Below are 1,153,433 nucleotides of genomic sequence, written 5' to 3'. Positions count from 1 at the left end.
AGCCCACTCCAAAGGATCATCACCACCCCAAAACCACTTGCGACTCATAACCATCTATATCGAGGTGTAAACACCATCACAAACGAGTGTACCTGTGCATGCGTCTGTGAAAACAGAATCCATCAGATGGGAATGTTAACGTGCATGGACACAAGTGTCTGAAGGCGCGTCGAGACAGGGAGGGCTCAACAAGGCCAGATAGACGATGGTCCCACTATGGCAGCCCTGCATCACATAGCGCAGGGGAGGCGGACAGATTCCAAGAAGCCCTGTACATGGCAAACTCTGTATCAAATCATCTGCCCATGCATCCATTCATCATTCCCTCATCCCGGTATAAAAACGCCTGAATATTTACTCACATAACATTAGAAATATCCATTGAGTCTGTGCGTTATGCAGCCTGCAAAATCCACAGTGCCCCAGCCCGTAATTCCAGTGTTGTGAAGTAACATGTATTTGGGAACGTCCGGCCTCATCGCCCACGTCGCTATTGCGCATCCCAAACTATTCATATCAATCATTGCATCCTCGCCATGGCCCCTGTCTCAAGGACATTGAACAATAGAACGTTATATTTGCAGTCAGACCTGTGGGCATTTCCTCGCCGCTAGCTGAAAACCGAAAGCGCCGCCCTTCGAATTCCTCATTTGCAACATCACGCCGAAAAGGCATCTGTGGCCGTTTGAAATCACAAATTAATCCATCTAGTGCGGCTGTGTGTGAAAATGGCAACTGCCTTCACCCACAAATGGGACGCCCCGCCCGTCGGTGCAACTCGGTACAGTGATGCATGAGGGCCCACCGTTACTCGAGTACTACGTTCCACTGACCCTTCACAAGTCTGTTCGCGACTGCAAAGATTGTATGTGAAACAATGGGACCATAGCCGAATGTACATATCAACAAATGTTACACGGCCATCGGGTACAAATACATGATTGCAATAGCAAGATGCCATTACTCGAATTGCAGCGTTGTGTGCGGGACGTGCTCGGCCAAAGGGGAGAGCAGCTTGCACAGGTGGAATGAATCACCACCGGTGGAGGCCATACAGCCTGAAAACACATAAATTGCACACCCAGTCTCCTCCCACAACCACACCCACTCCGAAATGCTACCGGCAGGACTCGCGATGTTGGCCCTGGGGGACCTGATAGCACTGCAAGTACTCCAACTCCAAGAAGAAGACGAACACCAACTACAACCGGCCGCACGGAGGGGACGCAGGAGGAGGAGGAGGCCAAGGCAGGGCCAGCAAGGGCCGCCAGCACAGCCACTACCACCACGCAGGCAGCCCGCAATCCCACGCCTCCGAGCACATCCGTTCAACCTCACTGATGAGCAGATCCACACCCTCTACCGTTTGGACCGGGACACCATAGCCGCCATTGTGGACATGACACAGGCTGACCTTGTCAGCATGATAGATAGCCCAACCGCCATCCCACCCCTACTGAAGGTGGTGTCTGTACTCCACTTCCTGGCCACAGGCACCTACCAGCACACAGTCGGACAGTTGCATGGCATTTCTCAGCCACTGTTCTCACGGACACTATTGCAAGTGCTCGATGCCCTCCTGCAGCACGCAGACGACTACATCTCTCTACCACGCTCGGAGCAGGAAATTACCAACACAAAAGTGGGATTCCATGCACTTGCCGGCATACCGGGTTGCCTTGGTGCCATCGACTGCACCCATGTGGAATTGGTCGTCCCACATGCCATGGAGGCCCAGTACCACAACCGAAAACAATTTCATTCCCTGAATGTACAAATGGTGTGTGACTCCAACAGGATCATTACACATTGTTGTGCCCGATTCCCTGGATCAACCCATGATTCTATGGTCTTGAGGAACTCTACAATACCACGCTACATGGAGCGACACGCAGGGAACAGATCCTGGCTACTCGGTGAGTCTCATTACATGCATGATAATGTGGGGTATGTGAATCGGCAATGACCTGGCAGGAAGGGGGGGGGGTGTGCGTACGTAGCAATGGCATTCCACATCATACGTTTATCGTCCACATACAGGTGATGCTGGATATCCACTGAAGAGATGGCTCCTCACACCAGTCCGGAACCCACGGGACCAGCATGAGGAGGACTACAACCATGCCCACTCACGTACCCGTGTAGTCATTGAACAGGCATTCGGCCTACTGAAGACTCGTTTCCGCTGCCTCAGCAGGTCTGGCGGGGCACTCCTGTACCGCCATGAGAAGGTTGCAAAGATGGTCATGGCATGTGTCATGCTCCACAACATGTGCGTACGCAGAAATGTGCCCATGCCCCCTGACGCAGAACTGCAAGCACCTGAAGATGGTCATGATGAGGGTGGGGATGTGGCAGCACCTCAAGGAGTCTGCGAGGCACCGGAGGGCCGTGACATTCGTCAGCATCTCATTGATGCATGCTTCTAGCACTCACGCCTGGTGGCTGATACATGGACACGGTACTCGTGGCACTGTGTGTGTCTGGTACATGCACAATATGGACTGTACGCCTATGATGGCCTAGTACACAAAGATCATTGTCCACACATCTCATTGGTTGATCGTGCACTGTTTATGGCATATGTGATATCATGTTGAACACCCTATCGACCCGCCACCCAAGTGAGCCCAAAACACCCCCTCCACCCTCCTACCTCCCCCCCGAACACCAGTGTCCAAAGATGCTCATTGTCAGTGGGCAGTCGCTATTGCAAGCCCCCTCTGCGGGTATCAGGGGCACCCCTGCCTGTGGAGCGCAGGTTCCTCCCAGATCTACGTTGGGGGCTGCCCTGGACGGAACTTGCAACGGATGATGTCTCTGCCTGCTCACGTCCATGCATGTCCCTAAGGGTTTGTGAGAGCTCAGTGAGCACACGGCGCACTGCGGCAAGTTCGGCACATACGTCTTTGGACGTCGCATACAGTTCCCCCCTCAGGCTCTCGGTGCTTCTCTCCATTTGGACTCTCAGGCTCTCGGTGCTACTCTCCATTTGTGCCCTTAGTGTCTCTGTACTTCTCTCCATTTCTGCCCTAAGTGTCTCAGTTGATGTTTCTATGTCTGCCTTAGTGCCCCCACATTCATCGGCATGGTCCTTGAGGAGCGTGGCCAGTTGCTGCTGTTGCACGATTAACTGGTCGAGGGACTGTTGCCTCTGCTGGGCCATGGCCATTTGCGGGGGTGTCACAGAGGGGCTGGTGACCTCATGTTGCCTTGCCACAGGGCTTGTGGGGGATGGCCAGTCGTCGTCTTGTGGGTGCCCCTGCGTGGTATCCTCATGTTGTACGGGATGGGACAGACAGGGGGATTGGGACAGGTCATGGATGGATCTGACTTCGACATCCCCGTCTTCTGTGTCGGAGCATGCTGCCATCAATGGGGTGTCACCTATGGTGCTGCTGCCACCAGAGGCAGTGCCTTCTGTGGCATCCGTTGGGGGGACCTGTGGTGGTGGTGTTGTGGGCATGCTGGCTGCTGGGGTGCCTGTTGATGTTCCCTCCTCTGTGCTGCCACCTGATTTGTGCTGCTGCCGTGTCTTGATCCGTGCAGCTGAGGTGGAGGGTCTTTGGCCGTTGGTCTTGGCCCTCTTTGCAGGTGTGCTGGTAGGGGTGTCCTGATGCTCGTCGTTTGGATCGGACCCTGTGGTGGAGTAAAGGAGGGCGAGGGTTATTAATGGGTCTGTGGGAATTGGAATGGCATTGTATCACATGCATTGGGGTGGTACCTGAGGGTGATTTGGGTCGGGGCCTTGGAGGTGCTTTCATTTGTGTGTGGAGTGAGGGTGCAGTTGTTTGGCAGCCTGCAGTTAGGGTGTGCCTGCTGCACGTGTAGTGGGTGTTTTAGGGGTTTTTAATTATTTATGTATTTATTGTGAGTTTTAAAGTGCGCTATCAGGCCAATGTGTGTGGACGTTCTCCTGGACATGTGTTTCTGTTGCACTATGTGGACACATGGTACTTCACATGATTGGACATTGTGGATGTAGCATTGTTTTATTTGGCCCACCTACCTGATTCTTCGGATGTCTGCACTCCTTTCTCCATCCCTCCGACTCCCTCTATGCTCTCCATTCCAATGGTGGAGGCACAGATTTCTTCCCAGGGGGTCAACTTGATGGGTGATTCCGATCCTCCCCCGGTGGCTGTGGCAATGTTGCGGTTGGCAGAAAGTATGCTACGGACGCGTATCCGCAGGTCGTCCCATCGCTTTCTGCATTGCTGTGGGTTGCGGGGTGCGGTCCCCACCGCACTTACCCGCTGTGCCACCAGAGCCCATATGGCCTTCTTGTTCGCAAGTGCCGTCCTGGTCATTTGCGTGGAGAAGACGACGGCAGCATTCTCCTGGAGGGTCTCTGTTAGCACGGTGAGTTCCTCACGGGAGAAGTGGACCTGCCGCTTGCGGTCGCACGCTTTCTTCGCTACTTTTCCCATTTTTCTTGGTTTCGCTAGGGTGGATGACGGGTTGGGGTGTGTTTCAGGGTAGTGTTTTTAGTGGTTGTGTGGATTTTGTGGTTTTATAGGTGTACGGCGGGATGTTTCCCGTTCCGGGCCCATGTTTTTACTTCCGTTTCCGTATATTTCCGGTCACCGTACTTTCCGGTTGGCGCTCACTGCGGTGTCCGCTGTGATGGGTGGCGGTATTGCACCTAGGGCGCCGTACGGCGGCGGTGTGGGCCGTTTTGGGGTCATTTCCGCCATCGCGGACTTTGCACTTCCGCCATGGCGTGGTGCTCGTGCCCGATGGGTCGGAATGGGCCGCACTTTGCTCCATCGTGCAATGGCGGAAACGCTATTTACGCTGTGGCGGTCCGGTCAGTCACTTTCCGCCAGGGTCGTAATGAGGGCCTATATCTTTTAGTGACCGTGTTTTTGAATTGCTTACTATAAGTGCCTGTGTGTTTTTCTAGATGTGGTTTTAAATAAATAATTAAATCTCTTTTACACCAAGCCCTGGTCAGTGTTTACTTGTTCTACTATGTTCTTTTGACCTATTGTGAATACTCTGTATACTGCCAAACTCTTCTTGAGGGAAGTCTGACTGCTCAGCCACAGCTACCAAGTGAATCTGTGTGGTACAGACTGCTACCAAGTGGGTTTACTGCCTAACACCTGTAGTCTTAAATCTTTTGCAGTGGTCCCAGAGGGAACTGCACAGGTTTCTGCCTAACACTGGTGTACAGCGGTGGGATTTGCATTGAGTATACACTTTAGAGTGCTTTTTGAACACTTTAGGACAACTAAGCACAGAGCTTAGCACTAAAAAGCTGATTTTCTAACTATGGGCCTCATTACGACTCAGGCGGTAAGGGGTTTACGGCGCCGTAAACAGCGCCGACCCTTACCGCCTGAGTACGAGGTCCCTTAGCGCCATGGAGCTTTTAACACCTGCTTTTAGCAGGTGTTAAAATCCATGGCGCTAAGGGACCATGGAGTTAATTACGCCACCGTAATTTACGGTGGCGTAATTAACGCCTTCCCCACTCCCATTATGCCCTATGGGGCAAAAATGGGAATGGGGAAGGGTAAATGGGGATTGGGGACTTACCGCCCCGCCAAGGTTGGAATGGGGCGGTAAGTCCGCCAACCACCATGGCGTAAACGTAGTTTACGCCATGGTGGTAAAGTCACGGCCCAGGCGGTAACTTACCGCCTGGGTCGTAATGAGGCCCTATGTCTGCTATGAAGAGTTATACCCTAGAATCATTGTCTGCCAAAACTGCTGATTGCTTAAAAGTATTGTGTAGACATAAGAATCTCTCTGAGAAGGGCAAGAAAATGGAACTTATAGAAAGATTGTTAGAAAACCAAAGTCTGGGTTGGACAGAGGAATCTACCCCCCCAGCAAATGTAGAAAACAGTGATGGTATTGATCTGAATCAAAGTCTTGATAATGAGTCAGAAGAGGAAAGTGAACCTAAGGAAGTTAGCCACTCTGAGCCTCTGTCTGCCTTACCTACTGTACCTACTGGGCCTATACCAGGTCCTACATGTAACCCTGCTTATTTTGAACTTGAAAAAATGAAGCTTGAATTAGAGTACAAATGTTTTATTGCTCAATCTGAAAGAAACCAAGAGCTAGAGTTCAGAAGAATGAATGCCCAGGCTGAGCAGAAGCAAGCTGAGTTAAGACTCAGAGAAATAGAGCTTAATCATGAACTAGAAATGAAAAAGTTGTCTGTGGAAAATGCTTCTCTCTCCTCTGGTTCCTCTAGGAGTTCCAGTCCCAACAGACCCCAGATGCCTAAGGAATTAGTGGGTAGGTATGAACCTAAGTTGGATGTGTTGGATTGGTTAAAAATGTTTGAATATAATCATGGGCTCCAGGACATCACAGGGAATGCGTTACTTCCCTGGTTGTTCTCTAGGCTTACCCCTGTTGAAACTGATGTGGTAATGGAGTAGGGGGAGGTGGCTAAGAAGGATTATGAATGTGTGAAACTAGCTTTAATAGCTAGATTTGGGAAGACCCCTTCCCAGTACATTAAGAGGTTTAGGACCCTCAAAAAGCATGATGGTACCCCTTGGGCTACCTGGGTGAGTGAAAGTTTGAAAAACTTAGAGGGATGGATTAAGAGTTACAGAGTTAACACTCATGAAGGAATGAAGAATCTTGCAATGTTGGAGTCAATGTATGATGCCTGCTCTCCTGAGCTCAGACAGCACTTGGCTGATTCAAAGGAATTAGATTCCAGGAAGTTAGCCAAGGCTGCTGACTTGTGGGTTGCCAACAGGGCCACTCACAAGGATTCTGGGGCTACTCAGAAAAAGGATGAGGGAAAACAGCCAAAAAAGGACTCCAAAGAGAATTCTAATAATTCCAATTCCAGAGAGGGCCCCAAACCAAACCAAAAGGGTAAGCCACAAGGGAAACCAAATCAGGCTAGTGTACCTCCTGGTGCCAAACCAGAAAGAGGTCAGAACAAGCCACCATTCCAGAAAGCATTTGGAAAATGCTTTGTTTGTGGCTCTACTGACCATGTGAAAGGAGATCCCAGATGTAAGGGTAAACCTTCAGGGGTCCAGCTTGTCTCCTTAGCCTTCGCTCCAGAGGAGGAAGTACAAATGGCAAGTGGAAACTTTCTATTGCTGGCTGATGAACCCATTGGAGTCTCAGCCAGCGTTTCTTTAGTGTCTCTGGGTTTGTGGGAACAACAGAACTTAGATGTCTATAATTCTATCCCAGATAATACTAAAGAGTATTATAAGGACAGTGTCCAGGTGAATGGTCAGGAGTCTCCTGCCATTAGGGACACTGGGGCCAGCATAACTGTGGTGGACAAATCGTTTTTTCAGGTTGAGGATGTTGCTAAGGCACCCAAACGCCTCACCAAGTTAGCTGGAGGACCTGTGCAGATGCTTTCTCAATTACCAGTTCTCATCCAGTGTAATGACATGACTGTGAATATACCTGTCAGCATACAAAGTGAGGTGCCAGGAAGGGTTCTGCTGGGTAATGACTTGAAAACTCTTGGAGTAGTGTCACATACCCCCAGACCGCCTAGTAAAAGGTTACAGGAGCTCACCAGACCTGCAAGGGAGAGAACCATGACAGGTATTCCCAAGGAGATGATGAAGAAAGAGATCACTCCTGCTCCACTGGAGATGTCAGCTGCTGTCTCTAAGAAACTAGTAGAAAAAGGTAAACCTAAAACTTCTAAAAAGAACGCCACAGCCAGCACTCCAGTGCAGTCAACAAGGACTTCCCCTAGGTTGTCCAAAGTTACACCAGTAACACCCCCTCCAGCTGTGGCTGAGAGGGAGGTACAACCCTGTGTGGTTGAACTAGACTCTCAAGAAGAGCTAGTGGAAGGCCAGGAACTCATTGGAGATCTGGATCCTGTTGACCATCCTGAGCTGCAGTCTTTACTGGCAGAAGGTTGACCCAACAGGGCAGACTTCAGTAAGGGACAGAGAGAATGTCCAACTCTGGAAAGTCTTCGCCACCAGGCAGATGCTCAGGCTGAAGGGCAAGAGCCTGGGAAATATAGGTTACACTGGGAAGATGGCCTCTTCTACAGTGAACCAACAGAGTCTGCACCTGGGGACGACAAACAACTTGTAGTACCCCAAGAGAAGAGACCACAGTTCTTGCAGTTAGCTCATGAGATTCCTTTGGCTGGTCACTTGAGTTTCAAGAAGACTAAGGAAAGGCTCTCACTCTACTTTTATTGGCCAAAGATGGGGGCTGAAGTAGATAAATACTGCAGGAGCTGCCACACCTGCCAGACTTCTGGTAAGGTTGGTTCCAAGAATGTGGCACCTTTAGTGTCTCTCCCTATAGTGGGAGTCCCATTTGAGAGAGTAGGGATTGACATTGTTGGTCCCCTTGATCCTCCAACTTCCTCAGGCAACAGGTTTATACTTGTTGTAGTAGACCATGCTACTAGATACCCTGAGGCAATTCCTATGAGGACTGTTACAGCTCCGGCTGTGGCTAAGGCCCTCCTTGGTATTTTTACCAGGGTTGGGTTTCCTAAGGAAGTAATCTCTGACAGGGGGTCGAATTTTATGTCCCACTACATGAAAGCCATGTGGAAAACCTGCAGAGTTACTTACAAGTTCTCAACCGCATACCACCCTCAGACAAATGGGCTGGTTGAAAGGTTCAACAGAACCATGAAGAGCATGATAGGTGCTTTAGAGGACCCCCTTAAAAGAAAGTGGGACCTTCTACTGCCATGCCTTCTCTTTGCTTATAGAGAAGTCCCTCAGGAGGGAGTAGGTTATTCTCCCTTTGAACTTCTTTATGGTCATCCGGTCAGAGGGCCATTGGCCCTGATCAAGGAGGGGTTGGAGAGTGCTCCTTCCCCCAAGCCAGTCAGAGTGACTGACTATGTGATAGGTCTCAGACGGAGAATGTCACAAATGATGGCAGAAGCAAGTGATAACTTGAAAGCTGGACAAGCATTGGTCAAGCACTGGCATGACCAAAAGGCTAACATGGTCGAGTTTACTCAGGACCAGCTAATTCTCGTTATGATTCCAACAAGGCAGAGGGCCTTGCAAGACAAATGGATGGCAGCCTTCAAAGTTGTAGGTAAACTTGGAAAGGTCAACTATCTGGTGGACTTGGGCAATCCCAAGGAGGTTCCAACAGTCTTCCACACCAACAGACTAAAAGCGTATGTCTCCAGACCTGATGTAGGAGCTTTGCTTCTAGCATCATCAGAGGAAGAAGAAGAAAGTGAAGCTCTTCCTGATCTCCTCAGAGGCTTACCTTTAGACAAAAAGATTGAAGGAGTAAATCTCTCTTCAAATCTGACACCTGAGCAACAGGAAGAGTGCAAAGCTATGTTAAATCAGTTTGCCTCTCTGTTCTCACTTTCACCTGGCTTGACCCCTTGGGGACAGCATGACATACTCACTGGTGACTGTCTGCCAGTCAAAAGCAGAGGATATCGAATGTCAGAAAATGTAAGAACCCACATCAAAGATGAGGTCAACAAGATGCTTGATCTCCGGGTAATAGAGCCCTCTACTAGTCCATGGTCTAGCCCCGATGTGTTAGTACCAAAGGCAGGATCTAAAGAACTTAGATTCTGTGTGGATTACCAAGCTCTTAATGCAGTCACTAAGACTGATGCCCACCCTTTGCCAAGGACAGATGAGTTGGTGGATAGACTTGGTGCAGCCAAGTTCCTCAGCACATTTGACTCGACGTCAGGCTATTGGCAAATAGCCCTGAGAGACCATGCCAAGGAGAAAACTGCATTTTCTACCCCAGTTGGCTTATACCAGTTTAAGATTATGCCTTTTGGATTGAAAAATGCACCGGCTACTTTCCAAAGGATGGTAAACCAGGTTCTGAATGGGATGGAGGACTTCTGCATGGCATACTTGGATGACATAGCAGTGTTCAGCAATTCCTGGGAAGAACATGTGGACCACCTGAGATATGTTTTGCAGGCTCTTGGAAAGGCCAATCTGACCATAAAGGCAAGTAAATGCCAGATTGGACAGAGTAAAGTGGTCTACCTTGGACATGAGGTAGGAGGTGGAGAAATAAGGCCTTTGCCCAGTAAGATTGAAGCTGTGCAAAATTGGACATCACCTACTACTCAGACCCAGGTGAGAGCCTTCTTAGGTCTCACTGGGTATTACAGGAATTTCATTGAGAACTATGGGTCCATAGCTTCTCCACTGAATGTCATCTCCTCCCCAAAATTCCCTGAAAAGGTTAGGTGGAATGAGGAATGCAATCAGGCCTTTGAAACCCTGAAAAAGGCTCTTTGCCAAGCCCCAGTACTTCGAGCTCCTGACTATCACCAAACTTTCATTGTGCAAACAGATGCTTCAAATGTAGGAATAGGTGCAGTCCTCAGTCAACTGGATGGGAAAGGTAGGGAGCACCCCATTTGCTTCATCAGTAGAAAACTGAAGGATCCTGAAACAAGGTGGGCAACCATTGAACGAGAGTGCTTTGCTATTGTGTGGGCTCCGAAGAAGTTTAGGCCATACTTGTATGGTTCTACTTTTGTCATTCAGACTGACCACCAACCCTTGAGATGGTTGATGCCAATGAAAGGGGAAAACCCAAAACTATTGAGATGGTCAATCTGCCTGCAAGGGTTTGATTTCACCATTGAGCACAGGTCAGGGTGTCACCACCAAAATGCTGATGGTCTCTCTAGGATGTATGTCATCGACCAGAGGTATGAGATTCATCCAGGAGTGGATTAAATCCTCCTGTCCCTTAGTCTGGGGGGGGGGCGAGTGTTAGGGAGAATTCTCTCTTTAGGCTGAATTTCCTAACCTAGTGGGTCCCCCAGCAGCTTTGCTGGATTTCTGGAGTTTGTTTTTCTCCTGCCAAGAGTGAGACTCTTTTTTTCCCACTCTTGGACCTGATTTATGGTGTTCCTTTGACTGCTAATGTGTTTTATGGGCTATGGGTTCCTTTACTCCATAAGGTGTCATGTGTTTTTACTATGTGTGTTACACAGCACCCTCCGTGCAGTGACACAGGGGTGTCATAGTGACACCCCACCATAGACTGCATACCCTGGGACCGACTACTGTCTCCCAGGGCATGTAAAGTTACCATTGGCTTTACTAGTCCCAAATTTTGAACAGAAACCAGCACAAACCATCATATTGTGGACGTACTGGTCGGGGAAATTCGATTGCCCCGGGGTCTGTTAGTCGAGGGGGCACGTCTCCGTCCCCCCTGATCGAGTTTTGGCTGGTGGCAGTGGATACTACTTTTTATATTCGACCGCAAATATATTCCTATGGGATTTTCCCATTGTTCGAGGCTACCAACTTTAATTATTTAATTCTCATAGCCTCGAACATACCGCCGGTTTATTTATTTAATATTAATTCGCCGGTTGGTATTTTTTGCCAGGACTCGATTCTAAAATGGTGTTTGTGTTCTCTTCTGTGACTCCAACCCAAGTCGAGCCCTTTGTTCCACTTTTTGGCGGGCTTCTCCACAGAAGCCTCCAAAAGTGGTGCCACTCTGTCTGGGTACCACAGGGGGCATGGGAGGGGGTTTAGGCACCCTGGACTGAGTTACCTTGGTAACTCAAGTCACACTCTTGTGTGATTGGCCCAAGTGGTGAGCCGGCCGGCTCACCACTTAGGATGTTTGATTGACAGCTAGGCTGAGTGAATGGGGGTGTGCTGCATAAAAGCAGGGCTTTGGGGACTGTAACTTCAGAAGTCGCCACAGGACCTGAGAATCCGACAAGGGAGAAGCTGAGCCGACCTACCACGACGACACCACCGGTGGAGCCCTGCAGAACCGACTCACCACTTCTCGACGACAGAGAAGATCTCCCGGCTGGAGAGACTTCTTCCCCTGATTGGTGGGCACAACCAGTTTACCTCCTTCTCTTCGCACCCCAGACCGGCTTGTGGTTGAATTGCCGTGCCAAGCACCCCGGCAACTGGATACCACTTACCACTGGACCGCAAACTAAAGGACCGTTCCTTTTAACTGAGAACTCCGCGGCTGGTTTCTTCCCTGGCAGTGCAACAGACTCCTGTCTTCCTCCCCGGCGAGATCCTCTCTTTCCCCGGACGAAGCACCGACTTGCATCCGCTGCCAGGAACAACTGCCCCCGCTGGAGTATTCTCACCACTTTAAGGTACCGTGTCCGCCAGGCCTCCCTTTCTAAAGATTGCTACAAGGTAATAATAATCCCTTAACCTTCTGGACTGGGCTGGCCGCCTTGACCTTCTAACTGGTCCCTTTCTTTGATCCAACTCCTTTTTTTTAACCGTTACAAGACTTTTGTGCACTGCAACCGTGTGACCTTGGACACATTTCGTTTTGATCCTCTTAAAGTGGATCCGGCCTACTGACTCTAAACTCACGGTGTTACTTTGCCTCCTCTCTTGTTGTGTTTGTGAAAAAGTGTTGGGATCTGTTTCAATTTATTCTCTGCTTTTCTCTCCCTTTTAAAACGAATTATTAGAGTGCCATCTACGTTAAGCGCTCACCGCTGTCTGAAAATAGGTGGGGCTTTACTTAAGACTTGTCTAATATTCATCGAAGGGAGTGTATATCTTTTAGTGACCGTGTTTTTGAATTGCTTACTATTAGTGCCTGTGTGTTTTTGTAGATGTGGTTTTAAATAAATAATTATATCTCTTTTACACCAAGCCCTGGTCAGTGTTTACTTGTTCTACTATGTTCTTTTGACCTATTGTGAATACTCTGTATACTGCCAAACTCTTCTTGAGGGAAGTCTGACTGCTCAGCCACAGCTACCAAGTGAATCTGTGTGGTACAGACTGCTACCAAGTGGGTTTACTGCCAAACACCTGTAGTCTTAAATCTTTTGCAGTGGTCCCAGAGGGAACTGCACAGGTTTCTGCCTAACAGTGCGTAGGCTCGATGATGGTGTTGGAGAAACCTAGTGTCAGGAGAGCAGTGTTGAAGGACTTAGCTGCCTGAACTTTGGGGTCGTTGAGGCCTAGTTTCAAATCTACTAGGAGAATGGCTTGGAAAGATTTTTTCAAGTGTCAGGGAGGAGGTGGGTAAGGGCAGAAGGGACATCTCCTAAGGGGCCAGGGGGGCAGTAGACGAGGTGAATGTAGATAGTGCATTTGTGGGAGAGGTCAAGTTTGATGAGGAGGTAATCACTGTTATTGTCTATGGTTTTGTCTGATTTTCTAAACGGTAGACTGTCTCGAGCTATGATGGTGACTCCCCCTCCCTTGGTGGGTCTGCCCTGCCTCATGATGGTGTACCCTGTTGGAAGAGCGAGGGAGAGGGCAGGGCCCGAGGCTTCATGTAGCCAGGTTTCAGTTATTATGAGAACAGGTTTCAGTTATTATGAGGACATCCAGGTTTTGTGTGGTGATGAAGTTGTGGATGTCCCGGCGGGTGGCCATTGATGGACCGAGCATTGATGAGGCCGCAGCTAAATGGTGTATAATGTGTTGGGAGGGTGGAGTAGGGTCTGGATTTGGGTAGGAGTGGCTTGGGGGGCTGAAGGTTGGCACAGGGTGGCGCAGGTGGTAGGTGGGTGGGGTGGTGTGGGGTGTTGACGGCCAAAGTGATGGTCTCCTTCACTGGGGCAGTGGGCATGGGTACTTCAGAATCAGATTTAGATAATGTAATAGCATCACTGGCTATGGCAGTAGGCAGGGCATCACTGGTTATGGCAATAGGTAAGGTCACATCAGAAACAGGTTTACATAGTGTAGAATTGGCATCAGTAGCTATGGCAGTGGGCAAGGCATAACTGGCTATGGCAATAGGCACGATCATATCAGTGATAGGCTTACATAATATAGAATAGGCAACATTGGCTACAGCAGTAGGCAGGACATCATTGGTTATGGCAATAGGCAAGGTCACGTCACAAACAAGTTTACATAGTGTAGAATTGGCATCACTAGCTATGGCAGTGGGCAGGGCATCACTGGCTATGGTAATAGGGAGGGTCACATCAAGTTCAGGTTTACAACAGGTGGAATTGACATTGTTAGCTGTAATAGGCGATAGGTTCATATCTACAGCGTAATTGGATATAACGGTATTTGCATCACAGCATTTGGCAGATGTTGCAGAGTAGCTCACGGTAGCTTGTGAGGGGGACAGCGAGCAGTGCTCAACAATGCTAGTGGGGAAACGTGGTTGAGGCTTACCTGCAGTATGGCCAAGGCTAGTGGCCGGCATCAACGAGCAGCGGAGGTCGGGGAACACGCTGGTGTTCCTCGGATGACTGGATCAGCTGTTTCTTCGTCTAGCATGTTGTTTTCTTGCAGGGGAGCTTCTGAGAGCTTCAAAGGCCTTTCACTCAGGCCTTCACCACATGGCTTTGCCTGCTCCAGGCGCACTCCCTCTCCCTTTAAGGCGGGAGGGGAGGCGCTGGCAGGTAGCGGCAGCCAATCAGACCCCAGGCCTGTAGCGGTATGTATTCAGGGGCAATCTTGTTGTTTGCGGTTGACGAGGCAACCCCGGCGACCATCTTTAGGGCTGCAGATGTCACGCTCCATGCGGCAGGCTCCATGGAGGTCGGGAACACGCCGGTGTTCCTCGGATGACTGGATCAGCTGTTTCTTCGCCAAGCATGTTGTTTTCTCACAGCGGAACTGCTGAGAGGTTCGAATGCCTTTCCCTCAGGCCTTCACCACACAGCTTCATATTCTCTTTGGTGTTGTCTCAATTGGACCATGCCAATAGTCTATTGGGGTAATTCATAGATTTCAGTGCAGAGGCAGCATAGCGAGCAGCGCAGAGAGGGAGCGTGCGCCAGCCGTGTGCACTAAACAGCATTCTGGCGCACCGCGTATTCATGGAATTGCCAAGCCATTTTGAGCGCTGGCGCAGAGAACATCCCGCAGCACCAGTTACGCCCCCAAGAACCCCCCGGCACAAGGAAAAACCATTGAAATCCCCAATGCAGCGCAAAGGGCAGCGCTAACCCTGGACCAGCTAACGGAGCCGCTACACTGCAATTGCGCGAGCGGGGAATGAGTATTCCTGGGGGACGCGGGAAGTTTCACACGCGATAGGCCTTGTGCGAGCGGAGTACGTGTATTTCTGGGGTACGCGGGAAGTTTCACACGCGATTTCGCTGTCTGAGCGGGGTACGTGTATTCTGAGGGGTGCACGGGTACTTTCACACGCGATTCTGCTTGCAGAGCGGGGTACGTGTATCCAGTGGGGTGCGCGGGGAGTCTCACACGCGATAGGCCTTGGGCGAGCGGGGACGTGTATTTATGGGGTGCGCGGGGAGTATCACACACGATTTCGCTTGCAGAGCGGGGTACGTGTATCCAGTGGGGTGTGCAGGGAGTTTCACACGCTATAGGCCTTGGTCGAGTGGGGTACGTGTATTCCTGGGGTGCGTGGGGAGTTTCACACGCGATTTCGCATGCAGAGCGGGGTACGTGTATCCAGTGGGGTGCACAGGGAGTCTCACACGCGATAGGCCTTGGGCGAGCGGGGTACGTGTATTTCTGGGGTGCGCAGGGAGTTTCACATGCGAATCCGCTTGCAGAGCGGGGTACGTGTATTCTGAGGGGTGCACGGGTACTTTCACACGCGATTTCGCATGCAGAGCGGGGTACGTGTATCCAGTGGGGTGCGTGGGAAGTCTCACACGCGATAGGCCTTGTGGAAGTGGGGTACGTGTATTTCTGGGGTGCGCGGGAAGTTTCACATGCGATTTCGCTTGCAGAGCGGGGTACGTGAATTCAGTGGGGTGCGCGGGGTGTTTCACATGTGAATTGGCAGTGTGGGTCCTCCCAGGTGTGCCCTCTACCCCCTCCCCAGCCCCTGCAGGCAGCCCACACCACAGGGGACTACCCTGCACCCCTGGTCATGTCCCGCAGGCAGCCCATCCACCATGGGCATGCCCCCCAACCAGCCCACATGTCACCTTGCACTAGTGATCACCAACTCATGTCCCTCTGCACCCCCACCCATCCAGCATTGACGGGCACCTGCCAGCAGGCCCTGGCTCATGTCCCCCTGTACCCCCACCCACCCAGCATTGACGGGCACCTGCCAGCAGGCCCCGACTCATGTCCCCCTGCACCCCCACCCACCCAGCATTGATGGGCACCTGCCAGCAGGCCCCGACCCATGTCCCCCTGCACCCCCACCCACCCAGCATTGACGGGCACCTGCCAGCAGGCCCCGACTCATGTCCCCCTGCACCCCCACCCACCCAGCATTGACGGGCACCTGCCAGCAGGCCCCGACTCATGTCCCCCTGCACCCCCACCCACCCAGCATTGACCGGCACCTGCCAGCAGGCCCCGACTCATGTCCCCCTGCACCCCCACCCATCCAGCATTGACCGGCACCTGCCAGCAGGCCCCCACTCATGTCCCCCTGCACCCCCGACTCATGTCCCCCTGCACCCCCACCCACCCAGCATTGACGGGCACCTGCCAGCAGGCCCCCACTCATGTCCCCCTGCACCCCACCCACCCAGTATTGACGGTTATGGCTCGACTCATGTCCCCCTGCACCCCCACCCACCCAGCATTGACGGGCCCCTGCCAGCAGGCTCCGACTCATGTCCCCCTGCACCCCCACCCACCCAGCATTGATGGGCCCCGACTAATGTCCCCCTGCACCCCCACCCACCCAGCATTGATGGGCACCTGCCAGCAGGCCCCCACTCATGTCCCCCTGCATCCCCACCCACCCAGCATTGACGGGCACCTTCCAGCAGCCCCCTCTCATGTCCCCCTGCACCCCCACCCACCCAGCATTGACGGGCACCTGCCAGCAGGCCCCCACTCATGTCCCCCTGCACCCCCACCCACCCAGCATTGATGGGCACCTGCCAGCAGGCCCCGACTCATGTCCCCCTTCACCCCCACTCACCCAGCATTGACGGGCACCTGCCAGCAGGCCCCGAATCATGTCCCCCTGCACCTCCACCCACCCTGCATTGACGGGCACCTGCCAGCAGGCCCCCACTCATGTCCCCCTGCACCCCCACCCACCCAGCATTGACGGTTATGGCCCGACACATGTCCCCCTGCACCCCCACCCACCCAGCATTGACGGGCACCTGCCAGCAGGCCCCGACTCATGTCCCCCTGCACCCCCACCCACCCAGCATTGATGGGCACCTGCCAGCAGGCCCCCACTCATGTCCCCCTGCACCCCCACCCACCCTCCATTGACGGGCACCTGCCAGCAGGCCCCGACTCATGTCCCCCTGCACCCCCACCCACCCAGCATTGATGGGCACCTACCTGCAGGCCACGACTCATGTCCCCCAAAATGTCATAAAGATGCACAATCATGGGCCTCATGTCCACCAAAATCCCACATCACGCCACCCCAGTCTTGAGAGGCAATCAAGTCCTCAATCCACCCCACACTAAAATGCCTATTTCATGACACAAACCGAAAGTCAACTATGCACATCAATACATGTCCCTCACACACACACACTGGGTGCCAGTGATTGTGTAAATCCACTTTTTCACATGCAGTAACCCAATGAGCGAATACCACACATGGAAGTAAGAAATCAAAATGTATTATGAACAAAATGAATGAAATGAAATGAAAGCATGAAAAATATTTCAAACATGTAATGAAATGTATGTCCAAAACAGAATAAAAAAACATATGAAGAACCAATCCAAAGTGATCCAAAAGAAAATGTGTCCAAACTCTCGGTCCACCAAATCAAATCCAAAGGAAACGTAAATTGTAAAATCCATTGATCCATGGTGAGCAAAAAAATAAATTCAAAAACCACTGTTCAACTATGTAAACCGATTTCATCCAGGGTCCATGAGCCCAACGAAAGAAATTAAACCTACCTAAGAAAAGAACTATATACAAAAGTATGGGGCATAGTCCAATCACCCCAAAATAAAGGAAAATGAAAATTAAACCTAACACTACAAACTATATACAATGGGGGCAGGCTAGTACGACGGCTCACTTTCCGATTTCCCGGGCCAGGGCATCATCGAACTCCTGGTCTATGTCCTGGAGGCGGGCCTCTTCCATGTCCCCGAGGTTTCGCAGGGATGATGCCATGTTCAACCCCAACTCCCTGCGAATTGCCTCGAGGCACTCGGCCCGCCTCAGCGCCCTGCGCATGGAGTTCTCCGCCCTGACCATTGTGAGCCGTGCCTCCTCCGCCCACCCCGCTCCGCATCTATGGCCTAGCCCAACCGCTGCGACATGGAAGACACTTGCAATCCAGGGTCCTCCTGCCCTCTGGCCGATGCCTGCCCCTCTGATGTTGTTCCCCGAGACATCATCGCTCCCACCTTGAGCCTGCTGCTGCCGTGCATGTGCCCTGCCCGTTGTTGCCTGCATGTCATCCACCTGCTGGGGTCCAGTTGTTGGGGTGGACACTCCTGCTGGACCTCCGACTCCCGACTGTAGCAGGGATGTGTCCTCCACCAGTCTGGCCGCTGGGTCAGGGACAGCTCCACAGGGTGCCCGGGTGACACTTGAGCAGGAAGATGGCATAAAGGACAACCGGCACATAGGGAGTTCAGTTGAGGAGGGGGTCGGCAGAAGCTCCAACACACGGAGGAACCCAGCACTGGTGACCCCGCCCAGTAGGTTGACGCGGTCTTTGAGGCATTCGAAATGACATGCGCTGTCCTCGCGAGAACCCCGCACGTCATTCCGAATGTCACGAACACGCAACGCCACCCCACCAAGGACAGGCTCAAGCTGGTGCCGGATTGCCACGTCTGCAGGGAGAGGAAGGCCAGTTGTTGTGCGGCTATCCCCTCCCTGAAAACGGGTCTGGACGAAGGCATCCCTGCTGGTGCCGGATGATGCAGTAACAGGATCGGGAACAGGATTACACACAGGCACCTCCGCGGTGGCCTGTGCTGTCTCCTGTCCCTGCCCCTGGACTGCACCATTGGCACCAGTGGAATCCCCCCCTCCAGGCCCCGTGTGTGACTTCCACGGCCTCCTCCTAAACCAAACCCCTCGCCAACCTGGATGACTCCGCGCCATCTTCCTCCGTAGGCCCCTGTGGGGTCTCAGCTACCCCTTCTGCTGCCAAGGAGTCCACCTCCGCCTCTTGGACCTACCCCCGGCAGCTGCGGCCGCAGAGGCGGCACCAGCCTCCTCACTCCCCGACGAGATGGCAACCTGGGATGGGAGCTGGGCCTTGCCTCTCTGGCTGGCAGTGGGATCCCTGCCTGTGTGCTCCACAGCACCGTCTCCGCCCTCTTCATCAGTTGACGCTGCAGACAGGGAGAGACATAACACAGGCATCAGGGCACTGTACAATGGTCTGATACACACATGACAGTTGCAGATGAGTGGCAGTCTCAAACTTCACACATGGCATCACACTCCCCAACACACATATCATTTCTAGCGACACACACGCGCAAATGAACAGGAATGTTACAGCAGCCAGCACCGTCCATACACATACAACACCATGACCATCCGAAGGTTAGCCTGACGTCACATGCAACACAGGGATTGGCAAACACATGCACACACGCCACCAGACGTACATGCAACTGTACATCTACACCACCTGTTGCAGTGTAATCCTCGGCATCCGTGTCACATTTGCCAATCAGCCTCCTACATGTCAGTGTCACATGCATCCATGGTGTATCACAGTGGCACACATGTCAAATACCCTCACACACACATGTACACCATGCACGTACATGAAGGTGGAACCCGCATCCATGTGTCACACCCCAACCATGCCATGGTACATACACAGATATGTAAACATGTGTGCACCCCAACATGCATTTGGCCATAATGCTTTTGTACACATACACCGTTGATGTGCCTCACACATGACTGGACTCTCATGCGGCAGGCTCATGTCCTTGTACATACACATCCATACATGGGCCTTCCAAGACATATGTGCAACCTGCACACACCTTGCACACCTCAACATGCAAAGCATCCAATCAGTACGCATGCACACTTACTGCTCGACTCCGGACGGGTCTGCCTCCCAAGGACCTGGAGGTGGAGCGCTGGGTGTATGTGTTCCAGGACCCTCATCTGCATGTTGGTAAGGCGGACCCGGCGCCCCTTTGCATGCTTTGCCTTCAGGAGACGCCGGGCCTTACTGAGGGTCCTGGACCTGAAGTCCTCCCAGCGCTTCGGGACGTGTTGCAAGTCGCGGGCTGCCACCTCCTCCACGTTGATGGCAGCCACGATGTCCGTCCAGATCCTCTTCTGTCCTTCATTGTCGGCGCGTGAACCTCCAAAGAGGGCATCACAATGCCCCAGGACTTGCTCCACCAGGATACCAACTTCTGCAGCACTGAAGCTGGTAGCCCTCTGCCTCTCTGGCTGGGGGTTGCCAGTGGTGCCAGATGGTGTTGTGTCCGACATGGCAACCCCCAAGGCAGGTGTGGGTGGGCAACTGGGTCCTGGGGCTGGGCTGTGGAGCAAGATGGTACTCCAGTCGGGATTCTTCTGTTCCAGCAGGGGTGGTCACAGCAACTGGACCCTTGCAGATCGCTGACGTGCAGGCACAAAATAGCAGGGCACGTGGCCAGCAGGCAGGCAGGCAGCAGCAGATGGCAGGTGGGAGCGTGGCCGGGGCTCTGGGGGGCAGTAATTCGGCCTTCTGGGCAGGAGCGTGGTCTTCCGTGTGTTGTTGCATGGCCAGCTTGATACGGAGTGATTTGGCACGTGAAAAAACAGCACGTTAGCGTGTAATTCGAGGAAAGGCCCTTAGCGCGTAAGCACGCCTGTGACGTTTCATGCACGGGCATTTCCCACAACATAGGTGCATGTTTATTGTACACGTGAAAAAACTGCACGTCCGGGTGTCACTGCGTGTGATTGGAGGAAAGGCCCTTAGCGCATAGGCGCCTAAGTGACGTTGCACGTGTGGCCTGGCTTAAAAGGTACGTGTAGGACGCCATTTTCTTGTACGTGCTTTTTGTGGAGAGCGAGCGGGTGATTCTTGTACTTCTTGTCGGTTCACACGCGATTACTTCACAACGGTTCCAGTTCGTACTCCCTGTTTCCTCAGACTGCGTTCATTTCTTCTTTTGGCAGGGGTGTTGCCAACGCGCACACGCGCGTCTTTTTCATGTTCTTTTTCCAGGCAGACGGTGAGTCGCGCACGTATTTACCAACTGTGGTTGCCCCCGTGTGTCGTGTACCCCTTCAGAGGTCATTGTAGGCTGCGTGTAACACGCGGACGCTTATCTTTGTGTTTCTGGGTGCCACAGCGTAGTGCGGGTTCATTTTTCCACACACGTGGTCTACCAGGGGTTGCATGCATGTTTACTTTTGTTTTTGGGGTGCCTGTGCGTTGCGTGACCCGTCATCTTCCCCCAGGGGTTACAGACAGCCTTGCTAGAGCACTAGGGTACGAATTCCACCTAGTACGCTACCCCTTTCACCCCAATTGCCCAGAACAAGTGTTTACTGCAACTCCCATATGCACAACAACATCAGTGCCATGGTTGGGAGGCGACCAATCAGTAAGGGAGGGAAAGGTGGCCGACCTTCAAAAAGTGGGCGCGGTAGGGGAGGTAGCCAGGATGTGCAGGGTGCCCCAAGAGGCCAGTGTGTGGAGGACCAATCGGGGCCACCTATGCCTCCCAAGCCCCCCATGGTTGTGGGAAATTTAGCTGACACCATCCCAGCTCAGCCCTTCTTAAACCGGCCCATATTGTCAACTGAACCGACACAGGATGACTCCCAGGCTGACTTCCAGGTCACCAAGTCTAAGCCACGTGTGGCGGTGAAAGTTGCTGTCACCAGGTCACGTGGATCTGGGGCAGCAATGTCATCTGCTGCTCCAATTAGCCAGGGTGAGGAGGCTGCAGGGGCAGCTGCAGCTCAATCCACCCCAGCTCCGAGTCTACCAGCCGGGACAGTGTCGGTCCAAGTCCATCACACCGACGTTGGTCCTGCCAACATCACCCTGCAGCCAATGCCTGCACCAAGACCTTTGGTCATTGTGCCATCGCAAACCTTCAGTACCCAGTCCACCTGCGCTTCTGCCCCTACCAACCAGAGCGGCGTAAGCCACTCAGGATCCGCACCACCTTCCAAGAAGAAGAAGGGTGCTCTTGCACTACAGGCTGGGACCCCAGACACGGCTACACACTCCGGCACGTCATGGAAGCCTAGCTTCAATGAAGCCGAACTATATGCACTTGTGGCCTATGTGTTGGCACATAGCCGTAAAATGGTGGTGACTGCAGGGTGCAAGACTACGTCTGCTCAACGTAGGGCCCACTGACAGACCATCGCGGACCACATTAGTGCCCTTGGATTTGTGAGGCGCACAGCTGATGATTGCTACAAGCGGTGGAATGACCTAAAACACAGAGCCAAGAACAAGCTGGCATCCAATCATGCCTCTACTCTGGTGACTGGCAGTGGGTCTCCACCAGAGGACGACCAACTCACTGAACATGAGTCTGTCGCTGGAACCTTCATCACAGAGGAACAGATCTGAGACGTGGGAGACCTACCAGATCTTGAAGCATTGTCCGGTGAGTGCCCATGCATGTGTGTGTAATCCATGTGTATGTTGCTTGGGTGATGTGTTCTGATTGAGTGCCAGGTGAGGGTGTGTAGTCATGACTGGTACGGGTCACCCATGTGGTTCCTCCAAACCATTCCTCGGCCTTGGTTTTGGGTATGACAGTATAACTTCTGACCACAGTAGCCAATTTGCACCAGATTACTGCAGTTGCCTTTCAACTTTCACCTTGCAACAACATTGTTCAAAATGTTTTCCTGTTCATTCAGCCTGATTGTTTCAATCCTTGCCATTTTTACGACACATTTTTCTACCCTACTGCCACATATGTGACATGCTTCTGTCATATATTACACCTCACAATGGCCCACATTTATTACCTTGTTATGGGAATGATTTAACCATTCAGGCTGATTGAGTAATGGCCTGCACGCAATCATTTTTGGGCCCTGTTTGAAGGTAGAACATGACTGTTGTCTTCTGTCATGTTGAAGTGACCAACCATTGATGTATCCATCTGCCTGCCATCACTGTGTAATTGAACACTGGATGTGTTGCAGCGTGTGGCACATGTGTATTTTGTCACACTATTTTGCATGTTTCATCTCATCATCTCCATCTCACATGGATGGGTGACAGTACTCATTCACTACATATGGCTGTAGTTGTCAAATGTACCATGGCAATGCTACGTGACATCTGTGTGATGGCATGTATCATGTATGTGTATTGGACATGCCACTCACAGGCTAATGTGTGCTGCCAGTGTGATCCAGCATGCTGCACATGTGTTGCTTTTCCTCCCCTTCCAACTCATTGACAGTGCATGCATGCCAGAGTTATATTCATGTGGGACATGTGCAATTTATGTACTGGATCTCTGTCTCGTCAGGCCTATGTGTGTGCTATGGTGCTCATGCCTGTTTCCATTTGTTGTCTTTCATGTTTTTGCAGGTGATGAGACACTTGATGCTGTTGAGGAGGAGGGGATGGTGCACACCCAGGAGGGATCTCAGCCACAACCGGGCTCCAGGGAAGTACGTGGGGTGGTGGTGGGTGAAAACCCAATCCTCCTGCAGACCATACTGTCCACGGGTGTCTCTGGGTACACCTCCGGAGACCTCTATGAATCAGGTGCTGAATCGGACAGTGAGACATATGTGCCATCGCAGGTGAGTGTTTCTGGCAGGGATGCTGTTCTGTCCAACCCACCTGCACCGGGGGTAGACCCCTCTATGGGGATGTCAGTGTTGGAAAGTCCACCTGTGGCGGTTACGGATGCAGGGTCACACTCCACAATATTTTCTCGTGTTCCTAGGCCAGCAGATCAAAGGAGGAATGCAGTCCTGCAGCCTCAGGCAGTGCCAGCACAGCAAGGTGCAGATCGCCTTGCCCCAAACAGGTGTGGTGCCCGTCAACGCGGTGGCCGTGCGCCACCAGGTAATACTGTGTGGGAGAACTCCATCTACAGTATTGCAGCACAACAGGGAGCATCGTGTGAAATGATGGCTCAGGCAATGGATAGGGTGGCCACTTCCATTCTCCCCCTGAAAGGCAGATGGAGCTCCAGCAGCAGGCAACAGACTCCATTTGCCACTCACACAGGGAGGACATGTTGGCGTCCAACAGGGACTGACGGGCAAGACTGGAGGCTCTGTGCGAAGCCATATCTGTAGAGTCACAGGCCCACAGGGAAGCCCTGAGGTTAGAACACAGGTTCCTCAGAGATAGTCTGGGTGAACTTGAGGCTTCCTGGAATTTTAGGTTAGAACAGCAGCTGGAGCAGCTCACATGTTCACTCTCAGCTGAGCTCCAGGCAACCCGTGCGGAGATCCGGGCATCACGCGAGGCCATGCAGGCAGAAATGCAGGCAACCCGTGAGCTGCTGCATGGGGATCTCCGTACCATCATCCTGCAGAACCAAACCTTCCAGACCCGTATGCTTGCTGCCATGGAGGACCATACCAGGGCTTTGCGTGGGCTGCCTCCCATATCACGGCCACCTCCTGATGTAGCAGCAGAGGGTGAAGAGAGCGACGGCAGTTCTCCCACTGTAGCGTAGCCGTGCAGGCCATGAGCCCATGGAGGTATTTTTTTTTTTCCAACATCCACGCATGTGGGTGTTGGGATGCACCCTGCACCTCGTGCTTCCTGGGTGGCCTCCCCCCCTTGATCCACACATGGCCATTTTTGATTATTTATTTTTTTGTTCTTTTTTTACAGTGTGTTGCTTTGTGTGGCTCCCGTGGGAATCCACTGTGTATTCCAGATGGGCACATGCAGGCTTGTCCTGTCTTTGGGTTAAATGCTTGGTTTCCTGACACACACACCCATCCTGCTTCCCGTTTCCATGGGCTTGCAAAGGGAGTGACCAAGTGACAGTAACTTACACAGTGACATTGGGCTCCCATGAGTTGTGTGGGCAGTCTGAAGTCAAACTGTGTGTACATCCCTAGTGGGGATTGTTGTTGGATTCTACAATGCATGGTGTATTGATATGTGCTTGTGCATCCATGTCTTTCTCCTTATATACATGTAGGTTCTTCATGTCTTCAGAAGGCCGTCTCCTTTGCAGATGCAGTTCATGTTGTATGCAGTACACTGACACATTTGCCTGACAGCGACACTCTGCAGTTGGAAGGGGTCAATGTGCTGCCTTGGTCAGGTTGTGAGACTTGCACTAATTTTTTCTTGTCTTATATTGCCACGCTTTCTTCCTGTACTGATGTTTTGTGTTGCTGGTAAGTATTTGTTCATGTGTGGTGTTTCTTATTGATTGCTGAGAGCATATTGTCTGTGGACTGTTTACATTAGGAACATTGCACTTTGTGATACTTGTGTCATGTGTTGTGCATTCATTTAGTTGCTTTCACATTGCATGCCATGCCATGGTGTGTTGGGTAGCTGAGATGGGGAGGGGTTGGGTGACATGGCACTATTTTGATGTGGTATTTTGCAAGGGGGTAATCTTTCCTGCTGCATGAATGTGTGTCTTTTTGTGACACAGCATTGGGTGTCTTTGAGTAGGTAGGGATGCACACAATGTAACACTTCCAGGTGAACAATCTCAGGCTGGTATGGTTGTGACAGTTGACTGTCCCATTTGCCATTATCATTGATTGTCAGCTGGTATGTGCCAGGGTTGTGTGCACTCCGCAGGGGTGTGATTTTAGGTGAAGTAATTTGCCACAAGCTGGGTACGGGCTGCCTCACCACATGCAATTTCACCTCCCATGCGCAGCGGCTGTGCATGTGGTTGGGGATGTGGAGGCACCACCATGTCCACCAGCACGCGCCGGGGTGTTGCAACGTTGTGCAGGACACATGCTGCCACTATGATCCTGCACACTACTGGGGGCGCGTATATAGCAGCTGCCCACCAGAGCGGTCAAGGGAGCGAAAGCGTGACTTGAGCACTCCGAATGTGCGCTCCACTATGCCCTGGGTTGCAATATGGGCTGTGTTGTATCTTACCTCGGGTGGTGTGGTGGGGTTCCAAATTGGCGTCATCATGTAGGTACTCAGAGGGTAGGCACTGTCCCCTGGGGAGGTGATAATGGTTCTCGTTAGTGGGGTTTGCCCATTTCTCAGCTTCTGATATGCATGCATGTGCAGAGGCATTTATACTCACCAATTAGCCATGTGTCTCCATGCCGCCCAGCTTCCAGGTCCCGGTTTAGGGGTGACATTCTGAAAATGAAACCATCATGGCTTGATCCTGGATAGTTGGCATATACTGAAGTGATTATTCCCTTAGCATCACATACAACCTGCACGTTGATTGAATGCCAGTGCTTGTGGTTTCGCTATATGTGCTCAGTGGCCCTGGGAGGACGTAGAGCCACATGGGTGCAATCAATGGCACCTAGCACTTTGGGGAAGTGTGCCACCCCGTAAAAGTCCTGGACCACGGCCTGCATTTCTGCAGGTGTTCTGGGCATGTATTTGTGCCTGTGCACTGAGGGGCATGTAGTCATGATGGCCAACACCTGGTGTAGGCAGCGTGACTGCGTGGCCTGTGACACACCCCCTACTATGGCACTTGTCCGCTGAAATGACCCAGTAGCCAAGAAGTGCAGTACACTGAGCACCTTTTCCAAGGGGCTCAGTGCTTGGGAGCACAGGGTGGGTGATGTGAGGCCATCCTCCCACTCCCTGACCAGTTCTAGGATTATGTGTGGTGGAAACCTGTACCTCCCACACACCTGGTCATCAGGCATTCCAAAAAGGCTGGTCCTGGGTAATAAAATGCGGGGCCTGGCTATGCTCCTCCTCCTGCGGTGTCCCACGACCACTGTTGCGAGGAACGGTATATTCATCGTAGCGTCTGCGCTTGTTTGTTGTTTGCGCGCACTTTCATGCTGCGCGGGGCCGCTTACGCCTGCTTCCTGCTGGCGTACGTGTTTCCGGATTAGCGTGTCTTTTTTGGCGCACGCCTTTCCCCCGTTCGATTCCATGAATACGTGTTGTTGGCACGCGTGTGGGCGTTGCGAGCATTTACCTCCTGTACTTCCCCTGTAACGCCCACATTTTCGCGTGTTGTTCCCCATTCCGCGTGTTACGCCCCGTGTTCCGCCCACTTTTGTTGTGTGCGCTTGCGCTATGTGTGCTTTCCATGTGTGCGTAGCGCACGCCGTTTAATGACGTGTGCGCCCGCGTGCGCCAAGCACGATTTTAGCACACATCCCAGGATTTACACGCGCACTGAATTCCATGAATCAATGTGCGCGGCTTTGGCACGCGTGCGCTGTGATTTTCACGTTTGCGCTGCGATTTTTTCCGCTTGCGCTCCCCTTTTTGGCGCACATTTATTCCATGAATCAGCCCGTTTATCTTGATCTCCCTCAGACACTGATCAGATGTCTGCAGCTGTTTCATAATGCAGCAGCCAGAGGTTTGACACACAGCCCTCTTTGCGAACATTGCTGCTCCTCACTGAGTAAACCCCTCTGCTCCCAGTGAAACAGCTTTGCATGTTCAAGTCCCTCAGTTTGATTCATTATGCTTTATCTGGCCCAGGTCCTGTTTACTGAGAAATAAATGTAAACTTTAAATCCTCCGTAGGCCTGTCTGATTAGTCACACTCAGATCGTTAGTCAAGCCGGCTGAGAGGCTGCACATTTTCTGCCCAAGCAGTAAACTTATGGAACTCTCTTCCAATATTCTTAAATCATGTTGACAATTTCTTACTTTGCATACACAAATAAAAAAAAATGGTTTTCCATACAAATAGCTATTTTCCTCACATCATAGCTGTTTACATCGGTCCAGATAAGATTTTGAAGTGTGAGTATTTTACTCACTATTTTTTAAAGTTGGGAACAAAATGTTTTTTCAGGAGAAAAAATGTAAATCCAATTCCCAATGGGAGTATTTCATAAGCAAGTAAAAATATGTCTTCAAAGCGAAACGGAAATGTTTTTGTAATAATTATTTCTTTGCACCTTAGTTATTCATACACTTTAAAAGATACATGTTTATGTCTTCCGATCAGGAAGTAATAATAACAGTTTCTTCCTGTGCTACTACGTTGCGCTGCTGGTCCAAACATATCCATGGATTCATGTGTCTGTTTCCCATTTTTTGTTGGTAGTATTTTTACTGCCTATTTTTTTTTTTAGGGGCGTATTTGCCTATTTTTAGGGAGTGAAAGTGGCCAATATGGACCCTGCTGTGGATTGGATGGTCGGCTCGGGGGTAATGGATTAAACCACAGGGGAGGGAACACAAGGCGCTGGAGCAGCTCCTCCAAGACCACTTCTGGGAAGATGTGTGGAGATCAAGAAACCCCCAGGCGGGTGGTTACAGCTTTTTCTCACCTCACACCAAACCTACACGAGAATTGATTTTTTGCTGGTCCCCAAGGAACTGGGGGTATTGGTTGAGTCCCTGAAAGTGGAATCAGTGACCTGGTCGGACCATGGGACGTAGTAGTGGGGTGGGGGGTGGCGATGGGAGGACGGGGAATCCCGAGGTGGAGATGTAATGACGGTCTTCTCAGAGACACAGTTTTCAGGGAATATCTCCGGAAAGAGATTGAGCACTTCTTTGAGATGAACACCACGGGGGAGGTGCAGTGGAAAACGGTACGGGAGGTGGCCAATGCCACGTTTAGGGGCCTCATCATACAGGAGGGTGCCCGGAAGAAGGGTGAGAGAGAGTACTGCTAGCTGGGAAGTTGAGGAGAGATCTTGGAGGGATGAGGGCGCAGCTTATAGGACCGGGAGAGGACCCGCAGGGGTTGCTGGCAGAGATGCATGACAAATGACAGGAGCTGCATTCATTCCTGATTGGAGAAGTGTTAAAAAAACTGTGATGCTCCAGCGGTATTATGAAAAAGGTGATCGAGTAGGGACCCTCCTAGCCAACAGAATAACAGAACGAAGGGTGGAGAGAAGAGTGACATGAGTGCGGGTGCCAGAGGGGGAACCTTTGGTGGGCCAGGGCGGCGTCCCCAAATGCTTTGCCCAGTTTTACAAGGACCTATATGAGCAGTCCCCGGAGAAAAAGGGCGGGCTATACAGGAATACTTGAGGAGGCTCCCATTGCCGAGAATGACCGATGGGGAATGCAGGCCCTTAGAGGCAGAAATTACCGGGAAGGAAGTATCAGAAGCCATAACCCACTTAAAGTCGGGGAAGGCACCAGGGGAAGAAGGCTACACCTCAGCCTTTTATAAACAGTTCCAGGAATTGCTAGCGGGTCCCATGGCCTACCTCTTTAATTCAATCCAAGCTGCGGCGGATATCCCCATCTCTTTTCTAGAAGCACTCATTGCGGTCATACCCAAACAAGGTACGTATTGTGGTTCATACCACCCCATCTCCCTGTTGAATACTGATGCCAGGATATTCACTAGGAAATTGACATCACGGCTGGAGGTACTCATGCCACGGCTGGTACACGCTGACCAGTCAGGGTTCATTCAGAACAGGCAGGGCTCGGACAACATGTGCAAGACTCTGCACATACTCCAGGCCCCAGAGGTGAGGAGAGAGAGAGGGCAGTGCTCCTCTCCCTAGATGCCGAAAAAGCCTTCGACCGGGTCAACTGGTCATTCATGAGGGGGTTCTGGGGAAGATTGGTATGGATGGGGTGGATTGAGGCCCTGTACTCTGCGCCACAGGCAAGAGTGGTGGTCAACTGAGCGTTTTAAGGGCAATACACCTGAGCCGGGGCACCAGACAGGGATGCCCCCTCTTATACGCGTTAGTAATGGAACCCTGGGCAATAGAGGTACGGAACAATTCTGAGGTGAGGGGAGTCCGCCTAGTGGGAAAAGAATGTAAAATAAGTCTCTTTGCGGATGATGCGCTCCTCTTCGTTTACGGAACCAAGGACATTGATCCCTGCGCTCCTAAAAGGGTATCCAAACATATGGAGAACTATCGGGTACAAGGCCAACCTTGAGAAGTCAATGGTATTCCAGTTCGGGAACGAGACGGGGGAAGATGGGGACCTCCTGAGAGATATAGGGTTGAAGCTACAAAAATAGCGGTTCAGATACTTGGGAGTGGAGATCACTAGGGAAATGGCAGATCTCTTTGACAAGAACTACATCCCACTCTGGGATAAGATACATCTAGACATGCATCGTTGGGGCGGGTCTCACACTCTCTTGGGTGGCCCATCTTAACTGTATTAAGATGACAGTCCTTCCCAAGTTCCTATTTTTATTCCAAATGCTCCCAATAGTGCTCCCGTCCCCCTTCTTCACCAAGATTCAGAGGGCCCTGCTACGTTTTCTGTGGGCTGGTGCGAGACCAAGGGTGGCATACAGAACACTGGTTCAGTCAGGGGATGAGTGGGGAGTGGGTCTAACCGATCTGGCGGCATACTATGAAGCGGCTCAACTGCGGATCATGGTGGACCATATGGACACAATCATGGAGAAACAATATGTCCACATGGATAACCAGGTCCTGACACCGGTCACGCTGGAAGAATGGTTCTGGGTCTTGCAAAGAGATATCCCCCGAAGGGTGCTGACACACCTGATTCTGGTGGTATTTTGGTCAGTGTGGAGGGAGGGGGGAGGTGCTCACTGGCTCTCGTCGTGCCCATCAGCAATCAGCTGTATATGGGCCCCACCCCTGCGGGATGAGATTGCTGAACCGGGGTGCTACCGGGCCTGGTACGAGGCGGGACTATCAAGAGCAGGCCAGTTATGGGAGGGTGGCCATTTTCTACCCCTGGCCAGGTTAGAGGAGTGTCTGTGTATAGGGAAGCGTTCAGTCTTCAGCTATCTACAACTTAAAGGGGCAGTGACCAGTTCTAGATGGGGAGAGAATGTCCGCAGGGAATTAACCCCCTTTGAAGGGATCTTGTTGCAGGGTTGTGAGACCAAAGGGCTTATATCGGGGATATATATGGAATTAGAATGCAGGCCTGCAAGATAATCCATCGCTGGCAGTACCCGCCGGCACGGTTAGCAAAAATGTACACGGGGGCAGACTCGAGATGCTGGTGATGCAAGCAGGTGCAAGCCGACTACTTTCACATGTGGTGGGGATGTTCCTATATGCAGAGGTATTGTAAATAAGTGTTGTGGCTTAACGACCTGGATGGAATACAAAAGGAGGTATTGCTGAGATTGCTACTGTTTGGGGTGGAGGTGGTACACGAAGATGCGGGAGATGAGGGTCATATGGTGCGCACCTTGCTGGTGGCTGCATGCAGTTGTGTGGCCCATCACTGGAAAAGGGGGGACCCCCTCAGAGAGAGAGTGGATGCAGAAGCCACAAACAATCTATGGCATGGAGTACCTTACACACTTGCTGGATGAAACCCGCACGGACATAGAGGGCAAGTGGCTATCCTTTATCACTAGGTATGGCCGTTGAGTGGCGAGGAAACCAGTAGGGGCTTACAGAGGTGCAACGCAGTTGCGCCGGAACGAGGTTGTGTTTCATTTTATTTGTTCTATTTTGGTTATGGACTATGCATGGAGGAGGGTGAGGGAGATGGGAGGGGATATCTTGAACACTGAGATGAACCAAATGTTTTCTTATTGAAAGTGTAACAGAATAATGGTGATTTGATGTGTTACAAAAATGACAATACAAATTTGATTTTCAAAATAAACATGGCCGATATTCCCCACCCCTTATATGTAGGGCTGGTTATTTATGCAGCTCACTTTAATGCCTGTAAACCACTCGGGCTATCAGTGAGCTGTGCAAATGCTATCTACCATAACATAAACTTGGAACTTGTAAACCTCCTAGCAGTGTATTTATAAACAAGTGTAATTCATCCTGGCATGCAATTGTGTTTTTCCAAATCGGGTAGTGGCAAACTATCGGGCAATGCTTCAGTGATGTGGAAGGCCATTGTTCCTCTATCAGGAGCTCAATTTTCTGATGGGTGCATAGATGATTTATTGCTTCAGAGGAATGCTCTTGCATACATAACTTTTAAAGTTTTGGAATATTCATGCGCTCACCTTGTACACTGCCTGAATATTCAATGATAGTTTCTCCAGTTTCGTAAGAAAACTCCTTCAGAAAAGGCAACAGTGCCCTAATTTTCTCTTTAAAAATAGTTGCTGGGAGAGGCCTCACCACATCCGCTCCCCAAACCTCTGTTCAGAGGATCAGACGTGTTTGCTCAGTTTAACTCAGGGTCGGTATTTACACCCTACCTCTTTGACGGTTTACTGGCTACGACAGAACTGAGAACGACCTAGTATAGCTATTATAACTTTGAACAGCCCTTCCATTGAAGGCATGTCACCTTTATCTCTTGGACTTTAGTTTTGGAAACCACTACCCGACCTATTCAGGCAACAGTAAACTACCAGTACTGTGCATCCATAAACTCATTAACACTCAGCTCTTACCTAAATAGCCTACCTGCAGAGTCTGCATAGTCACACGTTTTAACCTTAGATATGGCCATTCTGTGTCATGTTTGCACTTTAAATACAATTGTTGGAAACTCTACAGTCAGTAATACTGTCTACCAGCAAGGGTATTGTGTCAGTAGCTATTTTCTTATCCCACATTAATGGTGTCAGATTCGGCACCAGTCACATAGGAAGCATGAAGTGTGAGCCACGAGGAGAACCACAGCCTGGAGTGGTGCCGCCACGCAGAGCGAGGGCGAAGGCATGGGAGGTGAGATCGCAGCGAGGAATACATTCGGTGAAAGCTGGTGCCTAGAACGCTTGACGAAGCCCAACAGGTCTAAAAAGTTCAGTACTGTGTCTGAATTAAAACTATCTTGACTGAATACAAATGGCTAGCACCACAAGGCAGTTTTACTTTGCACACAACCCCTGCACTAATACACATGAACACGTCACAGCACAAGTGTAATCCCAAGAAGATGGTGAAGATGGACTACTATGCAAAATCCGGGACCCACTCGGAAGCAAATCCCCAACAGGATTGTGGATATTCCAGCCTCGGACTTCCAAGTGTTAAACCAAACCATGGTGGCTCTAAAATAAGTATACACCCACTGCGGCATAACATCGTCATGGCCAAAGGTGGTGGCTAAAAATGAAGACCTAGAAGGCCACTTGTGATGCAGTAACATAAGAATTCTAGGTATGCCAGAATCCACAGTCATAGATACGATGGAACCTTTTATGGAAAATCTGCTTCTGGAGTTATTAGCTAAACCAGAAGTGTTCCAGTTGTTCATGGTAGAATGCACACACAGCTTGCTGGGGCCCAGTCCCATGCTTGGGGCAACAGAAAGGGCAATCATTGCATGTATACTCAGTTACAGAGAAGGGGATGTGCTCCTTAAGGCAGCTAGGGAGCGCTGAAGTATGGATCATCAACATTATGTCCCTTTGCCAGATTTTGTTGTCTAGGAGCACACCTTATTAAATACCCTGACACTAGGTTGCATAACTAATTAGAATGACAGCAGATGTCCACACACTTGTGGAACACTCCCTTCCCCTGCACACCTATTTGTATTGTAATCCAATCGATGTTTTGGTTTCTATTTTGTATACTTTCAGTAATATGAGGCGTTAGATTTTTTGTTAACAAAATATTTTTTATAAATATACATTTTTCACGCAAAAAGTCTGTTTTTGTGATCATACAGTCCAGCATATACTGTCATTTCATCAAGCACATCAATTATCAGCAATGTCCTTAATCTGTAACACACTTGTTTATATATACAAAGAAACTAGTTCTCTTTCACTGTTGCTCAACGCGTTTCGGGAAATCCTTTCCATTCTTCAGGAGCTATTCTTCAACTTGACTTATATCACTATTGTATCAGATAATTCCATCTACAAAAAAGTAATCAAGGGTATATCTATCAATTCCAATTTTATTACAAATTCACGTTCATGTCGGTCATGACTTGTTAGTTGATAATCACCTGGTATTATTTTGTCCCAGTGGTTAGGTGTTATTCCTCCAATTTCTGGATTTGATCTCTTCCTTCCAACAAAATATTCTTCCTAATGATATAAATCATACTTTGAATGGAGTATGTCCTCCCACGTATTCCTCATCTTAGATATATCCTTACCTTCAGCTTTGCTGCTTTGGAAATGTTCTCTCCCTCTCCACTAGAGGGCGCTCCACTCGAGGTTGCGGCGTCGATGTCCCTCTGCGGCATCCGTCGGGCACCGAAGTCATCCGCTGTATAAATGTCTCGAGCGCGCCCGTTGGCCTCAGTTCCGTTTTTCCGTTAGCTTCGCTTCAGATAGTTACAACAGCGCTTCAGTTTCTTGTGAATAATGTCTTTGTCAAACCCTTCCACACCGAAAACTGGATTCAAGAAATGCCAAGAAATGCCAGAAATGTGGGAAAAAGATGTCACTGACTGATCCCCATAAAAATTGCCTCTGGTGCCTCGGCTCCGATCATCGTATAGATGACTGCGGTTCTTGTCAGTCGATGACCCATAAGGCCTTAAAAGAAAGAAGAGGTAAACTGGCGGTGGGGGAGGGATCCTCGAAGTTTTCTTCGAAGGGGAGAAAAGACTCGGCTGAGTCTTTGATGAAACATCATAAAAAATCTAGATCGAGGAACAGATCAGGAAAGTCCTCTTCTTCGACCTCCAAAAAGGTGAAATAAAGACGACACCGGTCTCCCTCTTCTTCCTCGACGTCATCTGAGGAAGTTATAACATGTCCTTCAAGACATGACTCTCCAACAAAATGGGAAGCCTTTAGGGTTTCTATGTTAAAGATTTTTGAGAACGCGGCCCAGACCCTCTCAAAAAAGTCTGATGAAGACCATGTCCCTGCTCACAGGAAAAGTGACAGGGGAAGATCTAAAACAAGAAAATCCGACAAATTGTCGAGAGTGTCATCCAGGGACTCTTCCCAGACACCTCATGGAAAAAGCCTACTGGTGCATAAATCAGAGGTAGATGTAAAAAAGATGGTGTCATACGTCTTCAAAGGTTGCGTCGAAGATGTCCTCGAAGCCATCGAGGACGGTCGAGTAAAAGGCATTGATGACTCGACCTAAAAAGACGTTGAGTGTACAGTCGACAGTTTCGAAGGCTCCTTCGACGGCGTCAATGGTCTCGACAACTCCTTCGATGATTCCTTCGAAGGCGTCAAAGGCTACCTCGACAATATCGAAGGTTGTAGCTACAACATGAACGCCATCGACGTGTTTGTCAATGCCAATATCAAAACCTTTTCCACCTGAAAAGATCTTTCATCCTGAGAGTAGACATGATTTTTTTAGGACCATGTCATCCATATACGAGGGAGAGTCATCAGCAGATGAAGAGGTTTCTCCTGCTGGTGTTAAATTTGGCACAAGACCAGTCCCTGTAGAATTAATTGACCCTCAATCTTAAATACAAGACTTACATGAGTGCTTGCAATCAGCAAGTGGTCTGGATACTTCTCCAGAATACAAATTTGAAAAGCTTGACCCAGCAGAACATGCTGATGTGGGCTATAGAAAGTTAATGAGTAGAGTTATTGAATTCATGGATTGGGGTAGGAATTCACCTGTCTATCAAGATGATGACATGACTCATATCCTGTCAGGAGGACCTGAGCAAGACCCCATACGTCCCTTTCATGTATCCTTACAAAGAAGGGTTAATTCTGCATGGGAACATCCTGAAACAATTCCAGCAGTAAATAAGAAATTTGTTTCAAAATATAGACCCTGTAATTCAGACCCGGAATACCTGAGCAAGCATCCACCTCCAGAAAGTTTGGTAGTTCAAGCAGCTACCTCTACTAGAAATGCTGCATACCCTACAATTCCCCCTGATAGGGATGATAAAAAGGTTGATGCATGGTCCAGAAAGATTTTTAGATCAGGAAGCGTGGCTTTAAAATCCACCAATGTAACTTGCACCCTTGCAAGATTTAAATATACCCTGTGGGACTGCATGTCAGCGGCAGCTGAGCACATCCCAGAAGGTGAGGAACATGATGGATTCCTGGCCATAATAAGGGATGGAAAGGAGGCTATAGGGGAATGCCTTCAGTCAGGTTTGGACACAGCTGAAAGTATCAGTAGGTCCATGGCATCTAGCACAGTGCTACGTAGATTTGCGTGGCTAAGGAAATCAGGCTTTGCACCAGGACGTACAATCCAGGCTTCTTAATATGCCATTTGACGGCTCGAGGTTGTTTGGCAGCAAGGCAGATGAAAGTTTGGAGAAGCTGCAGCTGCAGCGGCAAAATCGCTCAGTGCCGCTATAAGACAACCTCAACAACGCCCCTGCACAGGCTCATCTTCCTGCAGGGGTCGTCCCTTTCGATATTTTTTCCTCTATTGGAAAAGGAAGGGGACAGGCCAGTCAAAGAGGTCAAAAAAAGAAATGTCCTCGGGGCGAGGAAAAGGTGCTTGATCTGCCCCAGCAATGGCATCTGTCCCTTCAGCCGCTCCTACAGCTGCCGCAAAACCACTCTGAGGTTTTGACCCACAAGACTCCAGTGGGAGGCAGGATCTCACGGCATCTGAAAGAATGGCGGGGCATTACTTCAGATGCTTGGGCACTGGAAACAGTATCCCAAGGTTACTGCCTTCCCTTTCTAAAGAAACCTCAGAATCACCCACGGGGATACAACTCTGTCAAACATCCAGATCCGCTCCTGTTGCAGGAAGTTTTAACCCTGCTACATAAAGGTGCAATAGAACATGTACCTGCAGCGGAGAGGAACAAGGGTTGGTATTCCCCATATTTCCTCATTCCAAAGAAAGACGGAGGACTGAGACCCATCTTGGACTTGAGAGACTTGAACAAGTTCCTCAGGAAGGATAAATTCAAGATGGTCACACTTTCTCAGATTCTTCAGGCTCTCCAGCTCCAGGATTGGTTGGTGTCATTGGATCTTCAGGATGCTTGCTTTCAAGTGCCAATCCATCTCAAGCACAGAAAGTACCTGAGATTCGCGATTGGCAATTCTTACTATCAATGTCAAGTTCTGCCATTCGGGTTGACCTCCGCCCGAGAGTTTTCACCAAGTTGATGGAGGTAGTGGCAGCGAGTCTCAGGAGCGGGGGGGATCCACGTCTACCCCTATCTGGACGATTGGATGATCAGGGCACGTTCTCCAGAACAAGCCCAGGATCATCTGTCCAAGACTTGCCACTTCCTTCACAGACTAGGGTTTTCTCTGAATTTCAAAAAGTCAAACATGATATCATCACAAAAACTCCAGTTTATCGGAGCAGTTCTGGATACTTGTTTTGGCAAAGCCTCGCCTCCCGAAGAGAGAGCTCACCACATTCTGCAGAAGGCAATACAATTCCAGAATGCCCAGTATGTACCAGTTTTCGATTTTCGGTTGCTCGGTCTAATGGCATCCTGCATTTTTCTGGTGCCAGAAGCCAGATTGAGGATGAGATCCCTTCAATGGGCTCTCAGGACTCAATGGTCTCAATTTTCAGGGGAAATATCAGATATATTGCAAGTTCCAACCAGAGTAGCACAGGATCTGCAATGGTGGGCTTGCAGGAAACATATCCTCGAGGGAAAAACTTTTTGGCAACCATGGCCGGAGATAACAGTAGTAACGGACGCCTCACTCATGGGGTGGGGAGCTCACACCAACGATCTACCAATCAGAGGTCGTTGGAGTCCAAACTACACATCAACCTATTGGAGCTGAGGGCAATCAGAATAGCGCTGAAGGCCTTCCTGCCCTCTGTACCGGGAAAGAATGTCCTAATAATGAGGGACAACATGGTGGCCATGTATTACCTCAACAAGAGAGGAGGAGTAGGGTCACTGCCACTGTGCAGAGAAGCAATGCAGCTCTGGCTTTGGGCAATAGAATAAGGGATCTCTCTTTCAGTAGTTCATCTAGCCAGAGAGCAAAACACGGCAGCAGACACTCTGAGCAGGCAGAGCACAGTGTCCCACGAATGGGAGCTAGCTCAGGAAGTCCTTCAAGAGATCTTCGCCCTTTGGGGAACCCTTCAAGTGGATCTGTTCGCGACAAGTGCCAACCGGAAGTGCGAACTGTACTGCTCAAGGGAATTTCCCCCGAGAGGAGCTCTAGGGGATGCGTTCGTGGTGGAATGGGAATTCCCACTTCTGTATGCGTTCCCTCCAGTCCCTGTGATCCCTCAAGTAATCAGGAGGTTGAGAAAGTTCGGGAAAACCATGATCCTAATTGCTCCGGATTGTGCCAGGAAAACATGGTAACCGGACCTTCTGGACATGTCCATCTGCCCTCCAATACGTCTTCCAAAAAGAGAGGATCTTCTCTCGCAAGACGGAGGTCACGTTCTCCATCCAGAGGGCAACACACTCAACCTTCACGCATGGCTTCTGAGAGGTTGAGATACAAGGATTGGGACCTTCAAGGATGTTGTAATGGAGTTCTTGCTTTCGGCCAGAAGGCCAGCAACTAAATCTCTGTATCGGTGTCGTTGGAACAAGTTCAGTAACTGGTGCAGAGAAAAGAATGTGGACCCATTTCAGTGTAATATTCCCACAGAATTTTCTTTTCTATTACATTTGGCTAATCTGGGGCTCCAGGTTGGTACGATAAAAGAATACTTAGCAGCGCTATCCATTTTTAAGCGCTCTTCAGAGGAAGAATCTTACTTTAAGATACCTTTAATAATTAAATTCTTAAAGGGCCTAAATAATGTGTTTCCCCCGATACCCTTTCAAGTTTCTGTGTGGGATTTAAACTTGGTTCTAAAGTTCCTCACATGTATTCATTTGAGCCTTTACATTCTTGTCCGTTGAGGCTCCTTACTTTAAAAACAATCCTTCTTGTGGCAATGACATCAGCCCGCAGGGTAAGTGAGTTACAGACGCTTTCTAGCTGTCCTCCTCACACCATCTTTTATAAAGATAAAGTAGTCCTTAGAGTAAAACCATCTTTTTTGCCGAAAATTGTTTCAGATTTTCACCTGTCACAAAAAATAACACTAGCTTCTTTCTATCCTCCCCTTCACACAAGTCAGGAAGAGGAACGGCTACATAGATTAGATCCTAGAAGAGCTCTTAGCTTCTATATTTCAAGATTGGCAAAAATACGTCCGTGTGATCAACTTTCTGTGGGATACACTGGCCGCAAACTAGGACTTGCGGTAACTAAACAAACACATTATCTAGATGGATAATTTTAGCTATAACAGAATGTTATAGATTGGCTGGGAAAGAACCGCCAGATAGGCTGAGGGCTCATTCAACTAGGGGCATGGCAACTTCGACAGCACTTCAAAGGGGTGACCCTGTGCAAGATATTTACGCAGCAGCCACATGGTCATCCACGCACACTTTTATAAAACATTATGCTCTAGATTCGACTTCTTCTCAAGGAGGTCTTTTCGCTAAATCAGTATTTCATTCTGTACATGATTAAAATTTCTGTACTTCACCTCCAATACAAAACTGCTTTGGGAGTCTATCAAAGATGAGAAATACGTGGGAGGACACAATCCATTCGGAGAACAAGTTACTTACCAAATGTAACGTTCTTTCGATTGGATGTTCCTCCCACCTATTCCCCATCGACCCTCCCAAGCTACCCCACAGTACAGTTTATGTGATTTACACTCTAAATTCTTTTAAGACCTGGGTCAAAAGAGGCACGCCCTTTAACTATAATCCATGGGCTACAATACACGAGAAAACAGAACTGAGGCCAACGGGTGCGCTCGAGGCATTTATACAGCGGATGACGTTGGTGCTCAACGGATGCCGCCGAGGGACATCGATGCCATGACCTCGAGTGCAGCGCCCTCTAGTGGAGAGAAAACAATTCCGAAGCAGCAAAGCTGAAGGTAAGGCTATATCTAAGATGAGGAATACGTGGGGGGAACATCCAATTGAAAGAACGTTACAGTTGTTAAGTAACTTGTTCATCTGTATTTCACAATATAGCTTGTCCTTTCAGCTATTGCTAGTTATTATGGTACACTATTCTCACCTTACCTGTGTGGTGAGAACCCCATCCAGATAATACTTCTTCAATGAGAGGTAGTCTTGCAGGCCACGCCAAAGTTCCGTCTATTTCAAGTTTCACCCTTTGTGAGGTGTGGGATGTTTAAGCTTGCTTTTTTTCTCCCAGTCTTAGTCTACCTGCTGTAAAGTTATATGTTAGAATCAATTGCCCTATCCTTATGGATTCAGTCTTATAATAAGATGCCTCACACATCAGTTCACAAACAAACTTACCCTCAGCTGCCGGGTAACTGTTCCTCACTTCTTCACTCCGCACAGTGCTATGGTTTAAAAAATGCCTGCTATTTACATTGTGACATCATCGCGCTGTAGCGCGATGATGTCACAATGACGCTATGATAACATTGCGTCCATGCGAATGTAAATATGCATCTATTTGTCATACCTATAACCTATTTCTATTATTTCCAATACTTCTATGTTTATGCTGTCTAAGTGTTCGTGTGTGTATGATATTCCTACTCATTCGGACATTTGTTAGATGTTTAATATATGCCATATGTGTTATTTCGGTGATTAACTAACATCTTGGGTTTGTTCTGGAAACTACTATATAGCTGGATACAAGTAGTCCTAAAGGGTCTGTCCTGGGGTGACTGTACTGGACTGTACTGTATTGTAAATGATTCCTCTTTTATGAAGGGGGTCTACAGTATCCATATTTATATGGGTCCAAATGTGTTACCAACCAACAAATTCACGCTCACATTCTGAGAACTACTCTAGATCCCCACTTTTCAATCACCCACATACACATATTCCACACAGTTACAGTTGTTGCATATTGAAATATTTGAGATTTTTTGGATTTTGACCATCTTTAGAGACAGATTTTTGAAAACAAGAACCCCACTTGTATATGACAGAGCTTACTACTCTATTACTTAGACATTGTCAGAATTATTTCTCCTTTCTTACGTTTGGTTTCAGTAGCATAAAAAGTCACATATCACATGATTTCCCGACATATAATTCAGCTTTTTATCTAATTGTAAAACACTGTCCTCCTGGCCGCCCATTTGTTTTGGTTAGATATGGCAAAAGTGTCAAATGTACCCCCTATTGTAGCTCTATAGCTTGTAGTCTTCTACCCTCCTTTACATATTTTATGGCTCCTTTGGGTTGATTCTCTAGGTTGATGTTTTATCCATAGACCAGTTCACAACCTTTCACTATTTGCATTCTTCTTAGAGAAAGGCTTCCAAACTGAAGTCCTCATTAATCCCATCTGGGGTGAAGCTGTCTAATTTCTAGATCCAAAATAATTCTCTGTGGTCCATTTTTTTACCAAAATGTCCTCCTCTTTGGGATTTTCTTACAACTTATAGTATTATGACTTTCAATTGGACTACTCTGTGTCTTTTTTCTGCAAAGTGTCTAGCCACTGGTGAATGAACATTATTTGTTCTGATATTGCTTTAGAGTTCATTCCAGCATTCTTTTTTCACCTTCCTTACTGTCTGTCCTACGTAGAAGATTTCACAGGGACAACTGAGTCCATAGATTACTGAGTTTGAATCACAGGTTGCAAAGTCCTTTAGTTTTATTTTTGCGCCATTGCATGGATGCCTTACATAACTGCCTTTCATGACATGATTGCAGCTCAAACATGTCTTTTTCTTCCTTGGAGTCTGCTGTTTGTCTACTCATGGTCTTTCAGCCCTCACTAATTGATCTCTAAAGTTACGTCCTCTTTTGTAGGCAATGATCGGAGGTTTTGGAAAGAGTGTCTGTAGCTGTGGATCCAGTTCAATCAATCTGCAATTTTTCTTGACCAGTCTTGTGATGTGGTGACTCTGGCTAGATTACCTAAGTGCGTACAAAAATGGTACTTCTTTTGACTTAGTATTCGGAGTTAGTAGATCTTTCCTATATAATGCGCTAACTTTGTCCGATGCCGATTCTATCACCTTCTCTGGCTAACCTCTGTTGCTTTATTTTTCAGCCATCTTTGTCTTTTCATCTGACTAAATTTCTTCTTCTGATACAATAAGTTTCAATTGCAGAAATTGACTGTATGGAAGGTTATTCTTTAGGTGTTGGGGGTGGTGCTGAGATAATGTAGTGAATTATTAATGTCTTTTGGTTTATGGAATATATTTGTTATTAAAGTATTCCCTGGTAATTCCAATTCCACATCCAAGAAGTGTAATTTTCGTGGCCCCACTTCCATTGTGAACTTAATATGGTCATGTGTTGAATTTAAGTATTCCAAAAATTCATCCAGTTCCGATCTGTCACCTCTCCAGATGACAAAAATGTCATCTATATATCTTTTCCAAGATCTGATTTTGGTATGCCAATGTTCATGCAAGAGTACCTGTGTGGATTTTAGGTTGTACATGAACAGGTTAGCGTATGCTGGGGCCATTGAGGACCCCATAGACGTGCCTAAAGCCTGTAGGTAAAACTGTGTTTTATAGCAAAAATAATTATTGATAAGTATCATCTACTATGTTCTAGTATGAAAATCTTATTTGCTCTACAATTGTCATCTCTAAGTTACGACAACTATAATGCCTCCAATCCGTCCTGGTGTGGAATGGACGTGTACAAACTTTGTACATCAAAGGAGATAATTATGTTGTTTTCTTGGAAACCCTTTAACTCACCCAAAATATTTTAAAAATGTGTGGTGTCTCTCAGGTAGGTTGAAATTCCTTGCACTATCGGTTATAGTGCTTTATCCACATAAATTGCCAGTGGGTCAAAGATATTTTCAGTATCAGCCACTATCAGTCTCAGTGAGGGTTTCCTTAATCACTTGTGTATTTTTGGCAAGCCGTAAAATACTGGTGTTATCGGATTGTTATTTGTTAAGAATCTCTTCATTTTTTTCTGAGATCCATTCATTCTAAAGTGCTTTGTCCAGTGTTTCCTCTATTAGTAAGGCAATTATATTTGTTGGATCCTGTTCATTCTTAATGTATGTGTTCTCATCATCCAATAAAAGATTAATCTGAGTGTCATACAAAATTGTATTCATAAAGACTATTGCTCCTCCTTTGTCCGCTGGTTTGAGTGCTATAGTGCGGTCATCTGCTAGGTCTTTTATAATTTTACTCTGATGTCACCTAATATTATACCTTATTGGTCTGTTGTAATCAACCATCTTCAGGTCCTTCAGCATCTGCTCCTCAAATGATCTGATGGCCATATTATTAATTTGTGGGTCAAAGTGACTCTTAGGTCTCATCTCCAAGTAGTCGTGTGTCTCTATAGGTTCATCTGTCGGTGGTTGTAAGTCAAAAAATACTTTCAGTCGTATTTTTTTAACTAATCTGTATAAATTGATCTTTCCACCCCAATAAATTCGAATTTTGTGTTGGAGTAAATGATAAGCCCAGGTTTAACACATCCAATTGGTTTTTAGAAACATTTCTGGAAGATATGTTGACAACTAGCTGTTCTGTTTGTTTCGTGATCTTAGATTTCTTGTTGACTCTTCTCGTCGTCTTTTTTCAAAAAAAGGGACTGGTTTGGCGCTTGATGTAGCTTCTTGTGATGTATGGGGGTTAGTTACTTTTACCAATACGTTGTTTGTAGTTCTGTTCTCTTCCCCACTTACAGGTGATTCACTACTTTGGTCACGCTCTTCCTGTCCTGATGCTTTCGGTTGTTGTGGTCTCTTATTGGGAGTAGGTTTCATCTGTTGGTAATGCTCCTGCCAGGTATATACGATATCCTGTGAATAATCCAACGTGTCTCTTCTGAACTTTTGCACCTTTCTTTGTTCACTGTCTCTTTTGTAACCTTCTAAGGTGGAGTTAACTTCTTCCAGGATAGTTTGCAGTTCCTCTTTGCTTTTGAAAGTCGCTAGCAATTCTCTTAGTGCCTTCATTTTAGTGTCCAAATGTGTTACTGATTTTGCTAGTTCTTCAATGGTTAGCAGGATTAAATCTAGTGAACCTTTGTTTAATATATGTTCCCATCTCTTCACAAATTCAGGATTATCCTTGCATAGCATCGGTTGTAGGTACACTCTTAACCCTCTGGGGGTTCTCTGTGCATGATAATATTGGGCAAGAGTAGTTGCATGTAGCTTCTGGGATATCTCCCTCCTAATTAGTCTCTCCAGTTGAATTATCAAATCTTCCAGATTGGTAGTTATAGGTGTGCTGGTCTCTATGTCTTTTATTAATCCCACAATACGATTTGCTTCATCTTCATCAAATGGAAGAGTAGTCGCGTATTTCTCTGTAATTGTATTTATTTTCGAAAAAAGACATAGCCCTTGTTCAATTGTGCTGGGTGCTGCCTAAACTGATGTGTCACACCCTCAATTGAGGGGAATTTTCACAATACCGGCTCTTGTTGTCTAGGCACACCTTATTAAATACCACCCACTTAATTCAAATCAAAGAATGTAGTAGGGTGCAGGGGAGAAAAACAACCCTGACACTAGGTTGTATAAATGCGAACAATAGCAGATGTCCACACACTTGTGGAATACTCCCGTCCCCTGCACACATATTTGTATTGTGATCCAATCAATGTTTTGGTTTCTATTTTGTATACATTCACTTATATGAGGCTTTAGATATTTTGTTAACAAAATATTTCTTATATATATTTTTTTTCATGCAAAAGGTATATTTATGTGATCATACAGTTCAACATATACTGTCATTTCATCAAGCACACCAGTTGTCAACATTGCCCTTAATCTGTAACACACTTGTTTATATATACAAAGAAACTAGTGTTCTTTCACTGTTGCTCTACGCTTTCTGGGAAATCCTTTCCCTTCATCAGGAGCTATTCTTCAACTTGACTCCTGTTTCAGATAATTCCATCTACAAAAAAGTAATCAAGGGTATATCTAACAATTCCAATGTCATTACAAATTCACGTTCATGACTGTCATGACTTATCAGTTGATAATCACCTGGTATCATTCTGTCCCAGTGGTTGTGTGTTATTCCTCAAATTTCTTGATTTGATCTCTTCTTTCCACTGAAATATTCTTCCTAATGATATGAATCATACATCTGTATTTCACAATATATCTTGTCCATTCAACATTCTGGTTCTTTCCCCACTTCAGACTACAAGTTGAGGAATCCAGAAAATACTTTCAAGACTTGCTACCTAAACATTAGATTCTAATGGATTGTGTCCTCCCACGGATTCCTCATCTGTGATATAAGCGTATCTTGCTTTTCAGTCTCTGAAAAATGTTTGACAGCAGTGGGCGCTGTGCGGCATCAGTGTCAATGTCCCATTCCTGCGTCTGGACGCGACGATGATAGTATAAATAGCACGCACTGCACCCATTGCATTAGTTCCATTTTTCCATATGCACAGCACGCTCTCTGAACAGTTTGGCTTGCCTCAGCAATTCTCTTCGATTAACGTTGTAATACTTTCTGCAATTTATCACAATGTCTATGCCGAAAACAGGCTTTAAGATATGTGTGAACTGTGACTCGAAGATGTTGATCAATGATCTACACAGAATTGGTCCCTGGTGCCTCGGCGGAGAACATGAAGTCGGCCAATGCAACTCATGCAAATCAATGGCTAGTAAGGCCTTGAAGGAGAGAATCTCGAAGCTCACCCTAGGTCGGTCTGTTTCTAAATCTCTGTCTTCCACAACGCTGAAAATAAAATCTTCCGAAGGTAGGTGTTCCACCGGAGACAAGTCTCCAGAAAGGCCTAAAAAAACGCTCAAAACATTCAAAGCGATCGAGATCCAGTAGTGATTCCTGTCACTCTTCTTTTTTGTAGTAATGGAAGAAGACTAAGGATAGACGGCATAATTTGTCGTCTTCAGATTCCTTGCCCGACAAACTTCAGGTACATTTTCCCAAAAAGGCCACCTTGTGGCCAAATGGGAACATTTCTGTGAGAAAATGATGGAAATGTTCTCATAGGCAGCCAATCCTGGCCCCTTGAAAGAGCTAAAAAAAGGCTATTGATCCCACTGTGTTGTCCAAGACCAGAAGGGAATCAAGTAACGCTTGGACCCGCATGCCCAAAAGCCAGAGTCTGAAGACCTCAGGTATTCTGTCTCGAGTTGCAATGACATCAACCGATAAGATAACATTCAAGCTAAAGGTTTCCGTGACTTCCTCCTCCAAGGATTCGAAGTCGAAGGGATGTTGATGTCGTCACCCCGGTTTTTGCTCAAAGATTCAATCCCCAACTAAAACAATGTTTTTCAAATCCTTTGGGTCTATCTTCAAGGAAGATGAGGAGGAAGACCACGTCATACCTGAACGTTTTGGAATGTTCCAGAAGAATTGATTTTGGATCATTCTCGTCTAGAAGACTTTGCTGCATGTTTAAAGCAAGCTAGTGGCCTGGATACCTCGCCCGAGGTTTGATTTTACACACCAGATGTCCATTCTCATTCAAATGAGGCCTATAGGACGGTCATGAACAGGGTGATTAAATATTTGCGATTGGGGCATCCTGGAAAAAACATTAGCCATGTAAGGAGACTTTGCTGCCCTTCAAATCCAGAGAGCTTGGTTGTACAAGCAGCAACCTCAACTTCAAAGGCTGCAGCTTTTCCGACTATCCCTTTGGATAAGGACGATAAGCAATATAACGCTCTAGCAAAAAGAGTAGTTTCTGCTGGAAGCACATCATTAAAAGCCATTAATACATCTTGTGCACTAGCAAAATTAACCTACACGTTGTGGAATGTAGTTACCCAAGCCACAGAAAATAGTCTTTATGGTGAGATGAGCGATGGGTACAATAACCTCATTAATGATGGTAAAGAAACCTTTGTCAATCCCTTCAGTCACGCTTCGATTCGTCAGACTGCATCTGCAGCTATAAGGGCTCTAGCGCAGTAATCAAGAGTTTTGCTTGGCTGTGCAAGTCTGGGTTTGCACCCACCCGATGTTCAGTCAAGGCTCCTAGATATTCCCTTTGATGGGTCCAATCAATATGGCCCAAAGGCAGATGATAGCCTATAGACATTACAGGCTTCAAAGGCTTCAGCAAAATCTTTGGGGGCAGCATTTGCAGGTCGTAGCAACACTCGCTTTTGCAGACCTGGAGAAGGTGGTCCTTTCACTATTACTCCTCCTTTAGCCAAAGGAGAAGAGGGCAGACTACTCAGAAACAAGGATAAATAGGGTTTACACATGCCTCTAGGGGTCGTGGAGGAGAAACTGCTCAGGCAGCAACCTCCTCATTGCCCTCTGCCACAGCCACAGCCCCAAAACATATCTGAGCACTTTGCTCACAGAACCCCAGTGGGAGGCAAGTTGACCCAGCGTCTGCAAGATTGGCATCCTATTACTTCAGATGCATGGGCACTATAGACAGTGGCCCAAGGGTACTTTCTCCCATTTCTGCAAAGACACTCAGATTGTCCCTCGAGTGAACAATCTCTCAGGATCCAGATCCACTCCTCCTGCAAGAGATTATTTCCGTGTTATCGGAAGGTGCTTTGGAGAAGGTACCTGTGGCGGAACAAAACCAGGGTTGGTACTCCACTTTTTCCTGGTTCCCAAGAAAGACAGAGGACTGCAACCCATCCTGGACCTGAAGTGCTTAAACAAGTTCTTCAGGAAGGACGCATTCAAGATGATCATTCTTTCGTAGATCCTCCATTCCCTTCAACTCCAGGAGTGGATGATGCCACTCGATCTTCAGGATGCTTATTTTAATGAGCCTATACATCCCAGCCGCAAGAAATAACTGAGGTTCAGCATTGGCAGTTCTCGCTATCAATTTCGAGTTCTGCCTTTCGGGCTCACCTCCTTCCCGAGGGTCTTCACAAAATTGATGGCTGTGGTGAAAGCAAATCTAAGGGGGGAGGAATTCACATCTTTCCCTGCCTAGACGATTGGCTGATCAGAGCTTGTTCCCCCGAACAGCACTTGCCACTCCCTCCACAAACTTGGCTTCTCCCTCAATTTCAAGATGTCCCAAATTTTTATTTATTTCTTTATTTTAATTTGTATAACGCACTAGCAGCCCAGAGGCATCGAGGCGCTGTTACAGGAAGTTGTACGTAAGCTTAATTCAGTGGTTACATATGACACAAATGGTCTCTTGGTTGCAGATACATTAGTAATAGACAGAAGTGAAAAGAAGGGTTTCATGGTTAATATACATTACAATAATGTGTGAAATCTTTCTCAGAAGGTGCTAGCATCTGGCCACAATACTGCCAGATGTACAGAGTAAACAGTCAAACAAAAAGCTTTGTTTTGATGGCTTTGCGAAAGGCTAAGTGAGAGTCGATCACCCGAAGGTGAGTGGGAAGAGCGTTCCACTGTGTGGCGGCCATAGAGGGGAAGCTAGTGCCGCCAGATGACACCTTCTCAGAAGCTTCAATTTATTGGAGTGGTTCTAGAGTGTTCCTTCTGGAAGGTTTTGTCTCCTACGTGTTGAGGGCTCAAAAATCTTTCAGATGTTAACGAGATTTCAGAACGCCCAATATCTACAGACATTCGACTTTCTGAGGTTGCTGGGCCTCATGGCATCCTGCATTTTCCTGGTGCCAGAAGTCCACCTAAGGATGCAGTCCCTCCAGTGGGCCCTCAGATGCCAATGAGCAAGGTCAGACAGGATAACCTTTTCGGCAACTCTAGCCGTAGATAACAGTAGTCACAGATGCTTCCCTCACAGGATGGGTGAGCTCACATGAGTGATCTGACATTGAGTGGACTTTGGTCCCCTGCAGAATCAATACTACAAATAAACCTTTTAGAGCTGAGGGCAATCAGACTGGCTCTGATGGCCTTTTTTCCCACCATTGCGGGAAAGAATGTCCTGCTAATGACCGACAACATGGTAGACATGCATTACCCCAACAAGAGAGGAGGTGTATGGTCACTAACACTAAGTAGCTTTGGCTTTGGTCTCTACAAAACGGGATCTGTTCACCTAGTCAGGGAACAGAATAGGATGGCAGGTGCTCTGAGCAGGCAGAGCAAGATCTCCAACTAGTGAGAGTTGGCTCAGGAAGTCCTTGTAGAGATCTTTGCCCTTTGGGGAACCCCTCAAGTGGATCTGTTTGCGTCCAGTATCAACAGGAAGTGTGACCTGTTCCTCCCCAGGGAATTTCCTCAGAGAGGCAGCTCTGGTGTGCGCGTTCATAGAGGACTCAAAATGTCCACTCCTGTACGTGTTCCCACCAGTTCCTGTCACCCCTCACATCATCAGGAGGACGACGAAGTTTAGGAAATCCATGATTCCCCATTGTTCCGGATTGAGCCAGGAGGGCATTGTACCCGGGGATTATAGACATGTCCATCTGCCCTCCATTCAGTCATCCTCAGAGAGTGGAGCTACTCTGGCAGGAGGGAGGCCGTCTTCTTCACTCAGGAAGCAGAACACTGAACCTTCACGCATAGTTTATGAGAGGCTAAGATATCAATATTGGAACCTCCCAGAAGACGTTATGGAGGTGTTGCTTTCAGTCAGAAGACCAGCAACTAAAGCATTATACCGCTGCCATTGGAACACGTTTTGCTCCTGGTATAGAGCCAAAGATATAGATGCTTTTTCTTGAATACACCAGTACTTTCTTTGTCTACTGCACCTAGCACATCAGAGGTTGCAGGTGGCTACTGTTAAGTGATCCTTGGCAGTGTTATTCATTTTTAAATGCACGCCAGAACAAGGCTCTTACTTTAAGATGCCTATTGTAATACAATTATTGAACAGACTGATGAATACTTTCCCACCAGTCCCTTTTCTGGTTCTGTCCTGGGATCTGAACTGATACATGTCTGATGGGAGCGCCTTTTGAGCTGCTTCATTCCTGTCCTCTCAGATTACTAACCTGGAAAAGCATCTTTTTATTAGCCATCGCATCTGCTTGTAGGGTGAGCGAGCTACTAGCTCTATCATGCAAACCACTTTTTACTATATTCTCTACGAAGAAGGTAATTTTGAGGGTTCGTCCCTCCTTCCTCCCCAAGGTAGTATCTCAATTTCATTTAAATGAAAAGATTGTATTGCCAGCTTTTTATCCACCTCCTGACACTTCTAAGGACACAGGCTTGGCCCGAAAAGGGCCCTTCGATTTTTCATTTCAAGAATGGCAAATGTCAGACAGGATGACCAACTATTTTTTGGCTACATTGTCCACAAGTTAGGCCAAACCCTGACCAGACAAACTATCACCTTGAATCATTCTGTGCATTTCAGCGTGCTACTCCATTGCTGCAAAAGATGTCCCTGAAAATCAAATCTAAGAGCCCATTCCGCCAAGGGAGCGGCAACCAATTAGGCTCGCCAAAGAGGTGTACCATTGCATGACATTTGCAATGCATCAACTTGGTCCTCAATCCATACTTTCTCAAAGCATTACTGCTGAGACACGCTGTCGAGCCAGGACGCTCAATCTGGAAGAGAGATTCTGTACAATATTATGTGCTAATCAGAATTCCACAAAAAATGCACTTCTCCCACCTCCATCTCCAAAACTGCTATGGGAGTCTATCAAAGCTGGGGAATCCGTGAGAAGATTCAATCCATTAGAAGAACAAATGATTTACCCATGGTAATGGTCTTTCTGATGGATGTTCCTCTCACGGATTCCTCATAATAACCCATACTAACCTCACAATAACCCCGGACATGGCCGACACCCTGCTCTCCACCCTCTACTCCCTCCCTACTAAAGGAGGACAACCGTCTATCGGCCACTTTGACTCATGGCTCTCCAATGCCCTACTACCTCTAATCACTTTAAGATATGACCCCTCACGACAATGTTTTTTACCCATTTGGTTTACCCCCTCATTAGATATCTTAAAACTCAAAACCACTCCATGGGACATAGATGGCGTACCGCCCCAAATAAAACAGCCTACACCCATCGACATATCCGCCAAGCTGAAACCGGTAAGACGAAAAAATACTTTTATAAGAATCTCCAACTCCAGTAACAATACGATGGTGCTTCATAAGATCATCACAGAATTCATGCCCCCATACCTCTCCCCCACACAGACGTCTCCCAATCTCTGTGGCACCCTCTCCGACCATTTCCACAATACAGCGCTAGAATGAACGCACACCATTAACACAAAACTGGCAGTACTCCCACCCCATCTACCTGCCCCTACAAATGTACCCACCAACCAGCCCACCACACCTCCTGTCTTCTATTTCTCTCCCATTTCTAGACCTGAATTCCTCAAACTACTGACTGAGAGCCATCCATCCAGATCCCCAAGTGACCCAGTACCCACCCTTAAAGAAATCTTCACATCGACCTGTGCAGGAAGCATCGCTAGATCTATCCTTAACTTCTCCCTCACCTCAGGCTTTTTCCCAGCAGCTTTAAAAACATCCCACGTCAAACCGCTCCTGGAAAAGCCATCTCTTGACCCCCTTCAGCCTGCAAACTACAGACCAATTTCTAAAACCCGTTTCCTAGCCAAACTCACAGACCGCACAGCCTACTCCCAACTCAGTAACTTCACTGACACCACCCACCTCCTCGACCTTGTCCAGTCTGGTTTGAGACCCCTTCATGGAACTGAATCATCCCTAATCTCCATTTGGGATGACCTCAGAAACACAGCAGACACAGAGGGCTGCACCACTCTCATGCTACTTGACCTCTCAGCAGCTTTTATTTAGCATTTATAAAGCGCACAGAGCCCTCATGCATTAAGGTGCTGGTTACAGAACCCAGTCAAGAGGGGGAGTAGGTGTAAAAAGGGGTGAAGGGGAGGAGGAGGAGATTGAATTGAAAAGTAATGTTTTAGTTGCGTCCTCAACAACCAGTAGGCAGCATTAACCACAGCATCCTCATTGACAGGCTCCACTTCCTTGGCATTACGGGCACAACACTAAAGTGGATCGCCTCATTCTTTGTGAATAGACACCAAATTACCTTCCTCCCTCCTTTCACTTCATCTGCCCAACCCGTCAGTAACTGAGTCCACCAGGATGCCTGCCTATCCCCTCTCCTCTTCAACTTCTACACTTATCCATGCACACAACCTCACCTGCTACAAGTATGCTGATGACACACAAATCATTTTTAGAATCCCTAAGTCTGTCTGCACTCCCTGCCCAGACCTCGCATCCTGCCTCACAGATATTGATCATTGGGTGATGGTCAACCAACTACTGCTGAATACCAGGAAAACAGAGTTCATGATATGTGGAAAGACAGGCCTGTTCCCACAACCCACCCCATGCCTCCCACCCTAGCCCCTGCCCCCGCTACATCCACCACAGTCAGAAACCTGGACTGCAGAATGGACACAGACTTAACTCTATCACAGCACATCAAAACTGTCACAATCACGCTACCTCTACCTCTGGATACTAAGGCACATTTCCCCTTACCTCTCATACCCCCACAGAGTTACAGCAATCATTTCCATTGTCCTCTCACGACTGGACTACGCTAACTCTCTCTACTGGGGTGCCCCTGCTAACCAACTCGAAAAGCTCCAAACAGTCCAGAACTCTGCAGCTAGGTTCTTCCTCGCCCTCAGCCAAAGAGAGCACATCACCCCTGCGCTCCATACCCTCCACTGGCTCCCAATGGGATGACGGATGACCTTCAAGGTCATGTGCATCACTCACCATGCCCTACACAAGACAGGCCCAAAATGCCTGCAACAGAAAATAACCCACTACCAACTCAATAGAAACCTGTGATCAGGTACTGCTCTGCTTCTGGTGATCCCTCTTTCAATTCAACCAGAATTGGAGGAACCTCTTTTTCCGTCCAAGCCCCCACTATCTGGAACTCTCTGCAACTTAGCATCCGGTGCATAGAGGACCACCTGGTCTTCCGTAGAGCCCTCAAGACATGTATATTCCCCTTAGCACCATGAATAACCCTGCCCTCACCCTTGAACTAGCTACCTAATCCCATGAGTACCCAGAAGGAACAAATCACCAAAGAACGGTGCTACATTTGGTTGAAGTGTGAGGATAGCTAATATTTCGCACTTGGATGAGCTGTGGGGGCAGTTAGTGAGCCAGATCCAGGTGAAATTTGAGGGTGGCTGTTGGACTGCACTTGGATGAATTTCGAGGTTGGCCCGCATATTGCATTTGGTTGAAATGTGAGGGTAGCCAACATATTGCTTTAAAAGCACCCAGGGCAATTTGAGAGTATCCAATGTATTAGATTAAGATTCATTTCGAGGATAGCCAATGTGATGCACCGTTGATGGATCTGTGGAGAGCCAATGTGTGGCACTGGAAGGATTTATAGGGTGGCCACTGTATGGCATCTGACTGAATCTCTGAGGATAAGCAATACAGTATCATACCAATGGAATCTATATAACCTATGGCCAGATTTGGGCAGCGCTCTGATCTCACTGCCCTAAATCCAGCTGCACTGACTCAACCAAGAACCAGCCAGGACACCTGGGTATGTATCACACTCCATGCTTATGGACACTAGCCGAAGGCACAGCTACTCACCCTTACCATGCACAATTCCAAGACACAAAGCACAATAACCCTGCCATTAGAATGCAGCTATCCCTCATGATATAAATTTGGTCTAGCTGTGTTCTCGCATTCTTTCCAGACCTCATCTCAGCACCGACCCACTACATTCACTACACTAGGATATATTGCACAACACTTCTGCCATTAGAATGCAGCTATCCCACACGTAAAAAAATCTGGTCTAACTGCACACATAATGTTCTCTCCTTCTCTCACTTTCTCCCCAGACTACATTCACATATAAGCCACACTGCGAAACACCAGGCTTATAATGCAGCTATCTCCATGATACACATTTGGTCTAGCTGCGCACATAATGGCTCTCCTGCTCTCACATTCTCTCTATACCTCATCCCAACACCCATCCACTACATGCACTACTCTAAGGCTGACTCAGACTCTGACACAGCCCTCTGTAACCTGCATCTTTCTATCTCCAACACTCTGGGCGTCCTTGCCCCTGTGATGAGAATCTGTCTTAAGCCTACCTCCAATGGCAACTCTTGGTATGACTCCAACCTCAACCTGAAATGCAAGTGTAGGGTGGCTGAGAGGAAGTGGCGGGCATCAGGCGCATCCTCTGACAAACTGGCCTGCTGCCTGCTCCAAAGGCAATACAGACTCTCTGTCCTGCCCAAGAAGAGAATCCACATCTAAGCCCACGTCTCTGCAGCCTGTAACAACGCGGCCAAACTCTTCAGAATCTGGAAGGAGCTGGCCAATTCTTCTGCAGTCGCCACCTCTCCTGTTCCCTCCCAGACCCTCTGTATGGCTCTGGCTTATTACTTCACCACTAAAGCGCAGGCCATCTTGCCCTCCCTCTCCTCTTCCTCTCCCTCTACCTCTCGTGGCCACCCTCTGGCCGCATCTCCCCCCTCTTACCTTCTCCTCCTTCTCTCCCACTACACATGACAAGGTTTCTTGACAATTCCGATCTATGAAAGTGTCATCCAAACAGGTGTTCCCATGATCCTCCAGAACCATCAAGGACCACATTGATACCCTTGCTCCAGCCTTGTCCGATTTCTGCAATCACTCTTTTGCCACTGGAACCTTCCCCGCTCTCCTCAAGTTCACCCGTCTGCACCCTTTCCTTAAAAAGCCTTCCGCGGATCCTACCTGCGTCAAACTATCGCCAGATCTCTATCACTCCTTTCCTGGGCAAACTCCTGGAAAAGCTGGCCATCTGCCAGCTTACTCTCCACACTGAATCTGTTGTTGTCTCCACGACCATCAGACTGGCATCAGAGCAGCCAGAGGCATGAAAACAGCTCTCCTGAACACCTGTGAAGATCTGCTCACTAATCTCAATTCAACCTTTCATTCTGCCCTCATCCTCCTTGACCTTTCCTCTGCTTTTGACATAATCAATCACGCCATCCTGATCAATCGACTATGTGAGAACCTGGGTATCATGGACAAGGCCCTGGTGTCATTGCCCTCCTTCCTCCTTGACTGGACCCTCCTAGGTCCAACTTGGGCACCTCTCTCTCCACTTCTGATGTTCCCCAGGGCCCTAACCTCTCACCCTGGCTCTTCAGTGTCTACTTGGCCTCTTTGACCCACCTGATCTCTACCTTCTCCTCTAACTTTCAGTGCGATGCGGATGACACTCAGCTCTCTTTCAGGCTCCCATAAGCCTCCTCTCCTCTCTCGCTCATTCCTGACCATCTATCCGCGATTCAGGATTGGTGCGCTTCCAAAGATCTCTTCCTTAATGCCAGTAAGACTGAGATCCTTCTCATTGGGACCCATGCTCCCACTTTCCCACTCTCACTCTGGCAGCCCTCCTTGGGCACTCTTCCTCCACCTTCCTGTGAGGCAAAAAACCTTACCCTGGTGTCCTCTTCATCTCCACTCTCTCCTTCTCTCCTCTCATCACGGACGTTGCCAAGAATGACCACTGTCAGCGGCACCTCCTCAGAGGTATTCTTCCTTTTGTCACTTTCCTCCAGAAGAAGCTCACTGTCTCCAGAGCCCTGGTTCTTTCTATGCTGGACTACTGCAACAGCCACTTTCTCAATCTGCCTTCTTCCACTCTTCGTCCTTTGCAACTAATCCAGAACAGGACTGCAAGATTTGTCCTTGGCATCAAGCCCAAAGACTGTATCTCTCCAGCCCTGAAATTTCTCCACTGGCTCCTGGTGGTTGCAAGGATCAAGTGCAAGACCCCCTGCATCATCCACAAGGCTATCTGGGGCCGGGGCCTGCACTACATCCAACCCTCTCTTCCAAAATACCTTCCTGCTTGAGTCCTTCGCTCAGCTATCTCAAATTCTGAGGGTCAGACGCTTCTCCAGGCAGAAAGTGGGGGGGTAGATCTCTCTCCTCTGCAGGTGCCTCCCTCTAGAATGGTCTTCCTGCCCGTCTCAACCTTAAGCCGGACCACCTGAAGTTCCGGAAGCAGCTCAAGACATTCCTTTTCTGCTCTGCTTTCTCTCTCCCTCTCCCCTGCTGACCTACCTGTCTGCTGTGCTGACTGGTTGCTTGGCTACCCGCAGAGTCTTATTGGGTACCAGAATCCTCCATGATCAGTCTCCCCTGAACTGTCTCTGGGCCAACCGTGCTCTTAGAGGATATAACTGTATCCCACAGTGCCCTCCCTCATTGCACTTACCCCGAGCCGCGCTGCCCTGGCTGCACTTCCCCTTTCCCTCTCCAGGGAATGCAGCCATCCCCCATGATAAATTTCGGTCTAGCTGCACACGTAATGCTTTGTCCTACTCTCGCCTTTGTCTCTAGACTACATCCTCATCTAAGTCACACTGTAAACACCTCAGCCATTATATTACAGCTATCCCCCACAATAGAATTTGGTCTAGCTGCTCACATAATGATATCCTGCCCAAAGCACATTCTCCAGACCACCTCTCAACACCACTGACTACATGCACTACTCTAAGACAGTTTTGCACAACAACGCTCCCGCTAGAATGCAACTATCCCCTACGATAAAACTTCGGTCCAGCTGCAAACAATGTTCCTCCAGCTCTCGCATATTCTCTAGACTACCCTCAGCATACATGCACCACTCTAAGACACAGTGCACAACCCCTCTGTCATTTCGGTCTAGCTGCACACATCATATCTCTCCTAACCTCACACTCTCTCCAAACTACCTCTCAGCATCCATACACATGCATGCTCGACATGAGTGACTAGTAGGGACCCGACATTGGCTAAAATGCACACACACATCCTACAACTCTGTGGCAAATTTCCCATACCTGGACTTCTGTCTCCCAAGGGCGTTCAACCTACAGCGTGTTGAGAGCATACCAATGGTGAAAGGCGCTATAAAAATTAATATTTTATAGCCCTCCCAGCCTACCCCTCTGACACCAATAAGTTCTGACAGATAGTATAGTAGCCGCAAAGACACGAGACAAATGTCTTGATAATACAAGAGAAAACACCTGGGTACAGAAGAGCGGCTAGCAATGGCACATGGATGGGGGCTATACTGCTATAGCTCAGTATGCACCACAAACTCTAGGAGGGTTGCTACTCATATCCACAAGTCATTGCAGTATAAGTTGCACAATATGATAACAGACATTGAGGGCAAATTCCTACACTTAGCGGGAGATATAGACGAAAAAAAGGCAGTCCTACCTATCATATATGCACCAAACGTGGACTACCGAGTTCTTTCAGAAATATGCATGCTACTTACATAAATTTGAGGGATATGAGACAACCTGGACGGGTGATTTTAACCTCGCTCTAAAATTGGAATTAGACCGAGCAAACTCCACATAAAAACCCTAGGCCTCATTACACGTTAGGCGGTAAGGGTTTACCGGTACCGGTAAGGGCACCAGTACCGGTAAACCCTTACCGCCTTACTACGAGTTCCCTTTGCGAGACCCGACTTTAATGGCTGGTTTTACCAGCCGTTAAAGTAGGGTGCCGCAAAGGGACCTCGGAGCTAATTACGGTACCGCAATTTGTGGTACCGTAATTAGCGCCTTCCCCATTCCCATTATGCCCTATGGAGGCAAAAATGGGAATGGGGAAGGGCCTTGGTGAATGGGGAATTACCGCCTCCGCTCACCTTGGAGTAGGGCGGTAATTCCGCCATCCACCAAGGCGGACACGGTAAAATACCAGCGGCAACCATGGCGCTAATAGCGCCATGGTTACCGCCTACCGTGTAATGAGGCCCCCTCCCTATATCAGTGCCTGAATGGAAAGCGATATTGTACTACAATAATTGAGTCGCTGTATGGCGTTGCGGTAACCCCTTATTAAGAGAATACACCTATCGCTCATGCATACACAAATGGTCCTCACAAATTGACTACATTATGGTGTTCCTGAATATCCTTAAGAAAACCGAGAAATGCAGAATACTTTGTAGAACCATATCCAACCATTATCCGGCATTGCTCTCTATTCAGTGGACCAGCCCATCCCCCAGTGCTCCCAGATTGAGATTTAAGAATGAGTCAGTTAGAGACACTGCATTTTGGGAAGATATAGCGCAGGAAATTGAACAGTGTTTCGAATGGAATGCACACTCATTGGATTATGATAATATTATATGGAAAACCATTGAAGTGTACAGTAGAGGCAAATGCATATCTAAGGGATGTGAGTTATTGAAATCAATCAGGTCACTCACACAGTAAGAATCAGAAATAAAAGCAATGGAAAAATGTACCAAAGGGAGGCTACAGTAACATTTCTCAAGATCTGGGAGGCCAGGAACAAATTTGCAAACTTGGCGAACAGAGAATCCAAGTTCCTGGAAGGCCCAAAAAGGGTGAGAGAAAATAGTGAAGGCGACCAGCTAGGTAGAACACTTGCCTGGGCAATAAGCAAATGAAGGGAGAGCACAGACATAGTTGAAGTGGAGAGCCAGAGGGGAGATCTGGTGAGGGACAACACCGATATAAATAAAGTATTGACTGGTTTGAGGAGATTGGGTCTGGGAACCCAATTTATTGAATGGATATGATTACTGTACAGTCTCCCGAAAGCCACAGTTTTAACAAATAAAATACAATCGGAAAAGATATATCCCACATGAGCAACCAGACAGGGAGGCCTGCTATCGCCCATGCTATTTGCCTTGGCGACTGAACCTTTGGCTTGCTTCATTAGAGAATATCATAAGCATTGAGGGATAAAGTTATACTCTTTGATTAATATAATATTGCTCTCCATTATATATACACATCTTACTATAATATGGATGTGTATATATAATGGATACATTTACCGGAGGTGCAGCGGATGGGTGCAGCGGGAGAGGGCCTTGAGCACCGAAGTCGCGCCTAAATCAAGGGCGCCTGTGCATAGTCCAGGCTATGGGGGCCATCTCTGGCTTCCATTACACCTCCTAGTTCGATTGGTTTTATTTCCCGGTCTGATCTTCTAAGTTTAGCTCCAGATGACATTATTCTGCCATCAAATTTTAGTCTCTTCACAATTTACTGTTTCCTTAGATAAAGGTGATTGCATCGCCTTCAATAGTTTTGCCATTATTGCACGTTCCTTGGTAGGCCATGCCCAAGATTGTAAAAACTTTATTGAGGATCTGATACCTGATTTAGTATTTATTTCAGAAACTTGCTTCCGGGAATACTCAGACCCTTTTTTAATTCAAACTCTGCCTCCTAATTATGAGATTCTACGCCTTGATCGTATTTCACTTCATCCAGAAGGGGGAATTGCTGTGATTCATAATAATACTTTTAACGTCGCCTCCATCTCAATTAACCATTCTCTGAAAATGGAAAGTCTTTTAACTCGCCTCCAAGTCTCCACAACGATTACCTTATTTGTCCTCTTGGTTTATCGCCCCCCAGGTTATGATTGTTTGTTTTGTAATGATTTCCCTGCATTTGTAGCTGATCTTCAGCTTAAATATTCAAATTTGATTATCGTCGGTGACTTCAATCTTCTGATGAATAAATCTAATGCGCATTTGGTTTCCCACTTTTTGTCGACGATGTTGGATCTTGGACTTTCTCAGCAGGTTACCCGACACATCAATTGGGCAATACCCTTGATTTTATTTTTGTCCTGAAAGCCCTCATTTCTGTTTTTACAGCACTTCCTGTTATTTGGTCAGACCACACTGTGGTACCTTTTTCCATACATCTGGATGTTTCTCGCTCACCTAGTTCTAGAAAGTTCATATGGAAACGTTGCTGGCATTCTATCTCCCATCAGGATCTTAGCTCTTAGATTGATATTCATTGTACTGCGACTAATGACTGTTATTTGATTATTTTGTGCCATGCATTTTAATTTTGTGGCTGATGCTCTTGTTCCTCTATGTTTATTAAAAAATCACCGGTCTGAACCCTGGTATACGGATGAACTTAAAGCTCTCAAGCTTTTGCGCAGACAGGCAGAGAGGAAATGGAGAACCGGCTATCAACTAGCCGATAAAGTCCTTCTTCGCCTTGACACAGTTAATTATCAGAAAGCCATATTGTCCGCTAAACAATTATTCTTCACTGAGAACGTTGAGCGTGCTATAAACCAACCCAAAGTTCTATTTGAGGTAGTTCAGTCTTTAGCCTCACCATCTAAGTCACCTTCCATCTTTACTCCCTCCCAGGAGCTCTGTGACTCCTTGTCTAAATTGTTGAAGATAAGATCATTGCTATTCAGAACAAAATCACTACTACCTGTCTTCATTCTATTTTATCTGATCTATCCCATAGTGCTACTACACCTAGTGCAGACTGGTCTATTTTCCCAACTTTCACTGCCCACGATATGCTATCTGCTATTAATGGGCTAAAATCTGCACCATCTCTTGACCAAATCCCGCTTTCTATTTTGAAAGACATGTCAGGTGAGATTGTTTGTTTGCTTGTTTGTTTGTTTGTTTATTTATTTGTATGGTGCACCCAACCCGGAGGTATCTGGGCGCCTTTCACACAGATGGTTACACATATACTTTAAGCTTAGTTACAGTAGTTACAAGGAATACAAAAGATGAAATAGATTATACAAAAATGGGTAAGGAAATATATACAAAAGTAAAGGTACAAAAGTATTACTTGGTAGTCCGATGAAGTTACTAGGCTACGTCAAGAGAAGTTGCTTTGTCAGAGATCTTCCTGTATGCTGGATGGATCTAACCATTTGTGTCATTCATAACAAGCCATTTTGTAGGGTCACGCCTGAACGTGAAGAAAGGTTGGTTAGCTCTCAGTGAAGGGGGTAAGGTGTTGCGAGCTTGCGCTGCCATGACAGGGAAGCTACTTCCCCATTTGTTTAGCTTGAATCTGGGCACAACCAGACAAGCTGAGTTACCTGTCCTTGTAGGGCGTGTAGAGGATTTTTTAGTGATTAACTCAGAAAGGTAAATAGGGGCTGCTTGATTAAGGCATTTATGCATCAATGATAAGGTTTTAAGCATAATTTTGTCCTTAGTAGACAGACATTTGATCTGTCTCCTTAGGTGCGAAATGTGTTCTCTTCTTGGTATGACATGAGCGGCTCTAAGAGCATTATTTTGCAAAATTTGGATTTTGTTGATAATGTATTTGCTTGCCCCCAGGTAGAAAGCATTACAATAATCCAGCCTGAAGAGTATGAGTGCTCTAGCTAAGATTGTACAACTGTCTTTAGACAAGAAAGGTTTGCAGGCCCTAATCAGTTCACAGGTGTAAACTGTAGAGGAAGCCATGGCACTTACTTGTTTGTTGAGTGTGAAGGCAGAGTTGAGGTAAAAACCCAAAGTTTTTACTTCTTTTACCACTTTAATGGTATTGCCATCGGTATTGAAGGAAGTATAGTTGGAACTCAGTTTGTTAAGGTCAGTTGCAGTGCCAAGTATTAGGAGCTCAGTCGGAGCTCAGTTTTATCATCATTTAGGCATAGGCCATGTGCGGCCATCCAAGCCTGGATGATGAGGTATATTTTATTCACCAAAGCCAGGTCCTTGTCATACTCTCCCGAGAGAGGTATGAGGATCTGGGTGTCATCTGCATAGTTGGTATAGGTGACACCCAGATGGTCTAGGTCATCGAACAATGGCTTTGTGAATATGTTATACAGTGTAGGAGAGACACAAGAGCCTTGTGGCACACCACAGGTTATTGGGATCAGGTCAGCAGTTGCAAGTGTCGAAAGGACTCCCATAGTCCTGTTTTTCAAGAAGGATTTCATCCAGGTAATTGTGTCTTGTGGAAAGTGCACCACTGAGGCCAAGTGTTTAAAAAGAACTTAATGGTCCCCCAAATCAAGAGCGGCTGAGAGATCAAGAAGTAGCAACAGGGGTGTTTTCCCTTTGTCCTTCAATTCATCTATCTGAGTTTTTAAAACTATGAGGGCTGTCTCAGTACCATGGCGTGGTCTAAAGCCAGATTGGCGAGCTCCAAGGAGGTGGTTGGACTCTAGGTAATCCTGAATTTGGATATATGCCACTTTGTCAAGGATCTTGAGTAAGAATGGTGCAGTGGTGATTGACCTATAGTTGGTCGGTATTGAGGGTTCCAGAGTTTGTTTTTTCAAAAGGAGTCAGACCCAGGACTCCTTTAGGTTACTGGGGACAGTACCAGAGGTGAATGAAGAGTTAATTAGTTTAGTTATAAAGGGTGCCTAGTCTCTAGCGGCGCCTTTAATTATCTGTGCTGGGCAGCTGCCTCCTTGACACCTGGAGGGTTTGAGGGAGGAGATGATTTTTTTCTACCCCCGGGTCGAGACTTGAGAGAATCTGAACTGGTGTAGAGGTTTGCTGTATGAAGCTGTGGCAGTGCTGTGCTTACCTGGGATAGGTAGATTAGCTTTTGTATTGACAATCTTGCTTTGGAGGAGGGAAATGTTATTCTTTAAGGTGTTCTGGATACTTGTGCACCAGAGTTTGTCCTTGATACAATCGTCTGCCTGGGGCATGGGAGCTTCCATTTCCCTTAGGATAGTAAACAGTTCCTTATAACTTGAGCTCGCTTTATTAATCCTTTCATTATAGGATTGCTGTTTGGTACGTATTATTTCCTATTGATCAAATTAGTTTTATTTTCCTCCGTAGGGAGGAGTTTCCACAGGGATTCAAGCTTTCTTTTTTCCATTCTCAGAGTTTTTAGGTGGGGTGTGAACCATGAGTTCAAATGCGCTTTAGGCTTGCTTTTCCGCATCCTAAATGGAGCAATAGTGTCTAAAGCTTTGGTCATGGTGATGTTATAGGCATCTACTAGGTTTTCTGGAATGGTTGAGTAAGGTAGAGAGTTATGAGTGGGCATGATAAGTGGAAAAAGCTTGTCCGCAGTAATGTTCCTTTTATTCTTAGTAGGGAGGGGTGGTGCAGTTAGATACGCCTTAGAATTGGTGGAATTAGCTCGCAAGGTAAATGAGATCAAGGAATGATTTTTCCAAGTTTTTGATGTGATCGATATAATGGATGTTACGCAGTTAAGATCCGCTACCCAATCAATGGTTCTCCCTTTGTTGTGGGTGGCCTGGGTCACTCTTTGGGTAAGCCCCAGTCTGTTATTACATTGGAGATAGCTAATGCGTGATGGTCGTTAGGATCATTGAATCCTAAATTGAAGTCTCCTAGGAGGAGAATTTGAGAGGTCAATTTAGTGTTCTCAGAGAGAATTACAGAGAGGTCTTCTTCGAATGACCCAATGGGGCCTGGTGGTCTGTATATTAAGTGTATTAAGGTGCCAGAATTGGAGACAGATAGTTTGGCTGTGAGTAATCCACAAGAGCTAACAGCTGGGGAAGGGGCTATTCTCATAGCTAGGTCAGATTCGGCAATGAGAGCAAGGCCTCCACCTCTTGAATCAGCTCTGTCAACTCTAATGATTTCGTAGTTATCAGGTATTGCTAAAAGGAGGGCTAGGCCAGCCGCAGCCTGAAGCCAAGACTCTGTTATGGCCAGGCAGTCAAGGTTCTCAGCTGTGGTCAGGTCCGCTATTTCTGTCGGGTGCACCACTAAGGATCTGGCATTAATTAAGGCGCCCTTGATATGAGGGAGGTAAGTGTCATTGGTTGTAACAGACGATATAGCCGGGCGTGTTTTAGAGAGTGAGCCTGGGGTAGAAGGTGGGTCCGGTTTTTTATTTCTGTCATAAGTTTTAGTTTTAATGTTCTTATCCCTGACCGTTAGTTTATTTTTGATGGGGGAATTGGTTGGTGATTCATGAAGTTTAGTTAATCTTGCTCTGAGTCTAACATTTCTGACTAGAAGAGAGCATGGTAGATTTGTTTGATTAGTAGGGTAATGAGATTTAAGGCTAGTCGGTGGCACATGGTTAAAACCCATACTGTTAGGGTGTCCTGGCTGGGTAGTGGGGTTCAGAAATGGTAGGTAACTAGGGCATTGGATAATTAAGATGAGATGGTCACTTTTAAACTGAAGGCAGAGTGTGGGAAGTGTAGTTCCAGTGAAGGGTTTAATGTCTGTGGCGTTGCCCCGTAAGGGCTGCGCACGCGGCGGCGTGACGTTGCACGTCGCCGCGTGCGGCTTAAATAAACGGGGCGTTCCCGGAAGCGACACAGCGATCGGGGAGCCCGAACCTGACGGACGTGTGCGTGTGAGCTCTGTTGGGTTGGGGGCTCACGGGCACGCCTGGGGGGCAGAGGACAGACCCCCAACAGTGGCGACGAGTGATGTCGGATGCCCGGGCCCGGCGGTGAAAGGCGTCCGGAATTTTTTCAAACGATCGGAACGTTCACGGACGTTTCGTTTCATGCCGTGGCTGCGGAACGCACACGCGGCTGGCGGCCATTTTGCATACGAGGCCGCGGAACTTCTCGGAGCTCCGGTTCGGACCGAGAAGGTGATCCGGGTCTAATTTTTGGATTTTGTGGTTGCTGAGTGCATGACCTGCACGCCCATGCCCAATTTGTGAGTTTTCATCAGATTTTGGGACTGTTACGTCGAGTGTAAGCCAGGATAAGGACTAATATGGTAGGGCCTGCTTAGTCCAGTCCATCCACGTGGCTCAATTTTTGGGACTTCTATACAGCAGTGCTTTGCTGCAAGGTGGCAACAAGGCACTTCCTCGCCCCCTTCATCATCAGGACACTCTTTTTGATCCTCTTCATCATCACGAGGTGGTGGCCGTTTTGGAAGTTCTTCGTGTGTGTGCACCAGGCTGTGTGTGGCACGGGGGTGCATCCTTCCGCATGGTGATGGTGGGAATCTGAGTTGCGGCCCCAGGTCTGGTAGTGGGGTGCCTGTGCGCTCAGTCCCATGTCCGACAGCGACCAGGACGGTGACACCGCGGATCCTGGGGAAGAATCTCAGGACGAAGGTCAGACGGCCCAGCCTGCAGCTCTGCAACCGCTGCCACCGGGGAATCAGGGGCCTGCACCACAGGCACCACTAGGGGCACAGCCTGTCGCTCCACAAGGGCCCCCCATTATGGCTCAAGCTAGAGCCCAGGCGGCCCTGCAACCGATACGAGAATTCGATCCTACGGGCCCCCCGTCCAGTCTGGGGCCCCGATGGAAGAGGTGGGTGGCCCGCCTGGACATGTACTTCAGGGCTGCTCGAGTGGATGATAATGACAGCATGGTAGCCACCATGCTGTACTCGGCGGGAGCCGCGGTTCAGGAGATCTTCGAGTCGCTGACTCCGGTGGACCAGACCTATGGTGAGGCGAAAGCGGCTCTCCTCGCACACTTCCTTCCACTTGCCAACGTGGACTTTGAGAGATTCGTGATGCTGTCGGCCAAGCAGAAGGATGATGAGACCCTGGACACGTTTTACGGCCGCCTACGTCGCCTTTCCCAAGGGTGCGCGTGGGGGGACGCGGAGGACATGATACGGACAATGCTGATCCAAGCATGCTCCTCCGGCAAACTGAGGAGACAGGTCCTCAGAGAGCCGGGAATCACTCTGGCCCGTATACTAGAACTGGGTCGATGTCACGAAGTGACTGAGGCACGGGCAAACAAGATGGAAGCGGGTTCACGCTCGATCAAGGCCGAAGAGGTGTGCGCTGTGTGGCGGGGCGGCAGAGGAACAAGAAGGCCTGGTGGAGCCCTCCGAGACAGGGCAGGAAGATCGGGGGAGTCATGTCAGAAATGTGGCTATGACCTCCCCCACCCCACAGAGTGCCCAGCCGCAGGAAGAACATGTGGCCGATGTGGACTGCCGGATAACTTCTCGAGAGTGTGTAAGTCGGCTCTACCTGTCATGGTACTCAGAGGTCCTGCCCGAATCTGGACTCCGCGCCAAACCCAGCCATCCAACGTGGCCCAGGTGGATCAAGCGGAAGAGGAGGCTCAGGCAGAGGAGGCTGAAGTAGAGGAGGAGGAAAACATCTTCTTCGTCTCAAGCATGGGGATCCTGAAAGGCAAAAGCAGGAGACAGCCAAGGTGCGTGGTGGAGGTGAACCGCTCGCCTGTTCCTGTGCTGGTGGACACAGGGGCATCGGTCAATGTTATGGCGAGGGGACATTATGACGCTCTTGACCCATTACCGAACCTGGCTGTGCCAAGAGCTCGCATCTTCGCCTTCGGTGGACTCGAGCCCATACCGCTGGACGGAGCGTTTGTGGCGAAGGTGGAGCATGAAGGCTCGAAGATCAGAGCCCGGTTCTATGTGACCCCCATAAGCAACAACACCCTGCTGAGCTGTACAGCTGCGGAGGCACTCGGGATAGTGAGATTTGCGTACTCAGTATACCTGGAAGATATCAACGATCTACTGGACAAGTACGCAGCCCTGTTCAATGGCATTGGGAGAATGACCGGTGATCCAGTCCGGCTACACATTGACGACTCAGTACAACCAATTGCCCTGAAACACCGGAGAGTTCCTTTTCATCTGAGGGAGCAAGTCGACAAAGAACTGGACAACCTGGTGGCCTTGGACATCATCGAGAAAGTGGAAGGCCCAACACCATGGGTGTCCCCCATTGTCGTGGCCAGGAAACCAAAACAGCCGGACTCCGTTCGCATCTGTGTGGATATGAGGCTACCCAACAAGGCCATAAAAAGGGAGCGACACCTGACCCCGACCATCGATGACATAATTGCTGAGGTACAGGGGGCCAGATTCTTCTCCAAACTCGACCTCAGAGCAGGGTACCATCAAGTTGTCCTCCATCCGGAGTCCCGGTACATTACTACATTCACCACCCACCGGGGACTCTACAGGTACAAGAGGTTGAGCTTTGGGGTATCGTCGGCTGCCGAGGTGTTTCAGAACATTATCCGGGGTACACTTGCTGATCTTGAAGGGGTACTCAACATCAGTGATGACATTTTGGTGTTTGCCAACACGGAGGTGATCCACCTGAAGCGCCTGGCCAAAACCTTCAAGAGACTACAGTCATTGGGCCTCACCCTCCATAGGGACAAGTGCGAATTCCTGCGCCCATCAATAGAATTCTTTGGGTTCGTGTTCAAGGAGGGAGGGGTGTCACCCGACCCGCGGAAGGTTCAGGACATAAAGAGTGCACAGCCCCCGGAATCCGTGTCGGAAGTGAGAAGTTTTCTGGGCATGGTGACCTACTGTGGTCGGTTCATCCAAAACCTGGTCTCGAGGTCTGAGCCGCTCAGAGCTCTTACCAAGAAAGAGACTGCCTGGCACTGGGGTCCACTGGAACAGTCGGCGTTCGAGGACATCAAGAGCGCCCTAACAACGGAAGACACCATGGCGTTCTTCGACCCGGCGCTACCCTCGGAGATCGTGGTCGACGCCAGTCCGTTTGGCCTGGGGGCGGTCCTGACCCAGGTGGTCCGCGATGGAAACCTCCGGCCCGTAGCATACGCCAGTAAGGCGCTCTCGGAAACGGAGCAGTGGTACTCCCAGATCGAGAGGGAGGCCCTGGCGGTCTTGTGGGGATGCCGACATTTTCGCCTCTATGTGCTGGGGCGCCCGGTGACTGTGGTGACTGATCATAAACCCCTGCTCCCGATTCTGGCGGGCTCGTCATCAAAGCCCCCGGCCAGAATTGAGAGATGGATGCTCGCATTGCTTAAGTACGGGGTCACGCTGGTATACCGGCCAGGTGCCAACAATGCAGCGGACTTCCTTTCCCGTCATCCCGGAGTGCGTGGGGGAGTGGTGGGAGACACCTGCGCAGAAGAAGCGGACGACCATGTCCGGATGGTGGTGGAGGGAGCAACACCAAATGCACTGCCCCTGTCGGAGCTGGAGGCTGCGGCGGCCGAGGATGGGTGCTTCCAGATACTGAAGCAGTCGATGCAGAGCGGTTCCTGGAAGCTCGTCTTGGAAGCTCTCGCAGGGCGGACCCATGAGGCGAAGACCGCCCTTGAACAGCTGTGGAAGGTGAAAGATGAGCTGTCTTTCTCTGAGTCGGGGCTCCTGCTCCGGGGGGATCGCATAGTGGTCCCCCACTCCAAAGTGGGTGAGGTGATCGCTTTGGCCCATCACGGACATCAGGGTGCTGCCAAGACGAAGGCGAGGCTGCGGATGAAGGTCTGGTTCCCGGAGCTGGAGAAAAGGGTCGATGACTTTGTGGCAGCCTGTGTATGGTGCCAGGCAGCCTCCCCGGTGCAGAGGGAACCGGCTATCAAAGCAATGCCTCGAGGGACCAGGCCCTGGGAGGTCGTACATGCGGACTTTGGGTCCACGTCCGTGGGCACCCATTTTCTGGCCATAGTCGATGAGTACTCCCGGTACCCCGAAGTGGAGTTTGTGGAATCGGTGGCATTCGAGCATGTGGTAGTCGGCGTGGAAAAGATCTTTGCAACCCACGGATTTCCCCTGACGCTGTGCTCTCACAATGGGTCGCCATTTCAAAGCGAACGCTTCTCAGAGTTCCTGGCCAGCTGTGGAGTTCAACATCGAAAGATATCCCCGCTGTGGCCTAGGGCCAACGGCGATGCAGAAAGACTGATGCGAACACTAAACAAGACATTTCGGATTGCGCAAGGACAAGGCCAGCCCCTCCAACGGGCATTGTATCAATTCCTGAGAGTGTATCGCACCACCCCACATGCCTCCACTGGTGTCGCCCCGGCGGAAGTGCTGTTCCGACGATGCCCCCGGGGTCTACTGCCGGAGGTACAGGAGAGAGAACCCGGGATTATCAACGACCAGCAGGTTGAGGCCGACCGACTGGCCAGGATCAGCCAAGAGAACGTGCGCCGGGGCCTGCGGCCCCAGCGGCTGGAACCCGGGGATGAGGTGCTCATCCGGAACCGCCATCCTCACGGGAAGTTGTCCCTACCTTATGAACCAGCGCCCCTGGATGTGGTCGCCGTGAAGGGGTCAATGGTGACGGCCTCCGATGGGCGAACGGCTGTCACCCGTAACGTCAGCTTCTTCAAGAAGCTGGGGGACTCGAGAACTGAACCCCCTCTGGACCCTGGTGTCGCCGAGATCCCTGAGGAAGATGGGCCCCCTCTCGGTGTCCCGGCCTCTCCGTGTCGGGAGGCTACTGTTGATGGACTGCCGATGCCGGAGGTGAGCGGGAGGTACCCCCAGAGGACTGGGCGAGGGAAACCCGCTTACCTCAGTGAGTATGTGTTGGGACAGTTGGAGAGTCGTCCGGGGTGAGGGTGGCTGACATTAAAGGGGCCTGGGTCCAGGATGGGCAAGTTGTTTGTTGTGTGATATGTTGTGTTTAACTAATAAAGTAATTGTGTGTCCTCCTGAAAAAGGAGGAGTGTGGCGTTGCCCCGTAAGGGCTGCGCACGCGGCGGCGTGACGTTGCACGTCGCCGCGTGCGGCTTAAATAAACGGGGCGTTCCCGGAAGCGACAGAGCGACCGGGGAGCCCGAACCTGACGGACGTGTGCGTGTGAGCTCTGTTGGGTTGGGGGCTCACGGGCACGCCTGGGGGGCAGAGGACAGACCCCCAACAATGTCCTTGAAAGACTGAGCTGTCCTGTGGTAGTCACAATAGTTTTGCTCATAGTCTTCCAGTCAAAGAGTCAAGCAGTCATTTTAACAGCTGGCAATGGCAGTCAATGATTCAGTTTCCTCAGGTTTCATTCCTAATGATATAAAACATGCTTTGGTAATTCCTCTTTTTGAAAAACCTTCCCTTGACCCCATGGTTCGCTCCAATTTCCGCCCAATTTCACTTCTTCTTTTTCTTATGAAAGTATTAGAATCTTTGATTTCTCCTCTTTTTAGTTTTTTTCTTTAATCTTCTTTTATCTTTGATTCCTTTCAGTTGGGTTTTCACCCAGGCTGAGGCACTGAATCTGTCCTGGTGTCAGTGGTTGATGATTTGACTTGTTAAGTAGATCAGGGTGGGGTGGAAGCTCGGATTTTATTTGATCTATCAGCTGCATTTTATACTGTGGACCACCTCACCTTGGTCTCTCGTCTCTCATCTGCTGGCTTATCTGGCCAGGTGCTTGCCTGGTTCACTTCTTTCCTGGTGGGACGCTCACAGTCTGTCTTCCTTCCACCTTTCCGCTCTAAACCAGTGCCTCTGTTATACAGAGTCCCACATTGCTCCGCTTTGTCACGTATCCTGTTTAACATTTACATCCAGCCTCTACTTGGCATCATTCACTCACATGGCTTTGTGTGCTAGTCCTATGCAGATGGCACGCAGATTATTCTGTAGCTTGATCTGTCACTGCCGGATATGGCTGCTCGGCTTAGGGGTTGCCTGGAGGCAGTTGGTGGATGGATGGCCAAGAACAGGCTGAAGTCAAACAGAGAAAAGACCGAGGTACTGGTTGTGGGCTCTGCTCATCCTTTATCTTTTTGGACTCCAGACCTTTGGCCGATAGTTTAGGACCCTTTCCTCTGCCAGTCTCTTCAGTCAAAGACTTAGGCATTAAGATCCCGGCCTGACTATGTCTGAGCAGGTGGCATCCACTTGTCAAAAGGGACATTTCAAGCTTAGGACCCTTTGAAAAGATCCTTCCCTATATTCCTATTAAATTCATGCTCCTTCTCTAGTGGTACGTGGAATTGACTGTTGTAATGCGCTGTATCTTGCTTTACCTGCTTACTTACTCTGCCGTCTTCAGCTTCTGCAGAACATGGCAGCTAGAGCAGTGTTGCATTCCCCTTTCGGCTCCCACATGACCCCCATTCTTCGCCAGCTTTACTGGCTTCCAGTAGAGAAGCGTGTGCTGTTTAAGTTTCTGTGCATTGTGCACAAAGCCTTCTACAAACAGGGGGCTTAATATCTTCAGACAAAATTCTCTCTGTATGTTCCCTCTAGAGCACTGTGCTCCCAATCTACCCTGACTATTCATATCCCACGGATAAAGTTCTATCATATCAGCAGTCAAGCTTTTTCTGTGGCTGCGGCAAAGGCATGGAACTCTCTTCCATTGTGCCTCTGTGCTACAGAGGATCGTTTTCCTTTCCGTCGTGTTCTGAAAAGCTTTTTACTCTAATTGTCCAGTTCTTTGTGTCTGACAGTGCACTACTTATGGTATAGCACCAAGATGCCTCCAGTTGACTGTTGCGCTTTATAAGTGCTGTATAACATAACATATGCAGATCATATGTTGTTTTATATAACATTTCTTTAGCTGAGTCTCAGTCCAGTAATGGAAGATATCCAAGCATACAGAGAACTGTCTGGGTTAAAAATTGAATCTGGAAAAATCGGAACTCCTTAACATAAAAGAAAAGCAAACCGTACAGACAACCGGCAATGCCTGGGACAAGATAGCAAAAATGGTTGGATTAAAGCAGCTATACTCCCCGACGTTCTCCAACTTCATTGTGGCAGGATTGAGTTAACACATGAAATTGCTATCCTACTATACCCAAGGTTAAACCTTTTCTTTTACGCTAACTGACCCTAATATGCCCCCCATAGCGCAACTTATCACAAATCCCCCCCAGGAACACAAAGATAGTATCGACCATTTATAAAAAATGAATACATCACAGAATGTGGGTGCACATCAGAATGAAAACACCCTTAAAACGACCCTCATGGATTAAGAATGGAAGCAAGAGTGCTTGCAAACTGGAAAAGTAGCATTGAATATCAGGTTTGGGTTCACTACAAATACTTACACCAGCCATACCACACTACAATCAAATTAGGTGCATAATACCCGGACAGGTCGTCAAACGGCAGTAGATGCTGCAGTTGGGATGCTGGTTTTCTGTGGAGTAGTTCTGGTGTCAGGTCATAAACGTCACAAATTAAATGATAACTGGAACCATCTCTGTGTCACCAAAGATATGGCTGCTTAGTATATTCAAAGAGCAGAACATACAAACACATAAGTTCTTATGATTGGCATCCATAGTAGGCCGAGACACATATGGTCCCCAGTAAGGGAATATGTTAGTAAAAAGGCAAGCCTGGAGGATACCAGTGGATCAGGATGATGCGGATGACACTCAGCTCTCTTTCAGGCTCCCATAAGCCTCCTCTCCTCTCTCGCTCATTCCTGACCATCTATCCGCAATTCAGGATTGGTGCGCTTCCAAAGATCTCTTCCTTAATGCCAGTAAGACTGAGATCCTTCTCATTGGGACCCCTGCTCCCACTTTCCCACTCTCACTCTGGCTGCCCTCCTTGGGCACTCTTCCTCCACCTTCCTGTGAGGCAAAAAACCTTACCCTGGTGTCCTCTTCGTCTCCACTCTCTCCTTCTCTCCTCTCATCACGGACGTTGCCAAGAATGACCACTGTCAGCGGCACCTCCTCCGAGGTATTCTTCCTTTTGTCACTTTCCTCCAGAAGAAGCTCACTGCCTCCAGAGCCCTGGTTCTTTCTATGCTGGACTACTGCAACAGCCACTTTCTCAATCTGCCTTCTTCCACTCTTCGCCCTTTGCAACTAATCCAGAACAGGACTGCAAGATTTGTCCTTGGCATCAAACCCAAAGACTGTATCTCTCCAGCCCTGAAATTTCTCCACTGGCTCCTGGTGGTTGCAAGGATCAAGTGCAAGACCCCCTGCATCATCCACAAGGCTATCTGGGGCCGGGGCCTGCCCTACATCCAACCCTCTCTTCCAAAATACCTTCCTGCTTGAGTCCTTCGCTCAGCTATCTCAAATTCTGAGGGTCAGACGCTTCTCCAGGCAGAAAGTGGGGGGTAGATCTCTCTCCTCTGCAGGTGCTTCCCTCTGGAATGGTCTTCCTGCCCGTCTCAAACTTAAGCCAGACCACCTGAAGTTCCGGAAGCAGCTCAAGACATTCCTTTTCTGCTCTGCTTTCTCTCTCCCTCTACCCTTCTGACCTACCTGTCTGCTGTGCTGACTGGTTGCTTGGCTACCCGCAGAGTCTTACTGGGTACCAGAATCCTCCATGATCAGTCTCCCCTGCACTGTCTCTGGGCCAACTGTGCTCTTAGAGGATATAACTGTATCCCACAGTGCCCTCCCTCATTGCACTTACTCCGGGCCGCGCTGCCCTGGCTGCACTTCCCCTTTCCCTCTCCAGGGAATGCAGCCATCCCCCATGATAAATTTCGGTATAGCTGCACACGTAATGCTTTGTCCTACTCTCGCCTTTGTCTCTAGACTACATCCTCATCTAAGTCACACTGTAAACACCTCAGCCATTATATTACAGCTATCCCCCACAATAGAATTTGGTCTAGCTGCTCACATAATGATATCCTGCCCAAAGCACATTCTCCAGACCACCTCTCAACACCACTGACTACATGCACTACTCTAAGACAGTTTTGCACAACAACGCTCCCGCTAGAATGCAACTATCCCCTACGATAAAACTTCGGTCCAGCTGCAAACAATGTTCCTCCAGCTCTCGCATATTCTCCAGACTACCCTCAGCATACATGCACCACTCTAAGACACAGTGCACAACACCTCTGTCATTTCGGTCTAGCTGCACACATCATATCTCTCCTAACCTCACACTCTCTCCAAACTACCTCTCAGCATCCATACAAATGCATGCTCGACATGAGTGACTAGTAGGGACCCGACATTGGCTAAAATGCACACACCCATCCTACAACTCTGTGGCAAATTTCCCATACCTGGACTTCTGTCTCCCAAGGGCGTTCAACCTACAGCGTGTTGAGACCATACCAATGGTGAAAGGCGCTATAAAAATTAATATTATATAGCCCTCCCAGCCTACCCCTCTGACACCAATAAGTTCTGACAGATAGTATAGTAGCCGCAAAGACACAAGACAAATGTCTTGATAATACAAGAGAAAACACCTGGGTACAGAAGAGCGGCTAGCAATGGCACAGGGATGGGGGCTATACTGCTATAGCTCAGTATGCACCACAAACTCTAGGAGGGTTTCTACTCATATCCACAAGTCATTGCAGTATAAGTTGCACAATATGATAACAGACATTGAGGGCAAATTCCTACACTTAACGGGAGATATAGACGAAAAAAGGCAGTCCTACCTATCATATATGCACCAAACGTGGACTACCGAGTTCTTTCAGAAATATGCATGCTACTTACATAAATTTGAGGGATATGAGAAAACCTGGACGGGTGATTTTAACCTTGCTCTAAAATTGGAATTAGACCGAGCAAACTCCACATCAAAACCCTGGGCCTCATTACACGTTAGGCGGTAAGGGTTTACCGGTACCTGTAAGGGCACCGGTACCGGTAAACCCTTACCGCCTTACTACGAGTTCCCTTTGCGGGACCCAACTTTAACGGCTGGTTTTACCAGCCGTTAAAGTAGGATGCCGCAAAGGGACCTCAGAGCTAATTACGGTACCGCAATTTGCGGTACCGTAATTAGCGCCTTCCCCATTCCCATTATGCCCTATGGAGGCAAAAATGGGAATGGGGAAGGGCCTTGGTGAATGGGGAATTACCGCCCCCGTTCTCCTTGGAGTAGGACGGTAATTCCGCCATCCACCAAGGCGGACACGGTAAAATACCGGCGGCAACCATGGCGCTAATAGCGCCATGGTTACTGCCTACCGTGTAATGAGGCCCCCTCCCTGTATCAGCGACTGAATGGAAAGCGATATTGTACTACAATAATTGAGTCGCTGTATGGCGTTGCGGTAACCCCTCATTAAGAGAATACACCTATCGCTCATGCATACCCAAATGGTCCTCACAAATTGACTACATTATGGTGTTCCTGAATATCCTTAAGAAAACCGAGAAATGCAGAATACTTTGTAGAACCATATCCAACCATTATCCGGCATTGCTCTCTATTCAGTGGACCAGCCCATCCCCCACTGCTCCCAGATTGAGATTTAAGGATGAGTCAGTTAGAGACACTGCATTTTGGGAAGATATAGCGCAAGAAATTGAACAGTTTTTCGAATGGAATGCACACTCATTGGATTATGATAATATTATATGGAAAACCATTGAAGTGTACAGTAGAGGCAAATGCATATCTAAGGGATGTGAGTTATTGAAATCAATCAGAAGGTCACTCACACAGTAAGAATCAGAAATAAAAGCAATGGAAAAATGGACCAAAGGGAGGCTACAGTAGCATTTCTCAAGATCTGGGAGGCCAGGAACAAATTTGCAAACTTGGCGAACAGAGAATCCAAGTTCCTGGAAGGCCCAAAAAGGGTGAGAGAAAATAGGCAAGGCGACCAGCTAGGTAGGACACTTGCCTGGGCAATAAGCAAATGAAGGGAGAGCACAGACATAGTTGAAGTGGAGAGCCAGAGGGGAGATCTGATGAGGGACAACACCGATATAAATAAAGTATTGACTGGTTTGAGGAGATTGGGTCTGGGAACCCAATTTATTGAATGGATATGATTACTGTACAGTCTCCCGAAAGCCACAGTTTTAACAAATAAAATACAATCGGAAAAGATATATCCCACATGAGCAACCAGACAGGGAGGCCTGCTATCGCCCATGCTATTTGCCTTGGCGACTGAACCTTTGGCTTGCTTCATTAGAGAATATCATAAGCATAGAGGGATAAAGTTATACTCTTTGATTAATATAATATCGCTCTCCATTATATATACACATCTTACTATAATATGGATGTGTATATATAATGGATACATTTACCGGAGGTGCAGCGGATGGGTGCAGCGGGCGAGGGCCTTGAGCACCGAAGTCGCGCCTAAGTCAAGTGCGCCTGTGCACAGTCCAGGCTATGGGGGCCATCTCTGGCTTCCATTACACCTCCTAGTTCAATTGGTTTTATTTCCCGGTCTGATCTTCTAAGTTTAGCTCCAGATGACATTATTCTGCCATCAAATTTTAGTCTCTTCACAACTTACTGTTTCCTTAGATAAAGGTGATTGCATCGCCTTCAATAGTTTTGCCCTTATTGCACGTTCCTTGGTAGCCCATGCCCAAGATTGTAAAAACTTTATTGAGGATCTGATACCTGATTTAGTATTTATTTCAGAAACTTGCTTCCGGGAATACTCAGACCCTTTGGTAATTCAAACTCTGCCTCCTAATTATGAGATTCTACGCCTTGATCGTATTTCACTTCATCCAGAAGGGGGAATTGCTGTGATTCATAATAATACTTTTAACGTCACCTCCTTCTCAATTAACCATTCTCTGAAAATGGAAAGTCTTTTAACTCGCATCCAAGTCTCCACAACGATTACCTTATTTGTCCTCTTGGTTTATCGTCCCCCAGGTAATGATTGTTTGTTTTGTAATGATTTCCCTGCATTTGTAGCTGATCTTCAGCTTAAATATTCAAATGTGATTATCGTCTGTGACTTCAATCTTCTGATGAATAAATCTAATACGCATTTGGTTTCCCACTTTTTGTCGACGATGTTGGATCTTGGACTTTCTCAGCAGGTTACCCGACACATCAATTGGGCAATACCCTTGATTTTATTTTTGTCCCGAAAGCCCTCATTTCTGTTTTTACAGCACTTCCTGTTATTTGGTCAGACCACACTGTGGTACCTTTTTCCATACATCTGGATGTTTCTCGCTCACCTAGTTCTAGAAAGTTCATATGGAAACGTTGCTGGCATTCTATCTGCCATCAGGATCTTAGCTCTTAGATTGCTATTCATTGTACTGCGACTAATGACTGTTATTTGATTTTTTTGTGCCATGCATTTTAATTTTGTGGCTGATGCTCTTGTTCCTCTATGTTGTTTATTAAAAAATCACTGGTCTGAACCCTGGTATACGGATGAACTTAAAGCTCTCAAGCTTTTGCGCAGACAGGCAGAGAGGAAATGGAGAACCGGCTATCAACTAGCCGATAAAGTCCTTCTTCGCCTTGACACAGTTAATAATCAGAAAGCCATATTGTCCGCTAAACAATTATTCTTCACTGAGAACGTTGAGCGTGCTATAAACCAACCCAAAGTTCTATTTGAGGTAGTTCAGTCTTTAGCCTCACCATCTAAGTCACCTTCCATCTTTACTCCCTCCCAGGAGCTCTGTGACTCCTTGTCTAAATTGTTTGAAGAGAAGATCATTGCTATTCAGAACAAAATCACTACTACCTGTCTTCATTCTATTTTATCTGATCTATCCCATAGTGCTACTACACCTAGTGCAGACTGGTCTATTTTCCCAACTTTCACTGCCCACGATATGCTATCTGCTATTAATGGGCTAAAATCTGCACCATCTCTTGACCAAATCCCGCTTTCTATTTTGAAAGACATGTCAGGTGAGATTGTTTGTTTGCTTGTTTGTTTGTTTGTTTATTTATTTGTATGGTGCACCCAACCCGGAGGTATCTGGGCGCCTTTCACACAGATGGTTACACATATACTTTAAGCTTAGTTACAGTAGTTACAAGGAATACAAAAGATGAAATAGATTATACAAAAATGGGTAAGGAAATATATACAAAAGTAAAGGTACAAAAGTATTACTTGGTAGTCCGATGTAGTTACTAGGCTACGTCAAGAGAAGTTGCTTTGTCAGAGATCTTCCTGTATGCTGGAATGGATCTAACCATTTGTGTCATTCATAACAAGCCATTTTGTAGGGTCACGCCTGAACGTGAAGAAAGGTTGGTTAGCTCTCAGTGAAGGGGGTAAGGTGTTGCAAGCTTGCGCTGCCATGACAGGGAAGCTACTTCCCCATTTTTTTAGCTTAAATCTGGGCACAACCAGACAAGCTGAGTTACCTGTCCTTGTAGGGCGTGTAGAGGATTTTTTAGTGATTAACTCAGAAAGGTAAATAGGGGCTGCTTGATTAAGGCATTTATGCATCAATGATAAGGTTTTAAGCATAATTTTGGCCTTAGTAGACAGCCATTTGATCTGTCTCCTTAGGTGCGAAATGTGTTCTCTTCTTCGTATGACATGAGCGGCTCTAAGAGCATTATTTTGCAAAATTTGGATTTTGTTGATAATGTATTTGCTTGCCCCCAGGTAGAAAGCATTACAATAATCCAGCCTGAAGAGTATGAGTGCTCTAGCTAAGATTGTACAAATGTCTTTAGACAAGAAAGGTTTGCAGGCCCTAATCAGTTTACAGGTGTAAACTGTAGAGGAAGCCATGGCACTTACTTGTTTGTTGAGTGCGAAGGCAGAGTTGAGGTACAAACCCAAAGTTGTTACTTCTTTTACCATTTTAATGGTATTGCCATCGGTATTGAAGGAAGTATAGTTGGAACTCAGTTTGTTAAGGTTAGTTGCAGTGCCAAGTATTAGGAGCTCAGTCGGAGCTCAGTTTTATCATCATTTAGGCATAGGCCATGTGCGGCCATCCAAGCCTGGATGATGAGGTATATTTTATTCACCAAAGCCAGGTCCTTGTCATACTCTCCCGAGAGAGGTATGAGGATCTGGGTGTCATCTGCATAGTTGGTATAGGTGACACCCAGATGGTCTAGGTCATCGAACAATGGCTTTGTGAATATGTTATACAGTGTAGGAGAGACACAAGAGCCTTGTGGCACACCACAGGTTATTGGGATCAGGTCAGCAGTTGCAAGTGTCGAAAAGACTCTCATAGTCCTGTTTTTCAAGAAGGATTCTATCCAGGTAATTGTGTCTTGTGAAAAGTGCACCACTGAGGCCAAGTCTTTAAAAAGAACTTAATGGTCCCCCAAATCAAGAGCGGCTGAGAGATCAAGAAGTAGCAACAGGGGTGTTTTCCCTTTGTCCTTCAATTCATCTATCTGAGTTTTTAAATCTATGAGGGCTGTCTCAGTACCATGGCGTGGTCTAAAGCCAGATTGGCGGGCTCCAAGGAGGTGGTTGGACTCTAGGTAATCCTGAATTTGGATATGTGCCACTTTGTCAAGGATCTTGAGTAAGAATGGTGCAGTGGTGATTGACCTATAGTTGGTCGGTATTGAGGGTTCCAGAGTTTGTTTTTTCAAAAGGAGTCAGACCCAGGACTCCTTTAGGTTACTGGGGACAGTACCAGAGGTGAATGATGAGTTAATTAGTTTAGTTATAAAGGGTGCCTAGTCTCTAGCCGCGTCTTTAATTATCTGTGCTGGGCAGCTGCCTCCTTGACACCTGGAGGGTTTGAGGGAGGAGATGATTTTTTTCTACCCCCGGGTCGAGACTTGAGAGAATCTGAACTGGTGTAGAGGTTTGCTGTATGAAGCTGTGGCAGTGCTGTGCTTACCTGGGATAGGTAGATTAGCTTTTGTATTGACAATCTTGCTTTGGAGGAGGGAAATGGTATTCTTTAAGGTGTTCTGGATACTTGTGCACCAGAGTTTGCCCTTGATACAATCGTCTGCCTGGGGCATGGGAGCTTCCATTTCCCTTAGGATAGTAAACAGTTCCTTATAACTTGAGCTCGCTTTATTAATCCTTTCATTATAGGATTGCTGTTTGGTACGTATTATTTCCTATTGATCAAATTAGTTTTATTTTCCTCCGTAGGGAGGAGTTTCCACAGGGATTCAAGCTTTCTTTTTTCCATTCTCAGAGTTTTTAGGTGGGGTGTGAACCATGAGTTCAAATGCGCTTTAGGCTTGCTTTTCCGCATCTTAAATGGAGCAATAGTGTCTAAAGCTTTGGTCATGGTGATGTTATAGGCATCTACTAGGTTTTCTGGAATGGTTGAGTAAGGTAGAGAGTTATGAGTGGGCATGATAAGTGGAAAAAGCTTGTCCGCAGTAATGTTCCTTTTATTCTTAGTAGGGAGGGGTGGTGCAGTTAGATATGCATTAGTATTGGTGGAATTAGCTCGCAAGGTAAATGAGATCAAGGAATGATTTTTCCAAGTTTGTGGTGTGATCGATATAATGGATGTTACGCAGTTAAGGTCCGCTACCCAATCAATGGTTCTCCCTTTGTTGTGGGTGGCCTGGGTCACTCTTTGGGTAAGCCCCAGTCTGTTATTACATTGGAGATAGCTAACACGTGATGGTCGTTAGGATCATTGAATCCTAAATTGAAGTCTCCTAGGAGGAGAATTTGAGAGGTCAATTTAGTGTTCTCAGAGAGAATTACAGAGAGGTCTTCTTCGAATGACCCAATGGGGCCTGGTGGTCTGTATATTAAGTGTATTAAGGTGCCAGAATTGGAGACAGATAGTTTGGCTGTGAGTAATCTACAAGAGCTAACAGCTGGGGAAGGGGCTATTCTCATAGCTAGGTCAGATTCGGCAATGAGAGCAATGCCTCCACCTCTTGAATCAGCTCTGTCAACTCTAATGATTTTGTAGTTATCAGGTATTGCTAGAAGGAGGGCTGGGCCAGCCGCAGCCTGAAGCCAAGACTCTGTTCTGGCCAGGCAGTCAAGGTTCTCAGCTGTGATCAGGTCCGCTATTTGTGTCGGGTGCGCCACTGAGGATCTGGCATTAATTAAGGCGCCCTTGATATGAGGGAGGTTAGTGTCATTGGTTGTAATAGACGATATAGCCGGGCGTGTTTTAGAGAGTGAGCCTGGGGTAGAAGGTGGGTCCGGTTTTTATTTCTGTCATAAATTTTAGTTTTAATGTTCTTATCCCTGACCGTTAGTTTATTTTTGATGGGGGAATTGGTCGGTGATTCATGAAGTTTAGTTAATCTTGCTCTGAGTCTAACATTTCTGACTAGAAGAGAGCATGGTAGATTTGTTTGATTAGTAGGGTAATGAGACTTAAGGTTAGTCGGTGGCACATGGTTAAAACCCATACTGTTAGGGTGTCCAGGCTGGGTAGTGGGGTTCAGAAATGGTAGGTAACTAGGACATTGGATAGTTAAGATGAGATGGTCACTTTTAAACTGAAGGCAGAGTGTGGGAAGTGTAGTTCCAGTGAAGGGTTTAATGTCCTTGAAAGACTGAGCTGTCCTGTGGTAGTCACAATAGTTTTGCTCGTAGCCTTCCAGTCAAAGAGTCAAGCAGTAATTTTAACAGCTGGCAATGGCAGTCAATGATTCGGTTTCCTCAGGTTTCATTCCTAATGATATAAAACATGCTTTGGTAATTCCTCTTTTTGAAAAACCTTCCCTTGACCCCATGGTTCGCTGCAATTTCCGCCCAATTTCACTTCTTCTGTTTCTTATGAAAGTATTAGATTCTTTGATTTCTCCTCTTTTTAGTTTTTTTCTTTAATCTTCTTTTATATTTGATTCCTTTCAGTTGGGTTTTCACCCAGGCTGAGGCACTGAATCTGTCCTGGTGTCAGTGGTTGATGATTTGACTTGTTAAGTAGATCAGGGTGGGGTGGAAGCTCGGATTTTATTTGATCTATCAGCTGCATTTTATACTGTGGACCACCTCACCTTAGTCTCTCATCTGCTGGCTTATCTGGCCAGGTGCTTGCCTGGTTCACTTCTTTCCTGGTGGGACGCTCACAGTCTGTCTTCCTTCCACCTTTCCGCTCTAAACCAGTGCCTCTGTCATACAGAGTCCCACATTGCTCCGCTTTGTCACGTATCCTGTTTAACATTTACATCCAGCCTCTACTTGGCATCATCCACTCACATGGCTTTGTGTGCTAGTCCTATGCAGATGGCACGCAGATTTTTCTGTAGCTTGATCTGTCACTGCCTTATATGGCTGCTCGTCTTAGGGGTTGCCTGGAGGCAGTTGGTGGATGGATGGCCAAGAACTGGCTGAAGTTAAACAGAGAAAAGACCGAGGTACTGGTTGTGGGCTCTGCTCATTCTTTATCTTTTTGGACTCCAGACCTTTGGCCGATAGTTTAGGACCCTTTCCTCTGCCAGTCTCTTCAGTCAAAGACTTAGGCATTAAGATCCCGGCCTGACTATGTCTGAGCAGGTGGCATCCACTTGTCAAAAGGGACATTTCAAGCTTAGGACCCTTTGAAAAGATCCTTCCCTATATTCCTATTAAATTCATGCTCCTTCTCTAGTGGTACGTGGAATTGACTGTTGTAATGCGCTGTATCTTGCTTTACCTGCTTACAAACTCTGCCGTCTTCAGCTTCTGCAGAACATGGCAGCTAGAGCAGTGTTGCATTCCCCTTTCGGCTCCCACATGACCCCCATTCTTCGCCAGCTTTACTGGCTTCCAGTAGAGAGGCGTGTGCTGTTTAAGTTTCTGTGCATTGCGCACAAAGCCTTCTACAAACAGGGGGCTTAATATCTTCAGACAAAATTCTCTCTGTATGTTCCCTCTAGAGCACTGTGCTCCCAATCTACCCTGACTATTCATATCCCACGGATAAAGTTCTATCATATCAGCAGTCAAGCTTTTTCTGTGGCTGCGGCAAAGGCATGGAACTCTCTTCCATTGTGCCTCTGTGCTACAGAGGATCGTTTTCCTTTCCGTCGTGTTCTGAAAAGCTTTTTACTCTAATTGTCCAGTTCTTTGTGTCTGACAGTGCACTACTTATGGTATAGCACCAAGATGCCTCCAGTTGACTGTTGCGCTTTATAAGTGCTGTATAACATAACATATGCAGATCATATGTTGTTTTATATAACATTTCTTTAGCTGAGTCTCAGTCCAGTAATGGAAGATATCCAAGCATACAGAGAACTGTCTGGGTTAAAAAATGAACCTGGAAAAATCGGAACTCCTTAACATAAAAGAAAAGCAAACCGTACAGACAACCGGCAATGCCTGGGACAAGATAGCAAAAATGGTTGGATTAAAGCAGCTATACTCCCCGACGTTCTCCAACTTCATTGTGGCAGGATTGAGTTAACACATGAAATTGCTATCCTCCTATACCCAAGGTTAAACCTTTTCTTTTACGCTAACTGACCCTAATATTCCCCCCATAGCGCAACTTATCACAAATCCCCCCCAGGAACACAAAGATAGTATCGACCATTTATAAAAATGAATACATCACAGAATGTGGGTGCACATCGGAATGAAAACACCCTTAAAACGACCCTCATGGATTAAGAATGGAAGCAAGAGTGCTTGCAAACTGGAAAAGTAGCATTGAATATCAGGTTCGGGTTCACTACAAATACTTACACCAGCCATACCACACTACAATCAAATTAGGTGCATAATACCCGGACAGGTCGTCAAACGGCAGTAGATGCTGCAGTTGGGATGCTGGTTTTCTGTGGAGTAGTTCTGGTGTCAGGTCATAAACGTCACAAATTAAATGATAACTGGAACCATCTCTGTGTCACCAGAGATATGGCTGCTTAGTATATTCAAAGAGCAGAACATACAAACACATAAGTTCTTATGATTGGCATCCATAGTAGGCCGAGTCACATATGGTCCCCAGTAAGGGAATATGTTAGTAAAAAGGCAAGCCTGGAGGATACCAGTGGATCTAAGGAAAGGGCAGACACAGACCACTGTAGAAGTAAAGGAGATGGGCGGTACATGATAGTAACACACATAAAGACTCGAATGCTGCATTTTCAGAAGGGTGGTGTATGGTATGTTTGATAATTGTTCGTCATATGTGTAAATGGGAATCTGAACCTGGGACTGATCAGTATGACTTGGCCAAGACATGTGTTATAAATAAAGGTTAACAAAAATGTGTATTCCGCTGCGCCAATCAACAAAAAAGGAGACAGGAAAATGTCCTCATTGCACCAATGGATTCTGCAAATGAAGCACAAAGGCTTCACCAAATTGATGGCTGTGGTGAAAGCAAATCTAATGGGGGAGGAATTCACATCTTTCCCTGGCTAGACGATTGGCTGATCAGAGCTTGTTCCCCCGAACAGCACTTGCCACTCCCTCCACAAACTTGGCTTCTCCCTCAATTTCAAGATGTCCCAGATTTTTATTTATTTCTTTTTTTTAATTTGTATAGCGCACTAGCAGCCCAGAGGCATCGAGGCGCTGTTACAGGAAGTTGTACGTAAGCTTAATTCAGTGGTTACATATGACACAAATGGTCTCTTGGTTGCAGATACATTAGTAATAGACAGAAGTGAAAAGAAGGGTTTCATGGTTAATATACATTACAATAATGTGTGAAATCTTTCTCAGAAGGTGCTAGCATCCGGCCACAATACTGCCAGATGTACAGAGTAAACAGTCAAACAAAAAGCTTTGTTTTGATGGCTTTGCGAAAGGCTAAGTGAGAGTCGATCATCCGAAGGTGAGTGGGAAGAGCGTTCCAGTGTGTGGCAGCCATAGAGGGGAAGCTAGTGCCGCCAGATGACACCTTCTCAGAAGCTTCAATTTATTGGAGTGGTTCTAGAGTCTTCCTTCTGGAAGGTTTTGTCTCCTACGTGTTGAGGGCTCAACATATCTTTCAGATGTTAACGAGATTTCAGAACGCCCAATATCTACAGACATTCGACTTTCTGAGGTTGCTGGGCCTCATGGCATCCTGCATTTTCCTGGTGCCAGAAGTGCACCTAAGGATGCAGTCCCTCCAGTGGGCCCTCAGATGCCAATGAGCAAGGTCAGACATGATAACCTTTTCGGCATCTCTAGCCGTAGATAACAGTAGTCACAGATGCTTCCCTCACAGGATGGGTGAGCTCACATGAGTGATCTGACATTGAGTGGACTTTGGTCCCCTGCAGAATCAATACTACAAATAAACCTTTTAGAGCTGAGGGCAATCAGACTGGCTCTGATGCCCTTTTTTCCCACTATTGCAGGAAAGAATGTCCTGCTAATGACCGACAACATGGTAGACATGCATTACCCCAACAAGAGAGGAGGTGTATCGTCACTAACACTAAGTAGCTTTGGCTTTGGTCTCTACAAAACGGGATCTGTTCACCTAGTCAGGGAACAGAATAGGATGGCAGGTGCTCTGAGCAGGCAGAGCAAGATCTCCCACTAGTGAGAGTTGGCTCAGGAAGTCCTTGTAGAGATCTTTGCCTTTTGGGGAACCCCTCAAGTGGATCTGTTTGCGTCCAGTATCAACAGGAAGTGTGACCTGTTCCTCCCCAGGGAATTTCCTCAGAGAGGCAGCTCTGGTGTGCGCGTTCATAGAGGACTCAAAATGTCCACTCCTGTACGTGTTCCCACCAGTTCCTGTCACCCCTCACGTCATCAGGAGGACGACGAAGTTTAGGAAATCCATGATTCCCCATTGCTCCGGATTGAGCCAGGAGGGCATTGTACCCAGGGATTATAGACGTGTCCATCTGCCCTCCATTCAGTCATCCTCAGAGAGTGGAGCTACTCTGGCAGGAGGGAGGCCGTCTTCTTCACTCAGGAAGCAGAACACTGAACCTTCACGCATAGTTTCTGAGAGGCTAAGATATCAATATTGGAACCTCCCAGAAGACGTTTTGGAGGTGTTGCTTTCAGTCAGAAGACCAGCAACTAAAGCATTATACCGCTGCCATTGGAACACGTTTTGCTCCTGGTATAGAGCCAAAGATATAGATCCTTTTTCTTGAATACACCAGTACTTTCTTTGTTTACTGCACCTAGCACATCAGAGGTTGCAGGTGGCTACTGTTAAGTGATCCTTGGCGGTGTTATTCATTTTTAAATGCACGCCAGAACAAGGCTCTTACTTTAAAATGCCTATTGTAATACAATTATTGAACAGACTGATGAATACTTTCCCACCAGTCCCTTTTCTGGTTCTGTCCTGGGATCTGAACTGATACATGTCGGATGGGAGCGCCTTTTGAGCTGCTTCATTCCTGTCCTCTCAGATTACTAACCTGGAAAAGCATCTTTTTATTAGCCATCACATCTGCTTGTAGGGTGAGCGAGCTACTAGCTCTATCATGCAAACCACTTTTTACTATATTCTCTACGAAGAAGGTAATTTTGAGGGTTCGTCCCTCCTTCCTCCCCAAGGTAGTATCTCAATTTCATTTAAATGAAAAGATTGTATTGCCAGCTTTTTATCCACCTCCTGACACTTCTAAGGACACAGGCTTGGCCCGAAAAGGGCCCTTAGATTTTTCATTTCAAGAATGGCAAATGTCAGACAGGATGACCAACTATTTTTTGGGTACATTGTCCACAAGTTAGGCCAAACCCTGACCAGACAAACTATCACCTTGAATCATTCTGTGCATTTCAGGGTGCTACTCCATTGCTGCAAAAGATATCCCTGAAAATCAAATCTAAGAGCCCATTCCGCCAAGGGAGCGGCAACCAATTAGGCTTGCCAAAGAGGTGTACCATTGCATGACATTTGCAATGCATCAACTTGGTCCTCAATCCATACTTTCTCAAAGCATTACTGCTGAGACACCCTGTCGAGCCAGGACGCTCAATCTGGAAGAGAGATTCTGTACAGTATTATGTGCTAATCAGAATTCCACAAAAAATGCACTTCTCCCACCTCCATCTCCAAAACTGCTATGGGAGTCTATCAAAGCTGGGGAATCCGTGAGAAGATTCAATCCATTAGAAGAACAAATGATTTACCCATGATAATGGTCTTTCTGATGGATGTTCCTCCCACGGATTCCTCATAATAACCCATACTAACCTCACAATAACCCCGGACATGGCCGACACCCTGCTCTCCACCCTCTACCCCCTCCCTACTAAAGGAGGACAACCGTCTATCGGCCACTTTGACTCATGGCTCTCCAATGCACTACTACCTCTAATCACTTTAAGATATGACCCCTCACGACAACGTTTTTTACCCATTTGGTTTACCCCCTCATCAAATATCTTAAAACTCAAAACCACTCCATGGGACCAACTATTTTTTGGCTACATTGTCCACAAGTTAGGCCAAACCCTGACCAGACAAACTATCACCTTGAATCATTCTGTGCATTTCAGGGTGCTACTCCATTGCTGCAAAAGATATCCCTGAAAATCAAATCTAAGAGCCCATTCCGCCAAGGGAGCGGCAACCAATTAGGCTCGCCAAAGAGGTGTACCATTGCATGACATTTGCAATGCATCAACTTGGTCCTCAATCCATACTTTCTCAAAGCATTACTGCTGAGACACCCTGTCGAGCCAGGACTCTCAATCTGGAAGAGTGATTCTGTACAATATTATGTGCTAATCAGAATTCCACAAAAAATGCACTTCTCCCACCTCCATCTCCAAAACTGCTATGGGAGTCTATCAAAGCTGGGGAATCCGTGAGAAGATTCAATCCATTAGAAGAACACATGATTTACCCATGGTAATGGTCTTTCTGATGGATGTTCCTCCCACGGATTCCTCATAATAACCCATACTAACCTCACAATAACCCCGGACATGGCCGACACCCTGCTCTCCACCCTCTACTCCCTCCCTACTAAAGGAGGACAACCGTCTATCGGCCACTTTGACTCATGGCTCTCCAATGCCCTACTACCTCTAATCACTTTAAGATATGACCCCTCACAACAACGTTTTTTACCCATTTGGTTTACCCCCTCATCAGATATCTTAAAACTCAAAACCACTCCATGGGACAGAGGTGGCGTACCGCCCCAAATAAAACAGCCTACACCCATCGACATATCCACAAAGCTGAAACCGGTAAGACCAAAAAATACTTTTATAAGAATCTCCAACTCCAGTAACAATACGATGGTGCTTCATAAGATCATCACAGAATTCATGCCCCCATACCTCTCCCCCACACAGACGTCTCCCAATCTCTGTGGCACCCTCTCCGACCATTTCCACAATACAGCGCTAGAATGAACACACACCATTAACACAAAACTGGCAGTACTCCCACCCCATCTACTTGCCCCTACAAATGTACCCACCAACCAGCCCACCACGCCTCCTGTCTTCTATTTCTCTCCCATTTCTTGACCTGAATTCCTCAAACTACTGACTGAGAGCCATCCATCCAGATCCCCAAGTGACCCAGTCCCCACCCTTAAAGAAATCTTCACATCGACCTGTGCAGGAAGCATCGCTAGATCTATCCTTAACTTCTCCCTCACCTCAGGAATTTTCCCAGCAGCTTTAAAAACATCCCACGTCAAACCGCTCCTGGAAAAGCCATCTATTGACCCCCTTCAGCCTGCAAACTACAGACCAATTTCTAAAACCCGTTTCCTAGCCAAACTCACAGACCGCACAGCCTACTCCCAACTCAGTAACTTCACTGACACCACCCACCTCCTCGACCTTGTCCAGTCTGGTTTGAGACCCCTTCATGGAACTGAATCATCCCTAATCTCCATTTGGGATGACCTCAGAAACACAGCAGACACACAGGGCTGCACCACTCTCATGCTACTTGACCTCTCAGCAGCTTTTATTTAGCATTTATAAAGCGCACAGACCCCTCGTGCATTAAGGCGCTGGTTACAGAACCCAGTCAAGAGGGGGAGTAGGTGTAAAAAGGGGTGAAGGGGAGGAGGAGGAGATTGAATTGAAAAGTAATGTTTTAGTTGCATCCTCAACAACCAGTAGGCAGCATTAACCACAGCATCCTCATTGACAGTCTCCACTTCCTTGGCATTACGGGCACAACACTAAAGTGGATCGCCTCATTCTTTGTGAATAGACACCAAATTACCTTCCTCCCTCCTTTCACTTCATCTGCCCAACCTGTCAGTAACTGAGTCCCCCAGGATGCCTGCCTATCCCCTCTCCTCTTCAACTTCTACACTTATCCATGCACACAACCTCACCTGCTACAAGTATGCTGATGACACACAAATCATTTTTAGAATCCCTAAATCTGTCTGCACTCCCTGCCCAGACCTTGCATCCTGCCTCACAGATATTGATCATTGGGTGATGGTCAACCAACTGCTGCTGAATACCACGAAAACAGAGTTCATGATATGTGGAAAGACAGCCCTGTTCCCACAACCCACCCCATGCCTCCCACCCTAGCCCCTGCCCCCGCTACATCCACCACAGTCAGAAACCTGGACTGCAGAATGGACACAGACTTAACTCTATCACAGCACATCAAAACTGTCAAATTCACGCTACCTCTACCTCTGGATACTAAGGCACATTTCCCCTTAGCTCTCATACCCCCGCAGAGTTACAGCAATCATGTCCATTTTCCTCTCACGACTGGACTACGCTAACTCCCTCTACCGGGGCGCCCCTGCTAACCAACTCGAAAAGCTCCAAACAGTCCAGAACTCTGCAGCTAGGTTCTTCCTCGCCCTCAGCCAAGGAGAGCACATAACCCCTGCGCTCCATACCATCCACTGGCTCCCAATGGGATGACGGATGACCTTCAAGGTCATGTGCATCACTCACCATGCCCTACACAAGACAGGCCCAAAATGCCTGCAACAGAAAATAACCCACTACCAACTCAATAGAAACCTGTGATCAGGTACTGCTCTGCATCTGGTGATCCCTCTTTCAATTCAACCAGAATTGGAGGAACCTCTTTTTCCGTCTAAGCCCCCACTATCTGGAACTCTCTGCAACTTAGCATCCGGTGCATAGAGGACCACCTGGTCTTCCGTAGAGCCCCCAAGACATGTATATTCCCCTTAGCACCATGAATAACCCTGCCCTCACCCTTGAACTAGCTACCTAATCCCATGAGTACCCAGAAGGAACAAATCACCAAAGAACGGTGCTACATTTGGTTGAAGTGTGAGGATAGCTAATATATCGCACTTGGATGAGCTGTGGAGGCAGTTAGTGAGCCAGATCCAGGTGAAATTTGAGGGTGGCTGTTGGACTACACTTGGATGAATTTCGAGGTTGGCCCGCATATTGCATTTGGTTGAAATGTGAGGGTAGCCAACATATTGCTTTATAAGCACCCAGGGCAATTTGAGAGTATCCAATGTATTGGATTAAGATTCATTTCGAGGATAGCCAATGTGATGCACCGTTGATGGATCTGTGGAGAGCCAATGTGTGGCACTGGAAGGATTTATAGGGTGGCCACTGTATGGCATCTGACTAAATCTCTGAGGATAAGCAATACAGTATCATACCAATGGAATCAATATAACCTATGGCCAGATTTGGGCCGCGCTCTGATCTCACTGCCCTAAATCCAGCTGCACTGACTCAACAAAGAACCAGCCAGGACACCTGGGTATGTATCACACTCCATGCTTATGGACACTAGCCGAAGGCACAGCTACTCACCCTTACCATGCACAATTCCAAGACACAAAGCACAATAACCCTGCCATTAGAATGCAGCTATCCCTCATGATATAAATTTGGTCTAGCTGTGTTCTCGCATTCTTTCCAGACCTCATCTCAGCACCGACCCACTACATTCACTACACTAGGATATATTGCACAACACTTCTGCCATTAGAATGCAGCTATCCCACACGTAAAAAAATCTGGTCTAACTGCACACATAATGTTCTCTCCTTCTCTCACTTTCTCCCCAGACTACATTCACATATAAGCCACACTGCGAAACACCTGGCTTATAATGCAGCTATCTCCATGATACACATTTGGTCTAGCTGCGCACATAATGGCTCTCCTGCTCTCACATTCTCTCTATACCTCATCCCAACACCCATCCACTACATGCACTACTCTAAGGCTGACTCAGACTCTGACACAGCCCTCTGTAACCTGCATCTTTCTATCTCCAACACTCTGGGCGTCCTTGCCCCTGTGATGAGAATATGTCTTAAGCCTACCTCCAAGGGCAACTCTTGGTATGACTCCAACCTCAACCTGAAATGCAAGTGTAGGGTGGCTGAGAGGAAGTGGCGGGCATCAGGCGCATCCTCTGACAAACTGGCCTGCTGCCTGCTCCATAGGCAATACAGACTCTCTGTCCTGCCCAAGAAGAGAATCCACATCTAAGCCCACGTCGCTGCAGCCTGTAACAACACGGCCAAACTCTTCAAAATCTGGAAGGAGCTGGCCAATTCTTCTGCAGTCGCCACCTCTCCTGTTCCCTCCCAGGCCCTCTGTATGGCTCTGGCTTATCACTTAACCACTAAAGCGCAGGCCATCTTGCCCTCCCTCTCCTCTTCCTCTCCCTCTACCTCTCGTGGCCACCCTCTGGCCGCATCTCCCCCCTCTTACCTTCTCCTCCTTCTCTCCCACTACACCTGACAAGGTTTCTTGACAATTCGGATCTATGAAAGTGTCATCCAAACAGGTGTTCCCATGATCCCCCAGGACCATCAAGGACCACATTGATACCCTTGCTCCAGCCTTGTCCGATTTCTGCAATCACTCTTTTGCCACTGGAACCTTCCCCGCTCTCCTAAAGTTCACCCGTCTGCACCCTTTCCTTAAAAAGCCTTCCGCGGATCCTACCTGCGTCAAACTATCGCCCGATCTCTATCACTCCTTTCCTGGGCAAACTCCTGGAAAAGCTGGCCATCTGCCAGCTTACTCTCCACACTGAATCTGTTGTTGTCTCCACGACCATCAGTCTGGCATCAGAGCAGCCAGAGGCATGGAAACAGCTCTCCTGAACACCTGTGAAGATCTGCTCACTAATCTCAATTCAACCTTTCCTTCTGCCCTCATCCTCCTTGACCTTTCCTCTGCTTTTGACATAATCAATCACACCATCCTGATCAATCGACTATGTGAGAACCTGGGTATCATGGACAAGGCCCTGGTGTCATTGTCCTCCTTCCTCCGTGACTGGACCCTCCTAGGTCCAACTTGGGCACCTCTCTCTCCACTTCTGGTGTTCCCCAGGGCCCTAACCTCTCACCCTGGCTCTTCAGTGTCTACTTGGCCTCTTTGACCCACCTGATCTCTACCTTCTCCTCTAACTTTCAGTGTGATGCGGATGACACTCAGCTCTCTTTCAGGCTCCCATAAGCCTCCTCTCCTCTCTCGCTCATTCCTGACCATCTATCCGCGATTCAGGATTGGTGCGCTTCCAAAGATCTCTTCCTTAATGCCAGTAAGACTGAGATCCTTCTCATTGGGACCCCTGCTCCCACTTTCCCACTCTCACTCTGGCTGCCCTCCTTGGGCACTCTTCCTCCACCTTCCTGTGAGGCAAAAAACCTTACCCTGGTGTCCTCTTCGTCTCCACTCTCTCCTTCTCTCCTCTCATCACGGACGTTGCCAAGAATGACCACTGTCAGCGGCACCTCCTCAGAGGTATTCTTCCTTTTGTCACTTTCCTCCAGAAGAAGCTCACTGTCTCCAGAGCCCTGGTTCTTTCTATGCTGGACTACTGCAACAGCCACTTTCTCAATCTGCCTTCTTCCACTCTTCGCCCTTTGCAACTAATCCAGAACAGGACTGCAAGATTTGTCCTTGGCATCAAGCCCAAAGACTGTATCTCTCCAGCCCTGAAATTTCTCCACTGGCTCCTGGTGGTTGCAAGGATCAAGTGCAAGACCCCCTGCATCATCCACAAGGCTATCTGGGGCCGGGACCTGCACTACATCCAACCCTCTCTTCCAAAATACCTTCCTGCTTGAGTCCTTCGCTCAGCTATCTCAAATTCTGAGGGTCAGACGCTTCTCCAGGCAGAAAGTGGGGGGTAGATCTCTCTCCTCTGCAGGTGCCTCCCTCTGGAATGGTCTTCCTGCCCGTCTCAAACTTAAGCCGGACCACCTGAAGTTCCGGAAGCAGCTCAAGACATTCCTTTTCTGCTCTGCTTTCTCTCTCCCTCTCCCCTGCTGACCTACCTGTCTGCTGTGCTGACTGGTTGCTTGCCTACCCGCACTGTCTTACTGGGTACCAGAATCCTCCATGATCAGTCTCCCCTGCACTGTCTCTGGGCCAACCGTGCTCTTAGAGGATATAACTGTATCCCACAGTGCCCTCCCTCATTGCACTTACCCCGAGCCGCGCTGCCCTGGCTGCACTTCCCCTTTCCCTCTGCAGGGAATGCAGCCATCCCCCATGATAAATTTTGGTCTAGCTGCACACGTAATGCTTTGTCCTACTTTCGCCTTTGTCTCTAGACTACATCCTCATCTAAGTCACACTGTAAACACCTCAGCCATTATATTACAGCTATCCCCCACAATAGAATTTGGTCTAGCTGCTCACATAATGATATCCTGCCCAAAGCACATTCTCCAGACCACCTCTCAACACCACTGACTACATGCACTACTCTAAGACAGTTTTGCACAACAACGCTCCCGCTAGAATGCAACTATCCCCTACGATAAAACTTCGGTCCAGCTGCAAACAATGTTCCTCCAGCTCTCGCATATTCTCCAGACTACCCTCAGCATACATACACCACTCTAAGACACAGTGCACAACACCTCTGTCATTTCGGTCTAGCTGCACACATCATATCTCTCCTAACCTCACACTCTCTCCAAACTACCTCTCAGCATCCATACACATGCATGCTCGACATGAGTGACTAGTAGGGACCCGACATTGGCTAAAATGCACACACTCATCCTACAACTCTGTGGCAAATTTCCCATACCTGGACTTCTGTCTCCCAAGGGCGTTCAACCTACAGCGTGTTGAGACCATACCAATGGTGAAAGGCGCTATAAAAACTAATATTATATAGCCCTCCCAGCCTACCCCTCTGACACCAATAAGTTCTGACAGATAGTATAGTAGCCGCAAAGACACAAGACAAACGTCTTGATAATACAAGAGAAAATACCTGGGTACAGAAGAGCGGCTAGCAATGGCACAGGGATGGGGGCTATACTGCTATAGCTCAGTATGCACCACAAACTCTAGGAGGGTTGCTACTCATATCCACAAGTCATTGCACAATATGATAACAAACATTGAGGGCAAATTCCTACACTTAGCGGGAGATATAGACGAAAAAAAGGCAGTCCTACCTATCATATATGCACCAAACGTGGACTACCGAGTTCTTTCAGAAATATGCATGCTACTTACATAAATTTGAGGGATATGAGACAACCTGGACGGGTGATTTTAACCTCGCTCTAAAATTGGAATTAGACCGAGCAAACTCCACATAAAAACCCTGGGCCTCATTACACGTTAGGCGGTAAGGGTTTACCGGTACCGGTAAAGGCACCGGTACCGGTAAACCCTTACCGCCTTACTACGAGTTCCCTTTGCGGGACCCGACTTTAACGGCTGGTTTTACCAGCCGTTAAAGTAGGGTGCCGCAAAGGGACCTCGGAGCTAATTACGGTACCGCAATTTGCGGTACCGTAATTAGTGCCTTCCCCATTCCCATTATGCCCTATGGAGGCAAAAATGGGAATGGGGAAGGGCCTTGGTGAATGGGGAATTACCGCCCCCGCTCACCTTGGAGTAGGGCGGTAATTCCGCCATCCACCAAGGCGGACACAGTAAAATACCGGCGGCAACCATGGCGCTAATAGCGCCATGGTTACCGCCTACCGTGTAATGAGGCCCCCTCCCTATATCAGCGACTGAATGGAAAGCGATATTGTACTACAATAATTGAGTCGCTGTATGGCATTGCGGTAACCCCTCATTAAGAGAATACACCTATCGCTCATGCATACCCAAATGGTCCTCACAAATTGACTACATTATGGTGTTCCTGAATATCCTTAAGAAAACCGAGAAATGCAGAATACTTTGTAGAACCATATCCAACCATTATCCGGCATTGCTCTCTATTCAGTGGACCAGCCCATCCCCCAGTGCTCCCAGATTGAGATTTAAGAATGAGTCAGTTAGAGACACTGCATTTTGGGAAGATATAGCTCAGAAAATTGAACAGTTTTTCGAATGGAATGCACACTCATTGGATTATGATAATACTATATGGAAAACCATTGAAGTGTACAGTAGAGGCAAATGCATATCTAAGGGATATGAGTTATTGAAATCAATCAGAAGGTCACTCACACAGTAAGAATCAGAAATAAAAGCAATGGAAAAATGGACCAAAGGGAGGCTACAGTAACATTTCTCAAGATCTGGGAGGCCAGGAACAAATTTGCAAACTTGGCGAACAGAGAATCCAAGTTCCTGGAAGGCCCAAAAAGGGTGAGAGAAAATAGGCAAGGCGACCAGCTAGGTAGGACACTTGCCTGGGCAATAAGCAAATGAAGGGAGAGCACAGACATAGTTGAAGTGGAGAGCCAGAGGGGAGATCTGGTGAGGGACAACACCGATATAAATAAAGTATTGACTGGTTTGAGGAGATTGGGTCTGGGAACCCAATTTATTGAATGGATATGATTACTGTACAGTCTCCCGAAAGCCACAGTTTTAACAAATAAAATACAATCGGAAAAGATATATCCCACATGAGCAACCAGACAGGGAGGCCTGCTATCGCCCATGCTATTTGCCTTGGCGACTGAACCTTTGGCTTGCTTCATTAGAGAATATCATAAGCATAGAGGGATAAAGTTATACTCTTTGATTAATATAATATCGCTCTCCATTATATATACACATCTTACTATAATATGGATGTGTATATATAATGGATACATTTACCGGAGGTGCAGCGGATGGGTGCAGCGGGCGAGGGCCTTGAGCACCGAAGTCGCGCCTAAGTCAAGTGCGCCTGTGCACAGTCCAGGCTATGGGGGCCATCTCTGGCTTCCATTACACCTCCTAGTTCAATTGGTTTTATTTCCCGGTCTGATCTTCTAAGTTTAGCTCCAGATGACATTATTCTGCCATCAAATTTTAGTCTCTTCACAACTTACTGTTTCCTTAGATAAAGGTGATTGCATCGCCTTCAATAGTTTTGCCCTTATTGCACGTTCCTTGGTAGCCCATGCCCAAGATTGTAAAAACTTTATTGAGGATCTGATACCTGATTTAGTATTTATTTCAGAAACTTGCTTCCGGGAATACTCAGACCCTTTGGTAATTCAAACTCTGCCTCCTAATTATGAGATTCTACGCCTTGATCGTATTTCACTTCATCCAGAAGGGGGAATTGCTGTGATTCATAATAATACTTTTAACGTCACCTCCTTCTCAATTAACCATTCTCTGAAAATGGAAAGTCTTTTAACTCGCATCCAAGTCTCCACAACGATTACCTTATTTGTCCTCTTGGTTTATCGTCCCCCAGGTAATGATTGTTTGTTTTGTAATGATTTCCCTGCATTTGTAGCTGATCTTCAGCTTAAATATTCAAATGTGATTATCGTCTGTGACTTCAATCTTCTGATGAATAAATCTAATACGCATTTGGTTTCCCACTTTTTGTCGACGATGTTGGATCTTGGACTTTCTCAGCAGGTTACCCGACACATCAATTGGGCAATGCCCTTGATTTTATTTTTGTCCCGAAAGCCCTCATTTCTGTTTTTACAGCACTTGCTGTTATTTGGTCAGACCACACTGTGGTACCTTTTTCCATACATCTGGATGTTCCTCGCTCACCTAGTTCTAGAAAGTTCATATGGAAACGTTGCTGGCATTCTATCTCCCATCAGTATCTTAGCTCTTAGATTGCTATTCATTGTACTGCGACTAATGACTGTTATTTGATTATTTTGTGCCATGCATTTTAATTTTGTGGCTGATGCTCTTGTTCCTTTATGTTTATTAAACAATCACTGGTCTGAACCCTGGTATACGGATGAACTTAAAGCTCTCAAGCTTTTGCGCAGACAGGCAGAGAGGAAATGGAGAACCGGCTATCAACTAGCCGATAAAGTCCTTCTTCGCCTTGACACAGTTAATGTCATGATCTCTGCTTCCAAAAGATCAGGACTTGCCCGACTCCCTTGGAAGCAGACCCATAACCCCGGTTCCGAGTGCCAGCCAGTCCCAATTGGGACCTTTTGGACCCTGTCCTGGCGCCAGTGGCACCAGGCTCATAAAGATGCCCAGTCCCAGCGCTGGAAGCGCCGAGCTCATAATGCTTGGGTGGACTTACCTGCAGCAGACCATGCTGCTTACTTACCTGCCAGTTGAGCCCCTGATCCTCTTCTGTTTGGGACTACTTTTCCTGTTGGGTGGGGCAGGAGCCACTCCCTAGGTTCAGAACACTGGAACTCTTCTGGAAAGCAGGAACTCTTTTCTTACCTAGGCGTGGCTGTGGAAGGAGACACCTAAGCACTACAGGAGGCTATTTAAACCACACCCGATGGATGAATCTTGCTTTGTGTAATTCTGCATTCTCTGCAGCAGAACGCTCATCGTGTCTTCTGCTTCTGATCCTGGGCCTAAGGGAACAAAGGCTTACCATCCTGGAATCCAGTCTTCAGCAGCACCTGTAAAGACAAAGAAAGAACAGGTTAGCACTACGGTCTTCAGTGGCAGCGCATCTCTTACCTGGTCCATCGGCTGTCACCAACGCCTCGCGCTGCATTCCGGCATCTGAAGACAAAGGCTTACCTACTCTTCGCATGCTCCGGAGGTCTTCGCACTGCATTCTGGCATCTGAAAGACAAAAGCTTACCAGCTCTTCGCACGCTCTGGAGGCCTTCGGCGCTGCATCCCGCATCTGAAAGACAAAAGAAGGTGCGTTTAAAGACATTGGGCAACTTTATTACTCACGTGCCATTACTCCTTCCCACGCCGAATCCAGTGGGTATTCCAGCACCCTTCAGCTTCTCTAAAGCTCCGAACTTGTACCTGCAAGATAAAAGGGACAGATAGTGCGCATCGTGAAGCAGGCTACAAGCGCTTACTTACGTGCTTCCAGGCGCTTCTATTCCTCACGCGGGTTCGATCCTCAACTCTCATCAGCCCGCCATCGCCGGAACCCTGCAAAACAAGAGATATCTTTACAAAAGACTTTTAAGACATTTGAAGTGCCCAGAACTTACCGTTCGTACAGTTAACGACGGACAGCAGTCCTCTGAGGTCAAGAGGCCTGCACCCTTATCCAGTGAAGAAACTGGTTACGGCACCCTGTCCCGAGGCAGATGGAGAGCTTGGCGTTCACTTACCTAAGACATCTTACTCTTCGAGTCAGACATGCAGTGCACAGAGGTCCAGCCCAAAGAGCCAACCGTGTGTTACACATCACCTTTGAAGATACGGCATTCACCCAGTCAAGACCGGCGCCTCTGCGGGAATCAGGTGAGCGTTACAGAACACAAAGCCTACCGCAAAACTCCCACCCAGGCGCTATGGAAACCTCGGATACCGACCAGCTAGCCCAGTTACTTGGGGAACTAAGAGCAGAAGTGCATGCAGCCCGTCAGGAAACGAATGCTCTAAGAAGGGAACTGATTATTTCCAAGGAGCGAACAGACGATCTCGCTAGACAATTGCTACAGTCACAAGCCGGACAAACTCCGTTACCCGCATCAGGGGCAAATCTTCCTTCAACATCCTCTACGAACCCAGTGCAGATCAACCTACCTGGGAATGTACCTCTGGCTCCGCCCGAACGATTTTCTGGTGACCCAAAGAGGTTTGCAGTATTTATTAATCAGTGCCGGTTGCACTTCTTATGCCGGCCAGCAGCCTTTCCAACTGATCAAGCTAAGGTAGCATTCGTGCTTTCGTACCTTAGTGGCAATGCGGCAGACTGGTCGATCCCTCTAGTTAATCAAGATGATCCGGTTCTCCATGATTTTCAAGCTTTTCAGCTCAGTATGGAAAAACTGTTTGCAAGACATTCACAGGGGCAGGCCTTGGACAATGAGCTCCTTTCATTGCGACAGGGTAATCAAGACCTTTTGGCTTATATTGCGTCTTTCAACAGACTGATAGTGGAAACTCGATGGCCTGAGGACAAAAGGATTACGCTGTTTTATAGAGGTCTACGTGGAGAGCTCAAAGATGTGTTAGCCCAAGTAGTGAATCCCCCGCAAGACTGTTCGGACTATATTGACTTAGTCGTTCAAATTGACCACAGACTGCAGAACAGGAAGGCCGATCGTCCTAAGTTTGATGCTCGAGTATTTTCCAAACCACCAACTCCTACCAAAGGAGTAGACTCCGGGGAACCCATGCAAATAGGGGGCCTGAAAGGACCACTAACACAAAAGGAGCGGGAAAGGAGAAAACAGCTGCAATTATGCCTCTATTGCGGAAACTCGGGGCACTTTCTTCGAGACTGTCCGGTGAAACCAGCCAAGAAGGCAGTAGGAGCTGCAGTTACCAGGGTCACAAACTCTGAGCAGGGAAACGACCTCGCCCGACAAGAATAGAGGTCCTCTTGCCGAGCGTTAAAACCAGTTCAGTGACCTCGCATTTCGTGATACCTATGGTCCTCATTAGCCCTGAACATCCGGATCGATTACATGCGATTGAAGCTTACGTCGACAGCGGTGCCATAGGCAATTATGTGGATCATGTAATGGTTTTGAGGATGAATCTGACTCTTTGTCCAAAGGCTGTAAAGGACGTCATTACTACGGTGGATGGTACGGAGATAGCCTCCGGACCAGTAACGCATACCACCCAAGAAGTGACGCTAGTAAGTCAAGATGGACACCATGAGAAGATCGTGTTCGATGTGATCAAGGCCCCTCAGTTCCAGATTATTCTAGGAATTCCTTGGTTAGAGAAGCACAATCCTCAGATCGATTGGCGAGCAAGAACGGTTCAGTTTCCAGAATGTGTCTCTACTTGTCACCCTCGACCTGGTGTTGCACTGGCAGCAATTTCCTCGGAGGCTCCCCAGTTACATCCTGAATACCTAGAATTCCAAGATGTTTTCCGGAAGGATCAGGCTAACTCTCTACCTCCTCATAGGTCTTATGACTGCCAGATAGACCTGATACCTGGATCTACTCCTCCTTGTAGTAGAATTTATGCCCTCACCGAGCCTGAGAATCTTCACCTCCGACAATACCTGGATCAATACCTAGCGAATGGGTTTATTCGTCCTACCATGTCCCCTGCTTCCTCAGCTTTGTTCTTCGTTCCAAAAAAAGAAGGGGACCTTAGAACTTGTATAGATTATCGCGCCCTGAACCAGATCACCGTTAAGAATAGATATCCGTTACCTTTGATCCCTGAACTCCTGGACCAAGTCAGAAAAGCATGCATATATACAAAGCTGGATCTTAGAGGAGCCTACCACTTGGTACGAGTGAAAGAGGGCATGAATGGAAGACGGCCTTCCGCACCAAGTATGGGCTATTTGAATATCAGGTCATGCCCTTCGGACTTTGCAATGCCCCGGCCGCCTTTCAATATTTTATGAACGATGTCCTCAGAGAGCTCATAGATGTGTGTGTTGTTGTTTACATTGACGACATCCTCGTTTATTCTTCATCGGAAACTGAACATCGGAAACACGTGAAAATGGTCCTCGAGAGATTGTGTCAACACAAACTTTTCGCTAAATTGGAAAAATGTGTTTTCAACGTGACTGAAGTTGAATTCTTGGGATTCATATTATCACCTAGCGGAGTGCGTATGGATTCAAAGAAGGTCGATGCAATTCTCAAATGGCCATCGCCATCCTCCGTAAAAGGTGTTCAAAGCATGTTAGGCTTCGCTAACTTTTACCGCAGGTTTATCCCCGAATTCTCTTGAATAGTCCAGCCCATCACCGCCTTGTTAAAGAAAAACAAACGTTTTGAATGGTCTACCGAGGCGGAACAAGCTTTCCAGAATTTGAAGACTAGATTTATCTCTGCACCGATCTTAAAACATCCTCGCCCAGAACTCCCCTACATCGTTGAAACTGATGCTTCGAGCTTTGCCATGGGGGCAGTTCTATCACAAAAGGACCCAGTAACCAATCAGTTGCATCCCGTGGCATTTTGGTCCCGCAAATTCTCGCCTCCTGAAATCAATTACACTATTACTGATAAGGAACTTCTAGCTATCAAGTCCGCCTTTAAGGCTTGGCGGCATTATCTTCTGGGGGCCCGACACACCGTTACTGTGATTACAGATCACCGAAACCTGCAATATTTGAAAACCGCAAAAGCTCAATCCTCTAGGCAACTCCGTTGGGCACTATTCTTTGCCGAGTTTGACTTCATAATTACCTATCGACCTGGTACAGAAAACGGTAAAGCTGATGCCCTTTCTCAGATGGGAGTGGAAGAACATTTGATCATTCCTAAACCTGTACCTATCATTCCCGAACAAAGAATTCTAGGTGTAATCGCCACACAATCCATAGAGGAAGTTAAGGATAAAGCCAGGCTACTGGTAACTCCAGCAGACATACAGAATTGGCATCTGCAGGGAAAGGACTTTACGGTGAAGGACAACCTATTATATTTCCAAGAACGGTTATACCTGCCCAGCAAAGATTTACAGAAAAAGGTAATCTCTTGTTATCACGATTCTTTAATGGAAGGACATCCCGGTATGACCAAGACCTCGGAAAAGATCAAGCGCTACTTCTGGTGGCCGTCTTGGAAAAAAGATATCAGAGACTTTATAATGTCCTGTGGAGTATGCGCCCAAAACAAGAGTCAAAAGGAAAAACCAGCCGGCCTCTTACGCCCTATTGACATCCCGCCTCGCCCTTGGCATACGCTTTCTATGGACTTCATCACCGATCTACCTCCATGCTCCGGATACAATACGATCCTAGTAATCGTGGACCTATTCTCCAAGATGGCGCATTTCATTCCACTCAAAGGCTTACCAACAGCAGCAACTCTGGCCCGAGAATTTCTCGAAAACATCGTCCGACTGCACGGTTTTCCTTCAGTTCTAATTTCGGATCGAGGTAGTCAATTTATTTCTCATTTTTGGCGAAGTTGCTGTCGGTCGGCTCAAATTGATGTGAGACTTTCGACCAGCCACCACCCTCAAACCGACGGACAAACCGAGAGGACCAATCAAACTCTGGAACAGTATTTGCGCTGCATGCTACAACAAACTGAAAAAACTTGGAAAGATATCCTTTGGATAGCCGAATATGCCTACAATAACTCTGTCCACTCGGGAACTGGGAAGACCCCGTTTTTTCTTTTATACGGTAGTCACCCTCGAACCTCGGAGTTGGATCCACTCCAAGATCTTGGAACACCAGCAGTAGACCACCTGCATTCTACAATCACCCAAGCCTTTAAGGAAGCCGTTTCTCACCTTCAAAGGGCTAAAGAACAATACAAGAAAGGAGCAGACCAACATCAAGTAGGAGATCAAGTCTGGTTATCCACCAAATATCTACCTCTAAAAGGACCACGCACATTCAACCCAAGATACCTTGGTCCCTATTCCATCACTACCATAGTAAATCCAGTAGCGGTCAAGTTGGACTTGCCCCCTCACATGAAGATACATCCGGTCTTCCACGTCTCTCTATTAAAACCCGTGCAACCTCAAACCCGACTAACTACATCTCCAAAACCTATTCTAGTTGATGGAGAACTCGAGTTTGAAGTCAAAAGCATCCTGGATTTCAAGATCTCCAAATCTAAACTATTTTACCTGATTGACTGGAAAGGCTACGGTCCCCAAGAAAGATCCTGGGAACCTGCAGTATATGTCCACGCGCCTCGTCTAATCAAAAGATTTCATCGAACATTTCCTAACAAGCCCAAACCCCCGGAGAAGCCCGGTTTGGGAGGGGCCTTGAGGGGGGGGGGGTGCTGTCATGATCTCTGCTTCCAAAAGATCAGGACTTGCCCGACTCCCTTGGAAGCAGACCCATAACCCCGGTTCCGAGTGCCAGCCAGTCCCAATTGGGACCTTTTGGACCCTGTCCTGGCGCCAGTGGCACCAGGCTCATAAAGATGCCCAGTCCCAGCGCTGGAAGCGCCGGGCTCATAATGCTTGGGTGGACTTACCTGCAGCAGACCATGCTGCTTACTTACCTGCCAGTTGAGCCCCTGATCCTCTTCTGTTTGGGACTACTTTTCCTGTTGGGTGGGGCAGGAGCCACTCCCTAGGTTCAGAACACTGGAACTCTTCTGGAAAGCAGGAACTCTTTTCTTACCTAGGCGTGGCTGTGGAAGGAGACATCTAAGCACTACAGGAGGCTATTTAAACCACACCCGATGGATGAATCTTGCTTTGTGTTATTCTGCATTCTCTGCAGCAGAACGCTCATCGTGTCTTCTGCTTCTGATCCTGGGCCTAAGGGAACAAAGGCTTACCATCCTGGAATCCAGTCTTCAGCAGCACCTGTAAAGACAAAGAAAGAACAGGTTAGCACTACGGTCTTCAGTGGCAGCGCATCTCTTACCTGGTCCATCGGCTGTCACCAACGCCTCGCGCCGCATTCCGGCATCTGAAGACAAAGGCTTACCTACTCTTCGCATGCTCCTGAGGTCTTCGCACTGCATTCCGGCATCTGAAAGACAAAAGCTTACCAGCTCTTCGCACGCTCTGGAGGCCTTCGGCGCTGCATCCCGCATCTGAAAGACAAAAGAAGGTGCGTTTAAAGACATTGGGCAACTTTATTACTCACGTGCCATTACTCCTTCCCACGCCGAATCCAGTGGGTATTCCAGCACCCTTCAGCTTCTCTAAAGCTCCGAACTTGTACCTGCAAGATAAAAGGGACAGTTAGTGCGCATCGTGAAGCAGGCTACAAGCGCTTACTTACGTGCTTCCAGGCGCTTCTGTTCCTCACGCGGGTTCGATCCTCAACTCTCATCAGCCCGCCATCCGCCATCGCCGGAACCCTGCAAAACAAGAGATATCATTACAAAAGACTTTTAAGACATTTGAAGTGCCCAGAACTTACCGTTTGTGCAGTTAACGACGGACAGCAGTCCTCTGAGGTCAAGAGGCCTGCACCCTTATCCAGTGAAGAAACTGGTTACGGCACCCTGCCCCGAGGCAGATGGAGAGCTCGGCGTTCACTTACCTAAGAAATCTTACTCTTCGAGTCAGACATACAGTGCACAGAGGTCCAGCCCAAAGAGCCAACCGTGTGTTGCACATCACCTTTGAAGATACGGCATTCACCCAGTCAAGACCGGCGCCTCTGCGGGAATCAGGTGAGCGTTACAGTTAATTATCAGAAAGCCATATTGTCCGCTAAACGATTATTCTTCACTGAGAACGTTGAGCATGCTATAAACCAACCCAAAGTTCTATTTAAGGTAGTTCAGTCTTTAGCCTCACCATCTAAGTCACCTTCCATCTTTACTCCCTCCCAGGAGCTCTGTGACTCCTTGTCTAAATTGTTTGAAGAGAAGATCATTGCTATTCAGAACAAAATCACTACTACCTGTCTTCATTCTATTTTATCTGATCTATCCCATAGTGCTACTACACCTAGTGCAGACTGGTCTATTTTCCCAACTTTCACTGCCCACGATATGCTATCTGCTATTAATGGGCTAAAATCTGCACCATCTCTTGACCAAATCCCGCTTTCTATTTTGAAAGACATGTCAAGTGAGATTGTTTGTTTGCTTGTTTGTTTGTTTATTTATTTGTATGGTGCACCCAACCCGGAGGTATCTGGGCGCCTTTCACACAGATGGTTACACATATACTTTAAGCTTAGTTACAGTCGTTACAAGGAATACAAAAGATGAAATAGATTATACAAAAATGGGTAAGGAAATATATACAAAAGTAAAGGTACAAAAGTATTACTTGGTAGTCCAATGAAGTTACTAGGCTACGTCAAGAGAAGTTGCTTTGTCAGAGATCTTCCTGTATGCAGGAATGGATCTAACCATTTGTGTCATTCATAACAAGCCATTTTGTAGGTTCATGCCTGAACGTGAAGAAAGGTTGGTTAGCTCTCAGTGAAGGGGGTAAGGTGTTGCAAGCTTGCGCTGCCATGACAGGGAAGCTACTTCCCCATTTTTTTAGCTTGAATCTGGGCACAACCAGACAAGCTGAGTTACCTGTCCTTGTAGGGCGTGTAGAGGATTTTGTAGTGATTAACTCAGAAAGGTAAATAGGGGCTGCTTGATTAAGGCATTTATGCATCAATGATAAGGTTTTAAGCATCATTTTGTCCTTAGTAGACAGCCATTTGATCTGTCTCCTTAGGTGCGGAATGTGTTCTCTTCTTGGTATGACATGAGCGGCTCTAAGAGCATTATTTTGCAAAATTTGGATTTTGTTAATAATGTATTTGCTTGCCCCCAGGTAGAAAGCATTACAATAATCCAGCCTGAAGAGTATGAGTGCTCTAGCTAAGATTATACAACTGTCTTTAGACAAGAAAGGTTTGCAGGCCCTAATCAGTTTACAGGTGTAAACTGTAGAGGAAGCCATGGCACTTACTTGCTTGTTGAGTGCGAAGGCAGAGTTGAGGTAAAAACCCAAAGTTTTTACTTATTTTACCACTTTAATGGTATTGCCATCGGTATTGAAGGAAGTATAGTTGGAACTCAAGTTTGTTAAGGTTAGTTGCAGAGCCAAGTATTAGGAGCTCAGTCGGAGCTCAGTTTTATCATCATTTAGGCATAGGCCATGTGCGGCCATCCAAGCCTGGATGATGAGGTATATTTTATTCACCAAAGCCAGGTCCTTGTCATACTCTCCCGAGAGAGGTATGAGGATCTGGGTGTCATCTGCATAGTTGGTATAGGTGACACCCAGATGGTCTAGGTCATCGAACAATGGCTTTGTGAATATGTTATACAGTGTAGGAGAGACACAAGAGCCTTGTGGCACACCACAGGTTATTGGGATCAGGTCAGCAGTTGCAAGTGTCGAAAATACTCTCATAGTCCTGTTTTTCAAGAAGGATTTTATCCAGGTAATTGTGTCTTGTGAAAAGTGCACCACTGAGGCCAAGTCTTTAAAAAGAACTTAATGGTCCCCCAAATCAAGAGCGGCTGAGAGATCAAGAAGTAGCAACAGGGGTGTTTTCCCTTTGTCCTTCAATTCATCTATCTGAGTTTTTAAATCTATGAGGGCTGTCTCAGTACCATGGCGTGGTCTAAAGCCAGATTGGCGGGCTCAAAGGAGGTGGTTGGACTCTAGGTAATCCTGAATTTGGATATATGCCACTTTGTCAAGGATCTTGAGTAAGAATGGTGCAGTGGTGATTGACCTATAGTTGGTCGGTATTGAGGGTTCCAGAGTTTGTTTTTTCAAAAGGAGTCAGACCCAGGACTCCTTTAGGTTACTGGGGACAGTACCAGAGGTGAATGAAGAGTTAATTAGTTTAGTTATAAAGGGTGCCTAGTCTCTAGCGGCGTCTTTAATTATCTGTGCTGGGCAGCTGCCTTCTTGACACCTGGAGGATTTGAGGGAGGAGATGATTTTTTTCTACCCCCGGGTCGAGACTTGAGAGAATCTGAACTGGTGTAGAGGTTTGCTGTATGAAGCTGTGGCAGTGCTGTGCTTACCTGGGATAGGTAGATTAGCTTTTGTCTTGACAATCTTGCTTTGGAGGAGGGAAATGTTATTCTTTAAGGTGTTCTGGATACTTGTGCACCAGAGTTTGTCCTTGATACAATCGTCTGCCTGGGGCATGGGAGCTTCCATTTCCCTTAGGATAGTAAACAGTTCCTTATAACTTGAGCTCGCTTTATTAATCCTTTCATTATAGGATTGCTGTTTGGTACGTATTATTTCCTATTGATCAAATTAGTTTTATTTTCCTCCGTAGGGAGGAGTTTCCACAGGGATTCAAGCTTTCTTTTTTCCATTCTCAGAGTTTTTAGGTGGGGTGTGAACCATGAGTTCAAATGCGCTTTAGGCTTGCTTTTCCGCATCTTAAATGGAGCAATAGTGTCTAAAGCTTTGGTCATGGTGATGTTATAGGCATCTACTAGGTTTTCTGGAAAGGTTGAGTAAGGTAGAGAGTTATGAGTGGGCATGATAAGTGGAAAAAGCTTGTCCGCAGTAATGTTCCTTTTATTCTTAGTAGGGAGGGGTTGTGCAGTTAGATACGCCTTAGAATTGGTGGAATTAGCTCGCAAGGTAAATGAGATCAAGGAATGATTTTTCCAAGTTTGTGGTGTGATCGATATAATGGATGTTACGCAGTTAAGGTCCGCTACCCAATCAATGGTTCTCCCTTTGTTGTGGGTGGCCTGGGTCACTCTTTGGGTAAGCCCCAGTCTGTTATTACATTGGAGATAGCTAACGCGTGATGGTCGTTAGGATCATTGAATCCTAAATTGAAGTCTCCTAGGAGGAGAATTTGAGAGGTCAATTTAGTGTTCTCAGAGAGAATTACAGAGAGGTCTTCTTCGAATGACCCGATGGGGCCTGGTGGTCTGTATATTAATTTTATTAAGGTGCCAGAATTGGAGACAGATAGTTTGGCTGTGAGTAATCCACAAGAGCTAACAGCTGGGGAAGGGGCTATTCTCATAGCTAGGTCAGATTCGGCAATGAGAGCAATGCCTCCACCTCTTGAATCAGCTCTGTCAACTCTAATGATTTCGTAGTTATCAGGTATTGCTAGAAGGAGGGCTGGGCCAGCCGCAGCCTGAAGCCAAGACTCTGTTATGGCCAGGCAGTCAAGGTTCTCAGCTGTGATCAGGTCCGCTATTTCTGTCCGGTGCGCCACTAAGGATCTGGCATTAATTAAGGCGCCCTTGATATGAGGGAGGTTAGTGTCATTGGTTGTAACAGACGATATAGCCGGGCGTGTTTTAGAGAGTGAGCCTGGGGTAGAAGGTGGGTCCGGTTTTTTATTTCTGTCATACGTTTTAGTTTTAATGTTCTTATCCCTGACCGTTAGTTTATTTTTGATGGGGGAATTGGTCGGTGATTCATGAAGTTTAGTTAATCTTGCTCTGAGTCTAACATTTCTGACTAGAAGAGAGCATGGTAGATTTGTTTGATTAGTAGGGTAATGAGACTTAAGGCTAGTCGGTGGCACATGGTTAAAACCCATACTGTTAGGGTGTCCTGGCTGGGTAGTGGGGTTCAGAAATGGTAGGTAACTAGGGCATTGGATAGTTAAGATGAGATGGTCACTTTTAAACTGAAGGCAGAGTGTGGGAAGTGTAGTTCCAGTGAAGGGTTTAATGTCCTTGAAAGACTGAGCTGTCCTGTGGTAGTCACAATAGTTTTGCTCGTAGTCTTCCAGTCAAAGAGTCAAGCAGTACTTTTAACAGCTGGCAATGGCAGTCAATGATTCGGTTTCCTCAGGTTTCATTCCTAATGATGTAAAACATGCTTTGGTAATTCCTCTTTTTGAAAAACCTTTCCTTGACCCCATGGTTCGCTCCAATTTCCGCCCAATTTCACTTCTTCTGTTTCTTATGAAAGTATTAGAATCTTTGATTTCTCCTCTTTTTAGTTTTTTTCTTTAATCTTCTTTTATCTTTGATTCCTTTCAGTTGGGTTTTCACCCAGGCTGAGGCACTGAATCTGTCCTGGTGTCAGTGGTTAATGATTTGACTTGTTAAGTAGATCAGGGTGGGGTGGAAGCTCGGATTTTATTTGATCTATCAGCTGCATTTTATACTGTGGACCACCTCACCTTGGTCTCTCGTCTCTTATCTGCTGGCTTATCTGGCCAGGTGCTTGCCTGGTTCACTTCTTTCCTGGTGGGACGCTCACAGTCTGTCTTCCTTCCACCTTTCCGCTCTAAACCAGTGCCTCTGTCATACAGAGTCCCACATTGCTCCGCTTTGTCACGTATCCTGTTTAACATTTACATCCAGCCTCTACTTGGCATCATCCACTCACATGGCTTTGTGTGCTAGTCCTATGCAGATGGCACGCAGATTATTCTGTAGCTTGATCTGTCACTGCCGGATATGGCTGCTCGGCTTAGGGGTTGCCTGGAGGCAGTTGGTGGATGGATGGCCAAGAACTGGCTGAAGTTAAACAGAGAAAAGACCGAGGTACTGGTTGTGGGCTCTGCTCATCCTTTATCTTTTTGGACTCCAGACCCTTGGCCGATAGTTTAGGACCCTTTCCTCTGCCAGACTCTTCAGTCAAAGACTTAGGCATTAAGATCCCGGCCTGACTATGTCTGAGCAGGTGGCATCCACTTGTCAAAAGGGACATTTCAAGCTTAGGACCCTTTGAAAAGATCCTTCCCTATATTCCTATTAAATTCATGCTCCTTCTCTAGTGGTACGTGGAATTGACTGTTGTAATGCGCTGTATCTTGCTTTACCTGCTTACTTACTCTGCCGTCTTCAGCTTCTGCAGAACATGGCAGCTAGAGCAGTGTTGCATTCCCCTTTCGGCTCCCACATGACCCCCATTCTTCGCCAGCTTTACTGGCTTCCAGTAGAGAAGCGTGTGCTGTTTAAGTTTCTGTGCATTGTGCACAAAGCCTTCTACAAACAGGGGGCTTAATATCTTCAGAAAAAATTCTCTCTGTATGTTCCCTCTAGAGCACTGTGCTCCCAATCTACCCTGACTATTCATATCCCACGGATAAAGTTCTATCATATCAGCAGTCAAGCTTTTTCTGTGGCTGCGGCAAAGGCATGGAACTCTCTTCCATTGTGCCTCTGTGCTACAGAGGATCGTTTTCCTTTCCATCGTGTTCTGAAAAGCTTTTTACTCTAATTGTCCAGTTCTTTGTGTCTGACGGTGCACTACTTATGGTATAGCACCAATATGCCTCCAGTTGACTGTTGAGCTTTGTAAGTGCTGTATAACATAACATATGCAGATCATATGTTGTTTTATATAACATTTCTTTAGCTGAGTCTCAGTCCAGTAATGGAAGATATCCAAGCATACAGAGAACTGTCTGGGTTAAAAAATGAATCTGGAAAAATCGGAACTCCTTAACATAAAAGAAAAGCAAACGGTACAGACAACCGGCAATGCCTGGGACAAGATAGCAAAAATGGTTGGATTAACGCAGCTATACTCCCCGACGTTCTCCAACTTCATTGTGGCAGGAATGAGTTAACACATGAAATTGCTATCCTACTATACCCAAGGTTAAACCTTTTCTTTTACGCTAACTGACCCTAATATGCCCCCCATAGCGCAACTTATCACAAATCCCCCCCAGGAACACAAAGATAGTATCGACCATTTATAAAAATCAATACATCACAGAATGTGGGTGCACATCAGAATGAAAACACCCTTAAAACGACCCTCATGGATTAAGAATGGAAGCAAGAGTGCTTGCAAACTGGAAAAGTAGCATTGAATATCAGGTTCGGGTTCACAACAAATACCACACTACAATCAAATTAAGTGCATAATACCCGGACAGGTCGTCAAACGGCAGTAGATGCTGCAGTTGGGATGCTGGTTTTCTGTGGAGTAGTTCTGGTGTCAGGTCATAAACGTCACAAATTAAATGATAACTGGAACCATCTCTGTGTCACCAAAGATATGGCTGCTTAGTATATTCAAAGAGCAGAACATACAAACACATAAGTTCTTATGATTGGCATCCATAGTAGGCCGAGACACATATGGTCCCCAGTAAGGGAATATGTTAGTAAAAAGGCAAGCCTGGAGGATACCAGTGGATCTAAGGAAAGGGCAGACACAGACCACTTTAGAAGTAAAGGAGATGGGCGGTACATGATAGTAACACACATAAAGACTCGAATGCTGCATTTTCAGAAGGGTGGTGTATGGTATGTTTGATAATTGTTCGTCATATGTGTAAATGGGAATCTGAACCTGGGACTGATCAGTATGACTTGGCCAAGACATGTGTTATAAATAAAGGTTAACAAAAATGCGTATTCCGCTGCGCCAATCAACCAAAAAGGAGACAGGAAAATGTCCTCATCGCACCAATGGATTCTGCAAATGAAGCACAAAGGCTGCATCTTGGTGTGAGAGCATCACTGCTGGTGCTGCTCCAACACCCCTCGGCGCCACTGGTGGCCTACCTCGGTTAGTGTCCTCCGGGGGCGCCAAAGACTGCTGCAGAATAAGGCACTCATGGAGCTGGAGGGGAGCTGAGCAAGTGTCGGGGGAGTATCCAGCATTGCAAGACAAGCAGGGGGTGGGGAGGACGAGCCATGAAAAAAGTCCTGCTACTTACTTTGCCCCCAAATGCAGTGCGCGCAATTCCATTCGTCTCATTCGCGCCCACAAACCGCCCACCCCTGCCCCAGTATACTTTTTTTGGTAACATTAGTGGTAGATGGCATTTTAACACATTTATATGACTGCAGAATAATTACAGATGCAGGAAACTCATCTATTAGAGCTCTGTCCAGGCGCTCTGGGGCAAAATACATGCAAACTTCCTAATTTGCATATGGATTGCACCAACAGAAATGACTTCACAGAAAAGGGCATTCCAAGGAGCATCATCAGTCTTTGATACTTAGAGGCCCCATGGAAGTGACTTTAAAATAAGTTGTCATAAGTAGGCCAAGTGGCAAATAACTTTGTGGTGCAAAATCCCTACATTGCACTATTGTTATTTATGCAGCAACTCTATAGTCAGGCTTTTTAAAAAAAAATAACAGCATGATATATTAACATGAGCTCTGAAGTGAATCACAGAGTTGCAGATAAGACACAGTGCGATTAAATGATCTGTCCATGATCTCACACTTTGGTTAAATGGTGAAATCAGGATGTGGACAATTTAAGCAATTAAGCACATCTTCCCAGGTTTAGTTGATATATTTATTAAGGGTTCCCCTTGCATTTCATGTGCTTAAATAATACTTTATTTAAAGCAATGCCTTAGAAGAAAAGCACATTACATAAGGAACGACCCTTTCATAATTTACTTTACACTGTACACATCATTTTAGAAATATATTGAGCAATAAGAGGAAGGCTTTAGTTTTATTCTCAGAGAAAAAAATCAGAGAAAAAAAGCAGAGAACAATCTCCGAACCCTTAATGCAAAGTCACAATCGCATCATGCAGATTAATGTTAGCCTAATAAATCCCCCTTGGGTAAAGCCATAGTCATTATTTCATAATGCCAGCAGCATTATGCACCCCTCTCACTGCTAAACACTCCCTCCCATGCACATTTCAAAAGGCCCAGCTAATAGCCCCCTCCCACCCATCAGTGCCTAATGGCTCACATTAGCTGGGACATTGTCCTGGCAGCTGGGCACCTCTCCTGTTAGGAGAGAGTAAGGGGTCCTGCTACCAGGACAATGGCCGTGCTGAGTAGGAATTGCTCAGCACACATTGTCCTCCCAGCGGGACTCTTTAGCACCGACACCCCAGAGACGTCTTTATGGGAGGGCAACAGGGGCACTTGCCCCGGGCCCCCACCTTGGAGGGCGCCCCAAGAAAGAGTCTTATTAAAAATAAAAAGTCAGTTTCCCTAAGTTGACAAAATTAAGAATGCCACATCAAGATTTTCTATGATGTGCTCCTAAGGCTAAACCTATTTTCTGTCTGTTATTGACAAGTACATTTTGTTCAGATCTTTTCATCCCGTAATGCTATGTTCACTGTGTTATACATAGTTTGTGTAGCATTCTCACCTTCCTTTGGGTATTATATTGATCATGTGCAATAGCCAAAGTTGAAATACATATTGATACAGTTGAGTGTCCCGATGGTTCAGAGGATATCTCAGTGTGTTAAGCACTCATTGCAGAGATATGTGTTCACATGCAAGATTACAATACCAAATTCCAGCAAGGCCGACTCAGCGTTTCCAAATGTATGAAGTTGTTAAGCCTGCATGTAAATGTACATTGTTCTATAGCACCCTAGGTGTTATCATCACCAATGTACCTGCACTAGATAGTGGTTGCTATAGAAACTAACATACCATCAATATGGTGATGGTCTAGAAATTGGTTTGTTTAGATGGGGAGTTGTAAAACCTAGGCAGGCATCTCCAATGATGACAATAAAGTGTCAGACCACACGTCCTTTACGGTTCCCGCTAAGAGACCTCAGAATTGGGTGGTAAGGGATTACCGGCACCGGTCTCCTTACCAGTGCCCGGTATCCCTTACCGCCCAACTCAGAATGACCCCCAATGAAACTAGAATCATTCCCATTTTGAATAATGTGTTTCTATAACGTTTTGTTTTTTAAATATTTATATTGGGCTATGTGATTTTCATATTTTCCAATTCAGTTCTGTAAATACTAGAAAATAAATTGGTAAGACCAAAAATTGTGGGTACGAAGAGTCAGCAGACGGTGGGGGGTCATATTAAATACATTACCATGATAAATCCTGTGTCAAGTGTGTCATTCAGAGTAATCTGTCAGAGTGGTGTCTCTTTGAGTACAAGAACTTTACAATTCCTGGCTAGTTATGTGTAACCATGTGGGTAGCACAGAAACCTAGGCGGGCCTGTCTTTTTTAGCACTGAGACACAGCCTAGGGTGAATGTCTGCATGAAACGACTCATGATCATGACTTCGATAGTACGCTGTACTATAATGTGAAATTAATCTACAGAGTTATTAACCCGAATGTAAATCTTGGTGTCATCCTCGTATGAATGATATCCAAGATTGTGTTTAATGAAATCAAAGTCTTCTGTTGTGCATTTTATATTGCATGGATATTGATGTGCTCCATACTGCTTTGTATATAACGGCCCATGCGTCTGGTCGATCTTGCAGCCCTAATTCTGCATCCCATTTGAGCTCAGTGGTGGGTCGGGCAAGGTGGCCCCTAGAGAGCAGTGCACTACATAATTGGGCAATCAACCCGTTTGAACCCCGGTGCTCACTCAGGATGCGTTCAGTGCTGTGAGGGGTCATCGGATGGAACCCCCCCAGCGTGACTACAGTTGTGTCGGAAAGCACTTCTCAACTGTAGGTAGAGTAAGGGAGCGATCGAAGTACTATGTCATGGTTGGTGTCATGAAGGACCAAAGTGAGGTGGAGGGACTACACAATAGAATGGCTCAAAGGCCGTAATGGACTATGTTCATGCATTTCTATGTGGCAATGAGTGTATATTAAAAAAAATATGTAATCATTATTTTTATCACCGAGGATTCCCAGTCTGATGACGGGGAATACTCAAGCATGTGAATCTATGAAAGATACCAATGCTGGAGAAATACAGTTACAGGTAAGTAACTAAGACATCCCATGCCCCCCATATCTTTCGAAAGTATCAAGGTCGCGTCTGAGACTCAGGGCTTTGAATCTGCCCATATGTATACTAAAAGAGATCGCTTTACTTCTGCTAGAAATGCCTCCAGGACCGCTACTGGGAGGGATTGAAAGAGAAATAAAAATCTTGGGAGAATGTTCATCTTGATTGAGGTGTACCTTGCTTCCCAGGAGAGCGTTAGCTTATACCATCTCTCAAGGTCTGCCTGGATGGTGTTCGAAAGGGGTCTATAATTTGCATTGAACAGATCGGTTACATTTCTCGTGATGTCAACACCCAGATATCTCAACGCCTCTGCTTGGACTTGGAAACCCCACTCAGAGACCAGTTGGGCTGGAAGGACAGCATTCGGTTGAAGTGTTAGCACTACCGTTTTGTTCAAATTTGCATGGAAGCCTGATAATGCACCATATTTCATTAGAGAGTGTCATGATGCCTACCCCCAAGGAGCCAGACCGGGCCCAGCAACCCCAGAGGCAGACATCATGTTCCCGAGGGAAGTCCCAGCGGCCCCAGGTAGGGGCCCTTTGGACTCAGTCCTGGCGCCTTTGGCGCCAGGCTCATGTTGGACAACAGTCCAGGCGCCATAGGCGCCAGGCTCATAAAGGATGACTTTGTGTTAAGAAGTGCTTGGTGTGAACTTACCTGATGCAGACCGTGCTGCAACATCCAGGCCACCTAGAGGCCTGAATGGGACTATTTTACCTATGGGACTACTTTACCACACGGGTGTGGCCGGAGGAAGAATACATACCTTAGAGGAAGAATACATACCTGGAACTACTTTGAAGGCTATTTAAGCCACGCCCAAGCAGCAACTCACGCTTCGCGTTGTTCTGCACCTAGCAGCTGGACGCTCACCGTGTCTGCTCCTGCATCCGGACTCCAGCCACGCCTGACAGCATCCTGGAACACCTGTAAAGGGAGAAGAGAGGAGAACAGGAGAAAGAAGAGACATTACCTGCTTAATCCGCATTCCAGAGTCATCTCGCCGACGATCCTAAAGGGAAGACATTCATTTTTAAAAGCACATCGCATAGCTCGCTGCAGCGCAGCATTCCACTCACCTTTACTAGGCGCCTTCTTGCCCATCAGCGACCATCTGGATCTTCCGCCGCATTTCAGCGCCTAAAGGAGAAAAAGACAAGAACAAAGGTGAGCTAGGGAAGAGAATAAGAAAGGCTTAATTTCCACCATAAGACTTACCTGTTGGGTCAATCCCTCTTCACTTCGGGTCGGCTCCGTTTCTTCAGCATTTCCGAACCCCGGCTCCTAAGGGGAAAAAGACATTAGCATTAGTGAGCGAATGCAAGGACATTAGCGGAACGCTCATCAAAGACTTACCTGATATTTATTGGGACATCTCTTCTCACTTCGGGTCGGCACCGTATCTTCGGCATTTCCGAACCCCGGCCCCTAAGGGGAAAAAGACACAAGCATTAGTGCATTAATGCCAGAACACAAGAGGAACCACTCATCAAAAACTCACCAGAATTTTCCTTCGACGGTTCCATTCCCTAACTCGGAATCTTCATTCAGCACCTGAAATAGAGAAAACAGACAATGGTTATTTAAAGCTTGAACTTGCAACAGAATTCTTACGATACCTTACCGGAAAAGTCAAGCGAACCTGAACTGTCACCAATCCGAGATCCAGTGAAGTAACTGGATAACAACGCGCCCCTGCATCAGAAGCAGGATGGAGAGCTCGTCCTTTCAGACCCTAAGGTGAGACTTCACGGGGAATCGCAGAAGGGTTTAGTGGAGGGTGAGAAGGGGAGTGGGAGGCCTACGCATTATCCCGCAGATTGTTAATACTCCCTTTTCACACACAGAAGGATATTTCTACGAGCCAGACAAGCCAGATTTGGGGGTCCGGTCCATTCCATCTTCCGAGTCCTGCACATCACCCTAGAAGAGGCCACAGCAATCCAAACCAGGCCAGCGCCTCCGTGGGAGTCAGGTGACCGTTATAGAACGCGAAGCCTACCTACAATTTCCTACCCGGGCGCTATGGATACTTCCGAGACAGACCAGCTGGCCCAACTTTTGGGGGAATTACGGGCAGAAGTACATTCCGCCCGCCAGGAGACTAACGCTCTCAGGAGAGAGCTGATCCTATCCAAGGAACAAACTGATGACCTGGCCAAACAGCTGTTGCAAGGTCAGGCAGGACAAACTCCGTTACCTGGTTCCGGGGGTAATCCCACTCCTGTGGTTTCGAATAACCCGGTACAAATCAATCTACCTGGAAATATGCCACTGGCCGCGCCTGAACGTTTTGCTGGGGACCCCAAGAAATATGTCGTTTTCATGAACCAATGTCGCTTACACTATCTATGCAGACCTGGGGCCTTCCCTAATGACCAAACCAAGGTAGCTTTTGTATTATCTTATCTCAGCGGCTGTGCTGCCGATTGGTCAGTTCCTTTGGTAAGTCAAGATGACCCAATTCTCCAGGATTTTCAAGGTTTCCAGGCAAGCATGGAAAGATTATTCGCTCGACACTCCCAGGGACAGGCCCTGGACAACGAACTGCTATCCTTACGACAAGGTAACCAGGATCTTTCATCCTACATCGCCACCTTTAAAAGGCTGATTGTGGAAACAGGGTGGCCAGAAAATAAAAGGATCACATTATTTCATCGAGGCCTGCGCAGAGAACTTAAAGACGTTCTAGCTCAAATTGTAAATCCGCCCCAAGCCTGCGCGGAATACATAGACTTAGTGGTCCAACTTGATCACAGACTTCAGAATAGAAAAGCAGATCGATCTAAGTTTGAAACCCGAGTGTTGATCAAAACTCACGCTAACCCCAAGGGTACCGACGTTTCAGAACCTATGCAAATCGGTGGAGTTAAAGGACCGTTAACTCAGAAGGAACGAGAAAGAAGGCGGCAGAAGCAATTATGTCTTTATTGCGGGGCTTCTGGCCACTTTTTACGAGATTGTCCGGTAAAACCACCCAAGAAGGTGGTTGGAGCCACTGACAACAATCTAACGGAACCTGATTCGGGAAACGACCAAGCCCGACAAGCGTAGAGGTCCGCTTGCCGAGCATGAAAACAAACTGTTTGACCTCGCATTTCATCATGCCAGTGGCCCTCGTGGATCCGAGACAGCCTCGGTGGCTGCATGCTATAAAGGCATACATCGACAGTGGAGCTATCGGAAACTATGTTGATCGTGAATTGGCCTCCAGGATTAATCTCCATCTCCGTCCGAAAACCAACAAGGATGTCATTACCACAGTTGATGGAACCAAAATTGCCTCAGGGCCGGTAACACATTCTACTACAGAAATGACACTAGTGGGTCAGGATGGACATCGGGAAGCTATTGTGTTTGACGTAATCAAGGCCCCACAGTTTCAAGTAATTCTAGGAATTCCTTGGTTACAAACACATAATCCTCGAATTGACTGGCGAGCAAAGAGAATAACCTTTCCTGATTGTACACAAACTTGCTATCCAAGAAATCCATACATTGGCCTGGCCACAGTAACCTCCGCCACAATACAACTGCCGCCTGAGTACCAAGAATTCCAAGACGTTTTCCAAAAAGAGCAGGCCAACACGTTACCTGCCCACCGGTCGTACGATTGTCAAATCGATCTGGTACCCAATGCTCAACTGCCTTGTAGTAGGATCTATGCCCTTACTGAACCTGAGAATCTTCATTTGCGACAGTGGGCCTCATTACGACCCAGGCGGTAAGGGGTTTACGGCAGCGTAAACAGCGCCGACCCTTACCGCCTGATTCCGAGGTCCCTTAGCGCCATGGAGGATTTAACACCTGCTTTTAGCAGGTGTTAAAATCCATGGCGCTAAGGGACCTTGTTGTTAATTACGCCACCGTAATTTACGGTGGCGTAATTAACGCCTTCCCCACTCCCATTATGCCCTATGGGGCAAAAATGGGAATGGGGAAGGGTAAATGGGGATTGGGGACTTACCGCCCCGCCTACCTCGGAATGGGGCGGTAAGTCCGCCAACCACCATGGCGTAAACGTAGTTTACGCCATGGTGGTAAAGGTACGACCCAGGCGGTAACTTACCGCCTGGGTCGTAATGAGGCCCAGTATTTAGATCAGTACCTTGCCAATGGTTTTATTCGCCCGTCAAAGTCTCCTGTTTCCTCAGCTCTGTTCTTCGTGCCAAAAAAAGAAGGCGACCTTAGAACTTGTATTGATTACCGTGCCCTAAATCAAATAACGATTAAGAATCGTTATCCTCTGCCCCTGATCCCTGAACTTCTCGACCAGGTAAAAGATGCTTGTATATACACCAAGTTAGATCTTCGGGGAGCTTATCACCTGGTGCGTGTAAAAGAAGGCGACGAATGGAAGACTGCTTTCCGCACCAAATATGGACTCTTCGAATACCAGGTGATGCCTTTCGGATTGTGCAACGCACCTAATGCCTTTCAATACTTTATGAATGATGTTCTTCGGGAACTTATCGATGTTTGTGTCATCGTATATATCGACGACATTCTGGTGTATTCCTCTTCGGAATCCGATCACAGAAAACATGTCAAGGCAGTTCTTGAGAAATTGCGCCAGCACAAACTGTTTGCAAAACTCGAAAAATGTGTTTTTCATGCCACAGAAGTCGAGTTTCTTGGATTCATCCTGACACCAATGGAAGTCCGAATGGACTCACGAAAAGTGGACGCCATCCTCAAATGGCCATCTCCTAGCTCTGTGAAGAGTGTTCAGAGCATGCTTGGTTTTGCCAATTTTTATCGAAGATTTATCCCAGAATTTTCTCGGGTGGTTCAACCCATCACTGCACTCTTACGGAAAAATAAACGCTTCGAATGGACTAATGAGGCAGAACAGGCCTTTCAAGAACTAAAAACTAAATTCACCTCTGCACCTGTACTGAAACATCCGCACCCAGATCTCCCTTACATTGTTGAAACCGACGCATCCAGCTTAGCCATGGGAGCTGTCCTGTCTCAAAGGGATCCTGTAACTAACCAATTGCACCCTGTAGCCTTTTGGTCCAGAAAATTCTCGGCTCCTGAAGTTAATTATGCAATCACCGACAAGGAGTTATTAGCTATTAAGTCCGCCTTCAAGGCTTGGCGTCATTACCTTCTCGGCGCAAGACACACCATCACAGTGATTACAGATCACAGAAATTTGCAATATTTAAAAACGGCCAAAGCTCAATCATCACGTCAACTCCGATGGGCTTTATTCTTTGCGGAGTTTGATTTTGTAATCACATACCGCCCTGGCTGCAAGAATGGCAAAGCGGACGCTTTATCCCGGATTGGGATGGGAGAAACAAATTCAAGCTTAGAACCAGTACCGATTATACCTGAACAGAGAATTTTGGGGTTGACCTCTTTACAAACTATTGAGGACATTCAAACTAGAGTTAGACAACTTTTAGACCCTACAGCCTTGCAAGAATGGAGTCAAAAGGGTTCACACTTTTCCGTCAATAATGATCTACCCTACTTCCAGGGGCGATTATTTCTGCCTCATAAGGAATTGCAAGAACTCGTTATTGCCCATTATCATGATACATTAATGGAAGGACATCCTGGTATTGCTAAAACTGAAGAAAAGATCAAAAGGCAATTCTAGTGGCCCTCCTGGCGAAAGGATATAAAATCCTTTGTGATGTCCTGCGGAGTTTGCGCCCAAAATAAAGGTCAAAAGAAAAGACCAGCCGGCCTTTTACAACCCTTGGACATCCCACCGGCACCTTGGGACACCTTGTCGCTGGACTTTATTACAGACCTGCCTCCTTGCTATGGATACAACACCATCCTGGTGATTGTGGACCTCTTCTCCAAAATGGCCCATTTTATCCCATTAAAGGGGTTACCATCAGCCTCCATCCTGGCCAAGGAATTTCTTGAGAATGTCGTTAGTTTACATGGTTTTCCATCCATACTGGTCTCTGATCGAGGAAGCCAATTTATTTCCCATTTTTGGAGAAAGTGTTGTCAACTCGCACAAATCGATGTACGACTATCCACTAGTCACAACCCCCAGACCGATGGTCAAACCGAGAGAACAAACCAGACCCTTGAACAGTATCTTCGGTGTATGTTGCACCAATATGAATGTAATTGGAAAGACATTCTTTGGATCGCAGAATATGCATATAACAATTCTGTACATTCTGGAACGGGACAAACCCCTTTTTATACCTTATATGGCCATCACCCCGAACCTCTGACCTTGACTCCCCTCAAAGTCTTGAAATGCCCGCTGTAGATCATTTGCATTCCACGATAACTCGAGCCTTCAAAGAAGCAACGGCTCATTTACAGCGAGCCAAGAAAAAGTACAAAGAAAATGCTGATTTACATCGTAGTGAAGCACCTCCGTACCAAATAGGGGACCAAGTGTGGCTAGCGACTAGACATTTACCACTCAAAGGACCGCAAACTTTCAATCCAAGATATGTAGGGCCCTACCCAATCAAAGCTATAATCAACCCGGTGGCCTTCAAACTCGATCTACCAGCTAACATGCAAATCCATCCCGTTTTTCACGTATCACTGTTGAAACCAGTACAACCTGGAACCAGACTAATTAAACCACCAGAACCAATTCAAGTAGATGGGGAGCTGGAATTCGAAGTTAAAGACATATTAGATTCCAAGGTGTCAAAGTCAAAACTCTTCTATTTAATTGATTGGAAAGGATATGGGCCTCAGGAAAGGTCTTAGGAACCAAGCGACCAGGTACATGCACCTCGGTTAATACAGAAATTCCACCGGAAATTCCCAAACAAACCGAAACCTCCGGAGAGAACAACCTTGAGAGGGGCCTTGGGAGGGGGTACTGTCATGATGCCTACCCCCAAGGAGCCAGACCGGGCCCAGCAACCCCAGAGGCAGACATCATGTTCCCGAGGGAAGTCCCAGCGGCCCCAGGTAGGGGCCCTTTGGACTCAGTCCTGGCGCCTTTGGCGCCAGGCTCATGTTGGACAACAGTCCAGGCGCCATAGGCGCCAGGCTCATAAAGGATGACTTTGTGTTAAGAAGTGCTTGGTGTGAACTTACCTGATGCAGACCATGCTGCAACATCCAGGCCACCTAGAGGCCTGAATGGGACTATTTTACCTATGGGACTACTTTACCACACGGGTGTGGCCGGAGGAAGAATACATACCTTAGAGGAAGAATACATACCTGGAACTACTTTGAAGGCTATTTAAGCCACGCCCAAGCAGCAACTCACGCTTCGCGTTGTTCTGCACCTAGCAGCTGGACGCTCACCGTGTCTGCTCCTGCATCCGGACTCCAGCCACGCCTGACAGCATCCTGGAACACCTGTAAAGGGAGAAGAGAGGAGAACAGGAGAAAGAAGAGACATTACCTGCTTAATCCGCATTCCAGAGTCATCTCGCCGACGATCCTAAGGGGAAGACATTCATTTTTAAAAGCACATCGCATAGCTCGCTGCAGCGCAGCATTCCACTCACCTTTACTAGGCGCCTTCTTGCCCATCAGCGACCATCTGGATCTTCCGCCGCATTTCAGCGCCTAAAGGAGAAAAAGACAAGAACAAAGGTAAGCTAGGGAAGAGAATAAGAAAGGCTTAATTTCCACCATAAGACTTACCTGTTGGGTCAATCCCTCTTCACTTCGGGTCGGCGCCGTTTCTTCGGCATTTCCGAACCCCGGCCCCTAAGGGGAAAAAGACATTAGCATTAGTGAGCGAATGCAAGGACATTAGCGGAACGCTCATCAAAGACTTACCTGATATTTATTGGGACATCTCTTCTCACTTCGGGTCGGTGCCGTATCTTCGGCATTTCCGAACCCCGGCCCCTAAGGGGAAAAAGACACAAGCATTAGTGCATTAATGCCAGAACACTAGAGGAATCACTCATCAAAAACTCACCAGAATTTTCCTTCGACGGTTCCATTCCCTAACTCGGAATCTTCATTCAGCACCTGAAATATAGAAAACAGACAATGGTTATTTAAAGCTTGAACTTGCAACAGAATTCTTACGATACCTTACCGGAAAAGTCAAGCGAACCTGAACTCTCACCAATCCGAGATCCAGTGAAGTAACTGGATAACAACGCGTCCCTGCATCAGAAGCAGGATGAAGAGCTCGTCCTTTCAGACCCTAAGGTGAGACTTCACAGGGAATCGCAGAAGGGTTTTGTGGAGGGTGAGAAGGGGAGTGGGAGGCCTACGCATTATCCCACAGATTGTTAATACTCCCTTTTCACACACAGAAGGATATTTCTACGAGCCAGACAAGCCAGATTTGGGGGTCCGGTCCATTCCATCTTCCGAGTCCTGCGCATCACCCTAGAAGAGGCCACAGCAATCCAAACCAGGCCAGCGCCTCCGTGGGAGTCAGGTGAGCGTTACAAGAGTCAAAAAGGGCCGGGATCGATTCCAACAGTTAAAATGTCATCCGCATACAATGCCAATTTATATTCCTTCCCCCCCGTATTATCCCATGGATTTGGGCATTTATTCAAAGAGCTTGCGCAAAGGGTTCCACTACTAGGGCATACAAAAGGGGGTCAGTGGGCAGCCCTGTCGAGTGCCTCGAGTCTGGCCAAAGGTCCCAGATGTCACTCCATTGACCAAGACTTTGGCAGAGGCGTTGCGGTATAGCGCCAGTGCGCCCGACGTCCATCGTCCACCCAGACCTGCCCATCTCATTACCGCATTCAGAAAAGGCCATTGGACACGGTTGAATGCCTTTTCTGCGCCAATGGACCTCAATATAGGGCAGTCTTCCTTCTCGTCAATGGTAGCAATGAGGTCGAGGGTTTTGCAGACATTGGGCCTCATTACACGGTAGGCGGTAAGGGTTTAACGTAACCGGTACCGTTAAACCCTTACCACCTTACTACGAGTTCCCTTTGCGGGACCCGACCTTAACGGCTGGTTTTACCAGCTGTTAAAGTAGGGTGCGGCAAAGGGACCTCGGAGCTAATTACGGTACCGCAATTTGCGGTACCGTAATTAGCGCCTTCCCCATTCCCATTATGCCCTATGGGGGCAAAAATGGGAATGGGGAAGGGCCTTGGTGAATGGGGAATTACCACCCCCGCTCACCTAGGAGTAGGGCGATAATTCCGCCATCCACCAAGGCAGACACGGTAAAATACCGGCGGAAACCATGGCGCTAATAGCGCCATGGTTACCGCCTACCATGTAATGAGGCCCATTGTCCGCACCTTGCCTACCTTTCACATAGCCGACCTGGTCGGTATGGACTAACTGTGGCAGGACTTGGGCTAAACGGCTGGCTAAAATGCTAGCTTAGATCTTTGTATCCACATTTATGAGTAATATTGGGCGGTATGACGCACACTCTGTGGTGTCTTTACCTTCCTTGGGTATGACTACGATTCTTTATTCGGTAAATGATGGCAGGGCTTGTCTTGTTTCCAAGATTGAATTCAAGAGTTTGGTCAAGAAGGGGATTAGGGAGTTGCAGTAGGCTTTATAAAAAGCAGCGGTGTACCCATCCTGTCGTGGAGCCGAGCCTGCTTTCAGCTTGTAAATGGCAGTCTGAACTTCTTCGGCCGATATTGGGCTATTCAGCATGTCCTGGTGGCCGTGTGATATTGGCGCCCGGGGAGGTTTTGACAAGTAACCCTCGATTTCGGCTTCCGATCACACCTCTTTTGCCGAATATAAGGAGGTATAAAATCTCAAAAAGCGCTCTGTGATTTCACGGGAGTCCGTCAGATCTATACCCATTTCGTTTTTAATTTTGAGTATCGTCCTATCAGCCCTTTGTTTTCGCAAGCGATTAGCCAACATGGTGTGGGCTTTAGCTCCCTGCTCATAACATATTTATCTCAAAAATATCTAAATCGTGCCAACCCTTTGCTCTGCCAAATATCCCTTAATTCCCTACAAAGCTCCCCGATCTGTGCTAAGGCTGCCTCTGCTTCTGCCGGCTTCGCATAAAGGTCTTGTTCCCTACGTGTGATCTCAGTCTTCAGTTCTCTCTCCCCTTTTTGAATTTTTTTTTAATTTAATTGGTTTTATAAATAACATCAGATACAACTTTCTTGGCATTAGGATGAAGTTACAACCACTTAACAAATGTAAAGGAAAGGGATCATTTTCACGTAACATAATAGTATTTCATGTACTTGAGTTGTCATCTCCTTTTCCCTCATTGGCATGTGTGGGAACACTCTCTTGGTGTCATTGACGTTCGTTACTGAACTGATTGTCTCTTTTATCTTGACAGGAATTTTTCCGGCTGTTTGGGGTGGTCACTGTTTTTATATTGTGGAGTGTTAGTGGTTTTGTGGTCCTCCTTTTTAGGTGTGATTCGTTCCTAGGTTGGGGGCGTACAGACTTGAGAAGGTACTCCAGAGTACTTCGTGTTGGGCTGATTTCCCGTGGAGGCCCGCAGTGATTTTTTCCATTGTCTATATGTTTGTGGTCACTCCGATCCATTCTTTTTTTGTGGGTGGATGTGGAGCCTTCCATCTGATTGCGAGGCACGCGCGCTGTCTAGTAGCAATGGAGCCACAATTCCGTGTGCCCTGTTTACTTCATCCGCATCTTCCTCCAGGCCAAATAGTATCAGGAGAGGTGCTGCCTCTCGAGAGATTCCATCAATCTGTTTAATCCGACCCAGGACTTCCTCCAAGTAGATGCGCACTTTGGGACATTCCCACCACATGTGCCAGTAGTTGGCATCCTTCCCGCATCCCCTCCAACACCTAGGCCTAGTGGCTTGGAACATTTTGGATAATCTGTGGGGATCGTACTGCCATCTATGTAGTTGCTTTGTAGCGTGTAACTCGTATTGTGCAGTGATTGATTTCCATGAGGGCGCTTTGCATATCATGTCCCATGTGTATTGATCAAATTCTCTATTGAAGTCTTGCTCCCATCTAGTTTTAAGTTTCGAGATTGGGTTTTGGCCTTTGGCTAATAGTGCTTGGTACATTTGAGTGATCAGCCCTTTAGTTGTGGTTACTGTGTCGAGGATTTTTTTAAACGGAGGGAGTTCTCTACATATTTTTGCATGCCAGTCTTGCTTTGATAGCACACCTTTGAGTGGCAGGTAAAGGAAGACCGGGATTGGGTTCAGCTGAAGGGCTTCCTCTAGTTCAGGAATTGTCCGAAATGTTCCATCTCTCCACAACTGTCCAACTCTCTCCAGTCCTGCTTCGAACCAGGATTGGTATCTTGCATGTTATGGGATCTCTTCTCTAATTCCCGGTGCCCATAGGTGGCTTAGTGGGGATGGCCAGGTTGTGACCCCTACCATTTACTTCCCCTCCCTCTATATTTCCCATATCGCTCCTAGTATGGGGTGCTCGCTGAGTTTTCGTGTGAGTTTGGGCCCTGGAATCATAACCATTCCAAGAGTGTGACCGGGGTTCGGTTATCATTGTCTAATTGGACCCATTGTAGATCTTTTCTATCTCTTAAGTGGGGGATTAATACTCTTAATTGGACCACTTGATAATATCATTTAAGATCCGGGAGGCCTACGCCACCCTTCTCTTTTGGGAGTATGAGGATATTGTACGATATTCTCATTTTTTTCGCATCCCATAGGAAGTGTAGCATGGCTCTTTTTACTTCTCTAAAAAATTCTTCTAGGATCCTCACAGGGAGGACTTGGACTGAGTATAAGAAGCGAGGGAAGCTAACCATTTTGATGGCATTCAACTGCCCCATCCAAGAGATCGTGAGAGGGCGCCATTTCACTAAATCTGCGTGAAATGCAGAAAGAAGCTGTGGTAAATTTGCTTCGTACATGTCTTCAATATTTCTAGTCAGATTAATCCCCAAATAGCGGAGAGTCGGGCCCCCCCATCACCAGACCCAGCTGGTAGAGTTCTACAAGTGATTCTGGCTTGGGTTCACGTAGGAGGAAGAGGATGGGCTTGGACCGGCTGATTTTGAAACCTGATAGTGAGCCATATGCCTCAATAAGTTGTACGGCCCGGGTTACAGAGGTCATGGGGTTCTGCACATGGAGTAGAATGTCATCGGCATATAGGGCCAATTTGTATTCTCTTCCGTGTACCTGTAAACCCTCAACCTGTCTGTCGGCTCTGAGCGTTTGGGCTACGGGCTCCAAGGATAGAGCGAATAGTATTGCAGAGAGGAGGTATCCTTGTCTAGTGTCCCACCCAGGGAAAACCAGCGTGAATATTCTGAGTTCACCATGACCGATGCCCAGGGTGAGGTGTATACTGCTTTAATCCCCTTCCGGAGTATTGGGCCTGTTAGGCTGAGCTGGCCTGCTGAAATAAAGGACTGCACACCAGCTTTTAGTTATACGTCTTTCTTTATTCTCATGCACAACGTAACTAACTTTTTCGCTCCCCCCAAACTCCTCCCCTCTTCGTCACGGGTCACGTGACTTCTTTCACAGGCCTTATCTCTGCCTTAAAGGAGCAGAAGGCCGTGACAACACTCCCGGAAAAATGTCCTTGCGTGCTGTCAACATTCTTCAAGTAGTCGAGGAGGCCTCCTGACATTTCTCTGCGATCTAAGGGCAGTCTCTGATATCATGTGTCTATCAGACGCGTCACACGATTCCTCCAGCTGCTGGCTTGGTGGCTCTGGAGGAATCCACATGTCGTCTCTCGACTCGGGATCCTCTGGCTGTGGTTCAAGGGTCGGTGATCTTCCTTCTTCTCCTCTGCTGACATGTTTAAACTGTGAACTATTCCTCATTATTTCTTTCTCATCGTTGGAAGCGGTCATCATTGTCCCTTTCACTGCTGTGACCTAAAAGGGTGCTGGTATGAACTTGGGATCGGTTTTCCTCTGCACGGGCTGCTGTGCCCATACTTTGTCCCTTATCTGAAACTCTCTTGGGCGAGCTCCTCTGCGCTCATCCGTTCCTATTCTTGTCTTCTCCTTTCTTATGGCGTCTCTCATTAGAACTTCTGGGTCTGCTACCGGCTGGTTTCCTGTGTTGCTGACTATCCTCGTTCGGACTTGGTATCTCATCATCAGCTCTGCTGGTGTTTTGTTAGTGGCCTTGTGAGGTGTATTGCGAAAGTCTTTTAGCATTTGACATAGCGCCTGCTGTGAGTCGATGCCTTCCACCTGTGCTCTTTGTAGGACCTTTTTGATGGAGCCCATGAACCTTTCTGCCATCCCATTGGCCTGAGGCCATCGGGTGTTATTTTTTGATGTTTGAATCCCATGTGTTTTGGGAACACGCCAAATTCATGGCCGCAGAAAGGAGGACCATTGTCTGATTCGATGACTTCGGGGATCCCCCATTCACTGATGACTTCATCAAATATGGTGGCTACTTGGGCAAACGCCGTAGATTTTGCCTTCTTGACGATGGGGAATCTGGAGTGCTCGTCTATGAAGAGGAATAAGTAGGGACCTGACTCCAGTGGTCCATAGAAGTCAACAGCGACTCTTTCCCAGGGATGGTCTGGCATTTGAGTCGGCTGAAGAGGGACTGGGGGTTCTGCTCTGGCTGTGCATTGGCACGGTGTACAGTTCTTTACCCGCCGGTCCCCCATAGTGTCCAGGAACGGGAACCCTACATGGCACCTCAATTGTCTCTTGGTGTTGTCTGCACCTCAATGCCCTTCATGGGCTGTCTTGATAACTTCAGAGCGCAATGTTGCTGGGATTACTAGTCGGCAGCCCCGCAGGAGGATGGATTTGTCTTGAACGGCCAGTTCCGTGTGGAACTTGGCCAGTCTTTCGAGTTCATCCCTGCATACCCCTGGATGACGGAGTATCGCGCAACGGAAGTCTTTCCATTTGTTGTTTTCGGTCAGACTGATGGCCAGGGCCATGGACGGGGTCTGCTGCCGATGCTAGCGCTACAGTTTCTAGGGATATTGCCGGTGGTAGTCCGCATCTTCCTCCAGGCCAAATAGTATCAGGAGAGGTGCTGCCTCTCGAAAGATTCCATCAATGACATAGTTGATGTATTCAGCATCCCCTTTTCTCTAAATGGGCTTGCCCACTGGGTGCCGCGACAGGTAGTCTGCTGGGTTGTTTTCGCCCCCTGGCCGATGAATGATTTGGAAGTCATATTCTTGAAGCTTGATGCCCCATCGCTCAAACCTCGGGGGCATTTTTGTCCTGGGATTTCCAAAGATCGACAGCAGGGCTTGGTGGTTCGTGATGAGAGTGAACCTCTTTCCAATGACGAAGTCGTAGAAGTGGTCACACGTCCATACTGCTACGAGGCTTTCTTTTTCTGCCTGTGAGTATGCGGATTCTGGAGGGGCCATTGCCCTGCTGGCGTAGGCCATGATGTGTCTCGGGTGGGCATCTGAGCCGCTGGTCTGGGCCAAGATGTATTCCAGTCCCACTGGGCTGGCATCCACCACAATCTCAGTATGCCATTCCGGGTCGAAGTAGGCGAGCCTCCTGGCTTCCGCTAGTGCTTGCTTGATGGAGTCGAAAGCAGCTTGGCATTCATCGGTCCATGTAAACGGAATGTCCTTCTGCAGTAAGCGTCGCAGTGGGTCGGTGATGGTGGCGAAATGAGGGATTTATCTGGCGCAGTAGCCTGCCATGCCCAGGAATGATCGAATGTCCGCCGCTTGGCAGGGTTCTTGTAGATTGAAAATGGTCCAGACTTTATCGGGGTCCGGGGTCATGCCGTCGGCTGAGAATATGTGGCCAAAGAATTTGAGTTTAGATTTGCTAAATCTGCACTTTTCTATGTTGAGCGTAAGACCTGCTTCTTGGACGGCCCGGCACGTTGCTCTTAGGGTGATGTCATGTTCATTCTTCGACCTTTCAAATACAAGGATGTCATCACTGCAGTTAAGTGATCCTTTTATTGGCCGGATGATTTGGCGTATTGCCTCATGAAAAATTTCTGCCGCCAATGATATGCCAAAGTTTGGGCGTTTGTAACGAAAGAGTCCATCGTGGGTGGCAAAAGTGGTGGTGACCCTAGAGTCAGGGGGACGCTACATCTGATGGTAGCCCTGATTTAGGTCACGCTTGGAAAAGAGGACAGCTTTGTTGAGCTGTACAATCATGTCCTCTATTTTTGGGCTGGGATGTCTCTCTCTCTCTGGATAGCAGTGTTGGCCATCCTCATGTCGACGCAAAGTCTTAGGCGACTATCCTCCTTTGGTACTATGACAAGGGGTGAGACCCATGGGGTTGGGCCCGTGGCTGGCTCAATTATGTCGTTCCTTAGTAGTTGTTTGAGTTCATCTGACACAGCAGACTGGAGATGAAAACCAACTCTGCGTGGGTGTTGGGGAACGGGGCGAACTGCCTTGTCAATGTGTAGTTTTACTGGTGGTCCTCTCATTTTCCCGAGGCCTGTGCATAGGAGTGGGAATTCAGCTAGGATTGTTTCCTTTGTGATGGCAGAAGGAGTAGATGCATATGTCTGCATGGAGCAGATGTGATTTCCTGGTTCAGGCGGGGGAGCTGTGGAGAGGATGGTGTCACTTTCATATACATGAATGTCTATCAGTCCTAGATCTGAGGCTGTTTTGTAGCTTAGCAGGCACCTCCATTTTGTCGGGCTTCTAATCACGTGGATGGTTGATGTCGTGACACGGCTCTGATGGATGAGGCGACACCTGAAAAACCCCACAGAGTGTAGTGGGATATTGGTACCCCATTGGAAGATCTTGGAGGTCACCTGCATTAGCTTTGGTTTGTCTTGGATCTGTAGGAACTCTCTCTCTCCCATTATGTTTACAGTGGCTCCTGAGTCAATGAGGAATCGTAGTAATTGACCGCAAATGTCTGCTGTTATCCATGGTGCTTCACCTGTTTTGGTGTCATCCATAATGAGGTTGACAAAGTCCTGTGTATCAAACAGGTCGTATTGGGCGTTCATCTAGTCATAGCTATGTGGCATGGTGGTGTAGTATTCTTGGCGTGGAGGCGGTCCATCATATTCATCACGGATGTGTTGGACGGGGTCCTGTTCTTCATGTTCTTGAGGTCCCTGACATATCTCCTGGGTCCTTGTTGGTATGGACGCATTTGGTAAGGCTGTGTTTGTGGTGGTCTCTGGTATGACCTGTATTGGGGCATCGTGGGTGTTCGTGATGTGGGGAAAGGCTTGCTTGTCCTTCCCTGCCGCAGTTGCCACATTTATGTGTGAGGGCAAGGCGCGTACCTGCGTGGGGGAAGGCCATCCCACATCGATAGCATTGACGTTGCATCCGCGGGGTCACTTGGTGACTGGAGCCACTGTTCCTGTCACCACTACGGGGAACATTAGTGTGGATTGCTGCTATGACTTCAGTCTTGTCCGATTTCGCGGACGTGGAGCCAGACATGTGTGTTGCCTGCCTAAATAGTCTTTCGAGGATTCGGGCCATTTCACTGACTTCCTCGATGGCTAGGGGTTTTTTCAGTAATTGTTTTTTGAGTGTCGGGGAGACACATCCTTCAATGACACGCAAGCGGATGGCTTCATCGAGTGAGTATGTGTGGAATTGACAGTGTGCCCCTTTGATCCGTAGCCTTGTGATGAATTTGTCCACTGTCTCATCAGCCCTCTGGGTACATTGGTTATGTTACTTTGCATTTATATAGCGCCTTATATACCATTGGTATGGTCTGAAGGCGCTGGTAGGTTGAACGCCCTTGGGAACCGAAGTTCAAGTCAGTAGAGAGAGTAGAGGGAGACAAAGGTGCGTGTGAGCACCGGATATGTGTGCAGCTGGAGTGGCATTCGTGTAATAGCTGCTTCTTAGCGGTAGGTGTGGTGGTTGAGAGGTCAATAGTATGTGTTCGTTCTGGCAGGAATTATCCAGACCGATCGTGGCTGCGTTAGGCCTGAGGAGAACGCCTGGCTGGGGGGTGAGTAACCAGCAGTGTTTAGTTAGAGTGATGGGGAGTATGAGGCAGATGTTGGTATGAGAACAGCTATACCGAATGGTGTCATAGTATCGCTGTGTTCTATTTGAGTGGTGGTGTAAAGAAGAGAGTAAGCGTGGAGATGTGAATATGGTGGTTTACTGTAGGTGCTTGAGATCGCGCCCACTCCAGTAGTTCCATGAACTTCATCCGTTCCATGTACTCCGACTGTTCCGTGCATTACGACCGTTTCAAGCACTCAGACCGTTCCTTTCAATGCTCATTCAGGCATTCCATGCGCTCCAAACCATTTCATGTACGTCCCGCCATTCTGTGCACTCCAATCCGCTCGGTGCACTCCAACCCGTTCCATGCACTCCCATCCGTTCCATGCACTCCCATCCGTTCCATGCACTCCCATCCGTTCCATGCACTCCCATCCGTTCCATGCACTTCAACCGTTTTATGAACTACTCCTTTCATTCGTTCTATCCACGTTATCATTTTTCCATGCATCATCCATACGGATAAGTCATCTTCACACTGCTCCTTTCATTCGTTCTACCCAAGTTATCCTTACTCCATGCATCAGCCATCCACATATGTCATCTTTGCACGTTCGATTCTTGCACCAACTTCACTCGTTACACCCACTTCACTAGTTCCCCCCACTTCGCCGGTTCCAAGTACATCACCCGTTCATTTGCCTACTTCATCCGTTCTACCGTTTCACCCTTTCCACGTCACTTCACTCGTCCCATCCACACACTTCACCCGTCCCATCCACGCCCTTCACCCGTCCCATCCACGCCCTTCACCCGTTCCATCCACGCCCTTCACCCGTCCCATCCACGCCCTTCACTTGTTCCATCCACATACTTCACCCGATATAGGGCATCCACTTCACCCGCTCAGCCTATATAGGGTAGATTTTCAAGACTTTGGCACAGTGACGTTATTAGGGACACTGTCAAATCCCGCTATGCCAGAGGGGTGGTGTTATATACACTTCTAGAATCAACTTTGTACCGAGAGGATATTAGGCACACATCAAAATTCAACCAAGGCACGCTCAAACGTGCCCTTTCAGACAATCTCTACACTTCTAAATTCAACTTCTAAATGTACTTCTAAATTCAACTTTCACAGGGAGGTTATTGAGCGTACTTCTTAATTCACAGAGAGGCTATTGGGCATACTTCTAAATTCACAGAGCGGCTACTGGGCACCCTTCTAGATTCAGCGAGGCTGTTGGGCATACTTCTATAATCACAGAGAGGCTATTGGGTACACTTTAAAATTCCACTTTTCACAAGGAGGCTTTTGGGGACATTTCAAAATGCAACTTTTCACAGAGAGGCTATTGGGCACACTTCTAGATTCACAGCGAGGCTATTGGGCACACTTCTAGAATCTCAGCGAGGCTATTGGGCACACTTCTAGATTCTCAGTGAGGCTATTGGGCACACTTCAAGATTCTCAGAAAAACTATTGGGTACCTTCTAGTATTCACATCGAGGCTATTGGGTACACTTTAAATTCAGCTTTTCACAAAGAGGCTAGGCTATTGGGCACATTTCTAAATTCAACTTCTAAATGTGCTTCTAAATTCCACTTTTCACAGAGAGGCTATTGGGGCCACTTCTAAATCCAACTTTTTACAAAGAGGCTATTGGGACACTTCTAAATTCAGCATTTCACAGAGAGGCTATTGGGGCCACTTCTAAATTCAACTTTTCACAAAGAGGCTATTTGGCACACTTCTAGATTCACAGCGGGCTATTGGGTACACTTTTAAATTCAGCTTTTCACAAAGAGGCTAGGCTATTGGGCACACTTCTAAATTCAACTTCTAAATGTGCTTCTAAATTCAACTTTTCACAGAGAGGCTATTGGGTAAACTTCTAAATTCATCTTCTAAATTCAACCTTTCACAGAGAGGCTATTGGGCACACTTCTAAATTCATCTTCTACATTCATTTCTAAATTCAACTTTCACAGAGAGGCTATTGGGCACACTTTTAAATTCAGCATTTCATAGAGAGGCTATTGGGCACACTTCTAGATTCATCTTCTAAATGCAGTTCTAAATTCAGCATTTCACAAAGAGGCTATTGGGGACACTTCTACATTCAGCATTTCACAGAGAGGGTATTGGGCATACTTCTAAATTCATCTTCTAAATGCACATCTAAATTCAACTTTCACTAAGAGGCTATTGGGGACACTTCTAAATTCAAATTTTCATAGAGAGGCTATTGGGGCCACTTCTAAATTCAACTTTTCACAAAGAGGCTATTGGGACACTTCTAAATTCAACTTTCACAGAGAGGCTATTGGGTACACTTCTAAATTCATCTTCTAAATGCACTTCTAAATTCAACTTTCACAAAGAGGCTATTGGGGACACTTCTAAATTCAAATTTTCATAGAGAGGCTATTGGGGCCACTTCTAAATTCAACTTTTCACAGAGAGGCTATTGGGCACACTTCTAAATTCATCTTCTAAATGCACTTCTAAATTCAACTTACACGAACAGGCTATTGGGTACATTTTTAAATTCAGCATTTCATAGAGAGGCTATTGGGCACACTTCAAGATTCAACTTTTCACAGAGAGGCTATTAGGCACACTTCTAAATTCATCTTCTAAATGCACTTCTAAATTCAACTTACACGAAGAGGCTATTGGGTACACTTTTAAATTCAGCATTTCACAGAGAGGGTAATGGGGCACTTCTAAATGCACTTCTAAAGTTCAGAACTCCATACTAGGGTGGCAAATGCTAACAGTCACATTTCTATCTAGATGTAACGCGAGCTAAACTTTGTGGTTCTCTCGGGGTATGGTACTAGTTAAATTATACTGCACGCAGTGTTTGCTGTCCAGCCATGAATAGGTCTAGGCTGAAGGTCACATATGTCTCTAATAATGCATGGTGTAGGTCTGTAGCCGTCTAGGCCATTGAAAGGTAAGTTAGAGTGGCAGGAGCTTTCTGGAGTAGAGTAATTGCTCTACCCGCCACCCATGCCAGCACTTACAGTATTGTCGGTGTCTGGTGGCTTCCCCTGCTGACACCTGCGGACACATCTTGGGGCCGTCCTTTGCCTCGGGGTCCTTCGCCGCAGGGCTGCCAGGCAGAGGGCTGCCCTGGGGTGTCCTTGATGTCGGATTTGGGAACCAATCCGGATGGAGGGGGCGTGTTGGGAGGCGGGCAGAGGGGAACCAGGAAGCAGGTGGGCTGGGGAGAGGGACCACGGTCTCCAGGGCTGTGTGGTGGAGGGGAAGGCTTGTCCAATCAGGGCCATTGGGAGGCGGGGATAAGGGAATTCAGGAACTGAGAAGCCCGGGGAGAGAACGCACTGCCGCCATGCACCGCGTGCTTTTTAAGGCACTGGCGCTGTTTTGGGGGGTTGTATGGGGCCATGGCGCAGAGAGGCAACTCACCTTGCCTGGGGTTTTCCAGCGAATGGCGCTGGTCCCGCGCTGTTCGCAGGTCTCCAGGCCTGTGTGGTGGAGGGGACGGCTTGTCCAATCAGGGCCATTGGGAGGCGGGGATAAGGGAATCCAGGAACTGAGAAGCCCGGGGAGAGAACGCACTGCCGCCATGCACCGCGTGCTTTTTAAGGCACTGGCGCTGTTTTGGGGGGTTGTATGGGGCCATGGGGCAGAGAGGCAACTCACCTTGCCTGGGGTTTTCCAGCGAATGGCGCTGGTGCCACGCTGTTCACAGGTCTCCAGGCCTGTGTGGTGGAGGGGAAGGCTTGCCCAATCAGGGCCATTGGGAGGCAGGGATAAGGGAATCCAGGAACTGTGAAGCCCGGGGAGAGAACGCACTGCCGCCATGCACCGCATGCTTTTTAAGGCACTGGCGCTGTTTTGGGGGGTTGTATGGGGCCATGGGACAGAGAGGCAACTCACCTTGCCTGGGGTTTTCCAGCGAATGGCGCTGGTGCCGCGCTGTTCGCAGGTCTCCAGGCCTGTGTGGTGGAGGGTAAGGCTTGTCCAATCAGGGCCATTGGGAGGCGGGGATAAGGGAATCCAGGAACTGAGAAGCCCGGGGAGAGAACGCACTGCCGCCATGCACCGCATGCTTTTTAAGGAACTGGCGCTGTTTTGGGGGGTTGTATGGGGCCATGGGGCAGAGAGGCAACTCACCTTGCCTGGGGTTTTCCAGGGAATGGCGCTGGTGCCGCGCTGTTCGCAGGTCTCCAGGCCTGTGTGGTGGAGGGGAAGGCTTGTCCAATCAGGGCCATTGGGAGGCGGGGATAAGGGAATCCAGGAACTGTGAAGCCCGGGGAGAGAACGCACTGCCGCCATGCACCGCGTGCTTTTTAAGGCACTGGCGCTGTTTTGGGGGGTTGTATGGGGCCATGGGGCAGAGAGGCAACTCACCTTGCCTGGGGTTTTCCAGCGAATGGCGCTGGTGCCGCGCTGTTCGCAAGTCTCCAGGCCTGTGTGGTGGAGGGGAAGGCTTGTCCAATCAGGGCCATTGGGAGGCGGGGATAAGGGAATCCAGGAACTGAGAAGCCCGGGGAGAGAACGCACTGCAGCCATGTACCGCGTGCTTTTTAAGGCACTGGCGCTGTTTTGGGGGGTTGTATGGGGCCATGGGGCAGAGAGGCAACTCACCTTGCCTGGGGTTTTCCAGCGAATGGCGCTGGTTGAAGATATAGCGTTCATAATCCCTATTGGGCTCTATGACTAGCCGCTTTTTGAGGGCCGTGATTAATGTAGCGAAATCGGGATGTTCAGCCGGTGGAATTGTTTTAATGAGGGTCTTGACTTCAGTCCCCACGTGTTGAGGAACATGCTGCGCAGTCTTGGTGAGTTTCCTTCCCCTGCTGCGGCAATACAATTATTGAAATCCTCAAGCCTCTCTGTCCAGCGTGGCCCTTTGTCAGCTTGTGGTGTGAGTGAAAAGGGTGGTGGCATCTGCTATGCTGTATTGTTTGACCTGACCACAGGTGCTGGGTGTGCTTGGGCTTGTCCACCTTGGTCGGGGGAACTCATGGTGTCTGCTGAATGGGTGAGTCCGTTCTTGCTGTCTGTTGTGTAGGGGCTCTGTTGGCGTGGATGATGGATGCAGGTGTGGACAGACCACTGGGCTGTGGTAGGTGTGGGGGGGCTCTGCCCACTTCTGTGCTGTGGGTGGTTGTCAAATGATGGTTGGGCGTATTGGTCCAAATGGAGCAGTGGGGGTTGGGGCACCACCCACCTGTGCTGGGCGTATTGGTCCAAATGGAGCAGTGGGGGTTGGGGCACCACCCACCTTTGCTGTGCTGGAGGATCCTGGCTGCTGGCGGACTGCCGCGCGGCTCTCAGGAGACTTATGTTCCTACTCACGCTCTTTCCAGTGTGCGCCTCAAGGGTGCTGCTGTTGCTGGAGGGAGGAGTGCAGGTCTGGGATCGGGTCAGCCTATGGGCGGCGTTCGCTGGAGGAGGAGGAATGCCGCAACCCGGGATCGGGTTAGGCAACAATGGGAGCAGGGCCCGGGATCGGGTGCCTGCGTAGCAAAACGGTTGTAGGAGGAGGCATCAGCGTGACTCGGGGCTCGAGTCCACTCAGGAGGACATAGGGATCACTTGCCGTGAAGGAGGACGCTGGTGCGCGAGGATGAATGACCTTGTCGCCAGTTGTTAGGCTGAGCTGGCCTGCTGAAATAAGTTATATAAATTAGTTATACGTCTTTCTTTATTCTCATGCACAATGTAATAAAGTTTTCCACTCCCCCCAAACTCCTCCCCTCTTCGTCACGGTTCACGTGACTTCTCTCACGGGCCTTGTCTCTGCCTTAAAGGAGCAGAGGGCTGTGACAGGGCCGAGTCCAATCTTACATAAAATTACCTTTAGAAAGCGCCATTCAACTCTATCGAACGCCTTCTCTGCATTGATCGATAATAGTGAGGGGGCGATGATCATTTTTTTGGCCTCGTGTATTAAGTGGAGGGTTTTACGGATGGAGTTGGCGCCTTGCCGACCGAGGATGAATCCGACCTGGTCGGGATGTATTATTGTAGGCATATGGGTTTCGAGTCTGGCTGCCAATACTCTTGTGTATATTTTGGCATCAATGTTTAGGAGAGAGATGGGGCGGTAGAATGCACAACGCTTAGGGTCCTTACCTTCTTTGGGAATTACTGTGATTAGTGCGTCCGAGAATGATTCAGGGGCTACACCTGTTTGGAGACTTTCATTTAATAATTCAACCATGAAAGGGAGGAGGGATTCCAGGAAGGTTTTGTAAAACCCTGCAGTATAACCATCATTTCCTGGTGCTTTCCCCGTCAGTAGTCTTTTAATAGCTTCTTCCACTTCATCAGGGGTTATGGGGGATTCTAATGTGTCTGCTTTGTCATGGGAGAGCTTTGGCATGGTGATCTCTTTCATGTATTGATTCAGTTCCCCCACCCCCTGTGTGGTTTCCGATGTGTATAGGGTTTCGTAAAAATCTGTGAAGGCATCGGGAATACTATTAGGGTCTGTTACCTGGGAATTGTTTACAGTTTCTATGGCCGTGACCCATCTTTCTGCACGTTGCCCTCTTAATCTTGCAGCTAGTAGAGTATCGGCTTTAACTCCTTTCTCATAATGTTTTTTTGTTTCAAAACTGGAGTTTGCGGACGACTAGCCCTTCCTCGAGCTGACAAAGTTCTTCCCTTTTTTGGACTGTTTCTGCTATTCTTTCTCTCCTTTCATGTTATTGGACTGTGCCAGGAGGTCCAACTGAGTAATCTCTTTTCTAAGTTTATTTTCTATTAGGGCCCTCTCTCTTTTCTTAGCGGCCCCTCCCTCATCAGTATGCTCCTCCATGTCACCTTCCCTGCCTCCAACATTGTGTTTTTGGACACTTCCTCCGTGTTGTTCTGTTCAAAGTATTCCTTGATTTCGTCAGCTAATTGTTTGCGAAATATGGGGTCTTTCCAGAGTGATTTGTTGCAGCGCCACTTCCAGATTTTGTGTGGAAGTGCTATATGATTAAGGGCGACGGTAACCATATTGTGGTCCGACCATGAGATCGGGGCAATCTCTGATGTGGACATTGCGTTGATTAAGCCAGGGGTGAGGTAGATGTCTATTCTTGTGCATGTGGAGTGTGGGGCCGAGTAAAATGTGTATCCCGTCTGATGGGGGTGTGAGAGACACCATGCATCATGTAGTCTGTATATGCTCATCATTTTGATCACTTCAGTACGCCCATCGTCGGGCGGTTCATTTGTTCGTGTATTGCCTTCTTGTCTATCGAGTGTAGGGTCCACATATTACAATCGCCTCCAAGAATAACTTCCCCTTTGGCCTCAAGCATCACCTTTGGAACCATGTGCTGGAGGAAGCGGGACTGTCCCGTGTTGGGTGCGTGACAGCAATCTGCCTACCAGTACGATTGCTCTACCTCCCACATCAACCAAGTCTTTCGAACTTCAAATTTGAGCCCCTTTCTGATCAGAATTCCCACTCCACTCCAGCTTTCCGGAGAGGACCTGAGCTCCAGTATTCAAATCCCAACTTGGAATAGAGAACTTTGCGCTCCTCCCCTCGTATGTATCTAATCTCTTGGAGGAAGAGGATGTCTAGGTTGGCCTTCTTAAATTCCCAGGAGACTAATGACCTTTTAGTGGGAGAATTAAGACCCTTTACATTTAGAGAGCCAGTATTGATGCTTCCAGATTTGTCGTTTCTAGTATCAGTGTTCTGCGCCATGTGTACTTCTTAAGTGTTTGTTCATTGGTCCCTTCATGTTATGGTTCAGTGTCAACTTTTTGAGATTACATGCCTCAATATATTCGCCTGCCGTGAACAGATTTTCTTTTCCCCTTCTTCCCCTCTCCTCCCCCATGTCCATTTGTGGCGTCCGATCCATCTGTTTTTTTTTTTACCCGGTCAGTTTCGGACCACCAATGAAGATCTCCCGATCCTCCCTCCTGCCCTCCAACCAAGTCCGCTATGCACCTGGCGATGTCCTTTTCAGTTTTCAGTTGCGTCTGGTTTCCCTCCCATTCAAAAGTAAGGGAGAAAGGGTATCCACAGCGATATCTTACTGCCTTGTCTTTTAAGAATTTGGTGAGTGGGAGGCATTTCCTCCCCATGGCCAGGGTGAGAGAAGATAGGTCTTGGTAGAAGGTTACCTTTGCGCCTTCCAGGGGGATCTGCATACCACACCTGACCTTGTTGAGAATTCGAGTCTTGTCTGCATATCTGGTGAGTATCGTTTTTGGGCCCCCAGCTGATCGGCCTGCGTGATGGATGCGGTCGGGTTTTGGGTCATCTATCAAGTCATCTTCAAAGAGTATTTTAATCAGTGCGTGTAATGTTCTCTTTAGTTCCAAGTCTGTTTCCCCTTCTCGTTCAGGAACACCAAAAACGCATATATTGTTGCGTTGTTCATGGTTCTCGAAATCCTCAACTTTCAGGAGAAACTCTTCCTCTCTCAATTCTATTTCTGTAATCCTGACGTCCATTTGTGTTTCGAGTGCGGTCTAGTGAGGTCTGGTTATGTTCTACTTCCTCCAACCTCTCTTCCATTTTGTCAATCCTGTGAGTTATTTTGTCAATTTTCCCACTGATGTCCGCTCTCGTGCACCTCATTTCGGATAAGTCGGCAACATCGGCTTTGGTGGCTACAGCTTCTGGTCTGGGTGTTGCCATTATGGTGTTGAGAGGGGGAGCCTTATGCGTTTGGTGTGGGAGGAATTGGAAGGATGCAAGCTTTTCTTTGACGTTAATGTGCTCAGGGCTTTGTGCGCGTGGTGGTGGGCTCCTGCGTACTTCATTTGATTCTTATTGGTTGTGGTTTGTGCAGGGGTGATGTCGGCACCTCCTCTACTGAGAAGCGTCCAGGTATGAGTTCTTGCTTCTAATTAATTGAGATAGGATTCTTTCAGATTGATTCCAGGATTAGGGCACAAGCCTTTGGTGAATTCGCAGTGACTTTGTCAAGACCAGGAGGTTGCAGCACTCTATGTGGTTTTCCCAATGAGAAGAGAGGGGCTAGGTTCTCCTCCTTTAGTTCGCTACAAGGCTGTCCAGGGCTGGGGTCCCTGTGTGATACCTGCGGCCTCTCAGGTGTAGGTCCTTGAACCGTGGTGGACAATTGGCCGGAGGGTTGATATGGTACTGGTGCGCCGCAATGTTATGAGGGCCCTCAGTCTATGCGGGGCCTTTTCTCCTCTCCGGTGTCATTGTGTGGGGGTCTGCGTGTCTCAGGGACCACGTGGTCTGTTGAGGTAGCAGGCATTCTGGGCAGCGATCATTTGTCTGTTTGTGTGTCACATCCCGTATTGTGGTCCCGTCTCTGTTCCCCTTACTCCTTATGCCCACGTAGTGCGTATCATAGCATGATCTGTGATAAATTGTTCGTAGATGTTTCCACTGCTTGGGTAACTCCCTTTTCTGTTCAGTGTGGTCTTATATTACTTTCAGGGTGTATAATGCCGCTTGGTCTGTGGCCCTTAGTATCTTAGATTCCCCAGAGCGGTTCTGGTAATATCATTTATTTGTGTGCGCAGGCCGCGGTCACTCACTGTGTTGTCACTTGCTGCGTTGCGGGTCTCTGCCACATAGTTGTTGGTGCTTAGGGTGTCCTGCATTCTTTCCGGATCTCCAGGGCGTTCCGAGGCGTGTGGTCCTGGACTGCCCTGGCCTTTGAGGTGGACCGGAGGTTGTTAGTGGTGCGGGCCATCACCCTGGTGTCTGTGGGTTCCAATCCTTTCTGGATTGGGGGTTTCTTTCCTCTTTGGTTCCACCCGGTCCTATACCAGCTCCGGGGTGACCGCTCGACACCAATGGAGTGAAGCGGGGTCTAGGTGCTCCGGGGAGCTCACTGTTGCTCTGCCGGGTTTGCACTCTCCCCCTGTTAATCTGTTCGAGGGGATCTCCTTCTCGATCCTCTTTCCGTTTGGAAAATGTGCAAGTTGGTTTGCGTGGCCAAGATCTATGCCATGCTGTTGGATAGTTCCTCGAGTTGGCTGTTCCCAGGAGTTCACGTGGGCCAACTCCAGTTGCGTTCTCGTTCGGCTGAGGCTCGGAGTGACGTGTCGCTTAGACAGTGATTTTATAGGGATTTCCTCACCGATTTTCGTCAAGTTTTCTTCTGCCGGGGGAGGAGGGGGACACACTTATGGCAGTGACCCACTTTCTGTGAGCGGGGGGGTCCAGGAGCTGGGGCTCAGTCCACTTCACAGACCATGAGGGCAGAGCTTACACGGAGAGAGCGTTCATCCGTGCGTCCCCTGGTGGCCAGTCCTCTCTCCATTTTTAACCTGATTTTAATCCTGTACGCCCCCTCCACAATCAAGACGCCCCGAATTGTGGCTTTCGCCACCTCCCACACCATGTTTAATGGCATTTCGCCTGTGTCATTTGTGGCAAAATAATCTTTTATAGCATCTGTGAGGGTGTTCTTAAATAATGGGCCCTTATAGAGGATATCGTTAAAGGGCCATCTACGCTCTGTGCTGTAGGAGATTTAATACCACCTTACAAAGTTCTGGGCCTGTTCAGGCCACTATCTATATAGTTGCACTGAAAGTTAGACCCTCGTTTTCCACTTCAACCAACAAATAATCTATCGGGAATAGATGAGATGAGGGAGGGAGGGAGTAAAAGGTGAAAGCTCTTTCCCTTGGGTGGACCACGCGGCAAGTATCTATTAAATGGTTTGCCCTCAGCTGGCTTAAGAATGTTTCCCCTAGGGAGCTATTTAGCGGGTGCGCACTCTGCCTCAGACTTGGGACTGCCACAATATTGAAATCACCTCTGCACACTAGTATACCTTCCCTACAGCTATCTAGGAAGTCGAAAAAGGACTCACTGAATTGCGCCTGATTCTGATTGGGGGCATAGACAGAACAGAGCGTGACTGTGCGTGATCTTAACTTCCCCTTCAGGTCCAGGAACCTACCGTCCTCCTCCCGGTGGTTTATGCTCTATCTGGAGGCCTATCGATTTTCTATATATTATTCCCACTCCCCCCTTCTTGCGCCCTCCCGAGACCCATACTTTGCCCCCTATTTCCTACTTACTATCCTGCATTCATTTCCTTGGGCGTATTTAATCTCCTGCACAAATAGTATGTCCAATTTCGAAAGTTTAAATTCACGCACTAGCATGGAATGCTTTTGTGGAGAATTAAGGCCCTTAACATTAAGGGACCCTATCGTTATTCCATCAGGTTGTGGCATTTTCAGGTGTTAGACACTGCCTAAGGACTCTGCTGCGGCAAGTCATCATCATGTTCACGGTTAATCCGTGCTTTGAGTGTGCTATTTAAGAGATTCATAATAATGTGTTGGTGAGTTTGTGAAGGTGTAATAGTGTATTTCTCCCTCAATCTGATGAGCATCCCTCTCACCCTCCTTCCTCCCTACCACCTTGAAAAATGCGATCCTTGCCATTTTCCGACAACGGAGATGCCCTTTAACAAGAAGGGCCACACTAGAGGGACCCCTCTCGAGGCGGTATGTGTAACTATATCAGAACTCAACATTCAATGGCGGCACTATCTCGCAGCGTAACTATACTTTTAAGAACATCCAAACGCTTATGGCATTTTCAAAGGCACCACACCAGCTTTCCATCATTACCGGCTGACGTGATTTTCGACACCCCCATATAGGGTGTGCTGTCCCTGTCAGTTTGAGCGCTTGCCAAGATGCTTTGATGGGCTTTTACTGGCATGGAGGATCACAACAGAGTGCCCTTTCAGGGCGTATTGTACCGCTTGTATTTTCTGGTTCCTGCGGCTCAGCCACTTCTTTGCGACAAAGGCAAGGTTTTGTGCAACAGTCCTCTGGGCTTTCTGGATTTGTCTCTATCTGATCCTAGTGTGCACGCTTGTAAGCTTTCCAACACTCCTCGGGCCTCCTCTTCTGAGGTTACCCGGTAACTCTCCCCTTCGTGCTCAAATCCTAGAGAAAAGAGAAACCCCCACCGGTACGAAATTCGTGTTGCTGAAGCCAGGCAGTCAGGGGGCGACAGCTTCTCCGTCTGTTCAGCGTGGCGGCCGAGAGATCCTGAAAATGCTTCATGGTCGGTCCCTCAAAGTCGATGGGCTCCCTCTCCCTTGCTCTTTGTAATATATCCTGCCTCTGCTTGTAATAGTGAAATTTTACAAGAACTGTTTTTGGGCTGTTCGGGGGACTCACAGCACTGTGAATCCTGACAAATTCCAAAACAGGGGTGGTGGTTCAGTCAAACAGGGATGCCACACGAGCCTTTACACTGCTTTCCAAGCTGACAGGGGATTCCCCCTGCTTCTCGCTGAGGCCCATAATACGTATATTCGACCTCCGTTCCCTGTTTTCTAGGTTGTCGAGCTTCAGTTCGATATCTCTCTCTTTTTATTTCAAATCTTGGAATCTGGATTTGCAGTTCATCACTACCAGGTCGCCTGACAACTGGTTGTTTTCTACAGCCTCGATCCGATCTTCAACCTTCACCATCCTTGCCTGCAGGTCCGCAACTGTTTCTGTGAGGCTGGACTTTATTGAGCAGATGTCCCCTAGCAGGAGGCGAATGTCTGACTTGATGGCACTGTCTCAGTCGTTCCCACGGATTTCGGGGGAGCTTTGCACTTCATCCTGCTCCATGTTTCTTGGGGTACGGCTAAATGACCTCAACCTCGACTAGGGTTTCTGGGTCCAGCTTTCCTAAGGGCAAGGGTTTCTGCAAGCGTCTCTGCCTCGGGCAGCCAGCGCACTTGTTTTTCAAGCCGACCCCTGTATTAGCCTCCTTCTCCGAGGCCAGGGACAAGGATGTCTTCTACCAGTGGAGACTTGAGCCTTTTCTTTATTATTTTTCCAAAAAGTGATTCTTGACTTCCCGGTGTATTCTTGTATTGCTATGTGTACAGGCAAATTTGGGGGCTTTTACTGCTCTAATTCACCGTTGGTATCCCCTATGCAAGACATTTTGTCAGTCTGGGAGTGCTATGTGCACAGGCACATTTTGGGGCTTTTCCGGCTTTATTTTGCTGTTGGTATCCCTTATGCAGGGCTTTTTGTCAGTCTGGGAGCAGTGCTTCCACTTTACTTTAGTCTCCTGTTCATTCTGGGCTCGGTCAGCTTGGATTCAGAAGTCGCCTCTCCCTAAAACAGAGGACTGTGCATTGGATTTCAGGGGTATGATACAAATGTTTCGCTGCAGGTGAGACAATAAAGCTGACACATTTCCTGTGTTCTATTGCGCTGCTTTAGTAGATGCAGTGTTTATCTATCATTCTTCTCGCTCTGTTAGATCCAGCGAGGGGCGGTGCAATTGATATGATATGATATGGCATTTATAACGCGCCTATACACAAGTGTTTCAGAATATGGAACTCTGGGCAGGCGGTACGGTTGAATAGGAAGTTCCGGGCTGTCAGTGAGAATATAAAAGACACGCTCTCCACTTACCGAGTGTCAAACTGGATCCACGTCCCACGCAGATTGCTTTGCCCACGGCACTGCTGCGGCCTGAGGGGTTCCTTCACTCTGCGGGAGTGCTGAGGGGTTCTTGCTCCTCTATGCATTGTGTGACACGATTCTATGGCAAGACAGGAGGCCCATATTATGCATTACAATCTTTACTCTGAAACCACAGCAGCAAAGAAAAAACTTTTACAAACAAAAATAGTTTGAAAACAGATCTAAACAGAGTTCAATGTCAATGCAAGGGGGACTCCCCAATCCATCATGGAGGACAGGTCATGCCCTGCAGGAGACCAAATAGCAGGGACCCTCCTCTATATAATTCCTTTACTCCAACCCCAACTCCTCTTTCTTTGCTGCTGACACCACAGCTAAGTCATGCCTTTTAGTTGTGTTAGTCAGTAGTAGGCCATAATAGTACATTAAGGCCTTAAATCGTTTTAATTATAAAATGTTTTAATTATAAGTGTATTGGTGAATTTATAGTAGGATACCTTTATTGTATAAGGGGAATGTCACTGCTTTGGTACATTGTATCTGAGGCTGCGTGCGGCCGCTACTCTTATTAATGTTGTCTTTTGCACTAGAATGTTAGCGCTTGTCCTTGTAAGCCGCTGGGTGTTATGCGTGTTCATTTAATTTGAAATCATTTCAAAAGTTGCGCGCCGGTCTAACGGAAGCTTCTGCTTCAGACCCGGCACATGCGGGTCTCTGATAAAACAAACTTCGTTCAGTCAGGACGAAGTTTGTCCTGTCAGGAAACAGATGTCTGATACCGTGTGTTCTGAAAATGCCCTCTGGGCATTGGGCAAGGTTGGGAGTGTTTTTTTCTCAGTTTCTTCGGCATCCTAGTGACCCTGGGACTTGACCCGCCCAAGGATGGCCCCTCAGCAGAGTGCCACAGACTGGTGTCTCTGACAGGGATTTATAGCGCTGTTGGTTTAGTTTAATTTATGGGACTTTTTTTTTCAGAGCGCCACTTGTGTCCTCACACCCGCCCTCTTACTGACTATTTGTCAGGCAGAGCTGCTTAGCCCCTCTCCATCAAACGATGGTTATTGTGTCACCTAGGAGGGAGGGGTGGGGCCTTGGTCGACTTATCAACATGAGTCTATGGAAGTTTCTGCTTCAGACCCAGCGCGCTCGGGGTGGAACGGAGTGACATTATTGTTATTGTTTAAGTTATTGACATGTGTCCAGGGGATAGTTAGCTTGAATACCTGCAATGTTCCCATATGTTTCTTTTCAGTGTATTTAGTGTTCAAATTTAGCAAAAGCTTCTGCTTCAGTCCACAAACAGGATAGCTCAGTGACAGAGCTGCAGGTTTACCATGCAGGAGGACCTGGGTTTGTTTCCTGCCATATCTAGTACATATTCAGTTATATATATTTTTAAGATTAATATTTTTTAATTTCATATTTTTAAATAATGATATTTTTAAAAATATATTTGGCAATGTCTCGCCTGCTTAAGAACATGATGCGCTGCCAATCTGCAGCTTTGTTTAAGCGCTGCATATCTCTTAAGATATTGCCTTCTCTGTAGACGTGCCATAACCTGCTTGGTGGCAGGCTTTGCCTGCATTTTAGTGCAAGGTTGCCCCTCGTGTACTGCTCGTTGCCGCACCCTGCTAGGGTGAGTAGTAGAGGTACACTTGCTCAGTGTATTCCTCTCTTGAACAATATTTTAAGCTATGTGTGCAGCACACATTAAAGTTTCCTGCTAGCAGTAGCCCGGATGGCTCAGTAAGCATCAGTTTTTATATAAGGGCCCAGGGTTTGAGCCCCTGTTTGGGCGTAACCCACTTCCTAGGCAAGGATTACTTTGTGTTTATTATTTTATTTATTAATTATTTATTTAATACTTCAAAGAAAAGAGTGTTGGAGGAGATCGTTAGCAGGCCTTAGGGGGGACCTACCTTCCTTTCTAGCCATCACTCAGGCGCTAACCTTAGTCTTTTGGCAATTCTGTTGGGCCCCATACATACATTAGTTAGTTACAGGACAACTCAGGCCTTTCGTTTCCTTAGGCAGTTCAGTCCCTTTTTCATATACAAATGTTTGTAGATCTATAATTCACTTGCTGAAGGGGGAAATAACCCATAATATCTCTATTGACGTGGAAGAGCTGCAGAGCTTGATGTGCAGATGGGTTTGCCTGCTCGGCAATACCAATTCCAATCCTTAAAGGGTGGCGTGATTTTCCTTACTATTGTCCCAATATTATATTGCTCATTAAAGTTTTATCTTCTGGCGGGGACAACGTCTGCTCAAAGGAAACTGTGTCATCTTGTAAGCAAGAAAACGTTGAGCTCCCAGGTTCTGACCCTGTTGCAGTGTTTAGGAAACGCTTGCTGGTATCAGAGGGAAAGGTTACCAAATAATAATATTTTGGGGCACGCCCCATACCTTTCCTCCCAAAGCTTTGCCTATTCCTGCTAATATGTCTAGCGGTGTATACAATTTCTCCTCTGCTCGAGGAGTACAAGCCCAGTTGTTTGCCCTCAAGGGAGTTGTTTCTCGTTGGCAGAGCCTGCTGATGCAAGTTTCAATCCTGAAAGGGTAAAAAATAAACATTTCATCCTTCCGAGGTCAATAAAGGAACACCACACACTGTGGGTAGTAATAATAGGCAGTGCTCAGATTACTGAGGGTTTGTAGCTCTGTATAAGTGCTATTTTATCATGTGCAATGTGCTTCTTTTTCCTTTCCCCTGATCTCTGGTGAGGCCAGTCAGCCATCCATGCATACAGAGGTCCAGGCCTCAATGTTGAAGGGACGGTGGTCTTAGTATTCCTTCACAACCTTTCCATTACTCCCTCCTCCTCCCGCTCCCCCTTCCCCTTTTTCCCTGACACCCTTTTGGGGGGTTGCATCATTCAGATAAACCTCTGGGAGGAACACTTGATGTTTCCAGTTTTTTCCTTTAACAAGAGTTCTTGCTTGACCCGTGTAGAGCTCGCACTGGGCTTTTCCTCCCCGCCTGTTTGTGTTTTCTCTTCACCATTTTCCTGGTATTTAACTAAGTTAAGCGGAGCTGCTGTGGGCTCACTTCAATCATAAGGGGTCTGGATGGTATACTTGTTCCTTTTTTGGTTAAGTTTTTGGTTTCCAGTCCAATGGAGTTAGCGGGGCCTCCTTCTACGGTCATGGGGATGGGTTATAAGTGCAAGTGGTGTAAGCGGATCAACTTCTGGGCTTCAGTGTGGACCTCAGGGTTTGCATCTTTCTTGTTCGGGGTTGTAGGATTTTTTCCTTAAGATAAGTGGAGGAGGTTTATCTCCTCCTATACTAAGGGACGTTATCCCTCAGTGGGATAGAGGGGTCTGGGAGTGGTGCTCATATTACATCCAAGTTATTACAGCCTCACTATCTCAGGGTGCTTCAGCGACTCAGAATTAGCCATCCCTGCAAGTGTCTGTCAGTGCGATGGCTCAAGTGCTGGGAGACATTTTGTTAGTGACTGGGTTCACTTAGCCGCCTGCATGGCAGGTAGACCTTTTGGTCCCTCTGGAGATTGTTCTGCAATAATTGCCGGCAAAGTGTGCTGGGGGGTGTCAAGATAGTTCACATTTAATAGGTTGAAGATTAGTACTCCTCCGGTAAGCAGCTTCATATTAACTGTTTGGTGATCAGTTTATTTGCAGTCTAGAGTCTTTCTCAAGTCTATGGATTTTAGTGGGTCCTCCTTCGGTTAGTTTATTTCCCCTAGGGATTTATCAACCATGGGGGAGGGTATAGGTCCACGCACCTGGCGCATCTAGCAGGGGAGTTCAGGCATCGCTATGATGGGAGCGATTGGATGGAAGATAAGTTTCTCTTTGCCAAGTTTTTTGTTTCTTAAGGGTCAGGTTCATGTAAGTATCTCCCCATTGTCAGGATAGCAGAGTCTTTCTTGAAGAGTTCAGGAGGTCTGAGTGTCTCCGTCTTTACGGCTTGACAAATTTAACTCTTCCGGGTGTTTTTCAAGGATTTTCGGGAATATTTCTTTGTCATCAGTGTCCCCTGGTTGGGCTCTTCTTAGTAAGGATGTTATTTAGCACCTATCTGCTGGGGTTCAGGTGTGACCCCACTCTTCCATCCCGTTTCTGCCTCCAGAAGACGTAATACTTTTCTGGGTTTAGAAAGGTGTTCTGGTATACAAGCGTTACGTATGACTGGAGATAATTGTGTAGTTAAGGACATGACTTGGGGTACACACTTCTGGGTCCACAAGGCCCTCAAGCCTATTGCATTTTAGCTCCACCTAAGCTAGGTTGTCATAAAACATGTTAATTAAGTTCCCTTTCACTCCCGCTTGGGCCTTCTAATTTAACTTTCATTTGTTGTTGGTTAAGATAACAACTACAATAAAATAGTGGCTCACTATATATCTGGGCAGAACAAAGACAGTACAACACACCTACTGTTGGGTTTTCATAATACACAGAATGTTATTGGTATTGTGTTTAATAAAGCCGACTGACTTTTTATTGCCACTACAATCTGTGTCTTGGTAATGATTATGGATGCAATGAGTTACAAGTTATGTACAAGTGCTTATGCTTTTCCTTGGCTAATGGCTAAGGCTTGCTGAGTGCTGCTTCTCCTCCAGTTTGGGAGAGCCCCTCTATCTCCATGAGAGGTCCTCACAACCCTTTGCTGTGCTGCACAGCATGGCTTTGTGGCTTTCTAACCCTTTGCTGTCCTGCGTACTGTGGCTTCGTGTAGTGTGGACTCGCAGATCTTTGCCAGGATGCACATGTCCCAAATGCATCGAACAAAGGCGTACGAAAAGTAACGCAAATTACGCAACGCACATCATTCACAGAAAAATGCATTAGTTGGGCCACATGCTCATAACATTTTCTCAGCTTGCCTCAGAAACTGGTACAAAGCTGGAAGAAGCTCCATAACACCAAATTGCAACAGGACTGTTGCAAACACCATCGAGTTCCCTTCGGGTGCCTGCCTTGACATTCACCTTCACTGGAAAAGGGCAAGATTGATATAATGAATGGCATACTTCCAATTTCACCCAAGAGGAGCTGGACCTCATGATTACGTACACGAGTGACCATGAGGCCACCCTACACATATGTGTTAGGCAGCATCCTATGCAGTTCCCTTAGGGAGTACTACAGAAGATTAGGACTACAGGTATATGCAATAAATCCCCTTTGGCATCAGTCTGTACCACACATATTTAGTTGGTAGCTGTGGCTGAGCAGTCAGACCTATCTGAAGAGGGAGATGTGCAGTATTCAGGGTTTACACAATAGGACTACAATACTATGGAACAAGGAAACACTGCCCAAAGCTTTGTATCAAAAAGAATATATATATTTATTTTACACACTCTTAAGTTCAACACACAAATCACTATTATCAAAGTAAGTTAAAACAGTCAAGAAAAGTATACACAACTCCCTATTTAAATTAAACATAATTTGAACAGGTACAAGTACCGCTTTGCTGCTGTGAAACGCTGCTATTCTTGCGAACCTGCGAACCTGGATTGAGGAACAAGGAACGAAGAACCAGGAACGAGAAACAAAAGTGATTCCCCAGTGATCCCCATTGATTGACAGCTGCTGTTGCTGCGTGCTTTTGTCCCGCTTTGGACTTGCTGGGATTGGCCCCGGCGTTAGCCAGTGACTTTCTACTTATTGCCCACGCACGCGCACAGCGCGCGCACACGGGCAAATACCGGCACAAGTACCGCTTTGCCGCTGTGAAACGCTGCTATTCTTGCAAACCTGCGAACCTGGATTGAGGAACGAGGAACGAAGAACCAGGAACGAGAAACAAAAGGTGACTGTTGGATGCAAGGCCCCATTTGCTGGCTCACATCCTATTGACTTTCATTGACGCCTACTTTCCTCTTTTTCTTCAGTGATTCCCCAGTGATTCCCCATTGATTGACAGCTGCTGTTGCTGCTTGCTTTTGTCCCGCCTTGGACTTGCTGGGAATGGCCCCGGCGTTAGCCAGTGACTTTCTACTAATTGCCCACGCACGCGCACAGCACACGCGCACACGGGCAAGTACCAGCACAAGTACCGCTTTGCCGCTTCGCTGCGGCGTTGCGGCTTGGGGTCGGTATATTAAAACAAACTCTTTTTATTTTTATTTTTTTGTTGTTTGTCTAGTACAATTTCAATTGTGGGGATCTGTGGAAATTTGCTACATTTCATATTGTGTTTTCTTCTAAATCTGTGTTTTCACTGTGTGAATTGAACTAGTCTCCTGTGTAAAAAGCTTTAACTAGCCTTTTTGTTATCAGTCGGTATACTCATGTATACCCTGAAAACAAACATGCCCCCGTGTAACAATATTCCTATTGAAAGGACTGAAGCAGTGTCGTCTCAGACACGCTGCTCGAGCCGCACCGCGATTGCATTAACTCCCTACAATAGATTGGTGAGAGGTGTTTACGGTGCAATAGCGATTTCTGCAGCGAGTGACTCTCCCATTGCCTCTGGTTCCCGAGTTGCTTCAGACCCTGACAATGGATGATCTCGGTCTGTTCCCCCTCTTGCTCATCCACAGGATAAGGGGCTCAGACCTAGTAGGATGCCCAAGTGTGACCAATTGTCTGACCAAACAATCCTTGACTCTGTAAAAGCAGATCGTGCCCTTTATGCTAATTTGCCCTTAACGGCTTTATCGCCCATTCCTTTTCCCATTGACATATGCGACAATTCGGCCATATCTATTTATTCCTCTCAATGTGAGTCTCCGATTTCCATTAGAGAAGGTATTGAGGCGTGCATGAGCTTGATAGAGACCATTTCGTCATCTATCTCACACTCCCGTTCCTACTCACCCTCTTTTGCACAACCCACTCCCAGGGTGTGTCGAAACTTATCTCTAACTGGCCTTCAACGACCTCCTACGCCAACTAATTCTGCTATGTTGGAATTGGCCCTCTCTGCAGTGAACACCTCCGTGCAGAGTCTTTTTAAACTCTTTGAGACACTAGATAACAGACTTGATAAACAAACCTCCCTTTTGGAAGAACTCACTCGTGGCTTGACCTCGAATCGTATACTTTTGGAGGAATTAAGCCATAAATGTCTGAGAGTGAGAGAATTTTACCCCCTATAAGTGAAATGGAGGCCGGCGTGGTGTACGAAGAATATAGAGCTGGCTTGGACCTGGCACCTGAAAACGGAGTCCCAACACCAGCGTTGCCACTGATAGTTGAAATCATACGACCCATAGGAGGATCTCCATTAGACGTCCAACCACAGGCGGCCAAAGACTCCTCGTACATTGATCTTTCAATAGATGAGAATAACTTGCCTTCCGAAAGATGTGAGGCAGTGACTAACGTCACACAATTTGAACCTATTCAACAAACTAAAAAGCCTCCCCAAAAAAGAAAACCCTCAAAGCCTCTAAGAATAAAAGGTCCAAAAGCATTGTCAAAAAAACAAAAAAATATGCCCTACATGAAAGGGCCAAAGAAAACACTGAATGCTTTCTTCCAGGCCATTGGTGGCTCTCTTCCACCTCTACACCCCCCCTATGGCCTCCATTCATCCTGATACAAATAGACTTAATCTAAACATGGCTTCAAATAAAGCATCCAGCACATCCATAGGGAGGGTTGCTTCCCCTGCTAGGACAAGTGCTCCATAGCGTGCCCACCTGCTCGCTCGCCTCTGAATCAACTTGTAGATTCATTGAGGGCGGCAACACTTGATAAATAGAATAAAGCAGATGCATCGCTAATGAACAAAACATCATCAAGGTTAGTTGACCCCAATGTAATTGTAAGTACAAAAGATGACCAAACACAAAACATGACTGCTTCCATCAAACAAATAATAGATAAGTATCTATCTGAGCATACAGTCTTGACTACCATTTCTCGGTCCGAAATGGAGCGTGACAATGTCACATCACAGAGAGAGAGAGAGAAGGAGCTAGTCGATCTAACCTTCCAATGTATGGTGATATATCTACATCTGAAAACATGCTTAATGGTAGGGGAGATTTGATACAACCCACTCAAATGCACAATGCTCCCTCTGGTGCTAGACAACCACCAACTCCTAAACCATCTAATCAGAAAAGGGGTTCCATATACTCTTTTATCATGAAATGCAGAGGAGACTTTCCATCATATGTGCTTAATCGGAAAAGTGTACTTAATATTTTCAATGATGTGAGAAATCTGCGAGATATATCCTCTAATGACATTGAACGAATTGAATTTATATCAGGCTTTACCAACTCAGTCATTAGATTGTGGATACACTCAGGTGTTGTTGCTAATTTGATTTGGAAAGAAAAAATGAACCTTTTTAATATGGGTTTTCTTTTGGCTGAAGAGCCTGAGCAGCTGCCTAGCAAAGAACAATCTGTGATTCCAAAACCCAATATCTATCAAAGCACCACTAACACCAAGCATCATGAAGAACAGTGTTCTAGTGAGGATGAATATTAACCATGAACACAGGCTATTTCCCCAGCTTTAAAACTTGCGAGTTGGAATTCGAGAGGTCACTCCCACTTGCACTTTTCTCTGAAAAAATTTGACATAAAATTTGATATCATTGCACTTAAAGAGACTTGGCTCACTGTGACCCCAATATGGGACGGCTTTGATGTTATTTTACTACCTGCACTATTAACAGGAGGGCGTCCTTCATCAGGGCTACTAGTAGCAGTGAATCTACGAAAGGGTTTGTGATTAATGAATGGGCAGCAGAAAGTGCTTATTTGCAGTTAGTAATATATATATGGAATATAGCACTTGTCAACCTTTATAGAAACCCGATGGCTATGCCAGATGAAGCCTTTTATAGCTCGTTAGACAGAATATTTCATGTAATCAGTGGCACTAACAGTATAACTCATACTGTCATTCTAGGGGATTTAAATCTAGACTGCTGGGCCTCACATCGCCAAACGAAAGACACACATAGATGGCTATCGTATATGGAAGAAAGACACATTTGTATGGTGAATGGTGCAGTTCACGGTGATATACCAGCTCATACTACTTGGTCTAGAAATCACAGTTCTAGCATGATTGATTGCATCTTTGTAGATTCCCTTCTGTTCCAACGAGTATCGAGCTTATTGGTGCTCGAATCCTCGAATAGTGACCACAAATTGCTATCATTAACCAGAACAGGAGGTGGTCACAGGGACAAAAGGATTTTGCTACAACAGCCAGTATTGATTAATGCAGCCAAATCTCGAGTGAAATGGTCTCATGACAAGGTAGCGGCATATAGTACCATTGTGATGAAAAATGCTAAAGCAATAGTGTTGGTACATTATACATTATGTTATATATTATTACAACCACTCACTAATACCTACTATGGCCTCCCTAAAGTGCATACGAAGCACTGGCATATATATGATCAGGATATTCAAACTACACGTGCAGCCTATCGGAAACAAAGAAAAAAAATCATAGCTGCAGGTTCGACAAGGTGCCAGCAAGATCTAAAACATGCCAAATGTGTCTACAAAAACTGGATCAAATCAAGAAAATATTTAATGTACCAACATGATAGCGAGCACATGGCTAGTGCTATGACTAATAAAAACTCGGCCCAGATGTGGATGCTTTTGAATAATGATGCTGGTCCCACACAAGCCGATATTCAATTGATAGCAGTTCAAGAAGAAAAATGGGTTGAATACTTTGACAAATTATATGCCGATCCCCATTTTGCATAAATACAATCTGTTACACCTAGTGCTACTGGTTGGTCTCTGGAGTTTTCACCATCTAGCATTGAATTGATAATTAAGCAAGCAAGCACTTTGAGAGCTGCAGGGCTTGATGGCATTACTAATATGACATTAAAATCAAACCTACATGAGTGAGCGATTATATTAGACCAGATATTCCGACTAATAGTAAAAACTGCCCAAGTCCCTGCATCATGGAAAACATCAATTATCATTCCCGTTTTTAAAAAAGGTGATCGCACCCTACCGGAAAACTATAGGCCAATTGCATTGTTGGATGCCCCGGGCAAGATTTTTACTAAACTTATACTGAGGGACTTTAACTCTTGGACAAAAAAAAATCATCTGCGTGATCCTTGCCAAACAGGCTTTGTCCCAGGTATGGGAACACATATTAATTTGCTCTCTTTAAATGCCATCAAAGCTAAGTGCCAAACCATGAAATGTCCAGCATATTTTGCATTTGTCGATTTGCACTCGACTTTTGATTCCATTTCAAGGGTACTGCTGTTTGAAAAACTAACTAGAGACAAATGCCCGTTTTCGTTGCATGAAATCATGAATGCATTGCACTCAGACACCTCCATCCGTGTTCGGCTTTCCTTAGATGGAGTATTGTCCGCTCCGATTAATACGGCTCGGGGCCTTAAACAGGGTTGCTTGTTAGCCTCATCCATTTTTAATTATTTCATTTATGATTTGAAAAATGTATTTGCCGATATCTTATCTGATTCTCCAAAACTAGGCTTGCAGACTATTAAGGCATTGATGTATGCAGACGATTTGGTGTTGATCTCGAAGACCCAAATTGGTCTCCAAAATCTTTTGTCAGCCTTTCAGACATATATCCATCTGAATCAACTGAGGGTAAACAACAAGAAAACTCAAATTGTTATTTACTTTCCAAAAAGGACAGGCCCAAGGTGCTTCTCATGGTCTATTAATCATGTGATTTTACAAACAGTACCTTGCTATATCTATCTGGGAATGGGCTTTGAGGGTAAAAATAATGTCAACACCCAATTGGAGTGGGTGGAGAGGAAACTCGACACAGCCATAGCTCAGACCAAGTTGATCATGACTAAATTTGGGAAATTCTCCATCAAACCGGCCTGGGTATACTGGACCCAAAAAGCAATACCGGTTATGTTATATGGTCTAGAAACTCTCCCGAGCAGTACTTTGCTCCCGTTCGATCATTGGGAGGCCACATTTTGGAAAAAAATTCTCTTCTTGCCAGGTTGTGTACCGCACGCCTGGATCAGATATTAACTGGGTCTTGTTTCCCTCCAAGCACTACATTACTGGAGACTCTGTTCTTTGTTCAGGAAATGCTTATTGTCTACTGATGATAAGATCACCCTACGACCACTATCTGTATATATGTTTTCATCCAAAGATAGATTTGTTTCAACATGGATAAATAAGATCTGTCATATTATGGGTAACGCCGACCTTTCTATCAATCTATTGGTATCAAATCCTGATAAAGCTAAAAGAAATCTATACCGGGCTGATTGGATCAATACATGTGATAAATGTTTGCATTATCAAGGAGGAGACCTTATTAGATTTCCACCAAAAAAAATTGCGGATATTGCCACCTTACCTATTAAGATCCCCTACGCCGGCTTATAGATCTGCCATCATACGATTACGTTTTAACCTTTGGCATACACGGGAGGTATTATCTAAACGGCGCCTTATGTTACCTAGTGACAATATTTGGCGCTTTTGCACTGCAAGTGGGGTGTCCGAAACATTACAACATTTGATAACACAATGCCCCCTTTTAATGCCCCGCAGACAAATGCATTTCGCACAATACTGTCAACAATTGGGAAATCTCGGTGAGAAAGCATGCTGGGCAACCATTCTGAGCTGCGCTCAACCGAGGATTCAATTAGCTACAGTGAATTTCCTAGCAAGTCTCCATCTAACTCCAGATCATGGCTCCTAGTGCATCAATATGTATTAGCATTGATTACTTGTGGTCATTTTGTCAAACGCTAACATTTTTGCCCGAAATGACGAAAATGTAAGGTGCTTTGATAGACTGGAAATGCCCTTAAACAGACCTCATCTACGTCCTCAGCAACTTATGAGAGGCCTGATGCTGACCTTTGGTGAACTCCCAGTGGCAGAATGTTGTTTTAATGAATATGAAGATCAGTGTCAATCAGTAGTGAATCATCATTAGATATTCATCTATTATGATACTCTTAATTAATATTCTAGCTTTGGAGGTTTATAACTAGCTGGTTTTGTATCGCGTCATTTGCACCTGACCTGAGGGGCTCACTTTTTGTCTTAGTTTTGTTGTTTTGTATTGTATTGTATTAAGATAATGAATTTGTGTATATATGAAATTGTTATACTTTAAATTATGAACTTGTATATTAATTTTGTTTTACATTTTGATATTGTAAGGTTGATTAAACTCAACTAATTCAATAAAAAATAAAATTAAAAAAAACAGTTTGAGCAAGAGTGAAAACTGAGCAAATCGGCAAAGTGTAAACCAAGCAGAAATGGCACTCTAACAATTTCTCAAAAGGGAGGGAAAGGGCAAGTTATAAAGCTTAGGCTCTGTAACCCACCAGCAACACTTCCCAAGTAGATTGTGAACAATTTAGGCAAGGCAGTACTTCAGCATAAGCAATACTTAGGTGAAAACCGAGCAAAATGGCACTTCACAATATTAAAAAGGGAGAAGAAAAAGGTGGTTATAAGTGGAAGAGGCTCCTGCAGTGGCGGTAGTTCCTCGCAGTTCCTCGCAGTTCCTGCGGTTCGGGAGATCCAGCAGAGGAAGAGAGGCTCTCATCGTGGAGGAAGGTTCGAGTTACTACACTGCCCAGGGATGAAGCCAGTCGCGGTGCTGCCAAAATGAATAATAGGTACGCTCCTTTAAATGCGGTCGTGGTGGACGGGTGCCTGGCTATCCGGTCTCCGAGTGCAGGGCACTGGCGATTCGACCAAGGCAGGTCCTGGAAGGCGATTGGTGAACTGGTTGGCCCCACCAGCTCAAGGGAAGAAGACTCTTGCAGGCGAAGATCTTCTCGAGTCGTTGGAGAAAAGTGGTGAGGATCTGCAGCAGGGCTTCACCGGCGGTTCAGTTGTTGCAGATGTCTTCAGCTTCTCTCCTCTTTGGGTTTCTAGTTCCAGTGGCGACGTCTTGTCCTCCAGTCCTCAGGACCCTGCTTTTATGCAGCAAGACCCCATTGACACAGCCTAGCTGTCACTCACACAGTGGGGTGGCTCTCCTGGCGGGAGAACCCCCCAGCCTATCAGGGCAGAGTGCGACTTGGGTTGCGTAGGCAACACTGTCCAGGTCCAGGGTGCCTATTCCCCCTCCCACACATCCTGTCTACCCCAGACTCAGTGGCGCCGAGAGGAGGGCTTCTGTGCAGAAGCCTGCCAAAAGGACGAACAAAGGATCCCCGACCTGGGTTAGGATTTCAGAGAAAGACACGAGAAAGAAATATTATTAAAGTTCTGGCAAAAAAAATACACTGGATTAAAGTTAATATTAAAATAAACCAGCGGTATGTTAGAGGCTGTCAGTAAAAGTGGTAGCCTCGAACAATGGGAAAATCAATATTCGCGGTCGAATATTTACGGTAGTAACCACTGCCACCAGCCAGAAACTTTGGAGAGAGGGACTGGACGGTACCCTCTCGACAATGAACACAAGGGAAAAACTATTAACCCTTTCCAGTACTTCCATAGTAAGATGGGTTGTACTGGTTTTGTTCATAAGTATTGACTAGTAAAGTCAATGGGGACTTACATGCCCTGGGAGACAGTAGGCAGTCCCAGGGTATGGAGTCTATGTTTGGGGGTCGCTACGACACCCCTGTGGTACTGCACGGAGGGTGCTGTGTACCACACATTTAAACAGATGATTCCTATGAGGGTGAGAAAAATCCCATAGACCATAAGCACAAAAAATAGCCTAAAACACACATCAGCAATATGTCTAAGAGTGGGAAAAAGAGTCCCACTCTTAGCAGGAGAAAAAAATAAACCCCTCAAATCCAGCAAAGCTGCTGGGGGACTCTATAGGTAAGGGAAATTAGCCTTTTAAGAGAATTCTCCCTAACAATATGTCAAGGTCAAGCATTCATTTTAAAATACCTTCTGGGCCGAAATGGCAAACCATGTGAATTTCCTGGAATTGGCACAGAGGGCCACCAAAGAAAAGAAGGGGAGGCCTCAAGCGGTGAACAAGGTAGAAGCTGGCAGACTGGCATGCTCATACAAGTGACACAGGAGTGGTACTGGAGAGGACAACACTATCACGCCAGCAGGCGAGGCACTGGTAGGCATACAATGGCAGGAAAGGCAGTTGGTGATCCATACACAGTTGCACCACAGCATGGTGACTACATCGATATTGAAAGTACATGGATGATCCAATGTAACATAAAGTTATGGGGCCTACTCACCCATGCCTGAAAAGCATGTCAAGACCCGAGTAACTCTGTGTATTTGCATGTCATGCAGCTGCATGCCCTACAGTGTACCTGTACATGAATAACCCACATCACACCACATACCCTCACATGTTAAGGCAATGGCACCCAGAATCACCTGCAGACATATGCATCATGTGGTGATAAAGCATGGCAGCCCCCAACCAGGTACAAAGCCGTTGAGTAATGTTACAGAGATGTGGGTGTCCAAAAAAAGAACAGGCAGTTCCAAATAACTGTGGAGCCAGCATCAGTTTTTACCTGTGAAGGGTAGTGCAGGAAGCCACCTTGTCAAATGATACTCTGCACATATACCTGTAATGACATGTCCCATAGTACAAGACAGGGCACTGTACATGACCATCAATTTGTTTACATCCCATTTCCTTCCAGAGCCAGATCAACCAGATAAGGACATGGGTGCAACAGACCCTAATATAATGCCATTGAGGGAGAAAGAGCAGAAACAGGCAATCAGAGGGATAGGAGACCAAGCTGTTGCCAAACATTGCCCCACATGGACCACACAATCTACAGGAGCAACATAAGCAGGACAACCAGCCTGCACAGCGAGACCTAAAAACCCTGGAACCAACCACACGCATGCCATAGTACATGAAGCAATGACCACAAGTGAAGATGCGACAGCATTAATAGAAAAGTTGAGCGGATTATGTTCAGCGATGCACTGGATTGTCAGAAGACATATGAGACTGTGAATGAGGCATCATGCAGAGAGACCATAGCTGCTGCTAACAAGGAGGTTATGTGGCCACAAAGGTGTAGCATTGGGAATTGTAGTCCGGTGTCAAGATGATATTCCAAATAGAACAAATGCTCCCAGTAAGACCGGCAGGTACAGGGGGGTATGGGACTATTCCCGCCGGCACGCAAACGCCTATGGGTAAGGAAGTCCAACAAGGGATACCTGAAACGAGGATGCTCCACCCTCACCCTGTGCTGGTACGCCGGCAGTCTCTAATCCGTACCAGGGTGAGGTGAGGAGGAAGGTACCGGCAGTCTTATGGAGCCCTTGCAGTCGTGTAGATCCCAAAGCATAGTAAACAATCCAAGGAAGTCCAGGTCGGTAACGAGCTGGCAATAGACGGTGATCAATCGTGAGACAAAAGCAGTCCTGAAAGCATTCCGGGTCAGCAACGGGGATATCTTCAACAATGACAAGACGTGAGGCAGTAGACAGTCCTGGGAGAGTTCTGGTTCGGCAACGGGAGATAACACAGAAAGAATGAAGCCTGTTGCAGTTTTGGGGGAATTCCGAAATGGTAGCAGGAAGGCTACAGGTAAGGGGGAGGAACACAATGGACGGGTAAGGCAGGATGGGTACACAAGGAATGGAAGACTTAACTTTGTGAAACCAAGATGCAGGAAACTCAAACAGGGGAATGGAAGGCAAGGCAGGAATAACAAAAAGGTCAATAGCAGAAACAGAGTCTTGATCAAAAGAAAGTAGCGCACTTCATGCAAAATCAGAATCAATTAACTCAATGCAAACTAGAGTTTATCAAGTGACGGTCACATGACCATAACGTGCGTCTGACGTAGAGGGAGTCAGTGTCCCTGGCCCAATTTCCATGGCAACCGCCACTGCGAGCAGAAGGAAGGATAACTTTTTATGAACTTGGAGCGGCAGTGAGTTGACCCTTTTTTCAGAGGGAAAGAACGAAACTTTACCAATGATCGATGGTGTAAATGGCGCATTTTGGAATGCCCCTGTTGTGTCTGACAAGACGAGGACAGCGCTTGCTCTGTTCGATTCTTGAAACGCCCACCTCGATTCCTGACATCCGGGAGGGTAGGGTCAGGACCAGGGGCGTGGGGAGGGAAGTGACGGGACTGGAAAGTAAACGGCAGTCAGGGTTTGTGAGGTAATGAATAAAATTGTGTTGAGGATACCTCCATCGCTGCCTCATTCTTTCTGTGCTGCGAGGTGCATGCGCAGGTTACTGCAGACCGGAGATCCCAGTCTACCTGCAGGCAACCCAACAACTGGCAACAAGCCCGATGGCCTGCACATGCAGCCGTCCCATTACTCTCCTGTACAAGCACGTTGGTCGAGACGGGAGCTCCCGACAGTGCTATGAGAGAAAGAAAGGCGGTGCCCAGCAGGAGGCATTTCTACAAGGCCAGAGGGCCGCAGTGGTGAGTGTGACGTGGTCACAGGGAGCACAGGATGCCAGGGTTCCCATCTACACCAGGCTACGGTGCTCTTGCCTCGAGCAGTTGGCCGTTGGCCACCAGGGGAAGCCCCAAAACATTCCAACAGCGGAAGGAGCTGTAAGATTCCAGTGAGGGACACGTGGAGGCCCAGGACACACACATAAGGGCCTGGAATCAAGCAGTGCTTGTGCCTACCCAGGCGGCTGTTGCCAGTGGACACCATCCACTGCATACAGGAAAATTAGGACATCAAGGAAGGAACCAAAGGGGGTTTGCCCCACCATGTCGGATCAGGACATTCCGGCTACTGTCCCAGTGACCCCACAACAACAAGGCAGTCATTGGGTGGCAGATTCCCTGGCCGTACATCTACCAGGTATTTTTGATGTCACCGCCACAAGCAATATGGGGCCAAGATGGGCCAGGTGGGTCAGGGACTACGACCTATATGTAGGGGCAATTGGCCCGGTGGAAAACGCACATCAATAGTGCCTACTAAAGCTAATGGCGGGCCCCGCCACCAGAGACATAATTGATGAGTTTCTGGCTGACTCTATTGACACAATCCAGGGCCTCAGGACAGCTCTCACCACATACTTTACACCTGACACCAATGCAGATTACGAGAGGCATCTCTTCCACACCACGAAACAAGCCAAAGGGGAGACGATGTGTGCTTTCGTGATGAGACTATGTAGCAAAATGAAGCACTGTGATTTCGCAAATTACTCGAATACTGAATCGCTTTGCTCGCAGATCATTGCCGGATGTGAATCGCAGTCACTACAAAGGGCAAGATATTTGGAGGAAATACTCATGCTAGCACGGGCAAAAATGGCCATCGACTCACAGATGGAATCTTTCGGAAATCAAAAAGGGCAGGCACTGCAGCCTGACAGCATATGCAAGCTTGCAGGAGCCTCCCAAGCGCCTGGCAAACCTTTCTGATATAGATGCGGCTACGAGTAGCCACATGATTACTCGTGCCCAGCAATTGGACAACGCTGCTCGGACTATGGAGAAGAAAATCACTTCAAATCGGTGTGCCGCCTTGTGAAAAATCTCGGTCGGGAGAACGATAGAGGCACATCCAGCAGACAGCCCAGAAGGCTCACTGGCACAGCCGCTGAAACTTCTCACCCGGCCACCCAGTCCGCAATACGAGGAAAGGAAAGTGAAAGGAGAGACCACGGATCAGGGGAGGAAATGCACCGAAGAGAAAGAAAAGTGGGACGACCTGGTAGAGAAAACAGAAGTTACTGGACCCCTTCGACAAGATCGGAATGCCGCTCAAGATGTCACGTCCGATACCTAGTGGAACAATCGCCGTCTGACACTGAACAGAACTCCTCTGAAAGGGAACAGAGGATAAAGGGATACCTCTATGCTCTGGGAAATCAGAACGTGACCAAGCACATCCCCACACGCCTAATGCAGAGGAATGAGAAACAGACGGAATTTTTCATCGACACAGGTGCAACGGTAAATGTCATCAGTGAGCAGGTATATCGAGCACTGCCACATACACCTACCCTCCGCCGAGTGCAGGTAGACATATACCCATATGGCTCAAAAACCCCACTAAAGTGCTTGGGACAATTTGAAGCTCACTTCCGCTACAAGACACAAACCAGAGACATACCAGTGTATGTGATATCCACTCCTACAGAATCAGGGTGCATCATGTGCTTCAAAACAGCAATTGAGATGAGCCTAATCCACATCCTCTACAAGCTCGTGATCCACAAATATATCGATACCATGGACAAAATAGACCAAATCTACGAGTCTACATTCAAAGGGATTGGAAAACTCAAGATTCGCCAAATTACGCTCCACATTGACCCTGAAATAAGCACTACGGGGGAATCCTGGTAAATCTCCAGCATCAGGTAGAAGAAGAGCTACATAAATTGTTGAGCCAAGACATCATTCAACCAGCGTCAGGGCCCACACCATGGGTGTCCCCGATCATGCTGGTTCCCAAGAAAGGGTCAGACTACATCTGGCTGTGCGTGGACATGAGGAGACCAAATGAGGCCATCAAGTGGGAGAGGCACCTAGACTCCCGCATCACGGACATGGTTCACCTACTAAATGGCGCAACAATATTTTCAAAATTGGACTTAAAAGGTACCATCAGCTGGTCCTGAGCCCGGAGAGAAGGTACATTACAACTTTCGTAACCCATCTAAGGTTGTACAGGTACAAAAGGCTAAGCTTTGGCGTCTTGTTGTCGGCCCAAATTTTCCATGCAGAAATCCACAATGTAATCAAATATATCCCGAACTGTATTATAGCAACAACATCCTCATCTTTGACACCACAACAGAAAAGCATGATGGTGCCCTGGCACGAGTATGCATGGCCTTGGAAACGGCCAACCTCACATTAAATCGTGAAAAATGTGAATTCAGGAAAGGCACCCTCTGATTTTTCGGTCACATTTTCTCGGCAAATGGGATGACGCCTGATCCAGAGAAAGTACATGCGCTCAATGAGACATCGCCGCTGACAAATGTATCTGAACTTCGATCATTCTTATGCCTAGCGAGTTACTGTGCTCGTTACTGTGCTAGTTACATCCAGGACTTTGCAATAAGTGAATCCCTGAGGGCACTGACAAAGCAACATGCCCCTTTTCACTGGTCAAAGGAATGTGAAGCGAGCTTCATAGCCATTAGCGACAGGATAACGAGGGCAGAAAACATAGCCTACTTTGATGCGGACAGACACCGAATTGACAGTCGACACAAGCCTGGTGGGTCTAGGGGTCATACTAGAACAGAAAAGCCATGAGGGCTCTGGACAGAGACACATCGTCTCATATGCAAGCAGAAGTCTGTCACAAACAGAACAAGCCTATTCCCAAGCAGAAAAAGAAAGTTTGGCTTTTGTATGGGCCTGCAAACATTTCAACTTGTTCTTATACAGAAAGCCCTTCACAATTATTACGGACCATCAAGCATTACTGTTCCTTTATGGCAACCCACAAGCGAGAATGCCACCTTGCATCGCACGATGGGGCCTGCAGTTACAAGACTATTCGTTTGATATCGTTCACAAACTGGGAAAGGAGGCCAGCCCGGCAGACTTCTTATCACGACACCCCAATATATCAGGTATCTCATACAACAGACCAATCCGAAAGGCATCAAACCCCTGGAAATGCAAACATGGCAGAGGAAGACACAGTGTTTGAAATAATAAGGAATAATAACGGAAGGGCTGAAGACAGGCAAATGGCGATAAGTCAAGGAAAGAAGCAACAGAGAGTCGGGCGAAATTAGAAAAGATGTGGACAATTTACTACTAGTCAAAGATGAGCTAGCACTGTCAGAGGAGCGCCTACTTCTAAAGGGGAACAAGATCATCATACCGAACCAACTCCCAAAACTAGTACTAGACCTCGCACATGAAGGACACTGGGGGATAGTATCAACGAAACAAATGCTTTGCCAGAAGGTATGGTTCCCACAACTCGACAGAATGGTAGAACACCTGCTAAGAGAGTGCCACATGTTCAGCCTCATCACCCCTACAAGACGTTCTAAACCACTTAACATGTACGCAACTCCTCCCACACACTAACATGTGTGGGAGGTGGTTGCCAATTACTTCTTTGGACCTTTGCAAGGTGGGAAATACATGGTGGCAGTAATGGATGAATACTCCAGATATCCTGAAGCACAAGTAATCTCATCCACAGTGGTGCACTATGTCATTCCGGTATTGGACAGGATCTTTAGTGCATATGGTGTCCCTCTGCAGGTAAAATCAGACAATGGACCACCGTTCATGAGCCAAGCTTTCTGTGACTTCGCAGAATACATGATGTTTAAGCACAGGAAGGTGACGCCACTGTGGCTCAGGCCAATGGCATGACTGAAAGATCAATGGTCAAACTAAGGCGAACATTACAAATATCCAACCTGACAAGACAGCCCAACGAGCAAGTGTTCCATCAACTATTGAGGGACTACACGAGCACCCCTCATAGCTCAATGGTAAAGTGCCCCACAGACGTAATGTTTGGATGGAGCGTGCAACCCGACTGCCTCAACCCAAAGGGGTTGGTGACCGTCAGGAGGAAGATTGAGAGATAAGAAATCAGGACCTCAGATCAAAAGAAAAGATGAAAGTCTATGCCGATCAAAGGCGACACGCCAAACTGTTCACTCTGGAGATAGGGGATGTGGTGATCGTGAGACAAACCAGAACCAACAACGGGGACACCTTCTTCCATGAGGATCCTCTCATCATCACTGAGAAAAAGGGCTCACTCATCAAGGCGGAGGGGAACCGACTGTAAAGACTGGAGGGGGGTGTCTGTAATTCTGCTCTCTATATGGTAGAGGAGAGGCACAGAGGACCCCAGCCAAGATTCTCTATTATTGGTGTGTGGTCGAGCAATCAAGGCCTAGCTTCTCAGGAAGGTGATGCAGGCTGATTCTTAAGTACAGTGTAGTCCCCAAGCCCCCACAAAGGAATGTCCACACACTGTATTGGTTAAAACACAGTTTGTATATAATTAATATTCAAGGTTATGTACACTATCACAATAACTCACTTTGTGCTCAGAAAATCAACAATGGTAAATATATACATTTCTACAGTGGTACCACAAATATTATCAGATCTCATTAAAGTGCATCAACTACACTGTCAAAATGTCACACAGATCAATAAAGAGGAAACCAGCTGTAGAGAGAGGAAGGAAAGCAAGATGGTTGAAACAATAGGCAGAATACTGGCCTCTACCGTTAAGCACAGTTCTGTGTGGTGATCCCCCCACCTGGGAAACCTGTAAAGCAAAGATGTATCACAAGCCCAGTCCATGTATTGTTCTATGAGTCTTATTTCCCTCTACAATAGTTCTACAGTCCCAATGTACCTGGAATTGTAGCGTTTGTCGACGGCCCTTCTTGAGTGCCCTCCCTTTAAGGCAGGAGTCACTGGTCGTCGAACGTCGACGGAGAACATGGTGAACTACGGCGGTGAAGTGGCAGCTTCGTTCCTAGCGGTGCTCGTCGACGACAGAGCGTTGGCGTCCTGCAAGGAAGAGGTGTGTGGGGCACCTGGGTGACGATAGTTCTGGTCCGCAAAGAGATGATGAGGAGCTGTGGCCCAGCAAGGGCGTTGAGTCGTCGGCATCTCTGTGGTCTTTAGGTGGTGGGAAAACCACCGGCGGATGATCCTCGGCACGTCGACGGTCGGGCCTTCTCCAGCGGGATAAAGTGGGCAGCGATGCAGACGAGAACGTCCTTGGATCAAATGAATTTCTTAGGCAAACGGGAGCACGGTGGCTCCAGTCATTGACAGTGGTCGTCGACAGAGGCGGACAACAGTCCGGGCGCTTCTCTTTGGGATTCTGCGGCAGTCCCCGTCACCGGTCGGCAGCCTGTCGTAGGTCTGTCTACCAGGGAGCTTCTGCAAAGATCAGCTGGTGCACGATGGTCCCTTGTAGCTCGGGAAGAGGGCGCCTTACCAGGTCCTCTCTGGGTCAGTTCTTGGAGACACAGCAGCTTTCAGATTGTGAAGGAGAGCAACAGCAATTCTTCTCGTCCAGCAGGGCTTCAAGGTCAAGCTTCAGTTACTCCAGTTACTCGTTGTAGTGGACTTCAGCTTCTGAACACAAATTCTAGCAGTGAGAGGCCCCCAGATATACTAGTTGATCTCCCATTCCTTCTGCTGGGTCACACTCAGGCAACCAATCGGTCAGAAGGGCATTCATGCAGGCAGGCATCCAATCAGGTGCATAGTGCATTCAGGCCATTCACTCCTCTCCGGACACTCACAACAAGTTATGTGTATTGCGACAAGTACCCAGCCATTCAACACTCCACACTGCATTCATGCCAGTTTCGGGCAGGGCTGGCTCAGTCATTGTGTCAACCACCAGATACTAGACACCCACAACACAGAATGCGTATTCGTCACACACTCCATTCACCCAGGTTATTCTCCGACCTTGTTGTTATTCCAGACGCATTTGTAAATGTTGCCTGGGGGCTCGGATCCTTCTTAGATTGCGGTGAATGGTTCGCCTCGGCGCGTCTGTATGCACGAAGTCCTGTGGAAATGACATGAGGCTGGTTTTAGTGTGCGTTTGTCAGGGTGACAGCGAACACCAAAAGCTAGGTAATCCAGCGGCTGTTTCTGATTGTCTCTCACCTTAATGGGGATTCGTGTGTGTGTGCATCTTCTTGAGTTTTGGATCTCTATCTTCGCTCGAGGCGTCCTGTTGGCAATGCGGGCACAGCTGCCGCAGCGTTTCGCTTGTCGTGTAAGCAGGCAGTTGGCATCGGTTGCTAGGAAACTGCTCGTAATTGAGGACGTGCAGTGTCCCTTTTCAATGTTGTCAGTGTGGATTCCAAAATCGGCGCCATCTTTGAATGTCCATCATGATGAGCGAGAACATGTGTGAACCCAGTCTGTACATCTTGTAAAATGCTGGTAGTGAGGTCTGATATATGTAGAAAGTCACCTTCCTTAATGCAAGATTTTGTAGCCCCTGTGTCACCCATATATGAGAACGTTCAGTCACCTACCTGCACACCTATCCAGGGTTCCTCTTCCGGATCAGTGGTAACGGTCTGGACTGATACACATCAGAGACCCCTGTGGTCTGTCCTACTCCTGGTAGATATTACCACTGGGGAGCAAAAAAGGACTCCCTCCAATAACACTTGCTCCAGTGTAAGGATTAACCGTACCTTGGTCTACAGGATTTTTCTCCCATGCCTGTACCGGTGCTTGTGCTGGCATGGTCAGTGAGATCCCATAGGTCTGTGCAGCCCCAGTCGCTGGGTTCCATTGAACCCGTGCCTGCTGGGATTGCACAGAGCCTGGGGCATATGGCAGGGTCGGGGATTGCATCTGCAGAGCTCCCATGTTAAAATACTGTGACATGTGTCCCAACCTCCTGCACAACCAACATTGAATCCCATAGAACCCTCCATAGTTGTTTCCCATTGGCCCATTAAACCCAGTCCCATTCCTCTGAACCTGCCAAATGATCCACTTCCTCGTGGAAATCCTCAGCTACCCCTCAGAAACCCTCTGATTTGTCTTGGACCGGGGGCGTACCCGTCCATCCAACCCTGTGTCATACCCGGTTCACTCTGTCCCTATTGTTCCAATTGCCCCTGCTGCCCCTCCATGGAGTTGGTCATTATTGCCCCTTCCGAACAAATATTTGCAAATTTCTTCTGAACAAGCTAGGCCTCTTTCTTTTGTGCCTGTCATATTCTCTCCTTTTCCTTTTCTTGCCTTCTTTTACAGAAATTCACAATATGTGCTTGAATTTCTGACCAACTCTCGGCCTCCACCCTTAACACTTTATCTAGATCATGTTGAACTTTCTTGGGAAGTCCCTTCTTTAGCATGTGGTAAAGAATTGCCACATTCTTTTTCCACGCTTCTCTGTGTCTGCCCTCCACATCTCCTGAATTAACTGGATGTTTCTGGTAGGATCATCATTCAATTTCATCGCTTTGGCTACAATTGAATTTATATCAGGCGTATCGGGATACATAATCTGCAAGGCCCCCCTTACCTGCAACCTGCAACTATTAAAAGCTACTCCATCATGGGCCTTTGTATCCAAATGAACTCCCGGATACCCTGATCTCCTCCAAAGTGCATTTGACCGCTCCCCCATTAGGGCCTTGAATAAGCTCTTCATGTCCGTATGGCCAACATGACAGCGGCAGTATGTTTCTCTAATGCATAAATCCACTTCCCTGCCCCTGCAGTGAATGAAGTGAGTGTCTTCATCAAGTTATTCTGGTCCATGTGTGGCCACAGGATATAATATGCCCTTCGCAGACTCTTCTGGAGCAACAGAAACTGAGTGATACCCGCTTTCACTGGGGCTTCCCCCATCTCTCCCCTGCTACTTACTACACCCATGCAAGTAACCCTGGTCCATCCTAAGACCCCATGGTGTACTCTCTGTCACTGCTGTTGGAGTGGGAGGCAGGGCTGTTACACCCTGACCGCCCTGCTCGACATCCGATTCCTATTCCTCTTCATCTTCTATCACCCTGATGCTTCTACAGGAACGGAAGCATACTCAGCACTACCATAGGGTGCCGTCTCCAGTCCTTCCTGCTCAAATCCTGTACCTGTGGCAATATCCCTGTTCTCCATGTCCACCTCGATCGCTTTGATAAACGATTTATCAAACCTAACAAGAACCTGCCCATGCCTCCACCTTCCTTCTTCTACATCCCTTACCTGTCTTCTCCCTTCTTCCTGCTCTTCATCTCTTTGCCGCGGTAAGGGCATTACCTCTCCCTCTGCTCGCCTCAGCGCTTCTTTCATTTTTTTCCTGCTCCTGTGTCTCTACCAGCCTATCCTCTATCCTAGTGGGTAAAGGCCTAATCTCCTCCTTCTCCCTCATTCGTAATCGTTCATCCACCTTTTTAGCTGCCGCCTCACTCTCTCTAGTTCTTCCACCCTTAATCTATCTGCCAATTTAGCAGTCGGGGGAGTTATTTCATTTCCATTCTCCATTCTCAGTCTTTCTGTAGCCCTAACCATTGAGGGAGTTACCCTTCCACTTTCCTCGCTTTTCCACTTGATAGGCATCGCAGCTGATAGAGGCATCTCCTCAGTTCACCTTGCAACCACTGGAGTGGCCACTGGGGAAAATGGAGGTTCGAATTCAGGCTCTGTGTACCCCTCTGTGGGTGATAAAGGATAGCACCCATATGGAGGCGGTGCAGAAGAAATTCTCACACCCTCCTTTTTCAGCCCCTCCTCTGAGACTTTAACACTATGGGCCTTCCTGTCTTTTTCATACATCCTCCAGTGCTCTAAGATGTTCAATCACTTCTCTAATTTTGAACTCCTGTGCCTCGTAGTTAAAAAAGTATGCGTCATGACGCACACCAGTATCTTACTGTGGAGGGTCCGGTGGTGGCTCCGGGACACTCAGCAGCCACGTCGGCATGCCAATGAACTATCACGGCTGGGGGACGCCATGTTGCGCATGCCACGCATGCCCCGGGGACCAGCACCCGGATTCTGCGCATGCGCAGTGGACACAGCATGGTTTGCTGCCATGGCAACCATTGTATCTGTTCCCAGCCTTCATTGGCCGCGCCGCCCCATTTAAACCCGGCAGCCATGACGCTCGGTGCATCGCACCCTTTTGTTGAGGTTATAAGCTCCATTCCTTTTTTCCTTGCTCCTTCTTGTTTGCTGTGTCTTGGCTTGCCCCTTTCCTCCTTGCTGGCTAGCCTGCTTTTTGGTCTTCCTTGTTCTCCTCCCTTGGCAACCTGGGCTCCTCTTTGGCTGCTTGCAGTCTCCTTGCCTTGTCTTGCCTTGGGTTCATTTCCTTCTTCCTCTTCCATACTCAGTATTGAGGCCTCCCACCTACAGTGCTTGTACTGACTGGTACGTTCTATTGAGAACCGCTCTCAGTTTCAGGCTGGTAGTTTATTTCCAGTCTGGTTCAAGGGGTGGGATTCCACACTGCTCTCCCAACAGGACCGGAGGGGTACTTAGACTGGATTGAACAAACATCACTGGATTGAACATCCTGGATTCTCCATGTCGTTCCACAGGTATTCGAGAATCACAGGGGGCACAGCTTGACAGATTGCGATGCCTGACGGATACTTCTGACCTCAAGATGGAAGAACTACAGGAAGTCCAAGATGAAATGAGGCAACTGAGGGATGAGATTGCCGCCTTGTGTGTTGAGAACACCACCCTACGAGGTCCCCTTTCCACCACCACGTCATACTCGCAAGTGTGGTTAGTATCAGATAGTCCAATGTAACAAAGTACGATGGTGACCCTTGGAAGCTGACAGAATTCTGCTACCATTGCACAATCCAGTTTATGCTCTGTCCAACCCACTTTGCTACGGATAAAGCCAAGATTGGATATATTATTAGTCACCTTGCTGGGAATGCCTTGACTTGGGCAATGCCATACACCTCTTTGCAGAATCCCTTGCTCAGTGACTTTGCTGGGTTTGAGAAAGCCTTCTTTGATGTGTTTAAGTCTCCGAACCAGGCTGCTACAGCACAGAATCTGCTGTTGGAACTCCGACAGGGTTCATGGGACATCATCTCCTACATCGGAAGATTCAAACAGCTGGCTATCGAATCCTTGTGGCCAGAACTCACTCAACTCACGCTATTCCGGAAAGGCCTACGAGATGAATACAAAGACGATCCAGTCAATATACCTATGGTCACCATGTTGCAGGGTCTGATCGACCAAGTACTACAAATAGACCATCGATTGACAGATACAAGACTGGAACGTAGACGTTCCGCCCTTTCATTCGCCCATCTGGGAACCGGATTACCCCCAGCACCAGTCTAAACGTCTCAGGGGGAAGCATCCAGAGAACTAATGCATATCGGTTCTGTACGGGGACATCAGAGAAACAATCACCTATTGAGGAAGATCGGCCCATTTCCTGGACTCTTGTCCGGTACGTCCAGCGAGGAACCCGGAAAACTAGCAGGTCTGTCTCCTGAAGGGAAGCCGAAGATAGGCCCAGCTGTTACCAATGAAACACTTCCTGGAACTCTTAAATCACTCATGTCACCAACTCCCTTGTTCGTTCTGCAAGTACTTCTCTCTTGAGGCTTGGACTGTGGAGCCACAGGAAACTACATTGATCAGGAACTAGTCCGGTTTCTCTCCATACCACACGTCAAGAAAAAACAGAACACCGAAGTACAGGTCATAGATGGAACACCTTTGTCCTCCGGACCTATTGATCATCAGACCTCATCACTTCACCTTGAAATTAATCAACATCATGAGCAGTTGGCATTCGACATCATCCGCTCGCCCGCTTATCCAGTGGTGTTGGACATTCCATGGCTCATGATACACAACCCAAGCATTAACTGGACTACTTGTGTGTTGATTTTTTCCATCGGACCATTGTACCTTACTTTGTTTTGCATCCTCTGACGGTTTTATTTGTATTTATTTGTATTTATTGTGTTTTTATAGCGCTTTAATCCAAAGCGTTTTACATTATAACAACAAGGTACATGAATTTTATAACAGTAGAAGCAATTTACAAACACGAATCAAACCAATACAAAAACAGTAAGTAGAGCAATTAATCTGTTAGGGTGAGACGGAAGAGAGGGTGAGGAGAGGTACGTAGGGTAAGATGCACAGCCATCTTAAGCACTTTTGGGGCCCTGGGCACGGACATCTTTGAGGCCCCCCTCCACCAAACCAAAGGAATTAATGGTTCAAGGATACTGGTCGTGCCCACTGCCCCCCACCTGTAGTACTCACAACCTATAGGTTGATATTATGTCTCGCAGCATAATAAGCACGTTTACTCCCTTTAAGTCCTCTTACCCACTTAGTTCTTGCTCTAATCAGAATGATAAACAAGTAGCATTTGAAGACCAACATTAGCAGTCTATGAAGAGGTTACTGTCCTAGTACATACAGGATACTTTTTATCAATAGCATCCAGGAAGGTATGCAACCTGTAGTAATAATGCATGACCGTATGTAAAAGGTACATGTAACCCATAATAGACAGAGAACTCACATTAGCTGTCTCACAGTATGCAAAAGTGCTAATGCGTGGACAGAGGAGACCAATTGGAAGGAAGGAGAAAGCTACACATACCATAGCATGGATAGTGGATGCAGATTAGAAACTACCAGGAAGGTGTCTTTATCTGGAAAGACTGAGATTAGAAGTGGGATATGTTTTTCAAATAGAGTTGCCAATGGATATCAAAAGGAAGAAATGCCTGTGGTGTATGATATAAATATGCTCACTATTAAAGTGGAAGCAACCCTATAGCCAGTGAAACCATGAATATGGCTTTTATGAAGATCACACTATGAGAAGGAAATCACTCCGAAGGGCTGACAATTTTGAAAGGTTTAGGGAATGGCAACATTGAGAGGTTAGGCAATACAAGATTAAATGGTGAAGGGGTGAAGCTGGGATTTGTGCCAACTCTGCAATTTCTGCATTTATACATCTTTTTATCCAGTTCTTACCATGAACTAAAACAATCTCATTTTATAAAAACCGACTTGGAAAGTACGCAAATCACATTACCAAAAGTGACCATTTTGAAACAAAATATTATAGAAGGGTGTTATGCAGAATGGGAATGATTCTAGCTTCATTGTCTCCATAATCAAGGGAAGTATACAAGTACCAATCGATGTAATTTAACAAACTTAATCTGGGTTTGTCTTTTGTATTTTAAAGCTTTAAATACTTCCAAAACAATGGCTTGTGACATTTTCATGTATAAACGTGCATACAAACATTTCACTTTTACCAAAAAGCAACGTTTTTTGAGTCAAACAAGCAGACCTTAAAATATGCTTGCCTGAGTCCTGCAACATCTGTGCCACTCTCTTCTGTCTACCAACCCTTCCACACAAATGACCTACATAAGAAGAAAGATCAAGTAATGAGCTAAACAATACCGGCAGCATGTAAGAAGGCAAACCTCACAGAAGACAGCACAGTAATGTAAGATATATTAGCTAATTTGACCAGGATCACTGTATCGCCTGCTGGCAAATCCAGGATACAAGTATGAACGTTTTCGTCCCATAGTCTTGAATTTGGAAACGTATTCACGTCTTGGACTAACAGTTTATGCCATCGTTGGAGGCGATTGCTTAGGTTTTACAACACCCCATCTGAACAAACCAATTTCTAGAACTTCACCATATGGATGATAAAACAACCCCTATCTTGTGCAGGCACATTGCTGATAACAGCAGATGTTGTTCTGCATAACCAGGTACATATGCAGGCAGGTTTATAACTTCAGACATAGAAAAAGCTCAGCCAGCCTTGCTGGAATGTGATATTCTAATTTTGCATATGAACACATATCTCTGCAATGGGTGCTTCACACACTGAGCTAACCTCTGAACCATTGTGGCACTCAATTGATCAATATGCATTTCACTGTTGCCTATTGCACATGATCAACATAATTCACACAGGAGGGTAAGAATGCTACATAGTTGTGTCGTAAGGAACACACAAACTATGTATACCACAGTGAACACAGAAAGCAATACATGATGAATTGATCAAGGCAGAATGTACTTGACAAAACAGAAAGGAAATGGCTTTAGAGCCCCAGCAGCACCCCATAAAATATCCTGACGTGTGCTATTTAAGACTGATGAACAATGGAACCTTACTTCTTCACATCAGGCAGCCCTGAGGGGCCCCACTCCAAGGTGGGGGCCATTGGCATGTGCCCCTTTTGCCCTCCCATAAAAACGTCTCTGTACCTGTATATTTTGTTGTTCCGGCGGGGTTCCAATTTGTACTACTATCTCCTTTAGTACATCTGTATCAAGTTTGGAGGTAAGAGCTATCTATTGGACCACTTTTTTTCTCGTTTCGCAAATTGATCTTGAGGGATGGTCCATCGTGTTTCTGGTTTTGTACAGACATTTGGAGCCTGTTGGGCTAGGCTGGTTTCTGTGCCCCTGTATTAACATGTCCTACCCAGCATTTGTCACTTGTTGTAGTCCAAGGGCCTCTTTGGCCACTTCAGCCAGTAGCTTTTTGTCTTCAATGGAATTGTGACCCAGGTCAACTAACGTTTTTAGTGCATTCTCAATATTTCTATTGTCATTTAATAACTTAATTCTGTTTACTTGAATTTCGTTTCCCATGTTAATTAGCTTTGAGTTTAAATGCGCCGTGAACGTCTTTATATCTTTGAAATTCCCATTAATGTGTTCATACATTTTCAAGTATGGAGCCAATGTGATGTTCATTGAAGACATAATTATAGGTTGTAACTCCGCTGTGACCTGCACAGAGATCTCTTGCAAGTCCACCTTTTTTTCTTGAGTGTGCATCCTTCTTTTCCAAGTTAATCGGCTTATTTTGGGAAAAGGGCGCTATATCAGTGAAGAATCATCTGTGGAGTCGTTTGAGGACGAAGATGAGCTTTTTTCCTTGTGTTAGATCTCATCTGTCTTTCACTACAATTACTTGTTTCCACAGCAATGTTGTTTGATGGAGGCGCTGTGACTACAGGTTTAGGTTTAATCACATCCTATCTATAATTCGTTCTGGCTTGGGAACAATCCAAGGACGATGAGGAGCTAAGAGCAATTCTTCTCCGCTTTCTCGAGTGTTCCTGTGATATTTTTATTTCAGATTCTTTGACTTCAGGGCTCCGCATGCACTTTTCAGCTCGTTGTGTGATCTTGGGCATATCAGTACATGCAATAGGTTTCTCATGAATTGTTAATTTTTTTTCTCAGCATTATATTTTTCATTACGGATATTAAAGTCATAGTTCATTTGCGTTATGTCCCGCAAAAGTTTGTTTGCCACCACGAGCGATTTGCTTCTTTCAAATCCGTCATTTGCTTTACTCAGGGTGATTTCACCTTCTTTCTCTTCCTCTCCACTTCCTATAGTTGGGATGATTGTTAACGGTGTTATGCTGTCATTTTTGTGACTCTCAGCTGTCAGGGCGTGAAATACCGTCTCTCCATTGACCTTGCATGTATTTGCGTCATAACTGGTGATTTCGTATGGGAAGCTGCTAGTTCCATTATCCTTTTCAAAGTTGACAGGGGGACCCTTCCCGAAATCCTCCTGTGTACGCTGAACATATGGGCAGCAAGAGCTACCACACGAGGTCACACAGTTGCATGCACTGCTCGGAGATCTCAGATGGGGCGCTGTTTGTGATGCCACTTGAGCTAACACGCGAAGTTGTGGCACGGAATTTACACTGGAGGGATTGTTCAAAGTTGGACTATTTGCTGACAGATATTCGGCGCATGAGAAGTGCTTGCATGGTTTTTCCTTGGAAGGGGAGCTACATGCAGATGCTGTGGTCAGTGTATTATGCCGCTGTTTATTATTCAATTGTGAGTTTGCTGTTTTCCACTGATTTAAGGCTGAACGGTCGCCCTGATTGGATGAACTATTGCACTCGCACATTTCTCTCTATTTTTTTATTTAAGTTTATTGAGATTTTCATAACAAGTCAAAATCATAACAGATAGTTATTAGGAACATAACGTAGACATGTGCATTCAACCAATACTTTCCCCCCAACAACTTATACCTAAGAGATTTACAACATTTTAACCCCCTCTATCCCACTCCCCCCTATGAAACTGTTTCCTCTTGCATTATATGTTTTCGATGGATCTGACGGTTGTGAATAGTGCTTAGCGATTATGTTTTACAAACAGCTGTAAGCGTGGTTGCCTCCTTGAATCCATTTTAAAGCTACCAATAGCAGTCTCCTCTGATGGTACACTTGTCACATTTCAAATAGTAGGGTGGGTCAAGATGTCTAATCCTCTTTCCTTTGAATATCATGAAGTCTTAGGCATGTATTTATTCACAAAATCTCCCCATGTGGGGCGGCAGTAATCTTTTCCATTACACAGGTGTTGGTGGCCACATTAACTTATTCTCCCTTGCTCAGTACACTACCAGATTTCCACTTCATCACCAGGGCAGCTCTTGCCGCTAACAAAAGAGGGGCTGCCAGACCCTTGACCCTTCTCCGTTCGTCCTCACCTCTTTCAAACCCGAATAGGATTAGGAGAGGGTTGACTGCCCGTTGGATCCCACCGAGGACCCTGATCCACCCCAAGACCTCGTCCCAAAAAATCCTAATACAGGGACATCCCCACCACATGTGCCAATAGTTTGTATTCTTTCCGCATTCACGTCAACACAGTGGGCTCAAAGTCTGGAACATTTGGGTGAGTCTGTACGGGTCATATTGCCTCCTATGTAATAATTTAATGGCATGGAGCTTATATTGGCTGGCTATCGAGACCTGAGAGGCGGCTCTGCACATTCTCTCCCATATGTCCAGATCAATGTCTTCACCACGGTCTCTCTCCCATCTATTCTTCAAGTGCAATGTAGATCCCTTCCCAGCCACAATCAATTCCCTATATATGGCGGATATGAAGCCTCTCATTTCAGATCTGGATTTTAGCAATTTCATGGAGTGAGGTCTCTACTAATGCCTTCTTTCCACTTGTCTCCTGACAGAATGCCTCTAAGGTGCAAATATTGGAAAACGGGGAGGGGGCCTAATCCCAGGGCTTCCTCCAGTTCCGAGATTGTAATGGAGGAGCCATCTTTCCAAAGCTGACGTACCCTCTCCAACCCTGCCTCATACCAGGATTGAAATCTTTCCAGGTTGGGGATGTCCTCTCTAATGCCCGGGGCCCACAACTGGCTCAGGGGGGACAGCCACATAGTGATCTTATGCATGCCACTCCTGTCCCTGCAATATTTCCCACATGGCCCCCAATATCGGATTATCCCTTCACCTCTGTAGCAATTTCTTCCTTGGTACCCAGAGCTATTCAGAGACCGTCGCTGGGACTAGATAGTGGTTGTCTAATGCGACGCATTGGGGTCCCTTGCAATTTCTCAAATGAGGAATCAGAACTCTTAATTGGGCAGCCTCATAGTACTTCCTCAGGTCTGGGAGACCTACCCAACCTTTATCTTTGGGTATTGTTTTTTTTTAAACTTTCTTTTTTCATTTTTTGCATATAAGGCGCAACATCTGCACCGAACGGTGCAAGCAAAAACAATAACAGATTACAAACTATCCCCTGACAGAGTCCCCCCACCCCAGATGGCCACGGAGAGAGACACACTGATTGTTACACTGCAACGTTTACAGGACGTTATCCAAACTCCATTACTGAGCCACTGAGTCCGATGTCTCGGCACTATTTAGCAGGTATAATATGTATGGCCCGAGATTTCAGGGGGACGTGCGTGGAGAGGTAGTGTTTTTATGAATTCGCTATCCACATCTGACAGTATAGAATGTCCCTTTTCCAGGCTTCAATCGTGGGCAGTGGACCTCGGCCCCAAGTCATGGCGACTCTCCTCCGCGCCAGTACCATGAGAAGGGCTGCCAGTTTGCGATTTGCAGGTTGCAGATATCTGGTTAGCCCGAGCAGAGCCCCCTGAGGGTGTGGCGTGATCGCTTCCCCTATAATGTCTGCCATTATTTGCAAGACCTCGGTCCAGAAGTGACGTACTCCGGGGCTTTCCCAAGCTAAGTGAAAGAAGTCGGTTTCTGCGGCGTTACATCGCTCGCATTGTGGCGACAATTCTGGGTGATGCCTGTGTTTTTTGACTGGGGTGTATTAGGTTTGATGTATGAAATTAAAATTGATTAATTTGTATCGTGTATTTATTGCCACCTTTTGAGTCTGGCGAAGTATGTAGGACCAGTCTGCCGCAGGTATCATTTCCTGAATATCCGCTTCCCGCTTTGATTTCACCCGAGGGTCGGTTTTCACTGTGTCAACCAAAAGAGTTTTACATAGCGTAGACACTAGTCTCCCCTCTCCCTGACTCTAAATTACTTTATGAAGTAAGTCCCAAGTTGGCGGTGGTTTGGGGAATGAGGGGAGCAGCGATTGTAGGGTGTGGCGTAATCTGAAGTATAGGAATACATCTAATGGGGAGTTTCCTCCCCGGTCCTTAGCCATCTGTGGGGTGAGAAAAGTGCACTCCGGGAACAGTTCTCCGAAGGAGTGAACGTTGATTTTGTCCACCCATATAAGGAATACTTTCTCGTTTGTGAGAGGGATGCCCGGAATAAATTTGATTGGTAATAGTGGGGAGAATCGTGTCTTTACTTTGTATGTACGGGCAGTCTTTTTCCAGATCATATACGTGGATAAGACTGTATTAAGCGTGTTTTGTGGTGCTGGAATGTGGCTAAGGATTACGGCTCTTAGCAGATTAGGGGAAGCGAGAGCGCGTTCCACCTGTACATGTGGACGAATATATTGTGTTGCATACCAATGACTTAGAAATTGGGCTTGGTATTTTTCCATGTCCGGAAGTGCCAAGCCCCCACTTGAGATCGGCAACGTCAGCGTACTATATGCCACATGTGCCGGCTTTCCCGCCCAGAGCAATTCTAGTATAAAACTCCTAACCTTTTGAAAGAATGATTTGGGGAGAAGCAGTGGAACATTCGTAAATAGGTAGAGGAATTTGGGGAGAATAACCATTTTAGTCAGGGAGGTTCTGCCCCATAGTGTTAGCGTCAGCGATTTCCATCTGTGGACATTTACTTGTATAGTGTTGAGGGTTGTTACGTAATTGTCTTGGTATATATCGTTATGATTGAGGGACATATAAATACCTAGATAACAGACCTTTGAGTGTTCCCATTTGAAACCGTGATCATCTGAGAACCTGGTAGTGCTTGGTGTCAGGGGGAATATCACCGATTTCGAGTGATTTGTTTTGAGACCTGACATTTGGCTAAATCTGATCACCTCGCACATTATTGGGTTAAGGTTATTTTGTGGATCATTTACGAATAACATTACATCATCAGCATATTGGAATACTATTAACCTATGGGGGCCAAGCTTAAGGCCTCTGTCTAGTTGGTTGGATCTCAGTCGCGAGGAAAGGGGTTCCATTACAAGGGCAAAGATGAGGGCCGAAAGGGGCATCCTTACCTAGTCCCACGCTCTAGCTTGATGCTGGCAGATCTGGTGTTTCCTAATGTGATGTAGGATCTTGGGTCATTGTATAATAAGGACACTAGTCTAATAAAGAATTTCCCCAGCCCAATTTGTGTGAGTGTTGCAAAAATGTAGGGCCACTCCACAGAGTCAAACGCTTTTTCAGCGTCGAGTAGTACTGCTATCGCTTGTTGTGCTGGATCAAGGGCTTCCATAACCCTGATCAGTAGTCTTCTAATGCCGTACGTGGTTCTGCGTCCTGGAATAAATCCAGCTTGGTCTCCAATTACCAGGGCCGGCATTAAGGGAAGAAGGCGTGAGGCCAGGATTTTTGCTAGAATCTTGTTGTCTAGATTAATTAAGGAGATCGCTCTATATGATGGGCAGTCTTCCGGGGGTTTGCCCGCTTTGTGGAGGACTATTACGTTGGCTTCAAGCAACGTGGGGGGGAGAATCCCACGTTCAATCGATTCCTCATATACGTGGAGAAGGAGTGGGGCTACAATGGCTGCGTGGGCTTTGTAGAATTCCCCAATCAGCCCATCAGGGCCTGGTGCTTTAGTATTCAGGAGGGATTTGATTGCTTCTAGAATTTCTTTTATCGATATGGGAGCATTCAGAGGCTCCCTCAGTTCATTTGTCACCCAGTAAAGTTCTGTATCTTTGGAGCTGTACAGGTCTTGATAGAAGTCTCTGAAAGTTTTCACAATTTCTTCTTCTGTGTAGACTAGAGTTCCATTTGCGACTTTGATACTGTCTACTTTGGGGAGGGCCTTATCGACTTTTAATAGCCGGGCAAGCAACGCTCCAGGTTTCTGACCTTCTCCGTATTGACGGATCTGATGTTTATGCCCTAAAAGGTTCAGTTCGCGTTCTTCCAATTCTTTAAACGTCAGTAGTTCCTCTTTTAGTGCTGCCGGGAAGTGTGGCTCTGGAGTGGAGGTGTACTTGAGCTCTGTTCGCTGGCGTTGAGCTCTCTACATATTAATTTTAACATGCCATTCTCTTTTGCCATGCATACCCCTCGTATATAGCATTTTAATGATTCCCATAAGGTGCCGGCTGAGGCCACAGAGTCTTGATTGATTTCCAAAAATGATGTTATTTCTTGGCGTAGTTCTTCCGCGAACACAGCGTCGGCAAGCGACCCGGGTTTGAACCTCCAACTGAGACCAGGTGTTGCGCTGCTAGGTAGAGAGACCTCGAGTGTCACCATCGAGTGGTCTGAGAGGGAGCGTGGGATAATCTGGCACGTGCCCCATTTGAATGGACTATGGGTGGATGCCAGGATGTAGTCTATCCGAGAGCTGGTGTTGTGAACGGCTGAGTAGAAAGTATATTCCCTTGCTGCACGATTGCAATGTCTCCAAGTGTCAGATAAGTCAAACGCTTGGCAAATTTCTTTCACCTGGAGGCTTGCCTTCGAAGGGATTGTCCCAGTGCGGTGAGATTTGTCAATGCTGGGGTCTAGTGTTGTATTGAGATCCACCCCCCCATATGATAGTTGCAGCGTTCATCTTCCCTAGTTGAGCCATCACCCAACTGAAGTTGCTTGGCCCGTCGGTGTTTGGTGCGTATGAGTTCACGATCACCACCTCCTTCCCAGCTAGGATCCCTCTCACCAGTAAAGCTCTCCCTTCTGAGTCTTTCCTTGATTCAATCAACCTGAAGTTTGCCTTTTTGTCAATTAGGATTGCAACTCCTCTAGCGTAGGATGAGTAGGACGAAAAGTATCTGTGACAACCCCAAGATTTTGCCCAATGATGCTCCGAGGATGGTAGGAGATGGGTCTCCTGTAGTATTGTGATCTGGATTTTGTGCCGGCGAAGGTATTGGAGAATTCTCCTGTTTTTGGACAGCTGGTTGCCACCACGAATGTTCCTGGAGGCTATTTTAAACAGTGACATTGGCTTCAGGGTTGCTGGATGGAGGTGCGTCTTACTTGCACAGGTGGCTGTGGCTGGAGGCTGGGCACATGTAGGTGACCTCCTAATATGGCATTCAGCTCAATAACTTTTAGGTGTGTGAACGTTACATGATAAAGAATAGCATTGGTGGTGTCTCCACGGGCAACTTTTTAGAACTAGCTTCCCCCCCTTGCATGGGCAACTCCCAACTGGCCCATTATGAACCCACCCTTGTGAACAAAACTAAAAACATAGCTGTGCTTGGGGCACTAGTAGCCTTCCAAGTGGGAGAGGGGCTCCCTGTTATACTAGAATTTTGTTGCTGTGGTGAATGCTAAGTGTGCATCCAAGGACGAGATAATACCGCTTACATATATATCTGCACTCGGGGATTACGGTGGATCTCATCTCATACGGTCTTCTCGTCGGGGTCTCTGGTTGTTCTGTGTAGGTCTGCAACCAGAACGGTCCAGGTAGTCATTAGCCTCTTCAGGTGTGATAAAGAATTGTACTTTCCCCTCGTGTTGAATACAGAGTTTCGCTGGAAAGAGCATGGAGTAGAGAATTTGGTTATCTTGAAGTCTCCGTTTGACAGCGGTGTAGGAGCGCCTCTGTGCCTGGACTTGTGGGGAGAAGTCAGGGAAGAATTGAATTGGGTCGCCATCATACTGTAGTTTCCCTTTTTCTGTGGCCACCTTAAGGATTACATCGCGGTCCCTATAGTTTAGTAACTTTGCGATGATGGGCCGAGGGTTCGCACCTGGAATTGGTCTGGTGTCGGGGATCCTGTGTGCTCTTTCGATAACGAAAAGCTGAGAGAAAGACTCCCTTCCAAACAGTTCTATGCACATCTGCTCTACATATTCCTCCATTTTGGTACGGAGTTGATGTTCTCTAACGCTGAGGATTCTAATATTATTTCTACATGAACGCCCTTCCAAATCCTCAATTTTGGCACAAACTGCTTTCAGCTGGGTTTCCAGTGATGAGCCTCTCGAGTTTAGGGCTGCCGTAATATCGTCAAGGTCGGAGACCCGCTGTTCTACTGCGTCTAGCCTGTCAGAGTGTTTATCGAGGCGATGTTGGATCAGATCTACCTTGGATGCTAGAGTATCCAGTTTACTCCCTAGTCCGCCAATTCCAGTCTTCAAGTCCATGAGGATCTCTCTTATGTCGTGAGCTGCGGCCTGCTGTTCTGTTGTCGCCGTGTCAGATGTTAGTGATGCTGGTCTACTGGTTGAGGAGGATTTGTTGAGGGAGCTGGCCTCAAAGTTCCGTTTTTTTTGGGACTTGTCAGTCTTTCCCATTGTGTACGGTCGATATAAGAGGGTTTTGCAGTACTGACTGTTGCTTTTAAAGATATCAGGGTTGTCATGTTGTGGAAGGAGTTTATGAGATACTGTTATGAGTTTTCGTATGTCTCGTTGCAGTGTATCCCTACTGGACTCTGGCGGGACGCGACCTGTGGGAATTGTGTTTCACCTTGCTTAGGGATGCGCTTTGTCTGCGCCAGCTGAACTGTGTGGGGTCGTGCGGCTCAGGGGTCATCGGAGACGACTCTTCTCCCAACTGGGTCGCTGTGATTCTGTACGCCAGTTACCACGAGGCGCAGGTGCGGCCGTTCCAGCAAGGCAACTGATTATCTTGTCATGGATGTTTACACGTGACTGCCGTGTACCTCGCCGCTGCTAACGTGACGGAGTCATAGGATTCGGAATATTGGAGGTCGATGGGACCTACGTACGGTGAATGCGCCTGAGATGGTTCTATCCAGTCATGGCCCGGGGGCCTGGAGGCCTGATAGCTTGTTGTACTGAGGGCCAGGAACAGGACGACTGTGTGGCTCTGTCACCCGCCTTGGGCTTCAGCCTCACTGCAAAGTGTGGTGCACAAGTGAGCGGGCACTGGAGGATGCACCGTCAGTGGTTCGGGAGATTAGCTCGATTTCCCGTTCAGGCTGGATGTTGTTGTAAAGGAGATCGGGGGGTTTAGAGGGGTTGAAGAATACTCTGCGCTGTGTGCTCGCTGCAGACCTCGGGATATGCTGATGGCCAGACCTGCGGAATTACTCGGTGTTCAGGTAGCAGCCGGTTCGTTCCTGTACTGGCTCCGAAGTGGTTGCTGTGTTTCACAGCACAGGCGAGGGCGACGGGCGGCCAAGACGGATGATCCGTTGACAAGATGGTAGCCGAGGAATGCAGCAGCGGAGTACGGCAGTTGATCCCTGAGGTAGGGAACAGTATTATGGCCCACTAGGGCTGCCGCTGATTTGAGGCCAACGTTGTTTGACGAGGGAGGACTTGCGGTGTTTGTGGTTCCCCAAATTTATCCACTCAAGAGTAGTGGTGGGACGTTGCATCAGGAGGCAGCCCGGCTCGCTTGGTGTGCTGCAGATATGTCTGGGCTCAGCGGGCCGACACTGACGACCCACAAACACTCGGGACGAGTTGCCAAGGTCCGCGCCGCGCAGCTCGAATGTTTCACCATGGGTCCAGGGCCGCTTGTGTGAGGTATGTGCACATTGAAGTCCCTCGAAGGTCAGATCACTCCGACGGTTGGGAACCCGGGTGATTCAGCGGCCCCCCGCGCTCACAGGGTGTTGAGGTTGCCTCGGTGAGGCGCGAGCCCGGGGGACGCGAACACGCAGATAACCGCTCCCGAGCTGGGGCTTCTTGATCGTGGGGTGTAGGGGCAGTCTGCCGCCCCACCCGCCGCGTCTTCCCAGGCCGCGCGGCCATCTTCAGCGTTGGTCACTTGGCTGCATGCGCCGCAATGCCCCTACCTGGCCACTGATCCTGATCGTATGGCAGGGCTGGATCAGATGTCACGGTCGTGATCGGGCTGCTGCTGGGACGGAGACCACGTTGTCTCTAGAGCGACACAGGCGCGTACATCCACCCGCTTCTTGAGGCGGTCTGACTGGGGTCCACTGCGCTAGTCAGACTTCAGCAGGACCGCCGACGTGGACGATGACCAGGGTTTTAGCGTACTATCTCCAATACCAGGCGACGAGGAACAGGCCCGCATGGTGAGGGCTGTAACTTAGCAATTCTTCAGCTGGTAAAGGCGAGAGTGGTCTCAAATTGTTCCGCCAAGTAGCGCGGGTCAGCACAGCAGGGGTTTTATGTGGATTTCCACCACAGCTGCAGCGATATCACAGGATTCATTAAGAAGCCGTACAGAGCTCACTAGAAAGCCGCCATCTTGGTTGGCTCTCTAGCGCCCTCCATCTTTGGGCATTGTTAAGGTTTCATATGCCACCCTTGCCTTTTTCCCCTGCCATAGGAACCTCAACATTGCTCTTTTAACCTCCTCAAAGAAGTGCTTAGGCATCTGGATAGGGAGCATCTGGAACAGGTAAAGGATTGGGGAAGACATACCATTTTGACTGCATTAAGCCCTCCTAACCATGATATCGTGAGTTTCTCCCATCTGATTAGGTCGGCATGGAATCTCGATAGAAGGGGGGAAGTTGTTTGTTAAGGTGTTTTGTGACTTTTATTCCTAAGTATTTCAACATAACTTTCTCCACCGTAAAACCCAGTAGGGGGAACTGTTCTATGTCCTCCTGTGTGAGTTCATGCAAGAGAAACAGAATGGACTTGGCTCTATTTATTTTGAAACCTGAGAGCTCACCATATTCTCTGATTAGATGGAGTGCTCTGGGTATGGATGATGTGTGGATTGTGAGTTCTAGAAGTAGGTCATCAGCATATAGGGCTACTTTATATTCTTTCCCACCCATCCGAGTCCTTCCACCTGATGGTCGTTCTTCAAATTCTGGGTTAGAGGCTCCAGGGAGAGTGCAAAGAGTATCATCAAGAGGGGACATCCCTGTCGTGTTCCCCTACTTAGTTCAAACCAGTGGGAGTATTCCCCATTTACGAACACCGAGGCTTTGGGGGATTTGTAAACCACTTGGATCCCCTTCCTAAACTTTGGGCCTATTCCTACCTACCTTTTGCAAGACCGCCATCAGGAAGCTCCATTCGACCCTGTCGAAGACCTTCTCTGCGTCTACCGATAGGAGGGGAGGGTCATTGGTCATTTTGCGCGACTTGTTAATCAGGTGTAGGGTCTTCCACATGGTGTCGGCTCCCTATCTACCCAATATGAGTCTGACCTAGTCGGCATTTATCAGGCGGGGCATGAACGTCTCTAACCTTGCGGCAAGGACTCTAGTGTAAATTTTAGCATTTATGTTTAACAAGGATATGGGACGGTAGGAACCGCACAGTTTGGGGTCTCGCCCTTCTTTGTGGATAACCATAATGAGGGCTCGAACAACGGAGTCGGCTCGCCCAATATCAAGAATCTCATTAAAGAGTTCCACTAGAAAGGGGAGGAGGGCGGAGAGAAAGGATTTGTAAAACCCAACAGTGTATCCATCTCCCCCGTGGCTTTCCCTATTGATAGCCGTTTAATCACGCTTTTGATTTCTTATGCCGTTATGGGGGCATCTAAATCAATAGATTCATCGTGTGAGAGTACCGGCATCTCAATTGGAACCATATAGGCATCCGTTCCTGATTGCCTCGGGTCTACCTCTGATCTGTTCAGCGTCTCATAAAAAGTAGCGAAAGCCTCCGGGCAATTTCCGTCTGTTGCACATTGAGGACTCCCTCCCTCCTCTATTGCCACCATCCTTCTCTCCGCCCATTGTTCCCTTAATCTGGATGCCAACAACGCGTCTGCCTTGTCCCCTTTTTCATAAAACCTTTGTCTCAGAAGTTGTAGTTTGCAGACTATTTGCCCCTCCTAGAGGAGTCGGAGCTCTTCTCTTTTCCGTTTTGCCTCTAAGATCTTGTCTGCCCTTCCTTCTTCAGTTTGCCTTACCAATTCATCCAATTGACATATCTCTTTCCTAAGCTTGCCTTCAACCAAGGTCCTTTCCCTCTTCTTATTGGCACCTTCTCTGATTAGAATACCCCACCATGTTGCTTTACCCCGCTTCCCACACTGTCATTTTGGAGAACTCTCCTGTATTATTTGTCTTAAAGTATTCTTTGATCTCATTTTCCATCTCCATCTTAAAGTCAGGATCCTTCCAGAGAGATTTGTTGCATCTCCATCGTTGCCCTTTGCTAGGTAGGCTGTTCCAGCGCATGTCAACCGTGACCAGGTTGTGGTCGGACGAGGCAACCCGGACAATCTCTGATCTCATCACTGCCTCATTTAGTTCCTCGGATAGGAATATGTAATTGATCCGAGTGAACGTATTGTGAGGGGCAGAGTAGAAGGTGTATCCTGTTTCTTCAGGGTGGAGCCCCCTCTGTGCATCTTAAAGTCTGTATATTTCCATCATGCCCATGGGATTACCTGCTCTCCTATCCAATCTGGGGTCGGCTCATACGTTAAAGTCTCCTCCAAGGAGGACATGTCCCACGGTTTCTAACATAATTTTGGGAATTGTCCTAGTAAAGAATCAGGACTGTCCTGAGTTGGAGGGAGCACACAGTGGCAAACGTGATGGTTCCCCTTTTTATGGATGGAGCCTGCTACAAGCAGCGCTCGCCCTTCTACATCAGCCCATATCTTAGTGACCTCGAAGTCTAGTCCCTTTCTAATAAGTATCCCAACTCCCCCCCCTCTTTAAGGGCCCTGACCCCCAATATTCTGTGCTCAGAATCTTTCGTTCCTCCCCACTGGCATGTTTGGTATCTTGTAGGAAGTGGACTTTGAGTCCCAATCTGCTAAATTCCCTAGATACCAGGGACCTCTTGGTCAGGGAGTTCCCACCCTGAGGAGACCTCTCCACTGTGAGTTCAAATTATCCGCTATTTCTCTTCATGTGTATCAAGTGACCCCTTGGTGGGGGTCGGCAACCTAGCGCACAGTGAAACATCTGCCCCTTCACAATTCTGTAGTCTAAAGAGGACCCTGTTCTCACCCCTCTATCCCCCCACCCTCCCTTCTTCCCCTCTCCCTATCTCCCTCCCCCTGGCCCCCTGTCAGCGTCCGATCAGACTCAGTTGGATTCACTGGGTCAGTGCCGGACCACCAGCGGAGACCGTTACCTCACGGCCCTCTGCATGAAACGATCACAATAACATTTGAGCCCCCTGTTCCTCCCCCCTCTCAGAGTCAAAAACATTAACCCCATAGAAAGAACTTGTATTTCCCAGATGAGTTCAGTCACTGTATCTGTACAGTCACTGTATACCACTCATTTTTTCAATTGAGGGATGTTCAAATTGGCACAATCATACTTGTGCCTGAGCCTGTTGGCATCAAGGCAGGCGATGTCCTGACCGGCAGCCTTCAGCAGCAATTCAGTCCCTTTCAGATATTTCAGGCTCCTGGAATCACAGGACAAGAGTCCCACATCCGAATATGTTCGGGATAATAGGGGAGAGTTTCTGCGGCTGACCCGTTGTGCCAATCTTTATCTTTACCCCCTGGAATTATATATCTATGGGCACTAAAGCACCTTCATAGTTAAATGATGTGTGGATCTTTGGAGACATTACATTATCAGATATGATTGCTGTTCTGGCGAGGCATTTCCTCTTTTATATTTCCTTGTGCCGGTGATACGCCTTCTCCTTGGGGCCTTGGATGCGCCACTGTCTTCCACCTTTTCGCTCCTCTCCCTGATCTCCTCCTTCTTCTCGATTGTCCAATAATTCTGATATGCAGTTCTTGATGTCTTTTACGGACCGCAGCCACTCTTTTTTGCCTTCAAGCGTGAACGAGAGGGAGAATGGGAAGCCCCATCTGTAGCGTATCCCGAGTTCTTTCAACCATTTGGTGACGGGGGTGCACAGTCGCCTCAGGGCAAGGGTCAGGGAGGCTAAGTCCTGAAAGATCGCCGCTCGTGCCTCGCCGAGGTTGACTGGCCCACTGCATTTAGCCTTTTCCAGGACTCTGGCCCTGTCTTGATAATTGTGGAAGCGGGCCAGGACAGATCTAGGTCCGCGCGCTGTTCCACCCGCTCTATGTATTCTCTCCATTTTGGGTTTGTCGATTGCTTCGTCCTCGAGTAACAGTTTAATTATATCATGGAGCGTCCTCTTGAGGTCTCCCTCTGACTCACCGTCTTTCTCCGGAATGCCAAAGAAGCGTAGATTGTTTCGTCTCCCACAATTTTCTAGGTCATCCACTTTAAGATGGAACACTTCCTCTCTTTGTTCTATTTCAGAAATCCTGTGATACATTTGCTTTTCAAGGGTGTTTAGGGAGGTTTAATTATTTTCGACTCCGTCGAGTCTCTCTTCCATCTTGTCCATTCGCTGCGTAATCTTGTCGATCTTCCCACCTATATTGGCCCCCATGTTCTTGATTTCGTTCAAAAAGGCTGCAACATCTCCTTTGGTGGCAGCCGCCTCGGTTCCTGGGATAGCCATGTTTGTATCCTGGGAGGCTTCAAGTGTCGAAGCAAATGGGGAGTACACAAATTTGGCTAAATTTGGGAGTGCATAAATTTCAACTTTATGTCCCCGGGCTTAGTGATAGGCCCTCTGATTGGAGCTTTAGTCGCGGTCTGTGTGTATAGGGTTGTTACCTCTCGGTATCCCTCCACTTCTAGTTTCAAAGTTCACTTGTGGGAGTAGTTGTGGGGATCTGTTCTATCAGGTTCACTGTACGCTGGCGTAGAACAGGTGTCTCCTCTCCTCCTGTTGGGCTGTCCGTAGAGGAAGGCACATTCCCCAATGATGGGGGCCCAACCCTCTCAGTGTCTAGTAAAGATCAGTGGTGGAGGGGGCAGATATACGCCGTGGGGTGTATCGTGGAAGGGGGAGCCTATCAAGGCACGCTCCCAGACTACCTTCCTTTAGGCCACACTGTCAGGCAGAGTGCGTGTTATATGAATGACCATCTCATGTAAGTTCATCAGTTTGCGTGAGGCTCTGAGCTTTCGATGGCCAAGGCAAGCATTCCTAGAGGAGGGCACACGCCCCAGTATCGGGGTCCCAACCCTCGTGCAACTTCTCTTGGTTTGTCCAAAATTGGTCACCCTCTCCGGTCCCCTCTACACCACCTGAATTGTGTTGACGAGGTCAGATTGTGTGGATTTCCGTTGTAGGTGTAATAATCCCGTTGAAGGTCTCCAGAATGGTTCCAGGAGTATGGTCTGATACAGTCCAAGTTCACACCTCTTTTGTAGGCTTTACAGGGCTAGTTCTTTTCATGAGAGACGAGCATCCACTGGGCTGTAAGAGTTTTATGCAGCCGGCCACTCGCTGCATGCTTTTCTACTCGCCTTCTAGGATTCTCAGAGCTTCTGTCCCACTCGGCTTTTCACCGGGGGCATATGTATCGTATTGACATCGTATCTTCACTATCAGTAGTTCCTCATGAGAGGAATGGCTTGTTCAACCACGTGAAGAGGGCGTAGCCGTCGTGTTGTCGTGCAGCTCGGGTGTCTCATGAGTAGCGCTTCGGCGTTGACTGTCAGGCCATGGGGGTACTGGCGTCTGTTATGTTCAGATTGTATACTATATAGTTGTCTAAGTCGCGTTGGTACCTTCAGAGTGCACACTTTGCACTGGATAGTGTGCGTCAGTGTCACTGGAAATACGTTGGCAGCCTTGCACCAGGCGGCTTCAGAATGATTCCAGGAATGTGCCTCAACTTAAACTAGGCTTTGGAGACCAGTGTCTTCCTGTTTGGGTCTTCACGTGTTTTACCAACTCGTCACAAGGCTCCTGACAATATCTGTGAAGAGCAGATGATTTTGGCCACTGAGACTCTTTGTGCCGTTTTGTATTCTTGTGGGAGAGCACCACATGTGCCCCACTTTCATACAGCAGGGCTTGATGGGTCTCTTGGACAGGTTCTGTTGTCTATGGCAGTGTATTGGGGCACCAGGGGGAGGGCAGCGCAAATTGCGCCTGAGATCCAGCTCATGGTACGGGGTGTTCGAGATTTCTTATTGTGCCTCTTCTCAGTGATAGTGTGCACAAACTGTGAGGGACACAGGACAGAGTGTTGTGAGACAGATTGTTAGTGGCTTCCTGCTCGAGTGTTTAAGATCATATGTTTATCGTGTTTCAATCGTCCCGTCTCCACAGCACCATCCGAGATGTTATAACGGTATTAGGAGCGAAGTCTGTAATAGACAGCCAGCCCCTGAAATGATGACGACAGAGTTTGTTCTAAGGAGCAGGCTTTGTTATGTGGGAAGTATCATGAGCCATGGGTGGGCACAGAGGTGTGCGGCGTGTCACAACCCTTTCGCCTAATGGGGGTCTGAGGGCGGCAATCACTGTAGGTAGAGGACCAGGAGGTCGGTCTGCAGAAGAAACACATAGGACCTCCCTGTGTCCGTTTCGGATTCAGATGTCGGGCCTGCTTTAAATTCCTTGGATCTCAACGGGAAAGTGAGCGGGCGGTAGCGGGAATCTGTGCGGGGTGCAAGGGACACCTGGCTCATCTTTAGAGTTCTGTGCTGGACTGGGTCTGCCCCCGTTCGTTCTTCCTTACGCGGGCTCTTGGAGGAACTATAATACTCAATTGGGTAGCCACATCCCCCGTGGCGGGCGTCTCATTCAGTGTCCTCTGTAGGTGGATTCGTGTATTCTCTTGGCAATCCTAAATTAATCACGGGTATGGGTGTGGCCTCCTACCGCAATCTCAGGCTCAATTATGCTTTTGCTTTCGGCTTCAGGTCGCGGGTCAGGCCGATGCTCACGCCACTCCATTGCATTTCCAATTTCTTGGGCGCTCCCTGCCACCTCTGTCTGAACTGGCGTCCTGTCCTGTGCAATTGCCATTGCGCTCTTTCTCCCTCAAGATCTTCCGTATCTTCAAACATTTTCCAGATATCTACTATCTCCTTCCTCTTTTGCAACTGTTTCCTCTTATATGCCACTCGCACTTCGAAGTTCTGAGAGATCCCAGCACCGATTTTCTCTGGATTTTCGATCATCAGTGGGCGGAGGGGGGTGTTCCTATAACATTCTCATCAGACTTTACCAGGGGGGGGGGGGTCCATAAGTGGGGGCTCAGACCACTTATTGGACCTAGAGATGAGGAGCTCACACAGAGGCTGGGCTCATCCGTGCACCCCCTGGTGGTCAATTCCTTTCTCTCTATTTTAAGTCAGCGAGCATAGAAGTGGGAATAGGTCAGAAATGTTTTGACATGTGTTTTTCACGTTATGAGTTTCAAATGGCTTTTCATTCAACCATGACATTGTTTACAGACATGTCATGATACTCTGTCGATTTAAAGCTAGTAAATGTTTGTGGAAGGTCACGGTGTATTAATTAGAGGTCTTGGCGATCTAAATAGGCTTGGCGAGTTGGATGATTGGAGTTCCCCCTTGTTTCTGTTACAGGTGTGATTTCGAAAATTGAGAGTAACGGGTAAGGAAATAAACGTTACTTGTGGAATGGGAAGCTATCTGGACATACCACGCATTGTTTGTTGATTTACGAAGTATAGCGCACGTGGCGCTTTGTTGCACAGTTCATCAGGTATATAATTGTAAATATACGTATTTTGATCAGTTTGGGTCAACTTGTTCATTAATCTGAGCGCCATTTTTGAATTTGGATTTGTGAAAATTCTGAGCGACGGGTGTGTTTTTCCCCCACCTTTGTTATTTTAATGTCTCTACAGAAATTTGAGAACACTGCTGCTATGTGTTAGCAGGTGTTATCAACGCACATGCCGCAGTGATTGGGCATGAAGCTGTCAGACACTCAACCTTGCGCGGAGGTAGCACGTACACCTACCTCCCCGTTGGGTCTTGGTGCCTGGCTTGGTAATAAACTCAGGCTTCTGTAACCCGCCGGGGAAAGAGGGTTAGGGTCCGCTGGATTGGATAGGTAGGGGGAAGTTAGGGTAACCGGGAAGAAGGGATAAGGGAATGGTGGGTAAGGGGGTTATAGGGAAAGGTCCGTCTTGCTGTCCCCTTGTGGGGTTCCTGAGATCGATGGCACTCCGCCCTTACACTCGCTCATACACTCAGCAAGAACCTCAGAGACCTGTTGGGTCTCACGCTATACACAATGGTGATTGATGCACATAATACGTTACTCTGGTAGAAGCGTTCCTTTCACGCTTCTTGAGCTTCACACTGACACCCATAGAACAAGTATTTACAATACACAGTAATAGAACAACTCAAGAGACTTAGCTTCGTGTGATGCAGCTGAGAGGTATGCGGCTTGCCCCAGTTCTTGCCGTAACACTACGGCGCGATACGAATTACAGCTGTACACTACAGCGGAGCGCCGCTACAAGAAAACCAAAAAACAGGTGTGAGCGTAATGTTAACAACCGTGTTTTCTCACACGGTGCAATCACACATTCATTCGTTCCGGCACGGGTGGAATGTTCCGCCAAGACAGAGTTTGGAATCTCTTCCAGTGCTAGGCTTCATTGCACCCAACGCTGAATCCCAACCAGCGTGTTCCAGACGCACGCTGGTAGTATCTGTTCCAGACGCACGCTGGCAGTATCTGTTATTCTTTATAAGCGTTCCGTTAGCGGTCGCTTGTTCGCATTAGTTTAGCTCAAGAAAGGAATGCACTTATCTGTCATGGTGCGCGGGGCCTGCAGTATTCACAGGCGGGTTTGGCCCCGCGGGTCGCTGCCTGCAGGAGCCCTCGATCTGCACGTCTTCTCGGGTCAGTCTCCTTTAGCACAAGCAGGGATCCTTGCGCGCGTCGCGCGCATGCGCTGGTCCTCGGGCGTTGTCCCGAAGTAGTTCTTTTGCTCGCGAAGGCGCGAGCATGCTGGGTATTGTAGTCTTTCTCGGTCCTGATGCCGAATGCTGCATTCTGCTGCCTCCAGGCTTGCTTCCTACAAATAGGGCACAACAAAGTCCTAAAATACAGATGCTTGGACCACTGCCTGTTCTTCCCTAGCCCAGGATGTTGCTCTTTGTGCGTGGTGTGCACCAAATGCCCCAAACCTGCATTAGGCACAGTCGGAATCCTGACAGAAGCGACTTATTCAAGAGGGAGCGCGCTATAGACAAAGCACCACATAGAGGTAAAGTCTGAATTTGAAGGATGGAGTTGGTCTATTAGGATCAACTTCTAGTCCCTGCCACAGAGATTTATTACTGTGTGAGATAGGCGTTTGCCAGTTGTAAGTTTGTTCTCAAAACAGTGTGCAAGGGTGTTCGTCTCTTTCCCTTTTTAGGTTTTTTACCTGCATTACATTTGAGATGCATCTCGACCCTTGTCACATGATGTTGAAGTAATCTATATTTTAAAGATATTCCCCTGAAGAATGTTCATCCATTTTTGGTGAAAAGAACAGAAACATGTTGGGATATGCAGTTCAGAGACACTTTTAGAGTGCTTAGTGTTATATTTTATGTCATCTGTATCTGACAATTGTTATGTGTTGCTTTTTGTGATTTGTAAGTGATCAGCATGCATGGTAAATACTCGCCTTGTGTACTAGAAGGGTCCCCCATTTTTATGAACTTTATTGGTATTAATAAATTGAATCAATTTGTATAATTTATACTAGATGAGTACTGAGTAAATTTTTTCAGGACAAACAGTGCCGGGAAAATCAATCACCTTACGCTGTTGATGAGAGAAATTCTATGTAGATGTGAGTGTATCTATCTCCTTGTTGTATTTACATCCTGCTGAGGAGGACAGCCTTACTCTGTAAGATGTAACGTGAGGAGGAGAGCTGGTTCAACTACGCTTATTCCTCTGAACACTGATTTTTCCTTTTGCATAGATTTACATTTTTTGTACAAGAGATAGGGCAGGCATTAGGTTTGACTGACTCCCCTAGGACTGTTTTGTTTATTATTTGATGGTCGAGACTACTCCCATCTTGGATATAGGGCAAAATAGGAGTTTCTCCAACCCCAACATTTTCAATAAAGGTCACTTCACTTTTACAGTGTGGGGGGTGGAAAACAGCACACCGTACAGACTGTGGAATCTGAGGCTGTTCCACTTACAGACAAAACTCCTTATATAAATAAGTTCTCCAGGTAGCAGCAGTTGGGAGGGCAGGGAGGTTGTTGCTGTTGTGTGTGTGTTGTCTGGTGTGTTCTCGGTTCGGGGAGTGCAATTTGTCGGGAAATGCACTTAATGGCACTTTTTAGTGTTGTCAGATACTCTTTAAATTCCTCACTTAAGACCGCTGCCTCCTTATGGGCATCTGATGCTCACCTGACAGGGGCCATGGGGTGTTTATGCGCAGACCAGTCACCAACTCATGGGTCGACAAATGGTGTTCCTTGCTGGGTTGTGTGCATAGACTGAAGAGGGCCAATGGCAAGCAGTGCTCCCAGTTCTTTTAGAATGTGGTGCAGAGTTTAATTTTCTCTTGAGCAGGCCATTTATCCTCTCCACAACGCCGTTGGCCTGGGGTGATAAATTGAACACATCTAGTGCTTGATGGCAAGTAGTGCTGTGATCTCTTTAAAGAGCTTGTTGAATAAATGTGTGCCATTATCGGACCTTAACACATCACACACACTCCACTGGGGGGAACATTTGTGGACAAGAAATTTGGCAGCACATTTGGCATCTTGGTGTGCAGAAGGACCTGCCTCGACCCACAATGAGAAGCGGCAGACCACGGAAATTAGGTACCGGGATTCATTATATCTTTCCCCCATGTCTGTGTAATCTATGTGTATATCACGAACAGCCCAATGGGGCAGGGCAAAGTGCCCCATAAAGTCCCAAGCATCATGACTTTGAACGGAGGATAGCACAGGGTCAATGTGCTGGTCTTGGAAGCAAGACCAAGCAGAGCAACAGTGATTCAAATCCTGGATCACCCACATTTATTTGTTCCAATCTTCCCGTATGTCTGCTGCAATGTGTTGCTTTGAGCTGTGGGCGGGGAGGTAGGCTGCCATTTTGGCTGCAGTGTCTGCAGTGGCGTACCTCAGTGAGATTTCATCTGTGCTGTTGGTATGGGCAGCGCATTTAACAATCGCCACTACAGAGGGTTGGGACAATGCAGAGATCAATATGTCTAGCAATACGGCATGTTATACTGGGGAACCGTCTGCTCTCCGGAAACCCCTCCTCTTCCGCTGTGACATACCGGCATGCACTGTTCTAGTGACATATGCCGAGTCGAAATAGATGGCCACGTGACACCCTTGTGACACCTGCAGCGCTTTGATGAGTGCTATGAGCTCTGCTGCTTGAGCCGAATAATTCATGGGCAATCTTTTCATAACTAATGTCTCATATTCACCCCCCTCGAGGTGCACTACTGCTGCGCCCGTATGTCTTTGTCCTGTCTCCTGATTAGTTGTCACTGACCTGTCAACAAAAGAGCCTCCCCCTCCTCCAATGGGCTATCTTTTGCCCTGGGGGTGTCACACCCCTCTCCTTCATATGTGGCCCAGTCATGTATTTCTAGGTCTTCGTCTGTACACATTTCTGTCAAAAAGGTAGCAGGGTTCACGGTTTTACATCACACAATATGAATGTTTGGGTTTCAGAGGATAATATCATACGCCGAGGTTCTCTCTGTGGCCAGTGTAGATTTTGATCCCTCCAAAATGGCGAACACTGAATGCTCCACATACAAAAAGACGGAACATCCCATCACGATTGAGGAATTTTTTTCAATCTCGAACGCAGCTGCAGCATGTGCTTGCTCGCACACGAATTGCACCTGCATAACTGAGTCAAGCGTACCACAGTAATAGGCCAATGGCTTGTGGCCCATTGTACTCTTCTGGGTCAGTATGGCGGTCGTGAGTTTGCCGTTAGAATGTGAGAATATATAGAACTCCTGTGTATAGTCTGGGGTGGTGAGCACTGAGGCTGTGGATATCACTTCCTTTAGATCATTGAAGTTTTTTATGATGTCTGCGGACCACTCAAGTTTGTGATTGATTGCCTTTTTGTGCTTCCTTGAGGGCCTGTAGGGGTGGCCTGGTACATGCTGCATAGTCTAAATTCCATGCCCTGCAATAGTTGCATAGCCCTGAGAATTTCTGCATGTCGTTCACTGGTATAGGTCTGGGCGTGGCGCACACAGACGCTGATGTCTGGTATAATTCTTTTGCCGTTTGTTGATATTAGCTGACCCAAAAACAGCATTTCCTGTTGCTAATACTGTATTTTGGCCTTGTCAACCTTGTACCCTTTCCAGGCCAGGTGTTGGAGGAGAGTGATAGAATCTCTTCAACAGTTCTGTTCACTGTCATTACAGACAAGCAAGTCGTCGACGTACTGGATGATTGTGCTGGGCTCTTGGATGTTTCCTAGGTCAGCATGCATTATTCTGTTAAAGATGCGTGGGCTCTTGCAGTACCCATGGCGCAAACAGGTATGTTTGTAGCGCTTTCGCCATAGGTAAATGCTGTGAGGTACTGTGAGTCGGGGTGCAACGGTATAGAAAAGAAGGCATTTTTTAGGTCAACCATTGTGAAGTGGGTCACTTCCTTGGGTATACTACACAAAATAGTGTCAGGGTTCGGAACCACTGGGAACTATTTCTGTACCACATCATTTAGGGGGCGTAAATCCTGGCTCATTCTCCAATTGCCCCTCCATCATCCTTTTTGACAGGGTAGATTGCTGTGTTGCACAATAATGTGGATGGCACTATTATCCCTTCACTGAGCAGGGCCTATATCGTGTCTTTGATCCCCTCCTCTGCTTCCCTTGATAGTGGGTACTTTTTCACCTGGGGTAGCACTGCTTTAGTGTACAGGGGTTACTTCCTTTAAAAGTCCAACGTCATGTGGGTTTGTGGTCCACAATTGCTCGGGTACATATTTTGAGTCTGCCTCAATGAATGGAGGCGAGGCCACAACGACCATTAGGTGCGCTCCACTCTTCTGTACTGCACCATGATCTCGTAAGGGATGGAAATCTCCAAAATTATTTCTCCATCACTATCATTGTTTTTGAACACTTCTGCACCTGTCGCCTCCTGCAAAGGTACAGTGGGGTCGAATCAAAGCACTGTATGCCACTCACAGCCGTGCCTGTCTGTTCCTAGCACAACCACTCTTCTTGCAGACACCAACAACCCTTGCAGGTCTAGGGACAAGATCACACCTGCCACCAATTCTGGGGACACCACAGGACACTCTCTAACAGCCCTTGGCAATTTGTGGCACCGCCTCCACAAGCACTGTTATTCCATAGATGAACATGTCTGGGTCTACGGGTTATCCCTCGGACCACCACCTGTGCTGCCATTGCATGTATTATTACCATTGCTCTTATTGCGTACATCCCTGTTGTGGTGCAAACAATGCCTTGATCAGTGAATGAGATTGCCATGTTCAACTTACTGAGCAGGTCCCTGAATACAATAAAGGAGCACGCACCACCTTCCCTCCCACCTTTACATCCATATCTTTTGTGTACGGAACCGTAGAAATAGCCCCTGAGAAGTCCAGCATGTCAAGGGTTTTGCCCGATAATGTGAAGTTCCCCTCGCTGATACATGATGTTGAAGCATTTGAATCCACCATAAAGATGAATTGCTTATTTCCTATCTCTGCCCCCACCAAGGGTTCCTCGTCTGGGTCATTGACAGGACCGGACATGAGAGAGTTCTCTGTGGGCTGCCCTAATGAGGATATGCCAGGAAAGGAATAGGGGTTCCGCCCACCACGGCTGCGCCTCGAAAGGGGGGACTGTACCATTTGGTGTTTTGTTGAATGGGGTTGGGCCACCTCCCTGTTGGAATGTGTGCTGGGTGTGTATTGCTGTACTGTTTGCTGCTGCTGCTGCGCAGGTGCGCTTGGGATCTTTGGGGGTAACTGTGTATGCTCCTGGGTGTATCTCATGTGGTGTGGAAGGCATTCTGTCCGTCAGCCCATTTGGGGGACCCTGGGGTGGTGGGCCATAGTTATACCCCATCCCGTCTGCTCCTGCACTCTCTTGAAAAGTGTCCCCATTTCCCACAGTTCCACCCCCTCTGGGTCCCATTCCCCCAACGCCCCTCCTCTTACACCTCAACACCCACCTCCTCCTCACGGCTGTCCTCCTTGTTGCCACTGTGGGCTAGGGTACTGCGTATTCCCACCCCACTGTTCTTGCCCTCCTTCCGACCAAACCGCAGCTATCCCTGCATTTCCAATTTCTTGGGCGCTCCCTGCCACCTCTGTCTGAAACGGCGTCCTCTTCCTGTACAATTGCCCTTACTATCACATTGCGCTCTTCCTCCCTCAAGATCTTCCGTATCTTCAAACATTTTCCAGATATCTACTATATCCTTCCTCTTTTGCAACTGTTTCCTCTTATATTTGGCTGTTAGAAATGTAGGCATATGTTCTAGAATTCACTTATTATGTGATCCCTGCTCTGGCCATGAGCGGGACATCCCCCACTCTTTTTTCCGTCACCCACTGTTTATGGTACTTCTTGATTCTGTCACGCTATAGTGACAGGACCTTATATACATATACTCTATGGGTGTTTCCCCTCCCATTATTATGGTCTGTGCGCCTCACTGTCTCTATGCCTCACTGTGTCTCTATGCCTCTGGTGACCTGCCACGCAAGCTGCTGCTGCCTTTCAAAAAAGTCAATCCCTCATCCCCTCTCTCCAATCAAAAAATCAAAAAGCAGTTTCCCCCACCCCCTCTTTCTACCCACAACCCCACTCTCACACTCCACACACTCAAAACACTCAAAACACACTACTACTTACACAATGCCTCTACACGGTCCTCCACCCTACGCAATAAAAGAACAAACAAAATAAACTAAAATATCAGGCTAAAATTGCTACTATTTCCGAGCTCATTAATTATGCAGAGCTCCGATTTGGTTCCTTTGTTCCTCTGTTACACAATATCTGTGGGACCTTCTCTCCCCTCACTTGGGAAGGCTGCCTGCCATTCCGTTTTCCTCTCCTTAATATTTTCCTTAAAAAAATGTATAATACCAAACAAAAAAACAAACCACACCCATGCCACTCAAACAATGTAACTATCAGTAGCGTAAACACACCCTTCACACTTTTCCCATCCCTTTCAAGTTTATAATCGTGTGCACGTGTTCACCCGAACTCCTCCGTCACGGGGTCCCCAATAACACCAGCCTGTACTCTCCTCTGAGCCATGCCCCGCTCCAAAGAGCAGGCAGGAATTCTGCAAAGACAGCCCCTGTAAAACCACTCTGGAATGCATTTTTCGGGACTGGTCGCTGTAGGTGGGTGTGGCCCCTCTGCAGAAGAGGCCTGGACACCTCTGCAGATACGAGGGACGCTGGGGTGACCAATTGAAGGCACGCCACTAAACGCTCACACCAGAAAAAATACAACCCGCTACTGAAAAAGGCCCAAGAATCTCCTGCAAGGATAACAAGTTGTATTTCTACAAAATAGATGTGCCAGCAAATAACTCTGTTGCCAAGGATCATTCTGAGCAAAAAGGATGCAAGCAGAAACTTAAAAGGTGACTCAGCTTCATTCATATACAGTACAAACCCGCATGGCTGGTTGGTGCGACCCTATACATGGTCGGCCTACTCCATAGCGGATGCCAGGCCATTGGTCCCAACCCCTTCCGTTCATCTTCTATCACATGGGGTCAGCTGGGCTCATTGCCTCCAGGGAACCAAAGTTGAGGAACCAATTAGATATAATTGCAAACTGTACTACTCTATCATTATACATGGCACCTCGCATGAGTCTAGGCTGGTACAGGGAGAGTCTGGAGGGCACTCTGACCCACACACATTTCACTCATCCTAACCGTGTCTTTCGGCTTCCAAGGCTTCCACCCTCGCTTTTGAACTATAATTTATCCCTCCCTGTACCTCGCATTACAAATCATGTCATTATGTAATAAAGGAAGGGTGACCATTTTCTTAGATCTTTTATGGCGGATTGGTGTATGGTCGTTGGTCTGGGGTCAGCTGGTATGTTCGGAATTCAGTGGTCTTGGGACTGAGACAGTTGTAGGACTATAACTCATATTTGGCTGGGTGGGGGTCAGAGGCCTGCTCTGGCCTGTTTGTGATGAGACATCCACCACAGCGGCTAAAACTGTCTTGTGGCCTTGCAGGGTACATTCTGTCTTGGGATAAACATATTGGCAACAATTGTAGGGCGAATGGGAGCTTCTGTGCAAGTTAGCAGCGTGGGCCTTTCTCATCAGTGATTGGGTCTGTTCAGATTTCCGCTTCAGACCGCGGCTTGTGTTCTAACACACCAAATAATACTGCATGGCTGTGCAGGCCCCATGCTTCGATTCTGACTACAAAATCGCGTCTGCTTACACAAGTCTAAGCATCTAAATTTCACATAATATTATGATCGTGTGGGGGCCCTGAAAACTCCCCCCAATTCTCCTTGGTGTATCACAGTTCTTAAAATGCGACTCACCTTACCCTAAAGCATCCAGGGGGTGGGATGTGGTTGTTCCCTTCCCAAAAGTAGCTTGGAGAGCAGTCAAGGCGAGGGACCTCATTAAGCGATTTGCGGTAATTGAGAAACGATGCCGATAAGGGAATACCGGCACCGCATACCGCTCCGGCCTATTACGAGTCAACAACCCAGTATCAGCACTAGCGCTGAGACCGTGCACCCCGTACCGGCATGCGCGCGTGGGCATGCGGCCTTTCGGGCCGGCAATACCAGGATGCCGCTAACCGGAGGACATCACAAGTCATGCGGAAATGCAACTACCTGCATCACAAAGGCGGTAATAAGGGATACCGGGATGGTGGCATCACCGGCATCGCGATCACCCGCTAACAGCAATGTGCAGTGTTCCCAACTGCCACAGGTGCACACAATCAGCACAGGTAGAGGCAATGGAGTCTGGCCGAGCACAAAAAGAAGGACACCCACACACCACACCCCTTTCCACACCAAAATGATCCCACTTGCAGTTGCGATATTGGGGCTGGAGGACATGCTTGCAATGCTACACCAGCAACAACAACAACAGGCCCCACAAAGGAGACACAGGAGGAGAATGAGGGTGAAAAAGGCCCAGCAAAGCCCACCAGTGCTGCCAGTGGTACCACGCAGGCAGCCTCCAATGCCTTGCATCAGAGCCAGTCCATTCAACCTAACCCCTGAGCAGATTCACACCCTGTACCGCCTGGACCGGGACGCCATCACCACCATTGTGGACATGATACACGATGACATTGTCAGCTTGATTGAAATACGCACCGCCATCCCCCCTCTAGTGAAGGTAGTGTCTGTGCTCCACTTCCTGGCCACAGGCACCTACCAGCACACAGTGGGGCAGATGCATGGCATATCACAACCTTTTTTTTCACGCATGCTGAACCAAGTGCTGGATGCCCTCCTGAAGCACTCAAGCGACTACATATCCCTACCACGGACTGCCCAGGAAATCTTTGACACTAAATTTGGCTTCCATAAACTGGCAGGCATGTCAAACTGCATTGGTGCCCTTGACTGCACCTATGTGGAATTGGTGGTCCCACATGCCATGGAGGTGGTGTACCGCAATCGTAAGCTATACCACTCCATCAATGTGCAGAAGGTATGTGACTTCAGCAAGTTCATCACACATTGCTGTGCCCGATATCCCGGATCAACTCATGACTCTATGATCCTGCGAAACTCCACGCTACATGGAGCGACATGCTGGTCGACGTGCCTGGCTGCTTGGTAAATTGCATGACAGGCACATGGCAGTGTAATGGGGGGGGATGCACACACCACACGGGTGTGATAGGGGTGGTGACTGGACAATGTCCATACTGCAAAACAATTTGCCCCAAAGCATCCCAAACTGACCATGACACCCAAACCCCATAGTAATGATGGAAGCTGCACACCAATGACAATATGCCTGACTTGCAACTAGCCCACATCCCACAACACATCCATTGCACATCATCAGACCTTACCCTCTGTAACAAAATCCAGCAATATGCTGTGAGTATGCACAATGTAAATGACCGCAGCAATGCACAACACAGGACATGCATCCATGAGTGCACACAAATCAATCCCACCAAGGGAATACACTGCTTGTCACTGGGCCAACACCACAGTAGCGCTACATGTCACCATGGGAATAATAAGCGCTGAATGAAAAATCATGAGTGATAAGTACAGGTGTCATTTTAGGAAATGACTTACCCATACCTTATTTTGCACCCATGCAGGTGATGGTGGCTATCGCTTGAAGCCGTGGCTCCTCACCCCTGTCCGGAACCCGCAGAACAGGCACGAAGAGGACTACAATCGTGCCCATACCCGTACCCGTGTGGTGATCGAGCAGACCTTTGGCCTGTTGAAGGCACAGTTTTGCTGCCTCAGCAGGTCAGGTGGGGCACTCCTGTACGGGCATGAGAAGGTGGCCAAGATCATCATGACATGTGAAATGCTGCACAACATGTGCATCCGACGGAACATGCCTCTGCCCCCTTACATTGAACAGCAACCACCAGGTGAGGATGAAGATAATGAAGAAGATGGGGTTGCACATCATCCAGGTGGCGATGCACAGGAGGGACGTGCTGTGCTCCAGTCTGTGATAGGCCAATATTTCTAAGACACATGGATGCAGAGGGTGCCATGAATGTGGGACTCTGGGCACTGGGTGTGGGGGTACATGGACACTTTGCACTGTAAACCAATAAAGCACACATACACAATAAGCAATGTCCAGTCATGTGATTTTTTGGTACACAACGGGTGTATTAAACATGAAATATGAAAAAAAGTGCTCTGACCCTCCACCTCACACACACCCCTTCCCCCTCCCCCAACAACTCCCCCACACACCTCCTCTCTCCTCCCCCTCCCCCCACAACTTCCCCACACACCCCCTCCCACCTCCCCCCACAACTCCCCCACACATGGTGTGCAATGGTATGCTACATGAGTCTGCACAAGTCTGCACATGCAGGCTGACCCAGCTACTTCAGTCCTCTGTCGGACTCTGGGGCGACATGTCAGGTCGCCGCATGGTGCGCGCAGACCTGTGCAGGGGGCGCGTCTGTGCGGAACTGGACGATGACCCCGTAGGCGCACGCTCCACTGTCGTGGAGGACGCAGAACCTCCAAGGCATCGGCAATCCTGGCAAAGACCTGCCTCACTGCCGACATCTCCTCACAGATGCGTAAGGTGCTAGACTCAATGGCCCCTTTTATGGGCCTGGTGTTCTCACCGGCCTCCTTCCTTGTCAGGTCACCATCTGAGATGTGTTGTTTTACAAGCCCTGTCAGCTCCTACTGCCGCCCCTCCATTCGTGCCATTCTCAACTCTCTGTCCCGGACCCCTATGGAGGTGGATGGGACATCAGGCAAGGGGCCCAATTCAGGTGGGTCCTCTGTGGGGCTCCAGGCCGCTGCTCCTGCCTCTCCTCCAGACTGCACGAGCGTGGTGCCATTGGGTGTGCTTATTTAGGTGTTCTGGGGTGTTTGGCCGGGGCTGCATGTGCCAACAACTTCCATTGAACGGTTGTCCTCCTCAGGGACACATACCTCGCCTTGGGACTGTTCTTCATCGCCACTCTGGGGCGCTGTGACAGCTGCTTACCCTACCAAGCTGTTTGCAGCAGACACGGTCCCATCTGCCACTGGCTCTACTGCAGTAGATTCCACCAGTGTTGGCACTGTTGGTTTAGCGGCTGTACTTTGACGCCTCTGTGCCTTTCCATCCTGTGTTGCCTTTGCCTTCGGTGGCTGATGTGTCTTGCCTGTGCCCTTAGACGTGGAAGGTCTGTTGCTGTCTTTCCTGGCCCTCTTAGATGGAGTCGTGGCCTGTGCAGCAGAGTCCTGTGCATCGCTGTCGGTATATGAGCCTGTGGAGGACCGAAAGAGGGACGGCATCAGTGATGGTTGTACATGCATCATGCATACAATGGTATTAGTGCAGTTGTACACATTTGTTGATTTGCTGTCTTACAGTTGTGGTATACAGGTTGCTCGCTATATGGTGGGGTTATTCAGGCATACGTCTGGTTCACACGTGTAAGGTGGTGTATGCTGTGTTACATGCCTTTGTGCTGTGGGCTGCATGCTGTGTGACACATGCTGTTTCTCTGTTTGTGGGGTGTGGCTCAGGTATTGCATTGGCATGCTGCATGCATGTGAATGTGACGGTGCTGGGGGCAGCATCTAGGCAGGAATGTGTCCATGTGTGTGTGATGGGCCATGCATTGGCTCATGTCACTGTCACATTGGTGGCCCATCATCATACTTTGCATTCCAGTGGTTTGTTCGGGCACTCACCTCCATCTGCCGATGACGGCGCTCCACGTTGCATATCTCCCACTCCCTCTATGGACTCCATTCCAATGGTGCTGGCACAGGTTTCTTCCCATCGGGTTCCGATTAGCTGATAAGATGTTGCGCACACGGAGGCGCAGGTCATCCTACTGTTTTTTAAAGGTCTGGCACAGCAGCCACAGTAGGCAGACTTGTCACAGAAGCACCGGCACTGTTAACAACAATGGTGCTGGTGCTTCCGTGTCCCCATTCCCATAGAGTCCTGGGGAACAACATCTTACCGGCACCTGACTTTCCGGGCCACTGGGATTGTAATCTCCCAGTGGCACCGGGAAGTCAGGCGCCGGTAAATATTTACGGGTCCGGCACAGTTACTGCCTGACCCATAATGAGGCCCACTGTGTCACTGTGTAAATGTTATCCAGTGCCACACCAGCGTGCAACACTCAAGTACTTGAGTTCTTATCCCACCGCTGTACACCAATTTGTTTGAATGTATTTCTGAATTCTGCTCTGGTGAACAGATGTTCAGGAGGACACCCTTCTTTAGTGAAACAGGGAACGCTTCTGTGAAGTTAGCCAGGACAATTCAAGGTAGCTTGGAGAGCAGTCAAGGCTAGGTCTCAGGAGTAGTGGGGGTCATCTGAGGTCTTGGATGAGCACACACAGCAGGACACAATAATTAGCCTTATACAGTGGTATATAAAAAATATACAATTTATTAGGCTCAGAACAAACACAGGTAAATATTGAAGAACACAGTAATACTACTACCTAAACACACACTAGGTAAATATATGTACAGTTACTTTTCGGTCAATGCGTTAAAGTGCTGATTCCCGGCAAAACCTGAGGAGGGAAACCACACAAACTTTAACGCAATGGCCATCTCCAGAAATGGGTATCTCTAACTTAAGAAGTCCAGCCCTACGAAGATTGAAGCCTTGTGCTCAATGTTCTGTTTGTGCGTAAAAGTGCTTGTCGATGCATAAAGTTCTCAAGGGACACATTTCAGTGGTAAGGAAAAGTTAGAAGAGGACACTGGAGTGTGAGGAATTTGGTTCCAAGAGTCAGAGATGGGTCTGCTACGGAGAACAAAGCTGTCCCCAACTTTCGGACAACTATAGAAAGCAACAGCCACCCAAGTCAAGGCAAGTAACACAAGGGATCCTTTGTGCATAAAAACGGTATGGATGAACTAGGGGCCACCGTAAGTGGTACAATTACTCACCACCCTTAGCTCACTCCAGGTTCAAACTTGCAGGTTTGAAGACGGTTGCTTGGACTACAAAATCCCCTCCTTGGTTACGCTTCAATGTACACAGGCGCTGCGGGTGCGGAAGCGGGTCCGATTTACATCAGGGGTTGGATCCCTCATCACGAATGCGGGACAAAGAAAGCACTGATGCAGATGGTCTCAGGACACTTGAAGAAAGGCAGGAAAGTCAACAGCAGCGAATGCCACTGTCGCACAGTCACACAGGAGCACCCAAGTCTCGCTGACTGATACACACTTCTCTCTCATATTCCAAAGCAGTAGGGATAATGAGATTTGGCAAGAAGGTGCTTTGCAGTGCAACCTAGGCTTCTGCTAAAGCTGATGCCGAACCTCAATGTAGTAAGGCTGCAGCACAGGTGCCAAGGTACAAGCTGGTCAGTCCTTGGATCTACCTCACTTCTCAAGATACTTGGCTTAGCGTAGAGGTCGATTCAGATCTCAGGGTGATCTGCGGGTCTCCACTCAAAGCCCCTCCTCGGATCCTAAATTCCAGTGAGTGCTCGCACCCAGCTGGCCATTGGGGAGATCTGCCCCACTCATGCACACCAGCATTGGACCAATCAGGGACCACTGCAGCACTCATGTTCTCGTGCACATCAGACATCCTGGCACCAGTAGTGTGGACTGGGACCAGAGAGTGCCAGCCCACTTCCTGGGTACCCACACATGTGACATGCATTAGCCTGAGCAAAAAGCGCCTGCTTTTGCAGGAGAATGCATGCCCAAATAAGGACTCCCAGGGTCACAACGAGCAAGGAGAAGGCCAAAGGAGAAGACAAAAGACATTGTGGTACGACCATGACGGACACTAGCCACAGTCATGAGCCAAACGCGGTAAGCGCGGTATGGCTCGGTAAAAGTTAATGAAAATACACGAGAAACCTGATGATGCCACCCATCTACTCCTAGGTACATTGTCCAATTAACACAAAATCCTTAAGGGATGTCTAGGACCCGAAAATGCAAGGACCCCAGTGCACGGTACTGTAATGTACTTTGCACACTGAAATACAGTTCACAAAAGTAGCAACAAAGTCATAAGACTAAGGGAAACAAAGTTTTCCAGTAATGACTGTCAGAAGGACAAGTCAGTTTCTGCAGAACTATGAGCGAAAGCCCAGTGGAGTGCAGCTGAAGGTTGTGCTCCACTGGCAGAAAGTCAGGACAGGAGGCTAAAACAAAAGCAAAAAGTTCGGGGTTCCACAAATATAGAGGTAAAACAGCAGTAAGTGAAATTTTACCTAACAATAGGGATGACAAAAAGAATATTTTCTGCTGGGAGTATGGCCTTAAAAGACATGAATGCACCTTCTTTCTTTAGCAAAATATGCTTATACCTTATAGATTTGCACAGGTGTCAGACAACATCCCTGAAGGTGCGGTGTGAGAAGGGTTCTAGAATCTCATCAACAATGGTAAATAAGCTTCTTGCCAGTCCCTTCAGTCAGGCCTGGATGCATCTGACAGTGCCCACCGGTGTATGGGCTCTTGTGCGGTGATAAGAAGGTTAATGCGGTTACACAAGTCTGGATGTGCCCCAGATATACAACCAAGCCTTGTGGACATTCCCGTTGATGGGCCCAACCTCTTGGGTTCAAAGGCAGACTACAGTTTAGCAAAGTTGCAAGCTTCTAAAGCTGCTGCAAAATCTTTGGGGGCAGCCATCTGTCACCCACAACAGCGTCACCTGCCTTTGCAGGCTTGGAGAGGGCATTCCTTTTGGTATTACTCCTCTTTTACCAAAGAAGAAGAGGTCAAGCTATCCAAAGAGGACAAAGATGATTCACACGTGCCCCTACGGGCTGTGGAAGAAAGACTGCCAAAGCAGCACCTCACTGTCCTAGGCCACAGCCACAACCCCAGCCGCAAAACCTCTGTAAGCACTTTTTGCACAATACTCCGATGGGAAGCTGATTGACCCAGCATATAAATGGCGTTACATTACTTCAGATTCATGCACCCTTCAGATAGTGGCTCAAGGGTACTGTCTCCCATTTCTAAAAAGACCTCCAATTGTCCCGTGAGTAAGCAGTCTCTTTGGGACCAGATCCACTGTGGAAAGGGCTTATAGCGGAACAATGCCAAGGTTGGTATTCCACCTATTTTCTGGTTGCCAAGAAAGACAGAGGACTTGTGACCCATCTTGGCCCTGAGACACTTGAACAGGTTCCTCAGGAAGGGCAGATTCAAGATGGTCCCCCTTTTGCAGATCCTCTAGGCCCTTCAACTCCAGGATTGGATGGTGTCACTCGAAGTTCAGGATGCTTACTTTCATGTGCCTATACATCCTAAGCACATAAAGTACCTAAGGTTCACCATTGGCTATTCTCACTATCAGTTTTGAGTGCTGCCTTTCGGGCTGACCCCCACCCGAAGGTCTTCACCAAGTTGATGCGGGGAGTGGAGGTAAATCTAAGATCTAAGGAGGGGAGGGATTCACGTCTTTACCTTCCTAGTGGATTGGCTAGTCAGAGCCCGTTCTCCTGAACAGGCTGTGGACTATCTCAACAACACTTGTTACTCTCTCCACAAGCTGGGCTTCTCCCTTAACTTCAAGAAGTCCAACGTGAGACCTGCCCAAAAGCTGTAATTCATTGGAGCAGTCCTGGACTCTTCCTTGGTGAAAGCTTCACCTCCCAAGTTGAGGGCTCAAAATATCTTGCAGATAGTAATGAGATTTCAAAACGCCCACATCTGCCGGCATTCCATTTTCTGAGGTTGGTGGGCCTCATGGCATCCTGCATTTTCCTGGTGCCAGAAGCACGCCTAAGGATAAGGTCCCTCCAGTGGGCCCTCAGATCCCATGATCACAATTCTCAGGCAGGACGACAGACCTTCTTCAGGTCCCAAGCAAGGTCACACAGGATCTCCTAGGATGGGCCTGCAAGGAGAATGTGATGATAGGGGAACCTTTTTGGCAACCCTGGTTGGAGGTTAAAGTAGGCACAGATTCTCCCCTCATGGGCTGGGGAGCTCACATGAATTACTTTGGTCCCCATCAGAATCTAGACTACACATAGACCTTTTAGAGCTCAGGGCAATCAGACTGACGCTGATGGCCTTTTTGCCATCCATACAGGGGATAATGAAGATAACACAGTGTCCATGCATTTTCTCAACAAGAGAGGAGGTGTAGGATCACCACCACTGTGCAGGGAGGGAATGCATGTCTTGTTTTAGGTGCTTCAAAGCAGGATTTCTCTGTCGGCAGCTCATATAGCCAGAGAAGGGAATAAAATGGCAGCTGCTCTTAGCAGGTAAGGCACAGTCTCCCACGAGTGGGAATTGGCTCAGGAAGTCCCTCTAGAGGAACCCCTCGTGTAGATCAGTTTGTGTTCAGCATCAACATGAAATGTGACCTGTTCCACTCCAGGGAATTTCCTTAGAAAGGAGCTGACACATTCGTAGTGGACTGGGAATTTCCACTCTTGTACGCCATCTCCTCCAGTCCCAGTCATTCCTCATTTCATCAGGAGGTTGAAGAAGTTCGGGAAGTCCATGATCCCCATTGCTCCGGATTGGGCCAAGAGGATGTGGTACCCGGACCTTCAAGACATGTCCAGCTGCCCTCCATTCTGTCTTCCCCAGAGAGTGGACCTACTCTCACAAGAGGAAAGCTGTCTTTGTCACCCAGAAATCAGAACTCTGAACATTCACGCCTGGTTTCTAAGAGGTTAAGATACAAAGATTGAGAGCTCCTGGAAGACGTGATGAGGTGTTGTTTTCTGCCAGAAGACTAGCAAAAAGGCACTATACCGCTGCCGTTGGAACAAGTTTTTCAGCCAGTGTAGAGCTAAAGATTTCGATCCTTTTACTTGCAATACACCTGCAGTGCTTTTTTTTCTGCACCTAGCCCACCAGGGGCTGCAGGTGGCTAGTGTTGAGGCATACCTGGCTGCGTTTTCAATCTTTAAAAACATGCTAGAACAAAGCTCTTACTTTAAAATGGAAATTTTCATTCACATCCTCTAGAGATTGACAAATACTTTCCCAATGGTAGCCTTTCTGGTCCCGTCCTGGAATATGAATCTGGTATTAACCTTCTTGGTGGGAGCTCCACATGAACCTCTCCATTCTTGTCCATCGTGATTATTGAGCTTCAAAACAATCTTTTTTGTCTTGAGGGTTTGTCACTCCTTCCTTCCCAAGGTTGTGTCCGAATTGCATCTGACCCAACAAATAACACTACCTGCTTTGTATCCACTTCCTCATCCATCTAAGGATGAAGAGAGGTTACACAGGTTAGCCCTAAAAAGGGCTCTTAGCGTCTACATTTCTAGGATGGAAAATGTCAGGCAAGTCTATCAAAGATGAGGAATCTGTGGGAGGGCACAATCTATTAGAATAACTAAATCACTTACCCGTGGTAATGTTCTTCCAACTGGATGTTCCTCCCATGGATTGCTCTTCGCCCTCCCATCCTACCCCTCTGACTGTGGGTAAAGTTATTATTTTTTTACAAACTTTGTTTAGCATGTTAAAAGTTTCTTCAATGTTTCAAAGACAAAAACAAAAATGCTAGTGCATATATTCGTAAAAATCCCCCACAAAATAGAACCCAAACGTAACAAACCAAAGAAACAACAGGAGAGAAGTGATGAGACTCCGTACCAACCCCACGATATCACAACTTAAAACTTTTAGCTGCTGACATTGTCTAACAGTAAAAGGCATATTACATCATATCCCCAAGTATATTTCCACGAAAAACCCAACCGCATAGACCCTTAAAGCAAAGATTTTTTTTTTCAATAAGAGCGTCCTGAAGTACAGTTGCTCTTGGTTTTCCAATCTCAATGAAAGTGACACATCTATGTATTGTTGAAATTTCTCCAACATTAGGGCCGACATTTTCTCTATGGCCAAGAGCTCCCACACTTTCACTGTGGGTGACATTTTTATTATACTTCTCTCTTTCAACTTTCAACACCCATGCAGGTTATATAATCCTCAATTCGGCTGTGCAGAAAGAAGGAAAAACTAAGAACTGAGGCATCTGGCACAGTTCATGCTATTTATACTAACATCAAAGTCATGCCCGGACGCAGGTATGGTAACTGTCCAGGGACATCGACTCAATGCCGCACAGCGCCCCCTGCGGTCGAAATAAACCTTCCAAGACTGCAAAGCAGGATATGGATATATCAAAGAGGAGAACGAACATCCAGTAGAAAGACCATTCTCAGGGTAAGTCAATTGTTCATCTTTCTACATCTGAAGGCTTGGCAGACCATCACAAAGGTTCCATGGGTTCTGTGGGTAACCTGTTTGGGTTTCTGCCTTCCTCTCCCACCAGTTCCTCCATTCCGTCCTCCTCTACAGCAGACAGGATCTCCCTCTCTCCTTTCAGAGGTTCAGAAACGTTTGGACTTAAGGGCTATAGAACGATTCCTTCTTGTGGAAGAGGGTGAGGCTTCCACTTCTGCATTTTTACAGTGCCAAAATCCAACCAGACTGGCCTGGGCACTATTCAGATCTGCCAGATTTCAATCGCCGTATTCCACAGGAATGATTCAAGATGATCACGCCTACAGAAATCTGCTTGTCTCTTGTAAAGAAGGATTAGCTCTGTGTAGTGGATCTTCAGGATGCGTGCCTTCATATACCAAAATGACCTCTGCACCGCAAATACCTTCGTTTTTCTATAGGGGTGAGCCTTTTCAGTACTGGGTCCTCCCTTTAGGACTGAGCTCAGCGGCAAGAGTTTTAACAAAGATGATGGCGGTGATAGCAGAGTTTCCCATGCTTCGGGGAGCTCATGTCTATTCATATTTGGACGACTGGCTCTTCAGATGTCACTGTCCCCAGAAAGCAGCTTTACAAATGCAACTGTTACTTCAGATTATTTTCAAACTGGGATAGTCAGTGAACTGGAGGTAGTCTTCAATGATGGTCTTGCAAGATCTGATACTCTTGGGTTTTCGATGGGACACAATCAGGGCCAAGGTCTTTCTAACAGACGATAGGCTGAGAGACTTAATCCATACATGTACCCTTTTCCTGAATACCACCCAAAAGTCAGCATGGTGGTTCCTGATGCTTCTGGGTTTAATAGCATCCTGCGTTTTAGGTCTTCTTCTGGCAAGATTAAAAATGAGACGTACACAGATGGCACTCAGACAGACTGTCAGTTGATTTGTGTGTCTTCGGATATGATTCCGGACCTTGAGTGGTGTTCGGATTACCCCAATCTCTCGGAGGGGATCCCTTTTTTGGAACCATCTCCTCAGGGGATGTTTACAATGTATTCCTCCCTGCTCGGCTCGAGGGGGAGGGGGGCTTGGGAGGGGGCGCACACTGGGTTATCTGGAGGTGTTTGATCTGTGATCTCCCTCGGACAGGAAATACAACATCAACTACCTTGAATTACTAGCAAATGTTTTGGCCTGCAGGGGTTCCAGTCCAGTATCACCAACAAAATAGGTTGCATTAGAACAGACAACTCAGTCTCAATGTTTTACCTGGACAAGCAAGGGGGGACCAAGTCCCTTCCCCTGCTGGACCTATCGCTACAGATATGGGAATGGGTGGTACAGAAGGGAATGTGGCTTTCTGAACATTCCTGGCCAGGAAGGCATAGCAGCAGATTCCCTCAGTCGCTGTCCAACAACAAACCACAAGTTGGAGTTAAATAATCAAGTTCTCTCCCATCTCTTCTCCGAGTGGGGGACATTGGGTGTACACCTGTTAGCAACACTCACCAAAAGAACACCTCTGCTAAATGCTTCCAAGGAGGGTCTGAGCACAGGCTCCCTGGGAGATACCCTAGAGATTTCCTGGGACAAAATGTCAGTGTTCACCTTTCCCCCCTCCCTTTAATTCATCGCGCCTTGCTGAAGCTGCAAGATTAGCAGAACTGCACGGGTCTTCAGAGCTAAAGACGCTGTCAGTCTCTCTATCGATCCAGTTGCTGGAGAGTCCCAATCTCCTGCAACAGAAAGACCAACAGGTGTGGCATCCCTCCCCACAATCTCTCAATTTAGCAACCTAGTTCCTGAAATCAGGTCGCTAGCACAGTTCAACCTATCTGTGGATAATATGGGCATTATCCAGGCGGCTTGTAAACCCTCTACGTGTGCACAGTACAAAAGCAAATGGCTTCTCTTCTGTCACTGGTGGATTGTGTCCTCTTCTTTATCTTGGACCCTGCATCCAAAGGCATTCATATGCACTTTTACTGTGCATACCTCTCGGCTATCGGGGCATACTTCTTCATTCACTCTCACAAACCCATGGATAAAACATCATCTTGCAGGTCTTCTACATCTCTTTCGTCTCATCAAGCCTCCTCAGGTGAAATGGGACCTCAATGTGGTGCTCAACGTGCTCTGCTATAAGCCGTTCGAGCCCTATGGCAACGGTGGACTTAAATTGCTCATCTGGAAAATGTAAATTGCCTTCCTGGTCGCCATCACTTCAGCAAGAAGGATTGGCGAGCTGCAGGCCATCTGCATTGAAGAACCCTCTATGTCCTTCCATAAGGATTAAGTGGTGCTGCACACGCACATTTTAACCAATCTATTACCTTGCTAGTGTTTTTTCTGGACCTCTCCTCAGACGCAGAATGGGTACTACAAAACGTATGACTTTCGGAGAGCTCTCAAGTTCTATCTTGATAGGACAAAGGACTTTAGAACCTCTTCTCACCTTTTCGTGACACTTCGAAATGGAAAAAATGAACACAGGCCTCAATTCCCCGTTGGATAATTCCCTGGATTACGGAAGCCCAAACAGTTCAATGCCTACATGCCGCCAAAGGCATCCGCGCACATCTAGTGCGGGGGTAAAGCATCCTCTATGGCTTTCCAGAAGTATGTTCCTTGGAAAACCATTGCAAAGGTGGCTACTTGGGCCTCCCACTGTGCGTTCTGCAAACACTATTGTCTCGACCTCAGCTCTAGAGTTGACGCTCAGTTTGGTAAAATGGTCCTCAGAAACCTCTTTAATTAAGCGAGTTTAATCCATCTATACATCAGTGCTTGTGAATCTTCCATAAGTATGGAGGAAAGGGGACAGGACATAGGAGTAAGAAAAAGTTACTAACCGTAGTGATTAATGTACTCCTAGTCCATACCTCCATACGCCCGGCCGCTGTGCCCTCTAAAAAGTTTGCTTTAATTGCAAATATATCTACCGACTTTGGTGATAGAAAAGGACTGAAGGGTGATATGCTGAGCAGGGCTCAGGAAGGCGAGGGTAGAGCCATATGCCTACTGGCCCCACAAAGATTTTAAAAGGACAATGTTTTTGGATGCTACCATAAAGTGCTCCGGAATATCCCACACATATGGAGAAAAGGTGACTATGGACTATGAGTACATAAGTTGCTATGTTGAGTAACTTTTCCTTTCTTATTGTTTTCCAAAGACAAAGGGGGTCATTCCGAGGTTGGAGGTAAGGGAAAAACAATGCCAGTAAAGGATTACCGGCATCGCTTTACGCTCCAGGCTATTCCGACCTAAGACCCCGCTATTAGCAACACCGTAAATAACGGTGCCTCTAATAGCGGCGTGGGCGCGAGCACGCGGCCCATCATACCGCAATACCGGCATGCCGCTAACGGGCAGAAATCACAAGTCAGGCGGTCAAGCAAATACCGGCATCATGAAGGCGCTAATAGGGCATACCGGCATGCCGGTAATACCGGCATCTCGAACCAACCGTAAAATGCAATGTGTAGTGTTCACAACTGCCACAGATGCACACAATCAGCACAGGTGGAGGCAATGTAGTCTGGGCCAGTACAAAAGGAGCACACCCACACACCACACTCCTTCCCACACCAAGATGATTCCAGTAGTAGTAGCAATACTGGAGCTGGAGGACATGCTTGCATTGCAACACCAGCAACAACAACAACAACAGCAGGCACCACAGAGGAGACTGTTAGCCAGAATCCAGGGCAGTTCCCTTAGGGAGCACTACTCCAGATTAGGACTACAGGTGAGAGCAATAAATCCCCTTTGGTATCAGTCTGCACCACAAAGATTTAGTTGGTAGCTGTGGCTGAGCAGTCAGACTTATCTCAAGAGGGAGATGAGCAGTATTCAGGGTTGATACAATAGGTAACACAGTACTATGGAGCAAGGAAACACTGACCAAAGTTTTGTATTAAAACGAGAATGTATATTTATTTTATACACTTCTAAGTCAACAAATAGATCAAAGTTAATAAAGTAAGGTAAGTTTAGTCAAAAGAAAAGCATATACAACTCCCTATTCAATTGTAGACAAGTTTGCGGTATAGTGAAAACTGAGCAAAATGGCACAGTGAAAACCAACTACAAATGGCACTCTAACAATTCAACGAAAGGGAGGGAAAGTACGAGTTAAGTCGAAATATCCTCAGACACCCCCTAGCAACACTTCCCTGAAGTTTGGTGGACAAGTAATGCACAGTAACACTTTAACCAAAAGATAAGTGAACGAAAACTGAGCAAAATGGCACTCCACAGGTTAAAACAGTAGGACGGAAGAGGGGTTTAGAAGATGTCAGTGCATCAACACATTTCTCATTGAAAACTAATCCATTGAGAGCAGATCTAACAAATCAGCCAAAGTCAATAGGCCTGAGCCAGAGTCAGTGGTACAGGACCAAGAGCTTAGGAGCAAAAATGTTCTTGTAGCTGCAGTCAAGTCTTTAGTAGAAAACATTTGAAGAGGTAGATGCAAGGCGAAAGACAATGTTAAAAGAGAGGGCGGCTGACCCCACAAGTAGTTAAAGGATTTGAAACACCTTTAGGGCTACCACAGAGAAAGGGCGGCCTGGCGGAACAATGTACCTTAAACGTGGAGAAGTGGCTCCTGCAGTGGCGGTTGTTCCTGGTAATTCCTGCAGGTCGAGGGTTCCAACAGAGGAAGAGAGGCTCTCGTCGTGGAGGAAGGTTTGAGTCGCTGCACTACTCAGGGATGAAACCAGCCGCGGTGCTGCCAAACGAAGTTTAAAAGGTACGCTCCTTTTAATCGCGGTCCGGGTCGATAGCTGCCTGGCTATCCGGTCTCCAAGTGTGGGGCACTGTCGATTCAACCAAGGCAAGTCCGAGGATGCGATAGGCGAACTGGTTGACCTCACCAGCTCAAGGGAAGGAGTCACTTCGCTGAAGATCTCCTCTCGTTGTGTGGAAGAAAAGTGGTGAGACGATCCGCAGGGCTTCACCGGTGGTGTAGATGCTGAAGATGTCTCTGGCTTCTCTCCCCTTCGGTTCCGTAGTTCCAGTGGCGACGTCTTGCTCTTCCAGTCCTCAGGACCCTGGTTTTATGCAGAAAGAGACCCATTCATACAGCCTAGCTGTCACTCACACAGTGGAGTGGTCATATTGGCGGGAGACCCTCCAGCCTATCAGGTTAGAGTGCGACCTGAATTGCTGTGGCAACTCTGTCCAGGGGTTCTACTCCCCCTCCCAAAGAACAGACATACCCCAGACTCAGTGGTGCCCGAAGGAGGGCTTCTCGGCAGAAGCCCGCCAAAAGGACGAACAAAGGATCCCGACCTGGGTTAGGAAAATGAGTAAGACTCGAGAAAGAAATTTTATCAAAGTTCTGGCAAATAAAACCTACCGGAGTAAAGTTAATAATAAAATAGACCAGCGGTATGTTAGAGGCTGTCAGTAAAAGTGGTAGCCTCGAACAATGGGAAAATCCCATAGAGAAATATTTGCGGTTGAATATAAAAGGTAGTAACCACTGCCACCAGCCAGAAACTTTGTAGAGGGGGACTTTAAGGTACCCTCTCGAAAATGAACATAGAGGAAAATTGATTAATCCCTTCCAGTACTTCCATATTAAGATGGGGTGTACTGGTTAAGTTAATAAAAATTGACTAGTAAAGTCAAAGGGGACTTTACATGCCCTGGGAGACAGTAGTCAGTCCCAGGGTATGGAGTCTATGTTTGGGGGTTGGTACGACACCCCTGTGTCACGGCACGGAGTGTGCTGTGTGACACAAGTGCATAAAATGGTTCCTATGGGTGAGAGAAAAGATCCCATAGGCATTAAACACAAAAATAGCCTAGAACTAAACATAGCAAAAATGCTTAAGAGTGGGAAAAAGAGTCTCACTCTTAGCAGGTAAAAAGAAATCAACCCTTCAAATCCAGCAAAGCAGATGGGGGACTCTATAGGTAAGGGAAATTAGCCATGAAATGAGAATTCTCCCTAACACTCGCCCTCCCAGACTAAAGGACAGGAGGATCTAATCGACTCCTGGATGAGTCTCATACCTCTAGTCGGTTAAAAATATCCTAGAGAGACCATCAGCATTTTGGTGGTGACATCCTGACCTGTGCTCAATGGTAAAATCAAACCCTTGGAGGCAGATTGACCATCTTATCAGTTTTGGGGTTTCCCCTTTCATTTGCATCAACCATCTCAAGGGTTGGTGGTCTGTTTGAATGGTGAAAGTATATCCATACAAGTATGGTCTAAACTTCTTCAAAGCCCACACAATGGCAAAACATTCTCTCTCAATAGTTTCCCACCTTGTTTCAGGTTCCTTCAGTTTCCTACTGATGAAGAAAATGGGGTGTTCCCTACCTTTCTCATCCAGTTGACTGAGTACTGCACATATACCTATTTTGGAAGCATCTGTCTGTACAATGAAGGGTTGGTGGTAGCCAGGATCTCTGAGAACTTAAGCTTGACAAAGGGCTTTCTTTAGGCTTTCAAAGGCCTGATTGCACTTTTCATTCCATTTGACCTTTTTTGGAAACTTAGGAGATGAGATTACATTCATTGGAGAAGCTATGGTTCCATAGTTCTCAATGAAATTCCTGTAATACCCAGTGAGGCCTAGGAAGGCTCTCACCTGAGTTTGAGTAGAAGGGGTTGTCCAGTTGTGCACAGCGTCAATCTTGCTGAGCAAAGGCCTTATTTCACCACCTCCTACCTCATGCCCAAGGTAGACCACTTTTCTCTGACCAATTTGACATTTGCTTGCCTTTATGGTCGGATGGGCCTGTTGCAGAGCCTGCAAAACATATCCTAGGTGGTCAGCATGTTCTTTCTAAGTAGGGCTGAACATGCAGAAGTCCTCCATCCCATTCAGAACCTGATTAACCATCCTTTGGAATGTAGCAGGTGCATTCTTTAATCCAAAAGGCATAACCTTAAACTGGTATAAGCCAACTGGGGTGGAGAATGCAGTTTTCTCCTTGGCATGGTCAGTCAGGGCTATTTGCCAATAGCCTGACGTGAGATCAAATGTGCTGAGGAACTTGGCTGAACCAAGTCTATCCACCAGCTCATCTGTCCTTGGCAAAGGGTGGGCATCAGTCTTAGTGACTGCATTTAGAGCTCTATAGTCCACACAGAATCTCAACTCTTTATATCCTGCCTTTGGTACTAACACAACCGGGCTAGACCATGGACTAGTAGAGGGCTCTATTACCCCGAGATCAAGCATCTTGTTTACCTCTCCTTTGATGTGGGTTCTTACATTTTCTGACATCCTGTAGCCCCTGCTTTTGACAGGTAGACAGTCACCAGTTTGGATATCATGTTGGCCCGAAGGGGTCAAACCTGGTGTCAGTGAGAACAGGGGGGCAAATTGATTTAACAAAGGTTTGCACTCCTCCTGTTGCTCAGGTGTCAGATTAGAAGAGAGGTTGACTCCTTCTATTTTCTCATCTAAAGGCTTGCCTCTGAGGAGGTCAGGCAGAGGTTCACTCTCCTCCTCCTCTTGAGCTGAAGCTAGAAGCAAAGCTCCCAGTTCTGGTCTCGAGACATAAGCTTTTAGACGGTTGATGTGAAAGACTCTAGGAGCCTCCTTGGGATTGCCTAAATCCACCAGATAGTTCACCTCTCCAAGATTTCCCACAACCTTGAAGGGTCCCATCCATTTGTCCTGCAAGGCCCTCTGCCTTGTGGGTACCATAACAAGAACTAGCTGGTCTTGAGCGAACTCAACCATGTTGGCCTTCTGGTCATGCCAATGCTTAACCAGAACCTGACCTGCTTTCAAGTTATCACTTGCTTCAGCCATCATGTGTGACATTCTCCTCCAGAGTCCTATCACATAGTCAGTGACTCTGACTGGTGTGGGGGAAGGAGCACTCTCCAACCCCTCCTTGATCAGGGCCAATGGACCTCTAACCGGATGGCCATAGAGAAGTTCGAAGGGACTGTAACCCACACCCTCCTGAGGGACTTCTCTATATGCAAAGAGAAGGCATGGCAGTAGAAGATCCCACTTTTTCTTAAGGGGGTCTTCTAAAGCTCCTATCATGCTCTTCATGGTTCTATTAAACCTTTCTACCAGCCCATTTGTCTGAGGGTGGTATGCTGTTGAGAACTTGTAGGTAACTCCACAGGTTTTCCACATGGCCTTCATGTAGTGGGACATAAAATTTGACCCCCTGTCGGATATTACCTCCTTAGGAAACCCAACCCTGGTAAAAATACCAAGGAGGGCCTTAGCCACAGCCGGAGCTGTAACAGTTCTCATAGGAATTGCTTCAGGAAATCTAGTAGCATGGTCTCCTACAACAAGTATAAACCTGTTGCCTGAAGAAGTTGGAGGATCAAGGGGATCAACAATGTCGATTCCTACCCTCTCAAATGGTACTCCCACCACAGGGAGAGGCACTAGATGTGCCACGTTCTTGGAGCCACTTTTACCAGAGGTTTGGCAAGTGTGGCAACTCTTGCAATACTTATCTACCTCAGCCCACATTTTAGGCCAATAAAAGTAGAGAGAGAGCCTTTCCTTGGTCTTTTTGAAGCTCAAGTGACCAGCCAAAGGTATCTCGTGGGCTAGTTGCAAGAATTGGAGTCTGTTTATTTGGGGTACTACAAGTCTTTTGTAGTCCCCTCTGTTGGTTCACTATAGAAGAGGCCATCTTCCCAGTATAACCTATACTTCCCAGGCTCTTGCCCTTCAAGCTGAGAAGCTGCCTGGTGGTGAAGACCTTCCAGAGTTGGACATTCTCTTTGTCCCTTGCTGAAGTCTGCCCTTTGGGGTCCACCTTCTGCCAGTAACGACTGCAGCTCAGGATGGTCCACAGGGTCAAGAACTTCAATGAGTTCCTGGCCTCCTACTAGATCTGAGTCCTCAGGCTCTAGTTCAACCACACAGGGTTGTACCTCACTCTCAGCCTCAGCTGGAGGAGGAATCACAGGTGTGATTTTTGCTAACCTAGGAGATCTCCTGGTTGGCAGCACTGGAGTGTTTTCTGCTGGTTTCTTTTTGGAAGTCTTGGGTTTCCCCTTTGCTCCTGGTTGCTTAGAGATAGCAAGAGATAGCAGTAAGTAACTCCAGTGGAGTAGGAGTGATTTACATCATCTCCTCCGGAGAGCCTCTTAAGGTCCTCTCCCTTGCAGGTCTGGTAAGCTCCTGTAATCTCTTACTAGGAGGTCTGGGAGTACTTGACACTACTCCCAGGTCTTTCAGATCATTGCCCAACAGCACCCTTCCTGGCACTTCAGATTGTACACTCACAGGTATCCTGACAGTCATTTCATTGCACTGGATGAGAGCTGGTAATTGGGGAAGCATCTGCACAGGCCCTCCAGCTAACTTGGTGAGGCGTTTGAGTGCCTTAGCAACATCCTCCACCTTGAAAAAAGATTCGTCCACCACAGTTATGCTGGCCCCAGTGTCTCTAATGGTAGGGGTCTCCTGACCATTGACTAGGACACTGTCTTTATAATACTCTTTAGTATTAGGAGGGATAGAATTATACATATCCAAATTCTGTTGTTCCCACAACCCAAGAGATACTAAAGATACACTAGCTGAGACTCCAATGGGATCATCAGCTAGTAGTTGAAAGTTTCCACTGGCCATCTGGACTTCCTCCTCTGGAGCGAGGAGACAGTTTGGATCCCTGAAGGTTTACCCTTGCATCTGGTATCCCCTCTCACATGGTCAGTCGAGCCACAAACATAACATTTTCCAAATGTCTTTATGAATGGTGGCTTGCTCTGACCTCCTTCTGGTCTGGGACCAGAAGGTACACTAGCCTGAGTAGGTTTCCCTGGTGGCTTACCCTTAGGATTTTGTTTGTGGCCCTCTTTGGAATTGGAATTATTTGAATTCTCTTTGTTGTCTTTCTTTGGCTGTTTTCCCTCATCCTTTTTCTAAGTTGCCCCTGAATCCTTGTGAGTGGCCCTGTTGGCAACCCACAAGTCAGCAGCCTTAGCCAGTTTCTTGGGATCTAACTCCTTAGAATCAGCCAAGTGCTGTCTGAGCTCAGGAGAGCAGGCATCATAGATAGACTGCATCATAACAAGATTTCTCATTCGTTCATAAGTGTTAACTCTATAACCCTTAATCCATCCCTCTAAGTTCTTCAAACAATCATTCACCCAAGTAGCCCAAGGGGTACTATCATGCTTTTTGAGGGTCCTAAACCTCTTAAGGTACTGGAAAGGAGTCTTCCCAAATCTAGCTATTAAAGCTAGCTTTACACATTCATAATCCTTTCTATCCTCCTCCCCCAACTCCATTACCACATCAGATGCAACGGGGGGGCTGTCATGATTCCTGCCCCTCATGTCCCCAGCCCTCCAATATGTCAGGATGGAGCCAGGCCACGATCACCTACATGGCCCTCAAGGGCCTCTCCATCCCTCCAAAGACCCACTTGGAGTCAGACTTGGCGCTTGTGGCACCAGACTCACTCACTCCCATAGGATAACATTGGGGATTGGACTTGTAGTGCATTGATGGGGACAAGATGGATGCCCCCACATATTTCGGTTCCCAGAACTGCATGTGCGGTCTAGTCTTTTGGGTGTGGTTCAGCCCAGAGACACCTGGGACATCCAGAGACTATTTAAGCCACACCCAGGCTGAGAAACATGCTTTGCGTTTTCTGCACCTGCAGCGTGACACTCACCGTGTTCGGATCGGTCTCCAGTAGGCCTGCATCTTTCTTCTACGCTCAGCGACTGCAAGAACAAGAACACTGTTAGGAACAGCCTTACCTTGCAGCGCTTCTGCCCATCATTCATCGCTCCTTCTGTTCGGCGGGCATCTTCGGCAGTGTCATTCCCATCCCGGCACGCCGCTTCCTAAGGAAAAGGGAAAAGAACAGAAAAAAGGCATTAGCAAGCATTCTGCAAATCTTCGCTTATTTTTAAATACTGTACGAGCTTCAAATGCTTACCTGAATCCCAGCCGCTCTGGGGGAACCATGTCTCCGGAACTTCTCATCCATCTGCAAGAGGGAAAAGACACTCCAGGTTAGCGTGGAAACATCTAGAGGAGCCGCATACCGCGCTTAGCCACCGCATTTATTCTTCATAACCGGCAACCACGCTGAAAACGTTGTGGCACCTAAAAGACACAGAAAAAGAAGTCAGTTCAATGCAAACACGAAAGGGGTGCATCGCACATTGCGCTCTCACTCACCTTCAGCGCTACTCATCTCAGCAGCACGCCGCCATCCCCGGACGCCGGCCATCATCTAAGGAAGGATAGGAACGAAGTTAGAGAACTGTTCAAAAGACTCATTATACTTACCTGTCAGACTCTTGCCAGTGATGTAACTAGGCAGCATAGAGCCCACATCAATCAACATGCCCCTGTGCTGGAAGCAGGACGGAGAGCACACTATCTAAGAAAACAAGGTGAGCTCTGGATCAAAGGGAAGGGTTGGACCATGGGGACGAAGGGGTTCAAGCACACAGAGACAATAGGGAGTTAAACTCTACCAATCCTGTGTTTCAGGCCCAGTCTCCAGTCGAATAGCCTCCAGGGAAGGGTTCGAGGTCGTAAGAGGTCAAAACAGGCTGAGTGACGTCCCCGTGGATACCAGGTGAGCGTTACAGGAGCCTAGAGAATATTGATCACCTGTGATATCCTGGAGCCCATGATTATATTCAAACATAGCAAGCCAATCTAATACATCCAACTTAGGTTCATACATACCCACAATCTCTTTAGGCATCCGGGGTCTTTTTGGGCTAGAAGATCTAGAGTATTCGGGGAGAGAAGCATTTTCCAAAGACAATTTCTTCATCTCAAGCTCATGGTTGAGCTCAGTTTCTTTGAGCCTTAGTTATTGGTGTCTCTGTTCAGCTTGGGCACTAATTCTTTTGAATTCAAGTTCAAGTCTCATTTTTTCTAGGGAGATAAATTCAGGACTTAATGTGGGACCAGTTGAAGGTCCAGTAGCAACAGGCTGAGGCCTTTGAGCAGACAGAGGACCAGAGGGGGTGACATAGTTATCCTCCTCTTCCTCATCTGTCTCAACAATAACATCTTCAACATTATCCTCAATACTGTTTGCTACATTTGCTGGAGTGGTGGGCACTACAGCACCACTATCCAGACTTTGTTTCTCTAACAGTCTATCAATGATTTCTTGTTTCTTGCCTTTGACAGGAAGACCTTTCTGTCTACATAGATCCCTTAAATAATTAGCAGTATTAGTAAGGAGGGTCTCCTGGCTATAACTTTTCATAATTTTAACTTTTGTTAAAATAACTTTTTGTGATTGTTAACCTTGTGGTTAGTTGCACCAAGGCACTAGTAACACACTAAAATGTCAATCCAATACTTTTATCCTCACCGCTGTACACCAGTGTTAGGCAGAATCCAGGGCAGTTCCCTTAGGGAGCACTACCCCAGTTTAGGACTACAGGTGAGAGCAATAAATCCCCTTTGGTATCAGTCTGCACCAGAGGCGTAGGCAGGGTAGGGCCTGAGGGGCAAGGCCCACCCAAAATCTGTAAATGCCCACTCAGCAGCGCTGTGTGGGAATTTACAGATATTTTTGTCAGTGCAGTGGGCCCAACTACATTAGCATCAGGCCCCATTTGCTAGACAATCCTGGCTACGCCTCTGGTCTGCACCACAAAGATTTAGTTGGTAGCTGTGGCTGAGCAGTCAGACTTATCTCAAGAGGGAGATGAGCAGTATTCAGGGTTGACACAATAGGTAACACAGTAGTATGGAGCAAGGAAGCACTGACCAAAGTTTTGTATTAAAACGAGAATATATATTTATTTTATACACTTCTAAGTCAACACATAGATCACAGTTAATAAAGTAAGCTAAGTTTAGTCAAAAGAAAAGCATATACAACTCCCTATTCAATTGTAGACAAGTTTGCGGCATAGTGAAAACTGAGCAAAACGGCACAGTGAAAACCAACTACAAATGGCGCTCTAACAATTCAACGAAAGGGAGGGAAAGTACAAGTTAAGTCGAAATATCCTCAGACACCCCCTAGCTACACTTCCCTAAAGTCTGGTGGACAAGTAATGCACAGTAACACTTTAATCAAAAGATAAGTGAATGAAAACTGAGCAAAATGGCACTCCACAGGTTAAAACAGTAGGAAGGAAGAGGGGTTTAGAAGATTTCAGTGCATCAACACATTTCTCATTGAAAACTAATCTAGTGAGAGCAGATCTAACAAATCAGCCAAAGTCAATAGGCCTGAGCCAGAGTCAGTGGTACAGGACCAAGAGTTTAGGAGCAAATATGTTCTTGTAGCTGCAGTCAAGTCTTTAGTAGAAAACCTTTGAAGAGTTAGATGCAAGGCGAAAGACAATGTTAAAAGAGAGGGCGGCTGACCCCACAAGTATTTAAAGGATTTCAAACACCTTTAGGGCTACCACGGAGAAAGGGCGGCCTGACGGAACAATGTACCTTAAACATGGAGAAGTGGCTCCTGCGGTGGCGGTTGTTCCTGGTAGTTCCTGTAGGTCGAGGGATCCAACAGAGGAAGAGAGACTCTCGTCGTGGAGGAAGGTTCGAGTCGCTGCACTACCCAGGGATGAAACCAGCCGCGGTGCTGCCAAACGAAGTTTAAAAGGTACGCTCCTTTTAATTGCGGTCCGGGTCGATAGTTACCTGGCTATCCGGTCTCCAAGTGCGGGGCACTGTCGATTCGACCAAGGCAAGTCCGAGGATGCGATAGGCGAACTGGTTGACCCCACCAGCTCCAGAGAAGGAGGCTCTTCGCTGAAGATCTCCTCTCGTCGTGTGGAAGAAAAGTGGTGAGACGATCCAGCAGGGCTTCACCGGTGGTGTAGATGCTGAAGATGTCTCTGGCTTCTCTCCCCTTCGGTTCCGTAGTTCCAGTGGCGACGTCTTGCTCTTCCAGTCCTCAGGACCCTGCTTTTATGCAGAAAGAGACCCATTCATACAGCCTAGCTGTCACTCACAGAGTGGAGTGGTCATCTTGGCGGGAGATCCTCCAGCCTATCAGGTTAGAGTGGCAACTCTGTCCAGGGGTTCTACTCCCCCTCCCAAACAACAGAACCACCCCAGACTCAGTGGCGCCGAAAGGAGGGCTTCTCGGAAGAAGCCTGCCAAAAGGACGAGCAAAGGATCCCCGACCTGAGTCAGGAAAATGGAGTAAGACTCGAGAAAGAAGTTTTATCAAAGTTCTGGCAAATAAAACCTACCGGAGTAAAGTTAATAATAAAATAGACCGGCGGTATGTTAGAGGCTGTCAGTAAAAGTGGTAGCCTCGAAAAATGGGAAAATCCCATAGAGAAATATATGCGGTCGAATATAAAAGGTAGTAACCACTGCCACCAGCCAGAAACTTTGTAGAGGGGGACTTTAAGGTACCCTCTCGAAAATGAACATAGGGGAAAAACGATTAACCCCTTCCAGTACTTCCATATTAAGATGGGGTGTACTGGTTAAGTTCATAAAAAATGACTAGTAAAGTCAATGGGGACTTTACATGCCCTGGGAGACAGTAGTCAGTCCCAGGGTATGGAGTCTATGTTTGGGAGTTGCTACGACACGGCACGGAGGGTGCTGTGTGACACATGTGCATATAGATGGTTCCTATGGGTGAGAGAAAAGATCCCATAGGCATTAAACACAAAAATAGCCTAGAACACACATAGCAAAAATGCCTAAGAGTGGGAAAAAGAGTCTCACTCTTAGCAGGTAAAAAAAAATAAACCCTTCAAATCCAGCAAAGCTGCTGGGGGACTCTATAGGTAAGGGAAATTAGCCATGAAATGAGAATTCTCCCTAACAGAGACGCAGGAGGAGAAGGAGGGTGAGACAGGCCCAGCATGCCCCACCAGTGCAGCCAGCAGTACCACGCAGGCAGCCCCCAATCCCTCGCATCAGAGCCAGTCCTTTCAACCTAACCCAGGAGCAGATCCACACCCTGTACCGACTGGACCGGGACACCATCACCACCATCGTGGACATGATACACAACGACATTGTCAGCCTCATTGAAATACGCAACGCCATCCCCCCTCTACTGAAGGTAGTGTCGGTGCTCCACTTTCTTGCCACAGGCACCTACCAGCACACAGTGGGGCACATGCATGGCATTTCACAACCCTTATTTTCTCGCATTCTGAACCAAGTGCTGGATGCCCTCCTCAAGCACACAAGGGAATACATATCCCTACCACGGACTCCCCAGGAGATTGTTGATACCAAAGTTGGATTCCATGCACTGGCAGGCATGCCAAATTGTATAGGTGCCCTCGACTGCACCCACGTGGAGTTGGTGGTCCCGCATGCCATGGAGGTGGTGTACCGCAACTGCAAGCAATACCACTCCATCAATGTGCAGATGGTATGTGACGCCAGCAAGATCATAACACATTGTTGTGCCCGATATCCCGGATCAACTCATGACTCTATGATCCTGCGAAACTCCACGCTACATGGAGCGACATGCTGGTCGACGTGCCTGGCTGCTTGGTAAGTTGCATGACAGGTATATGGCATTGAAATGGGGGGAGAGATGCACACACCACCATGGTGTCAATGTTGATGTGACTGCACGATGTGCACATCACCGAACACTGTGCCCCAAAGCATCCCAAACGGAACATGACACCCAAATCCCATAGGAATGAAGTAAGGTCGACACCTATCACAACATGACTTACACTAAACCACCCCACATCCCACAACACGTGCACCACTCATCAGCGGACCTCACCCTCTGTAACACCATCCAGCAACATGCAGGATATATGCACTATGTTGCTGTCTCCAGCAAATCACCACACAGGACAAGCGTCCTTGGGAGTACATTGAACTGAACCACCAAGGGAATCCACTGTCTGTCACAGGGCCGCCACAACCACAGGAATTCTTCATGTCACCATGTGAAGAATCAGCGCTGAATGCCCAATAACGTAGAGACTACTGCCAATGCTCCCAGTAAGAAAATCTTAAAGAACACAACACATCACTAATTTGACACCAACACAGTTGTATGCGTACACAATGCATGAGCAACAAGACGTCAGTGCACACCGTTTATCATCTTGAAGATGCAACCTACACCATTATTCCATGGCACAGGACACATTGAGGGCCTAAAAATGACGTGCATACAATCAGCGACATGTACATGGGACCAATGGTAATCTGCAGCCATGTGTGACTAGTACAGCTGTCTATCATGAATCGACAGACATATGCCTTTCCTTGCCTCCCTTGCAGGTGACAGTGGCTATCCCTTGAAGTCGTGGCTCCTCACCCCTGTCCGGAACCCACAGAACAGGCACGAAGAGGACTACAATCGATCCCACACCAGTACCCGTGTGGTAATTGAGCAGACCATTGGCCTGTTGAAGGCACGGTTCCACTGCCTTAGCCGGTCGGGTGGGACACTCCTCTACAGGCATGAGAAGGTGGCCAAGATCATCATGGCATGTGCAATACTGCACAACATGTGTATCCGACGGAACGTGCCCCTTCCCCCTGACATTGAACAGCTACCACCTGGCGATGATGAAGGGGATGAAGAAGATGTGGCTGCACATCATTGCGGTGCCGATGTACAGGAGCGACATGCTGTGCGTCAGTCAGTGATTGTACAATATTTCTGACACACATGGCTGCAGAGGGTGACATGATAGTTGGACAGAGGGCACTGGGTGTGGGGGTACATGTACACTATGCACTGTATATGAATAAATGATGCATGCGCAATGAAGAATGCCCATTCAAGATGTTTTTTTTTCACACAACGGATGTATTGAAATTTACAACGAAGAATGTGCACCAACCTCCATCACACCCTCACCCCCATCAACCACCCTCACAACTCCCCCCACATGTCCCAACAACTGTCTATTGCCTTCATCAGGCTGCCCAGTCTACTTCCTGCCACTCCCTGGACTTGGTGGTGGCATGTCCGGCCGGCGCAGGGTGCGCAACGACCTGCAGAGTGGGCTGGTCTGTGTTGAGCTGGAGGACCATGGGGTGGCCGCCTGCTCCATTTGGGGGGCCGGACGCTCAGCCTCCAATGCATCAGTGATGCGGCGAGGACTTGCCGCAGGGCGGATACCTCCTCACAAAGTCTACTTGTATTTTCTGCAAAGATCTTGCCCAGGGAGGCGGTGTTATTGGCAATTGTCTTGCCCAGAGAGGCAATGTTTTCTCGCCACTTCTGCCTTGATTGGGCATTGTCACTCACAAATTGACGCACAAGGGCAGTCAGCTCCTCATGCCGCTGCGGCCCCGCCGGTACACCTTTGGAGGTGGAGGGTTCTTGGGTGTCATGTTCGACTTCGATGGGCTCCAGTATAGGACTCATGGACCCTTGGTTATACTCCCCCCCAGACTGCTCCGGAGTGGTGGCGTGGTCAGACTCTAAAGATGTGATCTGGGGGGATGGTGCTGGACATGGTGTGCGGGGCAGTTCGGAGGAGTCGTCCTCCACGGGCACCCACACCTCTTCCTGCGCCTCCCCCTCAGCCAGGGGTGCTGTGGCTGCCGCCTCCCAGACTGAACTGGACTCTGCTGAGTGTGGAGCTTCAGCTGTGTCCTGTGGCAGTGTGACAGGAGTTGCGGGTTCCGTCTCGACGGCCCTTGGCGGCACCAGTGCCGTGGCATCTGGGGGTGGTTTCCTTGGAGGTGCATGGCAGGCCTTGTGTTGGGCCTTTGAGGTCGAAGGCCCGTCGCCCTCATCCCAGGCTCTCTTCCGGGGTGTGGTTTGCTGTGGGGGTGAGTCCCGCGCCTCGCTGTCATGGTCTGAGCCTGTAGGGGTCGAAGAGAGGGACGGCATGAGTGATCGTTTGATAAGCATCATGCATACATTTGTATAATTGCTCATCTACACTATTGAGGGTAATAGACAGTTGCGTTTGGATGATCACGTTGCTTGCTACATGGGTGAGGCAGAAATATTGTATGTGACATGCATATTTCTTGGGGCCTGCATGCAATGTGACTTATGCCATTTACATCTTAGTGTGGTTTGTGTCAGGTATGGCATTGCCTTGCTGCAGGCATCTGCATGTGTCTGTGCTGCTTTCGACAACTTTGCTGGGAATGTGTGTGTATTGGGCCATGGCTTGCCTCTTTAGACAGACAGATTGGTGGACTTTCATCAGACTCTGCATTACAGTGTTTTCTTAGGACACTCACCTCTGTCCACCGATGACGTGGCGCCACACTCGATGTCTCCCACGCCTTCTATGGCCTCCATGCCGATCAGGCTTGCACATATGTCCTCCCACCGGGACAGCTTTATGGGAGAACTTGCTCCTCTGCTAGTTGACATGGCCTGGCTCCTATTGGCCGAGAGGATACTGCGGACTTGCAGACGCAAGTCATCCCACCTCTTCCTGCAGTTCTTTATTGTGCGGGGGGTGTTACCGACTGTGCTTACTTTTTACGCCACTAGTGCCCCAATCTCCTTCTTTCGAATTATGGCCTCCCTCTTGAGGCTCTGGGCAAACACGACTACTGCATGCTCTTCCAGGGTCTCCGCGAGCATGGTCAACTCATCCTCATTGAAGCGCTCCTTGCGCTGGCGGGAGGCGCCCTTCTTCACAGCCTTGGGCATTGTGGTGTTGTAGTGATTTGGATTTCACACACAGCAGTATCCTACAGGTCCTGGCTGCTGAGGATGGCAATGGATTGTGTTTTTAAAGATGGCCGCCATGCTCTTTCCCGTTCCTCTGCGATGACGCTACTTCCAGTTCTGCTTATTTACGGCAACCGTTATTAGCGGTGACACCGCTAATGCCATCTTGATTCATGCCGGTAGTGCAATCAGCTCTTTACTTGATGGCAGTAAGGGCCGTTTTCGGGACTTTAGCGGCATGCCGGTAATGTTGTTACTGGCATGGCGCAAAGCTTGTCACCGCGAGGTCGTAATAGCCCTCTATTAGCGGTCTCTGACCTACACGGTATTTACTCCATGTCGATAAGGACAGTTACTTACCTCCAACCTCAGAATTACCCCCAAGGTCACACTTAGGGTCTCATCACGAGTTGGGGGGCGGCGGTATCCCCATCAGGATACCGCCCACACTAATAGCATTACCGCCAACCGGTTCGGCGCTATTATTGCCGGATCAAGGTTTTGGCGGTAACTGTAATTTCCTATTGGGTCGCGGCACTAATTGCGCCAGAAAATGGGAATTTTCCCATTGTGTTTACCCCCAGCTCTGAGCTGGGGGTAAATGCTGCCAGACTCGTGATTGGACGAACACTTAAATGCGGCGGTAATAGCGTTAACACCGCATTTACGGTTACAGCCCAACTCGTGATGAGGCCGCCAGAGTTAAGCCTTCTTTTCTACCAAAGCGTGTATCTGAATTTAATGTGCAACAGAAAATCCATTTTCCGGTGTACTTCCCTCCTCCTCAACCTTCGAAGGTGGAGAAACGATATCTCAAATTAGGCAGTAGAAGGGCATTGACATTTGTCGTGTCATGAACATGTGAATACAAGATTGAAGACCAACGTTTTATTGGAATTTGATGGCCCCAAGAAGGGCAAGGGAAGGGCAAGGCAATCACTAAGCAAACCAATGCCAGATTGCTTGTCCTTTTTTATAATTACCTGTTTTGTGCTAAGGCCTCTAGGCACATTCCACTAGGGGTCAAGCAGCTACATCCTCTATACATCCAGGTGTGCTGATAAGTAAAACCTGTCAAGCAGAGACATATGTTAACTAAGCATTACCTGCTGTATTAACATCGAAGATGCAAATATGGGTGGGTCATACTTGCCAACATTCTGTGGCCAAAAAGATGTAGGATTTTTCAAGTTTCAAAAATAATACTTTGCATAACAATTACATCACAGGAAAATACAAAACATACATGTTGGCACAACTGGAGCATTCTTTTTTTTAAAACATGTTTTTATTAGCATTTCTTAAACAAGATAACATACAGTTGACATCACTGTGCAGTCGAGTTGCGCGCTTATGAGAATCGTTCTTGTTATGTATATCCTGTATGACTTAAAATGCTGATAGTGCGCACTAAACAGTCTGCATTCTATTGTTTCCTGTGGGAATGTTAGATGTTGCTAGGGTTACATCTTCGTGTATGATTCCAGAATGTTGACGGAATCATACACGAAGATGTGGCTGTGTTGAAAAGGCCCACTCGGGGGCTCCTCCATTTATTTATACTAAAATAAAAGTAAACTATCAAATACCAAATAAATATTATTCATATTTTACTACAATTGGCGACGAGGATGGGATAGGTGGAGGGAGCCCCCGGACGCTACTAATAAGGATTGTAGTGTCGTGCAAGGTTGGATTCGTCGGAGAGGAGTCGCTGTATTAACGGAAGTGTGCAGTGAGCGGCATGACAGTGTGGAGCATGGTTGCACAAGAAAAAATAAGAAAAGGAAATATATTTTGAATACCCGACAACAGCTGCAGTGGGCTGCGCGCGAGGTACGTGATTGTACTTCAACCGTCGTTCTGCTTTAGAGGAAAGGACCTGCGTGCGTGTGAAACGTGCCGCCATTTTGGGAGGATCTGTAAACTCAGTTCGTACGACGATCAGCTGTTTTTGCACGCCAACGAAGCACATGAAAAGGATAAACAAAGGTGTACAAGTGCTACATGGAGGAACTGATGGTGTAATTTTAGAGTGGTTTTGCTGGATGCTTATAAAGTTGAGAGACATTGAGACATTATAAAAAAAAAAAAAAAAAAAACGGTTGAGAAGTGCAAATGATAATTATACAAGAAGTGTACAGTAATCCCACTGAAACATACCACAGATGAGCAGTGCAAATAATAATACAAGAAGTGTACAGTAATCCCACTGGAACATACCACATATGAGCAGAACATTGCATACAAATCATCATCAATCTTTAGCCATGCAGAACACGACTGCTCCAATAAAATTCTTGTCGGCTCCTGGGAATCCGACATGTCCGTGGGAACAGTGGCAAGACAATTTTCAAGTATATTTGAGAGCCATTGGAGGGGCAAAATTTAATGACGATCAGAAAGAAGCAACCCTGTTGCACTGCATTGGTACAGAAGCATTGAGGATTTTCAGATCATTGCCTGAATTGGAGCAGGATGAAGAAACATGGGGAGAAGCTTCTAGTGGGTCAAGGAAGTATGATATAGCGGTAGCTAAATTGAATAAACATTTTGGTAATAAATCCAACATTGTATTGGAAAGGTATAGGTTTTTCACAAGGAAACAGGGCAAAGAGGAAAGTATTGATTCATATTTGGCTGCTTTGAGAGGATTAATGGCCACATGTGCATTTACAGGAGTTACAGATGAATATCTGCGTGATCAGATAGTATTGCATGTGGCTGACCCGCGTATTCAGCAACGATTATGGCAGGCAAAGAACCCTATGTTGGAAAAAACTGTGGAGATAGCCAGGTCAATGGAATTGGGTGAAAAATGTATGAGAGAGATTCAAAGTAAACCAGAGTGCTCTGGAATTAAGTCAGTTCAAGAGACAGTTGGTGATCAGCAAAACAACCAAGAGGAGAAACTTATTGCCTTGGTCAAGAGAATGGTCAAGTCAGATGCGTCTAGTGTTTACAGACAAGATGGAGGAGGTGCGTTCAAGCAGAATAATAGATGCACATGTTGTGGATGGAATAAACATGAAAGCATGGAAAAAGAGTGTCCAGCATTCTCGGCAGAGTGTTTTAGGTGTGGACATACAGGACATTTTGGAAAGATGTGTCGTAGCAACAGAGGAAGAGGAAGATATAATGGCAGGTTTGGTAGGAATGCTGGACGATTTTATAGAACCAGAGGTGCCACTACTATGGGTGTGAGAGCTGTGGAGGAAATTGCTGGTCCAAGTAATTTGGTGGCGATAACAGATATGGGAGAAGATAGAGTCCAGATACTTACTGTCACACCAAGAAATGATGGAGTAGGATCTTGGGTTCCCATGGACATTGATGGTATAACCTTACAAGTGATGGTGGATACAGGTTCCCCATATACCATGGTTGATGTGCAGACATATGTCAATGTTTTAAAGAAGAAGATGGAAGATTTACAGGTGACAAACACCAGAGCAACAGGATATGGAAAGACACCTATCAATATCATAGGGTGTGTGTGGGTGAAACTGAAATTTGAAGGACGCAAGACTTACTGCAGGTTGTATGTGGCGGAGAATGGTTTTTCAATAGTAGGATGGTGGGAGCAAGCTTCATTGAAGATCAAGATTCATCCTGGGGAGAGTGTACCCATTCTTTGCATTGCTGAAAATGTGTGTGACAATGCAGAGAGTTTAGTAAAATCTTTTCCAAATGTCTTCAATGACAAGATTGGTTTGCTTAAAGGATTTGAGCATCGCATTATTCTCAAAAGAGGCGTAACACCAGTTGTACATAAAGTGAGAAATATACCCATTGGCACCAAGGACGCATTGAAAGCTGAATTAGAAAAACTTTGCAAGCAAGATCTGATTGAACCAATTGAGAGTTCGGAGTGGTTATCGCCTATTGTATTGGTTAAAAAAACTGATGGATCTATTAGGATGTGTGTCGATTTAAGAGATTTAAATGCCAACATATGGATAGATCGACATCCGTTACCGAACATTGGAGAAATGTTGTCCACCATGAGATCGGCGAAATATTTCACGACTTTAGATTTGTCGTCAGCCTACCATCAAGTGATTCTTGAGGAAGGATCGAGACATTTGACATCATTTGTGACGACGTTGGGAGCTTTTAGGTACAAGAGAATGCCGTTTGGATTAGCTTCGGCTGCGGCAGTGTTCCAGAGGTTAATGCATCATCTTTTTGAAGGTCTACAAGGAGTGTATTACTTCCAAGACGATATTTTGGTGTCAGGAATGTCTCAAGAGGAGCATGATGCAAAATTGTTAGCTGTTCTACAAGTGTTACAGCAGAAAGGAATGACACTCAAAATGGAAAAATGTAAGATAAAGAAAAATGAAGTCACATATTTAGGACATCGAATAAATGACAAAGGCATCATGCCTAAAGAATCATTGGTAGACACCATTCTCAAAATTCCAGAACCAAATAACAAAGACCAGTTGAGAAGTTTTTTGGGTCTCACAGAATACTATTCCAAATGTATAGATCATTACTCTGATAATACCGAAAATATGAGGAATTTGATGTGTAAAGGAATGAGATATGATTGGTCAAAGGAATGCAAAAAGGAATTTGAGCAGATAAAGACTATGATTAACAGAGCACCAGCTTTAAAAATGTTTGATTCAAAGTCCAAAACAAGGATAGCCGTTGATGCTAGCAATGTGGGCTTAGGGGGTGTGTTAGAACAAGTCCAAAATGGTGAAGTTGTTACCATAGCGTTTGCATCAAGGACATTAAGAGGTGCTGAGCGAAGTTATTCGACCATAGAGAAAGAAGCTCTGGGAGTGAAGTGGATTTTAGAACATTTCAAGAGTCTCATTTGGGGAATTCCTGTGGATGTCAGGACGGACCATAAGCCTCTTGTTCATGTGTTGAATTCGAAAAATTCGCACATGATGTCTCCACGCATAAGAAGGTGGATTCTGATTATTATGCAATTTAATGTTACCATAAAGTACACTCCGGGAAGAAACAATGTGGTTGCGGATTGTTTCTCCAGATTGCCCTGTGAAGAGGTTGTAAATGACTGTGGTGACGAACAAATGTTCAGAGAGGAACAGCATATGGATTGTATTATAGCTCAAGTGCATCCTAGTTTTTCACAAAAAGAATGGATAGAAGCGAAGGACAGTGACATCGAACAGGAGATGTTGAGGAAGGCTATTGAAACTGGTTGGAGAGATACCGATGACAAGTTAAGGCACTGGGAAAGATTTAAGGATGAAATGTCCAGTGATGAAGTATGTGTTTACAGAGGAGATCGGATAATACCACCAACAGCTTTAAGGAAGAGGATCATGGATATTGCACATGAAGGCCATGTGGGTAGAATGTTGACTAAAAGAAGAGTAAGAGAAAGTTACTGGTGGCCCAACATGTGGAGTGATATGGAGATTTTAGTAAGGGATTGTACAGCATGTGCAGTAAGTGATAAGAGCAAATCCATACGAGCGACTCCATTGCAACCGGTGGACATTCCTGGTACTGTGTGGACTAAATTGGCTATTGATATAGCTGGCCCATATGAATCTTTGGAGTGGTTTTGGTGGATTATACATCCAAATGGGTGGAATGTGGTATAGTAGAAGAGGCAGTGTCGGCTGTCAAAGTTGTGAAGTTCCTAGATGAAATATTTAGTAGAGAAGGAGACCCGCAAGAAATTGTGTCAGATAATGGAGCCCAGTTCATGTCATCAGAGATTCAAGGATTTTTAAAGGATAGATCTATTAAACACAGCACTACCGCATTGTACCATCCAATGGGTAACGGACTTGTAGAAAGAATGAATCGTTTCATTAAAGGGATTATACAGTTAGCTTGTGTTAATGGTTTACCATGGAAAGAAACACTTAAAGAAGCTCTAACTACTTATAAAGTGACGCCACATTCCATAACTGAAGAAGTACCATTTACGTTGATGAGAGGAAGACTTTGTAACAATAGGTTGAGACCTGCTTGGATGATGAGTAATGAGAGTAAAAAAATCAACATGGATGACATTGTGGACAGAGTAAAAAGGAAACAAGAGAAGTATAAAAGTTATTATGACCAGCAGAAGAATGTTCAAGAGAGTAAAATAAAAGTAGGTGATATGGTGAGAGTGAGAGAACCAAAACGTGTGATGAAAGGTGAACCTAAGTTTCGCTCGCCTCAGAGAGTAATGGAGTGTTCAAGGAAGTCTGTGATACTTGAAGATGGCAAGAAATGGTCATGTGATGATGTTGTTTTGGCAAAGGAGGAAGAAGTTGAAAATTTCAAGAATGGGTGTGATGAACTCAGAGTATTGATCAACGAAAGATCACAAGGAAGGAATGTACAAGAAAGTTCAATCGAAGGAAGAAGTGACAGTATCGAGTCAGGATCAAAATGCAGGAAAAGAGTATGGAATTACAAGCAAGACTATGTGTATTATTGAAGAGTTCAACACAGTTACACGTTCCAAGACTGGCTGTAGATTGCAAGACACATGAAGGAAGATGTATCCTTTATTGGTTGTAAAATACAGTGTTATGTCATTTCATAGATTAAGTGTTTTTAGTTAAATATAAAAAAACAAATTTTTGTTTCAGTATACAAATTGTATTTTATTGTTAAGGTGGGGAGATGTGGGAATGTTAGATGTTGCTAGGGTTACATCTTCGTGTATGATTCCAGAATGTTGACGGAATCATACACGAAGATGTGGCTGTGTTGAAAAGGCCCACTCGGGGGCTCCTCCATTTATTTATACTAAAATAAAAGTAAACTATCAAATACCAAATACGTATTATACATATTTTACTACACCCCCCTCGTCTATTTCCCTTAACCCTTACTCAACAACAACTTCATTACCCCCCCCCAACGCTGAGTTGCACCAGTGCGTTCCTATCTTTCATGTTAGGGTGTTGGTGTGCTGTGTGCCCCTATCACCTTCTCAGTATATCCCTGGTTGGGTTGCTCACCGTACTTGTATAGTTGATCGTCTCCGCCCCCTTTTCCACCTCTTACATTTATGGATCAGTCAATTCTCGAATTGTATTGCTCTCAAGGGGTTGTGTGTCTGCCGTCTCGCGAAAGCCTCTTATTCCATTCTGCAAGTTTTCGAAAGGAGCGCGGCTCACTGGGCCGAAGTGGGGGGGTCTTTGCCTTCCAGTGGGTGTTCAGGAATTTCCATGCTGTAAATAGCAACAATCCTATAAGTTTGTGGGTTAGCCCGTCATCATGCCAGTCATCAACCTTCGCCCCTAATAGCATCACCTTGGGTGTGAATGCGAAGCAGGCCCCATTGATGTCGCCTATCTGCTTGTGCACTTCTCTCCAGAATGTTGAGACTTTGAGGCATTGCCAAAGTATATGTCCCATCGTGCCAGTGGCACCGCACTCTCTCCAGCAGTTGTTTGTTTGGGATATCCCCATCTGGTGTCGTTTTGTAGGGGTGAAGTATAGTCAGTGCAATATTTTATATTGGATCTCTCCGTTTCTGAGATTGATGGAGATTAGTGGTATGGCGGTGTAGAATTGCAGGATGTCTGTTAGACCACTTTGGACCCCAAGATCATCCGATCAAGTGTGCACTAATGTGTGGTTCCATACCAGGTTATTCGGAACTGGGGTAGAATGTGCAGACGTGTGGGAATGATTTGAGATGTCGCTCCATCTCAATCTCGCAAGGGGCAGGGGACGGTGGGTGAAGGGTTGTGCCATATGGCAGCGTATCGTGGTGCATATTGTGTGGTATTTGAGCCAATCGCCTGTGCTCAGGCCGAGTTTCATGCGTGTGTCTTGGAATGTCTGCAGAACCCCCCCTCGCATATGTCCATTACTCTTATGCTGGCCCACTCTTGGTCCTGCTTATGGTGAGTTCTGTGCTCTAGCCCGTAGGTCAACACCACCCGGATGCTGGACCATAGTGGTGCGTGCTTGGTTTGAACCTCTTGCGCAGTCCTCAGTTTATACCATTGGGCAATTGTGGGCCCTATTATGGGGTGTTTCTTTATGGTCGGCGGGAGTCTGTTTGGAGGGATGGCCATGATCTCAATTGGGTTAAGTGGTTTCATCAGCTCGACCTCCATTGCCCTCCGGCTGGAGCCATCTGATGCGTCCAACCAGCGTTTTAACCAGCACTCTTGAGCCGCTTGATAGTATGCCGTAAGGGATGGAGCAGCCAGTCCACCGTTTGCCTTTGTAGCTCATAGGACCGAAAGGCAGATTCTCGCCTTATTCCCCTTCCAGATAAACTTAGTTATTGCTTTGTCTAGTTCTTTCATGGCCTTGGGTGGCGGGCTGACAGGAATCATCATTGCAATATTCGTTATCTTGGGGAACAAATTCATTTTCAGGGCGTTTATCCACCCGGTCAAGGAGCGGTTTAGGGTATTCCATCTTTTGAGATCCTGACATATGCCCATTATTTTCTGTGGATAGTTTAGGTCCCTGATGCAACCAAATGATGCACTAATTTTAATGCCCAGGCATTTAATATAGTGCATTTTCAGGGAGAATGGAGCTACGCCCCCAACCCCCGGGTCCCATGGGATATCTGGGCGTAGTGACATGACCTCGGATTTGCTCCAATTGATTTTATATCCCTCCATTGGGCCTATCTCAAGTAGGAGTGCTCGGATGTGCGGGAGGGATGTGGGGCCGTTGCTAAAGTAAAGCAGCATGTCTTCCACGTAGAGGGACACGTGGTGTTCCTCGCCACCCCTGTACTATTCCTGCCCATCGATTGTCTGCCCGGAGCTTGATCGCTATCGGCTCTATGGATAGAACGTAGAGCAGGGGCGATAGCGGGCACCCTTGGTGCGTGCCCGATTGTAGTTCAAATGCGGGGGAGGTAATCCCATTGGTAACCACAGCAGCGGTGGGGCCCGTATATAACAGTTTGATCATTTGGACCAGGTGGGGGGGGGGAGCCGTAACGTGGTAGGACTTTAAATATGAACTCCCACTGCACTTTATCAAAAGCCTTTCCACGTCTACTGCCAGTATAAAGTCTTTGGGGTTTCTATCCCCTGCTACCATGTGCAGCAGTCTTCTGACATTGTCGCTCGAATGTCCGCGTTTATAAGAGATATGGGCCTATAGGAGCTGCACTTTTCTGGATCCCTCGCCCTCTTGTGAAAGACTATTATGTTTGCAGCAAGCATAGATTGGGGAAGGCTGCCTTGCTCGACTGCCTCTTTGAATATCCCCTCTAACCGGGGTGCAATTTCATCCCCTAATTCTTTATAAAGGTCAATTGTTAGCCCGTCGGGTCCCGCTGCTTTTCCCGCAGACAGTGCGGTTATGGCGTTTGATATTTCGGCCACCGTGATTTGGGCCTCCATGGCACCCATATGGTCGGGGGGTGGTTTTGGGGATCTGTATGGAGTCTAGAAAGAGTTCTATATCTTAGGTTGAGGAAGCGTCTGAGGCTGTGTATAGCTCTTTGTAGAATTCTGCAAATCGTGTGTTAATCCGGGCATACCCCACCAGTCGCTCTCCCTTCCTAACCTGGATAGATACTATTGTTTGCGCGGCTTGTCTCTGTTTCAAGGCCAAGGTCATTGACCTTAGGGGGTTGTCACATTCGATATAGTATGTCTGGGACCAGCTGGTGTACGATTTTTGGGCCCTGTCTGTCGTTAGTTGACCTATTTTGGGCACAGAGTTTGTTTAGCAGTGGTTTTAGGTGCTTTTTTCTGGAGCTTTTGTGGTTCTTCTCTGCTTTGTCTAGTTCCACCGTTAGGCGAGCTACTTCTTTCCCCCACATTTTCCGCTTGTGCGCCAAGCGCGATATACACTGACCCCTCATATAGGCCTTGTAGGCATCCCAGCATTTATGGGCTGTGTATTCCTGTCCTATGTTATCCTCCCAGAACCTCTCTGTGTCCTCTGAGAGCTGCTCTATGATGTCAGGGTATTGGAGCATGCATAGGTTTAGTCTCGAAGGGGGTGGTTTGCGTATTGTGTCCGTCAGGGTGATGCGTAGGAGGACCGGGCGTGATCTGATAGGGTGGTTGGGAGGATAGTGCATTCTGTCACCAGATAACGTGTGTTAAATGGGTTAGCCAGTAGTCCAACCAGGAATAGCTATTGTGTGGGTGTGTGTAGAATGTGAAGCCTTGTCTTTGCTCATGTATATCTCTCCAGATGTCGATTAGGTGGTGATCGTGAATAATGGCCTAAAGAGCTGCCCATTTCTTTGGCGTGCTGGTGCCCGCTGTGGCCCTGCCTTGGTGATTTAGTAATGGGTCCAGGGTTAAGTTGAGGTCTCCCCCTATAAACATGAGATTACCCATGTACTGTGCACAGGTCGCGATCATCTTTGTGAAAAAGGATGGGGCTTCAGTGGTGGGTGCATACACATTAAGAAGTGTGATGGGGTGATGGTGAAGTAGGCCCTGGGCGAGTATATATCTTCCCTCGTTGTCAGCTATGGTATGTTTGACCTGGAGTGCGAGTCGCTTATTAACGAGTATGGATACTCCTCTTTTCCCATAGTCAGGGGAGTGAATCGTGGTACCCACCCATCCCCGCTGCAGCTTCCCCGATTCTACTATTCCTAGGTGTGTTTCTTGGAGAAATATTATGTCTCCTTGGAGGTCCCGCAAGCTATTTAGCATTCTTCTGCGTTTGATGGGGTGGCCCAAACCCTCGATGTTAAGTGACACTAAGTTGATAATGGGGGCCATTGCCGTGTGATATTTATGTCCCGGGGTGTTATTGTGTGTGATGGAAGCTTGGTAGAGCCGCCGTTGTCTTACCCTGGCAGCATGCAACTCATTCTGACTCCAACAGGAGCCTTCCCCGACTCTTAACAAAACAACAGAATTCAAACGTCGGGTAGGTCTAACTGGTCGCCTGAACCCAACAATTGCCAAGTGTGCCAGGGCAAGAGGTTTGGGGGGGCATTGTTCCCTGCATCCCCCCTCCCCTCGTGCCACACCTGGCTCCGGGTGCTATTCGCCACCATGTGTTCCTGTCGAGGCTGCAGCCTGCCTCAAGAAGCCAGGGACGGCTGTTACGTCGTGTAGATCGTGTGCGCTTGACTTTCTGATAGAGAAGCGTCCAATGCGCCAAACACAAGGATCCAGAGGTTTTTAGCAGGTCCAGCCCATCATGTGGCCTAGATAAGTATTTGTTTTTCGGATTTGTTGTGTGATCCGTTGGTGAGGCCTTATGCTTTCGGCGCTTTGGTCCCCAGCCTTTTGGGCGTCGACTATTTTTGTGCCACTTTCTGCTTGCCTACGGTCTGTCCGGGTTGGGGGGGGTGTCGCTCTGGTCGCTGGGTCTCCAGTGGAATTTGTTCATAGTCTGTGGTGACTATGTCACGCTGTTGGAGGAAGTGCCATGCTGTTTCTGGGTCTTCGAAGCTGTGCCATTGTTTGTCATATTGGACACACCATGTTGCTGGGAATTTCATGTAATGGCGAATGTCTATCTATCTATCTATATTTGTTTTTGTATAGCGCTGAATCGCCCAAGGGCCTCAGAGCGTTCACAAGGACGAACAGAACAGACAAGGAAAGACTGATGGAAAGATGGATTTCCAAGCAATAGACGGATAGAGTAGAGAACTACTCCTTTGTCAAACAGCCAGGTCTTGAGCTGCTTTTTGAATGTGATAATAGATCCACAGTTTTTTACAGAAAGAGGAAGTAGGTTCTAGACCTTAGGGGCCCAGAAATTAAAATTGGTACTGCCAATAAAAGTTGACGGGGTTGGAAAAGGTCCTGATTGTTGTTTGAGCGCAAGTCCCTCCTAAAAGGAGCTTTCTTTATTTTATCAGAGAGGTATTTTGGCGCGGTACCAGATATACATTTGAAGACTAACATTGCGCCTTTAAATTTAATTCTTTGTCCAATTCAGTGAAGTGACGATTCCTCCTCTCAGTAGAGATCTTAGAGTATCGGCTCATACCATTTACTGACCTAAGCGCAAAATTCTGGATGGTTTGAATTTTTTTCATATTAGATTTAGAGGTGCCCATTAATAGACTATTCAAATAGTCTAATTTTGAGTTTATAATGGCACCAACAATTATGGCAAGATTGGGCTTGGATAAATATTGGCGAATTTTCCAAAGAAAATTTGAGAAAAAAGCATACGTAGATTTGAGATTAGAGGTATGCCTTTTGAAAGATAGGTGAGAATCCATAAAGATACCCAACATTTTTGCACAGTCAAATAATAATGTTGCTATTGTTGAATTTAAAACTTTGATATTTATCCTCTAGTTATTTTAGTCTCTTGGAGTGCCAATTATCATTAACTCGGTTTTGGCCTCATTAAGGTCCAACGAATTTCCACTTTTGTATGGCGGAGAATACCTGTCTTACACGATGTGTGTCTTTTTCGTAGTCTCCTGACAGAGTGAACACCAACTGGGTGTCATCGGCATAGTTTGTGAACCTGACACCCAGGGTTCGTACCATTTCGCATAATAGTTTTGAAAAGATGTTAAAAAGTAAGGGCGACAGGCAAGATCCCTGTGGGACGCCACATAGTAGCAGGATTTTTAGGGAGGTAAAGTTCCCCTTCACGACTGCTGCCGATCTGGGACCCAGGAAGGATTTAAACCAGTCTGCTGCAGAACTGCTATGAGACTTTCAGCAAGAAGCTCATGATTAATGTAATCAAACACAGAGGAGAGATCCAGCAGTAGGAGCAGGGCAGAGTCTCCCTTTTCAACGATGGAGGCAATGTTAGTCTGGAGATCCTAGAGAGCTGTCTTGTGCCATGATTGGCACGAAAGCCAGATTGTTCCTCTGCAAGAATGTTATTGTTTTCTACACATTTTTGGTATTGTTCATATGCAATCTTATCTATTATCTTTAATAAGAATGGTACATTGGTGATGGGTCTGCAATTTCCGGGCACTGAGGGGTCAAGATTGTCTTTCTTTATGAGCGGTGTGATCCATGCTTCCTTAATATTATTTGGTACATAAGATTCATCAAAAGATTGATTCACAAAGTGAGCAACCCAAGGAGCCAGGGTTTTCGGCAAAGTCCTTAAAGAGCTTGGCCGGAAAAACATCTCCTTTGCAAGAGCAGAGCTTCAATTTATAGATGATTTCAAGGACTTCCACTTCCGATACCCTTTCGAAGGAAAAAACTTTGGGAGGAGTTTTTGCACAATGGACAGCCGGCTCTGGTGTCAAGGTATTGTTAGACAAGGTCTTTAGTTATTCTTTGATGGCCTGTTAATGTTTTTCTGTTTTACTAGTGAATCGATCATGGAAAGCTTGACACCAGGCATTGCTCTCTTGTGCCCGGTTATTAACTAGGGGCATTTTTTAATTCCTGTAGGATAGTGAAGATTTCTTTAGTGTGGAATTTTGTGTTACGCTCACCTGATCTCCACAGGGGCGCCGAACGGAGCTGGACGATCCAGTGATGAGTGGTGTCTTGTTCTCCCCTCTGACTTCGTCACAAAAGCTGGCTTGCCTAGAATATTAAATCACATGTTACCCAACCATATGGATGAGGGCAACTCCCACCTCCCGTGACGTCCTCTTGCACCCCCACTGCTATATCTCACCTTTGTGTTATGAATAGCGGGCTCTCCGTCCTGCCACTGTTTGCAGGGGTGCGTAGTAGTTCAAGGATCTAGTTACTTCACTGATCCTATTAAGTTCCGGACAACTGTGACTCATTGGTAAGTCGTATTCCAATGGTATGGATAGCTTAAGAGTTCAAGTTGTAAAAGTTCACTCCTGTATCCTTCTTTACAGTTTTCTTTCTTCGTGCTTAAGATGGAGCGAGATCCTTTGATAGCTGGCTTTCCAAGGTAAGATTTGCGCCAGTGCTATGCGAAAGTCTTTCCACACGGTATAGTTTTCTGCACAACTAACCTGCTGCTTTTATATTTTGCAGAGATGGAACCTCCTGGACAAAGGTTGCGTGATGAAGTATTGCGAGTCCGTGAGGACTTGCTGCCTTCAGGTGAGAGCGGCCTGTGCGCAAAATTATAAGTCTAAATGAAGCCTTCCCCACTGCACCGCTAGCCTGATGTCTTCTTTTGTGTTCTACAGATGCGGCAGCTCCGGAGCGGCGATCGGATGATGGAGCGGCGATCACGTGATGGTGCTCCGGTGAATCGCTGGTAAGTATTAGCGTTGCGCTGATCTGCACGGCTAATCTGGTGTCCTTTCCTTTTCAGCTCTGAAGAAGTGGAGACTCCTGAATGGCCGCGATGAAGAGTCAGGTAAGTATCTTGTTGTGCTCTCTTTTCTCACTCTTCCTTGCAGGTAGCTCGAGACAACTGGACGGGTGTGGCTGATGGCTGGCCTAGAGCTGCAGACACGGTGAGCGTTACGCTGCAGGAGTGCAGAATAACGCGAAGCGTGTTCTGTACCAAGGGTGTGGCTTATATAGTCTTCTGAAAGTAGTCCCCAGGTAAAGTAGTTCCAGCAACCACACCCAAGCAAATAGTTCCACGGCAAGTAATCCCTTCAACCTGCTTCAGATTGGTTTACACGTGCTTCATTGGGTTTGAAATGTGCCATGTTGGTGATGGCAGTATGAGCCAACATCCGAGTCCGGGAAGCCCCTGCAAGATCCTTTGGGGCCTTTAAGGCCCCCATAGGACCCAACGCCTTGGGCAGGTTGGTCTGTACCTGATGCTTGGGGGTATGGACCGTGACATTTTGCTTGGTGAATTCTTTCATACCATTTTTTGACTTTAGCACTAAAAATTATTCCTTTGTAGCATTTTACCGCCTGTTTATAGCTCCCCATGGTTTCTATAGATGAAGCTTTCCTCCAAAGTCTTTCTGCTCTTTGTTTAGTTCGTCTAGCAGCCAGGATATCCCCTGAGAACCACTTGTTTTGGTTCGTAGATTTATTATGTTTGGCAGGTTTAAGAGGGGCTAGAGTATCAAATGCAGAGTTATTGGCTGTCCTAAATGAGTGGGTAAAATCATCACGAGAAGAGTGTTTCTGTAGTGAGGGAGAAGTGGGACCACTAGTTCCTTAAAAGCAGTATGCGTCACATTTCTTTGATTGAACCAGGTTTTAAAAGATTTGTTCTTATTTGGCATAGATATTTGTGGTAATTGAGTCAGGCATTTGAAGTTAACGAGATGATGATCGGACCAAATGCATTCAACTATAGAGGAAATATTAATTTGCAAGTTTTTGTCACCATACAGTCTATTATGTTGCCACCGTTATGGGTAGTCCTATGGATCTGTTGTTTAAACCCGATGGATTCCAGAGACATTGTTAGATACTTGGATTCCTCATCCAGAGGATTGTTATACCAGTGATTGAGGTCTCCAAGGATAACAAATGAAGTGGTGTCCTTAGATAGGTTACCTATAGTGGCCAATAATTTTTCCTCAAACAATGGAGTAGTTCTTCGGGGCCGATATACTAGCAAAATGCTAATAGAGAATACAGGGTTTATATTCAATTTTACCATTAAGGCCTCGCAATTGCCTAAATTGGGAAAATTAGTTGTATGAAGCTTCAGGTTCTGCTTGAAAATAATAGCCAACCCCCCCACTCCTCTACCTACTTCTTGTATAGTTTGGAGGTCTAAGTATCCATCAAGGGTAGCCAAAAGCATAGCATGATGTGAGGTTTCTGACATCCATGTTTCAGATAAAATAGGATATCCAAGTCTAGCTCCTGAATCTTATCAGAGTCTTTCAGCGTGTCAAAGATCGTGTTAAATTCCTTGCGCCTCTTGGAGACTTCCATCGAGTATTCATTGTATATGCAAATGTCTGCTGTTCCTATTTTGATGGGGCATACTGCCCTGTAGGCTTTCAGGAACATCATCTTGTGCTGAAAGTTGAGAAGACGCATAGTTATGATCCTTGGCGTTGATCCGGTGCCGGTCACTATTGGTGCCCTGTGTAACCTCTCGATTATGAGTTCTCGTGGGTTCTCGATTTTGAGGGTGTCGCGTAGGAAGTTATGGATGTATGTCTCGAGGTTCACTCCCTCGACTTTCTCAGGAGGCCTACCACCCGTAAATTGTTCCGGCGGGAGCAGTTTTCTTGATCATTGATTTTCTCGGCAAGTCTTTGGACCTCTTTGAGTACCCCGTCTAAGTCCATTTCTGTTGTTGTCTGGTTGTCTTCTACTGCGCTAATCCGTTGTTCGCTGTCTGTGATGGGCTCTGCCTGAGCAGCTAGGCGGGTTTGAACGTCTTGCAGATCACGTTTAATGTCCAACAATGTATTGTTTGTTTCCTTGATCCGTTGTCCGATGATCCAGATTTCTGCCAGGATTGTCTGTAGCTGCGTCTGGACGTCCATTTCCCCCTTGTTCCTACTGGATCTCCTTCGCTGATTGGTTGTTGTGGGGGGCGCTGGTTCTTCTGATACTGGGATGCAGCATTTTTTTTGCATGCCCGTTTGACCTGTGCACCTGATCCTTTTCGGGGTGCCTGCCGGATTGGTGGGTTGTCGCACTTTGCGTCTGAGTCCTGTGTTGGCCTCCCGCATTGTTGATTATTCTGCCACATTTTAGTGAGTCCAATTTTGCATGTCTGTTGCGGGGGTCCCCTTTGTCCTTGTGTCTGTGCAGGTGCTTGTCGCCTCCTGTGGGGTCACCTCTGGTGTGTCTTCCTGTTCTTCCCTTGGTCTGTTGGCGTGTAGGCAGTGGTCCCGGGGGTGTGGTGAGGCCAGTGTGCTTTTGCAAGTCCGCGGAAAGGTCAGGTTGTAGCCTGTGTGCTCGTGCCTCATTTCTTCCAGGCGCGCTGCTGTCAGGGCAGTGGTCCTTCACCGGTTTGTGTGGAGGGGGGAGACTTGTCGTGGGGATGCAGCGACCCTCAGCAGGCTACGCAACCCCAGTGCTGTGTGGTGCAGACCATGGGCGGCTCGTTCTCTGTTTGCTGCACTCACTATTGTGTCTGAGGCGGCTGCATAGGTGTTCTGATGTGAGTCTGGATTGGTGCGCTTGTGTCTGTGCACCTGCCCATGCACTGGATTCTTGGATTTCCCCTTCCGCCTAGAGATGATTGAGCTTCTCCCCGGCTGAGCATGCGGGGTTCCGGCAGTGGGCTGGGGTGGTCCGACATGTTTCACTGTCGTAGGTTCTTCCTTCTGGGTGTGCGCAGAGCATTCTTTGTGCAGAGCCCTCATGCAAGGCTCTTTGTTAGTGGTCCCCCATTGCGGGTGATTTGGCTTGTCCTATCCCCAGCTTCGCTCTGCGTTATGCAAGGCCTGGCAAGTTGACTCCCAGTGAACTTTCGTGTACGTTGCTGGCACAAGCGTTATGGACTGTCTGTCTTGGGGGGTGCACAGTTTATATGTGGGCAGCATATCTGGGTCTTTCTGGAGGCTGCTCACGGCCCCGTGCAGGGGTAGAGAGAGGGACGCGGATCGCTATGTTGGGGCCCGCTGTGCGCTTTTCTGCGGTGCCCTCTGGTGGTCGGGGATCAGTGTGCTCCTCACTCGACAAGCTTGATCAGATCTCCCCCCTCCCTTTACCTGCTTACTTGCAGTTCCGACATGCTGGTTCATTGCATGCTCTTCCTTGTTTGTCCTGGCCTGGCGTCTTTGGGCAGGGGCCTTCAGCGCACTGGTGGGGGTTGCAAGTTGCAGGGAGGCGGTGGGACACTGTCTGCTCCAGGGTAATACCTCTGCTCAGCAACTTTGGGGGCCGGCTTCCCCGCCTCCACTGGCCGTCCACCGTAGGAATGATATGGCTCTCCCCCGCTCCGTCTGGCGGTTCCTTCTCTGATGAGTTGGGCTGTGTGGGGGTATGCCGTGTGGTCTGCCTGACCCTGGTCAACAAGGAAGTTTGGCCAGTAAACTGCCCCTCTGAGAGTCACAGCTGTTGCGGTTGTATGCTCGCTTGTGTCGGTACGCTGCCGCTGCCCCGGTCGCCCGTTAGCTGGGTGAGGTGATTTTGGCGGGCTTTTGGCTTGGGCCACGTACTTGGGGCGGCTACTGCTTGCTAGTCTCGGTATTCGTACACCGAATTGCACGCGCTTGGGTTCCTCCGGATCCAGCTGAGGTCCGCTTCAATACCCCTTTACCCCTTCATTACGTATCTGAAGTGCCATTTTGCTCCCACTTCATTTTGGAGCTAAACATGTTCATTTACTTACCGGTTGTATTTCTGTGGTTTATTAGTGTGTGATATTGAGCTGCTTATGCTAGTGTAATGTTTTATAACTGACTGAGTAAATAAATGTATATTCTTTTACCAAGAAACCTTGAGTAATTGTATATTTGAATCACTGTATTGATGGGTCTTTTGTGTAACTTGTTCTACTGCTCATTTAAACTCTTGAGATAAGTCTGGCTGCTCAGCCATTGCTACCACTTTACTGTGTAGTACAGGCTTGTACCAAAGGTGAAATAGTGCTTACACTTGTAGTCCTAATTGCCTGTAGTGTTCCCAAAGGGCACTGCAAGTGATTCTGAAGACTACAATTGTAAGTACAATTTCACCTTTGGTACAAGCCTGTACTACACAGTAAAGTGGTAGCGATGGCTGAGCAGCCAGACCTATCTCAAGAGTAGAATGAGCGGTAGAACAAGTTACACAAAGGACCAACACTTACAGTGATTCAAACAAACACTTACTCAAGGTGTCTTGGTAAAAGAATATACATTTATTTACACCGGCAGTTTGAAAACATTACACTAGCAAGAGCAGCTCAATATCACAAACTAATAAAGCACAAATACACAACCAATAAGTAAATGAACAAGTTTAACTCCCCTGAAGTGGGAGCAAAATGGCACTTCAGATACTTTAAAAAGGGGTAAAAAGACATGGTTATAAGAATAGACAGCACAAATACTTGCATAGGCAGGGCAAAGGGTTTCAGTAAACTACAACCAGCAATTCACTTCATAGGCCAGGGCCAAAGTCATTGGTTCAGAGTCTTTGTATAGGATAGCACAGTTCTGGTAGTAAACGGTTAAGTCTTTGCCACGGAGTTTAGAAGAATGTGGTTAGGTGAAAAGGTTGACAAATGTTTAGGGAAGGACAAGCCTTCGAAGTTGAGAAAGGTTCCACGAACTTTCGCAATGGCCGAAAAGATTTCCGGACCGTGTTTCCACAGTACCTTTGTATTGAAGACGAGCTGTAGCTGAGGCAGTTGTTCCTGGCAGTTCGAGCAGATCTCTCTGTTCCTGAGCTTCAGTCGTGGGGACAAGAAGGAGGACGTCGGGAGGTTCCTGCACTTCACAGGATGAGGCCAAAAGCTGTAGCAAGACGTTGGTTTAAGGTGTGAGTGCCTTAAAGTCCACAAGCTGGTTTCCTTCCATCTGGCTATCTGGTTTTCAACAGCACTCTGTAGATCATTCAAACAGATGGGGACGGTGGCCAGGTGGCTTGCGAGTTGGTTGTTCTCACCAAACTCAAGGGAAGAGGTTAACCTTGAAGGGCTTCTCTGTCGATGGAGTTTCAGGCAATTCAGACCTGCAGCAGGGCTTCATCGGTCGTCCAGGAGTTTCAGCAGTCCTCTTCCTTCAGCTCGTCTTCGGTTCATCCGTTCCAGTGGTCGACTCTGCTTTCCAAGTCCGAGAGACCTGCTTTTAAACAGTTTTCCCCCATTCATTCCAACCTGACTGTCACTCACACAGCAGGGTGGCTGTCCTTGCCGGACAGCCAGCCGGCCAATCACACCAGAGTGCATTCAGGTCTCCTAGGAGACTAAGCACCTCCCTCACATCCACTCCTCCCCAGACACCCTGGCGCCAGAGGAGGGCTTCAGCACTGAAGCCCGCTAGAGGCCAACGAACAAAGGGAACAAACCTGGTTTGGCGTGTAGAGACAAACACAAGACGGACCTTTCGTAAAAGAAATGGCGAAAAAAGTCGACCAGAGTCTGTTTTTACAGATAGGTCTTGGGCGCCATATTGAAAAACATGGCTGACCCGATTTTTAGCTACCGTTGTTCACGGTCGGGAAAAATAATGGTAGTTTGATCTAAACCAATGCCACCAGCCATTTAAAGAAGGAAAGGGTAACATTTGACTGGTACATGGATGTTTTGACTCAGGGGAAGCTAGGCTACCCATCCAGCACTCTATAGGAAGATAGTGTGTGCTGGGTCTGTAAATTTAAAGAGACTAGTAAAGTCAATTTAACTTTACATGCTCTGGAAGACAGTAGTCAGTCCCAGAGAAGGTATTTAAACCTTGGGAAGTCTGAAAGACATTCCTGTGCCACTCCACTGAAGGTGCTGTGTGACACACAGAAAAAGATGATGCTTATGAAGTTGTTTTAATACTCCATAACCAAAGAACACAAAAGGAAAACACACATCAAAATACATGGAAGAGTGGGGATAAAATAGGCTCACACTCTTCCCAGGTAAAAAAATGAAATCCTAGAAATCCAGCAAAGTTGCTGGGGGTCTCAAAAGGTAAGGGAAATTGGCACATTTTGAGAATTCTCCCTAACACTGCTAACGTATAAGTAGGTAGTCCTCGTATAGTGATACCCAGTGTTCTTCTGCACCTTGGCATATGCCCGACCATGCTGGGTCTATGCACATTTTGATCGCCATCAGTTAAATGGATAGAGCGTATAGTAGTGGCGACAGCGGGCATCCCTGGCGGGTGCCTGATTGCAGAGCAAATTCTGCAGAGGCCACCCCATTGGTGACCACTGAGGCTGTTGGGTGGTGTACAGGAGTTTGCTCAATTGAATTAGGCGTGGGGGAAACACTTATCTGGGTAGAACATGGAACAGGAATTCCCACTGTACCTTGTCGAACGCCTTTTTCTGCATCTACAGTCAGGATGGCGTCTTGGGATCCCTCTCTCCAGCTATGATATGTAGCAGCCTGCAGATGTTATCGCTGGAGTGTCTACCTTTTATGAAGCCTGTTTGGTCTTTATGCACTAGCTGTGGGAGGGGTCAGTCTTTTCTTTAGGTTGGGTGGGTTGACGGGTTTTGATCCCTGCCGGCCTAGTTACGGATTTAGGGCTATGCTCATGTTCCCGCCTATTACGGTGAGGTTACCCATGTATTTGGCGTATTTTGAGAATGTGCGAGTGAAGTATGCCGGTGTGTCTGTCGTGGGGGCATATATGTTTAGCAGGGTAATTGGGCGTTGTTGGATCTGGCCCTCTACTAGTATGAATCGACCCTCTTTGTCACTACAGGTGTGTTGTATCTGGAGAACACCCTCCTGAATCAGAATGGATACCCCCCGTTTCCCTTGACTTGGTGAGTGTACGGCTGCGCCCACCCAACCTTTTATTAGTTTTTCTGCTTCTGTTTTATTGAGGTGGGTCTACTGCAGAAATGTGACATCCCCCTGTAGGTCTCTCATGTAATTTAACATTTGTCTGCATTTTATAGGGTGACCCAATCCCTGTATATTTAAAGTCACCAAGGTGAGTTTAGCCATTGAGTAGGTATATGGGGTTTTCTGGCGTGGAGTCTCGTGGGGTCCTGTTCACTAGGGTCTGTCCGTGTGTCTGCCTGGCTTGATCGTGTCCCTTGTCTCTTTCCTATATTTTTCAACCTGCGGCCCAACTCCCACAGCATAACAAAACTGTGGTCTAACTGTTGAACTGTGCATAACCATGAACAGTAACATTGGGTGGTCCAACCAGCCGGCCCTGGCCCAATACATGCCTTAGGAGCCCATATGCGGGGTTTGTGGATGCAAACCGGTGGTTCACCTTCTATTCCCACATATATTGTCTTGATAATATCCGTGGGGTGGTAGATGGCGTGTGAGCGGCGAAGGTCACTCCATTATGCGTCCTTTTTGTTCTCTACCCCTTGGTTGTTTGGAGATCTGTCTCTTGGGTGTTTGTGCTCTTGATTGGGCATTGCGAGGTATTATGTCTTATTTCTTTTCTTTCTGTGGTTGGCATATGTTTTTACTCACAATATTTCTTTGCTGTGTGGTCCTCAGGGTCTGCCGGTGTGCTTCCACTGGTCAGGGGGCCCATCCTCAGGGACCTCTGCCTGCTTTTTGCCACTTTCCTTTTCACCATGCTCATTCTTGTTGGGGTGGAGAGGAGTGGGTTTGTCTCACTCCTTCCGCCGCTGTTTTTTCCAGATCCATCGTCACTCTGTTTGTTGCTGCAGAAACCGCCATGCCGATTCCGGGTCCTCAAATTAGTGCCATTGTCTGTCTATTTTGATGCACCATATGCCGGAAATTTTAGGTAATGTCTATATTGTCGACTGCATTGCCTCGAATATGGGATTGAAGCCTTTCCTTCGTCTTGAGACTTCCATCAAATAGTTGTTGAATATTTTAATTTCTGCCCCGTTGATGCGCCGATGTATAGGCTTTTAATATGGCCACTTTGTGTTGAAAGTTTAGCAGTCGCATAATTATGACCCTTGGGCGTTCGTTTGGCGCTGGCTTAGGAATCGGTGCTCGGTGTACTCTTTCTATGACATGGCCTCTGGCATTGGGAAGCGTAGGTTGCTTTGCATGAGGTCGTATATGTATTTTTCCAGGTCCGACCCTCGAGCTTTTTCAGGGTATACCAACAACCCTAAGGTTGTTTATGCGAGATCTATTTTCTTGATCTTCAGTCGTTTCACCAAGTCTTTGTACTTCTCGTATTACTCTGTCCAGGTCTGTTTCCATAGTTTTCTGATTGTCTTCCACTGCACTGATGCGCTGTTCGTATTCCGTTGTCCTCTCTACCTGGGCCGTTAGCCAGCTTTGGACGTCTTGTAGGTCTTTTTTTTTTTCAAAATGTATTTGATTGATTATTTTCAAGGCATATATCAGCATACAGTTATGTGATACAGCTCAAGTCATCAATTCGGAAAGAAAAACCGCATGACCTTCATTTAACTTTTTAACTTGATTGTAACTCCACCCCTGACCCTCTGTACCCCCTCTCCCTCCTGGAGACAAAATAGGTCATGGATGTTGCTTCTTGGGTCTCGGGTGATACGTTTGGCGAGAGTTCAAGGGGCTCAGATCATTTTTAGGTCGGGTTGTTTGTAGGCCTCAAGGAAGGGGGCCCATTCCAATTACCTGCTAGGTGATATTTCATGAACGGTCCCTGTAATGTTCTCCATTTCATACAGCTCTCTGGCTTTTCGAGCCCATGTTTTCTCCGTCAGAAGTTCTTTGGCATTCCAGCCTATCGTTATACAGACCCTGGCAGCAAGCAAAAGGAAGTGAGTCATGTGCGGGACTTTTATCCAGTGCCCCTCTTGTTCTTCCTGTCCGAACAATACCAGTCTAGGATCCTTGACCCTGGAAATCCCCTCCATGTTCCTTATCCAGGCCAGCACTTAGATACAATATATTTGGGATTTGGGACAAGCCCACCACATGTGCCAGTAGTCGGCGCGACGTCCACATTCCCTCTAGCACATGGGGCTAGCATCTTGGAACATTTTGGAAAGACTTTGGTGGTCGTATTGCCACCTGTGCAGTAGCTTTATACCATGTAACTTGTATTGCGCTGAGATGGATATTTTCCGCACTGTTCCGCACATCTTTGACCATAGCTAGCCCGACATTAGGGGGCCTAAGTCTTTCTCCCATCTCTTTTTAAGGCTCTACAGGTTGTTTTTCCTTTCCATTATTAGGGCTTCATATAGCCGGGAGGTGAGGCCTTTACTCGAGTGGGCTTCACTGAGTATCTGTTCGAAGTTGGTGAGGTCTCTTTGGAGCTCGTCCTTCCATACTGGTGTCCTAAGCGCCCTTTTCAGTTGCAAGTGCCTTTCAGTTCCGTGAAGTAGGGATAGTGATTGGTAGCATGTGGTATTGGTACAGAAGCTTGGGCAGGAAGACCATCTTTATGGCATTAAGGCGGCCTAGCCATGATATTGTGAGCTTGCCCCACCCTCCAAATCTTTTGTTAGCTCAAGCAAAAGAGGGGGCAGATTAGCCTTGTAAAGATCTTCCAGGTCTTTGGTGATTTTGATCCCCAGGTACTTCAAGGCTTATTATGTTGTGGGTATTCCACCTGTGAACGTGTTTGCATCTCCGGGATTCATCGCAGGCTTGTATGCAAAGAGGGATGACTTTTCGTCATTTACCTTTAGCCCTGCCCATTTACCAAATTCTTTCAATGTTCGCAGTACACTCAGTATCGAGGTGCCGGGATCTGCCAGGTAAATCATTATATCGTCCACAAACATTGCCAGTTTGTGTTCTGTGTCCCTCACCTTAATTCCTTTTATAGCGGATCGCTCCTTATTGCATTGCTGAGTGGCTCAATTGATAGGGCGTAAAGCAGTGGCGACAAAGGGCACCCCTGCCTTGTTCCCCTGGTCAGACAGAATTCTTGTGACAGCTTGTTGTTCTCCGCCACTCTGCCCCTTGGAGCTTTATATATTGCTTGCACCCCTGTTAGGAAACGTTCGCCAAATCCCATATTTCTTAAAATGGCCCAGAGGAACGCCCACTCCACCCTGTCGAAGGCTTTTTCTGAGTCGACATTAAAAAGCAACGTGTTCCCCAGCTATTCTCTTGGAGTGGTCCATGAGGTCAAGGGTTTTCCTCATAGCATCGGACCCTTGTCTCCCCTTGATGAAGCCCACCTGATCTTGGTGGATTAGACGGGGCATTAGGTCCTCCACGCGCGTGTCCAGGACTCTTGCATACACCTTGGCATCAGTATTTAGTAATGAGATTGGCCGGCAGGATTTACATGAGGTGGGGTCCCTTTCTGCTCTGGGAAGCACTACTATGTGTGCTACTGAAAATGAGGGTGGGGCTTGGCCTGACTCCTGTATATGATTGAATAATTTTGCAAGGTGTGGGGCCAAGGTTTTTATGAAGTGTTCATAAAAGCCCATCGTGTAGCCATCTTCACCTGGGGCTCCTCCCTGAGGGAGACGTTTTATTGCTGCTTCTACTTCTTCCAGGGTTCTTGGGGATTCCAGAAGTCTCGCTCTGCGTGTGTTAGGTGGGTAAGAATTGCTTTTTTATATATTCCCCCATCTCTGCTGCATCCCTGTCCCCCTCTGAGGTATACAATTTTGTGTAGTAACTGGCAGATTGCTTGGCTATTCCTTCTGGGGCATGTATCCAGTCCCCCTCTTCTGTTCTGATCCTGTCCACCCATCTCTCAGCTCTATGGGCTCTCAATCTATTGGCCAGCATCCTGTCCTCCCTGTCCCCTTTTTGATAGAACTTCTGCTTCAAGAGCATCAGCTTTCTCATACCATCGCTCTTCCCTAGTACCTTTAGCTCTTCCCTTTTCTGCTTTAGCATTTCCAGGTGGTCCCCTCTGTAAGAACCTATGGTGTGGAGTCTCTCTTCTAGGTGTGTGATGTCTTTCTCCAGCTTTTCCTTCTGTAGCTTCCTTTCTCTTTTTTGCAGGGCCCCTTGTTTCATTAGGTGCCCTCTCCAGACCACCTTTCCCGCTTCCCATACGGTTGTGATCTCGATCTCCCCATCATCATTGATCTGAAAATATTCCTGTATAGCCCGGTCTAGCTCTTGGGAGTACACCTTATCCTTTAGAAGGAATTTGTTGCACCTCCATTTGGTTTCCCGTCAATGTAGCCCTACCATCTCTATTGTTGCTGTGACCATGTCGTGGTCTGACCATCCTATTGGGTGGATTTCGCTACTTCTGATTGCTGGGCTCATTTCTCTGGTCACCATCAGATAATCAATTCTGGTGAACGTCCCGTGAACAGCAGATCTAAATGTATATACCTTTTTATTCGGGTTAACCGTCGTCTGGACATCCACCAAATCCGTTTTAAAATCTACTAAAATCCTCCCTCAGGTTATCACTTGTGTTGCTGGTCTATCTGTCCGGGTGTCTGCCCATGCGTTAAAATCACCCCCTATCAGTACCGGGCCCCTAGCTGTCCCCACAATAGTTGCAAGGGCTTCCTTGTTGAACTCCCCTTGGCCCTGATTTCAAGTGTAAATCCTGCAAGGGTTATAGGTGCGTTCCCCCATTCTCCCTGCACTATCAAGAGTCTCCTTGCCATCAGTGATTGTGCCGCCGGGTTGTCTACCTTGAACCTCTTATTCAGTATCAAGCCCACCCCCCTCTCTTGCGATCTGCTTTGGCCCAGTATGTTTGCCCCACTCATCTCCCTCTCAATGGCTTTTCTTCTCCTGCTTTGAGCCTGGTTTCCTGGATAAAAAGCAGGTCCAGGTCTGCTCTATCGAATTCTCTAATCATTAGTGACTTTTTGGTAGGTGAATTAAGCCCTTTAACGTTGGGTGTGGCTAGTTTCAGGGTCCCTATCTCTTGTCTAGGTTTGAGTAGATTAGCCATTTTTACCTCAGGTCCCTCCCTGATCTCCCACTTCTACCTCAGCAAGCGTTATGTTTGGGTTGTTGCCTCGCGCCCCTAGTCTAACGTGAACGCCTGCCTATCAATCTGTCTCCCCCCTTTTCCCTTCCCCTTGAACTCTTAATGCAATGAACCCCCTTAATTGAACTGGGAACAAGAAATTCCCCAGTAACTGAACCGCAGTCGTTGTGATTAACCAAGGTTCTGTGGGCTGAGACATCCTCTTGAAGTTGAGGGCATCTAGGTTTAGGGCTCAACCCTCACGGGCATTTTCTTTTGTTAATCCTTTTCCTTGCATTACGTGAGCGGGTTTTTGGCGTCCTTGACACACCGTTCCTTGTCTGCGTCTTCATGTAGGTTTTGTTGACGATTCCAGACTTAGTTTGGCATATTTTCTACCAGCTTTTGATTGTTTTCGCCATTGTTGGGGTCTGTCTGTTTCCTGGGTTTTTGGCACCTGGTCCAGACTTGGCCCAGCTGGGGTTCTGCCCTCCTGATCTATTAGGTGTTTCAACACCTGCTTTGCCTCCTCAAGGGGCACCACTCTGTATTCCTCTTCCTTAACTTCAAAGATGAGATCGAAGGGGTATCCCCACCTATACCTCACAGCTTTTTCCGTTGAGGTATAGGTGGGGATACCCCTTCGATCTCACCGCGTCAAACCACATCGTAAGAGGCTTGCATGCTCTCCTTCTGCTCAGGGTGAAGTTTGATAAGTCTTGTAATACTTTCAGTTTTGAGCCTTGAAACAGGATGTCCTGTGTCTGTTTTGCCTTTAGGAGGATTTCCGTTTTTTTCCTTGTAGCTGATGAACTTCACTGCTATCGATCGAGGGCCCCCTGCAAACGCCTGACCTTGTCAAAGGTTTCCCCCCGGCTCACCTGAGTTCTCTTCTTGCGGCGTTCCGCGGAGGACTCCTTCTCCCGGCCGGACCGGGACTTGTATAAGTGCGAGCGAGTCGAGTCTGACTCCAGCGCGAGCGTTCAAAGTTCCAGGAAGTCGCGTGTTCCAGGACGTCCAGGAAGAGGATCGAAGAAAGGTAAGAGATACTGGAAACAGGGGAAAAGGGAAGGAAGAATAAGGGAGTTGGCCAGGAACTTGGAAGGGTAACGCCGAGCAGCACACACACGTTGAGACACTACCTAGAGATAGCGTTGAGCCATGTTGGAAGTATCAAGGAGCACACTCTCCGTCTGGACCAGGACCAGGAAGACCAGAAGGGGCTATGTCCATGGTTCATGACAGCATGCCTCCTCCGAAACCCCGTCCCACCAGGCTTGCCAGGGTGTATGAGATGGAATCTTCTCAGCAATCGAGGGGTGTTTAGGTTGGATAGTGGTTCCCATGTTCTCTCGCTAGGAGGATAGCCTTTCCACTCGAACAGGTATTGAAGCCGACCCCGTTTGTACCTGGAGTCACATATTCTGGATACTTCATATTCCAGCTGATTGTCCACAATCACAGGACTGGGTCTGCTGGTTTTCCGGGTGGAGTGGATGTAGGGTTTGAGTAGAGAAGTGTGAAAAACTGGATGTATTCTCTTCCAGGAGTCTGGTAGCTTGAGCCGATAAGAAACAGGATTGATGATTTCTTTTATGGAAAATGGACCATAATATCGGGGTGCTAACTTGTTAGAGCGTAGATGTCGTGGTAATAGTTTCGAGGACAACCAGACCTGGTCACCATTAGAATAGGAGGGTGCTGGTCTTCTTTTGGAATCAGCATATCGCTTAGTGCGAATCTGGGCCTTTCCCAATTGTTCCTTGGCTTCCTTGTGGATGTTGAGGAGAGTTTCAATCCAGGAATCAAGTGAAGGTACTGGAGTTGGATGTGGTATAACTGAAGGTAACACAGAGGGATGAAAACCTTGACTGCAATAGAAGGGGCTAACGTTGATCGCTGAGTGATCTGAATTGTTATAAGCAAATTCGGCCAAGGGTATAAGGAGGGACCATTCATCCTGTACCTTGGTTGCGAAACAACGTAGATATTGCTCCAGGGTTTGATTAACACGTTCTGTGGCCCCGTTGGTCTGTGGGTGATATCCAGATGAAAGAGCGCGTTGAATCCCTAGAACACGACAGAGATGTTTCCAGAATTGTGAAATATATTGCGGTCCTCGGTCCGATATGATCTTGGAAGGGAGTCCATGAAGACGGAAAATGTGTTCTAGGAAAATTCCTGCGAGCTCTGAAGAGGAAGAAAGTTTATAGAGAGGCGTGAAATGTGCCATATGAGTAAACAAGTCTATGGTTACCATGATGGTCGTGTAACCCCGGGAAGGTGGTAATTCCACGATGAAGTCTGTAGCTGTACATTCCCATGGTCTTGTTGGCAGTGTAGGTTGCAATAGAAGGCCCGCCGGTCTCTTATTGTCGTGCTTATTCTGACTGCAGACAGTACAGGTCTTGATGTACTCTTGTACCTTGCATTTCATTTCAGGCCACCAAAACTGTCTTTGTATAAGACGGAGCGTGTTGGTTACACCACGATGTCCAGAATGAAAAGTATTATGGCAGAGAGTTATTATTTTATGTTGAAGTTTCGGTGTGGGAATGACCAAGGCATTGTCCATGAATAAGTATCCTTCCTTGATTCTTAAGTTCCAGGGATTCTTCCTAGAGACGTCCTTCCAGAGGTCAGAGGACTGGGTTTTGGCTCGAATCTCTTCCAAGAGGTTGATCGCTTGAGCTATAAAGATTGTGTTGGGAAACATTGTAGGATAGGTCCTATCTTCAGTGGTTAAATAGTCAGGATGTCGGGACAAGGCGTCCGCAATCAAGTTTTGTGATCCAGGAACATGAGTGATTTGGAATTGGTACTGGGCGAAGAAGTAGGCCCAACGCGCCTGACGACTGTTCCTGCACTCCATAGATTGGAGAATTTGTAGATTTCGATGGTCCGTACGGACCTGGACTGGATATCTAGCACCCAGGAGTAAATGTCGCCATTCTGTGAAGGCTTGGCGGATTGCCAACAGCTCCTTTTCCAGGACGGAGTAATGGGTTTCGCTGGTTGTTAGGGTTCTAGAGAGGTAAGCCACTGGGTGGTCCATCTTGTCCTCAAGCACCTGTTTCAAGACTGCTCCTATGGCATGGTTGGAGGCATCCGTTTCCACTATGAAGGGGCGTCTAAGTCAGGCTGAGCCAGGACGGGGGCTTGCGTGAATCTTGTCTTCAAGCGTTGAAAAGCCTTTTCTTGCGAGGAAGACCAGATGAAGGGAACATCCTTCTTCAGCAGAGCAACGATCGGTTGGACGAGCTCAGAAAAGTTAGGAATGAACTTTCGATAAAAGTTAGCAAGTCCCAAGAAAGACTGAACCTGTTTCACCGATGTAGGAGCAGGCCAGGCCAGTATGGCCTTTACCTTTGAAGGGTCCATTCCAACTCCTTCTGGGCTGAGGATGAATCCAAGGTAATGAACTGAAGTCACGTGAAAAAGACATTTCTCAGGTTTGACCAAGAGCTTGTTTTCACAGAGCCGTTGTAGTACTGCCATGACATGTTCTTCATGTTTCAAGGGATCCTTGGAATAAATCAAAATGTCGTCTAGATAGACAATGACAAAGAGAAAAAGCATGTCAGAAAACACCCTATCCATGAAACGTTGAAAAACTGCAGGGGCATTAGCTAATCCAAAGGGCATGACTAGATATTCAAAATGACCAAAGGGCATTCTAAAGGCGGTCTTCCATTCGTCCCCTTCCCGGATACGGATTAAGTGATAGGCACCCCGGAGGTCCAACTTCGTGAATATTACGGCGCCTCTGACAGCTTCCAGGATATCTGAAATCAGATGCAGAGGGTACCGATCTTTGAGGGTGCATTGATTTAGACCACGGTAGTCGAGGCAGGGTCTGAGGTCCTTGGAATCCTTCTTAGGAATGAAGAACAATGAGGCACCCGCTGGAGATTTTGAGGGTCTTATGGTGCCATTTTCCAAATTGATGTCCAGGTATTCTCGGAGGGCCTTTTTCTCAGGTTCTGAAAGGATAAACATTCTGCCAAAGGGAATTACTGCCGAGGGATCTGTCTCAATGGCACAATCTTCGGGTCTGTGAGGGGTTAAAGCCTGGACTATGGCAGTCGAAAAGACATCAGTATATCCTTGGTAGACCTCTGGGACTTGTACAATGTTGGAAACCATGAGTGAGGTTTTTTGCTCTCCTGAATGTTCAATAGCTGGTGTTAAGGAGAGATCCAGGGATAAACAGTGGGACATACAAAACTCAGAGCCCAGAAACAATGACCCTGCTGTCCAATTAATGTACGGATTATGTCTTTGAAGCCAGGGCATAACCAGAACCATTGGGTAATGGGCTGATTTGATGATGTCGAATGTAATCTGCTCTTGGTGGTGGTTTATGGAGAGACGGACCTCTTTTGTCTGTAGGGTTATGGGTCCTGAAGAGAGAGGTCTCCCATCAATTGCTTCTACCGGCTGTTTAATGTTCCGTGACTCATATGGTATTTTATTTCTGATAACCCAGTCTTGATCAATGAAAATTCCCATAGCTCCACAGTCCACCAGGGCCAGTATGGGATAGGTCTTGTGCTTGGAGGGCGATAGAAAGGCCTGTAGCACCACCAGGTTATTCTGTCCAGGAGAGTTCAAGGATTTGATTGATTGGAGCAGACATCTTTCTCCCGAAACCTCGCTCCATCTAGGGCCGGGAGCTGGCGTTTCCCGAACACCGTGGAGGGGCTAAAGGACATTCTCTAACGAGATGCTTGTCTGAGGCACAATACATACACAGGCCAGTGTGAATTCTTCTCATCCTTTCTTGTGGAGTAATTGGCCCACGAAAAGCGCCTATTTGCATTGGTTCGGAGTCATTATCAGGGGTCGAGACAGGATCGGATTTCACAGTCGACTGCGGAGGGGTTTGTTGAAAGGCAGTCTTAGCCTTTTTCCTTTCAGCCCTTCTTTCCTGGATACGAAAGTCTATTTGTAAGGCTAGATCTACCAAAGCCTGAAACGAACTGGGGCGAGCCACTCTGGCTAATTCATCCTTGATATCGTCATTTAGACCCCTGCGAAATAAGGTGAAACTCGCTTCAGGGCCCCAATCAGCCTCCTTTACCAGCTGTTTGAATCTGGTAACAAACGTTAGCATATCCTGGGATCCTTCCCGAAAATCAAGTAGGCGTTCCTGGGCACTGAACACTTGTTCGGGGCGGTCAAACATAGACTTAAGCGCCTGGATAAATGCATCATAATCGTCCAGGAGGACGTCTCCAGAGTTCACTAGGGGAGTGGCCCAAGATAACGCATTCCCTGTAAGATGGGAGATTATGAATCCCACCTTGGCCCTGGAAGTTGAAAAATAATAGGGCTTGAATGCAAAATGCACCAAGCAGGAATCCAGAAATCCACGTAAGGATTTTGGCGAGCCATCGTATTTGTCTACCACTCCACCCAGTATCACGCTTTCCTTATTGGCAGAGTCACGTGACAGCACTAATTGTTTCAAGGCTGCGTTCTCTGCCTTTAAATTCTGTACCTCGGTTGTTAGCTCCTGCATGCCGCGCATGAGGTCCTGGACCGCTTTCTCCATAGCGGTATCAGTGTTGATCGTTTGTCGTCTCAATCTGTCAAAGGTTTCCCCCCGGCTCACCTGAGTTCTCTTCTTGTGGCGTTCCGCGGAGGACTCCTTCCCCCGGCCGGACCGGGGGTTGTATAAGTGCGCGCGAGTCGAGTCTGACTCCAGCGCGAGCGTTCAAAGTTCCAGGAAGTCGCGTGTTCCAGGACGTCCAGGAAGAGGATCGAAGAAAGGTAAGAGATACTGGAAACAGGGGAAAAGGGAAGGAAGAATAAGGGAGTTGGCCAGGAACTTGGAAGGGTAACGCCGAGCAGCACACACACGTCGAGACACTACCTAGAGATAGCGTTGAGACGCGCGGAGGCGCGGGGGCGTGGCCCATTTATAGAACGTGCCGTGTCTGACGTACAGGCTAGTACGGAACACGGCACTGGGCACGGCCATGTTGGAAGTATCAAGGAGCACACTCTCCGTCTGGACCAGGACCAGGAAGACCAGAAGGGGCTATGTTCATGGTTCATGACAGACCTCCTCTGTGGGCCCTTTCGATGTGCACTGGTTTGCCCCCGTCTGTTGCAAATATCTGGTTTATTATTTCCTGAACTCTCTTCTCGACCATGGCTGGTGTTTCACCGTCTGTCTCGTGTAAGCCCACTATTTGTAAGTTAGATCTTCGCTCCCTATTTTCCATGTTGTCCATCTTGAGCGATATTTCTTCTTCCTTCATTTCTATTTCAGTCCTTCTGGCATTGAGTTCATTTCCATTAGGTCCGCATTAACTTGGTTGTGCTCTAAGTTGTCCACCTTACTCTTGATGGATTCCACTTTTACCCTAATTTCTGAGATGGTGGTTTGTATGTCCGACCTCAGTGCTCGAATTTCCGCCATAATTCCTGCAATGTCATCTTTAGCGGCAGCCATGCTCATTTTGATGGTAGTTGGGTCTAAAGGTTATCCTCTTCTATATTGTTGAAGCCTATCTAGGCTTCTCGCACCCATTGGCTTTGTTTCCCCCCTCCACCTTTTTAGAGTTCTTGGCTTGATTGCCTGGGGACCCTTTGGAATCTCTATTGTCGCTTCCAAGTTTCTTTTCGTGTGACTTGGGCTCTATTGGATTCTAGTACGGCCCACTTTGTTCCTGTATTCCTTTCTCTTCTAGGGTGGGCTTGGGCGACAGTGCCTTAGGTACTCTCAGGGTGCCCCCTTCCACCTGGGTTCCCTCGGTTCAGATGGGTCTCTGGGCTGGCTATGGTTTTGGCACTGAATTGCTTTATGAGTGTTTGGGAGGATTACTCTTTGGTGCTTCTTTAAAGCCTGCTGGACTTCTTTCTTGGGAATGGAGCCCAACCTCTGTACTTTTTAGTAGGTGTTCTCCCTTGCGGGGGCTGATGGAACCATCACATGGGGCAGCTTATTGGAGCCTATTTCTGTGCGCCCACCCCCGGGGCAGGCGCTGCACAAATACGGTGCTGTTCAGCTCCCTGTTCCCGCAAATGCTGGGCTTTCTCCCAGCAGCTCTGATAGAGCCTGGGGAGGTGTATGTGCTCCACTCCCTCTCCCTTCCAGTGCTGGCCCATTACTCTTGTGTTCAGGTACATGGATCTGGTGAGGGGAGCAGCATCTTACCTTCTCTTCTTATGCTGCTGTTATTCCGCTGGGATCTCTCCGCTCTCCGGATGCTTGCTGTGTCTTGGGGGCCATTCGCTCTGGCCACTCCTCTGCCCCGCAGGGGGCCCACTCGTGAGAAGGTCGGCCCGGCCATGCCGTGTCCCTGTCACGTGTCGTGGGTGAGCTTCACTCCCACGCTCTCCTTTTTGCGGCTGTGGTGCTCTCCTCACCTCCTCCTCTTCCTTGGAGGGAGGACTGGTGGTGGCATTCTGCCCTCGTTTCGCCCCAACAGTTCCACCGATCCTGGCAGGATGGGGCGCAGGACCCGGGCTTGAGGGTGTTGCTGGGGCTCTCCTGGTTATTTCTGTCCCCTCGTCGCTCCTCCTCTTATTCTGTGGTGGCAGGTTTTTCATCTGAGCCTGGTGCCCCTCCCACCCTCAATCGCCGGCGTCGGGTATGTCCACTATCGTCACGGGTTCCAACCTGGGGGCCCGGAGGGGCGGACCGTCTTCCAGGTCCGATCCGGGCCTCGACCACCGCCTCTGCTGCTGCTGGTTGGCTTGCCCTTCTTTGCCTCCCGCTGCACCCGAGGGGCTCACCGTTCTAGTTATCGCATCTGATACAGCAGCAGAGTTTGCGGATTCCCCACTGCAGACCTCGCTTCAGGCTCTGTGGTGGCTTCTTTCACTCCAGGAAGGCCAGTCACTGCTCTCACTACCGTCTTTTCATCAGAACTTGGTCGTTACTTCTGTTACTGGCCCACTTGGGCTGTGCAGCCCCAGACCTCTACTCTTCATGCCCGATGGGGGACAGGAGCACCTTCAACTCCGCTGTGCGTTCTTCCTCAAAGCTCCCCCCGGGTCACTTCTTTGTGTCATATCGTTTGCCTCTGCACTTTATCACGCCACTTCTGCTGTTTTCATGCTGGTGTGGAATCGGGAAATTATCTCAATCATCTCTTGGAATCCTGTCGGGTCGGGAGCCGTGGATCAGACGGCCATTGCATCCGCGCCCCCTAGTGGTCTCCTTGGAGGTCTTTTTTAATGTCTTGTACCATTGTGTTTGTTTCTTGTGTTGTTGTCCTATTAGTTTCATTTCGGCCTGTATGGCCTGCAGCTGTGACTGGACATCCATCTCGGTTCCATTCCTTGCTGATTGCCAAGGCAGGCCTCTTCATTGAGCACCGTCTGTATTGTCTTTCTTTTCTGAGGCGTGGGCAGCCTGTTACATGCCCTCCATGGTGTAGTCTTCCTGTGTGTGGTATTGCGAGGGGACACAAGTTTTGGCTTTGTTCTGTTCTTCCCCAAGCGCTGTGTGAGGCAGTTGGCCCCTATTGGATGGCTATTGTGCCACACCTTTTCTCCTGGGGTGTTGTGTGCTGGTTTTGCGCACTTGTCTTGGTGATTGGTGCTTTCTCTGTCTCTGATCGCTATCTGGGTCTGGCTGGTTGATAAGGTGGATGTGGGCTGGGGTGTTCCAGGGTGTTCCCAGCAGGATGAGGTCTGCGTGGAGCACATGAGCTGTGGTACGCTCCGTTTTAGTCCTGTGTGGTTCTTCTCCACTCCTTAATGCCCTCCTGGGTTTTCTGAGGGCATCTCTGTTTGCTTATCCCACATTGTGAGGGAATCGGTACTCCCTTTTATTGTTGTCTCCCCTACCGTCCTTTGGATGTGCTTATTGGGTCCCCGCCTCGCCCTGGTTCACCCTTGCCTTCCCGTGGAGCTGGCTTAGCTTGCTGGGCCCTGAGCCCCTCTTCGCGAACTGATCCTTTGGTGATTCCGGGGGTGAGGGTTCACGTTCCACAGGCTTGCGTTTGGTGGGTGTTTTATAAGGCGGCAGTGGCGTATTTCACTTTTACTGAGTCCCCCTCACCTCTGCTGGTATCGATGTGTGGGATCTTCTTGTGTCAATTTTTTCGTCTCTCTTGGGTCAGGGACCATGTGGTGGTTGCTGTTGCTTTATTGCATGCTGGCTGTGTAGGCCATGTTAGGATGACCACATTATATTGTCCTTTCCCTTGCTGGGTGTGGGCCGCATATCGGGGCTATGTCTTTCCACCCCTTGCTGTCATTCACTAAAGGTGCCCCAGACTGTGTTCCTGCGCCCCCAATAGCGTGGAGGCTGTTCTTATATCGACTCCCCGCCACGCGCCAGTCATACTTGTAGAAGCCCATGGTACTGGTCTCCTTACCAGGTCTGTGTCCAGGGGCCACGTCTGCCAGGAAGCAGTCCCCTCCTGCTTCGCTGGTCTTGTAATGCTAGTTTCACATCCCTTTGGGTTTGGGGTTTGTCTTGTCTTGTGGTGCTTGCATTTTGGGTCTGGGGTTTGTCTTGTCTTGTGGTGCTTGCATGAGGTTACACCATAAGCCTTGTGCAGTGGGGCTTATTGGTCCTGCCGCAGGGACTGCACAGTCGTTTTCATCAGCTTTACTGTCTGTTACAATGGTGGCACGCTGCTGGCTGGCATCTCGCTGTGTGTATATGTGCCATCTCGTCCACACTTGCCGTCTGTAGGTGCGTGTTGGGTCCCCCCACCATTTTATCACTTCTCGCCATGCCCCAGAACCAGCCCCGATTCCCGGGTCCTGGTCTCCTCTACTTGCTGAGCTCCTTCGAGGGGTCCGTGGGCGAGATGTGCAGTTCCCAAGGCCCATGCCTGGGGGTGTGTCTTATCTATGTAGGAGGTAGTGCTCTTATATGCTGGTTTCCCCCCAACTAGTCCGCTGTCACCGTGTGGGGCTCTCTTTGCTCTCTTCTGCCCGTATGACTATTCCCTTTGTTCTGGGCCTCATGGCATCGGCCGATAGGACATTGTGTGCCGGTGTAACGTCACTTTTTCCTATCTGTCAGAAAATCCTATCTTGCTGACTGAGCATGCGTGCGCATGCTCAGTCAGTACTTAGCTGATAGCATTTTCTGACACCAGGAATGTGGTGTGACTGTCTTGCTGGGGTCCCCAGGGTGTCATTTCTGTAACTTGATGAGAGCCAGGCTCACTCAATTAACAGAACAAAGTGAAGCCGCATTACGAGGGACTCGGAAAATGAATGCAAAAAGTACGAACCCCACGGACATGAACGCAGCGGACACTGTTTTTATAAACTCCCAGGATTCTAATAAGCACTAAATGTGCAAACATATGAAAGAATACATCCCAAATATATATGTACGTGTATGTGAACTGAGTGCATTTTTAATGTAATAATAATGCACTTAGTTCACATACACGTACATATTCGTGATAAGTGCGGCTGTCTGCGCATGCGTCGTGCAAAAAATGACTTTACACTCGGCACGATGTTCCACTGTGTACCCATGTCCAGCGCCCTACTTCTATCCCCTCCCCGTCTGCAGGTGTTATGGGGCCACTTGTTGTTTGGGATTAGTACAATTTAGAAAAGTTCCCTTGTTCGGCCAGTGGCATTGTGCAGGGATTGTCCTGTGGTATTCTTAGATATGAGAAGTTCATTGTTCAATGAAGGTAGATTTGTTTTCTTTATATTTAACAATTCTACTTTTACCATTACTATGTTTGCTTTACATCCCTAGAAAACGTTTCTGTCCCTCATTCTCCAACAATAATCATGGACTCCTATAACCCTTTTGGGACTCCTCTTTTTAATTAGACTTTTAGAAGGTGAAATGCTTATTCATATCTTTTAACTTGTGCTGGCAAGCTCTGGTACACTGAAAGCACGGGGCACATTCTACCTGCAAGCCATTAGCCAGCCCCAAACCTTCTTTCAGTCTTGGGAGGATGGCTCACTCCCTCATCCATCCGTTGATTGGCTCACTCCCTCACCCATCCTGGGTGCTAATGTTTTAATAATTTATCTTTTGGATGCCCGAGATTTATTCTAAAAGTGATCATCGGGTCACCCAAAAGAACAGATGAAGATACCTGCAGCAGGATGAATTAAATCACCAGAACGGGGACATTGAAAACTACAGAAGGGCAGGAGCAAAAACTATAGAAGGGCAGGAGCAAAAACTACAGAAGTGCAGGAGAAAAAACTACAGAATGGCACGAGCAAAACAATATAAGACTGCTCTCTGATCACATTTGTAAGAAACATTGTTATTCTCGAAATGATGCATACTCAAAATGGAGCATAATCATGAGAGTACTGTCAACAATGCTAGTACTGCTAATTCAAGTATTTATGCTACTAGTCGCACTACTATCAATAGCTCCTCTAAAAGTAGCAATAGTTACAGCATGAACAGTGCAGGCAGTAGGATGAATAACCTAACTAGTGGAAGCAATAGTAGGGGAGGTTACCCTACTACTAATGTGGGTAGCAGTAGTGCATGCTGTAGTGCGACGAATAATCCCCCTTCTACTTCCAGAAGTCTTTTGAAGGCCAGCTGGGGTATAATCCAATAGCAAAAGGTTGTCTGCATAGCCAAAAGTGTTGACTCTTAACTCGCCCCATTTGTGTGCGCAACAGGCCAATAATAAGGACTCCTTCCATAAATCTGTTAGAAAGATATTAAAAAGAATTGGTACCAGGATACAGCCCTGGCGGACCCCTCTTGTAACAGCAATAGGGCTAGACAGATCGCCCTGTGTGTTCAATCCAACAATTGGAGTTGTTGCTATATAGCAACTGGATCATTCCCAAGAGACCGAGAGGAATACCACACTTCTCCAATTGTGCCCAAATAATAGCTAAGTCCATATTATCAAAAGCAGCCGTTGGGTCTAACACTGCCATATTTAATGATTTCCCAAAGGCACGCCAATATCTGAAGTGCAGATGGACAGAGCCAAGGCACTTATGGCCCCTTTTTGCTAAATGCTGTTTGTAAGGGGCTTAACAAGTTATCAGCCTCCACCCACTTTGTGAGGTCCCTCAAAATAAATTTTGCAAATACCTTTTTTAGACGAATCAATTAAGGCAATCTGGCGGTAATTAGCGGGGTTAGTTCTATACCCTGATCTTAGAACTATTTGACCTAGACTGTACATTATTTTGTTTTTTCCTCTACTGAATATTGTTAGGCATGTCGTGGATTAATTGATTTGGGTGTGCCCCTATCATATTGTCTATATCAAATGTTATACACTGGGAAACTCCTCTGTGTGATTTTTATTTTTTTATTCCTCATTTGTTGTGTTTTTTTAAAAGTTTTTTTTAAGCTGGGGAATATTATATCATGTGGTGTCCACATTGTGACTTTTTGGGTTGTGTGTTCAGAGGTAGAACACTTCTCCTAGCATGCTAGGGGAGGGTGGTTGATGTATGAGTGCCATCATTAAGTGTGCTTAGAGGTTTACTACAATAAAGAGTTCAGCTGCCTACCTTGGTCTTTGCCATCCTTACTACATGTCTATTTCTTACGGAGCAGAAATCACGTTTTCATGAGCTACAGCTAAAAGGAGCTTTTGTGTATCGGGCATTAAGCAGGATGTAACTCTGGTAAAGAGCAGCTAGAGCCAGGGTCTCCAACCTTTGCGTTGGCAAGAACTACTTGTTCTTATGAATGCTGGCATGTCCCACACTTAGACAGATTTCTCGATATGAATGTTAGCATGAACCACACTTAGGTGGAATTCTTGACTTTAGTCTGCTTGGCATCAAGACAGGATTATTCATGTTAGCATGTACCACACTTAGATGGAATTCTCAATTTTAGCTTGCGTCACATCTAGACAGGATTATGAATGTTGGCATGTACCACACTTAGATGGAACTCTTGACTATAGCCTGCGTCGCATCTAGATAGAAATGTGAATGTTAGCATGCGCCACACTTAGATGAAATTGTGAATGATGACAAGTGCAATACCCGAATGCAATTGTGATCACTAGCCTTCCTCACATCTAGATAGAATTTTGAAATTGGCAAGCGCCACACCCTCAGATGGAATAGTGAATGATAGCAAGCATCGCACCTAGGCATAATTGCAAGGACAGGCCAACTAACCAATCCAGTAACAATTTAATCTCTCTGCATACACCTCTCAAACTCTAACCAAATACAACCACAAGCCTAAAACGCAGCAATCCGCACAAACTTCACTACACTGCAACAGCAAAACAAACCGCACATAGGCTTGCACAATAGCACACGACGACTACTGATCGTAAAACACCCCAAGCCCAGCCAACGGACCCACCGGGCTGAGGCTGCCAACAGCAAATCACTGCTCTCTTGCACTTTTCAGCTTATTCCCACTAACTTGCCCCCCCTCTCCCTCTTTCAGAGCCGCCAGAGTGCCAGGGGACCACTCCAGTGGTGATAGTGCGCGGTAAAAATATCCTTTAACATTAACATAACATTAACATGAAATGGAGTCCATCGTTACGTTATTACAACGCCCAATGTTCCAGTACCCCCATGCCTTTCACCAGCACATTTAAATAGAAATTCAACCTTTTAATCTTTTCACCTTGTCCGTGCTGCAAAATGCATGGCTGATAGCTGCTGCCTTTGTGGCACAGTAGTGGCAGCTACATGGATCTATGTCAGAATGCAGCAAGCACACACAGAGCAGCCCAGAACCATTTATTTTCGATTTTAGTGAACAGTAGGTGAATATCGTACACAAGAAATCCAAAAGCACCTGCAGTGTGCATTTTAAAAACACACCGACGTAGACTATTAACAAACACAGATCACAAGAACTGATAAGCAGATGCAGTGTACTCAGAGTTTTATCCAGAAAGAAACGGAGGTGAAGAATTGCAGTTCCACAAATGCAGATCCATCCTCACTCCGTCCTGGGGGAGGATTTAGCAGACGAAGAGCAGCATTGACACATTTCATCTTAATAGGATTTATATACACCCGGTAGGACCCCCACTAATTGGTGAACACAAATTGGAAAAAGGAGGGCAGTAAACTTGGCAAGGCGGTATAAGTCTTCACGGGAGTGCCCCATGCCAGAATTCAAAAGAAAATGGCAATGGAAGTGGCGGCGGCGGGAGGCGGTGCTGTGAAGTGATGACTCTGTGCGCAGGGGATACTGACTGTGCCAATCCGTGCTGCAGCCAAACTCCAATCCATCACAGCTCCAAGACCAGGCGGCGGTAATAGATGGAAGTGAAGAATACAGAGTGCGCTGGTGCTCTGGGTGGGCAGCGAGCCTGGCTGGCCTCCGGTTGCCATCCACCTGTACCTACATAGACCTGCCTCCTCTCCTGATAGTACCCGACAAAAAGCATCTGTGTGTGGGGTGGTGTTTTTTTTGGACTAGGACACACAATGGTCCAGGGAACAAATGAAAAAACCACCCACAATCGCAAATGGCGGTATATTACTTTTCGTAACAGACCGAGTACTACCCAAAGAGGAGTTGTTGGTAACATTTGTGGCAAATGGTGCATGATGTTTATCCATTGGTCATTAACAATGGCCGAACCTACCAAATGAACAGTTTATTAACTCAAAAGGGTCTGCTTTCACTCAAAAAAGCCCCATCTCAGATCATAAAAGTTGGCCCATGTTAACACGTTGATGCATAGCATTGCCCTATAGGGCAGGCTGAGCCTGATATGTGATAAGAAAATACCCCCTAATGTATGTTATAAAGATATTGCAAAGCATAGGAGTTCCATAACCAAATAGAGTATCAAGGCCAAGCTCCTTTAAAACGTCACAAATCTCAGATGTGACTTGCGTTGTTCACGAACGGTCGGGGGTATTTTACTCATAACATCAACACAGTATCATTCCTTTTGATACCTGGCGTCATACTTAATCTAATTTAGGACATTGGCCCTCATTAGGACCGTGGCGTTAAGGGGTTAACGGCGCTGTAAAAGGTGTTGGCGCCGTTAAACCCTTAACGACTGATTATGAGGTCCCTTTGCGGGACCCGACCTTTAAGGCTGGTCTAGACCAGCCGTTAAAGTAGGGGCCCGCAAAGGGACTCTCGAGGTAAGTACGGTACCACAATTTGCAGTACCGTACTTACCGCCTTCCCCATTACCGCCTTCCCCATTCCCTAATGAGCTAATAGCACCATGGATTTCCGCCGGAGTCCTAATGAGGGCCATTGAAATGTTATTCATACACACACACAATAAATGAATAATCTGTTTGGAAATATAAAAATAAGGTTGTAATGGGTTGCAGAAAAATAGTTTGAGCAGCTAAATGTGTAGGCGTTTTATGGTTTAAAATCAATTATAACATGCAGATAGAGTCTTGTTCTCACATGTTAAACTCCTGCAGCGCACATAAGAATCACTGGCCTTCATTAGGACCCCGGCGGAAAACCATGGTGCTATTAGCACCATGGTCGATGCCGGAGTCCGCCATGGCGGAATGGGGAATTACCACCCCATTGCAAGGTTGGCGGGGCGGAAATTCTCCTTGCCACCATGGCCCTTCCCCATTCCCATTTTTGCCCCATAGGGCATAATGGGAATGGGGAAGGTGGTAAGTACGGTACTGCAAATTGCGGTACCGTACTTACCTCGAGAGTCCCTTTGCGGGCCCCTACTTTAATGGCTGGTCTAGACCAGCCGTTAAGGTCGGGTCCCGCAAAGGGACCTCGTAGTAAGGCGTTAAGGGTTTAACGGCACCGACACCTTTTACGGTGCCGTTAACCCCTTAACGCCAGGGTCCTAATGAGGGCCACTGTCATAAGCAAGTTACTTATTTAAAGGGGTATGAAGTGTCAAACATATTTTAGAAGAAAGGAATTTGAAAAACTAGTCATGGCTTCAGTGGCATATTTTACTCAATAAAGCAGCTTCTGTTTTTAAATACCCTCCATTCAACTTCCCAAAAATTCTTCCTGGCATCAGAAAGCGATGGTGGCACTTACATAAAAGTCCACAAAAGGAATGAAGTATGAGTGCATGCCATAGCACCCCAACACACTCATGCGCTTCATTGTTTCATCACCACATAGGATGTGTGAGGAAGCTGGGATAGGCTGGACCGAGTACCGCAGTCAGGGACCCACAACCTTCTTTACTGCTACTTTACGCCACGCAGAACGCTGCACTGTCTCACCAGGGTTTTGGACTTAACAACCCCTTGTATGATTTGAGTATTTTGGAGTGTTTGAATATAAAACGTTAGATTTTATCCCACCTTAACAACAGCAAGTATGCGTGGAAATGTTTAGATTCAGCAACTAAGCCGTATATAGAGATATAGGAAGCCATCCTATCAGAGTGTAAGGTGTTTCTCCCCTTGATTTGGTATGAAAGAATAAATAACCAGCAACCTGTATGAGACCTGAGTCTAGATACACCTTACTGCACACGTGCAAATGAAACCCAGGGGGAATAAGTTGTGACTCATCTGGTACACGCCTCTTGCAAACCTCTAGTATTTGCAGGGTGTGCTGAGGGGGGTTCGGCCCTGACCTAGGGTCGTTCAGCCCTGACGACTGACTGTTGCATCAAAGAACCTGGTTAAATAAAACAGACACAGCCTTACATGGTTGACAATGCTAGGACAGCTTCTTTACGAGTGTGGAAATGTAGAACGGGTCATCTTTACAACATTGGTGACTTTACACTTCTATGCGCCGGGAGTGGTGCGCTTGTGGTTTATACATGGAACCAAATGATTAATTAAATAACATTGTGTTACCATAGTTCATACTTACTTCCAGAGCATCAGTTCAGTACCTTAGTAGGAGGGGTGGGGAGATGAATATGTTTCATACGGGAATAAATAAATGCTTATATAGCCTCACTTCATTAACCTGGGCAGAGGGGTGTTTGAAATACACTTTATACATCAAATAAATATACTGCTAGGAAGCATGAGTTGATTGACATCTGATAATAAATAATTAATTATCATTACCTCAGTAACCTGGGCAGAGGGGTGTTTGAAATACACTTCATACATCAAATAAATATACTGCTAGGAAGCATGACTTGATTGACATCTGATAATAAATAATGCATTCTCATTACCTCAGTAAACTGGGCAGAGGGGTGTTTGAAAGGGTACACTTCATACATCAAATACATATTTAGGTAACCTCAATTTTTTTTCATGTGAATGTGGAATAATTTAATTCTCACTAACCCCACCCTACTCTATTGATAGCTGCAGCCTACCACTCAGACCAATTACTTAACACAGAACAAACTTTACACACACAACTAGACACCCAATAACTGACAAACCCGACTCCAGAGCGACCCTTGTTCCGTACGGGTATAGCACCTAACTAACCTTCCCTCCTCGTTTCTTTCCTCTTCTACTCATCCTGGACCTTAAGTTGGACTGCTAGTAGTGTTAGGTAAGATACCCTGCCGACTCTGGGTATTCACAGTTAGTGGAAGGCTGGGGGGAGGTGAGGGCAGGTTAAGTCTACTGGAATCCCACCTAATTTTGACTGTGTCTCCTCAGAGTACATTACAAGCTCATTCCAGAAGAGGTGCTGATGAGGCGCTCCCGGTAGACCTGGTGACATCCGCAGTAACCTGGTGTTCCTGTGGTCTTTGACCCACGCCCTTTCAGGTGATTCGCTCCACTGGCTCCTTTGTATTTATTAGCCAGTGGGGTGTTTCATAGGGAAGGTCTTCCTTGTTCTCCCTGAGCACAAGTGTTACACTGACTTGAGTGCCGGATCACCATACCCCCTTGGTGAGTATCTGATGATCCATTCCTCTGGATGGTGACTAATCCTTGGTAAGTACTCTGTGTACCCAGTCTCCTGAATGGTGACACTCCGAATGGTCTTCAGACACTGATTCTTGGTTGTCCACTGATGCCAGAGGCCTGTCCATAGTTACCGGTTCTGAACTCTGTATGTGATCCTCTTGTAGTGGGAAGAAAAGTTTTCCCAAATGCCGGTATCTTTCTCCTGTTCTCAGATTGTCCTGAGGGAACAGGAGGTGTGTGTTTCACTTTTATGCCAGTATGATATGGTTATGCTCTCAGAATCTTCATCCCCTTCCTCTTCTTCTTGAACAGGCCTGGATTTCTGAGGGCCTCTTCGCCACTTCTGAGTTTGTAGGGGCTCCATCCTCCTCATTCCTTTGACCTGGGTCCTACAGATGGTACAGTATTTGGCTCAACAGGGTGGCAAACTTCCCCGTGGGAGGATTCCTGGTGTTGATTTCTGGTGATCCTCTTACTGGGCGAAAGAGTAACTTCGGCAACAGCTGGAGCTATGTCCACATCATCCCCTATGGGTAGGAGGTGATTCCGGTGGAGAGTCTTCACATCCGTCGTGGTGCCTTCCTTTCGTAGTCTAAACACAGGCAACCCTGTTAACTGTTGCTCAATAATCCCAACTGTCTCCTAACTTGTTGTGTCCTCTTTTCCTTAAACTCCTTATGAGCACCCGGTCACGAGGCTGTAGATTATGAAATTTAACTCATATCGTTTCTTGTTTTGCAGAGCATTCTGTTCCTCAGAAGCTTGCGCCAGTTGGAAGGCTTGAGACAATGGTTCTTGAAGATCTTTCACATATTTGCTGTAATTCTCCAGACCAGATCCATCAGAAGAGACCCCAAAACTCAAGTCTATGGGCAGCCTGGCATCTCTTCCAAACATAAGCTTATATGGGTGAACCCAGTGCTGTCATTCTTCATACAATTGTATGCATGAACTAACGTCGACACATGCAGACTCCATTTGAGTTTCTCTTTGGCACTCAGCATGGCCAGTATACCCAACAATGTGCGACAGAAACGTTCAGCTTGCACATCCCTTTGTGGCTGATAGGGGGATGTCCAGGTTTTCGTTACCCCAATCAAATGCATAGGTTCTTTGATGAGCTTGGATTGAAAGTCTCGCCCTTGATCAGAATGTAGGTGTGTGGGCCAGCCATAATGTACAAAGAAATTGTCCCAAAGTACCGTGGCTATTGTGGTAGCCTTCTGATCTTTAGTTGGATATGCTTAGGAATATCGGATAAAATGATTGTTCACCACCAACACGTTCTGAGTTCCGCTATTGTCTAGTTCAAGGCTCAGAAAGTTGACACAGACTAAATCCATGTGTCCAGAGCTCTGCAGGTGCTGGAGTGCTGTGGCTGGACGGCTGAGCCTTTTCCAGCGATGCATCTGGCGCGGTAGTGAGCCTTTTCCGGGTGATGCATCTGGCACAGTTGTGGCAATATTCGTCTACTTCCGGGCCCAATCGAGGTCAGTAGAATCGGCTTCGGACTAACTCCAGTGTTTTTTCGCTTACCAGATGCCCATGTTGATCATGAAGGGCGTGCAGTGCCAGGGGACGTAATGAGCGCAGGAGCGCAAGCCGGTGTATCAGTCGCCCTATAAGTTGACTCTCCTTGTACAGCACCCCACCTTTCAGCACTAGCGACTTCCATTCTTTGCAGTAGGCCTGCTGATTTGTCAGGTTTCTACTGTCTGGTGGCCCCTCAGTTTCATTTTCTTTTGCATGGAGCACCTGCCATAGTTCTGGGTCTCTCAACTGTGTTTTGTCTCAACTCAGCTCGGGTCATGTGGGGCAATTCGAGGCTTTAGACTGGTCGCATCACAATAGCTCACCAGAACCCCCTTAGCTGTTCCCCCAAGGCAGTCGATAAGATGCGCTGGCTCAGCATGCTGGAAGGTTTAATTCCTACAAATAGCTTTCATCATTGCCACAGAAGCCATATCGATGGGGGTAGATTCTGATATATATTTTCGGCGAGGGGGTTTTCTGGATAGGGCATCAGCGTCAATATGATTGATTCCAGGGCAATACTCCAATTGAAAGATGTAAATGGACAAGGCCGCTAACTAGTGATGTCCAGTAGCATCCAACTTGGCAGACAGTATGTAGGTCAGTGGATTGTTGTCTGTTCACACTGTGAAAGTGGCTCAGTAGAGATAGTCATGCAGTTTCTCAGCCACCCCCACTTCAAAGCCAGGAATTCTAACTTATGTATAGGATAGTGCATCTCGGAGGGGCTCAATTGACGACTGGTATAGCCCACAGGACTCACTGCGCCATGCTGTTCTTGTTAAAGCACTGCTATGTTGGCGAACCCTTGCACAAGCATTCGATAATAATTGCAGAACCCCAGGAAGCTTCTCATCTCCTGCAGATTCTGTGGGGGTGCCAGGTTTCGAGAGCTTCCAAATTGGCTGGATCCATCGGCTGACACCACATAGCAAATATACATTACACTGGTTCGACAAAACTGGCACTTATCCAAGGACACCTTCAGCCCTTGCTGCTGAATTCGATCCAAAACCTTCAGTAGCCTTTGGTGATGTTCTTCTAAGGTCCGTCCAAAAACATCATCCAGGTATACCAGAAACTTGAGTAGATTCATGTCATCCACAGTTCTTTCTATCAGGCGTTGAAACGTGGCAGGCACTCCCGATATCCCCTGTGTCATTCGATGATTGCAGTCTTTTCTTTGTCTTCGGGCAGCATAGGAATTTGATAATACCCACTCCGTAGATGTAGTACTGAGAACCATTTGCTCCCAACCAGACAGTGAAGAGCCTCGTCCGCTTGATGTGTGGTGGATTGATCGGGGACTGTTCTGCTGTTTAGGTGCCGGTAATCAATGCACAGTCGCACATCATTGTTTTTCTTCATGCCACCACTATGGGGGAAGCATAAGGGCTTCTGGATTCCTGGATGATACACATCAGCCGGTGATAGTCTCTGTGACCTCTCTTGGAACAGGGTGACATCACTTAAACTGATGTGATGCTTCACCCCATTGGCTTCACCTAAGTCCCAGTCACTGGTTGAAAAAACATCTGCCCACATGGACAGCTGGTCTTGTGGATGATCTTTCTTACGTTGGCCGTCATGTTGATCCTGCTTCTCCATGCCTTTCTTGAGGTAGGTCTGTTAACAAGCCGGGTGCATCTTCAAAGATTAAGCAAACTGTGGACCGGCCATTTCCATACGCATCTTGGCTAGCGTGCCGAACAGAGCTGAGGATGTGCCCATGACCAGGGGTACCTCCGGATTCGGGTTCCTTGTGGTGCACACTAATGCCAAGGTGGTGTTCACCCCAACCACTTCTCGATTTAAATGGATTTTCACACATGTATATCCCAGGTATTGACAGGCGGCATCTCCCACGCCTATCAGAGTTAGCCCCTCCAGCGGTTCTAATGGCAGATGCGACATATGTTAGCGATAGTAGGGCTCATTCACAATGGTGACCTGGGAGCCACTGTACAGTAATGTTGTGGTCCTCAGCCCCTCAAGATCAACTGGGATGGTCATGGTGGGCCCGATGAGACCTGCTGGATTGCCTCAATGGAGCAGAGCTTGAGTCCGTAGTCTGTTGCAGCTTGCTGGCAGCACATCTGTGGTGTTACTGACCTCATTAACTAGACGCAGATGGTCAGCTGTGGGACCCTCCTGAGCCTTACTTGGATACGGAATAGTCTGTAGCCTTGGATGTGATGTCCTTGTTGATTTGCTGGAGTTAGTTTCTGCGGAGCTCACTCCTGTAGTCTAGGTTCTAGCTGCCACTCCGCTACAACCTCCTCTGCGTTCCCGACAATGCCCGGGCCGGAGTGGATTTAAGAGCATTAAAGCGAGCAGCCAAGTAGTTGCTTCAACCAACATTCGTTCAATCGGGAAGTCTCTACTCCTCCTCTATGGTGGCCTAGGCGTAAAATATGCTCAATCCTCACCAGATGATCAGACAACTTCTCTCCCAATTTCAGAGAGGTGGCATGAAACCTCATCGTTAAGTCCTCTCCTGGCTCATTAGTGCCAAAAGCTCCCTCAAGGGTGCCCATCACTTGCTGGGAAGTTGGATCAGGATTCAATGCTCGAAGGGACTGTACCATCTGCAGTGCAGGCCCTCTCAAGGCCTCTATTACTCGACGTCTCTTCTCTTGGTCAGACACTTTCCAGTCATGTAGCATAAGCTGAGTGAGATCTGGCCATAGTTCATAGCCCTCCTCTCCTTTAGGTACAGGTTGCTCACCTGAAAAAAGGTTGTGATCTAGTGTAAGTTCCATGTTCTGTAACCAAATGGGACGGGGATTGCCACACCATAGTTACTTTAACAGCCTTAGCCACTGCAGCAGCAATGACTATGGCATCTTTGGTGGGTGTAGTAGCATCCGGGCACAGAGGTATTCGGGGCCAAGTGTCTAAGGTCCAGATGGGGCAGGTAATCACAGGCTACCCACCTCGGATCTTAGGGGGCAGGGCTTTACCTGTAAGAGAAATACCACCATAACATAGAATATAACATTGTGTATCTTTAACAGGTATTCGCCCCACATTTTTCACTTTCCCAGTGATGGGTTCCAAGGGACCGGTCATGGCTAGTACCTCATCAGTCGTGATGTAAGAGGACCTCGCCCACTATGAAGCAGGCCTCTGGACTGAGCCATTCGGCTTGTACCCAATGCAACATATAATTATGTGCCATGTTAGACTTTGGGCCTCATCACGAGTTGGGCTGTATTCCCGTCTGTAATACTGCCGACTGTAATAGCCCTAGCACTGACTGGTCCAGTGGTATTACCACCGGGTCACGGGTTGGGGCTTAACGGTAAATCCCCATTCCTGATTGGGTCCATTGGATCCAATGGGAATTTTCGGTGCTAATACTGCGGGCTAATACAACCGGCTGTAATACTGCCGAAAAACAGGGATTTTCACCTCCAGAAAAAAGTTGTTGGTAAAACAGCCGATTTAGCGCCTAACTCGCGATAGGGCCAGCCCTTAAATGCGGCGGTAATACTGTTACCACCGCATTTAAGGGCTACAGCCCAACTTGTGATGAGGCCCTAACGGCCTCATCATGAGTTCAGCTGTATTGCCGGCTGTAATACCGCCGACTGTAATAGCCCGAACACCGACCGGTCTGGTGGTATTACCACCGGATCACGAGTTGGGCCTTAACGGTAAATCCCCATTCCTGAATGGGTCCATTGGATCCAATGGGGAATTTTCGGTGCTAATACTGTGGGCTAATACAGCCGGCTGTAATACAGCCGAAAACAGGGATTTTCACCTCCGGAAAAAAGCTGGAGGTAAAACAGCTGATTTAGCGCCCAACTCGTGATAGGGCCAGCCCTTAAATGCAGCGGTGATACCGTTACCACCACATTTAAGAGCTACAGCCAAACTCGTGATGAGGCCATAAGTGTAAATAAACCACCAATGTATTATGCAGTGCCTAGTACCTAGCCATTGAAATGTACCCCCACTTTCCTTGTACACGTTCAAAAAGTGCCCTTGGTAGGATTTTCTGACGGGTAGCAAAAAATGACAGGTCAGGCTGTCAGATTTTCCTACCCCGTCACTTTTTCCTACCCCTGGGTGCGTTGCCCAATGCCTGCTGTCGGTAGAATTTTCTGACGGGTAGGAAAAAATGACAGGATAGGCTGTCAGATGTTCCTACCCCGTCACTTTTTCCTATCCCTGGGTGGGTTGCCCAATGCCTGCTCTCGGTAGGATTTTCTGACGGGTAGGAAAAAATGACAGGTTAGGCTGTCAGATGTTCCTACCCTGTCACTTCTTCCTACTCCTGGGTGGGTTGCTCAATGCCTGCCGTCGGTAGGATTTTCTGACGGGTAGGAAAAAATGACAGGTCAGGCTGTCAGATTTTCCTACCCCGTCACTTTTTCCTACCCCTGGGTGGTTTGCTCAATTCCTGCTGTCGGTAGGATTTTGTGACGGGTAGGAAAAAATGACAGGCCAGGCCAGGCTGTCAGATTTTCCTACCCCGTCACTTTTTCCTACCCCTGGGTGGATTGCCCAATGCCTGCTCTCTATAGGATTTTCTGACGGGTAGGAAAAAATGACAGGCCAGGCTGTCAGATTTTCCTACCCCGTCACTTTTTCCTACCCCTGGGTGGGTTGCCCAATGCCTGCTCTCGGTAGGATTTTCTGATGGGTAGGAAAAAATGACAGGCTAGGCTGTCAGATTTTCCTACCCCGTCACATTTACCTACCCCTGGGTGGGTTGCTCAATTCCTGCTGTCGGTAGGATTTTGTGACGGGTAGGAAAAAATGACAGGCCAGGCTGTCAGATTTTCCTACCCCGTCACTTTTTCCTACCCCTGGGTAGGTTGCCCAATGCCTGCTCTCGGTAGGATTTTCTGACGTGTAGGAAAAAATGACAGGCCAGGCTGTCAGATTTTCCTACCCCGTCACTTTTTCCTACCCCTGGGTGGGCTGCCCAATGCCTGCTCCCGGTAGGATTTTCTGATGGGTAGGAAAAAATGACAGGCTAGGCTGTCATATTTTCCTACCCCGTCACTTTTACCTACCCCTGGGTGGGTTGCCCAATGCCTGCCGTCGGTAGGATTTTCTGATGGGTAGGAAAAAATGACAGGCCAGGCTGTCAGATTTTCCTACCCTGTCACTTTTTCCTACTCCTGGGTGGGTTGCCCAATGCCTGCCGTCGGTAGGATTTTCTGACGGGTAGGAAAAAGTGACAGGCCAGGCTGTCAGATTTTCCTACCCCGTCACTTTTACCTACCCCTGGGTGGGTTGCCCAATGCCTGCCGTCGGTAGGATTTTCTGATGGGTAGGAAAAAATGACAGGCCAGGCTGTCAGATTTTCCTACCCCGTCACTTTTTCCTACCCCTGGGTTGGTTGCCCAATGCCTGCTCTCGGTAGGATTTTCTGACGGGTAGGAAAAAATGACAGGTCAGGCTGTCAGATTTTCCTATCCCGTCACTTTTTCCTACCCCTGGGTGGGTTGCCCAATGCCTGCTGTCGGTAGGATTTTCTGACGGGTAAGAAAAAATGACAGGCTAGGCTGTCAGAATTTCCTACCCTGTCACTTTTTCCTATCGGTAGGATTTTCTGACGGGTAGCAAAAAATGACATTACAATTCCTGTCAGATTTTCCTACCGATAGGATTTTCTGACAGATAGCAAAAAGTGACGTTACACCTGCTGCATGCTCCCCACCAGGGTGAGTGCGATTTGCGGTCTTCAGTGCCATTGCGTGCAGATCCTATTCAGAGGCTGTGTTACCTCGTCCCCCTTATTGGGGATATATATTTATGCCCTGGACTTTGCCTCGCCCGTGCTGCCGGTGCAATCGTGTGTCCGCTGTGCTAAAGCGAGCCCCCGTTGTGCGCCTGACTTACTTTCATGTTGGGGCTGCCCGTCTCCTCTCCAGATTCTCACCTAGTGGCGATTCAAATGGAGTGGCTGACTCTACCCAGCTCGCCCGCCTCTCCCTCTGTGGTTTCCCCCACTGCTGCTTCTGCTGGGCCTGCTGTGCTCACCCTGGGGATAGCGTGGCGGCCTTCGCCTTCCTTGATGCTTGTTTCCCAGAGTGACAGCGTGTTGTTGGCCTGTGCCTTGCTTTGTGTGGCTGTACCAGTGCTCTCAGGCGACCATGCAGCTCCAGCGCTTCTCACGCTGTGCGGGTCAGTTTTTGTTGGCTCCACAATGTCAGGCTATCAATCTCCCTCTCCCGAGTGGGCCGTGTCAGGCATTGGTGCCCCGTTGTGCCGCAGCAGAGGCTGACCGGCCCCCGCAGGGGGCGCTAGAGGGACAGCCTACGTAGCGGGCTGTCCCCACTGGCCGCCCCCTTCCGGTTGCTGGTCATGCCTCTCCTCTTCCTCCCCCCCTCAGCGAGGCGGAAGAGGCGTACACTTATAAGTGTACCCGGGAGACCTGGCTTTCGGCCTGGTCTCCCGGGTACACTTATAAGGGTGGGAGCTGCTGGCCATCAGTCTCTTGCCCAGCAGCTGCAGCGGCTCGGCATTGGGCGGGCTCGAGCCGATCCCTCGACGGGCACTGACTCCCTTCCTTAGGGCGATCGGCCAACAATCTCCTGGTCAGTGCCCGAGTGTCCCACTGGTGTACCAGTGTAGCTGGAAGTAACCAGCGGTTTGTCAGTTTGGCCAGTGGCTAAAGAGGTGACAGGGTTCACCCGTATCTGACTGTTTTGTAATGACTGTTTTGTAATGTGGCTGGGACCGTCCCAAGTTGGACTAATAAACCTGTGACCTTGTGTTTTCCAAACTTTAAAAGTTGTCTGTGTATTCATTTCATTGTGTTATTGTACGGACCAAAGGAGGTGGGGGTGTCCAATGGGGATCTCCCCGCTATGTTATGGAGCCGGACTGGGTGTTCGGTGCCAGCGTTTCCCTTTTTACGCCTCTTTGTGCTCCACTGCCAGTCGTGGTGCGAGACGCCTGCTTGCTCTGCAGCGTTTATCTCCGAATCTGTTCAGCAATTTTGTTCCAGATTTCACCCATCTTTGCCGCTTCAGCTCCTGTTTGTGAAATCTCCGTTTTTATTCTGTTTGTTGTGCTTTAAAGAGGTAGATGTCGGCTTTACATGCCGTCTACCGTCGGAGCTCCCTTAGCCCTCGGCCATCTTGCTCAGGCTCTCGAGCGCCACCAAATGTCAGAACATTTTACTATTTTTTCTCTGATAAGATTCAAACAGTTCGAGATAGCATTCCAGCCTCATTGTTAGATACTACTAGGATGTGGAAAAATTCTGCTTTGACTGGGTCTGAGTTTGAGATCATGGCTCTATCAGAGGTATTTTCGCTGATGCTTTCTATGAAGTCCAACTTTTATGGAGATGATCCATGTCCTGCAGTGAAGGTTAAGGATGTTTTGTGTTGTTTGCACCATATTGGTCTATTTTTCATGAATCAGGGAAATAGTCATACGAGAGAGATAAGTCGATCACCTGTAGCCATGTTTCTCCATTGAAGAATGCTCACTCTAACTTTCATCTTGTGACTTCTTTACCCATTTTGTGTTAATTTAAGGAGTAAGTGGTGTCTATGCATTTGAACCGCTGACCCCTTGTTAATTTGGCTTCCAACCTGACTGTTATGCAGGGAAAACCACTATGCAGGTATGGATGATGCATAAAACGTGCTCAATGCTGGGGGAGAGGGGGGTGCATTTCTGTGCTATTTCACACCTTTACGTCCTTTGATGCAGTTGGCCATGGGGTGTTCCTCCACATCCCTTACCAGTAGAAAAGCATTGATGGTTTGTTATGGATGGTTCTGTTACTTCCTGACCATTCGGCCTCAATTGTTCAAGATGGGTTTGGCTCAGTGGGTACTTCTTCCCTTGCGTGATGGGGTCCCGCAGGGGTCAATCCTTTCCCATATGTTGTTCAACCTATACGTGGAGAGGTTCGGAGATCTGTTTACAGGTTGGAGGTCGTCATACATCAGTACCTAGGTGACACCAAGTTGTGCCTTCAGGTGTCATCTATCCATTGTTGGTGGGACTGCATTGATTGGACAGAAAATTGGATGGCCTCACATTTCTTGAAATAAAACACTTCCGCGAACAAAAACACATTTCTTTTTCATCTTTTGTACATTCTAAACTTTTTTGGTGTTCTTAAGTATCTTTCTTGGTGCTCGCTAAGCCTTTTCCTTTTCTGCTAAATCTTTAGGTTTTGAAATTTGAAATGTTGGCCAGGATCAGCATAAGGTTTGGAAAATCCCCAAAATAGGGAGTTTTGTGCTTAAATGCAATTCACTAATATTTAGCCAAATGGAAACTTCAACATTAGTGTAGGACTTAAGAGTAAGTAGTAGGGGAACTGCTGAGGATACCCCAGACCCCTTACATTGCATAAGTGAGGGTCTAATGCATATCTACTAATGCCTTTGAAAAATTGGGCTAATTTGGATTTGTGTGTGTGACTAAGAGAGTTGAAAATGATTATGACCTGCACGTTTCAGTTTATTTGGGTTGTTTTACCGAAGTCAAAAGAATCGCGGCGGAATTGACCGTAGTCGAATTCGCTGCAATTCTGTTTGTGCAACAAAAAAAACTAAATGTACCCCTAAATAAATCAACCCCCCAAACCCTCCTACTTACCTTTTCACTGACCACTGCAGCCGCTTCTCCTACCCCTGCGGCGTCAGTTCCGTCCTTCTAATTCGAGTCGGATCAGACGCTGCAGGATCCCTTTCTTTTTTTGCTTGTTTTTCTTTTTTTGGGGCCCCCGCTTCCACTGTCAAGGAAGCGGGGAACACCACTGCAACCCCCGAGAATGCATAATACCGAACATGGGGAGCAGGGGACACACCCGCAACCCCCACTCCTCATATTCAGTATTTTGGGTTTTGGTTAAATGGTACTGTCCAAGTTAGGTCAAATGGTCTATACAACAATTTTTATTCGATCAATTTGGGTCATTTGGTTTATTTGTACAACAAGCATTAATTACGGGTGTTCCAGTTATCAGGATTTCCAGCAATCATCACCAAATGAAATATACATGTCTAGACTTAAACAGCAATGTTCCAGCTATTTACAGATCAAATGTACTAGTCTTACAAGATAGATTCACTCATAAGGATTTATTGAAAGGACAAATTATTACTAAACACAAAGAACTCATACTTAGAGCACGCCCTTTTGTTACTGATGCATTTAAGACAATGATAAAGCTTGTTTTGCTTAAAGGTATTTGGTTTGACAACGATTGTAGAGAGGCTAAACGTAAGATGCACAAAGCAATCAAATGGACTGAAGGGAAAGGTGATCAGCCTATTTGAGACATGTGGTCAGAGTATAACCTTGATTTTAACTAAGAATATTCTTCGAGATTACTGAATAAAAATCATATTCAGAGTTATTTTGACAAATAGTTTTAAAAAAAAACCCTAACTGATGTTGCAACTCATGGGGTACACATACCAGTGCAGAGATGGTTCAGACATTTTTAAACCATCTATTTTTCAGGGCATGAGGTAAAAGGAAATAAGGAGAGTTCAGATGTAAAAGATAACCCTCTTTCGATCATTGAAGGTTAGATTTTACAATATCAGAGGTTAAAATAGCCTTGGATAGTCCAAACTATGGCAATGCTTCCGACCCAGATCGGCAACCGTTATTAAACTATTTGTAGGTAAACGTGAGATGTGTGCCCTGTATGTAACTAAGTTAGATAACTCCATTAGTAAAAATGGGAGGGACCCACACAAAGGATGGGGCTAAAAAACAGGGTACAGACTTGACCCCTCAAACTCTAATCCTCTTTCTCTAATTGACTCTCTCCCCCCAAAGTATTTGGGAAAGTACTGTCTATTCATGTGAAGCAATGGACTGAGGCAAGCCACTTTGCTATGCCATACCAGTCTGGTTAAATGTATGTGACTTTAAAGAAAGACCCAAAAGACAACATTCGACTGTGTCCCCAGAAATAAATTAAGGAGTTCATTGTGGTCCTGAGATATGTCCATTGGTCTTGTTCAACCAGTTAAGAACTTGTCTTCATAGAATTATGCAAAAGTGAAATAGGGATCAAAAGGCAAGCAACTGAGCCTTGAAGTGTGAAAAAGGGATTGTAGCAAGGATGCTGTTTAGACCCTCTGCTATTCTTTTCATATATACATGTTTTGATGCTGATATTGAGGCCATAGATTCAGATGCCCCAAAATGTAATAGAGAACAATGTTATCTATAGCCCCCATTGAGCTTACAGCACCAACCGAACAGACCTGAACATTGTGCAGATGTGTTTGTGCAAATAGGGCACTGACAATTATTGTGAGAAAAATGAATGGCATGTCACCACCTTGTGTCTTTTAAATGTTCCATTTATTTGAGAAGGGCCAAAAAGAAAGGGTACCCCAGAATAATTTAGAAGTGTGCTTCACAGATAAAGCCGGACCGCTCAACTAAAGAAGATTGAACTGGTGATAAACCTGCAGAGATCTCTTTGTTGAATAACGTATTGTTTGTGAACTATAATTGACAGTTCTATAAAAAAAAGGAAGACTCTACAGGTTGGACAGTTACAGGAGCATTTTTAAAGTTTGTTGGCAATATCTAATTTTTTAAAATATTATATGAATGTAATTGTATTAAATTGTATGTATGATGTATGGTTTGTATGAGTGTCTGCCATACCTAAAACATGTTTCACTGATGCAGATATATTTCAGTTAAATTAAAGTAATTTATCATAAAATATATTTTTATTTTTCCCTTTCCTAGATATTGCTACTGTTTCCTCTTCTACATTTCCTCAACTGAAATCTTCAGTGTGTGGAAAATTATCCTCAGCTTTCAACCGAGTATTTACAAAAAAACTGTCTAAAAAGAAATAGAAATGAAACTCTGATATTTAAGCATTTCGTTTGTGAATGTAACTAACTAGATTGATTTTTTTCATTGTAATACTTTTATGTATTCAAAATAAATATTCTTTAAAGAAATTGTTCTGGCTTATATGTATGAAGACACTAGTGGTATGCAAAGCATATCGTAAAGACCCCTTTGTCCCTCCTTGAAATTATTAAAATGAAGTTTGTTACCTGTAGCATTAGGTCTTTGAATGCTGTTCAATATGAATTGTGCCACTATTGAAATCTCTCCCACCCAACAGACACTGCTATACCTACTGTTGTCTAAATTGTGCTAGCACAACCCAATATAGCACGTATTAACCCCAACCGTTATACATTTAGCTATTAAATGCTCTAGTGCCCAGAGCGTACTGGTGCTTATCCTATTATAGGCCTTTGTTTTGTCCAGGAACAAGGAAGGCCATGAATTTGTCCCAACCCCCATAATTGCAGTTGCAGCAGCGCAGAGTAAATGTCTGCCTTGTAGGTAAGTGATTAAAAAATAACAATTGTTTAAAAATAGGGTTCTAAGATTGTTTGCACTCCTGGAAAAAATTTACATATTGCCGCTTGCATGACACTTTCGATCTCAGTATACTGCGCACTCCTGACAAGTGCTTCCGAGTGTAGTCGCAGTTTTACAGCAGATTGCTGTTGCCTTTCATCATGAAGCCCATGTGTTTTCCCATTGGCAGCGTGTCCAGGCCGGCCCTCTGCACCTGTGGAAGATATAAAAACAAGAGTGTTGCGCTCCAGCTCAGACACTGCTGACAAGTGCTTTCGAGTGCACTCGCAGTTTTGCAGGTGAGCGGACAATACACCTAGTTGACTACAAGTAAATACCATTGAAGTACTATAGTAGTCTTATCTTTGTATTGGAGAGAAAACACTGTTAGCAGTACCAAATGCCAGCTTCTACTAATAAGAGAAGATAGAATTTAAGAGGTGGCAAAAAAGGACCAATGGGGAAAACTAAGAGCCAGCACGAAGGCGCCAATAGTGGCATAGCTGGTATTCTGAACGAAGTCATCACTTTAAACTTATATTCCAATCAATACATCAAAACAAAGAGTGAAGATCCCCTTCTCACCACCCCTTTAAAACACTGCACTCTAGAACACCAGGGAATTGTATTGTAAATGAAATTTCCAAGACATCGATCTTTTATAACTGGCCATGGCAGTTCTATTAAGTTCAAGTCCGAAGTATAACTGGGCAGGTGAGCCATTGTAGCCTCTTTTCATATATTCAGGAAAGGGGACCATACATTCATAAACGTCTGTGTGGTGTCTCAAATGTTCGATGTTAGTTTCCCCATCGCTTGAATGTGCCAGGATTTATCTAGACAGAGGTTGACAGATAGAGGTGTTGTATGTTTCCAGTGCATCAGAATGAGCAGTTTTGTCCTTAGTAGTAAATGAACAATGAGTTTCGTCCTCCCTGAATTTTCTATGCGAGTGTGTTTCTCTTGGCATCCTAGTATGCAAAACATAGGGTCGGCTGGTACCTCTACCTGCAACATGGTCTTAATTCTGAATCTGATTTTCAACCGAAACCTTTGAATGATTGGGCACCCCCACATGCAGCAATGTGCCTTTTTGTCCACAGTCTGGCCAACATCGGTCAGACAGGTTGGAATTGACAGTGGGTAGTTTGGCTGGTGTTTGATACCATCTCGTATTGCCATTAGAGTTTCGGCCAGATGTGAGCAAAGGTATGTGTTGGTTTTATTATATATCTCGTCCCATGTCCCCTGGCCCATCCCGCACAATAGGATATGCATTCCGGCGTACTGAGCGTGTTTAATGCTCTATATAGTTTAGGGAACAAGCCCCTTGTGTCCGTGGAGGGTTGAGATATTGACTCTGATGGTGTGGGTGTCCTAGCCTTGGCCTCATTATAGATTGGGTTAAGGACCCAATGTCATACTTCTAAGTATCAAAATCTATCCCCCTCCTCCGGTCCCAGAGTGATTTACCATTGCACAAAAATCGAATTTCCCCTTTCAAAAACATGTCCTCAGGCTTCCCTAGGTCTCTTGCAGCCCACTTAGTGTATCCCGTATCGACACTTCCTGGAGTGAAATTGCCATTGTGCGTGAGTGGAGAGGGAAAGGTGGTGAGACACTTGAGCCTAATAACTGTATGGGAGGATAGGTCCAAGAGACCCCCCCTCCCCTGCAGTCCCCCCCTTGTGGAGTCCATGGCTCGTTGGGGTCCCCCCTGCCACCAGGGCCCAGGTGGCGGGTGGACCACTGGCTGAAACATTGACCAACTGTATTAAGCTAGGCCCTGGAAACCATTTTGTGAAACCAGAATGACATGAGCCCCTGTGCGTCGCAGCGCGGCCCCCACCCTTGGAGAGTTCTCACTTGTCCCTGCGGCCGCAGCTCCCTGGCAGATCGGCTGAGAGCCCGTTCCCACGAACAGACGGACATGAGCTAGTGTTAGAAACAAACACTGTAACATTCACCTTCCGCAGTGTATCACTGTCCACAGTATGACTCGGCCAGCGGGGCCAGAGTGGAAAGGAACTGTAAAATGGTGCCCCGGCAAAAGCAGAGACCCTAAGTACCAGTATGCAAACTGCCTGTGATAAAACCCTTTTCTCAACAACCTTTTGATAAAATATGTAAACTCCATGAAGATGGCAGAATGTGTGTTCATATGGCATTCTGGTTTAAATACCTATATCCCCGTTGTTATGCGCAAATGGTAGAAGTGTCCCGGGTTTTATGTTATATGTTTCCTTGAGAAGAATGTACTCCAAGGCCCTATGCCATAACTGAACTAATGCTGCTAGAGCGCAACGGAAAACAAGTGCAACCGCATTGGGAGCTTATGTAAATTGTGTACGAAAATGCATAGAATGTATTCGAATGTTCAAGCTCACCATGTGTCACTACCATCAGTCTCATTGGCCAGTTGTTCTCGCGTGCTCCGCCAACCTTAATATTAACTCGCTTATCGTGCATGCATAGAATGTAATAAAATGGTGCGGTTGTTAAATGCTTAAACATATAGTTAACAATAGCAACATTGGTACAGGTAACACATTTGAAATGGCCATATAAAGGCACTAACAATGTAGACATGTAAGCTTTGAAGAAAAAGCTCAATGAGCATTGTACAGTATATGAATTATCATATATTTTTGTATAACCTGCAAACACACGAGGAAAATACCATTGTGGGCATATCCAAGGCCACTTCCCCTCCCTCCCCAGTGAAGCCTGCCAGATGAAAGGCAGAGGCCCGGGGTGCTCGGCCTCACCTCCCCCAATTCGGCTGGAGCCGCCAAAAGCATTCACGTTCCCCCGCAGCTGCCATGGCCACGGCCTGCCACCTGAATTATTTACAACCCAGCAGTAAACCTTGGCCATAAACGCAGGCCAAAAAGGTACCCTTTCTTAGGCTCCACGACCCACCAGCTCACCCCAGGTTAATGGCCCCTGTACAATTAGGACACCCAATATTATAGCAACACTGTAGGAACACATTCATAATGACTTCTAATGGGACATGATAACTTGGACAGCTTACCCCTTGCCCTGAGACCCAACCTTGTGACCTATGATACCCGGCCAACAGGATGACGGTAACCATGTATTGATGTATTACCAAAGGACCCCACTCTAGGTGCATTCCTCCTGTGTTGCATTAACCTGTAGAATAACCTATTGTAGGATTTACAGGGAAAGATAATATTGCAGTGTTGAATGAATGGGGGGTGCGTGGCCCTTAGGGCAGAAAGCCAAGGAAGACGTTCATCAATGACAGTGGCCACGCCTGGCACAACAGCACCGCCCGGATGAGTCCAGCTGACCTGCCCGGCCCACGTTGGCAACTAGTGACGTCCACCAACCACGGCGCACCACATCACAGCTGCACCTATAGTTAGTCGTCGTCACCCAATCCCCACGAACATGTGCCCCCTATAGTGTGTAGGTTCTTATGACGCATTTTGTAAATATATACGCCTGTCTTTGCAAACTCCGAGAGCGCTCTGTCTGACACTAGCAGAGTCCTTTGCATGCCCTATTTTTGACTTAGATAAACTCCCATTAAGCTCACCCGCACTTGTCTTAGCCTTATTCCCATCTTGGGAGAGTCCATTATTGTCTCTCATTACGGGGAGGATCGTGCTATTAGGGGACGCTCGCCTTCAGTGGTGACCCCGACAGCGTGATTATTTTTCCTTAAAGATATCCCTACCGTCCCCTTTGGCACGAAAATCTCCGGTTGAAAAGGGATACACACGGTGCGCCGGCTCCGGTAGGCTGCCCGCCAACACCGACCAGTACGCTTAGAAGTGCGCACTCAACAGAGAGAGAGTACGGGATCCCAGTTGAAAAATCCCCTTTGAGTACCGCTCGCCGGGGCTGACCGTTGAGCGTACGGCAACACTGCCTGGACGGACCCAGTTGGGAGAATCTCGGTTCAAGACGGGCACGTGAGTATTAAGTGCGAGTGACCATAAAGGGAGCAGGGGAGGAAAACAGGACAGGGAACGAGGTTATTTAAAAAGGGACACTTTGGGAATACTAAGAACCACTCTAGACTTTCTCTACTTTTTCTTTGCATATGGCCATTAAGATCAAGAGGTGAAAAGAGATAAAGAGATGGGAACCTAGCTCCGCAAGGGGGTAGAAGGCGGCGCCGCATAGTGCTATCTTGACTAGTACTGGGAATATATGAAGAAGTGGAAAATAAGATAAAGGTGTCTGGTAAAAGGGAGACACAGTGAATACATTAGTAACTGCTATTCTTTCTATTCTTCTCTCTGGGTTTATGGGGAAAAAACAGGGTTAGTACCAAAAAAAAAAAAAAAAAAAAGAGGATAACCTAAGTAAAAAGACGAGTTTATATCAAACTACAAAGAAGAATTTATATCAGATTAAGAAAAAAAGGGACAACTAGCAAGGGAGGAAAGGGATTACAAATTGAGCTGTGAATAGAGTGTTGCTTATTGGTGTGTATTCATCACATGTGTCAGAACATATTTTGTCAAGATGAATGTGTAAAAATGGTAAAAAGTGCATAATTATGGTGTGGTCATGGTAAGTGTGACCAGAAGAGGTTTTTACGGGGATGAGCCTGATGCAGTAAACTGACTATTATTTCCTTGAGTAAATGTACTGAAGATATCAGGAGCGTACAAAAGGCGGTTTGCTCTTGGATGTGCCCCCTAAATCATACGAAGTATAAGCGGTGCACACCCACTCCCATATTGCCCAGGTGGCGGAAACACACAGGTCCCTACGCGCAGAGATATACACTTATATAGATATATCTAGTGATATATATAGAGCAACTTCAAACCATGGGGGCAGAAACACCCCTGGCCCATATTTGTAAGAATCTACCTGGGTATGCTGAACGTATTAAGAAATATCACGATCAGTGGATTACAGAACTGAAGGGGGAAGGGTTACCCCAAATATGGCCAGAAGGAGGATTGTTTGACAAGAGTTTCCTGGATATGGTAGCCACATGCATTTGTTTAAAATACAAGGGGAAGCAGTTACATAATAGGAGAGAAATATTAGATCTATGGAGATTGTTTGAAGAAGTACCTCCTCCCAAAAAAAGAGAGCCAAGTACGGATTTGCCATCCACCACTGATAATCCATTGTTGATACCTGAAGACGACAAGGTGTCGCAAGAAGGGGGACCGCCAGTAGAGGTAACTAGATTGTACCCAATACTAAATAAGCCAGTGCCCGCAGAAGGATACAGTGGCCTAACATATGTGCCCGCAACAACAGTCACTACGACTCGAGGGCCAACGGCACCCCCACCGTATGAGAGCCATAGACAGCGCGACCAGGTGAGTACACCCACAGTAAATATAGAGAAACTAACAGAAGACTTAGAGACTAGGCTCTCCGTAGCAAAAGATGAGCTCTCAAGGATAAAAAGCATATGTGGACAGAGTGGGGCTAACACTGCTTGGTCAGAGCTGACAACAAGAACACAGGGTCATGATAAAACGATTGAGGAAGGGTGGAAGAAGGGAGAGATACTGTTCAGAATACAAGAGGAGCCAACTCGAATAATTGAAGTAGAGGAAAGGGAGGTACATACTGACAATGAGATTATGGCCACAGGAGGGAGAGAGGAATTATTGTGCGATATAGAAGAGGACTCAGAGGAAGGTGAAAGATTAAGTATGGCGATGAGAGGAGGAAATGAGGGGTTGGATGGTGCATGCTCGGGAAGAACAATGGAAGAAGAATGGGCAGGACGATTAAGGAATAGGCTGGGGAAAATGGCGCCACTAGGAAAGAAAGGAATGAAGGTGAGTACAGGTAAGGCAACAAAGGGGAAGTTACAACTCCCACTAATACACAGGGGAGGAGGGAGGCCAAATTACATACCCTGGGCTCAGATGGACAAGGCTAATTTGTTAAAGTTATTACCGCCGCTATCAGGAGGGGCAAGCAAGTGGATATATGCATTTGAGAAGCATACAGCCGGGGTACCGCTAGCAGTAGGTGATGTGAAAAGTTTGCTAGTATCGGCAGTTGGGGATCAAGCTGACAGAGTATGGGTAAAGGCTGGCTTCCCGGGAGTAACGTTAGATTGAGATCGCCATGATGGTGCCTCTTTTAACACAGTACGTGCAAGGGTGTGGGACGCGTTAAGAGAAACATTTCCAGACACCCCAGATTTGCAGTCAGTAACGCAATGTATGATGAATGATGGAGAAGATGCTATGGATTACATTTTTCGGGTCCAGGAGATGTGGAGAGCGGAAACGGGCACGCCCTGGTATCAGTCAACCTCATTATTTTACTTCATAATAAAGAGAGGGCTCCCTAAAGAGGTACAAAAAATTGCAGGTATTAAAGCGAAAGGGTGGCCCGAAATACAGAGCATAATAGTTCACCACTGTAAAAGGATAAAGGAGAGGGAAAAGGAAATAGCACAAAAAAGATTGGCAGACGAGGCAAAGTTAGTACAAACAAAACTGGTGAAGGTCGCTGCAGCAGTAGCCGTGCTCCCACACAGCAGGGAGGGAGAGGAGGAGGAGGAGGGGCTGGTAGCAATACAGGGGAGGATGGCAACGAATTGGGCAGGAGCAAGACAACCACAGTGGAACGAGCAGGAGCAGAACAGAGGTCTGCAGTGGCAAGATTGGGCCCCTCGAGGGGGACGAGGTGGGTACAGGGGTCGCAGAGGGGGTGGACAAGGATACGGGGGACACGGAGGGAATGGATGGCAAGATCCCAGAGGTGCGCAGGGAAGTTGTTGGAATTGCGGGAGGTGGGGACACTTTTCCCGAGAATGCAGGAAGAGGCCAAACAACGGATTTCAAGAGATGGAACAATATGGTAACCCCCACCCGGGAAGCCCATACGGTCTTCCAATGGGACGACAACAAAGGGAACAAGAACAGGGGTATGCAGAACAAAGACAAACACATCATTATAGGACACAGAATCACCCACAAAACAACGACAATATGCAATACACCCCAGGCAACCCTTTTGCAACGAGTGCCAACGGAGCACCAGCCCCGGCCCCCTATAGTGGTGTGTCAGTAGTTTCAGGGAATGTCTTCAGCCAGGGGGGGACAATGAGACAACCAGCATAGGACAGCCCACAGAGAACACTTGCGTGTCCAGTTCTGTCTACCACCTACGATGCAGCGGAGGAACCATTGGTAGGAGCGCAGATAGGAGACAAGCAGTTCATATTTATGGTGGATTCGGGAGCCGAGAAATCATGTATCCGTGAAGGCCGGTTTCCATTATCTAACCGGACGTTAGAGACGCAGGGGTTCTCTGGGGCTGTAATTGAAGTTCCTTACACAGAAGATTTGGATGTGACAGTGGGGGGTAAAATGGTAAAGACACCCTTACTTTATTATGAACAATCACCAATAAACCTGCTTGGAAGGGACCTTCTCAGCAAGCTCAATATGACAATATCGTTCACAGAGAGAGGGATAGTGTGCTCAACCCCAGGAATATGCCCATTACGCGTGATGCTAGTGGTACACGCCCGAGCAACAGCACCAGAAATACGCGGCATGCCAGTGGACAAGAGAATGTTTATTGAAGTATTAAAAACACTAGCCCAAGTAGCGCCCGAGCTAAAAAAGTTAGAGTGGAGGATACGAGCAGAATTCATCTTCCGCCCAATAGTACGCCCAGACATAGCACCAGGTTCAGTGGTATCCTTAGAACTGCATTCTGTGCAAATATCAGCCAAAAGGATTGCAGTAATTGGGATGGACATAGACGGGTGTGAATGGCGCACTGTGCTGTGCATCAAAGCTGATATCGCCCTACGTGACTTGTCTGATGAGGATCTCTTTTCTGATTCAGAGAGTGATGGCGAAATAATAATGGAAATAGCAATACCCTGTGACATTTTAATTCAAATAAGACAAGTGCCCGTCCAGTTGATGGCAGTGGTGGGAGCACCACCGTCATTCTTTGATGATGACATGCGACTTGTGCCAAACGATTTGTGGACAACAGGCCCCCATGATGTAGGTTTGTTGCATGGAGTGACACCATTAGTAATAAAACTAAAACCAGGGGCAATTGTGCCCCGAGTGACACAATACCCATTGTCCCGCGAAGCTGAGGAAGGGATAAAAGAGACAATAAGTGCATTGCTAGCACAGGGAATAATAGTGCCCTCAAACTCCCCATGCAACACTTGCATCTATCCGATCAAGAAAGCAAAGGGAGGGGCGTGGAGGATGATCCAAGATTTACGCCCCCTTAATGACGTCATACAAAAAGAGTTTCCTTTGGCCCCGAACCCTGCATCCATACTGTGCAGTATCCCGAAAATGGCATCACATTTCTCAGTGGTGGATTTGAAAAATGCCTTCTTCTCCATCCTCCTGGCAGAAGAAAGCAGATATTTGACAGCATTCACACTAGGGGGGAAGAGATACGAGCATTGCAGGCTACCTCAGGGATACTGTGAGAGTCCAAGCATATTCAACCGCATACTACACGAAGAGCTGGGTAATCTAACAGTTGAAAGCACGATCATTCAGTACGTAGACGATTTGCTCGTCTGCGCACAGAGTGAAGAGATGTGCAGAAGAGACTCGGTTACCCTCTTGACACTACTGGCCAATAAAGGGTACAAAGTGGACAAAGGGAAACTACAATACTGCCAATCAGAAGTGCTGTACCTGGGACAGCTGATATCAAAGGATGGGAAAAGAATAATACCTGACAGAGTGGAAGCAATAAGGTCAGTGAGAGAACCAGCCACAGTGAAGGAGATGCAAACATTCTTAGGAATGTGTAACTATTGCAGAGCATGGATACTAGATTATGCAGCCTACACCAGACCTTTGCTGCAAGCACTCAAAGAGGCCCAGCAAGAGAACAGGAAAATAGAGTGGTCAAAAGAAATGAGTGACTCGTTCGAGTCACTAAAAGAGCTAATTTCGAGTGCTCCAGTACTCGCCAATCCTGATTATGAGCGCAAATTTTACCTGTTCTCACATTGCAAGGGGACTCTTATGACGGCTGTGCTGACACAAAAGACTTCCCTAGGACACAAACCATTGGCCTACTATAGCGGCATGTTGGATGCAGTAATGCAAGGCCACTTTGCGTGCGAGCAGTCTCTCGCTGCCGCCGCGTTCGCCATTGAGAAAAGTGCCACAATAGTAATTGGGTGCCCTGTCACGTTGTTTGTGGAACACTCATTGTTCGCAATACTGTAAAGATCAAAAAGTACACTGACTACACAGCGAGCAACCGCCTATGAGATAATATTGTCCAGCGCCAATATTCATGTAGTGAGGTGCAGGACAGTAAACCCAGCAACATTCATTACAGAACCATGCACACTAGAGGACATGCAAGAACACAATTGTGCAACATACACAGGAGAAACGGGGGATGGCACGGTGGTGTGTGAAAATGCCCTGAGCGAGGGAGAGGTGTACTTTGTATGCGGGTCAGCATCAATTGACATGGACACAGGAGAAAAACATGTGGGACTAGCAGTAGTGAGGATAGAAGAAGGTGAATATGAAGTGTTAGTACAATACCGCCTACCATCCCATTTCTCAGGCCAGGCAGCAGAACTTATCGCCGTAAAAGAAGCATTACATGCAGCAAAGGGATGTGCAGTGACAATATACACAGATTCAGCTTACATGACGACCACCGTACACAGAGGTCTAGCCCGGTGGGGCGGAGAGGGTTTCGAAGGGTGGATGGGACCCCAGTGCAACATGCCGAACTGTTGAAGGAATTGATTGAGGCCCTAAAAGGCCCAACAATGGTCGCAATAGTGAAATGCCAAGCACATACGTCTAACACCGATGTTGTGTCTTTGGGAAACGCAGCAGCAGACGCTGCTGCCAAGGAGGCCTCGTATTTCGAAAGACATGGAGCAGGTGAGTACCTATTGCAGCACCAGACAAGCGAAGAACTTCCAGAAGGATACAATGCCACACCCATATCGCAAATAGTAGAGTTGCAGGAAAGTGCAAGTAAAGAAGAAAAAGTATTGTGGGAAAAGAGGGGTTGCAGTCAATCGGCAACAGATTTATTGTGGCGCCAGAATAACTCAGGAAAAGTAGTGATCAAACTGTTAGAAATAGCATTCCAGCAGTTATACTTTCCAGCGCACAATATTAAACAACACATTGAGGCAGAGATACAGGAAGATTGGCTCGAGCCATGTCTCCAGGAACACATATCCAGGTTGACAATGGAGTGCACGACCTGCCAAATATATAACTCCGGGATGACCCTACGGACACTCAGGGGGACAATTACAAAACCAACCTGCCCCTTCAGAGAACTACATATTGCTTATGCAGACATGGGGGAGAGGTGTAATGGGGCACTCTACATGATAGTGGTTGTATGTCCATTCTCCAGGTGGGTGGAGGCGGGTCCATGTGCGCGACACGATGCTAAGAGCGCTGCAAAGTTCCTAGTGAGAGAAGTGTTCCCACGCTGGGGAATATGTGACGTAATTCGCTCAGACAACGGCACTCATTTTGTAAACGAACTCTTCAAGGAAGTGACTACATTATTAGTAATAAAACATAAACTCTGCTCGATTTATCATCCTCAAAGTAACGGTGTAGTCGAGAAGATGAACGGCCTGTTAAAAGGAAGATTGTCTAAATTGTGTTTTTCGTTAAAGACAAACTGGATCTACTGCTTACCCCTTGCACTGTTTGAGCTGAGGAATCAGCCGAGCAAGGATCACCATCTGTCCCCGCACAAAATCGTGACAGGGAGGCGGATGCACACAGCACATTCCCCACTGCGCCAACACTCAGATGCACACAGAAGTGCCACAATATTAGGAGATGAATTCACAGATTACCCGAAGAAGCTAACCAGGGCAGCGCGTGCAATCTCAAGGCAGCTCTCACCACCATTTACCAGGGAGGAAGGGAACACAACGGTGTCCTTTATGAAACAGGACACACAAGGACAATTAATGCCAGGAGAGTAATTTATGTGCGGAGCTTTGTGCGCCGGTGGAATGCCCCAAGGTTCCATGGGCCATACGAAGTAGTGTTTTGTACACCCACAGCTGTAAAGGTGAAGGGACTCAGGTACTGGATACATTTGACAGACGTGCGGAAGGCATATAAGAGTGTACAGGAAGAAGTGGATGGGGAGGCACAGACAACAGCAAACCAAAATAATGGAAATGATGAGTAAACATGAACAGATGAATGGAGGAATGTAACTGGTAAATTAAGCTGTTAACGAAAAACAATTCTATTACAGGTTATTGATCGAGATAATTCAGAAAAATTAATGATGGAAAAAAAAAAGAAAAAAATGTTTAATTGAAAATAACGGTGTAAAATATATGTATTTTCTGTTCCCTTCTCTGTGCACCCCTTTCCCCCCCCCCTCGAACCATCTCCCTTTCTATAACTTCCTGGTACATACAGTGCCAACAAAAATGTTTACATGCACGTACTTAATGCACTTTTATATTTCAAACAGGAACTACCATGGCAACAAACGGCAGCCTGCAAAGAATAGATTGATTAAATGTAGAGATGCTTTAACTGAAAGGTGTAGATATTCGTAGGAGTGTGGATTGTCTGTATGCATTACATTATTTTTTACAATACTGTTTGGCTTGCCTACCTATTGGTTTATAGCGTTCATCTCTATCGAGATGAACGAGGGGGGAGGGAATAACGGGAATAATGTAACAAATCAAACTACAACTGCGAATACTAAAGAAGGTGATTTTTTGGTGTGGGACGGATCTAAACTTGTATGGGGATATAACACTAAACCGCCCAATGCAGCTACCTCGCCAAATGAAAGAATGCAGGATAAAATGCAGGATAGCACAACTTCCCCGCCAAATGTCTCCGATTACAATGCCCACAGTTTAAATGATCGCAACCCTTCTGTTATATCATGGCTGTACAACACCCCCACCAGCGTGCCCGCACATGTAACCACCCCCACAACAGAGAACACACTACCTGATAAAATAAAGAAAGAGAATGAAGAGATGGCAGTGAGATACACAGCATTATATGATGAATGGGAAAAGGGGGGCGGAGGGAAGAAAGGGGGGTCTAGACTGTTCCTCACCCGTGAAGCCGGGAGATATCTTAGAAATAATAGGAGGAAAAGGGAGGTGGGGAGGAGAAAAGACGATGAGTATTACGGGTTGGGACTGGACAAGATGGAAGACCCACGACACCCCCACCAGACAAATAAATGGTATCCAGACATGAGTGCAACTGCAAAACAAACAACAAATGAGAGTTGCTATGTCTGCTCCCTCATTCCCCATGCTTCGGGGACACCCAAAGTATTGCTACCAAAAGAGTTGCCTATTGTGGATGCCCAATGTCTCCTTCATCTCACGCTGTGCAGAATTAAAAACACCTTCCAGGCACACGAGGTAACTTTTAAAATGCTGCAGAATGAGAAGACCTGCTACCCGAAAGCGGAAGGAGTGATATGTTTGGAAGAACCATTTTTTATAATACAAGGGACATTATTTTCAGAAAATAAGTGGAAAGATGAAGAAATAATGTGCAAAGCTGAGGCGCTGCGAGGTGTGACACCAGAAAAACTGCAGTGGATAGACAAAACATGTACACCAGTATGGAAGGAGCACATCTCAAAATTGACCTGGGTGACTGCCTTTGAAAAGCCATTCAAACTACAGAAAGAAATAGACTATGAACTGTGTTTCAAGGGAGACGGGAAAACTATCATGGGGTTAAACAAAAAGTGCAACAAGACCCTCACAATCCCGGACATGAGAAAAGGGACAGCGGCCCTCATGGACACTTATTGGGTATGTAGCAACCAGGCATACCTGCACCTCCCACAATCATGGAGCGGCATCTGCTCATTGGCCACCCTACATTCTGCACTAATGGTGATACCAGAGAGCCACATTAGTGGGAGCAAGAAAATGCGAGAGATTCCTCAGAAGAATGAGGCCCAACCAACTGCAGAATCACAATTATATGTCCTGTCTTCCGGCAATAAGGGGGAGATGCTGTCTCGGAGCAGACGATTGTCAAACGAACTATCAAAAGCATCCTCAGAACTACTGGCACAGATCCCAGACAGATATCGATTATTCAGCTCTGCAGAGACTTCCCCCGCCTCACTCATCCCCAGCATCCAGGCACGGGCAAATGCAAAATGGCTCCAAATCACACGCTGGGATCTGATCCAGCTGGCAAACGACACTGAAGAAGGATTTAACGTAATAAAAGTGGAGCTGAGAGCACTGCGGCTAATGACCATGCAAAATAGGTATGTCTAAGACCTATTAACAGCGATGGACGGAGGTGTCTGCCGAAAAATTGGAAGTGCCTGCTGTACTTTCGTACCTTCTGAAGATGCAGATAATGGTACCTTATCCCACGTGATCGAAGCCGTACATAACCTGGGAGAGAGGATGAAAACGGAAGGTGGGGCCGAAGCAAGCACATGGTTCGACAACCTCTTCTCCTGGGTCCCATCATTGCTGGGAATGACTGTCAAAATGCTGATGCCCACGGTGGTGTTACTCCTTTTTATTTTTTGTATGTGCCAGGTGGGTCTTCGATGTTGTGCAAACGCAGTGCCAAATGATGCGATGATGATGGTGACAATGGGCAACACTCGCGGTGCAATACAAAATATGCAGGAGGTGGAGGTGCAAACAGGAGAAGAAAACACACCAAAATTCCAGATGGTGCCCATATACCACAGTGGGGATGTAGTAGACAGACTATGGCACACCACAATTAAAGAGCCCCATGAACTTGAGTGGTATAAGGAGGTGTGGGTGGATCTGGAAGGGGACGGGGATTGTATATATATGACCTGTACACCAGACGAGTATGCTAGAAGGGGGGAAAGCCTGCGAGGGGTATGTAGGGCATGGATGCCCATAAAAGGCACCCCCGCATGGGATGAGGCAGTAGCAGAAGAAGAGGAACGCAAGAGGTTGAGGCAATTACAGTATTCGTTACTTAAGTAACGAAAGGGGGGAAATGTATGGGAGGATAGGTCCAAGAGACCCCCCCCTCCCCTGCAGTCCCCCCCTTGTGGAGTCCATGGCTCGTCGGGGGTCCTCCCTGCCACCAGGGCCCAGGTGGCGGGTGGACCACTGGCTGAAAAATTGACCAAACGCGCTGTATTAAGCCAGGCCCTGGAAACCATTTTGTGAAACCAGAATGACATAAACCCCTGTGCGCCGTAGCGCGGCCCACACCCCTGGAGAGTTCTCACTTGTCCCTGCTGCCGCAGCTCCCTGACTGATCCGCTGAGAGCCCGTTCGCACGAACAGACGGACATGAGCTAGTGCTAGAAACAAACACTGTAACATTCACCTTCCGCAGTGTATCACTGTCCTCAGTATGACCCGGCCAGCAGGGCCGGGGTGGAAAAGAACTGTAAAATGGTCCCCCGACAAAAGTAGAGACCCCAAATACTAATATGCAAACTGCCTGTGATGAAACTCTTCTCTCCATTACCTTTTTGATAAAATATGTAAACTCCATGAAGATGGCAGAATGTGTGTGTTCATGTGGCATTCTGGTTGAAATACCCATATCCCCGTAGCTATGTGCAAATGGTAGAAGTGTCCCGGGGTTTTATATTATATGTTTCTCCCAGAAGAATGTACTCCAAGGTCCTATGCCATAACTGAACTAATGCTGCTAGAGTGCAACGGAAAACAAGTGCAACCGCATTGGGAGCTCATGTAAATTGTGTAAGAAAACGCATAGAATGTATTCGAATGTTCAAGCTCACCATGTGTCACTGCCATCAGTCTCATTGGCCAGTTGTTCCTGTGTGCTCCACCAACCTTAATACTACCTCGCTTATCGTGCATGCATAGAGTGTAACAAAATGTCGTGGTTGTTAAATGCTTAACTAATAGTTAACAATAGCAACATTGGTACAGGTAACACATTTGAAATGGCCATGTAAAGGCACTAACAATGTAGACATGTAAGCTTTGAAGAAAAAGCTCAATGAGCATTGTACAGTATATGAATTATTATGTTTTTTTGTATAACCTGCAAACACACGAGGAAAATATCATTGTGGGCATATCCAAGGCCACTTCCCCTTCCTCCCCAGTGAAGCCTGCCAGATGAAAGACAGAGGCCCGGGCTGCTCTGCCTCACCTCCCCCAATTCGGCTGGAGCCGCTTCAAGCATTCACGTTCCCCCGCAGCTCCCATGGCCGCGACCAGCCACCTGAATTATTTACAACCCAGCAGTAAACCCCGGCCATAAACGCAGGCCAAAAGGTGCCCTTTCTTAGACTCCACGACCCACCAGCTCACCCCAGGTTAATGGCCCCTGTAAAATTAGGACACCCAATATTATAGCAACACTGTAGGAACCCATTCATAATGACTTCTAACGAGACACAAAAACTTGGACAGCTCACCCCTTGCCCTGAGACCCAACCTCGTGACCTATGATACCTGGCCAACAGGATGATGGTAACCATGTATTGATGTATCACCAAAGGACCCCGCTCTAGGTGCATTCCTCCTGTGTTGCATTAACCAGTAGAATAACCTATTGTAGGATTTACAGGGAAAGATAATATTGCGGTATTTAAATGAATGGGGTGTGCGTGGCCCTTAGGGCAGAAAGCCAAGGAAGACGTTCATCACTGACACTGGCCACGCCTGGCACCGCAGCACCGCCCGGATGAGCCCAGCTGACCTGCCCGCCCCACGTTGGCACCTCGTGACGTCCACCAACCACGGCGTAACACATCACAGCTGCACCTATAGTTAGTCATCGCCACCCAATCCCCACGAACATGTGCCCTCTATAGTGTGTAGGTTCTTATGACGCATTTTGTAAATATATATGACTGTCTTTGCTAGTGTCAGACAGAGCGCTCTCAGAGTTTGCAGAGTCCTTTGCATGCCCTATTTTTGACTTATATAAAACTCCCATTACGCTCACCCGCACTTCGTTTTAGCCTTATTCCCATCTCGGGAGAGTCCATTATTGTCTCTCATTGTGGGGAGGATCGTGCTATCTGGGGACGCTCCCCTTCAGTGTGCAAAAATGTGTGATATTTGAAGTCATTTTGAAGTAGATTTTAATGATTATAGTGATCGTGCCATAGTGATGGCAAATTTGAAGAATGGACTGATAAAAGGACATCATTTTGAAATGGTGGGGGGTGTTAAGGGAGGGGAAATAGATTGGGGTTCTCAGACCGCAATTTGTTGGCCATAAATAGACATATGAGCCGGACTGGAAATGTATATATGTGGTTTGAGTCACCTAATGAGATAGCACAATGGATTACATCTATAACCTCTACATTTCTTCCCATGGGTAGTTGTAGATCTATGAAAGAGGGGGTCCACTAAATGCCCTTTTGATAAATTAGTTAGAAAAGAGAAAAGCTTTCTCCGTCAAGAATTGTGGCGCATTAATAATATAAATTGTCATCTGATGGAGAAATTGATTATGTGCAAAAAGTCAAAAAACGAATATTGGAAATGGCTAAAGTGATATCTTTCAGGAGATAATAAATAGTGTCAAGTGATATATAAAGTTTTCAATAAGGGCAATAGTAGAGAGTTATGGGCGCTGTTTAATAATAGAAACAGTACTGAGAACTGTTGTTTGGTTGGAAACATCAATGAGAGAGTTTGGTGTAAATTCATAAAAGAAACATTTTGGATGGATGATCTTTTATGTACGTTTAAGGGCAGTTTTTTCTGTAAGTTTCAAAGGCATGATATATATGCTATGATCGGTAAGCTTAAAAAGTCACACGCCCTTGTCCAGATGGGGTCTCTAATGCGGTTTTAAAACAGGAGTCAATGTTAAGGTCGAATATAATAGTTACCCTAATTGAAAAGATAGTGGAGGTAGGTGAGATTCCCGAATCTTAGCGTATGGCGCATCTGGTCCCTGTTTTTAAGAAGGGAAACATAAATCTGCCTGAGAATTATAGGCTGTTACAAAAAATAGGGTCGCCCCGTAGTGCATACATTGATTAGGGGCAGTATACTGTAATAAACAAATAGGTAGGAATCCACACTTGGAACAACACAATTTGTTGTCATTATTCATTTACATTCATCTGAATAAACATGTATGCTTAAAAAAGTCATAAGAAGAAAAACGTAAAAGTGTGTCTAAATATATGGAAGTTTTTTAATAAAACAAAGAAGTTTGTGATACATATTTCACAACAATACATAAAGCCTAGAACCAATTACCTATGTGCAAAAAGGAGAAGATACTTTAAATCAACACAAAGTTCACAGAAAACCATTTTTTGAGAGAAAAACGGAAATTAAGAACAGAAAAAACGCATGTGCTGAAGTCAAACAATCCTTTATGCTCCTGTACAGTCAGTATAATACTACTCTGACAAGGAACCAGGATACCTGTTATTGTATTCCTGAAGTGCTGTTGTTGTATTTTCTGTATTTTAAAGGCATGATCAATGTATTATAGCCTCTTGTCCCTAGTAGATGCTTCTAGTAAGATCTTTGCAAAGTGCCTATTGAGAAAACTGAATTGTTGGGTGGAGGAAAATAGTTTATAGGGCTGTTTCCAAACAGGCTTCAGGAAACAATTGTCAACCTTATACAATATTCTGATTGCTAATGTATTGATTCAACAAGCCAGAGTGAAAGGGTCCCCTCCCTTACATGCCCCATTCGTTGATTTCTCTGCCGCACTTGATATAATTGATAGAGATACATTAGGGTCAAAATTAGTGTCTTGGGAAATCTCTAAAGATGTGTTTTATCTTTGCAAGTTGTTGCATAGAGACAATATGATGATGAGTTAGGCTCAATGATTGGGGAGAGTTGTCCCCTGCTATTCCTATCAATAGAGGGGTCAAACAAGGTTGTGTTTTGTCTCCCCGTCTTTTCAATGTATTTTTGTTTGAGATTTCGGTATCTGTCTTGGTACAGTCAATAGTATACCTCCTAAATTGGGCCAATCCAAGATCGGGTGGCTAATGTTTGCAGACAATTGACCTCATTACGAGGTTGGTGGTATCGGGTGGTAAATCCACCCTGATACTGCCACTTGGTCTTGGTATTATTGCCGGATTACAACTAATGGTGTAAATCCCCTTTTTTTTGTTCCATAGGACTCAATGGGGCATTTTCAGCAGAGTTACCATGGCGGTAATTCTGCTGCAGTAATTCTGCCGAGATTTGGCAGAAAGCTGGCGCATTTACCTCCAGCTCATGGCTGGAGGGGAATCCTCCAAATATCAGTCTCCTTGGTAGGTACTTCGAGGGCAACCAAACTAGATCTCCTTTCTTGTACGTCACTGAAGCACTTCCCTTCTGATCAGCATATCTCTTGTATGTACGTTGGGAGTCGTGTAAGGCCAGAGAGGTTTGGTGTTGTATGTCCTGTATGATCTTCATGTGTTCTTCTACCGAAGTTACAAGGGTCTCTACAGAAGGCAATTGTAGAAACCACGTTGGATGAAAGCCGTAAGAGCAAAAAAAAGGACTTCTCCTAATGGCCGAATGGATAGCATTGTTGTATGAAAACTCCGCCAGAGGCAGAATGGGGACCCAGTTGTCCTGGGAGAAGTTGGTGAAACACTGTAAATGCTGTTCAAGTGTCTGGTTCAGTCATTCGGTCTGGCCGTTGGTCTCTGTGTGATTACCAGACAACATGTTCCTAGAGATAACCAAGTGCTTACATAAAGCCCCCCAGAACCTGGATGTATATTGCCCCCCACAATCAGAAATAATAGAATCAGGGAGTCCATGCAAACGAAACACATCCTTGACAAAAATCACGCTCATCTCATCTTCTGTTGGTATCTTTTCCAGAAAGGAAAAATGAGCCAACTTAGTGAAACAGTCCACGGTTACCATGATAACCGTACAGCCATGAGAAACAGGTAAGTCCACAATGAAATCCATAGTGATCTTTTGCCATGGCAGGGAGGGCAACAATGGTGATAGAAGTTGACCTTCGGAAGGTGACGAGGTGTCTTGCTTTGCGCACAAACAGAACACTTGTCACGACCCTTACCCCAGACCCCCACTGGCAAGTCTCCATTGGGGACTTAACACACTACCACTGCACAGGCCCTATCACTGCCAGATTGACCTCATTCCAGGCGCACAAATTCCTTGCGGCAGAATCTATACACTCACAGAACCAGAAAACCTACATTTGAAATCCTATCTAGACCAGTACCTGGCAAACGGATTTATCCGCCCGTCTAAGTCCCCGGCAGCCAGTCCTTTGTTCTTCGTACCAAAGAAGGAAGGGGACTTGAGGACCTGCATCGACTACCGCACATTAAACCAGATTTCTGTGAAGAATCGCTACCCCTTGCCACTTATTCCTGAAATGTTAGACCAAGTCAAAGATGCCCAGATTTATACCAAATTGGACCTTCGAGGAGCTTACCACCTGGTCTGAGTTAAAACAGGAGATGAATGGAAAACCGCCTTCCGTACCAAATATGGCTTGTATGAATACCAAGTAATACCCTTTGGGCTATGCAACGCCCCCGTGGCATTCCAATACTTCATGAACGATGTACTGAGGGAATTAATTGATGTTTGCGCCTTGGTTTACATAGATGACATCTTAGTGTACTCGGCCTCGAAGCAAGACCATGGCCCTCATTACGACCCTGGCGGAAAGGGGTTTACGCCGGCGTAAACCATGGCGCCCCTTTCTGCCTGAGTACGAGTTCCCGTAGCGCCATGGTGATTTTTACGCCTGCTTTTTGCAGGCGGAAAAATCCATGGCGCTACGGGACTTGTTGTTAATTACGCCACCGTAATTTACGGTGGCGTAATTAACGCCTTCCCCACTCCCATTATACCCTATGGGGCAAAAATGGGAATGGGGAAGGGTAAATGGGGATTGGGGACTTACCGCCCCGCCAAGGTCGGAATGGGGCGGTAAGTCCGCCAACCACCATGGCGGAGTTGGCAGCTTAGCGCCATGGACCATGGTGCAAATTGCACCATGGTTCTCCGCCAGGGTCGTAATGAGGGCCCATGTTAAGTACGTTCGCTCTGTTCTCACCAAGCTCCGCCAACATCGATTATATGCAAAACTCTAAAAATGCTTTTTTCACGTCACCGAAGTGGAATTCCTTGGTTTCATCCTCACTCCGAAAGGCATCAGAATGGAGGCACACAAAGTAGACGCCATTCTTAAGTGGCCATCACCAACTTCACTGAAAGGGATCCAAAGCATGCTGGGCTTTGCGAACTTCTACCGCCGATTTATCCCAGACTTCTCTCAAATTGTACACCCGATCACAGTACTATTACGAAAAAACAATAAGAAGTTCATTTGGACCGAAGAAGCAGAAAGGGCCTTTCAAGAACTCAAACAAAGATTCACTTCCGCTCCGATCCTACGACACCCTCATCCAGACTTCCCTCACATTGTGGAAACTGATGCTTCCAGCATGTCTATGGGGGCTGTCCTCTCACAGAAGGACCCTGAAACCGGCCAGTTACACCCCATGGCCTTCTGGTCGCAAAAGTTTTCACCCCCGGGAATCAATTATGCTATCACCGACAAGGAACTCTTGGCCAATAAATCCGCTTTTAAGGTATGGCGACACTATCTCTTAGGAGCCAGGCACACTGTTACGGTAATCACGGATCATCGAAACCTGCAATATCTGAAAACAGCAAAGGCCCAGTCCTCGCGTCAACTGCGGTGGGCCCTCTTCTTCACCGAGTACGATTATGTAATCACACTCCGACCAGGAGTTCGGAATGGGAAGGCTGACGCCTTGTCCCGCATGGGCATTGACGAAAAGGTGTATACAACTCCAGATCCAGTAGCCATCATTCCTGAGGACAAACTCTTAAGTCTCACCACAGCTTTGACACAAACCGATCTCCGAAATGAAATCCAACGTGTAATGAATCCCGACACCTTGCTTGCATGGCATACTCGGGGAGAACAGTATACCATCAAGGACCAATTGCCCAAAGGGGAACTACAACCACAAATCATTTCAGACTACCGCGATTCACTGATGGAAGGTCCCCTTGGAATTGCCAAAACCCTAGCCAAGGTGAAACAGAACTATTGGTGGCCTGCTTCGCGCAAAGACATCATCCAGTATGTTCAGTCCTGCGGTGTATGGGCAGAAACCAGCTGATCTCCTTCAACCATTGGACATTCCTCCTGCCCCATGGCACACTTTCCCTTGACTTCATTACAGACCTGCATCCCAGTCAAGGGTTCAACACCATTCTGGTAGTTGTTGATTTATTCTCAAAAATGGCACACTTTATTCCTCTCAAGGGCCTCCCAGATGCATCCAGTCTAGCAAAAGTGTTCCTGGAAAGTATTGTTAGACTACATGGATTCCCATCAGTTCTGGTCTCTGATCGAAGTAGCCAGTTCGTGTCCAACTTCTGGAAAAAATGTTGTTCAATGGCACAAATCGACATCCGATTATCCACCAGTCACCACCCACAAACGGATGGCCAAACAGAAAGAACCAATCAAACCCTTGAGCAATACTTACGGTGCATGCTGCATCAAGTGGAAAGAAATTGGACAGACTTACTATGGATAGCAGAATATGCTTATAACAATTCATTGCATTCTAGCACGGGACAGACGCCTTTTTACCTCCTCTTCGGTAGACACCCGCGTACTTCCGAATTAGACCTTGCAGCCAGCTTAGAAATGCCAGCAGTGAGGACTCTTCATGCAACCATCTCTCACGCCTTTAAAAAGGCGATAGAACATCTAACTCAAGCCAAGGACAAACAAAAGAAATTCGCCGACCAACATCGAAGAAAGGCTCCCGACTATCAGGTAGGGGACAAGGTTTGGTTAGCAGCAAGGTACGTACCCATTAAGGGAACCCGGACCTTTCGTCCTCGATATTTGGGACCCTATTCCATCAAAGCCATCATCAACGCAGTAGCTGTCAAACTAGCATTACCACCCAATATGCAAATCCACCCGGTGTTCCACGTATCACTCTTGAAACCGGTACAACCTGGTCCACGGGTTACAATACCACCAAAACCCATAATAGTTGACGGAGAACCAGAATTCGAAGTCAAGGAAATCTTGGACTCTAAATATAATAGATCCAAATTATATTATCTAGTCCATTGGAAAGGGTATGGACCTCAAGATAGATCCTGGGAACCCAACAAGAATATCCATGCACCACGTCTGATCAAGGAATTTCATCAGAACTTTCCAACCATGCCTGGACCGAACAGAAGAACCACCGTGATAGGGGCCTTGGGGAGGGGGGTGCTGTCATGACCCTTACCCCAGACCACCACTGGCAAGTCCACTTGCCAGGTAAGGTCAGGGTTCGGGGCTCCATTAAGGCCTTGGAGGCCTTGATCCACTCCCAAGACTCTCTTGGAGTCAGTCCTGGCGCCTCTGGCGCCAGGCTCATATTCAACGTGGAGAACATGTTTGAAGGGGGACTACTTTTCATTGGGCCTGCAGTTAACATGGAGGCATTCGCATAGCTTGGTTCCTAAGAACTAAGCTATGCGGTATAGTCTTTTGGCTGTGGTGGCCTGGGACAACTTTACCTGGACTACTTTTCTGGGAGGCTATTTAAACCACTCCCAAGCAACAGAGCACGCTTCGCGTTACTTTGCAGACTGCAACATAACGCTCACCGTTTCCTGTGATACCAGCGAGCCTCAGAGCAACGAGCCTGCAGAGGAGACAAAAGGAACATCATTAATAGAATCTTACCTGCAATCTCCATCCTGTCATCCGCTCTCCAGTGAACAGCTTCTTCTGGTTCTTCTGGGCACCGCATACCTACCGGAACGAAGCGACCTGAAAAGGAAAAGGAGAAAGACATTGTTAGAAAAGGCATACTCCGGCATTGCTTAAGCCACAAACATCAAAAGAAGCTTACCTGGCTTGTCACCTCCCGGCCGGAATCGTTCCGGAGTTCCACACATGCTGGACAAGGACAGCGCGACCTGTAATGAAGAGAGGAGACACAGGTTAGCAAAGGCAAGACAAAGCAACGCATAGGGCATTACTTACCGCATTGCAGTGCACATCTCGCGCCATCATTTGCCGGCGGTGCTCAAACCAACCAACACGCCACGCCGCATCTCCGGCATGCCCAGGGAGAAAGAAAGGGCATTATTAATCAGAAAAGAAAGGCAGGCAAGAACAAACAGCGCTATACAAGAACTGCTGCAATAAGACCTACCTTAAAGACACTTGAACGGGCACGCACCAGTGAAGTAACTCGGTCGCCCACGCCCACTGAAGACTACGCACCCCTGCTAAGAAAGCAGGACTGAGAGCATGCCTAATACCACAACAAGGTGAGGAGAGGGCCTAACGGCTGAAGCCATAGGGGTGGTGGGAGGATACTTACCCTGGGTAGGCCAGTCTTGAACCCAGCCCTCCTGTGTTTTCAGGCTAGACTTCCTCTGAAGACACCATCCGGAAATCGGGGAGAAGGTTACGGCAACCAACCAGGGCTGAGTGGCATCCCCGTGGATACCAGGTGAGCGTAACACACTTGGACAGATATGTCCTCACATCTCCCAATATGGTGGGCCACCAAAAGTATCTCTGTATGAGGTCTGTTGTGCCCTTCTGTCCTCAATGAGGCCTTGGAACTTATCTGCTCTTTGGGTGGCCCCTGTGCCCTCCTGGGTTTCGACAGTTTGGTTGCACAGTGGCTGCTTGGAGAAACAGGCATTAACTCTTCCCTCCGAAGGGCTCCAAGACCAGAAAGGTAAGGACTGTCTCTGACAATACGGTAATACCGCCACATTTAACCTGTAGCGGCGAACTTGTAATGAGGCTCAATGCATCTATATTTGATAATACTCATGTCGGTATCTGCAGGATAGCCCTCACGAAATAGGAGTATGCAAAAAGGAATGGATTGGTTATTAATATGGCCTGGACAAAATATATGGAATTTGACAAGGCCAATAGGGATAGAAAAGTAATTTATACTGACATTGCCACTATTGACAAGGTTGATAGCTATTCCTATTTGGGTTACGAGATGGGTACCCAGTCAAGAGATAAAGAAGTATTAAGGAAGAGACGCCAAAAATCTCTGGCTTCAATGGTGTCTATTAAACATTTTGTGCAACGTATGGCGGGCTATAGTTTGACTTGAATAATTCAAATTTATAGGCAGAAGCTGGTATCTGGTATTATTTATGCTCTTGAAACTATGTTTACTGCGTTGGATCATTGGACAATACATTTGAGGGTTTGCTCTGGCATAGGATTCTGGGACTAACTATGGCCACTCCTGTGGAAGCTATAAGGTTGAAATTAGGGTTGACTTACTTTGCGACTTTGGTTAAGATTAACAGTGGAAAATAATACATCAAAATGATGTGTTCTAAGGATCAATCATTGTTAAGCCTAATGCATAACGCTTTTCTAGAAGATTCTGCATATGCTATAACCCAATTTAAGATGATGAATGAGAGTTTTTTTGACGAAATTGCTTGGTGACTGACCTAGGATAATTGTGAGTCCCTTTTGATGAAATCATTCAAAATCTGTTGTGATAAATGGGATTGGGTAATAAACCACCAGCATGTAAACAAGTTAAAATCTCTAAGAACATTTTCAAGGATGTTTTTCACTTATAAAAAAGCTCAACAGTATCTTATGCAATTTTCGTCACATGCCTTGAGAAGGAGCTTCATGTTATTACATCTAAACAAACCTAAAGTGTTAGCCACAACGGTGGCTTGGCTTTGCATCCCTGAGGAGGAAAGAACCTGTAGACTGGGTGGGGATGTTACGAAATTAGAAACTATTAAACATGTGTTGATGTCATGTTTATCTATGTAGGATACACATGTCATTTATTATGAAAAACGTGTAGAGAATATGTTTATTACCCACACAGAACTATTTTGGTCACAATGGGCCTCATTACACGGACGGCGGTAACCATGGCGCTATTAGCGCCATGGTTGCTGCCGGTATTTTACCGATTCCGCCTTGGTGAATGTGGGAATTACTACCCCATTCCAAGGTTGGCAGGGCGGTAATTCCCCAATCACCAAGGCCCTTCCCCATTCCCATTTGAGCCCCCATAGGGCTCAATGGGAATGGGGAAGGAGCAAATAACTGTACCGCTATTAGCGGTACCGTTATTTGCCCTGAAGTCCCTCAGCGGGTCCCTTCCTTAACGTGTGGTCTGGCCACATGTTAAGAACGGGACCCGCTGAGGGAACTCGTAGTATGGCGCTAAGGGATTACCGGCACCGGTGCCCTTACAGGTGCCGGTAATCCCTTAGCGCCTTCCATGTAATGAGGCCCAATGTGTCTCAGGGTATAGCTGCTCATTAATCTTAGCCATTACTTGAGTATGGTGTATAATTTAGCATAAACTGTTCTCGATAACAATGGGAGATTAGGTTTGTGAACAATTTTATAATAACTATGAGTGGAATAGAAAAATAAGGCTTTCTTTGATGCAGGAACTTTGTAACATATCCACAGGAGGGGGGAAGATGGGAAACGTGAGATTTCCTAGACAATTCTTCATCCAAGTAGACTCCCAGTGTTTTAACCTGTCTTACTACAGATATCTCACAACTCATGATCGAGAAATGATTGTAAAATGTGTCTAGTTTCTTCAATCGAGGGCAAGAAGCAATAATTAGAAGCTCTGCCTTATCATTATAGTTTATAGCCATCCAAGATTGAATAGCAGAATAAACTCTATTCACAGACTCAGTATCTTGAGAATGATTACCTGACAACTCAAGGAGAATCTGGGTATCATCAGCATAGTTGGTGTATTGTACACTCAGACTATCCAAGAGGACCGGATAAGGGCCTGATGTAGATATTGAATAGGGTTGGCGACAAACATGAACATTGTGGCACTCAACAGTTGGTAATAATGGGAGATGCTTGGGTGTCTTCAATCGCTACTCTAGAGGCTCTAGGGCCCAGGAAAGATTGAATCCACTGGGCATCCAATGCAGATCAACATGCTCTGCCGTTGAGCCTGTTCACCAAGAGTGTGTGGTCCACAAGGTTGAATGCTGCTGAGAGGTCCAGTAACATGAACAGCGTAGAATGACTTCTCTCCACAATATTAGTGATAATAAGTCCAATAAAGCTGTCTCCATGCCAGGTTTAGATTTAAATCTTGATGGACGAGTGCCTAAAATGTTATTCGTTTTTATGAATTCCTGGAGCTGCAAATATGCAACCCGGTCCAGGATCTTCAGAAGGTATTGGAGATTCATGATGGGTCTGTCGTTTTTTGCCATAGAGGGGTCCAAGCTGCTTGTGGAGTACCCCAAGCTTCTTTAGGACATAAAGGAACCACGAAATCTCTTAAAGAAGCATTCACAATCTTCATGATCCAAGGCACCAGCAAGTCAAGAGTCCCTTTGAATATTTTAGCTGGACAACCATCTCTAATGCAAGAGGTTGGTTTCAGATTAGATAATATCTCGGCAATTTCTGTTTCTGTACATTGTCTGAGTTTAAACTCTGCAAGTATTGGCTTAATGGTAGGACTATCGGTAGTCTGCGAAGACCCTGTATCCAGGTAAGAGCCTTTCAGGCAGTTCTGTCGATATATAATTGACTGCCCATATACACTCATTCTGTATTTCCAGACACCAGACTGAATTCCTAGCTACTAAAAGGGGATGTTGGGGGTTTACCCTAAATCTCTTTCAAAATTTTAAAAATGTCACTAGAGCTAGACCTGGCATAATTGATTCTGGTGTTAAAAGCAATATATTTGGCCTCAATAATGATGATTAGTGATAACATTTATAATTTTTTCTTTTACCTTTATTTTCAAAAACAAAACAGACAGACTTCAAGACATTGACGTAGGAAGGTAATCCTAAGAAATTTGACATGAAGGGACCCAGCATAGACAACATTAATTGGCCCATTATACCATCCCCTGTATTAAGACATAGGTACAGCAACCGTGGAAGCATCTTGAAATTATATTTATTCTGATATATTCCTTTTTATTCATGTATATATATATATATATATATAATGTTGTTTTAATGTGTGTAAAGGTGATTCCCAACAGAATTGCGCGAAAATAAATTCAAAATAAAGTATTTGTAATGTATTACTGTTTTGAATCACTCCCTCTAAACCAACAACACCACAATAAATCTTGCATTGACATTGTCTCACACAAACTCCTTTATTACAAACAGTGAACCAACAGTCACAACCTTAAACCTTGACCCTTGGAGAGAACCAACAGATTGACCATCAATGTCATATGTAAGGTAGCAATCTGAATGTTATTGTTGCCTTCATAATAATTTTTTTAAACTGCTCTGCCATTTTGAGTGTGCACATCTCATTGTGTCTCTCATAGTATAGATCGTTAATAAATAAATAGTCGTTTCTAGAAAGAAAGCTTTCCCCAGAGAAGATATACTTAAGCAAAGGATTTTTGGAGGACAGTTGTATTGTGCAAAACTTGGCTTCAGAACATCTCCATGATGAATGCAATGGTCTAGCTTTATGCCTGTCACCCGTAGTCACGTATGAATATAGGTATTTCAAAAACTTTTATTTGTTGCAAAATCCGAATGCCGGTTGAAGGACGACCCATACAGACTAGTAATGTCGTGGTAAAAGTATTGTCATTTTCAACTTATTATTATTATGAATGATCACTGGAAGTGTAATTAGTATGAAGTTTCATCTTCTCTCAACGAATCCTGGCAAGCTACAATTAAAAGTCTGCCCGTACGGTGTAGGCATATTCAGAGACAGAAAAGTGAAGAACAATTTTAAAAAGGGAGAAGATTCTACAACTGAGAAAAAAAACACATAAGTATAAGGTGCTTCAGAGTTAAACCAGTGTTAATTAAAACGAGTTACCGTGTGCATATCAAAATTCATTGCTGAGACAACATGTTCTTGCGCTATGCACAATTCATCTGAGCTAAAATATTAAACACCTGATTCCAAGATCATACATGCCAACCCTCCCGATTTAGGCGGGAGACTTCCGATTTTTGTGTGAAAATAATTGCTATTTTTCAAGTTCTGCCACCTAAAATGAATGTTTGGCCAATACATTCCTATGGGAAAATCTCTGTTTCCCGATTTTTCGGACGTAATCTCCCGCAGAGGTGGGTTGAAATGGTGGCATTTATGCAAGATGGCTGCCGGGGTGTGAGGACACATTTTGCACCACCCCAAACCCCCCCTCCGCCACCTATTTTACCTTTTCCCTAACCCCCAAACCCTTATCTGCCCTTTCCCAACCCCCCCTAAAAAATTTGATGAACATTAGTGCACGTTGAAGTGGCAGGCTTTGAAAAATCCGGCGATGAAAGGACTTCGTAAGGACATCGGCTACCCACGAAAGTCAGAGAACGCGAAGCAGCGGAGGGAAACAAGAGATCGACGATAAGGCCCTCAGCAAGGATGACCTGAAGGAATGCCTTGGAGACCTTGAGGGAAGGATGATGGCGACCTGATCAATTTGCATCTCTGAAGGAAGAACGGCGTAGGAGATTGTTAGGAAAGATTTCGTTATTGTAGGGAATTTTCCTTCCATGTGGCAACCCCTAAACTTTTTGCTATTGTTTTTAACCTTGTTCTTGACTTTGCCAGAGAAGTACAGCCTTCGGCCGCACTTCTCTGGGCTTTCGCTCCTTTCTTACGGGGAAACTGACATGCCCTTAAGACAGTCAGTACCGGGGAACGTGGTTTCCCGTAGTTTCTTTTATCGTGTCGCAGCTTTAGTGCAACACGACACAAGAGGGCACTGTAAGCTAAGTTACAGCTCTCTTGGGTCTCTAGCCTTCTACAGGCCCTAGATACTCTTTTAGGAATGTATTTGATCGGTGCAAGTCATTCAGGGACTCGAATGGTGGCAGCGATCGTATTGTTTATTTTGAGCTCCTTTTGGCGTTCTGAGCACGTTTTTGCACTGAACCCAAAATGGTGGCCTGGCTCCCAAAATGGCCAGGCCGCGAGGCTCCTTTGTCTTGTCCACTGACCGTCTTGCTCCCTTCACCTTCCCCAGGTCCGGCGACCCGGGGCCTTCCTTATTTGGGCATGTACTTTCCTGCGAAACGTGGTTGCTTTCGCGGGCTTCTACATGTCGTTTGTGTGCCTCCAGGGTGTGGGCTGGGATGTCTGGTCCCAATACACATCCTGGGTGCCAGAGAGTCTAGGGTGGTGTGAATGCCTGGGACCACCGTGGTCCGTGATTGGTCCACGTATGGTATGTGTTTTGATGAGCGGATCTCCCATTGGCTCCCCTCCGTTTTGGCGCGAAGGGAACCGTGGATAAGAGGGGGCTGGCAACACCACTACCATGTCGATCTCCTGAGTTCTCACGAACGAAGGAATACAGGAGCCAAGTATCCTGCAACTACGAGGCTGGACCGAGGAATCGCTGGTGACCCGCTGAAGGAATCCTCCTTTGCACTGCTGTCGTCCGGAGAGCCCCTGTCCTCCTTTGATCGAACCAGAAGGCCTGTACTGGTGCTTCGACCTTTGGAATAGCAGGAACAGCTATTCCTGGCATCTTCAACCATCTCCTGCCAAGTAAGCCTTCGGAAGCGTCTCTGGGCCATCCAGTTGACTGACCAGCTTACAAAGGAGTTTGGCTCTGCAACCGCCGCCAGGTTGTGTTGTATTGCGAGTCCTTGTCCCTCTCCCACGCTTCGTACGCTTGGCGTTCCCAGGTCTGAAGGGAGGAGGGTTCATTTGGCTCGAATACACACGGCCGCTCCGTTGTCCTGTGCGGCAACAAAACTGTGCCGGTTTCGTCGATTGGGACGTCTTTTTGCTCTACACGACTACAAAGCGTTCCCTGCTCTTCTGAACCTGCCAGCTGCTGAAACTATCGTGGAGAAGCCTGGGTCTGCTTGCTTCGGGGACCGGTGAGTAGTATATCTAGGATCTGGTCGCCCTCCTGCAGTATCCCATTGCTTTTCCCTGCTGTGTAAAAACAGCACCCTTTTGCCGCGCTCGCGCTCTGCTTCTGCCCGCTGTGGAGGCTGCGCTTGAGTTGCGGAACCTGTTCTTCTTCTGCTGTGCACTAACCCGAACTGCCTGACTTCCTCCGAAGAGCTTCCCCTTTTGCCCGTTGGCACCGGCGTGGCAGGTACTTTGAGCACAAGGCTCCACTCTTCGCAGGGCTCGGACTTCCATCTAGTTAGGTGCCTATGAAGGCGAACTGAGTCAAAAGCATTATCGCACTGCCTGTTTTCCTTCCCTGGCAGGTGGACTACATATTTCGTGCTTTAAACGCTTGCGACTGTGTATTTGTATATATATTGTGTTGATATGGTATGTGTTGGTTTAATATTGTGATATTGTGATTTTCTCGCTACGGTCATTATTTTAAAGGCCTTAAAATAAATGTGTATCTATTTTAGATATAACAACTGTTTGGAGTAGTTTGTTAGCGCTCTTGCTTTGTGTGCTCATTGCGGGCTTTCAGTCACCCTCACCCCTCTTGAGACCTAGTCTTGACCGCCGCGATCGCTACCTTGATTGGTCTGGCTTGTCCAGAGGTTACCCTGTTCCAAGTAATTAGGTTGGCCTTCTGAACTTCTGCGCCACCAGGACAGAGTTCAGAAATCCGTCTTAACAGAGATCAGGGGAGAGGTGTAGCGCTTGGGAGATAGAGTGGACACCACTGAGTATGGACTATCGGAGGTCTCAATAGAGGGGAAGCAAAATAGCAAACTACTGAAACAAATGGCTAGGGTGGCCCAGAACTTGTAAATTCTGGCAGAAGACTTGGAAACCGCTCGCACCGATCTAATATCCAATAAAAGGGCTCAGTGAAACAGTACAGGGCACTGAGCTGAGAGGAACTATACAGCAGTGCTCTGGAGACTTATTGCTAGATATACTGCACTCGTGGCAGTGGGGATTGACTGGATACATAGAGTGGGGCGCAAGAGGGCAGATCCAGGAGCAAGACTGAGAGATGTGTTGGTGGTCCTGTCCTCGTATGGCCAAAAGGAGGGAATACTACGAGCAGCGAGGGGTCAAACGAGTGTCACCATAAATGGGTCACAAGTACAGCCATATGTATATTTGGCGCTGTCGACTCTCCTGAAACGCAGGGCTGTGGGCCCAGTGACTAGGGCACTGAAAACCAAGGACATTCCGTATAAGTGGAGCTTCCACTTTGGCCTACTCTTTACAGTAGATGGGATGCAATACCATATAAAGACGCGCATGGAAGGTCTGACTCTCCTGCACCTGGAAGAAGAAGAGGTGGGTAGAGACCAGCCAGTGGCTGAGGCGGCCGGCCCCAACCCTAGAGGAAGCAGACAATGAGAGTGGTCTAAAGCCTTGTGAAGGTCAGGGTAGAGGGGCAAGCCTGAACGGGCTGCAGGCACGAGCTGTGGAGGAGACTGGCTGAAAACACCGGGATAAGGGTAGACAAGTAGGTGAAGGGGGAGAAAGAGGAGAAGACGGAAGATGACTGGAATATAGAAGGGGGATGTAATTAAGGTATGGGGTGCAGGGAGTGGGAGAGGGAGTACTAAGATATTAACAATGGAGATTGGTCTGGGAGGGGATGGGGAAGGTGGGGGGAGATCTTGGAATACAATTAGAGGTGTAGATAACCTCTGTAGGGGTATGCCTGAGGTAGTTACTCAGATCAGGGCCATGGGGTCAGTCCCCAAGTGTATCCTAGGATCTCTGATCCTGACCTGGTAAGGGGTGAGGGGGATGGAGGGAGGGAGGGCATTGCATTTGGGGGAGTTACATAATGTTGAGGAGGAAAGGGAGTGATGATAGGAGAGTGGCAGTGGTGGAAAATATACGTGGCAGGAAAGGTAGGACATGGCTACAGAGAGGATATTGAGAAACATTTGTATCCGTTGAGTTCAGAGTCCTAGCACAACATTTGAGGGTTAAATACCCCGGTCAAACACACAAAGGTAGAAGCATAAATGAGAAGGGAAAAGGTGTATATTATAATTTTTCAGGAGACACACATAAGAAAGATGGATAAAATGAAAATCCGGATGAGACAGTTCTCGCGGATCTACCAGGCCAATGCCCAGGGGAAGACGGTGGGGGTGCTGATTGGGTTTAGGGGTTCGAGTATTGTACAAGTGGTACAAAACCAAGCTGACCCTTACTCTCACCACCAGCGTAGGAGCAGGAGCTCCCAGGACCTGGCCCCCGCCCCTCCAGGAGCAACGTGCACCCGGCGGGCACTTTCCACCATGGCCCTACATCCGTGCCTTGAATTAAGGTAAGCGCTAACTTTGAGCGCATTTCCTGAAAGTACCTTCCCAAAAAAGTGCATCCGCGATCCTGCACAACACGGAAGGAAGGATAGGCTTCCTTACAGCCCATTTCCACAGATCCGAATTTTGTCTACTGCTGCAGTGCTGAAAAGGCCATTGAAACACACGAGGCTCTCACCCTTTCAAAATGGCCGTCGGCATTTTCACTGCCTGCATCAACATCTACTGAGGCTCCAGCCTCCAACGCTGATAGGCTGCCGTGCCTATTTGCTCCCCTATTGGTCGCCGGCAGGCGAAGCCGGCCCACATTGTCCAAGGCCCACTGCAGCAAGGCCATCACTTGTTAGGTGCCTGTTTGTGCCTGTGTCTGCCGTCTGTCATACCCCCTGCCCGTCACACTCCAGGTAACTTTTGACCTACACTACGGCGCAAAGCCCAGCTACCTCATTGTCTTCTACTACCATGTTTGCCTGTGGTACTGCAGGAAATAGCATAGAAAGTGCAAAATCTTTGCGCACCGCTGGACCGTTTTGCTAAAACTGCCACTTGAATGCCTACCGACCAAACTGTATTCAGATTGTTTGCTAATGTCCTGATTAATTCACATTAGTGATTTGTACCTTTGACTTTGCCTGAATGCTCAAAATGCCAGTTGGCTTGATTTTGCCTGAATGCTCTCACTACTGCCAGTATCCCAGACTTAGCTCACAAAATCTAGGTGCTTTCTGCTGCATCCATTTCAGTCGCTGTCAATTTTGACAATCGGATAGTCAATGTAACCTAGCGCGAAAAATCCCTCAGCCATCTACCTGACTTTGAATCTAGGTGAATCTTTGCCCCCCTTAGTCAATGAAATCCAATGTGTTTTAGCTGCCTACGTGACGTTTGAATCTAGGTGAATCTTTGCCCCCTTAGTCAATGCAATCCAATGTGTTTTAGCTGCCTATGTGACTTTTGAATCTAGGTGAATCTTTGCCCCCCTTAGTCAATTCATTCCAATGTGTTTTAGCTGCCTACGTGACTTTGAATCTAGGTGAATCTTTGCCCCTGTTAGTCAATGCAATCCAATCTGTTTTAGCTGCCTACGCGACTTTTGAATCTAGGTGAATCTTTGCCCCCCTTAGTCAATGCATTCCAATGTGTTTTAGCTGTCTACGTGACTTTGAATCTAGGTGAATCTTTGCCCCCCTTAGTCAATGCAATCCAATGTGTTTTAGCTACCTACGTGTCTTTTGAATCTAGGCGAATCTTTGCCCCCTTAGTCAAGGCATTCCAATGTATTTTAGCTGTCTACGTGACTTTGAATCTAGGTGAATCTTTGCCACCCTTAGTCAATGCAATCCAATGTGTTTTAACTGTCTACGTGACTTTTGAATCTAGGTGAATCATTGCCCACCTTAGTCAATGCAATCCAATGTGTTTCAGTTGTCCACTTGACTTTGAATCTAGGTGAATCCCTGGCCCATTCAGTCATTGCAACTTAGTGTGTTTTAGCTGTCTACCTGATTCTGATCTTAGGTAAGGTAAACCCTAACAACTCAGGAATCAGCTGACATTAGACACATGCCCACTGTTCGCACCTCCTCCCACTAAAATGTACCTACCCGGGATTTATTCAGCACTGCTGAGAGTCATCATCCACCTTATCCAAGCAACTAGTCATCTCAGCCCCCCCTTACCAGGCCTGACCAGCATGGTTACCACCCCTCCACTCACCATATACCTCTCTACACCGTGCAACCTCTCTGCTAGAAACTCCAAACTACGCGCCAGACTCCCCAAAATATACGAGCCCAGAGCTAGGGATTCCACCCATACCAAACCATCTAACTGGCCCCAGCCTCACATCCTGACTATACCGTCCAACAAAGGCACATACCTACCTAAGCCTACCCAAACCAATACTACGACCAAACATAAGTCTCGATCATCTACCTCTACACCTACTACGGGTAAACATGCCACTACACCCATAAAAGGGGCTTTAATCAATGCGAGATCTGTAGTAGCCCACGCGACAGACATAGCAGACCTCATCCTAATGGAAGAACTAGACTTCTTAGCCATCTCTGAGACCTGGCTTCATGCAGCAGCTGGCCCAGCCCTTGCGCTAGCCATCCCTGAAAATTTCTCCATCCTCCGAGCAGACAGAATTGATTCTAGAGGCGGTGGCCTCGCTATAATCGCCAAAACCCACCTCAACCTTAAACCTGACACTACCGATCACTACTCATCCTGTGAATTGCTCACAGCCAAACTCCCCACCACCAACTCCCAAACCATCACCATCCACCTACTATACAGACCCCCAGGACCTCTAGGCTCCTTTGAGGAAGACCTTAACTCCATCCTCTCTAACAACTTAAAAAATACCCCTCAATGCCTCCTCTTAGGAGACTTTAACCTTGGCTACAATGACCCTAAAGACACCCAAGCGTCAGCCATTAATCACTCAGTATCAGAACTAGGCTTCACCCAAAGAGTGTCCACCCTCACTCATAACAAAGGGAGAACTCTTGACTGGATAGCAGACCACAACTGTGCGATCTCCATCACTGCCATCACCCCGCAACCTTGATCTGATCACCACCTCCTCTCCTTCATACTCGAAGCGGCCAGCCCTATCGCTAACATCTCCCTTGCCTCAGCCATCCCGACTAGAAGCAAGAAAAATATAACTGTGGAAAAACTCATCCCTCTCATTCTACCTACACTGAACCAACTCCCTGCCAACTCCAACCCCCACCATCTGGTTGAAAGTTACCACAATAGCATGCGCCTAGCCCTAGATGCCATCGCACCATTAAAGCTGAGAAAACCCAAGCCAATAAAACACCTGAATACTTGGTTCACTGCCCACCTAAAGGCCCTCAGACTAGAGAAACGAAAAAAGGAACAAATTTGGAGACAAACTCCCACTGACAGCAACAAGCTGATCGTCAACAAAATAGTCTCTACCTACAAAAAAGAAATCATCCTCGCCAAACAAGAATCTTACAATCTGAGAATACTGCATGACAAATCCAGCACTAAAGAATTGTTCACCATTTTAAAAGAGCTGGAGACACCCATCCCGGTCCCAGACACCTGTAAGAAAGACAAACAATGGTTTACCAGCATCCAAAATGCCCTTTCCAATAAAGTTGCAGGCCTCCAAATCAAGATTAACAACAAGAAAGAGACTTTATCCAACGCCAAACCTAACAACACCCCTACACGCACCATCCCTCAACACCCTCCCCCTAACCCCCCCACTCACTTCAGCTTTTCCAAAGTCTCCACGCTAGAAGTGGAAAAAATCATACTCGGCCTCAAGCCTTCTAATTGCCAAGGCGACCTATGCCCACCTCAAATCATCAAAGACGCGGCGAGAGACCTATCTCCATTCATCACCAAACCCATCAAATCCTCCTTCTCTTCTGGTACCATCCCCAACAACCTCAAAGAATCCTGGGTCCTCCCCCTACTAAAAAAACCCACACTCGACCGAGCCATACCCACTAACTACAGACCCATCACCACCGTCCCCTTCCTACAAAAAACCCTCGACAAGACAGCCTACCTACAAATTCAAAAATTCCTTGAACAAAACCATCTCCTAGGAGTCCGGCAATCAGGATTTAGACCCCAACACGGCACAGAAACCGCACTCATCGACCTCAAGGCCCAAATTGACACTCTCAGAGATAATGGGAAAACTGCCTTCTTGCTCCTCTTAGGCCTCTCGGCAGCCTTTGATCTTGTTGATCATAAAATCCTATGTAGCCACTTAGACTCGGCGGCCCACTTTTCCCAAGAAGCTATAGGCTGGATGACATCATTCCTAAGCAATAGATCCATGCGCGTCTTCTCCACCACGGTCTCTGCTGACCCCATTCCCATCACATGCGGGGTCCCTCAGGGGTCATGTGTCTCCCCCACACTGTACAATGTGTTCACTAAGCACCTGTTTGATGATCTCGACGGTTTTGGTATCACCTACACTAACTATGCTGATGATACCCAAATCCTCATCCCGTTGACAGGAGATTACACCACGGATTTGGCCTTGGTGAACAAGGTGTACCTCATCATCCAGGCATGGATGGCCTCCCATAGTCTATGCCTGAATGATGACAAGACTGAACTCATCATCCTGGGATCAGCCACGAACCTAAACAAACTGGACCTCAACTACTCCAGCTTCACCATAGACGGCAACTCTATAAAGGTAGCTAAGGAAGTGAAAACCCTTGGCATCTATCTCGATTCCACCCTCTCCTTCCATAAACAGGCCAGCTCCATGGCATCCACTACAGCCTACACATGCAAGCTTATACGCTCGGCCAAACCCTTCCTCTCCACCCAAAGCTGCATTACTCTAGCCAGGGCTCTCATACTATCTAAACTGGACTTGTAACTCCCTCTATGTAGGCGCCAACAAACAGATTACCAATAAAATCCAGATCCTACAGAACAATGCTCTTAGAGCAGTGCTTAGCTTCCCTAAAAGAGAACACATCTCGAATACTAGGAGAACTCACAACTGGCTCACTACCTCGGACAAAATCCTGCTTAAGGTAGCCTCCCTCACCCACAAATGCCTTAACAACGCAGCTCCCTGTTATCTCTCAGACAGAATAACCAAATACACGCCCAACAGACACACCAGAAATAGTAATGCTAACCTGCTCGCTGTTCCCAGATTCAAGCGTACGAAAATGGGCGGCAACAGCTTACAGGTGAAAGCAGCCCATCACTGGAACACACTAGCACCCTCCGTCAGAGCACCTCAAACCTACCACCAATTTAGGCGTAACTACATCCAGTGACTTAAGAACAAAGACCAATAATGACACGCTGCAACCACTACAAAATTGTTCAACCTGTAACTGTCGTAATTTTACTCTGTATCCTTGTAACTGCTTCTACTCACTGCACCCTTGTATAATAATGTAAATAATGTACAGTATTGTAACTAAGTTGAGAATATACCTGTAATGCTTGCGCCCTCATACCTTCTGGTCCGGTGCGCCATATAAATAAATAAACAAACAAACAGACCCAGACGGCAGATACCTCTTTGTGCGGGTACAGTGGGGACACAGAAAGTTTACACTGGCAATGGTGTACACACTGTAAGGAACTCATGGTGGCAACAGTAAAGACAGACACAGGCAATCACAGTTCAAGGGTGTTTATTTTATTAAACTGTATAGGGTGGTAAAACGCCTAACCTAAACCTAAATCTAAGATGGGAGCAAGCTTTGACCATCAAATGAAAAATAAGCCAGTTCTTGTGGAGTCTTGTCAAAGTAAAAGGTCTATACTATTGAAAAATGATTGCCGAATCATTACAACTAATTACATAAAGAGTGTGGGATAGGGTTTTCAATAAAGAAGGAAGTGTTCACAAATAATAAGTCAGGATGTGATTGCCAGGGGTATGCCTTCTGCACGTCTTGAGCACATGACAAGGTTGATCTCATGAGCACAGCATGCACTCGAGCTTTCCCAGCACAGTTCTGTACAAGCTATCAGGTTCTTTGATGGTTAAGTCTCTTTTCAATAAAACGTCTCTTGCCTTCGAGGGCCTGATGTATTCAACAAAACAAACCAACAAAACGTTCCTTTCCAAATGGACTTTGGGTGATGACTTTCCACCCTGGGATCTCCCTCAGTCGGGCTCGGACCCTTAGGCTTCTTTCAGGATCTCCCTCTGCTGGCCTCGGATCCAATTGCCAACCACTTCCCCTGGTCTTACTATACAGCTTGCATTCATCGATCTTAATGTCCTTTCAAACAGTTCACTGTGGACATCCCTCGGTAGGGTTCAATCCTGTCAACACACTGTTCATGGGACTTCAGGTTTTGCCACTTTTTGTTAGCATCCCTCTACCAGGTTCACTCTTGGCAACCTTTGCAACACACTTTTCAAGCGCTAACTTCACCAAGCGGGATTAATTTCCTCTAGCTTCATAATCATCTGTCGGTCAAAGCCTTTCGACTGTACAGAGGATATTACGAGACCCCTGTAGGACCCCTTTGATCTCTTTTCGCCTTTTCCCAATGCCTTCTGGTCATGGTAATTTCAAAAATCATATAATCGCCCAGAGTTCCCAGAGTGAGCACCCACGTGGTGTCGGACTATTCTGTTGCTGGTTTTCCCCTTTCTTGCATCAATAGCTCTATCAGCTGTTCACAGTTCAATTTAGCCATTTGCTACTTTTTGTACAAAACAGTTCGGTTTCTTATTGACTTTCCCCTCGACTCACCGGCTGTGATGAACTGCTTCGCTTTCTTTCTCTTTGGAGTCAAGGTTGGTACCACAGAGACAAGCGCCTCTCCCCGGCTTGGCTATCAGCAGAGGAGGTTCTTGTGTACCGTTGACATCTGCTGCAACACACGCTGGCTATTGTTCACAGTTTTACGATTCCTTCTGCAGAGAATTCACAGGCCTTGGTCGGAAAGGGCAAGGTTGCTTCTCTCCTTGTCATCCTCTCGGTATGCGCCGTCTTTCTCCTCCTCTTGAACTGCTGTGCTGAATTAGCTCTCACGTTCTACGGTCTGCCTTGCTCGTCCTGTGCTCTCGTGCTTCACCTTTTATCCCTGTGAGAAATGGAAAGGGCCATCAGATCTATGTGATTCTGGTCAATTGCCTGACCCTTGTATTGGGACATGTCAGGTAAATGGCTCTGATGTTAGTCGGTTGTCTTTCATGTTGTGCAAAGGTGTTTGTGTCGGAAAAGGGAGGGGACAGTGTTTTGGAATATCTTGCATGGTAGGATGGGGAAAAGGTGTTAAAAGAAGAGGGATACTGCATCTCACCCGTCGGTGTACCACTCCCACTTCCCAAGGACCCCCATCCAGGTGATCCTCCCTCACTGGTCCACCCCCAGGAACTGGATCCAATAGCAATCACCATGTCCTGGCCACCTGGATGATAGATCCCTGGTGCTAGCAAGGTAGACACCTTCAGGTTTCTCAGAGCACCCAACGTTGGGCAGGACAGGTTTTTGCGAGATGTTACATCTAGACTGGAGCGTTTTGCAGTGGAGAAGTGATCCTTACTGGAGATTTTAACTTGGCATGGGACCCGCAAACAGACAGGAGCTTGGGTGCACAGCAAGGGGTGGCAGGGCAATCTCGGTCCCTTACAGAAGAATTTGATCATTTAACCCTACGGGATGTCTGGCGAACGCTGAAGGGGGAGGAGAGGGGATACACTTGCTTCTCACATGTTCATCAATCCCTGTCCAGGATAGACTATATGTGGGTGACAACCAAGATGATGGGTGAGGTACGGGATACGGCAGTGGGGCCGATTGCATGGTCGCATCTCGCAACAATGACGATTCGGGAATATGGGGACCGGAGAGGACTGTGGGGATGGATGTTTACGGGGGAACTTTTAAATGACTAGCTGATAGTGAAGGCCATTGGGGACAAGATAAAAGGGTACTTTGCTATCAATGATACCCAGGATGCTATGCAGGAAGGGATTTGGGATGCCTTTAAGGCAGTAATGAAGGGCAAACTAATTCCACTAAAGTCACAGAAGGAAGATCAGTGGGGGAGCGGTGGCAGAAGAATTAAAGACCCAACTGCAGGAGGTCATGGGGGCCTAAGCCAAAAAGTGGATGAGGGCCTTGCAAAAGACACTGAAACATAGTCGAGGCCAACTGAACTTATTACACACCTGTAGGGCCGGATAGTTGCTGCTGAGGGCCAAGCGAAGATATTATGCGAGTGCCAATAAGCCCTTCTACTGCAGCCAGAACCATCTTAAAAATAGTGCAACCAGAGGTGGGGGCGGTGGGAGTGACAGAGTCGACAGATATAATAGAGGCATTTGTGAAATAGTCTGAGGCATTATATACCAAAGAGAACCAGAGTCAGGGTGTGGCAGAATACTATATCGACTCGCTACCACTGCCAAAGAGAACTATTAGAGGGAGAGATCAGAGCGGAAGAGGTAGGGACGCCAAATAAATCCCTACCCTTGAATAAGGCACCCAGACATGATGGTTACCCAGCAGTTTTTATAAGAAATTCAGTGGGAAACTAGTCCCAAAACATACTTAACTCTTTAACGCGATAGCAGCAGAAGGGAGAATGGTGTCATGATTCCTGCCCCTCATGTCCCCAGCCCTCCAAGATGTCAGGCTGGAGCCAGGCCACGATCACCTACATGGCCCTCAAGGGCCTCTCCATCCCTCCAAAGACCCACTTGGAGTCAGACTTGGCACTTGTGGCCCCAGACTCACTCACTCCCATAGGATAACATTGGGGATTGGGCTTGTGGTGCATTGATGGGGACAAGATGGATGCCCCCACATATTTCGGTTCCCAGAACTGCATGTGCAATCTAGTCTTTTGGGTGTGGTTCAGCGCAGAGACACCTGGGATACCCAGAGACTATTTAAGCCATGCCCAAGCTGAGAAACATGCTTTGTGTTTTCTGCACCTGCAGAGTGACACTCACCGTGTTCGGATCGGTCTCCAGTAGGCCTGCATCTTTCTTCTGCGCTCAGCTCCTGCAAGAACAAGAACACCGTTAGGAACAGCCTTACCTTGCGGCGCTTCTGCCCATCATTCATCGCTTCTTCTGTTCTGCGGGCATCTTCGGCGGTGTCATTCTCATCCCGGCACGCCGCTTCCTAAGGAAAGGGGAAAAGAACAGAAAAAAGGCATTAGTAAGCATTCAGCAAATCTTCGCTTATTTTTAAAGACTGTACGAGCTTCAAACGCTTACCTGAATCCCAGCCGCTCTGGGGGAACTCTGTCTCCGGAACCTCTCATCCATCTGCAAGAGGGAAAAGACACTCCAGGTTAGCAGGGAAACATCTAGAAGCGCCGCATACTGCGCTTATTCACTGCATTTCTTCTTCATAACCGGCATCCACGCTGAAAACGTCGCAGCACCAAAAAGACACAGAAAAAGAACTCAGTTCAATACAAATACGAAAGGGTTGCATCGCGCATCGCGCTCTCACTTACCTTCAGCGGTACTCATCTCAGCAGCACGTCGCCATCCCCGGACGCCGGCCATCATCTAAGGAAGGAAAGGAACAAAGTTAGAGAACTGTTCAAAAGACTCATTATACTTACCTGTCGGACTCTTGCCAGTGAAGTAACTAGGCAGCAACGAGCCTGCATCAATCAACGCGCCCCTGCGCTGAAAGCAGGACGGAGAGCACACTTTCCAAGAAAACAAGGTGAGCTGTGGATCAAAGGGAAGGGTTGGACCCCGGGGAAGAAGGGGTTCAAACACACAGAGACAATAGGGAGTTAAACTCTACCAATCCTGTGTTTCAGGCCCAGTCTCCAGTCGAGTAGACTCCAGGGAAGGATTTGAGGTCGTAAGAGGTCAAAACAGGCTGAGTGACATCCCCGGGGATACCAGGTGAGCGTTACAAATGGCCCAAACCATGGCGGAAGCCAAGGTGGTGGTGTTTAAGAAGCCGAATAAGGATGGGCCACAATGTGGGTCCTGTAGGCCCACTGCATTGATGAACATCGACGCAAAAATATATACGGGCATCCTAGCAGCAAGACTATCTCCGTTACTACCGACACTGATTGACCCGGACCAATCAGGGTTTATAAAAGGGAGGAAGACTTTTGACAGTATGAGGAGAATCGCCCATCTGATAGAGAAAACTACGAAACTCAAGGTTCCCTCGGTGCTAATATCACTAGACGCTGAAAAAGAGTTCGACCGGGTTGAGTGGCCATTCTTATTTACGGTATTAACACGCATGGGGCTAGGGGCCAGATTCGCACAAATGGTGAGAACGAACTATAGGACACCGATAATGCGACTGTCGATCAATGGTCACCTCTCTCGATCTATCCCCATCACACGCGGCACAAGGCAGGGATGCCCGCTATCTCCACTACTATATTCGGTATATATGGAGCCCCTGCTCACCAAGCTCAGGTTTACCCCGCGGTGAAGAGCGTACCATTTGGCATAGAGGAGCACAAGGTTGTTGCATTTGTCGATGACATGATGATGGCGTTAACAGAACCGGAAACATCTTAAGCACAGATATACGACAGAAACTACTCTGATGTACTACGACAGGTTAAGTAAGACCTTGAAAAATGGACCACATTGCGGATATCGCGGCTGGGACGTATTGCAACTATGAAAATGGTGACACTACTGAGGGTCCTATACCACTTTCAGGCTCTGCCGATCCCGGTTCTGTGCTCCTTCTTCGTAGCATTGAACAGGCTAGTCTCCGAATATATTTGGCAGAATAAACATCTGCGGCTAGCAGTGCGATCCCTGATGGGTCCCAAAGGGACTTGGGGCCTCTAAAATTTTATAAAATATTTGGAGGTGGCACAACTGAAGGTGGTGCAAGAGTGGTTCTCGGGAGATAACTCTAAGCCGTGGGTGTGGATGGACAGGGTGGTGGTAGGGAAGCCATTGGAGGAGATCTTATGGTTAAATAGACAAGATCGACCCCACAATGTGTGCTTGAGCAGATAATAGCAGTGGTTTGTTACAGGGACCGACTGTTGTAGTGGGGGTCTCTGTTGTTGTGCCCATCCCTCTTCACTCTGCTTTTTGGGAACCCACAATTTACTGTAATTCAGGCTGTGGCGCATGGTGGGGTGCAGGAAACTGGGAGATATGATGCACGGAATGACAATACGCATGTTTGAAGATTTGCAAGCAATGTATAGGGCTTACGGAGGGGGATAGAAGAACAAGTTACTTTCTTACCTGGTAACGTTCTTTCGATGGGATGGTCCGACGACGTATTCCATATCTATGACAGGTAATCACCACAGCTGTGCTGCTTCGGAAACTTTTCCGGCGTCTGCGTCCTGCGTCGATGACGTCGATGCGCCGCCGTCGAGGACCTCCTCCGACGTCCGACGTCATCCGATGTGATAAGTAGGACGCACGACGCCAGTAGCCTCAGTTGTAGTTTTTTCCCCCAGAACGTGTGACAATAGTCAACTGCCAGTCCGACACAAAGCCTTGCGGAACGTAAGCTGCAAACGCAACAGAAATTCTGCAGCGGGGAAGGCAGGGCGGGAGCGATATGGAATACGTCGTCGGACCATCCCATCGAAAGAACGTTACCAGGTAAGAAAGTAACTTGTTCTTCGAGGGGATTGGGTCCTCCGACGTATTCCATATCTATGACAGACTCCCAAAGCAGTACCAAATCAAGGAGGAGGGAAAGAATTTAGAAACAAAATTTAGAATAGCCAATCAAATAGCAGAGCAAAGGACCGCCTTGCCAAAGGCCAGATCCTGCCCTCTGATGGAATCGAGGGAATAATGCCGCACAAATGTATGCACTGAAGCCCAGGTGGCAGCATCACAGATGTTGCGAATAGGAACACCCCTCTGCAGGGCAGTAGATGCAGCCAAGCCCCTGGTAGAATGGGCCCGCAAGCCAGCCGGAGGGTCCTTGCCCGCCAAGCGGTAACACTCCGAGATGGCCAAAATAATCCAGCGGGACAAAGTCTGTTTCGTCACAGCTTGCCCCAAGCGCTTACCAGCGTAACCAATAAAGAGTTGATCGTCCACTCTGACCCGGGACATGCGAGAAACATAAAAGCTCAAAGCTCTCCTAGGGTCAAGCCTATGGAGCCTCTCCTCTTCCTTACCAGGATGCGGAGGAGGATAGAATGCCGGAAGAACAATCTTCTGGGCCAAATGAAATTCCGTCACTACCTTCGGAAGAAAAGAAGGACAAACTCGAAGGACAACCCTGTCCTTGTGAAATACAGTGAAGGGTGGCTTAACAGAAAGTGCCTGTAACTCACTCACTCTGCGAGCGGAAGTAACCGCAACTAAAAACACAGTTTTCAAAGTCAACAGCCTTAAAGGGCAAGAATGTAACGGCTCAAACGGAGCACCCATAAGAAACCTAAGAACAAGGTTCAAATCCCAACCGGGCACCAGGAAAGGCGACGGAGGGAACACATTAGTGAGCCCTTTCAGAAACTGTGAAATTAAAGGGATTTTAAAGTAAGAACATTCTTCAGATGAGCGCTTAAAGATGGACAGCGCCGCCAGGTAACCCTTAACGGTACCCACTTGCAAGCCCCTGTGGGCCAAAGAAAGCAAAAAGGACAGAACCATGGGGATGTCACATGCAAAAGGATCCACATTCTGAACTCTGCACCAGTCGCAGAACTTACGCCAACGGCAACGGTACAGAGACTTAGTTGCGGGCCTTCGGGCCGAAAGCAACACCTCCATCACGTCTTCAGGGAGGTCCCAATCCTTATACCTCAACCTTTCAGAAGCCAAGCGTGAAGGTTGAGGGATCCGACCTCTGGATGGAGAACCTGACCCCCCTCCCGTGAGAGCAGATCGTCTCGGTAGGGAAGACGACGTGGAGGGCAGATGGACAAGTCGAGAAGGTCCGGGTACCACGTCCTCCGAGCCCACGCCGGAGCAATGAGGATCATCCGGGAACCGAACTTCCGTAACCTCCGCAGCACTTGCGGGATGACGGGGACCGGAGGAAACGCGTACAGCAGCGGGAACGACCACTCCACCACGAACGCGTCTCCTAAGGCTCCTCTTGGAGGAAATTCCCGCGAGCAAAACCTTTCGCACTTCCGGTTGACACTGGAGGCAAAGAGATCCACTTGAGGGGTCCCCCAAAGGGCGAAGATCTCCAGGAGAATCTCCTGAGCCAACTCCCACTCGTGAGAGATCGTGCTCTGCCTGCTCAGAGCGTCCGCCGTCACGTTCTCGACTCCGGCCAGATGAACTGCCGAGATCGAAACTTCCTGCTGGATGGCCCAGAACTCGAGCTGCATCGCCTCCCTGCACAGAGGAAGTGACCCTGCCCCCCCCTTTTTGTTGAGGTAGTGCATGGCCACTGTGTTGTCCGTCAGGATCAAGACATTCTTCCCTCGCACAGTCGGCAGAAAAGCCCTCAGGGCTAGCCTGATGGCCCTCAGCTCCAACAGATTGATATGGAGTCTGGACTCCGACGGAGACCAACGACCGCTGACTGTCAGCCCGTTGGCATGAGCTCCCCATCCCGTGAGCAAACCCCGACTTCCGCAACCACGCAAACCTGCGTATCACGGTGCTCGCCGCCATGGACCTACTGACGCATTCAGCTAAGTCCAAACCCGACTGAACGGACTCACACATGGCATCCTTACCATCCTGGACCAAAGCAAGGAAACCAACCCGTTCGTCCCCTTCGGGAATATGTTCAGCCGCTAACGCAACACAGTTCCACAGAGTGTGCGTGAAACGTGACAAGGCACAAATGGAGTTGGCCGCCTGAAGCGCCATACCACCAGAAGAAAACACCTTCTTCGCCCAGCCATCAAAACGTTTGTCGTCCCTATCAGGAGGGATGGTAGGGTACGACGCCTGCTTTGCCGGGGCCGTGGCCGCCTGCACCACCAAACTTTCCGGAGTGGGGTGCCTGGTCAAGTAGCAGGGGTCGCCACTGGCTGGACGGTATTTCCGCGACAAGGATCTGCCCACTGCCGGGAGACTCTCCGGAGCAGTCCAAGCCGCCGCCACCCTACGCTGTAAAGCCATATGGAATGGCAAAACCGGGTCAGAAGGGGGACCAACATCAAGGATGTCCGTCAGATCATCCTGCACAAACTCCCCTGGGGGAGCAGACCATCCCAGATACTCAGACACCCTAGCCATAAGGCGCCGGTATGAGGAATCGGCATGGGAGCCAGGCTCAGGCCGACCAAATTCCACCTCCGGAGAGGTGTCCAGACCACTAGCATCATGCAAATCGTCAAATTGACTATGGCCCGAGACAATGTCATCCGGCACCTGATCAGGAACCAGGCCAACCGAATCCTCATCCGCCTCCGAAATATAATCCAAGTGGTGGAAAGGCACCTGAGAGTGCCTGCTCTTAGCCAGAGCCTACCTAGGGGGTACACCCGAGACACGGGGCACCTCCGACACGAAAGGCGTCGATGGCGTCGAGCGAATCGGCGCCGCCGTCGAGAAAACCGGCAACGGCGCCGAGAGGATCGGCGTCGACGTCGAGGAAATCGGCGTCGACGTCAGATGCAGCGCCTCCAATATCGGTGGCGTCGACACAGCCCTCGAAGCCGGAGCCCCGAGCGTGTCTCTCGACGACCTGAACGTCGACGGTTTCGACGACTTCCTCGGAGCCGGAGCTCCGAGAAAGCCTGTCGACGCCCTCGACGCCTCAGACGTCGATGTCTTCCTCGAAGACATCACAGGTGCACACGGTCTCGATCGCGTCGAGGACCGGGACCTGGAACGGGTACGGCGAGAACGAGCCTCCTTGTCCGAACGGGACCTCTCCCGTGACTCGTGCCGACCACTCTTGCGAGCGGCGTCTCTCGACCTCACACGGCCGACCCCACTCGGGGGCGCGGACGGTTGAGTACCCTGCGACTCAAGAATCGCCAACATTTTCTTCCCGAAGGAAGCCCATTCCTCCGGCGTCGCACGGCTGGTGGGAAAACCGACGTGCCGGGGAGAGTCCTCGGAAGAGGACCTGGAAGGCGACCGGTGACGGCGCTTCCGAGAACGCCTCGAAGAGGCAGAGGAGTGGCGAGACCGACTCCTAGAAGAAGACCGACGAGACCTCCGACGATGACGCGGAGAGTCACCCCTCGAATCATCCGTCGAAAGCCCCGCCGACTTCGACTTCCGGGGCTTGGACACCCGACCTACCGACAATTTCTTCTTACGTTCGCGTAAGGCCTTGGAAGTGAGCGACAGGCAGTCGACACAGTCATCCGTGTCGTGGGCCTCCCCGAGGCACCAGAGGCAGGCGTCGTGCGAGTCAGTCACCGACATCTTGGACCCACACACCCCGCACTTCTTGAAGCCCGGACGCGGGGTTGAAGACGAAGTGGAAGACATCGCTGCGAAGGAATATTCACAAACGAACAGGCTCGAAGAACCAGAAAGAACAGAACTCCAAAGAGTCGAGGCTAGAACCGAGAAACACGAAGCAACACGTTCGCGGAAAAAACGGAACTGAGGCTACTGGCGTCGTGCGTCCTACTTATCACATCGGATGACGTCGGACGTCGGAGGAGGTCCTCGACGGCGGCGCATCGACGTCATCGACGCAGGACGCAGACGCCGGAAAAGTTTCCGAAGCAGCACAGCTGTGGTGATTACCTGTCATAGATATGGAATACGTCGGAGGACCCAATCCCCTCGAATGGGGTACTATCAATTGAGACACTGGATGTCGAGCCCAGTGATCAAACAGGTGGCCGGGAGAGAACTGACTAAGATTGAAAAATTCATTGTTACTCACTCAGGTACCAAACACTTGATATCCATGCTGTATAGATTGCTGCTGGAGGTGGAGACGACAGTACACTGGGGGTATATGACACAATGGGAGGACACATTGGGAGGACATCCTTATTCGTCACTGGGAGAACTTGTGGAGGAACATCCCTAAGTTCACGCGATCAATACAGTTGAGAGAAACCTGGTATAAGGTTATGATGCAGAGGCACTATATCCCAGTAAGGCTACACAAAATGTACGTGAATAGCACTCAGGAATGCTGGAGAGGGTGCTCAGTAAGGGGGATTGGAAACACATATAGTGGGTTCATTTTGGACAGATGCTACCTCCCAGATAAAGTCAATGGTCATATTTGATACAGCCCCGACTCCCAGGGAACGGACGTGTGGGATATTTGAAAATTAACAAGGGGGGTCCTGGGAGTCCCTCTGCCAGACATTAGTCCTGGTTACGAGAGACTTACCCAGAGTCTTTAGCTCACTATCCTTTACAGAGAAGAAATATCCTGTGTGGGATATTTGACCCAGGTAGAAACCCGCCGGATAGAATCCAGAAGAAGGCTTTTATGATGATGCTATTAGCAGCATGGCAGGTCATAGCGAAGTGCTGAAAGCAGAAGCTACCTCCAGCGGGCATGGATTGGTTAGAAAAATAGTGGGGGCTGCTTGCAATGGAGTGGGTCACTTATCAGGAACAGGGGGAAAGGGTAACATTTTGACGAGTCTGGGAAGGGATTATGACATACCTACAGGGGGACTATATGAAGCAATGGTGCCCACACAATCTGCAGATATTGAACTTTGCGTGAAACCTCGAAGATCGCTGAGGAAGATCTGGGGGATACTAAAGAGGTTGGGAAAGTACCACTGCCCACGTGGGGGGGGGGGAGAAAACATGTTTATGTCATTGTTACTACTATTGCAAAAACCCAATTACAATATATAAAACAAAATAAATATTAAACACCCTTATGGTGACCATCTAAAGATGAAAACCTGAGACTAGACATACACAAGATACAATGAGGAACAAAGAATAACTTCGAATGGACATAGTGGCTATCGATAATCACTGCGTAGGTATGACAGAACCATACCCCAATCCTGTCTGAATTTCGAATACTCCCCCTGGATTTTATATGTCGCCCATTTCATAGCTAAAATGTGCCAGACCTTTGTCAACTTCTGACTCTCCCTCTGACTCTGTCCTCGCCAACATGCACCTCTCCATCTCCAACACCCTCCACATCCTTGCCTCTGTCATGAGGATCCGCCTGAAGCCTGCCTCCAAGTGCAACGGCTGGTATGACTCAGCTCTATTATCTCTGAAACTAAGTGCAGAGTAGCTGAATGGAAATGGCAGACCTCGGGGTCATCATCTGACAAACTGGCCTGTCGCCTGTTCCAAAGGCAATATGGCTTTTCTATCCGTTCCAAGAAGAGGACCCACATACAAGCCTGCATCTCTTGAGCCATTAACAACACGGCTGAACTTTTCTAAATCTGCAAGGAACTCGCCAATCCAACTTCAGTTTCCACCTCTCGCCTTCGTTCCCAGGCTCTCGTCACTGCTTTGGCCTCCCATTTTGCATCTAAAACTCAGGACATCCTGTCCGCCCTCTCCACCAACTCCACCTCCACTTCCGCTTCTGCTCTCCTGGCTCCCTTGGCTCCCCTCCCTCAACCCCCCGCACTCTCTTCCCTCCTGCCCATAGCACCTGAAGCGGTCTCTAAAGTTGTCCACTCTACGGGCCTCATCACGAGTTGGGTGGTAGCCCTTAAATGCAGCAGTAATGCTATTACCGCTGCATTTAAGTGCTGGCTCTATCATGGGTTGGACGGTAAGTTGAAGTTTTACTTCCAGCAAAAAGCTGGAAATAAAAATGTCCACTTACTGCTCGTTTTCAGCTGTTTTCGGTGCTATTACCGCCAGCGCAATTACCGCCAGCTGTAATAGTGCCCCCCAAACCCATTAGGTCCTATGGACCCAATGGGGAATGGGCAATAACTGCCCAACCGCTACTAATGATCCAGCACTAATCGCGCCCGACCGAGCAGCGGTAACGCTATTTGAGCTGGCGGTATCACAGCAGTATTACCGCTGGGATACCGCCAGACTCATGCTGAGGCCCTATGAAGGTCTCATCCAAACAGGTGCTCGCCTGCTCTTCTAGAACCATTAAGGACAACATCTCCTCTCTCACCCCGGCTCCTGCCGATTTCTGAAACCACTCCTTGGCCACCGGCTCTTTCCCTTCATCCCTCAAGAACTCCCTTGTGCACCCTCCCCAAAAAAAACATCTGCTGACCTTTCTTGCCCAACTAACTATCGCCCTAACTCCACCACCCCCTTCCTGGGTAAACTTCTGGAGAAGTTGCCCCCCCCACAACTGATCCTTCATACTGAACTCGTTGGTTGCCTCAATTACCATCAATCTGGATTCAGGGTATCCAGATGCACGGAAACTGCTCTCCTGAATACCTGTGAAGACATGCTTGCAAATCTTGACTCTAACTCTCCTACTGTTCTCATTCTCCTTAATCTCTCCTCTGCCTCTGACACGGTCACCATTCTATCCCTATAAAACGGCTCTGTGATACCCTCTACATCACGGACCGGGCACTTGATTGACTGGCCGCTTTGCTAACTAACCGCCCCTCCCAGTTGCAGCTAGTCCCTTTCACCTCCACCACTTCACTCTCCACCTGTGGCACCCCCCAGGGCTCTATCCTATTGCCACGGTTCTTCAATATCTATCTCGCCCCTCTTGCTCACCTGATCTCATTCTCCCCTCAATTTGAGTGTTACGTTGATGATACACAGCTTTCCTTCAAACTTCCCTCTACTACCTCCTCTTCATCCTCTCTCTTCCCTGATGGTACGTGGCTAACGACCTCTGTCTTAAAGCCAGTAAGATAGAGATCCTTCTTATTGGGACACTGAGGCCCTGTTTCCCTCCTACCCTCTGGCCGCCTTCTTTGGGTCCTCTACCTTCACCTACCCATGAGGCTGAAAACCTTGTGGTCATCTTCGACTCCTCTCTTTCCTTCACCCCTCACATCTTGGACCTTGCCAAGAAGGCCCACTTCCAGCTTTACCTCCTCAGAGGCATTCTCCCCTTCCTCACCTTTCCCCAGAACCTCAATGTCTCCAGAACTCTGGTCCTCTCTGAGCTGGACTACTGCAACAGTCTCTTCCTCAATCTCCCCCTTTCCTCCCTACGGCCGCTTCAGCTAATCCAGAATAGGGCTGCAAGACTTATCCTTGGCCTCAAGCCCAGGAACCATATCTCTCCAGCCCTAAAATCTCCCCACTGGCTCCCGGTGGCTGCCAGGAACAAATTCAAGACCCTCTGCATCTTCCACAAGGCTTTCTGGGGCTTGGGACCACACTATCTGCACATTTCTCTCCCTAGAGCCCTCCGATCCTCTAACTCCAACTTCCAGCTTGTAATATGTTTCTAAAAGCAGAGAGTGGGGGGCAGGTCTCTCTATTCAGATGGTGCCTCTCTCTGGAAAAGCCTCCCTGGCCCTCTCAGACTTGAGACAGACCTCCTTAAGTTCCAGAAACTTCTCAAAACTCTGCTTTTCTGGCATCTGGGAAAGCCCCCAGGGCTGATGGTCTGGGGATGGAGTCGGAATTGGTAACACAGTTTTTGCGGAATTGGGAGGAATCTATTGAGGGGGGAGAATTACCCTCGGGAGGATTACCCGCAGGAGGCGATAATATCTGTTCTACTGAAACCCTGCAGACCTCCGCAGGACATGGCCTCATACAGGCCTTTGTCACTAATCAGCACAGATGCTAAGGTCTTCGCTAAGGTGTTGGCCACACGCCTGCTACTGTATATGCCACAGTTGGTACATGCAGACAAGCCTGGTTTTATTCTCACAAGATTCATGGCCCTGAACTTGCGACGGCTCTTCTGTGTAATGTCCCAGATCAATCCCAAGGTAATTGCGATTGCAGCGTCATTAGACGCAGAAAAGGCCTTTGACTCCATTTCATGGCGATACCACTTTCAGGTTCTCCGTCGATTTGAGGTGGGCCCTTATTTTTTGCAGTGTGTCCAATTGCTCTATACTAATCCATTGGCCATGATTCGCATGAATAGTACTCTCTCTGCCCATTTTCCGTTGCGTTGTGATACTCAGCAGGGCTGCCCGCTCTCCTCCCTGTTGTTTGCACTCATGATCGACCCACTCGAGGTGAGGATACAGGAAGCTCATGGACATAGGGGGATAAGAATTGCGGGATCACCCCAAGTCATTTCACTCTATGTCGAAGACTCGCTCCTGTTTGTACATCACCCGTAAACCGGAATTTGGGCCCTATTATGCAGGACGTCCATAGATTCACGAGATACTTAGGGTATAATATAAATTATACTGAATCAGAATTGTTTCCATTGACACCGGCCACAGGGAAACCGGCTAACGTAGAAGGATTTGGTAGGAGCCCAAAGAAATTTAGATAGTTGGGAATTGTGGTCTCCAGAGACCATCAGACACTTTTTTCAGAAAATCATGGACTATATTTGCAACAGCTATCCGCAAAGCTGACGGTGTGGTCAGGTCTCGCGATCTTGCTATATGGGTGGATCTCGCTATTCAAGATGATTCTCCTCCCCAAGCTGCCTTATTATTTTACCAACATGCCTTTTTGTCCAGGTAGTAAATTGGTTTTACTAAGGTTAAGTCAATGGTCACAGAATTTTTCTGGAATGGGTGTGTTTTCCGGATAAGTTGGGACAGGGTGACTGAGCCTTATGACTGTGGGGGCTTGGCGGCTCTGGAGTTTGAGCTCTATATGGTGGCACAGGACCATTTCACCAAATACTGGTACAGTGTGGACACTGATGTGGTTTATTTAGCATTGGAACGATACAGAGCGTCCCCTACCAACCTGGGTTCAGTACTGTTTAGCAACAGATATATAGACTCCTGCACTTATGACCTCGTTAGGACCACAGTCAAGGGCTGGTCAAGGATCTTTCGTAAACTGCAGCTCCAAACTCCCTACCACAAGGCAATCCTGCTTTGGAACTTCCCGGGACTAGCACCTACGCTTCACAGGGTAATTCAACAGACCTGGGACCCTGGCAGGGAATTGACACTTGGAGACTTGTTTCCAGAAGGGAAATTTGTGACGTTAGAAGATTTTTCTTGGCACCTGGGAGGTGGCCCCCTTCGACTACTGCAGTACTACCGCATTCAGGCTGCATTCAGGCAGGGATGGCTTTCCTTCACTTTGGAGCCTGAGACCCACGTATTGACGTGATGATAGTAACCGAGACCCACTTATTGACTTGATGGTAGTAACCGAGGGGGCTAGACATGGTGTGTCTGCACTATATTACATGTTGAAATTGCATGTCCGTGTCCATAACGGGATGAGGGCGAGGTGGAAAACGGATTTAGGCATTAAACTGGGGGATGAGCAATGGCAAAGATGCTACCAACTGACTAGGGCTGTTTCCATGAATGCTGTTCTCCGGCTGATTCAATTCAAAGTTTTAAATCATCTGCATTATATGCCGGCTAAACATTATATGCCGGCTAAACTGGGTAAGCTTTCCCCAGATACCTGTGCTAGGTGTGTTAAGTGTGGGCATAGGCAAGAAAACTCATTTCATATGTACTGGGCCTGCCCCCCTATACAGGAGTTTTGGAGGGTTGTCACAGAAATGCTTTATACTATGGTACACATCCCTCCAACCCTTGCACTGATGAAGTACCTACTGGGGGATATTGTTAAAGTGCCTGAAGCTGATAGACGCCTGTTCAATTTGGCCTGTGCAATTGCTAAACGATGTATATTGAAGTACTGGAAATCAAAGCATCCCCCCAGTTGGTGCTGAATGGTTGAGGTCTTTGATTGGAGTCAATGAACTAGAGGAGAACTTTGTAACTAAAAGACATTTGGGGCCCGCTGAGAGGATTTTTGGCAAGGCCGGTGTCAGATACCGCGATGGAAAGTCACGTGGATGAAATGGAGGCCCTGCCTACTATGCCTACTATGTAAATGGTGACCTACAGTATGTTGTGAATGATTGTCTTTTGTTATTTACTAATGCTTCTGCCCTCTGGGTCCACAATACTGCCTTCAACGCACTCTACTTATGTACTGGGACTGGGCCCTGCCAACTGTACGACTATCTCATAAATAAAGGTTTTACATTTTTTTTTACTCTGCTTTTCTCTACTTCTTTCCCTTCCCTGCTAATCACACCACTGCCGCTGAGACTAGCGCCCAGTTAACACCAGCACCCTCGACCCCACCACCCCCTAGCACTGCCCTTGTGGGCCCCCTACCTGGCGACTGTGCATCCCACCCTTGGGATTCCTCTACCCTTGCACTTAGCCAGCAGCCTCCGCCCCTGGAACTCCTCTGCATTTCCCTCCCCGACTCTCACCACTCCCAGCACTTCTCTTCATTGCACTTGCACATCCGAATGTCACAAGGCCTCGTAGGACCACGATTGTATATTTACTGTCTTTTTTGCCATTACTGTTTACTCCCTTGTTCCCTACCCACTTTGTCTTGTGGTGCCTGGAAACACTATTTTGTTGTATAGGCGCCTAGTGGCCAACTTGGGAATAAGACCATCTCAGCTTGTCGAGGAGCTAGAAGAAGCTTCAGTGGTGGACAAGAGAGACAGATTTCCCAGTTAGGGAAAAAGACCAGAGGAGAGCACCTGGCTCTTAGTGGATACTTTTGGCCTTAGCCTGGCATCACCCTAGCGTTCTACAGTTTGATGTTAAAGCCTATCATGTTCACATAGAGAGCCAGGAGGAGGAGGTTTTCCGAGACTGCAACACACAGAACAAGAAGAAGCTGACAGCAAACAAAGAACCAAGAAAAACGTGCAGGGCCTCACAATGCCCTAGACTGTGAGTGACTGAATTATATCCAATGTGGGACTCTGGATGGAGATACTTTACTTCATCAAGAATCTTTTATTGTCCCAAAGGCTTTCACTACAATGGAGAAGCCTTCCTGTATTTTGTTGTCTCTTTTTTACTTTCCCTACTTTTTAACTTTCACTACATATTGTGTCCACCCACAATGAATGTACTTCTATTAAATCAAGATTTTTCTGTATCCCTTTTCGGTACATTCGTCTCTGCTATGTGGCAGATGGTGTTAGAACTGGGATCAATGGAGAATGGCCGATATGTCCAACCATGTCTGGCTTTGAAAGTTGTTAGAACAACAAAGACCAGTGGCAAAAATAACCAAGCGTGCTAAGCTCCTGTGCACCCACCCCCACCCCCTTCCCTCAGTTCAGATGGACTTGACCTATGCAACATTGATTAAGTGGGAATCCAAGCTGGGTCCAGGCCTTCATTTCTACTGATCTAAGAGTCCACCTCACCAATTAGGCCTAAGGGAAGAATTTCTGCAATGTCAACTCTACCTGTAACATAGCATTATAACTGTTTTCCTTTTCAGTCATTAGAAGGAAATGCATGTGGTGTAGGGAGGGGACCCAATTACACAAATGATATGGGCATTTATTAAGCCAGAAGTACAGAAGGTGTTTGAAGAGAGCGAAGGGAGAGAGAAAAGGTATGGGTTATCTCACTCTATCTCTGCACCCAGCCCTAAGGTTGAACCTATAGAGTTCCTTCCCCTTTTCCCCCAATATGCCTTGGCGCTATGTAATAACTCTTCCCTATGGTTCATCTTTGAACAAACTATCACCATATAGGAGAGGGGAAGACAGACAATGCTTTAATTTGTGTAGAAAAAGGGGCTACTGTACAGCTTGGAGAACAACGTGGAGTTGAAGGGACAAAACATTTATCAGTTGTTGGTTCCACCACACTCCGAGAGAGCAGTCCTTTACCTGACATGTTCAAATTTAACAGCTGGACCCTAGGGTGTTGCAAAGACCATGTTTTTGGAAGGAAGTTCTGGTTTGGTATTCACCACCAGGGAAATATATTTTGTGAGGAGTATGCAATCTGTCTGTAAACCTTTACATACAGTACCTGTTATTAGTTGTTGGTTCCACCACACATCAGGAAAGCAGTCCTTATCCATAAGGTATAGACATTTTGTGATGAGTAAACAATCTGTCTGAAAACCTCTCGTAGACATGAGGGGCATGCATCCTTTGCTTTCCTTCCTCACTGTAACTAGCGCCTAGCTGCCCACAGGCTTTGTGGGCTTGAATAAATTAATGCAAAACTAAAATGCCTCTTTATAACCACTCCCCATCATAAATGTCCCGTCCTATAGGTTAGGGTTGAACATTGCATACAGTACCTGAGAGCAAAGTTTATAGCAAGGGTTGACCTCCTTTCCCACTGACCGACCCTCCCTGGTCCAACTGGGGTCTTTCCTCTCTTCTATCTCATCCCTACATTCTGTTCTAACTTTCAGTGTTATGCAGATGACACCCAGCTCTCCTTCAGGCTCCCCTCAGCCATCTCTGCTCCTTCTCTCATATGAGACAGTCTGACAGCAATCCAGGAATGGTGTGCTGCCAATGATCTCTGCCTTAATGCCAGTACGACTGAGATCCTTCTTATCGGGACACCTGCTCCCTCCTTTCCTCTCTCTCTCTGGCCGCCCACCCTGGGCTCGCTTCTTGCTCCTTCCTGTGAGGCTAAGAAGCTTGGTGTCATCTTCGACTCCACCCTCTCCTTCTCACGTCACATCTCCGACGTCTCTATGAAGTCACACTTTCAGCTGCACCTCGTCAGAGGTATTCTGCTTTTTCTAACTTTCCCCCAGAAGCTCACTGTCTCTAAAGCCCTGGTCCTCTCCAGGCTGGACTATTGCAACAGCCTCTTTCAAAATCTGCCTGTCTCTACTCTTCGACCTTTACAACTCATCCAGAACAGGACTGCGAGACTTGTCCTTGGCCTCAAGCCAAGGGATCGTATCTTTACAGCTCTGAAATCTCTGCACTGGCTCCCTATGGCTCAAGGATCAAATTCAAGACCCTTTGCATCGCCCACAAGGCTTTCTGGGACCTGGGACCGCACTACCGCCAACTTTCTCTTGCTACACATCTTCCTTCTCAAGCTCTCTGCTCATCCACCTCCAATTCCATCAGGGTCAGATGCTTTTCCAAGGAAAGATTGGGGGTCAGATCTCTTTCCTCGGCTGGTGCCTCCCTCCGGAACAGCCTTGCCGCCTCTCTCAAACTTTAGCAGAACCACCTCCGGTTCCGGAAGCAACTCAAACCTTCCTTTTCGCTTCCGCTTTCTCTCTTCCTCTCCCCTCCTAATGTCTCTGATAGCTCTGCTTATTGGTCACATGGCCACCCCTGAACTCGGGCCCAGGCTCCTGCATGTCCAGTTGCCCTTGCGCTGCCTCTGGTCTCCCTCATCAAGATGGTCTGTATCTGTAATCCTACAGTCCATTATCTTTGCACTTAACAGCCACCCTCTGGCAACACTTATGGAGTCACCTGCACTTCTCCTCACCCCCCTAACCCAATGGCACTTCTCCCCTCCCCTCTTTCCCACACTTGGGCGATCTGAATGACACAAGGCCTAGTAAGATTGCTGTTTGTTCTCCCTCTGTTTCCCCCTCCTTTTCTGGTCACGCCTACAAACCCTTGTGTACAGCCGCGTTATAAATTACTTATATCATTTCATAAATATTTTTTTTTTACAAACTATTTTTTGTATTTTAAGAAGTGGAAGGAAGCAGCATATAATAACAATTGACAAGACAGGACATTAAACAGTGCAATCGACCAGCATGAATCAGATGTTTTCAAGACTATTGTCAAGTGCATGTTAGATTGAACACTGCAGATAGGCTAGGCATTCACCAGTCAAAATGTTAGCGGCTAATCACTATAACCAAGCAAAGTGTTTGTACAACTTTGGTTTGTGCCCACTGTGGTAGGAGTCCTGGGTGTAGTTAATAAAGCGAAGCCAAGTGGCGACATAGGTTGTTTCCCCGCAGCTAGTGCCGTAATTCTCTTGGCAGCCAGGATGTCCCACAGCTTACTCTACCACATTGCCATGATCAGGCCCTGGGGGGGATTTCCAGTTGTGGGCTAGTGAAATCTTAGCAGCCACCAGGAGATAGGTGATCAGTCGGGAAATATTCTCCATTAGCAGATAAATTCCCCCACCACTGTCCCCGAGCAAGATGATGAGACGGTCAAGGGGACCGGACACCTTGAGCATAGATTTAATGTGCGAGAGAACCTCCTTCCAGAACGCCTGGCTTAAGGGCAGAGCCACCACATGTGATAATAGGTACCTCTGCGAACATCCCCTCCAGCAAGTATTGGGTGGGAGGGAGTAAAGAGGTGCAACCTGTCAGGGGGAAATACCACCAGTAATATAGCTTAAGATGGCATTCCGTATCCCCAGTGCATTTGGCTCCCTTGTGGTTCTGTTCCCATATCCTGAGCCAAGACTCCTCCCCAATTTGGATGCCCAGGTCACAATCCCAACTCCTCATATAGGGCAAATGCTCAAGGGGGTTGTAACAATGTAATAAATTGTAGAGCCCTGAGATTCTGTTTCTTGAATGACCCACTAACATTGTGAGCTCCAGAGCATTAAGCTCCCTAGTACCTCTCTGTTTTGTCGGGGGCTGGCTAGTCCAGTGGCGTGTCTAAGAATACCTAAATTGTTCCCCTTACGTAAGCCTGAATGTGAGTTTGCATCCTTGGAAGGTAAGTGGGGACCCTTCACGATAAAGCTGCCCAAGCTACCACAGACCGCCTGCAGTCCAGGACAAAAACGCCATGTGCTGCACCCCAGGATAAAATGTGTGGTTACAAATTATAGGCCAGGGAGCCAAAGCCCACTGGAGTGCCCCATCTCCTAGTGGCCGTATTCCAACATTTGAGAGTGTGAGATGTTGAGGAGAGAAGGGCGTATCCTGGTAGCCCCAAGGTCAATATAAGGAATGGAAGTTGTTGCAGCTAGAGCTGCGACTTCTATTGTTCGATTTGTACCCAAATATGGGATTCCCCCCATCTGTACCCATAAGAGAATTTGTGAGTGTTGGGAAGCCAGGTAATAGCGATTGACATCCAAGACCCCCAGGCCTCCCAAATTTCACGCCTACGCAAGACCTTCTGTGCTATCCTGGGTTTATGGTGTCGCCAGATGAATGAAAGGACCTGTCTCTGAATCGTGTGAAGTTTGCGCAATGAGACCTGTATAGGGAGAGTGGCAAAGTGACATAAAAGCTATGGGATGATGTCATTTTAATTGCTATGACCCGTCCAATCCATGATAATGGGCCTCATTACATATTTGGCAGTCTGGAAATAAGGGTGCCCGTAACAACATACCAGCACCCTTTCCAGGCCGCCAAACTACAAGTCTGCCAATAGGGGCCACGGAACTACCGGCAGGCCTGACCTGCCGGGAGTTCAGGCCGCTACTGGCAGAGTTTTCACTGAAGTTCTGGCACCGTTAACAACAGTGCCAGTGCTTCAATGTCTTCATTTCTGTGGAGTCCTATGGGACTCCATGGGAATGGGGATTTACTGTTCCGCCGCCGTTCATGATATCCCGGTAGCACTGGGATATCAGGCGGCAGATAGAAAGTGACGATCCGAAGACCTGCAGTAGATGGCTGGATGGATGGATCCGTGAGGATGCTGGGCAAGAAGAAGGCTCCTGCGTAGCTAGATGCTCGGAACAGGTGAGGATGCGCTCCGACTCCAATGACAGGGGAATCAGGTAAGATGCGATGCGCTGCAGGCGATGGTATTGCAGAGACAGGTAAGACGCGCACCCGGCGATGGAGTTGCTGGAGGCAGGTAAGATGTGCGCTGAAGATGCAGTGTTGGAATCAGGTAAGCTGCGCTTCAAGCGATGGTGTGGCTGGAGTCAGGTAGGTGCACGCTGAAGAAGAAGTTCAGGAACTTGATGAATTGCGTGCTGAGATGATGAGCTGGAAACAGGTAAGGGCGCTTCAGGCGGCGGTGAGCATTACGCTGCAGAAAGCAGACTAATGCGAATCGCTTGCATGTGGGTGGGGCTGGCTTAAATAGCCTGCCCCCAGCCACTCCCCTTAGCCCCGCCTTGTGGCTCCACCTTGCCCCTCCCACAAACTTCTGCACGTGTCCTACAATGTTTCTTAATGGCCACGCCTGGCCTGGATGCACATGCCCTAGACACAAAGTGTGTAGCGCACACCTTTGTATGAGCCTGGCGCCAAAGACGCCAGGACTGGGTCCATTTGGACCCTTTGGGTGATAAAGGTAGTGGCCCTTGGCTAGTGGCCATGACAGCACTCCCCCTCAAGGCCCCTCTCACGGGGGTTCCTCTCCCGGGTCCTGGTTTGGCGGGGTTATCCCAATGGAATAGTCAGATTAGTCGCAGAGCATGGACAAATTCAATGGGTTCCTTGGCTCAGATCAAGTTCTCAGTAACTTCTTTAAGGGATTGAGTAATGGTCTTATGTAAAGAGGTGATTGCTGGCAATTCATCAAGTGGGTTAAAGGAGAAAGTCCGAGGATGCCGACAGTTTATTGTGTAGAATGGGGTCTGTCCTGTACTAGTGTGGATAGAGTTAATGTAAGCAAATTCAGTTAACCAGAGAATGCGTTTCCAGGACCCTTCCGTCTGCTGCAACATACACCTCAGGTATTGTTCCAGAGTCTGATTGGTCCTTTCCGTTTGACCATTGGTTTGGCGATGGTGACCCTTAGATAGGCAAAGGTCGATTTGAGCCATCTTACAACACCTCCTCCAGAGAGCTGAGAAGAATTGAGTTCCACGGTCCGAAATCAAATACAGACGGGAAACCGTGTAATTTGACAATTTGTTCCAAAAATATTGTGGCCAGAGCAGCAGCAGTGGGAAGACCCTTTAGCGGAATAAAATGCACCATCTTGGAGAATAGGTCAACCAAGTCCAGGATTCTATTAAACCCGTTGCAGGGTGGCAGATTGGTAATAAAGTCCATAGGCAGCGTATGCCATGGTGTTGGTGGTACCGTTAATGGATGTAACAACACTGCAGGACTTAACTTCTGGGATTTGTGTTGCGCACAAACACCGCAAGTTGCAATAAACTGGGCCACATCTTTTCTCCAGGTAGGCCACCAATAGTTCTTTGGAATTTTGGCTCGAGTCTTGGCAATTCCAGTATGCCCTTCCACTAACGACTTGTGGTACTTGGCTATTATTTTGTTTTGTGCTTCCTTGTCCTGGATATACTGTCTTACCTGAAAATAAGGAAAGTTTTATTTGTTGGAGTACTGGTCTCCATTACTCAACCAGTCTTGTTGGGCTGTCTGGTCCATTCGAGATTGGAGATCGGTCTTCAAGTCTTGCCAGCAGGCCGTTACAGCGATCTGGTTTCAAATCCATTCTTCGGGAATAATGGCCACTGGTTCAGATGGTGTGAAGGCATCTTTGTCCTCTCCCATGCATGATAGGGCGTCTGTTTTTCCGTTACGCACTCCTGGTCTGTAAGTAATAATGAAATCATATTCAGCAAAGCTGACGCGAAGATTGGGCTTTAGCAGATTTCAAATATTACAGATTACGGTGGTCTGTGATAACAGTGACTGTGTGTCTTGCTCCTAGAAGTTAGTGTCTCCAGGTTTTGAGGGCTCCCTTAATTGCTAGTAGTTCCTTGTCAGTGATTGCATAGTTAATTTCTGGTGCTGAAAATTTACGGGACCAAAATGGTATGGGATGTAGCTGCCCCGTCTCTGGGTCCTTTTGTAATAATACTGCCCCCATGGCCACCCTGGAGACGTCTGTTTCAACCACATAAGGCAGATCAGGTTGGAGATGCCGAAGAACAGGTGCTGAGGTAAAGGCCTGTTTTAATTCCTGGAAAGCGTTTTCTGCTTCGGAAGACCAGAAGTATGTTTTATTCTTTTTCAGTAGAGATGTGATTGGGTGGACGATTTGCGATAAACCGTCTGTAAAAATTGGCAAATCTGAGCACACTGCACTCCTTTGGTAGTCGTTGGAGATGGCTACTGAAGAATAGCATCCACCTTGCGGGTGTCCATATGAACTCCTCCTAGGGTAAGCATGAAGCTCAAAAATTCAACTTCCGTGATATGGAAGAAGCATTTTTACAATTTGGCAAACAGCCAATGCTGACAAAGCTTTTCCAGAACTGCCCTTTCATGGCCAACATGTTCTTCCTTGGACGTTGAGTAAATAAGAATGTCGTCGATGTAAACGTGGATGCAGACGTTCAGCAATTCGTGAAGCACATCGTTCATGAAGAAGTGGAATGCCGCCGGTGCGTTGCATAACCCAAAGGGCATAACCTGATATTCGAAAACGCCATATTTACTACAGAATGCTGTCTTCCACTCGTCGCCCCTTTCAACTCTCACAAGGTGATAGGCTCCTTGCAGGTCTAGTTTTGTGTAGATTTGAGCATTTTTCACCTGATCATGCAGCTCAGGGATGAGTGGCAGAGGATATCTGTTCTTAACTGTGATTTGATTCAGTGCCCTATAATCTATACATGTTCTGAGGTTGCCCTCCTTTTTGGGTACGAAGAAGAGAGCTGAGGAGGCAGGGGACTTAGATGGGCGGATGAATCCGTTACCTAGGTACTGATCTAGGAAAGTCCACAGATGTTGGTTTTCCTGCTCAGTGAAAGCGTAAATTCGACTGCGAGGAATTTCTGCTCCAGGGACCAGCTGGATTTGGCAGTCGTAAGGCCTATGTGGAGGCAGGGTGATTGCTTGCTCCTTTTGGAAAACATCCTTATAGTCCAGGTATTCAGGGGGTAGGGTACCTGATAGTCCCAGGATAGGTTTCGTCTTGACCTTCAGGCTCTTCATGCCTTTGTGGTAGCAACTCTTGGCGTATTCTTGAGGAAAGGTCAGCACTCGTGTTCGCCAGTTAATCCTGGTGTTATGGGTTTCTAGCCACGGCATTCCTAAGATCATCTGGAACTGGGGGGCCCCAATAAGATCAAAAGAAATGTCTTCCCGATGACCGTCCTGACACATCAGCAACACTTTGTCGGTATGTTGCGTCACTGGGCCGGATGACAACTGAGAGCCATCCACTGCGGTGACGTTTTCCGATTGTAGCTTCTGCTGGAGGGGAAGGCCTATTTGTGCAGCCAGATCCTGATTGATATAATTCCCCACCGCTCCACTATCAATATACGCTTCCAAAGCATGTACCTTTGATGGTTATTGGTGGTGGACCAAGAGTACTTGAATGACCAGGTGTAAGGTCTGTACAACTTTCTTCATTTTGCTCGACAAGTGGACCCCTATGCTTGTCGGGCGTTGAAGTTTTCTGGGGTTTGCTCTTTCTCATCATTGCCGTTTTCCGTTGCACCTACTATTTTCTTGGGAGGTTTTATTGGGCAATCCCGGAGGAAATGTCCTGCCTTGCTGCAGTATAAACAAAGTTGTTGTTGTCTCCTTTTTTCTCTCCCAGCCTTAGAGATAGGAGCCCGTAATCGCCCTAATCTGCATGGGTTCGGTGGGCTCATGAGCTTTGACCTGGTTGTCCCGGGGTTGCATATGCACTGATCTCCCTACTGTTCTTGTGTGGTCCATTTTTCAGTCCTGTAACCTATGATCCAATTGTACCGTCAGATTGATGTACTCCGCACAACACTCGGGGGCTTGACCACTTGGGCTAGCACATCCTTTAGTTCCCCACGCAATCCCTGATAAAACAATGTGGTCCTCTTTTCTTCGGGCCAATTGGTCTGTGCTACGAGACGATTAAAGGTGGCACTATAAGTCAGCAGATCATGTCTTGCCTGTCTGAGGGACAACAGTTCGTTATCTAGGGCTTGTCCTTGGGTGTGCCTAGGAAACAACTTTTCCAATTCCTGTTGAAATTGCCCAGAATTCCGAAGCAGTGGATCATCCTGATTTACTAATGGTATGGACCAATCCGCTGCGCTGCCTCCCAAATATGAAAGTACAAAGGCAACTCTTGCACTATCGTTAGGGAAGGCCCCTGGGCGGCACAAAAAGTGGAGACGACATTGGTTCATGAATATAGCATTTGTGTTAGGATCGCCGGTGAAACGTTCAGGTGGGGCCAATGGCACAGCCCCCTGGAGCACCACTTGGACTGTGGTGATGGCTGCGGCAAAGGAGTTGGTGCTATCCCTGGTAATGGAACCTGCCCTGCATGAGTCTGAAGCATCTGTCTCGCCAGATCGTCTGTTCGTTCTCGGACGACCATAAGGTCTCTTCTCAGGGCATTAGTCTCTTGTCTGGAGGCATGTACTTCGGCCCGTAATTCCCCCAGTAATTGAGCCAACTGGTCAGTTTCCAAGGTGTCCAGAATGCCCAGGCAGAGGTTCAGAGAGGCTTTGCGTTCTGTTACGCTCACCTGGTCTCTGCGGGGGTGTTGGGGCATGGTTGGAGCCCTCCCTGGACTTGACTCCCCAAGATCAGCCTCCTTCCCAAGCTGCTGTAGTGTGGGCTGCTCTGGTTGCTGGCACTGCCCCTGAGAGAAGACTAGAGGCAGTAAGAATGCTGCGAATGGCTGGTGATTCCCTCGGACCCTTCGTTCCAGAATGAGGTCAGCATCGGTTGACCCATATTGGGCCTCATTACGACCCAGGCGGTAACCACGGCGCTATTTGCGCCATGGTTGCCTCCAAAACCTTACCTATTCCGCCATGGTGAATGGAGCAATTACCGCCCCATTCCAAGGTTGGCTGGGGCGGTAATTCCTCATTCACCATGGCCCTTCCCCATTCCCATTTGATCCCCCATAGTTCTCAATGTGAATGGGGATGGTGCTAATAACGGTACCGCTAATTGCGGTACCGTTATTAGCTCCAAAGTCCCTTTGCGGGTCCTGTCCTTAACCCCTGGTAAAACCAGGCGTTAAGGGAGGACCCGCAAAGGGACCTCGGAATAGGGCAGTAAGGGATTACCGGCACCAGTGCCCTTACCGGTACCGGTATTCCCTTACCGCCTGGGTCGTAATGAGGCCCATAGTCTCACTTGTTTTCTTGTGAGGATGAGCTCTTCGTCCTGTTTCTTATCAGCCGGGGCGCCGTAGATGGACCTAGTTGCTTCATTGGTCCGTGTGCGTGGCGGCCAAGACCGGCTATGACTGAACCACCTTGAAGGTAAGTGTTCGTAACAATGATTATTGTCTGTATCCTTTTGCAATGTCTTTTTCTGATGATTATTGTCCGTAACCCTTATAATGTCTTTTCTCTCCCCAATGGGTGTGAAGATGGCCACGCGGAGTCGCGGTGTTGGAAGCAAGTCTGAATGGTGCCATAGGGGGTTGCGTTGTCCCCACTTAGAAAGTAAGTAGGGTTTCAAGGTTGTACGCAAGGTTTATATGTTGCGCGACCAAGCATGAGGTATTTATACAGTTTCTAACCTTGTGTGCTCCTTTTCTCTTGCAGGGATGGCCTGGCGGCGCCAGATGGGGAGTCACGATCCGAAGACCTGCCTGAGATTGCTGGATGGATGGATCCGTGAGGATGCTGGGCAAGAAGAAGGGTGAATCTGCATTCATCTCCCCTTAATAGGTGAGTCTCTTGCAGAAAGGTGAGTCTCTTGCAGAAAGGTGACTGCAGGGGCAAAATCCAGTAGTTTAGTAATCACTGATTTGCACTTGGCTGGTGAGTTCAAGCCCTGAATGTTCCAAGTAAGAATTGGCAGTGAACAATCTCAACATAGACTATCCGGTCCTGACATAAGAGTCCAAAAAAGAACTAAGCATGCAATGCAACCCACGGGCCTGTTCCACTGTCAAGAGAGAACCAGTAAAAGCTGCAAACCCTCCACCCTATATATTACCCCCCTTAAGTCCCCTCCCCTTCTACTCCAAGAGAACATAGCTATAAGACCCAACAAAGGACTGTGGACCGGGTCGTCTTGGGTCCCAACTGTAAAGATAGGGACAACCTGCAACGGGAAGAGACATAGAATTATGCAAATGGTAGAAGTAGTCTGTATCTCTTCTAATAGTCAGGATAATCAATATAACTGAGTTGGCGAGGTGCTGGCAGGTGTAGCACGGTTCTGGTGTGCATGCCCGTCAAGGGCAAGATCACAAAAAGGACAGGACAGGATAGAGCTCTGCTGCATAGTCTTGCAGGATCCGTCTGGCCATCCACAGGCTTTCTTCTTTTTACAGATCTTCCCCACCTTAGACCAAGGGCCCATCCTGGCCCAGGTTTCCCCGGCAGCGCAGCGACCGGATCCGAAATGGGAGGCATGGCGGCCTGATCAGGTGCAAGGAGCTGTTCAGCTTTTTTCATAGAGGTCATCGCGTCCATGACCATTTAGCATAGGTGAATTGCAATGCTGTGGGGAACCCCCATCTGTAAGGTACGGATCTTTCACAAAGCCAATCTGTGAGGGGCCGAAGAGCCTTCCATTTGGCCTGGGTGACACCGGCCAAATCCTGATCGGGAGCCAGAGCTGAGCGCCAGAAAAGGATTTCATCCAGGGTCCTAGCATGCATGAGGATTCTCTCCTTGATTTTATAGAAGTGAATCAGAGTAAGGTTATCAGGGACCACTCCATGCCGCAGTGGACCCGACAGGCGAACCCTATGGGTTCTGTGCAGCCCAATAGGCTCCTCTGCCGCTGAGCCAAGTATATGGCGAAAGAGGCCGACTACATAGTCCTCCAGGTCCTGGTACGCCACATCTGCTGGAACTCCTCTAATCCATAGGTTGTTGCAGCAGGACCGGTTCTCAGAGTCCTCAAGCTTAGTTTCTGTCAGGTGAACCCTCCCCTCCAAGGCTTCAATTCGTTGAGCCCACTCGTTAACCTCGTATGATAGTTCACACAGATTCGACTTGACCTCCTCAATCCGGGACTTTGTTTCCTCGAGCCGTTTATCAAGGGTGGATATCTTCTCCGCCAAGTCTGATAGGCTCGACTGAAGTTGTCCCTTGAGCTGTGTCATCCAATGCTGAAGGTCGTCTTTTGTAGCCAGCTGGGTGTAACCACTAGAGATTTAGCCTCATGTATGTGCACCACAGCTGTCATGATCTCTGCTTCCAAAAGATCAGGACTTGCCCGACTCCCTTGGAAGCAGACCCATAACCCCGGTTCCGAGTGCCAGCCAGTCCCAATTGGGACCTTTTGGACCCTGTCCTGGCGCCAGTGGCACCAGGCTCATAAAGATGCCCAGTCCCAGCGCTGGAAGCGCCGGGCTCATAATGCTTGGGTGGACTTACCTGCAGCAGACCATGCTGCTTACTTACCTGCCAGTTGAACCCCTGATCCTCTTCTGTTTGGGACTACTTTTCCTGTTGGGTGGGGCAGGAGCCACTCCCTAGGTTCAGAACACTGGAACTCTTCTGGAAAGCAGGAACTCTTTTCTTACCTAGGCGTGGCTGTGGAAGGAGACACCTAAGCACTACAGGAGGCTATTTAAACCACACCCGATGGATGAATCTTGCTTTGCGTTATTCTGCATTCTCTGCAGCAGAACGCTCATCGTGTTTTCTGCTTCTGATCCTGGGCCTAAGGGAACAAAGGCTTACCATCCTGGAATCCAGTCTTCAGCAGCACCTGTAAAGACAAAGAAAGAACAGGTTAGCACTACGGTCTTCAGTGGCAGCACATCTCTTACCTGGTCCATCGGCTGTCACCAACGCCTCGCGCTGCATTCCGGCATCTGAAAGACAAAGGCTTACCTACTCTTCGCATGCTCCGGAGGTCTTCGCACTGCATTCCGGCATCTGAAAGACAAAAGCTTACCAGCTCTTCGCACGCTCCGGAGGCCTTCGGCGCTGCATCCCGCATCTGAAAGACAAAAGTAGGTGCGTTTAAATTACTCACGTGCCATTACTCCTTCCCACGCCGAATCCAGTGGGTATTCCAGCACCCTTCAGCTTCTCTAAAGCTCCGAACTTGTACCTGCAAGATAAAAGGGACAGTTAGTGCGCATCGTGAAGCAGGCTACAAGCGCTTACTTACGTGCTTCCAGGCGCTTCTATTCCTCACGCGGGTTCGATCCTCAACTCTCATCAGCCCGCCATCCGCCATCTCCGGAACCCTGCAAAACAAGAGATATCATTACAAAAGACTTTTAAGACATTTGAAGTGCCCAGAATTTACCGTTCGTGCAGTTAACGACAGACAGCAGTCCTCTGAGGTCAAGAGGCCTGCACCCTTATCCAGTGAAGAAACTGGTTACGGCACCCTGCCCCGAGGCAAATGGAGAGCTCGGCGTTCACTTACCTAAGGTGAGGGCGTTAACCTTTGGGGTTCTACAGGAGAAGAGAAAGAGAAGAGGAGAGGAGAGAGGCACCCAATAACCCCAGTTCATTAATCCCATATTTTCTATCTGCAGACATCTTACTCTTCGAGTCAGACATACAGTGCACAGAGGTCCAGCCCAAAGAGCCAACCGTGTGTTACACATCACCTTTGAAGATACGGCATTCACCCAGTCAAGACCGGCGCCTCTGCGGGAATCAGGTGAGCGTTACAGAACGCAAAGCCTACCGCAAAACTCCCACCCAGGCGCTATGGAAACCTCGGATACCGACCAGCTAGCCCAGTTACTTGGGGAACTAAGAGCAGAAGTGCATGCAGCCCGTCAGGAAACGAATGCTCTAAGAAGGGAACTGATTATTTCCAAGGAGCGAACAGACGATCTCGCTAGACAATTGCTACAGTCACAAGCCGGACAAACTCCGTTACCCGCATCAGGGGCAAATCTTCCTTCAACATCCTCTACGAACCCAGTGCAGATCAACCTACCTGGGAATGTACCTCTGGCTCCGCCCGAACGATTTTCTGGTGACCCAAAGAGGTTTGCAGTATTTATTAATCAGTGCCGGTTGCACTTCTTATGCCGGCCAGCAGCCTTTCCAACTGATCAAGCTAAGGTAGCTTTCGTGCTTTCGTACCTTAGTGGCAATGCGGCAGACTGGTCGATCCCTCTAGTTAATCAAGATGATCCGGTTCTCCATGATTTTCAAGCTTTTCAGCTCAGTATGGAAAAACTGTTTGCAAGACATTCACAGGGGCAGGCCTTGGACAATGAGCTCCTTTCATTGCGACAGGGTAATCAAGACCTTTTGGCTTATATTGCGTCTTTCAACAGACTGATAGTGGAAACTCGATGGCCTGAGGACAAAAGGATTACGCTGTTTTATAGAGGTCTACGTGGAGAGCTCAAAGATGTGTTAGCCCAAGTAGTGAATCCCCCGCAAGACTGTTCGGACTATATTGACTTAGTCGTTCAAATTGACCACAGACTGCAGAACAGGAAGGCCGATCGTTCCAAGTTTGATGCTCGAGTATTTTCCAAACCACCAACTCCTACCAAAGGAGTAGACTCCGGGGAACCCATGCAAATAGGGGGCCTGAAAGGACCACTAACACAAAAGGAGTGGGAAAGGAGAAAACAGCTGCAATTATGCCTCTATTGCGGAAACTCGGGGCACTTTCTTCGAGACTGTCCGGTGAAACCAGCCAAGAAGGCAGTAGGAGCTGCAGTTACCAGGGTCACAAACTCTGAGCAGGGAAACGACCTCGCCCGACAAGAATAGAGGTCCTCTTGCCGAGCGTTAAAACCAGTTCCGTGACCTCGCATTTCGTGATACATATGGTCCTCATTAGCCCAGAACATCCGGATCGATTACATGCGATTGAAGCTTACGTCGACAGCGGTGCCATCGGCAATTATGTGGATCATGAAATGGTTTTGAGGATGAATCTGACTCTTTGTCCAAAGGCTGTAAAGGACGTCATTACTACGGTGGATGGTACGGAGATAGCCTCCCCACTCTTTTCCCTGGGGGTGAGAGGGCTGCTTTCTGCCTTTAGCACCCTCAATTTTGGGGTGGCTGGCTCCACCACTGAGAATCAGGGGCCTAAAACCGGAGGGAAATGGGCAGAGCTCTGCGCCCTGCGTCCTCCACGCGTCCCGAACGCTCCCAAACGCGACCACAGCCCTATGTCCGGTGCAGCCTCTATGGTGCAGCCACCGAGGTAGCTTAGGGTTAGGATATGTGCTCTTCAACATAAGCCTGGCCCACCAGGCCGCGGAGAGTGTCACAGCATGCTCTGTAATCCCCGAGTGATGGTAGCCTTGGTGACGATGATCTTGCTGGAATACTGATGCCTTTTTTCCTCCCAGAATCCCCAGTAGCCTAGTGAAATGAAGGGGTGTGCATCTCTCCCTGGCCTCTGTTTACCCTCTGGCTAACTGAAATTAGTTCTGGGCTGTCCAGGCAAATGTATCCATTCGGGAGAGAGCTGGGAATAGGAAGGCTCTTTCTGCAGGCACGGTGAGGAAGAGTCAGAGAGCTACATGCCTGAGGAATCTTTCCTGCTCCTTTGCTCATTGTGTTCCCTAATTTCTAACTCTATGCCAGGCCAGGCCCTGTTTCTTTTACTATGAAACCTCCTGCCCCCTCGTCTTCCACCTACTTCCCGCTCTATTATGCCTTCTCCTTTTTTGCTCACTTCTATGGCCCTTTGAAAAGGAATGCAGGCCTAGCTAAGCCTCATGAAGGAAATCTACCAACAAAAGATGCATTCCTCGTTTATGGAAGGCGCTGTGAGACAAGTAAGAATGGCTGAAGGGGTGATTGGGTTGTTGAGTTGGGAAGCACCAGAGGCATAGCCAGGATTGTCTAGCAAATGGGGCCTGATGCTAATGTAGTTGAGCCCACTGCACTGACACAAATATCTGTAAATGCCCACACAGCGCTGGTGAGTGGGCCTTTACAGATTTTGGGTGGGCCTTGCGCCTCAGGCCCTACCTGCCTACGCCTCTGCTCTCCCCCCCCAGGGAAAAGATTGGGGAAAGGCTCGCTACAGCAAGAGTCTTTCAAATCTTTCACTTTTGAGAGCAGAGTGTTTATATTTAAAAATCATGAACAAGCAGCAGTAAGAAAGCATACAGTAGCACAGGACAGAAGACTGCCCTGCGCATATCAATACACCCCAATGACAAAGGCAAAGATTTAACTGACCTGCTTAGCTATTAGTGGCTCACACCTCACATTGATTATCATCTCCCGTGAAGCAAAACATCCTCTGAATTGGGTTGAAAGATAGATCTAATGTGCCAAAGGAAGGCAACATGGAAATTCAGTTTCCTGATCACAGAGGAAGGAGGGTCGACAGCCCAATGGGTTAATGCACCTACTGCACTACTGCAGCCTCCTATGTGTAGCCTGCAGGCGACATATTGAGTTGCTGGTGAGATGCTGATACAGGTTTGCTTGCTATGCAGGGGCCGGTGGTCACCTCGCAGCGCCTCGAGAAGGTGTCCTGTTTGAGTCCCCGTGCAAATATCTTATCAACCATGACCCATAGATTACACGTTTTCCCCTCGTTTTTTCCAGTCTATCAGGGCCAGAGAGACAAGCTTTTGTATGGGCGTTACCAAGGTCGGAGTGCAGAAAACAAAGGCACAACTGTTAGTAGGAATGCAGGTATTGAAGGGGCATTAGCGGTGGCAGATCGCACAGGGCAATGAATACCCATTTAAAAAAATAAAAAAAAATAAAAACAGACCCAGGAAATGCCAGACATTGGATTAGAACTCCAGTCTCCAGCATTCCAAGACCAAGCCCTTACCACTTAAGCCACTGGTAGCTATGCGTTTGAGAAGAGCTTTTGGGCGAATATATCTTTCTTTGGCATGCCCCTGTGAGCATACCCATTTGCATTTTGAAACATGTTCACTGAAGAAAATGAGGACAGAACATCTGGCCACCCCGCTCCACCAAATACCAACTAACTGCAGTGGCCTAGAGGTTAAGTGCTTGCTGGGTTCGAGTCCTGCTTTCCTCACATAAACGGAATAGTTGGGTCATCTCCTTGTACAGTAGGGGTGGAAGAAAGCAGAGAGGCGGGACTGTGGAAGCGAGGACGTGCAGGTTAAAGGAGGAGATGGAGAAGACTAAAAGAGGAGGTGGGGGAGGTAGGGCAGGCTAAAGCGGGGGTAGGGCTGGATGCATGGGTCCCTGTCGAGAGGAGGTGGGGCTGGCTGAGTGGCAGTAGGTCTAGAAGTGCATGGGGTAGGTTCCCTGGTAAAGGAAGGGTGGAGGAAAGCAGAAAGGTGGGACTGTGGAGGCCAGGAAGTGCAGGGTAAATAAAGGAGGAGGTGGGGCAAGATGAGGAAAAGAAATTTAAGCTCATTGTGTGGGGTCCATTCCACCCTCCACTGGGCACCCTTTTTCCCCTCCTCAATGCCGATATTCAAACCCTCCTTTACACACCCTCCACATTTCAGGGCCCTCTTCCCCCATGACACCGTCCCCAGGGCCCATTCTATCCTACATTCCCATGCCCCTCTCGACACACCCCCACTCACGCAGCCCCTACTCTTCTCCACAGGGAGCCCTTCATCCAGCACTACCTCCCCATTTAGCCTGCTCTGCCTCCTCCTTTATGTACCCTGCACTTCATCTTCCCCGCTTCCACAGTTCCTCCTCTATGCCACCCTCCCTTTTCCAGGGAACTCATTACATAACCACTAAACCTTTTAGAAGGAGTGTGGGTCCTCGCAACTGTACAAGGAGATTACTGAACTATTCTGAAAGCAGGACTCGAACGCAGGCCCCCCGCTTAACCTCTAGGCCACTGCAGTTAGCTGGTATTTGGTGGAGCGGGGGCCAGATGTTCTATCCTCGTTGGCTTCAGTGAACATGTTTCACAATACAAATGGGTATGCTCACAGGGGCATGCAGGAGAAAGATATATGCACCCAAAAGCTAACTTCTGAAGAACAGCCACAGTGGCTCAAGTGGTAAATGCTTGGTCTTGAAATGCTGCAGACCTGAGATGTAATCCAGTGTCTGGGATCTCCTAGGCTTGTTTTTTTTTATTATTGAAAATGGGTATGGATTGACCTGCGCAATCAGCCAACACCTAATAACCCTTCAATACCTGCATTCCTACTAACAGTTTTGCCTTTGTTTTCTGCACTCTGGACTTGGTAACGCCCATACAAAAACGTGTCTCTCTGGCCCCAATTGACTGGAAAAAAACGTAGGGGAAAGGTGTAATCTACGGGTCATGGTTGATACAATAATTGCTCTGGGACTCAAACAGGACACCTTCTCGAGGTGCTGTGAGGTGACCAGTGGCCCCTGCACAGCAAGCAAACCTGTATCAGCATCTCACCAGCAACTGAATGTGTCGCCTGCAGGCTACACATAGGAGGCTGCAGTAGGTGCATTAACCCATTGGGCTGTCGACCCGCCTTCCTCTGAGAGCAGGAAACTGAATTTCCATGTTGCCTTCCTTTGGCACATTAGATCTATCTTTCAACCCAATTCAGAGGATGTTTTGCTTCACAGAGAGATGATAATCATTGTGAGGTGTGAGCCACTAATAGCTAAACAGGTCAGTTAAATCTTTGACTTTGTCATTGGGGTGTACTGATATGCACAGGGCAGTCTTCTGTCCTATGCTACTGTATACTTTGTTATTGCTGCTTGTTCATGATTCCTAAATGTAAACACTCTGCTCTCAAAAGTGAAAGATTTGATAGACTCTTGATGTAACAAGCCTTTCCCACTCTTTGCCCTGGGGGTGAGAGGGCTGCTTTCTGCCTTTAGCACCCTCAATTTTGGAGTGGCTGGCTCCACCACTGAGAATCAGGGGCCTAATACCGGAGGGAAACGGGCAGAGCTCTGCGCCCTGTGTCCTCCAAGCGACCCAAACGCTCCCAAACGCGACCACAGCCCTAACGGGCCCAGCCCTATTTCCGGTGCAGCCTCTATGGTGCAGCCACCCAGGTAGCTTAGGGTTAGGATATGTGCTCTTCAACATAAGCCTGGCCCACCAGGCCGCGGAGAGTGTCACAGCATGCTCTGTAATCCCCGAGTGATGGTAGCCTTGGTGACGATGATCTTGCTGGAATACTGATACCTTTTTTCCTCCCAGAATCCCCAGTAGCATAGTGAAATGAAGGGGTGTGCATCTCTCCCTGGCCTCTGTTTACCCTCTGGCTAATTGAAATTAGTTCTGGGCTGTCCAGGCAAATGTATCCATTCGGGAGAGAGCTGGGAATAGGAAGGCTCTTTCTGCAGGCACGGTGAGGAAGAGTCAGAGAGCTACATGCCTGAGGAATCTTTCCTGCTCCTTTGCTCATTGTGTTCCCTAATTTCTAACTCTATGCCAGGCCAGGCCCTGTTTCATTTACTATCAAACCTCCTGCCCCCTCGTCTTCCACCTACTTCCCGCTCTATTATGCCTTCTCCTTTTTTGCTCACTTCTATGGCCCTTTGAAAAGGAATGCAGGCCTAGCTAAGCCTCATGAAGGAAATCTACCAACAAAAGATGCATTCCTCATTTATGGAAGGCGCTGTGAGACGAGTAAGAATGGCTGAAGGGGTGATTGGGTTGTTGAGTTGGGAAGCACCAGAGGCATAGCCAGGATTGTCTAGCAAATGAGGCCTGATGCTAATGTAGTTGAGCCCACTGCACTGACACAAATATCTGTAAATGCCCACACAGCGCTGGTGAGTGGGCCTTTACAGATTTTGGGTGGGCCTTGCGCCTCAGGCCCTACCCTGCCTACGCCTCTGCTCTCCCCCCCAGGGAAAAGATTGGGGAAAGGCTCGCTACAGCAAGAGTCTTTCAAATCTTTCACTTTTGAGAGCAGAGTGTTTATATTTAAAAATCATGAACAAGCAGCAGTAAGAACGCATACAGTAGCACAGGACAGAAGACTGCCCTGCGCATATCAATACACCCCAATGACAAAGGCAAAGATTTAACTGACCTGCTTAGCTATTAGTGGCTCACACATCACATTGATTATCATCTCCCGTGAAGCAAAACATCCTCTGAATTGGGTTGAAAGATAGATCTAATGTGCCAAAGGAAGGCAACATGGAAATTCAGTTTCCTGATCACAGAGGAAGGAGGGTCGACAGCCCAATGGGTTAATGCACCTACTGCAGCCTCCTATGTGTAGCCTGCAGGCGACACATTGAGTTGCTGTTGAGATGCTGATACAGGTTTGCTTGCTATGCAGGGGCCGGTGGTCACCTCGCAGCGCCTCGAGAAGGTGTCCTGTTTGAGTCCCCGTGCAAATATCTTATCAACCATGACCCATAGATTACACGTTTTCCCCTTGTTTTTTCCAGTCTATCGGGGCCAGAGAGACAAGCTTTTGTATGGGCGTTACCAAGGTCGGAGTGCAGAAAACAAAGGCACAACTGTTAGTAGGAATGCAGGTATTGAAGGGGCATTAGCGGTTGGCAGATCGCACAGGGCAATGAATACCCATTTAAAAAATAAATAAAAACAGACCCAGGAAATGCCAGACATTGGATTAGAACTCCAGTCTCCAGCATTCCAAGAGCAAGCCCTTACCACTTGAGCCACTGGTAGCTATGCGTTTGAGAGGAGCTTTTGGGCGCATATATCTTTCTTTGGCATGCCCCTGTGAGCATACCCATTTGCATTTTGAAACATGTTCACTGAAGAAAATGAGGACAGAACATCTGGCCACCCCGCTCCACCAAATACCAACTAACTGCAGTGGCCTAGAGGTTAAGTGCTTGCTGGGTTGGAGTCCTGCTTTCCTCACATAAACGGAATAGTTGGGTCATCTCCTTGTACAGTAGGGGTGGAAGAAAGCAGAGAGGCGGGACTGTGGAAGCGAGGACGTGCAGGTTAAAGGAGGAGATGGAGAAGACTAAAAGAGGAGGTGGGGGAGGTAGGGCAGGCTAAAGCGGGGGTAGGGCTGGATGCATGGGTCCCTGTCGAGAGGAGGTGGGGCTGGCTGAGTGGCAGTAGGTCTAGAAGTGCATGGGGTAGGTTCCCTGGTAAAGGAAGGGTGGAGGAAAGCAGAAAGGTGGGACTGTGAAGGCCAGGAAGTGCAGGGTAAATAAAGGAGGAGGTGGGGCAAGATGAGGAAATAAAATGTAAGCTCATTGTGTGGGGTCCATTCCACCCTCCACTGGGCACCCTTTTTCCCCTCCTCAATGCCGATATTCAAACCCTCCTTTACACACCCTCCACATTTCAGGGCCCTCTTCCCCCATGACACCGTCCCCAGGGCCCATTCTATCCTACATTCCCATGCCCCTCTCGACACACCCCCACTCACGCAGCCCCTCCTCTTTTCCACAGGGACCCCTTCATCCAGCACTACCTCCCCATTTAGCCTGCTCTGCCTCCTCCTTTATGTACCCTGCACTTCATCTTCCCCGCTTCCACAGTTCCTCCTCTATGCCACCCTCCCTTTTCCAGGGAACTCATTACATAACCACTAAACCTTTTAGAAGGAGTGTGGGTCCTCGCAACTGTACAAGGAGATTACTGAACTATTCTGAAAGCAGGACTCGAACGCAGGCCCCCCGCTTAACCTCTAGGCCACTGCAGTTAGTTGGTATTTGGTGGAGCGGGGGGCCAGATGTTCTATCCTCGTTGGCTTCAGTGAACATGTTTCACAATACAAATGGGTATGCTCACAGGGGCATGCAGGAGAAAGATATATGCACCCAAAAGCTACATTCTAAAGCACAGCCGCAAGTGGCTCAAGTGGTAAATGCTTGGGCTTGAAATGCTGCAGACCTGAGTTCTAATCCAGTGTCTGGGATCTCCTAGGCATGTTTTTTTTTTATTTATTATTATTGAAAATGGGTATGGATTGACCTGCGCAATCAGCCAACAGCTAATACCCCTTCAATACCTGCATTCCTACTAACAGTTTTGCCTTTGTTTTCTGCACTCTGGACTTGGTAACGCCCATACAAAAACGTGCCTCTCTGGCGCCAATTGACTGGAAAAAAACGAGGGGGAAAGGTGTAATCTACGGGTCATGGTTGATACAATAATTGCCCTGGGAATCAAACAGGACACCTCCTCGAGGTGCTGTGAGGTGACCACCGGCCCCTGCACAGCAAGCAAACCTGTATCAGCATCTCACCAGCAACTGAATGTGTCGCCTGCAGGCTACACATAGGAGGCTGCAGTAGGTGCATTAATCCATTGGGCTGTCGACCCGCCTTCCTCTGAGAGCAGGAAACTGAATTTCCATGTTGCCTTCCTTTGGCACATTAGATCTATCTTTCAACCCAATTCAGAGGATGTTTTGCTTCACAGAGAGATGATAATCATTGTGAGGTGTGAGCCACTAATAGCTAAGCAGGTCAGTTAAATCTTTGACTTTGTCATTGGGGTGTACTGATATGCGCAGGGCAGTCTTCTGTCCTATGCTACTGTATGCTTTCTTATTGCTGCTTGTTCATGATTCCTAAATGTAAACACTCTGCTCTCAAAAGTGAAAGATTTGAAAGACTCTTGATGTAAAAAGCCTTTCCTACTCTTTGCCCTGGGGGTGAGAGGGCTGCTTTCTGCCTTTAGCACCCTAAATTTTGGAGTGGCTAGCTCCACCACTGAGAATCAGGGGCCAAATACCGGAGGGAAACGGGCAGAGCTCTGCGCCCTGCGTCCTCCACACGTCCCGAACGCTCCCAAACGCGACCACAGCCCTAACGGACACAGCCCTATGTCCGGTGCAGCCTCTATGGTGCAGCCACCAAGGTAGCTTAGGGTTAGGATTTGTGCTCTTCAAAATAAGCCTGGCCAACCAGGCCACGGAGAGTGTCACAGCATGCTCTGTAATTCCCGAGTGATGGTGGCCTTGGTGACGATGATCTTGCTGGAATACTGATGCCTTTTTTCCTCCCAGAATCCCCAGTAGCCTAGTGAAATGAAGGGGTGTGCATCTCTCCCTGGCCTCTGTTTACCCTCTGGCTAACTGAAATTAGTTCTGGGCTCTCCAGGCAAATGTATCCATTCGGGAGAGTGCTGGGAATAGGAAGGCTCTTTCTGCAGGCACGGTGAGGAAGAGTCAGAGAGCTACATGCCTGAGGAATCTTTCCTGCTCCATTGCTCATTGTGTTCCCTAACTTCTAACTCTCTGGCAGGCCAGGCCCTGTTTCTTTTACTGTCAAACCCCCTGCCCCCTCGTCTTCCACCTACTTCCCGCTCTATTAGGCCTTCTCCTTTTTTGCTCACTTCTATGGCCCTTTGAAAAAGAATGCAGGCCTAGCTAAGCCTCATGAAGGAAATCTACCAACAAAAGATGCATTCCTCGTTTATGGTAGGCGCTGTGAGACGAGTAAGAATGGCTGAAGGGGTGATTGGGTTGTTGAGTTGGGAAGCACCAGAGGCGTAGCCAGGATTGTCTAGCAAATGGGGCCTGATGCTAATGTAGTTGGGCCCACTGCACTGACACAAATATCTGTAAATGCCCACACAGCCTTGGTGAGTGGGCCTTTACAGATTTTGGGTCCGCCTTGCGCCTCAGGCCCTACCCTGCCTACGCCTCTGCATTCCCCCCCAGGGAAAAGATTGGGGAAAGGCTTGCTACAGCAAGAGTCTTTCAAATCTTTCACTTTTGAGAGCAGAGTGTTTATATTTAAAAATCATGAACAAGCAGCAGTAAGAAAGCATACAGTAGCACAGGACAGAAGACTGCCCTCCGCATATCAATACACCCCAATGACAAAGGCAAATATTTAACTGACCTGCTTAGCTATTAGTGGTTCACACCTAATATTGATTATCATCTTCCGTGAAGCAAAACATCCTCTGAATTGGGTTGAAAGATAGATCTAATGTGCCAAATGAGGGCAACATGGAAATTCAGTTTCCTGCTCTCAGCGGAAGGAGGGTCGACAACCCAATGGGTAAATGCACCTACTGCAGCCTCCTATGTGTAGCCTGCAGGCGACACATAGAGTTGCTGGTGAGATGCTGATACAGGTTTGCTTGCTATGCAGGGGCCGGTGGTCACCTCGCAGCGCCTCGAGAAGGTGTCCTGTGAGTCCCCGTGCAAATATCTTATCAACCATGACCCATAAATTTCACTTTTTCCCCTCGTTTTTTCCAGTCTATTGGGGCCAGAGAGACAAGCTTTTGTATGGGCGTCACCAAGGCCAGAGTGCAGAAAACAAAGGCACAACTGTTAGTAGGAATGCAGGTATTGAAGGGGCATTAGCGGTTGGCTGATCGCACAGAGCAATGAATACCCATTTAAAAAAAAAAAAACATCCCTGGAGATTCCGGACATTGGATTACAACTCCAGTCTCCAGCATTCCAAGACCAAGCCCTTACCACTCGAGCCACTGGTGGCTATGCGTTCAAGAGGAGCTTTTGGGCGTATATATCTTTCTTCGGTATGCCTCTGTGAGCATATCCATTTGCATTTTGAAACATGTTCACTGAAGAAAATGAGGATAGAACATCTGCCCACCCCGCTCCACCAAATACCAGCTAACTGCAGTGGCCTAGAGGTTAAGTGCTTGCGTTACAGGGCTGGGGGCCTGGTTTTGAGTCCTGCTTTCCTCACATAAATGGAATAGTTGGGTCATCTCCTTGTACAGTAGGGATGGAAGAAAGCAGAGAGGCGGGACTGTGGAAGCGAGGACGTGCAGTTTAAAGGAGAAGACTAAAAGACGAGGTGGGGGACGTAGGGCAGGCTAAAGGGGGGGGGGGTAGGGTTGGATGCATGGGTCCCTGTCGAGAGGAGGTGGGGCTGGCTAAGTGGCAGTACGTCTAGAAGTGCATCGGGTAGGTTCCCTGGTAAAGGCAGGGTGGAAGAAAGCAGAAAGGTGGGACTGTGGAGGCCAGGAAGTTCAGGGTAAATAAAGGAGGAGGTGGGGCAGGATGAGGAAAAAAAAAATGTAAGCTCATTGTGTGGGGTCCATTCCACCCTCCACTGGGCACCCTTTTTCCCCTCCTCAATGCCGATATTCAAACCCTCCTTTACACACCCTCCACATTTCAGGGCCCTCTTCCCCCATGACACCGTCCCCAGGGCCCATTCTATCCTACATTCCCATGCCCCTCTCGACACACCCCCACTCACGCAGCCCCTCCTCTTCTCCACAGGGACCCCTTCATCTAGCACTACCTCCCCATTTAGCCTGCTCTGCCTCCTCCTTTATGTACCCTGCACTTCATCTTCCCCGCTTCCACAGTTCCTCCTCTATGCCACCCTCCCTTTTCCAGAGAACTCATTACATAACCACTAAACTTTTTAGAAGGAGTGTGGGTCCTCGCAACTGTACAAGGAGATTACTGAACTATTCTGAAAGCAGGACTCGAACGCAGGCCCCCCGCTTAACCTCTAAGCGACTGCAGTTAGCTGGTATTTGGTGGAGCGGGGGGGGCAGATGTTCTATCCTCGTTGGCTTCAGTGAACATGTTTCACAATACAAATGGGTATGCTCACAGGGGCATGCAGGAGAAAGATATATGCACCCAAAAGCTGCCTTCTAAAGCACAGCCACAAGTGGCTCAAGTGGTAAATGCTTGGGCTTGAAATGCTGCAGACCTGAGTTCTAATCCAGTGTCTGGGATCTCCTAGGCATGTTTTTTTTTTTTTATTATTGAAAATGGGTATGGATTGACCTGCGCAATCAGCCAACAGCTAATACCCCTTCAATACCTGCATTCCTACTAACAGTTTTGCCTTTGTTTTCTGCACTCTGGACTTGGTAACGCCCATACAAAAACGTGCCTCTCTGGCGCCAATTGACTGGAAAAAAACGAGGGGGAAAGGTGTAATCTACGGGTCATGGTTGATACAATAATTGCCCTGAGACTCAAACAGGACACCTTCTCGAGGTGCTGTGAGGTGACCACCGGCCCCTGCACAGCAAGCAAACCTGTATCAGCATCTCACCAGCAACTGAATGTGTCGCCTGCAGGCTACACATAGGAGGCTGCAGTAGGTGCATTAACCCATTGGGCTGTCGACCCGCCTTCCTCTGAGAGCAGGAAACAGAATTTCCATGTTACCTTCCTTTGGCACATTAGATCTATCTTTCAACCCAATTCAGAGGATGTTTTGCTTCACAGAGAGATGATAATCATTGTGAGGTGTGAGCCACTAATAGCTAAGCAGGTCAGTTAAATCTTTGACTTTGTCATTGGGGTGTACTGATATGCACAGGGCAGTCTTCTGTCCTATGCTACTGTATGCTTTCTTATTGCTGCTTGTTCATGATTCCTAAATGTAAACACTCTGCTCTCAAAAGTGAAAGATTTGAAAGACTCTTGATGTAAAAAGCCTTTCCCACTCTTTGCCCTGGGGGTGAGAGGGCTGCTTTCTGCCTTTAGCACCCTAAATTTTGGAGTGGCTGGCTCCACCACTGAGAATCAGGGGCCTAATACCGGAGGGAAACGGGCAGAGCTCTGCGCCCTGCGTCCTCCACGCGTCCCGAACGCTCCCAAACGCGACCACAGCCCTATGTCCGGTGCAGCCTCTATGGTGCAGCCACCAAGGTAGCTTAGGGTTAGGATTTGTGCTCTTCAAAATAAGCCTGGCCAACCAGGCCACGGAGAGTGTCACAGCATGCTCTGTAATTCCCGAGTGATGGTGGCCTTGGTGACGATGATCTTGCTGGAATACTGATGCCTTTTTTCCTCCCAGAATCCCCAGTAGCCTAGTGAAATGAAGGGGTGTGCATCTCTCCCTGGCCTCTGTTTACCCTCTGGCTAACTGAAATTAGTTCTGGGCTCTCCAGGCAAATGTATCCATTCGGGAGAGTGCTGGGAATAGGAAGGCTCTTTCTGCAGGCACGGTGAGGAAGAGTCAGAGAGCTACATGCCTGAGGAATCTTTCCTGCTCCATTGCTCATTGTGTTCCCTAACTTCTAACTCTCTGGCAGGCCAGGCCCTGTTTCTTTTACTGTCAAACCCCCTGCCCCCTCGTCTTCCACCTACTTCCCGCTCTATTAGGCCATCTCCTTTTTTGCTCACTTCTATGGCCCTTTGAAAAAGAATGCAGGCCTAGCTAAGCCTCATGAAGGAAATCTACCAACAAAAGATGCATTCCTTGTTTATGGGAGGCGCTGTGAGACGAGTAAGAATGGCTGAAGGGGTGATTGGGTTGTTGAGTTGGGAAGCACCAGAGACGTAGCCAGGATTGTCTAGCAAATGGGGCCTGATGCTAATGTAGTTGGGCCCACTGCACTGACACAAATATCTGTAAATGCCCACACAGCCTTGGTGAGTGGGCCTTTACAGATTTTGGGTCGGCCTTGCGCCTCAGGCCCTACCCTGCCTACGCCTCTGCTCTCCCCCCCCCAGTGAAAAGATTGGGGAAAGGCTTGCTACAGCAAGAGTCTTTCAAATCTTTCACTTTTGAGAGCAGAGTGTTTATATTTAAAAATCATGAACAAGCAGCAGTAAGAAAGCATACAGTAGCACAGGACAGAAGACTGCCCTGCGCATATCAATACACCCCAATGACAAAGGCAAATATTTAACTGACCTGCTTAGCTATTAGTGGCTCACACCTAACATTGATTATCATCTCCCGTGAAGCAAAACATCCTCTGAATTGGGTTGAAAGATAGATCTAATGTGCCAAAGGAAGGCAACATGGAAATTCAGTTTCCTGCTCTCAGCGGAAGGAGGGTCGACAACCCAATGGGTTAATGCACCTACTGCAGCCTCCTATGTGTAGCCTGCAGGCGACACATAAAGTTGCTGGTGAGATGCTGATACAGGTTTGCTTGCTATGCAGGGGCCGGTGGTCACCTTGCAGCGCCTCGAGAAGGTGTCCTGTGAGTCCCCTTGCAAATATCTTATCAACCATGACCCATAGATTACACTTTTTGCCCTCGTTTTTTCCAGTCTATTGGGGCCAAAGCGACAACCTTTTGTATGGGCGTTACCAAGGCCAGAGTGCAGAAAACAAAGGCCCAACTGTTAGTAGGAATGCAGGTATTGAAGGAGCATTAGCGGTTGGCTGATCGCACAGGGCAATGAATACCCATTTAAAAAAAAGAAAAAAAACATCCCTGGAGATTCCGGACATTGGATTACAACTCCAGTCTCCAGCATTCCAAGACCAAGCTCTTACCACTTGAGCCACTGGTGGCTATGCTTTTGAGAGGAGCTTTTGGGCGTATATATCTTTCTTCAGCATGCCCCTGTGAGCATATCCATTTGCATTTTGAAACATGTTCACTGAAGAAAATGAGGATAGAACATCTGCCCACCCCGCTCCACCAAATACCAGCTAACTGCAGTGGCCTAGAGGTTAAGTGCTTGCGTTACAGGGCTGGGGGCCTGGTTTTGAATCCTGCTTTCCTCACATAAATGGAATAGTTGGGTCATCTCCTTGTACAGTAGGGGTGGAAGAAAGCAGAGAGGCGGGACTGTGGAAGCGAGGACGTGCAGTTTAAGGGAGAAGACTAAAAGACGAGGTGGGGGAGGTAGGGCAGGCTAAAGGGGGGGTAGGGCTGGATGCATGAGTCCCTGTCGAGAGGAGGTGGGGCTGGCTTAAGTGGCAGTACGTCTAGAAGTGCATCGGGTAGGTTCCCTGGTAAAGGCAGGGTGGAAGAAAGCAGAAAGGTGGGACTGTGGAGGCCAGGAAATGCAGGGTAAATAAAGGAGGAGGTGGGGCAAGATGAGGAAAAAAAAAATGTAAGCTCATTGTGTGGGGTCCATTCCACCCTCCACTGGGCACCCTTTTTCCCCTCCTCAATGCCGATATTCAAACCCTCCTTTACACACCCTCCACATTTCAGGGCCCTCTTCCCCCATGACACCGTCCCCAGGGCCCATTCTATCCTACATTCCCATGCCCCTCTCGACACACCCCCACTCACGCAGCCCCTCCTCTTCTCCACAGGGACCCCTTCATCCAGCACTACCTACCCATTCAGCCTGCTCTGCCTCCTCCTTTATGTACCCTGCACTTCATCTTCCCCGCTTCCACAGTTCCTCCTCTATGCCACCCTCCCTTTTCCAGGGAACTCATTACATAACCACTAAACCTTTTAGAAGGAGTGTGGGTCCTCGCAACTGTACAAGGAGATTACTGAACTATTCTGCAAGAAGGACTCGAACGCAGGCCCCCCGCTTAACCTCTAGGCCACTGCAGTTAGCTGGTATTTGGTGGAGCGGGGGGCCAGATGTTCTATCCTCGTTGGCTTCAGTGAACATGTTTCACAATACAAATGGGTATGCTCACAGGGGCATGCAGGAGAAAGATATATGCACCCAAAAGCTACCTTCTAAAGCACAGCCACGAGGGGCTCAAGTGGTAAATGCTTGGTCTTGAAATGCTGCAGACCTGAGTTCTAATCCAGTGTCTGGGATCTCCTAGGCATGTTTTTTTTTTTATTATTGAAAATGGGTATGGATTGACCTGCGCAATCAGCCAACAGCTAATACCCCTTCAATACCTGCATTCCTACTAACAGTTTTGCCTTTGTTTTCTGCACTCTGGACTTGGTAACGCCCATACAAAAACGTGCCTCTCTGGCGCCAATTGACTGGAAAAAAACGAGGGGGAAAGGTGTAATCTACGGGTCATGGTTGATACAATAATTGCCCTGGGACTCAAACAGGACACCATCTCGACGTGCTGTGAGGTGACCACCGGCCCCTGCACAGCAAGCAAACCTGTATCAGTGTTAGGAAGAATTCTCTGTTTAGGCTGAATTTCCTAACCTAGTGAGTCCCCCAGCAGCTTTGCTGGATTTTTGAGGTTTATTTTTTTCTCCTGCCAAGAGTGAGACTCTTTTACCCTCACTCTTGGACATGATTTGAGAGTGTTACTGTGACTTGCTATGTGCTTATGGGCTAGGGGGTATTTTTTCCCCATAGGCTATCATTGGTTTTTGAATGTGTGTTACACAGCACCCTCAGTGCAGTAACACAGGGGTGTCATAGAGACCCCCAAACATAGACTCCACACCCTGGGACTGACTACTGTCTCCCTGGGTCTGTAAAGTTACCATTGACTTTACTAGTCTTAACTTAGGAACTTAACCAGTACAGACCATCTTACTGTGGAAGTACTGGTAGGGGCAATTAGATTGCCCCTGGGTCTGTTGTCGAGGGGGTACTGTCCCGTCCCCCCTCGCCGAGTTCTGGCTGGTGGCAGTGGATACCACGGAAATATTCCACCGGAATATTTCCCAATGGGATTTTCCCATTGTTTTTGATGTACCACTTTTTGGTACAATGTTAAAGATACCGCCGGTTTATTTATTTAATATAAATTCACCGGTTGGGATTCTTTGCCGGAACTCGCCGCCAAAATGGCGTCTAGGTTCACTTCAGTAACCCTGAAACCGAGTCGAGCCTTTGTTCCACTTTTGGCGGGCTTCTGCACAGAAGCCCTCCAAAGTGGTGCCATTCTGTCTGGGTACCACAGGGGGTGTGGGAGGGGGTTTAGGCACCCTGGACTGAGTTGCCTTGCCAACTCATGTCGCACTCTAGTGTGATTGGCCCAAGTGGTGAGCCACCCCGCTCACCACTTAGCATGTTTTGAGTGACAGCTGTATGAATGGGGGTTTGCTGCATAAAAGCAGGGTTTTTGGGACTGGTTCTTCAGAAGTCGCCACAGGACCTAAGAAGCCGAAGAGGGAGAAGCCGAGCCGACCTGCCAAGACGACACCACCGGTGAAGCCCTGCAGAACCGTCTCACCACTTTTCCCGACGACAGAGGAGATCTCCCGCCGGAGAGTCTTCTTCCCTTAACTGGTGGGGACAACCAGTTGCTGCCTTCTTTTCACCGTCCCGAAGCATCTCGTGGCCGCCTTGCCTGTGCCAAGCACCCCGGCAACCGGGATACCACTTGTTACCTCAACCGCGAAAGAAGGGTAAAAATCCTTTGTGACCGGAAAACTCCACGGCTGGCCTCATCCCTGGTAGTGCAACGACCTGCAGCTTTCCCCTACGTCGAGATCACCTCTTCCTCGGGACGACGCCGCGACTTGCACCCACTACCAGGAACGACTACCACCGCTGGAGGAATCTTTCCACTTTTAAAGGTACTGTGTTCCGCCCGGCCTCCCTTGCCACCGATTGTACGAGGTAGATTTAGCCCTCGGCTCTCGAACCTGGGTAGGTCTGGGACACCCTAACTAAACTTTTCGGAAACGTAGTAAAACCTTTTCTCTCACCTGCAAAGACTTGTGACATTGTGTGATCTTGGGCACATTTTTCGCCTGGCTCCCTCTAAAGCGGGCCCCGAACTAATTCTCCTTGTTCCACCATTGACTGTCTTTGCTAACCTTATGTGGAAAGTGTTTTACCTTACTGCTCTCTTTATTTCTGCCTTTTCCCTCCCTTTTGGTAATACTTGTTGGAGTACCATCTAATGTTAAGCGCTCACCTCTGGTTGGAAATAAGTGGGGTTAACTTAGAATTGTCTAACAAACAATTAGGGATGTACATAAGAGTAATAGTAACTGTGTTTGACTTTCTTACCTTTTCTAATGTGCTAGTGTAATTTATGAGTGTGCCTTTAATAAATAAGTTTATACTTTTACACCTAGCTCTGGTCAGTGTTTGCTTGTGCTACTGTGCCTCTGTATCTATTGCGTATCCTCTGTATACTGCCTAACTCTTCTTGAGGGAAGTCTGACTGCTCAGCCACAGCTACCACAGTGAATCTGTGTGGTGAAGGCTGCTACCAAGTGGGTTTACTGCCAACACCTGTAGACTTAAATCTTTTGCAGTGGTCCCAGAGGGAACTGCACAGGTTTCTGCCTAACAATCAGCATCTCACCAGCAACTGAATGTGTCGCCTGCAGGCTGCACATAGGAGGCTGCAGTAGGTGCATTAACCCATTGGGCTGTCGACCCGCCTTCCTCTGAGAGCAGGAAACTGAATTTCCATGTTGCCTTCCTTTGGCACATTAGATCTATCTTTCAACCCAATTCAGAGGATGTTTTGCTTCACAGAGAGATGATAATCATTGTGAGGTGTGAGCCACTAATAGCTAAGCAGGTCAGTTAAATCTTTGACTTTGTCATTGGGGTGTACTGATATGCGCAGGGCAGTCTTCTGTCCTATGCTACTGTATGCTTTCTTATGACTTATAAAGACTCTTGCTGTAGCGAGCCTTTCCCACTCTTTGCCCTGGGGGAGAGAGCAGAGGCGTAGTCAGGGTAGGGCCTGAGGGGCAAGGCCCACCCAAAATCTGTAAATGCCCACTCAGCAGCGCTGTGTGGGAATTTACAGATATTTTTGTCAGTGCAGTGGGCCCAACTACACTAGCATCAGGCCCCATTTGCTAGACAATCCTGGCTACGCCTCTGGTGCTTCCCGACTCAACAACCCAATCACCCCCTTCAGCCCTTCTTACTCGTCTCACAGCACCTCCCATAAGCGAGGAATGCATCTTTTGTTGGTAGATTTCCTTCATGAGGCTTAGCTAGGCCTGTATTCCTTTTCAAAGGGCCATAGAAGAGAGCAAAAAAGGAGAAGGCATAATAGAGCGGGAAGTAGGTGGAAGACGAGGGGTCAGGGGGGTTGGCAGTAAAAGAAACAGGGCCTGGCCTGGCAGAGAGTTAGAAGTTAGGGAACACAATGAGCGAATGAGGAGGAAAGATGCCTCAGGCATGTAGCTCTCTGACTCTTCCCCACCGTGCCTGCAGAAAGAGCCTTCCTATTCCTAGCTCTCTCCCGAATGGATACATTTGCCTGGAGAGCCCAGAACTAATTTCAGTTAGCCAGAGGGTAAACAGAGGCCAGTGAGAGGTGCACACCCCTTCATTTCACTAGGTTTCTGGGGCTTCTGGGAGGAAAAAAGGCATCAGTATTCCAGCAAGATCATCGTCAACAAGGCCACCATCACTAGGGGATTAACAGGCATGCTGTGACACTCTCCGGGGCCTGGTTGGCCAGGCTTATGTTGAAGAGCACATTTCCTAACCCTAAGCTACCTGGGTGGCTGCACCATAGAGGCTGCACTGGACATAGTGCTGTGGTCGTGTTTGGGAGAGTTAGGGACGCGTGGAGGACGCAGGGCGCAGACCTCTGCCCATTTCCGACCAGGATTAGGCCCTCATTCTCAGTGGTGGAGCCAGCCACTCCAAAATTGAGGGTGTTAAAGGCAGAAAGCAGCCCTCTCACCCCCAGGGCAAAGAGTGGGAAATGCTCGTTGCATCAAGAGTCTTTCAAATCTTTCACTTTTGAGAGCAGAGTGTTTACATTTAGGAATCATGAACAAGCAGCAATATGAAAGCATAGAGTCGCAGAGGACAGAAGACTGCCCTGCGTATATCAGTACAACCCAATGACAAAGTCAAAGATTTAACTGACCTGCTTTGCTATTAGTGGCTGACACCTCACAATGATTATCATCTCTCATGTGAAGCAAAACATCCTCTTAATTGGGTTGAAAGATAGATCTAATGTGCCAAAGGAAGGCAACATGGAAATTCAGTTTCCTGCTCTCAGGGGAAGGAGGGTCAACAGCCCAATGGGTTAATGCACCTACTGCAGCCTCCTATGTGTAGCCTTCAGGCGACACATTCAGTTGCTGGTGAGATGCTGATACAGGTTTACTTGCTATGCAGGGGCCGGTGGTCACCTCACAGCACCCCGAGAAGGTGTCCTGTTTGAGTCCCCAGGCAATTATTGTATCAACCATGACCCATAGATTACACCTTTCGCCTCGTTTTTTTCCAGTCAATTGGGGTCAGAGAGACAACCTTTTGTATAGGTGTTACCTAGGCCAGAGTGCAGAAAACAAAGGCACAACTGTTAGTAGGAATGCAGGTATTGAAGGGGCATTAGCTGGTTGGCTGATCGCGCAGGCCAAAGCATACCCATTTTCAATTAAAAAATGATTTTTTTAATTAAAAACAACATGCCCAGGAGATTGCAGACTTTGGATTAGAACTCCTGTCTCCAGCATTCCAAGACCAAGCACTTACCACTTGAGCCACTGGTGGCGGTGCTTCTGAGAGTAGCTTTTGGGCATATATATATCTTTCTCCTGCATGCCCCTGTGAGCATACCCATTTCAGTTGTGAAACATGTTCACTGGAGCCAAGGAGGATAGAACATCTGGCCCCCGCTCCACCAAACACCAGCTAACTCCAGTGGCCTAGAGGTTAAGTGCTTGCGTTACAGCGCTCGGCACAGAAACGGAATAGTTGGGTAATCAGTTGTGGGGACCCACACTCCTTCTGAAAGATTCAGTGGTTATGTAATGAGTTCCCTGGTAAAGGGATGGTAGAAGAAAGCAGAGAGGCAGGACTGTGGAGGTGGGGAGAGGGGAGAGGAAGTACAGGATAAATAAAGGAGGAGGTGGCGCAGGCAAAAAGGGAAGGTAGGGCTGGGTGAAAGGGTCCCTGTGGAGAAGAGGAGGGGGCTGGGGGAGTGGGGGGTAGGACGAAAGAAGCATGGGGATGTAGGATAAAGTGGGCCCTGGGTACGGTGTGAGGGGGAGAATATGGCCCTGAATAGTGGAGGGGGGGTATGTGTAAAGGAGGGTCCTAATGAGGGGGACGGGGCCATTGAGGAGGGGAGAAAAAGGGTGCCCAGTGGAGCATGGAATGGACCCCACAAAGGGCTGACATTATTTTCTCATCCGGCACTACCCTTTAGCCTAACCTGCCTCCTCCTTGATACCCTGCACTGCCTGGCCTCCTCTATGCTTTCTTCCTCCCTTCCTTTAACAGGGAACCTACGCCATGCCCTTCTAGACCTACCCTGACTCAGCCAGCCCCACCTCCTCTCCACAGGGACCCCTGCATCTGCCCCTACCTCTCCCTTTAGCCTGCACTCCCTCACTTCCACAGTCCCACTTCTCTGCTATGTTCCACAGCAACTGTACAAGGAGATTACCCCCACTATTCCGTTTAAGTGCCAAAAGCAGGACTCGAACCCAGGCCCCCAGTGCTGTAACGCAAGCACTTAAACTCTAGGCCACTGCAGTTAGCTGGTATTTGGTGGAGCTTGGGGGGGGGCGGGAGGAGGTGGGGGGGCAGATGTTCTATCCTCATTTTCTTCAGTGAACATGTTTCACAATGCAAATGGGTATGCTCACAGGGGCATGCAGAAGAAAGATATATAGGCCCAAAAGCAGCACTTAGAAGCACAGCCACCAGTGGCTCAAGTGGTAAGTGTTTGGTCTTGGGATGCTGGAGACCTGAGTTCTAATCGAATGTCTGGAATCTGCTGGGCATGTTTTTTTTGTTTACATTTTTTTTTTTCTTTTCAAAATGGGTATGAATTGCCCTGTGCGATCAGCCAACAGCTAATGCCCCTTCAATACCTGCATTCCTACTTACAATTGTGCCTTTGTTTTCTGCACTCTGGCCTTGGTAACGCCCATAGAGAAGCGTGTCTCTCTGGCCCCCAACTGACTGGAAAAAACGAGGGGAAAAAGTGTAACCTACGGGTCATGGTTGATAAGATATTTGCACAGGGACTCAAACAGGACATCTGCTCGAGGCGCTGTGAGGTGACCCCCGGCCCCTGCATAGCAAGCAAACCTGTATCAGCATCTCACCAGCAACTGAATGTGTCGCCTACTGGCTACACATAGGAGGCTGCAGTAGGTGCATTAACCCATTGGGCTGTCAGCCCTCCTTCCTCTGAGGGCAGAAAACTGAATTTCCATGTTGCCTTCCTTTGGCACATTAGATCTATCTTTCACCCCAATTCAGAGGATGTTTTGCTTCACGGAGAGATGATATTCATTGTGAGGTGTCAGCCACTAATAGCTAAGCAGGTCAGTTAAATTTTTGCCTTTGTCATTGGGGTGTACTGATATGCGCAGGGCAGTCTTCTGTCCTCTACTACTATATGCTTTGGTATTGATGCTTGTTCAAGATTTTTAAATGTAAACACTCTGCTCTCAAAAGTGAAAGATTTGAAAGACTCTTGCTGTAGCAAGCCTTTCCCACTCTTTGCCCTGGGGGAGATAGAGCAGAGGCGTAGTCAGGGTAGGGCCTGAGGGGCAAGGCCCACCCAAAATCTGTAAATGCCCACTCAGCAGCGCTGTGTGGGAATTTACAGATATTTTTGTCAGTGCAGTGGGCACAACTACATTAGCATCAGGCCCCATTTGCTAGACAATCCTGGCTACGCCTCTGGTGCTTCCCGACTCAACAACCCAATCACCCCTTCACCCCTTCAGCCCTTCTTACTCGTCTCACAGCACCTCCCATAAGCGAGGAATGCATCTTTTGTCGGTAGATTTCCTTCATGAGGCTTAGCTAGGCCTGTATTCCTTTTCAAAGGGCCATGGAAGAGAGCAAAAAAGGAGAAGGCATAATAGAGCGGGAAGTAGGTGGAAGACGAGGGGTCAGTGGGGTTGGCAGTAAAAGAAACAGGGCCTGGCCTGGCAGAGAGTTAGAAGTTAGGGAACACAATGAGCGAAGGAGGCGGAAAGATGCCTCAGGCATGTAGCTCTCTGACTCTTCCCCACCGTGCCTGCAGAAAGAGCCTTCCTATTCCTAGCTCTCTCCCGAATGGATACATTTGCCTGGAGAGCCCAGAAATAATTTCAGTTAGCCAGAGGGTAAACAGAGGCCAGTGAGAGGTGCACACCCCTTCATTTCACTAGGTTTCTGGGGCTTCTGGGAGGAAAAAAGGCATCAGTATTCCAGCAAGATCATCGTCAACAAGGCCACCATCACTAGGGGATTAACAGGCATGCTGTGACACTCTCCGGGGCCTGGTTGGCCAGGCTTATGTTGAAGAGCACATTTCCTAACCCTAAGCTACCTGGGTGGCTGCACCATAGAGGCTGCACTGGACATAGGGCTGTGGTCGCGTTTGGGAGAGTTAGGGACGCGTGGAGGACGCAGGGCGCAGACCTCTGCCCGTTTCCGACCAGGATTAGGCCCTCATTCTCAGTGGTGGAGCCAGCCACTCCAAAATTGAGGGTGTTAAAGGCAGAAAGCAGCCCTCTCACCCCCAGGGCAAAGAGTGGGAAATGCTCGTTGCATCAAGAGTCTTTCAAATCTTTCACTTTTGAGAGCAGAGTGTTTACATTTAGGAATCATGAACAAGCAGCAATATGAAAGCATAGAGTCGCAGAGGACAGAAGACTGCCCTGCGTATATCAGTACAACCCAATGACAAAGTCAAAGATTTAACTGACCTGCTTAGCTATTAGTGGCTGACACCTCACAATGATTATCATCTCTCCGTGAAGCAAAACATCCTCTTAATTGGGTTGAAAGATAGATCTAATGTGCCAAAGGAAGGCAACATGGAAATTCAGTTTCCTGCTTCCAGAGGAAGGAGGGTCAACAGCCCAATGGGTTAATGCACCTACTGCAGCCTCCTATGTGTAGCCTGCAGGCGACACATTCAGTTGCTGGTGAGATGCTGATACAGGTTTACTTGCTATGCAGGGGCCGGTGGTCACCTCACAGCACCTCAAGAAGGTGTCCTGTTTGTGTCCCAGGGCAATTATTGTAAAAACCATGACCCATAGATTACACCTTTTGCCTCGTTTTTTTCCAGTCAATTGGGGTCAGAGAGACAACCTTTTGTATGGGTGTTACCTAGGCCAGAGTGCAGAAAACAAAGGCACAACTGTCAGTAGGAATGCAGGTATTGAAGGGGCATTAGCTGGTTGGCTGATCGCGCAGGCCAAAGCATACCCATTTTCAATTAAAAAATGATTTTTTTTAATTAAAAACAACATGCCCAGGAGATTGCAGACATTGGATTAGAACTCCGGTCTCCAGCATTCCAAGACCAAGCACTTACCACTTGAGCCACTGGTGGCTGTGCTTCTGAGAGTAGCTTTTGGGCATATATATATATCTTTCACCTGCATGCCCCTGTGAGCATACCCATTTCAGTTGTGAAACATGTTCACTGGAGCCAAGGAGGATAGAACATCTGGCCCCCCGCTCCAACAAACACCAGCTAACTCCAGTGGCCTAGAGGTTAAGTGCTTGCGTTACAGTGCTGGGGCCTGGGTTTGAGTCCTGCTTTCGGCACAGAAATGGAATAGTTGGGTAATCAGTTGTGGGGACCCACACTCCTTCTGAAAGATTCAGTGGTTATGTAATGAGTTCCCTGGTAAAGAGAGGATAGAAGAAAGCAGAGAGGCAGGACTGTGGAGGTGGGGAGAGGGGAGAGGAAGTACAGGGTAAATAAAGGAGGAGGTGGCGCAGGCAAAAAGGGGAGGTAGGGCTGGGTGAAGGGGTCCCTGTGGAGAAGAGGAGGGGGCTGGGTGAGTGGGGGGTAGGACGAGAGAAGCATGGGGATGTAGGATAAAGTGGGCCCTGGATAAAGTGGGCCCTGGATAAAGTGGGCCCTGGGTACGGTGTGAGGGGGAGAATACGGCCCTGAATAGTGGAGGTATAATTCCGAGGTATAGGGGGTTTGCGTAGTCCAGTCATGGTATAACGGTTGATTGGACTGCGGAGAGTCTATTGGGAAGATATGCCTAAGGGTTTTAAGGTGGTGGTGGCAGGACATTGTTGACTTGGCGCAAGAGTGTTAGGTCAGAGTCTAGGGTGCATCCAAGATTTTTCACTGTGTTGGAGGGTGTCAGTGAGTTGCGGGTGGCCAGGGAAGTGGGTGCGGAAGAAGATCGGAGTTGCTGCAAACCATGATTTCTGTTTTGGAGGGGTTTAACAAGAGGTGGCTTTGGGTCATCCAGAGTTCTATGTTAAGGAGGCAGGATGCCAGGTCCGGTCGGGAGTTGGGTTTCGTGTTCAGGAATTTTATAATTAGTTGTGTGTCATCGGCGTAGTTGTAGCACAGGATGTTGTGTGAACGAATTATTGGTGGGAGGGTGATCAGATAGAGATTGAACAGGACTTGTGGGACTCCCATGTCGACTGGTCGGGCTTGGGAGGTAAAGCTGGAGAGTGTTGTTATTTGGTGTCTGTCTTTGAGGAATGAAGCTATCCATTTAAGAGCGGTTCCACGAATTCCTAGGGAGTGGAGGCGGTCTAGGAGGATTGAGTGATTGATCGTGTCAAAGGCGGTCGATAGGTCGAGAAGGATTAGTGCAGCGCATCCCGCACAGTCTGCTGTCATTTTAAGGTCATCCCAGATCGCGGTTAGGGTGGTTTCGGTTCGGTGAAGTGATCTGAAACCTGATTGGGCGGGGTCTAGGAGATTGTTGGCTTCGACAAAGGCATTTAGTTGCGAGTAGGCAGTTCGGTCAATGAGTTTGGCAAGGAACCTGGTGTTTGAGATGGGGCGGTAATTTTTAGAGTCGAGTGAAGGTTTTTTAATTAGAGGTTTGATGTGCACCATTTTGAATGCGTCGGGAAAGATACCAGAAGAAAGGGAAGCATTTATGATAGATCTTGCGTGTTCTCCTGCGCAGGTGGAAGCAAACATTTCTTTAAGGGTTGTGGCTGGGCAAGGGTCCATTGGTGATCCAGAAGGTTTGCGGGCAGATAGAAGTTTGAGAAATTGTTCTGGTGATATTGGACTAAAGGATTTGAACGTTGGTTGCGTAGAGGTCGCAGCTGATGGGCTGGCCGGTACGGGCGGAGGATTGGCTGGTGGCTGTAAGAGAGCCAGTTTGGTGGTTAGAGTTTTTGTCCTTTCGATAGCTGTGGTGTAAAAGTGGAGGGAGAGTGAGTCGCACATTGATTGTGACGGGGTCAGGACGGTTGTGTTACAAGCCGGATTGGTGAATTCGGAAATGATTTTGTGGAGTTCTTTGCTTGGGTTTTTGCAGTTTAGGATTCGGGTGTTGCAGTGGGCTTTTTTTTCTTTCCGGATTTCGGCCTTGTACCGGTACAGGTGTCGGGCCAAGGTGGTCCTGCTCTCGTGGGTTTTCTCTTTCTGCCATTTGCGTTCTAGGTATTTGTATTGAGGTTTAGTGGTCTTCAACTCAGGAGTGAACTATTTGGGGAAAAGGCAACGGCGGGTTGATGGTTTGCAAGGGGGGGTGAGCCGCATCAGAGATGCGGTGAGCCATGAATCAAAGGCCTCAGGGGTTAGTTGGTTGTTGAGACGGCAGGTAGGTGGTGGAGACTGGAGGAGTGCCTCGGCTAGGTCCGGAATGATTATTAGTTTTTTCCAGAATGTGCATAGATTCGGAGGTTCAGATACGAGTACGGGAAGGGGGTCGGGTGAGTGGATGGTGAACGAGAGGATGAAGTGATCGGACCAGATGATAGGGGTGGGGCTTTAACTGAATCAGGGTGTTGGAGCTAAAGATGGCATCAAAAGTGCGTCCTTTATAGTGAGTTGGGCCGTCTATGTGGGGTTGGAGATTAATTGCATCTAAGCAGTCAACCAGGGCGTGTATCATAGGGTTGGTGGGGATGTCGAGCCATATGTTGAAGTCTCCAAGGAGGGTGAGGTTGGGATGGTTTAGTTGGAGGGTGGCGATAGAATCGCAAAGGTTGTTTGCGAATTGTCTATCGTAGCCAGGGGGCCTGTAGATTATTAGGAAGCTGTGTGAGAGCGACGGGGAGAGGGATAGTTTAACAAGGAGCGATTCGCAGGATGGAATGGAGGGTTGGTTGTCGATGATTGAGGCGCGGAGGAGAGATTTGAAGACGAATGCTACCCCCCCTCCTCTGGACGGACGGTTCAGTGGGATGAGGGAGTAGTCAGGGGGAAAGGCTTCATTGGCGATTGGGCCGAAGTCGTCTGAGAACCAGGTTTCAGTGATGAAAACTAGGTCTGGTTTGACAGAGGCGAGGAGGTCAAAGATGCAGTGTCTGTTTTTTGCTACAGATCGGGCGTTAAATAGGATACAGTTCACATCGGCAGGCAAGGTTGGTCTTGTGCTGGAGCGGGATGGGGTGGTGGCGGAGAGAGTGGAGGGAGAGGGGTAGGGTGGTTGATGCTAGATGGGAATAGTGGGTGAGCAGAAAATTTGGCAGGCTTCGGGCGGGGTTGGGTGGCTGCGTGTGGTAGGATGGTCGGGTTTGGGTTGGGGGATTTGATGGTGGGATGTGGGCGGTTAGGAGTTTCCATTGCAGTTGATGAGAAATCGAGGGAGATGGGTTTCAGGAAGGGGGAAGCTACGGGGGAAGGAGGAGATTGCAGGAGAGAGGTGGTGGGTTGAGACAGGGGAGGCGAGGAATGCTGAGAGATTGAGGGGGGCCAGGGACGCTTCCTCTTTAGTTTCTTTGCTGCGATTGGTGTGTGAGAGAGGGTAGGTGGGTCAGAGGGGGAGAGGGAAGCAGCTTCGGTTCTTGCTAGGGCTAGGCGTGCAGTTTTTAGGGAGGGGAAAGGGTGCAGTCGGTGGGGGAAGGTGGCAGGGGTATGAGGGCGAGGCGGGGGGTGGGTGAATGCAGGGTGGGGTGTGCCAGGTAAAGTGAGGGGAGTGGGTATGGTTAACGCTGGTGGGTCGGGGGTGGGGTTCAGGGGATGAGTGGTCTTAGGGTGAGTGGCTCGCCATCGTGCCCTCCTGGCTTGGTGTTTGGAGAGGGGAATGGCAGGGAGTGCGAAGGAGGGTGGGGAGTTTTGGGAGGGGGGGACGGGAGGGAAGGCAGATCGGAGAGTGGGGGTGGACCACAGGGGTCGTTTCTGACAGACTCTGGTGGAGTGGGTGCGCTCATGATTGGTGCGAGCTTTTAGGCTGATTTAGGAGGGCTTTCTGATTGTAGTTCTAAGATCGGAGGTGGCACGTTTTTAGGCAGACTTCCGGCTCAACTGCTCAAAGACGATACTAGACTATTTGGTGCTTTCTAGGTACAATTGTAGACAGAGATGATATTAGTTTATTAGGTACACTTCTAAGTTCACCTGTACACAGAGAAGATATTCGGTCAGTCTCTAGATTCAATTTGCTTAGAGGGGGTATTAGATTAATTAATCACCGTTATATATTCTACATTTACACAGCTATACTGTTAGTTATACTAATAGGATTGAATAGGGCACGCTAGTGGGTGGACTTTTTTCAGTTCACCTTTATACAGGGAGGGTATTAGGCATGAATCTAAATCAACTTTGTATTAGATTATTAGTCACCGTTTCAGATTCTACATTACACAGCTATACTGTTAGTTATATTAATATGATTATTTAGGGCACGCTAGTAGGTGCACTTCTTACAATTCTTCTAAATGCAATTGGGTAAACTTCTAAATACAATTGGGTACACTTCTAAATGCAACTTTCTCAGAGAGGCTATTGAGCAGAACTTCTAAATGCAATTGGGTACACTTTTAAATGCAACTTTTCTCAGAGGGACTATTGGGCACAACTTCGAATGCAATTGGGTACACTTCTAAATACAACTTTCTCAGAGAGGCTATTGGGTATAGCTTCTAAATGCAATTGGGTACACTTCTAAATGCAACTTTTCTCAGAGGGACTATTGGGCACCCTTCTAAATGCAACTTTCCTCAGAGAGGCTATTGGGCACAACTTCTAAATGCGATTGGGTACACTTCTAAATGTAATTGGGCACACTTCTAAATGCAATTGGGCACAACCTCAAGATGCAACTTTCTCAGGGAGGCTATTGGGCACAACTTCTAAATGCAACTTTTCTCAGAGAGACTATTGGGCACACTTCTAAATGCAACTTTCTCAGAGAGGCAATTGGGCGCAACTTCTAAATGCAATTTTCTCAGAGCGACTAATTGGGCACACTTCTAAATGCAACTTTTCTCGGAGAGGCTATTGGGCACAACTTCTAAATATGATTGGGTACACTTCTAAATGCAATTGGGCACACTTCTAAATGCAATTGGCACAACTTCTAAATGCAGCTTTTCTCAGAGAGGCTATTGGGCACAACATCTAAATGCAACTTTTCTCAGAGAGACTATTGGGCACACTTCTAAATGCAACTTTCTCCGAGAGGCAATTGGGCACCACTTCTAAATGCAATTTTTATCAGAGCGACTATTGGGCACACTTCTAAATGCAACTTTTCTCGGAGAGGTTATTGGGCACAACTTCTAAATGCAATTGGGTACACTTCTAAATGCAACTTTTCTCAGAGAGGCTAATGAGCACAACTTCTAAATGCAACTTTTCTCAGAGAGACTATTGGGCACAACTTCTAAATACAATTGGGTACACTTCTAAATGCAATTGGGTACACTTCTAAATGCAGCTTTTCTCAGAGAAACTATTGGGCACAACTTCTAAATGCAATTGGGTACACTTCTAAATGCAGCTTTTCTCAGAGAGGCTATTGAGCACAACTTCTAAATGCAGCTTTTCTCAGAGAGACTATTGGGCACAACCTCTAAATGCAATTGGGTACACTTCTAAATGCAATTGGGTACACTTCTAAATGCAACTTTTCTCAGAGAGGCTATTGAGCACAACTTCTAATGCAACTTTTCTCAGAGAGACTATTGGGCACAACTTCTAAATGCAATTGGGTACACTTCTAAATGCAACTTTTCTCAGAGAGGCTATTGGGCACACTTCTAAATGCAGCTTTCTCAGAGAGACTATTGGACACAACTTCTAAATGCAATTGGGTACACATCTAAATGCAAGGGGGTACACTTCTAAATGCAATTGGGTACACTTCTAAATGCAGCTTTTCTCAGAGAGGCTATTGGGCACACTTCTAAATGCAACTTTTCTCAGAGAGACTATTGGGTACAACTTCTAATTGCAATTGGGTACTTGGGTACACTTCTAAATGCAATTGGGTACACTTCTAGATGCAATTGGGCACACTTCTAAATGCAACTTTTCTCAGAGAGACTATTGGGCACAACTTCTAAATGCAATTGGGTACACTTCTAAATGCAATTGGGTACACTTCTAAATGCAGCTTTTCTCAGATAGGCTATTGAGCACAACTTCTAAATGCAGATTTTCTCAGAGAGACTATTGGGCACAACTTCTAAATTCAATTGGGTACACTTCTAAATGCAATTGGTTACACTTCTAAATGCAACTTTCCTCAGAGAGACTATTGGGCACAGCTTCTAAATGCAATTGGGTACACTTCTAAATGCAACTTTTCTCAGAGAGACTATTCGGCACAACTTCTAAATGCAATTGGGTACACTTCTAAATGCAATTGGGTACACTTCTAAATGCAGCTTTTCTCAGAGAGGCTATTGAGCACAACTTCTAAATGCAGCTTTTCTCAGAGAGACTATTGGGCACAACTTCTAAATGCAATTGGGTACACTTCTAAATGCAATTGGGTACACTTCTAAATGCAGCTTTTCTCAGAGAGGCTATTGAGCACAACTTCTAAATGTAGCTTTTCTCAGAGAGGCTTTGAGCACAACTTCTAAATGCAGATTTTCTCAGAGACACTATTGGGTCCAACTTCTAAATGCAACTGGGTACACTTCTAAATGCAATTGGGTACACTTCTAAATGCAACTTTCCTCAGAGAGACTATTGGGCACAACTTCTAAATGCAATTGGGTACACTTCTAAATGCAATTGGGTACACTTCTAAATGCAGCTTTTCTCAGAGAGGCTATTGAGCACAACTTCTAAATGCAGCTTTTCTCAGAGAGACTATTGGGCACAACTTCTAAATGCAATTGGGTACACTTCTAAATGCAATTGGGTACACTTCTAAATGCAGCTTTTCTCAGAGAGGCTATTGAGCACAACTTCTAAATGCAGCTTTTCTCAGAGAGACTATTGGGCACAACTTCTAAATGCAATTGGGTACACTTCTAAATGCAATTGGGTACACTTCTAAATGCAACTTTCCTCAGAGAGACTATTGGGCACAACTTCTAAATGCAATTGGGTACACTTCTGAATGCAATTGGGTACACTTCTAAATGCAATTGGTTACACTTCTAAATGCAATTGGGTACACTTCTAAATGCAACTTTCCTCAGAGAGACTATTGGGCACAACTTCTAAATGCAATTGGGTACACTTCTGAATGCAACTGGGTACACTTCTAAATGCAATTGAGCACACTTCTAAATGCAGCTTTTCACTCAGAGGCTTCCTTAGTTTGTTTGTTTGTTTGTTTATTTATTTATAAAGCGCTCCGACCCGGGAGTAATTGGGTGCTGGTACATGTTACAAAGCACAATACATGGTAATTAACAGTGATATTTTTAGCAAAAAGTTATATGCAGAGAGTACAGGCCATGGACAATTAAGACATAACTGGTACATGTACAATATATACAGATAGTAACTGTGTCTAGCATACTAATTGACTTTGTGCCAATAGCCACCCAATGGCAAGTTTCCTGAAGGACTGGAAGGAGCTGGCTGACAATGTTTAGTGGCAGGGAGTTCCAACTTTGGGAGGCGAGGACAGTGAAGCTAGAGCCTCCGGCTCTTTTATAGTTAAATCTGGGCACCATGAGACCTAGGATGTTGGAAGATCTAGTAATTCTGTTGGACTGCTTCCAGGTGAATTTATTGGTAAGATAGGGGGGGGGGGCTAAGTGGTTGAGAGCTTTGTATGTGAGGCAGAGAGTTTTGAGGTCAATTTTTTGTTGGATGGTGAGCCATTTGCATGTGATTCTAGAGTTGGAGATATTTAGTGCTGCTCGTAACGCGTTATTTTGAATGACTTGGAGTTTATTAATTATAGCTTGGTTGGCACCTAGGTAGAGGCTGTTGCAGTAATCTAACTTGGGCTGTATAAGGGCTCTCGCTAGAGTAAGGCAGCTATTAGTAGAGAGAAAAGGTCTACAGGCCCGAATTAGTTTACCTGTGTAGGCGGTGGCGGAAGCGGTAGAGTTAACTTGCTTGGTGAGATTGATATTGGCATCAAGATAGAAACCAAGAGTTTTCACGTTTTTGGCGACAGGGATGGTGTTGCCATCGATGATGATTTTAGAATAGTTGGGGCTCAGTTTTTGTAGGTTGTTAGGTGAACCAACAATGAGCAGTTCGGTCTTCTCGTCGTTCAAGCAGAGGCCATGTGTGGCCATCCATGCCTGAATGACAGAGAAAATTTCATTGATCCTGGTGACATCAGTATTGTAATTGCCAGATATGGTGAGGAGTATCTGGGTGTCATCCGCATAGTTTGTATAGGTGACACCCAGACGATCCAATTTATCAAAGAGAGGCTTTGTAAAAATATTATAAAGAGTGGGGGAAATGCATGAGCCTTGTGGGGCACCACAAGTAATGGGGATGGGGTCTGCTGCTAACACAGGGGAAAAGACCCTCATGGTTCTGTTGGCCAGGAAGGACTGTATCCATGTGACAGCAGAAGGGGAGAAATGAGCAGCAGAAGAGAGGTGGTTACAGAGTATTTTAGGGTCGACCAAGTCGAAAGCTGCTGAGAGGTCTAGGAGGAGTAGGATAGCAGCCTTACTCTTGTCTTTAATGTCGTCAATCTGACTTTTGAGATCAACAAGAGCAGTTTCTGTTCCATGCTGAGTTCGAAAGCCAGATTGACGCAGTCCTAGTAATTGGTTGGATTCTAGATAATTCTGGATTTGCAGGTAGGCAACTCTATCCAGGATTTTTAGCAGGAAGGGAACGGTGGTGTTAGGCCTATAATTAGTGGGAATGGCTGGGTCCAGGGTCTGTTTTTTTAGAAGAGGGAGGAAACATGACTGTTTCAAATTGTTAGGTACTGAGTTAGTAGAGAATGATACGTTTATAAGTTTAGAAATAAATGGGGAGAGGTCTCTTGCGGCATCTTTTATAATCTGTGCGGGACAGCTGCCCCCTTTACAGTTTGACGGTTTGAGAGAAGTTATAATTTTTTGCACTTCTAGTGCGGTTACCTTTTTGAAGGTGAAGCCACAGTTGGTATAGGGCATAGTAGGTCAACTAGGGGTGGGTGGGTTACTGTTGGAGAGTTGTAGTCTTTTACTTTCAATTTTCGTTTGCAGGCCGGTGATTTTATTCGCAAGGGCGTTTTGGATGCTGGTGCACCATAATTGATCCTTTACGGACATGTCCATAGGTGGATTGGGGTTTTCTAGCTCCTTCAAGATAGTAAATAATTCTTTAGTATTGGAGCTAGCCTTGTTTATTCTTACATTGTAGGCTTCCTTTTTGGTGCAAATTATTTCTTTTTTATAGAGGGAGGATGCAATGGTGAGATTAATTTTGTGTTCCTCAGATGGATTCGTTTTCCACAGGGTTTCCATTTTCGTTTTCTTATTTCTTAGTATTTTAAGTTCCGGTGTGTACCAGGAGTTGAGATGGGCTCTAGGTTTACTTTTACGTAATTTTAAGGGGGCAATGATGTCAATAGCTTTGGACATGGCGTCATTGTAGGTGTCTACAAGTATGTTAGGGTCCGATGTGTCAGGGATCATATTGAGGGTAGGTAGAACCAATGGAATGAGGGTTTCTACGGTAATGTTTCGCTTATTTCTAGTCAGACAAGCTGGTGCCGGGGGGCATTGCTTGTGGTTCGGGTTGTTGGTACTAATATCAAATGAAAGTAGGAGATGGTCAGTCCATATGAGGGGTTGGGGGTCCTTACAGGTGATGTTGCAGTTGTAGGCAGCGAGCCAGTCTAGGGTTCTGCCCTTCTGGTGCGTAGGTAAGGTGATGAGTTGAGTGTAGTTGTGTTCACAGAGGGCATTGGCAAGGGAAGATGCAGGGGTATCATGAAGATCATTGTAACCCAGGTTAAAGTCACCTAGGATAATATTCTGTGAGAGAGGTTTAGAATTCTCTGCTATGAGGGAGGTTATATCTTCCTCAAAGGTCCCTGTTGGGCCAGGGGGCCTGTATATTAGTTCCAAGGTGATAGTGGTCTTAGGTGAAGTTTGTATTTTAATGGAGAGGTGTTCACATGAGTTTAGTGTGGGGACGGTGACAGATCTAATATCAAGCGAGGATTTGAAAACGAGAGCTACTCCTCCTCCACGAGCATTGGATCTGTCGGCCCTAAGGATGGAATAGTTGTCAGGAACCGCAAGGGTTAGGTAGGGGCCTGCTGCTGCATGGAGCCAAGTTTCTGTGGTGGCAAGGAAGTCCAGGTCTTCTGAACGGATGAGGTCAGCGATTTCAGTAGGGTGAGCAACAAGGGATCTGACGTTAAGTAAGGCTTCTTTTAGTGAACCGGTGCTTGCATGGGTATTTTTGTTGGTGTCTTTAGTCGTGGGCGTAGTTAGTGTTTTACTCGGTAAGGTGAGAAGTCTGCAGCCTAGTCTGTTGTTACGGGTGGTGATGTTAGGGTAGGCTGTAGGGCGATATTCTGTTATTTTGGGTAAGTTTTGGTTGGTGTCACAGTGAGCATCTTTGGCAAGGTCGACACAGTTGAGTGGAGGGTGACCTGGATTGACGCTGATTTTTGCGATATGGTCTATAGGGGCACTGTGGGGGAAAGGAGGATGGGTGGGCAGGAAGGGTGTGGGGCAGGGAATGGGGTGATGTCTGGGGCAGCCAAGCTTGGCTAGACCATTGCTAAATGGGATGTAGCTACTTCTACTACAAGGCGTGTGAATAGGCATGACACAGAAGGGGAACATGATGAGGATGAGCCAGGCTGGCATAGTTCAAGGCAATGGGAGGGCGTGAGTACAGTAGTTAGGTAGGAGTTGTGTGTAAACTGGCAAGAGTGGAGCAGACAACGAGCTGGTTAGGGTAGCAGCTAGGCACAACGCACGTGTACGGTGGTCAGTGAGTGACCATAGGGCACAACACAATTGCACAGTGATCAGTGAGTGACCATAGGGCACAATACAATTGCACAGTAGTCAGTAAGTGACCATAGGGCACAATACAATTGCACAGTGGTCAGTGAGTGACCATAGGGCTCAACACAATTGCACAGTGGTTGGTAAGTGACCATAGGGCACAATACAATTGCACAGTGGTCAGTGAGTGACCATAGGGCACAACACAATTGCACAGTGGTCTCTGGCGACCCTAGTGTACAGCACATTTACATTGGACACAGGGCTCATCATACTAGGCAATGCAAAAACACAGATGGGCAAGGTGCAATTTTGGCACGGGGCACTTAAAGGCTAGGCAATGCAAAAACACAGATAGGCAAGGTGCAATTTTGGCGCGGGCCACTTAAAGGCTTAGGCAATGCATAAACACACATAGGTAAGGTGCAATTTTGGCAAGGGCCACTTAAAGGCTTAGGCAATGCATAAACACACATAGGCAAGGTGCAATTTTGGCACAGGGCACTTAAAGGCTAGGCAATGCAAAAACACAGATAGGCAAGGTGCAATTTTGGCACGGGGCACTTAAAGGCTAGGCAATGCAAAAACACAGATTGGCAAGGTGCAATTTTGGCACGGGGCACTTAAAGGCTAGGCAATGCATAAACACACAAACACACAAATAGGCAGTAACTTCAACAATAGTTAGACGGTTGTGGTCCTGGTGGATGCAGCATATGCCTTGACAACGTGATGGTGCCTCAGGGAACCAGATGCGTATTTTGGGCAGACTACAGTTTTAGGTGGTAAAGGCAGAATGTTATGCCATGGGTCCGTGCAGTTAGGTGCAGGAAAGGTTGGCAGTGATGTTACAGCAAAGCAGGCGTGATTTCACAGATCGAGGGGCAGGGTAGGCAGGATAAGGCAAGTGTGACTTACCAGTATTGGGTGGCAGCACGGGGTGCCCAGAGCCCATACGGCCCCAGACAGGCTCTCGACAGGCACTGTGCCTTTGTGTGGGTGCCTTTGTTTGGAGCCGGCTCGAGCCTGCCGGCTCGCGATTGGCTGCTTGAAGGAGGCAGGGAGCCAATGGGGCAGGGCGAGGGGGTCTGTTGTTCCTCCTCCTCAGATCCGGGGAGTGCAGGCAGGCACATCGAAGTCCGGGTCGGCCATTTTAGAGTGGCAATCTCCTCGTGGATGCTAATGGCGGTTAGCACAGATCTTTCATGGAGCAGATCTGGTTTGCAGGCGAGGGGGCTCAAATGGACATCCAAAGTGCATGCAAACACTTGAATGATCCAACCTTGAAATTAGGAAGAGTGCTGGCTGCGGGCGTCCAGCTTCGCAATATTGATTGCAAATCAGGCAGATAGCCTAACGAAAAAGCGCGTGCACATCAGGGAACCTCTCTTCTGGCCACTACTCCTGTAGTTGGGGGGGGGGGGGAGCTCCAGCTCCTCCTCGGGACAGGCAAGGACTGTTGTGGGCTCAGTTGAGTGGGGCGGTGATTGACCTGTCCACACTTATTTATTGTTGGCTTCTTGCTTCTCCTGCGGATACCTGCAGATACGATCTGGAGTTGTCACTGAGGGAGTCGTCCTTTGCCTCAGGTCCTTAGCCGATGGGCTGCCGGGCAGAGGGCTGCCCTGGGAGAGCTGGTAATGGAGGAGAATCTTTCGTCTCGACCAATCGGATCGGGGGTGGGCGGGATGGTAGGCGGGGTGGAGGGAGGGATGGAGGGAAGGTCGGTGTCGCCAGGAAGAGGAATAAGGGAATACTAGGGGCACGGGGCTCTGGATGGACCCAGGAAGCGGGGCGCGAACGAGGGCTGCAGGGACGGAATCAGGGGGTGCAAGTGGGCAGATTGGGTTTAGGGGGTCAGGGCAGCCAAAATACTTTCCAAAATCTGAGCTTTGTTAAAATTCACTCACCAGCAGGTCCACGAGCGAAATGAGGGCCTCGCTAGTTGCCCAGATCTATGAACCTAACACACACGGGACAATTGACCAATCAGGGCCTGGTGGGCGGGTTGGGAGGTGGGAGGAAGGACCCAGGAAGCGGGGCACGAACAAGGGCTGCAGGGACGGAATCAGGGGCTGCAAGTGGGCAGATTGGGTTTAGGGGGTCAGGGCAGCCAAAATACTTTCCAAAATCGGAGCTTTGTTAAAATTCACTCACCAGCAGGTCCACGGGCGAAATGAGGGCCTCGCTAGTTGCCCAGATCTATGCACCTAACACACATGGGACAATTGACCAATCAGGGCCTGGTGGGCGGGTTGGGAGGCGGGAGGAAGGACCCAGGAAGCGGGGCATGAACGAGGGCTGCGGGGAAGGGATCAGGGGCTGCAAGTGGGCAGATTGGGTTTAGGGGGACAGGGCAGCCAAAATACTTTCCAAAATCGGAGCTTTGTTAAAATTCACTCACCAGCAGGTCCACGTCCTCCTGCATGCCCCTGTGAGCATACCCATTTCAGTTGTGAAACATGTTCACTGGAGCCAAGGAGGATAGAACAGTGGCCTAGAGGTTAAGTGCTTGCATTACAGCGCATCCTATTTTTGCCACAGAAACGGATAGTTGGGTAATCAGTTGTGGGGACCCACAATCCTTCTGAAAGATTCAGTGGTTATGTAATGTGTTCCCTGGTAAAGGGAGGGTGAAAGAAAGCAGAGAGGCAGGACTGTGGAGGTGGGGAGAGGGTAGAGGGAGAGGAAGTACAGGGTAAATAAAGGAGGAGGTGGCGCAGGCAAAAAGGGGAGGTAGGGCTGGATGAAGGGGGCCCTGTGGTGAAGAGGAGGGGGCTGGGTGAGTGGGGGGTAGGACGAGAGAAGCATGGGGATGTAGGATAAAGTGGGCCCTGGGTACGGTGTGAGGTGGAGAATACGGCCCTGAATAGTGGAGGGGGGTGTGTAAAGGAGAGTCCTAATGAGGGGAAAGGGGCCATTGAGGAGGGGAGAAAACGGGTGCCCAGTGGAGTATGGAATGGACCCCAGAAAGGGCTGACATTATTTTCTCATCCGGCACTACCCTTTAACCTAACCTGCCTCCTCCTTTATTCCCTGCACTGCTTGGCCTCCTCTATGCTTTCTTCCTCTCTTCCTTTACCAGGGAACCTACGCCATGCCCTTCTAGACCTACCCTGACTCAGCCAGCCCCACCTCCTCTCCACAGGGACCCCTGCATCTGCCCCTACCTCTCCCTTTAGCCTGCCCCACCTCCTCCTTTAGCCTGCACTCCCTCATTTCCACAGTCCCACTTCTCTGCTATGTTGCACAGCAACTGTACAAGGAGATTACCCCACTATTCTGTTTAAGTGCCGAAAGCAGGACTCGAACCCAGGCCCCCAGTGCTGTAACGCAAGCACTTAACCTCTAGGCCACTGCAGTTAGCTGGTATTTGGTAGAGCTGTTGGGTGAGGGGGGGTGGGGGTGGGGCGGGGGTGGCAGATGTTCTATCCTCATTTTCTTCAGTGAACATGTTTCACAATGCAAATGGGTATGCTCACAGGGGCATGCAGAAGAAAGATATATAGGCCCAAAAGCAAAACTTAGAAACACAGCCACCAGTGGCTCAAGTGGTAAGTGCTTGGTCTTGGGTTGCTGGAGAACTGAGTTCTAATCCAATGTCTGGAATCTGCTGGGCATGTATTTATTTATTTACTTTTTTTAAACATTTTTTTTTTCTTTTCAAAATGGGTATGAATTGCCCTGTGCGATCAGCCAACAGCTAATGCCCCTTCAATACCTGCATTCCTACTAACAATTGTGCCTTTGTTTTCTGCACTCTGGCCTTGGTAACGCCCATAGAGAAGCGTGTCTCTCTGGCCCCCAACTGACTGGAAAAAACGAGGGGAAAAAGTGTAACCTACGGGTCATGGTTGATAAGATATTTGCACAGGGACTCAAACAGGACACCTTCTCGAGGCGCTGTGAGGTGACCCCCCGGCCCCTGCATAGCAAGCAAACCTGTATCAGCATCTCACCAGCAACTGAATGTGTTGCCTACTGGCTACACATAGGAGGCTGCAGTAGGTGCATTAACCCATTGGGCTGTCGACCCTCCTTCCTCTGAGGGCAGAAAACTGAATTTCCATGTTGCCTTCCTTTGGCACATTCGATCTATCTTTCACCCCAATTCAGAGGATGTTTTGCTTCACGGAGAGATGATAAACAATGTGAGGTGTCAGCCACTAATAGCTAAGCAGGTCAGTTAAATCTTTGCCTTTGTCATTGGGGTGTACTGATATGCGCAGGGCAGTCTTCGGTCCTCTACTACTGTATGCTTTGGTATTGCTGCTTGTTCAAGATTTTTAAATGTAAACACTCTGCTCTCAAAAGTGAAAGATTTGAAAGACTCTTGCTGTAGGGAGCCTTTCCCACTCTTTGCCCTGGGGGAGAGAGCAGAGGCGTAGGCAGGGTAGGGCCTGAGGGGCAAGGCCCACCCAAAATCTGTAAATGCCCACTCAGCAGCGCTGTGTGGGAATTTACAGATATTTTTGTCAGTGCAGTGGGCCCAACTACATTAGCATCAGGCCCCATTTGCTAGACAATCCTGGCTACGCCTCTGGTGCTTCCCGACTCAACAACCCAATCCCCCCCTTCAGCCCTTCTTACACGTCTCACAGCACCTCCAATAAGCGAGGAATGCATCTTTTGTTGGTAGATTTCCTTCATTAGGCTTAGCTAGGCCTGTATTCCTTTTCAAAGGGCCATAGAAGAGAGCAAAAAAGGAAAAGACATAAAAGAGCGGGAAGTAGGTGGAAGACGAGGGGTCAGGGGGGTTGGCAGTAAAAGTAACAGGGCCTGGCCTGGCAGAGAGTTGGAAGTTAGGGAACACAATGAGCGAAGGAGGAGGAAACATGCCTCAGGCATGTAGCTCTCTGACTCTTCCCCACCGTGCCTGCAGAAAGAGCCTTCCTATTCCTGGCTCTCTCCCGAATGGATACATTTGCCTGGAGAGCCCAGAACTAATTTCAGTTAGCCAGAGGGTAAACAGAGGCCAGTGAGAGGTGCACACCCCTTCCTTTCACTAGGCTTCTGGGGCTTCTCAGAGGAAAAAAGGCATCAGTATTCCAGCAAGATCATCGTCAACAAGGCCACCATCACTAGGGGATTACAGGGCATGCTGTGACACTCTGCGGGGCCTGGTTGGCTAGGCTTATGTTGAAGAGCACATAGCCTAACCCTAAGCTACCTGGGTGGCTGCACCATAGAGGCTGCACTGGACATAGGGCTGTGGTCGCATTTGGGAGCGTTAGGGACTCGTGGAGGACGCAGGGCGCAGACCTCTGCTCGTTTCCGACCAGGATTAGGCCCTCATTCTCAGTGGTGGAGCCAGCCCCTCCAAAATTGAGGGTGTTAAAGGCAGAAAGCAGCCCTCTCATCCCCAGGGCAAAGAGTGGAAAATGCTTGTTGCATCAAGAGTCTTTCAAATCTTTCACTTTTGAGAGCAGAGCGTTTACATTTAGGAATCATGAACAAGCAGCAATATGAAAGCATAGAGTAGCAGAGGACAGAAGACTGCCCTGCGCATATCAGTACAACCCAATGACAAAGTCAAAGATTTAACTGACCTGCTTAGCTATTAGTGGCTGACACCTCACAATGATTATCATCTCTCCGTGAAGCAAAACATCCTCTGAATTGGGTTGAAAGATAGATCTAATGTGCCAGGAAGGCAACATGGAAATTCAGTTTCCTGCTCTCAGAGAAACAAGGGTCGGTAGCCCAATGGGTTAATGCACCTACTGCAGCCTCCTATGTGTAGCCTGCAGGGGACACATTCAGTTGCTGGTGAGATGCTGATAAAGGTTTGCTTGCTATGCAGGGGCCGGTGGTCACCTCACAGCACCTCGGGGAGATGATAATCAATGTGAGGTGTGAGCCACTAATAGCTAAACAGGTCAGTTGAATCTTTGTCATTGGGGTGTATTGATATGCGCAGGGCAGTCTTCTGTCCTGTGCTACTGTATGCTTTCTTACTGCTGCTTGTTCATGATTTTTAAATATAAACACTCTGCTCTCAAAAGTGAAAGATTTGAAAGACTCTTTCTGTATCGAGCCTTTCAGACAGTATTCTATTGCCTGGGCTATAGATTTACAGGCGTAGTGGCTTCTTCCCGAGATCAGCAGCACCTCGTTGAGGACTGGAAAACTTCAAGGAAAAAAGGAACCCCAACACATTTGGAAGATACCACCTTGCAACTAAGTACAGACAAATTAGATGAGGAGGGGGTTGAATTTGACATTAGTGACACGCTTGGAACTGAAGTTGTTTGGTGATCATCCTGTATTGGTGAATAAAGACTTAAATAACAAAAAAATGTGTTGAGCGAGGGGGTGGAAATACTATCAGCCCATATCCTTGAATGTACATAGAGTTCGCAGAGATAACAATTACTGGTCCCAGAAGTCAACTGATAGACTGGCCGCCATTCCATCAGAGTTTTGCCTGTTCAGCAAAGCGTCTACATTTTTCTCATCACTTTTGCTTCCAGGCGTACAGGCAGCAGTTAACTTCAAGCGGATTCGAATAGTCCGCTGTCAGATTTTACAATTGGCCAATTCAACCGAGAAGGGACTATGATGAGGGAGGAGCTGAGGGTTTTAAGGTTAGATGCGCTACAGAACAGATATGTTCTGGATCTGTTGACGGCTATGGGATCTGTTGACGGCTATGGAGAGTGGGGTTTCAACGAAAATTGGCAGCAGCTGTGGTACATTTTTCACCTGCAAACGATGCGGCCAATAGAACTTTGTCGGAGGCTATTGAAGAACTGAACACGCTCCATGAGACTATGATAAAAGGAACCAGGCCAGTGACACCTGACTCGTCAACCTATTTTACTGGGTCCCCCATGTGGCTGTCTAATATGTTTAAGATAACTGTCCAAATCCTCGTTTTGGTACTCATCACCTTTTGTGCATGTCAAATAGAGCTAAGGCTTTGCAAGCTGAGCTGGGAAGGGGGGGCATATATGTTGCCCCTGAATGTTGATGGGCCAAGGGAAGCAACACCATGCGTACAACACAAACACAAAATGAAATGCCTGAACGTGGCCCCCTGGGACTGTTCATGATGCAACTCCTAGATATAGATAATTACATGGTGCTCTGGGTAGACTGTTCGTTTTAGGAGGAGGCTTGTTTGATAGGAGATTGTTCCCCAGAAGAGTATGAGGCACAAGGGGGGAGCTTGGTAGGGTAACAAGGATATGGCTACCAAAGGGGAAAAAGGCGAGCTCATGGCAAAAGATGGGTCGATCGATAAATCGATCGAAGGGGGGAATGTTGAAAGGGTCCAAGTCCAACGCTGCCAAAGAGGGGTGCAGATACGAGTTACGAAAGTCAAGTGGTGACATCAAGAGTGACGTGGTAGGTGACATTTAGAGTGGTGACATCACTGCACAAGGCGCAGGTAGTATAGCTATAGTTTGTTAAGACACAGGTGCTGGAGCAGCACAGAACGACACGAGGGAACGGAAAAGGGTGGGTTTAACTTGTTTAGAGGTAGGGTAGCTGGTGTAGCACAGGGATAGGGGGTAGGGGTGCAAGGTGTGTTATGGGGTAGTATGCTAGGGGACTGTGGGGATGGTTAAGCAATATGTGAACATTAGAGAAGACATGTTTTGTAGTCCCAGGTTAAGAGCGCATTCTTGCAAACAGCTTACAACAAAGGGTTTCAGGCTTTTGTGACAGCAATGGTCATTTCTTGAATATTCAGCAGAAACAGTGCACATAAATGTTGCAAGACTGAAGTTTCCCTAAGAGAACGTAGTCCCATCGAAGTCGCTCTAGGGGACACTTTCGAAGCCAATGAGCTAGGCACTAGAATGTCTGAGAAGAATTGGCAGAGTACATTTGGCAGCAAAGGCGTGAAAAGGGAGCTTGGGGGCCAAACCATTGGGGTAGGGATTGTGAGGCGCGCAACAAGCAGCCAATCAGCAGAGGGAGGTTTTGGTGTCCCTGGGGTGCAACATTATAAAGTGACGTCACCGGGTTGGTAATGTGATTTTGTTCCAAGAAATGTTTTATTAAATCAGAGTCAAGTATAATGTAGCTTGCTATAGGGGTCTGACGTAGTTCCACCAATCGGCTCCTGTGACCTGCCCCAAAAATGTACCTAAAATGTTGTATGGTAATTTTGTAATTCATGTATAAAAAGTATAGCCACAGTGGGCGGTGTAGAGCTCATTTCATTCATGTCAGTTCCAAGGAGCTCTCCGAACCATAGTTCGCAGCTGTGTGGGTCCAATAAATCTGTGTTACTTCTTCCTTGCTGTACGCTCCTTTTTTGGATTACTTTTTCTTTGTTGGGATTACTTTTTGGCGGAGGCCCCCTCGTACAACAGTATCAATTCAATCACAAACACTCAGCAACAGCATAATCCATCACTCACAGACCCACACGCATATATCTCAATTTCCGGAAACAATAAAAGCCTGCCTCATGCAGATCTAATAGCAACCTCTGCTCCATCTGCACCCACACAGAAATTAACCGTTCAACTTGGGAATACCCAAAGCACCAAGAGACCATGCAAATGGCAAAAAAATCCAAAGTACAGCAAGACGCAGTAACATGAAATAACTAATGGTAAGATAGCTAGGTAAACAGCATGTCTTCTATTTATCCAACTAATAGATGGAACAGCGGAAATTTGCCAAAACACACTCATATGTTCATGTGGAGTGCTGGTTTACCAGTTACATTGACACAAACCTCCATATAATTTCCCAAATGACCCGTTCCGACATTTTATCTTATTTGGAAATCTTGTTCTTTTACTTGCTTTGCCCACTTTGAATAGGAGTCTCACATATTTACCCACACATCAATCTTTTGATAGTTCCCACTTTTCCAATGATTTCATGAAAACTTCTGCCGTATTTCCTTAATATCATGCTTAACTCCATTGAGGACTATAAGACGCAGGAAAGTTAGTCGAGCTGAATGATAAACATAACTACACAAGTTCAAAAACTTGCCTTTATTTCTTACTATTTTCCTTCACATTGTCAGTATTACATCAGTGTCCAGTTACTGACTATTCATGAAAGTACAATACTGGTATTCGATTCTCGAGCTGGATATTTCTGCTGTCCCAAGGAAGTTTTAACTGGTTTGTCTTTTTATTAGATATATTCGACTGCTCCTTTAGTTTCTCTACAAACATATGGTATTCAGAGATTTTAAAAGACTCATCGCATAGAAGTTATCGCATAGGTCTTTTCTCAATTACAAATTGTAGCCTGCCAGCATTTACTCTATTAATGTTTTCCCGCTATGAACAATATTCATCTTAAGATCAATTCATGCCAATGGTGCACCACAAATCCCAATAAAGCTTGTTGAAGGATTTATGAGACCCATATACTGGCACACATTACATTACCTCATCTTTTCCTGTCACCTATTTTTTTTTATTACAGAACTCTTTTATGATTTACTTGTTGGCCAAACGTCACCAACGTCAGACTGCACGGGCTAGCCTTTGTGGTTACAGTTTGAAGACTTTGCAATTCCCTGGCTCAGGCCATCCGAGCAAGGAAACACCATTTATTTGCGGAGTAAACTCTCCAAATCCTTTAGTGGGTTTGTCTGATTGGGTTACAGATTACAGTGCTACAAAGCCAGTTTGTAAGGAATGCAATTACTCCCACAGATTCCTCATCTTTGAAAGTTCATTCGGACACAGTCATCTCTGGACAAGTTTCTAATCAGTGAGCTTGTGGCTCCATTACAGATGCATGCTGAAAGTGATGTCTGCATCATACATGCTCAGAGCCGCCAGCAATATATCCCTCGGTTCTTTTTTCCCCCAGACGCTATGGAAACTCTAACCAGTCTGTCATTCAGACAGATTTGTCTTTCTTTTGGATAAGGACTCCACATGCTCAGGCCTCAAAGCTTGTTGCGAATGCCACCAGTTCACGTTGGTGACTCCATGTTTCTTTTTTTTGCATTGGCAAGAACCATGACATTGAAGAGTGCAGGTCCTGCCAAATGAACACCTAGGCGTGATGCTCTCTGCGAGAGACCCTTCCACCAATTCAAAGTATGGATGTCGGTAGCACCCATTTATTTTAGTACTGGAACATAGAGCTTGCCCGATTGCTGTGCTCCACATGTTCAGTGTTGGAACTGTTGCTATTGTTGGCCAAGTCAGCTAGCTCTTTCCATTTTTAACAGGGCTAAGGAGCAAGAATCCTTTTTTTGGTCTCTGTGATACTTCAGTTTCAAAAGGGGCTCCCCAATTCATGTCCACCCAATCCTTTCATTGTCCCACAATAGGAACTAAATTGGGTTCTCATGTTTTTCATGGCAGTTACCTTCAAGCCTATCCATTCCTGCCATTTGAAATGGTTGCCTTACAATGGTGATTTCCTTGTACCAATTAGGTTGGCATGCATTGTGTACAGTGTGGCAAGCTACCTAGCTATCCTCCCTTTTTTTTTATTCAATAAGGGTAAGTTAAGCTTGCATTCCTTTTTGCATGCTTTTTCCCCACCTCCTCATCCTTCATAAGTAGAGAGATTCTGCACATTTAGACTGCAGGAGAGATTGAAATGTCTATCTATGCAGAATGAACAAATACAGGTTGCATGATTGCTGTTCATTGTCTTCCCTAGTCCCAGGAACGGCAATATCCAAGCAAACGGTTTTTAAGGTGGATTGTGCTTTGCATTAAACTAGTGGTCTTCAAACTTTTTTGGCCTGGGCCCCCCTGAGCAATGTTTGGGCAGGCCGTGCCCCCTCAAAAGTGCCAGATGGACAGTATGTAGAAATCGCTATGAACTTTTGCGTGCCGTCACCGCACCCTACTCCCAGTACAGACCCTGGGCACTCCCCACCCTACTCCCACCACTATTCCAGGGCTGCCACCCATCCTGCTCGCAACACAGTCCCATAACACAAGCATACACACATCCATACACATTTAAATAAAAAATAAAATTGCCACAAACGTACCTTCTGCAGGGGCCTGCACATGGTTGCTAAAATGCCCCGCTCCAGGTTGCTCTGCCCGTATGTGCGAGGATGCGCAGGAGCACCCCCTCGCACATACATACATGCAGTGCCCCAGCCAGCATTTCCAATGAGCCATGCAAGGCTGGCGAAGCAAAACACGCCCAACGTTGCATGGCTCAGTGATCATGTGCGGCTGGAGAAATGAACTGTCAAAGGCAAACAGTGTTTCCCTTTGACAGTTCAGCCAGCCCAGGAGCACTCCCTCAGCTGGAAAAAGCAGCTGAGGGAGTGCTCAGTGTTTCACTGGGCTGGCTCCTCCATAATGGGGGAGGTGGCCAGTGGGTGGACGCCCCCTCACCCATTATGGATGAGCCGGCAGGTTTGGACTGGCCTATAGGGCAATAGGGCGATGACCGTACCAAAAATGCAAAATGCTAGTGTAGGCCAGTCAAAATGGGCCACTTTTTTGGCCAATGTGGGCCAGTTTGAGGAGTTACTTCAGTATGCAGCTAGTAGTTTTGACCATTGTTGCTGAATAAATATTCTTTAAATATCACAATTTGTTTACATTTGAACAAAAAACAACCCCTTGGGTACTATTCAAACAGTTTGTGACTAAAGGACTGAATATCCATTTGCAACTGCTGGACATTTTTTTCATTGGTGCCTAAGACCGTTTTTTTTTTACTTTTCATGCTGGGATCTGGCGCCCCCCCTGGGATGCGGCCGCGCCCCCCTAGGAGGGGCGCGCCCCACAGTTTGAAGACCTCTGCATTAAACCCTGCTATGAGTTGGCCCCCTAGTTGAGATTTGCTAAGCAGCTACTAGCGCCTTGCTTCACACTTTCACTAGGCACTACCTCCTAGACTCCTTGACTTGGAAGACTGGTACTGTGGGCAAATCGGTAGTCAAAACTTCCTGTTGTACTCCCTTCTTGTCAACTATCCGCTTCCTTTATAGGTTAAGGAACAGCTTTGGGAGTCTTCCAAAGAAGAGCTATCTGTGGGAAGAATGGATTCATTAGAACAACAAATTACTTAACCATTGGTACTGTTCTGATGGATATATACATCCCCCCAGATTCCTCATCGCCATCTCACCTTCCCTAATTGCGCGACAACGGTTGGATTTTATGCACTTGCCCTTCCTTACGGGATTCAAGTAACTATTCAACCATTACTCACTGTAACTCTCATAAAAAGGCAGAAGGCCCCTGGTGGGCATGCATAAACATGATCCTGATATCAATTCTGGTGCAAATCAGCACCTAGGGCCCATGGGCGAGCAGATTTTGGAAATTAATTGTGGTACATGCTGGCCGATTAGAAACATTCCAGGATTGCATTAGGATGAGCTTTCAAAAATGAGGAACATGTGGAAGGAATATAGGCATCCATCAGAAAGCACATTACTGACAGGTAAGGAATGTGTTCTTCTGGTAGCCAATTATATAAAATCCAAATGAGATTATAAACTATCTAAATTAGCAAACTTTTACTTTATGCCGGTTTGCACATCAGATGTTCTTATGTGGATTTACACACAACAGTCAACTATGATACAGATTTGTAATTTTAAAATCCAAGGTACAAATAGAATGAGCCAATGGCATTTATTAATAGATTTTTTACAAAATTACATAACAGCGATTATCTTTTCACATAAAATATTCCATTTGCTTAGTAGGTCGCAATCTTTAGGAAACGTCCTTATTAAATCGCTAGAGAGCCTCATAGTTTCATTTGGGCAAAATCGAATGCCCATAAGATTGTTCTGCAGCTCAAGACACATATCAGCAGGTAACCAATGAGCTGGCACGTCTATGGTGCAGGCTTCAATTCTTCCACTTTTTATATTTATGGTCAGTTTTCCTTCCAAGTATTTTTCTTCATGAATAATATCAAAGTCAATGTTTACACTAAATTTAGGAGTCTTCCCATAAATCCAGTCCCATGTCTGCAGCTGATTAGCTTTATTACAGATTCCGGGGAAAAAACGATCATTGTTTGGATCAATCGGTTTAATCTCAATATTAGAACGATGATGTGCGGCATACTCTAAAGCCAAGGCACGCATGATTTCCTGACAGGATAGAGTAGGGTCTACTTCCCAAAGATTTTTTACCAAAGCAGGAATGCTAGGTGTAGCATTACTATGAAGCCCCTGAGAATTGCCTGTTAATAGAGAGGGTATTAAATACCTGTCTGCATTGCAAAGTAATGTGCAGTGATGATAAGCCACTGTCCTCCCAAGTTTAGCTGCAGTCCCTGAGATTTTGAATTTGCCATCCAGCAAGAGATCATATCTTTTTGTGGCCTCGATGTTCAGGTTCGGTCTCAATTTCTTCAATGCTTTTATAATTAGGTTAAGGTTTTCCATCCGGTCATATTTTTTCTTGCAGGTGAAGAATGTAAAGTTAATGTTGCCTTGGTCATGATAAACTGTTCCACCACCACTTCTCCTCCTGGCTAGACAAACCCCCCTTTCTCTCATCAAGCTGAGATTGCACTCTCTCCATGGGTTTTGGTGCCGACCAATCACAACAGCTGGGTCATTTATCCACAAAAAAAGGATGGATATGTCTTCTAGGTTCATGTTGTCATGAATCCAATCTTCCACTGCTAGGTTTTTATATACATCACTGGAAACTGACTGCAGAATAAGGCCACTTTTAGCTGCACTCCAGAAAGCAGATGCTGGAACAGTGTGTGTGCGATGCAGGTGGAACCAATTTACGAATAATGATTGGTGCAAAATTCTGTAGACACAAAAAAGAAAAAAGTAAACATCGTGCCAAATACATTTCATGTAAATTGCAAACAAGTGGATACATTAGATGTGATATATAGTCCAACTGATGTTTAGAAATGCAACAGATTATGAAAAACATTGACCAGCTATAAAATACAGAAACATAAGCTATTAAGATGTCTAATAATGTCCATAAGTGTTCCTACATCAATCCACTGTACATGCCTCTGTAAAGTAAAAAAGTCTTGGCTTTGATGAATTGTGCATGGATGTCACCTAGAGGAGACATATAGGGAAGGAGTTACTGCGTGGTCAACTTTTGCATTAAATTAGCTTCAGCACAAAATCATGCAGGCAGCCTCACCTGAGACATATGAATCAACCACATCTCACGAGCCACAATGACTTGCTAACTGTGCACAGCTGCCTGCCCAGGATGCTAATTACAAGTCAAACAGATTCCCGATAATGGTCTGGGAGAGAACACATTCTGTAGTGTCGAGTCACAAGTATCATGTGACAGCAGAAAGAGCGGCAGAGGTGGTCATGTGACCAGAGTTGTTGAAAGAGAAAATGTGCCAAATAAAGTCAGAACATGTTAGTAACCTCACAAGTGTGGACGTGAATATTTGTGTGAATGAGTCAGCGCGACCCTGAGGCCGAACCTGACATTAGCGACGAGGTTGATGCCGAATGCACATGCGCCGTTCCTTCCATCTGCTGCCTTCCAGTGCACTGCATCCCGCTAGAGGGACCGCAGATTGCCAGTGCAGAGACACCACAAGGCAGCGAGTCCCCCCATGAGGCCCTCCGGTGCCAGACGGCACACTGACAAGACCGCCGTCACCAGGCTGCATACACAGCAGCAGGCGCCCCGGGAAGCCGGCGTTCAGCAAGCCACACACGAGGCCTGGAAGAGGCCACGCCAGCCGCGCCTATCCTACACTGGCAGAAGCCCTGCCCACAGCAGAGAAGCCCAGGGGCAAGCCCTGCGGATAATCCGACACGCTGCCACCCCTGGAAGACAGATTCCAGGCAAGAAGGTGAGGAGCAGGCCTATAGACAGGAACACTTTCAAATCCAGCCCACGGGGGAGCAAACAATAAAAAAAGTAATATAGAAGAAAACAAACGCATGAGAATAACCTCACGTTTGAAGTGGGATTAAACACAAGGAAGCATACAAGGCTTGCCACGCTGAGAACACTTGGCAAGACTGCACAAAGATACCTACACAGCGACCAGGTTCCAATGAGGCTAATCAAGCACCACAAACCTCACACCCCGAACAATTGCTACACAGCGCACATAGTGCAGAAGATGGGCGGCCAAGCACCTGACCCCAGCCCCGATAGCACTGTCACAACAAATGAGATTCCTTCCCCATACCCAAGTTACTCCCTTTTGACATGACAGACACCTCTAATCTGGGCCCCAGATGGTCCAGATGAATCAAAGAATTGCGATATATGCCTGAATGCTCTTGTCCCACAAGGACAAGCGCATAACGGATCTACTTACACTGACAGCAGGCCCAGAAGTAAGAGATATAATCTTTGAGCTGCCGGAATACTTACCTAGAACTAAAACAAATACTAAAGGACATTTTGCCATCCATAAGAACATGGACTACGACGAACGTCCTGTCTTCCACACTACGATGCAGCTGCAAGGTGAAACCATGGACAAATTTGTAATACGCCTCAGCGCTAAATTGAAGCACCGAGTTTCGACCTGTACACAAACGAGGAAGCCATAAAGTCGCACGTCATCGTGGGCTGCGAGTCGGTAGCTTAAAAAAAAATAAAGCTGCTGCAGAAGCCCCACACCCTGGCTGAAATCTCTTAGCAAGGACAACCACAGCACTAGAACTTCAAATCTCCACCATGAGCAAGCTCCACATTACACCGACAAGGACAATAAAACAGAAACATGCCAATGCTTCTGCTGTGGCTACGTGTTCCCGCATGAGGGCACATGCTCAGAAATAGGGCAAGAATGCTCTGCGTGCGGCGGCGAAGACCATTTCAGGTCCATGTGCAGCATCACCAATGCTCCCCGGCCAAGATAGGCAGAATTAAGGACCCATAAATACAGGTCTCTCTCACCAATCTAGAGAGGAGAAACATCATCAATCTGAGAGAAAATATTACAATCATGAGACACGTAGGACCAGAGCGAAGCGTCACCATCCCCAGGTGAACGCCGAAAAGGGAGGGGGTCCCAGATGCACGCCGAAAAAGGGAGGGGGTGCGTACACCATCTACGCATGGGCACACCATCCACAAGTGAGTCGAAGACTTCATCAAGCTAGGAGAGAAGAAGAGGGTATCTTCACATCCTAGATAACCCAACGGCCACAGCACACAGCCCAACCCGCTTACCTTGCAAGAGCAAAGGTTTGATTTTCTAATAGACTCACATGCGACAGTCAACGTGATGCCAGAATGCGAATATAGGAAGCTGGCACAAGCCAGTGCCTGAAAAGGGCCCTGGTGGAAATATAAGCATATGGTGCCAAACACTTGCCTGCATAGGGGCATTCACCACCACCTGCAGACATAAAGACAAAGCTGACCGCATATCTATCCATGTCATAGACACTGAGGCCTCCTGTGGTTGCGTACTGAATTTCCAATCTGTGACCTAAATGGGGCTCATACACATTGTTTACCATATCATGGCTGACGAGTACATAACGCCTGCCGTGAAGATCGAACTGACATTCCCTTCCCTGTTCAAAAAGATAGGAAAACTAAAAGAATGCAAAATACGGCTACACATCGACGAGTCAGTCAAACCAACGGCTCAGCACTACAGAGGGATACCCTTTAATATCCAACATCAGGTTAAGAAGGAACTGCTAGCCCTCATCGAGGCCGATGTGATCGAACCCGCTATCGGCCCCCACCCCATGGGCCTCGCCACCAATCTCCACGCATCACTGACATGCATCTAGTGAACGGCGCCAAGGTCTTTTCCAGACTAGGGGCCTCATCGCAAGTCTGGCGGTAACCCTTAAAAGTAGCAGTAACAGGGGCGCTGTAACGTGGCATGCAAGATGGCCGCAGCCTGAAAGCGCTCCGTCGGAGGCTTCTATATACGGAACGATTTCAGGTTACTAATTGCAGCACCCAGCCGTGATCCTGCAACTAGGCTGCAGCTGAATACACTCTGCATCCACGGGTGTGGCGGCGGCCCCGCAGGAACCATGGTTCCCGCATAAATCTCCGGCTCCAGTCTTCCGGTCCACCGGGCCCTGCGACCCTCGGAGGGTAGACCATCCCCCGCTGTGACTGCCGCTGTGCGGACCCATGCTTTGCCGCTGAGCTCTGGGGCGGCACACGCCGGGAGTGACCGCCATCTGACCAAATTTCTGCTCCTGGCCCCGCCTGAAGCACCTGGACCTGTTGCGGGCCCAGCACGGGCAGGCGGGCGCCTTTCATTGGCTGCAGCGGCTCTGCTTCCTGCCACGCCACTGGTCACGCATCCGGACTCTGGAGTCTCCACGGCTGGGGGTGCCCAGGCAGCGGAGCGCTGTTAGCCCCTAGCCCGAAAACACCTGGATTCATTGTGGGGGCGGACGGGGCGTCGGCCCCCCCAGGTAGGGCATCGCTTCACGGAGTTACCTGGTGGCAGCCGGCTCTGAGTTGCCTGCTGGGGACCGGTGGTGTGGAGCTGGCAAGGGGTGGATGCTATGCCTGCAGCTGTGGTTCTCCTCCACCCGGCGTGCCTGGTCCCATTTCCCTGTGCACCCCCATCTTTCACGATCCGGACTGGAGGGCCTGGGCTCTTCTGTGCACGGAGGCGGCTTGGATCGATGACATGCGGGCCTGGAGCCACTCCCTCGCCCCGTTGGGGCGCTTGCCGCTCACCGGATCCTGAGGCGGGCCAGCCCTTTATCCTGTTCATCTGCGGACACCTCCTCCTCGATATATCGGTCGGCCGGTCCGCCCTTGGAGATCCAACAAGCAGTCTTCCCTTCTTCTCCTCGCCTGGCTGGAGGGGCAGGAGTGCTGATCGTCGCTACTGCACTCAGCGGATTCCGACCTTGGGACATTCTGCAGGCACATGCCTTCCGAAATTGGTGGTGAATCGTGGAGCTGGGCAGAGGGAGGGGGGGCGGGGTGAGGGGGGAGAATTCATCACTACTTGGCCTGGGCTCCGGTGCCCCTTGAGGGGCGACTACTCCGAGGGGTAAGCATGCGCTCCCGCTTCTGCAGGTTACCTAGTTAGGAGCACCATATAGCGGACCAATGCAGAGGTCGGAAATGCCCTGGTCTGGGTATTAACTGCCGCAGGTGGCCCGAGACCTTTCGTGGCCTCCCCCACCCACCTGGTTCCCCCGGACCGCCCGAAATTTACCTCTCGACGGCTCTCTACATCTAAATCCAGTGCCTACTCCGGGAGAGCCATAGAGGGCGGCCTGACCCTGGGGCGGAAGTGATCAGCCTGGGGTCTCCGTAGCAATCTACCCCATGGGTCCCCGCCTTGAAGTGAAGTGGACACCTCAACGCTTGCATCTCCCTCGAAGGGTCTGACTGGCATAGGTAACCAGAAAAAGCTATTGAAAATGGAGCAGTTTGCCAGGTCAGGCCGAGACCCACTGCAACAGGAGTGGGTCCCGGGCTCCTCACAGATTGACATTGTGGCTCTCGATCAAACTCTGTTGGCGCTGAAAGGGAGTACAGTCTTGGGGCTAAAATCGATACTTTATCTTGCAAGGTAGATGTGTCCGCGGTTCAGATCGACAAGCTGTGTAGCAGGATGTCTGAAGCGGAACATAGAATTTGGGACGGTGAGGACCAAATTGCAGTGCTCCAGCGTGAGGTTGCCTCTCTTCAGCAAACAGTGCAAAAAGTCATGGCCAAGAATGAATATCTTGAAGGAAGATCTAGGCGGAACAATATAAGGATTACGGGGGTGGTGGAGTCCACCCGGATAGACAATATGGAACAGTTTGTGGAAAAGCTACTCATGGAAATCCTTATCAACCCGCCGGTCACAAACCATTTTATGGGGGAGCGGGCTCACCGCTTGTTGGCAAACAGGCGGCCCCCGGGGGCTCCAGAGAGGGCCATCATCGGCCGCATCTTCAACTACCGTGACCAGGATATACTGCTGCGGGCGGCGAGAGAGAAGATATTGAGGTGGGGTTCTGCTATGACACGCCTATTCCCAGACTTCAGTCAACAAGTACAGGACCAAAGGAATCCATTTCAAAATGCAAAGAATATCCTCAGGAAAAAAGCAGTGCGCTATGCAATGTTCTTTAAGTTTAGGGTGGTGCATGAGGGTAAAACTCTGTTCTTCACTTCCCCAGACGTGGCAGAGAGATTTGCAACTGAAATTCCGGATCCAGATGAACCCCCCAGGGGGTCCCTCTGAACCAAGAGCTGGGTGATTTGCACATTCATCCTGTTGGGATTGTGGGCCTCTCGAGGCCGCGCCCCTGTCTGATTCAGTGCATCTGTTGAAGTTAAAGGTGTCATAGGGTAGACAAATGCTTTCCAAGGGATATGGTATAGCCTCCTGACACTAGAAGCCGCAGCGGCCGCCAGCACCATCCCCCTTCCCCCCCCCCCCATGTCCAGCGGGCGGCACTGTAGTTTTGCTTGGTGTTTATGGTTTAGGTTGTTCGGTTGGGGGGTGGGGTGTCTTGGCCGGTAGATTGGGGTTTCTGGTGTGGGTGGGGGAAGGGGAGGGAAGTTCCAGTTCAAAATGAATTGATTGTTACACGAAATGTATCCAGGGTTTCGAGGGGGGGCGTGGGTGGGTACTCTCTTCCATGTCATTGAGATCATTTGCACTCAGGAACTCCACAACACGCCTAATATGTCACGAGTATATCCATACTAACAAAGTAGTTACCTCAATTCACATTCCCAGTCCTCAATTGACGCAACTCACCATCGGGGGGGTGGATACCCCCTCCAACATAATACTTACTGTGGTCACGTGGAATATCCGGGGGTTCACTAACGGGAAGAAGACATGCCTCATTACAAACTATGTTAGGAACCACCACGCGAACGTCCTATGTATTCAGGAAACCCACTTGGGGAAGGATCATAAGCTACCAGCACTGGCGGGTTGGGGAATACATAGATATGGCTCATCCTACTCCACCCACTCCAGGGTAGTAGCAATATATATTCACCGCTCGCTAGACTTTAAACTGCATCAAATGCTCAGCGATGCAGAGGGTTGCTTTATCCTTATGGCTGGGGAAATCGCGGGATGGTCCGTCCTATTTATAAAGATATATGGCCCCAACTATGACTGCCCAGAATTCTTTCAGAATTGTGCTGAGCACTTATGTATGTTCCTGGGTTATTAGGTGGTTTGGGCGGGGGATTTCAATGTGGCTCTATCTCCGACACATGACAAGTCCTCGTCAGTACAGACGTCCCTCTCCCGCACGGCAACAAAATGGTCCTTAATTGCTTCAGACTATTCCCTGATCGACATACGGCGCCTTCATCACCCGGACAGACGGGAATTCACCTTTACTCAAGCATACATGAGAGTTCCACTAGAATAGATTACATTTACTTGTCCCCTGAACAGACCCGGGGATCCTCCACTTCTTTGATATTAACCCACACCCTGTCCGATCACTCCCCAGTGCTAGTCCAATTCAAGGGTCCAACTGCCCCTCCTAGACAATTTAGGTGGAGATTCAGAGCTCAGGCACTGGAAAACTTAGCATTCCGCGAGGACATCAGACAAGCCATCTCAGAATGTTTCCAAATAAACACTGACTCCGTCTCAGAACCCTGGGTGGTCTGGGGAACGTTCAAAGTGTATATTCGAGGTTGGTGTATTTCTGAGGAGGGGGGTGGAAGAGTTCTGAAGTGTATCCGTAGATCCATCTTATCAAAGGAAAAGTACTTGGAGTCATGCCTGGTGCAGAATAATTCCCCTGAGATCCGGGATAGTATAGAGGCCAAGAAACAGGAGATCCACTTACTAATGGCCGAAGAAGAGAGATTCTTGGGGGACCCGATCCTAGCAGCCAGATACAGGGAGGGGGATCACTCGCTATAAGGCAGGAACGTCACCTACAACCTATAGTAGAAATCGTGACACCAGAGGGGGAACCCACTAGAGATTCTGGGAGGTAAACAAAACATTTCGCTGGTACTACGATACGCTGTATACGTCCAAGTCTACAGCAGGCCATGATGACATTGTACGGTACTTAGATAGGATTGCCATGGGATGGCTTCATCCGGAAGTGGGGGCGTTGTTGAATAACCCTCCCACGGATGAGGAATTGCTTAAAATTATCCAATCACTTCCTAATGGTAAAGCCCCAGGGACCGACAGTATTACTGCTGAGCTGTACAAAGCCTTTCCGTCCTTACTTATCCCACATTTGCGCAGTATGTTCGAGGCTTCCTGCTCGTCCGGGGTGTTCCCTGAATCCACCAGGACAGCCTTGGTGACGGTCCTGCTTAAACTGGACAAGGACCCCAGACATTGTTCATCTTATAGGCCCCTATCGCTGGTGAACACCGATAACAAGATCATTGCAAAGCTCTTAGCAGACAGGCTTTTACCCCTCATGCCTGCTCTGGTCCTACCAGACCAGGCCGGCTTCATACCGGGCCGTCCTACACAGAATAACATACGTAGACTGTTCACCCTGATGCACAATTTTAACCCCGAGTTCCCTATAGCGGTGGCAGCTCTGGATGCAAAAAGGGCTTTCGACTCTGTTGAATGGCCTTTTCTATTCGAGGTCCTCCGGCGGGCAGGTATAGGTATCACATTCTTCCAATGGATTTGTCCATTATACACAGCCCCTCGTGCCTTGGTGTATACTAATGGTATTCAGTCCGACTCTATTCATCCATCTCGGGGCACTAGGCAGGGCTGCCCCTTCTCCCCTATCCTATTTGCCCTGGCCATTGAGCCAGTGGCATGCGCTCTGAGGGAATATCATGCCCATAGGGGGTTAACACTCCGCTCTCACACTTCCATCATTTCATTATATGCGGATGATATGTTAATTTACGTCAAAAACCCACGGACTAACCTAGACTCCATGGTAGAAGAGATCACTAAATTCGGGGCTCTATCCGGCCTTCGTATCAACTGGACCAAATCTGAGGTGCTTCTGCTCACCCCTGGTGTTTCTCCACAAGACGTCAACGACGACTTTGCCTGGCGTCCGCAAGGTATCCGCTACTTGGGCGTCCGAGTGTCCACATCCCCGGCAAGGCTCTATGAGGAGAATTATCTCTCTGCTTTACAATACTTGGAACACAGAGTGGACATATGGGTGCGCCTTCCCATTTCTCAGGCTGCCGAATTTCACTTTCTAAGATGGTGATCCTACCAAAATTATTATATTTGTTTAATAATGTTCCGCTATGGCCCCCCCCTGTGTCCTTTTGGCGACAAGTAAAGGGCATGATGACCAAACTGATCTGGGCTGGCAAACACCCTTGTGTCTCCCGAGATACTTTTTGTCGCCCCTACTCCCAGGGTGGGCTGGATGTACTCGACCTCTTATATTATTTGATCGCGCAGGCTCAGTACGCCATCTTGTGGTGGTCTCCTTCGGACGACCTACCCCATTCTCGGGCCATTGCTTATCCCGATGACCTTAAGGGTCTCCTGTGGGCCTTGCGGGAGAAATGCCCGAGAACTGAAATTCAACCTGTGGATACCACCATTAGAGCTTGGCACCAGCTTGTGTCATGGGCAGAGCTGGCCCAATGGTTTCCCCCCACGATGGCCATATATCACATCCGGGGTATTCCACTCACACAAGACTATTTTTGTACCACACTTCTCTAATCTTCAGATTCATACACTAGGAGACGTTGCTCCGGATGGTAAATCTATATCCTGGGAAGTCCTTAAAGCTAGGGGCGAGTGGAACCCGATCACACAGCTTTTGTATTTCCGACTGAGGGAGGTGTTGAGGACCAGATGGCCCGACTTTCCGAATTTCCCTCACTACTCTTCCCTCATGACATATACTACCGCCCCGACATCCACCAAGAAGCTGGTCTCGACCCTTTATGGTATGGCTCGTGCGATCAAGATCTCACCCCACACCCACTACAGGGATACTTGGGAGGGTCCCCTGGGGAAAATGCTGTCTGACGATCAATGGGGATTGATTTGCGCCCCTTTGATCCACTTCAAATTTTTACATCAGGTGTATTTCTCTCCCCTAAGATTTCACAAACTGTTTCCCCTCAAACCCCCGGAATGTAAGAGGGGTTGTCAAACTCCAGCTGATTTCCTCCACATCGTGTGGCTGTGCCCCCAGATCCACGCTCTGTGGTCGAGCATTGCTGATGCAGTGTCGGGTATGATCGGCAGCCGCGTCCCACTCTCCCCCAAATGCTGGCTACTGGCCCTTGTGGAATCTGGATCCTGCTGCGAGAAACGCCTTGTGAGAATGGCATCAGCAGTCGCAAGGTCACTAGTGGCACGCATGTGGGGAGCCTCTGCATCACCCTCTTTTCAGCACTGGCTCAACCTTATGTGTAGTTGTGAACGCAGAGAGACTCAATACAATCAGACATTTCCTTCTAACAACATACCCAAGGACTACTGGGGCTCCTTCAGGAGCTACTTGGCCAGGAAAGATGATCAAGATATTGACTCTGACTCTTAGTCCTTGCAGACTCTGCCCTTGGTGGCCCCCCTTCCCCGCGAGGGCCTCGTCAGTGACTACTTAGTTTAAGACATTAGAATGGTGTGAAGCTGCGATCTGTGAATTTAGGCAAGAGGCTTCAGGAGTTCCCTGACGATCGTGCTGAAACTGTGATCCTCTTGGTGCTAAAGCAATCTGTTTATAATTACTGGGAGAGGGTAGAGGGATGGGTCGTAGGGGGCTTCAACCCCTTGTTGTTCCATTTGTGTTTTGTTTTCTATGCACAGTGTATTTTGTAAAATGTCAATAAATACAGTTTAAATAAAAAAGTTGCGGTAACAGATTAGCGCTGCCAATACCACTCCGCCGGATCAAGAGCCGGTGCAAATACAGCTGACTGTAAAAGCTTCCGGTGCAATTACAGCTGGGGCAGTTACAGCCGGCGCTATTACAGCCAACCCCACGAGACGCAAACACAGCCGCATCACAAGCCCATGTTCAGTGGTGTTAGTGCCTAAAACCAGTGCTAATACCGCTGAAAACACAGCACAGTTACCTCAGCTGGAGGTAAATGAACGCAGGAGTCTGAAATAAAGCCACAGGTGATACCAATCCACTCCCAAGGGCTACATAAGATACAACCCCACCCCAAACACTGTTTCCAACACCATGCTGCCACTAGCCACTGCGAGCTGGGACAGGCAGCGGCTCATGCTGCGCCTGGAAGTAGAGATGCAGGACAACCAGGCCAGGGCGCAGGGAGTACACCGGGGGTAAGGGGGGTAGCAGGAGGAGAAGACCCCAAGCAAGGCGTGCAACCATCCACAGGGTCAAGCCCTCACTGTGGACCCACACTGACACCCAGTTACTGACCCTGTACCGTGTCAACAGGGAGACCATTACTGAGCATCTCAGTACAATACATGCGTACATAGGGAGCAGGGTAAATATCTGTACAGCTGTGCCCCCACTGCTCAGGCTAGTGTCAGTATTACAATTCCTAGGTACTGGCATCTTTAAGCACTCCGTGGCCATGATGCACAGCATGGCACAGCCCACATTCGGCACAGTACTTGTCCAGTTGCTGGATGCCTTCCTGCGGCATGTGCAACACCACATCGCACTGCCCACCACCGCAGCCCAGGTCAATGCCATGAAGGCAATGTTGTATGCCGTAGCCCAGTTGCCTAATGTGATGCCTAATGTGATTGCGGCCCTGGACTGCACCCATGTTGCACTTGTGGCCCCCAGGCCCACAAAGCAGTGTACCGAAATTGCAAGCACTACCAATCCCTCAACGTGCAGGAGATCTGCAACCCCAACCTCATCATCACCCCCTGCTGTGCCCGCTACCCACGTTCCACCCACGACTCCATAGTCCTACGGAACAGCACACTGCCAGGATACATGGAGAGGCATAGGGGACAACGGACCTGGATGGTGGGTGAGTAAAACTGCCAGCATGTATGCACTGTGAAGCACTTGACCAAATTGGAGGTCAAGGGGGGGGGGGGGTGAAAAATGACACAATGCATGGCATGACAAGGAAATGTAAAACTAGTACACAGCCAGCTCCAACACCAACGACAGAGTACAGCCCAGGGAGTATGGACATGCTGATGAACACATACAGCAGCAAACCATACCAAACACATGACTACATACACCACAAAGCATCATGCATAATCCAAAGCAATAACAAACCAAGTGCCACATTGCATCACACAACAGATTAATTGCCAGTGCCACACCCATCTACACCAACCCCGCAATGCTGACCCACTGCCCCCAGAAGCGTAGGGAAGGCCGAAAGGCAACCCAGCATGCCACATGAACGAGGGCAATACACAGCCACAAGACACCCACCAGGACTAGGATCACATGTCACCGGCAGTCACATCACGAATCATCTGCTGCAAAGTAACAGGCTGCATGTGATGCCAAAATAATGCATACCACCAGTGACACAGCATGCACAGACATTTGTACGGGCACATGCCATGGGATGAAGTTCCATATGCATTTCACATGAGGACCATTGTCGTTATACTGTGCAAGTCCACCCCCACACATGTCACAGTGACTAATGTCTGTACCTCTCCCCATGCAGGTGACTATGGATACCCACAGCTGGCTTGGCTAATGACCCCTGCATGTGATCCACGAACACCGCAAGACATAGCTTAAAACCACACACACAGCAAGACCAGTTTGCGCATTGAGCGCTCATTCGGACTCCTGAAGGCACGTTTTCTCTGCCTAGTCTGCACAGGTGGATCCCTTATGTACGCTCTAGAAAAAGTGGGAAAATAGTGCTCGTGTGTGCCATGCTACACAACATCGGCACAAGGAGGAATGTACCCCTAACCCCTGATGATGCCACCCCCAGGTGATGATGAGGGGCAACAGCAGGCAACGTCAGAGATGACGTGAGGGATGGGAGAGTGGCTCGCCATGCACTGATTGACCATTTCTTCTAAGTCATTTCCCTGGCACAAGCCATGCACCACTGTGTGACTGTCACTTCTGTAAATAAACTCCACAATGACACAATCATGAATGTCCTTGCACTAATGTAGTTCAACAGTTTTATTCTAACTATGTGCCCTGACAATCCCCCCACCCTCCTCCCACCACCACCAACTCCCCAGCACACTATCCCCTTACCCTCCTCCCACCACCAACTACCCAGCACACTATCCCCTTATCCTCCTCCCACCACCAACTCCCCAGCACACTATCCCTTCAATCTCCTCCCACCACAAACTCCCCAGCACACTATCATCCCCTTGGGTGGAGATGGTGCTGGGACTGACACCTCGATGTGCCCTGCTGAGACACCTCTATGGAAAATGTAGAGGTGGAAGGGATAGAGCCTGACCCCTAGAGCTGTTGGCGTGTCAATTCATTGCTCTGGCGGATGGCCTCAGAGAGTGGCGAGACACATTTGGTCATCTCCCTGACCATCTGCCTGTATATTGTTAGGGCGGCCGTACTGGCAGCTGCCTCCGCCCAGCTCCTCATCATGTTCTGCACAATCCTGCTGGTGACCCCTTGTAGGCAGTCATGGATTGCCTGCAGGTGTTCGGAGTGTGTGTGCCCTATTGCCTCCATCTCCCCTATTGCCTCCATCTCCCTCTGTCTGTGCTCCATCTCTTCCAGCCTCTGCAGCACCGTACTGCTTGGTGATGTGTAGCGTATGGGAGATGCTGTGCAGTGGCCCTGGGCTGTATTCAGGTGAGCCATAAGAGGGTGTCTCAACGTCCGGCTCTGGTGTACGAGCACGCCAGTGGCAAGGAGGGCTTTCAGGGGTTTGTGGATGCTCTGTAAGCGTTGACACCGGGCTGGTGTCCCCCTGTGCCTCCACAGTCACCCTGCCAGTACGTGTGGCCTCCGTGTTTGACCTTCCAGCTGCGGGGTGGGTGCAGTGTGTCTTGCGCTGGTTCTGGTGGCCTGTGGAGTGAACGTTGGCTTGGTCCTGCTGTGTTGCAATGTCTCATGACAGGACATCCGCCTCGGCATAGCCTGACTGAGCCTTTGCGGGGTGGTGGTGGTGGCAGACCTTGAGTGCCTGGTTGCGACACTCCCAGATGGGACTGCAACCTCCTTCTCCTCTGATGCCTCTGGTGATGCGTGAGTGCATGTAGGGGACATAGGAAATGTTGTCAGGTGTGGTTCGAAGTGTGTTGGCATGGAAGACACAGCTACTATGGCACAGAGTGAGAACCCACACATTTAGGCAAATCGGCATGGTTTGTCAAGGGAGATTGCATGTGAGCCCAGCATCATGGGGATGCTTGTAGCAATGAGTGTGTGACACATGGCCAGTTTATCTTTGGCCTTTGTGTGGGGAGGGCAGGGTGTCCATGCTAGGGCAGCTTTTGTATGGCATGCATCTGTGTGGTCCTTCATGCCCCCACATCACCTCCCCGGGTGGTACTCACACGGCGGGGGGGGGGTGTGGCTTACTCTGGCAGTGCCATGGCTCTATGGGGCAATGCTGTGCAGCGATTGGTAAGCTGGGCACATGTCGGTGTAGGAGGGGGATGTTTTACTTTCCTGTGGCTTGTCTCCCATGCCAACATGGGGCAGGCCAACTGGGCCTGCAACATGCTGGTGTGACTGCTGCACAGTGTCGTGGTCGCTCACCTGGCACAGGGTGCACCTGCAGGGGTATGGTGTACATGTCATTTGGATAGGTCACGTACCACCCCTTCCCACTGCTGTGATGCTCATGGGTGCCCTTGGGGCCCTGCCCCATTGCTGCTGTGGAGGGTGGCTGATGTGCCACCCTGTTGGCATGCCCAGCTTCTGGGTCTGCTGACATGTGTCCCTGTTCATTGGGGCATCTTATGCTGGGCTATCATTTGTGCATGCACTTGTGTTGGAGGGGGAGGGTTGACTCACCTCCTGCCTCCCACATCCGCACCGCCAACTTCATCTATTCCTTCCATATCCAGCAGCATGCTGCACTTTCCCTCCCAGGCAGTGAGGACCAGTGGCTCCACAGTGTCTCCTCCAGTCGCCAGGGACTCCGGGCCGTGTTGTGACACAAGTCGATGCACCCTGACCCTCCAGTCATTCCACTGCTTGCAGAAGTCCTCTCCGTCACGGGGTACACTTGCCAGTAACCTGCTGGCCGATGGCACGCCACATGGCTGTCCTACGCTATACTGTGGTCTTACACGCTGACTGCCATATAGTTCATCGCATTGGGCACATGTGAGGACCACCAGCTCCCCCTCACTAAATTTTGGTATCCACAGACGAATTTCTGCCACCTTGCCTACGATCCTCTGCTGAGACATTCTGGCTTCTTTTCCAGGACCGGATGGCTGCAGGGAGTTGAGATATTTGATGGATTGTGTCTTTCAAAATGGCTGCTGCAATGCTTACTGTTCCGGCGATGGCGCAATTTCCCCTGGTGCTAATAGCGCTGGGTCGCAGCGGTAACGCTATTAGTGCTGGGATTTTGGCAGTAAACCTTATTTTGTCAGTTTTTGCCAGCCGTTACTGTGGAAATTGTGCTGGATTTCTGCTGGACTTGTGATGAGGCTCTAGATCTGAACAAAGGGTACCACCAGGTCGAGCTAAGTAAAGAGTCTCGATATATCATAACATTCATTACACACCTAGGGAAGTTCTACTACAAGAGATTCAACTTCGGGATCTCTTTGGCGGCAGAAATGTTGCAGGAAGAAGTCAGGAAGGCAATATGCCACATACCGCACTGTATTAACTACAGTGACGGCATCATCATCTTTGGAAAACCACAGGAGTCCATGATGCCACTCTCCTGACAGTGTGCAAAGCACTAAGTGAGGCAGTCTAATACTCAATAAGGAAAATTGTGCATTTAACAAGTCCACGCTGAAGTTCTTTGGCCACATTTTCTCAGAGAATGGCAAAAAAACAGACCCAGACAAAATCACAGCCCTGACCGAAATCCCTCACCCATCGAACGTCGCCCAGTTGAGGTCATTCCTAGGCCTAGCAAGCTAGTGTACACGCTACCTTCCAGACTTTGCCTCCAACAGAGAGCAACAGAGCCCCACTACGAACACTGACCAAGAAGGAACACAAGTTTAAGTGGGAGTTGGCGCAGCAAGAAGCCTTCAGGAAAATCAGAATAGACATCAAAGCAGCAGTATGCATGTCATACTTTGACCCCAGCCTGCATACCAAAGTGACCATTGACACAAGCTCAGTAGAACTCGGTGCCATGCTGGCGCAGCATTCTGGAAGGGAGAATACCCCAAGTAGTATCTGTCATATGCCAGCAACAGCCTGACCGAAGCCAAACAATGACACTCACAGGCTGAAAAAGAAAGCCTTGCTGTCGTATGGGCATGCAAGCACTTCCACTTATTCCTGTACGGCAAACCTTTTACTGTCATATTAGACCATCAGGCCCTCGTCACGATATAGGGCAATCCAACCGCCCAAATGCCACCCTGCATTGCCTGATGGGGCCTACGCTCAAAAGAATACAGATTCATCATCCTACACAAACCAGGGAAGGGGGCAAACCCAGCAGACCTTTTATCCTGCCATCCCCTGCCATGGCCACAATCATCCAGCGATAGGGCCGAGGGGTATGTTAACTACATTGTACACCACGGCAAACCACCAGCCATTCCGTTAGAAGAATTGTCACGTGTACGTCAAAAGACGCAACCCTAGAACTGGCGGCATCCTGCATCCAGAGCGTGAGGTGGCAATCAACCGAAAGCTCCGCACTGCTTAACCCGGCGATTCAAACTCTTTAAGACACTGCAGGCATAAAAGACAAGCTGTCTATCACTCCATCAAATCTGATCCTGGAGGGTGATAGAATCAGGATACCACCCCCCCCTGGACCAAAGTGTGGTGGGCTATAGCGCATGAAAGTCGAGGCATAGTATTGAGGGATAGTATCGACCAAAAGGCAGCTGAGGAGTAATTTCTGGTTCCTTTGGATGGACAACTCCATCGAGAGCCCTCTCTGTGCATGTCACATATGCCACACTCTTCTCCTGGGCGCATGCAGGTGACACCACTCTCTAACCGAATCTCGGAGGAGGTAGCCATTGACTTCTTTGACCCACTTAGGTCCAGCAACTACATACTCATAGTCCTAGTCGAATACTGCAGGTACCCCGAGATCAAGATTCTGAAGTCCGCCACAGCAGTGATATCAGCGCTAGACTGAATGTTCTCGTCCTATTGCATTCCGAAAGTGGTAAAGTCAGATAGTGGCCCTCCATTCACAAGCCACAACTTTCGAGATTTCGCACTGCACATGGGCTTCCACCACAGGAAGGCCAATCCACTGTTGCCTCAGGCGAATGGGAGAGTCGAACTCTTTATAGCCAGCATCAAAAGTGCTGAGCAAATATCCAACATAACACACCGGCATTTAGAACAGTCGCTGTACCAGCTCTTGCGTGACTACAGCAAAATGCCACATGACTCCACAGGGGCATTCCCTGCAGAACAAATGTTTGTCTGCTCATTGCGCATGAGAATGCTCCACAGGACGCACATCGATTGAGAGCAACAGTAAGGTTAGGAAGAGGGACGAAGGAAAAGATAAAATTAAGGAATACCCTGATCGCAAGTGCAGAGCATGAGAATCACGCCTTCAGCTAAGCGCCAGAGTCCTAGTGAAACAAACCATCTCCCACAAAGAAGTACCACCATTTGACCATTGGCCGGTGGTCGTGACAGACAAGAAGGGCTCTATGGTCACTACCACAAGGTTCGACAAGTGTTTGACGCGCAATGCCGCCTTCTTTGAGAAAGTAGGACATGCCCCTAAGAGGAAGACAAGAGTGGAGCGAAGATGAGGAGGAAAGACAAGAGGAGTCTGGTTACATGGGAGACGAAGAGGAGTCGGAGGTTGAGAGAAACGTTGACCAAGGAGGCGAGCAGAGAGTTGAACATCAGCCCCAGAGAAAGGGCAGACGACCTCACCGAAAGCATAAAACGACTAAGAAGGTAGATAGAAGACATGGGATAGGACATTGTTATTTTGGGGGGAGATGTCATGTTGTGTCACGGGTATCATGTGACGCCAGCATGAGCGGCAGAGAATGTCATGTGACCACAGTGGTGAAAGAGAAAATGTGTCAAATAAAGTCAGAGCATGTTAATAACCTCACAAGTGTGGACATGCATATTTGTATGGATGCGTGAGCGCGGCCCTGAGGCCGAACCCAACACCCTCCACGCCCAGAATTCTGGAACTCTTTGCACCTTTGACTGGATGGAGCCTGACTATTTGAAGAAAACGGACATCTCACCTGTTCCGCTTTGCCGACATACCCAAACTGTTAGGCTTCCCGCCATACTGCTCTCCTGCCTATTGGTAACGCTTCTCGTCTTCCACCGCTTTCCATATACTCACTTTCCCTGCCCACCATCCAGCAAAAAGCGCTCTGAAGCAGCCTATTAGAGATGTCAGCCCTCTAAATAGAACTCAGCATGCAAAAAAGATACTTAGCAAACAAATAAAATCTAAATTGTGCAAGAAAAGTACAGGAGTAAACATTTCAACAAGTTGCAAGCTACTAGCCAGCCCTCTGACATTCCAGGTGATTATTTTAAGGTCCCCCATGGCCTATTAGAGTCCCCCCCACCTCCCACCAGTGCAGTCCAGATCTAACCTCCATCTCAGTCTATATAGGCTTGTTTCCCAATTTAAACTCCCCTTAACTACAAACACCCCAAACACCCCTTTCCTCCCACCTCCCTTCCCTTCCCAACATTACCAACCCCCTTCCCCCCCCCCCCCCCCCCCAACTGTTGCCCAGCTCCATCCCTGGATCTCAGGCACCCCCGCATATAGCTCTTTCTGGCGATAGCTTGTACTCGAAGCTCAGCAGGGTGAGGTCGCCCTAATGGCTATCCTGCTACTACTACTACTAGGGGGGTAAGGTGCCTGTGTCCTGCCGCTCCTGTTTGCTTCAATTCAACCACGCTTTGCTATTCAATGTACTCATGTGTTCAATGCTCTATATTCAAGTCTGTCACGTTTCAACAAAATCAAGGGTATCATAGCTTAGTTTCAACACTACCCATTCGTACCCGTCCATCAGTGTCTTTACCAAGTCTCTACTGGGATACCCCGCTATGTGACAACCCAGTATACATGTGGCATCCCAATCACTTACCGTGCTCTTCTTGGGCCCGTTCTGCATCTCGTTCCGGGCAGCCCTGTAGGTACAGCCATGTCGCTGCTTCCTCTGGGGTGTCAAAAAAGAACATTCTACCTTTGTGCAGTACTTTCAATCTTGCAGGGTACAGAAGCATATATTTGATGCTGGCCGTGCGCAGCCTCCTCTTTACCGCCACATAGCTATAGCGCTGCCTCTGGACCAGCATTGTATAATCAGGATACGCTGTTATAATAGCAGAGGCTCTTTCGATCGTTCCCCCTTTTCAAAAGTACTCCAAAATCTTCTCGCAATCTTTATAGTTCAGTATCTTGGCAATTATTGCGCGGGGAGGGGCTCCAGGCTTCGGTTTTCTCATGAGGGCTCTATGCGCTCGCTCCACTGTGAATCCTTGCGAGAGTTTGTCAGCCCCTATTTCCTGAAGGATCATGTTCTCAACATAATCCGTAGGGTCCTGGCCTTCTCCTCCCTCCGGCAGGCCAACCACACGGATGTTATTCCATCTCGCCCTTCCTTCGGCTTCCTCCGCACGGTTCTCCAGGTTAGCCACTTGCTGCTTTAGTATGTGGACCTCCTTTGCGTTATTAATGCTGGTGTCTGTGTTAGTTTTGACCGTACTCCCCAGACTGACGTCTTGTCGCAGCAGGTTGACTTCTATCCACACTGTGTCTATTTTAGAGCTCCAAGGAGGTTCGCAGGTCCGCCATTGCTATCCCCCATGAGTCTCTTAGCTCCGTTATAGCCGTTAGTATATGGTGGTTTTCAGTCCCCGGGGAACTTTCTGTGGGTACATTTGCACCACTGTGCGTCGACGCCGCTGGAGACTGCTGTGTCTTAGGAAACGCTTCCATCGTGGGTTGTTGGCTTTTGCCTTTGTTTACTCTCCCAGTCATTTTGCGATCCTGTTCAAGTATCCGAGGTTGCTTTGTCCGTGATGCGGCAATTCTGTTTCATTATCACGCCGTGACGCTTGTGAGTCACTCCAGACCTGGGCCGTTATCCTTGAAGTACCCCGTATGGATTCGTATGCGCTGAGCTATGTCTTTGGGTGGGTTATGTCCTCCCACGTGTCCAATTGTCCTTGCTGCTTCTTGTAGATTGCTACTGGTCCCAGTTGGACCATCTGTCTCTTGGGCTCCTTATACTCTGCGCACTACTGTCTGTGTCCACTGAGGCCGTTCCCGTGCCATCCGCCACCTAGCTCAGCCCTGTACCTAGAGCTCTCCAGTATTAGCGCTCAATGTACAGCCCTTGCACTCTTCAGGGCCATTTGCTCTTTCCCGATGCCCCAGGGTACATGTGGCAGAGAAACCACTAGGTCATATATCTCAGGCAAAGCGGGGAGGCCTCTCCTTCCCCCTTGGCATCTAGCACTTTTTCCTGTAAGCACGATGGTATGATCAGTTTGTATGGGGTGCTCACCTGGCAACCCCAATGGTTGGAAGCCGCCACAGTTAGTGTCTTGTCAAAGGTCCCATACGTACAATGTATCTAGTGGGCCGCGCTTGCTCTTCTCCCTCAGCGTGGCTCCTGTGCTGCCTTTAGCCTGAAGAATCAATGTGTTTCTCACCTCTGCTCTGCTTAGGCATACCCCTCGTGTCCGCCGGATTTCTATTTAGTCTGGCACAACTTCATTGACTCAACCTTCGCGTCCATGCACAGGTCGCTCCACGAATCACTTTTGCGTGCACTGGCCGAGAGCTGTGTCCATCCGTACCTTGCTTATTGGCAGGCTTCGCGCTGACTCCACATGCAGCGTGGCTCCTCCGATATTATTCAAATGATATGGCACTGTGTCAATCTATTTCGATGTGCAGCCACCCAGAACTTTTCATGTCTTGAGGCTCACCATCCGCTGTGCTACAAGGTTTCCAAACGTGGCTACTGTGTCTGCCGCACTGTTCGGTCCCTCGCGCCCGGGGATATATTGCCACAATGTAACTCTGCAGCGGGCTCCCTGAGCACACGTTGCTGTAAACAATAAAACTTAGCAGGTACCAGAGAGCGGCCCAGCGCGAGTGATAGAGGCCAGTCTTCCCTTTCGATCTTCTCAATGCAGCAAAAATTGCTGCTATGACCTCGGCTTCAGTCCTTTGTTGTCTGCCATTTTGCGAACCCCCGCTCCCGCAGCTCCGAAGGTCCACAAGTAGTAATTCTTCGGTCTGCCTCGTCCTAAAATCTTGCTTCCTTCAGTAGTCGTGCAGCACCTCTTCCAACATCTATACACCCATTTGCAGGGTTCATGGGTCGCTTTTCAGCACGGATTAACGGATCACCGACGGATCGTCAGGAGCAGCTCCTCACAGGCACGTCCTACGCCATGGCTCGCTAGCCATGCCCCCGATATGTGCATAGTCCTTCTCAGTGGGGGTCAGCGCCCTGCTTGCAAACGATATAGGGTGGATCATCTCCTCTTGGTCTTTGTGTCAGGACAGCGTCCAGGCCCACCGGGCTGGCGTCCACAAGTAGTTCCGTTTCTCGTGCACTGTAGAAGAAAGCCATGGTTGCATCTCCTAGCAGGGAGTCTTTGATAAGTTGGAAAGTGGCTTTGTGTGTTTGTGTTTCTCCCCACTCCCAGAAGACATTTGTTTTGGCGAGTTCCCACAATGGCATTGCAGTGGTGGCCAGGTCGGGAATCAACCCCCCACAAATGGTGGCCATCCCAAGAGATCTGTGAACTTCAGTGGTGTTAGTGGGTGCTTTGCCTTTCTTAATGTTTGCCACCTTATTCGGGTCTTGAGACATGCCCTTTTCATTAAACACATACCTGAAAAAGCCGAGTGTCTTCTTCCCAAACTCACACTTCTCCACATGTAGTGTTAGCCCCGAGTCTTCTAGGTCAGTGGTCTTCATACTTTGTAGGCCTAGGCCCCCCCCTGATTAAAATATGGCCAGTCCAGGCCACCCCTAAAAATGCCAAATGGACAGTAAATCCAAATGGCTATAAACTATTGTGCGCGGTCACCGCACCTCACTCCCAGTATAGTCCCTGGCCTCCCCCACCTGTTCCCATCAGTCTCTGGGTTCCTTAATTCCACTCTTACCCAGTCCCTGGGCTCTCCCCACCACACCACAGACCCTGGCCTCCACCCACCCTTGTCCCACCACTATGCCATGGCCCCTGCCCATCCTGCTCCTAACACAGTCCCTGGGCTCCCCCACCCTGCTCCCAGCACAGTCCCAGCGCCAGTGGCAGCTGGTGAATTTTTCAAGTGGAGGGGCATAAATATTTTCCCCAGATATGCCATAGCGACTGAGCGTAGCGAGGGAGCCGGAAACAATCAAGGGGGTTTTGCCCCCGCAAATATTTTTTAAATAATGGGTTGAAAAGTTGCATTTTAGAGAATACTTTAAAAAAAATTGGGTAAAAAGCCAGACGGTTTGCAATTGGCACTGGGGGGCCCAGGGGTCAGGCATGATATTTTTTACTGGACACCTATGATAGATGTCCAGTAAAAAAAATACCATCCCTGTCCCCTGGGGCCCACAGTGACTAACACAATCAACATGATTATGTGTGTATGCAAGGCGTTGGGGGGCCCAGGGGGAAATCATGGTATTTTTAACTGGACATCCATGATAGATGTCCAGTAATAAAATGCCATCCCTGTCCCCTGGGCTCCACAGCGCCTCAGAAGGAGAGCTTCCTGGTTCCTGCACATGCATGCAGGGGCCTGCATGTGGGTGCTCAAACACCCCACTCCAGGCTGCTCCGTCTGTATGTGCGAGGAGGCACAGGGGCTCCCCCTCGTACATACAGACATGCAGTTCCCCTGCCAGCATTTCCAATGAGCTATGCAGGCGTGAAAAGCAAAACACCCCTAGCCTTGCATGGCTCTGTGAGCATGTGCAGCTGGGGAACTGAACTGTCAAAGGGAACCAGTGTTTCCTTTTGACAGTTCAGCCAGCCCAGGAACACTCCCTCAGCTGGAAAAAGCAGCTGAGGGAGTGCTCAGTGTTTCACTGGGCTGCTGGCTCCTTCGCTCCTCCATAATGGGTGAGAGGGCCACTGGGTTGATGCTCCCTTGTTCATTATGGATGAGCCGCCAGGCTGAGACTGGCATATAGGACAAGGCCCAAAACAAAATTGCAAAATGCTAGTCGGGGACAGTTTTTGGGTCATAATGGGCCAGTTTTTTGCCCAACGTGGGCCAGTTCGATGAGTTACCTCACTATGCAGCTAGTAGTTTTGGCCATTGTTGCTGAATTAATATTCTTTAAATATCACAATGTGCCTACATTTTAACAAGAAACACACCCTTGGGTACTATTCAAACAGTCGGTCACTAAAGGAACAAATTGCCATTTGCAACTGTGGGCCACTTTTTCATTGGTGCCCGAGACAGTTTTATGCTCCAGTCCGACCCTGTGAGCCGGGTTAGGACTTAATTACCTAAGTAGAAAAGTCCTACCACCAAAGGTCCGACCTCCATTTATTTGCATATGCAAATGTGGGGGGTAAAGTTAATAAAAATGTATAGATTATAAGGTGGGGCAACTCAATTTCATGCAGATCCTGTGAGCCACCCCTGTTCATTTCCGCCATTTATTTCTTTTTAATTTCAGGCTGGTGTCTTGCGTCGTGCATCCCCCCCCTCGGTGTGCACGCCCCACAGTTTGAGGACCTCTGTTCTAGGTTTTGGGAGCATTGCTGCGATCCGGGAGTCAGGTTCCTTATCTGTATTTCCGTAAACAAGAATGTCCTCGCCGACTCTGGTTACCCCGGGTAGGTCTTGCAGGACTTTCTGATCTCATGTTGGAACACCTCTGCTGTGAGGGAAATCCCAAAGTTGAGACGCCGCTACGTCTGCAGTCCGAGGTGTGATGAGAAGGTCGTAATGTACCTCGATTGTTTGGCTTGTTTAATTTGATGGTATCTGGAGCGTAAATCCAGTTTGCTGAAGGTTGTTGCCCCCATAAAGTCCACGATAAATTAATCTATGGTAGGGGTGATATGACGTTCTCTTCCAATCGCTACGTTCACCAGTCGAATGTCTACGCATATCCGTATGGCTTGGGGCTGCCTGAGATTTGCGGTTACCACCATAGGCGATACCCACAGTGTTGGGACATAAGTTTTCTCTATGATGTTGAGGTCTTTGAGTTTCTTAAGTTTAGCCTGCACTGTGGCCGTCATGTGGAAGGGGACCCTTTGGTGTTGGACGGCTATGGGTTCGACTGTGGGGTCTATTTGTAGTTTGACTGTGTAGTTCTTCAAGCACCCAATGCCCTGGAATATCTTGGCATGTTTTTCTAAAAGGCGTTTGATTCCTCTGGGTGTCCCAATGCCTGCATCGACCATGTAAATATGCGACTTGCATCTCTCTCCTTTGTACGCTAGCTGTCTTGAAGAAGCCCCTCACAAGCAGAGGTTTCTTGCACCCATACGCCAAACAGTTGTACTGACTTATGTTGCAGTGTTGGGCGCATGCAGAGTTTTTCATAGCGGACTGCAGGTATTACATTGACAGTGGCCCCCATGTCAAACATTTTTGTGGTGTGCCATCAGCTAGGATCATACATGTGTGTGTCTTTTCCTCGTTTGTTTTTGCTGTAGCGTGGTTTCATGGCTGAAATCATGTGAACTCGTTCCCTCCTCTGCATCCGGTGGGGTGATAGCCTGTCGGGAGACGATTCATCTTCTGAGTGTTCCTCCTTGTCAATGTCACTGTCTTCATCATCTGCATCCACTGCACGTGCTCGTCCTCAGTGTCTTTGTTGGTGTTGTTTCGCGGGGTGCCTGTTGCTGGGAGTGCTTTCATGTTTGTTCTTCTGGCGGGAGCCGTTGTGCCAATGTTCTGGCAGTCCTGTGGCTCTGTGTCCAGTTTGGCCACTGGGGTTGGAGCTCAGGCATACTGCTGTGAAATGGTCAAGCTTTCCGCACTTGTGGTAGGGTAACTCATAGTGCTGGACCCGGTTCTTCTCTATGTCAGGGCCCTTCGCACCATTTGCAAGAGTCAGATCGTCGGCTTCTGGCCAGGCTCGTCTCTTCCCTTTAGGGTGTTCACTGCTGCTATGCTGTTCTCTGGATTTTCCAAGCACAGTGGTAGTCAGCTGATCATGGACTCCATTGCAGCCACATGGGTGTCCTTTTGTTCGCATTGGCATCCCCTGGTGAGCAGTCGTTCTAGTGGTAGGTTTGTTTCCGAGAGTATCACTCTGTGCAGTTTTTCCATTGAGAGGACGTCGATTACCTGCTGGTGAATGGCAAACTCTTCATCAGGGAAGTCGCACCCTATCGCTAATTCTCAGAGGCGGTTGTGGAAATCATGGATCTTTTCATTAGGTCATTGACAGGCTTGGCTAATTTGAAACCTTTCGAAGTCTAGATTGAGCTGTGGCTTAAACTTTCTTGTTAGCACTAGCTTGGCCGTGTCATAGTCGTCCTCCGTGCCTCTATTAGGTAGGAACAGTGCTCCAGATAAGATTTTGAGGGGGCAGTATTTTACTCCCTATTCTTAAACTTTGATAGTAAAAATTACTTTTCTCCTTTGCAAGAGAGTAAAATGTACGTGACATCCAGCCGGCGTGTGCAAACATTGTATGGAAATCATTACCATGCAGCAGCTTTCTGCATTATGAGAGAATCAACTTTTCATTATTTCTCCAAGGTCTGGCCATTTGATCTCTCCGGTATCTATTTAAATGTTGAAAACACAAAAACCTAATCAATTACATAGTAAAGCAAACATGAATTGTACTGTGTATTTTGAGATTCGATAGAATTGTATTTTGATGTTTAATGAATGAGTCCTCATTTCTTGGAGCTATTACTACTTAATGTTACGCCAATTGTATGATACAACAGTGCAGAGAGGTAACAACTCCATACTAAATTCTATACCTAATCTCATGGTCAAATGGTTATTTATAAAGTGCTTTTGCAAAGGGCTGTACACAGAACATATTTATCACAATTAACACCAAATTGAAGTTGTTACTCCTTTATCAACCTCGAAAGGATGAAAGGCTGAGCTGGCCTTGCCGGGATTCAAACCTGGAACCTGCACATCATGCACAGATCACAGCAACGAGCACTCAACCGGCTGAGCTTACTGACTAACATCCTTCAGAGGTCGGTAAACTGAGTATCGACGAGTTATAATAATCACAGTGCCAAGATGTTGGACAAACCATGTATGAAAGCGCTATAGTTAAATACCTATCTGGATTATCACAGGGACAGGTTTTGTGAGTTTCTATTTCAATTACAGATATAACTTTAATTTGTTTGTTTTTGAACAACACTTGCACTTCCTGGAGAGTCAGGTTTTGGATGTTTTAATTGTACTCTTGAAGATTTCAGAGTCTATAACACCTGTGATTGGTGTAATGACAATCACTCACCCTTGAGCAAAGACTCTGCAGCCACTGACCAATTATGGAAATGTACCCCATTGACTGCAAGGTTGAATGGGTGTAAACTAGACCGTGCATACTCATTATTTTACACACTTTTTATAATTAGAGTGTCAATTATAAGTGTAAAAATGATCTGCCTCTGCATGATTATGCACACAGCACAGGAACTCTGAAAAATACAATTGCGCAATACTGGTTTGCTTTCACTGGAAAAAAAAAACATAAAAAGATGAACTCTCAATTGCAACTTAGTTTTCCATCTCATTAATTATACAATCTTAAAATGCTAGGAAAACAAATATGCACAGTGCTTATGTTTGCTCCATGAGCATCTTCACACAACATAGCAGAAGCTGAATGGAAAGAAACCATTGCTTTTATCACAGTGTGCAGTTTCTTTTTTTGAAAGGCTTAAGAGAAATGCATTCTGTTTCAGAGGCTTTTCTCCAGGGCTTGCTATTACATCCATGTAGATCAAAAGAAGCGTTCTGGTTTCTGTCAAGTAACCTGACCTTTGCAGTGCCCTCTGCTATAAACTTGTGCATAAATGTACACAGGAAAATAATAAAGCTGTCATATTTACAAGGTTTTCATGCGTAATAAGGCGCCACAAACCAACCTTATCTGGAGGCCTGAGCATGAGGAACGAAGAAGTAGAAGGATAGAAATAGAGGAGGAAATTAAGAGACAAAAACAGGAGAAGGACATTGCCAAGGAAGGGATCGTAGAACAAAATGAATGGATGGGAGGACAGATATTACTCAAGATAGACGTAAAAGGTATCAATGTTGAGGTGAAGAAAGAACGGAACAGGAAGAGAAAGAAAAGGAGCAGGAAAGGGCATACAAAGAGCAGAAGGAGAAAGATAGGAAACAAAAAGGAAGAACAAAGATGGTACGAGGAACAAAAGAAAGAGGAGAGATTAGAGAACAGAAAAACATGGCAAAATAGAAGCCCATAGAATGAAAGAACGTAGGTTGCAAAGAAGGCGAGAGGCACAAGAGAATAGGGAGCTGACGAGAGGAGGAAATAAGAAGAAGTAGGGAACAAAAAGATGAAGAAATAGATTATCTGGTTAACAGATGCATAGTGCCAGTTGAAGCACGAGAACAATGGGAAGAACAGAGAGGATCACAACAGCCCCATAGAGAGCTGCACAGAATACCAAGAATACAGACATGGACAGACAAGACGAAGAAGGCATAGGGAAAAGGATTGGGGATGTATATAGGCAAATGAGGGGCAAGGATGGCTATAAAACTAAAGGGAACAATGAGGGATCTTTATCAGAAGGAATAGGAAGTAGATTGGGTGGCAGACAAACATAGAGCACTGTCCATAAGTGGCTTAGTTCTTAATGAGGACAGGGATGATAGCCATACAAGCTGGGGTATAATGATGTCAGACGAAGAAATGGAGTAAAACGAGACGGTACAGAGAGAGAGGGTGCATGTGGTTTTTCAATAGATCCAAATATAGAAAAAGGTAAAATGGTCAGACTAAGAAGACCCTAAAGAGAGAACACCAGAACCAACACCATATTCTGAACGATAACCTGCACGATCGCGCAGTGCAGGGGATATATCCCCGCCATATGTGAGCAGATTAAAGTCGCTGCCTGGACGAAGACAGGCGGGCGAAACTAGCCCCACTTGGAAAAAGAGATGTGTAGGTGGGTACAATTATGGGTGAGGGTATATGCAATTCCCATTATAAGAGAAAGAGGGAGGACCGGTGCTCCAGATAAGATTTTGAAATGGGAGTACTTTACTCCCTACTTTTGAAAGTTGGGAGTAAAATTATTTTTATGGGAGTAAAAATATGAGTCCCATTCCCAATGGGAGCATTTTATGAACTAGTCAAAGTAGGTTTTTTTTCATTGTGCATTTAGTTTAGTTACAAAACTTTAAGCACATATCTTTATAACAAAAACACAGACAATTTAAACTATATACACTTTGTCATAAATTAATTAGAAAAATTCAAGGAAATGTCTTCAAGCATATGAAAATTCATTACTTTTACAGTAAATAGTCCTTTTATGATCACCATATGAAGATTACTAAAATATCATAACAAGCACTCACATTTTTTTTTTTTTTTGTCGTTCTTCTATTTCTCGCCTCAGATTTACGGACCCTGGCTGTGCACCCCTGTTCCAAGTGTTCGTGCGCCGGGTTGTTTGATAGTTTGTTGGTTGTTTATTCGTTAGTCCTTGGGACCGAGGTCTCCCTAAAATCTGCGCCCGAATCTTCTACAACCCTTGGAGTCACTGTTGCCGGGCTTTCTCTTAGCTGCTTAAAAGTTGCCTCGATTAGGTTCGCCATGGCCATCGACCACCTTGTGGATTCTCCCGAAATCAGTCTATTCCATAACTATCCATGGATTTTCTGCCAGAGGAATTAGGTATGTATTTCTGTTCTGTTTATTTTCACAGGTAAGTATCAGGTGCTTTAAGGTTTCTTTTGTATCTGGTTTGTTACATAATCGGCAGGTTGCCTCCTCTGAGGTCGATCTAATCGAAAGTATTTCTTTTGTAGGTAGCAAGTTTAATCTTGCTTTTATGAGCAGGTTTTGTTTCCTTTTTTCTGGGAATTTTTTGCAATATTTGATTGGCGATTTTACTTTATTGAAAGTTGGGGGGAGGTGGGTGAGGAGTTTATTTTTTGTTGCGAGATCTAGCGTTCTGATCCAGTCCATCATGACTACTTTTTTCTTTATTCTGTCAGGATTTTCTTTTAGTTCTTTCTCGGAGCATGCAATTTCTCGTAATTTTGCTCTTCTTTTTTCCTTCCATACTTCCAAGGCTGCACATTTGGCTAAATCCATCTCCTCTTTGATCATGGCGTTGGCTGGGGAGCACTCCTCCAGGATGATTTTCCTGAAAAAGTTCATTGCTGCTTGGTCTATCATGGATTCAAGTGATACCAAGCCCAACTCCCTTCTTATCGCAGCCATTGAGGTAGAATTTGGGACTCCCAAAACTGATTTCCATATTAGGCCTTCCAGTTTTGTCCAGATGTTTGTTGGCATAGAGAGTGATACTTCCATTCCATAGGTCAGAGCGGGGATTACTTTTCCTTTATAGAAGTGGATTGCAGGTATCAGGGAGAATTTTCCAAACTTCTTATCGACCAGTCGGGTCTGTGATGCTAGCCGCTTTGCTTTCTCCCATAGAGTCCTCTGCATTGTTTGAGCTGTTTTTGTGCTGTCCAGTTCGACTCCTAAGTATTTAATTGATTTAACTGTTTCTAGCTTTTCTTTTTCCAGGTAGAATGTTTGTTGTTTGTTTTTCGAACTCTGTTTTTTTAAAAATCAACCCTTTTGTTTTGTTCTTATTAATGATCAGGCGGTTTTGGTTGATATACTTCGCCAGGTTGTCTAGTTTCCGCTGGAGACCTATTTTTGTTTGGTCTATCAAGATAATATCGTCGGCGTATAATAATCTTGGTACCGTGGTGTTGCCTATTTTTGGTGGGAAACACCTGATTTCTTTTTCAGCGTGCTGGAAATCGCTCAGAAAAGAAATGCAAAGGGTTGGGGCTAGGGGGCAACCCTGTTTGACCCCGCGTGTTATCTTGATTTCTTCTGACAGTATTCCTTCCTGACGGAGTTTGATTCTGACAGTGTTGTCTGTGTGCAGCGCTTTTATCGGTTCCAAAGCCTTCAGATTCTTCTTTTTTGTTTTCCACGCTTGCCACTTCTGTTAGTTTAAAACCCATTTTCTCCATTTCTTCAAAGGCTGTACCGTCAAGTTTTTCCACTGCTTCGCTTTTGACATGTAGATATGCTTTAGCTAACTTTTTTCTGTGATAGGGTTCCACCCGCTTTATATCCTCTGTTACCATGTTCCTCAGAGATTTCGTATTCTTCATCAAATACATTACGGTCGGACGGTTTAGGATCAGGTGCTTTTTTCCCTCTTCTTTTTGCTCCAGTTTGAAAAGGCTTGTTTTGTTCTTATTATGTTGAATCTGGGAGGTCGCCTTGCTTCTCCATTTCGTCCTTGGTTTTTCTTGGGAACTCCCTTGAACTGGTCTTGGTTCTCTCGGCGATGTCGCTTTTAACTGTTCTTTCGTTTCTGCTCTATTTGATCTAACTTGATCAGTCGCATGTGTTATTTTTAACGGTTTGTTCTATTTGGTGGTGATTTTCCCGTGTTTAGGGGGAATTGTCCTCTTCTGAGCTAATTGAGATGTTCTCATGTTGAGATATATTCATTAGGGCGTTATCTAGCAGGAAGTCTTCTATTGTTCGTGGTGAGCTTATGGTAATCTGGTCCAGTTTCTGTGTTTCTTTCTGCTGTACTGTTTGTTCTTTGCTAGTATGTCTAAGGTGAAAGACTTCCTCTCTGACTCTGCCTGACACCATACTCGAGCCCGGGCAGGTGCTTACTTGGAGTTGTTTTGTCCCTTGGTTTGTAGGCACTGCCGGCCTTTTTTCTTCCCTTTTTTCTCCCGCCGGCTGTGATCTTGTTGCCTCTTCTACCGACCTCCTTTGGTCGACTATGCGTCCTTCTAGGTTGACAATCTTTTTTTTCCAGTTCTTCGATTTTCTTAGTCATAAGATGTTTTACGCCTTTTTCCTGGTCTTCGATTGCCGTTATGTAACTTTCCACGTGTGTGATCTTTGCAATTGTATTCATCAGAACCGCTGTGTTGTCTCTGATGTCTTCTTTCATTGCCTCGTAAAGCTTGCAGAACGGAGCTAGAACCACTGTCATTGCCGACATGATTGCTATCATGTCAGGTTTGTCATTTGTGGTAGCTTTTTGCAAACCTACAGCGATGTCGCTTAGGCGGTGGTTTTTTGGCATAAAGGGGGTGTTCTCCGTCCTTTTTTGTAGGATCTCGTGGTCATAGTTTCCCCACTCGGTGGATCTGTTTTGGTCTTGTTCAACTCTGTTTTGTTTCTTTGTCGGCTTTTGTTTTTCGCCTGCCCGGCTCGGTTGTAAGGCCTCTGTTTCCCTAGTTGTTTCTGAGGGGTTTGTTGGAGACGTTATTGGTAGATGCGGTGAGGTCCCTGCGTGTCGTTGTTCTATTGGGCCTGTTTGCCCGTTTACTGATTGCTCGGTTGTAGGGCTCTTTGGTGTTGTTGTCCTGTTTCCTGCTTGCGCTTGCCCTATTGGTTTGTCTTGCCCTGGCGTAATTTGAATTGGTAGGCTTGGCGATTTGTCATTGATCGAGGTTTCCCCCGCGCTTCCCCTTGCAGTCGAGGGTACACTAGCTTGTAGGTGATTGTACGTCCAGATTGATTCTATATGTTTCTGTTCGGAGCTCTTTGTTTGTTCAAGAGTTAGTTCCAACATTTCGGCGTCGGAAACTTCTAGTTCAGCGGTTAACTTTCTTTTGTATTGTTTAGTGAAGAAAGACTGCAGTGGGCGTGAGAAGAGCGGATTTGGTAAGTTTTCCTTTGTTTTTCTACTTCTTTTAATGATCTTTACAATTTCGTGCTCGTTTGGGGGGAGTTTCTGTTCATCCCCTATGGTTTCTGGACCTTTTTTTGCTTCTTTCCTTGTTGGTATGGTTCTTTTTCTCGGCTGTTTTTTGTTTAGTTTTCTGCGCTTTGTTTGTGTGGTTTTTCGAGCTACTACTTGGAGTTTTCCCCCAGGGTTTCGTGTCGGAACTGATTTGTTTTTCTCCTGCCCCTCTGTGGCGATTTCTTCCGCCTCGCTTTGCGAGACTGCGCAGTTATTTGTTGGTTTTGGTGTCTGCGTTTTTGCTGTTTTTGGGGGGGTCGTTTTTGTAATGGGCTCTTGGTTTTCCAGTGTTATAGGTAGCCTGGGGTCACCTATGTCCAGGGCATGGCATTGTGCTATTATTAGCTTCTCTGTGGGCCCTAAATCTTCAGGACTCTGCGTACTCTGCTTTTTACTGGGTTTTGCTCCATTTTCTTGTATAGTGATTGTCCCGGGCGTTACCTCTTGAGAGTCCTGTTCGACATCGGTTTCTGTGATGGTTTTTGCCGGTTCCAGACCTTCCCGGTCCATGGCTAGGAGGTCACGCGCCCCGCCAGCGCTCTGGCCAGCCTCGAGCGTGGGCAGTCCTCCGACTGCTCCCCCGCTCGGGGCACTCGCCTTTAGGGCGGTACACCTATCTCTGCTGGCTACGGGCGGGCTGCCTCGAAACTCTGTGAACGCGTCGTCGGCGGGCCTCGCCTCTATGGCTCCCCTAGGAGGTGCTTGCTCCCTCTCCCCGGGTAATTATGCTGGGTCCGAGGGGAGGGTGTTGTCCATCTGGGCCGCACTGGTTTCGGTAAGGTTTGCTTTGTTTGGGCCCGTCTCAGCCCCTGTGTTGCGGGGTGGGATTACTCCCGGCTTCATACTGCTTTGCTGCGTTTTGTCTTTCACAGCCACATTCATCTCCTGTACTTTCTCCTCTGTACGTAGGCGTTCAGGATCGACGAGCAGCTTCTCCTCAATGCCTGTTTTTGTTACTTTGTTACCTCTTCCGGTGATTGTGTTAATGATGGTGTTAGTGGGGGGCATATTTGAGGCTCTGCCCGGTTTCTTCCCCGGTCGGACCTCCGGTTCCATGCCGGTCCTGCTCCGGGTCTGCAGCGGACTGCTGCAGACTGCTCCACTAACTCGGCTCCAGAACTCCGCTCCGCGGGTTTGTTTGGGTTGATAAAGATCTGCTTCCGCAAAAGGACGTCAAAAGGCAGCGACTGCTGCAGACTGCTTCACTAACTCGGCTCCCGAACTCCGCTCCCCGGGTTTGTTTGGGTTGATAAAGATCTGCTTCCGCAAAAGGACGTCGAAAGGCAGCGACTGCTGCAGACTGCTCCACTAACTCGGCTCCCGAACTCTGCTCCCCGCTCCCCGGGTTTGTTTGGGTTGATAAAGATCTGCTTCCGCAAAAGGACATCGAAAGGCAGCGACTGCTGCAGACTGCTCCGCTAACTCGGCTCCCGAACTCCGCTCCTCATTATAACAAGCACTCACATTTCTTTATCGCAAGATTCAATATTGCAAGAGCAGCAGCAGTAATAAGTACATAGTGGGTCCCAAACAATATTGACCAGAATTGATTGTCGTGTATATCATCTATACAGCCGACGTACTCTTCTCCCCCCCCCCCCCGCCCCTAACACCGCAGACAGGAGTCTTCCATTACAGGACAAGCAGCAAGAACATGTTGGGTTGTTTCAATGTCTGTATGACAGAGTCTACACAAAAGATCCTGTGGTGTGTGGGCATGCCATGAACTTACGTATTCTTTAGTGGGGAGAATGCTAAATCGGAGATCCATAATGAAGCGCTTCAATTCAACGCTGCAAATATTAGTTAGGTAGCTACACAGTCTATTGCCTGGGAAGCTCTGAAAAGAGTATTGTCTATACTTTTGTATTTATGGAATTTGGCAATATTCCCTCTGTTGTGTTTTAGATTTAATTATCTTTTCATAATCAGGGCTATCGTCAAAGATTTCAAGTTCGATACACAAATTTACTAGATGGTTTTCGGTAAAGGTTTTCAACTCATCTATAAATGGATTATTGCACTCGTCGTTCAATCTTTCTCCCAGGAGCTGTAACAAAACGTTTGAACTATGATCACATTTTCTCAGTTTGGCATACAGCAGAACTCTTTGAATAGCGAGTTAAATGATGGAAGGCCATACTCAAGCCTTAATGCCGCGACTGTTACGGCCTTAGGGAGATTTATTATAGAGCGCAGTAGTTTTGCCTCAAGCTTCCCTAACCAACCTACTTGTGCTCCTCGAAGTACTTCCAATGCATACATTATGGAAGGAATAATATTCAATCTGTACATCTCCACAAACCCCTCAATATTATGACCACCACGGTGCTCTATGTAGTTCTTTATCACCAGCCATTTTTTCCAAATGTTCTCCTTTACGAGGATCTCATAATAGGAGGAGGATGGGCAGCTTTTAACCGGAAAGCCCAAGTACATATATTCCTGTGTGTTTTCCAGCGGGGTTTTATGAATACTCCATTTGAAGCGTTCTCTAGCCATAGGGGTCCCCTCCAAGGTACATCGTTTTTGTCTTTAGTGTATTAATGATCATATTGTTTTCCTTTGCGTATGTCTCCAACGTAGTGATTGATCAAACTGTGATTGGCTTACAACGTTCAAAGGGTATTCTATCATCAGCGCTACAACAAGCTGACAATCTTTGTACTGTTTACCGCAGAGGAAAATTACGGGCCTGATGAAAGTTAGGCTCTAAGTCAGCGGTGTATGCGTTATACAGGGTAGGGCCCAACACACATCCCTGCTTCAGGCCCCGATTTGTTTGATAATAGCCAGAATGGTAGCCTTCAGAACTGAGCTGTATAGAAATAGAGGTATTAGAGTATAACTGCTGGATGTAGTGAAGCAGAGTAGGATCTATCCCCCATTGCTTCAATGCCCAAAGTTTAGGTCTAGAGACAAAGTTGTAGGCCGTAGTAAAGTCTATTGGTAAGTATGGAAACCTTGTTTAGTAATGGCGCTGGAGAATGGTTGAGGCCATGTTTTGCGATTGCTGCTTGAAAGAAATCTGCAACACTTTGTTCTTGTTCACTTGTAGAGTTTATTATTTAATTGTTGGTTATAGGAGAGAACATGTGGCCTAGCATGATATGCTAGGTACATGTGAGAAACGCCAACAAGTGTTTAGACCGAAGTATTTGTCAAGGCAGAGGGCGAGTGGTATGTGACCCTTCTTAAAGAATTCTTGGGCCTGACTGTTGGTGCAGTACCAGTTCCCTATAGCAGGCGAGTAGCCACTGTGCATTTCCTCGAGGTCGGACTGTGCTCCTGCGGTGTGTGTCTCGATGAACCGATACCGATCTTTGCCAACTCTCTGGAATAATACCAGTCTGCTCTATATGCATAAAAAGAGCTTTCAGTATTTTAGCCCATAGTTCCGGCAGGTCCTTAAATACTATATTAGGAATGCCATACGGGCCAAGTGCCCGAGAAGCTTTAGTTTCCCCTAATAGTCTGATAAGGATTTCCTCTTGAAAGTCTAGACCGGAAAAATACTGTATCGTATTTACTTTTGTCAATATAACACTATGCCCAACGTTCAAGGTATTAGATACAGGTTTATCCAAGATGTAATATAGCTCCTGAATATATCTGGACCATACCTCCTGAGCTATTGGGATTCAGTTCAATGGGAGATAATGTTTTACGAAAGTCGTCGTATCGCGACCAAAATTTGCTCACATTATGCGTTTTTAACAATTGAAACAGTCTTTGCCAATTCGAACTTCTAGTAGAAAACTTTTGTTGTTTGAGCCAATTTCTGTATTTGGTGCTCAAATTCATAAGAGCGTTTTGTTTTTCTCTAACAGCAGTGTGTTCCTTTTCGAAGCAGACTTTTCATGCTGTCTATGATGGAATCGAAAGGAGCACAGTTTTTGAAAAAACATTTATGTCAGGTTTTCAGTCACAAAACATTATGAACACTTCAACAAAGAAAGACCCTTTACAAAAACCCCAACAGTCCCCCCCCCACCAACTCCCTCCTCCCATGTAGCAGGATCTTCTCATTTGAAAGAAACAAGAATAAGGAACTCTTCGGTTGCCTAGTATGGGGCAACAATAGAATACAAATGACGCAATTGTCCGTGGCCTCCTCTCAGCCTTTCTGAAATCTTTGGCCGTAGTCCAATGAACTGGGAGGTCCCCCGAGGGGTCGCCTTTCACCTTGCAGTCCATATACCCATGAAAATCTCATGCTTCCTGCTGCCATTGTTAAGCAGCCAGCGCTTCCGTTATTCTAGTGTTTGGCCATGAACTCCCCCCACAGGGTCTCATGTGACGCTGCCCTCCCATAGAATATCGCTGTGATCCTTCCCGTAGTGCATATATTCAAAGACACGTCGACCCATTCCCTTTTACATGGGGTCTGAGCACATTTCCATTTCATAGCCAGGCAGGCCCGCGCCGCGAGCAGCAGCAGTGGTGCCACCAGCACCCAATCTTGCCCAGATCCCCATCCGATTCCTCCATCCCAAACAGGGTCAGAATCAGCGTTTTTTTTTCGTGCGCTGAACACCATCAATTTTCTTTATCCAGCCCAACATTTCATCCCAGAACATCTGTACCTGGGGCCATCCCCACCGCATATGCCAGTATTCGGCCCTTGCCCCACACTGATGCCAACACTCCTCGCTCGTGTTTTGAAACATCTTAGAGAGTCTGACAGGGTCGTATTGCCACCTATGTAAGAGTTTATTGGCATGCTGCTTATATTGGCTGTAAATCGATGTCTGAGAGGCCCCTCTACATAATTTCAACCACTCCGCAGGGTCCAATTCCCTCCCGAGGTCACTTTCCCATTTCCGTCTCAGCTTTTCGGTTGACCCCTTCCCGGCCATAACCAGTTCTTCGTACATGACCAACTTCAGGCCCTTGATTGACGTTCTCTTGTCTAAGAGTTGCTCGAAGGGAGTAGGGTCCCTCTGTATTTTATCCTTCCATTTTCCACTCATGAGCACTCCTTTCAGTTGGAGATATGAAAAAACTGACAGTGTGATATGATATGACATGATAAAGTATTTATAACGCGCCTATACACATGTGTTTCAAGGCGAGGCAAGGGAGGGGAAACAGAGGGAAGACAGACAACGATCATTCTAGGTCAGACTCAGTCCCCCATCAAGTTCACCTATAGTGATGAATGTATAATTCCTCCATAGTTGACCCACTCTCTCAAGACCAGCCTCATACCAGGCATGAAACCTCCCTGGATCCGAGATAGCGTCCCTTAATTCTGGCGCCCACAAGTGGCTCAACGGGGATGGCCAGGTCGTCACCCTCTCCACACTTCCCATATTGTGCCCAGAATTGGGTGGTCACGAATTTTGCGGGGGAGCCTGTTTCCTGGGACCCACAGCCATTCCCCAACTGAGGCAGGGGACAGATGTAGATTGTCCAGGCCCACCCATTGATATTCTCTCTGCATTCTGAGGTGCAGGACAATGACCCGCAACTGCAAGGCTTTATAATACAGTTTCAAATTGGGGAGCCCAACGCCTCCCCTGTCCTTCGGTAGCGTAAGGACATCAAATGATATTCTAGGCTTTTTCCCCTGCCTGAGAAATGTCAACATTGCGGCCCTTAATTCACAGAAGAATGTTTCAGGGATACCAATCGGGAGCATTTGAAACGCATAGAAGAATCGCTGTAAGCACACGATCTTAAGGGCGTTAAGGCGTCAGAGCCACGAAATGGTTAGTTTTCCCCATCTTACCAGGTCTGCTCAGAATCCGGCTAGAATCGTGGGGAAATTAGCCCTGAATAGGTCCACCAAGACCCTCATAAGGTTAATTCCCAAATATCTTAATGTGTCGTGGCTGATCACTAGTCCCAAAGAAGTGAACCTCCCTATATCCCTGTCCCCCTTTCCATCCAGCGGAAGGAGTATAGATTTCGACTTGTTAATCTTAAACTCAGAGAGGTCTCTGTATTCCTCTATCTGTGCAAACGCCCTGGTTATGGAGGTTAGGGGCGGTTCTGCGTGTGCAGAAGCATGTCATCTGCATATAATGCTACTTTGTTGTCATGATCTCTGCTTCCAAAAGATCAGGACTTGCCCGACTCCCTTGGAAGCAGACCCATAACCCCGGTTCCGAGTGCCAGCCAGTCCCAATTGGGACCTTTTGGACCCTGTCCTGGCGCCAGTGGCACCAGGCTCATAAAGATGCCCAGTCCCAGCGCTGGAAGCGCCGGGCTCATAATGCTTGGGTGGACTTACCTGCAGCAGACCATGCTGCTTACTTACCTGCCAGTTGAACCCCTGATCCTCTTCTGTTTGGGACTACTTTTCCTGTTGGGTGGGGCAGGAGCCACTCCCTAGGTTCAGAACACTGGAACTCTTCTGGAAAGCAGGAACTCTTTTCTTACCTAGGCGTGGCTGTGGAAGGAGACACCTAAGCACTACAGGAGGCTATTTAAACCACACCCGACGGATGAATCTTGCTTTGCGTTATTCTGCATTCTCTGCAGCAGAACGCTCATCGTGTCTTCTGCTTCTGATCCTGGGCCTAAGGGAACAAAGGCTTACCATCCTGGAATCCATTCTTCAGCAGCACCTGTAAAGACAAAGAAAGAACAGGTTAGCACTACGGTCTTCAGTGGCAGCGCATCTCTTACCTGGTCCATCGGCTGTCACCAACGCCTCGCGCTGCATTCCGGCATCTGAAAGACAAAGGCTTACCTACTCTTCGCATGCTCCGGAGGTCTTCGCACTGCATTCCGGCATCTGAAAGACAAAAGCTTACCAGCTCTTCGCACGCTCCGGAGGCCTTCGGCGCTGCATCCCGCATCTGAAAGACAAAAGAAGGTGCGTTTAAAGACATTGGGCAACTTTATTACTCACGTGCCATTACTCCTTCCCACGCCGAATCCAGTGGGTACTCCAGCACCCTTCAGCTTCTCTAAAGCTCCGAACTTGTACCTGCAAGATAAAAGGGACAGTTAGTGCGCATCGTGAAGCAGGCTACAAGCGCTTACTTACGTGCTTCCAGGCGCTTCTATTCCTCACGCGGGTTCGATCCTCAACTCTCATCAGCCCGCCATCCGCCATCGCCGGAACCCTGCAAAACAAGAGATATCATTACAAAAGACATTTGAAGTGCCCAGAAATTACCGTTCGTGCAGTTAACGACGGACAGCAGTCCTCTGAGGTCAAGAGGCCTGCACCCTTATCCAGTGAAGAAACTGGTTACGGCACCCTGCCCCGAGGCAGATGGAGAGCTCGGCGTTCACTTACCTAAGGTGAGGGTGTTAAGCTTTGGGGTTCTACAGGAGAAGAGAAAGGGAAGAGGAGAGAGGCACCCAATAACCCCAGTTCATTAATCCCATATTTACTATCTGCAGACATCTTACTCTTCGAGTCAGACATACAGTGCACAGAGGTCCAGCCCAAAGAGCCAACCGTGTGTTACACATCACCTTTGAAGATACGGCATTCACCCAGTCAAGACCGGCGCCTCTGCGGGAATCAGGTGAGCGTTACATTTGTATTCCTGTCCCCTCCACCGTCAATCCCACAACCCAAGGATCCTCCCTGATTCTCTGTGCTAGTGGTTCTAAAGAGACTGAATAGAATCAGAGATAGAGGGCAGCCCTGCCTCGTAACTCTACTCAAGGCAAACCATTGGGAGAGGTCTCCATTGACTGCTACGCAAGTCCAAGGGAAACCCTAAACCGCCATAATGCCTCGCATGAACCTAGGGCCCATGCCCACTTTGCCCAGTACCTCTTTGAGAAACCCCCACTCCTCCCTGTCAAATGCTTTTTCCGCATCAACCGAGTACGGGGTCCATCCCACCCGCCCCCCATCCCCCCATGTTCCTCGCCTCATGGATCAAGTGCAAGGTTTTCTGAAATGTGTCTGCCCCCTGGCGTCCCCTTACGAAGCCCACTTGATCTGAGTGTATCAAATGGGGCATATGTATCTCTAATCTTGCCGCCAGGACACAAGTCTAGATTTTTGCAGCGATATTAAGGAGCGAGATGGGGCGATATGATCTGCATTTTTGGGGGTCTGCGTCTTCCTTCGGGATGACCGTGATCATTGCCCGGGAGAAGGCCTCCGGCTGCAGGAGAAGGGTCTGCCTTGTCTCCCTTCTCATTAAACTTTTGTTTCAGGAACTGCAGTTTCCAAATCACCTGTCCTTCCTCGAGGAGCCGCAATTCCTCCCTTTTCCCTCTCGCCTCCAGGACCCTTCCTTATCTCCCTTCTGCTGTGTCCCCAACCCACCTGTCCAACTGGGCAATTTCAGTCCGTAGCTTGTTTTCTATTAATGTCCGCTCCCATTTTCTCTGGGCCCCCTCCATGATCAGGATTCCCCTCCATGTCGCCTTCCCCGCTTCCCATACTGTTATCTTAGAAACCTCCCCCGTATTGTTCACCTTGAAATACTCCACAATCTCTTTGGTCAGTTCCTCATAGAACACCGGGTCTTTCCATAGGGAGTCGGTACATCTCCATTTAGAGCCCCTGGGCACTACCGTCCGCCAGTTTAGGTCCACCAACACCAAGTCATGGTCTGACAACAAAATCAGGGAAATCTCCGAACACATTGCCTCATCCCATAAACCGCTGAATATAAGATGTAGTCAATTCTGGTAAATGTGCGATGAGGGGCAGAGTAGAAGGTATACCCCTTTCCTCTAGGTGTAAATGCCGCCATATGTCCCATAGCCTAGATACTGGCAACATTCCCAGGACCTCCCCCTGCGCTGGTCGAGGCCTTTCCTCCGTATCCCCTCCTGGGTTTGTCTGTCCTTGGATAGTGTGTCCACATGTTTAGGTCGCCCCCCAAAATGATATGGCCCGTTGCTTCGAGCATCACCTTTGGAAGTGCTTGCAGCAGATAGCTCTGTTGCCCCTGGTTTGGGCAGTAAATCGTAGTGAATGTGAACCCTACCTTGTTAATAAACCCTGAGATCTATCTATCTATTCTGGTTTTTATATACCGCCCTATCGCCCACAGGCCTCAGAGCACTCACAACAGAGACAGAAACAACGTAAAACACAAGACTACAAAATGAACGAGATAGAGATTCTATTAGACTTCTTCTTCGTCGAACAGATATGTCTTAAGCAGTTTCTTAAAGATGGTAAGAGATGTGCTGTTTTTTTAATGGGAGATAGCATAGCACCCCAATTCATCGGAGCCCAGTGAGTAAAGTTTATGCCACCAACTCTTTCCAAGGAGAGCCCCATCTTCCCCATCAGCCCAAACCTTTGTGACCTCCATCTTTAGACCTTTCGCCATAAGGATGCCTACCCCTGCTTTTCTTAGAGGGCCCGATGCCCAATATTCTTGTCCCAGTGCCCTCCCCGGGATCCTCCTTTCTTCCCCTCTAGCATATTTGGTCTCTTGAAGAAACAGTACATCAAATCCCCCCTACGGAATTCCCTAGCCACCAGTGACCGCTTTGCGGGCGAGTTCATCCCCTTGACATTCAAAGTCCCCACCCTCAGGAGACCCATTCCCTTGTCTTCATGAACTACTGCCACCTTCCCAGCCTTCTTGTCCACTTACCAACAAGCCACTATGGGCAGCTCCTGAACATAAATCCCAACCCCGACAACCGATAAACATTTATTTGAGAAGATCCTTGTCTTACCCCCTCCTAAGATTAACCCCCACCCACCCCCCTCTTACCCTTCCTCGGCACCCGAATCCCCATGGTTAACATCACCTGAGAGAAATCGGACCAATAGTTGGAACCAGCTCCCTTCCGGTTCTGTGCACCTCACACCTAGTCTACTTCGAGCCTGCACTCTATCAATCTCTTCCCAGTCCCTTTGCCCCCTTATGTGATCATACCTCAACAGTTAGTGTGCAATCCCCTGGTCTCACCAACTTCATTCCGCCCCCACCTGTCAAACACCCATACCGGGTCATGGTCTCCCAGCAACCCTTGCCACACTCACTATTCCAACCTTCACATGCAAGATCATTGACCTGCTGGCCCTACATCCCCTTTCTACCCCCTGGTGAGAGCCAAGCTAGTCCCGTGCCCACATCCACATTAATTCCGTCCTGAGTCAGGTGTCCGCACCAGGAGATGTGTTCAACTTTCTGTACTTTCATGGCCTCACCCAGCAACTCCCCTGTGACTCTCCGAATGTCTGCCTCCGTTGTCAGTTGATATTTTTGGCCCTCCAACTCAAAGGAGATGGAGAACAGGATCCCCCACCAGTACCACACTCCTTTCTAGTTTAACCATTTGGTCAAGGGAGAGCATATTTTCCTCTTGGATAGAGTCAGGGAGGACAAGTCTTGAGAAATTGTCACTCTGGATGCCCCATATGTGACCGGGCCTCTCATCCTCGCTTTTTCGAGAATGTTCACTTCATCAGTGTAGTTATGGAACTTGACCAGGACCGACCTCGTCCCCCCGCGGAGGCCCACCCGCTCGGTGGATTCTCTCAATCTTGGCTTCATCAATGGTATCTTCCTCAAAGACCAGCTTTGTAACCTCATGTAGTGCTCTCTTCATGTCTAGTTCCGTTTCCCCCTCTCGGCCCGGAATACCAAAGAGTCTGAGGTTATTACGCCTCTCTCAATTTTCCAGGTCACCCATCTTCATCTTCATCCTGACCTCTGCCTCGCGTTTCTCAATTTCGGTAAACCACATGTCCATATGTGTCTCGAGGGTGTTGAGGGAAGACTGATTGTGCTCAACTTCCTCAAGTCTCTCCTCCATTTTGTCAATTCGTTGGGCGATCCGGTCCACCCTGCTCCCAATGTCAGTCCTCATATTCCTTATTTCCTCCACGAGTGCGGCAACATCCTTCTTGATAGCCACAGATTCTTCTGGCCGGTGGCCATTTTGGGTTGTGATATGTCTTGAACTCCCTGATCACTCGATGTATACCTATAGGTGCCCAGCTTCAGCCTTACCGCCATATGCCTCTTCCAGCTGCCCCCGACGGGTCCTCTGGGGGGTGTCCCCTCTTTGTGGTCTGTGGGTGCTGGTGGTCAATGCTCCCTTCTCGGCTTATGCCTTAGAGTGCCTTTGGTTTGGAGATGTCCCCCAGGCCCTTGGTCTGGGAGGCGGGCACAAGCCTGAGATTGGGGGCCCTCGCCTCCCTGGCTGGGGGTGACTTTTTCAGAATACCTCAGGGCTGTCCAGTGTTTTATCACCACACACTGAGTGTGGGTGCAGGTCCGGGGGCCTACTGTATTCAGGGGACCGATGCTCTCCCTTTATCTCCGAGGTCTCAGTGTCCGCCCCCTTGGGGTCTCCGGGCTGTCTTCCTCCTTTGCCATCGCCCCTACCTGTGGGAGCTCCCGGCAACCCCAAGGACGGCCTGACGCCGCCCCTTATTCCTCACTCAATAGGAGTTTCAAAATGGTGACCACCGGGTTACCCTTCTCCTGCAGCCAGAGGGCCTAACCCCGTTCACTAGACCATCACAAATGGAGCACCTTCCGTGGAGTCCCAAACCTTGCAGTCCCCAAGACGAGGCGGGCCCTCAACTACCTCTCGCTTATACTGTCAGGCCCCAATGGGTCCATTCCAACCTCCCTCACCCACTCTCGTGGGTTTAAAGGGAGAGAGTTGCCTCTGCTTGATCTGTACTGGGCCTCCCTATTCCTGTGGTTGGCCAGGGGAGCAAAGACACTCCTTGGCACGAGTGACCCTTCAAACTGTCTGTTTTGGCCCTCCTCAGTTAACTGGGGGCCTCTCCGGTGAGGAGAGAGTTGCTAACCGCCTCCTAGTCTCGCCTTTGTGAATCCGCTCTGTGCTTTTCAGCCTGTCCCTCCACCAGGCATAGCCACACGTGTAGTCACTTCCAATGTGCCTAGGACGTGGGTCAGATGCTTCTCATGCGTCTTCCGGTTTCATTAAAGCGTGTTGCAGGCTCCTTTTGTAGGCAGTGCTCCTCCTAGCGGGTATCCCTCGAAGTGCCCCCTTTGCGTTCTGCACTTTGGAGGTGTCCGCAGCAATGTATTTCTTCGTGCAGTACCTCTGGTACTGCCCTTTCTCCTCTATCCCCTCTCCGTTCCGGGCCACTCTCTCTCTAAGGGGGCCGGACCGGACCGCCTCCTGCCAGCGTGTGCACCAGGCTCCCGCTGCCCCCAGGCCAGCCTCTCCGTGCTCCTCAGCTGATCGGTGCTCTGCGGCAGGGGGGGAACCGCAGTAAGAAGAGTGGGTGATGGCCACTCACTTCAAACAGCCCCGGGATACACTTTTGAGTTTCCTCGTCTTGGCCGTCCCACGCCGTGGCACAGTGTCCCAGGTTCCGCGTCTTCTCGCCTTTATTCTCCTCTGGTGACCTCCACAAGTAGGGTAGAGGGGCACCCGCCTCAAATCGATCCTCAGATTGGGAAGGGCACAGTGCCCTTCATGCCCGCCAGTCCTGATGTAGCTGTAGCCGGGCCGCTGTTCAGGGCTGTGCGCGCCAGGCCTCCTCTACGAAGGCGCCTCCTCTTCTCTGTTTTTCTCGGAGAGGCTCGTTCTCCTCTCTGCGGGGGTCCCACGCTCTGGTTTTCTGCCCAAAGTGTTCTGCAGGAGTTCCCACCCCTACAGTTCACACCTTCCTTCACAGGAGGATCTATTAGGGGGGCTTAGCTCCCCTAACGGCCCAGTGAAGCGGGAGCACAACACTCAGGCTGTCATCATCTGTGCGCCCCCTGGTAGCTTCCAGGAGCGCTATTTTTAAGAAGGTTTTTATTGCTACTTATTCAGTTCTTTATTGTGTTTTGATGATGACAATTTTGGTCCATTCATTTGTGCCAAGAGCTGAGGGCAGGTAGTCCTGTCATGGTCGCTAGGTGTAGATCTCTTTTATTAAAATCTCCAGCGATCACATGTCCAGCAGGAGTTTTCCAGCAGGAGTTGTTTTGAAAGCATTGCAAATAGTGCTTTCCAAAATCCCTTGTATCGCTTTCGTCCAAAGGCCCCCCCCCTGGGTCGGTGGGGGGTCATAGAGATTGATAATTAACGTCTTTCCAATTCAGCGTTAGATGAGCGCAAAACTCCCATCATCACATATGGTGAGATTGGAAGGTGTGGAAAAGGGGTCAGATTTAGGTTTGATTTAACCCCAATTGCCAGGCCTCCACTACCCTGTCCTTTTTTAGAGGGGATTGCTCGGTGAGAAAGAATATGAAAACCGCCAATAAAAATTGTTTTAGCGCACCAAGTTTCTTGCAGAATAAAAACGTCCACAGCCTCTAGTAGATTGGTGCCCCCTGGGTGTGACAAAAAAGAGCGAAAGCCCCCAAGTGTTCTATGAAATCCAATGATGTTGTCTTGTGAAAAAAATAGGTCAATTTGCCCCTGTTAATAAAGGGCACTCAGGCATCTAGTATTCCACGTCAGGCCCACACTCACTAACTCTGGCACTTAGGGCTTGAAGGGCTCTGAGCGCCTCTCTCTCTGAGATTTGAGAGTCGGAGTAAGCATTACGGAATATCTCTTCCTCTCGATTTCCTCTAATACTTGTTTTTTTTACCTTTCTACACGCTAAAATAAAACTGCATGAGTTTTCAACAGGCCAACAGTCAATGGAGAGGCAAATTCAACTAATGCCCAATTTGTGGTGCTATTCCACTCCGGTAGTTCAATTTTTAAAATATCTGATCATCGAATTGGGTCGAAGTATGGTAATTGCTGAAAAATAGGCAAGAAACAAGTCCTATTCAAGAACAGACATGGGTCTCCTCGAGAATAATCCACTTTCCCAGGCGAGAGTATTTAGGGCAATAATCGGTAAGTCAATAGCCAAGAGGACACATTGATTTCCCCATTGGCAGTTTTTCTTCTGGTTGCTGTTTGTTTGTGGTGGACCGAAGGTCTGTTGAGGCTTTATTCGAAAAGGACAGATTTTGCACCTCCTGGAGTGCTTGTGGTCAACTTTCTTAATTTATGGTCCAGCACTGTGTTTCATCCTCAGACGATCTTTTTTCCACCGTTCTTAAAATCGGGCCATGTAGATGTACCTGCCGAGTTGTGGTGTCAGGCATACTATTTTCCATTAAGGTGTATTTGAGAGTGCTTTCCGTTTTAGGAAAGTGAAAGCCTAGTTGTTTCTTTCTCACAGCTCTTTCATCTTCTTTGTGGCTCAAACGACATAGCTGTGAGCCCCAAGATTGCCCTTTATTTTTTAGAGCATTTTTTTTATTCAGTGGGGGGTGGAATGTAGATTTTCTCAAAGTGCCACCCCTCAGAGGTGACTTCTGTAGATTATACAAGAGGGAGCGAGGTAGTATTGGCCAGATGGTTGTCAGCACCATTTCGAGGGATAAACTCAGTCTCACTATGTGTTTTTGCTGACTTTTTTATTGCTTTGTGTTGCTCTGGTAGAGCAGTCTCTTTTGTGGCCAGGGCAGAAACTTTTTCCCAGTACTTGTGCCAGGATTGATTTTGCTTCTCATTGCTCCTTCACTACAGATGCTAAAAAAAGCAGTCTGCGCTTCAATTTTCGAGACGATTACATTGATGCTATTTTTAAATTAATTTGCGCTCAAGAGATCTGTTACATTAGAAATAAACCCGTCATTTTCACAGCTCGACTCTTGGCTATCAGATGACCCTGAAAAAGTCACAAGGGCGGCCAAGTGGGGTGAGTTGGACAAATCGATGTTGATGATATCGTCCTCGCAGTTTTGTTCAAATCGGTCTTGTTCGCTGCCTAGAGAAGCAGGTGTTAGTTTTACAACCAATTTCAACAACAAATTGTTATTGTTGATTGCGTGCCGAGTGACAGCTAGGCTGCAAATTAATGGGAGAGACTTGCATAAAAGGTGAGGTCTTTTGCAAGAAAGGCAGAGTTGACCACTGGACGAAGGAATCTGAAGAAGAACTTGGAGGAGAAGCTTGTTGCAACTCCTGGACTGTTGGTTTGTCCGGTGAAGCCCTTCGGCAGTGCTGAAGCTCCGAATTTGCCTCGACTAGAGAAGCCCTGCAAAGGACGACTTCTCCCCTTGGGTTGGTGGGACCAATCAACCCCAAAAGAAACTTATCTGGAAATCCTCTTGTTGCTGGCTGTTTTGGAAGTGGATTTAGTTGCAAAAAAGCCTGTGATCTTTGATTGTTGAAAGGGGCGTGTGCATGGCCTTCTCAGGCTTACTCTGCTTTTTTCCACAAAGACCTTAACATTCTTCTTCCTTACAATCCGTGGGTTTTTAACAGTACGTGGCTTTGCAGGTCATAGTAAAACAGTGTTGCAGTATAAGGGCAGGGCAAGCAAATGCTTACCTGGATTAATGAAGAAGAAAGATCCCCTGCAGCACGCAGCCCAAGATACTATGTCACACACACTGACGCACGTGCGGATGTGTACATTGTGTGGTTTTGTAGCTGGAAGTTGCTACTAGGATGAGAGTCAAGCATAGAGCAGCGGTGCACCTCCAGACCAAGGTAATGGAGCACCAAATCCTCCTGGGCATGTAGATGCCAAAGAATGCAGGTAGCAGCAGAAATAGAAAGATAGAGTCCCAGTTACCACAAGACACTGTCACACACTCCGACGCGCGAGTAAAACAGATCTATGTGATCCAACCCCGGCCGATTTTCCTGCGGCCGGAAAGTTTGCATGTGAAATGTACAAACCATAAAAGGTCTGTACATTTCCCATGCGTACACACGTTCAATACCCCTACATACCACACCCCCAACAGAAATACCCCTACATACCACACCCCCAACACCCCCAACACACCCACGACACACCCCCCCGCCCACACCCTCAACACACCCCCAACCACACCCCCAACATAAACAATGCTGTGTCCCTGCAGCGCCAGTTCCCTTTCACTTCCATGATCGGGAACCGGCGCTGCTGGGTCCTTTTTGTTTTCTTTCCAGGAGCTGCAGGGGTTTACCCTGCAATCCCCGCCAACTATACCACACAGAATAGTGAGCGGGGTGTTACGGGGGACACCCCCGCAGTCTTTTTTTTTATATACTAACCTACAATGCTACCACCAAATGTTCGAACTTTTGGTGTTCAAACCTTTGGTGGTAGCATTTCTTGGACTTTTTGTTCGGTCTGACCTTTTTTTTCAGTCCGATCATACAATTCCAGTAAAACTACGTTGAACTGTAAAACAGAAATATTTTTGTGAGGAATACATCTTTGCATCAAGTTATTCATGCACATTAAAAGATAAATTTGCCCTCTTCCATAATTATAGTCGTTTCGTCCTGTAGTACTGCATGAACTATTGGTCCAAACACATCCATGAATCTGTTGGGTGAAAGCAGGGGCACAAGCTCCTGTGTCCATTTCCCATTTTTTATTACGAATATTTTGACTACCATTTTTTTTGGGGGGGATATTTGCCTATTGTTAGTGAGTAAAAGTGGCTGATACACCCCTTTCTAAAATTATTATAAAATTATAAATTATCTGCAGGGCTGGGAAAGGGAGAACGCCTCTGAGGAGGTGCAGCTGGAAGCAGGCTTTCTTGGCAGGGTCTGTGATGGGAGGAGAGAAGGAAAGAGAGGAGTTGAAGATGACACTAGGTTTTTTTGCCTCACGAAGGGGTAGGGGACGGGGCCCATGGAGGGCGGCCAGAGTGTGGGAGGGTAGGAGGGAGCTAGGGTCCCTATGAGAAGGATCTCAGTGCTACTGGCATTATCACACCAAACAAATAAATCAAATTGTAATGTGATAAGCAAGCTGTACAGGAGTTGCTGTGATCCTACAGAAAACTAACACAAAATGTACACAAAAGCTGGGAAAGAGTCAGGGGAGCCTCCCAAATTCCACTACGACTGGTGAGTTGGGCAGAGTTATTGCATGTAGTAGGCAGGTGCTTCTGACAAGTGTCAAAAAGGCAAAATGGTATAATAGAAAAGAAAATAAGTTTTTTTCATACTGTAGTAATTAAAAAGGTGCGACTGTGGGGTGGGAACTAAAAGCAGCATTGGATGTTAAGTGATTTTGGTTTAAGTGCACTTTGGCCAGTGGCGATAATAGTTAAACCTCTCAAGTGTCATTGCACAGACTGCCGCTTATCCCCTCAGCCACCATTCCATGAGGCAAATGTATTCCATGTATGGAGAAAGTGAAGCTACAATCATCCCCCTTCAGCAGAACATTCTCCAATAAGGATTCTATTTAAAAATGTTGCCATGTTGGTTTATTATGGGATTTTGTCATTTACAAATCAGGTATCCAAAACAAGAAAGTATTTTAACCAGTGTTAGGGAGCATTCTCAGAAATGTGCCAATTCCCTTCTACCTTAGAGACGCCCAGCTCTTTTTGCTGGACTTTAGGAGTTTTCATTTTTATCGTGGAGAGAGTGAGACCTTTTCCCTACTCCCTTGTGTGTTTTTATCTGATTTGAACTCTGTTTCTTTTGGTTTTGGAGTCCGACAAACTCCATAGGCATCATCTTTTTACATTGTGACATACTGCACCTTCAGTGCAGTGGCACAGGGAAGTCTTTTACATTTCCCAAAAGTTTAAATATCTTCTCTTGGATAAACTACTGTTTCCAAGAGCAGTGAATTGAAATTGACTTTACTTACATTTGTAACTTTCTAGACCCAGTAGGGTGTTGGAGGGGTTACATAGTATGCCCTTTGTCTAGTTTCTCATGTGACATGTTTATGTTACCCTTTCTACAATTAATAGCTGGTGGCAGTAGTTTACTTTTTACTACCATTTAGTGTTTCTGACGCGGGCTACAATTGCAGCTCCAGTAAAGCACCCATGGGTGCCCATTTTCTCAAAATGTCCCGGTCTTCTTTTTTCACCATTTCTTGTTGGAAAGGTCCCTCTTGAGATTTACTCTGTGTGCCAAAAGAGGTTTGGTCCCATTGTTTGTTCTGCCTTTGGCGGGATTCACTGGTGGAGCCCGCCTCTGGCTCCAACGTGTCCGGCAGAGGCAGGAACCAACGGAGGTTCCTGAAACTCACTGTCCTTAATCCCCTTGGTTACAGGAATGCACCCAAAGGTGATTGGCCAGCTGGCTGTCCTTGGAGGACAGCCATCCTGCTGTGTGAGTGCAACCTATTTGAGAAACTTGTTAACCATTGTTTCTTCCCCTAACCTTTTCCTTTTAACACCAAACTCAGTATTGCCTTAAACGTACCAGTGATATATCAATGTCCACAGTGTCCTAGCTATTGAAGTCACCTAAGGGGGTAGGACGTGTCTGTGTGCCATCCCAAATGTGTATCTACTGATTTACTGAAATGGACATTGTGTATTAAGTGTTAGATATTTGCTCCCTTCTAGAAAAAGCTTATTCAAACTGACTTTTAAATAAATAAATAATTGATTAATCAAGAAACCTGGAGTATAAGTTTTATTTGGATACTTGGCACTGTGAAACTCTACGTTGCAACCCTACAGCTCACATTGACCCCTCTTGAGATAAGACTGGCTGCTCAGTCACTCTACCAACTTGTGTAGTACATGCTTACACCAAAGGTTGGGTTAACTATTGCCAAGAGGACAAGGCTGGTGCAATCTGCTACAGGGCACTGCATACAATCTTGCCCAACAACCAGCATAAATCATTCAATAATATATTCATAAAGGATTCCAGTTATGTGCAAATAACACGCGAGACATGGACCAACTCACTCGTAATGCACATAGAGATTTTAACTACTGCCTTTGAGAGACAGGGAAATATGTACAGAGGGAGCAGCTTGACAGAATAGGGGGAGAACAATTAAAAACAGGTTTTTGAATTAGATGCAGTAAATTATAGCCATATATGGAGAAAAAAAAATAATGTATTGGTCAGATGTTTTAAAAAATGCTTAAGGTTGACACAACACAAATATCTTGCTATTGGCAGGTTATCAGCACTTTAATTGCTTGAGATAAGCCTCCAGTAATTATAGATTCAAGGCACATTTTAGGTACACATGAATGCACATCAAGAACAGATTTTTTTACGCCATTGTAAAAAGATGTGCACATTTTAGGACCACTTAATAAACACTGACACATTAGCACTTCATTCAAAATTAAGACATGTACTGTGCCTTGAGGACACTGCAGCAAACATATCCAATAGACTTATGTAGGGTTCAAAATTAAGATCCGATTAGCAGGAGCACAAACCAGCTCCTTGGTGTCTGGCATCATCTAGTAAGCAGGTGCTACCGCCGGGGAACCAGGAGCAGAGTACCTAGCGCACCACAAATCGAACTTCCATATGTGATGCACACTTTAACTTTTTCCCCATTATGAACGATTAGGCTTTCCTGTTTTCAGTGAAATCCGATAAACACCCCTGGAAGAAAAAGTGCCTCCTGGTTTTAACTGAACAGCACTGTTTCCCCTTTCCAGTGGTGCCTTAGTATGGGCAGGGATGGGATGAAGTCTGTAGTTAAAGGGGGTGTTGGAGAGGGGGCTTGGCAGACAATTGGTAAAGGGTCCTACTCCCCCATGTATGCTTGTTTGCTTTCTCCCATTGCTTCCCCTCCTGTCCCCTGACCTTATTAAAAAAACACTGTACATTCAATGTTACATCGTTTTCTTTGTAAAAAAAAAAAAATGTATTCATATGTGGTCAGAGCTATTTTGAAGAATTGTAGACAAATTGCAGCCATTTTTATGGCTGTCAATTAACGTTTTAAAATGTGCTTCCTCAAAATAGTCCTTGACCACTGACAAATATTTGTATTTACAAAAAGTGCTTTAAATTGGATTTTTCAGTGTCTCGGTGTGTGGTCAGAGACCCTATGTGTATGTGTATCTGTCTGGAGGAGAGCAGAAAAGTGTCTGCTGCCTGTCGGCTTTAAAAGGAAAGCTACGAGGCGGTGTCCGGACATTTCGTCGAAAACCAAATGGTCGAATTTTTTTTTTAGAATATATATATTTTACGTTTTAGTTTAGGGGAAAAAAGGGGTTTTTTTTAGAAAAAATAGGGGGTTGGGGGGTGACCCCCCCCCCAAAAAACAAAAAAATGAAAAAAAAAAAAAACATTCGACCATTTGTCTTTCCACAAAATGGTTTCGACCAAATGTCCTGTCGACCACTTTTTTTTTCGACAAAATGTCTGGTAACCCTACGAGGCCTGTGTGAGGCCACAGTGTCATGGTCACCTCCCAACCGCACCCAGCAGCACACCAGAAGCTGCAGGCCCCTTAATTGCTTCTTAGAACTTTCTTTCATCAAGGAGTTTTTAAATTAGGAGCGATTTATTAATGATGGCTCATTTAAGGGATACATGTGTGTGGACAGCGTAACTTGAGGGCGGACGTAACCCCTTGGTTTTTTTGAGATTGGCAAGCTTGCTCAAGTATTTGGCTACCAAAAGTTTACCCAGGTTCTCATGTTCCCAGTGAAGACACTTACCCACAAGAAAACAAGCACTTGTATTGGGATTATGTTTTCTTGGAAATATTTCACTACGGATTGCTCGGTTTAAAAGGCGAGCACCTTTTATACTTTCCCGGCATTTCTAATGGAACATTTCCTCTCCCATGTTTTTTTTCTGGTGTTCATTACTTTTTTTTAAAGTCCAATGCTCTTTTGTCTTGCACACTTCCGTCTAAGGGAAGGGGCAAAGGAACTACATTTGTATATTTCACTTTAAGATATGTTCAATTATTGTGCGTATATTCATGGGTGCTAGCTTTTGATTTTCGCTATTGGGACAAAAGTTCCCACACAGAGTGAACCGAGAGAGCCCTGTTCATCCCCAGTCAAAACAACACTTTTTACAGGACATGTTGCAGCAGTAATAGAATAAAAGCCATATGATTTACAGGAAGGTATAAACATAACATCTCAGCAACAATCACCTAACCTGCTGAGTTGCCTTTGAAAAATTCTGCTATAGGATTCCCTGATATTCCCACACTAGGCTAACAGGTTTGGTCTGCTCACCCTCTCCAATGAAGCCTCGGGGGGTACATTAATGGGACCCCCTCCTCATTTTGTAGTGAGCAGCACTTGATAAACAGTTATCTTTTTGGAGTTTATTTGACAGCCAAAATAATCCTTATCTCCACCAAACTGAGTGCTCCCTGGCAAATTCTTTTATCATGCTATGCCTTATCTGCTAAAATTAAAAGTCATTACAATGTGGAAAGGTCATTTTTACAAATCAAAGTCTTCACGGGAAGAAAGGAAAGGGCAAGGATGGGCAAAGAGTACCTGAAAAAGCGTGGCATAATTTACTACAATAATTTTGAGTTGTAGAACTGTTAGATATTACTGGATTAACACATTCTCTTTATTGTCCGGAAAGTGTTCATAACATCTTGCTCCAAGAGACATTACCCTACTTGCGCGCAATGAAACACTAAAAGAATATTTGTTTGTTTACACTGGAAGAAATAGTTATCTGCGATTTTTTGAAGTGGGCAAATGGGAAAACACAGATCCTGAAACTTTTTGAAAACACAAAAAAAAAAACACCCCTGGAAGTAAAAAAGAATAAACCTCTAAAACAGGAAACCCTATGTATGATTTACTATGCTTAAAAGGTGTACTCAATGTGTCCTAAGCAGTGCTCCAGATAAGATTTGATCCAGTTCCCAAAGGGAGTATTTTACAAGCAAATAAAAATGTTTTAAGAAACGTTTTTGTAATTATTATCTCTTTTCACCTAGTTATTCATGCACATTAAAAGACGCATGTTAACTTCTTTCTATCAGGCAGTCATAATAGTAGTTGTTTCATGTGGTACTATGTTTACTACTGGTCCAAACAAATTCATGGGGCTGTGTGGGTGTATGAAGGGGCACAAGGTTCTACATGTCTGTTTCCCATTTTTGTTGGGAGTATTTTCACTCCCTATTTTTATTTTTTGGGAGTATTTGCCTATTTTTAGGGAGTATAAATGGATGATACACCCCTTATCTATAGGGCTGGTACTAAGTCTTCTTTACTAGCTTTTTTAAATACTCTGTTAATGTCAGGTATGGCTGTTTGTAAGGCACCAATTGCCTGGGGAGCCAAAAGTATCTCCCAGTAGCTGTTGCTTTCAAGCTAACCAAGCTCTCGTAGGCAAGAAGCAGGAGCTAAATAGCTCCCAGCTCCCCTCAATTTCGAACCCTGCTTATGCTTTACTTGGGTTAATTTGATCATCCTAAGTAACAGTGGTACACTCTGACAACAGACTGACATGTCACACTAGATGACTGTAGACACTTACAATAGGCTATTGTGATTTTCAGATTTGTACTTGTATTCCTGCACAATTTGTATTTGTATTTTCTTTATTTGTATAGCGCCGGGCCCAGAGGCATCTGTGCGCTTTGTTTTTAGGTTACAGGCATGTGCAAGAATTTAAGGTACAGGATATATTACAGAATGATAATAATTACAAGATACACAGTGAGGTAAAGACAGGCATGTAATACAGTTTTTAGTACATGGGTATAATACAACATATTAATAATTACAAGATGTACAGTGTGGTACATGAAGAGCATGAGAGATGCATAGATGATTGTTCAAGAAAGTTCAGAGTATATACAGGATCAGGTTGTCATAGGTGTAGTAGCAAACGCAGGCGCCGACTAAGCAGTCGGAAGATTGACAGAGGCTGCTAACCACAATTTAGTTTTGAATGTAAAGCCATGGAATGAGGGTTCAGATCTCAACAGGTTGGGCAAAGTGTTCCAGAGTTTGGAAGCTGGTGTGGGGAAGCTAGACCCACCCGCTTTCTGTAGTTTGAATCTAGGCAAAACAAGGCAATTTGTTTGTACCGATATGAGCGGTAGGTGTGAGGTGTTGGGGTGTGAAGCGGCTGGCCAGGTAGATAGGCACCTGGTTGTTTAGGCATTTTATGTGTGAGGGCCAGTGCTTTCAAGGAAATTCTTTGAGATACTGAAAGCCAGTGTAAATTACATCTGGTATCTGAAATGTGTTGACCCCTGGGGAAGTTTAGAGCCACCCTGATGGCGTTATTCTGTGTGACCTGTAGTTTGTTTAGATTATGTTGACTTGTCCCTAAGTAGAGTGCGTTAAAATAGTCGATCTTGAACATGATGAGAGTTCTCGCTAGATGATACAACTTGCTGCAGTGAGGAAGGAGCAGCAGGCAGTGATGAGTATACATATGTAGGCAGAAGCGGAGCTAACCGCATTAGTTTGCCTCACGAGTGATAAGAGTGGAGACAAGGTAAATGCCAAGCGTTTTAGTGTCATTTGAGACCTTGATGATCTTGCCGTCGATGGTGAAGGTTTTGAAAGCAGGGTCGAGTTTCTTAAGTCGATAGTGAGAACCCAGGATGAGTAGCTTGGTCTTATCATTGTTAAGGCACAACTCGTGTTGAGCCATCCACGCCTGAATGACCAAGTAGACCTTGTTCAGAGCGTTAGTGTCAGCTAGATAGTCTCCTGTAATGGGATGAGTATCTGGGCGTCATCCGCATAATTGGTGTAGGTGACACCCAGATAGTCAAGAATATCAAATAATGGTTTAGTAAACACATTATATAGTGTAGGCAATACACACGATCCTTGGGGGACGCCACATAGGACTGGTTATGGTTCAGCAGACGCTGTGGGGGAGAAGACCCTCATGGATCTGGTGTTAAGGAAAGACTTGATCCACAGGATGGCAGAATCTGAGAAGTGGGCGGCTGATTTGAGATGCTGGCAGAGGATTTGGTGATTCACCAGATCAAAGGGCGAAGATAAATCTAATAATAGTAAGAGTGCTAGTTTCCCTTGATCTTTCAAGTCTTCAATTTGTGTTTTTAAATCAATGAGGGAGGTTTCAGTACTGTGTTTGGGGCGGAAGCCAGATTGTCTAAGGCTGAGGAGTTTGTTGGTTTCTAAATAGTCCTGGATTTGTAAGTAGACGGCCCGGTCAACTATTTTAAGCAAGAATGGTACAGTTGTGATGGGTCTGTAATTGGTAGGTATGCTTGGGTCGAGGGTGGTTTTTTTAAAGAGGGGGATGACCCACGCGTCCTTCAGATTGTCTGGTACAGTACATGTTTGGAATGATGAGTTAATGAAGGCACTGATAAATGGGGCTAATTCGTGAGTAGCCTCCTTGATAATGGGGGCTGGACAAGAGTCGCATTGACAGAGGGTTTAAGTTTGTTAATGATATTTTCAACCTCTGTGATTGTTAACGGAGAGAAGGAGAAAGGAGTGAATAAGGGGGGAATGGACGTGGTGGTGTGGGTGGGCAGTTTGGGAAAGAAGTCAGGTTGCAGGCAACTTTGTTTCGAGTTGATTTTGGTTTGCAGTGTAGTGATTTTACCTAGGAGTGCCTTTTGAATGTTAGAGCACCAGGTGCTGTCTTTGATACAAACGTCAGGGGGAGTGACTGGGGTCTCGAGTTCCTTGAGAATCTTGAAGAGCTCTTTAGTGTTTGACTCAGCTTGTGTGATGCGTTTGTTATATGTGTCTTTTATCGTGGAAGATGTCTTCCTTATAGTTGAGGGATGGTAATGTGAGGCTGGCCTTATTGGAGTAGGTGGGGAGACTTTTCCAGCGAGCTTCGGCGGATCGCTTCTCTTTTCGCAGTGATCTCAATTGTGGTGTGAACCACGAGTTAAGGTGAGCGCGTGGTTTGGGTTTGCTTAGCTTGAGAGGAGCAATAGTGTTCAAGGTTTGGAGCACAGCCTGGTTGTAGGTGTCGACTAGTGTTGTAGGATCAGAGCAGGACGAAGATACATTATTCAGAATCGGTAGGATGAGAGGTAGGAGCCTGTCTATTGTAATATCCCTTTTATTTCTAGTGTGGATAGCAGGAGCAGGATCTTGTTTGTTTTGATGTGCATTAGCTTTAATGTTAAACGTGATCAGGTGGTGGTCTGAACATGTGCAGGGCGAGTTAGATTGTATGTTGCAGTTTAAGTCGGTAAGCCAGTCGAGGGTTCTCCCCTTAATGTGGGTGGGTTCCTGAAAGTGGTGGGAGAAAATCGGACAGGGTGTTAACAATGTCCAAGGCTATAGTGTCATTAGGGTCTTGGAAGCCCAAGTTGAAGTCAATGAGCAAGATGATTTGGGAATTAATTTTGGTTTTGCTGCGATGATGGAAGTAATATTATCAGCAAAGGTGGTGATGGGTCCAGGGGGTCGGTAGATCAGGTGGATGGTGGCAGTTAGGTTAGGTGAGATAGGGAGTTTAACTGAGAATAGTTCATTTGATGGAATCTGTTGTTGCGAAAGTGCTCTAATGCAGATAGATTCTTTGTGAATAATGGCGACGCCTCTGCCTTTAGATTGATTCGTGTTGCGATCACATCTGATGATTTGAGTAATCAGTTGGTAAGGCGAGGGCTAGTAAAGGACCTGAGGCTGCATGAAGCCAGGTCTCAGTTATAGCCAGGAGATCAAGGTCTTGGGTGGTAATCAAATCAGCGATATCTTGAGCGTGTGCGGTAAGGGACCTGGCGTTAATCAGGGCACATTTGAGGAGTGGGTCTTTAGATACATGAATGTTATGAGTAGGTGTGGAGGGGGGTGGGGTATTGGATGAGTTGGTAGGTGGTTGTGTGGGTAGGATTGCATGTGCATTAAACCTTTGTATGCGATAGGTTGGGGGATGGAGTCTGGAACCTAATCTGAGATTTCGAAGGTGCAGTGCACAGGGTTGGTTAGGAGTGGGTTTTCTATCAAAAGTGTTCCAGCCATAGAGCCGGGGAGTTCAGGTAAGGGTTGAGTGGAGGTGTTAAAGCAGTAGGTGTTGGTGCAGAGTTCTGTAGTCTGTGATGCTGGTCTTTGGCGTGAGGGGAGTTGCATGTGCTCTGGCAGGGTAACCATTTGTGGTTAGGATGGCTATGGGGTTTAGACATTGTGCAACTCTGTTTTAAGGGCGGTAATGGGGGTTGTGCCTATTGCTATATGCTGGGGCTAGTGGGAGTATTGTATAGAGTTTAGAAAAAGTAGCACAGGGTAGGGTAATAACTGCACATAGTGATATGTAATACGATCAGTAACACTCAGTTTGCTAAGGTGGGGCAGCGGGGTGAGAGTGGTGGCCCAAGGCGATTACGAGGACAGTAGTGCCAGAGGTTGCAGCTGGTCAGATCCTCGCTGAGGTCTAGCAGGTGACAATGGGGAGACAGGAACAGATAGTGCATACGTGTACAGTAGGCAAGTATTTAATGGTGGGGTGATCAAGTAGAACAGACTAGCGTGTAGAGCAAGAGTTGGGCAGGATGTATTCAGCACACACGTGGAACAGGCCGGCTAGGCAAGTAGGTCAAGATAGGCTTGCGCAACAAGAGGTCCCAAATAATATGCCATACAGTAATGCAAGTTTAACTTAATACATGAATGAGGCAGACATACATAGGCAAATCGATCAAGCTAGCGCAGCAGGCAATGCTATGCAGAAACAGGTGCAGCCTAGCACCCGTGTGAGGCGAGCAGACATGGGCATTAATGTCATAACAGACTAATGCAGCAGGCAGTGGTAAACAGTATAGGACTTGACTCAGTAAGTATGACAAGTGCGCACCATGCAGAGTCTAGTCTAGCGTATTTGAGCATGGGCTTGGATGTGTGATTCAAAGCGGCTAAAACATCATGCTGTGCAAAACAAAGGCATATGATCAGTGGGCTGCACACGTGAAGCGGGCAGAATTGTGCTAAGCGATCGGGGAAGGCAGATGGAGCAGGCATAAGTTTGGAACGCAATGGAATGTCTATAATGTGTTAATGCATGAGCATTGGGTTTGGTCGAGCACACAGGCGAGTACGGGCAAGTTGGTTGGGGGAGGCTAATGTACTCTTATTTAAAATAAAAGTGCGTCGGACATGCTACATAATAAGTTACATATTACCATAAACATCAGGCGGGGCAAGACAGAGAATACGTCGAGCATAAGATGTAAGCAGTTATATGTAGCATGAAACGCTGTACACACCAATGTATAAATGAACAGATCTGCATTACATGGAGTAAGCGTAATCAGAGTCTGGCAAACAGTATTAGATGCAGGCATTACAGTGGGCACATTGAGGACACAGTGCTTAGTACATGAATGATCTGAGAAGCTGACGTCGGGCTGAGGCGAGCAGAGTAACGCGCCCAAAGTCATTTTCGCGTGAATTATTATATAGTTAATATTTGGGGCTGCATACCCGGATAGACGGTAGCCAGTGAATGATTGGAGGCACACGGACAGAGTTCCTGGCCTCTGGACAGGCTCAGTTCCTTGTTGTGTGGTTCCTTAGTGGGTGGGACCGGCGTTCGCCTACCAGCGATTGATTGGCCCAAATAAATTAACACTGGCCAATGATGTCTTGTTGCAGGTTCTGAGGGCAGAACGAATCGGGCTGCAACACAGGGGAAGCCTTTGGCCATCTTAGGCTGGGCTGCCTCGTGTGTTGTAATGGTGGCTCTGCAGGATTGTGTCGGTTCAAGGTAAAAATTAGGGCCCAGGATGCAATTTAGGTGCCTCAGTAGCACAAATATGGAATTATCAGGCGGAATCCTGATATGTTGATCATAAAAGTTGAGGCTCACAGCATGTGTGCCAAATAAACCACGGGGCCTACCTTTCACAGGGTGATGCCCCAGGCTTGGTTGTGGAGCGGGGGCACTGCTCCAGCAGTGAAGGGGGGATTAAACACCGATTCTTTGACTAACGACTCTTTTCTTCACTGCATTAGTGATAACATTTTCACCAAGACTTCAGGACTTTATACAGGTTATATACACATTTCCGAAACACTGAGGGCCCCCCCACCAAACCGTGATTAGAGTGGGTTAAATCAACAGCAAGCTATGCTTTAATCGGACCTTTAAATCTTAGAACAGCCAAACTGCAAATGTTGCGCATTATTAATAATGGCTAATTACTTACTGATGATCTTCATTACACAAAGTTCTAGTCTTCGCGGTCACAGTCCTTACTATTTGAGGCAATTTCTCCTGAGATAGACTCCTAATTCCACCCTTTCCAATGGCCATCGGTAAGTAATCGGGCCATAACCCTCTCGTCCGTCTTCCTCGTTATAGTCCTTACTAAGTGAGTACTTACCAAGCAATATCCCCATAGTAAAAAGAACATCCACACTAAAGTTAGTTACACACATTGTTCCTTTCAATGTAACTGTTAAGTGTAATGTATTGCTGAAAGCACTGCTTACTCAAAATCTGTGCATGGTAACTCTTCCCAACTTCAGTTTGTAATGCCTTATGAAAGTATAACGGACCATGCCGATTGCTGCCTGGCATATATCCTGATAGAGGATCTGCCGAATTCTGCCCAGGTGGTGGCCACCCCTGAGTAGACCTGCCCTGGATGGTGACAGAAAGAGGTAACTCTGCGAGCTTGTAGGTGGTTGAGATTTCTAGTTTGATCCAACTGTTGATTGTGGCAATGGAAAACTTAGATCCCTGCTTGGCATTGCCCAAATGTTACAAACAAAAAATGACCCTGCCAAAACAGCTCTGTAGGGTGAAGGTAAGTAGGCAGTGCCCTGAAAACATCCATAGGAGTGAGTTCCCATTCTCTTGGAGTATTAAAGTAGGCAATTACTGTAGGATGGAAGGAGAGAGGGAAAAAGCGAATGAACATATCCTTAAAGACTAATTGCTAAAGCTCATGACCTACAGGTTAAGTGGGGCGGTGGAACCAGGCCTCTGACGAAGGCCCTGCTCTCCCCTACCAGGATGGCCAACTCAAAAGGAATTCCTGAAGTTGTGTTGCAGAGTGTTAATGAAGCAGTCTGCAGTGCCATCTATTTGAAGAAGGGGGAAGCGTTTTCTAATTAATAAATAATGTGAACATTTTGCGTAAACGGTACACATTGGAAAATGAAATGTTCCCTATTTGCAATAATTGCATGCGTAAAAAGGCAAAATACACACCTTATCTCGAGGGCTGGGAAGGGCGCTGAATAGCCTCAGCGCAAGGGTCCCAAGTTAAGCATGAGGAGTGTTCGCTTGTCTACGGGGTCCATGAGCTTGCATGACTTGGTGTTCAGTTCAAACTGTTGTATCCACAGCTCCAGTCTAAGTGCAGCACCAGGCCCATATGGATCAAAAGGTTTCATGAAAGTCTCTTGTGCGATGTCTAACCATGTGATGTTGTCAGGGAGCGATCCCTGGGCACTTGCCCTTGCAGGCGATGCGGATGGGTCTGCTGCCATGATGACTGGGCGTGGCCGATGCTCTGCGGGCAGGTTATGTGTCAATCTGTGGAAGAGTGTGCGATAGCTTGGCGCTCCCTCTGGTGGTGTAGGTGAGCACTTTCCTCTGTTCTCCCGGGGTAGGTTTGTTCCCAGGTGTTAGTCGTTTGGTGATTCTGTTTATTATATGTATGCACGTTGGATCGACTAAGTGGGCCTTAATTGGGCTGGTCTCACGTTGTTCCCACTTTTGGGCTTTGTTCTGCCTCTGATAATGGCAGTGCAGAGTGTGCTTCAATAACTTCCTGCTCTTATTTTTCATACAGTGTCACTGGGGCAGTGCTGGGGGTATGCTGTTGTTTCTCCTTGTTGTTAAGTTTTTTCTTTTTCCGTAGTGTTCTTCGAGAGACGCCCACCCTACACTCATGTGCCTGCTATCTTTCCAGCAGAGTCGCAGCAATTCAGTGGGCCCCACTGGGTGTTTGCAAGGGGTGGAGGTGTGGTAGATGGCACTCCAGCACCTACTCACTTTCGCTGTTGCAGACGACCATATTGCCGTTAGTAATGTACAAACGCATGGACGGCAAAGAGGAAGTGGAAGTTAGCATGACCAAGCACAATCCTACAGTCTTTGGTGGGGCCACAGTGAATTTACTGGGATACATCCAAGCTACCGTAGAGTTCAAAGGAAGAAGTACAAACACCACGGTATACTTTGCAGAAAGGGGCCCAGGTGTTTTGGGATGGGATGATCAAGCCAAGCTGCAAATTAGACTGGATACCAGTGTAGAGGGACAGGTCCTGTCCATAGCCGGAGGAGGAGTGCCGATTACCAAAGAGGAATGTCCAAAACGGTTCTATGTGCACAAAATCCAACTGAAACAGGGCGCCGTACCCGTAAAGCACAAGGTGAGACCGGTACCAGCAACAGCTAGAAGTGCACTGCAGGCGAAGCTCGACAATGCTGACGGAAGGGACGATTGAACTGGTAGAGTCGTCTGAATGGCTCAGCCCGGTAGTGCTCATAAAAGAGTTTTAAAAAACACAGGGCATCTACGAATTTATAGCGACCTACGTAGCTTAAATCTTGAAGTGGTATCGGACAGCTATCCTTTACCAAGCATCAATGAACTAATTCTGTTAATGAAAGAGACCAAAGTGTTTTCGAAGCTCGACATGAGAGATGCCTATCATCAGATCAGTCTGCAACGAGAGGCAAGACCCCTTACAGCCTTCATATCTCCATTTGATACATACCAGTTCACACGAATGCCTTTCGGCCTGTCCTCGGCTGTATCAGCCTTCCAAGGCATGATGGATTCCTTGCTGAAAAACATAGGCAACGTGCCCTACTTTCAGGACAACATCCTGATATATGCTGAGTATCAAGAGACGCACGACAAAGCGCTTTGCAAAGTGCTAGCCAAATTACATGAAGCAGGAGTTCGGCTACGCTACAAGTGCATATTACAGTCTGCAGAAGTGGAGTACCTGGGCTACACGATATCCAAGTCAGGGATTAGCCTGAAAAAGACCTATTGCAGGCCATAGTGAAGGCCCCCACCCAACAGTAAGGATGATTTGAGGTTGTTTTTAGGCCTGTCAGAGTACTATGCAAAATGTATACCTTACTTCTATGAAGCCACAGCCCCCATGAGGGAACTACTCAAGAAAGGTTCAGATTATCAGTGGCGAGAGGAGCAGTCGAAAGCCTTTGAAGGGGTCAAAGAAGGTATCACGCCCTGCCTATAACCATTTAACCCACAGTGGAGAACAGTGATCACCACCGACGCCAGCTCATATGGATTGGGGCGACGTTAACCCAGAAGAAGCATGATGAAGAGCACATTGTGGCAATCGCACCAAAAGCACTGTCACAAGTGGAAAGGAATACTGCAACATAAAGAAAGAAATGCTGGAGAGGTGCCTGGGCAGTAGACTACTTTAAAACGTATATGTGGGGCACAAAATGTCACTTGGTAACGGACCACAAGACCCTGGTGCCTATGCGGAGTCCAGGAGGTACCCGAACATCCACTCCCTGCTTGGCTCGCATCTCAGCAGAGTTGCAATAATATACTTATGAGATACAGCATATCGCAGGGTGGAAAAATGCTCAGGCGGATTGGATTGCATGTCCAGGATGCATGAACGGAAAGACACAGAGACCAGCTTCCTCAAAGATGAATGCATAGTTGCATGCGATCTCAGGAGCAAGGAGTTCCTGGAGATGAGTGATAATCATTGGAAGGAGGAGGCTGCTAAAGCTACCACGCCAAAACATGTCACTGAATGGGTCTGGAAAGGCTGACTGAACGAGAAGGCAGTCCCTGAAGGCCTGCAGCTATATTGGAAGGTAGCTGATGCTATTTTTGAACACGAGGGGATGTTAATGAGAGGCGATCAAGCAATCCCACCAGTGGCACTGAGGAGAACCATCAATGTGTAGGGCCCACGCAGGACACCTGGGAGCAACACGACGAGGAGGCGAGTGAGAGAATCATACTGGTGGCCCGGCATGGAGTTGGACATAAGAGCAATGACAGAAAGGTGTCATGAATGCCTCAACAGAGATAAAAGACCCATGGTCAGGCAAGCTCCATTACACCCAACGGAAGTGCCGGAAGGGGTGTGCCAAAAAATAGCATTGGACTTTATAGGCCTATTGGATTTAATGATTCCGGAACGCAAGCATGAGATCGTGTTGGTAGACTACTTCTCGAAGTGGGTGGAGGTAGAGTTTGTCCCAGACATCACCACACCCACAGTGATCCGCTTCCTCAAAGATGTCTTCCAAAGAGAAGGGTTACCATAGGAATTGGTCACGGACAATGGGGTCCAACTTGTCTATAGGGAGATGGAAACATTTCTGAAGAAAATAATATTCACCAGATAAAGGCGTCCCTATATCATCCTCAAGCAAATGGCCTGGTGGAACGCTTATCCAGTTTATCAAAGGGGCCACGCAACTAGCCACAGCAGCAGGACTAGGACCTCATAGCATAGTTAATGAAGTTGTGGCAGCCCACCGTCTTACCCCCAATGGGTTCACAAACATATCGCTGTTCCGCCTCCTCAGAGGTCGCAGAGCAGCATCCCCCTTAGTCCCACCATGGCTGTCGAAAATAAGGGAAGATGACACAGTGGACATGGAGGAATTAGTCTGGCGAACGAGGAGAAGCAAAGATTGAATGAAAATGTGGAACGACAAGAGGAGAAGCACCGTCCAAGAGGGTGACCTTATCAAAATTAAACTGTCACATAGAGACCCTGTGACGGGATCTAAGTTTAGTCGACCAGTGAGAGTACATCAGCGAGAGACCAATCATGTGCGCACCCAAGATAGGAAGAGATGGAACCTAGAACGTGTAGCTCTATATGAAAAAGAGAACAGAAGAAATGCATAGTCCATCAGTTCAAGACCATGATAGCGTTGAGAGAAGTTCTGGCAGTGACAAAGTCGCTAGTTGAAAAGCGGCCTCAACAGGAGACAGAGCAGTCAGAAGGAATTCAAGCTCAAGAAGGGAACAGTTCGAGGAAGGGTGAAGTACTGCGGGAGAGAACAGTGGAGATTGAATCCTCGCCACATAAGGGAGAGGTAGAAGGGACTCGCCTGCAAAGAGAAAGGAGACGACCTGGACATTTTGCAGATGATATGATGGAATAACTCTTGGTTGCTCAACAAAAGGAGGTATGTAGAGTCAACGCACTCACGAGAATTTGCGCCCGACCTTTCAAGAGAAAGCAGGGCCTGCCTGTGAAGCCCCATTCGGAGTGGGAAAGAATCCTCCTGACACAGGCATAACATTTACTGTAACTTGATTTGATTTATTTCACAGCACCACATCCTGCACAATCCCATATAGATGATCTGTCTCCAGCACAAGGCGAGTAAGAGCCAGTACCTGTAATGCGCAAGTTGTCAATAAAGCCCCCTAAGCTCAAGTAACTTGTGTATGCATGATCATTAAGTGGGCCACAACAGCACGCACAATCATTTTATTTACTTTGCAAAATGCCCGCAGGTGAGCGCCGTAGCGCAAACAGAACATTAGTGCCGTGCGCCGGCACGAACGTTTATTAAATGGGTGCCCAGCAGTATTATTGTTTATGATGCACACGTTTGAGCTTCATTATTTATTAGTTATGATCATGTATAAAAATAAATTTAAAAAAGACCATTAAGGAAATTATAAATTCGCGCTTCAAAAGACACAGCGGGCTGCATGGCTTTTCCTTTCGCGCACCCGCACCGTCGACAGAACCTCGCTCACATATCTATAGTAAAAAATAAAAATACCGTTTTAAAAAAAATGTGAGACTTGGGAGTGTTGGTCGTAAAAAAAAAAAAAGAATTAGAACACTACAAAACAAAAAAGACTGCATAGCAAGCGCTATTGGAAAATACAATTATACAGAAAAAGTTATCAATTCGTGTTTATTAGGTGAAACCGCCACGCTCAGTAAAAAGATGCTAAGGGCATTATAAAGGATCAGACCACTCGGTGGCAAAACTGTCATTGCCGACCACTCTAGTCTCACTTTCTTCAGACACCGCCTTCTCCCGTCACTGACAGCCCCTCCCCCCCTGCAGCTGTCTCCCATCTCCTTTATCCTGGCAGCTATTCCAGAACTTCCGGTCTGTACCTACACTGTCGTGCATCGCCCCTTGCTCCAATTACTACTCTCGTGAACGCCCTCTCTTACCAAAGCCCACATGCTACCTGCTATGACCCCATCTACTATTCCTACACGTCCCGGCTGTCCATCTAAAACACACATTCCCTCGGCTCCCCTTGCCATAGAGTCCACCTCTTTCGTCACTGAGTAACCCTCCGGTTCACTGTCCTTGCCGCTTGCCTTCTCTACTATATCCTTGGTCGTCCCTATGCCAGACGATTTAACAAGGGGTCCTAAATTCGGACTGTCTTTCTCCCAACTGCTCCAAGCCATGTCGGCCTTTCGAAAGTATGGGGGCTAACAATGAATGTCTTAATAGCTCCAGCCACCACCTCGGTTCTCTTTCACCATGGGCTCACCTGTGCATTGCTCCAGCAGCAGCAACAACAACAACAGCACGGATACTTCTTATCTGAGGACTGTAAGACAAGCACGATTGCCTCCTGAAAAAGATCTAAAACAAGCTCAACCCATACAATCGATGCAGTAATCTTTAAGAGTGATGTTTTCAGTTTTGTCTTGCACCTTTCTCAGCAGGAATGAAAACTGCTGGGAGCTCTGGCGCGCCTTTGCCACATTTAGATAGAATTGTGAATATTAGGCTGCATCATTTTCAGACAGGATGCTAAACATTGCATCACGTCTAGACAGGATTGTGAATATTAGCATTTGCCACATCTAGATAGAATTGTGAATAGTAGCTTGTGCCACATCTAGACAGGATTGTTGAATATTAGCCTGTGTCACATCTAGACAATTAGCTTGCATCACATTTAGATAGAATTGTGAATATTAGCCTGTGCCACATTTAAATAGAATTGTGAATATTCTCCTGTGCCACACGTACATAGAATTGTGAATAGTAGCTTGCATCACACCTAGACAGGATTGTTGAATATTAGCCTGCGTCACATCTCGACAGGATTGTTGAATATTAGCCTGCACTACATCTGGACAGGATTGTGAATATTAGCCTGTGCCACATTTAGATAGAATTGTGAATATTCTCCTGTGCCACATTTACATAGGCCCTCATTACGACCCTGGCGGTAAGTGAAAAACGATGCCGGTAAAGGATTACCGGCATCGCTTACCGCTAGGTCCTATTACGACCCGAGATAGCGTTATCAGCGGCACCGTAATCAACGGTGCCGCTAACAGCGCTAAAGGCGCGGGCACGCAACCTCCCATGCCGTAAATACCGGCATGGCGCAAATTGGGGATAATCACGAGCCAAGCGGACATGCTCTTAACGCCCTTGTGAAGGCCGTAAAGTACCTCACCGACATGGTGCTAATACCGCCATCGCGGATCAACCGTAAACGGCCATGTGCAGTGTACCTAAGTGACACAGGTGCACACAATCAGCACAGGTGGAGGCAATACAGACTGGTCAAGTACAAAAGGAGCACACCCCACCCCTTCCCACACCCAGTCACACTCCACAATGATTCCAATACGACTAGCAATGTTGGGGCTGGAGGACCTGATTGCAATGGAAGTGCTACAACAACAACTACTACTACAACAGGCAGCACAGAGGAGAAGAAGGAGGGCCAGGCAGGGCCAGCAAGCCCCACCAGCACAGCCAGTGCCACCACGCAGGCAGCCCCCAATCCCACGCATCAGAGCCAGTCCATTCAACCTCACCGCTGAGCAGATCCACACCCTGTACCGTTTGGACCGGGACACCATCACCACCATCGTGGACATGATGCACGACGACATCGTCAGCATGATTGAAACACCCACCGCCACCCCCCCCCTACTGAAGCTAGTGTCCGTGCTCCACTTTCTGGCCACAGGCACCTACCAGCACACAGTGAGGCACTTGCATGGCATTTCACAACTATTATTCTCACGTACGCTGAACCAAGTGCTTGATGCCCTCCTCAAGCACACAGAAAAACACATTTCCTTACCACGGTCTGCCCAGGAGATCCCAAACACCAAAGTGGGTTTCCATGCACTGGCCGGCATACCTGGTTGCATTGGTTGCCATCGACTAACCCATGCGGAATTGGTGGTCCCACATACCATGGAGGTAGTGTACCGCAACCGTAAGCTATACCACTCAATCAACGTGCAAATGGTATGTGCCTCGAACAGGATCATCACACATTGTTGTGCCCGATTCCCCGGATCAACCCATGATTCAATGGTCCTGCGGAACTCCACAATACCACGCTACATGGAGCGACATGCAGGGCCGAGATCCTGGCTACTCGGTGAGTCTCATGTCATGGCCATGAAAATGTGAGGTAGGTAGGTGATTGACGTACCAATGCATACTTTACCTGTCTGACATGGGGGGGGGGAGATGCATACTTTACCTGTCTGACATGGTGGGGGGGAGAGATGAATACTTTACCTGTCTGACATGGGGGGGAGAGGGGAGATGCATACTTTACCTGGCTGCGAGTACCAGAGGTAACGGAGCAAGCTCATAACCTAAAGCAGGCCAGACTTCAGCTGACACCTGACCACATAATGCTAGATGTGATCAGCCCTACCATGTGAATGCAGCTGTGTTCCAACCATTCCACAACCATCTGCATGTGCACTGTACCAAATCAGACCACACCCACCCCAACGCAATGTAGCTACATGCAATGACTTCAGGCAATACACAGCACCAAACGCCATCAACTGAAAGGCCAGTCCCCCATAACTGCGCACAAAGGAGTCACATGGAGGTCATGAACACCAATACACCACTACACTGAAACAGAGGCCCAACTGAATTGCATAACAACATTTTTAGTGCTCAGTGAGATCATCATGAGGCTGACAGCAATGGTGCCATGATGAAAGCATTAATATCACTGGACATCTGCCAGATCACCAAAACAACCGCTATGGACTAACACAGTGGATGGGCACTTACAAGGTACTGGACCTCCCTGCGTACACTAGTTGATGGCATGCAAAACTGTCCATAAGAGGAATACACATATAGCAGTCACATCGTGTGACTCCATTCGTGCATGGAAATGGGCTTCAAGGTAAAAGATGAATCCATGCCATGGTGTCACGTAATGATTTGCAATCTGATGTCCTGACTGACACATACATTGTTTCCCACATACAGGTGATGCAGGCTATCCCTTGAGGAGGTGGCTCCTTACCCCAGTTCGGAACCCACAGAACCGGCACGAGGAGGACTTCAATCGTGCACATGCACGAACCCGTGTGGTGATTGAGCAGACATGTGGCCTCTTGAAGGCACAGTTTCGCTGCCTCAGGTCTGGTGGGGCACTCCTGTACCGCCATGAGAAGGTGGCAAAGTTCGTCATGGCATGTGTAATGCCACACAATATGTGCATCAGACGGAATGTGCCCCTGCCCCCTGACGCTGAACTGCAACCACCTGAGGAAGAGGATGATGAGGGTGGGGATGGGGCAGCACCTCATGGAGGAAGCGATGCACAGGAGGGACGTGACATGCGTCAGACTCTCATTAACCAATGCTTCTAGCACACATGAACGGGGGTGTCACATGGAGATGGCACTGTGTGTGTCTGGGACATGCACACTGTGGACTGTTCACCAATAAAGCACACGTACGCAATGAGCAATGTCCACACATGTGATTTGTATATAACCAAAAAGTCTATTGAAATTGTGATTTGAATGAACACACCCACTCCCCCCTCCCCCTCAACTCCCCAACACACCTCCTCCCCCTCAACTCCCCAACACACCCACTCCCCCCTCCGCCTCAACTCCCCAACACACCCACTCCCCCTCCCCCTCAACTCCCCAACACACCCACTCCCCCCCTCAACTCCCCTAAACATGTTGTGGATGTCAGTGTTCAAGTGCATCATATGTGATCGTTCCACAGGGCGGCCTCTATTGGCACCCCCTCTCCCAGCACCCGGTGCACCCCTGTCTGTACGCCGCAGGTTCCTGCCCGATCTGCGGACGGGGCTGGTTCTTGTAGAACTTGCAGCCAAGGAGGTACTGGCCTGCTCACAAGGACCCATGTCCCTCATCGTTTGCACAAGCTCCGAAAGTATGTATCGCACAGCAGCCAGTTCTGCACAAATGTCCTTATACCTGGACTCTATGGCAGCCTTCACAGTTTCTGCACATTGTTGCATTTCAGCCCTTGCACTTCCACATTCTGCCACATGCTGTGCAAGAGGGTGGACAGTTGTTGTTGGTGCGTGATGATTTCTTCCATTGACTCCTGTTTTTTTTGTACTATGGATAATGCTAGTGGCGTGTCCATTGTGCTGCTCCCCTCCTGCACAACTGCCACTGGGCATGGAGTGGCCGGCCAAGAGTCATCAGGGGATTGCCCCTGTATGCCATCATCATGCTGGCTGCATGGGGACAGGTAGGGGGAATGAAGGGGGGCAGTGGGGGGACCCACAACAACATCATCATCCCCTACATCATTGTCCGAGCTTGCTGCGGTGGCAGCAGTCTCGCCAATCGTGCTGCTTCCTGCAGACCCAGTGCCTTCAGTGAACACCACTTGGTGGATGTTTGTCGCAGGTGGTACCGTGGTGCTTAACTTGGTGCACATCTGTGCCCTGGCCGGTGTTGTGCTGGTAGATTTCGGCTGCTGTGGGGGTTTGCTTTTTGCAGCAGAGGTGGAGGGTCGGTGTGTTGGGACTTCGGGCCTGGCCTTCTTGGCAGGTGTGGTGGCAGTGTCATCGTCGGCACTGTCCAAATGAGAGCCTGCGGTGGAGCAAAGGAGGGAAAGGGTTAGTGATGGGTCTGCGGACATTGAGCAGGCATTGTGATGGCTGCATTCATTTTGATTACTAGAGGGTGCACATTGGAGGCAGTGACATACAGGTTGTCTCCCTCTTAGGTGGTAGAAGCATGGAGGCATGTGGATGCCTACAGAAAGGGTGTGCATACTGCATGTGTAGAACGTGGAGATCAACACTGCCTGTAGGCAGTCTTCTGCTAATATGTCGTGTTAACCCAGTTAGGCATCATTGCACTTCCCAAAAATCTGGACTTCAGTGAGTTTGGCATGGCTGGATTCAAGGCACCTACCTGCGTCACCTGATGTCGGGGCTCCTCTCTCCATTTCTCTGACCCCCTCGATGCTCTCTGTGCCTATGGTTGCGGCACATATCTCCTCCCACTGCTGCATTTTGATCGGTGACTCAGCTCCTCCACCAGTTGCCATGCCCAGGTTTCTATTTGCAGACAGTATACTCCTTACGCGGAGCCATAGATCGTCCCACCTTTTTCTGCACTGTCTTGCATTGCGGGGTGTTGTGCCAACTGCACTGACCCTCTGTGCTACCATGTCCCATATGGCCTTCTTTCGTGTTATCGCCAGTCTGGTCATCTCTGTCGAGAAAACTACGTCGGCATGTTCTTGTACTGTTTCTGCCAACATATTCAACTCCTCCCTGGAAAAGCGCTCCTGCCGCAGCCAGTCTCTGTTTTTTTTCAGAACTTTAGGCATTCTGATGATTGATAGGTGTAGGAGAAGGTTTGTGGAGGTTGGGGGGGTCAGGTGTCCACTGGTTGAAGAGGATGGCAATGGATTGTGTTTTTAAAGATGGCCGCCGTGCTCTTTCCCGTTCCTGTGCGGTCCAGTAAAAAAATGTATTTAAAAAATAGATAGGCAACATTAAAAAAATAATACTGGCACTTTTTTTTTTAAACTTCCTATGTAAAAATTTTAGCTATTCAAGCTCAAAATTCGCAAAAGCAAGCACATGGTCGCATCCATTTTGTGAAATGGATGCCCACCTGTGCTGGCTTTTGCTTTTGCGGCACTACTGAAGGAAAAGCCAGCCAGCTGTAGTAAACAAAAGCTACCGCTGGGTGGCTTTTCCTTCATTGGTGCTGTACGCGGAGGACGGGGACCGGAGACCAGAGCAGGTAAGCTGCAGCTGAATCTCGGTAAGTGCTATTTATTTAAAAAAAAAAAATAAGCACTAGCTGCAGGTTTTTTTCGAAGTTTTCCGGGCTGGAGGAGCCCGGAAAACTTAGAAATAAAACCGCAGCTTTAAAAACGTTGTATTTATGTTTGCGGTCGCTTTTGAAGCGACCGCAAACATAAATACAACGTTGTGTTTGAAAACGCTGCGGTTTTTCTTTCCGAGTTTCTGCCTGAGAAACTCGGAAAGAAAAACTGCAGCGTTTTCAAACACAACCGCGTTGTGTTTCTGCCTGCTGTGGCTATCACTTTGGGTCTCCGGTGCTCCCCTAGGGGAGCACCGGAGACCCAAAGTGAAAGCCAAGGCAGGCAGAAACACAACACGGTTGTGTTTACATGCCGCAGTGTTTCTGCCTACAGCTGATTTCCCATTTGGGGCTCTCGGGCTCCCCACGGGGGGCCCGAGAGCCCCAAATGGGAAATGCTAAATGCTGCAGTGTTTCTGCCTAAATCTGATTTCCCATTTGGGGCTCTCGGGCCCCCCGTGGGGAGCCCGAGAGCCCCAAATGGGAAATGCTAAATGCTGCAGTGTTTCTGCCTAAATCTGATTTCCCATTTGGGGCTCTCGGGCCCCCCGTGGGGAGCCCGAGAGCCTCAAATAGGAAATCAGCTGTAGGCAGAAACACTGCGGCATGTAAACACAACCGTGTTGTGTTTCTGCCTGCCTTGGCTTTCACTTTGGGTCTCTGGTGCTCCCCTGGGGGAGTACCGGAGACCCAAAGTGATAGCCACAGCAGGCAGAAACACAACGCGGTTGTGTTTGAAAACGCTGCGGTTTTTCTTTCCGAGTTTCTCAGGCTCCTCCGAGCCAGAGGAGCCTGAGAAACTTGGAAAGAAAAACCGCAGCGTTTTCAAACACAACGTTGTATTTATGTTTGCGGTCACTTCAAAAGCGACCGCAAACATAAATACAACGTTTTTAAAGCTGCGGTTTTATTTCTAAGTTTTCCGGGCACCTCCAGCCCGGAAAACTTAGAAAAAAAAACGCAGCTAGTGCTTATTTTAAAAAAAAAATAAATAGCACTTACCGAGATTCAGCTGCAGCTTTCCTGCTCTGGTCTCCGGTCCCCGTCCTCCGCGTACAGCACCAATGAAGGAAAAGCCACCCAGCGGTAGCTTTTGTTTACTACAGCTGGCTGGCTTTTCCTTCATTAGTGCCGCAAAAGCAAAAGCCAGCACAGGCGGGCATCCATTTCACAAAATGGATGCGCCCATGTGCTTGCTTTTGCAAATTTTGAGCTTGAATAGTTCAAAATTTTACATAGGAAGTTTAAAAAAAAAAAGTGCTAGTATTATTTTTTTAATGTTGCCTATCTATTTTTTAAATAACATTTTTTACTGGACGATCCCTTTAATTAGATCAATGGCTTTAGGAGCATATTACGGTGGTGTGTGACCCTCCCAAGTGTATTGCCCTTTTAAGATGGCCCGAGCTAATTAAGAGAGCAACTGCAGGCACGTGCGGCAGAACGGCTGCAGACTCCAAGAATGGAATGACTGAGTATGTGTCTCATTTTGGCCTGCAGGCCCACATTGTGTAAACACGGGCCTGCAGGCCATGGGGCCCTCTTGCCAGAACGGTGGCTTGGGTCCTCATGGGATGGGTACGTTCCGCCCTGCCCCCTATCTAAGACCAGGTGCTCCCCAGCAATCCCCTGAGACACTGAGCCGCGAACTACGGTGCTGATGTCAATAGCACCAATGGGGCTAGCTCCATGCCCATAGCTGGCCCCCACAACAATGGTGATGAGGAATGATCCCCCGCAAAGTGGTGCGGCCGCCCGCTTGACGTTCTGTGCCCTGTTGAAAAATAAAGTGAGGCAGAAGCTGCGTGGCCTCACTGCAGCCCCCACCCTGCAGTGACATATACTCACCCAGCCTGGATTAGGAGGGAGCCTGCTGCCCAAGCAGCGTCCTCGGCGGGAAGGATAGGAGAGGAAATGGCATCCATTGCCGTCCAAATAGGAGAGGATGCCCCAGGCCCTGCTGGCAATGTCGCTGCAGCCCTCAACATTGTGATGGTGTCGCCCGTGCCTCGGGCCGCCCCGTAGTAGCATCCGCACGCATGCACACTCAAACAACAGTGAACACACGTCCGTTCGTTCCAAGGTCCCGGCGGCATCTCCTGCACGGACCGTCTTTATTTCAAACGCGCATGCGTGGCCATAACGAGGCTCGCGCATGCGCACACCCAGTTAAAGACGTAACATCCCTTTTTTTCTTTAAACAAAATAGTGCAAAAACTCACAACTTGAACAGGCTTAAATAACAAACATTAACTTTTCTTAACAGTAGTTTATTGGCCTTGGGCAGTCACCTGTTCAGTCTCCTGAGTCCAGGATGTAGTCCTTGAGCCACACGGGTAAGTTGCGTCCTTGTTGCGCAGGGTACCGCCGCTCCACTCTCGGACTTGGTGGCGGGGTCCCGACTGCCCGTGGTGGATCCACGGACGGGTCCTCTTCAGGGAGCTCAGCACTGTTCTCATGTCGTGAGGGCCCCAACGGCTCAGCATCTCCGGGCCGGATGTCGATCTTCTTGAAAAATGATTGGTTGCGGGTGATAGTTCCTCTTTCGCTCGCTGCGGTAATCATGGACCCCTTGACATGGGTGACAGCCCACGGTTGTGGCTCATAAGGCAAAGACAACTTTCCTTCGGGCCTGCGGTTGCGTACCAGCACTGAGTCCCCCACCTCTATCTCCTTGTTTTGCAGCCTTCTCCTTCCGCTTTCCTTCTCGTTGTGGGCTTCACGCTCTTTTCTCACTCTGTCATTGTCTATAACCCCCGGCTCACGCCCTCCCACTTCCAGGAGGAGCCCTCTCGGACATCGCCCAAACAGAGCCTCTGCTGGGGCCACTCCGGTGGACTGGTGAGGGGTCGTCCTGTACTCTCTGAGAAACTCGAAAAGATTCCTCTTCAGTTCCCCTCCACTTTTTGCTGCAATGCGAAACACCTTGTTGAGCGTTCTCATAAGCCTTTCGGCCTCTTCATTTGCCCGGGGCCAGAGTGGCGACACCTTCCGGTGCTGTATAACCCTTTCTCTCAGATACTGCCCAAATTGATGTCCAGTAAACGCTGGTCCATTGTCCGAGCAGAGAACTTCCGGGAGGCCATGCGTGGCAAACATTTTTTCTAACGCCAGGATAGTATGGTCACTGGACGTTGAATCCACGAGCTCCACCTCCGGATATCTCGACCACTGGTCCACTACGACTAAGAAGTACATGCCCCTTCCAGTCGACCCAAAGTCAGCATGGACCGTACCCCATGGCTTCTCACTCCACTCCATGGAGTTGATCGGTGGCGCTCTTTCCAGGGGACTTGCTGCTTGGCACGGCAAACATTCTTTCACGTGCGCCTCAACAAGGCCCTCCAGATCTGGAAATCATACTTTTGGTCGCAGTCTCGCCTTTGTTTTTGCCACACCCTGGTGTCCAGTGTGGGCCAGCTCCAGGACTTGAGCCCTCAGCGACCATGGTACAACAATTTGCCTCCCTCTTAGCAGCAAACCATCCTCAGAGATGGAGAGTTCATCACAAATTTTCCATAGTGCCTGGAGGTCCCTCTGGGCTCTATCTTCCCTCCTTGTGTTATTCTGTAGGATATCTCTCCATTCCCCACTCCTAATCGCAGCTTGGATGATCTGGAAAACCTCATCGTTTGCCGACTCCTGTGCCACCACATTTCTGTCCAGCGCCACCGGCATGGCACACTCCACAATGTTGTGGATGAATTCTTGGCACTCCACCACATCCCCATGTCCATCTTCCCTTTCCTTGTTGGAGTGGCGGGACAGGTAGTCTGCTGGATTGTTCGTCCCCGGGCGGTATACCAATTTGACCCCATATTCGATAAGGGCGAGCATCCACCACTCTATCCGGTGAGGTGGCTTTGAAGACGCGCCCGCTAGTATGGGCAGAAGTGGCTTGTGATCCGTTATAACAGTCACGGGTTTCCCCAAAATGTACAGCCTAAAGTGTCTGCAGCCCCACAGGATAGCTAGGGCCTCCCTCTCAATCTGAGAGTAGTGTCTCTCTGTCTCCATGAGGGCTTTGCTCGCATATGCAATGGGTAGCATTTCGCCTCTCGCATCCGCTTGCATTAGGACTGCTCCCAGGCCCACCGGGCTCGCATCCACCACCATCTCAGATTCGGCCGTGGGGTCAAAATACGCCACCGTGTCCTGGTCGAACAGCGCCCTCTTGATTGCCAGAAATGCCTCTTGTTCTCTTTTGTCCCACATCCAGACAGCATCGTTCTTTGTCAGGGCCCGGAGGGGTTCAGAGAGGGATTCCAGCCCCTTGATGAATCGGCTGCAATAATTAACCATCCCCAGAAATCTGCGGACTTCCGTTGGCGACTGGGAGGCGGCAGCCTCGCGGATATCCCTGACTTTTTCTGGATCCGGGGACACCCCGTTCTCGTGAAACATGAAACCAAAGAACCCAATACGGTCCTTGAAGAATTTGCATTTCTCACGATGTAAAGTGAGGCCAAGGTCTTTCAGTCTCTGCAGGGTTGCCTCCAAAAGTTTCATGTGCTCGGCATGCGATTTGGCGAAGACCAAAATATCGTCAATCATATTTATCACTCCCTTGAGGCCTGTCAGAGCACCCCTGATGGCATTTTGAAAGACCTCCACAGCAGAGGATATCCCGAAGCTAAGGCACTTGAATTGGTACAGACCCTCGTGTGTGGTAAAGGTGGTAATGTACCTCGAGTCTGTGTGCAGCTCCAGTTGGTGGTATCCTGCCCTCAGATCCAGCTTGGAGAATATCCTGGCTCCCTGCAGTTCGCCGATAATGTCATCTAGCGTGGGTGTCAGGTGGCGTTTACGCTTAATGGCTGCATTGGGCAACTGCATGTCCACGCAGATGCGTACCTTGCCCGGTTGTTTGGGCTTTGGTGCCACAACTATCGGCGATGCCCATGGAGTCGGCCCCTCCACCTTTTCGATGATGTCCATGCTGATGAGTGCTTTGAGCTCATCTTCGACCTGGGAACGAAGGTGGAACGGAATACGTCGGTGCTTCAGCGCTATCGGGCGAATGGTTTCGTCTATATGCAGTCGCACTGGCTCTGCTTTCAGTCTGCAAATCCCTTGGTGTCAGGAAAGGAAGAAGGCGATGGATATGGCAGGGGAAATGTGCACAAAATACACAGTAAACAACCTTGAATATAACAACGTGCATTCAATACCCAAGACTCGTGTATACCACTATATGAAAAGGAATGTAGGGTAAGCACTTAGAACCTCCTTATGACTGAAAGGAAAGTCGGCAAACTCCTTACCCACTATGCTATTACAGATACTGACAGCGCTAAGCCCACGTAGAGGGCAAGCATGGACAGAATCTGTAAGCTGACACTCTAGACGGTACTGAATAAAGAATTTGGAAACAGTACTCACAAGGACCGGAATGACCACATGAATGCCAGTACTCACGAAGACCGGAAAGACCACTTGGATGTCCGTATTCACGAAGACCGGAAAGACCACTCAAATGTCAGTACTAACCCACAACCCTGTAAATCAAACAAGAACCCAGAAGGCAGTAAAGGCAAAGAGTGAGGATGACTAAATACCTAAACCCAAGTCAAGAGGCAAGAAGGAATAGTACAGTGTGGAAAACAAAAGATAATCACACAGGAGCTAGTTACAACAGCTTCCCACACCTAATAATAAAATAGGAAATAAATGTAAAAGTGTAAAGGAAAACATGGCATGGATCCCAATAGAAGGCAAGGATCAGGAGCAGTGAAAACGATATCAAAAGGGAAACTTTCCCACCCAACCAAGGTGAAAAGGCAGGAAACTAAACCTGTAAAGGAAAGATTAATGCAACAAGTCTTTCAGTAGCAAAGGACAATTTCTAGGAAACAGTGAACACAGGCAATTGGGCTACAGCAAAAGGAAAGCTCAGAGAAAGGCTGCCTGCAGACAGAGAAAGGGAGAAAGGGATTTCCAAAAGGCAGAAATCAATTAGGCATACAAATACGAATTCCAGGACAAGGAACAAGAAACACTAACTAGAAACTGGGCACAAAAACTAGGAACCAGGAACAAGGGACCAGTCACGACAGGAACGCTGCAACAATGACCAGCGCTGGACTGAAGCAAACTGAGGCTTTTAAAGCTGCTTAACGAGCACACCCCTCAGGCGTGTCGCCTGCTGCACCTGCAGCCACAGGTGTTGCCTATCCTCCACCCAGCCTTGTCCTGCAAGGGAGGAGGTGAGGCAGTGAGCCAGGCATTCTGGGAAGCATAGTCATTTGATTAAAGTAGCAGTAGCATGCTGGCTGCCGAAAACCTGGAATGGATCCGGAAGGGAAGTAATTTGGGAAATAAGGTTTTAGCGCTCCCAATTCATCAGGACACTGTAGCATAAGGTTCGGAGGAAATGTCCAGTAGGGAAGAAACCCCAAAACATGCCCCCAAGTGGCGGGAACGGGAGCGAAGGGAGCGAGCCGTGACACTTGGAAGGTATCCGCAAACCTCTCCAAAAGTGAAGTAATGTCCCCTTGGTAGACCGCAAGCGCAAAATGAACAAGGTCCAACGCTTCTGAGGCCGCACAACTCAATAGGGATCGTGGGCTGACATCTGTGACGAAAAACCTTGCTTTAATTGCCTTGTCTCCTTGGGATACGGGAGCCACAAACACCTCTTTTATGGGCAAGGGAGTGTCACCCCGAACGTGAACATTTTGGCCCTTGACTTGTCCAGTGGAGGAGGACCTGGGATGGCCTCAAAATGTCCAGTGGCCAGCACACACACCGAGACACCAGTGTCAATTAGCACCTGTGAAGGAACCCCTTGAATGTCCAAAACGCACGTCGGTTGTCAGCGTTTCTTGGTCCCTGTAGCCAAATTCGAGATGAAGAAGACTTCTTCATCCTCCTCCTCCTCTTCTGCGATGTTGAGCCTCTGAGTGTCCTGCTCCACTGCAGCGATATTGCGTTGTCTCCTAAACCCACCGCTTAGCCTGGCGGGCCCTCTCTGCGTGGCAACCGGGGCAGCAGCTCTACACATCCTGGCAGAGTGTCCTGGCGTGTTGCATCTCCCACAGACCCTAGATTTAGCTGGACAGTCTTCCGAATGCGGTAAGTCATAACCACAATATTGACAAATGGCAGAACCACCTTGCAGTGTTGTCGGTTCCTGTCTCTTCTGGCTCCACCTCGGTTTTGCCTGAGGTTGTCTCCCTATGGCAAATGCGTCCTCATGCTTGCCTGGGTGTACGGCAGCGTCCATCTTGGCTCCTCTACTTTCGGCCAGTTCGTACACTGTCCAATATCTGTGCTAGAGACATGCCCGTCTCCCTCAGGACCTGTCTCTGCAGATTACCTGAGCTGAAACCTTGAATTAGTTGATGGCGAACCATTACTTCCGTGTCCGTCCATCTGCACGTGGTGGCTAGCTGTCTTAAGCGTGCACAAAATTGATCCAACGATTCATCCTCATGCTGCTTTTCTCCGCACATGACAAACCTGTCAAAGTCAATGTTGGATAAAGGAATAAAATGGTCCTTAAGTGCAGTTTTGACAGCATCGTAAGTCACCACTGGTAAGGTGAAGGATTCATAAATGCGCAATACTTCTGTCCCTGCTGAGTATAGCAGTGTCGCCACTTTGGCATCATCGTCCATTTCCTCAGTGGCCGCAAAAAACATATCAAGTTTTTTGATCCATAAAAGCCATCTCGGGCCCAGTTTTGAGGGTGGGCCTGAAGTATCAAATTCTTGCATGGGTTGTAAGGAGCCATGCTGCCTTCTCACCACACTCGCCGCCGCACAAGCTTCTCCGTCGCTGTCCGCCATCTTCACCAGTCGCACAGGCACCTCAATCCATATTAGAGGCCGCAAACCCAGTTAAATTCAGATTCGACGTACCAGAACTCTTGGGCTGAGATGCTGTGATGATGTGCTGTGGCTCTCTCTCTCCCACAACCTGTTTGTACAGGCCGAAGTGCAGTCCCCCTTTTTGTTTTGGGAGAACTGCAGAGTGTCCAAAAATTGAGGAGATGTTTACCTCAGTATTTAGGCAGCGCACAAGCACCCTCACGGGCCGCAACTACCGTCAATACCGAAAACAAAATGGCCGCCATCCCACGTGTGAGGTTCGTAATACACAAGAAGATGAAATACCCATGGCGACACGTTTTTACGTGCCGAGCGTTTCTCTCCCCGTGTCCCGCCTCGTCGCCAATGTGATGGTGTCGCCCGTGCCTCGGGCCGCCCCGTACTAGCATCCGCACGCATGCACACTCAGACAACAGTGAACACACGTCTGTTCGTTCCAAGGTCCCGGCGGCATCTCCCGCACGGACCGTCTTTATTTCAAACGCGCATGCGTGGCCATAACGAGGCTCGCGCATGTGCACACCCAGTTAAAGACGTAACAAACGTGGGTGATCGTTCGGCTGGGGTGGATGTGAACTCCCAGCCCTGGCGGCATCCGCCGCCACGTCATTGCCGTTACTATCACAGGAGGGAGAAAATGCCTGGCTCTGTGATCAGAGCTCCAATGGAAAGAAACCTCATGGAGAAGAAGGCAAAGTGCCGCTTGAGCCCAAGGAGAGAGAAGTACTGCTGGCACCATCTCCCAACATTGAAGAGTCCTGCTGTGCGGGAGACTTCGGCTGCTGCTGGAGGGTTGCAATACATCAGTTACGCATCGCTGGAGGTAAGTGTCCAGCCCGCCACGCAGGCGCCAGCATAAGCCATATAGGTGGCTGCCCGCCAAAGCCCTCACCAAGATCCCGGGCCTCCGGCAGTGATGATGTGCGTGCTTCTGTCAGCGGAGCAAAGAAAGTAGATCCCCGGGCCTCCAGCAGTGCAACATAAAGAGGCTCTGTGTCGAAGCTATAAGGAATGGGAAATGACTCACGCACTCCTCCCACAGATATTATTGGCCCCAACAGAGGCAATTAATAGCAGCCTAGCAGAAGGCTGAGGAAGGTGAACAGGCCTGCACTCCCCACTGTGATCTCCGGTTGCTCGGCCACAATAACAATGAAGTGCTATATGAATTCCCTATGGATATAAGAAATGCAGATGGTCTGCTGCTGTGGCCGCAACACCAACAGTGGCCCGCTGCTCCGGGAAGTACCCAGGCCGCTGGCGGTGCAGGGTGAAAAATGAAGTGCTCGAGGCCAGCGCCCCCTCCAGACCCCGGGCCAGGCGGTGAAAGTAATCTAGCGATGTGTCTCCGCGCAATGGAAATGGATGAGCTCCCAACAGCATTCCTGGGCCGCCGAGCAGTGAACAGGGGAGGGATGACAGTGCGCATGTGACCCACACCCACCTCCCCCACAAGCAGTGGCATAAGCCCCGCCTGGAGGAGACAGAGACCCTGAAATAAATCCCAATCCGCCAAGACGGTGAATGGTAGTGTCCATATCGGAGTGAGAGGCAATATGAAGCACTGTTAACAAGCATATGGCCCCACAGTTAATCCCGGGCCCATAGGCGGTGAAGTGTGCAATAGCTCCACGTCGGAGCATGGAAAGAATGCAGAAGGCCCTCTGCAGATCCCGGGCCAATGTGGCGGTGAAAATAAATGCTCCATGCTCAGAGTTTGAGAGATAAGGGAAGTGCTCCAGGTCAGCGCGGGTGCGTGATAGAGGAAAGTATAGCATCCCCCGAGGTAAGGAGCAGCCCGCACGACAGAGGCAGCAAGGGTAAACTGAAGAGAATCTGCCCGCGTTCATTGGTACTATGGGGCAGGACGCTGCCATGCTGACAGCCCATCCTGCAGGTCCGGGGCCTCTGGTGGTAAAAGCAATCAATGTGCTTCCGGTCGGAGCAAGGAAACATGCCAGTTTGCTGACGCACGGAGTAGTTCCACAATAAGGAAAACCACAGCACCATCAGTTCTAACACCAGGCACTGAACTGTCAACACCACAAGCTCCATGTGCAGCACCAAAGCCTGCATTTGAATTCATGGACATAGTTCACTGCCCTAGGGATGCAGGTGCATGGGGAAAAGAAAGGAGTGCATGCTCTGCTACAGGAGCTAAAAAAGGAAAGGTAGAACTTGCACGCTCTTCCATGTGAAGTTGCACACAGATGCCACCAGTGTACATCCACAACATAGTAACAGGTGTTGTTTGTGCTGCTGTTGGGCGCAGTTTCTCATCAGCCGTGGGTGGCTGACCGCCTTGGTTTTGTTCCATCTCCAGCTATTCCAGGTCATGTGTAATTGGAAATAGGGTGGGTGCCCCGACACGTGGGCCAACAGTGAATGGCAGAGCTGAAATAGCACAGGCTGACACAGGCCCAACGAGAAGGAATGGCCTGAACCTTGCCAACAGGATAGGTATGCTTCCTGCCTCACCGGCGACCACGTCTGCCTGCACCTACCATGCTGGTGCTACCCCTGCACCCCGGGCCATGGACGGTTATTGCCAGGGAAAGGAGGAAATGGAAAGGAGGAAGGAAAGAGGGTTGCAGCTCAAACGAGTGCTTGTGCGCCCCCTAAGGCTGGTAGCGTCATGTCAACAACCCCTGGAAAAGGGGGGGAGAAGTCTGTGGCTGGTGCTGCTCCAGAAAGAGCAAGTGACCCAACACCTTGCCACCGATGTCACCCTGCCTGCTCAGCAAGGGGCCCCAACTGCCCTGCCGACAAGTAGGCTGCCCCAGCCCCTCAAGCCACTCCCCTGGATGCGTCTCTCACCCCGAAAGTGCTCGTGCAGCTACGTCACAATGAGGACCACAAGACCTCCTGCCGTAAGGGGGGCAAGTAACATGCTGCCACCCCTGCCCTTCCAACATCAAGAGACTGACTGAGCCTGAACCTGGAGCAGCCTAGACGCCCGGCGTCCCGCATCTCGCTGCCTCCCCCAACATCAAGGGACTAAGACGATGTGACCCCTGGCGCTCCCAGGTGCGGCTGTGCTGGTTTTTGAGCTGTGCCATCAACAGACCTTGACCTGTGGTAGTGACAATCCCGAACGGACACTGATGTGAAGTGAACTGGTCTCCTGCAGTCCTGCAAGTTCTCAAAGAGGAATCAGTAAACGTGTTGATGCTGTGAGTCTGCATGGAAGTCATATATGCTTAAAGTGGCCCCAGTTAAAATGGAAGTGATGCTGTGCTCCTGTGTTTTGTAAGCATGCTCTAACAATGGCGTCATCCAGTGGTTGAAGTTCCACTTACCCCAGGTTACTAAAGGGTCTTGTAAGATGGGGTAGAACTGGGAATATACCATGAGCAGTTTGCCAACCCTGACTGTCCCTCGCTGAATATATGTAGAGTTTTGATATGTCTTATATGTCTGCAATTACCAGAGTTCCTATGTATGTGTCATTGGTTCATTCCACGATTTGTCTATTCTATAACTTCTGTGTGACCTAAGTATTGTCGTTCCGTAACGGGTGGGGGGGGGGGTACGAATCCATTCATGTTTCCGTAACACTTGTTTTGTTTGTTATGAAAAAGGAGGAGGGTTGTGTGTGACCGTCCCAAGTGTGTTGCCTTTTTAGGATGGGCAGTGTTATGTGTGGCCCTCCAAAGTGTTGCCCTTTAAAGATGGGCCATGGCTGTGTCATGGCCCGAGTTAATAAACAGACCTTCCAGGATTTTGCAGCATGAAATGGCACATTTTGTGGCATGAAATGGCAAATATTGCGGCACAAACCTATTTATATTTATTGCAGCATTTTTGTGGGACATTTTTTATTAACTCGAGGGTGTAAGATTGCCACATTGCAGGAAAGAGGCAGAGTGCAAGGCTACAAGAGAGCCTATTATTATTATGTATCTTTTGTATTAATTTAATAGGAAGAGTCCCAGATGTCTCTGGCTTGGCAGAACAAAGTTTGATTTGGTCACAATTTTTGTTTAATGTGCATGCCTATTTAACAGTATTAAATAAATTGATCATTATCAGTTGTAATGCTGAGAATATTCCACTTCTATGTTCTCCAATCCCCCAAACACCCACACACCTCTCCCACCAACACACATCACACATCTCACCAACTCCCCATCACAACTTGCATTCCTGAACCTCTCTGCCATACAAATACTCATGTGCAATGTCACACTGTCAAGTCACAATTTGCACTCCCTAGCCCCTGCCACACTCCAAATCATACTCACACCTTACACTCTACAATTCCTCCCACAATATACAGTCCTTCATTCTTTTGCTTCTGCATCGTGCATACTTTCTCCCATTCTATATGCCTCATCCTTTTTCCCAATCTTCAGCTCACTGCCTCTTTCCGGCCAACCGCTTCCTCTCTGCTTTCTGGCTCACTGACCACACGCTCCCTCTACTTTCTGTACTTCCGCTCGCTCTCAGAATTCTGGCCCACCGCATCACTGCTTCCACTGCTCTCTTGTGCACCGCTTCCTTCTCTGACCCACTGCTCTCCCTCTGCTTTCTTGCCTATCACTTCACATCTCACCCACCACTCTCCCTCTCTCTCCTTCCCCTCTCATAGTGTGACCATTTTTTTTAAAGTAGATTTTGACCCAGATCCTCAAAAAATGGGGCATTTAAAAATAGAGCCGAGGATATGCTATTTTTAGGCAACTCATTTTTGGAAATGAGCAGATCACCTTATTCTCAAAGGTAACCGGCACATTTCCACGGGCTTGAACTGTAGCGCAAATTGTGCGCTCACCAGCTGCCTTGAATAGGGTTCTGGGTTGTTTGACCGAAGTGTAATTATTTGCGGCATAATGGACCGTAGTCAATTTCGCCGCAAATTGATTTGCATTTCAGTCAAACAACCCAAAATGTACCTTTCACCACCACCCCACCCCCTCTTAACTGCTTGGTCGCTGCCGCTTCCCCTACAACCCTGCGGTGTCAGATCGTCCCTCTAATGCAGGTCTGATCCGACTCCGCAGGGTTCCTTTTTAGTTCTTTTCTTTTTTTTTTCAGTCCCCGCCTCCAATTTTGAGGAAGCTGGGGGGATGGATCCCTGCAATCCCCAAGCCCAAAAATACTGAACAATGGGAGCGGGTGACACCCCCGCAACACATGTTTGGTATTTATAAAAATCGATCGAATGGTACATGTCGAAATAGGTCAAATTGTACCATTCAATCAATTTTTGGCAGTCAAAATGTGTAGTACCTTGAATAGAAGCACTCTCCCAACAGTGTTCTGCGAGCTCCCAGCGCCTTTCACAGGGACAGGCCCTTCAGGGGCATGCCACTGTAAAATGCGACCCAAAAACGCATTTATATCCCGTTTGAGGAACAGAAATGCAAGTACACAGCAGCGGTTCATACCTTATAAGAAATGCATGACAGGGTCAGCAAAGACCCTATCATGCAGTGGCACCCCCACATCCCGTGCACATACAGTTGCCTACAATTTCTGCACATTTAAAAGTGCATCTTGCTTGGAAATGTGGGATGCGCTTTTAAGTTTGCAGAAACGCCACTTGATTTGCTCAAGGAGGTGAAAAAGGACATCTGAATGGGCGTGCATATAAAATGTGCCCATTCAGGTGTCCCTTGTGGATTGGGCTGCTCCTTTTTTGGGTGCAAGTGATGAGATGTGTAAGCACATTTCATTTCTTGCGTAAAAAAAAGTTTTGAGAACCTGGCACAGTATTTTTTTTTTAAAACAGTAGTTTTTGCAGATTTATTTTTCATTAAAAAAAACAAAGAAAAAGATGATGTTTTTGCGCAAAACGGCTGTTTTCGTGGCATTTTGCGGGATCGCAAAATCTCTATAAACTGGAGGGTCTGAATAAAAGGAGCAATTGCAGGCACGTGAGACAGAACGGCTACAGACTACAAGAATGGAACAACTGAGTCTGTGTCTCATTTAGGCCTGCAGACCCACACCGTGTAATCATGGGCCTGCAGGCCGTGGGGCACTCTTGCCAGTACGGTGGACAGGGTCCGCACGGGCTGGGTACGGTCCGCCCTGCCCTCTACGTAAGACTGGGTGCTCCACGGCGACCCCCTGAGGCACTGGGCCTCCAACTACGGGGCTGATGTCCATAGCACCTATGGGGCCAGCTTGATGCCCATAGCTGGCCCCCACAACAATTACGTGCCTTCATACAGTAGTCCAACCTAGAGAGAACCAGAGCCTGGGAGGCAGTGAGCTTCTGAGGGAAGGAGAGGTAAGGCAGAGTACCTCCCAGGAGGTGCAGTAAGAAGTTTGACTTTTTAGAGACATCAGAGATGTGTGCAGAGAAGGAAAGTGTGGAATCAAAGATGACCCCGAGATTATTAGCCTCGCAGGTAGGGGTAGGAGGAGGGACAAGTGAGGCTGGCCAGAGAGTGAGGGGAAAGGATGGTGAAGGTATACCAATGAGGAGGATCTCAGTCTTGTTGGCATTTAGACAAAGATCATTTGCAGCACACCAATTTTGAATGGCGATTAGGCCATCAGAGATCAGGGAAGGAGAGGAGGTGTCTGGGGGAAGCCTGAAAATGAGCACGAAGTTTGAGCAGAACATGGAGATGCAGTAGGTGAGAGTTGCCAGGTATTGGTTGAAAAGACAGGGCGAGAGGTTAGACCCCTGAGGAACGCCACAGGTAGAGAGGGAGATAGAGGATAGGAAGGGCCCAAGTGTTACCTGGGAGGGTCTATCGGAAAGGAAAGAGGTCAGCCATGCCAGAGCCTAATCGGTGATACCCAGGTTGTCATGGGGACGATTGAGCAGGATGGTATGGTTGACCGTGTCAAAAGCAGAGGAGAGATCCAGTAGGATGAGGACAGAGGGAATGTTAGAGTCAAGAGTCAGCTCTGAATCCAGATTGGTGGTCATGAAGTGAGCCAACAGAGTCAGAATGAAGGTTAAGCTGGGAGATGGCAATCTTTTCCAGGAGCTTTCCCAGAAAGGGAATAATGGAAATTGGGTGATAGTTAGCCGGACAAGAGGGATCAGCTGTGGGTTTTTTGAGGAGAGGATGCACAAGGGGGTGCTTAAGAGGGGAGGAAAGATCCAGAGGCAAAAGAATGGTTACAGAAATCAGCAAGGGCAGGAGCAAGGGTATCGATGTGGTCCTTAATGGTTTTAGAGGAACAGGGATGCACCTGTTTTGATGAGGCTTTCATAGATCGGACTTGTCTAGCAACCTCATCCGGGGAGAACAGACGAAAGGCAGAGAATGAGGGAGCGAGGGTGGCTGAGGGAGGGTCAGCAAACCGGGAAGAAGAGGGGAGAGGATGGGGGGGACGGAGGAGAGGGTGGACAAGATGTCCTGGCTTTTGGAATTAAAGTGAGAGGCAAGGGCATTACAAAGAGCATGGGAGGTAAGACGAGGGGTGGAGACTGCAGCAGGATTGGCCAGCTCCTTGCAGATTTTAAAGAGTTCAGCTGAGTTGTTGGATGCCGCAGAGACGCAGGCTTGAATATGACCTCTCTTATTGGACCGGACAGCGAGACAGTATTGCCTTTGGAGCAGGAGGCAGGCCTGGCAAATTGACGGAGGTAAAATGACACCTAAATGAAATCTTTCCTAACGATAAAAAGTCCACTTTGCAGTTCTTAAAACGGAAATGTTGAGAACGTCTTATCCAAAACCATGGTCTGTTAAATGGGCCATCACTTGTAAATCACTCCCACTTTAAGTTCTCTGCTTAAAGAAAGAGTACAATCTGTCACTGCTTTTCCTGTTTGGGTTGCTAGTCGGAAGCGTCCAAGGCTGGTGCGGCTCGACGAACTACATTCTGCTCTGAAGACGCGCAGATGTGCAGAGGTTCTTGCCTCTGAAGCAGAGGGACCAATGGTACAGTGAAGTTTGACGGTGCGACAGGGAAGTGCAGCGATTCTCAGGTCGTCCAGCTGAGTTGCCAGCAAATATTCTCAGCCATTGGGTGCAGTAAAGTCAAACTGAGCTGTCTAGCAGCTGAGCAGCGATTTGCAGGGTGTGGGAAGTGTGATAATCGAAGCGTGGGAAGCGTGAGCCTCCCATCTATGGCAGAGGACCCTCTCTGGGTGGGCGCAGTGAGCAGCTTAAGGTTAGCTAGGTCTGTAGATCTCTGTGATCTCTGCGACTGTGGGTGACTGTTGGGTGACTGCTGGGTTTCCACTTGCATTATAGACACTATGAACAGAGGTCCTACACTAAGCAGTGTGCCCTTAAAAGAAAGAAACCTGGGGAAAGTCCATTTAACACCTTGTCAAAGGTTTTAGGTGGGCTAAGGCTGCCTTTCTTCCTTTCTGGGTTCTGCATTACAGCCCCCATCTGGCCTTGGGCTCTAGCTAAATTCAGGGGAGCATCTAACTTGGGAGTATTAGTTTTTGAAATATTGGCCCAGGCATAAGAGAAGGATGCCCAGGCTCAGCTAACTCTTTCCCCACTGGCTGCTTTACATATTTGACTTTGGTCCCAAAAAATGTGTAATCATTGAAGGGTCATGGAGTTAGAGTCCTCCAAAAGCCTTAGCAGAATTATAGCATCTACATTGGCATCTTTCCTATTGGCCTGTAGGATGGTCAAATCAAGTGCCACAAGGGGGGGGGTACTTAAAAAATCTGTGTTGCAAAGTAATACCCAAAAATGCCCTAGGTGCACCCGGAATTGGCCTAATCAGAAAAGCAAGCGCAGTGAGCTTTTGAAGCAATCCACAATTAAGTGGTCTCTGTGCAGCAAGGTGGTAATTAGCCCTGGTACTGGCTTGGCCCAGACTCCGAAGGGTTTCCCCACCACGCTGGGTGCAAGTAGGCCCCCAAAATTTTCTCCAAATGCGCTCGATCTCCCTCTTATTTCCAAGTCTGTGAATGAGTCTATCTGCCCTTGTCCCGTAGAAATATTCTCTCTCGTCCTATCACCAGATGGAGACAGGGTCCAGCACGGTGGAGGAGGGTGCGACTGCTGTGGCCATGGGGTCTCTGATTGTCAGAGTGGTCCAAATGGAGGCCAAAGCCCAAACTCCTCGTATGCTCCAATCTTTTCAATATGTTCACCAGTCCCATCTTCCATTGAGCCGTCTAATAGAGAGGTCCTAGAGGAGTTGGAATCCTCAATTGATCATCACTATGAGAACTAGGTGCGCAGGCAGTCTAGTATCTCGATGAACATCGTAGGCAAAAGTGGGGCAGACTATATTGATCACCTTACTCTGGCCCTGAATCAAGGTATGGCTGATGCCCCAGCAACAATTTTCTCTAGCTCAATGTGGGCTCCCCTCACTCTATGTCTGATCCCGCCCCAGTCAGGAGATCTTTTTGACCGATTCCTGCAATCCCAAATATTGTAGTGCATCATTTTTGGGATTTGCCCATGCACATCCCTGAAGAAATCACTGGGATATCTGCTGAGGTATCAGAGGCAGCTTACTCAGTATCCCCTATTTCGTTTAATGTCTATATCAGACCTCTTTAGTCTCTCATCCAGGTGCATGGGTTTCATTACTACTCCTATGCGGATGACACACAGATTCTAGTTCGTCTTGACCTCACACAAACCGACACTGCGGCTCAGTTGAGGAACTGCCTTGAAGATCTGTGGAGATGGATGATGAGAAACTGGCTGAAGCTCAACGGCAGTAAGACCGGGGTCCTGGTTGTAGGTACCACATCTCCTCAACTATTTTGGACCTCTGCATTCTGGCTGACGGGCTTGGGCCCCCTCCCCCTACCAGTTCTATCGGTCCGGAACCTCAGTGTTAAAATATCTGATTCTCAGTACACTTCATTTCCACTGCAAGGTTATTACAGGCACTCCCTACTATACGCAAATGTGAAATTAACATGTAGTTTGACACTTGTTGGAAATTTTAAAAAAAAAAGATCTGATTCTATTGCCCTTGATGACCAGGTGGCCAGTGTATGCGGGGCCGGGCACTTCAAACTCCATATTTTGCGCAAAGTCCTTCCCTATATTCCCGCTGAGTGTCAGGCTCCTGTGGTGGCAGCTTTGGTCTTAAGCTCCCTCGACTATTGTAACTCCCTCTACTTGGCACAACCATGTTACTTGATTTACAGGCTTTAACTACTGCAGAATGCGGCAGCTCGCTCCATTTTTCACCCCCTTTTGGATCCTACATGTCCCCCCGCTGAAGAAGCTTCACTGGTTCCCTAATGCTAGCTGCATTCTCTTGAAATCTATGTGTCTTGTGCATCGTGCCTTTTATGGCATGGGAGGTGAGTATCTCCGGGCCATATTTGTTCCCTGTGCTCCGACCCGGCTGTTGAGATCTCAATCTACGTTTCTTGTAACAGTTCCTCGGTATCGCCTGTCCCGTAAGGGAGGGCGAGCCTTTTCTGTGGTGGCTGCAAGATCCTGGAATGATATTCCTCTTGGTGCTACTGCAGATCATCTCACTTTGCGTAGGCTTTTGAAAACCGCCCTCTTCTAGTTGCTTTCTCTGTCTCTGCTTTGTTTATTGTTCTCTTCCACTCGACTGCGCAAGATGCCCTCGGGTGTACGTGCGCTCTACTAAGTCTCTATAACATAACATAACAGCAGGGAGTGTGGTGGGGGGAGTTTTTCTGCCTCTGTGGAGCAGCAAGATGCAAGCACGGACAACTTGGAGGACCATTTTATGTTACCAGCACAGGAGGCACATGATGAGCTGTTGGACGCAGCAGTTCACAGTGGTCCAGAAAGAAATGGCTTAGCTCTAGTTTTCTAGTTGATTGTCACCTGGCTGAGCAAAGGATGTGGCTGATATAGATAAATGTCTGGATATAATTAGCACTCTGACCAAATTGATGGAGGGACTTTATAAGCAATCTGTGCCCAAGCCACACTCTGTATCAGAATCTAGTACAGGAGTGGTGGATGTTATGTCCAATCTAAGCCCAGAGGTTGCCTCTCCAGTCCCAGATGTGTGCTCTGGTCAACCTTCGGGTGTTAAGTCACACAAGCCACATGATCAAGTCCAAACAGGTCACAGCAGGGTTCTGGTTGCTACCTCCTCGTTCCCAGTAGTATCAGGCACTGAGAGGAAGAGCGGAGGCACTGGGATACCCCCAGTGTTGCAACCTCAGTCACAGAAAGCCGGTGGCTTTCATCCAACGGACAATCATTTGAAGGGCTGGAGAGAGAATCATTTAATTCTCTGTTTTAAGGGCCAAACCCATGGAAACAAAATCTCATTCAAGCGAATGTTGGTTAGGGCTCTGTCTGAAGTTCTCTGTGTTTATGGTGTCTCTATTCAAATGTTTTCCTGTGTATGCATTTTTTCCGACTGTATGTATTGTAAGGGTTGTAACATTTGCTTCACTTTTACAAACACCCACCTTCGCTCTTGTATTTTAAATTGTCAGCAGGGGTTGGCAGAAAAAGGAATAGAGGCCTACAAGGATGTTAGTGCTTTAGTCTGCCATCTTCACGACTCTTGGTACACTGATAGCAGTTTGGCCAAAGTCTTAGCTAATCCTATCCTTTCTAAGGTTGGTACTTCACCCCCTCTTGGGCCCTCAAACGGTCTTATTATAGATATGACTAGGGAAGAATTGGAGCTCAGACTGTCTCGTTCACCTCCCTTAAAGATCAAGATCTCATATCAGCCGAAGGACTTAGTATATAGTTTTGCACAAGAGACCAGACAGACGGGGTCACTCTAACTGGGGCCAAATTATCTCTTATCCCTACTACTCAGGCCAGCTTTAATCAGACTAGGCCTAGAGTTAAGACAAGTGCGAATGATAGAAAAGGTTACTGCAAAGTGAAAGATCCGGCTAGCATTCCTCTACCTGGTGTGTGGCTGTTGAGTTGGAATGTGGCAGGGGTGGCCAATAAATTTGATGACCGTTACTGGCTGGATTGTCTAAGAAATGTTGATGTATTATGTGTTCAAGAGACATAGCTACCTGATGACTGTCTGCTGACAAAGCACTTTCCTGATTATAGCATAATAATTTGCCCGGCTTTACAGAAGGGGCGGGGAGGTTTCGTAAGGGCCTTGCCACTCTGGTGCATAGGTCCGGGGAATGGGGGCCTGTACATATTTCTAAACCATCAGATAAAAGTCTTAAAACATCTATGATAGATGGGAATAAGTGGGGTGCTATGCTCCTTATTGGGAATACCTACCTCCACCCGAAGGAGAGCTTCAAAAATAGTTGATATCCAATGGGTGGATGGCAGACCTTCTATTATGTGAATGCGGATCTGGTATGCTAATTTAACGCCAATCTGTCAGACTTAGGGGCATCATCTCCTGATAGGCTCATCCTAGAAGAAGCTTGGGAGTCCCAAGTGAAATACTAACTTGACAGAGGGTGACCTACATGGTGCTCTATTAGACTATTTTTTAAATGCTATTGCTCTGGTTGAATTCAATGGGAGGGCTCAGGATGACGTCCCCCCGAAATACACCTACGGTCGAGCAGGCAGTTTTTCTTTAATTGACTACTGCCTTGTCGACTGCTCCTCTTTCTGCAGGATCAGGAGTTTTGAGGTCAGCCCACGCCCAGAGAGTGACCATGACCCGATAATTATAAGATGGAATATGTCATCCTCACTTTCTGGCCCAGAATCATATATAAGTAGCAGCAATCTTATTATGGCCAGGAGAGACTATAAAGAGGCTAAAGAAAAATTTGTTATACAAATCCCAATGGGAATGACTGGAAAATGCCATACGCAATAAAAACACAAACGTTTTCTGGAATCTGGTGGCATGTGGTTTCAGGGAGGGTGCCCAAATCCTGGTTTGTCCTATTTCAGATAGTGAGTAGTGTGAGAAACCTGAAGGTGTCTCACCCGCTAGTCCCCAGGGATCTGTCATCCAGGTGGCCAGGACATGGCCATCGCTATTGGATCCAGTTCCTGGGGGTGGACCAGTGCGGGAGGATCACCTGGATGGTGGTCCTCGGGGAGTGGAAGTGGGACAACGACGGGTGAGATGCGGTACCCCCTTCCGTATAAAACCTTTTCTCCATCCTACCTGATAGGATATTCAGAAGCTCTACCCCCCCTTTCAAATATGAACACTTTCTTACACTATGAAAGACAATGGACTAACACCAGGGCTGTTTATCTGACAATTCCCAACACAAGGGTCAGGCAGAGTCAGGCAATTGACCATATCTTCGCACACCTGACAGCCCTTTTCCTTCCCCACAGGGATAAAAGGTGGATCACAAGAGCACACTTTGAGCAAGGTAAAACGCATGAGGAGGTGGTTGCTCCAGGACGGCAGTTCAAGAGGAGTAAAACGGTGGCAAGGCTGGAAAGGATGACAAGGGGGGAACTGCCCTTGCCCTTTTCGACACAGACCCGCGAAGCCTCTGAAAGAGGAATTATAAGACCGAGAGCTACAGCTAGCGTGTGTTGTAACAGATGTCAACAGTGCACAAAGCCCTCCCACACTGATGACCAAGGCGGAGAGAGGCGCTTGCTACCGTGGCACCGTCCTTCAATCCGGAGGTAAGAAACACCAAGGAGTTCAGCGTAGCCGGTGAGTCGGAGGGAGAACCGATAGGTTGCAAACAGCAATATGATTTGAACAAAGAACTTATCTGTCACAGAACCTTTAAAACGCAGGGAAAGACCAGCTGAAGAGTGGTCCGGAGCCACGTGGGTGCTTATTTGAAACACTGTGGTTGGTCTCCTTTTGATAAAATTACAAACTACAAATACCAGGAGGCCCTTGGAGTGGCCGACGTAGGAGGTCAAAGTGGTCATACAAGGGTTGAGTAAAGCCCATTGTACAGTCGAAAGTCTTGGACCTGTAACCAGGAGGAAAGCTAAGGGAAGTGAATCCTGCATTGTGATAAAGCAAAGCGAACTGTGTACCTGGCAAATGTGAACCCGACTGAGGGATGCCGGCAAAGTGGGGTGAAGCATGATAACCCTGTGAACATTGTGTTGACAAGAGTGAACCCGATTGAGGGATGTCCACAGTGAAAGGTTGTTTAAAGGACATTGAGACTCGTGAATACTACAGGGGAAGAGATTGTGAGTGAAAGGCTGCAGTGAACCCGACGGAGGGAGGCTAAACATTCAAGAGGATTGGAGCTCCGTTGAGGGGATCCAGGGTGAAGAGGCATCATCCAACCTATTAGAGTACTGAAAGGAACTTTTGTTTTGTTATTGTTGATACATCAGGCCCTTAGCAGCAAGAGACTTTGTAGAAAAGAGAATTGACCACCGAAGGTCCTGATATCGCTGAAAGGAACTGAAACCGTGTGCTGGAGAAGCCCAGGGGTGTGCTCTGTTCGAGAGTCCCGCCTTGTCCCGTGCTGAAAACGTGGGGAAGGGAGACCCCGGCTATAACATCCTGACTTATCATTTTGTGAACACTTCTTTATTTTCTTGTGAACACTATCCCACACTCTTTTGTAACTTAGCGGTAAGGATTGGCAATAGTTTTTTTTAGTATAGGCACTTTTTATTTGACAAGACGACACTAGGACTGCCTTATTATTGTTTGATGCTCATAGCTTGCTCCCATCTTAGATTTAGGTTTAGCTAAGGCATTTTTCTCACCCATCTATACAGTTTCATAAACACCCTTGAACTGTGATCACTTGTGTCTGTCTTTCATGTTGCCACCATCAGTTCCTTACAACCACTATCGAATTGCAAACCACAGTACTGGCAGACGATTGGCTTCTAAAGGAGCAAAAATACATTGTATACAACTGCTACGTGCTAGAGATCATTTAAATGATTACATGTGATCATAAATAACATAGGAGGATATGTGGGGAGCCATTGGTGAATTTTGCTTGTCGAAGGCACCAACTTGAAAATCCAGGCCAGCTGTGTCCCCCAACATGACGCATTTTCATGGTCAGCATAACCTATGCTTGGAAAAGTGCCTGCTGCAAATGTACTTTGTTCGTCGGCTTTGCTGTTCAGTGGATCAATGTTCAGTAAAATGTGAAGTTTCTGTCAATTTGTGGGACTTGAGTTCCTTGCTAAAACACAGTACTACAAATATCAGAAGGATTTCTTATTCCACACTATTAGCCAGGCCTGGAAACACAAACAGATATCAAATGGACAGTAAATTTGCTGGCAAAAGGGTCATGCTTGCTGGCGACTAACAGTGTGACAGTCAAGGATTTTTCGCTAAATACTGCACTTACCACTTTCCAGACTTCGAAAGTAAAAAAATAGTGAGTTTACCAATCGTTCAGGTGTCTGAATGTACATCATCTGTTGCCATGGAGAAACATGGTTTCCTTAAATCAATTGAACTTCTGAAGTCCAGGGGAATGCAAATAGACCTGATAGCCACTCACAGGCATTTTGGAATAGCAAAAACTATGCAAGAGCAGTTCCCACACATACAGCGATTTGATGTATGGCACAATGCAAAATCAATTTCTTAATAAATTACAGCTTCTGGTAAAAAAAGGGTTCAGAAAACATTTTAAAGTAGTCACAGTCTATCAGCAACCATCTTTGGTGGAGCTCAAAAACTTGCGAGGGATCTGTAGAAACTCTACTTGAAAAGTGGCCTTCATTGATGCACCATTGTTTCAACATACACTCTTGAGAAAACGAACATTTCCACAAATGTGAACATGGACTTTTGACTAAGGAGCAGGAGCATAAGAAGAAGTGGTTGGTGTCAGGTTCCCCTCCTTACACAGCACTGGAGAAAATTGTGTACGACAAAACGCTTTCAAGAGACCTCAACGGGCTCACCGAATTCTGCCACACTGGATATTTAGAGGTGTTCCATAATATGTGCTTAAGGTACAGGCCAAAAAGGTTGCACTTCGGCATAGAGGGTATGGTGTCCACAACAAGACTGGCTGTACTTGCGCACAACAAGACCGTTGGGAGGGAACAAGCAAGAACTGCAGGAACTTTCAGGATGCTTCGTTACCACATGGCATTTACAAAACAAAGCAGACATTGGGTGGCCAAGCCAATATTCCAGAAAATGGCTTTTGAATTTGTGAAAGATCTGACAGTGACTGTGCTGGCCATGCAAACGCATGGAATGGCACCAGAGTTTGTTTCCAGGGCTCAGACTATGCCACACAACATTGCAAGAGGCTTGTCCTCCAAAACCTGAACATGTTGAGAGGTTGACTTCCAGATTTAAATGATTTGTAGCTGTCTTCACACATTTTTTCACAAGCAAGTTTCAATGTGTTACCTAATGTTTGGACAGAGTATCGATAAAAAAAATAATTTAATGGTATAACACTTGCAAAATGAATGTTCAATAATGCATTTGTATTTATTTATTTATTTATGGTGAAGTAATCGTGTTAAATATGCATAAATGTTTTCATTTTACCGTTCCTTTCTTTATATTGCTTTTCCTCTGTCATTTTAGATCTATGAAAACCTAAAATGACCATGTGATTATTTGAAGTATGTGCCTTTATTTCAAATCATGGAAAGGTTTTTGGGGATTGAAATTCTTGAGACATATGCTTTTCGATTCTCTAAATCTTTCTTAACAGTCCGTGTAAAATGTTCATTACAACAAATCAAACATCATCTGTAAATAATGGGATCACGTCTTTGAATATTTACAATGCAACACAAGCAAGATGTAATATTGACATAGTTCAAATTGATCGTGAATACAGAATAATCGCTACCCAGCGTGCATATCGCTGACATCAACGGCAATGCTGCTTCCAGGCAGACTGTCACAGACATCCTCTTTGTCGCTCCCTCTCCTGACATATGGATTACTCACATGGTCTCTGCCTTCTTCCATTTTTCTTCGTCACCCATTAACATTAATAGTAGCAACAGATTGGAAGTACTCTTGTCTATCAGAATGGACCCATCTGACTCATTTATCCACCAGACACTCACACCTACACCTCTTCCTCGCACTTCTTATTAATGCACTTGCACTATCCAAATTACAAATGAACTAGTAGGAAGGACTGCTATTGTTATCTTTATCCCTTGTCCCAAACCACCCCCCACCCACTTGTCGGCCTTGTGGCGCCTTGAAAGACCATTAGTTGTATAGGGGGATTACAAACATCCCAAAAAATAAATTAAAATAAATCAAATTCAAATAAGGATCGATGGAGAAATAACCATTAGTTGTGTGGTTGATATAATCAAGCAATCTTACCAGGCGGAAGTCGTAGGGACGCCAATGTTTGTACGTATTAGCCAAACTGCATATGCCAAAATAGCTCATTAACCATTTGCTTGCAACTCACCACCCGTCATTGCCCTGGTTTGCTTCAAATGTACATGTACATGGTAGATCACATTTATTTACCATTCATGTAACGCGATACACAAGAAGAAGTTGTGGACATGTACTCGATGGTAATTGTATCTATGGGGACCACCAATGAACAAATGAGCTAAAGACACTAAGTGCACTTGACAATCACGGTACAGACATATGGCCCATTGTTCTAAACCTTGATGCATATTTCCAATCATGGAAGCATAGGTAACCACATGTAATGTCATCCGTGGATATGGTGATGCAGAGGGAATAAGTATGAACAATAAATGTTTTTTTATCTTTAGGTGGATATCTGTAAGGGAAGGTGCGTTCCTCCTACAGTAAATGTTTTCTGAAAGGACCATGGAAAGTGGTGAAAAGGATGGCATCCCAGATGCGCACATTCAGATTGTAATCAAACAAAGGCCTAAGTTCCTAATTGCCTCATCGGGACACTTGTGCCATCTTTTCCTCCTACCCTATGCCCACCCTCTTTGGGTCCCGTGAGAAACCAAAGGGTATTCTCCCAAGCAGACTTCAGGAGAACCTTATTCAGGTGGCAAGGGAAAGGCTGGCGTTCTCAGATCCCAACCCTGGGGGAGGACAAGCGAGGGAGGATTACCTGGGATGGGGAGACCGGGGGTATGTTCGGGAAAATGCCCCAGGTGAGATGCAGTATTATACCGGGGAAGAACGAGAGGATGACGAGATCCCCAAGACCTTTGTAGGTAGCACTACATCTACCTCCTTTCCTCTAGTTGAACTTTTCTTACCCAAATCTAATGACCCCTCCATATCTGGCAAATCCCCTAGGAGCCCAAACCCTGTTACACATAAAAACCACAACTCCCAGGATCCCTGTTTTTGTTTCCTATCCAAACACTCCTGATCATTCTTCTTCACGTCCCTTTGATTATGGTTTGTCACACTCCCAGTCTATTTGGACCAAACTACCATTCCCACAATCCCCCTCTTTATTTTCTGATAATAATCCTGGTCATTCCCATTTGTTCCACACACCCTACAAATCTTGCCCTTCTGAATTTATCAACACCCCTAGGACGAAGAATATAATTTCTCATGACAACACCCCCCCTTTTGACACAAACACATTTGTACCCCGTAGAAGACAATAGAATAAATCTAGAGCTGTTCACCTAACATGTCCCAACCTAAGGGCCAGGCAAAGTCAGGCAATTGACCAAAATCACACACACCTGACAGCCCTTTCCTTTCCCCATAGTGATAAAAGGTGGAGCACACAAGCACAAAGGGAGCAAGGCAGACTGCATGACGTGAGGGCTAACTCAGCATGGCAGTTCAAGAGGAGGCGAAAGACGGAGAATACCGAAAGGGTGACAAGGAGAGAAGTGACCTTGCCCTTTCTGATCCAGGCCTGTGAAACCTCAGCAGACGGAAACATAAGACCGCGAACAAAGTCCAGCGTGTGTTGCAGCATATATCAATGGTACACAAGACACTCCTACGCTGATTTCCAAGCCGGGGAGAGACGCTTGTCTCGGTGGTATCAACCTTCACTCGAAGGAGAAGGAAGCCAAGCAGTTCATCACAGCCAGTGAGTCGAGGGGAAAGTCGATAAGAAACCGAACTGTGTTGAACAAAAAGTAGCAAGCACTTAAATATGAACTATGAAAGATTTAACCAGAACTATTGAGAAAGAGGTGGAAAACTCACAACAGAGGCGTCCGGCACCACGTGGGTGCTCACGCACAAAGCTCTGGGCAATTACTCTATGGTAAGAGACTATCGTAACCAGAAGGCCTTGGGAAGAGGCGAAGAGAGGTCAAAGTGGGCACACAGGGGTCTTGTAAAATCCTCTGTACCGTCGAAAGTCTTTACCGAGAGATGATTGTGAAAGAAAGGGAAATGAATCCTGCATGGTGAAAACTAGTACATGCAAAGTTGGCAAGAGTATACCGGGCGGAGGGATGCTAATGAGACAGGGCGAAGTCTAAAGTCCCATAGTGAACTGTCTGTAGAAGTTGGCGAGAGTGAGCCCGGGCGGAGGGCTTCTAACGAGACGGGCGAAGTCTAAAGTCCCATAGTGAACTGTCTATAGAAGTTGGCGAGATTGAATCCGGCAGAGGGAAGCCGACAATCAGGGGCGAGGCCTGAAGAACTGTTTAAAAAGACATTAAGACTTGTGAAAGTAAGAAGCATTGGAAGACCAGGGAAAGTGAATGGTCTCCCTTGTCAAGTGGGTCCGAGCCCGGTCGAGAGAGATCCCGGGGTGAAAAGGCCTCACCCGAAGTCAATCGAGAAAGGAACTTTTTGTTTGTTTGTTTGTTGTTGAATACATCAGGCCCTCGAAGGCAAGAGACTTTTTATTGAAAAGAGACTTAACCATCGAAGAACCTGGTAGCTGGACCGGAACTGTCGGCTCGTGCTGAGAAAGCTCGAGCGTGTGTTGTGCTCCACTGTCCCACCTTGTCCCGGGCTGAAAACGTGGGGAAGGGAGACCCCTTGCAATCGCATCTTGACTTATTATTTGTGAACACGTCTTTCTTTATTGAACCCTTATCCCACACTCTTTTTGTAATTAGTTGTAAGGAATTGGCAATTGATTTCTTTTAGTATAGACCCTTTTGTTTTGACACAATGCCACAAGGACTGTCTTATTTTTCATTTGATGGTCAACGCTTGCTCTCATCCTAGATATAGGTCTAGGTTAGACGTTTTTCCACCCTGCATTTATAGTTTAATAAACACCCTTGAACTCCAATCACTTGTGTCTGTCTTTACTGTTGCCACCATGATTTCCTTACAGCCCTCTACCCCAACCATCTTGTGAGGCACAAAAACTCAGGGTCATCTTTGACTCTGCTCTCTCCCTCACCCCACACATCATGCACCCTACCAAAAAGTCCCACTTGCAGCTCCACATCCTCACAGGCATTCTTCCTTTTATCACCTATGCCCAAAAGCTCAATGTCTCCTGAGCTCTAGTCCTCTCCAGGATAGACTACTGCAACAGCCTCTTTCTCAATCTCCCTCTTTCCTCCCTTCGCCCCTTGAAGCTAAGTCAGAATAGGGCTGCAAGACTTATCCTTGCTCTCAAGTCCAGGTACTGCATCTGTCCAGCTCTAAAATCTCTGCACTGCCTCCCGGTGGCTGCAAGGAACGAATTCAAGACCCTTTTCATCATCCACAAGGCCCTCTTTCGCATCATCCCGCTCTCGCTTCAAAGCTAATCAACCCACTGCCGCTGTGACTGGTGGCCTGATCATCACTGCCCTGCCGTCCCCTGCTTGATGGCTCACATACCATCCTTGGGATCCGCCTGTACAAGAACTAAGTCTGAGGGTCTCCTCCTTGGCTCCCCTTAGAACTTCCCTCATGGGCCCTCCTCCAGCACTTACCCACCCCTCTGCACCTTTCCCCTTCACCAGCACCTCTCCACAATGCACTTGCACGGACAACAACATTATATTACTGTTTTGCCATTGTTATTATATCCCATGTTCTATTCACATCGAGCATTGTGGTGCTTTGAAAAACAATTCTGTTGTGTAAAGCGCCTTACAAATGTTCAATAAAATAAAACTAAAACTAAAACTAGATAAATACACCACAGTTAATTCCTGGCTAGCAGAAATGGTCACTTCAAGTGCGACAAAAGGCTAGAGACACAATAGGTATGAATACACAGTGTTTTAAAGCCTCACCTAAAAACACAGGAAACATATGTAGCGTGAGCACACAATCTCATCCCGTATCGCCTGATGGTACACTGGGGCTGCTTTAGGTGCGCAAGTGAGAATGAACGGACATGCAGGAATTATAGTAAGAGGCGTACAATCTATGCCAGAAATGTAGGTAGCAAACAAATGAATCAAGGGTGGAACAGGGACTTACTAATTAAGGTTGGTAGGTTTGTAGGAGACTAGGCGCATGGGTATGTGTTGGGCCATTAAAGAGTGCCAGACGAGCGAGAAGGGGGTATGGTTCTCCTATTATTACAGCGCAGAGATAGCCCCAAGAACTAACAGCAATACATTATTTTCTGGTGTGTTATAGCTTTCCTGTTGAGGCACATTTTGTAAATCGCTGTTTTTATCTGTCCTTAGTTTTCTAAACCAAATGTCAGAAGCAAGGTCTTATGCTGTATCTTTTTTTGTGGTATTCTTTCTTCAAAACGTAACCTACCCCTCTCTTGCTTAGATCACTAAATATAGGCTGGCATTGTTTTTGGTCTTGAATAATAATAATAATAATTTAGCATTTATAAAGCGCTACAAACCCTCAGGTATCTGAGCGCTGCTTATTATTACCCACGGTGTGTGTTCTCATTTATCTACCTCGGATGGATGAAAGGCTGAGTTTGGCCCTGCCGGGATTCGAACCTGCGTCAGCAGGTGATGCACGGATGTCAAAGTGCGCGCTCTACTCGGTGGTAACGGTGCCGGAAAAACCGGCAGATTGCTGCCAGACCCAGAATGAATTACTGGTTCCGGACTTGCCGGAATTACCAGGGCATTACAGCCCCAGTGATCCGGTAATTCCAGATCCGGCATTCCGTTACTCCCCATTCCCATGGAGTCTGATAGTCTGATAGACTCCATGTGAATGGGGACCGTGGAAACAGTGGCACCCTAATTAACGGTGCCAGTGTTTCCATTTCCGTGCGCAGGCGGGTAGTGTTACTTCCGCCAGACCTGGCGGGAGTAAGGCCACCCGCCTGCTGATCTCGTAGTCTGCCGGTTCACTGCCACTGTTGTTTCCAGACCGGCAGGATCATAATGAGACCCAATGTGTTGAATAGCCAAGAAGAATTGATAACACTGACTATATTGAAAGTGGACATATGAAACTTCATTTTCTATTTCTGGGATCTGTTGTTCAGAGTGGTTGTTCTGTTTGACATCGAGAGAATGGAACACCCTGAAATTATGTAAGCGTAACTTGACATAACATTTTGCCGATTGAAAATGGCATGTGTGCTGTGCGCTTGATGACTAACTATGTGACGGACGAATTTACTTTTTGACTAAAGGAATGCACGGTATAAAAGCCTGAGTGTTGCACTTGCGGTTTGTTGTGCCTTTCGCAATCATATATTTTGTGCAGAGTTGTGGGTTGTTAGGGGGCCTATATTGTGGTGATGACTTCTGCAATACCTGCACCCACAACCTGTGTTCAGGCTAATGATGTGTACACCACTTTGTCCCATGGCATATCTCGCTGTGCAGCCACCATCGCATCCCTGGGCACTGGTAAGGCGGAGGGCAGAACCTTTTCCCTGTGCCCTGGGGCTCCCTGGGCCCCGGGGGTTATCTGTTTGCTCGCTACTCTTTCCACTTTAATTATAATGCCCTCTGTCTGTGGTTCAACCTAAGACGTTCCTATCTCTGTCCTTAGTTTCAGTTAGCGACCGCTATGGGAAACGGGTGCACCTGGGTCTCCCTCCCATTCGGTGGTCTGACTACTTCCGTACACTTCCCTGCACGTCTTTGTAACCTACTCACCTGTAAGATATCTCAGTGTTCATTCCGTTTGGCGTGGGTGTTGCTCATTCATTTTCGTCTGGTACTGTATTATAACGTAACTTGTTAGCTAGCATATTTTAATGTGTATATTCGATTATAAAATGGCTACTGAAATATATTCTTTTATTCTGTCATTAAATAGCTACATTCTACCGTTCTGCGCATGCCATAGTTTCCAGCTCCCGTCTGATGGATTCCTCAATCAACATTGGATGATAATAATCAACAGCGCTTCTGTGATGTACATTATGTGGGATGATCGCCAGGGACCAATATGTCCTTTAGTGGTCGCAGCAATAAGGAGAAACCTGTCAACATTTATGATGTGAAAACAAGCTGATGTGAAGGCGTGCGTTTTAAAGTGAAAAGAAGGACAAAGGGAAGCGAGAAGAAATAAAAAACAGGAATTAATCGATCGCTGAACGCAATCTGCATTTCATGAGGAACTTATATAAAACATTTGAAGCATTCGGATGCCGGCGAAGTATTCATAAGTGCCTGGACTTACCTACAAGAAAAGGTGCAGCAATTATAAATACAACACAGTTGTATTTATAAATGTTGTAGTTTTCTTTTTAAGTTTCCCGGGCTCCCCTGGGCCGGAGGAGCCCGGTAAACTTAAAAAGAAAACCACTGCATTTATAAATACAACAATGTTGTATTTAAAATGCCGGTACTTTCGCTTTGAGTCTCCTGGGCTACTCTACCGGGGGGAGCCCGGGAGACTCAAAGCGAAAGCCGCTGCAGTCAAAAATACAACGCAGTTGTATTTATAATTGCAGTGGTTTTCTTTTTAAGTTTCCCGGGCTCCTCCATCCCGGGGTAGCTCCGGAACCTTAGAAAGAAAACCACGGCAATCATAAATACAACTCGGTTGTATTTATAATTGCTGTGATTTGCTAAGAAAAAAATAATAATAAGCACTTACCCGCATTCAGCCTTCCTGCCTGCATTCTCTGCTCTCTGGCAATAATGAAGCAAAAGCTACCTACTGGTAGCTTTTGTTTATTACAGCTGGATGGTTTTTGCCTCATTAGTGCCGCGAGGGCAGAGCTTAACACAAGCACAGGCGGCTCATCCATTTCACAAAATGGATGCCTCCTAGTGCTTGAAATTTTCGAGTTTGAGCCTGATTTGCTCAAAACTTTACATAGGAACTTTGTTTTTAAAGTATTTTTTAGATATATTTTTGATTATGGGCCATCTTTTTAGCCAATAACATTTTTGAGTGAACTATCCCTTTAAGTCCTTGGTTGTGAAACACGAATTTTCGCATAACGTCCTTTTGGCGACAGTCGTTTTTTCCATGGGTTTCTGTCAGAAAAACTCATCGAAATCTAAATGGTGGCTGGGTAAGAGTATGAAGAGGGTCTGGAGAGGGTTGGGGTAGCAATATAGGGAAATGAGGGGTTTGAAAAAAACACATTCCGATGAGTTTTTTCAATGGATATTTATCTGCAAAAATCCATTGATAAAACGACCACCGATACAATGACATAGAACCAGAATTGTGTGTCAGTTGTAATCTTGAAAATGAATATGCCATAGAAGAAATAGGATTATCATTGAAAAAGTGATGGGATACAATAACTGAATTACAGTTGATTGATGTCAGTGTTATTTAAATGTTTACACTGTTAATCTTGTAATATATGATGTAACTTCTGATTGTTTCTTTCTTTTAGAAGGTGTATAAAGTTGCAATTATTTAACCATGTAGACACTAATAATAATTAAAATATATATATGTATATATATAAGTGTCATTAAATAGTAGCCTGGCAAGGAGGGACCTGGAGGCTTTTGGGAAACGTGGCCTGTGGAGTCCACTATCTTTTGGGATTCTTACCAAAACCAGCTGAGTGGCAACTAGGTCAAATTCCTTATCCATACAAAGCCCTGTTAAACTGGATCTCTGCAGCCGACTTTGTGTTGTAACCGCAGGATGGTGACTAGTTACCCCAGCCACTGCAATACGATCTAAAACTCTGACCACAACACCAACATCTGGTCCCAATAAAATAGACTGGCCTGACCTTATGGATCTATCTAATTTGCCTTTATTTGCTTTTCATCATGTATTTTGTAGATGGTGATTGGGATATGGAGAGGGAGATTATCTGGATAGAGGAAGACTCTGTGGATGCAAATGTGGGAAATGTAACATGTTGGCAGAATCATAATGAAACAATTTACAAAATGACAAATATCCCTCCTTGGTCACACAAAGTGGCAGTGGATGGGAGAAGCAGTGTAGAGAAGGAGCCAAGTAACCCACCTCAACCACTTTGCCCATATTGCCTTTTTGTTGGGAACGAGAGTGTGAGACACGAGCAGCACCATTGAAACTACAGATACCAAGGAGAATCCTGGAAGCAAGGTTCCCATTGAGAAAGCCATACCTGCATACACGACAGTATGATGGCCATTCAAATGAAATCCCAGAAGAAGCAGGACCAATGAATGAACAAACAGAATGGTGACATCAAACGAAGTAAGCCCGACGTACACAGAAGAGATACAGGGACAAGAGAATGCAGATATTCTATAAGCCATCAAGAAAGTATCAAAGATAAGTGACATCTTGGGCGCAAGATGAAGAAACTTATGCTACAGAAACGAAGAATATATCAAGTCATTTTATCCGTGTACATATGCAAAGAAACGCAAGCAGATGAAGTATTCTTGAGGCTAGCTTTATAGTGACTAGATTGCGGCATGCGCCAACGTATAGATATATAGGATTAAGTAAAGAATGGATGTTTCCACAACGTGTTATAGCAGTGCTGGACCAGGAAAGAAAGGCCTTCTGTGTCGCAGTTGTGAAAGAAATTGAATTAACAGGAGTGAAACTCAGAAAGGCAATGTTGGATGAGCCCCAAGAAGCCAAGGTCGAATCAGACTGGGATGAATAGACATTGGATACAAATCGTGTGAAAGAATGAAACTCCTGTTCAGAAGGCATGGACAAAAACAAGGAAGACGTCAGAAGTCTATTAGAAAATAGCATTTTAAATGCACTAGAGCTCAATGTTGTTGGCTTCAGTCACGTGGAAGGATGAAGTTGGACAAACATGACGACCATACCTACGCATGAAGGCAGAGTGTGTCTTTACTCCCCTGAATTCTTCAGAGCAAAGAACACTCCCAAGGACATGTTCAAAGCCTTAATTGATAGCAGACCACTCAGGTGATGATAGATGATATGCTAATTGGTGGGAAGCTATGGTTATGACCAGCTCACCAGCACCTGGAAGCCCAGCCTGCGTGCTGCTAACATAGGTGGAAAAGTACTGACGAATGTAAGAGTGCCAACCAATTGTAGGGGGCTGCGTGATTAAGGGTCCTATAGTTTGTGTAACCAATGGGACGTTGTGTATTTAGTGACGTTCATAATGACTTGTTTGAGGGAAGGGCTTAGTTGCACCACCTGATGTTAAGGAGCCAATTACATTCTTAAACTAGTATGGAACATATACTTAGATGTTCCCTTAGACCCAATCACAATTGCCACTAGGTTTTTGTAGTTTGCCACGTAGGATGACGTTAGTAGATTCGAAGGCTGATGTCATCAATGACGAGTTTTTACTATAAAGAAGATGTTTTTCCTGAAGCAAATTGAGAAATCATGCGCCGAGACTTCTGTTGATGTCTGTTGTACTCCCTGTTTTAGACAACTGATATTAAAACAGTTAACCTTTTTTCCAACTACCTGAGTCGTTTTGATTATTGATGTTTGAGTAACTTCTGCATCCCCATTCATCTCCAGGGTATTGCTACCCCGTCTTAAAGGGCTGAGGGTATCTCAGTTTACGTGGTAGCGGAGAGGATGGTTAAAATCCATCAAGATAGGAGGCTTTGGGCTGCCAGAAATATCGTACGTCCTCTGCCATTTAACTGAAAGACGTAAAGCTCCCTCTAGATAGCGGAACCATTTTTTAATTATCCGGCTTGCAAGCGTTAGATGAGACAGGTCCCTTGGTTTCAGTTAGAATCCCCTCCCGGCGTCTACAGGAAGCTGAACGAACGGAAGGTTGAATCGGCTGATAACGAGGCGTCGATCCCGAGAGTCGGAAGTCGAAAAAACGAATGGTGAGTAAAACTGAGTGAGGTGGCAAAATTGTGAATGGGTAGTGAGAGGAGAAAGTGATAAAGGGAAAACGAGTGACAGAGGGAGGTTGGGGTAAAGCAACTTGAGACGATGAGTGTCGAGTATTAAATTATTGACTTGAGGAGAGGCCAAGAAATTAAGAGAAATTATGAGGAAAGAGGCCACAATAAAGGTTACGCCCAGTGTCCTGCGTCGTAAAGATGTAACAGAAGGTATCGTATCTAGAGCCCTATTTACAGGTGACGTAGACTACAGATTTGTTTAAAGAAAATCCAAAGAGAACGGTTCACATCCTAATCGGGGTATTTTTAGGGGCAGGATAAGTCTTGACGATATGACTGAGATATATGTGACCGGCCGAGTATGTTGATTTGTTTAATTGTGGTTTGTCTGTTTGTTTTATGTGATTGTATATGGTTAAGAAACAATAGAGAAATTGCGAAACGTGAAAGAGAAAACATGAGATTTAAGAGTTAATTATTTATTTGTTGAAATTGAATTGATGGTGTTTAGTGAAAAAATAGATTGAAGTAATAAACGTGATATAAAGGGTTTGGAGCCTGCGACGATTGGTGCACACTCATATTGTTTTGTTTTACTGAAATGTATTTTTGAAATTTGCAAAGAGTAAAGGTGAGTATTGACAGTCAAGTGTGATGAGTCACAATGGAGGATATTACTCCACTTGCACACACCAGCAAACAGCTGCCCAAACACGTACCCAAACTTAAGCAATACAGTGCAGAATGGGTTAAAGGCACGGCAGACAAACTGTTCATGCCATGGCCACAAGGGAGATCACTATTGAAGGCAGTTTTGAAACATATGATGACATATTTGCATGCAGCATACACGGGGAAAAAGCTAGATAAACGACTAGCGAGTTTAGAGCTCTGGAAAATGTACCAGGAGGAAACAGAAGAGCTGCCTCCTGAAGATTGGATATTGAATATATGCAAAGAGGGGGGTGAGGAGACTTCTGCTCCCCCCGCCGCACTGGAAGCAAACAGCGATAGTAAATAAGATGACGGGTTGTACCCATTAAGAGAGCTTAAAACAGCAACAGGGTACAGCAATCCAGCATATGAGTCGCCTGTGCAAAGCAAGCATGAGGGTACAGAGAAAACACCCGAAAGAGATGTTATCTCTAAGGTCTCGGGGACAAGGAGAGACGCGATAAAGAGAGAAGTGATCGATCTAGTACATCCTTAGATATAGGATGAGAAATAAAGAGATGGAAAGGAGAAAAAGGTAAGACTGATGAGTTAGCACTTATACAGAACGAATGGATGGGTGGTCAGATTTTGCTCAAACTCAATGGTAAAAGCATTGAGGACGTGAGGCAAAGGGAAGATCAGGACGAATAGGACAAAAAAGATAGAGAGAGAGAGGAAAGATTGAAAGAAGATGGGGCGAAAAGGAAAGATAGACAAAGACGGGAACAGTTGTACCAAGAGGAACTGGAAAAGCCAGAAAGGGCAGAGGAGCAAAGAAAGTATGACAACAGACAGAGGGCAATCGAAGAATGAGAAAAGCTAGCAAGAAAAAGAGAAGAAAAGGAGGGCAGAAATGAAGGGATAAAAGAATGCAAAGACAAAGAGATGAAGAGATACAAAGGGCAAATAAAAGAAGAGATATGAAAAGAAAGGAGGAAGACAGGATAAGAGAAGAAGCAAGGAAGCAGAGATAGTTTGATGATGAAAAAGAATGAAAGAGGAGACAGAGAGCACACAATCTTGAACGTATGGAAAAGGAATTAATGGATCCTAATCCAATAGTGGCATGGGAGGATATGGAAGAATTCTTCCCAGCACATGAGCCCATACCAGGTCTCTCTAGAGCAAATCTAGAGGATGAATTTGACTCTAGGAGTATTGAGGATGCTATTGACAAAGTCTATCATGATATGAGGACTAAGAAAGTACTGCAGGGGAAGGGTAAAAATTATTGACTTGAGAATACGCAGTTGTACGACAAAGAGGGAGCCTCATGTAGTTTTGAGCCAAATGAGCTGTCTTTAGACAGACTGAGTCTGAATAGAGATGAAGAGGAGAGAAGCCGCACATGTTGGGGACAAGATATGTCAGACGAACATAGAGAAACCTTCCGTGAAGAAGAGGAAGGCAATGCATGTGGCCCTGAAGGGTGTTATTAAATGGACAAGGAAGTAAGATGGTCAGATCTAAACCTACTCAAATCTCGGGCGGCAGGATCCCCGACGCGGCTAGATCAACCTAAAGGGCGATCCCATGGTGAGAGGGGGGACTCGCCACCTTATGTGAGCAGGTTAAGATCGCTGCCAGGAAGAAAGCGGTGCAGAGCCATTGTCCCTGCTATGAACAGACAGACGATAGGGGACGAGTGTGAGTTTGGGGTTTCACAGTTTCCCTCGTTAGAGAAAGAAGGAGCCATGCCACAGAATATACCTTGGCCACCTATGGATAAATATAATTTAAGGTGTAAACTCCTGAGGTTTAACTTTCAGGCGCTGGGAAATGGATACATGAGTTAGAGAAAATGACAGGAGGAAACACGTTAGCTACAGGGGACATTAAAGATCTCCTAATTGCTATCCTTCGGGAGAGAGCTGATGACGTTTGGTCAAGAGCAGGATATTCGAGTGTTACTACATTGAACACTACTCATGATAGAGCACCGTTCAATAATTTTAGGGCGGCTCTCTGGAAAGCGCTTAGAGTACTGTATCCGAACACATCAGATATGGGAGCTATAATAGCGAAAAAGATGCAGGAAGGGGAAGATCATCTTGCTTACATTCAGAATGTCCAAGAGCAGTGGGCTTTGGTGACACGCAAGGCTTGGGGGAAATCAATACCTGCATCTTATTATATATTATGCCAAGGGCTGCCAGAAGCAGTACAAAAGCAGCTCAAAATATTAGTGGGTATGGAAGCAAATCCATGATCAGAAATACAGCTGACCATCACGCATTATTGTAGATTATTGCAAGAGAAGAATCAAAAGAAAGACGATGCTAGGAAAGGTGAAGAGGCAAAATTAGTATAGAAAAAATTATCAAAGTATGCCATTGAAGGGGCAATGTTGACTAGCGGAGAAGGATCAGGTTCACACCAGGCAGTAGGCATGTCACAGGTGAATAACCAAAGGGAGTTCGATCAAAGTAATAATGGATTTATACCACGAGGAGGGGAGGCTTTGGAGGCAGAGGCTTTCAGAATAATCAGGGACATTTCCAGAGTAACCAAGGTGGGTTTCAAAACACACAGAATGATAGTCAAGGCATGCAGGAGGGGCAAATTAGGGGACCTCCTATATGTTGGACATGTGGTATGTCAGGGCAATATGCTCCCTCATGTAGAAGTCAAGGATTTGTGCAAAATGGGCAATTCTCAAGAGGGGGGACTACAAACCCGCCTGCATATTTGCAACAGAATGGAGATGGGTTTGCTCGAAATCAGAAAGTGCAGCAAACACAAGCGCCGAGAATGCAGCAAGATTTGCATACACAGCAAGTAACAATGAATCTGCCACAAGGGCAGTCACAGCATTTACCCATGCAAATAAAGCAAGGCACAAGCACGGGACAGTTAATGACTCCTAGAATATTGGGTGTCACTGTTGATGGATGGAATCCTTTCACAGGTACTGAGATGAGAATGTATCCACAATAGGACAGCTCACTGGGAGACTTGATGTGTTCGATACTATCAGTGACACACAATCCTCAAGAGGAACCGAGGGTTGACGTCAATATAGGAGGCACATCTTTTTCTTTTTTAGTAGACACAGTTGCAACACGCTCATGTATACGAGAGGGGAAATTTACGATGTCTGGAAATACCATGAATTCTCAAGGTTTCACAGGGGCTACAAGTAGAGTTCCTTTCACTGAAAAATTACCAGCCTTATAGGAGAATGTGGCATGTCTGTACCATTATTATATTCAAGGCAGGCACCTGTCAATATATTAGGTCGAGAGCTAATGATCATGACAATTTCGTTCACTGATGAAGGCAAACTGTGTTCAACACCAGGAATGCATTATTTAAATGTGAGTGAATTTATTATGGCATTTTCAGGACCAGTGGCCTTACGAGGAGTAGCGTTAGAACCAGAGGCTTTTTACTATGGGGTACGCATTTTGTTAACATGGCTGCCACGTTTAGTGGGTAGAACTATGAGAATACCTGATGAGTTTGTATTTAGGCCCAATATACCTATGGATGAAGACGAAGGAAAAGTCTTTCATTTAGAGTTGCAAGCAGCCATAGTGCAAGGGAACATGGCTTTGCTTGATGGAAATGATTATTAAGGCAGACGATGGAGCACAGTGATTGCCATTGGGGAAGGGTATAGATATACTGACGTCATTTATGAGGATATGTTTGGAGATCATCCATCAGATGACAAAGTGGTATTTGAGATGAGTATTACTTATTGGGTACGAGCAATTAAACGTGAGGTACCTCAGAAAATGGTGTTAGCACAGAAGCGCCCAGAGTATTTTGAGAAACACATGGCGAAAGTGCCAGTTGCATTATGGAGAACAGGCCCCTATGACATAGGCCTATTGAAGGCAGCTGGAGAAATAAGGAATAAATTGGAACCATGAGCAATTTTACTTTGAGCACGACAGTATCCCATGTCTCGAGAAGCAGGTGAAGGTATTTTCAAGACGATATCCGCCATGATGGAACACGGCATCTTGGTGATGTCAGAGTCATCGTGTAATACGTCAGTTTATCCTGTGAAAAAAAGTAAATTGGGGTTGTGGCGTTTAGTGCAAGGCCTTCACCCAATTAACCAGATTGTAGAGGCCGAGTTCCCTCTTGTCCATAATCCTGTGACAATCTTATGTAGTATCCCTGTTGTTGAGGCATGATTTCACTGTGATTGATTTGTAAAATGTGTTTTTCTCAATCCCATTGCAAAAAGACTCACAAGATCTGACGTCATTTACGTTCAGACAAACTCGTTTGAAAAGTACTCGCCTGCCCCAGAGGTACTGTGATTCTCCATCGATTTTCAATAGAGTCGTGCAGATGGACTTAAGCAATATTGATTTGGAAAGTGCTGTTTTGCAATACTTGGATGACATATTGGTCTGTAGCACCTCAGAGGAAGAGTGCAAACGCGATTCGGTTCAGCTAATGATTATTCTTGCAGAAAAAGGATATAAAGTAGGCAAGGAGAAATTGCAGTATTGTGAAGAAGAAGTACTGTATATAGGCCAGTTAATTTCGCATGAAGGAAAAAAGGTTACTCCTGAGAGGGCTGAGGCTATTTTGAAAACAGCCAAATCACACACGATAAAGCACATCCAGAGATTCGTGGGACTATGTAATTATGTGACAGCATGGGTCTTTGATTACAGTTCATACATAAGGCACTTGTTGCAAGCTCAGAAAAAAGCACAGGCAAATCATGAAAAAATTGTCTGGACTGAAGAAATGGAACAAGGGTTTGATGAGTTGAAAAAGGCAATTTGCACAGCTCCAGTTTTAGGGATTCCCAATTATGCTGAGGAATTATTTTTGTATTTGCACACAAATGGCACTGTTATGACAGCTGTACTTATGCAGAGAACCACGTCAGGGTACAAGCCCCTTGCATATTACAGTGGGATTTTAGACCCACTAATGAGGGGTCATTTTTCATGCGAAAAATCTTTTGCAGAAGCTGCGTTCACCATTGAGAAGTTTGCCAGGATAGTAATGGGGTGTTCAATGACGTTATTTGTTGAACACGCATTGTTTGCCATTTTGGAAAAACCCAAAGGCACATTGACAGCTCAAAGGGCTTCTGTCTATGAGGTAGCTATATCGAATCCATCGATTAAAATAGTTTGATGCCGAATAGTGAATCTTGCCATGTTTGTAGCAGAACCACTGGCAGAGGACGAGCATGTACATGATTGCACGAATTATGAGAAATTCTATGAACTCCCGAGAGTGAAGGAAAATGCGTTGACAGCTGGGGAGATTCTTTTTATTGACGGTTCTTCTAGAATCGATCAGAATGATGGACAAAGATATACAGGTGCTGCTGTGGTGAAGCACACGGCCAATGGGGAGTTTCAAGTGTTGATAAGTGCACGACTACCGTCTCACCTTTCAGCACAGGCTGCAGAATTAGTGGCGCTGATTATCGCGCTCGAGAAACACGCAGACCAGGAAGTAACAGTGTTCAGTGACTCTGCCTATGTGACGTCAACAGTGCACACAGGATTAGCACGTTGGATAAGGAGGGCTACCTCTGAGCGGACGATACTCCAGTGCAACATGCAGCTTTATTGGACAGACTCACTAAAGCATTACAGCTCCCAGCAGCCATCACAGTCGTTAAGTGCGCAGCACCCACTAAGAGGGCAGACTTTATCTCATGTGGAAATCAAGCAGAAGACGAGGAAGCAAAACGTTTTCCATGTTCAGAAAACATCATGACATTTGATACACCTGATACGAGTGAAAGCATGGTGGTAATGATGAGTGTGTCTGATTGTTATAGTAATTTGTCTAAGACACAACTAGTAGAAATTCAAGGGGAAGCGCCTCAGGATGAGAAAGACCTGTGGATACAGAGGGGATGTCCTTTGAACCCTTCCGAAGCATTGTGGTGATAAGACAGCAGTGGTAAAGCGGTGATGCATGTAGCCTTATTAAGGGTGGCGTTGGAACGGCTACACTACCCTGCGCATGTCACTAGAGAGAGCCTCACTGCAACTATTGCAGAGGATTGGTTCATTCCAAATTTGGTAGAACACGTTGCATTTTATGTAGTAAACTGCATCGTATGTCAAAGGTTTACCGCTGGGCACACACTGTGCACAGTTAGGGGAGTCATTCGGAGACCTATTGGTCCCTTTCAGAATTTGCACATTGACTATGTCGACATGTTGCAAGTATGCATGGATGCAGATATATGATTGTAGTGGTATGTCCCTTTTCAAGGTGGAGTGAGGCTGGTCCATGTACACACCCAGATTCCACCTGTGCAGCAACATTTTTTGTACGAGAAGTGTTTCCTAGATGGGGAATATGTGAAGTATTAAGAGCAGATAATGGCCCTGATTTTGTTAATGAAGTCTTTGAACAGATAAGCTTGTTGCTTAGTATAAAGCACAAGTTCTCATTGGCTTATCACCCGCAAGCGAATGGGATCTGTGAGAGGTTCAATGGCCTGCTTAAAGAAAGAATAGCCAAATTGAAGCTTACCCTGAAGAAAGGATGCTTGCTCTGCCTACCACTGACATTGTATGCATTGAGAAATCAACCAGGTTCCAACCACCATCTTGCCCCCATGAAATTGTGAGAGGGAGGCAAATGAGGACACCTCTCACACCTCCGTCTAGAATTAGAAGTAATGCCCAGACGACAGCAGAATTGTTAGGAAAGGAGTTATGTGATTACTTAACATGCATGACATCAAGTATCTCTGTCATTTCAGATCAGCTCAAGCAAAAGGGGTGTGGGGATGCTCAGAAAACAGAAGGAGATGCTACAACAACCAGAGTTGAAGAACTAAGTCTTCCCAAACTTTTCCCCAGTGATTCAATCTTGATCCGCAACTTCACAAGGAGATGGCACGAGCCATGTTTTATCTGGCCATTCATTGTGGAAGACGTGACACTGTCTGTAGTCAAGGTGCAAGGCAGACGCGCTTGGATATTTCTTGGAGAGGGAAAGATCTATGCTGGAGAACCCCCTTCACTCCCACCCCCCTTCGGAAGCAAGCATTGGGCAAGAACCTCAGCAAGTACAGACTAGATCCATGACGAGGAAGAAGGACGCATAAGCTGTTGAATAAACAGATAAAGAGGCTGTGGCTTGTTTTCGGACACTCTTTTCAGCAACTAAAAGAGAGTTAAGGGAAGCTCTTTGTTCTTGAGCCGCAGGAGTTTGTTAACATTGGACTGAGGCATGTTTAAACGTTGATCAAGAAGGAAAGAATGCCAGATTTGGAGTTCCTTTTCGGTGACTGGAAGAGAGAGCAGTTTACTGATTCCTTTCTCACTGAATTTCTTTTTGGAGGTGCCCATGGTGGAGCCCAATGACAACGTTTCACAGGTCGTTCTTGCAGTTTTTCTGTGGATTCTGCGTGCATACCCTGCACTTGTGGGGACACCTACTAATGTTCATCCGTTCCTGCAAGATCCTAAGTCTGCTGCAATCCTGCAATCGTAAGGAGATTGCTCTCAGCCATAATAGAGCAAGTACAGTCGGGAAAACACAAATGCCCCTATCAGATGATAATGCGCATATATACTGGTCGGCTTGTTGTTCTATTACCTGATTGAGGAATACCCGCATCTTGTTCGAAGACAAACTGATGTTCGAACCTTTTTAAGAGACCTGAGGAAAGATGCAGCACTTAATGAAATGCTACGAGACATAATCACACAAGTCAATCTTTATTCTGAGAGAACACTGAGAACTGAATGAAACTTTCGAGGGAAGAGATCCAAGAGTCTACTGATAGTACTTTATTTCTTGCTGGAGGAGAATTTGCATTTAGTCTGGTGAAAGAACAATGTATTTGTCTTCATTGGGAACTTTGTTCATTGTCCAGCAGCAGTCAGCTGATCGAGGAGCTCGTGGAGAAAATTTGGCAGCTTCCAGAAGTACTGCATGATGTTGCCCGATTAAAATTAAGTTTTTCCTTCCTTAAAAAAAGAGTAAGAATGGGCAGCGTCAATAGTAATATTGTTATGGCAGACAATGAGAGGGTGTAACGCTCACCTGATTCCCGCAGAGGCGCCGGTCTTGACTGGGTGAATGCCGTATCTTCAAAGGTGATGTGTAACACACGGTTGGCTCTTTGGGCTGGACCTCTGTGCACTGTATGTCTGACTCGAAGAGTAAGATGTCTGCCGATAGAAAATATGGGATTAATGAACTGGGGTTATTGGGTGCCTCTCTCCTCTTCCCTTTCTCTTCTCCTGTAGAACCCCAAAGGTTAACGCCCTCACCTTAGGTAAGTGAACGCCGAGCTCTCCATCTGCCTCGGGGCAGGGTGCCGTAACCAGTTTCTTCACTGGATAAGGGTGCAGGCCGCTTGACCTCAGAGGACTGCTGTCCGTCGTTAACTGCACGAACGGTAAGTTCTGGGCACTTCAAATGTCTTAAAAGTCTTTTGTAATGATATCTCTTGTTTTGCAGGGTTCCGGCGATGGCGGATGGCGGGCTGATGAGAGTTGAGGATCGAACCCGCATGAGGAATAGAAGCGCCTGGAAGCACGTAAGTAAGCGCTTGTAGCCTGCTTCACGATGCGCACTAACTGTCCCTTTTATCTTGCAGGTACAAGTTCAGAGCTTTAGAGAAGCTGAAGGGTGCTGGAATACCCACTGGATTCGGCGTGGGAAGGAGTAATGGCACGTGAGTAATAAAGTTGCCCAATGTCTTTAAACGCACCTTCTTTTGTCTTTCAGATGCGGGATGCAGCACCGAAGGCCTCCGGAGCGTGCGAAGAGCTGGTAAGCTTTTGTCTTTCAGATGCCGGAATGCAGTGCGAAGACCTCCGGAGCATGCGAAGAGTAGGTTAGCCTTTGTCTTTCAGATGCCGGAATGCAGCGCGAGGCGTTGGTGACAGCCGATGGACCAGGTAAGAGATGCGCTGCCACTGAAGACCGTAGTGCTAACCTGTTCTTTCTTTGTCTTTACAGGTGCTGCTGAAGACTGGATTCCCGGATGGTAAGCCTTTGTTCCCTTAGGCCCAGGATCAGAAGCAGAAGACACGATGAGCGTTCTGCTGCAGAGAATGCAGAATAACACAAAGCAAGATTCATCCATCGGGTGTGGTTTAAATAGCCTCCTGTAGTGCTTAGGTGTCTCCTTCCACAGCCACGCCTAGGTAAGAAAAGAGTTCCTGCTTTCCAGAAGAGTTCCAGTATTCTGAACCTAGGGAGTGGCTCCTGCCCCACCCAACAGGAAAAGTAGTCCCAAACAGAAGAGGATCAGGGGTTCAACTGGCAGGTAAGTAAGCAGCATGGTCTGCTGCAGGTAAGTCCACCCAAGCATTATGAGCCCGGCGCTTCCAGCGCTGGGACTGGGCATCTTTATGAGCCTGGTGCCACTGGCGCCAGGACAGGGTCCAAAAGGTCCCAATTGGGACTGGCTGGCACTCGGAACCGGGGTTATGGGTCTGCTTCCAAGGGAGTCGGGCAAGTCCTGATCTTTTGGAAGCAGAGATCATGACAGCACCCCCCCTCAAGGCCCCTCCCAAACCGGGCTTCTCCGGGGGTTTGGGCTTGTTAGGAAATGTTCGATGAAATCTTTTGATTAGACGAGGCGCGTGGACATATTCTGCAGGTTCCCAGGATCTTTCTTGGGGACCGTAGCCTTTCCAGTCAATCAGGTAAAATAGTTTAGATTTGGAGATCTTGGAATCCAGGATGCTTTTGACTTCAAACTCGAGTTCTCCATCAACTAGAATAGGTTTTGGAGATGTAGTTAGTCGGGTTTGAGGTTGCACGGGTTTTAATAGAGAGACGTGGAAGACCGGATGTATCTTCATGTGAGGGGGCAAGTCCAACTTGACCGCTACTGGATTTACTATGGTAGTGATGGATTAGGGACCAAGGTATCTTGGGTTGAATGTGCGTGGTCCTTTTAGAGGTAGATATTTGGTGGATAACCAGACTTGATCTCCTACTTGATATTGGGGGGCTTCCTTCCGATGTTGGTCTGCTCCTTTCTTGTATTGTTCTTTAGCCCTTTGAAGGTGAGAAACGGCTTCCTTAAAGGCTTGGGTGATTGTAGAATGCAGGTGGTCTACTGCTGGTGTTCCAAGATCTTGGAGTGGATCCAACTCCGAGGTTCGAGGGTGACTACCGTATAAAAGAAAAAACGGGGTCTTCCCAGTTCCCGAGTGGACAGAGTTATTGTAGGCATATTCGGCTATCCAAAGGATATCTTTCCAAGTTTTTTCAGTTTGTTGTAGCATGCAGCCCAAATACTGTTCCAGAGTTTTATTGGTCCTCTCGGTTTGTCCGTCGGTTTGAGGGTGGTGGCTGGTCGAAAGTCTCACATCAATTTGAGCCGACCGACAGCAACTTCGCCAAAAATGAGAAATAAATTGACTAACTCGATCCGAAATTAGAACTGAAGGAAAACCGTGCAGTCGGACGATGTTTTCGAGAAATTCTCGGGCCAGAGTTGCTGCTGTTGGTAAGCCTTTGAGTGGAATGAAATGCGCCATCTTGGAGAATAGGTCCACGATTACTAGGATCGTATTGTATCCGGAGCATGGAGGTAGATCGGTGATGAAGTCCATAGAAAGCGTATGCCAAGGGCGAGGCGGGATGTCAATAGGGCGTAAGAGGCCGGCTGGTTTTTCCTTTTGACTCTTGTTTTGGGCGCATACTCCACAGGACATTATAAAGTCTCTGATATCTTTTTTCCAAGACGGCCACCAGAAGTAGCGCTTGATCTTTTCCGAGGTCTTGGTCATACCGGGATGTCCTTCCATTAAAGAATCGTGATAACAAGAGATTACCTTTTTCTGTAAATCTGTGCTGGGCAGGTATAACCGTTCTTGGAAATATAATAGGTTGTCCTTCACCGTAAAGTCCTTTCCCTGCAGATGCCAATTCTGTATGTCTGCTGGAGTTACCAGTAGCCTGGCTTTATCCTTAACTTCCTCTATGGATTGTGTGGCGATTACACCTAGAATTCTTTGTTCGGGAATGATAGGTACAGGTTTAGGATTGATCAAATGTTCTTCCACTCCCATCCGAGAAAGGGCATCAGCTTTACCGTTTTTTGTACCAGGTCGATAGGTAATTATGAAGTCAAACTCGGCAAAGAATAGTGCCCAACGGAGTTGCCTAGAGGATTGAGCTTTTGCGGTTTTCAAATATTGCAGGTTTCGGTGATCTGTAATCACAGTAACAGTGTGTCGGGCCCCCAGAAGATTATGCCGCCAAGCCTTAAAGGCGGACTTGATAGCTAGAAGTTCCTTATCAGTAATAGTGTAATTGATTTCAGGAGGCGAGAATTTGCGGGACCAAAATGCCACGGGATGCAACTGATTGGTTACTGGGTCCTTTTGTGATAGAACTGCCCCCATGGCAAGGCTCGAAGCATCAGTTTCAACGATGTAGGGGAGTTCTGGGCGAGGATGTTTTAAGATCGGTGCAGAGATAAATCTAGTCTTCAAATTCTGGAAAGCTTGTTCCGCCTCGGTAGACCATTCAAAACGTTTGTTTTTCTTTAACAAGGCGGTGATGGGCTGGACTATTCGAGAGAATTCGGGGATAAACCTGCGGTAAAAGTTAGCGAAGCCTAACATGCTTTGAACACCTTTTACGGAGGATGGCGATGGCCAGTTGAGAATTGCATCGACCTTCTTTGAATCCATACGCACTCTGCTAGGTGATAATATGAATCCCAAGAATTCAACTTCAGTCACGTTGAAAACACATTTTTCCAACTTAGCGAAAAGTTTGTGTTGACGCAATCTCTCGAGGACCATTTTCACGTGTTTCCGATGTTCAGTTTCCGATGAAGAATAAACGAGGATGTCGTCAATGTAAACAACAACACACACATCTATGAGCTCTCTGAGGACATCGTTCATAAAATATTGAAAGGCGGCCGGGGCATTGCAAAGTCCGAAGGGCATGACCTGATATTCAAATAGCCCATACTTGGTGTGGAAGGCCGTCTTCCATTCATCGCCCTCTTTTACTCGTACCAAGTGGTAGGCTCCTCTAAGATCCAGCTTTGTATATATGCATGCTTTTCTGACTTGGTCCAGGAGTGCAGGGATCAAAGGTAACGGATATCTATTCTTAACGGTGATCTGGTTCAGGGCGCGATAATCTATACAAGTTCTAAGGTCCCCTTCTTTTTTTGGAACGAAGAACAAAGCTGAGGAAGCAGGGGACTTGGAAGGACGAATAAACCCATTCGCTAGGTATTGATCCAGGTATTGTCGGAGGTGAAGATTCTCAGGCTCGGTGAGGGCATAAATTCTACTACAAGGAGGAGTAGATCCAGGTATCAGGTCTATCTGGCAGTCATAAGACCTATGAGGAGGTAGAGAGTTAGCCTGATCCTTCCGGAAAACATCTTGGAATTCTAGGTATTCAGGAGGTAACTGGGGAGCCTCCGAGGAAATTGCTGCCAGTGCAACACCAGGTCGAGGGTGACAAGTAGAGACACATTCTGGAAACTGAACCGTTCTTGCTCGCCAATCGATCTGAGGATTGTGCTTCTCTAACCAAGGAATTCCTAGAATAATCTGGAACTGAGGGGCCTTGATCACATCGAACACGATCTTCTCATGGAGTCCATCTTGACTTACTAGCGTCACTTCTTGGGTGGTATGCGTTACTGGTCCGGAGGCTATCTCCGTACCATCCACCGTAGTAATGACGTCCTTTACAGCCTTTGGACAAAGAGTCAGATTCATCCTCAAAACCATTTCATGATCCACATAATTGCCGATGGCACCGCTGTCGACGTAAGCTTCAATCGCATGTAATCGATCCGGATGTTCAGGGCTAATGAGGACCATAGGTATCACGAAATGCGAGGTCACTGAACTGGTTTTAACGCTCGGCAAGAGGACCTCTATTCTTGTCGGGCGAGGTCGTTTCCCTGCTCAGAGTTTGTGACCCTGGTAACTGCAGCTCCTACTGCCTTCTTGGCTGGTTTCACCGGACAGTCTCGAAGAAAGTGCCCCGAGTTTCCGCAATAGAGGCATAATTGCAGCTGTTTTCTCCTTTCCTGCTCCTTTTGTGTTAGTGGTCCTTTCAGGCCCCCTATTTGCATAGGTTCCCCGGAGTCTACTCCTTTGGTAGGAGTTGGTGGTTTAGAAAATACTCGAGCATCAAACTTGGAACGATCGGCCTTCCTGTTCTGCAGCCTGTGGTCAATTTGAACGACTAAGTCAATATAGTCCGAACAGTCTTGCGGGGGATTCACTACTTGGGCTAACACATCTTTGAGCTCTCCACGTAGACCTCTATAAAACAGCGTAATCCTTTTGTCCTCAGGCCATCGAGTTTCCGCTATCAGTCTGTTGAAAGACGCAATATAAGCCAAAAGGTCTTGATTACCCTGTCACAATGAAAGGAGCTCATTGTCCCAGGCCTGCCCCTGTGAATGTCTTGCAAACAGTTTTTCCATACTGAGCTGAAAAGCTTGAAAATCATGGAGAACCGGATCATCTTGATTAACTAGAGGGATCGACCAGTCTGCCGCATTGCCACTAAGGTACGAAAGCACGAAAGCTACCTTAGCTTGATCAGTTGGAAAGGCTGCTGGCCGGCATAAGAAGTGCAACCGGCAATGATTAATAAATACTGCAAACCTCTTTGGGTCACCAGAAAATCGTTCGGGCGGAGCCAGAGGTACATTCCCAGGTAGGTTGATCTGCACTGGGTTCGTAGAGAATGTTGAAGGAAGATTTGCCCCTGATGCGGGTAACAGAGTTTGTTCGGCTTGTGACTGTAGCAATTGTCTAGCGAGATCGTCTGTTCGCTCCTTGGAAATAATCAGTTCCCTTCTTAGAGCATTCGTCTCCTGACGGGCTGCATGCACTTCTGCTCTTAGTTCCCCAAGTAACTGGGCTAGCTGGTCGGTATCCGAGGTTTCCATAGCGCCTGGGTGGGAGTTTTGCGGTAGGCTTTGTGTTCTGTAACGCTCACCTGATTCCCGCAGAGGCGCCGGTCTTGACTGGGTGAATGCCGTATCTTCAAAGGTGATGTGTAACACACGGTTGGCTCTTTGGGCTGGACCTCTGTGCACTGTATGTCTGACTCGAAGAGTAAGATGTCTGCCGATAGAAAATATGGGATTAATGAACTGGGGTTATTGGGTGCCTCTCTCCTCTTCCCTTTCTTTTCTCCTGTAGAACCCCAAAGGTTAACGCCCTCACCTTAGGTAAGTGAACGCCGAGCTCTCCATCTGCCTCGGGGCAGGGTGCCGTAACCAGTTTCTTCACTGGATAAGGGTGCAGGCCTCTTGACCTCAGAGGACTGCTGTCCGTCGTTAACTGCACGAACGGTAAGTTCTGGGCACTTCAAATGTCTTAAAAGTCTTTTGTAATGATATCTCTTGTTTTGCAGGGTTCCGGCGATGGCGGATGGCGGGCTGATGAGAGTTGAGGATCGAACCCGCGTGAGGAATAGAAGCGCCTGGAAGCACGTAAGTAAGCGCTTGTAGCCTGCTTCACGATGCGCACTAACTGTCCCTTTTATCTTGCAGGTACAAGTTCGGAGCTTTAGAGAAGCTGAAGGGTGCTGGAATACCCACTGGATTCGGCGTGGGAAGGAGTAATGGCACGTGAGTAATAAAGTTGCCCAATGTCTTTAAACGCACCTTCTTTTGTCTTTCAGATGCGGGATGCAGCGCCGAAGGCCTCCGGAGCGTGCGAAGAGCTGGTAAGCTTTTGTCTTTCAGATGCCGGAATGCAGTGCGAAGACCTCCGGAGCATGCGGAGAGTAGGTAAGCCTTTGTCTTTCAGATGCCGGAATGCAGCGCGAGGCGTTGGTGACAGCCGATGGACCAGGTAAGAGATACGCTGCCACTGAAGACCGTAGTGCTAACCTGTTCTTTCTTTGTCTTTACAGGTGCTGCTGAAGACTGGATTCCCGGATGGTAAGCCTTTGTTCCCTTAGGCCCAGGATCAGAAGCAGAAGACACGATGAGCGTTCTGCTGCAGAGAATGCAGAATAACACAAAGCAAGATTCATCCATCGGGTGTGGTTTAAATAGCCTCCTGTAGTGCTTAGGTGTCTCCTTCCACAGCCACGCCTAGGTAAGAAAAGAGTTCCTGCTTTCCAGAAGAGTTCCAGTATTCTGAACCTAGGGAGTGGCTCCTGCCCCACCCAACAGGAAAAGTAGTCCCAAACAGAAGAGGATCAGGGGTTCAACTGGCAGGTAAGTAAGCAGCATGGTCTGCTGCAGGTAAGTCCACCCAAGCATTATGAGCCCGGCGCTTCCAGCGCTGGGACTGGGCATCTTTATGAGCCTGGTGCCCCTGGCGCCAGGACAGGGTCCAAAAGGTCCCAATTGGGACTGGCTGGCACTCGGAACCGGGGTTATGGGTCTGCTTCCAAGGGAGTCGGGCAAGTCCTGATCTTTTGGAAGCAGAGATCATGACAGAGGGGTCCACGATGTGCAAGAAGCTATTGCTGTAAAAACTGGGCCTACTTGTACTTGATTTATGCATGCATTTTATTCACAGTAATATTGCTCTCACTTATAGTACGCAATGCATACTATGTAAATCCAAACAAAGAAAGGATTCCTGTGTATCTTCCAATACAGAAGGAGGGTACAGATGTGGCAACTACAAGACAGCCGAGACCTTACGTAATTGTTCCTACTCTAGAGGTACACACGAGAGCACCTGGTTCTGGGATAGATAACTCTAGGCTTCCTGCTGAGAGGCGGTCACACATGGAGATTATACAAGACATCTTTATGCCTGCATATTATGTTAATAGGATGAAACTTTTGGAACTTTCTCCTACACATGTAGCACATGTAAAAACAACCAGCACACTGACAAATGTTCCTATGATTGGTCCAGTGAGAAGGAATTATGCTGACATACTTCATGAAATTATCATAGAAGGTCATAAGAAAAGAATGAGACCTAAGAGAAGTGCTAGGGAGAATGATCATGAGTTGAATGATTACCTCGACAGTACAGCACACTTAGGGAATAACATATGGTATCAGCATATGAAAGAAGTGGGTTTGAGGACCTCGAAGAAGGAATGCTTTGTCTGTGCACCCTTGCCTTATAGCATGGGGAAGTCTATAATCCTCATAGCTATTGAAATAGATGTCCAGACAGTGCATTGTCTATCACACGTAGCACTCTGCCTGACAAGAGACCAGTTCATGGGCCGAGATGCCCATCTCAAATGGGCAACTGAATGGACGGATCCAGATGAAGAAGACTATGTCCAAGATACAAAGACAAGGCTAAGAGCTCACACCAAGAATCACGCCATCAGATACGAAAAGGCTGGAGTGAAAGGAGCTGAAATCAGATGGGAAGTAAACAGAAGACTTAGAGTCCAGGAAAATCTGCAGAAGAAATTTGTAGATGGAAGAATAGAGATCAGATGCAAATTTGGGGATCAGTGTTATCACCAGATGGCTTGGAAGAAGGAGTGGTCATCTGCAGAGCCTGGGTGGTCATTGGTAGTTAGCAACCAACCATTGACATAGTGCAAAATGGATGCAAGCCACTATGGCCAAAACTTGCTAAGCTATTAACCTGTGTGGAACATAGAGGAGGACCCTTGCAGATAGTGCCTTTGGACAGTGCAAAACTGTGCTTCAGAAACAATGGCACACGAAAAGTCAGATACAATCAGAACTGTGGTCGAATCTTTGATGTACCAGAAATGAAACTTGTGACAGCAGTAATCATGGATCATTATTGGGCTTGTGGATCCAGAGCATATATGAAGCTACTCAAAGACTGGGGAGGAAAATGCTCACTAGTGAATGTCCATGTTCCAGCATTGGTGATTTGTAAAAGTGACTTGAGTCTTGACAGTTTCCCGAAAGCAGATGATCACCTGAGGAAGAAGAGATCTGTGGAGCTAATAAATAGAATGACGTGGAAGAACATGATCACAGCTATGGATAGGGGTGTTGGTGCAAAAATCAGAGAATCATGTTGCACTTTCATACCTTCTCATGATGACGAGAATGGCACCTTGCCAGAGGCCATAGAGATACTGACGAAGTTACACGTCCAGATGATAGACGAAGTAGAAGACATTGCTGATGATAGCTGGTTTGGATCACTCTTTTCTTGGGTTCCACAGTGGATGGCAGATATATTCACGTTCCTTGGAGCCCTGATCGTGATGGTATTGCTTGGATTCTGTGTGATCAAGATAATAATCTATCAATGCAAGAAGGCAGCAAAGAAAGCCATAGGATGAAAATCATGATCAATGTTGAATCGGGATGGAAAGCCAGAGATTTGACAGATGAAAAAACTTGGAACAAGGATGAGCATGTAAAATCAGCTGGATGCCATAAAGATATGGATCCCAAAGAAGCATTTCCCCAGAAAAGGATGTCGAGCGATGAAGGTCGATGGGAGAGTGGTTGATGAATCGCCCAGAGGGGGGAGTGTAGAGAAGGAGCCAAGTAGCCCCACCTAAACCACTTTGCCCATATTGCCTATATGTTGGGAACCAGATTGTGAGACACGAGCAGCATCATTGAAACTACAGATACCAAGGAGAATCCTATAAGCAAGGTTCCCATTGAGAAAGCCATACCTGCATACACGGCAGTATGATGGCCATTTGAATGAAATCCCAGAAGAAGCAGGACCAATGAATGAACAAACAAAATGGTGACATCACACGAAGTAAGCCTGACGTACATAGAAGAGATGCAGAGACAAGAGAATGCAGATATTCTATAAGGCATCAAGAAAGTATCAAAGATAAGTGACATCTTGGGCTCAAGATGAAGAAACGTATGCTACAGAAACGATGAAGATATCAAGTAATTTAATACATGTACATATGCAAAGAAAAGCAAGCAGATGAAGTATTCTTGAGGCTAGCTTTGTAGTGACTAGATTGCGGCATGCGCTAACGCATACATATATAGGATTAAGTAAAGAATGGATGTTTCCACTACGTGTTATAGCAGTGCTAGACCAGGAAAGAAAGGCCTTCTTTTCCAGTGTGTCGCAGTTGTAAAAGAAATTGAATTAACAGGAGTGAAACTCAGAAAGGCGAGGCTGGGTGAGCCCCAAAAAGCCAAGGTTGTATCAGACTGGGATGAACAGACATTGGATACAAATCGTGCGAAAGAACAAAACTCCTGTTCAGAAGGCATGGACAAAAACAAGGAAGACATCAGAGGTCTATTAAAAAATAGTATCTTAAATGCACTAGAGCTCAATTTTGTGGTCTTCAGTCACGTGGAAGGATGAAGGTGGACAAACATGATGACCACACCTACGCATGAAGGCAGAGCGTGCCTTCACTGCCCTGAATTCTTCAGAGCAAAGAAGACTCCCAAGGACAAGTTCAAAGCCTTAATGGACAGCAGACCACTGAGATGATGATAGATGATATGCTAATTGGTGGGAAGCTATGGTTATGACCAGCTCACCAGCACCTGGAAGCCCAGCCTGCGTGCTGCTAACGTAGGTAGAAAAGTTCTGACAAATGTAAGAGTGCCAACCAATTCTAGGGGGCCGCATGATTAAGGGTCCTATAGTTTGTGTAACCAATGGGACATTGTGCATTTAGTGACATTCATAATGACTTTTTTGAGGGAAGGGCTTAGTTGCACCACCTGATGTTAAGGAGCCAATTACTTTCTTAGACGAGTATGGAATGTATACTTAGATGTTCCCTTAGACCCAATCACTATTGCCACTAGGTTTTTGTAGTTTGCCACGTAGGATGACGTTAGTAGATACTTAGGTTGACGTCATCATTTACAAGGTTTTACTATAAGGAAGATGTTTTTTCTGGAGCAAATTGAGAAATCAGGCACTGAGACGTCCGTTGATGTCCGTTGTATTCCCTGTTTTAGATAATTGATATTAAAACAGTTAACCTTTTTGCCAATTACCTGAGTCGTTTCAATTATTGACTTTTGAGTAACTTCTGCATCCCCATTCATCTCCAGGGTATTGCTACCTCTTCTTAAAGGGCTGAGGCTATCTCAGTTCAGCAGTGTCACTGATCAATAAATGGAAGTCTATGTAGCAGTGAAACAGTCTAAGGAAAGGTTTTGTTTTGTGATCACACTTTTGAATCCCATGACCGTTACAGCGACTGGCAGGGTGTGTTCCTGTCATGACCACTGTGAGGGGGCACAAGTTGTGACACAAGCAGGCTCTCACCAGAACCCTGAGGGCCTTAAAACCACTGCAGAAGGGCTCCAGGAGCAAGTCCTGGCGCCTTTGGCACCAGGCTCATATGTAGGAAGGAAGGGCTATTCAAACTAGGTCCCATTTATGTACATGGGCCTTAAAATCCAACATGGAAGCACCCACACAGTCTAGTTCTAACAACCAAGCCATGCGGTCTAGTGTTTTGGGTGTGGCAGGCCTGGAACTACTTTCCCTGGCACTACTTTACCTGGGCTATATAAACCACACCCTGACTGCAGAACACGCTTCGTGTTATTCTGCAACCAGCAGCGTGACGCTCACCGTGTCCAGCTCCTGATCTTCAGCATCTTCCTGTAATCCTGCAAGAACAAGAACAAGATTATTCTGTCGTACCTGAGAAAACACCATCCAGCACTCAGCATCTCAACTGGGCTGCAATCTTTGGAAACCTAGAGAAAAAGAAACATCACTCACCTGTGAGTACTAGTTTAAGGACTTCCGGCGAACCGCTACCACAGCTGCTGTTCAAACATTGCGACCTGCAATAACGAGAAAGGGAAAAACAATATTAGAATGCGTGCTTCCAAAACATCGAATTCCATCAGTCTTACCTGAATTCCATCGCGTTACGCCACGCTTCCATCCGGAGCACCACATCAACATCTGCAAAGGAAAAGAGACATATTCAGGTTTGCTTTCAATATTAAAAAACCGCACAGCGCTCTACTTACCTTAACAGATTCCGGGGGCCTGTTTTTCATCACGCTCTCATCCATTCGCAGCACCACAGCGGCCTGTGAGGAGAAGAAGAAGAAAACACAGGTTAGCTTTAAAAGACAATAAAGGCGCTGCACTTCGTGCTTTCTCTTACCCAGAAACGTGCCTCTCCATCCGGCACGCCAGCATCAAGACCTTCACACCTGAAAAGAAGGAGATAAAGACATTAACGAATTCCCACCATAAACAGAACAACGACTTACAATTAAAGGGATGGTCTAGTAAAAAATTTTATTTAAAAAATAGATAGGACACATACAAAAAAAATACTAGCATTCTCCGTTTTAAAACTTCCTATGTAAAATTTTGAGCTATTCAAGCTCAAAATTCGCAAAAGCAAGCACAGGGGCGCAGCCATTTTGTGAAATGGAGGCCCTCCTGTGCTGGCTTTTGCTTTTGCGGCACTAATGAAGGAAAAGCCAGCCAGCTGTAGTAAACAAAGGCTACCGCTGGGTGGCTTTCCCTTCATTAGTGCTGTAGGCGGAGGACGGGGACCGGAGACCAGAGCAGGAAAGCTGCAGCTGAATCTCGGTAAGTGCTATTTATTTTTTTTACAAAAAATAAGCACTAGCTGCGTTTTTTTTTCTAAGTTTTCCGGGCTGGAGGAGCCCGGAAAACTTAGAAATAAAACCGCAGCTTTAAAAACGTATTTATGTTTGCGGTCGCTTTTGAAGCGACCGCAAACATAAATACAACGTTATTGTGTTGGAAAACGCTGCGGTTTTTCTTTCCAAGTTTCTCAGGCTCCTCCGGCTCCGAGAGCCCCAAATGGTAACGCGGTTGTTTTCCGCAATGCCGCGTTGTTTCTGCCTGAATCTGCTTTTCCATTTGGGGCTCTCGGGCTCCCCAAATGGAAAAGCAGATTCAGGCAGAAACAACGCGGCATTGCGGAAAACAACCGTGTTGTTTCTGTCTGAATCTGCTTTTCCATTTGGGGCTCTCGGGCTCCCCACGGTGAGCCTGAGAGCCCCAAATGGAAAAGCAGATTCAGGCATAAACAACGCGGCATTGCGGAAAACAACCGCGTTGTTTCTACCTGAATCTGCTTTCCCATTTGGGGCTCTCGGGCTCCCCACGGGGAGCCCGAGAGCCCCAAATGGGAAAGCAGATTTAGGCAGACAACGCAGCATTTAGCATTTCCCATTTGGGTCTCTCGGGCTCCCCTCGGGGAGCCCGAGAGCCCCAAATGGGAAATCAGCTGCAGGTAGAAACACTACGCGGCATGTAAACATAACCGCGTGTGTTTCTGCCTGCTGTGGCTTTCACTTTGGGTCTCCGGTGCTCCCCTGGGAGCACAAAATGGCTGCGCCCCTGTGCTTGCTTTTGCGAATTTTGAGCTTGAATAGCTCAAAATTTTACATAGGAAGTTTTAAAACGGAGAATGCTAATATTTTCTTTTTTTTATGTGGCCTATCCATTTTTTAAATAAAATTTTTTACTAGACCATCCCTTTAACAAACCTACCTGCCTACCAGCAGATTCGGGGTCACAGCAGGCCTGGGCCCAAGGAAGGCGTGGTGCACCAGTGAAGCAACACAGGCAGCTCGCCAACAAACGTCAAGCGCCCTTGCACAAGAAACGCAAGACGGATAGCTCACCCTACAAATAACGAAGATCCATTATTCAGCACTGGGCAACTGCGCATCAAGGTTTCCAGATCTCAGAGCCTTCCAGACGCCCCCGGGGATATCAGGTGAGCGTAACAGTTCCAGACAATCTGAGGTAATTTGTCAACACATTGGGGTGGTGGAGAATGGGTCATGTTATGTAATACAGCAAACAGTGTCTAAAACATTTTAAAACTCAGAGTTCAAGAATGTTACTATAGTAGTCTCCCAGTCTCTATGGTATGATACAATTAGTGAGACAGATAGGTTGGGGAATCAATATGTCATTGTAAATGCATTGTTGGGAACGGTTGTTTTTTTAATCCCTTTGCCTGCCTTTCAGGTTACCAATGAAGGAGCTGGTGTGCAGTTGGAGCTGCAAAGATAATTATTTTTCTCTCAGAGGGGTAAGAGGGAGTTGTGGGGCAGGGTATGGGATGGAGCAAATACTGCCCTTAAAGGAGAGTTCCGGGACTTTTTTTTTATTGTCCCTACGGTTCGGCCATGTGTTTTTAAGCATAACTCGGTAGATCGTGGAAAACTTTCCTATGGACCTTACCCGACTTTTCGTCCATTAACGCACTCGAAATCAGCCGCCATTTTATGATAATCCTATCACTTGCCGCATCGCCCTGGCTCACCTGCTTTTGCGGCACTAAATCAAATCCCCCGCCCCCGAGGCTGACATCAGCAGACGCGTACCGCCCATTTCCCAACGCCAAAGCACGTTTCGTGTCAACAATCGCTGCGCCTCAGCTAATGAAGTGTCGCCATGGAAACGGCAGGACGCCTCTTTCCTCAATAAGTATAAACACACCGTTTCACAACACACAGCAGCAGATTTTCGATTCCATTACTCTCGCTGTGTTACTTTGAGTATTCTGTGACTCGTTTCTGTGCTCTGGTCAAATACCTTCGTTGATTGTAGCCCGTGTGAACAGATACCAGTACCACCGCTATAAATTATTTTACTTTCTTTACCACACAATGGCTACAATAATGCCGTATATGTACGAGCCCGAGTACACCGAGGAAGAACTACTGGAAAGGCAAGCACGCGAAAACGATGGGGATTCGGACGGCAGTTGGGAGGACCAGTCAACGGATGAAGAGCCTGGACCATGTCGCATGGACGGCGTCTCCACCTGGTGCACGTGCAATCGTTGCGAGCTAATGCCAACTGAGGAGGAGAACTGCTGCTGCCGTGAAAATTCCGGGTGCTTGGCCTACATTTCGGAAGGCGAGCCAAGTCCGCAATGCATCACCGAGCTGCCAGAGTTCAGGGAAGCCTGCCTCTCACGGACAGTGTTGAGGATGATGATGGTGCTTATGCACGAACTTTGCGGCACTGTTCGTCCGCGTAATCCGAGTAACGAGTAAGTATACTCTGGTTGTGATGTCAGTGATGCCACTACTATTTCATGGTCGTCTCCCACATATAAAACTACATCTACATATCATTCGAATGCATGTAAATTGGTTCCATGTTGTGCATTTTCTAGATAGAATTTTTTTCAAAGCAGAATGACATTTTTGTACCTGAATCGACAGTGATAAGAAAGTTGTCATTTTAATACAGTTTGCATCTTTCATTTTCACAGGTGGTACAGGCTGGTGGCCTATCGTTGCTTCACTTGGTGGCTTCACGGGAGGCTCGGACACCGCGTTCGGAGAGTAATACCTGCCTGTGCGGTACTTGCCATTAGACAACATTTCCCCAGCGACAGTGGACAATACCGCGGCTTTTCCCGGGATGTGCTGCAACCGCAACTTTACAATGTGTAATGTTTATTATTTATGTTCAATTGAAATTAAGATCTAAAATAAAACCCAACATATATTTTAACAATGGTTGTTTTGATTTTTTAAATGAATCTAGTGTGTCTCCATTGAATAGTCTTCCTGTGCCTTGTCTTGTCACACCACATGTCTCCGGCCAGCATCCTCCCTCACGCTGGCCGCCCACCTTCAATCCACATAACCGTTGAACCCATATGCAGCAGACATACATATGTTATTTTGCGGGTTGGCATCAAGCCTCCCGGCCTTGCCTCCTCCCCCAAAAATACTTACCACACCACTTTGTTCAGGGTCTCCAGGGTGAACTGCACCCATATATTCTCCTGGGAGGCTGAGGTATTTATAAACTCACCCCCCTGCCTTCCATGTACTAGATCCTGCAGCCTGCCTCTTACATGCAGTTAGATGGCCTCTCCTTGGTGAGGCCCTACGGCAAACGAGTCTTGTCTGCACGACCACCGCCCGCACCGGGGTACTTGCGCTGGCAAGTGGAGCTGTCAGGGAGCGATAAAGGCCAAGAGGTGCCAAAGACCATGTACACTTCAAAGTGGTCTATAGAGCATGGGTTGTTGTTCCCATGTCTACCGCCAGACCCCGTGTCTCCTGCCAAGCATCTCCCCTCACGCTGGACGGCCCCCTGCAATCCACATAAGTGTGTCTCCATTCACGAGTCTTCCTGTGTCTTGTCTGCACGACCACCGCCCCAATCCACCCCCCGCCCTATCAAAGGCAGTTCGCACCGGGGTACTTGTGCTTGCAAGTGGAGCTGTCAGGGAGCGATAAAGGCCAAGAGGTGCCAAAGACCATGTACACTTCAAAGTGGTCTATAGAGCATGGGTTGTTGTTCCCATGTCTACCGCCAGACCCCGTGTCTCCTGCCAAGCATCTCCCCTCACGCGGGACGCCCCCCTGCAAACCGCATAATGCCACGACATATACACGTCATTCATTCACAAACACACCCCTGTTTCGAATTCTTTATAACCCACTTCATATTTCTAATGAGAACTTCTTTGCGCTTTGCTAGTCAACCCGTGAAGGTGCTGGTTGTCTGCTCTTCGTCTCTGTGAACTTCCGTGACCACTTTGAGCAAACTCATCAGTTTGCAACCTGTGAACTGCTCCCTGTTCTACGACAAGAAACTACTCTGATCCCTGCATCTAACTGTTTGCTCGTCAAGGTAAGGCCATGTACCATACTCATTTTGCGTCCAATTTCTTTTCGTTCAAGACAGTACATGCAAGGAACTAGTCACATGTTCTGAGTTTAGTCAAATTATTTTTGTATTTTTTTAAAGTTATTCAAATACTTATCCGCATGTGAATAACGTGTATAGTTCCAAGAACCAAAACATACCTTGCATTGAACCTTTTATGTATTTAATTTTTTAACACAATGGTATTCATAGAGAATTGTTGATCTTTACTTTTCAGAACTTTCCACAATGCCTGCCTGTTCCATTGGCGGTTGTCCTTCGAAGACCCATAATAAATCTGAAGGTACTATAATGCATGTTTTCCCTAAGACAATAGATCAGATAAGAGAATGGGTCCGATATTGCGGATATCCACCCTCTGAGCTTGAAAGTAGAGTCCTAGAAGTCTTTGCGGACAAGAGGGGTGATCGATACCGCATCTGCAGCAGGCACTTTACCTCTGACATGTACTCCACATCATTGCTAATAAAGAAGAACACACCGCGAGCGAGGCGAAAATTGCTCTCAACCGCTATTCCCACTCTATTCGTCCACATCCCTCCACTGGTGAGTCAAGTTTACGTATTTATCTCTCGGCCTTGCGGTAGTGTGTAGCATTAGCTAACAATAATTTCCCCATTTATGTATCCACTCAATATGAAGGCGGAAGATTCTCCATCCGTGTCGTTATTGCAGTCATCAGCCACTTCAAGCGCCTATCGGGTAATCTTACTTGGCTATTCTGCCACTGACTTGTTTTAGGCATGTAAATCAATAGTTTTAATTTATCGTGTAATTATTTTACCTAATGGTACACCCTTGTACTCGTCCTCTAGTCTTTGTTTTCAGTTATAATTATTGTTATCCAAAATAATTCAAGTACTGTCTTTCAGGGAGATGCTGAGGAGTCCAACGTATTGACGACTACCGTTGATGTCACTCAGATGCTCGAGGTACGTTTCAGGACAGTTCCATCGATGGAGATCATCAGATCTTGCATTCTTGTAGCGTGATTGTTACACACAATGTTTCTTTTGTTTCTAGCCATTGATATGTCCTTCTGTCGTCGCCCTCCTATGTGTCTTCTTTTTTCAATATTGTGTTCATTACTAATGAAAGTCCTATGTTTCAGGGAGTCGATGGAGCATTAGTCCAAGAAGAAGGGGGAGCGTGCAGTTACGGGTCGGCGCAACAGCTTGCAGAAGTGTGCACCGCAGTTACATCGTCCCTTGATGTTCTTATGCATTTCGAGGTATGGATACTGACAGCTCGATCAAGCGAGATCATATGACGTGATTACATCCGCTATACTTCCTTCTTTATTAACGCAAGTACTATGTTTCAGGGAGATGACGGAGCTTCTTCTACAAGAACATCACCCCTAGTAGTTGATGCAGATTTCTGGGTGGTGACACTTCCAACGATCGAGCAAATCGAATCATATTTAGATATCCATTATTTATTTTAGACAACTGATCATTTGTGCAGGTCTATTTAGATGAGCCGTTCACGCCTGCACAAACTTTCTGTTCTTTTTATCAAAATAGAAAACCATACTAATGCAATTACTGTGTTTCAGGGAGTCACTGAAGCATCATCTTCAATAATATCATCAATGGAAGTCTATGAGGAGCCCGAGGTATGGATCTTGACAGTTCCATCTAACTAGATCAACAATGCGTGAATAATTGTCGTTTGAATGTTCTACACAAAGCGTTCATTCGTGTTTTGCTATTGAGATGTACGTGGGTATTGGTCCCCAAGTACATTTTGTGTTTTCGATATTATTATACATACTAATGAAAGTTCTATGTTTCAGGGAGTCCATGGAGCGTCAGTGCGTGATGGATGTGCTTATCAGGAAAACATAGTCGTTGCAGCGCAAGAGGAAGTGGAGACATGCACACACGAGTCGGAGCAACAGCGTCCTGATGTTGAAGTTCGAGGCAAGAAAGTTTCAAAGAAAAGAAAGCAAAAGAAGGTTAGTGTCCTGGTCACTATATTATGTTGTTTTTCACTGTTAATAGTTCAATACTGTAAGTTGTGTTTAAACTGAACACCCCTTTTCCAATCTGTCCTCTAGTTGCGAGTGGGTGTACGAACTAGATCTACACAGACAGTGAAGCGAACGAGAGATGTTGCTTGTCAAACCTTTTGGCAGGGACTTGAGACTGGAGAAGCATCGTGCCAATGGGAAGAATATGAAGTGATTGACAACGGAGCTATACCACCACCAGCCATTGATAGTGAATGTCCTCCTGGTAGTTCGGATGCAGTCGGAGATCAATTCACAGAATCCACACCCGCAAAAACTAAGACGGCGAGAAAGTTGAAGAAATTGTTTTATTCACCCATCGCCGGAGAAGGAACAGATGTTGCAATGGAAGAGAATGAAGTAGACGACAATGAAACACCATCAATATCACTGAACATAGCGGAAGACGATATCAGAGATTCTACCTTTCATGTGAGTGACATGTCCTCAACGTTACAGGCCGAACCAGCTGGGATGCAGAGGGACAGTATAAGGAAAGAGGCCAAATTCATTGTATTCGATAGTTGTTTGATTGATATTATTATTCGGATTAAATGTGGGCATTTGGTAGGTGGGGAAGTATGTGGGGAGCCATTGATTAATGTGACTTGTGCAATTCGAGGCACTAACCTTAAAATACATGCCACCTGTACAAAATATCATCCTTTCACATGGTCTGCACAACCTATGCTGGGACAACTGCCAGCAGGCAATCTACTTTGTGCAGCGGCTGCACTTTTTAGTGGTTCAAGTTTTAAAAAATTAGAGTCTTTCTTTCAGTTTGTGGGAATCCATTTCATTGCGAAAACTCAGTTCTACAAATACCAAACCGATTATCTATTTCCAGCCATTAGCGAAGCTTGGAGAATGGAAAAAATGTCTATTGATAGTACATTCGCGGGCAAACGGTTCAGGCTAGCCGGTGATGGACAGTGCGACAGCCCAGGATTTTCAGCCAAGTACTGCACCTACCACTTTCAGGACATGGAAAGTAAGAAAATTGTGAGTTCGGTGGTCGTGCAGGTGTCACAAAGTACATCCTCAGTGGCCATGGAGAAAGTTGGCTTTGTAGCATCATTGCAAGAACTACAATCGCGGGGAATGGTGATCGACCTGATAGCCACGGACAGACACGTTTCAATTGCCAAGACAATGAGAGAACAGTACAAAAATATAAATCACCAATTTGACGTTTGGCATCTTGCAAAATCAATCAATAAAAAATTGTCGGCTGCAGGTAAAAAAAAAGAATTGCAAGGTATTTCACAGTGGTCCAAGTCAATCAGCAACCATCTTTGGTGGAGCTCAAAAACATGTGGAGGGTCGTTGGAAATTCTACTGGAAAAATGGCGGTCAGTAATGCCACACTGTACAAATGTTCACCGATGGAACACGAACCAACATTTCCACAATTGTGAACATGGCCATTTGTCCACAGAGGAGGCACGGAAGAAGAAGTGGTTGATTCCTTCATCACCCACTCACAAAGCCATTGAAAAGATTGTATTTGATAAAACTATAACAAAAGCTTTGAGGGGACTCACGGAATTCTGCCACACAGGAGATTTGGAGGTGTTCCACAATATGTGCCTAAAGTACAGGCCAAAACGATTGCATTTTGGCATGGAGGGCATGATAAATCGGACTCTTTTAGCGGTCTTGGCACATAACCATAATGTTGGCCGTCAACAAAGTAGGACGACCGGAACTTTAGGGACGCTTCGCTACAATAAGGCCTTCACTAAAAGAAGTAAACAATGGGTGATCAAACCAGTGTTTGAGGATATGCAATATGAGTTTATTGAGAAACTTATTGTTGACGTCCTAGATAGGCACATAAATGGAGCTGTGAACGAACCTGTGCAGGGGACAACTGCATTGCCACCCAACATTGCATCTGTTCCATGTCCACCTAAAGAAGAACTCATTGAGAAATACACATCACGGTTTAAATGATTGTAATTTGATTGTCTGTTCTCTCAAGTCTCCTCATGTCGCAGGCCCATTGAATATGTGTATCTATGTATTGTGTAAATAAAAGTGATTGCTCAGTGTACATGCAATGTGTCTCTCCACCCTTGTTCATTTGCGCATTAAATTAAACCAAACAGTAATATAAATCATTTTTCAATAAATATAGAATCTCTCCGTATTTATGGTTCTGTGTGGCTGCAAAGCACGCAGACAAAATGCAAAGATGGAGTGTAAATTTCAAGTCCTGTGAGAAGGCCTTACACTGAATGTAGCTAACTTGGAATGTGTGCTCGTTCGAAGTGAAGGTCAGCTGCTTTGATTTTTTCTCGGGTGCCAGAATGGCCCACGACTCAGAATAAGGTTCTATTGTATTTTGACCTTGACAGGCCTGGACCACGTAAGAAACGATATTGAATATAATTTCAGAAACGAAAACCATTTCATGTTCGTTCATTAGAAGAAATAACGTCGGCATAGAAGGAGTGGTATTTCGGGGCTGCCCTACGCACAGACGCAATGGAAAATGCAAATATAATGTAAGTAACTCTTTAGATGAGTTTATACCGCAATTTAATTACTATACAGTTGCTTTAAAGACGGGTTAAGTTGTACTTGTTCGTTCTATGTGGCATGTTGTTTTGTACCGCGCACTATCTTGGGGAGAACCGTCTACTTGGCCCCCTTCCCGCCCCTACCTGCAAGGCTAAAAACCTCGGGGTCATCTTCGACTCCACACTCTCCTTCTCTCCTCATATATCTGACGTCTCTAAGAAGTCACACTACCAGCTGCACCTCCTCAGAGGTATTCTTCCCTTCCTCTCCTTCCCCCAGAAGCTCACTGTCTCCCGAGCCCTGGTTCTCTCTAGGCTGGACTACTGTAACAGCCTCTATCTTAATCTGCCTGCCTCCACTCTCCGCCCTCTGCAACTTATCCAGAACAGAACTGCGAGACTTGTCCTTGGCCTCAAGCGGGCCCTTTTTATTTATTATTTATTATTTATTATTTTATTACGCTACTTACCTTGTACTGCACTTCCCCCCCACCTCCTCTCCTTGCACTTTCTCCTTTTCCCCTTACCTCTGCACTTGCGCGATCTGAATGACACCTGGCCTAGTAGGATCGTTTGTCTGTCTTCCCCTTGTTCCCCTCCCTCCCTGCCTCGTCGCGCCTTGAAACACTTGTGTATAGGCGCGTTACAAATACCATATCATATCATATCATACTTTTACGGAAGCACCTCAAAACCTTTGCTTCTGCTTTCTCTCTCCCTCTCCCCTGCTACAACTGGTCCACTGTCTGCGATCTCGGTCCTGGGCCCTTCCACTCTCCACCTGCACTCCCTGTCAACCCCTGCACTGGGGGACTGTCTCAGTATCCTACAGCCCCCCTTGACGTTTAAAACCCAGTTGCACTGTCCTAGCTATGAAATAATTTCCAGACCTAATATATAAAATGAATAATTTTAATAAAGATCTGATGGTGAGACTAATTTCCTTTTTTTATGTTTTTCAAATAGATACATCGTCCATTATTGTCTGTGTCACGAGTACCAGACACCGGCGGATGGCTTCTATAATCGCCAGTTGCTTCTCCGCGTGAACAACGTTAGCACCCTGACCATTTTGTGGGACGATCGCCAAGTACAAGTATGCCCTTACGCGGTACTAATGGCTAGATGCAACATACAGACCGTTGTGGTGCCCTAGTGCCTCGTTGTTGGAATAGCCATGCGATTATCAGTGCGACCGAAGAGCTTATTTTATCGTAAACCAACACCATGTCTACTGCACACGAACATCGCTTGCCTCAAGACGAAATATTTTGGATCGAGAGCAAATAAAAATTCATTTATCTAAGACCCTGTGTACAGCAAAGGAACATCGTGTGCCTCGAAACGAACTTTTCGGAACGTGAACAAATAAAAATGCAAATCGCTGAATATTCTCAAAACATTTGATGTCCAATAAATGTACTTTGCCAAATGTACAATCTTGCCGTTTGCTTTTAAACCACTGTTTCATATTCCGAATTGTGGCGCTGTATTGTGAGATGATCTAAGACCCTGTGTACAGCAAAGGAACATCGTGTGCCTCGAAACGAACTTTTCGGAACGTGAACAAATAAAAATGCAAATCGCTGAATATTCTCAAAACATTTGATGTCAAATAAATTTACTTTACCAAATTTACAATCTTGCGGTTTAATTTAAAAGTACAGTTTCATATTCCCAATTGTGGCGCGCTGTGTTGTTTGAGCTCATCTGTGTTGATTTCCTGGTTCTGTGTGGAGTCGCGTATAAGACGCCTGGGCGCGTTTGCCTACGCAGCTCAGTCACGTCACGGATAGAGGCGGGGAATATGAATGTTTTGATCAAGTCTGTTTCAGGGGCGGGGGATTTGATTTAGTGCCGCAAAAGCAGGTGAGCCAGGGCGATGCGGCAAGTGATAGGATTATCATAAAATGGCGGCTGATTTCGAGTGCGTTAATGGACGAAAAGTCGGGTAAGGTCCATAGGAATGTTTTCCACGATCTACCGAGTTATGCTTAAAAACACATGGCCGAACCGTAGGGACAATAAAAAAAAAGTCCCGGAACTCTCCTTTAAAGCCTAGAGTATATGTAATGGTCAGTCCCTCAGTGAAACTTTATGTCTCCTAGAATGAGCAACAGGGCTCATTACCGGGCAGAGTTCACCAACACAGATAAAAATATAGATGAGCAACTTGTTATTGGAACTCTCAGTACAATTACATGAGAGATGTGGTATCCTTTTAATATGTCGAATGCATTTTTTCGAATGACAATAATGTCGAAAACATTTGGCCGAAAAAAAAATCAAATGTGTTCTTTTTTAATTTACATGTTTTTTTTGGTTTCGTGAGTAAAAAGGTGGGGGAGACCCCACCATTTCGAACAGAAAATTTTAAAAAAAGACATTCAAATTTTTTTTTTTTCGCAAAATGTTTTCGACATTATGGCATTCGAAAAAAATGTCATTCGAAATACTGTAGGTAAACCGAGAGATGTTTACTCAATTGATTCAAGGCATAGCAGCAGCTAGAGCAACTGTGGCATGGGACTTTCACGCATTGCATCAGCACCCATCTCCCTCCTCAACAGGTGCACCCTACGGACTTACCTGGAGGGTGACATCACTACCGTCATCGACACTGCACCGGTTGTGGTGTGTGGAGTACTCCGGTACTCCTGGTGGTTCCCTGCAGAATCCCTACAGCGTCTTCTGGTGGCATCTTCTGTGCATCTGCGCACCGCCATCTTGCACATGCGCAGAAGTCCTCTGCTCCCGGCCGGCACATGCGCACTTCGTAGTGTCTTCCCGTTGTCGGGAGACAAACCCAGCAGCCTCACCCTCACGTCACGCAGCCTCCACATAATCAGTCCTCACACTGAACCTAGCACATATCAACGCCTGTTGTGCTCACTGAGAGGCTTTCAATTCGTCCTACATTCTGGGAGTATCTCGGGGTTTTCCTTTCTTTCTGTTCCTTGTTTCCTTCTTGTTATTTGCCTTGCCTTGCTTTCTACCTTGCTCCTTTTCCTGTTCCTGGTTCCCCATCCTAGCCCTTACTCTGCGCTTCCTTATTGTGAATGGCTTCAGTCTACCATTTCTCAGCATCTGGGATCAGTGCTTGTATTGTCCCTGCTCAAATTAATCCCAGGGGTGCTGTTCTGTGGTGCACGGAAGCGTTAGGAGCTACTCCCACATCTCACTTCTGTGGCAGTGGTCTCGCGCTGTATCCCTGTGCCAGAAATCCATAACTTTGGACATATCCTTCGAACATCATGGATCACCCAGGAACCTTCACTGCACCTCGGACCACAGGTACATGAAAACGGCACTCAGTGCTCGTTGAAAGATTGAGACGCCTTTCCCCAGAGGAGGGCCCAGACATGGAGGCTTTACAAGAACTCTGTAAGGAATTGCAAACCCTACGTGAGGAAGTTTCCTCCTTAAGGAAAGAAAACACTGTGCTTCGGAATACTGTTGCCCAGAACACTGTAGAACCAATGGCAGAAGGATTGATAGTCCAATCAAGTTCAATAAAAGATGATGATGACCCATGCATATTAACCAAGATTTTTTACAACCATTGTCCGATTATTTACCTGTTTCGGCTGGTGCACTTTGCTAGCGATAAAGCAAAGATCAGATACATTTTAAATAATCTAACAGGGAAAGCATTGGTGTGGGTAGCACTGTATGTATCTACCCACAGCCCTATTTTGGACAACTTAGCTGACTTCAAAATGTTGTCTCTGGACATATTCTAATCACCAAACCAAGCCACCAGTGCACAGACCTGAAACAGGGCACCCTGGATGTAATTTAGTATGTGAGCCGTTTCCGGCAATTGGCAGCTGAATCCCTATGGCCAGAAGAAACTCAAAAGACCTTGTTTCCTCGTGGTCTTCGAGACAAACTTAATGACAAGTTAATACATATCCCTGAACCCGAATCTTTGGAGGCCCTTATTGATGTAGTGATCAAGATAGACCACCGATTAACCAAATGCCGGGCAGGGAGTCAATGCCAGTACCTGACCTGTACCGTCGAGAGAAGTCTCCTTCAGCCACCACCCAGTAGTGCAGTGCACGTAAGGGTGAGCCCCTACTCTGTCAAGGACCAGGGAAACATAAGTACAATACAACAAAATGTCCTGAAAGGAAAACCAGAAAGGATTACTCTAGCGAGATAAATCCGGAGATTTTGGACTCGGTGCAAACAGTCCACAGACTTCATTAACAGGTATCTCGCCTAAATATTCCAGGGAGCACATTTGGCTATTCTGTATATATTTAAACAAAAAAAGTCATATTTTATCCTTAGATTTGTCACTTTCAATACATTTATTCAATGTATATATAATCAAAAAAATGTTTTCACATCTATATACATTTCCACAGACTTCATTAACATGTATCTCGCCTAAATATTCCAGGGAGCACATTTGGCTATTCTGTATATATTTAAACAAAAAAAGTCATATTTTATCCTTAGATTTGTCACTTTTAATACATTTATTCAATGTATATACAATGAAAAAAATGCTTTGACATGTTTTTAGACATAAATATTTGTGCAAAGAACAGGAGTGTATACTGAATGTCGATTCCAGGATAGACCTGGGAAGAGTACTGTAGGTACTTTGAAAAAACAGAAAACAAACAACGGAAAAGAAAAACCTGTGAGTAAAACAATTCCAGAAAAGCAGTGTGAGCAGTTAATAAAGTTAAAAGATTACAAACATTACAATGTATTGTGCGTCTCTATCTAACTAGACAACTTGTGTGTCTTACTTCTCATGTTGTCACATGAATTCAGTTAACAGTTCAGGGGTCTAGGTAAGGCGCTAATGTAAATGTGACAATAGTGCAGCCCCTATGGTGCGTGAGTCAATCAAACACATGGGGCTGTACGTTTTGGCGGTCTTGTGTGGATATGCCCGCCTTCCTCATGACCAAAACGAAATGTGATTGGTGACCCCTGAAGAGAAGAAAGGGGAAGACAAAATAGAAAAGCAGGCTGTAATCAAACCTGCATCATTTGTATTGCCCCACTGTAGTGGGCTCAAGTCCCATGTATTTAAGTGTATTCACAAGAGTGCAAATCAGAAATAAATTTACCTCATGTTCCCTTCACCCATTAATTCAAACATAGGTAATTTAAAAAGAAGTGAATTTTAAAAGCAAAAGTTAGCGTTCTCTGGAGGTACAGAAAGAGGCCAATAACTAAATGCCGGGCAGGAAGACAATGTCAGTACCCGACCTGTACTGTCCAGCGAAGTCTCCTTCAGTCACCACCCAGTAGTGCGGCTCCTATGGAAGAGACGTTGCCGTAACAGGCTGTGTTTATAGTGCGGGGCCGGAAGGCATTATCTCAGAAACTGCCCAGTTTGTCCCCCAAAGTTGGGTGAAAACTAGTAGGCTTATTCACAGAACGGAAGTGATCAGCAAACAGAGACGTTCCTACGGACCTTCCTAATGCTAATCCTCAACCTATGCCCACACAACCCATATTCTTCCGGTATGTGGCTGTGCTGTGGGGACCTGGTTCTCTCCATTGTCCCGTGACAGCATTATTGGACAGTGGGGCATCCAGCAATTATTTTGATAAAGACTTCTTTGAAAGGCATAAGAAACCACGTCAACAGAAGCCCTTCAAGATAGCCATACATGCAATCGATGGGACCAGATAGTCAGGCCCTGCCCATCAGCAATCTCTTCCCCTGACCTTGACTATAAACCAACATAGTGTACTGCTCTCCTTTTTTTCTCCAACTTCTTTTTATTAGTTTCACAACATGTATAACAATTCCCCACTCACCCTCCTCTTCCCCTCACTCTCACCCACCTGGTGCAGTTGAGGGTTCCTCCAGCTCTTTTCGCTTATGAGTTTGCAGAGTCACTCCAAGTCCAACAGTTTGAAGCGCTGGGGGGCACCACTGTACTCTGACGTCCTCCTTCAGGAAGTCCATGACCTCTCCCCAGTCCCTTCCTAAGTGTTGTACATTATTGTTCATTGCGTAGGTGGCCCATTCCAGGGCTACTGTCTGCCACACTTTAGGTAGCCAGTCCTGAATAGTGGGGATATTGTTGCTCTTCCATCTCTGAGCGATGATGGTCATTGCAGCTAGGGTTAAGACTACTTATGCCTTCTCTCGGTGCTTGGGCTCGTTGGACCCGCCCTGTTCTCTAAGAGCCAGTAGGTCGTGTTCCGGGGGCTTGTCCCCCTCCTTCCCGAAGGCCTGCTGTAAGGCTTGTCATATTTCTTTCCAGAAGGGCTCTATCTTGGGGCATTTCCACCATATGTACTCTGCCATACTCCTTCCTCCGCAGCCCCTCCAGCACTCTGCTAATGTTGCGTTCGGGCATAGCCGGTCAAGTGGCACAGCGAGTAGAGCGCCCGCTTTGACACCCGTGCAGAGCCTGTTAACGCAGGTTCGAATCCCGGCGGGGCCAAACTCAGCCTTTCATCCTTCCGAGGTCGATAAATGAGCACCACACACCGTGGGTAATAATAAGCCGCGCTCAGATACCTGAGGGTTTGTAGCGCTATATAAAAGCCTAATTATTATTATTTTTTATTATTTATGCTGTGCAGTCGGGCCGGCGTGTAGTGCCCCTCATACAGGATTTTGTACCAAGCTTCCTGCAGTTGTGACGCTCTTGCTAGCTTTGGTATTTTCTCCCACAGTTTTCCCCATGCTTCCCTTGTGATCTCTTGTCCTAGTATTTGTACCCATCTTTGCATGTATGCCCATGGTGCTGGGAGGATAGCTCAGGGACAGCGCGCTCGCCTTGGAAGCAAGACGATACGGAGTACCATAGGTTCGATCCCTGGGTCCGCACTTAGAAACCTCTGGGTATTAAGCGTGTTATAAATAACCTATCATATTGTGTGGCGTCTTCTATTATTTTATGGAGGTTGGATATCAGCCCCTTCGTTCCATCGTTCGTCAATATGAATTTCTCAAATGTTGTTACTTTGATGGCTGCTTTCTTATTGTCCAGACTCATCACCTAATGTCTCAGCTGCGCCTATCTCAGCCGTTCCCCCCTCTCCCACCCCAAAGTCTTGTTTGCACGCTTCAAAGGTGCGGTTTTCCTCCCCTTGGAACAGGTCCCTAATGACCCTGCATCCGCCTTCCTTCCACTGCCCAAATTTCCCCTTCTCCATTCCCGGTGTGAAGTCGCCATTTTGAAATATGGGAGTGAATGGGGATGGGAAGGTCGTTATCCCGTTCATTTTGACCACAATGTCCCATATATCTGCCACTAGTGCCATAATCGTGCTCTCGTAGAGATCTGCTGGCCTATGTTGTTTCGGCAGCCAGAGCTACTCTCTGAGATTGTGTCGTGCCACTGCTTGGCCCATGGCTACCCAGAGCTTCCCCTCACCTCCCTTAAACCATTCTCTGATAACCCGTAGTTTTGCGGCTTCATAATAGATGTGGATGTCCAGCAGGGGCAGGCCCCCCTCCCTCCTCAGGACCATGAGTAGATGTCTATTTACCCTGGGCTCCTTCCCTTCCCAGATGAACTAATTTACCATCTTATCCAGCTCCCTGAACAGGCTTGCTGGGAGCGCGAATGGTATTGCTTGGAACAAATATAAGAGTCAGGGGAGAACTACCATTTTCACAGCCGCTGTTTTTCCTATCCATGATATTCTCACGTTCCTCCATCTCTGGAATTCCTTCCTAATTTCCTTCAACATTGGTGGGTAGTTCGCTGTTTACTATCCCGCTAGATTCGGGGTGAGGCGGATTCCCAGGTATCTAATTCCCCCCGGGGACCAGACAAACGGGAGTAGATTCCTTCAGGGCCTCCCCGACTTGCCTTTTCAGTGAGAGGTTCATTAGCTCCGACTTAGTGATGTTTATGCATAGGCCCAATACCTCCCCAAATCTATCTAGTAGTGCCCTCACTGCCCTAATTGAGTCTCGGGGTTTAGTTAATGCAAGCATCATGTAGAAAATGTACGCGGGTATCCTAGCGAGTAGGCTGAAAGAGGTTGTTCCGTTGCTGGTTCATTGTGACCAGGTTGGGTACATCACTGAGAGGCAAGGGGCAGACAATATTTGTAAAACATTGGATTTAATAGCTTTTATATCAGATGAAGAGGTGGATCCGATGTTAGTCTCGGTCGATGCCGAGAAGGCATTTGATAGGGTTGAGTGGAGCTTCATGGCGCACGTGTTGGCCAAAGCAGGCTTGGGTGCAGACTGGGTAAGGGGAGCGGAAGCTTTGTACCGTAACACCCGCGCCAAAGTAGCAGTAAATTGGGTAGCTTCTTCCCAATTTAAACTGACCAGGGGGACAAGGCAAGGGTTTCCCCTTCACCCCTCATTTGCGTCTTAGTCATGCAACCCTTGGCTCAGAGTTTTAGAAGAAACAGTGCGATTAAGGGCTTCTCCAGGTGGAGCAGCGAATATAAGTTGGTGTTATTTGCGGATGACGTGCTAGCTTATATCACCCATCCGAGGCAATCAATCCCTGCGTGGTTGCAGGAGCTCGAGGAATATGGTAGAAGAGCAGGGTTTCGTATAAATCGGAAGAAAACAGTTGTCCTCCCTCTTAGAGCAGACATTTCCCACGGGGACGGTCCCCCTCGGACCGGGGGTCTACAGATTGAGCAGTTCGGACTACGATACCTGGGGATAGTGATAACCAGGAGTCTTAGCAGCTTGTACCAAGCTAATTATAAGCCACTGTGGTCTGCCATCAGACGGGATCTAGACAAATGGAAGAGGCTGAATATGTCATGGGCTGGCAGGCTAGTGGCCATCAAGATGAATGTTCTGCCCCGCCTTCTTTTCTTGTTTCAATCCCTCCGCATAGTCTTACCAAGGGAGTTCCTGCCTATGGTTAAAAAAGCCTTGTTGGCCTTTCTCTGGGAAGACAAGAGACCAAGGATCGGTTATAATACTCTAATTCTTCCAAAAGAGAAGGGGGGGTGGCCTATCTGGACATCTCTACGTATTACGTAGCAGCCCAGTTACGTGTCTTGGTGCGCCACCTGAGAGAGTCGAGGTCAAAGCCGTGGGTGGACTTGGACAACTGCCCCTTTGCTCCTGTGTCACTTGGGGAGTGGCTTTGTGTGCCGCGGAAGGCTATTCTGTGTCGGGCTAGGCAGCATCCAGTTTTGGCGGCCCTTTGGGAAATATGGCATGAGAAAAATAAGGAAATGGTGGGAGTTACAACCTGGCCGTCGCTGCTCAGTTGTATCTGGGCCCCCCGAATCAGAGACGCTATTTGGGAGCCCCTTCGGTTCCAGCCCCAATATGAGCAGGGCCTTGTGAGGGCTGGTCAGATGTGGAGGGATGGGCAGTTTTTGACCAGGGAGGAGTTAGAGGAGGCTCAGGAGGGCCTTCGGATCCATCCTCTACCATATTTACAGTTAAAAGGGGTTCTAATGGACAAGAAATGGAAAGACCAATTACAACGTGCCTTCACTCCTTTCGAGCAGGTATTGAATTCCCAATTGGGCTCCAAAGGCCTAATATCCGGTATATATAATGCGCTCATAGCCACCTCCCCGCCCCAAGTGTAAAGGCGAAATGGGACGCAGAACTAGGGTTGGAGGGTGACCAACAGGGGTGGGACGCCATATACAAGGCAGTATGGAAATCCTCCATTGCGGTGCAATATAAGATGCACAAATGTAGGATCCTGATGCAATGGCACCTAACCCCCTGCACATCTCCAAAATGTACAAAAATCTTCCTCCCCGGTGCTCGAGGGGGTGTCAGCAAGTGGGGTCATATTGGCATCAGTGGTGGGGGTGCCCTCGAATGCAGTTGTTCTGGAAAGAAATCTTGGGGTGGATATCAGGTGGAGGGTATCCATAGAGTTTTACATCTGTTGTTGGTTCTCTTTGGGGTGGAACAAACAGGATAGGAACATGCCCTTCTCCCACATCTACCCAGGAATCTACTGCTGGCAGCCCGGGTTTGTGTCACAATAGAATAGAAGTCCCCTACCCCCCCAACACAATCAGCTTGGTTACGTAAAGCAAAGGAAATATATGAAATGGAAAGTTTGACAGCCCAGGTGATGGAAACACATACGCATATCGATCAACAATGGTTCCCTTTCTTGCAATATTACAGAGAGAATCTGACATGCTAAGTAGGTGTTTATAGCTGGGATACACAAGCAAGGGCAGAGCGCTCTCTCTCCCTCACAATTGGCAAGTAACCCCCCTGAATTTTGCCCTGCCTGATCTGTCTCCAACTGGACTATGAGGGATCCGCTTGCCTGGACTTTAGGTCGTCAACTTCTAATGGTAAAAAGTAAGGTTTTTGGGTCATCCACAGTTTCAGTTTCTCCTTAGCGATAGCAACCCCAGGGTGAAGGGTGGGGGGAAGTTGGGGGAGAGCTTTGTTGAGACACCCTTTCAGTGCAACCTCTGTCTTTTTCCGTCTTTCTTATATCTTCTGTCTTTTTTTCATCGAACACCACGATCTAGAACGAAAGTTTTGCACTTGCGATCCTATTGTATGTTTGGCCGATGCTATAATGTTAGAAGTTGCTGTACTTGATGATCACACCAAATAAATAGTTTGAATGGGGATGTGGGAGGGTGGGCGAGAGGTGTCTTAGTTGCTTCTTCTTGGTTTGTGGGGGGGGTGGAGAAAACCAGAAAATCTAAATGGTGAATGTTTGTCTGGAATATCGAGTATGTTGTTATGTTGCAAATTTAACAATAAAAATATATTTTAAAATAAATAAATAAATAATAGAAACAGAGCTCTTGGCCATTAAATAATGCTTTGGCCAATGGCAGATGTACCTCTTAGGTGGAAGACATCCAATGGAGGTGCGCACAGATCATCGTAATATACAGTTCATGTGTTCTCCCACTTTGATGTTACTATTTGTTACATTCCAGGAACACAAAACCTGAAAACTGACGCCTTATCCCATTTTATGGAACTTACCATGGAGAGCAAGTCCGCACAAACCCTGCTTTTATCGAGGAAGTATTTCCTCATGGCCATCACTACTTACCTAGACCAAGTACGGCAAGACACTTCCAAGGACCCGGCCACATCAGCCCATATCTACGCCCTGGCATGAATCTCAAAGATAGACTGATATTATTTAATGAAAGACGTATGTACTGTGATGAATCCTGCAGAGTCATCACTAGACCCCAGCCTAAAGTCTCCTCCCATGTGGTCTTTGGAAGGCAGCCGCTACCTGATCCTAACTCTGGGGGTGGTAACATGAAGGAGGATCACATGGAAGGAGACGGCTGTCATGGGGAAGTGGTGACTCCACTAGCAGAGATGCAGTATTCATCCTCTTCTGAGGATGAGATTCCCCATATACCTAAATATCTAATGCCATGCTGTCAATGTACATTTCCCTCTCCTAGAATTAGCCAAATAACAGAATATGAAAACTTTGTTGACCAGCATAAAAGTGGCACATTGGGGGTTCAGGAAGTTAATATCACAGCTTCTAATGGTTATGATTCTGCCTTATATAGAGGTCCGAAACACAAGGGTAAACCACTAACTCTTTTAATAAACTCCCCTAAACTTGATAACTCTCAGTTAACAAATCAGTTTAAGTTAACTAATCAAAAAGGGAACAAAAACACTGTGGACTTCAAGTCCCATAATGCCTATGGTACTTGGACGGGGAAGAGGGACTCTGAGTTGAAGTATAATGAGCAGACTAGTTGTTGTGGCAGAAAGCACCTGAGCAGGATCTTTAAATGTATCAATGAGTTTCAAGTCCATGGGAGGAGGAAGGAAGGAGAAGCTGATGGTGCAGTAGTAGTGTCAACAGTACTACGTGCGGGAGAGGCTGTGGAAGCAGAGGAAGCGTGGCCATGCAAAGGAAGCGCAGCTGGAAGCGGCCCTGAAGAAAGCTATGCTGTTTGGGAGCTGAACTACTGACACGCTGTGAACCGATTCAGTAAAGAAGGTAAACTGGAGAGCATAAAGAACTGTCCGAGCTCCTGTGAAGGACTGCGCGCACTGCGGCAGTCAGACAGGAGCTGGCAGAAGCATAGCAAGACCTGGAGAGCTCTGAAAAAGCTAATCAGAAGGAGATGCCAAGACATACTGGTGAGTTGACCTCATGCATATGACCACGGGACGCTCCGGAAAGACAGCTGGGTGAATTTGATGATTTTGAATACCGAGCAGATGAAATAAGGCAAACAGGGTGCAACTCTCCTAACAAGGGCTACCAGTTGGGAGATCATTGTAACTGTTACGCTCACCTGGTCTCTGCAAAGGCATTGGGGCACGGTTGCAGCCCTCCCGGGGGTGAGGTCGCTAGGCCGACTTCGCCCTCTGCGCTTATGTGGTGACTGGTGGTAATGGGTGATGCTGCTCGAGACTGCTCCTGCGTGGAGAGTAGGGGGCGTGAGTATGCTAGCTTGTGTACTTGTTCCCCTTCCAGACCCCTTCTCCCAAACCGTGGTAGCCGGAGGGAATGAGGAACAAAGCTGCAGTGGTACAGTAGCTCGTAAGTTGTTAACTAGGGGGCGCGTGGGGTTCAAATGCGGCACGGCTCTAGGACGGATGTTCTAACCGTGTCTTTCTTCTTCTTCACAGGGTCCGAGTTTGTGGATGCGGAGTGCGGTGCTGCGGCATCGGGATCAAGATCACTGGATGTCAGGAGATGAGTCTGCAGATGAAGCGGTGAAGCATCGGTTTCCTGGAGGTGAGTATGCAGGAGAATGCCTGGTTTCAAAGGTAAGTAAACTGGTCCAAGTGGCGGTGAGCGTCACGTTGCACTTGTGTGCACAGTAATGCGAAGCACCGGCCTTAAGGATGGAGCAGCTTATATAGCTGAGGTTCTGAAGCCACACCCAGCAGGTTCAGGCTGCCTGCCACACCCAATGAGTCAGCACATGAAGAGCAGGCCTAGGGAGCCACACCCGATGAGTCAGCACATGAGGATGTTCTCTGGAATAAAGGCTTTCTGAGTCCAGCCAGGGCCCCTGTGTTTATGGGTCCCAAAGGGACATAAGTGAGTCAAGTGACCCATTGACCCCATAACTAGATGGTGTGGTTTATGTGTTCTGGGGCCTGTGGCCATGACAGCACTCCCCCTCAAGGCCCCTCTCATGGGTGGTTTCCCCCCTGGCCCTGATTTAGTGGGGTTATTGTGGTGGAACTGCCTGATTAATCGTGGAGCGTGGGCATGCTCACTGGGTTCCCAGGTCCAATCTTGGTGTCCATAACCTTTCCAGTCTATAAGGTAGTATAACTTGGACTGGACCATCTTAGAGTCTATCCTTTTAACTTCGTATTCTGGTTCTCCTTCAACTATTTCGGGATCCGGTGGAGTATCGATCCGCGTACCTGGTCTCAATGGTTTTAGGAGGGAGACATGAAACACCTTGGTGGATCCGCATGTGGGCCGGTAATGATAATTTCATGACCGCAGGACCACAGGGTTGATCACAGCCTTGATAGTGTAGGGTCCCAGATATCTGGGACAGAACGCCCGTGGTCCTTTCAGAGGGATGTTTTTGGATGCTAACCAAACCTTGTCTCTGACTTGGTAGATGGGAGCTTCCCTTCGGTGTCGATCCGCAAACTGCTTCTGTTTCTCTTTGGCTCTGGCAAGATGCTCTGCTGCTTCCTTAAAAACCTGGATGATGGTTTTGTGTAAGGTCGTTACAGCGGGCATTTCTAATGATTCGAGTGGATCGAAAACAGATGTCCGTGGATGTCGACCGTACACTAAATAGAATGGGGTTTGTCCCGTACTGGTGTGAATGGAGTTGTTATATGCGTATTCTGCTAACCAAAGTATGTCCTTCCAGGTATCCTCTGTTTGTTGCAGCATACACTTTATGTATTGCTCGAGGGTCTGGTTAGTCCGTTCGGTCTGGCTGTCGGTTTGGGGGTGATGGCTTGTAGATAACCAGAGGTTGATTTTGGCAATTTTACAACACCTTTTCCAGACAAACTGTGTTCCTCGGTCTGATATCAATATTGATGGGAACCCGTGTAGCCGGACAATCTGTTCCAAAAACACAGTAGCCAGAGTAGAAGCAGTTGGGAGACCTTTCAGGAGAATAAAGTGGGCCATTTTGGAAAACAGATCTACGACGACTAAGATGGTATTGTATCTATTACAGGAGGGAAGGTCTGTAATAAAATACATTGATAGCATATGCAAGGTGCTGGGGCTACATCTAAAGGACGTTGCAGACCTGTGGGACTTTGTTTTTGGGACCTGTGTTGGTCACAGGTGCCCCAGGTTGCGATGAACTGGACAATGTCCTTTCGCCAGTTGGCCACCAGTAATTTTTCTTTATTTTATCTTGGGTTTTGGCTATTCCCGGATGCCCTTCTACTAATGAATCGTGATAGTTTGTGATGATTTGATTCTGTAATTTCTTATCCGGGATGTACAATCATCCTTGGTAGTATGGTAGGTTGTCCACGATCGTATACCGAACTCCCTTCCCTAGCCATTCCTGTTGCGCTGGTGGACTGATCAAGTGTTGCAGGTCAGATTTTAAGTTGTCTAGAGTGGTGGTTGCGGCAATCATGCCTTGCATTCGTCCTTCAGTGATGATGGCCACGGGGTCTGGTGTAGTGAATGCCTCTTCTCCTTCACTCATGCGAGACAGGGCGTCCACTTTTCCATTGCGTACTCCCGGTCTATAGGTGATGATGAAGTCATATTCCGTAAAGAAGTGAGCCCAGTGGAGTTGGTGTGATGATTGCACTTTAGCGGTCTTCAGATATTGTTGATTGCGATGATCCGTGAAGAAGGTGACTGTATGTCTAGCTCCAAGAAATAATGTCTCCAGGCTTTGAACGCTGCCTTAATTGCTAGCAGTTCTTTATCAGTGATTGCATAATTCAATTCAGGGGCTGAAAACTTGCGAGACCAAAATGCCACGGGATGCAACTGACCTGTTTCGAGGTCTCGTTGTGACAGGATTGCTCCCATTGCTATGTTGGAAGCATCTGTTTCGACCACATTTGGTAGTTCTGGTCGAGAATGCTGATAATTGGTGCTGTGGTAAATGCTTGTTTTAGCTCCTGGAAGGCTTTCTCTGTCTCTGCGGACCAATTAAATTGTTTATTTTTCCATAGTAAAGAGGTGATTGGATGGACGATCTGGGAGAACCTGGGAATGAACTGGCGATAAAAGTTGGCAAACCCGAGTATACTCTGTACTCCCTTTATGGATGTCGGTGAGGGCCAGTTAAGGATAGCGTCTTCCTTGCGCGTGTCCATGAGTATGCCCCGTGGTGTGAGAATAAAGCCAAGGAATTCTACCTCTGTCACATGAAAGAAGCATTTCTCCAATTTGGCATATAGCCGGTGTTGCTGCAGTTTCTCCAAAACTGCCCGGACATGGTTGATGTGGTCCTCCTTGGTGGTCGAATAGATGAGATGTCATCAATATAGACAAGAGCGTAGACATCCAACAGTTTGCGGAGCACATAATTCATGAAAAATTGGCAGTCATACGGTCTGTGCGGAGGTAGGGTGTTTGCTTGCTCTTTTTGAAAGACATCTTGGTAATCCAGGTATTCAGGTGGCAGTGAACTGGTGAGGCCCAGTATGGTTTCTTTCTTCGACGAACCTGGGTTGGTAAGACCTTTTAATGAGAATCCCTTGCTATAACAGGTGTTGGCACAGTCTTGGGGAAAGGTTAGAGCTCGTTTATGCCAGTCAATCCTGGGATTGTGGGCCTCCAGCCAGGGCATTTCCAATATCATCTGGAACTGAGGAGCGCCGATGAGATCGAAGTTGATGTCCTCTTGGTGACCGTCCTGACACAGAAGGGTGACCTTCTCAGTGTAATGCGTCACTGGGCCGGATGATAGCTGAGATCCATCTACTTCTGTGACGTTTTCCAAAACCTGTTTCTGTCGGAGAGGAAGGCCAATCCGGGTAGCCAGATCTTGGTCCATGTAATTTCCCACAGCCCCACTGCCAATGTATGCCACAAAGGCATGTATTTTCGAAGGTTGCTTGTGGTTTACCAGGAGCACAGGGATGACTAGATGTGAGGTCTGTATAGGTTCCTTTTCACCGCTCGACAAGTGGACCCCTTCGCCCGCCGGGCGTTGGAGTTTCCTAAGTCCTGTTCTTCTTCTTCACCCTTGTCAGTTGCTCCAACTGCTTTCCTGGGTGGTTTCACCGGGCATTCTCGGAGATAGCGACCTGCCTTACCACAGTACAAACAAAGCTGCTGCTGTCTCATTTTCTCCCTTTCTGCCTTGGTGAGTGCGCTCCGCAAGCCTCCGATTTGCATTGGCTCGGACTGATCGTGTGATTTGGTTTGATTCTCACGGGATCGCACGTAGACCGACCGCCCCTCGGCCTTGGCCCGATCCATCTTCTGATCCTGCAATCTGTGATTGAGCTGCACTGTCAGGTCGATGTATTCAGCACATCTTTCCGGGGGATTTACTACTTGGGCTAATATGTCCTTAAGTTCCCCTTGCAAACCTCTGTGAAAGAGCGTAGTTCTTTTCTCCTCTGGCCAGTTAGTTTGTGCTATCAGACGATTGAAGGAAGTGATTACCCTGCCGTAGTAATAACAGTTCATTGTCCAGAGCCCGCCCTTGAGTATGCCGTGCAAATAGTTTCTCTATTTCACGCTCGAAACCTCCGAAGTCTCAAAGCCAAGGATCTTCCTGGTTTACCAAGGGTATTGACCAGTCCGCTGCACTACCTCCCAAATATGAGAGTACAAATGCCACTCTCGCTTGATCGTTGGGGAATGCCCCAGATCGGCACAAGAAATGTAGGCGACATTGATTCATAAAGATGGCATACTTATTCGGATCGCCTGTGAAGCGCTCTGGTGGGGCCAGGGGAACCCCCCTGGAAGAGCCACCTGTACTGGCGTGGGCTGTGGAGGTGCAGCAGGAGGGGCATACCCCTGTAGTGGTACCTGGCCAGTCTGTGCCTGGAGCATTTGCCTTGCTAGTTCATCTGTCCGCTCCCGGTTCACAATTAGATCCCTCCTTAGGGCATTGGTTTCCTGTCTTGAGGCATGAACTTCCACCTGTAATTCTCCCAGTAATCGGGCCAACTGGTCCGTTTCAGAAGTTTGCATAACACCCAGGCAGAGATTTGAAGAGGCTTTGCGTTTTGTTATGCTCACCTGGTCTCTGCGGAGGTGTTGGGGCACGGTTGCAGCCCTCCCGGGGGTGAGGTTGCTCGGGTCTGACTTTGCCCTCTGCACTTATGTGGTGACTGGTGGTAATGGGTGATGCTGCTCGGGACTGCTCCTGCATGAAGAATAGGGGGTGTGAGTATGCCAGCTTGTGCACCCGATCCCCTTCCAGACCCCTTCTCCCAAACCGTGGTACCCATGGGATGCGCTGTCCCTGGAAAGCTCACCTGTTGATTAGTCTTGGCGAGCACTCTGTCCTGCTGCTTCTGGCAGGTGCTCTTGTATGATCCTGACCGAGTTCCTTCACTGGTCCCTTGCACGTGGTAGTCCAGTCCTGCGTCTAAGCCACTATACTTCAGGTAAGTGTTCCTGTTTGCCTTTGTCTTTCCTCGTCTGTTTTTGTTGTATTGTAAAGTTTGTTGTCTTGTATTGCTGTCCGTTCCACTTTTGATATTTGCTCTTTTGCTTTCTTCTCTTGCAGGTGATGTTGCCGGCCCGGCAGAAGCTGCGGAGCACGAGGCAGCAGCCGGAGGGAATGAGGAACGAAGCTGCAGCAGTACAGTAGCTGGTGAATTGTTAACTAGGGGGCGTGCAGGGTTGAAATGCGGCACGGCCCTAGGACGGATGTTCTAACCTGGTCTTTCTTCTTCTTCACAGGGTCCGAGTTTGTGGATGCGGAGTGCGGTGCTGCGGTGCCGGGATCAAGATCACTGGATGTCAGGAGATGAGTCTGCAGATGAAGCGATGAAGCACCGGTTTCCTGGAGGTGAGTATGGAGGAAAACGCCTGGTTTCAAAGGTAAGTAAACTGGTCCAAGCGGCGGTGAGCATCACGTTTCATGTGAGTGCACAGTAACGCGAAGCACCAGCCTTAAGGATGGAGCAGTTTATATAGCTGAGCTTCTGAAGCCACGCCCACCAGGTTCAGCCTGCCTGCCATACCCTGCCACACCTGATGAGTCAGCACATGAAAACCAGGCCTAGGGAGCCACACCCGATGAGTCAGCACATGAGGATGTTCTCTGGAATAAATGATTTCAGCTCCTGGAAAGTTCTTGTAAAATAAAAGCACTCCTGCACTGAAATAAAGTGTTCCTGCTCACATCTCTATATGAGCCTGGCGCCAAAGGCGCCAGGACTGAATCCACCCAGAGCCCCTGTGTTTATGGGTCCAAAAGGGACATAAGTGAGTCAAGTGACCCATTGCCCCCATCACTAGATGGTGTGGTTTGTGTGTTCTTTGGCCTGTGGCCATGACAGTAGCCCGCACTGCCAAAGTTGTAAAAGAGTGATACCAAGACAGACTGGGCACAACTCTCCTAACACGGGATACCAATTAGGAGACAAATGTAACCCTCATTGCCAAAGCCGCACAAGAGTGCTAGCATGGCAGACTGGACACAAATCTCCTAATAAGGGATACCAATTGGGAGATAATTGTAACTGCATTGCCAGCTGCCAAGAGGTTGCATGAGCCTAAAACAAAGACTGCAGGAGCAAAGCCCTCCTTGTATGAAAGAGAGATCAAAGGGGAGAGAACTGTAACCTGCTTTGTCTACAGCCAAAAGAGAGTAAAAGAATAATACAGAGACAGCAGCGGAGCAAATTCCCTTTTATGGAATATCTTTTTTGGGAAGAGCTATAACCCACTTTGTCAAGAGTCAAGAGACTGTAAAGAGAAGCCGTTGTTGTTCAAACCTCCTCACTTAGAATCCTGGTGTGGGGAGTTTTGGAACAAGCATTACCACAGAGTACAATTGAAGTAGTAGGAGTTTTATCCTGGCAGACGGGTGAACCAGGAAAGGGACCAATGGTAGTTAGTCTTGGCAGGTGAGTATATCAGGAAAGAAGATGATTTGAAGTACTGTGGTTGTGGTAAAGAGGTGTGTTGAAAAAGAAGTGTTAACTCCATCACCTTGTCTTGATGAACTGTTGCATTTCACAAAGTGTTTCCTTTGCCCTAGGTTATGAACTTGTGTTTTGAGAAAAAGACTTTTGTTGCCCCAAGTAAGAGACTGTGGAAAAATAATAGTTGCTTTTATTTGTGAACAAGACTTTGGAAGAGAGATATTCATTTTGCCAGGTCGAGGGATTTATTACATGTAAAAGATATTTTGTGCTACGTTGAATGGAACTTTGTTATTGCATAGAAATTTCTTGAACATCAGATCTAGTATTCCGGATTTGTTGGTGGTGGGAACATTCTGTAATGCAGCATACAGAGGCAGATTTCTGCACACTGCAGGATGTAAATCATTGTGTTGGGGCTGGAATGGATTTTCTGCACTGATGTTGGTCTGTGCACTAGATTCATAATTTTCTACTGTGCCACCAATGTAGCCTTGCCAGTTAGTGTCAAGATGCATATACAAAAATGCCAAATAAGGCCTATGTGTACTCAATATTCTGTGCATTGTGGACATATTCCTGTGGGAGCAGTTTCCCCTGCACATTAGTCAATGAAAGGCAGCCTAGCAAGTTCTGCCTTGGTCTACCCATGTTCCTGCTTCAAACTGCGCATGTGCCTCATATCTGTGAACATGTTGCTTTTCATACAGCAGGGTGTTGTGAGGTAATGCCACATGTGGATTTGCATGTGGTCACATGGGCCTTCCATCATGGCTCCCTATGTCTCAGAGACATTGGGCCTCATTATGAGTTTGGAGGTAGCCATGCCGTTTTTACTGGCATGGCTACCCCCAAACTCGGTTCCGGGTCCCACAAAATGGGAATAACCAGGACATTCTGACCTTTGCGGGCCTGGTAATTCCCATTCGCGGGACCCTGACCCGGTACGTCCCCATTCCCATTTGAGCCCCGATAGTGCTCAATAGGAATGGGGAGGATGGTAACAACGGTCCCGTTCGTAATGGGACCGTTGCTACCATCCTGTTCTGCTAGCGGGTGCCGCTCTGCACGTCTGGTCTGACCAGACGTGAAGAGCGGCCCCGTGAGCAGAACTCGGAATGTGACGGTAGAGTGATAACGGCAGCGGCAGCACTACCAGCGCCGTTATCACTCTACTGCCAGGGTCGCCATTTTGTGACATTGGAAATTAAAGGAGGTATACTTACGAGACTGAGGATGAATGCATGGTAGAGGTGTAAACTGCACTTTGTGGCACTTATCTGCCGTGTAAGCATTTGAAAATGGTCTGGTGTGGTGAATGAAGGTGTACATGCTTTACTCCTTGCTTTTATACCTTCATTTACCACCTCTGCACATTATGACATGGGCCCCTTTGTTTGGGCATGTGTTTTTGGTACCATTCACTATTAGAGATGTAATATGTCAAGGGGGGCTAATCTGCCCCTTTGCTATGGTCAACTGCTGGTTCGTGTCTCAAACCATGTGCCGGCCCACGGCAGGGACATATCTCTGAGCATCCAATAGAAATGTCTGTTGTATCTGCAGTTGATACCACGCTTGCAATTTACCACAACTTTCTTTTCTCTTACCAGCAATGTTGATTTTTCATTTGCACTTTACAAATCACAACAAAGCTTCTTCTACTACATGTATGTGTTTCACTCACCTTCAATTCCATTCTTAACTCCTACGATTCTCGTAGCCACTCAGGTCGATCAGCGTCATGGAATGCTTTCCCCATGGCTGCAGCTTTCAGCTCTGGGGGTGCTTTACTGCCTCAAATGGCCAAGCTCGCCCTCCGATTTGGACTGACCAGCTGGTGGACACACCTCAGTAGGTTCTGCCTGAACTTCTGGCATTCACCTGGGTGAGGAGCAGTTCCCAGATCCTGTTGTTGCTGGCAACCCAACAACTTCTGATGCCCAGGACCCGTGATGCGTCCTGCAATATTTCCTCCTACAGGACTTTTAGCTCCTCCTCTGTGAACTTCAGCCAGAAAGACATCGGCCCTCATTCCGAGTTTGGTGGTAGCCATGGTGCTATTTGCGCCATGACTGCCACCAATAACGGGACCGTGTCCTGTTTGGTGGAATGGGGATTTACCGGTCTAGTCCGATCTTGGCGGGACCGGTAAGTCCCCATTGCACCAACCATTCCCCATTCCCATTTGAGCCCCCATAGGGCTCAATGGGAATGGGGAGGCCGCAAATAACGGGCTCGCAAATGTCAAGCCCGTTATTTGCGCCCTGGTCCCTTAACGGGTCCCATCCACAACGGCTGGTCAGACCAACCTTTAATGGAGGGACCCACTAAGGGACCTTTTAGTAGGGCGGTAAGGGATTACCGGCACTGGTCTCGTTACCGGTGCCTGTTATCCCTTATAGCCCACTTTGGAACGATGGCCATGGTCCTAGTGCATGGCCGTTACACTGGGCAAAGTGCAGAGTGGGCCACAAGTTGGAGTCGTAGGAGTGGGCAATCACTTCTGGTACTGGAGTCAGGGTGACTGAGGATGAGGATGAGATGACTCAGGGGGAAAGCCAGGGAATTTTTGTGGATACTGAGGCCACATTTTGCTGCAAGGAGAAGGGTGGGGTTACAAGAGCAGACAGAGAATAGGACGAGTGATTGGGGCACAGAGGCACAAACTAAGTGAGGGGCGGCACAAACATTCATTTGGGACTGTGTGGGGCAGCAGCAGGCTAGAGGGGGCACTGGACGATAAAGGAGCAGACATGGGGTCGTGAATAGGCTATTGGGGATACCAGGGAGGCACTATTCCTAATTTCTATTTTTTTTTGTTTTAAGTTGGGGAGGGGTGTGTGTTCAGAGGCTGTAGGGGAAGGAGCAGGCAAGAATGTGATGGTAATGTCACGGGCATGGATATGTAGTTTTAAAAAAAAGTATATTTATTGACTTTCTGTCACAACTCGGAGGATTACCAACATGGAGGATAGCGTAAATAAGCTTGAAGACAAAGTTAGCATCCTATCAACAGTGCTTAAGACGATAATGGCTCATGTGGAGGATCAGGAAGGGAGGGCTTCTTCAACAATCTTCAGATTGTAAAGTGGCTGGAAGTGCCCCAGGAGCAGTCAATGTCAATATCTGTAGAGAAGCTCATCAAACAATTGATACCGAAGGCACGACTTTCGGCAGTACTTTTGAAGGAAAGAGCACACAAGGCTCTCAGTTCCAGATGACCAGCAGGATCGCACACCACCCAATATTGACTTGACAGCAAAATTAAAATGACTGCAACTCCACACTCCAGGCGGCCAGGCAATAATGTGAGATGTATCTGGACAATGATAGGGTGAACCTTTACAAGGATTTCACTTTGGCCTTGAAAAAAGCAAGACAGGGCTTCCAAGAGGTGAAGAGAGCTTTGCAGAAGCAAGGAATCAGCACTGCTACAATATGTGTTTCATCACACCAAGTTGAGATTTACATTTAAGGATAAACATCACTTCTACATTGACCCAAAGGCAGCACTAAACTATGTGGCAAGAGAGAACCCCCTTATCCTGGAGCCCCAGGGGATCAGTGAAGAATTACGACATATCCCCCTCCAGAGAATGGGTTTGAAGACGTGGATTCACTCTACCTTAAATAGCAGGAGAATATCGGTACACCTGAGGGGCTTGGAAAGAGGATGAATAGAATAGCTAGGAGCATTGAAGCATTAACACAGTGAAACATGTGACAGGCACAAATCTTGGATTAGTTAAGATGCTGTTCCCATCATCCCTGAATTTGTACTCTTGATATCCGAGTGCCCCAGGCTGGTAGTGTTATCGCCTCCTGTTGATGCTTTTCTCGTTACTCCATTCCTGCTCCGACTCTGGTTTTCTGCACCCTAGAGAATACTGCTATGCAGCAAGAAGAATCTGCCCTGACTTATGCTGGGGATATTGGCTTCCCCACTTATCCATACATGCCAACGTTTGGGAGACACTGGTCCAATCCTAGCTTTAACTTTGCATTCTGGTACTAGTATTCCTGGGTTTATTATAGTGTAATCCAGGACTACAAGTCAAAGAGTTCAAAGTTAAAACCAGGACTGGACTACTGTTTCCCCCAAATGCAATGAATAATTTTGGCAGGTATGCTTACTTGCCATACAGCTCACACTTGGACGTTCCAACTTAGGGAAGGTGGTTCTTTAAGAATAAACCTAGATTTGGATATTCGGGAAGACCTTTTTATTAAGTTCAATCTTTGTAATTGTAAAAAGACAGCTAGGTGAATTTGATGATTTTGAATACTGAGCAGATGAAATAAGTCGAACAGGGCGCAACCCTCCTAACAAGGGATACCAGTTGGGAGATCATTGTAACCCGCATTGCCAAAGCCACAGAGGAGCGATACCAAGGTGAACAGGGCGCAACTCTCCTAACAAGGGATACCAATTAGGAGACAACTATAACCCTCATTGCCAAAGTCGCAGAGGAGTGATACCAAGGCAGACTGGGCACAACACTCCTAATAAGGGATACCAATTGGCAGGCGTGGACTGGCCTATAGGGAACTCTGGAGATCTCCTGGTAGGCCTCTACATCCTGGTCCTCCTTTGTGTGGTATTTCTGCTTTTTTCCATAGGAAAAGGGTTGGGCTTTCTGAAAATGTGTAATATGGGATCACTTTGAAAATTATTTCCAGGGCTCTTTATTGGTCGCGAAAGCAATTGATAATTTTGGCAGGTATGCTTACTTGCCATACAGCTCACACTTGAACGTTCCACCTTGGGGAAGGTGGTTCTATAAGAATATACCTAGATTTCGATATTCAGGAAGTCCTTATTATTAAGTTCAGTCTTGTAATTTGTTCTGTCCAAATGGGTAGGACACCTTATCACATGTCGGAGAAACCAGGCTTACAAATCAATTTCGGGTGATGACAAACTGAAGCATCCTTATTCGTTGTCTTGCAAGCCAAGGAAAAAGAGAAAATCACACTTAACAAGACTGACCGATGTATCTAAACCCACCGCCAGATCTCTTACCTTTAGGTCACATGACCAATCAAGACCTAGGGAAGCTTCGAAAAGCTACTAATTGGCTTTCTAGGATACTCGCCCCACCTCGTGCCAAAACTATGGATCCAATCATTTAGGTCCCTTCTCTGTGTCCATTTGCTATTATGACTTCATATGACAATTTCTGGTCTGCAATCTCCTCTGAGGGATGTTGCATCTCCACCCGTGATGACTTCTGGCCACTCATGAACAACTCCATTGTACATACCAGTCCAGGCTGTTTTTTCCAACAAGCGGGTGCATTCGACTGTGGCACACTAACCCCGCTGGTCAGCACTTGTACAGTTCAGTCCACGGAGCCCATGCTCTTATGCGTCCTGTAAAAAAGAAGCCATGGCAAAGCCAAATGGGATCAGGGTTGCCTATAATGTCAGCGAAAAGAAATAATTAAGGGATATGAATAGTCTCATAATACGGCGAGTCAACCTTCATTCATTGTATCAGCAAAATAAATACTTTATTTTGCTGAGAAGATTGAAACCACACTTAATCAGCCTAAGACCCTTTTTTCTGTAATTAAGTCTCTGTCCTCCTCTATCAAATGTACCCCGGCTATAAAATTGACTCAGGAGCTGTGTGATTCTCTGTCCAGTTTGTTTTACCACTAAAGTCGAAAACATTTGTACAAATATTACTGATAGTCTCTTTTTTACTGATTGCCTCTCTGGCCCACACTTCCTTATCTGGTAATCAGACCAGTTATGCAGATATTGATCCTCCTTCCTCTACTTGGTCCCTTTTCCCTATATTCTAGGAGGATATGGTCTTCAAGGCACTGCAAATGATTAAGTCTGGTGCCCCCTCCGATCCACTGTCACAACCTTCTGGGCGAGCTTAGTACCGCTGTTAATCTTTCATGCCAGTTGGGAGTTATCCCTACTGAGCTCAAGGCTGCCCTTGTTATTCCTCTCCTGAAGAAACCATCCTTAGTTCCTTCTCTTCCGTTTTATTTCCGTCCTATCTCTCTTCTTCCTTGTCTCATGAAACTTCTCGAATCACTGGTTTCTCCTTTGCTGTCTTCCTTAGTGGAGTCTTCCAGGATGCTCGATCCGGCCCAGTCGGGTTTTCGTCCAGGCATGGGGACAGAAAGTGTCCTCTTGTCCGTGCAGGACGATATGGCTAGGCTGGTTGATCAGGGTGGTGTCCACACCCTGATTCTTTTAGATGTTTCAGCGGCGTTGAACACCGTTGATCATGCGACCCTGCTCACCCGCCTGGGCCAGATAGGGGTATCGGGCCAGGTATTATCTGGTTCGGTTTCTTCCTGGGTGACAGATCGCAAACTCTCTCTTTGCCAGCCTTCTTTTCTTAATCCTCACATCTTAGCTGTGGTGTCCCCCAGGGTTCTGCTTTGTCCCCTATTCTTTTTAACATCTATATCTTTCTGTTGGTTCGCCTCATCCGCTCCCTCGTCATCAGGTGCTACTCGGTCGATACCCAGCTGCTGATCCGTCTCGATCTGGATCAAGCTAAGGTGTCCGCGTGCCTGTATAAGTGCCTGACGGCCGTTGGAGAGTGAATGGGTCATTACTGGCTGAAATTGAATGGGGACAAGACTGAAGTGCTGGTGGTGGGTTCCCCCCTGACCCTTCCCTGTGGATTTCTTCTTTCTAGTCTTCCACTCTTGGTCCTCTTCTGGTGCTCTCTTGTAAGGTTAAAAATCTTGGCGTTATTATGTCGGCCGATCTCTCTCTGACAGCCCAAGTGTCCTCAGTGTGCCAGCAGGGTCACTTTCAGCTAAAAATCTTAAAGAAAGCGCTGCACTTAATTTCAGCTATGCTGCGCCCACCTGTGGTAGCAGCTATGATTCTGAGCAGGCTAGATTACTGTAAACCCCTGTACCTAGCGCAACCCAAAGGGTTTGTCGGCAGGCTACAGCATGTATGACAGTTGTGTCAAAATAGGATCCCCACCTTTCTCTCATGCTTTTTCACACTTGTGCACTTATTTTGTATATGGCTTTCAAATAGGCACTTTCACATTTAACTTTCATCATCTCGTTGCTTTTCACACAACGTTTTTATTCAGTTCAGTATTCACTATACGTGATTTGACTTTGCTGCTTAGTCATCTCATTCGACATACTATTTGGATCCTAGTCTTTCATATGACATTCCTCATATATAAGTAGCCCCTTCGAGTGACATTCCCTGCACTCACTGGTCCTCAGCGTTCCTTTCCGGCAGCTACGTTGCTCCACTTCTGCTTCACCGGCTAACTTGCCGGTAACTGTGAGGCCCTCTCGCAATTCGGGGTGCTTTACTGCACTCGCCGGCATCTCCGCTTCCCTGTCACAGATGCTGGTGGCTCCTTTTCTTCTTTCTCCTTGGTCTGCAGCTCCAGCTGCTCTTTTCCGACCACAGAAGCTCTCACACCTGTGGAATTTTAGCGCCCCAACTCGCCCTGGGCTCTATAGGTCGTCTGGGTCATCTGCCGGCGTCCTGGCTTCCTCTCAGGTCCCACCACGGTTGCCTCCTCACAGAAACGACTCCCTGCTGGTCTCTCCCACACTGGTCATCTCTGTGCTGCTCGTTACCTCTACTCTTATACACCTGCAACCACTTGACAGGTTGCAGGTGTGAGCTCTCAATTGGACTTGCCTGACTATAGTTAGAGGGACATGCCTGACCTTCACAGTACTCTGCAGGCATCTTCCTCGTCCCAGTACTGTCATAGGAAAAATGTGGAAATATTAGGGGGGATGTTTTACAATAGCTTATAAAGGCCGGGGGAGGGTTCGGTTGGTTTTCAGAAGGGAAAGGGTGATACCATGCCTCGCCTTCTTCACCCTAAACCCCTCTCTTCTTCATCCTCTTTCTGGTGCTTCTACATTGGTAATATCTCCTGGCGTTTTCTTGGTCAGTGGGACAGGGATAGTATTACCCCATAACTGCCTCTGGGAAAGAGGGTTCTTCCTGAAATGGAAATGCGGAATACTGCATCTCACATGAGGACATCTCATCCCCAATCCCCAAGGATCCTCTAACTAGGCGATCCTCCCGTGCTTCCCCACCCCAGGGTCAGCATCCAAAAGCAATAGCCTTTCCCTGGCCACCTGAGAAGAGGACCCAAGGGGAGTCCACTATCAGCTGCACCTCCTCAGAGGTATTCTCCCTTTCCTCTCCTTCCCCCAGAAGCTCACTGTCTCCAGAGCTCTGGTTCTCACTAGGCTGGGCTATTGCAACAGCCTCTTTCTTAATCTGCCTGCCTCTACTCTCCGCCATCTGCAACTCATCCAGAACAGGACTGCGAGACTTGTCCTTGGCCTCAAGCCCAGGGATCGTATCTCTCCAGGACTAAAATCTCTGCATTGGCTCCTACTGGCTGCAAGGATTAAGTTCAAAACCCTCTGCATTGTCCACAAGGCCTTCTGGGGCCTCTATACCTTCAACTCTCTCATCCTAAATATCTTCCTTCTCGAGACCTGCACTCCTCCTCCTCCAACTCCCTCAGGGTCAATCGATTCTCCAAGTAACGAGTTGGTGGTAGATCTCTTTCCTCGGCTGGGGCCTCCCTCTGGAACAGCCTCCCTGCCTCCCTGAAACTTGAGGAGAACCATCTCCTCTTCCAGAAGCACCTCAAAAACTTCCTCTTTGCTTCTGCCTTTTCTCCTCCTCTAACCTGCTGACCTCCTGGCTGAAACTGTACTGGCTAGCTGGCCACCCTCTGATCTCGGGCCCAGGTCCATTCTCCGCCAGTCACACATACCTTCACTGCCTGCCTTGCAACCCCCGCACTGGGACTGTTCCTGTATCCCTACAGTTCCACCACCAGCACTTGACACCTGATTCCTGCACTTACCTTTGCACTTGCCACCTGCTGGCCCTTACGTAACTCGGGATTACTTTTCCCTGGCACTGCATTGTCCCTTCCCCCTCCCCTGCAATTTCTCTTCCCCCATCCCAGGGCACTTGCATGATCTGAATGTCAGCTGGCCTAGTAGGATCGTTGTCTGTCCTCCCTTTGTTTGCCCTCCCTTGCCTCATCGCGCCTTGAAATACTTGTGTATAGGCACGTTATAAATGCCATATCATATCATATCAGTAGATGTGAGGACCCCCTCAGGTTTCTCACATATCACCAGAATAAAGCAAAGCCCACATTTGGTTGCTTTTCCAATTTTCCAAATCGTAGTGTAGTGTACCTTTTATATAAAGATTTTCTAGTTTGCAACAGTTTGTCATTGGGTGTCTAGATGTTTCAACCGTTTCTTCACAAAATCAAAATTTTCGCTCTGTCTAAGGAAGATTGTTCCATACTCCTATTCTGGATAGCACCGGAAGCAGACCAAGGCTGAGCAGCATAATGAATCTTCTAACCTTCCAATTATGCATATTAAGAATATATATAATAATAAATATGTTATTGTGATATAATCCAAGAACAGGATTTTACACAACACATGTTTAGATACACAATCATTAATATCCATATATATATATATATATATATATATATATATATATATATATATATATATATATATATATATGAGCAAAATACAAAATATAAATATAAAATGTATATATATAAATGTAATACAACACAGAAACATAATACAATACAATTCAATAGAAAATGCAGTTTAGCACCAAAGATATATATATATAAATTCCAAAAATTCTGAAACTTCTAAATTCTAAGACTCTAAATTCTAAGACTCTATATAATCATACCTGGGTAGTTTGAGGGAGGAGGAATGATGATATATTAATACCGATATTACTATGATACCTCAGGCAATGGCATGATTTGTGACCATACCCTAAAAAGTGCAAGCTGTAAGCCAAGTGATTCAGTATTCAGACACGCATACCAAAAATCCACCTCCTTAATTGCCTCATAATTATGATCCAATTTTTCATACGCGTTCATGTATATAGGGCCTATTTTTGGACAAAGTGTTAGTACATGTCTAGCAGTCTCCAGCGCTCCTTCCCCCTGGCAGATACGACATAACCTGGCCTCCCGGGGGATCTTCAATCGAGGACCTATAATAGTCAGCACCGTTAGCTGAATGGTTCTCAATTTTAGTAGGAAATGCCCTACATCGGGGGCTGGGCTTAATAACAGATAGGGCTGAGGTTTTAAATATCTATGTGAGACATACCTGACCGCCTCATATCCTTTCAATTTGGACAAATGGTCTGAGTTCGCACACCAGTCCCACTTGTTCAACTTGTCCTCAAATGCCTTTTTTGGTGGATATAAGGTAAATTGATCAATTTTTCATAGGGCCAATCAATCTCCCTAAAGACTGATTCATTCAGCTTTTTATAGTTCAGGCCACGTGGATGGTTTTCTAGCTCAGAATATATCTAAAGGGTGTATTTACTGGAAAGATTTGTCAGGTGTACATCATATGGGCAATTCTCATTGATAGTTTCTCCAAGTGCAATACACAAACCAAGAATAAATGTATTAGCAAAACATGTTCTAGTCCCTCGCTAATGCAGTGAGGTCTTTACTTCTCCCCTAGATTACATTCTAAATTTCAACATTCATCGGGGCGTGTATCTCTAAGCATAACGCAACACATACTGCTCATAATAAAGATCTTGGATAATCATAAGGGAGTAATATACTTAATCATTATACACAATTTTATTTGGTCTGGTGGGGAGTTCTTAATAGCTATATCGTCTCCTTTACTCCAGTGGGCACATAAAAGGTGGTGGAAAAATGTCTTCTACAAACTGGCATATAGCAACAGATGGGGGTACACTGGGTGGCAGTTTGGTGTGTGACCTGGAACACAACTTCTAAAATATATAACTCTTGTTTAATATCCGTTATCTTCTCAATCTGTGCAATAAGTCTAACTACCCTATAAATCTTTGAGAAGTAATTTCTGTCCCAACCTGTTCAAATTCAACATGCAACTATACCATCAGCTGCCTCTCTGCCAGCCAGTATACAAAGTGAGTTTTTATTCTTGTCTGCAAAGCGAAAAGTACATCGACGGATATCACTGATCCTATTTTGACATAACTGTTATTTCCTTGGAAAAGTGGCATACCTTGCAGAGTGGTATCTGTTGCATAACCTTCCCAACATATTCGGCTTCCCACTAGCAATACCTGTCCACTTGCTAGCTTACTAAAAATTGCAGCTGTGGAGGTTGTGGCGGGCATAGATACCAATGTGTGATATTTCCTATACACAAATCGGGGTTATTTCTGGGGCAGAATTCAGATAATGAGATGAACTTCTAGGATGTCGCTCTCCCATACATAATGATAAGTAACCCAGCCCCATTGCAGCCTGCCCAAGGATCTGCTTCGATTTTACTTGCTGGAGCCCAGACACTGTCCACTGGACCATTAGCTTGAAAGGTACACAACCTTTTCTCACCTCGATCCACTGTATTTCCACAGTCTTCGCCATGGCCACAGGTTCTCAGGGATTCTAGATTTATTTCTGAAGGCACTTGGCCAGCTGTGATGGAGCACATCTTCCCAGATATAGAGAAGTTGATTATTCAGGAAATCCTGAACTTTAGCACTGGATAAGTCTCTGTCAAGGAGCTCTGAGCACCGGTTCCGTGTGCCCGTGGTCAGAGGTATAGTGGAGGTTTGTGGGTAATCTACAATGTTCCAAGGATAGGTCTGAAATGATGGATGACTGGCAAAGGGATACAGCACAACACCCCAGTCACAGAGGTGGGACATGGGAGTAGCTTGTACCACTTACCTGCACCACAGAAAAGCCCCTCTGGAATTCATGTTGGCAGGGACAGTGCAAGCTGAGAGATGGTAGACTGAAGCAGTTCATACTAAGGAAGCGCAGAGGAAGGACAAAGAAGGGGAACCAGGAATAGGAAAAGGAGCAAGATAGAAGGCAATGCAGCAGGTAAGGCAAAAAGCAAGAAGAAACAAGGAACAGAAAGAAAGGAAAACAGTAAAAGGGCAAGAGTTACTCTCAGAGAGAAAGCCTCTGAGCCAGCACAAGCGCTGAGACACTCTTGACTCAGTGTAAGGACTGCTTGTGTGGAGGCTGGGGGCAAGGACGAAACTGCTGGTTCAATCTACTGGCAACGGGAATCTGCTATGAAGAGTGTATGTGCCGGCTGGGAATGGAGGCCTTTTGCGCATGCACAAGAAGGTGGCACCCATCCGCATTGAAGATGCGGTTGGAAGATGCCAGAGAGACTCCGCGAGGAACTGCCTGGAGTACCAGAATCCTCCACATGCCACGACCAGTCCAGTGCCAATGGTGGAAGTGGTGCCACCCTCCAGGTAACTCTGGAGGGCACACCCATTGCACAGGGTGGCAGATGCTGATGTAGTGTGCAACACTCTGCCCCCTCCGAGAGTGAACTGAGAACCAGGTTTCCATTGGTATCATTGAAAAAACAGCTGAACCAACACAGGGGTGTGCACCTGAATAGCGCGTTCCCACAAGCGCTCGTATGGTGAATACTCCCTCACTGAATGCGGAACTTAAGGTGTTAGGGAGAATTCTCCAGATGGCTAATTTCCCTTACCGACTGAGTCTTTGAGGCTTTGCTGGATTTCTAGGATTAATTTCTCTCACCAGGTAAGAGCGCGAGTCTTTTTTCTCACTCTTACATGTGGTTTGCTGTGTGTGTTTAACATTTTTTGTGTTCATAGATTGTGGAGCCTCACCTACTCCACAGGCATCATCTTTTTACTGCGTGTTACAAAGCGCCTTCAGTGCAGTGACACAGGGTTGTCTTTTAGACTTCCCAACCAGACTCCATTCTCTGGGACTGACTACTGTCTCCCAGAACATGTAAAGTTGCCATTGACTTTATTAGTCTTTTTAAAATTCACAGACCCAGTACAAACCTTCTTACATGGAGTACTGGAAAGGGTTAATACTTATCCCTTTTTGTCTGTTTCCCTTGGAGCATTGTTTTGCTCCCTTTTCATCAATACCTGGCTGGTGGCAGTGGTAACTACCCTATTTTTCCTACCGCAGTTATTTTATATGCCCTTGGTATTGTTTTAGGCTATCTTGGTAGCCTCAAACTTAAACCTGCTACACCATATACGTTTTTATACGGTTCCAGCTGGGTTTTTTCGCCATTTCTTTTTGAAAATGTCTTTCTCGTGTTTTACTCTGTGCGCCAAACCAGGTTTGGTTCCTTTGTTCACTGTCTTTTCACGGGCTTCTCCACAGAAGCCCTCCTTAGGTGCCTGAAAGGCTGGGTAGGCAGGATGTGAGGGAGTCGCACTCCTGTTTGATTGGCTAGGTGACTGTCCTACCAGGACAGCCACCCTGCTGTGTGACTGACAGCCAGGCTGTTTGAATGGGGGAAAACTTCATAAAAAGCAGGTCTCTGGGATTGGAAAGGCAGAGTCACCACTGGAAGGAAAGAACCGACGAGGAGCTGATGGAAGAGGACCCCCTACCATGACTGAACCGCCCGGTGAAGCCCTGCTGCAGGTCTGAATCTTCAAAGTCCAACGACAGAGGAGATCCTCCAGGACTCTTCTTCCCCTGAGCTGGTGGGAGCAACCAGTTTGCCCAAACCGCAAGCCAGGACTCCCTCCTCTGGTTGAATTTACTTTACAGAGCTACAGTGAACCGGATAGCCAGGAAGGTCAGACCCTGCTTGGGTTTTAAGGAGCGCACCTTTTATTCGTTGCTTGGCTCTGCTGTAGGTTTCTTCCCTGGGCAGTGCAGGACCCTCCAGTCTTCCTACTTCATGTCAGTCCGACAGTCGCTTCAGGAACCGTGAGCCTGCAGGAACTGCCAGGAACGTCCGCCTCAGCTACAGCTTCTTCTCCATTTAAAGGTACTGTGCAAATCGGGTTGTTCGTTTCGTTCAGCCGCAGGGAAAGTGTGTGAAATCTTTCTCCAATCCGAGGGCTTGTCCTTCTCTACTCTTTGAACTAACCTTTCTACCAACCAACTTCGCCTGGAACTCTTGGCAAAGACTCAACCGCAAACTACCCTGAACTGCGTGATCTTGAGCAAAAGACTTTTGTCCTATTGACTTTGGCCCTAAGCCTTTTTGATTTGATTCCATCACTGTAGTTCCTCTTTCTAGATTGCCTTGCCTACTTACCTGTTGGTGTTGCTAAATGTCTGCCTAACTTTGTCTTTCCCTCCCTTTTAAATTACTAGAGTACCATTTTGCTTGCACTTCATTTTGTGAGCTTAACTTGTCTGGAAACTATTGGGAGTGGTGTGGAGTATTAAGAGTGTGATTTTTGAACTGCTTTACTTTAGTGGGATGTTATACAACTGATGTGTAAATAAATGTATATTCTTTTACTCAGAAACCTTGAGTCAGTGTTTGTTTGAATCATAGTAATTGCTGTCCTTTGTGTAACTATTGATACTGCTCACTTGCTCTTGAGATAAGTCTGGCTGATCAGCCATCGCTACCACTTTTACTGTTTAGTACGGGCTTGTACCAAAGGTGAATTGTTACTGTCACTTGTAGTCTTAATTGTGTGTGGTGTTCCCAAAGGGTACTGCATATAATTCTGCCTAACAGAAGGCGTCCCTGCAGGTATATGTCATCACAGATTGCCTCCACCTCATATTTCCGGATCACTGTCAATCAAGTTTGGTGGTGGACAACGTCCTAACAGTCGGGCATAATCCTGATGTGTCCTGATGTGTCAGTTTCTTCAAGGATACATGGAACACCGGGTGGATGCACCATGATGATGGTAGCTGATGGTAGCTGAAGGTGAAAGGCCACTGATGAAATCTGGTGTGTGATTCAATAGATCCTGATGAATGGAGGAGCCAATTTCCATGGACCGGTTTGTAAAGGAAGATTGCCAGTTGATACCCAAACACAATCTCCAACTCGGTAGGATGGCTCAGGAATCTGTCTCTTGTTGACTTGGGCAGCTTGGACTTTCTTAGCTTCAGTCAAGGCGGTGGTAACAGAGTTGTGAATGTCCCTGAGACGTTGTATCATGGTAATAGCAGAAAGAACAAATGAAGGCTTGGGGTGGAGAGGTTTGTTACTTGCAATACTTTGGAAGATGAAATAGTTTTCAGAGTTACCAATAGCTACCTCAATACTAAAGCGTCATCTGTCCAGGTAGACGCCTTGAAGAGAGATCTCTCCACCCAATTTGCAGATACTTCAGAATTTGCTATTCCAGAAATATTCCCAGGTTTCTGTTGGTTGGTCAAAGAAGAGATCAATATGGGGGATGGCTGGGAGGCAGATGAACAAAGACAACAATTTAAAAAAATCTGCATTTCTAAAACATTTTCTCTGTCAATTCATATGACATATGACTGTGGACATACATCTCTCCATTACATAACAATATCTGCAAAACCTAATATGGCACAGGTATTTGTGAAATAGTACAAGTGGCCTCTCGCGTCCATGGAATCCCTCACAGAGATAATCAAAAATTGGAATCCTGTAGGATCATTTGTCCAATCCATAATATCTTCAATAATCCAATTCTAGCAGTGCACATGTTAAAGTGACTTCTCCCTTATATGGATCATGGACTTGCGCACAGATTCAAGGTTTGCTCCCAGTTCGACAAATGGATATTGGACTGACTTACTTTTGCCTTTGGGTACAACAGTATGTATGGACTTGTAAGCCATTTGGGTACATTAACAGTGAGGATTGATTCAATATATTCTTACATACAGCCATAACTGACCTTGTAAAAAAAGGGAACTTGACCTTTGTAGATGACACATCTAAGGAACGTGGGCACAAAACTATATCTTCAGTGGTGCAGAACCAAAGTAAACTTTCTAGGCCATGAAATCATAGCATAGCCTTAGCCTCAGAAAAAGAAGGATGAGACTTTACTGAAGTTGAAGAACCTCACACATCTATGTGTGTTAACAAGTCTCTTAAAGGATAGTTCCGGGACTTTTTTTTTATTGTCCCTACGGTTCGGCCATGTGTTTTTAAGCATAAATCGGTAGATCGTAGAAAACTTTCCTATGGACCTTACCCGACTTTTCGTCCATTAACGCACTCGAAATCAGCCGCCATTTTGTGATAATCCTATCATTTCCCCCCATCGACCTGGCTCACCTGCGTTTGCGGCACTAAATCATATCCCCCGCCCCTGAAACAGACTTTATCAAAACATTCATATTCCCCGCCTCTATCCGTGACGTGACTGTGCTGCGTAGGCAAACGCACCCAGGCGTCTTCTACGCGACTCCACACAGAACCCGGAAACCAACACAGATCAGCTCACAACACAGCGCGCCACAATTCGGAATATGAAACTGTACTTTTAAATCAAACCGCAAGATTGTAAATTTGGTAAAGTACATTTATTTGACATCAAATGTTTAGAGAATATTCAGCGATTTGCATTTTTATTTGCTCACGTTCCAAAAAGTTCGTTTTGAGGCACGCGATGTTCCTTTGCTGTACACAGGGTCTTAGATCATCTCACAATACAGCCCCTGACCCTGACATCAGCGGACGCGTACCGCCCATTTCCCAATGCCAAAGCACGTTTCGTGTCAACAATCGCTGCGCCTCAGCTAATGAAGTGTCGCCATGGAAATGGCAGGACGCCTCTTTCCTCAATAAGTATAAACACACCGTTTCACAACACACAGCAGCAGATTTTCGATTCCATTCCTCTCTCTGTGTTACTTTGAGTATTCTGTGACTCGTTTCTGTGCTCTGGTCAGCTACCTTCGCCGCTTCTAGGCCTTGTGAACACCTGTACCATCTCTGTGAATTATTTTACTTTCTTTACCACACAATGGCTACAATAATGCCGTATATGTACGAGCCCGAGTACACCGAGGAGGAACTACTGGAAAGGCAAGCACGCGAAAACGATGGGGATTCGGACGGCAGTTGGGAGGACCAGTCAACGGATGAAGAGCCTGGACCATGTCGCATGGACGGCGTCTCCACCTGGTGCACGTGCAATCGGTGCGAGCTAATGCCAACTGAGGAGGAGAACTGCTGCTGCCGTGAAAATTCCGGGTGCTTGGCCTACATTTCGGAAGGCGAGCCAAGTCCGCAATGCATCACCGAGCTGCCAGAGTTCAGGGAAGCCTGCCTCTCACGGACCGTGTTGAGGATGATGATGGTGCTTATGCACGAACTTCGCGGCACTGTTCGTCCGCGTATTCCGAGTAATGAGTAAGTATACTCTGGTTGTGATGTCAGTGATGCCACTACTATTTCATGGTCGTCTCCCACATATAAAATTACATCTACATATCATTCGAACGCATGTAAATTGGTTCCATATTGTGCATTTTCTAGATAGAATTTTTTTCAAAGCAGAATGACATTTTTTACCTGAATCGACATTGATAAGAAAGTTTTGTCATTTTAATACAGTTTGCATCTTTCTTTTTCACAGGTGGTACAGGCTGGTGGCCTATCGTTGCTTCACTTGGTGGCTTCACGGGAGGCTCGGACACCGCGTTCGGAGAGTAATACCTGCCTGTGCGGTACTTGCCATTAGACAACATTTCCCCAGCGACAGTGGACAATACCGCGGATTTTCCCTGGATGTGCTGCAACCGGAACTTTACAATGTGTAATGTTTATTATTTATGTTCAATTGAAATTAAGATCTAAAATAAAACCCAACATATATTTTAACAATGGTTGTTTTGATTTTTTAAATGAATCTAGTGTGTCTCCATCCCGGCCTTGCCTCCTCCCCCAAAAATACTTACCACACCACTTTGTTCAAGCGTTGGCAATAAAAGGCCGTTGGATTTTATTGATACAAAACATGGTTATAGGTAAATAATCAATATGGTTGATCATAATAAATCATCCTTTTGGGCACCGGGTACAGAGATGACCCCCTCTGGCCCGTGCCGCCTTGCCACCACAGGCCAGCCTGCTGCTGACTAACTGCCTAGGCATCCAGGGTCTCCAGGGTGAACTGCACCCATATATTCTCCTGGGAGGGTGAGGTATTTATAAACTCACCCCCCTGCCTTCCATGTACTAGATCCTGCAGCCTGCCTCTTACATGCAGTTAGATGGCCTCTCCTTGGTGAGGCCCTGCGGCAAACGAGTCTTATCTGCACGACCACCGCCCCAATCCACCCCCCGCCCTATCAAAGGCAGTTCGCACCGGGGTACTTGCGCTGGCAAGTGGAGCTGTCAGGGAGCGATAAAGGCCAAGAGGTGCCAAAGACCATGTACACTTCAAAGTGGTCTATAGAGCATGGGTTGTTGTTCCCATGTCTACCTCCAGACCCCGTGTCTCCTGCCAAGCATCCCCCCTCACGCTGGACGCCCCCCTGCAATCCACATAAGTGTGTCTCCATTCACGAGTCTTCCTGTGTCTTGTCTGCACGACCACCGCCCCAATCCACCCCCCGCCCTATCAAAGGCAGTTCGCACCGGGGTGCTTGCGCTGGCAAGTGGAGCTGTCAGGGAGCGATAAAGGCCAAGAGGTGCCAAAGACCATGTACACTTCAAAGTGGTCTATAGAGCATGGGTTGTTGTTCCCATGTCTACCTCCAGACCCCGTGTCTCCTGCCAAGCATCCCCCCTCATGCTGGACGCCCCCCTGCAAACCGCATAATGCCACGACATATACACGTCATTCATTCACAAACACACCCCTGTTTCGAATTCTTTATAACCCACTTCATATTTCTAATGAGAACTTCTTTGCGCTTTGCTAGTCAACCCGTGAAGGTGCTGGTTATCTGCTCTTCGTCTCTGTGAACTTCCGTGACCACTTCGAGCAAACTCGTCAGTTTGCAACCTGTGAACTGCTCCCTGTTCTACGACAAGAAACTACTCTGATCCCTGCATCTAACTGTTTGTTCGTCAAGGTAAGGCCATGTACCATAATCATTTTGCGTCCAATTTTTTAATTTATATCTATTTGCTAGTAGTCATCAAATTGCATCCATGTTTTCTTTTCGTTCAAGACAGTACATGCAAGGAACTAGTCACATGTTCTGAGTTTAGTCAAATTATTTTTCTATTTTTTTAAAGTTATTCAAATACTTATCCGCATGTGAATAACGTGTATAGTTCCAAGAACCAAAACGAACCTTGCATTGAACCTTTTATGTGTCATTTAATTTTTTAACACATTGGTATTCATAGAGAATTGTTGATCTTTACTTTTCAGAACTTTCCACAATGCCTGCCTGTTCCATTGGCGGTTGCCCTTCGAAGACCCATAATAAATCTGAAGGTACTATAATGCATGTTTTCCCTAAAACAATAGATCAGATAAGAGAATAGGTCCGATATTGCGGATATCCACCGTCTGAGCTTGAAAGTAGAGTCCTAGAAGTCTTTGCGGACAAGAGGGGTGATCGATACCGCTTCTGCAGCAGGCACTTTAGCTCAGACATGTACTCCACATCATTGCTAATAAAGAAGAAAACACCGCGAGCGACGCGAAAATTGCTCTCAACCGCTATTCCCACTCTATTCGTCCACATCCCTCCACTGGTGAGTCAAGTTGACGGATTTAGCTCTCGGCCTTGCGGTAGTGTGTAGCATTAGCTAACAATAATTTCCCCATTTATGTATCCACTCAATATGAAGGCGGAAGATTCTCCATCCGTGTCGTTATTGCAGTCATCAGCCACTTCAAGCGTCTATCGGGTAATCTTACTTAGCTATTCTGCCACTGACTTGTTTTAGGCATGTAAATCAATAGTTTTAATTTATCGTGTAATTATTTTACCTAATGGTACACCCTAGTACTCGTCCTCTAGTCTTTGTTTTCAGTTATAATTATTGTTATCCAAAATAATGCAAGTACTGTCTTTCAGGGAGATGCTGAGGAGTCCAACGCATTGACGACAACCGTTGATGTCACTCAGATGCTCGAGGTACGTTTCCGGACAGTTCCATCGATGGAGATCATCAGATCTTGCATTCTTGTAGCGTGATTGTTACACACAATGTTTTTTTCGTTTTTAGCCATTGATATGTCCTTCTGTCGTCGCCCTCCTATGTGTCTTCTTTTTTCAATATTGTGTTCATTACTAATGAAAGTCCTATGTTTCAGGGAGTCGATGGAGCATTAGTCCAAGAAGAAGGGGGAGCATGCAGTTACGGGTCGGCGCAACAGCTTGCAGAAGTGTGCACCGCAGTTACAGCGTCCCTTGATGTTCTTATGCATTTCGAGGTATGGATACTGACAGTTCGATCAAGCGAGATCATATGACGTGATTACATCCGCTATACTTCCTTCTTTATTAACGCAAGTACTATGTTTCAGGGAGATGACGGAGCTTCTTCTACAAGAACATCACCCCTAGTAGTTGATGCAGATCTCTGGGTGGTGACACTTCCAACGATCGAGCAAATCGAATCATATTTAGATATCCATTATTTATTTTAGACAACTGATCATTTGTGCAGGTCTATTTAGATGAGCCGTTGACGCCTGCACAAAGTTTATGTTCTTTTTAACAAAATAGAAAACCATACTAATGCAATTACTGTGTTTCAGGGAGTTGCTGAAGCGTCATCTTCAATAATATCATCAATGGAAGCCTATGCGGAGCCCGAGGTATGGATCTTGACAGTTCCATCTAACTAGATCAACAATGCGTGAATAATTGTCGTTTGAATGTTCTACACAATGCGTTCATTCGTGTTTTGCTATTGAGATGTACGTGGGTATTGGTCCCCAAGTACATTTTGTGTTTTCAATATTATTATACATACTAATGAAAGTTCGATGTTTCAGGGAGTCGATGGAGCGTCAGTGCGTGATGGATGTGCTTATGAAAATATAGTCGTTGCAGCGCAAGAGGAAGTGGAGACATGCACACACGAGTCGGAGCAACAGCGTCCAGATGTTGAAGTTCGAGGCAAGAAAGTTTCAAAGAAAAGAAAGCAAAAGAAGGTTAGTGTCCTGGTCACTATATTATGTTGTTTTTCACTGTTAATAGTTCAATACTGTAAGTTGTGTTTAAACTGAACATCCCTTTTCCAATCTGTCCTCTAGTTGCGAGTGGGTGTACGAACTAGATCTACACAGACAGTGAAGCGAACGAGAGATGTTGCTTGTCAAACCTTTTGCCAGGGACTTGAGACTGGAGATGCATCGTGCCAATGGGAAGAATATGAAGTGATTGACAACGGAGCTAAACCACCACCAGCCATTGATAGTGAATGTCCTCCTAGTAGTTCGGATGCAGTCGGAGATCAATTCACAGAATCCACACCCGCAAAAACTAATACCGCGAGAAAGTTGAAGAAATTGTTTTATTCTCCCATCGCCGGAGAAGGATTAGATGTTGCAATGGAAGAGAATGAAATGGACGACAATGAAACACCATCAATATCACTGAACATAGCGGAAGACGATATCAGAGATTGTACCTTTAATGTGAGTGACATGTCCTCAACGTTACAGGCCGAACCAGCTGGGATGCAGAGTGACAGTATAAGGAAAGAGACTAAATTCATTGTATTCGATAGTTGTTTGATTGATATTATTATTAAGATGAAATGTGGGCATTCGGTTGGTGGGGAAGTATGTGGGGAGCCATTGATTAATGTGACTCGTGCAATTCGAGGCACTAACCTTAAAATACATGCCACCTGTACACAATATCATCCGTAGATTGCCAGCAGGCAATCTACTTTGTGCAGCGGCCGCACTTTTTAATGGTTCAAGTTTTAAAAAATTAGAGTCTTTCTTTCAGTTTGTGGGAATCCATTTCATTGCGAAAACTCAGTTCTACAAATACCAAACCGATTATCTATTTCCAGCCATCAGCGAAGCTTGGAGAATGGAAAAAATGTCTATTGAAAGTACATTCGCGGGCAAACGGTTCAGGCTAGCCGGTGATGGACAGTGCGAAAGCCCAGGATTTTCAGCCAAGTACTGCACCTACCACTTTCAGGACATGGAAAGTAAGAAAATTGTGAGTTTGGTGGTCGTGCAGGTGTCACAAAGTACATCCTCAGTGGCCATGGAGAAAGTTGGCATTGTAGCATCATTGCAAGAACTACAATCACGGGGAATGGTGATCGACCTGATAGCCACGGACAGACACGTTTCAATTGCCAAGACAATGAGAGAAGAGTACAAAAATATAAATCACCAATTTGACGTATGGCATCTTGCAAAAACAATCAATAAAAAAATGTCGGCTGCAGGTAAAAAAAAAGATATGCAAGGTATTTCACAGTGGTCCAAGTCAATCAGCAACCATCTTTGGTGGAGCTCAAAAACATGTGAAGGGTCGTTGGAAATTCTACTGGAAAAATGGCGGTCAGTAATGCTACACTGTAGCAACGTTCACCGCTGGACCACAAACCAATATTTCCACAATTGTGAACATGGCCATTTGTCCACAGAGGAGGCACGGAAGAAGAAGTGGTTGATTCCTTCATCACCCACTCACAAAGCCATTGAAAAGATTGTATTTGATAAAACTATAACAAGAGATTTGAGGGGACTCACGGAATTCTGCCACACAGGAGATTTGGAGGTGTCCCACAATATGTGCCTAAAGTACAGGCCAAAACGATTGCATTTTGGCATGGAGGGCATGATAAATCGGACTCTTCTAGCGGTCTTGGCACATAACCATGATGTTGGCCGTCAACAAAGTAGGACGACCGGAACTTTAGGGACGCTTCGCTACAATAAGGCCTTCACTAAAAGAAGTAAACAATGGGTGATCAAACCAGTGTTTGAGGATATGCAATATGAGTTTATTGAGAGACTTATTGTTGATGTCCTAGATAGGCACATACATGGAGTTGTGAACGAACCTGTGCAGGGGACAACTGCATTGCCACCCAACATTGCCTCTGTTCCATGTCCACCTAAAGCAGAGCTCATTGAGAAATACACATCACGGTTTAAATGATTGTAATTTGATTGTCTGTTCTCTCGAGTCTCCTCATGTTGCAGGCCCATTGAATATGTGTATCTATGTAATGTGTAAATAAAAGTGATTGCTCAGTGTACATGCAATGTGTCTCTCCACCCTTGCCCCTCCCTTCACCGTGCAGTAGTGCGAACCACCCAGGTGTCACCTGTGACTTTGCTCTCGAGTCTCCTCATGTCGCAGGCCCATTGAATATGTGTAGCTATGTATTGTGTAAATAAAAGTGATTGCTCAGTGTACATGCAATGTGTCTATCCAACCTTGTTCATTTGCGCATTAAATTAAACCAAACAGTAATATAAATCATTTTTCAAAAAATATAGAATGTATCCGTATTTATGGTTCTCTGGGGCTGCAAAGCACGCAGACAAAATGCAAAGATGGAGTGTAAATTTCAAGTCCTGTGAGATGGCCTTACACTGAATGTAGCTAACTAGGAATGTGTGCTCGTTCAAAGTGAAGGTCAGCTGCTTTGATTTTTTGCTCGGGTGCCGGAATGGCCCACAACTCAGTATAAGATTCTATTGTTATTTGACCTTGACAGGCCGGGACCATCCCGAAAGACTTCTTTTTGGGGGTGTGGTGCAATAACGTAAGAAACGATAATGAATAAAATTTCAGAAACGATAGCTATTTAATGTTCGTTCATTAGAAGAAATAACGTCGGCATAGAAGGAGTGGTATTTCGGGGCTGCCCTACGCACAGACACAATGGAAAATGCAAATATAATGTAAGTAACTCTTTAGATGAGTTTATACCGCAATTTAATTACTATACAGTAGCTTTAAAGACGGGTTAAGTTGTACTTGTTCGTTCTATGTGGCATATTGTTTTGTACCGCGCACTATCTTGAGGAGAACCATCTCCTTTTACGGAAGCACCTAAAAACCTTCCTCTTTGCTTCTGCTTTCTCTCTCCCTCTCCCCTGCTACAACTGGTCCACTGTCTGCGACCACGGTCCTGGGCCCTTCCACTCTCCACCTGCACTGCCTCCCTGTCAACCCCTGCACTGGGGGACTGTCTCAGTATCCTACAGCCCCCCCTTCCCAGCACTTGTTCTGCACTTACCTTGCACTCGCCACCAGCTGGCCCTATGTATTTATTATTTTATGCTACTTACCTTGTACTCCACTTCCCCCCTCCCCTTCCCCTTGCACTTTTACCTTCCCCCTACCCCTGCACTTGCGCGATCTGAATGACACCTGGCCTAGTAGGATCGTTGTCTGTCTTCTCCTTGTTCCCCCCCCCTCCCTGCCTCGCCACGCCTTGAAACACTTGTGTATAGGCGCGTTGCAAATGCCATATTATATCATATCAGTGACGAAGTGGTCCACTGGCGCTCAGGCGGCTCTGAAAAAGGCGGAGGAGAGGGGGTGGGTTACTGGAAATGACGTATAATACCGAGTTGCACTGTCCTAGCTATGAAATAATTTCCCGACCTAATATATAAAATGAATAATTTTAATAAAGATCTGATGGTGAGACTAATTTCATTTTTTATGTTTTTAAAACAGGTACATCCTTCATTATTGTCTGTGTCACGAGTACCAGACACCGGCGGATGGCTTTTACAACCGCCAGTTGCTTCTCCGCGTGAACAACGTTACCACCCTGACCATTTTATGGGACGATCGCCAAGTACAAGTATGCCCTTACGCGGTACTAATGGCTAGATGCAACATACATACCGTTGTGGTGGCCTAGTGCCTCGTTGTTGGAACAGCCATGCGATTATCAGTGCGACCGAAGAGCTTATTTTATCGTAAACCAACACCCTGTGTACTGCACACGAACATCGCGTGCCTCAAAATGAACTTTTTGGAACGTGAGCAAATAAAAATGCAAATCGCTGAATATTCTCTAAACATTTGATGTCAAATAAATGTACTTTACCAAATTTACAATCTTGCGGTTTGATTTAAAAGTACAGTTTCATATTCCGAATTGTGGCACGCTGTGTTGTGAGCTGATCTGTGTTGGTTTCCGGGTTCTGTGTAGAGTCGCGTAGAAGACGCCTGGGCGCGTTTGCCTACGCAGCACAGTCACGTCACGGATAGAGGCGGGGAATATGAATGTTTTGATAAAGTCTGTTTCAGGGGCGGGGGATATGATTTAGTGCCGCAAACGCAGGTGAGCCAGGTCGATGGGGGGAAATGATAGGATTATCACAAAATGGCGGCTGATTTCGAGTGCGTTAATGGACGAAAAGTCGGGTAAGGTCCATAGGAAAGTTTTCTACGATCTACCGATTTATGCTTAAAAACACATGGCCGAACCGTAGGGACAATAAAAAAAAGTCCCGGAACTATCCTTTAAGGTTGACCAATTACAGTTGTAAATTCATAGTGATTGCTTCGTCTTTGTCTATCTGTTTTTTTTAATAAGATCTTTTTATTTTCAAATCAGCATACCATGATACAATTAAGGAACCGGGGACACTCTTGTGCACGTAGCTGAATGCAGGCTTGTGTGTGAGCTCCGGTGGTGAGCCTAGGTCCCAGGCGAAATACTGGTTTATTACCATATTGTACCGGGAGGTCTACAAAGGTGCCAAGCACTACCACCTTATAAATCGTAAAGATTGGCCCGGTAGAACAGAAGATATGACAAGCCTATAACTCGGGTCTGCGACGGCCTCCTGAGTGAGAGGTGCCGCGCCCTTGCAGACGCCTCCTGCTGGGGAGCCACACAGACATGTGGGCTGACTGCAGGATATCTGAGGCTGGAGCCCTGAACCCAGATCCGGATGACCCATCTGGCCTGCTTCGGGTACAGCGATTTAATCAGCTGCGGCGGGCGAGCGGCAGAGGCAAAGGTCGCTCTCACAACTTCCCGTGCCGCCGAAGCATCAGCCTCAGATCATAGCCGACTCATGGAGCACTTGTGAAGTCCTCTAGGCCCCCCCGGCAGCTGGCCAACATGGAATGTGACGGGGCAGGGCGGCCCGGGATCAGATAACGATGCATTTACAACAAGGTTGGGAGGCGCCATGACTTCCGCCGGACCCCCTCCATAAACACCCAGCGCTTACAGCATCATCAGACGCTACAGAGATGGTAAGCCAGGATGGTGGGGAGGAACGGCCCGCGCCCCTGCGTGTGGGCATAGGTGCAGCGGCAACAATCACTGACCCTGGAACACTTGAACAAGGGGTACCACAACCCCCATACCTAAGCCACAAGCGCCATGCCAGCGCTAACAAAGAAGTGGCACCAGCGGCAACCCGCATACAGAGTACCCGACACAGATGAGGGCCAAATCATACCAGGGCATGCGTACAGACTGTGGGTACCATCGGACATCTAGCAAGCACAGTTCACTGCGATGGCAGACAACGCAGACCGCAAGTACCACCCGGTTGCATGCCATCTTGTACAAAAGGCATAACACGATCCTGCATAAGCTCAACAGATCGTTTCACCCCCTCATCCCTCTGTGGGCCCTCATCAACAGACACAAGCACTAGTCCACCCCTGAGAGAGCACTGCAGGACTTCCCCCAGATCGGGAGACACCTGGCGACAAACACAGGTGGCAAGATACCAGCTATCAGAGTCGGTGGACACCGGGGCCCAGGCAAACAAACCAAGCCTCGCTGCAAGTAAGCCACATGCCACAGCTCTTTAGTTACACTTTGAAAGCAAGCCACAAGGAGAGACACTGCAACAGGGACCGAACTCAACATAACACGCCGGGAAGGTCAGTTTGGGGAGTGAGCCGTGGCACATAATTTGCGGTTCTGCACGCAAAGTAGGCCAAGGGAGGCTAAGGAATCACATAGTGTATGAGAACACTTGGCATGTGCAATCACTGTGCTGGCCACACCTGGTCCACTCCCTGATCATCATAGGAGAGCTTGAACCCTGGGAAGGTACCAGCGAAGTGAACCTCGGATTAACCCACACCACTGCAGAAGTGCAGCAACATATGGCATGCAAGCCTATTGTCCAGTAAAATGCCTAATGAGCTGCTTCCAAGAAAAGTGGAGCAATGGATAAGTTCGCAAAACCATCCACCAAATTGAACACCACAAGGGACAATGGCTCAGACGGCCCAGAATCATCCGCATTGGCGTCCACACCAGCTACCATGGATCCGCAGAGCGTCTTCATCTCGATGCAATAAGGATTTGCGTTGATTAATGACAAACTTGATGGTATTAATACTAATGTCACAACAATCTGTAACAAGCTGGAAAAAGCCACTCAGCGCATCACAGATGCAGAGACGCGGATCAGCACCACAGAAGACGGGCTGGAGGCATTACAGAACACTGTGACAAACATGGCAAAAGATTTGGGTACTGTTAAATTAAAGTGCGAAGACCTGGAGCTGAGATCTCGCCGTAACAATATACATATTGTAGGGGTACCTGAAGAAGCATTGAAGGGACCGATGGAATTAGCAGTCGAAGAGCTATTAAAAGAACTGCTGGGAGATGCAAGTTGGTCAACAATGTTTGTAGTTGAGTGCGCACATAGATCCCTAGCTGCATCGCCTAAGCCAGGTGCCTACCCAAGGCCGATAATAGCAAGGCTTATGAACTACAGGGACAGGGACATGATATTAAGAGCCGCGAGGGATAAGCAAGAACTGAAGATAGGGTCCAGTGTGATTCGTATATTCCCCGACTACACCCTGACAGTCCAGCAGGAAAGACGAACATTCACTGGAGTGAAGAAAATGTTAAGAGAACGCAAGATACCCTACACAATGCTATATCTGGCCAGGCTGCGCATGCAATACAAAAATAAAACATACTTCTTCATGTTCCTGGAGGAAGCAGTTACCTTTGTAGAAGCAAACATCCCCCTACCTGACCAGCAGTCACCTTAGGTAGACGAAGACTGGCTGTGAGTGGCTACACTCGCTGCACAAGTGGACTCCACCGATACAACGAAAGCAGCAAAAGTAACCATGAGAATGATAGACTGTGGCGACACCGGCCCCAGAGATTGACCCGCTACATTCAACAGGGACGGGGGGAGAGAAGCACACTTGGGTTGCTGTGGGGCTGTGAGCATTGCCGCTCCGGTGATGAGCCCAGTCGGCGGGCAGAATGCTCCAAGAAGGAGGTAACCACAACCTTGCGATACTCAGGGACATTTGGAGGTTCCCATTTAAGTAAGCAGAGCTGACAACTCTATATTGAACTAGAGACTTGACCACCAGCCTGTGGAAGTATGAGGCAGTCAGCAGTCCCTGCCACCTGCTGGTACGAAGACCTGGGATGAGCTGCAAGCGCCCTGCAGACCGACATACTTCATTATGTGTATTGGTAACGTTACTTTGAGATTAAAAGAAAATATAACCAGCAAGACATTGATGTAAATTCCGGGACCCTGGCCACCACTGCAGTGGCCGCCCCCAATTCGACTGCATAGTTTAATTAAGAGGGTGCGGGACGGGGAGGTGGGACGGTATCAGGTCAAGCATAGTTGAAGTTTCGGGAACTATGGGGGGGAGAAGGAAGTTGGGGAGTTAAAGTTAAAAGAATGCACAGATTGACTGCAATAGGTTACTGCAATGTTGGTAGAAGGCTTTGGAGTGTGAAGGTGATATGAGCACGTATGAGAAATTATGGCTCATAAGTGATAAGGCTACTTAGCTGTAACGTAAGGGGGCTTGATATGCCTGCGAAGATGAGGAAAGTAATGGCATTTGTAAACAGACAAGGAGCCCGGATACTGTTTCTGCAGGAAACACATTTACTGGACCACCAGGCACCTAAACTCGCCCCCGGGTGGGGAGTGCACCGATTCTACACCTCCTACTCTACTAGAGCCCTGGGAGTTATGATCATGGTACATAGATCGCTACCATTTACCCAATATACGACAGTGTGACCCGGGTGATAGATATGTGGTTTTGCATGGGAGACTGGGCAGCGCCGAAGTACTACTGATTAATGTAAACGGTCCCAATATAGATGACCCAGTGTATTATACAGAGGTCTTTCAGAAATGTGCTAAATACCCGACTGCTCAAGTCATATGTGGAGGAGACTTTAACACCATATTAGACATAGACCTAGACAGAACATCAACCAACCCCAGATCCCTGACTGGAGCAGCGCGCCCAATACATACACATATTACAGACCTGGGCTGGAAGGACGCCTGGCGTTCACTACATGGGACACAAAGGGCCTACACTTTTTATTCATCAGTCCACGATATACATTCCAGGATAGACCTCTGGCTGGTATCCCAGAGGGCTTTGGGTTGGATGACAGAAACCAAGATACTGCCCAGGATGTTATCAGATCACTCACCGGTAACCCTGCAGATAGATATCCCTGAGGAAGCCCCACAGAAGGTACCATGGCGGTTCAAAGCCGCGGCACTGGTAGATCCCGTATTTAGAACTAGCTTATCACAACATGTTACTGAGTTTTTCGAGAACAACGAGCGGCCTGTAACCAGAAAGGCTATCCTATGGCAAGCAATTAAGGCCTACATCAGGGGTATTGCCATCTCCACAGAGCTGGGAGTACTGGGAGACATACAAAGGGAACTCGGGAGGAGGGAGAAGGCACTGGCTAGTCTTCAGTCGCAATATGCGACCACTCCGACAGCACAGATTAACGCTGATATTAAAACGCATCTGGATGATATTCGGGTGAGAGCTGACAGGGAGCTGCACTATTTTGATAGGCCAGCTGCGGCACGTACATATGGGGAACAGGAAAGGCCAGGCAAGCTCTTGGCACATGTGGTATGTGGCGAGAAGGGGAGCACAATTATCCCGTGCATAGCCTGGGGTGATGGTCACGAAACAGGAAAAGATCACTGAGGTGTTCTATGACTTTTATGCTAAATTATATCCCCCCCAAAGTGCAGCCACAGACAGGGAAATTGATCGTTACCTAGCCAAGATACCCACTACACTCCTGTCGGGAGACGCTCTAGATACACCAGTGACACTGTATGAGATAAAGGAAGCTATAAAGAAGCTCCCGAGTGGGAAAGCTCCGGGCTCTGACATTCTGGGTGCAGAATTCTATAGGGTGTTTATAGATGTGCCGGCTCCTCGTCTCCACTCAATGTGGACTGAAGCGCTGGAAACTGACAAGTTGCTGGACACAACGAGCGAGGCGGTCATAAACCTGCTACTGAAGCTGGGAAAACTGCCGGAGGACTGTGGATCATATCGCCCGCTGTCCCTCATCAATACCGATGTGAAGATATTCGCAAAGGTACTAGCCACCCGATTGAACCCTCTGATGCCATATATGGTGCACGAGGACCAAGCGGGATTCGTGCAGGGCAGATCCACGGCGTCTAACATACGTAGGTGCTATAATATACTAGCAAGAATTCCAAGAGACAGTAAAGGGGCCGCAAACGCCTTAGATATGCAAAAAGCTTTTGCCAGGTGTACTGGCCCTTCTTATTTAGAGTTCTGAGCAACTATGGGTTCGGATCAAACTTCATCAAATGGGTCCGTATTCTTTATACACAACCATACGTGAGGGTGAGTGTTAACTGGATGCTATCACCGATCCTAGAATTAGCGGAGGGTACGAGGCAAGGCTGCCCATTGTCCCCAATGCTATTCGCATTAGTGATAGAGCCACTGGCTGACCGCCTAAGGGCGCAGCACAGCCGGACGGGGATAACTATAGCGGGGAGAGTGGAGCTGATAACCCTCTACGCAGAGGATATCATGCTGTATGTGAGGGAGCCCGAGATATACCTGCAAGTACTAAGAGCAGTACGAGAATTTGGGGATTATTCTGGTCTCAGACTGAACTCTAATAAATCTGAGATATTCCCACTGACAGATGCGACCGATGAACCCGCAGATCTGCACGGACTCAAATGGTCACCCCAACAGGTGAAATACCTGGGTGTAGAAATAGCGTGCACAGCACAACAACTGCGCACCCTCAACAACGATGTACTGGCGGATGTACTCTGCACCAAAATAGACCGCTGGAATCAATCAACTCCCGATCTCACTTATGGGCCGACTAGCGTTAGTCAAAATGATCATACTTCCTAAACTGTTTTATTTGTTTAGCACAGTACCACTGTGGCCGGGGAGAACCTTCCTTTCAAGAATACAAGGGGCATGCTCAACGTTTATATGGAAGGGGCAGGCGCGAGCAAGCTGGAAATGTCTAACAATGCCATATGAGCAAGGGGGGCTGGTGGGCCTCTGAATTTGAACTGTGCTTCTAGCCACGCAGGCTTATTACACGGTGCACGGGGCGGAGGGAGGACCCGGTGCATCCCATGTGGCACTGGAACCACAAGGAAGAGAGGAAGAGACCCTGCATATCTCCTACATGAGCTAGTCGAAGGGAAGCCAAGGAGCGAAAAATCAAATGGACCCTGCCCAGGCATGGACCAGGTTAGTCTGCCACCCTAGAAATACTGTGATGTATAATTCAGACATGCCGGTATGGGGCACGCCATACCTGCCCCCAACACAGGATGCTGATCTAGTCACACACTGGTGAGACAGGGGCATACATCACTTAAGAGATTTATTCTGCAAGTACCAATTTATTAGCCGGGATGACATAAAGACAACTATTGGCGATACCCCATTGCAGAAATAACAGTATCTCAGACTACGTTCAGCGCTAGCGATGATGTGGGATGGCTTCCCCGATGAACCTCCCACGCACTGAGTTTAAGGTACGTACTCTCTCCCAGCACAGTAAAAAAGTCAGCCTCAGTACCGTACAAAATCACAATGTCTACTAGAAAGGGGCTGGATCCAGATATTAAAAGGGAGTGGGAAAAGGACCTGGGGATTACCGTTACAGACACGCACTGGACACAATAATGCAGATTAACAAAGCACATCTCCTGCAATTCCAGGTACCGACTAATCCATTTCAAGATAGTGAACAGAGTGCATCTCATCCCAGTCTGCCTTAAGAAAATGTATGCTACAGTGGAGGGGAAGTGCCCCAGATGTGGGAGCGAGGAGGCAGGCATACTTCACATGTTATGGTCTTGTAGAGAACTCACCAAGTACTGGGCGGATGTGTGCAGAGCGTTGGAAGAAATGCTGGACCAACCGATAGACTGGGATCCAGAGTCATGCTTATTGAACTTTGTGAGTAAAATGACCCATGTTCGATGCAGACTTCTAAACCTAGGCCTGCTTCTAGCTAAGCGCACGATACTGCTACGCTGGAAGAGCAGGGACCCTCCTATGATGGAAGAGTGGGTGAGTGACATGACTTGGGCGAATGATTATGAAGAAGTATATTCTAGCTTACTACCTATGGCAAGTCGCCAGAAAGACATCTAGGGTGGATTCAGACATAACCTGCTTGATAAAAGCGTAAGGGAAAACAGCCAAGATGAAGTGTTATAATGTATGTACAATAAACGCCTGATTAAACACACCTCTGTATAACTGGAACGATGTGTAACGCAACTGAAAGTAATGTAATGTGATAACTCTGTGCAAGTTAAATAAAGGTTTTTAAAAAAAATAATACAATTAAGGAACCAACTAGCCATTGAGATCACACACCGCCCCCACCATCTGCCCATTAACAAAATTAAATTAACCCAACAAACAAGTGCTATCGACCATGTGACCATGTGCGAATTACCTCTTGTCTATCCATTTATCCCAGAGTTTTGTATTTTTGAGGGCATCCCCTTTGCTTGTATACAATTTGCTCAAAGTATTTGCAATTGTCCCTTTCCCTCTTCCAGTCTTCAATTGTGGGGGATTCTGAGGTTTCCAAAATCTGGCAATATCCCATTTGGTATATATCAATGCTGGGGCGATTAGTAGCCTGTCATGATTGAAACAACACATCACCCATACTCCCAGGATAACTAATTTAAACATGAACTGCAGCAGCCACCAGACATTCATCAAGAATCTTAACGACTATTCCCTAGTAATGTTGTATTTGCGGGCAATACCAAAGCATATGTATGTAAGACCCCTCTTGTACCTCACATTTTTGACAAATCCCAACCTTCTTCCTGCCCATGTTATGCAGTTTTGCTGGTGCAAAATAGACCCAGTGAAAGATTGTTAGCTGTATTAGACAGTATCTGGAATTAATGGCCATGTCCATTGGTGCAAAAAGGACCATTGTCCCTCCTCCAGCCCCCATACATTTGCTTCCCACCTAGGTTTCAGTTTACTGAGTGCTTTGGAACGGCTGCCCCTGATGACTTTATATGTTGTTGAAATTGGTTTCCTAGTTATCGAGCCATTTCCCACTATTCTTTCCATAGGTGGACTTAGGTAAATCACATCTGCTCTTGAGCTGTTTCCGTGGTACAACGTCCTTTCATCGATACCAGTTTTTACGACAGGTGTTTTTACGCAGCGTATTTTCCGAAAAAACATTTTGCAATGTTTGGGGGGATTGGGAAAGGGCATATAAAGGGTTGGGAATAACAAAACATAGATAGAGGACAGAGGGTCTGTGGGGGAAACCCCCAAAAATAATGTAATTTTTTTTTCGGAGTTCTTTTGGCAAAAACTTTGCATAAAAACAGGTGTCGATGAAATGACATAGAACCGTTTCCGTAAGGCACACATGACCTGTAAGTATTGGAAGAGTTTTACTCTCCGTAATCTGTACGTCTCTTGGATCAAATGAAAGGATTTTAAATACCCTTAGTGGATCACATCTTTCAGTGTAAGGAGCCAATTTCTTTCGCACTCCCTAATATCGGGGATCTTACAACATTGCACTATGCCATAATAGGGCTGTTAATGAGAGTTTGTTATCCCATCCCATCTTTTTGTGGGATCAAAGTAAGTCTGTAAAAATATCACAAATGGTAGTGGAAGGTTGAGCGTCAGCGGTTTTTCATGTAGGACTTGCGACGGATGTCTAGATCCAATGCTGAATCGTTTCAGCCTACTGCCTGGATGTTTGCCGTCAGTATGTACCCAACCATTTGCCTCCGCCATGTGGGCTGCCCAATAGAATTTATATAGATCTGCAAGTCCTAGGGCCTTTGTCACACACTGATCTACATAAGAGTCTCCAAAGCTATCCTGTTTTTTGTCACACAGCAGTCTATGTATGCCTTCTCCAGTCTGTTAAAGTCTCTGTTAGGTCAAAGGACATGGATTGCAAAACAGAAACATTTAGGGAATGCCACCAGCTTAACAAACACTACTCAACCCATTCAGGAAATCAGCAGCGTAAACCACTGGTCCACACATACCAAGATATTTTGCAGCAGCGGATCCCATTTCAATGCTAGAAATTCTTCCTTTGATCATGTTACATGAATCCCCAGGTATTGGAACAATGTTGGTTCAACTTTCTTGGGAGCATGGACTGTGGACAAGCCATCATCATGCTACAGAGAAAAACAGGCAGCTTTATGACAAATAATGTGAAGGCCGCTATGACAACTATATTCTAATATCCATACCTCCAAGTATTGGCAGGTGAGGGAGGGTGAGGTGTAGAGGAGGAGCCAAATGCCACTGCAGGAATTCCCGCCCCCTGCTACTTCTGTGCTAGAAACCAGAGGTCATGCCAAGTTTGATACTAGTAACTGTGACTATTCCGAGGAAGGTCTTTGAAACGTGGTATCCACTAAGAAGACCTTATATGTGTACCCCTGAATAATGATGAACTTATGGCAGCAGTTCCCGAAGGAATATGAGAATAAGGAAGAAAGAGGCTGGTGATGTGACAAGAAATAAACGCGATGCACTGAGAAGAATAATCAAAGGAGAAGACGTGTAGACTATATGGAAACGGTTGTCAAAATAAAGAATCGATTAAGCTTTTATGTACGGAATGAAGATTGCACGTGTGAAAAGTGCTGCAGAAAACACAAGCAGTTTTACAATTGTACAGATGCTGTAATGCAAGTAGACTAAGTATTCTTAAAGGCTGTTTATATGTAGTATATAGACTGCAGGCGGTGCCGCCAACAGGTATATAGAGTTCTGGACATTCAATGACATAATTAGTAAGCAAGTCTCCGTGGAAGAAGATGAATTGAAGGCTATGTGTGTCGCAGAAAAGAATAGGTTCAAACTCGAAGCAAGACTGAAGAGGTTGCCTGGCTTGATGTCAAGGACTGGAAGCAGCCAAGAACTGGTTATCAGCTGCGGAGAACAGTAGACCTGAGAAGCCGAGGCATCCCTCGTTAAGTTGCAAAGAGAGAACACCATGAGTGGCAAGTTTTTTCCATTAAAGACTATTATATGCTAGAATATGAACAAAGTCACGGTCTTTGATCACGTGAGCTGAGGATGAAAATAGACAAAGAGCATGGTGCACCAGATTGAAGATAGCGAGTGCCTATACTCCCTTTTATTCACAGAAGTGAGGAGCTACTACAAGGCCAAGTTCAAAGACAATGTGAATGGCAGACAGCATGAGTGATAAGAGATTGGGCTAAAAGGGTCGAGAGAGAGGGTCGAGTTCGCCCACCAACACCTGGGGTACCGGTTTAAGTGCTGCTAGAGCATCAAATATTCCAGAAGGGTACAAGCGTGCCAACCAATTATAGAAGGCCATATAACGGAGAGCCTTATAGTTTAAGAGCCAATTAAATGTTGTGTTTCTGGTAGCTACTGAGGATGACTTGCACGAAGACTTGCACTTAGGGAGGGCATGAGTGCCCACCTGGCTAGAGAGGTCCAATCACGATCCTAACCCCTTAGGAAAGTATACTTAGACATCCCCTTAGAACTTATCACAATCCCACGTAAGAATTCTTAATTTGCCACATAGTACAACGTCATGTATGACCCATTTTTAGTATATAACTGTGATTTTTTACAAGTCTCGTTGAGATGATGCTTTGCGACGTCCGTTGATGTGTGTTTTACTCCCTGTTTTAGACAATTGATATTAAAACAGAGTTATATGCCAACTTCCTCATTCGTCTTATTTAGTCTGAGAAGTTATTCTCTGTCCCATCCATAGTACGACATGTTACCTTAAGTAAAAGAGCCCCCCCGACCCCGGGTTCAGAGAAATAGGAGAAAGTCATCTCTGTACAGAGTATCCCAGGCCACCTACATGGCCGAAAGACTGACATCATCACGAGTCTGGCGGTATCCCGGCAGTTATAGTGCTGGGATACCGCCAGCGCAAATAGCATTACCACTACTCGCTCTGGCGCAAAATCGCGTGGGATTATGAGTAGCAGGATAACTGTTAGTTCTCATTTCCCATTTGGTCCATTGGACCCAATGGGGGTTTCGCAGTGCAATTAGCGCTGCCCTAATAGTCCCCAAAACGGGCAGAAAGCAGGATTTTTACCTCCCGCAAAAAGTGGAGGTAAAACTTTGAACTTTCCGCCAACTCATAATAGGACCAGCCATTAAATGCAGAAGTAATAGCGTTACCGCCGCATTTAAGAGTTATCGCCCAACTCGTGATGAGGCCATGAGTCTATTCTCAACCACTCTGCAAAGGTTCCATGATCAAAGTGACTAATAGTAGGGATAGAAAGCACTCCAGGTGGGTGCATCTAGACAGTTTAAAGGGTCTCGATAAATACCTGTGAATTCTCACTGTGGCAAGCTGGTTATTGTACAGTAACCTGATGCAACCCAGAAAAACAGGCACAAATCTCATCCTTTCTACCAGTGCCCATAGGAATGACCATTATACTGAATCAAATGCTTTATGCTTCTAGGAAGAGAAGTATGTAGGGGGAGTCTAGAAGAGCATCACAAAAGGCAATGGTGCTAAACCGCCCTCATATGTTCACCTGGTTAGATCTCTCTGGCATAAACCCACGTTGGTCCGAGTCGCCCACCAAAGTTATCACACAGAGTAATCTATTTGCCAGTACTTGACCAATATTTTGCACTCTTCGTATAAAAGTGAGACTGGCCTGTATGAATCGAAGAGGTAGGGCGGTTTTCCTGCCTTGTGAAGCACCACCATAGTGGCTGTTTGCAAGTCGAACAGAAGGGTATCCTCTGCCAGACTATCTTTATACATACTCTGAAGATGAATGCTTATCTCATCGTCCCCAGAGATTTCCATCATGCCATCAGGAGCCCATTGGTTCCTATGGTCTTGCACCCTCCATTTGTTGCATGCTCCTCTCAAGTTTCACCACCATAAGTTCTACATCCAAAGCATCTCTTTGCTGGTCTGTCAATTGGAGCACTGGAAAGTCCCTGAAAAAGGTTGCAAAGGTCTCAGCATGGTTCACACTACAACTGGCATACGGTTGAGCATAGCAAGGGGCGAATGCGTCAGCCATTCCTGTATCCTCCCGCCCAGGCGTCCCTATATCGTTTATGATTACTGCAACCCATATATCAGCTTCCTCCTTCCTGTCAGGCTCCAAGCTTCCAGGCGCAGGAGTGGTATGAACCAACCATCCACGCAGCGGTCTTGGCGCCTGCAAGTCTAGGCTTACACAGGACTCTGCAACCCCAGCAGGGAAAGAGGTTTAGGAAAACGTTGATTGGATAGGTAAGGGTGTTGAGCATAACCAGGTAGAGGTTTAGAAACAGTGATGGATGGGTTGGGGGATTACAGGAGAAAACCAAGCATCATAAAATCCTGCATACCCATACACCCACATGCATAAAATAACAACTTTCCTAAGCAAGCAAAAACACTGGCTAAACCAGATGGACACTTAGTTCTGGGTGTGAGGGCTGGCCTCCTGCCTGCTAGGGCCAAATCATGACACCATTGCATGACCTCTTTCCTTAATTCGGCTGTGGGCAGGTTGAGGGGCCTTAACGTAGTTCACTAGAGTATGCTGTGGTCCTTTGGCACACCAGTCTTGTAACTCTGGGGTGGACATGGCTTTTAGCACATCGTCAAAGACACTGGGTCTTCCTACCACTCCTATGATCGCAGCCGCCGGGATGATGGGTCGTGTCTCGTTCATCAAATTCTCCTCTTGTTCCGGATATCACGACAGGATATCTGCTTTTCTGTTGTCTGACCCAGGGTGATATGTTATGAAGAAATCGTTGTCAGCGAAGAAAAGCGCCCAGCGCAGCTGACGGTGACTAAGTGTTTTTGCAGTTTTAATGAATTGTAAATTGCAGTGGTCGGTCATAACTGTTACCATGTGACGGGCTCCCATAAGATAGTGTCTCCCCTCATCAAATGCAGATTTTACCGCTAGCAGCTCCCGATCAGCAATGGTATAGTTTGTTTCTGCCGGAAGTAATTTACGTGAATGTTAAGCCACTGGATGCAGTAAGCCAGATTTAGGGTCTTGTTGAGAGAACACGGCTCCCAGTGCATAACTAGACGCATCCGTTTCTACCACGAAGGGCAGAGTCAGATCTGGATGTGTGAGTACTTGTGCTGCAGAAGTATACGCCAACTCGAGCTGTTGAAACTCATGCTCGGCGGAATCGTCCCAAAGGAACGCTTAGCCTTTTCGGAGTAAGACAGTGATTGGGGTAACCAATTCTGAGAAGTTCCTAATAAAACACCGGTAAAAGTTCACAAACCCTAAAAAGGACTGCACGTCCTTGACTGAAGTGGGAGATGGCCAATCCAAGACCTCTTGGACCTTTTTCTGGTCCATCTGCACCCCGGATGGGGTCAGGAAATACCTTAGGAATTCAACTGTAGTGTGATGAAACTCGCATATTTCCAATTTAGCGAACAAATTGTGTTCTCTGAGAAGCTGTAGCACTGCTTTTACGTGTTTCACATGATCTTGCATGTTTCGTGAGTATATTAGAATGTTGTCTATATACACTACTGCAAACAGTCCAAGTATTCGTGAAGGACCTAATCGAGGAAATGTTGGAAAGCCGCAAGGGCACTGCACAAGCCGAACAGCATAACTTGATATTCATAAAGACCGAATTTTGAACGGAATGCCTTCTTCCACTCGTCGTACCTAATCCCGTATGACCGGTATCAAGGGTAGTGGGTACCGATTTTTCACTGTGTTGCGTTAATTCCGCGGTAGTCTATACAGGTTCTTAAATCACCGGTCTTCTTAGGTACGAAGAAGAGTAGCGACGAGACGTGGGAATTAGAGTGCCTGATAAACCCACTACGTATGTTGGAGTCAATATATTCCTTCAGGTGCGTCATCTCAGCCTCCGTAAGGGCGTAGATGTGACTACAAGGTAACACTGCCCCGGGCTCCAGATCAATACGACAGTCGAATGGTCGATGAGGGGGTGATGTTTCAGCAGCTTGCTTACTAAACACGTCTCAGAACATTTGGTACTCTGGTGGGACTATCTGCTAGCATGACGGATGCTTCTGACGGAGGCAGCTCACCCATGATCAATGGTTTCTTTGGGATAATGCAATGCTTTTGGCAGTGTGGTGAGGATAAGGTAATGGTGCCCCTAGACCAGAACACTTGAGAATCATGTTTTCGGAATCAGGGGAGCCCCAAGATGACACCAAACTGTGGTGCTGCTATGAGGTCAAATTGCACCTCTTCTTGGTGGTTCTCCATGTACTGTGGGTTATGGGCCCGGAACACAATGTAGTGCCGTCTACTGCCTGCACAGCGTCTGGTGGTTCCTTTGGGCCCAATGGTACACCTAATTTGGCAGCATAGTTTATTTCTATAAAGTTCCCCGGGGTCCCTGAGTCTAGGAGTAGGGTAACCTGTACCTCTCGATCAAGAAAACCCAGATGCCTAGATAGGGTGATGTGCCGTGCATAGTTGGCATAGCCTTTGGTTGGGGCTGCTACAACTTCCTGTCTCGACTGTATGACCCCTACAACCATCGAGCCAAAGCGTTTTCCTGTGTCTTGGGTTCAGAGGGGCACTCCTGAACAAAATGATCTGTGGTCCCATGTTACATGCACAACCCTTCTTTTCGCCGCTGTTCCTTCTCATCCTTGGTAAGCGGACATGGGGTTGAACCGATTTGCATTGGTTCATCTCCTCCTGCCTTCTCAGGTGCACGTGCCGGTCGAGACTGGTCAAATCTAGCGATCGGATGTCACTCCCCACCCTTTTTATTGCCCCACCATTCTGCCTGCCGATGGTCTAGGCGTAGAGCCAAATCGATAATGGTAGGACAGTCACGAGGCTGTGGATCCACCTGCGCAATAAAATCCTTTAATTCGTCCCACAGACCCTGGTAGAAGAGTGACATTCTCTTTTCCAAGGGCCAATCGGCCTCGGCCACCAGATGGTTAAACTGGGTGACATATTTAATCAACTCCTTGCTACCCTGTCGCAATGTCAATATTTCCCTTTCCTAACACATTGTTGCAGCTCTATGATTGAATATCTTTCCGAATTCTACCAGGAACTCATCCCAGTCATACAGAATGCCATCATCATGTTGCACCAGCGGATTTACCCATGCCGCTGCATCCCCGCTTAGACAAGAAATTACGAAGGCTGCCCTTGCTTGTATAGAGCGAAAGGCTGAGGGTTTAGTCAGGAAATGAAGGCGCCACTGAGTGAGGAATGTCTGGTACTTCTGTGGAGCCCCTGTGTACCTTTCGGGTGGGGCCAAAGGAGCTACGGGTTCTGGCATCACCTGTACCTGTACTGGGATGGGAGTGGAAGATGCCCCACCTGGCGGTATGAGCAGTTAGGCTACACACCTAAGCAGCCAAAGTAGTGTAGTCCTGCCTAGAGGCAGCTAGCTCTGCCTGCAATTCTTGTAGAACCTTAGTGAGGTCCTCCTTAGCTAAGTCAGGTCGTACCACTCGAGCACCTGTTACACATGGGCTTGTGCTTCTGTCAGGCTCCAAGCTTCCAGACGCAGGAAAGGTATGAACCAACCACCCTGCTGCGGTTTTGACGCCTGCAAGTCTAGGCTTACACAGGCCTCCGCAACCCCAGCATGGAAAGAGGGTTAGGGAAACATTAATTGGATAGGTACAGGTGTTGAGGATAACTGTGTAGAGGTTTAGGAACAGTGATGAATGGGTTGGGGGATTTTAGGAGAAAACCAAGCATCATAACATCCTGCATACCCATACACCCACATGCATACAATAACAACTTTCCTAAACAAGCAAAAACACTGGCTAAATCAGATGGACACTTAGCTCTGGGTGTGAGTGCCTGCCTCCTGCCTATGCGCTCCAGGTTTGGTATCAGGAGCAGTTCAAATGCTGCAAAGAGATCTTAGATTAGAGAATGCACTTTGTTGCACGTGGTTCACATGTGCTCATGCAGGATTTTCTGTCTAGAGTGAGCATTTATGCAAACATGGACTGCCTAGGCCTTTCTGCATGCAGGCTTTCAGTAGACATGCAGCATTTTAAGAGGGTGCCGCACGTGGCTTCAACATGCAGGTTCTTTCCAGGCCGCACGTGGCTTTAAAACATCCGTAATTGTCTTCCTGGCTGTATGTGGCTTTCAGTATGCGGTTTGTTTATGAGCGGCACATGTCTTTCAACATGCTGTTGTAAGCCGCACGTGGCTATGGCCATACAACTTCTGGATGCGATATAGTTAACTGCTTGCTCTTGGCAGCAGCTGTATGGCACCCAGGCCGCGCGTAGCTTCTGTGCGTGTAATGCGGTATATAACTGTCCAAATTGCTGGTGCGTCTCATGCAGGCAGGAGCTGTACTCAAACAATGGTTGCTTGCAAGACTTAGCTTTTCCTGGCGCAGGGGGACTTCTGAACTCGGGCAATGCCTCCTGCGTGTGTTCCCCTGCATTCCTTCTCCCCCTTTAGAGCCAGCGCTACTTTTCTTAGTGGAGCGAGGGGCCGGAATGGAGGTTTCTTGGGGTCGAAGTGGGCGGGATCCGCTCTCCTCTACTTCTTTTAATTAAGTTTCACCGTTCCTATACTTTTATTTTAAAAAGAAACCGTTCCGGAATGGTTTCATTTTTAAAATAAAAGTGTAGGAAGAAGTTGAAACTTGCACTTTCAGTGCACTGCCCTGGATGTTCCCTTAAACAGCGGGAACATGTGTTTGGGCTTTTGTATTGTGCAAGAGAGGGGGTGTGGCAATGGGGTTTGTTGGGAGCAGTGCAGGCCAGTAGGGAACATAGTTCCTCTACATCTTTTCGTACACTTCGACCACTGGGCGTGACCCATCGCAATGATCCCCGTGCCTGGAGCTCCTCCGGATGCGACTGCTCGCGTTGAAGTTCAGAGCACAAGCCCCGTGCTTGACTTTTCGCGCATGAACGCAAGCGTTCCACTCCCGACGTAGCTTTCCGAATGTAGTTCCCGGCCCCAGTGCTGCTGGGAAGTCTAGTTTAAAGAGCCTTTTTCCTGCAATGAGGGCAAAGAAGCCTTCTGTAGGGTTTGGACGTTTTGCTTTGTCTTTGTTTTGTGTCACTCTTGGGTCTAGGACCCTTCCAGTATTCCCCTGCACTTAAACCACACACATTCATGCTGTGAACCCTGAGACCTCCTCACCAACCATGTCAACAATTCCCCTGCATTGTCATCCTGATCAAAGATCACACTTTTGTTCAACCATTAGAGGCATCTTGTGCCATCTAAGCGGAGTCCTCAATAATTTTCCATTGAACGCCTCATCAGGCCCCTGCAAAATGGTCTCCTCCATCTTCTGAATGTTTTTCATCAATGGCCCATCTCTCCGCATTTGTTTGCCATCGTTCTACTCATTATAGAGATTATCTCTCCCCTCAGCACTGTCTTTTAGGCCTCCCAAACCATGCCAGTGCCTGCCACAGATCCCATGTTTCATTGAAAAAAGTATTTTGTGGCTTCTTTAGCTCTCTCCAGGATGTCAGGGTCACCAATTGGTAGGCATTAAGTCCCGAACAACAGGCGAGCTTCAGCCTCCCAAGCCATCGAAGGGAACTACCGAAGAGAAGTATGAGGTTCCTCTGGGAAGATATTGAATCATTTGGACTTGGATTTGGATTTGCGTTCAAGCTGGGGGAGAAAAAAAGTATCTATCCTCGAAAAGGTTTGGTGCGCACCTGAATTAAAAGAAAGCATGCCCCATTAGGATTCCATTCACTCCAATCATCAACCAGCCCTAATGTATCTGGTCAAACCTGCAACTTTGTTAGCTTTCCCGTGGCTGACCCTACACAGGAGCCTGACCTATCTTGGGAGGGTTCCAACACATTGTTGAAGTCCCCACTGATAATAATCAACCTGATCCTGTCACTGGATGAGGCACACATACATAACTTACCATCACTCTCCGGTTCCCCGATTTCCCAGTTACCCACAAAGTTCTGTCTTTGCACTGTTTACCAACCATTTTAGGGACGTTTTAATAGGAATAGCTACTCCTCCGGATTCGTGTGTAGCCAGCAGGATATACTCTAGTGAACTGGGACCGGCCCAGAAAGGAATATTTTGTACTGAGAAGACAAGTCTCCTAAAACAGGACTATCTCTGTTTAATGTTTGGAGTTTTATCAGTATACCATGCTCCTCTTTTTGCGCACTGACAACCTAGTACACCATTCCATTATTCCTGTCTTCTCTCATCCTTGTTGTATTCATGTTCTTCACCAGCATTTCAGAACCAATGACGTAGTTACCTATTTTGTTAGCCTGCACGGACATCCTAGATTTGCCTCCTGTCATTGTCACTCCGAGAAGCTTGCTGCTGACCAATCTCTAGAGCCATATCCATGATTTTCGAGGTGTTTCCCATCCTTTAATCTGACCTGAGGGCAGGCAAGCTGCCCAGCAGTGTGTGCAACATCCAAGGTGGGGGGAGGAGATCTCATCTCTGGCATGGGTCTTCCGCTCCTATTTATGTAGGTTTTGAGTGGTAAACCCAATAATTGTTGTGCTACGTCTGAAAGACCCGCCTCTCTGTCTTGCCTTCTAGGTTGATCAGTGTCCACTCACCAAAATGTACTGCACTAGTCCAGGGATTTTTATTACTGGTTCCCTCACCTGCCGAGCTTCGTGGAAGTCATTGACCTGTCCCAAGTCCGCTGAGCTGATCCTCCGGCACACTATCTGTTGCTTTAGGCCCAATTATCTTGTTTCTTCATTCTGTAGCTTCACAGGAAATTTGCAGTGACCTGATTCCCAACTTAATTAAATTCCAGATAGCAATTGAAAGTGTTTTTGGGAAATCCGGTTTACAACTTTACCACAAGAGGGCAATAGGGCCTGCAAGAGAAATCATAATTAAACCAATATGCCCTAGAATCCAAAATTGCACCAGTCATATTAGTCCCTGACCTTAGCCAAGTATTAATCAATTCCCTGAGTTTTCACAGGAGCAATTTGTGTCCGAGTTTGTGACCATGGTGTACAATGCAACATACAGATTTTCATAGACTGATAGACTTCTTGTCATGGGGAAACCATATTTTACATAAAAGACAATTCCTGAATAGAATTTTCTACCCCTGAAAGTGGAATACAAAGGAGGCTACTTTCTCCCCTTCATTCCCAAGAAAATGTCAATTTAAATAACCAATGTAATTTTTCCAAATAACTCTGCTCAGGACAGAAAGGATCCTGCCTAAATTGAACTCCTGCTGCCAAGTGAAGTTAACTTGCTGATTCCTTTTCTATTTCAATTGTATATGCTCATGCTTTGTTCTCATGCTTTGTCTCTGACGCCAACACTTGTTGATGGTGTTAGAGAAAATTAAGTGAATTATGGTGTTGCAAACAATAATTCTAAAAATGTTTTTTTTCTTCTTGTGAAGTTGACAATAATCGATAATTTGAATGTCTATATTGGACAAGATTGTATAATTTTGTATAGAACAGTTACTTGAATTTGCTTTTATATAAATTGATGTTTTTGTGCATTGTGAATGTAAATATTAGCGAGATAGAAGAAGGCATTTCTTTTATTTAGACAAGCTGCCTTTATTTATGTGTAATGTTGTGGGTGACTTCCTCAGTACTGAATGTTAGGGGATCACCTTAAAAGTCTTGATTTAATATTTTAAATAAAACAGAATATTCAGATAAATCAACAGAATAGTCAGATTAACAACAGCCATGTTCCAGATTTTAAGTGACATTTTCGTGGTGGGGGTGTTAAGATTGTGGCCATTTCTCTGTAAATGTATCTAAACAGATATTCAGATATATTCCATAGACTGAAATCATTACAGACAGTTCCTGCATCCACCTCTTTTTAGAGACTCCTTTGTTTATCCTGCTGGTTGCCCTGCTCAATACAGGAATTTCCCTACCCGCTCCCTCTCTGGGGATTAGGGATTTATATCCCTTAGCCTCCCTTGTTAACTCCCCGATACATTTCTTGAGGGCTTGCTCACACATGCAGTGAGTGCTTAGTTACTTTCTAGCCCTTCCCGTTCCCCCTTGGATTCCTGGCTGAGCGTCCTGGTGCAGTGTGGCATATGGCAGGTTGATATCTGGTTCATTGCAAATGTGTGTCCATGGTTGCACATGACACAGGATTCCTCCATAGGGAGTATGTCTGCTTTTCAGTATGTTCTAAGAGGAGGTGGAGCACATTGGGATCTGCTATAATGCTATGTTATTTTAAGAGGTGTTACTAGACTGCCCAATTGGTGAACCCCTACAACACGTCCCAAGCATATAGGTGTCCTTTCTCCCAGGTGAATAGCCTGGAATATTGCGTATACTCACAGGCTAGTCGATTAGGCCAAATGTAGGAAAAATGCCACAGGCTCTCTCCATAGCTCTAGAGAGAGAAGGCACAAGACACAACAAGTGACAGCAAGCTCACAGCAATTGGTCCAGTGACCAATCAGACCCCTGCCCCTGCTGAATATCAACTTGTACCCGGGGCAGGATGTGGCTGTGATTAGAAGGAGAAGCACAGCGAGAGACACAATGAACATGAAAAAGATTCTACCCTCACGTGTGGATGAGCAGTCAAGTTCAAGCGTCCTCCTCAGGGAGTTAGTTCCATCTCAATACAGAGACACAAAAAGTCAGCTTCAAGCACACAAAAAAAGCAGGGGGGGGTGGTTCTATAATCAATCCAAGTAGCAAACCAAAGTCTCTATCAATCGAATCCAATCGCTAAATTCACAATCCCAAATGTGTTACTGAAGAAGAGCAAGAGGTCGAGGTAAAAAAAAAAGGTTAAAAAAAAGAGGTATCTAAAACAGGCACTGGTCCCACTGCACATCTGGCCTGGAAGTTTGTTGAGTAGCCGAGTGCCAGCGATGGGATGTGGTTTTACTTTCGCTTTGCCAATCACCAGAGGGTTCATGCCGACGGCATCGTGCAGCAGTCTCTTGTGCAGGGGGCCTGGGACATGAAGTTTGGAACATATTCTGTCGCTAATCGCCAAGGGAGACACCAGTTATCTCTGCGCCAGCAGACGCCATGGCCTGACTAGGGCTTTTATACTGTACCAAATCACTGATGTAGCAGTCTCAGAATGATGGGCAATAGGTGGATACCGCAGCATGGGGAGGAGAGTGATGGTAATCATATGGATGCATGAGGATCTTGTATGTTGATCATGTGTCAGCTTTGAAGAAGCTATGATTTTCTGTGAACAATCCCTCAGTTGGGCGTGAAACGCATTACTTTTTGTGCGTCTGCAGTTCTTTTGTTGCCAAGGGCATCCATTTTTCGTTTCTAATAAAGCCAATATTTTCTACATTTCTAAACATTGGCATTTCAAGCATTTTTTGGTGGTGAAGCTGAGTGCGACCTGTGCACGTTGGTGTGCATTTGTGAGTTATTTCATATATATTTAGTTAAAACTCAATTATCTTTGTGAGATTATCTATGTGAGGCAGTTTCAAGTGATAATATTTATATCATGTTGTGACAGTGTTTGGTTGTGTGATGGGCTCAAGAAACGCTGACATCATTTTTTCATGGCAGCTACCATTACCGATCACTGTTGTGAACAAGGATAATTTAACACATTGCATAGTGAATATTAACGGAGCTAAACAACTGGGTTTAATTAACATTTATATTTAAAAAAGTTGCCAAGTCAGCTAATGTGCTCTCAATTTTACAGGGATTATTCAACCAGACTCTAGCGGCCATAGATTAGATATGACTACTCTAATTGGAGGGTATTTTACTCTAGAACTGGTTCAGGTGAGGTGCTCCACTATGAGAGGCAGGAGGAGCTCTTATTCTCTGTTCTGAGCACTAGCTTCCTGGTTCAAGTACCTCTAATATGTCTTTATTGCTGTGGGATACTATGATTGACTCAGGCTATAGAGCTGTTCATGACAAGTTTCAATCACCATCTGCCTGCAATTTTACCTTTAATAATGGGAGTTTTAAAAGTATAATCAATCTTGTAAAAATCACATTTGATTAAACACAATAATGAAAAAAAGTATTATTGATTATATCCTGATTCCAATGTTCAGCTGGGAAAAAAATCAAAAGTTTCGACATCATTGACAGCTGTGATAGCGACCATTACCCATAGTCCTTGACTTGGCTATGGGAAACGGAAAAGCCCTTGCCAGTGCTCCCATGTTTCCCGTTCAACTGGCAAAATGCACTAAGGGCCGCACTTTGGCTGGAGGCCAGACCTAGCTACAGATTATTTGAGGGAAGCAGCGAAATCCAATATGGATAACTTAATGGTTTGTCTAAATCCTAGTGCTCCACATTAGATTTTTGGGGCTTTTTCTTCATGTATTTTATCATGCGGGGAAACATTCAGAAAAAAGAATTGCAAAAAAACATTCTAAGTTTTGGCTTTCAGTAGGGTGTAAACAGAAAAAGATAGCTGAGAGTCAATAAAGGCTAACCGCCGAATCTGTCTACAATGAGACAAAGATGAACTGAATACAAACTGGAAATAGCCGCTAGAAAGCGGGAGATTGCCAGCTGTTACTGTCAGCGGCAATGTCAGCAAGAGTGTCTGGAAGATCATCGCAAAGAATTCTAACAGTCTAGATTTGGGCTCCAGCCAATCACCAGAAGTGCATATTAAGGCACAAGACTGGGTAGACCATTACACCGCTTTATATAGTGTTGGAAGTGATGAAAGTAATGTCACTTATATTGATTCTGGCAGTTTTACTCTGAAATATGTATCCAGGAAAGAAGTAGAATCAGAGATTGGCCATGAAAAAAGTCTTAAAGCACATCGGGCCGATGGAGTGCTGAATTATCTTTTCAGTTCTTGTGCAAAGCTCTTGGTTCTCTTCCTCAAGCATGCTATGTTGTATTTTGGCTCCCTTACTGAGAGCTGGAAAGTAGGAACTATTGTCCCTATTTTTAAAAAGGGGAATACATCGATCCCGTCCTCTTATCGTCCAATTACACTCCTGGACGAAACATCTTAATGATTCTCTGGTGTCATTATGAGGAGACTGGGGGACTGGGCCATTAATAACAATATTCTATCTGACATGCATTTGGCATTTAGGCCTGGACAGGGGATGATTAATCAGTGTGTTAACCGTTACCTGATTATACCGAAGTATGTTACTATCTTGGGGACCTCTATCTACTCTGCCTTTACAGATCTAATCTCTGCTTTCAACAACGTAAATAGGAGTCTTCTTTGCAGATCGATGGATGAGATGGGTGTTCACCGTCCTATGCTGCGAGTCTTGGAAGCTCTCTGTGTCGACACGAGAGTTCAAATTCGCTACAGGAACGATGGTGAAGTCAGTGACAGTATAGCAGTGAAGAAGGGAGACTGCCAGTGTCTGGCAATCGCCCCTCTGCTTTTCAATCTGTATGTGAATCGTCTTCCAATGTGCTTGGAGCAACTGGGTACTGATGGTTTCACAGTGCGAAGGGAGAAAGTTGACGGTACTGATTAATGCAGACAATGCCGCTCTCTTAGCCAGAAAACTTAAGTCCCTGCAGATTTTAGTAGGCTATGTGAGTTGTTTTTTTTACTTTGTATTTTTATTAGTGTTTTCATTTTTATGAGTACCGAAACAAAATAAAACAACCGAAAAGTATAATCACCCTCCCCCCACCCCAAACAGCCCAAAAGCCCAAAAGCCCAAAACCCCTTCTTACCAGACCTCCCACCCTCCAACTCCCGGACAGCTACCTCTTCAGTATAAACATTGTTTTACAATCCAGATAGTGTGCTTCTTAGTTAAATAAGTCCAAAATCCGTATCCTTTGCAGGCACCAATTCTCACAAAAGTCTTTATGAAAAAAAAGTCCAACACAAACTCCCAATCTTTCTTGAAATTCTTTTGTTCACCTTGCAATACATAGCTGACCTACTCTAAAGAGACATAATGCAACATTTTTGTTAAGCGCTCTTGTTCTGTTGGGCCCTCAAATTGTTTCAATTTTTGCGCTATGAGTGACACTGCGGCCACCAACAGTATCATATACGCTTTCCTTTGTTTCCTTTTGGTTAAAATCTCCAAAACATCACCCAAACTGAACATCGACTCTCCTATGCCTCTTCGTATCTGGAGGCCAAACATCTCATACATTGCTTTACTGACTTTTCCCCAAAAGGATTTAATTTTCTGGCACTCCCACCGAATATGTACCCAAGTTCCTTTTTACTTTGCATCCCGCCAGCATTCATCTGAAACATTTTTTATAAAACATATGCAATTTCTCAGGCGTTCGATGCTATTGAACCATCACTTTCACCCACATTTCCCGTATTCAAATTGCCTGCATCCATTTTGGGATTCTCTTCCAAACCGCCAACCACTGGGCCTCTGACATTACAATATCCGTGTCCTTCTCCCATAGCTTCTTGTAACTGCACTGTGTTTGAGTCAAGTTCTCTACAATTATCCTATATAGTGCCCCTTCATATGTCTATCTCCCGTATTAGTAGGAATGTACATCTCAAAAGCAGATAGATCCCGTATTATGAAATGTTTATTGACCATTAGCCAATGTTGTAAATCTTTCATTTTCATTCAATAAGAATGCCTGTTTGCATTTCTGGAAAGTTCTGTTCTCCTGACCTTCAAACATGTCACCCATCTTCAAACATCCCTCTTCCTCTCTGTTCTAATCCCGGAGTAAACTGGGGGCTGTGAAAAAGAGGTGTGAAAGGAGAGGGAAACGTAGTGATGCCTGCTCGTTGCACCGCTGTATCCAATGTCTGTGCTGTCAATGCTGTTATTTTTACTTCTATACATATTAACAGGATTATCCTGTTTTTGACACCATAATACTTCATAGAGGGGTTTACTGACTACTGCTCTGTCCATTCGGACCCACATTTTCTCTGAGTCCCCTTTGAACCATTCCCTAACGATCCACAATTGGGCAGCCTGATAGCAGGTTTGAAAATGTGGTGCCCCCATTCTCCACTTTTGTACTGAAGCTGTTAATACTTTCCAAGCAACCCTAGATTTCTTGCCTTGCCAAATATATTTCCTCAGAGTCCTATTAAGTATCTCAAAGAATTTCAGTGGGACCATTATCGGTAATGCCTGGAGAAAATACAAGAGCCTTGGGAGAACCATCAATTAAATTAAGTTTATTCTTCCCATCCATGATATTGTCAAAAAGTGTTGTTCTTTAAGCCACTGATTAATTGACACCAGGAGAAGGAGATAGTTTGCTCAGTACATCGACTCCAAGGAGTCTGTTAATTGTATAACCAGGTATCGCAAACCATGTTGCGTTATTATAAACTGATAATCATAGCTTTCCCTCTGGTCTGAAATTTTTCCCTCTTGAAACTTCATCATTACTGATTTTTGTATATTAATTCTTAGGCCTGCCACCTCGCCAAATTGTGTCAAGTCTGCTGTTAAGGAAGAAGATGTATCCTCCAATGTCAGCAATAGGTCCTCTGCAAAGGCCATAACTTTATGATCTTCTGCTCCAAATTGAATCCCTTTAATGTTCTCCTCTTCCCTAAGTTTAGACAGTAATGGCTTAAGATGCAATGCATATAGTATCAGAGATAACGGGCGCATCTGTTTGGCCCCTCTCGTAACTCGAATCTCATTAGAGAGATCCCCATTTAATGCTAATCGCAAAATATGGGTTAGATCATTTGCTTTTACCATTTGTGAGAACCGTGGACCGAATCCCATATATTCCATTGTTAAAAATAAAACGGACCATTCAACTTAGTTGAACGCCTTCTCGGCGTCAAGTGTTATTACCCCTGCTATTAATACTGCCTCATTTATTTTTTCTATCAGATGGGCCACCCGTCTAGTGTTCTCAAACGTTTGTCTATTCAAAACAAACCCAGATAGATCGGGCTGAATCAACGAAGGTCCTAGTCGTCCCAATCTAGTTGCTAATATTTTAGTATAAAGCTTAGCATCAATATTGATGAGAGCTATGGGTCGGTAGGAACCACATTGTGTCCTGTCCTTGAATGCATAATAATACCCTCTCACCTGAAAGAATTAAATAATTAAGTCAACAATGCATAATAATACCCTCTCACCTGAAAGAATTAAATAATTAAGTCAACACCGGGATTAGGTCTTCAATGTGGGTTTTGTAAATATCGCAGGAAAACCGTCTGGTCCCGGTGCCTTGTGGAGGGGTAGTGACTTTTTCGCTGCTCGGACTTCCTCTGATGTTATCTGACCCTCCAACTCTTCCCTGTCGGCTAAAGCTAATTTATTTAACCGGCATTGTTGCCATTTGTACTTGGGATCTGGGCGATCAGAGGTATATAGCGTTGAGTAATGCTCAGTAAAGGCATCCATTATATGTAGAGAAAAAAAGGAGCTAACTTTCCCTTGCCCAGATTCAATAGTATGTATAATTCTCGCTTCATCCTTCATTTGAACCTGACGTGCCAACAGGGAGTCAGCCGTGTTGGCTCTGATATAATAGCTCTGCCTTAAGTATAGTAGGGCCTTCTCTGCATGCCTTTTTTGTAACACATCTAACTAGCTTCTAAGCTACCTGTGTTTCTTTCGAATTCGTACCCCTTGATTTGTTACCATCTCTTTCATAACTGTTTTTATTTGGGTCTCCAACTCCTGTTGGGCTGCTAGTAGTACTTTCGCCCTTTGGGATTTTTTTGCAATGAGTTCCCCCCTTGCTTTAAAAGCATCCCAAACCCATCTATCTGGTGTATCCTGAGCCCATTTAGTTCAAAATATTCTTTGATCTTTTCCCGAATCTGTTCACCCATCACCTGGTCTTTAATTATATGCTCCGGGAATTTCCATCACCATAACCCTCACCCTTCATTTCCCTGAGCAATTATTAATTTTAATGGTGCATGGTCGGTAGAGTTATTGGGCCGGTTTCCATCTGTTGTATTCGCCCCAACAATGAAGCAGAGACCCACACGTAATCTAGCCTTTAAAATGTCTGGTGAACTTATGAGTAAAACGTATACCCTTCGCCCCCACGCTGAGTTTCTCTACAACCATCTATTAATAATAGACTGGCCATGGTCGTTTTTAGTTTTTGCATTGGGGGTCATTGTACTATCTGGCTTACCCTACTCCTGTTAACCTGGGGGTCCCAGGACATATTAAAATTCCCTGTGAGGATAACTTGTCCTTCTGCAAACCGCTCTAGTACCCGTTGCAAAAACACATCTTGTCCCATATTTAGAGCGTAATGGTATAACGCATTCTGCCCAGTTGTATTATAATGAATAATAATGAATAAATATCTACCCTCTTTATCCTTCTCTTGCGCCAGTATGGTCTGACCAACCAACTTTTTAAAGCTATTACTCCTCCCTTCTTTCCCTTGTCGTTTGATTGAACAATATGTGAGTAACCATATAATTTCAGCTTATTTGCATCTCTCCTTGACACATGCGTCTACTGAAACGTCACTATATCTGGTTTCTCCCGACTCAAGAATGACCCAGCTTTACCTCTTCTAACTGGGGAATTCAAGCCCCTAATGTTCAGGGATAGGGCTTGTAATGTTTTAATTTCTCCCATCTGAATTAAATTACACCATCTATACCTTTGGTAGCTGACCACCCCCTAACCCCTCCACGCTACAGCCCTTAACCCTCTCTAACTTACCCCTCCCCCTAAACCCTCCCTCCTCCATGGTCGAGCCCACCTATTCCCCTCCCAAGTATTATGCTGTGGAGGTTGAGCCCCAATACACACCCAGAGATTAGCTGTGTGGGTCTACCTGTACCCAACACCCACTGATTCCAAGAACCAAGAATAATACCCCCTTCCTCCCACCGCTTCCTTGCTCAAACATCTTGCCCCCCGTAACTTTCCCATCTGCTGTAACTATCGCTACTATCTTATGTTGATAATTTATTGCACATAATACAATAGTTTACACAATTACCCTGTCCACAGCCGTGGGTGTCAGAGTCTGTCGACAGTTCTTTCGTATGAGTCTTACAGTGGTTTGTCTTGAGATGGTTTAGTCCATGCCCATCTTCTGAATCTCCCTTTTTCTTGGACATTATGAGTTTTCTTTTGGTGGTTCCCTTCGTCTTCCTCTGTTATCTTCAGTATCCTCAAACCTTCTTTGCACAAAGTGACCCGATGTTGTTGTCCTTCCCATGTGAAAAGGAGTCCAAAAGGGAATATTCATCTATGGCGAACTTCGTTTTTGATTAGAACTTGTACTACTGGGCCCATCAGTCTTCACTTCAACAAAATTGCTTATGCTAGATCTTGGATCAGCGGGATTTCTGATCCATTCACCTTAATGGGAGTTGCTTTCCTTGCAGTCTGTAAAATTGCCTCTTTCTGACCATAACCTTGAATTGCAGCAACTGGATCATAGGGCCTTGCTCCTGGATCTTTACGTTTCGGACCCACTCAATGTATTCGATCAATTGTAACATCCTCTACCTTTTCCAGATCTAACAGATCAGCATCGTTGTTCTCAGTTCCCGGTCCTCTATAGTTTCCAGGAGTAGTTTTACCCGAATGTTGGATCTCTTCAATCTATTTTCAAGATCTTCCATTTGAATTTCAATATTTTGGGTCACTGTTGCCAATTGGTCAGTTAATAAATCTATTTTCCGTGTGTCCTCCGCAATGTCTTGGATCGCTGTCTCATTCATCTCAATTCGTTCCGCTAGATCATTGATATCCTTTTTCAGCTCCTGCAGAGTTTGTGCAAGTTCAGTTCTTATAATGGCGGGTTCTGCTTGGAGCTTTTCGGTCATCTGATCCTTGAAATCATTGAAACATTGTTTGATAACTTCTGTTGTTGAGTCTTGCTCTGGTGTCTTCGATTAATATTACAGGTCCTAATTCTTGGTGAGTTAGCAGGCTTGCGTCGGCAGGCCCCTCTTCTCCTTTACACCATAGTTTCGGCAGAGCCCCTTCTTGTTGTTTCTTCTTCTGTAGCTTGCGGATAGGGACCCCCTCCCCTGAATCTTTTGCTCTGTTCCGGACATTTGTAGATGCAATCTGTATTGGCAAAATTGCCAGCTCGTCCCTCCCACCTTTGCAGCTATAGTAACATCACAAGCAACAATACTTTGGCCTTGCGGAGTAGCAGTACAGACTCCACTCACTATTTCGACATCACCAGCCAAAACACTAATTTGAGTTTCATTGGTCAGTCCACCTAATCCTAGGTTGATTTGCTGCCCTAGGCTGATCACTTTCGGTAGTATACCTAGATTGTTTTTGGTGCCATATAATTATAAAGTACATATAATCCCTTCTGATAATACACCATGGGGTCCCTCTCCAATTCGCAGGATTAGATTTCCACCCACTTTGTAGGTTTGTTCAATCAAAACACCAGAAGTCCAGCTCACTAGTTGACCTTCGCTTGTCCGATTCTAAAGTTGCACCATAATCAAGGATAGTAGTCTCCTGATCTGGTGTACTCCTTCCCCCTGTGAATTCTGAGATCTTGTATCCCTTGATGTTCTAGGCAAGTGTCATGATCTCTGCTTCCAAAACGTCAGGGTTTTCCCAACTCCCTTGGAAGCAGATCCATAACCCAGGTTCCGAGTGCCAACCAGTCCCAATTGGGACCTTTTGGACGCAGTCCTGGCGCCAGTGGCACCAGGCTCATAAATATGCCCAGTCCCAGCGCTGGAAGCGCCGGGCTCATAATGCTTGGGTGGACTTACCTGCAGCAGACCATGCTGCTTACTTGCCTGCCAGTTGAGCCTCTGATCCTCTTCTGTTTGGAACTACTTTTCCTGTTGGGTGGGGCAGGAGCCACTCCCTAGGTTCAGAACACTGGAACTCTTCTGGAAAGCAGGAACTCTTTTCTTACCTAGGCGTGGCTGTGGAAGGAGACACCTAAGCACTACAGGAGGCTATTTAAACCACACCCGATGGATGAATCTTGCTTTGCTTTATTCTGCATCCTCTGCAGCAGAACGCTCATCGTGTCTTCTGCATCTGATCCTGGGCCTAAGGAAAAAGGCTTACCATCCTGAATCCAGTCTTCAGCAACACCTATAAAGACAAGAAAGAACAGGTTAGCATTACGGTCTTCAGTGACAGCGCTTCACTTACCTGGTCCATCGGCTGTCACCAACGCCTCGCGCTGCATTCCGGCCTGAAAGACACAGGCTTACCTACTCTTCGTGCGTTCCGGAGGTCTTCGCACTGCATTCCGGCATCTGAAAGACAAAATCTTACCAACTCTTTGCACGCTCCGGAGGTCTTCGGCGCTGCATCCCGCATCTGAAAGACAAAACAAGGTGCGTTTAAAGACATTGGGGAACTTTAATACTCACGTGCCATTACTCCTTTCCACATCTAACCCAGTGGGTATTCCGGCACCCTGCAGCCGCTCCGAACTTGTACCTGCAAAATAAAAAGACAGTTAGAGCGCATCGTGAAGCAGGCAACAAGCGCTTACTTACGTGCTTCCAGGCGCTTCTATTCATCACACGGGCTCCGTCTTCAACTCACTTCAGCCCGTCATCCGCCATCGCCGGAACCCTGCAAAACAAGAGACATCATTACTAAAGACTTTTAAAGACATTAGAATTACTCGAAACTTACCGTTCGTGCAGTAAACGACGGACAGCAGTCCTCTGAAGTCAAGAGGCCTGCTCCCCTTATCCAGTGAAGAATCTGGTTACAGCACCCTGCCCCGAGGCAGATGGAGAGCACGGCGTTCACTTACCTAAGGTGAGAGCGTTAACCTTTGGGGTTCTACAGGAGAAGAGAAAGGGAAGAAGAGAGAGACATTCAATAACCCAGTTCATTAATCCCATATTTTCTATCTGCAGACATCTTACCCTTTGAGTCAGACATACAGTGCACAGAGGTCCAGCCCAAAGAGCCAGCCGTGTGTTACACATCACCTTTGAAGATACGGTATACGCCCAGTCAAGACCGGCGCCTCTACGGGAATCAGGTGAGCGTTACAGCAAGTCCTAAAAGGTGTCAAGTGGTTGCTACTTAGGCGATTCCTCCTTTGAAGCAATATGGCAATCTAGTTACTCAAAGAGGGGGAGGAATTATATATAGGTTTTAGGATATGAGGTTCGAGTTCATGGTGCACAATCATAGGTACTGCCAAGCCTTTCATTATGGACGCTGTGCCTCTTGGGTTCCAACTCCACATTATTGCGGGTAACACGTCGTTGCACAGGTTACTGTGTTCCCTCAGCCCTGTAGTTAGTAGGGACGCGTTGCCTTCTGTGGCCGGGAATCTACATTCTCGACTGGCTCTACTGTCCGATCAGTATCCGTTCCAGGTGGTCTCCAGAAGGGGCGAGCTGTCGCTCGTAGCCAGGCCTGTGGAAGAACTCTAAATGTTATATGGCCCTGGATCTTCCACACCAAGTATTCCGTCACTTTTCGCCACTGCGTTGTTTGCTGGAAGCCGCTTACAACAAGTCCACACCCCAATTACAGCACTCTGATAGTGCGGCCCGCAATTTGCGTTTCTGTCCGAAATAAAACACTTGAGTATTAATTCCCCACAATCACAGGAGTCCACAAGAGAAATGTGGTCCTCTGCACTTGTAGTGGGGGGGCTCTTTTGTTCTGTTTTCTAATAGGGGCAGGAGGTGCACTATCTTCACACCAAATTGATCTCAGCAGCCATCGTGGAATCCCCTCAGGCTATGTGAATTTTATGAGTCATCTGGGACTTCAGGTGAAGAAATGAAAATGCAGTGTTATGTGCTTCTCTTGCAGGTAGGCAACATGATCCGAGGGTTCGTCTGCAGGATCACAAATTGTCTTTTTGTAAGCACTTTGAATATCTGGGGATGATTTTCAATAGTCGGCTCACATGGAAGGATAATATACATGCAAAGAGATTAAATATGAAACAGGCTATAGGATGCCTTTTTAGATTTGCAAAACTTTTACATGATTCATCAGTGTCACATTTGTTCACAGACTATAAAGAGAAGGGGCTGGGGAGAGCCACGCCTGGCAGTGAACGATGGGGCACTGAGACCTTACAAGGCTTCAGACAGAGAAAACCTCTTTCCTTTCTCATCTTTTGAAGGTGCCCAGAACAACTGTGGCCTACATTACACATCTTGAGAGGGCACAAGTCTTTATTGCCGACACACTGAGGGGTAAGAGAAGAGAGGCAGACACAAAGTTGTAATGTTTTCAGCATTAGACATCTTCATTAAAATAAAAGGGTTGGATAAAGACCTTTCTGTCCCAATCCTAAAGATTGTTTCCCTCCCTAGTAAACGAAAACTAAAGATCAGTCTGTGTCTCGTCATCCAAATTATGCAAACTGTCCTTGTGTTCAAAACTTATCTGACCCTTACACTAAAAATTAACAACCAACAGTGTAAGGTAAATGTCTCTATTTTAGATTCAGTAAAAAGTGTCCAAAACCAAATATGCAAATCCAACTAAACAATCCTTGGATCCAGGGAGTGGTTCCCTTTCCCTTGAACTATTTAGTTAGGATAGCAGAAATATCTTTTTCAAACAATGATTCCTTAAGAGTAGCAGAAATGTATCTTTCACGCAGCACTTTGTTCAGGATGGCCAAAGGTGTCTTTTCAACCAATAACTTATAAAGAATAACAAAGGTGTCTCTTTTTAAACAACTTCTTAGAGAGATCTCCTGGTATACTCCCCTGCCAGAAATTCTCCAGTAATTTCTTTAGATCACCTGAAATATACTATCCTGCCACGTATCTTTTCACAATGTATTTTTTCCTTCATGTACTTTAAATAGATTACCTGGTGTACTCCCCTGCCAGGAATCCACCTCTGGGTTTTTGTCTATCCCCTGGTATACTTTCCTACCAGGCATCTTTCTCCCAAAGGCTCGCTGTCTGATGTGCTTCTTTCACCAGGACCTCTTACAATGTTCTCTTGCAGTATAACACAGTTGTACTACTTCATGGTTTATACTTCATTTGCTTTAGGTACTACTTTTCCAACTTCCCCCAATATAATCTCATATATGGAGACTTGTTGAAGTTCTGTCTGTTAACTTCTTCATTATTGTTCCTTTTTTTGTGGCAATACTTGTTCCAATGTTCCCCAAATTGACATCTTATATATGGAGACTTGTACAGATTTTGCCTTTCAACTTCTTCATTAAGGTTAATCTGCTTGTGATAACATTTACTCCAGCTTTCCCCATATTGACTTTGCTTGTATGAGGATTTGTGTTGATTCGGTCTTTCTGTTTTACTTGATTGTTATTCAAAATAACTTTTCATTTGTTCATAGGCCTGTTAGCATGCCCCGGGCACAGTAACACCTATGGTTAGACTCACCTGTGTCTAATGGCGTTTCCGAACCGTGGCCCATTGCTGCAGTGGAGTTCTCAATCTGGGAAAGCTTCTCCTGCCTTGCAGACCCGCATTGCGTTCTCCCACCGGCTCTGCATTCATTCGCTGGCAGAACTGCTGCGGCCGGCTTGTCAAGCTCCAGTGTGGCAGTGTCCTCTGTTTGCTGGTGCATGGGTGCGCGCGCCCTCATCCCCGGTGGGGATACGACATTGGTGACGAAGGAGGAATTCCTCAGCTGTCACTCATTAACCTTTTGTATGTGGTAATTTATAATGTATATCTGAAATAAACTATTTCTCTTTCTCTCACATTGCATTGTGAATCACTGGAACCTGGGGTCCACTTGGGTTCCCACGCCTATCACTGCAGCATGTGGTCTATGATTAGAATCCCTCAGGAAGCAGTATTGGCTGGGCTCTTCACAACAGATTCAATGCTGCAAGCAAAGAGTGGATATACATTATCAAAAAATATCCACCCAGACTATACATTCTCTGTACTACAAGTATTCCTAAATCGGACATGTAAATAACTGAAAATGTTTACACACCCTATGAGTAGCTCGCTGAGAAAATATTCTTGTCTGAAGACTTACACCCTCATTCTTTTAAATGAGGCAGAAGTCTGAAAAATAGCACACCCACTAGTTAGGCTATTTCCAGATGATCCTGGTGGAAGGAACTGTACAGGAAAAGGCATGTCTCTTCAAGTTTATGAAGGGGAAGATCCCACCACCGTCGCCACCTTAGGGTGCTTTGATGTTTCCTTCTAACAAATGCAATTTTTGTTTCACCACATTGCAGTTATTCCCCTCACAGTGCTTCCGGGGTTTGTTTGCTTTTTCTGAATCTCGCTAGTGTTGTGTTCCACCACATTGCATTTTTCCCTCACAGTGCTTCCGGGGTTTGTTTGCTTTTTCTGAATCTCGCTATTGTTGTGTTGCAACACATTGCATTTTCTACGCAGAGTGCTTCTTGGGTTGGGTTTGCTTTCTCAAATCTCACTAGTGTTGGGTTCCTCCACAATGCATTTCCTTCGCAAAGTTCTTCCTGGGTTGGGTGTGCATTTTTTAATCTCGCCTTTGTGTGTTCCACCACATTTCATTTCCCTCCCACAGTGCTTTCTGGGTTGGGTTCGCATTTTCAACATCACTAGTGTTGCGTCCAACCACATTGTATTTTCTCCCCACAGTTCGATTTGGGCTTCCCGTTTAGCGGTTTGATTCTGCTTGCATTCGCACCCTCATGTCGCCCTCTTAGAGTGCTCCAGGAGTGATTTTACAGTTTACGCTTCGTCTCAGCTGTGTTTTGCCACACCTGCATGTCCCGTGCCGGGAGGTTTCCAGCAGTGCCTTTCCCTACTGTTGTGATTGGGTACGTTTGCATTTTCTCGCACCTGAGTGACCCAGGCCTTGGTTTTATGACCTTGAGTCTCGCCCAGGTTTTATTAGCAGAGCATAGCTGCATACTGACTGGTGCTTGACCAACCCACCTCCATACATCTTCAATAAACACAGTTTGTCTTCACCCACTGTGAAGGCATCATGAAGCAAGACACAGGCAACAGACCTTGGGCCTCATTACGAGTATGGAGGTAGCTATGGTGCTATTTGCGCCATGGCTGCCTCCATACCGGGCTCCAATACCGGGTTCTTTCAATGGGGACTTACCGGGTCATTCCAACATTGGAGGACCCGGTAATTCCTCCTTGAAGGAACCATTCCCCATTCCCATTTGAGCCCCCATAGGGCTCAATGGGAATGGTGAGGGAGGTAATAACGGGCACATTACAAATGGCCCGTTATTAGCTCCCTCTTCCCCGCGCGGGACCCGGAAAGGACGTCTGGTCTTACCCTATGCTAAGGTGGGATTTCCCGACCTGAACAAAACTAAGGAAAGTTTGAGTCAAAGAGTTAAACTTAAAAGTCTGTCTGGGTCCAAAACCTATACTTGCCCTCACAACTAAAGCTAAACCATGTTTAAGGATGTTGTTGGTTTTCAGCATTCAGGGCTCACTGTTCTAGGCGCAGTTGTTAGACCACACAGTCCACCCATCACAGGTCGCGCAACCAGGATCCCTGGGCTCTACAGCCCACACAAGTTCTTCAGTCTTTGCCCCTGCGTACCCCTGCGTACCAAGTCACTTTCACTCAGTTACTCTTTATCGGCCTCTTGGTTTTTATGTGCAGTTTGAAACTCCTCTGGCTTTTTCTTGTTAGCCTCTTGGCTCTGCCATCATGTGTCACACACCTCTTGCCAGTCTTTGGCCTTGCCGCACTGACTTCACTCATAAAAGTTCACTTCAGTGTTCAATATGTATTCAACATGTTTAATTTAAGGTTTCCATTCAGTTCGGAATTCAATATGCATCGTTATGCTTAATTTCATATTTCCATTCAGTTCGGTACTTAAGATGCATTTGTTATGCTTGATGTTAAGTTTCCATTCGGTTCAGTGCATTCGTTATGCTTACTTAATTTCAGGTTTATGTTCAGTTGAATATTCAATATGCATTCATTGTATTTACTTTCAGGGACCGTTATTTATCTACGGTCCGTTAGGAGCGCTGCAGTGCCAAAGTGCTCTCCCTGACACTCATCAACTATCTGTGTCTCTTTCCGTTGGCTCCTGTCACTTCCTCTCTGCTTGCGAGGCCGGCGGGCCAACCTTTGTGAGCCCTGCTCGCATGCCGGGTATTCTCCTTGGAACGCCAGCAACTTCAAAGGGTTCTCTCCGGATGCGGACAGCGTCCTCCCCTTACTAGCAGCTCCTGCTGCTCACTCTTTGTTGTGGAGGCTCCCCCACCTGTGGCACGGCACAGCCTACTGGTCTTGGGCCCACGAGTCATCTGGGGTATTCGCCGGCAACCTGGCTCCTTCTCCTGTCCCACCACGGCTGCCTCCTCTCAATCTGGGTACCCTGCTGGTCTTTCCCACACAGGACCCTCTGTTCCTCTTCTCTCTGTTCCACTGGTCTCCCTTTATACACCTACAGCCCCTTGACCTGCTGCAGGTTTAAATGTCTAATTGGATTTGCCGGACCATAATTAAAGGGACATGCCTTACACTTACAGTACTCTGCAGGCATCTTCTTCTTCCCAGCACTAAAGTGGTGAAATGTTATAATGTTCATTACTCTTAATCGCCTCTTCCACGTCCCAGTACTATCAAATGTCATATGTGGGGAAATGAGGGGAACACTTTATAGTAACCTATAAAGGTCGGGGGAGGGTTATAGTGGTCCTCAACAAGTAAAGGGGGATACTATGTCTTTCCTGTGGGCATCCCACTCCCAATCCCCAAGGACCCTCCACCCAGGGGATTCTCCCTCGCTTCTCCACCCCCAGGGTCAGGATCCAAGAACGATGGGCTTTCCCTGGCCACCTGAGCAGAGGATCCAGGCAGAGTAGGTGTGAGAATACCCTCAAGTTTCTCACACCACCAAAGTATACATCACCACCTCCAATGGAATACAGCTAAGTCCCACGAAAATAATTCGGTCCACCTGTTCACATAATCGGTCTCCTTCACTCACCTACTCCCCTGACAAATCTGTCACAGCACCCATACTCTCATCTGGTACCAATGGGCTGCTATTAGGGACCTAGCCACTCCATACTTACCTTCGTGCTGGCTAAAAATGCACACACGCATTTTAGAAATCCTTCCTTCACATCACACATCTCGGACTACGGTCCTCCGAAGGGTGTTTGCAAGGTAGCCCAACTTACAGGGGTACCCCTTAATTATACAGGTACCCCTAATCACGCTCACACTAGATTAAAGTTCACCCCTCTAGGGAATTAAGGCCAAGAGTCTTTATCTTGCAAGGATAACAAGTTTAATCTGTACAGAAATGAGGATGGGGCAAAGAACTCTGCTCCCTGAACGGTGTATTCTGTCCCTAACCGTTCAAACGTGCATTTTAACATGCATGTTAAAATCCCCATTTAGCATACATGGGCTTTTGACAGACAGCAAACAGCTGCTCAGCCACTTTGTGTGCTCAGCCAGAGCTTAGCCTCAGTGGCGCAACACCCATTTTTAGCACAGGCCACATTCCTTCCGGGAAGGGAGGGGGAGTATTTTTGACTCCAACTGTGCTTTGAGATTTTAAAACTAAATAGAATAACATTTACAAATGTATTCAGCTAATAGTTATTTACATCTTATATTTAAATACTAACTACCTTCATTTAGTGCCCACCCATGTCTGTGTGTGATTATATTTGCATGAAAAAGGCTTTCTCAGTGCTCTAGTGCTTAGAAACAGTCAAAAGAAGTCTTGCCTAATTCTAAAGTGCTTGAGAACGAAGGAGGGCGCTAGCTCCTTCCCAGCATGTTCATTCCCACAGCACTTCGAGGCCATACCAATGGCAGTAGGTGCTTTACAAATGCCATATAACATAACATAATCCTCTGCTAATGAGGTCTGATTTCATTTTGCTGCTCTTCATAGCGAACAGAGCTCTTTTCATTTGCCTGCTGTGTTTCGCATCTGGAAACACCCACATACGTTGCATCATTAAGGACCTTTATGTTACAGAGCCACAAAAAAGTCCTATTCGGTTGCATTATTTATGTTATAAGATTTTGTATTGAAGAAACAAATATATTGGACTGTACACAGATGTAACCAAGGCAACCAAGGCAATCATTGAACAAAACTAGTTTATTAAAATATCCCAAAAATAACATTTGAATAAGGAAGATTAATTAAAATAGCTTTCCGTCTGTTTTGTAAAATGTTTACAATAAAATATTAAGTACATCAATAACAAACTGATTAATAAAATAAATGGGTATACATTACTATATCCATTCCATAATAGGGTTATTAATGAAATCAAAAGACTTTCCAAAGTTACTTTACTTGCATATTTCTCAGAAATGGATACATAAGAATGATTGAAAGCTCTAAACCCCTAGCTTCAATCTACATGTTTTTCATATTAATAAGATCTGGAAGCAATATTTCCCACTAGGGGGGGGCGTGGCTTGGAAGCCATGTGAGAGGACGCGCTCTTGGGAGAGCTCCCGGAGATCCTACATTCATCCTGTGCAATAGTGCATTGGCACTAACTCCCGCGGGCCAGAAACGAGAGTACCTGTCCATGAATATGAGCTGCACAACTATGGAAGAGCTGAAACCTCCACAAGCCCGGCAACGGTAGATAAATGCCATCGAAGTTCCTGGAGTCGCGGACCGGACGGAGTGAAAATGGCGGCCACACCGGACAATGGAGGGGACACAAACGCGTTGAAAGGAACACCCTCGCGGTGATCGGCGGCGACGTGGGCGGTGCAGGCCGTGGAGATACAGATAAGCCTTTGGGAGAGCGTCAGCGCGTCTCTGTGGGCACCGATGACCTAACGCGGGCCTGGGAAACGGTCGGCGACGGTCGGCGGTCGGCACTAGGACCCGCCTGAGCTGACTGGTGCAACGGACTACGTGCTTTGGCCCTGACCTTTGGGGGACACTCGGATAGTGGCTGATCCTACGACGGGGTCGCGTGTACGGGCCCACGGCTTACAGCGGCTGTGGAATGGCGAACAAGGCCGTCAGACAGAGAGCAAAACAGCCCACATTGGACGAGTTTACCAAGACACCGACGGGCCCAGAGAGTGCTCGGACCAAGGAGAAGCCACCCATGGCCGCGGCTAGCCCAAATCAGGACGTGCTGGCTGCTCTCGCTGAACTGAAAGCGGACTTGAAAAGCGCTTGGGAGACCAAGCTTGAAATGGTGGTGGCGGACCTGAAAACAGCGCTCGACCTCAAAGTCGGAGAAGTTCGGGAGGAGGTGAACCTACTTCGACAGGATGTGAAGGCCCTATCGGAGCGCACAGAGAGTCTGGAAAAGGAGGGCAGCGCCAACACGGCAGATTGTGCCTCACACAAGGCCGATCTGCATATTTTGGAACAGAAAGTACGCAACTTGGAGAACAGGGCCGAAGAAGCGGAGGGGCGCGCCCGAAGGAACAATATCCGTGTTGTGGGCATCCCGGAAGGATTGGAGGGTCATAACCCCACGGACTTCATTGAAAATATGTTGCTCCAAGAGATCACCGGGGGTGCGCTGTCGCAGGGTTTTGCGGTGGAGCGAGCACATAGAGCATTGGCTAGGAGGCCTCCACCGGGCGGTCCGCCCAGGCCAATGATAGCCAAAATCCTTAACTACCGTGACCGGGAAAGGATTTTAGAGCATTTTCGTAAAGGAGGAACCATCAAAAGGGGGGAGGCCACTATAACGGCCTACCCAGACTACACCATGATGGTGCAGAGGAGTCGGATGAACTTCGGGGCGGTCAAGAGAAGATTGAGAGAGGCAGGGAAGAAATATATGCTCCTCTACCCGGCCAAATTAAAGGTGATCCACAATAATAGATCCCTGTTTTTTGAGTCACCGGAGGAAGCCATGGGTTGGCTGGACATGCAGGGCAGCCCCCAGGAGTCGGAGGTCCGGGCGGATGAAGGTGGCAATGAGAGATAAGTGCTCTACGACGAGAGAGGGTGTTGCCGGAGACTATGGGACTTGACTATAGTTATTGCTATGGCCTGGGGAGGTCGGGCCTGGAACTGGATGTTAAATGCACTGTTTGCACTGTAATTGTTGTCGTACATGGGAGCCTTTCGGGGCTGGTCCATTCACCCCCGTTTAGTATTTCTTAGTTAAGTGGCCGCTAGGGCGACTTTACCCTACTGGGCTCTGTGTGTAACAGCCGGAACTAGATGTGGGGGGGCCTGAGTTCCCGGGATGGAGCTGGGCAACAGTTGGGGAGGGAGTTGGGGGGGAGGGGATGGGCAGGGGGAATGGGGGGTGTGGGGGCAGTTGGGGTGTACATAGTGTTGGGAGGTTTGAATGGGATCGCGAGCCCTGAGGGAAGATTTTGGATGAGACTTCTGGATAGCATGAACGAGCAGGGATGGTCGGGGGGGAGAGTGCAAGATATCAGTACATCATGGGGGAGCTAAAATTGTTAACATGGAACGTCAGGGGCCTCAATAGCTATCTTAAACGGAACAAAGTTATGTTGTACTTGAGGCGACAAAAGATAGACGTCGCATTACTGCAAGAGACGCATTTGACCCGAGACAAATTAGAGCTGGTGAAGAAAAAGTGGGGTGGAACGGTGGTAGGATCCGCGTACTCAGCTTATGCTAGAGGCGTGCTGATCTGGGTGGCGCCGCATGTCCCGTTTCAACTGCAGCAGGAACGTGTGGATACTGAGGGGCGTCTGGCTATGGTGAGAGGGGTAGTCGAGAACAGAGAGATGTGTGTAGTGAACACGTATGCCCCGAACCAGGGCACGGCAGAGTACTTCCGGACCATGAGTACCAACTTGAGTTGGTGTGTGGGGAGTGCGGTGTTCTGGGGAGGGGATTTTAACTGTGTGTTGGACCCGGGGATGGACAGATCCGACGATAAGGTGATTAGGCCCGCCCCGGCAGCCCGGGTGCTGCGGACGCTGCTGCGGGACTTTGAGCTCGATGACGTGTGGAGGACCAAGCACCCCAATGAGAGACAGTACTCGCATTACTCGGCCCCGCAGCGGTTGCACACTAGGCTAGACTATATTTTTGCCACGTCGGACGTCTTGGGGGATGTGTCTAGTGCGGAATATAGAGCGAGGGTCCTCTCGGACCACTCGCCTATGGTGGTGGGATGGCAATATGGCCGCCCCAGAGCGCGGATCCCGACGTGGCGCCTGCGCGCAGAGGCGCTTAAAGACCAGGCTTTTAGGGAAGACATGCGGGAGGAAATAGTTAGCTATTTCGATACCAACACTGGCAGCGTTGACTCGGCGGGAACTCTGTGGGAGGCCTTTAAGGTTGTGGTACGAGGGGTGGCGATTGCTAAATCGAAAGGTTTGCAGAATGGGGCCCTGGTCGATTTACAGAAGGCGGAGAGAGAGCTGGAAAAGGTGCTGAAGAGCGAGCATATAGATAACGAACTGGTGCTTAAACTGCAGCAGCAGTGTACAGAACATTGGGGGAGGCTCTGTAATCTAAATTACAAAAAGTATATTGAAAGGCAACATGCGGGAGGAGATAAAACGGGTCGTCTTTTGGCATGGTTATATAAAAGAGAAACCCTGAGGCCCCCGATTAGGACAATAATTAGAGAGGATGGGGAGCAGATAGATACCCAGGAGGGTGTCAATGAGGAATTCGTAAATTACTACAAAGCATTGTATGGGGATCCGGGTGGCGGCGACCGGGAGGAAATGTTGGAGACCCTGCAAGATATCGGGCTGCCCAGGATGAGCACGGAGGAGAGAGAGGAACTAGATGCCCCAATAACACTAGGGGAGTTGGAGGCGGTCGTCCGGCAGCTACCCACTAGCAAGACCCCAGGAACGGACGGCCTGCCCAGTGAATTTTATAAAACTTTTGGAGCGGAAGTACTCCCCCCGATGTTTGATATGCTTAATGAGGCGTTCGAGAAGGGGAGGTTGCCGGAATCGCTCAGGGAAGCGATTATTATACCGCTCCCTAAGCCTAATAAACCCGGGCATAGTTGTGGGTCGTACAGACCAATATCTATGCTGAATCAGGACAGCAAAATACTAACGGCTGTCCTGGCCAACAGACTGCGGAGGGTGATAGGCAAACTGGTACACCCGGACCAAACGGGATATGTCCCGGGGAGAAACATTGCCCAAAACCATAGACGACTCCACCGGGTGATTGAAATGGGATCTAACAGTGATGGGGAAATGGCGATAGTGTCGTTGGACGCTGTTAAAGCCTTCGACTCGGTTAATTGGAAGTGGCTGCTGGCGGCCTTGAGAGAATACGGACTGGGACCAGGATATATTAGATGGGCAGAGCTGCTGTACAGCGCTCCGCTGGCTAGAGTTCGGACGGGCATGATTATATCCGAGAGATGGCAGCTTAGTAGAGGCACTAGACAGGGGTGTCCTTGGTCCCCGATGTTGTATATCTTGGCCCTGGAGCCTCTGGCACTGTACTTGCGGCAGCAGTATGATATAGTGGGCATTGAGGTGGGGGGAGAAAACCATTTGATATCCCTGTATGCGGATGACTTGTTATTGTACTTGAGTCATCCGGAGGAGAATTTACAATATATCCTGGACGTGATGGGGAGATATGCGAGGTTGTCGGGCATAGCGGTCAACCCCCAGAAATCGTACATTTTCCCGTTGGGCTGCTATAGGGGTGTTCCCACGGAGCGGCTGCCGGTGCTCCAGGTGCCCTGGTCAGTCAATACATTCCGTTACCTGGGAATAGATATCTACCACACGGTGGAGGAAGAATACAAGCGCAACACAGAGATGGCTGTTGAGAAGATACGCGCATGTATGAGCTTTTGGCAGAAGTTGCCCCTAGCGATGATGGGGCGTGGGGCGATGATCAAGATGGTAGTTCTGCCTAGGCTGCTACATTACTTTAGCAACATCCCATACATGATCCCTAAGGGTTTTTTCGCTAAAATAAATGGGGTTTGCAGAGAGTTTCTGTGGCATGGTACTCGTAACAGAGTAGCGCTCTGGAAGTTACAGAACTTTCATGAAAAGGGGGGAGTCAAACTCCCAAACTTTGAGGCGTATTACATAGCGAGCCAACTACAGTTTGTGTCTAAATGGCTGTCCGACGAAGAGACCCCAGAACTCAGACTATTCGGGCAAGATTGTGCCCCATTTTTCTTAAAGGAGGTCATTTGGTTGCCCGAGGCTGTCACGAGAAGGTACCCGGCGATGGTGAAGCTGGGGTGGAAGGTGTGGAGACGGGCATGTACAATGATGGGTGACCCACTTCCGTGTTCTCCGCAAATTCCACTGGTTGCCCTGGCGGGGGTGGATGGACAGCTGAGGGAGATTATTAGGACCTACTGGGAATCGGTGGGGTTGGTGACATTGGGCGATGTGTGGCAGGAGGGTGCTATTAAGGGGTTTGTGGAACTTAGCGAGGAGATTGGATTGCACGAAGGCCAATATGTTACATACCACAGATTGGGGAAGAAAATTCGGGAACTGTGGCCTGAGAATATCATGGCAGACGAATCGGAGGTTACGATGGCGGGGATATATGATACAACGGAAGGGGGACATGAAATTTCTAGGCTGTATGAGATGGTGATGTCGAAAGTTGGGAAGGAACTGACATGCCTACGATTGGAATGGGAGAGTGAGGTGGGGATCGAAATGGGAGATGGGATGTGGGAACGGGCTTTGGGGTACCACGGGAAAGTGTCTCGAAATGCCAGACTGCAGCAAATACAACTGTACGTCACGCACAGAGCGTACATGACCCCTCTGAGGATATCCAAATTTCGGAATGCAGGCAGACAGGCGTGCCCCAAATGCGACGAAGAAAATGCGGACATGACGCATATGTTTTGGGCGTGCCCAGTGATTGAGGGGTTCTGGAGGGAGGCGGCGCGCAAGCTGAGAGAGAGAGGGGTCACGTTTGCCATAGACACCGCCTGGGCATGCCTTCTGGGTGGGTTTCCCAGACCTCGGCAGCAGAAACATGTAAGCAAACTGAAAGACTTAGCGTATGTGCTGGCCAAACGACGAATAGCCATGGGCTGGAAAAAATGTAGCAAGCCACGGGTTGAGGTGTGGTGGAATGACCTACAGAAATGGGCGGAGGCTGAGACAGCGGTGTGGCAAGAGGCGAGTTGTATGTCTTGGGAGGAGGAACTGGGCTCTTTGATGGCATGGAAGACATTGATATCCTGCATATTCGGGACAGGGGTTTTGGGAGATCCAGATGATGACGATGCTCGCTCATGTGCAACAGAAGCGGAACAAGACATGGAAAATGGCTCGCGAGGGGGGAGGGATCAGGGGAGTAGTGCGCACTAATGGTTAAATGTTTATTGGAATATTGTTTATTGCACTGCTGTTTGGTTTGTATCGTTGTTTGTGTTGAAAAATCAATAAAAATCTATTTAAAAAAAAATATATATATTTCCCACTAGTAAACGTGTCATTATAGTGGGTGTGATGTCAGTCACAAAATGTACAGCCTAGTCATTCTCATGTGGACGCTCAGCATGATTCTATAGCTCTAGAAGGAAGTGATTAGACTACAAAAGAATTTACAAAAGTGAAAATAAATGTGACAATGTAAACTTAGCTTCTACCCAATAGTGTTCAGTGTCATTTCAAAGCAGACATCAGTAGGGCTTTGAACTTTTCTAGATCAATTGTGTTGATCACAAGGGCCTTGTTCTTCTTCTTAAGTTTGTTAAGCATATCCATGACCATCATTCCTCTGGTGAACTCTCCTTTCATCTCCACGCTAACTCCACACTCTATGACTTCATGGACAATGCTGCCATCGATAGCGGCAGCCATAGCATAGCAGTCACACGGTATAAATCCTCCAGTATAGATCTCTCCTGGATTATTGCATGCCTTAGTAAATTCCAAACTGTGGGAGAAAATTCTCTTCATAAAGGTGGCTTTTCTGGAGTCCTGTGCCATCCATTCGTCCAAAAAAGCCTGTTAACGTAAGAAACATACTTGTTATTTGATATAACTTGGAATGTTGTCTTTCACACTCAGGCATTCAGTGAGCATTTTTCAAGTGTCCCCTAGAGCAAAAATATTTGTTCCTATAACCCTAAATCATCTGTTTACATAGGATTGGCATACATTCATTTAATATTACCATAAAAAGTTAATAAATTAATACAATTTAAAATTCATAAATCCACAATAATGCCAGTAAAATACAGCACACATCTAAACACATGAAAATGTGCACCTTAGTTTAGTTTATTATTTATAGGGCGCGCCATAACCTGGGGCATCAGGGCGCACAGGACAAGAATATGCTCAACTTAGTTACAGGTACATATTAAGTAGGAACAGTACAAGGTTATCATACAATATACAATATACAGTAGGCATATATATACACGGCCGGATCTAGGTCCAGAAACAAAGTTATACAGGTGTGGGTATACTTGAGGGAGTATACAATAATATATACAGTAATAATATTCAGTTACCAGGAACATTCCAATGCAAGAAGAGGCTGATTCAGATAGTCTGGTAAAGGGTGCAAGTAGAACTTCAGGTTAGTTTGCCAATGGATACAATTAGGTCAGGGTAGTTAGGTGTCGTTTGCTCTCAGCCAATTGGTCAAGTTCTGCCTGAATTTCACAAAGGGACCTCGGAATGGGGTGCAAAGGGATTACCAGCACCGGTGTCATTACCGGTGCCTGGTATCCCTTTGCGCCCACCTTGTAATGAGGGCCATTGTGTTTCTTTGTTTTGTCCCTGATGTATATCCTAATATTTTTACACCATCACAAACTGGCTCACTATTTGTTCTCATCTTTATGCTATTATACAGGCACCCTTTGTGGGAATGATTCCGCATATGTAAATGTATTATTGAAAGTAGGAGCTGATCCAGGCAACAGCAGATTTGCAAAACCCAAGGTCCTGAAGCGTGCAGAGGAGAGAGGAGTAGTCAACAGTGTGAAAAGTGGGAGAAAGGTCTAAAAGGATGAGTATAGTCGTGAGCATGTTGGAGACATGCTGGGGAGCAGTCTCGGCTGAGTGTTTCCTATGGAAGCCAGATTGAGTAGATCTCCAAGACCATTATCCTCAAGGAATACCTTGAGGAAATATAGTGATCTATTCCAAGACTGCCCGCAGAAGGACGTTCGAATAAAGGGGAAGGAGAGAAACTGGGCGATAGTTTTCTGGGACGTTTGGGTCAGCAGAGGGTTTATTCAATAGGGGTAAGACAGTTGCAAATTTGAAGGAGGAAGGGAAGGGTCCAGCAGATATAGAGAAGTTAAAGAGCTCAGAGAGATAAGGGCAAGTGATTGAGATTACATCTTTGACCATTTGGAGAGCAAAAAGATCGACAGGAGCACAAGATGGGTTAGCACGGCCCCGGATGGGTGCTAATTCAATAGGGGAGGTAGGGGAGAAGTAGTTGGGCATAGAAGAGGTAGGGGGAGAGGATGTGGACAGAAGGTTGGGGAGTGAGAGAGAGGAGGGCTGTGAGGAATGTGAAACAGAAACTCCTCTGCTTACACACCAACTAAAATCTTGAAGTGACTATGGCTACCTTGTAGCAAAAATACTAGACAGCTCTTTTTTTCAGTTCTGGCTCAAAGGTGGGAATGTATTATTACCTAGAGAGTCAAACATAGTGTTATAGAGGGAGATGATACAGTGGAGTGCTTTAGTGACACCATTACATTTGGTCAAAGTGGTGATTGAGCGTGACTTAGGGAGGCTACACAGGTTTGGCTCATATCTTTAGCTAATAACAAAGGCTATGATGCCTTGGCCTGGTGGTGGCACTTCAGCATCACTGTTGTTGGCTCCTGTGTTGAGCTATAGCACCACATAGTGAGACTACATAGTCTTAGCCCAGAAATGGCACTTTAGCAGCAGAGTGGGTGGTTAGAGTCGGAGTGAGCTGTGAATGCGTCATGAAGCAAGACACAAACAACAGATTTAAAGTCACAAATAAAATGGTTTATTAACTCAATTTTCAGGTTGGTTAAAGACCTAACTTGCCCTATGCTATGGTGGGATTTCCTACCTGAATGAAACTAAGGAAAGTCTGAGTCAGAAAGTTCAACTTAAAAGTCTGTCTGTGTCCAAACAACAATCAAAAGAAATGGATCAGTGGAATGGGATGACGTTGGTTAGATTAGATACATATCAAATTTTATTCAAAAACTCATCACATGAAAAATTCATCTTAATGTCAAAAGATTTCATAAAAACCATCGATCAATTCATACCTTCATACGTATCCACATACAAAAACACATTCAAACATACATGAATAAAACACCCTAGTGCAGTTATAGCATCAATTAGTATGATTCCGAATATTTTCGGTTATCATCTTCTATAGTGACCCAGTCCATAGTATCAGGTGTCGTTGTGTAACTGGTATCAAATTTCACCAGATATCTCTCACATAGATCTCTCAGAGACAACGTCGACACGTGTTTCGGTCAGAGACCTTCTTCAGGACGTCGGGCTAAGAGCAGATACTCCGCCCTGTTCTCCACATATATGGGCCAGTGATAGATCTAAAAAAATAGTAATAAAAAACCATAATGTCATCCCTATTTCTTAAAGTCGTGACAGAAAATGTCACAATGTGCTTAAATTTCATGAGCACATATGCCCTACTCACCCCCAGGTTTCAACTTGCGGGACGGTGAGTCAGGACAGCGGAAATTAATCCTCCACTGGCATCAATATATATGTTGAGCCTGTGGAACCAACAGAAACACCTCTCAGCCTCTGTCACAGAGCAAAACACATAGTGTGTCTGCCTATAGCATTACAACATGTACAATGATAAAGAATTCCAAGAGAAAAACACGTACAAGCACCTCGGTGCTGCTAGAAACTCCTCTAGCACAATGCGACCCAGGAACCCCTAGGGCCCACGTAAAAATGTGCAGGGTAATTTTAAATGTGTGTCAATCACAGGATCCTCCGTAGCACTGCAAAAGGAAACATATAATAGCAGTGTATCAGTGGAGGCGCTCTCACTTCATATCATGTCATAATGGAAGATGACACATCTGATATTTCACCACATACAAGGAGTGATCCCGCTTTTTACTACCAATCTCTACATGCAGGAAATACTTGAATGTTAAAAACTTGAATGTTAAAAACTAACAAAGCACAACATCAGGGCTCTATGCACTATATATGTCTTAATACGGCGCCGCCCGCATGATATTTAGAGAAAACGCCTGCTGTACTAGTGATAAAAAGACCTTCGTCAAAAAAACCCTCGCCAAAAAAATAGCTGCTACAAATGTTGCAATGCTAAACATATGAGACAAAGTTCCTAGTTCGGGGCACGACATAACAAGCGCCTCGTATCTATTAACCATGAGTAGGTCATACTCTACATCGCTTCAAACAGGTCATACTCCCCAGTTCATAAATGACCTTCAAACGGACCGCACAGCCCCGTGTATTGTGGGGAAAAGATCCTACAGTCTGCACCTCCTTCGTTCACGCGGCGCCAAACACCAACAAAGTAACATCGTCTATGCGGGCTAGACACTATCAAAGGACTAACAATTATTCCGTGCGCCCAACACTAAAAAAGGACTAAAAGAACTCAAAACAAACGGTCCATGCCCGCTACATGCAACAAACACTAAAAAAGGACTACAAACAAAGGGACTAGAAACGAAAACAAAGTCCAAGCCCACTCAACATAGTTAGAAAAAATGGACAAAAAACATCTGTTGTGATTAATAGCCAATTGGAAATTTGCAAAACAAGATAAAGACAGGAACCGAAAGGGACCTGGTATCCCTCCCTCATCTGTCACGTACAACATTAAACATGAGCATTAAATACCTGATGCACTTCACACCCTGATAAAAGGAACTGGGACCTACGGAGAATGTCAACACACAGGTACATACTGCATTTAGATATACATGTATTGCAGCTTACCCCTATCAGTACAGTGCTTTTTTTGATTTATGCAACATAAGGAAAACCGCTTCAAAAGATTATCACAATGTACAGGAAAACAATGTGATTGTAACGCTCACCTGACTCCCACGGAGGCGCTGGGCTGGTTTGCGCTGCTGTGACCTCTTCTAAGGTGATGCGCAGGGTTCGGAAGACGGACTGGACCGGGCCCCCAAATCTGGCTTGTCTGGCTCGCAGAAGTATCCTTCTGTAGGCGAAAATAGGGGATTAACTGTCGGCGGGGGAATGCAATCAGCCTCCCACTTTCCCCTCTCACCCTCCTCGAAACCCTTCTGTGATTCCTCGTAGCGTCTCACCTTAGGGTCTGGAAGGACGAGCTCTCCATCCTGCTTCTGGTGCAGGGGCGCGTTGGTATCCAGTTACTTCACTGGATTTTCGGATTGGTGAGAACCCAACTTGCTTGGCTTCCAGGTAAGTTTTTTGATAAGAGGTTCCCCTTGTGTCCATGCATTAATGTACTAATGCTAGTGTCTTTTTCCCCGTAGGGGCCGGGGTACGGAATGCCGGGGAACAGGCACCGACCCGAGATGAGAGGTGAAATCCTTGTAGAAATCAGGTAAGTCTTTAATGAGCGTTTTTTTGGTAATGTCTTTTCATTCGCTCATTAACACTGATGTCTTCTTTTCCCCTTAGGGGCCGGGGTCCGGAAATGCCAGGATGCGGCGCGGACCCGAAATGAAGAGGGAATGAATCAACAGGTAAGTCTTAACATGGAGATTTAGCTTTCCTTATTCCCTTCTCTCTCTCACCTTTTGTTCTGGTCTTTTTCTCCCTAGGCGCTGGGGCGTGACTGCGAATCCGGATGATCACTGCTGAACATGGAGGCGCCCTGTAAAGGTGAGTGGAATGCGGCGCTGCAGCGATCGACGCGATGAGCTTTTAAATAAAAGTCTTCCTTTTCAGGATTGTCGGCGAAATGTCTCCGGAATGCGGATTTAGCAGGTAAGGACTTTTCTTTCTTCTGTTCTCTTCTTCTCTTCCTTTGCAGGTGATCCAGGATGCTGGCAGGTGTGGCAGAAGTCAGGATGCAGGAGCAGACACGGTGAGCGTCCAGCTGCTAGATGCAGAACAACGCGAAGCACGTGTGGCTGTTCGGGTGGGGTTTAAATAGCCTTGGAAGAAGTTCCAGGTATGTATCCTTCCTCCAATCAGGTATGTATCCTTCCCCGACCACGCCCGGATGGTAAATAGTCCCACAGGTAAAGTAGTTCCTTTCAGGCCTCAAGGAGGCCGGGATCCTGCAGCATGGTCTGCATCAGGTAAGTGCACCCAAGCACTTCCATAATGAGCCTGGCGCCTATGGCGCCAGGACTGTTGTCTTTTATGAGCCTGGCACCATAGGCGCCAGGACACTGTCCAAAGGGCCCCTATATGGGGTTACTGGGTCCTTCCTTGGGGACTGGATGTCCGCTTTCGGGGACGCAGGGCTTGAACCGGCTCCCCGGGAGCAGGCATCATGACAGTGATGTAAACAAATGAAATAAATTGAACAAAATAAACAAGACAATCATCTGTGCAAATGTGCATCATCATCAAGCTCGTGTCAAAAGATGGGTGTCTTTCATGTACAGGCAATTCTATAATATTACATCTCAATTTTTAGTAACCAAATTGTTCCATTCTACTGAAACGTTCAGTCCCTTCTGGACTGTATTTAGAGTGTGTATCCATTTTTGTTCATTACGATGTAATATTGTACCAATATCGCCCCCTCTCATGTTACTCTTAATATGTTGGAGTACAAACCACCTCATGTCTGTGTCTTTATGTTGCATCTTAGTAAAATGTTCAACCAACGGCTTATCTGCCACTTTGTTACGTATGCAGCTCCTATGTTCTGATTTACGTTGTCTAACCTCATGTGTGGTCTTACCCACATATCGAAGTTGGCATGGACAACTAATAATGTAAATTACATTTTTAGTTAAACAGTTGGTATGACAGTTCATCTTCCAGCCTCTTTTGCCATAATGAAATTCCTTCTTAGTTTTGGTTAAAGGGCACACAACACATTTGCCACATTTGTAATACCCAATAATGGGCGGCGACCCCCACTGATCATTAATAGTGGGTTCTCTTGTAGGTTCTCGGTAAGTATGAACCAGCCTTTGTCTAAGATTTTGGTTACGTTTGAACGCAAACATCGGTTTTTGCAGTAATGATCCTGGATGTTTGACTAAATTCCACTGTTTATTAATGATTCTTTTTACATCCACGCTCACAGGATTAAAAGTAGTGACACATACCAGGCGTTCATTCTTATTTATTTCCCTTGTAGTCAAGCAAATCTCCCGATTAGTATTTTTAGCTCTCTTTAGTTGATCTTTCACTAACTTTCTTGGATATCCCCTGTATTGCAACCTATCCTTTAGCTGTTCTGCATGGAACTTGAATTCATCCTTCTCAGAACAATTTCTCTTGATACGCAAGAACTGACCATATGGTAAGTTCTGTCGTAAACTGGCAGGGTGAAAACTGTTAAAGTGTAATAGGGAATTTTTGTCAGTAGGTTTTCTGAAGAGAGTGGTTATGAGTTGATTCGCAGTTTTTTTAATTACAAGGTCAAGAAAGCTCACCTGGCGGTAACTATGTTCAATTGTGAATTTTATATTCGTATCACACTGGTTCAACCAAACATGAAACTCATTGAGGGATGTCACTGATCCCCTCCAGATTAAAAAAACGTCAAACATCCAGGATCATTACTGCAAAAACCGATGATTGCGTTCAAACGTAACCAAACAAAGGCTGGTTCATACTTACCGAGAGCCTACAAGAGAACCCACTATTAATGATCAGTGGGGGTTGCCACCCATTATTGGGCATTACAAATGTGGCAAATGTGTTGTGTGCCCTTTAACTGAAACTAAGAAGGAATTTCATTATGGCAAGAGAGTCTGGAAGATGAACTGCCATACCAACTGTTTAACTAAACATGTAATTTACATTATTAGTTATCCATGCCAACTTCTATATGTGGGTAAGACCAAACGTGAGGTCAGACAACGTATGTCAGAACATAGGAGCTGCATACGTAACAAAGTGGCAGATAAGCCGTTGGTTGAACATTTTACTAAGATGCAACATAAGGACACAGACATGAGGTGGTTTGTACTCCAACATATTAAGAGTAACATGAGAGGGGGCGATATTGGTACAATATTACATCGTACTGAACAAAAATGGATACACACTCTCAATACAGTCCAGAAGGGACTGAACGTTTCAGTAGAATGGAACAATTTGGTTACTAAAAATTGAGATATAATATTATAGAATTGCCTGTACGTGAAAGACACCCATCATGTGACACGAGCTTGATGATAATGCACATTTGCACAGATGATTGTCTTGTTTATTTTGTTCAATTTATTTCATTTGTTTACATCACATTGTTTTCCTGTACATTGTGATAATCTTTTGAAGCGGTTTTCCTTATGTTGCAAAAATCATAAAAGCAGTGTACTGATAGGGTTAAGCTGTAATACATTCGTACAGATGATTGTCTTATTTATTTTGTTTAATTTATTTCATTTGTTTTTCTGTACATTATGATAAGCTCTTGAAGTGGCTTTCCTCATGTTACATAAATCATAAAAACAATGTACTGATTAGGGGTAAGCGGCAATACATGTATATCTAAATGCAGTATGTACCTGTGTGTTGACATTCTCCGTAGGTCCCAGTTCCTTTTTATCAGGGTGTGAAGTGCATCAGGTATTTAATGCTCATGTTTCATGTTGCACGTGACAGATGAGGGAGGGATACCAGGTCCCTTCCGGTTCCTGTCTTTATCTTGTTTTGCAAATTTCCAATTGGCTATTAATCACAACGGATGTTTTTTGTCCATTTTTTCTAACTATGTTGATTGGGCTTGGACTTTGTTTTCGTTTCTAGTCCCTTTGTTTGTAGTCCCTTTTTAGTGTTTGTTGCATGTAGCGGGCATGGACTGTTTGTTTTGAGTTCTTTTAGTCCTTTTTTAGTGTTGGGTGCACAGAATAATTGTTAGTCCTTTGATAGTGTCTAGCCCGCATAGACGATGTTACTTTGTTGGTGTTAGGCGACGCGTGAACGAAGGAGGTGCAGACTGTAGGATATTTTCCCCACAACACACGGGGCTGTGCGGTCCGTTTGAAGGTAATTTATGAACTAGGGAGTATGACATGTTTGAAGCGATGTAGAGTATGACCTACTCATGGTTAATAGATACGAGGCGCTTGTTACGTCGTGCCCCGAACTAGGAACTTTGCCTCATATGTTTAGCATTGCAACATTTGTAGCAGCTATTTTTTTGACAAGGGATTTTTTGACGAAGGTCTTTTTATCACTAGTACAGCAGGCATTTTCTCTAAATATCACACGGGCGGCGCCGTATTGAGACATATATAGTGCATAGAGCCCTGATGTTGTGCTTTGTTAGTTTTTACCATTCAAGTTTTTAACATTCAAGTATTTCCTGCATGTAGAGATTGGTAGTAAAAAGCGGGATCACTCCTTGTATGTGGTGAAATATCAGATGTGTCATCTTCCATTATGATATGATATGAAGTTAGCGCGCCTCCACTGATACACTGCTATTATATGTTTCCTTTTGCAGTGCTACGGAGGATCCTGTGATTGACACACATTTAAAATTACCCTGCGAATTTTTACATGGGCTCTAGGGGTTCCTGGGTCGCATTGTGCTAGAGGAGTTTCTAGCAGCACCGAGGTGCTTGTAAGTGTTTTTCTCTTGGAATTCTTTATCATTGTACATGTTGTAATACTATAGGCAGACACACTATGTGTTTTGCTTTGTGACAGAGACTGAGAGGTGTTTCTGTTGGTTCCACAGGCTCAACATATATATTGATGCCAGTGGAGGATTAATTTCCGCTGTCCTGACTCACCGTCCCGCAAGTTGAAACCTGGGGGTGAGTAGGGCATATGTGCTCATGAAATTTAAGCACATTGTGACATTTTCTGTCACCGACTTTAAGAAATAGGGATGACATTATGGTTTTTTATTACTATTTTTTTAGATCTATCACTGGCCCATATACGTGGAGAACAGGGCGGAGTATCTGCTCTTAGCCCGACGTCCTGAAGAAGGTCTCTGACCGAAACACGTGTCGACGTTGTCTCTGTGAGAGATATCTGGTGAAATTTGATACCAGTTACACAACGACACCTGATACTATGGACTGGGTCACTATAGAAGATGATAACCGAAAATATTCGGAATCATACTAATTGATGCTATAAGTACACTAGGGTGTTTTATTCATGTATGTTTCAATGTGTTTTTGTATGTGGATACGTATGAAGGTATGAATTGATCGATGGTTTTTATGAAATTTTATGACATTAAGATGAATTTTTCATGTGATGAGTTTTTGAATAAAATTTGATATGTATCTAATCTAACCAACATCATCCCATTCCACTGATCCATTTCTTTTGATTGCTATATACTCTACCTGAAGGATCAGGGATTTCGAGTGCAGGTTTACCCCTTTATTTACTTTGTGTCCAAACAACTAAAGCTAAACAATGTGGAGGGGTGTCAGCAATAAAAGAAATTGTGATCAAACAAAGTTCTGAGCTGTTTCCATCTCCTAGCTTCCTTTTCAACTCCACTTCCCCAAGTTTGAGAAAGTTCCACAAAAGTCTTGAGGTTACCTTTCTCAAGTTCAAAACAGTTCCACAAACCCTTGGGGTTCCCTTCCCTAAATTCAAGGCAATACAGTTTAAAAGAAAAAGGGTCTTGAGAGCTCCGTCCTCAGGGCAGCATTAAAGTTCATCAAGTCTCAGGGTTCCCTTCCCCAAGACTTCAAATTGCTAACTTATACTTAGTCTTTTAATGTTCAGCACAACTCCAGATTAATTTGACACTCCTTCTGGATTAAATTAACAGTTCACTTAAATTACTCCTTCTTGGTTTACTTCAACAATGTCTTTGACTTACGCAATGGAGGGTTCCCTGGTCTAAGCGCATTTGTCAGACCCCACGGTCCACCCATTAAAGGTTGCGCAACCAGGAACCCTAGGCTCTTCAGCCCACAGAGGTTCTTCTGTATTTGCCCCTGTGTCAAGATTCACACTCACTTAGCTTCTCCTTGTCAGCCTCTTGGCTTTATGTGCAGGTCCACATTCACTTGGCTTCTCCTAGTTAACCCCTTGGCTTTGCCACAATGCATCACATATCCTCTCCCAGTTGTTGGCCTTGCCACACTGTATTCATGCATAGAGTTCACGGCATGGTGGTTTTATTTATCCACCACCTTTCTTTCATGCTCTTTCGCAAACTTCCACACTTGCTCTCTTATTTCGTATGCTGTATTCAAATGGGAACTTTGCCATTTATCCTTCATCAGACTGTAGCTTTGCCCACTAAGTTTTCATTCAGTTCGGTATTCAATATTTGCTTAACATCTTATTCTCAAGTATTCATTACTTTTTTGGCTTTAAATTGTATTTCCAAAAGGTGATTGTCTGGACTTTCAATTCATTCAGCATTCAAAAGTATTCAATATATTATTCAGTGTCCAATTACTTTCAGACAACTCAGCATATACAGATCACTTGTTTCAGTTTGTTTGGCATTCTCAGATATGTGTGAGTATTAGCAGGGGGCCCGGGACGAAGTGTTCACTGGATTGCACTCACTGGTTGTGCGTGACCACTCTCTACTGCTTTGCCGGTTCTCTGTTCGTTCATCCTGGATCTGTCCAGGTTCGCCTCTCTCGCGGCTGCCACCGAGAAATTCCCTCGCGCCCCCAGCTTGCTGTGATAGCTGTGGGCTTCAGGCAGAGCACAGCTCCCGCTGTAGTTATCGGCAACTGGAGCTCAGCCAGACTGTTAGACCCTCTCGTGGCCTGCACACAGCCTGGCGTCTCTCTCCTCCTCCGGGCTCACGCAGCTCTCAATTATGGTTTCTCCGACATGCTTCTCTCCAGCACATTCCCTCCCATGCTCTCCTCCATGGTGTGCAGCCCCACCTCTATACTCCATTGGAGTGTTAAAAGTCCACAGGTACGGGTCAGTAGGTTTAATTGTCTGACCTTTATGCAGCCTATTTGTTGGACATGCCTAACTTCCCCAATGATGCTCTTTCATAGTCATCTTCTTCGTATCAGTACTAGACTGGTTAAAATACCTACTGGTGTTCACTACTCCTAGTCGCCTCTTCCTCGTCCCAGTACTTTAGTAACTTGAATGAGGAAAATTGAGGGGAGCTATTTCACATTAGTCCGTAAAGGCCGGGGGAGAGTTAAGTTGGTTCTCAGAAGGGGAAGGGGCATAGCATGTCTCGCCTGTCCTACCCATAAATCTTCTTCTTTACCCTCTTTCCAGTGCTTCTAGATTGGTAATTTCTCTTGACATTTTCTTAGTCAGTGGGACAGGGGTAGCAATACCCCTTAACTGCATCTGGGATAGAGGGTTCCTCCTGAAACGGAAATGCTGGATACTGCGTCTCACCTAAGGGCATCTCATCCCAAATCCACAAGGACCCTCTACCCAGGTGATTTTCCCTCGCTTCTCCAGCCCCAAAGCCAGGATTCAAAAGCAATGGCCTTTCCCTGGCCACCTGACAAGAGGATGCAAGGGGAGTAGATGTGAGGATGCCCTCAGGTTTCTCACAGAGCCTAGAGTATGGTTAAAGATAAATGGAATGTGGGTCGGACTGGGAGACAGGTGGTGCTGGGCGAGGGCATGCACACGGCACTCTGTTCCCATGACGACACTCCTTTAGTCATGCTGGTTGCCCCCACAGTATCTCCTTCCAGGACCTCAGGCCCCCCCACCAAGGAAGAAGAAAAGGGAAGGTTTAATTAAGTTCACACAGCAATCATCTTAGACTTGAAAACTAGAGTGTGGATCAAAAGGCTTTCACTAGATCAGAAAAATGTAACAACTTGTACATAAGTTTGCTTAATTCAGAAATGTGGCTTTAAAGAAATGGCTAACTTTTATTTGCAGAATATGTGTCACCTGCATTTTTATTAACCAGGGCTTGAAATTCCTGGAAGTTGCAAAGAAACGCCTGTTTAGCTAGACATCCGGGCATGTTCCATTCTCTATAAAGATACCCAGCGCTTAAAGACCATTAGTTCAGTATGAGTGCACCCAATACATTTCTTGAATTAATTAATCTATGAAGCACATGAACAGCTACCAGGAACTACTTTTGAATCATTATGCCAACTGGTGTCTGTCAAGGCTGAAGGATAAACTGACACCTCAAATCCAAGGTCTTGATTAAGATTATTGAATGCAAGCAGGAAAGAGTCTTCTCTGGCTGACAGCCTGGGTGTAGTTCGAGCACAAATACAAACAAATGTAAAACACGTTCTTAAAGCCTTTGGCCTCAGCCCTTACCCTCACTCCACTGAACAGATACCCACCTTCCCATTGGTGATTCAGTTACACAGTCAGTGGGGTTTTATGTGCACTGCATGTCCTTACAGGCAACTCGTAGAATGGTTTTTGGTTAGGCTGGTATTGTCGGGTTGGTCCACCTCATTGGTCAGCAATCTTGCCTACATTTGACTTTTTCTCAGTTCCAGTCTTTGCTCGAAGGCCCTCCCCTAGTTCACAGACTTTCACCTCTTTCCCCATACTAGCTCCCAGTCATTTGCTAAGAGTTGCTTCCAGTTTTGAAAACATCCCACACCCACCTTGTCTTCTCAATGAGTTATCTAAGTGGTATCTGACTACCTAATTACTAATTCTATCCTGTAACCCTAAGTAACATATGGGCAAATTGTACATTGCATTTCTGGTAGAACTGGAACTCTTTGGATGCTTCAATCTCACCTTCGTTAAGCAGTAACCATTCAATGGCTTCTAAGCCCAAATCATGGGGAATGGATGTTTACAAGCTTTTTACGTCGATGGTAAACATAATTAGTCCTGTGGTGTACTTCACTTGCTGGAATAACTGTAAGAAATGGGTAGTGTCCATAACATATGTGTTTGTTTTCTGTATCATAGGCTGCAAGAGAAAATCAATGTATTTGCCAAGTGGCTGTGATATGCTCTCCATGCCTGCCACAATGGGGCAGCCTGATGGCGCTGTGAGATGTTTATGTATCTTGGGAGACTATAAAAGTTGGGAATCCTCTGCAAACGCTCCAACTTCAAGTCGCAGCTTGGGAGAGTAAAGTCTCTCCTGCTTCTTCTTCTCCCTCTTCCACACAGCTGTGTTCCATCATCATATTTAAAGGTCCTGCTAAGGAACCTTGCTTCCCAACAACTAGACCGCATATTTTCTTCAATGGCATTTTTGATCCTCATTGACTCCTGGTCCTTCTTCCTCATCTTAGTACCACAGACATTATGGATCTTGAAGTCCATAATGGATTTGACCTTTTATGACCATTGATTTCTATTTGATAGTTGAACTGGATGTTATTAGAGTTAGCAAATGTTATAGGAGTGATGTATGACTTAACATTAGGGCTAAGACTTCCACCGAAGACAAAATCCTGGTCATTAGAGGATATCACATCAGATTTAGGAACTCCCAAGGTGTGCAACCTATTCTGTCGAGATAACGTTTCAAGGAAGGTTCCTGGGTTTCCTCATGAGAGGGGTTTGTGCAATGACAGCATAACATCAGATACTTGGGAAACAAGAAACACTTATCCTCACAAGAAGATGAATACTGCATCTCTCCCAAAGGAGACACCACTTCACCAGGACAGCCATCACCTCCCATGTGATCCTCCCCCATTATACCACCGCCAGGGTTAGGAACAGGTAGCATCTGCCTTCCCCTGGCCACATGGGATGAGATCCTAGACTCTGGTTTAGTGATAACTGTGCAGGATTCATCACAGTAGCTTCTCTCCATTGAGGTTGGGGGCATCGAGCAGGGAGGTATTTAGTTTCTGCGCCAAGTCATTTAGCAAAAGTGTGACTAATAATGGGGCAAGGACGCACCCTTGGCACACCCCTTGGTTAACCTTAAATGGTTTAGTACATTCACCATTTGGGCCCCATCTGACAGCTGCAGTGTTCCTTCCTTAAGTAAAGTGAAATAATGGCTCTTAAAATCTGGGGACACATAGTTGACCAACATTTTCTACAGCTGATCCCACTAAAGGATGATTTAAAGTTGACGAAAACAATATAAAGGAATTCACCATTAAGGGACACATGTTTGTCAAGTAATAGGGCTACCCTGAACGTCAATGGTCCAGACTGCTTTTCTGAAGCATGCTTGTGAGTGAGATGATGTAGTTGTCTTTGGAAATTGGTCTATAGAGAAAACAAATCTATATTCTATGTCGCTTGGCCTCCATATTACGGCAGCCCTGCAGGTTTGGGCACCCCTCTGACCCCCCAGTGTTCCTTGATTGGTCCTTTTGCATGCTTCAGATCAACACTCAACTGCTCGCTTGAATATAACATAGCAAATAGATGTGATGGAAATTCATATATAGTCAAAACAACTGTTTTCACAAGCACCTCCAAATGGAAAAGTCAAAAGGTTGAGTATATGAAAAGCCACAGCATCTGCCGTACCCCAGCGTGCCTACTATTCAGCAGGCCCATGCTCGGCCACATACCTTTGTATGCAGGTGATGGGAATTCAAGTGATTCTTCACCATTTTACGACATAGGGTGCCATTGCTTTTGAGTGACTAATTATTCCCTTCATCTGTGTTTACAATAGACGGACAATCAATTGACAACCCGGGACCTGTAACTCACTCTTGTTCAGACCACCGATTAGTACACCATAAGACCTTCACAGCTTTTCACTGATACTTCTATGTAGTCTAGGAAAGTACTTTAGTAGAACCAGAAGTGGATGTTGATGCCTTAGCAGGAATGAAGTACTCAGACGGTCGAGACCAGTACTTCATTGATCGTGGTAGCGCTGTTCTCTGTGACTGAATTCCCAGCTTTGAAAGGGACACAGATGGCTCAGCTCAGTGGTGAGAGGGAAAGAGGACTATATTTAATTAGCCAGATTGGCTCATTCTTATCATCGATAAATATGATGCTAGAGGTTGGGGTCTGAAAACCTTCAAATCATATTAAAGTGTAGGCTAATGGCCACCAAAGCAACAAGGCCATGTTCACAATGTATCAATAGGCATTAAAATAATGTTGTGAAATAATATATACTTAATGCCTGCCTTGCACCCAATTACATTTTACCTCTAGAACAGCCCTGGCCTTTTCCTCCAACTAAGAATTTATAAAAAGAACTCTGGTATAAGGGTAAGGTTGGGAGCTCAAATTGACTTATTAGTGTAGGTGCTGTTAAGCCGGGACCATGCATCATGCCCATCCGGATGTGACATGCTATAGGTACTCGGCTTGTAGTTGGGATTAGCATCTTCTAGTTGAAGCCATTTTTCACTACTTGCGATGTAATATCAGCACAAGGTACTCTTGATGGCTGGATGTTGGTGGGCACTGGAGAGCAGATGGCAGGCATAAAGACACAAAGAGATAATCAAAGTTACAGTACAGGAGCCAGTAGATGAAGCATGCCTCATGAATAAATAATTATCATGATATAGGGCATAGAGGCTGAGTTGTACAAAATCAGAGGAAAAGTGCTTTATTTTTCTGGGGGCTAGAGGGACTTTGATTCAACCAATGTTCACAAGAACATGCATACTTTCAAACTATGGCCTGAAACAGTTCTCTTACACTATTAGCGTCCTGCCGGAGTCTGCATCAGTTACTAGTACTTATGGTATATGTAGTGTTTACACTTGGAAACATAATTCACTGAAAAAGAGCCTGCATTGTTATCTCATTCAATATCTGAAGTACAGTGGAAGACAAATTTACATCATGCACTTTATTCTTTCTTTGTGGTGGCAGTATGTTATGGGCGTTTTGCAGTTTTCTTGGTCAATAATCTGAAAAATAATGGGTGTATTTTGTGCATACAAACTGAACTGACCAGTGTGAGGAACTCTTCTGGAGGGATGTAGGAAAACCTCATACCTCTAGTGTTACGCAAGTGATCCCTCAGGTGTGGAAAATAATGTGTACGAAATTGCTGATAGGTGAAGGTTATAGCCCAGAGATGCCTCTGCGGGCAGACGCCTGGATAGCAGCAAAGGGGACCCGTATGGGTTTCACTGAGTGGGCCCAGAAAATTCAAATGCCCAAGTGGCAATTCCTAAACTTTGCTAGATTGACAACCAAGCAACCAAGTGGTGTTCTATACCAGCGGAACCTCCAATCACTCAAATTCTCCAAGCGATAATGAATATACGCACAGATAGACACGCAATCTCATGACTATATTCAGCACTGCAGGATAACACCTCCTCCTCGCATCTAAGGTGTTTAGGAAGGCCCGATTTAAACTAAGTTCAATAAACTACACCGCGTTTACATGACCCCTCAAAAGCTACATATGATAAATCCAGATAACTTGCATGCATGCATGCCCCAGGTGTCGGGATGACTCAGCGGGGTTCTGGCACATGGTTTGGGGGTGTCCAATAGTGCAGGATTTCTGGCGTAACGCGATTACTAAAATGAATTACCTATTGGACAGTCTGTTAGAATGCACACCTCAGATTTGTTAGCTTGGGGTGTTGCCAGGAGGAAGCTAGCTGTTATTTTACTATCGTTGGCAAGGCGTAGACTGGCTGTCTCTTGGAAATGCCCAAAAGGCCCCTTATTGAGCCAATTGTTACATGATGTACAGAGATGGGTGCTGGCGAAATACCTGCTGATACAGGAGCAAGGGGGGAAGAGGGGAGGAGAATGATCAGAAATTGGATTGTAAACCTCATCTGATGACTTACCACCCTAGAAATGTGCAGAAATATGGACATTGGAAGAATGCACAAATGGTCTACCGAAATGGTGCCACAACAGACTGAACTCGTAAAAGATGCCCAGTGGGTTTGGACCCGATGATATTTGATACTTCAGTATATATGCTGTAATCCATGCATACATTTAGGGGAAGAGGGGAGAGAAGGGAGGGGAAGGGTTTGGCCCTGGGGCCCAGTTTACTTGTTCTCATCTTGCTATAAATACCTTCGAGATAGCAGAATAGCAGACCTGTGGTGGGGTGGGAAGCGATACAGGGTATAATAGACTATCCTACGTAGAGGGAAGGACGAGGGGGGCTGGCGCTCCCAGATTCTGAGTTATATTTCTTGGCAGCCCAATTGCAGCATGCCACTAAATGGGAGAGTGGTGAGGAGGGCATCGACAGGCAGCTGATGGGAAACCCAAGAGGTATTACACAGGACTTGATGCGCTATGGAGGGCAACAGGCGAGCTCAGTAGTCAGGCAGGCTTGGAAGAGGGCACAGACTAAATTTAAGATAGGGACGGAATACAGTACGAATACACCTCTGAGAGCCGATGTCAAAGTGGCCGAGATCATAAGAGACATAGGGGTCGCAAAATGCACTAGAGGGGGGTGTCGGACGCTGGGACACCTATTTGAGGAAGGAATCTTGTTGCACTTCCGCACATGGGCGGAGCAATATCAAATAGCCACGGGGCAAGTTCTTTAATTATGCCAGACTGACTAGCGCCTTGGCGGCCAAATGGGAGGGGATACCAGAGAAGCCCCCAACTGCCCCCATCCTAAAGGAGATCCTGGCCCCAGGAAATGGGAGGCGGGCAATCTCTAGACCGTACTCAGCGCTGCAGAGTAGCAGAACCCTCCTTCAGCTTAATATCAAGGAGAAGTGGTACGGAATGGGGAGTCACCTTCGAGGAGCTGGAATGGCGCAAAATATGCAGGAATGTAAGAAAGGTCTCCAGGAATGCAAGGTTTAAGTTGGTTCAATTTAATATCCTACATCAGACCAACTTAACCGAGCAACAAACAGCAGACTTTTGGCTCGTGATATGGACATGCACAGTGATAACAGATTACTGGCAAGGGGGTAATGTCAAGGGTCAATGCATTGCTGGAGTGCCAGATGGATTGCTCTCCCAAGGTATGCTTGCTGGGGGTGGTGCTTGGGGGGAGCCAAAGGAATCAAAAGAAGAGAATGGCCGCCCTCTTGCTGCTCCTAGCGAGGTGGAGGCTGGCAATCTCTTAGAAATGTCCCAGAGGCCCAGTTCTGGTGCAGTTGGTGGCGGACGCGCACAGATGGGTGGCAGCAGAGCAGGGGAAAGTGCAGGAATTGGGGAGCAAAGAGGGGACTGAGAGCAAGTGTTGGCCTGGAACATCCAGTTAGACGATCTACAAACCTCCCCGGATGACCTTCCTCCCTGAGGAATTGTAACAAGACATCGGGCAAGGTCCTCGGAAACAGGGGTGAGCAGGTCTGAGGGGGGAGGGGAAGAGGACGAGGTCGGGCTGGTAAGCCGGAGCATGGTGTCATTCGCAGTCGCGGTCATCACCACGACTGGCGATTTCTTCCGCGTTGGAGTTTGAGAGGACGTAGAGGAGGATTACTTTAGTCCTTTTTCTGTGTTTCGCTCCGCGGCTCCGAACGCGGGACGCGACGCTGCCGGGAGTATTTAAATCCCCGCCTCCCGGCAGGTCGTTGCGTTGCAACCCCTCCTCTGTTGTTTACTTTTCGACTCTGGGTCCTTCGCTCTTCCTCTACACCTCGCTTTGGAAATTCTCAGGGGATTTCCCCTTGGATACTTTACTCCGGGGTTCTGGCTTTTCAGAACACCGTACTTGTTTCCCTTTTTCCTTCGCCGCCGTCCTTGGGCGGCACTAGCTGTGCTTTCTTCTCCGGCTCTCTCTCTCTCTCTCTCTCTCTCTCTCTCTCTCTCTCTCTCTCTCTTTTTCTCCTGTTCCCTCACCTTGCTCTTTTTGGTCCAGTCAGCGTGAGGGTTTCTTCCGTGCTCCTCCGCAGTGCTTTTCTGGAACATTATCGACCTCCACTGCAGTCTCCTCAGCCGCTGCCTTCTCCGCCTGCGCTTCAGGCCTACTGCTATTGTTGGACTTGGACATTGATTGCCCCCGTCAGTGGTTGGAGATCCTTCGCTTCCTTCGTTTCATCTGGGAACAACTGGCCTTCACCGACAAGTCTTGACACCTCTTATCAGGGTTTTTTCCCCTTTGCGGGTTTTTCCCTGCAATTTCTGGCTTGGTCCCGGAAAGGAGGTCACTGTGCCGCTGTTCTCACCCAGCGGCCACAGTGGCTTCTCCCCGTGACAAGCCCACGCATCAGAAAAGAGAGAGAGACTACCTGGCACGTCGAGGACTGCAAGGAACCATAGACTCGGAAAGCTCAGGTGAGGAGAACGTGGGTACAGGGGAAACTCAGCCAAGGGTACTTGTCAAGTCACACATGGTGAGAACTTTATTCCTCTTGAGACATTACTCCCTGTAACATGGTAATTTTAACTATGAGGAGGCCATTGCTCAACAGGGGCATGGACTTTATGTAGGGGAGGACGGTTCGCTGAACAGCTGCAGGATGGAGGGAGGGAGGATCCTGGGGCTAAGTACATAGGGATAGAGCTGGAACTGTGGGTGGGGGGGTCACTGTTGTACCTTTACACGTTGAATAACCTTAATAAACAGTTTTATAAATACAGAAAATGTTGCTATAAATACCAATTAACAGAAGTTAAAAAAAAGGTTTGTTTCGTATGGAATTACCTGCATTTGTGGCAGAATTTATATTGGGAGCACCATCAAAGCATTCCAAATGAGGATTTATGAACATTTAAGAGAAATCAAAACCAATGATATCAAATATCCATAGGAAGCCCATTGGAATTTAGTAAAGAAGAAGAACTTGGAGAAAATGTGTGTGTGCAGTATAAAAAGGAAGATTCGGGATGCTAGAGGAGGAGATTTGGAGAAAAGGTTAAAGCAGCAAGAAGTAGGACTAATCTTTTTCCAGAGCACTGTGGAAGGATTAAATTCGGTCATGAGTAACATGCGTTTTTGGGTCAACAGTATTGAAAAGGACTGGCTATACATGACTAGATAACATTGCCATCAACAAGAAGAAAAATAAAAAAAAGGCGGTATAAAACTCAGGGATGGATTATGAAGTCAATAACAGTGGATTTCAATTGACATTTTAAAGCAATGGCCAAAACATACTGTGGGAGTGGAAATCAATAGGTGCCCATGATCATCTTCTCAATTAATCAATATAGATCTACTCTTAAGGGGTTCAGAAATGCTGGAAGTCCCAGCACAAATGAGTTTACGATGAATGTTCGTTGAATGTTTAGCGAGTATTACTTTGGCCAAATACAGATAACCAGTAAATAATTGAGGATTCAAATTCACATGTTTCTAATAGGAGGGTTGTTGAGATATGCCCCATATTATTTTACTGGAATAATTAGATTTTAGGGAATAGTTATCCCTAGCAGTTGAAGAGTATACATTTTGATTATGGATCAATGCTCAACTTGAGATTTGTTAAATCAACGCGTAACCAAAGAGCAGTACTCTTTTTATGACCATGTTTATAAGGACTGGAAGAGGACTATTTAGTCCTCTTTTTAGGACTATGGCTATCACTGTACCTTACAATGACCTGAAGAGATTTGTTGGCACTCTTTTTATGACCATGACCAGTACTATAAATAGTTGTCCTCTTTCTATAACCATGTTTAGAAGGACTGGATGAGGACTGTTGAGTCCTCTTTCTAGGATTATGGCCATCACTATACCTTACAATGGCCTAAAGAGGATTGTTGGTCGTCTTTCTATTACTAAGGCCATCACTATAAAAATTGTTTTTCATAAATGGCGCTCTGGAGCTCAGAACGCTGATTCCATGTGTTTATCATGGCGGGGGTGATACTGTGAGAAGAGATAGTTAAGCAAGGTGATTAAAGGGTTGAATATTAGGTTATGTGTGAAGGAATATCCACAGTAAATGTGCAATTCAGGTTTATATTGCTTCTGAACTTTAGAAAAGAAAAGAACATGATAATATTTGTAATGGGAAACCAAGGAGTGGTACTTAGGTTTATGGAGCAATTGAATACAGTTAATTTGCAGAATAATCAATGATTATTTGAAGGGTGCTGTTGACACGTATTTGGTATGAAAGTGGTTTAATAGACAGGATGTTTGTGCTATGTTTTGTACACAACATCAAAGGATGCTAGAGATTTTAGGAGTATGGACACCAAAGGGATAACATAGGGATAAACAATCATATATGAAGAATGAATCATTTTTTTTTCTCGAAAAAATATGTCCTTATGTTTTTTCAGAGCCATTTGTGGGATCCAGTATGTACATTGTTAATGGAATAACTATTATGGAAATGTAGGTTTATATGCACATTGTGGTGTGCTAGGTTAAAACTTGCTATTAATGATGATGATTTTCTTTCCTTTTTTTGCTTTTTGTGTGCATTATTTATGTTTGCTGTTTCTGGTATCAAGATTATGATTAATGAATGTATTAGTCAAAAGGATTGATATAGCCTGGAAAATGCTCACTAGAGGCAACAGAAGATTTATCGCGACCTCTAAGCTAAACACGTGTCGGCTTGATTGTTGTCTATTATAATAACAAGCTTAATACCAGGGAACAGTTTCTAATTGCGAGCCCGGGATTTGAACCTGTGTTGTTATGCACTGTCTTGCTTCCAAGACAAACGCGTTGCCCCTCAGCTATGCTCCCAGCCTGATTGTATAGATCTATCAAATTTGCACAATATGTCATTTTTTGTGTGTATTGTGTGGATGTATCAAATTGTGCAGTTTGTAGTGAAGAAGTTTCAAAATAGGTTTAAGAGATATGGAAATTATTGGTTTACATGGTGTAATTTTCAGGAATAATTATACAATTGATTAAACATTGTAACATTAACAGGGTTCTGGTATTAAAGTGTGTTAATTATGTGTGGTGTATTAGCGGTTTATTGTGTTAAGGTATATTTTAACAATTGCTCTTATTGGTTGGCCCAGATTAACCCTACGCTGCCATATTTAGGAAGGATATGATATGTTATTTATAATGCGCTTAATACCCAGAGGTTTCTAAGCACGGACCCTGGGATCGAACCTGTGTTGCTCTGGGTGGTCTTGCTTCCAAGGCCAGCACGTTGCAGCTGAGCTATCCTCCCGATATTGTGAGGTACCAGAAATAAGGAGACAGACACAAAGTTAGTGGATCTACAAATGCTTGTATTCAAATAATAAAGGGGTTGGGAAAAACACCTCACTAACCCTAACTCTATGAGGGGTTTCCCTGCCTCAAAAAAACGAACTAGTGGACCAGTCTTTGTCAGGATGTTCAAAATAATATCCACTGTCCTGTGTCCAAAACCTATTCTACCCCTCACACTACTGAAACGACTATAGGGGAAAACAATAAGTACTTGGCTGCTTTCTTGCAGTGTTGCTCTAATTGGTTGTGGAAGGTTCCTACAGTGCCAGGGGGGAAAATCCGCTTCCCTGGGTCTTTACTGGTTATCCTCTTAATCTTGGTTTTGCCAAGTGGGACAATCCCCTTCCACTGGTCTTTTCTGTGGTAGTGTGATGAGCATTGATATGATATGATATTTTATTTATATCATGCTCGTACACAGGTGTTTCAGAGCGCGACCAGGCATTCCCATGTAAGCCCTTTCCTCTTTGGCTGTGGGCGACTTGGTTTTCTCTCTAACCAAATAATGCCCCCTTTGGTTTCTCACTGGGATGAAGAAAAGCAGGGTATTTTTAATACATCCGCCAAATACAACCTGGTTCAGCACCCAGTCAAGTGTATTTTAAATATTCCTCCAAAGACTGCAACAAGGAGGAGGCGTGTTATTTTAGAATGCTTACAAGTGATTCCTTTTGTCATCTGTAAGGGTCCTCATTCAGGTCAGGCCACTTTTATTTTGTATACTGTTGGTGTATTATTTTCCACTTTTGAGAGGTTTGGGAAGTGGGATATGTTTTTGTTTAGTTCCTATACTGGAATATAAGGGGTGTTTGCCGCCTCTCAGGAATACGGGAGGGGCACCCTTTTGTCAAAGATCCTATAAAAGATTGGCAGTATCACTTTACCAAGCCCTGGTTTCAGCCGTCACTCGGGCTGGCAAAGAGATTTCCCGCCGGTCTTCAGAAATAATATATTTTCTTTTTACAATTAAGTAATTGTGCTATGCGGCTCACCTTAGTGTCCTCCTGCTTTGAAGTCTGTGAGTTAGGTCAGCCGTCTCAGCTTTGTTCGTTTCTGCATGCCGTCTTCCTTTCCGAGATGGAAGTTCAGTACCCTTCCTGAAGTGTAATCATTGTAACCATTTCCCCTTTGTACTGCCTGCTTCTACTTGGTCACCAGCGCCCTGTTGAATGGCACTGCACCTGCCCTAGTCAATACCAGCTGTTATAGTCCTCGTCTGAGCTGTTCACATAGCCTTGTTCATCTCCCTTCGGGTCTTTTTGCTGGGTGCTCCCACAACTCACCTTCCCCAGTCCGTCCGTTGCAAATCAAATCAGCTGTTCGGTGGCTCCATGGTATCTCACTTCCACTTTTCCAGTGCCTCCCCTCTGGGACTGTGTGGATGTTCAGCACTAAGCGTGTGGATGTTCAGCACCGCCGGCTCCGTGGTGTCTCACCTCCCCTTTTCGGGTGCCTTCCCTCTGGAACCATGTCTATGTTCGGCACTAGGCATTGCGGCTCAGACTGCTTGCGTCTCCACCTTGGGACCGTCCAGGGATTTCTCAGAATCCTTCCTGCGGTTTCTTTTCCTTTTCGTATTTGGCCCGTTTCGTGCAATCTGTCACTGCTGCCTCTTAAGTTATTGCCGCTTCCTTCCGTGTTCCGATCATTTCTCCTTCTTGTATGACTTCTCCACTTACAACACCCACTATTGTTCTCCCAATGCGGGTTCATCTCATGCCTGCTCTTTCACCATTCAACTGCTTGCCTGCAGTTTCACTGCCACTGCCACTTACTGCTAGTACACCTGCTGCTGCTGCGACTGTTACACACACAAGTTCTAGTTTGGGTGTGTTTTTTTTGTTGGACTTGCTTCCTTTATTTTGCAACAACTAGAACGTTGTTGGCAGTTTCTTAGTGCATCTCCTTTGTGCCTCCTCGTTGCAGTATTTGCAGCAGTTGCTATTGGTGGTGTTTCTTTGGGATATTTTATTGGACGTGTTCCATCCAGGAGTAGAATAGAGAAATCATTACATTTTTGTCTGCATCTTTCTTCCCTTTACGTTTGGAGTAACGTTGGTGCGCTGATGAAGTGATTCAGGCCCTTGGGTTCATCACAATACATTTTGGTGTTTGAGTACTGTGATGAATCTGATGATGTCATCACTTCTTTCCCAGTGAGAGCCTCTTCCTATGTGGCCAGGGGACAGCAGTCGCTACATGACCCTGGCGGTGGCTATGTGAAGGAGGACCAAATGTAGGGAGGCAACCTCAGGGGGGGGAGTCAGGCATCATCAGATGAGACATGATATCCCATTTCATTTTAGGGATACCGTCTCCATTCTTCATGCCCTGATGGCATATTGTAGTAATCCCATTCAACGACCTACAAGCCTTGCTGATAGCATTCTATAATATCTTGATAATAGAATGACAAAAAAGAACTATGAATCCCATGTATATCAATTCTTTGGAAATGCTGGGACGAGGAGAAGGAATGGAGCTATGAGGATCAATAGAGCACGGAAGCCCACACTGCACTCTAGTTGTTGGAAGGAGACACGCAATGCCAGGACATTTAAATTTCCCACAGCCGATGCAGGAAGGAGAGAGATACCCGACACAAGCAGGCGGCTCACATCGGAAGAAGCTTGAGGAGACAGTGGCGGCAGGTGAAGTCCGGGAAGGGGGACGAACAGGAGAACCTCTGCCCGACCTAAGGGGTTGCCGGCGTTACTGTGGGGAAGGAACTGAAGACCCGCTGCTCTGCCGTGTCTGGGCTGAGAGTCAAGGCTCCCCTTCGACCGCAGTGATCAGACGGAGACAGGAAAAGAAGCTGATCTTTCTCCCATTCGACTGGCAGCATTAACATACAGTGCGAGGTGGAACGAAGCAGCCAAAAATAGCTGGTGAGCCCAGCTGGGGAAGGTGGGACACCGGGGCACTTTGGAAGCATTGCCGCACACTGGGGAAACAGCTGAAATGCCGCTTCTGCAGGGTATAAAGCACTGGAAGAGAGAGAGACTGTTGTATGCATGGAAAAGGTTGCGGCCTGTTAAAAAGTGCAAGTCTGGGACCTGCAACCATATTGAGAGAGAACGGAGTTGTGTGAGAAAGCCCTGGCAGGAGAGTATACCACGCAAAGTTGCGTGTGTAAAGAGAGTCCTGGGCAAGACCCATGCCCTTGGAATAGTGAATTGACTGAACCATCTAAGAAAGTCCTTGCAGGACGGTATACGAGGCAAAGCCAAGTCTGTGAAGTAAATTGCAAATATAGAACTATAAAGAACTTGGTTATTCTTTTTGAATGATTGTTTATGGTGGAGAGAAACCTGGGGAAGGGAGCCATCCCCTGGAACTGTGAACCTTTTTGTTGGAATTATCCTTTTCATTTTGAAATTTGAACATCTGTGCGCTTTCAAGGCCAAACCAATACCGTTAGCACCTTAGAGTTTTTTTTTTAGAATGTGAGGGCTAGGCTAGGATTTCAGACACAAGACATTTTGCTTTGGACATCTTGATGCAGGACAGACCCTTAGTTTTTGGTTGAGGTAGGGAAATACCTCCTAGAGCAGGGACAGTGAGGCATTTTCCAACTCCTTTTATTTTGAATACATGTTTATAGCAATCACTATGTGTCCTCTGTGTCCGCGTCTCATTCCTGGTTCATCACAGTACCATTAGTATAGTGTGAGTAAGTCTCAGCGCAAGTAGGATCACTTGAGGAACCTGAGTTAGTACTTTCACTTTCTACATTACTTGTAATTTCACAGCTGAAATTCACATCCACTTCTAGTATTCCCATATATGCAGACAACGTCTCAGTGGTGTCTGGTCAAATGTTCGAATGCATTTGATCGAATGACAAAATGCTCGAGTCAATTTGACCAAAAACAAAAAGGTCACATTTTTTTTTTAAATGTATATTTTTTATTTTTGCTCTAGTATAGGTAAAAAAAGGTGCTTTAACACAAAAAAAGGGGGTTTGGGGCAGGGAACAGCCCCCAAAAAAATAAAGAAAATTCGACCCTTTTTTTCGGTCAAATTGACTCAAACATATTGTCATTCGATCAAATGCATTCGAGCATTTGAGCTATAACCTGTCTCAGTTGCTGGTAGTTCCTTTTGGAATGGGAGTTCCTGTACACTGGTGGGGAGTCACTCCCAGTGAGGTCCAGCTTACCCAAACCCCTAGCGAGGAGGTTGGCTTAGCAGGCTCACCTCCCTAGTCTCAAAGGTGGTGGCTCCTCCAAGGAATAAGGGACAAAACCTCCAGATTCGCCACACAGCCTATAAATCATGCACATGGCAGTGGTACAGGTACCTTTAGTGGTACGACGTCCTTTCATTGTGGGATTTTTTTTTGCTGTGTTTTTTACCGCAAATTTCTTTTTTTTTTAAACCCACTGAATTTTTTAGGGGGGGTTAGTAAATTATATATATGGGGTGTGGGTGTTTGGGAATAAATACAAATTAAAGAAGATTGGGGGGAACCTCCACCCCCCTAAAATAATGTTTACAAAATTCGATGGGTTTCTTCATAAAAAAATAGCGGTAAAAAACCCAGCGAAAAAACATCCCGCAATGAAATGACATGGAACCCCTTTAGTATACTGTGAGCAAGTGTCAAGCGCAAGTAATAATCACATGATATTTTTCTTCAGGTTGAAGATGTGTGTTTTTTTATATAATTTTAGCAAGTGTGTCTGTGGTTTATTATGAGCCTCATAAGTAGCACTATGTATATCAGGAGATAGTAGCTGTAGCTCACAAAGCAGTGGCTTCCCCCAGTCTGAACCTTTTGTTTTTGATTTCACTCCTTGCACTGAATCATTTGTCTCAGAAACTGTTGCGGGTATGAAGCCTAACTCTTGCCAGAGTGATGCTTGCCCTGCAAGTTTGTTTATAAAATGCAGAGAAACCTTTAGCCTGTGGGTCACTAAGTTCATTAATAAATCATTCCTTGAAGGTAGTGTCCTTCTCTTCTTAAAAGAGGCCTGTGTAACTCCCCTCTTAAAAAAGGCATTGTTGGATCCTTTCATTCCAGTTAACTATAGGCCCATTACAAATGTGCCGTTTCTGCTGAAAGTCCTGGACAAAGTAACACATTTGCAACTCCAGAAAGATGTTGAGGCTTATAACATCTTGCTCCCCTGCCAATCTGGGTTTAGGAAAGGCTTAGACACTGAGACGGCCATGCTGGATCTCAAGCCCAATATGCTGCAGACTATGGATCAAGGTCTTTTATCGGTTTTGTACGATCGGACCGAAATAAAAGGTCTGACCGTACAAAGCGACTGAAAAATGCTACCACCAAAGGTTCGAACACCAAAAGTTCAAACCTTTGGTGGTAGCATTGCAGGTAAGTAAAAAAAAAAAAAAAAGATTTCGGGGGCTGCGGGGTGGCCCCCGCAATCCCCCGCTCACTATACTGTGTGGCATAGTGAGTGGGGTGTTGCGGGGCACACCCACGCAGCACACCCGCAAAAAAACGGGGGCTGCAGGGGTGTCGCCCGCAACACCCCGCACACTATACTTTACAGTCTAGTGAGCGGGGGTTGCTGGGGAAACTCCTGCAGCCCCCGTAGTATGTAAGTGTGTTTGCATGAGAAAGGTGCAAACTTTTGGTAGTGCGCACCTTTCTCATGCGAACATTCTGACCGCGGCAAAATCAGCCGCGGTTGGATCGCTTAGAATCTTTTTATCACCTTTGATCCTTTCAGATTTATCTTCGGCATTTGATCTCGTAGATCATGATTTACTAGCTGGGAGATTTCAGTCGGTTGCGGGCTGTTCGCCTAAAGCTGCTCTTTGGATTTCTTCTTTTCTGGGCCGAAGGACTTCAAGAGTAAGTGTAGGTCACGTCTTTTCTGCTGCTTCCCTTATCACCTGAGGCGTCCCACATGGGTCTTGCATCTCCACGATGCTGCTTAATATCTATATGATTCCCTTTTTGCTTTTGCTGCTTAGCTTGGGTGTGCTACTGGCAAATTATGTTGATGACACCCAAGTCATCATCAAACTTTCAGGCTCATATCTTGCGGAATCAGAAACTTTGAACACTATCTATACGACCATCCATGTTTTGATAGCCGTAAATTCTCTGGTCTTAAACGCAAGCAAAACTGAGTGTCTTATTGTTGCCTCTAGCCAAAAGTTGAGATCTCTTCGAGCAGAGTATGCAAAATTTTAATTATGGACAAGCCATTGTAGTGAAACAAAAAGTAAAAACCCTCGATGTGATCTTGGATGCCGAACTTTCCATGTGTAAACATGTGACCTCTGTTAGATCCTCCTGTGGTCTGATAAATAAACTGTTACATAATATACAACCTTTTCTTACACAAGAGAACTTGGCGACTCTAACCTCAGTTCTTCTAAACACTTGTCTGGATTACTGCAACAGCTTGCTTAGCGGATTCGGTAATTCTGTTATAGCTGCGCTTCAGGCTACCCAGCATGGTGAAGTACGGGCTGTTGCAGGTCTGGCCAGACGCTCTCATGTCACTGTTGCCAGAAGGGGCCTACACTGGTTACCAGTGAAACATTGTATCACCCACAAAATCTTAACATTATCACATAAATGTGTGGTGAATGCTGCCCCTGAATATCTTAAAGCAGGCATCCAGCCATATGTCCCGAGTCATTCACTTAGTTCACAACATCTTAGATTGACCCAACCGAGGTTCAAGCTGGTGAAGGCAGGTGGGCGCAGTTTTAATGCCCATGGTCCCTGTGCATGGAATGCACTACCACCTAGTATCAGAATGGTTTACACACCTTCAAAGTTTAAGAAGGCGTTAAAAACCTTCCTTTTAATATTTCACCTGATTAGTACTTCATTTCCTCTTTGGTGATGCCCTCCCCGACTGTGAATGCTGCCCCTGAATATCTTAAAGCAGGCATCCAGCCATATGTCCCGAGTCGTTCACTTAGTTCACAACATCTTAGATTGACCCAACCGAGGTTCAAGCTGGTGAAGGCAGGTGGGCGCAGTTTTAATGCCCATGGTCCCTGTGCATGGAATGCACTACCACCTAGTATCAGAATGGTTTACACACCCTAAAAGTTTAAGAAGGCGTTGAAAACCTTCCTTTTTAATATTTCACCTGATTAGTACTTAATTTCCTCTTTGGTGATGCCCTCCCCGACTCCTGAGCTTCGCCCTTAGCTTTCTCAGCGCATTGTTTTGCACTTCTTGTCCTGATTGTTTGCCTTTTCTGTTGTTTGCGCCCCCTGAGGCCTGCGGGCTTGTGGCGCAATGGAATGAAAATTATAAATAAATATAGATTTTGAAAGAGGGGAAATAAGCTGGATCCTTGCAGGGCTACATGGCTTATTTTCTGTGCTTTGGAACTGAAAGGGCAAAGACAGGTGGTTTCTGTTCTATCAGTAACAACAGGCTTCATCTACTGTAGTGCTCTGTAATCCAGCTGCTTCCAGTCTCCTCATTAAGGATCAGTGTTGACCATATTGAGCCGCTAAGATGAGGCCCGAAGTGATGTTAGTCTCTGGGTTGATTTGGAGATTGTCCCAGATAGATAAAAGTGCTGTCTTTGTTCCTGTCTCTGGTATAAATTCTACTTATGCGTGATCTAGGATGTTGTTGGACTCTATGCGTTCCAGGATTTGGGTATATACAGACCCTTCTAGGGTTTTAGCTAGGTAAGCTATGTTTAAAATTGGTCGGTAGTTGGTGAACTGTCTGGGTCTCCTGAGGCATTTTTGAGGAGATTAACATATGCCATCTTGGATAATCTCGCTGCAAATCCTGTTTCCAGGGAGGAATTAATCAGTTTGTGACAACGGAGCACAATCTTCTTTGAAGCAATCTCTTTATTGATGTCTGGGGGCAAGGGTCAGCTAGGCAGCCTGCTTTGTTACTTTCACCAGTTCTTTAATTCCGGTTTCATGCCTGAGTTGAAATGGTTGAGCTTTGGGATTGAGTTTGGGCTTTTGTTTGGACAGTTTTCATCCATTCCATCAGTATGGGCTGTGTTTATGGCTTACTGGATGTTTTTCACTTTATTTTGACAGTGGTTAGTGATATCATCTTACAATTTCTCGGGAGGGGGCTGGCCCATTTGTTACATAATGTAGGGTTTCTCATTTTCTTGGTGATTTTGAATATTCCTTTCTCTGGGTAAAGTGATGGGCTTGCCACAAATACCGACTGACTGATAGCAAGCTCAACCAAGCCCAAGAGGGTTAACTTCTCCTCTGTACAGACAGAATGGCTTTGTCTCTAACAAGAGGTTCTTTGGGTTTACCAGGGTCTAAAGGGAAATTGGTGCTAGGGCTGTCCCTCTCTATCTCATTCCCCATCAGTTTTACCCCATCCCTAACACAGGTGTCCTTAGCAGGGATATTAGTGCTCGCCGACGGTAACTCCTGTCTGTCTCTTTGCTTACTTATTCTGTTGCTGTTTTCCTTAAAATGGTGGATGAATAACTGCCCAGGGCTCTTACGACTTTTCGTGACCATATGAGGCCTTGTGTGGCAGCTTGTAATGTTTTCCTCCAAGCGCGTTTGAGTTTCCAGTTTGTTTTCTGCAGGGTTCTTAGATGAGGGGTAAACCACCTTGCTGTTGTCTTTTTCTGAAAGGATAGTATGTTTCAGTAGTGTAAAGGGTGTCCAGTGCTTTGAAATCGAAGTCCGAAGAATCTCTATATTTTCCTCTTGGAGCAAGAGGCCTGCTTCTCGTGGATATGATTTGATGTCTTCCATTAATGTTCTAATTTACCATGGTTGAGTGTTTTACAGTTTCTTCTGGTGATGATGTCTCCTTTTTGAGCTTAAAGTTGCGAGTAAAACATATTTAAAAATAAAAAATAAATAAAGATTACTTCCAGAAAAAAAAAAGTTACGAGTTAGCCTGTTGATAACCAAAGATACCATGAGGTAATTGTGCCACAGAAAGAAGATATGAGGGGGGGTAATCGCTAGAGCTTCTTCACAGATAACTAAGTTAAGTGTATGTTCAGCAGCATATGTTGCTCCCTTGACTATTTGTTTAAGGAGAAATGTGGACATGTAGGAGCTCAACGATTTTGTAGAGCCTTAATTTTCACCCTAAACCCAGATACTGAAGTCCTTATGAATGATTACCTGCTCGTATTTCATCACAAGGTTTGCTACTGTATCCAAGCGATTTTCTGTAATGGTGGGATAGTAAAGGGCAGTCTGCATATGAGCAGGAAGGAGAGGTTGGTTTGATGGTTTAGGATAAGATGGATGAGAAGTGCTTCGTAATCTGGTTTGTTCATCAGTGGTGCTGCTTAGATTCAGAGGTATTTCTTGTGTTCCCCAACTATCCTTCCCCATCTTTTAAATTCTTAGTTGCCTTTGAGGATTTTTAAATTGTTTCGGATCATTTTGTGCGTCTGGCCTTTGTAGTAATATGATAACCATGTTTTTGTGGTGATTATAATGTCAGGCTCTGCTTCCATGAGTATCTTGTGGATCTCCAGTCTGTGCTTGGGAAGACTGCGCATTGATCAGAGTGCAGTTTATCTTATTCTTTCCCACTGGGTCCCATGTTGGTGTAGCCTGCAGCCCTATGTTGATCCCATTTTCGTGTGTTTCTTTTTCTCTGTGTTTGTGGGATCTGGACTGGCCCGGGATCATAGGTGGCTGCTTCATTTGGGTGGGTTTCTCATTAATTCTGGTAGCTTGTGTGTTGGATCTCTGTGTTCATCTCTCTCTTTGTATTTTGGCAAAGTTTGGTAATCTGTTGTGATGAAGTGTTTGTTTTGGTATAAGATTTCTGTTAGTGCTCTGTGACCCTTTTCGCTTGGGGTGGGGAAAATGTTCATTGTCCTCTGGAAAAGATGATGGTTCTGAGATTCTTGTTGATCCCATATCAAGAAGAATAAATTCATGAGCGTTTTAGGTATGGGTGCAATTTATTCAAGGGGATTTCTGGAGTGCTGTACATGTTGGGCTGCAGCCACTCCATAGTGCTGTTTAAGCACTGAGGACTGATGGATTGTCAGTTTGTCAGGGCACAGGGGTGTAAGGAATTGACTTAAAAATGATTTCTGTGTGTCATTTGAGCAGTGACCCAGATGCAAATGGGGATAATCATGTAGAAGATTTAGGCATGCCTGTTTATTACTGATTAACTTCTCATCCGGGAAAAGAGGTTCTCCTGTTGAGCATCCGGGCATAGTCTCTGGGGCAGGGCTTGAGTGGTCCTGGTCCACTGTGCAAAGTAAATGTTTTCCTAAACAGAGCAGTTGTCTGGTCATTGCTGGATATGATGTAGAATGGTTGTTTTCTCAAACCTGCTTCCTTGGTTATGGATGTTTAATTCCTACTTACCACAAAGTGCTAACACATGTTTTGTTATGCTACACTCCAGGTGTTGCTTCGACTCGGGTTAGACTTTTTACAATGTACATGCTTGACATTAAACCGAGGGTCTTTGGGTGTAAATGATGCAGAGGTTTTCTTTAGATTATGCATATGGGTTCTCTAGCTTTAAGACAGGTGGGGACACAGATGTGAATGGTTTTCATGATCTATCAGATGAAGGCAGGATAACTATCGGAATACTGGTCAACACCCTTTTTGGAAGAGTACCTTGCCCTTTGAATGACAGGACCCAGGACCTGGTGGGGGCTGGACCAGGGTCAGCATGCAGCTAATCTGTATTCTCACAAAGATATGTCAGTACTACCCTGTAGCAAAAGGATGTGAAACTTATTATTACCCATCCCCATCTAGGGAGAAATCAAGATGGATTTCTCACCTGTGCTGTAGCACTTAGAAGGATACTCTATGCGCTAGATGGAATTACCAATAAAGTACTTAGGCCAAATAATTGGACAGACCCAAGGAAGATGGTAAAATACTGCTTTAATCTCAATGAAAGAAACCAGGGAGGTGTGCAGCTCTCAAAGCAGGTGCATGCATAAACACATTTCCTCTTGTGTATTAAGAGTTTATATATTATTTCACACATCATCTGTGACGTCATCCTACGTGGCATTCTGCAAAACCTACTATCAGGAGGAATTGGATTAGGGGAACATGTCTACTTATAGAATCATGTAAGTGTTAATATCTCATTGGCTGCCCTTATCTGTAGGACACACCCTGAGCTTCTTCTACATACGTAGTATACTGATTATAGCAGAGAATATAGCAGTGGATTAGTAACTGCAACATTGTACGTGAAAGTGCGTGGCAGGTCTTATGACTGGTTGGCAACCTCATCCAACCTTGGACTTTCAGCTTGTTTAGCAGCACGCGAGTAGAAACGAAACTTCGGTGCTCCAGATGCATCAATTCATTTCTTGTTTTCCCAATTAGTCGATCATATGTCATTAGCCAAGGCCTTCTGTTTGTAGTTGACCTCGTAGTCTGCCCACTGTTGTGGAACATTGAGGGGGGTATGAACATACAAACTCCATCTGGGTTTGAATGAATAGCCCTTGTTTTTGACTTCTGAGTCACGTGTTAGCAGACCACGTTTTTGTCAATGTCGGCCTCTTATTTAGGAATATTTGATTTTATCAAACAGGGTGCCATTACCCTTTCTGGCTTTTAGAGACTTGCTTACTCCACCTCACATAGGCTTTGGGCCACGTGATTGTTCAGTACTTGGCACTTGCAAATGTCCATGTCTCTCCTAATCTTAGCAGAAACATGTCTCACGCACGTGGTTGGTTCCTTCGACTCCCTTTGTGCCTTGCAGCCATCTCTTGAATAGCCTTTTTAATCCTCAGCCAAGGTACTCCCTTATTCTGCCTGCAAAAAACAGCTTCTTCACCAATTCTTCAATTTGCAATCCTAGGCTAATTTTTTGAGGTAAGAGGTTTGATTCTTAATATAGGCCATTGTCCATTTTCTTCCAATGGCCATCCTAAACGTTATATGTATACTGTTTTTAGCAAGCTTCTATGTATCTTCTCTACCTTGTCTTACAGTGTATTTACAGTTATTGGTCAGCACGTTATTTCATCTTCTTACGTTCATGATAACATTGTCTTTAAGAACATGTTTCTCTTTGTGATTCAGTTACATTGTCAGTTTTAAGTATTGTCATATTGTTTCGGAATAGGTTCATACTTCTCTTTTATAACATCATTCCGGCACCTTCAGACTATTTAGAGTTCATTCATATTACTCATAACCACATTCTGACATCTTGGTAGTGGGCACCCTTCCTGGTAGAATCCTTCCACTGTCTCAACATGAGGGTATTTTCTGAATGGCTGTCTGAGTGCATATCATCTTTCATACAACCGACGCGTGATGGACATGTCTCATAAACTCGTGCATTGGTGGTTCCTAATTGTAACTCTTCATCTGCTAATCCAATGGAATGGTGGTGAGGGGGTGGGGACAAGAGGAGAGGCATCCACCTTCTCCTCTACATTCCCCCCTCTGGTCGAATATTCAACCATTCTCTTCTTTTCCTCTTCTTCCGCAATTCTTGCTTCATCTTCTATCATCTCATCATATTTTCTTTTCTATGGGACCCATATTTTCATCACCCCCCTCAAGTGGCCTGCATTTTTTATGTGTTCATCCACACTCCAAGTCATATATCGAAAATCTCCAGCTGGGGAACAGAATATCCATCGTCCCACATACCTCTTGCGATATTGGTGATAGTAAAACCTTGTTCATGGGGGTGCAAGAAAACTCTTCTTAATGTTTTCTCAAATACTTTCTTCTGTCTACATCTTTTCTCCAGCTTCACTGTTAATGTCAATCATATTCATTCCAATAGGATGGCTATCTTCTGGCATTGTCACAAGATGATCCTGATGAGACAGAATCCTAGCAGCACCAACACTAGTATGGCTACAAGTAATTTTAAAGCATTCGCAAACCAAGATGGAATCCATGAAAAGAGATGAGAACCAATCGTTTCCAGCCATCTCATAAGCTTCCTCTTCCATTTGTGTATGCAGGGTTAACATTGTTATTGCTTCTGTCAGGGTTCCATTTTCTCTGTTATGAGCTGGTGTAAGTGTGCAGCAAGATGGCCCGACCTTGGCACAAACGCCTCCTTCCATTGCTGTTATTAGATCCAGAACCTACCTGTTCTGCAGGGTCATCAGCATGGTGCCTCTCAATTCGTCTTTGATTGCATTGAATCCTTTTATTGTTGCATTGATCATCTGCAGCAATGCCCACCTAGTGATTTTTAACCACTTGGCATTCACTGCTGCTTGGAGTCCTGATCCTGATGTAAATATGGAAGCCATTATCATAGCAGTCTTACTGAATAATTTGAATTAATCCGGAATATCTTAAGACTTTATTGATTTTGATGAGAAATAGTTCTCTCATTTTAGTCGACGAAGATGAAGCAATCTCTTCTTTCTTGGGTACTCATTAATTTTTGGAAACTCTTCAATATGGAGGTCACTTTGGGGAATCACTAACACTGGGACATGTACCATTATACTACCCAGTCTTTAGGTAATTGCATGTACGCTCTGGATCCACAAGCCCAATATTGATCCATTAGGACTGCAGTTCCTCCATTCATTCCTGGTACTTCGATTATTTCTCCACAACCTTTATTCTTTCCAACGTAGATCTTGCCATCATTCTTGAAGCACGTCGTCGCATTCTTTACTTGCAATATATGCACTGGTCCTCAACCTAGGTTAGTCTTGCATGCTTAGCCCATGATTCCAGGCATTCATCATTCACCTTTTGCACCTTACAAATTGCGTCTTTCTTTAATAGGTGTGCAGGGCATGATATTAGGCCATCTTCCCATCCAGTGCTGGCTGCTATGTGCCCATACAACAATAGCTGTGTCCTTTCCAGGTAGCCTGGCTCTCCTGACTTTTCAGTCATGTCGAAGAAATTCATCCTCTTCATTTCGCATTTTTTATTGGGTCTCCATACTGGGATGGATACATGAGTTTTTTGCTTGTCCACCCCAATTCAGTCTCCATTCTCTTTGTTTTTCACATTTGTGTCTTCATATGAAAAAGTCTGTCTGTCTGTCTTGACCAAGTGCAGAATTACGCGAAGCATCTGTCTTGAGGATCGGGGCAGCTTATATAGCTGAGATCGTGGGCACGCACATTAGGGCTGGCTTACCAGCCACACCCTTCCACTCCTAGAGAGTGAGCACCTGCAAAGGCAATCCATTAGCAGCCACACCCAAGAATACACTTGGGGCTGCTTAATGGATGGCATGCTCAAGGTTAATGCATCCTGCTCAATGGATGGAATTTTCAAGGTTAATGCATCTGAAGTGCTATGTCCATAATAAAAGCTTTTTTGGTGTTAAATGGATGTTCTTGTTTACTTTTGTACATGCGCCGGGTGCCAAAGGCGCTAGGACAGTGTCTACCCAGGTCTCCTGTGCATGCGACCCCTGCATGCCTGTGCCCCTGACTTCATGACCATGACAGACATAAAAGAAACAATTTCTGCTATTGTTTTCAAATAATTATGCATTTCATCACCTAGGCCCTCAGTACACTATGGGCATCTTTATTTGCCCTTGTTAGGGGAGAGAGAGGAGTTCTCATATGGCGTCCAGACACCAACTCATGAGGAGTCAAGTGGTGATCTGAGCCTGGCTGATTCCGCAGCGCATACAGAGCAAGAGGTAGTCAATGGAGCCATCCCTTTTTAAAGTAACTTTCAGCTTCTCTATCCTCCCTGTTAAAGGTCCATTTAATTTCTCGCAAATTACATTTGCTTGTGGATGATAGGTATGAGGCACAGATTTGCATCAGCCTAACAGTAAAACTATATTTTCGAATAGTTAATTTAGTTAATTTACAAAGTGCGGCGCATTATCGGATTGCAAAACACTGCATAAACCCCATCTTGGAAACACTTCTTGCACAGGGAACTTGGTGGCACACGCAGCAACAGGGTGCATGCATGGACCCACCTCGATCCATCTGGAAAAGGGACATACTACAACTAACATATATCTATACCCACTAGGGGGGCGTGGCTTGGCGCTGATGGCGAGCGGTAGCTGACCTGCCGAGCTCCGGCCGAGATGCCGTTTCCTGATCCTTTTCTCCGGCTCATGTGAAGCACCGGCCCTCGGAGAGGAACGTGCTGTTGTGGGAAGCGGACCTGCACCCGAACCACCGTTGGGCCCACTGAATCGGACCTCCTAGACACTGCCGTAGCCCTAAGACGGCTCTTCCCCCCTCCGCTCTGATTGAATCCAAGATGGCGCCTCGCACCGCATAGCGGAGCCTCTGAGGGGAACCCCTCCCCCAACGGACTCCCAGGCCTGGAGGGGCGAAGCGGAGGCACGACAAGGAGAGCGACCCCCCCGGGGGCCGCCCAACTGGCACCAAAGCAAGGCCCGCAGCCCGGACGCTCTCCCATCGCACAGTGCGGGGTCACCCGGGCCGGATCACATGCGCTGAGGAAGCGCACCACGCGGGCCACGCCGCAGTTACGCATGGCCCACTGAGGTGAACCAAGCTCCGGGACGGCGAACACCTCCGCGACTGGGCGATCGTGGACAAGGACACATCGACAAACCCAATCCCGGGTTCCCCGGGGTCGCAACCGACTGCACTGCGGCTCATCTCACCGGGACGGCGCCAGATCTGATTCCGGCAAAGATCGCCCAGCACCCGATGCACAGGAGGAGAAAACAGACGCGCCGAGGTCCGGTCCCACAAGACAAGGTGCGTGAGACCTCGCAACACCTGAGAAAGGGCCCCCCCGCATATCCCTATTCTTCCTGCACGCCCAGGTCCAGGGGCAGGCAAAACACCGCCTTGGGCCCCCTGCCCAGCATTGGAAGAGCGCCTCGATAGCAACCCCGCATGCTACCTAGCTCCTGAGGCGAAGGGCATCCACAACCACCACCTCAAGATGGCCGCCAAGAACAAAACCAGAGCTGCCACCATGGACTCCTTTGTTTCCACCAAGGTAAAGACCCCCACTCAAGCCAGGGCCAGTCCCGCTGAAATCGCCCAGACGAGAGAAGGGGTGGCCGCCGATAATCACTCTCAAATACTGGAAGCCATAGCTTCACTAAAAACGCACATAGACTCCAAGATCGACGAATTCAAAATAGACATCCAACTAATTCGCCAGGACGCACGCAACTTAGCTGAGAGGGTAACGACCGTTGAACAATCAACAGTGGAAACATCTGCGGCCACCACAGTTATACAGTCTGAAGTCGCCCACCTGAAGAGGAAGGTCGCCTTCCTGGAGGAGAGGGGGGAAGAGGCCGAAGGCCGGGCCAGACGGGGCAACATTAGGATCCTAGGTGTCCCGGAGGGAAGCGAAGGGGCAAACACCACATCCTTCGTCGAAACCCTTCTGATACAAGAAATTGGGGCTGGCAAATTGACACAGGGATTCTCGGTCGAAAGGGCCCACAGGTCCCTCCAGAAGCGCCCCCCCCCGGGCACGCACCCTAGACCAATAATTGCTAAGATACTGAACTTTCAGGACAGAGAAACTATCTTAAGGCAATCCAGGGAGGGTGGCCCCATCGAAAGAGGGGACTCCAAAATCTCCATTTACCCGGACTATACGCAGAAGGTGCAAAGAGAGAGAAATTCATTTGTCCCGATAAAAGCTAGGCTCCGCCAACTGAACCTAAAATACAGGCTACTATACCCGTCGCGCCTTAGGGTCATCTATAAGGAGAGAGTGGTATTCCTCGACAATCCAGTCGCAGCCAACATGTGGCTAGAGGACAATAATCTGGCTGACGGCAAGGACAATCCACGGACTGAGGCCTAACCCCCTCAGATTTCACAAGTAACTCTCAAGTAACCGTAAAGAACCAGCAAATAAGACGCCGGAAACCAGAAGGTAATCCAATCTCAGTTTATCACACGGAAACGGCCTCGCTCGGCTCCGCCGCCAGGCCCTAGCCCTACCCCCAGCGTAGAATCCAGCCGGTCCAGGCACCCGCCTGGCCCAGCTCGCGCCTGACTCCCGGATGGGCTTCGACGGCTCGAGAGCGCCTGAGCACCGCGACAATGTTGTAGTCGCTGGACGCACCAGTTTGAGTTTTGTTATTAGTTTCATTAGTTGCACAGTCTTCAAATTTCTCTCGCTAATAAAGACCGGGATGGGCCCAGGACTTGACCCGGGAGCTCGGGAGCCAGTGGTGTCTCCCTTGCAACCCGCTCACTGCGGATTAAAGCAGAGCCAAACCCTAGGGACGGAGTCCCGTGCCAGACCCGAAACTCAGACCCGATGGCGGCACAACTTACCGTGATGACATGGAATGTGAGGGACATGGGCTCATACCTCAGACGGAATCGCATACAATCCTATCTCAAAAGGAAGAAAGTCTCGATTGCACTGCTTCAAGAAACCCAACTCGCGACGGAGGCCATGTCCAAGATTGTAGACCGATGGGCCGGGACTGTGAGAGGGTCCCCCAATTCCAAATACGCGAGAGGGGTGCTAACATGGATAAGCCCGGACGTGTCCTTCCAAATGGAGGGGTGTGAACTAGACAAAGAAGGGAGATATGTAGTGATTTGGGGCACAATGGAACAGACCCCGGTTTGCCTGGTCAACTCATACTTCCCACACCACGGGATACCGGCGTACCTCACCACAATGATCGCAAGGCTGACACAACACCGGGATCGCACCTTTATATGGGGAGGCGACTTCAACTGCGTCGCTGACGCAAGCATGGACAGATCACTGCCTCCCCCCCACCCGAGCAACCTCGCAGCCCGGGCCCTGAAGGAAACACTGGAGCAGCTCAACCTGGTAGACATCTGGAGGGAACACCACCCAGCCGAGAGGACCTACTCCCACTACTCAGCTCCGCACGGAGTCCACACAAGAATTGACTATCTGTTCATCAACAAGGAGCTCGCCCCACGAGCCGCAGCCACAAAGTATCTGGGGGGAACGATCTCCGTCCATTCCCCACTAACCCTGCTATGGCAACAGAAGGGACCCAGACCCCCGATCCCTATGTGGAGGATGCCGACTGCGGCACTTGAAGACCCCGAGTTCAGGGAAGACCTCGCCGGAAAACTGGAAGATTATCTGGAAATCAACAAGGGGTCAGTATCCTCCTGGAGCACATTATGGGAAGCTATGAAGGTGGTGACCAGAGGAGAAATCATATCGAAAGCTGGAGGAATTCGTAGGCAACTAAAGACAACACTCGAAGTACAAGAAGCAGAGATCTCCCTACTAGAGTCCACCCACGACAACTCCACAGAGGCCGAGAGCAAATTGAAGGAAACTCAAGTAGAATGTCAACAAGCATGGGAAAGACTGGAGAAATTCAATTTCACCACATACACCACCAGATCCCACAGGGAATCGGACAAACCGGGGAGATTACTGGCCTGGCTCTGCAAGCGAGAACACCCCAAGCACCTACCAATGGAGATACGGGACGCCGATGGGACATCCCACACAACACAATTGGGGATCAACGACACATTTGCCAGATTCTATTCCAAATTGTATGCCCACGAGGCACAAATTCCCACGGAAGACATTATAGAAACACTTGAGGAGATAGAACTCCCCCGAATATCAGCCGAGCAGAGAGAGGAACTGGAGATGGAGATCACTCTTGAGGACGTGCAAGGGGCAATCAGGTCCCTCTCTAACAGCAAAGCCCCCGGCAGCAACGGCCTCCCACCTGAGTTCTACAAAACGTACAAGCCCATCCTCACCCCAGTTCTTCACGAAGTCTACCAGGAGGCATACACGTGCGGGGTCCTCCCCAACACCATGAAAGAGACCATAATCGTTCCCATGCTCAAGCCACACAAATCACCCACCGACTGTGAGTCCTATCGCTCCCTGGCCATGCTAAACTATGATGCTAAGATTCTCACATCCATATTAGCACTGGCAAATTGGCCAGAGTGGTGGGTTCCATTGTCCATGAGGACCAGAACGGATTTGTGCCTGGGCGCAACACCACAGCTAACCTTAGGAGGCTACAACATATAATGGCCGAAACATACGAAAGAGATGAAGACCTGACGGTGTTGTCACTCGACGCTATCAAGGCCTTCGACTCCATATATTGGGAATGGATTAGGGAGGTCTTGAGGAGATTCGGCTTTGGAGGGGGCTTCATCAGGTGGATCGAGGTCCTCTATAATTCCCCAACGGCAAGAGTGAAAACGGGAAGAATGGTATCAGCAGCCTGGGAAATACAAAGGGGAACGAGACAGGGGTGCCCGCTATCGCCCATGCTGTACATACTGGGCCTGGAGCCGATTGCATTATACTTTAGGCAACAGCTCTTCGACGCTGGCATCAAGGTGGGCAATGTACACCACATAATATCTCTATACGCTGACGACGTTCTTCTATACCTAAGAAACCCTGAGGTCAACGCACCAACAGCACTAGAGGTGCTCGACAATTATGCGAAATACTCCGGGATTAGATTCAGCAGAAGTAAGTCCTCCGCATTCCCCCTGGCGGGCCTACGTGGCATACCAGAAAGCGATCTCCTGGCAGTAGGAATAGGGTGGCAACTGGTCAAGTTCCGGTACCTAGGGATCAACGTGAGCCACACCCCCCTACTCACGCATGAACACAACACAGAAGTCGCCACCACGAGTCTTAGACGCTCTATAAAATTCTGGTCCAAGCTCCCGCTGGCAATGGTAGGCAGAGCAGCGATAGTCAAGATGATCATACTCCCCCGATTCCTATACTTTTTCGTGAATATTTGTCACTATATCCGACCGCCCTTCTTCAAGAAACTGGAGGCAATCATCAAGGACTTCCTGTGGGGACCTCACAGACACAAACTGTCGCTATCCATCCTTTCCCTGCCACATAAAGAGGGAGGAATAAAGCTACCAGATCTCCAGTTATACTACCTGGCTGCCCAGTTAAGCCACATAACGAAATGGCTCTCGGACGAACCTTCGGCTGAAACGGAACTACTGAGGCAATCCTCGAACAACGTGATCCCCAAGGAAACCCTATGGCACCCCACACGGCAATCCCCGGTCACCTTACAAGTGATTGACCTAGGTAGGAGGATATGGGCCAGGTCCTGTTATATCAGGCGAGCGAAACACCCGTACTCTCCGGATAACACTATCTTGGCAGACATCTGCCAAACGGAGGCAGACCTTTCCACAGCAAGGAGGTGGGAAGAAGCCGGCATATACACATGGGGTGACATGTTTGAGGACGGGGAATTCAGGGACTTTGAGTCACTAAAGGCCATTGAAGGAATACCCCCAGGCCAGTTTCTCTGGTACCACCGCCTCAAGCAGATCGCCAAGAAACAATGGAACAGCTGGCCTGAGGAGCCCTCCCCTGACCCTCAACTACAAGAAATGCACGACCTCATGGATGGCTGGAGACCAGTCTCCAGGCTCTATAACAGACTATGTGATAAACCCAACCCTAAAGGCGAAGCTCTGAGGGCGAGATGGGAAGCAGACCTCGAGACCCCGATCACGGATAAAGAATGGGAAAGAGTGTTAATATTTCCCAAAAAAGTGTCTAGGAACGCTAGATTCGGCCAGATTCAGTTGAATGTCCTGTATAGGACATACATGACCCCACACAGGGTCGCCTCCTTCAACAAGTCATCCTCCCCATCATGCCCATGGTGTGGGAACGATAATGCGGATATGATCCACATGTTTTGGACTTGCACTGGGGCGATGACACTATGGTCCAAAGCTAAACAGACTTGCATGGACGCCAGAATGCGGAGGTACGAATGGACTCCCGGCGAGTGCCTACTGGGGAAGTACCCCAGACCCAGCAAATTCAAACATGCTGTTAGGTTAATGGACATCTCATGCATCCTGGCTAAGAGAACCATTGCGATGGCTTGGAAGACGCCATCGGGCCCCAGGCATGAACGCTGGCTCAAAGAGATGAAGAGATGGACGGCAGCCGAAACCAGAGCCTGGCAAGAAGGAACCACATCAAGCGGCGAAACAGAGCGGCACCTTGGAATCCTGGAAGGCCCTCCTGAGAGACATACGCTTCAGCGCTGACTACAAACCCCCCTGAAATCCCATAGCATCATACCGACACTAACTCCCTGCATTCAGCCCGAACCGACAGACCCTGTATGCGACCTCCCCTGCTTCCTGAAACACTGAGACATTGGCCTCGACCCATCCATCCACCGAAAAGTTCGCTACCACATGAAGACTGTTGTTGTTTTGTTTGTTCCCTCCCTCTTTTCTGTTCTCCCCCTTCACTATTTCCTCCTTTGTTTGCATCACTGCTTAATTTCATGTTGTATTGCACGTATTTCCTCACCAAAAACCAATAAAATACGTTTAAAAAAAAATATATCTATACCCACTAGAAGTCTGTAGCATATCTACATAATCTTTATGTAGATGCTGAAATCGTCTGTTTGGTCTAGAGATTACTCCTCTCACTGTTCGCAAAGTGTGTCCTGCAGTGAATTTCTGGCACACAATACAGTTTATAATGAACTGGGCCACATGTTCAACTAGGTTTGGTACAAACCATTCTTCTGCTATAGTAGCAGCTAGACTCTCTCGAGTCACATGCGCTGGGTAGCGAAGCTGCTTCGACGCTACCCTCAATAATGCTAGAAGTATAACTGGCTTTCCAGTACTATTCTGTCTCCACATTGCCTCAGTAGGGGACAGAGAACATTCCTAAATCTTTTTCTTCCTGCAATGCTCATCCTTGTATTTCAATTAACTGTACAATGGACGTCATATTAAATCCTTCCCTGACTAACCAGCATACATTGCCTTGTTGTCTGCCTTATATTTATCCTTTCGCTCTCAAACATGTTTGGGTAATAGGTTGCTTTTGTGGCCTCTAAATCTGCAGCTTTGTTTCTGCGAGAGATTGAATCTGATCTTCTTGAATGGGCTGTGCATTTTTCAATAGCTATGGTCTCTGGGAAACTCAATGCTGCAATATGTTTTTCTAATAACCCTACATGTTGCACTGGAGTGCTCTCTGCACAGATGAAACCCCTCCTTTTCCAACGGGACAGGCCTGCATGTACCGTTGACGTCATGTAGGCGGAGTCAGAGTACACCATCACTGCCACATCCTCAAAACCCTATAGCGCATCAATAAGCACTGCTAATACTTCAGCCTGTGCTGAGTGAGTTGGGGATAATCTTCTACTCATCAATACTTCAAATGTACCCTCTCGGTTCAGTTGTACCACTGCCGATCCAGTATGTCTCATCCCCATCTTTTGATCAATTCTCGATGATCCCTCAATAAAGGCCACTCTCTCCCTTCCTAGAGCATTCTCTCTAACTCAGGGAATATCATCATAACACTCAGTATACATGGTACAATCATGCAAATCGTCTTCTCCCACTGGTTCAACTATGAACATTGGCTGATTCACTGTGTTACACCTAATAACTTTGACTGCAGGGTTTAAGATAATTACCTCATACTCTGACGCTCTTTGTGTGGTTAGTGTACTTTTGGGCTTTCCTAGAATGGCGAATAATGCATGCTCTACGAATAACTTTACTGAACAACCCATGGTTCTACTTGAGGCCTTTTATTTGCAAATGCAGTTGCAGCTAAAGATTGCTCACAAGAATAATGTATCTTGATGACTGGATCTAAGATCCCACTATAATAATCTAATGGTTTATGACCATGTCCCAGTGTTTTTTTCTGTGTAAGTACTGCTGTCATGACTGCTCCATTTGAATGAGAAAATAAATACAATTCTTCATTATAATTTTCAATTCCTAACGCGGGAGCTGTGCTGATTGCATTTTTTTATTCATGAAATCCTTCAGTCATTTCTTCTGTCCATATTATTTTATTTTTAGCCACCTGTGCCTCTTTGAGTCCTTTTAAAAGTGGACGAATATACGTACTGCAAAGAGCCAGGCCCTGCAATAACTCCATAGACCTCAAAATTGTTGCATTTGTCTCACTGTTTTTTGCTGTTCAGTTCTCATAATAGCCTCTGCCCTCTCAGGCATCAGTTTTCTTCCTTCATGCGAGATCAACTGTCCTATGTACAGTACTTCTTCTTGGCAATATTGTAATTTCTCTTCTACTTTGTACCCTTTCTCTTTCAGTATAGTCATAAGTTTAACAGAGTCTTCTCTGCAGCTTTCTTCTGTCCCACTGCACAGTAAAATGTCATCAACGTATTGAATTATGGTACTTTCTAGTTGGATATTACTCAAGTACATCTGAAGGACTCACAGTGTCCTTGGGGAAAACAAGGGTGTTTCAGGCGAATCATTCTATACGAAAAGGAAGTCAAATCTTGTGAATCCTCATGAAGGGGAATTGAGAAAAACACCTTTTTCAAATCTACAACGGTGAAATACTTTGCTTTTGATGGAATGTTACATAATATCGTCGCAGGGTTTGGAACCAAGGGAAACTGTGCTTTGACTATATGGTTCAAAGGCTGAAGGTGCTGGATAAATGTCCACAACCCCACCTTTGATTTTTTTGACAGGGTACACGCCTGTGTTACACAGGGAATTGGATGGTACCAAAATGCTTTGCTTCATTAAAGCGGATATGGTTTTGAATATACCTTCATCCGCTTCTCTGGACATTGTATACTGTTTTTGCACATGGCAGAATTGCTCCTGGTTTAAGCTTAATTTTAACTGCTCCTGCTCGTTTCAATAAGCCCACGTCATATGGACTTTTAGTACATAAGATACTCGGTACCTTTTCCAAATCTTCCTGAAAAAATTGCGTTTTTATTTTTTACCAATGCCATTCTCTGCAGTATTTCTATATTCTCCACTTTGATCCAATAAGTGAGATTTATGAAAAAATGCTACCTCATCATTTGAATAATGATCCCTAAATAGTTTCTCGTCGGTCAAGTCTGTCAATCGAAATCCTTCATTAAGGGCTATCACCATTCTCCATCCCCTTCCCTCATCGTCTGTCCCATGAAGCATCACCCTATCTTCTTTAACTTTTGCTGCTTCTAGTTCTAAAGGGATAATTTTCCCTTCCTCATTGTACCTAGGGATCTCTGGTCTGAACAAAAACTTATCAGGTATTCTCAATAGCTTACCAATCATTTTAGGCAACTATGATAATAAGACAGTCACTCCATACAAAAATAATTCTGAGCATACATACGTAGTGTTCCCCTATAGAAATGTGTAATTCGTCTGTGAAAGGAACTAAACTCATTGCCCCAGAGAACCCTTGAGTATTCATGGCATTGCCTGACATTGGATATTTTCCCTTGTGGACACAGGAACAAGTAGCCCCAATGTCTACGAGAAATTAAAACATTCTGCCTGCTATCGTCACCTTGACCCTTGATTCCTTTTGGGGTGTGTGTCACAGATAGTACTGAACACATCAGGTCGCTCTGTGAGCTGTCCTGTTGTGGATTTAAATCCATCCCCGTACCTGTGAAAAGATTCCCTCCCACCAAAGTCATACTTCCAAATTTGGGCACGGATACTTGCGTGGCTCCCGTATCCATGTGCCATTGTTATGCACCTGCCTGTTGCATTGGAATATATTGTATTTGTTCGGTCAGTGCCTGATGTTTCTGCCCCTGCAGTGACTGCATCTGCATTGGGACTTGTATTGCTGTGATTGCGGTGCATTTGCCTGAGGTTACGAATGATCTTGGGCATAATATCCTTGTGAATCTGCATTATTCTGTGTGGAGCATATACACCCCCCCTCCCTTGGAGATCGCCAATTCTGTTGTTGCATGCCACCCCTGCTTCTGCATACTCTAGCTAAATGTCAGAATTTACCGCAACTCTAGCACTGCGGTGACTGTCACCATTAAATCCTCCCTTCCCTTAAGGGTTTTGAAATCCAACTCGTCGTCCTCCTTGAGGCCCATTCCCCTCTGTCTCTCGGCATAAAATTATACCCATTCTGATCCATAACACATGCTGCATATTTGTGCAGTTGCTCCCTCATTACTTATCAGTACTGCTCCTTCTATGGCGTACTTTGATATTCTTTTCTGCACCAACTTCGTCTCTTCCTATTTTCTACTCTCGGCCTTCTTTTTATATTTCTCCCTCAATATTGTACAGCAAGGCACAATTGCCAATTGTATCTCTGACCATGGTTTTGCTTCCATTCCCACTCGTTTCTTTAGCTGCCGTTGCACCAGCTCTCGCAGCCCTTGACATAAAATATGATAAAATAATGCTACCGTTTTATCCCATGATTCATGCATCTCCAAATTCCATCCATCCATCCTGAATTTCCTGAATAAAGGCAATGGGGTCTTCAGTCGCTCCCATTTTCCTAGCCATTATTCCCTAATATCCGATGGATCAGTATAATGTACTCGTAGTGATCGCCATACATCTGCTCTACAATTATTAAATGGCACTCCATGGTGCACCATGTTTTGCGCTGTGATGTTTGCATATCCTGCTCTTTTCCAAATGTCGTCAGCTCTCTCCCCTAGAATAGCTGATAACAGGCCTTTAATGTTGCCTATGGCTAGAGCCACTCCTGACATTATTTTCTCTAATTCAGAGATCCACTTCCCAGCCCTGGAAGTTAAACTTGGTAGGGTGCACTTTAAATTCCCCTTATCCATTTGGGCCATGGTATATATTGTGGTTGACCCCCTCCTTTCTCTAACAGTGGGAATTGTGACAATCCAGGTTCATAAAAATACCTGCCCATAGTCTTTGTTTTTCATGCAGCAATATCCTCGCTTGTTTGTTTTCATCCTGGTAATGCCCTTAATCTGCTTACATAAGGCAGTGATGCATTTCCTGCACTGCACGTTCGTTACCCTACGTACATCCTTCTTTACTATTCTTAGTGAATGTATCTCTTCTCTTTTATTCACTCCGTCTCAGAGTTTAATACAAGCCCTTCTTATTGGCTCTATGCCTCAGGAATCCTTAACACTCCTATGTGAAGCTATGGCGTCTATTCTTTCCGTCCCTCGTGGGTCCATGAAATTGAGGTATCCTTCTCTCTTCTCTAAAATCCCCAAAAATTCAGTTACTCTTTCTATTTATACATATATATATATATGTACAGAACACACCATAAAACAATCCCTCCCCCCATTTACCTTTTATCGCATTCGATGGTCTACTTACATCCGCTGTTCAGCTCGAGTCCCTCGGCATCGACTCTCCCAAAATCGACCAGTTCACCTTTAGTCTGCGGAGCGCCTGAGGGACCGGACAGGAATTTCGTCAAAGGGGGACCTGCCAACCAGATTTTGAATACGTGTTCTTTTATGCGCCGTTCTCTGCAGGAAACTCAGCAATCGTCTGGCTAATGGTAGGAGCAGGCGATAGTCTGGGGTCTGGATCTAAGCCTAGATTTAGGTTGTTAGACCAGAATTATCCGCACCGCTGGGAAGGGCGTGGCTTGCAGCCATGGTATAAGCCGACTCCTGGGATAGCTCCCGCCCGATCCATCAATAATCCATTTGAAGAGACCGATTACTGCATCAGTTTTTACCAGTGTTCACAGCAATATTGCTGCACACAAGTGTGAGAAGGTGCTAGGAAACATCTGCAGCGGATGCCTGCAAGGAATCGACCGAAAGCCGTCCCGTAAGCCGCGAGGACCGCTGGAGAGTGCCAAAACAAAATGTTACCCGTTCGCGCATTGGGCTGACGATGGGACAGGAGCAGCGTGAGGGAGGAGCGGTCCACTGTTACTGCTGCCGGGGTAGCTCCAAAGTGGAACAACAGTGCAGGACAGAGAGGGGAGGGAGGGTTTCCTAAGGGAGTTATATGAGGCCGGGTTAAGGCCCTGTTGGTTGTATTGTTATATAATGCAATAAATAAATTAAAAATAAAAAAAACAGTGCAGGACAGATTGCAGGGCTGCCCCCTATAACATCCAACTGTGAGAGCGCTGAATAGGCATCCCTGCGCTGTGGAAGGGGCCTGCTAGGTCGTGTTTGTGCAAGCAGGCGAGCGCTACCAACCTGCGCAGCCCTGAAAAGACTCATATCAGCCTCCCATGCACACCGGCTGTGTGGGCGCAGTGAGGGAGAAAGCAGTTGCTGAGAACCAAAAAGGAACATGCTAAACCCCTGCGCGCATCGAAAATAGAGTTGCGGCGAGGGACAAAAAAGCAGGGTGAATACTTGGTGCTCGCGAACTGAGTGCACAGTGCAAGGGCACCCGGCGGTGCATCTGGGGCACACACTGCACACCCTTAAGAACGAGGCCCTGATTCGAGAGCCCCCCTCGCAGGTTACTGACTCAGAGGCTGCTGCCGGACACACATAGTGTTCTAAAGTTACTGGCACCACGTGGATTTGTCAGGCTAGTGAGCTGAGCCTTACTACACTTAGCGTGCCAATATATGGCATTCTCTGGCACATAGGACCCTAACCAACTCGGACTGTCATAGACAGCTCACCACTTTTCAACAAACAATGCAGGATACGACGGCTCCTGACACACTAGAACAGTGACCACAGTAGGCTGAATGCCTCCCAAGACCAATATTGGTTTGGTACAACATGGAACTAGAGTTAAGACGTTTTTTACGGACTGTGAGACTACGATCGTTCTTTGAGAACATGAGGAAGGCACTTCGGAAAATGACACAGGTCTCCGTCCTAAATCTTCTTGCATGCCTACTTTTGAATGATGCATTCTGAGGGATTTTAAACAACTGAGGAAGAAGAAACGACCAAGAGCACATCAAAACCTTACCAAATCAGAAAGAGATGCCCTTAAGGAACTTGCAGATAACCAAGATTTGGTTATAAAACCTGTTGACAAGGGGGAGGCATTGTTATTATGACCTCAGAACAATATTCCCACATGGTAATGCAACTTCTAGGTGATACCAACAGTTATCAACCCCTGAAGAAAGATCCCTCGAAAGAAATTAAATTGGAAACCTCGGAAATGGCATTTTTTGCCTTGGAACGCGATTGGATTACAGAAACAGAATACAGATTCCTCACTACATCTCAAGGTCGGACACCATGCATGTATGCCCTACCTAAGGTCCACAAAAAACCCGTAACCCCCCAGGCAGACCAATAGTCTCTGGATGTGGATCTATATTGAACCAATTTGTAGTTTTATAGACCATTTCCTGAAACCCATTAGCATTTTGACACCATCTTATATTCGAGATACTATGCACAGTATACAAATATTTGAGAACTTAGTTCAACCCCAGTAATCAATATTTGGTTATATTGTATTCCTATACTGTCATGACCCTTGCCCCTGGCCCTCACTGGCAAGTCAGCCTTCCAGTTAGGGGCAGGTCAAAGGCCTTAAAACCTCATCCAAGACTCTCTTTGGTGCCAGGCTCATAACCAACATGAAGACCAACATTAGAATGGGACTATTTACTTGGGACTATTTAACTTGGGGGTTCAGCCAACATGGAGGCACACACATAGCTCAGTTACAAGGAACTGAGCTAGGCGGTCTAGTCTTTTGGGTGTGTCAGGCCTGGGACTATTTTACCTGGACTACTTTACCTGAGACTATTTAAACCACACCCAAACAGCAGAACATGCTTTGCGTTATTCTGCTGTGGGCAGCGAAACGCTCACTGTGTCCAGTTCTTTCATGCCAGTTTACCTGAAACTAAGGACCTGCAGAGAGAGAAGAACACTACGAAACTTACCTGGAAGAGTATCCTGTCTTCAATCCATCGCTGACTTCAGATCCACTCACCTGAAGGTACAAACTCCATCATCCGGCACCGCATGCATCCTGGAATACCATAACCTGAAAAGAGGAGAAAGAAAGACAGCATTAGTAAGCGTTTACTCACGTTTCCTCCCGAATGAAGAAAGCCACACAATTCTTACCTGGGTAGTCATCTCCTGGTCAGTATCATTGCTGGAACATTACGGCGCTCGGCGAGGAACATCGCAACCTGCAAGGAGAGAAAAGACACATATTAGCAATATAAAAGGCAAAACAGCGTCACGCATCACGCATTATCACCGGACAGCATCGTGCACACCGCGCTTTCGCCTACCGGCCCATGCTCATCTTCAAACTGCATGACAACACCAAAATACCTTTCCATACCTAAAAGGAAAGAAGCAAGACATTATTATTCAAACAAAGAGGAATATAAGAACTGCATATAAAGACCTGTAAAGCAGCAAACCTACGGAGTTGCAGCAGGCCTGGATTCCCACAGGGGGGCTTGCACCAGTGAAGTAACTTGGTCGCTGCTCGCCTTTCCACATCTATGCGCCCCTGGAGCAGGACGGAGAATCCACCTTTTACAATATTAAGGTAAGGAGAAGGCCCAAGGGGGAGGAAGGAGTTGAGGCCATGGGAGGTAGGAAAACATAAAGACAATCTGGTATTGAATCCAGCTCTCCTATATTGCAGACCCATCTTTAACCAGAGGCCTTACCAAGGGACCGGGAGAGGGTTCGAGAGTGCAAATCATCCAACCAGGGCTGGGTGGCGTCCCCATGGATACCAGGTGAGCGTAACATATACACCAGCATACCCCAACAAGCTGCAATTGACTGTGTGTATGAGCATTTGACAGAAAGTTACAATCAAGGGTCCCACCATCATTCATTATTGAATTAATGACCCTAGCTCTATGTAAAAACTTTTTTTCATTTGACAATCAGTTCTATTTACACACCAAGGGCACTGCCATGAGTGCTACGTTTGCCCCAGCTTGGCCATCCTGTTTATGGCCACCTTTGAAAAAAACATATATTTACAACCAAATAAACATCTGGCGCAATAACATTAAGCATTGGCGATGTTACATTGACAATGTTATTTGTATCTGGGAAGGAAGTGAAGATGCACCCAAAACATTGTTTTCTTGGCTGAACACATGCAGCAGTGACATCCAGTTCACTATGGAATATAGTAACTATATGATTACCTTTTTAGATCTTAAAATCAGCCACTGTGAAGGTAAATTTATGTGCAACCTCTTCCGCAAGCCCACGGACCGCAACACATTTTTGCATTTTTCAAGTGATCATCCCGAGCACATTAAGGGAAATCTGCCTAACAGGCGATTTCTCCGACTCAGCATGATTTCTACGACAATGCGGAATCTTTGAGCAGGAGATTACGACAAAGAGGGTACCCTAAGCAACTGGTATCACAATCTAAAAAACATGCCAGGTTCACGGACCGCGACTCTCTGCTGACTCCCAAGATTACATCATCTCAGAACCAAGAGGACCCCATTACATGCGTGATTACCCATGGTCAGTTTGTTTTTGATATTAAAAAGATTATTTGTAAATACTGGCCAATTGTCACATGCCTGATCCACAAGTACTATTAAAAAGATTATTTGTAAATACTGGCCAATTGTCACATGCCTGATCCACAAGTACCATGGTTTGCTTTTAAAAGATCTCGGAACTTAAAAGAACATCTGGTCCACTCTAACTTTGATATGAAGAAAAGCACACAATGGACAGGCCTATGGAACCTATGGGTCACGACGGGACATTACCCTTGTGGCTCTTGTTCGGTCTGTCACTTTACCTGGAAGACCCAGCAATTCCAAGTGGGGCAAAGAATATGGTCCTTACGTGACCTTTCGAACTGTAAAACCAACCATGTCGTATATTGTGCGGAATGCCCCTGTGGCTTATGCTATGTGGGGCAGACAACCCATAATGTAGGGGGTCCGGATATCTAAGCATCGCTCTCGAATCTGATGTAAAAACTTGTCATCACCATTGGTACAGCATTATATTGACTTACATCACACCCCTGATGATTTGTCAAACATGTATGCCTACTGCCCCTATGGTTAACCCTGATACTGCTGCTGATAGCCATGCCTGTGTGCCCACTGCCCCCATGGTTAACCCTGCTACTGCTACCGATTGTCATGCATGTGTGCCTACTGCCTCTGATACTGCTATTGATTGCCATGCCTGTGTGCCTACTGCCCCCATGGTTAACCCTGATACTGTTGCTGATTGTCAAGCATGTATGCCTACTGCCTCTGATATTGCTACTGTTAGCCATGCCTGTGCGCCCACTGCCCTCTGCACTACACAAAAGGACCCTACAGGCATTAAGCACGCAAACCCACTAGCCTCAAACACCAGCAGCACACCCGCCCTGAAATGTGCTCTGGTCAACGCCAGGTCAATCTTTGCTCACACCCTGGATTTTCACGACCTGATTACCTGTGACCATCTAGATCTCCTCTTCATCTGTGAAACCTGGCTCCAAGAATCATCTGGCCCTGCCCTCTCCGTGGCCATTCCCAACGGATACACCATCTATAGACAGGATAGGGTCGGCCAAAGAGGAGGAGGTGTTTCCATTATTGCCAGAGACACTCTCAACATTAGAAGAATTCAAAGTGAATTAGGGTCCAACGCTGAATATCTTCTAATCAAACTCCAAACCTCGCCCACCTCCACCATAGCCTTCCATCTAGTGTACCGCCCTCCTGGCCCCTCCTCTTAGTTCCAAGAGGCTCTCATATATGCTCTGTCCAACAACATCAAAAAAACCTCCAAGGTAGTGCTACTAGGTGACCTTAATCTTGGCCTCAACGACAGGAACAATGCCCAAGCCTCTACTCTACATAAAGCTCTGTCAACATTAGGGTTTATCCAGTCCATCACTGAGCCTACCCACACTAAAGGCCGGACGCTTGACTGGGTAGCGCATCACAAGTGTCCCATCCTTATTCACTCGAACGCCTGGTTCACCCAAGATCTTATAGAATTACGATCCTCAAAAAGGCGCATGCTTGCAGCCTGCAGAAAAAAAACAAACGATAAAACTAAAACAGCTTTCAAAAATTGCTCTAAACAGTACAAAACAGCCATCACTCGGGCCAAAGCTGCATCTTTCAACACCAGGATCAACAATGCCAAATCTGGAACCAAAGAGATCTTTGCAATCTTCAGGGAACTTGAGACTCCTACCACCCCTCCTTCAAACATCATCAAGGATGAGTCCTGGTGTAACACTATTCAAACCGCTATGCTAGACAAGCTTGACAAGCTGCACGCTAAAATTATAGCGCACCAAAAAGCTTTACTATCCACCCTAGAAACACAGCACCCCTCCCCCCACCCACCGCACCAACCGCAGATGAGGAATTACCCACCTTTGACTTCTCTGACCTGACAGAGACAGAAGTTATAGACCTTATCAAATCCATCAAGCCTTCTAACTGCAAAGGGGATGCCTGCCCGGCACACATCATTAAAGAATGTGCCCACTCCCTGGCTCCCCTCATCACCGCCTTCATTAATTCATCCTTCCATTCAGCTCAGCTACCTACCTCACTGCACTGAAGGAGGCCTGGGTCCGCCCTCTCCTAAAGAAAACCTCCCTTGACCCAATGGTCCCAGGGAACTAGAGACCAATCACTACTGTCCCCTTCCTGCTAAAGATTCTTGATAAAGCAGCTTACCTGCAAGTTCAAAAATTCCTGGAGGATAACCAGCTCCTAGGGTTACGCCAATCTGGCTTCAGACCACGGCACGGCACAGAAACTGCCCTACTGGATCTCAAAAATGAAATCGATGACCTAAGAGATGCCGGCAGGCCTGCTCTCCTTCTCCTGTTAGACCTGTCGGCCGCATTCGATCTGGTAGATCACAAGACCCTATGTCTTCATCTGTCCTCCACTGCTAACTTCTCCCCAAAAGCCTGCAAATGGATATCATCCTTCCTCAAAGAGAGAGTGATGAAGGTATTCTCAGACTCCTCTAGTGCCGTCCCTAGCCCCATCAAATGTGGTGTCCATCAAGGGTTCTGCATATCACCAACTCTCTACAACCTCTTCACGAGGCCACTGTTCCAACTTCTTGACGCCATGGGTATCGCATATACCAACTATGCGGATGACACACAGGTGCTCATACCTCTGACTGGTGACTACCAGACAGACACGAATACTCTCAATCGCATCTACTCCACAATCCAGTCCTGGATGGCTGAAAACTGGCTGTGCCTAAACAGCGAGAAAACAGAACTCTTGCTAATTGGATCCACAACCACACTCAGTAAACTCAATGCGCAATACACAATACAGCGCATTCACAATAGACATAATCCACATTACCGTGTCCCAAGCCATCAAGACTCTAGGCGTATACCTGGAACCTAGTATGACCATGGACAGAGAGGTTAATGCCACTGCTTCCTCAGCTGCTTACCATTCCAAACTAATTAATGCAGTGAGGCCTTTTTTATCACAAGACAACTGTATCACCATTGCTAGGGCCATTATAGGTTCAAGGCTAGATTACTGCAACGTACTCTATGTCGGCACCTCCCAAAAAAACCTTGCAAAACTTCAAGTTGCCCAAAACAATGCCTTGAGGGCTGCAACGGGTATAGATTGCAGAGAGCACATCTCTGGGGTGAAAAGGCAGTTCCACTGGCTGCCCGTCAAAGAAAGGATCATTTTCAAAACACTGCCCATTGCACACAAATGCATCCATGGACTGGCACCTACCTAATTAGCTCAGAGGATCTCCATAAAAACACCCGCCAGACCGTCCAGGTCTGCGTATGCCAATCGCCTCACTGTTCCTCATACACGAAGAGTCAGAGCTGGTGGCTCCAGTTTCCCCAACTTGGCGGAAAGTCACTGCAACACCCTCCCTGCCCAACTCAGGATGATCGAATCTCACACAACCTTCCGTAAAGCCCTGAAGACTAAGCTTTTTACCTAAACTGCCTCCCCTACTGTATCAGATTATGACTGTCCATGCCCAATGCACCTGACTTGTAACTTACTGTATTCGATGTAACTGTTCTATTCAACTGCTATCTTGTAACCCTTGTAACCCTCAAGCAAGCCTGCATATGTATTCTTCTCAGCGCCTCTATGCCCACGGGTTGCAGCGTGCTATACAAATACTAAAATGAAAATAAATAAATAAATTTGAAGTGGTGGGTTCTTGAAAGGGTACGCCCAGGTCCAAATGTAATTGGTCGATTGTTGGACCTAGAATGCAGGTGGATACATAGAATGGACTCGTTGGAGCATGGTCTCAATGAACAGTTCCTACCACCGTAAGTCTGGTTTGTTCTGTCACAACTCTCTGGATTTAATCAAATTTCACCTGCTTAGCGGGTTTTGGGTTTGGTCCTATTGGATCTTCCCAACAGAGGGTGCGATGTCCGCGTGGTCCCCTCCAGTATGAATTTATCTTCCCTTTGTATCCGGGACAGCTTACATTCCTGTCACGTGTATTGGCTCCTTGCACCCACATGGTGTTCAAGTGGGGGTCTCCGGTCTCCAACTCTCTTTTTGGGCTATTTATCCATGAAACAGGATCATGCTGGTTCCCTGTTCAGAGTAGTCAGGGTACACACAATTGCATTACTACCACACACACCTTAGGTGTGCATTACTACCAGGTACGTCATTGGGGAGGACGTATAGTGTGGACTCTGTCCCCTTAAGACAGATACTCCCCACAAACAGCAGCCCCCTCCCCCACTTCCATGGACCTGCCGCGTCGACTTATGGGCTTATGATGCCTCCAAACTGATTGTGAGACCAATATCCGATCTACCTAAAGAGAATGGACTTTTGTTGAGACAAAGACACCACATTATCTCAGATGGACTTACGAGGTGTCAACTGTGTCCACAGGGTAAACAATACCTGTTCAGCAATGTCGTGTATTCATTGTGTTTTTCAATTATGTATATAAAGAAAATTAGTTTTTGTTTTCCCTCTGCACATTTTTGGTAAAAGGCACATGCAGGCTGTTACAAGCAACTCAATTGCCTGGCTGATGAGGGAACAATCTGTGTGCTTCACATATTAGGTTGTTCTCATATTTTGATTGATTTTTTTATATACACATAATATATTTGATATTTTATAACCAATGCCACATTTTGATTTCTAATGTTGTTGCTCACACATATTTCTCCAATTGTTTTGGTTTTCTTTGGGTTGTTTGTTGATGTAAATGGAATAAGTGTCTTAGGTATCATGGTTTCATTTTCTTCCTGCCATAAGTAAGTTTCATTTATTTGGGAATGCTTTTTGACAATCTTTTGTATCTTGTTTAATAATACTATAATACAATGTATTTATATTAATCAATTTGACGTATTGCGTGTTTCCATTGATGGCATTCAGGAGTTCCTTTTGATCATTTGTTGGTCCTATTTTGGGTGACGTTATTAGACTTTCAATTATATAAGTCTGGCTGTTTGTCACCATTGAGTAGTAGTTACTTTTTCGTTTGTGGTATATGTCAGTTACTAGCCCCCTTTCTGCTACCTGGTCACTTTGGGCTATTTGAGCCACTCCTGTGCCCCAAGACCAATAAGCCAAGGCACAGCCAGACAATATTGGACAATTACGGTACAAATATGCAGCGTACGCCGATGAAGGGCATGTCGTTGCGCCAGGATGAAAAGGGAGATGTAGTAGGGATGCATAACCAGATCCTGCAGGCCATTGCTGACCTGAAAGCTTCCCTGGGCACACAAAGAGAGGAAGATAAAGTGGATGCTGGCCTTCTACGCCAGGATGTGAGGAAGCTAGCTGGGAGGGCCACAAGTCTAGAACAACAGTCTAAAGAAAATGCTATACAGATCCAGGGAACACGCATTGAAGTCCATGTCCTGCAACAGAAGGTCAAGTTGCTCGAAGATAGGGCCGGCATGCAGAAGGGATAGCACGCCGTCCACATTGTGGGCCTGCCTGAGGGTGAAGAAGGCCCAGATCCTACAGCGTACACAGAGAATTTGTTCCTACAGGAAATTGGGCCAGGGAACCTGTCACAAGGCTTTACGGTTGAAAGGGCACACAGAGCCCTTAATAGACGACCACCACCAGGTGTCCCCCCAAAGGTCTTAAACTATAAAGATAGGGAGAAGATCCTGTCATACTCGAGACACAGAGGCACACTACGAAGGTCGTCGACAAACTTAGCTGCCTGTCCCGACTACTCCTTTCAAGTACAGAAGAGAATAGCACACTTTACAGCGACAAAAGCGCGACTCAGAAAGTCGGGATTAAAATACATGTTGATGCACCTGGCTTGCTTGAAAGTTCTATATAAAAACCGCGCTCTGTTCTTTAACTCGCCAGAAGAGGCTAAAGCGTGGTGGACAAACAGGGAATAGGTCTGACGGCAGAGGAGGAGGAAGCTCCGGAGAAGCAGAAAAGACCACCAGAATAGCCAGGGAGTAAGGTCTAGAGAGAGTTCGCCTCACTTGCCACGTCCGATGGACCCAGCATCAACCACAGATGGCCAGTCGAGGACTCCGGGACAAGCGGGCCAACAACTATGCTTACTGAGTCTACAAGACGCAAGGTCTCTTCTCTCTTGTCCGCTCTAAGTGGCAGGTTTCATCTATAGACTCGACCATCATCACCATTGAAGAGGGTCAGGCCCGCCATGACGCCAGGCCGTCTTCAAGGAGTTCCTTTTTGGGAACCCCCTGCTGCGTACTGACCTCCGGTTTGGGTACTGGAGGGACAGGCGAGAGGCAGACACGCCTGAGCATGGACAACAATGCTGGGTGACTATTACAAGTTATAGATGTTTGGGAAGTTAACAGGGGTTATGTTTTACCTGACCTGGTAACCAAAAGACACAGTGAGAACAACGCAAGGGGTGGTACACCAACCCGGGACCATAATGTTTTCGCTTGGTTGGCCCGGCATTCGGGGTGGTTCTATATGGAATACATACTAATGGCCGCAGGCATAACTTTACTTACCTGGAATGTCAGGGGCCTTAACGCATATGTTAAGAGGAATAGCGTCTATTGATATCTGCGTAGATGCAAGATTGACATCGCCCTGCTGCAGGAGATCCACTTAACAACTGATAAACAGACGCTGCTGGGCGGGAAGTGGAACGGGCAAGTGTTTGGTTCACCGTACTCAGCGTATGCCCTGGGGGATACTCATCTGGATAGCACCCAAGGTTCCCTTCAAGGAGACCCAAGTTAAGACGAAAATGAGAGCAGAATACTGCTGGTACAAGGGCTTTTAGAAAATAGAGATATCTGCCTGATCAACACATATGCCCCCATCACAACGCGGCAGCGTTCTTTCAAACAATATACCCGAGGCTGGCCCCCTATAGGAGCAGTAGTATAATATGGGGGGATTTCAATTGTGTCATTGATCCACTACTGGACAGGCCAGACACTAAATTTCGGAAACCAACTCCTCTTGCTAGGTCCCTGAGAACACTCTTGACGTCATTCGAATTGTTAGATGTATGAATATTGTATTCAGATTGAGTACTGTATAGCATTAGGTAATGCCAAATTGTAGAAAGATTTATGTTTTGAATATTCAAGAAATTTGAAAACTGATGTGTGACATTAGCCACCATCATTTATACTTTGTGTTCAAATCATTAAAATATGAGAAGAATTGCAAGATTAACAGAGAGAGAGTACTCATTTTGCATAGTTTTATGCTCAAAAGTGTGAACAGAGCCAAGGTCATTTTTGCTAAAGTGATCCCAAAAACTGTTCTGTTCATATTGGATTCTGTAGCCCAGAATCTGACTCTGTCAGCACCTAAGCAATTCTGAAAGTCATTTGAAAAACTGTATGAGAAATTATTTCAAAACCAGAAGGCTAAATTAAAAAAGGTGTGCTCCTCTACACCACTGTTACCAGAATTACAGATGTTAACACATACCCATTTTGGTCATAGCGACAAAGAAGTCAAGGATGGGGAATTGAAGCAAAAATGCCTAGGACACTGGGAAAGGTTAGGTAAGTACAACTACTCTAAATACATTGAAAGACAACATGCAGAGGGGATAAACCGGGCAGGTTGCTGGCATGGCTATACAAAAAAGAGGAAAAGCAAGAGCCCATCCACTCAATACACACACAGCAAGTTACCTGGTGTCACACACAAGAGGGAATCAATGCCGTCTTCATGGATTTCTACCAGATCCTCTTTAAAGAGAGGACTGTGGCCCCACAAACGACCTGAGGCGGTTTTGGGCGAGACAGACCTTCCCAGACTGGAGGAACTACTAAGCACGATACAAACACTGCTTACAGGCAAAACCCCAGGTTCTGATGACCTACCCAGTGAGTTTTAGAAGGAATTTGCACCAGAGCTAGCACCACACCTATTGAATATGTTCATTGAGGCGTTGGAATCCGGTGTCCTCCTGCTTAGCCTAAGGGAATCCGTGATCATCCCCCTCCTCAAGACCAACAAGACACAGACGGAGTGTAGCTCATACAGACCCCTGTCTATGCTTAACCGGGACATTAAGATATTGACTGCACTATTAACCAACAGGCTAAAGAAGGTGGTTCACAAGCTGGTGCATCACGACCAGACTGGGTATGTACTAGGCAGAAGTATGACCTGGAATCTGCGGCGATTGCACCATATTAGATGGTACTGCGACTTGGGAGTCCCCCTGTGCAATCGCCACACTTGACACCGTAAAAGCGTTTGACTCGGTCGGGTGGGACTGGCTTTACGCTACCCTGGGCAGGTTTGGCTTCGGTAAGGTGTACATCAACTGGGTAAAATTGATATATAGCAACCTAGAGGCCAGAGTCAAAACGGGTAAATACATTTCAGGAGCTTGGGAGCTGGAAAAAGGCACCAGGCAGGGCTGCCCACTGTCCCCGCTACTTTACATCTACTTAGCAATGGAACCGATTGCTGAATACTTAAAGACAGAATGTATTTTAGCAGATATAGCTGTTGATGGCGCTCGGCATCTGATTTCAATGTATGCAGATGATACACTCTTATACATTCAAAATCCAGAGGACAACTTGGAATGGATTCTGGAAGCCCTGGCGCACTTTGCTAGGATTTCAGGCAACAATATCAGCATAGGTAAATCATCTCTGTTCCCGCTGGCGGGTTTCGCTAAAACAGCGTTAAATAAACTACAGACCCTGGTTTTGAAATGGAGCGTGGACACGTTCATTTACCTGGGGGTCCAAATTTATCACGACCCAGGGCTTGAACACCGCCATAACACAATCAAAACTCTGGAAGTGGTTAAAAATTCAATGAAGTTCTGGAATAAACTGCCCCTCTCGTTAATGGGCAGGGCAGCGCTATTAAAAATGGTGGTCCTCCCCACATTGCTTCACCACTTTGTGAATGTGCCATTCAATATACCCAAGGCCTTCTTTATAGCCTTAGACACTCTATGCGAGGGGACTCCTATGGCAGAATGGTAGAAGTAGGATAGCACTAGCTTCCGTGTTTAGACCTTATGAAGAAGGGAGCATTCAGATTCCACACTTTGAGCTATACTATGTGGCAGGACAACTACAGTTTGTGGTGGACTGGCTAGTGGACAAGCCTTCTGCAGACACACAGATTCTACAGTCAGCTGTGCCATGCTTCTTCTTGAACGAAATAGTGTGGAACAAATAGCCCGTGACTGCCAAAGCTCACATCTGGTGAAGTTGGGTATACAGGTGTGGGACAGAGCTCACAAGTTAATAGGTCTAAAATATCAGTTTTCTGTACAGAACCCTTTGGTGTCTGTCGTACAAGCTGGCTCCCAGGCATACCTGGGAATACGCTCGATTTGGGAGTGGTGTGCCGCAATAGGAGATCTGCTCCACAACGCCTCATTTGTGTCTTTTCAGGAGCTGGTTGAAAACACGGGCTTGCATCAGGGGCAATACCTACTATACAGTACCATTAAGAATGAGATTACTGCATATGAAGAGATACTTAAAAAACTCTCTGTTATTGACGTACTGTATGACATATCAGAGGGAGGCCATGCTATCTCTAGGATATATGAATTACTGCTGACGCCAGGACCCCCCACCAAATTAGCAGCTAAGCACAAATGGGAGGAAGACCTTGGGGCCCCATTCTCAGACGCACACTGGTCTGAGATACTGCAATACCATAAAAAAGTGTCTAGGAATGTTAGACTCCAACTGATACAATTATTTGTGACACACAGAGTGTACATGACACCCTTGAGAATCTCAAAGTTCCCGGGCGCACCAACACAACACTGCCCACGGTGTAGGGCCACTGAGGCAGGTATACTGCACATGTTTTGGGCATGTCCCAACATAACTGAGTACTGGACAGAGGTTGAAGCGAGAATGAACAAGGGAGGGCTCCAGATCGGAGTACTGTCCCCAGCTGCTTGTCTGCTGGGACGGTTCACATGCCCCAAATCTGCAAGACATATACACAAAATGAAAGATCTAGCGTACATATTGGCAAAGCGCAGGATAGCTATAGCATGGAAATCCCCAAGGGGCCGTAGCACAGAGGATTGGTGGCGGTATCTGAAAAAGTGGTCTCAGGGCGGAAACAGTGGCCTTGGGCGAGCAATACAACTGTGCCGGTTGGACGCCAGCGAAGATATACTAGCATTGAATGTTCTGACAGAGACCATGTTTGCACAAGCGGAGGTGGAGCCAACCCTAAGAAATTGGCGCTAATCTCTGATTGGTATTAGTCTTCAGGCAATGTGCGGGGGGAGGGGGTGGGAATGTGGGGGGGTGGAGCCAGGTGGTTGTGGGTTAATTGTGTCTATGGATTTTTGGTGGTATTGCAATAACCATGATGCGTAACATGCTGTTTTTATTGTCGTATGTGTCAATAAATAAAAAAACATCTGCACCACTACCAAATGTGCTGTAGCACTTTGAAGCGTCCTCTATGCGCATGATGGAATTACCAATAAACACCTCAGACCAAATAATCGGACAGACCCAAGGAATATAGCAAAATACTGCTTTAATCTCAATGAAAGAAAGCAGGGAGTTGTACAGCTATCAAAACAGATGCACGCATTTTCACATTTCCTCTTGTGTATTCAGAGTTTATATATTTTTTCACACGTCATCTATGATGTCATCCTACATGGCATCCTACAAAACCTACTACCAGGAGATATTTGGTTAGGGGAACATGTCCATTTATAGAATCAGTGTAAAGTGTTAATATCTCATTGGCTGCCCCTTGTCTTTAGGACACGCTACTTCTACATACGTAGTGTACAGATTATAGCAGAGAATATGGCAGCGGATTGGTAACTGCAACAATGTATGTGAAAGTGCGTGGCAGGCTTTTTGATTGGTTGGCAACCCCATCCAACCTTGGACTTTCAGCTTGTTCAGCAGCACGTGAGTAGAAACGAAACCTAGGTGCTCGAGATGTGTCAATATATTTCTTGTTTTCTCAATTAGTCATCATACGTCATCTACCTGATTCTTAGCCAAGGCCTTCTGTTTGAAGTTGCTCGCGTAGTCTGCTCACTGTACTGGAACATTGTGGCGGTACGAACAGACCAATATCGCCATCTGGGTTTTAATGAATAGCCCTTGTTTTCAACTTCAGAGTCACATGTTAGAAGACCACGATTTTGTCAATTTCAGCCTCTTATTTAGGACTATCTGGCCTTTAGAGTCTTGCTCACTCCACCCCACATAGGCTTTTGCCCTCGTGATTGTTCAGTACTTAGCACTTGCAAATGTCCTTGTCTTTCCTAATCTTAGCAGAAATATGTCTTATGCACATGGTCCGTTCCTTCGACTCCCTTTGTGCCTTGCACCAATCTCTTGAAATAGCCTTCTTGACCCTCGGCCAAGGTACTCCCTTATGCTGCCCGCAAAAACAGCTTCTTCATCAATTCTTCAATTTGCCATCCTAGGCTCGATTTTTGAGGTAACAGGGTTGATTCTTAACACAGGCCTCGCCCATTTTCTTCCAATGGGCGTCCTAAACGTTATATGTATACCTCTTTTTAGCAAGCTTCAATGGATCTTCTCATCCTTGTGTTACAGCGTATTTACAGTTATTGGTCAGCATGTTATTTCATCTTCTTACATTCACGATTACGTTGTCTTTAGGCACATGTTTCTCTTTGTGCTTCAGTTACATTGTCAGTTTAAAGTATTTTTATATTGTTTCGGCATAGGTTCATACATCTCCTTTAGGACATCATTCTGTCATCTTCAGACTTTATTTAGAGTTCATCCATATCACTCATAATTGCATCCTGACATCTTGGCAGTGGGCACCCTTACCGGTAGCATCCTTTCACTGTCTCAACATGAGGGTATCCTCTGAATGGCTGTCTGAGTGCCTATTGTCTTTCATATAATCGACGCGGTATGGACATGTCGCATAAACTCGTACATGGGTTCCTAATTGTAGCTCTTCGTCCACTACTCCAATAGGATGGTGGTTAGGGGTCGGGACCAGAGGAGAGGCATCCACCTGCTGCTCTAAACACCTGGTGAGGGAAAAGACGTACGCATTTTGTGTATTTTGCTCCAAGCAGTATCAGGTGGGAAAGCAGACCCAACTTTCCATAAGTGAAGGACATTAAGTGGATGGTTTCAGATGCCCTTAGAGCAAGGACACCAAGACAAAGGGAGTTCCTGTTTGGTGGAAGGCAACAAGCTGGTAAGAGGCGAGCAAGTTCACCAGTGAAGCACAGGAGTTTGTGGAAAGCCTGGATTAACAGTGTCCAGGAGACTGAGCCATGCCGAGACATCTTTCAGGAGGAAGCCAAAAGATCATAGTAGCATGGATGAAATGAGAAGGCAAGTGCCTGCAAGAGGAGTCTGCCCACCTATTCTAACAAAAACATTGAGTTAGAGTGACAGTAGAGATGCAGATGGCTTACCCAAAAAGAGTGTGCATTGACAGGAAGACCTACCAAGGAGTTCAGTGAGCTACAGAGAAATGTCCTCTAAAGCGAAGTGCATTGTGGGAATCAAAGTCAACTGCCTCACAAGCAAGTACAGAAACATTTCAGGTAAGTTGAATTGCATTGTTGGTACCATAGCCTTCTGCGTCTCAAGTAACTATTGAGACATTTCAGGTAAAGTGAAGTGCATTGTGGGAAACAAAGTTCAGTGTGCTGCCTCGTAGGCCACGAAACATTGTAAATACATTTAATTTCATTTTGGGAATCCTAGTCTGCTGCCTCACAAGTGACTACAGAGACAGTTCCATTAAAGTTACTTGCATTGTGGGAACCATTGCCTTCTGCCTCTCAAGCGGCTATTGAGACATTTCAGGTAGAGTGAAGTGGATTGTGGGAAACAAAGTTCACTTCCGCATAAGCAACCAAAGAGACTGTGGTAGCCAGGAGAAGTCAATAGATATTTAACGCTGTAAGCTGGTAAAGGAAGACCCGACACAGAGTTATTTACTTTGAGGGAAGGGAGAAAATGTGCATCACACAGAGCTGATCAGCTGGGACCCAGTGGTTTCTTGCATCCTCTGTTGATAAGCTTATAAATACAGTGTCAGAATTAAACAAGCACAGACGAGACGGCGATGGGTCTGTTCGTTTCTTGGATTCCTGAAAATCCTGTCCATTTGACTTAGAATAAAAATATAAAACAAACATTTTGTATGTCTGGACTGGTTACATTATTTGTGTGCCATCCAGCTACAGTGTCCTTAAACAACTTCTCACATGAATCTTCCCAATATACTCTGCACTTGAAGAGTGTAAAAGGGTCATCAATAGTACACACATTTACACTGTTTGTCTCTGTATTAACCTGCAAAATGCAACATCTTACCCAGGGTAGTTGGCTGCGACATGTGAATTCCCAAGTTGCAATGTAAGTAGGGCAAGTGTACTCGTTCAAGACAATGTAAGCAGCTTCTGGATCCGATGCAAAGTTGAACTCCCCACAAATAGTGTGGTTTCCTTTTGCTAGAAAAGAAAACATCACCCGTAAACCTGTATCATAAAACTGTCATTCCCGTTTCATTTCCTCAGCGATGTTAGCAGCACAACATTCACTTTACTCTCCAATAGATCTTACAAAATACATTTAATTAAATTCGTATTTTCCATTCTCAAAGTTTCTGACTAGCCTAACAACTGCATTCAATGATATTCTCCAACCTGGGCACAATCCGCATGAAACACCCAATGCAAACAATATTTACCATTGTGTGGGATGTTTCAATATGTTTCACTAGGAACAATATATTTGTTAGGGGTTAAGGGGACATGGTCCCCTCAAGGGAAAGGAACATGAGAATGGGGGGAGGGACAAGGGGGAGGACAAAGGAAGGGGAGGGAACCACGTGGGGAAGTCAGTTACTGTAGAGAAATAAAGAGAAGCAAACGTGTATCTGGTCTCTGTCCGTTATTGATTATATGCCCTGAACGGGATACAACTGGCGACGAGAAGGAGGCCCACGCTCGCGCCTGTGAGGAGAAGGTGGCGCGAATGCGGAGGTGGAAGCCTGCCCGCCTGTCAGCACCAGCACCGTGCTACGGGTGACTGAGAAGGAGCTTTGAGGAGGAGAGTCGCACACAGCGCAGCCTGTGGAGGAGGCCAGCACCGAAGGAGGGATTATGAGGAAGAGGCCTGTGAAGTGTCAGGACCAGCCGTTGGGATAGAGGAACTCCACCAGAAGAAGAAGAGGTGGGCCCAGCTGTCCACGCACAACGCGCACAGAAGCTAGCAGCTCCACATGCAACAGAGACAATGGTAAGCAGCTGTTGTTCCTAGTTCTACGCCACGCATCAACGGAAGCCGGCGGCGAGCGGAGGGGTGCAAGGTATGCTGATGCACACGCCGCATGTGCATACAGCACATATAAACCACTAGAAAGCGAGGATTGAGAATCACCAACGCATATAAGAACATATAAACCATTAGAAAGAGAGGATTGGGAATCATCAACGCATATAAACCACTAGAAAGCGAGGATCACAGAACTCCAAAAACGTGGGCCGCGAGGTGCTACAAAAGGGAGTGCCAATAACAACACCTACACCCGGGCCTCACCACGTACCAAGTGGCCCAGAGACCTAGGCAGCCTGCAAAGCTCTGCAGCCCTGCAGGTGCTGCCGCGAGCCAAGCCCACCGCAAAAGATGCCAAAGAGCGTACCAACGTGACACCAAAGAACTAATTAAAGTAACTGAAGCAGTAGCCACCACGCCCGACAAGAAAGGGCAGACATGTCGCAAGCAGGACCAGCAGACTCAGCGGCGCAGCTTGCAGCGGGTGTAGCCCCCACCAACCCAGGGTTCTCCTTACGCCGCCCGAACCCCTTCACCCTGAAAACGCAAGAAGATCAAGGACAAAGATGGCAAGAGTGGATGGTTGAGTTCGAGAAATTCATGAGAGAGGTTGGAAACAAAGATGCACCCAACAAACTCGACATCTTCACCAACCTGGTAGGGAAAGAAATGAAAAGCGTCATTAAAACCATTCCCCCCCCCAGGAAAAGGCTTCCTACCAACTCCTCATCACCGCAATAAATTGTCGATTGGTTGTGCTTCCCAAAAGAGACTACGAACGATACACGTTCAATCAGTGCACCCGCGCCCCCCATGAGACGACCAGACAGTTTGCCAACTTCAATGACAGCGTGGCCATCCGTTTGAGAGTGATAGAGGGGTGTATATCATCATAGTTTAGAAAACACCTGCTAAAGAAACCCCTCCCACTACAGGAAATTGCTCAATTGGCAAGGGTCTACGAACGGGTTGATGTGCAAGCACCCCAGATACAGAACCCAAAAACAACCGACACCATTGCGGCCATAGTCAGCAGCCCACAAGGGCAAGCACGACAGATGGGCGCACCGCCTCGCTAAGACACCTGGAACACCACCCGCAGTACCCAACCAGAAAAACATTGCTATAGATGCAGGTTCGAATTCCCACACAAAGGCCAATGCCCCGCCATTGGCCAAATGTGTATGAGGTGTGGCCAGGAGAACCATTTACAAGTTATGTGCTGGGAGAGGGTCCCACTACTGCCAGCATACAGACCGCCACCGCAATCGACTCCCTCCCGGAGATACGACCAGCCGAGGGCTCCAAACCTGCAACCGTACCCAGAGAGAGACGGTGCAAGACCCAGTTTCAACAGAAACACAGCAACATATACAACGCACCCAGGATTCATACAACCATTAAAGAAATTTAAAATTGAAATGCCAGAGAGAGCCCTCGACACCTCAGACCATCCTGTCCGCGCACAACTCTATTAAGGGGAAGACCAACGACAAGAGTTATCGAAGGATGACCCCTATGAGAACCCTCCATCAGAAGAAGAGCCGCCTGGCGTAAAACCATACTACGAGTATGACCAGTACAGTAAGGAATAGGTCCGGCTCATATACGACACCTCTGACGACAGCAGAGCCTCGAAGCTGACGATACACCTAGGAGGACTCTGCACATGTTCCTCATTGACACAGGAGCCACCGTCAATGTGATGAACTAGAAAACATATGAGGCCATGGCAACCACGTACCCACTTCAACTGTCCCAAGCTCACATTTTTCAGTCGGGAGCAACCCTACCCCTACTATCCAAAAGACAGTTTCTATGCGATTTAATACACAGGGATGGAAGGGTCCCAGTCATGATCCACATTATTCATAGTCCGGTAACAGGAAGATGCCTCCTCAGTTATAAGACTGCCACCTCTCTGCAACTCATCAATATTCAGTATGACCAGCCCGGGACGATCCAAGGCCTCCCACCACAGACCCAAACAAAAAGCAGTGAATATGAATGTGCTGAAAGTGATGTTTCCCAACTTATTCAAGGGCGTAGGCATGCTAAAGCATACAGTCATCCGCCTTCACATTGATCCTACTGCATGGCCTGTGCCGCAACACCCCCGAAGGATAGGATTCCATCTACAAAAAAAGGTGACACACAAGCTGCAACTATTACTACAAAATGACATAATCGAAAGAGTGAAAGGACCTACTCCATGGGTGTCCCCCTTGGTGGTAGTTCCCAAACCAGATGGGCGCCTACGCCTCTGCGTCGATATGCGGATCCCGAATATGGCAATTCAGAGGGAGAGACATCCAGGACCCAACACTCAGGACATCCTAGTAAGACTGAATCATGCCACCCAGTTCTCAAAGTTGGATCTGAACCAAGGCTACCACCAGCTGGTCATCGATCGTGCATCAAAGCCGATAACTACCTTCACAACACACAAAGGCTTATTCCGCTATAAGCGGCTTAATTTCAGAATATCCTAGGCCGCCGAGATATAATAGGAGACGATACGCAGGTTGATAGCACCAGTCACCAATGCTTTCAACTACAGTGATGATATCTTGGTGTTTGGAGTCACTCAAGAACATCACGACGATGCACTAAAACAAGTGTGCACCATGCTTCATGAGGCAGGCCTCACCCTCAATGGTCCGAAATGCACCATTAACAAGCACCGCCTATGCTTCTTTGGACATATCTTCTCAGATCAAGGCATCAGGACGGACCCAGAAAAAAATCAGTGCCATTGTCGACCTGGATCCCCCGAAGGATGTGTCTGAACTACGATCTTTCCTAGGGATGGCAGGTTACTGTGCCCGGTACCTACCTCACTATGCGACACTGACTAGCCCACTTAGACTGCTCCTCATAAAAGATCTCCCCTTCACATGGGACGAACAGTGTCAAGATGCCTTCAACACGATCAAAAGGGAACTGGCGAACAACCGCCAGCTCGTGTATTTCAACCCGGAGTGGGACACTAAAATCACAGTCGACGCCAGCCCGGTGGGACAGGGTGCTATCCTGGCTCAGACCAACCCGCACCAGAAGTCAGAGACGCGCATAGTAACATATGCCAGTCGAGCGCACAACCCCATTGAGCAGGGCTACTCTCAAGCTGAACGTGAGAGCCTGGCCGCGGTCTGGGCATGCAAAAAGTTTCACCACTTTATAATCCTCATAACAGACCACCAAGCACTTCTGTCGCTCTTTGGGAATACTAAAATCAAGATGCCACCATGCATGGAAAGTTGGGGCATTTGCCTCCAGGAGTACGACTACACCATTGTCCACAAAGTCAGGCGGCAAAGCCAACCCAGCAGACTACTTGTAGAGGCACCCCGGACATCGAGATGCAGCTGGAGGCGGAATCATACATTGCATACCTGTCCCTGAATGCCCCACCTCCCGCCATCATGAAGGAGCAGTTCGTCGAGAAGTGCAGGGCTGACCCCACCATTCAGGCGGCTGTCCAACTCACGAACGCCAACAGATGGCGCCACTTGTCCACGGAATGCATTGAAATGGGGGAGGTGGACAGGAGAGACCTGCAGAGAATGGCAAGAATGCTCAGAGAACTGGCCACAACAGAACAAGGGACACTCCTGAGAGGAAACCGGCTGGTGGCCCCCAAGAGTCTCAGGAAAGCTCTCGTCATCATTGCGCATGAAGGACACAGGAGCATAGCCAATACAAAGACGATCTTACGCAATCAAGTGTGGTTCCCCTACATGGGCACCATAGTCGAGGACACACTGAGGCACTGCATACCACGTCAGGTGACAGAGGCAACCACACCGCCATGCCGGCTCCAGATAGTTCTGCTACCTGAAGGCCCCTGGCAAAGGGTGGCAATGGACTTTTACAGGCCCCTGGAAGAAGGGGGTCATCTCCTAGTGGCCATTGATGAATACACCTGATTCCCCTTGGTGAAGCACGTCCCGTCCACAGCATTCCATCAAGTAGTGACAGTAGTGGATGAACTGTTAAGCGAGTGGGGTGTCCCCAACATTGCCAAAACTGACAATAGTCCACCATTTTAAGGACAAGAATTCAGGAAGTTCACCACACACCTGGGATTCCAACATTAAAGGATCACACCACTATGGCCGCAGGCCAACGGCATGCGGAGCGATTGATGGCAACCATAAAGAGAGGGCGCCAGAGAGCTACCACAGACATGGCGTCCATGCCCCAAGCAATGTCCCAGATGCTGAGGAGCTACAGAAATACCCCTCATGAGGGAACCAGCAAAAGCCCAGTAGAACTCATGATAAAATACAAGCCAAGAACACGACTACCGCAGCTCGAAGACTACACTCTAGCCAAAGGCACCAAGATCAGGGAAAGGGAGGCCGAGAGGAGAAAAAAGGCCAAGGAGTGGACGGATCTGAAGCGGAAAGCCAAAGAGCACCAGGACCCCGGTAGGCAAGGTCCTACTGGTCCAACAGGCCCAACAGAGAAAGACAGACTCTAGATACAGACCCAAAACCCTCATTGTCACTGAAGTCCGAGGGCCCAGGATTGCGGCCACTGGAGAGAGCATAGACATAACAAGGAACGCATCATTCTTTCGCAAGTTGTTCCAAGAGAATCAAGAAGAAGAGCCACCCGTGACAGAAGTCGTAACGGGGGATGACGAACCGCAGCCAGAACCCCCTGAGGACCCTCCGCCAAAGGCGCCAGACAAAGACGCCGCTGACCCGGTGGGACCAACCACAACGAAGTGTGCGGAGGCCGCCCTGCCTCATCGAACAGATGTAGGCCACGATCTCCTGTGATAAGTAAGGGGGGGTGTTAGGGGTTAAGGGGACATGGTCCCCTAAATGGAAAGGAACAAGAGACTGGGGGGAGGGACAAGGGGGAGGAGAAAGGAAGGGGAGGGAACGCACGTGGGGATGTCAGTTACTGGAGAGAAATAAAAAGAAGCAAACGTGTTTCTGGTCTCTGTCCGTTATTGATTGTATGCCCTCAACGGGATACAACAATATTCCAACCTCCTGTAGGTGGAAAGTACTCAAATGTATCTGGTGACTGAAGTGATGGAAAAACGTGATCCTACGTCAATAAGTTTAGCCTTCTGCTCTCTCTTAGGGTTGGCACATGACTATGAATGCGTCTGTTACAGCACCCCTATCCTACAAAATCGCACATTTAAACAACAGTAAGCAGAAGATGTGCATGCTACTTACCTTCCATGTTTCCACCCATTATGAACACATTCTTAAGCTTTTGAGGGAATACTGGATCCATTTTCACTGCCAGTGCTAGGTTGGTTAAGGGTCCGGTGGCAACCAAAGAAACCTGCAAAAGGCACATCTAAATGTCATTCATTAGCACAATGCGCACTATCCTTTACATCTACATTTAACAACCTCAGGGTATAAAAATGTTGTAACTGGTATTATTTTAAAAAAGAACAATCACACCCATACTATAGCGGCTTCCCCTTCTGCAACTGTACACTAACCTTTCCCAGGGTAGATGCTGCTACTGAGCGGCAGCGAGTACAAAATGGATTTAACTCACTGGGGAATATGTATGTAGGTGGGAAATGTATTGCTGCTGACGATATCCCTCTGCTCACGCAGTATAAATCTTTGCAATGGCTTGACTATATCTGTCTGCGGAGGCGGTTAAAGCCAGTTGAGCCTGAAAAGGACTCCATACTTGGGTATATTATGGATGCACATGGTACCAGGGCATTGTCTCCACTTTGTATAGTATGGTTCAGAACCAAGCTCGTGTGCCCCTAACCAAGATCCGATCCAAATGGGCATGAAACATGAGTCCAGATATTACAGATGAGATCTGGGGCGATATGTGCGCACACACCCGTGAGGTCTCTTACCAGCCAGTTCCGTTTAATACATCTTAAAGTGCTACAGAGGTACCATTACACCCCGGTTCGATTGAAACTCTTCTCTCATGCAAATATAGGCTGCTGCCGTAGATGTGGGGATGATGATGCTGGGTATTTTAACATGGTGTGGGGTTGCTTAAAACTTGATGGGTACTGAAAGGATGTCTGCGCTATTCTCACTGATATGACTGGCGGCAGACTTGAGGCGACTCGTATGCAATGCCTCTTTCATGTGTTTGAGGATTTGGCAGGACATATGCGCAAACTTGTTTATCTCGGCTTGTTGCTAGCAGTACGATGTCTATTGCAACATTGGCTAAAACCCACTATACCGTCGACTGGTCACTGGCTGCGTGCGGTCGCCTGGGCCAGTGATACTGAAGATAAATGGGCTTCCATGAAGCTGGCTAGCAACTGCCCGAAAGATATATGGCAGCCCTTCAAAGCTTGATAGATTAATGCATGGCTATTATTTGTACCTCTGCATTATTGACTATACTCCTTCTTTAGGCCCACCTGCTTTTGTCATGGCCTCCTTTACATTTTAAGATCTCCTTGTTTCTTGTCTGTGAACAAATGTACCTTTGCTTTGATTGATGGCATCTATGACATGCATACTTTGTTTATGTAATACGCGCTACCAAGTGCTTTAACAAAGAAAGTTTACACACACAAAAAATACAGATCAATCAGTGCTAAACTGGTGATTACACAAAAAGAAATCACTGTGGTTTCAGTGTGTGGGGGAACATTTGGGAATTGAAAATCGTATGTACTCCTTGCATATTACTGCATTGTAATGTTGAATAGGTCCTGCAAACTGCCATGTTTAAACAACAGTTTCTAGCTTGTGCGAGGAGAGACTGTAGATCATACTGTGCATGTTCTTGCAGTGAAGGCCCCTCGCCTAGCGTGTAGGAAGGCTTGTCTTCACATTTCTCAGTTCCGACGCGTTTCCCTTTTGGCACATGCAAGCGTGTTTTAGGCTCCCGCTTTCTTAGGAAAAGCAGCATTAGTAGACGGAAGTCATCATATTGCAAGCGTTCTCACCTGTTTAGGAGTGTGTGGGAATCATTAAGGAGTATATTTACCATGACTTAATGGATTACGCTATCCTGCCCTCACTGATTAACACTAACATGAAAGAATGCAGCTGGTGTCAAAGGCCTGTATAATGAGGTTTTGTTCTATGCCAGCAACATTGTTTCAAGGTGAGACGTGCCCTGTTGGGACCACCACTTCCATTGAAACGGATATGTTCCTTTGCGTATAAGACAACGGTGTACAGGGGGAGGGGGCTTCATTTGCGCCGAAGTCTCGCACTGATGTTGCTTCTGTTTTGTTATTGCTTTTACTAATACATTTTTCACCAATCCACTGGAATCATGAGTGGTCATTTTTCCATCACAATTTAGGTGCCTTAAGACGTTGGATTCCCACTGCTCTGTGACAGATCCCAGAGCTACTGGGTGAACTTCCCAGTGATGCCTGGGGCCCAGGAGAGACAATTTCGTAAGAGGGAAGAGCGCCCAGAGACAAGAGGAGGGCGTGCAGAGCAGATGCAGAAAAAAACAGCTGATCAGGGAAAATAAATCGTGGGTTGTTGAACACAGGTCATTGTGTCAATGTATTTTGATATCTTGTAATGTGTTGTGTGATGAATCTGAGATGAGCATCCCAGAAACCCTGGCTGGGGACCCCTCTAATGTGGCCACGGAAAGGCAGACGCTTCCTGATCCCGACCCTGGGGGTGGAGGTCTGCAGGGGGAGGTACATGGAGGGGGGGCAACCAGGGTCAGGAAAATTGGGAGAACCCTCTAAATAACTTCCCTAGTGATTCCACAGTCTTAATGGCCTTTTGCAAAATTGAAACTTGTTATCAAGGAAAGAACAAGAACTTTAGGGACTTCCAAGTCCCATAATGCTCTAGGTACTGGGACGAGGAAGAGAAGCTCAGAGGTACAGAACCATGAGATGCAGACAGTGGTTCTAATGACCCAAACCTGAGCGGGACTTCTTTAAGGCCCGTTCAGGTACGAGCCATTAGAAAGAGAAGTGGACAACAGCAGTGAGAGGAGCAGAAAGAAGACACAGGTACCGGTACTGTTCATTCAACAGAACGCTGTGCTGAGAGAGTCGTAAAAGCTGGGAGCTTTAACTGCAGAGGATGTGCAGCGGGAAGCGGAGCAGTTGCTGGTTATCCCATGGGAGAGAGAAGCTCTCCCTGCTCAATGTCCTACTCTGGTGATTGGCGTTCACCAGAGTTTGCAAGGAAAGCAACAAGCTCCTGTTGTAGTAAACACGCGCCACAGGCGTTTGACCGGAGCTATCAAACACCCAGGACCCGAAGTGTAAAGAGACCGAAGCGGTAGCGGGTTGAGCAAACTTGCAAAGGAAGACAGGGGAGTTGGCCTTCATTAGGTGACCCCGGAGCATTCCGCTCTTGAATACTGACCGCTAATGCTAATTTTGAATACCAAACTAATGGATTAAAGTGGTGGAGGCATAATATGCACATTGAAGGAAAGCGAGAGCAAAAAGATTATGAATAGCATTGCCAAATTAAAGCAAGGGCAATATTTAAACCTGAGTGCAACCATCATTACCAAAGTAAAGAGGCGACGATTTGTGCATCAGATTACAACCATTGCCAAAGTAAAGAAGGGGCTATATTTAAAGGATAGTTCCGGGACTTTTTTTTTATTGTCCCTACGGTTCGGCCATGTGTTTTTAAGCATAACTCGGTAGATCGTAGAAAACTTTCCTATGGACCTTACCCGACTTTTCGTCCATTAACGCACTCGAAATCAGCCGCCATTTTCTGATAATCCTATCATTTCCCCCCATCGACCTGGCTCACCTGCTTTTGCGGCACTAAATCAAATCCCCCGCCCCTGAAACAGACTTTATCAAAACATTCATATTCCCCGCCTCTATCCGTGACGTGACTGTGCTGCGTAGGCAAACGCGCCCAGGCGTCTTCTACGCGACTCCACCACACAGAACCCGGAAATCAACACAGATCAGCTCACAACACAGCGCGCCACAATTGGGAATATGAAACTGTACTTTTAAATCAAACCGCAAGATTGTAAATTTGGTAAAGTACATTTATTTGACATCAAATGTTTTGAGAATATTCAGCGATTTTCATTTTTATTTGCTCACGTTCCAAAAAGTTCGTTTTGAGGCACGCGATGTTCGTGTGCAGTACACAGGGTGTTGGTTTACGATAAAATAAGCTCTTCGGTCGCACTGATAATCGCATGGCTGTTCCAACAACGAGGCACTAGGCCACCACAACGGTCTGTATGTTGCATCTAGCCGTTAGTACCGCGTAAGGGCATACTTGTACTTGGCGATCGTCCCATAAAATGGTCAGGGTGGTAACGTTGTTCACGCGGAGAAGCAACTGGCGGTTGAAAAAGCCATCCGCCGGTGTCTGGTACTCGTGACACATACAATAATGAAGGATGTACCTGTTTTAAAAACATAAAAAATGAAATTAGTCTCACCATCAGATCTTTATTAAAATTATTCATTTTATATATTAGGTCGGGAAATTATTTCATAGCTAGGACAGTGCAACTGGGTATTATACGTCAAGGGGGGGCTGTAGGATACTGAGACAGTCCCCCAGTGCAGGGGTTGACAGGGAGGCAGTGCAGGTGGAGAGTGGAAGGGCCCAGGACCGAGGTCGCAGACAGTGGACCAGTTGTAGCAGGGGAGAGGGAGAGAGAAAGCAGAAGCAAAGAGGAAGGTTTTGAGGTGCTTCCGTAAAAGGTGATGGTTCTCCTCAAGATAGTGCGCGGTACAAAACAATATGCCACATAGAACGAACAAGTACAACTTTTTTTTTTTAAACTTCTTTTTATTATTCAGCGTGGCAGCAACGAACAAACGAACAGCATGAGGCGTTACAGCATGCATACCATAAAAAACATTATAGGTGCACAGAGGTTATCACATAGAACATCACAATCCGTGGGTACAATCACCGTATGGATTGGGCAACAGAAGCCCGCAGCAGGGGAGAGGACCTAGGCTGGTGGGGGGAAGAGGGCGGGGGGGAGGCCTCCGGTGTCGCAGTCCGATCGGACATGTAAGAGCGAAACTTAAGCCATACATTTCTAGGTCTGGAGTGAGTAGGTTGTGTATGGGACCAGGCTTCCTCAGAGTCCAAGGCCCAAGTGACCGCCCTCAGCCATTGGGCGTGTGTGGGGGGCGAGGGGCGAAGCCAACAAAGCAGGATGGAGCGCACCGCAAGCAGGAGACAAAGGCCGGCTAATTTTTTGGAGTCACGGGAGAGACCTGGGAGATCGTGAAAGAGACATACCAACGGAGAAGGAACAATGGGATGGTCGAGAACCGCAGACATTGTCGAGCAAACTGCCTCCCAAAACTGTGAGAGGCGAGGGCAGGACAGAATCATGTGAATGTAGTCAGCATCATCATGATGACACCTAGGGCAGCTGGAAGGGTGATCCCTGGACATGCGATGTAGTCTGATCGGGGTGTAGTGAAATCTGTGTAGTACCTTGAATTGAATAAGTTTGAAGCGGGAGTTAAAGGATACTCGATGTGTGCGCTCGCATAAATGTGCCCAGCGTTCGTCTGAAATCTCAACACCCAGGTCCGCCCCCCACAACCCCTTCAGTCTAGCGAAATCTGGGGTAGATCTGGACTGCAACATCGTGTATAACCTAGAGATTTTACCCCTTGTGGGCCCGGGGGAGGTGAGCTCTTCAATAGCTGGGTCGTCCGGGGGCAACGCAGGGAACATTTGGTAATTGCGTTTGAGGGTCCGACGAAGGGATGCGTATTGAAGCCATGCGCCCTGGTCACTCCTCAGGGGCAACGGGAGATCGGGCCATTCAACAAATATACCCCGGTCGAACACGTCACGCAGCAGCTCATAGCCTGCGTCCGCCCAGCGGTGCACCGTGCCCGGTGGGACCTGCGGGACCCCCGGGAGGAAGTTCCAGAGGGGAAGATTGCCGTGAAAGGCGTGTGTAGTTTTAACTAGTTTCCACATCTTTGCCAGAGCAAGGGAAGTGCAAGCGACCGGGCTCTGTGAGTCCAATGCCGAGGGGGCGGGGTATATCACCAAAGAGCGGATATCCCGGTCACTGACCGCAAGCTTCTCAAGTCGAACATGCGGGGGAGGGTCAATTGTATTAAACCAGTGAGATGTGTATTGGATTTGGGATACCAGCCAGTACTTGAGAAAGTTAGGGGCACCGAAGCCCCCGTTAGAAATGGGAGTAGATAAGGTGTCAATTTTAAGGCGGACCGCCCCCGAGTGCCAGAGAAAGGAATTCACAGTGCGGGTCAAGTCCCGGAAAAAGCCCTCCCCCGGCCACAAGGGTATGTTAGTGAACCTGTAAAGCAACTGGGGTAACACCACCATCTTCAATAACCCTATTCTGCCTGCCAGGGAGATCGGGAGCTTGTCCCAGGCCCGGACCTTAGCCGTCAGGTGTGTGAGATACTTCTGATAGTTTTCCTGGAAGGTCAACGCCTGTCGGCGAGTCACCACTATACCCAAGTAGGTGAATGTAGACTGAGCCCATGTGAAGCCCAAGGTGTCGGGAGGAGGGAGAGTGCCTTCTGTGAGTGGGAAAAGAGTGGATTTTGAACAATTTACTTTGAGACCAGAGATTCGACCGAACCGAATGATGTCCTCCAATATTGGGGGTAAGTTGATGGAGGGAGAGCGGACAAACAACAATGCATCATCCGCATATAGGGACACTATGTCCGCCTGGCCCGCAGTGCGGAGGCCTCTGTGAGCATGAAGCTGGCGGAGCATATCGGCGAAGGGCTCTATTGCTATAGCGAAGATCAAGGGCGAGAAGGGGCACCCCTTCCTCGTCCCCCTGGCAATCTCAAAGAGGGGGGAGCAGTAGTCGTCAGTGCGAACCCTGGCCACCGGGGAAGAGTAAAGCAATCTGACCCAGGAGAGAAAGGAGGGGCCAAACTTGCAGCTATCGAGAACCCGCCACAGGTACTTCCATGAGACCGAGTCAAACGCCTTTTGCATATCAAGGGTGACAGCTACTGCTTGCGTGTCAGGACTGATTCTGTTAATTATGTTAAATAGGCGCCTCAAGCTCAAGGAGGTGGAGCGACCGGGGATGAAACCCGCCTGATCTGGATGGATAATAGATGGCAGGAGGGGAGCCAACCGGAGCGCCAGGGCCTTGGCATATACCTTGACGTCACAATTTATGAGTGAAAGCGGACGGTATGAGCCACATTGCAGGGGGGATTTGCCTGATTTAAGTAGTACAGTGATTGTAGCCTCCCGGAGTGAAGGGGGGAACACGCCAGACTCCACAGACTCCTCCCAGAGAGCTAGCAAGTGAGGAAGCAGCTGTGACTTAAACTGTTTGTAAAATTCGACCGGAATACCGTCCGAACCGGGGGCACGCCCCGAGGATAAGGAGTCAATAGCGTTCGACAGCTCCTCCAGTGTGAGGGGGGAGTCGAGGGAGGCCGCGGCCTCCGGGGACAGGGCTGAGACAGGGAGGGCACCGAGAAAGGAGTCGATCTCCGCCACCGGCACCTCATCTGAGTTGGAGTATAGAGTTTCGTAAAATGTAAAGAATTCCCTGTTGATGTCTGGCGAGGAGACAGCCATGGAGCCATCAGGTCTCTCGAGCCCGATTATGTGTGGGCACCCCGTCTCATGACGGATCAGACGTGCTAGAAATCGACCAGGGCGCTCTCCCTCCCCATATCTCCTCGCCACACCAGGACTATCCAAGAACCTTTGTTCGCGATCCGCGAGGGATCGAAACGTGTCTAATTCCGACCCTATGTCAGCCAGGTTGCTCGAGGTGGAGTGAAGTGAGCATGCGGCCTCCAGGGTAGATAGTCTAGATTCACTAGCAGCGAGATCCCTCCGGATTTACTTCAGAACCCCATTCTCTTTGGACAACGCAATCCCTCTGATATAAACCTTAAATGACTCCCATAGAGTGGCCTGGGTCGCTACCGAGCCCGTATTAGTCTCGAAGAACTCCTCAATCGACCGCTCGAGCTCGGAACAGAACTCCGGGTCCAATAAGGACAGGGGTTTCAGCCTCCAGCTACGTGTCCGGCCAGGATCAGGACCCCAGCCAATTGTTACAGTGACTGGAGAGTGGTCAGACAGGGTTCTAGGGAGGATCTTTAGTTGTATAACGCTCTTAACCAGTTCGTTGGAGATCACCCATCTGTCAATGCGGGAATAGGAGTCATGGACCGAGGAGTAAAAAGAGAACACACGGGAATCCGGGTAAAAGAATCTCCACGCGTCCACCATGGCGAGACGGGGCAGAGATGATAGTGCAGCATAGGCTGCCTTAGAGAGTAGACGGGGCCTGGATCCAGATCTGTCTAGGGCCACGTCGAAAATCGTGTTGAAGTCACCTCCCCAAAGGATGGGAACCAGGGGGAAGCCCTCAAGAAAGGACGTGACATGTACATAGAAGTCCGGGTCGTCTAGGTTAGGGCCGTAAATATTCATCAGGACCACCTCCCTGTGTTGAAGCGTAGCATGGATGGAGCAGAACATATCTGCCTTGAGGGTCTATTTGTGAGGAAATGAGGGAAAACTTGAGACTTTTGTAAATAAGGGTCATGACCCCCCGGCTTTGGGTGGAGAAATCGGTGTAGTATCTATGGGGGCCCCAGGTTTTGGCAAAACGCATACACTGTTCCGCGCGGGCATGTGTCTCTTGCAGAAACAAAATCTTGGACCCATGACGCTCGGTCTGCAGCTGGAGCTGTCTCATTTTTTTGTAATTTCCCAACCCACGCACATTCCAGCTCATGAAGGTCAGGTTACTCTTGGTCACAGATACAGTGGTAATCGAGAGAGAACGAATGTCAGTACCCAACGGGTCAATTTCAAAGTCCTGCAACACCAGGCCCTGAGCGCCACCTCACGGCTCGCCTTCGCTGCCAACGCCAACTTTTTAACATCAAACACCCGAACATGTCCCACCCCCACCCACATCCCCCCCCCAAACAGAGGGATGACAATCCCAACCCCCCTCAACCAAAACCAAACCAAAGGCATCAACGCCTGGGGGCCTGAGGGCCGGACTAGCCGCCGTAGTCCGGGCTGCGGCAGATCTAATAAGATAAGGGGTGCCCACAGTGGACCTTAGCAAATAACTTGGACAGGGTTCTGGCACGTGGTGGTAAGGCACACATTTGTAAGAATGAACACAACAAGCAGATTCCGAAGTAAAGGATCAGGTAACCCCGATACGGGAAGGCGGCCTCGCACGGCCCCTCCACGTCGGGGCGGAAGGATAACTGCAAAAACATAAGGAGAGGGGAGGGGTCAACCAGGGAAATGTTCGTCGATGAACCTGGAGGCCTCCTCCGGGATCGTGAAAAAAAACACCTGGTTGGCGTGTTCTATGCGGAGTTTGGCAGGGTAGAGCATGGCGTATTTGACTGAGTGGTCCCGCAGCCTGCGCTTCACAGCCTGAAAAGTCTTGCGTTCACGTTGGACAGCCGTGGAGAAGTCCGGATAAAGATGAATCCTTGCACCATCCAGTAGTAGCTCCCCTTTGAGCCTAGCTGCCCTGAGGAGGGCATCCCGGTCACGGAAATTCAGCACTCGGGCTATGATGGGCCGGGGTGGAGCCCCAGGTCTGGGTTTAGCCGTCAGGGCTCTGTGTGCCCGCTCAATAGCGAAGTGTGGGGATAGCTTGGGAGAATCCAGGAGCGAGACCAATGTGCGCTCGACAAAGTCCTCCATCGGTTCGTGCACTTCGTTCTCGGGAACCCCGATAATGCGGAGGTTGTTGCGCCTCGATCGAGATTCCAGGTCCTCGTTCTTCTTCTCTACCTCAAGGACTCGGTTGGAGAGAGCGGTGACCTCGGAGCGCAGGGCTCCCAATGCATCCTCGGCGGAACCGACCCGTGTCTCGACTTCTGACACCCGGCTGTCAGTCCGCTCGATGTGGGCCTTAATAGAAGATATAGTACCGTTCATGTCATCCATCCAGTTTTGAGTGGAGTGCGGTGAAGCCCTCGCGAATGAAGTCCATCATATTTTGGGATCCCGGTGCTGCATCGGGTGGAGGTGCTGCTGGGGTCTGCTCATTGGTCTCCTCTGACGATCTCGACGCAGCCTTAGCAAACATGTTGATGGAGCTCTGTTTACTCACCCCTCCCTTAGTCATACTGGCGATGCTGGAAGTCAAGTGGGGATAAGGGGGGGACCCGGGCCCTATACCACCCGAGGCAGGGCGCAAAGTGTGGTGCGAACAGGGGGTGATGCAGGTAAAGCCTTGGTTGTGAGTCCGTGTAAATGTGAAGTTGTGGCCACCAGCGCAGGCCGCAAGGTCTCAGTTAGCCCAGAGAGGAGCGGGGAAAAAACGTGAGGAGACCACGGAGGTGGCCGTTCCCAGGATTGGGGGCAATGGGGCCCAGCGAGCAGTGTGTGATCCTGGACCAAGATATGGGTGGTTGAGAGCGACGAGTGATGGGGGGGCGCCTCCCGGCACAATGCCCACGTAGTAGATAGGCCGCAGCAGCGTACACAGTGGTAGAAGACAGGACAGGCGGCCAGTGGACTGAAGATCCCAGTCGGTGTAGTGGCGGCAAGATCACTGTGGCCCCCCCCGAAGGCCACCACGGAAGGAGACACCCGCAGCCCGCAGTAGCCAGTGGAGCGGGGGGGATGAGAGAGATTCCGGGGGGGACACCAGGACAGATGCAGGCCGGGGGAGGTGTCAGGCCCGGGGCAGCATCAGCCGCCGATGGGCCCAGAGGCCGGGGGTGCCGGCGGACAGTCCCCAGTACTGTGTATGGAGGGGGCGAGGCCGCGTCGCTGCCCAAGACAAGTCCACGGGGGCCTCCCCGACCCACGTACCTGGTGGCCTCAAGGATCCGTTCTGCCGTGTGTGTCTCCCGCTGTCGGCAGGGAGGTGGGGGGGGTTGGCCCAGGCGAGGCCCAGCAGAGCGGGCGTCCCCACGAGTGCGCACCCGGCCGTGGCCACTCGAGCCCACAGTGCGCGGGCTAGGGACGCGTCTCAGCCACCCCCAGCCTCGCCACAAGCTAGAGGGGAGGCGGACCGTCACCCGGCAGCCCGCACACGGCTTCAGGCGAGCCCCTCCGCTCCGTTAGAGGACGAGTTCCTGTGCGGGAGCGCTGCAGTCGGGTGGGGGGATGGTGCGGCGGCGTCCAGGAATCCCGCTCCGGGGATCCGATTCCGGGCGAAATTCAATCCGCAGGGTCGATGGGGCGGCAGCCACAGAAACGCATAAGCCGCGATCGGCTCTCCGGCGTTTAAAGGTGCCGCTTCAGGATCTCGAGATCTGCCGGCTCCGGAGCTCGATACTCAGGCGGCCATTTTGTTCGGCGCTCAACAGCGCCCCCGAACAAGTACAACTTAACCCGTCTTTAAAGCTACTGTATAGTAATTAAATTGCGGTATAAACTCATCTAAAGAGTTACTTACATTATATTTGCATTTTCCATTGTGTCTGTGCGTAGGGCAGCCCCGAAATACCACTCCTTCTATGCCGACGTTATTTCTTCTAATGAACGAACATTAAATGGCTATCGTTTCTGAAATTTTATTCATTATCGTTTCTTACGTTATTGTACCACACCCCCAAAAAGAAGTCTTACGGGATGGTCCCGGCCTGTCAAGGTCAAATAACAATAGAACCTTATACTGAGTCGTGGGCAATTCCGGCACCCGAGCAAAAAATCAAAGCAGCTGACCTTCACTTTGAACGAGCACACATTCCTAGTTAGCTACATTCAGTGTAAGGCCATCTCACAGGACTTGAAATTTACACTCCATCTTTGCATTTTGTCTGCGTGCTTTGCAGCCCCAGAGAACCATAAATACGGAGACATTCTATATTTTTTTAAAAATGATTTATATTACTGTTTGGTTTAATTTAATGCGCAAATGAACACGGTTGGATAGACACATTGCATGTACACTGAGCAATCACTTTTATTTACACAATACATAGCTACACATATTCAATGGGCCTGCGACATGAGGAGACTCGAGAGCAAAGTCACAGGTGACACCCGGGTGGTTCGCACTACTGCACGGTGAAGGGAGGGGCAAGGGTGGAGAGACACATTGCATGTACACTGAGCAATCACTTTTATTTACACATTAAATAGATACACATATTCAATGGGCCTGCAACATGAGGAGACTCGAGAGAACAGACAATCAAATTACAATCATTTAAACCGTGATGTGTATTTCTCAATGAGCTCTGCTTTAGGTGGACATGGAACAGAGGCAATGTTGGGTGGCAATGCAGTTGTCCCCTGCACAGGTTCGTTCACAACTCCATTTATGTGCCTATCTAGGACGTCAACAATAAGTCTCTCAATAAACTCATATTGCATATCCTCAAACACTGGTTTGATCACCCATTGTTTACTTCTTTTAGTGAAGGCCTTATTGTAGCGAAGCGTCCCTAAAGTTCCGGTCGTCCTACTTTGTTGACGGCCAACATTATGGTTATGTGCCAAGACCGCTAGAAGAGTCCGATTTATCATGCCCTCCATGCCGAAATGCAATCGTTTTGGCCTGTACTTTAGGCACATATTGTGGAATACCTCCAAATCTCCTGTGTGGCAGAATTCCGTGAGTCCCCTCAAATCTCTTGTTATAGTTTTATCAAATACAATCTTTTCAATGGCTTTGTGAGTGGGTGATGAAGGAATCAACCACTTCTTCTTCCGTGCCTCCTCTGTGGACAAATGGCCATGTTCACAATTGTGGAAATGTTGGTTTGTGGTCCAGCGGTGAACGTTGCTACAGTGTAGCATTACTGACCGCCATTTTTCCAGTAGAATTTCCAACGACCCTCCACATGTTTTTGAGCTCCACCAAAGATGGTTGCTGATTGACTTGGACCACTGTGAAATACCTTGCATATCTTTTTTTTTACCTGCAGCCGACATTTTTGTATTGATTGTTTTTGCAAGATGCCAAACGTCAAATTGGTGATTTATAATTTTGTACTCTTCTCTCATTGTCTTGGCAATTGAAACGTGTCTGTCCGTGGCTATCAGGTCGATCACCATTCCCCGCGATTGTAGTTCTTGCAATGATGCTACAAAGCCAACTTTCTCCATGGCCACTGAGGATGTGCTTTGTGACACCTGCACGACCACCGAACTCACAATTTTCTTACTTTCCATGTCCTGAAAGTGGTAGGTGCAGTACTTGGCTGAAAATCCTGGGCTGTCGCACTGTCCATCACCGGCTAGCCTGAACCGTTTGCCCGCGAATGTACTATCAATAGACATTTTTTCCATTCTCCAAGCTTCGCTAATGGCTGGAAATAGATAATCAGTTTGGTATTTGTAGAACTGAGTTTTCGCAATGAAATGGATTCCCACAAACTGAAAGAAAGACTCTAACTTTTTAAAACTTGAACCACTAAAAAGTGCAGCCGCTGCACAAAGTAGATTGCCTGCTGGCAGTTGCCCCAGCATGGGTTGTGCAGACCATGAGAAAGGATGATATTTTGTACAGGTGGCATGTATTTTAAGGTTAGTGCCTCGAATTGCACGAGTCACATTAATCAATGGCTCCCCACATACTTCCCCACCAACCGAATGCCCACATTTCATCCGAATAATAATATCAATCAAACAACTATCGAATAGAATGAATTTGGCCTCTTTCCTTATACTGTCACTCTGCTTCCCAGCTGGTTCGGCCTGTAACGTTGAGGACATGTCACTCACATGAAAGGTAGAATCTCTGATATCGTCTTCCGCTATGTTCAGTGATATTGATGGTGTTTCATTGTCGTCCACTTCATTCTCTTCCATTGCAACATCTGTTCCTTCTCCGGCGATGGGTGAATAAAACAATTTCTTCAACTTTCTTGCGGTCTTAGTTTTTGCGGGTGTGGATTCTGTAAATTGATCTCCGACTGCATCCGAACTACCAGGAGGACATTCACTATCAATGGCTGGTGGTGGTATAGCTCCGTTGTCAATCACTTCATATTCTTCCCATTGGCACGATGCATCTCCAGTCTCAAGTCCCTGCCAAAAGGTTTGACAAGCAACATCTCTCGTTCGCTTCACTGTCTGTGTAGATCTAGTTCGTACACCCACTCGCAACTAGAGGACAGATTGGAAAAGGGATGTTCAGTTTAAACACAACTTACAGTATTGAACTATTAACAGTGAAAAACAACATAATATAGTGACCAGGACACTAACCTTCTTTTGCTTTCTTTTCTTTGAAACTTTCTTGCCTCGAACTTCAACATCAGGACGCTGTTGCTCCGACTCGTGTGTGCATGTCTCCACTTCCTCTTGCGCTGCAACGACTATATTTTCATGATAAGCACATCCATCACGCACTGACGCTCCATCGACTCCCTGAAACATAGAACTTTCATTAGTATGTTTAATAATATTGAAAACACAAAATGTACTTGGGGACCAATACCCACGTACATCTCAATAGCAAAACACGAATGAACGCTTTGTGTAGAACATTCAAACGACAATTATTCACGCATAGTTGATCTAGTTAGATGGAGCTGTCAAGATCCATACCTCGGGCTCCTCATAGACTTCCATTGATGATATTATTGAAGATGATGCTTCAGTAACTCCCTGAAACACAGTAATTGCATTAGTATGGTTTTCTATTTTGTTAAAAAGAACATAAACTTTGTGCAGGCGTCAACGGCTCATCTAAATAGACCTGCACAAATGATCAGTTGTCTAAAATAAATAATGGATATCTAAATATGATTCGATTTGCTTGATCGTATGAAGTTTCACCACCCAGAGATCTGCATCAACTACTAGGGGTGATGTTCTTGTAGAAGAAGCTCCGTCATCTCCCTGAAACATAGTACTTGCGTTAATAAAGAAGGAAGTATAGCGGATGTAATCACGTCATATGATTTCGCTTGATCGAACTGTCAGTATCCATACCTCGAAATGCATAAGAACATCAAGGGACGATGTAACTGCGGTGCACACTTCTGCAAGCTGTTGCGCCGACCCGTAACTGCATGCTCCCCCTTCTTCTTGGACTAATGCTCCATCGACTCCCTGAAACATAGGACTTTCATTAGTAATGAACACAATATTGAAAAAAGAAGACACATAGGAGGGCGACGACATAAGGACATATCAATGGCTAAAAACGAAAGAAACATTGTGTGTAACAATCACGCTACAAGAATGCAAGATCTGATGATCTCCATCGATGGAACTGTCCGGAAACGTACCTCGAGCATCTGAGTGACATCAACGGTTGTCGTCAATACGTTGGACTCCTCAGCATCTCCCTGAAAGACAGTACTTGCATTATTTTGGATAACAATAATTATAACTGAAAACAAAGACTAGAGGACGAGTACAAGGGTGTACCATTAGGTAAAATAATTACACGATAAATTAAAACTATTGATTTACATGCCTAAAACAAGTCAGTGGCAGAATAGCCAAGTAAGATTACCCGATAGGCGCTTGAAGTGGCTGATGACTGCAATAACGACACGGATGGAGAATCTTCCGCCTTCATATTGAGTGGATACATAAATGGGGAAATTATTGTTAGCTAATGCTACACACTACCGCAAGGCCGAGAGATAAATACGTAAACTTTACTCACCAGTGGAGGGATGTGGACGAATAGAGTGGGAATAGCGGTTGAGAGCAATTTTCGCCTCGCTCGCGGTGTGTTCTTCTTTATTAGCAATGATGTGGAGTACATGTCAGAGGTAAAGTGCCTGCTGCAGATGCGGTATCGATCACCCCTCTTGTCCGCAAAGACTTCTAGGACTCTACTTTCAAGCTCAGACGGTGGATTTCCGCAATATCGGACCCATTCTCTTATCTGATCTATTGTCTTAGGGAAAACATGCATTATAGTACCTTCAGATTTATTATGGGTCTTCGAAGGGCAACCGCCAATGGAACAGGCAGGCATTGTGGAAAGTTCTGAAAAGTAAAGATCAACAATTCTCTATGAATACCAATGTGTTAAAAAATTAAATGACACATAAAAGGTTCAATGCAAGGTTCGTTTTGGTTCTTGGAACTATACACGTTATTCACATGCGGATAAGTATTTGAATAACTTTAAAAAAATAGAAAAATAATTTGACTAAACTCAGAACATGTGACTAGTTACTTGCATGTACTGTCTTGAACGAAAAGAAATTGGACGCAAAATGATTATGGTACATGGCCTTACCTTGACGAACAAACAGTTAGAAGCAGGGATCAGAGTTGTTTCTTGTCGTAGAACAGGGAGCAGTTCAAAGGTTGCAAACTGACGAGTTTCCTCGAAGTGGTCACGGAAGTTCACAGAGACGAAGAGCAGATAACCAGCACCTTCACGGGTTGACTAGCAAAGCGCAAAGAAGTTCTCATTAGAAATATGAAGTGGGTTATAAAGAATTCGAAACAGGGGTGTGTTTGTGAATGAATGACGTGTATATGTCGTGGCATTATGCGGTTTGCAGGGGGCCGTCCAGCGTGAGGGGGGATGCTTGGCAGGAGACACGGGGTCTGGAGGTAGACATAGGAAACAACAACCCATGCTCTATAGACCACTTTGAAGTGTACATGGTCTTTGGCACCTCTTGGCCTTTATCGCTCCCTGACAGCTCCACTTGCCAGCACAAGTACCCCGGTGCGAACTGCCTTTGATAGGGCGGGGGGTGGATTGGGGCGGTGGTCGTGCAGACAAGACACAGGAAGACTCGTGAATGGAGACACACTTATGTGGATTGCAGGGGGCCGTCCAGCGTGAGGGGGGATGCTTGGCAGGAGACACGGGGTCTGGAGGTAGACATGGGAACAACAACCCATGCTCTATAGACCACTTTGAAGTGTACATGGTCTTTGGCACCTCTTGGCCTTTATCGCTCCCTGACAGCTCCACTTGCCAGCGCAAGTACCCCGGTGCGAACTGCCTTTGATAGGGCGGGGGGGTGGATTGGGGCGGTGGTCGTGCAGACAAGACTCGTTTGCCGCAGGGCCTCACCAAGGAGAGGCCATCTAACTGCATGTAAGAGGCAGGCTGCAGGATCTAGTACATGGAAGGCAGGGGGGTGAGTTTATAAATACCTCACCCTCCCAGGAGAATATATGGGTGCAGTTCACCCTGGAGACCCTGGATGCCTAGGCAGTTAGTCAGCAGCAGGCTGGCCTGTGGTGGCAAGGCGGCACGGGCCAGAGGGGGTCATCTCTGTACCCGGTCCCCAAAAGGATGATTTATTATGATCAACCATATTGATTATTTACCTATAACCATGTTTTGTATCAATAAAATCCAACGGCCTTTTATTGCCAACGCTTGAACAAAGTGGTGTGGTAAGTATTTTTGGGGGAGGAGGCAAGGCCGGGAGGCTTGATGCCAACCCGCAAAATAACATATGTATGTCTGCTGCATATGGGTTCAACGGTTATGTGGATTGAAGGTGGGCGGCCAGCGTGAGGGAGGATGCTGGCCGGAGACATGTGGTGTGACAAGACAAGGCACAGGAAGACTATTCAATGGAGACACACTAGATTCATTTAAAAAATCAAAACAACCATTGTTAAAATATATGTTGGGTTTTATTTTAGATCTTAATTTCAATTGAACATAAATAATAAACATTACACATAGTAAAGTTCCGGTTGCAGCACATCCAGGGAAAATCCGCGGTATTGTCCCCTGTCGCTGGGGAAATGTTGTCTAATGGCAAGTACCGCACAGGCAGGTATTACTCTCCGAACGCGGTGTCCGAGCCTCCCGTGAAGCCACCAAGTGAAGCAACGATAGGCCACCAGCCTGTACCACCTGTGAAAATGAAAGATGCAAACTGTATTAAAATGACAAAACTTTCTTATCACTGTCGATTCAGGTAAAAAATGTCATTCTGCTTTGAAAAAAATTCTATCTAGAAAATGCACAATATGGAACCAATTTACATGCGTTCGAATGATATGTAGATGTAATTTTATATGTGGGAGACGACCATGAAATAGTAGTGGCATCACTGACATCACAACCAGAGTATACTTACTCGTTACTCGGATTACGCGGACGAACAGTGCCGCGAAGTTCGTGCATAAGCACCATCATCATCCTCAACACGGTCCGTGAGAGGCAGGCTTCCCTGAACTCTGGCAGCTCGGTGATGCATTGCGGACTTGGCTCGCCTTCCGAAATGTAGGCCAAGCACCCGGAATTTTCACGGCAGCAGCAGTTCTCCTCCTCAGTTGGCATTAGCTCGCACCGATTGCACGTGCACCAGGTGGAGACGCCGTCCATGCGACATGGTCCAGGCTCTTCATCCGTTGACTGGTCCTCCCAACTGCCGTCCGAATCCCCATCGTTTTCGCGTGCTTGCCTTTCCAGTAGTTCTTCCTCGGTGTACTCGGGCTCGTACATATACGGCATTATTGTAGCCATTGTGTGGTAAAGAAAGTAAAATAATTTACAGAGATGGTACAGGTGTTCACAAGGCCTAGAAGCGGCGAAGGTAGCTGACCAGAGCACAAAAACGAGTCACAGAATACTCAAAGTAACACAGAGAGAGTAATGGAATCGAAAATCTGCTGCTGTGTGTTGTGAAACGGTGTGTTTATACTTATTGAGGAAAGAGGCGTCCTGCCATTTCCATGGCGACACTTCATTAGCTGAGGCGCAGCGATTGTTGACACGAAACGTGCTTTGGCGTTGGGAAATGGGCGGTACGTGTCTGCTGATGTCAGGCTCAGGGGCGGGGGATTTGATTTAGTGCCGCAAAAGCAGGTGAGCCAGGTCGATGGGGGGAAATGATAGGATTATCAGAAAATGGCGGCTGATTTCGAGTGCGTTAATGGACGAAAAGTCGGGTAAGGTCCATAGAAAAAGTTTTCTACGATCTACCGAGTTATGCTTAAAAACACGTGGCCGAACCGTAGGGACAATAAAAAAAAAGTCCCGGAACTATCCTTTAAGGATGGTTTTATCCCTCATTGCCTAAGTCAAGAGAATGTAATTTTGGAACACAATAACAATCGGAATTGCCTAAACCGTAGGAAGGCAGTTATAAGGAAGAAAGGACATCTTTTTCCTAATGAGAGAAATGTGAATTAGAGACATTACCAACAACTAACTGGTGTAGTAGCAGAACCCCAAGGGTGGCAGGATAGAAGCCGACCTTGTAGAAAGCTTCAAGGGGGAGAGGAGCTTAACATGCATTGGAAGTGGCAGACATACCAGTGGAGCAAACAGTATCATTATGCATCAAATCTTTATGAAAAAAGTTGGACATTTCAATGTTGGTGAAAGTCAAAGACGTTCTTTGAGGTGGAAGTAAATCATACCGCAGAGTACTTGGTAGTAGTGGTAGTAGTTTTTTTCCTGGTAGGCGAGTATACCAGGCAAGGGACTGTTAGTGGTTAGTCCTGGCAGGTTAGTGGACCAGGAATAAAACTTTACTACATTGTGGTGGAAAGTGGTTGTGAAGTGTGAGAAATCAAAAGGTGTCTCACCTACTACTCCCCGGGGATCTGTCATCCCGGTGGCCAGGACATGGCCATCGCTTTTGTATCCAGTTCCTGCGGGTGGACCAGTGCGGGAGGATCACCTGGGTGAGGGGTCTTCAGGGAGTGGGATGCCGGATGGTGAGACGCAGTATCCCCTTCCCTATAACACCTTTAACCCATCCAATCAGATAGGATCCGTAGGAACTCTAACCCCCTTCCAACACGAAAACAGACTAACCCCCAAGCAGTGTACCTGAAATGTCCCAAGGCGAGGTCAGGCTATTACTGATAATTACTCACACCTGACTTCCCCATACAGATAAAAGGCGGCGCACAAGAGCACACTCTGAGCGGGGTACAGCACATGAGGAAACAGCAGGTCTGAGTCGGCAGCTGAATGAGAGAAGAAATATGGCCAAACAGGAGAGGATCACAAGGTGGGGAATTACCTTGTCCTTTCTGACAAGAAACCGTTACTTTCAAGAGCCCTCGAGATTAGAAAGTGTAAGACCAGGAAACCAGCCTGAAGAATCCTGTATTGTGTGTCAGAGATACCCAGAGCCCTGCCGCGTCACTAATCGCTGCTTACCATAGAAGAGCGTGTTATTCATTTAGGGGCGCCGACCATCTCCCATACCTATTTGGCATCTTGGCGCAATCGTAGAATAAAAAAAAGAAATACTTTGTTGCAACTTCGCCCTTATTTTCAGCGTGGCCTAGCCTTTCCAAGATGGCTGTCTGCACGATGGCCCGACCCTCCTCTTGGCCTGAGCCTCTGTGACACATCGATTGGCTGCCTGACTTAATATCAGCAAGTAGCGTGGACCGGGAGGAAGCCCAGCATATAAAAGGCCCACATCTAAGACCAGCATCTAAGGCCCTGTCTGCTCCCTGTCTGGTGCCTTGTTGGGCCTAGGGGGTCTGCCTTTCAACCCCACATGATCACATGGTGGCTGATGTGACCCTGCACTCTCTCTGAGCCCACTGAAAACTTCGTGACACTTTCACTTTCTTGTGGGTTAGTCGCCAATTCTAAACATCGTTTCCTACCCCTCTGACTTTCCCTCCCTCAATCCGTCTCACCTGGACTTCCACCCTCACTACCTCTAGCTATGCCTACTGGCTGCATTGTGTCTTCATCTGTCCTGCTAGTTTCAAATTTAGCTGAGCCCAGTGGCTGCATTGTATTTTGATCTGTCCTGCTAGTTTCAAATTTAGCTGTGCCCAGTGGTTGCGTTGTATTTTCATCTGTCCTGCTAGTTTTAAATTTAGCTGTGCCCAGTGGCTGCATTGTATTTTCATCTGTCCTGCTAGTTTCACATTTAGCTGTGCCCAGTGGCTGCATTGTGTTTTCATCTGTCCTGCTAGTTTCAAATGTAGCTGTGCCCAGTGGCTGCGTTGTAATTTCATCTGTCCTGCTAGTTTGAAATGTAGCTGTGCCCAGTGGCTGCACTGTATTTTCATCTGTCCTGCTAGTTTCAAATTTAGCTGTGCTCAGTGGCTGCATTTTATTTTTTATCTGTCTTGCTGAATTTGAACTTGGCTGTGTCTAGTGGCTGCATTGTGTTTTCTTCTGTCCTGCTGTACCTGTCTTCTTCCGTCTCTTCTGCTTGTACCCCCCTGTGTTCTCCCCTAGTGTCCTAACCCCCTCTTCCCTCATTCCCCACCCCCCTTATCTCTCCTCTTCCCCTTCTTCCACATCACCTATGGTGCTCTCTGTTCCTCCTATCTTCTCCAACTGTTTTTCTATCATCTATCCTACCCTTCTCACTAAGTCTGGTAGGAAGTCCTTCAAAAAGATATCCTGGTCTCCAACCCAGGCCTCCCTATCGCTGATACCTACACCAGCGCTTCCTCCAGAAGACCCTCACCGACATCCTCTTTGTCGTTCCTTCACCTGACCTATGGACTACTCATATGGTCTCTGTGCTCTCTCCGTACTCTTCCTCTCCCAAAAATGTACATAGGAAAAACCGCTAGGGAAGTAAGCACCCGCATCAATGAACACCGTTCAAAGATAAAAACACGGAACTTAAATGCTCCGATGGTCATCCATTATGTGGAAATGGGCCATAAAGCAGACCAGATTGAATGGTTTTGTGTAGAAAAGGTATTTGGGCAAAACTCGATACAGCTTGCGAAAAATCTAGCTTATAAAGAACAATTATGGATTTTTAATTTAAATACATTGAAAGAAGGGCTTAATACTATAGAACCCTGGCACTCTGGCAGCTAATATGCCCACATTCCGGGCTTCAATCATGCAGATTGGCGGTATACCATTACCATATATGATTGTTGTAGCATTTGATATCTGTGCTTTTAGAAAAATACTCTCTGAATTTTTCTGTTTGTTTAGAAAAAAACTTCTTGAATCATTGGTAATGGTTCTTTGCCTATAGCTAGTTTATCTAGCTCTGTGGGGAAGCTGAGGTTCATTGCTATTTCTTTAACGTTTTCTCTCCCAGCTACTCAGAGCGCTCTCCCGCTGAACTCGTGTTTTGTTGACACGTTTTTTTGATACGTTTTGGATCGCACGTCAGCACGTAACACGAAACAGCGTCGCGCACAACACGTGATCACGTGAAAAGTTCAAGTCGGATATTTAAATGCTCCATTAGTGTGGCCTTTCAGATGCGATTCTCCGGTCCGTATTGAAGGTCGGGCAAAGTCTGTGTGCATGACTTAGTCCAGGGACAGGTCCAGCACGTCGTTGGCTGTCGGTTTCAGGTAAGCCAGACCCATATTTTATGCCCGAATTCGGGATAGTGCCGCTATTTCTTTATCCTTTTAGAATTATGTGATCCGAATTTATGACTCCAAATTAGGCTAGGAGTCCCCTCTCTCCCTCTCTTTTGCAAAATGGGTAGAGACTGTAATTATGTAATCACATGACTACCCAAAAAAAAACCCCCTTCGCTCTTCCTTTCTTACATATGCCACCTTCAGGTTCCACTCTCCTGGTAACTGCAGCAGCTTCCTCTTTGAACAAACATCCAGCTAAGGGTACCACCAGCATCACTAACAGGTCCATTATGATCTGACCCGCTGGGGTAAGAAATATACTGATTTCGTATATGATTGACGTTTGGGCTGGCTCAAAGATTTGGGTCTTGCGACCTCACACGCAGGATCTAGCCGTGATTCTTTTCTGATTCTCCCAACTTATTTTTTGACCCCTTAGATTGAAGTATTGAGTACACTCTTTCATAAAAGCGGGATCCTCTACCTGAAGGTTGAAAAATCTTATTGACAGCGATAATACACCACAGATTTATTCCTGTTGGCGCTCTCAAGGTCAGTAGTTGTGGCTGTTTTAGAATTAGATGGACGTTCCAACATGGGATGCCACTCCTTGCATGCAGCAATTTATGTATTACATTTAGTGGGTTTCGAGTCCTGATCTAGTCCTGCCTTGCCTGGGGACACTGATTTCGTTTGGTGGCACTCCTTACATGACGCCCTCTGTGTACCCTGGATGTATACTTACATTCAGGGGCATATGCAGAATAAGAGTAGTCCTACCTACTTTTAATTAGAGCACGGTGTATTCACACATTTGCGCTTTTTCACTGTTTACATATTTGTTTAGGGAAATTGATGTTTCTGATATTTATTCTATCTTACTTTTAGAAAATGTATTAATATCTCCTGATGAAGACGTAACACAAAAAATGTTAACACGTCGAAACCGGTAGAGAAAGTGTGGATAAGGCTATTTGTGAAGATCTTCTATTCCTTGCCTATCCGAACTACTGACCACCCACAAGAATCACTGTGATCATTTTGTTTGTTGTTGTTTCTTTCAAAATATAATATATTTTTTGTATAAGAATTGGAATGTCAATTAATTGTGATGTTTCTCATGTGTTTTTAACCTGTATTTTTGGATGTTGTGTATGAATGGGTAAATGTATGGTGTACGACTGAGGACAAATGTGTGAATGATTCAAGAGTATGAATTTTATGGAATTATGATGAGCCTTTTAACAATTTTTCTACTATGTTAAATAAATAATTGTTTGAGTGCAAAATAAATCTGTGATTAAACTCACACAACAAGAAATGTATTAGGTCTAATAAAATCCTTAATGCAAGAAATTTAAATTATATCCTCTGGATGTTCTTTTCGAGACTAGTTTCTGTTGCTAATACCCTCTTCCGGAGAGTGGGGTTTCCTGTGCCTTTCAGAGAAACATTTATTCAGCCCTTGGCTGTGCAGGTTATATTTTTATGACTATGCCTATACCCGATTTAGGGTACTGTTATCACTACATATAATTCGTTTTGTTTCTTTTCATTTATTGCACTTTGGGTGTCTCTTGGTGGATCTTAGGCTGGTGGCTCTAGATCATGGCAGAAATGGATACTATTTCCTTTACGGAAGCCCAAATTTCGGAACTTATAGAAGGACCTTCCTTTTTTGATAATCTACAACTTCCCACACAGAGTCAAGGGTCTACGGGCGAAGCACTTTTGAGGCTAAAAAAGAAACAGTTCCGGACTGAAATGCATGGGCATATATTAAAAGAATATCTAAGATCTAGTATTATCCCTCAGGGACTGCAAGTGAAAATTATTCCCTGTCTCTTTTTAGATGACAAAGACTATAAAATAGCATTTAGTCAGGTGGCCACTAAGTGTAGCCGTGATTTATTAGTTCTAACTATCACGACTGCCCAAAGGGTCAGCTCTACGATCTTGGAAACATTATCTGAACAAGAAAAAACCTTTCTGACAAACACTTTAATTACAGAGGCTAAACAAAAATTGGAACAGATAGAAAAATCCTTCCAAGAGTTTAAAACTCTAACGATTGAAAAAAAGACTGCAAAATTAAAGAAAGATGTCTCCCTCTTTAAGAAGGAACAAGTCTATCCATACTTGGCGGATGATTTTAACCCCCAAACCGCATGGAAGAGCAATGCTAATTGGAATGGGGGGGGATCAAATGGGAATAATAATAATAGAAAAAGATGGGTGACTTTTTCAGACACATCCTCTAGCAATTCAGGCAATGATGATTCCAATAACCAATCCCTGGGTGAGAACCCTTTTCGAGGAAGGGGCGGCCGAAGAGGTCGCAGAAACGCCCCCCGAGGCCGAATGAATTACAATATGCCCCTGCAGAACCCCTCAGGACAGGATATGATGCACCGCGACTTCCAGACTCGCAACCGTGCATACAGGTGGTAAATCATAATCAACCACAGAGTATCTCTAGCTATACTTTGCCCATTTTCAATCTTTCCTCACGGGTTTTAACATCGGCAGAAATCTCGATTTTGGAACGCGGGCTTTCCTTCGTCCCAACTCAAAACCCTAGTGCTATGTCCATAATAAATGAAATAAAAAGTTTTTTAAGAAAACTGAGATTGCGTTTCTACTTTTTGAATAATGAGATTCCTAGAGAACCGAATATCTCTGGGCTGTCTAGACCCTCTACCTTCACCCCTAACTCTAATGACCTTCCCCCAGAGGTGATCATTTTTGAAAAAATGGTCCTTAAAGAAATTGAACAAGTAATTCGTTACTCAAGGACCCAATCGGGCCCTAATCTGAAATTGCAGGAGTTTCAAGCCATTCAGACACTAGCCGAGGACCGCTCGATAGTGATAAAAGCTGCAGACAAGGGAGGAGGTATAGTGGTCTGGGATGCCTCCAAATATGATCAAGAAGTGCTGAGACTCTTGTCCATCCCAGGCCACTATACCAAAATCACTAATGACCCTTCCAAATCGGTTAAGGCAAAGATTCTGGCCCTTACTGATGAAGGCAACCATGCAGGGTTCCTCTCAACAAAAGAAATTGAGTATATCAACTCTTCAGAGGAACGAATACCTCTTTTCTACATTTTGCCAAAAATACATAAAAATGCGGAAAATCCCCCTGGTCGACCAATAGTTTCCGGGTGTGGTTCCCTATTAGAGCCTATATCAAAATATATTGATTTCTTTATAAAACCATTGGCCATGGCAACTCCCACATTCCTATTGGACTCACGGGATGTAATCAACCTTGTTGAACTAAAACCTTTCAATCCATCCACACAAATACTGGTCTCCTTGGATATAGAGGCTCTATATACAAATATACCGCAAGACAGGGCCATTTTGGGTCTGAAGACGATTTTGGATAAGCGACCACTTCCACATTCTGTTCCCACAGAATTTTTATGCAAAGCAGCTCAATTGGTTCTCAATAACAGCTTCTTCAAATTTAAGGAAGAATTCTTCCTGCAAAGCAAGGGTACGGCCATGGGTTGCACCTTTGCTCCCAATTTGGCCATAATTTTCATGGCCTTACTCGAAGAAGAGAAAATCCTACATGTTTCCAATCCATACAAGGAAAAAATCTTGATATATCGGCGATATATCGACGATATATTTATGATTTGGGAAGGATCATTGCAGTCATTGCGGTCTTTTGTAGAATGGCTAAATCAAGTAGATGTGGACATTCACTTTACTTTCGAATATTCCAACTCGAGAATTGCCTTTCTGGATTTGTCCATCTTTTCCGAAGAAGGGTTTCTCCATACAGAATTACACAGAAAGGCAACAGAAAGAAACACTACTTTAAAATATGAGAGCCAACACCCGGCTAGTCTTTTACGGAACCTACCGTACGGAATGTTTTTGCGGCTTCGTCGTAATTGTACAGACATCAATAACTTCACTAAACATGCTCTGATCTTAGAGAAACGACTTTTGGAACGGGGTTATCCAAGAAGGCTCATAAAACATTGCAGAAAAAGAGCTCGTTTCACAAATCGAGAGGCATTATTGCAACCCAAAACTCAAGTCAAGAAAAAAGAGGAACTAGTTTGTGTATCAACCTTTTGCCAACACAGTGAAATTATTAAAGGCATTATACTAAAAAACTGGCGCATCCTAAACGTATCTGGCATTGCACTGCAAAAACCTCTTTTTGCATTTAAGAAGAGTAAAAATCTCAAACAGCAAATTACTCGGGCTAGAAGAGGCCATATGAAATCATCTAACGTGCGGGATCTTAATCAAAATCCAGTTATTGGCCATTTTCCATGTACCACTTGTGTAGCGTGCAAATTCTCAAAAAAGACTACTCACTTTTTCATGGCAAACAAAAATTGGGATCTTCGTACTTTTACTACATGTAAGAGTAAGAATGTAATTTATGCAATCACCTGTCCGTGCAAAAAAATGTACATAGGAAAAACCGCTAGGGAAGTAAGCACCCGCATCAATGAACACCGTTCAAAGATAAAAACACGGAACTTAAATGCTCCGATGGTCATCCATTATGTGGAAATGGGCCATAAAGCAGACCAGATGGAATGGTTTTGTGTAGAAAAGGTATTTGGGCAAAACTCGATACAGCTTGCGAAAAATCTAGCTTATAAAGAACAATTATGGATTTTTAATTTAAATACATTGAAAGAAGGGCTTAATACTATAGAACCCTGGCACTCTGGCAGCTAATATGCCCACATTCCGGGCTTCAATCATGCAGATTGGCGGTATACCATTACCATATATGATTGTTGTAGCATTTGATATCTGTGCTTTTAGAAAAATACTCTCTGAATTTTTCTGTTTGTTTAGAAAAAAACTTCTTGAATCATTGGTAATGGTTCTTTGCCTATAGCTAGTTTATCTAGCTCTGTGGGGAAGCTGAGGTTCATTGCTATTTCTTTAACGTTTTCTCTCCCAGCTACTCAGAGCGCTCTCCCGCTGAACTCGTGTTTTGTTGACACGTTTTTTTGATACGTTTTGGATCGCACGTCAGCACGTAACAGCGTCGCGCACAACACGTGATCACGTGAAAAGTTCAAGTCGGATATTTAAATGCTCCATTAGTGTGGCCTTTCAGATGCGATTCTCCGGTCCGTATTGAAGGTCGGGCAAAGTCTGTGTGCATGACTTAGTCCAGGGACAGGTCCAGCACGTCGTTGGCTGTCGGTTTCAGGTAAGCCAGACCCATATTTATGCCCGAATTCGGGATAGTGCCGCTATTTCTTTATCCTTTTAGAATTATGTGATCCGAATTTATGACTCCAAATTAGGCTAGGAGTCCCCTCTCTCCCTCTCTTTTGCAAAATGGGTAGAGACTGTAATTATGTAATCACATGACTACCCAAAAAAAAAACCCCTTCGCTCTTCCTTTCTTACATATGCCACCTTCAGGTTCCACTCTCCTGGTAACTGCAGCAGCTTCCTCTTTGAACAAACATCCAGCTAAGGGTACCACCAGCATCACTAACAGGTCCATTATGATCTGACCCGCTGGGGTAAGAAATATACTGATTTCGTATATGATTGACGTTTGGGCTGGCTCAAAGATTTGGGTCTTGCGACCTCACACGCAGGATCTAGCCGTGATTCTTTTCTGATTCTCCCAACTTATTTTTTGACCCCTTAGATTGAAGTAATGAGTACAATCTTTCATAAAAGCGGGATCCTCTACCTGAAGGTTGAAAAATCTTATTGACAGCGATAATACACCACAGATTTATTCCTGTTGGCGCTCTCAAGGTCAGTAGTTGTGGCTGTTTTAGAATTAGATGGACGTTCCAACATGGGATGCCACTCCTTGCATGCAGCAATTTATGTATTACATTTAGTGGGTTTCGAGTCCTGATCTAGTCCTGCCTTGCCTGGGGACACTGATTTCGTTTGGTGGCACTCCTTACATGACGCCCTCTGTGTACCCTGGATGTATACTTACATTCAGGGGCATATGCAGAATAAGAGTAGTCCTACCTACTTTTAATTAGAGCACGGTGTATTCACACATTTGCGCTTTTTCACTGTTTACATATTTGTTTAGGGAAATTGATGTTTCTGATATTTGTTCTATCTTACTTTTAGAAAATGTATTAATATCTCCTGATGAAGACGTAACACAAAAATGTTAACACGTCGAAACCGGTAGAGAAAGTGTGGATAAGGCTATTTGTGAAGATCTTCTATTCCTTGCCTATCCGAACTACTGACCACCCACAAGAATCACTGTGATCATTTTGTTTGTTGTTGTTTCTTTCAAAATATAATATATTTTTTGTATAAGAATTGGAATGTCAATTAATTGTGATGTTTCTCATGTGTTTTTAACCTGTATTTTTGGATGTTGTGTATGAATGGGTAAATGTATGGTGTACGACTGAGGACAAATGTGTGAATGATTCAAGAGTATGAATTTTATGGAATTATGATGAGCCTTTTAACAATTTTTCTACTATGTTAAATAAATAATTGTTTGAGTGCAAAATAAATCTGTGATTAAACTCACACAACAAGAAATGTATTAGGTCTAATAAAATCCTTAATGCAAGAAATTTAAATTATATCCTCTGGATGTTCTTTTCGAGACTAGTTTCTGTTGCTAATACCCTCTTCTGGAGAGTGGGGTTTCCTGTGCCTTTCAGAGAAACATGCTCCCTGTCTGGTGCCTTGTTGGGCCTAGGGGGTCTGCCTTTCAACCCCACATGATCACATGGTGGCTGATGTGACCCTGCACTCTCTCTGAGCCCACTGAAAACTTCGTGACACTTTCACTTTCTTGTGGGTTAGTCGCCAATTCTAAACATCGTTTCCTACCCCTCTGACTTTCCCTCCCTCAATCCGTCTCACCTGGACTTCCACCCTCACTACCTCTAGCTATGCCTACTGGCTGCATTGTGTCTTCATCTGTCCTGCTAGTTTCAAATTTAGCTGAGCCCAGTGGCTGCATTGTATTTTCATCTGTCCTGCTAGTCTCAAATTTAGCTGTGCCCAGTGGTTGCGTTGTATTTTCATCTGTCCTGCTAGTTTTAAATTTAGCTGTGCCCAGTGGCTGCATTGTATTTTCATCTGTCCTGCTAGTTTCACATTTAGCTGTGCCCAGTGGCTGCATTGTGTTTTCATCTGTCCTGCTAGTTTCAAATGTAGCTGTGCCCAGTGGCTGCGTTGTAATTTCATCTGTCCTGCTAGTTTGAAATGTAGCTGTGCCCAGTGGCTGCACTGTATTTTCATCTGTCCTGCTAGTTTCAAATTTAGCTGTGCTCAGTGGCTGCATTTTATTTTTTATCTGTCTTGCTGAATTTGAACTTGGCTGTGTCTAGTGGCTGCATTGTGTTTTCTTCTGTCCTGCTGTACCTGTCTTCTTCCGTCTCTTCTGCTTGTACCTCCCTGTGTTCTCCCCTAGTGTCCTAACCCCCTCTTCCCTCATTCCCCACCCCCCTTATCTCTCCTCTTCCCCTTCTTCCACATCACCTATGGTGCTCTCTGTTCCTCCTATCTTCTCCAACTGTTTTTCTATCATCTATCCTACTCTTCTCACTAAGTCTGGTAGGAAGTCGTTCAAAAAGATATCCTGGTCTCCAACCCAGGCCTCCCTATCGCTGATACCTACACCAGCGCTTCCTCCAGAAGACCCTCACCGACATCTTCTTTGTCGTTCCTTCACCTGACCTATGGACTACTCATATGGTCTCTGTGCTCTCTACGTACTCTTCCTCTCCCATTAATGGTGGCACCCGATGGGAGGCCCTCCTGGCTTCCTTCCTCTCCTCTAAGGTCATCATCAATGTTTACCTCAATGGCACTGTCTTGGTCCAAGGCCATCAGGCCAACCTCCTCCTCTTTGTTAGACGGTTCCCGCGCCTCATCAATTTCCTTTCCTCTCCTGCTATCCCTTCTTTGGCGTCCTTGCCTCCACCCTCTGCACTACTATGGCGCCCTCTTCCTCCCCCTCAGCTACCTTGCCCTCTCCTCCTACATCCTCTGCCATCCCTCGGGCTCCTTCTACACCTATAGCAGGGAGTACCTCTGATGTGTACCCCTCCCCGGAAGTCTTTCAAGGATGGCAACCTTCTCCACCTCGCCACTCTTAACTCGCTTACCCGTCAAACACTCCTCTGACAACTGCCGTCTCCTGGAAGAACTCGACCTTGATGTCCTTGGTCTCACCGAGACAGGGTTCACGGCCAGCTCTGTCACAAGCTTTGACACACTCCTACCTGATGGCTACAAGATACTCTCCATGCCCAGCATCAAACAGTTCCGATGGGGGGGTAGCCTTGATCTTCCCTGAGTGGATATCTGCCCCTATCATTCCTATGCAGGCCTACTCCTACTTTGAATACCTGGTCTGTAGGCTCTCTTTCTTTTCTGGGCACTCTCTTACAGTGGCTACTATCTACTGGTCACCTGGTCAGATCTCCCCCTTCCTCTCCGAGTGGGTGGACCTCTCATACTCCCACCTGGCCTCGACCACTCAACTCCTCCTCCTTCTCTGAGATTTCAACATCCACCTGAATGCTTTTTGTCCCGCCACGGGACTCTTTCGCGACCTTTGCGACTCCCTCTCTAGATTCTCCCCTCTGGCCTGATCTACTCTGCAGGGACACTCTTGGTGTTCTGATCTCCTCAGACCTCACCCTCTCTAACCCTCTTACCACTCCTCTCTGCTGGAGTGGCCACTTTCTCCTCTCCTCTCATCTCTCTCTGTCTCTCTACCCCTCAGGCCAAGCCTACCCCCACACTGCCACCCACCTTCTCAGTCAGTCGACTCATGAAGCATGTGTCAGTTGATGCTTTTGCCGCCTCTTTCTATCCCCCTCCTGCACCTCTGGCTGACTCACACCCTGAGGCATCCCTTTCCATGCTCCACTCTGCTATCTCTGATACTCTTGATGCACTTGCCCCTGTCATGAGGATCTGCATAAAGCCTAAAGCCAAGTGCAACTCCTGGTTCGATCTTGTCACCCTTAAACGCAAGTGTAGGGTGGCAGACAGGAAATGGTTGGCATCTTGTACATTCTCTGACAAACTGGCCTGCCGCCTGCCCCAAAGGCAATACCGACTCTCTGTCCTCACTAAGAAGAGAGCTCACATACAAGCCCGCATTTCTCCGGCATCTAACAACTCGCCAAACTCTTTAAAATCTGCAAGGAGCTGGCCAATCCTGCGGCAGTCTCTACCTCTCCTGTTCCTTCCCAGGCCCTCTTCATCTCTAAAACCCAGAACCTCCTGTCCACCTACTCAGCTTCACCTGCTTCTCCCTCCAGTCTCTCCTCCTACTCTGCCCCCCTGCAGCCACCTCCCTCCATTCTCTGCCTTTCCTCTCTTCTCCGCGGATGAGGTTTCTAGACAAATCTGATCTATGAAAACCTCATCAAAACATCCGTATAGACCTGCTCTCTTAACCTTGACTCTAATCTCCCCTCTGTCATCTTACTTGATCTCTCCTCTGCCTTTGACGCAGTCAACCATGCCATCCTGTTCAACTGGCTCTGTGATGACCTGGGCATCACCGATCAGGCTCTGGCCTGGCTGACTTCTTTCCTCTCTGACCGACCTTCTCAGGTCCAACTTGGGTCCATCCTCTCCTCCATCTATCTCTCCACCTGCAGTGTTCCTCAAGAGCCTAACCTTTCACCCTGGTTGTTCAACCAATACCTGGCACCTCTCGCCCACTGCATTGCTGCTCTCTGCTCCAACTTCCAGTGCTATGCGGAGGACACTCAGATCACTTTCAGGCTGTCTGTCTGCAATCCAAGAGTGGTATGCCAACAATGATCTCTGCCTGAATGCCAACAAGACAGAGATCCTCCTCATCGGCACACCTTCACCCATCTTTCCCCTCACTCTCTGGCCAACCTCCCTTGGCCCTCTTCCTGCTCCCACCTGTGAGGCTAAGAACCTCAGGGTTATATTCGACTCCACACTCTCCTTCTCTCCTCACATCGCTAAGAAGTCGAACTACCAACTGCACCTCCTCAGAGGTATTCTTCCTTTCCTCTCCTTCCCCCAGAAGCGCACTGTCTCAAGATCTAGAGCTCTAGTTCTCTGAAGGCTGGACTACTGTAACATCCTCTTTTTAAATCTGCCCACCTCTACTCTATGTCTTCTGCAACTCATCCAGAACAGGACTGCAAGCCTTGTCCTTGGCCTCAAGCCGAGGAATCGTATCTCTCCAGCACTGACATCTCTCCATTGGCTCCCAGTGGCTGCAAGGATCAAGTTCAAGACCCCCTGTATTGTCTTCAAGGCCTTCTGGGGCCTGGGAGCAAAATATCTCCAGCTTTCACTTCTGAAGCTCTTAACTCCTGAGCTCTTAACTCCTCCACCTCCAACTCCTTGAGGGTCAGTCGCTTTTCCAAACAACAATCTGGTGGCAGATCTCTCGCTTCAGATGGCGCCTCCCTCAGGAACAGCCTCCCTGCCTCTCTGAAACTTGAGCAGAACCATCTCCGGTTCCGGAAGCAGCTCAAGACTTTCCTCTTTGCTTCTGCCTTCTCTCTTCCTCTCCTCTGCTGATCTCCTGTCTCATTCCTGGCTATCCTCTGAATCACGGGCCCATGTCCCTGCTCCCAGTTGCACACCTGCACTGCCTCCCGGCAACCCTGCACTTCGGGCTGTATCTGCAACCATACTTTACCCCTACCGGCACTATCTATCACTTGCTTTCTGCACTTAACCCCTACACTGCCACTGGCTGTCTGCACTTCTTTTTTGTTTTGGTTTGTGGGTTTTTTCAATGTTTCGATCCTATGTCTTGCACTTGCTCCTCCTCCCTTTCCCCTGGCACTTCTCCCCTTTCCTCTCCCCTGCACTTGCGCGATCTCAATGTCACTGGGCCTAGTAAGATCGTTGTCTTGTCCCCTTTTTCCCCACCCTGCCTCGTCGCGCCTTGAAACACTTGTGTATAGGCGCACTATAAATAAAATATATCATATGTCATATCATAATCAAGGCGAGGAGAAGCAGCAGCACTGTGTTACAGGCCTTGGCTTCCAGAACAAAGCAGCGTCAGTGAAATCAACACAGCCGGTCAGTTGGGGAGACCGATAAAAGACCGGTCTGTGTTGAAGCCAAGGTTGCAAGCACCAACCTTGTATGATGAGCGCTGGAACGAACATTGTTAAAACACGTGTGATAAAAGACGCAAGTAAAATGCATTTGCTGATGAGTGTTTGAACTTTGAAAAGCAAGATGTGATACCTTTGACAGAGTGGTCCGCGACCGCGTGGGTGCTCAATTGAAGGACTCTGTAAGGTATCCAGCTGAGAAATGACAGACGTGAAAGTTAAAAGGGTTGTATCAAGAAGAGAACAGAGAATTGTGAAGCAAAGTGGTCCTATGACGGATCATGCACTCCCTGCGTGCAGTCAAATGTCTTTGATTTTTGAGGTAATAAAGAAAGTTTGAAAAACGAGATAAAGTTAGTCGGAGCACACTAGAGGGAAACTAATAGAAGGTTTTGTGGTAATGTGGGGCTGAGCCTGGCACAGGGGGACCCCGGGTGAACAGTGAATCACAAGAGAAGTTGTGCATATGAGAATCCGAAGGAGGAAGGAACTTTGAATGTTTGTTTGTCGCATCAGGCCTTCGGAAATAAGAGACTTTGAATGGCAAAGAGACTTTGACAAAGAAGGTCCTGATAAAGGAAGATTTTGAACTGCATCCTTGTGCTAGAAAAGCCAGAGTATGTGCGAAGCTCGAGTGTGCTGCCTTGTCCCATGCTGAAAATGTGGGGAAGGGAGGCTAACGGCTCAATTATCCTGACATATCATTTCTTGAACACTTTTCTTTTGTATAACATTGTTTCCCACACCATTTGTATTTAGAAGGGGTTATTGGCAATAGGTTCATTAGCATAGACCCTTTTATTTTGACAAGACACCACTAGGACTGCGGTATTAGTATTTGATGGTCGTATCTTGCTCCCATCTTTAGGTTTAGGATTAGATAGGCGTTATTCAAACCCAATTGAAGTTCAGAAAACACACTTGAACTGTGATCACTTGTTTCTGTCTTCACTGTTTGGTACCATGCCTTCCTTACATGCAGTGTTAGAGTGGGATATGCTTCAAAGGACAAAAATTGAGAATCCATGCTGATAATCATTGTCCCACCAAAAGGAAAATTGAATTGTTGACTTCCTCAATTCTGATTGTGCATCCACTCTTAAAGAGGCTTGGTTTTCCCAGCTTCACGTCCCAACTGGTCAACAAGATTTATTTTTCAAAACTATGCTGTTATTAGATATCCTGCCACTTTCCCACTATAACATCCAACAATGGGATCGAATAATTTTAAAAATACGACCAACACACGTCTTCATTAGACCTAGCGCTCTGAATCCACCTCTTTCCAAACCTTTTCGTTTTGATACCAAATCAGCTTCGGTCCCTGGTCCCTCATGTTTAGCAATCCACCTATCCAGATCTTCCCTTCTGTCGGAATAGGACTCGGAGGAATCAGACGACTCCGACACTCTATCAGATAGAGTCAAGATCTGTTTTTTTCTGATTCAGAAAATACTACAGAAGGAACTCTTACCCCACTGGAAGACATGGCCTACCTGACAGCCATCATGGCCCAGCTGGCCACCCATCAGATTCTAGCCCAAGCTCGATTTCAACAGAATTTAATTACATTAATTGAGTTACAGACAAGACCTCTATTACCTCAAGGAATACTACAACCATATCAAGAGGGTGAAGACCTAGGGAATTTCTTTTTGAATTTCGAGCCATTATCCGAGCAATTAGGATGGGAAGAAAATCTAAAGAAATGTTATTTAGGGCCTCTGCTGAAAGGTGAGCTACAGATCACCTACCAACTACTTAACCTTGCCCAGGGTGTTTACTTAATATCCATAAAAGAGGGGCTTCTAAAAAGGGTAGGCCCAACTTGTAACTTCTATCAGCAATCAGCAAAAATTAAGGGCCATTAGACTCAACCCTGAGGAAACCCCCCCTTGAATTAGGAGAACGAATTAAAAATACAGTCGCCCTCTGGATTAACAACAAAGCAATGGAAGAATTGGTATAAATGATTACCCTGGAGCAATTCACCAATTCTTTACCACACTTTTTGGAAAAAGGCAGTACTATAGCTGAATCGACCCACCCTAGTCATGGTCATTGAGACTGCCCAAAACCACTCGGATGCAGTCAAACACTTCCACTCGGTACATCAAAGTGAGGAGAAGAAAGATCACAAACATACTCACCGCTCCCAACCCCAGGTACCAGATAGGGGGAAGGATCCTATAAATCCAAGCAATCGATGCCGAGAGAAAGAATGGACGTTAAAATAACTGGCTCCAGGGGTAGAGAAGAAAGCAAAAAAGAAGAACCTAAAGGAATCAAACCGTCTCCTTTCATGTGCTTTTCATGTAGAGAAACTGGCCATCTGGCCAGACACTGTCCTAAAAATGTAAAGGAAGAACCCATGGAAATAGGCTGTCTAAAAGGGGAAGAGTGGGAAGAACCCGAAGAAGATCTGGAAACCTTTAGCATATGTTTGTCAGTCTTCTGCTGACTTTACTTATGAAAAGGCCATGGTAAATGGAAAACAAGTAAAGGCATTAATTGACTCAGGTAGCAAACAGACCGCCACAAGGCTCTCTGTAAGGTATCCAGCTGAGCAGTGAAGTTTAAAAAGGGTTATATTGAGAAGAGAACAGAGAGTTGTGAATCAAAGTGGTCCTGCGACGGGTCAGGCAAAATCCAGTGCTCAGTCGAAAGTCTTCGATTTTTTATATAGTAAAGAAAGTTTGGAAAACGAGCTAAATTAGGTTGGAGCCCAGCGGCAGGAGACCAATAGAAGGTTTTGTGGTAAAGTGGGTCTAAGCCCGGAAGAGGGGGACCCGGGAGAACAGTGAATCACCAGAGAAGTTGTTCATATGAGAATCCTGAGGAGAAAGAAACTTTGAATGTTTGTCGCATCAGGCCCTCTGAAATAAGAGACTTTGAATGGCAAAGAGACTTTGGCACAGAAGGTCTTGATAAAGGAAGATTTTGAACAACATCCTTGTGCCAGAAAAGCCAGAGTATGTGCTAAGCTTGAGTGTGCCGCCTTGTCCCAAGCTGAAAACGTGGGAAGCCAAGCTAACGGCTCAACTATCCCGACATATCATTTCTTGAACACTTTTCTTTTGTATAACATTGTTTCCCACACCATTTGTATTTAGAATTAAGTATTGGCAATAGGTTTATTAGTATAGGCTCTTTTTATTTTGACAAGACACCACTATGACTGCGTTATTATTATTCGATGGTCGTAGCTTGCCCCCATCTTTAGATTTAGGATTAGATAGGCATTTTGTAAACCCAATTGAAGTTCAATAAATACCCTTGAACTGTGATCACTTATGTCTGTCTTCACTGTTTGATACCATGCCTTCCTTAGAGAATAGAAAGTGGAAAGGCCACTAATGTGTTTGATGAAATGTTCTAGAAACCATTCTGACAAAACAATATTGTTTATAAAAGAGAAAGGTGAAATATCTTTCACGCCAGAGGAGATGTATTGAAGTGTTGACTGACATTGTGAAGATAAGGTTTCTTGTTTTATTAAGCAAGAGTTTAACAATTATCTTGAAGAGTGATGAACCTTATTTGACAGTGGGACAATCCAAGTACCAAGTGAAAACTTCATGGAGTGAAGCAACTTTGTGTGGGTAGCAAAGCTTGGTTATTGAGAGGAACTTGGTATTGCCTGTGAGGCAGAACTTGATTATTGTAAAGTACTTTGTTAACTGAAATTTTGAATTGGAAAATTCCTACTTGAATCTAGAGGAAGGGGAAACAAGCCTGGTTGCTAGGATATATGGTTATAAACTATATGTGAATTTAAATGTTTTATTTTGTTGCGTTTGAATGACCATCTGATACCTGTGTAATTGTGTTGTATGTATAAGTGTGAGGGACTGATACCTTTTGATGTTAGAGTGTTTTCCTTAAGTCTTAGTTTCATAGGCAGGCATTCCCTTGTTAGGTTAGGGAAAGTGAGGCGTTTATCACACCCATTGTGAGAATCCTGAGGGTATTCTCACTCCTACTCCCCTTGGATCTTCTGCTCAGGTGGCCAGGGAAAGGCCATTGCTCTTGGGACCCAACCCTGGGGATGGAGAAGTGAGGGAGGATCACCTAGGTGGAGAGTCCTTGTGGATTGGGACTGGGGTACACCCAGGCAAGGCATGACATCCCCCTTTTTCTGTTGAGGACCAACCTGACCCTCCATCGACCTTTATGGGTTATTATAAGGCTGTTCCCATCCTTTCCCCACATATGACACTTGACAGTAGTGGGATGAGGAAGGTGCGACTAAGACTAGTGAACACTACACTATTTCACCACTCTAGTACTGGGATGAGGAAGATGCCTGTAAAGTGCTGTGAGGTTCAGGCATGTCCTTTGAATTATGGTCAGGCAGGTCTCATTAGACATCCACACCTGTAGCCTGTTAAGGGTCTACAGGTGTATAAAGAGGAACCAATGGAGCAGAGCAGAGAGCAACAGGGAGGCCTGTGTGGGGGAGACTAGCAGGGGAACCTTGTAAGAAGGCGGCAGCCATGATGGGACCAGAGAAGGAGCCAGGATGCCAGCAGATATCCCAGAGGACTTGTGGGACCCAAAGCAAGTGGGTTGTGTACTTGTCGCAGATCTGGGAGCCTCCGTGGCAGAGGGCAGGCAGTGGGAGCTGCGGGTAAGCCCGACGAAGAAAGGACGTTGTCCGCATCCATGAATAAGCATTTCAGGTGCTGGTGTGCAGAGGGATACACACGGCAAGCGAGCAGGGCTCACAAAGGTTGACCTCCCAGCTTCAGAAGTGGAGAAGAAGCAGCGGGAGCCGCCGAGAGGAGACGCAGTTAGCCGGTGAGGGCACTCGAATAACGGGGCTCTCCTAGCAGACCACAAATAAGTATCGGTCCAAGAAATTCAAGCAAAACAAATGTTATTATATTTAATACCGAACAGAGTGAGAGCTTCAAATTAAAACAACATGAATGCATACTGCACCTCGAATTGACTGAAACCTTGCAGTTAGGGATTTTAAATACTGAAAGGAATAAACCTTTATGGGCAGAGCAATTAAGAGGAATGCCCAAGTACCCATGTGAAAACGAATTACAGAAAAGGGTGCAAGTGACAGAAAGCCATACAAAGGAGGGGAAGGTACAAAAACCCTTCAAAGTGAAATTGTAAAAGTGAATGCAGTGCGGCAAGGCCAAAGGCTGGCAAGAGATGTCTAACATATGATGGCAGTGCCACGAGGCTGACAAAGAGAAGTCATAGGAGTGTAAATCAGCACATAAAGCCAAGAGGCTGATAAAACGCAACTAAGTGAAGGTGACTTGGTGCACAGGAGCAAGTACCAAAGAACCTGTGTGGGCTGAAGAGTTCAGGGATCCTGGTTGCGTGACCTGTGATGGGTGGACCGTGTGCTCTAACAACTGTGCCTGGACCAGTGAGCCCCAAATGCTGAAAACTAAAGGCATGTGGTGGTGAAATTAAAGTCTTGGGGAAGGGAACCCTGACACTTGAGGAACTACACCCATGGTATTGAGAACAAAGCCTCAAGACCTTTCATTTTTTAACTGTGTTGCTTGGGATTTGGGGAAGGGAATCCCGAGGATTGTTTTGAACTATATTGCCTTGAACTTGAGAAAGATATTCTTGAGACTTTTGTGGAACTTTGTTACACTTGTGAAAAGGGAGCTAAAAGAGGGCTTGGAGCTGGAAGAAGCTCGGAACTTTGAGTTAACCAATATTTATGTTATTATTGACATCCCTACACATTGTTTAGCTTTAGTTGTGAGGGCAAGTATAGGTTTTGGACACAAACAGACTTTCAAGTTGAACTCTTTGACTCAGACTTTCCTTGGTTTCATTCAGGTAGAGAAATCCCACCTCAGCATGGGGCAAGTTAGGCCTTCTACCATCCTGACATTTTATTTAATAAAGCATTTTATTTTGAACAGAAGCCCTGATGTGAAAAGTGCAAGGCTAACCTGTTTGGGCTGCGTTACGTTGAGCATTTCTGCTAAGTGGTGCTGCTAAATTTAAAGTAATCACTGCGAGCGCTGAAACCACTAAGAGCGCTCCTGATTCCTTAAGGAGGTTTGGACTTTGTAAAGCAGCTGACTACTGTGTCGCATGTGCCGGAGAGGAGGATAAAATCTAAGACCAGCTGCCCTTGCAGCGAGAAGCCCTAAGGTGAAAAGTGCGAGGCTAACCTGTTTGGGCTGCGTTACGTGGAGCATTTCTGCTAAGTAGTGCTGCTAAATTTAAAGTAACTACTGCGAGCGCTGAAACCACTACGAGCGCTCCTGTTTCCTTAAGGAGGTTTGGACTTTGTAAAGCAGCTGACTACTGTGTCACGTGTGCCGGAGAGGAGGATAAAATCTAAGACCAGATGCCCTGGCGGCGAGAAGCCCTGAGGTGAAAAGGGTGAGGCTAACCTGTTTGGGCTGCGTTACGTGGAGCATTTCTACTAAGTGGTGCTGCTAAATTGAAAGTAATCACTGCAAGCGCTGAAACCACTAGGAGCGCTCCCGTTTCCTTAAGGAGGTTTGGACTTTGTAAAGCAGCTGACTACTGTGTCACGTGTGCCGGAGAGGAGGATAAAATCTAAGACTAGCTGCCCTTGTGGCTAGAAGCTCTGAGGTGAAAAGGGGCGAGTCTAACCTGTTTGGGCTGTTTGGCTGGACGCAAGACGGTGACAAGGAATACATTGGCAGTAACTTCCATAAGGTATGCGTGTTTCACTCTTTGGTACGATTAATGGTGGATAGAACGAGTTAACGGGTGCCTTAATACCGTGCTCTGCACTCGATCGTCTGTGCCAAAGGACTATACGGAATCCTGGGCTAAAACTCTTGCATAAACTTAACAGTGCTTGATGCCTCATTGACTGTTGGAGCGTACATAGATTGTTGGGAAACCGACAGGGGCAGTGGGGGAGAGTCGGACTAGGGCAGCTCCTCGAGCTGTCGGGCGTGCCCTGCCTCGTCGGTTGTCCCTCTCATGGTGGTATAAAGGAAATCGAGCTCTGGTCGGCCTGACGGATATTGTTCTAGTACGTAAATTTATTCATTGGCCTGGTCATATGGCAGAGACGAACAAGTGACTTTATTATCAGCTGGTGTTTGGCTAGACTTGATTTTGTCATCCTATTTATGATATAGCCCTTGGATTTGGTAATCCTGATAATTTATCTTAACCTCGCTCTTCTTTCGAAGGTTTTCTAGGTTTTTAATTCAATTGGATGTCCATTTAATATTTATATTGCAGAACGCATGTTATCAGCTATAATATTATTTTAGTTGCTCTCTTCCGGGAAGGGGGTTGCAAAGGAATCTTCTCCCCCATCATTACATCACATCAATTTTTCACATACTTTATAGCCCATTGTATGGTTGTAAAGTGTTTTTGTGGTTTTACACAGCACATTGCAATTTACCTCAGTGATTACATAAGTCTTTGTGGGACATTGCTGGTGCCGGATTCAGGCAGTTGCGAGATTATTCTCTCTGCCATAGACACCTGCTTTAGCTATCTAATTTACCTTCTGTTCTTATTTATAGGGAAATCATGAAATAAGTAATTTGGTTCTATTCCGTATATCTATATTCCTGGATCCCTTGAGACTCCTCTAACCTCCCCTCTACTGTCTGATGATTTATATCCTCCCCCTTGGGAAATTGATGAATGTGCAGAGTGATATAATTGTAGTGCGTGTTTGAATTATGTGGCGTTTATTGGGGTTTGAAAGGGTATACAAATGAGCAGACCCGTTTTTCCTTTTTTCTTTTGTCTCCTTTTGAAGAATTGTTTGGTTCAACATAACAAAAAAGGCAATATGAGCTCTAGTTTACGATCTCATAAAATTAGGTCCAAGAAGGGGAAAAGAATTACGTCACCAACTCCAGCAAATCATGGAGCAACTGATATTGGTAAATGGCAAGGATCTAGGGGTAGAGGAAATAAAGATAAAAGCATGATAAACCAGGATAAACATTCTTTAGAACAACAACCAAAAATATCGAGCATCCTTACCATAAAAAATGAACAAAAAGAATTGGTGTTGGAGGATATACAACCACCCCCTACCAATAGCTCCATGATTGACAATAATTCCCTGCTGAACTTGGTACAATCCATGGGTGTACAGACGGATTTGGATATGTCTCATGTTGAAACCAGTATAGAAACTGGTTCTAACATGAATAACATAATTGGATCAAGTCTGTCTGCCACACCAGATTTGGAAAAATTTGCACAAGAAGATGAGGAGGAAAATGAGGCTGAAGAGTCCTGGAATGATCCAGGAAACGGTAGCGAAAATTCAATCAATTTTCCAATAGGCCGCAGTGGTGATAACTTATGAAATTTCGGTGACATATTGGACACCCTCACTACCACAATTGATGTTCTCCTTGGTATATGCTCAAAGTTATCAAAAGACCAAAACGATATTAAATCTATGGTGTATCAGACCATAGAGAACACCAAAGCACTGGGAATAATGATAGAGGAAAGTGGTGGAAAATGTCAGACTGTAAGGGAAATGAATCTAAGATTAGCCATGACGTAAGGGAAATTTGAGTGAATTATGGTTGGTGGTGGACAACAAGAATGAGAAATGTATGGTGCAGGAGGATGAGATATTGGTGACAGATAACTCAGTGGTGGAAATGATTGAGAACGAAGAGAAGGTTGATAATAGTATGGGGGTTATTAATGCTCCATACGGATCTAAGAAAAGAACACGACGTAAACGTACTAATAATAAAACTACCCAAAATAGGGTCGCCATGGCCAAAGTGAGAAGGATTAAATGTGTAAAAAGGAATAGTGTGGCACTGGCGGCATATGCCCCCCTCAGATGTCGAATGTGTGGAAGTTGGCAATGTGTTTCAAATTGTGGAATGCCAAAACAAACAGGTCAGAGAAAAAAGTCTTCCAAAAAAAGACGGTGGCCTGGAAAAATGGCTCAAGGGAAAAGATCACAATATTGAAGTGGTAGAACTGGAAGATAAAGAGGTCTTGGAAAACGAAGTAGGGTGCTTAAATATCCCCATTAATAACATGGCCCTGACCCTATCTAATAGGCAACGAGAGATAAATATAGCTGAAATGGAAAGGTTTGCAATGAATGGAAATTGTAGAAGTAGTACATGTAGAAATATAGCTAATGAGGAGGTGATGTATGGAAATGTGGGAAAAAGTATTAAGATCACTGAAAAAATCACTACTGAGGTGAGTCCCTTTATGAACCGCACTTGGCTGTTAGAACAATTGATACAAATCCCTCAATTGCATCATCTTAAATTCACGGATATTGATACAGTTATATAACCCGAATCTGGCAATTGGGAAAATTGGGTTATCGTACAATTTAGATCAGCGGTTCTGGTAGATCTAATTCGAGAACACGCTAAAAGTATCTGGGGCAAGGACTTTGAGATAGTAATATTTAATACGATTGCAAACTTGGAACAACGGGAGAGTAAATTTGAGAATGGAAAGAACCCTAAAATAGTAAAAGATACTGAGGGAAACCATAGGGAAATATGAATCCAGCAGAGTACCTACTTCCCTGACTATTGAGATAAGGAATGTGGAAGTGAAACAACTTTATTATCCTGGAATAGTAGAGGATTCAATTCCTTACTCCACCCTGATGGCATACTAGTTTTGATGGATAGTGATATATTTGCCCTCCAAGAAACCTGGGTATGTGGTGAAATGTTGCTATAATATTTGGAATAATGCTGCCATTAGAGGGGAGAAAGGTCGCCCTGTCAGAGGTCTATGTATAGAGGTGAAAAATCGTATCCCCTGTAGGGTATATGATCTGTTTGGGAAATCTCCCTTTGTTATCTGTGTAATCATTGATAATGTGAGCCCGTTCAGGGAGATGCTTCCGATTAACATCTACTCATGTCCGGGGGGAAAAAATATGACTGATATAGTTGATATTATAAATAACACCATTGAAGGATGGTTATTGGAATCCCTGAAATCAGAAATATGTATACCAGGCGATTTTTAATGCATAATGTGATGTCGCCAAGACAGAAATGAATCGATGGAAAAATCTATGGGATGATTCTCTCGAAACCATGCCGGTGGATATGGGGACAAGTGGGCTAGATAGGAAGCACCACAAACAAATAATACATGGAACATTCTGGCTGAAACTGCTATTTAATTGGGACTTGGATTATCTGGAACCAGTAAACGGGGCTCTAAAAGGAAATACATGGACAAATGGAAAGGTTGGCTATCGCCTAAATTACTTCTTTGCGAGTAAAAGATTAAGAAACTCCATGAGCTCCTTTGAGCATATAAGCACCACTCTTAGTGACCATAAGGCACTGAAGGGAACGTTTGCTCAAATTCTGCAACCAAGTTGGGAAGTAGGGTAAAAAATGAACATACAAACCTCCATTGGTGGGAATAGGATCATATGGTCTGAGAAGAATTTAGAGAAATTCGATAGACTATTTGATGTAATCCTGTTAGATGGCCATGAGATGATACTCAATGGATCTAAGGTAATTGGAAATTTACTGGGCTTGATCCAAAGAGAGAATTGTAAGATGCATGTTAAACACAAACAGGGGAAAGCCCATGTAAATAAATTTGACCATCAGATTCAAGATAGAAAATTAGAGGTGAAGAAGGCTATTATGATGCTCAAAGTGATGCAAGGGGTAAGTGAAGAGGAGAAAAGAGCATGTACTCCAATAAAATTTGGTGTCTGTATCAGCAATTTTTATTAGAAGAAGGAAATACTGAAAATAATGATGTGGCGCAGGAAACCTGGGTGCAATATATTTCCAAGTACTTTTATGTAAACAAAAGAATAGAGAACTCAAATAAAAGTAGTTGGGAATATGGGAAACAGAATTTCCCTTATGAAATCTCAGATATTTTATAAATTATTTAAAAAAATTAATGCATCTCGGGCCCCAGGCCCCGATGGCCTGGCCAATATAGTAATTAAAAACACAATCCCACGAAATGGGCATTGCTACTTTTCCAACTTTTCTCTGGGATTTGGGAAAAGGGTATAGTCCCGGAAAGCTGGAGAAAAGCGTAAATTGTTCCAATTTTTAAAAAAGGGGACAGAAAAATCCCTGACAACTACCGGTTCCTGGCAACGGCCAACAGCAGTTGCAAGATTTTTTGCTCCTTACTTGTCAACAGCATTAATAAATGGAGCAAAGCAGAGGGCATTTTGCCCATTGTACAAACGGGGTTCCGAAAAGGTTATAGCACCCTGGATAATCTGACTATGTTAAATCACATTGTTTCCGACACCATGGATAATAAAGGATCAAGGTTGTATGCTTGTTACAATGATTACTCCAAAGCATTTGACAGTGTTGATAGAGATCTTCTCTGGAAAAGGCTGAGGGATAGGAAACTCTGTCCAAGAATTTTGCATTTTTTGGAGGAAATGTATAGGGACATAACAGCTCCTGTTAGTCTGGGTAAGGGGGGACATATATCACCAGCTATTAGAACTAACCTAGGCCTTAAGCAGGGGGTTGTGACATCCCCAGTGTTATACAACCTATATGTGTCTGACTTATGGGATAGGTATGTTACTATCAACAACTTCCCACCTAAAGTAGGAGACAGGACTATTTATGGTCTAATGTATGCAGATGATACTATTTTGCGAGATAAAACACCTGTGGGACTACAAAGGATACTGAATGAGTTGTACTCTACTCCAATGAAAATAACCTTAGTTTCAATAGTAATAAAACAAAGGTTATGATAGTTGGGGATCCAAAAGGAGTGGAGGTAAAAAGAATTTTGAATGACATATTAATTCTGTTGCTTTGGAAGTGGTGGATATCTACCCCTATTTGGGTATCCCAATTATGAATAACCTCCCTAAGAAATATTTCCATCAAGGAGTGGAATCCAAAACAACAAAGAAGTGGAATGTGGTACGACGCTATATGACAAGTAGGGGTGGTAATTCTATTGAAGGATATCTGGAGATGTATAAAAGTTGTATCATACCTGGGGTACTTTATGCACTGGAAACAGTGGAGGGAAGATTTTTTACCAACCTAGGGAAAATAGAGGGGATGTTATGGAGACCACTGTTAGGCATCTCTTGGGCCACACCGACAGAGGCGATAAGGTGTGAACTGGGATTAACCTCGTTGGAGCCCCGGTGGAAAATAAGATGCTGTAAACTCTATTTTAGGATTATGATGTGGGAAGGGGAAGAAGAGAGTCTAATGAGACGTATTGGAAAAAATTGGAATGGGAAAGAAAAAATGAATACCTATATGGAAAGTCTAAAAGAGACAGTACTCACTTTCCTTAAAGAAATTGGTTAGAGTGTTCCAACTGAGAATAAAGAGGTCACTTTGTTATTCAAGTCTCTTAAAGAAAAAGAAAAAATATTTGGACCTGTGTAAAAACCAGTCTTACCTCTATTCCAAGAAACAATATGAACAATATACCCTACAAGGGCTAAAAGCTGCCACACTGAGAGACTACCTATTAAAAACAGGAAATAGAGAAATTGCAAGATGTATTATGCAACTCCATTTTAATATTCTCCCTTGTAAAGAATATACAGGGGCTTGGACGAAGATTCCCCGGAGAGGAAAATGGTCTAGGCATTGTAATATTGAGGTAGAAACCATTAGACACATACTCGCTCAATGCACAAAACTATATGAATGGTATTTTAAAGTATATAGTGAACTGGTGAGTGAGTTTAATATGATCTCTTCTGACCAGTTCTGGTCCACCATTTACGAGGGGGAAACTATGGTATATATTTGGGCAGCTTTTTATATATGGACGAGAGCAATTTTTTAATCTTTAATTGATAACATTCATTGTTTTAATATGTGATTAGGTGTTATTATTATTATTACTGGCAGTATGGCTGGGTATCAGTCAGTAACTATTAGAAATAATTAATTTAATCTCCCTGTTTTTATATAAATTGTTGGATAGTTCATATGAATTATATGACTATGAAATTATGATTTATGTTTTAATTACTGTGATTTTGTAATGTATGTGTATAACTAAATTGTATTTGTATATGTTATAGTGTATAAGGTTTAATTAACCAATTTTGCACTTTAAACTAATTTAAAAATGAACTATACGCCTGTTGTCTATGGCCTGCTTCATGATGCCTTCACACCATATCATTTAAAAATATGGCTAGTTGGGAACAAACTCTATCCAGTCGTTCGCCTCACATTTCTGACCCCTCACAGTTGTCTGAAATGGGTTGGGGTAAATGTTTGTCTTTGAAAGCGGAAAACCGAAATTGAAATCTAAAGTCTGAAATCTGTTGTGATTATCTGAGAATACAGGAGGGAAAGTACCCTGCCTAGAGAACTGCATATCTGAAGAGTAAAAAGTAAAATCGGCTGTCCTCCGCAGTTTAAAATCAGTGCATCCATGCTCCCTACTGACATAGGAGAATATGAGACCACTGTTCTGGTCAGAGTAGTGCAGTATCGATCAGGGACTAGGATGAATGTGTTCTGTATGAGTGTGAAGAAAACATTTTGGATAAAGAGCCCTATGATTATCTTGTTTTAGGTCGTACCTTGTCACTTGAAACCCTAAATGTGCCATGCAGTTCTGACCCTGCTTTATATTTCACAGTCTTTTCTATCCTAGTACAGGAGCTGTAATAGGCTTTGCTCCACCAATTATGAGTCTTGCCTTTGACCCTTAGGTACCCATGTCTCTGAAAAGCTGAATACCGTTCTGCATTGTGGGTAGAGTAATATGGGAAAACTAGCAGTCACCTGAATCTGGCCCACACCTGTGGGTGTTCCTGAAATTTCTCTAATGGGGGAGTAACAGAGGCTGGTTCCTGAGCCTACGTATAGACATGGCTGAGCGGTTAAGCTAATGAGCCGTACCCACGCCACCAGATAACACCCTGATGCAGACAGAGTAAGGAATGGACCTGGATCTGTAATAAGCCACACCTTGTCTTATTCTTGTGAGAATGAGTTCAGGGCAGTCTAGACAAGTGCCACTTCCTCCTAAAGGAAGTCCAGCACACTTCATGTTTACTCACTACTCGCCAAAAGCATGTAAGTACTGTGATGAATCAGGAGGATGTGTCCCTTCTCCCCAAGGGAGAGCCACTCCCTTTGAGGCTAGGAAGGTGAGCCCGCTCCGCCAGTCCCTCCCTAGGGGTCTGGGCAAGTGGGACTTCACTGGGAGTGACTCCCCTTAGGGGACAAGGACTAAAGTGAACTTCCTATGCAGGACACTTTATCCGCATATATGGGACTGCCTCTCGTCCAAACACTGTGTCCTCCTTCTGTTTGGCTATAGACAATGTTGAATCAAGCATGCTGTCTGCACGAAAAGGGAATACCCCTTTGTGTGTATAAAAATGGGACAAGGCGGCCCGAAGAGAGAGAACGGTATGCATATAGAAGTGTGGCCATGGGGCCTACGGCACTCCGAGAAGCAGAGGATGCCTATCAGGGATGACGGAGCCCCGACAAAGCAGACAGCGAGGCAGCTGTTGTCAGGACAGAGAGTGAGGAAACGTTCAACGAGGTGGCATGACCACAGAGGTGCCGTGGTGGGCCTGGCAGCCGCATAACAGTACCAGGGCCTGGAAGACCAGGAGCGTGGAAATCTCCCATCTGCCATCGTTTTCAGAACGTGGCAAGAATCGGAACGAACAAGAAACCTGAAAAGAGGAAGCAAGAAAGCAGACTCACCTGCCCGAGCGAGTTCTGAGCCCTGTGAAGTCCCCCTGAACAAACACAGGTCCCAGAGTGGAATGGAGTAGAGGGAGGCCACTGTGAGAGAAGAGCAGAGACTGTCATGGCCATAAGTGCAATAATAGAATAGAGAACAAGCATCACAAAATAACAAAGGAATGGCTCAAAACGCAAAACAATACAAATAACTGTGAAGCATTAGGAAAGGGGAGAATGAAGAGTGCCTAACTTCAGGTCAAAATTGCTGTGTTTCTCTGAGCTCTGTCAGGAGCGCTCCCAAGGGTTCCCTCTTTTTGCGTTTCAGGGGCACCAGCACTCACCCTAACAGTGGGAGATGTCGGCAGAGGAGCACTGGCAGTCGGAGAGATAGGCGGCAGGCCATGGGGCACAGTGAGCAGAGCAAGTGCTCTATTGGTGTGAAGAGAGGTGCCTGGGCCTGCAGGCCGACAGCAGCCACTGGAGACAGCATGGAGCCACCTTCCTGTCCTGACGAGGAAGACGGAAGGCACTGTGCTCTTCATGCCACAGACACAGCACCAGGAAAGAAAGGACAGTACTTTGCTCAGAGGTGCTGCAGACCTTGCTGGCATTGGGATCAAAATCTCTGAAGCCTAGCTGCATTGATCCTAGTGGCCATAGAAAGAGGCCTATGGTCACACGTGGCAGACGTCTTGATATGGTACCAAAGCCAATATCCATAGGTCAAAATATTGGCACTCACATGACAATAGTCCCTCAATACTCTTGTTTCACTGACACGCAAACTGTTGTTAGGGACCATGTGACATAATCACAGTCGCTGCAACTTTTTCTTATTTTTTACCAACCTATGGTGATATCATAAAGCTGCAGGAGGGAATATATTTTTGTTGTTGTATTTTTTGTTTTTTATTTGGGTTTTATATAGCAATTTCCATAGGCTGTACATAAGGTCATATAACAGTACAATAAAATGAAAATAGGGAAACAGTCAACATCAACATTGCTAACCAGAATGAAGTAGGTGAGACCTCAAGGAGTCCTGGAATAAAAAATAGACAGAAATAGAGCGAAGAAAGAGGGTAAGAGCATTCCAATGCAGAGGAGCAAGCAAGAAGAATTAACGAAAGCGAGACTGAGCGCAGGGAGGACGAGGAACAGCAAGAAGAAATTGGGAAGAAGAACAAAGCGAGCGAGATGGTGTATAGAATGTAACTAGAGAAGAAAGATAGTCAGGTGCAAGACCATAGAGAGATTTGAAGACTAGACACGAAATACAATTTTAAATGAGAATAGAAAGAAAGCCATCCAAGATTAGAGAGAGAAGAAGAAATAGAGTCTTGAGGAGCTAAGAGAAAGAGTACTCAAATAGAAGCATTAAAGACAGATTTCAGAGGAGCTAGACGAGTGAGGGGGAGCCCAAAGAGGGCAGAAGACCAATAGAAAAGACGGGAGAAAATTATAGAAGATACCAAGAGTTTGGTGGACTCAAAAGTCAGGAAAGGACAAGCTTTGCGAATGCTATATAAATGAAAGTGGCAGGGACGTGAAGATAAAGAGATGTGATGATTGAAAGAATTAATATAAGTAGCATTTAGGCTACCTTCGGCAATAGATCCCGATATATGCCTATCTTGCTTGGGGCTGTCATACAACACAAAGCAATTCACCAAAGTACCTGAAGAGATTTATGCTCCCCGCTGATGGCTCAGACACATCGTGCCAACAGGTCCCATACTATCTCTACCAAAACCATGGCAATAGGGAAAACAAGGAAGAAGGATAGAGTCGGGGACTCGGACTTCTTTGAACCACAGGTGGGGTCCAGTAAACGAGGATCCCTCAGCCAGGTTAAGTCAAGAACTGCTTCGCCAACTAGGGACCCAGTACTAGCCGCTTTGGATCGTATTGAAAAGTTGATGTCGCGCATGGAAGTTAAGTATCCCCGGAGGATACCGCAGGTGCAACGTGCTCGCGTTGGAAGCAAGACAACACGGAGCACCACAGGTTCGATCCCCGGGTCCACGCTTAGAAACCTCTGGGTATTAAGATAAATAACCTATCATAAGTACGATAACCTCAATGAGAAGGTGGCACATCTAGAATCTAGGACATCAACGCTGGAGCAAAGAACAGACGAGTTAGACCAACTAAGTACCAGGATGGACCCGATGCTGCAATGCCAGAATAAGGAGATGGAAGAAGGGGTTAAGGGACATTGAGTCATGGAAAATAGGCTTCAATACTTGGGTCTATCATTGGGTGCAGAGGGAGAGCATCCAATCTTTTTTGTGGCCAATTGGCTACCATAGATGCCTGCACTGGAAGTAGAGGAGGACCCGATCTACATAGAAAAGTGCTACAGGATTAAGCTGCGGTCTGCATATAAATGGCGAGATTCACAAGTTGGGCCAACTCATACAATGAAACTTTCTGATTCCCAGGACAGAGAGAGGATCCTAAAGGCTGTGAACATGGATCCCTGGAGTACGAACAGCATAAGATTTTAATCTTCCCAGATTTGGTCCCGCAACCCAAAACAAAGGAGGTGTTTGAACTCGATGGAATATCACCAGTGGTATTTGATAAAACCCTGAATTGGGTGGACAGTAAAATCTGTGGTAAAATACTGCTGATTTTATTGTAACCACCCAACTATGGATGACCCTCCAAGCCTGTGATCGTTTTTACTTTTCTTGTCCAGAACACTCTTATAGGACCACCAAAAGACATGCATATACATCAACAACACATTGACATATATAGATACACTAGCGGTACCACCCGGTGTTGCACAGGTCTGTAGCTGACATGCACGTGGGGGTCTGCTATAGCCTTGTGTATGCTTTACTGTGTCATAACTTCCTATTTTTGAAAAATCGCCAAATCTGCTATCTCCAGAAATCTCCTATACTGATAGTACAGGGCCGGACCCTGCTCCACCCCCGTGCAGGGCAAATGGGTGTGGTTGGTCAAATTTCACCATCGCCAGTACACCCCAGACTGGTACGTCGACCTTGTGTCCTAACTTCCTATTTTTGGGAAATGTCGCAAAACCGGCGATCTTCCAAAATCGCTTATACTGATAGCATGAGGGTTGGTCAAATTTAACTATTGCCATGTCAGGAAGGTCCGTAATCTCCTCTTCCTCCTGAGATGCTCCAGACTCCCTTTCCTCCCCTTCCTCCTCACCTCGAAGTCTCCGGCGTTGAGTCAGCTTTGCATTGTCCTTTGTTCGAGTCCTCACCCCTTTTTTTTTTTAAGATAGGGACGACCAAGGTAGGACGCCACAGTGACACCCTTTGGGTGATCTGTGGCAACCCTCCTCGGTCGCTGGTCAATGGGGAAAAAGCCAGTGGCACAAAAAACCCCGGAAGAATTGGATCTTCAAACGCAGAGAGGTAGTAGTAAACACACTCCGGAGGCAGCGGCAGAGGGAGAGGAACTGGTGGACACAGTCCGGAAATAGAACAAGTTCCAACGAGAATCGGGTAGGTAATGGGAAAAGTTCCAGTACAGATAGACAGAAGAGGGCTTGGCGAGGCAATCCACAAGACAGGCAGTGGTCGGTACACCAGGAGATCAACAGGAAGTAGTTCCGATACAGGATAACCAGATGAGGGCTGGGCGAGGCAATCCACAAGACAGGCAATGGTCGGTACACGGAGAGATAAGCAGAATAGAAACAGAGGAGGGCAAAAAGAAGAGGACCAAGAGAGGTAGCACTATACAGGAAGGAAGCAAGAATCAACAGAATAAGTATAGAGCCAAAAACAGAAGACGGGAGGGAGGAAGGATGAGAGACGGGAACGGAACAGACAAGGGAGGAGGAGCCAAGAACGCGGGGAGAACCTGGCTAAAGGTACGGAGAGCAAGGAAAGGAAAAAAATAAGGCGAAAAAGGAAAGAAAGGTCAACGGCGGGAAAAAGGGAAACTCCACGAAAAAACAGCAGCGCTGGAAAAACAGGACGAAACACTGTACGTTGCAACGCACCCGACCCCGGAAGTGAAAGGATTAAATACCGGTGTCGGGAATGTCGCAACGACAGCTAGACCTGCACAGCGCGTTTCCCAAAAACGTGATGGAACCCACTATGGCGGGCGCAGCTTCCACTTCTTCCAAAGCCCCCTCCTAAGGTCCACCCCACCAGGTTTATTTGGGTGTCTGAAATGAAACCTACGCAACAGGAGGGGAGTATTTAAATGTGATCTGGGTTCCCACGTGTCTTCAGACCTCGGGTATCCTTTCAGGTGAACTAGGTACTCTAAACGTCCCTTATGATATCGAGAGTCACATATTTGGGATTCCTCATAGATGTCTTCAGCGGGATGTGGAGGGACCGGAGTGTTATTCCTTCTTCGGGACCACTTATCTTCTATGAAGGCCTTCAATTGGGAGGTGTGAAACACCGGGTGTACACGACGTAATCGTGTAGGCAGCTGTAAGCGAAAGGCTACTGGGTTGACTACTTGTGTTATCTTGTATGGTCCAATAAATCTAGGGGACAGCTTAGATGGGCGTACCCAACGTGGTAAGAATTTAGTGGACAGAAGTACTTTGGAACCGACTCCCCAATCGGGCACCGGTCTCCTGTGTTTATTAGCTTGGGATCTATTTCTCTCTTGAGCCTCTATGAGTCCTAGCCTATCCTTGTTATGAGCCTCTCGGAAAGTCGCTAATGAAGCTTCCGCAGAGGGCACGGAGGACTCAATGTTGGTCAAGGGAAGAAAGGTACGGGGATGATAACCGTACGTACAAAAAAAGGGCTAGTACCGAGGGCAGAGTGGCAAGTGTTGTTATAGGAGAATTCGGCCGTCGGGAGTAACTGAACCCAATCATCCTGTTGTTGGTTGACAAAACACCGGAGATACTGCTCTAAGGTTCCATTTAGATGTTCAGTTTGTCCATTTGATTGTGGATGGAACCCAGAGGTCAAGGCCCTTTCAATGCCTAATCTTTTGCATAAGGCAGACCAGAAATGAGAGGTGTACTGGCTACCATGGTCTGAGATGATCTTAGTAGGCATACCGTGTAGCTTAAATACGTCTCTCAAGAAAACCTCAGCCATGCGAGATGCAGAAGGTACACCAGGTAGAGGTGAAAAATGCGCCATTTTAGTGAATAAATCGATGACCACCATTATACAGGTACAACCCTGAGACTCTGGCAACTCTACGATGAAGTCGGTCGATACAGTGGTCCATGGGCCTGTAGGAATGGCACAGGATTCCAACAATCCTAGAGGCCTTTGTGTGGAATACTTGTTACGAAGACAGGTAACACAAGACTGAACATATTGTCTGGTCTCTTCCTTCATCTTTGGCCCAAAAAAATATCTTGATAAGAGTTCTTGAGTATTACGAATGCCACGATGACCCACAATCTTGGTATCATAGCACCAGGATAATGCTGTCTTCAACTTGTCGTTGACCATATATAACCCATCCTTGATTACATAATCTGTCTTGTTGCTATGTTTTTCTGCTTCAAATCTCCCTCCAGAATCGTCCTTGACCTGTTGCAGGAACGTAGACACCACTCCAATTCTCTGAGATCTTGCAAACATCAATTCTTTAGTAGCTTCTTGTTCAGACAGATAGTCGCTGCAACGGGACAGGGCATCAGCCACTAAGTTTTGTTCACCCGGGATGTAAGTAATATTGAAATCAAATTGGGCGAAAAAATGAGCCCACCTTGCCTGCCTTGTGTTATAACATTCAAATTGACGCAAAACCTGCAAATTCTTATGATCCGTTTGGAGGGTAAAAGGGTGTTCTCCACCTTGGAGGAGGTGTTGCCACTCTGTGCAAGCTAATTTCATAGCCAGCAATTCCCTCTCTATCACAGAGTAGTTACGTTGACTGGGGTTCAGTGTTTTGGAATAATAAGACACCAGATGTTCCTTACCCTCATACTCTTGCAGCAATACTGCACCGATAGCAGCAGAAGAAGCGTCAGCTTCCACTATAAAGGGACGGAGCTGGTCAGGTTGCCTTAATATGGGAGCTGAACAGAAAGCTTGCTTGAGTTGTTGGAAACTCTCCTCGGCTTGAGGAGACCATTGGAAAGGGGAGGAAAATTTCTTAAGAAGCGAGGTCATCGGGAGTACCCGTTGTGAGAAGTTTGGGATAAATTTCCAGTAGCAATTCGATAAACCAAGGAATCTCTGGATGTCTTTAACATACTTAGGAGACGGCCAGTCTAGAATAGAATTGACCTTCTGAGGGTCCATAGCAATTCCCTCTGAGGGAAGAATGTATCCTGAATATGATATGGACGTCGCCGAAAACACACACTTTTCCAATTTGACTGAGAGATGGTTGTCTTTGAGTCTGTGGAAAAACCTCCTTGACATGAGTGTTATGCTCAACTTGGGTGTGGGAAAAGACCAATATGTCATCGAGATAAATGATGACAGTGTCCCAGGAGATCTGAAAAACGTCTGTCAATAAAACGTTGGAATATCGATGGCGCATTTACAAGGCCGAAGGGCATCACTTGATACTCATGCAAACCAAAGGGGGTCCTAAAGGCTGTTTTTCACTCATCGCCGGATTGTATACGAAGCAGATGGTAAGCGTTGCGTAAGTCTAGTTTTGTAAACACAGTGGCCGACTGCATGGCATGAATGATTTCAGAGATGAGGGGCATAGGATATCTGTCCTTAATGGTTACTTTGTTTAATCCTCTGTAATCTATACAGGGGCGTAGCTCTTGAGTGTCTTTCTTGGGAATGAAGAATAAAGAGGCACCAGCAGGAGATTTAGATGGTCTGATCAACTCATTGGCTAGGTTCTTGTCTAGGTAGTCTCTCAGATACTGCCTTTCTTGCATAGTCAAGGGATACATGCGACAAAATGGGACCAAGGCATCTGGGTGTAAATCAATACAGCAGTCTTCGGGTCTGTGGGGAGGGAGCTCCAAAGGGATTTTCTCTGTCACCACTTCAGTGTATCCTCTCAAATAGGATGGTAAACGATGTATGGTCTTAGATTCCACCCCACAGGAAGTTTGAACCGTAGAAAAGGTTGGTTTTGGCAAACAGCTTGCCTTGCAGAAGGTTGAATGAAAACTTAACAGGTTTCTGGACCAGTAAATGGTGGGATTATGTCGGCGTAACCATCCAATGCCTAGAATCAAAGGGAAGTGAGCAGCTCTGATGATATCAAAGGAAAGGCGTTCTGTATGCTGCATGATACGCATGGTGAGAACTTCAGTAGAATGGGTAATAAGGCTGGAGCTCAAAGGCTCGCCATCTACTCCCTCCACCTTCTGGTCCTCGGTCTTGGCTATCCGAGTCAGTCCTTGGCTCTCTGCCCAGTGGGTATTAATGACATTTCCTGCAGCTCCACAATCCAGGAGGGCCTGAGTCTGTATAGAGGTCTGGCCACTCAAAAGGATGACTGTCATCACCATAAGTCGAGCATCGTCAGAACTCTCCAAAGTGGTGACTGAGAGGGTAACAAAGGGACTGGAATCCTTCCCTCTGTAATACGTCCCTAAATTTACTGAGGGTGCTCGTTTCCAGAGCGTCTGGGAGGTACATCAGGACAGTCTCGAAGTGAGTCGAAGATCCACAGTACATACATAGACTCCCTTCTCGCCTCCTCCTGCGTTCTTCAGCCGAGAGAGGGGAGCGGGTGATGCCGATCTGCATAGGTTCTTCTCGAGAGAGACGAGTAGAGGGAGGTGGTGCCGAAGGAGGAGGAACTGGAGGCATCGTAATTCCACTCTTTATCTTACGTCACTCAGCTCGCCGTTCAGACAGCCGGAAATCAATCCGAAGTGTTGCAGTGATCAGGTCAGCAAAGGTTAAGGGGCGTTCGATACGTGCAAGTTCGTCTTTCAACTCTTCTCGCAGACCCCTCCGAAAGATGGCATACTGCGCCTGTTCTTGCCAACCTGCTTCCGCTGCGATCTGTTAAAATGAGGTGATGTAGGACATTAAGTCAGAATTTCCTTGTCTGATGTCCAACAGATCCTCGGAGGCCAGATAGGTGCTCTCGGTTCGAAGGAAGGTTTGCTTCATCAAGGTCTTGAAAGCCTCATAATCCTGAAGCACAGGATCAGTTCTATTGACTAAAGGGGTGGCCCAAGCCAAGGCATTGCCTGACATGTGGGTTATCATAAACCCAACCTTGGCATGACCAGAAGTAAAGGCCAGTGGACGAAATGAAAAATGCAAGTGACACGCATCCAAGAACTCCTTTAGTCTCTTGGGCGTTCCATCAAACTTCCCAGAGACTAACGGTAAGGGAGGCAAGTCGGTAGTCGGTGGTTCCCGCTCTGCTATCCTCTGTTGTAGCACTGCATTAGCGCCCTTAAGATTCTGGACTTCCAGGCTCAGGTTTTGGACTGCAGCTACTAGCTCCTGAACCTGCTGCGGAGTGGCCATGTCGAATTCAGGGCGTTGCAAACTGTCAGGAAGGTCCGTAATCTCCTCTTCCTCCTGAGATTATCCAGACTCCCTTTCCTCCCCTTCCTCCTCACCTCGAAGTCTCTGGCGTTGAGTCAGCTTTGGATTGTCCTTTGTTCGAGTCTTCACCCCTTTTTTTTTTAAGATAGGGACGACCAAGGTAGGACGCCACAGTGACACCCTTTGGGTGATCTGTGGCAACCCTCCTCGGTCGCTGGTCAATGGGGAAAAAGCCATGGCACAAAAAACCCCGGAAGAATTGGATCTTCAAACGCAGAGAGTAGTAGTAAACACACTCCGGAGGCAGTGGCAGAGGGAGAGGAACTGGTGGACACGGTCCGGAAATAGAACAAGTTCCAATGAGAATCGGGTAGGTAATGGGAAAAGTTCCAGTACAGATAGACAGAAGAGGGCTTGGCGAGGCAATCCACAAGACAGGCAGTGGTCGGTACACCAGGAGATCAACAGGAAGTAGTCCCGATACAGGATAACCAGATGAGTGCTGGGCGAGGCAATCCACAAGACAGGCAATGGTCGGTACACGGAGAGATAAGCAGAATAGGAACAGAGGAGGGCAAAAAGAAGAGGACCAAGAGAGGTAGCACTATACAGGAAGGAAGCAAGAATCAACAGAATAAGTATAGAGCCAAAAACACAAGACGGGAGGGAGGAAGGATGAGAGACGGGAACGGAACAGACAAGGGAGGAGGAGCCAAGAACGCGGGGAGAACCTGGCTAAAGGTACGGAGAGCAAGGAAAGGAAAAAAATAAGGCGAAAAAGGAAAGAAAGGTCAACGGCGGGAAAAAGGGAAACTCCACGAAAAAACAGCAGCGCTGGAAAAACAGGACGAAACACTGTACGTTGCAACGCACCCAACCCCGGAAGTGAAAGGATTAAATACCGGTGTCGGGAACGTCGCAACGACAGCTAGACCTGCACAACGCGTTTCCCAAAAACGTGATGGAACCCGCTATGGCGGGCGCAGCTTCCACTTCTTCCAAAGCCGCCAGGTTCCCTGAGGCGTGACATGCCAATACAACCTAGACTGGTATGCCGGCCGTGGGCCAACATTTCAGCCCACCAACTGCTATGGGGCTGGAGCCAACTCCGAACATACAAACTTTCACAAATATATATATACAATATTGTCACATGAACACAGAAACCTCCTGCCACATATACCAAACACAGTCATAAATAAACTCAAACACATACACACAGGGCCTCATTACAAATCAGGCGGTCCGGAAATAACGGTGGCGGTAAACCCGCCGCCACTGTTGTTTCCGGACCGCCTGATCCCGACTCCTGCAGGCGGGAGGTGATGTTCCCGCAAGGTTTGACACCATTCCGCCTCCGTGATTCCCGGGAAACCGGGGTTGTAATGCCCCAGTAATTCTGGGAATCACGGAGGCGGAATGGTAATACGAGACCGGCGGTAACCAGGCGTTTTACCGCCTCGGTTAACGTCAGTCTCGTAATGAGGCCCACAGTCACACAAACCTAAAAATAAACACAAACATGCACACACATACTCCACCTTCCTTGGAATAAATATAAAAGGTCGCTCTTACTCCGTCTCCATCTCCAGATCCCGGGTGGACTCTCCTCACAGATTCCATTGCTTTCATGAACTGAACAATGCAGCTGAATTTCCAAGAATGTGCAACCTGGAAGAACAAAAGCCAAGTCCCCTGGGACTTGCTTTGCGTTGTCCAAGTACAGATTCCATAATCCACCAGCAAGACCAGAGCTCCTTGTTGTGCCTAGCAGGCGTTGACTGGAAAATAAAGGTGCGCTACTGTCTAAATGTGAGCTAGGGCAATGGAAGGGGGTGACACATAATGGTTGACTGAGCAGTGTGTGCAAGGGAACATTGTATGTGCTAGATAGGGGGATTGGTTTAAAGGTTAAGGGACCGAGCAACGGGGGCATGGTGGTCGGTAAGTTAATTACAGGAAGGGGGGTCAAGGGGCATCAAAGATATGGTGCAAGGGAAGGGTGATCAGTAAGGAAAATAGGGTAAATGGACAGCGGCTCAAATCTAGAAATATTGTCAGCAGATTGAGTGATTGTTGCTGAGATCTGTGCCTGACTTGCATCTCACTGCACCTGATTGTGGGATCGGATCAACTGCTTTTTTTTCTGATGAAGTGATGCATACTTGTTATATGAACATATGTTTCAATTAAGACTGCTATTATGTTTTGCCGGGTTGCTTCATCATGTGCTTTAAATGCAAGATTTATTTTGAACTGTGTGCTAGTTGAGCTCTTGAATAACAACTTTGCAGAAAGTGCTTTGTTGGTTCTAATACTGAAGGTGGAATAGGAGAAGATAAAGTCTCCCCTGATGTCTACATTGCAACTGTAGAAGCAGGACGTCAAAGCTCGAATCCTCACCATCCATGCTTCCCACATAATGCGATCCTGGGCAAATCACTTTTCATCAACGCACCTTATTTTTCTAGAAAGTAGAGAAAGTCTCACTCATATGGGTTCATAAACTAAATAGTTTCTACCTAAATAATGATGTGAACCATGTACGTAATGTAATGCATCCTGGTGAGGAGGCAGGATGGTGTGTGAGGTTCTTGTGTTGAGACAAGGTACCAGGTATAGGAATTGTGTTGTTTACTGGGGAGTCAGCCAGCCAGGTAGGGTTATTTCTCGTGTTTGGCTGTGAATACAGACTCCTTGGATCAGCTACCATCACCAGCCACCTTGGATCAGGCTATCATTTACTAATGAATTCGCTACCTCACCTCTTTTAAACTGGCCTAAACATAAATATGGGATGGGGTGAGATATAGCCTCTGTCACATTGTAAACTCGGACACTAGGAAGCCTGGGCTTAATCCCAGCTTTCCCATTTCACCAAATGATATTATCCTGGTGAAATCATGTTCCCATGTTTGATATGTGAGGGAGGCTCCCTGGGGCTCACTTCTCTACAAAACCACAAACATAAATGAGAGATGTGCTGCATAAAAGGAAAGTAATATCTACAAATTTTAGACTGTGCGGCCAGGGGAGAAGTTGGTATTAAGTTTAGTTGCTCTGGAAGTTGGGGTGCTGCATTGTGGGCTTGGGCCACAGCACCACTGGCCAGAAAATTATGCTTTGCCCATAAGGCCAAAGGTTTCTAGTCCTCGCCTGGGGGGGACGGTGGGTTAATGTGATTCTAGCATTAATGGAGCATTCCAGAAGGCAGGAAATCCTTCCTGCTTACCATGAGAAGGAGCACTACAAATAAACAAGCATTGGCAAATCCAACATATTTGGCATTTGCTGTTCAATTTTACATTTATAGCAAAGAACATAGTAAATGTGTGGGCCCCACAACCCTGTACTTATCTTAAAAGTTCCCAAAATGCAAAGTTAATGTTTAAAGATAAACAACATTAGTAAATAAACAACATTAGTAAAATACATAATTCGACCATGCAGTTTGTTTTTGGGGGTAATCCATGATAACCGCTTTTTTGATAACGAAATTACCGCCGGCTTTACCACACCACCAAATTCTGGGTTTGACCTTGATGTGGAGGATTTACTTCCAGAAAGTTGCTAGAGGTAATTTCTTTCGGAAGCCCGGCCGCGTAAAGGGCGACTGCTGTGACTCCTGCTGTTTGGCTGTGCTGCTGTCGGATTATTCCCTCCTGAATCCAATTACATTTCATCACAGCGTGTTCCCCTCGTGCCCCTTGCTTTGTGTAAGGCTGGCTGTTCGCGAGCGAGAGAACCGCTGCAACGCTGCAAAGCGGGTTGAAGTCCCACCCACTTTTGAGCTCCGCCCATTCCAGGAAGTGAGGATTCAAAACAGGAGCCCAGCAACCCTTGCGGCGTGAAGCCCGGCCGCGTAAAGGCCGACTGCTGTGACTCCTGCTGTTTGGCTGTGCTGCTGTCGGATTATTCCCTCCTGAATCCAATTACATTTCATCACAGCGTGTTCCCCTCGCGCCCCTTGCTTTGTGTACGGCCGGCTGTTCGCGAGCGAGAGAACCGCTGCAAAGCGGGTTGAAGCCCCGCCCACTTTTGAGCTCCACCCATTCCTGGAAGTGAGGATTCAAAACAGGAGCCCAGCAACCCTTGCGGCGTGAAGCCGGGCCGCGTAAAGGGCGACTGCTGTGACTCCTGCTGTTTGGCGGTTTGCTGCTTTTCTGCCATCTGCCGACTGTAGGGCTCTTCTGTAGGGCTCTTCTGAGGAGCTGTGTCACCTCAATTGCACAAAGAGCTAGTGGGTCAAGGAGCAGAGTCCCAGTCCGCTCCCTTGCTCTCCCTGTTTGATTGTGCTGCTTTTGGCTGCGGCAACATAAACAATGACCCTACTGGCAGACGGCCCACTAACCCGGAAAAAATCTTCACTGCAATGGCGCTCGACAAACCCTTCGTCCAGGATGAAAGCTGTCGGCGGGGCTAAGGTAAGCAAAACAACTGGTTGCGCGCTTATGGCTGCAAATAGCTCATTAACACCAACAAGCCCAATAACAACATGGGGCACCAGTTCTCTAACGCCCCCAGCATCGTCGTCCCTCGACGAGCGAGGCGTGCCAGCTGATGACTTAAATCCATCTGTGCTGCCTATTGTTTCATCGGAAGCCCCAGCAGCCCAGTTGGACAACTCTTGCTCACTAGGCATCCCTGCTATCAATCTCGAATGCAATCCAGCTTCTAACGGTGAACTTTCTGTAAGCACGCCTGCCAGCGAAACTGACTTGTTAGCACACCGAGCGTCCAACGTGGATCTGCTGAATTCACCCAGCGTTTCAGCCGCCATTCCGGCGCTTCGGTCTGACGCTAAAGCGTCTGTCACATCACGACCGATGAAATCGGTCTCTACGGCCCATGCGCCCTTGCAGAACAGTAATTCTACAAATGTTGTTGATTTTTGGACAGAAAAAGGTCTCCCATCACACTTAGTGAATGATGAAGAACTGCTAAAAATCTCAAATCTAGGAGTGGAAAACCTCCCGACGAATAACTTGAGTTCCAAACAAGATCTGAATAACAAACGTCTATCTATGCCTACTATGGCGTCGACCTGTCCTCTTACTGCCAAAGACACTCTGCTACAGGAGAAAACCTCTAGTTGTTTCCCGGCTCAGCCGCGTTGTCTACAGATTGGCTTGGTCAACGCCAAAAATGTATTGAGGCCCCCTGTTAATATTCCATGTTCTCTACTTACAACCAATCCAACTTGCTCTCTAATTGATCTCACCATATTAAAACCAGCAGGTCGAGCTACTTTAGGAGCAGCACTTGAATGTACTGAACCTGAGAACGACAGTGCTTTGGCCTGCCAAGCACCTGATGTTGGGCGACCCTCTATGTCGAGTATAAATGAACAGTTCATTGATGCCAATCCTTCAAGTACTCTTCAACTCTTAGCACCAAAATCCAATCCACTCCCCACTCACCTCGATCGGAGTGCGATTGCTCATGCTAGTCACCTGCAAAGAGTTGCTGAGCTCAAGCCAAAACGCACTTCCATCATACCTCCCTTGCACGGAAATCCAACGCTGAATGGGAGTACTCCGCACCCTATGCAACCACAGTTCGGCGAAGAAGTTCATCCAATGAATTTTGCAAAAAAATGTTCCACAATCCGCATTACAATCTGGACAATTCGGCTTGCTCTTCGTCACTCCATGATTTTGCACCTCAATCGTTTGGCATTTCATCTGAAGCGCTTTCTCAGATACATAACAATGTGCTAGCCACCTCTGCTGTTGCCCTAGCACCATTCACAAACATTTTTGAATCACTGATTGGAACTATAAGTGATCAAGGTGCTGCCATTTCCAATTTAATGTCTAAAATTGACAAATTAGAACACTTTGAGTTTTCTTCAAGTTCAAATGACAACTAATGCTGAGAATGCGGTGAGATGGCAAGACAGGCTGAGCGATTTAGCTGCACGGCATCAATGTCAAAACAATGCCTTAATGGAGGGCCTCCTGGTCTCTGTGAAATGGATGCGAAAAAATACAACCATCCCCGCACGGGGCGCCCCAAAGACACGAGACATTTCACCTGGATCTCCTCATTCTCAACCTATAACTGCATCTGTGACAGCTCCTAGTGAACCTTCACAGCCTGGTCCACCACCGAGCCTGTTGGCTCCCTCTCATGATGCTCGAGATCCAAACCAGAATATGCAAGGTCGAGTCCCTCAAGCGAGCAGTCTCGCATTAAATGCAATTCCGCTTACAGGAAGCGCAACAGCTCAAACCTCCACGTCAGTGAATTCATTTAACATATTCAAAGGTCCGGCAAAAACAATCAATACAACCCTTGAAAGTAAACTGAAAAAGTTATCTGGAAAACAAGCAGCAATCCAAAAAAATGTACTTCACCGAAACAAATACAACAAAAGGTAAAAAAATTCATAAGAAACATAACAACTCCGAAGAAGACAAGCTTGTTCACTCGATCAACTCATTCAACTACTGCGAAGAGCATTGCCAGCAATGCTCCATTAAGATCGACAGGTGCCACACTGAGCCCTTCAAAGATCTCGGCAAAACGCCGGCGTATAGCATCCAATGACTCTTCCTCTGATAATGGCATTTCTGATCCCTCTGTTGACTTATGCAATTTATCGACTTACTCAGCTGATCCTGAGAATTCCACCATTGTCTCTATTGAAGGCCAAGCCGCAAAATCAACTGGGTCTTCAACGATGAGGAATCTAGAGGCAAACAAAACTGAGGATACTGCAGGCAAGATCCAACGATCGACAATTTTCTCCCATGACGAAAAGGTGTTCTCAGCAAGCGCTAAGCTCGAGGTTAAATCCTAAACAAACGTCGAATCAGCTAAAATCGCGTTTGCCTCTAGCTCAGCGAGTCTCCGGACCCGTAAACCTTGAGACTCAAATATGCAAGTGGAAACTCTGTCTCCAAAACATCCACTCAGATGGCAACGAAGTCAATTTAAACAGAGGAAATATCCTAAAATTGCTTGCTTGTATTCCAACATTGCGAGCGATCTCATCAGATGATATTAAAATTGTGGCATATATCACTGAAATTCTTTCTTCACATTTCCTCAGCGGCTGTAAAAAACATGCTACTCCAAGCAAATGAAGATCTTTTGGTCTATGGTTTTGATCTTACTCTCGAGCCACCTGCCCCGAGATTTATTTCATCCTCTAAGACAAATCTTGACCATGAAGTAAGCCATGGAGCCGCCAAGCGAGCGGCCCTGCGTCAGTCTCTAGTTTCATCTTCCGATATTCTAGACGCTGCCACGCATCAGTCATTTGAAAGAAGAGCTAACAACGCGAAAAGATTTCCAAACGGACCAGGTAAATAGCAATGACCTAACACCAAACAACAAGAGCTAATTCTACTGTCATGCAATACGAGAGGATTCACGCATTTATTTAAGACATTCCACGAACCTTTGGAGAATGTATTCGTCATATGTTTACAAGAAAGGTGGCTACGAGATCCCCCTACACGCGATGGTTTTACCACGCTGATAAACCCAGCTGGCAAGAACCCAAAAGGCCGGCCTTTTGCAGGTCTAATAACTCCTTTGAAAATCTGGAACTGGTGGACGTTGGTAGCCTCCACGAACCCAAATCCATATGTGCAAAGCACTTTGATCAAACTTTCGCTGAGAGCCACTGTTTCTAATCTCTTAATAATAAATGGATATTGGAATCCTGCTATGATCTCATCAACATCTTTCATCCAGTCAGTATTGAATGAAATCGACCACACTTTTCTAGAACATGATAACGTTTCCGTACTCATCTGTGGAGACCTCAACTGTAGTTGGTTTAAATTCGATTTACTTACCAAGTGAAAAGTTCAGTTGCCTGATCCCGAAGTCATTCCGAGAGGCCAAACTTGAGCTAAGGATCTCCTGGAACACAACTGTCAGATGTTAGATGGAACAATTCAAGGCAACTCTCCTGTTAATCCGACGTGGCATAGCATGGCTCGAACAAATACTCTTGATTATATTTGAGCCTCGACAGATTTTCTTGAAAAAGCCATTTCTCTTAATGTGCAGCCGATGTCATCTAGCGATCATGATATGCTGCGACTTGTTTGGTGCGAAGAGTATTGTAACATGCCAGAAAAATACTCGCACCAACTACAATCAAATGCCACAGGCAATCGATTGAGAACTAATGTATCTGCTATTGCCCATCTAAGCCACAGTCTAAACGTACTCCAGACAGTAGAGTACACGCCGCTGCTGATGGACCAAACTCAGACAATTTTCAACTCAAGAGTCTTCGGGTCATTGCCAAAACACCTATATATAGCTTTGAAATAGCAGTGGCAAAAAAAACTATTAAGGAAAGATCTTAGGCAAATCAAAAGAGAGCTGAGTGACCCGCATTGCAAGGCAATGGAAGTCAAGAAGCGGCGGCAATCATACCGAAATTGGCTAAAATCACATCTAATCATCATCGATCAAGGACGAGCAGAAACAATGCTAAAACTTCTTCTGGTACAGAAAAATACACGTGAAATCTGGGCCACTTTAAATAAAGGCCGCTCGAAATCTACTCCAGCAATTTCAAATGAAATTTCAAGCGACAAATGGCAAGAATATTTCATTCTAATACATGAAAAACCTGTATTCGAAGTTCTCCCGCCGTCCGATATGATAATTTCCACTTGGGACATTACACCTTCCTGTAAAGAGATTGAATTTGCAATCTCTAAACTGAAAAATTCAAGAGCTGTTGGCCCTGACCAAATATCAAATCTTATTCTCAAAAAGCATAGTGTACACTGGGCCAAATTTATCCACAAGCTGTTTTTTCAGATCACAATTAGCAGGAGGCTTCATCTCTTCTTGGTCCAAGGCAATTGTAGTTCCTATATACAAGAAGGGCTGTCGGGCCGATCATGCGAACTATTGCCCGATCGCCCTTCTCGACACTATTGGCAAGATTTTTGGATCTTTCTTGCGCCAACAGTTGGTAAATTGGGCTCTCTCAACTGGAAAACTTGACTGTCGCCAAACAGGTTTTACAAAAAACGTGGGAACCGATGTGAATCTTACAATCTTGTCACTCTTAAAACTGTCAGCATTGGAGGCGAAAAAAAGAATCTTCTTTGCATTTGTCGACCTTCGACAAGCTTTTGACGCCATCAACCAGACTAAACTATGGGGAAAACTACGCTCGTGGCATTGTCCAGATCATCTGTTAGATCCCATCATCGCCCTGCATTGTAATACTTCGATTCAAATCAGAGTCAATTCACAAGGCGACCTTACAGATCCAATAAGAACATTTAAAGGCGTCAAACAAGGTTGTCCACTTGCAGCAGATCTTTTTAAACTGTTCATAGCTGATTTACCGGAGTGGCTAAAGTCTGCCAATTCCTTTCCTCCCAAGCTTAACGGTTACTTTGTAAATCACCTGGCCTACGCTGACGACATAGTGTTGGTCGATCAAACACAGATTGGCCTCCAACATCTTCTTTCTCGCCTGCAGGAGTTTCTATCTGCTAATGAGCTGTGTTTAAATGCAGAGAAAACAAAAATCATGTGCATCGGACGATCCATGTCAAGGAAAGACAAGTCTTTCCAATGGCGCATAGAAAAAAAAGCACTAGATGTCATCAAGTCAATCCGTTATCTAGGTGCAATGGTCAACGACTCGGTTTGTGAAGCTGCCTGGATTGGCGATTTGATGGCTAAAATAAAGATTTTGAGTCTTCAAGCTGTTAAAATCAACATTGACTACGGGAAATTCTCCATCACACCCGTTATAATGTTTTATCTCCAAAAAGTAATCCCAACAATCACCTTTGGCGGCGAAGCTGCCTTGAATATTAACTACAACATTTGGAGCCGATTGGAAGGAAAGTTTTGGAGATGTGTTTTGAACCTTCCGAATTACATCTCAATGTCAGCCCTGAGATACGAGCTAGCTTTGAATTCAACTTATATGACAATCGTCTGGAAATCTTTATCTACCTTGCGTAAGGTACTACTTGGTTCCTCTATACCGGCATACAACATTTTCAAGCCGGGTAAAGAATCCACTGTCAATGTCCTTATTCATGCATGGAAGGACAAACTAAATCTAATTATGGTTGAAGCAGGCATATCTGAAGTAGAGCTAATCCAGCGCCCACAACAAGCAAAAAAGAAGCTAGCAACATGGGACTGGATCACAACTTACAACAGCCGCTTAACCCTCAAATCTACCTTGCCTTCTTCCAGAAGTATGGTCAAATTACACTGCCAACCAAAATATCTCACGAATTGTCCATCGTGTCATCATAGGGCACAATTCCTAAGGCTACGATTGAACGCTCTAAGCACCAACAAGATACTTTGGATGCGCAAGAACAAAGAAACAGTCAACAATAACTGCCGATTCTGTAAAACAACAGAAGTCGAGTCTCTAAAACATCTAGCAGCCATATGCCCTATGTTGCCAGGTCTCCGCGAAGTGCATTTAAAGGAATTCAAACCACAATCCTATGTGTCAGATGATTGGTGGGACTATGCTGTAGCAGGTCATAACATCAAGCTCTCCTGTAACTTAATCCATTTTTTCGATGAAGTTCTAAAGTTAGTTCCTAACTGAATGTCGTGAGTAATTGAATGTCACGCCATCACAGTCGATGTAGTTTTATGTGACCGTGTCTCCTAACAGTCCAATTGTTAAATCTGACTTTGGCAAATCTAAGGAGGAGATGGAAATGAAAATGCACTTATTTTTCTCTGAAATGTAACAAAAACATGATATAACATATCAAGTTGAAGTTTTACAATAAAATTTAAAAAAAAAAAAAATTCTCCACTTTAACATCAAAAAGTGGCAGATTTACTGTGGGTGCAATTAACGCTCGGGGTAAATTCGCAAAACCTCCAGTGGAGTTCTTTTTTTTTGTTTAAACATTTTATTAAGATCATTAAGAATATAATATTCGTACAATAAGTAGAACATCATAATTAGATCAATATAAGCATTACGTATATGCTAAGCATGCTGTTCATCTACAATATGATTAAACAATATCTGAACCTTATATGAAGAATAGAAGTGGTATGCGCTAATGCAATAAAATGCAAATTAAAGTGAACATATAGTTGTATGAGACATTTATGATAAAAGTATTAAGTACAAACATCAACCCAGAGGACTAACATGAACAAAAGGAAGGGAGGGGAGGGGACAGTAATTGTTAAGGTAAATGGTACCAGTGAAGTGGTCTTTCCCATTAACTGGGCATTACATTACTTAAGAAATCCAGAAATGGTTGCCATTTTAACTCATGATTGTGTAGTAATGGTGGGACGAAGCATGACATGTTTCCATTCTATGGGTGTTGCATACCGAATTCCACCATAATTTGAAATGTAAACTTTTGAGATCTTTCCAGTTAGAAGTAATAGTCTGGATAGCTATGTCTATGAAGAGATCAAACAAACAGCATTTACTCTTATCAATGGCAGGTTGGATAGCTTTGCTCCCATGAAATAGAACAGTAAAGGATAAAACCAACTGAATCTGAAAAATGCACTCGAGAGTCTCCCACACCTTCTTCAAAAAACCTTCAACATGAATACATTCAAAGATAATGTGTTTGAAAGTTCCCGGACTACAAAGGTAGCTCCAACATTTGTCGTCTCGGAAAAGTCCCTCCTTGAAAAGCATTAATGTAGTGGTGTATGCCGTGTGATGGAAGAAAAACATTCTTTGAAGTAGGCTTGCTGAGACAATCGCCTTAGAAATATTAGTCCATACATAGGGCCAAACCTTTTGGGGGTCATTTAGAAAGCAGTCTTGGTTCCAAGAGTCTAGACATTTAAGTAGGACTCCATCAGTTGACGGAGATCAACCAACTTTGTAAAACATAGACTCTGTGACATTCGAGTTATATAGATGAAGTAGTCTTTGAGCTGAATAATTGTTTGCATTACAAATTAACATATTATAATTTTCCATAGTAGCAGCTAATAAACTTGCATATTGCTGTAGAAAAGACACTGGCGCATGAAATTTGGATATGAACTCATCAAAGGTGAGGGGAATACCCTGAACGAACAGCTTCTCCACATATTTAATGCCAAGAGATAGTCATGCTCTCCAATATACAGTTTGTTTGTTAATTTTTATTAGTGGATTAATCCAAATATATTGTGATATAAACTGGGATCTTTTTGAGCTTAACAAGAAAAAGTATGATGGGAGGTACATAATATAAACATTAATACTAGTACTAGTGAACATTTATTATTGTTTTTGATATATGGGCAGTCCATAAGACTCTGGGGGGAGACTATCGCTCTCTCTATAACATACCAGTTGGGCACATTAGGATGAGTGGGGATGAACCACAACTGAGCTTGTCGTAAAACATAGGCTAAGTGATATTTTTTATAATCCGGGAAATGTACACAGCCCTCTGTTCTGGGCTTCTTGAGTTTCCAAGTGAAATTCTCAGTTTCTTTTTCCCCCCAGAGAAATTTAAGGATACAAGAGTTTAATGATTTAAAAAAATAAGCAGTGATATGAGTGGGGAGCATGTGTAAATATTAGAATATAATAGGTGAAATCATTATTTTTACAGCTTCAAGTCTGCCCCACTAAGATAAGAAAAAGGGGGACCATGTATTCGTGAATTCCTTCACCCTAGTTAGAATATTAGCTGTATTTTGTTTAATAATATTTTTAATTGAGGGCGTTATATGAATACCTAAGTACTTGATACCTGCTGGGCACCATTTCATTACAGCCCTTAAAATGTGATGTTTAGTGCAATGTATGTTAAGTGGTAGAATCTCTGATTTGTCTGTATTGAGTTTATAGCCTGATGCCAGAAAGAATTGTGTAATGATATGAGTCAGATGGTATAAACAAGTATCTGAAATATTCAATAAGAGTAAAACATCATCTGCATAGGCTGTCATTTAAATTTTTATACCTTTATATTGAATACAACATATGTTGTCATCCTGTCTTATTGCTTCTAGAAAGGGTTCCAAAGCCAAAATAAACAAAAAGGGAGAAAGAGGACAACCTTGGTGAGTACCTCTATGGAGAGGAAAAAAGGGAGACACATGATTATTTATAAACACTGATATTGTGGGGTTAGAGTAGAGTATTGTTATCATGGATATAAATGGATTGGCAATACCATGCCAAGTAAGAGCTTCAAACATGAAGTTCCATTCTACTCTGTCAAAAGCTTTTTCAGCGTCTAACCATATGGATTCAGGGAATTTTGAATGATGTTAAGAATATTGGTAAAGAGTCTAATATTGGCAGAGGATAATCTTCCTTTGACATAGCCCACCTGATCATTTTTAACTCAGTTTGGAAGGAAGGGAATAAGTCTATTAGCTAGGACTTTGGCAAACATCTAATTCAAGATGTAGGCCTATAATTTTGAACCAATTCAGGGTCTTTGTTGGGTTTAGGGAATAGAATAAGCATTGTTTCAAAGAAAGATCCAACATCTTTCTCGTGCGCAATGAAGGAGGTATAGGTTTAGGGACCAGTATGCCTTTAAAATTGGTAAACTAATCAATTGAGAAACCATCTGGGCCCAGGTCTTTTCCTTTTTTTTGGTCATTAATAGCTCTATGTGCTTCATTCGAGGATATGGGAGAATCTAAAGATTGTAGGTTGGAATTTAAATAGGAATTACGATGTATATGCTTAAGGAAATCAGTAGCATGAGTGCTATTGGGCAATGCTTCATAGGAGTATAACTTTTGATAAAAGTTCGAGAAAACTTGTAGAATGTCCTTATCATTCATGACTCTATTACCGTCATGATCCTTAATAACAGTAATCTTTGCTTTGTCTTATTTTGTTTTGAGATATGATGCTAATGATTTTCTGGTTTTGTTAGAAAACAGATATATTTTGGACTTCTACTTGAAAAGATTTGCGTATGAGTACTCAGTAGCTAAGTTATTATACTGTAGTCTCCTTTTTTTATTTCAATGTTGGCATAATACCTACAATAAACTTTATAATAACAATAGCTAGAGAGAAACCCCATTCTCCCCCTGCTTCCCTATCACCTACCCACCATACCGGTGTCTTCTCTAATTACGGGTGGGTGCCTTCCTCTGGATGGAAATAAAGTTGTGAGTTCTTTATAAGTCCATGGCCGCCTCTTGAGCCATTCTCAAGCTCTTAGTCCGCTGTCCAGGATTTGGGAGGTCTCCCTTGAGGGTTCGCACTCGCTGTTTTCTGTTCATACCACCCGCACCATCCAACACCCGATCTCATACACACTGTCTCATCCCCTAATTTTTCCCATATTTAGCCCTAAACTCCCCCCACAATGACTCATGAGAGGCTGCCCTTCCATGTAGTGCTGCCTTGATCCTCTCCATGGAGCATATATTCAGTCCTACATTGATCCACTCCCTTTTACTTGGGGTCCGGGCTCCCTTCCATTTCATCATCAAGCAGGCCCTCGCTGCTAGAAACAGTGGTGCCGCCAACCCCCCGACCCTGCCCAGTTCTCCACCCACTTCCTCCAAGCCAAACAGAACCACTAGTGGGTCTCTGGTACATGAGATGTCGTCCAGGTCCTTGATCCAGCCTAAGCACCTACTCCCAAAAGATCTTCACCCGCGGACATCCCCACCACATATGCCAGTAATTGGCCCTATCTCCACACAGGCGCAAGCAGTCCAGGCGCACTGACTGAAACATCTTTGAGTGCCTAACAGGGTCATCACGCCACATGTGAAGGAGCTTGATGGCGTGGAGCTTATACTGGCAAGGGATTGAAGTCTGTGAAGCCCCTTTACAGAGTCTCAACCCCATTGCTGGGTCTATTTCCCTATCTAGGGCTCCCTTCCATTTCTGTCTCAGTTTTTCAGTGGATCCCTTCCCTGCAACCACCAATTCCCTGTACATGGCCAAAATCAGTCCCTTCATCTCCACCACTCCATCCAAGATCCTCTTTAAGGGGAAAGGTCCCCATGCAACTACTCCTTCCATTTCTCACTTGTGATTGCCCCCTTCAATTGCAGATAAGAGAAGGCAGACAGGGTGCCCAGGCTCAATTCTTCTTCCAGATCTGTTATCGAGATAAAGGGGCCCTGCCTCCATAACTGGCTCACCCGCAGCAGACCTGCTTCAAACCACGTCTGAAATCTCTCTGGGTTCGGGATTGTGTCCCATATTTCTGGCACCCATATATGGCTCAGCTGGGAGGGCCATGTCGTCACCCCCTTCATTTCGGCGCCCTGCCTCCACAAGTCCCACAGTGTTCCCAGGATGGGGAGGTGACAAATTATTTGAGAGAGCCTGTCCCTAGGCACCTACAACCATTCCCCGACCGAAGCAGAGGACAAATGGAGATTGTCCAAGTCTACCCAGTGATACTCTCTCTTCGATCTAAGGTGCGGTACAATCACCCGTAACTTTGCGTTCTTGTAATACAGTGTCACATTCAGAAGCCCCACTCCCCCTCTGTCCTTCGGCAGAACTAGAACATCCGAAGAGATTCTCCACTTCTTCCCCTGCCAAAGAAATGTTAATCATGGCCGCCTTTATCTATCGGAAAAAGGTCTCGGGTACTCGGATGGGGAACATTTGAAAAGCATAAAGAAATCTCGGGAGGCACGCCATCTTCAGGGCATTGAGGTGACCCAGTCACGAAAATTGTCAACCGTCCCCATTTCTCTAGGTCAGTGTGAAATCTAGTGAGCAGAGCAGGGAAGTTGGCCCAAAATAAATCACCCAGGTCCCTTGTGAATGTCACCCCAGATATCTCAATGAGTCTAGCTTTACAAGGAGTCCCAATGGGGAGAACCTCTGTATGGCTGTCTCCCTCTATGTCCAGCGGGAAGAGCACCGATTTTGACCTGTTGATCTTGAATCCTGAGAGCACCCCATATCAGATCGATTACCCTGGGAATGGTTCTTAATGTGCAGGAGCATATCGTCCATGTATAGTACTACCTTATATTCTCCCCCACCCACCGTGAATCCCTCTACTCCTGGGTCCTCTCGGATTTTCTGCACCAGTGGTACCAGTGATAGTGCAAACAAGATCGGCGAGAAAGGACACCCCTGCTCAAAGCAAACCAACGGGAGTAGCCGCCGTTCACCGCAACGCACACCTGGGTGGATCCATAAACTGCCATGATACCCCTGCATAACCTGGGAGCCAGTCCCACTTTTCCCATTACCTCCCTTACAAAGCCCCACTCCACCCTATTGAAAGCCTTTTCCGCATCTACTGAAAGGAGGATGGATCACCTTCCATTCCTCGCGCTCCTTGGATAAAATGCAAGGTTTTCCTACACATATCCGTGCCCTAGTGGCCCTTTATAAATCCCACTTGGTCAGAATGGATCAATTGGGGCATATATGTCTCCAACCTTGTTGCCAGAATCTGCGTGTAAATTTTAGCATCTATGTTGAGGAGTGAAATGGGACGGTAAGAACCACATCTCTTGGGGTCCCTGCCCTCCTTCGGAATGACTGTGATCATTGCTCGAGCAAAGGATTCAGGAGCCTCTCCTGTCTTCAAGATATTGTTGAATAGATAAACCATGAATGGTATGAGGGGGGTAAGAAAGGACTTATAAAAACCCGCTGAGAAGCTGTCTTCCACTGGGGCCTTCCATGTTGGAATCCTCTCTACTGCCACCCGTATCTCGTAGGCCGTTATTGGAGCTTCCATTACCTCTGTAACCCCCGAGGGTAGACTAGGATCTGAATCCTCTCCAGATAACTTATCTCAACTGTGTTTTCCGTCTTCTATAGAGGTCTTCACAGAAGGATGCAGAAGGATACAAACGTCTCCCGTATACCATCTCCCCTCGGTCCGCTGCTCCATCTACCCCTCCTATGGAGAACATCCATTGTTCAGCCTGCTATCACCTCAGTCTTGCAGCCAGCAATGCATCCGCTTCATCTCCTTTTTCATAAAATTTCTGTTTCAGAAATTGTAGCTTCCTGATTATTTGACCCTCCTCCAGAAAACAGAGCTCCTCCTGTTTTGCCCTAGCCTCCATGACCCTTTCCTCCCTCGCCCTCGCCCTCGGCATCCCTCACCTTCTTATCTAATTGGGCAATCTCTGCCCTTAGCCTGTTTTCAATCAAGGACCGCTCTCTCTTTTTCCGTGCCCCTTCCCTAATCAGGATCCCCCTCCACGCCGCCTTACCAGCTTCCCCCACTGTTCTCTTGGGGACCCTCCCCTGTTTTTTATTTTTTTTAAATTCACTAATCGCCTGGGACAACTCCTACTTGAACACTGGGTCCTTCCAGAGTGTTTCATTACATCTCCATTTTGGCCCCCGTGGCACCATCCTTGTCCAGTCTAGGTCCACAATGACAAAATCGTGGTCTGACCATGTGATCAGAAAGATCACTGAGCTCTGAGCCTCCTCCCAGAGACCCCTCGAAATGAACAAGTAATCTATCCTTGTGAAAGTGCCATATGGGGCCGTGTAAACGTATACCCCCCTCTCCTCTGGTTGCAGGTGTCGCCATATGTCCTGTAACCCGTAGACTTCCAACATCGTCAAGACCTCCTCTGGTGTCTGTCTAGGCGCCTCCCCCGTAACTCTCTCCCGGCCCTGCCTGTCTATCTCTGAATCCGCCCACATGCTGAAGTCACCCCCCAGTATTATGTGACCCGTGGCCTCAAGCATTATCTTTGGGAGAGCTTTAAGCAGGAATCTCTGTTGCCCCATATTTGGGCAGTAGATTGTCGCAAAGGTAAACTGCACCCTATTTATGGACCCCGACATCAAGGGGGCCCATATCTCTTCATCCGCCCAGACCTTTGTGGTCTCCATTCTTATCCCCTTGCTGAAAAGGATTCCAACCCCGGCCTTCCTCAGGGGGCCTGGCCCAATGCCCCACCCGGGACCCTCCGCTCTTCCCCTCGTGCATACTCAGTCTCCTGCTGGAACAATACATCAAAGCCATCTCTGCAGAATTCTCTAGCCACCAATGACCTCTTAGTGGGGGCGTTCATTCCCTTCATATTTAGCGTCCCCACCATCAAGAGCCCTCCCCCTGTATTTCCCCGGACTACAGCCATCCTCCAATATCTCTGCACCTACCTCCTTCAGGGGCTCCAGGCAGCCTGCTCACATAATTCCACCCTGTTTCCTCCAGTAAAGACCACTTCGAGAAGACCTGTGTCCCACCCCTTTTCCAACTGACCCCCCTTCTCCCTCTTTCAACCCACTTCAGCACCAGATTCCCCCCCCGGTTACCATCACCAGAGTAAGATCGGGCCACCAATTTGGACCCGCCCCTTGCCGGTCCCCTACACACAGCACCTCCGAAACTGTGAGCCCCCCCATTCCCCTGTAATCCCCCACACCACACTCAACCGTCGGTTCTCCTCCCCCTTGTCCCCCCATTCGACAACCCCAGCGTAGGAACAACTCCCTCCCGCCAGAAGAACTTCAACCCCATTTCTTATATAACACGAGCGGGCCCCAAAGAAGACCTGCTACACCATGCTTCCCCCAATACGTCTTGAGGAAAGACGTTCCACCCCCTTGTTTGCATTTAACTATCTCTGAGCAAGGTGAAGTGTCCGAGGTGGGCAACATATTCAGCTTTCTGTACTTCCTGGCGACCGATATCCGCCGTCTCCACATCCCCTTGATTAACCACTGCCTGTTCCCTTCAGCTTGGTCTCCATGTTCCTTTAGGGTATCAGCTTCTCCCAGAAGCTCTCTTGTAGCTTTCCGGATGGCCTCTTCTGTCGTCAGCCTGTATTTTTGGCAGTCCAGTTCGAAGGCAATGGAGAACGGGAACCCCCACTCCCTTCTTGTTCAACCATTTGGTGAGGGGAGAGCACATTCTTTGCTTTGTCAAAGTCAAGGAGGTGAGGTCTTGGAAGATCGTCACTCTAGCTGGGCCGTACTTAACCAGTCTTTTCTCCTTTGCCTTTTCCAATATTTTCAGCTTATCACCATAGTTGTTAAACTTGGCGAGAAACGTCCTTGGTCCTCCCGCTGCCCCACCCGCTCGGTGGATTCTCTCGATCTTGGCCTCATCTATAGTGTCGTCCTCAAAGACCAATTTCGTGATCTCATATAGTGCTGTTCTCAAATCGAGATCTGTTTCCCCTTCTCGCTCCGGTATACCAAAGAGTCTGAGGTTGTTTCGCCTCTCCCGATTTTCCAAATCGTCCATCTTCAGTCTAATCTCTTCCTCTCATGTCTCGATTTCGGAAAAACGCATGTCCATTTGTGTCTCCAGGGTGTCAAGGTTGGATTGATTGTGTTTGACTTCCTGGAGCCTCTCTTCCATCTTCTCTATTTGTTGGGTGATCTTATCCACTCTACCCCCGATGTCCGCCCTCATACTCCTTATTTCCTCCATCAATGCAGCAACATCCTTCTTTGTTGCTGCAGACTTCTCTGGCTGGTAGCCATGTTGGTCCGTGATTTCTCAGGGGTTCCCTGGGCACTCGAGGTATACTTGTATGCCGCTAGCTTCTGCCTTGCTTCCATACACCTCCTGCAGTGATCCCCCACAGGTTGCATGTGAAATGTCTCCTTCTGGGAATGACCGTCACTGGGCCCACTGGGTGCCAATGCCCTCTGTAACACTGGGGAGGCAGACAAATGACCATATATTAGGGGGCCCCTCACCTCCCACTAGGGCCTTCTCTCTGGACTCTCCTCTGGATCCCAGGGAGGGGAGCCTCCTGTATGTACTCCACTGAAAGCCTCTTTGTTGTTCTGTATACCAGTGTTTGAGACACCCGTGGCCTTTCTAGGAACCTGACGGATTACCACTGGCCGCCCTCTAGGTGGCAGAAACTGTCATCTAGGGGGGCACACCTGGGTGGACCACGAACCCCCACGCAGTCGTGAATGTCGTGGACAGGATGCTTGAGGGGTCTAAATTTGCCCTGTGCTGCTATCTCCTCCTCTCCCTCATGTCCATGTGTGGTGTCTTTGTGGGGGCCCCACAAAACCTGCAGCGATGTCAAGTCGGTCTCCCAGGTGAGGTGGGCACATGCCCCTAACATGGGGGCCCGCACCTGCCTCTGACTCATCTTCTCAGCCCCCAAATGGTTCCCCTCCGTCTCCCCCTCTCTCTCTCAGGAGTATGAAGAGAAGAGGGCAGCTGCACAGGGGGGAAACGGGCTGCCTTGCTCTTGAGGCTGGTCTGGGGTACTCCCAGATCCCAGTGACCCCTGACGCCTTCTGTTTGGGCCCTCCTTAGTGAGTCTGGGGCCCGCTGCTGGTGGGGGATCCGCCTGCCACCTCCACTCTTGGCCCTCACTGAAACAGATCTGTGCTCCCCTGCATGTACCTCCAGCGGTGCTTTGATTACAAGTCCAGTGCCTCCCGGCCCCTTACAGTCCGTTGGTGCGTTTCAACGTTAGCTTGTGTGGGGAGAATTTCTCCCTGGGGGATCCCTCCTCGTGTCCCCTTAGTGATCGGCACAATGGAGACATCTGGGGCAATGTATTCTCTCCCAGAGTGCCTCAGCTGTTCTCTGCTCCCTGCCGGCCCCTTCCTCGTTCCGGTAACTACTCTTCACCTCTGTGGCCAGGTCGTGCCGCCTCCCGGCTGCTAGTGCTCCCTTCAACCTCTCTGCATTCGCTGGTGATCGGAGCACTGCGGGGGAGGGAGACCGCCTCGGCACAGAGGGGGATAACTGCTTCATTTGTCCAGGCCGGTGGTGCTCTTCAGCTGCTCCCCACGTCAGCCATCTCACGTAGCAACACCTCGCAACACCTCTTTTCAGCCCCCACCTCAGCGGGTCTGCATCTTTCTCCAGCTGGGCTCTAGATGGTAAAAGGCGCAAAGCCCTCCCAGCCCGTTTCATCTTGTGCTGCACCAACCAGGCCGTTGTCCGAGTTGTGGGCCCCAGGCCTCCTCCTCGAGGGCTCCTCCCTGCCCCTCCGTATTACTCTAAGGGGCTCGTTCTCCTCTTCTGTGTGGGCCCCACGCTCCGTTCTTGCACACAGGTGCTCCGCAGGTGTTCCCACATCCACCGTTCACCTCTCTGTCGCAGGGGGGGTTTATTAGAGGGGCTCAGGTCCCCTAACGTTCCGGCAAAGTGGGAGCACCGCACTCAGGCTGCCATCGCCTGTGCGCCCCCTGGTGGCCTCTATACTGTATTTTAAGTTTAATAATCTTTTGAAGAATAGGGGCACAAATAGTCTGAATGTGTTCTAGTTGTAGGGATTTGATAAGTTTAGGAATATCTTCTGATTCTTTTTTTTGTTTTATTTTTGTGGCAGTATACAATATAATGTGTAGACGTATCAGCTAAGGGGTTCTCAGCAAAAAAAGTGGATATGTTGGTGATGGATAAATTTCACATATTGTTCATCTTTCAAAAGAGCAGAGTTGAATCTCCATCTGTTATGCTGATGTACAGTTTGTGCGTTGGATAATTTGATATGAACAGAAGCATGTTCCGACAACGTAATACTCTCTATTTTGGCATCTAATAGACGGTTAGTAAATGATTTAGATACAAAGACATAATCCATTCTCGAAAAGGAGTTATGAGGAGGGGAATAAAAGGTATAATCCAAATCTGATGGATGGGTGACACGCCATGGTTCAATGAATGAGACCTAATTCAGAGACAAAATTACTAAATTGTATAGGGGATTTGGTAGATTTAAAACACACATTGGACTTTTTATCAAGGAGAGTGTCTATAACCTTGTTGCAATCACCACGTACAATGAGATTATTAGGATAGGATTTGAGAATGTGTTTCCTTATTTTTATTTTTTTTATTTGATTTAGTTGCAACCAACTTTTCAAATTAGTATAGAAAATACATATCAATACAATTCATATGTTATACAAATTACATACAAAAATAAAAATTCCTATGTTACTCAACACAATAGATCCAATATACAGTAAAAGCAAAATAAATCCCCTTAAGGAGTACAGACTAAGTATTAATTGCCACGCCAGAGTAGCCTAGACCAGTCCGACCTCAACTAATCTTGGCACATACTCATATTGATATTTCCTTTACACATGGCAATATTATTTGTAAAAATTGGACTAGGGCAATCTGCACCCTCATGCGCATATTTGTAAACAACATTTGCCAAATTTGGTCACTTTCCCACTCTGTGTGAAGCAAGAAGACGTTATTAAAACACCTCGCTTGCACTTCATTTAAGGCATTACATTCCACCACCAGATGTTGTACTGTTTCCCTTTGTTGTACCAATAGACAATATCTGCAGTAATTTTGGTTGCTCGTCAACAATTTCCTTTTGCAAAGCACCTCACGTGTACTCCATAGATTTAATCTGAATCTTAACTAATCAGAACGGACCTTTGGAGACAGGTACTTTAGTAAATATGGCGCTGTTAAACCATACCGCTTTATCCCAAACAACCAAATGTTGAAATCATTATATTGGGTACACCTTGACAGGTTTCTGGCCCAATCAGCTTGATAAATGTTCATTTTAGCTCATGCAGGATTTAGGATTAACAGATCTAACGAAATATCTGCTTCTGCCAAACTATTCACAACTTCATTTCTCCATATTCTTGGGAAGGCTTTTCCTGATTTAAACAGAGTATGGCCTAATGTTTCTAGAATGTTCCCACTCTTTAGCCCCACCAAGCATTTGCGGAAAAAGTCACACTGTCTTCAGCGTGCCTGCGCATAAAGGGAGACCAAACCAAGCTCGTAGCGTACAATGGGTATCGGCACACACTTAGGGAGGACAAGGACCTGATTCCAGTATGTTGCTTCTAAGGCATCCCAATATTGCTGTTTCTCCAGATGTCTTCCCTCTGAGCCATATAGGGTGATTGGAAACACCTTCATTTTATAAAATAATAGGATATGCTTCAGTGAGAATTTCCCGAATTTATAAATCAAAATACAGGACTGGGAAATTAGTTGCTTAAGTTTGTTCCGTGCTATAGCCTCCAAATCACTCCAAGCCTGTCAGTATTTAATAGTGACCCCAAGATATTTGTACTGTGTGACATTTAGTAACTTGACGTCCTGCAAGACCCAAGAATAAACGGACCGCATGCGCCCACCACCAGGGCTTGTTATACAACTTAGGGTTTGGGATTTCAAAGTATTGATGACCAAATTATTAGCCACCACAAAGGCTCCTAATCGAGACAACATGCATTGGAGGCCATGCCGGGTCTGAGATAACAAGACCAAATCGTCCGCATATAACAAATACGGGATTTTTTGTGGACCTAACTTTGGGGCATCGTTGTTACAATTCATGAATTCTTGGCCCAGATCTATGATGAAAAAGTTTAATAGAAATGCGGCCCGAGCACAACCCTGCTTTACACCCCGTTTCGTTGGAATTTCAGGAGAGAGCTTGCCGTCAATGGTGATCCGCACTCACAAAGATGTTTCAGAGTGGAACCGAATTATTAAGGCCAAGAGCGATGGCGGGCACTCATATGCTTTCCGTTTTTGATACAGCAATGTTCTATCGACTGTGTCAAAGGCAGCTCTAAAATCTATGAACGCCATGTATAGTGGCTGCCTTTGTTCAGTCTGCTGAGCTTGGATCATGTTCAAAGCAATTATATTTGGCACCGTTCTAAGACCCTTCACAAAACCAGATTGTAAGGGGTCACATAGATTTATAGACTTCACCTGTGACTGTAGCTTTCCTAAAATTAGCCGACAGTACAATTTACCAGAAACATCCAGTAAAGAGATGGGTCTATAGCTACTCGGGGCTATTAAGGAATGTGGTTCCTTAACTGAGTACAGAAAGTAGGGTCAGAATTAGTGGGACCATAAACATTTAAAATAGAATATTCTATGGAATCAATAAGGAGTTTAACTATGATCCAGCTTTCTGCATCATCTGATTCTGTAAATAAGACCTTGCATTGAAGATGTTTATTAATAAGAGTAATAACCCCATTCTTCCACCCATCTGCTGCACTCGAAGACTTGACCTACCCATTGATGTTTCAATGTATTAGCTTCCGCTTGTGAGAGGTGGGATTCTTGTAGACATGCAATAGATGACTTAGCTCCATTACGATGTGAGAGGATTGTCTGCCCTTTAACAGGATTATGTAGCCCTTTGATGTTCCATGTGGCAATATTAAGTGTCATGGATAGTCGTGACAGTAGCATTAACAAATTTGTAGTCAATAACAAAGCACTGGTAAAATGAGACATAAATAGGAAAGAAACACAAGTAAAGGGGAATGACAAACAAGAAGAACATGGAATTTTTGAAATTTCCATGTAAACCAACTGGTGCAGGACCAACTAGTGGCTAACGGGATACAGCCACTCCAATCCATGTTCATGAGAAGTCAATAGGTGGTAGGGCTGGAGAACCAGATCCAGATGGGTCAGTCCCTCGCCACATCCCGGCGAGAGGATTATGTTATGGAAAACATGTTGTGCATATATTCACTTTATATAGATGGTGGTCTGGTTGTGTCCACCTCATCTCTTCTGTAACTCTGGATAAAGTTGTGCAAGTCAATTGGGTTCTGAAAGGTATATGTATGACCATTGAGAGTGACCTTTAGGGATGCTGGGTGGATAATCCCGTATCTGGCACTGAGTTGCCTTAGCGCTGGTCTAAACGCCAATAATGCCTTTCTTCTTGCTGCTGTGGTGTTGGAAACATCCTGAGTTATAAAGATTTTAGTGTCTTCTCACGTGAGTAACTATTTCTCTTTTGCCATGTCCATGATGAGTAGGACGTGTGTATAGTCAAGAACTGTGAAGATTAGAGTTCTCTGAGCATTCCTAGATGGTATTCTAGTTCCAACACGATGGGCTCTTTGGATATTAAGCTGCAAGAAGATTTAGAAGTAGATGAAGCATGTAACAAAGAAATTGAGTAGGGTTATCTTTTTTAACGGTTTCTGGAAGGTCTGGAAGGCCAACAATTCGTATATTGTTCCTCCAATTTCTATTTTCTAAATGTTCTGCTGGCTTCTGTAGAGAAGTAACTGTTTTCAAGCAACATCACCTTTCCAGCAACATCTTCGGCCTTACTGACCCTTCTTTCCACCTCATTGATCCTTGATTCAAATGAGGACCATTTGTCGTCAAGCAATTGCAATTTAGCTGTTGTAGTGAAAGCGAACCCCATTTTACTGGGGTGCCCCTTAAATACAGGGGATCCATAATCACCATAAACCAGAGTAAGTGCACCCCTCTAGGGAATCAAAAGCCATAAGTCTGTCTTGCAGATGATGACAAGACTTTAATCTTTACAGATCATGAGGATAGGGGAAATGGCAGAGGACTCTGCCATTTGAGGCCAGCATTCTGTCGTCGTCGCTGGCTCCCTCAAAGGTCCTGATGACTATTCCTGGGCCTGCATCTTAAATACTCTTCAGTTGGTCACTGGATAACCGCAGAGCTCCTCCAAACTTGTTCTTCTTGCCATACAAGGGATGCTACAGAGGCTCCAGTGTTGCATGGCCAGGTTCCATTTGGGACAATCTACATAACAGTATGCTGAATATGCAAGAATATTTTGTCACCCTTGTTTAGCATAATTTACTGTTATAAACATTCATACATAAACACATCTTCCCGCCATTCTCTCAACATTAACTCCATAAAATTATATTTGATGTGGTCCAATAACTTCTACAGAAAAAAAACTTTTCTAATACTGTGTCGTGCTGATTCTAAGTCTCCATTGGCCTGTGATTGACAGGATCAGTTGATCATCCACTTCGTTCTCTCTTCCAGCCTTATACTCAGTGATGCAACACCGCACACGAGCTCTGCGATCTATTCTTAGCGCAAGCACATTCCTCTTTGGCAGAGAGCCTGTTCTCTACCGTGTGCTTTGACATTTGATTTTTAAAACTACACAGAACAACATTTACACATGTTTTTCAACTAATTTATTTGTACATTATATTTTAAATATTACCGATCTATATTTAGTCACTGGCCATGCCTGTGTGTGATTATTTTGCATGAAAAAAGCTTTCTCAGTGCTATAGTGCTTAGAAGTCTTGACTAATTGTAAAGCACTTCAGGGGTGCAGCAAGACACTTGCCAAAGGCACTCGCTCCTCCCCAACATTAGCTTCCATGAAAGGCTTAAGTGATTTGATTTCATCCAAAATAGCTTGCATAACTGGGTCTTATGTGTCATCTTTCAGCGTGGGAGTCACTTTTTTGCCTTTTGGGAGCATTACCAGCAGATGATGGCAAATCCTTGGAAAGTCCTTTCTTTGTGGCCATGCTGAGGCTGTATGCGTAATGCTGAGTATATATGAAGCTTCTGCCAAGAGCTAAATTAATGGTGAAAAACAAACCTCCCAAAAAATTGAAGCGATGGGTGTCACTTGTTAGAGGGAATTTCCTTTTTAAGTATTTTTTGCCATGAACACATTCATATGCTAATCAGCAGTGGTACGACCGTTTTCTGTGTACGTTTTCAAACTCTGTGAGCCAAAAAAAGAACTTTCTTTTAAGAGTTCAAGCTGTGTTCGCTAAATCCACTCCAGACATCCAAACAGCCAGAATACCACATTTCTTCACTGAAAATATTTTGCAAAAGCCATAAGAATTTCCTTCATGTTTAAAGGTTTGCAGACATTAATCATAGGTAGAGTGATATAAGTCAAAGGAAGCTTATTTGCTCCAATTACAGTTAAAAATTGTGGTCAGCTTTAATTATGGATAAGTATATTTAAATAAGAAATGTTCTGGCATGTGTAAGCTTAAAAGTACTTATTTACGTTGCTGTACCTTTAGAGTGTGCGCCTTTGTTGTAAAAGGATCTTCAACACTTCAGCCGGCCAGATGACTGAACGTGTCCGCTGTTATCCGACACGACCTCGCTGCTCCAGGCCACGCCTCCGGAGGTGCGCAGATGATTACACTTTCATGGCACGAAGCGCAAAAAGACTGCGTGCCTCGCAATCTTCTCCTGACAGCACGAAGAGAACAGGTACGTTGATAATGCTGGCATATGTTCGTAAAAGGCACCATTATGCAAAATATGTATGCACCGGGACAGGAGCTCGGAATCAGGCGACCGTCCTCATCGGCGCTTGTCCACGCCCCCCTCCAGTGGACTTCTATGGACCCCAAAAATGGGGATTGCCACCACTATGCCGCCACTTGTAACATGGCAGTGAATATGCTGGAATGGTCCATGGTAACGGTATTTGGTGGTATTTCTGCTGAAATACCATGGGGATACTGCACAACTCGGAATGAGAGACTAAGTAAAAACAATTCTGTTGAACACGGTGTGCAAAGTCTCTATGTCCATTTCTATTGGCTTTGGCAATGCTTGCTTTAATGCCTTCCTTAAAAAAGTTCTACGGTGTGACAAAGTCGCCTGTCACCTGCATGAGGCACTGGCGGAGTGGCGGGCGCTTTGTGCTGCCTGTATTTGTTATTGTTGTGGTATGGATCGGCCAATATGAGTGCACCAGATTTCTAGGAGGCATTCGTTTCAGTGTGGTTAGGATGTAGGAGGCGGTCTGGATACTGGAGATTGTTAGAGGGAGAAAAGTGAACTTTTGGGGGGGCGTTGAGGGAGGCTGCCTGCCCTTCAGGTTATTAATCAGGCAACAGCAGTGGAGGGTCCTGCATGAATTCGAACACAAAGGGGAAGGCGATGCAGCACATTTCTTTCTTTTTTGTTATGGTGCAGGTAGGTGTGCGGTTGTCGCACAGTACGCCTTTTCTTTATTTTTTTGATAGGCACTGAGCATTAATTGCATATATTTTGCTTATAAGCAGGGGGTTGAGGAGGGGGGGTAGCTGGCCCAGATACTATTAGCGTTGAGGCAGCGATGGAGATGCCTAAGGCAGTGGCGCCCCCAGACATTTTTCATAGGGGTGGCCTGATGAGGTAACTGGAAAACTTGGGGTGGCACACCAAAACAAACACATAGAGGCAGGCAGACCCGGTGGGGGAGGGGGATCAGCGTTTTATAAGGGTGGACCCCCTTGGACACCCCTCTGCTAAGGAGACAATCATTGGAAGAAATGCGGACAATAGCAGAGGATGCAGGCAGTGATATGGGGCCCATCTGCTATGGGAGACACCCATACAAAATATTGTCAGGGAGCTAAGGATGGGGCAGGCAGTAACGAAGGGGCCAAGCCTCGTTAGTGCGAGGCCGTCTGCCCAGAGAGCACCCACGGGCAAGGCGAGATGGAGACCCTGGGGAAGGACAGGATTTGGGTTGCGTGCACTCTTACAGGTGCCAGTTAATAGGAGCCGGATTCTCACACACCGCCCAAAGCTAACCAGGGAAGCGAGTATTGCGACACCCTCACTTCTCAATGGAACACGTTTAATAAAAACAACCCCTCTTTGGTTAATGTGTTTGAAAACATTAAAAAAACAAAGATACTTCAGCCAATACAAGTGGCGGCTGGTGACTTTGAAAGGTGGTGGGGAGTAAATTTAGCAGGGCGAATTTAGAAGCGAGCGAGTGAGTCCGACCCACATCAAAGTGTGTGGGGGGCGAGGGGGGGGGGGTTCCCGTGCAAAATGTTGGGAAAAAGGGCTTCCAAAATGTGCAATTTACCGATCAAACCAACACAAAGATTACCTAAAAGGTATGAGGGTTTAGGTACTAATGATGGCTGCTGGGAGGCTTTACCATATTAATGTCTGGAATGCTCTCCTAGCACTACACTAATGAATGCAAAGGGGCCAGTCGTTTTTTCACAGCACCCCACAAAATGTTCAGGTCACCTTTGCAGATAATGTCAACTATGTATTTCTTAAAGCCATGCAAGTAAACATAGGTATTTGCAATGCCAACATTTTTGGCTTGTGTGTAGGTTTGGCATAGGTATTTGCCAGGCACTGCAGTAATGGTGCTAAATGGCCATTAATTGTAGCAGCTTCAAAATGGTGTGCATACCTGGGCATATAGTAACAGTGCCTGGCAAATGCCTACTACCTATACACAAGGCCAAACTGTTGGATTTGCCAGTGCTTGCTTTTGGCCGGATTTCAATGAAGGATGTGCAACAAGCTCTGAATGCACACTTGGTTAAGAAATGTTCATTACACTAGTAATCCATTTATAGCTCCAACTAAAGCATTAACTCTCAGAAGACTGCTTTGAAATAACACTGGCAGGCACTTCGAGCACAGAGTTCGATGTTACTCAACGACATCCCAGGTGGATGCGTTTTAGGTAGGGAAGGACAGGAAGTGGGTGGGAATCGTCATAGGGATTAGCATGGCCAGGGGAAGTCAATGGGTGGGTAAATAATCAAAGAGCACGTACAAGCTGTGTGTGCCTGCTCATATCCCTTCTCCCCACTACTGCACTGCAATTGAATAGTTTTGGCTTATAGGTTGCACTTTTGCTCCACCCAATAGCTAAAACTAAAAAGGGCACCATATGTGATAGTAGAAAAATTACTAACTAACCCGGGAAAGGTAGCAAAAAAAATCTTCGAATTGGACTGGATACTGACTGGAGAGAAAGCAAATAAATATAGTCTGACTAAGGCATTCAGAAAGACGACAAACAAACTAAACGAAGTGAGAAGCTACCTGGAAACATTTCCAGACAAGAGTCCAAGCAGAACATTTCTGAGATTTCGGCTGAACCAACTGAAAACGAATGAAATACTCTTTATAAGAAAACTTGCGTTGACAGACAAGTGCCGATACCGCAGTAACCAGGGAAAAATAGAAACAAGTCCACATCTCCTAGAATGTGAGGGAACTCAAGCAACAATAACTATTTTCTTAGGAAAACTGCTGCAAGCCTTCAAGACATTTACAGACGATAACTGGTGGACAGCCCTGACCAGTGGAGATGATACTCGAAGTGTGCCGGCAGTAGCATCTTTCTTTAAAAATCTGGACCTGGATCAAAGGTTCATAATAAATTAACTGAAAGTGAAAAACAGTGATAGGCTCTGTTTGAGGACTAAACCAATGTGCTTTGTTACCTCTCCTGCTGGCTAATGACATCATAGGAAGGACGGATAAACTGGAACCAGGATTAAAGATTTGCAGAGGATATCTTGTATGTCTTTTGCAGGTCTTATTTCGGTTTTTAACAATTAAGTCAAATAAACATTTTAAAAAAGGGCACTTGCTTTCTGAGTGATTGTTTGAGAATCTGACCCCACATGTTTACAGCATTACTTCCATACATATATTGGAACTGTGGCATTTTAAATATCACTTCTGTGTATAATTCTGCCTGATCGATAGCAGCAATCACGTGCTATATTTACAGCATGTATATATAAAGAAATGCATGGAGTAAATATGATTTTTTTTACCACTCACAGTACTTTCTACGTACCCAATGCCGTAAATACCTCGGGGTGAATGAAAGGGCAGCAGGAACCAGACGAATGACAATATGGCTACACATCCAGAGAAAGCAAATAGCCGGGGAAGTGAGGTGGCGCCTCTTATACATGCCGGTGCAACCTCCAAAGACTCATCAAGGACACATGTGCAAGTATGGCGTGTGCGCGCGCTGGTCCTGGTGGCAGTGCATGTCATGTGCATGTAATGTCTGCCATGATACATCTGTGATGCCGGGAAAAAACATTGGACAAAGAGAACCTGAGCGTTTTCATGCCACGTCAAATTCCTGGGATTGTTTTAAATTGGTGTAAATGGATGAATGCAGAAAGTGGTGTATGCGGTCCGATTAGTTGCGGGGTTACCTAGCGTACGTGCAGTGTCTTTGGTGTGCTACACAAGGGTGATTATCGCCTGCAGTAATATCAGGGGTGATAAGGCAGCGCCTGCTGCTGTGCTCCTGCTCAAGTGCCGCATTCTGCATTTGGAGCATTTGGCTCTGACATTAATCATGATCCATCCATTCGACTCGAGAACGACACGCTTTAATCATAAATGAGTGTGTCCACGATGTTATGTTGACCTTCCCTCTGTTGACCAGGGGCGTGGATGGGGTGCCAATTCGCCCAGGGCACTGCTGCTGCTATGGCCGGCCCTGCTGGCAGGCCACCGCACCGCTCTTATGCCCCGCCAGTGCTCTAACATTAATTGATAAGCAACGTGCATAGAGCGAGGAGCTAGGAGCTCTATGCACTATTGTAAGGAAAAACTGCGCAAAATGGGACGCGCCAGTCACGAAGAGAGAGATAATTATTTAGTTAATACACATTGCCGCAGCGCTTAACTAAATAAATATTACACAACACAGATTCATTGGACAACACTTTTCTCTGCCGCCACTGGCCAATACAAGCCACAAGTGTCGCCAGATGACATGCCAACAATGTTATTCTCATCAACACCCCTTCTGTTACTTTATATGAGCCTTAGCTTTTCTGAGTTGTCGTAGGCACAGAAAGATGCCAAGCAATTTCTAGATTTCCACCGTCCCGTCCCCTGATCGGGTGGGTGAATGACAAAGCCAGAAGATTTGAGAACCTAAGCCTGTTCAGACTATAAGGAGCTACGAGGATCATGTCATGTAATAATCATCAGACTTTCTAAATTGCATATCTACCCAGGTCAGCCCAAGCCTACAGGAATTTCCTTGCCAATTTCAATAAGAAGGCATGACAATAGAGGATTATCTCCCATCCTGAAGAACTACCTTGGACTTGTGTCTTTCTGAGAAGACGCAAATATATCATATATTGAAAGCCCCACATCCAGAAAAGGCTGAGTAATACAGTGTTAGGTTTCCATTCCTAGGGGCAATCCTGCTCATGTAGTCTGCCAACATATTGTGAATTCCTACTAGATGAACAACAGCAAATTATATCTGGTTCTAGGACACCCAAGACTATGGGGTCATTATGTGTTTGCCAGTATCCCACTCGTGATTCCAGTGGGATACCAGCAAACGGACTTAGCATTACCGGCACCTGATATCCCAGAATGACTGGGACATTACAGGTGGTAATTCCCCATTCCATGGATTATCATAGGACTTCATTGGGGAATTGGCGGTATTACTGGCATCAGTTATACCGGTGCTGGTAATACGGACAGTTTTTTGCTGGTGGGGGCCTGATATACCTCCAGCTCTACAGGCAAACTTGTAGTTTGGCGGTGCAGGAAATGTGGCGGTAACCAAATTACTGCCACTTTTCCCACACTGCCAAACTTATAATGAAACCCCAGGAGACACAGCAGTTGCGAATGTGCACAATGATATAAACATTGCAGAGGAGTGGTCTGATTGGGATCACAGAGCCTTTACTCCTTTTAGAGAAGGTAAAAGTGACTTTGTGGCGAGGCAAAGACCTTTATTTCCAGAACGCTTATGTGTAAATGACTGTCATGTGGGTATCACAGGTTGTGGGCTTTTATACAGCCAACGACGGCCCCTCACAGAAAAACTCGCAGTAATCCATGTCAGTGGCCAGAGGATATAGAGGGTCACAGGGGGTCTAGTTAGGAGTGTTAATGCCAGAGACTGACATTTCAACTCTTATATAATGTATGGGATTGGGGTCTGAGCGGACTGAAGGTCATTTTCATGACTCAAATAAATGCCAGGTGCAGTGCAAACCTGCTCATCCTTAGGTACGGCGAAATAACTTCCTGAGCAGAGAAGAAGCCATGTAGCTCAGAGCTCTATGAAATGACCATACAACTGTGGAGCCACAGCTCACGAAATGGAGGAAGATATGTGGGAGGACAATATCCCCTCTATTGGGAAATGGTGCAGTGGTAAGTCGGAATCAGGAGGTGGACAACTCATGGTGAGATAAATACAACCCTTTATTTAGGTGTAAAAACCCTGCTCTTAAATCCTATCAATCTAGTCTATATTCTACAGAAAAAGAAAGAGTTTAAAAGGGTGCACGTGAGGAGGTCGTACAAGGTAAACCTATCCTCTGTCCAGAAACCGATCTAGCCTTAACCTAACCTACCACGATAAAGAAACAGAATGATGAGCACAAATGGTTAAGGGCATCTCACCCGACTGGTTGGCTTCTGTCACACACTATATTGTCCCAACCAAATGTCAGGGAAAAAAGTGTGCTGGAGCCCTAGTGATCTTGGCGCTGGATGTAGTTTTCACTCATTTCAGTGGTGTCTCCATAGTGGGCAATTGATTAGTCTGGAAACTGTTTGGTGCACGTAGTCTTAATTTTAATGGGAAAATGATTGCCACGGTCTTGAGAGCACCAATGTTGCCATTTACATAAGAAAAAAGCCAACACGTGTTTCGACCATTGGGTCTTTATCAAGTCTGTGATGTTGTGTAAGGGTGAGAGTGCCAAGTGGTGATGTGGTGAGTTGCCGTAAGTTGTCATGTCATGATTAAAAGCATAATAGGCATTGGCATTGGCGTTATACATTTCAAATTGTCATAATACAATTTATGTATCTACAGTTGTCATAATAAAGTGGTGTTTGGTGAGTGTGGGGTGACATATATACATGTACATGTATACAGTTCGACATAATTTAGTGTTATAATGTAAGGTGACCGAGTTGGGTAATATGGACATTGGGAGAAGTTGCACAAAGGGCGAGAAAGAGAAAAGAGAACGGCTTAGATAGTATGAGCATAATGCCTGGACTCAATTCAATGGTCTGACCATTGTTTCGTTGTGTTTCAGTTTACAGTGCCGACTTTCATAAAAAGAACTCCTCTCTCACCATCCTAAACAGGAATTATAACAAATTCAACACGAAGATCTAGAATCCGGTTTAGCAATCCTTATGCAAGGTTCCTCGGTTTCAGACTCCCATGACAATTTAGTCCTGGAGTACAATAGACTCTTTTAGGATTTATTAAATCGTATAGCCCCTATGACCTCTAACAAAGTCAGAGAAAGATCTAACGACCACAAATGGTTTTCGGATGCTCTTCAGGACTGTAAAAGAGAAAAAAGGAAAGCAGAACGTGACTGGGTGAAGGACCAATCCATGGCCAAAAGAGCCAAATGGAAAATATTTGAAAATTTGTATCACACTGAGATCTTACATGCTAAAAAAAATATTTTGATAATCAAATAACGCAGGTTGAAAACAATTCTTAGAAACGTTTTCAAATTCTCTGGGAACTCGAGAAACTTAAGGTAATGTTACAAGAGTTCTCCCCCAGCACTCTAGACTGCGAAGCAGTTCAACAAGCATTTGCGCAGAAAATAACTAATGCACAGGCTCCGGTTGCGGATAGGTTGCGCAGTTCAGAGCCGTTTAGTACCCATCTTAATGATAATGAACACTCCTTGGGCAATAAACCTCTTTTCTACTTTTTTGACACGTCCAGTGAATCCCTGACTGACATTTTGAAATAAATAAGGCCTACTGCCTGCAACACGCTTCATTCTAGAGTTATTCGGGCCAATAAGGACCTAATTATGCCTTTCCTTGTGCGCTTTACCAATGCCAGTTTAAGACACTGTTGGGTCATGAATGCCCTGAAGACAGTTTCGGTCACCCCATTATAAAAAAAAAAAAAAATCAGGGCTGGACCCTAAGATACATTAGAACTTTAGGTCTATTTTGAATGCTCTATTCATATGCTCTATTGTTACTTAAGATGCTGTATAAAGTGGGTTCGTCACAATTGCAGGTCTTCTTGGACACATAGGGAGCACTTCCTCGGCAGCAATCATGAGGGCAAGGTGGGGCTGCTGATTTTGTTGGACTTGTCAGCTGCCTTTGACCTTGTCGGCCACGACAAGCTCCTGATCAACATGAGAGGGCCTGGTATTTACTCATTCGAAGCAATTACTTGGATTAACTCGTTCTTATCTAACCAAGTCTCTTGGATAGTTTGGGGAAATGTTTCCTCATCTGACAAAGTGCTAAAATGTGGAGTTCCACAGGGCGCATCCTTGTCTCCTTCTCTTTTTATCGTGTTCTGCCGCCCTCTTTGTGATCTCCTATAAGGATTAGGAGTACACTTTACCAATTATGCTGATGACACTCAGCTCGTGTTCGAGCTGAGTGGCTGTCACAGAATAGACTGTGAGAGGATAAACATGGTATATACCAAAATCCAGAACTGGATGACTAATAATGGTATGTGCCTAAATGCTAGTAAAACCGAGCTTAAGCTCTTTGGCTCACCTCAGGCCAGAGCTAAACTGGATTGTCAGTATAAAGGTTTTATGATTGAACATATCATCAAGGTGGTGGACACGGCTGCAACTCTAGGTGTCACATTTGAGTCATCTTTAAACCTGGATGCTCACATTACTAATGTCTCCAATGAAACCCAATATTTTCTCAGACTTCTGAGATTAATTAAGACATATGTCTCTGAGGCTAACTGTACTATACTGGTGCGCTCACTCATAGCACCTAGATTAGATTAATGTAATACATTCATGGTTGGAATCAGCAACAACGGACTGAGATGCCTGCAGGTGCAACAACATTACCCGCCCACCTGCCGCTCGGACCCCCGCTCCCCTCACTCTCCACCCCCCGCCCGCGGACACCTCACATGCTCCGGCCTAATTGTTATTCAGTGTGACCGCTTCTCATGAACATTGATTATAACCCTGGGTAAGCCGTACACCGCTGCATGACTGCTACCTTACAGTGCCTAACCTGCGGTGTCCTGCGACACGGCCAGGGATTCCTGACTGCTTGCTCACATGGTATACTGTGACCCCCAGACCTGGGAGACCCCTCAACCCACATTTCCAATGCACTATGTGCACACCCGCACACGCCCCACTCCCCCTTAGCCGGCAATGCGCACCCCCACAACCTTACTCACGGCAACCACTTAGCCCACCACTGCCATCACACGCTCATGCAATCCCCATCCTACAGGAATTGCCAGCACTCAGCATAAAGCCATTCAGGGACATAGCTAGCCCTTGGCTTGGTAACACCAGACAGGCAACCAACATTTGCCGCAGTATTCCCCCCTCCACAACATGCACCTGGCACTGGGCTAACTCTAAGCCTCCATTCAGCAGGCCATTTGTGCCAACAGACCCTGACAACATGCAATTTCTTCCTCTATCTAGATGCTATACAGCACCTTATTCAAGGACCATTCTCAGCACCCTTTCCCTCTGGTAAGAACCCACTAATTCCGTTATATTCAATTGAGTCTAGGCATTACGCCCATGCTATCAAACCCTTTCTCTTTTCTCTGTCTTGCCCTTGGTGCAACTTCTGCCAATGTCAATATTACCCACCTGGGTCATCTTATATTACAACACTAAATGATGGCTAAGGAACAAGTTACTTACCTGTAACTGTTGTTCTCCAGCATGGGTCTGGCATGGATTCAATGCTCATGAATATTCCCCGTCGTCAGGCCGGGAATCCTCGGTATAGAAAAAATCAGTATCAGTTTTGTTTCTGATCTGTCTTTCTCAGTAGTAACCAATCACTGGTCTCTGGGTCATACTGCCCCCAGCCAATGACTGCCCTCTCCCTAAGCCCCGCCCCTGGCAGCCATCCTCAGATTTGGTAGCACGTGAAGTGGCAGTATGACCAAGTGAAGAGCCACAGAGGGGTAGGCGGGAGGGTTCGCATGTGAATCCATGCCAGACCCATGCTGGATAACAACAGTTACAGGTAAGTAACTTGTTCCTTCTCCAGCATGGGGTCTGTTATGGATTCACATGCTCATGAATATAAGAATACATAGCAGTATAAACATGCACAACCACGGGAGGTGGCAAAAGGCTCAATATCAAGCAATACAACAACTCAACATTAAGCAACTCTTACCTCCTCATCAGGCTCACCTTAGACGAACAGGTTGCGCAGCACTGCCTGCCCGACTCTGGACTCCTCCCTGGAATCCCGGTCGACGCAGTAGAATCTCGTGAAGGTGTGCGTCGACCTCCACGTAGCAGCCCTGCAGATGTCGAGCAGGGGGACACCAGACAGGAACGCCGTAGTAGCAGCGATCGGTCTGGTCGAATGGGCCCTCGGACGGCCTGGCAACGGTCGGTTTGCCAACCGTTGAGAGTGCATGATGCAGCCGGAGAGCCATCTGGAAATGGAAGTCTTCGAGAGAGCATTCCCTTGATTCACAGGTCCAAAGTTCACAAACAACTGTGATGTCTTCCGAAAACTCTTCGTGCGGACCACGTAGAACTTCAGCGCTCTAGCTACATCCAGCGAGTGCAGAGTCCTCTCAGCCGGCGACGAAGGCGACAGGAAGAAAACTGGCAACACCAAGGGCTCGTTGAGGTGGAAGTCTGACGGCACCTTGGGCATGAAGGAGGGGTGCGTCCTTAGCACCACCCTCGTGTCGTGAAAAGTCAAGTATGGAGGCTTGCAAGACAGGGCCTGGATCTCTCCCACTCGTCGTGCAGAGGTGATGGCCACGAGGAATGCTGTCTTCCACGACAGAAACTTCAATGGCACTGAATGCATAGGCTCGAATGGGGCCCCCATGAGCCTGGTCAGCACCACGTTGAGCTCCCACGCCAGGGCAGGGGCCTTCACCGGTGGGAATGATCGGAACAGTCCTTTCATAAATTCCTTCACCAGTCGATGAAACCACAAGGACGCCCGTCCTGTAGATCTGGTGTAACGTGAGACGGCAGCCAGATGTACATTGATGGAAGCGTGGGACAGGCCAGCCTTGGCCAAGGACAATAGGTACGGCAATACTTGAGGGGACGTAATCCGCAGAGGGTTAATCTTCTGTGCGCGGCACCAGACAGAGAACCTTTTCCATTTGTGTCCGTAGCACTTGAGAGTTGAGGATGCCCTGGCCTTCGCAAGAACCTCTCTGCAGTCGGCCCGGATGTCGTATCCTCCAAACTCTAGTGCTGCAGGAGCCAGGCCTGCAAGTTCAGCGACTCTGGTTCGTGATGAAGAATGGCGCCTCCTTCTCTGGAGAGAAGATCCGCGTCCGTCGGCAGCTTGACTGGTGTGGACGCTGACAAGTCCAGAAGGTCCAGGAACCAGATCTGCCTCGGCCACGCCGGTGCAACGAGGATCATCCTGCACCGGGACCTCTTGAGCTGGTTGACGAGCCGGAGTAGCAACGGCAACGGCGAGAACGCATAAAGGAACAGGCCATCCCAAGGGAACGAGAAAGCATCGCCCATGCTCCTCGGTTGGGGAAACCTGCTGGCGAACCTCCGGCCCTTGGAGTTCGCCGCGGTCGTGAAGAGATCGATCTGGGGCTCGCCCCATCATCGGAAGAGTCGGTCCACTTGATCCTGGCGCAGTTCCCACTCGTGGCACGAGCGCAGCTCCCTGCTGCGTGAGTCGGCAATGGTGTTTTTTATCCCTGCCAGATGAAAGGGTACCAGAAACATCCCTTTGGCGACGGCCCAATGCCACAGATCCTGGGCTTCCTTGGATAGGGCAGGGGATCTGGTTCCGCTCTGCTTCCGAATGTAAAACATCATGGTGGTGTTGTCGGTGAAGATCCTCACCACCTTGCCCTTGAGGGATGGAAGGAAGGACCTGAGGGCGCAGAACACTGCACGGAGCTCCAAGATGTTGATGAGGAGAGTCTTCTCCTCCGGGAGCCAAAGGCCTCTCGCGTGGAGACCCCCAGTGTGCGCTCCCCAACCTTCCAGGGAGGCATCCGTCATCACCTTCACCTGGTGGGCCGGGGCTAGGAAACCTGTTCCCGCCGTCAGATGAGAGCAGACACCCCACCATCGTATAGCCTGACGGAACGCTTCGTCGAGCGGGATCCTGCCCTCGAAGCTGCCCGTAGTCTGGATCCAGTGGGCGTCAAGGAATTCTTGCAAGGGCCGCATCCGAAGTCTGCAGTGGCGCACCAGATAAATGCAGGAGGACATCATTCCGAGGAGGGACTTGATAGACCTCACTCTGGCCATGTCCGTGGCCAGCAGACGTTGCACCTTGCCCAGGATGGTCCTTATCCTTTCCTCCGATGGTGAGGCCCGCCGCGCCACTGTGTCGAGCTATGCTTCCAGAAACAGGGCGACTTGCGACAGGACCAGGTGGGATTTTGGAAAGTTGATGGAGAACCCCAGGTCTGTGAGCAGCTGGACGGTCTTCGAAGTGTGTTCCACTGCGAGCTCCCTTGTCCTTGCCCGTATGAGCCAGTCGTCCAGGTAGGGGTAGACGTGGATCCCCTGCAGGCGCAGCCGCGCCGCCACTGGTGCAAGGCACTTTGGGGAACACCGTGGGCGCCGATTTTAATCCGAACGGGAGGGCCTTGAACTGATAGTGCCGCGCTTTGACCACGAACCTGAGGAACGTTCGGTGTCTCTTTAAAATAGGGATGTGGAAGTATGCATCCTCCAAGTCCAACGACGACAGGAAATTGCCCTCCTCCAGCTGTCCCAGCACGTGCTGGAGGGTGACCATCCGGAACTTCTGTGCCTTGATGTATTAGTTCAGTCGTCGCAGGTCCAGGATGGGACGCCATCCTCCTGTCTTTTTCTTTACGAGGAAGTATCTTGAGTAAACTCCGGAGCCCCGAAGCCTCTTTGGAACAAGCTCGATGGCACCTTTCCTGAGCATCGCCCTTACTTCCAACAGCAGTTGAGGGATGTGATTTTCCTTCCTGGCCACGGGAGGAAAGCGGGGGCACCTCTTGTGGAACTCGAGGGCGTGTGCCAGGGCCAGGGTGTCCAGCACCCAACGGTCGGTGGAGATGGACTCCCACACGCCGTCGAACTACGTCAGCCGGCCTCCCACCGGGGCGCTTCGGAGGGGGCCCGACCCGACGGTCGGTTCAATCTTGCTTGGAGGCCGCTTTGCCTCCTTGACCACCTTGGCGACGACGGCGGGATCCACCTGACTTGCCGCGTCCCCTGTAGGCCTCCTGCGACGAAGATCTTGCCGCTTGACGGTATGTAGAGGAGCTGCTGCCGGCTCCCTTGGAGGCACCCCATCTGCCTCCGGAGCTCCGAAAGGACGACCGTCGCTGTTGGAGCACACCCAGTGCACGGGCCGTCTCCGTGTCCGTCTTGATCGCCTGAAGGGACTCATCAAGCGCCTTGCCAAAAAGGTTGTTCCCATCGAAGGGCATGTCCAAAACCTTGGTCTGTACGTCCTGGCGGAAATCCGTCGCCTTGAGCCATCCTCGTCGTCTCAGGCAAACGCTGTTGCCCAACTGACGGAAACCGGTGTCGGCGATGTCCGTAGCCACCGTAATGGCGTGGTCCGAGGCAATCTCACCTTCCTGTAAGATTTTCAGGGCCTCAGTCCTCTTGGCGTCCGGAAGGAAATCCAACAGAGGGGCGATCTTGAACCATAACTCCCTGTCGTAGCGGGCTACGATGGCCAGGGCGTTGGCCGCCTTGATGGTCATCGCTGCAGATGAGATGACCCGTCGTCCCATCGCATCCAGCTTCCTACCCTCGCCGTCCGGCGGGGAGGTTGAAGTTGAGGCCGATGCCCCCACCGCTTTCTTCTTGGCCGCTGCCGAAACGACCGAATCCGGGGTAGGTTGCACCCTAAGGCACAAGGGGGCAGCGTCAGGGACCCAGTACTTCTTCTCGTACTGGTCCCTCTTCGCAGGAGCCGTGGCAGGGTTCTTGAGGAGGGCGAGCCTCGCATCCCAGATGTCATCAAGAAGCGGTACGGCGAGGACCGTCTTCCTTTTAGCCATGCGCCATTGGTAAAGGAACCCTTCCTTCTTCTTTTCTTCGGGGCAGAGCTGGAAGAGCTCGGATGCCCTGGAAATCATAGCATGGAAGGATCCAATCTCGTCGGGCGGGGACGCCCAGGCAGGGGGCGACGGGGACACGTCCCGTCGTCGCCCCCGTCGTCATCCGTACCCGTCATAGTCGTATCCATGCCTGTATCATCCCCGTGGGTAGTGGACCGGGGGGAGGCAGAGAAGGCAGCAGAGGCGGGAGAGGAGGCCTAGTATGCGTCCTCCTCCTCTTAAGTGGTGGGCTCTCCGAAGGTCCTGGCTCCGGTTCCCCCGTTGGGTCTGGCTCAGGTACCTCCGTCGGGGGAAGGGGCAACCTAGACCTTATCTTCGAGCATAAGGACTGGATGGCTGACAAAATGGCCGCCGAGGTGTCCTGCGGCACCGGAAACGACGGGAGCGAGGGCTCTTGAGGAGCCTCGTCTGCATCACCGTCGCCCTCGTCGTCGCCCTCGTCGGGATCCCTCCCGATGGGCTGGGCCTCCTCCACGACTTGGATGATCTCCTCTTCAGAGGTCGTGTCCGTATCCACGACGGCCACCAACCCCTCCCCCACCCTTTCCAACGAGGACTTCGTGGGGGTCTTCTCGATGGGCCTGAAAGACGACTCCCTCCGCGGTGGTAGGGAGACTCTGGTACTTGAGGGCGCCTCCACTGGTGTAGCCTTCACAGGCTGAGCCACGGCCGCGGCGAAATCCTCAATCGAGGTCTTAGCAGGGTGAATTAAGGCCAACGTCACCTTCTGTACGCCTGGGGCCTTCACCTTGGGGGGAGGGTCCGTGCCTCGCTCCCCCTCTGCCGGAATCTTCGAGATCGACCGGGGCCTCTCCAGAAGCTTCGCCGGGTTCTCGGACTTCCTCTTACCCGAGCCAGAGCATTGGCTCGTGGTCGATGGCGCCGGGGAGGATGCGCCCTGCCTGGCAGCCAAGGAGCCCGACCGTTCGGCGCTCCCGGTGCCCGCGGACTCGCGGTGCTTAGCCTTTTGTTGGGCCCCCGTCGCCAGAGCACCCTCACAGGACTTAGAAGACTGCTCGGACTTCTTTTTCTTCTTCTCCCCTGGCGGGCTCTTACCTTCCAGCCAGTTGGCGGAGGTGGCGATCCTTCATGGTCCACTCCGACATGTTCCCACAAAACGCGCAGTCCTTTTCCTTGTGCGTCTTGTCCTCATGGAGACAGTAGAGGCATAACGAATGCTCGTCCTCCTTGAAAACGTTCTGAAGCTGGCATCCAGGGCAGGTCCTGAACAGCTTCCCGGGCGTCGAGCTCCCTTTCTCCTGGGCCATGTCCGGGGTAGGCCTCGGAACTTCTGGAATCCTCCAAAAGCATAACTCGATGAAATCTTCACCCTTGAGGGGCGTAGAAACTCCGAAACGGATCCCCTTTGATCGGAAGTAGAAACGGTAGAGCTTGAGGCTCTATTTAACCGAAAAAATGAGAAAATCTCCTGAAAAAAGCACAAAAACGCAGCAAAAGCTTGAGAGCTAAGCACGAGGACTCCCAACACTTGAACGTGCTGTAAAAATCTGAGGATGGCTGCCAGGGGCGGGGCTTAGGGAGAGGGCAGTCATTGGCTGGGGGCAGTATGACCCAGAGACCAGTGATTGGTTACTACTGAGAAAGACAGATCAGAAACGAAACTGATACTGATTTTTTCTATACCGAGGATTCCCAGCCTGACGACGGGGAATATTCATGAGCATGTGAATCCATGCCAGACCCCATGCTGGAGAACTGTGTACATGCAGATGTATATATATGTCACCCCACACTCACCAAACACCACTTTTCTATGACAACTGTATGTACGCATGTGACTTTGAAATGTATAACGTCAATGCCTACTATGCTTTTAATCATGACATGACAATTTACGGCAACTCACCAGATCACCACTTAGCACTCTCACACAACATCACAGCCTTGATAGTGACCCAATGGTCGAAACACGTGTTTGCTTTTTTCTTATGTAAATGGCAACATTGGTGCTCTCAACACCTTGGCAATCATTTGCCCATTAAAATTAAGACTATGTGCACCAAACAGTTTCCAGAATTGCCCACTATGGAGGCACCACTGAAATGAGTGAAAACAACTACATCCAGCGCCAAGATCACTGGGGCTCCAGCACACTTTGTTCCCTATCCTACCCCATGGGACTTTGGGAGCTGTGTCCCGCAAGAACTCCGGAACGGCAGCAGGAGGCATTATAGATTTGTTAACCAGACCAGCGCAAGGATCTGTATTTCCTTTAAGCTCCCTTCCTTCATTTACCAACTGAATGTCAGGTTGTAATTCGAGGCCCTTTGCCCGCTTAACAGGCCCTTTGCCCGCTTAACAGTTCCAGCGTCGTTCATTTCTCCAAGGGGTCCTGTTCGTGGTATATAGAGAAATAAATGTCTGTAGGCCTTTGGCCCTATGGTTTGGTTCGGGTTTCAACAAAGTCCTTCAAATGTTCTTAGTAGGTCAGACCTCTTCCAGCCTGATTCAGGAAGAAGATAAGGGACCTCTTTCTGGGGTTTGAGTTCTCAACCCCCTAGTGGGGTCTCCGCTCTCTCAACACTACTTAGGCTACTTTCTCTTTTAGCCTCTGTCTTCCAACTTTTTCTATTATCTCAGTTTTCCCACTGATCACTCGTCATGCTGGGAATTTTAATAGAAGTCTGAGAGCTACCAGTGCCAAACGTTTTCTGACAAATGGGGGATGGGAGGGCTTAAACCTGCTCCATTTGCAATGAAGGTCGGACAAAGAGAATAATTCCCTAGATATGGTTGCTGCTTTCTCTTCTGAATATTGACCATGTCCACTGTACATATTTGGAATGCCCCCGAAACACTGGAAGTTCTTTTTCTGGGAAGCAACTGATTGGACAAAAAAACACCTTTGGAGAGGTAAGAGGATTATGAGCCCTCTACTTAGCACATCCTCAAAACATGTTTTAGGCAAAGCCTAGAAACACAATCAAAACAGAGCAAAGGGGCTTGCTCTGTTCCCTTTTCAATTAGTGTCCCAAAGCTTGCAGCATCAATCACCAGTTACTACTCCGATTCCAAACAAGTTTACAAAAATATATATCATTTATTAGTTTTCTCATCATTAAAACCTGGAGTTTGTTCACAGTCAACAATAAAAACTTCAATAACCAGGCAACTGGTATAAAGTGCAAGTGCTAATAACATGTACCCCTTCACATTTGGAGGTAAAACAGCAGAATAAACAGAAAAAATGCAAAATATTCACAACAGATACCAAATAATAATAGACAGTGTGAAAAACCAGGAGTGAATCGAGATTGGGGTCGCTCCGGGGTAGTGTTGTGCAAGGGTCACCAAAATCAACTTAATCACGCACTACATTCATACTAATTCAAATTCAGACATACTCATTCATTCATCACTTTCCCAACATGTTTCTTTCTGAACGTGTGTGTAAGCAAAGTAAACAGAAATTCTTCAGGGCCGTCTACCAAATCCAAAAGTAACCCACTGTTGATTTAGTTAGGGTACAATTCTTCTAGTAGCAACCACAATTTGATTATTGCAGGGTCAACCAAGAAAAATTAAGTAGAAAGCCAAATAACAAATACATTGGCTTAAGGCACATATTCATGTGGATTGATAGTCCAAACATTTCTCGTCCTGTGAATGGTCCAAGAATCGTTTGAGACTCAACAGCAAGGGAGGGACTCCATACCTGAAAAGGGAACAAATCAAGGTAAACATGAGTAATGCCCTGTTTATTAATTCTCTACAGAATAGAAAGGAATGAACATTAGAGGTCGACCTAGTTTAAGACTACTGGTCAACATATGATGTACCTTCCTTAACTGATCGGTACATCACTTTAGTGGTCTAAAAGAAAGCGGTGGCACTCAGTGTGGATGGAAGTACTCAAGGGAGTAAAGTTGAGGCACCAGCAGTTCCGTGGTGGCAACACTGTGCAAGAATGGTGGAGTAAATTGCTCAGTGTGTTGAATTAAAAGAGATTAGGTGAATAGGAAACTCGTCAGGATACAATTGTACATCTGTGTGCTGAAAGCTTGATGTAAGAATCATCACTTACGTTAATGATGAAAATTCACGAGGAAATTCAAAAGGAATCGTCCGTGTTAGTTGGTCTTCAATACCGTGTGGCTGCAGTTAGGAGTTGTGCAGAACACCGCTGACTATTCTACATCAGAAAAACAAGGGGGAGCAAAGCGAAACGCATCCATGTCACTGCATACTGGGTATGGTTCAGATATAAGCATTCAGTAGTGGAATGAACTGCTTACCACTCCTTATGCATTAAAGGGTGCACAATGGATGAATCAGTACACTGCCCTTTTATCTCGTATTGGAGTGCTTGTCACTCTATCCGTGTACTGTGGACCGGAATCTGGTTAAGTGTCTTATGGCTTTTAAGGTGCTTCAGATGCCGGTTCATGTCCTGTTAAGAGTGAAAGCACAAATGCGTTGGAATGGCCCCGCGGCGTAAAAGAAAAACCACAATTGGTAAACGCAAGCACTATTCAGAACCTAATGAGGCTCGAATTAATACGTGAAAGAACCAGACCAAAGTCGCGGCACGTGAACAAAAAGAAAGAAATGAACAGCTGCTGTTGCTCGTCAAATACGGCATTCTATTTATCGTAAGCGGATGTCCATGTCCAACCAGCAGGGAGGACTAAGGAATATGGTGTTCGAATATCTTATACCCAAGTTTGTTAATCTTACCGCGTTATACGTTTCCTCCAGTAGTTCTCCGTCCGTGCTCGCAGTGCCGTTGCTGGAGTGTTGAGTCAATCACATGACTTATATGCGGAAATAGACGTGTCTCTGAACGTCTCGCGTATCTTGTGATTGGAGGCGCTCGCGTGTCTTGTGATTGGAGCATACGTCAAGCTGATACATACAGTTGATTGTTCGTGGTTATATGCAGCCCTTCATTTGTTTCTTATGTCGATGTTCGTCTGTGTTACCATCGCAACTAATGGAGCGACCCCCATTCTAGAAACAGCTACCTAGCCACGCGCAATGCTCGTGAGTCTATTATGTTTGTTATATTAGATTACATTTCATTTTGCATGTGGATAAAGGTTACAGGTACCAATCCAATTTCTCATCGAGGCCAGTCCTGCAGCTGTTGGTTAAGAAAATAAGTTGTTCTTTCTTTAAGAGAATCGTTTTGTCCCTGTTGATGTCCATACTGGGTGTCGGTTTATAAAGTATTGTCCATTTCAGGTCTTCCAATGTGTGCTGATGTCCTATCCAGTGCTCAACCATGGGTGCGTTTTTAGTCCGGTTTTTTATGCAGCTTTTATGTTCATCAATGCGGAGTTTCACTTTCCGGTTCATTTTACCAATGTAGATTTTCTCACATGGGCACCAAATAGCATAAACTACCACGGTTGAGTTGCAATTGGTATGTGATTTTTGTTGCCATTTGAATTTCAAACCTATGTCTACTTCTATGCTCTTTGCTGTGTACTTGCAATATACGCACTGCCCACATGGATGATGACCCACAATTTTTGGGAGACCCCATAGCTGAGTTAGGATCGTTGTAGATCGAGGTCTGAGCATCACATCATTCCTAGTGACTTGTTCTTTCAAGTTTTTACTGCGTCTAGGCACCGGTATCTCTCCTTTTTCCAACTGATTGGGCCTGAACCAGCTTTGTGGAAGAATTGGTGTAATAACGACAACTGGTTTCAATGTGTAAGCCCAATAATTAGTCATCAGAGGTCTTTACAAATAGATCATTCTTGTGCCTCCTTGATATGATACGAACATTGTGGCCTGTTTTGCCTTCTGACATGGGCTCTGAGGTTTATCTCCCTGGAAGTGAAAAGCTTAATGCCACCTTTCCATTCCCTCTGAACTGCGCACTTCCAGGAAAGTGCAGCGGTACAGGAAAATTGTCTACTTTGTCGACATGAGAAAGACATATTATGCTTTTGTGTCAATTATATTCTGCATGTTTAAACAAATCCATGTTCCAATGTCAAATGGCTTCCTTCTACATGTTCGAATTATTTATACCCCAATTCAACATGGTGCTTCTAAACTATGTGTTTCCTTTCACTCAACAACCCGCAGATGGGTCACATGGCTGCTATACAAAACCAGAAATCTCTGTTGTCCTTGTCTTCGCAATTGTTTTGTTCTAAATTAGCATATTCTCTGCATCATGTATTAGTGTGGCGGAGGTCCTCTCTTCCAGGCTTTCAGTATGAGACAATTGAGATGTGTTTTCTGTATTACGAGGGATTCCTTCTAAAAGTGCACTTAAATTCCTGCTCTTATGGCCATGTTTGAAACATCTCTTTCTTGTCTGTCACGTTAGGGTATATGGCCGAATTGTTCTTTATGCTGACTTCTGCCTCTGGCTCCACTGGGTCTGTGCTTCGCTAGTAGTTTGTATACAGGGGAAAGATTACAAAATAAAAAGGGAATTTGGTTGAAATTCCTCCACACAAAGCATACACAATGTATTGCACAAATGAAGGCTGTCTCAACATACCCAAGTGCAAGGCGTATTCAGCAGAGAGCGGTCTGCTTTCTTTCCTTCATGTGTTCCAAATACACTGTTTTCTTTTTCAGCTGGGATGCCAAAGATAAACTTGACCAGGCATTATACAATCTTATGGTTGGATCGGAGGTCCCTGTATGCCCACACCTGCATCATGGCCACCTCGGTTATCGCCACGGTTTACACCTCAAAGGCAATGTTCTCAATACTATCCAAGGGCCACCATGGTTAAGTGTGGGGTTAGTCTTATTCCATCCTGAGGCAAACAGAGATAGTGCCAGTGCTGGAAGAGCAAATGCTCAGTAAGGGTTAGAGGTAGAGGACAGAAGAGTTTCAGTGCTCTTCAGGTGACAGGGTCTGGTGTGCCAATCTCCTTCAAGTTTGTTCAGGGAAAGTAGATGAAGCCACGACATTATAATATCCTTGGAAACTGCACTTGCTATGACTGCATGGTGGGCAGCTATGATGGGTTCAGCTCAATAAATACGAGTGCCGCCCTGGACATTGCCCTCATTATTGAAAGAATCAGTAAAGCAGAGAAGGCCAGTATGAATACTCTGGAGACACTAAGTGATGTCAGAGGCAATCATGGCTAAACTGTCTGCATTGACAAACTGGGGTCTGTGCTGTGTATGTGTGGTGAGAGTGCACTGCAGGACTTAAGTGGCCTTCCCTTCTTCATTGAAGGCTTAGTGTGGACATGAAGAGTTTGGCACAGTGTGATTGACTAATCATTATACTATGAAGTGAAAGAGCATGAGGACTGCACTAGAAAGGCCCTGAAGAGCGTGGCTGCATAGAATCATTGAGGAACAAAAAACCCTCAGAGTGCATCTCAGAGAGACAGATTTAACCTTGTCAAATGTCCTGGATGGCTGGGCAGCGGAGGCACAGAGGGGCCTAGAGGGGAGAACCCCCCCTGGATTGCTTATGCCTCGAAGGCACTTGCAGGGAGGTGCCCAGCTGGCCCACAGCGGAGCGCCCAGACAGAGGGCAGGCACGCACACCTGCCCCAGGTCGTGATTGTGGGCAACAGCCCCCACCCGGACATAACACCTGCAGCTACATTATAAAGTGCAGGTGGAAGAGGGCTCGCCCTAGGGATAATAAATAGAATAGAGCGGCAGATCACAGGACCGCCTGGATTGGTCCCCAGGAATGAGCAGTTACTGATGGAGGCATCTTACATACACACGTAGTGGCAACACAAAGCTGGGAGAGCCACACTGACACTAAGAGGAACACCTGACACTGGCGACTGAGGGACATACAGAAGGGGCCTGGGGAACACTGTTGAGCTGCAGCAAGCACGCGAAGGGCCACGGCGCATTCCAGGTGCACAGCAAGCTGTAGGCGCATCTCCTCGGCGCGGTCGAGGTGGGCCCCAAACCTCAGGAAAAACCCCGGCATCACGTGGACCAGCATACTAGAGGCCTCTGCGCTTGCCCACACCAAGGTGAAGCAGCACGATGTCTAATAAAACTGTGAGACCGAAAAGTAAGCAGCCCACGCTGGAGGCTTACGCCAAGACACCTCCAGGGGCGGAGGGGGCCAGTAACAAGAACAAAGCCACTGTGGTGGCGGAAGAAGCCCCGGGCACGATCTAGGAGGTGCTGGCAGCAATTGCGGACCTGAAAGTTGCCTGGGAGACAAAGCTGGGCCTGGCCATGAGTGAGCTAAAAGGGGCACTGGAACTTAAGGTCGGAGAGGTCCAGGAAGACGTGAACTTGTTAAGACAAGATGTGAGAACGCTTGCAGAGCGCCCCGAAAACCTTGAAAGAGAGATGGCCCCAAACACAGCGGAAAGCGCCGCCCACAGATCCGAAATCCACGCCCTCGTAAAGCGAGTGGGCAACCTGGAGAACAGAGCGGAGGAAGTAGAAGGACGCACCAGACGCAATAACATCCGCATCGTGGGTTTGCCAGAAGGGATGGAGGGGCTGAACCCGACGGAATACGTGGAGACCATGCTGCTGCAGGAAATAACTGGAGGGGCACTGACCCAGGGTTTTGCCGTGGAGAGGGCGCACAGGGCTTTGGCGAGGAGGCCACCCCCAGGAGCTCCCCCCCGGCCATTGATCGCAAAGATTCTGAATTACCGGAATCGGGAGAAAATACTCTAAGTTTTCCGGAAGGGCGGAACGATCGAAAGGGGGCCCGCAAAAATCACTGCATACCCGGACTACACCTTGCAGGTACAACGCAGTACAATGAACTTCAGAGCGGTGAAAAGAAGATTGAGGGAAACGGGCCACAGATATATGCTGCTTTACCCGGCCAAGCTGAAAGTCTTCCATAGGAACAAAACTTTGTTTTTCAAAATGCCGGAGGACCCCATGGAGTGGCTGGATATGCTGAGCCGCCCCCAGGAGTCAGGTATCCAGACAGAAGCCAAAGAAGATAAGTAGAAGGCCGCTGTATTGCCCAGGGCGACATAGCGCAAGGCACTGGGACTAGAATATAGTATTGGGTTACGCTCTCAGAGAATGTGCTTCTGGGAAAGTATATGCTTGCCAGATCCGTTTGGACTGCGTAACTCAATTTATGGTAGTGGGAGCTCCCGGGAGATGATTCTTGAACCCCCATTGCTTTGTGCTTAGTTAGGTCACTATTAGCTTGGTGACGCCCCGCGGGGTCCTAGTCCTCGATACCACGAGACAGGACCAGACGCAGGTGGGCCTGAGATCCAGGGATGGAGCTGGGCATTTGTTGGGGAAGGGCAGGGTGGGGGGAGGGACAGAGTTGTGGGCGGTGGGGCATAGTTGGGGAGGAGGGGGGGAGTTGTTGAAGTTGGGAGGGTTGAGAGCCGGAAAACGAGCCATCGGGAACGACATGGGAAGAGGAGGGGGGGAGAACATCAAGTCAATGGCATCGGGTAACCTCAGAGTTGTGACCTGGAATGTGCGGGGCCTCAACAGTTACCTAAAACGTAATAAAGTAATGATGTATCTAAAGAGGATGAGGATTGATATAGCTTTGCTGCAGGAAACCCACCTCACCAAGGAGAAGTTGGAGGTGGTTAGGAGAAAATGGAAGGGCAGCGTCATAGGCGTCACATATTCGGCATATGCAAGAGGGGTGGTTACATGGGAGGCACAGCATGTGCCGTTTCAGCTGCTCAGATCGACGACAGGCCCGGAGGGCAGAATGGTGGTGGTGGCGGGACTCCTGGAGAACAGAGAGGTGAACATCATAAATCTGTATGCCCCTAACCATGATACAGCAGCATATTTTAGGTCCTTATATAGTAAAATTAGCCCCCTGTTGGGTGGTGCCATAATGTGGGGTGGTGATTTCAATTGCACCCTGAACCCCGGGATAGACAGGTCAGATAGCAAGTTAGCAAAACCTACGCCAGCAGCTAAAGCGTTGGGGACACTGTTGACAGACCTCCGACTTGAAGATGTGTGGAGACGGTTGCACCCAACGGACAGGCAATACTCGCACTACGCAGCGCCACATGACCTGCATACCAGGCTGGACTATGTGTTTGCCGCTGCTGAGATAGCGGGAGAAATGGTGGGCACAGAATATAAAGCCAGGGTACTTTCGGACCATTCACCTTTGGTCCTGGAGTGGCGACATCAACCCCCTAGGGCGTGAATCCAGACATGGAGACTCAGAGCTGAGGCCCTACCGGACTCGGGATTCCGAGAGGATTTGAGGGAGGCCATCGAAGAATATTTCGACATTAACACGGGCAGTGTACGATCCATGGGAACAGTATGGGAGGCATTTAAGGTGGTGGTGCCTGGGGTAGCCATATCAAAATCCAAAGGGCTCCAAGGGGGTATTGAATGGGAACTGCAGGGAACTGAAAGAGAGCTGGAGGGCGAGAGGACAGCGCTAAGATAAGAGACTTACAAAAAACTAGTAGCGAACTCTGGGACAGATTATGCAAACTAAATTATAAAAAATATACAGAGAGGCAACATGCAGGGGGAGACAAACTGGGCAGACTACTGGCCTGGCTATACAAAAATAAGACACCCCGGCCGGTGATTAGAGAGGTCAGAGACGCGAATGGTGAGATTCGTAACACCCAGGAGGGAGTAAACGAGCAGTTCCTCATGTATTATAAACGATTGTATGAGGATGTAGGAGATATGGGTCAAGAAATACTGGAAACAATAGAAGATATAGGGCTGCCCACCTTGGATGACCCAGAACGCACAGATCTGGAGGCCCCTATCACCTCAGACGAACTGGAGGCGGTGATCCAACACCTGCCCAAATGTAAAGCGCCCGGGTCGGATGGACTACCCAGCGAATTCTATAAAGCATATAGGCAGGAACTACTCCAGCCGCTGCTGGCCATGTTCAACGAGACCTATGAGCGGGGGGAACTGCCCGAGTCCCTCCGAGAGGTGGTGATCATCCCGCTCCTGAAACAGGGCAAGCCGGAGGGGGGAGTGCAGGTCTTATAGGCCCTTATCTATGCTTAATCAAGATAGCAAAATACTCACAGCAGTGCTTGCCAACAGACTCAAGCGAGTAATTGACAAGTTGATACACCCAGACCAAACAGGCTATGTTCCCGGCAGAAACATCACAGACAACCAAAGGAGGCTACACCATATTATTGATCAAACTGAGAAAGACCCGGGGGAGTTACCCATCGTGTCGCTGGATGCGGTGAAAGCCTTTGATTCGGTGAGGTGGCCATGGTTGATGAAGACACTGAAAGGGTACGGGATGGGACCGGGATACATTAGATGGGTCAAGATGTCATATAGCTCCCCGATTGCAAGGGTCAAAACAGGAACTGTAATTTCAGACAAATGGCAACTTAGCAGGGGGACCAGACGGGGATGCCCCTGGTCGCCCATGCTATATATACTTGCATTGGAGCCGCTGGCAATTTGCCTTAGGCAACAATATGAAGAGGTGGGGATCCGTACGACGGGAGGCACACACCTGATATCACTGTACGCAGATGACATGCTCCTCTATCTGCGCTTCCCGGAGGAGAACCTGCAATATGTACTGGAGGTGATGGATCGCTATGCCACCCTCTCGGGCATATTGGTAAACCCTGGGAAGTCTAGTGTGTTCCCCTTGAGGAGGTATAAGAGTATCCCACTGGAAAAACTGCCCATTCTCCAGATACCCTGGCAGACCGAGACATTCAGATATATGGGCATAAACATATACCACAAGATAGAGCTAGAGCACAAACACAATACGGAGAAAGCAATTGAAGGTATCAAAAATAGTACGGTGTTTTGGTCCAGACTACCCCTTGCCATGATGGGAAGAGCAGCGCTGCTCAAAATGGTGGTTTTGCCCAGACTCTTGCACTTTTTCCTAAATGTCCCGTACCTGATCCCCAGAAGCTTTTTTGTTAGACTTCATGGCCTGTGCAGGGGATTCATATGGCACAACTCTAGGAATAGGGTGGCCCTGTGGAAACTCCAGAACTCGTGTGATAAGGGGGGCATAAACCTGCAGAATTTTGAACTATATTACTTGGCAGGACAGCTATTATATGTGGCTCGGTGGTTGTCCGCAGAGGACTCTGCGGAAGCTAGGCTTTTGCGGGGTGACTCCTCCCCCTACTTCCTAAAGGAGACAGTGTGGCTGCATAAAACAAAAGTGGCGAAGATGGGGAGACTGCTGGTGTTGGGCTGGGAGGTCTGGCGCAGGGCATGGAAGACGGTGGGTGACCCAGACCCGCTCTCTCAGCAGGTCCCGCTGGTGGCGCTATGTGGGGGAGACTCTCAACTGTTCAAAGGGGTCCGCAGATACTGGGAATCGGTGGGCCTAGCCACCCTTGGTGACATATGGCAGTAGGGGGAGGTTTTGGAATTCCAGAGGTTACAGGAGGAGACAGGTGTGCATAGGGGCCAATATATCACTTACACCAGGATCGTGAAACGGGTGAGGGAAAGGTGGCCTGAAACGGTTCTTGCGGAAGAACCCGATGCCACCCTAGAAATGATTTATGATGTCTCGGAGGGCGGGCATGAAATATCTCGGATATATGAGCTCTTGAGTGCGAAGGCGGGGAAGGAGCTGCTCCAACTGATGCTTGACTGGGAGGAGGAGGTAGGCGGACCCATGACAGAGGGACAGTGGGATAGAGCCCAAAGGTACCATAAGAAGGTGTCCCGGAACGCGAGACTCCAGCAGATCCAGCTATATGTCACCCCCGGAAGAATAGCTAGGTTTGGTGGCTCGGCTATACAGAAATGCCCCAGGTGCAGGGAGGAGGAGGCTGGGCTGTTGCATATGTTCTCGGCTTGCCCGGAGTTTAAGAGATTCTGGGTGGAGATAAAGACGAGAATGGCCAATTGGGGGGTGGTGCTTGATGTAGGGTCGGCTTGGGCATGTATGCTTGGGGGTTTCCCTAGGCCACGGAATCTAAAACATATTAGCAAGATGAAAGACCTGGCCTATATCTTGGGCAAGTGCAGAATAGCAATGTGCTGGAAAGCGGCCCGCCGGCCTAGAGTGGAGACGTGGTGGGCAGACCTCTTGAAATGGGCAGAAGCAGAAACTGCAGCCTGGTATGAAGCAGTTACTAGGGGGGGTGAGGAAGAAGCAGGCCCCCTGATAGCCTGGAGACAACTGGTGACCTCTATGGCAAACCCCTACCAGGTCAATCATGAATCGGAAGACGGGGATGAGTTGACGATAACTGAGATACCTGAAGATGCTCAAGTAGATGGCACGGACACGACGGCTCGAGTTTTTGGGGATGGAGGGGGGAGGACGGAGGATAACATTGAATAATGTAATGTTTTATTATTGATCATGATCGTCCAAAATGGTTGTAATGTTTGGTGTGTTGTTTGTTTAAAATAATAAAAATCGTTTAAAAAAAAAACCTTGTCAAAAATCAATGCCATTAGAGCGTCAGTACAGCAAAGAGCGATTAATAGCCATTTTAGGGTCAGTTACCGAGAGTCATAAGTGGGAGAAACTCACTATGGTACACATACGCATAAGATTGCAATGATTACAAGGAGAGCAGGTCTTCACAAGCCATTCAGGGATCCTCTGACTTTATATGGATAGCAGTTGGAATTCTCTGGTAATCAGTATAGACAGCAGATAGGGCACTTGGTAGTTATGCAACACTTCAGGGATTATGTTAAGCTACTGCAGAATTCTTGATAAGCAAGTCTTTTTATTGTTTGAGGTGATGAAGAGGTTAGCCCTTATGGGTTTTCTTGTGAATAAGAGATACTTGATAAGGAACGTGGGAAGGAGCATCAGACGGTGGGCATATTGGGAGTCATTAATGCTGCTCCCGTAGACACTATGGACCTGACAACATCTACAAAGTATCGCTTTGCCTGCCAAAAGTTGAAACAAAGTGTTTAACACATGTTATCTGGATGGAATAGCCTATCCCAGAGCTGGCTGTGCTAACCTTGGACTCATGGCTCACATGGGTGCCACCAGGATGGGATTAGAAAAGGATGCCATTTCTGGATCTGGCAAATCATTAAATAGATAGGCAATTCAGTCCATAATGGCATCAATGTCAAATTCTGTGAAGGTGCTCCTGGACAAAGCCTATTTGTGAAAGGCCATCTGTGGAACCTGCCATGAGCTAAAACCGAGAACGTTCCCCCAGAGGGTTTCCTTAGTTTATCATCATTCTGAATCTGCTTTCCTCTATCTCTAGGGTTGTATGGGGGTAACGTATACATAATTTTGGAGATGGTTCCAGCTAATAGATTGCCATCACCTTAGAAGACACTCTCATCTAACACACCTCATGCGAGGTAAATACTTCTTATTTACCGGCACAATACTTGGCCGAAATTCATTGGAGGTCTTTATGTGATCTTGTTTAGTATAACTGACATGGTCACTCATATCTCTAGGCCTGCAAAACTTAAGGGGAACTTAATTTGGACGGACCTTCGTTACACTGCTCTCATTCACTTTTGCTTGAAGTGAACCGGAAGAGAGGTGAGTGTAAGAGCTTGACAGACACACAGATATCTGTATATGTGTAGATATCAGAGAATCCTAACATTACCAGATAGCAGTTATTTACATAATAATCCATACTTATAGGCTACAGGACGTAAAGCGGCTCCTGGCTGGAACATTTTCAGATCACATGAGCTTCACTTTAGGGACGCCACAGAACAGGAGGAGGTGAGATTGTTTGAACTCATTATATCTTGTGTTTTTCACATCTCTTGCACATTTTTCTGAATTGCTCTATACCACTATGAAATCCAAATGGAGCATTATTTTATATCACTAGGAACAGTGGGCTTATTGCACACTGATCATCCGAGACCACCCTTTATCTTAATTACATTGTTGCCCTTTGAACCAAGGAACTTATGCAGTACAGTTTCAAACTCATGATATCTCCTTAATTAACTTACTTCATTATATATGTTCCAACTCTGATGATTTGGTGTATTACATGAAAATACTTATATGGGTGCTATTTTGATTATTTCCAGAATTTGGAATGAATACTACCCTAGATGAAGAGATCAACTCTCGAAACGCGTTGGGTTTTATATTTAAAAATAATTATTTCTGAAGAATACTGTTGCTTCTTTATGGAGGGAAAAATTGCAATAACTATTTACGAATATACTCATGTACGTTTTGGCAAATATAACTCGCGCCTAGTAACATTTTGTCTCTGGACAGATTATACGAGTTTGGCTTCTTTGGCTATAGGTAGTGTGCAGGGGACACAAGTTCCCTTTGTTGGGGACTTATTTTCCAAGTAACACCGAGAGCGCTAAGGATTAAATGGGTTCACCATTTGGATTAGCTTAGATAGTACTAGCGGGTAAACAAGTATACATGGAGTTGGGGTCATGCTGAACCAGATTTTTCCTTCTCCAAATGGGGCACAGACCCAGCGGGTTTGACAGTAGGACTAGGATATCTGATGGCATTGGGGAAGAGTAGTAGACATAACGCGTTTTTGTAAAACGCGTGCTCATCACCACAGGAAAACCTGTCTCTACAGATTGACTATCATTGAGTTTGGAATCAATAAACCTCTGTAATGGTTTTATTGACCTCAGAAGGATGAAGGGCTGAGGGTACCAGCCAGAATTCCAACTTGTGAGCATGAGGTCACAGAAAGATACCTGTAGCCATCACAGGATTGTTGGGGTATGTCAACGAAAGCCACAAATCACCACCCTGTCTCTCCGTGATAATTGAACCATCAGGTTTACCTGGGATATCACGGTCAAAAAAGTGACCAAAACCCACTGGCCTGTCTGCATGAGAGGACTCCGTTTCTTAACGACTGTTAGATGGCAGAACAGATTTCTGCATTTGAGGTCTGACGTGATTGATGTCTACTCTACTGAGAGTTCTGCGACATCTCACACAAAGCCAGAAAAAAAACTGTATTCTGGATGAAGGCTTCCGTTATGAAAATATGCGTGTTTCGACTGGTTTTTCAGCTTGAAAGACCGAGTAGCAGGACAAAGAGTGGCAAAAGGGAATTTGAAAAATTATTGTAGGAAACCGTGAGCTGGGCAAGACATGTCTGTCCCAAAATGTAGGAGGACGGAGGTACCAGGAGCCAGCAGGTGTAAGGGGGTGATGAGCCAGCAGTCACACAAGTGCAGCCAGCTGCCACGCTTGTTTTATAGACTCACTCTGTGCATCATCATTCTCTTATTACTGTTATCCCTATTCCACATCAAGCCAAAGAGTACCTTGTCCTCTATGGGCCCATAACCTCATGGAGAATTAAAAGTAGTCATTTTCACCCCAGGTCACTGCCAAAGTAGCCAACCACCCGGTTCATCAAGGCAGGTTTCAGGCAACAAGCTGTGCATTACTGCTGGCAACCTTCTTTAGTGATATGATATGACATGATAGGTTATTTATAACCCAGAGGTTTCTAAGCGCGATCGAACCTGTGTTGCTCTGTGTCATATAGCTTCTATAGGCGAGCACGCTGCCGCTGAGCTATCCTCCCGGGACTCAGAGTAAACCAAGTTAGCTATTCATCTCAAACCACGACAGGGGAAACCACCTGTTGAACCCAAGAGTACTTCCTGATGGATACGTATGATTAAATCGGGTTGCTATTCCGAATAGATGAATCAGGGACTTCAACACAGAGTGCTGTAATTAGTATGTGTATTTTGCGAGTCTTGAACCTTCCACACCGACATGCGTATTGTATGCGGCTGGTCTGAGGAGATCTGTTGATCCCTCTGCCGGTACTAATTAATAGCTAAATGTCACCTCAAAATACATAACACACAATAGGAGATGCAACCTACTTTCTCAGTGCCTCCGCTTCTGCTAGAATGCATGCCCCTGTTAGATTTCTCACTTTTCCTTGCAACAACTTTCCTTTACACAGACAATAAAATACCACATCATTCTTTTTAATTTAATATAATATATTAATTCCACAGAACTTTCCACATGTAAACAGACAACAGAATATGCACAATAAAAACATGAGTCCTTTCTACAATACTGTACAAATAGAATAAATACACTTTAGCACGTTCAAATTCATAAAATCATAAAAATCAAATTGTTAAGGATCATAACAGTGTCTTCTTATAACGTCGCACTAGATGACATTGTTAATTCATAGTAAGTGCAAACGTTTGGGCTACTGTTTCAATCGTTAGTTTCGCTTCTATGTCCTTCCAAATACCAAAGAGAGCAATCAGCAATGCTAAGTCTCCAGAGTTAAAAGTCAAGCCAAAATGCCAAAAGTCATCACAACAAATTGCTTCACAATTACACACTCACCGGGCTAATCTATTCACGTCCATCAGAGGCAATGACTTACAAGATGTCAAGACATGCTGAGCAGTTTCAAGGACACTGGGTGATTTGCAGATACGACATGTTCCAAGTCCCTTCGCAGTCGGTGTAGGAAGATCATCAATAATGAATAAAATCTTCTGACTAAATTGGATGGGCATTATTGGGGGCTGCTCTGGGTCACCGGGCAGCCCCAGACACTCAGGTAGGGATCACCCGACAGGTCCCGCTGTGCGGCGATCACGCCGCCGATAATGCCGTGGGGGTCACCCCGCGGCGCTCCAGGTCACTGGAGCCCACACCAAGCTGGGGTCACCCAGCACACGACGGCCCCGGCTCTGGGGGAACCCAGGCCGGGGTCGTCGCCAACCTGCCATGATCACATGGCCATTCTTCAGCAGGAGCCGGCATTGCCCTGCAGGGGCACCGGCCTCGTGGTGGGCCCAGTCCCTGGGCCTACACCACGCGGTGTTGCGCCAGGCAGGCACACAGAAAGAAACCACACTGGAGTCGAAGCATGGTGTGACTGCCGAGCCGGAAACGGCTCAGTCCTTTTATTATGTTGGTCACGTGGCTACGGCCACGTGACCCATGACAACATCCTGGGAGCTACCATGCTCCCAGGAGAGGCACTACGCAACACCACTCCATTTCTTTTAATAACAACAAACAAAACTTATGCCACTACACTACTGCTCCAATAACCACTCTATTAACTGTTCACCACTTTATTAACCTGGGTGAGTGGTTCAACTAACACACAAACCACCAGTGCGAGCCACTGGCACCACATGAAGCATTCTATGTGTACGAAGGTACACCACATAACATTGTCCACCCGCTGGGCCATTCCACGCAGGGTAGTGTTGGCCGGCTCTCAGACTTCACGGGGGCGTCGATAATGATGCTCATCTTCTGCACTGATGGAGCTGCAGGAGACCAGTTAGGGTCTTTACTAGTGTTCCCCTTGGACACTATCAAAAGTCAAAACGAGGGCTGGCAAAGCCACACCTGGGGACACCAGAGGCCACATCGGCCTAGTCTGTAGGTGGATGAACTTGAGACTGGATGCCGGTTGTAGCCCGATTATTGCACTGTTCCGGGGCCGACCCCACTGCACATGGGGAAACCAGGGGCCATACTGGCGAGGTCCATGGTCTGGGGTGCCTGTGATGGCATCCTGGCGGCAGGCCGCTTCTTGCCCTTCCCCTCCCTCGTGGGGCAGATGACAGGAAAAACACTGGTGGCAAGGTGACCGATCCGCAGCCGGGATGGGAGGGCGCCCAGCGCATAAACACTGACAAAAAGCTGTCCCACCCATCACCTCTATATTAAGGGTGGGTCCCTGCAGTATGGTAGCGAGGCAGAGTGATCATTGTGCCCCTTTCTTTGTCCCTTGGAGGCCGCATCTCCCCATTGTCCACATGTTTGTTGATGCGGAACTAGCCGTCGCTCTTCACCTTTGCGGCCCGCGGGTGGGGGAGGGGCAGCTCACCTTGTCACTGCGGCGGCAGCCACTACACATCTTCGGGGGAGAAAGCTGCGCCCCTCCTCCCCCTCGCGGGCCGCAACACCGAACATCTCCCTCTCCATGGGGGAGGGGGAACGCCCATTCAGTGCGGCACGGGTCGGGCAGTTTTTTCTTTTGTGGAACGGCCACCACCCCACCTTCCTTCACTGCTCCGAGACGGAGCACTCCAGCACTCACCACCGGATGGGCCCAGGTCTGGTAGGGGCCAGCGCAGTTCTTTTCCACAGGCAGGGATACGCCGCCTTCCTGTTTACTGCGGCCGAGGCCGCGGGCAGTCCCCCATCTGATAGGGGAGGAGGCAGCTAATGCGGCCACCGCCGCCTTCCCAGTGCGGCCGACGCCGCCAACCACTTATGCACACGGGTGGGGGAGCGACTCCCCCTCTCGCTTCTTTCCACACAACGGTGGGGTGGGGGCATTTTAGGGCAGCGACCAAGCCCTCCCCATGCGGCGGATGCCGCTTGCTTCCTGCAGGCGGGGGGGGCAGCCGCTCGGAGTCTCCTCCTTCACGGGCACCAGCCCGCCTTTCCTTCGTTGCGGCACAAAGCCACATCTTCCTCCTCACAGCAGGGACGGGGAGGTAGCACTAGTCTTGTTCCGTTTGCGGGCCCAGTTGGAATTGGGCCCACATCATTGCTTTCCTTACGGCGATGTATGCCGCTCTTCATGCCCGCGGCCTGCGGGTGGGGGAGGGGCAGAGCCACCTCTTCTGCGGCCGACGCCACAGATCACTCTATCTTCAAGGGGGTAGCGTCTCATCCCCCTCCGCAGCGGTCTACATTCTTCCCCCATGATGGAGAGGTGGGGGTATCTCAGGGGTGGGCAGCCGAAACCTCAGATGCCGCAGCTGCCGCAACGCCCACCACGCGGCCATCCGCCGCGCACGTGTGTTCCTCGCCTCCTCAGAGGCTCCTCGTCGCCATTGTTGGGGGCTGCTCCGAGTCACCAGGCAGCCCCAGACACTCAGGTCGAGATCACCCAACAGGTCCCGCTGTGTGGCGATCACGCCGCCGATAATGCCGGGGGGGGGCACCCCGCAGCGCTCCAGGTCACTGGAGCCCACACCGAGCTGTGGTCACCCAGCACATGACGGCCCCGGCTCTGGGGGCACCCAGGCCGGGGTTGTCCTCAACCTGCCATGATCACATGGCCATTCTTCAGCAGGAGCCGTTGTTGCCCTGCAGGGGCACCGGCCTCGTGGTGGGCCCGGTCCCTGGGCCTACGAAAGAAACCACACCGGAGTCAAAGCATGGTGTGACTGCCGAGCCGGAAACGGCTCAGTCCTTTTATTATGTTGGTCACGTGGCTACGGCCACGTGACCCATGAAACGTCCTGGGAGTTACCATGCTCCCAGGAGAGGCACTATGCAACAGGTGTTTAATCAAATAATGTTGGGGTCTATATATAGATATTTTAAATAACACTTCATGCCGAATAAATGCAACATAAAAATACCCAACACATTTTGTTTCCTTCAATCGCTAATGCATTTAATTTCCTAACAGGTTTTAAACAAATGCAGTTCAATTATATACACTTTTCAAGCATTGCATGACCTGTACAAAATAATTGGCTGCAGTATAATAAATTATATCTTTATGTATAAAAGAGAATAAAAAAATGTACCCAAAAGTATTAAAATATGTGAGTCTCCCGCCCTTTCTCACCTCACCGGCTCGTGCATCGGCAATCCTCAGCATGGCCTCCACAGCATGCTCTTTCTGCAAGCGATCCAGGCCTGGCGCCTCGGGATCCGGACTGTCTCCCAACCCGTCTTTTCCATGAAAGAGAGCGCCCTCTACAGGATTGCCCAGTAAGGAAGCCGCGGCCCCGGAATAAACAGGAATCTAAAAAACAGATTCAAGTCATTAAAGCGCAAACAAAGACTTAGACAACGAATCAAGTCTTGGGTTGTCACATAATTGGAAACAAGCATTTCTTTCTACCTGCTGTTTCTCCATGGAGCACCAAAGGCGCGCTGCTTCCTGCAGAAAGAGCAAGGCACGCTCTTCCCACAGTCATTTGTTTCTTAAAGTTGGAGTTTTATTATTTTGAATCAATATGAAAAGTTTAAGATTTAAACGTACATATGTGCAATGTCTGTCCATAAATACATGAGCCCACTGTTTCCTGAATGCAGAAAGACGTGAGAGGTCGTGTCATGTTCGATTGTACAGTATGTATACTTGTGTTGGCCTTGTCGCGCATCATCAGTGAGGTGGAGCTGTGCCTCTCGAAGCACAGTGAGCAAGGGGGCCGCATCTGGATTACCCTGGGTTACTAAGGGTGAAACCCAAAAATCCTAAAAATGCACACAAATTTCTGGGAGCACCTCTACCGAGAACGAACACAGCCAAATAACCTATTCTATGGGAAGGTGCCCACTCAGGAGGCTCTACAACCACGTTTTAAAATTTTACTATATCCTATGTCTAAATTTGTGATTGAGATACCCCTTGAAAGATGCACTGCACATAGCAACCCCGCATAAGGGCACCCTTTTGCACCCCTACGTGCCAGCTTGACATATATAAAAAAAAAAAAAACATCCAGGATTGGAGTATCAGTGAACCCTGTTTCTTGTAAACAGATTATATCCATTGTTGACCAAATATCATAATCTGATGTCAAGTGCTTATAGCCTTGTGTGTTCCATGTTCCCAGAGTTATTTGTTCATTTCACCTATTTCCTTGCACCGTGTAAGCTTTTGTGTGCAATGCACTCAAAATCTGAACCCAGTCATAGGACACTGTGTGCTTCTCTGATGTACAAATTGTACCCTCATGACCATTCACTGATGCTGAATTTACAGTCACAACCAGAGGATCGCACACAGTAGACAGATGGTTTGGCGATGGTAATTCCATGTCTAGGACCAAATTAAGGGGAACTACGTTGTCGGTTATTTAATAGCGAAGCGGTTCCAGACTTAATGATTCTCTCATAACCAGGCTCTTTACCAGGTCTCAATAGGATCCCAACCTAACAAGATCAGCTCTGGCACTGTCAGTGAATTTTATTCAGGCTAAGCCCTTGGTTGTTATACATTTGAGGCTTGATAATTCCCTAAATAAGGTCAGTACATAACGTCTATTCAATGGAAAGGGGCTTCTAACAGCAAACTTGCGTTCCAGATCAATGTATGATAGAACATCCTCCATTTAACCCGTAAAACATTCAAAACTTGAAGTCCCGGCCCCTGAAGGCACACCACCAATTTTTGGAATTGAAAATTGAATATTCCCTGTACCTTGAAATTATGTACGACAAAACATCACATAATCACATGCAACAGATAAAACACATTTTAAACAAAATAAAACAAAATACACTTTATGATTTGAAGTGCAGGTTCTGTTGGTCAGACTATGCAGGCAGTGATTCCGGCCTGGATCACTACCTATCTAGGCTGACTGTTGAACTAGATTGCAATGAGGGTCTATGTCAAACAAACTAAATTAGCATTATTTTAGTGGGGTGATTATGAGTTATATCTCCCCTAAAGGCCAATTGGTGTCTTCTCCAGCATAGCCCTCAGTTTCTTTCTCCTATCTTCCAAAAAAAGGAAGATCGGAGAGCCACTACAAACCATAAGACACTATGATTAATAGCTAAAAAAGGAGGACACTAAAGACTGAACACATACTCAGACCAAACGAAAACACTTAGACGACTCATCCACAGCTTCCCGGCCTGCATCACATCCAAAGTTCCGGCAGACATATTTACATAGACAGCATGGTAAGAGGAGACCACAACCCCTGCTCCAACACCCAAGGAGGGGAATAGACACCCAACCCCACTATACTTAGTTCATTAGAATTACAACACTATACAGAGTTCATTCAAATAGGACCAAAAAAAAAAAAGAAAATCCTAATCCTAATTTCTGTCAGGCGTAGGCCCCTTTTTCGCTATACAGGACGGACCCACTAATCCAGCTGTGCTTTACGGTTGCACTGAACTAACGGGCTTGCAAATCTAGCCGTTTCCCACCGTGCAGGACTCCAGAAATCGAGGCATTCAGCCACACTGTGGTGATTAGCTGCCACTCCTCTCACTATCCTACTCCCTCTTCACCCTACTAACCCATCCCGCCTTCTCCCTTGCAGAACCGCCGAGCGCATGGGGACCAACTCCGTTGGTGACGGTGCGCGGTACAAATACCTTTAACATTTAACATGTATACAATGAATTCTTATTACTGTGTAGATCATCATCATAGCAAACGAATACCGATTCACGGCACACATTTGTCTTACTACTGCATCTGGAAAAAACGCTCATGCATTCTTTACATCTCAAATCAGATTTTGCTGCAAATTTAGTTTTATTACTGCCGCTGGAAGCTATTATTGCTGATCCGATCCTGTATACCCATTGATAAGCTGCACCATTAAATGTGAGTTACAATAAAATAAATTGAAGGAGAAGAAAAAAACTAAACAATACAAGGCACGCGCTAGTTTATTAAAGTGATCCGTCATGGTCGTTTTACAGAAAGCAAACACACCATTCCCGAGTACTTAACATATACTGTAACCCAGCAATAACAAAAGTACAAAGATTTTCGTCGCATCTATTATTTGTTAGTTGGAGACTTTATCAGTCTTGTCCCAGGAGTATAAAAGCTTGCACAAAAAACATAGTTAAAAATTTTAGTCAAGATTCTACACACCCATTTGCACGCACTGCAGGGATTTTAATCATTCTGGCAGCCAGCACAGGGGCCGGAAACTAAACTAGACTTTCTGTCTCCTACCAAAAAGGAATGGATTGACCACACCATCTGATTTCAATGCTGGTGTTAAATACATTGGATACCTGCATAAAACAATGATTTACCTCACATGGAGCTAAAATACACGCTTTTAAGTTAATTTGCATACCCATAATGCACTGCTCTGTGTTTTTTTTTATCAGAAGTGAACTTCAAGTGGTGGAGACAGCTTTGATGCGGCTGCAAGTCACGTGACCAGGGCCAGCCACACAGTTGCCCCACCTACCACCTGTTTCTGCACCTTCCATGCAGCTACTTAAGTCCTCCAGGCAGACAGCTTTGAGGAGGCTGCTGATCAAGGAACCTAAGCCACACCCACCCGCGTTGCCCTGCCCTATCAATTCCTTGATAAACGCTTAGATCAAAGTCGTTTCTCGGCTAGGCGCCTGAAGCCAAAGGCACACAGAGAAAAGGGCAAGTCCTCTTTGGACCTGTTCGGACTAGGAGGACCCATCACCAGAATCCCTGCTCCTCTAACATCAGGTAAGCTCCCTTGAATATGTGTTTCGCCCCTCTTTCCCAACAGCACATCCCCTAGACATCGCCAACCAGGCCGCTCACCAGCAACATCATGGAAACTGAATCACAGCAATCTCACTCGATTCACCAAAGACCCCATCAGCACCCCATCATCCACAAATACTAGAAAACTGATTCCTCCACAATATCCGCTCAGCAACCAGCCATGCAGCAGACATCGCCCGCCACATCATGACTTGGATGCCATCTTCATTACTGAGACCTGGCATCTAGCTCCACATCCATCTTAGATGCCCTCATCCCCAATGGCTACAGAATTCTACAACAATATCATCCAAACAAGATCAGTGGAGGCCTCGCTATCATTCACAAGGCATCATGGCCATGCATCCAAGTGTACATCGCATTGGCGCTTTCTAAAACCTTTCCTGCCTCTTTCCGCATTCCCAACAGGCAGTCACTTTCACCTCATCTACAGACACCTCAAGCCCAAAACCTCCTTCATCGAAAACTTCACAGAATTGGGCACCACCATTTCTCACGCATGACAACAACATCTTCCTCAGCGACTTCAACATCCCTGGCAACTTAGCAACCAAGTCAATGAAAGAAGAGCTCCACTGCCTACTCAACACTCCGAACCTCACAGAGCACACAAAATACCCAACTCACAGGAAAGGTAATATCCTTGACCTCATCATCACTAACCTGCCTACCCTCCATCAAAGCTCTCCAATCCTGCTTGACTGGTCAGACCATCTGGCAATCCCCATTGACATTCTGTTAGGAAAGATTTCCATTTATATGTAATTTTCCCTCCAACTCCAATTGTGACCCCCCAACTTTTTGCGGTTGTCTGATCATCCTAGCCTGACTTTTGCTAGTGGAGCCCAGCCTTCTGCTGTACTCCGCTGGTTTTTCGCTTACCTTGTTATTGGGAAACTGACTTGCCCTTAAAAACATTCAGTACTGGGAGACTTTGTTTCCCTTAGTCTTTCACTTTGTTGCTAAATTTAGCAACATGTTACCAGTGCACAAAGTACCTTACAGTCCAGTGCACTGGGGTCTTCCTTTCATTTTTGAAGGCCCTAGACACCTTCAAAGTATTTTTGCGGTAGAAGTACAAATGTGCCTTGGACAGAGCTGGTGGCAGCTGTTATTTTTAATATATTTTTAACTCTTTCTTTTGGCTCATATCGCAATTACCGCATTTGGACCAGGAAGTTGGCTTGGCCCCAAAAGAGCCATTCCACAAGGACCTTTGTTCTGTCCTTTGGCCATCTTGTCCCTTTGCCTTTACCAGGTCGAGCAGACCCGGGAAACCCCTTATTTGGTCATACAGATCCCTGCGGAAAGTTTTCGTGGGCTTCTACATGCCTTGTGTGTGTGTCTCCAGGATGTGGGCTGGACTGTTTAGTTCCAATACACATCCTGGGTTCCAGAGAGTCTGGTGTGTTGGGAATGACTGGGACCACCGTGGTTCGTGATTGGTCCACATCTGGCATGGCTGTATGTGAGGTCTCTCATTGGGTCCTCTTGTTTTGGCGCAAAGGAGATTCTGCATAAGAGAAGGGCCCAAACACTCATACCAGGTCGATCTCTTGAGTTCACACCGAACTTAGGAAAGGATCCAAGCATCCTGAAACTATGAAGCCGAGTTGAGGAACTGCTGGTGACCCGTTGGAAGGTTTGGCACCCTGAGCCCGCTGTTGTCCCGCAGGACCGCCCTGCTTTTGATCGAACTTAGAGGGTCTGCAAAGGTGCTTCGACCCATTAGAATAGCAGGACCAACTATTCTCGGCACCTCCACCTTAACCTGAAAGCAAGCCTTCTCGGACGTGTTCCTGAGCCAACCAGTGAACTGACCAGCTTGCACAGAAGATTTGCTCTGGAAACGCCACCATCTCGAGTCGACACTTGAGACTTTGGAGATCGTAAGCACTGGGTATAAGGCACTCTCCAGCAGGGTTTCGTGCACCTAGATGCCCTAGGTCAGGAATTAGGAGAGTGCTCCTGAACCCAAGTGCACACGGTCACTGTGAACTTCGCGGGTGCGCTACTGCTGTGCCACCCTGTGTCCTGAGATGAGCTGCATTGAAAGCGAGCTGATCCCTTCCACAGCAGAGGAGACATTGCCACTATCCCGCCACAGAATCATCCTTGGAACTCAGGTGCTGAAAGCCACAGAACCGCACAATTGCAGCATTTGAACCTGCAACCGAAGTGGACTCGACCGACGAAGTTAGGTCTGGAGTGCGCCTAGGGTCAGTGAGTACTTGCAACGATTACTTGTGGCCCCTGGCGCATTCATCCATTTTTATGGACGAGTGTCCCCTGAGGGCCAGTCTTCTTTATCTAGGTAGCCTGCGCTACCGTCCTATTCCCAACTCTTGGATCCTGTTCTGCCCTCTTGGGGAGACCCTCCTCTAATAGTGGGAACTTATTCTTCACTGCCTCACCCATTTTACTGAGTCACTACATCCCCTGTAAGAGACCCTGTTTTCGCTCTACGGCATGATCCTGTGTGTCTGCACCAAAAGTACTTTCGAGCACAAGGATCCACTCTTCTTAGGGATTGGACTGCCTCTTAGTTAGGGTTTGATAAGTGAAGGACTGCCTAAAGTATATCCGCACTGTTTGCTCCCTTTCCTTACACGTAGTGGACCCTTAGTGTGTGCCATTCCTTTCGGCCATTGGTAACTGTATATATGTGTTATAATAGTGTTGTATTGGTTTAAGATTTACTGCTGATATTTGCTCTGTGTTTGATTTAAAAGGCATTTAATAAATGTATATGTATTTTGATATACACCTGACTGAGAGTAATTTCTAGTGTTGTTTACTGTGTGTGCTCATTGTGGGATTTCTATCCCCCTCACCCCTCCTGAGACCTAGTATTGACCGCCGCCAATGCTACCTTGATTGGTCTGGCTTGTCCAGAAGGTTACCCTGTTCCAAGAAACTAGGCTGGCCTTCTGAATCTCTGCCCACCAGGTCAGAAATCCATCTTTCATTGCACCACACCAGTCAAGCAAACCCATTGGAAACAGTGCAAACAAGCCATCAAATCATTCAAGAGTTCTCAGTGGAGGCTCTCACAGAAGACCTCACCAAACTCCACTTAACATGGGCTAATTTACCTCTAACGAGCCAGGACTGCCACTTTCTCCTGCAAGAACTTAACACCACCCTCACAACCAACATGCCCCAGTGAAACAGCGCAAACTGAAGCCTAAACCCTTCTCACCCTGGTACACTCAAGAACTCCACTTCAACAAAAGAACCATCAGAAAACAAGAGAAAACTTGGCAGAAATACTGCAGGGCAACCAACCTCGCTCTGCTCAAGGAACTTCGTGCTACACGCAGATGACTGATCACCACTGTCAAGGCCAACTACTACCAAAACGCCATAGTAAAGGCCAACAATCAAAGCAGAGCCCTCTTCTAAGCCATCAAGTACTGCATTAACCCTCTGCCCGACCCACCTGTACTGCACTCCATCGAGAAATCCACTGCCATCAACTCTTTCTTCATCCATAAGATCAGCATGATCTGCCAAAACACATAGACCCCAACGCTACAACTGACAGCACGCTACACATTCCATCTCGCAAAATCACAACCCTGGACAACTTTATCAGACACTCACTGTTGAAGACATCACTGCCATTCGAGCATCCATCAAGGCCACATTATATGCGGATGACATCTTCCCTGACTTCGTATCTCAAGACACTTCTGACTGAAGCACTCCTCCCTTACCTGCCAATCATCAACAGCTCCCTAACTCAAGGTACCTTCACCTCAACCATCAAGACCGGACAAATTCACTGAATCCTGACAACCTCAGCAACTACTGCCTCATCACACATCTTCCCTTCCTAGGGAAAATCCTTGAGAAGGCGGTAGCTACTCAAGTTCTCCAACACATCGAACCTACTTCAGCCCTACCAGTCTGGCTACAGACCCAGATGCAGCATAGCAACTGCTACCACCAAGGTAATCGGCGATGCCCTTAACATTTTTGATGAAGGCCATCTTTGCCTCCTGTTTATCCTTGACCTCTCAGCAGCAATTGACATATAAGACCACCAGACACTCACCAACAATCCACATCACTACATCGGGATCAGCAAGGCATCAAGTTATTCCAAACAAGCCCAACAACCCCTGCTAGTGGCTATTTGGGTGCAGTCCTGGCATCTATGGCGCAGGCTCATATGGAGAGTCAGTCCTGGCACCATAGGCGCCAGGCTCATAGATTAAAACTTACCTGATGCAGACCATGCTGCAAACGTACCTGATGCAGACCATGCTGCAAGAGCTCCAAGCCAAAAGAGGCTTGGAAGGGACTACTTTATCTAGGGACTATTTTTTACTCGGGGGGGTCGGAGAGGAATACTTACCTGGGACTACTTTGGAGGCTAATTAAATCATGCCCAAAGAGCAGCACACGCTTCGCGTTATTCTGCATCCAGTAGTGTAACGCTCACCGTGCCTGCAAGTCTGCATCCAGTCTTCTGCCACGCCCGCCTCGAGTCTGGAGCTCCTAGAAAAAGGGAGAAAGAAGGAGAAAAGGTTAGAACAAGAGCAATACCTTTGATCCTTACCTGAATTCCCGATTCACCGCTCCTTCGAGCTGGAAGAAAGAAGTTATTTTATGCGCGTCGCCTCGCCTGCTGCAGCGCCGCGCTGAACTCACCGGCCTTCGCAGCATCTTCACTATCCACCGCATCCTTCTGCATGTTCCCGCCGCACTCCGGCACCTAAGGGCAACACAAGAACAGCAAGGTGAGCCAAGGGAATAAATAGAGGCAATATTAGTTACCCCCCATAGACTTACCTGATTTTACCACCGGGGGTACTATTCCTCTTCACGGGTCGGCGCAGCCTCCACCGCATCTTCGCCGCACCCCGGCCCCTAAGGGGAACAAAAGGACAGCAAGGTGAAACAAAGGGACAAACAAGGGGAATTATTCTCACCACAATAGACTTACCTAATTTTACCACCAGAGGCATTATTCCCCGAAACTTCATAATTTCTCACAGTACCTGAATAAGGGAGAAAGCAACAGGTTACATACTGACATTATTTTATCGAACTGTGTTGGATAATACAAATCCTTACCTGAATGTTACCGATTGCCACGAGGAACTCTTCGCTAGGGTCAAGCTGCAACCTGCAAGGAATCGGACAAGAGTGAAAGTCAGGCATTTGAACTCTTACGAACTATATACTTACGGCGTCTCGCTGGAAATCTCAGAGTCAACATTGTTCTGGAACTCACCAATTCCTTCGAACCAGTGAAGCAACTGGTTATCTACTCGCCCCTGCGCTCAATGCAGGATAGAGAGCTTATCTTTCCAAACCATCAGGTGAGACTATAAGAGGGGACATTAACGGTGATCAGTGAGGAGAACAGCGGGGGTGGGGGTTAACACTCAACTCCACGGGTGGTTAATTCCCTTTCTCCATTTGCAGAAGGATACTCCTACGGGCCAAGCAAACAAAGCTAGGTGGGCCAGTCCAGTCTGTCATCTCGGCACTACGCGTCACACTGGTGGAGACCGCAGCTATCCAGTTCAGATCGATGTACCTGTGGGAGCCAGGTGAGCGTAACAGATTCCTCCACATCACCAACTCTACCAATCGCCTGTGGAGTTCTGTATAGGATCCATCATCTGCCCTGTGATCTTCAATCTTTACATGGAACCGCTTGGAACCCTCATCACTCTACACAACATCCACATCCACCAATAAACAGATGACACGCAGCTCTACCTCAAGCTATCCTCCATCAAATACATCCACTGACTTAAAGCCTGCCTCTCATTAATCCAGTCGTAGAGGTCCAGTGCTTACCTGAACTGCAACCCCTCCATGTCTGAATGCCTACTGCTGACCAACAAAACCAAAAACCCGGACATCTAGACCTGGCTCTCTGATATGCACCTCGAGGGATTCACATCCCAGTTGGCCACCTGCGACAAGTCCCTGGGATTTGACGTTGACAAGACACCTCTCCTTCGAAAAGCACATAGCCTACACGGCCAGACTCCCTCAAGGGAAATGGAATGGTCCCCCTTCCTGGGAAAATATGACCCAGAGAGACCCCAATAAGGAGACCACCAATAGCCTTGAGAAAGTCAAATGGGGTAATGGTACGGTAGGAAAACTGTATGAGTGAGAGGAAGTGGCGGGAAGTAACATAACGGAAAGGAGAGAGGAGATTGGGCCCAAAGTAAACACGGGTAGACACCACAGGTGACCTCGGAATGGGAGGCAGAGAGGTGCCAGAGAGAGATGTAAGTGGACTCCAAACAAACGAAAGGAGGAGGTGAAACGGGGCCACAACGGATGCAGGCCCCAATGAACTGAATGATAGTCTCAACCGAAGAGCCAGTTTGTTTGAGGGGGGGGGGTTTAGAATCAGGAGAGGTGGTTGGGGTGACTCTTTTCTTAGAAAACGTAAAAAATCTTCTCATGGTGCGAAATGCAATCAGTGAACGTGCAACTGCAGATTGATGTATGTTAACCATGGTGATTTATTAATAAATCTAATTTGAAAAAAAGAACCCTAGCAAAAAAGGAAGACACAAACGGCTTGGCACCAACTTTCTCTCCTGCGGAAAATCAAGCACTTTATCCCAGAAAACAACTTCAGATCTGTTGTCCAAGCCTTGGTCCTCTCCCAGCTGGATGGTGGCGATGCCCTTTTGGAAGGCATTCCGGCGACTATCCAGTCTCCCCCGAGATTTGTCCTTCATGCTGCAGCAGCCTGACTCTCATCGAACTGCACTGGCTCCTGCTGCAAGCCTGTATCATCTTCAAATCCTGCTTCAACATCTACAAGACTGTCACCCCGAAGACCCCAAGCTACCTCACTGAGAAACACAGCATCTCTAAAGGGCTATAATCCACCTGAAGTAAGGACATGTGCAGACTTGAACTCCACTTGCGTAGGAAGGAAGAAATCAGAAAACGGGCCTTCTCGGTCTACGCCCCAAGACTCTGGAACCTCATCCCCATCAACATCGAACTTGTCCCCTGGCCTGTACAGTTCAGAAAGGAGCTCAAGACCCTCCTCTTCAGGGAATGACTCCCCCCTGACACCTAGGCCCATACACCATCCACTCCCCAACCTACCTGAGACGGGGTGATCTGATCCCTACTGTTTCCTCCCATGGTTCCCTGTAGACCACATTGCTGACAATTGCCCTCCCTGTCGTTATTTATTTTATTAGGTTTATATAGCGCTTTACGCCAAAGCGTTTTACATTAAACAAGACTACATTAGAATAAAATGGAAGCTTAATTGTACAACATGAAACGAACCATCAAAAACAGTACAAAGAACAATTTGCATAGGGATGTATGAGAGAAGGTAAACAGGGGAAGAGTAAGAGAGAAGCAAGGTTAACAGGACAGGGAGTGCAGAACATGAGCTTTTAAGGAGGAACGGAAGAAGGAGCAAGAGGAGATGGAACAGGTAGGGAGAGGTATAGTTAGATCCCCAGTCCCTTGTTTCTCTGCTCCCTAACCTTTTTCTTCAACCTAGGATTATAAAGCACTCTGTCGCTTCCCAAAGCTAGGTCTGTGCTCAATAAATACCTTAATAACAATACAAGTGTGGCTACTAGGTGGGCCTGTGGCTGAAATGGCCTATTCTACTCTCGCTTTACAGGCAGAAAAGATTTTTCTTGCATTTTTTAAACCCACCATAATATCGATGGTGTTGGATTCCTATGAAATGCAGGTTAAATGCCTCCCACCATCATTGACTTTTTCCACTGCCAATTGCAAATATAAGCCCAGGTCCATCTGGATTTGCCTGCATTGTATGCTCTTCATAGATGTGAATTAGGTGCACATTCTTTTTTGACTGATATTAAGATAAAAAAGAGGTGATTTGTATCTTAATATATGAAAGTGGATGGAAATATTAACAGAATACTTAGAGAGGCATTAGCGAAGGCAAGCAATCCCGAAATGAATTAATTTAGAGTAGTAAATGAGTTCTTTTTCAGAGACAGAGTTTGAGGTTGACTGGACGTCTTCTTTGGGTGTGATTATGAAGGAACTGAAGTGAAAAGTAAAAACCTGCGGCTGGTGTAACAATTTGAAAATCCTATCTAGTAGAACTTTGGTACAGGACTATGTATGATTCTCAACTACCTATGCAGGGTTCAAAATTGAGAGGAGATGGGAGCTATTTAGCTCCTGCTTGTAACATAGAAGAGCCTGGTTAGCTTGACACCAACAGCTACCGGGAGCTACTTTTTGCTCCCCAGGCCAACAGATGCCAAACAAACACACCTATGTGAATGTAACTCTTGTGTTAGGGACACTCTATAAGTAAACATTAAGACACATCTTTACAACATTTAAAACACAACAGGCCTCATCAGAGGTTGGGCGGTATCCCAGCGCTATTAACGCCGGATCCCAAGTTGCGGTGGCGGTGTACATCCGATTTTTTTGTTAGTCCATAGGACTCAATGGGGCATTTTTGTTGCAAATCCCGCAGCGGTAATTGCACCATGATAATTGTACCATAAATGTGCAGAAAGTCAGCGGATTTACCTCCAGCTTAGAGCTGGAGGTGACTTCTCTGCGTTTCCGCCAAACTCGGGATTGGGCAGAGCGGTAATAGCTTCACCACTGCATTTGTACCGCACCGTCCAACCCCTGATGAGGCCCAAGGAGCCAATGGACACAATTATATTATGTGGAATTTAGAGTTGCGTAACGCTATGTACTGGCTCCTCGTGGCAGCTCCTGGTCACTGGTTAATGCTGGATACCCAGGAGCTGCTTTTAGCTCCTGCTTATCCAACCTTAGTTTCAAGCCCTGCTACGCCAAATATCCATTATACGTTTAGATATTTTCCAGATAGAAATAGTAAACAGCTTTTTATTACTTTTTTATATTAACTGATTAGAGATCATGGCAGTAATAGGACCCAGGTTAAAGATAAACTGAGAACTGAGGCACTGCAGAATATGCAAAGTCCAAGGCGTTCTTGAAACTTTTGGTAATGAACTGTGAACACCTGGAAATAGTTTGAGTGCATTTCTTCAGAAACTTTATGTATAAGCAAAAAAACGTGCACACCGAGGCCTTTTGGGCACAGTGTATGAATGGTAGACAAATAAGTCTCATTACAGGGCCTGCGTTAGCAATCCTGTAGTTATGGTTAAAGGCATGGTCTAGTAAAAATGTTTATTGTCCCTACGGGTCGGCCATGTTTTTTTAAGCCTAAGTGGCTCGATTTTAGAAAACTTTCCTATGGACCTTACACAAATTTTTGTCCATTAAACGCACGCGAAAACAAGCACCAGGGAGCCGCCATTTTCTGATAATCCTATCTTTTCCCCCATCGCCCTGGCTGACCTGCTTTTGCGGCACTAAATCAATTCCCCCGCCCCTGAGCCTGTCATCAGCAGACTCGTACCGCCCATTTCCCAACGCCAAAGCACGTCTCGTGTCAACATTCGCTGCGCTTCAGCTAATGACGTGTCGCCATGGAAATGGCAGGACGCCTTTTTCCTCAATAAGTATAAACAGACCGTTTCACAACACACAGCAGCAGTTTTTCGATTCCATTCCTCTCTCTGTGTTACTTTGAGTATTCTGTGACTCGTTTCAGTGCTCTGGTCAGCTACCTTCGCTGCTTGTAGCCCGTGTGAACAGATACCAGTACCACCGCTATAAATTATTTTAGTTTGTTTAACACACAATGGCTACAATAATGCCCTACATGTAGGAGCCCGAGTATACCGAGGAGGAACTACTGGAACGGGAAGCACGCGAAAATGATGGGGATTCAGACGGCAGTTGGCAGGACAAATCAACAGATGAAGAGCCTGGGCCTAGTCGAATGGACGGCGTCTCCACCTGGTGCACATGCAATCGGTGCGAGCTAATGCCGACCGAGGAGGAGAACTGCTGCTGCCGAGAAAACTCGGGATGCCTGGCCTACATTTCAGAAGGCGAGCCACGACCGCAATGCATCACCGAGCTGCCAGACTTCAGGGCAGCCTGCCTCACACGGGCCGTGTTGAGAATAATGATGGTGCTTATGCACGAACTTCGCGCAACTGTTCGTCCTCGTAATCCGAGTAACGAGTAAGTATACTCTGCTTGTCATGCCACTCCTATTTCATGTTCTTCTACTATATCCAAAATTACATCTACATATCATTGTAACGCATGTAAGTCGTTCAATAGTGGGCATTGTCTAGATAGCATTTGTCCGTGCAGAATGCCATTAGTTACAAGAATTGTCATTGACAACAAACGTTTATTAAACTTATCTTGGTCATTTAAAAACAGTTTGTTTCATCCCTTTTCACAGGTGGTACAGGCTGGTGGCCTATCGTTCCTTTACATGGTGGCTCCACGGGAGGCTTGGGCACTGCGTTCGTAGAGTGATACCCGCCTGTGCCGTTCTTGACATTAGAGAAACGTTCCCGAGTGACAGCGGTCAGTACAGGGGATTTTCTCTCTCTGTGCTGCAACCTGAACTGTACAATGTTTAAAGTCTTGTATTTTTGTGTCATCAAAATAAGATACAAAATAAAACACCACATATATTTTAACAACGGTTGTTTCGATTTTTTAAATGAATCAAGTGTGTCTCCATTCAAGGATGGACGTCAGACATCTGTGCTCCAAATGGGTGAAGGTCTGGTCGCTGTGAAGCAGGGTGGTCACTATATATCTAAGCTAACATAACATATTCTCGATAATGGATGCACTAAATAACACTTGTTCAAAGTCTTTCAGTGGGTTATGTCTCTATAAAAGTCACACATATGTCTATACTAACAATTACCATTGGATTATACAGGCCTTGGGTCTTGACCACTATAATACACCGGTTGAAGTGTGGGTCTGTGCTCACAAGAATCTCTGGTATGTGGCATTTGTTATTGATGAGCAACGATATGCTATCATTGATTTAAAGACGATATACTATATATTGATATAAAGGCGGTTCGCGCCGGTGGATGCGCGCTGGCATGGGGGGCTGTCAGGGGCGCGAAAGGCCAAGGTGCCAAACTACATGTGCACTTCAAAAGGTGTCCCACGCGAAGGGGCCATCGGTCACATGGCCTCCTCAGACCCCGTGTCTCCAGCCAGGCCTCCCCTTGAAGCAGGCTGCCCCCCTGCAATCCACATAAGTGTGTCTCCATTCAGCAGTCTTCCTGTGCCTTATCTGCACGCCCCAGGCCCATCCATCCCACCCCCCTGTATCAAAGGCGGTTCGCGCCAGTGGATGCGCGCTGGCATGGGGGGCTGTCAGGGGCGCGAAAGGCCAAGGTGCCAAACTACATGTACACTTCAAAAGGTGTCCCACGCCAAGGGGCCATCGGTCAAATGGCCTCCTCAGACCCCGTGTCTCCAGCCAGGCCTCCCCTTGAAGCAGGCCGCCCCCTGCAATCCACATAAGTGTGTCTCCATTCAGCAGTCTTCCTGTGCCTTATCTGCACGCCCCAGGCCCATCCATCCCACCCCCCTGTATCAAAGGCGGTTCGCGCCAGTGGAGGCGCGCTGGCATGGGGGGCTGTCAGGGGCGCGAAAGGCCAAGGTGCCAAACTACATGTACACTTCAAAAGGTGTCCCACGCCAAAGGGCCATCGGTCACATGGCCTCCTTAGACCCCGTGTCTCCAGCCAGGCCTCCCCTTGAAGCAGGCCGCCCCCCTAAGACCACGACATACATACGTCATTCATTCACAAACACACCCCTGTTTCTAATACTTTATAAACCACTTGATATGTCTCATGAGAACATCTTTGTGCTTTGCAAGTCAACTCCTGAACGTGTTACCTGGCAACCACTGAGATCTAGGCTAATCTGCTCGTCGTCGTGCTATCCCTGAACTTCTGTGACCGCTTAGAGCAAACCCATCAGTGTGCTACCTGTGGCCACCCACCTATTCTCCTGCAACATACTGCTCTGCTTGCTGAATCCAACTGTTTGTTGGTCAAGGTAAGGCCATGTATCCTAGTCATATTTCGCAGATTTTTAAATTTCTATCTATTTGTGAGTTGAGTACACAATAGTGCTAGGTTCATTGGTCTCATTGCTATTGACTTGAGTTTCCATTGCTATGCTATCAATAGATCTATTTATTTTCATCTGCGTCTATTGTCATCGAATTGCACCCTTCGGGGGTCCAGTCTATAATGTAAGCATGTTTCCTTCTCGTGCAATACAGAACATCCAAGGGATGAGTCACATGTTCAATTTTTAGTCACATCATTTATACATTTCTGCAACTTATGCAAATACTAAGCCGCACATAATGAACTGGTATAGTTCCTGCGACCAAAACAAACCTTGCATTGATCATTGTATGATTCATTTACTTTTGTATCAAATCTTTATTCTTGAAGATTGTATAATAATGTCGATATTTACTTTTCAGATTTATCAACAATGCCTGCCTGTTCGATTAGCGGTTGCCCTTCGAAGACCCATGCTAAATCTGAAGGCACTACAATGCATGTATTCCCGAAAACTGTTGATCGAATAAGAGAATGGGTCAGACATTGCGGATATCCACTGGATGAGCTGGAAAGTAGAGTCCAACAAGTCTTACAGGACAAGAGGGGTGATCGATACCACATCTGCAGCCGGCACTTTTCCTTGGACATGTACACAACATCTTGGGTAACAAAGAAGAATAAACGGCGAACGACACGGAAATTGCTCGAAAACGCTATTCCCACTCTATTCGTCCACATTCCGCCACCGTTGAGTCAAGTGTCCGGATTAATTGATATTGTAGGTGTTCTATCCCTTGTAATAATTTCGATATTGATATGAGTGTATCGTTTTTTGAATAATGACATTTACCAATATATTCTTTTTCGATTTCATAACCCACAAACGCAATGTATATATATGGGAACAGGGAACTGTGCTGTATTGAGCATTTTACAAGTATTCTGTCACCTTACATGGCTATTTTTAATATTGGCATTTCATTATCAATCATTAATTTACCTTTACAACTTCTTGACTATCCCTTGAATCTGAAGCAAGAACATTCTACATCCTTGACGTGGTCGCAGTTATCAACCACTTTAGCGCGTATCAGGTAATCTTACTAGGCTAATCCGCTACAGACCTGTTTTATGCATGTCAAGTAATAGTTTTATTTTATTGTGTAATCATTTTACCGAATGTTTGGTTAGTGCTTTCCAATTGATATACACCTTAGTTATCGTCCACTGGTGTTTGTTTTCAGTTATAATTAGTGTTATCCATACTAATGCAAGTACTGTCTTTCAGGGAGATGCTGAAGCGTCTGCCAAATCTATAAAATTTCTAGATGTTCTTCAACAGCAGGAGGTATGGATACTGACAGCTCCATCGAGCGTCATCATCAGAGCTGGAATTCTTGTCTTTGATGTTCTACACAATGTTTCATTCATGGTTAGCCGTTGATATGTACCTGTGCTGTCGACCCCAGGTGTGTGTTATGTTTTCACTACTGTAATCCTCACTAATGCAAGTACTATGTTTCAGGCAGTTGATGGAGCGTCAACCCCTGCACTTGATGCAGAGCCTGACATTCAAGTAATTCCAGGGGAAGTGGAAGCGGGACCATGCGTATACGAATCGGCGCAACAGCTTTCATCAATGTTGAAGTAATAGATGTCAAATGACAGAGAATGAACCAGCCGCAGCATCCATAGACGCATCAGAACTTGATATCAGCAATATTACTTTCCAATGTGTTGAAATCTCCACAACGTCACAGGCCGAAACAACGTTGACGCAGGATGACAGTCTAATGAAAGAAAGCAAATATATTGTATTCAACAGTTGTTTGATGGAAATTATAAGTATGCTGAAATGTGTGCATTCCATTAGAGGGAAAGTATGTGGGAAGCCATTGATTAATGTGACTCGTCAAATAAAAGGCAGTAACGCCAAAATAAATGCCGCCTGTAGATTAAATCATAGGTTCTCATGGTCTGCACAACCGATGCTGGGGAAACTGCCAGCAGGCAATCTACTGTGTGCAGCTGCATCACTTTTTAGTGGCTCCAGTTTTAGAAAATTAGAGGCTTTCTTTCAGTTTGTGGGACTCCATTTCATTTCTAAAGCGCTGTACTACATATACCAACGTGATTATCTGTTTCCGGCCATTAGTGATGCTTGGAAAATTGAACAATTGTCTCTAGCAAGTACATTCGAAGGCAAACGATTCAGGGTAGCCGGCGATGGACAGTGCGTCAGCCCTGGATTTTCTGCCAAGTACTGCACCTACCACTTTCAGGACATGGATAGTAAGAAAATTGTGAGTTTGGTGGTCGTGCAGGTAACACAATGTACATCGTCAGTGGCCATGGAGAAACTAGGATTTATAAGATCAGTGGAATATCTACAATCAAGGGGAATGCACATCGACCTCATAGCCACGGATAGACACGTTTCAATTGCCAAGACAATGAGAGAGCAGTTCCCACATATTAAACATCAATTTAACGTATGGCATCTTGCTAAATCAATCAATAAGAAAATCTCGGCTGCAGGGAAAAAAAAAGGTTTTGAAAGTATTTTGCAGTGGTCACATTCTATCACCAACCATCTTTGGTGGAGCTCAAAAACTTGAGAGGGGTCAGTGGAAACACTACTTGAAAAATGGCGGCCACTGATGCACCACTGTACCAACGTTCACCGCTGGACAGCAAATGAACATTTCGACCAGTGTGAACATGGCCCTTTGTCCCCAGAGGACGCACGGAAGAAGTGGTTGATTCCATCTTCACCGACACACAAAGCCATTGAGAAGATTGTTTTCGACAAAACGCTATCAAGAGATTTGAGAGGATTGACAGAATTCTGTCACACAGGAGATTTGGAGGTGTTCCACAATATGTGCCTAAAGTACAGGCCAACGCGCTTGCATTTTAGCTTTCGGGGCATGAAACATCGCACTCTACTAGCGGTCTTGGCCCATAACAGCAATGTCGGAAGTGAACAATCTAGGACTAGGGGTAAAGTAAGGATGCCTTGCTACACTAAGGTGTTTTCAAAACGAAGTAAGCAATGGGTGATCAAACCAGTCTATGATGAAATGCAGTTCGACTTTGTGAAAGGCCTTATTGTTGCTGTGTTAGAGAAGCACAGATATGGAATTTTGGACGTTTCTGTGCAGAGCAGTGATCCATTGCCACCGAACATTGCGACTGTGCCATGCCCACCCGAAGCACAGCTGATTGTGAAGTACAAATCCCGGTTTAAATAATTGCAATACGATTGTCTTTTTGTAAATAAATGTTATTGTACAGTGTACCTGTAAACCTAAACCCTACCTTCACCATCATGGGTGGCGAACAAGCTGGGTGTCATCTTTGAATTCTCTCTATTCACCTCACATATGTGTATGTATATATTTTTCTCATGTCTCATCTCATGTAAATGTAAATGCTGCGCACTGTTAACGGAGGGGAGGCTTGCGTATTGCAAATAATAAAACAAACAAACAATAAATCTCACTTTTAACTCAACTCCTGTGGTACTTTATACTTTCCCTGACCTTCCGCAAAAAAAGGTCTCAATTTGGGCTGCAAAGCTCGCAGACAACGGGGACAAAATTGGGGCACTTAGAACGCGCCAGCCAAGCGGGCCGTGGCATTTGGGAGAGAAGCCAGTTCGCATTTGCACATTGAGGCGCACTACATAGACGGATTCTAAACTTCAAGTTCTCACAGATGCCTATACTATGTGATGTTGCAAATAAAGAATGCGAAGGACAGCGCCCAGATGAGGCCCACAAGTAGCACTGGAAGTATAAGGGTCTATTGTTTTTTGACCTTGAGACAGGGACCATGCCGAAAGAACTACATTTGAAGGGAGTGCGCAATAACGTAAGAGACAATAAGGCAGAAAATTCAGAAACTAGACCGAGTTTCATTTTAGTTCACTATACGAAAAATCGTTGTCAAGAGCACGGTCCGTTTTACAGACTGCATTACGAAGAGACACAATGGAAATTTCAAATATAATGTAAGTAAATCTTTACACGCTTTTATACCGGAATGAAGATTTAATGAATGGATGCATGAATAAATGAATGAATGAAGAGCTAGGAAAAGCAAGTAAAACGTGTTCGTAGTGGGCACATGGGCATGCAGGTCCACTGGTCTCACAGATCTCGGTCCTTGGCCCAGCCACTTTTCCCTGCACTGCCTACCTGCACTACGGGACTGTGTCTGTATCCTTCAGCCCCTTGTCCCGGCATTTACCTTGCACTTGCCACCAGCTGGCCCTATTATTTAATTTGTATTCAACTAACCATGTACAGCCCTTCCCCATGCGCGATCAGAAAGACACCTGGCCTAGTAGGATCGTTGTCTGTCTGCCCTTGTTCCCCACCTGCCTCGTCACGCCTAGAAACACTTGAGTATAGGCACGTTACAAATGCCATATCATATATCATATCAATTCTCACGCATGTAGACTAAGTGTTGTTTATCATTGTGTGTTGGCCTCGATTTATCTCGTTACTTTTCGCATTGATTTTTAGAGACGAACATACTCCATTGAACTATCCTTGCAAGCAAATAGTTTCTGATTGGCCGTAATAAATGAAATGAGTAATATTAATGAAGTTCGGCTAGCGAGACTAATTATAATTTTTTTGTTTTCATAACAGGTATTTGATCCCATTCTGCCACTGCCATCTGTTTGAGACACCGGCGGATGGATTCTTCAGCAGACACCTGCAGCTTCGTGTCAACAACTGGAGCACGATCACCATATTATGGGACGATCGCCAAGGGCCCACATGCCCTTACGCTGTACTAGTGGCTAGAAGCAACATATCAACCTTTACGCTGGCCTAGTGCCTACTTGATGGAACAGCCTTGTGGTTCACCGTGCTTCCAAAGTGATTCTTTTTACGAAAATGAACACCCTGTGTACCATAAAGGAACAGCGCGCGACTCAAGATGAAACGGAACAGTTATTGCGGATACAGATAAAAGAAAATAAATGGCTTTCGGAGTTCATATGGCAATTGCTGAATATTCTCTAAACATTTTCAGGGTAATTCATAGAATTTCGCAGAAAAGTGTCGCAAGCGGCTGGCGCAGAGTGTCCGCGTGCGATTGACTGCGCCAGGCACGTGCGCTAAAACCGATTTCCGCGCACAGCGTATTCATGGATTTCAGGCTCCCAAACCAGCCGTGGCGCAGAGTATCGCAGCGACCCTGCAGCAGCGCCAGTAACGCCCCCAAGAACGCCCTCGCGCAAGGAAAAGCCATCAAAATCGCTAAATCATCGCAAAGGGCAGCGCTAACCCTGGACCAGTCCACAGGGCTGCCAAACAAGGAACGCAAAGCGGGTAACGTGCATATCAGGGGTACGCGTGAAGTTTTACACGCGATTAGCCAGGGCACGTGTATCACAGGGGTACGCATGAATTATCACACGCGATTTGGCTGGGTACGTATATTACAGGGGTGCGCGGGAATTATCACACGCGATTTGGCTGGGTACGTGTATTCCAGGGGTGCGCGGGAATTATCACACGCGATTTGGCTGGGTACGTGTATTCCAGGGGTGCGCGGGAATTATCACACGCGATTTGGCTGGGTAGGTGTATTACAGGGGTACATGGGAAGTTCTACACGCGATTCGGCTGGGTACGTGTATTACAGGGGTGCGCGGGAATTCTCACATGCGATTTGGCCAGGTACGTGTATTACAGGGGTGCGTGGGAATTATCACACGCGATTTGGCTTGGTACGTGTATTACAGGGGTGCGTGGGAAGTTGTACACGCGATTGGCCACGGTACGTGTATTACAGGGGTATGTGGGAATTATCACACGCGATTTGGCTGGGTACGTGTATTACAGGGGTACACGGGAAGTTCTACACGCGATTCGGCTGGGTACGTGTATTACAGGGGTGCGCGGGAATTCTCACATGCGATTTGGCCAGGTACGTGTATTACAGGGGTGCGTGGGAATTATCACACGCGATTTGGCTTGGTACGTGTATTACAGGGGTGCGTGGGAAGTTCTACACGCGATTGGCCAGGGTACGTGTATTACAGGGGTATGTGGGAATGATCACACGCGATTTGGCTGGGTACGTGTATTACAGGGGTACACGGGAAGTTCTACACGGGATTCGGCTGGGTACGTGTATTACAGGGGTGCGCGGGAATTCTCACATGCGATTTGGCCAGGTACGTGTATTACAGGGGTGTGCGGGAATTATCACACGCAATTAGGCTGGGTGGGTCCTCACAGGTGTTCCCTGTACACCCTCCACAGCCCCTGCAGGCAGCCCACAAAACAGGGGACTACCCTGCACACCTGCTCATGTCCCCCTGCACCCCCACCCCCCAGCAGTGCAGGGGCAGCCTCCACCAGGCCCCCACTCATGTCACCCACCACCCCCACCCCCCAGCCACCAGGGACACCCTCCACCAGGCCCCCACTCATGTCTCCCACCACCCCCACCCCCCAGCAGTGCAGGGGCAGCCTCCACCAGGCCCCCACTCATGTCACCCACCACCCCCACCCCCCAGCCACCAGGGTCACCCTCCACCAGGCCCCCACTCATGTCACCCACCACCCCCACCCCCCAGCCACCAGGGTCACCCTCCACCAGGCCCCCACTCATGTCTCCCACCACCCCCACCCCCCAGCAGTGCAGGGGCAGCCTCCACCAGGCCCCCACTCATGTCCCCTATCACCCCCACCCCCCCGCCACCAGGGGCACCCTCCACCAGGCCCCCACTCATGTCTCCCACCACCCCCACCCCCCAGCAGTGCAGGGGCAGCCTCCACCAGGCCCCCATTCATGTCACCCACCACCCCCACCCCCCAGCCACCAGGGTCACCCTCCACCAGGCCCCCACTCATGTCTCCCACCACCCCCACCCCCCAGCAGTGCAGGGGCAGCCTCCACCAGGCCCCCACTCATGTCCCCTATCACCCCCACCCCCCCCGCCACCAGGGGCACCCTCCACCAGGCCCCCACTCATGTCTCCCACCACCCCCACCCCCCAGCAGTGCAGGGGCAGCCTCCACCAGGCCCCCACTCATGTCACCCACCACCCCCACCCCCCAGCCACCAGGGACACCCTCCACCAGGCCCCCACTCATGTCTCCCACCACCCCCACCCCCCAGCAGTGCAGGGGCAGCCTCCACCAGGCCCCCACTCATGTCACCCACCACCCCCACCCCCCAGCCACCAGGGTCACCCTCCACCAGGCCCCCACTCATGTCACCCATCACCCCCACCCCCCAGCCACCAGGGTCACCCTCCACCAGGCCCCCACTCATGTCTCCCACCACCCCCACCCCCCAGCAGTGCAGGGGCAGCCTCCACCAGGCCCCCACTCATGTCCCCTATCACCCCCACCCCCCCGCCACCAGGGGCACCCTCCACCAGGCCCCCACTCATGTCTCCCACCACCCCCACCCCCCAGCAGTGCAGGGGCAGCCTCCACCAGGCCCCCACTCATGTCACCCACCACCCCCACCCCCCAGCCACCAGGGTCACCCTCCACCAGGCCCCCACTCATGTCTCCCACCACCCCCACCCCCCAGCAGTGCAGGGGCAGCCTCCACCAGGCCCCCACTCATGTCCCCTATCACCCCCACCCCCCCGCCACCAGGGGCACCCTCCACCAGGCCCCCACTCATGTCTCCCACCACCCCCACCCCCCAGCAGTGCAGGGGCAGCCTCCACCAGGCCCCCACTCATGTCACCCACCACCCCCACCCCCCAGCCACCAGGGTCACCCTCCACCAGGCCCCCACTCATGTCACCCACCACCCCCACCCCCCAGCCACCAGGGTCACCCTCCACCAGGCCCCCACTCATGTCCCCTATCACCCCCACCCCCCCGCCACCAGGGGCACCCTCCACCAGGCCCCCACTCATGTCTCCCACCACCCCCACCCCCCAGCAGTGCAGGGTCACCCTCCACCAGGCCCCCACTCATGTCACCCACCACCCCCACCCCCCCAGCAGTGCAGGGGCAGCCTCCACCAGGCCCCCACTCATGTCACCCATCACCCCCACCCCCCAGCCACCAGGGACACCCTCCACCAGACCCCCACTCATGTCTCCCACCACCCCCACCCCCCAGCAGTGCAGGGGCAGCCTCCACCAGGCCCCCACTCATGTCACCCACCACCCCCACCCCCCAGCCACCAGGGTCACCCTCCACCAGGCCCCCACTCATGTCACCCACCACCCCCACCCCCCAGCAGTGCAGGGTCACCCTCCACCAGGCCTCCACTCATGTCCCCCTGCACCCCCACCCCCCAGCAGTGCAGGGGCAGCCTCCACCAGGCCCCCACTCATGTCACCCACCACCCCCACCCCCCAGCCACCAGGGACACCCTCCACCAGGCCCCCACTCATGTCTCCCACCACCCCCACCCCCCAGCAGTGCAGGGGCAGCCTCCACCAGGCCCCCACTCATGTCACCCACCACCCCCACCCCCCAGCCACTAGGGTCACCCTCCACCAGGCCCCCACTCATGTCTCCCACCACCCCCACCCCCCAGCCACCAGGGTCACCCTCCACCAGGCCCCCACTCATGTCACCCACCACCCCCACCCCCCAGCCACCAGGGTCACCCTCCACCAGGCCCCCACTCATGTCTCCCACCACCCCCACCCCCCAGCAGTGCAGGGGCAACCTCCACCAGGCCCCCACTCATGTCACCCACCACCCCCACCCCCCAGCCACCAGGGTTACCCTCCACCAGGCCCCCACTCATGTCACCCACCACCCCCACCCCCCAGCCACTAGGGTCACCCTCCACCAGGCCCCCACTCATGTCTCCCACCACCCCCACCCCCCAGCAGTGCAGGGGCAGCCTCCACCAGGCCCCCACTCATGTCACCCACCACCCCCACCCCCCAGCCACCAGGGTCACCCTCCACCAGGCCCCCACTCATGTCACCCACCACCCCCACCCCCCAGCCACCAGGGTCACCCTCCACCAGGCCCCCACTCATGTCTCCCACCACCCCCACCCCCCAGCAGTGCAGGGGCAGCCTCCACCAGGCCCCCACTCATGTCCCCTATCACCCCCACCCCCCCGCCACCAGGGGCACCCTCCACCAGGCCCCCACTCATGTCTCCCACCACCCCCACCCCCCAGGGTCACCCTCCACCAGGCCCCCACTCATGTCACCCACCACCCCCACCCCCCAGCCACCAGGGTCACCCTCCACCAGGCCCCCACTCATGTCTCCCACCACCCCCACCCCCCAGCAGTGCAGGGGCAGCCTCCACCAGGCCCCCACTCATGTCCCCTATCACCCCCACCCCCCCGCCACCAGGGGCACCCTCCACCAGGCCCCCACTCATGTCTCCCACCACCCCCACCCCCCAGCAGTGCAGGGGCAGCCTCCACCAGGCCCCCACTCATGTCACCCACCACCCCCACCCCCCAGCCACCAGGGTCACCCTCCACCAGGCCCCCACTCATGTCACCCACCACCCCCACCCCCCAGCCACCAGGGTCACCCTCCACCAGGCCCCCACTCATGTCTCCCACCACCCCCACCCCCCAGCCACCAGGGTCACCCTCCACCAGGCCCCCACTCATGTCTCCCACCACCCCCACCCCCCAGCAGTGCAGGGGCAGCCTCCACCAGGCCCCCACTCATGTCCCCTATCACCCCCACCCCCCCGCCACCAGGGGCACCCTCCACCAGGCCCCCACTCATATCTCCCACCACCCCCACCCCCCAGCCACCAGGGTCACCCTCCACCAGGCCCCCACTCATGTCACCCACCACCCCCACCCCCCAGCCACAAGGGTCACCCTCCACCAGGCCCCCACACATGCCTCCCACCACCCCCACCCCCCAGCAGTGCAGGGGCAGCCTCCACCAGGCCCCCACTCATGTCACCCCCACCCCCCAGCCACCAGGGTCACCCTCCACCAGGCCCCCACTCATGTCACCCACCACCCCCACCCCCCAGCCACCAGGGTCACCCTCCACCAGGCCCCCACTCATGTCTCCCACCACCCCCACCCCCCAGCAGTGCAGGGGCAGCCTCCACCAGGCCCCCACTCATGTCACCCACCACCCCCACCCCCCAGCCACCAGGGTCACCCTCCACCAGGCCCCCACTCATGTCACCCACCACCCCCACCCCCCAGCCACCAGGGTCACCCTCCACCAGGCCCCCACTCATGTCTCCCACCACCCCCACCCCCCAGCCACCAGGGTCACCCTCCACCAGGCCCCCACTCATGTCTCCCACCACCCCCACCCCCCAGCAGTGCAGGGGCAGCCTCCACCAGGCCCCCACTCATGTCCCCTATCACCCCCACCCCCCCGCCACCAGGGGCACCCTCCACCAGGCCCCCACTCATGTCTCCCACCACCCCCACCCCCCAGCCACCAGGGTCACCCTCCACCAGGCCCCCACTCATGTCACCCACCACCCCCACCCCCCAGCCACCAGGGTCACCCTCCACCAGGCCCCCACTCATGTCTCCCACCACCCCCACCCCCCAGTAGTGCAGGGGCAGCCTCCACCAGGCCCCCACTCATGTCCCCTATCACCCCCACCCCCCCGCCACCAGGGGCACCCTCCACCAGGCCCCCACTCATGTCTCCCACCACCCCCACCCCCCAGCCACCAGGGTCACCCTCCACCAGGCCCCCACTCATGTCACCCACCACCCCCACCCCCCAGCCACCAGGGTCACCCTCCACCAGGCCCCCACTCATGTCTCCCACCACCCCCACCCCCCAGCAGTGCAGGGGCACCCTCCACCAGGCCCCCACTCATGTCTCCCACCACCCCCACCCCCCAGCCACCAGGGGCACCCTCCACCAGGCCCCCACTCATGTCTCCCACCCCCCCCCCCACCCCCCAGCAGTGCAGGGGCACCCTCCACCAGGCCCCCACTCATGTCTCCCACCACCCCCACCCCCCTGCCACCATGTGCAGCCCCCACCAGGTCCTCACAATGTGCGTAATGGTCAGCCTCCACAGCCAAAAAGCCCTACCAAGTAACCCATTCACCCACATGGAAATGGAAATCACATGTTACACCCCCAATGTTCATGAAGCAAATGAACCCATGTCCGTCACACACATATTTTCCAATTGAATGGGAAAACACACAACATGACATGCATGAAACCAATGAGATGAAACCACACAGTGAACAATGTAAAAAAAAATGTATTAGAAAAAAATACGAATGCTAAAGAAAGAAAACTAACTACAATGTAAATGTGAAAAAAGAAGCTGCATGTCCGCATAAAAACACAAAACTAGAAAATCTAATCCAAAAAATTTTGTCCAAAGTGAAATGTCAAAACTCTCCGTGCAACAAAGAACTATGTACAAAAATAACAAGGGTCCATCATCACAATAGAACTAAGGAAACCTCCTAAAAAACCTACCTAAATATCAACTATATACAAAAAGTGGAGCAGTGTCCGTCGACTCCAAATCATAAGAAAAAACAAAGGAAACCTAAAACTAAAGAACTATATACAAAGGCGGCGGGCAAGTCCAGCGGCTCACTCTGTGGTGTTCCGGGCCAGGGCATCATCGAACTCCTGTTCGATGTCCCGGAGGCGGTCCAGTTCCATGGCCCCGAGGGTCTGCAGGGACGACGCCGTGTCCTCCTCCAACCCCCTGCGGATTGCCTCGAGGCACTCGGCCCGCCTCAGGGCCCTCCGCATGGAGTTCTCCGCCCTGACCATTGTGAGCCGCGCCTCTTCCGCCCGCCGCCGCTCCGCACCTATGGCGTGGCCCAACCGCTGCCACACGGAAGACACTCTCTGTCCTGGGTCCTCCTGCCCTCCGGCCGATGCCTGCCCCTCCGATGTCGAAGGCCCCGAGCCTTCATGGCTCCCACCATCTTGCTGCTGCTGCTGCTCTGCCTCTGCCCGTGCACTGCCTCCTGCTGCCTGCACATCCTCCGCCGGCTGGGGTGCAGTTGTTGATGTGGCCACCCCTGCTGGACGTCCGACTCCCGACTGTGGCAGGGATGCCTCCTCCACCAGCCTGGCCGCACTGTCAGAGGCAGCTCCACAGGGCACCCAGGTGACTGATGGGTGGGAAGATGGCACAGAGGACGACTGGCGCGTAGGGGGTCCAGTTGAGGAGGGGGTCGGAACAAGCCCCATCAGACGGAGGAATCCGGTCTGGGTGACCTGTCCCAGCAGGCTGACGTGGTCAACGAGCCATTCGAGATGACGTGCAGTCTCTCCATGAAAAGACTGCAGGTCACCTCGCATGGCCCGTTGACGCAACGCCACACCAGCCAGGACAGGCTCAACCCGGACCTGGATAGCCACGTCCGCAGGCAGAGGAAGGCCAGTTGACGTCAGCTCATCCCCTGCCTGAAAACGGGTCTGGACATAGGCATCCCTGCTGGTGCAAGATGATGCAGGGACAGGATCGGGGACAGGATTGCACACAGGCACCTCCGCGGCCGCCTGTGCTGCCTCCTGTCCCTGGTCCTGGACTGCACCACTAGCACCAGTGGGATCCCCACCTCCAGACCCCGTCTCTGGTGCTTGCACGGCCTCCTCCTCCACCAGACCCCCCACCAACCTGGATGACTCCATGCCATCTTCCCCTGTTGGGCCCTGTGGGGTCCCAGCTGCCCCTTCTGCTGCCGAGGAGTCCAACTCCAACCTCCGCCTCTTGGACCTCCCCCCGGCAGCTGCGGCCTGGGACGCGGCACCGGACTCCTCACTCCCCGACGAGATGACAACACGGGAGGGGAGCCGGGCCTTGCGTCTCCGGCTGGCGGTCGGATCCCCGCCGCTGTGCTCCACAGCACCTTCTCCGCCCTCTTCATCAGTTGACCCTGCAGACAGGGAGAAACAAAACACAGGCATCAGGGCACTGTACAATGGACACATACACGCATGACAGTTGCACATGAGTGGCATTGGCAAACCTCAGACATGTCATCACAATCCCCAACACACATGTCATTGCAACTGGCACACATGAGCCATACCACAGCCATATCGCAACTGCCACCACCATCCCTACACATACAACAGCATCAGCAGCCAAAGGGGAGCCATACATCACATGCAACACAGGAAGTGCACCACACATGTACACACACCACCACACTTGCATGCATGTCTACACCTCTGCCAAGTGTCGCACTGTTCAGACGGGCATCCATGTCACATCTGCCAATCAGGCTTCCACATACCGCTGTCACATGCATCCATGTAGCATCACTGTTGCACCTTTGACAAATACACACACATGCACATGTACACAGTGCTCATACATGCAGCCGAAAACAACATACATGCCTGACATCACGGACATGTCTACTTACATACACATTCATCCAAACATGTGTGCACGCACAACTGCATTTGACATGCAAGCCCACACACACAAGCACCACCCATGTCTCACACATTACAGCCCTCGCATGTGTCAGCCCCACGGCCCTGTACACCCCCACCCATACTCCACCCCATACAAACAGATGTGCAACCGGCACAATGGGGAATGATCACCACACGCCCTGCTCACAACCAGGATGCATGTACACTCACCGCTCGACTCCAGACGGCTCTGCTTCTCTAGGACCTGGACGTGGAGCGCTGGGGATATGCGTTCCAGGACCCCCATCTGTTCTTCCGACAAGTGGCCCCGGCGCCCCTTGGCATCCGCTGCCTTCAAGAGGCGCCGGGCCTTGTTCAGGGTCCTGGACCTGAAGTCCTCCCAGCGCTTCCTGACATGTTGTAAGTCCCGGACTGCCACCCCCTCCGCGTTGATGGCAGTCACGATGTCAGTCCAGATCCGAGTCCGTCCTTCCTTGTCGGCGCGGGAACTTCCAAAGAGGGCATCATACTGCCCCAGGACTTGCTCCACCAGGACACCAACTTCGGTGGCACTGAAGCTGGTGCCCCTCTGCCTCTCTGGCCGGGGGTTGTCAGTGGTCACAGATGGTGTTAGCCCCGATATGACAACCCCAGAGGCAGGAGTGGGTGGGCAACTGGGTCCTGGGGCTGGGCTGTGGAGCGATGGAATTCCAGTCGGGAGTCTTCTGTTCCAGCAGGGGTGGTCACAGCAACAGCACCCCTGGCTGATGTGCAGGCAGCAAATGGCAGTGCACGTGGGCAGCAGGCAGTCAGGCAGCAGCAGATAGCAGGTGGGAGCGTGCTCGGGGCTCTGGGGGGCAGTAATTCGGCCTTCTGGGCAGGAGCGTGGTCTCCCGTGTGCTCACGCGTGGCCAGCTTGGTACGGAGTGAATTGGCACGTGAAAATCCTGCACGTCAGCGTGAAAACCGAGGAAAGGCCCTTAGCGCGTAAGCGCGTCAGCACGCATACGCGATTCCATTGGACCAAAGGCCCTCAGCGCGTAAGCGCGTCTGTGACGTGACCCGCACGGGTGTTTCCCACACAGCACGTGATGACAGAGCACACGTGGAAAGACTGCACGTCAGAGTCTCATCGCGTGTAATTGGACAAAAGTGCGTGTACACGCGATTGGCCTATGTACGTGTATATGAGGTGTGCGCGGACACTTACACACGCAAGTACGTCAGCGCACCTGTATCCCGGTGTACGGCCATTTCCACCAATCACACGCAATGAGACTCTGACGTGCAGTCTTTCCACGTGTGCTCTGTCATCACGTGCTGTGTGGGAAACACCCGTGCGGGTCACGTCACAGACGCGCCTACGCGCTGAGGGCCTTTGGTCCAATGGAATCGCGTATGCGTGCTGACGCGCTTACGCGCTAAGGGCCTTTCCTCGGTTTTCACGCTGACGTGCAGGATTTTCACGTGCCAATTCACTCCGTACCAAGCTGGCCACGCGTGAGCACACGGGAGACCACGCTCCTGCCCAGAAGGCCGAATTACTGCCCCCCAGAGCCCCGAGCACGCTCCCACCTGCTATCTGCTGCTGCCTGACTGCCTGCTGCCCACGTGCACTGCCATTTGCTGCCTGCACATCAGCCAGGGGTGCTGTTGCGGTGACCACCCCTGCTGGAACAGAAGACTCCCGACTGGAATTCCATCGCTCCACAGCCCAGCCCCAGGACCCAGTTGCCCACCCACTCCTGCCTCTGGGGTTGTCATGTCGGGGCTAACACCATCTGTGACCACTGACAACCCCCGGCCAGAGAGGCAGAGGGGCACCAGCTTCAGTGCCACCGAAGTTGGTGTCCTGGTGGAGCAAGTCCTGGGGCAGTATGATGCCCTCTTTGGAAGTTCCCGCGCCGACAAGGAAGGACGGACTCGGATCTGGACTGACATCGTGACTGCCATCAACGCGGAGGGGGTGGCAGTCCGGGACTTACAACATGTCAGGAAGCGCTGGGAGGACTTCAGGTCCAGGACCCTGAACAAGGCCCGGCGCCTCTTGAAGGCAGCGGATGCCAAGGGGCGCCGGGGCCACTTGTCGGAAGAACAGATGGGGGTCCTGGAACGCATATCCCCAGCACTCCACGTCCAGGTCCTAGAGAAGCAGAGCCGTCTGGAGTCGAGCGGTGAGTGTACATGCATCCTGGTTGTGAGCAGGGCGTGAGGTGATCATTCCCCATTGTGCCGGTTGCACATCTGTTTGTATGGGGTGGAGTATGGGTGGGGGTGTACAGGGCCGTGGGGCTGACACATGCGAGGGCTGTAATGTGTGAGACCTTGATGGTGCTTGTGTGTGTGGGCTTGCATGGCAAATGCAGTTGTGCGTGCACACGTTTGGATGAATGTGTATGTAAGTAGACATGTCCGTGATGTCAGGCATGTATGTTGTTTTCGGCTGCATGTATGAGCACTGTGTACATGTGCATGTGTGTGTATTTGTCAAAGGTGCAACAGTGATGCTACATGGATGCATGTGACAGCGGTATGTGGAAGCCTGATTGGCAGATGTGACATGGATGCCCGTCTGAACAGTGCGACACTTGGCAGAGGTGTAGACATGCATGCAAGTGTGGTGGTGTGTGTACATGTGTGGTGCACTTCCTGTGTTGCATGTGATGTATGGCTCCCCTTTGGCTGCTGATGCTGTTGTATGTGTAGGGATGGTGGTGGCAGTTGCGATATGGCTGTGGTATGGCTCATGTGTGCCAGTTGCAATGACATGTGTGTTGGGGATTGTGATGACATGTCTGAGGTTTGCCAATGCCACTCATGTGCAACTGTCATGCGTGTATGTGTCCATTGTACAGTGCCCTGATGCCTGTGTTTTGTTTCTCCCTGTCTGCAGGGTCAACTGATGAAGAGGGCGGAGAAGGTGCTGTGGAGCACAGCGGCGGGGATCCGACCGCCAGCCGGAGACGCAAGGCCCGGCTCCCCTCCCGTGTTGTCATCTCGTCGGGGAGTGAGGAGTCCGGTGCCGCGTCCCAGGCCGCAGCTGCTGGGGGGAGGTCCAAGAGGCGGAGGTTGCAGTTGGACTCCTCGGCAGCAGAAGGGGCAGCTGGGACCCCACAGGGCCCAACAGGGGAAGATGGCACAGAGTCATCCAGGTTGGTGGGGGGTTTGGTGGAGGAGGGGGCCGCGCAAGCACCAGAGACAGGGTCTGGAGGTGGGGATCCCACTGGTGCTAGTGGTGCAGTGCAGGACCAGGGACAGGAGGCAGCACAGGCGGCCGCGGAGGTGCCTGTGTGCAATCCTGTCCCCGATCCTGTCCCTGCATCATCTTGCACCAGCAGGGATGCCTACGTCCAGACCCGTTTTCAGGCAGGGGATGAGCTGACGTCAACTGGCCTTCCTCTGCCTGCGGACGTGGCCATCCAGGTCCGGGTTGAGCCTGTCCTGGCTGGTGTGGCGTTGCGTCAACGGGCCATGCGAGGTGACCTGCAGTCTTTTCATGGAGAGACTGCACGTCATCTCGAATGGCTCGTTGACCACGTCAGCCTGCTGGGACAGGTCACCCAGGCCGGATTCCGCTGTCTGATGGGGCTTGCTCCGACCCCCTCCTCAACTGGACCCCCTACGCGCCAGTCGTCCTCTGTGCCATCTTCCCACCCATCAGTCACCTGGGTGCCCTGTGGAGCTGCCTCTGACAGTGCGGCCAGGCTGGTGGAGGAGGCATCCCTGCCACAGTCGGGAGTCGGACGTCCAGCAGGGGTGGCCACATCAACAGGTGCACCCCAGCCGGCGGAGGATGTGCAGGCAGCAGGAGGCAGTGCACGGGCAGAGGCAGAGCAGCAGCAGCAGCAAGATGGTGGGAGCCATGAAGGCTCGGGGCCTTCGACATCGGAGGGGCAGGCATCGGCCGGAGGGCAGGAGGACCCAGGACAGAGAGTGTCTTCCGCGTGGCAGCGGTTGGGCCACGCCATAGGTGCGGAGCGGCGGCGGGCGGAAGAGGCGCGGCTCACAATGGTCAGGGCGGAGAACTCCATGCGGAGGGCCCTGAGGCGGGCCGAGTGCCTCGAGGCAATCCGCAGGGGGTTGGAGGAGGACACGGCGTCGTCCCTGCGGACCCTCGGGGCCATGGAACTGGACCGCCTCCGGGACATCGAACAGGAGTTCGATGATGCCCTGGCCCGGAACACCACAGAGTGAGCCGCTGGACTTGCCCGCCGCCTTTGTATATAGTTCTTTAGTTTTAGGTTTCCTTTCGTTCTTATTATTATTTGGAGTCGACGGACACTGCTCCACTTTTTGTATATAGTTGATATTTAGGTAGGTTTTTTAGGAGGTTTCCTTAGTTCAGTTGTGATGATGGACCCTTGTTATTTTTGTACATAGTTCTTTGTTGCATGGAGAGTTTTTACATTTCACTTTGGACATAATTTTTTTGATTTGATTTTCTAGTTTTGTGTTTTTATGCGGACATGCAGCTTATTTTTTCACATTTACATTGTAGTTAGTTTTCTTTCTTTGGCATTTGTATTTTTTTCAATAAATTTTTTTTTCCATTGTTCACTGTGTGGTTTCATCTCATTGGTTTCATGCATGTCATGTTGTGTGTTTTCCCATTCAATTTGAAAATATGTGTGTGACGGACATGGGTTCATTTGCTTCATGTACATTGGGGGTGTAACATGTGATTTCCATTTCCATGTGGGTGAATGGGTTACTTGGTAGGGCTTTTTGGCTGTGGAGGCTGACCATTACGCACATGATTGGGGATTGTGAGGACCTGGTGGGGGCTGGACATGGTGGCAGAGGGGTGGGGGTGCAGGGGGACATGAGTGGGGGCCTGGTGGAGGTTGAGCCTGCACTGCTGGGGGGTGGGGGTGGTGGGAGACATGAGTGGGGGCCTGGTGGAGGCTGCCCCTGGTGGCTGGGCTGACATGAGTGGGGGCCTGGTGGAGGGTGCCCCTGGTGGCTGTGGGGTGGGGGTGGTGGGAGACATGAGTGGGGGCCTGGTGGAGGGTGACCCTGCACTGCTGGGGTGTGGGGGTGATGGGAGACATGAGTGGGGGCCTGGTGGAGGGTGACCCTGGTGGCTGGGGGGTGGGGGTGGTGGGAGACATGAGTTGGACATGGGTGGGGGCCTGCTGGCAGGTGCCCCACAGTGCTGGGGGGTGGGGGTGGTGGGGGACATGAGTTGGACATGGGTGGGGGCCTGCTGGCAGGTGCCCCACAGTGCTGGGGGGTGCAAGGGGACATGAGTTGGACATGGGTGGGGGCCTGCTGGCAGGTGCCCCACAGTGCTGGGGGGTGGGGGTGCAAGGGGACATGAGTTGGTGTTCATTAGTTCAAGGAGACATGTGCCTTTGCTGGGGGGCATGCCCATGGTGGGTGGGCTGTCTGCGGGACATGACCAGGGATGCATGGTAGTCCCCTGTGGTGTGGGCTGCCTGCAGGGGCCGTGGAGGGTGTACAGGGTACACCTGGGAGGACCCACACTGTCAAATCACATGTGGAACTTCCCGCGCACCCCTGAAATACACGCGCCCAGGCTATTCGCGTGTGGGACTTCCCGTGCACCCCTGAAATACACGCGCCCAGGCTATTCGCGTGTGCAACTTCCCGCGCACCCCTGAAATACACGCGCCCAGGCTATTCGCGTGTGGAACTTCCCGCGCACCCCTGATATACACGCACCCCCAGGCTATTCGCGTGTGGAACTTCCCGCGCACCCCAGAAATACACGCGCCCAGGCTATTCGCGTGTGGAACTTCCCGCGCACCCCTGAAATACACGCGCCCAGGCTATTCGCGTGTGGAACTTCCCGCGCACCCCTGAAATACACGCGCCCCCAGGCTATTCGCGTGTGGAACTTCCCGCGCACCCCTGATATACACGCGCCCAGGCTATTCGCGTGTGGAACTTCCCGCGCACCCCTGGAATACACGCGCCCCCAGGCTATTCGCGTGTGGAACTTCCCGCGCACCCCTGAAATACACGCGCCCAGGCTATTCGCGTGTGGAACTTCCCGCGCACCCCTGGAATACACGCGCCCCCAGGCTATTCGCGTGTGGAACTTCCCGCGCACCCCTGAAATACACGCGCCCAGGCTATTCGCGTGTGGAACTTCACGCGCACCCCTGAAATACACGTGCCCCCAGGCTATTCGCGTGTGGAACTTCCCGCGCACCCCTGATATACACGCGCCCAGGCTATTCGCGTGTGGAACTTCCCGCGCACCCCTGGAATACACGCGCCCCCAGGCTATTCGCGTGTGGAACTTCCCGCGCACCCCTGAAATACACGCGCCCAGGCTATCCGCGTGTGGAACTTCCCGCGCACCCCTGGAATACACGCGCCCCCAGGCTATTCGCGTGTGGAACTTCCCGCGCACCCCTGAAATACACGCGCCCAGGCTATTCGCGTGTGGAACTTCCCGCGCACCCCTGAGATACACGCGCCCAGGCTATTCGCGTGTGGAACTTCCCGCGCACCCCTGAAATACACGCGCCCAGGCTATTCGCGTGTGGAACTTCCCGCGCACCCCTGAAATACACGCGCCCAGGCTATTCGCGTGTGGAACTTCACGCGCACCCCTGAAATACACGTGCCCCCAGGCTATTCGCGTGTGGAACTTCCCGCGCACCCCTGATATACACGCGCCCAGGCTATTCGCGTGTGGAACTTCCCGCGCACCCCTGGAATACACGCGCCCCCAGGCTATTCGCGTGTGGAACTTCCCGCGCACCCCTGAAATACACGCGCCCAGGCTATTCGCGTGTGGAACTTCACGCGCACCCCTGGAATACACGTAGCCCGCTCCCCCAGGCCCGATCGCGTGAGGAACTTCACGCGAACCCCTGTAATACACGTAGCCCGCTACCCCAGGCCCGATTGCGTGAGGAACTTCACGCGAACCCCTGTAATACACGTAGCCCGCTCCCCCAGGCCCGATCGCGTGTGAAACTTCACGCGAACCCCTGAAATACACGTAGCACGCTCCCCCAGGCCCGATCGCGTGAGGAACTTCACGCGAACCCCTGTAATACACGTAGCCCGCTCCCCCAGACCCGATCGCGTGAATAACTTCACGCGAACCCCTGTGATGCACGTACCCTGCTGAAATCGCGTGTTAGACTTCCCGCGCACCCCGGTATACACGCACACGTATTTTTTGTCAGCGGGTGTCCGTGTTTGTGGGTACCCCTTTGCACGTCATTTTTCCTGGAGGGCCACAGTATGGGACATTCATCATGGCAGTATATAGGTGCTATTTGTTGGCGCACCTTTTGGCGCACATTTCTTACAGCCGCAGAGACGCTACCGCCTACTTTCTTGTGGCGGTCGTGTTTGTGCCTGTGCGCTGGTTTGAGCGTGCGCTTTTTTGCCCTATTCTATTCCATGAATACGTGTTGTAGGCGAGCGTGTGGGCGTTCCGCGCACTTGTGCCCTGTACTTCCCCCGTGACGCCCACGTTTTGACAAGTTGTTCCCCATTCCGAGTGTTACGCCCGTGTTCCGCCTACTTTTGTTGCGTGCGCCGCGCTATGTGCGAATTTCGCTGTGCCCTGTGCGATTTTCGCTGTGACCTGGCGCACGCTGTTAGATGGCCTGTGCGCCAACGTGCGCCGCGCACTTTTTTATCGCACATCCGCTGGTTTTCTCGCGCACGGCCTTCCATGAATCGACGTGCGCTGCTTTTCGTGCGATTTTCGCAATTGCACTGCGATTTTCGCGATTCCACTGCGATTCGCACGTTTTTGCCCACTTGCGCCGCGCTAATTATTCCATGAATCGGCCTCTTAATGTCAAATAAATGTACTTTACCAAATGTACCGTGTTGCTGCTTCATTTTAAAGTACAGTTTCATATTCCGAATTGTGGCGCGCTGTGTTGTGATTTGATCTGTGTTGGTTTCCGGGTTCTGTGTGGAGTCGCGCAGAAGACGACTGGGCGTGTTTGCCTACGCAGCACAGTAACGTCACGGAGAGAGGCGGGGAATATGAATGTTTTGATAAGGTCAGGCTCAGGGGCGTGGGAATTGATTTAGTGCCGCAAAAGCAGGTCAGCCAGGGCGATCGGGGAAAAGATAGGATTATCAGAAAATGGCGGCTCCCTGGTGCTTGTTTTCGCGTGCGTTTAATGGACGAAAACTCGGGTAAGGTCCATAGGAAAGTTTTCTAAAATCGAGCCACTTAGGCTTAAAAAAACATGGCTGACCCGTAGGGACAATAAACATTTTTACTAGACCATGCCTTTAAGTTGTTCAACTCCCCCTGGACGAATCCTCATGAAACTTTGAAAAAAAGTATATGGCCCTCTCAGAATTAATTAGTCCTGAAAGTGTGCTTTTGTAAATTTGGCGTAAATCCGTCCAGTAGTGTTTTATAAAATGGCCAAAAAGTAGGTACAAAAATGTGTGATATCTGGGTCCAGCCCTACATTATCAATGATCTCATCAATGACATTTGTGATTTCATCTTTGATATCCTGGGTGTTAGTCTTAGCAGTGCACGGTGGTGCAGCAAGTTAGGGTTGCTTAGCTTACCATAACTGGCGAATTTTGAGGGTTTTTCGGTTTTACTTGAAACCATAACGTCCCTTTAACAAAGATTTTTCACTGAATCATAACTTTAATTCACAATTGGACATTTCTTAAGAATTCTGTTTTTAAACTAGTTTGACTTGATGAAACAATATTTTGATACTGCTCTTCTTTCTCTGGTAATAGATGCTGTAGATTTAAGTATAATGTGTCAGAATTATAACAATGAATTATGAAGTAACCTATTTTGATGTTAATTCTATGTTATCAAGTTTACAATTGTTTTAATATTTTTACCTACAAATCATTATATAGTTATGAGGTTTCTTGTGTTATTTAATTTAAAAAAACAATGAAAATTGCATGTAGGTGACTGCAGTGCATGTAAGTGCATACCTGGCAGTCCTGTTAATTAAAATGGCACTTAATTGAAAATGTGCCCCTATGCGTTAATGAGAAGGGCACATGTCCTTAGTGAAAACACTTGCCCCAGGTATGCATTATGTTTGGTAAATGACCTTAATTCAAAAATGGTGGTGAGTGACTTGTATGCTTGAAAGTAGTTTACAATGTGACATTTGCATCACAGTAATATACTATTCTTCTTGCGAGTATACCTCGGTTTGTGGCATGTGGGTGGAAAGACTAACATTTACAACTTTGTTAGTTACTTTTTACCTTAATAATATTTAGAAAAGGGAAGCTGTCGGACGCTGCCTGGAACAGGACTATGGGGTATCACAAGAATGTGTCTAGAAATGCAAAACTACAGCTAATCCAGCTATATGTCACTCATAGAGCATACCCGAATAAAATAGCAAAATTTGGTAATGCAGCAGAACAAGCTTGGTCGAAATGTAGCCCGATTAACGCTGACCTGATACACATGTTCTGGGCCTGCGTAGTAATACGTCAATATTGGGAGGAAGCGGCCCGGACCCTAACTAAGGTTGGATTGTCATCAGACTTGGCTTCGTCCAAGATGTGCTTGCTAGGAATCTTTCTGAGACCGAAGGAGGCCAAACATGTGAGTAAATTTAGAGATATAGCATACATCTTAGCGACGCGCAGGATAGCAATGGGGTGGAGGGCTTGCCATGGCCCATTGATAGGGGTGTGGTTAAAGGACCTCCAGAAATGGGCACTTGCAGAAACTGCATCCCGTCAGGGCCAGGAGGAGCAAAACATGGATTTGGTAGCTTGGACACAGCTGATACAAGAACTGGCTTTCCCGATATGCTATGACACCCAAACTCAGACAAATACACCATCACAATTTGTGGGATAGAGACACAGTGAGAAGTTCAACTACTTTAATACATATCATAGGTAGACATAGTATGTGGAAGAGGCTGGGAGGAGGGGGAGGAAGAGGGGAAGGGGGGTTGCGAACAGGCGAGCGATATGATGTACCATTGGAAATGCTTTACAAAGTCTGTATGTTAATTGATTTGTTTGAAAATTAATAAAATACATGAAAAAATATATATTAAAAAAGAAAATGAATGGGGGCGCTGTTGCACGCAAACTGACAAGGCCGCTCTGTATGAGAGCTCCTGCCACCTGGAGTTCTCGGCAGCCGATAGTTGCCCCTGCAAGCTTGCATACCTGTGGTAACATGAACATTTCAGGTTAATAGTGAATGGGTAGCCGCCTGCTCTATTTTCCACGGAGGAAATCCGCCTCTCCGACCCAATCCATGGGTCTGAAGATTGGGCGTGAGGCGGCAGCTGCAATGGCGGCCGCCATGTAACTGAGAACGGGGATACCCACTGCCCAACTGATGCTGTGGGGACCCGTGCGACAGTTCGCTGTATTGGGAGGGAGGCGTGGTGGTCTCCCTGCGGCTCTGGTACACTGAGGTGGTGACTCTGTGAGCGGGGCTTACACTGGTGATCCTGCTGTGTGGCCAGGGAGAGTAACAGCCATGCAACGTGGCTGGGCTGCCTCGGCCGTGCTGTGTTGGAGCACGGCAGGCTGCAACACATCCCCAGGAGCGGTGACCTATGGATCTCTCACACCCCTCTGTTATTCGCGGCACCCGCCCCACCCAATACCTGGGCCAGCATGCACATGGTGGAACACACACCTATCTGATCTCCCCACAGGAATCTGTTTACTGATATCATATTATGCCATATCGATGGCCCTTGGGTCTAAAGGCTGAGGCTGCTCTGCGTGGACCTCTGCATGTAGGCAGCCCATTTCTCTTGCTGTTCACGTAATCTGCATCATATTTCTTTCCAACTGGATACTAGGTGAGGTGTCGGTTGTGAGCTAGGCCACCATACTACTTTTTGATCCAGTGCTGTTCGCTTACCCTGGGCACAGGTGCACACAGTCAATGTGAACCATTGAGGGCATCCGGCCCTGCTGTGTCTAGATTTGAATATTGGCACTTCTGTCGTGGCACAATGGACGGGAGGCAACATCTGGAACTGCGTAAGTGTCTGGACTCCATTGAGGGGTTTTGTACCTGTCTGTCTTGGCCCGCACAAGTGATTGCGGGAAGGGTTGGGTTAGCATGCCATTTGTGTCTACAGCCTACTTCTGCCTTTTCTGACATTGAGCTGCGCCCACTATTGGTGCTCTGCCCCTCCTTGCCTGGCGTGGTGGTCTGAATTGCTGGTCCCTTGATCTACTGTCTTCTGGATCTGCTGGTGACGGAGGTGCCTGCCATTCCTCTGTAAAATCAGGTGGGGTGCATCAGTGAATACAGTTCCCAGAAATAACGAAAGGGGCCGGTAGAAAGCAGAGCTCCATAAATATTTTTGCTAAATCCACCCCAAATGTGTCAGCTGCTGCTTGCAGTGCTACACCCTCAGAGGAGGCCGCAGATCCATGTGAGCCTACAGAAATGCTGCACATGTTGGCCAGCATGCCTAAGGGCTTCTCTGCTACCCATACCAAACTTGATGACATCAATGGAACAATTGGCTCCATCAAATTGCGACTTGAGAAGGCATACCTACGACTCACGGAGGCGTAAAACAGAGTGAGAGCGGTGGAGGATGATGTTGCCTCGGGGAAAGCGGATGTAGCCTTATTAACCAAACAAGTTCAAACCGTTACCAAAAAGAATAATGAACTTGAATTCAGATTGCGCCACAACAATATTCGAATTATTGGCGTCCCTGAGAACAACCTGGATGGCTCGATGGAGGATTTCGTGGAACACACCATTTTGATCCTACTTTACAAGAACCAAGCTGTGGCTGCAGTTTACAGTGGAGCGAGCCCACCGATCCCTGGCACCCAAGCCAGAGCCTGGAGCACCAGCCCGGCTAATAATTGCACAGTTATTGAACTACAGAGACAGAGAATCTATTCTGCATGCTGCCCAGGAGAAGGCGGAGCTCCTCATCGGCTCCAGTAAGATACATATCTACCCAGATCTTTCTGTAGCTGTGCAGCAGGAAAGGAAAATGTTTCTGGCACTGAAAAGGAGGCTCAGGGAGCAAGGTATGAAGTATGCCATGTTATATCCTGCCAAACATCGCAATGATTATAGTAGCAAGACATATTCCTTTACGCTTTCTGAGAAGGCCATGAAGTTCCTAGACGAACACTCTGCTGCTCCATGAAGCTCATCGTCCACCCTTTTACTTCTGACATGTGACGTTTAGGCTGTCGCCCATAATGTCTGTTGTGGCTTGATTGATCCCTGACTGCAGGTGCCTGTGTAGGTGGCTGAGACTAACATATATGTTCAGTGGGGTCCTTGTTTCCCATCAGTTTCTTCAATGTTTTTAATTTTTAGCACAGGAGAAATATTGTTCAACACTGTATATTCCAATGGCTGTTGAAGAGCCCAGGTCGGCTCTCATGCACAGGTCTCCCAATGCTATGTTGCAATGTTGGTTGGGTTGGTTGTTTTGGGGGATACATCTTCCCAACTGGGGGAAGGATGAGGGTGGTGGGTGCTGGGGTTGCACAGGGGGTGTTCAAAACACACCTGGTAACAACAAAGAAGCAATATTGATTTGCAGACAATGTCTGGGGAATGACTGCAGATATTGGGCCTCATTACAAGTCTGGCGATCCGGAATTATGGGTGCCTTTCGCACCATACAGCACCAATTTCTGGACCACCACACTACAACTCCCAAGAGGTCTGACCAGTGGTCGAAGTGAGCGGGAGCGGTGCTGCTCTACTTTTTTTAATTAAGTTTTACTGCTCCTATACTTTGATTTTAAAAAGAAACCATTCCGGAACAGTAAAATAACAGTGAGGGAAGAAGTTGAAACCTGCACTTTCAGTGCACTACACGGAACGTTCCCTTAAACAGTAGGTGCATGTGTTTGGGGTTTCTATGGTGATGGGGCTTGGGGGGTGTGGGTGCAGGCTAGCAGGGAAAATAGTTCCACTACTTCTTTTCGTACACCTCGACCACTGGGTCTGACCTGCCGGGCGTAACGCCCCCCACCCGCAGAGTTTTAATGGAAGCATTGTTAGCAAAACTGCCAGTGCTTCCGTGTCCCAATTCCCATGGAGTCCTATGGAATGGGGACTAACATTTTCCGACAGAAAAGTGTTATGAATCTGGCGGCGACTCACCAGAAGCACCACCAGACTCATAATGAGGCCCATACAGTATGGGGAGTAATTCAGGGGAGGATAAAAACACTGATACTACATGGTGGTGATGGGTGTTTTGAGAAACCCAACAGTATTCTCCCACCTACTCCCTTGGGATCTTCCATTCAGGGGGCCAGGGAAGAGCCATCGCTTTTGGATCCCGACCCTGGGGGTGGATAAGCAAGGGAGGATCACCTGAGTGGAGGGTCACGAGGGTTTGGGAGGGGGATACCCAAGGGCGAGACATGGCATTCCCCCAGTCCCAATAATACCCCCAACCTACTCTCCCTCAGTCTTCATGGCGTATTTTCGGTCTCAGAGATGCCCCCCTTCCCATTTCCAACAAATAATGAGACGAGGAAAAGGCAACTAAGAGCAGTGAAGATTACCCATAGAAACATGGGGAAAGTAAGGGAAACCTACCATAGAAAGAACACATGTTGTCCCACTAATAGAGTAAGGCAGGGTCAGGCATTTAATAATGCCCACTTACACCTGACTCCATTTGACTGTCTTTGTGTGATGCATTGGAGGCACAGGGTCTCAATGTCCTTGTTCTGTACTCCTTTTATCATGTGTGTTCTGTGTTATCTTCTGCACAGGAGTCCAGGTGGGATTCCTGGCAGTGCAGCTCTTCCTCTTTTTGGTTTGGTTTACAGACCCTTGGGGTACCCTTATGGCACCCATGGGTGGGGGTACATCCCTGTACCCCTAGTGTATGTTTTTGGGCACCTGTGTGTGGCCCACAGAGCAGGGTATGGGCTGGTGGCAGCCCCATGCTGAATTTGACAGGTGCCCTAAGTATCCTCCATTTTGTAATACCCAAGCCCTGCCATTGGAATCAGTTGATTCCTGGTAGGAGACAAGATGGCCCCCGTGGCCTCTTGCTTTCTATTGCCTGTTACCTTGTTTTCCCAAAGTCCTGGGAAGCCCTGACTCTGTCCCTTCCCCTGACTGGCTGTTGGGTGGAAGTTCCATATATGGCATTGCGTGGAAGTCCAGGCCAGACTGGCTGGAGCCTTCCCAATAACTGTATGTTGTGGGAACACCCTTGGGGTGGGACCTGGGTGAATGGAGTGCATGACCAATATGCATTTCATGTTATGGGTGTCTGGTTTCTGGTATGTGACACAAAGACTGAGACAGCCCTGCCCGAAACTGGTATGAATGCAGTGTGGAGTGCTGAATGGTTGGGTACTTGTCCCAATCCACATTCCTTGATGTGAGTGTCTGGGTGGAGGAGAATGGCCTGAATGCCCTGTGAGCCTGATTGGCTGCCTGTCTGCCTGAATGCTCTTCTGAATGATTGGTTGCTTGAGTGTGACCCAGCAGAGTGAATGAGAGAGCAAACAGTATATCTGGGGACATCTAACTGATGGAAATTGTTCAGAAGCTGAAGTTGAAACTTGCTGCTTATCCTTCAAGCCTAGCTGTAAGAAGAATATTTGCTGCTGCATTTACTTTGACCCGATCCAAAAGCTGTCGAGTCTGTCGAGGACTGATCCGAGAGAGGACCTGGTTAGGAGACCTCTTCCCGAGCAACGAGGGAACATCGTGCAGACCGCTAACCTTCGCCGAAGTGCCCTGGTAGCCAACCTTCGAAAAGACTGTCAACCGGAGACAGGAACCGCCGAGGAATCTCAAAGTAAAACACCAGGACATCGAGGCCATCGAAGTCCATTGTCGTCGACCAGGGTTGGAGGAGTGCTGTAACCGCTGGAAGCCTGTCGAAGCCGTGGTGCCCAGAAGCGGGGACCGCTTGACGCAGTGCTGCCGACGACCAGAGCCACAACGCTCCTTTGCCTAAGAACACTTTGAATCAAGGACTTCCTTGCTCATCACCGTCGACCGATTTGTCCCGCCGGAGAAAGTCAAGGTCGCTGACGAACTGAGGAGAATCCGCCAGTGGGTTTCCCGCTACCTGAAGACCACAAAGACGCTGACGACCCGATACCCTTGCTGGGCCGAAGTTCTTCATTGACTCTTTGCGGCAACAAACTATCATCGTCGAGGTGCACCGCACGCCTCGTCTTCGCAGGACGTCCATGACCGATCATCGACGAGCACCGCCACAACCAAAGCTGCTGCCTCGATGCCATTGAACTCTTTTCATCGAGGACTATCGACGCCAAGGTTCACCTTCTTTGAGGATTCTTGATGATCCCTGGCTCCTGCCTTAAAGAGAGACACTCCAGAAGGATCTGTCAATGACCCATTGAAGAAATCTGCTATACCAGGTACATTGGAGTGGTAGAAAATGATAGAAGAAAATAAGACTCTGCTAAAGCAATATATGAACTGGGCTTGTTTATTATCTTGTAGCAATGAAAGATAAATCCAGGACTCAGCGCCATTGAGTATATATATGTTTGGTTTTAATGATCAATCAAAAATGAGATGCCCTCTCCATGATTACATGTGTTTCGGCTCGGCTGGGCCTTTATCAAATCAGGGCTATTGATATAAACAAATAAATGCAGCATTTGCAAAATAATACACATTAGAAATAAGAAGAGTTAATACAAATAGAAAACATTATAAATTCATTGTACCATCGTACCCCATGTTGTAGCAATAGTGAAAACGAGAGTTTAAAAGACAGAAAATAAGGGTTGGCAACGGGGAGGATTGTGAGGAATGAAGAAAACAAATTCAATAGTTTTTTGAAAAAGAAACAAAGGAGAGAAAACATAATACTCCATTAGTTCAATTGTGAATCTATAAAGTTCTCAGTCCTATGTACTGCATTGTGTATCAGTCAAAAACCTGCAGGGTTGCATACCCGTAATAGTGTATATGAAAAGTCCACGTGACTGTTGTCAGATAAATAATATAAGGATCAGATCCCCAATTCCAGTTATCTGTAAGAAAACGTATCACAAATTCCTATATTAGGTACTGCACATATATTCCCTACTATGTTGTTAACCTATTGAAATACAGATTGTGTGTGTTATTAACACATGCCCATATTATAATCATCCGGTGCTTAGTAAAGTGTACAAACCAATCAAAGTCAAAAAGCATCTGTCTGATTACATGACTATGCTGTCTCTTCTCGTGCTAATAGGTCCACCCAAGATTCATGCTGCTTATTGGAACAATTGCTTTGCAAAATACGCGATCGCATATTACCCATAAAAATACTACCGATTACAATTTTCCGTGATAGTATATAGTTTTTTTTAAAAAAAACTTTTTGTTTTATAAACAACACACCAACTTTACCAACATGTAGGACATTCACATATATGCTTCACATAATTGTTTTCACATGTTTTGCATCACAGTCCTCCCCCCTCGTACCCACTTAACTCGAGCCCTTACTTCAATACCTCAGAATTCGTTCCTTAGGGTTTATACCGCTCTTTGTTCTCAAGCGTATCATCTTCGCTAAATTCAGCCTGAGGGAGTCCCACCTTCGTTGCCACTATTTGTCTCCACTCTATCAGTGGTCCTACCTCCTCCTCCCCTCCCCTGGTGACAGCTTCCCACCATGCTGCCGTCTCCACCTATGCCCATTTCAGGAGGTCGGCCCACCACACCTCTATTCTGGGTCTTTGGGCTGCTTTCCAGCCCATTGCAATTCTCCGTTTGGTCAAGATGTAAGCTAAGTCTTTCATCTTACTGATGTGCTGCAGGTTGCGTGGTCTGACAAACACCCCCAGCATGCATGCCCATACTGACTCCACCTCCAACTGAATCCCCTTTTGGGACAGACGTCGTTTAACCTCCATCCAGAATCTGCCGACTTCCGGGCATGCCCAGAACATGTGAATCATCACGGCATCCACCTCCCCACACCTTGGGCACTTCTGTATCACTGAGCTGCCAAACCCGGCAATTCTACTAGGGGTAATATATGCCCTGTGGGTGACGTATAACTGGATTTGCTGTAGCCTCGCATTCCGGGACACCTTCTTATGATACCTCTGGGCCCTCTCCCATTGCCCGTCTAGCAAAGGTTCTCCCGCCTCCTCCACCCAGTCCCGCCTCAGTTGGAGCAACTCCTTGCCCACCCTGCTCATCAATAATTAGTAAATTCGGGATATTTCATGCCCGCCCTCCGAAATATCATACACCATCTCAATGACTGTATTGGGTTGTTCTGCTAGTACTACCCCAGGCCACCTTTCTTGCAGACGCTTAATAATTCTTGTATATGTAATGTATTGTCGTCTGTGTACCCCAGTGTCCTCCATTATCTTCTGGAAGTCTAGTACCTTCCCCTCTTGCCATATGTCCCCAATGGTCGCAAGGCCCATCGATTCCCAGTATTTGCGGATCACTTTTATCATTTGCGTGTCCTCACCGCATAGCGCCACAAGCGGCAACTGCGGGGAGCTTGTGGTCGGATTCCCTGCTATCTGCCACGCTCTGCGCCACTTTTTCCGACCCAGTTCCAGCAATCTCGGGGTGGGTGGCTCCTGGTGGTGGCCTCCTTGTAAATGCCCTGTGCGCCCTTTCCACTGTGAACCCTTGGGTCAGCAGCCCCCCGGTTATTTCTTGCTGCAGCATTGTTTCAATGTATTCCGTGGGGGTTTGGTCCCTCTGCTCCTTCCGGCAGACCCACAATGCGGATGTTATTCCTCCAGGCCCGTCCCTCCGCTTCCTCCACTCTGTTTTCTAAGTTGCTCAGGCGCTGTTCAAGGATGTGGATCTCTGCTTTGTGGGACGCACTTGCAGCTGTGTTCGGGGCTACATCCTTTTCCAGTTCGCCTGTACGTTCTGCTAGCGTTCTGACATCTTGTCTGAGGAGGTTCACCTCTTCCTGCACCGCACCTACTTTAAGTTTTAGTGCCGCCTTCAATTCGACCATGGTCGATTACAATTTGGTTTCCCATGCCAGTTTCAGGTCTGCTGTTGCTTCCAGGATTTGCTGATCTCTGCTTGTGGCGTCAGGACCCGTGGAGGGGGTCCTCTCCTTGCTCCTGGCTCCTTCTGCCATGTGCGGCGTTCTAGCATACTCATCTATCGTGGGTTGTTTGCCCTTTGTTTTAACCTGTTTGGTGCCCATCTTGATGTTGTCTTGCATTTCTCCGCGGGCGCCCTTGTTTATGGGCTTCAGCTCCCCAAGGTCACCTCGTAGTCAGCATTGGCCCACGGGGGAGGCCGCAGTGGGGGTCTCCATGCCCTGTTAGTTCGCGTCCAGAGTGGGTTGTGTCCTCCCACGTACTGGAGCGCTATCGCTTCTTATTGTTCTTGTGCCCCGACAGCCGGTATTTCAGGTCACTGTCTGCGCCCCCGGGGCCCATGGTCCTATTTGGGTATTGTTGCAGCCCTGGCTGCCCTCAGCAGAAGGTGTTACTTACAAGGGTTAAGCTCCAGCAGGTCCCCTGCTTCAAGTTGTGCCCCGGGTTATGCCCTCAGCGCCTCTTGTGTGCACAGGGTGGCTCTGCTGGCTGCCACCAACTTCCTCACTTTGCTGCCCTCACCGTCTTTGCCGGGGCCATCAACCTCGGGGAGAGTGGTCACTGCACCTATGTGACCATTCCTCATATGGCTTTCTGTGATATTCTTTTGCCCCGTGTTTGTCCGTCTGCTAGGAACTGCCCTGCAGGGCAGCGCAGGCAGGGCCCACCGAGCCTCCCCCGTGGCAGCCTCTCGTATGTGTCTTCCTGGATTGTTTGTTCCCTGATTTGGGATCTGCGCTCGTTGCGAGGAGTGCAGTGCAACAAAGTATCGACCATAGACCCCTCCAGAGAAAAACTGCGTGTGCGTGTGTTCGTGGGCTCAGTGGCAAGCCGTAATTGAGACTTGCTCCAGTGCTGGCAGCTAGTGCCATGCTTCGCTCTCATGCCACTACGTCTTCACCAGTGCCTTTCCGCCTCGGGAGCACCCCGATGGCTGGGTCCTCTGTGGCTTTTCCCTGCAGGGCTGGTTAGGGACGCCCCACCGTTCCCTTAGCGGACGTCCCAATATGCACTTCCCGGGGCTCCTGTGTCCTCTTCAGGTGTCCACTTATCCGTGCGCCGCGCCGCCACCGGCAGCCTTATTCAGCGCTGTTGCGCTATTCCAGCGCTGTAGAGCAGGTCCTTCCCCGCTGCATATATTTGTCAGTGCCGCCTCTCTACCTTTCGTGGGCAGCCGTCCATCGCCACAGTGGAGTTCCAAGGGCGGTGTGCTTAGGGTCCTTCCCGCTGTGTTTTGGGGTCGGCTCCACTCGTCAGCATCCGCAAACGCTGGCTCACCAGCGCCCGTGCCTGCTGTGCAAGGGCCCCCACACACAACAGCTAGCAGCTGTGTCTGCTTGTTGCCTTTTCCTCGCCGTCCTTGCACGGTCGACTGGATCCTTTGTTTTCACCTCCCGTCTGCCATTTTGTATCGCCTTTCTTGCGACCATGACAGTGTTCGAAACTCCGGCCCCATGCGTCTCCCTGGCTCCAGGAGTTCGCCAAGCGTGTGCACCGCCTTCATAAGCGGGCATGCGAATTATCAGGACTTCTGTGCATCTGCATATGCACAATTGTCAAGGATCATATCTAGGATCACAGGAGCTCCTCCAGGACGCGACTCCTCACATAGCTCTCGTAGCCACACCAGTATATAGTTAAATGTTCCCATTCGCTATTCAAATCTATGCATACCTTGTGAATATATTGTACATTTAATGTTAAGGGGAAAAAAAGCTTACCCTACGGCTGCAGTCTCACGCGTCGGCTGAACACGAGTTTTCGTCAGCCGACGCCATTTTAGAAACTTAGTTGATGTATGGTCACCATGGCAACGTAGTTACACGTTGCCATGGTGCATACACTTGCTAGGGAAATCACTGCTCACTAATATGGTCGCCATTGCTGAGTGATTCCTCCACCTATCTGACCCAATGCCTACGATATTCATCTTACCATTTAAATGTTGCACGGAAAGAAACTCCTTTAGTTAGTTATTTATAGTATAGTCTAGTGCAATAATGCGTGAACTGACAGTAATAAAGTTACAATACTTGATAAACCACAATAACGAATTAATGTCCAATAATTAATCCTCGCTTGAACTGTTATTCAGATTAGTGCCTAATCCATATGTACGTGGGATATAGAAATATGATAATAATGCGTTCTAGTGCAGAAGTATAACAGCTAACTATCATCCTATTCTCCATACTCAATAACATGCGAAATGCAGATAAAATCTGTTAATTACCGGTAATATATGAACTTCTTGAATATATAATAGCCTCGACCCTACATTAATGAGATAACAATGTGTGAGCATGCAACCAAATGTCTCATCTTATCAATAAAATTGCTTGTAAAATTTACATTTAATTGGTGTCTGGAATGTTTACACCCTACGTCAGTGGGATGTAGGATAAAATTGGTCCACCTGTGTTACAAATAATGTAGCACCTATTGCAAGGTCGTTTTTGCGCATGGATCCAAATCCTTGCACCATCATATCTGTGATTAACTTGTGTGCTGTGTAGGATAATTACTTAATTGGCTCTAAATAAGAAACCCCTTCTTGACAAGAATGTTGCAGCCCATTCCGCATATGAGTATATTAGATACATTAACCAAAAAATGTTGGAGTTGGTGGAACCTAATCGACCAGAGAGTTATGTGAATGCTAACTCGTTAAACAGACCTACAATTACTCGATTATGGTTAAATACACCTACAGGAATGATACCATCTCATTATCGCTGTTAAAACCTGTCACTGTTGAATTGAAAAAACACATTGTACGTGCTGCGGCCTGTCGAAATGCTTTTAACCTGGCACCTCTTTTATTTAGAGTAGTATGTTAAAGTCCTATAAATCTGACGTCCGATTTATTATGCATTTGGTGAGAGGTTTGCCAATGTTGTGCTAATGGCAAAGATGGATCCTGACTGCCAATTTTAGCTAAATGTTCGCGTATTCTTATTCTTTTTTTTAAACATGGTTATTTTTGATCGACACACCAGAGAAAAGTACATTACAACATATTCTTTCATGACACTCTGTGCAGCTCGTTGATCATCTCCTCCCCCATCCACCCCATTCCCGTCCCCCCTTAGTTAACATCCAAATCTTGCTCTTCTGTCCCTCCGTGCTCCTTGCCGTTAGAGCGTTTGCTACCGCTCGTGGCTTAAAAGTTAGTGCTGGATAGCTCTGGTCATAGTCTATTACAGGGGACCAGATGTTCGTGAAGCGGTGAAGGAGGCCTCTGTTTGCCGCCGTGATCTTTTCTGCGACAAAGATGTCCCAAAGTTTCAGCCACCATAGGATCATCAGGGGTCCCTCCGGCGATTTCCAGGTTCGTGCCACTGTGATTTTAGCGGCCAGGAGGAGGTGAGTGAGGAGGGTGGCACTTCTACCCGACCTTGGGTATATGCCTGGAAGCAGGGCTCCTAGTAGGATTGATTCTGGCTCCAAGGGCAGCTTTATCCCAGTTATGTCTGCTATGGTGGCGATGCATTGGGTCCAGAAGTTTGCAACCACTGGGCAGGACCACCACATATGGATGAACGATCCCTGTATGCCGCATCGACGCCAGCATCAAGGGTCCAAGGCTGGGTTGATACGATATAGTCTAAGCGGCGGGTAGTACCATCTTAGAAGTAGTTTATGGGCACACTCCCGATTTGTTTAAACACTTTCTTGGCAACCTTTTTATGGACTTTGTTGCCGGCGAATTCCTTCTTTTTTGCTTTTTATATTGTTTGTAGGGTTTTGTCAGATGCGGTATTGCATCAATACCATGATTGCCACTGGTAGAGTTAAGTCATTTATCAAATTCTATGCATTTCCACTTGCGACTTCCCTTTGCATATTATCCATGAGTGCCAAATAATTGTCTCCACACTTGATTGTTCTTTCAAAAATCTTTTATACTTTATTTCTTTTTTACATTTTTTTCTTTTTTTCTTCAAATATAATTTTGCCTCTCTACACGTGTTTCACCTTTGTTTAAATCACAAAGGATCTTCAGGAGAGATGTGGTTATAGTTTTATCTTTTAAAAAAACAAAAACATATATATTTAGTAAAGCATAATTCGCCAAAGAAAAATCAGTTGTTTAGAAAACATCTTTTTCACTTATTTTTCATTCTACCATTTTCAACCTTTTTGTTTAAAAAGCAAATCATTGAAAATATATCACCATGGAAATGACACTCACCAAGTATATTTTTTGCCTCAATTCTTTTTGTATTTCCTGAAAGTTTTACTATTCAATCTTCTTGGGGTGTTTTTTTACCCTATTACAATAAGAGAGCATACATTAGTTTAATTTAAGGTATCTAGTGGAATTAAATTACATTGTTTAAGAGTTTACATTTCAGTATTCTGACAAGGTTTTAAGCAAGAGAGGGAATTCGGGGTTTTCCTAGCTTACCTTGTGTACTGCAGTGATCCGCTTGTCACTCTGGCTCCTATTCTCGCGCTCTGTTTACTAGTGAATCGCGCGTTATATTCTATTTACGTGTGACGTCATCACGCACATTTTCTACGTGTGCGCGGTGCCGTCATCACGCATTTGCATGCGTGACCGCGGCCATTTTTGATGCCGCAATCATTAATACACATGATTTGCTTCATCATGTTCTTATTGTTGGATTTTTCATATGAAACAACTTTCGAAGTGAGTCACATTTACAGATTAACTTTGATATTATTGCCATACCATACTAACGTGCATGTTTACCGTACTAGCGTGCAATTTGTCACGTTTACAAATTTAACAATCATGTAAATGTTTTCAAGTATTAATGTTCATCTCACTTGCCACTTTAAATGTCACAAACTGCAAATGAAAAAACCGGGGGAACTGTAAAGTCAAGTTACTCTTAGAGCCAATTACAAAGCTCGTTCTCTGAGTTTAATCCATTCTCACATGTATCCATAGAGCAAATCCAACGAGATTCTCTTTGTCTTAGGATCTGTTCTTTGTTACCACCTCTAGGCAGATCTCCAATTTTGTCTATTCCATACATTTTCAGTTGTTCCACATTCAGGTTTTTATGTTCCATTAAACAGTGTAGTGTTAAAGGATACCTTAGATCTTGATTCCTTATGGCACGTAAGTGCTCAAATACTCTTGCTTTTAGACTCCTTATTGTGCTTCCTATATATATTTTTTCACAAATACATTCTATAACATATACCACATATTTATTGTTACAGTTAATGAACTGTTTCATTTTGTGCTCTTTTCCATTGGGTAACAAAATTGTTTTCTTTCCATTAACCATTTGCGAATATAATTTACAGTTTCCACATTTAAATGAACCAAAAATTGGTTGCTGATGGAACATGCTTCTTATATCTTTCTTTTCCGTAGATTTTAAATGACTTGGACTTAGCTTAATTCTCAATGTTAGCGCTTTTCTAAAACATATACCTGGTTTTTCATCTATATGTTTTGTAGAGAGTTATCCAATTTCAATATTCTCCAGTGTTTTGTTAAGATTTTTCTTAGTTTCGAGGCATCTGAGCCATAGGTGGTAATAAATTTCGTTTTGGTAGGTTGTTTTTCTCTTCTTGGTTTATCTCTCAACAAATACTCTCTTGAGATTCTTTCCGCTTTTTTAATTGATTCCTTGATTTTTTTCTCTTTGTATCCTCTTTGTGTAAACTTTGTGATCATTCTTTCAATATTGGTTTCAAATGTTTCTTTTGTACTACAGTTCCTCTTAATTCTCAGTACCTCTCCATATGGAATATTTGATATGATATGTTTTGGATGATTGCTTTGTAGTAGTAAGCTATTTCCAGCAGTTGGTTTGACATATAAATTTGTGAGGATTTTATCTTGTGCTGCATAAATTTCAAGGTCTAGAAATTGAATGTTTTCTTTGCTAAAATTGGCTGTAAATTTTAAGTTGTATTCATTTCCATTTAGATATTCCACATACTGATCAAATTCTAATCGACTTCCTTCCCAGATCACAAAAACGTCATCGATAAACCTACCCCAAAAGATGATATTCTTGGAGTGGGTAAAGGCCTTGTGCTTCCAAGCATGCTTGATTTCAAAATAGCCCATAAATAGATTGGCATATGATGGCGCAAATTTTGACCCCATCGCGGTGCCTTGCTTTTGCCTATAAATTTTCTGGTTAAAGCAAAATATGTTGTTCTGTAAGGCAAAGTTTAACATTTCCAAATCATATTGTTCTCTTTATATGATACCGATCTTGTTTTCAAAAAGAATTCAGATGCAGTGATTCCTTGATTATGGTTTATACTTGTATATAATGATACAACATCAAGCGTAGCCAGATTATAGTTGTTTTGCCAAGGAATTGAGTCCAATTGTTGAATAATATGTTTTGTGTCTCTTATAAAAGATGCCAATTGCATTGTTAGCGGTTGCAGATGTATATCGATGAATTGTGAAATTTATTCTGTGAACGAACCTATTCCATTTATTATGGGTCTAAAAGTTGGATATTCATTGTATTTCTTGTGTATCTTCGGGAGGAAGTAAATCGTAGACATTACTGGATTCCGAACACTCCCGATTTGTGATGCAGAAGGAGGAGGCCCGCGTGCGAGACCAAATGTCTGACCAGACCTGGTCTTCTATTGGGTGTCCTAGGTCTGTTTCCCATTGGTTCATGTAGGTTGCTCTAGCGACCAGGAGATTTGTCTGCAACAGCTTGTACATCGCTGAGATGCGCCCTCGGTGTGGGGGATCTGCGATTGTCAGCTCTGTAGGGTCTAGATCTCGGGTCGCTGCCTCGCGTGTTGTTGGATGGGAACACCAATGCCGCAGTTGCACTTATGTGAATCTGTCTGTTTCCGCCAGGTCAAAGGTGTTTTTGCATTGTTCAAAGGTGAGTGGCTGATTCCTCTCAAAGAGCTGGCTTAGGGAGCTGAGGCCACTGGCGATCCAGTTCTTAAAATTCACTAGGTGGGTTCCTGGGGAGAACGCTGGGTTATGAAATACCGGGGAAGCTGGGCCTAGGCCTCTAGGGATTCCCCTCTGTTTACAAGTCCATTCCCAAGCTTTTACAGTCTGCCTAGTGGAAGAGAGGATGTTCGGCCACGTTCTTCGGAGGATGGGGGAAAGGTGCAGGAGGAAGCGGAGAGGGAGGGGTAAGCGGGATTGTTCAATCTCGACCCATCTAGGTCTGTTCGAGGTGATCGTCCAGCCCACAGTGTGAGCCAGCTGGGCTGCGATCTGGTATTTCTGGATGTCTGGGACTCCTAGGCCTCCCAAGTTCGGATTGCTCAGCATCGTCTTGAGCGGGATCCTTGACTTTTTACCTTTCCAGATGAAGCGTAGTACCTTCCTTTGGAGGCGCACTAGTGGGGACCGGGGGATCAAAACTGGAATGGCCGAACAGGTGTAAAACAGGCGTGGAAGGAGGTTCATTTTACATGCCGCTATACGGCCCAGTAGTGAGATCTCCTGCGAGAGCCAGCGAGTGAGGTCCTCCTCCAAGGTCTTGAACAGTGGTTGAAAGTTTGCTTGGTAGGTATCCTCCGGTCAGGCTGTGATCTGTACTCCTAGGTAGGGGATGGACTTTTCGCTGAGCTGGATCGGGCAGAGGGCACTGAAAGAATCCTTATCTTCCTGCTCCAGTCTCACCCCCAGGGCCTATGATTTCGCGAAGTTTATCGCGAATCCTGAAACTTTACCAAAGCGATGAATTTCTGCCAGGGAGGACCTCAGCGATTGGGTGGTGTCCGATATGGTTAATAACACATCATCCGCATATAGTGCTATTTTATGTTGAGTGAGGCCTACTTGGAGGCCTTTGATTCTGGGGTTCAGTTGGATCCTTTGGGCCAGTGGCTCCATAACCAGGGTCGAAGAGCAGGGGAGACAAGGGGCATCCTTGTCTGGTGCCGCATGATAAGGGGATCGGGTTAGATAGGAAGCTGTTAACGCGGAGCAAGGTCTTCGGTGATTGGTAGTTCGCTAAAACTAGTTTCTGAAATTTGGGTCCAAAGTGAAAGGACTCTAGGGTGAATCGGAGGAATGACCAATCTACTTTGTCAAAGGCTTTAGTCGCATCTAAAGCTAGCACAGCCAATTTACGTGCATCTCGTTGAGTGACTTCGACCAGGTTTAGGACCCTGCAGACGTTGTCTGCAGCGGATCTATTCAGTACGAATCCTGTCTGGTCTGGGTCGATGATGTCCGGGAGCACTCTCGCTAATCGGTTGGCCAAGACCTTTGAGTAAATGTTAGTGTCCAGGTTTAGTAGAGAGATAGGTCTATACGCTGTGATTTCTCTGGGGTCTTTTCCCGGCTTCAGGGCGAGAACCGTGATCGATTCCTGCATGGATGAGGTGATGGACCCAGAGGTAGCGAAGGAGTTAAAGAGCGATGTGAAGGGGGTCACCAGCTGCGAGCGAAAGACTTTGTAAAAGCGGGTCGAGAATCCGTCTAGACCCGGGGCCCTTGGTTTGAGACTTTTGATGACTTTGTCGACTTCTTTGCTCGTGATCGGGGTCTCCAGCTCGTCTCGCACCGTAGGGGCGATCCGGGGAAGCGCTGCATCTCGCAGGTACGAGAGCTGCTCTTCAGGTGATCTCGGGGAGGCTGTCATCAGGTCTGTGAGGTGAGTGACTGTGATGTGTTGCTTGTCTCCCTCTGCGAACTGGACTCTGCCCTGGGAATCGCAGAGGCCTAGGATGGAATTTCTCTTTCTGGTCTTTGCCAGTTTTTCCACCAGAAATTTGTTGGCCTTGTTCCCTTTAGCGTAGTAGCTCTGCTTGGTTCTGGCAAGAATCTGAGCTGTGTCTTCAGCGTAATGTGCTTCTAGCTTCTTTCGAGCTATCTGCAGGGCTCGATGGTTTCTGGGCGTCCGGTTTTTTGCTTTACATATAGCTTCTGCTCTCTCTACGTCCTCCTGTAAGATGTGGCGAGTCTGGTGCTTCTTTTTGTGGTAGGCCGCTCCTTGGGAGATTAGGACCCCTCTCACAACCGCTTTCATTGCGTCCCACGTGTTGGCTGGTGAGGTGTCCTCGCTCTTATTTTCTTTGAAGTAGTCTTTGATGGCTTTCGCTACCACATCCCTTAATGACATGTCATTCAAGATCGGGTCGTATAGGGACCACCTGCGTTTTGGAAGCGGATCAGGGTCATGGGCTCTCAATGTTAGCATGACCGGGGCGTGATCCGATAAGATTCTGGGACCTATGGTCACCTCATCGGTGTAAGCCAGGACTTGGGGGGAAGCCAGCAGCAGGTCGATGCGAAAGTAAGCTCTGTGTACATAAGAATAGAATGAGTAGTCGCAGACCTCTGGGTGTAAGACTCTCCATGTATCGACCACATCTAAGGTGCGGAAAAGTTTAAGCAGAGCTGGTGCCACACTGAAGTCTTTACGAGCAGGGGGGTGAGATTTATCTTTGATTGGGTCAGGGGCTCCGTTGAAGTCTCCCCCTATTATCGTTTGACCCTCCACGAATGGCCGGACGGCATCTTCCAGAGCTGAGTAAAACTCTTCCTGTTTATCATTCGGGGCGTATATCGAGATAAGGGAGTATAGCTGGCCGTAGATCCGGCATTTAATTGCTACGAAGCGGCCATCTGGGCAAAGCAAAGTGTCTAAAATTTGTGGTCTAAGTGTCTTAGCGATGAGTAAAGCTGCTCCACCTTTTTTGGTGCCGTTCGATGCCAGGAATTGTAACGGGAATTGTCTGTCGCGGAGCCTAGTGAAATCTGCTGGAATCAAGTGAGTTTCTTGAAGGAATACGACTGAGGCCTCTTCGTTCTGTAGACGCCGTAGCATAGATTTCCTCTTCTGCGGCCTGTTTAAGCCTCTTACGTTGAGGGTTAGGAACTTCACTTTCAGGTGTGGTTGAGGGTCATCGTGGGCTTTACTCGACGGCTGGGATGGGCTCTGTGGGGGAGAGTCATGAGTTTCAAGCATCATCCAAGAGCTTGGTGACAATGCGGTTCTCTGGTGGTCTTGTTTTATAACCTCTCCAACGGGAGGGCAAACTGAAACGGGAGGGTGAACATGGATGTGTGTGGGGGGCCGGGGTTTCCTGTGCGGCTTTCTCCACGGCCAACAGGGCCAGAACTGTTTTCCCCGCCAACAGGGCCGGGGTAGAACCATTGGACTTGGTTCGCCTCCAAGGGTGAGTTGGTGACATATTCCTCGGAGTGGGGTGTGGGCCGCTCGGGGCCCGCGGCATAATTATGTTCCGCTTTAGTTTCGGGATCGGCTAGATCACGATAGAGGGGTATGACTGGATCATCGTATCCTCCGGCGTCTCTGTGCTTTAGACCAGGATTGTTGTTGCTGTCTTTGGGGTGATTGGTCCGGTTCTTCTGGCGGGAGATGAGGACTGGAGGAGAGCGAGGCCTCCGGGGAGTTTGGATGCAAGATGGATTTCGCGTCCTCAAGATGGCTGATTTTGCGCAGGGTTCCCTGGTATGTGAATTGGAGAGTGGAAGGGAACAGCCATCATTAGCAGATCTGCTGGCTTTGGAGGAACAGGGTCAAGGGCTTGAGGCTCTTCTTTTCTGAAGGGTCATCAGGGAGAGATCCTGGAATACCTGAAGTGGGGTACCCATGAATGAGAGCTCGTCCTTGGTGCGGCTTATCGCCGAGATGGCCTCTTTGGTGGCGTAGAAATGGACTCTAGTGATTACATCCGGGGGGCCATCTGTGTCTACTCCTCGCCTCGGGCGCAATCTGAGGGTTCGGTCCAGGACGAGTTGAGCTTTGTCCGTGAGCGGGAGAAGGGCCTGGAAAAAATTGCTTATATATTCTGGTAGTTCTCTGTCTTGGACAGACGACCGGACCCATCGGATGCGCAGGTTATTCCGTCGTGCCCTATTCTCCAGGTCCTCCTGCTTAAATTCAAGCACTTTGCTTCTAGTCTGGAGCGCTTGAATATCGCGTCGCATTTCTATTAGCGTTGCATCATGGCTCTGGGTTAAGTCCTCGACTTCTCCTAGCCTCTGTTCGGCTTCTGCGAGTCGTTGGTCTGTCTGTTCTAGACGTGTGGTGAGCTCGGTCATGCAGGACCTAAACTCAGCTTTGATGTCCCGCATGAAAGCCACAATGTCATCTTTGGTGGCCAGCTTAGCTTGTTCATCCGGGGCCTTCTGTGGGGTGAGCCTAGGGGGAAGGTCCGGCTTCTTTGCCTTATCCGGCGCTAGGACCATGGTGGAAATGTCCGAGGACTTGGGTGTTTTAGCGGGCTTCGACATCTTGCCAGTACAATGACCCTGGGGTTTCTTTTCCGGATGGGTCGCAAAGGGTAGGGGACTGCCTGCCAGGGAGCTGATGTTTCAGGCTCTACACAGGGCTGAGATCCGGGATATCAGGGTGACGGTGGGCAGGGGCGCCCCAGGAAATCGCCAGGTGGCTGGGCCAGCGGAGGATCGAGGTTCAGGCTTCTATGGCCGCGTGTCCGGGTTCCTCTGTCGCAGCTGGAATGGTGTTGGGGGAGGGGAAGCCGGAGTTCAGCTACTTATCAGGGACTGAAATGGTTCACCCCCGTTGGGCCGAGTTTAGAGCAAGGCCTCAGGGCCCTCAATTAGTGAGTGCCTCGGGGGGGCCGAGCGCTTCGCTCACTCTGCAGGGCCGATGCTTATGGGGGATGGGCTCACCTCTCTTTTGTCACCGCTCTCGGATGCCGCAGTTCTTCCAGTCCTCGGTTCGGATCTGGCTCCGACGCTACTCGCTGGTCAGCCACAGAGAGGGGAGCCCTTCGTTTTCACGGCTCCGTCCGCGTCAGTACCCTGGAAATCTTCGGAGCGAGCCGCCGGTGACGGGGCGAGGAATCTCTCCTCTCAGCTCCACCTCCACCTCCTCAGCAGGTCCCGTCCGCCATCTTGAAAACGTCGCTGCCGGACTGCGAGCGCGGGGGAGTTCGATCCATTTCAGTGCTTAATCGGGGAATAATGGAGCCTTACTGCACATCGGCGAGTGCCCCAGCAGATCAGCTTGCCATAGCTCCATCAGTCGATTCGATCCGTTCGATAGGGGTTGATTAAATGCTAAATGCCGCGGGTCTCGGGCGGAGGCCCTCAGGGAAGCAGCCGCATCGCTGGCGCTCCAGGCCACGCCCCCCGCGTATTCTTATTCTTAATTTTCTTTTTGTGCTGCCAATATAAACTTTTTGCCATACACAAATGATACCATATATTACAAATTTAGTTTTACAGTTCATACCCCGTTTAATTTTCAAACGTTTTCCATTTCCATCTTTGAATTCTGTAGTTTTCTCATGTGCATATTTAAATTTGGAACACATGCCCCATTTCCTGAAACCACTCTCATTCTTATGGAGTCAGGTGGTCTGAATTAAATCAATATCAGGTAATAGCGATGGGCTGAGTATTGTTTTAAGTGTTCCTGCTCTCTTGTAAATCATAAGTGGATTATCCCCTACAAACTTATTGATGTGCTCATCAAATTTGAGCAAATACCAGTGTTTCTTAAGTATTCTTTGGATTCTCTGATGGTCTTTGCAGTATTGTGTGATAAAATAGGCCCCCATGGGTCATCTACAATTTTATCTAGGTCTTCTTATATGCAGACGTAACATATTTTTGTGTGTATCCTCTGTTCTTGAAACGATGTTGCAATAATGCACACTCTTCTTCAAACTTGGCCTCTTCTTGGAAATTCCGCCTAGCTCTAATGTACTCCCCCAGTGGGATGTTGTTGATTGTTGGTTGATGGTGACAGCTTCTTGCATGAAGCGTAGAATTAACTTCCGTCTGTTTCCTAAAAGTCCAAGTTTGTAGTTTGTTGCCATCTGAATGTATTGTAAGGTCCAAAAAGTTGATCGTATTAGCATTGCATTCCCCTACAAATTGGATATCGTAACAATTGTTATTCAATCTTTTCACAAATTCCTGAAATTCATCTATACTGCCATCAACAATACAAAAATATCATTGATATAGCGTGTCCACATTTTGATGCTGTTTTCAAAAAATGAGTTTGTATACACAATATTGTCTTCCAGCATGCCCATAAAGAGATTGGCCAGGGCAGGAGCATATTTGATGCCCATGGCCACCCCTTTGGTCTTTTAGTATGCACAATTATCAAATGTAAATAGGTTGAGGTCCAATGTGAGTTGTAGCATTTCTTTAAGCATTTAGATTTGGTTGTAATATGAGGCAGAGTCATTCCTGAAAGTGTAGTCTATTGTGATAATTGCCCATTTATGTTGGATGGATGTGTAAAGGGCCTTAACGTCTAAGGTGGCTAAGAAAAAAGTGTTTTGCGATGTAAAATTATGTAATTTGAGTATGAGACTTGTTGAATCCTGCAAATATGATTTTAATAAACTTGCCCTGGGCTTGAGAATGGAATCTAGATAGTCAGATATATTTTCTGTCACCCACCCAATCTCACTCATGATTGGGCGACCTTCTGGTATAGTATTATAAGTTTTATGTATCTTTGGAAGGAAATAAATTGTCGGGGTCACTGGTTCCTGCACTGATAAATACATTCATTCATCATCTGTAATTAGGCCTTCTCTGTGCCAAATAAGAATATTTTCTTCAACCTGTTTCAATGCTTCTTGTCTGAAATTATAAATTCATATTTTATAACACCCGGGGGTCGAGAGGTGATGCAATGCCATTGTTAAATAATCTTCCCTATTCATAACAACAATGTTATCCCCTTTATCTGCTTCCTTGATTACTATTTGTGTATACATTTTTAATGCTTTCAGTGCTAGTTTTTCTCCAAGTGTCAGATTATCATGACTAGATGTTGATCTTCTTGTATATTTGGTTCTATGCTCAGTCAAATGGTAACATTCTTGAGAAACCGCTTTGTAGAATTTATCTATCACATTGTCGACAGGTAGTTGAGGTACAAATGTAGACTTGGTTTTCAATTCTTTCGAAGTAAGTAGATTTGGTTTGATTGTTATAGGTCGCTCACAAAGGCTGCGTAACAGAATGGTTAATTTATGTTTGGTAGATACTTTAGCTCTTTACCCATGTGATTGCACATATTAATTGTATTCCTCGGTGCATGATTCCTCTTCTTGCATAGACCCGTGGCTTATCTCTGACGTCCTGTATAACGGGGTCACTGTGGCGCACATATTGCCCAGGACGTACTCTAACCACTCCCCTGCACTGGTTACCTTGCAAATGGATGGGCTCCCCAAACCTCATAGTAGTTGGCAATTTAAGTCTCATGCATTATTAGATGTTTTGCGTTTGAGGCCAACCCGAATAACCATGTAAAGGTTTACTTTGAGATGAATGTGGGATCGGTTTAATCAGTGGGCACTCTATGGGAAGCCTACAAGGCGTATATACATGGCATCGCGATGTCCAAAGAGTTTGGAGTCCTCAAGACAGTTAGACAGGATATTAGAAACAGTGAGGAAAGCCTCTACCAATTGGTCACCCTCCCTCTGCCACGCCTTCCCAGGTTAAGGAAGCGTTGGACAACCTTAGAGGGAATGCGCTGAGGGGGCTGACGTTTTTGGATGCTCCAGTGGCGGCAAGGAGATACGGGGAGGGGAGCCGCCGGGAAGGTTGTTGGCTCACGCAGCTGGTCAGGTGAGCAGCAGTTACTGCATTTTGCTCATTAGGAATGAATCTGGCACCTTGGTACATATGTTAATCGAGGTGAATAAAGTGTTTGAAAAATTCTATTCTGTGCTGTACATGAAAAAAGACACTTGCGCCGATATTGATGTTGACAGATACTTGAAGGGTCTCCCACTCACACAAATGTCACCAGATGCTAGTGAACAGCTAGATCTCCCCATCTCCCCGGAAAATATGCTCAGGCAATCAACGCTTTACTTACCAAGAAGGGCCCAGTCCCTGATGGCCTTACTGCTGAGTTCTATAAGCATTTTAAGACTTCCCTGATACCCAATCTTCATAAAGTATGGGTGGAGGCCCTTGAGCTATGCAGACTCCCCAATACTATGAGAGAAGCCGTTATCACAGTACTACTAAAATCAGACAAGCCTGCCAATCTGTATGGTTCCAACCACCCTCTCTCCTTCATAAATTCAGGTGTGAAAATGTTTGCTAAGATATTGGCTTCTCACTTGACGCCATACATGCCCCACATCATTCACCCTGACCAACCGGGATTCATACCTGGGCACTCTAAGCCGCTGAACTTGCACCGTCTTTTCAACATTCCCGCTCACGTAGGCCTAGAAATCCAGGCCGTGGCTGCCACGCTTGACATACAAAAGGTCCTTGACTCGGTCGCGTGGCGTTTCATGTATGCAGGGTTAGAACATTTTAAATTTGGTTCCAACTTAATGTCATTTGTGAGGCTACTTTATACCTCATTGGTTGCAAGTGTTTGCTCTAATGGGATGCTATCGGCTCCATTCTGCATAGCCAGGGGCACACACCAAGGGTGTCCACTATCACCACTATTTCATATAGATATAGAGCCGCTGGGTGATCGCATTCGACACAAACATAGACACAGAGGCATCCGAATGACCGGCGAGCCTGACGTCATATCCCTTTATGAGGATGACGGAATAGTGTATGTTATGGACCCGCAGATCCAGCTGAGCCCGAACATGCGTGATGTCCTCGCTTTTGGGGACCTTTCTGGCCTTTGTGCAATAATTCACAAATGTTCCCTCTTACGGATGCAGTATCCTAACCCTGCGGGTTGCTTGGCTTCACATGGGCTCCATCTGAAATGCAATACTTGGGGATCACTGTAACTAGACGTCACACTACCTTGCTTGATTGTAATTATGCCAAGTAAGTGGCACACCTCATGCCTAAACCTACGGCACAACTGCCATTGACCATTGCAGATAAAATTGCACTTCTCAAAATGGTAGTCCTCCCAAAATGTCTCTTCTTCTTTCAAAATATACCAGTATGGCCCGCATTCATTTATTTAAAGAGCTGGAAGCTACCATCAATGCTTTTGAGTGGCACTCGGGCATGGTGCACCTCAAGTGGGATTTCTTGAGCAGCCCTTATGGGCAAAGGGGATTCGCTGCCCCGGAGCTCACGTTGTCCTGGCTGGTAGCACAGGCGCAATATGCTGCTTTTTGGTTTGCGCGGGGCATACTCACCCCACATTTGAAACTCAAAAGATATTCAGCGGGAGAGCATGATCTTAGATCCCTGGTGATGTCCCCCACTTTTGCCGACCCATGCCCATTTGACCCTGGGAGTGTTAATGCCTTTGCCTGGTATAAAATGTGGACATTGCTAGGGGTCGTTCATCCCTACCACAGTGACTTCCCCTTATGGAACTGTAGTTTGGCATTCCCCAGGGTAGATACCGTTACTGAGCAGCAATGGGCTCAAAATGGGTTTAAGTCTCTGGGGAACATGTTCCTGGGTGCGAATTTAATCTCTCCTGAGGATACCCCCGCACTTATGCTGTATAAATCGTCGCAATGGCTTCAATATACCAGTATTCGCAAAGCGTTTAAAGGGAAATGGGCAGATTTTACAGTTGAACCAGAGAGCAACTGTTTGCTTGGGTATATCGTGGATGCACATGAGTCACATGCTATGGTTTCCTCATTGTATAGGTTGGTCCAAGACTGAGTCCTGTCACCCTTAACCAAGCTCTAGTCTAAATGGGCGTTAGATATGAATCTGGACATCGTGGATGAGAGCTGGGACGACATATGCGCACAAACCCAGGAAGTCTCTTACAACTCCCGGTTCCGTCTAATACAACTCAAAGTATTGCACAGGTTTCACTACACTGCAGCATCACTAAAACTCTTCTCTCAAGCAAGCGCAGGCGGAAGCCCTAGGTGTGGTGCGGTCAACGCTGGGTATTTTCACTTTTAGGCTGGATGTCACTCTCATGCAATGCATTTTCCATGTATTTGAAGATCTAAAGGGGCGTACATGTAAACGTGTGAGCTATGTGCCTCATTATGAGGTTGCCGCCAAGCCCGAACACAGTTTCCGGTGCCTGACTTCCTGGTGCCACCAGGACATTACAAGTCCCGGCGAATCAGGAAGTCAGGCGCCGGAAAATGTTAGTCTCCATTACAGTGGAATCCAGTGGGACTCAGAAGCACTGGCACCCTTGCTAGCGGTGGAGGTGCTTCTGTGACAACTCTGCCTTCTGGGGCCGTTGCGCCCGGCAGGTCAGACCTCTCGGGGCTCAGAGGCCCCAGACAACAGAGTTGTAGTCTGCCGGTCCTGAAAGGCTACCGGCACCCTTATTTCTGGACCGGCAGACTTGTAATGAGGCCCTATGTCTGTTGCTAGTGATGCAATGTTTGCTGCTGCACTGAATTAAGCTTACTATACCGTCAATGGATTAGTGGCTGCACACTGTTGCCAGGGGTAGTGATGCCCAAGACCAGTGGTCTCCTATGCAACCAGTGGCAAACTGCCACAAAAGACTTATGGCACCCATTCAAAGCTTATTTGGCACGAATGCAAGAGACTTCCCAGATTGACTAGATATGGCTATTCTTGGTCCTTGCGCTCTACCGTCTATATTTCGCCGCTCATGGATCGACCCCATCTATGTGTGCCACTGTTCTTAATATTCATTCATGAGCCCTCAAATGCATTGGGCCTCATTACAAGTTTGGCAGTGGCCGTGCCGGTAAAACCGGCAGGCTGCCGGCAAACTTGCAAACATTTCCGGCACCTGCGAATGGGCAATTACCAGGTTATTATGGCCCTGCCGGACCCAATAATTGCCAATTCGCGGGTACCGGAAAACATTCTTCCCCACTCCCATTTGAGCCCCATAGGGCTCAATGGGAATGGGGAAGTCGTATGCACCTGCGCCATTCTTCAATGGTGCCGGAGCATCCGAAATGCTCTGCTTGTTGGTGCCGGTACGGACGCCAGGCCCGTCTTGGCTGGCGGGAAGGCACCCGCGAGCAGAACTCGTAGTTTGCCAGACTGGTACTGTAGTTACCGGACCGGCAAACTTGTAATGAGGCCCCTTGTATGGTCCTTACTACATTCTTTTTGTTGCCTATGTTATTTGCTAATTGATTATATGTGTCCAGATTGTGTAATGTTCTAATCCAAGTGCTTTAATGAAGAAAGTTTCAGAAAAAAATTAATAGAAACTTAAAATCATTCAAGTATCACAATGGCTCCATCTTGAAAAACATCAAAAATGAGAAGGGGCTAAACAAAATCCTCAATGGCGACTATTCTTTTTGATTTCCATCCGCCTCAATGCTCACTCATCTGCTTCATATTTCAAGAACAGAACTGACAAATGATTAATCAAAAAAGAACGCGAGACTGTGTTGTACTCAGGTATTCAAAGTTTGTTGTAATTAAATGGTGCAACCATGTGAAAACACGAAATGGCCACGTATTATACAGAAAACATGGAATGCCAAGTGGAGAACCCACCTAGAACCACGGTGAACTCTAGTATTGCCAAAGGCTTTCAAATATGTATGTAAACGAATATCAAGAGAATAAATAATGGCAAACAGTTTTTAATGTAGATTCTATGTACACAGATCCATTATGCACCTGCTTCAACACCCAAGGAGAAGAATAGACACCCAACCCACATTATTTACTCCATTAGAATTAGAACACTTACAGAGCTCGTTAGAATAGAACGGCGAGCGCGTTGCACCAACCTAAAACCCAACCCCATAATACTTACTCCATCAGAATTAGAACACTTACAGAGCGCGTTAGAATAGCACAGGGAGCGCGTCACACAAACCTAAACCCCTGCCAGGCGTAACCCCTTCGCCCATCCTGATGGGATTGGGAAGATTAGCGAGTGCCACACTCGGACAGAGTTCTGAATGTTAGCATGTTAAACTTCATATAACCCACTAACAAAAAACTCAGCATTTCTGCAGACTTATCTCACTCAAAAATCTCATACAACCATCTCTCGCACAACAACGCGCACGCACTTCACAACACCGCAACAACACAAGCCCCACCAACAGCACACGAGGACTGACATCGATCCGATACTCACACAAAAGCTCAGCACCCGGTGTATACCGAGTTGAAGCTGCCAACAGAACACCACTCCTCTCAATATCCTACTCCCGCTTCACCTACTAACCCAACCCACCTTCTCGTTTGCAGATCCGCCAGAACGCCTGGGGATCAACTCAGTTGGTGACGGTACGTGGTACAAATACCTTTAACATTTAATATTAGGTCAGATTGCAGCACAGGAGAGGGCTTAAGTCTTCGAGAACATGCCCAACGTGCTTAGGTGCATTACCACCATGATGGGCATACTTTTTCTAAACACAAACGCAAACAAAAAAAGGGAATCAGTTCTAGCTGACGATAGTATAAACATTCTCACTGAGGGAGCAGAGTATAACGTCCAACTTTAGAAGACCAAATCCCAAGCATACAGGGTACAGCCAGACAGAGCCTCCAGCGGCAGCAGGAGCAAGAATGGGGTCATTGCAGAAGAGGGCTATAATATATACTACTTATAAACACAAATTTAAACAAAAAGGGGGGATCCGTACTAGCTAAAGTTAATAACCATACCATTTTGAGGCAGTATCTGTTAGCTCGTCCACTTGAAGTGAATGATTTCATTGTGAAGGAGGGAGATAACCGTTTGATGATTTATGAAATGAAGACCTGTGTAGACTTCTGTGACATTTTCTTAAGTAGACACAGTAAGGAACGTTGCAACGAAATTCACCAGAGCCCCTCCAAAATGGAGATGGCTAGCGTAATCCAAACAGGCACTCTGAATCGAAGCCCTAGTTATATTCAGACTTTTAAATATCAAGGCGTCTTGCCTTGGATTTAATCAAGGAGACAATCCTTTTGAACCAGAGATTTCCCCTTAAGGAAAGTAGTAGTAAACAGTGCTGGTGTAATGAACCCTCTCTCTTGGTTCCCATATAGAACTATAGGCGAGGGCCTATTGCGGCAGTGCACTCCAGGACTATGTAGACAGAGACTAAATGAGCCCATGCAATTGGAGTCTAAAAATGATTTGAACATTTATTGCTCCCGCCTCTAAAAATAATAAATATAGGTTGTGTATAGCTCAGTTTCATGCTAAGCCATAAGCAAATATGTCCTTTCTGAAAGCTGTATCATCATGCTATAATGTCATGGCAGATGATTACGAAATACATAATCAATTGCCTTGGCATCACAGCACGGGGATATGAAATTTTTCTCTGGCAGGCACCTTTTCATTTTTGGATTGCTGTCGGATGCATTGAGAAGCGAACCTGCCATTTTTCATGTTTTATCGTTTCCCTTATATCTCCTCCCTTCACCCTCTGCAATGCAGGTGCATAGGTGCAGGAGAAGGCGTGGAAAAAGCATGCAGATGAATAGACAGCTTAAAATTCATCTGCAGTCGGTATTAACCCTCAGAGTTCCAAGTGACATGATAGTCAACCTGATGTTACCCAGAACAACCCCCCCCGCCCCCACCGATAGACTATATATCTATAGCTGGTAGCTATGCATCCATAATTCGATCATTCGATATGCCTACCAGCTTGCCTACAACAAAAACAAACTTGGGTGGCCATTGCGTATAAATTGGAACTACTTTGGAGCTCCCACTGTTCGTCTTCATCTAAGTTTCATGCAAGTTGAGAAGATATGAACAATCCCTTATTCAAACGTTCCATCTCAATGAGAGGATAGATAAAATTGACAAACTGAAACATATGTCAGTGACTACAAACAACTATGAGGACTGCTTTACACGTTTTTGTAGATGTGATAAACAGAATCAGTTCAACATTTGAATTGTCATGTGCCGACTGATTTTAGGGAATGCCACTGAAGTATCACTAGACCCTGTTCTGCATATACAAATCAGTTAATGTTCCAAAGAGCTGCAATGTCTTCCATTGATGCCACGGCTCATTTCCAATCATTTGTATGGCGGAGTGGACTGGCGGTACACAACTTGCATTTCCACTGCCTCCCTTCCTCTCGGCCATACAAATGCTCCAGCATTTGCACCGGCATGGACTTTCATGCCGGCACAAATGCCAGAGATCCCTATGGTTTCTGCCAGCTTTAGGCACAAGAATATAGCAGGCAGACCCAATAGGGATTATAACCCTTGCGTTACAATGGATCCCTATGGGGTCTACCTGCTATATGCTTGTGCCTAAAGCCGTCGGAAACAATAGGAATAGAAAAACAGAAGGTTAAAAAGAAAATGGAAAAAAATAAACTTCCAAATGTTTTTACATTCATATTAACACTGTTTCCAGAAACCATGGGGGCAAATAGGGTTTACTCCCATCTCATGACATTAACTTGTTCTAACAAGGTAATGTATCAGACCATGCAATACTTTGAGATTGCAATTATATTAGTCTCTAAAATGCCTACTCAGACCCACACTACTAATAACCCAAAAGTGATTCCCAATCATAAAGATTGGGTATTCCTGCCGGCACAGCCCGGCAGGAATACCCAATTTGTCTCTTTTGCTAAAGTGGGCCACGGGCAGGCTATACTCTTCAGGGGGGGTGTGAGCTGATATACTTGCAACACAAACAACAATAATACAGTGGTACTGAAATAAAAGAATTTCCAACCAAGGTTCTATAAAAATAGTAAATTTTATAAAACTAACAAAGACCCACCCCTGTAAAGGAAAGACAGAGAATGCAGAGCTCGAGAGCAAAGGGAGCACTCTGGGTGGAGACAGGGGTGCAGGCAGATCACCTGTTTTAGGATATGGTTTTCGTGCATACAATTGGGTGGTTTATCCCATTAATGGTCCATGTATATACTGCTGAATCATCTGCCATAACCAGCTATACTACCATCATATGTACGCAAGGAGGAAGGACAAATAAAAACGGGAGAAGGTCTTCAAGGAGTTGGAAAGTCCTCTTGAGTTCTCGGCTGTGGAATCCGTTTTCCCGTTTGCTTTCCTTTACAAAACATTTCTGGAATCTCCTTTTGGTTGTCCGAAGCAGCTCCATTTCCCTCTTCTCTTCCAAGTGAGGTTCCAGATGTTCATTTACTTTACCTAGGATCGATTTCACTTGTGTCGGGGAGGTAACTAACTACATGGTTGATCCCTTTCCAATAAAATCTAAGTGACACTGGTGAACAACATCAAATGTACCGAATGTGTCGATGAATCAATTCCTATTTAACGTCTGCTAATTCTTTCCTCTTCTCAAGAATATTAGGAGGCAGATCCTGGAAGAATTCCAATGTGTGACTGTTCAGATGAATATCTCCTTTCTCCCTTGCTAGGGATAGCACCTTTTCTTTGACTGAGAATGTTAGAAATCAAACAATTAGTGGCCTCGGGGTTTGTTAGGATCTGGTCTTGGGCTGTCAAGTAACAAGTAGTCTGAGATCTCCATTTTCAGAGCTTCTATCGTTGTTGGCCCTCATCCCCCTAAATATTATTTCTCCTTTCTCTAGATTCAAACTAAGATAAACAGTCTTCCAGGGCAGTCAGATGTATCACCTACAGCTGTCCTGCTTTAACAGAGTTGTTATCATCTTCAATTTGAGAAATTTTTGACTCCGCCTGGGTTACATAGGAAGAAATGGCTACTAATTAGGACCTCAGATCTGCCACTGTATCTTTTTTTAAAATGTATTTATTTATTTATTTTTATTAGATTTTTTTAACAACAAACAGTACAAATTCAGTAGTTCACTCTGACTATTTGTAGGAAGGTTCCCCCAAACACCATTCTTTCAATAGTTTTGAAGAGGAACGACCACTCCACCCGGTCAAATGCTTTTTCGGCATCTAGCGATAGTAAGACCGCAGGAGTGTTCGTTTTGTCTACCTTTTCTAGAAGGTGAGCCAGCCTCCATATATTATCCGCTGTTTGCCTCCCTTTAAGAAAGCCCACCTGATCCTGCTGTATCAGGTCTGGAAGAAGCACCTCCAATCTATTGACCAGAATTTTTGTGTATATTTTGGCGTCCACATTAATGAACGCTATCGGCCTGTAAGGCAATCTTTCCAGAGGGTCTTTACCTGGTTTCAGTATTAGGGAGATTTTAGCCTCCTTCATAGATGTGGCTATCTGGCCTCTATCCCTGAAGGAGTTGAAGAGGTGGGTTAATTGCGGCGTCACTATCCCCGTAAAGGTCTTGTAAAATGATGCTGAGAAGCCGTCCGGGCCCGGTGCTTTGCCGGGGGACAACTTTGTGATGACCCCTCTCACCTCGTCTTCTGTAATTTTATGATTTATAGTATTTTGGGCTTCCCTGCTTATTACCTGCAGGTTTCTCTTGTCCAGAAATTCCTCCTGTGCCAAACTACATCTATCGGACCAAAAATTCTACAGACCACTACAGGGAGACCCAACATCGCGCCTGAAAGAGGAAATGTCCAGCCTGATGTCACATGCCCAAGAAGAAGGGTGGATTGATCACGAAGAGAAGCTTTTTCTTACCAAAACCAATCCAACCATCCCAGCTTTTTATCTGTTGCCTAAAGTGCACAAAAATAGTATAACACCACCAGGAAGACCTATAGTGTCAGCTATAGACTCTATCCTGGAACCGTTGTCCATCTATGTGGATTGGTTCCTGAGACCCTTCGTATCACAAATGAAATCGTACATTAAAGACACGACCAGCATGATAAAAATCATAGATAAAATCAGAATTGAACAAGGAGATATTCTAGCAACACTAAATGTGGTTGCTTTATATACTAGCATTCCACAGCTAGAATGCCTACAAGTGCTGGAACAATACCTAAATCAACGCCATATGAATGCCAAAACTGTCCCAACTGCCTTCATCCTCGAGTGTGCAAGATTGGCACTCATAGAACATTACTTCATGTGTGAAGATTCTTTCTACAATCAAAGACACAGGACCAGTATGGGGGCAACATTTGCCCCAGACATTGCCAACTTGTATATGGATTTTTTCGAGACTCAGTCCATATATCATATCATATCAATAACCCTTTCAAAAACAATATCATTGCTTGGCACAGGTACATTGATGACTGTTTTCTGGTATGGAGAGGCACGGTTCCACTTCTGTTGGAATTCCAAAAGTCGTTAAATCAATGTAATACAAACATCAAGTTCACGATGGCAAATGACACAGAAACCATCTCTTTCCTAGATTTGGAAATTAAAACACAGCCGGATGGCTCCTTAATCACAAATCTCTTCAGGAAAAAAACGGACAAAAATACCCTACTGGAGTACAACAGCTTTCACCCACGGGGTTTGAAGGCTAACCTTCCTATTGGCCAATTTTTAAGAGTTTGTCGCAACTGTACCAAACTGGACGATTATAAGATGCATGGGAAACAACTCAAAAAACACCTAGAACAAAGAGGCTATTCTAAGAAACAAATAAATGTGGCATATATAAGAGCGAAAAATAGAAATCGAGAAACATGCCTAAACCCACCGAACAAAACAACTTTGGAAAAGATGACATGTGTCACGCCCTTTAGCCCTATCAGCCACGACTTACGGAAACTGTTTCTAAAAAACTGGCACATCATACAAACAGAAGACTTCAACCCAGCCCCCCCCCCCCCCCCCCCGAGATTTGCCTTCAAAAGACAAAAAAACCTAAGAGACAATCTCGTCCATACGTACCCACAGGCAACTAAGAAAGTGGATGCACAAAAAACACTTTGGGATCTACCACCTGTTATGGGGCACATTAGATGCGGCCACTGCTCTGTCTGTTCATTAACAAAAAACTTGAAAAATGTCAACCTAAAAGGAAGAACATGGCAACTTAAATCTTTTACAAACTGCAGCTCCCAATGGGTAGTATATGCAATCCAGTGTCCGTGCCAACTTCTCTACATCGGCAAAACAAAAAGAAATATAAAAACACGTATAGTGGAACATCGTACCAACATCAGAAATCAAACATCGAACAAACCCCTGGTTGCTCACTATCTCCATTTGAAACACAAACCATGTGAAATGTTCTGGGTCATCATCCAAACGGTCCAGATCTCAAAGAGAGGAGGAGATAGAGATCTGGCACTACATAAATGTGAACAGAAATGGATTTTCGATTTGGACACAGTCAAAAATGGCTTAAACTCAGCGGTCGAATGGGGCATTTTCTTCTAAGCATTTTTTAACTATCATTCAACAGACAAACTGATGCCACCGTGTTTTTGACCTTTGGACTAACAATCCTTTATCCATGGTTTTTTAATGATGGGAGCTCTAGAAAGAACTGTCCCAATGTCCAAAGTCATTTATATACACTTTTTTTGAACACTCAGGAATACGAAGAATCCCCCAAAAAGAAACATCCACGACTCACATCGGTGGCAGCAGGATATCACCATTTAATCTGTTCAATTCGAATTGGAATGTGCAATCATGCGCAATAAATGCATTTTGGAACGAATGCTTTCGAACAGTAAATATGACATATCAGTTGCATTCACCAGCGCCTGTAATACTCCCATATGGCCTCAAGATGGCCACGGGGACCAGACGCACATCAAATCTAAAGTGAAACGTAGACCAGACGCGTATACGTGGAGTCACGTGACACGCGAACACGGAACGGAAAAGTAATTTCTCTGCGTCATCGCGAAATACGAATCATTCCCCCTGCGCGCAGATGGCAAGAATCCGCTGTGAACCGAAGGATCACCAAACCCATTGAAACTGACTACAAGGTAAATCCACTTCAAAAATGGTACATTCATGATCCCAGATAGTGGGGAGAACCGAGGCATTGAAAGAGCCACACGCTCCTTCCTTGTTTGACAAATGCATGTAACTTTCACAAGTAATGAAGTTAGAGTTCCACTAACGTCCCTCCCACCTTTGTCCCCCCAGGCCGGTGAGCGAGACGGATCACGAAAGAAAGAACATTGAATTGCAAAGCCGTCCTCTGGTTACGTGTGTAGGCTACCTCTCCATCCGGCACCAACTTTATAAATAAACGGCCTAAGAAGCACCAGGTCAGTACACATGTCAGATGACTTGTGTTCCCCTTTACCCCAGGATATAATCCGCTTTTACATATATGATCTTGTTTCACAAATAGGTCCGGAAAACGGATAAAAAAAAGGGAACCCCTTGACGAAAGGAAACAACAACGGCATGATGCTTGGCACAAGCCGAAAATTGATAGTTTAAGTTGCGTAAAGCAACGCACAAAGAGAAAGTGACCCTCCATCTTCTCTGCTACAGTAATCAACCTTTAGTCCAACCACAAGAGTCTATAAAGGTCAGTGAAAAGTTGAGTAATGGGCAACAAAAGAGCCCAAATGCACACGAAATTCTATCAAAAGAGTTTTTAATCATGTACTTTTGTAGACCTAGCACTAACACAAATTCTGTTTTTCCATTCTTTATAGTACCTGAAAAACTGTGAAAAATCCGGGGATTTGTTTTTGTGAACTACTCTGTCACCTTCGAAGCAATATACTGTCCTGAAGAGGGCCATAATTAGAACAGCAGAACACCAGGGATGGTGTTGATGTAACCTGTGGGCTGAAACATATGTAGACATCCTGTAGACACTACAATTCATGTGTCTCCCCCCTACAGCATTAGAACTTTCACACTGTGTATATTGAGTTTGTTCCCCTAAAAAATTTTGTTAAAAAAACAACATTTTGAAATCAGTTTGTCAAGGTGATCTGTTACAACTGTCACTATACCAACTCTAGACACCACTAGTAGAAAACATGTGTTTTTGCTGGACTTTTTAATTTCTGAGTTCTTTGAATGTGTTTTAAATTTTTGAGTTGTCTTGTTGAAAGCACCCAAATGCTCTTTTGTGTTACTAAATTGATGTGATTAAAAATGTGTTTTGTACTCTGGTTACTCTTTGGAAAATAACATTTGTTCTATGTGCCTCTCAGATAGATAAAATAGATAATCTATCGCCATCTCCTTCTCCCAGACCCAAGTTCGAGGTGGACTAAAAGAGGGGTAATTGAGCTTGTCTTTTTGCGTGCTTGACACTCCATAATCAGTCCCTACTCTAGCTCAATCCCCCTGCAACAAAAAATTGGGACTCACCCTTTGCTTACGCCTCCTGTGCCTGAGACTGGGGGATCTCAGATGTGTATAGCTTCTCATAAAATGTAACCACGCTCTCTTGAATGTCTTCTAGCCGTGTGACTCTTTCGCCTGTCTCTGTTTTAAGGGCTGTGATTGTATTTCTTGCTGTTGCTCCCCGGAGAAGATGCGCCAGTAAGGCGCCAGCCTTGTTAGCTTTTGCATAGTATTTTTGTCTCACAAAAAGTAGGGCCTCTTCCGCTCTTTTAGTCCGCAGGATCCCCAGATGACCTACTACCCTCCTGTACTCCCTCTAGTTGTTCCTAGTTGGAGCCTCCCCCACCTTCTTCCTCACCCCTTCTACTTCCGCCTCCAGCTGTATCTCCAGGGCTTGAAGTTGTTTATGTCTGATCGCTTTGGCCGCTATAAATTCCCACCTCATTGTGGCTTTAAACGCGTCCCACCTGGTGTCATCACCTGTATCACCCCTTTTGTTATTCTCAAAAAAATGTCTCATCTTTTCCTCCATCTCTTCTCTGAGCACTGGGGTCCCTCATTAGATGGTCCGGGTATTTCCATCTCCATACTCCCCTCCCCCTTCCATTTCCCAATTCCAATTGCATAGCTATGATTTTATGGTCTGCTATTCCCATCAGGCAACCTCTATTTCCTTAACTCTGCCTACCAGGCCTGCTGAGATCCATATATAATCTATTCTTGATGGCGTCCCGTGTACCTCTGAGAGGAAGGTGTAACCCTTTGCGTTCCAGTGAACTTCTCTCAACGCATCTCTTAGACCCAAGACTGACATTCTCTCCTTTAGTTCTGGCGAGGCCACTGCTCCCCCTCCCGTTTCATTTTTCCCCGATCTATCTCTGGCTCTATCCCAAGCTATGTTCAGGTCCCCCAGTATTATTATTTGTCCTCATGCTTGCTCCTACAATTTCGCTAGGGTGGCCCGCAGAAACGCATCTTGACCTGAGTTAGGTGCATATATAACCATCACCGTAAAGGTCGCCTCTCCCAATTTGCCTATTACCATTAAAAACCTGCCTCCTTTGTCTCTTACGGTATCCTCGACCTTGAAGTTCACTGTGTTTCAGATAGCCAAAGCCACCCCCCCAGTTTTTGTCGCCACTGTTGCATGGAGGATTTGGTTGAAACCCCTCAGCCTAAGATGGCTCTGATCTTTATACAGTAAGTGTGTCTCTTGTAGCCCCAGGAAGTCTGTTTTTTCTCTTTTTGTGAAGAGCTCTAACTTTTTCCTCTTTAATGGGGAGTTAAGCCCCCTCACGTAATGGGTCACCCACTTGAATGTGGATTTTTATGGATGTCACTTCCCCTTATAACACCCTCAATTATTGCTCCTCCTTCATCGTGTTGGGTACCATTCTTGGGTCTGGCATTGATTCCCCGCTTAATCCCCCGGTAGGCACCTTTCCCTCCCACCTCCCCCCTCACCACCTCTCCCTGAACTCCCCCCTCCCTGAAGCCCCTAACCTTGGGGCTTCTCGTCTCCCCCTCTCCTTGGCCTATATTGCCCTCACTGATCCCATTACGTTTGCTCTTCACTCCTCCCAACATCTTTATGCTCCTTTCTGGCCACCATCCCGTCAATCTTATGCTCATTCCCGGTTATTCCCCTCCAGATTCTGCCCTGTCTCTCGTAGGCGATTCTTTGCCTCCTTCCTTCCCAGCAGGGCCCCGTGGAGCGGGTCTCCTTCTCCTCCTTTGGCCCACCGCTGTCCATTCCCAAGGTCTAGTATCTCGTTCCTCTTCCAATCTCGGGTGAATTCCCTGCGCTGGCCGGTTCCTGGTCATGTTCCAGCTCAATGTGTAAGATGTCCACCCCTTCTTGCAGCGCAGTTATTCTCCTCTGTGAGCCGTCCCAGTCAAAAAGCAACCTGAATGGGAAAGTCCATTTGTACTTGATGCCTCGCTCTTTGAGCTTCGCGGCTACTTGTCTCATCTGGCGTTGTTTGAGTAGGGTGCTATTAGACAGATCTTGATACAGTTCAATTTGCTGTCCCCTAAATAAAATCGTCTCTTTTCATCTGGCGGCCCTCAGGATCGCTTCCTTTTGTGAGTATCTCGCAAAGGCAGCCAGAACATCCATGGGTCTGCCGCTCTGATTTTTACTGAGGCGGGCCACTCTGTGCACCCTGTCCAGCTCAATTTTGTCTGGGGAAGTCTCCCTCAGCAGGTCTGTGTATATTTTCTGAACTGTCTCTTTCAGGTCTCTGTCCGGCACAGATTCCGGCAACAATTTCATCCGAATGTTGATCCTTAGGCACCCTTTTTCCTAGTCTTCCATAGCGATCTCTAGGTTCCTTGTTGCCGTGTCCAATCTTTCAATTGCTTTGCTGTTGTCCATTGTTTCTTTGTCCACCTCTTGTAGACCTTTCTCTATGATATCAGTTCTCTCTCCCAATTGGCCCACCTCCTGCTTAATTTCCGCCATCGCCAAGTTAATATCTGATCTTATTAGTTGGATTTGCTCTTGAAATATTCTTGCCAATGTAGTCTGTAGGTAGAGCATCTCCCCGTGCAGGTCTTGTCGGGAGATATGTGCTGTCGTTCCCGTTTCAGCTGTCGGATTCTGGGCTGTAGCCCCTTCTTGCTGGTCCCTGTGATCTTCGCTGGTGTCTTTGTTCGCCCACAACGTTATGAGAGGACCTGAGTTGTCCCCTTGTGGGAGGCCACTTTTATTTGACCTATTCTTATTTTTGGCAGCCATGGATGTGGGAACCGGAGAGCGATCGCTTATCAGCAATCCGATGTTGTCTCTGATCCCCTCGTTCTAGGGTGTAATTGGTCATGCTTCCCTCTGGTGTAGTAGGTGGAAGACCCTGGTCCTCACCTGTTTCCCCTGTTTTCCGGGCTGTCTCTCAGACTGCGATGAGCGGTTCAAGGTCTTTATTCCCTATTGAAGTGGCTGCTCTGCCAACCCATATTCACATTGTAGCCAGCGAGTCACCCCAATCGATGCTGGCTAATTTAGGGGTGGTCCACCCTCGCTCACGGGCCCCTGTCCTGTTGCTGGTGGTTATAGAGGTCGGCTTCTGGTGAGCGAGCGGTATCGCCTGGAAGATTCCACTGTCCGCTTACTGGGCCTTTTGCAGTGTTCCCGGGGGTCCCTATGAGCCCTTTCAGCCCCGATGTCCTCTTCGATCTGTTGCAAGGGGTTGGTATATCTTCTTACCCTGAGTAAGGGTTGAGAGTCCACTCCTTCTAAAATCATCTAACCAATCTGTTCACTAATCATTTTTGGGGCTAGGGCACCCTCTGAGTGATGCTTCGTGCTGGGGGGCCTTCACCCTGCCGCTCCACTGCCCCCAGAACAGGCAAACCTGGGGCCTCCCCCTCGCCACAGGCTCCCGGGCTCACCTTGGTGTCCTTGCCACTGTGCGGCCCTCAGGCTCTGGCGCTGTGGTGCCGCGCTCCTCCGCTCTCCCTTTGCTTTGCCCCGGGCCTCTGCAATAAGTGCGAGGGGGAGTGGGTGCCTCTCCCGTGTCTACGTGTCCCTCACCTAGTTCCGCAGGGTCACTCGATGCTCTCTCCGAGCAGCTCCTGACCAGGTCCGTGGGGGGCAATGTTGGACCAGGTGACTCCGCTGCCTCCTCCGTGACCGCCCGCCCTCCGCATTCGGAGCTCCCTGCAGGACGCTTCTACCTGGGTCCACTGGAGCTGTTCTGGGATGGTGCGCTTCCTAAGCCGGGCCGCGCCCTGGAGTGGAAACTCGGTTTACTCCAACTTCTTAGGACCGGGCCCACACTTCTCCCGTCCTCGGTGCTTTCAAGCAGGTATCTGTAGAAACTGCTTCCAGGGGTGTCGTCCGATGTGCGTCCCCCACTTGAGAGACCTTTTTCTCCCCGTTCGCCTTCCTGCAACCTAATTGGGGTGGTGGATCTGCGTTATTAGGCAGAGGAGCTCTGGAGCGCTGTCGACACACATCTATCTGATGTCGGTGGCCATCTTGGAATCTCCACCCTGCCACTGTATCTTGCTTTGGAGTAACATTTTCAGCCATTGGTTACATTAGTATAAAGTATCTTTAGGAAAGAGATCTTTATCCTCTTAACAAAGAATCCATTGACCTATCAGAGAATTCCTCATTCAAAGGAACATCTTTCACCTTTCTCCATTGTGATTGACGGTTCTTCTGGGCCACTGCAGATTGATCTCTTGTAGCAAGTCAGTCACAGTGAGGAGGGCAGAAACCACTCAGCTCCGGGTGTCTAGTAAATCCTAAAGCTCTAAAAGGACTTTGAAAAAATGGGTTCTTCAGTCAAGACACAGATAGACCTTTCTGGGGTTAGTAGTTTCTTTTCATAAATTACATGTAGACAGGATTGCAGGTATAAGGTAGGCACATTAAGCAGCAGACATATAGAGACATCCACTGGCACTCTCTCATCCAAGCAGCTCCCTTTCAATGGACACTCAAAGAACACTCAAACACAAACACAGACTCAACATTCCAGCTCACAGCACAGGGTCCAGCAGAGAAGCAAAACATAACACACTTCCCTCCTTATAACAGAACAAGGGGAAATGAACGGAATGGAGAAAACAAAAAGACCATTCTAAATATCCGACCAAGTCTCTAAAGACACAGAAACCAGGTCTCAAACTATGTCTAAATTCAGTCACTCCATTCCTACCAAGAACACGGAGGAAAGTTCTCACTCAACCACATCCCCTGACCGTCCTACACAAGAATGAACAGGATAACACACCCAAACCCCTCCACCCTCCACGCATGTTGGCCAAACAGAGGGAACGCACATAGGCAACCAGCCCCACACACTCAGAACAAACTGATTACCACATTCAACCTAATGAAACCATCTCTCTAACCATTTCCCAAACCGCAACCATGGCAGCACTTGAAAGCGCCCCAGGTGAACAATACCTCTACACCATGGCTCACCAGAGAACCACACAACTTGGTAGCGCACAAACACACAAAGGGTATATGTACGCAAAGGGCTCAAAATCAAGCACTAAAACCTCAACAACAGGATGCGGGTTAAGACCACCACAGCCAAGGTGCGAAAGCAACACCTTCACAAGGGTACAGGAGTCCCCCCTACACACAATGGCAAAGCACAAAGGCACAGGTGGATAAATAAATGAGTGTATGGCGTCCCATATCACCTAAACCAAACTTGGGGTATCCAACACCTCTAAGCTCTAAAACACAAAGTGACCAACACCTCAACAAAACCACAACAATGGGGTGTCCATCACCCACACACCCGGGTAGCCAACTCCTCCTTCCACCGTTAGTGCAGGTCCAAAGAACCAAACAATGTTCCAGGTGTCTAACACCCCTGAGGCAGCGCCTAGGTAGGCCATAGCCCAAAGCGTCTGGCACCACTCTACCACACAACACAAACAATGGCCGCCCGACCCACCTAGTGGTTTGCTAAGCCACCAGACAAGCCTATCACACAAGACACACAAACATGCAACCTCACCACACAGCCTGCAGTAAATAAGAACAAAAAGGAACACTGTAATTGAAGGACCCTGTCACTTAAGACTATGGCACGGACTGGTTAAGTCCACAATGACTGCTGGTATCTGTTGAGGCAAAACGTTAACACAAAACATATACAAATTCCCTTTCTTTTTCCCCATATTCTCACTACACAGGCCACGTCAATTACCCCAAACAATTCAATGCCACACTATGTCAATTTGTAATTGACATCAAGTTAAAAAAGTACTCCACAGCACCGTAGCTCCCACACGGCAGGTGACATGATGACAGCATGTTATAACTGACAATTCTCCAGGCTGCAGGACACTTTAAGCAGTCCCACAACCACAGCAAAAACCACAAAGTTATTCCTAGTGGTTAAACAACCCTTCCTTTGAAGATGAGCAGTCCCCACAAAGCAGGATCCCATCAGCAAAGTACCTGTCGCTCTTGTGAGACTGTGCCCCCAATGACATGATCTGGGCACAACTCTGACCTAACCTCCATGCCAGTGAGCTTCACTAGATCGGCTACACTTGCTCCTCAAAACAACTAGACTGAGATCGCTGTCAGGGTTCAGCGTGCACACCTGTGATCAGCCGCTGCTTGTTAGGAATACAGTCACATGGCCTAACCCTGTCCACTCTGTCTCTTCACTCCATTAATAGAGTGAGCCAATGGGTTGTTGCCAAGGGAACGATGCTGTCCGTGCCCCTCTGCATTACATGAGATGAGAACGTTTGCCGTTGGGCATGTAATGTCCTCCTCAGAGATTGGCCATCACCCAGATGATGTCATCATTCTGAGTTAGAGCTCTGAGCCGTACAGAACTCCCCTGCTCGAAACGGACACTGTTACAGCCCTGTCCTGCTCCCCATGATACCAGTGCTCATCCAGCTCCCCCACGCCACCTCAGGCATTCCAGGCACTTGGCACTTGTACACAAATAATACACAAGGGACCAGAACTGGGGTAAAAAGCACTGTAATGAAAACACACACCAGTGCACAGGAGGGCTGCATTCTGCTCTGCCCCTCCCAGCCCTGGCACATCCTTATGTGCAAGACGGTTTGGGCACCACCACCTAGATCCTGACAAAAGACATACAGCTACCACTGGAAAGCTGCACTATTTCGGTGACTGCCGCATACGATCAGGTGCCTCAAGGAGCTTTGCCCTCACTGTGTCTGCCCCCCACAGACTCATTGCTGGCTCTTCCCTGTGCAGGTAGATAGCCACGCCCCACCGATTGGCATGCTTGTGTCTTGTTGGACCTCTCGCCTGCACCTTGCAGACCCAGATGTACTGCCCCTTGCAGGACCGTGTTGACTAGCACTCGCAACCCCGCGGTCTGCTTCTCAAAGTCCTGATTTCACTCCTCCCCCTGCAGGATGATTTGTTCTGTTTGCTCCCGGCAGACATCTCTCAGTTGCCCCTCAGAGGGTTGATCCGGTTTAGAGAGCAGTCGTTCTCTGTCTGCCCCTTGCAGACACGATTCTCCTGCCCCTTGAAGGAACAACTGCACTTGCTTCAACACTGCCTCCTGCTAGCAACACCCACACAGGTTGCAGGGCTGCTGCTTGTGTGCCACAGAGAGAGACTTTGCTGGAGCGGAGGGCAGATGGGGGCAGTGGATGTCTCTCTTCTGGGATGTCTCAGTTTGCTCTTCAGTTTCTTTCCTCTCCTGTCCCCCTTGGACAATTGCTTTGTCGTCCCTACTCTACACCAGTGCCTATTTCGCTTATTGTCCTCTTTCTTGCAGACCACTGTTATGCTTGAGCTAAAACATGGCGCTGGTGCGCAGTGTATTCTGGGGGCACTCATAGCCATAATGGATATTTACTCCATGCCTCAGTGAAAAGCTGTACTAAATTTGCTGAGAGCTGAATTTACTTTGCTGAAGAAAACATGCTTTCCAAACCTAGTATGCAGTCAAGGACATTCTGCTGGGAAAGCTGGTTTTGTTAGGTCTTGTTATGAGTTATGGGACTGTTTTCCGTGGCGTTTGTTCTTAGGAGAGGGAAGCGCTTTGCTCCTTGAGGTTACTGTCGGTTGACCCAGCTGGCAACCAACGGTTACCCATCAATGCGCAAGTGCATTGCCAGAAGGTTCGAGAAATGACCACCCCTTTTTGAGGAGTGCATATATGCGGAACTCCTCAATGGTCAGACGGGACAAGTACAAAGACCTCAGTCGGAAGGGGGACACCTTTGTCCGGCATACCTGTGGGCTGTTGTGCTCTCGGCCTGGCTGTTACCGAGGTCTTCCAGCCGCTTCTGGCGAGATGAGGGATTCAGTTACGCCCACGGTGATGTATTTTCTTTTGAATTCTCTGTCTTTTCTGTGATTTATTTCTGTGTTATCACTTGTTGCTTCCAAGCTTTGAATAAATAGCTGTATAAGTGCCCATTATTTTCTAAGCGTGCGTGTGGTTGTAAGTCATTCCGTCGTCTACCTGCGTTCAAAGTATTGGCTCTGCAATTGCGCTGGTGATTAATGACTGTCCGTGCACTCTGGGTGAGCAATACATTTTGGTGACGAGGATGGGATATTTGTAATGAATTGCTCCAAATATTAAAGAATCTGTTTGAACGCAGATAGGCTTTGTTTACATTGCAAGCAAAAGTAATTTGGCAGCGAGTGTTGGACTGTGTTAATCTGTTTGCAGAGCACGAGTGACTGCAGTGTGGAAAGGAAAATATATATATATATAAAGAGGTTTTGTACATTATTGTAATGATGAATAGTTTGTTCAGGAAAAAGAGCGTTCCCACTGGCGGTGAATGTTCTGATGTTATCATTCCAGGCTGGGCTAAGAGCCCATATGATAAATTGGCCCAGGTGTGGGCATGCGGCGCGGGGCTAAGTGAAACACGGGATCAGGGATTGGGAGATGCTGGTCCGTCTGATGTAATGTTGTGCTTGCAACAAGTTTCAGTGGAAAGGGGAAGGGAATGCACCGCACTGGGTAGGCGGGGTTGGGTCCTGCTGCATGCCTATAGGAAAATTAATCAAAGGAATTTGGAAATGAAAAATGATATTTTGCGACTGGAAAAAGAGTTGGCTGCAGAAAAGCAGATTGCGTTAATGCAGCAGATTCAAATGAAACTTTTCAAAGATAAAGCTGACACATATCAGGCCGTGGCCGAGAGGGCAGCAATCAGAGTAGCCCGGTATAAGTATAAGTATAGGTCAACCAAAGAAAGGTGGCAGCTGTAATCGCTACCGCCGGTGTGGACTGGGATCCGGATAATTGGGATGGTGAGATTTTTGACTCAACCAGTCCAGAAAGCAGCTCGGCAAATGAGTCAGACCCCAAAACGGAATTTAATCAGAAGACAGTGGTGGCTAAGCCAGTTAGAAGACGGCAAGCCGGGCCCCACCTGCAGAATCCTGCAGGCGGGGTTGCGGATTTAACCACGCTGGAGGATTACACCCAGCAGGAGGTTGGGGAAATTATTACTCGTTTGAGGCAAAAATCAGGGGAACCTTTATTGACATGGATGGTGAGGTTGATAGATGGGGCGCCACGGGGTTGTTGGTAGATTCCACGGGCTCACTGTGTTTTCTTCCCTTGTCAACTGACACCAATGTACAGGAGGTCTTAAGGGCAGGGCCGCCCCCTGATGAGAATGGCCAAGATTCACAGGTTTCTTTGTTGCACCTAGCATCCCAAGCATGTAACCGTAAATACCCCATTACCACAGATTGGCCTAGCGAGGAAACAAAGTGGTATACTTTGAAAGAGGCAATTCAAAAGGTCAGAGAGCATGCTATGAAAGAGGTAATTCACATAGATGCTCCAGGACACATGTGGGCCGTTCCAATCTCAGTTTCAACTAGAAATATGGTGATCAGAACTGCACCGCCACATACAAAAGTATCATTATGACTTTGCTTGTAGGTATGACAGGCAAACCCACTGATGAGGTAGTGGATGCCATTCGGCAACTGGCAGATTTAGGGGAGTGGGACAAGAGTGATGACAAGCCACGGGAGAGGGAGGGGCATAGTGAGAGAAGAACTGAAGGCAGGAGGCAAGATAGTAGAGACTCCCGAGTGTCCAGGAAAGACATGTTTTTGGCTTTGTTAAAAGATGGTGTGCCATGAGAAGAAATTGATGGCATTGAAACTAGGGTAATGTATGAATTATACAAAAAGAGAGGGCTTGCAGCCAAAGAGCGCTATAAACAGGTTAAGAAACAGGTAGTAACCAAGCCACAGGAGGACACCTCACCTTCCGCTCCTCCTGAGGAAGAAGAAGAAGAAGAAGGGTCTAATGGGGACACCTTCCCCGTACCAGCCAACATACGCTGATTTGAGGAAGGTGGTGAGTGCAATGCTAGAGGCAGAGTCAGGTCACACTCATTCAAAATTTGACTAGGGTTACGGCCAAGCTCCGGCAGTGTCGCTCGCATAAAAGTTGATAGGCGGCCCCATGTTAATGTTAAGATTTTTTGGGGGCCAGGAAATACGCAAGGGGTGCGAGAATTGATAGACACCGGGGCGGAGGCCTTTCTGATTCATGGCAATCCAGCATGATTTAAAGGCAGACAATTTACTATTACAGGTCTCGGCGGAAAGGAGACCCCCGCAGTACAAACTGAAGTGGAGATGAAAATAGGCAATTTGAATAGGCAGAAATACCAGGTGTTGATTGTCCCGATACCCGAGTACATAATCGGCTTTGACATTCTGGAAGGGTTGACTTTGGGACTTGAAGGTAAAACGTACCAGATTGGGGTGAGTGCATTGACCTGCACACCCATTACCGTAGGCAAACTGAAGATGCCCCCAGTGCAAGTGCCTGTGGCAACCAAGCGTGTAGCAATGAAGCAATACCACATTCCTGGGGGGCACAAGGAAATTTCAGACACCATCAAAGGGTATGTGGAGGCGGGTGTGTTACGCCCTATCACTACCGCATGGAACAATCCTCTCTGGCCTATTAAAAAGGGGGATGGGTCTTGGAGGATGACGGTGGATTACCGTGAGTTGAATAAACACACTCCTCCCTTAGTGCCCGCGGTCCCAGATGCCATTACCTTGATTGAGAATGTCCAAAAGTTTAATGGGACTTGGTATGCAGTGGTAGATTTAGCCAATGCACTTTTCTCTGTGCCAATTGCTGAAGAGTGCCAAGAGCAGTTTGCATTTTCTTGGAGCGGGCGTCAGTACACCGTTACAAGGTTATCTATGGGGTGCATACATAGCCCGACTATCTGTCACCAGCTGGTTGCAGAGCACTTAGACAAGATACCGTGTAAACTTGACATACAAATCTCTCACTGCATTGATGATATTTTGATTCAGGGCAAAGATGAGCACAGTGTGCAAAACCAATTAGAAGTCATTATGGAAGGATTGAAGAAGGAAGGGTGGGAGATTAACCCGAATAAAATTCAAGGCCCAGCTGAAACAGTGATATTCCTAGGGAGCCAGTGGCATAATGGGCATCGAGAAATGGTGCTGAAGGCCCGACAGAAAATACTTGAGTTCACCAGTCCAATGAACAAAAAGCAAGCTCAGCAGTTCATAGGGCTGTTTGGGTTTTGGAGACAGCACATTCCCCATCTAGGGCAGATACTGGCCCCCCTCTACAAAGTGACATGAAAGAAATATGAGTTTCAGTGGGGGGAAGAGCAGCAGAAAGCATTTGATTTGGCGAAAGACACCGTGCAGCAGGTGCTTGATCTATGGCCATTAAAGGAAGGCGAAGTGGAATTGAATGTGTCTGTACAAGACAATTATGCTAACTGGAGTGTGTGGCAGAAACAGGACAGGAAACGTGTGCCATTGGGGTTCTGGAGTCGTAAGTTACCGGATGCTGGTAACTCATACACTCTGTTTGAGAAGCAGTTGCTGGCATGTTATTGGGCCCTTGTTGATACGGAGCAAATGACGGTGGGCCATGATGTATTGATGAGGCCAGAAATACTGATTATGCAATGGGTACTGAGCTCTCCTAAAATACATAGAATAGGACATGCTCAAGAAGCCAGCATAATTAAATGGAACTGGTACATTCAAGACAGAGCCAAATCGGGGAAGGGTGGAGTTGCAAAATTACATGAGCAAGTAGTCAACATACTGCCCTCAGATTACATACCACCAGTAGTGCCTGAAAAACGCGAGTCTCCCGTGAAATGGGGAGTACCTTATGGCGATTTGACAGACCATGCCTGGTTCACGGATGGCTCAGCCCTATATGTGGGAACAGAGCAATGCTGGAAAGCAGTGTCGTATAATCCCAAGACAAAAAAGATTTTGACAACGTCAGGGAAAGGGAAGAGCAGTCAGTTTGCAGAGCTTTACGCAGTTTACCAGGCATTGAAACAAGAGACCCTGGTCGATGTCATTTGTACACGGATTCATTCATGGTCAGTGGCGAATGGGTTGGCGGTGTGGTTGCCAACCTGGCAAAAGAATGGGTGGAAGAGTCATTCAAAAGAGTTGTGGGGAAAAGAACTGTGGCAAGATATTGCAGGAATGTTATCACAAAGTGAAGTCACTGTGTATCATGTGGACGCGCATTATGCTACAGACTCATTAGAACGTTGGTTTAATTCTGTTGCAGATGAACACACCAAGATTTCATCTGTGGATGCGGAGGCTCAGGAAGACGTTTTGGAGGGTTTGGCCAAGTGGGCTCACCAGAAATGTGGGCACCTTGGAGAAAAAGCTACTATCAGGTGGGCACAAGCTCGAGGAATCAGTATTCCTTTAGAGGTAGTGAAAACAATCATTTTGCAATGTGCAGTGTGCCAACACCAACAGCATAGGCCTATCCCTCAGAGTGTTCGGGGTACATTGCGAAGAGGAAAATTACCGGGTCAAATTTGGCAGATTGATTATATCGGTCCCCTGCCAATCAGTAAAGGTTGTCAGTATGCATGCACTATTGTGGATACATACTCAGGATACATGATGGTTTTGCCGTGCAAGCGTGCCACACAACTGAACACCATTAGGTTGTTAGATCAGATCATATTGCATTACGGAGTGCCTTTGCAGATTCAAAGTGACAATGGGTCACACTTCAAAGGCAAATTGATTCAGGAATATTGTCAGGAAAAGAGCATTGAATGGCTCTACGATGTGCCTTATTACCCTTCCGCTTCAGGACTGATTGAACGAATGAATGGTTTGTTGAAAGAACAGCTGCGCAAATCTGGAGATGGCAATTTGACAGGCTGGCGTGATCGTGTGTTTGATGCGGTGCAAGTGCTAAACAATAGGCCTGTGAATGAGCATGAAACTCCTTTGATGCGGCTAATGACTCCTGCTTTACAGATTCAACCCAACTCAGTCAGAAAAACCCTATTGTACTGGGAAATTACCCCGGGTTCTTTAGCTCCCTATCGGGCGACTCCAGAGTCAGCAGGGGTAGACTTGCATTCCCATGAGGAAATCAGATTAGACCCAAGAGGGATTGTCGTAATTGAAACAGGGATTGGAGTACACATTCCCCCAGAGCATATGGGATGGATTGCCCCTAGATCTGGCCTAGCATTGAATGGAGTTGAAGTGTTGGGAGGGGTCATTGATGCCGATTACCAAGGCAAGATCAAAATCATCCTGATGTATAGTGGGGACCAATTGTTACCGATCCACAAGGGCGATCGGGTGGCCCAACTAATTATTATCCCCGTTAAGTTGTCCATGATTAAGAAGGGGGAGCCTCCTACAGTGTTAACTACCCGTGGGGATTGTGGTTTTGGCTCTTCAGACAGTATGGTACCCGGTGCGAAGGTGTGGGTGGAAAGGCCAAGTGGCCCACCAGTACCCGCAGGTGTCATTGCATCAGGCAAAGACCAAGTAGTTTTAGTGATGGAGCCCGGTAGAAAGAAATGGCAATATGTGCCCGCAGACTAATGTTACCTAAGAGAGTGATTTACAACACTGATATCTCTTTTCTGGGTTTATCTTGCAGATCCTGTGTCTGGCTGGTGTAATTGTGGGACTAAATGGACTCCGTTTGGGAGAGTCAAACGGCATGCTGCTACCAATAAAAATGTCACATCTGTGCCAGCGACCAAGGAGAAACTGATAATGATGAGTAATGATGTCCAAAAGCAGCCCTATGCTGATGCCGAAAAGCCAGCCAGACCGAAGACATGGATTTGTGAAATGCGGCAAACACGTCAGGCGCAAGTGAAAACAACATTGATGCCAGTTATGCGAGAGGCCTCTTCAGGACGGCGAAAATATTCTCCAATGATCACCCAAAACGGAGAATATGTGGACATACCTGGCACAACAGGTGCTCAACATTATGCACTTTTGCCTTACTGATGTGCCCAATGCTGAAGCCTTACTGACTACGTGCTTAGTAGTAGTACCGACCTCAGTACAGGTTCTAAAGCATATTTTCGGCGTCATGCACAATGATTCTTTGGTTCAAGATTCCGATATCAGGCAATCCTTTTCCGTCTATGAGTACTGCAGGTTTTGCCAGGAAACAGATCGCAAATGGAGAAATTTGACATGTATTATAACCTATAATATAACTCAAGGCGATGTGTGTTACCTTATGACATGCACTGCAAAAGAAATTGGCAAATGCCAACAGCTCAATTTAACCAAACAGCAAAATCAAACTGTGTTCGAGAAACGATTGTGTTCACGAGTTCCACGCACCTGTACCAGTGTGAATAACACTATGTCTTGTAATCATACAGTGATGGCAGCCAGTCATCTGAATCATGTGAAACTTCCAACCGGATGGCTCTTTTCATGTGGCAACATCACATACACTTATATTCCAGCTAACATTTCCGGAGGTCCATGTGCCTTAACTCGATTAGGACTAATGATGTTCCCTTTGCACCCAGCAATATCTCGAAGTAAAAGGTCAACTTTCGAGTCTGTGGGTCTATCCCCCAATTGTGATTCACATGTGAATTTGCTATCAGAAGCTGAAGTTCTAGCATTAACCCTTTCATTAGTGGGAGTTTGGGGTTTAGCTGCTGTGGGTTACAAATCTTTGATCAAATTAGCATGTTTAGTAGTCAAAGGACTCAATCATACTTCTCAAGCATTAGAAGAGTTACTCATTAATAGCAAAGTTATTAGAAAAGCAACTTTACAAAACAGGGCTGCTGTTGATTATCTATTGCGAAAGCATAATTTAGGTTGTAACGCAGTGGAAGGTATGTGTTGTTTCAATCTAAGTGACCATTCACGATCCATTGAAAGTCATATTCAAGGTTTGAGGGATCTCATTTCTCAAGTGTCCCAATATCATACTGGGAATTGGTGGGATTGGTTATTTTCATGGATTCCTGATATTGGGGGTACACTGCGTTACGCTTTTGCTTGTATTTGCATTATATTAGCTATCACAATAGCTTGTTGTTGTTGTATTCAATGCATTCCCAACTTGGTTTTAATATTTCGTTGGTTTCAGAGACCGGCTCCTCTGCTACTGGGCTATGGAAGATAAATATCCAAGGGTGGAAATGTTATGCTTGAGCTAAAACATGGCGCTGGTGCGCAGTGTATTCTGGGGGCACTCAGAACCATAATGGATATTTACTCCATGCCTCAGTGAAAAGCTGTACTTACTTTGCTGAGAGCTGAATTTACTTTGCTGAAGAAAACATGCTTTCCAAACCTGGTATGCAGTCAAGGACATGCTGCTGGGAAAGCTGGTTTTGTTATGTCTTGTTATGAGTTATGGGACTGTTTTCTGTGGCGTTTGTTCTTAGAAGAGGGAAGCGCTTCGCTCCTTGAGGTTACTGTCGGTTGACTCAGCTGGCAACCAACAGTTACCCATCAATACGCAAGTGCATTGCCAGAAGGTTTGAGAAATTACCACCCCTTTTTGAGGAGTGCATATATGCGGAACCCCTCAACAGTCAGACGTGACAAGTACAAAGACCTCAGTCGGAAGGGGGATGCCTTTGTCCGGCATACCTGTGAGCTGTTGTGCTCTTGGCCTGGCTGTTACCGGGGTCTTCCAGCCGCTTCTGGCGAGATGAGGGATTCAGTTACACCCACGGCGATGTATTTTCTTTTGAATTTTCTGTCTTTTCTGTGATTTATTTCTGTGTTATCACTTGTTGCTTCCAAGCTTTGAATAAATAGCCGTATAAGTGCTCATTATTTTCTAAGCGTGCGTGTGGTTGTAAGTAATTGCGTCGTCTACCTGTGTTCAAAGTATTGGCTCTGCAATTGCGCTGGTGATTAATGACTGTCCGTGCACTCTGGGCGAGCAATACAACCACACACCAAACTCGTCGTCATTGAAAAGATGGGTTCTTCAGTCAAGCCACAGAAACACCTTGCTGGGGTGAGTAGCTTCTATACTTAAGTTACGGATTGCAGGTATAAGGTAGATACATTAAGTAGGAGACACCCACTGGCACCCTCTCATTAAAGCAGCTCCCTTTCAACTGCCACTCACGGACCACTCAAACACAAACACTGACTCAACATTCCATAAGTAGGCATTCCAAGCACACTAGCTCACAGCACAGGAAACAAGAGAGAAGCTAGACTTAACAAACTTCTAAGCAAGGAACATGTAACAGATCCCCATGGGAAGTCTGAGCCTTTTCTCCATGCAATAATAGCATCGCCACACCAGGGGAACTTTGACTTTTCCTTCAGAGTAGTCAAACCAGTTCCTACCCTCCACTTCCATTTGACTCCACCTGTTGTCATCCAGTGCTCGATCAGGCTGCTACCACAGCCTTCAGTATGAATCTCTGCCCAGCCTGTCAGACCTCTTCGCTCTATACAGGCCTGGGCTTGGGGGTGGGGGGCTCACTGTCCTATCTGGGGTGTAGCACTGGGTTCGGAGCACTTGGCAGGCAGCTCCCAAAACCAACAATGGGAGTGCGATACTGACATCTCAGGTCGCACTGCAGCGGGAAAGCATCATGGCAATCACTACCACCACAGTTTGTTCTGTTAACAGCTGTGAAACTCAACACTCTCTGATTGGTACACTGGCCTTGGGGCGACCACTGTGACCTTCAGCAAAAGCGTGGATTAGCCATATCCCATTTGGCTTCAGCTGAAATGCATGCAGGTGACCACTGTTCTCCTCTACCCCTCCGTTAGCGTCCCACAGAATTGTCCCCAGACAGGCCCAACTGGCTCTTGTGATGACCTTACCATACACAATAAGTCCTGGAAAGTACATATGCACCATCTATACTTGGTTGTCCAAGCCCTAAGGAAAGTAGGACTTACTGCAAACCCCAAAAAGGGTCACCTAGCTAGATCTAGAGTGAAATATCTTGGTTTCTTTGTGGGAAATGGATTGGTCCAACCCCAGACTGAAAGGGTTAAGGCAGTTGAAGAGACTCCAGCTCCTAAAACTAAGAAATAATTAAGGGCCTTTCTGGGGCTGGTTGGATATTCTAGAAGATTAATCCTAACTTTTCATCTATAACATCTCTTCTAACAGACAAGCTTAATGTGGAACCTCAAAAGATTAAATGGCGCCAGGAAGATCAAGTATATTTTGATAAATTGAAACATATTTTGTTTAGTGAACCTGTGTTAAAAGTGGCAGATTTCAATAAGGAGTTTATCCTGCAGACTGATGTCTCACATAATGGTCTAGCAGTGGTTAATTCACAGTGCCATGTTGTTATAGAGCATTCTATCCTCTATATAAGTTGGATATTTCCTTGAGAGAAAAACTATGCAACTCTTGAGCTTCAGGCCCTGGCTATTAAATGGACTGTTACCTACTTAAAGTACTATCTGATTGGTAGAAAGTTTCGACTTGTCACTGACCATGCCCCCGTTAAATGGTTGAGCCTTCGTGCTGGTTTCTTGATTTGCAGCCTTTTTGTTTTTCTGTAGAACATTTGAAAGGAAAAAAATGGAAATGAAAAAACCAGCGACATTATATATGACTAGGGAAAGGCAACCGCTACCTGATCCTAACTCTAGGGGTGGTGTCGTGAGGGAGGATCATATGGAAGGAGACCTATATCGGGGGGAAGTGACATCTCCAACATACAATTCTTCCAGTCTCCTTGAAACCCAAATGGTTAAAACAGTGATATCTTATTGTAAAGTGGAGCCAAGTGTCATGAATTCTAATTCACACAATAATCACATAACATATCTTGGTTCTAATAATCACTATTCCAACAAGTTCCTAAAACAATATTGCTTTGGGAAGTCAAGAAAGAATATATGTACTCCAATTCCCATAAACACTGGGATACTGAGACGAAGAAAAACAGAGTTTGTGGAGGAAATGTGACTTTGAACGTGAAGTGTACTCTAGTTGTCCAAGGCTAAATCAGATGTGCGGACCATTTAAACCTGAATGTTGCTGTTGCATGCAGCTAAAGAAGCGTGAAGAAGGCAAGGAGAGAAGCTGTAGAGTGTGTGGAGCATTAAGCGAGATCGGTTGCAGAGGCAGTCCAGAGGCGAGGAACTGCGGAGCATGCAGAAAACGTTCACCTGCAACAAAGGCGGCATGCTGAACCGGAGAGGAGAGATGCTGGTACAGAAACAGTGAAAGAAGAGCTGCAGAGGCAGGGGAGACTAGGCCCTACAAAGCCATGCAGGTTCCATAGCCAAGGAAAGCGAACGTGACACAGGAACCAGGAGCCTCTGGCTCAGAGGGGAAGACCGACTCTGCAACAAACTTTGGCAGCAACGGCACGCCATACCGGCGAGTCGGCCTGTAAGAGATAGGTGACCAGGACGTGTGGATTGATGATGAATATTTAAATGTCAATTTTGAATACCGGACAGACACAAATTAAAAGGCAAACTTGGTCCAATTCTCCTGACAAGAGATGTCAGTTGGGGTAAACCTTGAGCCAGCATTTCCATAAGTCAAGAGATATTGTGAGGAAAAGACACTTGTGCAGTTCTCCTGACTTAAGATGTCAGTTGAGGGAAATCTGAAACAAGCATTGCCAAGGGAAATTGAAAGAAAGGTTGACAGAAAGATCTTGAACAATGCCTCATATATGAGATGTCTGCATGAGGGCAATTGATACAAATAACCACCGAAGTCAACAGGTTGTGTCATTGAAGAAATGTGGTTCCATGATAACTAAAGTGGAAGAAGTTTGCAGTTACAGAGATATTTCGGGCAGGAGAGTCCTCCAGGATATCAAAGGTTTTGCCATTTAGAGAAAAGTGTTCTATGAAAGAGACATTTGGTTTTGCCATTCAAAGAGAAGTGTTCTATGAAAGAGACATTTGGTTTTGCCATTTAGAGAACAGTGTTCTATGAAAGAGACATTTGGTTTTGCCATTTAGAGAACAGTGTTCTATGAAAGAAACATTTGCGGTTGCTATCCAGAGAAAAGTGTTTTGTACAAAAGATAAACATTTAGTTATTCTGACAACAAAATTCTATGGATGGGACATTTTGCTTTGCCAAAGAGAGTGCTTTGTGGAAAAGACATGTTTCATTTATTTGACAGAACATTATTGGAACAACATATTTCCTACAGGCTTTCCGAATTCACTTAGGGCAAGGGAGCCAACTCCTGAACACAAGGATTGCCTTTATTGGAATTACCTATTTGAACGTTCACACTCTTTTTGTTAAATTGGAGCCAGAGACATTTTACCTGCACATACTTTTGTATATGTTAGTGTGGCATTTCCCTTTTCTCTCCGCATCAGAACTATTGGATGAAACACCGCAGATGGAGGACCATAAATTTCAAGATGAAGGTACAGTGCTAGTTCATGTCAGCTGACAAGGTAATGTGATGAACCCGATGAGTCATCACTGGTTTCCCGGCAGTGACCTCCGCCCATGTGGCCAGAGGACAGCATAAAGCTACCTGATCCTGGGGGCTGCTTTATGAGGGAGAATCACATGGGGGGGAGACAACCTCTGGGGAGATGTCATGGATTCATCAGGTGAGACATGGTACCCCCCATTTTCTCCTGAAAAAAACCTCCCATCTCTAATACCCTCATGACCTACTGTTATATGCCCACTTCTCCCATGAAGAATAGAAAAATCACTCTCTCTAATTTCACCTACCATTTATCCAAGTATCATTTACCATTTAAGACTGCGGAAAATGTCTATTCAAGTCTTCCAAACCAATTTCAAACCCTGGACTTCATATCCCAGAATGACAAAAGTACTGGGATGAAGAGTAGGAGGAGTCGAGCAATGCAGAATGAGGAAAGCCCCAAGCACAGTGATCATTCTAGTGTTCACTCATACACCCCTGTGCTCAGGCAGTTTAAAAGGTCAGTGAGGCAGAACAACCATGTCTACTGCTGGTGGGAGAGAACAGCGTGTTTCTGCGAAGCTGAGGATATCAATGGGCGAGTACCGGCATTGTGGAGCCAGGTGGCTCACCAGCGAAGAAGAAGTCTGCAGAGCGAGGAAGGCACGCTGCAGGAATGCAAGGAGCCAGCAAGGGACTTCTGGGCGTTAGCAGGTGATCAAGAGCAGCGCTTTACTTGCCAGTTCCCGAACCGAAGCAGACACTGGAAGTGAAAGCTGCAACACCTGACGAAACCAGGCAGATTTGGTCACAAGAAGGAAGCAGAAGAAAGCACTTCTTTGATTGACCGCGGTAGCATACAACAATGCCAACGAACGCCGGTGAGTCTTCCCAGTAGCAGTGGAGACCCGGGGCGTGTCGAAGGGTATGCCGTATGAAAGTGAATGAACAACAAGAGAGTGAGAGAAAAAGAGATAATGGACTTGACATTAAAAGGGGAAAACAATTGCAAATAAAGCCCTTAAAGATAGATCAAACTGTGCGAACGAAGGAAAACCCAAGACCAGAATATATATCCAGAAGACATATTTGCAAACACAGTGTGTGTGCAACTATGGAAAATGGCAGGAAGCCCATGTGAATAGAAGAACCCCTGGCAGGAGAGTATACCAGGCCAGCAGAACTGTGTTGTTTGACAAATACCCCTTGAGAAGGAACATCAGGACTAGGAATGGATTGTATGTATTGAATGTTAAAGAGAGATACTATTGCAAAATCAATACAAGGCTTTTACGTCAAAATTGTTGTGGGCCAAAAAAGGCACAAGGAACTGTTGAATGTGAACTTCAGATATATTGTTGTGGGCTTAGAAAGGCACAAGGAACTATTGAGGCCATAAGCCCCGAGACGGCAGGTCATTACTGCCTAAGGCCCAAATTATATAAGGTTTTAAAAGCTATTTAAGTGGGATTGTTGGATGATTAAAAATTAAGGGGATACAGAACAAGCTTTGTGAAACAATGACCTTGTCATGCATTTCATTTCACTTTGTGTCTGTAGGAGATTTTTTGTAAATTCTCATTAATTTCTATGCTGGAGCTTGTAGGCTTCCATTCAGGATGGGGAACATAAGTTACAATCATAGGGGGGCCAAGCAGAGTGGATGAAGTGGCACTAAATGCATTTATTTCCACTTTTTATGAGCTGCAGAATTGTGGATGATTTGGCAGGTGTTAGGCAGAATCCTGTGCAGTGTCCTTAGGGACCACTACACACGATTAAGACTACAGGTGGCAATACAAGTTTACCTTTGGTACAAGCCTGTACTACTAAGTTATAGTGGTAGCAGTAGCAGAGCAGCCAGGCTTATCTCAAGAGTATATGAGCAGTAGCAGAGATTACACAAAGGGACCACAATTACTGTGACTCAAGCAAACACTGACTCAAGGTTTCAGGTAAAAAACATAAGTACATTTATTTTTAAACCATCAGTTATAAACACAACACCTCTATTAAACTTTAAACAAAACCACACGTTAAATATACTACAACTAACCAATTCACTTTGTACAGTATGTCTCAAGGTAAGTACCCTGTGTTTGAATGAACTGGTGTTATGAACAAAACACGATACAGCGGATACGGTTGCGATAACTTTTTGACAGTTCGGTCTACTCAATAAACGCGTATCCGTGACATGAAATGCTACCGGGGCAAAAGCACACTTAGCACCTGAGATACACAGAGGGAGTTGGAGGCAAAAATCACAGGCAATATTTAGGTTAGGCAGACTGTATCGAGAAACACTCAGAAACAGGAGTTCAAAAGTCAAAGGGTCGGAGCCAGGTTTAAGTGACACCGGAGACCTGTGCCGAAGATCACACCGTTAGACAGTTCACGATTCACGTAGCCCAAAAGTACTTGGATATTGTCAATGTTCGGAAGCAAAAGTTATAAGGAGGGAAGACAAGGACGAACCTTGAGGATGAAGAAAAGGGATTCACCCAGTTTCCTCGAGTAGAGCACAGTACCTTATTCCCACGATGCAGCTGGTGCTCTGGCAGTTGTTCTTGTTGGTTTCCCGCAGACCCACGATTCCTGGAGCTTCGTTGTGAAGGAGGACATCTAAAGGAGGTCAGCACCACACAGGGATGAAGCCGGCAGCAGCGACAACGAAAAAGGTGTGCTCCTTAAAAACAGGAGAGGCTCAGCAGGTGGCTATCCGGACCACTACAGCAGTGTGCAGCGATTTCGACCACGGCGGAGATCTCTTGCTGAACAAGATGAGCTGGTTATCCCCACAAGGCTCAAGGGAAGAAGACTCCGGACTGGATCTCCTCTTAGTCGTTGAAGGGAAGATAGCTCAGGACTGCAGCAGGGCTTCACCGGGACGGGGTAGTTGCAGCATCTGTCGTTCTCTCCGCTTCTCTTTGGTTCCTTGTAGTTCCAGAGGCGATTGACTTCTATCGCAAGAGACCTGCCTTGTATGCGCAAAACCCCCATTCACACAGCCTGGCTGTCAATCATGCAGCAGGGGGGTTGTCCAGCCGGGACAACCACCTCAGCCAATCATGGAAAAGTGCGACTTGGGTTTCCTAGGATACCCTGTGCAGGGGGTGACTACACCCCTTCCCCACATTCAGTCTACCTAGACACCCAGGTGCCAAGAGTAGGGCTTCTCTGCAGAAGCCCGCCAAAAGACGGTGAACAAAGAAGGCGAACCTAGTTTGCCACGCAAAGTAAAACACAAGAAGGACTTTAACAAAAAGAAATGGTGAATAAACCCAACCGGAGCCAAAAGAAAGATGATTTGGTCAAGCGGGTTTATGTTTGAGGCTAATATAATAGCCAAGAACAGTACCACGTTTATCTAATATAATTGCGGTAGAAAAGTTAGGGTAGATACCACAGCCACCAGCCAAGTCTAAATGTTAAAAGAGCGAAACAATGCTCAGGGAGGTACAGACAGAAAAGGGGTACAGATTAGCCCTTTCCAGTACTCCATGTAAGATAGGGTGTACTGGGTCTGTGGTAAAAATGATTATTTAAAGTAAATGGCAACTTTACCTTTCTCTGGGGGACAGTAGTCAGCCCCAGCGAAATGGAGTCAGAGGGAAGTCTTAAAGACAACCCTGGGTTACTACAGTAAAGGTGCTGTGTAACCCATACAAAAACAGGGGCACCTGGAGTGGTGTGCTCAAGTGCCCAAGATCACACAATGAGTAGAAACACATAGGACAAAACACATGTAAGAGTGGAAAAAGGATGTACACTCTTACCAGGTGGAAAAATAAACCCCAGAAATCCAGCAAACTTGCTGTGGGACTCACTAGGTGAGGGAAATTAGCCCTAGAAGGAGAATTCACCCTAACACTCAACCCCCCCCCCCAGACTAAGGGACAGGAGGATTTAATCCACTCCTGGATGGATGTCATACCTCTAGCCGGTTACAAACATCCTAGAGAGACCATCAGCGTTTTGGTGGTGACTTCCTGCTCTGTGCTCAATGGAAAAATCAAATCCTTGCAGGCAGATTGACCATCTGAGTAATTTTGGGTTTTCCCCTTTCATTTGCATCAGCCATCTCAAGGGTTGGTGGTCAGTCTGAATGATGACGGTAGATCCATACAACTATGGTATAAACCTCTTCAGTGACCACACAATAGCAAAGCATTCCCTTTCTATTGTTGCCCACCTTGTTTCAGGATCCTTTAACTTCCTGCTGATGAAACAAATGGAGTGTTCCCTACCTTTCTCATCCAGTTGACTAAGGACTGCACCTATACCTACATTAGAAGCATCAGTTTGTACAATGAAGGGTTGGTGGTAGTCAGGAGCTCTTAGGACTGGAGCTTGACAAAGGGCTTTCTTTAGACCTTCAAAGGCTTGATTGCACTCCTCATTCCACCTGACCTTTTTAGGAAATTTGGGAGAGGAGATGACATTCAAGGGAGAAGCTATGGTCCCATAGTTCTCTATGAAGTTCCTGTAATACCCAGTGAGACCTAAGAAGGCTCTCACTTGGGTTTGAGTAGTAGGGGTGGCCCGGTTTTGTACAGCTTGTACTTTGCTAGGCAATGGCCTTAGTCACCTCCTCCTACCTCATGCCCAAGGTAGACCACTGAACTCTGACCAATTTGACATTTGCTTGCCTTTATGGTCAGATGGGCCTGTTCCAGAACCTGCAATACATAACCTAGGTGTTAAATATGTTCTTTCCATGTAGGGCTGAACACTGCGTTGTCATCCAAGTATACCATGCAGAAGTCCTCCATCCCATTCAGAACTTGATTGACCATCCTCTGAAATGTAGCAGGTGCATTCTTTAATCCAAAAGGCATCACCTTGAATTGGTAGAGGACAGCTGGGGTGGAGAATGCAGTTTTCTCCTTGGCATGGTCTGTCAGGGCTATTTGTCAATAGCCTGATGTTAGGTCAAATGTGCTGAGATACTTGGCTGCACCAAGTTTATCCACCAGCTCATCTGTCCTAGGCAAAGGATGGGCATCAGTCGTGGTGACTGCATTTAGAGCTCTACAGTCCACGCAGAATCTCAATTCCTTGGATCCTGCCTTTGGTACAAGCACAACTGGGCTAGACCATGGGCTAGTAGAGGGCTCTATAACCCCGAGTTCAAGCATCTTGTTGACCTCATTCCTTATGTGGGATCTGATATTGTCTGACATTCTGTACCTCCTGCTTTTGACAGGTAAACAGTCACCAGTGTTTATGTCATGCTGGCCCCAAGGGGTCAAGCCTGGTGAAAGTGAGAACAGGGAGGCAAACTGATTTAACAGTAACTTGCACTCATTCTGCTGGTCAGATGTGAGACTGGAAGAGAGATTAACTCCCTCCACTTGCTCATCTAAAGTTAAGCCTCTGAGAAGGTCAGGCAGAGGTTCACTCTCCTCCTCATCCTGAGCTGAAGCTAGAAGCGGAGCTCCTATGTCAGGTCTAGAGACATAAGCCTTTAAACGGTTGGTGTGAAAGACTCTGGGAGCCTCCTTAGGGTTGCCTAAATCCACCAGATAGTTCACCTCTCCAAGTTTACCCACAACCTTGAAGGGTCCTATCCATTTGTCCTGCAAGACCCTCTGCCTTGTAGGGACCAAAACAAGAACAAGCTGGTCTTGGGTAACCTCAACCATGTACGCCTTCTGGTCATGCCAATGCTTGACCAGAGCTTGACCAGCCCTCAAGTTATCACTTGCCTCTGCCATCATGTGTGACATTCTCCTCCGGAGACCTATCACATAGTCAGTCACTCCGACTGGCTTGGGGGAAGGAGCACTCTCCAACCCCTCCTTAATCAGGGCCAATGGACCTCTGACTAGATGGCATAGAGAAGTTCGAAGGGACTAAATCCTACTCCCTCCTGAGGGACTTCTCTATAAGCAAAGAGAAGGCATGGCAGTAGAAGGTCCCACTTTCTTCTAAGGGATTCTTCTAAAGCACCTATCATGCTCTTCATAGTTCTGTTAAACCTCTCTACCAGCCCATTGGTTTGAGGGTGATAGGCAGTTGAGAACTTGTAGGTAACTCCACAGGTTTTCCACATGGTTTGCATGTAGTGGGACATACAATTTGATCCCCTGTCAGATATCACCTCCTTAGGAAAACCTACTCTGGTAAAAATACCAAGTAGGGCCTTAGCCACAGCCGGAGCCATAACAGTCCTCATAGGTATGGCTTCAGGAAATCTAGTGGCATGGTCCACTACAACCAGGATAAACCTGTTGCCTGAAGATGTGGGAGGGTCAAGAGGACCAACAACGTCAATCCCCACCCTCTCAAAAGGGACTCCCACCACTGGGAGAGGCACTAACGGTGCCACATTCTTGGACCCACTCTTGCCAGAGGTTTGGCAAGTGTGGCAGCTTCTGCAGAATTTGTCTACTTCTGTACCCATCTTAAGCCAGTAGAAGTGCAGAGATAGCCTTTCCTTGGTCTTCTTAAAACTTAAGTGACCAGTCAAAGGTACCTCATGGGCTAACTGCAGAAACTGGAGTCGGTTCACTAGAGGTACTACCAGTCTTTTGTAGTCTCCAGGGGTTGACTCAGTTGGTTCACTGTAGAAGAGGCCATCTTCCCAGTGCAACCTATACTTCCCAGGCTCAGTCCCATTGAGCTGAGAAGTGGCCTGTTGGTGAAGACATTCCAAGGTAGGACACTCTCTTTGTCCCATGCTGAAATCCTCTGTGCTGGGTCCATCTTCTGCCAGTAAAGACTGCAGCTCAGAATGGTCAACAGGGTCAAGATATCCTACCAAGGTAAGATCCTCTTCTAGATCTGATTCCTCAGTATCCAGTTTGACCATACAGGGTTGAACCTCACACTCAGCCTCAGCTGGTGTGGGAGTCTGTTACGCTCACCTGGCTCCCACAGGGGCCTTGATCAGACCCAGACAGCTGCGGTCTCCTCCAACGTGAAGCGTAGTGCAGAGATGACAGACTGGACTGTCCCGCCTAATCTCGTCTGCTTGACCCGTAGAAGTATTCGCCTGCAAGTGGAGAAAGGGATTTGGCCACCCGTGGATTCTAGTAATGGCACCCCACTGTTCTCCCCACTAATCTCCTCCAATATTCTCTTTCAGTAATCTCACCTTATGTTTTTGAAGGATGAGGTCTCCATCCTGCGTGGAATGCAGGGCGCGTAGATACCAGTTACTTCACTGGTTCGAAGGCGTTGGAAGAGTTCCGGATGAATATTGACTCCGAGGTTCCTGGCGAGAACCCGTAAGTATAAAGTCCAAAGAGTTCAATATGTCCGATGTTCACTCTTGTCCCATTCACTTCTTGTGTTGCAGTCAGGTCCAAGAGAAGATTGTCTTGTGGCAGCTAATGGCGTTCAGGTAAGAGTCTGTATTACCCAACACTGTCTGGTAAAAGATGCGTGTATTCAACTTGTTGTTTTCTCTCTCCTTACAGGTGCGGCGTAAGAAGTTGCGGGATGTTAAAGAATAATGCCTCCGGTGGTAAATAAGGTAAGTCTATGGTGGTAAAAAGAGATTGTATTTGTTGGCTCTCTCGGCTCACCTTATATTTCTTTTGTCCCCTAGATGCTGGAGTTCGGCAAGGAAAATGATGGAGGCAGCACCGAATCGAAAAATGCTGTGGGGACTGGCGAGTATGGCGCGGCGCTGCAGCTGGCGATGCGACGCGTGCAGAAATAATGTCCTTTCCAAGTTTGAAGACGTGATGGATCCGGAATCAGGTAAGGAATTAAAATAAAGTCTGTGTTCTATCCTTTCGTTCTTCTTTTCTCTTTCTCTAGGAGCTCTGGATTCGAGGCGGGCGTGGCAGAAGACTGGATGCTGACTGCAGGCACAGTGAGCGTTACGCTGCTGGATGCAGAATAACGCGAAGCATGTGCTGCTGTTTGGGCGTGGTTTAAATAGCCTTCAAAGTAGTCCCAGGTAAGAAGTTCCCCCAGAACCACACCCGAGTAAAAAATAGTCCCTGAAGTGAAGTAGTCCCATTCAGGCCTCACGTTGGCTTGACTTCATTGCAGCATGGTCTGCATGAGGTAAGTAATGTACATGGGCCTGGCGCCTATGGCGCCAGGACTGATTTCCTCTATGAGCCTGGTGCAATGGTGCCAGAACTGTACCCAGGCAGCCCCTAGCCGGGGCTGCTGGGTTTTTAGTAAGCACCTGGATGCCTGCTCCTGGGGCTGATGGGCTTGGTCCGGATGCCCGGGGGTAGGCATCATGACAGAGTCACAGGTGTGACTTTGGACAGTCTCAGAGATGTCCTCCTGGGCACAGGAGCGCTTGCTTGTTTCTTGCTGGCAGACTTAGGTTTCCCTTTTGTCTTGCCTTGCCCTGCAATGGCAGTAAGTCCTGTGGACTAGGGGTGATAGCTTCCTCTATCATGTCCCCAGGAGAGCCTCTTAAGGTTCTCTCCCTTGCAGACCTTGTGAGCTCCTGCTTCCTTCTGCTGCGGGGCCTGCGGGTACTAGACACAACTCCAAGAGTTTTAAGGTCATTACCCAACAGGACCCTCCCAGGTATGTTATTTTGCACACTTACAGGTATCCTGAGAGTCATGTCATTACACTGGATGCAAGCTGGTAACTGGGGAACCATTTGCACAGGGCCTCCAGCTAACTTGGTTAGGTGTTTGGGTGCCTTAGCAACATCCTCCACCTTGAGAAAACATTCATCAACCATGGTTATGCTGGCTCCAGTGTCTCTGATGGCAGGGGTCTCCTGACCATTCACAAGAACACTATCTTTGTAATACTCTTTAGTATTATCTAGGATTGAGTTGTAGACATCTAAGTTCTGTTGTTCCCAAAGACCCAAGGACACTAAAGAAACACTAGCTGAGACTCTCATGGGCTCATCAGCTAGTAGCTGAAAGTTTCCACTTGTCATAGGTACTTCATCCACCTGGGAGAAGGCTAAGGAGACAGTGTTGATCCCTGAAGGTTTACCCTTACACTTGGGATCTCCTTTCACATGGCCAGGCAATCCATAAACAAAGCATTTCCCAAATGCTCTGTGGAATGGGGGCTTGCTGTGACCTCCATCTGATGTGGAACCAGATGGGACACTAGCCTGATTCGGTTTACCTTGTGGCTTACCCTGGTTATGTTTGCGGCCCTCTTTTGGATTGGAATTATTGGAATTCTCCTTGTTATCTTTCTTGGACTGCTTTCTGTCTTCCTTCTTCTGAGTTACCCCAGAATCCTTGTGAGCAGCCCTGTTGGCAACCCACAAGTCAGCAGCCTTAGCTAACTTCTTAGTATCTATCTCCTTTGAATCAGCCAAGTGCTGTCTAAGCTTAGGAGAGCAGGCATCAAAAATCGACTCCAACATTACAAGATTCCACAAACCTTCATAAGTGTTCACTTTGTAACCCTTAACCCAACCATCTAAGTTTTTCAAACAGTCACACACCCAGGTAGCCCACGCAGTACCATCATGCTTTTTTAGGGTTCTAAACCTCTTAAAATACTGGGAAGGGGTCTTCCCAAACCTAGCTTTTAATGCTAGTTTCACACACTCATAATCCTGCTCATTCTCCTCCCCCAACACCATTACAGCATCACTTGCAACAGGGGGAAGCCTAGAGAAAAGCCAAGGAATCAACTGATTCCCTGAGATACCTTGAATCCCATGATAGTACTCAAACAGTGCTAACCAATCCAAAACATCAAGTTTAGTCTCACACATACCAATCTTTTCCTTTGGCATACAGGGTCTCTTAGGGCTGTAAGACCTAGAAGACTCTGGGAGAGAAGCATTTTCTAGAGACAGTTTCTTCATTTCTAGTTCATGATTCAGCTCCATTTCTCTGAGCCTTAACTCTTGATGTTTCATGTTAGTTTGTGCATCAATACATTTCATTTCTAATTCAAGTCTCATTTTCAAGTGCAATAAATTCAGGAGTAAATGTAGGACCTGTGGGGGTCCCTGTGGACAGAGGTTGGTCATTCTGAGCAAGCAAAGGAGTTGTAGGGTTTCCTAGCAAGGACTCATCTACTTCTTCTAAATTAACACTCTCAGAATGAGAAACATCAAAATCCACATTGACTGGAGTGGTAGGCCCTTCTGACCTACTCTCCAGACTTTTTCCCATTAACTTTGCAACCAGTTCAGATTTCTTTCCCTTACCAGAGAGATTCTTATCCCTACACATGGTTCTAAGAACCTCAGCAGTATAGAGTAAAATACTCTCTTCAGTGTAGTTTTCCATACTTGACATGATTTCTCAGTTAAATAGATTTAGTGGCGTTAGCCTTGTGGTTAGTTGAACCCAAGCACCAGCAGCACTCTAAGTGTAATCACTCTACTTCCAAATCCTCACTGCTGTACACCAGTGTTAGGCAGAATCCTGTGCAGTGCCCTTAGGGACCACTACACACGATTAAGACTACAGGTGGCAATACAAGTTTACCTTTGGTACAAGCCTGTACTACTAAGTTATAGTGGTAGCAGTAGCAGAGCAGCCAGGCTTATCTCAAGAGTATATGAGCAGTAGCAGAGATTACACAAAGGGACCACAATTACTGTGACTCAAGCAAACACTGACTCAAGGTTTCAGGTAAAAAATATAAGTACATTTATTTTTAAACCATCAGTTATAAACACAACACCTCTATTAAACTTTAAACAAAACCACACGTTAAATATACTACAACTAACCAATTCACTTTGTACAGTATGTCTCAAGGTAAGTACCCTGTGTTTGAATGAACCGGTGTTATGAACAAAACACAATACAGCGGATATGGTTGCGATCACTTTTTGACAGTTCAGTCTACTCAATAAACGCGTATCCGTGACATGAAATGCTACCGGGGCAAAACCACACTTAGCACCTGAGATACCCAGAGGGAGTTGGAGGCAATAATCACAGGTAATATCTAGGTTAGGCAGACAGTATCGAGAAACACTCAGAAACAGGAGTTCAAAAGTCAAAGGGTCGGAACCAGGTTTAAGTGACACCGGAGACCTGTGCCGAAGATCACATTATTAGACAGTTCACGATTCACGTAGCCCAAAAGTACTTGGATATTGTCAATGTTCGAAAGCAAAAGTTATAAGAAGGAGGGAAGACAAGGATGAGCCTTGAGGATGAAGAAAAGGGATTCACCCAGTTTCCTCGAGTAGAGCACAGTACCTTATTCCCACGATGCAGCTGGTGCCCTGGCAATTGTTCCTGTTGGTTTCCCGCAGACCCACAATTCCTGGAGCTTCGTGGTGAAGGAGGACGTCTGAAGGGGGTCTGCACCACACAGGGATGAAGCCGGCAGCAGCAACAACGAAAAAAGGTGTGCTCCTTAAAAACAGGAGAGGCTCATCAGGTGGCTATCCGGACCACTACAGCAGTGTGCAGCGATTTCGACCACGGCGGAGATCTCTGGCTGAAGAAGATGAGCTGGTTATCCCCACCAGGCTCAAGGGAAGAAGACTCTGGACTGGATCTCCTCTTAGTCGTTGAAGGGAAGATAGCTCAGGACTGCAGCAGGGCTTCACCGGAACGGAGTAGTTGCAGCAGCCGTCGTTCTCTCCGCTTCTCTTCGGTTCCTTGTAGATCCAGAGGCGACTCTCACCTGCCTTTTATGCGCAAAACCCCCATTTACACAGCCTTGTTGTCAATCACGCATACCCTGTGCAGGGGGTGACTACACCCCTTCCCCACATTCAGTCTACCTAGACACCCAGGCGCCAAGAGGAGGGCTTCTCTGCAGAAGCCCGCCAAAAGACGGTGAACAAAGAAGGCGCACCTAGTTTGCTGCGCAAAGTAAAATACAAGAAGGACTTTAACAAAAAGAAATGGCGAATAAACCCAACCGGAGCCAAAAGAAAGACGATTTGGTCAAGCGGGTTTATGTTCGAGGCTAATATAATAGCCAAGAACAGTACCACGTTTATCTAATATAATCGTGGTAGAAAAGTTAGGATAGATACCACTGCCACCAGCCAAGTCTAAATGTTAAAAGAGCGAAACAATGCTCAGGGAGATACAGACAGAAAAGGGGTACAGATTAGCCCTTTCCAGTACTCCATGTAAGATGGGGTGTACTGGGTCTGTGGTAAAAATGACTATGTAAAGTAAATGGCAACTTTACCTTTCTCTGGGGGACAGTAGTCAGCCCCAGCGAAATGGAGTCAGAGGGAAGTCTTAAAGACAACCCTGGGTTACTACACTAAAGGTGCTGTGTAACCCGTTCAAGAACAGGGGCACCGGAAGTGGTGTGCTCCAGTGCCCAAGATCACACAATGAGTAAAAACACATAGGCCAAAACACATGTAAGAGTGGAAAAATGATGTACACTCTTACCAGGTGGAAAAATAAACTCCAGAAATCCAGCAAAGCTGCTGTGGGACTCACTAGGTGAGGGAAATTAGCCCCAGAAGGAGAATTCTCCCTAAAAGCAGGCGAAGTTGGAGAGAAGATCAGACTTAACAAGGTCCCCCTGCCTAATCCGATTGGTTTTCCACCAGCATGTATTTTACATTGGTGGGAAACCAATGGATTCCTTTGGATCCACCTGATATTTACACCTGATAAAAGCGAGCAGATTGCAAAGGAATCCATTGTGGATCGCTCCCACAATCATTAATTGTGGAAGTGATTTACACTTTTCCAGACATGCAGTGGAAAAGTGAAGAGTGAAGATGATTTTCACATGTGTTTTACTCTTTTCCAGTACTTAGTGGAAAAAATTAAAATTAATGAATGGTCCTTTTGCAAAAAAGTGCAAATAGGACTGGTCCCCCATGTGCAATTCAGGATTTTAAAAACAATTCCCCCCTTACTATACACGTTTCTACAATGATGAACACATTGTCAGGTTGGTTTATTATGCGACTTGTGCATTTTTAAAGCAATCTGTATAAAATGGTGTTATTTTAGGTATTCAAAATCAAACTTCAACACATTTGTACTAATTTGAGCCCGGAAGATGCATGGTCGTGGATCTAAATTTCAGGCTAGGGTCAAATTCTCGCTTTGCCACTTAACCAATCAGTGCGTTAATGGTCAAATAACTTAATTTCACTATGCTTACCAGCTAAAATTAAGTGCCCATAGAAGTGATTCAGTTTGAATTATAAGCTAGTCAAAAGAGCCTCACTCATGGTTTGATAGATGGGCAGCACAGGCATTAGGATCTGCCAAGAACACAAATACACACATCTTTTATTGAAAATATCAGGCCACATTTATTGTTAATGTTAATGCTAATGTTACTGGATCTTGTACCGCGCATTGTTGCCACTTGCGTGGTCTCTTGGCGCTCTGAGGTATCTGCAATGGAAAGAGGGTTGGGGAGGTTTGTTAGTGGGATTGAGAGGGAGAAGACCTTGATGTGCTGTCGGCAGCTTCAGTTCAGAGAAACCAGTCACTGAGCGCTGGTGCGTTTTCAGTTGGTAGCCGTTATGTGGTGTTGAGGTATGATTGTGTATGGTCTTGTTTCACGTTGGGTGTTGTAAAGTGTGTGCGGTTTGTGATGCAGTAGAGGTGTGGTTGTGTTTAGTTCAGAGTTTGAGTGTTAGCATGCAGAATGGTGAGTTTTGTTGTACAGTTATTTAGTAGTAAACACATTTCCTACCTCCAACAATCCATCTAGGTGCAACACATTTCCTACCCCAACAATCCATTGAACAGAATGGTGTCATTCAATAGAAAATCAAAGTAAACACATCAAACAAAGAGTCATCTTGCATAATTGCATATTATAACAAGTATGTAATCAGTATGTACCAGACAATGATTTACATGGACATGGCAGGGGAGCAAGGCCCTCTCCTCCCTGTCACGCCTCAACTTGAGCAGTACCACGATGCCAGAAACCCCTCAACCAACACTGCCTGCCTCCTGATGCAGCTCTTCCAGTCTTCCAGTCAGGAGTCTTAGCACTCCCTTCTACATGCTACCACTCCCTCACACCCTCAGCTCAATTACAATGTGCTGCAAAAATAAAACTCTGTGTTTACAATGTAATTTTGTTAGAAAGAAAAATTCCTATTCCTGGCTTCAGTATTTTGGAGGGCGGGGACTATCTTTCACAACAAGATGGAGGGACCACAAGCACCTCCTCTGGGGCCTGCTGGGAGTAGCTACAGTGTTCAGGAAGGCATTGCTGGGCGAACACCATCTGAGATGGTACAAAGACTGGGGACCTCACTGCTCAGCCATCTCAGAGGAGGAGGGAGGTATCACCATAGATTTTCTACAGCCAAGCCAAGAAAGGCATGCTTGGGTCTGGTGGGAGTAGGTGGGATGGGAGGTAAATGGGAATGGTAGTTAGGGTAGCTGAAGGAAGGTCACTGGGGGGAGCAGATGGGAAGGGAAGATGGGTAGATTAATGTTTCCACACTATTTTCCTTGCTTCTCTTTTGCTCTGTACTGTTTTTTATAAAGAGGTGCAAATGTATTTTTCCAAATCTGGGAAACCTTTTTGCTGGATCACAGATCTATGAAATCTGGATCAACCCAAGCACTTTACTCCTAGACCCACACCCAGTGGAATTAGCACCCCCCTGATCACAAACCTGGCCCACCGAGATGAGAATTCCTGTAGCCGGGCCTAATAGGCGCCATACAAATGTCCAATAAATAAAATAAGTAACCAGCCCGTTTTTAATCAGTGGAGGTTTCTTGTTTATCCAGTGAAAATGTTGCTAACTAAAATGTAGTCATTGAAAATATTGTGGTGAAAAAACCTTTGCAGTGAAAAATGTGTCAACCAAAAAAGTATTACGAAAATGCAGCTGAAAAGTAACCAAAATGTAGTACTTTTCGGGTAAGCGTTAGGATTTAGGAGGGTGCGAAGGGCTTGTGATTCACTGGTTTAGGGGCTAGGATAGTGGTTCATGTAGGAATTAGGGTTAGCGTAAAGACTTTGGTGAAGGGCAAGGTGGTTGTGGAGGGCTGGTGATTTGGGGTTTTGGTTAGTAGTTTTGGTGGCAGAAATTAAATTGGCCATCCGTTTATGTACTTCTCTGCCTCTCTCTCGTGTTGGCTCATCCATTTGCGGCTGCCACCTTAATCTCTGCCTCGAACTGCATCGTCCGATGTTGTTGTGCGCCATTCTTAACTGAAGTGTGTTCTAGGTATGCTGGTAGATGTGGCTTGCTTCTACATTAGCCGCTTCTGACACAGTTCCCGTTTGGCACAAGCTAGCGTGTTTTAGATCATCGCCTCGCCTGGTGAGATGGCCTAAGCAGGTAGTATTAGTAATGTCTGAGCCGTGTGAGAACTGTAGTCCTAGCGAAAACCACTGACTCGATAGAAATGTATCTGAAAACATCCGCTAATTGTTGCAAACATTACTCACTCACCACGTTGTGAGAACCTATCCAATGCTTGTAGGCATGAGAATCATGTAGTTTATGCAGTAACCTCCTGAATTGTATATTGTTTCCACTGTACGAAGCATGGACCACCCTCTTCCAGAGAAGAACCTGTGTGCATTACTGTATGAAAACCCTCTGAGCCCAGGAAAGGGAGTTGCTTCACCTTATACAGTTCAATTGTTGGTCTTATGTCCTGCCTTGTGGATTATCTGTATTCTGCTTTCCTGACTGCCATTAAAGACACTTACCAATCTATCAAAAGAGTCTGGGCTTCATTTGCCATGACAGTAGTTATTGTAAAAGTCAGATAAGTGTTAGGATAGGGGTTATGGTAAAGCGAGAGTTAACAGACTGAGGGATTGTATTAGAGTTAAAGAAAGGGATAGGGAGGTTGCAAAAGAATGGTGATGCTGAAGTAAGATAGGGGTTAGGGTATACCAAAGGTGTAGGATAGAGTATCGAAGATAGGGGTTAGGGTATACCAAAGGTGTAGGGTAGAGTATCGGTTAGGGAAAGTGTTAGAGTAGGGGTTAGGGTAAGGATAAGAGTAGCATTAGAACAAGAGTTTGGGTGCCTTAGTGCCTTACCTCCACATTGTGTGGGTGGAAGCCCTTGAGTCCCATATGCTCACCAGTACCATGAGTGAGGCAGTAATTACAATGTTATTGAAGCCTGACAAGTCGGCTGATCTTTGGGGATCTTACCGACCCCTTTCTCTGAAAAGATTCAGATGTTAAAATCTTTGCTAACATTTTAGCTTCCCCGACTATCCCCTTACTTGCCCCATGCATCCATCCTGATCAACTGGGTTTAATACTTGGGCATTGTACTGCACTTAACTTGCACCAACTCTTTAATATCCTTGCTCAAATAGACCCATGCGCTCAAGCTGTGGCGGCCACGCTTGATATTCAAAAAGACTTTGATTCAGTTTTATGGCGCTTCATGTATGCGGTTTTGGAGAAAGTTGGTTTTGTCTCAAATGTGCAGTTGCACTACACCTCTCCTGTTGCTAAGGTTACCACTAACGGGACACTGTCAGCCGCAATTCATATAGCCAGAAGTACTCATCAGGGGTGCCCGCTGTCACCTCTTTTATTTGCTATAGCCATTGAACACTTAGCAGACCTCATCAGGCATAGACACAATTAGGGGTATCCAGGTAGCTGGAGAGCTTGAAATGTTATCTTTATATGCAGACGATGCAATAGTATATGTGAGGGATTCCCCAAACCCATTTACACCCCCATTATGTATGATGTTGCCTTTGGGGAACTTTCTGGACTCCAAGTGAACTGTAGTAAGTCAGAGCTTTTCCCTGTCACTGAAGTCATAGCTGAGCCCCAAGATCTGCTTGATGTCACGTGGGCACAGACTGCAGTGTAGTATTTGGGGGTCACGGTAGCTCAGCAACACAATACTCTATATGAATGTAACTATGCCAAACACCTGGCACACCTTTCGCTTAGACTTATGACCTGTGCCATTAACCATCGTGAGTAAAGTTGCCTTGCTCAAAATGACGATTTTCCCCAAGATCCTCAATTCTTTTCAAAATATACCTCTATGGTCTGGCATGGCATTTTTCAGAGAAGCGGCCGCTGCTATCAACGCCTTTGTGTGGCACTCGGGCATGTGCTCCTCAAATGCGATACCATGCCTTATGCAGAAGTGGGGTTTGTTGATTGGCAGCTCAAGCGCAGTACGTGGCTTTTTAGTTTGTGGGGGATACAGTCACGCCACATTTCAGACTTCAAAGGCGCAGGCCAGGCGAGTGAGACATTAAGTCTTTAGTCTTGCCCCCAATTTTGGCAGATCCTTGCCCCTTTGATCCCGCTAGCGCCACTTCGCTGGCCTGGTGCAAAATATGGAAGCTTTTGGGAGTCGCACCCCCCTACCACAGCAACGTTCCGCTGTGGAACTGTGACCCAGCATTTCCCAGGGTAGATGCGGTTACTAAGTGGTGTTGGACTCAAAACAGATTTAGCATGTTAGGGAAGATGTTTTTGAATGGGAAATGTATCACTGCTGTCGATGTCCCTGCACTCAAGCAATATAAATCCTCGCATTGCCTTCATTATATTGGTGTTCGCAAAGGTCTTTAGGTGCAGAAGGGAGGGTTTCCCAGTGGAACCTGAGAATGACTCCTTACTCGGGTATGTTATGGGTGCCTGTGGATCCCGTGGTACGGTCTCTTCTCTATACAGGTTCATACAAGACCAAATGTGGACGCCCCTGGCAACGTTGCGATCTAAATGGGCAATAGACATAAATCTTGAGATTACACAAACCCGGCAGGTCTCCTTTAAGTCCTGATTTAGCTTGATACAATTCAAAGTCCTGCACGAATACCACTAAACACAGGCGAGGCTAAAGCTCATTTCCCAAGCGGCTATGAGTTGTTGTCCTAGGTGTGGGGTAGAGGAAGCTGGATACTTCCACATGGTGTGGAGTTACCCTAAACTAGATGACTACTGGAAGGATGTTTGCACTATTCTCACTGATATGACAGATGTCAAGTTGGATGCTTCCCCCATGCAATGCCTATTTCATGTTTTTGATGACTGTGGAGTGAGGGGGCGAAAGCTAGTGAATTTATGTTTGTTGCTTGCTATGTGATGTCGGTTATTGCACTAGTCAAAGCCCACTGTACCATCAACTGGCCAATGGCTGAAGGCTGTTGCTTGGGCCAGGGACACCGAAGAAAAAAGGGTCAGCATGCAATCAGTGGGGAAGCCCCTTAAGGCTTATCTGATGCGCACAGGGGATGATCCTCTAACAGGCTGACTGTGACCTTCAGAGTCTCCCCGGGTATGTTATCATCGCATTCTTCACTGTGGTCCCCCCTTTGCTTGTTTATCCTACTGTTCTAAATATTTTATGTCGTTTGCTCAAGAGCATTGCCTGTATGCACACTACCAGTTTGTATGTTATATTTTTTCAAGTGAATTATGTAATGCTCTGAGCTAAATGCTTTAATAAAGAAATTTTAAAAAAAGAAAACAAAAGAACAAGAGTTTGGGTGAAGGTAATGGGTGAAGAACTTGTTGAGTGCTGGTGCTGGAATTGGAGTTAGTATCACTGTTAATGTTCTTTTTATTTTGTGTTTTGTAATGAGTCACTCACAAATAGGATGCTTTGGAGTGCTAAAGGATAGGGGTAGGAAAAGCAGAGGTGGGAGGGTTGCAGTTAGTGTTATAGAAAGTGTTAGGGATTGGGTTAGCATGATTGTGGAGGGCTGGTGATTGCCTGCTTTTATTAGGAGTTGGGTCATTGTTAGAACCTTGTACTTTTGTGTGTTTAAAAATAGCTCTTTTGACAGCGTAATCAAGGGCAGCATTTTCACAGTTTGCACGGCAATTGAAAGGCTATATTTTGAAAACTAATTTTTGTGGACTACTTTTTCACATGACTACATTCTCCTGGTGACATTTGCACATTGAGCCTCTTGTTATTCTTTTGCCTGGGGCAAGGAAAAGGCCCTGCCACAGCTGGCAATAGTGTCACAAATAGCTTTAACTTAAGTATGTGTGGGCCACACAGTGTTTTTCAAAGTACTGCATTACATGCTGTATAGGTCCAAAATAATTTCTATGGCCTTGTATAGGGCTCAGAAGCACCAGGGGAGTGGGACATTTAAAAGACCATGACTGTTTTTAAAATAAAAGTCCTCACTGACCTTTCTTTTCAGATTATGAAGAAAACCCTTAAACAAAGATCTCAACATATTAAAACAGAATTCATAATCTATAGAAATTAACGATGTACTCCTCATTCATACATATTTTCTTGTAGTAATTTTCAGTAGCTAACCCTTGTTTTTTTAGGTAACCATCATGTTGGACTGTACTCACTGAATTTATGAAACCTAGATTTTGCCAACTATTTGTTTTTTCACCCACTTAAGAGGTATACCATAAAATAACTGCTTCTGCTTGGGCACGAAAGCCATTTTACCACTTCACTATATAGTGCCACACTGTTAGCTTTAGGATCGCAAAAGGAGACGTGTAATGTTAGTTGTTTAAACATGCTACAGACCTTAACTTGAAAGGCAAGGGCTTGGTGAGAGCAGGACCAAAACAGACACTGTGACTCATTACAATTCTGACGGTAGCCGTGCCGTAAAAGTTGCCAGAGTTGCATTTTTTCCGGCACCCGTGAATGGGCAAGAACCGGGTCATGCCGAGTTAGGCGGACCCGGTACTTAACCATTTTCGGGTGCCGGAATCAAGGGCCTCCCCATCCCCATTCTGTCCCATAGGGCTGAATGAGGATGGGGACGTCTGATGCACCGGAACAACTCTGCATGTGCCGGTGCATCCAACGTGCTCTGCTCGCGGGTGCCGTTACACCCGCCAGGAAAAATCTGGCGGGTGAAACGGTTCCTGCGAGATGAGCCCGTAGTATGGTGGTCATGGAAGTACGGTACCGGCATGCTTACCGGTACCGTACTTCCCAGACCGCCATGCTCGTAATGAGGGCCACTGCCTTTTAATCACAAAATCCTTAAAAAGATTTGTAAACTTTTGGGGTAGCACTACTGATAATTTACTCATAAATTATAATTAACATAGATTATTGTAATTTATATTTTCGCAGTGTTTGTTTTACATATATTGTATTTCTTGATTTATTTTTTTCATTGTATTATATTTATGGTTTATAACAAACCTTAATACATTAACATCGATTCTTATGCACTTATTTCAACATCAATTTAGATTTTTGTTAAAGCACAGAGCATCATGTGACAGCTGTGGGGATACGATGGTAAAAGGGAAGGTCAGGAACCGAAACTGTGGCACTGCGTAAAGAGGAAATGGTGCTTTCCAGATGCCACAGAACACAGAGCAGGACTAGAGAGAGACTTAAAAAGGCAGGAGTCATCAACAGGAGGGAGATTGCAAATCCCAAGCAGTACATGAGGCAAGTAGGAAGGCTAAACCCAAGTGATATAGCAGGTAACCCAATGTGTATTCAACAAAAGAGTTATTAAGCATGTTGTGGAGTGTTGACACTGCTGTTCTACCCACATATGGGAATTTGCACCAACCCGAAAACCGCACTTAAGCTCAGCGTGAACGGTGCAAACCGAACTGAAGCTGCCAACAGGACATCACAACTCTCATTTTCCTATTCCCACGACACCCTACTAATCCCCCACCCACTCCCTCCCTCTTTTTTCCCACACCCCATTTCAGATCCACTAGAGGGCCTGGGGACCACTCTGGTGGTGATGGTGCGCAGTACAAATACCTTTAACATTAACATTACAGTGAGGCCACTCCATTACCTTTCCCATATCTGCCTACTCAAAAAGGACTCCAGTAATCAGCACCCATGGTGTGAGGGTGACTTTGTCATGTCAGGACTAACTTTGAAGCACCGATTCTTAGGAGACCTCCCTAGAAATGGTCCCTCCACAGGACATTTTATTGGACTGGATAGAACCATACCCATATTGGAGGGCAGAGGCAATTACTGTGGTCAATGCGTTTGGGAAAGATTTTGTGCCAAGATTTGGGATACCCCTGAGTAAGGGGGGTGGGTGGAATTAAGCAGGTGCAGCTAGTGGGGAGTTTGGTACTGTCACATGACAGCAAGAGAATTGTTAAGTGTGGCTGGCGGGCATTGGAGGAAGAATGCTGATGGAAGGGGGATCTGGCTTGATAGACCTGGTTTGGCTAGGGTGTCAACCTCAGGAGCCGACCCTCTTCTGGCTTGGGCAGAGATTCGGTGGGGGGTGGGCCTTACTTGGATAGGGCAACACCTGATGGTGACTGTGCAAGGGCTTGGCATGTTGGACATTGGAGGGGGTGACACCTATCCTTTCATTGCTTCACTTCCTTAAAGCCTCCATCTTTGCTTACCATTTTATAACTTCATCTATTTTTCTAATAAGCAACACATATACCTAGAACATTTGCCCTTGGCCCTGGGTAGCCTGAGTAAGTAGACCTTTTAAAAGACCATCCATTGGAATGACTCTGGTCAACGATGTCCACAATGTAATGAGGATAGGCCGAGCACATCTAAAGCCCCTAACACATCCGGACTTTACATGTACATTTATAATACAGCAATCTCCAACCATCTATCACCACCTACACACTTGTCTCATGCTACGCACCAGATTCTTACTTCAACACATCGCTCTCCTCTTATATCACACCTTTTTTCTGATTAATGCATTTAGAGCGGACTACGGCGGGTCTTAATACCGGTGGTCCATGGTGATCTCTGGTGGTGAGATGGCACAGGATAAAAACCTAATAATAAACAGTGATCAGGGGACCAATTTACCAATCAAGTAGTCAAAAGAACTCTTTACTGCCCTAATATACAGCAACAGCAAACCTTCTACTGCCCACATCATCCTCAGTCAGCCGGTGTAGTGGACTTGCAGAATGGAGTGTTGAAGAATAAACTGGCTACACTTTGCCAGGAGAAAGGATTAAAGATGCCAGAGGCATTTCCTTTAGCTTTGTTCAATATGAGAAGTACTCCACTAATTATGCCATTAAAGTAAGGGAGATATCTGCTTGGATGCATGCTACATACGGTAAGAATGCTGTAGCACCAGAATAATGAGTAGCAGAACTATTATTAACTTAGTGACTTAGGGACTTTGTTGTCTTTTCATTATCCTAAGTGATAATCCTTCCTTAAATTCCAGAAACCAGTTCCCTCCCGGCATGAACTTCAAAGAAAGTGTAATCTCTCTCATGCGTTAACTATTATTCAGGTACAATCATGGCTGTGGTACAAACAGTGATATATAGTTCACCAGCAAGGTGGGACTGTTGGGTTTAGGAAAGCTGAGGATGTGGAATGTTTAATTGACATATTATTAGGATACCTTCCTAAATTAGCAGAAATTAAGTAAGAACAGATTCCCCATTCATGTGAAGCCCTTCCAAACTGGCTCTCAGACAAGACTCAGGTGCAAACGCTTGTCTCTGAGCAGAGAGCCTTAACACCACCCCCTGTAGTTCAAACAAAAGCTCCACCCACTCCTGCTTTCCCAAATAACTTTATCTTGCCTAAATTAACTAATCTTTCTGTCTTGCCTTTTTATTGTTCCTTTACTCTTCATTTTGTTGATGAGATGTGGAACATGGAGAGGCATATAACCTGGACGCAGAATGATAATGACTCTGTAAAAGTGGTAAATTCGACTTGCCAGCATTTTGGTGACAAACACTAATAAATATCCCACAGGGATTTTACAAAGTGGATGTTACTGAGAGGTGTAATACAGATGAACAGGAGATGGAAACTAGAATGAAATTCAATAAAACTTCACTATTGTTTTGTTTTGTGATAACCACCTTGGGTTTTGTGAGTAATACAGTTCATAAGGTTTGTTGAAATATTTTACAAAAGATATATTTATCGACATACCGAGGGTAAGGAAAACCGAATCTGCTTACTTTTCAGCATATAGTCGATCAGGCATTTGAAATCTCTGAATTCTACAACAACATTAATGTTGTTCCGCAGTCCCTATGGTATGATTACTGTTATGGAAATAGATAGGTCTGGTTGCAAATATATGATTAATGCTTTTCTGGGAACTATAGTCATTCCTTTGTCTGCTTTCCCGGTTACTAATTTTTTCCTGAATGCTCTGAAAAAGCACCAACAAAGAAAAAGATTTTCAGTAGGACGTGTGAGAAGGCATTTGTGGATAGGGTTTTGAATTGTGCAAATATAGCCCTTGCAGCATGAAGTGTTTATCAAGGGCCATTTCTAGATAATCGATTGGGCAGATTAGAGCGGGCTACAGGGTTTATCAGGGGGGCACCGCTAACCAATGTAGATTTCAACATTGGTGGGTTGCACTTATTTGGAAATGTAAGTGTGAACACCAGAGAAGTATACACTCAAATGATCCGAAATGTGGTGACAATTGTGAAAGCCCTACAGTGGGACATAGCCTGTCCAGAAATGCAAGATTTCTGGAACAATTAGATAATCAGCATCAGAGAAGAGGTGCTCCATCACAGCTGACCAAGAGTCCTCAGCAACAATTTGGGAATCCCCGAAGATTTGCAGACCTGGATAGACCTCTGGAAATACAGCAGAGTGAGATGCGAAAAAACCAATATGCACTTTCCAAGTTAAGGCCCAGTCAAAACAAATACGTGCACCAACAAGTAACATTGTGGCAAGCTCCTGGAAGGGCTGCAACAGGGACTGGGTCACACATCGAGATGTGTGGGGGATACAACCACCCAGAAGACCTGCTGAATATCGGACCTCTGCCCCACGGACAACCTCTGACCTCTAGTTAGGTATTGGATCAATTTGGAACTTTTGGCCCCTACAACTACAGCTGCAATGTTTGAGCAACTTAGCCAGCAGACAGCGGGGAACAGGATGGTTTTGTAACGGGTATTACTTTGCAAGAAAATAAAATTGTGTTGAGTTAGTGTTTTTGCCTTCTGTCTATCTCCTTTTTATTTTTCAGACAAGAATAAGGCAGTGCACTGTCTACTGGCTAGCAGAGAAGTAAAGGGCAGTAAGGCGCAGGATGAGTTTGTCCAGAAACTGCCAAGAATGGTACCTAGATTTCAGAAATTGTTAGTACTATTGATGGAAGTAGAAAGAATAGCAGATGTACAGTTAGATTACCAAGTCTTAGTGGTTGAATTTAATAAAGAGAGAGAAGTGTTTCAGGTTGCTCATCATGCCTCCACTCTGTGTTTCCCCCCATGACGCGATATGCTCGGTCACTACTTAATTTCTAACAAAATCTTTCCTTGACACCACTGTGTGTGTAATAATGTTCTTTGTTCCCTTGACAGGAATGTTTATTTATTGCTGATGTTGCAGTAGAAAGGATCAAGTGATAGGGAATGCTGAACCCTCCAGACCCTGGGGCATGTTGTAAAAGGAAGAGTATTATTTGTCAATAATGTTTCAGGAAATATATGATGCAACTAAAGAGATGCAGATGAAATTAGAAACTTTGATGGATGCAATGTAGGGGAGTATTAAAGACCTCTCTGCTTTGGCACAGTTTCCATGAGAACCCTTGATTGCTTCTGTAACAGCGTGAGGGACTAGGATGTGTGAAAAAAAGGGGGATTGATAGAGTACATTGTTCTAAATAAATAAATGCATTTCTGAATAAAGAATGAGGGGAGGGAATTTGTCTTGCATGTGGACTCTCAAGTATGAACCAAAATGATGTTGCCCAACCTCATGATGTAATATCGCTCATACCCCCTTGTTTATTTTTCTAGCAGATATTATAGGTTTCCCCATCTCTTTAGCTTTACCACAGCTTGTTATTTCGATGAAGCCTTATGAATATGTGCTCACAGATGGACCAAAATGTGCTGTTGGCAGAAACTGGTGGCAAGGTTGCCAGCACCCATGTGAGCAAGAAAGCTGGTTAAAACCGGTACAGCCAATTGGACTGCTTAGTTTTGGCTATAAGTCGTCATGGTCCAACGCCCCTTGGAACTAATCAAACGACCATGAGATGTCAAATGACATCATAATTATAATTGTTCTTTTATATTGCGCTTAATACCGGAGACCGGTTTCTAAGCGCAAGACCGGGATTCGAGCCAGTGTTGCTATGCTTGATCTTGCTTCCAAGACAAACACGTTTTGTGAGAAACCTGAAGGTGTCTCCCTAGTCCCTGGGGATCTGTCATCCAGGTGGCCAGGACACGGCCATCGCTATTGGATCCAGTTCCTGGGGGTGGACCTATGAAGGGGGATCACCCGGATGGGGGGTCCTCGGGGTGTGGAAGTGGGACACCAACGGGTGAGACGCGGTAGCCCCCTTCTTCCAACACCTTTTCCTCATCCTACCACGTAGGACATTCAGAAACACTGCCCCCCCCTTTCGACACGAACACTTTCGCAGATCACGAAAGACAACAAACTAACACCACAGCTGTTTACCTGACATGTGCCAATACAAGTGTCAGGCAGAGTCAGTCAATTGACCAGAATCACACACACCTGAAGGCCCTTTCCCTTCCCCACAGGGATAAAAGGTGGCGCACGAGAGCATAGTACGAGCAAGGCAGACCGTACGACGAGCCAGCTATCCAAGCACGGTGTTAAGATGGATTTCTGAACTCGGACCTGGAGGGGCAGAAGTTCAGAAGGCCAGCCTAGTTTCTTGGAACAGGGTAACCTCTGGGCAAGCCAGACCAATCAGGGTAGCGATGGTGGCGGTCAAGACTAAGTCTCAAGAGGGGTGGGGGTAACGGAAAGGCCTCAATGAGCACACAAAGCAATGACACTTACAAATTACTCCAGACAGGTGTTATATTAAAAATATAGACACATTTATTACAAGGCCTGTGTAACATCAACCATAGCAAAGAATCACAATAATACTAAAGTAAACCAACACATCACAATCAATACAATATATATACCAGACCGAGGGGTCTAGGGAGTTGTAAGCACGTAATATGTAGACAACTTAGATGGGGAGGAAAACAGGCAGTGCAAGTAATCATTAGGCTCAGTTCGACATCAGAAATACCCCTGACTAGGAGGAAGTCCGAGCCCTACGAAGAGAGGAGCCTTATGCTCAAAAGTACCTGCATGCGCTGGTGCCAATGGATAAAGTAGGGTCTCTTCAAGGGTCTCAGACAGTTCAGGAAGGTGAATGAAGCGATGCAGAACAAGTCCCCACTACTCAAGCAAGGCCTCCACTTGTGGGCAGAGGCAGGGTTAGAGTGCGGGATAGAGTCGCTATTTCGCAACAGCGGTAGAAATGAAACGGGCTCCTGCGCAAGCGGCCACAGGTTGGGGTATAGACTACTCACCGGTCCCCGACACAGGCAGACCCAGACTTCTGCAGTTCAGTTCACGTTGCTGGCAGGTTCAGCTGGGATGATCAGGACGTCTCGACACTGTGTAGATTCTGTGTAGCAGGATACAGGGTCGAGGGTGTCCCAAATGCAGAGGACGTACACAGGTTGTTACCGCAGCAGGGCAACACGGCAACTGCGTTTACTCTGGTCCGGGCGCACTCATCTCACTTCAGACCTGGGAATGCCAAGTGTACGAAATTCGGTGTGAGGCTGCCGTGGACGCAGAGCAAGCATCAGACCAAGTTTCGAGGGCTTCCCCGAAACGGCCGCGGTGACAGAGCAAAGTGTCCTGCTTAAGCTGGTCAGCCCACTGGTTGGCCCAGGGACACTTCCGAAGAGGCTTACTTGCAGGGTTTGATGAAGGTGCCGGGAATAGTTGGTCCCACTATTCCAATGTGTCAAAGCGCCTTCGCAGACCTTCTAGGACGATCAGATGCAGAGGGGTCTCGCAGGACGACAGCGGTTCAGGGTGCCAAACCTTCAGCGGGTCACCAACGGTTCCTCGACTCAGCTTCTTGTTGCAGGATACTTGGCTCCTTTTCCCTTGCTCGGTGTGAACTCAGGAGATCGACATGGTAGTGGTGTTTTCAGCCTCCTCTTATCCAAAGTTCCCTTCGCACCAAAACAGAGAGGACCAAATGGGAGATCTGCTCACAAACACTCACACCATACGTGGACCTATCACGGACCACGGTGGTCCCAGGCATTCAGGACACTCCAGACTCTCTGGCACCCAGGATGTGTATTGGGAACAGACATCCCAGCCCACATCCTGGAGGCACACACAAGGCATGAAGAAGCCCGCAAAAGCTTTGGGGTTTCGCGGGAAGGTGCATGACCAAATAAGGACAGACCCAGGTCGGCTCGACCTGGGGAAGGTGAAGGGGCAAGACGTTCAGAGGACAGGACAAAGAACCTTGTGGCATGGCCATTTTGGCAGCCAGGCCACTCATTTGTTCCAAACACGGTAAGCGTGGATAACATGGCGAAAAAGGGTTCAAAACACAAGAGAAACGATAGCTGCCACCAGTCCTGCCCGTGACACACTTGCACAGTTCATAATAAATCCATCGAGAGTTTCTAGGGCCTTTAGAATGACTAGAGACCCAAGAGCGCGGTAAAGTAAGTTCCAGTGCACTCTTGTTTCATGTTGCACAAAAGCTGCAACATGAGGAAAAGACTAAGGGAAACAAAGTCTCCCAGTACTGACTGTCTTAAGGGCATGTCAGCTTCCCCATAAGAATTGAGCGAAAGCCCAGAGGAGTGCGGCAGAAGGCTGCGCTACTCTGGCAAAGTCTAGATCAGGGTGTAAAACAACAGCAAAATGTTTGGGGGTTGCCACATGGAGGGAAAATACATACAATTATGAAATCCTTCCTAACACTCACCCCTGCCAGACTAAGGACAGGGGGAACTAATCCACCCCTGGATGAGTTTCTTGTTCAGGTCAGTTAAACATTCTGGACAACCCATCAGCATTGCTATGTTGGACACCTGGCCTATGCTCAATAGTGAAGTCAAAGCCTTGTAGCCTTATGGACCACCTAAGCAACTTTGGATTCTCTCCCTTCATGTTCATTAGCCACTTTAAGGGCTTATGGTCAGTTTTCACAGTGAAGTGGGTCCCATAGAGGTAGGGCCTCAGCTTCCGTAGGGCCCTCACAACAGAGAAACATTCTTTCTCTACTGTGGACCATCTGAGCTCTCTGTCCTTAAACTGGAGACTAATGAAGCCAATAGGGTGTTCCTTACCCTTCTCATCTACTTGTGATAGTACAGCTCCTATCCCAGTGTCAGAGGCATCTGTCTGCACAATAAAAGGTCTTTGGTAATCAGGGGCCCTGAGGACAGGGGCCTGGCACAAGGAGTCTTTTAAGCCAGTGAAGGCCTTCTCACACTCTTCAGTCCAAGTCACCTTCTTGGGTTTCTTCGGAGTGGTGAGAGCAGTCAGAAGGGCAGCTATGGTGCCATAGTCTGCCATTAATTTTCGGTAATACCCCGTGATTCCTAAGAAGGCTCTCACTTGGGTCTGTATAGTGGGGGTAGGCCAGTCTTGTACTGCTTGTACTTTACTGGGTAGAGGCTGTATCCTCCCTCCACCTACTTCATGTCCAAGGTAAACCACTGAGCCTTGTCCAATCTGGCATTTACTGGCCTTTATGGTCAAGTGGGCTTTCTGAAGAGCCTGTAAAACAATCCCAAGGTGTTTCACGTGGTCTTCCCAGGTGGCACTGAAAACTGCTATATCATCCAGATATGCAAGACAGAATTCATCCAACCCATTCAACACATGATTCACAAGCCTCTGGAAAGTGGCACGTGCGTTCTTCAACCCAAAAGGAATTACCCTGAACTGGTAAAGACCTTCTGGAGTTGAGAATGCTGTCTTCTCCTTGGCATTTTCTGCGAAGGCTATTTGCCAATAGCCTGCAGTGAGGTAAAACGTGCTGAGGTACTTGAAGGCACCCAAGGTATCCACCAGCTCATCTGTTCGAGGCAAGGGGTACGCATCTGCCTTGGTGACAGCATTCAGTGCCCTGTAATCCACGCAGAACCTCAATTCAGAAGTGCCTGCTTTTGGAACCAAAGCCACCGGGCTGGACCAAGGGCAACTAGAGGGTTCAATCACCCCAAGATCCAACATTTTGTTGGCCTCTGTCTTAATGTAAGACTGTACTTTGTCTGACATCCTGTATCCCCTACTTTTGGTAGGTACACTGTCTCCTGTGTCTATGTTATGTTTGCACCAAGGTGTCAAACCAGGGGACTGTGAAAACAGGGGGGAAGATTGCCTAAGCAAACTTTTCACCTCAGCCTGCTGATCAGAAGTCAGGTGAGGGGCCACTCGGACACCCTCAAAGGAGCTATCTGAAGGAATGCTTTGGAACAGGTCAGGGAGAGGTTCAGACTCCTCTTCCTCGACATCCGATGCCAACAGCAGTGTGCAATTTCAACTCTTGGGATGAAAGCCTTCAGCCTATTTACATGGAACACTTGTGGGGCCTGTCCAGGCCTTCCAAGGTGCACTAAATAGTTGACCTCACCCAGGGGCTCCACCACTGTGTAAGGGCCTGACCACTTATCCTGTAAGGCTCTAGGCCTTATGGGATTCATGATCAGGACTTGCTGACCAGGTGTGAAGTTGATGAGGGAAGCTTTCTGGTCATACCAATGTTTCACCAAAGCCTGTCCTGCCTTCAACTTGTCACTAGACAGACCCATCAGGAGTACCATCCTTTTTCTGAGCCCTAACACATAGTCTACTACATTGGTAGTAATAGGGGGAGTGGGCATCTACCATCCCTCCTTGACTATAGCTAAGGGTCCCCGCACAGGGTGACCAAACAGAAGTTCGAAGGTGCTGAAGCCAACACCCTCCTGTGGTACCTCTCGGTAGGCAAACAGTAAGCATGGTAAAAGAAGATCCCATTTTCTTCTCTGAGGCTCTTCCAGAGCCCCAATCATACTTTTAAAGGTCCTGTTAAACCGTTCCACCAGACCATTGGTCTGGGGGTGGTATGCGGAAGAAAACTTGTAGGTGACCCCACATTCTTTCCACATAGCCTGCATATACTTCGACATAAAGTTGCTGCCTCTGTCAGACACAACTTCTTTAGGGAAGCCAACCCTAGTAAAGATGCCGAGTAAAGCTTTTGCGATTGACTTGGCAGTCACAGTTTTCAATGGGATGGGCTCAGGATGTCTGGTGGCATGGTCGACCAATACCAGGATAAACCTATTGGCCTGAGGATGTTTGGGGGTCAAGGGGGCCAACTATGTCGATCCCTACCCTCTCGAATGGTACTCCCACAACTGGGAGTGGTACCAATGGAGCTTGGATTGTTGAACCACTCTTACCAGATAACTGGCAGGAGGCACAACTCCTGCAGTGACTTTCTACTTGCACCCCCATCTTGGGCCAGTAGAATAGAATGGATAACCTTTGTTTGGTCCTCTTAATACCAAGGTGACTAGCAAGGGGCGCTTCATGTGCCAGCTGCAAGGGGAACCACCAACCTCCTATGGTCTCCTTCTGTAGACTCTGTGGGCTCACTATACAGGAGTCCACCTTCCCAATAAATCCGATGCTTCCCAGGAGGTTCACCCTCAAGCTGGGAGCAGGCCTGTCTCCTTAGGCCTTCCAGAGATGGGAACTCACATTGGCCTTTTCTGAATTCTTCCCTGTCAGGACCACTGTTACTCTCACCTGGCTCCCACAGCGGCGTCGGTCGGACCCGGACGGCTGCGGTCACCACCAATGTGATGCTTAGTGCAGAGATGACTGACTGGACTGGCCCTCCAAATCTTGTCTGCTTGACCCGTAGAAGTATTCTCCTGCAAGTGGAGTGATGGATTTAACCACCCATGGATTCAAGTGATGGCACCCCCACAGTCCTCCGCACTTATCACTCCGAAGTGCCCTTTCAGCAATCTCACCTTATACTCTTGAAAGATGAGCTCTCCATCCTGCATGGATTGCAGGGGCGCGTTGATACCAGTTACTTCACTGGTTTGAAGGCGTGGGAGAGTTCCGGAGATTATTGACTCTGAGGTTCCTGGCTAGGACCAGTAAGTATCAAGTTCATAGAGTTCAATATGTCCGATGTTCACTCTTGTTCCCCCCTTCCTTCCTTGACTTGCAGTTGAGTTTGTGAGAAGATGCTCTCGTGGTAGCTGGTGGCGCTCAGGTAAGAGTCTGTATTACCCAACGCTGTCCGGTAAATGTTGCACGTGTTTAACATGTTGTTTTCTCTCTCTTTGCAGGTGCGCACATGAAGATGTGGAGAGTTATAGAATAATTCCTCCGGTGGTAAATCAGGTAAGTCTATGGTGATAAGAGTCATATTTGTTGATTCTCTCGGCTCACCTTGTTGTTTTCTTTTGTCTCCCAGGTGCCGGAGTTCAGCGAAGAAATGATGGAGGCAGCGCCGAATCAGAAGATGCTGCGAGGACTGGTGAGTATGGCGCGGCGCTGCAGCTGGAGATGAGACGTGTACTGAAATGATGTTCTTTCCAGGTCTGGAGACGAGATGGATCCGGAATCAGGTGAGGAATTCGAAAATAGTTCGTTTTCTAACCTTGTCCTTTTCTTTCCTCTTCTTTTTAGGAGCTCCAGATTCGAAGCAGGCGTGGCACAACACTGGATGCTGGCTGCAGGCACGGTGAGCGTTACGCTGCTGGATGCAGAATAACGCGAAGCGTGTGCTGCTGTTCGGGTGTGGTTTAAATAGCCTCCAAAGTAGTTCCAGGTAAGAAGTTCCCCAGAACCACGCCCGAGTAAAAAATAGTCCCTGTAATAAAATAGTCCCATCCAGGCCTCAAGTTGGCTTGGACTCACTTGCAGCATGGTCTGTATCAGGTAAGTAAAGTCTATGAGCCTGGCGCCTAAGGCGCCAGGACTGATTCCTATGATGAGCCTGGCGCATAAGGCACCAGGACTGAACCCAAACAGCCCCCAGCCGGGGCTGTTGGGGTTTTAATAAGTGTCTGGATGCCTGCTCCCGGAGCTGATGGGCTTGGTCCTGATGCCCGGAGGTAGGCATCATGACAACCACCTTCTACTAACAAATCGTTTAGTTCAGGATGGTCATTGAGGTCAAATACTTCAGGCATCACCACCTCCTTGTCAGGTCCGGGTGATTGACCAACTACCTCCACCGCAGTGGTAGGTGAGTTAGGGGGAATATTCTCTTTCCCTCCTCTTGGTTTTCTGACTCCTTTAGCCTTGGGTTTCCCCTTTGACTGGGGCAGGGCATTGGTCTTGGCCAATGCCCTCGTTTGAGACCTTGTGCAGGGTCTGTCAGCAGTATCTCCCACAAGCCCTAAAGCTCTGAGATCATTGCCCAACAAGACCTTTCCTGGGACACTCCTCTGAATGCTCACTGGAATCCTGACTGCTGTACCATTGATAGTAAGATTTACAGGTATTACTGAGAACATGAGAGGTGGGCCGTCAGCCAATTTAGTGGGCATCAGAGTAGCTCTGGCAACTTCCTCTGGGTCTACCAATGTAGAATCTACTACAGTTTGATTGCACCCACTATCCCTAAGAGCTGGATTATCTACTCCATTGATCAGCGCACTGTCTTTAAAGTAGTGCTTGGTGTTATCTGGAATCCTAGCATAAGCCTCTGCGACTTTAGGCTCCCAGGAACCCAGGGAAACTAAAACTACCTCAGCTTTTATCCCACTGGGGAAGGAGTCTGAAGAGAAGGATGTTCCGGTAATCTATTCTTCCCCATAGGAGGAGAAGGCCAGATTAGCAGAGTGGAACCCCAAGGTTTTGACCTTACATCTGGGGTCCCCCTTCACGTGGTCAGTTGCTCCACAAGCAAAACAAGATCCATTGGGTCTGTTTACATAGGGAAGCTTATTATAACCAGAGTTCAGTTTCGGAGGCTGCCCTCCACTACCCTGTGAGTTCTCTTGTGTTTTATCCTTATTTTTCTTTTTGTGGCCCTTTTGGGAAGAATATTTATCAGTTTCCCCACCCTCCTTATCTTTGGACTTTTTCCCTTCCTCCTGCTTACCAGTATGAGTCTTGTCCTTATGGGACACTCGATGTGACACCCATAAATCTGCTGCAATGGCAAGCTTCTTAGGAACTATCTCCTTTGAATCTGCCAAATGCTGCTGAAGCTCAGGCGAAGAAGATGCAAAAATATGTTCCAGCATGACAAGACTTATCATACCTTCAAAGGTAGAAACCTTATAACCTTCGACCCAGCCAGTCCAGTTTTTTAAGGATTCAGTTACATAAAATACCCAAGTACCACCTTCTTTTTTCTTATACTCTCTGAATCTTTTTAAGTATTGGGCAGGAGTCTTTCCAAACTTTAAAATGAGAGTCTGCTTCAACATTGCAAAATCTGCTCTCTCAGCTTTCGACATTTCCATAATTGCACTGCAGCCAGAATGGGGCAGTCTGCTAAGTAACCAGGCAATTTTATCAGCATTGTCAACTTGTTGAACTTCACATGCATACTAAAATGTATTCAGCCAGTCCATAATGTCATTCTTTTCCTCATACACACTGAGCAGATCTTTTGAAAACCTTGGATGAGAGGAGGCCCCAGACCCATGTCCAGGACCCTTGGATCCATTGGCAACTTGAAGCTTGGCCAGTTCCAACTGGTAATCCCTGTCTTTTTGTTTTTCTGCCTGTTCGATTTTTAGTTTGGCCATATTGAACTCAAGCTCCTTCTGCCTAAACAGTAGTTCTTGCTTCTTGAATTCAAGTATGGCCTCCCCATCAGCACTGGCAGAGGAAACATTGGACATTTCATCCTCCCTGTCCTCATGGTCACAGTGGACCAGTGCAGCGGCAGAACTGTCAGTTCCACTAATGAGAGCAGCCCCACCTCCTTCTGCACTGTCCTCTGAAGCTATAGCGCTAAGCTGAGCTTCTTGCCACGCCATGATTCTTTGGATCATTTCCATTTTGGTGCCTTGAGAGGAGACACTTCTCTCAGCACACATCTTTTTCAATGTTTCAGATTTAGAAGCATTTAAAGTTAACAAGGTACTTGTTTCCATACTGTTAGATAGGACTATGGCCTTTAAAAAGTTATACTACGACAATTCACTATGTGTCCTGGTAGGAATAACTTGAAATGCCTTCGCTCGTGCGCAACAATGGATACCTTCAGTCTTATCCCACCGCTGTACACCAATTTGTTAAGATGGATTTCTGAACTCGGACCTGGAGGGGCAGAGGTTCAGAAGGCCAGCCTAGTTTCTTGGAACAGGGTAACCTCGTGACAAGCCAGACCAATCAGGGTAGCGATGGCGGCGGTCAAGACTAAATCTCAAGAGGGGTGAGGGTGACGGAAAGACCTCAATGAGCACACAAAGCAAGGACACTTACAAATTACTCCAGACAGGTGTTATATTAAAAATATAGACACATTTATTACAAGGCCTTTGTAACATCGACCATAGCAAAGAATCACAATAATACTAAAGTAAACCAACACATCACAATCAATACAATATACATACAACACAGAGGGGTCTAAGGAGTTATGAGCACGTAATATGTAGACCACCTAGATGGGGAGGAAAACAGGCAGTGCAAGTAATCATTAGACCCAGTTCGACATCAGAAATACACCTGACTAGGAGGAAGTCCGAGCCCTACGAAGAGAGGAGCCTTATGCTCAAAGGTACCTGCATGCGCTGGTGCCAATGGATAAAATAGGGTCTCTTCAAGGGTCTCAGGCAGTTCAGGAAGGTGAATGAAACAATGCAGAACAACTCCCCACTAATCAAGCAAAGCCTCCACTTGTGGGCAGAGGCAGGTTGAGAGTGCGGGATAGAGTCGTTATTTTACAACACCGCTAGAAAAGAAACGGGCTCCTGCGCGAGGGTCCACCGGTTGGGGTATGGACTACTCACCGGTCCCCAACGCAGACAGACCCAGACTTCTCCAGTTCAGTTCACGTTGCTGGCAGGTTCAGCTGCGATGATCAGGACGTCTCGACACTGTGTAGATTCTCTGTAGCAGGATACAGGGTTGAGGGTGTCCCAAATGCAGAGGATGTGCACAAGTTATAACCGCAGCAGGGCAACACGGCAACCGCGTTTACTCTGGTCCGGGCGCACTCATCTCACTTCAGACCTAGGAATGCCAAGTGTACGAAATTGGGTGTGAGGGTGCCGTGGACGCAGAGCAAGCAGTAGACCAAGTTTCGAGGGATTCCCCGAAACGGCCGCGGTGACAGAGCAAAGTGTCCTGCGTAAGCTGGTCAGCCGAATGGTTGGCCCAGGAACACTTCCGAAGAGGCCTACTTGCAGGGTTTGATGAAGGTGCCGGGAATAGTTGGTCCCACTATTCCAATGGGTTGAGCCTTCGTAGACCTTCTAGGACGATCAGATGCAGAGGGGTCTCGCAGGACGACAGCGGTTCAGGGTGCCAAACCTTCAGCGGGTCACCAGCGGTTCCTCGACTCAGCTTCTTGTTGCAGGATACTTGGCTCCTTATCCCTTGTTCGCTGTGAACTCAGGAGATCGACATGGTAGTGGTGTTTTCAGCCTCCTCTTATCCAAAGTTCCCTTCGCGCCAAAACGGAGAGGACCCAATGGGAGATCTGCTCACAAACACTCACACCATACGTGGAACTATCACGGACCACGGTGGTCCCAGGCATTCAGGACACTCCAGACTCTCTGGCACCCAGGATGTGTATTGGGAACAGACATCCCAGCCCACATCCTGGAGGCACACACAAGGCATGCAGAAGCCTGCGAAAGCTTTTTGGGTTTCGCGGGAAAGTGCATGACCAAATAAGGACGGACCCGGGTCGGCTCGACCTGGGGAAGGTGAAGGGGCAAGACAGTCAGAGGACAGGACAAAGAACCTAGTGGCATGGCCATTTTGGGAGCCAGCCCACTCATTTGTGCCAAACGCAGTAAGCGCGGATAACATGGCGAAAAAGGGTTCAAAACATAAGAGAAACGATAGCTGCCACCAGTCCTGTCTGTGACACACTTCACAGTTCATAATAAGTCCAGCAAGAGTTTCTAGGGCCTTTGGAATGGCTAGAGACCCAAGAGCGCGGTAAAGTAAGTTACAGTGCACTCTTGTTTCATGTTGCACAAAAGCTGCAACATGAGGAAAGGACTAAGGGAAACGAAGTCTCCCAGTACTGACTGTCTTAAGAGCATGTCAGTTTCCCCATAAGAATTGAGCGAAAGCCCAGAGGAGTGCGGCAGAAGGCTGTGCTTCTCTGGCAAAGTCTATATCAGGGTGTAAAACAACAGCAAAACGTTTGGGGGTTGCTACATGGAGGGAAAATACATACAATTATGAAATCTTTCCTAACACACGGCAGTTCAAGAGGAGGAGAAAGGTGGCAGGAGGCGAGAGGCTGATAAGGAGAAAAGTGACCTTTCCCTTTCTGACCCAGACCTGCAAGACCCCCGTGGAAGGAAACCTAGCCCAAGCGTTTTGCAGCAGATGTCAACGGTACATGGAGCATGCCTATGCTGATAAGCAGGACAGAGGGAGACGCCTGCTACCATGGTACCGGCCTGGACTCCAGATATAGTGAAAAGCCAAGGGTTCATCACAGCCGGTGAGTCAAAGGGGAACTGATAAAGAACCCGAACTGTGTTGAATGAAAGTCGCAAAGTGGCACATTGAGGAAAGTTCAAAGAACTGTAAATTGTTAAGGGAAGACCAGCTGCAGAGGTGTCCGGCACCACGTGGGTGCTCACTCGAGAGACTCTGGTTGATCCTGCGTTGAATGAAACTACTGATACCAGAAGGCCTTAGGGGAGCTACGAAGAAAAGGTCAAAGTGGTCATACAGGGGTCTAGCAAAATTCCCATACAGTCGAAAGTCTTTGACCGACAAACCATTGAGAACACAAGGAAAGTGAATCCTGCATCAGAAGAAAGTAGAGGGAATTGTGAAATGACAAGAGTGAACCGACAGGAAGGTGCCAATAAAGAGGGGTAAAGTCTAAAGATCCAAGAAACAGTGTGTTGACAAAAGTGAACATGGCAAAGGGATGTCCACGGTGAACTGTTTAAAAAGACATTAAGACTTGTGAATACAACCGAGAAGTCATTTGGAATATCAGCCAGAGTGAACCCGATGGGAGGGAGGCAGAGATTCGAGAGGGGTCTGCGCCTAGAAGAGGGGGACCCAGGAGTAAAGAATCGTCACCTCAAGTGCAATCTGAAAGAACATTTTATTTGTTATTTGAACCTAAGAACTGTTTGAGGGGTCTGTGCACGGTAGAGGCGGTCCCAAGGGTGAAGCCATCACCCAACATACATTTGGAACAGAACTTCTTTTGTTTGTTATTTTTGAAAGCCATAAGGTCCTTGGGGGCAAGAGACTTTTTGTAGAAAAGAGACTTAACCACCGAAGGTCCTGATACGTGAAGCGGAACAGTCTCGTGCTGGGAAAGCTTGAGAGTGTGCTGTTGTCAGGAGTCGCGCCTTGTCCTGTGATAAAAAAATGGAGATGGGAGAACCCCGGCTAACACATCCTAAATTATCATTTGTGAACACTTATTTCTTTCTTGTTGAAACCATATCCCTCACTCTTTTTGTATTTAGCGTAAGGATTAGCAATAAGGATTCGTATAGGCCCTTTTATTTGACACAACGCCACTAGGATTGCCTTATTATTATTTGATGGTTGGAGCTTCACCCATCTTAGATTTAGGTTTAGATTAGGCATTCTTCCAACCTACATATACAGTTTAATAAACACCCTTGAACTGTGATCACTTGTGTCTGTCTATTCTTGATAATATGCCTTCCTTACAGTTGCCACTGAGCTATCCTCCTGGCCTAACTAGATATAAATACCTAAGAATGTGTACAATGCACTCCTGATAAGTCTGTATATATTAAAGTGAGTATGTAAAGATAACCCTTTAGGATATAATTTCTTATCTTGAGGTGCAGGGGAGAGAAAACCTGCCCTGACACATGGGCAGGAAATGTCAAGAAAACAAGATAAGCGTGTCCAAACATAAGGGAACTCATGTCCCTGCACACTATCATAGGCCGTAGAATTTCAGCCAAACATTCAATATGTTACTTTTGTTAAAGTCCTTCATCCGATTTCAACAGTTTTTTCAATATGCAAAGTCACAGTGTGATATGTCAAATATAAAATAAACTATAAATCGCAACTTTAGAACAGTGGTAATTAAATACACAAAGTGTTTTATTAATATGGCCCAAAGTCTTTCGAGAATAATCTCTTTTCATCAGGCGTAATCTTTCTAAAAGAATTATCATACAAACAATGTCCTAGGTATAAACTTGTCACTTGATAATCATGCAGGATAACTTATCTTTTGACTCATGCAAACTTAGAGATTTATGGCAGAGTATTAGGACTGTTCAGAACAATAAGTATTCAACCAAATACATCTAAAAGAGGAACTATTTTTGCCAAACATATCAAAGTGATCTCAAATGAAATGATTCAATTATTGTGTGGGTAAACCTTTGACACAAGCTCTATTCCTTGAATCGCAACAAATCTACAGTAAACAATTTGTACCTTAACATTCCATAATCTGTTTTATGGGAATGTATTTGTATAGACCATGCTAGCTGCTTCCTAGCTTTCTGAAAAAACAAAGGATCCCCTATGTAACATAGTTTGTAGCTAGAGTGTTGATGTTAAGACTCAAAGAGAAAAGCCACTCACCTTGCTGGTAGGCAGCAATGCTGGATTGTGTGCGTTGAGAAGACTAAAAACCCTCTCCATTATGTGGTGTTGTAGGTATCCCTTTGTATCTGGTGATAACAATAATACATAATTATATTCAAAGTCTATTATTTTAATAAGAAGATTCTGCAATGTTTACAAGTGGTAAGTAACTTACCCAAGATACCGGTCTGGACTGTGGTGGTGACAGTGGCATTGTATACTGTTCCTCAAATTGATCGCCAATCCTTGACTTGATAGAGTGGTCCTGGGCTATTCCTATAGTAATTTCAACAGCCTAAATCAGTACAGACCATATTTAAAGATCTAGTATGTTGGCAGTTATCTAAATGGTAGCTCAATCTTAGAGTTGACTTATTACGGGGCTTACCTATGGTATTCCTGTATTCACGAATGGCCGTGTCACAGCCCATCAGCATGGAACGCCTCACGGGACGATCTAAAGATGGGCGCTTAATGTGGATGCACCATGGCAAACCTGATGATGTCATCATGCGATGACACTACCAACGCCCAGAACGTCATCACACGGTGACGTCCATGACGTCACTAATGTAAACACTGCAACGTGATTCGTGTCCTATATTATACCTTCAAATTCTCCATAGTGCTTGAAATCCTGTGAAGGCATCTGTGCTTATAGCATTGTGGCGATTAATATTATACATTGTTTTGTTATCTCATTCTATTTGTATTCTAGTATATGCATCTCAATGTGATTCCACATAGATATAGGAGTTGTGGACAAGTCTCTGATAAATGAAATGATTTATCCTAGGAAAAAGTCCCCAAATGTAGTAATACCCTCTTATGATCCAACAGATATGTGGATCACTCAGTTCAGACAGTCTCTTTTGCTTAACAGGCTGGTTATGTATGAAAGAAATTAGTTCATACTTATGACATTTTTTGTATGTTTATTTTTTTAGAAAGATTACCCCTGATGAAGAGAAATTATTCTCGAAATGCATTGGGCCATATTAACTAAAACACTTTTTGTATTTAATTACCACTGTTCTATAGTTGCGATTTATACTTTATTTGATATTTCTCATATCACAGTGTGACTTTGAATATTGAAAAAACTGTTGAAATCTGATGAATAACATTTACATAAGTAATGCATTGAATGTTTGGCTGAATTTCTTCAGCCTATGATAGTGTGCAGGGGGGGAGTTCCCTTATGTTTGGGAATTCTTATCTTGTTTTCTAGCTGGAAATAAACACAGATGACAGACTATCCATTAATGAATGGGGTCATTATTTTGGTAGGAGGCAGGATAAATGTGCTGGAAGGTCTAGCAATTACATTCTCGAATTTACTCAGGTCAGGTGACCAATGTTCTATAAAGGTAAGAGGTCTGGGGAGCAAGTCAGGTCAGTCAAGTTGGGTCCCCTTAGACTCATGATGCTGTTTTCCTTGACTTGCAAGCCAATGAAGTGACTCTTTTTGCTGTGACCCGTAATTGATGCCCGGTTCTGGTTTCTCCAACACCATGTACCCTGTATGTCCCTGAATTCCTTTCATACCAGGGACCTGAGAATATGTGTAGAACCACATTTTAGTCATTTCCAGCTCAACATGGCTGCCCGCCCCCACCCCTTGTTGACATGTATTACATGCTGTGCATAACTAGGCTGTTATTCCCTACGCACCATCATAGGAGCCTTGTCAGAGACCACAGGTATGTGCCACCATTTCCAGATATTGAACGTGACTCAACCCCTGTGTTGATCTCTGTTCTACTGTTATGAGCACAGGGAGAGAGGACTGAGTTACATCTCCGTGTCCATCTGCTCCTTCCTTTGCCTAACATAGAGTGGTTCTCTGGGCCTGCCACACTCGTTGCAACATCACGGCTCAATCTCTTACGTTTCTACGGGATCGTGCATAAGTATTCCGCCCCTAACCCAAGCTTCCTCTGCATGTGGGCCTCCAGGTTGTGCATTAGCTCCTCACACCCTCCTGCACCAGAGGATGAGTCTCCTGGAGGAACACAGCAACGTTGCTTCTTATGCCCCACACTGAAGTGAAGATGACTCCAGCCCTGCTGTATGCCATCCTATAATCCTGTCCAAATGGCAGAAACATTTTTAAATGTTGGTTTATGGGAAACGAGGCAGAGGAGTGGCAGGGTAAAAAAGAGTGGAAACAAGGTGTTGGGCCAGCGAAGGGTTCTCCGAGATAAATATTGGGATGAGGAAAAGGGATGTGGAGGTAATTAAATGCTAAAAATGATCTGTCATCCTATTAAACCATGAAAGAGAATGATGTGCCCTGCCATCAACCACAGGGGAAACGCTGATATGCATGATGTGTGGGAGGAAATGGGTTTATGTACATGTTTACAAATAGCAGAGTTTGACAGTTGGATTTCTTCATCTAAGCATATGTGGAGGTAACACACTACTTGAGCACATACTTTATTATGCAGGCTAATATTCAGACAGTACAGAACAACACAGTAGTCAATGGTAGAGTTCATTACAGCCCGAGTGGCCGATTTCATGCACACATTTGAAATATATCCTCAGTTGATCTTATTTGTTTGGTGTTTTATAGCACGCACTTGCAATTGATGGTCACGTCAAAGCACAGGGTGTAAGGATTGAGGGGTCAGGGAAGACAGTTTTTGTTTCAGCTTGGCCAAGAAGCCCAAGGGTAAGAAGTGAAAATAATTTAGCAGAGCGTGGCAAGGAGGGTACAGATTCTATCAGAGCTGTCCCAGAAGGACTCATTCCCCACCCGACAAAGACGTGAAATTGTGAGAGAGGAGAGAGCATTTGAGAGGAAGAGGGATAAATGTTTGCTTCTAGTATAAGAACCAGACAGGGGTGCGATTGCTAAACAAGTTTTGCAAGGTCAGATAGGGAGTGATCTAGTTCTTTTGTAGATTCCTCAAAGTACGCATTACTAAACTGGAAAAACAGATGGACAATATGATAGAAACAGATAGGAATTGGGAGGAAGTATAGTACAAAAAGCATGAATAAGACGAGTACAAGCAGGACGAGAGGGGATAGTATGAATGGTACAAATAAGGAGGATACAAGCAGGACCTGTAGTAAGATGCATCTTAATTGGTGTAAGCACCTGCAAATAGCAATACAACAGAGTACAAGGGGAGTTGTTAAGTGAGTGCTAAATAACAACACAGGAATAATATAACAAATTACCAAAATGACAAGTGCTCATTCTGGAATTACAGAAGCACAGCTCAATGAGTTATACATATTTCAAAATGCACATATTTTCGGGGTTGCACCTTCTAATTGTTCTATACAGTCTGCAGCTGTGCATTTTGTCTTGTTTTGATCCTTGCACCTCGCGGTAACTTGGACCAGGAAATAGTGTGGCTTGTAGTATGGACGAGGAACTGAGCCAGTTGTGGGGAGGTTAGGTTGGGGGGGGCTCCATTTTCCTTGCTTTGCCTTACCTGGCCTACTTCTATAGGGAAAGAATACAATACAATATTCAGTCTGCTGCCTCATGTTTTGCAGCCACAGAATTCATTCATAACACCATCGACAGTATTGTGCAGTAAGGTAACTTAGCTGAAAATGTTGGGGGGGACATGACAAATGTTGGGGGGGACAAGAAAAGGGGCCCCAGCCAAATAATTGGGGACAACATGGTGTACCATGAAAGTTGGGGGGGACAAACACCCCTGTCCCCCCCTAAAATTACGCCCATGGTATTGTGGCTAAACATTATATAAGACTTTAAATGCCCGTTGCAGCCAATTAGCATCACAGATGACATCATATTTGGCATCACTTATGACATCACATATGGCCTTACTGATGTCATCACAGGTATCAGTCATGGTGAAAAATGCTCATGCTCCATTTCAAGACATATGGGTCATACTAATAAAGATGTGATATAGCCTGTCATTTTTTCATGCATACTTAATTGAAAGTGAAAGAATATTTTCCCAGCATTGTACATTATGATAGAATAACTGTAGAGCATAGTTCATGCACATGAGAATCTACAATTTCATATACTTGAAAGAAAAAAAACGTCTCCCCTGTAACGTGAGTAACGTAACGCCATTTCAGTTAACACCAGTGTATTACGTTTCAGAAAAGTCAGTGGTTGACTGACTCTTAGGGCTAGAACCTTTATGAATTGTCCAGAGCAGCACAGTGCAGAGCTTTACATTTTACGAGATGAACTCCTTTACCTTAAACACAAACAGGAATGATGCAATGCCCCAGCTGGTCACATTCAGCATGTGCTCCACTGCTATCCCCTGTGGGAACTATACGTGAAGGGATAGGCCAATATACAGGGCTATTAATGACATCAGTCCTCGGCTGCTTTACTCATCGCAACCAAAAGCACTGGTTTCTATGGAGCAGTTATTTGTTTTCAATACAACAAACAAATCGATAGTTGTTCATGCTTTGAGCAATATCTCCAGGTCATCGCTACTTTTTTTGACACCCATCAATATTACTCAGTTGACTTACTCTGCACTCTGAGGCCCAGGTTAGGCTGCAAACCTGCCTCTGATGCATTCTGCTCTGCCACCTATAAAACAGATTTGAAATGTTAGAATTAAAAGTACCTCTTGCCGGTCACAAACTTGCAGCACCCGAAGTACATTCCGGCACACATTCTCCAAAGTGGTATTCCCATAACAGCACGTTATCCCCAGGATCTCCACGCTGGGCGACGCCAGGGCCATCATGATGGCCTGAGCATCATCGACACCACAGTCGACATCCACCAGGATCAGCTTCTTTTCCATGATTGTAGTTCCTTGAAAAAGCCAACAAATAAGCAGGTTAAAAGATGTGCACATTCCACTCTTGTTATTAGACTATCTCAGAAAAATATGAACGTAGTTATAAAGAAAACAGGCATTCAGATTCATCAAAACATAGTGTTACTAGTACAGCTGTCGAACTTATTACATTTAGCGGACAAGTCATAATCTACATAAGCTATTTAGTGCATTCTATTTATTTATTTACAGTTATTTAATGAATTTGTACAGTGAGTGGAAAGTACTATCAAGAAATATTCTTCAGGCGGGCACAGAAGCGAGTATAGGTGACTGCAGGCAGCCAGCAACAGCAGCTCCCTCCATCTTCCGCATCCCAGCAGCAAGGCGGCCTTCCCAGCCCTCTCCAGGCGCAGCCAGCACCGCCTCCACCACCGCGACAAGATGCTCATGTTCCAGCTCAACACCAACGTGCCCAAGGACGCCGTGCCCGACAGCCTGCTCGGCGAGCTCACCGAGCAGCTGGCCAAAGCCACGGGCAAGCCAGCGGAGTACATCGCAGTGTATATTGTGCCTGGCCAGATGTCGTTTGGGGGCACCACGGACCCCTGTGCCCTCTGCAGCCTGCATAGCATTGGAAACATTGGAGGGCCTCAAAACAAGGCTTATTCCAAGTTGATCTGTGACCTTCCCGCCAAGCAATTGCACATATCTGCTGACATGGTTTATATTAACTACGTTGACATGAACACCGCCAATGTGGGCTGGAACGGGTCGAACTTCGCCTGAATGACGTGTCCAGCGAATTAACCCCTTCCCGCACCTGTCTTAGACCTAGCAAAGAATGACGCCTCCGCTTTTCCATCTTTACAGAAAAACGAAGCCTGCAACAGAAATAAAGTGTAGCTAGAGAAAAAAAGAAAGAAATATTCTTCAATGGAAGGCTGTTGCACCGCAACCAAGATGGCGGTTCTTATCTGGAACGACTGCCCCTGTGGCCTACCTGGACGGAAACTGTCTTCTCCACTTGAGTGTATAACAACCCACAGCAAACAACGAACACCTGACAGCCCCGTTGGCACACTGATTCTACCCCGGTCCTGATCGGTGGCCGGGAAGCGGAGAACGGGGGATTTGAACTGCTGTGCCAGTGAGGGATTGCAAGCAGAGTGCAGTCGGTGCCACCCGCTACACCATAGAAGCCGGCGGATTCGTACCCTCTGGGGACTCCTAGTGCCTGGCAAGACACTCGGTGCGCCCTCTTGCCCTCCCAAGAACACCAACGGTGGTGTCCAACTATGGCGAAACCACGGAACTCCCACATTGAGCAGCCGGAACTGTGACACAGACACCGCGGCTGAGGCCTCCAAAGCTGCAGAGCGACCTCCAGCAGACATGCAGCTGGAGCCTCCCTGCGCGGTCCACCAAGTGGCCGCAAACCCAACTTCATTTGAGGGCTGCTCCACAAGGCATTGGTGCCCTTCCCCATTGTTGCGATTCCTGCATACTTGAGTGGACAAGATTATAAGTCTGGTGCTATGAGCTACTCTGGCCACCATTGAAGATAACACTCAGCAGCTTCCTTGTGTGCATCTTGACGGCCATCTTGGAGACAGCGAGGTGGCCACCCATTGCAACCGGACTGTTGGAGCCTGCTGAGGTGAGTAAAAGCCTAGCACTTGGCAGAACATATCTCCAGTAGACTGCTGAGCCATTGGGGACACCATCTCACTGGCCACCTGGCAGAACTATATGTGGTTCTAGCGCTGTTCATACTCGGCCTGCGCTGCCCTGCGTGAGGACTTAACTGTGACCTATGGTGATCGCATTAACCCAAACCACCACCTAAGAGGCCGCGATTATCTCTATTGACTGCATCTCCACTGCAAGTGGGAAACCGTTAACCTGATATCGTCAATGTACTGTGGACTGCCTGAGTGCTCTCAACCCTTGAGAGTGATCTTTTTCTCTGTGCAGTATGACAAAAGGGAGCGCAAAAAAATAAAGCTCCATGAGTCAATACACCAAATCCCCTCCTAAGCCACGGACTACCAGCGGAGCAGCCGCAGACATGGAATTGGAATCAATACTGATGGAACCTACCGAAACTCAACGTATGATGACTTGCATGCAAGAAGGATCTGCTAAAGTGCACAGCAAGCTTGATGACATGACCAGCACCATAGACTCCATTAAAACACGGATAGATAATACTGATCAACGTCTAATGGAGGCTAAGACAAGAGTGGGCACAGTGGAAGACAGTATGTCCACCATGAGAGATAAACTAGCTACACTTTCCAGCGAGTGCTCCAGGTGGAGAAAAAGAATGATGACTTAGAATCTCGGTCCCGTCGCAATAACATTCATCTTATAGGAGTCCCTGAGAGTGATACTGAAACATCCCTGGAACTGTGGATTTAAACCACACTGTTGCCAATTCTGGGGAATCCAACACTATCACTGCAGTTTGCTATCAAACGCGCATATAGATCCTTGGCTCCTAAACCCAAACCAGGTGCACCTCCACGGCCTATCATCATCTGCTATCTCAATAACCGGGATCGTGACATGATCCTTCGAGTGGCCTGCGAACAAGGAGACCTGATGTTGGGATCGAACAGAATAAACATCTATCCGGACTTCTCTGTAGCTGTTCAGCAAGAAAGGAAATCCTTCTTAGCGGTTAAGAAATGACGAGATAGTGATTTGAAATATACAATGTTATACCCTGCCTGCCAACCTACGCGTGGAATGGAACAACAAGACTTTCTTTTTCAAATTACGCGGTGAACCTATGAAGTGTTTGGATGTGACCTTACCGGCGTCTTGAACCCGAGCGCTAAGCCCAATGGCGGTCCTTGTAAAGGAGATCAACTCTCCTCCATCCTTACACACCTGTGGATCTCTCTACGTGGAAAGTTTTACACGCCTTTATCGCCACTTTGTCATCTGCTGGGCTGCTGAGGGGCTAAACTCGCGGGCTGGGTCCATCTCCCCATCACAATAGCCAGCATGATAGCACTCCTCAAAATGACTGTTCTCCATAAACTTTTGTATCTCTTCCTCAATGTACCGTTGTGGCAGGGGCGATTATTTTTTCAGGAGTTGGAAAGCGAAATTTGTAAATTGGTATGGCACTCCGGGGCAGTGCGATTGAAATGGGACACGATAACATAGCCATATGATAAGGGAGGGTTTGCAGCCCCCCAACTTCCAGCTGTATTGGATGGCTGCACATGCATAATTCGCAGCCCTCTGGTTTGGGGATAACTTACCCCCCAAACACTGCGAGAAAGGCACTCAGCGGGAGATAGAGACCTGCGATTGCTGGTTCTCCCTGCCAGATTTGCTGACGACTGCGGATTCGACCCTGCAAGCATCACAGCATTGCCCTGGTGTAAAATATGGAACAAGATAGGTGTACATGTCCCAATCCATGAAGGCTTTCCTCTCTGGAATTGTGTTCCATCCCTACCCCGGATTGATGCCGGCTCGCGTGGGGTTTGGATACAAGATGGGTTCCACACATTAGGGTCACTGTACTCGGAAGACAACTTCATCCAAACCGCCGATGTCCCAGGGCTTATGTGCAGCATGTCCTTGCAATGGTTGCAATATGCGGGCCTACGCAGGGCATGTAAGAAATTGTGGAATTATTTCCCGGTTAAACAAGAAAATTATGCTTTTTTGGGTTTTGTTCTAACAGCGTGCGACAGTCGGAGCAGAGTGTCATTCTGATATCACTTAATTCAAACTCACTCAGGTGTATTACATCACAATGCACAAGCTAAATGGGCGTAAGATCTCCAATTGGATGTCACTGACGATATCTGGTCCGACATGTATGCACAAACACGCAAAGTGTGTGATTATAATTCCCGATTCCAACTGATACAACTACAACTGCTAGACCGGTATCACTACACTCCAGAACTTTAGATAGGTTGCATATGTTTTCTAATGAGGGGACCGGCGCATGCCCACATTGTAACTCCACCCATGCTAAATACTTTCATATGTTATGAGACTGCCTGCAGCTTGCAAACCTTTGGGGGGATGTGTGCGCGATGCTGTCACAAATGACTGGTAAGGCTGTTGCTCCCCTGCCGTTGCTCTGTTTGTTCCATATCTTTGACGCACCATTGGGTAACGTGTACATTTGTATGGATATGCCTCCTTTTAGCCAAACGCTGTATTCTTCTACGGTGGACGAGTGTGCATGCTCCCAACAAAGACCACTGGTTGAAAGATGTAGTGTGGGCTAACGATATGGAGTAGCAATGGGCACACATGCAACCACCTGAATCTCGCCCAAGTGACATTTGGAACCCACTTAAAATGTACCTTCTGTCCACAGCGACAATGCCAGATGTGATTTTGTCCCCTCTATCGACGTGAACTATTCCCCAGATGCCGAACTCTCTATACGAGGAAAATATGGACTTACTCCTCTGAGTATCCAGGATTTATCCTTCTGCACCTTGTCATACTTGAAACCTGGGTCCTATCGGCCCGACCGCTCTGCTGCTCTTGTTATCCTGCTGTATTGTGTCATATGTTACCAAGTGTGCCAATAAAGAAAGTTAAAAAAAAATACATATTCTTCAATATTAATCTCCCAATATCCCTCCAATCTGTGAGCAAACTATATCATCTTCAGCACCTCCCCAGATCTTGTGACTAAGGTGTGGCTTCCACTAGTCCCATGACCTAGAAGGGAGAGGTAACTCACTTCGAATGGAAAAAGGGCAATTTCCTTTTTGTGACATAACTTAATTAAAATGTGCTAGTTTAATAAAATGCAGACCATTATACTCTCCAGAGCAGAATGAAAAATGGAATATTGCTGTGCGTTAAATATTTCCAGAGAAAATATTTTCCCATTTATCTTCTTTTTTTACCATCACGCCTCAGGTGATTTTTATATAGGTTACAAGATATCATCCTTCTTGACAAAATGCAATTTCTTTTAAGGTTGGTAGGATCTGTCTTTCTGAAGATATGCATTTTCAACTGATTTGATTTTTTCAATTGAATTGCACATAAAGACCTTTTTCTTCAGTTTGACAAGAATGATACTTCAAATAAATGCAGTTATCGGCCTACAGATGGCACTGGCAGTGCATGGGAAATGGACTCAAAAACCTTTGATTTTCAATGTAATACACTTGTGATTTGTCTTGAGACTTGCATTAGCTTTAAGGCTGGTTATAAGAGGATTCAGGCAGAAACATCTTGCAAACATAATAAGAAAGTCTTAGCTCTTGATCAGGGTCTTATGACTGCATCTCTTGTGATCTGGCTTGGGACATAGGAAGGAGGTGAATTCTTGGTCAGCACAAGACAACATAAAGATATGTTCTGGCATGTCTAATTTCAAGTGAAATAAAATAGAGTATTATTCAAACTGAAGTGAAAAGCATGGTAAAATACAATGAAACTTCAACCAATGCCTCATTTCTGTATCACACTTCACATTATTTTATATTAGAATTCACAGGTGCGCCTTCTGATAACAATATTAAGAACATGGCACAGTGATGCAATCCTGGAATTGTTCTTTGAGCTTTAAAACCTCACAATATGTCTTTACACCGGCTAAATACTCTTGGTGTGGTAAACATGATATTTTACATGTAGCGCAGTTTTATTACTGTGTTCATTTTTTCCACATGTCATTACATATAAATGAGGCAATAGTTACAATATACATGTATTGCATTTGTGTCTTTAAAGCATGGAATCAGGCCTTTTTGCTTTTTTAGATGTAGAAAGTGTAGTAAATATTTGCAGTTCTCGACATGTCTTCAGTATTGACAAGCCAGTCTTTGGAATCAACTGAAAGGCCTTACACATAACTAATTTGATAGTAGCTACACCAGGGCTTGGTAGGAACAGTGGGAGTAGACATTTAAGTGACTGAGGTATGAGTGCCCCACCCCCTCAAGATATATTTTAGGGGGCTAATAAAACAAACTAATATAACAAACTAGGGGAGTTAATTCCCAAGAACAGTTAAAAGGTGTTGTGATCTGGTTCTTTGGATTTTAAGATGGCAACCATTTTGGTTGATCTTCTGTCTCTCTCTTTTGTCTTTTGCCCATGATCTGAAGATTGTGGGCAAAAGAGGCTACATACGCAAGGCACCATTTCGCTGAGGCTGGCCAAGGTCTACTCCACGCTGCACAATAGTGTGAGCAGAGGCTGACAGGCACCAGCAACCCTAAGAGGAAACACACAGGCTCAGATAGTAGGTAAGTGTGTATGTGGAGGAGGGGTGTGCTATATTTGTGGTGTGAAGGAAGGTGGGAGGGGGAGTCAAAGAGGAGATAGTGGGATGAATCTCTGCAATTAAAAGCACATTCTTGAAACAAGGGATAAGATGGGGACGGGGTGGGGACCTCTCGGGTTAAAGCACCCTAAATGGCCATTTTCTCACCGGTTGAAGGCCACACCAAAAATCGGCTTCATAAACAAAGCCTTTTTGGTATTCAGCTTTCAACGGGTGGAATTCAGACATAGAACCCTATGCAGGTAGGGAGTTACAAAAGCTATTCAAACAAGGCAAACTGAGGGTCCAGCTCTTTAAAATATTTTTTCTCATCTAGGAAGGACCCAAAGAATATCTAACAATATGACAGAACTGTGGAAAGAGTGCATGTGACAAAACTATTTCACTGGAGTTTGCAGTTGTAGGGTGTGGAAATATATATTAAATGAACACCAGTTCTCTGTCTTTTCCTCTGTTATGTCACAAAACAATTTTGCCATGGTCCACAAACAGCAACTAAAACGACCTCTGTGTTTGTTTTAAGTTGCAGGCACTGTTTGTAAACTAGGTAACAGCTGTAGCCAAAATAGCATTTACAAACACTAGCAGGTGATGACACTTCCCCCTGAGCTTGAGCTAAGGATAGAAAAGAACACATGTTCAGCCTTCCCCCCTGCATGTCTATTTGTATTTCACAATTTTTACTCACCAAGCTTTCTGTTCACCCTGTCAGCGTGTGACCTTTCAAGGACTCTCGCTATTTACATGTCATGCGAACACAGCTAAAAAGATGTATATAAGGACCAGAAGATGCTGCGAAGATAGAGACCCTTAGCGAAACATGTGTTATTGCCTCTCTACGCTCGAGTGCTTTGGTTGATGCAAATAAATGTATCGATGTGACTGTTATTCTGTGAAAGTGTCTCATTTTTGGTTTATATTCCAGGCGGGAAGGACCATTAAGGAGAGACTTACAGCCTTGCTCCAATGTGCACCTTTTGACAGATGGCACCCGGCAGATGGGACCTCGTCAGCTAAATCCAGTCGGACTGTGCACCGCGGTTGAGAAAAGGTGACAGATAATGAGCGACCCTGGAGCACACTGCACGATTGGACTGTGTTTTCCTGCAGCCACTATCTAAGTTATCATTGCCAGATTTCATGGCATGTTGATTTACACCGAACAAGGTTCTCGCCTTGAATAGCATTTTTACTTCATAGACACTGGCACAGACTGGACTGAGTGAGCGGAAGGACGACAGAATAACCAGTGAGATTGGTGCTGATTGAAAAAATATTTCGCTTTAATGTTCCAATATTTGGAGACAACAGTTTTATGTGAACCTAGACATATTTCAACCTTGTGATGACAGGGGAATTGATGCACGTGAAACATGGGGAAAGTAAGCACCAAATGTTGTTGGTGTAGAAAACGCTTAAATAAACTTGAGCAGCATATCTGATCCCCCCAGAAGGTTCCCCGGGATGGGAATTAATGGTAAAAAGACGACTTGGGGTGGTATTATTTTTTGGCACCGATATACTGCTGACAATCGCAAATTAAAATTCCAGAGCATGGGACTTTTGACTAAGAAAAATTACAGTACCTTAGGGAAAGGTTGTCAGCAAAGGGACCAAAGGAAATTAGATCACTTCAGTGGAAAACATACAATAAATGAGAAGATCACACTAGGCAGAAAGCAATGAGGGAAGCACAGCTAAAAAAAGAGAGCCACAGTCAGAAAAAGATAAGGCTAGGGTATATGATCAACAGAAGTTAAAAGTTGATTGGGAACAGGATGACAGAGAAATACTTATGCAAGAGAAAAAAGCTTGTGTTGTTCATAGGCCTCAGACAGAGGCTTCTGCACCCTCTGAGTATTCAGAGGCAGGCCCCGTGTTAGAACATTTATTGACTAAACAACCTCTTCAGTCTCCATATAATATGGATGATAAGATAGACACAATTGACGAAGATGACAAGGGAAACTCTACTCAGGGTTCCGTGCTTCCAGAAACTCGGGCACGCATTAAATCATGGTTGGAAGAATTGATCAGGTCAGGAATGAAGGGGCCAGCCCTTGCCTCTAAAGTTATGAAAACCCAGTCCCTACTGTCAAATAATATCATTGTGCATGAGTTATCTGAATTAGTGTTTGAAAAATATAAAGAAAATAATGGCAGTCGGAAGGGGTCGCTTGAAGAGTGGCCTTTCCCTAACCAGCAGTAGGATATAGACCACAAGAGCTTTTTTTAAATTGTATTTGGCTTGTCATAATGGCAACCTTTACAAAAAATGTCACATTTAATCAAAGTATACATTTAGTAATTACATGGTTAACAAATGTATGCACCATTAGCAAAATATCTTCATAAAACATTTACATAAAATCAGCAATGAAAATATATTATACAGAGCAAGAGCTTTAACTTAAATGAATTGGGTTGTGAACAGGGAAATAAAATCTTACTTGAGTGGCCCACAAAAGCCCCTGTCTCCACTAATCAAGTCCCTATGAGGGAAGTTCCGGGGTTTAGCCCAGACCATCCGACTCAACATTTACATGTACCATGAAATAGGATGGAGGAGTTGTCTTTTACCAAAGATTTTCCTGATATCAGACAGAACCCTGAATAGTGAAATAATCAGACCAACAAAATTATACGCATAGGCCCATTAACATTAGGGGATATTGACCAACATTTTTCATGCATATTACCTCCTGACATAAGGAGAAAGTGTAGGAAACAGAATAGTGAGGAACCGTCAATCAAGTGGGAGGCTTTGGAGAAGAAGGAAGTAGTGAATTTTAGAGGGGAAGCAGGGCAATTATATGAGAACATATTGGCCCTACCCAGGCCCTAACTGGGGATGTTATCAAAAGAATTGAGCAAATAGTGCCCCGGAAACAAATAAACCGGGATAAAGAAACAACCTGTAGACAGTGCGAATCAGGAGAAAAATACTTTGTAAAGGAAAAGAGAGGTTTTCTCCTCTTACAGTGGTATGGATCTAGGTACTATGGAAGGGAAAAAAGCCTTTTGTTCACACTTTGTGGAAGGACTGCTCTCACACTTGAAAAATAACATGCAGACATATGAATCAACATGGTCCATGCAGACTGCAGCTCAAATTTTGACTATGGGCAGATATTATGGGAATAGGCATACAAAAGAACAAAATGAAAAGGAAAGAACATTAAAATATTTTAAGACAAAAGTATTATTGCAGCAAGCCTTTCCAGAACGAGGCAGAGGGAGAGGTATGTCACGAGGAAGAAGAATGTTGAGGGGAATGTATAGAGGAAGAGGGGTAAGTGCTACTTGAGAATACAGAGGAGGAATAGTGGATGATGGATGCCATTATTGTAAACGCTCAGATAATTGGATTCGGGAATGTCCCACATGTCCAAAAGGAAGCAGAAGCTCTATGGGACGAGGGATAGTAAGAGGAAACGAGAGTCAATTTGATGATAACAATGCAGGATACCAGGGTCAAGGACAGTCCAATTATTTTGATCCAAGGCAGGGACAGCAATATTCTGCCTGGGACTATTATGAAGACCAGCCATTTCCAGATTATTATGCAACAGAGGGATGCCAAGGAGAGGGGAAAGGCAAAGTACAAATACTTGTTGACGCCACAGGTCCATATGTGGAACCTTGCATGGCTGAAAAGAAGCTGAAGTTCCTTTTAGATACAGGAGAAAACAATACTTCTATTTCTCACAAGCTAGGGCCTTCAATACCCCTCTCTGGGAAAATGAACACCTTAGTTGGATTTTCTAATGATCCATTCCGCAGTCCAGTATCAGAGCCCATTTGCTTTCAGATAGGGCCCATTTCCTGCATGGCTCAGTTTGTTGTAACAGATAAGTGTGTTTTTTTTGGGCATGGACTTATTGAAATGCTTGCATGCAAACATTTACTGTTCGCCGGATGGCATCTAGCTCACTTGCTTTGCTGAATTTTTCGCTAAATGCTATGTTTCCACCACTAACACTTTACCAACTGAACTTGAGAAAGTTGATAAAAGGGTGTGGGCATCGGTACACATGATGTAGGATGTATGGCAGTAGATCCAATTCAAATTCACCTTAAGACCAATGCCATACTCCCAAGGATACCCCAATACAAAATATCCCAGGATAGATAAGACGGATAAGGGGAGTGATTAAAGATTTACTGGCTAATGGGATCATTATATTTGTTAATTTATAACATGCTTAATAGCAGGAGTGGTTTCTAAGCACAGGATTGGGATTCAAACCTGTGTTGCGCTGCTTTGTCTTGCTTCCAAACAAACGTTCTGCCCCTGAGCTATCCTTCATCCCCAATATAGGTAGGAAAATACCAGGGAGCCCATGTAATAGCCCAATTTTGCCAGTGCAGAAAAAGAGGGATGGCAAGGAAGGCTCACTTATTGAATGGAGGATGGTGACAGATCTGCACGCTATCAATAAAATTGTGGTGCCCCAGTTCCCAGTTATTCCAGATATAACATCCATTTTTACAATGATTCCTCCCTCCATACAATACTTTACGGTAGTGGACTTAAAGAATGCATTGTTCAGCATTTCAATATACATAAGGACAGCCAGTACCTTTTTACCTTTAGCATAGACGGTCGCTCTTACACATTTTGTAGAGCAGCCCAAGTATTAACAGCCATGCAATAAAAACACAATTGGACAGTTTTACTCCATCTCCAGGCACTGTGTTATTGCAGTACATTGATTACCTACTTATAGCGGCAGATACCAAGCAAAGGTGTGTGGCCTGCACCACGTGCATGCTAGAGTTTCTAGCTCCTTTGGGACATAAGGTTTCCCCAAATAAGCTACAATTCGGTCAGCAGCAGGTCACCTATTTAGGTAATTTACTTACTAAGGGAGAGAAAGGATGGCACCCTCAGCCAATACAAATGATACTTAACATGCTAGTACCCAGCACACAGCAAGTGGTTAGAGGATTTGTGGGGGTGACTTTATTCTGTAGACAATGGATTCCAAACCTTTTCTTTGTTAGCTAAGCCCTTACTGGAACTTACTACTAACACTACTCCTGTACATCTCCCCTGGACTCTGTCTCATCAGGAAGGCTTTGAGGCACTCAAATCCATGCTATGTAACACTCCTGCATTTCAAACACCAAACTACACTAAACCCTTTTCTCTGTTTGTGCATGAACTAAAAGGGTGTGCTCTGTCGATCCCAACTCAACCACAAGAGGAGAAGATTAGGCCATGCGCCTATTTTTGGACCATCGTAGACCCTGTGGCTAAAGGGTTGTCAAATTGCCTAAAGAGGGTAGCGGCTGCTGCCCTTTCTGTGAAACAAGCAGAAATTATAGTATTGGGCCATTCTTTAACTGTTATTGTTCCCCATGCAATAGATATTCTCCTGAATAAAACTTGAACGCAACATTTAACTAATGCACGGCTCACTAGGTATGAGATGGCCCTGTTCGCACCCAACATTACTTGCAAAGATGTAATACCTAGAACCCTGCCACCTTGCTGCCCCTCCCTTCTGATGACCTTGATGTCTTGCATGTCTGTATACTAATAACAGATGAGGAGACGAAGGGACGGGTTGATTTGACTGATGTTCCGTTAGAAAAGCCTGATGGCATATGTTGATGGCTCTTGTTTCAAACTACCGATGGCTCATCCATTGCAGCTTATGCCATAACTACATTAAAAACTGTTGTGGAAACCTGTAAAATAACTCAGCATTCAGCAAAAGAGGCTGCAATCATAGCGCTAACCAGAGTAAACATTTACACTGATAGCCAGTATGCATTTGGGGTTGCCCATAATTTTGGGAGGCTCTGGATGGAACACAGCTTACTTACTTACCTCCCATGGGAACAAAATTCAACATGGCAAACTTATTCACAAATTGCCTAATTCACTGGCTTTGCCAAGCCATCTTGCTATTATGAAATGCAGCACAAATAAGAAAATCACTGACCACGTGGGCAAGGCAATGCATTTGCAGACGCAATTGCATAGACAACTGCCCAGGCCCCTTACTATCTCACTTATGTTCCTGTCCACGCACAACAGATCATCCCCCTTTTGAGAATGCACTGGACAAGATTGTCAGTATTCAAGCAGATGCTTCCTGTCAGGAATTGAAACAATGGGAGACTGATGCAATTTTTGAGGATGGGTGTTTGGTGGACAAGGGAAACAATGGGAGATGGATGTTGCCAAACATATATGTCCCTATTATGAGACACCTGAAGGTGTATCACCTGCTAGTCCCCGGGGATCTGTCATCCAGGTGGCCAGGACATGGCCATCGATTTTGGATCCAATTCCTGGGGGTGGACCTGTGCGGGAAAATCACCTGGATGAGGGGCCTTCGGGAAGTGAAAGTGGGACACTGGACGGCGAGACGTGGTATCCCCTTCCCTGTAACACCTTTTCCCCACCCTACTAGGATACTTAGAAACTCAACCCCCCCACCCCATATGTCCCAATACACTGGTCAGGCAGGGTCAGGCAATCACTGATCATTACACACACCTGATTTCCATCACACTTCCCCACACGGATAAAAGGCGGAGCACGAAAGCACACTCTGAGCAAGGTAAAGCACACAAGGAAGCAGCAGTTCCAAGATGGCAGTTTAATACAAGGAGAAAGAAAGCAGGACCGGAGAGGGTTGCAAGGAGGGAAGTGCCCTTGACCTTTTCAGAGAAGCCTGTTACTTTAATGAGCCTTTGATAATAAGAAACCTAAAACCCGGAATCAAAGCGTTGATAGCCAAGGCGGGGAGGAGCATTTGCAGCTGTGGTACTGTCCTTGGCTGCTACAACAAAGCAGTGCCAGTAAAGTCAGCACAGCCGGTAAGTTGGGGAGACTGATACCAGACCGGTCCGTGTTAAAGCCAAGGTTGCAAGCAGCAACATTGTATAGAGAAAACTAAAGAGAACAGTGTGTGATGCGTATGTGACAAGCAGCGCATAAATAATTAAACAGCAGATGAGTGACTGAACTTTTGAAGTCAAGACAGATACCATAAACAGAGTGGTCCGGCGCCACATGGGTGCTCATTCGAAGGTCTCTGTTAGGTATCCAACTGAGAGGTGGCAAATGTAAAAAGGAATTGTGAAATCGAAGTGGTCCTGCAAATGGTCAAGCCAAACCCTGTGCACATTCGAAAGACTTCAATAGTTTATGCTAACTGAAATTGGTCCAAGCCCAGCTGAGGGAGACTAATTGTGTAAGAGGAAGGATCTGAAATGCTGAAAACATGGGGAAGGGAGGCCAACGACCTGAACATCCTGACATATCATTTAAAAAATATATGTTTTTAAAACTTTCTTTATTGTGCTTGACATAACAACAGAAGAGCGAGCAGAAGGCAATAATCAACAATTACAGTAATGGCATAAACAATTGGTATACAGTGTCAACAATCGTACCGAGATGGCACTAGGACAGCCTCCGTTCAAAACACATGTATGATACAGCATTCGGGGGATTCGTTCAGGTGAAGACATTGATAGGGGAAGAAGGTGCGGTTGAGCTGCCATCAACATCAGTGGAAGCAGAGGAGATGTATGAGCGAAACGGGGGATCAGATATTTCTGGGTTTAGACATTGGTGGTTGCTGAATCGTCCATGCCTCCTCTGTGTCGGATGTCCAGGTCACGGCAGCCAGCCACTGTGATTGCGTGGGAGCACGGGGGCAGAGTCAACACAGCAGAATACAGCCTGCTGCAAGTAGCATGCATAGCCACGCCAATTTTTGGGAATCACGGCCAATGCTGGGGAAATCATAAAATAGACATGGCATCTGACGTATCATTTTTGTGAACACTTCTTTCTTTTGCATAAACACTACTGCCACGCTATTTGTATTTAGAGGAAAGGATGTATTTAGAGGTAAGGATTGGCAATAGGCTATTTTAGTATAGGCCTTTTTATTTTGACAAGACACCACTAAGACTGCATTATTATTATTTGATGGTCGTAGCTTGCTCCCATCTGTGCATTTAGGATTAGATAGGCGTTTATCATACCCTTGTTGAAGTTCAATAAACACCCTTGAACTGTGGTCACTTGTGTCTGTCTTACTGTTGATACCATGCCTTCCTTACACTATGATAAGGAGCGGCTCACATAGGGGCGGATGGTACGATACATTTATTAACTACACTTTGGAGTATAACATACCAAGCAAGCCACATTTCAGGTCAGAAATGAAGGTAGATGTCATGTAGGATACAAATACAAGGAACAGCTGTTATAGTCAAAGTACAAAACCATCCACAGTAAATGTGAGATGGTTACTCTTGAATAGGAATCTGTATTGCAATCATTGTGCTGTGATGTGCTACCACATACCCCACATTCTCAATGTTTTAGTGAATGCTATCTGGTGTGAAGCCAACCAGCTCAATCATGAATGGTAGACAAAATGTCCCATTATACAAGAGTTCAACCAGTAGTTTTGCCAACATTTTCAGAAGTGAAACGAGTTAGTAATTTAACTCGAGGCAAACAGTTAGTTAAGATTGTGATTGAGTGAAAAATACTGATAAACAGGATAAGAATGCTCACCAAACGTAAATAAGAGATAAACTCCTCTGCAAATGCAAATACAGTGTCAGAAGAGATTAAAAATTAAAGAATTCTAGAATTCCAAAGGGTGTGTCCTACATGCATAGGTTGTAATATCCGTGATTTGAACATACCTTGAGATAAATAGGTAATCCTTGTAAAGAGGAGTCTGTGTTATTTCCAATAATATAGTTTGTAATTGAAGTTCCAATGGACTGCTATTGACCACTGCAATATAATAGTAGGATGTGATCACCATCTTATTAGAAAGATGTCATAAACAAATAGTCCTTTAAGTATCCTATGTGCAGCAATTACCTGTAGTGTGTAATCCCTCATACAGTCACATTGAAATGCTATCTCTGGATGAATCCAATGCTACAATTAGCACTCGCCCATAGTATTCAGCACAGCCTGAAAACTTGTAAAATTAGACTACAATGTAAATATTGCGGAACAAAAATATCCGACTGGATGGATAAATGATTCTATTCAATTCCATTCAGGCCGGCCTGCCCCCTAAAATAACATTTGCGCGATTAGCCTAAATAGTGTGCCGTTATCTCACATTATTATATCCGTTCCCGCTAAGTGGTAATAGACTAGTTATCTTAACTCACCCAAATCACATTGAGTGAAAAAAAATATATACTTATTTGATAATTCTTTCACCTCCATACCACAATCTCGAGCCCATCGGGTTGTGTAAGACTGTGAGTAGAGTACTGGTGAAAGAGCTCTGCTGCTTGCCTTTGATGCTTGTTCTCTTGACAACACATAACCCGCGCTGGGGCCCATGACCACTGGCTGTTACTTTAACAACCAGTGGTCATTATTATATTAATAGACACACTGGTGTCAATTTTGAAAAATGCACAAGTTTAATCACGTTAATGTTTTGCAAGAAGGCGAAATGGTGTGGTTTGCTGCTTTCCACATGACAGACGGGTTTATGCCGCATTCACATAACTGCACTAGGCCCGAATTTCGGCAGATTTTTAGCTGTTCCAATATGGCGGCTTTTTTCAGAGATTCTCTCTGGCTCAGGAGCGTGAAGAGCTCCGGTCACATGACCTCTATAACACGTGATGTTTGGGAAACAGCAGGCCGCTCTAGCCGCCTATTTTAAACTCTTTGATGCATTTGGCATTATCGGATTTCTAGCCTGACGAAGCCTGCGAGAACAGGCGGAACTTGTGGCTTTCTCCACCCGGATGGGTGAGTGTGTGTGTTTTTAGAGCACCCGGTTCCCATTTGTGCAGGCATGATGCACATGCTTGTGATGAAATATTTATCTATATTTCTGTGTACTGTATTTTTAAAGTGAATAAAGGTATACGTTTTTGGAAGTAAGCAGAGTCACGAGTGCTTGGGTGTCTACTACATACATCCAGTAGGGTGTTTTGTAGTGTTACAACCTGAAGGATGAATGTGTTTTTTATATATGTAACTGGGCTATAGTGGTGACATTGGGATATTCAGGTATTACAGGTATTATCATAAAGATATTTGCTCAGTAGTGAAGAAAAGCTCACCTCAAATTCAATGACGGGTCATTCTTAGGGAGTTATTCCTCAAACCGAATGTTCTTGGCTGATGCCCGGCAGAATTTACTAGCGCGAAAGGAAACAGAACATTTTCCTTCGCGTACAAACCTCCACAATATAACAACGTGATGACATCATGCGTACATCTACGCATGACGTTAGAGGTAAACAAAGAGGCATGCCATGTCTGGAGAAATGATGCTATTCAAGAAATCAATATGATAGCCATAAATATAAATTAAGTATCAAGGCAAATGAAAATTGAAGAAAAAGAAGATTCATTATAGAGTCACCATTACCAACTGAGTAGGCCATTGGTTCCAACCATTCGTTTTGGAATCATAACATCATGCATTAAGGTGATAGAACGTATAATGTCATAACTAGAGATACAAGCCATTGAATAACAGTGCTATTTGCGGGCCCGTTATTAGCTCCTTCCCCATTCCCATTGAGCCCTATGGGGGCTCGAATGGGAATGGGGAATGGTTTTCAGAATGGGGACATACCGGGTCCTCCAAGGTTGTAATGACCCGGTAAGTCCCCATTCCGACTACCTGGACCCGGACACAACTTTGGAGTCAGCCATGCCTCCAAACTCGTAATGATGCCCAATGTGTTCAAGAAATCCATATAATAGTGATAAGGGAAATGTAGTGTGTGAGACAAGTAAACATTGACCCGAGTGGTGCAGAGAGAAAGACAAAATAGTTGTGGAGTCACCATTAGGGATTTGATTTTTTCATCTATTATGTGTTTGGTACTGAATTATCACAATTTTATTACTGACAATTATTTACTGTTTCATATTTTACTCAAATCTGGATATTATGTTTTGGTTATTGTTATGTTAGGTCTTTGTTGACAATAATGTTTAGCCTTGATAACAACCAGGTGGTCGAAACACGTGTCGGCTGTACACCAACAAGAAAATTAAACATTGACTTCACATTGTTTTGTCATAGTGATACTTATTGACAATCATTTTGCATTTACAACCTTGCAGTGGTTGGAGCGTGAATCACCATCCCTGAATCATTAATTAATTTGTCTAAACTTTACAAAATTTGTGGGTGGTTTGTGGGTGGTTTGTGGGAATTATGTGGTCACTGCCCCCAAACATCCTTTTATTTCACTAAATTTTGGACTTTGCTAATTTAGGAGTGGTCACTAGCACACACCAGCTAGATCGAACCCACAACTTTGAATTCTGTTACACTTTGGAGTAACACGAATATTCGCAAAGCAGCAATAGCATTTTGTAAACAGTGTTGGAAAGAGTAGGAGCACCAAGGGGTAATTTTGGTCACCCATATTTACCATTTGAGGCACTACAATGGAGTTGCCTCCCTGTCAGAAATATACATATGTTTTGGTAATTGCCTGTATGTTCAGTAAATGGGTAGAGGCATTTCCCTTGAGAGATAACACTGCACTGAGTACAGCCAAAACCCTTGTCAAAGAATATTTTCCAAGATATGGTCTGCCTCGCTCAATATGGAGCGATAATGGGGTTCATTTTGTGAATAGAACAATGGAACTGGTAAGTCAGGCATTGGGTATAAGGCAAAAGTAGTATGCAATATATCACCCACAGGTGGCAGGTTTAGTGAAACGTTGCACTGCCACACTAAAAAACAAACTATCTAATGTTTGTGCAGTTAGCAATTTAGGCTGGGTGGATGCCTTACCTATAGCTTTATTCTCTATGAGAACTGTTGCACATTCTGGAGTGGGCTTGTCCCCCTGTGAGGTTGTTATGGGCCACCTAGCATATGTGTGGGGCTTGCTTCACCCAAGAAAACCTTGTGATGTGCCTTATCCTATGCTGATTGACTATTGTAAGGAGCTTACTAAAGCATTGTCCTTTATTCGTAAACAGGTAAAAGACTGTCTACCCCCACCCTTGGAGGGGCCGGGACACTCTATGCTGCCTGGTGACTGGGTGCTAACTAAGAACTTTCAACGTACTGTGGTCTGCAACCCAGGTGGAAAGGCCCAGTGCAGGTACTCCTGGCAATACAAACAGTAATCAAATGTGATGGGCGCAGAATGGGTTCATGCCAGCCATGTTAACGTTAAAAGGTTTTTACACTTCGCACCAATGCCACTGGTATGGTATCCAGACGCTCAGGCGGATCAGTAATGTAAGAAAGGAGGGTGGGTGTTTAGTAAGGTTGAGCACGAAAACGAGCAAGAGAGCTGTGATGTGCTGTTGGCAGCTTCAGATCAAAAACACTGTTCACTGAGGATAAATGTGATTTTCTGAAGTTTGGCCACCATCTGCTGTTGTGCGAGATTGTGTGTGGTTTGTTTTGTTGTTGTGGTGTTGTGAAGTACATGTGGACTGTGGTGTAGTAGAGATCTGGTTGTGTGAAGTCCAGAGTTTGAAAGGTGTATGCAGAGGGGTGAGTTTGTTAGTGGTGAAAGTTCTGGAAATCCATTCAAGAGCTCCACACCTTCCAACCCCCTTAAATCCATCCAAGTGCATCACATCTCCCACCGCAGGAATTCATCCAATCGCGCCACCCACCCCCCAGAAAATCCGCCCAAGTGCACCACTCCCCCCACCCTTTCAATCAATCCAAGTGCGTTGCACCTTCTCCCCCACTGAAAGTCCATCCAGGTGTATCACATTTCCCATCCTGAAGTCCACCCAACCACATCACAACTCCCTCCCCTGACATCCATCTTAGAGCATCACACCTCCCACCCCAGGAATCAATCCGAATGTGGCACCCCCCTGAAAATCCATCCACGTGCATCACATATGATATCCACATAAGTGTGCTCCCTCCCCTGACATCCATCTTAGAGCATCACACCTCCCACCTCAGGAATCAATCCGAGTGTGGCACTCCCCTGAAAATCCATCCACGTGCATCACATATGATATCCACATAAGTGTGGCAGGTTCGCTAACCTCAATATCCATCCAAATACATCACAATTCCCACCCCTGGAATCTGTCTAAGTGTGTCACGTTTGCTACGCTTACATTTCATCTATTTGCGTCACCTGTGGCAGTCGTGATCTTTGTCTCCCCCCTAGTTGCCCTTTCTGGGTATTACCTGAATTGTCACCAGCGTTCATGATTCCTATGTTTTTACGGAATTCGCTAGACTGTTTCATTTCTTAGTTCTAGCCCTATTTCTAGATATGTGATGTGTTCACTGGCCTAAAGGGAATCAGCAGGGAATGGTTAGTCGTCTTCCTCGATACCCTATGGGCATTATCTTATCTATTAGGGAGGGTCTGGTGCATTACTCCTGTTCACTTGTTGGTCCTCAGTGGGGGTACGCCTAGTCTGAGAGTCTCCCTTCCCTGATATTCCCTCCCCTGGTCTAATTATAGCAGGCCTACCAGATTCTCTAGCTTCTTAGTAGTCCCTCTTTTAGGGGGCAGGGGGGATCTCCATTGAAGGTCTCTGTTCCCAGTCGTGTCCCTCTTCACTGTCCTGTTCCTCATCCCTCTATTGTTTTTGGGCTATTTTTCCTTTTTCAGTACTTTGCCGGTTACAAGGTGTGCGGGCGCTGTTGAGTCAGTTTCATTGTTTTCAGAGCTGAAGAGCCAGGTTTTAAGAAGTTTTCTGAATTTTGTATGGTCCTCCACAGTTCGAATTGCCCTGGGAAGGGAGTTCCATAGTTTCCCGGCTAAGCACGAGAATGCTGATTCACCCAGTTTTTTCTTTGTGTATTGCTTGGGTTCTAGGCAGATGTCGTTGCAGGACCTCAGGGTTCTGGTTGATTTATAGATGGAAAGTTTATTTTCAATACATTCTGCTCCCTGGCTGTGTATTGCACTGTGCGTTATCCACATTGCTTTGAAAGTGATTCTTTTTTTGACCAGGATCCAATGTAACATCCTAAGAGCTGGTGAGATGTGATCTCTTCTGTTGCGTTTTTATTTTTTGCAGTTTCTTTAGTAGGTAGTCTGGCATTCCAATTATATGCTGTTAGCATAATCTATGCTGGACATGATGAGGGAACACCATTCGCTTAAGTGTGAGATATGGCTAATTAGCACAATTCGCCTTAATGTAGTAGCACCTAGATCTGGGTCACCTGGACAGAGGGAGAATAGCCCAAAATGGGGGCACAATAGTAAATGCAGTAAGACTTAAAATGTACGGTTTACAAAGCAATCAGTCTATATGCGGGATATGGCTAACTAAACACCTTTAGGGTAAATGTGAGCTATGGCTAACTAGACACAATCAAGCTAAATGTGAGATATGGCTAACTAAACACCATTAGGCTAAATGTGAGACATATAGTAGAACTGATGTTCAAAGGACCGTTTGTGGAAATGTATATTAAATGAACACCAGTTCTCTGTCTTTTCCTCTGTTATATTGTCACACAACAGTTTTGCTGTGGTCCACAAAAAGCAACTGAAACGACCTCTGTGTGTGTGTTTTAAGTTGAAGGCACTGCTCGTAATTAGGAAAAATCTGCGGTCAAAATAGCACGTAAAAATACTAGCAGGTCACGACCCTTACACCTGAGCACGAGCCAAGGATAGAAAAGAACACATGTTCAGCCTTCCCCCTGCATGTCTATTTGTATTTCACTATTTATACTCACAGAGCTTTCTGTTTACCTTGTCAGTGTGTTACCTTTCCAGGACCCTGTATTATTTATATGTCATGCTAACACCGCTAAAATGATGTATATAATGACCAGAAGATGCTGTGAAAACAGAGAGCCTGAGCGAAACACGTGTTATCGCCTCTCTCCACTCGAGTGCTTTGTTTGATGCAAATAAATGTATCTATGTGACTGTTATTCTGTGCAAGTGTCTCATTCTTAGTTTATATTCTGGACGTGAAGGACCTTTTAGGGGGGCTTACAGCCTTGCTCCATTTTACATCTTTTGACAGGGGTTAAAAAATCTCATCTCAGGAAGACAAAATGACACCTTGCTTGAGAGGAAACAGGAACTGAATTTGAATAAAGAATACAAGACAGTCCAGCTTTAACTATATTAATAACTAGCAGAAGTACCCGCTCTCCGAACGGGTTCTGTATACAGATATGATAACACTGATCTTGTAGGTCGCTGCTCCGATTCGCTTATCGCTTGATGTGCTTTTCAATCTGAAGTAAACTGCACTGAGAATGGCACGTGTGGCTGGCCGACATGCCCCGGAGCAGATGTTGGGGGGGGGCGAGAGTTGATGTGCTGCTGCATACTGGGACCTTCTGTGGTCTCTCCCCACCTGTCACCTCACCCTGGTGTGGTGCAGTTCATTGCAGTGCATTGAGGTGCAAATATCTTGGAAACAGTGCATCCCAGGGCCTGCCCCTCGAGTTTTGTAGCTCGTGTCGGGAACGGTCCTTCTACGGACACATTGATGTTTCACCGATTTCAGACAGCCGTCTTATGTGTGAAGGTGCTGAAATTTAGGGAAAGGGGTGGGGTGTCCAAATGTCTGCAATGCTAGTGTGAAAAATGCGAGCCAGAATAACATGGCGGTGATGCGCAGCCATTTTGAACACTCATCTCCCATTACCCTAATAAAGTCTGCGTTTCGGTGGGCCTCATAGAATGAGCAAGTAGCAGCAAAAACAGAGCAAGGTCATATAAATATAATCTGAGTAGACTAAATGTGGAGAATAGTTATGGTATTGTCCATTGAAGGACGAATACAGAAAGGGAGTCGGAGCATACTGCAGGGGCATGATAAGGGGTCTGGGAATGCACGAGAGAGAGGAGCACTGGGTTTTTCCACTTCTAACTGGATTTTTCCACCCTCTGTCCCTTCAACTTGTGATCTGCTCTTCGGCCGGGAGCAGAATGCAATTGGGAAGGGCTGGGGAATGCCCCCACAAAGCAGAGGGCATAACGGAGCGAGTAAGTTGGATGTTGAAACCCTGGGTGATGCAGTCTCGCTGAAAGGCAGGACGCTCAACTTCAGATCCCGTTGGACGTAGTGATCTCTTTGCCTACCTGCTGAGGGACTAAGCAGTGTTGCTGTTGGCCAAGAGGAAGTTCTATTCTGCCTTCTTCCTAAGGGTGAAGTTACCTATATTCTAATCTATATATATTTATATATTCAGAGCAACCAGGACACCAATCATGAGGTCCTGTAAGGGGTTTTGCACTCCAAACGAAACCAACGCCAGCACTGAACTCTGCCAAAAACCTTTTTCAAAATCAACCCAAAGAATGTCAAATCTTCATAGTTCCAGTTTATTTTGACAAAAAGGTTTAAAAAAGGAGAAAACACACGGAGCGACGTGTTTTGCAGCATGCTTGCCGCTTGTTCACACACAAAATCAAAAACACCCAGTGACATTACTAATACACAACACTAGTCTCTATGGTTAGTCTCATGCCATTAACCATCTTCTCTTTCCATATTTCCCAATTCACCATTTCTCAGGCAGGCTAAGGTGCACTGTGGTGGCCATTTTGAAAAGATCACCTAGACATAAGAAGTATACCAATATCTGTACATATACATGCAGTCAACATATAATATTTGGTATTTTGCTAAGGCCATACTCCAAATTGTAGACCAGACCTTTTTTCCGTAATAGTTGAGCGAATATGCATAGCAAACATTGTTTCATTGAGCCATATATTCAGCTAAATGCTGCATGGACATGTTTTCTTACTGTCATGACATCTACCCGTAACCGGATATATTACCAAAGTCAGATTGTAAAGTGCAAGTCCCCATGTATTTCTTTTAAGCTGGCACAGTGCACTCTGATCTGGGCCATATGCATCAATAATACCATCTCTAAGGTGCATACTGCATAACTTTAAAAAAGGATCAGGTATAAAGTGCAAGTGCATATTACTCATTTAGCTGCCACGATATTCTTCACGGTAGGCCAGATACAACAATACCATCTCTAAAGTGTATAAAGGCTTATCTATGTTTGTTGGTGTTTGTATAGTTAGTTATATGGTATAAATAAAGGGCCTATAAGGAGCCGTTTTATAACCTTATATGATGTATGTGTGTTTCTTCTGCTATTCTGAGTCCAATTACTTATTTCTTGCGAAAGGGGCCGGGGAGACATAAGTGTTAGTGTTTTCCCCTTAGGGCCAAACAGACGCAAAACATTTTGGCGCTGTGAGCAGGGTCTTTGTACTGATATGGATGCCAAAGGATCTTGTTGATAAATTAAAGTTAACATTTTTGGACTCAGAACGGTAGGAAAAAAAAAAAAGGAGAATTTTTTTTTCTCTCCCTTACGAGAAAATCATTTAGAACTTTGTTGTGCAAGTGGGCATGTGTTGATATTAACATTTGGGAAGTGAAACATTCATTCTGTTATAATGACCCCCTTATTTAGGAAAAAAGGTGGCTCCGCTGGCAGAGATTGCCCAGATGTAACTATCCAAGGGTGGTCCAAAAGCCCTTATGATAAAATCACAGACTTGGGCATGTGGTACAGGACCGAGTGAAACCTGGGATACTAGCATAGGAAAAGCAAGTCCTGATGATTTAGTTAAATGTTTACAATTGGACCCGGTAGAAAAGGGGAAGCAATGTTCAGCTCTCGGGAGAAGAGGCTGGATTTTGTTGCATGTGTTTAGAAAAAAAGGGTTCAATTAAATGAAGAATTACAAACTTCTGTTCAAAAGCTAGAAAAATAATTGGCTGCTGAAAAACAAATGGCGTTAATGCAACAACTTCAAATGAAGTTATATCATGACAAAGCAGATAAATATCAAGCCATGGCTGAACGTGCTGCAATAAGAGTCGCTCGATATAAATGCCAAAAAAGAAGATGTAGGTTTAATTCACGTAGTGTAGCAACAGTGATTGCCGCCGCAGGTATGGATTGGGATCCTGATCAGTGGGATGGCAATGTTTTTGATAGTACTACTACTGGTAGTGATTCTGATACATCAGATCCCGTAACAAAACCGAAACCCGCATGTAAAGAAGTGACTGTTAATCCCGTCATTTGCAAAAAATTGGGTCGCCATCCATTGAATCCGGGAGGTGGTGTTGTAGACATGACTGCCCTTGAGGATTATTCACAGCAAGAAATTGGGGAAATAATCAATAGATTAAAATAGAGGGCAGGTGAATTTTTACTGGCTTGGATGGTCAGAATGTTTGATGGAAGGGCTGCAGGCCTTCTGGTCGATACGACAGATTCTGCTAGGTTTTTTCCTTTGTCTAATGATGTTCAAATACAGGAGACCCTGCGTGCAGGTCCTCCTCGTGATGGTAATGGTGATGATGGTCAATTATCCCTTTTACAATTGGCTGCACAAGGGGGTAATCATAAATATCCAATTACATCGGGTTGGCCGACTAAAGATAAGAATTGGTATACATTGAAGGCATCTATTCAAAGAATAAGAGAACATGCCATGAAAGAGGCTATTCATTTAGATACTTCTGAACATATGGGAATGGTAAATGTATCTGTTTCAGCTAGAAACACGGCGGTTCGTACAGCCCCTCCAGCATTTAAAAACGTGATAATGACCCTATTTGTAGGGATGGCAGGGAAAGTCACGGGTGAAGTAGTGGATGCAATTAGACAACTGTCAGATTTGGGTGAATGAGACAAGCCCCAAGAACCATTTCGTGAAAGGGAGGGTTGGACTGAAAAGTGTACTCCTGGTAAAAGATTTGATAGTAGAGATTCCCGCGTATCCAGAAAGGATATGTTCTTAGCTTTGCTAAAAGATGGTGTCCCAAGGGAGGAAATCGATGAAATTGTCACACGTGATATGTACTTGTATAAAAAACGAGGTTTGGATGGAAAAGTGTCCTATAAACAAGTGAAACGACAGGATTTACATAAGCCAAAAAATGAAGTGGATCCTTTAGGATCATCCCCAGAGGGGGGTGATGAGGAATCCTCTACTGTTTTGATACCCTCCCAACCGACCTATGCTGATATGAGAAAAATGGTCAGTCCCTTTATAGGATAGGATGAATAGGATATTGGTCAAGCTTCGGTGGTAGTTGGTCAATTAAAAATACCCCCTGTGCAAATTCCGATAGTTACTAAAAGAGTGTCCATGATACAATATCGAATACCAGGTGGGCAAAAAGAAATTTCTGAAACAATCAAAGGATATGTTGAAGCAGGTGTATTGCGTTCTGTTACTACGGTCTGGAACAATGCCATCTGGCCTGTCAAAAAACCAGACGGCAGTTTCCGAATGACTATTGATTATCGCAAATTGAACAAATATACTCCTCCATTGGTGCCTACGGTACCTGATGCCATAACATTGGTTGAAAATATACAGAGATTTGAAGGCATCTGGTACGCAGTATTAGATTTGATTAACGCCTTTTTCACAGTGCCGATTGCGGCTGAATGCCAAGAGCAATTTGCATTTTCTTGGAATGGGAGGCAGTATGCTTTTAATCATTTGCCTAGGGCCTATATGGATAGTCCAACGATTCGTCACTGGTTGGTGGCTGAACATTTGGATAAAATTCCATGTAAGCCTGATGTACAAATTGTGCATTATATTAATGACATACTAATTCAAGGTAAGGATGAGCAAAGTGTGCGAATACATTTGGACCTCATCAGGGAAGGTTTACACAAAGAAGGATGGGAAATAAATTATGCTTAAACACAGGGACCAGCCGAGATCATGATTTTTCTAGGAATACAATTGCACAATGGGCATTGAGAAATGGTGCCTAAAGCTAAGCAAAAGATTCTTGATTTCCGATTCCAAAAACCAAAAAACAGGCACAACAGTTTATTGGTTTATTCGGATTCTGGAGGCAGCACATCCCATATTTGCAACACATTTTGGCAAAATTGGAGTTTCTATGGGCTGAAGAACAGGAAATGTCATTTTAGTTGGCTAAAAGTACCATTCAAAAAGTGCTTGATTTAAGGCCATTAGGAGAGGGTGAAGTTGAGTTGAACGTGTCCACTCAAGATTCCTATGTAAATTGGAGTCTATGGTAAAAACAGGATAAAATTACCTGATGCAGGTGATAGATATAACCCTTTTGAAAACAATTTGTTAGCCTGTTATTGGGCTTTGATAGACACTGAACAGATGACTGTTGGTCATGACAATCATTTGACCGGAAATACCTATCATGCAGTGGGTGCTTAGTTCTCCAAAAACACACAGAATTGGGCATGCTCAAGAAGATAGTGTTATTAAATGGAAATGGTACATACCAGACTGTGCCAAACCTGGCAAGACGGGCGTAGCAAAACTGCATGAACAAGTGGCAGGCATGCCGCTAATAGATCTCGAACCAGAGGGTGAGAGAACTGTGGAGAAATCTCCAGTTACTTGGGGGATCCCATATGGAGAATTGCCTATTGAACAAGCTGAACATGCTTGGTTTACTGATGGTGTAGATAAATATGTAGGGATTGAACTATATTGGATACCGGTTGCATACAATCCCAAGACAAAAAAGATGCTTCCTACCTCAGGTAAAGGGAAAAGTAGCCAGTCTGCAGAACTATATGCTGTATATCAGGCATTGAAACAAGAATCGCCTGGTAACTGTCATATTTACACGTATTCATGGTCTGTTGCTAATGGTTTAGTGGTTTGGCTACCGACTTGGAAAAAGAATGAATGCAAAATTCACACAAAAAAGAAGTGTGGGGAAAGGAGATATGGCAAGATATTGCTGACATGTTAATGCATACTACATTGTGCAACATATTCATTAGCATGATGGTTCAATTCTGTTGCAGATGAACATGCAAAGATTGAAATTATGGACTCAAAAGCTGAGGAAGAGGATTTGGGGGGGGATTGCCAAATGGGCCCACCAGAAGAGTGGACCTCTCGCAGAAAAGGCTATTATCAGGTGGGCACAAGATATGGGAATTAGCATCCCATCAGAGATTGTGAAAAATGTGATTTTGCAATGCCCTATATGACAACATCAGAAACATCGAACTATCCCTCACACAATTCATGGTACATTAAAACGTGGAAAGTTGCCTGGTCAAATTTGCAAATTGATTATATTGGCCATATGCCCACAGGTAAGGGTTGTCAATACGCATGTACTATTGTAGACACATATTCAGGCTACCTAATGGTTCTGCCATCAAGAGAGCTACCCAATTGAACACAATTAAATCACTGGACCAGGTGGCTGTGTACTACGGTATCCCATTACAAATTCAAAGCGATAATGGATACCATTTTAAAGGGAAAATGGTCATTGATTATTGTAATAAGGGGATAGAATGGATCTTTCATGTCCCTCATCACCCGGAGCCATCTGGTCTTACTGAACGAATGAATGGTTTATTGAAGCAACAATTGCGCAAAATTGGGGATGGTACTTTGCAGAGCTGGCAGGAACACATATTTGAAGCTGTTCAAATCTTAAACAACCGTCCCATTGCGAACGGTGAAACTCCATTGATGTGTATGTTAACAACAGCCTTGCAAATGAAACCAAGCCGTGCAAATGAAATTTTGTTGTATTGGGAAATTTCTCCTGGTGTCTTAGCTCCTTATCGGGCCACTCCACAATCTGCAGGGGTTGATTTACATGCAAGAGAAGAAATTCAGCTACAACCTAGAGGCATTGTTGTAATTGATACTGGAATTGGAGTACATATTCCTTCTGCACATATTGGTTTAATTGCACCAAGATCAGGTTTGGCCCTAAAAGGTATTCAAGTATCGGGTGGTATTGTTGACGCTGACTGTCAAGGCATCATTAAAGTCATTCTCCTAAATAGCAGTGAAAATATACTGCCTATTAATAAGGGAGACAGAATTGCACAGTTGATTTTAGCACCTGTTAAAATGTCCAATGTAACTAAAGGTGAGCCTCCCATGACTTTGACAATTTGTGGTAACAAAGGATTTGGCTCATCTGATACAATGGTGCCTGGTGAAAAGGTATGGGTTGAGAACCTACTGGTCCGCCCGTGCCGGCCAATGTAAGTGCGTCCGGGAGATCATCAACTTGTATTGGTGATGGAACCTGGGAAAAAGAAATTGATGCATATCCCAACTGACAAGTGTTATTTACGTGAGTGATGTACCTCACTGATATTTTCCTTTTTCTGAAAATTTGTTTTAGATCCTGAGTATATCGATTGCCTCTGTGTGGTATGTTGGAGTCCATTCGAGAGGGTCCGGGTTCATGTCCGAGGATGTGGCAGACTTCTCTATTCTTCAAGTGGAGCAGGGAATTTGGATGAAAACAGATACTCTGTCCATTACCTATGCTCCTGAGGATGCATCTGTCGCTGCCTTTTGGATTGCATTGAGGAAACGAGGCGAGCATAAAAACAGAGTACTGCCTTTATCTCCTCCTGGAATTACAGCTTCTTTTTCCCATTATAGTTATTCAGCGTTGGTCAAACAACCCAAAAATGTTTGGGTCTTTTTGACCCAACTGGTACTGAACAGTTTGCACTTTTGGTTTATGGATTTACATAGCTCTGCAGACTTGATTTCTACTTGGTTGGTGGCCATTCCAACGCATACGCTAATTATGAAAAAATATATTTGGTATTCTACACAATGATTCTATGGTACAGCATTCAGATATTCAAAGTTTGTTTCCGGTGTGTGAATATTGCAACTTTTGTGATTACACTATTTACAAATGGAAGAATATGACTTACATTATGACACATGATATTGCTCCTGCTGACGTCTGCTACCGCATGACATGTGATCCTACGTATATCAAAAAGTGTCAACAATTGAAATTGGATAAACACGTCAAAAGAACTGATTTTGAGAGCCGATTGTGTACCAGATCTGTAGAAGTATGTGCTGATGTTTCGAACAATATGATATGCAATTTTACAATTGTCACGGCTAGCCACCCGAATCATGTTAAACTTCCACCTGGTTGGTTATTTTCTTGTGATAATTTTACTTATTCTTATATACCTGCTAATATTTCATGTGGACCTTGCGCTTTAACACGGCTTAGTTTAATGATGTATCCATTGAAACCTGCAACTACACGTTCTATGCATGCCGCTTCATATAATACTTTAACTCCAGATTGTAATTCTGAGGTACACTTGCTTTCTGAGGTACACTTGCTTTCTGAAGCTGAAGTAATAGCCTTGACAGTTTCTATTATTGAAGTTTGGGGTTTAGTTGGTGGTGGTTATTAAACCATGATTAAGCTTGCCTGTCTAGTGGTTAAGGGGCTTAATGAAACCTTACAAGCATTAACAGAATTGTTATTAGACAGTAGAAATTTTAGAAAAGCCATTTTGCAGGATAGGGCGGCTATTGATTATTTTTGAAACATAATTTGGGTTGTGGAGCAATGGAAGGTATGTGTTGTTTTGATCTAGGTGATCATTCCCGCTCCATTTAGAAGCATATTAAAAATATAAAATGCCTTGTAGCACAATTAACGCAAGATCAATATGAAAATTGGTGGGAATCTGGATTCCCGAATCACTGCGTTCTGCTTTATTTTGGCTTTTTGGTATTGCTATAGTTTTAATTGGTCTTTGATGTTGTGTTTCATGTATTCCTAATATATGGAGAATGATCCGTAGATTTTGGACTTCTTCTGAACGACCTTCTGGGTATGGAAGTTGAGTGTTAGAGGGCTGGAGTGTAATGCTAGTGTGAAAAATGCGAGCCAATCTGAAGTAAACTGCACTGAGAATGAGCAGGTGTGGCTGGCCGACATACCCCGGAGCAGACGTTGGGGTTGGGGAAGCAAGAGTTGATGTGCTGCTGCATACTGGGACCTTCTGTGCTCTCTCCCCATATGTCACCTCACCCTGGTGTGGTGCAGTTTGTTGCAGTGCATTGAGGTGCAAATATCTTGGAAACCGTGCATCCCAGGGCCTGCACCTCAGGTTTTGTTGCTCGTGTCGGGACGGGACCTTCTACGGACACATTGTTTCACCGATTTCAGGCAGCCATTTTATGTTTGAAGGTGCTGAAATCTAGGGAAAGGGGTGGAGTGTCCAAATGTCTGTAATGCTAGTGTGAAAAATGTGAGCCAGAATAACATGGAGTCAATGCACAGCCATTTTGAACCCTCATCTCCCATTACACTAATAACGTCTGTGTTTCAGCTGGCCTCACAGAATGAGCAAGTAGCAGCGAAAACAGAGCAAGGTCATATAAATATTATATATATTTGCTCATCTATGTTTAATGGTATTTGTATAGTCACATGGTATAAATAAAAGGCCTATAATGAACCGTTTTATACCCTTATATGATGTATGTGTGTTTCTTCTGCTAGTCCAATTACTTATTTTTTGCGAAAGGGGCCGGGGAGACGTAAGTGTTAGTGTTTTCCCCTTAGGGCCAAACAGACGCAAAGCAATGAGCAAAGCAATGAGATGTAGCTAGTAATGTCCGGAGGGGCCTAACAGGTAACTATGCAAAATTTGGTGAAGATTGGTAAAACGGTGTGGAATTGTATATGGAACAACGCTTCGCCAAGCCACGAACTCACAAACACATTTTGACCTGTACCCAAATCCAGGGAACGGGGTAGGGTGTCCAAATGTCATGTAGCCAGTAATGTCCAGAGAGTCCTAACAGGTAACTATGCAATATTTGGTGCAGATTGGTGAAAAGATGTGGAATTGTATAAGGAACAATGCTTTGCTACAAACCCACAAACACATTTTGACTTTTGCTGAAATCCGGGGAAAGGGCTGGGGTGTCCAACTGTCATGTAGCCAGTAATATCCAAAGGGTCCTAACAGACAACTCTGCCAAAATTTGGTGCAAATTGGTGAAACAGTGTGGAATTGTATAAGGAACACTGCTTTGCCACAAATCCCGCCACAAACACATTTTCACGTTCATATCTATAGATTCGAGGAGCGGTCTGAGACTCAGTAATTCTTTGATTACGTCCTAGTAATCTTTCTTATTACTGTTCTTCCTCATTGAAGTACTTATTATTGTAGGTATATGCCTTCTCACAGTTGTTAATTTCTAAACCATAACCCGTTTTCTCTTGCCTACCATCCAGCATCCAGTGTACAAGATCCCAATACCCCCTAACCATCCTGCTTGTTTCCAAAAAGGAGATGATAAGCTACCAAGGATTAGGTGTAAGTAAGGAAGAGGAAGCCTAGGAATAATGAAGATGACCAGTAAGTAATCAGAGCATTACTCCCACTCCCCTCTCACTTATTCCAATTTGTATCCTTGGAGAATACCATAGATGAACCACTGTCACCCTAACTCAAAGAAAGGACTTCGACCCAAGAATGCTGGAACACCAAAGCAATATGTATAGAAATTAGTTGTGATCAAGTAAGGAATGATTAAAGAACACAGTATCAAAACAATGATGTGCAGCCTATGGGATGCATGAAGGTTGAAGGAGCTTCCCAGATGTCCCCTCTGCACATCTCCTGATCTCCTGGGAGAACTCTGCCTGGCCTCAGCCTGTGAGGTTGCCATTCCCATGGTGGATCTGGCCTGAATGCCCCCTGGTAGCTGGAATCCCTAGATGAAGTAAGCCAGAGAGATTGTATGTTTAAACCATCTACTGATGGACATAGTGGAGGCTTTCTTGACTCTGCCCAAAGCACCACACATCACACACAGTCTGCGAAATGTTATAATGGAAGCACTCCCACTGAGAAAGATGACCAAAGCTGGTCCAGGGTTTTATGGATTCCTTCTGTCCTTTCTGATGTTGTAGCAGGGATTCCAACAAGAACAATTACCTGCGACATACAGAACCTGCTAACTACCTTGGGTCGAAAGTAGGAATTGCATCTCAGGATTGCCACCTTTGGAGAGGTCTATGTGAAAAATGGTTTGCAAAAGAGAGCCTGCAGATCCCCGCGTCTGTGGGCAGAGGTGATGCCACCAGGAAGGTGGACTTCCTAGTAAGACATTTCCCATCTATTATGTCTCGCGACTCGAAGGGTGCAACCCAGAGGGCCAGGTGAACTAAAGGAGGGTCCCAAGGTGAACCATGGAATGGGATGAAGGCTGAGCTATGAAAAAAGTCTTCAGTAGCCTAGCTACTGAGGAAGGGTCCAAGTGTGCTGTACCCCAAGGATCTCCGACTGCTCAGATGGCAGCCGACTTTGCTCAGAGGGTGGACTGGGAACAGGCCAACAGAAATGTATCCTGGAAGAACTGGATACTACTGTGAACCTCACAATGAAAGGGGTTCAGTGTTTCTTGTCTCGTGTCAGAAAGAAAAGGCGCTCCAATGCCTGGAAAAGGCTTTGAAGGTATACAGTCTACTGGTAACCCATCTACTGTGCACCACCACTTCAGAGAAGCCCAGTGTCAATAGACGCTCCCTCACAAGAGCCACCTGGGAAAAACACCAGTTGTTGAAGGGGGGGCCTAGTAGACTTTAGACTGGGGAGGGGGCACATGGAAATATGAGAGGAGCAGGGATTATTAGGTGTGGGAGAATAGCAAAAGAACAAGTTACTTACCTGTAACTAATGTTCTCTCGCATGGGTCTGGCATGGATTCACATGCTCATTCCCCGTCGTCAGGCTGGGAATCCTCTATAAAAGAAAAAACAGTTTCACTTTCACTTACAAACTGTATTTCTCCTTTAAACCAATCACTGTCCTCTGGGTCATACTGACCCCCTCCAATGACAGCCCTCTGCCTAAGGCCCTCCTCTGGCAACCATCTTCCGATTTGGTAAGTACGTAAAGTGGCAGTATGACCAAGAAGAGCCGCAGAGGGGTTGGAGGGAGGGTTCGCATGTGAATCCATGCCCGACCTATGCTGGAGAACAATAGTTACAGGTAAGTAACTTTTTCCTTCTCCAGCATCGGGTCTAGCATAGATTCACATGCTCATGAATAACGAATACATAGCAGTACAACATTACACAACCACAGGAAGTGGCAAGGCTCAATAGAAGCAATTAACTCTTACCTCTGGAACAAACTTACCTCAAGCGAACAGGTTGCGTAGCACTGCTTGGCCGACTCTGTACTCCTCCCTGGAATCCCTGTTGACACAGTAGAACCTTGTGAAGGTGTGCGTTGACCTCCACATTGCAGCCCTGCAGATGTCCAGCCGGGGCACACCAGACCAGAACGCCATCATTGCAGCGATCGCTCTGGTGGAGTGGGCTCTTGGACGGACGGGCAGTGGTCGGTTCGCCAACCGATGACAATGCATGATGCAGCCGGAGAGCCACCTTGAAATGGAAGCCTTGGACAAGGCCTTCCCATGGTTCACAGGACCAAAGTTCACGAACGGTTGTGAAGTCTTCAGAAAACCTTTAGTATGCGTCACATAGAACTTCAAGGCACAAGCAATGTCCAGTGAGTGCAAGGCCCTTTCAGCCGGTGACAAAGGTTTTGGGAAAAAACACAGGTAACACCAAAGGCTTGTGGAATTCCGACGGAACTTTCCACATGAAAGAGGAGTGCGCCCGCAGCCCCACCCTCGATTTGTGGAAAATCAGGTATGGTTGTTTGCAGGATAGGGCCTGGATCTCACTCACCCTGCTGGCAGAGGTGATGGCCACAAGGAAAGCAACTTTCCACGAGAAGAAATTGAGAGGGTATCAGGTAATAAAATCGCGGCAAAAATGCCACTAGTAAAAAAAATTGCGGCAAAAATGTCGTGGATTGACCCAGTAAAGGTATATCCCATTATACCATTTAAGAGGAACAGGGGTTCCGGGAGTACCCCCGTTCCCCTTAAATGGTATAATGGGTCCGGGGATTGCGGGGGTGTCCCCCGCATCCTTCACATGATTGTGGCGGCAAAACCACAGCATTTTTGCCGCAATATTTTGTATACACAGCCATTATTGCAGCGATTTTAAGACATGGAACTCTTGAGAGGGGTCTGATGCATCGGCTCAAAGGGGGCCCCCATGAGCCTCGTCAGAACCAGGAGCCTTCACCAGCGGGAAAGATCAAAAAAGGCCTTTGAGGAACTCCTTGATGAGTCGGTGAGACCACAGTGAAGATCTTCCCGGAGACCTGGCATAGTGGGAGATAGCCACCAGATGCACCTTGATAGAAGCGTGTGCCAGGCCTGCCTTGGCCAAGAAGAGCAAGTATGGAAGAATCTGCAGGTCCGTGACCCTCAGCGGAATAATCTTCTGCGACCGGCATCACGTAGCAAAACGCTTCCACTTGTGACCACAACACTTCAAAGTCGACGACGCTCTGGCTTTGGCGAGGATCCCTCTGCAGTCCGCAGACAACTTGTATCCACCAAACTCTAGGGCTACAGGAGCCAAGCCTTCAAGTTCAGCGACCCTGGGTCGTGATGCAGGATTGTGCCTCCTTCTCTGGTGAGAAGATCCGGAACTACCGGCAGCTTGACCGGGGGAGATGCCGACAGACTGAGAAGGTCCGGATACCAAATCTGCCTCGGCCAAGCCGGGGCGATGAGGATCATCCTGCATTGGCACTGTATGAATATGTTGTTGACTCGTAGCAGGAGAGGCAATGGAGGAAATGTATACAGAAATAGGCCTTCCCACGGGAAGGATAATGTGTTCCCCATGCTCCTTGATTGGTGGAATCTGCTGGCAAACTTCTGGCATTTTGAGTTTGCCGCCGTCACAGACAGATCAATCGGGAGCCTGCTCTACTTGATGAAGATGCAGTCGACCTGGTCCTGCCGAAGTTCCCACTCGTGGCAGGAGCACAACTCACTGCTGAGCGAGTCTGTGGTGGTGTTCTTGACTCCCGCTAGGTGAAGAGGAACGAGGAACATCTCTTGTCTGATTGCCAAGCGCCACAAGTCCTGTGCTTCCTTGGAGAGTGCTGGGTATCGAGTGCCACCCTGTTTCCTGATGTAGAACATTGTCGTGGTGTTGTCCATGAAGATCCTCACCACCTTGCCCTTCAGACACGGAAGGAACGACTTGAGGGCTCAGAATACTGACCGTAGCTCCAGGATGTTGATGTATGGAGATCCCTCTCCTCCGGCAGCCACAAGCCTCTGGCATATAGAGGTCCAGCGCGGGCTGCCCAGCCTTCCATGTAAGCATCCGTGCTGAACATCTCGTGGTATGGAGGGTTTTGAAACCCTGTGCCCCGGGTGATGTTGGAGCGGACGCCCCACCATCTTATCGCCCGATGGAACTCCTTGTTGAGTGGGATCTTTACTCCTGTATCCAGTGAGCGTCCAGGGACTCCAGAAGAGGTCGCATCTGTGACCTACAGAGCCGGATGAGATAGATGCAGGACGACATCCTGCCAAGCAACGTCTTGATGGTTTGCACCGTGGTGGTCTTCATCAACAACAGCCGCTGCACCTTCTCTTGAATGGCCGCTACCCTCTCCTCCGAGGGTGACGCCGGGCAGAACACAGTATTGAGTCTGGCGCCTAGGAACAGTGCGTTCTGCAATGGTGTCAAGCAGGACTTTGGATAGTTGATGGAGAATCCTAGACCTGTCAGCAGCTGGACGGTCGCATCCATGTGTCCCGCGGCCAACTCTCACAAGCCGGCCCGGGTGAGCCAGTCGTCAAGGTACGGGTATACATGTATACCCCGTAGACGCAGATGGGCCGCCGCCAGTGCCAGGCACTTCGTGAACACTCTGGGGGGTGGGGGGTGGGCGACTTCAAGCCGAAAGGTAGGGCCTTGAACGGTAGTGCTTTCCCTGCCCTATGAAACACAGAAACCTTTGGTGTTTCCTGGGAATGGGGATGTGGGAGTAGTCCTTCAGGTCCAGCGACATCAAGAAGTCTCCTCTTTCCAGTTGGGTGAGCACGTGTTGCAATGTGACCATCCTGAAATTTTGGGACTTGAGGTATTTGTTCAGACGTTGTAGGTCTAGAATGGGCCTCCAGCTCCCTGTCTTCTTTCTGACCAAAAAGTATATGGAATAGACTCTGGTGCCCCGGAGTCGCTGGGGAACTAGTTCTATTGACCCTTTTTGCAGCATGGCCCGTACTGCCTCCAAGAGCTGCAGCACTCGAGCACAGCACTGAAGGAGCATCCCCATGGCAACGGGTACGTTGCTGGAAGGAATAGAGATGCGGTCAGCGCGGCAGCTCTCCAGGGCCGACGGGTTCACCGCCAGAAGACGTATATGTTAAGAAGGATTTCTGAACTTTGTCCAGGAGGGGCAGAGGTTCAGAAGGCCAACCTAGTTTCTTGGAACAGGGTAACCTCTGGACAAGCCAGACCAATCAGGGTAGCTATGGCAGGCGGTCAAGACTCACAGGCCGATTCATGGAATAATTAGCGCGGCGCAAGTGGGCAAAAACGTGCGAATCGCAGTGGAATAGCGAAAATCGCAGTGGAATAGCGAAAATCGCACGAAAAGCAGCGCACATCGATTCATGGAAGGCCGTGCGCGAGAAAACCATCGGACGTGCGATAAGAAAGTGCGCGGCGCACGTTGGCGCACAGGCCATCTAACGGCATGCGCCAGGTCACAGCGAAAATCGCACAGTCCACAGCGAAAATCGCACATAGCGCGGCGCACGCAACAAAAGTAGGCGGAACACGGGGCGTAACACTCGGAATGGGGAACAACTTGCCAAAATGTGGGCGTCACGGGGGAAGCACAGGGTAAAAGTGCGCAGAACGCCCACACGCTCGCCTACAACACGTATTCATGGAATAGAATAGGTCAAAAAAGCGCACGCTCAAACCAGCGCACAGGCACAAACACGACCGCCACAAGAAAGCAGGCGGTAGCGTCTCAGCGGCTGTAAGAAATGTACGCCAAAAGGTGCGCCAACAAATAGCACCCATATACTGCCATGATGAATGTCCTATACTGTGGCCCTCCAGGACAAATGAGGTGCAAAGGGGTACCCACAAACACGGACACGCTGACAAAAAATATGTGTGCGCGGGAAGTCTCACACGCGATTTGGCCGGGTACGTGGATTTCAGGGGTGCGCGGGAAGGTCCACACGCGATTCCATCAGGGTAGGTGTATTTCAGGGGTGCGCGGGAAGTTCCACACGCGATTACAGCAGGGTACGTGTATTTCAGGGGTGCGCGGGAAGTTCCACACGCGAATAGCCTGGGCGCGTGTATTTCAGGGGTGCGCGGGAATTTCCACACGCGATTCCAGCAGGGTACGTGTTTTCAGGGGTGCGCGGGAAGTTGCACACGCGAATAGCCTGGGCGCGTGTATTTCAGGGGTGCGCGGGAAGTTCCACACGCGAATAGCCTGGCCGCGTGTATTTCAGGGGTGCGCAGGAAGTTCCACACGCGATTACAGCAGGGTACGTGTATTTCAGGGGTGCGCGGGAATTTCCACACGCGAATAGCCTGGCCGCGTGTATTTCAGGGGTGCGCGGGAAGTTCCACACGCGATTACAGCAGGGTACTTGTATTTCAGGGGTGCGCGGTAAGTTCCACACGCGAATAGCCTGGGCGCGTGTATTTCAGGGGTGCGCGGGAATTTCGACACGCGATTCCAGCAGGGTACGTGTTTTCAGGGGTGCGCGGGAAGTTCCACACGCGAACAGCCTGGGCGCGTGTATTTCAGGGGTGCGCGGGAATTTCCACACGCGAATAGGCTGGGCGCGTGTATTACAGGGGTGCGCGGGAAGTCCCACACGCGATTACAGCAGGGTACGTGTATTTCAGGGGTGCGCGGGAATTTCCACACGCGAATAGCCTGGCCGCGTGTATTTCAGGGGTGCGCGGGAATTATCACACGCGATTTGGCTTGGTACGTGTATTACAGGGGTGCGTGCGAAGTTACACACGCGATTAGGCTGGGTGGGTCCTGTCACCCTCGACGGCCCCTGCAGGCAGCCCACAAAACAGGGGACTACCCTGCACACCTGCTCATGTCTCCCACCACCCCCACCCCCCCAGTCACCAGGGGTACCCTCCACCAGGCCCCCACTCATGTCTCCCACCACCCCCACGCCCCCGCCACCAGGGGCACCCTCCACCAGGCCCCCACTCATGTCACCCACCACCCCCACCCCCCAGCAGTGCAGGGGCAGCCTCCACCAGGCCCCCACCCATGCCTCCCACCACCCCCACCCCCCCGCCACCAGGGGCACCCTCCACCAGGCCCCCACTCATGTCACCCACCACCCCCACCCCCCAGCAGTGCAGGGGCAGCCTCCACCAGGCCCCCACCCATGTCTCCCACCACCCCCACCCTCCCGCCACCAGGGGCAGCCTCCACCAGGCCCCCACCCATGCCTCCCACCACCCCCACCCACCCGCCACCAGGGGCACCCTCCACCAGGCCCCCACTCATGTCACCCACCACCCCCACCCCCCAGCAGTGCAGGGGCAGCCTCCACCAGGCCCCCACCCATGTCTCCCACCACCCCCACCCTCCCGCCACCAGGGGCAGCCTTCACCAGGCCCCCACCCATGCCTCCCACCACCCCCACCCCCCCGCCACCAGGGGCAGCCTCCACCAGGCCCCCACTCATGTCACCCACCACCCCCACCCCCCAGCAGTGCAGGGGCAGCCTCCACCAGGCCCCCACCCATGTCTCCCACCACCCCCACCCTCCCGCCACCAGGGGCAGCCTCCACCAGGCCCCCACTCATGTCTCCCACCACCCCCACCCCCCACCATCCAGGGGCACCCTCCACCAGGCCCCCACTCATGCCTCCCACCACCCCCACCCCCCCCCACCATCCAGGGGCACCCTCCACCAGGCCCCCACTCATGTCCCCTATCACCCCCACCCCCCAGCAGTGCAGGGGCAGCCTCCACCAGGCCCCCACCCATGTCTCCCACCACCCCCACCCCCCCGCCACCAGGGGCAGCCTCCACCAGCCCCCCACTCATGTCCCCTATCACCCCCACCCCCCAGCAGTGCAGGGGCAGCCTCCACCAGGCCCCCACCCATGTCTCCCACCACCCCCACCCCCCCGCCACCAGGGGCAGCCTCCACCAGGCCCCCACTCATGTCCCCTATCACCCCCACCCCCCAGCAGTGCAGGGGCAGCCTCCACCAGGCCCCCACTCATGTCCCCTATCACCCCCACCCCCCCGCCACCAGGGGCACCCTCCACCAGGCCCCCACTCATGTCCCCTATCACCCCCACCCCCCCCGCCACCAGGGGCAGCCTCCACCAGGCCCCCACTCATGTCACCCACCACCCCCACCCCCCAGCAGTGCAGGGGCAGCCTCCACCAGGCCCCCACTCATGTCCCCTATCACCCCCACCCCCCCAGCCACCAGGGGCACCCTCCACCAGGCCCCCACTCATGTCCCCTATCACCCCCACCCCCCGCCACCAGGGGCACCCTCCACCAGGCCCCCACTCATGTCCCCTATCACCCCCACCCCCCCGCCACCAGGGGCACCCTCCACCAGGCCCCCACTCATGTCCCCTATCACCCCCACCCCCCCAGTCACCAGGGGCACCCTCCACCAGGCCCCCACTCATGTCCCCTATCACCCCCACCCCCCCACCACCAGGGGCACCCTCCACCAGGCCCCCACTCATGTCCCCTATCACCCCCACCCCCCCGCCACCAGGGGCACCCTCCACCAGGCCCCCACTCATGTCCCCTATCACCCCCACCCCCCCGCCACCAGGGGCACCCTCCACCAGGCCCCCACTCATGTCTCCCACCACCCCCACCCCCCAGCACTGTGGGGAACCTGCCAGCAGGCCCCCACACATGTCCCCCTGGCCCCAGGTCCTGACGATACACAATCATGGCAGTAATGGCCAGCATACCCAGCACAAACACCCAGGCAAGGATTGCATCCACCCACATAGTGAATGCAATCACATGACACAACCCCAATGCCAAGTATGCAAAAGAACACATGTCCGTCACACACACATACACAATGGGTGCAAGTGAATGTCAAAACCCATATCATGACATGTAACAAACCAATGAGAAAATAACACAAGTGTAAGAAAATATAAAAAATGTATTAAATACCAAAAATAAGTGACCTTTTCAAACATACAACGATGTGGCTAAGTAAATAAATGGTCCATGTCCGAGAACAAAAGTGATAAACAAAAAAACAAAGGAATAAAAAATAAAAATGATTTTGTCCAAAGCAATATCATGTCATAGGAAATTAATGAAAAACCATTACGTCATGGTGAAAACAATAACAAATTAAAAAAATGTATCTCCCAAAAAAACAAACTATATACAGGAATGTTCCAGGGTCCATGAGCCCAACACCAAAAATGAAACCTACCACTAACTAATGAAAAATATATGTACAAAAAAGTGGCCATTGTCCGAGCAGTCCAAAATAATAAAAATAAAAAAAGGAAACCTAGCACTAACTAACTAAATAACTATATACAAAGGCAGCGGGCAAGTCCTGCGGCTCACTTGGTGATGTTGCTGGCCAGGGCATCATCGAACTCCATGTCGATGTCCTGGAGGCGGGACTCTGTCCTGGCCCCGAGGTCTCGCAGGGACAACCCCATGTCCACCTCAAACTCCCTGCGAGCTTCCTCGAGGCACTCAGCCCGCCTCAATGCCCGACGCATGGATAACTCCGCCCTGACCATGGCGAGCCGCTCCTCTTCCGCCCGCTGCTGCTCCGCACCTATCCGCTGGCCAAACTCCTCCCACACGGAACACACCACCATCCCAGGGTTGCCCTGCCCTCCGGCCGATGCCTGCCCCTCTGATCTTGATGGCCCCGAGCCATGATGCCTCCCACGTCGAGCCCGCTGCTGCCTCCGACGCCACTGCCTCTGCCAGCACGACGGCATCCAGGCTGATGGAAACCACCGACGCCGTCGTGCACGTGCCCTGCCCGATGATGCCGTCACATCTTCCATCTGCTGGGGTCCACTTGCTGTGTTGTCCACCCCTGCTGGACCTCCGACTCCCAACTGTGGCAGGGATGGGATCCCCACCGAGCTGGCTGCATTGGTCGGGGCAGGTCCACAGGGGGCCCTGGTGGCATCTGGGCCGGAAGACGGCAAGGAGAACGACCGGTGGATAGCCTGCACAGAGGAGGAGAGGGCCGTCAGATTGGCCAACACATGCAGGAAACCCCCGAACATGGCCGATCCCAATTGGGCCACGTCGGCACGGTGCACTTCGTGATGACGTGCGTGCTCCTCCCGGGAAGCACGCACGTCATCACGAATCACAGCCGTGCGCATCGCGACCCCAATCAGGACCTTCTCCACGCGGCCAGGGGTTACCACGTCCGCAGGTGGAGGGGAGTCAGGTGACATGGACATCCCCTCTACCTCCGGACGGGCCTGGGACGGGGCATCCCTGCTGGTGCATGGTGGTGCACTCACAGGGTCAGGGACAGTGACATGCACAGGCCCCTCCACGGTGACCTGTGCTGCCTCCTGCCCCTGGCCCTGGACTGCACCACTTGCACCAGCAGGGATGCTCCCACCAGGCCCCATGTGTGCACCAGTGTCGGCCTCCTCCTCCTCTGTGCAAACCACCAACCTGGATGGCTCCTCACCGTCTCCCGCCGTAGCAGGCCCCTGTGGGGGCTCACCCACCCCTTCCGCTGCAGCCGTGGGGGCATCCCCGCCGCCTTGCTCCACAGCGCCGTCTCCGCCCTCTTCTTCACTAGCCGCTGCGTAGAGGGAGACAAAGGACACAAGCATCAGGCTACTGTACAATGGTCCCCTAGACAGGAAGCAATAGCAGATGAGCACCACTGTCAAAGTACACTTCCATCATGTCCCTCCACAACACATGGGTCAGTCCAGGCAAAACACACAGTAACAGGCATGGTGCATGCAATGGACATTTCCATGCATGTCCAATGGACTCTTGAAACATTCAATGATATGGAACTCACATGCATCATGGCTCATGCATATCACATGCACACACTTCACCTCAGTCACATCCATCTGGCCCCAAACACACCGAACACAGGCGAAACAAGGGTAAATTGGGTGCGTCACTGAATCTGTGCATTGTCACACACATGTGTCATGCATCCATGCCATGCACAAGTCACAGACACGCAGGTCAGGCACACAGACATGGCTACCATATATGTACCTGGCATCAGCACCCATCCTTCACCCCCATCCATTTCCAGGTACAGAGACTGGCATGCTCTCATGTCCAAAATCTGCATAGGGCTCCCCATGCCGCATTTCAACACATACAACAACCATGTGGGTCACACATCACTGGTCGCACATGCATTACCATGATGTCCCTGCACACATACATGCATACATGGCCCATGGCACACATACAGGCAAGTATCATAGAACCAGCACACCGCAACATGCCCTGTCTCACACAGTAATGCTTGGACACATACCGCTCAACTCCAGACGGGCCTCCCTCTCAAGGACCTGGGCGTGGAGCGCTGGGCGTACGCGTTCCAGGACCCTCTTCTGGATGGAACTCATGCGGCCCCGGCCCCCCTCCACGAGGCGCCGGGCCTTCACAAGGGTCCTGGACCTCAAGTCCTCCCAGCGCTTCTTGATCTTCTGGACGTTGCGGGTTGCCACCCCCTCCGCGTTGATGGCAACCACACAGTCGGCCCAGATCCTCTCCCGTCCTTCCTTGCTGGCGCGGGACGATCCAAAGAGGGCATCATCCTGCCCCAGGACATGCTCCACCAGGACACCAACTTCGGTGGCAGTGAAGCTGGTGCCCCTCTGCCCCTCTGGCCTGGGGTTGCCACTGGTGCCAGATGTGGAAGTGCCCGACATGGCAACCCCAGAGGCAGGTGTGGGTGGGCAACTGGGTCCTGGGGCTGGGCTGTGGAGCGATGTAATCCCAGTTGGGAGTCTTCTGTTCCAGCAGGGGTGGACACAGCAACTGGACCCCTGCAGATGGCTGATGTGCAGGCACCAAATGGCAGGGCACGGTGGCAGCAGGCAGGCAGCAGATAGCACGTGGGAGGCTGCTCGGGGCACTGGGGGGCAGTAACTCGGCCTTCTGGGCAGGAGCGTGGTGTTCCGTGTGTTTTCGGGTGGCCAGCTTGATACGGAGTGATTTGGCACGTGAAAATCCTGCACGTCAGCGTGAAATCCGAGGAAAGGCCCTTAGCGCGTAAGCGCGTCAGCACGCATACGCGATTCTATTGGACCAGAGTCCCTCAGCGCGTAAGCGCGTCTGACGTGACCCGCACGGGCGTTCCCCACTCAGCAGGTGATGACGGAACACACGTGGAAATACTGCACGTCAGAGTGTCATCGCGTGATTGGCCTATGTATGTCTATTTCATCGCGTGTAATTGGACAAAAGTGCGCGTACACGCGATTGGCCTATGTACGTGTATTTCATCGCGTGTAATTGGACAAAAGTGTGCGTACACGCGATTGGCCTATGCACGTGTATTTCATCGCGTGTAATTGGACAAAAGTGCGCGTACACGCGATTGGCCTATGTACGTGTATTTCAGGGGTGCGCGGGCACTTACACACGCAAGTACGTCAGCGCACCTGTATGCCTGCTGCGTGGGAATTTCCACACGCTATTGGAGTGGGAACTAGATTCCAGGGGTGCGCGGGTCACACGCTCGCCTAGAACACGCGCAAAGCATTAATTTGCGCACTTTTCAAATAACAAGCCAGATGCCAGGATGAACATACCGTTCCTAGCAGCAGTGGCAGTGGGCTACCAAAGGAGGAGGAGGAGGAGAGTCAGGGCCAGAATATTCACACCCAGAACCAGCCTTTTCGGGATGCCTGATGACCAGGTGTATGGAAGGTACAGGTTTCCACCACACATAATACTGGACCTGGTGAGTGAGTGGGAGGATGACCTCACATCACCCACCCTGTGCTCTCAAGCACTCAGCCCCCTGGAGAAGGTCCTCATGTACTGCACTTCTTAGCCACTGGATCATTTCAGCGGACAAGTGCCATAGTGGGTGGGGTGTCACAGGCCACCCAGTCACGCTGCCTACACCAGGTCTTGGACATCATCACTGCACGCCCATCAGTCCGCAGGCACATATACCTGCCCAGAACACCTGCTGAAAGGCATGCTGCCGCCCTGGATTTTTACGGAGTGGCACGATTCCCCAAAGTGCTAGGTGCCATCGACTGCACCCATGTGGCTCTACGTCCCCCCAGGGCATCTGAGCACATCTATAGGAACCGTAAGCACTGGCATTCCATCAACGTGCAGGTAGTATGTAATGCCAAGGGAATCATCACCTCAGTATATGCCAACTATCCCGGGTCCACCCACGACAGCTTCATTTACCGAATGTCCACCCTATGCCGTGACATAGATGCTGGGCGGCATGGTGATACATGGCTTCTCGGTGAGTATGTATGCCACTGCACATGCATGCATGTTGGATACTGAGCAAGGTCACAACCCCACCAATGATACCAATCACCACCTCCACAGGGGACAGTGCCTACCCTCTCAGCCCCCACATGATGACGCCAATTCGGAACCCCACCACGCCACCCGAGGTAAGATATAACACAGCCCACATTACAACCCGGGGCATAGTGGAGCGCACATTCGGAGTGCTAAAGTCACGCTTTCGCTCCCTTGACCGTTCTGGCGGGCAGCTGTTATACGCTCCCCCAGTAGTGTGCAGGATCATAGTGGCAGCATGTGTCCTGCACAACGTTGCAACACGCCGGGGCCTGCCCGTGGACATGGTGGTGGCCCCACATCCCCAACCACATGCACAGCTGCTGCGCATGGGAGGGGAAAGGGCACGAGGGGAGGCAGCCCGTACACAGCTAGTGGCTAATTACTTCACATAGTATTCACTCCCCTGTGGAGTGCACACTGGCCTGGCACATTCCATCTGACAATCAATGATGACTCAACCTGACACTGATCCTGAATGTCTGGAGATTCAACCGTGAAAAGCATATCAGCCTGAGATTGTTCACCTGGAAGTGTTACAATGTGTGCATCCCTACCCACACACAACACCAATGCAGTTTTGTGAAGGAACACATTCAAGCAGCCAAAATTAATACCCACTTGCTAAATGCAACAAGAGGACAGTGCCATGTCACCCAACCCATCCCCAGCACCGCCACACAACACACCGTGCCATGTCATGCTATGTGCAGGTAAACAAAGTAATCCCCACAACGTGACAAGTGTTGCGATGTACAGTGTCCCCAATTGAAACTTCCTACACCTGAAATGCTCACTGTAATGCAGGACAAAAAACATACTTGAGCACGTACTACCATAAACATGACTTCAGTAATGTAATAAATCAGTTGTCTCACCACCTGGATATGCCTGCACTCCCACCACTTCCAACTGAACAGTGTTGGTGCCATGTAGAGTTGTAGGTGCACTGCTGCCAACAAGGACCCCATCTCCAGACTAGAGGGCCTTGTGTAGACATGAGGAAGGGACCTGCAAATTGGGAGGCAGACACAGATGATGAGTTACACATCAATGCAACATGCAGTGTACAACACAACAGCAATATGCACTAGGAATGTATACACAGTATTGACTAGACTACCCACACATGTAGTGGGAGTCCAATGTCACCATGTACTTCAATGTCACTTGGGCACACCCTTTGCAAGCCCATGGAAACGGGAAGCAGGAGGGGTGTGTGTGACTCAAACCCAGGCATCTGAACCTAATACATGACAAGCCTGCATGTGCCCAGCCACAATGCAGCGTATGTCCACAGGAACCACGGAAGCCAACAATTTGTCCCAAAAAAATTGGGAAAAATATAAAAATAAAAATAAAAATAAAAATTTAAAAAAAATAAAAAGAAAATGAAAATCAAAAATGGCCATTAAAGGGCCCGGGGGGGTTGGGGAGGCCACCCAGGAGGTCCGAGGTCAGGGTGCACACCAGAAACCACCTGTGTGGATCCTGGGAAAAAAAAAACACCTCCATGGGCTCATGGCCCACACGGCTACCCTATTGTGGGAGTATCACTGCTGTCGCTATTATCACCCGGAGGTGGTTGCACTATGGGAGGCAGCCCACGCAAGGCCCTACTCTGTTCCTCCATGGCTGCAAGCATGCGGGTGTGGTAGGTCTCGTTCTGGAGGATGAGGGTGCGGAGGTCCCCATGCAACAACTCACGGGATGCCCGGACCTCCGCCCTCGTTGCTTGCATCTCAGCTGAGAGCGTACGGGTGAGACGCTCCAGCTGCTGTTCTGTCCTTTGGTGTGTTGAAGCCTCTAGCTCAACAAGAGTCGTCCTGAGTTGATGTAGCTCCTGCCTCAGGGCTTCCCTGTGGCCCTGGGACTCTATGGAGATGGCCTCCTGCAGAGTCGCCAGTGCCGCCCGCCTGTCCCTATTGGACGCCAACATGTCCTCCCTGTGTGACTGGCAGATGGAGTCGGTTGCCTGCTCTAGTCGCTCCATCAGCCTTTCAGGGGGGACAATGGAAGTGGCCACCCTATCCATGGCCTGAGCCATCATCTCGGATGATGCTGCCTGTTGGGTAGCCATACCGTAAATGGATTGCTCCCATACGGTATTGCAAGGTGGCGTACGGCCACCACGTCGGCGGGCACCACACCTGTCTGGGGAAAGGCGGACTGCGCCTTGCTGTGCCGGCACTGCCTGAGGCTGCAGGACTGCATTCCCCCTCTGATCTGCTGGCCCAGGAACAGGATCAGATGTTGCGGAGTGTGACCCTGCATCCGTAACCACCAAAGGCCTAGCTGCCAACACTGACATCCCCATTGAGGGTTCTGACCCTGGTGCAGGTGGGTGGGACAGAAAAGATTCCCTCCCTGGAACACTCACCTGCGACGGCACGTAGGTCTCATCATCCGAGTCAACAGCTGAGTACAGCTCGGGGGAGGTGCAGCCAGAGACACCCCTTGAGAGCACGACCTGCAGCACTTGTGGGTTTTCACCCACCAGCACACCACGTCCCTCACTGGTGGTTGGTCGGCCCTCGGACCCCTCCTGGCTCTGCACCATCTCCACAACCCCAGCAGTATCAGGTGCGTCTTCCCCTGCAATGACATAATGACAAAGAAATGGAAACCCGCATTAGCACCATGGCACACAATGAGGGCTGTGAAACAAGAGAACCAGTACTTGATTGACACATGTCCCACATGACTAAAACCCTCCCATGCATGCACCCTCACTGCGTATGAAGGGCAGGCAAATGGCACACACTCATTACACAAAGATGGAAGATGAACACATTTCATGCATGCTGCCTGGCAGTGGCATCACACATTGCCCTGTGATTGCCAGGTGACACACACATGCCATCACACAGATGGCATGTGCCATTGCTATTGAGTGTAGATGGAGAGGAGGGCAGCACTTATTCATTCTGTCCAGTTCCCACATGCAATAGCTTTTCTAATTCTGACAGGTCTGCTTTATCACCTGGAGCTGCCAGTCCAATATGGTCCAATTGCACAGGGACATGTGTGAACATATGATATCCAGGTAACAAAGTAACTCCACTTTACCATGGCCATGCCATACATGTGACTAGAGGACTGAGGAATGCCTAGTATAAGTGGTGGAATGCATACAATCTGTCTGATTGAACATAGGAAAATAATCAACAATGTAGTGGCAAGGTGACACTTCAAGGGCAACTGGCGTGCAGTTGGGCTAGATGTCTACTGTTGGCAGAAGGGATACTGCAATGGCGAAATGCAGCTGCGCAGGATGTGTTGCATGAAGCACATGGCTGACCCATTCGACTCAGGCGCACACACTCTCACCTGGCACACAAACAGAAGCCCTCACACACACACCATGCACATGGATGACACACACATGCATGTGCACTCACCGGACAATGCCTCGTAATCAGGCAGATCTCCCACGCCTTGGATCTGTTCCTCCGTGACGTAGGTCCCAGCGACTGACTCATGTGGAGTGAGTTCCATGTCTTCTACTGGAGACCCACCTCCAGTCACTAGAGTTGCGGCATGACTTGAGGCCAGCTTCTTCTTTGCCCTGTGCTTTAGGTCATTCCAGCGCTTGTAGCAATCATTGGCTGTGCGCCTCACGATTCCAAGGGCACTTACGATGTCCGCAATGGTCTGCCAGTGTGCCTGGCGTTGTGCAGGTGTGGTCTTGGATCCTGAAACAATGACCATCTCGTTATCATGTCCGGACACATACTCGACAAGTGCATTCAGTTCCACATCCGTGAAGCTGGGCTTCCTCGACGGACCGGACTGTGTAGCCGTGTCGGGGGCATCAGCCTGTGCCGGACGAGCACTCTTCCTCTTCCGCTTGGAAGGTGGTGGTGATCCTGAGTGTCCTGCGCCGCTCTGGACACTAGGGGCAGGAGCCCTGGTGGGCTCTGTATCAGGTGTGTGGGATTGCACACTCAGCATGGGAGTTGGTGCAGGCATTGGCTCAAGTGTAATGGTGTCATGGGGAATGTCAGCAGAATGGACTAGGACGGACACTGTCCTGGCTGGGTGTGTGAGAGCTGGGGTGGATGGAGCTGCAGCTGCCCCTGCAGCCTCTCTGCCCTGCCTACTTGGGGCAGCAGATGACCTTGCTGCCCCAGATCCACGTGGCATGATAGCATCAACTTGCACCAGCGCACGTGTCGTAGCCCTGCTGACCTGGAAGTCAGCCATGGAGTCAGCCAGGTCTGGTGCCACAATGGGCTGGTCCAACAAGGGCTGAGCATGGATGGTGTCAGCCACTTCAGCCTCAACGGGAGGGGGGGAGGGGGGGAGGGGGGGATGATGGGTGCCCTTGACTGGTCCTCCACACATGGGGGGACAGGCTCACCCTGCAAGTTACGACCACGTCCCCTACCGGATCCACCACGGCCACCACTTGTGGCTCTTCCACCTTTGCCACCCTTACGGAATCCTCGCCTACCAGCCATGGCACTGATATTAATGTGCGTATGGGAGTGGCTGTAGACAATTGTCCTGGGCAATTGGGGGTCAAAGGGGTTGGGTACCAGATGGTAATTGTACCCTAGTGCTCTAGCACGGCTGATTGTAACCCCTGGGGAAAGATGACGGGTCACGCAACGCACAGGAGGCCCAAAAAAGGGAGATGACGTGCACTCAACCCCTCCTAGACCACGTGTGCAGAAAGAAAAACCTGCACTACGCTGTGGCACCCAGTAACACAAGAATGAACGTATGCGTGTCACACGCAGCCTAGAATGACCTCTGAAGGGGTAGGCTACACACGGGGCAAGCACAGAAGTTGGATACGTGCGTGACTCACCGTCTGCCAGGTAAAAGAGCGTGAAAAATGAGAGCGTTTGGCTGGCAATACCCCCGCCAAAAGAAGATGTGTACGCTGTCTGAGAAGACAGGACAACAGTAGAAGGGGACACTGTTTGAGGGAACAGGCCCAGGTAAACCAGTACAAGAGGAAAAAAGAGAAAAAGCTGTCAGAGGTAACAGGGAGTACGAACTGGAAACGCCGTGAAGTAAATCGCGTGTGAAACGACAAGAAGTACAGAATTCACCCACTCGCTCTCCACGAAAAGCACGTACAAGGAAATGGTGTTCTACATGTACCTTATATACAGGCCCACACGTACAGCGTCACTTACGCGGCGTGTACGTTCACCAATCACACGCTTTGTCACTCCTGCGTGTAGATCCATTTTCACCAATCACACGCTTTGTCACTCCTGCGTGTAGATCCATTTTCACCAATCACACGCTTTGTCACTTCTGCGTGTAGATCCATTTTCACCAATCACACGCTTTGTCACTCCTGCGTGTAGATCCATTTTCACCAATCACACGCTTTGTCACTTCTGCGTGTAGATCCATTTTCACCAATCACACGCTTTGACACTGGGACGTGTCACGCAACAATTTCCTGCACGTGCAGGTGACTATAGGCGCACATATGCTGTTGACGGGTTTACGCGCTAAGGGCCTTTCCTCGATTCACACGCTGACGTGTGGGATTTCACTCCCTATCAGGCTGTCCACGCGTTCACACACGAGAGACCACGCTCCTGGCCAGGAGGCCAAATTACTGCCCCCCAGAGCCCTGAGCACGCTCCCACCTGCCATCTGCTGCTGCCTGACTGCCTGCTGGCCACGTGCCCCACAGTGCTGGTGGGTGGGGGTGATAGGGGACATGAGTGGGGGCCTGGTGGAGGCTGCCCCTGGTGGCGGGAGGGTGGGGGTGGTGGGAGACATGGGTGGGGGCCTGGTGGAGGCTGCCCCTGGTGGCGGGGGGGTGGGGGTGGTGGGAGACATGGGTGGGGGCCTGGTGGAGGCTGCCCCTGCACTGCTGGGGGGTGGGGGTGATAGGGGACATGAGTGGGGGCCTGGTGGAGGCTGCCCCTGGTGGCGGGGGGATGGGGGTGGTGGGAGGCATGGGTGGGGGCCTGGTGGAGGCTGCCCCTGGTGGCGGGGGGGTAGGGGTGGTGGGAGACATGGGTGGGGGCCTGGTGGAGGCTGCCCCTGGTGGCAGGGGGGTGGGGGTGGTGGGAGACATGAGTGGGGGGCTGGTGGAGGCTGCCCCTGGTGGCGGGGGGGTGGGGGTGGTGGGAGACATGGGTGGGGGCCTGGTGGAGGCTGCCCCTGCACTGCTGGGGGTTGGGGGTGGTGGGAGGCATGGGTGGGGGCCTGGTGGAGGCTGCCCCTGGTGGCGGGAGGGTGGGGGTGGTGGGAGACATGGGTGGGGGCCTGGTGGAGGCTGCCCCTGGTGGCGGGGGGGTGGGGGTGGTGGGAGGCATGGGTGGGGGCCTGGTGGAGGGTGCCCCTGGTGGCGGGGGGGTGGGGGTGGTGGGAGGCATGGGTGGGGGCCTGGTGGAGGCTGCCCCTGGTGGCGGGGGGGTGGGGGTGGTGGGAGATATGGGTGGGGGCCTGGTGGAGGGTGCCCCTGGTGGCAGGGGGGTGGGGGTGGTGGGAGGCATGGGTGGGGGCCTGGTGGAGGCTGCCCCTGGTGGCGGGAGGGTGGGGGTGGTGGGAGACATGGGTGGGGGCCTGGTGGAGGCTGCCCCTGGTGGCGGGGGGGTGGGGGTGGTGGGAGACATGGGTGGGGGCCTGGTGGAGGCTGCCCCTGGTGGCGGGGGGGTGGGGGTGGTGGGAGACATGGGTGGGGGCCTGGTGGAGGCTGCCCCTGGTGGCGGGAGGGTGGGGGTGGTGGGAGACATGGGTGGGGGCCTGGTGGAGGCTGCCCCTGGTGGGGGGGGTGGGGGTGGTGGGAGACATGGGTGGGGGCCTGGTGGAGGCTGCCCCTGGTGGCGGGAGGGTGGGGGGTGGTGGGAGACATGGGTGGGGGCCTGGTGGAGGGTGCCCCTGGTGGCGGGGGGTGGGGGTGGTGGGAGGCATGGGTGGGGGCCTGGTGGAGGCTGCCCCTGGTGGCGGGGGAGGGTGGGGGTGGTGGGAGACATGGGTGGGGGCCTGGTGGAGGGTGCCCCTGGTGGCGGGGGGGTGGGGGTGGTGGGAGGCATGGGTGGGGGCCTGGTGGAGGCTGCCCCTGGTGGCGGGAGGGTGGGGGTGGTGGGAGACATGGGTGGGGGCCTGGTGGAGGCTGCCCCTGCACTGCTGGGGGGTGGGGGTGATAGGGGACATGAGTGGGGGCCTGGTGGAGGCTGCCCCTGGTGGCGGGGGGTGGGGGTGGTGGGAGACATGGGTGGGGGCCTGGTGGAGGCTGCCCCTGCACTGCTGGGGGTTGGGGGTGGTGGGAGGCATGGGTGGGGGCCTGGTGGAGGCTGCCCCTGCACTGCTGGGGGTTGGGGTGGTGGGAGACATGGGCGGGGGCCTGGTGGAGGCTGCCCCTGCACTGCTGGGGGTTGGGGGTGGTGGGAGGCATGGGTGGGGGCCTGGTGGAGGCTGCCCCTGCACTGCTGGGGGTTGGGGGTGGTGGGAGGCATGGGTGGGGGCCTGGTGGAGGCTGCCCCTGCACTGCTGGGGGTTGGGGGTGGTGGGAGGCATGGGTGGGGGCCTGGTGGAGGCTGCCCCTGGTGGCGGGGGGGTGGGGGTGGTGGGAGACATGGGTGGGGGCCTGGTGGAGGCTGCCCCTGCACTGCTGGGGGGTGGGGGTGCAGGGGGACATGAGCAGGTGTGCAGGGTAGTCCCCTGTTTTGTAGGCTGCCTGCAGGGGCCGTGGAGGGTGTACAGGGAACACCTGTGAGGACCCACCCAGCCTAATCGCGTGTGACTTCCCACGCACACCTGTAATACACGTACCCAGCCAAATCGCGTGTGATAATTCCTGCGCACCCCTGTAATACACGTACCTGGCCAAATCGCATCCCTGTAATACACGTACACAGCCAAATCGCATGTGATAATTCCCGCGTACCCCTGTGATACACGTGCCCTGGCTAATCGCGTGTAAAACTTCCCGCCTACCCCTGTAATACACGTACCCTGGCCAATCGCGTGTTAAACTTCCCGCGTACCCCTGTAATACACGTACCCTGGCTAATCGCATGTAAAACTTCCCGCATACCCCTGTAATACACGTACCCTGGCCAATCGCGTGTTAAACTTCCCGCGTACCCCTGTAATACACGTACCCTGGCTAATCGCGTGTATAACTTCCCGCCTACCCCTGTAATACACGTACCCTGGCCAATCGCGTGTTACACTTCCCGCGTACCCCTGTAATACACGTACCCTGGCTAATCGCGTGTATAACTTCACGCGTACCCCTGATATGCACGTTACCCGCTTTGCGTTCCTTGTTTGGCAGCCCTGTAAACTGGTCCAGGGTTAGCGCAGCCCTTTGCGATGATTTTGCGATTTTGATGGCTTTTCCTTGCGCAAGGGCGTTCTTGGGGGTGTTACTGGCGCTGCTGCAGGGTCGCTGCGATACTCTGCGCCACGGCTGGTTTGGGAGCCTAAAATCCATGAATACGCTGTGCGCAGAAATCGGTTTTAGCGCACGTGCCTGGCGCAGACAATCGCACGCGGACACTCTGCGCCAGCCGCTTGCGACACTTTTCTGCGAAATTCTATGAATTACCCTGTCAGTCTCAGGAGGGGTGAGGGTGACTGAAGGACATCAATGAGCACACAGAGCAAGGACACTAACAAATTACTTCAGACAGGTGTTATATTAAAAATGTAGACACATTTATTACAAGGCCTTTGTAGCATAGACCATAGCAAAGAATCACAGTAACACTAAGTAAACCATTACATCACACTCAGTACAATATATATACAAGACCAGGAGGGTCTAAAAGGGTGACTGCACGAAAGATGTCAGCAACCTAGAGGGGAAGGAAACAAGCAATGCAGTTAATCTTTAGACCCAGTTCGACATCAATTATTCACCTGACTCAAGAGGCAGTCCAAGCCCTAAGAAGAGGGGAGCCTTGTGCTCAATAGTACATGTAGTGCAGGCGCACTCGGTTGTTCCAATGGGCAAAACAGGGTCTCTTTAAGGGTCTCTAGCAGCTCGGGATGGTGGATAAGGCGATGAAGAATAAGTTCCCACTATTCAAAAAGAACCTCCACTTGAAGGCAGAGGCAGTTCGAGAGTGCAGGATGGGGTCACTATTTTGCAATAGCAGCGGACAGGAGAGGGGCCCCCAGGGGCCACTCGTGCGTAAAGTTGGCCTCTGGCGCTAGGGGCCACCGGTTGGGTTAAAGATTACTCACTGGTGCCTAAGGCAAGGAGACCCAAACTTCGCCAGGTTAGTCCAATTCGGTTGCAGGTTCGAAGGCAGCAAAAAGGACGGCTCGGCACCTTTTAGTTCCCGAGTTCCGCGAGGATTCCCAAACGGGACAGTGGCGATTTCTCCACTCCGGGTGGATGAATCACCACAGTATCACTGCAGCAGGCTTCAGGGGCAAGAGGGTCACAGATGCAGCGGACTTGCAAGGATGGTTTCCACAGCAGGGCAACACGGTAACGGCGGATACTCCGGTCCGGGCGCACTCATCTCACTTCAAACCTGGGAATGCCAAGTGTACAAAATTCGGTGTGAGGATGCCGTGGACACAGAGCTAGCAGTATACCAAGTTTCGAGGGCCTCCTCGAAACGATGGCAGAGACAAAGCAAAGGTCCTCCGTAAACTGGTCAGCCCACTGTTTGGCCCAGGGACACTTCCGAGAAAGCTTACTTGCAGGTTTTGGTGAAGGTGCCGAGAATAGTTGGTCCCACTATTCCAATGGGTCGAAGAGTCTTCACAGACCTTCTAGGACGATCAGATGCAGAGGGGTCCCACGGGACGACAGCGGGCTCAGGGTGCAAAACCTTCCAGCGGGTCACCAGCGGTTCTTCGACTCAGCTTCGTAGTTGCAGCATACTTGGATCCTATCCTTTGTTCAGTGAGAACTCAGGAAATCGAAATGGTAGTGGTGTTTCCAGCCTCCTCTTATCCAAAGTTTCCTTTGCGCCAAAACAGAGAGGAGCCAATGGGAGATCTGCTCACAAACACTCCATTCGTGGACCAATCACAGACCACGGTGGTCTCAGGCATTATGGACACTCCAGACTCTCTGGCACCCAGGATGTGTATTGGGACCAGACATCGCAGCCCACAACCTGGACGCACACTCACAAGGCATGCAGAAGCCCACGAAAGCATTGGGATTCGCGGGAAAATGCATGACCAAATAAGGACTGGCCCGGGTTGACTCGACCTGGGGAAGGTGAAGGGGCAAGATGGCCAAAGGGCAGGACAAAGAACCTCGTGGCATGACCATTTTGGAGCCAGGCCACCTATTCGTGCCAAACGCGGTTAACGCGGTTAACATGACAGGAAAGGGTTCAAAAGAATGTGAAACGATAGCTGACACCAGTCCTGTCCGTGACACATCTGCACAGTTCATAAAAGGTCCAGCAAGAGTATCTAGGGCCTCTGGAAATGACTATAAACCCAAGTGTGCTGTATGGTAGGATACATTGCACACTTGTTACATGTTACACAAAAGTTGCAACAGGAGGAAAGGACTAAGGGAAACAAAGTATCCGAGTAATGACTGCCTTAAGGGCATGTCGGTTTCCCCATAAAAAGTGAGCGAAAGCCCAGAGGAGTGCAGCTGAAGGCTGTGCTTCAATGGCAAAGTCAGTCAATGGTGTTTAAACAGCAGCAAACAGTTTGGGGGTTGACACATGGAGGGAAAATTACATACACAGATTAAATCTTTCTTAACAGTATACATGTGGGCTGCACAGTTGTGATCACAGTGGTCCCTCAAGGCGTGGGGCCACCATAGGTCTGTAGAAAAGGCGCAGGCCAGGCGCTGCAATGGGGTGCTCCATTTCGTGGGCGTGGCTGCACTTACTGGAGATCAGTGCCTGAAGAGGTTCAGCCCCATGTTACAGCTTGGGGGCACACCTTCTCCACCACACCAGTGACGACAAAGAGGTTTATGACTGACTGCAGCAGTCGCAACCCTGTAAATATTGCATACAGAAGTTAAAATGTATATATTAGAACATGCATATTATTAGGTGTTTACTTATTTACATGCAAGTGTAGCTATTTGTTTAGGGGTAGACAGATATTTATTTACCTTTCCATGGGTATATGTGTATGTGTAGAGTTAATTATGTCTTTTAGTTTATAAGTGGGGAGGAAAAAATAGGAATACCCTGGCTGAAGGAAGGCAGGAAAAGTGGTGGTCTTCTCAAGGCTGTTCTTGGGGTGGGACGTATCAAAAGGAAGCAGCAATCTCTGGTCCTTAACCTATTCCCAACATCGTGCAAAAAGGGAAACCAAGATAGTAAATTGCCAAAATGAAAAACCAAAAGCACGACGATATTTCGTCACGAACAGGCACGTAAAAGGATAAACAGCAAAAGGAAGGGAACGAAAGTGTGCTGGGGGAAAAGAAGCACCTCCCTCTGTGCTGAAAATAAACAAGTTGAGCAAGTTGGTTTTGAGACAGCTACAGGTGAAATCGCTCAGGTGAGAAAGTGTGACTCAGTACAAGCAATGGCCTTCCTATCTAAAGCGCCAGGAGAAATCAGACCCATGGTACACTCTGTACAAGATGTAATGACCATGAAAATCATCGCCAGAGAATGCATCCAATCAGATCCCCTCTGCACCTGCTATGCAACTCAGGATGTGCTCGAAGAACAGATGTCAAATAGTGTGTTTGTAATAGCATTGTAATACATGGCAGCCTGCAAAATCTGTATAAAAGCCTTGAAATATATTTTCTTTTATCGCAGGCCGGTTGCGACATCACAACTGACATGTATTAAGAAATCACAACTGTTCTGTAATCAGCTAAGCTTCAGTTGTGACTTCACACTGCTGCCTGCTTGAGCCATCAGAAAGAATTTCAGCTGTCACTGCAGCACTAAATTAAAGCCTATTCCTTGCTTGCAGAGTAGTTTTGTGTGACACATTGCAGCCGGTAATTGACAAGGAACTGTTTATGGTAGAATGCTTAATATGTGCACTACTGGAGTTTGACTCCACTTGCAAGAATCTGCATGTTTAACTGTTTAAAAGCACAACATGAAAAAAATGGAATACATTTTATTAAACTGCTTGAATTTTCTGCAACAAACAAGGAGCTAAATATTTGTTTTTTAAATCCAAACAGATTGGGGTAAATGCAGCCAAACCTGTGATTTGGCAGACCCTTAAATGCGGCGGTAATAGCGTTACCACTGCATTTAAGGGTTAGCGCCAAACTTGTGATGAGGCTGAAAGTATTTAAGGGAATGACAGTGTATGGCCATGTTTTATAAAGGAATAAAATACCCCTACCATACATAAAAAGGATATTGCAAGTGACTTTGGAGTTATGTGACCTTGTAAAGGAACTCAGTCTCGTTCCTCTATTTGGTCATGAAATTCCTCGACGACTTGCAATATCCTTATAATGTACGGCAGGGTGTACATTATCCCATATATTACAAAATGCATAGAAATGTAATCACAGCTATATAAATAAAGTTGCCAATCATATTAATTGCTCAGAGAATGCCTATAAATTACATCCATCCATGCCACTGACGAGCACACTATACGAACATGATCCACACCCTACCATGCCCTATTCATCTCAACCAATTATTAGATCCAGGGTGGGAGGAAGAGAAGAGGACTGCGGCAAGGAATATGTAGGCTCAGAGTAATACAGTTGACCAATGAGTAACCAGGGCATTAACCCCTCGTCCCATCATAGTCCTATATAAGTAAGTATGTATCAAGCCCAACTTTGAACAGAGAGGACCGACACCCATCTGATTCAACACCAATAATGTATTTCCGAAGAAATTAAATTTCAAGTTGTGGCAGCCTGATTCACAGGCATGTTGGTCTCTTCCAGGTGGATAGCCGACTGGGGCACACTGGGATCGCCAATTTGCAGCCCTCTTGTGCCTGCTTACTTTTTGGCCAACATTTTCTTTACCCAGGAATGGTGAATGCTGCAAGGATGCCTTCTAGGCGGCATCTACTTTGAGGAACCTCAGCCAGAATGGTCTTCTGGCTCAAGGAAGATGGTGATTTAAGGTCTGTTTACTTGAGATTATTGTAAGTAATATCAGACAACAGCTTAATCCGTTTCTCGATGGCCTTCAGGTGTTCTGAACAGTCTGTGCCTTCTTCTGCAGCCGTCCACATATTAAAAGTCCACAAGGCTTTGGATGAAAGAGGTAGCATACGTGGATACCTGATTGGCAAACTTGACCTTCTTGTCTCTGTGGTCCTTTTTCGAGCAGCGTACTCAGAAGCAACTGCTGTGTGCTCTGGAAGGTGGGTAGCAGGGTGTCCATTTTTAAAGTTGCTGGGCATTCTTTTTCAAAACCGAGAAGAGAGTATAGTTTTGTTTGAAAGCATCATACCCCACTTTTAGCTGGTTCCTTCAATTCCTTTGTTAGTGCATCCTTAATTTCCGGAAGCACTAGGAGACCTGATGAGTCAGGCTCATAGCTGTTTTAATCTCACATCTTCAGAACTAGAGGAAGCTCCGTGGGCAGAGATATTCAAGATCTACCAGACATACCATAATGTCAGCCACTGCCTTGCGCATAACATTCTTTGCCTCACATTAAGGGCACTTCCCCTCGGCCATCCAGTTTTCCCATTTTGTCTGGTGTGTCTCTGGGGGCATGGCAGCTCCCCTTTGAGCTAAAACGGCCTCCATAGTTGCCTAGGGCATCTTTTGCCCTTGTTCCGATTATATTTCAGGTGGACACATGAGTGGTGATCCCCAGGCTCATAAGGTTTGCTTTTTGTGCCTAAGCTTCCCGTGCATGTCTGGGGCTGAAGGAGAATGCCTTTATCTGCTGAGCGATGGAGAAGACACAATGTATGATTCAAACTCCAAAGACCACTTCCCTATCAGCTAGGTGAGCAGCTCAGCTCAGTGCAGTGCTTACCTGGCCAGAGCATTTAAAGTATTGCAAAGGTTCTCTGGATTGCATTTGTGCTGCTCAGCAATGTAGATTAAAAACAATGTCCCACCCAAGTATATCTGCTTTGGTTTGGAAAACAGTGGGGGAAGTGTCTCAGCGAGGGAGCGCCTTACCATCCTTGGCTGCTGTACATTATTCCTCTCCTTGCCGGCTTCAGGTCATCTGGATGTAGCTAAGTAATGAATATTCATCCAGCTTCCACCACCCCCACTCAGCAGGGCACCTTATGCTATGAAAAGGGTGCGTCTGGGTCCGGTTCATGGAGCGCTTCACCACGGTTTCCCCGGGACGCATATGCCAACATAGGGAGAGGGATCAAATGCTTACATGCTCAGATCTGTTCTGTGGACAGGGACAGACTAAAGAAACAGGACGAGGTAGGAGTGGACCATTTTCACATACTTTACCCTCCAGGAAGGGGCAGAGCTAGGAATTACATAAAAACGTGTTGACACAAGTCTTTCTAGCTAAGCAAAGGTCTGTCATCAGGCTGATGTCCCTCGCTTGTATAGGACTGGGACGAGGTAGATGGGAGGAAATAAATCATTGTTTGTGCCACTAAATGCTATGGCATTCAATTAATTGCGTTTGCACTGTATACTGTCGTCACATTAAATGAAATTGCTGTGTGGTAAGTAACTACATTGTTGCTTTAAACATGGGGGAAAATATATAAGCATGACTATTGCATCTAACACGCCGATCAGCCAGGAAAGGCAGCAGGCGGAGTAGCAATCATCCACAGGAGTGGCCATGATCCATCCTGCCCTCTCCCAGAGCATGCTCATTTGAATCACTCACCTGCCAGTTCCCTCTATCGCACAAAGAATCCATCACCTTCCACCTCATCTACAGACCACCTCACAGGAGTGACACTTTCATTGCAGACATCTCCAACTTACTCTCCTCGGCCAAATTAGCGCATTCAAATAATATCTAGACTTGTGTCCCATTCAAGCAAGGGGAAGATGACCTCAGAGGTCCAGAGATATTGGTGCGCCCGATGTTCCCCTCCATTTCTCAGAAATACTGTGCTCACTGCTCAACATGTCTCACGTTCAACCTTGGAAAGCCTGTGAAAACCACTCCAGGGGCACATGAAGTACCTTTTGTCCCCTTTGTGAATCTCCAAATAGACTTCATTAGCATGACTATGTGTGCCTCTTTTGAATAAGTCCTGGTGGCAATGGACACATTTTTCTAGATGGACTGAGGCCTACCCCTGTAAATATGCTGATTCCATTACAGTGGCCAAGAAACTGCGCAGAGAATTCATCCCACGTTTTGGCCTCCCAGTTTCTATAAACTCTGATAGGAGTACACATTTCACAGGACAAATTGTACAGAACATTTGCAATGCCCTAGGTAGGCATCCTACAGACTTTCCACTGCTCGGGTCACCCGGAATCGGCCAGTTCAGTGAAACGCAGAAATTTCGACGTGAAGAACCACCTTGCCAAAGTGTGCCATGAAACAGGCCTAAGTTGGCCTGATGCCCTACCTCTTGAACTCATGGACATACGAAACACTGAATAGCATACACAGCCTCTCCCCACACGGGATTCTCATGGGGAGGCACATGAGAATACCAGTTACTCCGCCACCTTCTCCTGAACTCTTTGATTTAAAAATGAATGATGATTTTGTTGTTTCCTATTGCAAAAGACTAATGCTCATTGTCGGTTCTCACTTCCAGCAAATCCAAGAAGCCCTTCCTCGACCGCCTGAAACACTGTGCCACAGCCACCTGCCTGGAGACTGGGTGGTCCTGAAAGTGCATTAGTGAAAATCCTCACTGCACCCTCGCTGTAAAGGACTGGGCCAGGTCCTGATGACAACCCACACCACAGTACGTTGTAGAGACCATGACTCCTGGGTCCACGCCAGCCAATGTGCGAAAACAGCACCTCCAATCAAAGACAAAGAACAGCAAGGGGTTCCGGACAAAGCCACCCGCCATCTGCTGGCAGCAAAGACACAGCAAAGCTGCAATCTGCAGTTGTACAGGATAAAGACACCCCTCTTCAGCTACCCACTGGGGTACCTACAACTAAATCCCCAGCGACTCCAAATTGAGCACTCCTCAACGACAAAGCTCCATTACCTATCCCGCGGTATAACTTACGAAGTGCTGCTACAATCTTACCCGACCTCAGCAGGTAAACTACATCCACCAGAAGTACACCGCTGCTACACCCGTTTCCTACAGGTGGCCCAACTCTCTCAATACTTTGCTACACCTGTCTCCTATGGGTGGCCCATCGCTCTCAAAAGTTTTGTCACCAAGCAGCTACAATAACGCTGCACACCTAGAGTGTAGGTGCATAAGTCCTCCAACCCAAGTAGTTTAGGGGCCAGCTGAATGTGCTCAGCGCCACAGCGGAAGGATTTGCTCTGCAATTATTGATCTCTGCACAGGCCATCCACACCAGACCCACGTGAAGTATCTGGGTCTCCTTCTCGCTGAGGGGTGTGCCGGCTTACATTATATGCCTTATTCCCCTGTCAGATACAGTTTGGCATGCCCCCCTCCATGTTTGACTTGCAGCTTGCCAGGCTAGAATACTAGTACAACAGCCTAATTTCCACCAGCTCTATGCATTTGTCATTGTTATTCTTGCAGAGGTCCTGAACTTTTTCATCATCCTCCCTCCTCTCTATCGGGTCCTGTAACGACTGACTCTTTGGAACTTTTGAGCACAAGACACAATCTCCGTAGGGTTGGACTGCTAAAACTAGGAATAACGTTGCTATTTCTATGGCAGCGTGTTTCAGTAGTTTCCAAGTGGGAAATGTGTTTTATTTCCTAAATTTGGGAATTTGCCGGGGCTTGTGGGTAATAAATTCTAAGGCGATTCGCCCAAGTCAGACCTCTGTGGATTCCCACAGGTGTCTTCTTTTCAGAAATGCATGGGGATCTCTGTTTTCCTTGGTGGCTGCAACACCCCAGTCCCAAATCTATAGATTGTCCACAAGAGCAGATTCCTGCAAAATCTGTTCTGCTGAAAAACTTGGGGTTACCAGTGGTTTAGCCTTTTCCTTTTTCGCCCAGGTAGGTGCACCCACACATGTGAGGTATTGTTTTCGTCAGGACACCTGTGGGAATGCGAGAAGGTAGGACGTGTGGTGTTGGCTGCGTGCTTCAGTGCATTCCAGGTGGGAAATGTCTGAAACTGGTGTTTTATTTCCTAAATTTCTGACTTTGCCAGGGCTTGTGGGTAATCAATTCTGGGGCGATTTGCACAAGTCAGACCACTGTGGATTCCCACAGGTGTCTTCTTTTCGGAAAAGGATGGGGTTCTCCCTTTTCCTTGATTGGGGTTACCAGTGGTTTAGCCTTATCCCTTTGTGCCCAGGTAGGTGCACCCACACATGTGAGGTACCATTTTCGTTGAAACTGTGGGAACGCGGGAATTAGGACATGTATTGTTGGCGGCGTGAAATGTCTGAAAAATGGGTTTTTATCGCCATATTTATGACTAGGCCGGGGCTTGTGGATAATAAATTCTCAGGCGATCCGCGAAAATCAGACCTCTGTGGATTCCTACGGGTGTCTTCTTTTTGGAAATGCATGGGGTTCCCAGTTTTCCTTGATGGCTGCGACACCCCAGGCCAAAATCTGTAGGTTGTCCACAAGAGCACATTCCCGCAAAATCTGCTCTGCGGAAACACTCGGGATTACCAGTTGTTTAGCCTTTTCCCTTTGCGCCCAGGTTGGTGCACCGCAACATGTGAGGTACTGTTATCGTATGGTTACCTGTGGGAACGCGGGAAGGTAGGACATGTGTTGTTGGTTGTGTGTTTCGGTGGTTTGGCGGTGGGAAATGTCAAAAAAATGGTGTTTTTTACCACAAATTTCGGACTTTGCCAGGGCTTGTGGGTAATAAATTCTGGGGCGATTCGTTCAAGTCAGACCTCTGTGAATTCCCACAAGCGTCTTCTTCTCGGAAATGCATGGGGTTCCCTGTTTTCCTTGGTGGCTGCGACACCCCAGGCCCAAATCTGTAGGATGTCCACAAGAGCAAATTCCCACAAACTCTGCTCTGCCGAAACACTGTGCCCCCACATGCGAGGTGCCGTTATTGTCGGGACATCTGTGGGAACGTGGAAAGGTAGGACATGTGTTTTTGGCAGCGTGTTGGCGGCATGTTTCAGTGGGTTGGCATGGGAAATGCCTGAACATTGTGGGTTTGTTGCCAAATTTTGGACTTTGTCAAGGCTTGTGGGTAATACATTCTGGGGCGATTCGCGCAAATCAGACCTCTGTGGATTCCCACTGGTGTCTTTTTTTTGGAAATGCATGGGGTTCCTTGTTTTCCTTGGTGGCTGCGACACACCAGGCCCAAATCTGTAGGTTGTCTACAAGAGTAAAATCCCACAAAATCGGCTCTGCCGAAAGACTTGGGGTTACCAGTGGTTTAGCCTTTTCCCTTTGCACCCAGGTAGGTGCACCCACACATGTAAGGTACCGTTTCCGTCAGGGAAACCTGTGGGAACGTGGGAAGGTATGACATGTGTTGTTGGCAGCGTGTTTCGGTAGTTTGGTGGTGGGAAATGTCTGAAAAGTGTGTTCCTCCCCCCAAAGTTCAGGCTATGCAGGGACTTGTGAGTAATACATTCTGGGGCGATTCGCGCAAGTCACACCTCTGTGGATTCCCACGGTGTCCTCTTTTCGGAAATACATGGGGTTCCCAGTTCTCCTTGGTGGCTGCGACACCCCAGGTCAAAATCTGTAGGTTGTGCGCAAGAGCAAAATCTGCTCTGCTGAAACACTTCGGGTTACAAGTGGTTTAGCCTTTTCCCTTTGCACCCAGGTAGGTGCACCCACACATGTGAGGTACCGTTTTCGTCAGGATCCCTGTGGGAACGCAGGACATATGTTGTTTTCTCTTGGTTTTCATAATGTTTTCATACATTTGCTGCTGCACTTTGTCACACAACCCTTTCATTTCCCAAATGTGACCTACATTTAATCGCTGCTTTAGGCACTTTACGCTTTTGTAACCTGCACAAGTCACCTACCCTTCAAAAGGTCTGCCTGTGCTCTTTCAAAAAATGTATGCCACATTTGTTTTCCTTATTTACACATACTAAGTACATCCGTTTAGGCCACCAGCATAAAAATCCTGTATACCATGGCTCAGTTTTTGGCTTGTGGTATTGCTTGTTTTGTGAAACATTACGAAAAATGTGTGATTTCCTAACTGGAAGAGTCAGGGGAATGTAGCGGGGCATTGGTTTCTCAATATTCACATAAGCCATTGCCTTACAGGGCCAACCATGTCCACCACATACCTTTTTTATCTGTCATTTTTCCAATTTTCCAGGATACTGGGAGAGACCTCAGCTATTGGTGTATGGATGAATTGCCACCAGCACAGGATGGGAAGAAGGAATGTTATCTAGCACCGCACACTTATTGAAGAAGGAACCAGTAAGCATAGTGCAAATAGTAAATGACATTTGCCTAAAGTCATGGACCAAGCATTCTAAGCTACTAACATGGTTGACAATGAAACAGGACCGGTGTCCATAATACCAATAAATAATGTGACAGCATGCTTCAGGAACAAATGCTTGGTTCAGGTTGGAGAAAATAAAGGATGTAAGCAGATACTCCAAGTACCAGGAATGAATGGAGGAACTGCTGTGCTGATGGATCGATATTGGGCCTGTGGATTCAGAGCTTATATGCAGCTGCCTGAAAATTGGGGAGGAAAATGCTCCATTGCGGTCATACACATTCCTGCATTCGTGATTCCCCAGAGTGACCCCCATACTGAAAAGTTTCCAAAAATGAATGAAAACCAGAGAAAGAATAGGTTGCTTAAACTCTGTCAGTGAAGAGGGAGAATTATTTCTCATCAAAATCAATTGCAGCCTATGACAATATTCCAGCAGAGCACAGAACTTAATTACAGCAATAGAAGGTGGCGTGTGCACCAAGATCGGGCCTTTCTTGCTGTACATTCATTCCTGCCCATGATAGAGAAAATAGAACCCTGACAGAAGCAGTATCTATACTGACAACCCTGCATACGAAGATGGAGGATGAAGCTGATGAGCCGGAAGATGATGATTGGTTTTCGTCTCTTTTTCCAGGGATTCCAACCTGGCTGGCAAATGCCTTCAAGTTACTTCGTATTGCTAGGGTTCCGTTTTACAGGGATAATTTTAGGACAATGCAAGAAGACAGCTAAGAAAGCTATTGGGATGAAGATAATGATTTATGTGAATGGTGATCATACCCCACAGACTGAAGACACCACCCATGAGAGCATAAAGAAGAGTTCGTTGGTACAACCAATGATGACATTTTATTACCCAAAGGATCATAAGAACTATATTGGAAGTTTGGTATTCTGTCAAGCAATTGGAGACTGCTGTCACATGACCTGTGGAGGAGCACATAAAGAATGCAGGTAACATGAGAGGGTGACAAAGGTATGGATTCCAAAGAAATCGAATTATGAAGAGCAGATGAAGAAGATTGAAGAGGAGAAGGTGGTCAAGGACTCGACCATAGGGGGTAATGTAGAGGAGCAGGCGGCCACGTCATCCCTAGTTCCTGCCCCCTCACCAACAACATTATATTGGAACAGTAGGAAAAGAGCCCTATTTGGGACACCAAGTATTGTCCCAATACCACATCAAGTATATGAGAGACGATATGCACTCAGACAACCGTATCGAATGTGCCCGCACACTAAAAGGATGGAAGGATGTGTGCACACAACATTGGACATCGAAAAGCTATAAGTGAAATCTGACAAGAGCAGAGTGGCGTCATGAGGGAAAGATATGAAGAGGCACTGAAACTATATGAAAATACTTAAAGGATAAAGATGAAACTGGAATGATAATAGAAACATGTAATCAAAGATGAACAAATCATATGCACCAAAGAAATAAGTGAGGAGAGATTAAGTGAATGTGCATACTGTGAGAAACCAGAAGGTGTCTCACCCACTAGTCCCCAGGGATCTGCCATTCAGGTGGCCAGGACACGGCCATTACCTTTGGATCCAGTTCCTGGGGGTGGACCAGTGCGGGAGGATCACCTGGGTGAGGGCTCCTCAGGGGGTGGGAGTGGGACACCGGATGGTGAGACGCAGTATCCCTCAAACCCCTTTACCCTACACAATGGGATATTTAGAAACTCAACCCCCGTCCCCTATTTTTCCTGCACAAACACTTTTAAATGGACAGCCTGCTCTGGGAGGAAACAGACTCACACCCGAGCGGTGTACCTGACATATCCTAATACTATGGTCAGGCATTTATCGACAATCACTCACACCTTACTTCCATTACACTTCCCCACACAGATAAACAGCGGAGCATGAGAGCTCGCTCTGAGCGAGGCAAAACACACAAAGGTACAGCAGTTTCGAGTTGGCAATTGAACAAGTGGAGAAAGACGGCCAGGCACGAGAGGTTTGTGAGAGGGGCAACACCCTTGACCTTTTTGGCAGGGAGCCATTACTTTCAAGAAACCTTCAAGGCAGAAAGCGTAAGACCAGGAAACCGGGCTGAAGAATCCTGCATTATGTATCGGTGATACCGGGGGTCCTCCTGCGTAACTGGCCAAGGTGTGGTGGAGCAGCAGACACTTTTAATCCTCCTTGGCTTAAAGAACAAAGAAGCAATACAGAATAACACAGCCGGTGAGTTGTGGAGACCAATGCCAGAACAGTCTGTGTTGAAGACAAGGTTGCAAGCGGCAACATTGTCAAAACGAACATTGTTAAACGTGTGTGATGAAAGACGCGAGTGAAGCTAAATTGCTGGTGAATATCTGAACATTAAAAGGAAAGATGCGGTACTGTTGACAGAGTGGTCCGGCACTGTGAATGTGCTCAGTCGGAGGCCTCTGTACGGTATCCTGACAAGAGAAACAAAAGTAGAAGATTGATGTGAAGTGTACATTGTGTGAAATGAATCGAAGCGGTCCTGCGACGGTATAAGCAAAACCCATCACACATTTGAAAGTCTTCGATTCTGGTATTAAAAAGGGATCTGAGCCCAGACGAGGGGGATCCATGGTCCGAGCCGAAATGTGGGTGACCAAGTTGTGAACATGTGGAAAAGAGGATCTGAGCGCGCACAAGGGGGATCCATGGTCTGAGTCTGAAGGAGGAAGACCAGTCTTGAACTTGTGAAAATGAAAACCCTGACAAAGAAAATTAACTTTTGTGTTTTGTTTGTTACATCAGGCCTGCTGCAAGAAGAGACTGTCATTGCAAGAGAGACTTTGGCAGAAGGCCCTGATGGCTTTGTGTTGAACTGTTACCTTGAGGCCAAGAAGACAGAGTGTGCGCAAAGCCCGCATGTGCCGCCTTGCCCTGTGCTGAAAACGTGGGGAAGGGAAGCCAACTGCTCAACTATCCTGACATATCCTTTCTTGAACACTTTTCTTTTGCATTCATTGTTATCCAACACCATTTTGTATTTAGTAAGAGTTGGCAATAGGTTTTTTATTTTGACAAGACTCCACTAGGACTGCGTTATTATTATTTGATGGTCGTAGCCGGCTCCCATGTTTAGATTTAGGTATAAATAGGCGCTCTACCAACCCAATGAAGTTCAAAACAATGTTGAACTGTGATCACTTGTGTCTGTCTTCACTGTTTGATACCATGCCTTCCTTAAAATACGCAGAAACGCAAGGTAGCTGAGACATATAGAAGCTTGCTGCAGAAGAAAACAACATGGCTAAAGCGGCCATGATGGAAAGATAGACGTCAGACTTGTTTGAAACCAGTAAAGCTACCTCAGAGACAGACCAAGGCTGCAGAGTCAGGAGATGCTGGAAAACAGCTTTTTGTGAAGGAATAAAGAGGAGTTTATTGGCTTGGGATCAAGGATGCCACTTCAAGAAATAATTGCAAGGCACAAAGGGAGTCAAGAGGATAGGCCATGTAGGTAACACATATTTCTCTTAGATCACGCAAAGAAGAAAACATATGCAAGAGCCAAGTATTGGACAATCAAAGATGCGAAAAGCCTATGCAAGGTGGAGTGAGCAAGCCTCCAGAGGCCAAAAGGAGTAATGACACCTAGCTTAATTAAATCAAATAGCAGTAAAAAAAAGGACAAAATGGACAAAGTCGTGGTCTCCTCACACGTGACTCAGAAGTCAAAAACAAGGGCTATTCATTAAGCTCCAGATGTAGATAATGGTGTACTTACACTCCCTTGAAAGTCCCAGAACAGAGAATAGGCTGCAAGATCAACTATAAATAAGAAGCCTTGGCTTGGGGCCTGACCGATGAGAGATGATGGGCTAATTGGGCAAGTGGGTAGTAGTATGACGTTGCTCTCTGCACCTGAGTTTCCTTTTGCTTACGTGCTACTAACGAGCCAAAAGTACAAGGTTGGGAGAGAACACCAACCAATCAGAGGGTCTACCTATTTAGCAACATGCTATACAATTTTGCACAGGCCAACCTGCTGCTGTTATTCTACTATAATCTGTATTATACATATTTAGAGGTGGTTCAAGGCATGCCTATTAGATAAGTGGCATCCAGTTATATCATTACTACTCATATGATATATAGGTATGTATGTTCCCTTAACCAATCCCTCCCTTCAATAGGTTTTACTGTTTGCCACATAGGATGACGGCAAAGCTGACGTACATTGAGGTATAAAACCTTTATGTAATCAAAATTGAAGAAGTGTGAGTGTGTGGATTACAGTTTGTTGTTCGCCAGATTGCCCTACTTTATTTTAAGCTGGCAAAGTATTATTTTTCCATATTCTTTGAGTCTGTCCCGTTATCTGGGTCTGAGATCATTATTGGAAAATCCATCTAGCACATGAGATGCTTATAGGTGCTAGAGCACACAATCATTGCCTGTACACTTGTCTTCAAGCCAAAAGTGCCCCCCATCATTACAAAGTCTGCATATTCTGAGTCTTCTTTTTACAGGTATGGGTTATAATGTTTATGATAAGTGTATTTGTAATTTTAGATTCATTAAAGTATCCTATTTTTATAGAAACCTGCTTGGACCTTCTTGTAGATGAAAAGTACAGCCTGCCTTCTGCCCATGCTAGCACAAAGAGGTGATGGAGTGTGATGAATCTGAGGATATCGTCCCTTATTCCCTAGGTGGAGACCTTTCCCACGGGGCCAGGGTGATGCGTCCACAGTACAATAATTCCCTGTGGGTGGTGCATTGAGGGAGGATCACATGTGAAGGGAATCCCACTATGGAATTGGAGACGATTGTTCTCAGAGAACACAGTATTCTTCTGCCTTAATACACCCAGTCCCCTCTCAGATACCAACCCTGCCCCCTTTGTAGGCAGAACCAATATTCTCTGTTGCAAGGTTAGTGACTCTAACATACTTAAAAACCTTCACTCAATAGAGAGTACTGAATGTTCTTCCTCAGAGTAGAAAACCAGTACTGAGATGAGGAAGATTGCTCAGAAGAAACAAAGTGAGCGGTCTAGCCTTTTTCGCAATGACAAGTGCCCGAAAGAACACAACTGGCAGGTGCAGGAGTTCAAAAGGAACTCAGCTGTGAAGCCCAGCGAGAATGAGCCTCTGGGGAGCAACAGCAGGGGGCCTGCACCAGAAAGGCAGAGAGGCGCAGAGCCGGGAAGCCACGATGCGAGGGGAAGGAAAACCTGACAAAGGTCCGAGCAGGGAGGACCGACAGGGTTGTTGTTGATACTTACCTCCAGGCAACCCCAGCACCTGCGAGCCGTTTGAAAGGCATGAGAGGGAACCAAGGGGCAAAAAACTGGTGCAAGAATGGGACCGCACCCAAATAAGCAAGAAGCAGAGGGTCTGGGACCCTGGAGTTGCATACTTGGCAGCAGAGTGACCCAAGCGGCAGCGAACCTGTGCGAGTCTGGGAGATACACTCATATCAGAAACCAAAGTCTAAAGCAAGGAGGGTCTGATACCCAGTGGAAGAGACATTTTATGAGAACCACTTTTGCGAGTCTGGGACTCGCTCCCTCCTAGAAGATTGGAAACCAGGGGAACAAAGACTCTGCCAGAGAAGAAGAGATGCCAGTGGAACCGCTACAGACCCTGTATTTCACTAGGGAGATGCCGGAGCCACAACGAACAACACAAGCAGTGGGGAAACGCAGGCACCTGTCCTGAGAGAGAGATCAGGTATGCAGTTTTACCAGAATGTGTTGGAGGTCCAGGGAACCTCAAGAGCGAATATAAGAGTTGGAAGAAAATAGTCTGGGACCCAAAATTGAATGAAAGGGAGTTACACACTTAGCAGGAGAGCGAACCAAGAGGCAACAAACTGGTGCAAGAATGGGACCCGCACCCAAATAAACAAGCAAGAAGCAGAGGGTCTGGGACCCTGGAGTTGCATACTTGGCAGCAGAATGACCCAAGGGGCAGCGAACCTGTGCGAGTCTGGGAGATACACCCATATCAGAAACCAAAGTCTAAAGCCAGGAGGGTCTGATACCCAGTGGAAGAGACATTTTATGAGAACCACTTTTGCGAGTTTTGTACTGGCTCTCTCCTAGAAGATTGGAAACCAGTGGAACAAAGACTCTGGAATTGTTGAAGTGAAACCTATACTTGGTAGAGGAGTGTGCCAACCTAGGAAGATTGAAAGACTGGGAATACAAGAGATAATTATTTATGTGCGATACAGTTTCTTGGAAGGATAATAAACATAGGGGAAAGGGGCATCACCCTAGTTTTGGAACTTGCTAAGTTGGAAACATTATTTTTGCATCACTTTATTATCAAAGAGCTTGGAGACTTTTCTGTTTACTGAGAACACCAAGAACACTGTTTATTTGAAGTAAAGACATTCCTTGCACAGTTATTGCACAATATTAGTGATAGGGGCAGAAGTAGGTTTTCTTTGGACATGACAGGGACTCACTGCTTTAGTTTCGAACTTCCTGACATTTTCATTGGTTTCTTTAGAGGCAGGCAAACCCCTCTTAGTGTTAGGGACAGAGAGGTATTTTTCCAACCCTTTTCTCTTTAATAAAAATCTTTACCCAAAATCATGCCACCTTTGTGATCGACTCCGACTTCTGCATCCTTACAGGAGGTATATATCTGTCGGGCTGTGCCTCTTTCACCTTTATAATTGGGATCATTTCTGGTTTAGTGCTAGCGTGGGGAAGAGCAGAAGATGTATTCACTACTCATCCCTGTACCCCTGCAGAGCAGAAGGCAGTTCATCACAAGAACATCATTGACCACCACAGTGCAGAACAAATTCCTTCAGTGTTGCGCTGTTAGCCAGTCTGAAATGTAGAGCGCAAGTTGGTTCATTTCATCAGAGCAGGCTTCATCATCCAAATTGTCACCTACTATTGAGACTGTCCTTGATCGTTTTGCATGGCAGACTGAAGAGAAATGTCAAATCTTCTTGCAGTTTGCTCATTCTTTGTTGTGTGTGGGTGCAAGTGACTGTCGCACCTGAAGCATCAACACCTACCTACATTGGAAATCCATTTCCTGACTTCTGCTTCGTCCACAACTGGTTTAAGAGACCCATCTCCCACTGAGCTAAAGTTATCGCTGACTGGTGTTTCACAGTGCTGAATTCCTCTAAAAAGACTGATTTGGTGGTTCCTCCATACCCAGCAATGAACATTCTGTGGTTAAAGCAAGGGTAGTAGCTTTTTCCAGTAATGGATCATTGTGCATCTACACAGCCTTTTGGACTTCAGGTTCATACCATTGGAGAATAAGCTGATCCTGATTAGTTAATCAGTTACCTCACCAAACTCGCACATGCTGGCAAGTTCATGCACTGTGATAAGCAAGTCAGTAATGGGTTTTGTAGAAATTCCAACACTATACTGATTTTTTTGGCAAAAGGGTGTTCAAATTATGGCTACATGTATGTTCCTGACATCGATGGTTGCGTGGAAATATTCTCACACGTTCTCTCTAAAGAGGAAACAAAACAGGAATGTCTGCTCTCACTGCTACACTTCGCTCTCACTATGATGCTATTTGCAGTCACCTATGTGCTACCCAGCATCTTAGAGGAGCTTGTGAGTTAAATCACATCATAAGATCTGTCTGTTCGCAGGCAATGTAATTATGATGTTATTCGATCTAAACATCTCTTTACTAGTGGTGATCATGGAAACAGGCGTTTCCAGATTTAAGGTACATGACTTTAATATGAGCTCTTCAAAGTGTTGTTTCCCTCTGAACTGAAGTTTCTGAAATTCCTTTTCAATGGGTAAGGAAATCTATAAAATACTTGGGGGTCTTTGTGACCCCCAGAATGGCATCCTTGTACAGAGCAAATTACCCTCAGTTGTTTGCTCAGACTAAAGGGGGGCATGAAGAAATTGCAATGGTTGATGGTCTCCTTGTTGGGAAGGTTGGCTATTATTAAATTCATCTCCTATCCAGCTCTTATATTCCTTTATGATCTCCAGGTATAGAACCCCTGTGATCAGTTTAATTATGTCTTTACAAGACAGAATTTTAGGTTTATCTGAAAGGGTAGGAGGCCCAGAATCAATAAGCAGATACATATAACCCCAAAAGAAAGGGCAGGTTTGGGATGACCAAACATTCAATAAGTACTACAAAGCTGCAAAACAAAGGATTCTGGTGGAGTTGATGAGAGGGGAAATAGAATCCCCAAAAAGCACACTCTATGCAGCCCAGGACATCATTGCCCACACCATTCTACTAGACATCCTAGCCCACAGTATGAATCTCTCTGGCACTGTACTCGACTGGTTCGCCTCCTTTCACACTGAGAGGACACATGTTGTCTCCATGCACCCTTATTGATCAGACTCCACCCTTGTCAAGTATGGTGTCCTGCAAGGCTCCTCCCTATCTCCACTTCTGTTCGACATGTGTGTTGAATCCCTTGGACAGACCCTTAGCAAACGCAACGTCCATTTCCACCAATACACTTACAAATGTCATCCCCTTCACAACTCCACACCCACAAATCCTGTCTGTCGACCATCCCCAAATGAATGGCCCCCCACTTCCTCAAACTCAACCCTTCCAAAACAGAACACCTTTTCATCTTCCACCAATGGTTTTGGTGCAAAGAAGCAATAGCCCCCTACCAACAACCTTTTAATATACTCCTACTGTATGTACTTAAAGCGGCCCACAATGGCCCAGAAAACTGCTCACAGAGCCACATGTGTATCTGTGTGTGGCTGTGCGGGGTAGAGGAGGGGACAGGTGAGCCACCAACGGAGCCAACTCCTTTGTGAAAACCCTAGGAGCTATCTACAATTCAAATGGGAGATCCCTGAACTGGAAGTGGTAACTCTCCACTGGAAACCTCAGGAATTGCTCATGTGACCACCTGGTTGTGATTTGATAGTATGTATCCTGCTGATTTAGGTTATAAAGTTCCCCCTCCGCACCAGGATAATGATTTTCCCCACGGTCTCAAACTTGCACCGGAATCTGGCCACACACCAGTTGAGATGTTTCAAGTCCATCACCAACTGGAATTTGGTGACACCTTGGGGACTAGAAAGAAAAGTTAATAAAACCCCTGATCCACACAGGTGCTTGCACTCTTACTATTGACTTCTTGCCAGCCGCTCCTGGATTTCAACCACTCAAGTTTGCAGTTCTGCTATGGAGTTAAGATGGGGCCTGACTGAGAGGGAGAAGCCTGGATCACAATTCTGTATCCCAGCCGTGACACAATATTGGCCCATGATCACACGACCGCTGCTCCCATTTGGTGAAGAAAACCCACAGCGCAACAAAACAAACAGAAAATAATATATATGAAAACAGGAGACTTACAAAAGTAAAATTAACCAAAAGGGGCAAGTGCTTCAAAGAAGAGTACTATTAAAATATACAAAATGACATCATTAGGCATTACCGGAGGTGGTGGTGGGTTCAAGTAGGGAGGATGGGGGAGAGGCAGGTGGAGCTACCTCTTTGGCAAGTGAGTGAAGCTTAAGCTGAGTTTTGAAGAGACCCAAAGTTGGGCTAGCTTCGATTGTTAAGGTCAGTAGGTTCCAATAGAGTAGGCGAGTAGGCAGAAAGAGCGACAAGGAGAGAAGGAGAGAAAGCACAGAGAGGGTATGGGACAGGGAGGTTCAGTAGAGAGGAGGATTGGAGGGAACAAAAATGGTGAGTAAACAGAGATATAATCAGATAGGCACTGAGAAGCAAGACCATTGATAGCTTTGTAGACTAGGAGAAGGAACTTGAAAAGAGTGGTTGTGCATGTAGAGCTAGACAGCATGTTGTTGGTAGGTAGAAGTGGGGGAAGATCTGGGTAAGCTGTATAGAGTGAGGGTAGCAAAGTTGAGGACTTTGTATAGAGGGAGGAAACAGTTGATAGCGAGGCAAAGGCGTAGGCTTGATCAGTAGTCAAGTTTGCTGGACAGAACTTTTGTAGGTTTTGTAGAGCGATTAGTACGCACATTTTCCAAACTTGAGGAGGTTATATGAGCAGCAGAAGCAGTGGTAGTGATGACCTGTTGCAGTTGTAGGTCGTTCTCAAAGAAGACCCCAAGATTGTAAGCCTTGTGTGAGAGAGCTAGAAGGTCAGACGGGAGGAATAAGGAGAGGGGAGGGGAGGTATGGCAGTGGAAGCCGGGAGAAAGAGGACTTCTGTTTTTGAAGGGTTCAGCATGAGAGAGCAGAGAGCCATCCAGTGACAAATTGCAGTGAAACAGTTTGTAATCCGTTCCAAGATGGCTGGGTTGAAGCAGGGAATTGAGAAAAATATTTGAGTGTCATCAGCAAAAAGGTAATAGTTAAAGCTGAAGGATGACATAAGTCTTCCTGGGGCAGAGGTGTAGAGCGTAAAGAGCAGAGGTCCAAGGACAGATCCTTGGGGGCGCCGACGGGGAGAAAGGTGGGGTCAGAGGTTTGAGAGTTCCTAGGGATTTTAAAGGATCGACCTTCCGGGTGTGAGGTGATCCAGGGTCCTACCTCTTGAATGGGGCTACCCATCCGCCACATGAACAGAAACCCCACTGCCACTTCTTTATCCAGGTACTTCTCCATGGGGTTTGTGACAGATCAAGGGTATCCAACCCTTCTCCCAAAAAGGAGTGTGCTGCGCAAGACCCTCCTTAGGGGTCTGGGAAAGTGGGACCTCACTGGAAGAGACTCCCCTTAAGGGACAATGACTCCCGTTCCTGTGAGGAACTCCCTAGACCATCCACCATAGCAGCATATATGGCACTATCTGTTGTGAAGAGCACTGTAATACCTGAATGTTTATCTGAAAACAAAACTAAAATACACTACTATGCCCAAGGAAAGGAACCTGTCTCTTTAAGGAGAGACATACATGTAACTGAGACGAGTAGACTGGAGAGGGGGAGAGAGGATTGTAAGCAGGGGAATCACCCCGGACATCATCATGCCTTGGAGAGGCAGAACAATGGAGAGCTGCAGGGCCCCTGACTTTCAGAGAAGTCCTGAATGCCAGAGGAAAACGCTGGAGGCCCAGAATTTATGAGGATGGAGAAACAGCAGAGAAGAGAATCATAATCCCAATGGTGGCGTGATCACAATGACTTTGTGGTGAGCCATGCGCCCGTCGAACTATGCCGAAACCATCGAGATGCTGATGGACGAGGCTCCCTGGTGCCCGCAACACTTACCAGTCGCACGGAGAAAGAAGACAGAGGGCAGGACACCAGCAATATTTACAAGCACGATATCCAGAACAGATGAAGAGAACCCAAGTGCTGAGCAACGACAGTGTTCCCCTGCAGACACAGAGGTACCAAGGAGAACCAGGAGGCCGCCAGTGCATCGTTATGATACAAGTAAAACTTGTCCCTGTGAAATTGACGAGATACTGAATACAAAACCATTTAAAAGGAACTGTGATAAAGCGATAAAGAGAATAACTAATAGGAGTCGTTAAGGACTGGGCACCAATGCCCTGGGAAGAGGGGAAAGTGCCCTATGGTTTAAGAAGTAAAGAGTGGAGGAAACCAGAGAGAGAACCCTATAAGTAAAATTGGGAAGTGAAATCAAGTGAACCAGATAAGAGTAGAGATAATCAAAGTGAAAAGCCCGAGGAGATGGGGAAGGTCAAATTACAACAAAGTGCATCCAAGCTAAGAAGATCTGTGCACCCAAATTAAGAAGGTCTGGGGTACAAGAGTCAGAAAGATACCCTAGTCTGGAACAGACTATAAGAATGTGCGTCAAGGAGAACTAGCCAAAGTCAGGCCCTAAAGTGGAGATAAAACCTAAGTGTACTGTGAAAGAGTTGCAAGAACCTATCCAGAAGGTGGCAAGAGACTATCTAAAGATATCATAATAAAGATAACTTTTTGGGTAAGGAAGAAACATTTCAATAAGAGACGACCACGAGAAGGGAGACATTCTCCTGATCTACTTACGTTAGTTAAAATAGTAGTAGGGTCAATTAGAACTAGTTTGGACTGTGGACATATGCATTTGGGACTTCCTGACGACTGACAAGCACCTTTCATTTATTTAGCTAGGCAAAGATACCCCTCTAGCAATAGGGAAAGATAGGCCTTATTCACATTATTTTAAAACACATCAGTAAACATGTCCCTCAAGTGTCTGACTCCTCCTTCTAACCCACCACATGTTGCAGTCCTCCTCTGAGGAACCAGACGCACTGGATGATGTTGGCCGAGACAAGGAGGAAGACAAATCAACCCTTTTCATGCCCCCCTTAAAGCTTGCTGCACAATCTTCTTCACCCTATTATTAGAGTCAGAAAGCCCAATATCATTTTCCTTAGGTTTCTTACCAGGAGCGGTGGGCATAAAGGATTCAGACTCCTCCGCTGAAGTCAAATCCACATGCCTGTTCTTACTGGTATACTCCCTCTAAGAACAGCTAATTTCTCCAGTCATGCTGCCAGCAACAGAAAATCAGGCTGTAGCAGGTGGACACATTATCCCCAACACCCACCCCCTCACCTCCGTCATAATGGAACAGCAGGAGAAGGGTCCAATATGGGACTCCATATGCTATGCCTATATCTCATCGAGTGTACGAGAGATGATATGCACTCAGACAACCTATCAAATGTATCCTCCCACTGAAGGGTTGGAAGGATATTGTGTGGAAGGAGGTCAACATGCACCAATGGATATCATGTAGTGCTGAGTGAAATCTGGCGTGGGCAGTGATGTCATAAAGAAGCTATACGAGGATATACTGAAACGATATGAAAATACTGACGAGTAACAATGTAACTGAAGTGATAAGAGACACATGTACGAAACGATAAAGTAATCATGAAGGCAAAAGAAGACAAAGTAACTTGCTGACCAATAAGTGTAAATACGCAGTAACGCAAGGTAGATGAGATGCATAAAAGCTTGCTATAATGGAATATATAACATGACTAGGACGGCCATAATTGGAAAATGGACACTTGCTCATGTTAAGATTCAATTCAGCTACCTCAGAAACAGATCAGGGTTGCAGAGTCAGGAGACGCTGGAAGAACAGCTTTATGTGCAAAATAAATATGTTGGATTGGGATCAAGGATGCTATTTTTAAGGAATAGCTGCGAAGCATGAAGGGAGGCAGACGGATAAGCCATGGACGTGACATATTTCTCTTAGATTAAAGAATAAGAAAACATCTGAACGAGCCAAGTATTGGACAATTAAAAATGTATAAAGTCTATACAAGGTAGAGCGAGCAAGTCTCTAGAGGCCATGAACAGTGACAGTATAATTAAATCAAATAGCAGTAAATAAGAGGCCGTAATGGACACATTCGTGGTCTCTTCACATGTGACAACAATGGCTATTCATTAAGCCTCGGATGGAGATAGCGATCTGCTTACACTCCCTTGAATGTCCCAGAACAGAGAGCAGGCTACAAGGTCAACTACAGACAGTAAACTTTGGCTCATGGCCAGACTGATGAGTGATGATGGAATAATTGGGAAAGTGGAGAGTGATCGGACGCGATTCAAGCACCTCGGTTTCGTTTCGCTTACGTGCTGCTAGCTGAGCCGAAAGTCTGAGGTTGGGTGAGAATGCCAACCAATGAGTGGGTCTTTTTGGCGCCCTGGTATACAATGTTGCATAGACCAATCCGCTACCATTTTATTTGCTATAATCAGTATTATATGTATTTAGAGGTAGTTCGAGGCGTACCTCACAGATAAGACAGCCAATGGAATGGTTTACTAACCCCTATCTATTCTATAAGTAGACATGGTTCCCTAACCAATCCCCCCGCTAATACGTTTTAGAATTTACCACGTAAGATGACATCATAGATGACACCTACTGGGGTATAAGACCTCTGTGTAATCAAGTTTGTGTGTGTGTGTCTGCCAGTTGACCCTGCTTTATTAAATTGAGAATAAAGTAGTACCTTGCCATATTCTTTGAGTCGGTCTGGTTATTTGGTCTGAGATTTCTATTGGTAATTCCATCCAGCACGAAAGACGCTTCAAGGTGCTAGAGCACAGGACTCAGCAGCAAACCCCTGCAGACCATCCACCAGCTATTCTTGCCACAAACTAACCCCTCAGCAGTTGCTCAGAACTTAAACCCAATCACACACCCGAGGCCCCTCAAGTAATTAGACCTCCGCTGCCTTGCCCCAATCACTGACAGCAGCAGCTGACGGGTTACACTCTCCTCACCCTGAGCAAGCGCTGCCACACCGATGGCCCATCCAACCCCGCAGGGCCCACATACTGTACAAGCCTAGAGCCCACACATGCCCAGCCCGGAACAGCAACTAACACCAAATACCAGGACTCACACAAACACCGGTTGACAGTGCCTTGACTATCAGCAATCACTCTGAGTAGGAAACCACTTCTGGCAACAACAGAAAAAAGACATTGGGCCTCATTACGGGTCCGGCAGTAAACGTGTTGTGATAACGGCGCGTTGCCCCCGGCCCCGTAATAATTTACTGGCACCTGACTTCCTGGTAAAACCGGGGGATTACAACTCCGGCAGCCTCTATGGGAGTGGGGACCACAGAATAACGGTGCCGGTGCTTCCATAAAAACTCTGCGGCTGGGTGCCGTTCCACCCGGCTGGTCTGACCTGCTGGGCGGGATGGCACCCGCCCGCAGAGTTGTAGTGTGCTGGTTCGGAAATAACGGTTACCGACATTGTTGTTTCTGGCCCAGCACCCTTAGAAGGAGGCCCATTGTCTGTACAGGGCTTCATCCCCCACCTGCTTGGACCAGAAGCTGTAACACCATGCACATTTTCTGGCCGTGCAAGTCTTCTGCCCTGCGCACAGCACCAAAGCGTACGCCCACTCCGAGCAGAGAGCCGCTCCACAAAGCCATGGTTTGAACGAGACGCTATTTCCCGGCTCTCCCGTTCAGCTGTACAGAATGCTGAGTAGAGCGGCAGAGTCTTAAAAACAAAAACACCACTATTCTATAATATATGTTACAGTTCATGGTAACACACTGGAGACTATTACTGAACTGTACAATTGTCATAAATACTGTTAATGGTTTTCACAATGTAGTATACTATATGAGGAGCCAGGAATGAGACACAGACACAGAGGGCTCATAGTTGTGGCTTTAGATGTTTATTTCAAATCAAAAGGTTTGTGGAAATGCCTTACTATCCCTATTCTAGGTATTTCCCTAGTTCAACCAAAAACAAAGGAGTCTGTCCGTTGTCAATATGTCCACAGTAAAAATATGTCCTGTGCGCAAAATCCTATTCTGGCCCTCACACTCTACAAATTAACACTAAGGTGCAAAGGATATTCTCTCTATATCTCAAGGTGCACAAAGTTCCAATTCAATAAAAAGGTATAACTCCAACCAAACGTTCCAAGTGGACAATGGGCCTCATTATAAGTTTGCTGGTACAGTAACAATGGTACCGGTAAGCTTGCCAGTACTGTTGTTACCGTACCGGCAAACTGAGTTCTGCTCGCGGGCGCCTTTTCGGCCGAAAGGTCTGACCTGGCGGGCGGACCGACACCCGCGAGCAGAGCATGTCGGATGCAACGGCACCATACTTAAGGGTGCCGATGCATCCAGCCTCCGATTCCCATTGAGCCCTATGGGACTCAAATGGGAATGGGGATAATTTTTTACCGGCACCTGGGAATGGCCAATTACAGGGTCCGGTGGGGCCGTAATGAACTGGTAATTGCCCATTCCCGGGCGCCGGTAAAAAGACGACTCCGGCGGCAGCCGTGCCAGTTTTACCGACTAAACAATCGCCCAGAAATTTTGTTCGACACTCTGTCAACCACCTACATTCCACCAAAAGATGCCACAGTGATTCAACATGGTCAACTTGATTACAGAAACTATACATTTTGGTTTGAGACATTACATACTTCATCGGAACCTCATATGTTGGGAGCAAGTTGAAGCGCAGCCTCATAATCGCAGTTCTGTACCACGTTCATCTAAATCTCTTGCCATAGGCCTTTGACTCGTTCCATAGGCCCTGTTGCCATTAATGGGAATTTCTCTCCACCAGTGTGGCGAGCCAATCCTGCTCCCAAATTTCATGCTTGACTTTGCCAGAATTAGCCAGCAAGCATTCACTGCTTGAGCCCAATGAGGTCAATACAACTCAACATTTAGTCTCCCATTGACTCAATACTGTCAGTTCTTTTTCACCAAAAAGTTGAGCAAGGATTTCAAAGGGAGGAGCCGCCGGCGCCAAAAGGCATTTCCAAAAGAGCGAAAGCTCCTGTCAAGTGGTTTGCGCATAAAGAGAAATAAGTCCAAGTTCGTACCTAATGATGGACGTAGGCATGAGATTTGGCAACCTTAAGACTTTTCTCCAAAATGTCCCCTCAAAGGAGGCCCAGATCTTATAAGATGTAGAAAGAAAGCCTTCCGCTCCATAAATCAGGGATGGAGCAATCAATGGGTCTAGTGAAAATTTTGCACATTTTCTGTGTAACACTATAGCTTGGGACGTAAGCATGGCACACTTTTCTTTTTAAGGAAAGACATCTTGGGCCATCACCTAGTCTATTGTTGACTAGGGCGGCCAGATAGGTCACGGATTGAACCTCTAACAATGGGACATTTTCCAAAAACCACTTAAACCCTAACATGCCCCCCTTGTTTCTACACCCAAAAGTCAGGATCCTATTTTTTTTTAGAATTGACTTCTAAGGGGTGGACTGGGAACTAAAAGAGGCCCTGGAAATATTTACTGGGGACCAAAAGAGGCCCTGGAAATCATTTTCAAAGTGTCCCCATATGACACATTTTCTGCCAGCCCAATGCTTTTCCTTTGAGAAAATTTGGAAATACCACACAAAAGAGGCCCAGGGTGCAGAGGCCCACCGGGAATTCTCCAGAGTTCCCTTTAGGCCAGTCCACCCCTTAACCCATTTTCCTTCATATAGACGTTCAGTGCTTTTAAGGATCACTGCAATCCGATGGGAGCATGGTCCAAGAGGACCAAATCATCGGCAAAGAGCAATCTACCTAGCTTGCCCATGCCTAGGTTGGGGGGGGGGGGCAGTAACTCCATCCAATGCAATTGCAAGATCTGATGGGAACAAAATGATTGCTTCAGACCCCTTTCCATCAGAGTTGGGTCTGTTAGCAGGCCTTGAGCATCTAGCCTAATTTTGACACTGGTATTCTGGTATAATTATCAGATAGCCGTTAGCAGATTAGCTGGACAACACCAATCCTCCATTTTATTCCACAGCATTTCTCTGTCTATACTGTCAAAAGCCTTTTTTTATATCGATAAAGGCCATGTATATCCTAGTTCCCTTTTCCCAAGCCATTCCCTTCAGGATGTTCAGAAGGAACAGATTTAGATACGTCCCTACCCCCTCGGTGAAACCAGTTTGTCTGGGGTTAGCTCTACCCGTAGAGAGTATCCAGCACTGCAAGTGTGTTAACAGCATTCCCCTGAAGATCTTACCCATTGCCTCCAGTAAGGCAATGGGGCGGTAGTTGCCAGGGTCAGCCCTATCCCCCGCCCCCTTGTGAATAGGAACCACTATTGCGGTTTTCCAGAAGTCAGGGATAGTCTCAGATCTCAAGATTTTATTGAATAAAGAGTGCATGATTGATGCCCGTTCTTCCGGGGCCTCTTTTAAGATCATGTTAGTGAGGCTGTCCGGTCCCGGGCCCTGGACCTGCTAGCCTTATTAATAAGCACGATCAAATCATCCACATCAAAGGTCAGACACCACCCATCCCCCTTAGAGCCTAACCTGGGCGTGGTCACTCCCTCCCTTTTACCAAATGTGGCCCCATAATGTTGTTTCCAATCATCCACCGATACCATGTTAGCCATCGGCAACCTAGGACATCTTCCCCGTTGATTTAGCAATTCCCAAGTTGCTCGCCCGTCCTTTCTCCGTATTGCTTGAAGGATAGCTCCTGAGTCCCTCTGGAGTAGCAAGGCTTTATTTGCCGCACCCAGTTCCTATATTTCTGTTTTCTACTAGCAATTTGCCTGCTAAGTGATGGCCTATACTTCTGTTTGAGCGATCTTAGATCATTCCTCAAAGTATTCTTTTCTCTAGCAACTGCTCCATCATAAATATGAGGATGGGAATTGCTTCTATTTTTAGCGGGGTTGGTAGATACTCTGAAGGCATGTAGAAGCTGGACATAATTGAAACCCTCCCTTTCACCGCCCAATTTATCAAATTCTTGCTGCGGACCACTAACATCTTTTCTTCCTAATCTCAGCCTAGTTGCTCTATTGGAAATCTGAACTGGAAATTTCCCAAACTCTTTATGCCCTTGCCTACCCGAGAAAATTTAGAGACAACGTCAAGATCGCATCATCGCTGCACTTTTTCTGATGTAGCTTCATAGATGAAACTCGCTTACCAAGGAGAGTGCAAACAAATATATAATCAAAGGTCAAGGAGAGGACACTGTTAGATCAAGTTGGTGCTGGTATAGAGGCCACTTCGTTACCGCCCTCAACCATTGAGAGGCCACATGCCTCCATCAGATCCATCCACTCCCCCGCCCTCTTACTGGAAGCTCCAAGACAGTCCGTCCTTACTTTGCCAGCGGGGCCTCCCTCTGTAAGGCTTGTCAAATTCAGGTCAGCCCCCACACAAATACCATCAATTGAAATGTTGCTTCTAGTTTCATCAATGATTGCTTTGATGGAACCCAATAGTCTAGAAGAGGTTATGCCTCTTGGGTTCCAGTAGATTTTTAGAATAAGTAAGCGTGTTGAGGAACCCACATCAGAGTCTCCTATTTGCAAGCAAGTTGCCTGGACAAACCTATTAGGACATTTCAAATAGAGGATGAACCTTAATATTTTTAACCAAGGTAAGCAGACCCCACCGAGGGTCTACTCTTCTGTCTCACTAGTGCAGGATTGATATAAATGCTCTAGCCGTCATAAACCGGGGCCACCGAGAGTCAGGTCTCCTGGAGGCAGAGAATATCTAATTTGCCAGAAGCAATGTCCAAGTCTTTTGTCAAATGAGAAAATCCTCTGGTGTTCCAAAATCCAAAATCCAATGCATAGACCTAGTGGAATTCTTGATATTCTTCTTTTGGCCGATGTTTGAATTCATCTTCCCACTCCTTTGCATAAGTAAGATCTTTCTTGCTCCATGGCTCAGGTTTTCGAAATTAACCTTGAGGGGACCTATGCGTTGAGATACAGGACTTAACAGGCTCCTCCTGCTGATGGTTCTCTCTAATCGCCCTTGAAGTCGCCTCCTGGTCGTTGTTGGGTACACTAATTAACAGGGATTTCTGGCACTTAGGTGACCTGAGAGCTTGTCGCTCTCCAGAAGAAGCGCTAGGTCTTGGTGGAAGCTCTGTTAACTCAACCCCCCAGGGAAGAAGATAATGGGCCGATTTAAGTAGAGATGTAATGACACTAGATTTCAAATGTAGGATCACTGAGTCGATTTGTTTCTCGCTGACAAAATCAACGATTCCTATATCTTCTGAACTAATGAAGTCCAAAGCTGGAATATGATGAAAAAGCTCCATTACTTTTGTCCGATTCAGGATTAACCCATCATTTTGAGGGAGCAATCTGTCCAATCGCAGCTTTAGGGACATTCTTGTTCCTTGTCGTGAGCCATTTGATGTTTTCCTCTGTTTGCCTACTGGAAGGAACTTAATTGGGTGAGGTTCTGCCATGATCACTGGGTTTCCCTTCAGAGATTTTCTTTGGTTCCAGTGCAGCAGGGTATTCGTGGGTTAATGCTGAAATAGTCTGTGGTAGTTACTTGTAGAACACTTATTAGATTTCAACATGGCTGCCAACTAAATTCCTCGAAATAGAATTCGCAGTCTAGTTGCAATCACTCACACCTCACTGGGTATTTAAGCCCCTCCCCTTTTTCGTTCCGCGCTTCGCATCTGATTTTTCTTCAGAGACGCTTACCGTGGTTCGGAATTCCTGCAGCGGTCCCTCATTATTTTTCCCTTCTTTTGCCTGTATTTCCTTTCTCACCCTTGTCTGCCCTTTGTCCTGCCCATGTCATTGTTTTTCCGGGTATTATCCTGTTCGAGTTTTCACAGAGAGCAAGTTAGTCAAATTCAGTCGAAACCGGAGTACGGAGGGTTACACAGTCATTGCAAGTATTGTTTCCCTTATTGGGAGTTGTTCAAGATTCAGTTTTCTTGCTATTCAATCACTGAATTTCAAGGTAACCTAGGTTTTGAGTTAGTTTTGGAATGTTTGTGGTGCACCAGTGATTCTTATGCGCTTCGCCTTGAATTGTGCCATTATGGTTAATTTATGACAAGTCGTTGAGTTTCTCAGTAAATTCGCTCTCCCCAGCAGGCACGCGTATTCTAGTATTTAGTTACGCTTCACAGGCTAGTGTTCATTCAGCACCACGCGCACATGTTTTGTTTTTCTCCTCAGCAGGCACACGTATTCTAGGAATTAGTTACACGTCACTGGCTAGTGTTCTTTCAGCACCACGCGCACATGTTTTTTCATGACTAATCTAGGTGAAGAATTATTTTCCTGCTGCACATTAGGCGCGCATTTTTCTGTGAAGAAATTTTGAAACATTATTTAGCAGTCCCCCGCAGTTGTGTGTCACTAATATTAATTGAACTAATTCATTGTCCACACAGCAGTTCAGGAGAATTAATAGTGCAAGTCCTTCTGGCTCTTTCCATGTTTCTCTCAGACCCCTGTCAGCTTTCTAGTCAGCGACTTCCATTCAGTGATATCACTAGCCTCCCGTTCCCTCAGTCTTCAGAACAAGCGCCCCTGCCAGTTGCAGCATGGAGAGCTCACCAAATAAGAACCTAAGGTAATAATTAAGAACAGTGGGAATCAATAGTTATATCCAGTTATAGGAAAAGGTTTTCTAATAGTTGTCCCTGGTTCTCTCACTAGACAAAAGTTTCAAGAAGAAGAGTAGCGATAAAAGAGATAGTTGAATACAATGCACCCAGAGCACCCAGAGAAGAAAGTTATCAGCATTTAGTGGTGTCCCCGCAGAGTCTAAGGTAAGCGTTACAGGTTCCCGGGAGGGTACAATCCTGGAGCCTAATCCCTTGAGCACTGGCTCGGCTTTCTCCCTAGACCTTCCTCGATTTGGCAAGTTTACAAGGTTGGTCTGGTGTCACCGCTCCTCCAAAGTCTCGAACTTCATTCCAGCTCTGTGTTTATTGATGTTGAAGCAGCTGAAGGAATCACGGTCACGTCGGTCGCTCAACATATCCTGCGATATTTCCCTCTCCTCCTGATCAATGTTGCTTCTCAGCACGCTGTTGTCTCCCCCCAACTGGGGAGAGTAGGGGAAGAGTGGTAAGGTTCCTTAAGAATGCCAGAGACCCATTTGACTTTCTCTTTGTCTTCCGAGCTGTCTTTGTTTTAAGGCTGTCCACATTGACTTTAACTGGCAGCGATCCCTCCAGTAGTTTGCGCTTCTTCCTCTGTTGGAAGATTGGAAAGGATACATCACCTCGCATTTGGTCGTATGACTTTTCCTTTGTAGGTTGGAAGGCCTTTTTCCCCTTACTTGGCTTAAACCCCAAAGTCCCTCCAGTTTATGGTTGAGCCACCGGCAATAGGACAGGATCCCGATCCTCCAAAATTGGGGGTAGTTTATTCCTTAGTAACCATCACAAGGGCCGGGCCCCAATTCCCAGGTGATCCGTCGGGCATCTCGCTAGATTTTCTCCTACTAGTCGCTGTTCTTGCGTGGGTAGCTTAGTATACATAATCGGAAGAGTAGACAGAAGATTCTCCGGACACATGGAGGCCCCTCTCGATTTTTGTACATGCATTGCGGCCTTGACTTGGAGGAGATCCAACAAGGAGTCCATAATACGCCTCTTCTCCTCTCGCTCCACCTTAAGCGCTTTCGGGAGGGTTTGTTCTATGAGTTTGGAGCACTCTGCTTCCTGGTCCACTCTTGATTGTAAGGAAGAGACAAAGTTCTCCATAAAGATTAGTTTGGAATTTATGAGTGCCAGGAGAGTCGAATGATCCTTCAGATCCCCATTCACCACCTCGTAGAGCTTCAGAAAAGCGCCAGAAAAGTGCCAGAAAAGCAGTGACCGAATTCAACATAGATCCTAGCGTGTTGAAGGCGGTTGAATTTAATTTAGGTCTGTGGCCCCTCGAGATTCTTGGAGTGAAAACCCCTTCCTCCAAGGACGAGGCTGAGGATGAGATGAAAATGGTCTCCCTTTGTTCGTTCTTGGACTGTAGAGACTGCAGGTCATTATTCATTAGATTCAAGGCCTTATCTTCATCGTTCAGACCCACCATCTTGGATGCCACCTCCCTGACCCCATCTTCCACACCGTCTTATTTGGTTGCTCTCCATGATGGTTTTGATCCAAGTTGGGGCTCCGAGACTCCTCCAGGACAGAGCCTTTAATTCCATTTGACGGTATTACCCCGTTAATGACCTGAGAAGAGTTAAACACTCCAGCCGACTCCCGGTTCCGTGTGGATGAGAGGTGGGAGCTGTGGGCCCTTCGCCAGCCTGACCCTTGATGGATAGATTCATCTTGCACTTCTATGTTGCTTTTGGCTGAAAATTGCTCTCTCTTTCTTTTTAGGGCAGAAATACGCCTGTTGGATTCCGTTCCCTTGCTGGAGGCATTGGGCCCCCCACATGTGATCACCAGAGGGGAGAGTAAGGGGGTTAGATAGATATTCCTGTTGGGCCACCAGATTAGTTCCTATGGTCTTGGTAGGAGCCATGGATGCCTTTGATCCCTTTGTACTGGCTTTAACTTTTGTTTGCAAACATGTCCTGGGAGAGAAAATCCAAAACTACACGTCTTCCATTTCAAGGCTTGTAGGAAAGCAGCCACTCCCCGCTCACACATCAGGGGCACAGGGGATCTCAGCCTCCCCTTGCTTTAGATAGTTTCAAGAGCTTTTGATCTGGTTATAAAGCACGCTGCAAGTCCCCCGAAGGCCTTATAGGTTCAGATATGGAGCCGTAGGAAAGGAAGTGTCGAAAGTGAGGGGGTCCGCACTCACAGTGGAGCAGTAATCACGAGTCTGGGCTTTGGCTACTGACAGCATCAGTGGATGCAGTAAATTGTATAATGAATTGAGTGCAGATCCGGTTCAATTTCCAAATTAATAAACAGGAGGAAGTTCAAGTAATAGGAATGTTACCTTTACCGACAGCTTAGGAGGACAAGTTCTGCAGTACCTCGAGGTCTCAGCCACACCATCCGAGAGGGAAGCTCATGATAGTAAGACCCGAGTTGGGGGAGGAGAGCAGCAGGAGCATGCAGCCCAGAAACCCCCTCCTCGCACTCCAAACATTCCCAACACTCTTTGTCACTCCGCGTCGCTCTGCTCTTGTAAGGGAATATGTAAGCGGGAGATGATGGAAAATGAAAGAGGACTTCCAATTCACTGCAACAGTATCAGCATGCTTGCAAACTCAACAAGCACACGTCGGGATTAGCCTTTCCTCCCAACACTCATTATCACTCTGTGTCGCTCCGCTCTTGTAAGGGAATATGTAAGCGGGTGATGATGGAAAATTAAAGAGGACTTCCACATTACTGCATCAGCAGGCTTGCAAACTCAGCAAGCGCACGTCAGGATTAGCCTTTCCTCCCAAGACTCATCGTCACTCCGCCAATGTTCCACCAGTGCTCATGCAGGTAAACGCGCTGCTCAGTGTCTCCAGCTCGCTCTCATTGCTGACGGCTGTGCGAGTTTTAAATCTACCAATCTGATTAAAGAGTTTCCAAAGACTAGACCGCAGAGTTGGCTTCCCGGTCTTAATGATCTTTACTGTTCTTTGTCTCTTCCTCGTCTCAGTAGTTGATAGATGATTCTTTATGTGTTGTTGAGGAAGCTGGTATGGGATTCTTTCAGGAGTAATCATTACTGCTCTGTGCCTCTTCCTCATCTCAGTAATACATGTATTACTCTGGTTATCATATCGGGGAATGTCAACACTGGACTCAGTACATGGATTAGGATAAGTGGTGCAATAAGCCATTAGGCCTTAGGAATGGAGGCAACATCCCCAAGCGGTAATGGAAGGGGCATGCAACTTTTCCCAATGTCATCCTCCCCTCTCTCCCTCATATAGCCGGCCCCAGGGTCAGGTAGCGGTTGCCATCCCCTGGTCACATACATTCCTCAGGGAAAGGAGTGTATTCACATGCAGCCAGATGGATAGCCCTTCTTCCTTCCAAGATCAATAGAGTACCACAAGTAAGGTAAGGAAAGGTAAGTGGTGTTAAATAATGCCCTTCTACCAATATTGTTGGCGTCGCTGCATATAATGGGGGTAGAGGGTGTTAGTTGGATAGCGGGAAAGGCTGGTGCCGAAAACCTCTGGTTTTGATAAGTGAAGGTTGGAAGTACCTGTTACCTGTGTGTGGATGTGAAAATCTCTTGTTCTTTACTGAGTGATAAAAAAATCAGGGTGATGGTTGCACATAAGCGTGTTATGCTGTTTGCAAAGTAATAATTGAATGGATGAGTGGGTGGTGATAGAGGAACATGTGTGGGAGTAGTAAGTGCATAAATAATATTCCCGTCTATTACTTCAATTCTAAAATGTCTGATAAAAAATTCATACCTGCAATACTCAATGAGATTAGTCTTCCACTAATATTTCTACAGATACTGTTGCTTTACATGTACTTAAAAACATCTAAACATCTTCCAAAATATATAATACGTTTAGATTGTAAAGCTAGATACACTAGGAATAGATAGATGATCAAGTGTTTCATCTGACATTGCATTGCTGCAAAATCTACAATCACTTGGTATACTCATATCCTTTGTTCTACTGGATCCTGTCCCTGGTGGTGTATATGCAAGGGAGGACTACCTGGGGGGAGGTAAACCAGGAAGAGAAGGTCAGGCACACACTGAGACGCAGTGTTCCTCCCCTTCTATAGACGACAAACCCATAATTCCCAAATGTATAAATGCCATATTGTAAAATTTACCCAATCACTGGTTCTTTTCATAAGCTCCCAGTTACACATATACCGTCTTGTACTGATTTAACTTTCAAAAGTCTGACTAAAGAACATTTTGAGAAACAACACGACCACTCCCAGAAAGCCTCTTGCACTGGGACGAGGAAGAGACCAACTAGGAAGACACATCCTCATTGTGTTAATTCAGACACATATCAGCCTCATTTTGTTAACACAGACACCTACCGACCTCAGCAATGTACTGAGACGAGGAACACAGCACAAGTGAGGCAGGACTACCTTTTTGAGGGTGAGCGGTCTAGTCTTTCCTGGACTCATTATGATGGCCGTAACTTTAAAAGCTGATATCCTTTGGTAAAGGAAAGCAGCTGTGTAGGCAGAGTAAACTGAAGGCAGAGTCAGCTGTGCAGTGGTGTGGCAAGCGGAACGCTCGAGACCCAGAAAAGAATGCACCATTTATCCAGCGGGAAGCAGAGCTGAAGGACGCCATAGGTCAGTGGCAGACTGAAGGAAAGAGGCTAACATGACTGAGCAAAACAGTCGAGTAAGTCCCGAGCATTGCTGGGTGCGCAAATCCATAGAGAGCCGCTGGGAGAAGAGACAATGTACTGCACAGGTAGGAGTAAACCTGTGCCGGTCGAGGACCTCGAAACATAGCCGTAAGCTCCGACCAGTTAATGAATCCAGACAGGGGAACACCTAGTTGGCAGGCGAATATGTAACGCAAGCAACCAACATTGATTTAAGTGGAATCAAGCATTTCTATGAATGCAGAGTGAAGTGAAAGTGAATATAAGCATTTGTGAATGCCGAACAAAGTAAAAGCTAAGTACCTTTCAAATGCTGAACAAAGTGAAAGCAATTAGAAACACTTTTGAATACCAAACAAAGTGAAAGCAAGTGTTGAGCAATCTTGAACATTAAACTGAGTAAAAGAAAGTTTGGGAATCTGCCTAAAAGTGAACTGCAATATAGGAGAAAACAGGCATGGGCAAACATCAAATGGAGAATTAAAGGAACTGCACATTATGAATACACATGGGCACGAGCCAGCAGAAAGTAAGAAAGTGTAACAGGTGCATTGTGATTAAGCAACCATCTTCGAGAGTGTGACACAGGTGGAGAAAGCACAGAGCATCGTCAAGCTGACACAGTGGCATAATGTTGATGGAAAAGCAGCAAGGAAGGCAGACCGGTTGCGTGACCTGTAATGGGTAGACCGTGTGGTCTGACAACTGCGCCTAGGCCGAGTGCAGCCCTGTGTAGAAAAGGCACTGAAAACCGCCATCAAGAAGATTGTGTTTATACTACAACAAACTCTGATGTAACTGTTGAAGTTAAGAAACTGAATTGCCTATGTGAACTGGTGAAAAGTACCAATAGTATAAGAGCTTGAACTATTGGGGAATGGAACCCCTAAACCAATTGTGTTGTTTTTTAATGCTGGAAGATGTGAAATCTTGGGGAAGGGAACCCCTATGCCTAGTGAACTGTTTTGAACGTGGGGAAGGGGAAGCCGATTACAAGGCAATAGTTGGAAGAAGCTCTGAACTTTACTTTGAACACTATTCATTTTGATGCTGACATCCCTACACATTGTATACAGTTAGATGTGAGGGCAAGTATAGGTTTTGGGCACAGACAGACATTTTCTTTGGACTTTCTGACACAGACTATCCTTAGTTTTCTTTAGGTAGGGAAATCCCACCTTAGCATAGGGCAAGTTAGGCTTTACTCCATCCTACATTTTAAGTTAATAAACCTTTTGGAGACAATACTTGACCCTGTTGTTTGTGTCTGCTTCATGATGCCTTTGCAGTGGGCTCACAGGGAATTCAAACCTAGCTCTTGTCAAATGACAGAGATAAGAGATTGAGAACAGTTCTCCATACGACCTTCAACTTTCTCACAGTTAACATTGGCCATTTTAATTCCCCACTGCCCACAGGTTAGACATGGGACTATTTTCCCCCAATAGAATTTCATGAGGGGGAGCATTGAAAATCTCCCATATTTCATCTCCATCCTTTTATTCTGGAAGCCAAGAGCACATGTTGTGTCCTCGAGATCTTTAAATACCAGTGATGGGTTCAATTTATTATGGACATTGGTTACTATATATTTCAAGCGCTCCACTTGAACTAGTGGAGAATTATTGATGTACCAGCTATATTTTTTCATTTTATTGGAACCTGGAGCAAGCGTTAAAATGTTTGTTTTACTTGAATTTATTTATAAGTCTAAATCAAGCATGGCCCAATTTAGGGGGAAATGCATTGCAGTTCCTAGATCTGCAATTTACAAATTGAAAAGTGAGGGAGCCAACACACAGGGCCTCATTACACGGATGGCGGTAAGGATTTACAGGTACCGGTAAAATACCGGTACCGGTAAATCCTTACCGCCTTACTACGAGGTCCCTTTGCGGGTTGGGGGATTTAATGCCTGCTTTTTGCAGGCGTTAAAAACCAACCCGCAAAGGGACCTAGGGAGCTAATTACGGTACCGCAATTTGTGGTACCGTAATTAGCGCCTTCCCCATTCCCATTAAGCCCTATGGGCAAAAATGGGAATGGGGAAGGGCAATGGGGGAAGGGGGAATTACCGCCCCGCCAACCTTGGAATGGGGCAGTAATTCCCTTTCCGCCAAGGCGGTGCCGGTATTTTACCGGCATGAACCATGGAGCTAATAGCGCCATGGTTCTCTGCCATCCGTGTAATGAGGCCCACAGCCCTGATGGAGCCTACAATATGTTGAAATTTACTCCAAAAAAAAAACCTGGGTGTCTAATTGGGTTCTTACTTTTGTGTCCGAAAGAATATGGTTAAGTACGTTGAAAATCAAAACTGGGCCACTCATAGCAAATAATTTGTGCCGTAAACAGTGCCAATTCACACAATCAAAAGGCTGACTTAAGCCAACCAATGCCAAACGCTGGGAGGCGGGTTTCAAAAGATTGTTGTTGGATTAAAGACAATATCAAATTGATTAAGGAACAATCTAGGCCTTTTCTGAACCCTGATTGATTTACCAGACTCAATGTTGACTCTGCTAACCATTTGTTCATGTTTTTTAAGATGACTGCTGAAAAGATCTTGCTTCTTGAATCAAGGAGAGCAATAGGTCTATAATTCGCAGGAGAATTTCTGGCTCCCTTCTTAATAATTGAAAGCAAAATGGACATCTTCCAGAAATGTCCCAATTGGCATTTTCCCAGAAGACTAAACAACAAGTGGTAAGGATAAAGAAGCATAAAGGATAAAGAAGCATAAATTCTAGAAAAGTTATGTTATGTTAGTTTATACCACGCACCGCTGCCATTTTCATGGTCTTCACATGCTCAAAAGTGAGCTTTCTATCCTTTACCACACAGCCACTAACTTGGTAATGTTGAATTTGTTACAGTTCAGATCTATTAATATGCTGCCAGAAGCATTTCATCCTACATAGGTGGAAAGCTCTCAACATTTCCTTTGTGTCATTTTGGTACAAGATGTGTTCATATGGTTTGGGCCAGTTCTTATAGGCTTGTTTGAAAACTTTCTGGTGATTTGATGTGTGGAGACTGTTAGGGCGACAGAGTTTCCTTAAGTTGTTTCTTATTTCCCTTTTTTTGTAGAGGCTGACGTAGCATTAGAAGAATGACTCTTACTGGGGTTTCAAGTGTTAACTTTAAAAACAATTTTAGGTGAGATTCTCTAACTTTTCAAATGGAGGAAGATCCTATTGTTCTGTCATTTTTGCTGTATAATGATGCCTCAAGTTTACTGTTGATGTTTGACGTAATATTAGGAGCCCACCCAATTCTGTTTTCATAAGCGCTAAAACAAATATTAGAGGCTGTCTTGCACAGGACCTGTACTAGCCAATTCAGAGAGATGGTTATGTGTAACCATGCATGATTGCTTACATTCAAGGTATGAATTTGGACTAATACACAGTTATTCAACAAATACTTAGAAAAACATATGCAATAGAAATTTGTACAACTTGACCATGTTGGCCTGGCCAGAATATCCTTCAATAAATTGCTACTGGCCATATGAAGATCCCTTTATTTCATAAAACTGATAATATTTGTACCCCTTAATTCAATTCTCGAGTATGGAGATCATTGAACATCAAGGGGGGTTATGCAATTGGAATTGAAGCCTCCTGCCACCAACATCTCTCCTGGTGATACTTAATACCAGGAATCCAGCACTTCACTCAATAAACGTGTAAATGTTTCAGATTTATTCCAGGCTCCAGTAGAGCTTTACTACAAAAAAACCACATGGGTGGTATTTGCCTCTCCCCAAGATATTTTAACTGCCAGAACATCAGGGGTATACGTTTCCCAAAAGACACATTTCATAATTTCATGTTACGGTGCAAATGTACTCCCGTCAAGAGGCCTCCATAGGGGCTGCCCTTGAAGCCTTTAACTGCCCTTTTGCAAAATCCAAAATAACCATCTAACGAAGTATCAGATGTCAGTCAGGCTCCCTGTAAAATATCAAAATCACAGAATATTGTTACTTAGATTAAATAAGTGAGAGTGTATTGTCCGACAATTTGCATGGTATCACCACTTCTGCACAAGGGGGATGCCCTTTCCCACGAGGCTAGATGGGTGTGGATGCTACCCAATAGTCCCCCTCTGGGTGGTTTAATGTGGGAGGACCTCAATGGGAGGGATTCTCCTCTTGGGATAAGGAAAATGACCTTAGGGTATAGCCCATTGGTCAATGTCACACCCCAACCTTCCCTACCCCCCCCCCCCCCATTCCATGTGAACCAACTTCCTTGAGAGTAGTGTTAGGAGCCAGGAGTGAGACTCGGACACAAGGGATTCATGGTTTTAGTCAACAACAATAAAAGTGGATGAATGTCACTCTGACCCTGCACTAAAGGTGTTACCCTACCTAAACCAAAACTAAGGGCCTGTCCATGTCAGAATGTCCAAAACAAAATCGTCCTGTGTCCAAAGTAATATTCTGGCCCTCACACTCTAATGAAATAAACTCTAAGGTGAAAAGGGTAATGTCTTTGGCATTGAGTGATTGATAAATGTTCAAAAGAAAAAAATGCATTTCTCCAACACAAAAGTCCCTGAAGGATAGAGATCCTTGTTCCAGAGGGTGATTCCATTCCCCTAGAGTTATCTTCCCTCTGTTGTATATTCAAAGATATCAGTTCCTTGAGTTTCTCTTCCTTCCCAGTGAAACTGATACTTAAATCAACTTGGTTCTTTATCTTTATCCTGTTAGGATACCTGATGTACTCCTCTTCTGTCTGGTTTTACACAGCCCTTGGCTTAGTCCTGATAAATCCTTCTCAGGAACTCTTTGTGGCGATGTATTCCTTATGCTCTGTTCAATTTGCCCTTGCCTGGTGCGTTTCGCTACCAAGGCTTTCTTATACACACATGTAATTGCCTGGTATACTTCCTGCCAGGACAATTCTTCATACTGGTACTGCACCCACTTTCCAACGTAATATCTTCTTGGGTCTGCTGTATCTAACTCTGTATCTGCCTTGTACACTATCCTGCCAGGGCTTTCCTTAAATGTGCATTTTACACATTAACATTCATGAAAGGCTCATACTTTTCGTTTGGTTTCCCCTTCAGTCAGTCAGTAAAGCTTTATTCAGCAAATTTGCCTTTAGCACACACACACAAAGAAGTACATTAATTACATACACAGAAGTAGACAATTCATAATATATAAAACTATTCAATTCACCAATAAAACATAGTGTATAAAAACCCAGTGGAATTAATCAGTTAAGAATGACGTCCTCCGAAACCAAGCTCGGCAGATAAATGCAGCTACAAAATACACATCATTCACTGGAACAGTGGATTTGCAAAGGTTAATAGCTTCTACAGTAGTATTCACACGTGCTTTTCTAAACATTGGTCTTAAATATACTTACCACAAATCACTGTAGCACAAAGTAACAAAAAAATTAGTAACAGACTGGCGATCCAAGCCATACATCGGGCAAGTTTCGGAATTGCCACCCCTCGAGCCACGCGTAAATGTCGCGACCTGCAGTGTAATAATCCTAAACTCCAGGAATAAGGTGCGCACACAGTCTGGGGTTATTAGATCCAGGTACCTCTCTCCAGCCAGTGATGTTTTCAGAGATAGATATACCCGTCGTACTTTCAATTTTAAACATGACATTATAAGGCGTTCTTGCGCATCACATTTGGCAAGCAACTTGACATAACTTTTTAGACTACACAGCAGATTATAAAAATCCCACCATAACTGATCTGAAACAGACGATTTAAGTTTAACGTGGACCAGCCTTTGGAAGAAACATCCACCAGGATGGTTCATCAAATCAAAGAGTGCTTCTTGATACTTTTCCAGCTCAGGCGATCCCCAGAGCCTGATCCAATAAAAAAACAGGTGTCCAGACCAACTGGTTAATAATAGAGTCATGCCCACATTCCATTAAAAGTTGGGCACTTGGGAAGCTACACAGTAGTCTAGCTTTTTCAAGAATGTATTCTTTGCTACACCCAGGTTTAAGCAGTTAATGCGGCCCCAAATCTCAGCTCCATACAGTGCCACTGGTATGGTCTGGATAGTATAGATATCTAAGTCGGGGACACAGCTTGCTCTCCATGGGAGACAAATAATTTCTTGAGGCCTTCGCTGTTTCTTGCCATAATAATCTTTGACCTAGTGGACTGTGCTACCCATGAACCAGTGTCTGTGAACCTCCCAAGTAATCATAGAAGGTAACCTGTTCCAGATGAGTGCCATCCATCTCCAGACGAAGAGCCACAGGCTTGGATCTGCTTGGCCTGAACACTACCGCCTTGGTCTTGCTCCTATTTAGGGTCAGACCTAGCTGAGAACACTTGAAAATAAAATGCTCCAAACCACACCTGATCCCATTGGGAGATGTAGCCAACAATTTGAGCCATCAGCAAAAAATAAAGCCGGAAAAACATCAGTCCAAATTTTTGGGGGATCCAACCCTCCCGCAGTGCATTCTGCCACTAGGTCCAGGATAATCTCGTTGATATAGAGACACAAGAGGAGCGGGGCAAGATGCAGCTTTGCCGCACACCTCTATCAACTGGAAACTGCCTGGTAGATTGCCCTCCTCGCAACCGCTGTATAATTAGAGTAAAGCTCAGCTATTACAGACACCAACTGAACCCCACGTTTCAGAAGCACCTGCCAAAGCTTGGTCCTGGTTACACTGTCAAAGCCAGTCTGAAAGTCAATAAAGACAGCGTAGAATCGCATATGTTTTAATACAGTAGATTTCTGGAAGGTGGTAGACAAGCGGAAGCACTGATCCACTGTGCTCAGCCCTTGCTGAAACCCAGCCTGTAAATGGGAAAAAAAAGGCCATTGCTGGTCACCCAATCCTGCAATTGTTGGAGAAGCACCTTGACAAATAATTTCCCCATGGCGTCAAGCAATGGGATAGGCCTGTAATTGGCCAGGTTTTCCCTCCACACCTTTTTATATATGGGGATAATCTCTGCGTGAGGCCATGATTCTGGGATATGCTTACAATTGGCCACTGCTTGAAATAGCCTTGCTAGTAATGGCACCCAAATATCTGGCTGATCCTTTAAAAGGTTGACCGGAATATTATCAGGGCCTGGGGCCTTTTGCCCCTCAGCGTTCGATAAGGCTATTCTTAAAGCTGCCATGGTGATAATGATAGGTGACCTGGCATGGTTGATAAGCATCACTCCTGTCTCCACTGTTTTCGATACGTCAGAACCTTCAGGGCAGGCCTCAGTTTTATAAAGGCCACAAAAGTGGGAAAACCATTCTGTTTCGGTAATCATACAGTGCAGCCCGTTGTCACTGGAGTTCTTCTGTTCGGCTACAAGAGACCAAAATGCCTTATTATCCTTATTAAGCGAAGCTTCCCTGAGCGCTTCCTATTTAGATTTAAGGAATTTAGTTTCCTGGACTAAGCATAAGGTCATTCTTGGCCCGTCTACAAAGATTGTCAAACCAGAAGATTTCTGCTCAGTTCTCTGCTTGGGACGTGTCACTACGCTAGAGAACCAGGGACCAAGCTCACAGATCAGATGATCATAGTCGACCAATACCTCAACATACCCCCTGCTAGCATCACATAGATGTTGAATTGTGGGGAGGATTGAGAGGCAAATGGAATGCTTGGTGTGAAGGAGTCGGATGCGGCTGATAACTGAATTGATTCCGGCGGTGTACGTGGCGGATGTTGTGCAGTGCGGCCTGACTCCGGATTCCTCCTGACCTCTAGGTGCTTTCCTCTTACCCAAGCCGGTGACTGAATCAGTAAGAGGTGTAAGCCAGAGCGGTACGGACAAAGTAGCTTCTCGGAGCTGTGCTGGTGTGGTGCCGCAAAGTAGACACGTCTGCGGTCCGTGAACCACAGGTCAAGGGTTGAGGGTGACTGGACCTCTCACTGCCCGGCCTGCACAGAGTTGAGTCTCGGAAGCTCTTGGTGAGTGTGCGCACCACAGCACTCCATAGCGGAGCCTCTTCACTGACTTTTCTTGACTGTTGTTTCAAGTGACCCAGAGACTGTAGGTATCTTTTCCTTTTGATCTGGGTCTGCTGTTTGCTGTTTCTTTTTGAATTCTGGCATTGTGATGCTGATGTGGTATTTTACTGATTTTTGTTTGCCAACTTTAAGTGACTTAGAGACTGTGGGGAACTTTTCCCTTTGATCTAGGTCTGCTGCTTGCCTGCATCCCTGCAGTGACACGCCCATGCCTGCATCCTAGCAACCATACTTTATCTCTCCAGCATGAGATCAGGCCTTAGAAGTGAATCTGTCCTAGATTCCCAACTGGAACTACTGGCTCCACAATGCCTCGCAAGCTGATCTATGCATTTAACACAGGAGTCTGCCTTGCTCTGTAAGTTTACGCCTCCCACTTCTAGCACTCGAGAGCTGTGGCAGGAACTCCCTATTAACATCGAGGTGAAAGGAGTATCCCAGCTTGTTCTGAACCCTGATCACCAATTCAATCCGGTCAGTTTCAGAAATGTGGAAACTGTTAACTCAACAAGATAAAAGCCTCGGGGTCTGTTTAAAATCTAATAAAAAATCTGCTGATTTTAAAACTCCCTGATCTTACTCTTGTTTTTTCCCCAATCACTGGCCAACTATTTATGGACCATTACTTTGTGAAATCCATTGCCACTAGTATGGAACTAAGAGTGTGTCTGCTGGGCGTAAAGATCTCACTGATCTCAGCATTATTGAATTTGTTGACCTGGCCATGGAAAACAATGCACACATGGGGGTCTTGCCAAATGATAATGCTGGCAGTGTCATCCAGCAAACATGTGATGCATCTAACTTGTGCTCTCCGTCTGATCTAAATAACATCATCTATAAATATTCAATAACTAATGAACCAGATGGTCATAGATGCGTTAGATCTGAAACCTCTGCTGAGGGAGTCGATCGTACTGAAAATGCTGCTATGTATTACACTCTTCGGGAGGTCAACGAAAGAATCAATCTGACTCACCCTACGGTTTCTGCACTAAATATGGTTTTAAGCTCTTTTGTTGCCCTTTACCACAACATTTGGAATGAGCTGAAGTCCACAAATTCTATGATAACCGAGGTGAATGGTAAATTGGATACCATTGTTTCGGAGCTGCGCTTCCATCCGACTGTGAACTGTCTGGCAAGTCTTGGAGGTGAACCCCTGTCAGCCATTGGAAAATCCTCTGACGAGGTAATTGAAATAATCGACCCGTCTATAGAAATTCAAACAATGTCTTTCTGCCGCCTCCTCGCCCAACAATAACGGGCTGTACTACGATTGATTTGACCAAGGAATCTCTGACCCCTCCAAATATGGCTAATCATAATAAGGTTTATGAGAGGTCCCTTGTATCCCATGATGCTCCTTTAGCAAACAAATCAATTAAAGCAAAGATGGCTAAACATTTGAAAACTAAATTACTGCTTTCCCAGAGAAATGTGCAAAGCACTCAATTCTAAGCCATTTTTCCCTTTGAACATGTCCCCATTGTTGGAAGAAGGAAGATCTTTGGAACTCTTGTCAGCGAAGCCATCTATGGCAGACTCTAACTCACAGACGGACCCTGTGCACCTGGACAATCCATGCTTCCCCCTACTTCTTTCCTCAAACAGAGGTCAAGTACATGTGTTATGTGTGAAATGCTGTCCATGCCCCCGGCCGCTCTGTAATCCAAAATACTCTCCTTCCACCAAACTGTTTGGAGAGCACAAATAATTCCTGAAATTATGGTATGAAACCAGCTGACGGGGAAAAGGCTCTTATATCTAAATGTGATATCTTGTTGCAGTCTTTATACCGTCCATGCAGCCAGGCCTCTAACCAACTTATCGATTCTCGTATGGGAGGTGTAGCCCACTCCCGTCCCTGGGTTTTCCATGGTACAGCAGATCCCTGGTGGTAGCACTTGGTTGCAGGGTGCCTCTCGGGTCATGGTTCAATCCAGTAATCTTGGTTTTGGGGGCGTTGAAAAGCAGGAGCAATCCCCGGTAGGGATGTAACGGAATAACGGTATACCATTAAAGATACCTTGAACCACTTAATTGAACAATAATAACTGTCACATTGTTTATACTGGTATACCATTTATATCGTTAAGTGTGCTTTACAATCTGATTTGGAAAGGCTGCAGTAAGCAAGTGCTGCACAGTCTTGGCCTTGCACTGTTGGATATGCCGTCTGCAAAGTAGTTTCAGTTGGAGCAGTTTTTAATGCCATTCCATAAACCACACGTGCCTGACACAAAATCGACATGTTAGCAATATGAAGAATAAATACAGTACCAAGAAGGAAAACGGTTTACTTTGGGTTGGCGGCTTTGGGGTTTATATATTTATAATGGATGTTTGCTAAACATATGACAATGGAGGATTTCCCTGGTTCTATTATTGAATTTACATATAATAAGTCACACTGCGAAATTCACTCATCTCTGTGGGTATTCCCTGCTGCCATACCAAAGGGTAACATGTCCATGATTACTGAACACCTTTTGGCCCGTAAGTGAACTAAAGGCTGTATCATAAAGAGAGAGTGTGTATGCGTGTGTATGTGTATGCGCACAAGCGTATACTACCATCAGCCTCCATTGATCTGTGGCATGCAGGTTATCAAGATGGCAACATGTTCATCTTCACCATTAGCCAGTGGGGGAGCTAAAAGCCTAAATGACCACTTAAGAAAAGCTATTCAGTTGCCTTTGCCAGTCACAGCATGGCTTAGCCCCCACCCTCCTCTCCACAATTGTGTTTGCGTTTGGTGGATGCAAGCACTGGCATTTCAGTGGAAAGTTTGTTGAAAAGCCCAATTATGTCCATGGGTGCCTGGTTTTGTTTGTGATGATAAATCTGACAATTTATGACCTTTTAGAAAATATTTGTTAAGATTAGTTAACTCCACCTGCTATACCGCGATAACCATGATATACCGTTACTTGGAAAGAAGGTTATCGTACCGTCATAAAACTAATACTGTGACACCCCTAACCCGGTTGTGGGTGCTCTTGCATCAGGGAATTTACCATCTAACCTACATGCCTCTCTGGCATCAGGAGCGGGACAACTACTGGGGCGATTACACACTGCCATTCTACATCAACCGATTGGGACCCATTCATCTAGCCTCGAGCCTAACAGGCTTAAATCTTATAGTGTATTGCAACAAGCAAAACGCAATGATGTTCAGTGGGTTAAGAATGACAGAAATCAAGGGGGTCCATGGAAAGACTTAAATTCTGGTAAAAGTGAGTTTCTACTAAAAAACGACTAGCCTAATGGGCCCTAAAATCCCAGTTTGCCTGAATAGGTCAATATTCTACTGATTTATGCCGCAATTCCAGCTCTAGGATTATTTTCTTCCTCCGATTTTGACCGTATTGCCTTTCCTGATCCACATAGACACCTCCATTATCCATTTTAATTCTAACTTGAATAAGGGGCTTGTTTACTCTAAAAGGTTTAGCCTCCAGGTCCTAGGCTTTGACGTCTGCCCCATCATGTTGCAGGACGGTGGTGACATAGGCTCCCGGGGGGCTTGCGCATTGTGGTTCACCCCACCAGTCATGGGCTTAGATCAGTGGTGAGGGTCGTTGAACATCTTATAATAACAGCATTGATTGATCGGCAGTGACATCAACATTGTGGCGCAAACCCAATCCCATACCTATCCCATTGTAGGCTCTCCTGTGAAGAGAGACATATCCTTGTGTATTAAATCATGGAATAAGAGGGGGAGCCGCCACCTTTTTCCTAATCTGCTCGCTATGTCCACTCTTAAAGAGGCAAATTGCATCTTGCTCCAAGAGACCTGGCCGATCGAGGCCCCAGTGCTTGATGGGTTTCAAGTGTTCATCCAGGCAGCAAAGACTAGCAGGGGAGGGAGGGCATCTGGTGGTTGACTCGGCCCTGGGAATGTCTGCAATAATTATTGATGAACTCCGATTTGGGCCCATGGCAGTTGCATTGTCATCAACTGATCTGTCTTTCAATCTATTAGTGGTGAATGTCTACTGACATAAGGGGATCGATTGCTGATCTTAATTCTTTCTTAGAGGTGATCTCTGAATGTATTCTTCTGTGGTCAGCTAATAACACTTGTGGAAGGGTAATTCTTGCAGGGGATTCAAATGTCAACTGTTACTTTCAGGATTTGGAATGTAATTTGTGTGAGCTATCTTCTGACATGCTTTCTCAGAATTTTAAAACCCAAGCTAGAAGAAGTTGGTGCCTGGCTGTGGGGGCGCTGGGGACTCAGCCTCTAAATGGGAAGGACTTCAGCAAAACAAGTGATGTGGTAGTGCAAACATGGTTTAGAGGGGCTAGTTCATCGACTCTGGACTATGTTTTTATCGATGATCATTTGTCGGATTGCTGTACTTCCTTCTCTGTGTACAGGAATGACTGGAGTGATCATGCTATTTTAAAAACTGAAATTTGATATTGTATTAAAGGAGAGTTCCGGGACTTTTTTTTTATTGTCCCTACGGTTCGGCCATGTGTTTTTAAGCATAACTCGGTAGATCGTAGAAAACTTTCCTATGGACCTTACCCGACTTTTCGTCCATTAACGCACTCGAAATCAGCCGCCATTTTCTGATAATCCTATCACTTGCCGCATCGCCCTGGCTCACCTGCTTTTGCGGCACTAAATCAAATCCCCCGCCCCTGAGCCTGACATCAGCAGACGCGTACCGCCCATTTCCCAACGCCAAAGCACGTTTCGTGTCAACAATCGCTGCGCCTCAGCTAATGAACTGTCGCCATGGAAATGGCAGGACGCCTCTTTCCTCAATAAGTATAAACACACCGTTTCACAACACACAGCAGCAGATTTTCGATTCCATTACTCTCTGTGTGTTACTTTGAGTATTCTGTGACTCGTTTCTGTGCTCTGGTCAGCTACCTTCGTTGATTGTAGCCCGTGTGAACAGATACCAGTACCACCGCTATAAATTATTTTACTTTCTTTACCACACAATGGCTACAATAATGCCGTATATGTACGAGCCCGAGTACACCGAGGAAGAACTACTGGAAAGGCAAGCACGCGAAAACGATGGGGATTCGGACGGCAGTTGGGAGGACCAGTCAACGGATGAAGAGCCTGGACCATGTCGCATGGACGGCGTCTCCACCTGGTGCACGTGCAATCGGTGCGAGCTAATGCCAACTGAGGAGGAGAACTGCTGCTGCCGTGAAAATTCCGGGTGCTTGGCCTACATTTCGGAAGGCGAGCCAAGTCCGCAATGCATCACCGAGCTGCCAGAGTTCAGGGAAGCCTGCCTCTCACGGACCGTGTTGAGGATGATGATGGTGCTTATGCACGAACTTTGCGGCACTGTTCGTCCGCGTAATCCGAGTAACGAGTAAGTATACTCTGGTTGTGATGTCAGTGATGCCACTACTATTTCATGGTCGTCTCATCATTCGAATGCATGTAAATTGGTTCCATGTTGTGCATTTTCTAGATAGAATTTTTTTCAAAGCAGAATGACATTTTTTACCTGAATCGACAGTGATAATAAAGTTGTCATTTTAATACAGTTTGCATCTTTCATTTTCACAGGTGGTACAGGCTGGTGGCCTATCGTTGCTTCACTTGGTGGCTTCACGGGAGGCTCGGACACCGCGTTCGGAGAGTAATACCTGCCTGTGCGGTACTTGCCATTAGACAACATTTCCCCAGCGACAGTGGACAATACCGCGGATTTTCCCTGGATGTGCTGCAACCGCAACTTTACAATGTGTAATGTTTATTATTTATGTTCAATTGAAATTAAGATCTAAAATAAAACCCAACATATATTTTAACAATGGTTGTTTTGATTTTTTAAATGAATCTAGTGTGTCTCCATTGAATAGTCTTCCTGTGCCTTGTCTTGTCACACCACATGTCTCCGGCCAGCATCCTCCCTCACGCTGGCCGCCCACCTTCAATCCACATAACCGTTGAACCCATATGCAGCAGACATACATATGTTATTTTGCGGGTTGGCATCAAGCCTCCCGGCCTTGCCTCCTCCCCCAAAAATACTTACCACACCACTTTGTTCAAGCGTTGGCAATAAAAGGAAGGCTGTTGGATTTTATTGATACAAAACATGGTTATAGGTAAATAATCAATATGGTTGATCATAATAAATCATCCTTTTGGGCACCGGGTACAGAGATGACCCCCTCTGGCCCGTGCCGCCTTGCCACCACAGGCCAGCCTGCTGCTGACTAACTGCCTAGGCATCCAGGGTCTCCAGGGTGAACTGCACCCATATATTCTCCTGGGAGGCTGAGGTATTTATAAACTCACCCCCCTGCCTTCCATGTACTAGATCCTTCAGCCTGCCTCTTACATGTAGTTAGATGGCCTCTCCTTGGTGAGGCCCTGCGGCAAACGAGTCTTGTCTGCACGACCAGCGCCCTAATCCACACCCCCCCCGCCCTATCAAAGGCAGTTCGCACCGGGGTACTTGTGCTGCCAAGTGGAGCTGTCAGGGAGCGATAAAGGCCAAGAGGTGCCAAAGACCATGTACACTTCAAAGTGGTGTATAGAGCATGGGTTGTTGTTCCCATGTCTACCGCCAGACCCCGTGTCTCCTGCCAAGCATCCCCCCTCACGCTGGACGGCCCCCTGCAATCCACATAAGTGTGTCTCCATTCACGAGTCTTCCTGTGTCTTGTCTGCACGACCAGTGCCCCAATCCATCCCCCGCCCTATCAAAGGCAGTTCGCACCGGGGTACTTGTGCTGCCAAGTGGAGCTGTCAGGGAGCGATAAAGGCCAAGAGGTGCCAAAGACCATGTACACTTCAAAGTGGTCTATAGAGCATGGGTTGTTGTTCCCATGTCTACCGCCAGACCCCGTGTCTCCTGCCAAGCATCCCCCCTCACGCTGGACGGCCCCCTGCAAACCGCATAATGCCACGACATATGCACGTCATTCATTCACAAACACACCCCTGTTTCGAATTCTTTATAACCCACTTCATATTTCTAATGAGAACTTCTTTGCACTTTGCTAGTCAACCCGTGAAGGTGCTGGTTATCTGCTCTTCGTCTCTGTGAACTTCCGTGACCACTTCGAGGAAACTCGTCAGTTTGCAACCTGTGAACGACAAGAAACTTCTCTGATCCCTGCATCTAACTGTTTGCTCGTCAAGGTAAGGCCATGTACCATACTCATTTTGCGTCCAATTTCTTTTCGTTCAAGACAGTACATGCAAGGAACTAGTCACATGTTCTGAGTTTAGTCAAATTATTTTTCTATTTTTTTAAAGTTATTCAAATACTTATCCGCATGTGAATAACGTGTATAGTTCCAAGAACCAAAACATACCTTGCATTGAACCTTTTATGTGTCATTTAATTTTTTAACACATTGGTATTCATAGAGAATTGTTGATCTTTACTTTTCAGAACTTTCCACAATGCCTGCCTGTTCCATTGGCGGTTGCCCTTCGAAGACCCATAATAAATCTGAAGGTACTATAATGCATGTTTTCCCTAAGACAATAGATCAGATAAGAGAATGGGTCCGATATTGCGGATATCCACCCTCTGAGCTTGAAAGTAGAGTCCTAGAAGTCTTTGCGGACAAGAGGGGTGATCGATACCGCATCTGCAGCAGGCACTTTACCTCTGACATGTACTCCACATCATTGCTAATAAAGAAGAACACACCGCGAGCGAGGCGAAAATTGCTCTCAACCGCTATTCCCACTCTATTCATCCACATCCCTCCACTGGTGAGTCAAGTTTACGTATTTATCTCTCGGCCTTGCGGTAGTGTGTAGCATTAGCTAACAATAATTTCCCCATTTATGTATGCACTCAATATGAAGGCGGAAGATTCTCCATCCGTGTCGTTATTGCAGTCATCAGCCACTTCAAGCGCCTATCGGGTAATCTTACTTGGCTATTCTGCCACTGACTTGTTTTAGGCATGTAATTATCGTGTAATTATTTTACCTAATGGTACACCCTTGTACTCGTCCTCTAGTCTTTGTTTTCAGTTATAATTATTGTTATCCAAAATAATTCAAGTACTGTCTTTCAGGGAGATGCTGAGGAGTCCAACGTATTGACGACTACCGTTGATGTCACTCAGATGCTCGAGGTACGTTTCAGGACAGTTCCATCGATGGAGACCATCAGATCTTGCATTCTTGTAGCGTGATTGTTACACACAATGTTGCTTTCGTTTTTAGCCATTAATATGTCCTTCTGTCGTCGCCCTCCTATGTGTCTTCTTTTTTCAATATTGTGTTCATTACTAATGAAAGTCCTATGTTTCAGGGAGTCGATGGAGCATTAGTCCAAGAAGAAGGGGGAGCGTGCAGTTACGGGTCGGCGCAACAGCTTGCAGAAGTGTGCACCGCAGTTACATCGTCCCTTGATGTTCTTATGCATTTCGAGGTATGGATACTGACAGTTCGATGAAGCGAAATCATATGACGTGATTACATCCGCTATACTTCCTTCTTTATTAACGCAAGTACTATGTTTCAGGGAGATGACGGAGCTTCTTCTACAAGAACATCACCCCTAGTAGTTGATGCAGATTTCTGGGTGGTGACACTTCCAACGATCGAGCAAATCGAATCATATTTAGATATCCATTATTTATTTAAACACAAACTTTCTGTTCTTTTTATCAAAATAGAAAACCATACTAATGCAATTACTGTGTTTCAGGGAGTCACTGAAGCATCATCTTCAATAATATCATCAATGGAAGTCTATGAGGAGCACGAGGTATGGATCTTGACAGTTCCATCTAACTAGATCAACAATGCGTGAATAATTGTCGTTTGAATGTTCTACACAAAGCGTTCATTCGTGTTTTGCTATTGAGATGTACGTGGGTATTGGTCCCCAAGTACATTTTGTGTTTTCGATATTATTATACATACTAATGAAAGTTCTATGTTTCAGGGAGTCCATGGAGCGTCAGTGCGTGATGGATGTGCTTATCAGGAAAACATAGTCGTTGCAGCGCAAGAGGAAGTGGAGACATGCACACACGAGTCGGAGCAACAGCGTCCTGATGTTGAAGTTCGAGGCAAGAAAGTTTCAAAGAAAAGAAAGCAAAAGAAGGTTAGTGTCCTGGTCACTATATTATGTTGTTTTTCACTGTTAATAGTTCAATACTGTAAGTTGTGTTTAAACTGAACACCCCTTTTCCAATCTGTCCTCTAGTTGCGAGTGGGTGTACGAACTAGATCTACACAGACAGTGAAGCTAACGAGAGATGTTGCTTGTCAAACCTTTTGGCAGGGACTTGAGACTGGAGAAGCATCGTGCCAATGGAAAGAATATGAAGTGATTGACAACGGAGCTATACCACCACCAGCCATTGATAGTGAATGTCCTCCTGGTAGTTCGGATGCAGTCGGAGATCAATTCACAGAATCCACACCCGCAAAAACTAAGACCGCGAGAAAGTTGAAGAAATTGTTTTATTCACCCATCGCCGGAGAAGGAACAGATGTTGCAATGGAAGAGAATGAAGTAGACGACAATGAAACACCATCAATATCACTGAACATAGCGGAAGACGATATCAGAGATTCTACCTTTCATGTGAGTGACATGTCCTCAACGTTACAGGCCGAACCAGCTGGGATGCAGAGTGACAGTATAAGGAAAGAGGCCAAATTCATTGTATTCGATAGTTGTTTGATTGATATTATTATTCGGATTAAATGTGGGCATTTGGTAGGTGGGGAAGTATGTGGGGAGCCATTGATTAATGTGACTCGTGCAATTCGAGGCACTAACCTTAAAATACATGCCACCTGTACAAAATATCATCCTTTCACATGGTCTGCACAACCTATGCTGGGACAACTGCCAGCAGGCAATCTACTTTGTGCAGCGGCTGCACTTTTTAGTGGTTCAAGTTTTAAAAAATTAGAGTCTTTCTTTCAGTTTGTGGGAATCCATTTCATTGCGAAAACTCAGTTCTACAAATACCAAACCGATTATCTATTTCCAGCCATTAGCGAAGCTTAGAGAATGGAAAAAATGTCTATTGATAGTACATTCGCGGGCAAACGGTTCAGGCTAGCCGGTGATGGACAGTGCGACAGCCCAGGATTTTCAGCCAAGTACTGCACCTACCACTTTCAGGACATGGAAAGTAAGAAAATTGTGAGTTCGGTGGTCGTGCAGGTGTCACAAAGTACATCCTCAGTGGCCATGGAGAAAGTTGGCTTTGTAGCATCATTGCAAGAACTACAATCGCGGGGAATGGTGATCGACCTGATAGCCACGGACAGACACGTTTCAATTGCCAAGACAATGAGAGAACAGTACAAAAATATAAATCACCAATTTGACGTTTGGCATCTTGCAAAATCAATCAATAAAAAATTGTCGGCTGCAGGTAAAAAAAAAGAATTGCAAGGTATTTCACAGTGGTCCAAGTCAATCAGCAACCATCTTTGGTGGAGCTCAAAAACATGTGGAGCGTCGTTGGAAATTCTACTGGAAAAATGGCGGTCAGTAATGCCACACTGTACAAACGTTCACCGATGGAACACGAACCAACATTTCCACAATTGTGAACATGGCCATTTGTCCACAGAGGAGGCACGGAAGAAGAAGTGGTTGATTCCTTCATCACCCACTCACAAAGCCATTGAAAAGATTGTATTTGATAAAACTATAACAAAAGCTTTGAGGGGACTCACGGAATTCTGCCACACAGGAGATTTGGAGGTGTTCCACAATATGTGCCTCAAGTACAGGCCAAAACGATTGCATTTTGGCATGGAGGGCATGATAAATCGGACTCTTTTAGCGGTCTTGGCACATAACCATAATGTTGGCCGTCAACAAAGTAGGACGACCGGAACTTTAGGGACGCTTCGCTACAATAAGGCCTTCACTAAAAGAAGTAAACAATGGGTGATCAAACCAGTGTTTGAGGATATGCAATATGAGTTTATTGCGAAACTTATTGTTGACGTCCTAGATAGGCACATAAATGGAGTTGTGAACGAACCTGTGCAGGGGACAACTGCATTGCCACCCAACATTGCCTCTGTTCCATGTCCACCTAAAGAAGAACTCATTGAGAAATACACATCACGGTTTAAATGATTGTAATTTGATTGTCTGTTCTCTCGAGTCTCCTCATGTCGCAGGCCCATTGAATATGTGTATCTATCCAACCTTGTTCATTTGCGCATTAAATTAAACCAAACAGTAATATAAATCATTTTTCAAAAAATATAGAATGTCTCCGTATTTATGGTTCTGTGGGGCTGCAAAGCACGCAGACAAAATGCAAAGATGGAGTGTAAATTTCAAGTCCTGTGAGAATGCCTTACACTGAATGTAGCTAACTAGGAATGTGTGCTCGTTCAAAGTGAAGGTCAGCTGCTTTGATTTTTTCTCGGGTGCCAGAATGGCCCACGACTCAGTATAAGGTTCTATTGTATTTTGACCTTGACAGGCCGGGACCACGTAAGAAACGATAATGAATATAATTTCAGAAACGAAAGCCATTTCATGTTCGTTCATTAGAAGAAATAACGTCGGCATAGAAGGAGTGGTATTTCGGGGCTGCCCTACGCACAGACACAATGGAAAATGCAAATATAATGTAAGTAACTCTTTAGATGAGTTTATACCGCAATTTAATTACTATACAGTAGCTTTAAAGACGGGTTAAGTTGTACTTGTTCGTTGTATGTGGCATATTGTTTTGTACCGCGCACTATCTTGGGGAGAACCGTCTACTTTTACGGAAGCACCTCAAAACCTTTGCTTCTGCTTTCTCTCTCCCTCTCCCCTGCTACAACTGCTCCACTGTCTGCGATCTCGGTCCTGGGCCCTTCCACTCCCCACCTGCACTCCCTGTCAACCCCTGCACTGAGGGACTGTCTCAGTATCCTACAGCCCCCCCTTGACGTATAAAACCCAGTTGCACTGTCCTAGCTATGAAATAATTTCCCGACCGAATATATAAAATGAATAATTTTAATAAAGATCTGATGGTGAGACTAATTTCATTGTTTATGTTTTTCAAACAGGTACATCATGCATTACTGCATGTGTCACGAGTACCAGACACCGGCGGACGGCTTTTTTAACCGCCAGTTGCTTCTCCGCGTGAACAACGTTACCACCCTGACCATTTTATGGGACGATCGCCAAGTACAAGTATGCCCTTACGCGGTACTAACGGCTAGATGCAACATACAGACCGTTGTGGTGGCCTAGTGCCTCGTTGTTGGAACAGCCATGCGATTATCAGTGCGGCCGAAGAGCTTATTTTATCGTAAACCAACACCCTGTTTACTGCACACGAACATCGCTTGCCTCAAGACGAACAATTTTGGATCGAGAGCAAATAAAAATGAAAATCGCTGAATATTCTCTAAACATTTGATGTCCAATAAATGTACTTTGCCAAATGTACAATCTTGCAGTTTGCTTTTAAACCACAGTTTCATATTCCGAATTGTGGCGCTGTATTGTGAGATGATCTAAGACCCTGTGTACAGCAAAGGAACATCGCGTGCCTCAAAACGAACTTTTTGGAACGTGAGCAAATAAAAAAGAAAATCGCTGAATATTCTCTAAACATTTGATATCAAATAAATGTCCTTTACCAAATTTACAATCTTGCGGTTTGATTTAAAAGTACAGTTTCATATTGCGAATTGTGGCGCGCTGTGTTGTGTGAGCTGATCTGTGTTGATTTCCGGGTTCTGTGTGGAGTCGCGTAGAAGACGCCTGGGCGCGTTTGCCTACGCAGCACAGTCACATCACGGATAGAGGCGGGGAATATGAATGTTTTGATAAATCTGTTTCAGGGGCGGGGGATTTGATTTAGTGCCGCAAAAGCAGGTGAGCCAGGGCGATGCGGCAAGTGATAGGATTATCAGAAAATGGCGGCTGATTTCGAGTGCGTTAATGGACGAAAAGTCGGGTAAGGTCCATAGGAAAGTTATCTACAATCTACCGAGTTATGCTTAAAAACACATGGCCGAACCGTAGGGACAATAAAAAAAAAGTCCCGGAACTCTCCTTTAATTAATAGAGAGCGAACAGACTAGGCGTGTTTATGAACTACACCGTTAGGTAATGCTTTCCGCTGGTCTGATACTAATAGTGCGATCAATTCTGAACCAAGATCTCCACTCGATTATGTTAACAACCTCACTTGAGTGGAAGATGGAGAACTTCAATGTGAACAAGTTTGAGGACCTCATGTCTGACCTAGTTAATCACATTAAATCTAAACTAGATTTGGACACATGAAACCGACTAGACCAATCCACTGCTATAATCAATAGTGGGCCTTAGCCAAATCCCTCATGAGAAAGGAGATTAGAAAACTTAAGGCATCAACACAGGATCTTATGACTAAAGTCAATTCTGCTAAGAAGATCAAGCAAAAATATAAGAATTTGTATAAGTCAAATAGAGCGTTAATGATGCAATGCGATGCTGAACGCATGCTCCAGGTTCTGATTTACTCAATGTGGGGTCGTTTTGGTCTTTAATTAATAATCAAGACCCCATTATGCCATCTCGCTATTAAATGCTGTTCCGGAGTCTCCATGGATGCGCTTTTCTGATAATTTATTTGGAACGCCTCCTGAAAATGATGGCAATAACCTATCTCTATGTTCTGCTAAATATGACTACTCCTGGCGGCCAGAACTGGACATAGTAGATTTTTATCACCTACTAAAGAAATGCAAGAAGTCACAAGCCCTGGGTCCGAATGGCCTAACAAATAACGCCTTTAAGGCAGAGCCAGTTAATTGGGCTAATGTATTGTTTCTGCACTTAGGAAGTATTCTCCACACCAGAGTTATGCCAGATTCTTGGAGTACGGCTCACATTGTACCCATTTAGAAACGTGGTAGTACGTCTGAGCCCAAAAATTATCGGCCGATCTCATTAATTGATGATGATTGTAAGATCTTCTCCTCTTTCTTATGAACTAATCTGGAGCAATGGGCCATCTCTGTGCATAGGCTGAATCGATTCCAGATCGGTTTCTGCAAGGGCCACTCAACAAACATGAATGGCCTCACTTTGAAGACCATACAGGAGTGGACCTGGGCTATGCATGAGGGATTTATCTATATGGCCTCAATAGACCTCTCTGCGGCCTTTGATCACGTCGACCAGAATCGACTGTGGCTAAATTAGCTAGCTGGGGCATGTCGTATGGCCTTGTGTGCCTAGTTATGGGCATTTATGATAACTCCGGCAACCAGATACGATTGAATCGAAAGGTTGATCTTTTGAAAAGAATACACTCTAATGTGGGACTAAGGCATGGGTGCGTCTTGGCCCTGTGGCTATTCAACCAATACTTTTCTGACGCGGCCGATTGTCCTGCTGAAGGGGACCTAATTACACCAAAGGTGCATCATTACAAAATATCATGGTTGGCCAACACTTACGATTTTTTGTTATTTGACAAATCTAGGGTTGGTCTCCAAAGGCTCCTCAACATCTTCTCGAAATATGCCAAAGAGAATGGGCTTCTAATTAATTATAGCAAGACCAGGGATTTTGAGAAAATCAAAAAAAATGTAATCCCTCTTGGTCTGTGGAAAATGTAAGACCAGTCCCAGTTTTGTACATTTGGGTTTCCACTTTGGGGCACACTCAGGCCTGAACAATATCAGTGAGATCATTCAGCAAAAAGTGTCTCAACTTCAGAACCAGATAATTAAGATTGCTTGCAAATTCAGAAGATTTTCTTTAAAACCTGCACTCATATTTTATGAAGGCAAAATCGTTCCGAATATCCCATATAGCCTTCAACTATAGGGTGATCCTATTTTTAAATCTATGATCTGATAGAGGCAAAGATGTGGCGCAAGATCTTGGGTGTCCCTAATGCGATCCCTTTGTGGCGATCAGATTCGAGTTATGAATGACCTCTCTAAGAGCCTGTGTTGAGTGGCGCTTGCTGTCATTATATTCAAAACTGATTTCCCCAATTACTGATTCCATCTATGAGGTTCTGGTTGGAGCTTGTAAGAATTCTAACAATTCCTTACGGAATTCCCAGTACCTTGTACAGTTTGGTAAGAAATGTGAAGTAATACTCTCAAGTATCTCTATTGATATAGATACCCTAATTGCTAATCCGACCAAGGTAAAAGGTCCCTGTATGACTCAGATTGGGTCACTACGACTGACCTTTTTCACTCCTATTCTTCTATGAGTCACCGAGCCCATGAGCACAAAAGACAGGGGACTCTCTCCACCCTGTTTTCATAATTCCCAAATCGGCACCATAGGGCTCTTCTCTTGCGTCTCCATTGGAACTTGCTCCCTACAAAGGAGATCCTGCTAAGGAGAAGCACCATTGCTGAAGTTAACAGTGGATGCAGATTGTATAATTGCCCTATTGAATCTATAAAACATTTGCTGCTAAATTGTGAGGCCCTAGTTGCCCGTAGGATGATATTTATGGGGCCCATCCGGGTGTATTATACAAGGTCGACAGATGGAAAAGATGTTTAAATATTCAGAATGTTAGGGAAGGTCTTGCGGTTTCGGCATTCATCAAACGCCTGAACTTGATGTCATTTTATTATAATCTGTTTGAAATCCTTTTTTATCCTTCTGTTTAATTAAGGTTAATGCTTTTTTTTATTTTATCTTGTGCTTGGAATTTCTTGTCTGATTTTCTTTTTTTATCAGTATTTCATGCTGCTACAATATGTAATACACTGCTTTTATGTATTTAATTTATGTTATGCCTACTAACTATTTATTCTGCTTTGTAAAGGTTTGATCTAAACCAAATACAATTAAAAAAAACAATTGAATGCTTTATCCCTACTGCTAAAATATTGTCCCACTTGACGGCCTGTTGGGTGTTCCCAGATATCATGATCGGCAAGGAAACCACAGTGCCAATATCCCCCTTTCCCTTCCACCTTAGTTTTACGGAAAGAGGTTTATGGTCACTGACCATGGTTCCATGTGATAAAATTGCGGCAAAAATTGCTGTGGTAACAAAATATTGCGGCAAAAATGCTGTGGTCGTTGCGCCGCAATCCATGTAAAACATGCTGGGGACACACCCGCAACCCACGGACCCATTATACCATTTAAGAGGAACGGGGGACATCCCTGCAACCCCCGCTACCCTTAAATGGTATAATGGGGCACATTTTTACCGGGTCAAACCACAGCATTTTTGCAGCAATTTCTTTTTACCGCAACATTTTTGCCGCAATTTTATTACCTGATACCCTGTCCCTACATTCGGGTATAAAAAAAACTCCTCCACTGAAGCCTAATCACCCATGATAACCAAAATATAATCAATCCTGGAAGAACAGTCAGAACCAAAGAAGGTGTCTTTCCCTGGCCTATCTTCGATACATCTTCCATTGCATGCCCTTAAATTAAGGCCATATAAGATCCTTGCTGTCTCCCGGGCATGTTTATGTGTCCGAATAGGAAAGCTGGCCTCTACGGACCAAATCTCCCAGGCCCCATCTGCATCCTCCAATTCACAAAGGGGCTCAAACTAGAGGTTGAAATCTCCACCAACAATGGTGTGACAAGGGCCAGGCAACTTTATCTCACTACTTGTCACAAGGTCGTGCATTAAGGTAATTTTCCCCTGTGGGTTGATGCCATAAGGCCTGTTGTAAACATTAAAAATAAGTAGCGTCAGCCAGTCGTTATTTGTAGCAACAACCAGCTGCAAATCCGGGGGCTTTTTCCACTCATTTTTGATTCCCACCCTGACCCTACTGCCTCCAACGTTCACAGGTTCCTTCTTTTTCAATTGCCTTATTTGCTTTCTTGACAATTATTCTCCCTTGGCATATCTGCCAATAGGCCCAAGTGTCCCTGTTTCCCTTCAGGGGACTCACTGGTTCTTGCTGGCGTGCTTCGTTCCCCTTGCGATAAGCAGGTGGCGCTTGTTCGGCATCTCTCCTCGCTGTCTTCGTTCCTCAGCTTCTCTGTGTTCCACAGTTCCTACTGGGCCCATCTTCTTTGTGTCAGGTTGCGGGTAGGCAAGTTCTGCCGCTGCACACCTACAGGCACCCAGAAGCCCTGTGCTGGCTTCTGGTGCTCGTGCAGCGTACTTTCTCTTTCAGACAGCTTTCCTCTTCTCCCGCTCTGCACCCGACGGCTCCACAGAACTCCTCGTGGCCCCATGGTCTACTGGTTCTCACCGACAGAAGCAGCTTTCACCCTCCAGCAGCTCTCTGCAGTCAGCTGCTGCTGCGGTTTAAATCACCCGGCTAACAGTACGCTTTTCCAACAACTACAGCGCAACTTGTACTCTTTGTATTTTCCACTCTGCATCACTCGGCTCATCTTCCTCATCCCAGTATTCTTGCAGTTATGGGAATGGAAGTCCATTCCTGATGTTTTACAGGTAAAGTCTGGGTGAGCGTTTTCAGAAATCTTTAAGTGCAAGTTAATTTTGAATAACTTGTAAGCAGAGTCGGAGGAGCGATTGTCATGTGGTGTGATGGGTAAGTCTGATCCTGTTAGAAGGTCTTTAGTTTCTTTCCTAGGGGAATTATAGGAGGTGTAACAACATGCTATTAAGGCATTCAGTATGGATGGGGTATCCTCAATAGAGGAGGAGAATACCATGCCATTCTCCGATGGTGTCCAGCTACTCCATCAGAGGTTGTCTCCACCATGTGATCCGCCCTCATGAAGCCGCCCCCACGGTCAGGATCAGGATCAGGTAGCCTCTGCCGAACCCTGGCCACATGGGGAGATGTCACAGCCGAGAAAGGAGTGATGATACCATGAGATTAATCACAGTAGACACATGTATTGCTGTAGTGTAGGAGAAACAGCACCAACCGAAGGTACCAGGGCGAAGAAGAGCACAGAAGACTTCTAGATTACTAACTGTGCCAGTACTGGTATGAGGTGGCCCCAAAGATGCTTGAAGATTAATCCATCAAGAACAAAGGACTTTGACAGCCCGCCAGGGCGGGACTGGCAACATTGTATAAGAAGATAAGAAGGACTGAAGATTTTGTCAAGCCCAGCTGTGAGAGGCAGCAGGTGTGGAAGTCCTCCAGAACGGGAGTTTCAAACCCTGTTGGCTGACCAGGGATCCCGAAGAGCGGAAGACGCCGGAGAAACGGCTGAGGGAGTTCTACATGGGTCCAGCTGAAGCAGACCCAAACACGAAGCAGGAACAGGGAGCTGAGCATACCAGTAGAGTGCAGAGCTGCAGCAGTGCTGCAGAAGCCAAAGAAAGAAGCCCGAAGAGCCGGAAAGGCACGTGCCAGTCCCAGGAAGCCCCAGTGGCATAGGAAGTCCCTAAGAAGATAAAGAAAGATACGAGAGACATGGAGGGGTGGAAGAGATGTCAAGAGGCCTTTGGGAAGGGCACATTGAGCAACCAAGGAGAACTTCCTCATCGCAGTGGCAACAATAAGACCACTGACCACCAGAAAAGGGTCTGAGACTCCAAGAGAAGCACATTAAGCAAACGAGGAGAACATCCTTGTTGCAGTGGCAGCAATGAACCCACTGACCACCAGAAGGGTCTGGGACCCCGACATCAGTGTACTAAGTGGCAGGAACAAGTCCACTGAGGCCCTGAAAAGAATTTGGGACTTTGTTAATAGCAGAAGAAGGGAACCATTCTCCCGGTTCAGAAAATAGCCGAAATTGAAAGCCTTCTTGATCAAGAGATGCCTGGGGAAGTGAGTCATTCCCCCAGGCTTTTGTACAAACTATATTGAAGTATGGGAACCACAAGCCAGGAGAAGGGAGTCGTTCTCCTGGTTCCAAAACTGACTTGTGCACAGGATTTGTTGGAACAACAAGAAATGGGACGGGAGTCGTTCACCATGGTATCCTTTGGCCAGAGAACATTGCATCATTTTAGCTAAAGAACATTGCTTGGAATACTTTCGAAACATCAGGAGAAGGGAGTCATTCTCCTGCAGAAGGTACATTCTTGTTGACTTATTATTTAGTTGTAGTGTGAGGGATAGAAGTAGGTTATGACACATGACGGTGGATATTCATTTCGACTGACATTCTGACAGACACTTTTAGTATTAGTTTAAGGCAGGGAAACACCTCTTAGAAGATAGGAATAGTGAGGGTTTATTTTCACGTTCAATAAAGGTCTTTGCCAACAAAATGCCACCCTTGTGTCAGCATCCTTCTTCCACACCCATACAATTGGTATTCCAAGAGATCAGAGAGCAAGAAGACTTCTTCTCAAAACATGCTGTGTCTGTCTGCTGGTTGAGTTCACCATGTAAGGCTAATGATATCGACTGCCACTTAGCTAAATGTTGATTCATTTTACTGTTGTTATACAGGTTTGTGACCTTTCTTATCATCTTGATGGGCTCACAATTCAAAGATTCATGACCAAAGGTGTCATCTTGTTTCTCTTATTGTGAGGACCAATGGCTAAGGAGTTCTGTCCTGTATTGTCCCATGGCCTGTAAAGATCGTAACCCAGGGACAAGAATAATTGAGCTTCCTTCAATAACATGGCCGTCATTAGGTGAGAAAACAGGTGGCTAGTAACCAGATCAACTGTGTTGTCCAGATCAATTCCACCTGTTTGATAGCAGACGTTTCAATCATACGTAATCTATAAATAAATAGTTGAAGAATGTTGTGTCTATTTAAGGTAACTTGACAGTCCGATTGAAACAAATGTTCTAGGCATACTCATATAGCACCCTTTTGTGTTGATATATCTAAATTCCTCCTCTCAAATTTTCCTTGCGATGTACCATTGGAAGCTTGAGAGTTCGAGTAAAATTTCTTTTATCCTCAAGGGACTGGAAGATGAAGTCTGAGGAAGATTGCAAGCCACAAGCATGTTTCTTCCCCATGCCAGATGCTTTAGTAGGCTCTCCCAATATTTCAATGCTTTTGTTAGTTTGGGAGGTCAAAACGTTGCTTGTGGCCAAATGTGGATCCGTTATTCCAGTATTCGTTAGCACATCTAAGTTATCATCCACTCCGATTTCATATAGAGAGTAGGAAGAGTATGTTAAAGGGGTAGTTCACTAAAAAACTTTATTGTTTAAAAAGATGGGCCATTTTAAAAAATATATATATATAAAATATTTTTAAAGAAAGTTCCTATGTAAAGTTTTAAGGAAGTGAGGCTCAAAGCCAGACATTTTAAGGCCTGTGAAATGAATGTGCCTCCTGTGCTTATGTTCAGCTCTGCTCTCGTGGCAAGAATAAAGCAAAAACAACCTACATGGAGCTTTTGCTATTACAGCCGGAGAGCAGAGAATGCGGTCAGCCCCTGCCCTGTGCTCCAGGTGAGTGTTTTTTTCTTTTGCCCACTTTCCCAGGCTTCCCCGGCACCGGGGAGCCCAGGAGACTTAAAGCAAAAGTCCTGACAATCATAATAATTGTTGTGCCTTTCGTTTTAAGTCTCTCAGGCTCTCCCGTACCGGGTGAGCCAGGGAGAACAAAAGCGAAAGTACCGGCAATTATAAATACAATGTTGTTGTATTTATAATTGCAGTACATTTCGTTTTGAGTCTCCCATGCTCCCCAGGGGAGCCCCAAAGCAAAAGTACCAGCAGGCAAAGTATTTATAATTGCAGTGCCTTTCATTTTACGTTTTCTGTGCTTCCCTGGGGTTGGGAGCCCAGAAAACATAAAATGAAATTCAAAGCAATTATTGTGGTAGTCTCCTCTCTTCATGTTGAGCTATGCTCTCTGGCAGCAGTTAGCAAAAGCGCTAAGTAGGGGGATTTTTCTTGATTAGTGTCACAAGAGCAGAGTTTAACATGAACAGAGGAGTCTGGTTGTTTTCAGAAAATGGATGCCCCCATATAAAAACTTTGAGCCTCATTTCCACAAAATTTTACATAAGAACTTCATCAGTGTGCGCAGTGAGTTGCTGAGTGTTCTGCTGTGTGGCTATTCTGTTTCACTGTTTCACTGAGGATTTACTGCAGAGGATAATCTTGGACAACACTCATCTACTCTTCCCTGTGGAAGCCTGCTTTCTTTGTCTATTACTGAGACGCTCTTGCCTAGAAGCACGAACCTCTAGAAAAACTCAGCTGCACACGTGGAGCGTGTCGTGGAGTGAGTTGCAGCGTGTTCTGCTGTGTTCGGCGTGGTGAGGCGGTGAGTAAGACTCTGATTGCTCATACTTTCTGTTTTAAGTACTTGACTCGCACGCTGCTTAAAAAGCTTCTTTCAATATTCCTGGCAAAGTCCAAAACAAAAACAAGTGATACGATTTGAGAAAAGCTAAACCCTATGGGAACATCTCAGGGCGCAACCGTGAAGAAAGCTTGAATGTTTTGACAGACGAAACTAATAAAACACCTGCACAGCCAAACAAACGAACAAAAAAACAAAAGCACCAAACTGAAAAGATAGCAGCCAATCTGTCAATCTAAGTAATATATCTGCACCAACATTCGGATCAATTGATGATAACTCCTTGTTGGATCTTTGGTTTTGTTTGTGTGGGTCAAACGGAGCAGCTGCTGAGGTGGAAGCTAATAATGCAGCTTTATCTGAAATTGATCTGGAAATCCTGCAAAATACAAAGGAAAATACACAACCTTGTTCGTCCCCGAGATTATCATGTACACCACTACTGTTTCCTTTGTCATTTCAGCCCAGCTCCTCCCCGATGAAAGCGATTGTTGAAGAAATCAACGAAGGCAATCGCTTTAAGGAAATACCCACTGCTTCTGAAAAAACTTCCTCTAATATCTCTAATTAAATGGGCTTTCCCAGTACCACTCCTTTCTCAAGTTTACTCCATTTCCCTATGAAGATTCTGATTATGCTCTGTAACAGAATATATACGCAGTCCTTAAAACATGGTGAGATTCTGGACATGTTAAGTGCGCATCACAGAAGTATAGAAAATGTCAATGATATCAGCCAACCTATTAATCTTGATGAAAAAGAGATAACCATTATTACAACTACTGACTTAATTGAGGCTGATATTGAACCTGAACTGAAGAATGTCTCTCCAGCGACTCTTTCTAATCGCAAACATACGCAGAAGGCAGCAAAGAAACGCCAACTAAGTTTTGATGTCCCTGAAATTATACCTCAATCAGAAGAAAGACAAAACCAATCTGAACATTCAAATTACTCGAGGGCATCCTCATCTAAACCCTCCAAGAATAAAAAGAGGCGCATGCGTAAACAAGCTAATTGAAGGAGGAAACGCCAACTAGTAAAGTCTGGTATGCTAACAAGCTGGCTAGTACCTGAAAGTATATCACCTAATAACAAACCGAGCTACACTAAAAAAAGCCCCAACTGTGCAACCGAATTGTGACTCTGGTGGCTCATCTGTGATAATAGACGATTGCTCTCCAGATAAACTAGCCGGTTCCCTATGTGACTAACCTACGGATCCACAAGTGGCTACACAAGTCCCCATCACCGAAACTTTAAATATTCGAGTGGTTACCGTCAGAGAAAAACCTGAAAATAAGACAAACAAAGCCATTAACAGATCTGTACTGATGGCACTATTTAACAACATTCCAGCATTACGTATTCTTAGCTCCTGCGATATGGAGTTTATTGAGCCACTGAGTAGTGAATTTGGGGGTATTACGAAGATCCACTGTGTCCTGCCAGCAACAGCTTTTCTTGTACGGTCATAAATTGAATATCTTGATTACTTCGGCTATGAGTTGGATAAGCCTATTTTACCTGTCATAACACCATCTCAATGTGACCACTGCAAGTTAAGTAAATGTAATGATAACCCCAATCTTAATACTAATGTGGACACTGATAATCAGGCTGGGCTGATATTGTGACAAAAACTGGTTAACAAATTGCTGCAACCAAAACCATGAGTCTGCTCCATAGCCTTGTGGAACACCCTTGGTCATATGCATTTTATCAGTCCTGGCCGCTGTCTTATTAATATTACTTCTAAAACTATATTTCTGTTACAAGAAACATGGTTGCAAAAGGACATTTTGGTTGACTACCATTTGATATTCCAGTGTCATGCCAAAAAATGTCTCAAGGGTAGACCTTATAGTGGCCTGATTATAGGGGTTACTCATGACTTCTATGCCAGTGAGGTTATGTTATCCCCTTCGAGCGACAATGTATAAGCAGTAAAGGTTGCTACCAAAAACAATAGCTGTGACCTTAAAATGCTAATAATTAATATCTATGATCCCCCCCAGTGGTGAACTTACAGATGCTATATTTGATACTATTGATGTTCTACTGTCAAATTGGGTTGACACCAATGAAAATAATATGGTCATATTGGGTGGTGATTTGCATAAATCTGGCCACTTTCAGAATCATGATTAAATCGCAATGTAATGCTTGTGGCAGCCTTTGGAGATCCTATCTAGCTGAATGGGACTATTGGGCACTTAATGGTTGCACAGCCAGTGACATCCCGGGTAAATGCACATGGTTTACTGGGAAAGAAATCGGCCACCCTTGATTATCTTTGGGTGAATTCCTGTATGCTTAACCATATTGTAGATTTTGAAGTCCATGATCACATGGCGAGTGACCATTCACTTATCTGTGCCAGGTTCCATTTTGAGATGGAAAGTTGTAACATTCGTGGCCCGATTAATATTAATGTCAACAATGTGGGCAGCCGATTAAAATGGAACACTGGCAAATGTAAACAAATGTCTAGACTTATCCGGACATTATGGCTGGAATTAAACACTGTAAAGGCCAACATGAACTCTGACGAGATTGAAAATTCCATCAGAGCTATTGCAACTGGAGTAGCTTCTTTGCCCAACTCTAAGACTGTAATCACAGGTAAAAATACTAATAGACCTTTTGATGGTGAACTGCAGGTTATGAAATGTAAATATAGACAAGACCTATGTCATCTGAGGCTCTCTTCTATACTTTACTTAGGTCCAAAGAAGTGCTTAGCTAACAACTACCACAACTGGTGTAAATGTAGAAAGTTCATCGTTTGGATGCTGGAGATGGGGGTATGGCAACTCTCAACCTTAAGCATATTAGCTAAGAACTTGCCTGCTTTATTGCTTTCCCCGTATCTGCGGGCCCGGGGTGGGGTGGTCATATATAGGACTTCTCTATCTGCAAGTTTATTAAATTTATTCAGTGTTATATGTATATCGGACAGAGTTTCCTTGTTGTGTGTGGTGCTGTGTTCAATTTCAAGCATGTCTAGTTTTGTTTCGGCTATGCTTAGTTCCCTCCTAACAGACTTCAATAGCCCAGTGGACTTTGCCAGGATGATACCTCGGACCCAAACCTTGAACGCCTCTCACAGAATGGCATAGCCGCCTACTGACCCCTCATTTAATTAAAAAAACTCTTCAATTTTCGATCTGGAGTGCCTCGCAGACGTGGGGGTCTCTGAGGATTGTAGGGGGCATCCTCCAGCGTCTAGCAGGCGGTGCAGTGTCATGTAAAGTAAGGGTATGTGTTATTGGGGAGTGGTCCGAGAGGGTGCAGGGATATATCTCACAGCCGGATGTTGCATCTGAGAGGGATGAGCTAATAAGCCAGTAATCTATGCGTGAGTGTGAATCATGTATGGATGAATAATAAGTAAACCTCTTTTCTTGTGGATGTAATTCACGCCATATTTCAATTGTGCTTGTTTGTTCCATTATCTGCTTCAAGACAAGTGCGGCCCTAGTTGGTGCCTCGGGAACCGCCGAAGAACAGTCCAAGGACACATCAAGAATTGTATTGAAGTCCCCTCCCCAAATTACTTGTGCGTCTCTGCATGTGATCAACATATCTAGTATTATGCAATAATAGTCTGGGTCATCGAAATTAGGTCCATAGGTATTAACAATCACTATTTGTCTTCCTGCCACTTCCCCCTCCAAACCAGTACGTATCTTCCCTGGAAGTCTACCTTGTTAAAGAGGTACCGGAAACCCAGTTTTGGGTGAATCAACGTGTGCACTCCCCTAGACTGGGCTGAGTATTCTGTATAATATCTAAGGGGTCCCCAGCGTGGAAGAAAGTTAGTGTTAACATTGTTGAGCGTGTGTGTTTCTTGTATAAGGAGGATCTGGGGGTTATGTCTAGTCACATAAGCTGCAATTTTCCTGGCTTTGACTGGGTTTTTGAGACCTCGAATATTCCAGGTTAGCAGTTTAATCATCAGCCCCCAGTTAGCCTGTGTCATAGCCATAACTGAACTTGGTTCTATGTCCCATGTATCGACGTGCCTCCGTCCAATGCGCGGTATTCGCTACCACATAACTCCCTGATTTTGAACTTTTAACATCCCCAACAAGACCTGGCAAAGTGCCAGGGGTAATCATTCTTCGTGCCCCGCCCCCACCCGCACCATCAACCCCAACACGATGATGTATCCCATTTCCCATAACTTGTGGAATTCTCCCGAGGGTCGCACGTTGCAGTCACATGGCTGCCATCAACAGAGGTTTACGACCCCAATTTCAACAACTATTAATCAGAGCCACTCTTCCTTACTTAAGACATTAAACATAGTAAAGGATATGAGTTTAAATCCCTCTCAATCGGCGGGACCATTTCTCTCCTCGCCTGGTCGTGGTTGCATGTTTTGATCCATTGCCCGGTCTCTGGGGGGCATGGGGATGGAAGCCTCAATGTATTCCATAGCTTCAGTAGGATTTTCGTAGAAGTGCGCTCTGCCCCCATGTTGGAAGATGGCGGGGAAGATGAGGGCATAGGGGACGTGGCGTAGCCTGAGCTGTCTCTTGACCGGTTCATAGGATCTCCTCTGTGTTTGAACATTGGCCGAAAAGTCTGGGTAGATATGCACTCTGTTTTCCTCGTAGTGTAAGGTACCTTTTTCCCTGGTTATCCTCAGAATCAGGTCTCTGTCCTTATAGTGGAGGAGACAGGCAATTATCGTACGAGGCGGAGCCCCAGGTCTGGGAGGTGGTACCAAGGTAGATGGGCCCTTTCAACAAGGAAGTGGTCTGAAAAGGATTCCGCGCCTAGGAGGGTTTTGAGGAGGTTTTCTACATGACGTTCCATTAGGCCATTACCGCAGGACTCTGAGATTCCAACAATCCGGTTGTTATTCCTTCTGGATCTTGATTCAAGATCCTCACACTTATTTTGGGTTTTCTGGAGTTCCCCCTTTAGTTGTGCGATGTCACGGCTGTGCTGTGTTATCCTGTCCTCGTCTGTACTGAACCTGTTTTCTGCGTCAGTGATAAGTGAGCTCTCCTTGTCCACCCTCGTCTTCAGGGAGCTGATCGCTGCCACAATATCATCCAGCTTGACATCTACTGCTAAAAAGCCGTTTTGTACAATTGTCATTAGGTGGTCCTCCCTTGCGTCGGCAGGGGTCTCGGCCCATCGTCGAAAGCAGTGTTGTGGCCGACCCATGGGCCTGGGAGCTGGCAAACGAGTCCATTGGGCCAGTTTCCTTGGCTCCTGTTCCCCTCTTCTCGTGGCGGGCCATATGGTACAGCTCCACCCGAGAGTGGACTGTGTTCTCCCACGTCTCGTAGTTGTATGAGACAGCTTTGTTTTGGTGATCTCAGGGCGGATTGGGATCTTCTGGCCCGTCTGGCCAGTTCGCCCTTCTGTCACACCTATACGGCTTGCTCTAGTCGATCCTGATGATGTTATGTCATATGGAGTTCCCTGGGGTTGTTGCTGTAGTGGCTGCACAGGTCACACCTAAGTCCTATCCTCAGGGCCACTCCCTGCTGTTATTTAGGCTCTGCTGTGTTGTGGACCGCCACTTGGGCTAAGTTTCAGTATGTGTCTATGTTCGGCAGTGGCCTGCGCTGTTTAGTGAAAGGATTCCTACGGCACTTGAATGTCGACGTGTAGGCCTGGGTCCAGTTTCAGCCGATTGATGAGGGTGAATTTGCAGTATGCCCTTACCTTATATGACTAACTGCGATGTGGGGACTGTGTTAATTCATTTGTATGTAGAGGATTCAGATTCCTTCCCACAACAATGTGGGAGTACAGTGTATTACGTAGAGGTGGGTATATAGCTGCCAACGCGTATCATGCACCCTTGTTTCTGGCTTTTAGCACACACTCTGGGATATGTCGGCTCCTCCAAGGCAGATGGGGGTTCTATCCACCCTAGGATAAAGAGTTATAGTACCTTCCATATACCCAGGGTGTCACTTGGCTCGCATAATCCGGATATGAGGCCAGCCTCCGCTAGTGCCAGAGTCAACTGAGGTTCTTTGATAAGGGGCTCGGGGCACTGAAGAGTGCAGACTTCCTATTAAGGTTTGTTTTTCTATAGGAGTATTAACAGTTTTTTAGGGTCTGCTAGGCGTAATACATTTGCACTGGCCTCCCCTCCATCAGTGTGGTCGACGATCGGGGTGTAAGAGGCCCCCGGGATGGGCTAGCGTGGCAGTCTCTGGAAGGGGGATTTCCACAGGTTGGCCAGATGAAGCCGTGTGTCTCGGCTCGGCTTCCCCTGGGCCGAAGCAGCCTTCAGTCAACCGTCTCACGATGCACAGCGTACACAGCTCCAGCCGAGCCATGAGGGCCTGCGGCAGCGGCTCCTCGCTCCGGTGCACCACGTCCGTGGAGCGCGGGGAGGGGGCGAGGCGGCAATGATGTTTTCAGCCCTCCAGTAGCCCACACCCCCGCCGGTGCACCGATCGCACTTGCCTTCAGTACTCCATATGCGTCCTCAGGTTCCCGGTCCCCTCTGGGTCGCGGCCCGCCTTCGGGTGATGGAGAGATCAAGTATTGTCAGGAGTGTACACCCGATCCGCCCACGGGCCAGTCGGGCCACCAGAGTCTGGTGTGAGGCTTCGCCCTCAGTTTAAATTGCCCAGCGATGCTGCGTAGTGCTGATCAGGCTCGCCCGTGGGGACCAGTGTTCGCCTTCCCCTCAAAGTATATATGGCAGTATGTCCGTAGCAGTTGCAGCTACGATATGCTGGGCACGATGGTGTTATGGCGCTGTCACAGCCCTTCCCCCACTCGGCCTTCCGCAAGGTTCTGCCTCCGCTCCACCGTAGTTTTCCTATGGAGCTCATGCGCGGCTCCTTCCTCGCTGCGCTTCCGCTGAGGATGTCGGGCTGGATATCTCAGCGAATATTCCACGGATTTCTACCGTGTTTTTAGCTTTCTTATCTATGAACCTTCCACCATCAGCTACATGATGTTTCTAGTCGTAGGGTGCCCCCTGGAAGGATTTATATCCATGAGGATGTTGTTCGGGTCAGAGCTCTCTACTTCAGGCAGCCAACAGCTTTGTGCGCAACAGCGCCCCCCTACTATCTAAGTATGTTAATAGACAAAAAATGGTGGTGTCGTGGGGCACTATCGAATATACTACTTATAAAAGAACTTTGTAACCCATCATGCTGGCTATTCGCTGAAAGGAATTTTACTACTCTACAGACAATGGTTATGTAACGCTCACCTGATTCCCGCAGAGGCGCCGGTCTTGACTGGGTGAATGCCGTATCTTCAAAGGTGATGTGTAACACACGGTTGGCTCTTTGGGCTGGACCTCTGTGCACTGTATGTCTGACTCGAAGAGTAAGATGTCTGCAGATAGAAAATATGGGATTAATGAACTGGGGTTATTGGGTGCCTCTCTCCTCTTCCCTTTCTCTTCTCCTGTAGAACCCCAAAGGTTAACGCCCTCACCTTAGGTAAGTGAACGCCGAGCTCTCCATCTGCCTCGGGGCAGGGTGCCGTAACCAGTTTCTTCACTGGATAAGGGTGCAGGCCTCTTAACCTCAGAGGACTGCTGTCCGTCGTTAACTGCACGAACGGTAAGTTCTGGGCACTTCAAATGTCTTAAAAGTCTTTTGTAATGATATCTCTTGTTTTGCAGGGTTCCGGCGATGGCGGATGGCGGGCTGATGAGAGTTGAGGATCGAACCCGCGTGAGGAATAGAAGCGCCTGGAAGCACGTAAGTAAGCGCTTGTAGCCTGCTTCACGATGCGCACTAACTGTCCCTTTTATCTTGCAGGTACAAGTTCGGAGCTTTAGAGAAGCTGAAGGGTCCTGGAATACCCACTGGATTCGGCGTGGGAAGGAGTAATGGCATGTGAGTAATAAAGTTGCCTAATGTCTTTAAACGCACCTTCTTTTGTCTTTCAGATGCGGGATGCAGCGCCGAAGGCCTCCGGAGCGTGCGAAGAGCTGGTAAGCTTTTGTCTTTCAGATGCCGGAATGCAGTGCAAAGACCTCCGGAGCATGCGAAGAGTAGGTAAGCCTTTGTCTTTCAGATGCCGGAATGCAGCGCGAGGCGTTGGTGACAGCCGATGGACCAGGTAAGAGATGCGCTGCCACTGAAGACCGTAGTGCTAACCTGTTCTTTCTTTGTCTTTACAGGTGCTGCTGAAGACTGGATTCCAGGATGGTAAGCCTTTGTTCCCTTAGGCCCAGGATCAGAAGCAGAAGACACGATGAGCGTTCTGCTGCAGAGAATGCAGAATAACGCAAAGCAAGATTCATCCATCGGGTGTGGTTTAAATAGCCTCCTGTAGTGCTTAGGTGTCTCCTTCCACAGCCACGCCTAGGTAAGAAAAGAGTTCCTGCTTTCCAGAAGAGTTCCAGTGTTCTGAACCTAGGGAATGGCTCCTGCCCCACCCAACATGAAAAGTAGTCCCAAACAGAAGAGGATCAGGGGTTCAACTGGCAGGTAAGTAAGCAGCATGGTCTGCTGCAGGTAAATCCACCCAAGCATTATGAGCCCGGTGCTTCCAGCGCTGGGACTGGGCATCTTTATGAGCCTGGTGCCACTGGCGCCAGGACAGGGTCCAAAATGTCCCAATTGGGACTGGCTGGCACTCAGAACCGGGGTTATGGGTCTGCTTCCAAGGGAGTCGGGCAAGTCCTGATCTTTTGGAAGCAGAGATCATGACAGGTTAACCCAGTTGTGACTTATGAAATCGAAGCCATTACTATGGAAAATCTATCATGGCTTGCAAAAATAGAGGGCTTCTTTTGGCGCAACATCTTGACCTTGCCTCTCTCATGCCCAATTCAATGTATTAGGGTTGAGCTTGGTCTTCAGTCCCTCAAGGCCATTGTGTTGCAACAACGAGGTCTTTTAATATTAAAAGCCATGTGTCAACCTCAGAGTGATCTACTGCGTATGATCGGCTCAAATGTGATTAAACTGAAAACATACGACAGAACAAATACATTTGACAATACTTGCCGTACCTTGTTTACTGAACTAGATTGGAATATTGAGTGGAATTGCTGTGGCCACTATAACGCTGTGAAATCTGCATTCAAACAAAGTGAGGAGGAATGAATGGGTGGCCAATTTTACCCAAATGTACGAATTGAATAATTACAAGTACACTCAAGGTATGGTTTACACCTATCTGCATCCCCAACTATATTTGATGTGTTGCCCCGATTCGTCAATACGCAAGTTTCGACTGTTTATGAGAACAAACCAACTTGCTGCGCGCGAAATTCGTGCTAACCAATGGAAATTGGCTACTGACCAGCGATATTGTCGTATGTGTAATAATACCAATGCACTTGAAACAGTGAGACATGTTATGACGAGTTGCCTGAGAATGAAGACTGCGTACTATTTGAACTATGGTCGATATGTTCATGATTGGTCATTTATTGCATCTGATCGTTCCTGGAAATTTTGTATGAATTCTGACTCTGATGCTTTTTTAATTGTACTATACCGGGTATGGTCCATCACCATAGTAATCTTGGAAAGAAATAGTGCCTTCTAATTTAGTAATCGCGATAACATCTGTAGCATAAGGAGAAGTCTTATATGAAATGTTATGTGACTGTATGTCTGTTTACATATGTCCTATGAAGTTTGATTACTTTTGTATGTTTTTTACTGTACATGTAAAAATGTATGTGATTTTATTATTAATTGGTGTTTTTGAATGATGATAGTTGTATAAGTTCTGTGAACTAAAAAAACAACTAATAAATAAATAATAAATAGGAACTTCCTCAGTTTAAGAGTGAACTTTTCTTTTACTTTCTTCATTCGTTTGTAGATGGAATCAGACGCCTGAAGAATTTTGGGATTGTTCAAATCAAATAGCGTATTCTTATGTTTTTCGCCGGAAACTTCCTCAAAACTTTATCACTGTGGCAAGAAATATTGTTCTAATTTTTTTATTTGAGTTATTTTTGGGAAGGTTGCGATACGATAGCTTTTACTTGATCTTTACTATTTGAGTAAAATCCTCACGTGGGCCAATCATTGAATTTCTACACTTTAACTTTGTTAGAAGAACTCCTAGAAGCCTATGGAGACACTGGAAGTTACATCAATCACGATATACTCAGTGGAATCCAAGATGGCGGCTCCTTGATAACATCTCTATCCACTGACAATGCAGGTCTAGTCTTTTTCTTCCACTTTGTCCTTCTTCTCTTTCTACCAATTTTTTGTACTTATTCCCCGCGAGCAAACTGGTAACTGCGTCGCTACTCTGTTCTACAGCATTGCTCCCTTGTTGTTGTTCGCTCGTATCTTTTGGTACCTGCTCTCACTCAGACCTCCTTCTGAGTCCTCCCTCTTTCCCTCCTCCTTTTCCCTTCCTTCGCAAGTCACCGTCACTTCGGTTTCTTCCTATTCCTTTCATCCCGCTTCCGACTCCTCCGTTCGGAGCCTGTCGCCTATTAGCCGTTCTCGGCACTGTTATCTGCTCTCTGTCTTTTCTGCCGCCTTTGGCATCCTATCCCTCCGTCTCCTATTCGCCACCGCTTGCGGCCCCTGTTCTTTCCAGCCGTTCGCGGCTACTTCCAGTGCTTACCTTTTCTGCCGCCCTCAGCATTTCTTTTCCTCCGGTTTCGGTTAGCCTCCGCTTGCAGCTTCTGTTGTTGCAGTCGCTCGCGGCTTCTTACTGCGCTTACCTTTCACCCGTCTCAGCTTTCACTTACCTAACTCTTCTTCTTCATGGTTCTAGCTGTCCTTCTCTCTCTCCTTTCATTCTTCTGTCTCTCCTCTGTCCCTTTATTCTGCTGCCCCATTCCTTACCTTTTTGCTACAGCCGTCCACGTATTCTACTGCATTCAAGAATCTTCAGCCATTTTTGCACCGATTGGATTGGGATATTCTTCGTCCTTCTACCTGATACTACGGACATTGTGCATCTGATCCTCCTCTACAACTGCAGAGTCTGGGTTTTCTTCCCCAAGAGGGCTTCCCAGGGGGCGGCCCCCTGGGGAGCACAGAGCACAGATTATCTGGCCTATGAACCTCCAGGGGGACACCTCTTACCTCTTCACGTCTGATCTTAGAATCCGAAGAGCCGTGAGTAGCGTGTCGGAGTACCAAAGTTGTAAGAGGTTGTAAGAAACTTTGAGCGTGTAGATTAATCGCAAGCCAAATTAAGTGTTGTAATTGGTGGCTCATCATGTGATGGAGGAAAGTAGGGGATAAGAATTGTTTTTTGTATGTGCTGGAGGAAAGTAGGGGATCAGAAAGAAATTCAGACTCCAAGGTTATGGCGGCGTGTGACAGGTGAGACTTTGCGCAAATAAATCCTTCCAAGACCACTTTGCCTATTGTGTTGTGCCTTATGGTCGCCTACAGACCACTTTGCCTATTGTGTTGTGCCTTATGGTCGCCCACAGTCCTTATTGACCACTAGTGTGTATCTGCTTCACACTTTGGTCGCCCACAGTCCACATTGATTGTTGTGTCGTGCCTTATAGTCGCACACAGACCACTTTTGACTGCTGTGTTGATCCTTATGGATACTCTGACCACATTGAACCGACCTGCGCTGTGCCTCAGGTCATTAACAGACCACACTAGTTACCCTGAGTACTAGCGACGCCTCCCATCATGTATTGGTGCCTTTCGACGCTCATCCACCTACTGTATACTTATAGTAGACAATGGACTAGCCAACCCAACCCTCACTCCAATCAAGACACATTCACTTGCTCATATATGGCAACCACTACCCCCTTCTCGTGTCCCAGCACCATGACACCTGCAAATCCGTACTTGGATGATCCAGCACTCTGGATACGTCACTTTACCACAAGACCAATACCTAACCAACCTTGTACTGCCGCTAAGAGAAACACCAGACTGAATACCAGAACCAGCCCACCTACCGCTCACGGCTCTCGCCAGCCCTTCAGTCACACCTGCCGTGACACTATCACTACCTACCCTTGCACGTCTCCCAACAGAAACGCGAGGCTTGGTTCGCGGCTGCGCTTCGCACCCCAGCACTTAAATGTTGGAACCATTAACACAGACACACACTCTAGCCACCTCACTATTCGTTCGACCTTATCCCTGGCCTACAATCCTGCCTACGATAGCACACGGTCTCACCACGCTACGTCATCTGCTGCCACCCAACCTAGCCTACCTTGTGCCTTATCAATCAGGAACCAAAGACTAGCATCTAGATGCACACACTGGTCTTACCACACTATCATCCCTGTAACAGACAACATCTGCAACACCAGCTCACACAAACCACCTCTTCCTTCGACACCCACCCCTGACACACAACATGACAACGCCACTACAGCCCCTAAACAACAAGACAACACTACACTCAAAGGTGCTCTGATCAACGCACGATCTATCCAAGCTCATGCCCTTGATATTGCTGATCTCATTGTCTCAGAAAACCTGGACTTACTTGCAGTCACTGAAACCTGGCTGCATGCGGCCTCTGGTCCCTCTCTGACACTAGCCATCCCAGACAACTATTCCATAATCAGATGCGACAGGGACACAAATCAAACGAAGGGCGGCGGCCTAGCCGTCATATTCAAGAGCGCGCTCAACATCAGAACTGCAAATAGCCTTCAGTTATCATCAGCTGAATCTCTTTCACTTAAACTGCCTATCTCCCCCAATCACACAGCCACAGTCCACCTCATTTATAGGCCTCCCGGCCCCACATATTCATTTGTTGAAGACATTTCCTCTCTCCTAGCATCTTGTGCTAAGCCTAACTCCCAAATTATGATCATGGTCGACTTCAACCTGGGTTACCTGGATAAGAATGACACTAAAGCCACCGATTTAGCAAATGTCCTGTCTGATTTCGGCTTCACACAACATATCACGGAGCCCACCCACACTAAAGGCCGTATTCTTGACTGGGTTGCAGACCTGAACTGCGCCCTCAATGATATTTCTGTATCCCCTTGCGCTTGGTCCGACCACCATTTAATCTCCTTCTCCATGAACACCAGCCCTCTCGAGGACTCGCTAAACCTCGCCCCATCCACGCTCACACGGAATAAAAAAGACATTACCACTGAGAAACTTTTACCACTCATCCTCCCTTTGTTGAACGTGGCGTCTGAGTCGTGCTCTGACCCCTCAGTGTTAGTAGATACTTATAATCGTGTCATGACAAAAGCCCTCAACACTATCGCCCCCATCAAATTGCGTAAACAAAAACCGCGGTCCCATTTGAACTCCTGGTTCACACCGCAGGTACGTGACCTACGCAAAGAAAAAAGAAAAGCCGATGTCTTATGGAAAAGTGTCCCGTCCCTAGCCAACAAAAATAACCTCACGTCTGCCACCCTTGCCTATAAAGAAGCTATCCTCTCGGCAAAAAAGGAAGCATACAACAAAAGAATCACTCAAGCCCGCTCTAACACCAAGGAACTCTTTAAGATACTTAAGGAACTTGAGTCCCCTATCGCTCCTCTCGATAAGTGCACCCCAGACACTGTTTGGTGCTCAAATATCCAAAAAGCTCTACTAGACAGAATCTCCACTCTCCAAACTAAAATCAATGCAAAAAAAAACCACCTCGCGGGCTCAACCAGCGCCACCTCGAACTACAATATCCAAGCGTCTAAACAAGACCTTAAACCATTCAGTTTCTCTCCCCTCTCTGTCAAGGAAGTAGAAAACATTATATCTAAACTAAAACCATCCAACTGCCAAGGTGATGCTTGCCCCGCCGTCATCATTAAGGAAGCCGCTCCTAAGCTCGCCCCATTTATTACCTCCCTCATAAATGCCTCCTTTGAATCAAGTACCGTGCCCGACAACCTCAAGGACGCTTGGGTCATACCTTTAATTAAAAAAGCCAATCTGGACCCTAGCAACCCTTCAAACTACAGGCCCATCACCACCGTGCCCTACCTGCTTAAAATCCTCGACCGCGCAGCCTATCTCCAAATCCAGGAGTATCTCGAACGCAACAATCTACTAGGTTTGAGACAATCTGGCTTCCGTCCCAGGCATGGCACTGAGACAGCATTACTAGACCTAAAAACCCAAATCGAGGATCTGAAAGACAAGGGCAAAATGGCGCTCCTACTCCTCCTTGATCTCTCAGCAGCCTTTGATTTGGTCGACCACCAAATCTTATGTCACCATCTCAAAATTGCCGCCCATTTCTCAGACACAGCCACTTCTTGGATCAGTTCGTTCCTTGCTAACAGAACCATGAGGGTTTTCTCTCCACTAGCAGCGGCTGACCCATCCCACGTCCCTTGTGGAGTCCCTCAAGGATCTTGTGTATCTCCCACACTCTACAATGTGTTCACAAAACCACTCTTTGATATCCTTGATTATCTGGGTGTCTCTTACACCAATTACGCGGATGACACCCAGATACTCATCCCTATCACGGGTGATTTTGTAACCGATTCAAAATCTCTCAATACAGTCTACACCGTCATCCAGGCCTGGATGGCTAATCACGGGCTCTGCCTTAACGACGAAAAAACAGAGTTAATTATTCTGGGCTCCCAAACTAAACTTTCGAAACTCGACTCCAACTATAATTCCTTCACTATTGACGGAAATGACATTAAAGTGGCCAATGTCACCAAAACGCTAGGAATCTACCTAGATTCCACACTGTCCCTCGTTCGACAAACTAATGCAGTTGTCTCTGCTTCCTCTTACACCTGCAAATTGATCACAGCCTGCAGACCATTCCTGACTCCGGACAACTGCCTGACCCTCGGGAGAACCCTCATCCTGTCCAAAATCGACTATAGTAACGTCCTCTACCTTGGGACCAGCCAAAGAAATCTGGACAAACTCCAGGTCACGCAAAACAACGCCATAAGGGCAGCACTCAACATTCCTAGACGAACCCACATCTCCAATTTTAGACGCAACATTCAATGGTTAGCTATTTCCCATCGCATATCACTAAAATCACTTGTGCTCACACACAAGGCTCAGAACAATGCAGCTCCTGCTTACTTAGTATCACGCTTCTCGCAACACACAGCCATTAGACCATTGAGATCCGCCCAGATCCACACACTGGACATCCCCAGATTCAAACTACGCTCGGCGGGAGGGTCGAGTTTTCCTGTCCTTGCTGCCAAGCTCTGGAACTCACTTCCTAATGCCCTAAGGAACATCCCGCACTGCCTCGAATTTAAAGCCAAAGCTAAACTTTGGCTACGTGAACAAGATATCTCACTTTCCACCACTGCATCCTGCAGCGGCTAGTGTTTGTTTCTGCACGGCGTCTGCACTTTGTCACTCCAGCTCTTACATCTGCCTAACGAGTTTAGGTTCGCCTGCCTGGCGATTCTACTGTAATCTAAACGGATCTAACGTATACTTTCTTGCTACTTGCAATTGCTCACAGCTTGTACCCTTCTCCTGTAACCGGGTGCTGCTACTTTGCTGTTAATATCTATGTTAATATCACCTGTAACAGTATACTGTATCACCCCTGCTGTAACCTGTAACCTCCTTTCTGTAACTTGTAACTTCCTCCTAAACATGCGCCTGCAAGCCTTTGGGCAAGGTGCGCAATATAAATAAATAAATACAAATACAAAATAAATACAAATACAAGAAAAGAATTTAGGAGTTTAGCATTTTAGGGTGTCTTTTTACATCCCAAATTCATCGTAGAAATTCTCATAAAATATAACCAGAGAACCTAGGACAAAATTGAATACGAGTAGGGAGTGTTATCCTAAAGTTATTTGTTCAGCTATTGGCTCAATAAGCTGTTGGAATTGCAATTAAAATGGAGATAGTTTGTATGAAAACCAAGATGGTTCAAAGGATCTGGGAGAGGTGTTATTTACCACCTGGTGAAATTAGGCGACATGTACAAAGTATCAGTTTCCTGTGGCTCTGGCTGAAAAGTACAAATTTCATCAAAATCTTAAGAAATCACATGGAAGTAGGTACATGTATCAGAAACCTGAATCAGAAGCCCCCCAGGCTTAATGTGTATGTTTGCACCTTTGCCACTCTGTTTCAATCTCTTCTGGGCTGAGCTCTCTTCGATAACAGAAGCATCAGGATTTGTAAAAAAAATAAAATCTATTTTTCTTTGCTTTCCTCTTTTTGGGGGGTTGCTAAACACTTAACTTGCAGTTTTCTTTGTTTCTTCCCCACATCAGAAGCTACAGATGAGTATAGTGCTTTTGGAGAGTTTAGCCCGCACTTGTAGGACTCTGAAACTTGCGTAGAATTAGAAGGTATTTATCAATATGAATAGATTTGCATTGTAAAGCATACATTGTAAAGACAATGGAGTAGAGTGTGTCTCGGAGCTGGGAAAAGGACTAATTATTAAAATGTTTAGAGGAAGATAATGCGCGAAAGTATGAAAGCAACTCTTAACCCTCATTTCGCCAGCAACTAGAAGCCCGACCTAAATCGCCAAGACCGCACTCATACTCGCACTCAACTCAGCGCCTGCTTATTTAAAGCAAGTCCAACCTGTAAGGAGTCTGGGTAGAATCAGCTCTTCTCTGTTTCCAGTGCCACTATGATTGCACTCTACCTCTCTCTTTCTAAGGTTTTGGTTGCAGACTTCATTGGAGGTTGAGGAGTGGTTCAAACCCACGCAACAGGCAATCGAGAGCAGATCGCTACCCTTGAATGGTACTCTCCAGGTGTTTGTATCACTTGAGTTATAGTACCCAAAATTTTAAGTTGGGTCTCAGTTCACATGCTAAACAGTATATTGTATTGAGGTGTTTATTTATCCGAGAACATGTACTCGCAGTAATGGATATGGAGATGGGTATTGAAAGTCTTCACTAAATGAGGCTACAAAGGTAGCTTTCATAATGTAGCATGATTGCAGGATGGGTTGGGTACCATGCTGGTTTCCTCTGTGTGGACCTAAGATCCGGAGTTTACCAGTTACCTAACTCTTGTTTCTTTCAACTTGATTAGTTGAAGACCCAGGTTTTGGGCTTTTTCCTGAATGTCAGAAGGTTCACCTCCAGGCAAAGAGCCATAGATCGGGTATTCCAGAATGTTGTGGGCAGTACAGAGAAAGACGAGCCTCCTTTTTGCTTCTACTTGAAGTGTGAAACTAGAACTAATGCAGCGTTACTGGATCGTGGTGTTCTGGAAGAAGTGTAGCGTTGCAAGTTCCTTCTGTAGGATACCGAGCCTCTTCCATGGTAGGAGAGATGGGTGATGCATATGATTTTGAAATTAGTCCTTTTCTTGATGGGTAGCCAAAGGAGAGTACATAGTGCTAGTGTGATATACTTGAATCTTTTCATCCCGAGTAGTAGACTCTTTTTAGTTACTTCATCAGGTAGTTTGGGGGTCCACGATAGAGGCTTTTGGCATAGTCTAGTCTAGATAGTACTAGTGATATCGATGTCATGGTTCTGTGGGTGAAGGTGAAGTTATGTAAGATTCAACACAGAGTGCAAAATTGGAAGAAGCAGTTTCTGTGGATGGCATTGACCTGTAGTTCAAGTGTGAGGGTGTTGTCCATTGTGGTTCCCAGAGTCCTTTCCACAGTGGATGGTATTTAGCATGGGCCTACCTCATCAGACCAAGGTATTGCAGTAGTGATGGGGGTTGCTGGATTGCAGAGCAACAGTTCTGTTTTGATAGGGTTGAGTTTTCATCTATTTTCTGGCATCTGTGTGTCGAAGTGTCGAAGACATATCTTAATATCTGGTATGTTCGTTGAAGGATGTGTAGATTAGTTGTGTGCCATCCGTGCACTTGCAGTAGGCGATGCTGGATTGGTTGATGAGGTCCAGTAGGGGTGTCTTTGTAAAGACTGGACAGGGGGTCTTCTGTACTCCTGCCCTCTATATGGCAGAGTAGAAGCACAGAGCACCCCATCCAAGATTCTCTAAGCGGTATCAATGGACGAGCAATCAAGGCTTAGCTCTCAAGAGGTGATGCAAGCTGGTTTCTAAGTACAATGTAGTCCCCATGCTCCCACAAAGGAATGTCCACACACTATGTTAGTGATAACACAGTTCTTTATATAAGTAAGGTTCAGAATATATACATACACAATAACACACTTTGAGCTCAGGCAATACTAAAATAATAAATATCTACAATATCTATGGGGTACCACAGTTAAATCTTGATTCCATTAAAATGCCCCAACTGCTGACAGTCTCAATGGCATACAAATCAAATATTAAAATTAATCAACAATAGACACATGACACATGAAGGAAGACAAGTGGAGTTAAACAAATGTCAGAATGCTTTGTCCCGTTACCCAGGCACAGTTCTGTGAGAGGATCCCACCACCTGGGTAACCTGTAAATAAAGTGATAAACAAGCCCAGTCCATTTATTGTTTAATATAGTCTTGGTTCCTTCTAAAAAGGTTCTACTACCCCAATTTATCTGGTTTAGCAGAGTTCGACGTCGGGTCGTCGACGGATCCTTCTTGAGTGAACAGGAGCCACGGATCGTTGCGATTCTTTGAAGAAAAGGTGAACAATGTTGTTGAGGCGGCAGCTTCGGTCCTTGCGGTGCTCCTGGATGATCGGTCGTGGACATCCGGCGAAGATGACACATGCGGGGCACCTCGATGACGAGAGTTTGTTGCCGCAAAGAGTCAATGAAGAACGTAGGCCCAGCAAGGGCGCTGGGTTGTCGGCAGTTGGCGTCAGCGATAGGGACTCGGCTGGCTTTCGGATCTTCGTCAGCGTCTTTGTGGACTTCGGCGGATTCTCCTCAGTTCGGCAGCGACCTTGACTTTCTTCGGCGGGACAAAGCGGTCGACGGCGATGAGCAGGGGAGTCCTTGATTTCAAAGTGTCTTAGGCAATGGAGCGTTGCGGCTCCGGTCAACAAGGTTACAGAGGTCCTCCGAACCTTGGTCGACGGTGGCGGTCGTCGATGCCCTCGACTTCCTGGCGCTTCGCTTCCGACTCCTCAGCGGTTCCAGTCCCCAGTCGGCAGTCGTTTCGGACTGACTTGCAGGGAGCCTTGGTGAAGGTTAGCTGGTGCACGATGTTCCCTCGTAGCTCGGGGAGAGGTCTCCTAGCCAGGTCCTCTCTTGGATCAGTCCTCAAAAGGCACAACAGCTTTCAGATTGTGTTGATGGAAAGCAGCAGCAATTCCTCTTCTTCCGGCTCGGCTTCGAGAGTACTGGTAACTGAAGGGATAGCCCGACTACGTCAGAACAATGGGCTAGAAATACTTGGTCAACAATGGGGGTCTGTTCTGACGTGTAGCGTTTTCTGGGGACTACTATTGTACTAAAGTAGACCTGAGTTATTTCTATTATGTCACAACAGGTACATAAACACTTTAAATGTGAAAAATGCACAGGAAGGAATTTCAGACACAAATAGATATTGAGCTGTCAGCTTTTTTAAATTTATTTTGCTGCTGGATGCATTTATTAATCATGCATCAGTATTTGTTAAGAAAAAAGGTATATTGTTAAAAGGAACAGTTGGGAACTGCAAGAGGTTCAATCACAAAAACAGAGTTTGCAAAACGATTAATTCTTAAAATTTCCTCAAACAGCTGTTTATGGCAAAACAAATTTGCAAGACAAAATAGTGTTTATAAAAGGAACACTGTGTAACCACCACCTAAAGTGACTAGTGATTAGTATGTAAAACATACATAACATGCATATCAACCAAAACAAAAGCAATAAATGGAAAAGCTTTGGGTTATGTGTATCCAGGATGGAGGGTGACCTAACTGGTGGTCGACGTCTAGATATGGATCAGGGAAGATGTTGAGACCAGGCGAAGTATTGAGGTACTGGTCGAAGAGACGTTTCGGCTTAGAGCCTTCATCTAGGGCCTGGGATAGGTCTCACTAAAAATAGAGACAGGGGGACTCCATTAGTGTCTAAGTGGAAAGTTAAAAACTTTTATTTAAAAAGAACAAGACATAATATTCTCTGTGAATGTGGTACACCACTTTAAAATCAAGGACAAGGAAGACACAGTACTAACCTTGGGGGGTGCAGGTCTGTCAGGATCTGAAGTTAATGTGACACATGAATAGCAAGAGAGTAAGCATCAAGTTTTGACTCGACTTCAGCTTCTGAACAATTCCAGTAAGTGAGAGGTACCCATATATACTGTTCTGTCTCTCATTCACACTGCTGAGCCAGGCCCAGGCAGCCAATCAGTCAGAAGGGCATTCAGCAGGCAGACAGCCAATCAGGCTCACATTGCATTCAGGCCATTCTTCTCCATCCAGACACTCACAACAAGGAATGTGGATTGAGCACCTAGCCATTCAGCACTCCACACTGCATTCATAGCAGTTTTGGGCAGGGTTGTTTCAGTCATTGGGCCTCATTACGAATCCGGCGGTAGCCGTGCTGGAAAAACCAGCAGACTGCCGCCAGACCCGAAATACCATTCCGCCTCTGTGATTGCCGGAATCACCGGGGCATTGCAACCCCAGTGATCCGGTAATTCCGGAGGCAGAATTCCGTAAATCCCCATTCCCATGGAGTGCCATAGGACTCAATGGGGATGGGGACAATGGAAACACCGTTCCCTTCTATGACGGAGCCAGTGTTTCCATTTCCGTCTGCAGGCGGGTGGCGTTACTCCCGGCAGGTCAGACCTGGTGGGAGTGACACCTCCTGCCTGCAGAACTCTGAATCAGCCGGTCCGGAAACAACGGTGGCGGCGGATTAACCGCCACCGTTGTTTCCGGACCGGCAGGGTCATAATGAGGCCCATTGTGTCACACACCACAATCCAGACACCCATAACATGAAATGTATATTGATCACACACTCCATTCACCAAGGTCCCACCCCAACGGTGTAGCCACAACATACAGTCACTGGAAAGGCTCCAGCCAGTCTGGCCTAGACTAACCAAAATACCATATATGAAACTTCCACCCAACAGCCAGTCAGGGGAAAGGACAGAGTCAGGGCTTCCAAGGACTTTGGGAAAACAAGGTAACAGGCAATAGAAAGCAAGAAGCCACAGGAGCCATCTTGTTTCCTATCCGGAATCAACTGACTCCAATGGCAGGGCCTAGGTATCCCAAAATGGAGGATACTCAGAGCAGCTGTCAAATTCAGCATGGAGCTCCCACCAGCCCATACTCTGCTTTCTGGGCCACACACAGGTGCACAGAAACATACACTAGGGGCACAGGGTTGTACCCCCACCCATGGGTACCATAATGGTCCCCCAAGGGTCTGTTCACCACAACCAAAAAGAGGAAGAGCTTGCACTGCCAGGAGTCCCACATGGACTCCTGTGCAGTAAATAACACAGAACTCACATGATAAAAGGACTACAGGACAAGGACAGGGAGGCTCTGTCCCTCCAATGCATTTCTAGCACCACAGCCATGCAGGTAAGATTGGGTTTAAGGTAGTGGTTTAGAATATCTCCAGTGCACTACGTCTTATGTCTGTACAATTATGGACTTAATGCTGCATTGAATGCCACTGAAAATTCCTGCTATAATTTCCCGAATTCACTAAAATGATTAAGACATGTGGATGCTTATCGCAATTTTGTTTAGAAATCAATTCAATTCATGAACTATTTTTATGTGAACATTTATTACAATAAATTAAATGCATTATATAAAGAATTGTCTTCATATGCCAAATATTATAGTCCATTTGAGGTTCTTAGTTTATAACTAAATTTGAGGTTCTCAATACATGGCTTGATTTTTTATCTCTATAATTTAGCAATATTTGCTAATCCTTACCAATAGGTATTCATTCTGTCAGCAATGATTGAATTTTTGATATCAACTCTCAGACCACGTAACCACTTTTTTTTAAAGAAAATTGTTTTCATTGATTTTTGGAATAGTCATCACTTTAAACTTATATTCCAATCAATACATCAAAACAAAGAGTGAAGATCCCCTTCTCACCACCCCTTTAAAACACTGCACTCTAGAACACCAGGGAATTGTATTGTAAATGAAATTTCCAAGACATCGATCTTTTCTAACTGGCCGTGGCAGTTCTATTAAGTTCAAGTCCGAAGTATAACTGGGCAGGTGAGCCATTGTAGCCTCTTTTCATATATTCAGGAAAGGGGACCATACATTCATAAATGTCTGTGTGGTGTCTCAAATGTTCGATGTTAGTTTCCCCATCACTTGAATGTGCCAGGATATATCTAGACAGAGGTCGACAGATAGAGGTGTTGTATGTTTCCAGTGCATCAGAATGAGCAGTTTTGTCCTTAGTAGTAAATGAACAATGAGTTTCGTCCTCCCTGAATTTTCTATGTGAGTGTGTTTCTCTTGGCATCCTAGTATGCAAAACATAGGGTCGGCTGGTACCTCTACCTGCAACATGGTCTTAATTCTGAATCTGATTTTCAACCGAAACCTTTGAATGATTGGGCTCCCCCACATGCAGCAATGTGCCTTTTTGTCCACAGTCTGGCCAACATCGGTCAGACAGGTTGGAATTGACAGTGGGTAGTTTGGCTGGTGTTTGATACCATCTCGTATTATCATTAGAGTTTCGGCCAGATGTGAGCAAAGATATGTGTTGGTTTTATTATATATCTCGTCCCATGTCCCCTGGCCCATCCCGCACAATAGGATATGCATTCTGGCGTACTGAACGTGTTTAATGCTCTATATAGTTTAGGGAACAAGCCCCTTGTGTCCGTGGAGGGTTGAGATATTGACTCTGATGGCGTGGGTGTCCTAGCCTTGGCCTCATTATAGATTGGGTTAAGGACCCAATGTCATACTTCTAAGTATCAAAATCTATCCCCCTCCTCCGGTCCCAGAGTGATTTACCATTGCTCAAAAATCGAATTTCCCCTTTCAAAAACATGTCCCCAGGCTTCCCTAGGTCTCTTGCAGCCCACTTAGTGTATCCCGTATCGACACTTCCTGGAGTGAAATTGCCATTGTGCGTGAGTGGAGAGGGAAAGGTGGTGAGACACTTGAGCCTAATAACTGTATGGGAGGATAGGTCCAAGAAACCCCCCCTCCCCTGCAGTGCCCCCCTTGTGGAGTCCATGGCTCGTTGGGGTCCCCCCTGCCACCAGGGCCCAGGTGGCGGGTGGACCACTGGCTGAAACATTGACCAAACGTGCTGTATTAAGCTGGGCCCTGGAAACCATTTTGTGAAACCAGAATGACATGAGCCCCTGTGCGTCGCAGCGCGGCCCCCACCCTTGGAGAGTTCCCACTTGTCCCTGCGGCCGCAGCTCTCTAGCAGATCGGCTGAGAGCCCGTTCCCACGAACAGACGGACATGAGCTAGTGTTAGAAACAAACACTGTAACATTCACCTTCCGAAGTGTATCACTGTCCACAGTATGACCCGGCCAGCAGGTCCAGAGTGGAAAAGAACTGTAAAATGGTGCCCCGGCAAAAACAGAGACCCTAAGTACCAGTATGCAAACTGCCTGTGATAAAACCCTTTTCTCAACAACCTTTTGATAAAATATGTAAACTCCATGAAGATGGCAGAATGTGTGTTCATATGGCATTCTGTTTGAAATACCTATATCCCCGTTGTTATGCGCAAATGGTAGAAGTGTCCCGGGTTTTATGTTATATGTTTCCTTGAGAAGAATGTACTCCAAGGCCCTATACCATAACTGAACTAATGCTGCTAGAGCGCAACGGAAAACAAGTGCACCCGCATTGGGAGCTTATGTAAATTGTGTACGAAAATGCATAGAATGTATTCGAATGTTCAAGCTCACCATGTGTCACTACCATCAGTCTCATTGGGCAGTTGTTCTCGCGTGCTCCGCCAACCTTAATACTACCTCGCTTACCGTGCATGCATAGAATGTAATAAAATGTCGTGGTTGTTAAATGCTTAAACATATAGTTAACAATAGCAACATTGGTACAGGTAACACATTTGAAATGGCCATATAAAGGCACTAACAATGTAGACATGTAAGCTTTGAAGTAAAAGCTCAATGAGCATTGTACAGTATATGAATTATCATATATTTTTGTATAACCTGCAAACACACGAGGAAAATACCATTGTGGGCATATCCAAGGCCACTTCCCCTCCCTCCCCAGTGAAGCCTGCCAGATGAAAGGCAGAGGCCCGGGGTGCTCGGCCTCACCTCCCCCAATTCGGCTGGAGCCGCCAAAAGCATTCACGTTCCCCCGCAGCTGCCATGGCCACGGCCTGCCACCTGAATTATTTACAACCCAGCAGTAAACCTTGGCCATATACGCAGGCCAAAAGGTGCCCTTTCTTAGGCTCCACGACCCACCAGCTCACCCCAGGTTAATGGCCCCTGTACAATTAGGACACCCAATATTATAGCAACACTGTAGGAACACATTCATAATGACTTCTAACGGGACATGATAACTTGGACAGCTTACCCCTTGCCCTGAGACCCAACCTTGTGACCTATGATACCCGGCCAACAGGATGATGGTAACCATGTATTGATGTATTACCAAAGGACCCCACTCTAGGTGCATTCCTCCTGTGTTGCATTAACCTGTAGAATAACCTATTGTAGGATTTACAGGGAAAGATAATATTGCAGTGTTGAATGAATGGGGTGTGCGTGGCCCTTAGGGCAGAAAGCCAAGGAAGACATTCATCAATGACAGTGGCTACGCCTGGCACAACAGCACCACCCGGATGAGTCCAGCTGACCTGCCCGGCCCACGTTGGCAACCAGTGACGTCCACCAACCACGGCGCACCACATCACAGCTGCACCTATAGTTAGTCGCCGTCACCCAATCCCCACGAACATGTGCCCCCTATAGTGTGTAGGTTCTTATGACGCATTTTGTAAATATATACGCCTGTCTTTGCTAGTGTCAGACAGAGCGCTCTCGGAGTTTGCAGAGTCCTTTGCATGCCCTATTTTTGACTTAGATAAACTCCCATTAAGCTCACCCGCACTTGTCTTAGCCTTATTCCCATCTTGGGAGAGTCCATTATTGTCTCTCATTACGGGGAGGATCGTGCTATGAGGGGACGCTCGCCTTCAGTGGTGACCCCGACAGCGTGATTATTTTTCCTTAAAGATATCCCTACCGTCCCCTTTGGCACGAAAATCTCCGGTTGAAAAGGGATACACACGGTGCGCCGGCTCCGGTAGGCTGCCCGCCAACGCCGACCGGTACGCTTAGAAGTGCGCACTCAACAGAGAGAGGGTACGGGATCCCAGTTGAAAAATCCCCTTTGAGTACCGCTCGCCGGAGCCGGGGCTGACCGTTGAGCGTACGGCAACACTGCCTGGACGGACCCAGTTGGGAGAATCTCGGTTCAAGACGGGCACGTGAGTATTAAGTGCGAGTGACCATAAAGGGAGCAGGGGAGGAAAACAGAACAGGGAACGAGGTTATTTAAAAAGGGACACTTTGGGAATACTAAGAACCACTCTAGACTTTCTCTACTTTTTCTTTGCATATGGCCATTAAGATCAAGAGGTGAAAAGAGATAAAGAGACGGGAACCTAGCTCCGCAAGGGGGTAGAAGGCGGCGCCGCATAGTGCTATTTTGACTAGTACTGGGAATATATAAAGAAGTGGAAAATAAGATAAAGGTGTCTGGTAAAAGGGAGACACAGTGAATACATTAGTAACTGCTATTCTTTCGATCCTTCTCTCTGGGTTTATGGGGAAAAAACAGGGTTAGTACCAAAAAAAAAAGAGGATAACCTAAGTAAAAAGACGAGTTTATATCAAACTACAAAGACGAATTTATATCAGATTAAGAAAAAAAGGGACAACTAGCAAGGGAGGAAAGGGATTACAAATTGAGCTGTGAATAGAGTGTTGCTTATTGGTGTGTATTCATCACATGTGTCAGAACATATTTTGTCAAGATGAATGTGTAAAAATGGTAAAAAGTGCATAATTATGGTGTGGTCATGGTAAGTGTGACCAGAAGAGGTTTTTACGGGGATGAGCCCGATGCAGTAAACTGACTATTATTTCCTTGAGTAAATGTACTGAAGATATCAGGAGCGTACAAAAGGCGGTTTGCTCTTGGATGTGCCCCCTAAATCATACGAAGTATAAGCGGCGCACACCCACTCCCATATTACCCAGGTGGCGGAAACACACAGGTCCCTACGTGCAGAGATATACACATATATAGATATATCTAGTGATATATATAGAGCAACTTCAAACCATGGGGGCAGAAACACCCCTGGCCCATATTTGTAAGAATCTACCTGGGTATGCTGAACGTATTAAGAAATATCACGATCAGTGGATTACGGAACTGAAGGGGGAAGGGTTACCCCAAATATGGCCAGAAGGAGGATTGTTTGACAAGAGTGTCCTGGATATGGTAGCCACATGCATTTGTTTGAAATACAAGGGGAAGCAGTTACATAATAGGAGAGAAATATTAGATCTATGGAGATTGTTTGAAGAAGTACCTCCTCCCAAAAAAAGAGAGCCAAGTATGTATTTGCCATCCACCACTGATAATCCATTGTTGATACCTGAAGACGACAAGGTGTCGCAAGAAGGGGGACCGCCAGTAGAGGTAACTAGATTGTACCCAATACTAAATAAGCCAGTGCCCGCAGAAGGATACAGTGACCCAACATATGTTCCTGCAACAACAGTCACTACGACTAGAGGGCCAATGGCACCCCCACCGTATGAGAGCCATAGACAGTGACTTAGAGACTAGGCTCTCCGTAGCAAAAGATGAGCTCTCGAGGATAAAAACCATATGCAAACAGAGTGGGGCTAACACTGCTTGGTCAGAGCTGACAACAAGAACACAGGGTCATGATAAAACGATTGAGGAAGGGTGGAAGAAGGGAGAGATACTGTTCAGAATACAAGAGGAGCCAACTCGAATAATTGAACTAGAGGAAAGGGAGGAACATACTGACAATGAGATTATGGCCACAGGAGGTAGAGAGGAATTATCGTGCGATATCGAAGAGGACTCAGAGGAAGGTGAAACATTAAGTATGGCGATGGGAGGAGGAAATGAGGGGTTGGATGGTGCATGCTCGGGAAGAACAATGGAAGAAGAATGGACAGGACGACTGAGGAATAGGCTGGGGAAAATGGCGCCACTAGGAAAGAAATGAATGAAGGTGAGTACCGGTAAGGCAACAAAGGGGAAGTTACAACTCCCACTAATACACAGGGAAGGAGGGAGGCCGAATTACATACCCTGGGCTCAGATGGACAAGGCTAATTTGTTAAAGTTATTACCGCCGCTATCAGGAGGGGCAAGCAAGTGGATATATGCATTTGAGAAGCATACAGCCGGGGTACCGCTAGCAATAGGTGATGTGAAGAGTTCGCTAGTATCAGCAGTTGGGGATCAAGCTGACAGAGTATGGGTAAAGGCTGGCTTCCCGGGAGTAACGTTAGATTGCGATCGCCATGATGGTGCCTCTTTTAAAAAACAGTACGTGCAAGGGCGTGGGACACGTTAAGAGAAACATTTCCAGACACCCCAGATTTGCAGTCAGTAATGCAATGTACGATAAATGATGGAGAAGATGCTATGGATTACATTTTTCGGGTCCAGGGGATGTGGAGAGCGGAAACGGGCACGCCCTGGTATCAGTCAACCTCATTATTTTATTCATAATAAAGAGAGGGCTCCCTAAAGAGGTACAAAAAGCACTTGACAAAATTGCAGGTATTGAAGCGAAAGGATGGCCCGAGATACAGAGCATAATAGTTCACCACTGTAAAAGGATAAAGGAGAGGGAAAAGGAAATAGCACAAAAACGATTGGCAGACGAGGCAACGTTAGTACAAACAAAACTGGTGAAGTTCGCTGCAGCAGTAGCCGCGCTCCCACACAGCAGGGAGGGAGAGGAGGAGGAGGAGGGGCTGGTAGCAATACAGGGGAGGATGGCAACAAATTGGGCAGGAGCAAGACAACCACAGTGGAACGAGCAGGAGCAGAACGGAGGTCCGCAGTGGCACGATTGGGCCCCTCGAGGGGGACGAGGTGGGTACAGGGGTCGCAGAGGGGGTGGACAAGGGTACGGGGGAAACGGAGGGAATGGATGGCAAGGTCCCAGAGGTGCGCAGGGAAGCAGTTGGAATTGCGGGAGGTGGGGACACTTTTCCCGAGAATGCAGGAACAGGCCAAACAACGGATTTCAAGAGATGGAACAATATGGTAAGCCCCACCAGGGAAGCCCGTACAGTCTTCCAATGGGACGACAAGAGAGGGAACAAGTACAGGGGTATGCAGAACAAAGACAAGCACATCATTATAGGACACAGAATCACCCGCAAAACAATGACAATATGCAATACACCCCAGGCAACCCTTTCGCAACGAGTGCCAACGGAGCACCAGCCCCGGCCCCCTATAGTGGTGTGTCAGTAGTTTCAGGGAATGTCTTCAGCCTGGGAGGGACAATGAGACAACCAGCATAGGACAGCCCACAGAGAACACTTGCATGTCCAGTTCTATCTACCACCTATGATGCAGCGGAGGAACCATTGGTAGGGGCGCAGATAGGAGACAAGCAGTTCATATTTATGGTGGATTCGGGAGCCAAGAAATCATGCATCAGTGAAGGCCGGTTTCCATTATCTAACCGGAAGTTAGAGACGCAGGGGTTCTCTGGGGCTGTAATTGAAGTTCCTTACACAGAAGATTTGGATGTGACAATGGGGGGTAAAACGGTAAAGACACCCTTACTTTATTATGAACAATCACCAATAAACATGCTTGGAAGGGACCTTCTCAGCAAGCTCAATATGACAATATCGTTCACAGAGAGAGGGATAGTGTGCTCAACCCCAGGAATATGCCCATTACGCATGATGCTGGTGGTACATGCCCGAGCAACAGCACCAGAAATACGCGGCATGCCAGTGGACGAGAGAATGTTTATTGAAGGATTTAAAACACTAGCCCAAGTAGTGCCCGAGCCAAAAAAGTTAGAGTGGAGGATACCAGCAGAATTCATCTTCCGCCCAATAGCATGCCCAAACATAGCACCAGGTTCAGTGGTATCCTTAGACCTGCATGCTGTGCAAGTATCAGCCAAAAGGATTGCAGTAATTGGGATGGACATAGACGGGTGTGAATGGCGCACTGTGCTGTGCATCAATGCTGATATCGCCCTACGTGACTTGTCTGATGAGGTTGTCTTTTCTGATTCAGAGAGTGATGGCGAAATAATAATGGAAATAGCAATACCCTGTGACATTTTAATTCAAACAAGACAAGTGCCCGTCCAGTTGATGGCAGTGGTGGGAGCACCACTGTCATTTTTTGATGATGACATGCGACTGGTGCCAAACGATTTGTGGACAACAGGCCCCCATGATGTAGGTTTGTTGCATGGAGTGACACCGATAGTAATAAAACTAAAACCAGGGGCAATTGTGCCCCGAGTGAAGCAATACCCATTGTCCCGCGAAGCTGAGGAAGGGATAAAAGAGACAATAAGTGCATTGCTAGCACAGGGAATAATAGTGCCCTCAAACTCCCCATGCAACACTTGTATCTATCCGATCAAAAAAGCAAAGGGAGGGGCGTGGAGGATGATCCAAAATTTAAGCCCCCTTAATGACGTCATACAAAAAGAGTTTCCTTTGGTCCTGAACCCTGCATACATACTGTGCAGTATCCCGAAAACGGCATCACATTTCACAGTGGTGGATTTGAAAAATGCATTCTTCTCCATCCCCCTGGCAGAAGAAAGCAGATATTTGACAGCATTCACACTAGGGGGGAAGAGATACGAGCATTGCAGGTTACCTCAGGGATACTGTGAGAGTCCAAGCATATTCAACCGCATACTACACGAAGACCTGGGTAATCTAACAGTTGAAAGCACGATCATTCAGTACGTAGACGATTTGCTCGTCTGCGCACAGAGTGAAGAGATGTGCAGAAGAGACTCGGTTACCCTCTTGACACTACTGGCCCATAAAGGGTACAAAGTGGACAAAGGGAAACTACAATACTGTCAGTCAGAAGTGCTGTACCTGGGGCAGCTGATATCAAAAGATGGGGAAAAGATAATACCTGACAGAGTGGAAGCAATAAGGTCAGTGAGAGAACCAACCACAGTGAAGGAGATGCAACAATTTCTAGGAATGTGTAACTATTGCAGAGCATGGATACTAGATTATGCAGTCTACACCAGACCTTTGCTGCAAGCACTCAAAGAGGCCCAGCAAGAGAAGAGGAAAATAGAGTGGTCAAAAGAAATGAGTAACTCGTTTGGGTCACTAAAAGAGCTGACTTCGAGTGCTCCAGTACTCGCCAATCCTGATTATGAGCGCAAATTTTACCTGTTCTCACATTGCAAGGGGACTCTTATGACGGCTCTGCCGACACAAAAGACTTCCCTAGGACACAAACCATTGGCCTACTATAGCGGCACATTGGATGCAGTAATGCAAGGCCACTTCGTGTGCGAGCAGTCTCTCGCTGCCGCCACGTTCGCCATTGAGAAAAGTGCCACAATAGTAATGGGGTGCCCTGTCACGTTGTTTGTGGAACACTCATTGTTTGCAATACTGGAAAGATCAAAAAGTACACTGACTACACAGCGAGCAACCGCCTATAAGATAATATTGTCCAGCGCCAATATTCATGTAGTGAGGTGCAGGACAGTAAACCCAGCAACATTCATTACAGAACCATGCACACTAGAACAAGGGGGCGAGTAGCCGTGAGCTCTGGTTGTCCTTCCTGTTTGGGTACATCCATTTGCGTGGTCATTCGTATGTTTGCTGATTGCCATGGAATTCCGTTTCGGTGTGGTCCCTCACCCTTCCAGGTAGGCATGCAAGAACACAACTGTGCAACATACACAGGAGAAACGGGGGAGGGCACGGTGATGTGTGAAAACGCCCTGAGCGAGGGAGAGGTGTACTTTGTAGATGGGTCAGCATCAATTGACATGGACACAGGAGAGAAACATGTGGGACTAGCAGTAGTGAGGTTAGAAGAAGGTGAGTATGAAGTGTTAGTACAATACCGCCTACCATCCCATTTCTCAGCCCAGGCAGCAGAACTTATCGCCCTAATAGAAGCATTACATGCAGCAAAGGGATGTGCAGTGACAATATACACAGATTCAGCTTACATGACGACCACCGTACCCGGAGGTCTAGCCCGGTGGGGGCGGAGAGGGTTTCGAAGGGTGGATGGGACCCCAGTGCAACATGCCGAACTGTTGAAGGAATTGATTGAGGCCCTAAAAGGACCAACAATGGTCGCAATAGTGAAATGCCAAGCACATACGACTAACACCGACGTTGTGTCTTTGGGAAACGCGGCAGCAGACGCTGCTGCCAAGGAGGCTTTGTATTTCGAAAGACATGGAGCAGGTGAGTACCGATTGCAGCACCAGACAAGCAAAGAACTTCCAGAAGGATACAATGCCACACCCATATTGCAAATACTAGAGCTGCAGGAAAGTGCAAGTGAAGAAGAAAAAGTATTGTGGGAAAAGAGGGGTTGCAGCCAATCGGCAACAGATTTATTGTGGCGCCAAAATAACTCAGGAAAAGTAGTGCTGCCCATCAAACTGTTAGAAATAGCATTTCAACAATTACACTTTCCAGCCCACAATGCTAAACAACACATTGCGGCAGAGATACAGGAAGATTGGTTTGTGCCATGTCTCCAGGAACACATATCCAGGTTGACAATGGAGTGCACAACCTGCCAAATATATAACTCCGGGATGACCCTACGGACACTCAGTGGGACAATTCCAAAACCAACAGGGCCCTTCAGAGAACTGCATATTGATTATGCCGACATGGGGGAGAGGTGTAATGGGGCACGCTACATGATAGTGGTTGTATGTCCATTCTCCAGGTGGGTGGAAGCGGGTCCATGTGCGCGACCCGATGCTAAGAGCGCTGCAAAGTTCCTAGTGAGAGAAGTGTTCCCACGCTGGGGAATATGTGACGTAATTCGCTCAGACAACGGCACTCATTTTGTAAACGAACTCTTCAAGGAAGTGACTACATTATTAGGAATAAAACATACACTCTGCTCGATTTATCATCCTCAAAGTAACGGCATAGTCGAGAAGATGAACGGCCTGTTGAAAGGAAGATTGTCTAAATTGTGTTTTTCGTTAAAGAAAAACTGGATCTACTGCTTACCCCTTGCACTGTTTGAGCTGAGGAATCAGCCGAGCAAGGATCACCAACTGTCCCCGCACGAAATCGTGACAGGGAGACGGATGCACACAGCACATTCCCCACTGCGCCAACACTCAGATGCACACAGAAGTGCCACAATATTAGGAGATGAATTTGAATTCACAGATTACCTGAAGAAGCTAAGTAGGGCAGCGCGTGCAATCTCAAGGCAACTCTCACCACCATTTACAAGGGAGGAAGGGAACACAACAGTGTCCTTTATGGAACGGGACACACAAGGACAATTAATGCCAAGAGAGTTCATTTATGTCCGGAGCTTTGTGCGCCGGTGGAATGCCCCAAGGTTCCATGGCCCATACGAGGTAGTGTTTTGTACACCCACAGCTGTAAAGGTGAAGGGACTCAGGTACTGGATACATTTGACAGACGTGCGGAAGGCCTATAATAGTGTGCAGGAAGAAGTGGATGGGGAGGCACAGACAACAGCAAACCAAAATAATGGAAATGACGAATAAACATGAACTGATGAATGGAAGAATGTAACTGGTAAATTAAGCTGTTAACGAAACGATTCTATTACAGGTTATTGATCGAGATAAATGAGAAAAATGAATGATCAAAAAAAAAATTTTTTATTGAAAATAACGGTGTAAAATATATGTATTTTCTGTTCCCTTCTCTGTGCACCCCTCCCCCACCGCTCCCCCCCAAACCATCTCCCTTTCTATGACTTCCTGGTACATACGGTGCCAACAAAAATGTTTACATGCACGTACTTAATGCACTTTTATATTTCAAACAGGAACTACCATGGCAACAAACGGGCAGCCTGCAACGAATAGATTGATCAAATGTAGAGATGCTTTAGCTGAAAGGTGTAGATATTTGTATGAGTGTGGATTGTCTGTATGCATTGCATTGTTTTTTACAATACTGTTTGGCTTGGTTACCTATTGGTTTATAGCCTTCATCTCTATTGAGATGAACGAGGGGGGAGGGAATAACGGGAATAATGTAACAAATCAAACTACAACTGCGCAGTGTAAAGAAGGTGATTTTTTGGTGTGGGACGGATCTAAACTTATATGGGGATATAACATGAAACCGCCCAATGCAGCTACCTCGCCAACTGAAAGAATGCAGGATAAAATACAGGATAGCACAACTTCCCTGCCAAATGTCTCTGATTACAATGCCCACAGTTTAAATGATCGTAACCCTTCTGTTATATCATGGCTGTACAACACCCCCACCAGCGTGCCCAAACATGTAACCACCCCCACAATAAAGAACACACTACCTGATAGAATAAAGAAAGAGAATGAAGAGATGGCAGTGAGATACACAGCATTATATGATGAGTGGGAAAAGGGGGGGCGGAGGGAAGAAAGGGGGGTCTAGACTGTTCTTCGCCCGTGAAGCAGGGAGATATCTTAGGAATAATAGGAGGAAAAGGGAGGTGGAGAGGAGAAAATACGACGAGTATTACGGGTTGGGACTGGACAAGATGGAAGACCCACGACACCCCCACCAGACAAATAAATGGTATGCAGACATGAGTGCAACTGCAAAACAAACAACAAATGAGAGTTGCTATGTCTGCTCCCTCATTCCCCATGCTTCAGGTACACCCAAAGTATTGCTACCAAAAGAGTTGCCTATTGTGGATGCCCAATGTCTCCTTCATCTCACGTTGTGCAGAATTAAAAACACCTTCCAGGCACACAAGTAACTTTTAAAATGCTGCAGAATGAGAAGACCTGCTACCCGAAAGCGGAAGGAGTGATATGTTTGGAAGAACCATTTTTTATAATACAAGGGACATTATTTTCAGAAAATAAGTGGAAAGATGAAGAAATAATGTGCAAAGCTGAGGCACTGCGAGGTGTGACACCAGAGAAACTGCAGTGGATAGAAAGAACATGTACACCAGTATGGAGAGAGCACATCTCAAAATTGACCTGGGTGACTGCCATTGAAAAGCCATTCAAACTACAGAAAGAAATTGACTATGAACTGTGTTTCAAGGGAGACGGGAAAACTATCATAGGGTTAAACAAAAACTGCAACAAGACCCTCACAATCCCGGTAATGAGAAAAGGGACAGCGGCCCTCATGGACACTTATTGGGTATGTGGCAACCAGGCATACCTGCACCTCCCACAATCTTGGAGCGGCACATGCTCATTGGCCACCCTACATTCTGCGCTAATGGTGATACCGGAGAGCCACATTGATGGGAGCAAGAAAATGAGAGAGACTCCTCAGAAGAATGAGGCCCAACCAACTGCAGAATCACAATTATATGTCCTGTCTTCCGGCAACGAGGGGGAGATGCTGTCTCGGAGCAGACGATCATCGAACTACATATCAAAAGCATCCTCAGAACTAGTAGCACAGATCCCAGACAGATATCGATTATTCAGCTCTGCAGAGACTTTCTTCGCATCACTCATCCCCAGCATCCAGACACGGGCGAATGCAAAGTGGCTCCAAATCACACGTTGGGAGCTGATCCAGCTGGCAAATTACACTGAAGAAGGATTTAACGTAATAAAAGTGGAGCTGAGAGCACTGCGGCTAATGACCATGCAAAATAGTTATGTCCTAGACCTATTAACAGCAATGGACGGAGGTGTTTGCCGAAAAATTGGAAGTGCCTGCTGCACTTTCGTACCTTCTGAAGATCCAGATAATGGTACCTTATCCCACGTGATCGAAGCAGTACATAACCTAGGAGAGAGGATGAAAACGGAAGGTGGAGCAGAAGCAAGCACATGGTTCGACAACCTCTTCTCCTGGGTCCCGTCGTGGTTGGGAATGACTGTCAAATTGCTGATGCCGGCAGTGGTGTTCCTCCTTTTTATTTTTTGTATGTGCCAGTTGGGTCTTCGATGTTGTGCAAACGCAGTGCCAAATGGTGCGATGATGATGGTGAGTGACAATGGGCAACACTCGCGGTGCAATACAAAATATGCAGGAGGTGGAAGTGCAAACAGGAGAAGAAAACACACCAAAATTCCAGATGGTGCCCATATACCACAGTGGGGATGTAGTAGACAGACTATGGCACACTACAATTAAAGAGCCCCATGAACTTGAATGGTATAAAGAGGTGTGGGTGGATCTGGAAGGGGACGGGGATTGTATATATATATGACCTGTACACCAGATGAGTATGCTAGAAGGGGGGAAAGCCTGCGAGGGGTATGTAGGGCATGGATGCCCATAAAAGGCACACCCGCATGGGATGAGGCAGTAGCTGAAGAAGAGGAACGCAAGAGGATGAGGCAGTTACAACCTGCGTCCAACCATGGAGGGTAGATTTAGTAATCATATTATTGTATACACCTTGAGCCCACATAGGTCTAGGCAAGCTGGGTTGCTTCCACAGATGGCAACCTGCTATTGCTTGTTCCATGAATAATCTTACTTTAATATTTTTGTACCAACTGCATAGGGTGTTGTGTCGGCCATACATCGACCAGTTTAAGCCTGGAAAAACCGTGTTTCCGTTTGTGTGAGGCCATACCAATTGTGGTATAGGTAGTCTGTACTGATCTGTCCATAGAGCGTTCAGTGGCCAGATTCATATCTCCCATTAAAATTATTTTGCCGTCGCAAACAGATTTAAGAGTTTTGAGAAAGGTAGGCATGAATGTTGCTTGGGCAGTATTGGGTGCATACAAGAATGCTATTTTGATTCTCTTACCCTGTAGGTCCCATTGAACTATTACGTATCTCCCAGCCGAGTCTTTCTTACTAGTCAGCTGTCCGAACGCCACTTCCTTATAAAACAATAGGGCCATCCCCTCTCTCTTACTGTCTGCCGCAGCATGATACTGTACAGGGTAGTCCCCATGTCTTAGTCTGAAGCAGTCCAGAAATAATAGGCGGGTTTCCTGTAGGGCTACCATCTGTACACACAATCATCTCAATTCTCAGAACAGTTTTAACCTTTTGTTAGGCGTATTCAGGCTTCGAGCACTGAGGGACCCAAAAACATCACCCATGAGTGTTCACCAGAGCGTCATCTCGGACATACTCTTTATAGTCCCTATGTCTAAGCATTGATAGGAAATGCCATGAGTGGTACCTAGACGTGTTTGGATTCGTAAGATCCCCCAGTCTTGCATCAGGCTAAATAGTTTCCCATACAAAATATAGTGTAAGTATAGTATCATGGCTTCCCATTTACTTTCACCCTAGTAGGTTATGCGATCAACCCTTAGGAAGACTACCTGCCCCTTTCCCAACACCCATGCCTGGATAGACTCTTTGTGCTGGTATAGGCTTTCATGTTGAGTTGTAACCTCGCTCTTTCTCATATGAGGTGGGTCAATATGTTTCTCGCCTTTCCTTGACTCGCAACGGTGCAGTCACTATCTAACTAGGGTCCCTGGGGTCAATTTCGTCATGGTGGTCACGCTCTTCTTATCTAATCGACACCAAGCCAAACTCATCCTGTAGATTTTCTGGGAGGTTTGGTGCACCACTGTTCACATTGTTGTCCTCTTTGGAGATTACCTATTGGCACGCCGATCTGTGCTGATTCCATATTTTGCAGAGTAAGGCCTAGTATCTTAAAACCGGTATCTACAGTAAACTCTGTGTGTATTCTCCCTTCTAGCTTGATCTGCAGACTAAAAGGGTATGTCCATTTATATCTAATGTCCTTTTTCCTTCGCTCTTCTGTTATTGGTCTCATTTGCCTCCTCTTTATTAAGGTAACTTGTGTGACATCCTCGAAGATCTGTATCATGCTGTCAAGAAAGGATATCCGATTCTTTTCTTGCTTCGCTCAAAATCAGTTAATTGACCTTGTAGTCATGCACTTTGGCCACTATGTAATCAGGGAGGGCGCTCTTTGTCAATTCTGATGGGACCCACTCTGTGCACTCTATCTGGATATCTGTCTGAGGGTTGTCTGAAAGTATTTCTTTGAACAGCTGAGTTATACACGCTTCAATATGTTCTCCCTCTCCGTATACGCGATCAACTCTCCTGGACCTGTTTTCCAGGTTGTCACTTTTCATTTTGAGGGCTTTGATTGTCTCTATCGGGGTTGCAAGGTTTTCACTCATTGTAGGCAGGTCAGATTCAAGTTTGGTGAGGCTCCTCTTGTTGTGATCACCCAGGCTCACTATCTCCCTTTTGTTCTCCTGATGTATTACAACATTTCTTTCCATAGGAATGCCATTTCAGTGGAGTGACTCTCTATTGTCTTGTTTCAATAACATCAAAGATCGCAACAGAAAATCAGATGCGAGTGGGATTCTGACAGATGGGGGTTCATTCATGGCTTCTGCCCCCTCAGCATCTTTATCCACAGTGTGCGTTTGTTTTGAGGAGGTGGTAAGAAAAGCCAGAATATTAGCCTCCTTAGCTTTCCGTGCAGGTTTAGACATTGTTGCCCACTCCAACCGAGGGAATGGAGGTCAGTGCAGGACCAGCTTCCGGTCCATTAGGGGGGAGCAGTCAGATATAGGAGGGCCGTGGCACCAGTAGTGCAACTGTGGCGCCAGCGGGTAAGCCGTGGCACCTCCAGGTGCAGCGCAGCACCTGGTAGGCCGCTGCTCCCGTGAAGATCCCCGGGGCTATGCCATTCACTCCATGCATCTCCAACCTCATCCGATGCCCTCGCCTCCGCTCTCTGGGTCATGCTGGTATCCGCCTTTCTGCCCCAGCATGCTGATGTCCCGCTGCACTCTCTGGGTGCATATCAGTTGAGGGCCTGTCTCGGGGCTGCGCCACTGCTCCTTCGCCGCGCACCGATCCATACGTATGGTGCGGTGCCATCTTGAGTCCTTCTGCATTTTGCTCCATCTTCTCGGGTGAGTTTACTGCTTGTGAGGGGTTTTCCGGGCACATCTCGCTTCTCCAGTATTTAACGATCAATGATAATTGCTGGCGAAGTAGAAAAGAGCTTACGAATCTCCCATACTGGAGCTTCGGGGTGTTAGGGCTCGGAGCGGGAGGTATAGGTGCACACTTTCTCTCTGCCATCTTTGGCACGCCCCCACGTTACCACTTTTGCATCATCAATGGTCAATTACTTTGCAATCATTTGCAGTTTAAATTCTCTCGACGTAACCACTTTTACATCATGAACTATTCATTTTTTATTTTCAATGATCTGCAGTTTGAATCCTGTAATTTAAAAGTCAAAGAAAATCTGAAATTAGGAATCACAGATTGATGGCCATTAGAATATTCAGGCTGTAGACGATTGTAAAACCAAAAATCAATGAGGCGTCAGGATCGAAACAATAGAATTTTCCAAATTGATGATAAAAACAGGATTCAAACTGCAGATAACTGCAAATTAAACAGTGACAATTGATTACTCAAAAGTGGCTACGTGGATAGGTTGATTGATAAGTCTTTTAAAGGCTTGCTGCCATTTAGGATTTCTTTTAGTTTGTTTGCCATGCACAGAGGTTCATTGTGTAAGTTTCGGGTGTTGAAAGTCTATCACAAGGGACATGAAAACCTCTAGTAAGTTCCCCCCAAGTGAAAAATCATTTTTCTTTTGATGAGAGGGAAGGAAGCCTTTTTCTCCTTATTTGCAGCAGCTGCAGGGTAAGGTGAATGCTAGTCTCCTTCACAAGTACTGTTGCTGGGAGGGGCTGGTTGGTTGAAGTTAGGTTTTTTCCTTCAAGGGTCCACACTTGTTGACTAAGGGATCTCTCTTGATGTGCAATGTTTTCCCCATAGCATATTTATTTCTGGATCAATGAAAGACATTCCGGAATTCGCTCCGGGTTTTTTACTTTTAAACCTGCTGCATTTTAGGAGATGCAGTCGTGAATACCATTTTTCTTTGGGCCCTGGAAGTTCCAAATTAGTTGCTCTCCCAGCGGATCCGGGAAGAGTTCTGGGCTGAGCTTGTCAGTCCCACTCTCAGGCAACATGTCACCCATAATATCAGCCATAGGAAACAAAAGAATTAAACTGTGCACACTTGAAGTATGGCACCAGTTATCAAGCTTTAGGTGAGCTGGGGCTACCCAGGGCAGAAATCTGGTAGTCTACAAAATATGTCTCTGACCCAGAGTGCTGCCGGACTTCCTCAGTCCTCCACAAACAAGCACCCAGCACAATGTTCATGTCCATAGACTGCGAGTATGCACGTTTGACTTGTTATAGAGATAGAGAGATGAACATGCTGTAAAACAAAGACTTCCAGGGAAGCAGAAAACCCAGCACCTGACTCCAAAAGCAAACTCTCTCCAAATGAGTAGATAACTCATAGTTTGCAGTCACTTAAGGTAGGGTGTTATTTCAAAAGAAATCAGCAGAAAGGCCCGTTTGCATCATCTGCTGAGAAGGGATTCAGGCTTGAGTCACAGATATGTCATGTATAAATAATTGTGTTTGTTGTTATGTTCTCAAAATGCTCTTTGTTTTTATGAAAAGCAACAACTAGCTCCCATTAGTGCCATTTGTCCGCCTCCCCTTCCGCATGGGTTATTTCAGGGCTGGCTGAAGATGCATGGGGGCTCCTGGTGGCAAGCCACCTTCCTGAGGCACTGTATACTGCACAGATTATAATCAAGATGCTCCCTAACGCAAACTCCAATGGGTGATGGGATCTTTTGTTTGGATCAGGTGGCCTTTGCCAAATCCACCTGCCCCTCCTTTAGGCTATGCCCAGCACACTTTGGTCATGTCCCCTTGCCAGAGGCAGCATCTATCCCACTTAAACAAGGCTTTAAGTTGGTAGGGGCTGGCAGAGGCAAGCTGGGGCCCGAGGCCCAGTAGTTTCCAAAACCTGTCCTTGAGCTGGGGAGCTGCCGGGGCTCCATCAGTCCCTCATCAGTAAGCATGTGGTGCTAATCGGGGGACTTGCGGTTGGGACAGAGAAATTGAAATTAACACGCGGTAAAAGCAATACATGCAGGGTAACTGTCTGGCTTCTAAAGCAGGACAACCAGCAAGCACTTGGTGCTAAATGTCCTTCTCCCGTTTCTCACAGGTGCTCTCCTGCATGACTTCTGAGTTCATATTCAAACTGAGCACATGGGGTGGTCCTCTTTTTTTTTTAGGGGGCTGTGTGGATAAGGACCCCTATATAGTGAAGAAAAACAGATTCTACAAAAGACAGCTACCCTCCTCCATCATGATTTCTGGATTGGTGTAGCTGTCGGGGAGAAGTTAAGACCCCGGGGTCTGTCTATGGCCATCAAATGCACATTTAAAGTAAGTGATCTTTAGTTTGAGTAGACTGGTGTCTCCCTAGGGAATATGTGCATACTATGAGCCCTAATTAGGTGTTGGATGCGGCTGTTGCAGCGTTCAGTGCTGTGTCAGTGGCTTGACATCCTACACGTTTACCGGTGCTTTCCTCTATTGCCTTTCGGCATTTCGGCATTCTAACAGAGAGACACATAGACACAGTGATACAGGGAGCGAGGTGTGATTAAGCGACATGAGAAGACGAGTGGGTGTCCCGGCTCGCCCTCAGTAGGTGAGTCAGTGAACTGAAGAGAGGCTTGGCTCCTGGTGAGTGTGATGTAAGTCGTTGCACGCAATACAAATAAAGGGGCATTCCTGCGCATGGAGTTAGTGCGTGCTTGGAGCTCGACGGCAGTAGACGTGTGTCTGAGTGGTTCTATGTCCCGGAGCTCCACATGCTGGCGCAACACCCTTAACACTGGCAACGAGGACGGCGCCTGGGCAGGGGAAAGGAATTCAAGACAGTGCCATGACAGCAGGCGGCGGCAGGGATTCCTCTCAACGCCTGTCAGTTGCAACTCGCGGTAAGAGGACGACCGCCATTTTTCAGACAAACCCAGTGGCAGCGGCTCCCACATGGAGTGCTTGTGCGTCCAGGGGGTGATTTTTGGACCCACCACATCATGCCCTACGGGGCAAGTTATCACTAGTTAGCCAACAAGGGGCGCCCTAAAAAAAAAAAAAAAGATTTTGGGAAAGACGAGAAAGCGTGAGAGTGTTTTTTTTAACATACTGAATCCTACGCCACACTAGAACTGGAAGTGGTTGGAGCTGAGGCCTGGGTGCACACAGACATACTTATCTGCTCTGGCACATGTGAGTTGCAGCCTCCATGTTTGGGGGAGGTGCCTGTGGGCTCAAACATGTGAAGGGTTATAAAGACACAAACCATTAGTGAGGAAGAAGGAAACACCCAGGGAGCCGGCCAGGCACCCGCAGCAAAGATTCCTCGGGCTACCTTGCCAACAAGGCTCCCTAGCCACGATGCCTGAATTTGACACACCTGGTAGCCCATCGGGCCTGTGGCCGAAATGGATTCTCTGGGTGGAAAAACTAGACATGTACTTCAAAGCCACCAGAGAATCCGATGAAGAGGCGAAAGTGGCCACGCTTATATATTAAGCAGGATCTGAAGTGCACAAGATTTTTAAATTCCTCACCACACTAGACAACTCATACCAGGCTGCGAAGGACTGCCTGCAAGAGAATTTCCTGCCACTGGCGAACCAAGAGTACGAGAGGTTCATCATGTGTGCTGCCAAACAGAAACAGGAAGAGTCTCTGGACAAGTTCTATGGACGCCTCAGGCACTTAGCAACAACGTATGCTTGGGAAATCGAAGAGAAAATGGTCAGAAATCAGCTAATACAATGCCTCTGCCTCAGGGAAATTACGACGCCAGGTACTATGTGAGCCGGGGTTCACGCTAGCCTGCATACTTCAGATGGGCAGATCATACAAACTGGCAGAGCTACGCGCCACCAAGATGGACACGCCCATCCGGTTGCTCAAGCTGGAAGACGTCTGTGCAGTGGGACCGGCAGCAAAATGCCATGACGGGGAAGCCACGGTGAAATTCGAGGAGTGAGAGGAAAGAACCCGACACCCTGCCCGAAGTGCGGATATGACCTCCCACATGCAAGAGAATGCCCAGAAAAGGTGTGTGGCCGATGCAGAGTGACGGGACATTTCGCCAGAATATGCAAGTCCTCTACCCCGGTGGCAATTCCAAGAGGACCGAGTTGGATGTAACAATGCCTCGAGTTGACAGCAGCAGGTAGCGCTGATAGAACAAGAGGTGGAAGAGCGACACCTAGCTGAGGAAGAAGAAGATGAAGAAGAGATTTTCTTCTTCTCCAGCATTAACTCACTGCAAACCAAGAAAAGGAGACAGCCCACGTGCATGGTGACCATCGAGGGGACAAGGAAACCAGTCCTAGTGGACATCAGTGTGTGTAATGGCGACTCAACACTATGAAGCTCGTCCATAGCCGCCACCCCTGTGCAAGGCGAAAGCAAGAATTTTCACATTCGGGAACACACAGCCCATCCCTCTCAAGGGTGTTTTCGCTACCAGAGTAGTCCGTGAAGAATGACAGATCAAGGCAACATTTTTCCTCACAGATATTAGCACACACTCCCTGCTGAGCTGTGCAGCGGCAGAGGCTTTAGGGATTGTACACTTCGCATACAGAGTATAAAGACATTAATGGAGTCCTGTAGAGGTTCAAAGATGAGTTTGTCGGGTTGGGAAACTGCAGGGTGAGCCAATCAAACTACATATTGACAAGTCAGTCCGCCCGACAGCCCTTAAATATCACCAGATACCCTTTGTCATGATGCCTACCCCCGGGGACCCAGACCAAGTCCAGCAACCCCGGAAGCAGGCATCAAGTTATTCCAAGCAAGCCCAACAACCCCTGCTAGGGGCTATTGGGGTGCAGTCCTGGTGTCTATGGTGCCAGGCTCATATGGAGAGCCAGTCCTGGCGCCATAGGCGCCAGGCTCATAGATTAAAACTTACCTGATGCAGACCATGCTGCAAACTTACCTGATGCAGACCATGCTGCAAGAGCTCCAAACGAAAAGGGGCTTGGAAGGGACTACTTTACCTAGGGACTATTATTTACTCGGGTGGGGCTGGGGAGGAATACTTACCTGGGACTACTTTGGAGGCTATTTAAACCATGCCCGAAGAGCAGCACACGCTTCGCGTTATTCTGCATCCAGCAGCGTAACACTCACCATGCCTGCAAGTCTGCATCCAGTCTTCTGCCAAGCCCGCCTCGAGTCTGGAGCTCCTAGAAAAAGGGAGAAAGAAGGAGAAAAGGTTAGAACAAGAGCAATACCTTTGATCCTTACCCGAATTCCCGATCCATCGCGCCTTCGAGCTGGAAGGAAGAAGTTATTTTATGCGCGTCGCCTCGCCTGCTGCAGCGCCGCGCTTAACTCACCGGCCTTCGCAGCATCTTCACATTCCACCACATCCTTCTGCATGTTCCCGCCGCACTCCGGCACCTAAGGGGAAGACAAGAACAGCAAGGTGAGCCAACGGAATACACAGAGGCAATATTAGTTACCCCCCATAGACTTACCTGATTTTACCACCGGGGGTACTATTCCTCTTCATGGGTCGGCGCAGCTTCCACTGCATCCTCGCCGAACCCCGGCCCCTAAGGGGAAACAAAAGGACAGCAAGGTAAAACAAAGGGACAAACAAGGGGAAACCTCCTCACCACAATAGACTTACCTGATTTTACCGCCGGAGGCATTATTGCCTGAGACTTCATACTTTCTCTCAGCGCCTGAATAAGCGAGAAAGCAACAGGTTACATATGGACATTATTTTATCGAACTGTGTTGGATAATACAAATCCTTACCTGAATATTACCGGTTGCCACGAGGAACTCTTCCCTAGGGTCAAGCTGCAACGTGCAAGGAATCGGACAGAGTGAAAGTCAGACATTTGAACTCTTACGAACTACATACTTACGGCGTCTTGCCGGGAATCTCAGAGTCAATATTGTTCTGGAACTCACCAATTCCTTCAAACCAGTGAAGCAACTGCTTATCTATGCGCCCCTGAGCTCAATGCAGGATGGATAGGTCATCTTTCCAACCATCAGGTGAGACTATAAGAGGGGACATCAAAGGTGATCAGTGGGGAGAACAGCGGGAGTGGGGGGATTAACGCTCAACTCCACGGGTGGTTAATTCCCTTTCTCCATTTGCAGAAGAATATTCCTACGGGCCTAGCAAATGAAGCTAGGTGGGCCAGTCCAGTCCGTCATCTCGGCACTACGCGTCACATTGGTGGAGACCGCAGCTGTCCAGTTCAGATCAACGCCCTGTGGGAGCCAGGTGAGCGTAACACCCTTCCAACTCAGAGGACGGGTGGAACAAGAACCTGACAACCTAGTAAAGTTGGATATTATCGAGAGGGAGGAGGGACCCACTCCATGGGTCTCCTCCATAGTTGTAGCGCAGAAGCCGAATCAACCGGGATCGGTGCGCATATGTGTAGATATGAGGCTCCCAAACCTATCAATCAAGAGGGAAAGGCACCAAACCCTGACATTGGACAATGTGGTGGGGGAGCTGCAAGGAGCCTGTGTTTTCTAAAAATTGGATCGGAGGTCCAGCTACCACCAGCTGGAGCTCCACCCGGACTCTCGCTATATCACAACATTTACGACCCTAAAGGGCCTCTATCAGTATGAGCGCCTCAGCTTTGGAATATCCTTGGCGGCTGTGGTGTTTCGAAATGTAATTCGACGGGTCTTGGCGGGGCTGGAGGGTGTCATCAATCTGAGGGATAACATACTTGTATTTTCAACGTCGGAAGAAGAACACATGAACAGACTAGAAAAAAAACTATGGAGAGAATTCAACAACTGGGCCTCACCCTACACAGGGAGAAATGTGAATTCTTGAAACGAGGCATATAATTTTTCGGATTCATTTTTCATGAAGGGGGCCTATCGCCCGACCCACGCAAGATTCAGGACAGTCAAGAAGCAAGTCCACCAGGAAGTGTGTCAGAAATCAGAAGCTTTCTGGGAATGGTTACATATTGTGGGCGTTTATCCCAAATCTTGCAACCACATCTGAACCCTCCGGCTGCTCACCAGGAAAGACAAGGTGTGGGAATTAATCGAGAGAGAGGAAGAGGCTTTTGAAAGCATTGAGCAGGCACTCACCGGTAACAAAACTATGGCTTTTCCTGACCCATAGAAGGAGTACGAAATTGTGGTAGACGCTAGTCCTGTCACAGCTAGACTCGCAAGGAGAAGTGAGACCAGTGGCATATGCGAGAACCCTGTCCAGCACAGTATAATGGTATTCCCAAATTGAAAATGAAGCGCTGGCAGTCCTGTGGGAGTGCCGTCACTTCCGTATCTACATCTTGGGCAAACCAGTGACAGTAATAACAGACCACAAGCCGCCATTGCCAATCATGGCGGGCTCTTCGTCGAAGCCACCCCCGAGAATTGAGAGGTGGATGCTTACACTGATGGAATACGGTGTACAGTTGGTGTCCAGGCCTGGGTCTCACAACCCTGCAGACTACCTCTCACAACACCCCAGGGAGAATGAGGACGCAGAGAGCACAGAACAAATAGTAGCAGAAGACCACGTCCAAGTAGTGGCTGCAGCGGCCAAACCAGTGGCACTGTCGATCGAAGAAGTGGCAGAGGCGTCAAACCGTGATTAGTGTTTTGACCTGGTGAAGGCTGCCATGACGACTGGAAAACTGTCTGGCAAATCTACACTTGAGGGACTAGGGAGCCCAGTGGGAACTGGAACAGCTATGGAAGGTACGACAAACTCTCGTCACCTGAGACAGGACTCTTGTTACGAGAAAGCAAGCTGGTGATCCCATTGCCATTGGTAGAAAGGGTGGTCAAACTGTTGCATAATGGGCATCAGGAAGTGGAAAAGACAAAATCGAGGCTACGCCTGAAGGTGTGGTTTCCCAAGCTGGAAGGGAGCGTCAATGAGTTCATCAGCAAGTGTGTGTGATACCAGGCGGGAGCAACTGCCAACAGAAAACCACAAATTGCATCCATGCCTTGCAGTGCTCAACCATGGGTCATGGTACATGTGGATTTTGGCTCCACAGGTCGCGGCACTCACTTTCTTGTAATGATTAATCAGTGGTCTAGGTATCCGGAAGTGGAACTGGTGGAGTCCACAGCGTTTGAACAGGTGGCACAGGTGATGGAAAAGATTTGTGCAACGCATGGTTTTCCAAGGATCATCTGTTCAGATAACGGTGCCCCGTTCCAAAGGAATGTTTTGCCGAATTCTTAGAGGAATGTGGGATCGCACATCGGAGGATAACACCAGTCTGGCCGCGTTCCAACGAGGAGGCTGAACTTTTTATGTGCGCCCTAAATAAAGCATTGAGCATTGCCCAAGGTCAAGGAAACTCTCTCAGTTGTACCAGTTTCTGCAAGAGTACCGATCCACATCGCACTGTACCATAGGCGTAGCACCAGCTGAAGCTCTTTTTCAAAGAGGTACTCGAGAATTTATCCTGGAGATCGAATGATGGACCCCTGGGATCATCAACGATGAAAGAGTATTCGAAGACTGAAGAGTACACAACGAAAGAGAGAACCTACAGAGACATCTGAAACCACCCGATTTAGCGGTAGGAGACACAGTATTGGTCAAAAACCAACCTCATGAAGGGAACCTTTCCCTCAAATATGAACCCTGCCCCATGGACATCATCCAAGTAAAGGGATCCATGGTGACTGCAGCTGATGAGAAAAGGACGGTAACACGAAATTCCAGTTTCTTTAAAAGGGTGGGGGAAAATGATGAAAAACCAGAAGAGGTAAGGGAGAGAACACCAACCCTGAGCCCTGCAAGAAATGAGGAACCCGAGGACACCTGGGAGTGTGAAGCCCCAACCCGGGTAAGTGACCGGGCAAGGGGAGAGGGCGGAGGAGGCCGGTATCCCAGTCAGGAAAGCAGGGAATCGCCCTACACATTTCGAAGACTTTGTAATGTCTCAGTAGTGGGCTTAGTTTATCTGGACATTATATTCGCTATATTTGCATTCGTTATAAAATTATTCGTTACACAGACATGTAACCAGCCGGATACTCAGGGGAATGCACTGTTGCAAGCCACTGTATTTGAGGCCATTCAAATTCTGTTGCCCACGTTGGGCCAGCCAGTCCTGAGTTTATGTTTACAATTATTATGTAATGTGTTTTGAATTGTTTCCTATGAAAAAGGAGGAATGTGACAGTGCGACGGCAGCATTAAGCATTCACAGGCAATTCAAATAAAGGGGCGTTCCCACGCATGGAGCTAGTGCGCACCTGGAGCCCGACGGCAGTAGACCCGGGAGGGTAAGGCCTATGTCCCAGTACTCCACATGCTGGCGCAACACCCTTAACAGTGTGGTGGTTTCCTGGTGCAGCAATTCCAGGGGAGAGTCGCTGTGTTATTCTAGCAGCCTCACAGCCCTGTGGGGTGCCTGTAGTGAGTCATATCGACGCAAAGGCTGTACTGATTTTAAGCATAGCCTGGTACTCATTGTGGCGGGGCTTGCATTGCTGCAATGCCAGACTTCTAAACCTTGAATACCGTGCAGAAAGCGTGACTCACGTGAGGTGCATTCACTGCAATTATTGCAGTAACCAGTGGATAGCTGGTGACAACCGGTGGCTGCTCCTACCCGCAAGATGTTGTCTCAGCTAAGGATGAGACTTAATATTATGCAAGCAGGTCGCTTCAACCAAGTTCTCGCTACCTACGGTACGGATGATAGAGAGAGTTTTATATTGTGTGTTTTTCTAATTGTTGGCGTGGGCGTCGCTGCAAAGCTGCCTCTTTCTTGTGCTTCTGTCTGGGACCCGCAGGCAGAAATCGAAAATTAACATTTGCAGAGCGAGAGAAGGAACGCAACATAAACATTGAAACACAGCTGCTCACTGTTTACACAAGCGAGCCTTGCCAAAAACAAACAGACTTGCTTGTCTGTCCTTGTGCAAAGTTGCAACATTTCCTACTGCTCTTCTGGATTAGACAGTTGCCAGTTCTCAGTATTGTTTCCTCAAGATACAGTGTTCCGGCTAATGGGATATACTGCCGGATATTCAAATTGAGGCACATCCTGGAAACTCCAAAGCATGTTATGACTGAATGTCTTAGGATGGTTGCGGCTTACATGACTAATTATGGTAATTTTGCTCACTCCTAAAAATCGATAAAAGGCAATATTATTGGTTATATTGTTTGAATTCTTATAGTGGAGCCCTACAACTTGTGCTTTACAGAGTGTGGTTGAAAGCCAGTCTGAAATTGGGAGGGATTACGTCGAATATGTGAACATTTCGTTCTTTTTTTATTTTTTATTGTTCGACATATTGTAGATGTTTAATGCTTTTTATGTACAATCTCATTATGTCTGTACTGATTTTTTCTGTTTGATATTTAATGTTTATGTATTTATAAGGCGCACCGGGTCAGTTAGCATCTGGGCGCAGAAATTATTGCATAGTTTCGTATGGCATGGACATTACATACTAATATATACAGGAACAAATTGTGGCAGACATGGGTATCAAATACAGAAGATATGCAGAAACAATTTGTGGCAGACATGGGCATAAAATACAAAAAATATACAGATTCACAATATACAAATTTGAGTGACAACAATGTGCATATGTACAATCAGGCGATAGATAATGTTTCTTACTATGGTCTGTAGAGGAGGTCATGGGATTCAAGCCCTAAAGATCACAGATCATGGGACTGCAGCCACTTCTTGACATTTGTGTTGAAGCAGTGGAAGGGAGCTATGGCTCTTAATGAATCGGAGATAGAGTGCCATAATTGAGCAGCCAGGACTGGGAAGCTGGCGCCTCCTGTTTTTTTAAGTTTAAAATGGGGAATTCTGAGGCTATTGGATTGCGCTTTCCTGATAGGTCGTTATGAGATGTGCTTAGTGAATCTGTCACTGAGGTATTGGGGAGCCTTGTTGAAGATCCATTTATGGATGAGATTGAGTGATTTGAGCTTGATTCTATCATTTATAGAGAGCCAGTTGGTGGCGCGTCTCGTGTGAGAAATATGTTGATTTTTGGGTAAGTCTAGAGCCGCTCTTAGGGCGTTGTTTTGGATTGTCTGGAGTTTATTTATGTTGCGTTTACTGGTGCCTCAGTATAGGGCATTGCAGTAGTCAATTCTGGAGAGGATTAAGGCCCTGGCAATTGTAATGCAGCTATATGTGGACAAGAATGGTTTACATGCGTAAATCAACTTACATGTATAGTTGTAGAAGAAGCTGTGGCGTTGATTTGTTTATTGAGGTTGAGAGCAGAATCCAGATAGAAGCCTAAAGTCTTGACTTCCTTAGCGACTTTGATCATATTTCCGTCAATGTAACGCTCACCTGGTATCCACGGGGACGTCGCTCAGCCTGTTCTGACCTCTTACGACCTTGAACCCTTCCCTGGAGTCTACTCGACTGGAGACTGGGCCTGAAACACAGGATTGGCAGAGTTTAACTCCCTATGGTCTCTGTGTGCTTGAACCCCTTCTTCCCCGGGGTCCAACCCTCCCTTTGATCCACAGCTCACCTTGTTTTCTTGGAAAGTGTGCTCTCCGTCCTGCTTTCACCGCAGGGGCGCGCTGATTGATGCAGGCTCGTTGCTGCCTAGTTACTTCACTGGCAAGAGTCCGACAGGTAATGAGTATTTTGAACAGTTCTCTAACTTCGTTGCTTTCCTTCCTTAGATGATGGCCGGCGTCCGGGGATGGCGACGTGCTGCTGAGATGAGTAGCGCTGAAGGTGAGTGAGAGCGCCATGCGCGATGCAACCCTTTCGTATTTGTATTGAACCGAGTTCTTTTTCTGTGTCTTTTAGGTGCCGCAACGTTTTCAGCGTGGATGCCGGTTATGAAGAAGAAATGCGGTGAGTAAGCATGGTATGCGGCGCCTCTAGATGTTTCCACGCTAACCGGAAGTGTTTTTTCCCTCTTGCAGATGGATGAGAAGTTCCGGAGACAGAGTTCCCCCAAAGCGGCTGGGATTCAGGTAAGCGTTTGAAGCTCGTACAGTCTTTAAAAAATAAGCGAAGATTTGCTGAATGCTTACTAATGCCTTTTTTCTGTTCTTTTCCCTTTTCCTTAGGAAGCGGCGTGCCGGGATGGGAATGACAACGCCGAAGATGCCCGCAGAACAGAAGGAGCGATGAATGATGGGTAGAAGCGCCGCAAGGTAAGGCTGTTCCTAACAGTGTTCTTGTTCTTGCAGGAGCTGAGTGCAGAAGAAAGATGCAAGCCTACTGGAGACCGATCCGAACATGGCGAGTGTCATGCTGCAGGTGCAGAAAACACAAAGCCTGTTTCTCAGCCTGGGCGTGGCTTAAATAGTCTCTGGGCATCCCGGGTGTCTCTGGGCTGAACCACACCCAAAAGACTAGACTGCACATGCAGTTCTGGGAACCAAAATATGTGGGGGCATCCATCTTGTCCCCATCAACGCACTACAAGTCCAATCCCCAATGTTATCCTATGGGAGTGAGTGAGTCTGGTGCCACAAGCGCCAAGTCTGAACCAAGTGGGTCTTTGGAGGGATGGAGAGGCCTTGAGGGCCATGTAGGTGAACGTGGCCTGGCTACAGCCTGACATCTTGGAGGGCTGGGGACATGAGGGGCAGGAATCATGACAGTCAATGAGGACGGCATTATATTGGGTGGAAAGTTTGGACAATCTGTTTGGAGAGCCAACGATTAAGAGCTATGTCTTTTCATCGTTTAGGCATAAACCATGGATGGCCATCCAGGTTTGTATGATTAAGTAGATTATGTTAATGAGAGTTACATCTTTGTCATAGTCTCCTAGGATAGGGATAAGAATCTGGGTATCGTCTGCATAGTTGGTGTATGAGACACCCAGATTATTTAGAATATCGAAAAGGGGCTTTGCAAATATACTGTATAGGGTGGGGTGAGACACAGGAGCCCTGCGGTACTTGGCAAGTGATAGGTGCCGGGTCAGCTGTGAAGGAGGGTGAGAAGACTCGCATTGATCTGTTGTCCAGAAATGATCTTACCAGGTGGTGGCTTCCTTGGAAAAGTATGTGACTGTTTTAAGGTAGGACATTGCGGTCGACTAGGTCGAACGCAGTGGATAAATCTAAGAGAAGAAGAAGGGAGATTTCTCTTTTGTCTTTACGGACGTCTAGTTGATTCTTCAGGTTGATGAGGGCAGTCTCTGTCCCATGTCTGGGTCTGAAACCTGATTGGCGAGTGCCCAGTAGGTTGTTAACCTCAAGATAAGCTTGAATTTGGAGGTAGGCAGCTTTATCGAGGATTTTGAGAAGGAAGGGTACGGTTGTAATTGGCCTGTAATTGGTTGTTCGGATCCAGGTTAGGTTTTTTTAGTAGGGGTAGTACCCAGACATCTTTGAGATTAGTGGGGACTGAGCATGATTTGAAGGAGGAATTGATACATGTGGCGATAAAATGGGCAAGGTTTTTGGCGGCTTCTTTAATGATGGGTGCTGGGCATGTGTCTCCTAGGCATTTGAAAGGTTTGAGGGAGGAGATGATCTTTTCAGCCTCGGTGATTGAGATGGAGTTGAATTTGTGACTGGGTTTGGTTTGTTTGAGGGAGGTTTCTTGCAATATGTCTTCTTTTGTTTCTAAGGCAATTTTGTGTAGCGTGGCTTTTTTGGTGCTAATTCTTTCTTTGAGCAAGGTTATTTTATTGAATAGGGCGTCTTGGATGTCTTTGCACCAGGATGTGTTTTTGATGCATGAGTCTTTGGGGGTGATCAGTGATTCCAGTTCCCTTAGGATGGAAAAGATTTCTTCAGTGCTTGAGCTCGCTTTTTTTAATTCTTTCATTAAAGCTGTCTTTTTTAGTTTGGATAATCTCCTTTTTGTACCTATCAGCTAGGGGGGTGAGAAGGTGCTTGTTCTGATCTGTCGGGTTGTTTTTCCATTTGGCCTCAGCATGTCTTTTCTCTTTTCTTAGAGCGTTTAGGCTAGCAGTAAACCACAAGTTTAAATGGGCTATCTGTTTCTCTTTGCTGAGTTTAAGTGGTGCAATGGAGTCAATGGCAGAGTTGATGGTGTAATTGTACAGGTCTACCAGATCTGTAGGGTTGGAAGGTAGGTTCACAGAATTTGTGATAGGTTGTAATAATGGTAGTAGGTTTGGGACTGTAATATTTTTCCTATTTCTGGTTAGGGCAGGTGGGGCCATGGGTCTGGTTGAGTTGGTTTGGGCACAGTCTTTGATGGTGAAAGAGATCAGGTGATGATCTGTCCAGATGCATGGTTCAGAATTAGTTATGCAAGAGAGGCAATTGATGTCTGCAATCCAATCCAGGATGCAAACCTTTGCGTGTTTAGGTCCGATGTTCCTAAGAGTGAGGCCTACTTCCGTGATGGTAATTAGCTAGGATGGTGGCATTGGAGTCGTTGGGGTCGTTCAAACCTAGGTTGAAATCTCCCAGTAAAATGGTTTGGGAGCCAGGTTTGGTGTTGATTTTAAGGAGGGTTGTTATGTCTTTGTCAAAGGTTACTAGCGAGCCTGGGGGGCGGTATATCAGGTGCATGGAAAAGGTGCAAGAAGCAGATAGACGTAGTTTGACTGAAAGTAGGTCAGCTGAGAGAAGAGGGGAGGATTCCATTTCTCTCAAGTCAAGGCTAGATTTGCATATGAACGCTATGCCTCCTCCTTTAGAGGTTTCTCTGTCTTTCCTAATAATGGTAAAATTCTCTGGGACAGCTAAGGATAGGGCAGGACCGGCTGCTTTGCGAAGCCAGGTTTCTGTGATGGCTAAAAAATCGAGTTGATTGGTTGTAATGATGTCAGCGATTTCTGTGGCATGGGCAACGAGAGATCTGGCGTTGATGAGTGCTTCGCTAATTTTATGTGTTTCATTAGTCTTTTTATTAGTTTGGATTTTGTGTGGGTGTGATAAATGGTCCTCAGTAGGTTTAGGGTTGTGATTGATAAAGCGGGGTGTAAGCTCTGTCGCCAAGTTGATGAGTCTGGAGCCTAGTATGTGATTACTCCAGTTAGTGAAGCAAAGGAAGGTTGGGCTTGGGTTTACTGGCGAAGCGAAGGATCCATTGATCTGGTGATAGAGTCTCTGATGTGTGTTGTGTGTCATTGCTGAGTGAGGGTGATTGTATGTGCTGTGGTGTAAGGAGGAAGGCTGGTAGGAAGTAGGAGGGCCTGATCTGGTCTGGAGGTGGTAAGAACTTTTTCATGTACAGGCGTCTGGATGTCATATTGGCGAGGGCCAAAGAGTTATGCGCCACAGGAGCAGGTGATTGCAAAGCAAACTGCAGCAGTTTGTGCGTGGGGGAGGTGATGGTGTTAGCGATGGTACTGAGCACTAAGATGGTAGTGATCTTAGCTATGCCAAAATTCATGACTGGTGTGGTAATCATGATCATGAAGCCATGAGTGGGGTTGGCACGAATCTTATGGAGAGGTTGGCTATGGCTGAGGTACAGCTAGAGCGTTAAGTTTCGTTAATGGAACACAGTTCATGGCTGGTGCGGGGCAACGCAATTGATGCCTATAGCATGGCAACACAGTTAAAAGGTAGTACTGGGCAGCACAATTGGTGGCTAGGGCAGCGCGATTGGTAGTTGGCACAATGGAACACAGTTGATAGCTGTCGTGAGGGAACACAATGGTACTTAAAGCAGGGCAACGAAGTTAAAAGGTGGTACAGGGCACCACAAAAGGTGGCTCGGGTAGCACAATTGGTAGTTGGCACAATGGACATGGATGATAACTGGTGCAGGGCAGCACAATTGATACCTCTAGTAGGGCAACACAGTTGAAAAGTGGTGCAGAACAACACAATGGTGGTTAAAGCAGGGCAACACAATTGGTAGTTGGCACAATTGAATACAGTTGGTAACTGGTGCAGGCGAACACAATTGAAGCCTATAACAGGGTAACACAGAGGTTGAAGTGGGCTGGAGCAGTCGGGAGCGGTGCGCCCATACTTTTTATTTTTAAGTTTTACTGTTCCTATACTTTTAATTTAAAAAGAAACCATTCTTGAATGGTTTACTTTTAAAATAAAAGTGTAGGAAGAAGTTCAAGCCTGCACTTCAGTGCACTGCACTGTGCATTATCATAAATAGCAGGTGTGTTTTTTTGGGGCTTTGGATTGTGTGTGGGAGAGGGCCCAGGGATGGGGTTTGTGGGGAGCGGAGCAGACCGGCAGGGAACATAGTTCCACTACTTCTTTTCATTCACTTCGGCCACTGGGGTAATACAGTTGAAAGGTGGAACAGGGCAGTACAATTGTTGGCTAGAGTAGGGCAACACAATTGGTAATTAGCGCAGTGGAACTAGGTTGTTGACTAGCGCATAAATGGGAGTTGGAATTATAGTTGATGGCTAGCACGAAGCAATACAATGAAGGCAACATAGTTGATGACTGGTAACACAATTGATGCTTGAAGTAGGGCAGTACAGTTGAATGGTAGTACAAGGCAACCCATTGATGAATTAAAGCAGGCTAACACAATTGGTGGTTGGCACAGTGAAACCCAGTTGTTAACTAGCGCACAAATGGGAGTAGGCACAATGGAGCATGATTGGTGACTAGCGCGGTGTAGAGTCCTCGTGGACCCGGCTATCTCTGGTGCGGCCTACAACGCTCTCATTCACACACATAAGAGGCGGAGGCAGGAGATGGGGTTCAACACGTCTTTACTCTCTTAACAGTAAACTGGAACTGACGTTCCCTTCCCTTGCCCATCCCTCCCCTTCCCGTGTCTCCATGTCCCCTGATGAGGGAGAGTGATGACACCCCCCACCCCTGACACTAAACATGAAGTCACATCTAGTTCATTTCTTCAATTAGTCTGTGAGGTTTCTTTCACGCTCTATGTAGACGCTGGTCCCTTAGTTCTTTAGGCTTCTGGCGGGTCCGGGGTGGTGTTTCGTCGCTGGAGTCTTCCTCATCCCCTTCGTATGGTGAGTCCCACTTGGCACGCAGATTTGGTGAGGGATGATTTGCAACTAGTACGATCCCAGACAGCCTCCTGAAGTGTGATGAGTTTCTCGTTGTTGTCTTCCTGTCACCTTCAGTTGTGACACAGGATCCTGTCACCTTCAGCTGTGACAGAGGATCCTTTTACTTGGACAACTGTTAGGGGCTCTTCTCCAGAAGCGGCCATGTTTTTATGACTTTGAGTTTGTTTCATTATGACTATGTATCCAGGCTCGAGGTCATTGTCTTTCGCTCTCCTCCTCTCATTGCTCCCCTTTTCATCTCTGCCTTCCGTTGAGAGTCATGTTCACGCATTTCTCGCTTTCCGTTGTACCTTTCGCTTTCCTGTGCAAGATGTGGAATCCTGGTCCTTATGTCTTCCAAACATCACTTTGGAGGGTGTTTTCCCGGTGGTGCTATGTGGCGTGTTCCTGTAATCTTGCAATAATTGACATAACATCTTCTCTACGGGCTCACCCATTAGCCGGGCAATTTGTGTTGTTTGCTTGATGTTGCTCATGAACTGCTCTACGGTCCCGTTTGCCTGGGGCCACAAGGGCGTTATCTTCCTGTGATGGAATCTCATGTATTCAGAGAATGTCCTGAAGTCCTGCCCTGTGAACGGGGGTCCATTATGCGACTTGACTACTTTGGGGATGCCATTGGTGGCGAACATTCTATCGAGCGCAGAAATGGTATGGGAGGCAGATGTGGAAGGCACAATTTGTATGTCTGGGAATCGAGAATATTCATCGACCACTACGGGTATGTGCTCAACCCCTTCGAGTGGCCCGAAAAAGTCCACTGCGATTTCCTCCCAGGCTCCCTCTGGTAATGTGGTCATGCACAGAAGTTCTGGTCTGGTGTGCAGGTTTATGACTGCGCATGTGGGGAAGTTCTTGCGTAGTTCCTCTACTTGGGCGTCGAGATAAGGAAACCATAACTTTTGTCTCAGCATCCTTTTTGTGGACACTATGCCTCAGTAGCCCTTGTGTGCTAGTTCTAGGACCTCATGTCTTAGGCTACGCGCATCACTAGTTTGGTGCCTTTAAGCAGCAGGCCTTCTTCGGATTTTGCAAGCTCGTCCTTTACAGTCAGGAGACAGGTAAGGTCTTGTTTGGTACTTTCCTCTGTGCTCTCCTTCAACTGCCGGGCTTGTTTCCAGTGCCCCGTCTCCAGGCATCTCAATATGATCAGCAACCCTTGGTCGACGTTCGTTTCTTGGGCTATTTGAAGCGGGTCAAGACCTTTTGGTGTGTTTTCGCGTATCACGTATCTGATGCATTGGTCCGTGATGGATGGATCTGAGGGCTCTTCCTTGCATGGATGCCATGATAGGAAGTCCACTGGGTTGTGCTCTTTCCCCGGTCTGTGTATTATGTTGAAGTGATAGTCTTGTAGCCTCCAGGCCCATCTTGCAATTCGTGGTGGCATTTTGGATTGGGGATTTCCATATATAAATAACAAAGCCTGGTGGTCTGTAATGATTGTAAACGGTTTTCCATAAAGAAATAAATGAAAATGTTCACAGGCCCATACCACAGCTAGCCCTTCTTTCTCGGCCTGCGAGTATGCCTGTTCGGTTTTGGATAGGCCCTGGCTGGCGTAAGATACAATGTGCTTGGACTGGCTGTCTTTTTTGTCGAGTTGGGTCAAGATGGCTCCAAGTCCCACTGGGCTTGCGTCTACTACTAGTTCAGTGGCTCTCTTCGGGTCAAAATAGGCCATATTCTTGGCGTCAGATGCAATGTTTTATCCGTTGAAATGCTTGTTGGCATTTTTCGGACCACTTGAACGCTGTGTTTTGTTTGGCGAGTGCCCTGAGGGGTTCACAGACAGACGCAAAATCATTTATGTAATGAGTACAATAACTAGCCAGTCCTAAGAATGATCTCAGATCTGTGATGGAGCTTGGCCGTTCCGCGTCTGTGAGGGCACTGACTTTTTGTGGATCCGGCGTCATTCCTTTTGCAGAAAAGATGTGGCCGAAGAAACAGAGTGCCCGTTTCCTAAACTCACACTTTTCTTTGTTTAAGGTGAGTTGTGCCTCCTCAAGTGCCATGCATACCCTCACGAGTGTGTTGTCGTGCTGCTCTTTGGTTTGTCCGAATACCAGAATGTCATTGCTGTAGTTTATACAGTTGGGTATGTGTTTGATGACATTATGGATCTCTGATTGAAAAATCCCTGCCGCTGACGAGACCCCGAAACTAAGGCGCTTATACCTATATAAGCCCAGGTGAGTGTCGAGTGTGGTGATATATATCGAGAAGCCTTGTTGAGTTCCAGTTGATGGTACCCCTTGTTGAGGTCCAGTTTGGAGAAGATGGTGGCCCCGTTGAGGAGGTGCACCATGTCGGTGATGCGCAGAGCCTGCTGCCGTTCTCAGGATGGCCTCATTTGTCCTCCGCATGGCCACGCATATGCGAATGTCCGTCAAGTCTTTCTTGGGTACCTGTACTATGGGGAACATCCACAGTGTGGGACCTTCCGCTGGTTCGATGATGTCTGCTTCTAGCAGCTTTGTCAATTCTTCCTCCACTTGCCTCTGTGTTTATGGGGATTCCCCTATAGTGTTGCGCTAATGGGGTGACCTTAGTGTTGATGTGAAGCTCGATTTCACGGCCCTTCAATTTCCCCAGACCTCTGAACAATGCTGGAAATACCTGATCGATGTTTGCGATGGGGTCCAGGTATTTGTGCACCATGATTCTATAGAGGACGTGAATGAGGCCCATTTCAATGGCGGCTTTGTAACTTAGAATACATCCACTTTCAGTGGCAGCTACCAGGACATGCATGGGGATATCTTTGGCTTGCCCTTTGTAGCTGCATGATGCTGTGAAAAAGCCTCTGCATGGTAGATGTGTCTTTGAGTCGTAGGGAAAGATCAGTGCTTTAGCGGGTTGTAAGCCGTGGTGCGTGTGGTATGTTGTATACCTCCTCGCTGATTACGTTCACGGTGGCTCCCGTGTCCACCAGAAATTCTGCCACCGTCCCATTTATTTGTATGATTAGATTTGGACTGTGCTCTTTTGCTGTCAGGTTGCCTAGAGCATACAAGTATCCTTTCCTTTTTGGTTCCTCCTTCGGTTTCTCGCTTCTTCGTGCGTTTTCCTCTGAGTACTCACAGGAGGCACTGTCCGACTGCGAGTGTTCAACCAGATATCTGACATTTCTCCGGGGTCTTCTCCTTGGCCTTGCTGTGGGAGGTTTGGGGTCTCTCCAGTCACCAGAGGTTCGCTCCCTCCTTTTGTCCGGCTTGTCTTCTCTGTGCCTGCGATGAGTGGCTTCGTACGACTGGTTGATCGTCCAGGGCGGACTTTGTGGCCTTTGGTCCCTGTCTTGTGTGGGTCTCCCACTCCTTCCTTTGCCTCGCATCTTGCTGCGGTATATGAGGCACACTACTCTGTAGTGGTTCTCTCCCCCACACGCGGAGCACTGTTGACCCATGGCTGTTCACTGTCCTTCATGTGGGTACTCGTAGCCACATCTATAACAGAACAGATCAGCATTCCCTTTAGCTGCACCATCTAGCTTGATGACACACTCATGCTTTCCATGGGTGATTTTGATGTCGTCCAGTCCTTCCACCTGTGATGCTATTGTGGCATCCGAGCGGGCTAGGCGCAAAATTTCTTCCCCATTTCGTGGTTTTTGTAGTAGTTGTTTTCTAAAGTCTGCACTCTCACATCCTACTATGATTTGCGATCATAATGCCTCTTCATTGGAGTAATTGTTGAAGTCGCAATGCTTCATTTTGAGTCTCAAACGCATCATAAAAGCGTCTATGGTCTCACCTTTGGTTTGCTTGGTGGTATGGAAGATGTGTTTCTCGTAGTCCACATTTGTGTGTGGCATGAAATAGTCTGCGAGTGTCGTCTTCAAGTTAGTGTAGGTGTCGGTGACACTTGCAGGGAGTTCATCTACAATGTCTCTGTAACGCTCACCTGATTCCCTCTGAGGCGCGGGTCTTGACTGGGCGGTGAAACCGTCTTCAGCGTTAGGCGTAGGATTTGTTTGGCTCCCGGATTAGGCCCCTTCTTCACTGAAAATTTGACCCGAAGGGTGAGGTGTCTGCAAGTAGAAAATCTAGGTATTAGTGGCTGGAAGGTTGGGAGAAGTTCCAAGCCCCTCTCTCCCTCTCTCCCCGTGGTACTGGGTTGTAGTCGCGCTCACCTTAAATAGGTGAATGCCGGGCTCTCCATCCTGCGTCTTGTGCAGGGGCGCTGGGTCCAGTTACTTCACTGGATTCGAGTTCAGCCTCTTGATTGCAGAGGGTGATTTGAGAGCGATGCCGCCGTTTGCTGCACGAGCGTGACTTGTAAGTATTAAAGTTCTTTTTAGATTGCTCTCTTTTAATGTCTATGTCTTTTTCCTTTTCAGTTGCTGCCGGTGCCAAAGAAGATGCCCTCCCAGTTCGTGGCAATGAACGAAGCAAGAAGATGGAGAATAGGATGGCATGTAAGAAGAAAGGCTGCTCTAGGGCTGTAGAATGCACCTTAATGTCTCTTTTTGTCTTTACAGGTGATGGAATGCGGCGCGAGCAGAGTTGGGGCGAGCGTAACGCAGGTAAGTCGTTTTGCAACTAAGCGTTAGTAACCAATGTTCTTTGTATTTGCAGGCCCGATGCCGGACGAGAAATGCAGAAAAAACGCCTTGGATGCTGCCGATGGATCGGGTAAGTTGAAGCGCCAACCTTGCTTTTGCCTAACCTGTGCCTTTTGTTTTTGCAGGAGTTGCTGAAGACTGCAGATTGGTTCCAGCAGGTAATTTTCTTATTCACAGGATGCGGAGCTGAAGATTCCCTGGAGCTGACACGGTGAGCGTCCTGCTGCAGATGCAGAATAACGCGAAGCACGTTGCACCAATCGGGTGTGGTTTAAATAGCCCACAGGAGTGCTTAGGTGTCTCCTTCCACAGCCTCGCCCAGGAAAAAAAGAGTTCCTGCTTCCAGAAGGGTTCCAGCATCAATGATCCAGGGAGTGGTGCCCGCACCACCCAGAAGAAAAAGTAGTCCCTGCCAGAAGAGAATGAAACATCATTCTGCTGGTAAGTAAGCAGCATGGTCTGCTGCAGGTAGGTCCACCCAAGCACTTTCACACTTGTTATGAGCCCGGCGCTTCCTGTGCCGGGACTGGTCCATTTTATGAGCCTGGCACCACCGGTGCCAGGACAGGGTCCAAAAGGTCCCCATTGGGACTGGCTGGCGCCGATGGTATATGTTATGAGCCTGCTTCCAAGGGTGTTGGGTTGGTCCTGACTCCTTGGAAGCAGTGGTCATGACAGCACCCCCCCTTAAGGCCCCTCCCAAATTCGTCTTCCCCGGGGGTTTCGGTTTATCAGGAAAAGTTCGATGAAACTTCTTAACCAGACGGGGTGCATGAACATGTTCCGACGGTTCCCAAGATCTTTCCTGAGGGCCATAACCTTTCCAGTCAATCAGATAGTATAGTTTTGATTTGGAAATCTTGGAGTCTAGGATGTCTTGTATTTCGAATTCCAGTTCTCCGTCCACAAGAATAGGGTCTGGAGATTTCGTCAAACGGGTTCCAGGTTGCATGGGCTTCAGTAGAGAAACGTGGAAAACTGGATGTATTTTCATATGGGCAGGTAGACCCAATTTAACTGCCACTGGATTTATTATGGCAGTGATTGGGTAAGGCCCCAGGTATCGTGGATTGAAAGTACGCGGTCCTTTGAGAGGTAAATGTTTGGTTGATAGCCAGACTTGATCTCCCACAAGATATTGAGGGGCCTCCTTTCGACGTAGGTCTGCACACTTCTTGTATTGTTCCTTGGCTCGCTTAAGGTGAGACGTGGCCTCTTTAAAGGCTTGAGTGATTGTAGAATGCAGATGATCTACAGCTGGGGTCCCAAGAGTCTGAGGTGGATAAAGATTTGAGGTGCGGGGGTGGCTTCCATATAAAAGAAAAAAAGGAGTCTTTCCGGTTCCGGCATGGACTGAATTATTATAAGCGTACTCCGCAATCCAGAGAATGTCTTTCCAAGTACTCTCCGATTGTTGTAACATGCAGCGCAAATATTGTTCCAGGGTTTGGTTGGTCCTCTCGGTCTGCCCGTCGGTCTGGGGATGATGGCTGGTTGAAAGCCTTACATCAATTTGGGCTAGGCGACAACAACTCCGCCAGAAGTGGGAAATAAATTGACTTCCTCTGTCTGAGATTAAAACTGAAGGAAAGCCGTGCAACCGAACAATGTTTTCGAGGAACTCTCGGGCCAGAATTGAAGCTGTGGGTAACCCTTTCAATGGGATAAAATGAGCCATTTTCGAGAATAGGTCCACAATTACTAAAATTGTATTAAATCCGGAGCATGGTGGTAAATCCCTGATGAAGTCCATGGAGAGAGTATGCCACGGGTGTGGAGGAATGTCTAAGGGTTGTAAGAGGCCTGCTGGTTTCTCCTTCTGGCTTTTGCTTTGGGCGCACACACCACAGGAATTTATGAAATCCTTAATGTCCTTTCTCCAAGACGGCCACCAAAAATGTCTTTTTATCTTTTCTGATGTTTTGGCAATACCTGGATGTCCTTCCATTAAGGAGTCATGGTAACATGAGATCACCTGTTTTTGTAAATCGGTACAAGATAGATATAACCTTCCTCGAAAGTATAGTAAGTTCTTACCCGTAGTGAAGTCTTTTCCCTTGAGTTGCCAGTCTTGCACCTCTGCTGGAGTCAGAAGTTTTTTAACTGTAACTTCAATGTCTTCAATGGATTGTGCATTAACCAAACCCAGGATTCTCTGTTCCGGAATTATGGGCACGGGTTCAGGATTGGTTGTGAGTTCATCTACTCCAATTCGGGAGAGGGCATCAGCTTTACCATTCTTGTTGCCAGGTCGGTAGGTTATCACAAAGTCGAATTCGGCGAAAAATAGTGCCCAGCGAAGTTGTCTAGAGGATTGAGCTTTGGCTGATTTAAGGTACTGTAAATTACGATGATCCGTAATGACGGTGACTGTGTGTCGGGCTCCCAGGAGATAATGCCGCCAGGCTTTAAAGGCGGACTTAATAGCCAAAAGTTCCTTATCTGTAATGGTATAGTTGATTTCGGGAGCCGAAAATTTGCGGGACCAAAATGCCACTGGGTGTAACTGGTTTGTCTCTGGGTCCCTTTGCGAAAGCACTGCTCCCATTGCGAGACTGGAAGCATCGGTCTCAACGATATAGGGGAGTTCCGGACGAGGATGTTTTAAAACCGGAGCCGAGGTGAATTTTGTTTTTAGTTCTTGAAAGGCTTGTTCAGCCTCTGTCGACCACTCGAAACGTTTATTTTTTCTAAGGAGGGCTGTAATGGGTTGGACTACTCGAGAGAAATCTGGAATGAACCTACGATAAAAGTTGGCGAAGCCCAACATGCTTTGAACACCTTTCACAGACGTTGGTGAGGGCCACTTAATGATAGCGTCCACTTTCCTTGAGTCCATGTGGACTCCATTAGGTGACAAAATAAATCCTAAAAATTCGACCTCGGTGACATGAAAAACGCATTTCTCCAGCTTTGCAAAAAGTCTGTGTTTACGGAGCCTCTCCAGTACTGCTGTGACATGTTTTCGATGTTCCGCCTCAGAGGACGAGTAGACCAGAATGTCATCTATATAGACAACTACACACACGTCAATGAGCTCTCTGAGGACGTCATTCATAAAATACTGAAAGGCAGCCGGTGCGTTGCATAATCCAAAGGGCATTACTTGATACTCGAACAGTCCATATTTAGTACGAAAGGCCGTCTTCCATTCATCGCCCTCTTTTATTCGCACCAAATGGTAAGCTCCTCTGAGGTCCAGCTTTGTGTAGATACAGGCACTTTTAACTTGGTCAAGAAGTTCAGGGATCAATGGTAACGGATACCTGTTCTTAATCGTAATCTGGTTTAGGGCACGATAATCTATACATGTTCTTAGGTCTCCCTCTTTTTTTGGAACGAAGAACAGAGCTGAGGAGGCTGGGGACTTCGAAGGACGGGTAAATCCATTAGCCAGGTACTGGTCCAAATACTGCCTCAGGTGAAGATTTTCAGATTCTGTGAGGGCATAAATTCGACTGCACGGAGGAGTGGATCCCGGAATCAAGTCTATCTGGCAGTCGTAGGATCTGTGAGGAGGCAGAGAATTAGCTTGATCTTTCTGAAAGACATCTTGAAATTCCCGGTATTCTGGAGGCAGTTGAGGGTTCTCAAAAGTAGTTGCTGCCAGCTTAGTAAGGGGCTGAGGATAACAGGTAGGAGCGCATTCTGGAAACCGGATTGTCTTTGCTCGCCAATCAATTTGAGGATTGTGCTTCTCCAACCAAGGGATTCCCAGGATAACTTGAAACTGCGGAGCCTTGATCACGTCAAACACGATCTTCTCTTGATGTCCATCTTGGCTTATCAATGTCACTTCCATGGTGGTGTGAGTTACTGGTCCGGAAGCTATTTCCGTACCATCCACGGTGGTGATGACGTCTTTCACCGTCTTAGGACAAAGAGATAGATTCATCCTGGCGGCCAATTCACAGTCCACGTAATTGCCGATTGCGCCACTATCAATGTATGCTTTAAGGGCATGCATACGATTAGGTTGTTCTGGACTCACGAGGACCATGGGCATGATGAAATGCGAGGTCAAAGAACTGGTTTTAACGCTCGGCAAGCGGACCTCTACACTTGTCGGGCGAGGTCGTTTTCCGACTCAGAACCTTCGGCACCTTTTTCAGAAGCTCCTACTATCTTCTTCCTTGGTTTCACTGGGCAATCTCGAAGAAAGTGTCCCGAGTTTCCGCAATAAAGGCACAATTGCAATTGTCTTCTTCTTTCCCTTTCCTTTTGGGTTAGAGGTCCTTTCACAACCCCAATCTGCATAGGTTCCACGGTATCATTTCCTTTAGCTGAACTCTGTGGTCTAGAAAAAACTCGAGTTTCAAATCTGGAACGATCGGCCTTCCGATTCTGTATTCTATGATTCAATTGAACCACCAGGTCGATGTATTCGGAACAATCTTGTGGAGGATTCACCACCTGAGCCAGAACGTCTTTAAGTTCTCCACGCAGTCCTCTATAGAAAAGGGTGATTCTCTTGTCCTCAGGCCATCCGGTTTCAACCACTAATCTGTTGAACGATGCAATGTAGGCCAGAAGATCTTGATTGCCCTGTCGTAGTGAAAGAAGTTCATTGTCCAGGGCCTGTCCCTGCGAGTGTCTTGCAAACAATTTTTCCATACTAGCTTGGAAATCCTGGAAGTTATGAAGAACAGGGTCATCTCGAGTCACTAAAGGAATAGACCAATCTGCGGCGCTGCCACTAAGATATGAGAGCACGAAGGCCACCTTAGCCTGGTCCGTTGGGAAAGCGGCGGGTCTGCATAAAAAATGCAAGCGACACTCATTGATGAACACAGCAAATCTTTTTGGATCACCTGAAAAGCGCTCGGGCGGAGCCAAAGGTACATTTCCTGGTAGGTTAATGTGCACCGGATTGGTAGAAGTCGTTGGAGCATGACTCCCACTAGGAGTAGGCAGAGGAGTTTGTCCCGCTTGGGCTTGCAGTAATTGTCTAGCCAAGTCGTCTGTTCGTTCCTTAGAGACCACTAACTCCCTCCTTAAGGCATTCGTTTCCTGGCGTGCTGCGTGTACTTCTGCCCTCAACTCCCCAAGTAACTGGGCCAATTGGTCTGTGTCTGAAGTTTCCATTGCGCCTGGGCGGGAAATATGTGGTAAGGCTTCGCGTTCTGTAACGCTCACCTGATTCCCTCGGAGGCGCGGGTCTTGACTGGGCGGTGAAACCGTCTTCAGCGTTAGGCGTAGGATTCGTTTGGCTCCCGGATTAGGCCCCTTCTTCACTGAAAATTTGACCCGAAGGGTGAGGTGTCTGCAAGTAGAAAATCTAGGTATTAGTGGCTGGAATGTTGGGAGAAGTTCCAAGCCCCTCTCTCCCTCTCTCCCCGTGGTACTGGGTTGTAGTCGCGCTCACCTTAAATAGGTGAATGCCGGGCTCTCCATCCTGCGTCTTGTGCAGGGGCGCTGGGTCCAGTTACTTCACTGGATTCGAGTTCAGCCTCTTGATTGCAGAGGGTGATTTGAGAGCGATGCCGCCGTTTGCTGCACGAGCGTGACTTGTAAGTATTAAAGTTCTTTTTAGATTGCTCTCTTTTAATGTCTATGTCTTTTTCCTTTTCAGTTGCTGCCGGTGCCAAAGAAGATGCCCTCCCAGTTCGTGGCAATGAACGAAGCAAGAAGATGGAGAATAGGATGGCACGTAAGAAGAAAGGCTGCTCTAGGGCTGTAGAATGCACCTTAATGTCTCTTTTTGTCTTTACAGGTGATGGAATGCGGCGCGAGCAGAGTTTGGGCGAGCGTAACGCAGGTAAGTCGTTTTGCAACTAAGCGTTAGTAACCAATGTTCTTTGTATTTGCAGGCCCGATGCCGGACGAGAAATGCAGAAAAAACGCCTTGGATGCTGCCGATGGATCGGGTAAGTTGAAGCGCCAACCTTGCTTTTGCCTAACCTGTGCCTTTTGTTTTTGCAGGAGTTGCTGAAGACTGCAGATTGGTTCCAGCAGGTAATTTTCTTATTTACAGGATGCGGAGCTGAAGATTCCCTGGAGCTGACACGGTGAGCGTCCTGCTGCAGATGCAGAATAACGCGAAGCACGTTGCACCAATCGGGTGTGGTTTAAATAGCCCACAGGAGTGCTTAGGTGTCTCCTTCCACAGCCTCGCCCAGGAAAAAAAGAGTTCCTGCTTCCAGAAGGGTTCCAGCATCAATGATCCAGGGAGTGGTGCCTGCCCCACCCAGAAGAAAAAGTAGTACCTGCCAGAAGAGAATGAAACATCATTCTGCTGGTAAGTAAGCAGCATGGTCTGCTGCAGGTAGGTCCACCCAAGCACTTTCACACTTGTTATGAGCCCGGCGCTTCCTGTGCCGGGACTGGTCCATTTTATGAGCCTGGCACCACCGGTGCCAGGACAGGGTCCAAAAGGTCCCCATTGGGACTGGCTGGCGCCGATGGTATATGTTATGAGCCTGCTTCCAAGGGTGTTGGGTTGGTCCTGACTCCTTGGAAGCAGTGGTCATGACAGCCTCTTACATTTGAGCCTATTGAGAATGTTAGTAGACTGTGCTTTTTCTCGTCATCAATCGGGCCAACTGCTTTGAGACACACCTCGAAATCTCTAAGCCACCTTTTCCACCGTAGGCCTACGGTGCTGGTGTCGCTGAGGTCAAAGTTAGTGGGCAGTTGGGTTAATAGGCTATCAGACATCCTAGGTGGAAGTGTTCGAGCCGGTGTCATTGGCACGGTCAATGATTCATTTTCCAACATTTTGTTAGAATGATGTGGGTGATATTTGCTTGCCCCTTTCTCCCCAAACTGACCTTATTCGCAATAAGATGATCTGAGACGTCTTTGCTGTGCACACTTTGGCCCACTGGTGGCTGGAGCAGGCTCTGCTCATGGGAATGCTTGATATTTGGCTTTCGTGCGGCTCCTGTGCCACATACACAAACAGTAAGTGCGCTTGTTTGATTCTTGTGCAGTCCAGGCTGCCCCTTGATCTTTCTGCTCCTCTGCGATTTGGGGCGTGTCGGGCTGCCGGCTGTGTATCACGATGGCGGGAGAATGATTCTGATGTTTCGCGGCCTGTTGGGAGCAGTGAGGAGCCCTTGCGCCCCAATCGGCTCTAAGATGGGTAAGGTGGGCCGTTGCCCTTGGCGGGAGATGTCTCTCTGACCGCCCGGAGGCCCCTGGTGATGGTGTGCGGTGCGAGGCCAGCTGGCGGAGAGTTTACGAGCTCCCACCCGCCTTTCCTCTCACCAGCGCTAGGGAAGTTCTTCGTAGTGCAACACGCAGCTCAAGTGGCGTCTTCTCACACAGCCAAGAGCGCGGGGTGCACAGAGGAAAGGAAGCGTGATGGTTCTGAACACGCCTCGCCGCCAGTGTAGAGTTCTCGTGGACCCGGCTATCTCTGGTGCGGCCAACAACGCTCTCATTCACACACATAAGAGGCGGAGGCAGGAGATGGGGTTCAACAGGTCTTTACTCTCTTAACAGTAAACTGGAACTGATGTTCCCTTCACTTGCCCGCCCCTCCCCTTCCCGTGTCCCTTGTCACGTGATGAGGGAGAGTGACGACACCACACGCAGGGTGATACAATTAAGGCAACATAGTTGAAGACTGGATCAGGGCGGCATAGACTGTGGTGAGCGCCATGTCCACAATGAATGTCTAGCGCGGGGCAAATAATGGGTTGTGTTAAGTTCTAAATGAACTGAATCACAATAAATACAAAATAAAAAAATTAGCCCCTCAATAGTTATAGAGATTATCACTGAACAGGTAGACAGCAGGGACGCTAAAAGCCAAAAAAAGCACTTAAGAAGAGCAATTAGGCCCTGGGTCATTTACACACTGCAGCTTATTTAGGTACGTAACCAGAGGGAGTTTTGTTTACTGTATGCAGGCTTGATGAAAACAAGACACCTGAGACCATGCTGGGCAGCCAAAGTACGTTTGCAGGGCGGTCTGATGATCTATGTTTGTGGTTTGCTGAAGTCCACCTTTAGGCAACGCCCATTATAATTTAGTCACGCCCCGCGATTTCGTATCCGATAAAAGCACTGCTCTGGGGGTCAAAGTACGTCTGCGGGGAGGCCTTGTGATGTCTTTTTGTGGTTTGCTTATGCCCTCCTTTAGGCCACGCCATTTAGAATTTAGTCACGCCCCCCAACCCAGAGCCCAGCGACAGCGATTTCTTATCTGATAAAGCACTGCCAGCGCGCCGTCTCCGATCTGTAAACCACAACAGCTCGCTAGTTCTTACGCAGAACTCTAATCTGCTCACTATAAACTAGGCCCCGGAATTGGAGTATGTTCTCCCAACAGTGGCGTACAATGTTTCCGGCGTCTTGCCGATTAACTAAAAGTTCAGCGCTCCGCCGATTAACTTCTGATGACCCAGATCAAACCGTATACAGTCATGCGCGGAATTCTCACCTCTCACTGCGATATCGTCCGCGGCTGCTTCTCGGGGCTTAAGTGTCTGAAGAGAGAGCGGATTTGAGAACGTCGAGAATGTCAGCATTGGCGCCTCCCACCCGCCCCTTAACCGCGCTTTCAACGCGGATCCAAGCAAGGGGAAGAATGCAAGTAGAAAGTGTGTGCTTCTTTTCCCGCGGGTCCTATGGCAACCGAATATTCAACCATTATTCCCAAGTGGTATACGATCAATTAAATCTGCCCAGTGTATTTCGTACACATCACACGCATGTTGTTAGATTGATTGTTTATTTCTCTAGCGCCTATACACAATATGTTTCAAAGCGCTTCAAGGAGGTAGGGAACATGTGAGAAATACACTTACATTCTTAGAGGTCCTTGAAACATCAGAATATGAAAAATCGGATCATATCAAAACAGATTGTACAAGTGCATGGAAAATAAGGGAGAGGAGGGGAAGGGAAAAAGGACACAAGACCAGCAGTAACATTACTATGCCTGACAACAATTGTTGCAGTACATGAATGACAAGCTGAGGGGGAGGAGGGGAGGTGTGGGGGAGTGGAAAGAAGGGATAAGGAGAGGCACAGAACAAAAAGGTCAGTGACTAATCAAGGTAGTGCTGGGGAGGTAGTGGGAGGAGAAGACAGGGGGGAAGAGGGGAGACAGACAAGCTGTTAACAGAGGTCGAAGGACAAATGATAAGAGTGCTAAGATAAAATGAAAAGGTTGGTGGGGCAGGAGAGGGCAGGCTGGCTGAAAAAGGCAGGCAGCTACTATTACTATGCCTGGGCAATTGAGGTAGTGCAGATCTTTCACAGGACAGGGGGAGGGAAGGAAGGAAGGGAGGGTAGGATGAGGGAGGGGGAGGAGAAGGGGAGGGCACAGGGCACTAAAAGGTGAGCAGGGGGTGAGTGGGGGAAGAGAGACACTCACGGGGAAGGGGTGGAGGTCTCAGGGATATTCACGAGGGGCAAGGGGGCTTGCAGGCACTCAGGGGCAAAGGGTGGCAGGGGGCTTGCAGACACTCAGAGGGGGCGGAGGGGGCTTGCAGACACTCATGGGGGCAAAGGATGGTAGGGGGGTGTGCAGACAAGCAGGGGGCAAAAGGGTGGCAGGGGGCTTGCAGACACGGGGGGCAAAGGATGGCAGGGGGGAATGCAGACACTCACATAGGGGTAAAGGGTGGCAGGGTGGTCTTGCAGACACTTGCAAGGGGTTGGTGGGGGGCTTGCAGACACTCACTGGGGGGCAGGAGGTAGGTGGGGGCTTGCAGACACTCAGGGGGCGAGTGTGGGGCTTGCGAGCAGGGGGCCTTGCAGACACTCGGGCAAAGGATGGCAGGGTGGCTGGCAGACACTCAGAGGGGAGCAAAGGATGGCAGGGGGCATGCAGACAATCACAGGGAGGCAAAAGGGTGGCGGGAGGCTTGCAGACACTCAAGGGGTGCAGGGGGTGGGTGGGGGGCTTGCAGACACGGGCAAAGGATGGCAGGGGGCTTGCAAACACGGGGGCAGGGGTGGCAGGGTGGGCTTGCAGACACTCTCAGGGGGGCAAAGGGTGGCAGGGTGGCCTTGCAGACACTCTCAGGGGGGCAGGGGGCCTTGCAGACACTCACGGGGGCAAAGGATGGTAGGGTGGCTGGCAGGCACTCAGGGGAGCAAAGGGTGGCAGGGGGCGTGCAGACAATCACAGGGGTGCAGGGGATGGGTGGGGGGCTTGCAGACACTCACAGGGGCTGGGGTGGCAGGGTAGGCTTGCAGACACTCTCAGGGGGGCAAAGGGTGGCAGGGTGGGCTTGCAGACACGGGGGGCAAAGGATGGTAGGGGGCTTGTAGACACTCACAGGGGGCAAATGGTGGCATGGGGCGTGCAGACAATCACGGGGGCAAAAGAGTGGCAGGGGGGCAAAAGGGTGGCAGGGGGCTTGCAGTCACTCCCCGGGGGCAAAGGATGGCTGGGACGGCTTGAAGACACTCACAGGGGCAAAGGGTGGCAGGGGGGCGTGCAGACACTCACGGGGGCACAGGATGGCAGGGGGGCTTGCAGACACAGGGCGGCAAAGGGTGGCAGGGTGGGCTTGCAGACACTCATGGGGGCAGGGGGTGGCAGGGTGGGCTTGCAGATGCTCTCGGGGGAAGGGGGTGGCAGGGTGGGCTTGCAGACACTCACAGGGGGGCACGAGGTGGGTGGGGGGCTTGCAGACACCCACGGGGGGCAAAGGATGGCAGGGGGGGCTTGCAGACACTCACATGGGGGGCAAAGGGTGGCAGGGGGCGTGTAGACAATCAGGGGGCAAAAGGGTAGCAGGGGGGCTTGCAGACACGGGGGGCAAAGGATGGCACGGGGCTTGCAGACACTCACAGGGGGCAAAGGGTGGCTGGGTGGGCTTGCAGATGCTCATGGGGGGCAGGGGTGGCAGGGTGGGCTTGCAGACACTCACAGGGGGGCAGGAGGTGGGTGGGGGCTTGCAGACACTCAGGGGGCAGGTGGGGGTCTTGACACCAACAGGGGGCAGGGGGCCTTGCAGACACTCACGGGGGGCAAAGGATGGCAGGGGTGCTTACAAACATTCACGGGGCAAAGGGTGGCAGGGTGGTCTTGCAAACACTCACGGGGGTGGCAGGGTGGGCTTGCAGACACTGACGGGGGTAGGGGATGGCTGGGGGGCTTGCAGACACTGGTGGGGGAGGGTGGGGGGCTTGCAGACACGCGGGGAGTGGCAGGGTGGGCTTGCAGACACTCACGGGTGGCAGATTTACTGAAACGATAGACATAGTTCTTTTTAAAATATAAAATCGTTACTCCACACAATTTTCAAATCAAGAATAAATGTCGGCAACATGATTCATTTATTTTATTGCCGTTGTCAAGTCCCTAATGCAGTGGTCTTCAAACTTTTTTGGCCAGGGCCCCCCTGAGCAAAATTTGGGCAGGTCGGGACCCCCCAGAAATGCCAAATGGACAGTATATATTGCGCGCCGTCACCTGCTCCCATCAAAGTCGCTGGGCTCCCTCATCCCACTCCTACCCAGTCGCTGGTCTCTCCCCACCCCATCACACACCCAGGGCTCTCCCCACTCTGCTCCCATCACTATCCCATGGTTCCCGCCCATTGTGCTCCCACCATAGTCCCTCGGTTCCCCCATCCCGTTCCCAACACAGTCTGAGGGCCAGTGGCGGCTGGTGAATCTTTTTTAAGTGGAGGGGCATTAAGGGGAGGTTCGGGGGGGTTTCCCCCTGTGAATTTTTTTTTAAATAATAGGTTAAAATGTTGCATTGTAGAGCATACTTTTAACAAAAAATGGGTAAATAGCCAAACCGTTTGCAATTGTTGCTGGGAGTCCAGGGGGCAGGCACTGATATTTTATTTCTATCGCGCTCGTACACAAGTGTTTCAGAGCGTGACAAGGCAAGGGAGGGGAACAGAGGAGAATAAAACAGCGATCTTACTAGGCCCAGTGACATTGAGAACGCGCAAGTGTGAGGGGAAAAGTGCATGGAAGGGGGGAGAAGTGGAAAGTGCGAAGCAGAGGAGAAACAGATAAATAACAATAAATAAATAATAAAGGCAACAAACAGTGGTAGTGCAGCCAGCAATTTGCAAGTGCTACGTTTAAGGCAGCAGACAGGGTAGGTCTGATAAGTGCAGGAAGAAAGATGGTTCTCCTCAAGTTTTAGAGTGGCAGGGCGCTGTTCCAGAGGGAGGCCCCAGCCGAAGACGGAGATCTACCCCCAGCTCGTTTCTTTGATAAACGACTGACCCTGAGGGAGTTGGAGGTAGAGGAGTGAAGAGCTCGAGAGGGGAGGTATTTGCGGAGGAATAGCTGAAGGTATTTTGGACCCAGGCCCCAGAAAGCCTTGTGGACAAGGCAGAGGGTTTTGAATGATAGATGTCCGGTAAAAAGATACCATCCCTGTCCCCTGGGCCCCACTGGTCCTAACACAATGAACATGATTATGTGTATATGCAAGGCGCTGCACATTCATACAGCAATCACTCTATCATTCACATGAGCATCCATCACCATACACTCACTCATAACGCATCCATACACATGTTTAAATAAAAACAATGAACATAAACGTACCTTCTGCATTGGCCTGTGTGTGGGTGCTGAAACGGCCTGCTCCAGCTGCTCTGTCCGTATGTGCAAGGAGGCGCAGGAGCTCCCCCTCGGACATACAGACATGCAGTGCCTCAGCCAGCATTTCCAATGAGCTATGCAATGCTGGCGAAGCAAAACGCCCCAGCACTTGCATGGCTCAGTGAGCATGTGCGGCTGGGGAACTAAACTGAACTGTCAAAGGGAAACAGTGTTTCCCTTTGACAGTTCAGCCAGCCCAGGAGCACTCCATTAGCTGGATAAAGCAGCTGAGGGAGTGCTCACTGTTTCACTGGGCTGGCTCCTTAGCTCCTCCATAATGGGTGAGGGGCCACTGGGTGGGCACCTCTTGCCATTATGGATGAGCCGCCAGGCTCGGACAGGCCTATAGGGCAATGCCTGTACCAAAAATGTAAAATGCTAGTTTGGGCCAATCAAAATGGGCCACCATTTTGGCCAATGTGGACCATTTTGATGAGTTACTTAACTATGCAGTTAGTAATGTTGACCATTGTTGCTGAATATATCACAATTTACTTACATTTTAACACAAAGCACCCCTTTGGGTACTATTGAAACAGTGGGCTTCATAACTACTCTGGCGGTAGCTGTGCCGGTAAAACCGGCATGGCTGCCACTGGAGTTGCATCCGGGTCTGGCACCCGCGAATGGGCAATTACTAGGTCATGCCGAGTTAGGCGGACATGATAATTGCCCTTTCGAAGGTGCCGGTAGATCCCCATTCCCATTTGAGCCCCATATGGCTCAAATGGGAATGGGGAGCTCGGATGCACCGGCACCGTTAATAACGGTGCTGGTGCATCCGACGAGCTGAGGTCAGACCTGGCGGGGGCTGTCAAGCACCCACGAGCACAACTCTTACTATGGCGGAACGGTAGCAACGGTGCCGGTAGCTTACCAGCACCGTTGTTACTTGTCCGCCATAGTAGTAATGAGGCCCAGTCTGTGACTAAAGGAATGAATATCCATTTACAACTGTGGGCCACTTTTTCATTGTTGCCTGAGACAGTTTCATGCTTCAGCCCGCCCATGTGGGCCACCCCTGCCCATTTCTTCCAATCTAAAAAAAAAAAAAAAAAAATCTTTTTTCATGCTGAGCTCTCAGGGCCCCCCTGGGATGCACCCGCGGACCCCTAGGGGGTCGCGACCCACAGTTTGAATACCACTGCCCTAATGGAATTCAAACTGTAAAGGGAAGTTCCGTATACGTTTTGACAGCTGCAAGTATCGCGTATTTACATTCCTCCTTTTACTCTTAAATTAATGAAATTTGTAATTTACTTGTGTATCAACCTTCACATTGATAATGACAATCATGTACACATACTTTGTGCCAGTTACTTATATTTAAGAAAAATTGACCTATGTCGATCATCTCGCTGCTTGGCTTTGAGGGGCAACGTTGGGTGACCACTGATATTATCATCCCTTGACTTGTGCGAAACGATATGGAGTACGAGGGGCTTATTTGAGTGGTTTCAAGCATCCCAGACCTGCCTACATTTGAAAATGAAAAACCCTGAGATTTCTGCGGCCCATGGTGTGTGCATGCCTCACAGCACCTTAAGTACTATAAACTCTGCTCTTGTCCCACCTTAAGTTAACAAGCATTGGCAATGCCAATAGTTTTGGCGTTTACTGTTCTTTGCATTTATATGCACCAGGGTACAAGGAGGATATTGCATATTTTTAAAGGAGAATGTAATAAGGGGTGCAGGTGTGCAACAGAATGAGATGGGGAAAAGAGTAACGGAGGAAGCCGTTGATAGGGGTGCCGATGATGAGCAAGAGGAAAGATGAGCGAGAAAGGGTGAGAGAGTCAGATCAAAAAGTGAGTGTGAGCAGTGGATGAGAGAAAAAGTAAGGGCTCAGAGCAAAGGTGAGAGTTGGAGAAGAGGGAATAAGTGGTTATTGTTGCAAGTGGAAAAGTGGCAGAGCCCCTTTAAGAGGAAAGGCCCAGACTATGGGAGGGAGCGGGAAGCGGGAGGAATGGGAGGGGCCAGGGAAGAGTGAAGGCAGTAAGGAGAAGGAGGAATAAAGGGAAGGACATCAGTGATCATGGCTCCTGTGTTTGCTGTTCAGCATGCATGTGTACAGCCCAGCTAAGCAGTACAACAACTGGCGACGAGGCGATACGAACGCCAGCAGTGCCTCGATGGCGGTACACTGAAATGAGGAACACATCAGCCGCAGCTTGGTGGAAACGCAGCAGAGAAGGGAAACTCCAGAAAAGGAGTGCCACGTCTGAGGTGAGACGAAGGATGGTACCGGGGAAGAGGACGGCCCAGCAGTGTGGATCAGGAGGGCTCAGTACGCCCAGCAGCAGAGAATAAAAGTGCCCCAGGAAGAAGCAGCCCGACGGTGCAGCGACAGGAACGACGCCGTGGGAGAGGAGCCCCGTGCTGGCAGAAGGTCGGAGGAGAGATGCGGTGAGCCCCGCAGGACCAGCAGAGTATAGAGCGGACTGCGCCCAGCAGACAGGAGGGTGCGGTGGACCCGACCTAGCAAGACGACAGGGATGAGCCCAGCAGTGGCGCCCACAGGAGAGCAGGAGAGTTCGAAATGCCCAGCAGCAGTGGCCGAGGGCCTGCGCGCCCGCAGTAAATGAAGGCCTGAGCGTCCAGTAGCTTTGTAGGGCCCGTGTGCCCAGCAGCATCCGGTGGCCTGTGTGCCCACAGTGAGGTAGGGCCCGTGTGCCCAACAGCAGAGGAGTCGGAGGGCCTGTGTACCCAGCAGCATCCGGGGGCCCGTGTGCCCACAGTGAGGAGGGGCCCGTGCGCCCAGCAGAACAGGAAGACAGAGGACCCGTGAGCCCTGCAGCAGAGGAGCCCAGGTGCAGGACCCGTGTGCCCAGCAGGGAAGAGCAGAAGGAGTAGGGCCGAAGTTACAGTGAGCAAATTGGACGCCAGGTATCCCGCTGCCACGCCAAAGAGAGAACGTCCAAGGACAAGAGAAGCCCAGCTGCCCGAATGAGCTCAGTAACCCGCGACGCGACGAAGAGCAGATGGAGGGATGAGGAGCCCGGCGGTCCGTATCGTAACATGGAGGAACAGAGGAGCACAACAAAACCGCGGCGGTGAGCAGGGAGGCCCAGGTGTGACGCCGGTAAAAGACCCCACTCCCCTCCCCCACCGCCGCATAATAAAGCACGCAAGGACGGATGCAAGCCTGACACGGGCACCTAAGCCCGCACACCTGACATGCTCACAGGAATGCTTTGACATTCCCAATAAAACGGAAGGCACGGGTCACATCCACCAGCACTACGCAGCATTAGAGAGCAGCGGCAGGTCCAATACAAGCGCCAAACCCACACACCCAACAACGCTCACGAGCGTATGAGAAAAAAAAAACAATAAAAGATTGACAACACTCGAAAAGGCACACCGCTGCACAAAGGGAACCCCACAGCCGCCCGCCCCGTAGGCCTACTTGACAAAGGCAAAGCGAACATTGTGCAAGGACCACGCGGCGCACGTAACCCCGCAGCAGCCGCACCCCATTAGCCACCACGCACATGTGCACTGTGGCCCAATGCCCATGAACAGAACACCATCAACAGCCCCTATCATGCCAGGACCACATCCAGGCGCAGGCAGCCATCATAGGAGCAGCCATACGAAGGAGGCTATTCACATGAACAGTGAAAGTCACGTGGCAGCCAAGTGCACTGACACAGCAGAGCAGCACTCACACAGAAAGCGCCCTATCATATAAAAGTGGCAAGGAAAGTGTTACCAAAGGGCAACCCCATCACGAACCAGGCCATCCAGCAGGCCCCAATACCATATGAGATACCCACAGAAATGGCAGATGCCATCTGAACAGGCCCAGGGAGCCACCCCAAACCCAACACGAAAGAAAGGCAACTAAAGCCCACACCGGCCCACAACACGATGACTATGCCCACGATGACAGCGCGTCACAGGTCAAACACCACCACAAGGACATGCACAGGAAATTAAAAGAAGAAAGACCTGGAAAGCTGCCCGAACATATGCGCACCAGCAGCGGAGAAGACCTGTACCAGACAGGACCGGCAACGGCGAAAGTAAACGAAAGGCACAGCGACTCCATAACCAAACTAAACACCGGCCACCATGGTTGGCCAAGCGCAAGCAGATGCCGATACAAGTGCGCAAGCCCTAGCAGACTTGGGTCCCACATCATATGCTGCTGTCATGAGACGCCCTAACCCATTCGCCTTGAACCCGCACCACGACCAAGGAACAAGATGGGAAGAATGGGTCGAAGACTTTGAAGACTTCCTAGGTGCTATCGGGAACCAAGACCCGCCAAACAAACTCAGCATATTCAAGAACATGGTAGGAAAAGAGGTAAAGGACATCATCAAGACCATTCCAGCAAAAGACAAGACCACGTACCAACGCCTCCTCGATGCCGTCAACAACAAGCTGATAGTAGACTCCAACAGACTATGAACGCCTTGCATTTAACCAACACAGACAGCATCCGCACGAATCCATTGGAGAATTCGTCGTATGCCTCCAGCAGAGGATAGTGGACTGCAACTTTGCCAACTTCAATGATGAAGAAGCTATAAGACTGAGGATCATAGAAGGGTGCACCTCGTCAATGCTCAGAAAGCACATTCTCAAAAAGCCCCTACCTCTAGCGAAAATACTCAATCTGGCAAAAACATACAAGAGAGTTGACGCACAGGCAGCCGCCATTGAAAGGAAAGTTGAACGCGACGCCATCGCGGCCCTCACGGAAGAGCAACCGCAATACTCCAATCCCACTCGACCCTGGAGAAGGCGAAAACTTAGAAGACACCAGCAACAAAGCCCGAGCAAATAGCAATGCCACGGGCGAGGGTGGAAACACACACACAGACAACCATACCCAGCCTTTGGGCGAACATGCTGGCGCTGTGGCCAGGAAGGTCACCTTCAGGCAACGTGCAGAACAGGACCACCCACAAGCTCTGCATGCCAACCCACACCATCAGCCCAAGCAAAATACCCGAGTACCTCGATGACATGATTGACACCAGGAAAGACATCAAGACCACGAACAGCGGCCCACCTAGACGTCACAGGCCTGCACACCCCAACTACCCTGAGTTAACCCACCCAAAAGGAGACGACTGGCACTTGGCACACAAACCTCCCCCATTCTGCGAGAGGACTATGAGCCTCGCAACCACCCAGTACCCTTCGAGAAATTGTATGGGGGGAATGTGGAAGCCACAGGAAACGTCAGCATAAGGCAACTGTACCAGACAATGGTGGAAGAATACCCCCTAGACAAACCCCAAGACCATGTCGTCCAATGGAGGACGGCACAGACAATGCAGCCAAAAGGACAGTCGCGACGCGACCCAACCCGAGGAGACCGCAGAGTGCCTGACACCATCTGCATGAGACCGAGTCCCGCTATAGGACACAGCCGTCTCAGCCACCGGACAGCACCACAGCACGCACTCATCAGCATTCAATATAAGTCAATCAAAGTAGCTCACAAGAAGGACCACGTGCCCGAGCAAGATGCGGGAGAGGCAAGCAAAACCAAAGGACGGGCGAACAGCGTAGATCCCATCCTAGCGACAAGGGACAATGAACAAGTGACAACTACGACAAGGAACTATGGCAGAATGACGCCAAAGGACTCCCTCCTCCACGAGTCATACTTTGAACAGCATGAACCAACGAAAGAGGAAGCAATCGAGATGGCGGGAAAAGAGAGAGCAGAGACTCATGAAACACTGCAACGGGAGAGTGCAGAGGAGACCCACGAGCAACCAAGCAGGCTTCATTGAAACACAAAGAGACCCCAACGGCTCATCAAGCAAATGTAACCCGGGAAGCCTCATGTTAAGCAAGGGGGAGGTGTTGCGAGTGGAAAAGTGACATAGCCCCTTTAAGAGGGAAGGCCCAGACTATGGGAGGGAGCGGGAAGCGGGAGGAAAGGGAGGGGCCAGGGAAGAGATAAGGCAGTAAGGAGAAGGAGGAATAAAGGGAAGGACATCAGTGATCATGGCTCCTGTGTTTGCTGTTCAGTATGCATGTGTACAGCCCAGCTAAGCAGTACAACAGTTATCTTCAACAGTGCCAGAGTAAGCACAACAGCACGAGCGGGGGAGAGAGAAATTGTGCACAGGGGAGAGTGAGAGCGAGCGCAGGAGGATAGAGTGACAGTGTGCAGGGGGAGAGTGACAGCGTGCGGGAGGAAAGAGTGACAGCGCAGGGGGGAAAAGAGTCAACATGCGGGGGAAGAGAGTGACAGCGTGTGCGTGGGGAGAGTGACAGCGTGCAGAGAATAAGAGAGCGATAGCACACAGAGAGAGCAACAGCGTGCAGACCACTACACCAGGGCTAACATCATCCTGCTGAGATATGACCCGAGGTGGGGGTCCATTTCAACAAGATGGTTGGGGGCCATCCTTACTTTGAGAGGAAATCAGTCTGAAGCACATACATTATAATGGAGACAAAGAAACACAGCTGGAAGTTGATTGCCGCAGATTATTGCGAGACGGCCAGCAGGGAGCTGAAACAGTAAATGACCACTGGGAAGCTATAAAACCTTCTTTGTTAGCTTCTTTGTCAGGGTTAAAAGGCAACTAGGTGGTAACATGTCTGTCTACCCCAAGGGAAGTCAAAGCCAGCAGGGCTCCAGCAAACGCAGCATGTAAGGAGAGTGCTGCAAAGAGCACATTTTAAGTCCCATAACGAAAGGAATATATTGCCATTACAGTATTCTAAGACGAGCAAACTGACCCAACGCTGCTGTCTCCAGGTTGTATGTTTGTAAAAGATACAGGTAAGCATGGAGTCATCATAGGTGTGGAGCAGAGTCCGGGAAAGCCTCACCTCATGGTGCGGGGGGCTACATCAGAAGATACAGGTAAACATGGAATCAACATAGGTGTGGGGCATAGTCCGGATAAGCCACACCTCGGAGGTAGTTGCAAGTGTAATACAGTTGCAGAGTGCTAATAAGTCAAAATCGGTAGGTTGCGAATAAGATACATTTCCAATAAGTTGCTGACTAGGTCATAATAGGTGAGGTTGCAAGAATTCTTCATTTGCAGGAAGAAATAAAAGTTAATAACATACTCTTAGTCCTTAGTCCCCTTTCCTCCATACTGCATGGGCGTTCCTTCCTAGGGACGGGAGACGGAACCCTTTTCACCAAAAAAAACCTTCTTCCCCTTTAAGTTTAGAGGCGCGCATGGGTGCAGCCCTGGCAGCAGGCCTTACCCTGACTCCGCCCACCGGCACCACACCTCAGTCCCCATTGATGCGTCGACAATATTTAACATTGCCTAATGACACCAGTATTATTAGGGGGGAGGATGGTGGGACGTATGGAGGAAAGGGGACTAAGTGCTAAGTACGTTAGTCACTGCCGTGAGTAACTTATAATTACTCTTACGTCCCGTCCCCTTTCCTCCATACTGCATGGGCAATTACAACTGAATGTTGCCCCAGGGGGGAGAGCAGACCCAGCTTAAGCAAATAATTTACTTAGAAACCCCTGTCCGAAGGCCGCGTCCAAACAGTAATGCTTACAGAAAGCCGAAGGGGTGGCCCAGGTGGCCGCCTTGCTTATGACTTGCCACGGAACCTGCCGCTGGAATGCAATGGCAGTAGCCTTGGCTCTGACCTCGTGAGCGTGCATGTTGGCTGGCAGCGGCTTGCGCTGGCCTTCATCCACTGTGTAATAGAAGCCTTGGATGCTTGATAACTGGGTCTGGTTCCCCCAAAAGTGACAAAAAGTGCGTCCGATTTACGGAAGGCTCTGGTCATGTCCAGACTGAATTTCAGAGCGTGTCTGACATCCAGACAGTGCAAGACTCTCTGAGCCTCATCCTTGGGGTCAGCGAAGAATGTAGGTAAGACTATTTCCCCTTTTAGATGGAAAGCGGAGGGTACCTTAGGTAAGGATGAGTCCTCAGTGGTATAGGCTTCTGAGGCCACCAGAGCCTGGATCTCTCTGACGCTGCGAGCAGAGGTGAGTCCCACTAGCAAAGCTGCCTTAATGGTGACCAGCCTGATGTCCGCAGATGCCATTGAATGGTTTGTGTGCTAAGGCACCCAAAACCACATTGAGGTCCCACACGGGGTGTGGCCTCTAGATGGGCGGGCAAAGCCTGGACAAGCTCGCCAGATGTTTCTTGACTATCGGGTTGGAAGAGAAGACATCCTCCTCAGAATTTCTGTAGGCCCCTATGGCTGCCAGATAAGTGCGACATGTGTCCACCTGCATGCCTGAGTGTGCGAGATGTGCCGAAAGGAGAGCACATCGTCCAGCATGCACGTAAGGGGGTTGATCTCCTTAGAGTCCACCCAGTGACAGAACATGCTCCATTTACTCTTATATTGGCTCCTGGTAGCATTGCTCCTGGCGCCCTGAATGATCTCCAGGTTAGCCCGTGATAGGCTCAGGTGCTTGAGGGTGATTTGCTCAGGACCCACACTGCGAGGGCTAACCTCTGAGGTGCGGGTGGAGGACCCTGCTCACAGGCTGGGACAGGAGATGTGCTGGACCCAGCGGAAGGTGAATGGGTGGTCTGGCCAGCCACCAAGGAGCTATCAAGATGATGCTGAGGTGACAAGCTTCCTTTATCTGGCAGAGTACCCTGGGGATCAGGGGTGTGGGAGGAAAGGGATAGGCTGTCATGCCCTCCCATTGAATCTGCAATGCATCGCCCAAGGAGCCGGGCCCAGCCCCTGCCAAGACGCAAACTGATGACACTTCCTGTTCTTCCAGGAGGCAAATAGATACACCTGAAGATGGCCCCATGTGTTGAAGATCACCTGCAGCACCTGGTTGTTCAATTGCCATTCGTAATTGTCTGCTTCCAGTCTGCTGAGCCTGTCCACTTCCAAGTTGGCCTCCCCTGGGAAGTGGACGGCCGTGAGGTATATGTTGTTTTCCAGGGCCCATTCCCACATACTGACCGCTAGGCTGCACAGCGGAGGGCACCTGGTACCACCATACTTGTTGACATAGTACATGGGAGCCCTTCTCCTGATTCCATGAGGCTACGAAGTGCAGCTGTAACCTCCTCATTTGGAGTCTTGTGTGTGGCACGGCCAGGAGGACTGCTGCCATGATACCCAGTAAGTGTTGGTACCATCAAGCCGAGGTCACTGCTCTGTTAAGGAAGTGCGTAGTGGCCCTCTTTAGGGCCATAATCTTGTCCTCTGAGGGAAAGACCTTCTCGGAGCTCGTATCCCAGATGAGGCCTAGGAAGGTGAGGCTCTGCGTGGGCTGCAGCTGAGGCTTCTTGAGGTTGATAGTAAACCCCAGTTCGTGGAGTGTGCCATAATCTTGTCCTCTGAGGGAAAGACCTTCTCGGAGCTCGTATCCCAGATGAGGCCTAGGAAGGTGAGGCTCTGCGTGGGCTGCAGCTGAGGCTTCTTGAGGTTGATAGTAAACCCCAGTTCGTGGAGTGTGCTCATAAGCACGGAGGAAGTGTGGGTAACTCCCTCCGGGGATCTCGCATTGACGAGCCAGTCGTCCAGGTACGGGTAGACATGGTGGCCCTGGGCCCTGAGGAGGGCTGCCACTGTATTCATGAGTCTGGTAAATACCCTGGGGGCGGAGTTGAGGCCAAAGGGTAGCACCTTGTACTGGAAATGACAGACCATGATCCTGAAGAATAGGAAAGAGCGATGTGGCTGCCAAAACGGGACGTGTAGGTAGGCATCCTTCAGATCCAGGGGGCACATTCAGTCTCCTTTGTCTAGTGTCTCTGCAATGAGTGCTGGCGTAACCATCTTGAATTTCTGAAGAGGGAGGGAGAGGTTGAGGGTGGATAGGTCCAACACAACTCTCAGGCGAGCCTGGTTCTTCTTTTGTATGGCGAAAATCCTGGAATAGAAGAATAATCCTCTCTGGGAGGCTGGTACTTCTTCCACTGCTTGGCTCTCGACGAGCGACCGGATCTCTGCCAACAGAGTTGCCGTCCCAATCTATGGGGGTGGAGGGGAGGAGGGAGGAGAGGGAGGTATCATTAGGCGGTACCCCGTGGATACTACAGAGAGGATCCAGGGGTCCGCAAAGTTCTGGCACCAGAAATGCACGTGACAGGCAAGCCTGCCACCCACTGGAGACACGTGAACCCGCAGGGACGCGCATGCTTCTTTTCCTTCTCAGCCTGCTGCTGAGGAGAGGAACTGGAAGAGCCCTTGCTTCCGCCCCCTTTTAGTTGCTTGCACCGGTGCTGACTCGACAAGCTGTCAGGTTGTCTCGACCTCAGTTCCTGTAATTCCCAGAACCCGCCAAACGACTGCCCCTTGTCAGAGCGTTGATGCGACTGGGTGTACGCCTTGGGCGTGGCCTTTGTCAGGATAGATGAAGACTTTGCAGTTTGCGAGCTGTTCTTCTTTTTATCTAATTCCTCGTCGGTGGTAGAGTGAAAGAGGTCACTACCCTCGAACGGAAGGTCCAATGTGCGATCCCGTACGTCAGGGTTAAACTTAGTAGATTGAAGCCAGGCTGTCCTTCTCATGTCCATGGTGATGCAGATGGCCTGGCCAGAGGTATCAATGTGGGCCACGGCGGACTCCATGATGTCGTGCGCTACCAGCTTGGCTTCTCCTAGACCCGCCTTGAAGCGTGCCTAGCTCTGCACCGGAAGTTCCGGAAGGAAGTCCGCTATTTCCCGCCAAAGTCTCTGGTTAGCGGCTGCCAGCATGGCATCAGCATTGGCCTGACGCAGGTGCAGGGAGGCGTTGGGGTATAGTTTCTTCCCGTACGCCTCCAAGATCTTCTCCTCCTTGCCTAGAAGCGCAGAGGACGAGGTAGCTGAGGGCGACTGCGCTTAGAGTAGAGTAGAGTGATGTCATGGCCATTGGCCCAGAACCCCAGACCCTGCACCATCAGGGGACGAGAGCAAGGGGTAATACAACCTTTTATTGCCCCTTGGGGACAATACAGCATGAAGGGCCCAGCTGGACTCAGTCCTGGCACCTTTGCCGCCAGGCTCATGAATAAATGTGCAATAGCACATTTTTATTTGGTGCAAGTACTTTGTTTTCCCTGCAGGGGCCTCCACGTGCATTCAGTCGGGCGTAGCTGCTGGGGAGAGTCAGACTGCACGTGTAAGCATCCTTTAAGAGTGGCAGGGTGGGGCCGGTGAGTCAAGGCTAATGGGCGTGGCCAGAGCTAGGCTATATAAGCCCGCTCAGCCTTCATGCACGCGCTTCGCGTTATTCTGCTATGGCAGCGTAACACTCACCGCCGTCTGAGCGCATCTTACCTTGCTTCCAGCTACCAGCCTGAGCGCATCTTATCTTGTTTCCAGCTACCAGCCTGAGCACATCTTACCTTGTTTCCAACTACCAGCCGCAGCACTTACCTTAGAATCTGCTTTCTTCGGCACGCATCATCGTTGACTCTGGCATTCATCATCTATCTCCTGACACTAAGAGCAATCCATCTGAAGACGGTGCCTGCAAGAGAAAAAGATAAAGACAAGGTTAGAATTTGCTAAGACATTACGTTTAAGGTCGCGCTTTGACAAATCCTCACGCTTAACCTTAAATCAACACTCACCTTCTGTCGGAGCACCGTGGACTCCATTCTCTTCCCATTTGGCCTTGCTTCATGCACTGCAACTACCGCTGGGCTGCATTTCATCTGTTGGGGGAAGCGGAGGAAAGACATCATTAAAAGATACAGACAATAATCAAGAATCAACATCACAATATTTTAAAAGCCATAAGACACTTACCTTCAGGAGTGGTTCAGCCACAGCTAGTCTGGGCTGCCACGCACATGGGCCAGTGAAGGAACTCGGTCCATCAAAAGCGCCCCTGCAGTGAGAACAGGACGGAGAGTTTGTCATCATCAATCAACAGGTGAGACTATATGGGTCGGCGCAGGGTCACCACATTATGACAAGAAGGGTTTGAGAGAGACAGCAGTCATATAGCAGCATTCTCACAATCTCTCATATCCACGCAGGAGCAGTGTCAACCATCAACGCAGCCCACAGCATATGAGCAGGGGAAGAAGCCTGAAAAGGGGAATCCACTTCCAGGGAGGGCTGCAACCGTGCCCCAACGCCCCAGCAGAGACCAGGTGAGCGTAACAAGTGACGATGCAGCGATCAGCAAAGAATGCGGCTGGGGGTGCGCCGATAGCAAGAGTGTATCCCCCTCCATCGGCCTATACTTGGCATCGAGGCGCCGATTGACAGGTTGCACGGAGTGTGGCTTTAGCCACCCTTTCTTGGCCAGAGCCACAATGTCCTTCTGCATTGGGATACATGTCTTGGTAGGGTGTCTTAAGGTGAGGACTTCTGCCAAGACTCCCTCCTCGCGGTGCTGTACCTCGGGTTGAGGAAGGCCCAAAAATTCTGCCAAACCTGTCGTGGAAGGCCTTCACTGACGACAGCGTGTTAGGGTCCTCCTCCTCGTCCGTGTCCAACAGAGTGTCTGGCTGGTCCGGAGCTGATGGAGTGCTGGGCGCCATGGACTGCGGTTTGGAGACCAGAGCTGGAGGCTGCTGAAGAGACTGCTGTGGAACCACCTGTACTGTGGGAGGCAGGGGAGCCGGAATTGAAGGAGCTGACAGGGGCAGCGGGGGCTGCGCTTGGGCCGGTGGCACTGGAGCCACGGGAGGAATGACTATGGACGCCGGTGGAGTGATGGAGGGAGCAAGACCCTGACTGCATCCCGCAGGATGGCCCCCATCTGGGGGTTTGCATCAGTGCCAGGAACCTTTCGAAGAACCTGTCTTCAGAGGCTGAAGAGGTGGCAGGAGATATTGATGGAGTGGCTGGGGGCTGCTGGGGCTGGAGCGCACTATGCCTAGGTTGCAGGTGGAACCGGCACTGCACTTCTGATGGATGAGCTGTAGGCCACGTACCTGGTTGACACCAGTTATCACTCGTTCACCCGCCTGCTCTGTTCCTAGGAGTTGCATCGGACGAGCGGCCATGTTGTCTGGCATGACAGCCATTTTGTCTAGCTGCGTACCACGTGCCAAAGTCATGGTGCCTGGCTCCCTGGGCCCCTCCAAGACTCATGGTGGTGGAGCGAGAGGCCTACCCTGCATCTCAGACCTAGGCCTGGAAGGCGTATTGCCCTTGGTGGTGTTGCTGGTACTGCTGCGTGCAGGCGCCCCCCTCTGACACCGAGCCGGTACTGTACTAGGGCGTAGCCCCTCGGGTGTACACCCGGTAAAATAACCTTGCAGCCCCTCAGCACTGTGTCCGGAAGGATCTGAAGACCCCTCGGTCATGAGGCCGGTAGCTGGACTAGTCTTGGTGTGTGTGCTGGTACCAGAACCCGAGAGGTTCCTCCCGCTCAGGTGTTTCCTCAGGAAGGAGTCGCCCTTACAGGGTGCGATGGAAAGTAGCGGCCCTGCTTGGGGCCCCGATCTCTGTCTGACGAAGTTCTTCAAGTCCTCTGGAGGTCACCTTTCGAAGAGCTCCCTC

General features: G+C 47.1%; 3 protein-coding genes and 1 pseudogene across 4 annotated transcripts in view; 2 read left to right on the top strand and 2 right to left on the bottom strand.

The window, feature by feature from the left end:
• LOC138526211 (fibrous sheath-interacting protein 2-like) overlaps positions 1–284,247 on the top strand; it is a 1,971,501-nt gene extending 1,687,254 nt beyond the window's left edge. Inside the window, exon 9 of the mRNA XM_069636679.1 lies at positions 284,090–284,247. Within this exon, the coding sequence (XP_069492780.1) occupies positions 284,090–284,202 (113 nt within the window). The 3' untranslated portion in view covers positions 284,203–284,247. The remainder of the gene's footprint in view (positions 1–284,089) is intronic.
• Positions 284,248–399,872: 115,625 nt separating this feature from the next.
• LIPT1 (lipoyltransferase 1) lies at positions 399,873–466,275 on the bottom strand. Its single transcript, XM_069636676.1, has 2 exons — positions 466,177–466,275; positions 399,873–401,037 (listed from the first exon to the last, which is right to left on the bottom strand). The coding sequence occupies exons 1-2, from the start codon at positions 466,182–466,184 to the stop codon at positions 399,915–399,917; spliced, it is 1,131 nt and encodes a 376-aa protein (XP_069492777.1). The 5' UTR covers positions 466,185–466,275; the 3' UTR covers positions 399,873–399,914.
• A 151,750-nt stretch (positions 466,276–618,025) lies between these two features.
• LOC138526210 (pyrimidine-specific ribonucleoside hydrolase RihA-like) lies at positions 618,026–1,135,982 on the bottom strand. 2 transcript variants are annotated; one of them, XM_069636677.1, is made up of 6 exons: positions 1,135,884–1,135,982; positions 949,480–949,673; positions 813,475–813,654; positions 696,468–696,579; positions 690,304–690,440; positions 618,026–624,846 (listed from the first exon to the last, which is right to left on the bottom strand). In XM_069636677.1, exons 1-6 carry the CDS (start codon positions 1,135,969–1,135,971, stop codon positions 624,502–624,504), a joined length of 1,056 nt encoding a protein of 351 aa, XP_069492778.1. In that variant the 5' UTR covers positions 1,135,972–1,135,982; the 3' UTR covers positions 618,026–624,501. The 2 variants fall into 2 exon arrangements, with proteins under 2 accessions (XP_069492778.1, XP_069492779.1); XM_069636678.1 differs by lacking the exon at positions 813,475–813,654.
• On the top strand, positions 949,973–950,427 carry LOC138525544 (macrophage migration inhibitory factor pseudogene; annotated as a pseudogene).
• Positions 1,135,983–1,153,433: the final 17,451 nt, after the last annotated feature.

The sequence above is a fragment of the Ambystoma mexicanum genome, chromosome 7p (genome assembly GCF_040938575.1).
Source record: "Ambystoma mexicanum isolate Mex_15411 chromosome 7p, UKY_AmexF1_1, whole genome shotgun sequence".
Classification (NCBI taxonomy): Eukaryota; Metazoa; Chordata; class Amphibia; order Caudata; family Ambystomatidae; genus Ambystoma; species Ambystoma mexicanum.
The sequence above is the reverse complement of the archived record's forward strand: the minus strand, read 5'-3'. Positions and strand labels throughout refer to the sequence as shown.

What these genes read in the sequence shown, in the direction of transcription:
- LOC138526210 (XM_069636677.1), bottom strand. Translation starts at nt 1,135,971, where the DNA reads ATGCTGACATTCTCGACGTTCTCAAATCCGCTCTCTCTTCAGACACTT. An exon ending in AATGGGTGGAAACATGGAAG is followed by an intron (nt 690,441 to 696,467) that starts GTAAGTAGCATG and finishes TTTCTTTTCTAG; the next exon opens with CAAAAGGAAACCACACTATT. An exon ending in GTCGCAGCCAACTACCCTGG is followed by an intron (nt 624,847 to 690,303) that starts GTAAGATGTTGC and finishes TTACGTTAACAG; the next exon opens with GCTTTTTTGGACGAATGGAT.